The sequence below is a fragment of the Heloderma suspectum genome, chromosome 12, assembly GCF_057233095.1.
Source record: "Heloderma suspectum isolate Gila_16-S chromosome 12, 16-S_ref, whole genome shotgun sequence".
Taxonomy (NCBI): Eukaryota; Metazoa; Chordata; class Lepidosauria; order Squamata; family Helodermatidae; genus Heloderma; species Heloderma suspectum.
The window spans coordinates 22,237,821-23,334,621 of record NC_139469.1 but is presented as its reverse complement, the minus strand read 5'-3'; the positions used below and the strand labels follow the sequence as shown (position 1 = coordinate 23,334,621).

The 1,096,801-nt window shown below is 44.6% G+C and overlaps 9 protein-coding genes, 1 long non-coding RNA gene and 1 other non-coding gene across 23 annotated transcripts; 3 read left to right on the top strand and 8 right to left on the bottom strand.

The window, feature by feature from the left end:
• The first annotated feature begins 8,988 nt into the window (after positions 1-8,988).
• On the top strand, positions 8,989-23,229 carry WFIKKN1 (WAP, follistatin/kazal, immunoglobulin, kunitz and netrin domain containing 1). 2 transcript variants are annotated; one of them, XR_014785577.1, is made up of 3 exons: positions 9,622-9,918; positions 21,315-22,876; positions 23,180-23,227. XR_014785577.1 is itself a non-coding variant. In XM_084818750.1 (2 exons), the coding sequence occupies exons 1-2, from the start codon at positions 9,664-9,666 to the stop codon at positions 22,806-22,808; spliced, it is 1,749 nt and encodes a 582-aa protein (XP_084674876.1). In that variant the 5' UTR covers positions 8,989-9,663; the 3' UTR covers positions 22,809-23,229. The 2 variants fall into 2 exon arrangements, 1 of the variants encoding a protein (XP_084674876.1); XM_084818750.1 differs by having other exon boundaries at positions 8,989-9,918; positions 21,315-23,229.
• A 784-nt stretch (positions 23,230-24,013) lies between these two features.
• On the bottom strand, positions 24,014-47,520 carry METTL26 (methyltransferase like 26). The gene is made up of 6 exons (XM_084818748.1): positions 47,015-47,520; positions 36,680-36,842; positions 33,263-33,322; positions 31,995-32,062; positions 27,564-27,642; positions 24,014-26,311 (listed from the first exon to the last, which is right to left on the bottom strand). The coding sequence occupies exons 1-6, from the start codon at positions 47,209-47,211 to the stop codon at positions 26,264-26,266; spliced, it is 615 nt and encodes a 204-aa protein (XP_084674874.1). The 5' UTR covers positions 47,212-47,520; the 3' UTR covers positions 24,014-26,263.
• A 1,404-nt stretch (positions 47,521-48,924) lies between these two features.
• On the bottom strand, positions 48,925-48,995 carry TRNAG-CCC (transfer RNA glycine (anticodon CCC)). Its single transcript has one exon. It is a non-coding gene; the product is annotated as a tRNA-Gly (tRNA).
• A 9,593-nt stretch (positions 48,996-58,588) lies between these two features.
• On the top strand, positions 58,589-72,546 carry MCRIP2 (MAPK regulated corepressor interacting protein 2). The gene is made up of 5 exons (XM_084818747.1): positions 58,589-59,065; positions 59,415-59,529; positions 66,426-66,553; positions 68,995-69,096; positions 70,801-72,546. The coding sequence occupies exons 1-5, from the start codon at positions 59,011-59,013 to the stop codon at positions 70,869-70,871; spliced, it is 471 nt and encodes a 156-aa protein (XP_084674873.1). The 5' UTR covers positions 58,589-59,010; the 3' UTR covers positions 70,872-72,546.
• Positions 72,547-82,376: 9,830 nt separating this feature from the next.
• ABCA3 (ATP binding cassette subfamily A member 3) lies at positions 82,377-195,866 on the bottom strand. The gene is made up of 31 exons (XM_084818746.1): positions 195,723-195,866; positions 153,540-153,632; positions 147,014-147,278; positions 144,257-144,384; positions 141,620-141,785; positions 136,747-137,006; positions 135,521-135,637; positions 132,805-132,925; positions 130,415-130,588; positions 128,036-128,217; positions 127,352-127,498; positions 126,047-126,176; positions 123,607-123,761; positions 122,628-122,783; positions 119,529-119,739; positions 116,810-116,960; positions 114,664-114,762; positions 113,088-113,280; positions 108,280-108,583; positions 106,001-106,274; positions 102,917-103,121; positions 100,590-100,809; positions 98,019-98,177; positions 96,501-96,673; positions 94,437-94,571; positions 91,117-91,311; positions 88,952-89,139; positions 87,343-87,513; positions 86,047-86,234; positions 84,004-84,077; positions 82,377-82,755 (listed from the first exon to the last, which is right to left on the bottom strand). Exons 2-31 carry the CDS (start codon positions 153,591-153,593, stop codon positions 82,624-82,626), a joined length of 5,127 nt encoding a protein of 1,708 aa, XP_084674872.1. The 5' UTR covers positions 153,594-153,632; positions 195,723-195,866; the 3' UTR covers positions 82,377-82,623.
• A 19,223-nt stretch (positions 195,867-215,089) lies between these two features.
• On the bottom strand, positions 215,090-236,220 carry VRK3 (VRK serine/threonine kinase 3). 9 transcript variants are annotated; one of them, XM_084818738.1, is made up of 15 exons: positions 236,027-236,220; positions 231,356-231,486; positions 230,076-230,225; positions 229,338-229,403; positions 228,702-228,848; positions 226,996-227,048; positions 225,276-225,342; positions 223,642-223,726; positions 222,861-222,963; positions 222,121-222,213; positions 221,434-221,566; positions 220,200-220,320; positions 219,285-219,343; positions 217,540-217,688; positions 215,090-216,452 (listed from the first exon to the last, which is right to left on the bottom strand). In XM_084818738.1, exons 1-14 carry the CDS (start codon positions 236,119-236,121, stop codon positions 217,540-217,542), a joined length of 1,452 nt encoding a protein of 483 aa, XP_084674864.1. In that variant the 5' UTR covers positions 236,122-236,220; the 3' UTR covers positions 215,090-216,452. The 9 variants fall into 9 exon arrangements, 7 of the variants coding, with proteins under 7 accessions (XP_084674864.1, XP_084674866.1, XP_084674868.1 ...); XM_084818740.1 differs by having other exon boundaries at positions 221,434-221,528; positions 222,865-222,963; XR_014785576.1 differs by having other exon boundaries at positions 215,914-216,452; positions 220,200-221,112.
• A 3,391-nt stretch (positions 236,221-239,611) lies between these two features.
• On the bottom strand, positions 239,612-269,975 carry CCNF (cyclin F). Its single transcript, XM_084818737.1, has 17 exons — positions 269,781-269,975; positions 263,950-264,104; positions 262,857-262,963; positions 259,970-260,037; positions 257,756-257,949; positions 256,713-256,766; positions 255,036-255,140; positions 253,956-254,033; positions 253,057-253,208; positions 252,205-252,369; positions 250,933-251,056; positions 249,338-249,518; positions 248,841-248,928; positions 247,714-247,813; positions 246,610-246,734; positions 245,049-245,218; positions 239,612-242,030 (listed from the first exon to the last, which is right to left on the bottom strand). Exons 1-17 carry the CDS (start codon positions 269,908-269,910, stop codon positions 241,576-241,578), a joined length of 2,451 nt encoding a protein of 816 aa, XP_084674863.1. The 5' UTR covers positions 269,911-269,975; the 3' UTR covers positions 239,612-241,575.
• Positions 269,976-391,271: 121,296 nt separating this feature from the next.
• On the bottom strand, positions 391,272-393,289 carry LOC146336686 (transmembrane protein 100-like). The gene has a single exon (XM_084819209.1). The coding sequence runs from the start codon at positions 393,170-393,172 to the stop codon at positions 392,807-392,809; it is 366 nt and encodes a 121-aa protein (XP_084675335.1). The 5' UTR covers positions 393,173-393,289; the 3' UTR covers positions 391,272-392,806.
• Positions 393,290-421,180: 27,891 nt separating this feature from the next.
• On the bottom strand, positions 421,181-438,620 carry TEDC2 (tubulin epsilon and delta complex 2). 3 transcript variants are annotated; one of them, XR_014785574.1, is made up of 10 exons: positions 438,487-438,620; positions 437,147-437,245; positions 436,773-436,828; positions 433,938-434,601; positions 431,856-431,909; positions 429,085-429,169; positions 427,134-427,242; positions 424,504-424,598; positions 422,186-422,403; positions 421,181-421,550 (listed from the first exon to the last, which is right to left on the bottom strand). XR_014785574.1 is itself a non-coding variant. In XM_084818735.1 (10 exons), the coding sequence occupies exons 1-10, from the start codon at positions 438,510-438,512 to the stop codon at positions 421,401-421,403; spliced, it is 1,575 nt and encodes a 524-aa protein (XP_084674861.1). In that variant the 5' UTR covers positions 438,513-438,620; the 3' UTR covers positions 421,181-421,400. The 3 variants fall into 3 exon arrangements, 2 of the variants coding, with proteins under 2 accessions (XP_084674861.1, XP_084674862.1); XM_084818735.1 differs by having other exon boundaries at positions 424,485-424,598; XM_084818736.1 differs by lacking the exon at positions 424,504-424,598.
• Positions 438,621-515,287: 76,667 nt separating this feature from the next.
• Positions 515,288-1,039,759, top strand: LOC146336684 (ankyrin repeat and fibronectin type-III domain-containing protein 1-like). Of its 2 annotated transcripts, XM_084818734.1 has the most exons (26): positions 517,318-517,360; positions 517,462-517,584; positions 531,220-531,365; positions 625,935-626,190; positions 662,867-663,060; positions 668,400-668,629; positions 870,886-870,926; positions 947,322-947,450; positions 994,257-994,458; positions 996,122-996,329; positions 999,342-999,536; positions 1,000,826-1,000,939; positions 1,005,742-1,005,839; positions 1,009,421-1,009,511; positions 1,013,727-1,013,834; positions 1,015,320-1,015,419; positions 1,015,628-1,015,760; positions 1,022,707-1,022,826; positions 1,024,162-1,024,377; positions 1,025,543-1,025,709; positions 1,026,561-1,026,711; positions 1,028,178-1,028,346; positions 1,031,413-1,031,579; positions 1,032,433-1,032,643; positions 1,036,180-1,036,835; positions 1,038,674-1,039,759. In XM_084818734.1, exons 4-26 carry the CDS (start codon positions 626,033-626,035, stop codon positions 1,038,959-1,038,961), a joined length of 4,146 nt encoding a protein of 1,381 aa, XP_084674860.1. In that variant the 5' UTR covers positions 517,318-517,360; positions 517,462-517,584; positions 531,220-531,365; positions 625,935-626,032; the 3' UTR covers positions 1,038,962-1,039,759. The 2 variants fall into 2 exon arrangements, 1 of the variants encoding a protein (XP_084674860.1); XR_014785572.1 differs by lacking the exons at positions 517,318-517,360; positions 517,462-517,584; positions 625,935-626,190; ... (20 more) ...; positions 1,036,180-1,036,835; positions 1,038,674-1,039,759 and adding exons at positions 515,288-515,444; positions 566,492-567,315.
• LOC146336683 (uncharacterized) lies at positions 1,037,193-1,082,821 on the bottom strand. The gene is made up of 3 exons (XR_014785573.1): positions 1,082,636-1,082,821; positions 1,066,370-1,066,661; positions 1,037,193-1,038,953 (listed from the first exon to the last, which is right to left on the bottom strand). It is a non-coding gene; the product is annotated as an uncharacterized LOC146336683 (long non-coding RNA).
• Between the last annotated feature and the right edge of the window lie 13,980 nt (positions 1,082,822-1,096,801).

The following is a 1,096,801-nucleotide window of genomic DNA, read 5'->3' as shown; positions in this document are numbered from 1 at the left end:
GTTGTCTCCTCTGACTGGCAAGAGCTCTCTGGGGGCTCAGGCAGAGAAAGTCTGATCCATCACTTGAGATCCTTTTAACTAGAGATGCCAAAGAACCGGAGATCTTCCACCTGCAAGGCACTGCGCTATGGTCCCTAAACCAAGAGCAGCAGGGGCTCAAGGCTGCCTAGTACAGATGTAAATCTGGGGAGGGTGACAGTGTTTATGCGGGGGATACAGGGAAGCGATCTTGCATACGCTTCTGTATGTACCTGCTCAGACCCTTAGGTCATCTTCAGATGCCTTCCTTTAGGTGGCCTTGCCGAAGGATGTTAGCTAGGTAGCTACAAATTACAGGGCCTCTTCAGTTGTGATGCCCTGGTTATAGAATACCCTCCCCAAGGAGGCTCATCTGGTGCCTACATTCAGTGCCAGCTCGAGGTTCTGGAGGGCCCTTGGGCAAGACACCCTCCATGGGCCCCCTCCCTCAGTGAGTCTACCTTCTCACCCCCATTGTCCCCAGCGGCTCTTTCTCCTCAATATTTTTCTCATCACTTGCTGGCTTGACAGGCAGAGACCCAGGGAGCAAGGAGGCCGTGGCATCCCGTGCTCCTCCTTCTTACCACCACCATTGCCTGGGCCAGAACAAGAGGCACGTGAAGAAGCAGGTTGCAATGTAGAAGAGGAGGAGCAAGTCCAGGGGGCTCTTGTCAGTGGGCCCCTGCTGGGGTGCGGGCCCTGGGCAGATGCCCAACCATGCTTACCCATGATGCTGGGCCTGCCTACTTGTTATCTTTTTAGTATCAGGCAAAGTCCTTTCTTTTCTCCCAGTTATAGAGTTTTTGTTTTAGATTTGATGGCTGTTTTTTATATATATTATATTTATCCTTGTATTGTATTGTATTCTTTTAGCTGCTCATAATCCACCCAGAGAACGTCTGCTACTGGCCAGATTAGAAATATAATAAATAAATGCTTAGTTTTTCATTATTGCTCCAAAGTAGTGGGCAACTAATCTTTGGCTTATTTGTCCTAGCCTAGTCACTGGCTTGGATTTATTTAAAACCCTGGCGCTCTGCATTTGATTGATCATATCTCAGGAACTTAGCATTCGTGCACTTGCAATTCACTCTCTTCATTAGATATAAATTTATGGAGGATGTGTCTGTCTGTGGCTGTTGGCCATGACAGCTGAATAGAACTTCCTCATTCAGATGCAGTATACCTTTGAATACCAGATGCAAGGGAACTAACAGCAGGAGAAGGCTATTTTCTTCATGCCCTGTTTGTGGGCTTCCCAGAGGCATCTGGTTGGCCACTGTTGGGAATGAGATGCTGGAATAGTCATCATTGCTGCCACTTGCATGCTTGACAGGCAGAGAGCCAGGGAGCAGATCGGCAGTGGCATCTACCGCTCCTTCTTCTCACCCCCACGGTTGTCTGGGCAAGAGGTAGGTGAATGAGCAGGTTGCAAAGGTGAAAAGGGAGAGCAACTCCAAGGGGCTTTTGTCGGTGGGCCCCTTCTTGCATGTGGGCCCTTGGCAAGTGCCCAACCATGCCTACCCTTGACGCTGGCCCTGGCAGTTGAGGTGGGTCAGGTGGAGACTGTGCTGATGGCTCTTTTGTTGCTCGTGCCAGAGAGAAGAGGGTTAAGAGACTCCCTCTGCCCTTTGTCTTGGATCATGGGTGGAACCAGTGTTGGTGGCCCTCCAGCCTTTGCTTAATTTAAAATATAGCTGCAGCAGGAGGAGGAGGAGGAGAACAACAACAAGAACAACAGCTATGAGACCTTGATTAGTAATATTTTTAACTAGCTACAGTTTTTAAGCTCTATTATTATACGTATATTAATTGAAGGGCAATATCTGCTTATATATAAGCTGGAGGAAAATTCCGAGAGTGCCTTGGACTGCAAGAAGATCAAACCAGTCCATACTCCAGGAAATCAAGCCAGACTGCTCACTTGAGGGAAGGATATTAAAGGCAAAACTGAAGTACTTTGGCCACATCATGAGAAGACAGGATGCCCTGGAGAAGATGCTGATGCTAGGGAAAGTGGAAGGCAACAGGAAGAGGGGCCGACCAAGGGCAAGGTGGATGGATGATATTCTGGAGGTGACGGGCTCGACCTTGGGGGAGCTGGGGGTGGCAATGGCCAACAGGAAGCTCTGGCGTGGGCTGGTCCGTGAAGCCACGAAGAGTCGGAAGCGACTGACCGAATAAACAACAATATATGCTTAGTGGAAATGAATTGTATGCTTCCTTCCGTGTTATAAGACTGATGATATGATATTGAAATTTAAGGTTGATCATCTATGCTGTATTGAAGTGTAATAATGGCAATAATATAGGTATAATTTTTAAATAGAATAATACTTGAAGTCTGGGTGTAATGAAGTTTAAATTTAATCATGTTACCTTGAAATAACTTGAGTTTAATTCAAGTTACCTTGAAGTAACTTTTATATATTTTTTTTTCTTTTCACCTTTGGCTTTCTTCCCCCTTGGTCTTTTTTTTTTTCTTTTTTCTTTCTTTTCCCCCCACTTCTTTCTCTTGTTATTGCTGTGTCCTCTTAAGAATACTGTATTGTTGGAAACTGTAGATAATGTTTGGGTTGTTGCTATTGTTTATTTCATTTATAAAGATTAAAAATAGAATAAAAAGTATTTTAAACAACAACAACAAGAGAATTGCTCATCAAAGCCCTACTGAAACAAAAGTCAATCAAATTTCTTTCTTTTTTCTCACTTTTTCTCCCCCATCCTATTTCTGAAGACTCAGTGCAACATACATGGAGGTCATCCCATTTATCTTCATGCCAGTCCTGTGAGGCAGAGCACAACTGGCTGAGGTCAACCAAGTGAGCTACATGCAGGTGGGTATTTGAAGCAAGGTCTCTCTCCCAGGCATTGGGCAGGGAGGAGCCCTTCATGAAATCCACACGCCCCCTGACTGATTGATTATTCATTAAAAATATTTCTTGGCCACCTTTCAGGGCAGAAGCTCTCCCAAGGCAGCTTAAGAATAACATACATAAAAACAGTTAAAATATTAAAAGCGATAAAAACATAAACACATCTTTAGCCAAATCATGGTCCCATAGAGGTCTAAAGACAGTAGCTGGGGGGGGGGGGCGGCTTCCTCTGTCCCCACCTCTGAAATGCAAGCACTGCTCCCTGGTTCAAGTCCTGTACCCTACCCGTTGCACCACAGTAACTCTGACATACATGCAAAAGAAAAAAAAAAGCATGTAAGATTCAGGAGCAGCAGGCACTCAAAGGCTAATACACTGTAGGAGTGAGGCAGCCTACTGTGCAGTGTAGCTGCCCCCTTGGCCGTCGGAGGACCATCCCTGGTTTGTAAGGGGACAGGCTGTAGCTCAGGGGTAGAGCAGATGCTTTGCATGCAGACAGTCCCAGGTTCGATTGCTGGCATCTCCAGATAGGGCTGGGAAAGACTCCTGTCTGCAGCCCTGAAAAGCGGCTACCAATGAGTAAAGGCAATACTGAGCTAGACGGACAAATGGGCTGACTTGATACAAGGCAGCTCCCTAGCCTCCCTAGGTCCAGTATTTCCAATCTCAGATGTATGGTTTCTGTGTGTGTGTGTGTGTGTGTGTGTGTGAGCAATTTGAGCACTGGAACTCTGGACAGCGGTGGTGGATGTCTTGGGGTTTTAAGTGGATTTTAAACACTGGGTTACATCCACTCAGTTGGCTAGGAACATAGGAACCTGCCATGTCTTGCGTCAGACCCTTGGTCCATCTAGCTCAGTGTTGTCGACACTGGCTGGCAATGGCTGTTCCAGAGTCTTTCCTGGCCCTACTTGAAGTTACCAGGGATTGAACCTGGGACCTTTGGCACGCCAAGCCTGTGCCCTACCACTGGCCCTTGAACTTAAGTTCCATTGGAATCCATGGAACAAGTCAGTAATGACTCAAGTCCCATTGATTTAAGTGGGAACTAACTGTGCAATCCTATACACGTCTAGTCATAAGTAAGTCCCATTGAGTTCAATGGGGCTTACCCCACAACTAGGTAGGTATGGGTATAGGGCTGCAGCCTTATTCTTTAGAATTGACTGTACTGTTTCATTATGACGATGACTATAATTTGGCTTGTGGATTTGCTCAGCTGAAAGGTTGCAGAAAACAGGACCCAATTAAATAAATTGTAGTTGTTTAATTATATGCATTTTAGTTGATTAATCAAATCCGCATTTATTTGCACAGGAGTGCAACAATACTAAGAAAGAAGGCTTGTTAATTCCATCATTAATTTTGGGATGATGCACACACAACCTTGCAAGAGGCAATGTTTTAGAAGAAGTATCTCATCCTGTATGTGTGTGAGAGAAAGGGGAATACTTTTCTAAGCTGGTGCCTGCCAGCCACAATTTTTGTCATTTCTTGTATAAAAATGATCAAATGTATTTAATGATTTGAACATTATTTAATGATGAAATTATTTTTAAAAAATCTGCAGCCCAGTTAGTCAAGGGGGAGATTTTTTGTTGGTCAAAAGGTCTTTCATCAATTAATATAACCAATCCATTGACTAACAGTGCAATCCTATGCATGTCTACTCAGAAGTAAAACACATTGAGTTCAACAGGGCTTACTCTCAAGTCAGTATATATAGTACTGCAGCCTAAATGTTTCAGTCCTAATCATAAAGAATTCAGTACTGTCGTTGTTAAGCCTTTCTGTGGGTTTGAACACCCCTATTGTAGCTGAGATGAGCCACCTAGATGCTGAGGTGGCTGAAGCTGGCTGTCAGAGGCTATGCTGGAGAGTTGACTTGTGAGGTGGCAACAGAAAGCCCCCCCTATCAAAAGACAGCCAAGGTTGCCAAGTTATGGTGCAAGTCTTTGCTGGTAAAGGCCTTAGCTGTGGGCCGCAGGTGGCCTGCAGAGGCTGCACCTCTGCTTCAGGGGCTCAAGCCCCGAATTTCTCTCTCTCTCTCACACACACACACACACACACACACACACACCAGCTGCTAAGCCATTCGGCAGGCTACAGGGAGCAAGAATGCGGAGGAGGTGATTGGGAATGTACCTCAAATTTGAGGCTGCTGTCCAAAGTCTCAGGCTCAGAAAAAGCATTTGTAAGCTCTTGCCATCTAGGTCTCCTTGGTGTGTCTAGGACTCATAGCATCACCCCCAACAATTTACGTCAAGACATGGTACCTGTTCCCTGTTGGCTTGAACTGGCATAACCTACCCACCTCACCCTGCTTTGCAGATGGACTGTATTGCACTTGCAGGCACTTTTGACGCTAAACATACACACAAAAAGTGCCTTCCAGGATCAAAGACCCACCTAATCCAGCATTCTGTTGACAACCAATGGTCAAACAGGTGCCTCTGTACATTCTAGGGTGGCCACTTATGCATTGCCAAAAGGACGGGGGAGGACACTGATTTGCGTGCAAATGCTAATTTACATGTACGAATGCAAATTTGGAAATAATGTATTTATTTATTAATTACATTTATATCCCGCCTTTCTTCCATCATGGAACTCAAGGTGGCTACATGTGGCGCCCAGGTGGTCTCTCCTCCAAGCACGGACCAGACCCAGACCCACTTAGCTTCAGCAAGGTGGCTGCCTCATGTGCCTTCAGACCATGCCCTGGGGTTATAATTATAATCATTATAATTTCAATAGAAATACAATTTCATAGTGGGGAGGGCTATGACCAGGTGACCTGTATGCCTCCCTTCAGTCTGGTATCCAGGTGCTAGCTATAGGTGGACAACATCACGTTGCTCTCCCGTCTTGTGGCTCTTCACACGGAGCTTTTATCCTGCGACTGAGATTGCTCCTTCATGGAAGTTTGCGGGCTCTTTACATGACACCATGATCATTCAAGGCGTCTCCTGCACTAAATGCCCTTTCTTCCATTTTTAAATAGATCGCAGTTAATGAGCTATCAAATTACCCCGTTGTGTTCCGCTTCAGTTTCCTCCGTGAAAAGAATTAAAGCGGCAAGAAGAGGAGCGAGATCAATGAAAGATAATGGAAGACTCGGATACTGGGAGAAGGAGAGGGGAAATGAAGTGTGTGTAAAGGGAGTTGTGATCCTGCATTTAAAACGGAAACAGAAAGCCCCATTTTAAATGCGGGATTTTAGGCTGGTGTAGAGTTTGTCTTTAAACTGGAGTTGCATAGGACGGCCCTCCAAATAGAGGACAGTCTTCCAGCAGCCCTTCAAATAGAAAACTCAGTAAAAGAGGACACGCGGCCACCCTAGCAGTGCCTGAAGGCAACAAAAGTGTACAAAATGCTTCATGGTGTGGGAGAAGTGGGTAGGGAGGCATTTTTCTCCCTTTCTCATCATACTAGAACCTGGGGTGGGAGATTCAGGACCGACCAAAGGAAGGATTTCTTTGTAGAGTGCATAGTTAAAACCTATGGAATTTGCTATTATTACAAGATGTGCTGATGGCCACCACTTTGGATGGCTTTAAAAGGGGATTGGACAAATTCATGAAGGATAAGGCTACTAGTGCTGATGGCCATCTACTACCTCCAGTACCAGAGGCAGTGCACCTATGTACACCAGTTGCTGGGGAACATGGGTGGGAGGGTGCTGTTACAGTCATGTCCTACCTGTGGGTTTCCCACAGGCACCTGGTTGGCCACTGTGTGAACAGAATGCTGACGAGATGGACCCTTGGTCTGATCCAGTGTGACATCCTTATAGTTGTCCCCTTTTGTTTGTCCTCAGTATATATATACAATATTCGGAAGTATATTGCTCATATTCATGAGAGCTCCTCTCCAGTGGTATAGTGTAGGAATGAGCAGAAGGTAATTCTGGATCTACTAGTAGATGTTTGGAGAAACTGCAGTAGATTGTGAAGGATTTCTGACTTCCAATTGTTTAACAATAGCAGTAGGAAAATGAGTCCCACCTCTCCCCACACCCTAAATTACACTTCTGAAATTGCTTGGGGTAAACAGCAGTAGATTCCTGTGTAGAAGGATTATGGGCTCCATTCAGTACTCAAAGCAAATTCCTGGGTTCAAATTCTCAGTGTGTGTCTTTTGTATCAGGGTCCAACAGGTGGATCTTGGGGTTCTGGTAAAAACAAAAACAAAAACTAGATCCTGCAAGCTTCAAGTCTGCTCACCACTGGCATGAGTGGGACAAAAAACCATGCAAAGGAAGGAAAGATTAGTGGTGTAGTGGGGGGGGGGGAATGCAGAGGGACACAGCTCCAGGGCTTTTTTTCAGAGCAGGAGCAATGACATAATCTGCCAGAGCGCCAGGGCTCCTCACTCTGGTGAGTGAATGAGGTGAAAATGAGGCTTTCAAGTTTTACTACTGTTTATGACAGATTTAGGATAGGGGAAGTCAGCAAATGAAGAAAATAATTAAGCAGAGGCTGGATACTCCTTCCCTTTTCTTTGATGGTCTTTCTTTTTCATGCTAGCAGTTTAGATGGTAACACTTTCTTTTTTCTTTACAAGATTCTTTGCATTTCTAAATAAAAGCTAAAGGTTGCATTTCCACTGGCAGAAGGTCTTTTGTTAAAGCTCAAAGGTAGAAGCTGAACCTACGTATGTGGTCAGGACCAAGCACCACTGAGTTCAACGGGACTTTCTCCCAGGTGGCATAGTTACGCATAAAATTGCAGTCATGCCCGTAAACTTAATTGTGAGGTTTTATGAGTGGTTTGTTTGTTTTTGGATGTCTATGTTTTATGAGGGAGTGTAGCCAGGGTGTTAGCTCCTCTCTCTCTCTCTCTCTCTCTCTCTCTCTCAATCTCCTGGGAGGTGTGACTATGGCAGCCAGCAGGATGAGCTCCTGTACTTGAAAATGTTCCTCTACATCACCACTCCTACCATCACCAACTCTGTTTATTACATTTATATCCGACCTTTCTTCCTAGGAGCTCAAGTCGTCATCTGACTTGGATTCCTGCATTGAGCAGGGGGTTGGACTCGATGGTCTTGTAGGCCCCTTCCAACCCTACTAGTCTATGATTCTATGATATATGGTTCCCTTCCCCATTTTATCTTCAGAATGAACCTGTAAGTAGGTTAGGCTGAGAGAAAGTGACTGGCTTTGCAGCTGAGTGGGGATTTGAACCTGGGTCTCTCTCCAGATCTAAACTAGGTCTACACTATTGCTCTTGATTAAAGTACACAGATACCTGTTGGGGCACATTATGCATCCTATATACCTCTTTTCTAGTGTTATTTCTCACGTTTTATTCCATATTATCCAAAATATCGCAACAGATGTCATTGTGCGTGCTACCAGGTATAAATGCGCAAGAGGGATATAGCGTCACCATGATGAGATCATATCGCTATGACACAAGGTGTAGATCTGGCCATAGTCCAACATTCTAACCGTTAAACCACACTGTCTGTAGATACAGACCTATCCATGCTTCCCAGATTTCCATGCTAGAGCCTTTTCTACATTCTGTTTTCCAGGGAGTTCTCCCACGCCTGGTTCCGTGACTGTATCACCTGCTGCCACCTCAGTCAATCGTCTCCTGCTGCAGCTGTAGATTACCATCGCCTGCATTACTCACATAGCATTTTAAAGCAATTGCAGGAGGAACCTACATCCGCCCGCCCAAGGAAAACATGTCCAGGTACTGTATGAGAGGTCTGGACTTGTCCGAACCATGCACAGCCTGGTATGGTCAGCCTCAGTTCAAGTGGACAAGAGGCCTTTGGGCGTTCTCTCATCCTGAAAGAATTCACCCCACTCAATGGGTCTGTGTGTCTATCTGACTTTTTTGGAAGGCAGAGAGAGGGCTCTACAGTGTTCTCCCCCCCCCCCGCCCCCTTTGATCTCTTCCTAGTGTTTGCCCAGTCGATCAACCCAGACAGGGTTAGCGTCTGAGGTCAGCCTCTTTTCCATTCCAAACTCCCAGACGCATGGGTGAGAGGGGAGGAGATTCAGGTTACAACCCCCTCCTCCTCCTCCTTTTTCTCTCCCCCCACCCCAGACACACACACACTCACCCAGAGCAGCTTTATAACTCTCTTAGCACTGGCCAGGGATTTGATCTGCCTGTGGATGCTCCCAAATTGTCTTCACAAAGTCCAGAAGATACATATATATATTTTAGAAAATAGAAGTTTACATTTGCCTCTGGCCTGGATCACACCCCCCCCCCGCCCCCGTTAGGTTTTTTTCCCTTCCTTTTTAAAAGAGTCTTGGGAATTGGAATAACTCTTTGACTGCGGAGGGGGCAAAACAAACCCCCCAAAACCTTTCAGCAACACCCACAACTGGATGAGGTTTGAGGGAGGAGATCAGACTGGGAGCCCACATCTCCCGAAGAGGGCGAACGGATGTGCCAGCTCTTCTTGACCGCCCTGCTTGAATGATGCTCTTTTGTGGAAGGCCCTTGTGGAATTTTGGAGCTGGAAAGAAGCAGCAGCGTGGTGTGGAATGGACACTAGTCATCAAGGACGGAGATAAGATGAAGAGATTGTACTGGGGGAATTAAGAGCAGAGGGGGAGAGAAAGAACAGGAGAGCTTTCTTTTCTTTTATCTCTCTCTCTACCTCCTCTCCCCCTCCACTCTTTGCGGATGTGATTGTTTTGTCTATCACACAGGGCAAAGTGGAACACTGTTCTTGGCTGGGGTGGGGGGAAGAGAGAGAGACAACGCAGTGGGTTACAGCAGGAGCCAGCTGCAGCTGAATGCCTTTCTGGACTTTCACAGGGAAAGGACTCAAGCAAGAAGGCTGCCAGAGAAGGCTCGGAGGGGCAGGCTCGGAGAACCACCCAGACCCCATGCTGCCCTCACTGATCCTCTCTCTGCTGTCTGTCCTGGCAGAAGGGGCCAGCCTGCAGCCAATCAGAATGAGCCACCTGGGCGTGTGCCCCAACCAGCTGAACCCCAACCTCTGGGTGGATGCTCAGAGCACCTGTGAACGGGAGTGCCACACGGATCAGGTGAGTGCTGCGGCCGCTGCTTTCGCTTCCACCACCACCCCAGCTGCATTGGAGGCCAGGAGGGGGTGCTGCTGCACTCTTTGGATGAAATGCCCTTCTATGGCAAAAGAAGGGTGGATTAAGCATGTTGGGGAGGAGGGGGGGAGTGGATTAGCTCAGCACTAGGGCACATGCTTCCCATCCAGAAGTTCCCTGGCATTCTAGTTAAAAGATGACCAGATTGGCACCAGTCACTCCCATCTCCTAAGATGAGTCAAAGCAGACCATACTGGCCTCCATGCACCCATGATCTGACACAGTATTATAGAGCATCTTCATATGGGCATGGGCTTTATGGCATGCATAAAGTCCACAGAGGAGTCTCTGCTTCTCTAGTTCAAAAGGATCTCAGGCAACAGGTCCAGTAAGGTCCTTGCCTGAGATCCTGGTGGTCCTCCACGGATAAAACAGAATTCAGCACCTTTATACACCCAGTTCTCCAGTTCTCAGTGCAGGATGGGGGGGGGGGGTTGCATTTGTTCAGCAGTGCATGCTCAGAGGAACTTTCTTATCTACTCCTTTGGAGGCTTCAGAGTCAAGTGCTGCTTCTTTGTGTACTATATCTACATCCTTGTTTTCAGGCAGGGGTATGCAGACCTCTGAGAGGGCTATGCAGCGCAATCCTATGTGTCCTACTTAGAAGCATGTCCTATCAAATTAAATAGAACTTAATTTCAAGTCAGTGTGTGTATAGGATTTGCATCTTAATCAGCTCCCCATCTGCCTGCATCATCCACACGATAGAAAAACGTCTTCCATACAAGCACACGTGGAACATTGTGCCAGTATGACAGCTTTTCTTGCGCACATACAAATGTGCCTTTGGAAGACTTTGTTGGTCTTTAGATATGTTTCAGACGGGCATCCCAGGGCCCTAGTTTTGCTGCTGCCGCTTTCTCTCACACCGTTCCCTAAAGCAGGGTGCTGTGGCTGGGAATCTTCATGGGTCGCAGAAATAAGGGAGTTTAATCACCTACCTAGGGGAAGTAACGGCCCTCTTTGCTTGGCAGTATTATGTCATGCCAGAGACAACTCTGCTATGAAGCAACCTGAAGGGACTTTCTCCTCAGGAGGTGCCAGAGTTTGGGTGCCAGTCAGGGCCGGCTGTACCGTTACTCAGAGGGCAGCAGTTGCTTCAGGGAGCTGGTTTTGGATGTCATGAAAGGATAGCGAATTCTAGTGATTGTGTTTATTATTTTGTTTTTTACTTTCAGGCAGAGGCACTTATGGGGTTTTCTGCCTCACGTGCCAAATTGTTTTGGCCAGCCTTGGGAACTATGCACCTTGATGGGGGCGCCATTCGCTGTTTTGCCTCAGGCAGCAAGGTATCTTAGGCTACCCTGGTTCCAATAAGGATGTCAGAGTGCGAGAGAGACCGTTTTGATCCATGGGGCACAACTTACCAGGTTGCCCTTCTGTGCAAGCCTCATTGTAATGAACAGGAGCTGCATAAGAGCACTCAAGAGAGCTCCCAAGTGGATGCTAATTACTCATCGGAGGGACCATAGTTCTGTGGCAGAGCACATGCTTTGCATGAAGAAGGTTCAGTCCCCAGCATCTCCAGGTAGGGCTGGGAAAGAAACCTGTCTGAAACCCTGCACAGCTGCTGCCAGTCAGTGTAGACAATATGGAGTTAGATGGCTCAAGGGCCTGACTTGGTATAAGGCAGCTTCCTGTGTTCCTATGAGAAGGAGATGTGCCTGGGATTTTCCACCTCAGGCACCAAAATATTCAGGGCTAATCCTGAGGGGTTGCTACATTTCCAAGGGGATGGCATTGGAAGAGCTGACACTCACAAGGTGTACATTCATGTGCAACGTTCATTACCAGCCCTGACGCAAGGTCTCTCTCCACCCGAGGCAGAAGAGTAGACATGCCGCTGCGGCACTGGGCCCACATGACCACCTCCCTCACCTTTGCCCCCGCCATGTCAACTCTATGGAGAGCTGCATGGCCAAAAGAAGTGGCTGCGGGTCTCATGAGAGCTCCATGGCTACATCATTTGGTCGCACGTGATGAGGGAAAGAGGAGGCAGGCAGCTGCTCCAGAGAGCCCTGCCAGCCGCTCTCTTGCTGCGGCAAATGCCATGGTGGGAGAACAGCTGGTAAGGCTCTCCAGAGCACCCGCTGGAAGCGGCTGCTCTTCCTGCTCCACCGCCTGATACGGGCACCTCACCCTGCTTCATGGATGGGTCAGCCCTGTTCATTATAGTTCTGAAAAATGTAATGTTTGCTTTAGCTTTAAGGCAAAACCAAAGTCTGAGTCACACAGTTGCTTTCTGCTCCATGAGAGCAGCTGTGGCCGTGAGAATCAAAGGCACTGTTGGGGACGTCAGAGAGGGCCTTCTAGATGGCTACTCCAAAGCTGTGGAACTCCCTGCCAAGGGAGGCTAGGTTGGCTCACTCTCTAATGGCCTTCCACTGGCAGGCAAATACATTTTTATTACAACAGGCCTTTGGCATGTAAGCTGGTCTGTTGGGTTGGGTGCTGTTTTTATTCTTTCACTGTTGTGTTTTTACTTGTGCTTTTCATGTGTTTGTTTTATGATTGTTTTAATGCAGTTTTTATTTTAAATTTAAGTTTTTATTCTCGACAGACCCCTTGAGCACCATTTCCTTGGTAGAAAGGTTGTGTATAAACCAAATAAATACATTGCTGCAGTTTATCTGTATACAGCCTGGCACATATGTGGCCGTTTCTCCATATGATTGCACAGAGCCAACAACAGGCGAAGCGGCTCGAGAAGAGAGGTATTTTGCGAACCTCAGCTAAAGGTCACCTTCTGCATTTACTCCATCAAACATGGACGTTACTACAGCGCAGCACACGGGAAAGGCTAGCTCATGTGGGAGAAGTCCATGTCATGGCTTCTTCCCACACCTGCATCGTCCCAGGAGGGGTGACACTTGTGAGGCAAGTAGCTGTGTCACCAATTCTGCCCACATCACCCCAGTTTTGCTTATTGGTTAAATGTACGCCCCACCTTTCCACCAAAAATGGCACTCAAGGTGGCTAACAGATTAAAACAGAATTTTGGTTAAAACGTAATATAAAAAAGAATCAATTAAAAACGCAGCAATAAAAGACACTGGGTTGGATCCACTGCTGGTCACCCACCAGCAGAATGGACACTACTAGCAGAATGGACCTCCCTTCCTTACTGCAGCCCTCTCAGTCCCACCCCCCGAAAACTGCTCTGGACAGTTATGGGACCCTCCAGAGCAGTTTTGAGGCACAGACGAGGGCTGCATGGGGAAGGAGAGGACAGGGAAGTCTCTCTGGGCTAGTGGAAGTTGCATTGAGCGAATGGACGTCCACTCACATGACGGCTGGATCCAACCCATAAACAGAATCCAACCAGTTAAAACCCAGTTATTAGTATAGCACAAGCAGGAGACATGCTGAGGTAATTTGCTCCTGAGGTAATGTCATAAGGGGCACTACATCATTTCCACGTTGAAAACATTTATTATTATTATTATTATTATTATTATTATTATTATTGCATTGTTTATTTACATTCCTATCCTGTCTTTCCTCCAAGGTGTTCAACATGTGATATACATGGTCCCCCCAATCCCGTAACACACGTTATTCTTACAATAACGCTTGAGAGGTAGTAACAGATCCAAGGTGTTCCAGTCAGGTTCATGGCTGAGTGGGGATTTGAACTGGGGTCTTCCCACTCCCAGTCTGACATGGTAACCACTACACAGGAAGCTAATTCTGTACCTTTCCGTGTCGGAAATCTTTCTTGTGTAGCATGGCCCTCAGAGTGCGAGGGGAACTTTTCCCTGGGAGGTGTGAAAGGTTGCTAGACTTGCACAGCCCCCTCCCTCTCCTGCCTTTCTTTCACCACTCAGAGGCATTAAATACGCCACATCTTCTGCCTTTGCTATGGGTCTTCCTGTTCCCCGATGACTGAAACTTTAATGAGATTTGTTTTTTCAGTTTGTATGTTTATATCTGAGGTGGCCACATCCTCAGATGGTGACCGTGCCATGTTGTTTTCATCGGGGAGTTGGAGAACTCTTTAAAACTGGAGTTTTCACATGGCAAACTGGAGATGTTTTTTCAGTGGGGTCTTTGACAAACAGGGCGCAATCCTATGCGTGTTTAGACAGAAAAAAAAAGTCCTACAACTCCCAGCATTCCCCAGCCAGCCATGCTGGCTGGGGAATGCTGGGAATTGTAGACTTTTTCTGTCTAAACATGCATAGGATTTCTCCCACAGCTTCTTTCTTATCAAAAAAGGCAGTAGCACTGTCCTCACCTGAGAATGTTGCTGCCTCGGCGGTAAAGTTGTGCCCCAGGGTTTAAGTTAGGCCACCAGCTGAAGGGGGTGAACACGTGCCACAAAACCTCCTGAAGCATTCTGGGAGGCACCCCTAGTTTGGAGCGGGCAGCTAGTCATGCTGGAAGCAGAGAGCAAGCCTGGATTGGCACACTGCTGGCATAGCTAGCCTCCTCGACTTGTGCAATGCCAGGTGATTGTCTAACAACCTGAATGACTGTCTCCTATCGCTTTGCTTTAGGGCTGCTTCACCCATTACAAAAAACAGGAGGGAGAGGGGTTCTTTGAATGTTTTCAGCCATGTAGTACTGCTTGCACACGAGTCGAGGGAACTTATGGGGTGGAGGAGAGATATGCTGGCCCCACACACAGCTGGGGTGATGCATAAGTTTGCTTTTCACACATGGCAAGAGGAGGGACAGAATTGCATTTACAGCAGGGAGACAGAAAGGGGGAAACAAAAGGGCCAAGAGGAGGGAAACAAAAAGTGTCTTCTCCTCTTCTTTTTCCCTTCTGCTATAACACCTAGACAAAAAAAAATGTCCTTGTTTTCTGCATCACATAAGCTGCAACTGCCCTCTGGCTTCTGCCTCCATTAGGCATTCTTGCAGATTGGAATTCTTCACTTTAGCTGTAAGCAGGCACAGAAAGAGCGAGGGACCCCCTTTCACCCCACCAACTATGAAGGCTGCAAGGCAGTCAAAGAACCTTAAAAGAAGGGCTGCAACCCGATTCAAGAAATGTAATTTTAGTTGATTAATCCCTTTAGTTGGTTTATCTATCACCTTAAATTTGCATATGCATAACATAATGCTTCTGACGCAAGAAGCCTACTTTGTTTTCAGGTAATGCACACCTGTGTCATAGGAGGCATCATCTGAGGGGAAGCATTCTCTCCTATGTGAGTGAAAAGGGAGAATGCCTCTGAAACAACAAAGAGTCTTGTAGCACCTTAAAGTAACATTTATTCTGGCATAAGCTTTTGTGGACACTGTCCATTTCATCAGAGGCATGAAGTGTTAACCTCAAATTGGTAGATTTATATACACATGCTGGGAGGAATCCAAATACAAAAAAGATAGATAATGATTATTACCTGAACAGTTGCTGTTCACAAACCTTTGTTAGGTGATAACACAAACATCATTGCAACGGTGAGATGATTAGCATATGTAGTATGATTTAAAACAACAACAACACACCTTTGTCCTTATTCAAACCACAGGAAATACAGCTGAATCTCTTGATGAACTGAACTTCAGCAATTTCAAGTTCGAATCTGTCTTTGAAGCTCATTTGTTCTAGAGTGGCCGCCTTAAGATCATCCACAGAGTGTCCTAAGAGGCTGAAACCTTTCTCCACTTCAGGATGGTGAAACTATTGCAGCTGATTTGGGGTGGGAAGATGTATGTTCATGTGAATGCCCTAAAATACCTCAGTATTGCAGCTTTTCCCCATTATGGCTGCTTATCGGGCTTCACTTTGAAATCTAATCTTGGAAAAGACTTATCTCTGCCAACCATAGGGTATCCTTCACAACAAATCAAACCTGAGAGGGAATCTCCATTATTGGTAATAATCAGCTGGTATTAACCCTATAGCAAGAGGCCCTCAACCTTGAAGAAAGAGAAAGGAAAAGAGACATCGACCTGGTTTGCACCTAACAAGAAGCCACCATGGGTGAATTACCGAGGGGCTTCTCATCGAGGCAGCCACCATTTTTAATATTCGAACCTCAGCAGGGCATTCTGTATCTTGTTGTTACGTGCAAACTCAACGAGGGTGGGTTGTTGGTGTGGTTGGCAAACCCCCGAAACCTAGGGGCTGTTATAGGGTTGCAGGTGGCTTGTCAACCACCCCAACCCACCCTCACCGGTTTCGCACATAATGACAAGCTATGGTGCACCTCTGCCACACCCCAAATATTCAAAATGGCAGCTGCCTCATTGAAAAACCCTGCAGGGAAATTCACGCACGGTGGCTTCTCATTACATGCAGACCGGGCTACTGTCTGTTAATAGGCAACTTGCTGCGTAGCAGCAGTTAAGAAGCAAGCCTGAAGGCTTTTGAATGCTGCTTATGCTAGGCCACAATCCAGCGAAGGCCCTTAGTCCCTCATTCTCGTTCCTGTGTGTAATGTGACATGGGAAAAGAGTATGACAGGGTTTGGTGAGGAAGGATTATAACTTTTTTTTGCGCGTGCACACACACACACACACCCCATCACTGTACAACACAGCACCCACCTCAGGCAGCAAATTTGGGGGGTTATGAAAAGACAGCGCATTATTAGTAATTTACTTTGTTATTATTGTATTTTTATTGCCAATCCCGCTTGTGGGATTGTTTGTTTGTTTGTTTGTTTATCTATCTCATGTGCTAAAATAATGTGGCTTTGGATGCTATGCACCTTGACTTGGGTGGCTGAGTGGGGTGTCATCTGCTGCTCTGCCTTGGGCAGCAAAGCGTCACAGGCCGGCCCTTGCTACAATGTGCTGCATAGCATAAGTTGAAAAGGGCAGGTCTCTGTTCAGAGGTGCTTGCAATCCTAAACCTTAACAGTGGGGATCAAAAGACGAGGCAAAAAGTAGAAAGGACGGACATAAGCAAATATGGTCAGATGTGCATGAGCTTTGTTTCATCTGGAGATGAAGATAAAAGATAAGCACTGGAGACCGTCAGTCCGGAGGTGTCTGAGGTGGGGAGGAGGAAAAGACAAATTAGCACCACATAGATATTCTGGGAGGGAGTTCCAGGCAGAGTAAGAACGTGTGTGGTGTTGTTTATAGGAGAAGGGCTTTTGGGTGGCTGAGGTGGCTTAATGTAGGCCGTAGGGGCAAACTAGAATTTCAGACTAGTTATTGTGTCAAGGGGTGAAGATGCCCACCTCAGGAAGAACTGTTTCAAAAGTGGTTTGAGGTGAGACATTAGCCCCCTTCAAATGGGGTTCCCGATCACATGCTTCCCCAGTGCAGATGCCCATATGCAACTTGTATTATTTATTATGTATAATACTTCTATACTGCTTAGTGTAATACAATCTTTAAGTGGTTCACGCTAAAATGCATATATCATACAATACAAAAACAATATAAAATAATAATTAATTAAAAACACTAATTACAGCAAAGACAACAATAAAACAGAGCAGTGTCATAGCCCATTACAGGTCAAGGAAAGCCTGTGTAAACAAATACGTTTTCAAGAGGCATTTGAAGCTTGCCGCAGTTTTAGCCTCTCAAACCACATGTAGGAATGTTCAACACGTGAACCACACAACGTCCAATGGGCCCATGGCATGGCCTTGTTGCCCCTTCTCTGCATAGAGCCTCCTTCTCATGAAAAAAAAATATGCATGAAGGGGGCTGATATATGAAGCAGCCATTTTGTTCTTCCCCTGTTTTATGAGGTAAAACATTCTCCTTTCAAAGGCTGAGGGAGTTCCAAGGCTAGGCAAGCCATACAGTAAATGGGCTCACCCAATACCTGATGTGCAGTTTGGTCGCATTCTCTGGACCATAAACTTCCACAGCTAACTAAATAGTTCATCTCTGAACCTTCAGAGAGCATAGCCTAGTTGCTGGTAAACTTGTGCCTCTGGCCTATGCTTCAGACTGTAGGCTCGGGCTCATATGACTGGATAAATCTTCATAATTATTTTTTTAATCCTTTACACAGATGTCACATGGAGATGGGTTTTATATATGCGACATTTCTATATATAGGGAAATTTTTGTGTGGGGAGGAATATTCCATCATGCGCATCCTCACCTGCTGAGGTAGAGTCCAGACACAGGTTTTCCCTCTTAGTAAATGCTAGGCCTGTAACGCATCATATTATCTAACATTTGACAAGGAAAATAAGCACATTTGAATGCACCTTAAGTTAGAAGTGAATAATATTGTAGTGAATGTACCATATGAACATAGTACTACTGCAGAGTTTGGGAGACATCCTTTCCCAAAGAGATTTTGAAATATTCAAAACTCTCTCTCGCTCTGTGTATACACCCACACCCACACGTACGTATATATGTATAGACACACACTCATATAATCTTGAGTGCAACGTTGCACATTCAATACCATAACAGTAGTTTTTATTATCTTAAAAAACTAACCAAATGCCTAAAACTTTCAGAACTGAACAGTCTACACTAGCAAAATAGTGTGGTCTATTCAACTCAGACCCAATTCAAATGTTAAAAAAAGAGTAAATATCCAGTAAACCCCAGAAAAAAATTAGGTTGCAATTCTCTGCGTGCCTGGCTGGGAGTAAGTCCCATGCAACTATGTGGGGCTTACTTCTGAGTAAACATACATAAGATTGGGCTGCATCATTGCTGGACAGTAACACTTTACAAGATGGAGGAGTTTCCTGTTTGAATGCTCCTCCAGGTCAAAAACTCATTTCAAATAGAAAGCTAACATAACAGGACAGACTAGCACTGTTCCTTGTGAAGTGCTAGCTTTCGTGATGCAGCGAGTTGTTTTTGTTTTCAACAGTGTGGAGCATTCAAACATGCCATCCCTGTCCCATTTTGCAGGTTGAAGTACTACAGTCCTAGGAGAAATGTACTATGTGCTTTTTCTTCACATTTTAATCTATGCTCAGCAATAGTACTTTGGTATATCTTACTTAAATTGTTAGATACAAATCCAGGAACACTCCGGGCATACCTGCAGCACAGATTTAAACTGTTTTTAATTGTCATTTCCTCACCTTGGGGAAGCCTGGTAACTGTATTTCTGTAAGGGGGGTGTGTTTCTTCAAGCCCTGTTTAGACAATTGCTCAGATTCTCTGGGAGAAGCCATGACAGTTGAACTGAGATTAAAAACTGATATCATTGTAGATATACTCATATCAACCTGCACAGATTATGAGAAATTAGGTACAGGAGGAGGTTAAGTCCCTATGCAAGCACAGTTTTTCCACCCATTGGAAAAATTTGCTCTTGAGAGGCTATTCTGAAAGCTTTAGGCAAAACAGAACACGGCCTGTTGAATACTGTATTTTCACACACAGTATGATTTTGTATCTTTGAACCTCTCTTTGCTGTTGAGTACACATGTGAATTTTACAGATGCAGGATTTGAAGCAGAAGGGTGTTAATTTCACATCAAATATGCATTATAAACCATTTTGGTTTTACATTTGAATTACTGGCACGGGAAAGAAAAAAAGGCATTTTTAGAGTCATGTGAAAATGCCCTAAGGCTATATGAACAAATTGGTCTGTAAAAGTGACAGTTGAGCAAGGGAGCCATCCTCACTAAAGGACACGCCTGGTTCACACCGCATGTAAGGTTAAATTGGAGGTTAACTCTGGGTTATTTAACCCCGAAACAACTTAGAGGGGCTGTTCGCATGACATGACAGCCCACCATGTGTTATCTAATCCAGTGAGGATGTGGGGTGTGCAGGGTGCGTGCAGCTGCCATCTTGAATATGTAACCCCCACTTGGGGGTTGTCGTATCGTGTGAACCTGACGAGCTCGGTTATGTGACAGTTAAACAACCTTTGCATAACCCGTGGTCTGTTTCAGGGTTATATGAGGGCTGTTTAACCCTCCCATAACCCACACTCACCGGGTTCACACGACATGACAATCCCCAAGTGGGGGTTGCATTGTCAATATGGGGCCTGTGCCCACAGATCATTGTGGGCTAAATAACCCCCACAGCATGTTGGGCTTGGACGTCACACTCACAACCTACTAGCGGGGCGGTCTGAGGTTATTTACACAAAGTGGAAGTGAGGAGCACACCAGAGGCATGCACCTGGCTCGCTCCCAGCAAATCATGGGTTAATTAACCCACGATATCGCCTTACATGCATGCAAACCAGGTCAGTGAATGACCTTAATGTGACCATTCTAGAACAACGGACTATCAAAGACAGATACCAACCTGAAATTGCTGAAGTACAATTCATCAAGGGGTTCAACTCTATTTCCTGTGGTTTGAATAAGGACAAAGGTTTTTGTTTTGTTTTTTAAATCACACTACATGTTATTTGGCTAACCATTACAACGATTACAACTGCTTAGCAACCTTACTTCTGCACACACTCCAGTTCAAACCTAAAGATACGGCCTCTATTGTACCTGGTTCTCCCCCGCCCCCCATGCCCAAATACACAGCTTGGTGTAGTGGTTAGAGAACTAGATTAAAAGAGGGAAGGCTTGGGTTCAAATCCCCACTCAGTCAAGCTCACTGGGTGACCTTGGGCCATTCATTTAACATATCTCACAGGCTTGTCGTGAGGATAAAAGTGTGTGTGTGTGTGTGTGTGTGTGTGAGAGAGAGAGAGAGAGAGAGACAGAGACAGAGACAGAGAGACAGAGAGAGAGAGACAGATAACTATGTATCCTACCCTATACTACTTGGAGGAAGGGCAAAATAAAATTGTAATAAAAACGTAGTATTTCAAATTAGGCGCTAATAAAATATGTGACCTTGCAAACTAGTTGATCTATTTTGCACGGTCTGAGGCATTTTTTGTATTTGTTTTGGTTGTTTTACATGCTTTACTGTAACTGTTGGTAGTGATGGTTTAGTAATTTTTTGCTGATACTTTATGTAGTTATTATCTTGTAATATTATATGAAACAGATCACTGAATTTTATGTTAACTGATTTAAATAGTTTTTTTTAAATTATACTCTTCATTAGGAAATATTTTGATTTGCCTCAATTGTTATAGGATATTTTTGTTGCGGCTTATTTTGTCATTTCTGTGGTTTGCAAACTGCCTGGAGTATAACAGTGTAGAAAGGCAGTTTACAAACTGGAAATGAAATCCCATTCCATTGAATCAGGAAGAGGCTGTAGCCCCTGCATTGCTTGCAAAAGGTCCCAGGTCTGATGCCTGGCACCTCTGGGTAGGGCTGGAAAAGACTCCTGTCTGAAAGCTGCTTCCAAGCAACGGAGAGCTGAATGGGGCAATGATCCGACTTTGCATAAGGCAGCTAGCGACCGATATTCTGATGACACGATTCATGCCAAGAAAGGCGCATGTTCACCTGAATTTAAACATTCTGCTCCTGCTTCCTCAACAGGATTGTGAAGGCTTCGAGAAATGTTGCACCAACGTTTGTGGCCTGCGGAGCTGCGTGGCCGCCCGCTACGCCGATGGAAGCCTCTCCTCTCTGGAGCAAGTGCAGGAGGCCACGTGCGAGAGCTTTCTGTGCACCCAGCAGGGCTCAGACTGTGACATCTGGGACGGGCAGCCTGTTTGCAAGTGCAAGGACAGGTGTGAGAAGGAGCCCAACTTCACCTGTGCCTCCGATGGACTCACCTACTACAACAAGTGCTACATGGACGCTGAAGCCTGCATCCGGGGCATCAGCCTAGCCGTGGTGCCCTGCAAGTACATTTTCACCTGGCCCAACACCAGCCCGGTGCCAATGGAAACCACCGCTCACCCAACCCCCGGTGCGGCGGCTGAGTTGCCCATCCCACCAGCCCTCTACAACAACCCCTTCCATCAGTCGGTCTATGTGGGTGGCACCATCAGTTTCCACTGTGACGTGAGCGGGCGGCCCCGTCCCGACATCACGTGGGAGAAGCAGAGCGACCACCAGGAAAACTTCATCATGCGGCCCGACCAGATGTACGGCAACGTGGTTGTGACCAACATTGGCCAGTTGGTCATCTACAACGCGCAGCCGGAGGACGCCGGGATCTACACTTGCACAGCCAGGAACTCTGCTGGTCTCCTGCGGGCTGACTTCCCTCTCTCGGTCATCAAGAGGGAGCACTCCAGAGGGGAGCCGAGGGCGTCCAGCACCCCGCAGCTCCCACCCAGCGAGTGCCTGAAGGAACCTGACAAACAGGACTGCGAGGCCTACCAAGTCCGCTGGCATTTTGACTCAAAGAAGGGCTCTTGCACTACGTTCCGGTACGGTGGGTGCGGGGGCAACCAGAACCACTTTGACACTTACGAGGAGTGTCAGCGGGCCTGCGTCAATAACGCAGTCAACCTGTGCACTCTCCCTATGGTACAGGGGCCCTGTAAGAACTGGGAGCCCCGCTGGGCCTACAACGCCCTGATGAAGCAGTGCTACTCCTTCATCTATGGCGGCTGCGAGGGCAACGAGAACAACTTCGACAGCAAGGAAGGCTGCGAGGACGTCTGCCCCTTCCCCAAGACGCTGCAGTGCAAAGCGTGCCGCCTGAAGAACAAGATGGTGCTCAGCCTCTGCCGCAGTGACTTCGCCATCGTGGGGCGGCTCATGGAGATCATCGAGGACCAGGACTCTGGGATCGCCCGCTTTGCACTGGACGACGTCCTCAAGGACGAGAAGATGGGCCTCAAGTTCTTCAGCATCAAGTACCTGGAGGTGACACTGACGGACATGGACTGGAACTGCCCCTGCCCCAACATGACCACTGAAGACGGGCCCCTTATCATCATGGGGGAGGTGCAGGATGGCATGGCGGTTCTCGACCCCAACAGCTACGTCCGGGCCGCCAATGACAAGCGGGTAAAGAAGATCTATGAGCTGCTTGAGAAGAAGGCTTGCGAGCTTCTCAGCCGCTTCCAGGACTAGTGCAGGTGGATCCCCTTTGTGGAGAAGGGAAGACAGACAAAGAGAGGGCCCTCCCCGAAGATTCAGCCGTTCTCTTCTCATGCTGTTGCAGCTACACAGGATTGGGCTGGAGGCTGGCAGGCCAAACTCTGCAGCCCCTAGAGACCCTGCATGTCTCCAAGCGGGTGTGAGTGGAGGGGGTGAAATGCCGACTCTCATCCTCACTTCGGGCCAGCTCTATGGACCTCCCTCTCCTTTTTAAACATTTTCAGTTATTATCACGATTCTATTACAGTGAGCTCCATTATGCTTGTAACTACCTATTGTCTGTTTTTGTGTGAGCTGTAATTTATCTGTGCCTGTGACCCCGCCCCGCCTCCACTCCCCTCCAGCCTATCTGAAATTAATAATAAAATAATCCTGCGTTTCTTCTCCAGTTCACAGTGGGGGCTGCCATCTCTCCTACCTTCCCTTCCTCTTGTAATAGCACATTTAACCATGTATCATGGATCTTGAGGACTAGCCTCCCATTCAGTAATGGCAAACGGGGGAAGGACCAGGCTTAGAGAAACAGACAGGGGCATGGTTTGCAAAATGTGAGAGGAGCTTAACTAAGGATTGAAAGGGCAGTTGCTAGTGAAGAAAGAAAGGCTGTGTTTGGCCAATCATATCTTGGCTTAATAAGTCTTTTGCCTGTACCCACAGCCTTTTCACGTCACAAGCAAACAAGCCAGGAAACCTCTAATTAACCCATTTCCAAGTTCATTCAAACCAGGAAGATATGGTTTCCAGATTCGGAACAAGTTAGGATATTAAACCAACTTCTAATATCCAGGCTTGTTCCAAAGCTGGTAACCATAGTTCCTGGTTCTGTCAAAACTGGAACACTATAGTAAAGTAGCAGCTTCCCGGCTTTCTTGCTCATGCCGTTAAGAGAAAAGCAAAGAGGCTTCATGAACAGACACGGCTTGTTCATACCTTGGCCTATTTAGTGAATATATGATTGTCCAAACTGGCCCAGCGTGACTTCCAACCTCCAGAAGTGGCTGCATGAGGTCATTACATCCTCCACTTTAGCATTAATTGAAAGTGTTAATGTGGCTACTTCCCCCATCCTCATCTTAGGAATCCACTGTATGTTCCTGTTCTTAAAGCAATCTATGAGCCCACAGTGGAGCTAGCCAAAGCAGAATCATCTGCGTGAAACAAAAAGTTATACGCAAAGTATAGCCTCACTTAATTTATTCAGATAATCAAAACTGAGGTTATTTTGCTGGGTGCAATATTAGATGTAAACCCCCCCCCCCCAACAACTTCCAGCCTATATAGCCCTTTCAGGTTCCAGCAATGGACTCCAGAAGAAATTAATTGCATCTTCTCTCTGGTTACATCAGGTTTGCTTCCCTGGCCTTGCAAATCATCAGTCAAGACCATACAGGAAAGTAGTGGGCTGGCATTTCCATTGAGCACAATGCAAATGAAGACATCCTCACACAGTACTGCCCAAACATTACATTTATTTGCACCCAAATGCAGCATAGTCTATGTAAGGCTACCTCCACGTAGATTCCATGGCCAAGATTCTTCCTTGCGAACCTCGTATCTCCCAACCCAATCTACAAATCAGTGCTAGTCTACAGATCACCACTAGAGGGAACTGTTACTACATATACAGAATGAAGAGACAGCAGACAGGATAAACATATTCAAGTTTTTTCACCCCACAGTTGGGAACCTTTAGTATTTCCTCCCCCTCTTGGAACCTGTTTTGCTACATCTTTTGAAGAATGTTTGAAGCAGGGCACAGGAGAAACAGGGCTATTTTTTTTCTAATGGTCATCAATCTTCCCCAATCTGGTGCCCTCTGGATGTGTTGGACTATACCTTCCATCATCCTCAGCCAGCCTGGCCTCTGCAATTTGGAGGGCGCCAGGTAGGGGAAAGCTGCTTTAGGGGCAATAGAGTCTAAGGGGGCTTCCTTAAAGCCTTGTCTCACAGGACTAGAGACAGTTTTGATCTACCTTATGAAGATGAATGTCATGGTACCATTTTCAGCAGTATGGTCTGCAGATGGGGAGATCTCATGATCTCGCCCATGAGAGCCTGGAGAAGATGGGAACTGTAGTCCAATGCAAATGGAGGGCTGGGGAGATTGGGTTAGTTCAATACCATTTTCTCAACACACCAGTTTTCTACAGGCAAGGAGATTTTGATGTGGAAGGAATTGGAACACTCAGTCCATCCCACTTGCAGACAATCCTATAGTCCCAGCAACTCAGTATCACACTGTTTATCTGAATGTCACCAGCACCTATGGTGTTAAAACTAATCACGATAGGGGGATGCCCTGCTTTCCGTATCTCCAAAATATTGACCAGGGCTCCCCCCCCCTTTCCTTGGTAAGTAGCCCAAAGATGTGAATGTAACACAAGGCACAAGACGCTGGGAGCTTTCGGCTCTATAGCAGACTGGCTGTTGGTACATAGCAAAGTTTGCTCTTAGGAGCGCAGGAGGAGAAGAGAGACAGCAGAATTTGGCACTGAGAAGAGAGAACCACTCCCAGTCTCTCCCAAGAGGAGCGCTGTAAAGGACGGTACAAAGAGTGCCAACTATCAAATCCACCTTTCCACCTAGTTTTGCACCAAATCTTCTGTTATTTAGAGAAGAAGAGTAAATTGTGAGCTAAGCTTCTCCTTCTCCCTAATGCATCCCCACAACCCCCCCCCCCAAGTCACAGTTCAGGGTCAATACTGGTGCCCCTTTTCAAGAGGCCAGCAAAGAAGGCCTTCAATTTGTACAGATGAAGGAAGCTGCAGATATAATGATGCCTGAGAGACAAAGCCCCAGTCAGGCATTAAGACTGAACAGGAAATCTAAACCCATGTAGGGGATACAGGGCTATGCATGCTAGTCCAATTGTTCCTGTTCCTGCTTTATCAGGGTTCCCAATCAGGCAGAGAGTTCTACACCCTCCCCCCTGCAAGTGAAGATGCGAAGAGGCCACCTTCAGCTGCTCAGTGTGGCATGAGCAGGAACAGAGCAGGTGGGCCTGGCATGGGGTGGGGCAAAGTATATGGCCCCTATGCAGGTTTTGCTTCTCTAAACAGGCATCACGTCTGGACAGGTGGTCCAAGATGGATCTGACAACTTCATCTAACCCACAACATTAAAAAAAAACAGCAGTGGCACAGTGCATCCCAAACTTAAGCATGGAAGGGCTCACTCCACCTCTGCCAGAATCTTTTATGCAGTTCCGTTCTCCGTGAAAGTTCCCCTCTCCAAATCTGAATCTTCTACGGGGGCGTCATCCGGTTGCACCAAGAATTTCTTTCTCCCAAGAACCGAGAAAGCGATGAGAAGCCAAGCGGAGCATGATGGACGCTGAACAAATTCTGCTGCGGCAGGTGATGCTTTGGCTGGAAAAGGCTGTCCTTTGGCTTCCCCCTCTCCCTTGCAAAGAAAGGGGGTGGGCTGGCTTACTGCTTGCGGAAAATAAGGCACTTGTTGTTGGCCGGCATGTTGACCTGGAAGCAGAATGCTCAGTTATTCAGAAAGCTCTGCTGCTACGTTATAAAGCAGGGATGCAGAAACTCGGGTCGAGGAGTGGGGGAGGAAATCTGGCCTGCCTGGGGCTCCCCAGAAAGCCATGCCCCCTTCCCCAATTATTTGGTGGCTTTCCAGATGTTGTGCAGTCTTTTCCCCAATTCTAAAAGGTTGAAATGCCTCTCTGACAGCTGAGTTACTGGCCGTAAGAGCTTTAAGCTACAATACACTGGTCCTGCCCCTTTTGCTCTGCCCGCCACTGGAATGTGGCCCCCGGAGAGCTTCTCTGACATGGAATTTCATAGAATCATAGAATAGTAGGGTTGGAAAGGGCCTATAAGACCATCGGGTCCTACCCCCTGCTCAGTGCAGGAATCCAAGTCAGAGCATCCCTGACAGATGGCTGTCTGGCCTCATCTTGAATGCCTCCAGTGTGGGAGAGCCCACCACCTCCCTAAGTAACTGGTTCCATTGTTGTATTGCTCTAACAGTCAGGAAGTTTTCCCTGATGTTCAGCCTGAATCTGGCTTCCTGGAACTTGAGCCCATGATTCCGTGTCCTGCACTCTGGGATGATCGAGAAGAGATCCCGGCCTTCCTCTCTGTGACAGCCTTTCAAGTCCTTGAAGAGTGCTATCATACCTCCCCTCAGTCTTCTCTTCTCAAGGCTAAACATGTCCAGTTCTTTCAGTCTCTCTTCATAGGGCTTTGTTTCCAGTCCCCTGATTTGGCCTTTGGGCTGAAGGAGGTTCAACTCCCCTGCTACACAGACCCACATACAGTTCGTGCTGCAACAGCCCTGTCGTGTAAGGAACGGTGGCAGTCGGGGCTGAAGAGCCAGCAAGCACTGGGAGCAATAGATCAGAGACTGGGGCTAGCTTTCCCAATAACCTAGCTGAGTAAGAGCGGGTGGGCTGGTGGTGGTGGCAGTGGTGGAAATCCTAGCATAATTGAGTCGACAGGCAGTTCAGCTACAACGTGAGTAAAAAGGCTTTGGAGGGAGCGTTTAGCATCAATCCGTACAAAATCCTTCCCAAAGGTGTGGTTGCATTGGGGAGCATGTGTCTCTGGGGGTGTGAGATTGCTTTTCCCAGTAGGGAATATTGTAGGTGAAGGTGCTGACTAAAAGGATATTTTGCTTCTATCAAATCTTATGTTTTTCATCTATCCCCCCTCCCTCCCTAGTTCTCTACTGACACCCCACCGCCTGCCCTTTGTGGGCTTTCCCACATACCATCCTCTCCAACTGCATCCCATTGGCTTCAGCTAGTTGCTGCAGCAGAATCGTGTCCCGGAGGCCCCAAGCTGGATTTCTGGGATAGAGGGGGAAGAAGAGAGAATAATAAGCACTGTGCTCAAGAGATGCTTCTGTAACCCCAACAAGGGGAGAGAAGCTCTTCTTACGTGATTCTTACATCAGAAGAACCTCAGAAGAGCCCTGCTGGATAAGACCAAGGGTCCATCTAGTCCAGCTTTCTGTTCACACAGTAGCCAACCAGCTGTTGACCAGAAACCACAAGCAGGACATGAGTGCAAGAGCACCCTCCCACCCATGTTCCCCAGCAACTGTTGTACATAGGCATACCGCCTCTGGTACAGGAGGTAGCACATAGCCCTCAGGACTAGTAGCCATTGATAGCCTTCTCCTCCAGGAATTTGTCTAACCCCCTTTTAAAGCCATCTAAATTGGCGGCCATCACTACACCCTGAGGTAGCAAATTCCATAGTTGAACTCTGCGCTGTGTGAAGACATCCTTCCTTTTATCTGTCCTGAATCTCCCACCAATCAGCTTCATAGGATGACCCCATTGGGCTCTAGTATTTTGAGAGAGGGAGAAAAATGTCTCCCTATCCACATTCTCCACACCATGCATGAATCGAACAGGGGGTTGGACTAGATAACACCAAGGTCCCTTCTAACTCTAAAATTCTAGGATACTTCCCTAAGATAGAAAAATATCTCTTCCTTTGCATGGATGTTCCACTCACAAGGTCAGCTGTCCTCAAACTGGTGGACTCAGATGTTTTGGACTACAACACCCATCAGCTCCAGCCCACACCGCCAATGGGCAAGAATGCTAAGTTGTTGTCCATCTGGAGGGCACCAGGTTGGGGGAAGGCTGCTCTAGGTTATTACCCCCATGCAGCAGAGTCCTGTCCAGTTTATGCCATAATTGGCCACACCATTCATTCCCACAAAGGAGTGGCCACAAAGGAGGCCACACAAAATAATGGCCCACAGAGGAGAGGCCATGTGCATTGTGGGTAATGCTGAACAATAAACCAAGCCTACACAACACAATGGCTACCCCAGGCCAAATGCAGCCATGTTTAGAGTGTCTCCCTGCCCCCCTCAAAGGGGGCGCACAAATCTACATAAATCGCACAAATCCCCCACAAATCTACTTCTCAGCTCACCCTTAGCGAGTGCATCTTTTAACCTGGTGAGCACAATATCAGGAAGAATTCTCATACTGCACCTGAACCCGGAGGACGGCTACTCCAATGTGCTGAGTAGTGTGCTGAGCCTTGGAGATACTAGGAAAGCACACATTTTGGCTGGCTACCAAGACCAGCCCAAATTTGCAGACCCCTAATTATTTGCTTGCATTCCTTACAGCAGGGGTGGGCAGAAAGCACATCTCCAGATGTTTTGTACTTCAACACCCAGCATTCCTAACCATTGGCCATGCTGGCAGGGAGCTCTGGAAGCTGAAGTCCCAAATAGCTGGAGATTTATGTATTTTATTTATTATTAAATTTATTAATCGCCCATCTGGCTGGTCACCCAGCCACCCTGGGCGATGCACAACATACCATAAAACAATTTAAAACAATAAAATTCTACCATAATTTTTTTTTTAAATACCCTAACCCACCCCAAATGCCTGCTTGAGCAACCACGTTTTTAATGCACGACGGAAGCTCATTAAAGAGGGGGCATGACGGAGTTCCCTAGGGAGGGAGTTCCACAGAGTGGGGGCCACCACAGAAAAGGCCCTCTCCCTCGTCCCCACCAGTCTAGCTGTCCTGGCTGATGGGACAGAGAGAAGGCCATCCGAGGCTGATCTTGTTAAGCGGCCTGTCTGGTGCTGCTGGAGGCGCTCCTTAAGATAGGCTGGGCCGGAACCATATAGGGTTTTAAAGGTCAAAACCAACACCTTGAATTTGGCCCAGAAAACAACTGGTAACCAGTGCAACTCCTTCAGCACTGGAGTGATGTGATCTCGCCGGCGGCTGCCTTTAATCAGGCGAGCCGCCGCGTTCTGTACCAGCTGCAGCTTCCAAACCATCTTCAAGGGTAACCCCACGTAGAGCGCATTACAGTAGTCTAAACGAGAGGAGACCAGGGCATGTACTACCGATGGGAGCAGATGGTCAGGAAGGAAGGGGCGCAGCCGCCATATCAGATGGAGTTGATACAGCGCTATCCGGCTCACAGCTGACACCTGAGCCTCCATGGACAGCTGGGAGTCCAAAATGACCCCCAGGCTGCGGACCTGGTCTTTCAAGGGTAGCCGTACCCCATTCAACACCAGGTCAACATCCCCCAGCCTCCTCTTGTCTCCCACCAAAAGTACCTCGGTCTTGTCAGGGTTCAGCTTCAGCTTATTCCTCCCCATCCAGCCACTCACCGTCTCCAGACATTTGGACAGGGATTCTATGGCCAACCTTGGTGAAGATTTAAACGAGAGGTAGAACTGCGTGTCATCCGCATATTGATGACACTGCACCCCAAACCTCCTGATGATAGCCCCCAGCGGCTTCACATAGATGTTAAATAGCATCGGGGAGAGGATGGAACCCTGTGGCACCCCACAAGTAAGTGGCCACGGGTCCGAAACCTCCTCTCCCAGTGCTACCCTCTGGTACCTGCCGGAGAGGAAGGACCGGAACCACCGCAATACAGTGTCTCCAATGCCCAACCCCTCCAGGCGGTCCAGGAGGATACCGTGGTCAACGGTATCAAAAGCCGCTGAGAGGTCGAGGAGAACAAGGAAGGAGCATTCACCCCTATCCAGAGCCCTCCTCACATCATCCACCAAGGCGACCAAGGCTGTTTCTGTCCCATGCCCAGGCCTGAAGCCCGACTGAAATGGGTCTAGATAATCAGTTTCTTCCAAGTGTGCCTTCAACTGCACCGCCACCACCCGCTCAATCACCTTGCCCAAAAATGGCAGATTTGAGACTGGGCGAAAGTTGTTCAGAACTTGAGGATCCAAGGAGGGCTTCTTTAAGAGCGGTCTTATCACTGCCTCCTTGAGGGCTGATGGCATCACTCCCTCCTCAAGGGAGGCGTTCACCACCGCCTTGATCCCCTCACCCAGTCTCTCTCTGCAGCTCATAATGAGCCAAGATGGGCAAGGATCAAGTAAGCAGGTGGTCGGCCGTACCGATGAAAGCACCTTGTCCACTTCATCAGGAGGAAGAAGCTGGAACCGATCCCACAAAACCGGTTTGCCACAGGCTGCCTCTTGCTCACTAACTGTATCCACAGCGTGCAGAGTAACACACCTAATTTGATCAATTTTATCTGCAAAGTGCCTTGCCAAAGCCTCACAGGAGGCCTTAGAATGCTCCAGTGGTTCCGGAGCCACAGGACCGACCAGGCTCCGGACCACTTGGAACAGCCTCCTGGGACAGCACTCTGCAGACGCGATGGAGGCAGCATAATATTCCTTTTTTGCTGCCTTCACCGCCACGTGATAGGCTGAAGATACAGCTCTAGCCCATGTCTGATCGTCTTTGGAGCGAGACTTCCGCCACTGGCACTCTAGCCGTCTCACCTTCTGTTTCAGAGCTCGTAACCGCAGATTGAACCATGGTGCAGTCCGAGCCCTGTTCAGGGGGAGAGGGCGTTTCGGAGCCACCCGATCTAATGCCCCAGTGATTGCGGCATTCCATCCACCCACCAGGGTCTCGACCGAGTGGCCGTTGGCATGCCCCAGAGAATCCCCAAGCGCGTTCAGGAATCCATTTGGATCCATAAGACGCCTGGGGCAGACCATTTTAATGGGTCCTCCACCCCTGCGGAGGGGTTGTGGAACCGAGAAGTCCAACGTCACCAGATAGTGATCTGACCATGACAAGGGGGTGGTGGATATACCCCCGACTTCCAGATCACTCCCCGCTTCTCCAGAAACAAACACAAGGTCTAGTGCATGACCGGCTACATGGGTGGGCCCAGTTAGAATATGGTGCAGCTCCCAGGAGGCCATGGTCTCCATGAAGTCCCGAGGTGCTCCTGTGAGGATGGCCTCCGAATGTACGTTGAAGTCCCCCAACACCAGTAAGTTAGGGGACTGTACACGCACATCAGAGACCACCTCAAGCACCTCGGCCAGGGACCTGGCTGCCCACACCTGATCTACCTTCTGCCCACACCTGCCTTACAATAACAACAATCCTGTAGGGTGGGCCAGTATTATTATCTCCTTATTGGAGATGGGGAGGGGAAAGTGGAGGCTGGGAGAGACACAGGCTTGCCTTAAGGCCATATGGGCAAGTTCATGGCAGAGGTGAGACGGTGGGTTGTAGCACCATCTTCTAACCCTCCAGAACTGGCAAGAGATTAAAAAAACACACCAACCTTCCCCCGCTTCCAGGAGCTGGATTTTCATGGTCCTCGTACAAACATATACCAACTGTACCGCACCACTCTTACCTCTGCCTCAATTTGCGATCAAAGTCCACATTGCTCTGGGGGGTGATGCACCCATTCACGGCGTAGGGCTGTGGGGGTATTAGGCAGGGGGGGAAAAACAGTTAGACAAGGCGGTACCCTATCCAGGCCCTCAATGGCTATGCTGGCTGGGAATTATGGGAGTTGCAGTCCAACACATCTGGGGAAGCCTGCTCTAAAGATTAAAGCAAACTAAGCAAACAATTTTTAAATTACATTTTTATCCCACCTCTTCCTCCAAGAAGCATATAGGGTGGCATATATAGTTCGCCCCACCCCCTTTATTCTCACGACAACCCTGTAAGATAAGCAAAGCTGTGTGAGAATGACTGGTCCAAGGTCACTTTCATGGCTGAGAAAAGACCTGAACTCAGATCTAGTCTGGCACTGTAACCACTACACTACACTGCCTCTAGCCCTCCCACTCCCCCACAACCCTTTTCAGCAGGCTTAATTTGAGCTTAATTTGAGCTAGGCCCTCCTGAGAGTACAGCCCTAGAACCTGTTTCCAATGCCGAGGCTCAGCTCTGGGTGTATGTGCAGTCATAATAGTGCTTCTGAGCATAGGCAAAATGCATTTCCACCACCACTAAGCAACCACAATCTGTCCCCATTTATGATTAGGGTGGAAGGTTTTGCAGGTTGGAGCGTGTGCCCTGCAGGTAAGACTAAGGCCCTAGCACCTCTTTGTTTCAGAATTTCAGCACCAGGGAACTTTGGGTCGCAGAAAAATCCCAGCTTGGTTACCTCAAAGCCACCAGTCATGGGGGGGGGGGGCCTGCAGAGCCCAGAGCCACCACTGGGGGGGGGGCACATCACTGCTTACGCAACCCACACGAACTACTTCCAAAACAAAATGGATGCCAAGCAGCACACGTCTCTGCAGCACAAAGGAATCACTAGCCCAGCATTCCCCAACCTGAAGCCCCTCCAGATGTTTCGGACCACAACTCCCATAATCCCAGGCAGTGTGGGTGGCGATGCCCGGGGTGATGGGTAATGTAGACTGACACATCTGGAACACTGGGGAGTAGGCTGCAGTAGGCTACAGAGGAGCCAGTAGTATGAATGCTGTGTTTCCATCACGTTTGGAGCATCATCTAAAACAGGGCTGGGCAGAAAGTAGATTGCCAGATGTTTTGGACTTCAACTCCCAGCAGCCATGCCTGCAGGGGCTTCTGGCCAAAGTATGAAATGTGTGGAGATCTGCCTTCTGCCCACCCTTGATGTTAATGACAGCGACAGCTTACCCCGTATGTGATCATGACCGCTTTGGGTTTTAGCAGCTTTCCAGCTCCTTTGAATAAGCCCTGGAGGACAGGAGAACAAAATACAAAGAGGGAAGAGAGTCAGCTCTGGAAAGAGCTTACAGGTCATGTCACCACGTGGTGCGTGTTAAATGGGCAAGCAGATGACAGTTGCTGTTCCCAACATCCACAGGAACAGCTGGCACGTCCACTTCTGAAGTCATATCTTGTGGATTCTGCCATCCTACCTATACAAAGCAGAGAAAGAGTGCAATATATTTCAAAAACTAGTTCATTTCCAGAGTGAGAGGCACCCTGGAAAGGTGAGAGTAATGCATTCTGCACAGGCTCAGAGGCGCTACCTTTGAACATGTGCAGAGCTGTGTTTTCTTCACTATTACACGAGCTGCCCAAACCATATACCATTGGCTGCTGTATAAGCAAAATAGAAACACCAGATCCGATTTCTGCTATTGCCGATACCAGCTTTCACAAAAAACTAACATCACGAAAGGCTAAAACAGATATGGGAAGCCAAGCTTCCCAGAAAAAGCTGTTGGCTGCAAGAACATCCGCCCACAAGCCACCAGGTGGCACTCCCGCTTGCATTAGCTACGAAGACCGCTCAAAATCCAAAGGCAAGGGCAGTGCAATGCCTTTATTGGGACTTACTAGTAGGAGCTTTCCCCACATTGGGAGCAGCAGGGGGGCGCATTCCAATCAGGAGCAAGGAAGAAGCAAAGGGTTGACATCTCCCCACCCTCCAATACTCTAGTCCCAGTCCGGTTTGCCTTCCCCCTGATATGCATTTTTTTAAAAAATCTTGTGCGTCAGGTCTAACCACATGCCAAATACCACTTCTAGTTTGGCCCTTAAAAGTCACAAATAAAAGAACAAGCTTTCAAGTTCATAAGAACTCTCGATCAGGCTGAACGTTAAGCAAATGGAGCAGGGAGGACTAATATAGCCTTAAGTCTATAGCCTGCATAATACCTTCCTCCATTCCGTTTCAAGACTATTACAGCCAGCAGACAAGGGGTTGTCACTCCCCCCCGGCCCCACACTTCCCCCCACTTAACATCCAGCCTGATGAAGATCACTAATGAACTTGAAAGCTTGCTCTCTTCTGTCACCTTCTAATGAGTTCTAATAGAGGTGTTCATATACACCGACTTACAACATGGTCTCTCCATTTACAATATTTCTAGCTCCCCATGCTGGCTCAGGGATGCTGGGAGTTGTAGGACTTTTTCCTGTCTAAACGTGCATAGGATTGCACCCTTGGGGTTTAGATTTTTTGTTTATCTTAAACATTTGATACCCTGCTCTCCAGCACAAAGCTTCTGATACAAAAATATAAAACAATACATTTTTTTTTAAAAAGTGCAACATTTACAACAAATAGCAACAGCTCAACCTGATAACATTCCTACAGATCTAAAGAGGCATGGGGGCGGGGGGGATTTTCTCCTGGCACTGAAAAAAAAAAGACTCGGCACTAGGTGAACCTCTCTGGGGAGAGAGTTCAAAAACCAGGGTGCTAGTGCAAAAGAGGCCCTGTCCCTGGTTATTAATGGCAGTCGGAGGGGAAGGGTGTTCCATGGGGCACTGGGAAATGGATCTCTCATCCCACCATGAATAGGGCTTTTGATTCAGGGTGATCCAGAGAAACCTCATCGTTATTTATTTATTTAAAGTATTTTTATACCATCCTTCCATCATATTCCCAAGGTTGGGCATGGAAAGGATAAAACAATTAAAATGTAAACACAAAAAAATAAACCAAGCTAGAAGTCACAAAATGATACAAAGCAGCATAAAACAGACGTCAAGATTAAAACTGCATCTAAAAAAACCTGGGAACATAAAATGGTCTTTGCTTGCCACCAAAAAGGCAACAAGTTAGGCGCCAGGCAAACTGCTCTAGGGAGAGGGGTTGCAACTAGGGTGCTATCATGGAGAAGGCCCTTTCTCTGGTGTCCACCAGCCTCATCTCAAATGCTGGAGCCATCTGCCGGAGACCTTCCACAGAAGATCTTAATATAAGGGTAAGCAGTATATGGAGATAGGTGGGCCTTCAAGTACCCTGCTCCTATGCCATGAATGGCTTTAAAAGTCAACTCAGCTCCTTTAAATTGGACCCAGAAATGGACTGGGAGCCAGCACAGTTGGCATCGCACAGATATAATATGATCATGATGCCAAGTTAATAATGTAGCAGCTACATTATGCTCTAACTCAGGGGTCCCCAACCCTCGGGCTGTGAACCGGTACTGGTCCGTGGCCTGTTAGGGACTGGGCCGCAGTAGGGGTGTGGGACCCCCCCCTTACCTTGGGTCTACAGGGGGAGCGATCCGTCCCTCCCCCCCGCCCCGGAATCCTCACCGGCCCTGGCCGGCTCCGCTCCACAGCAAGTCTGCAGAGCTGCCAGCCGGCTCCAGCCCTGTTCTTTGTAGTAATAGCCTATTACTGCAAAGAACGGGGACATAAATGGCGTCCGCTATGTGGACGCCATTTGCGTCCCAGTGGCCGGAAGTCCGCCCCCAGCCGGAGCCTGTTCTTTGCAGTAATAGCCTATTACTGCAAAGAACAGGGATGCAAATGGCGTCCGCTATGCGGACGCCATTTGTGTTCCAGCAGCTAGAAGTCCTCCCCCGGCCGGCAGCTCCGCAGACTCGCTGCGGGACGGAGCCGGCCAGGGCCAGCGAGGATTCGGGGGGGGGGGATGGATCGCCGCCCCCACGGACCCAAGGTAAGGAGGGTTCCCATACCCCTACTGCGGCCAGGTCCCATCCTCCCCCCCCGCCGGCCCGTGGAAAAATTGTCTTCCACGGACCGTTCCCTGGTCCCAAAAGGGTTGGGGACCGCTGCTCTAACTGTAGTTTCCAAACAGTCTTCAAAGGAAGCCACACGTAGAGTGCACTACAGCAGTATAACCTGGAGGTTACCGGAGCATGGATAACTGGGACTGCAATCCTACTTTCCCTGGAGGCAGTCCCACTGAACTCAATGGGTAAAAGGTAAAGGTAAAGGTGTCCCCAACCAGTCGTGTCCGACTCTAGGGTGCGGTGCTCATCCCCGTTTCTAAGCCGAAGAGCCAGCGCTGTCCGAAGACGCTTCCGTGGTCATGTGGCCGGCATGACTGAACACCGAAATGCACGGAACGCTGTTACCTTTCCCACCGAGGCGGTACCTATTTATCTACTTGCAATTTCTTGCTTTCGAACTGCTAGGTTGGCAGAAGCTGGGACTGAAGACGGGAGCTCACTCCGTCACGCAGCACTCGGGTCTCGAACTGCTGACCTGCCGACCTTCCAGTCTGCAGTTCAGCATCTTAACCACTAAGCCACCGCGGTTCAATGGGGCTTACTGCCAAATAGACACATACAGGATTTTGCTGTAAAGGGAGAGCAGTCTTACCTCAGTGCAGCTCATTTCCGAGATATGGATCATGTTGATGTTGACTATGAGATCCAGAGAGTCCGGGCACAAGCCACCCCACGTCTCCCAGCTCTGGGAGGAATCCAAGTAAATCGGCGGTTTGACATTCGGGAGGCGGAGTGCCCTGGTAAAGGCAGAGATGCTGCAAAGAGAGGTAAGAGAAGCTCCTGAAAGGCCACACCAAATTGCAGATGGCACAGGCATAAACGGCAGAGTTGACCAACAGCCATCTGTCAGGGATGCTCTGACTTGTATTCCTGCACTGAGCAGAGGGCTGGACTCGATGGCCTTGTAGGCCCCTTCCAACCCTACTATTCTATGATTCTATGACCAGGACAGCTTTGTTGCAGAAATCTGCTGTTACCTCACCTCTTGGTAAGGAACCTCTCCAAGAAGCTCAAACCCAACCAGTAGAAAGCACAAAATGTACCTAATAATGAAGTGCAATGATGGATGCGTGTATCACAAGCAGGGCTGTCATCAAATTAAAAGAAGTTGGTCAGTTAGTTGAAGAGATCTGCATATGAGTAAAACAGTTGTTCAGCTTTCCCCAAGCCTGGTACTCTCCAGATGTGTTGGACTGTAACTCCCATCATTCCCAGCCAGTATGGCCAATAGGAGTTGCAGTCCAGTACATCTGGAGGGCACCAGGTTGGGAACGGCTGTGGGGGGAAGCAAAAATGGCCCTGAGACCCACCCCCCAAAGTTGCTCACTCCTGGCAACTCCTCTTTCTTTCTTTAGATCACCTGCATGACATGAGGAATGTACTACCCTCCAGGGACATAGGAGTTAGCATTTAGAAGTGCAAAAATGTATTATTTTATAAGAATAATAAAACATTTTTATAATATTTATAATATATTTATTATAGTATTTCTGTTTTTACTGGTAATTTGTTTTATGGGATTTTATTGAATATGGTGTTATTGATTTTTATTGCATCCACTTTTGTGTGGTTTTTATCTTGTATGTCATCTTAAGAAGCTTCCACACTTAAAGGAGACCTAAAAATAATCTGAAGAAAGAAAGAACGAAAGAACGAAAGGAGCCAGCAAAAAGGGGGTTATTCTATACAGGAGTAGGTGAAGGCTGCAATCCTACACAACCTGATGTGAAAGTAGGCCTGACTAGGCCTTATAAGTAGTTTGGTTCAGGCAAGGTGCCTGATGGGACTGATTTGAGAGAGAGAGAGAGAGAGAGAGAGGCCATGAGAAGGTAATTGTAACTTTCTCATAAGCAAGAAATTCCCATCCACCAAAGTAACTCATCCTTAAAGATAAGAAGGGCGCTGTGCTGATAAGACTGTGCTGAATACTAATTGGTTTCTGAGCATGCATAGTGTGTTTTGATTTGTTCTCCAGCTTTCAGTCTGTATAAATGCATCCTGTTTTCTTTTGTGGGGAGAGAGACAGTATCGTCTGTCTCTCCCATGGCCGTGATGTGCTTTTATACATTTCTGACTGTTCAACCTAACCTGCCTTGGATATTTCCTTAACACTGATTTGGGAGTAGGCCCAAGTGAACTCAGCAAGAATTGCTTCTGGGGAAAGAAACACAAGAACAAGTATACATGATCACCAAATCGAAGCGATGAGCCATGCATGGTGGCCCAGCAGGGCTTCAGTAAATCTCTGGCGGGCCTGGCAGCTTGCCTCGGACTATAAAAACAGGGAGTCTCAAGCATCTGGCAGGCTGCAAAAATTAGTTGGTGGATGAGTAGAGGGCTCCCAAATTCTACCAGTCTGTCAGAGAATCGTAGCACCAGGGCTGGCGTCAAGGGTAGGCACAGTTGGGCGCCTGCCAAGGGCCCGCACCCCAGCAGGGGCCCACCAACAAGAGCCCCCTGGACTTGCTCCTCCTCTACTTGCTCACCTGCCACTCGCTCTGGCCCAGACAACAGAGGGGGTGAGAAGGAGGAGCAGGAGATGCCACGGCCGGCTTGCTCACTGGCTCTCCCTGCCTGTCAAGCGAGGAAGCGTTAGCCACGATGAGAACGAGGAAGAGGGAAAACAGCAGCTGGTGACCACGGTGGTGAGAAGGCAGGGTCACTGAGAGAGGGGGCCCATGGAGGGGGCCTTGCCCAAGGGCCCTCCGAAACCTGGAGCCCGCACTGCTTAGGGCCACATTGGATGTGACACCATTCATGCAATTGGCAAACTGGAGGTGCAGGGCACCAATTCAGGGTCCCTGATTCAGCTCACACACCCCGCCCCCAGGGCCCGCTATCTGCAATGGTTCTGTCAGGGCAAGAAGCCCAGGGCCTCACTGAGCAGAAGGGTCCCTCAAAGGCAGCACGGCTGACTTATCACACCTGGAAGTGAAGTAATACACATTGCCGTCTAAACAGGGGGGCTTCCATCTTCAGTCCAGAGCCTGAAATTACCTAATTGTGCCTCTGGCTCTTTGCAAAGGAAAGCTGCCATTTGCTTCAATGGAAGCCATCCTCCCAATGCAAATTACAAGTGTGTATGGGTGGGGTGGGGAGCGATCCAGATCAGGACTGCAAGGGGGGGGGGGAGTGGCAAAGGGCTAAAGGCCCCTATCCTCTCTGCTGCCAGGGTCCCAATCCAGATCGGAGACTCGGGCCTCCCATTTACTATTCTAAACAAATTCATGCAATTGCAAATTGCGTAAACAGGATCACGTTTAGTTTGGCCCTAACTCAGAGTTGAGCAACTTGGATGTTTGGGCCAGCAACTCCCATGATGCCTCACAACTGGCTGTACTGGCTAGAGCTGATGGGAGTTGCAGGCCAAAACATTGGGAGGATCACCAGTTGCCCAGCCCTACACTTACTGGGAAGAATCAGAAACTGCAACCTTAATGATGTTCTGCCCATCCCCTAAACCAGGCCTACACTCTTGTGTGGTCTCCTATGAAACTAGGGCCCCTTCAGCATGTTTTACATCTACAAAGCCAGAGTGAATACGGAGGTTTGCTGAACAGTTAAAGCATAACTGATCTGTGTTCAGTGATCCTGCGTGTACCCTTTTGCTTCGGACCACGGGACGTGACTTGCTGGACCCGTTCAAGGTCCAGCCAGCCCAGAAGTCATGGCAGGAATCGCAACACCCAGCCGGTGCTAGGACCCGGGAATGGGCAACTTCGGGGGGTCTCAGGGCCATTTTTGCCTCCCCAAACACCGTCCCCCGCAGTCTGCAGTCTGTGGGGCACCCTTAAAAGTTGATGGTTTTGCTGGATTTAGGAGCATCGGAAGCTGCCTTATCCTGAGTCAGACCCTGGGTCCATCTAGCCCAGTACTGTCGACACAGACTGGCAGCAGCTCTCCAGGGCTTCAGGCAGGATTCTTTCCTCGCCCTACCTGGAGAAGCCGGGGATTGAACCTGGAACCTTCTGCATGCCAGGCATGTGCTCTATCACACTGAGCTATGGCCCCTCCCCTGAGCAGACCACTATGATGTGCAAAGCAGGTCAAATTTAGCTCGTTCTAAAGCTAAATTTGATCCCTTTAGTGCTCCGTAGCATTAAGGGCATAGATTTAGCTTCAGAACCAGCTCAATTTGACCTGTTTAGCGCTGTATGGTGCTAAAACCACCATTAAAGCCCCCCACTGGTTTATTTATTTTTGCCACCGAATTCGGCAGCATGGCAGGGGCCACATTGGGGGTAGTGGGGGCCGCATGCAGCCCACGCTTGCGCTAGGTCAACCTTCCCCAACCTGGTGCCCGCCAGATGTGTTGGAATGCAACTCCCATCATTCCCAACCAGTATGGCCAATGGGAGTTATGGTCCACCACATCTGGAGGGCACCAGGTTGGGGAAGCTGCTTTAGACAGTCTCCCAGAAACTGGCCAATGATTATGACCTACTGGCCCATTTCTGCATACAATTCAAGGTGTGGGTTTTAGCTACCTGTACAGACACGCATAGGACTTTGCTGTAAAGGGGTCAGAGGGAAAGCGGTCACACCTTGGTGCTGCTCATTCCGAGATATGAATCATGCTGATGCTGACTATGAGATTCACAGAGTCCAGGCGCAAGCCACCCCACGTCTTCCAGCTCTGGGTTGAATCCAAGTAAACTGGCGGTTTGACATTTGGGAGGCGGAGTGCCCTGGTAAAGGCAGAGATGCTGCAAAGAGAGGCAAGAGTAGCCCTCCTTTCAGCTCCCAATGTGGGACTGTCTTTAAAGGCAGTTCAGGAACTCCAGTGGGACAGAATGCAGCTGCCAGGAGCAGAGTAGGGGCTAGAGATGGGCCCCATATATGAGACCAATCCTATATCTCTTGCATTGATTACCAATTATTTATTTTATTTATTTTTTTAAAAAAAATTCTTGACTGCCTTTCAGGGCAGAAGCCCTCCCAAGGCGGCTCACAGCAATAAAATACATAAAAAGAGTGAAAAAGAGTGAAACGTATTAAAAGTGATAAAAACATAAACACAATAAAATAGCGATAAAAAGCAACAATAAAAGCCAATAAAACCAACAACCACAGCAACAACAGCAATCAAATTAAGAGAAGGCCATGGAATATGTTTTCAAGGCCTTCTTAAAAGCCTGCAATGACAGAGCATGGCAGACCTACAATGGCAACTTGTTCCAAAGGTGTGGGGCCACTGCAGAAAAGGCCCTCTCATGTGTGGTCACCCATCTGACTGCTCTCACAGGTGGGTGGATGAGAAAGGCCTCTCTTTCTGATCTTAAAGTGCAGGCAGGCTGATATGGGTGAAGGAGGTCCTTCAAGTAACTTGGTCCCAAACTGTTTAAGGCTTTAAATGTCAAAACCAGCACTTTAGGACTTCTGGTTGGAGCCAATGTCGCCCTTGCAGCATTCTGCGGAGCCTCCGCAGGACGCTATCTCAAACAGCTTTTTAAAAGGTTGAAAACCCTTTTCATTTCTCCCATGGAATGGAAAGGGGAGGCAGGAGCAGCGTCTGGATGAAGTTTTCGAAGAACAGCTCTCTCTCCGTAGTAGCAGGGGGGCTGGACTCCAGGGCTAGTCTGCCAGAGCTTAATCATCGCTCAAAGTTGTTTTGAACCTCCTATCTAAGTACAAGAAATTAGGGCTGACATGCTCCATTGTAGTTTATGGATTAAGAAATACCAACAATATTTGAGGAGTGGATTAAGAAATATCAACAATATTTGAGGACCTGTAAAATCTGTTTGAAGAGAAGGATGGCTACATCAAGATGAAAAAAAGGATCTCTGCCTACTCCCTCCATACCTCCCTTGGCAAAGGTTTTGAAAACCGAAGATATAGGGGAGTTACTTGCTCTGATAAAAACTTTATCTTCACAACAGGCTAAGAGGCTGGATACAATTCAAAATTCCATCACCACCCTGCAAGGGGCTGTGGATTTAATTAATACTTCTTGGCAAAAAATGGAGGTGAAGGTTAACGAGCTGCAAGATCGGGTGGCAGGGAATGAGATTATGTCACAAGCTTTTTTCAACAATTTTTCTGTCAGAATTTCTTAACTGGAGGCTCTTGCATGCAGGGCAAATGTACGTATCATTGGTATTACAGATTTACCTACTGATGCAAATTTGTCTACTTTTGTAGATAAGCTCCTGCATGAGATACTCTCTGTGCCATCTGATTATTCATTTGATATTGAGCAGGCATTCCGTGTGTCAAATGCCAAAGGGACTGGTTATACAATTATAGTACAACTTGCAAGAATCTCCACAAAAAATTATATCCTGCGTTTGGCAAGAGAGGGCGGAAATCTTTTTTGGAAACAAGATAAAGTTATGCTATTTCCAGATTACACTAAAGAATTTGCTGATAAAAGAAGGCAATGTAGCAAGGCGAAAAATCTGGCAAAACAAATGAACTTACAATATCACTTAAAATATCCTGCTACATTTTGCATTTTTTCTGAAGGCCAGATGAAGAAGTTTCTTAATCATGAAATGGCAGAGGCGTGGCTAAATGGAAAATCGGGTGAGATTTCTGTTCCAGCCCCATGAACTGGAATCTACAAACATGTTTTGTTAACTGGTTATGTTTAGTCTGTAAGATTCAGGCTAGGCCAGAGATAGTTGCTCATATATATATCCATCCTTTTTTTTTCTTCTCTCATTTTTTTTCTTTCTCTCTTTTCTTTAAATCCTTTCTTTTTAAAAAGGATATGATATACTGTACTTAAATTTACTGTTTGAAGGTGTATAGAAATGTGCACACTCGTTTATATATTTAGTACAAAATACATTAGTGATTGCTGTAAGGTTGCTTTTACGCTTTATTATTATATAACATTAAAAAAATTCTTAGTGATTTGTTATTATTATTTATCCTTTTTAATCTCCTTCCCTTTTTTATTACTATTATTATGAGATTGGTTAGTAAGATTCTTGGCTGGTTAAATTGTTAAGTCTTACTATTATATATTAACTGAAGGGCAATATATGGTTACTGGAAATGAATTGTAGGCCTGCTTCCTTGCTATAAGACTGATGATATGATATTGAAATGTAAGGTTGATTATTTATGCTGTATTGAATTGTAATATTGCCAATGTTATAGGTATAATTTTTAAGTAGAATGGGATTTGAAGTTTCTGTGTAATGGAGTTTAAATTTAATCCTTTTAAATAACTTTTAATATATATTTTTTCATGCTTTCTTCTCTCTTCTCCTTTTCCTGTTTTCTTTGTTTCTTTTCTTTTTTCTCTTTTTCTCTTTCGTTATTGCTGTGTCCTCCTAAGAACACTGTATTGTTGGGAAATTCTAGCTACTGATTAGGTTGCTGGTACTGTTTATTTCATTTATAAAGATAAAAAAACAGAATAAAAAGTATTTTAAAAAACAAACAAACCAGCACTTTAAATTGGGCTAGGACCGGTAACCAGTGCAGCTGGTGCAGTATAGGCATTTGTTTCTGGGCCCAATTTAAGATGCTGGTTTTGACCTTTAAGATCCTAAAACAGGGGTGCAGAACTTCAGGCCCAGGGGCCAAATCCGGCACTCCTAGGGTCCAAATCTGGCCCTCCAGATGGCCGTACCGCTTCCCCCGATTACTGATCATTGTGTGGTTTCCCGTCTTTTGTGCTGTTTTTCCCCGTTCTAAATGGCTGAAATGCTTCTCCTAAAGCTTAATTACTGGTAGTAAAAGCTTTCAGCTAAGAAGTGCTGGCATTTTTTGGCCCTACCCCTTTTGCCTTTGGCCACGCCCACCAATAGACTGCGGTCACTGAGAGCTTCTCTAAAATGGAATTCAGCCCTAAATTATTTGCAACCAGGTTATTGGAATGACAGCCTATGGTAGCCTTCCCCCACCTGGTGCCATGTGGATATTTTGAACTTCAACTCTCATCAGCCCCAGCCAGTATGGTCAATGGTCAGGAATCCTCAAAATGATAGTCCAGAACAACCAGAGGACACCAGGTTGGGTAAGGCTGGTCTACACCCCTATGGACCTACAAGGGCCCTACAAACAGCTTCAGAAGTTCTCCACTCTGATCCTGCAGGAGAGACAAGATTGCGGGCCACCAGATGGAAGCTGCTCTCAGGTGAAAACCATTTTATTTGGCCAGGCCTTTCCAATATTGGAAAAGGGTAAAGATTAGCACACCTTGTCCCAGTGGAAATTTCCAGCAGCCTCCCAAGTGCAAAATTTGTTGTTGTTCAGTCGTTAAGTCATGTCTGACTCTTTGTGACCCCATGGACCATAGAGTTAATCCAGCTCGGATACTACGAATCGCTCTATACGCACAGCAGTGCAGTTGGGTGATTTTAGACTCTCAACGTAATGGTCGTACAGGGGGTGCTGTTTAGATGATGATGTGTATTACTGCACTCCAAAATGTGGTCAGCCAGCCCTTCCGGGTTTGGGGACCCTTCTGCTCAGTGGGCTCTAGACTTCTGCCCCAAAGTCCTGCCCCCATGGCGCCACTGTGTATTCATCCTCCGCGTTTCAGAGGTGAGGTGCCTCTCCGTACCAGTTGCTGGGAGAGCAGCAGTGGGAGACGGCTGTTGCTTCACAGCCTCTTGGTGGGCATTCCAATGGCACCAGGCCGGCATTTGCCTTTTCAAAGAATTTTTAACTGCTGCTGGTTTTATTTGCAATGACACATTTAATGCTGCCTTTCAAAAACCGTCTTTTCTCATGTTTTAGCAGTTGGATCGTTTATGTCTTCTCTTAAAACCATTCCACATTATTGTTGCTGCTTTTAAAACTTATAAAACCCATAAATGTATAGCATGTAACTGGAAGTCTCCAAAGCAACCAACTAAAGAGCAGTGGATCAATAAAATTTGGGAGACTATGAGTATGCATAAACTGACATAAAGTGCAGCAAGCAAGGGATCCTAACTTTAAGAAAGCTATTATGGCACCAGGGTTTCCACTGAGTTCCTGTGTTGAAGCTCTTCTAGCTGTTGATCAAATTCCACCGAGTACAGTTGCCTATAACTTTTCTGATTAATACACACAAAATTACATACACTTGTACATGCTCCTTTTATATGTTGTATTTTTACTTTCATTAGGTATTGAGCTCCTATTTAGGCCATTTTACTGTAGATGTTCCATAAGCATATCGGTTATAGACTAAGATTTATAATGAGTGAATTCCTTTGTTTCTTTAGTGATTTCGATTAATTATTACGTTTATTTATTTATTTTATTTAAAACATTTATATCTCGCCCTATATCATTAAGACCTCAGGGCAGTGTACAAATAAAATCGATTTAAACAGTATAAAACAATAATGGAGGGAGCAATCCTGTGGCTGCTAGTCAGCGGCTAGATGGCCGTAGGATATCAGGTTTTCTGGGAACCGACCTCCTTCCACTTCTGCGCTGCCTCGGAGGCAGCGTGGAAAAGCCCTGTGCCCCGTGCTCACAGGAGGAATGGCGGAAATGGGGCGTTCCCGGAGGGCGTTCTGGGGCGGGGAGGGTGGAAATGCCTGTACGACACATCCAATGTGTCATACAGCAGCCTCTTCCCCCACTCTGCCCTCCTGTGGCTAGACAGCTGCAATCAGCTGTCTAGCCAAAAATGCGGGGCAGGAGAAGCACAGAGGGAACGATCCCTTCTGTGCTTCTCCTGCCCTGCATTGGATAGGCGGTTGCCTCCAAGTTCAGAGGCAGCCGCCTATCTGAATAGGATTGCGCCCTGAAACAGCTAAAAACTTATTAAACATTAAACAAGCTAATACCAATTTAAGTCTAAAACAGTTAAAACAGTGTGCTACTTTAGGGAATGCATTTAGCCCTCAGAGGCTTTGGTAAAAAGCCATGTTTTTACTTTGCACTGAAATGAAACCAATGTCTGCGCCAGTCAGGCCTCCAAGGGGAGGGCATTCCACAACTGGGGTGCCACAGCAGAGAAGACCCTCTCCCACATCCCACCATAGTGTATGTCTCGTACTGGTAGGATGCAGAGGAGGGCCTCTCCAACAGATCTCAGTCCTCGGGCAGGCATATATAGGGAGAGGTGCTCCCTCAAATATCGAGGTCCCAAGTCGCTTAGGGCTTTAAATGTCATCACCAAAACCTTGAATTCCGACCAGAAGCATATTGGCAGCTAGTGCAATTCCTTTAAAACTGCTGATATATGCTTTTTATGAGATGTTCTGGTCAGCAGTCTAGCTGCTGCATTTTGCACGAGCTGCAACTTCTGAATCATCTTCAAGGGCAGCCCCATGTAAAGTGCATTGTTGTGTATTCGCTCAGTCGCTTCCGACTCTTCGTGGCTTTATGGACCAGCGCACGCCAGAGCTTCCTGTCAGCCGTCGCCACCCCCAGCTCCCCCAGGGTCGAGCCCATCCCCTCCAGAAGTGCATTGCAGTAGTCTAATTGGGAAGTTAGCCGCGCACGTACTGCTGTGGCTGGGTTACGTTCTTCTCCTTTTTGTTGCCTTTGTTTTGTTAACTTTATTTTTTTTAATAAACTTTCACGATTATACAAACCTGGTGTCCTCCAGACATGTTGGACTACACTTCCCAGACTCCCTCAGCCTGCCAACATAGCTGGCTGGGGGATTCTGGGAGTTGTAGTCCAACACGTCTGGATGACTCTAGTCGGAGAAGGCTGCTTTAAATGCGTTTTATCACTGGTGTCGCTGTATTTGTTTTTATTCTGCATGTCACCCTGAGAGGTTCGGTTACAGGGCGATGCATAAACCAAATGAATACACCGAATGGACGAATGGGAAGAAAACAGGCTGCCGGATTAAGATCAGGAGTCTCTTGTCTGACCCAGCAGCGCCCTTCTGCTGAATGGGAATCCAAGCAAGCCACGCACGCACACCCTCTAGAGCAGCTTTCCCCAAGCTGGTTGCCTTCCAGAGACTCCCGCCCCCATCATCCCCAGCCCAGCCGGGCGACCAGAGCGTTACCTCTCCATGGATTTCGGCTCCACGTCCGAGGGCTGCCAGACCACGTTGGGCAGCGCTTGGGCGAAATGGGCCGCATGCTGCCCGGAGCCAGAAGCCACTTCCAGCACCTGGAACCGCGGCTGGCTGGAGCTCACGTAGGTCCTCAGCACGCGCAGGATGGGCTCCTTGTTCCGGTCTGCCGCCGCGGCCACGATCATAATGCACACGATGCGCTTTTCGTCGGGCGCTCTGCCCGGGCAGCGGGAGGCTGCTGCGGTTGCCTGCCCGTGCGCTGCGCTGCGCTGCGCTGCGCTGCGCTGCGCACCCCGACCGGATCAGCTCGCGAGGGTCGCCTGGGTTGCAAAGCAAGAAAGAGGACACCCCCCCCGCCCCGCGCAGCCTTTGCAACAGTTGCACTGCGGGAGCCGCTTCGGATGCAAGCTGCGTCCCTTTCTCCTCCGCGCGTCCCCTTCTCCCCGAAGGCAGAAAATTACATTACATTACATTACATTACACAAAGGCAGGCTGGGAGCTGCGTGCTCCGAGATGGGCGGCGTGCGCCCGAGGTCATTAAAACGAGCCACCCAAAGAGAGCCGGAAAGACTACGCTTCCCACAATGCGGCGCGAAAGGGAGGCTCGTTCCGCACGTGCCCCCATTCGGTGCAGGCTCTTAACGAGGGGTTGCTGGGGGCTTGTGAAAGTCAGCGTGTTTCCGGAGTCATCCCCGATTCCAGATTTCTGGGAAGGGATTCTTGCTTTCTTAAAAAATAAATAATAATAATAATAATAATAATAATAATAATAATAATAATAATAATGGACAGCACGATCCTCGTGAACTGAGAAATGAGTCCTCAGTGGGATTTACTCCCTAGTAAGTGGGATTGAGGATTGAAAGGGAAAGAGACCAGCGTGGCATTGTGAAGCCTTAATTAATACGCCGCAGCATCAAACGAAGCAGCCTCTCTCCCGCCCTCCCACGCGCAAATTAATGTAGCGAACAAAACAAATTAAGTGCGAGCTCAAGGTGCTAGTCCGCAGGACTCTGCGTTCTTCGTTCGTAAAGCAGATGGTGTTGCTTTGCTCTTAGGTGTTCAGGAGGTCCTTCCTCCCATACAAGTTGTTGTTGTCGTTCGGTCGTGTCCGGCTCTTCGTGACCCCATGGACCACAGCACGCCAGGCCTTCCTGTCCTCCGCTCTCTCTCCTGGAGTGTCCCATACAAGTTGTTGTTCAGTCGTTCAGTCGTGTCCGGCTCTTCGTGACCCCATGGACCACAGCACGCCAGGCCTTCCTGTCCTCCGCTCTCTCTCCCGGAGTGTCCCATACAAGTTGTTCAGTCGTTCAGTCGTGTCCGACTCTTCGTGACCCCATGGACCATAGCACGCCAGGCCTTCCTGTCCTGCGCTCTCTCTCCCAGAGTGTCCCATACAAGTTGTTGTTCAGTTGTTAAGTCGTGTCCGACTCTTCGTGACCCCATGGACCACAGCACGCCAGGCCTTCCTGTCCTCCGCTCTCTCCCGGACTGTGCTCAAGTCCATATTCATTGCATCGGTGATGCTATCTAGCCATCTCATCCTCTGCTGTCCCCTTCTCCTTTTGCCTTCAGTCTTTCCCAGCATCAGGGTCTTTTCCAGGGAGTTTTCTCTTCGCATTAGGTGGCCAAAATATTTGAGCTTCAGCTTCAGGATCTGTCCTTCAGTATCTTGTCCCATACAAGACCACCCGCCAAAAGAGGAATCTAGCGGCCAAAAAAGTGGGGAGGGGGGGTTGACACTGCTTTCTGGCTTCGGAGGGTAGGGCTTGAGAAAGCTAGCAAAGGGGAAGGGCAGGCACATGAGATAAAGGAGGAGAAGCAGAGAAGCGTTATCTATTATGCATTTGCCCGTCCAAATATCACGCATTAAAAAAATGAGGAGGGGAAAAACATCCTGCGCCGCCCGGGAATCGAACCCGGGTCGCAAGAATGGGAATCTTGCATGATACCACTACACCAGCGGCGCGGTTAGGAAATTGATGCTCCGGGGGTTCCTATAATACTGCTCCAGAGAGCCACCTATCGGTAACCCATAGTAAGGAAATAGTATTTCCCTTTTAAGCACGTGCGTTGTTCTTACTATAGGGCGCTTGGGAATCCTTGCAACCGTCCAACAAAAAGTCCAGTTCCTCCCAGTTACGGCAGACGTCGTTGTAATATAATTTTCCCAACAAAAGTTGGTGAGAATGGTTAAAAACCAAAACTCGTTTAACCAACTCGCTGTTGCTGATTTTGATTATGGGAACGAAAGGGCATGCCTTGTAATGATCATTCAGAACATGCAATGCCATTACACGAAGGGAGATGTGATATCAGGATGCTGAAACAGGGTGGCCATGTGTCGTACTTTGCAGAGGACAGTCCTCTGTTTGAAGGTGGCCTCTGTTTGAAGGGCTGATTATGCCTGGTGTGGAGGGTGTGGAGAATGTGGAGAGGGAGACATTTTTCTCCTTCTCTCGTAATATTAGAACCCAATGGGGTCATCCGATGAAGCTGACCGTGGGGAGATTCAGGACAGATAAAAGGAAGGACGTCTTCACACGGCGCATAGTCGAACTATGGAATTCAGTTCCACAAGATGCGGTGATGGCCACCAACTTGGATGGCTTTAAAAGGGGGTTAGGCAAATTCCTGGAGGAGAAGGCTATCAATGGCTAGTAGTCCTGATGGCTATATGCTTCCTCCAGTATCAGAGGCAGTATGCCTATGGACACCAGTTGCTGGGGAACATGGGTGGGAGGGTGCTGTTGCCCTCATGTCCTGCTTGTGGGTTCCTGGTCAACAGCTGGTTGGCCGCTGTGTGAACAGAATGCTGGACTAGATGGACCCTTGGTCTGATCCAGCAGGGCTCTTCCGAGGTCCTTATGGAGTAAAAGTCTGGTTTAAAGAAAAAGGGGCCTTGAAGTTGCCCATTCATAGGTAGCACCTGGTCAGCAGTCTGGGCAAGCACACAGGTTACATGGTCGCAATTTTCCCCACCACAGCAAGAGGTACAGGACTTCTCTTTAAATTATAGTAATTATTTCTAAATTTTCATCTGTACCTCCAAATTAGCATGTGCAATTTTTTTTGTGCAAACCTGTGCCCTCTTTTCTCCTCTTCTTTTCACAATGTGTCACTGGCCACCCTAGGCTAAAATGGCCACAGGATTTCTCTTTCTCCCCCTCCTACGGTTGCTCCGCGGCGTGTGCCTGGGGAGCAGGATTTCAGAGATTCACACAGGCAATGATACCCTCAGAGTAGGACTTTGCGACAGAGGTCTAGGCCCCAATCAACAGAAGGAGCAGGAAGGCCCGCAAACACAGCAGGGGCCAGGCTGGCTTGCATTTTGAAGTGTCCATCTCTACCGTCATGGTGGGGGGGGTGGGATAACACCATTAAGTCCAGAGTCTACGGGTGCTTTCAGACAGGGCCGGCCCAAGATATGTTGCTGCCTGAGGCGAAGAACAAGATGGTGCCCCCTCATTCCATGTACAAAATGACTGGACTGGCAGATGAATCTGTCTTCCAGACTAATGATGGGACAATGTTCTCCACTGAAATTGAAGGCAGCAGGCGAACTTTGGGGTGCAAAGTAGGCTGCACGGCACATAGTTCTTTCCTCGAACACCTTCCTGTTGCCTCCCAGCATCTGTTTCCTGAGTCCCCTGCCTCACCCTGCCTAATGGTAGGGCCAGCCCTGGCTCCTAACACCACTGATCAGAATGGATTGTGTAACTATTCACTCTTTTCTTCCTTAATGGATTTTCTCCAATAAGAAAAAAAGACAGAAGAAGTGGGAAAACATGAGAAGGTTCCAAGTGGAAGACATCTGGAGCCTCCATAAAATACCTAATTGTGGAGTAGCGGTTAGGGTGTTAGACTGGGATAGTTCCAATCCCCACTCAGCCAAGAAATTCACTGGGTGACTTTAGTTAGGCCAGTGGCTGACTGTTGTCATTGTTGTAAGGGTGAAATGGAGAGGAGGAGGACGATATAAGCTGCCTTGGGTTCCTTGCAAGAAGAAAGAAGGCAGGCTATAAATATAATTTATATATATATATATATATATATATATATGTCTAGTCAGAAGTACACATACATCATTTCTCAAGTCAACTCAGATTTTTTGGAAGGACTTGATTACTCTATGAATTTCGTATGATTGTTAATCCTCTGAAGAGATCTGTCTTAATTAATGACAATGTTCATTTTTAGTTATGTGTCCTCTGTATTTTCTGCACTTCTTTAGACTGATTTTTAAAAATGTTGTTTGGTTTAACTATGTTATTTATTTGAAAAAAAAAATACAATGACTAACTTACATCCCATTGACTTCAATTATGTATTTGAAAAAATACAGTGATTAACAAGTCCCATTGATTTCAGTTATTTATTTTAAAAAAATTCGACCACATTATGTCCTGTTGATTCCAATGGGTCTACTCTATGTATGACTCAATCTGGATCAAAACCAATAAAAATATTTTTAAAAGATAGTGACCTATATAAATATATGTTTTAGAATAAAGTCTGAAAGTCTTTCACTTTAAGAAGGAGGCTTTCACATAGGAAGAAGCAAAAGGAATAAAGAACCCCAAGCTATAATGCCTAATCCTATGCTTGTTTACTTAAAAGTAAGCCCCAATTAATTCAATGGGATCTACTCCTAGGTAAACATGCATAGGAATGCATGCATAGATGAGCGTCTGAAGTAATGAACAGGGCATTCTAACGTGTTTACTCTGAAGCAACTCTGAGTTTAAAGGGATTTATGCTCTAGTAAGTGTTTTTTGAACTGCAGCCTAGTCTCATTGGACGGACACGGTGGGACCAGGAAAACATGTACTCTGTAGATTTTATGTATTAGTTTAAAAACATTTACACCTTGCCTTTCTCCCAGAGATCTTTCTCTCAGAAGGTCTCCCTAGCTTCTCCAGGTAGAGCTGAAAAACCTCTGCTTGAAACTCTGGAAAGCTGCTGCCAGTCAGTGTTGACAATACTGGGCTAGATGGACGGATGGTCTGACTCAATAGAATGCAGTCTCCTATGTTTAATTATTTATTTATTGCATTTCTAAATGGCCCAATAGCCAAAGCTGTCTGGGCGGTTCACAAAAATTAAAACCACAAGCACAGCATAAAAACAACATAAAATATGAAGGCATTAAAACGACAGTATAAAAGTACAACCAGCACGAAACCTAGCAGCAATGCAGAGATTTAAAATACAGTAACAAATTTAAAACAGGAAAGCTAGAAGACTAGAATGCTAAAATTCCTGGGAAAATGAAAAGGTCCTGTGTTCTTTTCTTTAAAAAATAAAATACTCCCCAAGGCAATGAACAATCTGTTTACAATTATTTTGATTCTTATTTATTATCATAATATTTATCCTACCTTGAAAGTTTTTTCCCCCAATAGTAAAAACATTTTTAAAAAAACCCATCGAGCTATGATGAAAACAATATTAAATAAGTGGAAGCCCACTTTTATGCCATCAGCATAAAAACTATATACACACGATAGAAAATTGCTCATATTAAAAATCAAGGACAATTTTTTAAAACACCTCTGCTTAAAACATCCTCCTTGAACCCACTGTTTTGGGTCATTTCTGCCTGGTCTCCAGTCTATCTGGAAGTCCCCATGGTAACAGGGGCAAGACATACAAAGCATATTCTTCCAGCATTGCACCATTGTCATTGGTTATTCATTTGTTTCTGGGCCCAATTCAAGGTGCTGGCTTTGGATACGAGAGATGATCCTTGAGATACCCTGGTCAAATAGGTCAAACACAGAGGGTGCTTCCAGATGAGGTTTTTATTGTGCAATTGCTCTGCTTCATTCACATAATTTTATGGGCAGGGGTCCAGATGTCTCTTGGGGATCCTTAAAAAGCCTTCCCCAACCTGGTGCCCTCCAGACCACATTTCCCATCATCCCCACTCAGTGTGGCCATGCAGGCTGGGGATGATGGAAATTCTGCTTCAGCACACCTGGAAGGCTGCCCAGCAACACCTTCCTCAGTCTTTAGGATAATCTTTAAGTAAATGTTTTTCACCTATGGCCCAGACATTGGTAAATCCAACCCGGAGGCTATTCATCCATGTAAACAAGTTCCACTTGTAGGAGAACATGGACCTTGGAATACTTCCGAGTAAATTATATACTTTAAAAAAAAAAAGCCTGCCCAGATTTCATGGCACAGATTTGTCCTAGAACACATTTTAATGGTCAAATAGTTTTGATTCTTTAATTATTAAGAAAGCAAGCATTTGTACCTTGGATAGCTCCTTCAGAGTTCTGAGTGGTTCTGACTGCAACCCAGAGTGGATTCACCACCCCACTGACATCGGAGGCGCCAGCCTCCAGTGCTCAAGCGTTTCTAAAACTTCTCAGGGCCTTCCCAGGGGCCACTCCCAGGCTCTGGAACTCTCTGCCAAGGGAGGCTAGCTGGGGCCCCCTCTCTGCTGTGCTTCCACAGGCAGGCAAAGACTTTTTTATTCAGCCACACCTCTAGCAGCCCCCCCCCAACCTTTTTGGGTCAGTGGGCACATTTGGGCTTTTGTGGCAATGTTGTGGGTCCTCTCACAAAATGACTGCCATGGGGAGGGGCTTTCCCATTCACTGGCAGGCATGGCCAGTCACAAAAAGCTCATTTCCCGGAAGACAAAAAGTAACGCCACTTGCCCAAGAACCCAAGGACAAGGCAGAAGCGAGGTCCGAGCTGCAAAACGCAAAACCATGCTTTTGAACCCAAATAAAGATGGTGCGAAAGGGCTTCAACTTCGCCTTGCAGCACGCGGGTTAAAAAAGAGAGGGGTCTGTGGGCACACCGGAAGCTAGTCTGGAAGCACAGGGAAGCTGGTCTGTGGCTGATGGGATTTTGACTGGTTGGATGCTGCTTGTCTCTTTCACTGCTGTGTTTTGAATTCTGCTTTTCATTTATGGGCTTTCACGTCATGCTTGAATTAAGATTTGGTTTGGAATGTGTATTTTATTGCTAGCTGCCTTGAGTGCCATCGTTGAGAGGAAAGGTGGGACAGAAATAAAGAAGGTAAAATGCGATAAAGCAACCGAGGGCACAATCCCATGCGTCTTGAGTCAGAGAAGAGTCCTGCACCTCCTGGCATGCTGGCCGGGGTGTGCTGGGACGGGAGGGGCCTTTTCCGGTCTAAACATGCATAGGGCTGCACCTAAAGCAAGTAATAAACACACAAACTGCACCCTCGCTCCTCCGGGGCCTTCCCTCCTCCCCACAAGCCAGCTCATATCCTTACCACTACCCACGGAGACAGACACAGTGCTTCCCTGAGCATCAGCAGCAAAGGAGAGCTGAGGGTGGCTTGGCGGCCGGCCACTCCTCCAGCCCGCTCCGCTGGCAGGTCCTCCCCGGCTCTTACCTGTGCCCAGCTGAGGTTCTTATTGGTGAGGTGATAATGGACCATGCTCTGGTGTTCATGCTTCAGGATGCTCCCTGGAAGAGGAGAGGAAAAGAATTTGCCACCCTGGTTGACCGTGAGGGGAAGAACCACAGGCCGCAGCGAAGAACCGGCAGGGATGGATGAATCTGTCTTGTTGACTTTCTATACACACCCATATTGTTTCAAGCAGAAGTTTGTTCCATTCCGTTTCTGCATCAGCTTGCAATTTGTTTAGTTCAAAGTCTGTATGGAAATTCATGTGCATTTTCGTGGGCACAGAAATTCATATGCCTCTGTATACCAGTTGATGACGAAGATGGGCCGGGGGGGGGTGCCACTGCACTTACGTCCGACTTGCGGAGGACTGCACCCCATTGCGAGAGTTGAAGGAAGATGCAATGGCCAGCTGGCTTTTCTACATATGTGGGACGGCGGCAGCATTCTCTTGTCCTCAGGTGGCAAACTGTCTTGGGCCTTCCCTACCAAACTATATACGATGTGACATTAAATGCATCTTTGCATCTAACGGGCTATTTTGTTGATTTTTCAAAATGCAAATTGCATCAGGTGAATCAAGGCAGAGATGATCTTCATCAGGACTGCAGCAGGACTGGATCTATTTGCTTTTAAGGGTGGGAAGCTCCTCCCCCCAAACTGGTGACAATGGGGGATTTCCTCCAGATGCAAAGAACTGGTTTCAGAAGAGGGATTTTCCTCAAGACAGTAGCAGCGGAGGAAAGGGCCAAAATCCCTCACCATGCCTGCTCCAATGTAGTTAATTATCACACACACACCCCACACCTCAGCTGATGCAACTTGCATTTAAAAAAAGACTCCAGCAAGTTAGAGGCAATGGTGCATTTAAACATCATGTGTACTTTGGTCCTGCTTGTAAAGTGGGATGGCTTTCGTTAGGGGTGGTCACTAGGGGGCATGCAACAGCAGAAGGAGACGCACCTTTCCCCTACAAAAGACAGTGTTACTCTTGCTTGCTAGGCGGAGCTGGCACTCCCAAGGTCACCTCTGAACTCACCCCTGGAACGCAGCAAGGCAGGAACAAGAAAAGCAGAGGCTACACTTCCCCGCGATGTACTTCTTTTTAGAGGGGCACCTTTGCAGATATATCTTAAAGGAAGCTCAGACTTCGGGGAGGGGGGGCCGCAAGCGGGCAGAACAACAACAAAGACCAGCAGATTTGTTTTGGCACAATAAGCTTTCACGGAGTAGAATTCCACCTTTGGTAGAAAAGCAGAATTAATCAGAAGAATAAGAATAATTGTAGGGAATTGTAAGCAAGCAGGTGCCCCCAAAGGCCAGGATATCCCAGTCAATTTGTGACCTGTTAAACCAGGAGTGGGCAACTTGTGCCCCCCCCCAATGTTGTTATACTGCAGTTCCCATCAGCCCTAGCCAACATGGCCAATGGTGAGGACAACTGGGAGTTGCAATCGAGCAATATCTCATCCCTGTGTTAAACGGTCACATTCCCTCTCTCTTATATATCTTTATATCTTTGGTCTGTCTTCTGTTTAAAGAAATATTACTCCATTAATTGTATTAGGGTGCAATCCTTAACAGATAGGCAGCTGCCTCTGAACTCGGAGGCGACCGCCTAGCCAATGCAGGGCAGGAGACGCACAGAGAGGATTGTTCCTTCCACTCTTCTCCTGTCCTGCATTTTTGGCTAGCCGCAGGAGCACAGAGCGGGAAGGATGCTGCTGTACGACACATTGGATGTGTCGTATAGGCATTTCCACCCTCCCTGCCCAGGAACACCCCCAGCCATGCCCCTTTTCAGCCACTCTACGCTCCTCTTGCAAGCACAGAAAACAGGGCTGTTCCGCACTGCCTCTGAGGCAGCACAGAAGGGGGGGGGGGTTCTCCAGGAACCGACCTCGATGTGCGGGCTCTGAGGTTGGTTCCCGGAAAACCAGATATCCTATGGCCATCTAGCCGCTGTCTAGTGGCCATATGACTGCTCCCGCCATTGATTAGGGTGCAATCCTACGCATGTTTAGACAGAAGAAGGTCCTACAGCTCCTAGCATTCCCCAGCCAGCATGGTTGGCGGGGAATGCTGGGAGTTGTAGGACTTTTTTCTGTCTAAACACGCATAGGATTGCACCCTAAATCTGCATAGTGGTGTATATGAGGAATAAAAAGTTTCTCTTTTTCTAAAGAGAAAAAACTACTTTCTTAAAAAAAAAAACCCTTCTGAAGGAGAAAAATATTTTCTTTTAAAGGCTGAACTAGAGGTGAGGTTAAATGCATGATTGCATTTTACGTGTCTGGTTGAACGTGTCGTTGCTGTAGCTTTTAAATCTGATTTTCAGCTCTGTTGTTTGCTCTTTGCCTTTTGTTCTTGTTTAGATTTTAACTTGACGCTGCTTTCCATGCTGCGGTATATTTACTGTTGACCTTACTTTGTTGTTTCTTTCTAACCTCTTGTTTTTATTGTGTGAAATCTTTTTGTTATCTGACAGCATATAAATAATGCAAATAAATAAATAATTCCTTCTAAACAACAGCTGCTAGAGAACGTGTGCATGCTAATTGTTTAAAAAAAATGTGTTTAAAATAAAACTTGGGCTTTCACCTTTTTAGTGTGGTTTATTAATCTGAGATGCTAATTGCTTTATTCTTCCTCCATCCACTAGAAAGAAAGGTATATGCTATATTTTTGCTTACTGTTATTAACTATTGTATTATGTATTTTCAATAATGTGTTCTTTTGTTTTGCTTTGTGCTTTGTAAGCTGCCTAGAGAATATTTGTTGATGGGTGGTCATATAAAATTATTATTATTAGCTTTGAGGGAGATTTTCACTATGACCACAGTGGTGGGAATGGTTAAACCCCGCTCCCTGCATGTTGTGGTCCTGATCCCCTCCCCATAGCTATTTTTTAGAAGACAAAGGAAGACATGTTAAATGCAATGGTGCATCACTAGTTTGAGCCTTAGAAGATGACTGATACAACTGGATGAAGCATCCTGTTGGAAGAGGCATTCTCCTCGTCTTCTTTATCATGCAAGAAAGATTACCCCTTCTAAGATGGTGCTTACAACCTGCAGTTTTTATATGCACTTGTGTTAAAAATAATTTGACTTTAAAAAATAATAACCTGGCCATGAATTGACTTTTTTTGGGGGGGGGGTGATCAAAGATTTATTGAAGAAACTGACAGCCAGCAGGGCCAGTGGTCAGGAATTCTGGGAGTCCAAAACATCTGGAGGGCTCCAGGTTGGGGCAAGGCTGTTCAAGTTGATGTGGCCTCCTGGTTTATACAGTTGGTTCACCCATTCTGCCCCGACTCATCAAGTCTAATAACTGCTGCAGGTCTACACATGGAGCAGAATGAGGTGGCAGAATGGGACGGTACTACTCCATGCTGGACAAGAAGGGTATCATTTTTGAAGGTCTGTTACATTTTTTTAAAAAAGGAACCCCTCCCTGCAAGTAGAAATCTAGTAAGCGGGGTGATGGTCTAGAGGTGCCAATGTCCCTGATGCGCTCGTTTTCCCCGTGCAGTATGTGTGTGTTTTACATAAAGGAACATTCAAGATATTACCCCCGACCTGTTCGGCTACTCGGTAGGGCCATATAGCTCTCGATTCCCGGCACTTTCAGGCAGGCCAGCTAAAACTCCTGCCTGAAGCGCCGAAAAGCCGCTACCAGGCTGTATCGACAACACTGGACCGGAATCCTGCCGGACCAATGGTCTGAGTCGAGCTGAGGCAGCTTGCTCTGTTCCTGGAAAGCGGCGCTGCAGCCCGGGCGGCTCTTAGGACCCGAGGATCGCCGCCGGCGTGCAGAGAGAACCCCGCGATCTGCCACCGCGCACACGCGCGTCGGCGTGGATCGGGCCTTCCGCGCCGTGGTGGCCGCGCGACGCGAGACGGAAACCCGCGCGCCTTTTGGTGGCTCCGGTGTCAGCGGGGCCGGGGATCCGCTCCGGCTCTCAGCCAGCACTCTAGAGGGGCTCTCCAAGGTGCTGCGCCCGTTTGGGGGGCAGGGCTCGGCGCCTCGGGGAGCGCCCTTTGAGCTCTGGCGGCGAACCCGGCGCGGACCCACGGCCCGCCGACATCGGAGCCACCGGCCCTCCCCGGCCCTGCCCGCCCCGGTCCTGGCCCAGCCCTTGACCCGCCCCGCCCCGCCCCGCCCCGCGGCCGAGCCGAGCCGAGCCAGCGCGCCGCTGCGCCTTTAAGAGGCGCGGGGGGCGCGTGGGAGGCCTGGCGCCGCCGCCGGCACTCGGGCTCCCCTCGCCGAGGAGTCGAAGCCCGGCGCGCAGCGGCGGCGCGCGAGCGAGAGGGGACTCGGCCTTTGCAACAGGCGGCGGCGGCGGCTCCTCCTGGGAAGAGCGGGAGGGACCTGGGCCGGCCAGGCGGCGGCGGCGGCGGCCCAGTCCCAGCGGGGCGGCGGGGAAGGCTGCGGAGCTCGGCTAGCGCTCCCAGCGCGCGCCGCGTCGCGCCCCGGGGCCCTCCTCGGCGCAGGGCTCCCTCCTCGGCGCGCGCGCGAGCCGGGCCCCGTTCCTGCGTCCGGCTCTTGGGGCTGCCCGGCCGCGGCGGCGCCGGGGCACATGATGTACACCATCGCCAGGGGCCCGAGCAAGCTCGCCACGCAGAGGAGGACAGGTAAAGGCCGGGCCGAGGGAGGGCGCGCGGTGGAATCGGTCATGTGCGCGGCGCTTCCTCGCCTTCGCGCCCCCCCCCGAGAATGGGGGAGGCGCGGCGGCAGCAGCGCGGGGCCCCTCGCCTCACCCTCCGTGGCCTTCCCGAATCCTCCCTCTCCCTCCGGACCGTGCCCGCGCGGGATCCCGTGGCCACCGCATGCCTTCTTGTGACTCAACGTGAAGCCCCGGTTGACTCCCGCTGCGCGCTCCGATCGTGGGGGGGGGGGGAGGGAGGTTGCGAAGCTGAGGCCGGTGGCTCGGCTTGCCCGATCTGAGGTGGCCGCCTCGCTTCCCCCGCCCCGCCCGCGCAGGTCCCACGCAGCAGGTGGAGAGCAAACTGGCGGACCTGAAAGGCCGGCGGCAGCAGCAGCGGCAGCACCCCCCGCAGCAGCAGCGGCAGCAGCCCAGCGCGTGGCCCCTCTCCAGGTGAGCGAAGGCGGCCCGCCGCTCCCCCGCCCCCCGCCAGCCGGGGTAGGGCGCGGGGCACGTCTCGGGGCTCAGGGGGCGCAGCCCGGGGCCGGGCGAGGCGGCGGGAGAGGGCGGTCGCGTCCGCGGCGGGGTGACCTTGCGCGCCGCGTGTCTGCGCGGCGCTCCGCTGCAGCGCGCCTTTCTGGGCCCTCCCAGTGACAGCTCCGCCGCGGGGGGGGGGGGCGGCGGCCGCGGGGCGGCGGGACGCTCCGACCCCGGCCGGGCTGGCTCGCTTGAGGAGGGGCATCGTTGCAGGCAGCGCCCCACCCGCCCCGCGCCATGGAGCCGAGAGCGAGGAGCGGTGGGGGAAAGGGCAGCGGAGATGACCTTGTGGAAAGGTTGCCGGGGCTGTCCTTGTTGCCACATGGCTCCGAGGGGGAGGAGGAGGGGAGGGGAGGGGTGGGGCGGGCTGCCCTTCTGGGGGGGAGGGGGAGGAGGCGCGTGCCGCGGGGGGCCCTGCTGGCTGCAGGGAGGCCGGCCGAGACGCGCCGCGGTACGCGCGGTTGGGGTCTCCCTCTCCACTGGGGCGGCGGCGGGGACTCGGCTGGGGAGGGGCGCCGCGCTCCCAGCTTGCCCCCCGCCCGCCCGCCCGCGTCCCCGGCGTCCCCTTTGCCCTGGAGAGCCCGGCCGGGGACACACCCCCTGGCGAGGGGGCGGAGCCCGCCTACCCGCCCCCAGGCTGCCGGCCGGCGGCTGGGGCGGCCGGAGGGACGGGGCGGCCCCTGCCCCTCTCCGGGCGGGGAGAAGGCGCGCCGCTCGTCGGGCAAGCCCGGCCTGCCGAAACGCCCCCTTCCACGCGGCTGTGGAAAGAGGAGGAGCCCCGCCCGCTCTGGCATCGGGCCGCACGACGGCGCGTATTGTTGCAGAGCCTTCGCCCACCCGGTGCCCTCCGGACGTGCTGGCCTACAACTCCCTGCATGCCCAGCCATGCTGGGAGTTCTGCAGGCCCCCATTCCAAGGATCGCTCGCGTATTCCTTCCCTATTGGCGCCGTCCCCTCCCCCGCCACACTGTTGAAATGTACAGTGTAAGCACCTGACCTCTACTTTTCTCAGTCCAAGGGTCCGTCTTACCCGGCACTGTGTTTCACAGGGTGCCCAACCAGGTACTTCCGGGAAGCCCCCAAGCGGGATATAAAGGTGGTAATACTCAGCCGCCATTGCCTCCTACCCCTGTCACCAGCCTCTGAGCCTAGGTCTGCCTTCCCCAACCTGGGATCCCAAGAAGTGAGGGACTGCAACCCCCATCTTCCCCAGCCAATAGGGATGCTGGGAGTTGTAGTCCCATCCTGAGGTCACCAGAGAAGGTAGACCCAGAGGTTATAGAATCGTAGAATTGGAAGGGGCCTATAAGACCATTGAGTCCAACCCCCTGCTCAGTGCAGGAATCCAAGTCAGAGCATCCCTGGCAGGTTCTATTTAGTGATTGCAGCTCAAGGCTGTTGAGACAAAAATCCCCTGGTGCCCCCTTACAAAGCTGTCCGAGCTATTGGCTGTCCGAGCATCCAGTGGCAGTGAGTTCCGTGACCGAATTGTGTGAAGAAGCGCTTTCGAGAGCAGTCACGAATCTCTTGCCAATCCGTTTCATTAAATGACTCCAAGTTCCAGAATGTATGAGAGAGGGAGGAAAACGTGCTTATCCACTTTCTCCGGACCGTGCATCACTTTAGAAAACCTCTCCCTTGCCTTCTCCTCCTGCCCAGGCCCACCTTTTATTATCTTTCCTGCCCCCCTCTTAACTTCAACGCAAAATGCTACATTCCTGTTGCAGAATTCCAGCAGTTCCCCTGGTCCATGATGCTCATGTTTACTATACCATTCTCTAATCGACCTCTGACAGTGGTGTGGCAAGGCAGGGCAGGGCCGGCCCAAGACGTGGTGAAAGAGAAAATGGCACCTACCTCCCCATTCCATCTACAGAAGCTGACCAGACTGGCAGTTGAATTGTATTTCGACACTGGTGATAGGGCAGCATCCAAACATGAGGGGAGCAGGCCAGGCTGCGTGGAATACACACCTCTGACCTCCAGCAGAAGGGAACTGCTGCTGCTGTCCTGTCTGCCTCCCCCATCACCTGCCGCCCAAGGTGCCCTCCTCACTCTGACTAATGGTAGGGCCGGCCCTGAGACGGGGTGTATTGTATGATTCTGTCAGTGTTGGCTGTAGTCTGCACAGGTGCACATTCCAGACCTGCCCCCCCCCACATTATGGTTGTGTGAATTTGTCTAAATAGGAGAATAATAATTCCTTCTCACCGCCATTGTCCCCAGCTGCTGTTGCTCCTCATCCTCTTCCTCATCATGGTCACCACTTGCCTGCTTGTCTGAGCCTGAGCTAGAGGCGTGCGAACAAGCAGGTTGCAAGGGTGAAGAGGAGGACCGACTCCAGGGGCCTCTTGCCAGTGGGCCCCTGCTGGGGTCTGGGCTCTTGGCCCAGAGGAAGGCCAGGATCTCTTCTCGATCATCCCAGGGTGCAGGACATGGAATCATGGGCTCAAGTTGTCGGAAACACCTGAACATCAGGAAAAACTTCCTGACTGATAGAGCGATATGGCAATGGACCCAATTCCCTACGGAGGCGGCGGGCTCTCCCACACTGGAGGCCTTCAGGATGAGGCCGGACAGCCATCTGCCAGGGATGCTCTGACCTGGATTCCTGCATTGCCTTGTAGGCCCCTTCCAACCCTGCTATGCTATGATTCAAGACCCCCTCCATGCCCCCCTCCCTCGGGGGGTCTGCCTTCTCACTGCCCTTGCTGCCAGCTGCTCCTCATTCCCTTTCTCATCATTGTGACCGCTTGCATGCTTGATGGGCAGAGAGCCAGGGAGCGAGTTGGCCGTGACATCCGCTGCTCCTCCTCCTCAGGTGGCAATGGGGGGGGGAGCAACTCCAGGGGGCTCTTGCCAGTGGGCCCCTGCTGGGGTGTGGGCCCTCGGCAGATGCCCAGCCGTGCCCACCCTCGACGCTGGGCCTGCCTCCGTGCTCGTATTTCATAGTAAGTATAGCAGCATCATGAGCACAGGACAACCGCCCTTCCCTCCCCTTTTCTTTTGGTAAACCGACGGAATGGTGCCTTTGGGCCTGCACACCTAGCACGCTAGGTCCGGTTAACGGAGAGCAGCAGCCAGTGCTGGCTCCAGGTTCTTGAGGGGCCTTGGACAAGACGACTGGAATGGCCCCCTCCCTCCCCCCGCCCTGGTCCCCAGCTGCTCTGTCTCCTCCGCCTCTGTCTCATCATGGCTGCCGCTTGCTTGCTTGACAGGCAAGGAGCAAGCCGGCAGCGGCGTCTCCTGCTCCTCCTCCTCGCCACTGCCATTGTCTGGGCCGGAGCGAGAGGCAGATGAACGAGCAGGTTGCAGCGGTGAAGACGAGGAGCAACTCCGGGGGGCTCTTGTCAGTGGGCCCCTGCTGGGGTGTGGGCCCTTGCCAGGTGCCCGACCATGCCTCCCCTTGACCCCAGCCCTGGCTGCCACAACAGGGCAGGAGATTATGTGTTCTTTAATTATATAACGACAGCCCCTCTCCAAATGTTGCGGGGGGAGCCTTGCTTGCCCCATCGTTTGCCATCTGAGATGAGGGGCCCTCGCCGGCTTCAACAACTGCAGCTCAGTAGTCACGGCCAAGTTTGCCCTCATAGTAACTATTCAGAGTCTGCAGCCTGTGAACCAATGCGAGAGATGGGTAGCTTAGAGATGGGAGCAATCATGTATGGTAGGAAACGGGGTGCAAGGGTGTGGGTTACGCAGCCCAATCCCCTCTCTTGCCCATCTAATACAGACCCCCTGGATTAAGAACATAAGAGTCATGCTGGATCAGACCAAGGGTCCATCTAGTCTAGCATTCTGTTCACACAGGGGCCAGGTCAAGCAGGAACCCACAAGCGGGACACGAGTGCAACAGCACCCTCCTACCCATGTTCCCCAGCAACTGGTGTACATAGGCTCGCTGCCTCTGGTTCTGGAGGTAGCACATAGCCATCAAGACTAGTAGCCTTTTCCTCCAGGAATTTGTCCAACCCCCTTTTAAATCCATCCAAATTGGTGGCCATCGCTACATCCTGTGGTAGCGAGTTCCATAGTTTAACTATGTGCTGCGTGAAGAAGTCCTTCCTTTTAGCTGTCCTGAATCTCCCACCAATCACCTCCATGGGATGACCCCAGGTTCTACACAAGAGCATGCCTCTTTATTCTGGATTAATTGTTCTGATGATGCAATTACATTAACATGGTTTAGAATCTTCACTCTGCACCTAAACATTGGAACCACAGGCCTGGGGTGGGAAATTGGCACTTTGGGGAAAGCACTATCACTAATTGGGAATGCACAAAGGGCCGTTAAAGAGTGAGTGGGAGATCAAATCTGTATTAAGGCTGTGATCCATTCACACTTCCCTGGGGATATGTCCCACTGAGCGCAAGAGGACTTACTTCTGAGAAGACATGCCTAGGATTGCACTGGAAGTGTTCTTGGGCACACAGCGTTTGAATAACAACAATCAGGTCAAGTTAACAGTGGCCATTTGCAGTGCGGTGGTGTGTTTGTGTTACGAGTGTGATTGTCACGTTTTTTGCATTTAATTTCATTCTGACCTGGCTGTTTACAATTCTCCCCACCAACCCCCTCAAACCATAAGTACTGTATATAGATCTGAAAGTCGCCATAATATTTCATGCAACTAATGAAGTGGACTATTACCCACGAAGGTTTTGCCTAGAATAAATTCGTTAGGGCACAATCCTATGCATGCTTAGACAGGAAAATGTCCTGGCTGGGGTATGCTAGGAGCGGTAGGACTTTTTTCTGTCTAAACATGCATAGGATTGCGCCCTTAGTCTTTAAGGTGCCACAGGACTGTTTATTGCTTTCGAGATGAAATTCTCACGCATCCCTAAGTTGGCCTTGAGAAACTCCGAGCGAGGTCTGTTCCCCTCCCCGTCGTCAGGCCTTGTATTCTCATTCTTCCCGGTGCTGTGTCTCTCCCGCCTCTGGCGCTGGCAACTCCTCTGACGTACGCACGTTTGCTCTGCTGACCTCGGAGGAGCACGAGGCCAAATCGGTGTTTGCCCTTGCAACTAAAATATGAGCGAGAGTGTGGCTTGGGCCTGGGGACACGTGAATTGCCGGTGACGGGGGAGTGCAGCCAGACTAGGGGTGGGGGTCACGCCTGTGGGCTCCTGATGTGGAGAACTAGCAGCTTCGGAGGGGGCCCACTGTTCCATTCTGGATCCAGTGACACACATCCCTGCACACAAAGACCGCTATCATCGTCATCTTTTACAATCAACAAGTTGCCTTGCATGAAACTGGCATTTTCATTGGCCTAACTCGATGAAGTAGGAAAAAGAAATTGGTTTTTAAAAAGGAAATGGCAAAGGTGCCTTCCCTGCCAGTCCAAATTGGGACCCTGGGTTCTGGGAGGGGATGGGCGGCGGCGGGGGGGGGCTTTAACCCTTTGCTATCTGCCACAAGCCTGATCTGGATTGGGGCTCCCGCAGCTGATATTTGCATGAAATAAAAGCTTGGTGCTGAGACTGGCCGCTCTGATTTACCGAGGTTTATCTGGCCACTGTGTGGGAAGGCACAGCCCGGGGGTTTTATACTGCACCACGTTTCGGTTGCCCAACTGAATGGCTTTATTGCTCAATAAAACACTGTGCTGTAAGGTCTGTAACATAGTGCAGTTCTTGCCTTGGGGCAATAATAGCGCCTTTGCTGTGGGCACGGATGAGAAGGTGAGTCGCACGTTCTTCAAATAAACAACAACACAGAGAGAGCATTCTGTGGGAGTCCATGCTGTGCACATGCTGGCTGGATTTAAGGAGAGGCAACCAATGGGAATGCCCAGGGTGGGGCCGGCCTCCAGGGCAGGGCACCTGTTGAGGGCCCACACCCCAGCAAGGCGTGCTCCTTTTCGCCACTGCAACCTGCTTGTTTACCTGCCTCTCGCTCTGACCCAGATAATGGTGGTAGAGAGAAGGATTAGATGCCGCGGCCTATTTATTCACTGGCTCTCTGCCTATCAAGCAAGCAAGTGGTAGCCATGATGAGAAAGAAGATGAGGCGCAAGAGCAGCTGGGGACAGTGGCTCACTGAGGGAGGGGGGCATTGGGGTTGACTTGCCGGAGGGCCCTCAAAAAAGTGGCTCAGGCCGTGGGGCATGTGTGCTGGGCTTAGAGGGGTGGGCCATCTGCTCAACTCTGTGCTCAGCAGCCAAAACAAATTGTGCAAACGATTAATAGGGCACGAATAAATACAGATTTGCGGATCCTAGTGTGGAAATTTATCCTGGCAAGGATAAATTGTGCGCGCAACTTGTATGTCCCAAGTTGTGAAATGGGCTACCAGCGTGATTAAATTTGTTTTTGTTAAACTACCGAGGTATTCAAAAAGCTGAATAAATGGTGCAGCCTTTCTCCAGTCTGGCTCCCTGTGGATGTGTTGGACGACACCTCCCATCGTCCACATGGGGATGATGGGAACTGGAGTACAACACATCTGGAGGGACCCAGGTTGGGGGAGGCTGAAGTAGTGGGGAGGGGGTGCTCTGAAGATGCTCCTGGTATGAGGTACCATTTGGTATAGGCCAGCCTTGCCTCCTGTGACATCTCTATTAGTCGAAACGACAATGTGTTCCTGAAATGGCAGGCAGAGATTCTTCAGGGAGACATCTGAGCCTTCCTTGGGTGATGTTGAGACAGTTGTTGTGGGAGGCACAAACTTGTCTCAGGATCTGCTTAGGGGTGTTGTTGTTTTTTGCAGGCCCTGCTTTGACTCAAGGGTGGAATTAATAATAATAATAATAATAATAATAAATAAAGGAATAAATAACTAAGGTTCTCTGCCTCTTTCTCGGCAGCTCAGCTCCAAAGCTCGTGTTCAACAGGGTAAATGGCAAAAGACCCGCACCCATGATCCAGCCCACCTCAGCCACAGAAGAAAGCTACACTGTGGCTCATGAAGAAAATGTGCGGTTTGTGTATGAAGGTAAGGGAGTGACCAGGGGAGCCCAGGAACAAGGTCTTCAGTTTGATGTAGCCAAAGGCTCTTTCAGTGTTGTTTTTTAAGCAATTTATAAACCATTCTATATCAAAAAAAGATTCCCAAGCATTGTACAGCAAAAGAAAATACGGCAAAAGAATAAAAATACAGAGGAATCAAAACATTTAAAATCAAGTTATACTAATATACTATACCTTTAAAGGTATATACTATACTTTTAAAACCCTATACTGTTCTGGCCCGCTGTATCTTAAGGAGCACCTCCAGCAACACCAGGGATGCCGCTCAACGAGATCGGCCCTGGAAGACCTTCTGCCTGTCCCATCAGCCAGGTCAGCTAGTCCAGTGAGGACTATGGAGAGGGCCTTTTCTGTGGTGGCCCCCACTCCGTGGAAGTCCCTCCCTAAAGACCTCTACTGTGCCCCCTCTTTGATGAGCTTCCGCCGGGCTTTGAAAACCTGGCTGTTCAGGTGGGCATTTGGGGTGGGTTAGGATTTTTTTAGAGCAATGTTTGGTTCAGTTGATTATGTCAATTTGTTGTATTTTATGCCGCCTCAAGCGCCCAGGTTGCTGGCCAGATGGGCGGCTAATAAATCAAACAAACAAAACCGTGCTTATTCCTTTTCCAAAGGAGAAGTTTGTTTAAGTAAAGCAGATGCCGAGAACAAAGCGATGCTGATGCCTGCCTGTGTTTGGCTGCCATCCCTCTCTCGGTTGCATGACAGAGAGAAATTCTGCACACTCATTCCCCCCCCACTGCATCATGGAGTGGGGAAACTGCAAACCGCCGCAAGTTCCCTTGTTGACAGAGGTTCCTGCGCTTCTGACGGCTGCTCAAAATCACAAGAAATCCAGCAAATGCAGCTCCTGTGACGCAGAAGGTGTAGCTGATTTGGGGGATGATGGGCATTGTAGTACAACCCAGTGGGGGGCACCGAGTTAGGGAAGGCTCCCATAGAGCTGTAGGCAGGATTTCTCTGTGGGCTGTGTCCTCATCAAAGCCGTTGGCCAGCAAACTAGTGCCTCTTAAAGAGAGCATCTTCCTTCTCCCAGCACGTCATGCATGGGACACTGGATCACAAGTGCTCTGTCCCGTATCCAGCACAGATGTGGATGGGCCAACGAGACCATCTTTGGGAGCTCTGCCCCCTATTCCTCCAGCTTCTGACATGCGTTGTTGACTCCTTGATAATGCCACCTAGACAACGGAACGAACTGCCTCTTCAGGGGAACCCTGCCTGGCAATCCTATATACCAGTGGCTGGCAACTTGGTGACCTCCAGATGTTTGGGACTATGACTCTCATATTCTGTCCATTGTCCGCTCTGTTTAGGGCTTATGGGACTTGTAGTCCAAGACATCTGGAGGGCACCAGGGTTGCTTATACACTAATAACCCAATCTATCAACCTGGAGCCCTCCAGATGTTTTGGGCTTCAACTCCTATCAGCCCAAGCCAGCATGGCCAATGCTCGAGAATGCTGGGAATTGTAGTCCAGAACTTTGTGGAAGGCTGGAATATATGAATAGGGAACTCAGTTCTCCGAGTGTGGATCTTTATTGAGCCAAGAGCGGCACCATCCACATAAAAGAGGAAGGTAGTGGAGGGGTGGGCAGCATGCCCCTAAATTTGCAGAAGGAACCCCACCCCCGCCACCATGAGTGTGCAGAGAGAACCACCAAAAACAGCCCAGTGACGACTAAGCATGCTGCGTAGTCATAGAACAGCTGTGTATCTGTGGGGTGGGGGGATGGAAAACCAGAAGGGGTGGGGTATGAAATGGAATATACCGGAAGAGGGCATGTCTGTCTATGTATCTAGAAGCCTGACTTGGAGGACTGCACGCTGCGACGTTTTGTTGCAGGCGCTGCTGGTAGTTTATTTTTTATTAACCACAGGTATCTTTATATCACCCTTCAGTTAAATCCCCAGGGTGGGAATGAGGTTCAGACAGCAAGTTGAGAAAACCCTGTTATTTCAGAAAGCAGTTGGGAGAACACGTAATGATTTGCCCCTTGGCCCTTGCCTAGTTCCCACTGAGCTGTATGCTGCTGTTGGTTTGGTTTTGGTTTAAATGATAATAATATTGGCCTCTCTGTGGTGCCTTTAATGGCATCATTTTTAGGTTGCTGCTCAGTTGCCTGGTGGGTCTCGATGGAGGAAAATGTAGGGTGTAAATATTTTATGGAAATAAAGGAACAAACTGGTTTCTTCACAGAGGCTACACGCAGGCGGAAACTGAACTGCTGTTGCTCCCCCCCAATTCTTCATTGGGGGGGGGGGCTAAGGGCACCAAAACCTCATTCAGCAAAGGAGGCCGTAGCCCCGTGTGGTGTCAGTCACAAAATGAGTCCTCAGTGAGGGTTTTGCTGGCTTGGCGACCTTTCCTACCTTACACGGTCCTCTCGTATTCCCCCCCTCCCCAGCCTGGCAGCAGGTAGAACGGCAGCTGGATAACAGCCGACAAGGAGACAGTGCCTCTGGCCCAGTGGAATACACAGAGAAAACGCCCAGCCCTGCACTGAAAGGTTAGTAAGTTAACGTGGTGCACCTTCGGGGAGTGCGTGGAGCGAACATACAGATTACAGCAGGAGATACTGGCAAAGGTCTCCCCTCAAATGCAGCGATGGCCCAAGAGCTTCTGCTGCCTGTGGTGAAGGACAAAATAGCACCCCATTCCCCCTCAAGGGTGGACCTGCAGTTGGATCTTGCTTCGATGCTGCTCACAGGACAGCGTTTTCCAGTGCACCTGAGGGCACTAGTCTGTCTTAGGCGGTGCGTGGCAGGCTGCTTGGAACACACAACCAGAACCAGTCTGAACTTTAAAGGAGCTATCCAAGGTGCGGAGCAGAGTTCTGACTGGTTCGGACTGAACTCGGGAGCAGATTCACTGCCCCACTGACATCAGAGCCACCAGCGTCCCACTCAGTCAGTCATTCTGTGGGCACTGAGCAAACTCAGTTCTCTCTGAGCTGTTGGAAGGTATTTTTCCAGCTTTGGGGGCGGGGTGTGTGTGTTTCCATTTAAGATTTGTGTGTGCGTGCAAAGATCCGCAAAGCTTGGGGTTTTTCTGAGCCTGCGGCTACCTCCCTCTCGTGCACTGATGATGCCGTTTTGGCTACCTAAGTACCACCACTCTTGAGAATGAGTCTCGTATTAGAAAAGGGGGTTGTTGTCAGCCATGAGGATATTGCGTGAACTGTCCTTCACCTTGTGGCTTTCCAAAATTTGCAGCATAGGCATTTAAAACCACACCAATCATTTTTTTCTTTTAAAAAGAAAGAAAGATGCAAAGCAACAGCTCACTCTCGGTTGCAAATTAACTCTCCAAAAATACAATAATCCCACACACAGACACCTGCAGGAGCACCATTGTATATCAGCAGTGTTGAGGCATGGTCTGAAAGTACATGATGCAGCAGCCTGGCTAAAACTAAGCTGGTGTGGGGCCGCTCAGTGTCTGGACCAGGCATGGTGCTAGGCAGGGGGGGGGGTGTCAGTGCCCTGCCTCCCCCTCCAGTGACCCACTTGGCTCTGCCTCTGCTGACCTGCCCTCTACCCCACCAGTCAGATTGGCCACCAGCTGCCACTGGTCTGGATGGGAGACGGCCTAGGAGTTCCATGTAGATTTCCTTAGGCACCACTGAAAAAAAGCAGACTGTGAATGAAACCAATATTAAGATGTGGATGCAAACAATGTAAGTATAGGATGATAATCAGACAGCATGAAACTGAAATACACATTCAGCCTTGCTGAACCTGGTGCCCTCCAGATATTTGGGAGTACAGCTCCCACAAGCTCCTGCTACCATGGCCAGTGGTCAGTGATTATGGGAGTTGTAGTCCCAAACATCCAGAGGGCACCAGGTTGGAGGCAGCTACACACAGAAATGGCTCTGAGCCCTTTCAGCCGGCACTGTATGTCCTGCACTGCATGTCCTTTCCGCTGACACTGTATGTCCTGCACTGCATGTCCTTTCCGCTGGCACTGCATGTCCTGCACTGTACATCCTTTCAGCCGGCACTGTGTGTCCTGCACTGTACGTCCTTTCCTCTGGCACTGTATGTCCTGCACTGTACGTCCTCTCAATGTGCACTGTATCTCCCACACTATGTCCTTTTAGTTGGCACTGTATGTCCTGCACTGTACATCCTTTCAGCCAGCACTTAAGGTTTCACAGATAGGTGGTTGTTCTGCGTGTTCTGTCTTTGACACCTCTTTTGTCTTTCAGATTTTGTGCCCATAGACCTTGAAGATTGGTGGGCACAGCAGTTCCTGGCCAACATCGAGAACGGCTCTTAGCGAGGAGATTTTATAGAAAAGTTTAAAATAGAAAATGAAATGCTACTGTAAGAAAATGTTCACACATCTGGGCGGAGAGAGAAGAGGAGAGGGAGAAAATGGACCACAGCAGTCCCACCCTCGTACCCGCTCTGGGGCCGGGAAGGAAAGTGACTTGCTGCCCGGCACGGGCCCCTTTGAAGCGCCGGGATTTGCACGGGGAAGATTCCTATGGACTGTGCGTTCCGGAAGTGCTGTGGCAAAGTGGGGAGGGGCTGGCCTCCCTGCCCTTCTCCCACTTGGAGCTGGCGCTGACACAAAGCCGGCACTGACCTGTAAGGCCAGGACTGCGTTCGCAATAAAAGCACCAATGCTGCCAGCGGGGGGGGAAAACGTTTGTTGCCTTGGGAGGAATTATTGCGGGGCATAGAACAAGGACGCCACTCCTGCGAAAGAGATTGCCAAGCGTCTGCCTTTCTGTTGGCCAGTGGATCAAGGGCAAAGGGGAGCTGCTGGGGAAACTAGGACTTCGGGAGGGTACTAGGGTGGCAGATGGCTGCTTTAGGGCAAGAGACTCCAGAGCAGCCTTCCCCGGTGTGGCGCCCTCCAGCTGTGTTGGACTGCAACCCCCATAATCCCCAAGCATAGGCTGTTAGCCGAGGCAGATAGGAATTGTTGTCCAAATCATCTCAAGGGTGGGGGAAAGCTGGTCTAAAGCTACCTGAGCCCTGCTGGATCACACCCAGGGTGCATCTAGTCCAACAGTCTGTTCACACAATGGCCAACCAGTTGCCCACAGGAAACTGTGGCGAGGGCCAGTGTAGTGTAGTGGTGAGAGTGACGGACTGGGAGCCGGGAGATCCGGGTTCTAGGCCCCACTTGGCCATGGAAGCTCACTGGGTGACTTTGGGCCAGTCACAGCCTCTCAGCCCAGCCCACCTCACAGGGTTGTTGTTGTGAGGATAAAACGGAGAGGAGGAGGATCATGTAAGCTGCCTTGGGTTCCTGGCAAGAGGAAAAAAGGCGGGATATAAATGCAATAAATAAATAAATAACTCGAAGCGGGACATGAGTGCAACAGCACCCTCCTGCCCATGTTCCCCAGCAACTGGTGGACATAAGCGAACTGCCTCTGATACTTCAGGTAGCATAGAGCCATCAGGACTAGTAGCCCTTGAATTTGTCCAATACCGTTTTAAAGCCATCCGAATTGGTGGCCGTCACTATGTCTTGTGGTAGCGAAGTCCATAGTTTAGCTGTGTGCTGTGTGAAGACGTCCTTCCTTTTATCTGCCCTGAATCTCCCACCAACCAGCTTCGTGGGATGACCCTGCTGGGTTCTCGTATGGGGGGTGGGGTGTCTCCCTGTCCACCTCCTCCACACCAGGCATAATTTTGTACACCTCTATCATGGCTCCACTTAATCACCATTTTTCTGAGCTAAACAATCCCAGCTGTTGTAACCTTCCCTCATAGGGGAGATGCTCCTGCCCCTTGATCATTTTAGTTGCTCTTTTCTGCACTTCTTCCAACTCCACAATACCCTTTTCCAGGTGCAGTGACCAGAACTGTACACAGTAGTCCCAAGTGTGGTTTGCACCATAGATTTGTATAAGGTAGCATGATATTAGAAGTTTTCTTTTCAGTTCCTTCCCTAATTATGCCTAACATGGAATTTGACCTCCTCAGGCCTCATCCCACAGTCTTGATCTATGTCATGCAGCTGTATCTCATGGTAGTTTTTTAACTGTTTAGATTCCACATGGGGCAGCGGGGGCGGGGGAGGATATATCATGATGAAATTGCTCTCCCATGAATGGGTGCAGGGGAGGGGAGAAACACCCTTCATACACAGAGGAAACTAGTACGCAAGTGAAAAGACTACCCTCCCTTTTCTATGCTCTTTGGGGGAGTTTTTCTCAACTAGCGCAGCGTTCGCACGCAAGATTCTTCTCCCACTCTCCATGTGTGTGGATCAACTCTTAGCATGCAGGACATGCCCCATGGGAGAGATGCCGAGATCGCTCTGCTCAAACCCAGCCTTCCTCGACCTGGTGCCTTCCAGATGTTTTGAACTTCCACCCCCCATCAGCCCTAGCCAGCATGGTTAGGAATTCTGGGAGCTGTAATCCAAAACATCTGGAGGGCACCAGGTTGGGGAAGGCTGCTTTGAGGCACTACCTTACAACCACACAGAGGCAGGGGATTATATGGAGTGAGATCTCCGTCCCACCCCCATCCCCGCTAATTGCTGCTGCTTAGAGCACCATACAATCATCCCGGAGCTGAGCTAATTCCGTTCTGTTCTGTTCAATTTGATTGCATTGACAACCAGTTATTTGCAAAACAGTGAACCAGTCCATAAAGCTGAAACATGTTTGACTAAAATACAGCCACTGGTTACATCCAGAAATATAACAACCCTTAAAATTTAATATTAGGGTTAGGCCCTAAATTAGTTTTCTAATTTAATATAAATTTTATTTTAATAATTTATTTTTATAAATTATTAAGCCCTAAATTATTTAGTTATTAGGCCCTAAAACTTCTTCAAAACCATGGTTCAATTCAGACTGTAATTCCTTTGTCTGCATGTTGCTGAGCTTCCCTTAACTTGGCAGCCTTCAATGGCCAGGGCTCTAGGAAAGCGGAGTGTTGGCATGCGAGCCCTTCTCCCCCCACCCCACCGCACCCCACTGCCTGGGAAACAGCAGCGTTTGGGCCAGAAGAGGTGATGGCCTCGACTCTTCCATGCAGTGCTGAGTGACAGCTGCTCCAGAACCTTAAGGTTTGCAAAGATTTGTGTTCACTTGGCAAAGCCAGGCCTATTGCTAGAAGAGGCAGACGCTGCCTGAAACATTCCACGTGTCCCTCCACCCTTCAATTCAGGTCAAGAGTGCAAGCTATCTCAGTCTTTGAGTAGCCAGGCAGCTGTTTCACTGTTCCATCAGCATTCAAATCTAAGAGGCAGAAAGCAGGACCTGGACTTCCACGTTGGAAGCCTTTGCATTTCAAAACCAACATCAGGATTTGGTAAAGTTGTCTATGGTTTGAGGCTGCTTGACCATCTTGGATGGAGTGGGATGTTCTGGCAAAAAAATCTGAGGATGAGCACCTAGGCACATTCCCCGCAGCCCCCCCAAAAGACACAAACTTGTTCAAATATTCCTTATTTGAAATTCAGTATTTTCAGATAAGACAGTGTTATCAACTTCTGAATTCTGACAAAAGATCATTTTAGCTGCAAAAAAGAAGCTTAACCACCAGTGCAGATGTCCATCTAGTGCAGGGATTGGGAACCTCTTTCAGCCCAAGGACTAAATTCAGTTTTGGAGAAGCTCTTGAGGGCCACATTTCAGTGGTGGGTGGGGCTGAAGCAAAGGGAGTGGGGCAAAAGAAGAAAAAAAAACCAGCATATTGTAGCTTAAAGCTCTTATTGTCAGTAACAAAGCTTTAGGAGAGGCATTTCAACCTTTTAGAATGGGGAAAAACTGCAGAAGAGTTGGAAACCACCAAACAACTGGTGGTTGGGGGAAGGGGATCGTGCTATCTGGGGAGCTGGGACTCCAGGAGGACCATATTTGTCTTCTGGGACTCGGGATTCCCACTCTTCTGCTAATGTTTTTCAAGAAACTTAAGGCTGAAACAAAATACAATGCTGACACTACCCCCACCCACAATGCTTATATGCACAGTGCCCTCCAGCCTGCTTAATACATAAAAGATCCCTGAAGTCCCCATTTTGAAAATCCAGTTTATTTTTTGAGATGGGGGAAATGTCACCACTACAGCTTACTGCAGTACATAGGAGTCATCGATTGCGGACGGACACACGCGCGCTTATCTGAGACATGGCCTAGCCCTGCACCTCTCCCCTTTGAGAAGTACCTGTATCCTCATAATCTTTAAAAAGAACCACTTTCATGTGCAGACACGTGTGCACACAGAGAACCAACAAAAAAAATAAAAGTGAAACATGGAAAGTATCATAAAGGGGGCACATACACTGGAGGACACAGTAGCGAACAGGGTTCTCTTAGCTTAATTAGTGGTCCATTTAGCAGTACATGATCAAGAGCAGCAAAAGTTGGTCCTCCAGTTCTATTTGCCTTCTTGGCAAAAACATGGTAGTATAGTCATGCTTGCGGGTGGGTGCAACAACAGACCTGAGAAATTTCAGAGCACAGACTGGATTCTCTCTCTCTCTCACACACACACACACACACACACACTGTGCAAAAATGCAGTGACTTGTGCAAGAGGAAATTGTGGGGTAAGCCGAAGTACAAACTCAACAATGACAAATTACAACCCTGGGGACATCTAGTGCAGTGGTTTTCACACTTCCTACCCTTGGGGAATCTTTTGGCTGCCTATTGTGGAGTTCTGGAACAGTGCAGAAGATCCTGTGGCCATTCTAAGAGGAACTAAGCAAAAAAAGTCAAATTCAGCCAATCACAGCCCTGTATAGTAATTGAGTATGCACCCTGGAACACTTCCAAATGGAGTCATGTTCCCCCCACCCCCTGCCACATTTTTATTTTTTTCTGCCCTGGTTCTTCTGTCTGTCACACAGCAACGCAGACCTGCAGAAGTTAAGCTGGTGTAGAGCTTTCTATCATCTGCCCTCCACTCTAGGGAAAAAACTTGTTGCATCTCGGGCTGTTGTAAATGGTGCAAGAGGAGAGCCAGTTCAAGAAAAGAGGGGGAACTCTCCACCTCAAAGTTCCCTGTGAATGCACAGGGATATTGGCGATGGCAGGCAAGGCGCCCTTCAAGGAAGCTTGCCTACCATTAGCAACATTCTCACTGAAGAAGCCTTACTAGGTTTCCAAGGGATCTCAGTAAGTTTAAAAACCACTGATCTAGAGCTTGTGTGAGTGGGTAGCAGGGTCCTGGAGGTGGAGGTACAGTGGGAAATTCTGACGGGCAGGCGTTCATCGTGACAGTCCCCATGGCCTAATCCACAAGGTGAGTCCAAAAATGCAACCAGCTGCATTGATGTGTATCAACCAACCAGTTTTCACTTCCAGCAGGAGCAGGTCTTTTGTAAAGAACGGCTCTCAATTGCCAGTCCAAGACCAAGCTTCCCCAAAATACTTTGCAGTACAACAGGGAACAATACACTGTCGCTGGGGAAATCCTCAGAGGGAACAGGTATTCTGAAGGGGGGTAGTAGATGACGTCAGTGTCAGTGCTAATAAAAGGTGCCAGTGCTGCGTCCCTGTGAGCGCGCCACTCCACCTCTGCCTGGAGGAGAGGAAGAGCCGCAGAATTTAACACATAGCAAAGCAAAGGCTGGTGCAAGTGTACTCTTCTACGCTACGCTCCCACTCTCCAAACCTTTAAAAGCAGCACCCGAAGTCATGCCCCAGTGAGATGTGATCGGCCACGCTGCTGTGGCGCGTATCCACTGTGTGTTTAAAGAATGTGTGTCTGCCTGCGGAGTGGGGGCTGGGGAGAACCAGTGTTAACTGCTGCATAAAGAAGGGGCTCTCAAAGTGGATCAGACGCAGAAGAAGGCCATTCCCAAAAGAAGGCCATTCCCACCCAACCTGCTCAGAGCAGCCTGGATTGGCTTCGGCTTTGCGACTCTTGTTTTGTTTGCAGGCAAGCACCTGGGGGAATGAGCTATTAGTGAAATCAATACCACACAAGAGCTAAAAAAAACCCAAGGCTCCTTCCTGAAACAGGAGGAGGGAAGGCAACAGAAGAAAAGAACCACAGCACCTTATCTTCCTTCCCTCTGCCTGCAAAAGGTGAGCACCTTTTCTGGAAAACTTTAGCACGGTAGTTGAGGCCTGCGCTGATCAATGAGCAACCAAACCCTGAGTCGATCGTACCCTGGGCAAGGCGAGGTGCCAGTTTCAAGGAGATTCTGAACCCCTTCAAGGATGGCAGAGTGGGAAAGAGAGGGGTTGGGCTGTTCTATTTCAACAGAGCTTGTGCATAACTTTCTGCTGCCCCGGTCATGGAATGGAAGCGCCACATCAGGGCTGGTCCTCCTGGCTAAATAGGGCGGAATGTGGTCACCAAACACAGAACATAAAAAGACAAAGCAAGAGACTGACCCCCCAAATAAAAAGGACAGTGGTAATGTGCTTAAAAACCAAAAACAGAGAAGGAACATGCACCTCAAAGAATTTCTACTGCCACTTCGAGAGGGTGGCTTCGTAGGCCGAAGGCAGGGATGGTGGTTAAGAGGGAGCAGTTGATTCCGCCCGCCCTCTACCCCAGCCTGGCGCCCTCCAGTTGTGTTGGACTACAAATCCCATCATCCCAGCCCAGCTGCTGGCTCGGGGATTCTGAGAGTTGTATCCAACACATCTGGAGGGCGCCCCTTGAAAATGCATGGTTGACTTATTTCTAAGAGCATAAGAACAGCCTTGATGGATCAGGTCAAAGGTCCAACTAGTTCAGTGTCCTGTTGCCCACAGCGGCCAGTCAGATGCCTCTGGGAAGCTCACAAGTAGGGCACAAAAACAACTGATATGGAGTCTATTACTGTGCCTAGACATGGAGGTTCTATGCATGACTAATAGCTTCCATGACTAAAAGCCATGGGTAAGACCACAAATTTGCCTAATCCCCTTGCAAAGGCACCACCACGTGCATTGACAGCGAGTTTTGTAAATAAATTATGAATTTTAATTAATGATTAATTAATAATTAATTAATTGCTATCTCTGGACTGGCTTGAATTTCCAGCCCATTGATTCCATCGCTCTAAGCCCCTGATAATTTCCTAGCCCATTTTGTTCCCTTTCCCAGTTCTAGGATATCATTTTTTGAGTTGGGGTGACTGGAACTCTACATATCGGCCACGCCATAGATAAGGGTGTTCTAGGGCAACTGCAGGAGGTTTAAAACAAAGCGAAATAAAATGCCACACAGCTCTTGGGTGGAAAAGCTAACTCTTGGCCCTCCTGAACTCCACAGACAGAATCAGATGAGTACGAGCTGCATACATACCAGAGCATGAATCATATCCATGTGGGTGCTACGATGTCCCCATGCGACGCATTTAAAAATCAAAGTTCACATTGAACTGGAAGCACAAAGTGACCACAGAGTAAGTACTAGGTCCTCTCTTCTGCACTTTCCCTCCAGAACTCATATAGTTGAGCCTCTTTCAGCCGGAGGGCCGAATTCTGTTTCAGGGAAGCTCTCGGGGGCCGTATTCGGGTGCTGGACAGGGCCAAAGGGGCGTGGTCAAAATACCAGCGTATTTTTAGCTGAAAGTCTCAGGAGAGACATTTCAACCTTCTAGAATGGAGAAAAAACTGCACAAAGGCCATGAAACCAACCAAACACTTAGGGGAAAGGCAGCATGGTCATCTGGGGAACTTCTTGAAGGAGTTGTAATCCACATGTCAGTAATAACCAGGAGCCTAATTCTCTTTGGTCTCCAGAACTCTGATGATTCAGGCAGGTATTAGAATTAAGCCAACTGAAGAACCCAAAATGGCTTAAGCAGAGCAGGTCTTGGAAGGTGTCCTCTCCAGGTACCAAAGTGATAAGATAATGACTGGTGCGCCCACTGAGCCCTTTGTACAAGAAGCAGGGGGGAGAGGGACGACATGCCCTATGCCCAAAGCACCAAGGAAAGCCATGATTAACAATCTAGGTAAGTTATGCAAATTTGCATATGATGGCTCATTTAAATAGACTGTTCCCATCTGGCTAAACCAAGTGGAGGGATGAATTATGCCAGAAACTCCATTCCCTGAGTAGTGGGAGGCCAGCTCGGCCCACCACATGCCTTCTGAGATGTTACTGTTTTCAAGCTTTTCCACAGCCCTATGGACTAGAAACTTAGACAAACAAAAACAAAGGAAAGCTAAGATACTGCAGATGCCAGGATGCGTTCCATACACCAAATTCTACTCGTTGACAAAGCAGATGCAGACGTAAGGAATCGCATAACCCAACATGGAGATAACCAGGCCATCCGTCAGAGGGCAAGGAGACTGAGGGTTTGGGGCTAGGGATTAACTCCTTGCTGGACGGCAGACCTTGCTCAAGCCGTCCCTAGAAAAGAGGAGGGCTCTGAGGAAGCTCATTCCAATTGGATGGCCAGCAAAGCTGCCATGTTTTCCATACACACGCAGAAGGAGATGCTGCTACCACCCAATGTGGGGCGGGCGGGCACAGCACTGTTTCCTGCCTCAGCTGCCGGCAATGTCCTGGTCTGCCCCTAACAAAGGGAGCCACGCCCAGTGCTGGTTCCAGGTCTCTTGAGTGCCATTGGGCAAGACAGCCTCAATACGACTGCCCTCCCTCACTGAGTCTGCCTTCTCACTGCCCTGGTCCCCAGCGGTTCTTGCTCCTCTCATCATGGCTGCCGCTTCCTTGCTGGGCAGGCAGAGAGCCAGGGAGCACGTGGGCAGCGGCATCTCCTGCTCCTCCTTCTCACCACTAGTGTTGTCTGGGCCGGGGCGGGGGCAGGTGAACATGCAGGCTGCAATGGGAAAGTGGAGGGGCAAGTCCAGTCCAAGTCTCTGGCAGTGGGCCCCTGCTGGGGTGTAAACCCTTGGGAGGTGCCCAACCATGCCTCCCTTTGACACCTGCCCTGGTCACGCCATCTCACTGAAACCTTGAGTACCAAGGCCACGGCCAATGCCTTTGTACAAATGGGGTGCATTAAGAAGGGACAACATGGAAGGCCTTTTTTGTTGGCTAGGTTCATCCTGCCCCCACTACCGCCCCCAACTTGGGCCTGTGGGCTCTGTTTTGTTTTTGGTGATCTAGCAAGCAGCATACACAGGGCTCAGTGCAGAGCAGATGCTGAGTTCGCAGGTGCGATTCAAGTTTGACAGAGGCACGCGGTTGGGCCCACATGTACCTGGAAGGGGGGCAAGTGGCCCACAGCACAGCTGGCCCTACAAAAGCTAGTCATCAGGTCTCTCCTTTGCAGACCCAGAATTAAGCCTTACTAGAAGCCTACCCTCCATTCCTCAACCTTTTTCTGCAACGTAATACTGAAACAGGGGCGGGGAACTGCTTTCCGTTTCAGAGAAGCTCTCGGCAGCCGCATTCCAGCAGTGGGCGAGGTCAAAGGCAAAGGGGACAGAGCGAAAGGTGAAAGGGGTGAGGCCGAACTACAAGAAATACCAGCATATTATACCTCCAAGTTCTTACTGCAAGTAACGAAGCCTTACGAGAGGCATTTCAACCTTTTGGAACGGGGAAGAACGCCAAGAACTCAACGGGGAAGAACGCCAAGAACTCATCGATGATTGGTGGCTGGGGGAAAGGGTGTGTGACCATCTGGCAGGGCAGAACCCTGGTGTGGCAGACTTGGCCCTGGGCTGAGGTTCCCCACACCTGTACTAAAGGGGGAGTTTTTCAGAGAAGTGCCACCTTAAAAGCCCTAGGATTCTTGCATGGTGACTTATCCTTCTTAAAGGCACCCCGATGTGCGAAACCAGGGAACAAGCATGGAAATAACAACTCCCCCACAGGTTACAACGCTACTCTACCAGGTGGGGGTTTGTCTATACAAATAAAAAGTCATGTAGCATGAACAGAAGGATCTCATTTTACGGTAGGTACGCCTTATTTTTTTTTTTAAAGGCATACGTTAAGCCACCCTAAGGAAGCCAAACATCCTTCATTCACAGGATGACGGCCTAGCCCTAAGGGGAGGAGTTTCCTGCTCTGTTGCCAAGGCAACAGAACTTATCCTACAGCAGGTTCCTCCAATTTGGATTGCCAGAAGTGCTGGACTACAACTCCCATTATCCCCACCCAGCGGGGTGCTGGTTGGCAGATGCTGGCAAGCACCTTGAAGTCAGCGGTGGGCATATCTGTACTCAAAGGTGGGCTTTCCTGGTGGGATTTAAGCCCAGCTTAATACACAGGGTAGTTAACATGCAGTCACTCCCGTTCAGTTCCCAAGAGGTTTCACAAGAGAAAAGGGCAGGGGAACCCATTCATCCAACAATGGCTCCCTTATGTAAGGGTGATTTGGCTGCCGCCTCCGACCCCAAAGTGTGCAGGACGATGCAACCACATAATGATGTGCCTTTGGGGCCGAATGATGCACCCACATAGGTCTGGAATGCTTTGCAACATCAAAGTGTAACAGAGGATAGGACTGGGCATGGAGTTTCCAAAGATGGATCGTTTAGCTACTATGCGCCATGCAGAAGCGGCAGACGGAAAGGCAGGCCTGTCCAACTGGCATTTCCACCTCTTTTGCAGCCAGCTAGGGTTGTGTCAGGGTTAGACCTGAGCCCATAGAGAGTCCCAAAGCAGCTCTGATTCTGAGGAAGAGATACAATCCATGGGAGAGGAACGCGCTCATTTTTCAGAGGCGCAGCTGGAGGGAGAGCCCCCCCCCCGCTCACATTCCTGAGAGCGATAGTGACCCTGGCATGGAGAGGGAGGGACAACTTGAGCTTCTGGACGCGAGGCGCAGGCACAGAGATAAGCGAGAGGTTGCGGGCACCGAGAGGAGGCGCTCTGCCCACTTGGCGAGATGACAACAGCTGCAACCCAATGCCCCACGGGGAAGTGGGGGGGACTCTCCCCTCCTACTCCTTAAGTTCAGAGAGTTGCCGCGCTTTTCTCAAAAAGCGGGGACCAACTGACTTCCTAATGCTTAGAATCCCTGGTAGGCTGCTCCTTTGAGTTTTCCACTTAGTAGCAGGCAATTAGCATCTGTAAGAGTCATTAGGTTGAAAGGAAATAAAGTCTTGGAAAAGAGCCCTGTTGTCTGCGTGTTGATTCTGGTTACTTGAGGATTTCAGAAGGCAGCAAGGGCACTCTTGACAGGTTGCTTGCAAAGACTATTATTCTCTAGTGGTTCCTAGCCGACAGATGCTTTTGGCTCTACATTACCAAGCAATGACTCCCTAAAGTACACCAAAACCTGCTTTGGAACTACACCACCTATGAACACTGTGGCCTCCCGATGCTAAGGACGTTCGCCACTACGAGGAGAAACGGGACACAGGTGCAGGAATGTGATGATAAGGACACAGGGGACCCCTTCCCACACCCCAGAATGGTGCTCATGGAGTTCCTACTGGAAGGGCGACAACACTGCACTCCATCCTTTTCTGAAAAGCAAAATGCATCACCTCCCCATCTGTAAAGTTAATTCTCCGGGTCTGAGGCAGCCCTAGAGTGGGGATCATGGCCAGTGGTGTATTTCTTTTGCCCCCCTCTTGCTCTTTACCACCCAAAAGACATGGACGGTGAAAGACGAGCCCTGTTGGACGGATATGTCATCAGGAAGGTATTCTGCACAGACAGACGTGGGTTGCAGCCATACCTACGTGTGCGTTGCCAATGCCCCCAGACAGAAGCATGCAGGGGTCGACGACACAGACCCCCATCCCGTGGAAGCTCTGGGGAACAGGATGCAGAAGGACGGTGTCCTAGCATACAACATGCTGAGGACGGAGTCAAGCTGGTCATCGCAGGGCCAGGAGTTGATGACCAGCACGGTGGTCCAGCTCAGCCTTCTCTTGTTGGCTTGAAGGGGGAGCAAGAGCTAGTAAGACGGACAGGCCACCTTGAAAGGTAGTCCTTCATTCCCCTTTCCCAAGCCTCGCCCATACGACCATACACACCAACACACACACCCTCGCCCCCATGCACACTTTCCCTCTGGATCCTGGGAACCTCCCCCACTCCCTGCCAGCCGATCGCAAACGTCCATCCTCAGATGCATTGTCGAAAGACAGGGTTGATCATATAAATTACTGTCTCTATGTATACTATGTATAGGCAGCAAGTCAGTCTGTGGAGGGGCAACTCCCAGCTCATTTCCCTCGGTCCTCTGTGTAGTGCTGGAAACGGGTGAAGCTCATGAAGACTTGCTCCAACGAGATTTGGCTGACGGAATAATCCTCCACGCAGTACTTCTCTTTGGCTTTTTCTAGCGCCCCAAACACCTGCAGGACAGAAAAGCCCGGGGCAGGAAAAGCCAGTGAAGGAGAAGCTCCGTCCTTCAAACAGCGTGTCTCAAGTGCTGTGGAGGCTGGCGGCTGTGATGTCAGAGGGGCGGGGAATCTGCTCCATGTTTCAGTCAGAACTCTAAAGGAGCTTCTGCACTTTGGCTAGCTCCTTTAGAGTTCTGACTGCAACCCGGAGCAGATTCCCCGCCCCACTGACATTGGAGCTGCCAGCCTCCGCTGCTCAAGCGTTTCTAAAACTTCTCGGGGACCACTCCCAGGCCCCTGAGAAGCTTGGACCCCCCATCTCTGCTGTGCTTCCACAGGCAGGCAAAGACTTTTTATTCAGTCACACCTCTGGCATGGCCCTCCCAACCTTTCTGGGTCAGTGGGCACATTTGGGCTTTTGTGGCAATGTGGGTCCTCTTTTGTGGGTCCTCTCACAAAATGACTGCCATGGGGAGGGGCTTTCCCATTCACTGGCGGGCATGGCCAGTCACAAAAAGCTCATTTCCCGGAAGACAAAAAGAAACGCCACTTGCCCAAGAACCCAAGGACAAGGCAGAAGCGAGGTCCGAGCTGCAAAACGCAAAACCATGCTTTTGAACCCAAATAAAGATGGTGCGAAAGGGCTTCAACTTCGCCTTGCAGCACGCGGGTTAAAAAAGAGAGGGGTCTGTGGGCACACCGGAAGCTAGCCTGGAAGCACAGGGAAGCTGGTCTGTGGCTGATGGGATTTTGACTGGTTGGATGCTGCTTGTCTCTTTCACTGCTGTGTTTTGAATTCTGCTTTTCATTTATGGGCTTTCACGTCATGCTTGAATTAAGATTTGGTTTCGAATATGTATTTTATTGCTAGCTGCCTTGAGTGCCATCGTTGGGAGGAAAGGTGGGACAGAAATAAAGAAGGTAAAATGCGATAAAGCAACCAAGGGCACAATCCCATGCGTCAGAGAAGAGTCCTGCACCTCCTGGCATGCTGGCCGGGGTGTGCTGGGACGGGAGGGGCCTTTCCAGGTCTAAACATGCATAGGGCTGCACCTAAAGCAAGTAATAAACACACAAACTGCTCCCTCGCTCCTCCGGGGCCTTCCCTCCTCCCCACAAGCCAGCTCATATCCTTACCACTACCCACGGAGACAGACACAGTGCTTCCCTGAGCATCAGCAGCAAACGAGAGCTGAGGGTGGCTTGGCGGCCGGCCACTCCTCCAGCCCGCTCCGCTGGCAGGTCCTCCCCGGCTCTTACCTGTGCCCAGCTGAGGTTCTTATTGGTGAGGTGATAATGGACCATGCTCTGGTGTTCATGCTTCAGGATGCTCCCTGGAAGAGGAGAGGAAAAGAATTTGCCACCCTGGTTGACCGTGAGGGGAAGAACCACAGGCCGCAGCGAAGAACCGGCAGGGATGGATGAATCTGTCTTGTTGACTTTCTATACACGCTCACATTTTTTCAAGCAGAAGTTTGTTCCATTCCGTTTCTGCATCAGCTTGCAATTTGTTTAGTTCAAAGTCTGTACGGAAATTCATGTGCATTTTCGTGGGCACAGAAATTCATATGCCTCTGTATACCAGTTGATGACGAAGATGGGCCAGGGGAGGGGGAAGGTGCTGTTGCACTCATGTCCTACTTGTGGGCTTCCCACAGGCAGCTGGTTGGCCACTGTGGGAACAGAATGCTGGACAAGATACACCCAGGGTCTGATCCAGTATCAGGGCTCTTCTGCGGTTCTTACATATACATTTTTGTACACAACTTACCTAGTACACAATTTTTTTTGCAAGCATTTTCCCATAATGCATGCATTTTTGTTTGCAATTTCCCCTAATGTATGAGTTATTGATCAGAGAACTGCATCGCAAAATTCGGAGAATTATGAAAACTGAAGGACAGTCTTGCTTCAGTGTGTGTATTAGCTTAGGAAGTGCAAATTAAGCCAGCTCATACTGAAGCACGAATTTAACAAATTTTGCCCCCAATGCCCACTTTGAAAATTTGCTGCCTCTTTTAAGACAATACCTGCTATGACATTACGTGCTTCTTGCTTCGGAACCATATTTTTTTAACTCCTATGCAAATGTATACACATTCAATCCATTAATTAACCCATTATTTGACTAAAACTCATTTGATTAAATCAAGCTAGGATGTCTTTAGTTGGTGACAGCCCTATAATGATTTGGATCATCAATAGTTTGTCTGTGCACATGGGGCTCCAAGAACAGACATGAATCAAAAAGAACCCCCCACCCAGATGCAAAAAAGTCTCTTTCCTTGTGGGTTTGCTTGGAGGTAGAATGGTTCTGGGTGTGAGGTTCCCGGGTTGAGGATGCCTAGACCATGGCCAGGAGAAAACTGGCACCTCTGGGCACTTGGAAAGGGACTGCAGGCAGGAGGTCCCAGGTTCAATACGCGTCTCCAGCATTTTAAAACAACAACAATCAAATAGCAGTTGTTGGGAAGGATGTGTGCCTCAGACCTTGGACAGCCAGGGTGGACAATCCTGGGTTAAATGGGCAAGTCGTTTGATATGGTGTAATGCAGAGATGCTTAACATCTTTTAGCTCAATGAATTCCATTTTGGGGAAGCTCTCGGTGCATTCCAGTGGTGGGCGGGACTGAAGGCAAAAGGGGCGGAGCAAAAGGGAAACTGATAGGGCCAAAAGACCACAAATATCAGCACCGAGAGCCAGTGTGGCACGGTGGTTACAGTGTTGGACTGGGACTCAGGAGATCTGGGTTCTAGTCCCCACTCAGCCACGTAGCTCACTGGGTGACTTTGGGCCAGTCACTGGCTCTCAGCCTAACCTACCTCACAGGGTTGTTGTTGTGAGAATAAAATGGAGAGGAGGAGGATAATGTAAGCCGCCTTGGGTTCCTTGCAAGAAGAAAAAAGGTGGGATATAAATGTAACAGTAGTAATAATAATAATAATAATAGTAATGATGATTATGATGATGATAATAACGTGTTAGCTTAAAGCGCTTTCTGCCAGTCACTAAGCTTCAGGAGAGGCATTTCAACCTTTTAGAACGGGAAAAAGCTACACAAAAGCTGGGAAACCACCAAATGATTGGTGGTTGGGGAAAGGGGGCGTGGCCACAAGAAGGGTGTGTGGCCATCTGCGGAACCCCGGAGGGCCGCATTTGGACCCTAGGCAGGCCAGATTTGCCTTCTGGGCCTGAGGTTCAGCACCCCTGGTATAAAGGCAGCTTCCTATGTTAAAGAGGAAGAAAAGGTTCCTGGGCCGGACACCTGGGCTCTGTGAGCCCCCCACCCCAGCACAACGTACCTGGGAAAGTTTTCTCCACAAACGTCTTGAAGGCCTGCAGGTTGTCCTCCTCGTCACTGTGGGTTTTTGCCAGCAGGGTGTACCCGCTCCCAAATTTGCTCTTCAGGTGCTGAGGGCTGCCCAAGCATTTGAACTGCCCGTTCACCATGATGGCGAGCCTGGTGCATAAGGCCTCACACTCCTCCATGCTGTCGAAAAATGATAAGAAAGTAAAACAAAAACAACCCATCCACTCCAAAACCCCATGGAAGCAGCAAAGCATCCTAGTGACAGCAGGAACACAAACAGCTGGATTTGGCGCAACCCACTAATAATAACCAACGATGAAGTACTTCAGGAAGACTCAGTGTGGACTAGAATGTTGACCCTCTCATGCAGCCCAGAAAGAACGAGCTGCATCCTAATTCCCAACCCTAGTGTATGAACCAGCAATAGCTGTCCAGCTTCTACAGAAGTGAGGATGGACTATAAAGTCATGTCTATGCTACAAATTTAAACCAGTTTCTGCTCCAAGTAATTGCCACAGCTGTCAAAGAACCCATGCTATTAGATTTGAATGAACTGCTTCAAAACAGGCAGGACTGGAACTCAAGGTTCTTCGCTTTGAAAGGCATGATGTCATTTGCACAGCACAGCTTCCAAAGCAAGTGTATGGAATAGCCCATTCCTGGATGACCTCCACCACTGAAGGGGAATTCTGTATTGTATACACAGAAAAGTGTATGATTTTGCCAGGGAGCCTGAGTTTTAACATTGGAATACATTTTACCAGTTATGCATATAAGCATGTTTGTGCACTGATTTCCATGCATGTTTGTAAATTCTGGTGCGCGTGTGTACTTTTAACATTTTTGCAAGGGAACTAAGTAGCAAAGTGGAAAGAATGGAGAGAATTTGTGAGCCATCAGAAAGTACGAGAAGTGTAAAGATTTGACTTCTGGAGAGAATTATGGAAGGTAAATGGACTCCACCCACTGGCCCCTTCAGCCAGGCGACCCCTGACCTCTGAGTCTCTAGGTATCCTGCTCTTGGGGGAATTACTAGCTTTTTAGAAGATGTTCTGCCAAACTCGAATAAGGCAGGAGGGCTCCACTTCCCCATTTATACTACACTTTTCATTTACAGTCCTTCACCATCTTTTATTTGCGTTTGGCCTCACAACAACCCTGTAAGGTAGATCACTACCATTCCCAATTTCCATATGGGGGAACAGAGGTCTGGGAGAAGCCACACCACGAGGGAAAAACCCCTCCTCCCTCTTCCCACCCTAGCAGGGGGCAGGAAAACAGTCCCGACCTGTGAGAAGTAATAATGATGGACTTCCCGCATTCCCGCGTCCTAGCGACTGCATCCCACAACAGGCGCCTGGCCACGGGATCCATGCCGGTGGAGGGCTCGTCCAGGAAGATGACAGGGGGCCCACCGATCAGGGCTATTCCAGCACTCAGTTTCCGCTTGTTGCCGCCGCTGTGGAGGGAGAAGTAGGCATGACAAAGGCAATTATAGTGCAAAATACGATGGATGTTGCAATTCCTGTGTGAAGATTTGATGCCTACAGAGGCAAAGGGGAAAAAGGCCAAGATTAGAGGCCTGGAGGTTTTAATGGGAAGGGGTACCCCTCAGAGTAGTTTAATTCCCCTGGTTAAGTTTTATTTTCATTTCCCCAGTTAAGTTTCATTTCTTCAGGTTTGAAGCAGTACTTTTGGTTTTGGGGAAGGAGGGTATAAAAAGAGAGAGTCAGAAAGACCAGAGCAGTAAGAGCAGAGTCAGGGACACCAGAGCCTAAAGAGGGAACAGGAAGAAGCAGCCTGGAGATCTAAGTAATCTAAGTACGGCTACGTACTTAGCTAAGTACGGCTAAGTACTAATCTAAGTACGGCTACGATAAAAGAACTTGCATTTTGCAACTTTTATTTTCTCTTAATGACTTTTGTATCACTCAGTTCTATTGTGTAAATACCTTTAGTTGTGATTTGCTTGCTTTAATTTACCAGTAAACCATTGTGGTTAAACCTGATGTCTAGAGTGTCAGTCACCCCACACCTACAGCCTAAACCCCATGTTACTGGAAAGGAGAAGGTAAAAGAAGGAAGGTGGAACTCTTAAGGAGGCAAGAGATCCTTAAAGAGTTGCTCAGGAGGTCCAGGTCATAAGGGGAACCTTGACATCCTGTATGACAGGGGTGGGCAGACTTCAGACTTATACTACCTGCTTTGTTTTTTGGCAAAACCCCAAGGTCCACCAATTGGACCCAAATGAAAAAAACTGTTGCTTAGGGGGCAGGGATACACTTCAAAGTAAAGAACAGGGTACCCTGTGAGTACATGCTCAACCCAGGAATTTGTTTTCAGTACCAGAACTAAGCTCACGGTTCCTTCAGACACAAACCCAGTCCTGGTTTCCTCCCACGCATCCTTCATTTCAGTGGCCTAAACAAGGGGTGTAGGAACCTTTTTCATTTGTTGCTACCGTTAAACAACCAGGAGTCAGAAATCCTAGTGGATCTATGGCAAATAAGCCAGATATCAACCTTTTAGAATGGGGAAAAAACCAGCCCAAGAGCTGGGAAACCACTGAACAATCGGTGGTCAGAGAAAGGGGAAGCAGGGCTGGGGGAAGGGGGTGGGGTCAGGGAAAGGGGCATGACCAGGAGAAAGGGGCCGGGCCGGGGAGGACAGAGAAGAGCCTTCTGGGAACCCCAGAGGTCCGGATTTGAACCCTGGGATGAGGTTCCCCACCCTGCTGTACAGGTTGCAGTTTGGAGAAAAAGAAAATTTCCAAAAAAGCTGCACTACACCCATGCAATCATGGAGTGATGAACCTCTGGATTGGGGCCCACGGCTCGGGCTTGCCTGAGAATCCACCCACCCGAGCGGCTGAAGAGGCCTGCCGCGTTTCCCCTCACCTGTACGTCCTGATAAGCTTGTCCGCGTGCGGCTCCAAGAGCAACCCTCGGAGCATGTTCTCCACGCAGCTGCCGATGTAACGCTCAGGGATGCCCCGCAGCCGGGCGTACATACTCAAGGTCTCCCTCCCAGTCATGTGATCCAAAAGGGCATCAAACTGAGGGCAGTAGCCAATCCGCTGCTGGACCTGAACGCAAAGGACGGATTGAGGAGACAAAGTTAACAAAGCTATTGGCCAGCCTACCTACTAGAGCCTTAAGCATCCCACCAGACTCCAAGGGCAGTATCCAACAGTGTCATTCTGCAAACTCAAATAGCGCTTGTAGGGCTCTGCTGAATCATTCCATTGCACAAGAAGTTGCCCGTTAATTGACACAGCCGTTTGCCCAAGCAGCTGCACAACAGGCTGCTCAAGGGTTATGCACAACGGGTTGCACAAAATTGCACAACGGGTTGCACAAGACTGCACAACCGGTTGCACAAGATTGCACAACCGGTTGCACAAGCATAATGCACAACCGCCTGGGCAACGACGCTTGTGCAAACGACTGTTCTCTTGTGCATGGTTCAGAACCTAGTTTCTGGTAGCACAACATAATTTGTGCTAACAGAATGACACAGTTGGATACTGCCCTAAAGGAGCTACTGGATTCCTCCTGAGGAAGCCCATCAGTGTTGCCCTGGTTGGTTTTTGCTGGGGTGAGCTTCTGGGAGAGAAGCCCTGATCACCAGGCAGGGAGGCCACTGGGCCCAGCAGCTAGCAGCTAAAGCAAGGCTGGTGTCAGCTACAGACAGCCACCAGCAGCTACAGCAAGGCTGGTAGGCATGGTCAGGCACCTGCCAAGGGCCCACACCCCAGCAGGGGCCCACTGGCAAGAGCTCCCTGGAGTTGCTGCTCCTCTTCACCATTGCAACCTGCTCGTTCGCCTGCCTCTCGCTCTGGCCCAGACAATGGTGGAGGTGAGAAGGAGGAGCAGGAGATGTCACTGCCGACTTCCTCCCTGGCTCTCTGCCTGTCAAGCCAGCAAGGGGTAGCATCGATGAAAAAGAGGATGAGGAGCAAGAGCGGCTGGTGCCAATAGCAGCAGGGTTCTCCACTGAGCTACAGGGCCAGTTCCAGGTTTAGGTGGCCCTGGGCAAACCATTGGTAGCCCCTGCTGGGCTTACTTGGCGGTGGTGGGTAGCAATAGTGTTCTAAGCAGTGTCAGGTAGCTGGGTCTAACTGCCATTTTAATTTCCCACAAGGTATTTGTTGAGCATCTTCTGGATCCCTACTGCTGATTCAAGAACCCTTCAGGCTGCCAAGACAGGTTCTGAAAGTATATTTGCAATGCCTGTGAAACCTCGAAAGCCAGATGGGGGTGGGAGGAGAGAGCAGGATTTGCAGGGTGGGGCTTTGGTGTTCTCTGCCCTCCTACGACGGACTGAGCTGTGCAAAGGAAATATGCCTCATCTGTACGACACAGACTGGTTGCCGAACTGAAAATAAGTATCAGTCCGCTTTTAACTGAGTATAACGGTCTATCTTTTATAATCTGGAGTTTTTACCATTGCCAATACTTTAATTGTTTGTATTGAAATGAAAGTGTTATGCGGTTTTAGTTAATTGTACTAGCTTTCTGTAATTTTATGCCAGGGTGGGCACCTACTGGAGGTCTAGGAGCAATTTGCACCTTCCAGACACCGCCCTCACAGGCTACCCCCCACAGTAGTAGTAGTAATAGGAGGTGTCTGTAGCGGCTACAGAGCCCCAAAGGGGTCAAAATTAGCCTGTTTGCAAGCTGATTGTCATTCTTTTGGCATTTCATAGCTGCTACAGATGCCATTTTTTCTCCCCAATCCCCCCCCATTTTTTTAAACCAAATTCAGGAGGCAGTGGGGGCCGCTCAGGCCCGCATATTACCCACTGGTCTTAGCTGTCCACCTTGCAAACTGCCATGAGGAAGCTTTGCCTTGAAAGGCAGTATAAAAATACTTCAAGGGCGCAAACCTCCGCATTGTTGAGACAGAAAAAAGTCCGACAACTCCAAGCGTGCCCCAGGCAGCATGGCTGGCTGGGGCATGCTGGGAATTGTCGGATTTTTTTCTGTCTAAACAATGCAGAGGACTGAGCCCTAAATAAGTAAAACGTCGTTCCTAATGCACAGCTCCAGCCCCTAGTTACCTTTTTGATGTCGGCCAGAATGCTGTGCCCGTCCACATAGGCATCCCCCGCCGTGATGCTCTCGTCCCCTGTCAACATCTTGAAGGTGGTGGTCTTGCCTGCCCCATTGAAGCCGAGGAGGCCGAAGCACTCGCCCTTGTTGACCGCCAGGGAGATTCTGTCCACTGCCAAGCACGAGTCCCTGCTGTCGTACACCTTGAAGAGCAAACCACCCGGGCGTGAGGTGGCTCACCAGGGCACCTCTGAAAGGAGCGGCCTCGTAACAACTTCCTGGGAATTGGATTTCCTCCAGGATTTGGGGGCAGGGGCTCAGGTAAGGGACCCTCAATCTGCAAGAGGTGGGGTTCTCTCACCCTGGGCAGCATCCAATGGTGTCATTCCGCAAACTCAAATGACCTGAGTGGAGCTCCGCTGACTCTTGCCCTTTGTGCACGCGGTTGTGCATTATTCTTGTGTATTACAAGAATAATGTAATACTTATTTTGCCATTTGTGCAAGCAGTCCAATTTTAGTTGGATTCTCCTCTTGTGCGTAGTTCAGAATCTAGTCTCCGCGACCACGATGTCATTTGTTTAGACTTCTGGCAGCCTTTCCCCTCTGCAAGGGTGGGGGACCTATTAAAATGGTCTGCCCCCGGAGATTAATGGATTCCGATGGATTCCAGAGGGCTCTGGGGGACTTTCCTGCTGGTATGGCTGGTGCTCCTGTCGAAGCCCAGGTCGCTCTGTGGAATGCAGAGATGACTCGGGCGGTTGACACGATCGCACCCAAGTGCCCTCTCCCTCTGAGCAGAGCCCGGCCAGCACCTTGGTATACACCTGAGCTGAGGGCAATGAAGCTAGAGGGGAGACGGCTAGAACGCAGGTGGAGGAAAACTTGTGCTGAGTCTGACCGAACACAGGTAAGAGCCCACTATCGAGCCTACTCTGTGGCGGCGAGGGTGGCAAAGAGGCAGTTCTTTTCCACCAGCATTGCATCTTCTCAGTGTCGTCCGGCGGAGCTTTTCCGAGTGGTTCGCGGCCTGTTACATTCTGGGCCAGGGAGAGAGACGGTGGAACCCTCGGTAGCACGCTGTGACGAGTTTGCGCGGCACTTTGAGGATAAAGTCGCTCAGATTCGTCATGAATTGGACACCACCATTAATGCAGTTCCATTGGTAGAGGCGTTCAGAGCACCGTCTGGTCCAGTTTTATTGGATGAGTTTCAGTTACTGAGGCCTGAGGATGAGGACAAGGTGCTTGGCCAAGTCCGATCGACCACTTGTGTGCTTGACCCTTGCCCTTCATGGCTTATTAAATCAAACAAGGAGGGGTTGTCCGGCTGGGTCCAGGAGGTTGTAAATTCCTCCTTGAGAGAGGGAGTGGTGCCTGCTGCTTTAAAAGAGGCAGTAATTAGACCACTCCTGAAAAAGCCTAACCTGGACCCAGAGGATGTTAACAATTATAGGCCAGTGGCCAACATCCCCTTCCTGGGCAAGGTGCTTGAGCGGGTGATTGTAGGACAGCTCCAGGCACTCTTGAATGAAACGGATTATCTAGATCCATTTCAATCGGGCTTCAGGCCTGGTTTTGGAGCGGAAACTGCCTTGGTCGCCCTGTGGGATGACCTCTGCCGGGAGAGGGACAGGGGGAGTGCGACCCTGTTGATTCTCCTGGACCTCTCAGCGGCTTTCGATACCATCGACCATGGTATCCTTCTGGATAGGTTGTCTGGGTTGGGAGTTGGAGGCACTGCACTACAGTGGTTCCGCTCCTACTTGGATGGCCGATTCCAGAAGGTGGTGCTGGGCGATTATTGCTCTGTGCCATGGCAATTGTGCCATGGGGTTCCACAGGGCTCTATTTTATCCCCCATGCTGTTTAACATCTACATGAAACCGCTGGGGGAGGTTATCCGGAGGTGTGGGCTGAGGTGCCATCAATATGCGGATGACACCCAGCTCTACCTCTCTTTCTCATCAAAACCAGGTGAGGCAGTGGCTGTTCTGAACCAGTGCCTGGGCACGGTAATGGACTGGATGAGGGCTAATAAACTGAAACTCAATCCAGACAAGACGGAGGTACTGTTAGTGGGTGGTTCGTCTGCCCGGCTAGGTGATATTCAACCTGTTCTGGAGGGGGTTGCACTCCCCCTAAAGGATCAGGTTCGTAGTTTGGGGGTGCTCTTGGATCCAGAACTGTCACTTGAGGCACAGGTGAACTCAGTGGCACGGAGCACTTTTTATCAGCTTAGGCTGGTATACCAACTACGCCCTTATCTGGACAGAGATAGCCTAGCTACAGTTATCCATGCTCTGATAACTTCTCGTCTGGATTACTGCAATGCGTTATAAGTGGGGCTGCCTTTGAAAACGGTCCGGAAACTTCAGCTGGTCCAAAACAGGGCAGCAAGATTGTTAACAGGGACTGGCCTGCGAGGTCATATTACGCCAGTACTTTTCCAGCTGCACTGGCTGCCAGTCCATTTCCGGGCCCGATTCAAAGTGCTGGTGTTAACATTCAAAGCCCTTAACGGCTTGGGGCCAGGTTACCTGAAGGATCGCCTCCTCCCATATGTGCCTGCCCGGACCTTAAGATCATCATCAGCGGCCCTTCTCCGTGAGCCCCTGCCAAAGGAAGTGAGGCGGGTGGCTACTAGGAGGAGGGCTTTTTCTGTTGTGGCACCCCGGCTCTGGAATGAGCTCCCTAGTGAGGTTCGCCTGGCGCCTACATTGTACTCCTTTCGGCGCCAGGTGAAGACCTTTTTATTTTCCCAGGCATTTTAGCTTTCTAAATTTTTATCTTTGCTGTTTTAAATCTGTATTTTAAACTCCTGTACTGCTGCTAGGTTTTATTGTGGTTGTATTGTTATATTGTGGTTTTAATGTTCTATATATTTTAAATTGTTTTATTGTGTGTTGTTTGGTTTTAGTTTTTGTGAACCGCCCAGAGAGCTTCGGCTATTGGGCGGTATAGAAATGAAATAAATAAATAAATAAATTTGCGCTAGCAGAATGACACCGTTGGATACTGCTTGTTGCCTCCAACCTGGAGTACAAATAACTGAAAACAGTGGCTGTATTGGCAGGATCTTGGTCGGTTTCAGGACCAGCATGGTCTACTCTGACTGGCAGTGGCACTCCAGAGGCTCCAGCAGAGGGCTTTCCCATCAACTGCAATCCGACCATTAGGAACTGAATCTGGGCCCTGCTGCATACAAAGCATGTGCTCTGCCATTGAGCTACGGGCCCTCCCCAAGGAAACACTGTTTGACAAGTCTCCAAAGAGAGGTCACCCTGAAACCCAGCTTTTTCAGCCCCACGGAAGGGTCGGATGCTTCACCTTGGTAAGTTCCTTGATGACTAGGGGACTGTTCAGTGACGAGAGGGATGACGTCGGCGACTCCAAAACCTTCTTTCTCTCGTCTGCAACGTCCCGGTCTTCTGGCAGCACAGGGACTCTGTTCAGCAGCAGCATCTGTTATGGGAAAAGCCAACGGAAAGTGAACAATAACCCTACAGCGGCAACACAAAAATTCCGGCAGAGCTGAGCGACTCCTTGCAATAGGAACGTATTGAGTAGTCGTTTCAGCGATGCAACATGTTGTCAATTTATCAGTTCAAGGAATTGATAAAAAACCTTTCCGGTATATAAAAAGAAGATGTCTCTGATTAACTGGGCAACATAATTTAAAAAAAACATATTAATTATTGTAGAAGTAGAAATGCATATAAAAAAACAAAGGCTCCAGGTATCACCTCAGATGAGGCATTCCTCCTTCTGTGTCATACAGGAGGGGGTGCCTTCCGTGGCGTGCGTGTCTGTGCATTGTTTAAAAACAACACAAGAATCCTGTTTTGGGTGGGTTTTTTGTACAGAATGATCGCTTCATTTGTATGCAAGTTATAAAAGTTTGATCAATTAATGAAACCAGACTTTCCCAACATGGCGCCTTCTGAATGTCTTGGGATTACAATCCCCATCACCCCCAGCCAGCACGCCCATTGGTACATTAGCTGTGGATGATGGGGGTTATAGTATAACACATCCAGGAGGGGCCCATATTGTGGAAGACTGAATTAAATCGATAGAAAGTCATACAATGAGCCAGCTAAGATTTATTTAATCAGCTGACAGCCCTAATAAGCTGTACTGATTCAAAGAATTCATTCAGATTTTGAATTTTCTTGGTGCTATTTTAAAAAAAACTCTTTTTAGATTTAAAAAAAAGAACACAAAAACAGGCTTATTTATACCTCCAGATTCAGTCTGGTCCTGTATGGAGTTTGGTGTACTTAAGCCCACAGATTTCAATGAGTTTAAGCACACCTAACTCCGCACACTGGATTGGGCTGTCCTGCGTTACCCATTATATTTTGGGGCTGTATATACTGTACATCAACAAACAGAAACAAAACCAAGAACAAGCCACCCTGCCAAGTTAACCCAATTCCTACAAGATAAATCCTGACTTGTGAAAACAGGTAACTCAAATGTGAATGTTCTATCATTTTGCCTAATTTAGGGTGCAATCCTATGCAAATTTATACAGAAAAAAGTCCTACAACTCTCAGTTTTCCCCAGGCAATGCTGCGAGTTATAGGACTTTTTTCTGTCTAAACATGCATAGGATCGCACCCTTTGGGACTAAAAATACACGTTACGTTAAATAAGTAGCATGCAGCTCTCTTTGTGTTTTAATCTTACTCAAAATTAAGCACAGGGCCACCTGATTCAGATCGGGACTGCAGTACATGGGGAGGGAAGTTTTAATCTTCTCCTTATCAGCCATGACCCCCACCCTGTAAAATCACTCCCCCACACACACACCTTTATGCAGCAGCTACAGATAGTTAAAAAAAGAAGCTCCATTGGTGTCATCTGGGGGGTGAGGTCACGTCTGGAGTGGGCAGGATTAAACTTCTCCCCACATGCTGTGGTACCAATCTAAATCTCTCCCCCCACCCTTACTTTTGAGGGAAATAAAAGCAGAGAGGTTGGGCATACAGATGTATTAATTGATATCGGAATAAGGAAGTAGTAATAGTTCTCCTGTTAATATTTGTATGTAATACTATATTTGTATATGCAACATATATTTGATGTTAGTTGGTGATATGCATAATAAACATATAACCCACCCACCCCTGAAAGGTTTGCTTCATAAAGGCTATTTACTAAGAGATCGGCTTTTTTGTTTGGCTGCAAACATGCTAGGCGGTTTGGCACCTGACAAACCATAAGGGCCAGAAACTTGCTTTATTTTAATTAAATGAAAGTGGAGATTCAGAGGAAGTTGAATACAGCATCCACTTTCATATTGCAGAATTGTAGGGTACATCTGCCACAGAGACATTTTAGCTCACAGGCCTTTCAGCCAGGAAATACCTTCTGTACAGCCCTTACCCATTTCCGCCTTCGTCGCATGCCGCAGACTATGGTCCTCACTCTCCAAAGGAGGTTGGTCTCGATGAGGAAGAGGAGGAGGAGGAAGAACAGCCCTTGCACAGCCATGGCGGTCAAGTATTTGCCAATCCCAGGACTCTCCCAGGCAAAGTAATTGGTTTGGAAGCTAATATCTTGAAGGTGGGAGAGAAAAGGTGGGAAGAGGAAGTGAGAGAGAAAAGAGACAGGTTACTTCACCCATATCAGACTCCTTAAAGACTAAGGGCACAATCCTATATATGTTTAGACAGAGGAAAGTCCTACAACTCCCAGCATTCCCCAGCCAGCATTGGGAATGCTGGGAGTTGTAGGATTTTCTCTGTCTAAACATGCATAGAATTATGCCCCTAAGAGTAGTATCTAATAGTGGCACAGCACTCATGATGTTGCACTAGTGTAAACCAACACAAGGGCAACATCATTAGCATTTGCTAGGGCCAAGGTGAAAAGCGGTGATTTGCCGATAAGATTTGGTGCTGCTGCTGCAATTTGGCGGCAAATCGCCACCTTTCCCCTTGGCCCTAGCAAGCTCTAATGACACTGTGCTGATGTTGGTTTATGCCAGCGCAATGTCATTAGCGCTAGCCCCGTACCACCACTGGATCCTACTCTAAAGACACAACCCGCCCCAAACAAGCATTTTTAAGTCCCAATGACATCAGTGAGAAAAAGTTAAGCATATCCTTCACTCCCTTATGGAAATAATAGGACTTAGGGTGCAATCCTATGGGGATAGGCGGTCGCCTCTGAACTCAGAGGCGACCGCCTATCCAATGCAGGGCAGGAGACGCAAGGAGGGGATCGTTCCCTCTGTGCTTCTACTGCCCTGCATTTGCGGCTAGACAGCCGATTTCGGCTGTCTAGCCATGAGAAGCCAGAGCGGGGGAGGAGGCTGCTGGATGACACATCGGATGTGTCGCACCGGCATTTCCGCCTTCCCCATCCCGGAGCGTCTCATTTTGGCTGCTCCATGCTCCTATTCAGAGTGTGGGGCTGTTCCGTGCTGCCTCACAGGCAGCGCGGAAAAGGGAGAAGGTCAGTTCCTGGAAAACCACATATCCTATGGCCAACTAGCCACTGACTAGCGACCACAGAATTGCTCCCTTAAAGTGCTTAAATTTGACTAGATTGTGCCCTAACATATTAATGTTAGGAGCATAACTCTAAAGATTGTTTCATAAAGTTAGGGGGGCTGAGAAACATGGGGAGAAATTAGTGTCAGTCACAATCAATTGCATTATTGGACACTACACAGGTGTACAGTACGCAAACAGCACAATGGTGCATGCAAAAGAAGACGAAGAAACACCCCACCCCCCTAAATGTAGTGGATAAAGGTGATCTGGGTAAAGCAAGGGCTTAAGGACATAATTAACGACCAATATAATGGATTTCTAGCTAGCCATTTTTGTAAATTCAAGGGAAAGGTTCTGACCTGCCACACAAAGGTCAAAACCAGAGAGGATACTGGATACTCACTAAATACTTTGCAGACAACAGAAGCCTCAAAGGAAGAGGTGCAGAACTGAATGAACTCGTAATTCTGGTAGAAGTCGCTGATGCTTTGTCCCAGGCAATAGTTGGGGAGGATGAGAAAGACTTTATCCAATGTCGTTGAGAGATCGACCATCCCAAGCTCTAGAAGACAAATGTGGGGAAGTCAATGAGTGAGCCTTCGTATGTCAAACTAGATGTATATTTACTCACACATCTGCCCTGTTCATATCTAGAGCATGTGCAGTAATCATAATTTTATTGTTTAGCTATATGCCGCAACAAAAACAGAAGGGATGTTCAGAGTGGAGCAACAAATTTAGCTCTCAACTTCCTGGCCACCAGTGCAAATAAGGAAACACCCAAGGCAACGTTAAGTTTCATTGTCAAACAACAGAAAACATACAAATGCACTAGGTGTAACAAAATTCTTGCTGAGCCTAAATATTTTGCACATGGATCCTTATAAAGCGGACGCTGGGTAACATAATAGACAATATCTTCAGTAATGGTTTTACAAAATGCACAAGAACGCTGTTCCAATGGTAATTTCCTACAATGGCCTTGTAAGAAAGCAGAGGCATAATATTAAATCATTCTGTGAAAGCAGAGGCATAACGTTAAATCTTCATTAATATGTTAGGGCACAATATAGCCTTCCTATGTGGAGCAAGAGTAGTAAGATCTAAATAACTGGCTTTTTGATGACCTGGCCAGATGCATGGATACAGTCTAGAAAATCTGGAATGTGTATGTCAGTATGTGTATGTCAGATTATTTATTTGTTTTATTACAGAAGGAGTGGGGTGGTAGGAGTTGAACCCCCGGCTTCCCGCTCATCTGCCTTACCTCTCTGTGGTCCATTGCTTCAGATACTTTTCTCCTCAGACCAATATTTGGAGCTGGGCTGAGGAGAAAAGTGCTTTACGCAACAGAGCGCCATGAGGAGCAGAGGAGGAGTGGAAGGTTTTGCTCCCCTCGTCCATGTGTTGGTTTTGATGTACATAAAGACGCTCTCAAGGCTTTCAACGTGAACAGGGCAGACACATGAATATATACATGGCTGCCTTGTTATGATTAGCTTGGCCCTGACATTCCTACGAGATGCTTTTGCTGGAGAAGCAGCAAAATGTTTTATGATCCATTACAAAGCAGAACTGTTAAATGGAAACCCTGGTGCCATAGTATCTTTCTTAAAGTCAGGATTCCTTGCTGGCTGCACTTGCTGAGTAAGTTTATACATAGTCATAGTCTCCCAAATTTTACCAACACATTGCTCTTTAGTTGGTTGCTTTGGGGACTTCCAATTACATGCCCTACATGACTTTGCAGCTGTATAGAACTGCTTAAGGTAGTTCTTATGCAGGAATCCAGAATCATTAGGTTCAAAGAGATGAAGCAGCATAGCTATAGGAGTTACCAGTGGCCTAACGTGAACAAATTCACGTTATTTATTTACTTACAGAAGTATGAGTCATCTTTCTGGCCTAAATAGTAAATAGCCTTGAAGGCAACTTATAATTAAAACATAGTTAATTTGTATAATTAAAACTATTTAAAAACATCACAACAGCAGAATTAAGAACAGGAGGAAATTGTAAAAACAGAATGCGGGGCAAATACATTTAAAATACTAAAAAGTCATGCAGAGCAAACAAGGGTTTAACAGCCCACCTAGAACCAAACAAAGAAGGGGCCAGTATAACTTTCAGAGGCAGAGAGCTCCACAGGCAGGTGAGGTACTGCCACAGAAGAGACCCTATCCCATGTTCCCTCCAACCTAGCCCCTCTTGGTGGTTGGACATACAGAAGGGGGCCTCTGAAGAAGACTACAGGCAGCTTCATACGGGATGAGATGGCTTTCCAATATCCCAGGCCCAAACTGTTTAGGAGTTTTTACGTGATCACCAGCATGTTGAATTGTGCCCAGAAACAAAATGGCAGCCAGCCCAGTTGATACTGGTGTAATATGATCAACAAAGTGTGTGCTGCATTTCGCTCCAGCTGCAGTTCCCAAACACTCTTCAAGGGCAGCCCCACATAGAGTGTGTTGCAGTAATCTAACCAGAGGTGATTAAGGTGTGTATCATTAGATCTTATGCCAGTGTGGATGGGCTCTGCAACTGATGCTCTGACATAAGGTGGATGGCAACTAGGAACAGGAGCTTTTTTGTGGTGGTACCCAAACTTTGGAATTCCCTTCTAGGGCTTTCATTTGCTTCCCTCCCATTTTTTTCCTTTCAGCTTCCAGTGAAAAATTATTCTAATTGCCTGAGCTTTTTAAGAGGGAGGCACTGGGGGGTGTCTGCTTTTTGTCTGCTGCTATTTTAGGTGCAATATTGATCTAATTTTACCATTAGTAGACGTTAAGATTTTTTGTTTTGCTTTGTAAAGTTGTGTGGCCACTTTGTGGCTACGTTCACACACCACGGGAAGGAGGGAATATCAAAACATTGCAAATAAATAAATGAACAACTAACGTTAACCTGAAGTAACACGGATGGTATTGGCCAGGAAACCTGCTCAACAAATACGAAGCAAGTCTGAGCCCCTTACCTGGAAAGCTCATGATAGTAACTGCCAGGAAGGTGGCTGTGCCTGAGAAGATGTTGAAGATGGTGAGGCGTGTGTAGGCTGTGGCTGCCACAGAAAAGAAGAAGCTGAGCAGGTACATGAGGGGAATGGTGGCCCAACCATAAAGGAAAAAGATCTGCATCACATCAACAAGGTGGTTGTCCTGGGTGAAAGCTTTCACGTCAAAGGCTTGGAATATCACCTGGAGGGGCAAGCAATGAAAGCGGCATTACAATTAAGAACAAAGAAAGCTGCCTTGTACTAGGGCAGGCCATTCATTCATTCATTCATTGCATTTATATCCTATCCTTTAGCCAAAAAGCCTGCCTGAACAGCTTATAAAGTAAGTCCTTCTTCACACAGCACATAGTTAAACTATGGAACTCGCTACCACAGGATGTAGTAATGGCCATCAACTGGGATGGCTTTAAAAGGGGGTTGGACAAATTCCTGGAGGAAAAGGCTATCAATGGCTACTAGTCTTGCTAGCTATGTGCTACCTCCATTACCAGAGGCAGTGAGCCTATGTGCATTAGTTGCTGGGGAACATGGGCAGGAGGGTGCTGTTGCACTCATGTCCTGCTTGTTGGTTCCTAGTTGACAGCTGGTTGGCCAGTGTGTGAACAGAATGCTGGACTGGATGGACCCTTTGTCTGATCCAGCACGCGTCTTCTTGTGTTCTTAAGTAACATGATAGTCCCTGCCCTCAGGCTTACAATCTAAATTAAGACATGAGAAGCAAGGAAGAAGGGATAGGGAGGATATATAATTAAAAATTGTATTAAAAGCCTATTTGAAGATACTTCTTTGACCAATTAACCCAGGAACGTCAACACTGACTGATAGTGGTTCTCCAGCAGGGCTGGCTCTACCATTAGACTGAGTGAAGTGGCCGCCTCATGCAGCAGATGCAGTGGGGCAGCCATGAGAGGTCTTCAAGGCCAGAGCTATAGGAGCTACACCGCCTGCCCTACGCCCCCTAACCTATCTTGCTGTCCTTAGTTGTGGTGGAAGAAGCTGCACCACTGTTGAAGTAAGATTCGACTATCACTCTGGTGGACTTCTGCGTGTGGGACGGCACCATTTCATCCTCTGCCTCAGGCAGCAAAATGTTTTGAGTCAGCGCTGCTTTCCAGGGTCTCAGGAAGAGAAGGGTCTTTTCCCCATCCCCTGCTACCTGACCCTTTTAGCTGGTGTTGCTGGGGTCTAAATCTGGGACCGCCTGTTAACAAAGCAGGCGCTTGATCACTGAGCTGGGGCGGGGCTTTTATCAGCACAGCAGCAGGAGGTATATGGGGTGGGGGAACATATACCCCTCTAGAAAATTCCAGTCTCCTTCCCTGAATTTTCAACTTTCATTTCAACAAAATGGAATCTCTAAAATTCCTCTATTTATGGAGATATCAGGAAAAACTTTCGGTCAGTATCTTACCCAACTGCTCAGTATGGTAAGTCAACAAAGTTCCCCGCTTCCATTTTTCCGCCTGGCCAAAGAGGTATTGGGATGACTGATGGTCACGTGACACATTTTAAAAACAACTTGCTAAAAATAAATTAATTTAGGGTGCAATCCTATGCACGCTTACACAGAAAAAAGTCCTACAACTCCCAGAATTCCGCAATGTCCATAAGCCTGCGTGCTTCAGTATTTAATCTAATGAATGAATCATTTAATAATTTAATCTAATGAACATTAGAGTATTTGTATTTGCATTGTGCTGTTCTGCACTGACTTACAATGCCCCTCCCACCCCAATGTAACCCCCCTACACACACACACACACAAAATTTTATATGCCTGATTACCACCTGATCTCAGCTGGATCCTCTCAACAGCCCACGTAAGTAGTCCTTTTGGCTAAATATGTAGCAATTATGCCACAACAGTGTATTATGTGGTTTCTGTGGTGACTGCATGCACAAAGAATGCGATGCTGAGTGGTGGGAGATTCAGGACAAATAAAAGGACTTCTTCACACAGCACATAGTTAACCTACAGAATTCACTTCCCCAAGAGGTAGTGATGACCGCTCATTTGGATGGCTTTAAAATGGGACTGGGCAAATTCATAGAGGATAAGGCTATCTATCAACGGTTACCAGTCCTGATGGCTCTATGCTACCTCCAGTATCAGAGACAGTACACCAGTTGCTGGGGAACTCAGGTGGGAGGGTGCTGTTGCACTATATCCTGCTTGTGGGTTTCCCGTGGGCAGCTGGTTGGCCGCTATGTGAGCAGAATGCTGGACTGGATGGACCCTTGGTCTGATCCAGCAGGGCTCTTCCGATGTCCTTATGTCGCTGACTCACCAGCATGAGGACGCAGGGAATGAGGAAGTTGATGAGGTCCCACAGGAGGGCCGAGAGCCAGAAATTGACGATGTAGACCCCGCTGACGAACTGCACGTGCTTGGCCTTGATGGCCCTCTCGCTGACTAAGAGGAGCGCAAAAGTGCTGGACAAGGAAGCCATTCCATAGAGCAAGTTGATCGCAACGGCAAAGCCCGTCTGGCCTCTAGCGGGACGTTAAAAAAAGACAGCAGGGTCAGACGGACATTTCCTGTTTATTTTGACCAACAGCCCGCCTATCCAAAGAGCTCAATGTGGGTGACAATAATAATCAGGGAAGAGCCAATCAGAGCGATACCGAGTCTAGGGGTTTATAATGCAGAATGTGAATATGCACTGGCCAACCTCGTATTTAACAACTCACGGAGTTGCCAGAGGTGACCAAGCATTCCGTGCAGACAAGTGAGCGGGATGGATTGTTGCATCTCCCCTCTGTCAGTCTGCTTGGCAGAAGGCTTTTTTAAAAAAACTGGCCTGCTAAATAGGCTAGTAAGTCTGCGTTTTCCTGCTGGCCATGGAAGAGAGGACTTCCCTTCATAGGCAAATTCTATGTTAGATATAATTAGGAAAGGAATTGAGAATAAAACTGCCAATATCATGCTGCCCTTATACAAATCTATGGTGGGACAACACTTGGAATACTATGAACAGTTCTGGTCACAACACCTAAAGAAAAGATATCGTACAGTTGGGAAAAAGTGTCGAAATGAGCAACTAAAAGGATCAAGGGGCTGGAGCAACTCCCCTATGAGGGAAGGTCACAGCAGCTGGGATTGTTTAGCTTGGAGCAAAGGGGAGACATGATAGAGGTGTACAAAATCATGTGTGGTGTGGAGAAAGGAGATAGCAAGACATAGTTCTCCCTCTGTTATTATAAAGTAGAACTCGGGGTGATCCCATGAAGCTAACTGGTGGGAGATTCAGGACAGATAAAAGGACATTCTTCTTCACACAGCATATAGTAAAACTATGGATTTCGCTACCACAAGACGTAGTGATGGTCACCACTTTGGATGGCTTCTAAAGAGGGTTAGACAAGTTCATGGAGGATACGGCTATGAATGGCTACTAGCCCTGACAGCTCTGTACTACCTCCAGTATCAGAGGCAGTCTGCCTATGTACACCAGTTGCTGAGGAACATGGGTGGGAGGGTGCTGTTGCACTTGTCTCCTGCTTATGGGTTTCCTGTGGGAGCTGGTTGGCCACTGTGTGAACAGACTGCTGGACTAGATGGACCCTTGGTCTGCTCCAGCATGGCTCTTCTTATGTTCACAGGAACATGGAAGCCGCCTTATACTGAGTCAAACCACTGGTCCATGTAGACCAGCATTGCCAACACTGACTAGAAGTGGCTCTCCAAGGTTTCAGGCAGGATTCTTTCCTAGCCCAACCTGGAAAAGCTGGGGATTGAACCTGGGACCTCCTGCATGCAAAACATGTGCTCTACCACTGAACTACCAACTCCATCTGATATGGCAGCTGCGCCCCTACCTCCCTAACCATCTGCTCCCGTCAGTAGTTCATGCCCTGGTCTCCTCTCGCCTAGGCTACTGTAATGCGCTCTATGTGGGGTTACCCTTGAAGATGGTTCAGAAATTGCAGCTGGTGCTGAATGCGGCGGCCCACCTGATTAAAGGCAGCCATCGGCGAGACCACATCACTCCAGTGCTGAAGGAGTTGCACTGGTTACCAGTTGTTTTTTGGGCCCAATTCAAGGTGTTGGTATTGACCTTTAAAACCCTATATGCTTCCTGCCCAGTCTATCTTAAGGAGCGCCTCCAACAACACCAGGGACGTCGCTCAACAAGATCGGCCTTGACAGGCCTTCTGTCTGTCCCATCAGCCAGGACAGCTAGGCCGGTGAGGACTACGGAGAGGGCCTTTTCTGTGGTGGCCCCTACTCTGTGGAATTCCCTCCCTAGTGACCTCCACCATGCCCCCTCTTTGATGAACTTCCGCCGGGCTTTAAAAACCTGGCTGTTCAGGAGGGCATTTCAGGTGGGTTAGGGTTTTTTAGAGCAGTGTTGTTTTGTTCAGTTGATTATGTGAATTTGTTATTAGCATTGTACACCATCTAGAGTGGCTGGCCAGCTGGCCAGCCGGGCGGCTAATAAATCAAATCAATCAAATCAATCAATCAATCAAACAAACAAGCAAACAAACTATGGTCATCACGTCTGCTGCAGCCAGCATGGAAACGCAGGCTCCTGGCCTCTTTACAAGTTAGTACAATTTCTTCAAGCTAGTAATGTTAGTGGGCTTATTTATAAGACTGTGGACAGAATATCACATGGAAGCTTCCCTTCAAATACCCTGGACCCAAACCATTTAGTGCTTGAACAGGTTTAAAGCACTTTGGATTGGACTTGGCATGCCACATCCCACCCATCAGCCGCTCCAGGCCTGCACTCCAATTCTTTTAAAACACAACCTGGGGCCTTAAGAAAAGCAGGATGTGTTTGGTACTGGGGATCTAGAAAGCAACCAAGAGGAAGCAAACCAAAGTCTGTAGGCCAAGCAAAGATAGGAGGCCCAGACGCGATTTCTACTTGGGCAGGGAGATTTGGAAGCCTCTCTCTGCCTCTCAGGAGCTTATGTTAGGCATCAAGGTTGGGTTTAGGGATGTTTGAGGAAACTGACTTTTGTGAATTCCAGAACAAACTGACCCAATCCATACCACCTGGACGAACGTGCCAATTGGAACTTAGTTATCCACTGGCTTTCACATTTCTCAAATGCCCTGTTGCCACTTTCGCCTGAAAAATGTATCAAAATTGGTTAAAAATTTGAATTTTGAGAGATTTCATGAATTTGCAGTATCTGCTAAATGAGCTCGCTATATGTTTGGATTCATGAAGAAAGGAAATGCTGCAATGCCCTTTTAGCAAATGGGCATTCCTTTCTTTATTGGAAAAACGAGACTTGCGAAATTGCAAATTTGCATCATGTAATTAAAACGCTGCTGTGCGTTATCTGTGTTACGTCTCTCTTTCGGAAAGAGTATATAAATTTGTATTTTGGAAAAAGAGGAAACTTGGACTCACTCCATGAGCTGGTCCTTTGCTGTCTCAGTCACATTGCGGGGCTGCGGGTAGTTCGCAACTGCGATGGAAGCATTTGGACCAGCCAGCAGCTTCATTAAGGCGTTGTCTGCCAGGAGCAGTGCTGCCGCGGAGGAATGATATGCCTGGTTGTTGAAGAGAGCCGTGACCTGCATTCGGTCCTCGGTTTCCTCAAAGGATGCTGCTGCAATGTAGTGCTCGTTAAAGGCTCCGCCCTCTTCAGATGCTCGAGAAATCAGGTATTCCTGAAGGTTACCTGCAATGACACCAGTTTCATCTATATGGCGTATTTCCTTTCACCAAAAGACGTGAAGTGGGTGGCTACTAGGAAGAGGGATTTTTCGGTTGTGACCCCCCGGTTGTGGAATGAGCTTCCCAGAGCCTATGTTGTGCTCTTTTCGGCTCCAGGTGAAGACCTTCTTATTTTCTTAGGCATTTTAGCCTTTCAGTTTCTGTTGCTTTAAATCTGTTAATATATTTTAAATTGTTGCACCGCTGCTAGGTTTTATTTTGGTTTTTATTTTATGCTGTAGTTTTAAATTTTAAAACTTTTATACTGTATTTTATGGTTTTAATTGTTGTGAACTCCCCAGAGAGCTTCGGATATGGGGAAGAATAGAAATGTAATAAATACATAAATATTTGGTTTTCCACTAGCCAATAGGATTCCCTCTAGTCTCAAAGCCTTTATGCAGATACTGCTACAGACAGTTAGTGAAGGAAGATTCATGACCATGAGGTCTAGAAACTTTCAGTTTGAACAAAAATAGTAGATTTCCAGAAAACCAAAGGATGCAAGGAGCTGGAAGTGATGCCAAATTATGGCATGATCTGAGCCATCCAGTAAAACTGCATCCCTGCTAAGAACATAACATCTGCATAGCCCACTGAGGCTTGATGTTTCTTGGTAGCATCACATCCTCTTATTCAGATAGTTCACTCTTAAGAAACCAGCAGCCAGAAAGTTTTTTAGGGAAGCGGTGAGGAACCTCTTTCATTCAGAGAGCTAATTTCCATTTCGGAGAAGCTCTCTGCAGCTTCTAGTGGTGGGCGGGGCTGAAGGGAAAGGGGGCGGGTCCAAAGACAAAAGCGGTGGTGCCCAAAATACAAAAGATACTGGCATATTTTAGCTTCAAGCTCTCACTGCCAGTAACTCAGCCTTAGGAGAGGCATTTCGACCTTTTAGAATGGGGTAAAAACAGTAGAAAAGCTGAGAAACCACCAACTAATCAGTGGTTGGGGGGGTACGGGGCCGGATTCAGACTCCAAGAGGGCTGGATTGGGACCCTCGGCCTGAGGTCCCCCATGACCATTTTGGGGTGTTTGATCACAGTATATGGAAACCCAATCTTCCTTGCCTGTGGTCCACAGGAAGAAACCCTTTGTTTCCCTGGGCTCTAGGGGTAAAACCCAACCTAACTCCTACTTAGAGTAGACCCACTAAGATGAATGGGATTTCAGCCAGCCACAGCTAACTTAATTCCCATTCATTTCAATGGGTCTGCTCTAAGTAAGAGTTGGGTTCGATTTTACCCTATGTGACATTTTCTCCTAACCACCCCAACTTCGTTGGCCCTGTCATCCTACATCCCTGCCTTGCTCCCCAATCACCCTATCTGCTGGATTCCCCAACTATGTCCCTACAGCCTCCCCCACCCCACCCAGCCAAATTCAACCTTCTGTTTCCCCCACGGCAGCCGCTGTGATTTTGCACATGTGGCGAATGAGGCTTCCCCCTTCACACATGAGCCTTTTGCGATGCTACGGACAGCGCCTAACAGCTGGGTTCATATCCGGATGGCCGCTCCATCTAGGTTGTTGCGGCCATCCCCAATCTGGTGCCCTCCAGACGTGCCGGATGACAACTCCCAGAATCCCCCGGCCAGGCATTCTGGGAGTTGTCATCCGATACATCTGGTGGGCACCCAGCTGAGAAAGGCTGGCCCACTATAAACATATAAAAGATTTGGAGGGCGTCTCTTCCTTAAAGGGCTGATTAACACAATAAATAAGAACAGAAGAGCCCTGCTGGATCACCCCAAGGGTCCTTCTAGTCCAGCATTCTGTTTACACAGTGGCCAGCCAGCTGCCCACAGGAAACCCCCAAGCAGGACAGGAGTGCAGCAGCACCCTCCCGCCCATGTTCCCCAGCAACTGGTGCACATAGGCATACTGCCTCTGATACTAGAGGAAACATACAGCCATCAGGACTAGTAGCCCTCGGGTATGTCCTCCACGATATTTCTGCTCCTGCTACTCACCTACCACCTTGAACGACTCCTGGTGCTGAGCATCAACTATATCCTTATACTGCACTGCCAGCTTTTGAGCCAGGCTGGGTGCTTGGGACACCGAGAAAGGCACCGTCGTCCGGCCGTACGGATTTAAGGTCAGCTTCAGCGAGGAAGAGTCTCGAGGGCCTGGAAAGGTCTTGGCCATGATCAGGGCAAAAGTGGTGAAAATCAGAGGCACCAGGAACTGCCCTGCCACCATTTTCCAGTTACGCCAGCTGTACATGGCCCTCTTCATAAACATGGCATAGAATTGCTGGCAGCAGAGGTAGAACTATGGAGCAAGAGAGCAGGCAAAGGGTACAGGGTAAGGCGTGTGTGCCATGGACAGGATGCGTAAGTTCTGAAGTATCTGCGAGTTCTTGATTTCATTCATTCATTTATTAATTTCACGTGCAATCTATGCATGTTCCGAGAGAAAAAAGTCCTACAAGTCCCAGCGTACCCATGCTGGCTGGGGCATGCTGGGACTTGTAGGACTTTTTTTCTGTCTAAACATGCATAGGATTGTGGCCTAGATTAGTACATAAAATTTTGTTTCTAAAGCACAGCTCCAGCCGATGGTTATCTTTTAAAAGCATTATATAAAATATAAAAGAGCTAAAAACAATTTTCATTAAAATACTCAAACAAGGTAAGACCACCAAGGGTGTAGTCCTGTGCATGTTTAGACAGAAAAAGGTCCTACAACTCCCACCATGCCCCATGCTGGTTGGAGCATGTTAGGAGTTGTAGGACTTTTTCTGTCCAAACATGCATAGGACTGTAGCCTAAAGTATAAACTGCCCTTCACCCACAAGATCCCAGGGCGGTGTACACATCAAAACAAACAAAAGCAAATCCAATATAAAACCATACAATTACACATTAAAAAAATGAATTAAACAACAATAACTCTTCAAGCAGCAAACCAAACAATCCATTCAGATTAAAAGTAACTTAAATTTAAAACAATATATATAATATGAATCCTAAAATACTAACATGTTAAAACGTTGAAATGCTTGAGCAAAAACAAAAAACATTTTAACTTGGTGCCGAAAAGAAAGTCGGTAGCAATCATATCTCCTTTGGAAGGGCATTCCAGAGATGGGGTGCCACTGCACAGAAGGCCCTGTCCTTTGTCGATACGTAGTGTTTATCTCCCATCAGTGGGAGACGGTATTTGTGAGGTCTTTAACATGACCTCTCCCTGGGAGTTTTTTCTAAGAAGGTTACAATCACCAAGTAAAAAGATATTGGGGAACACAGTAGAAAGCTCGCTGAAAACATCAACTCAGAGTGCTGTGGCAGTGCTGGTGGTGAGGCAGGGGAAAGGAAATTCAATATTAGGAAAGGGACTGAAAACAGAACTCAAATCTATGGCGCATCCCCATTCAGAATACTGTGTTAGCCAGACTATACGTTATGGGAGTTCCATTTCCCCCAACATCTTCTTTTTTTTTTTTTAATAAAAAGCACCCACTACAGGCTGCAATCAGGAACTGAGCAAGGGAGGGGATGCTGAAGAGAGGATGCTGTAACCTGTCCCTGCCAGCTGCTTTCCCCTTGCAAAGCTGTCCCCCAACTGCTTTTCTCACTGCACAGGAAAAGACACATGTCTGCATATCTTTTCCCTGGCAGGGAGAAAAGTGTGTGCATGTGCAGTTCTGAGAGGAAAAAAGGGCTGGCAGGCACAGGGTTAGGAACCTCAGAAGCTTCCTTATCCTGAGTCCGACCCCTGGACCATCTAGCCCAGTACCGTCAACACTGACTGGCAGCGGCTCTCCAGGGTTTCAGGCAGGATTCCTTCCTAGCCCTACCTGGAGATGCCGGGGATTGAACCTGGGACCTTCTGTGTGCAAAGTAGGGTCACCACCAGTGAGCCACAGCCACCCCCTCTACATCACCCTTCCTCTCCTCTGGACTGCAGCCTCTTCCAGCTGTTTTTCATTTTGTAAAAAAAAAACATTCGAGGAAACTATACATGTTTTGTGTCATTTGGACTGCTCCATCTCCAAAAAAGGATATGGTAGACCTGAAGGATCAGCAGAAGGCGGGGGGGAGGGGAAGAGTGACTAAGGGCACAATCCCATCGGATCCGCAGCCTTTGAACTTGGAGGCTTACAAGTATCCCATGCAGAGCGGGAGGTGCAGCGTGTCTCTTTCCCTGCATTTTAGCTAGACAGGTGTTTTCGCCCCTCGAACTGAGGTGTCGGGGAGCGGGAAGAACAGAGGATGGGGAAGGCTCATATCCTCACTTCCCCAGTCCTCTCCCCGCACAGTGGCACACTCCCTTTCCCTCCTCTCCAAGCTCGCATTTGGGACCTTGTAGAGGCAGCTGGCGTGTTCTCTTTGTGTCAGCTGCGAGGGGGACGGGAGCTCAGACTCCTGGATCTGAGGTCGGAGCACTGTCTCCAGCCTCGGAGCCAGGAATCTGAAAAATCCTACAGCCCCCCAGATGCTGTCTAGGGGCCGCAGGGTTGCTCTCTAAAATTATTTCCCAGTTGGAGCAACAGATGAGGGCTTTTCAGGTTCAAGAAAAAATATGACGAAGAGATGACATGACAGAGTAGGACATGACTAGGAGTAGCGTGATCAGAATTTCTTTCCCTAAAAAACAATCATTTTGCTTAGCCACGACTAGCAGAAATGGAAACATCCTATTTCAGAGGCAGAGTACCTCCAATTTTGAGATATTTTAGTGAATGACACAGATGGCTATTTCCATTATGTCCCAATTATTGTGAGCTTCCTGGGGCATTGAGCTGGCCTGGGTTGGAAGCTCCCTGGGGCATTGAGCTGGCCTGGGTTGGAAGCTTCCTGGGGCATTGAGCTGGCCTGGGTTGGAAGCTTCCTGGGGCATTGAGCTGGCCAATGCTGGAAGCAGCACACTGGACTTTATGAGTGCTGCAAAGCAGTTCTTACAACTAACCTACACCAGGGATGTTGTACCTTAGGCCCAGGGAACAAATCCTTGGCCCAGGGATGTTGTACCTAGGGTCCCATTCCAGCCCTCCAGGGTTCCCCAGATGGCCACTCCCCTTTCCTCTGGCTCTACCCCCTTTTCTCGCCCACCAATCGTTTGGCTGTTTCTCAGCTTTTGTGCAGTTTCTCCCCCAACTCTAAAAAGTTGAAATGCCTCTTCGAAGGCTTAATTCCAACAAAAAGAGCTTTAAGCTAAAATATGCTGGCATTTGGGGTATTTTTGGCTCCACCCCCTTCTGCCTTTGCTCCACTGGAATGCGGCCCCCGAGAGCTTCTCCAAAACTGAATTTGGCCCTTGGGTTGAAAGAGGTTCAACACCCCTGCTAAGCTACACCATCAGCAGCCTCACATGTTGGCACAGCTCAGCTACAGAGAACATTCAGATAGTAGATGGGGAACAAAATATTTAAATGCTCCCCCAATTTTGGTTTTTAAAAGCTTCCTGCATGTATGGATAGTAGCATTATATAGTTAAGTCCAGTGCCACCTAGTGTCTAACAGTGCAGTCCTATACATGTCAGAAGTAAGTCCCCTGGGGTTCAATTGGACCCTCTCAGGTAAGTGCGTATAGGATTAATCCACTAAAATTCCTATGATTAATTAATTAAAATGACTTTAATCATAAACCTTACCCATACACTATGTTCAGCGTCCAAGGCCCTCCTCCAGGTGCCTCCTCCAAGGGAGGCTCGGAGGGTGGCAACAAGGAAGAGGGCCTTCTCAGTGGCAGCCCCGATTGTGGAATGAACTCCCAGCGAGGTCCAACTGGCACCAACATTGTTATCTTTCCAGCGCCAAGTTAAGACCTTCCTCTACTTCCAGGCATTGGGCAGCATATGACAGGTTTGAAATCAGGTCATGGGATATTGTGTGGATAGGTGTGTCTACTCTGTTTATGTATTTATAGCTAAACTGTTTTTATATTAGACATAATACTGTATGTTAATCTGTGTAAATCGCTCAGGTAGCTTTGGCTATTGGGCAGTACTGAAATGTAATAAATGAAATGAAATGACTTGAATCAGGGTGCATTCCTGTTTCAGACCTGTGATAGGAAGCTGCCTTGAACCAGGCTAAACTATTCATCCACTGAGCCCAGGATTGCCTACTCTGACTGGCGACGGCAATCCAGGTTCTCAAGCCGAGAAGCATCTTTCCCATCATCTGCTAACTGCATCCCTTTAACAGACTGAACCTGGGACCAGCCAAGGCTGGTGGCTCCGATGTCAGTGGGGCGGTGAATCTGCTCCAGGTTTCAGTCAGAACCAGTCAGAATTCTAAAGGAGCTATCCAAGGTGCTTCACGTACAATCTAAGGTGCCTTTTGCATGCAAAGGACGGGCTCCAACACTGAGCTATGGCCACCCCGTGCGACCCTGTACCTGCGGCAATGCAGCCCTGCAAATACCGCCACACCACGAGGCTGCTCTAGGTCATGCGTTTTGCCTTTCTGGGGGATGGGCTGCAATGGGCAGCATCTGATGGTGACATCTGCAAGCTCAAATAGAGCTTGTGGAGCACCGCTGAATCTTTCCGTTGCACAAGCGGTTCAACCAGTTGTGCAAGCAGTTGCATCACGTGTTGCACAACTGGTGCAAGCAGTTGCACAATGGGTTGTACTAGAGTTATGCACAACCATTTCCACAACCATGCTTCCGCAAATGTAACCTCAGCTGGATTCTTCTCTTGAGCATAGTTCTGAACCTAATTTCCGCCAGTGTAACATCATTTGCACTAAGAGAACAACAGAGCTGGATACTGCCCTATGTTCACCCTGCTAGCTACCACACCAGAACATCTCTCAGAGCTCACCCCCGTGTTCAGCTTAACGTTGGAGCAATCTTCCATGATCAGAGCCCCGCTGTCATCCGTCAGGTCTGTTATGCCACTCAGGCTGCTGGAGTCATCCATGGCCCAGTCGTTGGATCGCCGTTCGTGCTGGTACTGGAGAGCTGGCAACTGGATGGCTTGGATGTCCATGCTGGAATCGACCAGCTTGCCAACTCTTAAGGAAAGAGACCAAAGCCATTGAGGCGAAGGACATTCACACTGGTTTTAAAAAATAATAATAAAGCCACCCCAGAGGTTGAAGCCTCAGCATTTTGAGAACCCTACCTTTCACCTAAAACACCTCTCTTTGAAGGTGTGTCTGTAGGCAGCCTTATTTATTACATTTCTATACAGCCCAACAGCCAAAGCTCTCTGGCTGGTTCACAAAAATTAAATCCATAAACTACAACATGATAAAACATAATAAAAAACCATTCCCATTACCAACACCATCATCATCAAACACACACACCCCTTTTCTTTAAAAAGACCCAAGGCATCCTACAACAAATTAAAAACATATGAAATATAAAACAGCAAAAAACAATTTTCATTAAATTATCCAAACATGGTAAGACCACCAAGGGTGCAGTCTTGTGCATGTTTAGACAGAAAAAGGTCCTACATCTCCCAATATGCCCCAGCCAGCCATGCTAGGAGTTGCAGGACTCTTCTCCTGTCTAAACATGCATAGTACTGCTCCCTAAAGCATGAGAACCATAAAGGTTAAAAGGTTAAAACAAACTAACGCCAGAGTAGAAGCCAGTAGCAGTGTAAAGATCTAAAAACACAGTAACACATTTAACAACAAAACTAATCCTTAAGAATAGGATTACTTTTTCCCTTCGGTATTCATAGCTCCCAAACTCCAGCCATGGCTCTCTTCTACCCATTCATAATACACTAACATCCCTTGAGTTCTGTCCTTCCTTATTCATTTAGGGAGCAATCCTATGTGGATAGTCGGCCGCCTCCGAACTCAGAGGCAACTGACTATACAACGCAGGGTGGGCGGAGCGCAGAGGGGAACCTCTCCGCCACACTCTGCCAGCCCTGCATTCGTGGCTAGACAGCCAATTTCGGCTGTCTAGCCACAGGACTTCAGAGCAGGGGCAGGGAGGCCAGATAACGCATTGGAAGCATCGAACTGGCACTTCCGCACTCCCCGCCCCTGGGAACGCCCCCTTTTGCCCCTCTCTGCACTGTTCTGAGCGTGGAGCCCAGGGATGATCCATGCTGCCTATGAGACAGCGGGGAAGGGGGCGGGGAGGCGGTTTTCTGGGAACTGAGCTCGGAGCGCAGGCTCCGAGCTCGGTTCCTGAAAACTGAACAAACCTATGGCCATCTAGCTGCTGTCTAGCAGCCTTAGGATTGCGTCCTTAGGATTGCGTCCTTACTTAATGTACTTTTCATCCCAGCCTTCCTCCAAGGAGTACATAATTTCACCTTTGCCCCCCGCACCCCTTTCATTCACCCAAGAGCGCTGTGACCTATGATGACGTAAGAGCGGTCGGCTCAAGGTCGCCCAGCAAACTTCCCGGTTTTTCCAAAAGCTTACCTGAGGAACACTTCCTCCATGGTGGTGACTGATGCTCCGTAACTGGCAATGCCCAATTCTTCCTGCCGTAATTCCAGCTCTGTGAACAGAGCCTCAAACCTGGAAGAGCAGGACATTGAGAGGACTTGGGCAACAAGGAAGAACAGCGCCATTCAAAGCATTGCCCTGGCTTTCTCTGTAGTACACAGCAGCGGTGCTACCAACCCTCTGGACGAAGGCAGGGGTGCAGAACCGAGGACCTAAGGGGCCAATCAGGCCTGCCTGGGGTCGCAATTTGATGCTACAGGGTTCCCCAGGTGGCCACGCCTCCTTCCCCTGCCTCCCCTCCCTTTTCCTCTGAGCACCGATCATTGGGTGGTTTCCCTGTATTCATGCCGTTTTTCCCCATTCTAAAAGGTTGCAATGCCTCTCCTTTTGCCTCTCATTGCAAAAGGTTGCAATGAGTTACTGGCATTAAGCTAAAATATGCTGGCATTTTGGCCCTGCCCCATTTGCCTTTGGCCCCATCCACTACTAGAATGTGGCCCCCGAGAGCTTCTCCAAATTGGAATTTGGCCCTTGGGCAGGAAGCAATTCTGCACCTCCGGACTAAGGCATTTAACCTCTGTATACAGACATCACATTTTAAGAGTGGTAGAAATAACCTGAAACAGCCTTCACTGTTTTAAAAAACGCGCGTCTATCTTTTAGTCCTGGGGTGAGTTCTGAAAGAAAAAAAAAACTGGTTCTGCCGGTTTTCAGCAGTTTAGGGTGATCAAACTGGGGGAAAGCTGGCTGTGGTAAGCACCTACTGGCCAGTGCCTGTGAAATCCCCAACACCTCCCCATCCTCAAAGCAGGGTTTGGAGGAGGGGTAGGGGAAAGGATGAATGCGCATTTGCATGTTTGCCTCTATGAAAGAAAAAAAAAGCAGACAGGCCATATGATGCAGAAGGAGAGGGGCATGACTGAGGGCTGATCCAACATCCAGCTTGAAGTTATGAAGCAAGATCCACACTACAGGTGAAAAACATGTGACTTCTCTAGAATTCTAGGGGTGCAATCCTATGCATGTTTAGACAGAAAAATGTCCTACAACTCCCAGCATTCTCCAATCAACCATGCTGGCTGGGGAATGCTGGGAGCTGTAGGACTTTTTTTCTGTCTAAACATGCATAGTATGGCACCCTTAGTGTCTTAACCCTTTCTGAATGTCTGCTAGCAATACAGCTTTTGAGACAACAAAGGCCCTGTCAGGGGGAAAAAAATGCGATAGCAATCCCACTTTGAAACAAGCTGAAACCCAGCAAAGACTGAGGTGCTCTTGAGTCACCTGGCTTTCATTTGAAGATAAATACCAGGATAATAACCTGAGGATAATAAGAATTTATTTATTTACAATATTTATATACTGCTCCACATCAAAAGATTTTGGAGCAGTGAACAACAAAGATAAAAGAATAAAACATTATGTTAAAACAATTAAAACATTTTAAAAGAAACTAATTCTGAATTTAATAAACCGCGGGTGGTCATTCAAGGAAGGCCTCTCGAAATAACAATGTCTTCAGGAGGCGGTGAAAGCAACACAACATTGGCACCTGCCTCTGAAGGCAGGAGTTCCACAAGAAGGGGGCCACCACACGAAAGGCTCTTTTCCTGGTGGACTCCAGCCAGGACATGGGTCCATGTAGAACCACCAGGGACATGCCCTCAGATGACCTCAGTGACCAGGCAGGTTGGTAAAGAAGGTGCTCTCTCGGGTATCCTGGGAAAACTGCAGCCCTCCTGATGTTGTTGGACTACAGCCCCCATCATCCCTGGCCACTGGCCAGGCAGGCTGGAGCTGATGAAAGTTGGCATCCAACAACATCTGGAGGGTGACAGGCACCCCTCCCCTGATGCTCCTGCTTCAGTGTGGTCTGAAATTTGCCGATGGCAAAGAGCCCAAGCACTGCAGTTTCTCAATGGGCAAAGCTCACACTGTGATTTTATTTATTATTTATAGATTTCTGAGTCGCCTTTTGGCCCAAGTAGAGTGTCCAAGGTGACTTACAACTAAAACTTTAAATAATCTGAAATGTTAAAAAAAAACACTTGTAAAACAAAATGCTAGCAAGTGCAGGTCAGCCTTGTACATCTGCAGCGATTACAGGTGGCAATCCTACCTGTGTGTACTCTCTTTGGGTAGGATGAAGGAGAGCTCTGCTCCAGCATTGCTTTCCAGGATGGCTTTGGGTACGTAATGGTTAATGAGACGGGAGATTTCCCCAAGGTTACAGCACGGCTCCTTCACCATCACCATGTGGTATCCTGCACCTGGAGCATTGGGGGTGATGGGAAGAAGATAAAGAAGAGTGTCTCTTATCAAGAAAGGAAGCTGCCTTATAAGATGTCAGATCAATGGTCCACCTGGCCCACTGCTGTCTATACTGCCTGACAGCACACCTGCAGGGTCTGAGGCAGGAATCTTTTCCAGCCCTACCTGGAGATGCTGGGGATCGAACCTGAGACCTTCTGGGTGCAAAGTATGTGGCTTGCCACTGAGTTATGGCCCTTCCTTGAGAAGCGCCCAATCTGCTGTGTGCAAGCAGTTCACCATGTAAAAACTATTGCTACATTAAAGTTGCCAAATATCTGGCACCAGCTCTCTAGGGTCTCAGACAGGGATCTTTTCCAGCCCTACCTGGAGATGCCAGGGATTGAACCTCAGACCTTCTGCCTGCAAAGTAGGTGCACCTACGGCCCTTCCCCAGGCATGAGCCCACCTATACACAACACTCAACATCTAAGGTCCTCCTCCAGCTGCCTGCTCCAAGGGAAGCTCAGAAGACAGCAACAAATGAGGGGGCCTTCTTGGTGGTGTCCCCCAATTATGGAATGATCTTCCTAATGAGGCCTGCATGGCACCAACATTGTTATCTTTTTGAGAGCGCAGGACAGGAAGGCCTGGCGTGCTATGGTCCATGGGGTCACGAAGAGTCGGACACGACTGAACGACTGAACAACAAGACCTTCCTCTTCTCCCAGGCATTTGGCAGCATATGATGAATTTTAATTGATCCTGGATTTGTCTTATGGTTATGGTTGATTGCTTGAAGTTATTTTTAGCTATGTTGTCTCTGGGTATATTGTCTGTTTGTGTGTTTATTTATGTAAATGGCTTTTAACCTTTGTATACTGTATTTTTAATGTTTTTAACGTTTCTAAACAGCCTCGGCTATGGGGTGGTATAGAAATGGAATGAAGAATAATTAGTAGCACAGGAAGCTGCCTTATCCTGAGTCAGACCATCAGACCATTGAGCTACGGCCCCATCTTACCCCTTCCCTCACACTCAGGGGCAGGAACGGGCTTTTCTGTATTACCATCAAGGGCAGTGCAAAGAAAGAGTGGATAGAGATGATGGCCACATTGCATGAAACAAGTTGTTTCAGTTCATCTGCTGAAGTTCCGTCTTCTTCACAACCATTAAAGGTGCAGGGGCTTTAATCTGTGATGTATCACATTGTCACCTGTGATTATTACTTCATCACTACTCCTCATAAATATTTTTACGCCAAGTACAAATTCTAGCTCCAGAATTTAGAATCTAGTTTCAGGTTTTCAGTACCTCCATTTCAGCCCTTTCAGCACTTCTACCTCTTCCACTTCTTAGAGCGCGTATGTGGAAGGAATACATCAACTATAACTTCAGCAACCAGTACTGTTGTGTTTTTCTCCTTTTTTTTTAGAAAAGCTTTTTATAAACCTTCATTAGCATGCTGCTGCCACCCTCTTCATCGTGAGGAGAGAACCTTCCATTTTTCTGTGTGTGAGGGAGTGTATGTTTCTAGGCTATGCCTTATTTCTTTCATAGTTTCATCTAACCCTTTTTCTGGTAACAAACGAGCCCGGAATGGCGCGGTTTGGAAGAACAAATCAAAAACAAAACTTTATTTACAAAGTATAAGATGTTTCAATGCAGTTTTGAGTTTTATGTGGTAAAATTCTTGTTTCACGTTTTTATTAATTCCTTACCTATTCTACCCCTTTGTCAGGGACAAGTCTAAGTGCCTTGAGATGTCGGACAGCTCCACTTCTGAATCAGAGTTGGAGTGGCAGCTAGATCAGAGGCCGGGGGAGGTGCCCCCCCCCCAAGTGAGCCAAAACGCTGGAGGTGAGGCTCCCAAGACCTTGACCAACAGATGGCCCAGACTGTGTCCCTGCCCCCTCCCTCCACCAAGAGAACGCAAGTTTCCGAGGAGAAAGACAGGCATGACTTGAGAGACGCTAGGTCACGATGCAAAGCAAAGTGGGAAAAGATAGGGGCAGGGCTCAGACGCTCTGCCTGGATAGCTACTGTTGGAAGCCAATGTAGGAGGGACCCACCCTAAGGAAGGGGCATCACTGCAAAGCTAGCTTGGCCGGGGTGGGGTTCATACCCCAAACTGCCAGCAACTTTCTCTCCCTCTGGTTTGCCTCCTCTGCTTAGAGATTGTTGATTCGTTGTTTAGGTCCTGGGGCAGTCTGAGAGTTTCCTTGAATCTGCATTTGTAGAGAGACTAGGCTCTAGCAAAATAAAGTTGTATTAGCCTGAAGCTTTGTCTATTGTGGTGTTGACTGCGAAGGGAAAGGATGATCCAGTTCTGACACCCTTCTGATAAAAAGGCTTTAAAATAATAAATATACCTCCCTCCACCTCCCAGGGGTATCTCACCACCCCCAAATCAGAGCCCAGTGCCCTCCTCCTACCCCTCAGAAAGCCAATCCCTGGCCCCTTCTGTATTTCGCCACGCTTCCCGGGAGTCAGTCAGCCACCAAGGTAACCATCTCCGCATGCCCATCTGTCTACCTAGGCCGCTTCAGCCAAGAGCCACAGCTGGCTCTGGGAAGGCTGCTCCTTACCGTATTTGTGCTTGAGAAAAAGCGACGACCCACAGCACTGGAGCTCCCCCTTAGCCATAATAGCAATGCGGTCCCCCAGCAGATCCGCCTCGTCCATGAAGTGCGTGGTGAGCAGGATGGTGCGGGTGCTCCGCTGCTGCTGCAAGAGCTCCCAGGTGGCCCGGCGAGAAACGGGGTCCATGCCGGATGTTGGCTCGTCCAGCATCACCACCTGCATGGTGTAGAGATGGCAGGCCTCAGCGCAAAAGGACACATGTGGCTCAACAGAGGGGGCTGGCACGAGGGCCGGTGTCAAGGGTAGGCCGGGTCGGGCACCTGCCAAGGGCCCACACCCCAGCAGGGGCCCACTGGCAAGAGCTCCCTGGAGTTGCTGCTCCTCTTCACCATCACAACTCGCTTGCTTGCCTGCCTGCCTCTCGCTCTGGCCCAGACAACAGCGATGGTGAGGAGGAGGAACAGGAGATGCCGCTGCCCACCTGCTCACTGGCGCTCTGCCTGGCAAGCAAGCAAGGGGTGGCAATGATGAGAAAGAGGAGGAGGACCGAGCTCTGCAGTGACAATGTGGCGAGAAGGAAGACTCACGGAGGGAGGGGTCCACCAACAGTGTCTTGCCCAAGGGTCCTCAAAAGCCTGGATCTGGCACTGAATGGCTCAGCCAGGATACACAAAGGCACCAGTGTTGTATCATGTTTAGAGCATTCGACTAGGACTGAGGAGGCCCAGGGCCAAATCCCCACTCAGCCATGAAGCCCACTAGGTGACTTTGGCCCAGCCATGCACACTTCTCTCTCTCTGCCCCAATCTACCTCACAGGGTTGTTATGAAGGTAAGATGCACGCCGCTTGAAGCAACTTGGAGGAAAGGCAGGATATAAATGTAATCAATCAATCAGCATCAGCAGGCGAGTGCAGTCAGGATCCTATCCTACCATGTTCGTGTGTAAGCTGTTTATATGTGTGTCCCTGTTATTCACAACTGATAGGAGGCACTCGAATTTAGAGCAGCTATTCATACCCGTGAACAAAGCATTCAGCGAGCTAAGTAGAATCCTTCACTACAACACCCTGGAAGGTTGCTCTTTGGTGTTATAAGTCCAGAGGGTACATTCCTAGCAAACTATTCTCTGGTGGGCATCCTCTTACATCAGGGGGTTCCCTTGGGCTTATCTAGCAGCAATGGCACTCTGGGAGTGGCTATTTCCCATAATGCCCTGCCTGACAAAGCCTCACTCCTGGGAATTGTGGGAAATTAAAATTGCTGCTCAAAGTCCTGGCTGGCAGGTATCGGGAGAGCAGCCTTGGCAGCTGCCCAAGGAAGCCGGGTTCAGACGCCAGACGCCCGAGGAAGCCGGGTTCTGACGCCAGCCGCCCGAGGAAGCCGGGTTCTGACGCCAGCCGCCCGAGGAAGCCGGGTTCTGACGCCAGCCGCCCGAGGAAGCCGGGTTCTGACGCCAGCCGCCCGAGGAAGCCGGGTTCTGACGCCAGCCGCCCGAGGAAGCCGGGTTCTGACGCCAGCCGCCCGAGGAAGCCGAGTTCTGACGCCAGCTGCCCGAGGAAGCCGGGTTCTGACGCCAGCTGCCCGAGGAAGCCGGGTTCTGACGCCAGCTGCCCGAGGAAGCCGGGTTCTGACGCCAGCTGCCCGAGGAAGCCGGGTTCTGATGCCAGCTGCCCGAGGAAGCCAGGTTCTGAACGGAGGCCTCTGGGGCTTCACTATCACACATGAACTGAGAGATCCCTCCACAGAGCACACCCAGCAGTTCCTGGCAGCTTCTAATTGCAGGAGAAAATTGGTAGTGATGGGCAAGCAATGTCTGTTCATCATTACTTATCATCTCATTGATGAATCATCTCCCTTGCTGATCGGAACAGAGGAAGCTGCTTTATCCCAGTTCAGCCTATTTGTCCATCATTCCCGGTATTGTCTATTCTAGCAGGAGCTTTCCAAGGTTTTTATCAGGGGTCTTTCCTATCACCCACTAGCAAATCAGGGGTGCAGAACTTATTTCAGCCCGAGGGCCCAATTCCATTTCAGAGAAACTCTTGGGGGCTGCATTCCAGTGGTGGGCGGGGCCAAAGGCAAAGGGGGTGTGGCCAAAGACAAATGGGGCGTAGCAAAATACCAGCAAATTGAAGCTTAACGCTCTTACTGGCAGTAACTAAGCCTTATGAGACGTATTTCACCTGTTAGAACAGGAAAGGCTGGGAAACTACCAAATGATTGGTCATTGGGGGGGAAGGGGGGGCAGGGGAAAGGGGTCATGGCCTTCTGGGGAACTCCGGAGGGCCAAATTTGGCCCCCAGGCCTGAGGTTCTGCATGCCTGTTTAACTGAGATGCCAGAGACTGAACTTGGGGCCTGCTGCATGCAAAGTGTCATGCCTCCCTCGGACTCCTCCAAGGACCAAGGGGAATGGCAGGCTCCAGACCTGGGGGAGGGACTAGCACCGAAGTAGCCCGAACCCCTGAGCCCCCTGTGGAGGAGCCATGCCCGGCTGCAGCCTCTCCGGAGGATTCTGAGGGCGAAATTCCACTGACCCCAGCAGAGCAAAGGCAGCTCCACGTCAAAGAGCAACCAAGGCGAGCCTCTGTCCGTTGACAACAGAGAGGCTCCCAGAGGCCAGAGGACTGATTGCCAGCAGCTGCTCCAGGATGCTGCCATTAAAAGCAGGAAGCAGGCAGGGACAAAGCTGCTGGAGAACAACGGCATTTCCGCACGCCAGATCTCGTCACCCCCACCTCGACCCCGAACCTGAACTTCAGCCTTGCTCATGAATCCCTGTGTTTAGAACTTCGACTGGAAAAGGACTTCTCTCTGCCATGCCGCCTTGAATTTGCTGAACTGGTAAAGTCCCCTGCTCTAGCCCCCTCCTTTCCTAGCCTTGGACAGAGTTACGACCCTGCTTATCACTCCGTGAGTTATTGCCGCTGTTTGCTGGCCAGCTGCAGTCAGCTGGCAAGGACTGACACAAAGCAGGGACCGACACTACCACTGACCTATGGTTCTCTGTTCCCCCCACCCCTGGCTCTCGTACAGCATATATAATACATATACATTATATAGAGGTATAATGAAGAAACCCAGAGGCACTACTCAGACTTGCCTTGGAGTCCCCAATGAGTGCAATGCCAATGGAGAGCTTCCGTTTCATCCCTCCGGAGAGCGCCTTTGACAGACACAAGCGTTTCTCCTGTAAATTTAGGATGTATAGGATCCGGTTGATCTCCTCTGGGCATTTTTCTACAGGGAAACCTTTCAGCTGAGACAGAACAGCAAGGAAAAAAAAAAGAGTTAGCACAAGATCTGGCTTTTGGACTGCTTTAATTTAAACAAAAGGTTTTAAAAAACAAGTTTCTGGCCCTCATCATTGGAATTAAAAATAACACAGTAAAGAACCCACAGTAAAAAGAAAAAAAACACCTATCTCAGAGGGGTCAAATCCCTTTCAGACTGAGGACCAAATTCCATTTTGGAGAAGCCCGTGGGGGCAAAAGGGGTGGGCTTAATTCTGGCTTAAAGCTCTTAGGAGCAGCAACTAAGCCTTCAGGGAGGCGTTTCAACCTTTCAGAATGGACGAAAAACTGGACAAAAGCTGAGAAAATACCAAGCAATTGGTGATAGGGGGAAAGAGGATGGAGCCATCTGGAGAATCCCAGAGGGCAGGATTGCGACCTCAGTAGCGCTGGATCCTGTAGTCCTCCAAGGTGAGAGGTTAAGTCTAAATTTGAAACTACACAGCATTCATGTTTTAAGCAACTTAGTATGCAATCCTATGCATGTTTAAAAAGAATAAAGTCCTACAACTCCCAGCATGCCCCAGCCGGCATGGCTGGCTGGGGCATGCTGGGAGTTTTAGGACTTTTTTTCTGTCTAAACAAGCACAGGATTGCGCCCTTAATTGTCATTGCTCACAGAAGGTATACTCACCACTCCTCCTATGCAAGAATGTTTGCTGAAAAGTTATACTATACCACGGCTACTTTGTAGCCCATGTCTTGTAGGCAAGCTGCAACCACAGTCATGAATGGACACAGACAGACCAAGATATAGAAATGCTGCAACAATGATAAAAAATGACTTACCCCAGAGTAGAAGTACAGGTGCTCGTCCACCGTCATGTGGTCGAAGAGGACGTCATGCTGAGGGCAAAGGCCAAGACTTTTCCGGATCAGAATCATGTCCTGGGAGATCTCATAGCCATTGATGTATGCCTGGCCGTTTGTTGGAGGATACAGTCCTGGGGAACAACAGCCAAAACATTTTTTTTTTTAAGACACCACAGTCAGCCCAAGACATTTTTCTGACTGAAACAGAATGGCAAATGGGGCTTCCTCACCCACCCAAGCCAAGGTGCATTTTACCCTAAACCAGCCAAGTTATTTTAGCACATGAGGCAGAAACCCCCCCAAGCATCTCTCCCTATTCCCGGCAGTAAAAATACAATAACAACGAATTAAATAATTAACTATTTGCTGCCCTTTCATGTTCCTCCAAATCTGGTGCCTGAGGTGGCTGCCACACTCCGCCTCATGGTAGAGCTGGCCCTGAAAGACAAAGGCTTCAGATTTGTGACAAATATAACTCCAGATGGATGCAATAAAGAACAAGGTCCTACTACTCCCAGCTTTCCCAAGCATGGCTGGCTGGGGAATGCTGGGAGTTGTAGGCCTTTTTTCTCTCTAAACATGCATAGGATTGTGCCCTAAGAGACACACAACATCCCTTTTGTCAGTGAGCCAGGATAGGCTTCAAACCCAGATTTGCTGCTGTATAATGTATGAATGAAGGCTTGAGAATTTTGGACTCTGTTAGAATGGTTAAATTGTCTCAAACACATTGGGTTGGATTCAAACTTGAGTAGGGATGTACAGATTGTGTAAAAACTTGTTCCGTCTGTGTTTCGCAGGTTGTCAGGCACCTTTCGTTCCATCGTTTGCCCATCGACGGAATTTGATTTTTTTTATTATTTCAGAAGTTGCACAGATTCGCATGTACAAAAATGCACAAATCCCCACCAAATGCACGTTTTCACACTTCAGCCTATTTTTTATTTTTGCGTGTTTTTCTACGTCGAAATTTGCACAAATTCCCAAAGGTTAGAAAAATGGTTCACAAGTCCGTGGAATCTGCCCAACAAGAGATAAGCCAGTCCGCTGTGGAATCCATGTTCAGATTCATAAAGATCCAAACTTGTTTGGTTCCGTTGCAGATTTCTCCGACGTCCCTAATTTAGAGTAGACCACTGAAATTGTGGGACAATTTAATCATGATTAACTCCTTGTAAGCCTGTCCCTTAAAGCCAAAGGTGAGTGGGCTGCCTATGGGAAGGGATCGCCACACGTGGTCAGAAGCACACTCTTCATTGCTTCTGCTTCACATGTTCCAGGAAATGTCCACTGAAAAGGATGGTTTTGATCATTTCTGGAAGATTAATGGAATTAATGCACAAACCACCACAAAGAACTCAGGATGTGGCAACTGCTTCTACCTGCAGGGGCATCACAGAAGCAGAGGCCACATGTGCACAATTTCAACACAAAGCACTGCAGAGCTAGAATCCAGAGAGACCCATAGCATTCTACGACCTCTGCCAGATTTGCAGATAATGAATGATCAACTGGCAAACTTAAAATGAGGACATTGCTAGACCAGTGGCTGGCTTCGCCTGAGCTAAATCTTGGCAAATGTTTCTTAAGACTTATACAACTGACTAAATAAAAGCATCTGTACTTATACTTTTAAAATATTTTATTGTAATCTACAGCTCTGGAACCTTTGCAGTGCATATAGTTTTCTGTGGTTATGACCTAGGGTAAATGTGAAAAAAAATTGCCACTATGACTTCTGGTTTCCCCATAAGCTGAGCCGTGGGTTTCATGGTTCAAATTCTACATCCAGCTTGTAGAAATTATTTTCATGGTTCAAATTAAAAGTTTAAGACCGGGTTCGCATGACACAACAGCCCACCATGGCTTAATTTACCCCCAGGGGCTGTTGTGTCATGCCAGGCGCCCATGGGTGTCTGCTTTGTCATGGGAGGGGTTGTTTGAAGGTTAGACTACCCTCAAATAACCCATGGCTTGTTTTAGCTTTATTTAAGGGTTCTCTAACTCTCAAATAACCCCTGCTGCCTGGGTTCGCGTGACATGACAAGCCATGGCAAGCCAGGTGCCCGTGGCTGCCATGCAAAAATGGTGTCCATGGGCGCCCAGCACAACCCAACCACCCCCATGGGTCAATTAAGCCACAATGGGCTGTCATGACTTACGAACAAGTCCTAGGACTATGGAGGTTTAGGGTTGGATGTCTGCTGCTACTTAAGCCCTGGCTCATATTAAGGCCAAGTCTAGTCTCAATAGCCTAGAGAACCCAAGAATGGGGCATGTGTGGCCCTGCATATGCTGTTGAACTACAACTCCCATAATCCTTCACTATTGGCTATGCTGGCTAGGGCCAATGGGAGCTGTAGCCCAACATTTGGAGGGCCACAAGTTTCCCATCACTGCAACAGCCCAACCTCACCTGTGAGCATGGACAAAGTGGTTGTTTTCCCGGCACCGTTGTGTCCCAGAAGTACCGTGATCTGCCCCTCGTACATGTTAAGAGTCAGGTCCCGTACTGCTTCCCTGGTCTTGTTCCCCACTTTGAACATCTGCGGACAGGAAACAGACATTTAGGTGCTCTTTCTGTAGGTGCTTTTAGCAAGAGTGATTCAGAAGCTTCATGCCAAAATAGAGGCCAGATTAAAACAGAAATTAAAATGAAGGACTGCCTCCTGCATTCACGTCATCTGAACCCTAAATAGTGTTTCATCTTAACTTGGTTAGTGAAAACAAGCCAGCTTTGTAAACTGAGCTTTGAAGTTGGCTTGTTTCCAGCAATCATAGTTACGACTAGAAACAGTTTGTCTAACTCTAGTTGTTGAAGTGGCTGTTCAGCCACGGTGCCAGAGACTTTCAAGGAAGAGGTCTGCTTAGCCAGTCAGGGCTCTGATCGGTTTGATGGGGGCGGACCAGAGTGAGAAACCACAGTGATCACCAGAGTAATCTTTTTCCTTTGTTCTTACTCTGGTCTGCCTGAAGCCCATACAAGCCGGCCTCCGAGACGCGGCTTCAGCATTACCATCGCCAATATTTTCCGCTAACGTCAAGCGTCAAAGAACAATTAAACAAATAATGAGGAAGGTCCTCATCTGAACCAAAATGACAAAAGTGCAAGTGATGAGGTGTCTTGGCTAGTCTACTGTCAAGCACTGTAGAGCACTCACTATAATAATAAATATCATAAATATAATAATGTGCATCTGTCTGTCTGCACCCTAGCTCCAAGACCGTGAAACCTAAACATCTGAAATTTGACATGCATGCTAAGGGGACCGTGGAAATGTGCACCTTGGGGTTATTTGCTCTTCTCCTTTATTTTATTTAGGACATTTATATACTGCTCCACATCTAAACAGATTCTGGAGCAATGAACAATAAAAGAGAAAAAGAATAAAACACCTTATTAAACGTTTTTTAAAAAACACAATACCAATAAAAACTATGGCCAGTCCATCGAGGAACGCTTCTTGAAATAAAAATGTCTTCAGCACATGCTGAAAACAGTGCAGTGTTGGTGCCTGCCTGACCTACAGAGGCAGGCAGTTCCACAGAAAGGGAGCCACCACACTGAAGGCTCACACTGGACTCCAACTGGGCCGCCCACTAGTCCATGCGGAACCCCCAGTAGCATGACCTCAGTGACCAGGCAAGTTGATAAGAGAGAAGGTGCTCTCTCAAGTAAGAAGGCGCTCCTTCAGGAGGGTAGTAGCTTGGAGGAACCCACCTTGGAGAGGTGCTTGATTTTGATCCCCGACACCAGATCTGATGGCTCCTCTTCTATGTACTGACTTTTTAGGGCCTTCTCTGGGTCTTCCTCCTCTTCTTTCTCTTTTCCCAAAACCGTCTGGGGACTCCCACACCAATATGATGGCTCAAGAGAAAAACAGAAAGGTACATCATAATCGCCTTCTTCATTATCATCGTTGTCATCGTTGTACCTTTCTACAGAATGTTGACTTTGCAACCAATTTAATTCATGTTCACAAACATTAAGTGGGGAAAGGCATTTAGGATGTATTCCTATGCATGTTTAAACAGAAGAAAGTCCTACAACTGGCATAGAATTGTGCCGTTACAGATTCTATCCCCCCACCCACTCCAAACCCAGATGACAAGAGAATGATCTCTGAATGGGAGGTTGACTGGAAGTGCGAACCCTGCACTATAGTTTAGCTATGGATTGTTAACCACAAACAACCCAGGAAGAGAACGTATGGTTTACTGTTGGGTTGTGAACTTTGGGTTGTTTGTGGTTAACAACCCATAGTTAAACCATACTGCAGGGTTTGCATATAACGACAACCCACGATTCAACGACAACCCATACTCAACCTGTACTCTCAGTTGTTATTACGTGTGAACCAGGTTATAGGCCGGCCAGTGACCTTCTGGAGAAAGCAAGACTCACCAATAAGAAGAAGTACCAAGGCTGTGGGATGCCATATTCTCCTGGGAACACGGCCTCCACGTACCAAGCCACCAAGCTGTAAAGCACAGAGTCCAGCAGTAGCATCCCCAGGACATGAGCCACAGTGAAGTTATCGTCCACACTGACCGGCGTCATCAAGTCCCTCCACTGCACCCCAGTGCCTGAAAAACACAAACGTCTGTTTTACATCTTACAACAGGCGGAAAAGCACACTGCAGCCCTTGCGAAGCTGTTAATGCACGTCTGGGATCTGAAGATAAAGCACCAGCAAATTTGCCAGGGGTGGGCTAGAATGGGGAAGATGTCCTTTTCTTCTCACGCCCATCCCCCCACCCCCAAAATTAGGAAGCCAAACATTTTGCCTGTTGTTGTTTTAATCTTGAAAGCTACATTATTGTGGCAGATATTAACTAGCCAATTACAAGTACACTGGAAATGTTTAACAATGCTATGCAGCATTGCTCAGGAGAGCTTTCCTAGTGCCACAACAGTGCCCTCCAGATGTTTTGGAATATGACTTCCAGAACCCCTGACTTCCAGAACCCCTGACCTCCAGCTTAGCTGGAGCCTATGGGAGATGGCCTGAAATATCTGGAGGGCACCAGGTCTAGGGAAGGCTGCCCTGTTGCCATCAAGGGCACAATCCTATGCATGCTTAGACAGAAAAAAAAGTCCTACAGCTGGGGAATGCTGGGAGTTGTAGGACTTTTTTCTGTCTAAACATGCATAGGATTGTGCCCTTGATGGCAAAAGGGCAGCCTTCCCTAGACCTGGTGCCCTCCAGATATTTCAACAACTAACTGAGTTACTGAAATAACCAGAGGTGGCTCTATATTTGGGGCAAATGGGGCTGTGATCTCCCACCTGCCCCCCACCCACTTGTGGCAGACAGATCCCTCCACAACCATGTACATTTGCTCCAAGTGCCACACATGGCCTTCTCCTGAACTCTCCCAACCATCTGCCTTGCCTCTCGCCCCACCAGCCCCAATGGTCTCCAGCCCCCACTGGAAATAATCCTATATTCTTCCCCTGCTTCTCCCTGCCTCCATCCCTCCTGCCAGTATTGCTTCCCTGTGTCAATTTTAGATTGCAAGCCCCTTCAGGCAGGGATTTATCACACCTGTCCTTTGTAAATCACCATGTTCACGGATCACTAACGGATCACTAATTTTCGTTAGTTTATAAAAACAAGTGTTACTTTTTCTTTTTTTAGGAAAAAATAAAAATAAAAAAACGTTTTAAAAACTGTTTTAGCCAGCTTTCCCCCCTAGCCAGAACTGGAACAACAGGAGTATTATAGCTAGTCAAATATCTCCACCCTGTAGCCATGGGACTGACTTCTTGTTTTAAGATCGATACAGAAACTGGCTCAGTACAGATCTAACGTTGCCTGATCTCATAATACACCTGTGGTCCTTCACTGTTGGATTCCAGCTCCTATCAGCCCCAGCCAGCACCACCAGCATACAGGAATGATGGGAGTTGTAGTACAACATCTGTCACAGATTCTCTGTCCCTGTTCTAATGATACTTAGGAGATCAGGAGAGCACCATGGGTGAATATCCTCCTCGAGTACAAATTCCTCCCTCACTTTTCAGAGCTAACCAAGGTTCAAGGTTGTGTTGCTGACATTCAAAGCCCTAAATAACTCAGGCCCGGTTGTTGACTGCCTTCCCCTATACCTAGTTGACTGCCTTCCCCTACAGACAACAAATCGACCCCTGAGATCTTATGAGGAGGCCTTAATGGTCATCCCACAACCAACAGTGTGTCACCAGGTAACAGCACATAAGCGGGCCTTCTTGGTAGTGGCACCCACCCTCTGGAACACTCTCCCCATGTGGTTCGACAGGAGGAAACTGTGGCGAACTTCCAATGCCTCCTGAAGACACATTTGTCTACTCAGGCTTTCCTTGACTTGTAGTCGACCATGACACTATTCTGTTTTACTGTTCTTGTAATGTTTTTAATATACTTATTTTTTACATTGATTTTTATATTGTGCTATATAAAGCACATGGACTTGAGCACACTCTGGGACAGAGCGTAGGACAGGAAGGCCTGGCATGTTATGGTCCATGGGGTCACGAAGAGTCGGACACGACTGAACGACTGAACAACAACAACAAATATAAAGCACAATATGTATTTCTATGTAAACCGTTTAGAAATCCTAGGATATCAAATGGTATAGAAGGAGGTTAAATAAAGAAATACATACATAACCATGCTTAGAGCTGCACACATCCCAAACCCCACGGCAGCTCCACAGTAATACCGGCAACCAGCCAAGAGGATCAAACCTGGCCAGGCAAACTAATAATCTAGCAACACAAGAACACCGGCCGACACACCTTTGCCTTCGAACATGCCGATCAACTGCGCCCCCATGGCCATGGCAACATTAGAGAGGAGGCAGGATGAAAGCTTCTGGTCGTGCGTCATGAGGTCATAGCGTGGAGAGATGAAGAAGTAGGGAATGTAGGAGAAAAAATAGAGGAATCCCCCAGCAGCAGCTGCCACATTTGCTGTGAAGGCAAAGATAGTTGTGGGTGGGGGTGGAGAAACAACATTCAGAGAAAAACAGTAACCAAGAGTGGCACTTTAAAAGTCTAAGGCTGCAATCCTGTGCACGCTGAGACAGAAAAAACGACCTACAGTTCCCAGCATGCCCCAGCCTGGAGTTGTAGGCCTTTTTTTCTGTCTAAGCATACAGAGGATTGCGCCTTAAAAAATGTACTGTGAACTCTGGTTTACTGAAACCCGGTGGAGGCCGATAGCGCTGGTTTCGATGGGGCTGTAAATCTATTCTGGGTTTCAGTCAGAACCAGCCAGAACTGTAAAGGAGCTATCCAAAGTGCTGAACCCTATCCCCTCAAATGGGTTCAGCACCTTGGATAGCTTCTTTAGAGTTTGGGCTGGTTCTTACTGAAACCCAGAATGGATTCACAGCTCCACCGAAATCAGAGCCACCAGCCTCCACTGCTGAAACCACAACCACAGCCCCAAAACCAGCGTGTGAGGGGAGAAAAGGAGGGGTGGGGCAAGGGAGGGCCACGCCCCATCTCTGAAACAGGCCATTGTGTGCCAAGGGTTTTGCACACTCTTGCAAGTCTCCTGGAGCGGACTGGGCTGCGAGGTGCAAAACTGTGGCTTGTGGCAAATGACCCAGTCAATTCCCACCTCCCACCCCTTTACCAGAAGCATGGTTGAATCCAGGCAGGGAACAAAAGCCACAAGCTTTCATCGCCTCTGCATACTGAAGAATCCTACAGTACAGATGGAACCTGCAACAAAATGTTGCAGTGTGGAATACTCCTGTTCAGGGTTCCAGCCAGCCCATGTTCTTTTCTAGGATTCCCTACTTTGTTTCCCCTCCCCACAGTTTGCCGTTTCCCTCCCCTCCAACAGGCAGTCAGCATACCATGCCCACTGAGCGTGCTCAGGCCCCATTGGGTTGTTTTTCTCTCCCCAGAGGGTGCAATCCCATGCATGTTTAGACAGAAAAAAAAGCCCTACAACGCCCAAGATCCCTCCAGCCAGTCATGCTGGCTGGAGCATGCTGAAAGTGTAGGAGTTTTTTTTCTGTCTAAACATGCACAGCATTACACCCTTAGATGTTGTTGTGGGGGGGGGGGGGGCTAAAGAAAGCAAGATTAAAAAATGCAGCAAATAAATCTGCTGTCCTTCTTCTGCTGTTCACCTCTGCAACTCTGGGCTTTGAAAGCAACAACAGCAACTATGAGCATGGGGTGCCCTTCATGCCCAAAACGTCTGGAACGGCGGGGAACCATGATGTTTGTCTTCAGCCTTGAGATACTTCAGTGCTTTGTCTTCAGCCATGAGATGCTGTGTGGAGCAGGCTTCCCCAAGCTGCTGGCTGCCAGACACTTTGAACTCCAACTCCCATCATCCCCGATCATTGGCTATGCTGGCTGAGGCTGATGGAAGCTGGTGTGCAAAGCACCAGGCAGGCACCAGGCTGGGGAACGGTGTTGTGGGGTGTTCCTTCCTACCCCGCTCACCGGGAGAACAGAGGGACATGCCTCAGAGACTACGTTCCCGTGCCAAGTTGAACATGCCCCATGAAGATCCAGAAAATGGAGGGGAGGAGGGCTGAACATTGAGAATGCCAGACATTTTTTGTTTTTGTTTTTACATAAAACATCTACACCAAAGAAAATGGTTTCCTTTATAACAACCTTTCCCAAACTTGGCTCCCCAGATCACAGTTGCACTACAACTCCCATCATCCCTGGCCATACTGTCTGGGGAGGATGGCTATTATAGTCCAGCAACATCTGGAGAACCAAGGTTGGGAAAAGCTGCTCTATAAATTATGTTCCTATGTCCGCCGTTGGCACTGCAAGCCTTTCTTTTTGTACATCGGTGCTGGCTGTTAAGGAAAGAGACCCCTCTGCACAAGGCCCCGTGGCACACACACGTCTGACCGTGTGATAAAGCAAAGCTGGCTGGGGAACGCTGGAAGTTGCAGGACATTTTTCTGTCTAAGCCTGCCTAGGCTTTCACCCCAAGAGTATGGTCTGAAAAGGTATGGCAAACATTTCAAACGTGAGGATAAGCAGCAGCAAACGACCTCCGCAGCCTGAGCTCACGCAGAATTGTTCAGGCAGTCCAGTCCCCTTGAGAAGGGAATGCAAGCAAGTGAATATGAAGCTCAGGGGTTATGTGAATCGACAGCTCTTTTGCCCCGGTGGGAAAATGCCAAAGAAACACAGCTCACCTCTGGAGAAGAAGGTGCTGACCATGAAGCTGAAGGTGATGGACGAGATGGAGAAGACTGCCAGGAAGGTGAACACTAGAGTTGGGTCACTGCTTGTGAGCACCGCTCCTTGCTCACTCACCTGCAAAATCAATGCCCTCCAATGAGCCCCGTTATTCACTCAGTTCTCAGCACCAACATACAGAATGAAGAAACCCTAAAGATAGAGGAAGCACGGCAAGCAAGGAGTTACACGCATTAAGTCCCTTCTCCAAGCTGGTTGAAGGCAAACACTGGTGGCCTGGCTCAGACCATGTTCTGTAGGTATATGCACAGGATAAGGCTGCAAGCTTTAATCAGTAGATTAATCAACCAAACTTTTAGACTGACTCATTGGTGGGAGTCCACTTTAATTGGGGAGGGCATTTTTTTATCAGTGGGGCTGCATGTTATGGACACACTGTGTGTGGGTTGTTTTGGAAGCTGTTTTGATACTGGTGCATTACCAAAATAGGAAATGAAAGAGAAAATATTAAAAGTTACCCTTTCTTTCTTTTTAAATATTTTAATTTCAATTAAGTAATATTTACAATACAATTATTGAACCATACCATATATAAACCATACCATATATAAAAGTATAAATATAAATTTCCGTAAGATAATAAACATCAACAACCTGTTAAAAAGATGTCCGCTCTCTAACAAAGGGTGGTAGCTTTTGTTTATTAAGGGTGCAATGCTATGACAGAAGAAAATCCTATAATTCCCAGCAGGCAACAGCCAGCCATGCTGGCTAGGGGGTGCTGGGAGTTGTAGGACTTTTTTTCTGTCTAAACATGCATAGGATTGTGCCTTAACTTTTGGATATCTCATTTAGGCACCTACACTAAGGTTCTGGTGATGTGAAACAGTATTTCAATTCAATCTGTAAGTTAAAGGCAAATGATTAAATTAACTAAGAACTCCTGAATTCATTGACAGACCACCAGAAAGCTGCCCTCTATTTTTCACAGGAGCCATCAATAAAATGGGATGCTCATTTAAGTCTCCTGGAAAGTAACAGAACTAAGGCCAGAAAGAGTTGAGACATTTCAGTATCATGACTGGATCTCCCAACATTTATTTTTTCCTCTTAAAAGCAGCTGCAGGGAGCTCAGGCTTTGACTGGAGCAGTGGGGGGGGGGGGTCACACTCTTTTCGCCTTGCGCTTTCCTCAGATCTAAATCCCTCCTCATGCCCCAAAGCTGCTCTCAGCTCCTCAGCAGAAAAAGTTACAGTCACAACAAAGACACCTGTATTTCGCCCCCTACGGCTGGGTTGCTAACATGGTGCCCACGCACACCTCTCTTGGCGCCTACCAGCTTCTGTGCCCTCCTGATTTTTATTTTATCACTTAAGCATGTTTTTTAATTTTGTTTGTTCAAATTGAGAGGCTGGCATGCTGTAAAGTGAAAGGCTTCCCTCCAGCACCATCTTTATTTGGGTTCAAAAGAACGGTTTTGTGCTTTGAAGTTCAGACCCCACTTCTGCTATATGCTTAGGTGCTTGGCCAAGTTACTTTTCTTTTAGTCTCACTGGCTCACCTTCTGGGAAATGAGTGTTTTGTGACTGGCCATGCCCACTATGGCAGCCATTCTATGAATGGGCAAGCCCTCCTCCATGGACGCCATTTTTGAGACCTATGACATTCTCTCAAAATTCCAAATGTGCCCACTGACCCAAATAAGTTGGGAACCCCTGCGAAGAACTTGGCTGAAGAAAAACATATTTGCCCGCTGGTGGAAGGACAACAGAGAGGGGGTCCAGCCTAGCCTCCCTCAGCAAGGAGTTCCAAAGGTTGGGGATCCATGGCTAGGAAAAATTGTGGAAGAAGGGGGAGAGTCAGCAACTTTCCCAATGTCCTGCACAGCTGCTCTTACCATTCATTAGGGTATTATTATTACATTTATATCCTGCCTTTTTTTCCTCTTGCAAGGAACCCAAAGCAGCTTACATAGTCCTGCTCCTCTCCATTTTATCCTCACAACAACCCTGTGAGGTAGGATAGGCTGAGAGTCAGTGACTGAGACAAAGTCACTCATGAGCTTCAAGACCAAATGGGGACTAGAACCCAGATCTCCTGAGTCCCAGTCCAACACTCTGACCATTAAACCACACTGGCCTCAGAGTGGTTTTCACCATCCTTACCAAACCACAGCCTGAGGATCTCTCACTGTGGAATGAAATATGCTGTACCACCAACTCTAGGTGGCAACCCTGATGTAGATGCTAGTTTTAACTAGGTTTGGGGGAGAAATTTGTCCAATTCGCATTTTTATGCAAATGTACTACATTTGCACTGCCCGAACTCATAGACAAACTGGAACGCAGTTAAACATCAATATCCACACTTCTCCAAAGTTTGCAGTCAAAGTTCGTACATCCAAAAAATGCACCCCAAAATGCATTTATTATAAATACAGAAAGGTGAAAATATTACAGAGAAGTGCACACAAGAACACTTTACCTTAGGGAAAACCACCTTCAAAAATGCATAGAATTTGAACGTGCACGAAATGCATACATTTTGGAAAACATGCATGAAAATATGAATTCTTATGGGAACTTAAAAAAAAACTGGTTTGCAAACTGACGCAGAAACAGGAGGGAACAAACTTGAGGTAGGAAAAATGAGAAACTGGGTGAACTGAACTTGGTGGATTAGTCACTTTGACACCCACTGGAAGATGCTCACCTTAACACAGAAGAGCACAGTGACAAAGAAGATGGACGCCAAGAGGAAGAGGAAGAACATGAGGAACCAGGCGCTCCAGTGCAACCAGTTACTGAGGCCCATCATACGCATGTATTCCTGCAGACACAAAATCCAACATGACACCATGCAAAAGCAGATAAAAGCCATTGTTCTCCTTATAATTACTCCTTCTCACCATTACTCATCTCTTGAATCCCATACCTTTATCCCCTCCAAGAGTGTCATCCCAAGCATCAATGCAGCAGTCCTTTTGAGCAGAAGAGGTCACACAGCAAAGAAGCAGAACCTACGCACTGGGCACGTTCATCCACCCAAGCTAGTCTTCTAATCTGCTAGAACCAGCTGCCTCTCTAGTTCTGGTTTGCCATGAAAAGAGCAGCGAACGGAAGCTGCCCTTCAGTTCTGCCATCAACTCTGGAATTGCCTGCCCATTCCTGCATATACATAAGCAACGAGTGTGCCGTTATCTGTCTTTCGATGTACAATAGGTTGACACCTTGTGTATCATCAAAACTATAAGGACTAGAAACTTGGAGATGCTGGGGGGGGCATTAAATAAAAGCTAAGATGATCAGATGATCCTTAGTCCTTTAAAAGAGATGCCACTATAAATAGCAAAGTCCGCCTCTTTCGGATGCTCATTCTGCCTTTGGTATTGGAGATGAACCATTCCCCTTGTCTTTTGTTCTTGTTTCTCCTGCCATTAAAACAGGCGTACATGGCAGGCCTATCCAATTTGTGTGACCCTCCAAGCCAAATTCTGGTTTTGGTCTTGGAGATGAACCATTCCCCGTTTTTTTGTGTTTGTTTCTCCTGCCATTAAAGCAGGCATACCCGGCGGGCCTATCCAGCCAAATACAGCCCACTGGCTATGCATATATTCACCTATAATGTATATGTTCTCCAACACAAACCTGTTGGCGGATTTAGATCAGAGGTGTTAAACTTCAGTGTTCGGTATTTAAGCCCAAGCCAGAGTTCAACAAGCCACACCATGCCTTTGCTTTATTTGAAAACCAGGCCATACAGTTCTGCTTTCTCTCCCTCTCGTCTTTAAAAAAAAAAAAAACACGACAAAAGCCGAGACTCTTGGGAGAACACATTCTGGAATTCCAGATCCCCCAGCCAGCATTTGTTTGGTGAAACGGCAGAATGCACACAGCCTTGGCCGGCTGGCTTGCCAGGACCACTTCCCGTTGCATTACCTTCAGCTTCTTCTCCTTCTCGTGCACCACAGCGCGGACAATGTTGAGCGAGGTGTAGGTGAAGCTCAGCATGAGCAGCAGCGGAAGCTGGTTCTGAATGGCCAGGATGAAGAGGTCGTTAACGTAAGGTGGGTAAGGAAAGCGCCGAACCACCACCGTGAGTCTGCCAAGGAGATCTGCAGCAGAAGGGTTGGTGTGGTGCTGCATGATCGCCTTGTCCACAGTATGCTGTATTGTCAGGAAGCCTTCCCGGAAGTACCCTACAAAACCAAGAGCAGGGAGTCAGAAAGGTCTGTTTTAAGAGGCCCTGTTATACTGAGTATGGCCAGTAGTTTCTGCTCTGACAAGCTCCATCAGTGTCTCATCAGCCACAGTTAGGGATAATGGGAGTTGTTGCTGAAAACATCTGGAGGGCAACAGGTTTGGTAAAACTGGTGTTAACAGGACAGGTCCCTGCCCCAAAGAGCTCACAGCCTAAAATGTGACACAGAGGGAGAGGAGGGAAGTAGAAGCAGAGAGAAGCAATACGCCATTGTTTCAGTTAGATGTGCTCAGGCTTTGCACAGCTTGTTCCAGCCACAGAATTTTCCCATGGAATTACAAGCGTCCACTCCCTGGCTGTGCCTAGAGTTCAGGCTAATCTGTTCTAGCACACTTAATGTTCTAGTTGCCATTATAATTAAATGGACAATTAACAGCCTAATATTTGATTACAGATAAAAAATAATGGATGATCATAAATGTAACAAAGAGTGTTACAGCACCTTAGAGACTAACACATTTATTACGGCATAAACTTTCAGGGACCAGAACCTACTTTGCCAAATGTATGTCAGCCTGCAAGAAATACAGACAGCAATAATTACTCTAAAGCAGAGGTGGGCAATTTGTGGTCCTCCAGATGTTTTGGCCTACAACTCCCATGATCCCTCACTATTGGCTGTACAATTCTATCCCTCTGATGAAGGGCTCTGGCTCATGAAAACTTAAGCCATCATCATCTTCATCCTTTTCCTCACTGGGCCTAATATTTCCTAAGCACTGTACAGATATCAGAAGTTAAGACAGTTCCTGCCCACAGGCTCACAATCTAAATAAATGGGGAGGGAAGAGAAAAGTAAGCATTGGTTGGTCTCTGAATAGGTGTTCTTTCTGGAAGGGAGAGGTGAAGCAAGCTCCCTGCAGATGCCCCTTCTCTGACCACATATGAGGCCAGGTTGGTCTCTCCCCTTGCTGTGACATTCTTCCTAGGAGGCATGGGGTGACCCTTGGGCGCCTTGCTGATGGATGATGCTAATTAATGAAGGTGCCACAAGGCTTTTTGTTGTTTTTGCTGCTACAGACTAACCCATTTGGACTTCATGAGCATAAAACATGTTCTGCTCTTATCTTGTTTACCTCTTTGCCTTTTGGAGCATTTTGTTTTGTTCAGACAACTTATTTAGCCACAAGGGAAGGAGGATAGTCAAGTTTTAAGCAAAAAGACCTGACAAGAAGTTGAATATGGGCCTGGTATCCCTTAGCTTTGTCTCCCTTAACTTGTATTAACAAGACGCTTTCAAGACGCTGAACTAGAATAGTCCAGTACATCAAGTATTTGGTATTTTATTACACTTATATACCACAGTTCTGCCAATGCACTCAAAGTTTCACAGTTTAAAACAATGGCTTACAATTTAACAGATGCCATATAAAGGGAGGGGGGAAGTTACAGGGAAGATAGAGGAAAACCAAGAAAATTCAGGTACTATGTCCCCTGCATGAGATGGTTCTTCAAGGCGCTGAGCCAAATGGCAGCTGGTCTCAACTGAGTAGAGGATGGAGGTGGTTGCTGTCTCATCTCTTTAATTTTTGTGAACCGCCCAGAGAGCTTTGGCTATGGAGTGGTATAGAAACAAAATAAATAAATATTTTGGGCTGCATTAATAGAAGTATAGCTTCCAAATCCCGGGAAGTACTAGTTCCCCTCTACTCAGCACTGGTTAGGCCTCATCTGGAGTACTGTGTCCAGTTCTGGGCACCACATTTTAAGAAGGTTGCAGACAAACTGGAGAGGGTTCAGAGAAGGGCAACAAGGATGATCAGGGGACTGGAAACAAAGCCCTATGAGGAGAGACTGAAAGAACTGGGCATGTTTAGCCTTGAGAAGAGAAGACTGAGGGGAGATAGGATAGTGCTCTTCAAGGACTTGAAAGGCTGTCACAGAGGAAGGCCAGCATCTCATCTCGATCATCCCAGAGTGCAGGACACAGAATAATGGGCTCAAGTTACAGGAAGCCAGATTCCAGCTGAACATCAAGAAAAACGTCCTGATTGCCAGAGCAATACGACAATGGAACCAATTCCCTAGGGAGGTGGTGGGCTCTCCCACACTGGAGGCATTCAAGATGAGGCTGGAAAGCCATCTGTCGGGGATGCTCTGACTTTGATTCCTGCATTGAGCAGGGGGTTGGAATGAACCCTACTATTCTATGATTCTGTGAAATAAATAATAAACCAGGAGTGTTCTCTGGAATCATCAAATCTCTCAGGAATCTAAATCCCTACAAGTTACCAACACACCATTCTTTGTCTCTTTTTCCTCCCCACCCTCCACCCCGCTTTTTTCCTACCTACCTCATCCTCTTGCTGTATTGACATGTTTGAAAGACATCTCCGGGTGCTTTTGCCACCAGACAGAAGATATGTCATGCATATTGGCTGGCAAACTGCACGGGGCCTGCCTGGCAGAAAAATTTCAGCAGCCCGTGTCCGTGTTTCAATTAGGAGATGACTAACGCAAAATCGTGCCAACGCTGCAAAGCCATTTGTTAAGCTGCTAATGAAATGCATTCTGCTGCGGGTTCCTCCATCGCAACTGAGCCAAAGAGATCATGAAAGCGGGTCCAAAAGAGACAGGCATCATATCCAGCTTGTCCTTTGAATAGTAAATCAGCAGGCAGGTGGAAATAGGGTCTCCTGCTTCTAGCAGCCTGTGCTGGCTAATGACATCCTGGTTTTGCTCTGGTGCCTGGCGCAAGAGGCTTCTGGATGCAGCCTGGCTCCACTTGTAAGATGCAGAGCAGGATGGGTCTACTTTGCTTGCAGGGGGCAGACCTATTCTGAAGCAGAGTGAAGCCATTTCTATGGGTGCCACCAGTACCCGCGCCAGATTTTGGAGGGCTCATGGTCAAGTATTTGAAACGTTGTCACAGAGTGGAAGGCCAGGATCTCTTCTCGATCATCCCAGAGTGGTCTTGTAGGCCCCTTCCAACCCTGCTATGCTATGATTCAAGACCCCCTCCATGCCCCCCTCCCTTGGGGGGTCTGCCTTCTCACTGCCCTTGCTGCCAGCTGCTCCTCATTCCCTTTCTCATCATTGTGACCGCTTGCATGCTTGATGGGCAGAGAGCCAGGGAGCGAGTTGGCCGTGACATCCGCTGCTCCTCCTCCTCAGGTGGCAATGGGGGGGGGAGCAACTCCAGGGGGCTCTTGCCAGTGGGCCCCTGCTGGGGTGTGGGCCCTCGGCAGATGCCCAGCCGTGCCCACCCTCGACGCTGGGCCTGCCTCCGTGCTCGTATTTCATAGTAAGTATAGCAGCATCATGAGCACAGGACAACCGCCCTTCCTTCCCCTTTTCTTTTGGTAAACCGACGGAATGGTGCCTTTGGGCCTGCATACCTAGCATGCTAGGTCCGGTTAATGGAGAGCAGCAGCCAGTGCTGACTTCAGGTTCTTGAGGGACCTTGGACAAGACGACCGGAATGGCCCCCTCCCTCCCCCCGCCCTGGTCCCCAGCTGCTCTGTCTCCTCCGCCTCTGTCTCATCATGGCTGCCGCTTGCTTGCTTGACAGGCAAGGAGCAAGCCGGCAGTGGCGTCTCCTGCTCCTCCTCCTCGCCACTGCCATTGTCTGGGCCGGAGCGAGAGGCAGATGAACGAGCAGGTTGCAGCGGTGAAGACGAGGAGCAACTCCGGGGGGCTCTTGTCAGTGGGCCCCTGCTGGGGTGTGGGCCCTTGCCAGGTGCCCGACCATGCCTCCCCTTGACCCCAGCCCTGGCTGCCACAACAGGGCAGGAGATTATGTGTTCTTTAATTATATAACGACAGCCCCTCTCCAAATGTTGGGGGGGAGCCTTGCTTGCCCCATCGTTTGCCATCTGAGACGAGGGGCCCTTGCCAGCGTCAACAACTGCAGCTCAATGGTAGAATCCAACTCTAAGTCCTACTTAAAGTAGACCCATTGAAATAAATGGAACTTAAGTTAGTCATGACTAACCTAAGTCCCATTCATTTCAATGGGTCTGCTGTAAGTAAGACTTTAGTTGGATTCTACCCAATTAGTTCTTGTATAGGAGGGTTATGCACTGGCCATGAAAGCCATCCGCCATGACAGATGAATGCAAATTTCTATTACAAAAAAAAAGATACTTTTTTATCTTGTCTTTCCTCGAAGGCTCTCAGGGTGGCTACAAAATCATCCCCCCCTCCATTCTTTCTTCACGAAGGTAGGTTAGACTGAGAAAGTGCCGCTGGTCAAGGTCACCCAGGCAGCTTCATGGGTGCATGGGTGTCTGAACCACCCACACCATGGTCCAGCATTCTAGCGCAGCTTTCCCCAACCTGGTACACCTCCAGATGTTGGATTGCAACTCCCATCATTCCCAGCCAGCTCGGCCATTAGCTGCTCTAACCTCTATACCAAACTGGGATTGTTGTGAGGATAAAATGGAGGGCCACATAAGCCGCCTAGGGTTCCTTGCAAGAGGAAAAAAAACGGGACAGAAATGTAATCACAAATAAATAATATTAAATAAGGCAGCTTCCCACATTTCTATGTCCCAATGAGAAAGTGGTCAACTTTCATCATGAAGTCACAGCCCAGATACTACTTACCTGGCGTTCCTCCATCATCATACTTGGCTTCTCGGGGGCCCGGCAACTGGAACAGTGGGAAGAGGTAGCCGGTATGCCAGTCCCGGTCCCGGTTGGGGTTTAGTCCAGTCCGCTCACCTGGAGGGGCATTCCTAGGGCTGTATTTGAAACGTAGCTGGTAACTGACCTGCAAGAGAGAAGAAGTAAATAAGGAAAGGGAAAAAAATTGTAAAACCATGACTCCACCAAAAACTCTGAAAAAGGTAGAAGCTCATCTAGGAACAAGAGAGTGAGAGAAGGTCCCAGGGGGAAAGAAGGTAGAAACTGTTAGCATTTCACACCAGAGCACTATAGACAAGGGCTACTGTGGGAATCAGTGGCAGGTAGCCAACTGTTGATTGCTGTGGTCCATTTTTGTAGTCTTGAAGCCCAATTCATATTATTGCTTGCAGCATGTAGAGATCCCATGCGACCAAGCAAGTGTCTGAATCCAATATCCACAGGAGCAAAGCTCCTCATGTAAAGTTCTTTTCCACCTGATAATTATCCAGCCCGGTGCTTCAATTACAGGGAGAAGGGGCAGAGAGGGCCCACCCCCCTTACCTTTTGTGACAACATCCTTGGCTACTATTTTTAGAAGGATACAGGGGAGTCACAGCTTGGCTGAAAATGTGGGTGGGTGGAGAGAAGCAGGGCCTTTGGGGTTTTGTTAAGGGACTCTCTACTATTCCCTCAATAATTTGGTCCCTTGTCCAGCCTGGACAACCATCATGTGGGATGATGTACATCTCAATGCCTTCAGACACCCTTCAGGTGCTGGGTAAATGGGCTTTCAGATAGCCTCAGGATGGCATTCACCCCTAAGCCTTCACCATTCGATGACAGTACCATGAAGAAAGCACTGTGGAACTGCTAACACAGACTGAATGCCAGAAACAATTTCCCCATCACCTCAAGGGAATGGGAAAGTTCAGATGGTCATGTCTCAGCTTAATAAACCGAAATATGAACGAGCCTTATGGCTGCACATCAGCTTCTTCCCACGACCCAGCAAACAAATCAGGAAGTCTTTGTTTACAATTGTTTCCCATTTCATCCAATACAGGAAGCCGTGGTTAACAGTTTCAGAACAAGCCAGGATATAAAGCCAACTTCCAACTGTGGTTTAATGTGGCTTCTTTCAGAAGTGTTAACCGTAGTTTCCCAGTTCAGACAAAACAAGGAAGTCTATTTAATGGAAGGCTTTCTGGTTAGTTTGCCAGCTCACTCAAAGGGAGAAGGTGTGCTGGCAGAAGTCTCATTCACATCCCATCTTATTAAGCTGAGATATGAATGTCTGGAAGCAGTCAATGTGTTTCAATGGAAGCAGTCCACACATTTAGCTGTGAGTCGAGTGATCAGTCACAGAGTGACAAACATACACTGTGTAAATCACCCAATTATTATTCCAGAATGGTACCAGGAAGCCAGTGGGCTTTTCTATATTCAGCCAGTCACAATTCCGACTGTAGCTGGGGAGGGTGTGTGTGACACGATTGTAAATAACCCTGATATTCTAAGAAAAATTCAAGGAGGTGTGGAGCATCTTACTGTGGCATCTTGCTTTTGTTAAGCAAGGGCCTAGTTTAATCACATGCATGAAGCAGACAGAGAAAACGCTGAGCATATATTATATTCCACACACAGACACCCACGTATTAAGGATGTCTCATGGAAGGAAACCCAGTTTCCCAGTGCTGCAGGGTTCTTTGCTGCAAACAAACTAAGGATGATGTCATGTTTTCCATGTGTCAGGAAGGGTTTGTACACATGTTCACTGCATTCCAAGATGTTTGTTATCAGGGCAACAAATCTGTGCCCAACGAACCACTGCGCTGAAAACATCATAGCAGTTTTCATCTTAACACAGCTACTCTTTCTGCATTCTGGAATGGAAACCATCACAAATCAGCTGTGACTTCAGAGCAGGGAACCTGCAGGTTGTGCGGCCCAGATTAAGCTGCATCCCACTTTCCACCTGTGGGATGTAACTCTCAAATAATTTGGCCCAACTTTGTAACTCCCAAATAATTTTGTAACTCCCAAATAATTTGGCCCAACCCAGCTCAGGAGAGTGACAAAGGGGGAGAAGGAGCACCTCCTTTCCAACAGCTGCTTCCTCCCTGGAGCTGTTCTTGCAAGTTCCAGTCAAAACTGTTGCTTGAGAGAAAGTATACATAGAGATAGAGGGAGGCTCCTTAATGCAACAGCTGAATGTCACCGATGTTTTAGTTGTTTTATGGGGCTGTGGTGTTTTACTGATAATTGTCTTTAATTGTTTTAAATTTTTGTATGTCTGAATTTTGGTGTAAGACGCCTTGAGTCTTTTTTGGAGAAAGGCATCTAAGAAATGTAAGAAATAAATAAATACACTCATGCATATGCACGAGAATGAATTTGCATATCACGGTGCACAGAGGTACATTCTGATTAACACGTGCATTCATGGCTGCAGCCCACTAGCCAAGTTAAATTGTTCTCGTAGACACATGCGCATCTGTGCATGCGTGCGCATGCGCATGCACACACGTTCTCCAGCCCTGGTTTACAGACTGCCATTCATCGCCTTGACACATAGGCGGGGAACACTGGAGGAAGCCCGCCCAGAGAACCCCTCACCTGCAGTGGCAAGGGCTCCTGACTATGAGCGAAGCAGTGTTCAAATACAAGTCCAGCCAGCACATTGCCAGAGTGGTTATCAAACCGGATGTAGTCTTCAAAGTCTTTCTCAGATAGGAAGCCATGAGCTGCAAGGAAAATGAAATCCATACAATGAAAAAGAGGAACATCCAAGGTGTTTCATTCAGGACTAGACATTTTCCCATCCAAACACAGAATGTAAGAATACCAGCCCTGCTGGATCAAGGCCAAGGATCTATCTAGTCCAGGGTTTGGTTTCCAGTACCAAATGCCCTCTAGCAACTGTTATAAAGAGATAGAGTGCCTCTGGACCTATCCAAGATATCTGAAGGATTATCTCCTGCCATGTGAACCTGCCCCATAACTTATGATCATCATCATAGGCCCTGTTCTACATCCCACCACCTAAGGAGGCTGGGTTGGTGGGTGCTCAGCCTTTTCAACAGCTGCACCCCAACAGTGAAACTCTTGAGGGAGTTGAAATTGGCTCCCTCATTACTGCACTTTAGATAGGCAGCAAAGACCGTTTGGCTCCATTTGCTTGTTGTCGTTTCATAGCACCAACTTTAATTTTAATTGAATCTCTTTGATTTGATTTACGGTTGTGTCCCGTGTTTATTTTACGATGTGGAGGTATTTGTAATTGTATATCTCCCCAGACGCCTGGTAGGCAGAGAGTACGAGTCATAAATGTATTAAAAAAAAGAAAATACATATATTAACTAAGGGAAGAAATTATTTAATTGGGTAACCTTGAGTTCTAGTATTACGAGAGGGGGAGAATTTTTCCCTCTCTCCACTTTCCGCACCCCATTCATAATGTCTTGTTTGCATAATGAATTCCAGCAACAACATTTCTGCTGCTTTTCTGGGGCATTCTGGACCTTCATGGCTTGTGTGCTGCTAAAGCAGAGGTGTACAACCTTAGGCCAGGGGGCCAAATGTGGCCTTCCATGGCTTCCCCAGATGGCCACGTCCCATTCCCCCCCCAACTGTTTGGTGGTTTCCCAGCTTTTGAGCAGTTTTTCCCCACTCTAAAAGGTTAAGGTGCCCCTCCTGAGGCTTCGTTACTTGTAGTAAGAGCTTCAAGCTCAAATGGGCTGTTATTTTGGCCCCACTCATTTTGCCTTTGGTCCTGCCCACCACTGGAATGCAGCCCCTGAGAGCTTCTCTGAAATGGAACAGCCAATATTGTTGGAAGGGATGTGATCACATTGGTTCATACTTCCACCTTTGGTGAGAATGTTCTACAGTGCAGGAATTTTGGAACACGATTTTGCTGATTACTGTCAGGTATTTCTTCGTGTTCGACCGCTAGTAACTCCTAAAGCAATGCTGCTTCATCATTTTGACCCTATTGATCCTGGATTCCTGCACAAAGAACTTCTTAAGCCATTGTGTACAGCTGCAAAGTTATGTATAGCATGTAACTGGAAGCCCCCAAAGCAACCAGCTAAAGAGCAGTGGATTAATAAAATTTGGGAGTCTATTGAGTAGGTATAAACTTACTCCGCAAGTACAGCAAGCAAGGAATCCTCAGTAGAATGATATTATGGCAGCATGGTTTCCATTCATTTCCTATGTTAAGACACTTCAAACTTTTGATAAAGTTCCAAGAAAGTACAGTTGCCTATTTTTTTTTCCTGATTAATATGCACAAACTCACAAAATGACATACACTTAATGCACGCTCCTTTTATATGTTGTAGAACTTGCATTTTTACTTTCATTAGATACTGAGGTCTTACTTCGGTCGTTTCACTGTAGATGTTCCATAAGCCTATCATAGAATCATAGAATAGTAGGGGGCCTACAAGATCATCGAGTCCAACCCCGTGCTCAATGCAGGAATCCAAGTCAAAGCATCCCTGACAAGTGGCTGTCCAGATTCATCTTGAATGCCTCCAGTGTGGGAGAGTCCACCTCCTCCCTAGGTAATTGGTTCCATTGTCGTATCGCTCTGACAGTCAGGAAGTTTTTCCTGATGTTCAGCCGGAATCTGGCTTCCTGTCACTTGAGCCCATTATTCCATGTCCTGAACTCTGGGATGATCGAGAAGAGATCCTGGCCTTCCTCTCTGTGACAACCTTTCAAGTACGTGAAGAGCGCTATCCTATCTCCCCTCAGTCTTCTCTTCTCAAGGCTAAACATGCCCAGTTCTTTCAACCTCTCTTCATAGGGCTTTGTTTCCAGTCCCCTGATCATCTTTGTTGCCCTCCTCTGAACCCTCTCCAGTTTGTCTGCATCCTTCTTCAAGTGTGGTGCCCAGAACTGGACACAGTACTCCAGATGAGGCCTAACCAGTGCTGAGTAGAGGGGAACTAGTACTTCCTGGGATTTGGAAGCTATGCTTCTATGAATGCAGCCCAAAATAGTATTTGCCTTTTTTGCAGCCACATCACATTGTTGGCTCATATTCAGCTTGTGATCTACAACAATTCCAAGACCCTTCTCACTTGTAGTGTTGTTGAGCCACATATCCCCCATCTTAGTCTGTAACGTATCAGTGACAGACTAAGATTTCTAATGAGTTCCTTTGTTTCTTTAGTGAGTTTGATTTATTATTACGTACGTTCTTCTTTTTGTTGCCTTTATGTTGTTAAACTTATTTCAAAATAAAATAAAATTTCATGAGCAAAAAAAAAAAAAAAAGGCACCAGGGATTATGCTACAGGAGGTGGCCTCTATACACAGAAGGAAACATTTGCACACAAGTGGCCCTGCTTAGTTTCTCACCTTTGATACTGATATCGAGAGCCTCCACCACGGTCTCAACAACGCTCCTCACAGCTGTGTTGTTGGAGGGGATGTACGCCAGCTCCCAGGGGCCTCCTGGGTGCCAGTGATGGAAGAAACTGGGCAGCTTGTCTACTGGCATGTCATGGTAGATGGTGGCATTGGGGTGGTTGACTGAGTGCACTCGGTGGCGAAGGGCAATGAGGATCGCAGCAAACAACAGCGGCAGGCAGATCTCGATGACCGTGACCAAAATCTGGCGTTTCTGTGGAACAAACCAGGGGAGCGCACATTCAGCTCAATGCAAGAGGATGTAACTGAACTACCCATAAGCATGTTGAAGCTTATGGGTAGATCAGAAAACCATCAGTGCTTCCCCAACATGTGGACAGGTCGAAGTGAAGCCTCACATGCCCTGATCCGGCAATCAGCTTGTGCATGTGCCCCAGGAGCTGAGAGCATGCAGAGCATGTGCTCTGCCACAGAGGGTGCATTTATTTACTACTACATTTATATAGCTGCCCTATGACACAAAGTCCTCACAAAGGTTTATCCCAGCCGCCCTCCACCTGGTACCCTCCGGATGAGTTGGAGCACAACTCCCATAATGGCTGGGGATTATGGGAGCTGCAGCTGAACACATTTGGAGGGCAGCTGGCAGGGGAAGACTGGTTTATCCAGAGACCCTGTACACTTGTAAATTGGTACAAGATGCAGCGGCGGCAGGCTGCTGATGTGGATCAGGAACTGCTATCCACTCTGGTCTGAACGCACATCTCCATCAACTTACTGCTCATTGCTGCTAGAAAATAAGAACCGCCTTGATATGTCACAGCAAGGTCCATCCAATCCAGCATTCTGTTCCTGCGACAAATTATCCACCAATTTATTGTATTCTTTTAAAAAGCCATCTTGGGGGCAGTGACAGCCATGCTAGCCATGCACACCCCTCTTTTGTAGTAGGGTACCTTTGCACCTCAGCAGCAGACCACATGTTTTGCATGCAGGTAGTCCTAGGTTTTAATCCCTAGCATCTCCAGTAGGGCTAGGAGATCTTGCCAGAAACCCTGGAGAGCTGCTCTCAGCCAGTGTCAACAAATGGAACAATGGTTTGTCTTGGTATAAGGCAGCTTCCAATGTTCCTGTGATGTAGCCTAAAATGTGCTGTGGCAGCTTTGAGACCAAAGGTTCTTCCAGATGAGGCTTTGATTGTGCCATCACCTTGCCTCAAGCAAGAAATTTTATGGGGAGGTCCAGACAACATCACCTTCCATTTGTAAGCCTCCCACGTACTCTGGCCTTGATCCCTCCCTCTGGGTCAGAGGTGGAGGCAGCATTCAGTGAGCCACTGTTTTTCACCCCAGGACTTTCTAGGCCAGAGGATGTGGCTTTACCGGACTCTTTGGACTGAGAGTACACCCTCCTGCCCAATGCAGTCTTCACCACCACCATTCAGGAGGACTCAGCAGCTGCAGAATCAGACAAAGGCCCGTTAAGAGACAGGCAGCCCCTCAGAGGGGGTGGGGTTAACAACAGACCCAGATCAGCCAGATTTCCTAAGGCCTCAGAAGACCTCTGCATGTTGCTGAGACAACAGCACTTCCTGAGTGAGCTCCAGCCAGCATAGTTCTGTCCAGGGTCCTGACAGGCCCTGCCTTGCCATCCTGCTTTGTTGCTCTTGACTCTGCCTTGCCCATGTAGTAAGCGCAACTGATTCAGATCAGCTCCTCTGGGAACTTTGAGCTGAGCTAGACAGGACACTGTTATTTCATGGCCTTTTCACACACAAAAATTAGGAAGGAAAAGATGGAATAGCTTCACAATGTCTTTTGATTGATAGCACTAGGAGCCCTCTGTCTGGAAGAACCCAGCGTGCCTTTCCAACCATTCTGTTTGTAATGCAATAAATGGGGAGCCATTTTCAGGGCATCTCTCTCTTACAGGTACATCACAGTCTCTAGGCACTCAAATCCCAATTTCCTGTTGTGTGGAAGCAGGTAGAAAATCAGATCCAATCTCTACTTGTGCTCTTTTATAGCACTTGCTGTCAAAAGCGTGTAGGTGTCTGGATCACCCGTTAACCCATGAATAAGAGCTGTCAATCTTTGTAAATGCTGCCTGTCTTGTGGACATATGATCAGGACTGACCAGAGCTATTGCAACTGTCTTACAAACATCATACTTAACTCTGCACAGTTCAGATTTATCATGCCAGCAAGTAAAAGTTATGTGGCAGATGTTAAGCAGGTCCTGAGAAGTAGGTTTGGGTAAAGACTGTGACTTTCCCATGGCCATCAATTGCTTTGTAACCAAGTAGAGAATTTAACTCAAAGGGCTCCCCAGTCCAAAACACTATCTACTACCACTTCACTGGTTTCACACATAGGGATGTCAGAGAAATCTGCAATGGATTCAAATAAATTTCGATTTGTATGAATCCATCCTGCAGATTCTGCACCAGACTGGCTTTTTCTGAGTCTTGCAGATTCTGTGGACTTGGGGACCAGTTGGGGGGGGGGGGAGCTAATTTGCTAATGTGCACTTGCACAAATGTGCTGATGCGTATTAGTGCATTTGCGCAAGTGCGCATTTGCGCTAATGTGAGTTAGCGCAAGTAGAACGAAGTTCTGGTTTTAAAAATCTGATTCCGTCAGTGAGTGGACGATGGAGTGAAAGATGCCTGACAATCCACAAAACCCGGACAGAATGGATTTAACAAAATCCATATACCCCTATTCACACATAAATGTGCAACCTCCATTAGGGGAAGGACCAAAGTTCAGTGGTAGGCCTCATGCTTTGTATGAAGAAGACTCCAGCTTTAATCCTGGGCAGTTAAAAAGATCTTAGGCAGCAGAGCTAGGCAAAAACTCAGCCTAAGACTTTGGAGAACAGTTGCCAGTCACAGCAGACAATCCTGGTCTAAAGATGGATCAATGGTCTGGCTTGGAATAAAGAGGATACGTAGGCAAAACCAGCCTGCAATATAGTACAGATGGTGCAGGCAGGCTATGCAACTAGCATACTGATATGGAATAATAAGTCCCTGCCCCATGACCAGGTAGGTGTCCCTTCATGGCCCTTTGATTTGTAACAGAAGATCCATTTACATCTGACAGGTGCAGTAGGCGAGAGACTAGAGGAGATTAATCTTGGCACTGGGTCGCTGGATTAAATCAGTGATTAAATCAATAAACTCCTTTAATCAGCCAGCAAAGACATGATCAATGTTTAAAATGGAACACAAACAAACAACAACTCCCAGTTGGGAGTCTTGCACAAGTTATTCAGGAGAAAGAGCTTTACTTCAGAATGGTCTGTAGGTGTTTACTTTCTTCACTTTGTTTCCATAAGAAGGATCACATTCAAAGAAATCATGGGAGGCTGAAGATGTTACTGCAGGCTCCAACCGCATGGATACATTTAAATCAACTGATGTGTTTTTAAAACAAAACAACCCCATGGAGCACAGTCCTAGGGACCCCTTAGTATGCATGCCATGTTTCACGTGTCTACGTTTCATGGTCTTAGCACTATGGCACTGACATTCTTAAGAGAGATTCAGAACGTTTTAAGTTCATGAGTGATTTTATATAATTTTATATATGTTTGTGTAGATGGTATTTATTTGAGCTACAGATTCAGAATATTCTATATGAACTAGGTTTGTATTAACTTTATGTCAATATGTTGTCTTTGTATTGTTATCTAGTATCTTTTGTCAAATGTTTGCTTTCTGATTGTCTGACGACTATATACCAATAAGCAAATCCAATATAAATCTAATGTGCGGTTAGGCAGGAGTTGCCTTGGTGAGTACTGCCATTCTCTCGCTGCCTGGGGCTTCGAGTATTTCTGAAAACCATGGGGATTCCATATAATCTTCTCCATTCCCATCCCCCCTGCTTTAAACAGTTGCCTTATGGCCTATGTAGAAAACCACATTTTAACACAAAGCCAAAGATGTCAACAGTATATAAGCCAGGCAGATTGTCCTAGTTTTGGTAGCTACATGCATAACTAACCTACATTTCAATCCTCGGCTGATCGCCAACACCATTTCCTTAGGGATTATGGAACACCCAACTTTACAGTGGGTGTGTGTGTCTGCAGATGCATGGGTCTGAAGTTTCTGACACAGCCCTGAAAGCCTTATTACAGCCTTCTCCAACCTGGTGTCTTACAGATGTGTTGGACTACAACTCCCATAATTCCCAGCTATTAAAGACTAAATTCCCTGGCTGGGAATTATGGGGGTTGTAGTCCAACACATCAGGAGGGCAACAGGTTAGGGACTTGCCCTATTGTATCAATGATATGTCCAGCCATTAAAGACTAAAAAAGGGAAAAGATCATGAACCCCCAAAGGAAGGGGCTTACCTTCCCATTTCAGCCTAGACTATGTTTTTCAGAGCCCTGTTACAAGAAACCCCCACTCCAAATGACATGTTGGAGAGGGTGAGAATTCAAGACAGGGGTGCCAATTTTGGCAGCATCCTGTATCATCCACATTTAGTTCCGCCCTCAGACGGCAAACATGGCGGAATTCTCTCCCTAAATACATTAGACTGGCAATTGTTGAATGCAGCAGATCTTTGTAAGGGGGTGTGTGTGTGTGTGTGTGTGTGTGTGTGGTGTGACTTTCCATATATAAGCAGTGGTATAACTTTCTATCTAGTTTTCTTTTTTCTGGAATCAAATGTTACATTTCCCCTTTATTACATGACTTCCATTCCGTGACAGAGCATTATTTAATGAGCCATTCCTATACTTCTGGAAGAATGTTGTTCTTGTTCTTCCTGTTCTCAAACTTGTTCTTTCAAGTTTGTCTGTATTTAGAGCATTTTTATCTTGCTCCTCAGTCAAAAAGGCTCCCGGAGTGGAGTACAAATAAGCAGTAAAAGAAGGCAGTCACTGCCCACAGGCTTAACAATCCAAAAAGACACAACACACGAGGAAAAAGAAAGGGGGGGGGGAATTAAGGGTGCAATCCTATGCATGTTTAGACAGAAAAGAGTCCTACAATTCCCAGCATGCCCCAGCCAGCTGGCTGGGGCATGCTGGGAGTTGTAGGACTCTTTTCTGTCTAAACATTTTCATTTATTTTTAACTATTATTACATTCCTATCCTGCTTTTTTTCCTCTTTCAAGGAACCCAAGGTGGCTTACATAATCCTCCTCCTCTCCATTTTATCCTCACAACAACCTTGTGAGGTAGGTTACACTGAGAGCCAGTGACTGGCCCAAAGTCACCAAGTGAGCTTCATAGCTGAGTGGGGACTAGAACCCGGATCTCCAGAGTCCCAATCCAACACTGTAAGCACTACACCACACTGGTTCTCAACATGCATAGGACTGTGCCCTAAGTCTTTCAGCAGGGCTGGTGGAATGGCCTCATTTCCCCCTAATCTCCCTCAACACAGCCTGCTGGAATGGCTGTGAGTGTTCAGGTGTAGTCCCATTGTTTATATGGCCAAAACAGCACCATTCAAGCATAAGAGGGAGGTATCAGCAGATGCAGGAGAACAAACAAATCTTTAGGAAAACGCTTACCTGGGGGGAACGCCCCATGCAACCCATAAAGGCTGTGTGCACTCAGTGACTACAGAATGTTGGCTGACTGACTGGGGGGCAGGATGTAATGAAGTATTATGGAGGAGGGCATGGCTGGCTGACCGACTGGAATTGTGAACAGAAACACTGTACACTGCAACATTTTGTTGCAGGCCCCACATGTCTCTACTGTCTTTTCGATGCCAAGCTAAGGCCATCCTGTTTCTCCACGTTTTTAATGGCAACTAATATCGATGAACTGCAACCTGCTTCTTATTTATTCTTTTTTAACTGCTATTTTTCTTTTCTTTGCTGCTCTTAGGGTCTGTTTTTAATTATCTCTTGTTGAGATTTCATATTGTTTTTAATGGATTTGCAGGCCCCCTAGAGAATTACCTAGAGGTGGGAATAAACATTTACGAAATGAATAAATATGGTCAAACATGTGGCAGGCCACATAATACAAGGCTGGTAGCCTGTGCTCACATCGGTGGTCACCGATTCTGCAGGCAGATTAAAGTGACTAGATCCTTTCTTCCTGCTGTCTGCATTCCAAGTTTAAATCAGAAGCAAAGGAACTAGTCCTTGGTGTTGCACTGTCAACTAGCCCTCAGCTGAAAAGTAATTAAGCTACAAGCGGTAGGGCAGTGATAATTCCAGAAGTAAACACAGAACTTAAAGGGAGGTACAACAGAAGCAGAGATGCACCCATAAGAAGACAAGCGGTCTGAAGTCTCCATTGTTTTGCATTGCCACATGTGGAAGTAAGAGCTTTGAGCTAAAATATGCTGGTATTTTTGGCCCCTCCCCTGTTTGCCCTTGGCCCCTCCCACCACTGGAATGTGGCCCCCAAGTGCTTCTGAGATGGAATTTCATCCCTCGGGCTGAAATAGGTTCTGCACCCCAATTTATGATGTTTGTTTGCTGCCCCATCACATAAAGTTCTCTGGGCAGCTTAGAATAAATGTCTTACCTGCAAGATGTAGTTCTTCCAGAGAAGAAGCCTGAACTGCCGTAGCACCACCATCCTTTACTTAGGAAGGGAGAGACACAACCACCCAGGGCTCTGCAGAAGATGACAATATGAGCTGTTAATTAAACATACAAAGCACATCCACGATCAGGCAAGTTGTTATTTGATGGAGGGACTGCTCCAATAACTGTTCTATTAAATCTGCCTCTATGTCAGAAGAAATGTGTAAATTATACAACAGAAATTTATCAACTCCCTCTCTCTACCTGCCACAGCCTCAGTCCTGATCAGTCCCCTAAGGACTGGCTATTTCCAGTTCTTAAAAGTATACATGTGACCCTAAGCTACATGTTTAATGTCACATGTAGTTTGTCCCGCTGTGATTTATTTATTAGTAATACTTGTATACCACTTAATGTAGTAGAATCTCTAAGCAGTTTACATATAAAAATATTAAAACCCACAGTTAAAAATACATATATAATACAATTTCACACCAACAAAATTCAACTTCCAACAACAAAGGTAATATAGTAAAAAAGGACAGGAAAACAGCACCGCATCATGATGATCATTTATAAGCCAGGGAAAGCTTGCGTGAACAAGGACATTTTCAGGAGGCATTTAAAATACACCACTTTTTCTGCATAATACACGTATTTGCTGCACTGAATTGTCTTAGCCTTGAATGGAAAACAGCCTTAAGGGATAGAAAGTACGGGGTAAAAATATTTTTATGAATAAAAAAAAAAAATCATTTTAAAGCTCAACTCCATCACAACAGGGGAGCAGAATGATGCTGACTAATATTGAGGCAGAGAGAGATTAGAGATTCTCTACATGGACACAAAGATGCTGTGGCACCAATGGAGGGGTTTAAAAAACAACAACAACCTCCCACGTGCAGGCGGGGTTGATATGGGGATGGGAGTGAGTTGGGGGGAAGGTTTAACACCCCCCTCCTCTTTCAATTCTCCCGATCCGCTTACTCAGTGGAGGGTGGTGGCTCTGGTGTCAGTGGGGCAGTGAATTCGCTCCGGATTTCAGTCAGAACTAGTCAGAACTCTAAAGCAGCCATCCAAAGTGCAAAGCAGGTGAGCAACTCAGTCTGCTGCCCATGTGCTTGACTGTAGATGGGCAACTTCGAGGCCCCCAGACTATCCCTTCTTTATCTTTAAACTGACCTTAGACTAGACTTAAGACTAGTAGAATGTGCCACAAACACAAGGCAAGAGCTACAACTATGCGCAGAGCCAACAAATCAAGCACACGATCTCAGCCACAGACGACATGTCAAGCCACAAGACAAAGAACAGGCCGATACGTAGCATGTCATCAAGGAATTAAGCATTTGTAAAATCGGTGCCTTTAGAAGATGGGGCTGGAAACTGTTTGCCCGTTTTACAGACGAAGTACACTACCGAAATTTAATTTTCTAAATATTTCTATTGGTTAAATACCGAGACCCCAAGACGATGATAAAGTAATTCCCACACATACCCCAAATTCCACCCCTGTTTGCTCATGTAAACTTTATCAGAGGAGGAGCTGCTCCCTGTTATCCAGGCCGGTCCTGCCATGGACTAGGAGTGAGTGCCAGAGTCATCAGCCATGGGTAGAGTTGGGTTGCTGTAGGCCTTAAATCCCTGAATTCTTCCACTATGTATTTGAGCTAGTGCTTCTGTGTGGGAAACCACAGGCCTCCAGAGGTACAAGTAGATCACTGGTTCTTTGCCTCACTTCACCCCTCACTGCTGGGATGGGTCTCTACCCTTGCCTGTCCTTGTGTTCATTTATTTTATTACAGATACATAAACCACCTTTCTTTTTGCAACACAAAAACTCAAAGCTGCTATGCTGGATAATGGCAGGGGCCTCCCTCTCCTGATATAATTTGGCCCACCTATTTATACTCTTAGTTCTCCCTGGAGGTGCTGCACCAACATCTGGGCTTCGTCAATGTCTGACTGCAGGTGTGGAGCTCATAAGACTGAACACTCCACTGTAGTAGTAGCAGTAGTGGTAATATCCCTTGATATAGAAAGCTAGCATGTCAGGAAGGAGAGGTTCTAGATTAGCCTTCATGTCATGCTAATTTTCTATGTGGAGGGACTTTCATTCCCACTTTTTGTATGAGCATTCAATCCTGTGTGCTCCCCATCCCTGTAGTTTGAAGCGGTACAGCCCGGACACAGGCTTACCACTCCAGTGAGAACTAGGCCTCTGGCGTAAGAGAGCCCCTAGTGTATATAATTCAAAGATGCCTTGCCTTTCCCATTTTCACTGTCTGGCCCTATAAACATTTCCAGGGTTCCTCGGTCCTGCCGTGTCTTGCTACATTGCCCCTATACCTTCCTGGGCTACCATTCTGGAATGGTTCTCTGCTTGCCTTTCTGTCCCGTGGTTTGCCTCTTGGTCAGATGCGGCAGCCTCACTATTTCACTGGGAAATAGTGAAGATCCAGGTTCTTCTGCTCTCCCCCCGCTATTTACTTTCCTAGCCACCTAATCCACTTAAAGCAGGGCTGTTGAATCTCAGGCCCGAAGGCTTCACCCCTTCCCCACATCACCACGTGGTTCCCATCCAGTTCCCCCTTACCCGCTATTGTTTGGTGGTTTCCCAGCCTTTGCGCAATTTCTTTCCCATTCTAAAAGATTGAAATGCCTGTCCTAAGACTTGGTTATTAGCAATAAGAGCTTTAAGCTAAAAACTGCTGGCATTTTTTTCTATTTTGGCCCCTCCCCCCTTTGCCTTTGGAGCCACCCACCACTGGAACACGGCCCCCGAAAGCTTCTCTGAAATGTAATTCGGCCCTCAGGCTGAAAGAGGTTGAACACCCTAGTTAGCGTGTACACTCTCTTGGTAACTAAGCCAAAGGCATTCACACTGGGTGAGAAAAGATTAGTTAGAACACAACAGAACAATGTTCACTTAACAAAAAAGGGTTTATTAATAAACTGAAAAAACCACAGAATTGTAGTCATGAGTAAAATGTTTCTAGATTCATATAATTAACCTACCTGCCTATTTTATCAGCTAGGGAATATCTTACACAAGGCAGTCATTTCGCCTCAGGAATCAAAATCTCTTTTTATCTCTGTCTTCGGCAACAAAAATGTAACATGGAATACAGACAGCAGAACCCCTGCTAACTCCAGACCGAAGACACTTAGCAAAAACCACTGGCTTTACATTTATAGGAATCGTGGCTGAAAAATTAATGCAAATGAATAACTTGCTTCAGGATATAGGGCAGGGCAAGTGTGGACTTGTCCCATCCATTGTATATTCAGGGTTAGGCATGAAACAAGGATCAATAAATAGTATTTCATGCAGTCTTGGCCCTTCGAGATGGAGATAGAGGGACCCATTCAGACACAGGCTGATGGACCATTACAAGTGGAATTTGTAACAAACGTTACATTGTGGGACGCTCTTGTTCAAGATTCCAGCCAGCCATGCCCTCTTCCAGGATCCCGGGGTTTCTGTCCCTGCCCCCAACACTCAGTTAGCATTGTGCCGCTACTGAGCATGTTCAGTCTTCACTGTGTTGTTTTTCTGAGCGGGGCGAGGGGGCCACCTTAAGTTTCCTTCCCTTCCCCCCACCCAATTTTTTGTACTTCTGAAAACTTTAGGTTTCCCCAGAGCATGCTGATAACCTTCTTGTACATGGGTGGTGCTGTTTTGGCTACGTAAGAATTGGCACTTGGAGAATGAGTTTGCTATTTGTATTTTGGATACTGAATGTCTATAATTTAAAAGGTTACATCAGCTCTCCATGGAAGGCTGCTTCTTTTCTAGAAAGTGAAACAGAGGAGAACTTTGGAGAACTCTCAAGGCTATATAGAGCATTGTCTTCCTTGTGACAAAAATAGGGAACAAAATATTCCTGCACATAAAGGGAGCATGTGAAGAATGCTTAGAGAGAGACTTAGCTCTGCTTTTCTTCCTTCATGAGAAGTCAGCCCCCTGGGGAATCCCAAACTGTTACTTGCTCAATTTAGGGAGAGTCACAAATTTGAAAACTTTTAATCTGAAGGGCTGTCAAAAAGTTGCATACAGTTTTATTGCATTATATTTATTCTTACAGCTCAAGAAGCAGAGAACTTTCTCTCTCAGTCCAATCCAGTCATTCCAGATGCTACATTTATCTGGGTCAAAGCACATCCTGTGTTCAATCCACCACAGAATACATTTATAGCATTTTTATTTTTTGATGCTATTATCATGAGCTTTTATTTAAGCTCAGTTGTTGTCAGCGTGGACACTGAGCCCATAGAATCCCGGAGTACTTCTGATGCTGAGGAAGAGCAGTCGCTCCTGGGAGAGGAGCGCGCTCCTCTTTCCCAGGACCAACAGCTGACGGAGCTTCCTCCCACCCACATTCCTAGTTTAGAAAGCAGTCCAGGGAGTGACCCAGCACAGATAGCAGACTGGGTGAATGCGCGGCGCAGACGCAGAGAGTGGCGCCAAATGGAGGGCGCGGAAAGGAGGCGTCGCGCCCGGTTCGCGCTCAAAGAACGGTTGCGCCCAGAAGATCCAAGGGAAAAGGGGAGGGATTCTCCCTAGTCCTTATATTCAGGGGTCTGCCAGTAATTGCCTTTCAAACGGGGACCAACTGTTCCAACTTAGGGCATAGGTTCGGTGCTGCTCAGATCTAGTTGCTACCTGTAGAGTTGTTAAGTTGTAAAAGAAGAATAAAGCTTTGAAAAGAATCCCTTTGTCTGTGTCTGGACTTGGCTACTGGATTAGACTGAGAGAGCCCTCCAAGGAGCCCTTGACAGTTGTAACCAGGGATCTTTTTTCTGTGTGTCCTATGCAGGCAAAATAGTAACACAAAAAATATGTTTGGTCTCTGGAAAGCTAATAATACAAGGCTTATTATCTCTAGCTCCCTGACAGGCAGTCCGTGCGAAGGTCCATGAAAATCACCTTTTTGCAACCAGATTTCAGGTGTGGAGGCAACAACAAACAGCCATAAAGGTAAAGGTCAGCACCCGTTTCAAGAACACATAGCAACAGTCAGTCAAGTAGACACAACAGATGAAAAGATTTTTGCTCGCTCTCTAAAATAGCACCTTAAGCCAGGAAACTTCTTGTTGGCCTTTGAGCCTCCTCACTGGTTGTGAGCCCAATGCATTCACATACACACTGCAGTGGAATCCCTCCATTGCCCCTCTCTCATATACTTACACACACACATGCACGCGCACGCGCACACACACACTTACACTTCAACATATTCTGACGCAGGATAAACTATGAGATATAATTTATGCGTTTGAAGTCACAACCTTAGCCTCCCCCTCGGGCTTGCCCACTCCCCTCTCTTCCTTTGGCCCAGACGTGAGGAGTTCAGAAACTGGCACTTCCATTTTTTGTTAACCAAGGCTTGTCGTGACATCCAACCCCAACAAATGGTGGATAATCTTAACTATGGTTTGCTTGAAACAAGCCAACTTCAAACTATGGTTTATGAATGCAACAGACACCGGTAGAACTTTCCCTGTAATTGGAAGGCGGGGCACTGAACTGTGGGGAACAGGGCTTCCAAGTTCATTTCTATTTTCACCTGGGAAATATTATGCAAACTGGGAAAAGGCCCGAGGCCCCTCATCACCTCTTGAGTTGTTTGAAACATTATAAATGCTTCTAAGTAGAGAGGTTCTTAGGTGCTAGATGCATTCAGGGCTTGCGTCAAGTGTAGGCATGGTTGGGCACCTGCCATGGACCCACAGCCCAACAGGGGACCTCAATGACAAGAGCCCCCTGGATGTGCTCCTCCTCTTCATCACTGCAGCCTGCTTGTTCACCTGCCCCTTCCTTTGTCTCAGACAACAGTGGTTGTGAGAAGAAGGAGCAGTAAATGCCACTGCCGAGTTGCTCACTGGCTCAATGAGAAAGAGGATGGGGACCAACAGAAGCTGGTGGCAATGGTGGTGAGAAGCAAGACTCACTGTGGGAGAGACCCATTGCTCAAGGGCCCTCAAAAACCCTGAGCTAACACTGGATGGATTGATTCAGTGCACCAATACTTGCAAACTAGATATGGTCTGTGATGTGCCTATTGATGAAAGGAACATAAGAAGCTGCCTTTGAAAATGGTCTGCGGTGGCTTAGTGGTTAAGACGCTGAACAGCAGACCAGAAGGTCAGCAGGACAGCAGTTCGAGACCCGAGTGCTGTGTGACGGCGTGAGCTCCCGTCTTCAGTCCCAGCTTCTGCCAAACTAGCAGTTCGAAAGCAAGAAATTGCAAGTAGATAAATAGGCACCGCTTCAGTAGGAAAGGTAACAGCGTTCCGTGCACCTCGGTGTTCAGTCATGCTGGCCACATGACCACGGAAGCGTCTTCGGACAGCGCTGGCTCTTCGGCTTAGAAATGGAGATGAGCACCACACCCTAGAGTCGGACACGACTGGCTGGGGACACCTTTACCTTTTTAACTTAAGCTGGACCAATTTGCGCAGCGAGATTGTTAATGGGGAGCGGGGACTGGCCAATGTGATCATATTATGCCAGTACTTTTCCACCTGCACTGACTGCCAGTCCATTTCCGGGCCTGATTCAAAGTGCTGGCATTAACATTCAAAGCCCTAAATGGCTTGGGGCCAAGTTACCTGAAGGATCATCTCCTCCAATATATACCTGCCTGGACCCTAAAATCATCTTCAGCTGTCCTTCTCCAGGGGGCCCTGCCAAAGGAAGTGAGGTGGGTGGCTACTAAGAAGAGGGCCTTTGCTGGTATAGCACTCTGGCTGTGGAATGTGCTTCCCGGAGACACTCACCTGGCGCCCATGTTGGGCTCTTTTCAGTGCCAGGTGAAGACCTTATTTTCCCAGACATTTTAATCTTTCAGTATCTGTTTTAAATCTGTTACTGTATTTTACATCCTTGCACTGCTGCTAGGTTTTATTTTGGTTTTTATTTGTATTTAATACTATAGTTTTAAACTTTTATATTGTATTTTACAATGTTGTATTTTATGGTTTTAATTGTTGTGAACTGCCCAGAGAGCTTCGGCTATTGGGAGGTATAGAAATGTAATAAATAAATCTCTCCGGTCTTACCCAAAAAGCACCTGCCCTCCCAGTTCAGTACTAAATAATGCAGTCAGCAAGAAGGGAGGCTGTTTGGGCACAGTCCATCACATGTAACTCTACTCAGCTCAGGGACAGCCATGGGAAATCTAGTATGGTAGCACTGGAAAGGCACAGTCAAAATCCTAACTGAGGTGGTAGGGTGGATCACACACCTATGGGAGGAGAGGAAATACAGACTTTGGCTTGGAAAGTGACCATGCAAAAGCCACCTTCACCTGGGCAATGAGGTGATCCAAATTGGACAGCATACCTATAAATGAAAGTGTTTTCAAGCTTAGTTGTGGGGCTTCTAACAACGTGCTGTGATCAACCAAGGCTAAATTATATAGAATCATAGAATAGTAGGGATGGAAGGGGCCTACAAGACCATCGAGTCCAACCCCCTGCTCAATGCAGGAATCCAAGTCAAAGCATCCCTGACAGATGGTTGTCCAGCCTCGTCTTGAATGCCTCCAGTGTGGGAGAGCCCACCTCCTCCCTAGGTAATGGGTTCCATTGTTGTATCGCTCTGACAGTCAGGAAGTTTTTCCTGATGTTCAGCCGGAATCTGGCTTCCTGTAACTTGAGCCCATTATTCCGTGTCCTGAACTCAGGGATGATCGAGAAGAGATCCCGGCCTTCCTCTCTGTGACAACCTTTCAAGTACTTGAAGAGTGCTATCCTATCTCCCCTCACTCTTCTCTTCTCAAGGCTAAACATCCCCATTTCTTTCAGTCTCTCCTCATAGGACTCTGTTTCCAGTCCCCTGATCATCTTCGTTGCCCTCCTCTGAACCCTCTCCAGTTTGTCTGCATCCTTCTTAAAGTGCGGTGTCCTGGACTGGACACAGTACTTCAGATATATATTGTATTAACAATAATCTCTGTATCGCAATTACCAGACTGCAAATCCAGAGCATGTATATCACACCCATTCAGGTGACACATATTAATAATACAAGCCCTGTTACAAGAGGTGGAAGGAAAACAGTCATTGTGGTGTGCAATGATGACTGAAGTAACTCCAGCTGAAAAGATCTTTAAATATCATTTAAAACTTCATGACTCCTCAGTGGGATATTATCCATTATTTCAAGGATTTTTCTCAAACAAGCCACCTTGAGAACCCTTGTTGGATTGTTCAGGGTGGTTAACAAGCCACCATGTGGAAAATATCCTGCGTTCGGACAACACACTAACCCACGGTTCAAAAACAACCCGCACTCAACCACTGAGTTTGGGTTAGAGTGCTGCGCAAACCCAGCCACAGGATGCTTGGGAAGTGTCCATAGAGAAGGAAGGCACTTTTTATTTATTTATTATTATTATTGCATTTATATCCCGCCTTTTTTCCTCTTGTAAGGAACCCAAGGTGGCTTGCATTCTCCTCCTCCTCCACTCCATTTTATCCTCACAACAACAACCTTGTGAGGTAGGTTGGGCTGAGGGTCTGTGACTGGCCCAAAGTAACCCAGTGAGCTTCCATGGCCAAGTGGGGACTAGAACCCGGATCTCCCGGCTCCCAGTCCGTCACTCTATTTATCTATTTCATTTATGCCCTGCCTTTCCACCCCCGCAAAATGCGCTCAAGGTGGCCAACAGTGATAAAACTAATCAAGATTAAAATTATCAGTTAAAATTATCATAAAAACAAATAAGATTAAAATCACAATTGAAAAACACAACAATAAAAGAAATAAAAACAGCACCCAACCCAACAGAACCCGCTTTTGCAACAGATTAGCTTATATGCCAAAGGCCTGCTTAAATAAAAGAAGTCTTTGCCTGCCGGTAGAAGGCCATTAGAGAGGGAGCCAACCTAGCCTCCCTTGATAGGGAGTCCCAACGCCTGGGAGCAGCAACCTAGAAGGCCCTCTCTCGTGTTCCCATCAAGTGTGCCTCTGATGGTGGCAGGACGGAGAGAATGGCCTCCCCTAAATATCTTAAAGCCCAGGCAGGCTGAAATGGGAGAATTCGGTCTTTCCAGTAGTCTGGTTCCAAGTTGTATAGGGCTTTATAGATCATAACCAGATACACAGTAGCCCCCCTCTTCCATCAGCTGTGCTGAGTGTCAGGGGCAAGAACAGGTTAAAGCCCCTGTGTATCTGGACTGAAGAGAAGAGATCTGGTTACAACAACAGCATCTTTAAGTGCCATGAGGCCACATCATCAGTGAAAGTAACAAGCCGCAAAACCAGTTTCCCTTTATAATAAGAGGGCCACAGAAAGACACAGGGCAAATACATTAAGCAACGAATCCATGCCTCTGCAGAAGGAGAGCAATCAGCAGATACAAATTAGAACACATAGTTCCTTGCCTGTTGGTAGGGAACATTAGGTCACAGCTGGCTTTACTTTCAGCGAGAAAAGAACAACAGAAGTCACAGGGACTATTCATCAGTGCTTATTGACCAAGAAGTGGGAAGCCTACACATTTCAAGGAGAGGCTATTAACTGGGGCGGAATCTATAATATCATTCCCAGCGAAGGGCTTGCAACACATAGGGCGTTCCGTTTTTTAAAATGTTAACCTATTTTGTTATATCTGCAGTATTTGTTCTTTCATCTGTATGTCAGGGGTCCCCAACGTGGTGCCCACAGGAGCCCACAAAACGTTTTTCTTTTTCCTGTTTTAAAAAATATATACGAACATGGATTTGTATATATCCATAGCAATGAAGGCATATGAAATGCAAATATCCAAATAAGTGCCCATTTGAAGGTGGCATCTATATGCCATCCATTCAAATATTGGAAGTGTTGTAAGGTCATCAATCCACTGCATTATAGGAGATGAGTGTTTATTCTTCCAGTGTTATAACAGCAGTCTTTTAGCTGTCAAAAGGCCGCAGAGAATCCATTTATGCTGACCATTTGTTAATTTCCATGAAGCAGGTAAATGATTTAAAAGAACATGTACATCAGTGAATATTAAAGACTGTTCCAGTACAAAATTTAGCTGTGTAATAACCTCCACACAAAAAGAAGCAACTGCTGGATATTGCCAAAACATACATTTAAAAGAAGCATTAGCTGTATTCCACCGCCAGCAATTAGCTGAATTAGACAATCCCTTATTAAAGAGACATTGTGGTGTCCGATACAGAAGAAACAAAAGTTTCTACAGAATAAGACGCAGCCTAAGATTCACTGACGCGACAGGTAGACTCCAAAGCGGTGATCCACTGAATAGGTATTTTGTGGAGGTGCCCACAGCAGTTTCTCAAATTCCCAAATGTACCCTCGGGTCCAAAACGTTTGGGGGCCCCTTCTATAGGCTTATGGGCTGAACAGACGGGCCCTTCTGTTTTCTAGAGTTTACATCACTGTCGGACAAGCTGTGGCCCTCCGAAGGTGACTGGATTACAACTTTCATCATCCCTGACCATTGATCATGATGGCCAGGGCTGATGGGAGTTGTAGTTCATCAACATCTGCAGGGTCACAGGTTCCCCACCCCTGCTTTACATCCATGAGCCAGCATACTCCTTTTGATGAACACTGCATTCTTTGCAAAGCTACATGCGAACGGCCCACATCACCAGCTCAGGAATTTGAGGGAAATGTATCCTTCCTTCAAAATCAAAATTGACTGTAAAGTCACTAACAGTGCAATCCTATCCTTGAGTTATGCCCTCTTGATGGGGATAATAAATCCCTCATAATGGCAGAACAAAACGTTACAGTGGCATAGTGGGCTTATGATGATGTAGAACAGGGGTGCACAACCTCTTTCAGCCAGAAGGTTGAATTATATTTCTGAGAGGCCCTTGGGGGCCACACTGCAGTGGTAGGCAGGGCAGAAAGCAAAAGGGGGTGAGCCAAAATGCCAAACATACCAAAAATATTAGCATATTTTAGCTTGCAACTCTTACTGCCAGTCACTGAGCCTTAGGAGAGGCATTTCAACCTTTTAGAAGTGGTGGGGACACACTGCACAAAAGCCAGGAAGCGACCAAACGATTGGTGGCTGGGAGAAAGCGGCATAACCTTCTTGGTACCCCTAGAGGGCTGTATCGGGACACCTAGGTCTGACGTTCTGCACCCCTGGCATAGAGCATTACCGCCGCACTACCGATATGTCAGGTTGGCAGCATACCTCTTGTGCAAAAATGGACAGAGCTGGAAGTGTGGCTGGGAGGAACGGAGCTTGGTCAGAATCCTACAGTCAAGCAGAGGCTGGTCTCAACCTTCATGATGGCATAACGTTATGCTAACCGAAGAAGTGGAAGTTAACACACTCCTACTGGAGTAACGGGACAACCCAAGTCAACTGTCCCTGCCAGCCACATCAATGGACAGGATTCTGACTAACTCAGCATCCAAATCACAGGAAACCACCAGGAGCAGACACACCTAGAAAGGGAAGAAAGCTCTTACATCAAGATGTGTGGCATGGGGCCACATCACTTTCCTTCCAAATAAGTTGGAACTTATTAAACTCGCCTTTTTAATCAAATATACCCAAGTCAGGGAAGCTGCTGATATGAATTAGGTGGGTGAGGCACTCTGATTGTGGCCACCTGTAGAGTGGGATTATAGCAGCAGTCCCCAAATCTTTTGGCTCAGTGGGCATGTTTGGCATTTTGAGAGGGTGTTGTGGGTGCTCTCACAAAATGGCAGTGACGGAAGAGTTGCCCATTTGCAAAATGGTTGCCACGGTGGGTGTGGCCAGTCACAACACACCCATTTCCCAGAAGACAAACTGGTGAAGCTAAAAGGAAAGTTACTTGCCCAAGAACTTAAGTACAAGGCAGAGGTGGAGTCTGCACACACACACACACACACACACACACACACACACAGGCAAAACACCAACCCACATCACCACCACCAGCAATAAAGGTAGTACTGGAAGCTAAAAAAGGTAAAGGTGTCCCCAACCAGTCGTGTCCGACTCTAGGGTGTGGTGCTCATCTCCATTTCTAAGCCGAAGAGCCAGCGCTGTCCGAAGACGCTTCCGTGGTCATGTGGCCAGCATGACTGAACACCAAGGTGCACGGAACACTGTTACCTTTCCCGCCGAAGCGGTGCCTATTTATCTACTTGCAATTTCTTGCTTTCGAACTGCTAGGTTGGCAGAAACTGGAAGCTAGTACTATGCAATATGCATATATATAAATAAAAAAATCAGGAGGGGCAGAGAGCCAAGGGATGCCCACAGATACCACACCAGGGCCTCAGGACTATAGGATCAGACTTGTATGTCAGTGTGAATTCCCAATGCCTACATTTTGAAAGTCTACTCCAAAAACCAAAGACAAAACAAATGTCAGGCTTTCCATTTCTAATTTACTGCATTGCCTCTATGTGGCATTACAGTCCTAGGCTTCAACACAGAAGCAGTAACACGGAGGTCCTCCTCTGAAGGAAAGGACTCGGCCTAAAGCAACTTGCGCTAATGCCAACTTCCTTTTTAAAGTGAAATGCTTCTTCACTAAGCAAACACCTCCCCTTCCTCTTTGCTCCACCCCAGGCTGAAGGAAGGGAAACAGACCAATCAGACCAGACCGGTCTGAATCCTGGAGGGTGGAGTGAAGAGGAAGCGGGGCAGAAACTTTATGGTTGCCCAGTTGGCATGAAAGCCACCCACTGGAGGCCTATCCCTAGAAGCTGCACTGACAGAACCTCTCAATTGTCACACCTCAGGCTAGAGCTTTATAGGGCCTGGTGGACAGGGATTGGCTCTTGGGGGTCAGGTGACTGAATGGTCAGGCAGGATGCTGCCTAGATGCCTGGTGCCTCCTAAACACAGTGCTCAATCTGCTGGCATGTTAGCTGGCCAGAAATTGACAGGGAACCAGAGAAAATGGTGAAGCGCTGGCTACCATCATGTGCTTGCAATGCTCAGCCCTAGTTAGCAGTCCCTTTTACCTTTGGGGGGAAAAAAACCCACAGGAGATCCGATCACATGGATATTGGTTCAGCCCCAAGTTTTCAACATTCTGTAAGGATTTCTTTTTACCAGACTATGGGAAAACATTCCAGAGTGTAATGCCCCACCTGAATATTGAAACGGTCCAGTCCTTGGAGGACTATGTATGTGTTTTCCCTGCAAACGTAGTGTGGCTGTAGGTCCAACAATCTAGATCTAGGTGCAGTTATTTCTAGAGTTCTCATAAGAAACAGTAGGGGATGGTGCTGTGAACAATAGTAAGAGAAGTTGCTTTATTCATAGTATTTCTCTATCCCTGTCTTCTCCCTCAAACTGTTCTTCTCATAGCCCATCCAAGTTTTAAGAACAGCTTTTGAGGCCCTGCTTGTTGGTCTATCTATAAGAAATGTTATGCTGGCAGATATGAGGACAGGACCTTTTCAGTCATGGCCCCACACTTGTGGAATTCCCTCCACCAGGACATATGGATGGCCCCTTGAGTGCTGGTTTTAAGAGAATTCTTACATACATTTTTATGTCAATCCACATTTTATTCATCATTGCATCTTGTTGCGGTTTTGCTGCTCATTTTAAAAAGCGACATAATGCATTTTAATTTAATCATTTTTATACTGTTATGTTTATTGTACAATTATTCTGTACATGGCCATGTGTGTACAATGTGCAGTTTATACATCTCTTAATAAATGTACATGGCCATGTGTGTACAGGCAGTTTATACATCTCTTAATAAATGAAATAGGGAAGATGGGGGAAGCTGAAAAACCCTTCCCAAAGCAAAGAAACAGTACTTCCCCTGTGCCCTCTTGATATCTTAACATGCTGCAAAAGACTACTTCCCTTTATCGATTCAAATGGGTACCACAAACCAACAAAAAGCTTAAAATGACTTTTCCTCATCAGAAAACCAAAATGCGCTCATCAAAGAAATGGACTTCCAGAGACAAAACCGCCATAATCCCACCCTGAGCCTCAAACCTCCCATGGTGTGCACTTACAACATAAAAGGAAACCAGGCGATCAAAGAAAAGGTAACAAAAGCACCATCTCTGATCCCTCCTGCAAGGCGAGGATGTTATGGAGGCATCCATGGGTCTTTGCCCTGCAAAGATATTTGATTGGCATGCACTTTGTATGGCAGAGAAGAGAAGCAAAGCAAATAAGAGCAGCCGTCCATTCACAAAAGCTGCCCCAAACAGAAAGGGACCAGTTTATAATCTCCAACAGAGACAAGAGAAATGCACGGTTCTAGCAAGCAATAGAATCTATGAGTATGTCCACACTAAAACCTATATCAGTTCTGTATCATTTAAATGTTATTCTCTAGCAGTGGACTTCCTACATCGGCAGGGAGTTGGACTAGATAACCTTTGAGGTCCCCTCCAACTCTGTAACTCTTATGATTTTGACAGGAGACTTTCTCTCTTTTTTTTAAGTCAACTACCCCCAATGGGGTGGAATTGGGGGGGGGGAGCCGATGGGGGGGAACGTTTACGCCCCACTCCTGGATCGCAGCAGCCCCGATCTGAATTGGGACCCTGCACACTTACACCAGGGTAAGGAAACCTGTCACACATAGCTAAACTATGCATGCCAAACAGAACATTTCATTTGGTCCTAAGATGGCACCTTTCTCAAAACACATCACTGCTAGACATTCATATAGTGGGAACACAGTGCTAATGGCACAGGAAGTAAGATGTCGGAGCCAGACTGCTGGGAACTCTGTTTTCACACTTGCACGATGAAGCACTACATATTTCAGCTGTCACTGCTGCCCCAAAACAACATTGGGAATTGTGATTGGGTGAGGATGCTAAGAAATTTCTCTTAGAAATCCAAAGCCTTCTCCCAAAACTACAGTTACCAGGTTTCCTTCGGGGCCGCGAATCACTCTTAGACTAGTTTAAGGCTCTAGTGTAGATATACCCCAGTTCTCACCCTTATTGCTGCCCATTCAACTTTGCCTACTGGCGGGGGGGGGGGCGCAAGCCCAGTGACATTATGTGGGACTGTTGGGCAGCCCTGTGCTCCTATTTAAAACAGTGGAGGTTTTTCTGGCACTGTTCAATGAGCACAGGCCATTAGGTCTAAGAGTCCCGGCCATTTTAACCTCCCACAATGCCCTGGAAAGATACTATATTGGAGGCATTGTGGGAAATTAGAATGGCAGTGGCTCCCAGACCCAGGTACTCAATGGAGTACAGGTGCTGCTTGCTCCCGCAACCAGGTAAGTCTATCCAGCAGAAACCACAAGGAGCTACAATAGGTCACTTTGCTGAATGCCCCCTCAAACCCAAAGCCAGCCCTGTTTTTGGCTATTACATTGAGACCATCAACATATAGCAGCGTCTCATGGTTAATCACCATGGTTAATCACCTCTGCAGCCCCACCTGCAGTCAATATTTTCGTAATTCTCATTGTTCCAATCTTTCCAACCTATGCGAGCCTAGGATTAATCATGAGTCATCTTGGCATAAATCTATATGTATTTAAAAGTAATCAAAGGCTGCACTCAAAAGCAAGACTCCATTGCGTATGCTTCCTGCCCCCTCCCCCATGGGCTCAATTAAGCTTTTAAACACACATTTGATAATTACATTTCTACACATGGTTTGCCTACATTTCTAACAGGATTTAATCATTGCAAAAGGAAAGTTATATTTTAAATAGGCTGACTTTTTTTTATTACCGCACAATGTGGAAGTACCTTATAAGAGAAATTAACATTCAGTTGGGTTTTAACAACAGATTGTTAACAATCTTACTTACCTCACCCCCCAAAATATTCAGCATCTTCATTTACCTCACAGAAAAACTCAGCACTGGAAACCCCATTCAGGCCAGCTTTCTTACCTTCTGAGATTTTAATGGGCCCTGTCCATCATACCACTATTTGCAGGCTTAAGGTCTAGAAACTTGTTTTCTAAATGAACAATGCAATTTTCTGGATGGTGAAATTCTGTGCCCAATTAGGTGCTGCTGGCATGGATACGTACAGAGTTCTGTATGTAATTTTATTTTAGGAACAAGGGAAAGCCCCTATTCCAGCATTTAAGCAAGGCCCACCAACAAATCCTATATGGTTTATTTGTTTAACATCCTGCATATAATAGCCCAGTTCACAGGCTCTTGCAGTGGAGCTTACAAAGATCATAAAAACGTAAGAAGAGCCATGATGGATCAGACCAAGGGTCCATCTAGTCCAGCATTCTGTTCACACAGTGGCCAACCAGCTGTCAACCAGGAACCAACAAGCAGGGCATGAGTGCAACAGCACCCTCCCACCCACGTTCCCCAGCAACTGGTGTACATAGGCTCACTGCCTCTGGTACTGGAGGTAGCACATAGCTATCAGGACTAGTAACCATTGATAGCCTTTTCCTCCAGGAATTTGTCCAACCCCCTTTTAAAGCCATCCAAACTGGTGGCCGTCACTACTTCCTGTGGTAGCAAATTCCATAGTTTGACTCCGCGCTGTGCAAAGAAGTCCTTCCTTTTCTCTGTCCTGAATCTCCCATCAATCAGCTTCATGGGATGAGCCCACTGGGTTCTAGTATTTTGAGAGAGGGAGAAAAATGTCTCCCTCTCCACACCATGCATAATTTTGTACACCTCTATCATGTCTCCCGTACCCTCCTTTTTCCCAAGCTAAACATACTGCCAACACACTGTTGTAAGGTAACACAACAGTCACATAACATCCTAAGGATGCATCCAGACATTGGCTTCCACATTCTCAATGCATCCCTTGCGAACTAACCCCCAAACGTAGAAAGCCAGTACTACTGAAACACAAAATGTGTTGCTTCAAAATGATGACATTCCTAAAACGTGACTCAAATAAACCTTGCTATTCTCACAATTACAGAAAAGATATAAGGAGGTTTCTTATTCTGAGCTAACTAGTCATTTCTACACCTTGTTAGAACACAAGAAACTGTTGTCCCAGCTCAGTCCACTTATCCATCTAGCCCAATATTATTTCTTCCGACTGGGAGCCACTTCTACCATCTCCAGCACAGATCACATCATCTTCTACCTGATCCTTTTACCTGCAGATGTCAGGGATCAACCCTGGGAATTTGTACATGCAGAGTTGGTGCTCTACCACAGAGCAATGGCCCCTCTCCTGCTAATCCCAACTCCCCTTGGGGCTCCACACATCTGGGAGATCACATGTAATAGGTAAAGAAGTTAAATGTACAAAACAGGAGTTACCCCTGGACTGACCCCCGGAGGGAGTGATTGGTAATATATGGGGTGAGTTAACAGTGACTATAGACCAGGGACAGGGAACCTGTGGCCCTCCAGATTGTGTTGGACTACAACTCCCATCATCTCTAGCCATGCAGGCTGGGGCTGATGGGAGTTGGAGACAACAACATTTGGAGAGCCACAAATTCCCCACCCTTGCTGTAAACCTTTAAGGGTACTGCCATACAAACTGCATGCAATCAATCTGTTCTACTGCACAGATTGATTGTTCTTGCTCCTTCCTGCTTTGCAGTGAGTCAGCTTAGAAGCTGCAGAAGACAAAAAATAAACCCTGCTGGTAGCTGAGGTCCATGTCTGTTATTTCCCCCCCCCGCCCCCCCCACTAGTAGGATTTAGTGCCTTCAAGTGCTTTGCTGTGATAGACAACAAGAGTACAAGGCCAAAAAGAACCCGTATCGGTACTATTCTCCTCCTGGTCTTCTGCCCCCACTAAGCCTCTGAGCAAGCAGATATTTGGCTTTTCGTCTACTGTCTTAAAAACACGCCTCATTATCCCAAACTGGAAGCATTATATCACCAGTGAGACCTGCAACAAAATGTTGCAGCATGGAGGACTCCTGTTCAGAATTCCAGCCACTCAATTCCATTCTCCCTGCTCCCATTTTCTGTGTCTCCCCCACCCCGCCAACAGCCAATCAGCATTCCTTGCCGACTATGCAGCCCTCACTGGGCTGTTTGGGGGGGGGGACTCTTTCCCTTCTAAGGTTTCCCCCCCTAAAGAAGCTGCCCCAGTCCTGCTGATACTTCCCTCTTTTTGCATGACTGATTCCATTTTGGCTACCAAAGGACCAGAATTCAAAGAACTGAGATCGCTAGTAGTATATAACTAGTGTTGTTATCAACATTTGTTGATACTTCACATGGCCCTTGATGCCCATTTTGTATATCAGTCCACAGTGCGGCGGAAGCAGGTACCCCCTATCTTGCCAATTAGTACACTGCTGATTCCATATTGCGGCCCTGGCTCATCAAGCATAATACTGTCTACGTTAGTTGGCAGCTACTCTCTGGAGTCTCAGGCATACACAGGACTCTCAAGCAAAGTTCCTTCTCCTGATCTGAAGATCCTTTAACACAGGGGTGAGGAACTTTTTTTTCTGTCAAAGCCCGCATTACCGCAGGGGTAATCTGTGGGGGGGCAGGGGTTGCATGCCGGTGGTGGGAGGAGCTGAAGCTGGTGATGGGTGGGGACAAGACCACCTCCTTCTTTCTCTCGGCCACGCCTTCTCTTTCTTTCTCTTGGTCAACCTCTTTCTCTGCCTCTGTCTCTTGGATGCCCCTTTTCTCTCTGGCTCTCTCTCTGCCACCTCTTCTCTCTCAGCCACCCCTCTCTCTCTCGGCCACCCCCCTTTCCCCCTCTTTCTTGGCCACTCCCTTTCTCTCTCTTTCTGCCACCCCCTCTTCCCTCTCTCCCCCTCCCTCTTCCTCCCTACCCAGCAGGCTGCCTGGGGGATACAGATAACTCTTGCCAGAGGTCTGAGCTTATTGTTTGCAGGAAGTTGCCCCAGCATTAACTGAGGAAACCACTGAATTTGTGGCCCCTCCAAACAGCATGGCCAGGAGAGGTCAGGATGGAGAATGAGACTTGTATGAATTGCACAGGTTGGCTGGGCATATGGGACACCCTTCTTTGGCCCTTCATCACCATGTTGTAGGCACACCCTCACTTCATCACACACGCTCTCACCAGTCCAGCTTTCTCAACAGCAGTGATGCGCTGATGCAACGGCCAGAAACCCAAAGGCTGCTATAAGAGCAAACACCGCCGCGTCGTTCCACTCTAGAAATAACTCACAAAGCAGATCCATTCCCTGCCACACCGCCGGCTCTTGATGGAACAGATCTGCCGTCAGCCACCTCCTCGCCAGAAGGATGAGCAAGTTCAAAGGATGCTTCCAGGAAGGCAGAGATCCCTTTTTAAAGCCCTCGCCACGTTCCTTGCTCTTTTCAGGTCCCGTTTCCATAGGAACCAGGGCGAGAAAAGACAGCCGTTGTCTCCACACTTTGATGCAGGCATAAGGTCTGGATCACTGGGGATTTCATTCCGACCTGCACAACCGCACCAGACAGCTGGACCAGATGGAACTCCGCCCCTGCCCATTTTTGCGGGATCCGGACCAGCTCTTGTCAAGGTTGGGGTGGGGTTGACTAGACAAAGCTACACACTTGTTTTTAACGGTTTTCACAACTCATTGCTACATAACTTTAGCCCAGGGGTGCAGGACCTCAGGTCCTTGGGCCAAATCCAGGCAGCCTCAGTCACCCACATTGTTAAGTGGATGGCTGCGGGGGGGGGGGGGGGGCAGGAGGAACCACATGTCCTCAGTGCTATGCTAGATGCACTAGCCTGGCAGGGGGGTGAGGGCGTCCACTGTAACAGCGCGCCTCCAGCATTTCGAGTATGTCTGGGGGGGGGGGGAGCGGGAGCTGTTTTTTGTATGGCCTTTGAAGTATCCAGTATGCGTGTCAGCTTTTACAAGGACCAGGAAGGATCACGTGGCCCACTCCGGCCTATCACTGTTAAAGAGATTTCCCAGTCTGGATGCTTCCCTTGTACTTCGTTCCTTTGCTGAAAGACAACTTAAGAGAGCAATCCTATGGCCCCTAGACAGCGTCGGGGGGCGGGGGGATAGGATAATTTGGACTCCTGGATCCAAGGTCAGAGACAGCGCTCCGACCTCGGACCCAGGAGTCCGAACTCCCCTCCCCCTCGCAGCTAGTGTGGAGAGAACCGTGCCGGCCACCTTGGAGAGGAGGGAGAGGTGGCAGTTCTGTGGGCTGGGAGGGGAGGGCGCTGGGGAAGCAGGGATACGAGCTCTCCCCAGCCTCCATCCCTCCCCAGAGCCCAAGCTAGATGGGCAAAAAAGCCCATCCAGCAAAATGGAGAGGGGGAGAAGTGCAGAGGCGACGATCACCTCCTCCCGCTCTGCATAGGATGCCCCTCAGCCTCCGAGGTCAGAGGGTGACGGGCATCCGGATAGGATCACTCTATCCGGATAGGACCTTAATTTTTTCCTCTTCCCTTCCCATCCCTCTTCCTTTGCGTGTCGTGTCTGTTAGGATTGTAAGCCTGCAGGCAGGGGCTGTCTTGTTTTACTGATTGCATGCAAAATGCTCCAGGGGCCTTTTTGGCAGAGGAGCAGGATAAAAAAAAGTAGACTCTAAATAAAATAAAATTGGCCAGCGCAGGTTTGGGGAGCACACCTTCTACATCTCCAGCAACATCCTTCTGGTCCCAAGATAAAGATCCACTGTGGACTCTAGATCAGGCTGGACCAGAGGAGGGCAGTAGGCAGGCTGTGGTTTGCTGTCCAACTTCTGCTCTCTCGCTGCCTCTCAACTGTAAAACAGACTGGCAGATGGTCCAGGTTAGTATGTCTAGAATCAAAGAATCATAGAATAGAATAGTAGGGTTGGAAGGGACCTACAAGGCCATCAAGTCCAACCCCCTGCTCAATGCAGGAATCCAGGTCAGAGCATCCCTGACAGGTGGCTGTCCAGCCTCGTCTAGCTTGGCCCAAGCAAATGCATCTATCACAGCCTCGGGCTGACGCAACACAATGGGGTTAGAGTTGCGTCCAGTGTTAGAGTTGTAAGGACAAGTGGGCTGGCTGGAGATGGTAGAGGTGGTTCTTCCCCCCCCCCTTTTTTTAAAAAGAGATCCTTGAAATGCCAGCCATTACGAAGGAAGAGAACCTCCACTTGTGTCTGGGAAATTCCAAGAATTTGGAACAAGTTGCACCTAAGATCTCAAGAACATAAAGAACGCAGGATGCTTTATTCTGAAGGACGCACCTTTTTGGTAGATTCAAGAGCCTTGGGGGTGATGACAGAATGACTACAGAGAAATCACTCGCCTTGATTCTGCTACAGACTTCCTGTCCGGCCCTGAGCAAGGGGCCAAGACAATCCCGTATGTGAAATGAGAATGAGATTTCACTTCCCCTCCAGCTAAGCAGCTGACTCCTTAGCAAAGCCACAACCTCTTGCTCTCTTGGGGTGTGATTTTTATTTTACTGCTGCCCTCACAATAACATTGTTCACACAGGATTTGTCTGCCCTATATTACCAATTAAGGGTGCAATCCTATGCAGGTTTAGAGAGAGAAAAGTCCTACAACTGGGAATGCTGGGAGTTGTAGGACTTTTTTCTGTCTCAACCTGCATAAGATTGCACCCTAAGGTGTTTTGTTTGACCATTAACATCCAAAGTGTAAGCAGTTGTAAAAATCAGCTGGCAGAGAGATTATAGTTCTGGAATCTATTTCTATCCATTTGTTTAGACTGCTAGATAAACACGCCGCAGTATGTGACAGTTGGGTGAATAAAAAGAAGCATGTTGGGACACAGACTTTTGGTTTACTGGTAGTTGTTCAGCCATTTTTGTATGAACTTTCCTGATCAGACTTGCCTTGGTTTTGCTGCCAGATCTTCATTGTCAAGGACCATTTGGCTGGCAATAGACAAAGAGTTATTAAAAGAACTGAAGGTGTTAAGGTAGAGGCAGGGTTTTCCATAAGGGATGTGATTGCCTTCTGTCCTGCTGATTGAACAGGTTTTGCAGGTTTCTGAATAATTACAAAAACCTGCACAAAACCTGTGAAGAGAAATAATAGGAAGATGTGAGTGAACATCACAGAGGCATCACTGCCTCTATCATATGCCACCTCCAACTCTCTACAAATATATGTTTCCAGCCACACAGCTATTTAACACTGCAGAGTCAACCGTGCACTGCACAAGTACACACAAAGCTGTGATGCAGGGACTGAAGGTGGGCTGGGGGAGCATCCACCTTTTCCCCCCCAAGAATGCCCCCGGGAACGAAGCTACATCAGAGCAGGGTGCGGCTGGGAGCAGCCAAGCTCTAGCTTGAAGTGGCAGCAAGCCTTTGTTTGCTGATGATTTATTCATTATTACATTTGTACCGCACCTTTTTTTTCTTCTTGCAAGGAACCCAAGGCGGCGTACATAGTCCTCTTCCTCCTCTCCTTTTTATCCCCACAAGAACCCCATGAGGTAAATTAGGTCAAGAGTCAGTGACTGGCCTGAAGTCACACTGAATGGGGACTAAAGCCCAGTCTCCCCAGTTCCAGCCCAACACTCTAACCACTATACCACACTGGCTCTCAGCGTTTAAGGAAGGAAAAGGGGGAAAAACTGAATGGGGACTAAAGCCCAGGTCTCCCCAGTTCCAGCCCAACACTCTAACCACTATACCACACTGGCTCTCAGTGTTTAAGGAAGGAAAAGGGGGAAAAACTGAATGGGGACTAAAGCCCAGTCTCCCCAGTTCCAGCCCAACACTCTAACCACTATACCACACTGGCTCTCAGTGTTTAAGGAAGGAAAAGGGGGAAAAACTGAATGGGGACTAAAGCCCAGTCTCCCCAGTTCCAGCCCAACACTCTAACCACTATACCACACTGGCTCTCAGCGTTTAAGGAAGGAAAAGGGGGAAAAACTGAATGGGGACTAAAGCCCAGTCTCCCCAGTTCCAGCCCAACACTCTAACCACTATACCACACTGGCTCTCAGTGTTTAAGGAAGGAAAAGGGGGAAAAACTGAATGGGGACTAAAGCCCAGTCTCCCCAGTTCCAGCCCAACACTCTAACCACTATACCACACTGGCTCTCAGCGTTTAAGGAAGGAAAAGGGGGAAAAACTGAATGGGGACTAAAGCCCAGGTCTCCCCAGTTCCAGCCCAACACTCTAACCACTATACCACACTGGCTCTCAGCGTTTAAGGAAGGAAAAGGGGGAAAAACTGAATGGGGACTAAAGCCCAGGTCTCCCCAGTTCCAGCCCAACACTCTAACCACTATACCACACTGGCTCTCAGTGTTTAAGGAAGGAAAAGGGGGAAAAACTGAATGGGGACTAAAGCCCAGGTCTCCCCAGTTCCAGCCCAACACTCTAACCACTATACCACACTGGCTCTCAGCGTTTAAGGAAGGAAAAGGGGGAAAAACTGAATGGGGACTAAAGCCCAGGTCTCCCCAGTTCCAGCCCAACACTCTAACCACTATACCACACTGGCTCTCAGCGTTTAAGGAAGGAAAAGGGGGAAAAACTGAATGGGGACTAAAGCCCAGGTCTCCCCAGTTCCAGCCCAACACTCTAACCACTATACCACACTGGCTCTCAGTGTTTAAGGAAGGAAAAGGGGGAAAAACTGAATGGGGACTAAAGCCCAGGTCTCCCCAGTTCCAGCCCAACACTCTAACCACTATACCACACTGGCTCTCAGCGTTTAAGGAAGGAAAAGGGGGAAAAACTGAATGGGGACTAAAGCCCAGGTCTCCCCAGTTCCAGCCCAACACTCTAACCACTATACCACACTGGCTCTCAGTGTTTAAGGAAGGAAAAGGGGGAAAAACTGAATGGGGACTAAAGCCCAGGTCTCCCCAGTTCCAGCCCAACACTCTAACCACTATACCACACTGGCTCTCAGTGTTTAAGGAAGGAAAAGGGGGAAAAACTAGTCACCTCACATTCTTTCCATTTGCCTCCCAAAAAGTGGCCTAATAACACTCCCCTTTTTCATAGAACAAATGATCCTATAAAACGGACAGAATATTTGGCACACCTTTACTGAGGGTGGACAGGAAGCCAGTGTTCCAGGAGAAGAGGCATCATGTGGCTAGAGCACAGAATATGTACCAAGGGGAAGGAAGATGTTTCTCCTATGGCACTCTGCAGGGTGGATAAAAAAAGATTTTAAAAAAGTTTAACACTTGGATTTCTTAAAACTATAAAGAAAATACTGAATGTCTCTTTCTCATTTATGAAGCTCCAAAAAAGGAAATGCCAAAAAAGAGGGCAAAAAGGGAACACAATTTGCATAACATTTGCATATTCCAATTTATATGTATACATGCAAATTTAGAAATTATTAGAATTTAAATGGGTTTACAGTACATTTCACCAGAGTGTGGAAGACTGTGACCAGGTGACCTGTGTGCCTTGTCCGTTCGGTCTGCTGCCCAGGTGCTTAGTGTGCATGGGCAGAAGTTCTCTTATGGTTCTTTATCTTTAAACCAGCATCGGACCAGACAGCCCTTCAAATAAAGGACCCTTTAAATAGAGGTCAGTCATCTGGCAGCCCTTCAAACAGAGGACTGGCCTCTGTAAAAGAGGAGACCTGGGCATCCTAAATTTGTGCATATTCCTGTATTATAGGGATGGGAAACTTATGGTCTTCCAGATGTTTTGGCCTACAACTCTCTCCAGATGTTTTGACCTACAGCTCCCATCATCCCAAACCATTGTCTATGCTGGCTAGGGCTAATGGGTGTTGTAAGCCAGAACATCTGGACGGCCACAAGTTGTTCACCCCTGCTGTATTTTCCATACGAAGGCTGCAATCCTATACCCACTTACTTGGGAGTAAGCCTTACTGAAAGAGAGAGAGAGAGAGAGAGATCATTCCAGACACAGGCATCTGCTTCGCATGAGCAACACAGCCCACGTTCTTTAAGCCTAACTGTGGATTGTCATGTCATGCGAACCTGGGAACAGTGGGTTATATGAGGGTTAAACAACCCTCACATAAGCCAGCAACAGAACACAGGTTATACGAGGGTTGTTTAATCCTCATATAACCCAAAGTCCCCAAGTATGCATGACATGACAAACTGTGGCTGGGGGTTGAATATTTAAAATGGCTGCCCCACACACACCACAGCTCACTGAGGCTTAAATAAGCCATGGTGGGCTGTTTGATCATGCAAACCAGCCCAGGGAGTGGCAGCTGGGCCAAAGAAAAGGGCCCTAAGTACACTGAGAGAGGTATGCTTCATGCTCTTGCATTATGTGGCAAAAGAACATGGTGAATATATTCAAGAAGAAAAATAGTATTATCCTGGGCACCCTATTACCCAATGACTTAATAAAACACTCTCACTCTCTCTCTCACTCTCTCTTACACACACACACGCACACACAAATGCGGAGCTTTCAAAGGGACAAAAAAGTGATCATCATCACTGCAAAAGTAGTATCTGGTGCACTGCAGACAAATCTCCTAACAGCGGAGGAAGAGATTAAAGCTGTCAATCAGGGAAAAGTAGGTGAGTTGGTTTGAGGCCAAAACACACACGTGCTGCAAATGGCTGGAATAGATATCACCACTCTTGGAGAAGTGCAGGGTAGGATTTCACATTGAAGCGTCTGCCTCGCAGGGCCAAAGTACACATTACTGCTGCATTTAACGTGACTGGTTTTTCAAACAAAAATGAGCTACTAAGGCGGTGGGTGTGACATAATCAGGACTGGAACCACAACAAGCAGGGAAGGGGAGACCAACCCTTTTCCCCTGCCAGCTTGGGGAGCAATTTCCATTGGGACCGTGATGCGGGGGGGGGGGGGATTGACTTTAGTTGCAGTTTTTAAACAACTAAAATCGCAACTGCAGAGGAGAGGAGCAATTGCATTAAATGCAATGCACCATGCTGATTATCAGTGTCGGATATTTAGGCCTTTCTCCATAGAGCTGCAGGCTCTGTCACCATCTACAAAGTATAACGGCCAGTGGCAGATTAAAATAAATAAATTCAGGGCACAACCCCTGTGCATGTTTAGACAAAAAGAGTCCTACAATTCCCAGCATTCCCCAGCCAGCATGTAGGACTTTTTTTTGTCTAAACATGCATAGGGTTGTGCCCTTATACTTCTGTCTCACTCTCACAAGTGTTCTCTATTCAAGGGACTGACCAGGTCACATTAATTTCTGCAATGTGAATTGTTAATGGTCTCTGTGTTTATTTTGCATATATGTAAGTTTTAAGTGAATTTTCAGTAACTCTACTTTTTTACATTTCCTTGCTATTTCATTGCACCGTTTGCACTTTTCCTCTACAGCCATGTATATTTTTACACCCTCCAACTTCAAACCACAGTTTAATGTCCCGGCTTGTTCCTAAGCTGGTAATCACAGTTGCCCAGTTTGGACGAAACAGGAAACCATGGTTAAGGCTTCCTGGTGGGCTCATGTCATGAGTACAGATTAGCACAAGGTGGTTGCCTGTGCAGGCAAAAGGCCCATTCATATCTCGACTTATTAAGCCAAGACATGATTATCCAAAATGTGGCCTGTGTTACAAATAGAGGGTCAAAACTTCTACCTCAGGTGTGGGGAACCTCTTTCAGCTCAAGGGCCAAATTCAATTTCAGAAAAGTTCTTGAGAGCCACATTCCTTTGGGGAAGCAGGGCCACAAATCCCCCGCCCGCCCGCCCGCCCGCATATTGTACCTTAAAGCTTTTACTGCAGTAGTCCTAGGAGAGGCATTTCAACCTTTAAGAATAAGGAGAAAACTGTGCAAAAGCTGGGAAACCACTGAACAATCAGGAGTAAGGGGGGTGTAGCCATCCGGTGAACTCTGGAAAACTGCACTGGGGCCCATTTGAAAGAGCAAGTTTCTAGCCATTGTTGTTGCAGAGGGAGTTCTGAAGACATAAAACTTTAAAAAAAAAAAAGAACTTTTGTTCTTTCTGTTGAAGCAGCTTCTTACAAAGTTTTTTTCTACCTCAGTATTTTATTGCCTCTGTTGAAAGCCCTTTGTGTGCTCCAATGCACACATCGAGCTCGCAGGCAAATGGAGCTTCCCATCATTTCGATGTACGGGACAGCTTTGCATATACACTCTTTTGCACATGAGGGGCTCTTTTTTTCCACCAAAGGAAATTCAGACCTTTATGGGTGTGGAAGCTCCACTGAACTGGAGCACACGATTCTGAACTTTCCATTCTCCAAGATGTCTGAATACATCAGTCCGAATTCTCTCCCATGCCACAGTTCTTCAACCCAAACAAAAGCATGCATGCAATTAGATGCACATTTTCTCTTTTGCAAAATGTATTGCAATAGCAGGTTGAGGCTTTTCTGGTCAAGGAAGGCAACACATTTATTTTTTTTAAAAGAAACAGCGCAGAATGCATATAATTCACATACTTCCTCAGAAGTAAACATCAGTGTGTTCAATGAGTCTTCCCCCCTACTAAGTCTATTTAAGACTGCAGCCTTAACATAGTAATTATCTGTCCACATGACACATTTGATATTGGTCTTATATTGTACACCACCTTTATTTATTATAAAAATATTATATATTTATTATATAATAAATAAGCCCCTTCGCCTTGTTGTGGCGAAGGGGCTTGCGTAACTCAGTGAAGCCATAAGCTATGCCGTGCAGGGCCACCCAAGACGGACAAGTCATGGCAGAGAGTTCTGACAAAATGTGGTCCACTGGAGAAGGAAATGGCAACCCACTCCAGGATTCTTGCCAAGAAAACCCCAGGGAACGTATCACAAGGCTAAAGGAGATGACGCCGGAAGATGAGCCCCTCAGGTCGGAAGGTGTCCAATATACTACTGGGGAAGAGCAGAGGGTATTTCCAAGTAGCGCCAGAAAGAGTGAAGCGGCTGGGCCAAAGCCAAAAGGACACTCAGCTGTGGATGTGTCTGGTGGTGAAAAGAAAATCCGATGCTGTAAAGAACAATATTGTTTAGGAACCTGGAATGTCAGATCAATGAATCAAAGTAAGCTGGAGGTGGTCAAACGTGAGATGGCAAGATTGAACATCGACATCTTGGGAATCAGCGAACTAAAATGGCCAGGCATGGGCAAATTTAATTCAGGTGACCATCATATCTACTATTGTGGGCAAGAATCCCTTAGAAGAAATGGAGTAGCACTCATAGTCAACAAAAGGGTGGGAAAAGCAGTACTGGGGTACAATCTTAAAAATGATAGAATGATCTCAGTACGAATCCAAGGCAAACCATTCAACATCACAGTAATTCAAGTCTATGCCCCAACCACTGATGCCGAAGACGCTGAGGTTGATCGGTTCTATGAAGACCTACAACACCTTCTAGCACTCACACCAAAAAACTATGTCCTTTTCATCATAGGGGATTGGAATGCTAAAGTAGGAAGTCAAGAAATCACCAGGATAACAGGCAAGCACGGCCTTGGTGTACAAAATGAAGCAGGACAAAGGCTAATAGAGTTTTGCCAAGAGAACACGCTGATCATAGCAAACGCTCTTTTCCAACAGCACAAGAAGCGACTCTACACATGGACATCACCAGATGGTCAATATCGAAATCAGATTGATTATGTCCTTTGCAGCCAAAGATGGAGAAGCTCTATACAGTCAGTAAAAACAAGTCCTGGAGCTGACTGTGGCTCAGATCATGAGCTGCTTCTTGCAAAATTTCAGCTTCAATTGAAGAACGTAGGGAAAACCACTAAACCATTCAGGTATGACCTAAATCATATCCCTGATGAATATACAGTGGAGGTGAGGAATAGATTTAAGGGATTAGACCTAATAGACAGAGTGCCTGAGGAACTATGGACGGAGGCCGTAACACTGTTCAGGAGGCAGCAACTCAATCCATCCCAAAGAAAAAGAAATGCAAGAAAGCAAAGTGGCTGTCTGATGAGGCTTTACAAGTAGCTGAGGAAAGAAGGGAAGCGAAAAGCAAGGGAGAAAGGGGAAGATATATCCGACTGAATGCAGAGTTCCAGAGAATAGCAAGGAGAGATAAGAAGGCCTTCTTAAATGAACAGTGCAAAGAAATCGAGGACAACAACAGAATGGGAAAGACTAGAGACCTTTTCAAGAAAATCGGAGATCTGAAGGGAACGTTTTGTGCAAAGACGGGCATGATAAAGGACAAAGAAGGCAGGGACCTAACAGAAGCAGATGAGATTAAGAAGAGGTGGCAAGAATACACAGAAGAACTATACAGGAAAGATCTGAATGTCCCTGATAGCCATGATAGTGTGGTCACTGAACTTGAGCCGGACATCCTCGAGAGTGAAGTCAAGTGGGCCTTAGGAAGCATTACTAATAACAAAGCTAGCGGAGATGACGGTATTCCAGCTGAGCTATTTAAAATCCTAAAAGATAATGCTGTTAAAGTGCTGCACTCAATATGCCAACACATTTGGAACACTCAACAGTGGTCACAAGACTGGAATAGGTCAGTTTACATTCCAATTCCAAAGAAGGGCAATGCCAAAGAGTGTTCAAACTACCGTACAATTGCACTCATTTCACATGCCAGCAAGGTTATGCTAAAAATCCTACAAGCTAGGCTTCAGCAGTATGTGAACCGAGAACTACCGGAAGTACAAGCTAGGTTTTGTACCGGAAGTACAAGCTAAGTACAAGCTAGATACCACCCTAATGGCAGAAAGCGAAGAGGATCTAAAGAGCCTCTTGTTGAGGGTGAAAGTGGAGAGTACAAAAGCTGTTTTGAAATTCAACATTAAAAAAACTAAGATCATGGCATCTGGCCCCATCACTTCCTTGCATAAAGAAGGGGAAGAAATGGAAGCAGTGACAGATTTTATTTGCTTGGGCTCCAAGATCACCGCAGACAGTGACTGTAGCCATGAAATTAAAAGACGCTTGCTCCTTGGGAGGAAAGCTATGGCAAACCTAGACAGCATAGTAAGAAGCAGAGACATCACCTTGCCGACAAAGGTTCGTATAATCAAAGCTATGGTTTTCCCAGTATCAACGTATGGCTGTGAGAGCTGGACTATAAGAAAGGCTGAGCACCGAAGAATTGATGCCTTCGAACTGTGGTGCTAGAGAAGACTCTTACGAGTCCCCTGGACTGCAAGGAGGTCAAATCAGTCAATCCTAAAGGAAATCAACCCTGACTGCTCATTGGAGGGACAGATACTGAAGCTGAAGCTCAAATATTTTGGCCACCTAATGTGAAGAGAAAACTCTCTGGAAAAGACCCTGATGCTGGGAAAGACTGAAGGCAAAAGGAGAAGGGGACGGCAGAGGATGAGATGGCTAGATAGCATCACCGATGCAATGAATATGAATTTGAGCACACTCCGGGAGAGAGGAGAGGACAGGAAGGCCTGGAGTGCTATGGATCTTGGAATTGTTGTCGATCACAAGCTGAATATGAGCCAACAATGAGAAGTGGCTGCAAAAAAGGCAAATGCTATTTTGGGCTGCATTAATAGAAGCATAGCTTCCAAATCCCGGGAAGTACTAGTTCCCCTCTACTCAGCACTGGTTAGGCCTCATCTGGAGTACTGTCTCCAGTTCTGGGCACCACACTTTCAGAAGGATACAGACAAGCTGGAGAGGGTTCAGAGGAGGGCAACAAAGATGTTCAGGGGACTGGAAACAAATCCCCATGAACAGAGACTGAAAGAACTGGGCATGTTTAGCCTTGAGAAGAGAAGACTGAGGGGAGATAGAATAGCGCTCTTCAAGTACTTGAAAGGTTGTCACAGAGAGGAAGGCCAGGATCTCTTCTTGATCATCCCAGAGTGCAGGACATGGAATAATGGGCTCAAGTTACAGGAAGCCAGATTTCGGCTGAACATCAGGAAAAACATCCTGACTGTCAGAGTGATATGACAATGGAACCCATTACCTAGGGAGGTGGTGGGCTCTCCCACACTGGAGGCATTCAAGATGAATCTGGACAGCCACTTGTCAGGGATGCTTTGACTTGGATTCCTGCATTGAGCAGGGGGTTGGACTCGATGGCCTTGTAGGCCCCTTCCAACCCTACTATTCTATGGTTCTATGGTCCATGAGGTCACGAAGAGTCGGACACAACTTAACGACTGAACAACAACAACAACATTTATATCCTGCCTTTTTTCCTCCTTAAGGAACCCAAGGCGGCATACATAGTTCTCCTCCTCCATTTTATCCTCACAACAACAACCCTGTGAGGTGGGCTGGGCTGAGAGTCTGTGACTCGCCCAAAGTCACCCAGTGAGCTTCCACGGCTGAGTGGGGATAAGAACCCGGATCTCCCGACTCCCAGTCCAGCACTCCAGCCACTCCACCACACTGGCACTACACCTTGGCCACATTTTGAGGAAAAGCAGGATTTATTTCAAGCAATGTTTTAAATAAGTATTTCCCCCTCTATTATTTTGATTTCCCAACTCTAGAACCAGCTGGAAAATTCTGACTGCAGCTCTGAGTGCTTTTCTTTTCAGCAGCTTTGGACTCTCCTATCCTCTGCGCCTTTGTTTACTGCAAACATTCACAGCTCACTCGCTGTATAAAGGCGGCACGAGCTATCACTCAAAGCACGAAAGCGGGCTTTTGCAGCAGACAGAACTCCAGAGCAAACTGCAGAAATCTACATTTTCCCCAACCCACCCTCTCACCCCCAACCCACTGTATGATGCAATATCAAGGCCACTCAACCGGCAATAACCTGCAAAAGGGAAACCTGCCAGAGAAGGAAGAGGTGGCAGTGGTGAGGCACACCAAGGTTCTGGGGCCAAGTGGCATATTTGAGAGCCATTTGATCAGAAATTACAAACTCTCATGCCCAGGCTGGTTGCATCTGGTTCCCAAAAGAAGGCCCAGCCAAGCCCAGCCTTTAGTTAAACAATCTGTCCCACCTTTCGCTCCCGACAAAGGCTCATTATATTCCCTCGGGGGATCATCTTTGCTTAAAAGCCCACTTCTCCTGCTGTTAAAATATTGATTGCTTCGTCAACACCCTCTTTGCAAGTCTCAAAATGTTTGTTCTGTTTCGCAAGCCAAGGAACCTCTTGCTCCTTCCATCTCTGGAGATGGGCCTTCTCTGCCTGGGGCCTCCAGCCTGCGTGCTTCCGAACCTGCCCTGTTCTAAGTGCATGGAGGCACCTGGACTGGAGCCCAGGTCCACAGCACTGGATGACAAGCAATCCCATTAAGGCCAATAATCCCTCACTCCTAACACGCATCCGGGTTTTATCTACGCAATCCAGGCGCAGTATGGCCTGCCATATGCAAAGCAAGCACAAAATGGACCGCATGACGCTGCCATCGGAACAAAAATCGGCAGGTGACTTGAGCAATTGAGTCAAGCCTCTAAGTTGCAAGGGAAGCTGAGACCCCCCCCCCTCTCTCTAAGGGTGCTTTCATAGAATCACAGAATAGTAGGGTTGGAAGGGGCCTATAAGATCATCAAGTCCAACCCCCTGCTCAGTGCAGGAATCCAAGTCAAAGCATCCCTGGCAGATTGCTATCCAGCCTCATCTTGAATGCCTCCAGTGTAGGAGAGCCCACCACCTCCCTAGGTAATGGGTTCCACGGTCGTATTGCTCTGACAGTCAGGACGTTTTTCCTGATGTTCAGCCGGAATCTGGCGTCCTGTATCTTGAGCCCATGATTCCGTGTCCTGCACTCTGGCATGATCGAGAAGAGATCCTGGCCTTCCTCTCTGTGACAGCTTTTCAAGTACTTGAAGAGTACTATCATATCTCCCCTCAGTCTTCTCTTCTCAAGGCTAAACATGCCCAGTTCTTTCAGTCTCTCTTCATAGGGCTTTGTTTCCAGTCCCCTGAACATCTTTGTTGCCCTCCTCTGAACCCTCTCCAGCTTGTCTGCATCCTTCTGAAAGTGTGGTGCCCAGAACTGGACACAGTACTCCAGATGAGGCCTAACCAGTGCTGAGTAGAGGGGAACTAGTACTTCCCGGGATTTGGAAGCGATGCTTCTATTAATGCAGCCCAAAACAGCATTTGCCTTTTTTGCAGCCACATCACACCGTTGGCTCATATTCAGCTTTCCAGGCGGAGAGCTTGTAGCGCTAACACTCAAAAAGTACTACGCAGCCATTCTGTCTTTTCTTTCTTAACAGATATTTTGCTGTTAAGAATGATGGAAGAAGCGCAGAGAAAATATGGGAGGGCTACAAACTGAAGACGACGGCATCTGGACCCGGAGTCATAATACTAGAACCCAAAGGGATCATCCCATGAAGCTGATTGCTGGGAGATTCAGGGAAGACAAAAGGAAGGACTTCTTCATGCAGCACATAAGTAAAGTATGGAACTCACTTCCACAAGATGTAGTGTTGGCCACCAATTTGGACAGCTTTAAAGGGGGGTTAGACAAATTCATGAAGAAGGCTATCTATGGCTACTAGTCCTGATTGCTATATGCTATCTCAAGTATCAATAGCAGTATGCCCATGTACACCAGTCGCTGGGGAACATGGGTGGGAGGGTGCTATTGCACTCATGTCCTGCTTGAGGGTTTCCCATGGGCTGCTGATTGGCCACTATGTGAACAGAATGCTGGACTAGATGGACCCTTGGTCTGATCCAGCATGGCTCTTCCTATATTCTTATGTTCTTATGAACAGCCAATCAGAGTAGACAATTTTGGGTTAGATGAACAAATCATCTAACCTGGTATAAGGCTGCTTCATGTGTATAGAGTAGCGCAGATATATACGTCTCATCCATCCTGCCTGATAAAGCGTAACGTCTACTGAAGTACAGAGGACCTGCCCAAATGGGGCCTCAGAGAACCTGCTTGAGGTTTAACAGACCCTGAGGTGGATTAACAATAAGGGCCCCCTTCCGTTAATTTCTGGGCTGCTGGTTTTATTTATTAGTACTGTTTTTATTGTTTAGAATTGCTGTTGTTTTTGTAGAGTTTGTTTTATCTTGGGAGGGTTCCAACTTAAAGGTAGCCTAAACTTAATGTTAAATAAAGACAATTTTAAAATATTAAGCCAGGTCTCCTCTCATCAATAAAGCAGCACAACTGAAGGACATCCTTCTCCTGTTCAAACTGTCCTTCAGGAGAAGCTTTGCTACCAGAGGTTAACCAGGCTGCCATAAGAAATAGGAACTTCTTGGCTGTAGCCCCTGCCTTGCGAAATTCTCTCCCAAGAGAAGTTACACTCACGTGTTCTCTTGCAGGTTTTCGAGAGCAGAGTCAAGACTTTTGTATTTTGGTAGGGTTTTTTATTGCTGCTATTTTCCCCCTATGTTAGAAGGTTGTACTGTGCTGGTTTTGTATGAATTATGATCACCATCATGATTTCAAACATTTATTTCATGAGATGCCTTGAGTTTCTCCACAGTGCACAAAAGGTGGGAAAGTTTATACATTTTTTTAAATGAATTTCTGAGTTGGATCCAGACTGAGCCACATTGACAGGGGACCCACTGAAATAATACTTGACTCAGTCCGGATCCAACCTTCTGTTCTGCTGACAAGTAGTTGCTCAGAGTTCGACCACCTAGATGTAAGACAAATTTTAAAATGCAGTCTTATTACAAGTGGAGGATTTTCCCCACCCCAAAAATATAGTATAGTGGAAGGGGAAGGGTATAAAAACAAATTCATTTCTATAAAAAAAGCCCTCAGTGGATGTATGGATGTAGCTGCCCTTCCAGTGGCATCACCAGAACAAAATATTGGAGGGAGCATAAAAGGGGAAAAGCGAATTTCTGGAGAGGGAACAAACTTTGTCCCATGTTAGATTTCTGAAAGACAAGAACAATATATCACATCTACACTCCTAACTTAAGCAGTTTATCTAAAGGAAATCCTACTGATTTTGATGTTGTCAACTTTTGAATAAGCATGCTTAGGACTGTTTCCTTGTTTTAATGATTGGGTAATACTTTTAATATGAAACGTACCTTGCCTTCAAATAACCTCAGGGAACCGACTGTGTGTGTGGGGTGCAGTTACTTGTTTGAGGGGGGCACTTGCCCCCTCACACCCCCTTCCGGTGCCACCTGTGTTAGCCTCTAGCAAAGACACCAACATTGTTAGGCCTTTTCGGACTGAAAACGAAGAGCAGGGAGCCTCATTTTGGATGGAACACAGTGACAATTTAAAACCGGCCTACTGAAGAATTCAGCACCACACAGATCTAGGGACCAGGTGGACAAGTAAAAATATGCAATAAAATAGCTGGCATTAGCCCATCGGCTTTCAGGAAATTTTATCAGGCCTGGTGGAAGGAAAGATGCAAGGCACAAATACCAAGAAGACAGAACGTAAAGATCAGGAGCTAATAAACAGCCTCCTTACTGCTAAACAGCCATGCTAACAGCTGAAGAACAATTAAACTTCCAACTATTACAGAATGGAAAAGTAAATGGTTTGAATAGGTTTCAATCCTAAACACACCTTACTATGAAGTAAATCCCACTAAACTCAGAGGCGTTTACATCTGGGTAAACAAACTTTAGGACTGAAGTGCAGACTGACAAACTATATGTAAGAATTCAAGGAGGCGGGCAGAAACCTGATCCCTATATGATACACTGGTTTCCTTTCCCCTATGAGGAAAGGTCACAACAGCTGGGGGGTTTTAGGTTAGAAAAAAGGCAAGTAAGGGGAAATATGATAGAGGTGTACAAAATTATGCCTGGTGTGGAGAAAGTGGAGAGGGAGACATTTTTCTCCCTCTCTCATAACACTAGAACCCAGAGTCGTCCCATGAAGCTGATTGGTGGGAAATTCAGGAGAGATGAAGGGAAGTACTTCTTCACACAGGAGGGCTGCGGTGGCTTAGTGGTTAAGACGCTGAATTGCAGACTGGAAGGTCAGCAGGACAGCAGTTCAAGACCCGAGCTCTGCGTGACAGAGTGAGCTCCCATCTTCAGTCCCAGCTCCTGCCAAACTAGCAGTTCGAAAGCAAGAAATTGCAAGTAGATAAATAGGTACCACTTCGGCAGGAAAGGTAATAGCGTTCCATGCACCTCGGTGTTCAGTCATGCCGGCCACATGACCACGGAAGTGTCTTCGGACAACGCTGGCTCTTCGGCTTAGAAATGGAGATGAGCACCACACCCTAGAGTCGGACACGACTGGTTGGGGACACCTTTACCTTTTACTTCTTCACACAGCACATTGTTAAACTATGGAATTCACTTCCACAAGATGCAGTGATGGCTACCACTTTGGATGGCTTTAAAAGTGGTTTGGACAAATTCCTGGAGGAAAAGGCTATCAATGGCTACTACTCTTGATGGCTACGTGCTACCTCCAGTACCAGAGGCAGTGAGCCTGTGTACACCAATTGCTGGGGAACATGGGCGGAAGGGTGCTGTTGCTCTCATGCCCTGCTTGTGGGTTCCTGGTCAACAGCTGGTCAGCCACTGTGTGAAAAGAATACTGGACTAGATGCAGCCTTGGTCTGATCCAGCATGGTTCTTCTGATGTACCTTTCATTAATGACTGGGGGTGGGAAATAAGATTACCTTTGATTAACTCCATCTTCTCATGCTGTGTTTAAAAAATACCGGTGATTTATGTATGTATGTATGTATGTATGTATGTATGTATGGTATTTATACACCACAAAGAATGCTATGGCCACATTTGCAGACCATGGTAATTCCAGAGAATCCTCACTTATTGTTCACCAGCTGCGTGCTAGAACACGATGCCCATTTGCTTCCATTTGGCTTCTCCCATCAGCAGAAGCAGCTAGACTGATCAGGAATTGAAGCTTTCCTGCAGTCCAACAGTCTGACCCAGTCATCTCCAACCTGGTACCCTCCAGATGCTTTTGGACTTCAACTCCCATCACCCCCAGTCAGCATAGCCAATGGTCGGGAATGCTGGGAGTTATAGTCTAAAACATCTGGCGGGCACCAGGTTAGGGAAGGCCGCCTTAGCGTGACATCTGAACCGAGGCTCCAGGTTTGTTGCTCACCTAACAAGCCATAATCACAAACCAGGGTTTGTTCTTGGTTTATGACAGGAGAGAGCAATAGATCTCAGTAATAGCGTTTGCAAGTTTCCAGAGGAAAGAATATTGTGGTATTTCAGAACAAGAGACTGAACAGCCGTTAACACTGCCGCACTGCTGCTAGGTTTTATTGTGGTTGTATTGTTATATTGTGGTTTTAATGTTCTATATATTTGAAATTGTTTTATTGTGTGTTGTTTGGTTTTAATTTTTGTGAACTGCCCAGAGAGCTTCAGCTATTGGGCGGTATAGAAATGAAATAAATAAACAAACAAACAAACAGCTCCTGAGGAAGGACGGCATCCGAAACGTGTGGAGCACAATTAATAATTTAAAAAATTCTTGGGCACCAGAGCCTGTCTCCGCCTTCTTCACTGCCACCCTACGGGGCTCTTTCCCTTTTCATGTCCGTTTGATGTGACAAGCCAGGAGCCCCGGTTCAAACAACATGGTGATATTTCTATTCCTGATTAGTTTAGCCACTTCTGGTGGTGGAAGGAGCCACGTAGGAGCAAACGGGCTGCAGGCACCTGCACACAGCCCATGCAGAGATGCTCTGGAATGCTGGCCTATTGTGGCATGCAAACTCTGTATATGCCTATGTACACCAGGTGCTAGGGAACACGACCCGGGGGGTAGTACTGCACTCATGTCCCAATTAGGGGGTCTCAGGCAGCTGGCCAACCACCATGTGAACAGAACACTGGATGAGGTGGGCCCTTGGGCTGCTCCAGCATGGTTCTGCGTATGTTCTTAAACATGGCTTATGTAAGATATAAGAATGAAACTCAATGGAGTGTAGTGCGGGGGTGTCGAGCCTCTTTCACCCTGAGGGCTGAACTGAACTTCAGAGACGCCCTTGGAGGCCACATTCCGGTGGTGTGTGGAGTCAAAGGCAAAGGTTTTAAAAACCCCAGCAGATTTTAGCTTAAAGCTTATGCTGCCAATAACTAAACCTTAAGAGAGGCATTTCAACCTTTCAGAATGCAAGGTGTGGGGGAACGGGCAAATGTCGGGAAACCACCAAATGATCGGCAGTCAGCGGGAAAGGGTGTAGCCCTTTGGAGAATGCCAGAGGGCTGGACTGGGATCTCAAGCCTGAGGTTCTGCGCCTCTGGTGAAGAGGATAGGACGTTGGGCTAGGGACAGGGTAGTGGATAGGGCATTGGATAGGATGCTGGACTAGGGATAAGGTGTTGGATAAGGTGGATAGGGCGTTGGACAGGGTGGATAGGGCGTTGGACTAAGAACAGGGTGTTGGACAGGGTGGATAGGGTGTTGGACTAGGGATAGGGTGTCATAAAGTTCACTCTCTGCTCATGGGCCAGTCTCTCTCTCTCTCTCCCTCCCTCCCTCCCTCTCTCTCTCTCTCTCTCTCTCTCAGCCTAGCCTATCTCATGGGGTTGTTGTGAGAATGGAATTGCACAGGGGGAACGTGTACTGCTCTGAGCTCTTTAAGAGGAAGGATGGGATGAAGAAGGATAATTGATAATAAAACAATTAAATCATCAAATTAAAAAAAGTAAATGTCAACAACAGTACAAGAACAAGCAGGAAACAGCAGTCAGCAATGTTTTTAGAGCATGACCCTCAGAAGCTTGCACAATGTTTACAAAGTGTTTATCTGTTTCCAAAAGGAGACATGCATGATAGATAAGCGGGGTGGGGGGCACAGCAGTGGCAGGAGAGGCAAAAACCTCTGCTATTCTATTGTACTACCTTAAACTCAAATAAAGAGAGACAAATACAAGGTGAGAACAAATCGCACTGTAATGGAGCAAAGTTCATTTGGGAATAAATCCTCATAGCCCTTATATCCTTTAACTCTTATAAATGCTGACGGCTGACAACAACACCCCCATCATCATCAAACCCATATTCAGGTAAGGCCCATGAACACCTTAAAAAGAAAACATGGGTCTTTCTAGGCCAGCAGGAAACTTCAACCATCCCAGATGAGCAGCTCTAGTTATTCAGTTGTGAAATGATTTTGAACACGATCTGTGACATTCACATAGAGCAGGGCCAAGTCCAAGCATTCAAAACCAAATTTTTGAGCTGGCCAGCACAAGACGTTTCTGCGCCCAAGGAAAAGCAAGTCCGAATGGCATCTCCCACAAATATGGGACCAAATCCACTTGGACACTATGGTACGCAAACTCCCATGGGAAGGAACAGGAGCTGCCCAAGAATACAGTCGAGTCACCAAAATGTTCTGCTGCTCAGGATCCCCCTGGAATGAACAGGAGCTGTCACGCTCTTGCGCAGCTGCCGTTCATTTCTACAGGTCATGCTGAGAGATCTGACCCAGGATCAGGTTGGAGGAAGATCAAAGCTCAGTGGGAGAGCACTGGAGAAGGACCCAGGTTCAATCCCTAACATCCCCACTCAGCAAAAAATATATATCAGGTAGCAGGTGATGGATAACTCTTGCCAGTCAGAGTCAATGCTGTAGCTAGGGCTGAACCTTGGGGTCAAGTCCACGCCTCCAGGTCCCCAAATTCAAGGTGCTGGTTTTAAACTATAAAGCCTTACACAGCCTGGGACTGCAGTACCTGACGGAGCATCTCTCCCAACATGAATCTACCCAGACATGACAGCATCTGAGGCCTTCCCCCAAGGGAGGCTCGGAAGGGGGAAACAAGGGAGAGGTCCTTCTCAGTGGTGGTCCCCCAATTATGGAACCATCTCCCCATGAAGGTCCGCCTGGCACCAACACTGTCATCCTTTTGGCATCAGGTTAAGACTGTCCTCTACTCCCAGGCATTTGACGGTATATGATGGGGCACTTATGTCAGTTGTTTTTATCAGAGCCAGTATCTTATTGTAACTGTTTTAGGGTGCAATCCTATGCATATTTAGACAGAAAAAAGTCCTACAACTCCCAGCATGCCACAGCCAGCATGGGTAGCTGGGGGATGCTGGGAATGGTAGGACTTTTTCTGTCTAAATATGCAAAGGATTACACCCAAAGCTGTTTAAATTGTTTTTAAATTTTGTATGTTTAAAATTTTATATTATGTTTTTATTATCTTGTATTTGTGGTTTGAAATTTTTGTGAAGCACCAGGGAACTTCAACTATTAGGCGGTATAGAAATGAATTAAATAATAACAATAATATGACCACCTAGAAAGTGGCAGGTGATGAGGGCAGCAGAAACATAATCCATTTTATTCCTGTAGTCATGATGGCGTTATGACTTAAACAAGTTTAAAAAGCAAAAATGCACATGCTCAGGAGTATTTTTTAAAAATCAGGGTAGGTAAACTGCTTTGTTGTTGTTCTAACATATCAGAATGTAGAAGCAATTGTAAAGAATGGAGGAGAGGGGAAAGAGAAATATTAATTGTGTGCTTTACAAGCGGAGTAATACACATGGCCATCTAAAGAGCACCCCGCCCCTCCACCCAAGACCATGAAGTCCAGGGTCTAAAATTACCTGGCTGCACCACTGTTCACAGTAGATATTAGGCAAGACAGACAGATAGCCAGGCCTGGCATAAGGAAGCTTCCTATCTCCAGTCATTTACGGCACCCAACTTCCACTGCCTGAAGCAGCCGCCTCACAGCAAGGCCAGCCACCAGATTAAGAACAGATTCCAAGGCCAGGCCCAGGTGAGATCTGGCTCCAGCAGAGTCTTCCAGTCAGGCTTCCAGACAGACAGCTCTTAGAGCTGCCAATCAAAAGGCATTGTGCAGCTCTCCCATTTTTTTCTCCTTAAAGGACTGGAAGAAAACAAGGGAGGGCTACAAACCGAAGACAGTGTTGACTGGACCCCTGTAAAATTCTCTATCTGAGACAGGTCCGTTGCACAATAAAAGCCTTCTCTGGAAGCACCTGAAGGAACAGAGAGCTTCAGCTACTGGGCAGCATCGAAATGTAATAAATGCCTTAAACCACACTGGAGTATTTGTCCACCCAACCCTGGGGTAAGCAGCCTGGTGCCCTCCAGATGTTTTGAACAACAACCCCCACAATCCCCAGGCATTGGCCATGATGGCTGGGGCCGATGGGAGTTGTAGTCCAACGTATCTGGAGGGCACCCGGTTGCCTAACGCTGACCTAGCCCGATCTTGTCTCCTCTAACTGGCAGTGGCTCCTGGGCAGAGAAGAGCCTTTTCCTTCACCTGCTACCTTCTCCTGGGAGATGCCAAGGGGTGAACCTGCATGCCATGGTCCCTCCCCACGAGCCTTAGGGTGTGACATAAAACCTCTCCAGCACATACCTCACAGACCAGCCACTCCGCCTTTTGGGGGCTCCCTTCTTACACAAGAGGCATCCCCCCCCCATAAAAAGATAATAACATCAAGGTCAGACACAGTAACGACACAAACAGGTCTCTGCGCCGGTTCAAAAGGCAAAGGCCTCGGATCTTCTGGGCCAGCGCGGTCGCTAACCGGGGAGCCGCTTTGTACAATCCCGGCCCAGTATGCCATGGGCGCAGACCAAAGCAGGCTCACCTGCAGGTGGAGCTCCCTCTGCACGGCGCCTTTGTGTCAGACCGGGGCACGCGAGGCCCTGCATCCGAACACCCCGACCCGGAGTTCCCAGACAGAGGCTGAGCAAACGTCCTGCCAGGGGCCGTCATTCCCGAAGGGTACCTCGGATGGCTTGGAGTCGCGACGGGCCGGGCCGGGCCGGGCCGGGCCGGGGGCTGAGGCAAGGAGATGAGGCTCTCCACAGCAAGAGGACGGAGCCGTGTCGAGGGGGATGATGCACGCGCTCCTGAGAAAGCGCCTCCGCCTCGTGAAGCCCCGGAGAGGGGAGCTCCCTCCCGGTGTCTGGTGCCGCCGCCACTTCGGCAACCTCGCCGTGCGCCAGGGAGGTCTGCGCGGCTTCTTTCGAGGGAGGAGGAAAGGCCAACGAGCCAGGCCCCGGGAGGCGGGGGCGCGGAAGCGACGGGGCCGGGAAGGGGAGAACGGAGGAGGGCAACTGCCGCCGGGAAAGGCGCCGGGGCAGCGGAAGGAGCCGGGGGGAGGACGGAGCCACGTTTTGGGGAGGCTCTTTGTGCGCACGATGCCAGTCGCGAAGGGCGGGTCTTCCAGCCTGGGGAGGGGGGCGCAGGGGATGGGGGCCTTTTGTGCCCCCGCCGGAGCGGAGGAAGGAGGAAAGGCATCGACCCCGGCGGGGCGGCGGAAGCCGCCCCAGCCTACAGGAGCGTCGAGGCTGTGCGCTAAAAGAGGGCGAGGGAGAGCGCGGAAGGAAGCGGCCGAGGGGCCAGTCCCAGCCGAGGCGAGGGGAAGGAGGCCGGCTGACAGGGAGACGCGGGCTTCTGGGGAGGGATCGGGGCCGGAGCAAGGTTATCGGGGGGGGGGGGCGCGCCTGGAGCTCCGGGGAGGCCGCCTGGCGCCGGGGAGGCGCAGCCAGGCGGGGAAGGAGAGCGCGCGGGGCGACCGGGGCGGTGTCCCTTACCGGCTCAGCGCAGCACTCCGGCCCCCGCAGCCGACGACTTCCCTGTGGCTGCTCCCGGCGCTGCGGCCGCCCCTGCCATCCCGGCGCTCTGGCTCGGGCCGGGGAGGCGGTCGCTCGCCGCCAGCTGGTGCGCCCGGGCGCCGCCTCCCATGACGCGCGCGCCAGAGGATTGGAGAGCCGGCCGGCCGGCCCGGGCGAGGGCGGGCAGCCAGGCGGTGCCGGGGCTCAGCCCCTCCAGCGGAGCCGTCGGGCCCTCCCGCTTCGCTGGCAGCGGGCGCCGTGGCCGGAGAAGAGGAGCCCGAGGCCCGCGCCGGGGGGAGCGCGAGAGGCCACGCGGGAGGGCTCCTGCTCCGGCGCAAGGCTGCCGGCACGAGCGGGAGGGGCCGCGCAAGGGCTCCCGGGGCGGAGCTGCCGCGCCTGCCTGTCACCCTGCCCGCAGAGTGACAGGCACTCTGTCCCCCCCCCCCCGCTGCCCGAACCGCGGTCCGATGCTGTGATTTGGTCGGTGCAGAAGCGCCCCCGTTTCATCGCGGTGCAGTCAAGGGGACTTACTACGAGGGCGGCTGGGAGGACAGCGGACTGCGCCCGGTCTGGAAATCCGGAGTGAGGGGGAGCCCGATGGGGAGCACGGAGCAGGGTGGGGCTGGGAGGGGGTGGAGGGCAGGAGCTTGAGGACAATGCCGAGCGGGCGAAGCCAACTGCGAAAGCTGGCTGGCCGGCCCAGGCACAGGTGGACAACAGCAGGGAGGTATGGATCCACTGGTGGCTCTCTGGGCGATGTTACAGTGGATCGGGCAAAGATTTGGGATTCCTAGGGTGCAATCCTATGCATGTTTAGACAGGAAAAAAGTCCTGCCGCTCCCAGCAGGCCCGCCAGCTATGCTGGCAGTGGTAGGACTGTTTTCTTTCTAAACATGGATTGTGTCCCTAATTGTTGAACAACAGAAGGAACAAAATTACTCCCCCCCCCCCCGCAAATTGTACTACTGAAATGAAGAAAGCTTGTAAGAACCAGGGATGGGGTTTTGTATAGAGGGATTGTGAGCGCCATTCAATACGCTAATACTCAAAACAAATTCCTGGGCTGAGATGTCTCTGATTCAAAGGGTGTGTCTTTTGCACCAGGCTCTGGTTCATGATGGGTCTTTGGATCCTAGGAAAAAAAGCAAAGTACATCTTGCAAGCCTGAAGTCTGCCCACCTTGACGTAAGGCAGGGGTGCGGAATCTCAGGCCTGGGAGACAAACCTGGCCCTCTGAAGTTCCCCACAAGGCCTCACCCTCTTTCCCTGGCCCCGCCACCTTTCCACCAACCACCAGTCAATCATTTGGTAGTTTCCCAGCTTTTGTGCAGTTTTTCTTCCCCATTCTAAAAGGTCAAAATGCCTCTCCTAAGGCTGAGTTACCAGCAGTGAGAGCTTTAAACTAAAATATGCTGGTGTTTTTTGCTATTTGGCCCCCTCCTGTGTGACTTTGTCCCTGCCCACAACTGGAATGCGGCCCCCGAGAGTTCCTCCAAAAGTGAATTCAGGTCTTGGACAGAAATAGATTCTGCTCACCTGATCTAAGCGGTACAGTTAACAAAACAAAACCCTGGTTTTAGTAGCACACACCCTGATGAAGGATGATGAACAGCCTGGTTGCACGGTAGACTCCAGCAATTCATGGAACGAGAATTGCCAGATGTAGAAGCTGGGTTTCGAAAAGGCAGAGGAACTAGAGACCAAATTGCCAATATCCGCTGGATAATGGAGAAAGCCAGGGAGTTTTGAAAAACATCTATTTCTGTTTTATTGACTCTTCTAAAGCCTTTGACTGTGTGGATCATAACAAATCGTGGCAAGTTCTCGGTGGTATGGGGATACCAAGTCATCTTGTCTGCCTCCTGAGGAATCTGTATAACGATCAAGTAGCAACAGTAAGAACAGACCACGGAACAATGGACTGGTTTAAGATTGGGAAAGGAGTATGGCAGGGTTGTATACTCTCACCCTACCTATTCAACCTGTATGCAGAACACATCATGAGACGTGCTGGGCTTGATGAAGCCAAGGCTGGAGTTAAAATCACTGGAAGAAACATTAACAATCTCCGATATGCAGATGATACCACGTTGATGGCTGAAAGTGAGGAGAGCTGAGGAACCTCATGATGAAGGTGAAAGAAGAAAGTGCAAAAGCTGGGTTGCAGTTAAACCTCAAAAAAACCAAGATTATGGCAACCAGCTTGATTGAGAACTGGCAAATAGAGGGAGAAAACGTGGAGGCAGTGACAGACTTTGTCTTTCTAGGCGCAAAGATTACTGCAGACACTGACTGCAGCCAGGAAATCAGAAGACGTTTACTTCTTGGGAGGACAGCAATGACAAATCTTGATAAAATAGTTAACAGCAGAGACATCATACTGACAACAAAGGTCCACATATTTAAAGCAATGGTATTCCCCGTAGTAAGCTATGGCTGCGAGAGCTGGACCATAAGGAAAGCTGAGCGAAGGAAGATAGATGCTTTTGAACTGTGGTGCTGGAGGAAAATTCTGAGAGTGCCTTGGACTGCAAGAAGATCAAACCAGTCCATATTCCAGGAAATAAAGCCAGACTGCTCACTTGAGGGAATGATCTTAAAGGCAAAACTGAAGTACTTTGGCCACATCATGAGAAGACAGGATACCCTGGAGAAGATGCTGATGCTAGGGAGAGTGGAAGGCCAAAGGAAGAGGGGCCGACCAAGGGCAAGATGGATGGATGATATTCTGGAGGTGACGGACTCGATCTTGGGGGAGCTGGGGGTGGCGACGGCCGACAGGAAGTTCTGGCATGGGCTGGTCCACGAAGTCACGAAGAGTTGGAAGCGACTGACTGTGAATAAACAACAACAACCCTGATGAAGTGTTCTGGAAAACCCAAAAGCTTGCACAGTCTTTGCACAGTCTTACTGAAGGTATTGCCAAACTGAGAATTTGGGGCGGGCGGCGGGAGGTCTCATAGACCAACTCAACTACCAGTGTTTTTTATTCGCTTTTCATGACAGGGTATCAGTGGCTGAAAGCATGTAGCCTACTGATGGCTGCAAGCCAACAGACTATGAAAGGCACAGTAAAGGGGCTAGTGAAAAAACAGCTAGTAGCCTTTTGTTTTTCTGACCATTGGCAAAAGCACAAACAACAACATGACCATATAGACACACACTACATGACTAAGCTGTTTCACCCCTGTGGTTGGATGACTGTTCTAATTTGCACCCTTACTGCCCAATAATAGGCATATTAACTTACAAGTGCTACTGAGTTCAATGGGATTTTACCCTCCAGTAAGTGTGCACAAGTTCATAGACTTTAGGACACCCCCAAATCCCTCTTGAAGGGGTCGCCTCAACTTCCCTAATGGTAGTTGTGAGGACCTGAGGCCTTTTTGACCACCTCACAATCCTACCTCTAGTCACCAAGTCAGGTGCTTTGGTCAGTGTCTCCTCACATTGCCACTTTTAGGCTCTCGCCCACAACCTGTGTATTGTGATGCTTCACCACTCTCTGAACTGCTAACACCAATAACCCTTTTTGAGCGGCTTTCTTTCTTTCTTTTTCGTAGCATGGACCAAGCAGCCAGCACATGGGGGGTATTCCACAAAACCCTTCCTAATAACCAAAAAGGAAACTGTCTTTTAAAACTGAAAACAAAGAAGGTTTATTTGGTACAACAGGATTGGAAATAGGAACTGGGTTGGGACGAGGAAAGGATATCAGGAATGATGATTAAATAAGGCAACACTATAAACTGCACAATATCACTCTTGCTTTTAGTTCTGTGCTCAAAACTAGGGATGTACGAAAGTCACTTACCTGAACCTGAAAGTTGATTCGCGGTGGGGGGGAGGCGCTCCGTCCCTCCCCCCAAAATTCTGGCCGGGGGGGAGGCGCCCCGTCCCTCTCCCCCGAAATTCTGGCCGGGGGGGAGGCGCTCCGTCCCTCCGGCCGCGAATCCTGTCCTGCCAGGATGCAAATGGCGGTGGCCGTAGCCGCCGCCGTTTGCGTCCCTGCAGTCAGCCGTGATAGGCTACGTAAATGTTTACGTAGCCTATCACTTTTTTTTTTTAACTTGGAAATGGCAGCGGCCGGTCAGAAGACCGGCCACCGCCGAACCGCCGCCGGAGCCGCCAGGGACATTTGCACAAGGTAAGTCCCGTCCCGCGGGGGGCGGGGGGGCAGACCGTTTCTCCACCAATTTCGGGGGGCCGAATGCGCTGGCATTCGGCCTCCCCGAGATTTGTGGAGAAATTCTCTGGTATCCCTACTCAAAACCTCACGGACTAACTCACTAGATGTACTCACTCTTACCTCCCAAGCTAATCTCAGACTTATCTAGCTGTTGCCAATCTATTTTACTCCCAGACTGAGGGCTTCATCACACGGAGCATTTCTCCTGCGATTGAGATTGCTCCTTCATGGAAGTTTGCGGGCTCTTTACGTGATGCTTTGACCCTCTTGCACTAAATGCCCTTTGTTCCATTTTTAAATAGATCGCAGATAATGGGCATTTCTACACCAGCCTAAAATCCTGCATTTAAAACAGGGCTTTCTGCTTCCATTTTAAATGCAGGATCACAATGGACTCCCTTTACAAGCTCTTCCTTTCCCCCCTCCCCTTCCCCCCCGTATCCGAGTCTTCCATTATCTTCCATTGATCTCGCTCCTCTTCTTGCCGCTTTTCCTCTTTTCACGGAGGAAACTGAAGCGGAACACACTGAGGTAATTCGATAGCTCATTATCAAATTTAGTTTCAGACAGGAATCTTTTCCAGCCCTACCTGGAGATGCCGCGATTGCACCTGGGTGCTCTATCGCTGAGCTATGTCTCTTTCCCTTGCTGGTTGAAGGATGCTGAAAATTTCAGTCAACACATCTGGAGGGCACCAAGCTGAAGAAGGCTGCTCTAGCTCTATATTTCCTGCATTGCTGAGACTAGATGGCCTACAAAACTCCCGTTCTATGACAATTTTGCCATACATCATGCTGTTGAGACAAAAAAATGTGTGGCATCCAGGGGCTCATTAAAATCCGCTATAATCATGGATATCAGTATGGTGCTAGTATGGTGTGGTGGTTAGAGTGTTGGACTGGGACTTGGGAGACCTGGGTTCTAGTCCCCACTCAGCCATGAAGCTCACTGGGTGACTTTGGGCCAGTCCCTGACTCTCAGCCTAACCTACCTCACAAGGTTGTTGTGAGGATAATATGGAGAGGAGGAAGGCCATGTAGACTGCGTTGATTTCTTTGCAAGGGGAAAAAAGGTGGGATATGAATATAATACTAAATAAAAATATTTACTAAAAACGTTTTATTTCTATTTGAATTATTAAATACAGCACTAAAAACAACTCGTTACTTACTGCCCCTACTGGTAATCAAACAACCCCTTATTCTAAAAGGCAGCACAAACATTTTTGCATAGCAGCTCATCTTACTATTTCTTATTCCTGTTTAAAGATCTTTGCTATTACTATTTGCTTCCTGCAGAAGCCCTGCTATCACAGGTACATATTTTTGGAACCAAGGACAAGATTGATCTTGATTCAGACACACAATCCGGCCTTCTTCACAGAACAGATGCACAAACTTCATCTGTAATATCAGTTGTCACCTGATGAAATAAATCAATCCATGTCTGAGCTTCAGGCTGCAATCTTATGCCCACTTACCTGGGAGTAAGTTCCATTGAACTCAGTGGGGCCTACTTCTGAGTGGGCATGCATTAGCTTGCAATCCTATGGATGTCTACTCATAAGTAAGCCCCATTGAGTTCATTGGGTCTTACTCCCAGGTAAATGGCTAGACAATTGCAGCCTTTGTCAATTAATCAATTACATTTGAAAATGTAAAATTTGAAAATTTTAGATGTCCAAATTCAGTTTCAGAGGTGGTCTTGGGCTCTGCATTCCAGTGGTGGCCCGGGGGGGGGGGAAAGGGGGCAGTGTCCGAATACCAGCAATTATTATTATTTTAGTTTAGTTTAAAGCTCTTAGGACACAATCCTATGCATGTTGAGACAGAAAAAATGTCCTGCAGCTCCCAGCATTCCCCAGCTAGCATGGCTGGCTGGAGAATGCTGGGAGTTGTAGGACATTTTTCTGTCTCAACATGCATAGGATTGTACTCTTACTGTCAGTAACTTAAGTTTTAGGAGAGGCATTTATACCTTTTTGAAATGGGGGGGAGAGAGATGCACAAAAGCTGAGGACCCCCCCCCCATGATTAGTGGGTGGGGGAAAGGGGAGTGGCTATTCAGGTCAACCCAGAGGCCAAATCGGGATTCGAGGCTGGCCAAATTTGGTCCACAGGCCTGAGGTGCCATAACCCTGGTTACAGGCAGCGTACCTTGGAATACCAGTTGATGGGGAGAAGCACAAGTGGCAGCATACTGGTCTAGAGCAACCTTTGGACTGGTCCAGTTGGGCTTTTCATACCTTCTGATGCCATCGGCAGATTTTGTAAGTATTGGCATTAAAAATAACCCTTTTGAAATTTATCTGCTGCCTGGTTAATTGGGCACCGTTATATGCAATCAAAAGTTATTTGAACCTTTAGCCCAATAATAGCTTCTCTCTACTGGTTTGGGGGCAGAGCAGCGCTTGAAATGCAAGCAGGCTGTGGCAGGCGGCAGCCCGCCGTTTCTGTCCTGTGCATTGAGCTCCTCAGGTATGCAGAACCTGTACAATTCTGTGTCTGTGGATGCTGTCCAATGTTACACGAGCAAAAGGCAAGATCAGGAAACCAATTCCGGAGGTCTTTCCCCTGCAGCCCCACAACTCCCTCCAAACACTTCTCCAGCAGTGGAGGCTGGTGGCTCCGATGTCAGTGGTGTGGATTTACCCCGTGGATCGCTCCTTTAGAGTTCTGAGTAAAACTTGGAGCAGATTCAATGCCCCACTGACATCGGAGCCACCAGCCACCACTGCTCTCCAGAGGGGTTGCAGGGCGGGGGGCACTTACCAAACATTGTGGGCTGTTGTCTTACATTGGGAGGGGGGAAATAGACAAAACTGAGACCTTGGATGAGCAGTTCAAGATGCCAGCCCCTCCTGTTGCAGCCCTCTAAGAGACAGGTGACCGTGTGTGTGTGTTTTGTGTGTGTGTGTGTGTGTGTGTTGTGTGTGTGCACGTGCGTGCGTGTGTGTATAAAGCTGGGGGGTGCTTTGAATGCCAAAGGTCCCAGGTTTGGTCTCCGGGTAAAGGATCTTGCAAGTCTACGGTCCCAGGTTTTGCATGTTGTAAGTTTGCATGTCTACGATCCCAGGTTTGGTCTCCGGGTAAAGGATCTTGCAAGTCTACGGTCCCAGGTTTTGCATGTTGTAAGTTTGCCTGTCTACGGTCCCAGGTTTGGTCTCCGGGTAAAGGATCTTGCAAGTCTACGGTCCCAGGTTTTGCATGTTGTAAGTTTGCCTGTCTACGGTCCCAGGTTTGGTCTCCAGGTAAAGGATCTTGCAAGTCTACGGTCCCAGGTTTTGCATGTTGTAAGTTTGCCTGTCTACGGTCCCAGGTTTGGTCTCCGGGTAAAGGACCTTGCAAGTCTACGGTCCCAGGTTTTGCATCTTGTAAGTTTGCATGTCTACGGTCCCAGGTTTGGTCTCCGGGTAAAGGATCTTGCAAGTCTACGGTCCCAGGTTTTGCATGTTGTAAGTTTGCATGTCTACAGTCCCAGGTTTGGTCTCCAGGTAAAGGATCTTGGCAGCAAATGCTGGGAAAGGCCTCCTAGAGCTGGGGAAGGTGACCAGTTGCCCTTCAGATGTTTTGACTACAACTCCCTTAAGCCTCAGCCACCACAGCCAGTGGGCAGAAATTGTGGGCTTTGTAGTCCAAAACATCTAGGGGGGGCCCCATTGGGGAAGGGTGACTGCTGTCTGCTGCCAGCTAGACGGCCAAACGCTCTGACACAGTATAAGACAGATTCTTTTGTTCCCATGAAGTCTGCCTCTTGTTTGATTGGCTCCGTTAAATGGCCATCAGCTAAATCCAGTGGCGGGTGGTGCTCATTGTGGCTGGTGGGGTGCAGGAGAGGGCAGATACCCAATATTCAATGCTCAATATTCTACTGAGATTTTCAGAGGAGAGCAGAAGGCGGCAATAGGCAACTCCATGCTGTGCATTGGAGCAAATGTACCCGGTTGTGGGGGATTTCTCTGCCACAAATGGGTGCGGGAGAGGCAGGGTGTTGCCCCCCCCAGATACAGAGTTGCCCCCGGCTAAATCCATCATTTACAGCAGCCTGTGGTCACAGTCAAATGAGAGAAGCAAAGCATCTTCTTGCAGGGCCCCTTTGCGACGCCTTTATTGACTAACAGGCCGCACACGTTTTGGGTGGCCTCCACCAAAAGGGTCCTTTTTCCTAGGAAACACCTCCACTCCTGCAGTTCCGTGAAGGAAAAGCGGATTATGTCAGCACAGCTCATGCAGACAGGCCTGAGATATCTGAATGTGCTTGAAGGCAAGTGGGTGGGGTGGAGGAGGCAGGAAGAGACATCGTCCCGCCACCCCCCACCTCAAAACAGTTCTTTACCCCTGGTGTTGAGCGCCTTTCAGCTCGAGGGCCAAATTCCATTTCGGAGAAGTTCTTGTGACCTTCATTCCAGTGGTGGGCGGGGCTAAAGACAAAGGGGAGGGGCCAAAAAAGAAAAGTTCCAGCATATTTTAGCTTAAGGCTCTTCCTGCCAGCAACTCAGCCTCTGGCGAGTCATTTCAACCTTTTAGAAGGGGGTGGGGGGTAAACAGCGCAAAAGCCGGGACACCAACAAACGAGTGGCAGTCAGGGGAAAGGGCCAGACTGGAACCCCAGGCAGGGCAGATCTGGCCCACGGGCCTCAGGTTCCACAACTCAGATCTACGCCAAATGGCAGCTGCTCACCAGGGTTTCAAATGGGGTATTTTCTAGCCCTACCTGGAGATGCTGGGGACTGAACCTGGGAGTGTCTGCATGCGAAGCAAGTAGTCTACTGTTGAACTGTGGCCCTTCCTGTTGAACTGTGTACCGTTACTGTACTGTGTACTGTGTACTGTGGAAGTACTGTTGAACTGTGGGACCTTCTCCAACTGGGGAGAGGTAACGAGTGGGGTACCGCAGGGCTCAGTCCTGGGCCCAGTGCTCTTCAACGTTTTGATGAATGACTTGGAGGAGGAGGTGCAGGGAATGCTGATCATATTTGCAGATGACACCAAATTGGGCGGGATAGCTAATACTTTGGAAGACAGAAACAAAATTCAAAGTGATCTGGATAGACTGGAGCGCTGGGCAGAAAACAGAATGACATTTAATAGGGATCAATGCCAAGTTCTGCACCTAGGAAAAAGAAACCAAATGCACAGTTACAAGATGGGGGATACGTGGCTCAACAACACTACAGGCGAGAAGGATCTTGGAATTGTTGTTGATCACAAGCTGAATATGAGCCAACAATGTGATGTGGCTGCAAAAAAGGCAAATGCTATTTTGGGCTGCATTCATAGAAGCATCGCTTCCAAATCCCAGGAAGTCCTAGTTCCCCTCTATTCAGCACTGGTTAGGCCTCATCTGGAGTACTGTGTCCAGTTCTGGGCACCACACTTTAAGAAGGATGCAGACAAACTGGAGAGGGTTCAGAGGAGGGCAACGAAGATGATCAGAGGACTGGAAACAAAGCCCTATGAAGAGAGACTGAAAGAACTGGGCATGTTTAGCCTTGAGAAGAGAAGACTGAGGGGAGATATGATAGCGCTCTTCGAGTACTTTAAAGGTTGTCCCAGAGAGGAAGGCCAGGATCTCTTCTCCATCATCCCAGAGTGCAGGACACGGAAGAATGGGCTCAAGTGACAGGAAGCCAGATTCTGGCTGAACATCAGGAAAAACATCCTGACTGTTAGAGCAATACGACAATGGAACCCATTACCTAGGGGGGGGGGGCTCTCCCACACTGGAGGCGTTCAAGACGAGGCTGGACAGCCATCTGTCAGGGATGCTCTGACTTGGATTCCTGCATTGAGCAGGGGGTTGGACTCGATGGCCTTGTCGGCCCCTTCCAACCCTACTATTCTATGATTCTATTCTATGATTCCCCTAAAAATAAAGTAAGATTGTAGTCCTCATGATTCTGAATAAAGGGCTGGTTTAAATAGGAACAGGAGAAGCAGTAAGGCTGAATCATGCCATTGGTCCATCTTGTTCAGTAACATCTATGCTGATTTGCAACTGCTCTCAGACAGTAGTATTTCCCAGCCCTACCTGGAAATGTCAGGGTAATCCTCATGCAAAGCATGTGGTCCACCAATGAGCCGCAGCCCTTCTTGCACATGAACAAGAAGCGGCTGCAATAGCTAGTTTACACATTTACGTGGATGTTTGAATGAGCCAGTTCTAAGTCCTTATGGGGGAAACCTGAAATGGTATTATTTAAATTCTCATGTGGATTGTTACAGACAGGGGGTAAATGCACTCTGGCTTCTTTAAAGAAAAAAAGTATGATTTGAAGATAACCTTGAACTTAATTTCTGAGTGATAATTTTTCATCACCTTTCTTTTGGGAATGTTCTCCCTGTTTTTTTCATTTGTTTTTCTACACCGCCCCTTAGCTGAGGTTCTCTGGGCGTACTCCCTGGTGCCGAAAAGAGTACAACATAGGCACCAGGTGAGCCTCTCTGCAAAGCTTATTCCACAACCAGGGTGCCGCAACAGAAAAGGCCCTGTTCTTAGTTGCTACCCGCTTCATTTCCTTTGGTGGGGTCTCCCAAAGAAAGACCGCTTGAAGATGATCTTAGGGCCTGGGCAGGTATATATGGGAAGAGACGATCCTTCAGGTAACCTGGCCCTTCAGGTAACCTGTTGCTTTGGTATGCAAAGAGAAAGAGAAGCCGCGTGGCATTTAACCAAAAGCTAATCTGAAACACAAATTGGTATCATTTGCTAGACAGTCACCCATCTCTAAATAAATTGGTGCCAATTTAAAAATGGAAGGTCTCAAGCAATCAGTCACACATAAAGGGGTGGGGGGCTTAAAGCAGGGACAGGCAGAAGATAGATTAGGAACTCCTGGAAGATTTCTGGGTGATTTGCAGTAGATAAGCAAGAGTTCCCAGTTCCCAGTGGTTTAAGAATAGTGACAACCAAAAGATTTCCCCCCTCCTAATTTAGCCTGCTGAAATCAAGAAACCTTGGAGGAGGAGATTTTTGTGCATGAAAGAATGTGTGTGCAAGCTCCAGTTCTGGTACTGAAAACAAGTTCCCAGAACGAGCAAATGTTCAGAAGCACTTTGTTCTGCAGTTCTAGGTCTGTCTTCCTGAGCCAGTATTTCGCACCTTGCTCCAGCTGGTGGAACTCAAGGACTGAGTGAAAAAAAATTAGATTCCAAAAGCCTAAAGTCTCCCAGCCCTGATTTAAAGCACCAACGAGATGTTCAGGAAGGGGGAACTAGAGCCCCTCTTGCCAGCCCGTCATGTGCCAAAGTCCTTTTCCCCACCAGAGCTGAACTCCGAAATCAGAAGAGAAAGACTACAGTTTCAACACCCCCAGCCATGTCCCCCTTTGCAATTTTAAATGGCTCCCTGCTAGGGCTGTACAGGTGTTGTTAAATCCATTCCACCTGTGTTTCATGGGGCTGATCTACATTGCGCCCACCATCGCAATGAATTCGGTGTCCCATCGGGTTCAACGCTCTCGCATTAAAACGTGATTATTCACACTCACCCATTTTCCCCGTTGCAGTGCTTCAGTGAATGCGCGATCTCAGTTCACACTCAAGCACTTTGCTGTTTTCCTGCGCGCTTGTCTCATCTTGGATGCTAAGCAGGGTCAGCCCCGGTCAGTAGTTGGATGGGCGACCGCCTGGGAATCACGCTTCCTGCACTGAGCAGGGGGTTGTTCTATCCCTTCAAATGAGACTAAGTTTTACCCCCTCCTATCCCCTGCTCAGGATGTTTTTATTTTAAATTAAGCTTCACAACTGCAAATCTTCAAAGATCATGCCTGAATTAGAAAAAAAAAAAACATAGCGGAGAAGCCCCGATTCTGCAAGGATAACGCCTTAATTTAAAAAAAAAAAACACATCCTGAGTGGGGGATAGGAGGGGGTAAAACTTAATCTCATTTGAAGGGATAGAATAACCCCCTGCTCAGTGGAGGAAGCCTGATTCCCAGGTGATCACCGAGATCAGACAAGTGCGTGCACATCCAGCCCTTTGCTTTTTGCTGAGGAAATGGGGGCTGCTGAGGAAGCTATGCGATCAGTAGCTGGAAGAAGACATGGGGCTGTTGAGAGCTGTGATTGGACAGGAGGGAAATACAAACACTGCCATATATGGACAGGCGGGGGACGGGACTACGACTGGATATGGTAGTGAAGGCGGAAAATCAGAGGACGTTAAGGGGAAATACCGGGATATTAGGGTATTGAAAGCGGGAGCACGGAAGTGGGAAATTCCGGTTCCAATTCGAGGTGGGTACTGCGTAGTGTGAAAGGCGGGCGGTGAAACCTCATTGGAAGCGAAAAAAGGTGGTAAGTGTAGATCCAGCCATGGACTGTCAGGCATCTTTTGTTCTGTTGTTCGCTCCTTGATGTAATTGATTTTTTAACCAGAATTTTGTTTTACTTGCACGAACTCACATTAGAGCTAATTCACATCAGTACAAGAGCATATCAGTGCTAATACAAACTTGCAGAAATGCGCTAATTCGCATTAGTTCATGTGCATTAACACCAATGTGAATTAGTGCTAATGCACATTAGCGCAAATCCCCCCCCCGCCCCAATTGAGAAAAACTGGTTCGGACACCCATGGAATCCACTTGGCTCAGAAACAGGCAGTCCACTGGAGAATCCAGTGGTTGGGTTCATAGAAATCCGAACTCATTTGCTCATCACGCAGCTAGTGTACATGGCCATTTTCTAATACGTGCTGCTCTCTCTGCTAGGAGCCAGAGATGTAGCTCCGTGAGTAAAGCATGCTTTATTGGCAGCTCTGCATACCCAGTATAAGTGTTTTCCATTTCGAAAAGCTCACCAGCCTTTCCACCCAAAAAGAGCAGCAAGCAACACTCTCCTGCAGAGCTGCCATGAAATGTATTAGCAAGACTGAGACCCCCATCAGCTGAGACATGGGAGGGGTGGATTTGCCTGTGGTTGAAATATGGCTTGGCTTACTCATGTGAGTCATCTAGAAAAGTCGGCTCAGCTTTGGAAACGCATATAATGTATACAAGTGACATTATGTTTTATATTGTATTTTAAAGGCTTTAATCTATTACAAACCACCCAGAGAGCTTTAGCTATTGGGCAGTATAGAAACAACAACAACAACTCATTAATTTATTATTGGGCCTTGCAACATGATGTTGCTATGTATACTCACCTCCTGCTCAGGGTGCCCGCCAGACATGCCCTCCTGCAAGTTACTCCATTCCCTATCCTCTCCCACTTTTCCAGGGTTTTTTCCAAGTGACAGTTGACAATCTGTGACTGCTGAGCATGCTCAATACTCATTGGGCTGTTGGAGGGAGGGTTACCTGCTTAGTTTAAAAAAACAACATGTTTTTTGTATTTCTGCAAACCTCAGAGTTCCCCCAAGCATGCAGATATCACCTCTTGCTTCTCAGTGGCCCTGTTTTGATTACCATCCTGTCAGCTCTCACCACTTAAGTTCCCTGTTAGACGGAGCAATATACTCTATTGGAACTTTACAGATGCAACACCAGCAATAGGCAGAAGGTGGCAATATGTTGCCACACATCTGTATATACTGCGCATGAAGGATTTCCCACACATACACGAAATAATTGTAACCAATGTTTAGCCTGTCTTTAAAAAAAACAACCCAAAACTTAGAAGTTGTTTTCTGCAGTTTTTCATTCATTCTGAAAGCCTCTTGAATCAACCATAGCTCTGTGTGTGTGTGTCCTACCCCCCTACCCAAAGCAGAAGGTATACAATGAGTGCAGCAGTGGCGGGGTTGTATAGATTACTGGGACTTTTTAAAAAAGTATGGCATGTCCGGACAATAATTTCCTGCATTTTGCATTCTTGTGTACTAAATTGGAAACCCAGAAGCTGGTGAAATGGACACCTTCACAAGGCAGGAACACCTGCTATAAGGTGGACTGGAGATACCAAGTGATGTATACTGTTGTGCTGCCTTCCCCAACCTGAAACGATGGGACTTGTAGTACTTCACATCTCAAGGGCGTCAGGTTGGGGATGGCCACTCTTGTGTGCAAATTATCCCTCAGCTGGAGTCAGAAAAGAAAATGTTTGTGTACAAGAACACAGAAAGTGGCAGCAGAGGTGAGGGACACACCATCATGCAAGATGAGAGGTTTCTTCTTTGCCACTGTGTATTGCTTTCTGGTGATCCTGTGCGGCCTTCTGGTTCCCAAATTCAGCCATCTCCAGCTTTCTGCTGCTGCTCTTTGGGCCTGTGCAATGTGGAAGGCATTCCTGCCAGCTGAAGTGAAGTGATGCATTTTAAGATATAAAGGAAGGCTTGTTGTTTATTCGTTCAGTCGCTTCTGACTCTTCATGACATAACGGACCAGCCCACACCAGAGCTTCCTGTCGGCCGTCGCCACCCCCAGCTCCCCCAAGGTCGAGTCCGTCACCTCCAGAATATCATCCATCCATCTTGCCCTTGGTCGGCCCCTCTTCCTTTTGCCTTCCACTTTCCCTAGCATCCAGCATCCAAAATTGCTTAACAACACCATTGTAAGGTGGTGCCTGACCAGGCAGAGAGAGGTGCCCAGCCAATTAGTACACTTTGTCACGGTAGGCAGTGAGGCTCCTGGCAAGTGGGAGGGCAGGTGCGCTTGCTGACAACATGTCCAATGGCAATGGAGTGCCAGAGGCCTTGCTCACCTGTTGCTTCTTCCAGACTGGCCCAGGCCCCTTATCTGGGACAGGGCAACAGGCGTGGCTTTGCTGGCAGAAACAGATGTGAGCAGCAATGTTTGGGCAAGGTAATCGGTGAGTGTGGAGCGTGTCTCAGCTTGACTTGCTTGCGTGTGTCTGGGGCCATCTCTATACCAGCCTAAAATCCTGCATTTAAAACAGGGCTTTCTGCTTCTGTTTTAAATGCAGGATCACCACTGACTCCGTTTACATATGCTTCCTTCCCCCCACCTTCTCCCCGTATCTGAGTCTTCCATATCTTTCATTGATCTGGCTTCTCTTCTCGCCGCTTTTACTCTTTTCAAGGAGGAAACTGAAGCGGAACACAGCGGGGGGGGGGATTTGATAGCTTATTATCTGTGATCTATTTAAAAACGGAACAAAGAGCACTGAACAAAGGACCCTGGAGGGCACTGAACAAAGGACCCTCTTCACATGACGGCAGAGTCACGGCGTCATGTACAGAGCCCCCAAGCTTCCATGAAGGAGCAATCTCAACCGCAGGATAAAAGTTCCATGTGATGAAGCCCAACATCTTTCTGGCTCTGAAAGTGTCTCTCTGGAGTACACCTGCTGGTGGCATGATCCACAAGGCCAGGATCTGGTGGGTGTGCAGAGTCCTCCTTGGCAGCTGGAGTTTGCGCTTGCTGGAGAAAGGTGCACAGATGTGAAGAAGCACGAGGACCTCTTGTTCTTTTGAGTTCCAAAGCCACAAAGTGTCTTGTGGCATCTTGAAGACTCACACATGTATTATGGTATAATAAGCTTTTGTGGACTAGAGTCGGCTGGCCTCAAATGTAAAAAACCCCCAAACTTGACGGGCTTTTGGTATTATGCACTTGGGGAGGCAGGGTAAGGGGGAACGTGTCATTCACTCTTCCACCCCAGGCAGCAAAATGTCTTGGGCCGGCTCTGCTGCTCCCTCATGTAAAGAAAAGGCCTGCTTTGTAACAGCCAGTGCTAAATCGTTGCTAGGCAATGGCGCCAAATCCTGCCTGCTCATTAATCAGTCATAAGGCTCTGCTGGATGGAGTAGGTAATGCTACTCAGCAAAAAAACATCTAAAATGTCAGCGGCTGCCTAGTTAGCTGAACCCCTCAATAATGGTTACATGGAGAACTCTTAGGGTGGCCGCTTATGCATTGCCAAACAAGAGAAATGCATCACACACACAAAGAGGACATTGATGTGCATAGAACGTGCAGATGCCAATCTGTGTATAGATGCACCTTTAGAAATAATTACTGGAATTTAAATAGGAATAAAATACATTTCCCCGTAGGGGGAGGCGGTGACCAGGTGAGCTGTGTGCCAGCTCAGTCTGCTGTCCAGGTGCGAAGTGTGGATGGGCAACTTCAAGGTCCCTGGGCTCTCCTTCTTCATGGTTGACTTTAAACCAGACTTGGACATCTTTTCAAACAGAGGATGCCTTCAAACAGAGGGCTGTTCTCTGCCAGGTCTCCAGAAAAGAGGATTGTCTTCTGTCAAGTAGGACACATGGCCACCCTAAGTTACAAAATAAAACACGAGGTCCGAGGTCCAAGAACTGGCTGGCTTGGTCCATTCAGAATGTGTGAACTGCAGCTCTCAATGCCCCTTTAAGGTAAGCATGAGGTGACTGAGATCATGTAATGGCAGAAGCCACCCCTAGTAGGGTTGTCCATTCTGTGCAACTCTGCAAGACATAGGCCTGGTCTACACACGCAGCAGGATGAGTTGACAGAAATCTGAGGGGCTGGAATGGGCAGTAGCATTTCAGACAGCAGGGGTGTGTGGGAAGTCACTTTTTTGGAATGCTCCCCCACGTTACAAGAAAGCTCCCTGGAAGGAGAAAACTCACCCACTATGGATGACGTTTCCAGCCCAGCCTGCTCCTTGCTGTGCTGTTTTAGGGAAGCTTTTTTGTTTCTTCATAGGACAGCAGTCAGAAATGTGGTCCTTCGCCTACAGTCTGAAATGGTCATAGTCCAATCTACCGTTTCAGGACTCCTCCACATCATTCTGCTGCAAGTATAGAAGAGACCTTATGGAAGCTCCGAGACCAGAGCCGGCAAATGCGTGCTTCCTTGATTCGCTGGCCTACAGTTCCCCAAGCCCCAAAAGCTCTCTTGATTAGGCTTTTGTTTCTTGAGCACCCAATCTCCTCTGCTCTTAATTTCCACACACCATTTTATTCTTTATTTATTATTACATTTATATCCCACCTCTTGCAAGGAACGCAAGGTGGCTTAACACGGTCTTCGTACGTTGTGGCGGCTTATAGCTCCAAGCAATAAAGTTACTGCTGCTGCTGCTAACATGGTCGCCCTCCTCTCCATTTCATCCTCGCAACAACCCTGTTCACTGCTATTCACTGCTCTAAAATCCTTTATCGCTTTACAACCCAGTGAACTTCATGGCCAAGTGGGGACTAGAACCTGGGTCTCTCAAGTCCCATTCCAACACTCTTTAACTGCTCCACCCTCTTCCTTCCCCAGGGTTTCCTTATGTTACTGTTTCTCAGCCCACTGTCTACTCCAGTTTCCCCCAATGTGGTGGCTTCCAGATGTTTTGGACTCCTGTGTCTTTCATCCCTAACCATTGGCCATGCTGGCTGGGGCTGATGGGAGCTATAGTCCAAAACATACGGAGGGCACCATGTTGAGGAAGGCTGGCCTACTCCCTTCCAGAAGCCACTCTGCTTCTGAGCGTCCTTTCTTCTTTCACATGTAGCTTTCAAGTCTGTGTCCTCACAGCTTCCCCCATGGACCTCAACCGTCCATGGGGGAAGCTAAAAGTTATTTCTTCTTTGCCCCAGTAGAATAACCATTCGCTTTCTACATACCAATGGTGAGGTTTGCAAACTTGCTATTGGCAGCTTTTGTTCATACAGTGGATTAATTTGCAAACATTCTATGACATCACATCAGCTCAACCTGTCATTGCCAGAACCTTCACTGCTCTAAAACCCTTTATTGCTTTACAACACAGATTCTGGAACATTCTTACTATAATACAATAAGCAAAAGAAAGAAGTGTTTCAGTGCTGAGGTCAATATTAATTTGAACTGGAGAACCATGGGCATCTCTGTGATAGAACACTTAAGCAATCCACAAGCACAAGAAGCCATGAGTGCTACCATGGCTCTTACCATGACTTACAATATGATAGCTATAGTTTTGGCGCTTGTTTTAGGTTGGGGTGGAGACATTAGTCGATTGACCTGCCACCTCAGTTCCGAGACAAGATGAGCTTGTAGATACTATGCCTCACTCACCATTCCTCCACTGATTTCTAACTCACCCTCTTTCCCTGCTTCCTGTGAACAGTGGGGCTCTAAGTATTTCACCCTCATCATTATGTGCTACTCATCTACCAGATGTAGAGAGGGCTTCCTTTCTCACATCCACCCAATTCTTCCCTACAATCTGAAAACCTGCCAAGATGGGTCTGCTCCTCGTGCTGGCCAAGCAACCGACATTCTGTATTTTCCTCTAGATGGAAACATGGACATTTCTCTTAATGTATCTAGTAGCTTTGAATGAATGGCATCAGAACAACAAAGAAGTCTCCGGTAGGAAAACAAGCCAGACAACTAAATTACATTGTTCTTCCTCAGTAAAGTCACTGCAGGAGGCAGTGTTGTTGCCTAGAGACAAAACTCTAGGGATTGTCTTGGAGCCAGTGACAAAAAAACACTTTGGAGGTAGTCATGTAAAAGAGAAAGTGAAAAAAAGAAATCTCCCCATTCTACTCCCAGTGCTATTCCTGTTACATGCAGAGACACCATGTTGATTAACCGGGATCTGACAACAGGATGGTTTAACCATCCTCATCACAATGCATGACAATATATTAACAAACAAAGAAACAGAATGTTGCAGTTTGGGGAAGGGAAAGTGCCAATCTAGGCCAAGGGGGTGTGGATTATAGTTTAAGGCACGAGCGGAAAGGCTGTGCCTTGCTGCATCCCTTTGCATGCAGAAGGGCCCAGGTTCGATCCCCGGCATCTCCAGGTAGGGCTGGAAAAATTCCTGCCTGAAACCCTGGAGAGCTGCTGCCGGTCTGTGTCGACAATACTGGGCTAGATGGACCCAGGGTCTGACTCAGTATACGGCAGCTTCCGATGCTCCTGGGCGCTCGAGCATACCGCTCTTTCCATTTCCGATGTTCAGGCGTGAGTGTAATAGCATACGTGGCCAAAACAGCACCACCCACACACAAGAGGGAGGTAGCAGGCTTGGGGGAGCACCACCAGGTTTTGCAGTACAATTTGTTTTCTGGGAAAGTAACCTCCTAAGGGGAACAAAATCCCCAAGAACAGCCCTATATGTTCTGATCATGCTCAGTGGCTACAGACTGCTGGCTAACTATTGGGCAGGGATGGGTGGAAACCTGGATGGGAGGGGAATGGAATGGAGTATTGTGGAGGAGGGCATGGCTGGCAGGCTGACTGAAGCCATAAACAACAGAAGCAATTCACACTGCAGCGTTTTGTTACAGGTCCAACTTGTAATTTTGAAATGCCTGAAGGTAATATACTTGCAATTAAGTGTAGATGACACTTTCAGGTGCTCTTATATAAGGAATATAATGGCACTACACACACTTTATGAAGTACATTCATGCACGTTCGCCCATTTAACAAACAACTGGAGTATTCTACACCATTTCTTCATGTTGCATTTTCCTTTCCCCTTTGTCACCCTTTGTGCTTTTGCAGCATGCAAATGGATGGATCAGCCCAAGAATATTTATTTATACTTTTTTAAATCTTGCTCATCAGCCAAAAAGGATAATTGTTAAGAGAAATATTTCCTGATAACATTGGAGTGATTTTCTGTTTTTCCCAGAACAAAAGCCAGAAGTGAAGCCCTAATCAGGGATGCTGTCCCACATGAAGCCTGGACTAAATTAGCTGCTCCTGGAATGTCTTGGATATTTGCCTCTGCCCCAAAATGGGGGTGGAGTGGGAGGAGAGAATGCTTCTGATCTTCAAAGCAGATTGGACTGGAGGACAATTAAAAAACTTCCTCATATAACTTCACTTCTCCTCCCTGTGGGCTAAAGCAGGTAAGGGCACAATCCTATGCCTGTTGAGACAGAAAAAAGTTCTCGGCTCCCAGCATGCCCCAGCCAGGATACCTGGCTGGGGCACGCTGGGAGTTGTAGGACTTTTTTCTGACTCAATAGGTATAGGATTGTGCCCTAAATGTGGTAAATAGTACAGAAATACCGTGCTTGTTCTAGAATACAATCTCCAAAAGAACTCAACACTGTTTGCCTATGTTACCATGAACAGAGCAAGCAGAATACAGCTTTAGAGTTCACCAGAAAATAGTTTATTACAAAATGAACAAAATACGTATTTAGTTAAAACATTTATATCCTGCCTTTCCGCCTGACAACAGGCCTCCAAAATAAATCTAACACATCATTAAGACACTATATAGTTTAAAAATAAATAAGAAGGCAAGACTGCAAAGTGGTGGTCAGCATTTACATGGTAAAACACCTTAAAACCAACTTGGGGGTTTCCCCACCTCATTAGGTTTAGTGCTCCACATCTATGGTAACACTTGGGGCTGCTAAGTGATTTTAAAACAGGAGTTTCAAACAGGAATCTGCCAAATAGGGATTCAAGCTTCACATTTGCTACTATTCCTTGAGTTATATAGCTGGATAGAATTTTAGTCTATAAAAGGTCACAACCAGGTCCTAACAAACAGTTCCACGAAATTCCCTCTCCAATCTGAATGTCAGGCATATAAAACAAAATGGAAAGTGTGTTCCCATCTGCTCCAGTGTGAGGACATTCCAGTGGGCTTAACTGTGCAGCAACTTCTCTCAGCTTTTCAGCCCTGTAAAGCAGAATATGACGCATTACTCTTGGTACGCATTACTCTAGATATCCTACTCCTGTGTTGCTAGAAGCCAAAAGGAAAGAGGAGGCGAGTCTCACAGCATAAGGCAAGTAATTTACCTGATGACACAGGTGTAAAATTACAATGTAATTTTAATGCAGTGTTTTAATCTTTTTATGCTCTTACTGTTTCATCTTTTGTGTTCACCGCTCCAAAATCTGTTCTAGATATGGAGTGATATATAAACAGTGTAAGTAAGTAAGTAAGTAAACTGAGCATCAGCACCTGGATTTTTCCACCCGTGCTTACTCTCTCTCTAGCCTGCACAAGATCAAGACTATTCTCCCCACTCATGAGGGTCTACAGCAAACTTGACAACAGTGTGGCAGTCACTGGCCATAACTAGGTGTGACAGCAGCATGACTCGTGTCTTACAAAGCTTAGAATGCATGTGTACAGATGTAAAGTGGGGGGTGAGGTGGGGAGAGAAGAGATGCAATGCAGTGGAGTGGTTGGTGGGAGAGGGCTGCTGAACCCCCTGCCTTTTTCTGGTGTTGAACTCAGCTGGGTGAAATGTGGTTGCAGGCAGGAACTGAGAAGGGGAACTATTCAGTGTCCTTCTCCTGTCTGCCACATTAAAATGGCACCTCCCACTTTTTAGCTGTGCAGCAGACCCACATTTTAAGGATCAAACTACATGTGACATTACTTATACTTAAAAAAAAAAAAAAAGCTTGCTTAAAGCTGACCACTTGTATTTTAAAGGAAAGCCACTGAACAAGGCCCTGATCTGGATTGGGACCTTGGGCCAGTTTCCTGCCAACCCCCCCCCCCCTTGCTATTTGTTCCTGAAGGTGCTGTTTATGTAGACAAATAACAGGGAGGCAGGTTACTGGGAAATATGCAGCTGTTTTGCCTTCAAAATAAAAGTAGCCAGCTTAAGCATTTTTAAGAAAAGTGAGTAACACAACATGTGGTTTGTCCCAAACACACAGTTCTGCTGTCACCATGCATAGCTAGGGCCTGTGTTTCCTGAGCTGAGAGAAGTGGTGGCTGGAGAACGTAACCAGTCCTAGCGCCTTACCTAGGGTGCCACCTTGAGGTCCACTGAGTCATAGGCAGATGTTCTCATCAGTTCAAGAGGCCTCCTCAGGAGCATTCGCAGCTCTTCGTAGTTTGGCCTCTCTTCATATTCCAGGGGCATCACTTGTAGCAGGTAGCTCTGCAGGGCTTCTAGAAAAGGTTATTATGGATGCCAGTGACACACGGCTGCCTCCTACAAGGCAGCCCCTCTGGCATTCTCACTGTCACATATTGCTGACCCAGATGGAAAGTGCCACACTTCTCTAGTTCAGCTGGGCTGTGTGCTCATGACACTTCATAGAGACCAAGTATCAACCCCACTGAGCTCATAGGAAAACCAAGGAGGGGAACCTGAATGCATTTCTTATGTATTTACTTATAACATTTTTAACTTGTCTTCCTATATAAAACTCACTCAAGGCAGCTAACATTTATACCAAAGTTTAAAAACAATAAATGATCAAATTACAATAAAACTAAAATTACTGCACAATGAATGAACACATCGGCAGTAAAAACAACAACACTATATTTCAAAAGGCAGTACTTAAAAATGCCTCCTGGAAAAAAGAGGTGTAACCCGCCCAAAAAATAAAAGTACCATGGGGCCACACAGACTTTCTCAGGCAGAATGTTCCACTGTCTCAGTGCCACCACAGATGAGGCCCTGTTCCTTGTACTTGCCCACCATACTTCTAATGGCATGGGAATACAGAGCAGGGCCTCAGTAGATGATCTTAAGGGTTGGGCCCCACATTGTTCAACAACAGCAGAGCTGGAAAGACAGCCCAAGTCCTCCCGTCCTAGCCTCCGGATTTGCCCACCAGAGCACGATGCCACACAAACTATTACACTACATTGCAGGGTCACTGACACAGGGAAGAGTCAAGGGAAGGAATGGAGCAGCAGTACAAACCTTGGTGCTCGTGCCTATCACACTGCCTACTTCTGTGTGCAAGGAGATGCAATCCCCCATCGGTCCTAACAAGCAGGTGGTCTCCCCATGAAGTTAAAGCTTCCAGAGTCTTAACTAGTCAGAGCAGAACACCTTGCCCGATTCATTACTCTCTTCACCAGTTCACACATGGGAGCTTTTGTCAGTGCACCTGCTGATCTGTCTCAACAAGAAGTCTGAGAGATTGCCTATTTGCTATGTGTGAGGAGACAAAATTATGACAGTGACTAGAGCAAGCCATGTTTAGGAGAGCTTTGATGGCCAAGTGGTTGTAGTAGAAGGAGATAGTGAAGATGGAGACCAACTTATAAAGAACACTGATTATTCATGTAGTAATTCAGATTCAGTCATTCTAGACAATGGGAAATTAGAAGAATTCATCTGGGCAACTCCCGGATCTGTTGACGCACAAGAAGCAAGTCTGAAATCCCAAGACCCTGGATTCCAGGTACAGAACACCTAGCATTGCATAGTGGCTAGAGCAGCCTTCCTCAGCCTGGTGCCCTCCAAATGTGCAACCTTAGCCAGGCTGAATGGGAATGATGGGAGTTGCAGTCCAACACATCTAGAGGGCACCAGGTTGAGGAAGACTGGGCTAGAGTGTTGGACAGGGATGCAGGAATCCTAGGTTCAAATTCCCATTCAGCCACAAAGCTCACTAAATAGTCATGGGCAAGTTGCTATTTCTCAGTCAAACCTACTTCTCAGCGAGGATTAACCCCATGTATGCCATACAGGGACCCCAAATGAAAGCTGGGATAGAAATGTGACAAAAACAAACAAATCTGTACCTGGAATTGCTCTCCAGCCATAGGACAGCCTTGGATGCTTGATAACATCTGCTTTGTACCTACAATGAAGAGGTGGGCCCCTCAAACAAAAGGTGGGGAGAAATAAGACTGAGCTGAGAATTTTGCACTGACACTCTTACTCCATCTGCCCTGCTACCCTTGCCAAAAGAAGTAACAGAATCATAGATTTGGAAGGGACCTTGCAGGACATCTAGTTCAAACCTCTGCTCAATTAGGATCTGCAATGCAGGATGCTTTTACAGCACCCTTCACAGATAGCCATCGAGCCCCTGCTTAAATGCCTCCAGTGATGGAAAGGCCACCACCACCCAAGGCAGTTTTCCCCACTGTTGAACAGCTCCTCCCGTTAGGAAGTTTCTCTAACATTTAGCAGAAATCCGCTTTCTTGCCATTTCCACCCACTGGTTCCAGCCCTGCCCTCTGGAGGCAGGGTAGATGCCCCAAGGGCACATGTACTAACCAGGCCTCTCTTGTCTACTGGGGAAGTGTGATATTTGCTCCAGATAACAGTGCTGCAATAGTTTCCAGGCAGCCTGTTACTAGACGTCTCCCTGGTGGTGTCTTCACCCAAGACTAGCAGCTATTTTGCCAGTCTAGGAAATAAGGAAGGTTCATGGTAGCTGCAGGGAGCAAGATGTGCGCGTCCAGCCACTTCCGGACTGAAAAGAAGGGGGAGCATTTAACCAGTAAGGAGGTCAAAGCAGAACCCACTATCCTGAGTGCCCACATGACAGTGGGCAGTATCGATCGCCGTTGCAACCTGTTGAAGGAAACCTTTAGTGATTAATGGTTTGGATACCACACCATCATTTCCAGAACTAAGAGCGGCTTCCTTTTCTAATTTATGAGAATTAGGATTAAAAAACAAGGGCTTTTCCCATGCACAGCACACACCTCTCCTTTCTCTCCATGACCACACAGGGATTTGTCAGCTCCTCAGACCAGGGAAGGAAGCCACACAGCCACTTCACGAGACAGTAACCCAAGGACTCAAGATCACTCCGACGGGATGGTGCTGATAGCATAGGAAAAGAAAACACATCCATGTAAGAAACATCAAGGACAGAGTTCCAGAACTACACCCACAGGGGAAGTGGAGACAGGTTATAGCTTTATGGGTCACAGCAACTCACATACAGCATAGCCACTCACTAGGTAAGTCGCTGCCTTAACACATGCCTCAATTTCCCACTATTTATTTCAGTTTTTATCTGCCCTAAAGTCTCCAGGCAATTAATAAGGTAGCACTTCCAAAAGATACTCAGCTTCACTGTCCCATAAGCATGAAGCAGCCAAAAATGACTCTCTGTATAACCTTCGCTATGTGGATTTAGGGCTGTCAATCAATTAATTAGCTGTACCGGAAAGCAAAACACTTGATTTATCTGCATATTAACAACAACTCAATTTAGATACTGAAGGAAATGTAAGACAAGTCACAGTTTAACAAACAAAACTTGCCTCTTGCTGTTACAGGACTAAAATAGCCTTTAAAAAGTAATGTGCCTTTCACTTGCAGCATTTCTAACTAGAATCGGTCCCTAGTGATTAGTGAAAGCTTTAATTGATTACGCTACAAATTAGAGACTGCAACCCTCTAATGTAAGAAGAAGAGTGTAAGAAGTGTGGTCTTGGCTGCTTAGATGAAGCACAAAAAAGCATGGAGAAGGGATGACTTCTTCAACTGCATGGAACATGCTTCCAGACAAGGCTTTTATGGAGCCATCACCCTGCCTCGTTCAGGGGTTCCAGATATCTTCCATATTTTACTACCATTTCTTCCATCTTTTTCCTTAATGCAGAAAATCTGTTAAGGAGAAAAAGGCAGAACAGCTACACAATGCCTTCTAATTGCTAGTGCTAGGAGCCCTCCATTTGGAAGCACCCTAAGAGGAAAAACTGTACTGCAGGCGAGGCAACCTGGAGAATGACCTAGCCTGGTTTCTGTTCACATCAGATGGTGGCAAGCCCTTTATCCACAGGAGTAGGGGAGACAACTCCTGGACAGATAGCATCATCTAGGGCACAGTGGAAAGCACAGACCAGGACAGGGGTCAAATTAATGGCTTGCACCACACACACACACACACACACACACACACCCTATTCTCAGGGCATGAAATCTCACCGGCTCCTTTGTGGCTATCCAGGCTGATGAACTCTAAGGTGCCCTCATGAGGAGTCCTGCTGCCCTCACGTTGAGACACATGGTTTCCTCCAGGGCTGTACCGAAAGGAAAAGCAGTAATTTGCCAGGGTGACCTGGGGCAGGGAGGAAGACACCAATGAACAGGTTGCTATAATGACCCAACAAGAAAAAGATAAAGAGCGATCAGCCTGGCCTGGTCTGCAAGACACCTTTTAGTGGAGTTGCCCAGTATCCTTAGTAACTACCCTGTGCCCTGAAGCCTCAGTCTGTATCTCTGCAACAGACTGGAAGGCACCAAGGTCAGAACAGGTTTAACCAGCAGGTGCAGTCACAGCAGCCACTCCACACAGTAACCCCTTCCCTGCTAAGCAGTAAGAGTGTGAAGACAGCTCCTTACATCTCTATGAGAAAGGGAGAGTACATCCTTCTCCCTGACAAGCATCTGTCCTAGAATCAGCAACGGTCAGTGTTTGCTGACAGAAGAGGGAAAGGAAGAAATGTTTGTGGCAGAAACAACTGGTTATCCTTAGTGAGAGAGAGATGGACTTTCAATCTCTTATGTCCACACTTGGGGAAGCTCACTAGAACAAACATTATGTTCTTCTACCCTGCAGGAACACTCTTCAGCAAGGACGTATTCATCGTCTGCCCCTACTACACTCCTTACCGCAGCACGATCAGCTGGATCCACATATATGTTTTGGGCAGTGATGTCCCCATGTGCATACTCATTCTCATGGAGGTACTCCAGAACATCCAGCTAAAGGCAAAGATTAAGGCAGAGGAGAAATATTACCAATGGAATGCCTGCATTTCTCAGGGGCACTGACCCATGCCCACTTGCCCCAGAGTATTCTCAGCAGATGGCGGGGGCGGGGGGTTTGCCATACAGCCTCTACAATCCAGGATTTGCATCTGAAACATTCATTCACTAAACCAATCTGATAAACCACTCTTTTCCTGTTTGAACAAGGCTGTACACCTCAAATCCATCAGCACTGAGTTACCAGCACCTAGGGCAAAGTGTAGCTCTGCCGGGATCAGAGACGGCCACCCAGGTCTTAATGTGCAAAGACACTGAGGCACCGCACAGCGCCGCGCTCCAGTCCTGCTTCCTGGGGAAGTTTGGTCAGAGGATCAAACTTAACATGACAACACAACCATGGGCAATGTTAACTTGACAACTGCTTCTTCCCTATAAACTGCCCTGACAAGCACAGCTCTTTATCAAGGACAGAAGGGATGGAACTGGTGTCTAAGTCATCCTTGTTGCAGCAGTAGGGAAGTCGCTGATAATCCTCTGGGCCAGTGGCAAAAGCCTCCATTTTACAGCTGTACAGAAGTCAGCAACAGATCTTTCGGAGAAGCCCTCTTCCTCCACTCCCCTTCCATTTTGGCATCTCATACCAGCCTGACTGCAAGCTGCAAGGCAGCTTTCTCCGTCATCTTGTTTGCACAGTCATCCAGGATCGACTGAAGGGAGCGACCAAAATCAGAGAAGACCAGAAACCTGCCAGTCAAAGGAGATAATGCTGCACATAAATTGTGGCTTCTGTTGGAGATTCCCACCCACTTCCACATGAACATTAGTCCCCAGCCCTCCATCACTGCATCAGTTAACTCCTCTTCAGCTTCAGTAATCGCTGACAGCAAGAACTACCAGTAATTTGGAGGCAGGTCGTTTATTTCAGTTGACTTTACTGCAGCACTATGGCCATGGCCTTCCAAAGCTAGATGACCTCCCTCTCCGAGTTAGTATGTACAAAATTAAGTATTACCCAAAAGCTAGAAGTGAAAGCATACAAAAAGAGAAGGTACAGCAACAAGGATAAGTACAGAAAGAGGGCCCCAGGATGCAATCCAGATCCATTAAAATCAATAGGTATTTTGCCCTTCTGGAAACAAAACAGTAGGTGGATGAAGAAAAATTACGGAATAGGTAATAAAGAAGGTCAGAACACAGGAAGAGAAGGGTTGAGGCTCTAGCCAGTTAGAAAGAAAGCAGGTTAGGGTAGGAGAAGAAAAGTATGTAAGGGCAAAGGAAAAATGGATTCATAAACTGTTCAAAAGGGACAATGAAGTAAGTACAGGATTGGTGGTTGAGTGATGATGGCACTGGACAAAGGAGGGTTGTGGGCAGTAATAGGAGAGATGGTACACAGGAACGCCCTAGTCAAAGCTGTCTCACCTGTAGCTACCATTATGGAGACCAAAACCAATGCAATCAGGGATTCCCAGCAGTGGTACTGAATGCTGTTTCTTCCATTTGTCCACTGCAAAGTGAGACAAAATGTGAGAAGTTGAAGTTGCCAGAAGTTTGAGAAAACAGAATTATAGCCATCCAACTCCAATGTGAAGCCTCTATTCTCTCCACATCAACAACTTTGAGGACTGCAAGTTCATGCATTTTTTTTTTCCTTTACAACTTCCTGGACTTTTACCCTCATACATTCCGTTAATGTTCAAAAATCATAAAAGAGATCGTAATCATTTGTTACTGTTAAAAATGGGTGTTTCATATTTTTCTGTTTGCCCTTGTGAGATTTGGTGGTGCCTCCATTTCTCCTAAAAATGAAAAGGGCACTTTACCAGTAGCGTATTCCACATAACTGTTTTAGGTGCAGAAGATTCAAATCTAAAAGACATTTAGACTACTACTGATACTTGGACTTAAAACCCTGTAACTAAAGCCCTTTGAACCTGAATAGCACAAACATATGAGAAGGAGCACTCCAGCCCTGCCTCTCTCCCTCATCATGTTTGTCACCCCCAGCTTGTGGAGGGTGACAGTCTGGAGAGGAAAAACTTCTTTATCCGTGGAGGCTCTCCATGCAAGCCAGAACACAGATTTTCCAGCATTCTGGCTTCTGTGCAGAGCCTCCATGTATACAGGAGCCTCTCCTCTTCAGACTGTCACCCTCCACGAGTTGAGGGCAACAAACATGATGAGGGAGAGCAGCGGGTCTGGAGCACTCCTTCTCCTCATGCATTTGTACTATTCAGATTCAGAGTACCTGAATGTGGCTGAAGACATTTTCAAAACCAGATCTGAGGGCCTAGGAGACAGAAAGCCTCCACTGTCTCTGAGCACATGTCGAAAGAAACAGGGACAAAGGAATCTACCCCACAACAGAAGAGTCTCTGCATAGCCAAAAGAACCAGTAACTGGACTCCTGCCTCTTTAACAGAGAAAGATTGTCAAGATTGGGCAGAGGCACCTAGCGCCTTTTCCGCTACGTTTTAGGTGAGAATAGGGATGCTCAAGGATTTCTTTTGGTCCACATTTCGAAGTGAACCAACCTGAGCTGCACCTCTTGGACTAATGTGTGGATCAGAACACACTCATCCTTCCAGATTTTGCACTTCTCCAAATTTTGTAATGCAGTTCTCAGCTCAAAAAACTAAGAGGTATATAAAAAGGCGTATTTTTGGAGAAAATACATTTTCTTGTGAGAAGGTATGTTCAAAAATGTATATTTAAATACAGTTTTGTGTGGATTAAAAACAAAACACAGATTAGTACAGAAACAGGATGGGTATGAATGAACAAATGTGAAACTGACATGAACCAGAAAGACTGATCTGTCAGTCCCTGCATGGGAAACCAGTTTTGCAATCCCAGGTGAAGCTTAATACAATCTAAGACGAGGTCTCATGACAGCACATGAGGGGTAAGTACAACAGAATATCTCTTGGGAAGGCTCAGCTACTGGGCTCTTCCCATTCAGCGCAACAGTACAAGTTGTTGACTGGCTGAAAATGTCACTGGCCCAAAGGCAGAGACACAAGTCTGTCACCCTAATTACTCCAGGAAAGTCTTGCCTGTAGCTTTCTTTGCAGCGCGCTGCAAGAAATTCTGTTCATTGAAGAGTCTTCCATCTTTGGCATCCTGAGAAAAACGAAGACAGAAGCTGGCACCGATACAGTTTTCACTGCCTCACCACTACCCTCTCTTTGATTACCATAAGAAAAGAAAATGATAATCTTCATATATAACTTCTCTAACGCTCAACAGACTTCTCAGAGGCAAGTGAAGACTTCCATCCTTGTTTTACAGATGGAAAATACCACAATATCGGAGAGAAATTTCAGAGACACAAAGCAAATGTAGGATGTAAGACTAGAATGACCCTAGGGATGCTTTCCCAGCAATCTATAACTAACAGCCTATAACTAACAACTAACAGTTGGTATCCTACAAACCCACGAGAAGGCTACCTAACATGCAATTCATCTTTCTTCCCTCTTTTGTACTTTAAAGTTTATACTCCCCACAAGTAGCAACAAAACAATAACATGTGACTGATGGGAATTTTGAAATAACAGAGGGCCTTGGGTAGGCTCACCTGGTGGTCAAAGAGTAGAGCCACTGTGCACCAGGGGTGGGCAGAAAGTACAACTCCAGAAGTTTTGGACTTTAACTCCCGGCATTCCTGACCATTGGCCATGCTGGCAGCAGCTTCTGGGAGTTGAAGTCCAAAACATCCGGAGATCTACCTTCTGCCCACCCCTACCTTACATAGCTCCTGCCTCCACTCCAACTATAGCCCCTACCCACCACGCTCCTCTCACCATCCTGGTCTTGTGTGTCTCCCTCCATACTTTGTCCTTTACTACTCCTGTTCTTAAGAAATATTATGTGTCCTTAAAATACACAAAAGAGACTGTGTGCTATACAGAGGTAGGTTGCCTACATGTTTAATTAGATGGTTGTTGCCTTTTAGGTCCCGGAGAATGGGAAATGAAATAGAAAAGGGAGCATCAATTAATGCTTAATTGATGCATTAATTGATGCTTAATTGATTACACCAGGGCCTACTTCTCCTGGTGTAAAATATATATGCAAGGGTCTGGATGACAAAGAACTCTTCAAAGGGGAAAATTAGGTGGCAATTTAGATTTTTGTTTAGGGTGTATGTTTCAAAAAGGGAACTGGGAGGTATGTCAGCCTGATGATAACCTCCATAGTTGTAATGTATTCCAAGAAAGCTGCTGAGTGGAGTGCAGCAACATTTCTTGTAAATTTGGAGTTCAGTGTTTTATTTGATCCAAAGCGCAGACAAGTCTTTGTTGTTTAAACACAGCACAGAATCAATGGAGCCCATCACTGTCAGGGTTGGGCCCCAACCTGAGCCCTTTTACTGAGAGTGTTCCATACTTTAGTCATAGGCTCTGTTCTCACTTGCTTCAAGCCCAATGCCTGGCAAACTGCAATGCTGGTCTAAGTCATAGCATCATTGCCTACCAGGAGGTCAAAAGACCTTTCTAGTAGACACAAAACAGGCCACTTGTGGTTTGCACTGGCCCTTGCAGAATGCTGGAATTACATGTACCCTTTGCCTTGCCTCAGTCTGTCCTGCTTCCTTTGTGTGTGATCTTACCTTTTGTTACTGATTAATGGAACCCACTGGGAGAGGTAAACTCTAAGTCCTCCTGCTATGTTTGCCTTGTTGTACTCTGACCTATGACTTGCCAAGCCCAGATTCCAGTTCCAGTACATGAAATGTTCCATGTTACACCTAACACAGAGATCTGAACTCACAAGTCTGAGGGAGCAGCTCTGCTTTGAAGGGCAGGTTCCAGGTGCGGACTTTGCTGTGAAAGGATGAAATAAATGAAGGTTATTGTTAGCCAACACAGGAGAGATGCATCTCATTGCTTTTATATGCAGGACCTCACAAGGCTGAACAGTGCTCTAGTATTCCCAGTCTCTCACTTTAACATACTGGAAATACTGTCCCTGAAGCTTTCTGCATGTCAACTCCCAGACTATTTTAGAGCTTCAAGGATTCTGTTGTTTGTTAACAAACAGACTCCACCTCTAGAGCATATAGGCATTGTGGTCCAGTGTCACAATGCACTCCAAATATAATGGCCCAGTTCAGATGATCATTCAGGCATCATAAACCATGGTGATAGAGCTGAGCACTCCCCCTGCCCCATTGTGCACCAGCTTTGGTGCAAAGATCCTGGGAATTCTGGCTTAATGTCAGTTAACAAACCAAGAAACTAAGCCAGGATTACATCCCTCGTGAAACACTAGGGAACAGAAAACTTATCAGTATGAGCAACTTTGAATGATAAAGTCCCTGCCGCTTAGCACCCTTTCGATATGACCTTTCGGTTGGTCTATTGCAGCCTTCTACAACCTGGTGCCCTCCAGATGTATTGGTCTATAACTGGCTGGGGGATGCTGGGAATTGTAAAGCAATACATCTGGAGCGCACCAAGTTGCAGTAGGCTGGTCCACTGCAACCACAGCAAGAGACTCCAAGAAATGGTTGGCACAGACTAGACAAACAAGATGTCAGCAGCACAGCTCAGAGCATTTGGGGAAAAACAGAACTCGCTGAGCTAAAACACAACACAGTGAGACAAGAGAGGGATAAGGACTGCCATATGAACCTACACAGGCCTTAAGGTCCTCATCAGAGGCCCTTCCCCAGGTGTCTCTGCCATCAGAGGTTAGGTGGGTGGCAATGGGAGAGGGCCCTTTTTGTATTAATGCCCTGTTTATGGAATCCCATTTATAAAAACACCCCCCACCCCAACCTGGCTTTTACACTAAGTTTTAGGTGCCAGGTTAAGACCTTCTAATACATGTTGATTTTTTTTATCTGCTGAGACTAGACATTTTATCTGATGTTTTGCTATTTTTTACTGGCTGCGTACATACATTACAGAAAGCCCCAAATCCTGGTTTCAAACCATTATGTGAGATTGGTGTATGAATCCTGGCTTGTTTGGGAACAATTAACCATACTTTCTGGTTCACCTGCAACAGGAAGTTATGGTTAAGTCTAGCTCTTTGGCTTGTTTCCCGCTTGTGCAAAAGGCAGAGTAAGGGGGCTGCATGTAGGTGCCACTCATTCATATGCTGGCGTAATAAGTCAGAATGTTCAGCTTCCCGTGATGGATGAGCATGGCCAGCGTCTGATGCCGCTCTTATTTTTCTGCTCCTGGCTGCACTTGATTCCATTTTATATCCAAGTGTGTATTTTACATTAATGTTTGGTTTTAGTAATATTTTATTGGGAACTTATTGGGATATTTATTTTAAATGTAAAAGCTGGATGTAAATGTTTGAAGAAGAAGAACTTGCTTGAAATAAGAAGTCCACAGAAATTGTATGAGTCATCTGTAGGTGTACCCATTTTTCACTTGATAGATTCTCCTTCAGAAAGTGGGGAACAGGACAGGAGGCTATATTCTCCCCCCAATATGTTACCACGTGAGCACATCTTATACCTTCATATAGCAACCCATGTTCACTCTGGCTCAGAAGTTTTCTAAGTATCCACTGCTTGTTGTTCAGGTCTGTCAGGATCTCACCCTCTGGGAGAGGTCTCACGGAGGCACTCCTGTCCTTCCTGGGAGATCGGGGACCAGGCTTTGCTTTACAAGAGAGAGACAAACATTGCTCATTTAGATTTCTAGCCTTGCACATTATGAGATTCAGGGCAGGTAGTCATGCTTCTCTTCCCCTGCCCCCAACAATGGACTAAAATGGAAATCGTGCTAACGTTCCTACTCCACTCAACAAAAGCCACCAGCCCAAATTAAGTCCTGAAAAGAACTGACGCTCTGGTGTTGCCGAGTCCCCCCACCCATCACTCAATCACCAGCTACAACATCGCTGTATTGCTGCTACTGTCTCAGTGCACACTGAAGCCTGTTCCTCTGGTACTTAGGATGCTCCAAGCAAGAGGGAAGTCCCTGAAACAGAACATTCCTCATTAAAAGATACTTCCTGTAGCAGAAATGTTCAGTTACTGTTGCTATTTAGATGCAATGATAGCCTTCCCTCCATGTCCAACCCATTAGACCACATGAAAGTAGCTGGAGTAGTATAGTGACAATGACTGAGCACAAAGCAGGACGTACCTGGTTTGAATCTCATCTCTGTCAGGAACTCACCAGGTGGCCTTAGGCAAACCTCTCTTAGCCTATCTAAAATATGGGGATAACATAGTCATCTACCTTATAGGGTTGTTGCAATGATTATAAAAAGGCAATGCATAGGAAGTGCTTTGTACACTTTTCTAAAGAACTATATAAATGCTAGTGCTAATAATACACCTGCTCTAGCATAAATACACTGCTAGCACAAAAGGCAAGGCCAATATCTCTCTTTTTGAGGCATTCCTTTTCAAGCTTAAACAGAGCCACTGGGGTAAGGTAGATAGTGCTGGACTGGAACCACAGAGATCTGGCTTCAAATCCCTGCTCGGCTATGAAGCTCAATGAGTGCTGTTCAGCCAGTCTCAAGTCTAATCCCCCTTGCAAGGCTGTCATTAGGATATTAAGAGCCTCACACACAATGTCCTGAGTTCTTTGGAGGAAGGGTAGGGTAAAGATGTGATACATTAAAAAAAAAATGAAAAGAGCTCAAGCAGAGCAGAAATGGGGACAAGACACTGTTAAGTGTTGGCTATGAAAACTAGTGTTTAGGACAAGTCTCGCAAAAATTGTTAATGTTAGTCTTTGGTCTTCAAACATGGGAGTACAGAAAAAGATGACACATTTTAGGAGTTCTGGAATTCCGTAAGTGGTGAACCAACTGCTAGCAGGCATGAGCAGGCAGTGCTGCCTGCAGTGCTAATCTTGCCCACAAATCCTCACCTTTTGACTTTGGGGATACAGTAGCTGCTGAATTCTGTGCAGGGTCTTGCTTAACTGAAGCAAAAGCTTTTTCTTTGGATGGTGAAACTATTTCCACCCTTTTCTTTGCAGGAGATCTTTGCAGCTGATCCTGGCTTTCCTGGTTTAATGCTGGGCAAGACAGAATGATAAAGGTGTTTACGGGCAGGCCTGGTGCTAGCATGTGGAACGCTCGGGTAAGTCCTGAGGCCCAGTGACCACAGCAAGGCCCACCTCTACGACTGGGCTACCACTGCTACAGACCCACAGCTGGTCAACCACCTGCTCACCCACAGCAGCAGCCATCAGGGACTGGACTAGGGAGCAGCTTGGCAAGCAGTGGTGAATGAAGTTCCAAATAGTAAGCTGGAATGTGTCAGCCCTGCCATCTTCATTATGTTGCCCCCTGATGTGCATATTGGGGCTGGGGCTGGCTTAAATAAGATGGTGGGGCTGGTGAGTTCAGGTGTACAGCCTTGAACTCCACTCAGTACTGGTGCTGAGCCACGACTGCCACCAATGGGTGGGTAGACTATCTGCTTGCAATGAAGATGGGGGGCGACAGTCTGACAGCTGCGCTGAACGAACCTTTGGGCAGCACACCCAAACATGCCAGCAAACTGTCTTAATTATGTCAGCTCCACCCCATCATGCATGCTTTGGGGATGGGGCCAGCAAAGTTAAGATGGCAGAACCAGTGAATCTGGGCATGAAGCATGGAGCTCTGCTCAGTGCAGCCACCTTAACTGCCCGCAAACAAGGAAGCCAGGTGGCCCATGGATGGTCTGGAGCCGGTCCTGTTTACACAGCCCAAGTTCCCATCCAAGATTCATGAATGGTTCTGACTCTCATTCCCTGTTTAACCAAAACTACTCTCTTTGAGGCTGCAATCCTAAATAGTAGTCCTATAGGAGTAAGACCCATAGAACTCAGTGAGACTTACTTTTTGTGTAAACATACTTAGGATTGAACTCATGTCACTGTTACTGAATTCCGAAACAGTAAAGCAGTCCTGTTCAGTGGTTATAAGCTGCAGCACTTTTAACCAGGGGCACATTACTGCATAGGACTAACAAGTGAAGAGGATATGATTTCTGAGCTTAGAGTTGGAGACAATGCCTGCTGCAGAACTTCAAATCCTCACTGCTAAATTGGGTTGACTCTCTGGAAGCTTCCCCTCTGTCCTTCCCCCATCTGTTTGGCCTTCAGATAAGGAAATGTTTCCCGGTTTACAGAGATCCACATTTGACAAAAATTCATACCTTTCAGTGAAGGAGTCGGAGTGATCTGCATAGGCTCCTCTTCTTGCATAGGCAGCCTGCCCCCACAGGAGGGGCAAAATATAAACGTTGCCTCTACCTTATGTCCGCACTGTGGACAAAAATTGACCATTCTAGAAAAGTAATGGAGAAGGGGAGGGGGAGCACACAGAGAAAACTGTAAGTGCCAAAATAGAAAAAGTATTTTGATGTGAATTTGGTAGCTGCATCGGTGAACATCTTGATGGGACTCCGTTCAGCTAACATCAGGCCAAATGCTTAAACACAACAGCATTTGTATTTAAATGCAGAAGTAGCTATGACAATACAGAAAAGAGAAAGAAAATAGAAGGAGGTGAGCATCCAAAATAAATCACAAAGAAGATAAACAGGTTCACAGGATGCAAAAAAAATTATTGTAGGAACCTACAATAATTTTTTTTTGCATCCTGAGAACCTGTTTCTCTTCTTTGTGATTTAATACAGAAAAAAGGAAAGATATGCTTTGAGCTATAATGCTATCCACACTTTTTAAAAAGAATTCAAAGTTCTTTACACATTTAAAATGGCCACAAATTGTCTCTCCTAGACTGATTTTGTTAGAACTCGTGTACATAGTGGTTAAGAGCATGAGCAATAGAGAAGTAAAATATTGCTTAGGCACTCCCTAAGAAAGGGTGGGCTACTTGTGGACCTCCACATGTTTTGCCCTACAGCTCCCATAAGCCCTAGCCAACACAACCAATGGTGAAGAATGGTGGGAGTTGTAGGCCAAAACATTTGGAGGGCCACAAGTTGCTTACGCCTGCCCTAAGATATACTGGGGCCAGCCCAAATGGAGATTCATAGGCACAACACTATGAATTGTGTATGGAAGCTAACAGGTCATCAGTGCAGCTGATTTTGAACAGGTATATGTGTTCACACTATCCTATTCCCATTAGGACACAAGCAACTGTACCAGCTGCTGCTTCTTAAGTTCAGGAGCAGCCCCACTCAGAGCAAATTGTAGTAACATACTGGTTTTCAAATTATGTTCCAGGAAATGTTCTCTGAACTATCCCAAACCTTCTGCAAATCAACTTCACTGGGTAATCCCGAGTTCTACTATGAGACTAGGAGAAAAATCCTTGTCTATACTCTCTGCCCCACTCATAATGTTTTAAGCCTCCATCATGCCCACTATAAGTCTTTTTTCTATACTAAAATGTCCTCCTTCTTCAAAGACCGCACTCTCCAAGAGCCTCTTTTGCATCTGGCCATCTCAGACTGGATGTTTTGAACATGCTATTTCAGTGCTTTCTCAGCTTCATTGTTTTCCAGACTGTTCCTGGACCAAATTTAAACTGCTCGTTTTAAAATGTAAAGCCTTAAATGCCTTGGGGCCAGGTGACCTGAAGGATTGCCTCCTCCCATATATTCCTCCTGGATCTTGAGGTCATTATGGGAAGCCATTGTCCAAGTGCCACTGCCGAGTGAGATCCCATGGGTAGTTACAAGAGAGAGGGCCTTCTCTGCAAGAGTATCCATAAAGTAGCTCGACTAGCACCAACTTCCTATTCTTTTCAGTGCCAAGAGAAGACTTTTTATTTTCCCAGGCTTTTTAGGGGCTTTTAATGGATTCTGAGGTTTTGGCTTTTTAAAGATTAAATACCTATTTGTGTTTAATTTTATTGCTTTATAGTGGTTGTGATGTGCTTTATACAGTAATTGTATCTTTATTGTTCATATGGTATAACAACTGTTATGTACGCCACCCGGATAACTTTGGTTATGGGGTGGCACAGAAATACCATTAAGGATGCAATTCTATGCATGTTTAGACAGAAGTAAGTCCTACAACTCCCAGCATTCCCCAGTAAGCATGCTGGAAGTTACAGGACTTATTTCTGACTAAACAAGGATTGCACCCTAAATAAATAAATAAGCTGATAGGACCCAGAGCAAGGCCTGAATAGGTAGAGCAGGACCATATAAGAGCAGGCAGCCCTTTAAATATCCCATCTCAAACCATTTAACCCGGCAAAATTCATACAGTCCAACTATCTGTGGAGTAAAACATGTCATAATTCAAGGTCCTTCTTGTAACCAGTTCCGTCATGGCTATCTAGTCGCATCATTTTAATCATTTCAACACTTAATACAGAGGTGGAAAGCAGGTCTGAGTGGGGATGCCAAACAAAATATTTATCTGTGCTCTCTTCTGCTTTTGATATGATCTGATGCTGCTGTTATTTATTATTATATTTATTAACATTTAAATACCACCTTATTTGCTAAAAATCCATCAAGGTGGTGCACAATAATTTAGAATAAAACTTTAAGGGCGCAATCCTATCCAGATAAGTGGCTGCCTCCAAACTCGGAGGCGACCGCCTATCCAAAGCAAGACAGGAGAAGCATGGAGGGGATCGTTCCCTCCATGCTTTTCCTGCCCTGTGTTTTTGGCTAGACAGCCGATTGCGGCTGTCTAGCCACAGGAGGACAGAGCGGGGAAAGAGGCTGCTGTAGGCCCTCCCCGGAACGCCCCCAGCCACGCGCCTTTTCAGCCGCTCCACGCTCCTCTTGCGAATTCAGAGGACGGGGTTGTTCGGCACTGCCTCCAAGGCAGCTCGGAAGTGTGGGGAGGTCAGTTCTCCAAGAACTGACCTCGGAGAGCGGGCTCCGAGGTTGGTTCCCGGATAACACGATATCCTATGGCCGTCTAGCCGCTGTCTAGCGGCCATAGGAATGCTCCCTCCGAATTTCAGAACTGATCAGCTGTTCCTTTCAAGGTTTTATTGTGATTTTCTATCTGACATCCTGTTTTTATAACTGTCTTTTACCTTGAACAAATTAAGACAATCCATAATAACATTTCAAATCGAAAAACCAATAGGTAAAAAGCCATTTGGTAAAACATGTTTCAACAAATAGCAGTAACTGCAGGACGCTATATGAGTTGCTGCTGCTACTTTTTAAAATTACATGCACTGTTTTTCTTAGCTGTCATCCGAAAGCATCTATTTTAAAAAAGAAAGTGGGATTTATTGAAATGTTTTTAATTTTGTAAAAAAAATAAAAAAATAAACTGTATACACCACGCCCAATACTTTTTTTTTTAAAACTTACAGTGCAATCCTATACAGGTCAACTCAGAATTAAGTCCCATTGTTTTCTAATAGGGCTTACTCCCAGGTAAGAGTGAAGCCTTAATACAGACCGAGTTTCTGAAATATGGTCAGTACTAGTTCTTTGACTGTTCATATTTTTGGTTTTAATTGATACATTGTTAGCCGCCTTATTTTGTTTATTACATGATTTAAAGCCCGCCTTTCCTCCAAAGAGCTCAAGGCGGTATACATGATTCTCCCTTACCCCTGTTTTCTTCACAGCAACCCTATGAAGTACGTTCGACTAAGAGAAAGCGGGACTGGTCTATGGTCAGCTTCATGGCTGAGTGGGGATCTGAACCTGGGTCTCCCCCCAGTCACAGTCCAACCCTCTAACCCAGGGAGGGGCAACCTGGTGCCCTCCAGATGTTTTGGACTCCAACTCTCATAAGCCCCAGGCAGCATGGCCAATGGCCAAGGATTAGGGGAACCGGAGCACGCTCCGGGAGAGAGAGCGGACGACAGGAAGGCCTGGCGTGCTGTGGTCCATGGGGTCACGAAGAGTCGGACACGACTGAACGACAGAACAACAACAAGTCGGGGAGTTGTCTACCCCCCTGCTCTACCCACTTTATTTATTTATTTATTTAATTTATTAATCGCCCATCTGACTGGTCACCCAGCCACTCTGGGCGATGTACAACCCACCATAAAACAATTTAAAACAATAAAATTTTACCATATTTTTTTTGTTTTTTTTAAATACCCTAACCCACCCCAAATGCCTGCCTGAACAGCCACGTTTTTAATGCACGACGGAAGCTCATTAAAGAGGGGGCATGGCGGAGTTCCCTAGGGAGGGAGTTCCACAGAGTGGGGGCCACCACAGAGAAGGCCCTCTCCCTCCTCCCCACCAGTCTAGCTGTCCTGGCTGATGGGACAGAGAGAAGGCCATCCGAGGCTTCTGAGGCACTACTCCACACTGCCTCTCTTATAGAAGCAAGGCGACCCAATAATAAAACCAAATACATTAAGGCGACAAGGCAGCCGTGCTAGCCCGTCCGACCACCCCCACCCCGCTTTCAGATCCAGCTGAACCCCTTCCCCGCTGGGCAGGGCCCCAAATCCTCCTCGCCTGAGGCCTTTGGAGCCCGACCCCATGCCTCAGGGGTCCGCCCCGCAAACAAAAGCGACGACGAGGAGGAGCCCCCAGCCCGCCGGCAGCGCAATGCTACCCGCGCCTGCTCAAGAGGCGCGCCCCACCGCCCTCAGTGGGGCTCACTCCCCAGGTGCGCGCGCACAGGTTTCGCAGCCGTCGGGCCACATCGAGCGCGCCGGTGGCCACAAGGCCGCTTTCCCCGCAACGGACACGGCGGGCGCGGCCCTCGGCAGGGAAAAGCCCCACAGGCCCCAGCGTCGCTCAGCCAGCGCGGCGGGGTCGGGAGCGCCGGGAGCTGCAGGGCTTTCCCCCTGCCTGAACCCGCAGAGGGCCGCGCCCTACATCGGCTACCCCAACCCCCGTCGCGGCCGCGCCGGGCCCGGCCGGGCCTCGCGGCGGAGGCCGGCTCGTGCTCGTACCCACCCAGCGCCGGGACCCGCCAGCCTGCTGGCGACAGCGGCGTCTCCCACCTCGGCCCCCAGCCGGGGCCTCTTCTGTCCTCCGCCGAACCGCTTCATGCCGCCCACGGCGGGGGAGCCCAGCCTGCCCGGAGCGAGAAAAGCCCGCCGCGGCCCACGCTCCAGCGGCCCGCTCCCCCTCGCGGGCCCGGCGGCGGCGCCAGGAGGCGTTTCCTGCTCTCCTCAGCTCGAACGCCCGCCCAGGAACCGCTCTCGGCCCTGCCTGGCGGCCTGAACCGCCCGCTCTTGCCCCCGCCAGAATACAAGCGCCGTGAGATGGTTGCCCCGTTAGTGGCTTCGCCCACGGGGTAATCCTAGGCTATGTAGGTTTACTCCGAAGGAAGCCCCGTTCTGGTCAACGAGGCTTACGCTCGGGAAAGCGCGCCCCGGATTGCAGCCCTCTCCGGGCTGTAAAGCGGGGGGATGATTCAAGAATCGTTGGCGCCCCAGTGGTTGAACAGCAGCGACAAGGTCGCCCCCTCCCTGATTTCTTCGATAATAGACAATAATTATCATCATCACCTAAAAGGGCCATTAAGGCAATGAGCAATTTTAAGACAAGAAGACTGCGATGAAAAGAACATCTGGACCCCCCAAACATGGAAATTATGTTGCTGAAGCGAAAAAATGCTTTGGGGAACCAAGGGTGGTTTTTTTGTATGGAAAGCGTGAGCGCACCGTTCAGTTCTCTGGTAGTCAAAACGCATTCTTGGGCCCAGTATTCTTTAATTCTGGAGAAGGGGACGGCAGAAGATGAGGTGGCTAGATAGCATCACCGATGCAATGAATATGGACTTGAGCACGCTCCGGGAGAGAGCGCAGGACAGGAAGGCCTGGCGCGCTATGGTCCATGGGGTCACGAAGAGTCGGACACGACTGAACAACATTCTTTAATTCTAAGTATGTGTCTTTTGCATCATGCCCTGGTTGGTGGCTCTTGGGATTCTACTAAATATCAAAGTAGATCCTGCAAGCCCAAAGTCTTCGGTCTTAAAAAGTTTCAGGACCTTCAGGGATATTCCAGGGCCCTTCTTTGAATCTGCAGCCTCCCCCCGCCCCCTGCCCCCAACTTCCTTTCAGAAGGTAAGCATGAGTAACAGCATGGAGGTACGTTTTGCCCAGTAAATGCACTTCCTTGCAGTGCGCTGAATAATAATTGTATTATTTATAATTTCTCTAGCTCAAAATTAATCCTAGGACAGTTTACAAGGTGCTTTCCTCGAAATAACAAACCTCAAAGCAAATACATAAAATCAGAAAGGCAGGTTGTTTTCTGCCTGACGAAAGAACAGGCAGAAAACTTCATGGATTGCAGTCACTATTTAATTTTTCATCTTTCTACACTTTTCAACCAATGTGTTGCCCTTTAACTAGGAATAGCCTTATTTCCTAGTGGAGGAAGGCCCATTTTTTTTAATGAGCAAAAGGCAAGCAGTAAGTACCCTTGCAAAACTAAATGAGAATATTTGTCAGCCATGTTTGTGTGTATTTACACACACACACTCTTTACAAATTCAAGCAGTAAATAGCCTGAAAGATTACAAGCAGGTAAGGCCTGTGCGCTGCAGCTTAAATGGCTCAAGAATTACTTGAAACACTAGTAGCCTAGCAAGAGGTGTTCTTTTCTTTGATAACAAGCCAATTAGTCCAAAATGCCCTTCTTAGTGGTCCAGAATGGCTAATAGCTAGAAAGTAGTCAATCTCTGGAATGTTAAACCCCAAAGCAGTAGTTCTGGGGATGCAGACCCAGAAGCAGCTATAAACTGAAGGGTCAAAGCATCTTGGAGTGCAGGGTGCCTCTCTCAGGAGTTTGCTACCCTCATATCACAAGAGGGGACTGTATATCAGTTACAGTGACAACCCAAAAGCAATGCCCTCATTATTCAACGAAGTCCAGGTCATTATTCAATGAAGTACCCTCTTGGCTCAAGTGAAAACCCTGAGTAATAAACTTGTCATAAGTTCACTAGCATATAAAGCCAACTGTATGTCTCTACACCTGCATTGTCTGAGGGCCAATCTAAACATGATATGGGAGCTATCTGCCATGGCCTGTTTCAGTTCAGGCCCCTTGCAGCTACTTTAGGGGAAAGGAGAGGTCCTGCCTTTCAACTTCCCCCCTGCCCCTGAAAGGTAACAGCAACTGTTGGCCCTTATCCCCCTCCCAAATGTTCTTGCTAAAAATCCCCTGAGCTTCTATAAATGTATCGTCCATTCAGAGCCAAAGACAGCAGATCAGAAATTTGACCTGTCGTGTCTACTGTGGCCTTCAGTGGGAGGAAAAATATTATATTCAAAACAGCCCTTAGTGCAGCAGTCTCCATACTTTTTGGCTCGGTGGGCACATTTGAGATATTAAGAGAATCTCATGGGTGCTTTCACAAAATGGCTGCATCTGGGGTTCAGGGCTTGCCTATTCATAAATAGTGGGCATGGCTGGACACAAACATTCATTTCCCAGAAGGCAAACTGGTGAGGTTAACAAAAAGGTACCTTATCCAAGAACTTCAGTACAAGGCAGAGGTGGGGTCTGAGCTCCAAAACACAAAAACACTCTTTTGAACCCACATAAAGGTGCTGCTGGAGGACAGCACTCCTCTTTGCAGTATGGGCTCTCCCACACTGGAGGCATTCAAGATGAGGCTGGACAGCCATCTGTCAGGGATGCTCTGACTTGGATTCCTGCATTGAGCAGGGGGTTGGACTCGATGGCCTTGTAGGCCCCTTCCAACCCTACTATTCTATGATTCTATGTCAACCTCCCGGTTTAAAAAAAAATGTTAAAAAATCTTAACAGATAACATAAAAACCAGGAGGGGCAGGCACCAACAGAGGGGCCCATGGGCACCACATTGGAGACCCCAGCCTTAGTGCTAGGTATTAGATGATACTGATGCTTTCCACCTTGCCCATACTTCTCCCCTAGTTATTCACCCTCTATGCTTCCAGTACCTGCAGATCAATGTCACCCCAACATATAGCTTCTTCCCCAATGGGGCTGTGATGAGACAGCCATGTCTACCGAGCTACTCATGTAGCTGTTAAGGGTACAATCCTATCGGGATGCCCATGCTGACCGGCATCCTATGTAGAGCAGGAGGAAGCAATCTTCACCTCCTCCCACTCTGCATTTTTACTACACAGGCTTTTTCACTCCCCTAGCAGGGGCTCTGCAGAGCAGGAAGGAAGGAGGCTAGGGAGGCCAAAGGATTCTTCATAAACCATCCTCCCCAGGCCCCTCCCCTCTCTGCCCAAACAACTGCCCCCTTTCCCTCCTCTCTGAGGTTGCCTTTGTGACCTCGGAGAGGCAGCCAGAGCAGTTCTCTCCATGCCAGCTGCACAGGGGAGAGGAGCTCCAACTCCTGGGTCCCAGGTCGGGGCTCTGTCTCTGACCTCGGATCCAGGAATCTGAACTACCTATGGCCCCCCCAGACACTGTCTAGGGGCCATAGGATTGCTCTCTAACATACAAAAACCTTCCCATATAAGCATGCTTCAAGACAACATCTCAAATAATCTTTACCCACAAATAAAGTAAGGAGTCAGCTTATATATAAAAAGTATTTTTATAAAAAAAACATAATCATTAGCCCATATGAACTGTCATTGACATTACCTTCTTTTAAAATAGTTTAGCCTGTCCAGTGTTTCTTCAAATTCATGTAGTCGTTAGCAAACACAAGTTTTGTACCTCGGTATACATTCTAAGGAGGCATAATTCATATAAGGAACAAAACCTTACTCTGGGCCACTGTAAACAGAACAGAGGCTATGGCCCAGAACTGTTACTGCCTGCACAATGGTCATAGGTAACTGCAGGCACCATTTCAGCAAAATTTTGCTCCTGTACAGATGGAAAGGAGGTTGTTAGTTTAATAGAAGAACTTCCAAGCCCATGACTAAAACAGCCTTCCCAAACTTGGTGCCCTCCATATGTGTTGGATTGCAATTCCTATCACTCCCAGAATTAATCCAACACATCTGGAATTATGAGAGTTGCAGTCCAAAATATCTGGAGGGCACTAAATTGGGCAAGGGAGGTGTAAGATACTGAGTTCAGATTACTAATGTAGTCAGCTTGTTAAAAGGACAATTCATTCTATAGATTCTGTGAACAATGAGCTATACCAGACAATGGGACATCAGAAGTGGTAGCAGTTTAAACACATTATCTTTTACTGTTTTGGAACTTCTCACCTCCCATTAATTTGACTAAGATCTATGAGCTTAATTTCCATCATCAAACTTTTGTGTAGTGAGAATATTTTCCATACACACTGCTATTACAGCAGAGGTGGAGCCTTTTAAAAATCGAGTAATTAAACACTAAGGGCCTGTATTTTTATGCATAAAGGAGCAGGTAAAACCAGAGAAAGAGGAAGGGGAGGAAGAACAAAAGAGGATTCCAAAAGAAAAAGAAAAATGAAAAAACAAAACAAATCCAGAACATCCAACCAAATTATTGGCACAGAACACATTTCTCACAGATAGCCATTTGCCACTGGTTCACAAGGGTAACGATGTGGCTTAATATGCAAACGAAGGCAAAAATAGCACCTAGCCTTTAAAAAACAACAACAGTGGTAAACGGGCATTATGTTCCTTAGTAAACTGCAATAATGCTGTTTAGGACTAACAAAAGGAATAAAAAGAGGCAGTGCAGATCTCAACTGGCATACCCAATATTAACATGCAACCAAGAACTCAGGCAGGGGAGCTAGCTACACCAATACTAACACGGCAGTGTCGGTGTCCACCCTATTGAGACACTTAAGATTAAGGCTGGACTGAAATATTCAGCCTAATTCCATTCACCATGGGATGGGGGGAGATACTCCCCAAAGACCAGGGACAAATATTCAGGGGTTGGGGGTTACTTGTTTGGCAAGGTGGCCAAGGGTTGGTAGTCCCCCCACCCGGTGATTAGTTTTTGATACACCTTTTGCACCCCGCCCCCAAGTCCTTGATATTCTCCCCACCTTCACAGGATGTAAAGATCCCATAAAGCTGGGGTAGGGGAGATATTACTCAGTCCTATTTAAGATGACTATCAAGTCTTGCTGAGGTGAAAGGGATGAAGGCACAGCTAAATATGAGGCCCTGGTCATGATTGCTTGATCATGTTATTTAGCACAATGGGCATATGTTTAATGCAGAATAGGAGGAAGATGGGGCAATGTTTTTGTTCTTTGCCACTCTCCCCCCACAGTAAGTTTACACAGCCACGTTCTGGAGGACAAGTAAAACCACAGTTATTCTGGCTAGTGCCTTAAGCCTCCATTTGACCACAAAGCACACCACCACAAGATGAAATGTAGAGAGGAAGACAGAAACCTTCGGAAAGCTCTCAAGTAAACATTAAGGGAGACCAGAGCTGCACAAGTCATGAGCCACCATGTGGAACGTAGCCTACAACCATGTACAGCACCCCCACCACAGAGAGGTTCAATAAGCCTCCCCCGTGTGTGCACCTGTTTCGCAGATGCTGGGCATTAAAGTAAACAGCACTGGGCATCAGAGGCTTAAGAAGCCCAAGTTCATCCTCTCCTGTTCATTGTACTCTGCCACATTTTTCCTTTTTGCTTGCCTTCTTTCAGATCTAGTCGAGGAAGAGCGTAAACACAATTCTGAGTCAAGAGGCAGCGATAGGCCTTTGTTCTTGGCAAGGCCTGGAAGCTGCACTGAGGTAGCTTTGGAAGATGCACCAAAGTTGTAATTGATAGTGGAAGTAGGGCTGGCACTGTTGACAGAGGAATACCCAGAGCTGGCATCAACGGTAGATTCTTGTAGGGCATGGCACACGAGCCACCTCCGCTCACCACCTGGCTGGTCATAATTCTTGAAGTCGTACACAGACCCCTCTTTGGCAAGGCTCTCTTCATCACTCGATTCTTCGCAGCAGCAACTGCTGTGCTCTTCAGGGTCCATACATACCACAGTTACATCCAGAACTCCACTGGGAGCTGTAACTATACAGAAAAACCAGATGAATAGGTGGCTGAATGCAGTTCACTGAAATCAAGACTAATCTTTGTAGTGTACTTTACCTAGGGATGGGTGCGGTTTCATTTCAGTTTCTCAGAAGAATTTTTGCCACTTTCACAAATTTCTCCATATAAGAGATGGAAAGAGCTTAAGATTTCAAAAACGGGAATGCAGAAGAAACCGAAACTGACAAGATTTGGCTATCTGGGCACAGAGATTTAAGTACTTAGCTCTTAAAAGTCTGGGTTTAAATCCCTGTGTTTCAACCATGTTTGTGGCGAATTTGGGTTGCCACCTCTTTATGCTAACAGGCTCCTCATCTTTAACGGCTATATGGCAGGCAGGTACAACACCATCATCATCTCCATGCTGGGGAGAGTTGTATCAACTGAATTTGACTGGTGCAGATGGGTGAGAATTTTGTTTCAGTTCATTTTTAATCAGAATTTAGCAAAATTTGCAAATTCCTTCACATTTGGGATGGCATCTTTGGACTTTAAAAGTTTGAATGTGGGAGAAAGAGAAACTGACAGATTTGTCCTTCGGCGGGAAAGGTAACAGCGTTCCATGCACCTCGGTGTTCAGTCATGCCGGTCACATGACCACGGAAGCGTCTTCGGACAGCGCTGGCTCTTCGGCTTAGAAATGGAGATGAGCACCACACCCTGGAGTCGCACACGACTGGTTGGGGACACCTTTACCTTTAAGTGACATAGCATTTGGGGTCTAATTCTGGCCAGGTTTTCCCTCTTATAATGCTCCATTAACACACAGTTCCCCCACTCAAAACTCTGCCTTCTATGGCTCAGTTTATATAATCTAGACCTATTTTATTTACTGCATTTCTATACCACCCAGTGGTTGGAAGTTTCAAAAAAATGAAGGTTAAGACCACATGACACACGAAGACAATAAAACAATGTAAAACCTAAAAGAAATTAGAACAGCCACAGAATCAAGGTAAAAGGAGGGAACAGCAATGCAAGAATCTAAACACATTTTTAAAACTGAAAGACTAAAAAGCCTGAGAGAATTAAAAAAAAGTATTCACCTGGCCAAAAGCCAGGTGAGCCTCTCTGAGGAAAGATAAACAGGCTTCCACCACTGAAAAGGTCCTCTTTCTAGTAGCTACCTGCCTTACTTGGAGGGCAAGCTACCTGGAGAAAAGCCTTAGAAGAGGACTTTAGGATCCAAGTACTTATATACTTAGATTACTGCAATGCATTACATGTGGGGCTCCCTTCAAAAAGAGTCCAGAAACTTCGGCTGGTCCAAAACAGGGCTGCAAGACTGTTAACAGGGAGGCCAACATAATCATAAGATGCCAATACTTTTCCATCTGCACTGGCTGCCAGTCTATTTTTGGGCCCAATTTAAAGTGCTGGTATTAAGATTCAAAGCCCTCAACAGCTTGGGGCCAGGTTATCTGAAGGATTGTCTCCTCTCATATGGATCTGCCCAGACCCTAAGATCATTTTCAGAGGTCCTTCTCTGGGAGCCCCTGCCAAAGTAAGTGAGGTGGGTGGCTACCAGGAAGACAGCCTTTTCTGCTGTGGCACCCCAGTTGTGGAATGAGCTTTCCAGAGAGGCTTGTGCTCCTTCCAGCACCAGGTGAAGACCTTTCTATTTTCCTAGGCATTTTAGTCTTTTAGCTGTGTTGTTTCAAATCTGTTATTGCATTTTAAATCTCTGCATTGCTGCTAGGTTTTATTGTGGTTTGTACTTTTATGTTGTAGTTTTAAGCGTTTACATTTTATATTGTATTTTATTATGCATTTTGTGGTTTTAATTGTTGTGAACTGCCCAGAGAGCTTTGGCTATTGGGCACTGTAGAAATGTAATAAAAATTAAATAAAATATAACTGGAGCGAGCAACTTGCAGTCCTCCAGATGTTGGACCATCTCCCATCATCCTTCACCATTAGCTACGATGGCTAGGGTTGTTGGAAGTTGCAGTCCAACATCTGGAAGGCCACAATTGCCCACTTCTTCTATGTATAATTAAATACTGGGGTTTTGTCCTAGACAAGTGGTGGACAACTTGTGGCCCTCCAGATGTTGCTCGACTGCAACTCTGATCAGCCCTAACTAGCATAGCCAATTGGTGAGGGATAATGGAAGCTGCAATCAGGGATGCTGGAGAAATTCAAGACGGACTAAAATGAGCTTGGATTTTTAAGAATCCAACCTGCAGAATCTGCTGCGGAGTGGCCCCTTCAGGCTGTGCGGAGTCCATGGACTTTCAGATGATTTTTTTTTTTTTACTCTCCTGAAATTTATGCATGCATATTCATAGGAAAATATGTATGTTTCTGCCGAGGAGACATTGAACGGAACTGGGGACAACATGCTAAATGTTATGTGAAATACTTACATAATTATTTGCGTATTTTTCTGCATGATGAAAAAAATATTCGCATCCGTCTGTGAGCAGACGACGGAACAAAAGGCGCCTGACAATCCACGAAACGCAGAACGGATTTTACACAGCCCGTACATCCCTAGCTGCAATCCAGCATCATCTGAAGGGCCATATGTTCCCTGCCTCAGATTGTACCAGTGCAAGCTACAGGTGGAGTCGCATGTCTGAATGTTCACCCATCCTAAATACCATCCACCAAACCCTCCTTGCACATAGAAAACTAGCATGTTAGGTAGAAAGCAAAGCTAAACCCTTTTCACCTGTCACACCAGCACTAGGAGAGTTTGTTTTATTTTTGAGAGGAAACATTCAATTAACCTATCTATTTACCTTCCTATCTACCTACCTACCATTTTTATATATCACTCCACATCTAGAACAGATTTCGGAGCAATGAACACAAAAGATAAAACAGTAAAAGAATAAAAAGATTAAAGTACCACATTAAAATTGTGATTTTTAAAAAAACAAAAAAAATTTAACACTTGATTATGTGGCACAAGTTCAACCCGCAGACGCCCCTGCATCACTGATGGCAATACCAGCAAAGAAAAAAAAAGTGTGTGGGGGGGAAGCTTACCATCCCCTTCCTTCTCGCCTTCACTTTCTTGATCTCCTTCATAACCAGAGCAGGAATCCAAGCTCCAGTCCAGGAAGTTATCCAGAAGACTCTCCTCCTGGTTGGACAGTTCGGCTGTGGGTGTAGTGACGAAGCTGCCCCTGTCTTCCTGGATGCTGTCTTCTCTTCTCCTGCGGCCAGAATGCCACCATTAATAACAGATTCTCAAAAACAGTCGGGGCGGGAGCAGGAAGAGAAGCCAGATCAGCTTTTCCATAGTCAGGGCCTGAACTGCAATCCTAAAACCATTCCACTTCCTTCCAATTAACATAGCTGAGTCTGGCTTAATTTGAAACAACATGACAAATACAAAGAAGAGCATCCCCCAAATGGCAAGAAAACCATAAACCAAGTCAATGGAACCCATAGGAAGTCAGAGGACTGAGTATTATTACTATGAGTATATTAACAGTGCAATATATCACAATAATACATAAAAACACATGCTGGGGTTTATTAATCCCCATAAGTTTCAGTATCAAAGTCAATTCACAAAGATGTGGGAATCTCCCTAAAATAGAACATGGCTCAGGACTGCTGCTGCTGCTTTAATTTGAAATGATAGCAGGGTTGCTATCGCTTCTCTAATTTGAAATTTATGTCCTGCTCCCACTTTGAGTACTGTCTATTATGCAACTATTGGAGAGGCATGCCACAATCAATGGCCAACTGGTTATCTCCATCAGGGGCCTTTTCTTAGGGACGCTTGAATTACAATCTGTGAAGATTTCCAAGTGTTTTACTACGTTGCCCAGTACAGATGGGTAGCAAGAAGGTACGGGCTATATAGCTCAGTGGTAGAGCTTTGCATGTAGAAGTCCCCTGGTTCAACAGTAGGCACCTCCCAGTGGGGCTGGAAAAGAGTCCAGCCTGAGACTCCAGAGAGCTGGGAGTGAGCAACTTGTGACCCTCCAGATGTTTGGGCCTAAACTCCCATCAGCCCTAGCCAACATAGCCAGTGGCAATGAATGATGGGAGTTGTAGGTCAAAACCTCTGGAGGGCCACAAGCTACCCACCCCTGGAGTAGGCAGTACTGATCTAGACAGACCAACTGTCTGGCTTCTTATAAGACAGCTTTCAACAAGGGAGACGACCAATACAAAGATGCATCTCGGTCTCCTGAAAGAACGACAGAAGCAGATCTTATAACTCAGTTACTACAAAGAGGCATATGCCAGAGGATAATGGTCTTCAATTTTTGACTGGCCTTGTTGGCCAAGCGGGGCAAGACAGCATGCTAAAGCCTTTAGGCAGCCAAGTCCAACACTCCTTCTTCCCCGCCCAGCCTTTCCCTTGCCTGGGTAGCCAAGGCTCTTCACCTTGGCCACAGAGGTGCCAAACAATCCCCAGTCTTCTTTCCAACTCTGGAGATGGAAGGAAGGTTGGCCACTTGTCATGCTCGCCAGTGGGTGGTGTCGCACTTACCATGGCGAGCAGGCTTATCGAAACCTTCCAGAAGACATGTGAAGTATGCAATGGAGATTTCACCGTACTTGATTAGAACAGAAGAACTGAACTTGCCTTTTAGTTCTCTTTCCTGATGGAGAAGTGAGGAAGGTTTCCACTGTGTTCATGTACAAAGAGTCAGGCTCTGGATCCTCCTGTTTCACTCCTAGCAGCGAGCAGAGCTGGCTATAACTCATCACCTAAGACAGACACCCCGGTGAGATAGGAGGCATGGAGGCTGTAGCAATGCTAACACTGTTCCCTGCCGCAAAAGCATTCTGCCATTCTTTGTCCCATAACCTTCCCCTCTAATTCTTTAAGGCTCTTTTCTAAGGTACTAGTAACTATAGCAATCTTATACCTGTTTACCACCACCCTTGTAGGAACTATTCTGATGATTTATGTTGATGTTATTTATTGTATTTTTAAAAAGTGTATTTTGATATTACTTGTAAGCCACCTTGGAAGGATTTGGATCCTGAAATGTAGGATATAATAAATACGTGTGCATATGATTGCAGCCTTAAGTCAGATCAACAAAAGCTTCAGTTCAGGAGTAGGCAACTTTTGGCTCTCCAGATATTTGGCCTACAACTCCTATCACTCCTACCCAACATAGCCATTGGTGAGGAATGATGGAAATTGTGGCCCTCCAGATGCATTGGCCTACAAGTTGCCCACCCTTGCTTTAGTCAACTAAAATCAACATAGGCCAGCTCTTATCAGTGGGGTTGTAAACTGCTTCTCGGGTGGTACTGTAAAACAGAAACATTAAAAAGTTTTTGTCTTCCATCAGTTAACAGTAGCTTTTTAAAAATTAAATTAACTTCTTGCATTTCCTTCAGTATTTACTTAATAGAAGTTCTCATAATATGCACATCAATTCCATTGACTAAATTTTAAATAATCAGTTGACAGAATATCAGCCATCTATTAAAACTTTTCGTTGACAGGTCTACCAGTGTTACATATTCCTTTTGCCTGAAGGTATGTGTGACTGCCTTTCCTACACAGGCTTCTCATTATGCTCCTTTGCCTTACAGAGATTTAGGCTGCAATCCTACACACACTAACCTGGGACTGTAAGTCCCACTGAACTCAATGAAGCTTACTTTTGAGTGGACACACATAGGATTGCACTGCCCATTTCTCAGTCCCCAGAAAGACAGCCTGACGTACCTCTTCCTTGCCAATTTCTTCATAGCGCTCATCTTCAAATCGTTGTTTCACGGCAGTAAGGGACACCTGCCTATAATCTTTTGGGACATCTTCATGGAAGCTGGAAGAGAGAGAGAGAGAGAGAGAGAGAGAGAGGTGCAACCCTTTCAGAGGTTAACCGGGTAGGTTTAACAGAACCACCGAGAAATATAAAGGACCAGTTGTGAACTTAAAATTCCCCATTAAGTTCCCAAACTGGATTTCAAATTCCAATTTTACTATCGACAGAGAGGGATTCAATTTCTCTGTGTGAAATGGATTCAGGAGCCCTGCTAAGCACTTTGCTGACAGCTTGGAGAGGCTAAGATGCACAATACAAACATAAGAGGCAGAACACAGAAAACTACCCTGTATCAGGTTAGACTCTTTCTTCCTCTAGCTCAGTCTGGGGATGACGGGAGTTGTAGTCCAACACACTGGAGGGGCCCAGTATTATCTACTACAACTAGCAGCCGCTCTCCAGGCTTTGAGGAAGAAAAGTCAGTCTCATAACCTCCCACCTGAGCCGTCTAACGAGTTTGGTGGGGACTGAACGTGGGGATCTGTTGCATGCAAAGCATGTGCTCTGCCACTGAACTCCTGTGTCCCTGCCCACCCCACTTATAAGTGGGGGACTCAAGTGTACATTCGTTGGCGTAGCTGAGGATGTGGTGTCAGAGGCTTCTGACTACGTGAGAGCCTGCGAGGGAGAAAGCAGCTGAGGGGCCTAGAAAGAGATGGAGAGCAATGCTAGGTGGCAAATGGGAGAGCTCAACAGCCAGACTGAGGCACCAGTTGCCTAACCTTACTATACCCCTGAGTGGGAGCCAAGCAGACAGCTGCTTCTCGGGGCACCAAGGGCCCACATGAATGGAGACATGGCTCTGTGCAATCTGGCTCTAAGGTTCCACCATCCTGGGAGGAAGGAGCTGAACAGTGTTGGCCTGGGGCCAAAACAGGGAGAGACAGACCAACCCGCTACCCTCAGAGGCTGCAGAAAGGCTGCCAAGTCTGTTCCAACTGGTGCCAATGGCTATTTTGTGATAGCCGGACAGACCAATTCATTGCCGCACCTCACTGCTTGCCTACGCCCCGCCCAGTGTTTTTACCATTTCTTGTGGAGACTCAGCGCACAGGACGTCAGCTCTTCGAGGGAAAATCCTGTGCATTCAGATAACTGGCCAGTCCAAGGACAAGCTGGAGAAAACCAAAAGAAATCACAATATTGCTCACCAGTCTCTGGACCATAGAGTTAACCAAAGTCAATTTCCATGGCTATCAATACCTTCAAATGGGCCGGATCCAGATTTAGGCATACTTAGAGTAGACCCATTGAAATGAATGGGACTTAATGGCCCATCTATTTCAATGGGCCTGCTCTAATTATGACTAAATCTGGATCCAACCCAATATACCGACAACTCATTATGATCCTCAGAGCTGCAAGGCCATTGCAGCTCAGCCCTTTGGCTGAAGTATGCTCCCAACTAAAGCTCTCTCTGTCCTCCTTACAGTCAGCTCACTTCACAGTTCAGCTCAAACCTAAAATGAGAGCCATCTGAGAAGAACAGGGCCCAAATGATTCAACGGAAAAACTGCTCCTCACCTTGCTTGTGCAATACTTTCGCTAGCAGCAAGGCTGCTGCAGCCAAACGGGCCGGAGAGTACATGCAAAGGCCTGTGTTTAAGAGGGAGAGTTCACAGATGAAGCTGTACAGGTACACAGTTTTTCTCTCTAATGGGATTATGTTCAGAAGCACCTCTTTGTAATCCACAATAGTCGGAATCTTGAAAAGCAAGAAAATACCAAGGGTGTCAAGTCAAACATGCTCATACCCCACACAACATTTAAGCATGGAGGCTGGTGACTCTGATGTCGGTGGGTCTTTGGATCTGCTCCAGGTTCCAGTCAGAACTCTAAAGCTGTTATCACACCTTGGATAGCTCCTTTAGAGTTCTGACTGAAACTCAGAGCGGATTCACCAGCCCACCGACATCAGAGCCACCAGCCTCCACTGCATTTAAGTATCGAATGGCAGGGCTTGCCCCAACATAGTTTCATCAGATTTACTCTTTTTTCTTCACTAGAATCCCAAGATCAACCATAGCCAGGTACAAAAAGAACTGCACTTTTTATAATAAAGAGCATGGTGCCTCTGAGCCTCGGTGTATTCATTTTTGGCGCCAGAACTGAGCTCACAGTCCTTTCTCATAAAAGTCCACTCCTGCTTATTCCAAGCTTTCTTCATGTCAGCGCCTAATTTAGGTGGGGTAAGTCATTTTATTGTTGCTATTGTTCAACATTTGGGAGTCAGAAACCCTCGCCAATCTACTGCAACTCACCCAGCTGATCCTCAAACTACCTTCTGCCCATCCCTGATGTACCAGGGGGTCCCAGAATGCCATCATTTCTAAAGGTTGGCCATTCTATGCAAGAGCCTCTTAAAGTCACATCCAATGTATTATTTGTTTTTCTGTCCTGCTTTTCTGCACCAAGCACCTAAGGCTACTAACATAAAATTACAGTACCAAAACCCATATAAAACAACTATGATCACACCAAATCAGACTACTGGTACATCTTGCTCAGAAATGTCTCCATTATACTGACTCGGCGGCAATTCGCTGGCATTTCAGGCAGGGCTCTTTCCAGTTCTACCTGGAGATGCTGGGGAAAAACCTGGGACGGTCAGCATTTAATGCACCGAGCTGTGGCCCTTCCCAGTAAAACAGAAGTGCAGAACCTTTTTCAGCCCAAGGGCCAAATTCTGTTTCAAAGCTCTTGGGGCCCGCATCCCTATGGTGGGCAGGGCCAGAGGAAAAAGGGGTGGGACCAAAAATACCAACTTATTAGAGTTTAATTACTGCCAGTAATGAAGCCTTAGGAGAGACATTTTAACGTTTTAAAGTGGGGGGAAAACTGCACAAAAAGCATTAACCCACCAAATGACAACAGACTCCTTTCAATTGGCACAGATAGTCTAGCTGCTTATGTTTACCATGGGCAAGAGGAAGCAAACTGCAAAACTGAATTCTAAGAGGAATGACCCTCCTTCCCAGAACACAGCAACTCTCTAATCCACAAGGAGAGCTCAAGTTAATGTACAAATTGCTTTGCTGGATCAGGGCAAGACCTATCCAGGTGGCATCCCAATCCTGACAGCAGGAGCTGAGAGACTCTCAGCATCTTGCGAAGCTTACCCTTATCTTGCCCTCAAGGGCAGAGATTATCTCCCCCATCATCCTGACGAGATCTTCATATTTGTACGTGTTGTCTGTTAACCAAACGGCTTCCCGTATCGTCAGAATCTCTTTGCTGATAAAACTGTGACAAAAAAAGGCTTGATTAGCATCAAGGCCCAAAGACAGAACAAGAATGGTAGGTAGGTTCTGCTTACTTGATCCACACCAGATAGGATGGAGCATGCATGCATGCATGCATTTTGTTGTTGTTGTTAACAACAGAACAATCGGCTAAAATTACAGAAGCACTGATCTGTCAGTCTGATTTCTAGAGTTAAAGAGAACATCTGGGAAATGTGATAGTCAAACAAAAGACCATCGGAGGGAGAGGAAGCTTCAGTCAGGTACCCTCCATCATGCTTTGATTCACCTCCAGTTGGGAGCTCTCCTCCCTCCTGCTATTTTAGTTATTTATTTACATTTATATGCTGCCTTTCCTCCAAGGAACCAAAAGCAGGCTCCTCCACTCCATGTTATCCTTACAACAAGCCAGTGAGGTACAGCAGGCTGAGACTGGCTGAAAGTCATGCTGTGAGCTTCTTGGCCAAGTGAGAACTAGAATCTGGGTCTCCTCAGTCCAATAGTTCAATCACTATCCCACACCGAGTCCTGCTACCAAGTGCCGCTGCATCAGAGGGAGCAGCTGCCCTTTCATTGTTTAGACCCAACTCCATAAAATGCTAAACTTTGCAACTAAGAATCTAGTGCTTGAATTTGCTTTTTTCCTCCTTCTTCCCAGTTGCCTCTCGTTTTGTGTTGTGTCTTTTAGATTGTAAGCCTACGGGCAGGAACTGTATTATTTCTTATCTCTGTAAGCTGCTCTGGGAGCCTTTTTAGCTCAAGGGTAGGATAAAAATGCTTTGAATTAATCAATAATAAAGAAGACCTTTAACCCCAAAGGGGGTGTGCCAACACAATGCTGTTCCTTTGGGCGCCAGTAATAATCAATTGCTCCTAGAATCACAGCAGACTGGGTAGAAGCAGACTGGGTAGAATGGATTCCACAATTCCATTTCAGATACATTCCCCTATATCCAACACAAGACACTGTTTGTAATTTGGGTCACGACTCCAGAGCTTCCACAAAAGGTAGCAGGAGACATTGTTAGTTGATACTGCCACAACATTCAGAAAACTTTGCAGACAATGATTTCTCCCCAGAGGTGCAGTCCTCATGAAAACAGCACCAACCAACCATCCATTACCACTCCCAATAGTTACGGTACTTACCGTGTACAAATAACCATGCATGCAATTCCCAAAAGCTGAAGACGAGCCCGGGGCACAGGTCTTATTTTCAAGTACCGGTCCACACACCCTACTGTCATATGGAGACAGAGGCTCGAGAAATCCTTCATAGTGGCCACTTCTACCAGCCAGTCAATCAGAATGTATCTAAAACAAGAGAAACAACAATCTTTTAAAATAAGCCCCCCCGACACTCATCCTCTACTGGGCAATACCACTGTCTTCCTTCAATTTCACCTTTTCTTTTTTACCAACTTCAGCTAATTCAGCGGCTGTGGACCTATCTAGAGAAACCTGACCTAGCCGCAATGACACATGCCAGGTTAGATTGCTGTAACGTGCTCTACATGAGGCTGCCCTTGAAGACGATTGAGAAACTACAACTGGTACAGAATGCAGCAGCCAGAACACTACATGTTTGGATCATATCATTCCTATTCTGTATCGTTTACATTAGCTGCCTGTTAGTTTCCGGGCCCAACTCAAGGTGCTGGTTTTGGTCTTTAAAGCCCTGAATGGTTTGGGACCATGTTATCTGAAGGACCGCCTACACCTCTATGAGCCTGCCCAAGCATTAAGATCACATTTATTCTAGTATGCATTTGGTGCTTAAAAATCATTAGCTGTGCCTGCTGGTGTGTATGTTTCACTACAGGAATTCTGATGCTTCCCCCAAAGAACCCTTCCTCTAGTAACCTAGCAGGCTGCATGCCATCCTATGGAGCTCAACAATAGGCCAGTGTCTGACAAGAGCTACTTAACACAGGTAATGGCTTTGTCTGCTTGGGCAGATAATTCCTTAGGACCAATTAAGCTGCTAAACGACATCTCTACCTCATCGTTTCATTCATTCCCTTCTGAACAGTGAAGATATTCTGCTTGCTGAGAGGAACGGAGGTCTGAAAGAGCTGAGAGACCGACTCATTGGAGGCTTTTGTCTCCAGTCCTAGTTGGTTTCCATTTCCACAAGCTTTGGCTAGAGCTATCTGTGTAACAGAGAAGGCAACAACACAAATCAGAGGAAATTGCTCAACTTTGGAAAGCAAGGAACAAACAGACTCATCATCCTGAAAAAGATAGGGACATCTTTTCAGAGACGCCAAGAATACAAGTAATAGCATTTGGCGTATTAAGTGACACAGTCCTCAATACCTGGGGGAAAGCAGGGCTGACATCAGCACCTGGCACCATTCTACAGCTATTAGGGGGGCGGGGGGGAATGGGACTCCAGTGTCCCAACAGCGCCGACATTGGCTAGGAGGGAGAGCCAAAGCCATTCTCCCAGCTGCAGGCTTATAGGGAGTCAACAGCCGGAAAGCCACCTGCCATTTTAAGTTTCCCCACAGTGCCCAATGTAGTATCACCCTGGGGCACTGTGGGAAATTAAAGTAGCAGAGGCTTTCCAGATTCAGCCCCTTCTGGCAGGTAAGCTCCTTGACCAGTGGAGCCCAGCTTGGCAGGGCCCCCTTCAAATCTGGAGACGGCCCTGGAGGAAAGGCTTAAATAAGAGATTTTCACATTAGGGACAGATCAATATTAACTGTTTATCGTTCCATTAATAGACACAGGCGACTGGATCCAGCAGTTCCACAGAGGTGAGGACTCGGCTGAGTAACTAAGAAGCGAATGGGACAGAACCTGCTTGGATGGCGCTCCATGTGTGCGCGCTGCAGCAAAGTAAAAAAAAAGTCTGCTCAATGCAACAACCTCAGATCCAAGACTGGCAATTTTACCTGGGCTTCCCAGGAGCCCTTGGCTGCATAATCCCTGAGTTTCCTGAGGCTCTGGAGATATCGACCAGGGTCCAACATCTACAAAGAGAAACAATCGTAATACAACACAGCCCAGGTGAAATACAACTGTATTTTATGTTAACATAATACATTTCCTTCTGTCACTCCTGTACTTGCAGATTCGAGGACAACTGGAATCTCAGAATTAGACTAGAATACCAAAGAAACTTCTCACACCCAGCACTTTTACAGCATTTATTTGAAAGCTGGGCAAGTAATATACAACTGTATTCTAACAAGGTTCCTAGTTCATTTCTAAGCCCAATTCAAAGTGATGGGTTTGACCTATAAAGCTTTGGTCCTTGAAAATGATGGAATGCCTCGCCCCATATGTGCCTACCCATGCCCTAAGGTCACCGGTGGCAGTCTTCCTCCAAGTGCCCCCTCATTCTGATGCTTGGAGGGTAGCTACTAGAGACAGGGCCTTCTCTGTGGTGGCACCCCCATTTAAAGTTAGCTCTCCCCAGGGAAATCTGCCTGGCACCAGCACTGTTTTCTTTCTGTCGTCAAGTTAAGACTGTTTTTGTATTCACAGGCCTTTTAAATCTTTGCAGTTTCAATCCCTATTACATGTCGGTGGTATAACTCCTATTTTATTTCTTTGCTGGATTAGCTCCTCATATTAAACCATATTGTATTGTTGGATTTGCATTGTATTTTTAATCACAATTTTAATTGAGTTAGATTTGTACTGTTGTGTTTTTACATCTTTGTATTTCATTGAACTATGATCTTATTTTAAAATAATTGTACGATGTTATATATACAAATAACAGACAGACAAGGGGATAGTTATGCAGGCATCCAAAAATCCACTTGCAGGGGCCAAGCGTCCTCAGACACCTGGCAAGCAGGACAGCAAACATTCCTGTGCTTTCCTTCCAAGCGAATGTCCATCTGTATCAACTGCCCAAGTAGAGTCTTGTCTCTTACTGGGAGCCATAAGTCACTGGGCTTTGTATGGGCCTTCCAGCCTTTTACACCCCCTAGTGCAATACAAGAGTCACAACACACACTTACAGCAGCTTTTCTGTTATTTTCCCAGAGGAGGTAGGAACTGTGCAAACAACCCTGCCTCGAGGAGTTCTCAAACATTTCAAGAGCTTCTTTTCTCTTCTCTTCATCCTAAGAATGACAAGGGCAAAAGCGCGATTTATTCCAACCGTTTGGCTACAGTAGCGTATATACAAGCCACCAAGAACCGATGTTCATTTTAACAGTCTCAAGTGCAAGCCTCTCCCAAGGCTTAGTAGCTCCAACAATTTAGAAGCCGACAATTCAGGGGAAGTTCTGGCAAAACTCATTTGGGTGAGCGGGTACCTAACATACAACAAATTCCTGAAGGAAGATGTTATTGCTTCCCACCTTCCAAATCACTGGAAGGTTTACTCAGAGCTAAAAAAGATACTTCTAATGCAGAGTGGGCAGATGTCAGACTTGCAAGATCTACTCAGTTTGTTACCAAAACCTCAAGACTCATCAACCAGAGCCGGTTGCGAAAGACCTACATTTAGAATTAAAAGAATTCTAAGCCAGGAATTTATTTGGAGTAACACAACTGAACAGAGCTCACAGTCCTTCCACACAAGAATCCACTCCTGGTTATCCTACACTATCTTAATTTCAGAAGTATAATTTAGGACAGGCGAAGGGAGTCATTTTGTTTCTGCTGTTAAACAACTGGAAGTCATAAATCCTTGCCAATCTACTGAAAATCATCCAGAGATCTACCTTCTGCCTATCCCTGTTCTAGTATGCCTGGAGACTGGGCAAGATAACGTTTCTCATATTAGTGGAAGAGGAATCGAGGAATTTAAAACCTTCAGCCTGGGACCAGACTAAGATTAATTTGTTTCATATTTGGTTTTATAAGTATAATCAGAAGGCGCTTTGTATCACGATTCTGCACATTCATTTCCGGCTCATAGCCTTTTTATACTCTCCCACCTCCAATTTGTCTCCCCACCCTGCTTTTCAACCCGAACAGCTAATAAAAATATCAGTGTACCATAAAAACAAACTTAAAAAGTCAAAAAAGTAAAGAGTAAGGATATAGTTTGGACTGGCTCTAGCAATCACCACCAGAGACCCCTCTACCATAGTGAAGTATTAGCACATTCAGTGTCTTGTGAAGGAGAACTATTTATTATATTTAAAGGTTACTAGGTCACTAACTGCATTTGAATGCTTGTTTCAAGAGGCTAACTCCATGAATAAGAGACTGGTTTTGAAGATATGCCCAAGGACAACAAAATAATGCAACAGAGCTGATACAAGCCTTTGGCTCAGCCATTCTGGCCACAATTGCCATTCAACAGGCATTAATTACACTGCTTGAAGAGTTAACTCCCCAGTCCATATTAAGATATTGGTCACTGTACACTTTCAAAAACATTCTGCCCCTTTTTCCTTTCCAATCCAGGAATTTGCTGTTCCATTTGCTCAGACTGCAGACCGTAGTGTAGTTCTCTGATAATTGACCCAACCATTAGAAATGGAGTTGCAGGCCAAAACCAGATCTGTCTAGCTTTTGAGATCCTGCAATAACAGTCCTTGAGGTAGTATAACTCTTGATAAACTGAGCAGATAACCACCGCCACAGCAACATGACATTTGGTATACAAGACCTTGCACAGAAAAAAAAATTGTATCACAAAAGGAACGGCATTTTAAAACAATAACATTAGGAAACCTTACCTCAAAGAGATTTAGAATCTTAGCCAGGCAATAGAGAATTGACCCTCTCTGAGACTAAAAACAAAAAAAAGGAGGGGTGGGGGGAGAAAAGGTATTTGTTATAAAGAGAAACAAGAAGTGGGCATTATCCAAGCTGTTGTACATAAAAAATAGTTTCCCCTTGAACTTCCAGAGATGGATCTTTCAACCCACCGCGTTTGCAAATTACCCTAGACATACAGCTAAGTCAAGGTGTTTAATGAGCAGAGCCTAGGCACTCAAGCTATGGATAAAATTGCGACTCTCAAGGAGCCTGAACAGCCTGAGCAACTTAAAGTTAATTGGAAGGAGAGGGAAATGAGACCACTATTTATGGCAGCCTCGTGTCTGGCATCCTTGAGGCTCAGGGAAGAGAAAGCAGCAGCCAGCTGGTCCAGGACAGAGAAACAGAAAACACAGGATCAGGAGTGACTTGAAGAAGTGGCAAATAATGGGGCCAGTTCAGGATGCCAAAAGCCATTTTGTTTCAGGTTTTAATGGGGGAGGGGCAAATGAACTCTGTATTCCCACCCCTGAAATTCCAACTGCACCCCCCCAATCAAGAGACTTCACTAAGTATATTATGCACAATAAATTATATTGTGATACATCTTTGCAGCCATAAGGACTAGAAACTTGTTTTTAAAGAAGTGAAAGCAGCCATTCTCAGGATGCTCTACCACAGGGGCAGGCAACCTGGTGCCCTCCAGATGTTTTAGATGACAACTTCCATAATTCCTAGCTACTGATAATGCTTGCTGGGGCCACTGGGAGCTGTAATCCCAAACATCTGGAGGGCAACAAATTGCCTACTCCTGCTGTGTGTGTCCGATACGAAACACTTGCAACTTCCCCCCACCAAGTATAGGATAACTTTCCCGAGTACAAGACACCTAGTCTTTGGCTATAACGCATTGACTTCCTGTGCCTTTCCATGTACAACAGAAGCTTAAGTCTGCGTTAGTAATAATGAGGACAGAAAGAGCAAGGTCAAAGTCTGAAAACCACAAAATAAGCCAGTTTACTTTTTGCTGCTGACACTCCACTTTGAGGCTCTCATAGACAACAGCTTTACAACAGCTTCCGCTCAGAGACCAGGGCGGGCGAATGAAAAGCCAGACAAATGGCGTTGCGTAGCTGTTCAGGCGCTCTGTCAGGCTGAAGAAGCGAGATGCTTTTAACCCGTTCACTTCTGCACGGCCCTCATCAGCGACCGATACTGAACAAGGAGGAAAAAAACCAAACAGGAGGGCTGTAGGGTTGTTTGGTTGGGTTGTTGTTTTCTTCAAGAACATAGAATGAAACTTGGGACATAAGAAACCTGAAAGCTCACCTGTGATCAAAAGCTATCATTGTTGTTTTGTAACTGCAATAGAAGTTAGAAGAGGTACACCGAACAGACTGCCCTTAACAGAAGGCCATGGTATAGCTCACTCCGCATTCTTAAGGAGACTTGCATGCCGAAGACAGAAAATATGCACCCATATACCTCCTTCTCCCCAACAGTGTATTGTGGCTCAGTGAAGCAGGAACAAGAGAAGAGGTGGCCATAACAATGATGTCTGACTGCACTGAGGGTTCCAAGGAACAAGAACAGCAATGCAGGAGACTATGGTTACACATGAGAGGTACTCTCCTCTGTCCAGCGTACTTGAAACCCACAGCAAATGGTCCAAGCCTTATCCACCAAATATTTTTTGTTTGTTTCATATACACATCCCACCTTTTCCTCCCAGGAGCCCAAGGCTGTGCATACAATCCTCCTCTCCATTTGATCCTCACAACAATCCTGTGAGGTAGGCTAGAGTCAGCAACTGGCCCAAAGTCACCCAGTGAGCTTCACGGCCAAGTGGGGACTAGAACCTGGGTCTCCCAAGTCCCAGTCCAACACTCTAACCACTACACCACACTAGCTCTGACATAGTATACATCAGAAAGCAAGAAATGTCCACCCAGTATCTCTCAGAGTTCAGGGTGGGCGACAAGAGAACATCTCTGCACAAAACTTGGCAGAAGAAGATGCCTATTTATCAAGTCAAACCACTGGTCTGTCTCATTCAGGGATAGGCAAACTTTTGCCTGTCAAGGACCGCATTCCCTGGCGGGTAATCTGTTGGGGACCACATATCAACAGTGGTCAGGGCCAAAGCCAGCAATGAACAGGGCCAGAGCCCAAAGGGGGTGGTTCACCCCTTTTCCAACAACCTCCTTCTCTCTCTTTCCAGCACTGTCTTTTCTCTCTTCCCCAGTGAGCTGCTATGGAAGGCACAGACTGCTCTTGCCAGAAGTCTGAACTGATTGCATGCAGAAGGCTTCTGAAGTTAGGCCAGGAGCTGCATATGGCCCTTGGACCACCACTTGCCCACCCCGATCTAACTCCAGCCCACTGGTCTTCAACTAGCAAGTCAGGACCCACTACTGGGGTGCAGCCCGACTTCAGGTGGGTCATACCAGAAGCACCACCACACCAATACATGATCAAACAAATAATGTGGGACCCACATTGTACATTTGGGCTAAAGGCAGGTTCCGGATCCGAAAAAGTTGAACTACCAGTAGTGGGTCTACAAGGTTTCTGCAGGGGTCTTTCCCAGCCTAACCTGGAGATACCAGAGATTGAATCTGGGACCCTCCACATGCAAAGCACACGCTCTACCACTGAACTACGGCAATGATTCCCTGCTGCCCCAGTTCTGCACCCTAGAAATCTTGGGGTTCCTGCATCAGGAACCCATGTTTCTTTCCCAATTCAAATGACTGCGCATCAAGCAATCCATAGCAGAGTCCATAAAACCACGAAAACAGGAAGTGTAACAGTGGAAAGAGAACCACCATTTCAAGTCTTGTTCTATAAGTCCAAACATCTCTAAGTGAAGTAGTTATGATGGGGGCTGTCTTTGATATGAAATGCATAACAGCAAATAGGAATGAATATATATATATATATATATATATATATATATATATATATATACATACATACATACATACACACACATACACACACACACACGATCTATCCAATATATAATTATATATATCTAATATATAAAGATAGAGAGGGAGAGAGAGTGTGTGTGTGTGTGTATATATATATATATATATATATATATATAAATAAAATAAAGTGAACATATATGAAGTATACATGTCTCTACTGCAAACTTGTATTCCTTTGGTGACACCACCCTCCTAAACATATTACATGCATACATTTCAATATACACCCTGGTACTTACAGCCTTCATTGTAGAGGTAGGCTATGCCAAGTTTCACAGCAGCTCCAAAGTTACCCTTTTCTGCAGCCCTGGGGAAATATACAGGGTTTTCATTGAAAAAACAAACAAAAAACACAGGATGCTGAAAATTCTGGATTTTTACCACAGATAGCTTAGAAGCAATTCAGGAACTTGCGTTCCAATATTTTTTGCTTATTCCATTGGCTCCTAAACAGCCTTCTCTCAAATGCATTGTGTGTGTGAACTGACATCCAACCCCGAGCACATCACCAATGCTCTATGGCAGGGGCACAGAACTGAATGCCTCCCTCCTGGGATCCTAATCTGGTACTCTGGGGTCCCCTACTGGGCCATGCCCCCTTTCCCCCAACCTTTTGGTTGTTTCCCCAAGTGTGGAAAATGTGGATACAGAGATCTTTTTCTCCCTCTCTCATAATGCTAGAACCCAGTGGGCTCATACCATGAAGCTGATCAGCCGGAGATTCAGGACAGATAAAAGGAAGTGCTTCTTCACACCGCACATAGTCAAACTATGGAATTCGCTACCACAAGACATTGTGATGGCCACCAATTTAGATGGCTTTAAAAGGGGATGGACAAATTCCTGGAGAAGGCTATCAGTGGCTACTAGTCCTGATGGCTGTACACTAGTTCCAATATCAGAGGCAGTATGCCTATGTGCACCAGTTGCTAGGGAACATGGGTGGGAGGGTGCTGTTGCACTCATGTCCTGCTTGTGGGTTCCCAGTCAACAGCTGGTTGGCCGTTGTGTGAACAGAATGCTGGACTAGATGCACCCTTGATCTGATCCAGCAGGGCTCTTCTTCTGTTCTTATCTACAGAGGTAGAGTGGTAGAGGCAGTATCTTTTCTCCAAGATGTTCAGAGAATAAATATGACAATTGTGCCATTAGGCTGATGGATAACACAGATTCTAAAACAACTCGTGATATGTGTTTTCTGCTGCCCGAAAAACTGATGGGGATCTCATTTAGCATGTTCATTTGACTTGCACTGAACAATCAGAAGAAGAAAGTCTCATAAATTTTACATGCTTATAAATATCTGAAATGTTTTTTGCAGTAATCAAAAGTAGTTGAAAAAAGCCAATGAAGTACACTTCCATGTGGGTTGTTACGTTCAAACAAATCCAAAGCTTTACTTAGAAATTATTGTTTACTGGAATACTTATAAATATTTAAGTCATGACAACTAAGTAGCGCCTACTTTCCTTATGTTATTTAGATTTTAAAGGGGGGGTGAAGGCATTGAAAACTGTTAATATCCTAAAATTAGTATGCCTGAAGCACTGTGTGCATAAATATATGTACTTCCAAGGGATAGCCATCTGAAAAAAAAATAATTACAACTTCTAGATTTAGCCAGTATTGTATCCATTCCAGTTGTCCAATTTGACTCACATTGTGTTCATTCATTAAGTTACTAATTCATTCTATGAAACAACTCGATTTCTAGAAGTGGGAACCTTTCTGCAGAAAAATATACGGTTGCATCCGATGGTGCCCTTCTATTCGCTAAAGTGCGTTCATCAATCCACTAACAGAAGGGAGGTAGAGGCGATTTTCATCCATTCCTCCTTCCCTCTGCACCACCTCCCATGCTGAACCATATGGTCTCTCAACCTTCCGGAGCACATTTTTAGGGGCATGGGCAGGGAATGAGATGGAATAGCCTTCAGTTCGTGGGGACCTCTGTGGGATCAAAAGTCCTTCTGTAAATAAGGGTACCATTGCAGCGGAAAACATCCCATCCCACATCACTCACAATCATACGCATTTTATCTGAGTATCCTGGAGAAGGGACTGGTTCGTTCTGTATTATGGAAAATACCCAGCACTCTGTCATAAAATGTTAAGCAGCAATTATTCATTTAAACAGGAAGAACTTAACCAGCCTCCAAGCTGTAGCTAAGCATGGAGTTCCACATAGAGTGCGCCGCCGCCGCCACCACTGGGGCCTCTCTTCTTACAATATAGCGCTGTACCAACTCCATCTGATACGGCGGCTGCGCCCCTACCTTCCGACCATCTGCTCCCATCAGTAGTGCATGCCCTGGTCTCCTCTCGTTTAGACTACTGTAACGTGCTCTACGCGGGGTTACCCTTGAAGACAGTTTGGAAGCTGCAGCTGGTACAGAACGTGGCAGCTCACCTGATTACAGGCAGCCGCTGGCGAGATCACATCAGTGCTGAAGGAGTTGCACTGGTTACCAGTTGTTTTCCGGGCCAAATTCAAGATGTTGGTTTTGACCTTTAAAATCCTATATGGTTGCGGCCCAGCCTATCTTAAGGAGCGCCTCCAGCAACACCAGACAGGCCGCTTAACAAGATCAGTCTCAGATGGCCTTCTCTCTGTCCCATCAGCCAGGACAGCTAGACTGGTGGGGACGAGGGAGAGGGCCTTTTCTGTGGTGGCCCCCACTCTGTGGAACTCCCTCCCTAGGGAACTCTGCCATGCCCCCTCTTTAATGAGCATCCGCTGCGCATTAAAAACATGGTTGTTCAGGCAGGCATTCGGGGTGGGTTAGGCTATTTTTTATGATGTTTTTAATGTAGAATTTTGTTTTAACTGTTTTGTTGTACATCTCCAAGACTGGCTGGGTGACCAGCCAGATGGGCGATTAATCAATTTAATAAATAAATAAACAAAATATTCCAGCAGAACACCAAAAGCATTAGTAACAGCTGCAATAGTCACACTTTCCATAGAAAAGAGACCTCCTCTCATCCACTTCCACAAAGTTCTGATTTACAGAGTGGACAAGAAGCCCAAAGCGCTTAAAATATTCGATCTCCTGAATATAATCCAAGTGTGTGAACTTCCAGATTCTCCTTAACCTTGGGTTTTCTCGAGTTCTTAAGAGTTACCTTTCAAACATTTTCAAGTTGCTCGGAGAAGGCCACACTTCTTGAAAACTTGCACAGGCCCAGACACTAGCATGGTTATCTACAAGGTACTTAAGATGAGAGTGCACCTGGAAGAGAGATAAGCAGATTATTACAGCAGAGAAGGTGTCAAAACATAGCCTACTCAAGGTCAATTAACAAAGACTGTACCTCCCATTAAAACTTAAAAAGAGCCATGCTGGATCAGACCAAGAGTTTGTCTAGTCCAGCTTTCTGCTCACACAGTGGCCAAGCAGCTGCCCACAGGAAACCCACAAGCAGGACATGAGTGCAACAGCACCCTCCTGCCATCAACAAGCATGGAAGGCCAAACTAGAGATATATTTAATACATGTATTTAGGTGTTTTTCTTTCTTTAATTTAAAAATAGCCATGGGGAAGAGGTACTTTCAGGATCAGGATTGCAATGAAAGGGAAAGGGAGGTTAAACCTCCCGTACCCCTCCACTCCATGAAGCTCCCCAGGCAAAAGTTGCTCCCTTCTGAAGGTATTTCACCTGGGGCAGGCAGAGAGCAGAACTGTTAACTCCCCACCCAACAGTCTTTACCTGTCATGACATGGCTACCAGTCTTGATGGCTATATATTACTTCCAATACTGGAGGCAGTATATCTCTGGATACCAGTTGCTGGGAAACACAAACAGGAGAGCGCTGCTGCATTCATGTCCTACTTGTGGGTTTCCCACAGGCAGCTGCTTGGCCACTGTGTCATCAGAATGTGGGACTAGATAGGCCTTTGGTCTGATTTAGCATGACTGCTTCTTACATTCTTACGACTTATTTTCAAAAGTAAAAAAACACAAAACGACATTAAATGGATTCACACATTTAATTCATCATCGAGCGTGGCCCTGAAAGACAGAGGAGCTTGAGACATCTGGGAACTATTACATTTATAGTGAGGCCTACATCATTCCAGAGCCACAGACAGAAGTTAAAATCCCCACCCCATCCCGCCCCCCAGATGAGGATCTGGTACCCAGCCATGACTAAGAAAGGGCAGGATAACGCAGAGCTAATTTAATATTCCATCAGAGGTAGAAAAGAGACTTACAGCGCGGAGGGAAAGGAGATCTTCAGCAGGCAGCCCTTTAAGAACATGGAACAGAACATCTTCAGGAAGACACAGCAATGTGAGAACTCTGGGCCTCTTCCTCATCCTTCGCTTTGAAGGGATAGTGAAGCACCTGGAGCATCTACAGTGGATCACTAGAATAAGCACAGACATTTCATCAAAGGGGGGCAGTCAATATAGAAACACTGGAACACAAAACTACATCTCAAAACACAGTACATAAGCAGTTGACAATAGCAGAATCGCATGGTCTCTCCAACAACACAATGCATTACCATTTGTCCCAGTTGCTATAAAACAAGATTCCGTTCCGGGATGAAATATCAGGGCACATTTCACTCATTCTTATTTTGCAACATAAATGGCAGGGCCAAAAGGTATTACCAAAACAATTCAGGTGGAGCATTGTGGAGTAGATCATTTCCATCCATACCACTCTAGCAGGAATATATATACAACAAATATACAAAAAAGTTTTGATATATTCCTAACTCTGCCATACCCTCACCCAAGTGAGCCTGCATCTCTTCCAAGCCTTCTGCATGTGCCAAAGAATGCAAGGGCAGGGACCGGTGGCAACCACAAGGAATGGTTGGCTCGCGAATCAGGCCAGTACTTGTGGACCCCTGCATCTACCATCTGCTGAATGGTGCTTCTTCCACCCCAATGGGCCCCTCTTCTCCACCACCCCCTGCATGGCTGCCCAGCATAACACCTCTGCTCCTGTGTCCCATCCACCAGCTTCCTGAGATCCTTAGCTGAACTCCACTCCTCAAGGAAATTGGAAGCACTAGCATAAGTCAGGGAAAGGGTGATATCTTGAAGGTTCTGGAATGTGCTTCTTCAGCTAGATCCACCAGTGTTCTCTGCTGACTGTTTGGAATCTTTTATCTATGCACTGAAGTCGAAACCAGTTTAAATGCCATAACTTGCTTGCTCTCTCTCCTCTCACACACAAAATCCACACAGGAAAAGTTTTGCAACAGCGCCAGCAATTAAGTGAGCCATAACCTTTAAACAGGCTTGAAACTATTTTAATTGTGTAGCATAGACGTGCTCTAGCCAGATGTTCTAGGGTGTTTGGATGTATGTTTTTATGACTGCTGGATGTTTATTTTTTATTTATTTATACTTATTTAGTATAAATAAATAAAATTATTTTATTTTTTTTTCACACTTATTTTTTAAAAGAAAGAAAAAAGGTGAACTGTACAATACTTTGTAAATTACCTTGAATCCATTCGATACAAAGAAATAAATATTTTTAAATGGACAAATAAGTAAAACTCCAAGACCTAGCCAGAGTTCAGACATCAGCTCTGCCTTAGACTTTCTGGATTACCGTAGGCATCTCTCTTTCTCTCCCGCCACTCCTCCTCTGTCAACTGGGAATATTAATCCAAGGATGGAAAAACTCCCAGGCAACTTGTTCTTCAAGTTACTGGAAATTTGATACTGACCAGGTACATGTCTAAAGTAATTTTTCAGCCATGTTTTGGGTTGGCACCTAAGAATCTAGTACTGGTGTCAAGGAATGGAGACTTCACACATCTTTGCTTGATAAGACTCAATGAGTACAGCACTTTCTCCACAATCCTATGCATATTTACTTAGAAGTAAGTCCCACTGACTTAAATGGAATTTATTCCCAAGTAAGTGTAGGTAGGATTGCAGCATTTGTATGCTGGCAGTGCTGGAACAGAAGTCATTGACCTGGTTCGCATACAGTGACAACCCAGAGTACAGGTTGACATTGAATTGTGGGTTGCCATTACATGCAAACCCTGCGCTATGATTTAACTATGGGTTGTTAATCACAAGCAACTGAGGAAGAGAACCCATGGTTTGTTGTTGGGTTGTGAACTTTGGGTTGTTCATGGTTAACAACCCATAGTTAAACCACAGTTCAGGATTTGCATATAATGATAACTCACAATTCAGCAACAAACCACAATTCAACCCCTACTCTGGGTTGTTGTTACGTACGAGCCAGGTCAATGACATTAACTATTTGGGGTAACATACTTTGTTCAGACAGGAAAAAAGGTAGTAGTCTGCCAACCTTCCCTTATGTGGTGCCCTCCAGATGTTTTAGACTTCAACGCTCAACAACTCCAGCCAGCATGGCCAATGGTCTGGAATACTGGGAGTTGTAGTCCAAAAATCTGGAGGGCACTACATTGAGGAAGGCTGGCCCAAGTACTTCACCTAGCATGAGTTTATGGCCCATTAACTTAACATTCTTGGAATTTCCAGAAATAAAAGGGCATAGGCAGGTTAGCGCCCAGTTGTTGCAATAGCAGCCGTAGAACTGATCCTATACATATGCATATGGGAGTAAGCCCTATTGAACTCAGTGGTATTGACTTCCAAATGGACATGCATAGGACTGCACTGTAAAGGTTCCCCAATCATATGATTGGGAGAAACAGAAACAGACTCGGAAATATCCCAGTATTTAAAAATAGAAAAATCAACTCCACCTCCACAAAGGTGTTCATCTTTGCACCCCAGTAATCAAATACCTACAATTCAACAGCATCTCCACACTGTTGACTAAGCTCATTTTAAAAAAATGAAATGATGACACACATCAGATCCACCATCTTTGCTAGTAGCGTATTTACCAGTTAATTTTTAAAGATACTGTAAGTGGTAAGCAACAGACACCTGGCAATTAAAAGTAGTTTTAGACCCATAGTTTAGTCCTCTGCATGAAGCAAAATACATGACATTCTGATCACAAACTCATTCCATGTTATTGCTGCAGAATACACAGCTATGCTGATGTAATAACTTTTATTTTTTAGTTGGTGTTTTAGGTTATGTTTTGTGTATCTTTGTATACTACTTTGAAGTGTATAAACAAATGGAATACCAATATTTTAAAACTATTAATATTAATGTTAAAAGCCTTCACAAGATATTCTTAAGAATAATTTAAAATTTTATAACACTAGCTAGATATTTGGAGGGAAAGACAATGCCAACTGTTTTGTTCAAACTAGAATGGATTTTTTTAAAAAGAATTTTCAGAGTTCCAAAATATCAGTTAGCTTCCAGCAGCTTATCCATTAAGAGCACTTCACACATTATTTCTTTCCTGCATTGGAAGCTCTGAAAACAGGCCGATCTACGCTTACACATGGTGGGAAGCTGCAATTGGCCGTTACTTCCTGGCAAACAGTCATCCAACAGAATATATGAATGCACATTTGCCACATGCAACCATCTTTCATTCATTGAATTATTATCAAAACCACATCTATACCACCTTTCTGCCAAGGCGGTTTACAATTTCTAAGTACAGAAACAGACAAATGTTACCAAGAAACCAAACAACATCAGAATATAGTTCTCTCAGGCCAACTAAAGGTCTCTTCAGGAGCTGATGGCATGAGCTCCCCAGCCTGGCCTTCTCCCAGGAGGGCACTTTGCAATCCTATACGCATCTACCCAGAATTAAGTCCCAGAGTTCAATGGGGCTTACTCCCAAGCAAGTGCATACTGGATCACAACCTTAAGGCTGCAATCCTTTATGCACTTTGGGAACTCAGTGGGACTTACTCCTGAGTAAACATGCTTAGGAATGTGCCGCACATCTCAGGGACACCAACTTGAGAGATCTACAGTGCAACCCTATGCACATGCTTACTCAGAAGAAAGCCCCATTGAGTCAATGGAGCTTGCCCCCAAGGATAAGTGCATACAGCATTGCAGCATTAAGCACCTCTTGAACTTTCCCACGGAAATCAGTGGGACATGAAAACCGCTCAGCTTTGGCTAGATTGTGTCTGTAGTGCATAAAGCCACCTTTTAGTTACTTTCAAATACTCAAAAAGAAAGAAAATCGAGCTATGGTGAAAAGTACATGACCAACATAAAGAATATTGCATAATTAAGCCGTTAGATTCAAACACGGGCACCTATTTAGGGAAGCAAAGTTGTAACATTGCCAAAATACCTTAATTTTATATTACATTTATTTCCTTTCACACAGAAATCAAAACCCCAATTATTTAAGGGCTGTTAAGCCGGATGCTTTAAGTTAGTTCAGCCTGCAACCCGCATAAAATATTAGTTAAAAAAGATTTTTTTTTAGTCTATAGTGAAAATGCTGCTGCTAACAGAAATTCTATGACCCAAAAAACTGCAATACATTTCCTTAAAACTGCTAAAGAAACAAGGATATTGTTCTACTACTCATTTCAGATGCTAAATCTACCTACACTTTCCCATGCCAAGCCTACACCTTTGACTTTTTGTAATAAGAGGACATTGGTACGACATCTGAGGTTTGGGGGTCCGACGGGGAAAAAAAACTCACGGGAGTCCGAAATGCAAAGAATAAATACTCTACAAATGTCTTCGATGTCCCTGATAAAGCTTCAAGCCAATCCCCTCCCCCTGCGGGCAGTTCCTGCCCCACTATAGGCTCTGCTTACTTTTTAAATCCACCCGCCCAAATTACAGGGGCGCCTTCTCCTTGAGGTTTAAATTTAAACCCACACACACACCTTAAAGCCCGCTGCCGTACTGCAAAGCAAAAGGGCGGAAAGGAACCTGAAGACAACGGGAAGCAGGTTCCGTTTAAATTCCTAGCACCAATCCGGTTTCGCTAAAACGCTTCGCAAGTCGCTACCTCCACCGATACTTAAAGCAGTTTCAAACTTCAAGGTATTTGCTGATGAAAAATGCGGGGGGGGGGTTTACATTCTTGGAGCTGATGGGTAAAATCCAACACGAATCCTACTGAAGAATAGACCCACTGAAATAAGTCAGACTTAAGTTAGCCATGGCTATGGGTCTGCTTGTGCTGGATTTCGCCCCTCTAGCCGCCTCCGCTTCTAGCGACCTGGATACTTTTTTCAGCCTCATCCCCGCGTTATCCGCTGTCTCATAATCAGGCTTCTAGGGCTTCGGGCAACTTGACAGAGAGGGAGGATATTGATGGATTGATTGATTGGATTTGCACCCCGCCTTTCTCCCAAGAAAAACGGCACTCAAAGCGGACCCGTTTGCGTAACCATCACGCACAAATGCCACACGCTCATGTAGCCCGCTCGGTATTTACTCGGAAGCAAGCCCCACCGAGTTCAAGAGGAGCTTACTCCGACGCAAACATGCCCAAAGCTGCTGCAGCCTTGCGCCCACGCGACCCCAGCTGAAACGCGCGGCTGCCCCACCGGCTGAAACGGGATTTACCCGTTGCGCTCCTAAAAGCCCACGGGGGGGGCGGGGGCGGGGGCGGGGGCAACCCCCTAGGGCAAGGGCCGATTAGGATGGAGCTTTCCTTGGCCGAGGGTCGCCAAGATTTAGGAGATTAGCCCTGGACAAGGGGATGGGGGCCGCCTGAGGCTGCAACCCGGCCCCCAGCAGGGCCTGCCCTCCGAGCGGACGTGCGCAGGCGGCCGGTTCTTCGGTCTTCATAGCCCAAGGCTCAGCGCAGCCCCGAATGGCGACCCAGGCGCACACGGACACACCCTTCCCCATCCCTGGCGTGCCCCCGTTGCGCCGGGACGACAACTCCCATCGCGCCTCCCCAGCAAGCCTGGCCGGCTGGGGATGACGGGAGCTGCAGTCCCCGCGCATCCGGAGGGCGCCCGGGTTGGAGAAGGCTGTACTTGGGTTTCCTCAGGGGCAAAAAGCGGGGCCGGTTCCTTCCCCACTTTGCTCATGTATGCGGGGTATCCCCCCCACCCCCCCACACACGCACCCCCACCCCCACCCCCCCACACACGCACCCCCACCCCCCCACACACGCACTACGAAGGCGGCCCAGGCCTGACCTCCTAGAGACGGGCACTCACCCCCCGCTTTCATCCCTGCCGGCCCGTTCTCGAGCTCTCGCCTCCGGGGAGCGCACAGGGAGTGTGACGGCGCCAGCGCCAAGTCTCTAGCTCGTAGCGCGCGCCGAGCCAGCCGGTGGGCGGCGCCCATCCCAGCCCCGCCCCGCTTCTCCCCCGACTTCTATGCTCCGCAGGCAGAGCGACGCCCCGCCTCCCTTTCGGTCACGCCCCCCAACGAGGACGGACTAATTAATCGCCTCTGGCCGCGCGCGCCGCGCCTCCTTTTTCTTTCCCTTTTTGGGAAGAAGAAGAAAAAAAAAGAAAGAAAGAAAGAATCGCCTCAGAAAGGATCTCGCCGAGCAACCGCGCGCCCACTTTTTCAAACCCAGCCCGGCTCGTGATTGGAGAGTGGGCGGGGCGAAGAGCGCGGTTGGCCGGGAGCGCTGGATGCTCATTGGGCTGGGCGCGACGCGGATTCGAATTGCGGGGCGGTTGGCGGCTCGAACTCCTCGCGGGGAGCTGCGCTGAGGCGCAGGCGCAAAGGGAGGGGTCCCCGCTCCGAAGAGGCGCGGCCGCGGCGGGTGGAAGCGGTCAGTCTCGCCCTCGGTACAGCGCACGTCCGAATAAGCGTTTGCGGCTCGGAGCGGCGAGGTCAGGGCCTCACGAGCGGGGCTTTGTTAACTGTGGAGTAATTAAACTTCTCTGCTGACAATCACTGATCCATGAAAGCAAAGGAGAGGGGGGGGGGCTGTTAAAGCACCCTGTCTCTGTGAGGAGGACAGCCTGGTTAAAGGATGATAGTGGAGGGGTAACCCGTTACCTTACATTACCGCAATGTATGGCTGTGAGAGCTGGACGATAAGGAAGGCTGAGCGCCGAAGAATCGGTGCTTTCGAACTGTGGTGCTGGAGAAGACTCTTACGAGTCCCCTGGACTGCAAGGAGGTCAAATCAGTCAGTCCTAAAGGAAATCAACCCTGAGTGCTCATTGGAAGGACAGATACTGAAGCTGAAGCTCCAATATTTTGGCCACCTAACGCGAAGAGAAAACTCCCTGGAAAAGACCCTGATGCTGGGAAAGACTGAAGGCAAAAGGAGAAGGGGACGGCAGAGGATGAGATGGCTAGATAGCATCACCGATGCAATGAATATGAACTTGAGCACGCTCCGGGAGAGAGCGCAGGACAGGAAAGCCTGGCATGCTATGGTCCATGGTGTCATGAAGAGTCGGACACGACTGAACAACAAACCCGTTACCTCCTTAATGTCCACACTGTCTTCCTCACATTTTAAAGACAAAACATTTATAGTGGCACAAGCCAGTACATGAAAGCTTATGCCATATTATTTCATTTCTATACTGCCCAATAGCCAAAGCTCTCTGAGTAGTTCACAAAAACTAAAACCACACAGTGCAGCATAAAGCAATATAAAGACCATATTACATCGGTTTTAAAATCTTTGCACTGGCTGCCAATTTGTTTCGGAGGAAAATACAGCCTTACGTGGTCTAGGTCCAAGGTACCTTAGGGAGCGCCTTCTCTCCTACATCCCAGTCCATCACCTAAGGTCCTCTGAGGGCTCCCTGCTGCTGCTGCCTAATGTGAGACTGGCAGCCACAAGCAACAGGACCTTTTCCTTTGCTGCCCCTCAGTTGTGGAATGACCTGCCAGTTGAAATGCACCTGCTGACCTCAAAAGGTTTTTAAGCAGGCATTAAAGATGCTATTATTCCGCCAGGCCTTCCCCTTTTAGAACTCAAGTCCCTTTTGCTGACTTTTGTATACTGTTTTTATGCAGTGTTGTTTTAAACTCTGTTTTATTGCTGGATTTTAAAAAAAATATTTTTAGTCCAAAGTTTTTAGCTACATGTTGTTTGTATATATTGTCCATATGTTTTTATGTAAATGGTTTTTAAACTTTGTATATTGTATTTTAATGTTTTAACTTTTGTAAACTGCCCAGACAGCTTCGGCTATGGGGTGGTATAGAAATAATAAGGAAACTTAAAACCACAATATAACAATACAACCAGAATTAAACCTAGCAGCAATGCAGAGATTTAATATGCAGATTTAAAACACCAGAGATAAAAGATTAGGATGCTAAAATACTGGGAGAATAAAAAGGTCTTCACCTGGTGCCGGAAGGAGTACAACGTAGGTGCCAGGCGAACCTCTCTACAGAGCTCATCTTTATTCATCCTTAAAGAGAACAAAGGAAGCTGCCTTATAATGAGTTAGAGCATTTCCATAAGAGCTTCAGCTATTGGGCATTATAGAAATGTTATAAATATGTGAATAAAAGTAAGATGTAGTGATGCTGCCAATTTGAATAGGTTTGAAGGTGGACTGGGCAAATTCATCAAGGAGAAGGCTATCATTGGATACCAGTGGTCACTAGTCCTGATGGCTATAGGCTACCTCCACTATCAGAGGCAGATGCTTATGTACATCAATTGCTGGGATACATGGGCAGAAGGATGCTATTGGACTCATGTCCTGCTTGTGGGTTTCCCATGGGCAGCTGGTTGGCCACTGTGTGAACAGAATACTAGACTGGACAAACTAGCACAGCTCCTCTTATGTTCTTAGGTTTGTTCATCTAGCCCAGTTAGTATTGTGGACGCTGACTGGCAATGGCTCTCTAGGGTTTCAGGCAGGAGTTTTTCCAGCCCCACCTAGAGATGCCAAGTGCTACAAGATTCTTCGTCCATTTTTCTGCAACTTAACACAGCCTACCCCTCTAGAAATGTGTCGGAGCTGGCAGCACTTAAACATGGGTTGTCACAAATCATATACACACTTTTATTTATTTATTTATTTATTTATTGCATTTATACCCCGCCTTTCTCCCTCTCGCAAGGAACTCAAGGCGGCTTACATTATCCTCCTCCTCACCGTTGTATCCTCACAACAACAACCCTGTGAGGTAGGTTGGGCTGAGAGTCTGTGACTGGCCCAAAGTCACCCAGTGAGCTTCCATGGCCAAGTGGGGACTAGAACCCGGATCTCCCTGCTCCCAGTCCATCACTCTCACCACTACACTACACTGGCTCTGTTTATTTACATGTTTTTAACACTAAAAGGAATTCCAGAATGGTTAACAAAAATCACTCAAAACAATAAAACAGCAACAGAAGTTAAAACCACTTTAAAACCTCATGCCAGTAACATAAATATATCAGCACATCTAAAAAGCCCTGAGCAAATAAAAATGCCTTCACATGGTGCATTTTAACCCTTCGCTTTAGCCAAAAAGGGTCCTAGAGCCGCTTACAAGTATGCACAATAACACAGTCCCTGACTTCATGCCTACAATTTAAAAGACATGATACACAAGGGGCAAAGGATGGGGAGCGGGGAGGAAAAATGCAAGTTCAGGCACTGGTTCTTAAAGTTACACTTCTTATAAGAAGTAGCTGGGATGGAAACAGCTCAAGAAGACTGATGAACGGCTGCCAATACATGACAATTGAGACTGCTGGTCTCTCAAGGAGAGGCAAAAGAATTAATACACACACATGCAAAAACAAACAACCACTTTCTTGATTAGAGAGCTTTCACTACAGTTTATCTTCTGCTCTAGGGTGGCCATATGTTCTGTTTTCCAGAGGACAGTCCTTTATTTGAAGAACTGTCCAGTCCAGTTTCAAAACAAAGAATCCAGGGAGAGCCCAATGGCTTTGAAGTTGCCCATCAATAGTTAGTACTTGGACAGCAAACTGATTGAGCAAGACACAGGCTACCTGATCACACAGTCACTCCCTTCTATGGTGAGATGTATTGAATATCTCCCCTTCATGGATCACTGCCTTGTTGTACCTCAGTGAAGCCATAAGCTATACCGTGCAGGGCCACCCAAGACGGACAGGTCATGGCAGAGAGTTCTGACAAAATGTGGTCCACTGGAGAAGGAAATGGCAACCCACTCCAGGATTCTTGCCAAGAAAACCCCATGGAACGTATCACAAGGCTAAAAGAGATGACGCCGGAAGATGAGCCCCTCAGGTCGGAAGGTGTCCAATATACTACTGGGGAAGAGCAGAAGGTATTTCCAAGTAGCGCCAGAAAGAGTGAAGCAGCTGGGCCAAAGCTGAAAGGACACTCAGCTGTGGATGTGTCTGGTGGTGAAAAGAAAGTCCGATGCTATAAAGAACAATATTGTTTAGGAACCTGGAATGTCAGATCAATGAATCAAGGTAAACTGGAGGTGGTCAAACATGAGATGACAAGATTGAACATCGACATCTTGGGAATCAGCGAACTAAAATGGACAAGCATGGGCGAATTTAATTCAGGTGACCATCATATCTACTACTGTGGGCAAGAATCCCTTAGAAGAAATGGAGTAGCACTCATAGTCAACAAAAGGGTGGGAAAAGCAGTACTGGGGTACAATCTTAAAAACGATAGAATGATCTCAGTACGAATCCAAGGCAAACCATTCAACATCACAGTAATTCAGGTCTATGCCCCAACCACTGATGCCGAAGAAGCTGAGGTTGATCGGTTCTATGAAGACCTACAACACCTTCTAGAACTAACACCAAAAAAAGATGTCCTCTTCATCATAGGGGATTGCAATGCTAAAGTAGGAAGTCAAGAAATCACCGGGATAACAGGCAGGCATGGCCTTGGTGTACAAAATGAAGCAGGACAAAAGCTAATAGAGTTTTGCCAAGAGAACACACTGATCATAGCAAACACTCTTTTCCAACAGCACAAGAAGCGACTCTACACATGGACATCACCAGATGGTCAATATCGAAATCAGATTGATTATGTCCTTTGCAGCCAAAGATGGAGAAGCTCTATACAGTCAGTAAAAACAAGACCTGGAGCTGACTGTGGCTCCCATCATGAGCTTCTTGTTGCAAAATTTCGGCTTAAATTGAAGAACGTAGGGAAAACCACTAAACCATTCAGGTATGACCTAAATCATATCCCTGATGAATATACAGTGGAGGTGAGGAATAGATTTCAGGGATTAGACCTGATAGATGGAGTGCCTGAGGAAATATGGACGGAGGTCCGTAACACTGTTCAGGAGGCAGCAACTCAATCCATCCCAAAGAAAAAGAAATGCAAGAAAGCCAAGCGGCTGTCTGATGAGGCTTTACAAGTAGCTGACGAAAGAAGGGAAGCGAAAAGCAAGGTAGAAAGGGGAAGATATATCCAACTGAATGCAGAGTTCCAGAGAATAGCAAGGAGAGACAAGAAGGCCTTCTTAAATTAACAATGCAAAGAAATCGAGGAAAACAACAGAATGGGAAAGACTAGAGATCTCTTCAAGAAAATCGGGGATCTCAAGGGAACGTTTTGTGCAAAGACGGGCATGATAAAGGACAAAGAAGGCAGGGACCTAACAGAAGCAGATGAGATTAAGAAGAGGTGGCAAGAATACACAGAAGAACTATACAGGAAAGATCTGAATGTCCCTGATAGCCATGATAGTGCGGTCACTGAACTTGAGCCGGACATCCTCGAGAGTGAAGTCAAGTGGGCCTTAGGAAGCATTACTAACAACAAAGCTAGCAGAGATGACAGTATTCCAGCTGAGCTATTTAAAATCCTAAAAGATGATGCTGTTAAAGTGCTGCACTCAATATGCCAACGAATTTGGAACACTCAATAATGGCCGCAAGACTGGAAAAGGTCAGTTTACATTCCAGTTCCAAAGAAGGGCAACGCCAAAGAGTGTTCAAACTACCGTACAATTGCGCTCATTTCACATGCCAGCAAGGTGATGCTCAAAATCCTACAAGCTAGGCTTCAGCAGTATGCGAACCGAGAACTACCGGAAGTACAAGCTGGGTTTCGAAGAGGCAGAGGAACTAGAAATCAAATCATCAACGTTCGCTGGATCATGGAGAAAGCAAGAGAATTCCAGAAAAACGTCTATTTCTGCTTCATTGACTACGCTAAAGCCTTTGATTGTGTGGATCACAACAAACTGTGGCAAATTCTTAAAGTGATGGGAGTACCAGACCACCTTACCTGTCTCCTGAGAAATCTGTACGAGGGTCAAGAAGCAACAGTAAGAACCAGACATGGAACAACCGAGTGGTTCAAAATTGGGAAAGGAGTACGACAAGGCTGCATATTGTCACCCTGCTTATTTAACTTATATGCAGAGTACATCATGAGAAACGCCGGTTTGGATGAATCACAGGTCGGAATTAAGATTGCTGGGAGAATGATCAACAACCTCCGATATGCAGACGATACCACCCTAATGGCAGAAAGCGAAGAGGATCTAAAGAGCCTCTTGTTGAGGGTGAAAGAGGAGAGTGCAAAATCTGGTTTGAAACTCAACATCAAAAAAACTAAGATCATGGCATCTGGCCCCATCACTTCCTGGCATATAGAAGGGGAAGAAATGGAAGCAGTGACAGATTTTAGTTTCTTGGGCTCCAAGATCACCGCAGACGGTGACTGTAGCCATTAAATTAAAAGACACTTGCTCCTTGGGAGGAAAGCTATGGCAAACCTAGACAGCATAGTAAGAAGCAGAGACATCACCTTGCCGACAAAGGTCCGTCTAATCAAAGCTATGGTTTTCCCAGTAGTAATGTATGGCTGTGAGAGCTGGACTATAAGGAAGGCTGAGCACCGAAGAATTGATGCTTTCGAACTGTGGTGCTGGAGAAGACTCTTACGAGTCCCCTGGACTGCAAGGAGGTCAAATCAGTCAATCCTAAAGGAAATCAACCCTGAGTGCTCATTGGAAGGACAGATACTGAAGCTGAAGCTCCAATATTTTGGCCACCTAATGTGAAGAGAAAACTCTCTGGAAAAGACCCTGATGCTGGGAAAGACTGAAGGCAAAAGGAGAAGGGGACGGCAGAGGATGAGATGGCTAGATAGCATCACCGATGCAATGAATATGAACTTGAGCACACTCCGGGAGAGAGCGGAGGACAGGAAGGCCTGGCGTGCTATTGTCCATGGGGTCATGAAGAGTCGGACACGACTGAACAACAATTGAATATCTATTTAAATTATAGTAATTATTTCTACACTTGCATCTATACATATCATATGCAAATTTTGTGAAAAACCTCACCCTCTTTTATGGTGAATAAAGGCTCTCTTATTTCTTCTATTGACAGTGCAAAAAAAAAAATCTCTTCCTTGAACAGAATGTTCCTTAAATCGTGTAGGCCTCACTGGACAGATGGTGTCTTTTCAGCAGCTCCTGGCTCTCTGAACCCTTAGTAGAGGAAGCTGTTGGAGATTGTGGGGGGAAGGTGACATTAAAAAGTCTCCAATGTTCTTCTTGCTGTTGTTCCTTCGCCAGACCCATAATGGCCACAGAGGAACAGACCTTCTGGCCTGGAAGTCTGTAACCAAGTACCAGGACTGGCTAACACAAGACGTTAGTGTTGAAAGATGGCAGGGCTTTCTCTCCTGAGCAAATGGTATCTACTACATATTCCCCTGTATAAAAAAAAAAAAACCATGTAAACAGCACAGTAAAGGAGTCAGAAAGTGCTGGATGAGTCAATAAAGCGATGCCCATTCCAAACAGGATAGAGGTGCTGTTGACCCAGGGGGAAGTGGTATTCAGCCTGAACTGGAGGACAGCACACAACATGTATGCTGGGAGTTGTAGGCCTTTTCTCTGTCTAAACATGCATAGGATTGCGCCCTTAAACTGTAAAGCCTTAAGTGGCTTGGAAACCAGATCACCTTCTCCCACATGAACCTGTTCACAAACTAAGATCTGCTTCAGATAATCTCCTCCTTCTGAAGTTAGGTGAACAATTACCAGAGAAAGGGCCTTTTCACTGGTGGCACTCAAATTCTGGAATTCCCTCCCCTGATGTGTGCCTGGCACCTTCTTTATGATTTTTTCAGCACCACGCAAAGCCTACACTGTTCTCTTATGCTTTTAATCGTTTCTAAAATACATTTTGAGTCCTTTTCATGGCCTTTTATTGGCTGTTTTAACTGGTTTTTAGAAATTTATTTGAAGCATTTTTATCCTCTTCAGCCAAAAAATAAAAACAAATAATTTAAAAAGGAACCTACAGTGGCTTACATAGATTAATAATAAGAAAGCCCTGGTTTTAATTCATGTACAGCTGGTTGTAATTCAACCATGTGAGCCCCTTCTGGCAGGGTGAAGGAGTGCAATCCAGACACAGGTCTGCTACCTCACTGAGAACTAGACTGATGTCCACTCATGCATTCAAGCTGTGAGTCAAGTGCTGAGTAATCAAGTGTCATACATGCATGTGTGAACTAGCCCTGAGTGAGGAGGAGAAATCCCACCATAGATTTCATTGGTGATCCTCACTCTTCCTTGGCCATCTGGCCTATGAAAAAGAAATGAGCGCTCCGAAGTGCAGGCTATCAATGCCAACAAGTTCTGTCATTTCAGAGTACACTTTCCAAGGTCCTGCATCTGTTACTCTTGTACTGTGGTGATTCACTGATCTGACGAGTGGAAAGTGATGGCCTGATGTGAGGGTGGACATTTTAACTTTGACAGGAGGAAAATGCTCTTCAGATCTACTAGCCTAGTTGAAAATTGTATTTCCAGAGTTTGAATGATGCTCAAGTCTTGTCTTACAGATAACTGGGGCTAAACCTTACATAGCTACAGTAATTTAATGCAGGGCCAAAAGAGTTGTGAAGGAGGATATCAGTGATCAGCTGTCCAAACTTTTTTTCCATTTTAAAACAGCAGAGGGAGCAATCCTATGGCTGCTAGTCAGTGGCTAAAATTATGGCCATAGGATATCTGGTTTTCCGGGAACCGACCTTGGAGTCCATGCTCCGAGGTCGGTTCCCGGAGAATTGACCTCCCCCGGAGGCAGCTTGGAAAAGCCCCATCCTCCACTCTCGCAAGAGGAGCGTGGAGCAGCCAAAACGAGGCAATGTCTGGGGGGGCATTCTGGGGTGGGGAGGGAGGAAATGCCTGTACAACGCATCCAATGTGTCTACGGCAGCTTCCTTCTGCGCTCTGTCCTCCTGCAGCTAGACAGGGCAGGTGGCACGTGGAGGGAATGATCCCCTCTGTGCTTTTCCTGCCCTGCATTGGATAGGCGGTTGCCTCCGAGTTCAGAGGCAGCCGGCTATCTGCATAGAACTGCAGCCTAAGGGAGCTCTATTTTTTATTGGAGCAGGAGCTCTGGAGGACGAGGCAAGTTTCCCTCATCTAAATTTTCTCCTTCTAGTTAAAATTATTATTTGAGGATAGTGCAAGGGGATAAAATAATAACAGACAACCATTTCTGAGGTCAGTGGTCTGACCAGCAAATCAGATAATTACTTAGTGCCTGGATCCACCTTTGTAAAGACCCTATGCTTGAATTATAAAAGAGCTGTCCAGTTCTAACTGGACAAACAAATGTGCAAAAGAGCTTAGGTTTTGGACACACATTGGGGAACAAAAAGATAGGTCCTATTCAAGTTTCCCGGCATGGTGCCAACTTACCAGATAAAATAATTTTTAAAAATAGAACATTTCTATACTTCTCTGGCCAAAGCTCTCTGGGTGGTTCACAAAACAAAACTAAAAACCATAAAATACAAGAACATAGTAAAACATAATATACAAAACCTTAAGTTTAAAGTAGAATAAAACCAGAGTAAAAGCCAGCAGCAGTGCAAAGATCTAAAAAAGCAATTTTTAAAACTGAAGGACTAAAAAGCCTGGCACTTTTCAGCTACATCAGAATAGAGGTAGTTGTTATAGGCCAGCTATATGTTTTTCCTCCAGCGGATCCCCCACCTTGTTTCTTGGGTGAACCACACTTAGCTAAGAATTACTGCATCGTGTAAACCGTTATCTGTGCTACAATTCTCCCCTATTCGATTTTTATTGATGTTGTATGGTTTTGTTGTATTTAATTGGTTCTACTGAATAATGAAAACCAGGTAATAAATCTCACAAATAAATAAGGAACCAAGCCATTGGCCTCACCAGCATGGTTTCTGGTTCAAGAGCTTAGAGAAGCAGCTCAGGGAAAAGACACAAGGAGCAGAGCTCTCACCATAAGCAGACAATACCATAAATATGAATGTAGCTGGAGAAGTCTGACTCTAGGTTTGAGGACCACCATCTTGGCAAAGTGCACTTTGAGGACCTTCTCCTGTGTCTGTGTCCCCTGAGTTCTGGCTTTACCTGGTGGCAGGAAGCTATAAACCATCATTTTAGGGTTCCCACAATGCCCTGGAATGCCCAATTTTGCTTAGGGGGATTGTGGAAAATTTAAAATGGAGGCTTGTAGCCTCCTGGTACAGGGGACACAGGGCAGACATTAGTGCCAGTGGGCCTTGCTGGTCTTTGGCAGCTGGGGGCGCCAGATATTGCCACCGGATCTAATGCCAGACCATTAGCAAGTAATTACAGGTACATTGTGGAAAGCTAGCATTGGTAAATGTATTTTATTTATGCAAAGCAGTTTTAAACAACCCTTCGTTCTAGGATTTTGGGAGGGAGGGGTGATACATGAGGCATAAAAACTGAAATATATCACAATATAATACAATAGAACAACATCACAATACCTGATGGAGCCCCTCTTCTGGCATGGAACAACCCATACACTATGCTCAGCATCTAAGGCCTTCCTCCAGGTGCCTCCTTCGATGGACACTCGGAGGGTGGCAAGAAGGGAGAGAGACTTCTCCGTGGTGGCCCCCCAATTTGGAATGATCTCCCTGATGAAGCCCGCCTGGTGCCAATGTTATCTTTTCAGTGCCAGGTTACAACTTCCCTCTTCTCTCAGCATATAATGAATTTTTAATCAGGTTTTGGATTGTCTTTGTTTTTAAAAAATGTTTTTTAGATATGTCATCTGGATGTGTGCTGTCTGTTTATATATATTTTATGTAAATAGTTTTGCACTTTGTATAATGTATTTTTAATTGTTTTTAAATTTTGTGAACCACCCAGAGAGCTTCAGCTATAGGGCAGTGTAGAAATATAATGAAATGAAATCATAACAAAAATCAAAAGCATAAAATAGCAGAACAAATTAACATAGCACTTTAAAATGCCAGGGCAAATAAGTATTGACCTGACACTAAAATGATGGCAGCGCTGATGCTAGTGAGCTTCAGTAGGAAGGGAACTCCACAGACTGGGCACCACCACTGAAAAGGCCCTCTGCTTAGGTCCTACAACATGAGCTTCCCTGGCAAAGGACACTGGAGAAGTTCTTAAGAAATGGGCAAGTTGATAGAGGGCAAGATACTCCTTCAGGTCCACCCCACATCACGCCATCACTTTCCACTTGTCAGATAAGTGAACCACCACAGTACAACAACAGATGCAAGACCTTAGAAAGCATGGTCTGAAATGACAGAACTTCTCAGCATTGATAGCCTGCAGTTTATATCCACTGATTGGCCCAATTCTCACATCACTAAAACTCTGAGTTATTGTGGGTGGGAGTGGCTAAACAAGCCAGAGATGCTCTGTCCCTGGGTTTGTTATGACATGCAGATCAGGAACTCTGGCTTGTCTCTTCCCTGACAAGCAAGAGAAATAACCTAACAACAAACTGTGGGTTATTTCTCTGGCTTGTGAGGGGAAAAACAAGCCAGAGTTCCTTATTCACGTGTCCTGACAAAAAACCAGGGATTCAGTATCCCTGGGTTGTGTAGCCACTCCTGCTCTTGGTGGGAGTGATTGGGTGGCATGTACCAGCACGCTTCGACATTCACAACAATTCAGGGTTTAAAAGAACCCTGGGTTAGTGTGAGGTGTGAACAGGGTCTCTGTTTTCTCTCTCAAATAAATTGTCATATATAACCACAAGTTAAAACCAACAAAACCAGCCATCACAATCAAGCTACCACCAGGTGGCATCAGATTCATATTATGTTGCATAACTTTCTTCCTCCTCCACAACTAGGGATGTCAGAGAATTTTGCCACGAATCTTGGGGAGGCCGAAGGCCAGCGCATTCGGCCCCCTGAAATGGGTGGCGAAACGGTCTGCCACCCCCCTGCCACCCCCCCTGGGACGGGACTTACCTTGTGCGAATATCCCTGGCGGCGGCTCCAGCAGCGGCGCGGCGGCGGCTAGTCTTCCGACCGGCTGCTGCTGCCGCCATTTCCAGTAAAAAACAAAACAAAACATGATAGGCTACGTAAACGTTTACGTAGCCTATCACGGCTAGATTTTTAAAAAATACCGTGATAGGCTACGTAAATGTTTACGTAGCCTATCATGGCTGAATAAAAATAAAAAACCCGTGCATACACAAATGGCGGCGCCCATGGGCGCCGCCATTTGCATTCCTTATTTTGGCACGTCTAGTCTACATAAACATTTATGTAGACTACGGCGAAAATAAGGGGAACGCAAATAGCAGGGACGCAAACGGCGGCGGCTACAGCCGCCGCCATTTGCATTCCCGGCCAGCCAGGATTCGCGGCGGGAGGGACGGGGCGCCTCCCCCCGGCCAGAATTTCGGGGGGGAGGGACGGGGTGCCTCCCCCCGGCCAGAATTTCGGGGGAGAGGGACGGGGCGCCTCCCCGCCCGGCCAGAATTTCGGGGGGGAGGGACGGGGTGCCTCCCCCCGGCCAGAATTTCGGGGGAAAGGGACGGGGCGCCTCCCCGCCCGGCCAGAATTTCGGGGGGTAGGGACGGGGCGCCTCCCCCCCGGCCAGAATTTCAGGGGGAGGGACGGAGCGCCTCCCCCCCACCGCAAATCAAATTTCAGGCAAGGTAAGTAACTTTCGTACATCCCTATGACCACAACCTGAAAAGCAGAAGGGGTGGGGGATTAATGCAAAATAACTACAAAGATGCTGGCATTTTAAGCAGGGGGAGTCCTTATTGTGCAACTCTTTGCTCATATTGGTGATGCTAAAAAAGGTAGAATTTGTCTTAAGAGAAACTTCAAGCAGAACTATTATTTGTCAGTGTGAGTAATGAGTAAAAGATATGAAAGAGGAAACTTTATGAGCATTGCCCAGAAATGTGGATTATGCACTCTAAAGGAGCAGCCTGTCAGGGAGGTGGTCGGAACTGTAGATTTACAGGCAAAGAAGGGGCTTAAAGGGGGAATGGGAAGGAGTCCCAATGGTTCACATGTAACACTAAACCATAGCTTGGCATTGCATGAATGAACCTTGGGCTTGCACATTCCCTCTTCCCAACTACCCATGTGCTCTGTTTTAATCAGTTGCTTTCATGTTTGTGGAAACTACAGGTTGCCATTACTGGCAAAAAATGTGGTTTGTGTGATCCCTCCAAACCAGGTTTGCAAACCAGGATCAAACCATGGTTTAAAGGGATCATACAAATCACAGCTGATGTAATGGCAACCTGCAGTTTCCATTGAAGTGGAAGTAACTGATTAAAACAGAGCATGCAAGCAGAGTGAGAGGAGGGAGTGCATGAGCACAAGACTTCTTCGTGTAACACTAAACTATGGTTTGCCATTACATGTGAACCAATCAACCCAATATTATTTTATTTTCATAGAGGTGGTAGAAAATTTGGATAGTTTTTTTTATTTACAAGTAATTATAAATGGCTTACATTTACAGACTTCAAAGCAATGTACACAAATCATAAAAAAACATTAAAAAATATAAAAACCAATACATGGAATATATTGTATCTACATATCCATAAGATGGTATGCTAAACTAGCCAGGGAAGGCTTGCATAAACAGAGGTGTCTTCAACAGGAGCCTAAAAGTGTTGGTGCATGTCTAATTCCACAGGGAAGATAATTCCACATAGTGAGTGCCCACCACACTAAATGCTGTGCTCCAGATGCTCCAGATGCTGTGCTCCAGATGCACATCAGGAGCATGTGGAGAGCCTCAGCAGATGACCTCAAGGATTAAATGGATCTATAGGGGAGAAGGCGGTCTCTCAGATAATCAGATCCCAAGTTGTTCAGGGCTTATATACTAGCAACAAAACCTTAAATTAGTCCTAGTAGCAAATAGGCAGCCAGTGCAGTTCCTTCAGCACAGGTGTATATGCTGCTGATAGGTCTCCCGTCCCTGCACCAAAATCTAGCCAATGCATTGTGCACCAGCTGCAGCTTCCAGACTGCCTTAAGGACAGCCCCCCATAAAGTGGATTGCAATAATCCAGTTTCAAAGTGACTAACGCACCACTCTTTCTTTTGCCTGCTTTATATCTATATGTACATCTACACATTAGATGTTATTTTACTTATTGTTAGCTGTCTTGGGTATAGAAATAGGGTTGGGGAGAGAAGAGAGAGAGAATAGAAATCTTTAAGTTATATGTTGTTCGTGTATATTCTCTGTGTGCTTTTATGTAAATGGCTTTTAAACTTTTTATATATTTTAGGACATAATCCTACAGCCACTAGACAATGTCTAAACGGCCATACGATTTTTTGGTTTCTGGGAACCCGACTCCCCTCCCCGACCACCTTGGAAGTAGCGTGGTTCGTCTACAGCTCCATGCTCATAAGCGGAGCGCAGAGTGGGCAAAAAGGGGGCGTTCCTGGGAGCAGGGAGGGGAGGAGACCACGGAAGTGCTATTACAACACTTCCTATCCACCATCCGGCCTTCTCCCGCCCCCCAGTCTGACACGTCCTGGCTAGACAGCTGAAGTCAGCCATCTAGCTGTAAATGCAGGGTGGCTGGAGCCCAGAGGAGAGGATCCCCTGCGAGTTTGGAGGTGGCCAATTTTCCCCATAGGACTGCGCCCTTAATGTTTTAACTTCTGTAAACTGCCCAGAGAGCTTCAGCTATGGGGTGGTATAGAAATGTTATAAATAATAAAATAATAATAATTAAGAAACGCAAATGAGATCATACAGTGACATATTTCATTTAACTCTCCAAATACTTTCAGAAACAGATCACAGGAAGTTGCCTTAGACCATTAGTGCATTTAGTTCATTGTTATCTACGCTGACTGGCAGTGGTTCTCCATAGACTCAGATAAGGGGCAATGGAAATGGCAAAGACTGAGCATGGAACCCTCTGCATGTAAAACATGCGCTCTACCATTGAGCTGCAGCTCTTTCCTAGTTGCTGGTCTACTGCTGCGGAAAGTTATTTCAGTTCTCCAAGAGCCCTTTATATATTGGAAAAACTGACATCCAGGAACAAAGGAACGAAAAGCTCCATCAAGAACTGCCTGACAGTTTCATATGAAGAATAAGCCATTGATTAAAAATATTCACTTGGTAACTGAGCACAGCATGTAGGTTTGTATCTCTTTTGGAGTAATTTAAGAATATAATGTTTGGGAAGGAAACGGAATTAAAATGACAACTATGTGCAAACATTTCAAAGCCTTCAGTATGTTCTTACAGTTGTTATTGCCTCCTGTGTTTAAGACTGGAACGAGTTTTATTAATAAGCACCTTGGCAAGATTTGGAACGCCTGTTCTCATACGAAGCAGCTCCATGATTAAGATCTGTAAGCCTGGAAGGAAATGCATGTAGCACAATATATGCTAGTATGGTTTCCCTGGAGAAAGCAGCAGAACACCATTAGGAGATTTGCCCACTGCTGGAAGCATGAGGACATCACTGGTGCAACTAGGTAATTTTGGATCAGGGCTTGGCAACACATAGTCCACACCCCGCTGCCCCCTGCCACTCCCCAAATTTATTTAATTCGAGGCGAGATGCTGTCTATAGTAGCTATGGACTGCCCAAAGGGTCAAAATTAGCTTGTTGTCAGACTTTTAAAATGTATTAAATGTATTTTATTTTTTGGCACCCACATGGGGGGGAAGGTCAGCCTGTGGAGGGCAGGGTCTATGGAGCAAAAATGGCCCCCCAGACTTTCCACAGTTGCCCATCCCTGTTTTAGACCCTGGACATTGGGGGGGGGGGCTTTAGATGGCCATGTGTAGCACACAGCTAACTTTTCTCTCATCATCCACAACTGCCTGCTTCTACATTCCTGATATGTTAAAACAAAAACAAAAAAAATCTGCCAACCTTGGTTTAAAAAAAAATACTCTGAGCATGTGCAGTTTTGTATTTTAAACTCAATCAAAACTTGTATTTTAAACTTTTAATCATAGCACCATCATGACGACAAAAGTGGAGTTTGCTTCTGCTGCCATCATCTCTTGCCATTCTCTGGGTGTACCATTTCAGGCTGTAAGTTCTGATGATACTCTGCAATGTAGCTTGGGGTCTTAGGCGACCAGATCTTGAGCAGGGGTCAGGTTGGGTCAGGTTTCTCAGGAATCAAGGCAGAAAGAGATCAGCACCACGGAAACCTCCAAGCAGTGCTGGGGCTGGAAGCCAGACAGGGTTTTCCGTATGTTGCTCCAACAAGGAGCAGAACAAAGCTGGGGTTTAAATAGAAGTGGTGCTGGATTTAGGTTGGTTGGCCTTGCCTCCACACTGGCTGAGGCTTTGTCTCTTAAAGGGGCCTAGCCTGTTTTAGCAACCTCAAGCTGCAAGGATGTGGGAGTAGCTGTGGCATGTGAGTGTCCTCATGGCCAGAGTCATCCAAAGATGGCAAGGCAACCTCTTCTGGATGCAAGGGAGCTGACCCCTGGAACCCTACTGGGGGACTAGATCCTGGGTAGGTAGAAGCCTTTCTGTGGCTTGAGGGAGAAGCCAGTAGTCAGAACCAAAGGATGAAAAACTTTGATGCTCAAGCAAAGCTCAGGTGGAACAGGAAGTCCTCTTATACTCCTTCCTGTCCAAGAAGATTCAATGGCTAGCCTTGGGTGGGCAGTCAGTCCAGGGCCCGAAGGTACGTTTTCTGAGAAGCTATCACTTGCAGTTCAGCAGTTCACCACAAGGGGCAGCTGCACAGAGATCCAGCAGCTCCTGTCACTGGCTAATCCTGGGCCAGTCAGTATTTTTCTGCCTAGCCTACCTCACAGGGTTGTTGTGATAAAACAAACAAGAGAGGGGAATCACATCTCTACTTACCAGGACACAGACTGTGGATTGCCCACCCCTGATAGCTGTTATTTCTAAATTTGCATCTATAATATAAGTTAACATATGCCAGTTTTATGCAAATTTCTTATCTCCATAGCAGCCTGGCACAGGAGCAGCCAAACATATATTCATGGTGTCACCCCACTAAGCCCTATCACCACACGTGTGATCATTCTATGCAACTGAACATCTGCAAAGGAGTATCGAAGTACAACATACTGACATACCTATTAGATTAAACACAAAGGAGAATGCTAAAAAAAAACCCTCATTTTATGTATTTATTACATTTCTATACTGCCCAATAGCCACAGCTGTAGTATGATTTTAGTCATGCTTAATATTATAAAGGACTGAATTTAATACAATTTCTAACAATAATTAAGTGTGTATATATATATATATATATATATATATATATATATATTTAAAGACAGAAAGACTTAGCCCATAGAGTATCCAGTGCTCTTCATATGTTATAGCTCAGAAAGTATATCCGATATCAAAGTCTTTTCGGGCATTTTAAGGCTGAGTTTGCAAAGAAAGCTTGGAGAGAGTCAGTCCATTTCCCCCTCTTTCAGTTAATTTCATTACCATTTTTGTGTCTGATGTTCCCTTGCAGACAGACGAATTGTGATACATCTTCATTTCCTTTTTCTCAATCTAGTTCCCAGCAAGGTAGACTCTCTAATTAAAAACAATTGGCTACAGCCACTGGACTAGACTTCATAACCTCCAGCATTTATCAGATGAAAGTAGGCCTGCTTGCGAGTAGGCTACAGCAGGCTTCCCCAGCCTGGTGCCCTCCAGATATTTTGGAGTACAGCTCCCATCATCCCCAGGCAGCATGGCCAATGGTGAGTCATAATGGGAGCATAGGGTAGAACCAACTAAAGTCCAACTTCGAGTAGAACTAACTTCATGACTACCTTAAGCCCCATTCATTTCAATGGGCCTACTCCAAGTAGGACTTTAGCTGGATTCTACTCATAGACTGGGCAATGTGTTGAGGATCAAGGAACATTGAGGTAGGATGTATGGGTGGGTTGGCCACTTGTGAATGGCCAAAAAAACAGGACATGCATCACCAAAAAAGACGACAACAGAGGTCACCTATTTTGTATAAAATGTGCATATGCTCATTTATATGTATAGATGCCAATTTATAAATAATTGTTATAATTTAAACAGAAATACAATACATCTCACCATAGCATGGAAGACTTTGACCTGTGTGCCTTGCTCAGTCTGCCATCCAGGTGCCGCTGATGGGCAACTTCACGGCCCAGCTCTTCCTTCTGATAGTTCTCTATCTTTACCGGACCTGGTAAAGGACCGGACCTCTATCTTTACCGGACTTTACTGGACAGCCCTTCTGTAAAAGAGGACATATGGCCACTCTACATGAGGAGAAGGCAAGGTGGCTGGGAAAGCCTGGGTGCTGAGGGGCTGAGGAGGAAGGGGGAGTCTTACACAGAGTGCTGGGCGCAGGAGGTATTTCCTGCTGCGAGTGGGAAATAGAGTAGAAAACTGAGGACGACTGATGTCAGGGAAGGCTATATTAACTTGAAATGGCCCACTTATCACAGATAGAATCATAGAATAGTAGGGTTGGAAGGGGCCTACAAGGCCATCGAGTCCAATTCCTGTTCAGTGCAGGAATCCAAGTCAGAGCATCCCTGACAGATGGCTGTCCAGCCTCGTCTTGAAGGCCTCCAGTATGGGAGAGCCCCCCACCTCCCTAGGTAATTGGTTCCATTGTCGTATCGCTCTAACAGTCAGGAAGTTTTTCCTGATGTTCAGCCGGAATCTGGCTTCCTGTATCTTGAACCCATTATTCCGTGTCCTGCACTCTGGGATGATCGAGAAGAGATCCTGGCCTTCCTCTCTGTGACAACCTTTCAAGTTGCTAGCTGCTAGAGCGGTGGAGACTGGTGCCTCTGACGTCAGTGGATCCGCTTTTCAGTCAGAAGCACCACACCTTGGATTGCTCCTTTAGAATTCTGACTGAAACCTGGAGCCGATTCAGTGCCCCAGTGACATTGAAGCCACCAGCCTCCACTTCCTAGAGCAGTTGATTTCCTGCACTGGCAGAGGGTTAGACTAAACAACTTTTGAGGTCCCTTCCAACTATATGATTCTACCAGCCAACTCTTAGGCTACCACTCTGTATTATTCATTAATTACATTTTTATCCCAGCCTTCCTCCAAGGAGCTCAGTATGGTGTCTATAGAGGGTTCTTCCCCCCCCCCAACCCACCTACAGATTGGGCGTGTGGGGAGAGGCACTCATGACAGAGGTGATGTTCAAACCTGGGCTCCCCAATTCCTCACACAGCGCATAGTTAAACTATGGAATACTCTACCCCAAGATGTAGTGATGGTCACAAACGTGGGGCATCTCTACACCAGCCTAAATTCCTCCACTTAAAATCCTGCATCGAGGCTGCAGGACTAGCCTGCCTGGCCATTCTCTCAGCCGCCCTTTCCACCAGGCCCTATAAAGCCGTTGCCTCCTTCATCAGTCTAAGAGCATCTCTACAGCAGCCTAAAATCCTGCATTGAAAATGGGGCTTTCTGCTTCTGCTTTAAATGCAGGATCACAACTCCCCTTGTCACGTGCTTCCTTCCCCCCCCACACCCTCTTCCCCCTCCTTCTCCCCATATCTGAGTCTTCCATTATCTTTCATTGATCTCACTCCTCTTCTTACCACTTTTACTCTTTTCATGCAGGAAACTAAAGCGGAACACAACGGGGTAATTTGATAGCTCATTATCTGCGATCTATTTAAAAACAGAACAAAGGGCATTCAGTGCAGGAGACACCTTGAATGATCATGGCATCATCTAAATTGCCCACAAACCTCTGTGAAGGAGCAATCTCAATCACAGGATAAAAGCTCAGTGTGAAGGAGCCCATGGACAGCTTTAAAAGTGGATTAGACAAATTCATGGAAGTTAAGGCTATCAATGGCTACTTCTCATGACAACTATATGCTACCTCCAGTATCAAGAACAGTAAGCCTGGGAATACCAGTTGCTGGGAAACAAGGATGGGAGGATGCTATTGCACTTACGTTCTGCTTGAGGGTTTCCCATAGGCAGCTGGTTGGCCACTGTGTGAATAGAATGCTGGACTAGAAAAGCCTTTGGTCTGATTCATTATAGCTCTTCCTGTTTTTAATATCTCAGCCACTTAAGTCACCACAGCAGATCTCAGTTGCAAGGAAAGATACTGATGTAAAAATAAATAAGTGTTGTGATAATAGGACTGAAAGGACTTCTGGGCTTCCTAGGCACGTCTCTCAGTGTCTGGTTCTCCTATGTGCCACATGCTGGCTGCTGTTTGTAATTGCCTCCATCAATTCTCCACAGTGAGTCATAGCAGGCAGTAGCACAACAAACCAAAAGAGATTGCTTCCTCTCTGTTTGCAAGGGCACTTTATGGAGGGAAGGAGTCCAGGAACAATATCCTACATTAAAACCTGTATTAAATTGCATCAACCTAAACACAATAGGAGTTAAAAGTGAGCCACATTTATCATAGAATCATAGAATAGTAGGGTTGGAAGGGGCCTACAAGGCCATCGAGTCCAACCCCCTGCTCAGTGCAGGAATCCAAGTCAGAGCATCCCCGACAGGTGGCTGTCCAGCCTCGTCTTGAATGCCTCCAGTGTGGGAGAGCCCACCACCTCCCTAAGGCCATAAGAAATCCAGGAAGCAGGGACTAATGAGTGTAGCAACAGGGCTGGCCCTATCATGAGGCAGAATGTGGCAACTCCTTCAGGCGGCAGATGTTGGGGGCAGCGGTGGCCACCTCCCTGCTTTCCCTCCTGTGCTCCTCAGCTATTCCCCTCTTTTGGAGAATGGAGCATTGCATGCTGCACATCCTGTCCTGGGCCCCCTAATCTAGCCTGATGCCTCAGGGGTGGTGGAGGATGTTATCCCATCATCAGTGGTAAGGTAAGATTCAACGGCCATTCCGGTCATCTTCCGAACATGGAACGGATAGGGGACATCTTCCTGTCCTTTGCCCAGTGCTGGCTCCAGGTTCTAGAGGGCCCTTGGGCAAGACACCCTCAATGGGCCCTGTTCCTCAGTGAGTTTACCTTCTTGCTGCTGTTGCCACCAGCTGCTGTTACTCCTCATCCTCTCTCTCATCCATGCTACCACTTGCTTGCTTGACAGGCAAAGAGCTGGTGAGCAAGAAAGCAGTGACATCTAATGCTCCTCCTTCCTCCTCAATGTCACTACCACCACCATTGTCTGGGCCAGAGGGGGGGGGGCAGGTGAACAAGCAGGTTGCATTGGTGAAAGGAAGGTCCGAACATAGATAACCGATTCTGGCACACTTGCACAGGCTGCCTATATGCTTCTGAGCCCAATTCAAAGTGCTGGTTTTAGCCTTTAAAGCCTTACAGGGCTTGGGACCATAGTACCTGACGGAATGCCTCTCCCAGCATGCACTGACGTGTACACCATGCTCTGCATTTAAGGCCCTCCTCTGGAAGCTTCCTCGGAGGGCGGCAACAAAGGGGAGGGCCTTCTCAGTGGTGGCCCCCCATTTATGGAATAATCTCCCTGGTGAGGCCTGCCTGGTGCCAACATTGTCATCTTTTCAGCGCCATGTTAAAACTGCTCTCTTTTCTCAGGCATTTGGCAGCATACAATGAGTCGCTTTAATTGTCTCTGGCTGATGGTTTTAAATTGTTGTAGATATATGTTGTTGCTGTATGTGCTATTTATTCTGAGTCATTACATGAATGGCTTTATACCTTATATAATGTATTTTAATGTGGTTTTTTTTAATTTTTGTGAACTGCCCAGCAAGCTTTGGCTATAGGGTGGTATAGAAATATATTAAGTGAAAGGAGAAGCAAGTCTAGGGGGCTATTGTCAGTGAACCCCTGCTGGGGTGTGGGATCTTAGCAGGTGCCCAACCATGCCGCTCACTGATGCTGGCCCTGCCTTTGCCTCTGGAAGCAAAACATCTTGGGCCAGCTCTGCATAGTAATACCACTAATAAATGAAGCTTGCATTCTGCGAGCAAGGATTCACACTCCTGGCTGCCTCTGTACTCTTTCCCACTCCCCTCACACTATGGCCTAATCTGCACATGCAGCAGATTTCAGATGGGGATGAGGTGGTCAAGTTCCCAAAGCAGCTGTCTTGTCCTGACCACAAGCGAGAAGAAACGATGGAGAACTGAAGAGGCTTAGTCATGCTGGAGCTGCAGGTAGGGTGGCCATACTTTACAGAGGACAGTCCTTTACTTGAAAGACTGTCAGAGGACAGTCTTCTATTTGAAGGCATCCTTTATTTGAAGGCCTGTCCAGGCTAAGTCCAGTTTAAAGATAAAGAACCCTTAAGAAGGGAGAGCCCAGGGGCCTCAAAGCTGCCCATCAATAGTCAGCACTTGGACAGCAAACTAAACAGGCACACAGGTCACCTAGTCACAGGTTTCCCCACTGTGGTGAGAGGTATTGTATTCCTGTTTAACTGATAGTAACTATTTCCAAAATTTGCATCAATACAAATAAATTAACACATGCACATTTCACGCAAATCCGTGCCCACTTTTTTTGGTGATGCGTATGTGGCCACCCTCGCCTAGATGCAGCATAAGGCCGCCACTTATGAATGGCAACAACAACAAAAAAACCCAGAGAGAAAATGCATCACCAAAACAGAGGACAAGATGGGATGCGTAAAGGTTTTGTATGCATAAACTTTGCTTATGCTAACTAATTTGTACAGATGCAAATTTAGAAATAATTATTCTAATTTCAATAGAGATACAGACCCTAGTGTAGAAGACTGTGACCAGGTGCCTGACTGTTCAGTCTGCTGTCCAGGTGCTAACTGGTGATGGACCTTCCCCCCTTTACCTCACCATGCTCAGCTGCTTTAAGCCATTCCTCCTTGCCCACCCCGCTCCGTCCATTCACTTGTAGTATTGGAGCTAAGCTGCGGGAAACCTTTTTTTTAATAGGGAGAACCCACCCTGCTTTATAGGCAAATGTGTTGGGAATATTGCAACTTCATCTGCAAGTTACAGGAAGGGGGAAGTGTTGCAGTTAGTTCAAGGGAATTGGGGCCTACCTTGTGGTTTCTCCCTCCTTCCCCGTCCCTTTCTCCATTCCTGGAAGCACACGTGTTTGCTTTCTCTTGCACTGGTGTTATAGAACAAAGAAATGGACTGAACAAACTGTCTGAAACTATATGCTGTACCTGCATTTTAATGCAAGAAACAGCAAGTAAAACATTTTACTTTTCTTCACTAAAGAAGAGTGTGATCTCTTTTCTTTTTGGCCTTTGTGTGCTTGCGAGACTGGTAAACACTTGTTCTGTTCTGCCTTTTGTTTTTCTCTGCTAACTGTCTTTTTAGCAAGAGGTAGCAATATCCCCTTCATGGATCATAGCCCCTTCATGTATCATTGCCTTGTTGTGACGAAGGGGCTTGCGTAACTCAGTGAAGCCATAAGCTATGCCATGTAGGGCCACCCAAGACGGACAGGTCATGGCAGAGAGTTCTGACAAAATGTGGTCCACTGGAGAAGAAAATGGCAACCCACTCCAGGATTCTTGCCAAGGAAACCCCATGGAATGTATCACAAGGCTAAAAGATATGATGCCGGAAGATGAGCCCCTCAGGTCGGAAGGTGTCCAATATACTACCGGGGAAGAGCAGAGGGTATTTCCAAGTAGCTCTAGAAAGAGTGAAGCGGCTGGGCCAAAGCCGAAAGGACACTCAGCTGTGGATGTGTCTGGTGGTGAAAAGAAAATCCGATGCTGTAAAGAACAATAGAACCTGGAATGTCAGATCAATGAATCAAGGTAAGCTGGAGGTGGTCAAACGTGAGATGGCAAGATTGAGCATCGACATCTTGGGAATCAGCGAACTAAAATGGACAGGCATGGGCGAATTTAATTCAGGTGACCATCATATCTACTACTGTGGGCAAGAATCCCATAGAAGAAATGGAGTAGCACTCATAGTCAACAAAAGGGTGGGAAAAGCAGTACTGGGGTACAATCTCAAAAACGATAGAATGATCTCAGTACAAATCCAAGGCAAACCATTCAACATCACAGTAATTCAAGTCTATGCCCCAACCACTGAGGCCGAAGACGCTGAGGTTGATCGGTTCTATGAAGACCTACAACACGAAAAAAAGATGTCCTCTTCATCATAGGGGATTGCAATGCCAAAGCAGGAAGTCAAGAAATCACCGGGATAACAGGCAAACATGGCCTTGGTGTACAAAATGAAGCAGGACAAAGGCTGATAGAGTTTTGCCAAGAGAACACGCTGATCATAGCAAACACTCTTTTCCAACAGCACAAGAGGCGACTCTACACATGGACATCACCAGATGGTCAATATCGAAATCAGATTGATTATGTCCTTTGCAGCCAAAGATGGAGAAGCTCTATACAGTCAGTAAAAACAAGACCTGGAGCTGACTGTGGCTCAGATCATGAGCTGCGTCTTGCAAAATTTCAGCTTAAATTGAAGAACGTAGGGAAAACCACTAAACCATTCAGGTATGACCTAAATCATATCCCTTATGAATATACAGTGGAGGTGAGGAATAGATTTCAGGGATTAGACCTGATAGATGGAGTGCCTGAGGAAATATGGACGGAGGTCCGTAACACTGTTCAGGAGGCAGCAACTCAATCCATCCCAAAGAAAAAGAAATGCAAGAAAGCCAAGTGGCTGTCTGATGAGGCTTTACAAGTAGCTGAGGAAAGAAGGGAAGCGAAAAGCAAGGGAGAAAGGGGAAGATATATCCAACTGAATGCAGGGTTCCAGAGAATAGCAAGGAGAGACAAGAAGGCCTTCTTAAATTAACAATGCAAAGAAATCGAGGACAACAGTAGAATGGGAAAGACTAAAGATCTTTTCAAGAAAATCGGAGATCTGAAGGGAACGTTTTGTGCAAAGACGGGCATGATAAAGGACAAAGAAGGCAGGGACCTAACAGAAGCAGATGAGATTAAGAAGAGGTGGCAAGAATACACAGAAGAACTATACAGGAAAGATCTGAATGTCCCTGATAGCCATGATAGTGTGGTCACTGAACTTGAGCTGGACATCCTCGAGAGTGAAGTCAAGTGGGCCTTAGGAAGCATTAGTAACAACAAAGCTAGCGGAGATGACAGTATTCCAGCTGAGCTATTTAAAATCCTAAAAGATGATGCTGATAAAGTGCTGCACTCAATATGCCAACAAATTTGGAACACTCAACGGTGGCCACAAGACTGGAAAAGGTCAGTTTACATTCCAATTCCAAGGAAGGGCAACGCCAAAGAGTGTTCAAACTACCGTACAATTGCGCTCATTTCACATGCCAGCAAGGTGATGCTCAAAATCCTACAAGCTAGGCTTCAGCAGTATGTGAACCAAGAACTACCGGAAGTACAAGCTGGGTTTCGAAGAGGCAGAGGAACTAGAGATCAAATCGCCAACATTGACTGGATCATGGAGAAAGCAAGAGAATTCCAGAAAAACGTCTATTTCTGCTTCATTGACTACGCTAAAGCCTTTGATTGTGTGGATCACAACAAATTCTTAAGGAGATGGGAGTACCAGACCACCCTACCTGTCTCCTGAGAAACCTGTACAAGGGCCAAGAAGCAACAGTAAGAACCAGACATGGAACAACCGAGTGGTTCAAAATTGGGAAAGGAGTACGACAAGGCTGCATATTGTCGCCCTGTTTATTTAACTTATATGCAGAGTACATCATGAGAAACGCCGGTTTGGATGAATCACAGGTCGGAATTAAGATTGCTGGGAGAATTATCAACAACCTCCGATATGCAGATGATACCACCCTAATGGCAGAAAGCGAAGAGGATCTAAAGAGCCTCTTGTTGAGGGTGAAAGTGGAGAGTGCAAAAGCTGGTTTGAAACTCAACATAAAAAAAACTAAGACCATGGCATCTGGCCCCATCACTTCCTGGCATATAGAAGGGGAAGAAATGGAAGCAGTGACAGATTTTAGTTTCTTGGGCTCCAAGATCACCACAGACGGTGACTGTAGCCATGAAATTAAAAGACGCTTGCTCCTTGGGAGGAAAGCTATGGCAAACCTAGACAGCATAGTAAGAAGCAGAGACATCACCTTGCCGACAAAGGTCCGTCTAATCAAAGCTATGATTTTCCCAGTAGTAATGTATGGCTGTGAGAGCTGGACTATAAGGAAGGCTGAGTGCTGAAGAATTGATGCCTTCGAACTGTGGTGCTGGAGAAGACTCTTACGAGTCCCCTGGACTGCAAGGAGGTCAAATCAGTCCATCCTAAAGGAAATCAACCCTGACTGCTCATTGGAGGGACAGATACTGACGCTGAAGCTCAAATATTTTGGCCACCTAATGCGAAGAGAAAACTCTCTGGAAAAGACCCTGATGCTGGGAAAGACTGAAGGCAAAAGGAGAAGGGGACGGCAGAGGATGAGGCGGCTAGATAGCATCACCGATGCAATGAATATGGACTTGAGCACACTCCAGGAGAGAGTGGAGGACAGGAAGGCCTGGCGTGCTCTGGTCCATGGGGTCACAAAGAGTCGGACATGACTGAACAACAAAGCAATATCAAATAATTCCCATCAAAACAGACAAGTGTGTGTTTAATAAACATGCACACATCAGATTTGGCCCTTAGTAGAACTTCTTTTGAGTAAGCATACATAGGATCAGGCTGTTAAAGGTACAACTGGAGACTCTGGAGCTATTTGATAGATGACTATCCTTTTTCATCTGGGCACTTAACCACATTGAAATTAGCCTCTATCGTGTGGTGTAAAACATTTACAGTCGCTCCCAAGTGCCACAAGAGTGAATATAAGGCCTTAACCATTCCAGTTATGAAAAATGCCCCAAGAGTCCTGCAGATCTGCCTGAGCAGTGTGTGCAAGAGATCACATTCAAACATACATGTTTAGTTTTGGCATGGACCACCACTGTGCCATTTACGTCACAACTAGACTCTGACCCTGAGACCTTACATTCCTAACCCCCATTTAAAATGAGCAAAGTTAACCTTCCCGCCCCAAACCTTTTCATCTTTGCTTGCTCAGGACATTGGATTTGCAAAAAATGCAAACTGCAGTTTCATTACCAAATTTGGGGTGCTTTTATCATGCCAACACCCTGCCTCATTCACAGAGACTTAAAGGCAGGATCCTCCCTCCCCCAAGTTCTCCCACCATTTCTTCCATCTTTTTTCTTATTGCAGAAAACCCATTAAGGAGAAACATATGGAGAGCTGCACAATGCCTTCTGACCAGTAGAACTAGGAGCCCTCCGTCTGGAAGCACCCTTGATTTCAGCAGCAGCAGCAACAGCAGCAAGAGTTTTTCTAAAATGTTCAAAAGAGATTCTTTAAAGTGATCATCTAAAGGGAATTACCTATTCTCCAGCCATTAAACAGCCATTTCCCATCCATCACAGCCTCGCTGTATGCTCCATTAGCCCCTAAGAGACGCGCAAGTTAACATACCCTCCAAGTTAATATACCCTCGCAAGAACACAGTAATTGTTTTAATTACATAGCCTCGGATTAGCAACTCCCATTTATCATCTCACTGAAAAATGCCAGACAAAGCAACAAGAACTCGCTGCCCTCTGCTCAGGAGTGAACAGGTAACGCTGTGGTGCAGGCCACAATCCTAGAAAGACACCCCTCTGTCCTCCTACCTGGAAAAGCAATCTGCTGCCTTCTGTATCAACATTGCCCAGTCCTGGGGAAATTGGTTTCAGCTTTTTGATTCACCCCTTACTTGTGACTTCTTGGCAAGATTCTGCAGAACCCAGTTTTGTCGGGCAGCCTCACGTCCCCCTCGCAGCACCACTTTCAGACAGGCTTATTAAACATTTCTGCAGCTTCTCAACTGAGTGCTCTTTCATTGGTTTGCAAAAGGCACTGAAAGAGCATCTCAACATCAGCCTAAAATCCTGCATTTAAAATGGGGCTTCCTGCTTCCGTTTTAAATGCAGGATCACAACAACTCCCTTTTTCACATGCTTCCTTTCCCCCCACCCCTTTCCCCAGTATCTGAGTCTTCCATTATCTTCCATGGATCTCGCTCCTCTTCTTGCCACTTTTCCTCTTTTCACGGAGGGAACTCAAGCATAACACAACGGAGTAATTTGACAGCTCTGAGATCTATTTAAAAATGGAACAAAGGGCATTTAGTGCAGGGGATGCCCTGGAGGGTCACAGCGTCATGTAAAGAGCCCGCAAACTTCCATGAAGGAGCAATTTCAATTGTGGGATAAAAGCTCCGTATAAAGAAAGCCAGAGACACTCGTTTAAACAGCCAGAAGAGGTCTTTCATATTCATTGTGGCCCTGTCCAGTCACTGCAGCTTCAGGTACAGCCAAACAAAAGCTGCAAGCAAATGGCCTCTTGAAATTCTCTACCCTCTTTGTGAACACAGAAACTGGGGGGATCCCTTCATTGAAGTTCCAGCTTTGAAGTGCTGGAAGTAATTTGGGGGATTACCCAAATTAGCAGCAGCAGAAGCACAGCTTCTTTCTTCCCCCCTCCAAAAAACCCGTCTGTTTTCTTGCTGCAGTAAGGGGCGGTAGCAGCAGCAACTGCATTGGCAGCCTGACCCCATGCTGCATCTGCCACATTACCCCAGAGCATTGCCAGGAGGGGGGAGTTTGGTGATCACCACAAAAGTGTCAGTGGAGAATATGTTGGTGGTCCCAGGCATGGTGTGAAGACACATGAGACAGCTATGAAGCTAAGCAGGTCTGGGTCTGGTCAATGCTTGGAGGGGAAACCACCTGGGAACCACATGTAGCCTCCTTGAGTTCCACGATGGAAGAAAGGTGGGATATAAATGAAATAATAATTAAAAATAACATATTTGGATAAAATTCTGCAAAGTGGCCTTCTTTTTCTAGTGAGGTAAGGAATGGAAGAAGATCTCGGAAATTTTCTCAGAGAAATTGAGACCTTTTGGCTCAGCTGTACTCCAGGTAATCATAATGTGGAAGTATGCCTCTAAGAGACTGCATATGCTCTGACCCTATTCACCTGGAACAAACTTGGTCCCAGTTTTCTGGTTCCTCTGCCCCTGGTTTGGGTGACTGTGCGTCCTACTTTACCACTGCCAGCACCCGTTTTTAGAGGACCCTTGGGCAAGACACCCTCAGTGGGTCCCCCTCGCTCAGTCACCCTACTCCTTCATTGCCACAGTTGCCAGCTTCTGCTGCTCCTCTTCCCCATCCTTTCCACTTGTTTGGCAAGCAGAGAGCCAGTGAGCAAGCAGGCAGCGGCAGCAAACACAACACCTTCTCACCACTTGTTTGCTTGCTCCCTCTGGGTCAGAGCAAGAGGTGGATAAGCAAGCAGGTTGCAATGGAGAAGAGGAGGAGATCGAAGAAGCTCTTGTCCGTAGGTGTCCTGCACTGGCTTCAGCAGATTCAGTGAAAGGGCTAACCACCACGCAAAGTGATGATGCAAGCAAAGGCCAAAGCAGAGGCAATCGCTCAGATACGTGGGGCGAGGCTACAGCAGGAGTGATCAAGACAGCAAGCAGAGGTCAAGTCAGTCAGATACATTACACAGTCCAGAAGCAGAGTCAAGCAGGAGTCTAAGTTCAGTAGCACAGCAGCTCACTCGTAAGGCAAGGAAAACAGGATACACAGCAACAGGAGCCGGTAAGACATTGTTTCCAGCACTGGCTAGGTGGACATTGAAGGCTTGCATTACCAGAGCATGCTAAGCCCCACCCAGGCTCAGCTGCAGTACATGAGGGCTCTCTGGCCAGAGCCCTACTTATAAGGAGTCACTTTCTCCTGAGGAGTCCTTTTTTTAAAAGCATGCACTCCTTCCCCTGGCCATGGTCTGCGCCTGCACCTTCAGGCACTGGCATTTTCAGGGGCTGGTGGTGGCCCAGCATCCCCCTCTGCCTCAGAAGCAGAAATTTCTACCTTTTGAGGGGAACGGTCTGAAGTCCTCTTCAGAAGAAGGGCCCAGGACCTTCTTGATCAGCCCCAGCATCCCCTGATGTGACTTTTTCTCCAGGGACATTTGGCTCAGAAGCCTCCAGATTGTCACCTGAGGAGGATTCCTCCCGAGGAGGCATGACAATGGCTCCCCTGATGGTGTGTGTGCCCTTGGCAGGTGCTGGCCCTCTACTTTACAAAGGACAGTCCTCTATTTGAAGGGCTGCCCAGTCCAAGTCCATTGTGGATGAAGGGCAGTTTATAAATGCAAATAAATAAATAAATGAAGCTGCCTGACAGGCAGAAATTCGACAGATGCAGCTTTCCCTCACTACCGCATTTCCATACTGGGTAAACTGTTGCCATTTCAATTCCTGCCCCGCTGCAGATGCTAAAAGCACAGAACTGCTGTCAAAGAAAAGAAGGCAGACAACCCATTTCCATCACCTGCACAAGTATCTGAAATCATTCTGGCTAGTGGTGCCAATGTGCTTCTAGCTCTTCTCTTGAAAGATTCCTTTGCTTTCTCTCTCTTGCGCCTCCTCCACTCGCTTGCTTTTTTTTGTGGTATCCCCAAGACAGCGAGCAAACTTAGTGTGGCATCAGTAGAATATGTTTTCCCCATCATCCTTGTGATTCATCCTAGCCTCCCCTCCTCTTTGGAAGGAGAGGATGGTTCAATCATTACCATCCATCTGCTAAAAGGGAAAAATGTGGAGGAGGATGGGCTCATTTATTAGGAATAAGGTGGTGACTGTGATGCAGCTAATTATTTCCCACTGGCTGCTAAACCGCCACTACTGCTTCATACATCACTGATGCCAGTCAGGGGATGAACACAGGGTCTCCGAACAAAAGTAAGACTTCAGGCCAGTTTGCACAATCACCACAGCCCACCGCATGTTTCAGAGTTGGTGTACTGCACCCCACAGACTCACACAGACTCTTCCTTCCAAACAAACCTAAGTTTTATTTAAAGAAAGCCTCTCCACTGAACTCTCTCAGGCAGTGACCTCTCTCTCCTCAGGCCAGAAGCAGTGGGAGTTGCCCTCAGTCACTTCATGGTTCCTCCCACTCCCTGGTTCCTCCTACAACCCACTCAGGCCGAATCCAGTACTTCTTTCATATTGTTACACCTGGCTTATTTAAGCCACGGCAGGTTGTGGCAGGTTGTGGCGTTGCGAAGAGAAAACTCACTGGAAAAGACCCTGATGCTGGGAAAGACTGAAGGCAAAAGGAGAAGGGGACGGCAGAGGATGAGGTGGCTAGATAGCATCACCGATGCAATGAATATGGACTTGAGCACGCTCCGGGAGAGAGCGCAGGACAGGAAGGCCTGGCGTCCTATGGTCCATGGGGTCATGAAGAGTCGGACACGACTTAACGACTGAACAACAACAACAAGGTTGTGGTGTATGTGGGTTGCCATTTTGAATATTATCATTTTGTTCAATCAAATAAGCCATTTTGGAATTGTTTTTAAGCTCTGAAAAGCAGCCTATAATTTTGGGTGATAAACAAATTTTTAAAAGAGCTGTCAAGAGGGGAGCCAGGAATCAGGAGCCAGGAGTTGTGCCAAGGAGTCAAGAACAAAGCCAGGAGGCAGAGCCAAGGAAGATATTAGAATTAGGGAAATTTCCAGCCATACAGGATGCCTTTACAGCTCTTCCTGTCTAAGAGGACCTAATGAACAGGCTGGGTAGGCAGGGCCAGAGCAGAGCCAGAGAATATTTCAGTACTAGGAAGATGCTTCCGACTGCAGTTCTGGTGGGTCACCACTGAACCACCAGTTCTAGCCCCAGTGGCTCCTGATACCATCGCAGAGAACAAGAATGCAACATATAGCAAACGGAGTAGAACCTTTGGCAATGTAACAGTGCAGGGAGCAGGTTCCTGCAATGTGTCTCAATCAATAAGTCAACAGGGGCATTACAAACACATTACTCTTTTCACTTGTGAACTGCTGAGGTATGGGTCTGCCAGGATCTGAGCAACTCCCCCCCCCCACATACACACACTCCCCATCTTTGCAATCTGAGCTGAGGTAGGCAGCAAAATCAAGAGGTTTATCATTCATGCATGGTTAGCCCATTGCCTTTGGTTTAATGGCTCAGAAGGTAAAGCCATGCACAGACGGCGGATCAAAGGTAGTTAAACAGATAAAGGTAAAGGTGTCCCCAACCAGTTGTGTCCAACTCTAGGGTGCGGTGCTCATCCCCGTTTCTAAGCCGAAGAGCCAGCGCTGTCCGAAGACGCTTCCGTGGTCATGTGGCCAGCATGACTGAACACCAAGGTGCACGGAACGCTGTTACCTTTCCCGCCGAGGCGGTACCTATTTATCTACTTGCAATTTCTTGCTTTCGAACTGCTAGGTTGGCAGAAGCTGGGACTGAAGACGGGAGCTCACTCCGTCACGCGGCACTCGGGTCTCGAACTGCTGACCTGCCGACCTTCCAGTCTGCAGTTCAACGTCTTAACCACTAAGCCACCGCGGCCCCAGTTAAACAGATACAATGAATGAAAAGCAACAGCCTCATTCCCATATGACCTTGTAAAACCCCATCCACTAATAGCCAATGGCGGCATGCTTCTAAATGATGCCAAGACCAGAATTTGGATACCTCTCTGGTAAATGAGTTTGATGCAGTGCTCCATTTCTAAGAAGAGAGGTAGTAAAGCTCCATGCCTGGCTGGAAATGACATATCCCCAGTATGGACGCTCTTCTCCCAAATCTAAGGATAGCGGAGAATTCCGCCACGGATCTCAGTGAGGCCAAATGCACTTTTTGCCCCTGAAGTCCGTGGCGGAACGAAGCCCCTCCCCACCCCACCATCCCGCAAAAGGCGCATGAAACAGAGCACCTACCTGGTGCCATTCGCACTGCTTTGCGAATGGTGGCCGCATCTGTGGCCGCCATTCGCTTCACGATTTTTCCCGTGATAGACTATGTAAATACTTAGGTAGCTTATCACGGCTAACGCAGGGATGCCATTTGCGTCCCTGCGGAGGCTGTGATAGGCTACGTAAATATTTACGTAGCCTACCACGGCAAAAAAAAGGAAACGCAAATGGTGGCTGCCATAGCCATTTGCGTCCCTGCGCAGCCCAGCAGTGGCTGGATGTTGCTGCGGTTGGCCCCGGCCGGCAGCTCTGTGGAGTCATTGTGGAGCAGAGCCGGCCAGTGAGGATTTCAGGGGGAGGGACAGAGCACCTCCCCCCCACCACGGATGTCACGAAACGAAACAGGTAAGTCATTTCGTACATCCCTACCCAAATTGCAGATGCGGGTGACTGTCAGGAGCTGCACAGAACTGCAGCTGGCAGTTCCTCAGTTCACACCCTGGACTGACTCCGCCCAACCGGGCTGGCCATTGGATCCTCCTGGACAGGAAGGAGTATAAATGGGCTTTCTGTTCCAGATGAGCCTTGCTCAAGCAACATCATCTTCCTGAACTCTGGTTAGGGTGGCCACTTGCACATCGCCAAAAGAGAGGAAATGTATCGCCAAAACAGAGGATGCTCCTTTGCATAACATTTGCAACTGTGGATTTCTGCTTTGCTTTCAGCAAGTGAGTTTTTTTTAAAAAAAAAAACTCTCAGTTTGTGTTTTGAGCAAAACTTCATCACATCAGTGATTCAGAAGGCAGGGACGCAAAGATGTCTCAGACATACTGTGAAGGAGACACTTTACAAAAACACAAACTTAACAGCTTCATCTGGACACTCTGTACTTTCAAGTGCCACTGAAATATATAAACTGCAACTTGTGTCCTGCAGCAGGTAGAATAATAAACGTTAGCATAATAAATGAAGACGAAAATAGTTGCCCTTCCTAAAACAAAAACAAAGAAAAGAAAAAGGCACTTCCTTTGGTGGGTACTGTAGGCTGAGGAATGCCTGATTTAAATCCTTACATTGTAAGTCGAATGAATCTGAACAGATACAGTTGTATCATAGAGTGTCACTGTAAACAATTGAAGTTGTGGTGTGTTCTGGAAACCAGAAGCATGTAAGTGCATGTAGTGGTCCAATATAAGGTGGTGCTTATATGTCTATGATGTAGTTGCACAGTCATGTCCAAAAAGTGAACTTGTTTGGTGAACTGATCAAGTCTTATGTTGATAGTGGGGCAAAAGTTACTGAACTTTTAGCTGGAGCTTTGTCAGGGCCTCCTGTCCATGAGTTCGTCAATGAATGTCAGGTAGAGAAGTGCTTTTCAGGGATAGAAGCTGAGAAAGCGTTCTTCTAAATCGGCCATGAAGATATTGACATACCATGGGGCCATGCGAGTGCCCATGGCAGTACCATTGATGTGAACATATATGTTCCCCCTAACACTGAAAAAGAATCATGGAATCATAGAATAGTAGGGTTGGAAGGGGCCTATAAGACCATCGAGTCCAACCCCCTGCTCAATGCAGGAATCTAAGTCAAAGTATCCCTGACAGATGGCTGTCCAGTTTCATCTTGAATGCCTCCATTGTGGGAGAGCCCACTATTTCCCTAGGTAAGTGGTTCCATAATTGCGGGTAAGTACTAAGTGGTAGTGTTTAGTGGCTAGATAGGCTGTTGTGCCAGCAATGATGATATTTCTGATGCCTCACAGTTTATATTTGTGGGGGATGTTGGTCTACAAGTCCTGACACCCAATCTCTGGGAGATTGTCAATGGAATGTTGTTTCCTCAGGAAATCAGTGGTATCCCATATGGAACTGGGGGTATTGGTGATATATGGCCTTAAAAATGGAGTCTATATAACCAGACATCCCCACTGTGAGAGTACCAATGCCTAAAATGATGGGGTGTCCAGAGAGGCCTGGTCTGTGTATTTTGGGTGGCAGATAGAAGATGCCTGGGTGAAGTGTGCCCATGTAGATTTAGGACATCTCTACACCAGCCTAAAATCCTGTATTTAAAATGTGGCTTTCAGCTTCCATTTTAAATGCAGGATCACAACAACTCCCTTTTTCACGTGCTTCCTTTCCGCCCACCCCTTTCCCCCTCCTTCTCCCCATATCTGAGTCTTCCATCATCTTTCATTGATCTTGCTCCTCTGCTTGCTGCTTTCCCTCTTTTCACGGAGGAAACTCAAGCGGAACTCAACAGGCTAATTTGATAGCTCATTATCTGCAATCTATTTAAAAACAGAACGAAGTGCAGGAGACACTTTGGACGATCATGGCGTCATGTAAAGAAGGAACAATCTCAATCACAGGATAAAAGCTCTGTGTGAAGAAAGCCTTAGTTTTTCAGTCTGTGGCTAATTCCTTCATCGGGCTGTGTAGTTCCTTCTAGCATTCCTGAGTAGGATCTCCATTTAGGGGCCTGTAAAATACGGTGTTGTGGAGTTGCTTCTCAGCCACCTGTCTGTAGTCCAAATTGTTCATAATGACAACAGCACCTCCTTGGGCGGCCTCTTTAATTATGCTGTCAACATTGTCCCATGGCTTGAAAAACAGCCTCACCCACAAGGTGTTCTTTATTGGCAAAGCTACTGTGGTCATCATTTGCAGATAACACATTATTTTGCCAGATTTGAAGTGTAAGGGATATCTTTTTAAAAAACAGTGGAAGTGTAAAGCCCCCTTCCAAAGCAGAGGTATTTGTCATTAAAGTGAGATAACTATTATGCTGACAAAGGTTCCTATGGGAGTCAACAGCATTAGATCTTCTGACGATGTCCGTTTCAGCATCCTTTGATAAGAGCTGACCCAAGCTCAACAACATGGGAACATTGCCATTATGGCCATTTATACGCCAGAAGCTTTGTCTCCTGCCCTATCCTGTTGTGAGATGGGGTTTCTAATTAAGTGCCATTGATATAGCACTTATTAGCCTCCATCGAACAAGCTCAGATAAGTACAGGTTTGTATGCATGCCTGCTGTTCTTATTTAAACAGTATGCAAGTCCTGTTCTATTAACCTAAAGCATGATGAATTAGGGATGTCAGGGAATTTTGCCACGAATCTCGGGGAGGCCGAATGCCAGCGCATTCGGCCCCCCGAAATCGGTGGTGAAACGGTCTGCCACCCCCCGCCCCCCCGGGACAGGACTTACCTTGGGCGAATCTCCCTGGTGGCGGCGGCTGCGGCGGCAGTTCGGCGGCGGCGGCTGCGGCGGCCGGTCTTCCGACTGGCTGCCACCACCGCCATTTCCAAGTTAAAAACAAAAACAAAACGAGATAGGCTACGTAAAGATTTACGTAGCCTATCACGGCTAGATTTTTAAAAAATACCGTGATAGGCTATGTAAATGTTTAAGTAGCCTATAACGGCTGAGTTAAAAAAAAAAAAAACCGCGCGTATGCAAATGGCGGCACCCATGGGCGCCGCCATTTGCGTTCCTTATTTTGGCACATCTAGTCTACGTAAACATTTACGTAGACTACGGCGAAAATAAGGGGAATGCAAATAGTGTAGCATCTATTTGGTTTTGTTTTTTTTAACTCAGCCATGATAGGCTACGTAAACATTTACGTAGCCTATCACGGCTGACTGCACGGACGCAAACGGCAGGGGCTACGGCCGCCGCCATTTGCAGACCCAGCCAGCCAGGATTCGCGGCGGGAGGGATGGGGCGCCTCCCCCCCGGCCAGAATTTCGGGGGGAGGGGCGGGACGCCTCCCCCCCAGCCAGAATTTCAGGGGGAGGGACAGAGCGCCTCCCCCCCACCGCGAATCAAATTTCGTAAAAGGTAAGTGACTTTCCTACATCCCTATGATGAATTAACCTGTAGAACAGGGGTGGGGAAGCTTTTTTGGCCCAAGGGGCAAATTCCATTTTGGATAAGCTCTCGGGGGCCACATTTCAGTGGTGGGCAGGGCCAAAGGCAAAAGCAGTGGGGTTAAAGGAGGTGGGCCCAAAAACCAAAACAAAACCCCAGCATATTTTAGCTTAAAGGGCTTACTGCCAGTAATTAAGCCTTAGGAGAGGCATTTCAACTTTTTAGAACAAGGAGAAAGCACTGCACTAAACCAGCGACCATCAAACAATTGGTGGATGCGGGGAAGGGAATAGGACTCGTTGGGAATATTGCAACGTTGTCTGCAAGTTACTGGATGGGGCAATGTTGCAGTTAGTTAATTGATGGGAATTTTGACCACAGCTAGCCTCAGGATCTCTATAGCAATGTGGTTTCCTGTGATTTCTTCCTTTTGCTCCTCCCCTTCCTTATACACACACACACACACACACACACAGCTTCCACCATTGTTGGGAGCACATATGTTTGTTCTCTCGCTCCTGCCTGTGTAATAGAAAACCAAATGGACTGAACAAACTCTTTTTGAAACTCTATGCTGTATGTTCATTGTATATGCAAGAATATTTGTAAGTAAAACTGTTTTTTTTTCCTTAGCTGACGAAGAGTGTGGTCTCCTTTTATTATTAAGATAGCATGTGCGACTGGTAAAGGCTCATTTTGTTTTGCCTTTTTGTTTTTCTCTCTGCTAATTGCCTTTTTAACAGGAGGGATCATTACTCAATAATCCCATCAGGGCAAGGGATGAGGTATGTGGCTTTCTAGGGACCACTGGAGGGCTAGATTAGTCCTCCAAGAGAGCCAGTTTCTCTACCTCTGAGCTTAAGACTGCAAAGAGATACCAGGACATGGGGAAACTAAGGGGAAAGAGGCCCAGAAGCAAGGGGGCTGAAGAAAACATGCAGAATAGACTGTGGACAGAGAAATAGGAGAATGGGGCTTGAGGAAGATAGCAGATGAGACAGGAAATTCTGGCAAGAAGGATGTATGGAAAGTGCTGGAAAAAACCTGCACAATCCTTAAGGTTAGGAACAACTGAATAAATTGTGACTCGGCTACCTCAAGCGGGCAGTGAGGATTGCTGGTGGTTCCAGTGTCAGTGGGTCTAATTCTAATGCATATAATATACTATGCATTATAATATATTAGCATTACATAAACAAGTAGGCCTTTGGCATGGAAGCTGGTTTGTTCCTGAAGGGGTTTTTATCTGGTTGGGTGCTTATTATTCCTTTTATTGCTGTGCTTTTAATTGACTTGTTTTAATCAAGGTTCTGTTTTTTATCTGTATTTTATTATTAGCCGCCTTGAGTGCCATTTTTGGCAGAAACACAGAATATAAATTTAAGATATAAATAAGCAAGCCTTAGGGTCTTGTGCTCCCCATTCCTCCTCTGGCGTTGACACAAGGTATATATTGTGACATTTGAAAAGGACAAACTGCAGTTAAGTGTGAATTATGTTTTATGAACAAGACAGGATAATAAACAATGCTTTGCTTCTGGCTTGTTTCAGTAAACCATAGTTCAAACTAACCACAGTCTGTCCTTTGTAGATGTAACAGTAACCAAATGGTTAGTGTTAAACAGGATCACAACTCTCACATAGCTGGGAGAATATCTTCTAAAGCAGGAGTGTGGAACCTTTTGCCTGCTGAGATCCACGTTACCTCAGTTGAAACCTGCCGGGGTCTGCATTTCAGCGGTGGGTGTGGCCAGAACCAGTGTGGGTGGGGTTTCCAAAGTGGGTGTGGTTTCCAAAGGAGGCCAAAGTCTGTACAAAACAAGGCCTCTCATGCCACAGGTTCCCCACCCCTGTTCTAAAGGGTACCTGAGTGGTGGCAGTGATGGTGTAGTGGGACCAACTCCAGAAGACTATTGTGATCAGACAGTGGTGTGGGACAATGGTTTCTCCATGCTCAAATCTCCATGCCTGAGTCTTCCCTTTTGTTCATCCTCCATGCTTGAACATTCTCCTGAGGCCTAAGGGGAGAGTTTAGGAAGGATGTTCAAAGTGAGATAGCCACATGTAACAGATGAACTAATCAGGGATACCAGTTGTATGTAACAGCAGATCACTCATGATTAATGTACATAACCTTGAAACTATGTATTCACTAGATAGTCTGCCAGATCTGTTAGAACGTTGCCTAATCACAGGTGTAATTGATAGCTAATTCATAGAATCATAGAATAGTAAGGTTGGAAGGGGCCTACAAAGCCATCGAGTCCAACCCCCTGCTCAATGCAGGATGTAAGCATGAATTGGCAGGATGTATTGGAAGAAATACAATATAAAAAGCCCCAAGGCGCTTATAATAAGTTATAATATAATAATTGGGCAAGGATCACCATGTGCCATGGCTGACCAGCTATGGAGCACCTCTGTTACTGCAGTGGGGTTCCCAGTAACTGAAGGGATGTAAGTGTCAGGGTGGAAACTGAGGTGATAGAACCCCAGAGCAGTTCTGATTCTGAGGAGGAACAGCAATCCGTGGGAGAGGAGTGCGCTCATCTCTCACAGGCACAGCAGCTGGCGGAGATTCCTCCTGCCAGCATTCCTGGGATAGATAGTGACCCTGGCAGCGAGAGAGTGCAGGAGGGGGGCTTGCTGGACGCTCAACGCTGACGCCGGGAGCGACGACAGCTGGAGGGCGCGGAAAGGAGGCGTAGTGCTCGTTTGGTGCGCAAGCAACGGTCGTGTCCCGAGGACCCAAGGGAAAGAGAGAGGAACTCTCCCTAGCCCATAAGTTCAGGGTCTTCCCGTGATTCTCCTTCAAACGGGGACCAACTGCCTAACCTGGAGCTTAGGCCACTCTGCTGTTCCTTGCTTAGTCGCTGGTGATTAGCATCTGAAAGAGTCGTTAAGTTGTAAAAGGATTAAAGCCTTGAAAAGAATCCTTTTGTCTGTGTCTTGAGTTAGCTATTGGAGTAGACTGAAAGAGGCCGCCAGGGCGCTCCTGACAGTAAGTTTGCTGTACTTGCCTGCTCCTTTCCATGTTGTTCTCTGCTGTTAATGTCTTGCCTCTCCCTCTAAATAAAATTTGGGAAAGGAACCCGCCTGGTGTGTTCATTGCCTCATCTGAATCCTAAAGAATCACTGCTCTTGACAGAACAGATGGAGAGAAAGAAGTGGGACTGTAACGTACATGTTCCATGATAACATGACCTTCATTTTTCCTCAAAAACCCATTTTTTAAAAAATGAAATATTTTGCTGAAGCCTCTAGGATGTAATGAGCGATGCACAAATACAGAGTTAACAAAATACCAAAGGAGTTTGGTATTTTGTATTTCAAAAAGGTCATCGTAGAACCCTTATCACACTGCAGAAGCCCCGATAAGCTTCCGAGACGTAACGCAACCTTCCCTGGAACACACTGTGAACTATTGGTATAGAGGAGCCAATGCTGTTTCCTACTGGTGTTTCTGTTGCACCGTCCTTTGTCGTTCTGCTGTAAAGTGCCTGGGGTGCCAATTCACATTAAAAAAAAAAAAAGTGTATTCGTTTTCAGACTTTAGTTGCTTGGGCGAAATAAGTATTTTTCTGGTTAATTGAAACAACTTTGCAAACTGACAGAGCAGGTCACATATATACAAACAAGGATACTCTGGGCAAGCCATGTTTCATTTGCAAAAGGGATATGCATTAACGTGCCCACTCTAAACTAATTCTCTGCATTAGATCAAGGCTGTACAGTGAAGTCCACTTACGTCTGAGTGACTCCCACTGACATTAGTCAGACTTATTTACAAGGAAAGATGCAGAGGCTGGGGCTGCAGTGTTCTTAGCACCCTTCTCACCCCACTCCAAAATAAAGAGATTATTGTGACAATGTTCTCCAGCATATCTAAAACAATCAAATTGTGCAATGTAATAGCTGGATATGCGTTCTCTCTTGTTAGTTTATCTGGCATGTCAAGGATGCCATATAAACCAAGAAGTAAAATGGATAAAATTAATTTCTACAATGTCGGCAGAGTTTATTGATGGGATTATTTAGTAATGATGCCTCCTGTTAGAAAGGCGATTAGCAGAGAAAAACAAAGGCAAAACAGAATGAGCATTTACCAGTCCCACATGTACGCAGGCTATGTTAGGACAATAAAGGGAGACCACACCCTTCTTCAGTGAAAGAAACATTGTTACTCACAAATATTCTTGCATTCACAATAGTTTCAAGAGAGTGTATTCAGTCAATTTTGTGTTTCATTACACCAGCAGGAGCAAGAGAGCAAACACATGCACTCCCAGAAATAATGGAAGTCATACAGAGACAGAAGAAGGGGAAGGAAGGGGAGGAGCGAAAGGAAGAAATCACAGGAAACCACATTGTAGGCTCTGGAGATCCTAAGGCTAGCTGTGGTCAACATTCCCATGAATTAAGTAACTGCAACACTGCCCCTTCCAGTAAGTTGAAGGCAAGGTTGCAATATTCTGACCAATTATAAGTATGGGTTTCTTAGCTTCTTCTGCGGGATCTGTGAAACAGCCAGAAGGAGCCTCGAACCAGGGCTCTCCACAGTCAGTCTCTGGCATCCTGTTTCCAGTGCAAGCCTGGCAGACTGGATGTTGTGCTTCAAGGGCACTATCTAGGCTGCAGGACTAGCCTGCCTGACCACTCTCAGCTGCCCTTTCCACCCGGCTGTTGCCTATAAAGTCATTGCCTCAGAGCTCCTTCATCAGTCTAAGGGCATCTCTACAGCAGCCTAAAATCCTGCATTTAAAATGGGGCTTTCTGCTTCCGCTTTAAATGCAGGATCACAACGACTCTCTTTTTCACGTGCTTCCTTTCCCCCCACCCCTTCCTCCCTCTCCCCATATCTGAGTCTTCCATTATCAATCTCGCTCTTCTTCTTGCTGCTTTTCCTCTTTTCACGGAGGAAACTGAAATGGGGTAATTTGATAGCTCATTATCTGCGGTCTATTTAAAAACAGAACAAAAGAGCATTTAGTGCAGGAGACACCTTGAATGATCACGGCATCATGTAAAGAGCCCGCAAACTTCCATGAAGGAGCAATCTGAGTCGCAGGATAAAAGCTCAGTGTGAAGGAGCCCTAAGCTACTTGTTGCTGGTGTGAGGCACTGCCTAAGTGCCTTGGCCTTGTTTTGATGACACACCTGCCTCTGTCACCATCTTTGTTACCTGCTCTTGAATTTCAGTCCCTGCCTGTTTTGGACCACAAACCTGTTTCGGACCACAAACAGGCTGCTGCTCTGGGTTGCAAATTTTGATGCCCTAGAGCAGGGTGTTCCCCCTGTCCCCAGGCCATGTTTCCCAGAGGGCCCTACCTCCTTTCTCCCAACCACCAATAGTTTTGTAGCTTCCCAGTTTTAGTGCAGTTTTCCCCCCATTCTAAAGACTGAAACGCTTGTCCTATGGCTTAGTTACTGTCAGTAAGAGCTTTAAGCTAAAATATATTGGTATTTTTGGCCTGCCCTTTTTGCCTTTGGTCACACCCACCACTAGAATGCTTCTCCAAAATGAAATTCATCCCTTGGGCTGAAAGAGGTTCCATGCTTCTGCCCTACAGTCAGGCTCCCACTGAGGTTTGAGAGGATTCGCTAATCACCCTTACTCTTGAGGAGGAAGATAGACAATGGCTTTTCAGATAGCTGAATGCGCGTTGAGAGAGCTGTCACTTGCTATGATGTATACACCTTTCTGGTATTCCACACCGTCACCTCAGGTCAAACAGGTTATGCAGGGGTGGTTTTTTTATGCTTTTTATTTATTTTTGGCTTTATAAATGAAATAAACAATACCAACAACCTGATCAATAACTACAATTTCCCAACAGTACAATATTCTTAGGAGGACACAACAATACCGAAAAGAAGAAGAAAGGAAAAGAAAAGAAAAAGGAATTCGTTCCCCCCCCTTCTTTTTTAAAGGGTTAAATTTAAACTCTAATACACACGGGCTTCAGATCCCATTCTAATTTAAAAACTATACCTATAAAAAATACCTATAACATTAGCAATATTACAATTTAATAATCAACCTTACATTTCAATATCATATCATCAGTCTTATAGCAAGGATGCAGGCCTACAATTCATTCCCAGTAACCATATATTGCCCTTAAGTTAGAATATAATAGTAATAATAAAGCTTAACAGTTTAACCAACCAAAAATCTTACAAAGTAGTCTTATAGTGATGATGATAATAATAATAATAATAATAATAATAATAACAACAGCGGGTGAGAAAGATGAAATTATAATGTTATATAATAATAAAGCTTGAAAGCAACCTTACAACAGTCAGTAATATATTTTATACTAGATATATAAATGAGTGTGCAGAATACACCCTCAAACAATATATTTAAATACAGCATATCATATCCATTTTAGAGAACGAGAATTTAAAGAAAAATAAAAAAGAGAAGAAAAATGAAAGAAAGCAAACGAATGTATGTATAATCAGTTATCTCTGACCTAGCCTGAATCATGCAGACTAAACATAGACAGTTAACAAAACTTGTTTAAAGATTCCAGTTCATGGGGCTGGAACAGAAATCTCACACAGTTTTATGTTCATCCATGCCTCCACCATTTCATGATTTAGGAACTTCTTCATCTGACCTTCAGAAACAATGCAAGATGTAGCAGGATATTTTAAGTGATATTGTAAGTTCATTTGTTTTACCATACTTTTCGCCTTGATGAATTGCCTTCTTTTATCAGCCACCTCTTTGATTTAATCCGGAAATAACATAACTTCATCTTGTCTCCAAAAAAGATTTCCACCCTCCCTTGCCAAATGCAAGATATAATTCTTTGTGGAGATTCTTGCAAATTGGACGATAATCATATAGCCAATCCCTTTAGCATTTGGCCAACGAAATGCCTGCTCAATATCAAGTAAATAATCAGATGGCACAGGGAGTATCTCATGCAAAAGCCTGTCTACAAAGGTAGGCAAATTTACATCTCTAGGCAAATTTTTATTACCCATAATACGTACATTGGATCTGCGCGTGAAGGCCTCCAGTTGGGAAATTCTGACAGAGACGTTTTTGAAAAAAGCTTGTGTCATACTTTCGTTCATTGTCAGCCTATCTTGCAGCTCGTTAACCTTCGCCTCCATTTTTTGCCAAGAAGTGTTAATTAAATCCACAGCTCCTTGCAGGGTGGTGATGGAATTTTGGATTGAATCCAACCTCTTAACTCGCTCAGCAAATTGCAAAGATAAAGTTTTTATCAGAGTAAATAATTCCCCTGTATCTTCAGTTCTCGGAGGAGCCTTTGCCAGTGGAGGTAAGAGGGGAGTGGGCGGTGATGCAGTTTCTTTCTTTCTCCTGGCTGTAGCCATGTTTCTCTTCAAACAAATCTTGCAGGTCCTCAGATATTCTCAAATATTGTTGATGTTTCTTAAACCATCCCTCAGATGTTGTTGATATTTCTTAATCCATATATTACAATGGAACACGTCAGCCCTGTTTCCCCCTATTAGATAGGAGTTTCAAAACAGCTTTTTGTGATGTTTACGCTCTGGGAGGGTAGTCTCGGAATCCAGCCCCCCCCCCCCCGCTTCTTCGCAGAGAGTACTTTCCTCCAAGATCTCATCCAGCTGCTGCCTTGCCCCCCTCTTTTAATTCCAGGGGGGAGATGAAAAGGTTTTTCAACCTTTTAAAAAGCTGTTTGAGATAGCGTCCCGCGGAGGCTCCGCAGAATGCTGCAAGGGCGACATTGGTTCCAACCGGAAGTCTCAGGTTATGCAGGTTAGGTTTTAAAGCTACACAAAAACCTGTAATGCCCATTTTCTGGTCAAAAGTGAGATGTACTTACTGCACACCAGGAGGAACAATTCCTCTTTCGAGCTGCCATCAACTCTCGGGGTGGAGGAGGGGACATTTATCTGCCTCTAGCTTAAGTTCTTTTACCCTCCTGTTTCTTCTTTCTTTCTTACAAAAAAACCCCTACATTCAGGGAAGGTTCTACCTCCTGTTCTAGTCAAGATATTAATATGTCTTCATGCCAGGAAACGCTAGGAGGTAAATGAAAAAGTTCCAAGACACGGGGCTGAATTCACCTAAATGGGAATCGTCATCTTGAGTCCTGTTTATAGTATTAATCTGTTTACAGTATTGTGTGGGTGATGGTCTCTCATTTTAAAGAAAAGAACTGAAAAGAAGCCACAAGACAGATAAGCGGCCTTCAACCCTGGGATGAGTTTTTGCCTGCACCCAAATCAGCCCAGTTTGTCCCTCCCCCCATTTTGTCCTTTGTCCTCTCCCCTGAAGTTTGAGCCAGCTGCCATCATTATCATCATAATTCATCCAAGAAATGGACAATAGCTTTGTCATTAGCCTGCTGCCTCATTTTATAATAGTGGTGTATTTCACAAATACCATGTTTTCCTGCATCAAGGGGGTCCCCAGTTTGCTCTGTATGTTTGGATTTTGAGCACCTTTCTAGTCATATAAGAGCTGTGCACTTAGTTGATTTATTTATTTAAAATATTTCTTGGCGGCTTTTCAGGGCAGGAGCCCTCCCAAGGCAGTGCACAACAAAACACGGAAAACCAATACATTATCAAAGCGATAAAAACACAATAAAACAGTAAGAACATAATAAAAACAGCAACAAAACCAGCCACAACAACAATCATATCAGAAGACACAAGTAAAATATGTTTGCAAGGCCTTCTTAAAAGCCCACAATGATGGAGCACAGCGGAACCTCCCCCCCCCCACAATTCCAAAGGTGTGGGGCCACTGCAGAGAAGGCCTTCTCACATATGGTCACCCACCTGACTGCTCTCACAGGTGAGCAACTGAGAAGGGCCTCTCTTGCTGATCTTAAAGTTGTTAAGTGGAGGAAGCAGGTACCTTGGGAAGAAACACAGGAATGTAGGAAGCTGCATACTGTCAGCACTGACTGGCAGTGGCTCTCCAGGGTTTCAGGCAGGAGTTTTTCTTGCCCTACCTGGAGATACCAGGGATTGAACCTGGGCAGTTCCACTATAACCACAGTGCCATCTAGTGGCTGTAAAATGAAACATATAGAACTTGCCAAGAAAGGAATTCCTTGATTCAAAGCATGTGTCAGACTGTGTAAAGGAGCCAATCTTAATTCTGCAAAGAACCCAGAAGCAGAAGCCCCGGTAAGGAAGCAGGATTTTAGCCTCGTGTGGTGAAGCTCCAAAGTATCACTAGTCTTCACTATTTCCTTAGTTTTTAAACCACTGTATTATAATACATGTGATCCCTATTTCTTATTTTTAAGTTGCCTTGAGTGGACTTAGCTCCAAAGGGTAGTATGAAAAAAAAGTGAAATAAAATTATTCCTATACTGTCTTTCTACTTTTCCAGTTCTTACTCCAGCTAATAAATTACTCATCAATGTTCTGTGCTACCTCTTCACATAATTTCTCAAATAATTTAAGTGCCAAAGTGTGGTGTACATTGTCAAACATCTCCTGTTATTTCTTTAATGACTCCTAAGACATCTTTCCAATATTGTTTTATTGCATTACATTGCCCAAAGTTAGGAACACCATTAGCTCCACAGCTTCAACATTCACCAGGGATGACTATATAAGAATGTACAGCATATAAAACCATTCCATTATGTTATAGTTTCCCCCTTAATTGGTATATTGATTTAAATTCCTGGACACCTTTCCCTCCCCCACTGCAATTAAAAGCACTTCCCACATGAGCTGGCCTGCTTGCATATAACATTAGCATGTCAGCGATCAGTGATCAAGGAAAAAGGGCCAGCAGGGGTAGCTTTATAGCTCTAAAGTTTATACCCTGCATGTTCCGTGCCAAACAGCATCCCTAGGACAAGTCAAGTAAGATATACAGAGTTATACAATGTTTGTCAAGACTGAGTCAGGAGCCAGGGAGTGAGTCAGGACTGAAGAGCAATCAGGATCACAGGACAAGATCAGATACATCAGGAAAACCTTCTTGCTCCAGCAAAGTTCAGCTGTGGCAGAAAGCCCTTCTACAAGGCTGTTAATTGGCTGTATCTGCTTTCGGGTTCATCGCAACGTTGAGATCCAAGCACTACACAAAGAGCATTCCTTTCCTGCTGTTCCACTGCATAACCTTTAGGCAGCACTGTGGTATAGCGGAATAGTGCAAATACACAAGTAAAAACAGCGGTTTTTCGCTTTCACAATGAAATGCTGCATTTTCCCTGCTCTAAAAAAAAAAAAAAAATTCGCCAAAGCTCTCATTACCACAAGCAAAACTGGAGGGTCATGACATCATCTAAAGAACCCATAAAACAACTGCGGGTGGGGAATGATGAGATAGAAATACTATACATCTCACCATCATGGGGAAGGCTGGAGCCAGGTGACTCGTGTGCCTGCTGCTCAGTCTGCTGTCCAGGTGCTGCTGATTAAGACTGGCGTCAAGAGCCAGCATGGTTGGGCACCTGCTGAGGGTCCACACTCCAGCGGGGGCCCACTGACAAGAGCCCCTGGACCTGCCCCTCCTCTTCACTATTGTTAATTTGTTCACCTGCCTCACTCTGGCCCAGACGATGGTGGTGGTGAGAAGGAGGAGCAGGAGATGCCACGGCATACTTACTCATTGGCTTTCTGCCTGGCAAGCCAGCAAGCGGTGGCAATGATGAGAAAGAGGAAGAGGAGGGGGTGATAATGGTAGAGGGTAGAGTCACTTGCTAAAGGACTTCATAAACCTAGAGATGGCACTGCTGTTGGTGGGTATCTTCAGTGTCCCTGCTCTCCCTTCTAATGGCTATTTCTCTTTAAACCAGGCTTAGACTGGACAGCCTTCAAATAAATGGTGCCTTCAAAACAGAGGACTGGCCTCTGTAAAATAGGACACATGGCCACCCTAGCTGTCAGGCCAAATTCCTAGGAACAGTTTTTGCCATGCTGAAGTTAACATCTGATGTTGTGTTGGAAGGGGATTTGCATGTGATTTAAGGTGTCCTCTGAGTTGCTTGAGACATTAATGGTTCAGATCTGAAGAGTTTGTGGGCATCTCTACACCAGACTAAAATCCTGCATCTAAAACAGGGCTTTCTGCTTCCGTTTTAAATGCAGGATCGCCACTGACTCCCTTTACACGCGCCTCTCTCCCTTCCCCCTGTTCTTCCCCATAGCTGAGTCTTCCATTATCGTTCATTAAGCTCGCTCCTCTTCTTGCCACTTTAACTCCTTTGACGGAGGGAACTGAAGTGGAACACAACGGGGTAATTTGATAGCTCATTATCTGCGATTTATTTAAAAATGGAACAAGGGGCATTTAGTGCAGGAGATGCCTGGGATGAACACTGCGTCATGTAAAGAGCCGCAAACCTCCGTGAAGGAGCATTCTCTGTTGCAGGATAAAAGCCCAGTGTGAAGGAGCCCTGTGTTTCCAATAAGGGTACAATCCAATGCATGTTTAGACAAAAAAATCCTACAACTCCCAGCATTCCCCAGCCAGGAATTCAGGACCTTGCAGAGTTGCAGAGAATGTTGGGAGTTATAGGACCATTTTCTGTCTAAACATGCATAGGATTGTGCCCTTAATCTACTTTTCAGAGATTACTTTTTCAGACATTGGGTATGTTTATTTCTCGATAAATACTGACCCATTCACAAGGCTACTCAGCAAGTGTTGACTGTAAAGAACTTGCATGTTTTGGGACTTCAGCACAGTTAAAAGCACATTTGAGGATCTTGTAATAAAAACAACTTCCCTGTTTGGAGACTTGTTTCTTCCTGCTAGTATGGTTGGTAATCACAAGAGTGACTTTAACGGGAAGGAATGACAAGATGAAAAAGCATTTTCAATTTACTCTGGGTGCTTGGCAATAATGTTTGAGGAATGCGTGTTCCTTTCCTTGTTATTCAACTGAGTCTTCAGTACAGAAATTGATAAGAGCATTTCTGAAAGAGGAAAAATGTGGCTGAAGAATCACAGGGTCTGTACTAGAAGATTTTTTTTTTTTAAATTAGCATGGTTTCAAGCAGGTGAGGACTATTTTTAAAAAATAAAGTTAGATTTTTACTAGCAAGGCTCAGTACAGCTCATGGGCTGCAAGTGTGATCCAGGGGTGAGTAGCTAATCTGCTCTGAAGCCACAAGGCAGGAACATCCTTGCCCTTTCAACGTCATTGGCTTAGCTGTTCCGATGTCACAGAAGCCAGGCGGCTGCCCAAAGAACCTCAATGAAAGTTTTCCTTCTGGGGCTAATATCAGCTTGGAGGGTGCGGTTTGTCACCAGAAGCACAGTGTGGAAGAAAAGGGCTAAACCTATGGATGCAGTCTGCTGTGGTCCTGATCCAGAACACAGATTCCCCACGGCTGTTATTTGAAAGTATAACAACAACAACAACAACAACAAAATAATCACATTAAATTCAAAGTGCTGGTTTTAACCTATAAAGTCTTGCCCAGCATGGACAGTGCAAATTTATTCTCCATGCCCTTCTGACAGCTGAACAACTGATATTACAACATCGGAAGAATAAACACTCACCTCCTATAATGGAATGGATTGAAGACCATACAACACTTTCAACATTTGAACAGGTGGAGCAAGGATGCCACTTGCAAATGGATACTTATATGGATATTTGGTCTGCTTTTGTTGACGTTTATGTATAGTTCTTAGAAATCTCTATTTTCTCATATACACACACACGTACATGCGCGCGTGCGCACACACACACACACGCACACACACACACATGCACACTTCATATGTGTGCATTGAAATTAATATATTCAAATCTATGTAGCCTTTCTTTTCTTTTGTTGAAATTTTATAATAAAAAATAAGATAAAGTCCTATATGGTTTGGGACCCCAACACCTCAAGGATCGCTGTATGATCCTTCCCAATCACGGAGATAAAATTCAGAGGCCCTTTTCTGTGTGCCCCTTCTAAGAGGAGTTCTGGAGGTGGCAGCTCAGGAAAGAGCCTTAATTTATTTATTTATTACATTTATATCCCACCTTTCTTCCATTGTGGGATATAATGTAATAAATGTACACCTACAATGTAGGTGGCTACATGAGGTTCCCGGGTGGTCTCCCCTCCAAGCACGGACCAGGCCCTGACCTGCTTAGCTTCAGCACGGTGGCTGCCTCATGTGCCTTCAGACCATGCCCTGGAACCTTTTCTGTGATAGCCCTGTGTTTACGGAACGCTCTCCCCAAGGAAGGTCACCTGGTGCCGGCTGTCATCTTTTGGCCTGTCTGAAGGAGGTTGCTTCACTTGGCTGCATGGCCACTGTTAGGGCTGAGCTGGGGGCAACTGTCAGAGATGAGGCAGGAGCTGTTGGGCAAAGCCACAGAGCAAGTCAGGACCCAGCAACAGATAAGGAGGCGGGATCAAGAATTGGGTGACCAATTATCATCACCAAAGGAGAAGAAATGCTCCACCTAAGAAAAGAGGACACAGATTTGCATAAGATGTGCACATGTTCATGTATACATGCAAACTTAGAAATAATTACAACAATTTAAATAGAAATACAAAATAAATCTCACCGTAGTGGTGAGCTGTGTGCCTATTCAGTCTGCTGTCCATGTTGTTGACTGTTGACTGTTGTTGACTGTTGATGGGCAACTTCAAGACCGCCAGGCTCTCCCTTCTTAGGTTTCTTTAGCTTTAAATCAGACTTAGGTTGGGAAGCCCTTCAAATAGACAATGCCTTGGAATGGAGGACTGTCCTCTGTAACACCCATGGCCATCCTATTCTAAAAGCAAGCCAGAAATCAGGATCAAAGACCAAGACAGGGCCAAAAAACAAACCAGAAGACAGGATCAATGGTTCTGAGCTTCTCCACACAAGGCTTTCTATCTTGCAACTTTACCGGGGCTTCTGTTTCCGGATTCTTTGTGGGATTAAGTTCGGCTCCTTCACACACACTTCCTCTTTGTTCCCTGAGATTGTCTTTATCTGCAAGTTCTATATGTTCCATTATACAGCCACTAGATGGCACTGCTGTTATAGCACAACTCATGGACAAATTCAAATTGTGTTTTTTAATGAGCTCATTGTTTCTGTTTCAAATAAAGCCGTGGAAATAGTCAGAAAGCACAGGAGAGGACTTGGCGGGTGATGACATCATATAAAGGATCCGTAAACTTCCATCAGTAAACAATCTCGATTGCAGGATAAAAGCTCTGTGTGGAGAAGCCTATTGTCAAGACTGGGGGACAAACTAGGAGGTAGGACTGAGGAGCAAGCCCTAGAAGGACCAAAACTGCCAAATCACACTCCCTTTATACAAATCTATGGTGAGACCACACTTAGAATGCTGTGTACAGTTCTGGTCACTGCACCTAGAAAGGATATTTTAGAGTTCGGAAAAAATGCAGAAAAGGGCAACTGAAATGATCAAGGAGCTACAGCAACTTCCCTGTGAGGAAAGGTTACAACATCTAGGATTCTTTAGCTTAGAAAACAGGCGAGTAATGGGAGACATGATAGAAGTGTACAAAATTATGCACCGTGTGGAGAAAGTGGATAGGGAGACATTTTTCTCCTCGCACAATATTAGAACCTGGGGTCATCCCATGAAGCTGATTGATGGGAGATTCAGATAGATAAAAGGAAGTACTCCTTCACACAGCACATAGTTAAACTATGGAATTCACTTCCACAATGATGGCCACCAATTTGGATGGCTTTAAAGTGGGGTTAGACAAATTCGTGGAGGAGAAGGCTATCAATGGCTACCAGTCCTGATGGCTGTATGCTACCTCCAGTGTCAGAGGCAGCATGCCTATGTACACCAGTTGCTGGGGAACATGGGCAGAAGGGTGCTCTTGCACTCATGCCCTGCTTGTGGGTTTCCCACGGCCAACTGGTTGGCCACCGTGTGAACAGAATGCTGGCCTAGATGGACCCTTGGTCTGATCCAGGTGGGCTCTTCTGATGTTCTGGGCAACTTGTAGGCCTCCAGATGTTTTGACATACAGCTCCCATCATCCTTCACCATTAGTTTTTCTGCCTAGGGCTGATGGGAGTTGTAGGCCAAAACCCCTGGAGGACCACAGGTTGCCCACTTCTGGGATAGAGGAACGAACCAGAGCTCAGGAAGCTCTTGTTGCTCAAGCAAGGCTGGACTGGAACAGGAACCTTTCTTATACTCCTTTCTGCCCATCCAGGAGGATCCAGTGGCCAGCCTGGTTGGCAGAATCAAGCCAGGGTGTTAGGATACTGAACTGCTGTAAAGTAGGTGCTGCAATACACAGTTCAGAGGCTCAACACATTGATCGTCTATACATAAACCCAAAGTCACCTGGTTTGTGCCACAGCAGCTCCTGACAAAGAGGGGCGGTAGCTCAATGGCAGAGCACCTGCTTTGCATGCAAAAGGTCCCAGGTTCCATCCCTGGTATCTCCAGGTAGGACTGGGAAAAAACCTCCTGCCTGAAAACCTAGAGAGCCACTGACAGTCAGTGTCAACAATACTGGACTAGATGGACCAAGGGTTTAACTCAGTATAAGGCCGCTTCCTATGTCCTCTCTGTAGCCCCACACCAGCTACACCCCAGCCCCACTTTCTAGGATAAGTAGGAGGTGGCATCTAGCCCACGGAGCTACATAAATGTGGATCTGGCCTTTAACTTTTATTTATTTGTTTTATTTACTCTGTTTCTAATCCGCCCAATAACTCATGTTCTCTGGGTAGATTACAACCAAGTTCTGAGCAAGTTGTGAGGAACAAAGAGGCAGGCAATACCAGAGGGAATGGAAAACTACCGACGGACCGAGGGAGGCTTTTGACAGTCCAAAGGAGGTCAAAGAATCTCTAAAAGACATGTTACTATAGCAGCCTGGATAGTAATTTACTGCAAGAACAGCTTCCCATTATTTTTCTGCCTATCTTTTCTGCAGCTGCACCAAAGACAGCCTCATCTTTACCAATTATTTCCCAGTGTTCCTGTGGCAGCCTATGTTTATTAGCCTCATAAAGGTGGGCGGGGGGGGGGGAGAAAAAGGGGGGAGACAGACCTGTAACTACTACATGAAAATACATCTTCGGTGCCAAAAAGAGAGACATTGAAAAGCCTCATTGGGCAGGAGGGGAACAAAAAGCTAGAGTGGGGGAAAGAAGGGGACAAATAGGTTAAGAAGGCTGACTCCCTTGTGAAGGCTCCATTCACTGTGTACTTCGGAAAGAGATTTCTGTTCAAAATGTGGGCTTTGGATATTAGCTGAGGGTGGGAGAAACATTGCTTTGAATGGCTGCTCTAAATTCTCCTTCAACAAGGTGCTAAGGCAGAATTCCAAGCCTCCAACACAGGAGGCCCCTTCTGGGTTTCAAGCCTTTCCAGCACCCTGATACATTTTTCACATAATCTTAGCATTGTGATTCCTAGAATAAGCCATGGATTTAAGAGCCTAGGCAGTGGCCACAGGGACAGCCCTACCTTCAACAGCGTGAAGCAATGTGCTTCAGGCAGCACTACTAGGGGAGGGTGGTAAAAGTCAGGGGTTGGTATCTGACTTTTAGAAGCACTGGCTCTATTGGAAGACGGGGACACCACCATTTGGGCTCTGCTTCAGGCTAGAAAATGCTGTAGGGCGGCAGTGCCAGGCCAGACAATTGATCCATCTGGCCCAGTTTTGTCTACTCTGACTGGCAGAACTCAGCTTTTCGGGGTCTCAGGCAGAAAAGGCTCCATCACATAACTGGCTATCTGATCCTCCTTCTTTTTTTCAAAATTGGAGAGGTCAGGGATGGAAACTGAAACTTTCTGCACAGAGAGCATGTCCCTGACCACTGAGCTATGGTCCCTCACCCAAAAAGTAATGCCGCACCCAACATGGGGCTCACAATCCTGAGATTAAGCATCTCATGCTGTTACCAATTGAGCTAGCTGAACAGTTCTGCCTTGGGGCCAAACTACAAGTTATGTTGTAGCATGTAGCTCTCCATTTGTTTTACTCTAAGGTAGGGGTGGACAACTGCAGGGGTGTGTCCAGGGGCCATTCCCCCCCAGTGGGCCACACACTCACCAGCACCCTGGAGAATTGCCCCTCTACAGAGTGGTAAAAAGGTCAAATTTAGCTTGAGAACAAGCTACAACTGACCTATTTACTGCTCTGTAGCAGTAAATAGACCCCTTCATGGATCACTGCCTTGTTGTGGCGAAGGGGCTTGCGTAACTCAGTGAAGCCATAAGCTATGCCGTGCAGGGCCACCCAAGACGGACAGGTCATGGCAGAGAGTTCTGACAAAATGTGGTCCACTGGAGAAGGAAATGGCAACCCACTCCAGTATTCTTGCCAAGAAAACCCCATGGAACGTATCACAAGGCTAAAAGATATGATGCCGGAAGATGAGCCCCTCAGGTCGGAAGGTGTCCAATAAAGACTGAAGGCAAAAGGAGAAGGGGACGGCAGAGGATGAGATGGCTAGATAGCATCACCGATGCAATGAATATGAACTTGAGCACGCTCCGGGAGAGAGCGCAGGACAGGAAGGCCTGGCGTGCTATGGTCCATGGGGTCACGAAGAGTCGGACACGACTGAACGACTGAACAACAACAAGCAGTAAATAGATGGGTTTCTTTGCTGCCACGAATTTCAGCACTGGCAGGGGCCAACAGAGGTTGGTGGGACCACATGTGGCCCATGGATGAGTGTTGCCCACCCCTGCTCTAAGGTAACCATGGTGTCAGGGTGGACACTGAGCCCATAGAATCCCAGAGTAGTTCTGATTCTGAGGAAGAGCAGCCGCTCCTGGGAGTGGAGCGCGCTCATCCTTCCCAGGGCCAACAACTGACGGAGATTCCTCCCACCGGCATTCCTGGCATAGATAGCAGTCCCAGGAGTGAGAGAGCACAGGAAGCAGACTTGCTGGACGTGCGACGCCGACGCAGGGAGTGGCGCCAAATGGAGAGCGTGGAAAGGAGGCGTAGTGCCTGGTTGGCGTGCAAACAACAGTTGCGCCCAGAGGATCCAAGGGAAAAGGGGAGGGACTCTCCCTAGCCCATAAGTTCAGGGTCTGCCAGTGATTCTTCTTCAAATGGGGACCAACTGTTCCAACTTAGGGCATAGGTACTCTGCTGCTCATATCTAGTTGCTAACAGTAGAGTTGTCAAGTTGTAAAAGAGGAATAAAGCTTTGAAAAGAATCCCTTTGTCTGTGTCTGGACTTGGCTACTGGATTAGACTGAGAGAGGCCTCCAAGGAGCCCTTGACACATGGGCACAGCTGTTAAAGATGGTACAAAAAAACACCTCCCATTGGTACCATTGAGAGGTGTGTGTGTTTTTTACAATCTTAAGCTGCTGCATAGCCCCATGCCCCCAGTTTGTATGTGTGGGATCACAGCTGGGGAGAGAAAGAATAAACCTTCTATCCCCATGCACTTCAGTCCCAATCTGGATTGCATCCCACCCACCAGCTTACTTCTATACCATTTAAGGTACAGCGGGTAGAGAGGCATGATAGATCACGCAGAACATAAGTCTCTGGCACATTTAGAGTTGTAATCCTGTACACGCTTACCTGTGAGCAAGTCCCCTTGAACTCAGTGTGGCTCACTTCTAAGTAGACAATGTATTTGCTTGCCAAATTTATTGTCTCATAAGGCGAGCTATAACATTATAGATCGATGAGAAAGTGATCACTTACCTATATTGTGGTCTTTATATCTTTATACAAGCTGCCCAGTTGTGTCTCTTACTTACGGACACAACAGAGGGAACAGTTATAAATGGGAAATATTTAAGATGGTCTTCTTCTGTTAGCCAGTCAATCCACGATCATTTGAATAGTCCTAACCTTTGGGGAGTATGCCAGAACATTGCTGAAAGACTCTTAGATCCTATAGATGTCAGCTTGATTATAGCCAGTGCCTTAAGGCCACTCCTAACAAGAACAGTCCATCAGCCAGGAATGGTCTCCTATAAAGTCGGACGGTATGACACAGAATGCAGACAAGCTAAAAAGAACCAGTCTCAATTAACTGGGAGGGTAAGGCATGTGAAGCTGGAAGTCGATTTGGAAGCACTGGCTTGTTGTCACTTAGCTTACAAGAACCTTCTCAGAAAGAAAAAAAATGATGTTTATGATGGTTCAGTAGAAGGAGCTGGGTCTTGCAGCCATGGAAAAGAATGAGAGAAAGTTTTGGGACTTGATTACTGGAATAGATAAGGGATCACATCATACATTAGAGCAAGAATGTCAGAAGAATCTGTTTGGAGGGTGGAGCTTGGTAAGTTTTTGCTGGCTCAGCCCCCTGGATTCTGGCTCGATCATCTGCGAGTTGGCCCGACTCAACACGGAATGAGTTGGGCCAACTCGCAGATTTTTCACGTTAGAGGTTTTTGCACAAATTACAATTTTTTACGCAAATCACGATTTGTGCAAAGTCATGGCCATAAATAGAACAGTTTGCACATAACTGCAGCTGTGAATGGTCTAATTTGCACAAATCACACCATTTACGGCCACGATTTTATGTAAACTGTGCTATTTGGGGCTACAATTTTGCGCCAATCGGTCCACGATTTTTGCGCCAATCGGCCCACGATTCTGCGCAAAATACTCGGTAAAGTTCCTGGGTTTCAGGAACTAGTGTGAGGCTCAGCTTGTAAATGCAAGCCAAGCTGTGTCCATCACAGAGATCTGCTGGGCCCCAAAAGGGCCAGATTTCCTCATGACAGACAGCCCTGCATTAGAGGCTTGAATTTCAGCTAATACTTGGCATACTTATTTTAGTAACATCTTTGGAAATGACACAAGTACTGGCAGCAATAGTTCAATTTCCATCCAGGTCTTGGCAGCATACCCAGAATGGCCCCCCCATCACAGAAGAATAAGTGAGCAAATGTATTCATGCCTTAGCAGTGCACAAAGCTCTTGGGGAGGATATAATCCCGCTGGAGTTTTTTGGAGTTTTTAAGAGTAATCCTGAATGCTGGACACCTCTGTTAGCAAAACATTTTTCTCATATTACCACGGGAATCTTCCCTGAAGATGGAAGTTGAGTATAATATTTCCCATTTATAAGAAAGGAGATAAATCTAAACCTCGGAACTATCAGCCAATCTGGATTTTTACTGGATATCAGCTCCAAGATCTATAGCTGTTTCCTCCTCCAGAAGTTTTTGAACTGGGAAGATGAAAATAGAATTTTACATCAGGAACAAATTGGGTTTAGGAAAGGCCACAGCACAGCGGACCAAATTTTTGTCCAAATTTTTGTTTTGCACTATTTAATTTACAAATGTACCATTGGTCCTTTCAAAAGGCTATTTGCTGCTTTCATTGACTTCTACTCAGCCTTTGATGCAATTAATAATCCTGTTTGTGGGATAAACTTGCAGGGGCAATATTGATAAGAGAGTGCTGTTCCTGATTCAGGAATTCTGTACGAATACAACTATGAAGGTAAGAGTTAGAACAGATGGCAGATTGTCAGAGGAAATCTGTATGACCAAAGGAGTCAAACAAGGTTGCTTGTTAGCACTCCTTCCGTTCAGTCTTTACATTCATGATATTGTAAATGAGTTAAATTGCTCAGAGCACTTTCCGCACATGCAAACACCCCACCAGAATAGGCAACCGTAAACTTACAATATTAATCTACACAGATGACTTGGTACTGCTATCCATGAACAAAATTGGGCTGAAGAGAAGTCTGAACAAACTTTATAATTTCTGCCAAATGGAACAGCTCACAATTAACTATGCTAAATCTAAGGCGTTGGTCTTTGGCAAACGTCCCGTGTCCCCCACCCCCAGATATAATTGGAGGCCAGGTTTCCGTCTTCAAATATCTAGCTGTATACTTTGATGAGATAAGTTCTTGGAATATTCAGCTCCAGAACATTAAAATAACAGCACAGAAGGCAGCTTGAGCTATCTTGAAATTTTTCTGTTCCTGGAGAGGGAGGTTGGTAGCTCCAGCATTGAAAGTGTTTCTTGGAAAAGTGGTTGCACAACTACAATATGGTATTGAGATTGGTGTGTGTGTGTATGTGTCAGGCATAACAATTGGAAGGAGTTGGAGGTCTGTCAAAACAAGTCCCTGTGACATTTACTGGTGTACCTCCAGGGACCCCAGCTCCCTTCCTCAGGACAGAGACAGGCATGGATGGTATCAGTAAAATCTCAGGCTCTGAAGACAGCCCTTCTGTATTACAAGAGGTCTTGGATATGCCAGAAGACCACCTCTCCAAGCTTTGCATGAGAGAACAAATGAAGAAACGTAGCTGGGCTAAGCCATGCCAAGAGTTGCTAATCTCCAAAAACCTACCAGATATTTTTACCATACTGGGAGCCAAAAACAAACTGAGAGATTGGATCTATGGGACAGATAATAACCCGGACTTAGATCTAAATAATCTTCAAATTTTTCTCAGTGGTACTGCCAGTTTAAAAGAGATCATGAAAGAGCCCAATACTTACAAACTCTGACTGTTGCTTCTTTGAGAACCTCATCCAGCATTCCTGGATGGAAGACATAGGCACGTTCCAAGAAACCTACGGTTTTGTATCTGTGGTATGGGAGAGGTAGAGGATATCTCACATTATTTACTGTACTGCCACCTATATCAAAACTCCAAGCAGAGATTCCTGGGACAAATCTTGGCATCCTTACAGGGTAGAAGTATCTATGTGAAGATTTGCTGGTGACTGTTAGATTGCGACCCTTATGTTACATGCAAAACAGCTTGGTTTGCTAAGGCTGCAAAACGTCTTCGTGCAATCACATTGAATGCTATTGCAGTTGACTGTGCAGGTGATTAGTTAACTTGATTTCTGTCTATGTTCTGTTATTGTATGATATGTATTGAGTTATGTTGTTTGTAATGGCTGTTAGTCAAACACAATAAAACATTCCCACTTCTGAGTAGACATGTATAACATTGTGCCTCAGGTCTGTCTCATGTTCCCTCCAATGTGGGTCCTAGAAAATCTAATAGGCTCTTAGGTTTTGAAGGCGAAATTAGCACCTTGCAATCCAGTTCTGTTTAGGTGAATTAGCTAATGACTTTGTTAAACAAGCTATCACATCCCAAATCTTTACATGGACATATCAGTGCCCATTGGGTTTTTCAAAGCTGCTGGCGGATTTCCTTTTAGACGGTTTGTATTATTTACATATTACATTTATTTTTTATAGTGTTATCTTCATGCCGGTCTGATTGATGCTTGCTCATCGCTGGATTTTATTGGTGTTTGGGGTATGTTGTTTTATTGGTTTGTGTTAATATGAAAAGCTGCCTCAAGCACTGCAGGGGAGGGGGTATAGATATCTGAAGTTAATGAAACAAGAGCACAAAATGTCCCATGAGAAAAAGGGTGGCCAACTTTTTCTGCAGGGGCAGGAGGGAAGCGTGCCCCAACTCCAAAAGTTGGAGAGAGTGCCACTGTAGTGTTTTGAAGTTCATCAATGGAGTAAATTTAAATACATTTACATAGAACACAGAACAAGTTAGACTGCAAGCCGGAATTTAACCTTTTGCTTGTGCTATTCTGTACAGCAGGGGTAAACAGAAAGTAGATCTCCAGATGTTTTGGACTTCAAGCCCCAGCATTCCTGAACACTGGTCATGATGGCAGGGGTTTCTGGGAGTTGAAGTCCAAAATATCTGGAGATTTACTTTCTGCCCACCCCTACTGTAGAATATCATCTACTGGAGGGTTGGGGAACTTTGTTTGGGCCAAGGGCCACATTTACATCAGGGAGGGATCTCAAGGGCCTCATGCTTGCAGTGGCAGGGCTACAGCCATGCCCGCTCTTCCTTCTGTACACATACATTCCATTTACGCACCCACCACATACTCCATTTATACACACACACACACATACATACTGTCCTGCTTATGGGAGATGGTCAAGGCTGGAGGAGGTCTTTATGCAGAATCAGAGGCACTCCAAAGTCATGCGAACAGTTTCACAGCAAGAGCACAGCACCAAAGAAGGATGCATACAAATGCAAGGTCACAGAGCAATCTGGGCTCTAGCAAATTTCAAGCAAAGAGTACAGCACCAGGAAAGGGAGTGTGCAAACAGAAAGTTACTAGGCAATCCAGGGTTTACCAACGGGATGCCTAATAGTCAGAGACAAGAAGACCAGGGCTGGTGTAAACATGTTGTTCCAGCAGCTCTCCTTGCTGAGAACTGAGGCTTATAAGCTGAAGCCTTCAGAGCCCTATTCAGCCCTATTGCAGAATATCAGAGGCTTCTGAAGGAAGTCCTCCTCACAAGGAGGGCCCTGCTCAGAAGGAGCCCTTTACTCACGAGGACCCTTCCTCTACTATCGGGCATTTCTTAATACAGTGGTTGTTCTGGACTGCCTCTTGAGATGGAAATGCTCTCAGGTCTAGGTGGTCACTCGGAGGCAGAGATGGGGGCTGAGCCTATATATCCTCTTCTTGTGAATATAGACCGGCAGCCATCTCCCCCAAGGGCTCAGGCTCATGCTGCTCACCTCCCAGCCTCCTGGCATGGATGGTTCCTTGATGTGGGATGGCTGTGCTTGCATTTTTGTAATTTTTTAAAAAAATCATGTTAAATGATCCGCTGTTTTTCATCCAAAGGAAACAAAACCTGATTGCACAATCCCTGGAACATCTCACCACTCAGGAAAGTGGAAAGGCGCACGCAGTACCATTAGAGGGCAACTTTTGTTATATTAATAGAACCATAGAATAGTAGGGTTCGAAGGGGCCTACAAGGCCATCAAGTCCAACCCCCTGCTCAATGCAGGAATCCAAGTCAGAGCATGCCTGACAGATGGCTGTCCAGCCTCGTCTTGAAGGCCTCCAGTGTGGGAGAGCCCACCACCTCCCTACGTAATTGGTTCCATTGTCGTATTGCTCTTACAGTCAGGAAGTTTTTCCTGATGTTCAGCCAGAATCTGGCTTCCTGTAACTTGAGCCCATTATTCCGTGTCCTGCACTCTGGGATGATCAAGAACAGATCCTGGCCTTCTTGTCTGTGACAACCTTTCAAGTACTTGAAGAGTGCTATCATATCTCCCCTCAGTCTTCTCTTCTCAAGGCTAAACATGCCCAGTTCTTTCCGTCTCTCTTCATAGGGCTTTGTTTCCAGTCCCCTGATCATCTTTGTTTCCCACCTCTGAACCCTCTCCAGTTTGTCTGCATCCTTCTTAAAGTGTGGTGCCCAGAACTGGACACAGTACTCCAGATGAGGCCTAACCAGTGCTGAGTAGAGGGGAACTAGTACTTCCTGGGATTTGGAAGCTATGCTTCTATTAATGCAGCCCAAAATAGCATTTGCCTTTTTTGCAGCCACATCTCATTGTTGGCTCATATTCAGCTTGTGATTGACAACAATTCCAAGACCCTTCTCACTTGTAGTGTTGTTGAGCCATGTATCCCCCATCTTGTAACTGTGCATTGGGTTTCTTTTTCCTAGGTGCAGAACTTGGCATTGATCCCTATTAAATGTCATTCTGTTGTTTTCTGCCCAGCACTCCAGTCTATCCAGATCACTTTGAATTTTGTTTCTGTCTCTTTCTCAGTATGGAGAAATATTCTCTTTCTCCATACTTGGGAATACAGCATATTTGCTATTATGCTAACATATTACAGCTAAAAGAGCTTCAGAAAAATACAAAAGTTCAAGACCTATCAGTATCATGGAAAATCCAGGTTTAACTGGATCTGACAATGACTTCAGCTGAGTACTACAGACTTCAGCAGCATGTGACTGTTACTGTTAGAAGGCAAACCTAATAGTTTCGCCCTGAAAAGCAGACCATGGGATAGCACAGCTTTTCCCAACCTGGCATCCTCCAAATGTGTCACACTACAACACCCATTATCCTCAAGCCACATGGTCTTTGGGCATGCTGGCTAGAGTGATAGGAGTTGTAGTCCAACACATTGGGGGAGGGGACCAGGATGGGGAAGGCTGGTGCAGACAATACTGAGCTAGATGGACCAATTGGTGCAAGCTCCCAGCTTCTGAGGGTCCTTGGGTGAGACCCTCTTAACAGGCCCCTTCTATGCATCTGCCTTCTCACCGCCATTGTCACCAGCTGCCCTTGCTCCTTCTGCTCTTTCTCATTGCTACCGCTTGCTTGCTTGACAGCCATCTGTCAGGGATGCTCTGACTAGGGATGTCAGAGAATTTCGCCACGAATCTCGGGGAGGCTGAATGCCAGCGCATTCGGTCCCCCAAAATCGGTGGTGAAACGGTCTGCCCCCCCGCCCACACCTGGGACGGGACTTACCTTGGGCGAATCTTCCTGGCGGCGGTGGCTCTGGCGGTTTGGCGGCAGTTCGGCGGCAGCGGCTGCGGCGGCCGGTCTTCCAACCGGCTGCCGCCGCCACCGCCATTTCCAGTAAAAAAAAACAAAAAAACAAATGTGATAGGCTACGTAAAGATTTACGTAGCCTATCACGGCTAGATTTTAAAAAATACCATGATAGGCTACATAAATGTTTATGTAGCCTATCACGACTGAGTAAAACAAAAAACGCGCATACGTTTTTTGTAACACAGTTACAAGAACGCAAGTCCATTTGCGTTCCTTATTTTGGCATGTCTAGTCTATGTAAACATTTACGTAGACTACGGCGAAAATAAGGGGAACGCAAATAGCATAGCGTCTACGCTATTTGCGTTCCCCTTATTTTCGCCGTAGTCTACATAAATGTTTACGCAGACTAGACGTGCCAAAATAAGGAATGCAAATTGCAGTGCCCATGGGCGCCGCCATTTGCGTACGCGTGTTTTGTTTTGTTTTGTTTTACTCAGCTGCGATAGGCTACATAAACATTTACGTAGCCTATCACGGCTGACTGCACGGACGCAAACAGTGGCAGCTACGGCCGCCGCCATTTGCGGACCTGGCTGGCCAGGATTCGGGGGGGGAGGGACAGAGCGCCTCCCCCCCCAGCCAGAATTTCGGGGGGAGGGACGGAGCGCCTCCCCCCCACCTCGAATCAAATTTCGTTAAAAGGTAAGTGACTTTTGTACATCCCTAGCTCTGACCTGGATTCCTGCATTGAGCAGGGGGTTGGACTCAATGGCCTTGTAGGCCCCTTCCAACCCCACTATTCTAGGATTCTGTAAGAGAGCCACTGAGCAAGTAGGCAGTGGCATCTATTGCTCCTCCTTCACACCATCACCGCTGTGGTCTGGGCCAGAGCGAGAGGCAGTTGAACAAGTCGATTGCAATGATGAAGAAAGAGCAAGTCCAGGGAGTTCTTCTTGACAGTGGCCCCCTGCTGGAGTGTGGGTCCATGGCAGCTGCCCAACCATGCCTACCCTTCATGCCAGACCTGGGACCAATGGTCTGTGCCGGTGCAAGGCAGCTTCCTATGTTTCTAAGCATCTGGCCACTCTGTGGGCAGCAGCTGCAGAGAAGGTCCTCGGGGATGAGATGGGCAGCTCTGGTGCCTTCAGACACCTTTTTATTCCAACCTGAAGCAGGAAGAACAGGGGTTTTTATTCTCCTCGCCTGTTTCTCTTCCACATATGAAGTCTTGACACCACCACCACCCGCATATCTCCTCCTCCCTGCTATACAAACAGAGCTGACTGTCACTTCCAGCTGAAGCTAATGAGCAGAGAGAGTCATGCATCTCCAGAGAACAACAGCAGACTTAGCCTCTTATAAGGGAGTGGAACCTTCAGCTACAAAAGCAGAAGCCATGTCTGGCTCCCTTCTCCCTGCTCTGCCTTTACATGGATTCCAAGCGCAGGGCCTCTGCGTGTGGTTTGAATAGGACAAGGAGACAAATGCTCAGTTTAACAACCTTGTACTGCAGAGCTCAAGGCACGATGCCTAATTATATTACCGCTTAACCTGTCCTCAAAGCTCACATCCTTTTGTTGCCTGAGACTTTGAAAATGAGAAGGGATGTCACCTATGGCAACTCAGAGTCTGTCTTTCTTTCTTTCTTTCTTTCTTTCTTTCTTTCTCTCTCTCTCTCTCTCTCTCTCTCTATTTATTTATTTCATTTCATTTCTATACCGCCCAATAGCCAAAGCTCTCTGGGCAGTTCACAAAAATTAAAACAAAACAACACACAATAAAACAATTTAAAATATATAGAACATTAAAACCACAATATAGCAATACAACCACAATAAAACCTAGCAGCAGTACAGGAGTTTAAAATACAGATTTAAAACAGCAAAGATAAAAATTTAGAAAGCTAAAATGCTAAAATGCCTGGGAAAATAAAAAGGTCTTCACCTGGCGCCGAAAGGAGTACAATGTAAGCGCCAGGCGAACCTCACTAGGGAGCTCATTCCAGAGCCGGGGTGCCACAACAGAAAAAGCCCTCCTCCATTGTTTCTAACTCATCATTCCATAATTATCTTGAAGGAGAGAGCACTAATAATCGGTAGTAATTACATGGTGGAAAACAGGAGCCATTTGTCTCAGTGACAGACCCAGGTTGATGAAATTACCTCCATGCTGATGAATGAAGGGAAGCACTCGTCTTTGAATGATTGCACAGCAGGAGAATATGGCAACACCCCCTCGCCACCAATATTTGCACTGCATTGCACTAGGCAGTGTTGGATCCAGGTTCTGGGGGGCCCTTGGGTGAGATGTCCTGGGGGGCTCTCTCTGAGTACTCCACCTTCTGCTGCTGTACTCTACTGTTTAGGTGTAATCAGACTGTTTTTGCTGTAGTGTTTTTTAAATTCTAATTTATTTTGCTATATGGAATTTGACAGATTGTTGTTTCCTTTTGGAATTGTATGACGGCTGATTGCTAATTCTTTCTTTCTTTCTCTGCTGATGCTGATGCTTAGTTAGGATGCATAGATTTGCATTAAAAATTAACATGCTAGTTTATATGTATTAGGGTAGCCACTTAGAAATCACCCCCCCCAAAAGAGGATGCATAGTTGCATAGAATGCCAATTTACATTTAGAAATAATTAATTACTATAATTAAATAGAAATGCAATACATCTCACCATAGCGGGGAAGACAGTGACCTGGTGACCTGTATTCCTGCTCAGTCTGTTCTCCACATGCTCACTGTGGATGGGCAAATTGAAAGCCCCTGGGCTCTTCCTTCTTATGGCTCTTTATCTCCATACCAGACTTGGACAGGACAGCCCTTCAAACAGAGGATGACTTTAAATAGAGGAGTGCCCTCAGACATCTTTTCAAATAGAAGGCTATCCTCTGTAAAGAGCCTTCAGCATGGTGGCCCCCTTCCTGTGGAACTCCCTGCCTCTGCAGGACAGGCAGGTGCCAACATTGTGTTGTTTCTGGTGCCTTCTGAAGACGTTGTTATTTTGGGACACCTTCCTTGAGTGACTGGCTGCGGTTTATTATCGGAACTTGTTTCTTTTAAAATGTTTTAATTCTTTTAACATGGTGTTTTATTGTTTTATCTTTGCTGTTCACCACTTCGAAATCTTTTGATGTGGAGCAGTATATAAATATTGTAAATAAAGTAATAAATAAATACATAAATAAATAAAGTTGGTCACATAGCCACTCTATGCACAGATGCAAAAGAGGGCAGAGATTTGCATAAATTTGTATATGCTAATTTACATGTATAGATGCAAAAGAGGACAGAGATTGGCATATAATTTATATATGCTAATCTATATGTACTATATGTACTTCAGCAAAGGAGATCGTTACCTTGTCATGGTGCTGGAGCTTGAGCACCTCAATGACGTCATGAGCTAAACCGTGAAGGGACACCCAAGACGGGAAGGTCATGGCAGAGAGGTCAGACTAAATACAATCCTGGGGAAGGAAACGGCAACCCACCCCAGTATTCTTGCCATGAAAACTAAATGGATCAGTACAACCAGAGATATGTCGGTATACCATCGGAAGATGGGACTCCCAGGTCAGAAGATGGTCAAAATGCTACTGGAGAGAAACAGAGGATAAGTTTAACTAGCCCCAGATGTGATGACGCAGCTAGCTCAAAGCCGAAAGGACGGCTAGCAGCCGACGGTGCTGGTGGTGAACGACGAATCCGATGTTCTAAAGATCAACACACCATAGGAACCTGGAATGTAAGATCTATGAGCCAGGGATGTGGTTACTGGGGAGATGTCAAGATTAAATATAGACATTTTGGGTGTCAGTGAACTGAAATGGACTGGAATGGGCCACTTTGCATCAAATGACCACCAGATCTACTACTGTGGACAAGAGGACCACAGAAGAAATGGAGTAGCCTTCATAATTAATAATAAAGTGGCTAAAGCAGTGACTGGAATGCTAAGGTGGGTAGACAAATGACACCTGGAATTACAGGCAAGCATGGTCAGGGAGAACAAAATGAAGCGGGACATAGGTTGATAGAATTTTGCCAAGAGAACTCACTGTGCATAACAAACACTCTCTTCCAACAACCTAAGAGACGACTTTATACATAGACTTCACCAGACGGTCAACACCGAAATCAGATTGACTACATCCTTTGTAGCTAAAAGTGGCGGACATCTATGCAGTTGGTAAAAACAAGACCTGGAGCTGATTGTAGTTCAGATAGGGATGTCAGAGAATTTCTCCACAAATCTTGGGGAGGCCGAATGCCAGTGCATTTGGCCCCCCGAAATTGGTGGAGAAATGGTCTGCCACCCCCCCCCGCCCACCTTGCTCGAATGTCCCTGGCGGCGGCGGCGGCGGTAGCGGCTGGTCTTCCGACTGGCCGGCACCCGTGCACGTGTAGTCTACATAAACATTTACGTAGACTACGGTGAAAATAAGGGGAATGCAAATAGCGTTGCCCTTATTTTCGCTGTAGTCTACGTAAATGTTTATGCAGACTACACGTGCCAAACAAAGGAATGCAAATGGCGGCGCCCATGGGTGCCGCCATTTGCGTACGTGCTTTTTTTTTTTTAATTCAGCCGTGATAGGCTACGTAAACATTTACGTAGCCTATCACGGCTGACTGCAGGGATGCAAATGGCGGCAGCTATGGCTGCCGCCATTTCAGTCCCGGCAGGAGACGAGGTTTCGTGGCCGGAGGGACGGGGCGCCTCCCCCCCGGCCAGAATTTTGGCGGGGAGGGACGGGGTGCCTCCCCCCTGGCCAGAATTTCAGGGGGAGGGACGGAGCGCCTCTACCCCACCACAAAGCAAGCTTCGGGATCAGGTAAGGGACTTTTGTCCATCCCTAACTTCAGATCATGAACTTCTTATTGCACAATTTAGAATCAGACTAAAGAGAATAGGGAAGACCCACAGATCAGTTAGATATGAGCTCACTAATATTCCTCATGAATATGCAGTGGAGATGAAGAATAGATTTAAGGGACTAGATTTAGTAGATAGGGTCCCGGAAGAACTATGGACAGAAGTTCGCAACACTGTTCAGGAGGTGGCAACAAGAAACGTCCCAAAGAAAAAGAAAACCAAGAAGGCAAGATGGCTGTTTGCTGAGACAGCCCAAGAAAGAAGGAAAGCAAAAGACAACAGTGATAGGGGGAGATATGCCCAATTAAATGCAAAATTCCAGAGGTTAGCCAGAAGAGATAAGGAATTGTTTTTAAACAAGCAATGCGCGGAAGAGGAAGAAGATAATAGAATAGGAAGGACAAGAGACCTCTTCCAGAAAATTAGAAACATTGGAGGTAAATTCCAGGCAAAAATGGGTATGATCAAAACCAAAGATGGCAAGGACCTAACAGAAGCAGAAGAGGTCAAGAAAAGGTGGCAAGAATATATGGAAGATCTGTATAGAAAGGATAATAATATCGGGGATAGATTTGACGGTGTGGTCAGTGACCTAGAGCCAGACATCCTGAAGAGTGAGGTTGAATGGGCCTTAAGAAGCATTGCTAATAACAAGGCAGTAGGAGATGACGGTATCCCAGCTGAACTGTTTAAAATCTTGCAAGATGATGCTGTCAAGGTGATGCATGTCATATGCCAGCAAATTTGGAAAACACAAGAATGGCCAACAGATTGGAAAAAATCAACTTATATCCCCATACCAAAAACGGGAAGCACCAAAGAATGTTCCAACTATCCAACAATGGCACTTATTTCACATGCCAGTAAGGTAATGCTCAAGATCTTGCAAGGTAGACTCCAGTAATGGAATGAGAATTGCCAGATGTACAAGCTGGGTTTAGAAAAGGCAGAGGAACTAGAGACCAAATTGCCAATATCCGCTGGATAATGGAGAAAGCCAGGGAGTTTCAGAAAAACATCTATTTCTGTTTTATTGACTATTCTAAAGCCTTTGACTGTGTGGATCATCACAAACTGTGGCAAGTTCTTGGTGGGATGGGGATACCAAGTCATCTTGTCTGCCTCCTGAGGAATCTGTATAACGACCAAGTAGCAACGGTAAGAACAGACCACGTAACAACGGACTGGTTTAAGATTGGGAAAGAAGTATGGCAGGGTTGTATACTCTCACCCTACCTATTCAACCTGTACGCAGAACACATCATGTGATGTGCTGGGCTTGATGAAGCCAAGGCTGGAGTTAAAATTGCTGGAAGAAACGTTAACAATCTCAGATATGCAGATGATACCACTTTGGTGGCTGAAAGCGAGGAGGAGCTGAGGAACCTCATGACGAAGGTGAAAGAAGAAAGTGCAAAAGCTGGGTTGGAGTTAAACCTCAAAAAAACCAAGATTATGGCAACCAGCTTGATTGAGAACTGGCAAATAGAGGGAGAAAACGTGGAGGCAGTGACAGACTTTGTCTTTCTAGGCGCAAAGATGACTGCAGATGCTGACTGCAGCCAGGAAATCCGAAGACGTTTACTTCGTGGGAGGACAGCAATGACAAATCTTGATAAAATAGTGAAGAGCAGAGACATCACACTGACAACGGTCCGCATAGTCAAAGCAATGGTATTCCCCGTAGCAACCTATGGCTGCGAGAGCTGGACCATAAGGAAGGCTGAGCGAAGGAAGATAGATGCTTTTGAACTGCAAGAAGATCAAAGCAGTCCATACTCCAGGAAATAAAGCCAGACTGCTCACTTGAGGGAATGATCTTAAAGGCAAAACTGAAGTACTTTGGCCACATAATGAGAAGACAGGATACCCTGGAGAAGATGCTGATGCTAGGGAAAGTGGAAGGCAAAAGAAACAGGGGCCGACCAAGGGCAAGATGGATGGATGATATTCTGGAGGTATATAGACTTGACCTTGGGGGAGCTGGGGGTGGCGACGGCCGACAGGAAGCTCTGGTGTGGGCTGGTCCATGAAGCCACGAAGAGTTGGAAGCGACTGACCGAATAAACAACAAATCTATATGTATCGATGCAAATTAAAAAATAATTACTATCCTTTAAACAGAAATGCAATGCATCTCACCATAGTGGGGAAGACTGTGAATAGGTGACCTGTGTGCTTTCTCAGTCTGAGTCCAGGTGCTGTTGATGGACAACTCCAGAAATAAGTCCCACCGTGTTCAATGGTGCTGAATTCCAAGCAAGTGTGCATAGGACTCCAATGTTATACTCACTTACCTAGATGAGTGTGTCACTGAAATCAATGGGACTTACTTCTGAGTCGACATATAAAGGATTGCACTGTTAGTCATACTAATACTGTCTGTATGGGCATTAATGGGTTTAAGCTTGCTCACTGATGTGCTGGATCATGATCATTGCATTGTATCAATTGTGGGCATCATGTATTGCATCAAAGGATGAGATTTCCATCCTTGATTGCTCACACTCAACAGCACTGATGATCCATTGGTATTTCTAGAGTTACTGGAAGGTGCTTGATTTATGGCCTTGATGGTTGGGGGTTACTAGGTGCAGGACGCCCCTACCAGTCAGGTGAGGGATGAGACCAATGCATGTGTAGGGCTGAGCCAAAATAATTTGGGGTGGGGAGTCTCAGGTTTAAACCCTGGCAAGCAAATTAAAAGGATCAGCTAGCAGCTGATAGAAAAGACCTCCCCAGGAGCCCTGTAGAGCCACTGCCAGTCAGAAGAAAACAGCCTTCCCCACCCTAGTGGCCTCCACATGTTTTGGACTTGATCTCCCCCCATCCCTAGCTAGCATGGCCAATTGTCAGGAATGCTGGGAGTTGTCGTCCAAAACAACTGGAGGTGCCAGATTGAGGAAGGCTAGAGAAGTCAATACGGAGCAAGATGGGCTAAACACCTGTTCTGGTAAGGGTCATGTGTGTGAATTAGCCGTCTTCAGAGGCAGCTTCTTTTAATGTCCAGTCCTTCTTGTTCCCCTTAAGTTGTGCGACCAACTGTGTAAGAAGAATTAGCAGGGTGAACAAGGAATAGCTGGCAAATACAGAATGCAACACTGTATTTGGGAGTGGGACGTTACACAGGGGTGGCTTCCGTGCTTTGCCAGGTTTAATCCGCAGCACTGCCATTGAAAGGACTGTAGCTTGGGAAAAGACCCTTGCCCAAGATCCTGGGGCGCTTTCTATGGGACAGCAACTTCAGGGAAGGATTTAATTTGGGGAAATGAGGATTATGCAGAGCAGGAGGATTATGCAAAGCAGCTGAAATCCAAATGGGGGGGCAATCCTAACTCAAGTTTTGGGGGGTTCTTTGGTCGAGGTGCTCTCGGCAAGCCCACCCCTCTCCAAGGCACTGCCGCCTACTGGCTTGCCCTGTGAACTCAATCCACGCAAATTCCTGGAGAAGGAAGTGACAGTTCCTGATCCATCTCCTCATTCTTGCCGTTGCTTCTATGCTTGGGAGCAGGCATTTGAAAACCCTGAAAATAAAATAAAATAGTGAAAATAATAATAACAGCAGCCTTGGGAGATCTGTTTGTGGATCTCCTGCCTCATGTATAGCTTGTACTCTGACATGTTGTGTGAGAGGGGAAATTCTATCCATGCAAAGTCCTAGCCAAAACTGCTGACCCACCCTGTGCTTTCCCCATCCTCGTTTCTTTCCATATACTGCAACAGATCACTTTCTTCTGACAGCCAAAATACTTGTAAGGGCATCTCCCTGATTCATGCCGACATTGGGTCCTTCTTTGCCTCGCATCTGGGCCACCTCTGCGGCTTGCTGAGGGGTGACTGCGTGGTGTACACTGGCAATAAAACTGTAGAAACATCTCTAACATTGTTTTCTTCCAAGAAGATTTGTTTCCCAGCTTATAAAAGATTGTCTCGGGTAAGCTGGGCCTTTTTCCAAGGTTTATGTCAGGGCTGGGATGATTTAAAGCAACTGCACTTCCTTGGTATTCCTGGTCTGAGCAACGGTCCAGAAGTTAAAGTAAAGCCAATGTGCAACATCGAACTGGGGGCTCTGTGACGTTGGTGGGTCATGTGCGGGGCTGGTAGAGTAGCTCTGTGTGCTACTTTATAGGATATAGTCTTCTGTTTGAAAGTCTGTCCAGTCCAAAGCTAGATAAAGAACCCCAAGATGGGAGAATAGAAAGGAGCCTTGAATTTGCCCATCCACAGCAGACTGAACAGTCACACAGGTCCCCCAGTCACAGTCTCTGCACTTATAAACAATATACCCTAACATTCAGCACAGGGGAGGCAGCATAGGAAGAGGAGGAAGATGGAGGAGTGAAGGTCAAGGAATATACTGGTAGAGATAAGATGGGTTTATTGTGGGTTACTTGATGAACTGATTTGTAAAGCAAAGTGGAAAATCAATAGAAGTTTATGCATTACTTTTTCAAAGTGTCATAAGCCACATAAGAACATCAGAAGAGGCCTCCTGGATCAGACCAAGGGTCCATCTAGGCCAGCATTCTGTTCACACAGTGGCCAACCAACTGCCCATGGGAAACCCATAGGTAGGACATGAGTGCAACAGCACCCTCCCTCCCATGCTTCCCAGCAACTGGTGCACATAGGCATACTGCCTCTGATAATGGAGGTAGCATGTAGCCATCAGGCTTAGTAGCCATCGATAGCCTTCTCCTCCATGAATTTGTCCAATCCCCTTTTAAAGCCATTCAAATTGGTGGCCATCACTACATCTTGTGGTGGCAAATTCCATAGTTTAACTCTGCGCTGTGTGAAGTACTTCCTGTTATCTGTCCTGAATCTCCCGCAAATCAGCTTCATGGGCTGATTCCAGGTTCTAGTATTATGAGAGAGGGAGAAAAATGTCTCCCTATCCACTTTCTCCACAACATGCATAATGTTGTACACCTCTGTCATATCTCCCCTTACATGCCTTTTCTTCAAGCTAAACAATTCCAGCTGTTGTAACCCTCCCTCATAGGGGAGTTGCAGGGAGTTGCTCCAGCTCCTTGATCATTTTTCCCAACTATGCAATATCTTTTTTTAGGTGTGGTGACCAGACCTGTACACAGTATTCCAAGTGTGGTCACACCATAGATTTGTATAAGGGCAGTACAATATTGATTATAAAAGCATATTCCCAAGTATGAACTGTGTAAGCCCCAACACACGCGCACGCACACACGTTTGCATTTTTCTCACTGGAGACATGGGTTGCTTTCTCTATGGAGATTCTATAGGAAGTGCAAGTGGATGCATTAATATTTCTTCTTCCCACATCAGCCACTTCACGGAGCATTCTGATCTAAGCCAAGCTGCATATATTCCACTGACTCATAATGAACCATAAAAGGAAAGAACATTTTAAATGCATTGTGTAAAATTGCATTTGGAAGATTATTTCAAGACTTAACCAACTATGTTTTGTGCATCTACATAGAACGTGTACGGCCACAGGTTTTGTTTATTCACTCATTTACTTGAACTTTTACATTTTATCTTTCTATTGTCACGTTCCCTTGGCCCCCACCTTCCTCATGCACACGCACAAGAAGAGAGGCTTCAGTCTCATGCCTTTAATTCACTATCAACAGGTTCATAACAGATGCAAATCCCAGAAGACTCTCAGGCTACAAAGGAATAACAGCAGGGAATCCAAATGGGAACTAGGATGTTGCTAGCAGTTTGAACAGGGACTTGCTGGCTAGAATAACTTAGGGAGGGAAACCCCTCCCATCCAGTGATGCTCCCCTATGTCGACCCTCATGCATCGCCAACTGAGTCGACCGTCTGAGTTCCACCTCTAACTTTTCCCACTTCGCTCTGCGCCGCAGTCTAGCAGCCCTCAGGTCATGCCCTGAGCTCTCCTCCTCCTCCTGGATTCTCATGGGGGGGGGGCTTCAGGTCCAGCTATCTGGGTGCTAGCATCCTGAGAAGCACGCCTAACCATATCTGAACTGGCGGGGGAGACGTCTCTCCCAGTTCTTGCTGTTCCCCTTCTGAATCTGAACTGCTAACTATCTCCATACACTCAGAATCAATCCTGACATCTATGGGGTAAAAAATCACACTCAAGGCAGCTTGAAAATAAGAATATCAATTGCAGCAAACATGTAAAACCATCTTAATAAATAAACAAAAATGTGGTTTATGATGTAGTTAAAACCCCATCAGAAAACAACATCATAAATACTATATCAGCAACGGCAGAATAAAAACATAATCAGAGGATCTAAATTAGGGATGGACAAAAGTCCCTTACCTGGTCCAGCAGCTTGCTTCGCGGTGGGGGGGAGGCGCTCCGTCCCTCCCCCCGAAATTCTGGGTGGGGGGGAGGCGCCCCATCCCTCCCCGCCGAAATTCTGGCCGGGGGGGAGGCGCCCCGTCCCTCCGGCTGAAATTCTGGCCAGGGGGGAGGCGCCCCATCTCTCCGGCTGCAAATCCTGCTGTCCTGCCAGGACGCAAATGGCGGCGGCTGTAGCCGCTGCCGTTTGCGTCCCTGCAGTCAGCCGTGATAGGCTACGTAAATGTTTACGTAGCCTATCACGGCTGACTTTGGGGGGGGGGAAGCACGTACGCAAATGGCAGCGCCCATGGGCGCTGCCATTTGCGTTCCTTATTTGGGCACGTGTAGTCTACGTAAACATTTACGTAGACTATGGGGAAAATAAGGGCAACGCTATTTGCGTTGCCCTTATTTTCGCAGTAGTCTACGTAAATGTTTACGTAGACTACACGTGCCCAAATAAGGAACGCAAATGGCGGCGCCCATGGGCGCCGCCATTTGCATACGCACTTTCCCCCCCCCCCCCCCAAAGTCAGCCGTGATAGGCTACGTAAACATTTATGTAGCCTATCATGGTGTTTTTTGAAAATCTAACCGTGATAGGCTATGTAAATCTTTACGTAGCCTATCACGTTTGTTTGTTTTTACTTGGAAATGGTGGCGGTGGCAGCCGGTCGGAAGACCGGCCGCTGCCGCACCGCCGCCGGGAGCCGCCGCCACCAGGGACATTCGACAAAGGTAAGTCCCATTCCGGGGGGGTGGCGGACCGTTTCTCCACTAATTTCGGGGGGCCGAATGCGTTGGCATTCGGCCTCCTGGAGATTCGTGGAGCAATTCGCCGACATCCCTAGATCTAATTCTAAAAAACATCCATTGGAATAAAACAGTCTTAAGAGCCTCTTTAAAAGCAGGCAAAGACACCTGACTACAATTGTAGGTTGGTTGTGGGAGAAAAGAGCACACCTGTGGGGAGGAAACATTTCTTTTCTTTTTAAAAATATGAATGGCTTTATTTATACATTTAACATTATACATCTAATATTGAACATAATATGAATTGTGTACAACCCGTAGGAAAAAAATAAAACTATATAACACACATACTAGAAAATTAAATAAATTGACACAACTATGATATAAAATATTACAATATATACTATGGAAAAACTCTTATCAATATCAAAATTATATCTTAGGGAGCGATGCTATGCCCCCCAGAAAGCAATCTCGGTAGGTAAAGGATAGTTTGGTTTCCTGTCTCTGAGGTCGGAGACAGGGCTTCAACCTCAGAGCCAGGAAACTGCCCTCCCTACCCCCTACCCCTCGTAGCCGGCACAGAGAGAACCACACCAGCTAACTCTCCACACTCAGAAAACAGAGTGTAGACACAGGGAAAAGGTGGCGTTCCCAGGGGAGAAGGGGAGCAGACCAGACCACAATAGGATGTATCCTGTGGCCGCCCCAGCCTCCTTCCCTCCCCCGCCAAGGTGCCACCACTAGACAGGTGAAATCGCCCATCTAGCAGAAATGCAGGGCAGCTGGAGTGGGAGGCAAAAATCACCTCCGCTGTCTTCCCACCCTGCACTGGATACTCCGCAGCCGCCAAGTTCAGAGGCTTCCTCAATCCACATAGGATTGAGCCCTTAATTTCATAAAAGAAAAGAAAGGGGAGCAGCTAATATTACATTTTCTGATTTTTTTGTTTGCCATCCCTCAGTCTTATTATCTCTGTTAGTTGTGTCAGTTCTGCTGTTCTCCAGTTTCCATTAACTATTCTGTGACTATAAGGAAGGCTGAGCGCCGAAGAATTGATGCTTTTGAACTGTGGTGCTAGAGAAGACTCTTACGAGTCCCCTGGACTGCAAGGAGGTCAAATCAGTCAGTCCTAAAGGAAATCAACCCTGAGTGCTCATTGGAAGGACAGATACTGAAGCTGAAGCTCAAATATTTTGGCCATCTAATGCGAAGAGAAAACTCTCTGGAAAAGACCCTGATCCTGGGAAAGACTGAAGGCAAAAGGAGAAGGGGACGGCAGAGGATGAAATGGCTAGATAGCATCACCGATGCAATGAATATGGACTTGAGCACGCTGTAGGAGAGAGCGCAGGACAGGAAGGCCTGGCGTGCTATGGTCCATGGGGTCACGAAGAGTCAGACACGACTGAACAACTGAACAACAACAACAACTGAAAGGATGGAGGTGCTTCTCCACTTCTGAACTACCAAAATTCTTGTAGCGCTTAATAAGTTCCAAATTAACTGTCCTTGATCTAAAGCAAACTGCTCTAAATAACCTAACAGAATGATCAGGGGATCCAAAGGTATAGACACATGTACCATCAGTGAAATGGTACACACACACACACACACACACACACACCAAGCTGCAGTCTTTAGGCAACTCCATCAAATATGCTCAAAATCAGCTTTCTGAGATCCACACCTTCAGCACATGTCATCGGTATCAAAATAAATCTTACTCAACCTGGAGGAAGTCAAGCACCATTTATACATGATCATGTAATGGTTCTATCTTACATTAATTAATAAAATAGACGTATGTACCACAGAACATATTTAATGCAGGATGATGAAGCAGCGTTCTAAGAACCTCACTGGTTGATTTGTCCATTGGATTCTGCACTCTGAAATTGATGGCAGTGTTTGACCACGGTGAAACTGTGGGTGGTCCAATGTGCCACCTTGCCTCCGTCTTTGGAAGTGGGAAGGGTGGCCAAATGTCCTACATTACAGGGACAGTCCTCTATCTGAAGGGCTGTCCTGTTCAAGTCTGGTTTAAAGATAAAGACACATAAGAAGGGAAAGCCCAGGAGCCCACCAACAGACTGATGCAGCAGGCACAAAGGTCACTTAGACACAGGGCATATTCACACATCATGACAGCCCACCATGGGTTAATTTACCCATGGGGGCTGTTGTGTTGTGCCAGGTGCTCGTGCGCACCCAGCTTGTTGTGGTTTGTCATGTCGACTGGGTTTGCACAACCCACTAGCCCACACTCAGTGGTTGAGTGTAGGTTGCTGTTGAACCGTGGGTTAGCATGTTGTCTGAACCCAGGACATTTTCCTCAGGGTGGCTTGTTAACCATGCAGTCTGGCTTATTTTTCTTGAACAACCCACCTTGAGAACCAATGGTTTGTTCTTGGGTTGTTCAGAGAGGTTAACAAGCCACACTGCATGGTTAACAAGCCGCCCTGCCGAAAATGTCCTGGGTTCAGACAACACGCTAACTCATGATTCAACAAACAACCCACGGTTCAACAACAACCCACACTCAACCACTGAGTGTGGGTTAGTGTGTTGTGTGAATACAGTCAACATGACAAACCACGACAAGCTGGGTGCGCACCAGCTCCTGGCACAACACAACAGCCCCCATGGGTAAATTAACTCCTGGTGGGCTGTCATGACATGAGAATATGCCTTGTGTCCAAGTGACCTCTGTCACTCAACCAGGTGGCAGGGGTTATTCGAAGATCAGACAACCCTCAAATAACCTTAAAACGAGCCACAGCACAACAGTGCCCAGGGGTAAATGAACCCATGGTGAGCGGTCATGTTGTGGAAACCAGGTCATGGTCTTCCTCACTACGGTGAGATGCATTGCATTTCTATTTAAATGGCAGCAATTATTAAGTGACAGTAAGTAAGTTTGCATCTATACATACAAATGGGGATGCACAACTGTTATGTGAATCCCTGCCCTCCTTTGCCCTCTTTTGGGGGGATGTGTAAGTGGCTACCCTCGAGAAGGGACAGCAGCACAAGGATCAAGGTAAAGAAATGGAGGTGGCAGGGGACGGGGCGGGGAGGAATGAAAGTGAAGGAAATAAAAATGTGGTGGATTTTCTACTCCACAGATCTATTTGGTTTGAAGAACGTTGCAAAATGAGAAGAGAACTGAGGGAACACAGACACTGGTGGAGAAAACTAACTCAGCAATGTCAAGTGCTGGTCCTCTTCACGTTCTTGATATGCTTGATTAGACCCCAACAGTGATGACTCACCGTTTCTGGCTGTGCCATACCAGTGACTCAGCTCCCGGCACCGTCCTGTGTGACTGGAGTTATGTGACAGCCAATGTGGCTGTTTGCCGAAAGGCTGTTGTACTTCCTCCCCCTGCCCCCCCCGGCCCCAAACATGTTTTTAACTCTGCTTTCAACCTTCACTGCAGGGTCAAGGACACAACTGAGGAGCACAGCTACAGCCATTACAACGAGTGTGCGTGCATAATTAAATGCTTAGTGGGAAGGTGCCTTTCAGTGGCTGAATTTGCGAGAGGCAAAAGGGTTCGTCATGGCCCTAAGCAGCAAGGACGAGGGAAGCACAATCAAAAAGAAACATCGACCCCATCACCCACGCAGGTTCATTGATGGGATTGCCCCTTGCCTGAAACACGGCAGCAGGACAGGCGCATAATGCAACTCCCTGCAGACTCAACCACTTCAGCCAGTGAGCAACGAGTATTGTTTATTTCTCCAGCAACATAATGCCTTTAAGGAGCGTGGGCTCCCGTGTACATATTCAGCACTTTATTATTAATTATTCATATTAGTTTTCTGGGCCCAAAAGGACAGCCTGTCCTCTGCCTGTCAGGATGTGGACCCAGGGGGTGTTAAACAAGAGCAAAATGAAAGGGATGCAAAACAAATAAAAATAAAAAATACAGCTGTAAAAGCAAAAACCAAATTAAATATTGGTGCAGCTATCATTTTGTTTGGGTTTGATTGTTCAACAAGACCTGGAAGGTACTGAATTGTGGTGCTTCCAGATGAGGTTTTATTATTTATTTATTAGTTAGCTGATGATATTTATGAATCACTTACATTAACAGAAATTTCTAAGTGATCTATAAAACAATACAGTATCATGATTAAATACTGTATAATATGACTCTATTATAATATGACCTAACTAGAGAAGTTAGGGTGCAATCCTATGGCTGCTAGACAGCGGCTAGATGGCCATAGAATTATTCAGTTTTCAGGAACCAACCTCAGAGCCAGTGCTCGGGGGTCGGTTCCCAGAAAACTGCTTCCCCGTCCCCTCCCCTGCCCCCTCGTAAGAAGCGCTGTTTGTCCCCAGCTCCGCACTCATAAGAGCTGTGTGGAGCGGGAGAAAAGGGGGCATTCCTGGGGGTGGGGAGGGGATGACAGAAGCATCATTATGATGCTTCCTATATGCTGTCTGGGCTCCCCCCACCCCGCTCCGACTTGCTCCAGCTAGACAGCCAAAATCAGCCATTTGGCTGCTAATGCAGGACAGCTGGAGTGCAGAGGAGAAGATCCCCTCCGTGCTCTGCCCACCCTGCATTGGATAGTCGCCTCCAAGTTCGGAGGCAGCCGACGAACCCCATTGGATTGCGCCCTTACCTTCCTGGGAAAGCTTGTTGGGAAAAGTATGCTTTCAGTAGGGGCCAAAAACCCAGAAGGGCTGGCGCCTGTCTAATTTGCCGTGGTAGGGAGTTCCCAAAAGTGGGCACTATGACATTAAAGGCCCTATTCGAGTCATCATGGACCAGGGATGTACAGACCATATAAAATCCACTCAGTTTGTGTTTTGCAGATTGTCAGGAGCCTTTTGTTCCATCATCCGCTCACGGACAGAACTTGTTTTTTTCGTCATGTGGAAAAATATGCAAATAATTCCATAACAGGTTTCATAAGAATTTACATCATTTACCTCAGTACGTTTAGCGTATTGGCCCCCATTCCATTCAACTTTTCCTCAGCAGAAACTTGCATATTTTCCTACGGATAAATAGGCGTACATTTCAGGAAAGTAAAAAAAAACCCGAAAGTCCACGGACTCCACGCGGCTTGAGGGGGTCACTCCACAGCGGATTCTACAGGTCGGATTCTTAGAAATTTGAAGTCATTTTAGGCCATCTCAAATTTCTCCAACATCCCTAATCATGGACAAAACCTCTGAAATTTTGGATGCCACCAGAAGCGTATCTCATAATGAGCATTCAAACAGGCAGGTAGGGTGTCAGGCAATCTCTTACGTATCTTGGTCCTGAGTTGTTTAGGGTCTTGTAAACAAGTAACAAAACCTTAAACCTGGCCTGGCAACTTATAGGCAACAAATGCAGTTCCCTCAGCATAGGTCAGTGGCGGCTGGGGGCTCCAATATCAGTGGGGCAGTGAATCTACTCCAGGGTTCAGTCAGAACTTTGGATAGCTTGCCTCAGCACCTTGGATAGCTCCTTAAGAGTTCTGGCTGGTTCTGACTGAAACCCGGAGTGGATTTGCCACCCCACTGACATCAGGGCCACCAGCCTCCACTGGCATATGTGCAATATGCTGGTGATTAATCGCTCCTGTTACCAGCCTGGCTGTGGCATTCTACACCACCTGCAGCGTCCAGACCATCCTCAAGGAGAGCCCCATGTAAAGCACGTTGCAATAACCCAGTTTTGAAGTTATCAGTTTTGAGGCCACAGTGGTCAAGCTATGAGAACATGAAAAGAGCCTTGTTGGATCAGATCCAGGGTCCATCTCATACAGCATTCTGTTCATACAGTGGCCAACTCACTGCCCACAGGAAGCCCACAAGCAGGACGCAAGCACAACAGCACCCTCCCGCCCATGTTCCCCAGCAACTGGAGTACATAGGAATACAGCCTCTGCTGCGATCCCTCTCCAGGAACGGCCATAGCTGTTTTATGGCACCAGTGCACCATTCATGGAGGGTGATACCACCATCTTCAGCTCATAACCCTTCCATGTTTTTCCACCGCTTCTTCCATCGTTTTCAATCTCTGAAAATCCACGAAGGAGGGAAAGACGGAATAGATGCACAATGCTTTCTCATTGGTAGTGCTGGGGGCCCTCTACCTGGAAGCACCCTCAGTGCTCTAAGTAAAGGCATCACTTCTCAGTCAGTCAATTGCAGGCACAATACTGTGCTGAAGATGCACTGGCCAAGGGGCTGCAAGGTCTGGCAGAAGCCCCTCTGCTTACAGGAAGCCACAGAGGCTGCCACTGAATTGTTTTGATCTTCTGAATAGACTTCCAGAAGATATAGTTAAGCTGTGGAACTCGCTACCACAAGATGTAGTGATGGCCACCAGTTTGGAGGCTTTAAAAGGGAGTTGGACAAATTCATGGAGGAGAAGGCCATCAATGGCTACTAGTCCTGATGGCTTTGTGCTACCCCCAGAACCAGAGGCAGCATGCATCCCAGTTGCTGGGGAACACAGGCGGGAAGGTGCTGTTGTGCCCATGTCCTGCTTGTGGTTTCCTGTGAGCAGCTGTGTGCACAGAATGCTGGACTAGATGGACCTTTGGTCTGATCCTGCAGGGCTCGTCTTATGTTCTTATGCTTACGGAACGTCAGATGTGCTGCCACGGAATTGTTTTGATTTTCTGAACAGACTTCCAGTAGATGAGGTTGTTGAATATAACAAACTCTGTTTCTTACAGATGAGTCCTGTTAGCTTGTGGCACACTCCTTGGTATTCTAGCCAACTACACCTAGGGATGTCAGAGAAATCTGTTTGAGGGGTGGAGTTCGATGGGTTTTCCTAGGTTCAGCCCCCTGGACTTCATTCCTGTTCCCACTGCGGTGCCCGACTTGGTCTGCAGTGAGTCAGGCCAGTTCGCAGATTTTCTGGGCATTTTGTGCATCTTTTGCCCAGCAGGTTCTGCAATTTGTGCAAATTTCTGAGCAACTGGTGCAAATGACATCCATAATTTGTGCAAATTGCTCAGACGTTTGGGCAAATTGCGGAGCCTGTGGGGGGGGAACCCCCCCCCCCAAGTTCCCAGAGTGCAGGGAAAACTCAGCTCACAAACGAAGCTCAGCTCACAAACGAAGCTCAGAAATGTAAAGTGAGTTGTACACGTTGCGGAACTCTGTTGAGTCAAAAAAAAACTGGATTTCCCAGGAATGGGCATCCCTAGGTACACCCAAGAGTCCTAAAGGGCACAATAGATATTCATCTGGGTAAATTCATTACAGCCACCATGACAGATACACTGGTGGAAGATCTTGGATATGCTGGGGGAACACTCAGAAGATATGGTGTTGGAATGACTGGAACAGGGGCGGAGCTGTGGGTGGCACAAGGGAGATGCACACTTATGCCACAGCCTGCATCCTACACCCCTTCAGTACACAGCCACGCACCCATCAACAGCACAACTTTACAACAGGCCTGGACCTTGTGAAACTTGTAGGAATAAAAAGGTTACCACAATAAAATGTTAATACAATGACCAATATAACAAAGTTTTAAAATAATTTTCAAAATAACTGATGTATCATATAATTTTTTAAAAGAGTAATGAATTAACAGTCCAGCATTTTCCATACAAACATAGTAGCAATACTGGTTTCGAAAAAAGCTGTACTGATACAAAATATCCAAGCCCAAATGCATTTTGACATGACAGGCTTTCATCAGTGGGAAAAATCAGAAACCATAATTGTAGCCCTTAGCAGAACAATCAATTTATATGATTAAATTCTCAAAATGGAACCAGTGAATCTTAACTATGCAGATTCGCAGTTTCTCATCCTGAGGTCAGGATCTAGATGCACACGGGGGAAGGGAAGAGCACCGTTCCCTGCTGTTCCTAAGGCATGTAAAGAGATAAGGAACCACCCGGTGTTAATTATCAACAAATAACCACCATTAAACAACCCAGAGGCAATAAAGAGCAGGGCCAGAGAAGATAGATTGCTTCTGTCTGGAGCATCCATATGCCAAACCTCAGAGTAAACAAGAACGTTTTTATAAGCCAGTTTTTGCTAGGGATGGCGGAGAAATCCACCACAGACTCCAATGAGGCCAGATTCTTTAGGATCTGCCCCCCCAGGAGTCTGTGGCGGAACGAACTACCCACTGCCACCCCCCGAAATCCCCCTGGGATGGACCCTACCTGGAGGCAGCTGATCGTCGTCTTCGTTCCGCAGCCATCCACTGTTGGGCTGTGGAATAAAATGGTGTCTGGCGTAGGGGGTGCCATTTGCGTCCCTGCCCTTGGCCATGATTGGCTACGTAAATATTTACGTAGCCTATCACAGCAAAGAGCAGGGACTCAAATGGCACCCGCTACGCCATTTGTGTTCTGCTCTTTGCCGTGATAGGCTACGTAAATATTTACGTAGCCAGTCACAGCCAAGGGCAGGGATGCAAATTGCATCCCCTATGCCGGACGCCATTTGCGGCCACAGCCCAGCAGCAGATGGAAGTCCAGCTGCAGGTAGCCCTGGCCAGCGGCTCCACAGACTCACCACAGAGCGGAGCCGGCCAGGGAGGATTCCGGGGGGAAGGACAGATCACCTCCCCCCCCCCGTGGACTTCCCCAGCGGACTGGTGAGTATGTTCTGTACACCCCTAGTTTTTGCGATAACAGTACTGCAGTTAAAATGTTTCTTTTTGCCCAGGGACTTATATCTTACTTGTAAGGGAGCAATCATATGAGGATCGATGGTCGCCCCCGACCCCGGGGGTGACTACCTATCCAGTGCAGGGCGGGAGGTTTGGTGAGGAGTGGATCTCTTCCATGCTCCCACCAGCCTGCTTTCACAGCTAGACAGCCGATTTCGGCTGTCTAGCTGTGGGACCTTGGAGTGCAGGAAGCAGCGGCCGGACAACAAATAGGATGTGTCACACTGGCATTTCCGACCTCCTCGGCCTGCCCTGCGCCTGAGAACACCCCATTTTCACTGCTCCACGCTGCTCTTACGAGCACAGAGCGCGGGGCTGATCCACGCTGCCTACAAGGCGGTGCGGGAGGGGGTGGAGGTTGGTTCTCCGAGAACCAACCTCTGAGTGCGGGCTCTGAGGTCGGTTCTTGGGAACTGTCCTATCCTATGGCTGTCTAGCCACTGACTAGTGGCCATAGGATTGCACCCTAAGTTATTTTAAATAGAATGGATTGCTTGGTTTTCTGGCTGAAGAGTTGTTGTTTAATTTGCTTTTTAGTGTGTAATTTTTTTGTCTATATTTTGGATATGTTGTCTGTTTTTGATGTTGTATATACTGCCTTGGTATGCTGTGGATGAAGGGCAGTTTATAATTGTTTAAAAACTGGAGGGTGTGTGGTTGGGTGGAGAATAGTCATCCAGTCACATTGCTACAACCGGGCCCCGGCATTTGCCCAGCCATGCTGGGTGCTGATACTCAGTCTGGTAGGAATATTATTGATTTTTTATTATAAATTTCAACAGAACAAAGCAAAACAAACCATATAAGGAAAGGAAAGGGAGAAAAAGTATATTGACGTGATTGAATGTATAAATTTCAATTAATACTTGTGAAATGTGTGTGTGTATATATATATATATACATGAAAATACAGCTTTCTAAAAAATAAAAGAAATTATACATAAACTTCAACAAAAGCAGACCAAATATCCCACCCATTTAAATGTTGAAAGTGTTATTAAGTACAGCTGTGCATGGCTTTGGCTCAAAGCCCGAATAACGAGTCGAAGCGGGCTGTTTGGGAGGTGCGTCCTTGTGGTACGAGGTGGAGCAGAATAGCAACGAAGCACCCCAGAGCAAAGCAGCTTGTATACGAAGCTCCTCATCCAACTCGGTGATTCGTTCTGAGCAACCCAGACAGCCAAGCGCGAAAAGTATCAACTTTGGAAAGTTCGGCAAAGGGTGGAGGAGGAGGAGGAGGGAGGGAGGGAGCTTTGGCAAATGGGAACTCTAGTTTCCAAATCAGGGCTGAACATAACCCAGCAATCTCCAATCAGAGACAGTGGTGGAGGAGGGGGAAGACTGAATAACTGGAGAAAAACGGCTGCATTTCAGAGACAGAGATCATTCTGGTGGTGTTACTTAGGGATATGAGAAGTGAGAAAGCCCCCCCCCCCAGCCCCTGCTCCGCTTGTCGGTTCCTCCCCCTCTGTTGTGATTACCATGTTCTTAAAAAACATGGTGATTGGAAGTCTATGTGCACATAGACTTATACACAAAAAGTGCTGTAAATTGCCCAGGCAGGAGGAAGAAGTGAGGCACACATCCCCGCCGCTCGCTAGCTGTCTCCTCCTTGTGAGCAGGAGACAGCTAGCAGTCCTTGGGGGTGTTTCCACCAGCGATTTACCCCCTCAATTGACCAGGCACAGAGCCCCTTCATTATAGAAGATCCTGGGGGTTAAAATGGGGGCTGGTTTCCATCTTTGTGTTGGAAGAAAGTAAAACAAGGATCCATGAAATCAGAAAGGGATCCTCATGATTTCATATGATTTTTAAAGGGGAGACTCCCAAAACTACCACCCAATCACAGAGCACATCTGCCTCCATGGACTGAAGCAGAAAAATCACGGATCCGTCACTCGTGGGCGCAGCCATGGTGCAAAAACAGGGATCTGAGGCAGGGATCCTCTTGATTTCATATGATTTTTCACACCATTTGAAGTGAAGCAGAAGATCTGGGATCTGCTGGGAAGCAGCAGATCTGGGATTCTTAGTGTGCATATTTGGACAAAGATGAGTTCTGTGCTTTGATGGGGACGGGCTGGGCAGAGGGGACCCAATGTAAAAATTCAGAGGATCCATATTGAATTGAGCGTCTTATCCATGGCTTTATAACATGATGGTGCTATGAAGCCCAAAAATCTATGTTTTTTGTCACTCAATCCATGGGCATATATGTACTCTGTGATATGACAGTGTTTGGGGGTATCTTTCTTGTAAAAATCATGAGGATCCCTAAGGATCCCTGCCTCGAATCCAATTATTTCCACTGTGGCTGCACTGATGAGTGGCAGATCCATGATTTTTCTGCTTCAGTCCGTGGAGGCAGATGTGCTTTGTGACTGGATGGTGGTTTTGTGGGTCTTCCCTTTAAAAATCATATGAAAACAGGAGGATCCCTTTTTGATTTTTTGCATCCTCATTTTACCCAGTCCCCTTTGCATTTACTGCAGTCTTTCCCAGCACAAGCATATGTCTGTCTACTCAGATGTAACTCCCATTGTGCTGAATGAGGCTTGCTCCTGAAATGCAGGTGCATCTGGACTTTCAGGGGAAAGGAAAAAGGAGGGGAGAGGGGGGAGAAAGCCTCTCTTACTGGTTGAGCAGCCCCTGCCAGTCAGCTGATGTTCATTCCAACCCCCACGAGGAAGTATGTTCTGTGAAGCGATTTTTACTGGTGCGGGGAACCTGCTCATGGAACCCTGCATGGGCCACATTGCAACAAAGCTGATTCCTTTTAAATCAAAATCCAGTACTCCTCCATTATCTTCTCCTTCTGTTGTTGTGGAAACACGGCCATAGATAGCCAAGCAGACAGCGGGCAGGGGCCGGGCAGTGCTGAGAGGTATAGCTTTTTGCTTTGAGAGTTTTTGTGGAAAAACTTAAAGTTCAGCTGCACCTAGGACAAAGAGTACCAGGCCACACTGTTTGAAATTTGGGAGGCGGGATCCCCCCCATGTCAGCAGAGCAGCCCCCAAGTTTCATGTATTTATCATGAAAACTGAAAACGTTAAGGCCATTTGTGTTTTCCCATGCAAGTCAATGGGAAAATGCTCAAACCGAGTGGTCTGGATATCTGAATCTCACTTCGGATCTGGAACCGAGTTGAAGCAGAGGGGGTTTGAATCAGTCCGAGTCAAAGCAGGGCTGATTAGGAGGGTTTGAAGCGGCATCTGAAGTGAAGTGAGGGGTCTGTGCACAGCCCTATCATTAAGTCCTCAATCCTTTGCATTATAGAAGCTGGGGGTTTCTCCTTCCAGTGTTGTAATCACAGAATCATAGAATAGTAGGGTTGGAAGGGGCCTACAAGGCCATCGAGTCCAACCCCCTGCTCAATGCAGGAATCCAAGTCAGTGCATCCCTGAGAGATGGCTGCCCAGTGCCCAGCCTCGTCTTGAACGCCTCCAGTGTGGGAGAGCCCACCACCTCCCTAGGTAATTGGTTCCATTGTCGTATCGCTCTAACAGTCAGGAAGTTTTTCCTGATGTTCAGCCAGAATCTGGCTTCTTGGAACTTGAGCCCATTATTCCGTGTCCTGCACTCTGGGATGATCAAGAAGAGATCCCGGCCTTCCTCTCTGTGACAACCTTTCAAGTACTTGAAGAGCGCTATCACATCTCCCCTCAGTCTTCTCTTCTCTGTTATATCAGTCTAAGTTGTCAATATCAGTCTAAGTTGTCAAAAGGGCACAGAGAATCCATTTACGCTGACCGTGTATTAACTTCCAGGAAGCAGGCAGATAATTTAAAAGAATATGTACATCAGTAAATATTAAAGAGTGTTCCCTAACGTTTTTCCGTATTATAACCTCCTCCCAAAAAGAAACAACTATTGGGCATTAAAAGAAGCATTAGCTGTGTTACACCTCCAGCAATTAGCCCACTTAGACAAGCCCTTGCTGAAGAGATGTTGTGGCATCCAATAGACGCAGAACAAGAGTTTTTGCTGACTAAGATGTAGGGCTTCTCAACACAGGGCTTTTATCCTGCTATTGAGATTGGTTACTCATGGAAGTTTGTAGGTCCTTTTCATGATATCATCAACCTCCAGTGCCTCTCTCGTCTCCCGTGCTTTCTGACTATTTCCGCAGCTTTATTTGAAATGGAGATACTGAGGTAATAAAAATGTGAACTGAATTTGTCCATGTAAAGACAGAGTTGCGCTATAACAGCAATTGCCATGTAGTGGCTGTATAATGAAACATATAGAACTTGCAGATAAAGGCAACCCCCAGAAAAAAAGAGGAAGTATGTGTGAAGGAGCCAATCTTAATCTCACAAAGAATATAGAAGCAGAAGCTCTGATAAAGTTGTGGGTTAAAAAGCCTGATGTGGAGAAGCTTGTAACCTGAGATCCATAAATGCTTCAGATACAGGTCTGGTGAGAATATAGGAGGCTACTTTTACCAGATCAGGATCTAGTCCACTACTGTCAATTATGACTGGCAGCAGCTTTCCAGGGTCACAGGCTGAGCTCTTTCCTACGGATCACCTGCTACCTTTTAATTGGAGATGCCAAACATATGCAAATTTTATGCAAATTTCTGTTCTCTTTTGCCCTCATTTTGGTGATTCATAAGCGGCCACCCTATCAGAGTGCTGGGCCAGAAAAAAAACAAATCTATGGAGGGCTCAGGGCAGCATCAGCAGTTGGGTCCTAGTAGGGCCCTGGCAGCTGCCCAAAGATGCCAGGTGTTGACGCCATCTCTGGTTGCTTGGCCACAAGCCAGTCCAACTCTAAAATCTCAGATACAGACCTGGTGTCTGAGGTTATAGCCTGAGTGTGGAAGGAAATCCTGTTGCATCATCAGCTTGGTGATAGGCAGCATCAGATAGAAAACAGGTTCCCAGACTCATATGCTGCCACTCAGACAACTACCTTGAGTCCAGCAAATGGTGTTTCTGTACCTTTTTTCTGGTTCTTCTTGCTTCCCAGAAGGGAGTCTTCCCCTATCTTGGGAAATCCATCTTCCTGGTGGAGAACTGGGCTTGGTTCTTGGCCTCCAGGCCTTGCTCCAGGTCTATCCACCCATGACATTTTGTGAACAGCACTCAGATTTAAAACCACACTCTGTTCTATTTTTATCTTCCGCTTTGGATGTATGGCGTTGTTTGTAGCTCCCTCCTCCGCTTCCCACACTTCCTTGCCTTTTGAGCCAGACATGTCCAACTTTCTGCTCATGATCTAACCCTAAACGTGTATTATTTTATTATTTTATTCTGAGCAGGGGGGCAGGGAGGTAGATGGAAGAGGTGGAAGAGGCAGCAGCATCCCCTGGCATCACCAAAATAGTTGGAAACGTTAGATTTTTAATAGCACAGAATAATGTGCCCTGTGCTTTGCAGCCATTTTCTCATTCCAACCTTGCCACAAGCTAGCAGGATAACTCATTGTCACGGGGCTTCCCCACATGGAGCTTATATCCTGTGATCAAGATTGGTTACTGACAGAGGTTTGCAGGTCCTTTACACGACGTCATTAACCTCCAGGGCATCTCCTGCAGTTTAGGACCTTTATCCTGCCTTTGTAAAGTGAGGGGAAAGTCAGATTTTTCTCTAGGAAGTACTTTACTTGCTGGGTATACTTCTGCAATGGTGCTGTAACAGCAGTGCCATCTAGTAGCTGTAAAATGAACCATATAGAACTTGCCAAGAAATAAAAACAGCCTGTGTCAGCCTGTGTAAAGGAGCCAACCTTAATCCCGCAAAGAATCCAGAAGCAGAAGCCCCAGTAAGGATGTGGGATTTTAGCCTCGTGTGGTGAATCCCGTAGTCTCCAAAATGGCCCCATACCAGTGAGTCGAATGTATCCTGAAAGGTGATTTAAAAATCCATTAAAATACAAGTAAATTGAATGCTGGTTCTGCCATTAATCTTCTCCCTTCCTCTATGCTTCAAATGGGCTGACTGGTGTGTGTGTTTTAACCACTGCATGTATGTTTATTTGTTCATTCATCACCTTATTCGTGAGAAAGGCAGGGAGGGTGTTGTTGCTTTTTAAAGTGCAAAACTGCTTCAGGGATTGGAAGGGCAGAATTCTTGGTGACAGTACAGGAACTAGCCAATCAGCATTGTCCTCAGCTGGCTTCTAGTGCAAACTTTGCCGAACTATGTTGTTATTTTTGTTGTTTGTTTCCAGACCTGGATCCTTGGGAAGGAAGTTGCACGTGGAACAAACACAGTGTGGACCTTCCAGATTGATTGGGGAACAGCTGCTTGACAGACAGCTAGTCTATCTAGCTCAGCTTTGTATGCTCCTAGTGGAAGCACCTCTCCAGAAAGAAGTGTTTCATGACATCACTTCCGCTCTGATCCTTTTGACTGGAGATGCCTCCTGCACGCAAGGATTGAACCTGGGGGGCCCTGCATGCAAGGCCAGGGTGGCCATGTGTCCTACCTTTATAGAAGATGGTCCTCTATTTTGGAGAGCTGGCTGAGGACAGTCCTCTATTTGAAGGTGTCCTCTATTTGAAGAGATGTCCAGTCCAAGCCTGGTTTAAAGTCAAAGAACCATAAGGAGGGAGAGCAGCGTTGCCCATCCACAGTTAGCACCTGGATAGCACACAGAGCAACAGGCACATGTCACTTAAGGGGCATTCCTATGCATGTTTAGAAAGAAGAGAGTCTTACAACTCCCAGCATTCCCCAGCAGCTGTCCCAAACATGCACAGAATTGCACCCTTAGTCAGTCTTCTCCACCAGGGTGAGAGATATTGTATTTCTATTTAAATTATAGTTTGCACCTAAATGTATAAATTTGTATATGCATATTCTAAAAATGTTACATCCGTCTGTCTTCAGCCACAGTCTTCCACGTATGCTTGCTTGTAATGCCACGGCAGTGGCAAAAAGTGGGCAAGGGTCCCATGGACCTCCAAGAGGTGAGGATTTGACCCATTCAACGCTACCCCAAGACTTCAAGTGCAACCTTTTCACCCACCCAAGCTGGGCGCTCACTCAGGCGCTTGGGAGAACTCACAACTGCAGTCATGAAGCTAAACAACCCATAAACCTGTGCAGCAGATGGGTTTATGGGGCCGACGCTGGGTGTTAGCTGAGGTGAATGAACTCCACAGAGTCCCTGCGTGGCTAACAACCCCCGTCTTCAAAAGCACCTGCCAGCCGTTTTCTCAACGGTCAAGTTAACAGCCCTGCGTAACCCAAAACCGGAACAGAAGATTTGTTTCGTGGGGCCCTGGTGCTTGAAACCCAATCGCCTGACCTGCGCTTGTGAAATACCTACTGCGCAAACAGCTCAGAGTGCCTAGAGGTCACTTCCCAAATATAAATCTCTGAAATATTGCACTGCCAGCCCAGCGAAAGCAAACTCGGGCCAACAGCAAAGGGGAAATTTGAAAGCTGCCAAGCCAAATCATTAACAGTGCCGGCCCCAGTTTTTTGGGGGGCCCTGTGCAAAACACCCTCCATGGGCCCCCCTCGCTCAGTCTCCCGACTCTCCCATTGCTACTGTGGCCAGCTCCTCCCCCTCCCCCTCTTCCTCCGCCTTTCTGCTCGCTTACCAAGCAAAGAACCTTCTCTCCACTTCTGCATGCTTGCTTGTTGGCTCGCTCCCTCCGAGCCAGAGCATGTGGTGGGGGAACAAACAGGTCGCCATGGCAAAGAGGAGCAGCACGTCCAGGGGCTCTGGTCAGCACGTCAGCGGGCCCCCCGAGAAGGCGTGGGCCTTTGGCAGGTACCCAGCCATACCCACCCTTGGCAGCAGCCCTGATCATGAAGCGCCATGTCAGGAAGGCTACTTCAAGGGTGCACAGTCCCTGAAGGCCACATCAGGAGGCAGCAGTGGGCAGAGGCGCTACACATGCACACACACACACAAACACATGGATGCTCTTATCTCAGAGCGGAGACACGGAAGGAGTTGACTTGCTGGTGCTCTGCTGAGAGTGAAGAAGGGCTTTCACCAGCCGGCGCTAACTGGGTGACCCCTTTCTTATCTCCAGTCTCTCAGCAGAGATGGGCGCGATTCCCTTGCTAGTACTAGCTTGGAGGTGTGTGTGTGGGGGGGGTCTGGTGGGCTGCCAGAAGTGTCTGGTTGGGCTGCAGGCCACACATGCTGCAACCCTGGGCTACTTAGTACATAGGAAGGATCCAGATTTTCAGGATTACTAGGAATCCATTCCCTGAGTAACAGAGTACTGGGAGTAGGGCCCTGCACTTTAGAAAACAAGTAATGGAGAATGCACAAGGCAAATGAACGGAGAGGAGAGACATGGCTTCTCTCCCCACTACTCGGCACTGATTAGGCGAGTACTGTGTTCAGTTCTGGGCACCACACCTTAAGAAGGATGGAGACAAACTGGAGAGGGTTCAGAGGAGGGCAATGAAGATGATCAGGGGACTGGAAACAAAGCCCTATGAGGAGAGACCGAAAGAACTGGGCATGTTTAGCCTTGAGAAGAGAAGACTGAGGGGAGATAGGATAGTGCTCTTCAAGGACTTGAAAGGTTGTCACAGAGAGGAAGGCCGGGATCTCTTCTCGATCATCCCAGAGTGCAGGACACTGAATAATGGGCTCAAGTTACAGGAAGCCAGATTCTGGTTGAACATCAGGAAAAACTTCCTGACTGTTAGAGCAATACAATAGAACCAATTACCTAGGGAGGTGGCGGGCTCTCCCACACTGGAGGCATTCAAGATGAAGCTGGGCAGCATCTGTCAGGGATGCTTTGACATAGATTCCTGCACTGAGCAGGGGGCTGGACTGAATGGTCTTGTAGACCCCTTCCAACCCTACTATTCTATGATTCTATACACGCCATGTTTTACCCCTCAGTGGCTTTAACACAAGACTCAATTGTTGCATTTCCTTTAGGCAGCTGCACAACAGTTCCTTAGTCAAGGTGTAGCCACAGAGACAATTTGGACTCTCCCACACTATGTTCAGCTCCTCCCATGTTCATGTTTTAGCTGTCACTACAAACACACCCCAGGAAGGCTGCATCCATAATGCAGGCAGCTGTGTTGATCCATATTCCCTTTTTTTTTAAACCCACAGTTCTAGCAATTCGCCTTGCTATCAGGAGCACATCTTTTGTGAAGCTAATGGGTCTTAATTGCACATTCAAGCCCAAGCCACCCAAAAATACTTTGCATTACACCAGGGATAGCTCACAACAACATATTGTTGCTGGGAAAATCCATTTCCCCCCAGCTACTGTAGGGACTGCAGCCAAGCTCAGAGGGGACAGGGAAGTCTAAGGGGACATCATTGTCCATGCTAATCAGAAAGTCCCAATGCTTAGATCCTGAAAGCCCTTACTCCACTACACCTCTGCTGAGATGCCTAACTGTGGTTCTGGGGACAAATAACTGTTCTTTGGTTGCATCTGTTGGGAGCTACACTCCCAAGGTTGCATTCAAGTTGGAGCGGAGAATCTGATATTTACAGGCCTAGTACTTTCTTGAAGATGCGCGTAGAGTTTGTACATAGCTCCTCAGACTTTATTCCATCATAACATCATCACAGCTCCTATCACCCGCAGTCAGCGTGGCCATGCTGGCTGGGGACATTGGAGGCTGGTGGCTCCGATTTCGGACAGGCTGTGAATCCATTCTGGTTTTCGATCAGAACCAGCCAGAACTCCAAAGTAGCTATCCAAGGTGCTGAACCCAACCCTCATAATAGGTTCAGCACCTGGATAGCTCCCTTACAGTTCTGGCTGGCTCTGACTGAAACCCAGAGTGGATTCACAGCCCCACCAAAATCAGAGCCATCAGTATCCACAGGCTGGGGATGATAAGGGTTTTAGTCTGACCCATCTGGAGGTCACCAAGGTGGGGAAAATTACAGTGGCAAAATTACATTATAGTTAAAGTGTTTATTCATGTTTCCATTTCAGTTCAAATTTCCAGCCAATAAATAAATTGATTTTTTTTTCAACTAGAAAATAGGAGCATTGCCTGTGACCAGTGATCATTAGGAGGGTGAAAACACACACAAACACACACACACACACACACACACAGCCTGAACAGAATTCCTAGGATTTAGGAATTATAGAGTGCTCCTTTATGCTTCTGCTGGGATCGTGACACTCAGCATCGGTGTCAAGGATAGGCATGGTGGTGCACCTGCGAAGGACCCAGCAGGGGCCCACTGACAACACCCTCCACCCCATAGTATTTCCTCCTCTTCACCCTCGCAGCCTGCTTGATCATCTGCCTCTGGCTGTGGCCCAGATGACAGTGGTAGTGAGAAGGAGGACAGGAGATGCCACTATCTGCCTGTCAAGCAAGCAAGTGGTAGCAATTATGAGGATGGAGGAGGGGGCCCATTGGGGGTGTCTTGCCCAAGGGCCCTCAGAAACCTGGAGCCAGCACTGTGGAACTGCCTCAGAACACCAAAGCAGACAGAAAAAGTGTCAGATGGGTGCCAAAAGGATATTCCATCTTCCAGATAAGCCACTTTAATTTTAGGTTTAAATGGATATAGCAGCATGTGGGATGCATAATCGAGATATCAAGGGCTTTCTGACGTATCTATCAGCCTTCCTCTCTTTCATTCAAGGAATAGTAAAATTCACCCAGCAGCCACCCATAATCCCATATAATGCTAGCTTATTTTTAAATCCTGCAGACTTTCATCTCCCTCTGTAATTATATCTCCACACTTCTCAAGATGCAAGCTGAGCATTTTTAATACAGGAATACAAGTGCTGGGGGGAAATAAAAAGATGAAGTGGGAAGAGACTGAGAAGTAGATGCAAGGAGAGAGAGTTTTTTTTAAGGCTGAGGAAAAGACCAAAGAGTGTGAAGGTTTTAGGCCTACAGAGGCAAAGAGAAAAATGGTCAGGCTTAGAGGCCTGGGGGTTTTTTGTTGGGAGGAGGTGTCCTTGAGAGGAGTAGTTTCATTTCCCCAGTTAAGTTTAAGTTTCATTTCTTCAGATTTGAAGCAGTACTTTCAGTTTTGGGGGAGGAGGGTATAAAAAGAGAGAGTCAGCAAGACCAGAGCAGTAAGAGCAGAGTCAGTGGACCAGAGGCTAAAGAGAGAGCAGGAAGAAGCAGCCTGGAGAAGTCTAAGTATAGCTAAAGTAAAGGAACTTGCATTTTGCAACTTTTATTTTCTCTTAATAACTTTTGTATCACTCAGCTCTATTGTGTAAATGCCTCTAGTTGTGATTACTTGTTTTAAATTACCAGTAAACTGTTGTGGTTAAACCCCAAGTGTCTAGAGTGTCAATAACCTCACATCCACAGCCTAAACCCCATGTTATTGGAAAAGGGAAGGTTAAAAGAAGAAAGGTGGGACACTAAAGGAGGCAAGAGATCCTTAAGGAGTTGCTCAGGGGGTCCAGGTCATAAGGGGAACCCAGACAAAGGGGTAAGAAAGGTTGTTGTTGTTTGGGGGAAAAAAAGATTATCTGCCTTTCTTCAAGAGACAGGAATATTTCCTGGGTTCTGGGATGTCATACCTATAGCACCAAACCCTATCTAAAGTAATTTGTGAAACACAGGGTTTGTTTTCATACAAAGCACAATCCAGATAAAACAGGGTGAGTGTTAATCTCACTGAAAGCAATTGGACTTGATGTCTTGAGAAAACCCCGGCTGCATCAGAATAAGGATCCATCTAGTTCATCGTCCCCTTTCAAACAGTGGCCAACCAGAAGAACATTAGCAGGGCTTGTGATATGTCCCCAGCATCTGATATTCAGGGGTATACAAAGGGAAATGAGAAGGGAAACAGGGCCATTCCATCAGCCCTGCTGAAAGATGACTTAATGTTTTCCTCTTCCCTCCTCATCCCTTTTTCCTTTTGTGTTGTGTTTTTGTTTTTAGATTGTAAACCTGCAGGCAGGAGCCATCTTGTTTAACTGATTGCATGTTAGCCACTCGGGGAAACTTTTTGGCTCAGGAGCAGAATAGAAATACTTTAAATAAATACTACCCCTGAACATGGATGATCCATTTAGCTATTAGGGCTAATAGCCATTGATATCCTTATCCTCAACCAGGAGTGGGGAACTGTTTTCCTTTCAAGGGTCATATTACCTAAGACAAAACCTGCCTGGGCCAGTATTCTAGCAGTGGTCAAGGCCAGGGTAAAGAATGGGTGGAGATCCCGATGTGAGTTTTGTTGGTAATATTGCAGCCTCTCCTGTTGCAGTTAGTTAGTTAGTTAGTTAGTTCATGGGAATCCTGACCACAGCTAGCCTTAGGATCTTGATAACCTACAGTGTGGGTTCCTGCAATTTCTTCCTCTTTTTCCTCCCCTCTCCCGGTTTGACCTCCTCCTTTGCTGGAGCACATGTAATGGAACACAAAATGGACTGAACAAAACTTTCTTTTGAAACTCTACGCTGTACCTGCATTGTATATGCAATAATATATGCGAGTAAAGCTATTTTCTTTCTTCCACTGAAGAAGGGTATGATCTCTCCTTTATTGTGCTAAGATAGCCTGTGTGCATGTGGGACTGGTAAACGCTCATTCTGATTTGCCTTTTGTTTTCACTCTGCTAATTGCCTTTCTAACAGGAGGCATCATCACTAAATAATCCCATCATCTTTTACCTTTGTTCCCTACACAACAGGGAACCAGCACCACAAGGGGACATTTGCATCCAAGTGCCCTCCCCAGCAACTTGTCCAAGATTTCCCTTCTCAGCTTTGTAGACAGAGACAAGGGCATGGACCCACTCAGGATATCTTGCTCAGGCCCCTCAAAATGTGACTTACCTCTGACTTCTTTTTTAAGGTCTCCATAACTCAGGCGTTATATTGCTGCAGGAAACATGCAGGCCTCCTTGGGAAGAGGAAAAAAAAACACCTCAGAAATCTAACAAATCTGGTTTCACTCTCCCACTCTTTCTAAGTCTCTCCAACAGGAAAATCATAAAGACGTAGAAGCTTCTGGCAGCGTATCTACATTCGAAATGTCAATGTTATTTTTACGGTCATTTCCCAAAATTCTCACCCCCACCTATTGCTGTAGATAACTGGGGCTCTGCAGCTTCTCAGGGCTAGCCACGTTGCTTTAAAAACACACAAAACTTTTCCTGTTCCAGCCAGAAAAAAGGCAAAGAAACTGCAGTTTATGACAGATTCCAGACCCCATGTGAAAGCAATCACCCCAAGGACACTGGGAAAGGTCTAGAAGAAACATAGACAGAGGTCAGCTGGTTCATTTCAAAATTTTGGGGTGAAGGTTCTTATTTGCTCGGGAGTCCTCACCTGTTCTCAGAAGCTCTGTCTGCCACCCATGCAAAAAGGGTTAAATGTTCACCTGCTTCACAGCAAAGATGTTTGCTCCATATTTCAGCCATGAAGCTCACTGGGCAGCCTTGAACACAAGGCCGGCCCTAACATGAGGCAGAATGAGGTGGTAACCTCAGATGGCAGATTCTGGGTGATGTGGAGGGAGTAGCTGTTGGAGGACAGAGCTGTGTGTTCCAGGAGGAGGCCTACTCTGCACCCTATAGCTTGCCAGCTGCCCTCAGGTGCAGTGGAGGATGCTGACCCATCACCAGTGTTGAAGTAAGACTGAACTGTCAGTCCAGATGAGTGGGGCCATAGCTCAGTGTAACAGAGCACATGCTTGGCATGCAGAAGGTCCCAGGTTCGATCCCCAGCCCCTCCAGATAGGGCAACGAAAGAATCCTACCTGAAACCCTGGAGACTGTCTGCCAGTCAGTGTTGACAATACTGGACTAAATGGACCAACTCAGTATAAGGCAGCTTCCTATGTTCCTGTGGCTTCAGTAGGCGGACTGGAGGGAAGGGTGCCATCTTGCTCTTTATCTCAGGCACCAAAATATCTTAGACTATCCCTGCTCGAATAAGTCACAATTTCTCAGCCTAGCTGGCCATATCAAAATATCACTGTAACACAAGTGGGATGCTCATTCTCAGTTTTGATCCAAAATTTGAAAAAGGAGAAGGGAAATGGTCTTTGTTCTGTTAAAGCCCATATGCCAAACCCCTTTGCTTTTTAGCAAAGCCAGAATATTAGTTTCTATCGGATCTAATATGTTTGAATGCAGAGTCCTTGTTACTGTGTATTTTCATCAGGAATTTGTGTTATTGCTTGATGCTTGGCTTGTAATCAGAAATTCTTTCTCTGATGCTACACTCCCTACACTACTCTCTCTATTCTTTAATTTAGCTCTCAAGAACTAATGTTTGCTACATAGCTACATAACCGTCTTGTACTTAAAGTACCCAAACCTTGTTTCCAGCTTGCATATGATCAACTTGATATAGTTTTTATGCTGCATTACTGTTATTGTTGTTATGGTTTACAGTTGTAATGTTTTTACTGTTACTCTTGTTGTAAGCCACCCACCCAGAGATATGGGTGGCATATAAATACAGTTTAGAAAGAAAGAAAGAAAGAAAGAAAGAAAGAAAGAAAGAAAGAAAGTCAGGTCCCTATTGATTTAGTGCAGTCTTCCCCAACACAGTGGCCTGCAGATGTGTTGGACTACAACTCCCATCATTCCCAGTTAGTATGGCCACACTTGCAGGGGATAGTGGAAGTTGTGGTCCAAGACATCTGGAAGACATCGGGGGGGGGGGCGTGATTTAGTGCATCAAAAGAATTTCTGGATTTGTTTCCCCAGACTCAACATTTTACTGAAAACCCACATCACTGACTATGGCATCAGTGAACTCCCAGGGGTTTGGGGTGGAACCTATGATCATCTCATGGAAAAATCTGTCAAAATCTTCCATTTTGTTTATCACATTTGGATCCCACACTTCTTCAATAGAAGCTACCTCATTATATCCGCAAAACATCCCTGTGAGATAAACTAGGGTGTGAAGATATGTACATAAAAGCAAGATCCATTACACTTTGGAAAGCAGCACGCTAACCATGTTGTCATCACTAGTACAACCTTCTCTTGAGGATCAAGCTCAGGGAAGGGGAACAAATTCTGCCAGTCTGAAGCAAAAGTGGCTGTGCAAAGAACTGGTTCGCTGGGTGCCTGTGACAACAAGAAGCACCCTCCCCTCTCTCCCTGGAGCAGAGTTTCAGCTTAAAAATAACAACTTGTTTTTAACAAATCAAGGTGCTGTATGACTCTTCAGATGTATAAACAAACAAATGGCACTTTAAATAGGCAAACACTAGACAGCATACAAAAAACATTAGAGGGAAGTAAAACTGAGGAGGAAATCAGTGTTCACTGAGGAAGCAAGTTGGTACTGGAGACATTCCATAGGGGCGCACATGCTCTTATTAGCTCCTATAAAATCATTACCCAAGAATGCCTCCTTTGGCAAGCATATATGCAATAGAGGGGAGGAAAGTGTAGCCAAAGGGCAGTGAAAAGCAACCCCCCCCCCCTCTTTGTGACAATTCTGGGTAAAACGTATGATAAGCAAAGTGACCATTTACAGCGTAATTGGTGATTACACAATCTACCAAGTTTGACACATTTCCCAGGTTCTACGTAGGGGTTATGATTTTCTCCTATAATTAAAATAGAAATACAAAACGCATCTCACCACAGTGAGCAAGACCAGGTTTGCTGTGGGCCTGCTCAGTCTGCCATCCAGGTGCGAAGTGTTAATGGGCGATTTCAAGGCCCCTGTGCGCTCCCTGCATACAGTTCTTTGTCTTTAAACCAGAGTTGGACTGGACAGCCTTTCAAACAGAGGACTGTCCTCTGTAAGTAGGCACATGGACACCCTTGTGTGGCCTCCTATCAGAAGCTGCTGAGCCAGTGTCGTAACTCGGAACCCTTCCCCGGAGTAATGTAGCTAAGGAAGGGAATGGAAGCAGCTCTTGTACTTTTGCGATGCTAAATGGAAATAGACTTCAGAGACCAAACCAGAGGTTCAGAAGCCATTTTGCCTGTCAAGGCTTTTTGTATTGTCTACCGAAAGTCTGACAGTGCAACGGTAAGTATGTTCACTCAGAAAATAGGTCCCTCTAAATAACTCCCAGGTAAGTGTGCATAGGATTGCAGGTCCTAAGTAGGGATGTCAGAGAAATCCACAACAGAATCGGATGAGTTTGGATTTCTATTAACCTGTCCTGTGGATTCTGCAACAGACCGGCTTTTCCCAAATTGCATGGATTCTGAAGACCTGCTGAGCTTTTTTTTTTACTTTCCAGAATTGTATGCAAATATAGTCATAGAAAATTATGTAAAATAAAAAAAAACACTGGCTTAAAATGTGCATTTCCCCCATAGGATAAAGCATGATGATGTGTGTTTGGGGGGGATTTGCATGGGGGGATTTGAGCATTTGCACAGATGCAAATTTGTGCAAATTTGGGAAATTGGAAAAAATCTGATTCCATTGATGGGTGGACAATGAAACGAAAGGCACCAGGCAATCCGCAAAATGCATACAGAACAGATTTTACAAAATCTGTACATCCCTACTCCTAAGCATGTTTTGCATTGCACCGTGAGGTTGCATTTCTGCACCGATTTGAGATCTCATGGAAAGCCTGGGGGGAAATGTTTGGACCCCACCCCGGGGGGGGGGGCTAGCAGACACAGGGGGGGGATAGTCTCTGGACCTACCACAACAACTACATAAATGCTGCACATCCCTTTGTGTAATGAGGAGGGGAAAAGACACCACATCATCAGTGCTGTTTGCTGGAACATCGGTCACTGCCAAGCATCTGTAAGATGGAGTCGTGGGCTGGGGGATGCTCATTCTTTTCTCTAGGGTCCAGTTAGAAGAAAAGAGGCTGATGGTTCAGCACCCCTCCCAACTGTGATTTCTCTGCTTGACATCACACACATAGCTGTTTAGTCGGTGGGAATTAGGGATGTCGGAGGAATCCATTTGTGGGGTGGAGTTCGATGAGCTTACATTCCTTCAGTCCCTGGGACTTTGCCCTTTTTTCCACTGTGGAGCCCAACTCCATCTGCAGTGAGTCAGGCCAGTTTGCAGATTTTCTGTGTTTTTTAATGTGCGCAAATTACAGCTGAATTTTGCACAAATTGTGCAAATCTTGGCAGCAAATTACACAAGTGTTGGCCTCAAATTGCACGAATTATTTGTGCACATTTCTTCTGCAATTTGGGCAAATTATGGCTCAAGACAAAAAAAAAATATGCAGAACGTTCCCAGAGTGGGGAAAACCTGCAGCCTGCAAATGCAAACTGAGTCAGACACGCTGTGGAAATCCATCGAGCCAAAAAAGAACTGGATTTCTCAGTGATGGACATCTCTAGGGAGTACCAAAGTGCAGCTGGACTCTAGGTTTGCTAAGCATGTGGCCAAAAAGAAATAACAAAAACACCATTCATCTGGTGGTGCATCTAGGACTGGAGCATGGAGGTAATGTCTGGGGCCCCAGAAGCTCTCCGCCAGCCCCATTAGCACCCAGAGAGCAGCGAGTGAGGAAGGCAGCAGGGCAGCAAAAACAAACTCCATGTTATTCCTGTAGTCATGATGGTGCTATGATTTCAGCAAGTTTAAAATGCAAAACTGCACATGCTCAGAGTATTCCTTTCCTTTAAAAAAAAAAATCAGGGCTGGCAAACAGGTTTTGCTTTGCTTTGCTTTTGCCTTTAATATATCAGGAATGTCAAATCCGTTGTAAAACGTGGAATGGTGGTGGCGGGGAGAAGAGAAATAGTAGTTGTGTGCTTCAAAACTGGAGTAATACACATGGCCCTCTAGAGGGATCCCCCGTTAGACCATTAAGCCCAAGGTCTAAAGTGACCTAGCTGCACCATTGCATTCATCCTCACAACAACCCTGGGAGGTGGGCCACGACCCCCATTTTACAGACTGGGAACTGAGGCCAAGGGCTGGCAATTCTGAGGCCATCCAGCAAGTCTACAGCTGAGCAGAGATTCAAATGCTGGCCTCTGTGGTCCGAAGGATTGCCTGCTGGATCATGCTGGCTCTTGCAGCTTTCTGAAGGAAATGCAGAGTCCTGGGTGGAAATGATATGCATAGCAACGCCAGTCCCAAGTGAGAGAAGATGCTTTCCAAGGTCTGGGGAGCTCTTCCTACCCACACTGCCTTTCCTGCCCTCCCCAAGGTTTGCGGGGGAACGAAGGAGGTGGTGTTAGGTGACTCACAATGATCTTTTCCAAGGGCTCACAAAAGAACACTCGCAAAGGCTTGACCCTTTTGGAGAGCTTGCAAAAGTTTGGGCCAAGCGACAGGATACTTGTACTTCTGTCCAAAAATCCATCCATCCTGCTCGCCCCAAGGGTAATGTAATGGAGTACACAACATTTTGCCCTGATTTTCATCAATGTGCACGGTATACAGGTCTGGTCACCACACCCACCCACACATACATTGTAGAATTGGAAAAAGCACAAAAAGGGAAAACTGAAATGATCAAGGGGCTGGAGAAATTCCCCTATAAAGAAAGATTACATTGTCTGAGGCTGTTTAGCTTTGAAAAAAATGCAAGTAAGGGGAGGACATGATAGAGGTGTATAAAATTATGCATGCTGTGGAGAAACTGGATAGGGAGAACTTCTCTAATGATACCAATACTAGAACCCAGGGCCATCCCATGAAGCTGAATGGTGGGAGATTTCGGACAGATAAAAGGAAGGACTTCCTCGTACAGTGCATAGTTAAACTATGGAATTTGCCGCCACACGATTTCATGATGGTCACCAATTTGGATGGCTCTAAAAGGGGACTGGAAAAAATCATGGAGGAGAAGGCTATCAATGACTACTAGTCCTGATGGCTATATGTTAAATCCAGTATCAGAGGTGATATGCCTATGTGCACCAGTTGCTGGGGAACATGGGTGGGAGGGTGCTGTTGTCCTGCTTGTGGGTTTCCCATGGGCAGCTGGTTGGTCACTGTGTGAACAGAATGCTGGACTAGATGGACCCTTAGTGTGATCCATCATGGCTGTCATGTTCTGACGTCATCCCAGAAATTACAGGAGGATGAGGAGAGAGGGGGAAAGACAAACCCAAGATCAGGGGTTAGATGATTCATCTGCTATAAATTCTTTAATCACTTGATAGGCCTGCCTGAAACAGCTCCAGCTCTTATGTTGAATTCTCACATGCACCATTAGAATACCTGGCAGCTGAAAAGCAGCAGCATGGACATTCTCTAGCCAGACATTTTCCGGAATGGGGAAGGAAATCGCCTGATGCCTCTCTCACAATGCACGCGGTCCTTCTCTGTCTTGCTTGCTCTCTGCTATTAAACTCCCTTCCGTTTCAGGGCCCTCCAATGTGTAGAGATGATATCATCCAAGATGATGAGCCAGGCTAGGCAGTCAGAGAAAGAGAGCTTCACACCCAGTGAACTTGCCTCTCAAAAGGGGTAGGAGGACAAATGTCACATCAGAAGCGCTGGGTGGTTGAGCTAGTTGACGTTCATGCTTGAAGTCTCTGTTTTGCTGCTTTTTAAAATTGCATGTTGCTTAATTACTGTCTTTCTGCTCACTAGCAAGTTGAGGGCAACACTGGAGAAGATAGAAAAGCTAATGAAAGTTTATAAAAAGAGAAGCGTGGGCTATGCAGGAAGAGTATATAGGAAAAGTAGTAGAAGAACCTGCAACAAAATGTTGCAGTATGGAGTACTCCTGTTCAGGGTGTGTGCCTGCCAGCCAGCCAGCCCAGTCCAGACCTTTTCAGGATATTTCACTGCATTTCCCCCTCCTCCCCTGGTTTTTCTTTTTTCTTCTGCTTCAACAATAAATGGGCTGTTCACACAACAGCTAACCTACACCTAGTGGTTGAGTGTGGGTTGTTGTTGAACCATGGGTTGGTGTATTGTCCGAACCCAGGACATTTTCTGTAGGGTGGCTTGTTAACCATGCAGTGTGGCTTGTTAACCTCCCTGAACAACCCAACAACAAACCATCGGTTCTCAAGGTGGGTTGTTCAAGAAAAATAAGCCAGACTGCATGGTTAACAAGCCACCCTGAGGAAAATGTCCTGGGTTCAGACAACATGCTAACCCACGGTTCAACAGCAACCTACACTCAACCACTGAGTGTGGGTTAGTGTGTTGTGCGAATCCAGTCAACATGACAATATGCCCTGTGTCTAAGTGACCTTTGTGCCTGCTGCATCAGTCTGTTGGCGGGCTCCTGGGCTTTCCCTTCTTACGCAACGTTATCTTTAAACCAGACTTGAACAGGACAGCCCTTCAGATAGAGGACTGTCCCTGTAATGTAGGACATTGGCACATTGGACCACCTACAGTTTCACCATGGTCAAATACTGCCATCGATTTCAGAGTGCAGAATCCAATGGACAAATCAAGCAGTGAGGTACTTAGGGGGTTGCATGTCTGCAAATTTACATGACCTTTTTGATTTGAACTATATGATTTTGATTAAATCTATTCATCCAGATCTTTCAAATTAGGTATTTTTTGACTAATGTGTATATCCATAAAAATGAATATTATTCCTAGAATTTTTGAGAATGTCTTAATTTGAGAATGCTTATTTTTTAGAATGCCTTAGGGCTCAATCCTATGAATGTTTAGACAGAGAAAAGGCCTACAGCTCCCAGCATGCCCCCAACCAGCTATGCTGGCTGGGGCATGCTGGGCATTGTAGGCCTTTTCTCTGTCTAAACTTGCATAGGATTGTGCCTTTAATTAACATTTCTAGGCCAGTCCTGCAAAAACAGTAAAATATGCTAATAGGTTTTATCTGGGAAAGTAAAATGCCACAGTTCAACAGACAACCCATGGTTCAACAACAACCCACACTCAATCACTGAGCGTGGGTTAGTGTGTTGTGTGAACCCAGCCAATGAATATTCCGTGCCCACCAAACATCTTCATTCCTCACTGAGCTGTTTTTGTGTCTCCCCTCCTGTGAAGGGTTGAGGCCTACAGAAGCAAAGGGGAAAAAAGGTCAGGCTTAGAGGCCGAGGGTGGGTGGATGGGTGGGGGGTTGTTGGGAGGGGGTATCCCTGAGAGGGGTAGTTTCATTTCCCCAGCTAAGTTTCATTTCTTCAGGGTTGAAACAGTACTTTCAGTTTTATGGGAGGAGGGAATCTACAGAGACGGAAAGAGCCAGTAAGAGTCAAAGTCACCAAGACCAGAGCCTGAAGAAGGAGCAGGAAGAAGCAGTCTGGAGAAGTCTAAGTGCAGCTAGGGTAAGGGAACTTGTGTTTTGCAACTTTTATTTTCTCTTAATGCCTTTTGCATCATTCACCTCTATTGTGTAAATAATTTTAGTTGTGATTTGCTTACTTTAATTTGCCAGTAAACTGTGGTGGTTAACTCCTGTGTCTAGAGTGTCAATCACCGCACGCCTACAGCCTATGCCCCACATTATTGGAAAGAGGAAGGTAAAAGAAGGAAGGTGGGATTCTTAAGGAGGCAAGAAACTTTGAGTTGCTCAGGAGGTCCAGGTCATAAGGGGAACCCTGATACCTCCCTATTAGGATTGTTTTTTGTTTTTGTTTTTGTACTTCTGCAAGCCATGGCCTGCTCAAGAAGGTGACAAAGTGAGTGAGTGAGTGAGACAACATGTATTGCTACCACCAGCTCAGGAGGATAGGAATGGCTGGGGGAGAGCTGCAGTCTCCCCTCATCCTCCCAGCATCTGCTGCCTGAGGTGGCTGCCTCATTCTGCCTAATGCTGGGCCGGCCCTATGATTCTGATACTTCCCTCTTCTGTGTGGATGGTGCCATTTTGGCTACATAAGGATCCATACTTGGAAAATGGGTTCACTTTTAATATATATCTTGGCTTCTTCCATCCCATGTTGAAATATTCAGAAAAGCGAGCCAAGCCATAATTCATGTGATTGGAAAGTCTGTGATTTTTTTTCTCCCACCAGGGTTGTTGTTGTTTTAAATGAAAAGCAGTGGGGTGAAGCAGAAATGAGAAGGGTAACTTTTTCCTTTCCTTCTGTATGTCCACTGAAATTAGCTCCCCCCAAGTTGATTTTCCACTGTTGAGAAAAGATACAAAGAACTCACCTCCCCAACCTGCTGGAGCTGGGAAAGGACCTGGGAGGGGTGGATTTTGATTGGACGAATGGCAGAAGGAATAAACAGAAAAGCAGCATTTCTCTCAGTAGGGTGGCCAGTTGCAAAAGAGGGCGGGGCTCCTGCACCTTTAATAGCTGTGTGTCATGCAAACTACACCTGTTACAATTCCATCCATCTGTTAAAAGTACATGAGCCTCATCCGCTTTTGCAGCTGAACCTTGTACCCATCAGTCCTCTGGTCTTGATTTCAAACCCCCACCCACCCCTATGACTGGTTTTCTTCTTTAAGCCATCAACATTTAAGCCCCTCATGTACGGGTGGTGCCAAATCATACAAGCTTTCAGCATCAGCTAAAGACCTAGTAGTTTACCCAGGCTTTTGACTGAATTTTTCTCACTTTTGTTTTGCTGCATCATAGGTTGTTACATAGCTGTTATTGCTCTCCCCTGTTGGATTATGTTTTCTGTCAATGCTGTATTATTTTACTGTGTTCTATTGTTTCTACCCCACTTTGGGATTATTTTGTAATGAAAAGCAGATAATGAAATTTCTTAAAATACATAAATGGGGAATCATAGGATTGACCATTCCACATCATTTGGCCTGGATCCGATCAGTATTTTAAACAGAAGCAGGAAAAAGAAGCCGTGCATATGAATTGCAACTGTTTTTGCAATTCTGCTGTTAACTTGTGAGGTGGGATTTATGCATCTCCTCTGTAGGCTGTAGGGATGTACGAAAGTCACTTACCTTTTAACGAAATTTGATTCGAGGTGGGGGGGAGGCGCTCCATCCCTCCCCCCGAAATTCTGGCCAGGGGGGGAGGCGCTCCGTCCTTCCCCCCCCGAAATTCTGGCCGGGGGGGGGAGGCGCTCCGTCCCTTCCCCCCCGAATCCTGGCCAGCCGGGTATGCAAATGGCGGCGGCCATAGCCGCCACCGTTTGTGTCCCTGCAGTCAGCCGTGATAGGCTATGTAAATGTTTACGTAGCCTATCATGGCTGAGTAAAACAAAACAAAACAAAACACGTGTATGCAAATGGCGGCGCCCATGGGCGCTGCCATTTGCGTTCCTTATTTTGGCACGTCTAGTCTACGTACACATTTACGTAGACTGCGGCGAAAATAAGGGGAACGCAAATAGCGTAGACGCTACGCTATTTGCGTTCCCCTTATTTTTGCCGTAGTCTACGTAAATGTTTACGTAGACTAGACGTGCCAAAATAACGCCGCCATTTGCATACGCGCGTTTTTTTTTACTCAGCCGTGATAGGCTACGTAAACATTTACATAGCCTATCACGGTATTTTTTTAAAAATCTAGTCATGATAGGCTACGTAAATCTTTATGTAGTCTATCACGTTTTTTTGTTTTTTGTTTTTTTTTACTGGAAATGGCAGCGGCAGCAGCCAGTTGGAAGACCGGCCGCCGCAGCTGCTGCCGCCGAACCGCCGCCAAACTGCCCCTGGAGCCACCGCCGCCAGGAAGATTCGCCCAAGGTAAGTCCCATCCCAGGGGGGCGGGGGGGCAGACCGTTTCGCCACCGATTTTGGGTGGCCAAATGCGCTGGCATTCGGCCTCCCCGAGGTTCGTGGTGAAATTCTCTGACATCCCTAGTAGGATGAGCTCTAAGTCCCAGATCCACAGAACTCTCTGTGGTTGAAATGCTCAAGTCTCACTTCATCTGTGATAGCAGAAATAGTGAAAACAATGCCATTCACATAATCCATGTTAGGCATAATTACAAAAGGAACCGAAAATAAAACTGCCAAATCACACTCCCCTTATACAAACCTATGGTGGAACTACACTTAGAATGCTGTGTACAGTTCTGGTCACCACCCCTAAAAAAGGATATTGTAGGGTTGGAAAAAGTACAGAAAAGGACAACTAAAATAATCATGAGGTGGACCAACTCCCCTATGAGGGAAGGTTACAAAATCTGGGACTGTTTAGCTTAGACAAAAGGTGAGCAAGGTGAGTAAAGGGGGACATGATAGAGGTGTACAATGTCATTCATGGTGTGGAGAAGGTGGATAGAGAGGCATTTTTCTTCCTCTCTCATAGAACCCAATGGGGTCATCCCATGAAGCTGATTGGTGGGATTCAGGACAGATACAAGGAAGGACTCCTTCACACTTTAAAAGTGGGCAGAGGTTTGCATAAAATGTACATAGGCTAATTCATATGTATAGATAAACATTTTGAATTAACTTACTAAGATGGCCCAGCTAGAGTCTACCAGCAAAAGAGCCTTCAGTGTGGTGGCCCCCTTCCTATGGAACTCCCTGCCTTTGGAGGTCAAGCAGGTGCCAACGTTGTGTTGCTTTTGGTGCCTCCTGAAGGCATTGCTATTTTAAGAAGCCTTCCTTGTGTGACCAGCCGCGGTTTATTAAATTCAGAATTTGGTTCTTTTAAAATGTTGTAATTGTTTTAATATGGTGTTTTATTCTTTTATCTTTGTTGTTTACAGCTCCAAAATATTTTGATGTGGAGTGGTATATAAATATTGTAAATAAATAAATGAATAAATAAGATTTAAATAGAAAGACCATGAATCTCACCATAGTGGGGAAGACTGGGGTCAGCGCTTGCTCAGTCTGTTGTCCAAGTGCTAACTATGGATGGGCTACTTCAAGGCCCCAGGGCTCCTTTCTTATGATTCTTTATCTTTAGATGGGGGTTGGACTGGATGGCCCTTCAAACAGAGGACTATCCTGTGACAGCTCTACAAAGAGAGGACTGCCTCCTGTAAGGTACAACAGACGGTTAGCTTAGTGGAAGGAGGCTGTGGGTGGAGAGACACAGGTCAAGAGTGGCAGGTACTGAGATGACTCATGGGGGTGCTCTGTGCATCTATCAGAGAGGGAAGAAAATTACCCATCAGGGAGACAGGATCAGCCCTGTGTCTGAAAATCTATTAAGGCACATTACTGGCTGGGTAAACAGGAAGTACTTTTGCCAGCTAAAGCCTCTTAATCCACATCCATTTGCCAGCTGTATTTGTATTTAGGCCAATTAGAGGGGGAAATTACACAGAAGTAACCCTTCCCATGCTAGTAAATATATCTGTTCACATAAATATACCCTCTACAGTCACCAACAAGGGATTACTGCTGCCTAGAAAACTACGCACTCTATGCGCCTCTCATGGCTCTAGCTCTGGGGTAGAACATAGGCTTTGCATGCAGAAGGTCTCAGGTTCGATCCCGGGCATCTCCAGGTAGGACGGATAAAACTCCTGCCTGTTCATGGGATTATTTAGCAATGATGCCTCCTGTCAGAAAGGCAATTAGCTGAGAAAAAAACAAAAAGGCAAAACAGAATGAGTGTTTACCAGTCTCCCACATGCACACAAGGTTATCTTACAATGAAAGGAGACCGCACCCTTCTTTGGTGAAGAAAAGTTAAAATAGTTTACTCACAATATTCTTGCATATAATGCAGGTACACTGTAGAGTTTCAAAAGAAAGTTTGTTTAGTCTATTTTGTGTTCCATTACACAGGTAGGAGAAAGAGAGCAAACATACTTGCTCCTAGTCATGCAGGAGGTCGGGGCACGGGGGGCGGGAGAGGAGGAGCAAAAGGAAGAAATTACAGGAAACCACGCTGTAGGCTATAGAGATCCTGAGGCTAGCTGTGGAGAAAATTCCCATTAACGAACTACTGCAACACTGCCCCCTTCCAGTAACTTGCAGACAAGTATGCAATATTCCCAACAGCAGTCAGCGCCAATAATATTGAGTTAGATGGACCAGTTGCTTGAGTTGGCACAAGTTCTGCGGCTGTTCTGAAAACAGCAATAACATTGGGAATAACTATTCCTAAAGCTAAGCTTTTGAAACCATGTGGGGGGGGGAGGGTGTCCCCAAATGTTTTGGACTCTCCCCCTTGTAATGATCTTTTCTATCCTAGAAGTAGGAAGCAAACATATTTATGCCCATGAGAATGCATGCTCTGCCCCATTCCTGGTTTCAGAAAAGGCGTAATCAAATCACAGGAGGAAAAGTCTATCAACGGCTACTAATCATGACAGCCCAAAACGTTCAGAGGTAATTTACCTCTGGTTACCAGATACAGGGTAATCACATCCTGAGGGTGGCCTTCCTAGAGGCATGTGGCTGTTCACGGTGAAAGGCAGGCTGCGAGACCAGGGGTGGGTGGAAAACAGATCTCAAGATGGTTTGGACTTTGGCTTCCAGCATTCCTGACCATTTAACTGGATGTGCTGGCAGGGATTTCTGGAAGTTGAAGTCCAAAACATCTGGAGATCTACCTTCTGCCCACCTTGTGCTAGATTACATGAATCTTGGGGCTTCTTCACATGGAGCTTTTATCCTGCTATTGAGATTGCTCACTCATGGAAATTTGCAGGCCCTTTAGATGGTGTCATGAATCTCCAGGGCGTCTCCTGCACTAAATGACCTTTATTCCATTTTTCAATAGATCGGAGATAATGCTTGTGTTCTGCTTGAGTTCCCTCCATGAAAAAGTAAAAGCCGCAGGAAGAGGAACTAGACCAATGAAACATATGGAAGACTCAGATAAGGGGGAGGAAGAGGGGGAAAGCGGGGGGGAAGGAAGCACGTGCAAAGGGAGTCTGTTGTGATCCTGCATTTAAAATGGAAGCAGAAAGCTCCCTTTTAAATGCAGGACTTTAGGCTGGTGTAGAGATGCTCTTGGTTTGATCCAGCAAGGCAGTTCTTAGATCCCTTAAGCACACTGAGGATCACATAACACAAATCAGTGATGCCTTAACTTTTAAGGGAACCTGAATATGGCCTCTCACTTTGTCAACTGAAGACATCTCTCTGTGGCAGAGCACCCGCTTTGCATGCAGCAGGTCCCAGGTTCGATCCCTGGCATCTCCAGGTAGGGCTGGAAAAACTCATAGAAACATAGAATAGTAAGGTCAGAAGGGGCCTACAAGGCCATCGAGTCCAACCCCCTGCTCAGTGCAGGAATCCAAGTCAGAGCATCCCCAACAGATGGCTGTCCAGCCTCGTCTTGAATGCCCCCAGCGTGGGAGAGCCCACCACCTCCCTAGGTCATTGGTCCCATTGTCGTATTGCTCTGACACTCAGGAAGTTTTTCCTGATGTTCAGCCGGAATCTGGCTTCCTGTCACTTGAATATGTTGTCTTGCTTGTAAAAAGGCTTTGATGTTGCTTCTAAAGAACTACGCAGGGACTAATTTGCATGCCCCCTCCCCAGCCCTAAACCTTCTACAGATGCTCTGCCATGGCTTCTATGTCCAACAATAGACATATTCTTAAGAAGAATTCTTACTTCTTAAGAACGTAAGGAGAACCATGCAGATTCAGACCAAGTGTAGGCAGTTTCAAGCGGGAGTTGTAGGCAACTCCTGCTTGAAACCCTGGAGAGCCGCTGCCAGTCAGGGTTAGCATCTCGATGGACCAAGGGTCTGACTTGGTATAAGGCAGCTTCCTAATCTATTGTAAGCCACCTTGAGAATCATTTGATCGACAGGGAGAATATCAACCTGCTAAATATATTCTGAATGGTCCATTATCCTACTGCTCCCGGACAGATGCTTTTGCAGCCTGTGCTATGCTACTTTCCCACAAATGGCTGGAGCTGGTACACAGTGCCTCTGCAGACAGGCCGACAATGGCTGACTTTTGAGTTTCTATTAAAAACCCAGCTTTGGGGGAACTCAGATGCCTCACCTACTCCTACCCTGACTTCAACTGCAGAAAGTTCCACAATGCCCCTTTTGGGATACCCTAGCTGCCGCCTGTAGAATAGAACTGGCTCCAAGACTCCCATGACAGCAGGCAGGATTAGTCCCTTTCCAGTAAAGAGCAAGCGTGCCCTGGAGCAGATGTCTCTTCAGATGCAGCTCCCATTATGCCTTCTTGTTGCAACCACAGATACAGACTATGAATGTCCATTTAAGAGCTGACCTCTGTCTTCCTGATACATATATACATAATCGTTTCCAGCCTCATTTGTCTTGAAGAGTTAACAAAACATCTGGCAGAATCACTTCCCCACACCAGCTGGGGTCTCGCATTTACAAGTGATGCTAAGCCCCAGGCCCTGTTGGCCCTGATCCCAAAGCAGAATTCTACCTCCCAAAGTGTTTGTTTCCAAAAGAAAGAGGGTTTTTGGTTTTTTTTTCACAAGGGCGGGGTAGAAATTGCCCATCAGGGGGAATTGCTGTCCACCTTCATTCTGATCCAGACATGTGTATGTGGATCTTGACTTCTAGCCTAGTCAGTGCCAGCTCCAGGTTTTTGGGGGCCCTTGGGCAAGACACCCTCCCTGGGCCACCTCCCTCCATGAGTCTGCCTTCTCACTGCCATTGTCACCGGCTGCTGCTGCTCCTTCTCTTCTTTTTCATCATGGCTCCCACTTGCTGGCTAGATAGGCAGAGAGCCAGTGAGCAAGTGGGCAGCGGCATCTGCTGCTCCTCTTCTGCACCCCCACCAATATCTGGGCTAGAGTGAGAGGCAGGTGAAGAAGCAGGTTGCAATGATGATGAGCAGGAGCAAGTCTAGGGGGAACTTAATGGGCCCCTGCTGAGATGTGGGCCCTTGGCAGGTGCCTGAGCATGCCTGCCCTTGACACTGACTCTGAGCCTGTTGACTCTTAGAGCTGCGTCAGCAAACTACCATCAATAGTCAGCCTAGAGAAGTGAGAATTGGTCTTTCTCGGATGACTTCTTTCCTGAATTGCTTGTACGTTTCCCCCCACTTTATCTTTCAGTGTTTACCAATAAAAACACTCTTTTCTTCGTTTCAGTGATCCACGCTGGCGCAATTCCAGAGCTCGAGAAAAGTCCCAGTCATCTAAATGCCTGAGTAACATTATTGATCTGAAGATAAGTAGATACCGTAGAGAGCTTCAGCTATTGGGCGGTATAGAAATGAAATAAATGAAATAAATAAATAAATAAATAAATACCATCATCTATGGTTGGAATGACTCTACACAAGCCTTCCCCAACCTGGTGCACTCCCGATGTGTTGGGCTTCAACTCCCATCATCCCCAGCCAGCAGGGCCCTTGCTGGCTGGGAATGATGGGAGTTGAAGTCCAACACATCAGGAGCACACCAGGTTGGGGATGGCTGCTCAACACATGGTCACAGTCTTGCATATAGGGGTATGTTCTCCAAAAGGATCTCTCCCAAGGTCATCCCTACTTTGGAGGAGAAACATCCATTAGGGGTGGGGTCTGGTAGGTAGCAGTGGGGCCAGCTCTAGTTTTGAGAGAATCAGGTCTGGAGCTGCTATTCTGATTTCCCATAATGCCCCACAGCAATGCTGCATTGGGGTGCATTGTGGGAAATTTAAAAGGCTGCTCCTGCCTGCCACTGATCAAAATGCCACCAGGTAAACCCACACAGCACCACCAAGGTAGGTCTTGTCCCACCAGCAGCCACTTTGCCAAGGCGGCCCTTCGCCAAAGGTTACCCGGTGGCAGTGCTGGCACTTTGATCAGTGCCAAGTGGGTGCCACCATTTACATTTCCCCCAGTGCTGCCTTCCCCCCAGTACAGCATTGCTCTGGGGCACTGTGGAAAGTTAAAATAGCGGCTCCACAGACCTGGGGCACAGGGCAGGCATCGGCACCAGTGGGCACTCTCGGGCACTGGGGCATTGGCAGTTGCCCACAGGTATGTCAGTGGGCCTGAGCAGCACCGAACTGAGTCAGCAGTAAATCCCATAGGAGACATTTTAATCAGTACTTGGAAATCCCTATGTAACAGGGCACAGTCAGGTGAGTAGATTTCTGACAAACGCCTCCTGGGGATCTTTCTCTCACCCACTCATACACCCACCCGCTCCTGCTTTTTTTCCTAGCGCAGTACTGTTTGGCAAATTAAATCAGCACCATCCATGCCACACACAAAACAGAACAGCTCAGTAGAGAAGAAATTTTTTCTTTTTATTTTTTTCACTGACATGTGATTCCAGTGCAACAACAGTGTCAGGGAATATGAAAAACAAAACGTATACAAAGAATATCTTTATGGCACTTTGATAGCAAAGATGTCAGCTTCGTACAGCTCCCCAAATAAGGGTTCCATCCTTTATTTACAGAGCTTCATCACAAGAAGACCAGTTCCTTTTAAGAGAAGAGATGCAGCAGCAGGATGGAGTGTGCTGGGAGACATTATCGAGTTACAAAGCGTCTGGTGTAAAGAAGCTTCCAAAAAATGTTCACCGATAAATACATTTCTGTGTGTAGAACTGCCACTAACAGCCAGTGTTTCTGCAGCTGGCTAATCTCCATAATTGCTAGTTTCAGGCATAACATCTGAAGTGGGGATTCAAGGGAAATTTCCCAAGACATTTTGCTGCCTGAAGTAAAGAACAAGATGGCGTCTCCTCCCATTCCATGAATGTAAAGCCAACTGAACTGGCAGAAGAATCTGTCCTCAACCGTGACAATGGGGCAGCATCCTTCAGTGTGCTTGAAGGGGGCACAAAGGGCCTTCAGGGCCCCTAAGGGGGTGCAGAGCAGGCTGCATGACACACAGATCTTTCCTGTCGTCTCCAGCATCTGCCCCACTGTGCCTCATGGTAGGGCCAGCCCTGAAGATTATAGCGGGTGCTTCTGTGACGAGACAAATTGCAAGGTGCATTTTTCTTCCTAGTCAAGGAAGCAGCTGCTGTGATCTTCCGCATGTCCACACCTTCAGACTTTAATTTACACTTTCAAAAGCAAATGTTTTAAAAACAAAACATCAGAACCAGCTCTGAGAGTTACCAAACCCAGCTTAACCATGCAAAGCCTGCAAATTTTCCTGTGTGCAGAAGGAATTGACCTCGGGTGAGTTTGCTCACATTACGCTGCTCATGTGGATAGACTGGCACTGACATCAGCCGTGGTTTGCGGGGATTTAGCCATCTTCAGAAATGCCTGCTCATAGCTCTGATTGTGTTCTCTTTGCTCCATAACCCCCCATCCCACCCCCAGCCTCCAAGCCAAAGAGGGCTTTGCTACTTGTTAGCATCCCGTCACCAGGTGTCTTCTCTCTGAAAGTGGGACTGGTAAACAGAAGAGGTGGAAAGCTGACCACTGTCTTTCTGGCTATCCTGAAAAGGAACTGGTGGGCTCCTGATTGGAACAGACATAACTACAGGTGATTTCAATCTGGGGCTTTTCTACATGAGGTTTTTAACCGCCACCTTTGCTGAGGCGTCTGCTTCTGAATTTTCTGTGGGCTTAAGATAGGGTCCTTTACACATTTTTTTTCCAGGAGGGGTTCTCCCCTTTCTTTGCCTTTCTACATGTTCCATTACACAACCACTAGGTGGCACTGTGGCAGAATGGAATTGCACAAATACACTAGGGATTTCATGCCACCATTCAGAAATATACCAGACTTTCGTTGTCAGAAAAAACATAATGCTGAAATGGTTGCAAAATATGGGAGAGGCCTGGAGGATGATGATATCGTGTAAAGGACGCTCAAACTACCATGAGTGAGGATCTTGAGCTCATAATAACAGCCTTGTGTAGAAACGGTCATGGACAGTTGTGGTCACCCCATCTCAAAAAAGAATATTGCAGGACTAGATTTATTGAGCTTGAAATGTGCAAAAGGAGCAAGCGAACATGATCCAGAGGCAGGGGTATTGCTAGGCTTGGCCCCATGGAACCCTGGTCTAGAATCTATTTCCAAGTCCCAATGAAGGTGTGTTTTTTCTCACCTTAATTTCCATGCAGAGGCCAACTTTCAAGGGAGATCACAGCTGGGGAGGGAAGGGTTAACTCTCTTCTTCCCACCTGCTGCAACACAGCCACACACCAAAAAATGTTTCATTGAATGGCAATTAAGCTTGGGGGGGGAGTTCTCCTTTGGTTTCAGATGCTCTGGGGCAGGGTGAAAATTAACTGCGTTTTTTTATATATATATATTTGAGATGATCAGGATGAGAAATGAATTAGTTGGCTTTTCTTCCTGTGAAATTATTTAAATAAATCTTAGTGATTATTTCTAAATTTGCATCGATAGACAAAAATACAGATATTGATATAAATTACCATACACAGATCCTTTGCATATTTGTGTCCTTTGGACCTGGGCTCTGAAACTTTTATGAGCCTAGCAACACCCGTGGGGACTGGGAGAGACCACAGCTCAGCCGTAGAGCCCTTGCTTTTCATGCAGAGGGTCCCAGATTCAATCCCATCATTTCCAGGTAGGGCAAGAAAAACTCCTGCCTGAAACACTGGAGAGTTGCTGCCAGTCAGTGTCAACAATATGTGGCTAGATGGCCCAAGGATTTGACTTATACTAAGGCAGGTTCCTAGGTTCCTGGACCACCTTTTCTATGAGGAAAAACTATAGCATTAGGGCTTTTTTAGTGTTTTAAAAACATGACTTTGAAAGGGTGGGGGACATGAAAGAGGTTTATAAAATTATGCATGGTGTGGAGAATGTGGATAGAAATACTTTTTTTCTCCCCATCTCATAACACTGGAAGTCAGGGTGATGGCCGCTAAGTCAGGTGGCTTTCAAAAGGGAATAGACACATTTGTGGATAAGCAAATCAATAGCTATTAGCCATATTGGCGATTTGGAATCTCAAGATTCAAAGGCAGCTGCTAGGGAGAAACAGCAGGAAAGAGCTGTAGCCTTCAAGCCCCGCTGGGGCCCTCCATAGAGGCATCTGGTTGCCCTCTGTGGGAAGGGGAATACTGGACTAGATAGGCCTTCGGTCTGAGCCAGCAGGGCTCGTCTTATGTTCTGATCAGACTACAGTAAACACCCAGTAAAATAAAGGAGGGATGGTTGCATGTCCCAGATGTGTTGTCTATCTGCATTGCATCCATTTGGGCCACACCACATCTGGATGATTTCTATTGCAGCCAACACTAGAGGGATATAATGTGATTAAGAAGACAGAACTGGGCAGCAAACCCATTGTGATGCTCTCCTGTGACAGTGATGCGATGGCTGGAATGACCCAAGCCGGCCACCCCCAACCTGGTGCCAATGGGCCATGCGGGCCGTGGATGATTGGAGTTGTAGTCCAGCACATCTGGAGGGCAACAGGTTGTGGACTGCTGTTCCAAACAGATGCCTTTTCCCCCTCGGCTGGAAGAAGGAAGCCTCAAAAGCAGAAGACATTTGCAGGTGAGGCTGACTTTGCTTTTGCTAAAGCCGTTCTGAGGACTTCTCAGAACTGCGCTAGGCAAACGCCGCCGCTAGTGCATCGGGTGCTTCCGCCTTCTGAGAACTCCACTGAATTCAGCTTCTCGGAAGCGGAGAGAAAAGGTGTGATTGGGAAATCAGCCAGATTAGAAGGTCAGGCTCAGCACTGCACCCTCCGGGGAGGCATTAAGCCACCAGTCAGGGAGCTTTGCCAGTGACGTCGGCTGCAGCAGCAACACTTAACACCCTGCCAGCCACACAGAGGTAAGTCAACGTGGCCAGCTGCTTCCCAAACCGGAACTTACCCAATGCTGCCTCTACCATCTGCACTGCACTAGCTGAACGTGCTGGAAGCTCTCCGACACTTTCCTCTGGAACAGCCTCTTTTAAAGGGCCGATTTGGAGACAATCAGCAACGCTGCCATGAAGCTGCCTTATATTGGATCCAGCACAGCCCTCGCCAAACCAGCGCCCTCCAGACGTGTTGGACTACAAATCCCATCACCCCCACCCAAGGCTGGTCATGGATTATGGGAGTTGTTGTCCAATGCATCCAGAAGGCTGTCAGGTTGGGGAAGGCTGATTAGTCTGACTGGCAGCCACTCTCCAGGGGCTTGGGCGGAGGGAGGGATCTGCTCAGGACCTGCTCCCTGATTCCTTTTCAGCGGGAGACACCAGGGACTGAACCTGCTAGGACCCTTTTGCATGCAAAATGTGCACTCAGCCACTGAGATATGGCCCCTCAATCAAGGGGTAATGTTATCCTGGGCCATACAAGTTCAAGCTGCAGGCAGTTGTGGAGGTGGGGGCCATTATGAATGTGCACGTGTAAATGTTCCTCCACAAAAGAATGCGGAGGGAGAAGCACATCACTGTCCGTAGGGAGAAAAAAAGTCCGGGGGAAGACTGGGGCCGTATCTTTCTCCAAGCTTGCTTTTCACCGACGTGTGGCAGCCGTGACTTCTCTCGACAGTCTGTCGAATACATTGCAAGCATGCTTCACTTTCATTTCCTACCTCTCTAGCTTCATGGGAAGAGGAGAAAATAAGAACATAAGAAGAGCCCTGCTGGATCAAGCCAAGCGTCCATCTAGTCCAGCATTCCATTCACACAGTGGCCAACCAGCTGCCCCAGGGAACCCACAAGCAGGACCCTGCTGCCCATGTTCCCCAGCAACTGGGAAAAAAGAGGTGTACATGTCTCTGCAGCAAAAGAATCTAGAAAAACAATTGGGGTTTGTTGCCAGGAAGGGATATTTTGTCGGGTCCAACTGCTGGCAAGGTCTGTGGCTGGAGGAAACTTTGGCCTGAAGTCTGGATACATAATCACGGAGGCCTCCTTCCCCATCTTGGTGCCCTCCAGATATTTTGGACTGCAACTCCCATCAGCCCCAGACAGCATGGCCAACAGTCAGGAAAACTGGGAGTTGTAGTGCAAAATGTTTGGAGGGCATCAGGGTGGGGAAGGCCTAACGGGGACAGTGGCCAGATAGAAGAGGTGCAGCAGATTTGGGTGATCTATAGCAGGCAGAGGTATGGCACTGGCTTGCCAAGATCACCTGATTGCCAGGAGGGCGAGTTAACAAATACTTATAATGAATTAGTTGAGCTCCACAGATCCTGACCTATTTTCGGTGCCCCTAAACTGAAATTCTAAAGCAGGGGTCCTCAATCTCTTTAAACCACATTTAGAATATTGAGGGGAAAAAATATTTTTAACATTTTAAGAAATAAAATGAAAATCAGGAGGGACACAGAGCCTGGAGGTGTCTCTGGACCCATTGGTATGTGTCATTAGAGCAGGGATGCTGAACATCTTTCAGGCCGAGGGCAGAATTTTGGAGAAGCTCTGGGGGCCACATTCCAATGGTGGGTGGGGCCAGAGGCAAAAGGGGGTGAGGCCAGAATAAAAGAACTACCAGCCTATTTTAGCTTGAAGCTATTACTGCTGGTAACTAAGTGCTAGGAGAAGCATTTCAACCCTGTTGTGTGGCGGGGAAACAGTGCAAAAAGCTGGAAACCACTGAATGATCAGCAGTCGGGGGAAAGGGGGTGGGTCCAGGAGGAGGGGGACATGGCCTTCTGGGGAACATCAGAGGGCCAGATTTGGCCCGCGAGTCTGAGGTTCAACACCTGCATTAGAGGCATGAAGGAGATGGAAAGCAGAGTGCCCCCCACGGCAAAAAAAATGCACCAGCTCCCAAAGGTAAGTATGTCTGTAGGCATCCTAAGAGTTTGAAGTTCATTTCAGGGATGTCAACAAAACGGTCTAGAGATCTCTCCAGCTCAGGAAATGCCATGCATTTCACTCAGTTGCTCAGGGTCAAGGGGGTGGGGCAGTGGGGGTGGGGGGCATTTGATTACCCAGTACACAGAAACAAACAGACATGCTGTCAGCAGCCTAAGTATAGAAAGCCAGCCACCCTCTTGCTACAGTGAAACAGCAAGGGGCTAACCCCGGCAGGTTCCTTGCTCTATTCTTCAAGAAGACAAAGGGTTTCCCCAGGTGAACAAGGTTTTCTCTCTCTCTTTCTCCTTCTCTCGCTGCACACCCACCATACCCCACCATTCTGTCAAAACTGAGACTATAATGAAAAGAGAGCTGCTCTGTGTTCTGTTCATATTCTTGAGTGAGAGAACAAAGCATTAAAAATGGCCAAAAGACTTCCTACAGAAGCGAGGGAGGGAGAAGGCATAGGAGCGGTAAACCCTGGGTTTGCGTGGTTTGCGTTTAAAGCTATGGTCATGCTTGATGGATCTGCCTCCCTCTCTCTTTGAAATACACGGACCATGGTTAAATAAAGTGAGAGCTAAGCTACAACAGGGGTGATCTTCTACTCACACATGTCATCTAGCCTAGTTCTCCAGCTTGCAATATCGCTACACTGTCTGCTAGTAGTATCTCTGCCTGCTATATAGCTCCCCTACCTGCTATCGTACCTCTGCCTAGTAGTAGTATCTCTGCCTGCTATAGAGCTCCTCTGCCTGTTATCGTACCTCTGCCTAGTAGTAGTTCCTCTGCCTGCTATAGAGCTCCTCTGCCTGTTATCGCACCTCTGCCTAGTAGTAGTACCTCTGCCCGCTATAGAGCTCCTCTGCCTGATATCGTACCTCTGCCTAGTAGTGGTACCTCTGCCCGCTATAGAGCTCCTCTGCCTGTTATCGTACCTCTGCCTAGTAGTAGTACCTCTGCCCGCTATAGAGCTCCTCTGCCTGTTATCGTACCTCTGCCTAGTAGTAGTACCTCTGCCCGCTATAGAGCTCCTCTGCCTGTTATCGTACCTCTGCCTAGTAGTAGTACCTCTGCCCGCTATAGAGCTCCTCTGCCTGTTATCGTACCTCTGCCTAGTAGTAGTACCTCTGCCCGCTATAGAGCTCCTCTGCCTGTTATCGTACCTCTGCCTAGTAGTAGTACCTCTGCCTGCTATAGAGCTCCTCTGCCTGTTATCGTACCTCTGCCTAGTAGTAGTACCTCTGCCTGCTATAGAGCTCCTCTGCCTGTTATCGTACCTCTGCCTAGTAGTAGTACCTCTGCCTGCTATAGAGCTCCTCTGCCTGTTATCGTACCTCTGCCTAGTAGTAGTACCTCTGCTTGCTATAGAGCTCCTCTGCCTGTTATCGTACCTCTGCCTAGTAGTAGTACCTCTGCCTGTTATCGTACCTCTGCCTAGTAGTAGTACCTCTGCTTGCTATAGAGTTCCTCTTCCTGTTATAGAGCAGTTCTGCCTGCCGTAGAGCTCCTCTGCCTGCTTACGTTCCTCTGCCTACTAGTGGTACCGCTGCCTGCTATCGTACCTCTGCCTAGTAGTAGTACCTCTGCTTGCTATAGAGTTCCTCTTCCTGTTATAGAGCAGTTCTGCCTGCCGTAGAGCTCCTCTGCCTGTTATCATACCTCTGCCTCCTAGTACTATTTCTACCTGCTATTGAGCTCCTCTGCCTACCACTAGTACCTCTGCCTGCTATAGAGTTCCTCTTCCTGTTATAGAGCAGTTCTGCCTGCCGTAGAGCTCCTCTGCCTGCTTACGTTCCTCTGCCTACTAGTGGTACCGCTGCCTGCTATATAGCAGAGAGGAGTCTTTCCTATCACTGGCTACCAGTTCCCTGTTTTAACTGCAGATGCCAGGGACTGAATCTGGGACCTTCTGCATGAAAAGCATCTACCCTTTTCCTGAGCTACAATCCCATCCCCAAATTCCAAGAAACCTGCCGTTCTCATGTAGTTCCTTCACTGAGGGTGCAGCAAGAGCACAGCTGTGACTTTGGGCGATCTGGCATGTTATTTCAGCCCATCCAGTGCCCACACGGTGCATGCAAGCAAAATGTTTCCGCCCACACCGGTCAGCTGGCTGTTTAATGTGGCTAGTGCCTCTGTGGCCTCCGTGCATCCGGTTTCTTGGCAAAAAGGTAGGTGCCTCTTCTCAGAGGGAAGACCTCATCCTGGAGCTGGAGCAGCCAAAACGAGGAGCCTTTGGGCAGATCCAGCCCCTCAGGCAATTGTGTGTTGTCTCTGGCAGCCCTTCCAAACGTGAATCAAGCTACAGTAAAAGATTGCTCAGTTTCACTCGGGCAGGAAGGAAAACATGGGTTCAAGTTGTAAGAAACAGAGAGCTATGCCAGCTACATAGAAATTACATACACAGACAAAAAGAGCAGTGTAAAATACAACATGGAAAATCTGAGTGTGGTGTAGTGGTGGCTAGAGCGTTGGACGTAGTCCTGGGGGAGAGGGGGAAGACACAGGTTGAAATATACACGGTTTCAGCCACAAATCTTCTGGGAGCGTGCTACTGCACACATGTCCGACTTGTGGGTTTTCCACAGGTGGCAGGTTGGCCAGTGTGTGAACAGAATGCTGGACGAGATGGGACACTTGGTCTGATCCAGCAGAGCTCATCTTCTGTTCACTCTGTGACTTTGGGCCAGCCACCATCTTTCCACCTAACCTACCTTGCAGGATTGTTGTGAGAACTGCCCTTGGAGGAAGGGCAGGAGGAAAATATTGTAATAATATTATATTTGTTTATTATTACATTTATATGTAATAATAAATTACATATAAATTACCCTTTTTCCTCTTGCAAGGAACCCATGGTCCTTATATGCTCCCCCTCCTCTCCATTTCATCCTCACAACAACCCTATGAGTTAGGTTGGGCTGAGAGTCAGTGACTGGCCCAAAGTCACCCAGGGAGCTACATGGCCGAGTGGGGACTAGAAGCCAGGCCTCCTAAGTCCCAGTCCAACACTCTAACTACTACACCACACTGTCTCACACTGGTTATGTTGCAAATGTGTTCCACCTGAGCACGTTTGCTACATAACGGGCCAGTGCCTTCCTTTCTGGTGGTATCACCTCTGTTATGAAGCCTGCCAACCTGTGAGCAGTTCAGATTTTTGCAGCAAATATATGATTCTGCCCCCACCACCACCACCCCGTCGGGAAGATTGAGTGGTCCCCCAGGAACAGAAATGGGGAATGTAGGATTTTGCCATCTGGGTGAGCCCCAGAAGGGTTGCAGCCTTTTTCTCTGCTTTTCCCCCTGTGCAGTAAAAGTTTGCACTCTCACATCCGGGCCAGGCATAGCTGAGCCCTCACAGTGGGTGGGCGCTGCTGGCTTACCGTGAAGTACGCAGCCAAGAAACGTGATGGATGTGCACACCCTGCGTTCTCGGCTCGATTTCCACACACACACACACACACACACACACACGCCTGTCCTGGCTGCTGCCTCTCCCCAGCTTCGAGGCTTATTACAGAGTCCGGTTTCATGTCTTTCCATCTGCATGTGCGTATGTGATGGAGTCCAGGTGCTTGAGAAGCCAAAAGAACAGCTGCTTTTTTCCCCCTACAGCTAGCAGCAGCTTGCCTGGGTATTGCAAGAGTCCAGCTGAGAACAGAGTGCCACAGGGGAAGGGAGTCCTGCCTTGAACCACTAGGTGCAACAGCTGTGAATTGTGGCCACACTGTTAAAAAAAATGTGCCAGGGAGGTCAAGATAAGGGGAATGCTGTAGAGTCATAGAATCATAGAATAGTAGTGTTGGAAGGGGCCTATAAGACATGCTTTGTTCTGACCCTATCACTTTCCAAAGAGTAACACTGAAAGATGAAGCCAGACACCCATTTTGTTTTGTTTCCCTTTATGTACCCATTCGTAATGCATATTATTTCCTCTCTCTCTCTCTCTCTCTCCCTCTCTTTCTCTCTCTCATGCCTGTCCCATTCTCAGCTGTTACCTTGTCCTGATCGAGACAATCTCACACTGACAAGCTGTGCCTTGCACCCTCTGAAGCCACAACAGCAAACTACGATTTATGTCTACTGAATGAGGAATGCCACGACGTGGGATGACCCATGCCAGCACTGCTTCCGGCACTGTTCAGACACCAGTTGTCAATGGCCAGTCCCACAGCTCACTTATGCAACAGTATACGTTCAATGTGCAGCCAACCTGAGGCACAGTGCAGATGACAAGGGTGATGGCACACGCTCATGAATGTGCACCACAGGCGGATAAAGCTTGACCTTGATCCTTGCCACCACTAGGAACTTCCTTACTATGCAGCACCTTGCACCGAAGGGCAACATCAACGATCTTTCATGATCACTGCCAGTCTGTACTTCTCAGTGGTATGTCTGTGGCCCGCCATTTCCACAGTAAGATGCTGTACCACTCTGCAAGCTTCAGCAGCAGTTCCAGCTCCTCTATGTTTCATGAGGTCTTGTAACTTTGCTTGACTCTTCACAGCCGTTGCGCGCTTTCCCATACAAGAACGAGAGTACTCTTTCACTTTCACTTGCTCAATGTGATGGTGGCAGTGATGGAGGGGGACTTTTGTTCATTCCTAAAATCCTAGCAGCAACCATTGACCTCCCCACAGAGAAAAGGGGATGAAGTTCCACCTGCCCCCAACTGAGACCCCAACTCTCTCTTATCATCCTTCTCAGCCAGCAGCTTAAAAGTCAGAATGGCATCATTCCCCCACCAGCATGTTGGGAATTTTTCACTATAGCCAGTGACGCTCCCTGGGGAACGCTGCTACAAAACTCTCATCTTTTTAACTATCTATCTTTCCGTGCTCAGTCAATGGCATGCGTAGCTGGGATGGAGACTAGCAGAGAGCATCAGAGAGAGTACATACCTCTCTGCTCCAATTCTGCTGCTACTGCTGCCTTAAAGGAAGTTGTTCCGGAGGCTCTCTGTCAACAAGCAGTTCTGTGTGGCCCAGAAGCTTGTCAACCCAAGGGTGGGGCATCTTTATGGGGAAACAACCCCACGCACAGCCAGCCACCCGTGCCTGCCACTCGGCTCCCGCCTTGCCTCACTCACCCTTCTTGGAGCAGCCGAGTCTCTGAATGGTTCATAACATGGCTCATCACACTGAATAAAAACAGGGCAAAGTTGCCCACTCCGCTCTCCGCCGGCTCCAGAACACTGCAGGGCCCCCTCAAAGCCCCCTTCCGGGCTCCCCCTCGTGCAGCCACGGGTTACAAGGAAAAGGTGGGGTTCTCTCCTGCCTCGGGTCGACCTGTTGGGGCTCTGGTCCAGCGCCTGCCTCATAGAGCCCCTTGTTCCGCGCGGACCGGCTCCTCTTTCTGCTTCTTGCGCTGCCGCTTGGCCCGCCAGCAGACCACGGCGCCCGCCAGCAGGCCCGCCCCGAAGACCAGGGTGGCCACCGAGACCACCTTGGCGATGCCCATGTGGGGCCCGTTGATGGTGAAGGTGATGCAGGTGGCGGCGACGCCGATGACCAGGGAGACGATGCCGAAGGGGAAGACGCAGCGGTACCACGACTTCTCCGTCCCGCCCGTGGCCAGGGCCAGTTTGTGGAGCGTGGCGGTGGAGTCCGTGGTGGCGGCCACCGGCAGCGCCGGCTTCCCTCCTTGCAGGCACGTGAGCGAGTTGGACTTGCAGCCCATCATCCCGGCGGGCGCGCGGAGGAAGGCGGCGGCGGCGGCGGCGGCGCGCAAGCGAGGACGGAGAAGCGCCGCGAAGCCCTGCGCGCCGCCCCGCTCGCTGCTGCGCCCGGCAGCCCCTCGCGCTCTGCTCGCCGCGGGCACCCGCCGGCTCTTTTGCCGGAGCGCCGGCTGGCCATTGGCGGGCGCGGGCAGTGATCTCACGCCCGGGGGCGGGGGCTCGGGCAGCCGCTGGGCGGGGGCCCGGCTGCGAGCGCCGCCGCCCCGCCCCGCCCCGAGCCGCGCCGGGCTGCGCTGTCGGCCGCGCGCTGCGCACCCGCCGATGCCGCCTTTCGCGGCGGCTCGCCTCGCCTCGCTCCTGCGTGGCGTCCCGCGCGTGTTTGTCGCCGGGAATAGCTCGGCTGTTCTTCGCTGCCGCCGTGAGCCGCCTCGGGGGGGCTTCTGCCCTGAAAGGCGGCCCAGAATTCCTTTAGATAAATAAATGGGAACTGGGCGTTGGGAACTTTTTACGCGCGCGGTGCGCGTGTCTCCTCTCCATGTGGGAGCTGCTTTGGATGGGCGACGAGGAGGCAGACGGGGGCAACTAGTCCAGGCGGCTACACATTCGTTCCCAAAGTATCGCAGGCAGCACGCCTCTCCGTCCCGGGTGGCTGGAGAGGTTTGAATGCGACGGGGTGGTTTGTTTGTGGTTGTAAATAATTTTTCAAAGACCGTTTCCGGGGAAACGGAAGTGGGAGGGTGCTATTGCCCGCACGTGGTGCGTATGGATTTCCCAGACGCAGCTGGTTGGCCACTGTGGCAACAGAACGCTGGGCGAGGGAGCCCTTCGGTCTGATCCAGCACGGCTCTTCTTCGGTTCTTATGGATCATTTATTTATTTACTAGCCAAAGGACCCGGCTTCACGCAGGTGGTGGTATTATTATTATTATTACTACATTTATATCCCACCTTTTTTCCTCTTGCGAAAAGGAAGCTGCCCAAGGCAGCTTGCATAGGCCTCCTCCTCCTCTCCATTTTATCCTCACAGCAACCCTGTGAGGTAAGCTAGGCTGAAAGTCAGTGACTGGCCCAAAGCCACCCAGTGAGCTTCATGGCCAGTTAGGGACCAGAACGCAGGTCTCCTGAGCCCCAGTCCAACACTCTTGCCACTCCACCACACTGGCTCTCACCCTTAGTTTGAGACGGCAAAGCCTTCAGGCAAACCAAAAGGTAAAGGTGTCCCCATCCAGTCGTGTCCGACTCTAGGGTGCGGTGCTCATCCCCGTTTCTAAGCCGAAGAGCCAGCGCTGTCCGAAGACGCTTCCGTGGTCATGTGGCCGGCGTGACTGAACACCGAGGTGCACAGAACGCTGTTACCTTTCCCGCCGAGGCGGCGCCTGTTTATCTCCTTGCAATGTCTTGCTTTCGAACTGCTAGGTTGGCAAACCTACACAGCGGTAAAAGTTGGGCTCATTGTACCCGCCCCATGTGAGTGAAGCCCTTCCCTCTGGCACCCCTAAGCACAGCCTGTGCCATGGTGGTGACCTCTATAGCCCTGTCTGTCCACTCTATTCCCCTGAGAGGAGGCTGCCACAGCAGAGGGGAGGGGGGTGGCACATAACTGTTCCTCAGCATACTAATCTCACATGGCTTTTCAAACCGTATGGACTGCAAAGCTACCTGCTGAATAGGAATGTCTGCCCCTAATGGCTGAAGATGTTACTGTACATTTAAATTACTTGAAATTAACAAATGCATTTAAAAACAAAAACAGAATAATCCCAAGGCACACACCCATCGTGTCCCCTTAGTGTACATAACAAGTCTATGTTCCACAGTCTTGGAGCTATGGCAATGGTGGATGGATGGAGAGACAGACACCCCTCCTCTTTTATTATAGATTTGGACATTTATATCCTGCCTTTCTATGATACAACCAAGTTCAAGATAGCTTACAAATATATGCATCACAGCAAAAAAAACACAAGCCTCACAATAAAATAACCAGCAATAAAACAGCGCCATAGAACATCACCATAAAAAACATACCAACAGCGGCAGAATTAAAAAACAAGAAAACAGAAGGTTAGCATCCAAAGTAGATCACAAAGAAGAGAAACAGGTTCTCGGGATGCAAGATACAATGTATTAACACCTGACAGAGAAAAAAAAATGGACTAAAAGAGTATAAGATAGGATTTGCTAAGAATTTTTTCCCAGTCACCAGTAGGTTGACACAGGAGACAATCTTTTGCTGAAAAAATTCTGCAGAATTTTTTCTTTGGTAAGTATGTATTTATATGTTATTTTAAGGAATAAAGTAGGTTTTATACGGTTTTTAAAATAATGTAATGCATGTATTGGCCTCTGTGGCAATTTGTATTGCAGTAATGTTTTAACTATGTGTTGTCCTGTTTGTAAACTTTACTATAATTCATGTTACAACCCCCTGAAGAAGGCCTAAAATAAGAAAAAAGGCTGAAACATGTTTGGCTTCTTATAATAAAGTCTATCTTGCATCCTGAGAATTAACACACACACACACACACACACACACACGATGCAGCAAAAAATGGCAGCTGGAATAAAATAGCCTTACTGGCCCATTTAAAAGCAGGCAAAGAGGAAGTCTGATGAATCTCTTGGGGGCTATTCCATAGTTTAGACTGCACCACTGAAAAGGACCTCACTTCTTTAAGTAGAAAAGCTGGATACAAATATTTTATTCATTCATTCATTTCATTTCTATACCGCCTAATAGCTGAAACCCTCTGGGCAGTTCACAAAAATTAAAACCACAAAGTACAACATAAAACAATATAAAATATGAAAGCTTAAAACTACAATATAAAAGTACAACCAGAATAAAACCTAGCAGCAATGCAGAGATTTAAAATTAAAACACCAGAGCTAAAAGACTAGAGTGCTAAAATGCTGGGAAAATAATTTGGTCTTCATGTAGCACCAAAAGGAGTACAATGTCGGTGCCAAGTGAAACTGTCTAGGGAGCTCATTCCACAGCTGGGGTTCCACAGCAGAAAAGGTCCTCTTAATAAAATAATAAATAATAAAACCAACAGTGTAATCCTGGTTGCATATGCTCAGTGTCCCACTGAGCTCAGTGTGTCTTGCTCCTAGGTAAGTGTGCATAGGATTGCAGCCTTCCTTACCCAGGAGTAAGCCCCACTGAACACAGCAGGACTTACCTCTTGAGTAAGCATGCATAGGATTGCACTGTAACTGAAACCCAAACTAAAATTTGCATTGAGAGGCACCCAGGTTCCGTCTCCAGCATCTCTTAAAAGGATCAGAAACATGAGGGAAGGACAAAGACCTGGAAAATGTCAGTAGCTAGTACAGTCAGTACTGGACTCAATGGGCTACTGGCTGGTCTCACTCCACCGCAGGGCAGTTCTGCACTATAAGTGTATGTTTGTTTTCACACCGGTTTAACTTTCACGGCTTCGCCTAAACAGTCTAGGAAACTGGCATTTGCCTGCTCAAGATCGCCCACCAGAGCTTCTTTTTCGCCCCACAGGAGAAAAGGAGGGTGGGAGATGACTCTGTATGTTTTCCCCGCACAGGTGACTGGAAACAGCTGGAGGGAAAGCTGTGAACCAGCCAGCAGCAGTGCAGTGGTAAATTCAAGTGCAGGGGCTTGTTATAGCAGTGTCTACACCTTCGCCCCCCGCCAAAGCTCAGCAGTACATAACATAATGGCCAATTTGTTAGGATAAGCATGACTGCAATTGTATGCATAGTTACCTGGGAATCATTTCCATTGAACTCAGTGGTGCTTACTTGTCTTCTGACCACACAGGTTCAACTTGGAAAACACACTGAGGTTTTACAACAGATCTTCTGCCAGCTGAAATGCAACATTCAGCTTCATCAGAAATGTAAACGCTCTTGCAAAGAACTACAGTTGGTCAATCCCCTTATTAGGACCAACCAAACTTTCACAAGATGTGCAAGCTTTTGAGTTCCCCAGATTTTTTTCATCAGGTTAGGTGGTATGAAAAAGCAGGCTTTTTGTATCACCTAGCCTGATGAAGAGTTCTGGAGAACCCAGATGCTTGTGCATTTTTGTGAAATTTTGGTTGGTCCTAATAATGGGATTGCCCAACTGTGGATCTCTCTCATGGGCCAGCACAGCTGTCTTTGCTTTTCATATTTGCAAATGAGTGTTACCTTTTAAATGGCGTGACGTAGGAACTCCTTCGAAGAAACGGGAAGAAGGACCCAGACCCAGCTTGCTTATTTTCCTCCTTCTCTGCCTCACTGTACATGAATCTGTCACAAACAATAGTCAAAGTTGAAAGTCTCATTATCACCTTACTCCTGGGGTTTCCAATGTGGTGCCCATAGGACCTCTCTTATGGCACCTGCCAGGCTCCCTGCCCTTCCTGATTTTTTATTTTATTTCTTAAGATTTATGAAGATTTTATTTAATTGGGATGCTGGCATGCACAAAGCAAAGCCCTCCAGTGCTATCTTTATTTGGGTTGAAAAGGGTGTTTTACAGCTCAGACCCCACTTCTGCCTTGTACTTAAGTTCTTAGGCAACTTTTCTTTTTGTTGTTGTTGTTCAGTCGTTCAGTCGTGTCCGACTCTTCGTGACCCCATGGACCATAGCACGCCAGGCCTTCCTGTCCTGCGCTCTCTCCCGGAGCGTGCTCAAGTTCATATTCATTGCATCCGTGATGCTATCTAGCCATCTCATCCTCTGCCGTCCCCTTCTCCTTTTGCCTTCAGTCTTTCCCAGCAGCAGGGTCTTTTCCAGAGAGTTTTCTCTTCACATTAGGTGGCCAAAATATTTGAGCTTCAGTTTCAGTATCTGTCCTTCCAATGAGCACTCAGGGTTGATTTCCTTTAGGATTGACTGACTGGAAGGTTGGAAGCCCTGCATTCACTTGCAGTCCAGGGGACTTGTCTTCTCCAGCACCACAGTTTGAAAGCATCGATTCTTTGGCGCTCAGCCTTCCTTATAGTCCAGCTCTCACAGCCATACATTAGTACTGGGAAAACCATAGCTTTGATTAGATGGACCTTTGTCGGCAAGGTGATGTCTCTGCTTCTTACTATGCTGTCTAGGTTTGCCATAGCTTTCCTCCCAAGGAGCAAGTGTCTTTTAATTTCATGGCTACAGTCACCGTCTGCGGTGATCTTGGAGCCCAAGAAAGTAACCAATTTGCCTTCCAGGAAATGAGTATTTTGTGACTGGCCATGGCCACCATTATTATTATTATTATTATTATTATTAAACATTTCTATACCACCCCATGGCCAAGGCTCTCTGGTTGGTTTACAAAGTCTACAAACATTAAAAATAGAGTATACAGAGGTTAAAAGCCATTTACATTTTTTAAAAAACCATGAAGAGACAATATGCACAGAGACAACATATATCTAAAAACAACTTCAAACAATACACCATAACCATAAGACAATTCCATGACATGACACACTCAACATTCCAGATGTGCCCACTGACTAAGAAGGTTGGAAGCCCTGCATTCACTTACCAAAGCAAGGAAAGTGTGTAAATCCTGGTGCTTTGACCGATGATGGAAAGGGCCAGGAGCTTCATTCCTCTGTGTCCCTCCTCCACTACATCACTACCAGCTGCTTTTGCACTCATGTTATTTCCATTTTTTAAAAAGCCAGGATAATTTCTCCCCCATAATGGGCAGACCAGGTATGATCTGAAGGCACATGAAACACCTACCTTGCTGAAGCTAAGCAGGTATGGGCCTGGACAGTGCTTGGAGGGGAGACCACCTGGGAATCATAGAATAGTAGGGTTGGAAGGGGTCTATAAGACCATTGAGTCCAACCCCCTGCTCAATGCAGGAATCCAAGTCAGAGCATCCCTGACAGGTGGCTGTCCAGCCTCGTCTTGAATGTCTCCAGTTTGGGAGAGCCTGCCACCTCCCTAGGGAATTGGTTCCACTGTCATATTGCTCTAACACTCAGGACGTTTTTCCTGATGTTCAGCCGGAACCTGGCTTCCTGTAAGTTGAGCCCATTATTCCGTGTCCTGCACTCTGGGATGATGGAGAAGACATCCTGCCCTTCCTCTCTGGGACAGCCTTTCAAGTACTTGAAGAGTGCTATCATATCTCCCCTCAGTCTTCTCTTCTCAAGGCTAAACATGCCCAGTTCTTTCAGTCTCTCTTCATAGGGCTTTGTTTCCAGTCCCCTGATCATCTTTGTTGCCCTCCTCTGAACCCTCTCCAGCTTGTCTGTATCCTTCTGAAAGTGTGGTGCCCAGAACTGGACACAGTACTCCAGATGAGGCCTAACCAGTACTGAGTAGAGAGGAACTAGGCCTTCCTGGGATTTGGAAGCTATGCTTCTATGAATACAGCCGAAAATAGCATTGGCCTTTTTTGCAGCCACATCACATTGTTGGCTCATCTCCACCTTGTGATCTACAACAATTCCAAGATCTTTAGAACTGTTGTAGATCAACATGTGGCCACCTTGTTTTCCACGATGGAAGAAAGGTGGGATATAAATGAAATAAACCATGTCACCTAGGTCCCAAAAACTCTGCAAGGCTACTGCCAGCTAAAACAGAGAGCACTGGACTGAATGGTCTGTCGGCCTGACTCTGTTGTCAGGCAAATCCTTCTATGCAAGGCTGAATGTTTCTCAGACATCTAACAGCAGCTCTGCTGGTTTGGAATTGCGACTTAGACTGAAGTCAGCTTTTCTCCCTGCCAGGAGGTCAGAAGGGTGCTGTTTTTCCATGACCAACAGATAGTCGTTCAACTCTATAGTTAGAACACCCTGATGGAGATGGTGGGGGTGCTTCCCTCACATACATCCCCTGCTGCTGCTGCTGCCACCGCCGCCACCACACACACACACATACACACCACACACACACCCCACTGGAAGCAGACTGCAGTCTCTGAGCAAGAGGACAGCGCATCAGAAAAATCTCAAGTAGTGAGACGGTTGGGGACAGAACAGTCTCACTGCAATCTTTTATCATGGAATCGTAGAGCTGTAAGGAAACCAAAGGGCATCTAATCCACCCAAGGCAGACAGGCAGGGAAGGGAGAGGGGAAAGGGGCCGATCTCAGATTCCCCCTAATGATCCTGGAAGGGGGAATCCCCCATGACCTAGGGGTCCTGGGATGCTATCCCAGGGACCACAGCATTGTTCTGCTTGTTTATTAGAGCCAAACACATTTTTGAAATATGATTTCTTTCTTCAGGGCCAATCTGCATAATTATGCTTATTTATTTAATTTAATTAATTAGAATGCAAACCTATGCATGTTTAGACAGAAAAACGTCCTACAATGGATGGATGGCACGAGAATGCTGGGAGTTGTGGGGCTTTTTTCTGTCTAAACAAGCATAGGATTATGCATTTAGGGCGCAGTCCTTTCAGGATGCCTGTCAGCCTCTGAACTCGGAAACTGACGGGCATCCTATGTAGAGCAGGAGGAGTGCAGAGGCAATCTACCCCTCCATGCTCCTCCCACTCTGCATTTTTGCTAGACAGGCATTTTTGCCCATCTAGCTGGGTGTCAGGAGCGCCCTAGCTGCCTCTTGCAGTCCCCACCAATGGCCAACTCAGGACACAGACAAGGAATTCTTTCCGAGACTTTATTCCTTTATTACTTTATGACTCTTTCAGAATACTAGTCGCTAGCGCCAAAGCAAGGAACAGCACTGGGGAAAGATAACTGAGTAGCCTAGGCTCCAGGTAAGGTAGTTGGTCCCCGTTTGAAGGAGAACCATGGGAAGACCCTGAACTTATGGGCTAGGGAGAGATCCTCCCTCTTTCCCTTGGGTCCTCGGGACGCGACCGTTGTTTGGGCGCCAAGCGAGCGCTACGCCTCCTTTCCGCACCCTCCTTCTGTCGTCGCTCCCTGCATCTGCGCCGAGCATCCAGCAAGCCCCCCTCCAGCGCCCTCTCACTGCCAGGGTCACTATCTATCCCCAGAATGCTGGCAGGAGGAATCTCTGCCAGCTGCTGTGCTTGTGAGAGATGAGCGAGCTCCTCTCCCACGGATTGCTGTTCCTCCTCAGAATCAGAACTGCTCTGGGGCTCTATGGGCTCAGTTTTCCACCCTGACATCGGGACTCTGCAAAGCAGCAGGGAAGGAGGCTGGGGAGGCCGAAGTGTCCTTCATAAGCCAGTCTCCCCAGTCCCCTCCCTGGCCACAGAACCACCCCCTTTCCCCCGTCTCCAAGGTTACTTTTGCAACTTCGGAGAGGCAGCTGGCGCGGTTCTCTCCATGCTGGCTGTGAGGGGGAGGGGGCACGGGCAGGGAGCTCAGATTCCTGGGTCCAAGCGCTGTCTCTGACCTCGAATCCAGGAATCTGAACTATCCTATGGTCCCCCAGATGCTGCCTAGGGGCCATCGGATTGCTCTCTTAATGTACTTCTATCCCACCTTTTTGGGTATTATTCACCCTTCCAAGGTGGCTTACAAACCAACTGATAGAACATTAGGAGCTCCTAAAACACATTAAAAAGAAAAACTAGACAACATTAAGTCATTTTTTAAATAACAGCAGCAGATAAAACCATTATTAAAACAGTGCAATACCATCACCCTGAAGCAGGCTGAAACAAACATCTTTTTAGGGCTCTTCCAAAAGCCAGCAAAGAGGTTATCATGAGTATCTGCTTGGGGAGGGTATTCCACAGATAGGGGGCTACCACAGAGAAGGCTCCATCCCTCTTGCTCACTAGCCTGATAAATCTCACCGGTGGATCGGATCGCAAAACCACCTGTGCTGATCTTAAAGCTTGGTCCAGTATAGATGGGTGCAGGCAGTCCTTCAGATAGCTTGGTCCCAAACCATTCAGGGCTTTCAAGCAGGGGAGGGGTCAAATCTGGCTTTCCTGGGTTCCCCTGGCACCTTCCCATTCCCCCAACCACTAATCATTTGATGGTTTCCTGGCTTTTCTGCAATTTTTCCCCATTCTGGAAGGTTGAAATGCCGCTCCGAAGGCTTAGCTACTGGCAATAAGAGGTTTACGCTACAATATGCTTGTATTTTTTTTAAAAAAAATGTGTTTGGGGCCCGCCCTTGCCCCGCCCCTTTGCCTTTGGCTCCACCCACTGCTGGACTGGAACCCCTGAGAGTTTCTCCAAAATGGAATTCAGCCCTCAGGCTGAAAGAGGTTCAACATCCCTTCTTTAAAGGCTAATACCAGTGCCTTAAACTGCACCTGGACACAAATACACAGCCAGTGGACCTGGACCACAATGGCTGTAATATGTTCAGAATATTCTACAAATATTCTGCTTCTAGCTTCTACAAACATTCTTGGCTTCAGCATCCCCTCTGGGCTCTGAAACTGATTTTGTTTTATTTGGATCAGGGTTTGTTGCATTCCTTGCTTGCGGTTTATGACTGGTTTGGATTTTAAGGTGGCAAAGAATTTTATTTGGAAAAACTCACTAGTTATATCAGGGTTTCTTGTGCTACTCCTGCAATGATTTTGCTTGTATTGTGTTTTTGATCTTTGCTTGTTTTAGGGCGCAATCGTATGCAAGTTTAGACAGAGAAATGCTGGCTGAGGAATGCTGGGAGTTATAGGACTTCTTCTGTCTAAACTTGCATACGATTGCATCCTTAATGCTTCATTTGTTATCTGCTATCACTTTGAGCCACCTTTGATAAGATGAAGATAAGATAAAGTAGATACAAATTGTTAAAATAAATTTAAGTAACCTACTTCACAGGATTGTTTGTAAGGATAAAATGAAGTAACTTGATATATGCTGCCCTGAGCTACCTCAAGGAAGTGAGGACACAAATATTAGAAAAAGAAAGAGGAAGATGAGAAGGGAAGGGAAGGGAAGGGAAGGGAAGGGAAGGGAAGGGAAGGGAAGCAGGGCATTCCAACAGCCCCGCTGAAGACTTCTTAATTTTTCCTCTTCCCTCTCCATCCCTTTATCCTTGTGTGTTGTATCTTTTTAGATACAGCTTAAATGCAATCAGTAAAGCAAGACAGTTCCTGCGGTAGGAACTGTCTTGCTTTACTGATTGCATTTAAGCTGCTCTGGGGGATGTTTTGGCTGAGGAGAAGGATAAAAATACTTTAAATAAATAAACAAATAGCACTCAAAGTGACTTCTGTCATCGTCACCTCCGTGGGCATATGGTTAGTTACAGGGCACATTAACTCTGAGGATAGCTCTGCCAATTTCTGCCCAACAATTGTACTGTTTCATGCATTAAGTTTTTGAAACTGCAGTTTACAGGAGGCCTGATACGTTCCCTAGAACAAAAGAGCTGGCACATCCAATTACTGTCACTGCTTGTGACACTAAAGGTTCCACTTCTTAATGTGAAAATTGGCACAAGCCTCTGGGGTGCTCAAAAGCAGAATGGCAGTGAAATGGTGCACAAAGTGTTCGTCGATTCGCTTCTTGCTACTATAGAGCCCTGAAAGTATCATAATGGGTTGATACCAAGCCATTTGGGATGGAAAAAAGAAGGTACTGAAAAAACAATGACATGAGAAGGAAAAACTGGGAAGCGGAGAGAGGAAGAAATAACTCTTAAGGGGCAATGGAAAAAAGCAATGGATAAGAAACAACTCTTAAGGGGCAATGGAAAAAAGCAATGGATAAGAAACAACTCTTAAGGGGCAATGGAAAAAAGCAATGGATAAGAATCCAGCCAGGGTTGATCACATTTAAGTTCCTGTTCATCTCCATGCAAGAGTTAAGTGCGTGCATCCCTGCTGGCCAAAAGAGGGAACTTGAACTTGATAGGTCAAGGTGGATCATGTGATTAGACCTGACCATCATAAAAACATCCAGGCCAGGATTACAGTTTGGCTTGAGCAATGAAGGGGATTCTGTTCATTCATTCATTCATTAAATGTATATACTGCCCAACTGAGCAATGCCCTTGGGGCAGTTTACAGTTATGAAAACCCAAAGCAACAGTAAAATAGCAACCAAAATAATAATACAGCCAATATAGACACTGAACCATTAAGGTATTAAAAACATTAACGTTATTCAAGTTAGGCTTAGCTTAAATCTGACTGCCAGTAACTAAGCCTTAGGGGAGGCGTTTCCACCTTTTAGAATGAGGAAAAGACTGCAGAAAAGCTGGGAAACTGTCAAATGATTAGTGGTTGGGGAAAGAGAGCAGTGCCAGGGGAAGCTGGTGAGCCAGTCTGGGGAACCCCGGAGAGCCAAATCGGGATCTCCAGCAAGCCAGATTTGGCCACTGGGCCCGAATTCTGCCCTCCTGTATTGAAGAGCCAGCAGTAAAACTGATAATCAAGACAATAAGTTAAAGGTTAAATGCCAGAAGTAGAAGGACTTAGCCTGGTGTTTAAATGGGTACAATGAAAAGGCTCGGTGGATATCTCTGGGGAAAGCATTCCACAAAAGCTGGGGTGGGGGGCAGCACTACAGAGAAGGTGGCAGCACCCAGGGATGAGCCTCCAAGGGTGATCTTAAAAGCCAGGCAGGAACATACTGGAGAAGGCACTCCTTAAGGTAGGCTGGTCCTAAGCCATTTAGGTTTTTAAAGGTCAGCACAAACACTTCCAACAGTGCGAAGCAAACACCTTTCCTTGGCCACTGGCCCTTGGCCTAGCCTTACTGATCTGCTTGACTCACTTCCTGGAATGTGCTGCTCCAATTTGACAAGAGGTGAGTCTGACAAGAATGAGATGTGCAGTGTAGCCTTCCTGGCATGCCTCGTTCATACTCTGCCTTCTGCCTACCCCAACCCCATGACCTCCAGATGTGTTGGACTACAACTCCCAACCAAGCTAGATGGGTTTCTGGCAACATGGCTCCCATGCGTTTCTTTCATCAACAGAAATGGCTTGCATGCTGGAAAGCCAGTGTGGTGTAGTGGCTAGAGTGCTGGCCTGGAACTGCAGAGACCCAGATTCTAGGCCCCACTCAGCCATGAAGCTCACTGGGTGACTTTCGGCCAGTCACTGACTCTCAGCCCAGCCTACCTCACAGGGTTGTTGCGAGGATAAAATGGAGAGGAGGAGGTGTATGTAAGCCAACTTGGATTCCTCACAAGAGGAAAAAAGGGGGGGATATAAATGTAAAAAGTAAGAATAAGAATAAAGAATAACAATCCAACTCATGTGAAGCTGGGTCCATTCGCTAATAAATAAAGGATCCATAAGAACATAAGAAGAGCCATGCTGGATCAGACCAAAGGGCTCCTTGGGAAAGGCAGGTTATAAATATAACAAATATATAAATAAATCTTAGACCACCCATCATTCAAAGGTTGTTCCAGAAAGACGCACTAATATGATTAAGGAATAGCTGATTTCTTGTCACATCTGAGTTTGTCATTCTCTTGGCATCGTGATGGTATAACAGCTCATCTCTTATCTTTCTGAAATGTACATTCAACATGCAGTTCTACATTTCCAGTTTCTTCCCCTGTGTGTGTGTGTAATTAAATTAATTTAAAATATTAATTACAAAAGAAAAAGAAAGAAAAACCCTGCCAGTTTTTCGAGACCACCCACTGGGTCTCTATAAACCATTGCTGTACATTTATTGCATGCAATTTTCACTTCACACACAATCCAGACACTCAGGAGCTGTGCAGAGTACCAAAACCACAGCCTCAGAGTTACCTTTTTTCATCTCTTGGTTTCTGGTTGGCTGAGATGCTTCCAAAACGAAAAATGCAACAGTGTAGGTCAGGGATGGGCAGAACGTAGATCTCCAGATATTGGTGGCTTCAGCTTCCAGAAGCGCATGCTAGCATGGACAGTGGTCAAGCATGCTAGAGGTTGAAGTCCAAAACATCTGGAGATCTTCTTTCTGCACACTCCTGGTGCAGCTGCCCAACTGATCATGTCTTCTGTGTTCCCCAGTCTCTCTAATCTGGAGTTGCTGCCTACCTATTTGTACTACTCTGACTGACCAGGAGCAAGTCCATAATGCCCTTCTATATCTGTTTAGGTTCCTTGGCTTGTGGTGAGCTATACACCCATGTCCTCAGAGGAACTACTGTTCCCGTTCCGACTCATAATTGTATGGGCCATACGTCTGGAGGGAGCCATGTTAGACAAGGCTGTAAGGTCAAACAGTGCATTCCACTCCCCTCAAAAGAGGGACAGGGCCTTCTTGCTTAGCCAAGTCAGGACTTGAGCCCACACACAGGACCCAGGGGTGGTCAAGGCAAGGATTCAGTCTTTGGCTATACAATGGCCAGAGAGCAAACAACAAGGAAGGAAGCCTGTTCACAGCAATACACCAGAGAGCATGAGTGCTACATGATAGCTCATTCTTATACAACTGTGGTCTCCAACATGGTGCCTGTGAACATCAGTGTGCCTGCAGGCACCTCCCTTAGTACCTGCCAGGGACCTTCCTGGTTTTTATTTTATTAATATTTTTTAAACTATACTTAAAAAAAAAAAACTGGGAGGCTGGCATGCTGCAAAGCAGAATGCTGCCCTCCACGCCATCTTTATTTGGATTCAAAAGAGTGGTTTTGCCTTCTGGGAAATGAGTGTTTTGTGGCTGATCATGCCCTCCATAGCAACCATTTTATAAATGACCAAGCCATCCCCCATGTCAGCCATTTTGTGAGAGCACCCACAACACTGTCAATATTCCAGATGTGCCCACTAACCCAAAAGGGTTGGGACCTCTAGCTTCCATTCCAGGCAAGCAAGAGTCGGGTGTGCAGAAAGCTTCCCAACATCTGAAACATATTGGATCAAGAGCTCCAGCCTCAAACATGTAAAAAACTACAAAGCCCTGGCAAAATCTTCTTGTAAAACTCTGACCAAGACTTGAAAAGCACTCCAAAGGCCAGGCTGCCCCTCCTAAAAATGCATTCTGTTATTAATGTTGATCCCAGCGCATACTGGAACAGAATTCTCCACCCTGTGTCTTCTTGGGCAGTCGTTCGGATCTGGCGCATGCTGGCTACAGCCCTCCAATGTCTCTCATTGGTCAGGTGTAAATTACTCGGAAGAGTAGGATCTCTATGCTTCATCACCAAGATGGCAAGATTCAGCAGCATAAGACAGAAAGTTGCCAGGAACAAGAAGCAGAACAGGGCTCATCGTCAAGGACAACTCATATCTCCAGAGCTACATTAAATGATTCAGCATGACAGCATCTCGATATGCCAATGTTATCTTCCCTTAATCATCTGCCAATTGCCAAACTTTGTCACTGAACCTTCCAGAGCAAACCAAGCATATCATTTAGATCCCTGAGCAGAGAGGTGGATTAGTGTTTCCTTTGATAAAATGTGGTACAAGTAAGAGCGTGGTTTTTCATTTGCTTGCTAACGGAAAGGTCCTTTCCCAAGGAACTGGAGGAGATAATCATACCACTGAAATAAAACCCAAGTCCCAATTAGGGCTACCAGATGCAAATGTGGACAGGGCCCCAGCATCCTCAATTAGGTGTGATGAAGGGGGAATTTCAGGAGGTGTGGCTTGTAGTGCAAACTCCCCCGTCTTCATTCTCTTTTACACCCAGCTGCCCCAGCCCTATTGCTTGCTAAATTAACCAAAGTTCTCTAAAACTTCAAAGATTCCCATTAAAAACAACTATGCAAAATTGAAGTATTTAGATGGCTACAGAAGAACAAGATAAACGTTCAACTTGGAATGGGAGACCAATATTCAAACCTACTCAACTATGGATTTGGGTAAGGTGGTCTTGGACAAAAAACTCAGATTTTTATCACGGAGTACTTCACATATGAATCCCACTTGATCCCATACAGGCAGCTTAGGGTGACCAGGGTGAGAGAGCCAGTGTGGTGTAGTGGCTACAGTTCTGGACTGGAACTCAGGAGATCCGGGTTCTAGTCCCCCAATCAGCCATAAAACTCAATGGGTGACTTTGGGCCAGTCACTGACTCTCAGCCTAACCTACCTCACAGGGTTGTTGTGAGGATAAAATGGAGAGGAGGACCACCATGTAAGTCACCTTGGATTTCTTGCAAGAAGGGGGAAAATAAAGGCAGGATATAAATGTAATAAAATAAGAAAATCAAATAAACTTTCCTCAACATGGGTCGCCTCAGATATTTTGGCCTACAACTTCAAATAGACTTAGATCTACCTTTTGTCCACCCTTGATGGGCAAATCTAGATCTACATTTTTTCCACTATCAGGGGTGTTGCTAGGCACTTACAAGATTCTGGACCGAGGCTCAGAGGACACCAGTCAGCATAAAATCTGCATATACAAATGTATATCTATCTATGCAATTTAGAAATAACTACTAGGATTTATTAAATGTCACAGGAGGCAAAGCCACCAAATGTATTTCTCATCCAAATAATCTCAACTAAAATAAATTCTTCAATCAATTTGCACCCTGACAGAGATCATCCCAAACCAATGGAGAAAGTTCCCCTCACTCAACCTTAATTGCTCTTAATTGCTGGGCAGGGAAAGATTTGGGGGGTTGGGGGTGGCAGCATAAGGGAAGGGGAGAGTTAACCCTTCTCCCCCCACTGCAATCCCCCTTGAAAACTGCCTCCTGCATAGTAACTAAGGTGAGAAACAAAGCCCTTTCATATGGGACCAATGGTCACTCAGGGTTCTGTGGAATAGATCCAGGGCCTTGGGAAATAGATTCAGGGCCAGGTGCCATTCACCCAGCTCTAACAACACTTGAAGTCCCTGAAGTCTGCCAAGTTCAGAACGTCCCACAAGAAACAGTCAGTTCCTGGGCAAAAGCCCTGGTCCTAACTCGAAGACTGCTGCATCCCTTTTGGCAAGCAAGAGCTTGCTGGGCACGCACAAAGGCCGCCGTGTTGGCCTGGTCTCCTCAGCATGCGCCTGCTTGTCTGCCCATGCCCCTTGGAAGCCTCCACAAGGTTCTGCTTCAGTCTCAGACTTCCCTAGCAATGGAAAGAACAGGGCGGCTATTGATTGCGCTCCCTGCTCCACCACCACCGTCATCACCTCTTTGAGCCTGCTCGTTTCCATTTCTCTTACTAGGGACAAAACCCATTTTCCTCAATGACGGAGGAAAGAGTTGTAGACCAGAAGGAAGTCTGCAAAAGCAATCAATGTGGTTGACGCCACAAGGCTACAGGAGAAAAAGAAAGAAAGAAAAGAAAAATTTCTAGCTCAATTGAATCCATTCAAGAAGGAAAGTGTGAGCCTCCTATTCCATTCCTGTATAGAATCCAAATGGGAGAAAGCAACCGACTCAGTACAAAGGTAAATGCATTCAGTGCCCCAGGGAGGGCAGGAGGGAGGGGAAAGTTTCCCAGGATCTCCTTTTGCAAAGGAGTCCAGCTTGGAGACTTCCCTTTCTTTGGCCAAATGTTTCAGAAAGGGAAGGGGAAAAGACAGCTGTGCTTGGAAAATCCAAATTAAGTGCCAAGGAACATAACTTTTTATGACTTGGATGAACCATACACATTGGAATATATTTGCTCATCCTTTGCATAGTTTATTCTGTTAGCTACTGGGAGAGGCAGGAAGCTAAGTAAAGAACTGAAGCCTCATTCCTGGATCACCAGAAGATTTGCACAAATGTTCTCTGAGCATTTAGTAAAAGGGCTATCTTATAAACAGTACTAAAAGTGAACTTATTCTCCAAGTGTCAATTTTTTCTGCAGCCAAAACAGTACCATCCATACACAAAAGGGAGGTAATAGCAGGTTTAGCAGAACCAAGCAGAAGTATTCCATATCTCTAAGGGGGAAACCTTAAAGGAATCTCTAAACAGCCCAATGCTCAGTGAACATGGAAACTGATTTGCTGGAACACTGAACAGGAACATTCCATACTACAACATTTTGTTGCAGATTCCTGTTGTGTTATATGAGGCAGCCATGAAGGCACACTTAAGAACAATAGGAAATCACAGAATTCAATGAGTTTCCAAATTATCAGGATTCATATGAGGATTCCCGGTGTCATACGAGTGTTATACTGCAGCTTTCAAAAGGTCAAACCTCCTTCTTTCCTTCCCAGCTCAGTCTGGTTAAAGTGTCCAAATGCAAACGAAAACAGGGCCCTGTATTTTTAATATAGACATGCAGAAATGATTTTAGCAGCTGGTCATCTTGGGCTGATAAAAGCTTCATTTCTTGACATTCACTCTAATGCACAGTTATTAAGGGCAGAGAAATCTTGTACTTCTTTTTGCATCTGGGTCTCCTCATTTGGTGCTGTGAGTGATGTGAACATGTACTTTTTAAATTATTATTAGAATAATAAAGCTAGTGATATTCTTGGTGCATCCTGCTCCCATTTTCCCCGTGCAGAGCAAAAGACAGATCAGCACAGCTGGGCTTGTGTGACTCATTCTGTACAGAGAAAGAAGTGAACACCTGACGCATCTGCAACCGCCATAGAGGGAGGGATGGCTGGACCAGCAGGGTGGCTCTATTTACGCCAACAAGGTAGAGATGACACAGAAGGAAGAGAGACAAGATAATGAGACTCTGGCGCCCTCTAGGGGAAGCAGAGAATTATTAGGAGTCCTTGAATTTTGGGGTACTTTAATTTTATTATGGCATAAGCTTTTGTGGACTGTTTATTTAGACATTTCTATACTGCTTTTCATAAAAATCACAAATGTGGCAAGAGAAGTTTTTCCTGTCACTGCACCATGGAAAACCCCAGGGGGAAGGGGAAATACAATGGAGCATCCTGTAAAAGGGTATGGCTGGCTGGAACCCTGAAGAGGGGCACTCTACGCTGCAACTTTGTTGCAGCTCCTGCCTGTAGACCTTTAGGTGTGCCATTCAGGGCCTAGCTAGATGTGATACAGGAGACCTCGATCTGGAGTATTATTACCAGCATCAGCATCATTTTTATTCCGGCCAGGCACGTAGCCAGGAGGGGCTAGGGGGGCCTGCCCCCCTAAATTTTCTCTGCCCCCTAAATATTTTTACAAACAAATAAATAAAAAACAGTTTACAATTTTGTCTTTAAAAGGCCTGCAAACCAGATGAACTCCCCCTATTTTTTTGGCACCCCGCCCCCAAGAACTTGATGGCTACGGGCCTGAATCTGCTCCCCCCTGCTTTCTCCAAGATACTCAGCACAGCATACATTATTCTCCCACAACCCACTGAATCCTCAAAACAACCCTGAAAGCAGGGCCGGCCCTACTATTAGGTTAAGTGAGGCGACTGCCTCAGGCACCCAGATTTGGGGTGTTATGAAAGGGCAGAAAATAATTAATTATGGGATGTGGTTGTTATTGTATTTTTTTTTACTGCTGGGTATGGAGAGAGGTGCTTGTGGGGGTTTCTGCCTCCTGTACCAAAATAACTTGGCTGGCTTTGGGTAAAATGCACCTTAACGGGGTTGGGAACACCATTTGCCATTCTGCCTCAGGCAGCAAAATGTCTTGGGCTGGCCCTGCCTGCATGCTAGGTTAGGATAAGTGTGTGTGGCTCAGCCAAGCTAGCCCCCATGAGCTTCATGACTGAGTGGGATTTGAACCCAGGTCTCACGCCCCCCAGATCAAAACTCTGCTAACCACTTTGTCACACTGGCTTTCGTAATAACCTGCTTTTTTTTTTTTTTTAAAGGTTGAGAGCAGCCACCGAGGGGTGCAAATAGGATTAAGGCCATGGTGCTGCAGGAAGTGGGGTTTAACCCCTCCCTGCCACACCCCCAACATTTTCTCAATTAAAGTGGCCTCCATCCCAGTGGAGGCTGGTGGCTATGATGTCAGTGTGGCTTCACACCTTGGAGAGCTCCTTTAGAGTTCCAACTGAAACCCAGAGTGGATTCACCATCCCACTGACATCAGAGCCTTCAGCCTCCGCTGCTCCACCCCATGACCTGCTGTTTGTTCTGCTGTGGGGGGGGGGGAAATGAAACAGGTACTAATTGGCTACTTAATATTTTCTCTCATGGCAGCTTTGTCCAACCTGGTGCCCTGCATGGTCATGCTGGCTGGGGATAATAGGAGCTGTAGTCCAGCACATATGGAAGGTGCCAGGTTGCGCAAGGCTGCCATGAGGCATCCTCATGGGGTTAGCAGCAGCTGCAGGGAGGGCTCCGGTTGGGGAAATGATGCAGTGGGAAAGAGTTAAGCCCCCTCTTCCAGTGCCACAGTCCAGATTTGATTTGGGCTGTTGCCCAAGGCTGCTTAGAACAACAGCAGCTGTGACAGACATTAACACAGATATCTGCCTAACATCTGGTTTGGCCCTGAGTCCCTCTCAATAATATGGGGCTGGCTTACCTTGTAGGACTGTTGTAAGAATTCCTGACAGAATATATAAGGAACACTTTGTGTTCTTAGGGAAAACCAATATATAAAGCAAAGTATTAATTATTATGGGGGGGGGGCGTCCTGTCCCACCCAGTGTAGCAGGTTTTTATGTACTCACTACAGCAAGATATGTTTGTGGGAATCTGTTTCTTCCTTCAATCACTTGTTTGGTCTTTCTAGTGTCCATAGTAAATCAAAGGTAACCATTACAGTTGGGCAGCAGGGATTAACTACACCGGTGGCATAACATCTGGTTTCACAAGTAGCATCTGGTTTTATGATCCTCTCAGACCAAGGGTTAAAGTTTAGGAAATCCATAGGGCCTTAAGAAATTAGATCAAGGGCTCTATGTAGCCCTCAGACTAAAAGTTACAGACCCCTGCAGTAAACAACGGGCATCAACGGAAGAGGTGGTGTTCTGCCAGGGGCAGAGGTTCTTTAGGATTTGGACAAGGCAATAAACACACCAGGTTGGTTCCTTTCCCAAAGGGCTGTTCACATAACAGGCTAACCCACAGTCAGTGGTCGAGTGTGGGTTGTTGCTGAACCATGGATTGTTTGTTGAACCATGGGTTAGTGTGTTGTCTGAACTCAGGACATTTTTGGCAGGGTGGCTTGTTAATCACCCTGAACAACCCAACAACAAACCACAGGTTTTCAGGGTGGCTTGTTCAAGAAAAATAAGCCACACTACATAGTTAACAAGCCACCCTGCAGAATATGTCCTGGGTTCAGACAACACACTAACCCACAGTTCAGCAACAACTCACAATCAATCATTGAGTGTGGATTAGCATGTTGTGTGAACCCAGTCTTTCTTTAGAGGGAGAGGCAAGATATCAACAGCAGAGAAGAACTTGGAAAGGAACTTACAGATACAGAGAACTTACACCCCTTCAGTTTTCAGGGAGCCCCACTTCAGTAAAAGACATGCTCCAGAGCCGGTCAGCTATGCCACATCCCTTGCCCACAGAGAGGTTTAGCATTATGAGCTTTGTTGGGGCTTTACATACCGTATTTCTCCCACAGGTTTCAATACGTTTTGCCAACTCATGCCTACATCGCTGATTAGCTATCAGCTACACCTGTGATTGGGCTCCATTCTAACAGGTATCTAGTGAATGCATCATTTACATTATTATTCCTTATTAGTTCATCTGTTAACACCTGGCAATCTTGCTTTGATCATCCTTCCTAAGCTCTCCCCTTAGGGATCAGGAGAAAGTTCAAGCACAGAGGATGAATGAAAAGGAAGACTCAAGCACGGAGATTTGAGCATGGGGGAACCATTATCACACACCACTGTCACTCTCCTCGTGATCACAGTATTCTTCCAGAATGGGTCCCACGACAGGTGGGTGGTGTCAGGGTGGACACTGAGCCCATAGAATCCCAGAGTAGTTCTGATTCTGAGGAAGACCAGCCGCTCCTGGGAGAGGAGCACGCTCATCCTTCCCAGGGCCAACAGCTGGCAGAGATTCCTCCCACTGGCATTCCTGGCATAGATAGCAGTCCCGGGAGTGAGAGAGCGCAGGAAGAAGACATGCTGGACGCGCGACGCTGACGCAGGGAGTGGCACCAAATGGAGGGCGCGGAAAGGAGCCGTAGTGCCCAGTTGGCGTGCAAACAACGGTTGTGCCCAGAGGATCCAAGGGAAAAGGGGAGGGACTCTCCCTAGCCCATAAGTTCAGGGTCTGCCAGTGATTCTTCTTCAAACGGGGACCAACTGTTCCCACTTAGGGCACAGGTACTCTGCTGCTCATATCTAGTTGCTAACAGTAGAGTTGTCAAGTTGTAAAAGAAGAATAAAGCTTTGAAAATAATCCCTTTGTCTGTGTCTGGACTTGGCTACTGGATTAGACTGAAAGCGGCCGCCAAAGAGCCCTTGACAGGTGGAGTGGAAGGCAAAATCTTGGGGTCGGAGGCACCAGAACATTTTCCTAAAGCAACTGAGGGGAGTTTCACTGCCGCCTTATTCACACTCCTGCTGCCTCCATCCCGCTGTTCTGCACTGTAACAGCACAGCAGGGTGGCCATGGGTGTCCTACTTTATAGAGGCCAGCCCTCTATTTGGAGGTGTCCTCTGCTTGATGGGCTGTCCAGTCCAAGTCTGATTTAAAGCTAAAGAACTTCAAGAAGGTGCCTTGACGCCGCACGTCCACGGTTAGTTCCCGGACAGCACGCCAAGCTGGCTGGGGCATCGTGGGCATTGTAGGGCTTTTTTCTGTCTAAACATGCATAGGATTGCGCCCCTAGTCCTAGAATCCCCCAGTTGTGCTGAGCTGTATTGCATTCCTATTTAAATGACAGCACGCATTTCTGCATCGGCATCTGTGCAAACCCATATTTGCAAATGCACGTGTTGCGCAGCTCTGTCTCCTCGCTTGCCCTCTTTCTTAGCCGTCTGCGAGCGGCTACCCTACAGCCCAGGTTGAAACGGATGGAGGCCCAAACAGAGGCGAGAAGCCGAAAGACCCCCCCGCCTCCGGCGCTCGCGCCCCAGAAGGCCCCTCCGCCTCTCACGCGTCCGCGGGTGGGGGGCGATCTCGTCTTTGCCTTCCTAACACGGAACCCCCGGAAGCGCGGCGCTGAAAACAGCATCGAAACGCCGCCTCCCCCCCCACACACAGGCTCCGCGGAGGGCGGCAGGCGAGCCGGTGACACCCCCGCGCTGTTTCCAGCCCTCCTCCATGAGCGCCGCTCCGCGCCCGGCGGGGCAGGAGGCAGGGCGAGCGCCGACCCCCGCGCTGCCAGCCACGGCACGGAGCCCGGGTGAGGCGCCGGCGACTGGGCTGATGGAAGCGGATTTCCTGCCCGCCTGCGCTCCACAGCAGCCCCTCCGGCCCCCGGAGAGTGCTACACACAGGGTCAGGGATGCTGTGAGAGCGGGGAGGGCGCACCACCCGGCGGAGCTGCAGCCAGGGTGCTGCCTCCATTTCCCGCGGCGCCTACAGTACCCCAGTATGATGGGAAGCCTCTCTCTCTCTCTCTTTTTTTCAATCACCGCACATGGAAAACTAGCATATCAAGATGGGTTCATAGAATTGTGGAATAGTAGGGTTGGAAGGGGCCTACAAGACCGTGGAGTCCAGCCCCCTGCTCAATGCAGGAATCCAGGGCAGAGCATCCCTGACAGGTGGCTGTCCAGCCTCCTCTTGAAGGCCTCCAGCATGGGAGAGCCCACCACCTCCCTAGGCAATTGGTTCTGTTGTCGCACTGCTCTAACAGTCAGGACGTTTTTCCTGATGTTCAGCCGGAATCTGGCTACCTGGAACTTGAGCCCATTATTCTGTGTCCTGCACTCTGGGATGATGGAGAAGATATCCTGCCCTTCCTCTCTGTGACGACCTTTCAAGTACTTGAAGAGCACTGTCCTATCTCCCCTCAGTCTTCTCTTCTCAAGGCTAAACATGCCCAGTTCTTTCAGTCTCTCCTCATAGGGCTTTGTTTCCAGTCCCCTGATCATCTTTGTTGCCCTCCTCTGAACCCTGTCCAGCTTGTCTGCATCCTTCTTAAAGTGTGGTGCCCAGAACTGGACACAGTACTCCAGATGAGGCCTAACCAGTGCTGAGTTGTAGGGGAACTAGTACTTCCCGGGATTTGGAAGCTATGCTTCTTTGAATGCAGCCCAAAATAGCATTGGCCTTTTTTGCAGCCACATCACATTGTTGGCTCATATTCAGCTTGCGATCGACAACAATTCCAAGACCCTTCTCGCTTGTAGTGTTGTTGACCCATGTATCCTCCATCTTGTAACTGTGCATTTGGTTTCTTTTTCCTAGGTGCAGAACTTGGCATTTGTCCCTATTAAATGCCATTCTGTTGTTTTCTGCCCAGCGCTCCTGCCTATCCAGATCACTTTGAATTTTGTTTCTGTCTTCCAAGTTATTAGCTATCCCGCCCAATTTTGTGTCATCTGCAAATTTGATCAGCATTCCCTGCACCTCCTCATCCAAGTCATTAATAAAAATGTTGAAGAGCACTGGGCCCAGGACTGAGCTCTGTGGTACCCCGCTTGTTACCTCTCCCCAGTTGTAGCCTAGTTTTCTGTGTGCAAGGGTTTATTGGATATCTAATATGAAGAAGCAGTCTGCCATATGAGCTGCAACCTGCAGTCTGAAGTGTGGAGTCCTCCTGTCCAGGGTTCCAGCCTGCCAGCCATGCCCTTTTTCAGGATGCTCCATTCCAGTTCTATTCCCTGCCATGGTTTTCAAATTCCCTCCCTGCCCCCAACAGTCAGCATTTTTTCCTACTAAGCAAGCTCAGTCAACACTGACTGTTGGGGGGGTTTCCCCCCGGTCCCCCCCCCCCCGGTTCCCTCCTCTCTCTGCCACATTTCCCCCCCCCTAAAAAGAGTTTCTACTTCTCCAATGGTTGCTAAAAGCTTCTTCTTGTGTGTGGATGGTGCCATTTCGGCTGCTTAATGATGGGCACTCAGTGAATTGAGTTTGCTGTTGGCATATATGATTCTGAAAGGCATGTCTTTCAGAAGGAGGCATTCCATCTTCTGCATGTGCCTTAGCTCCTATTTAATAATTTATGCAGAGTTTAACTGCCTCCATTGAAAGAGCTTAACAGCTGCAGCTTCCACTGACCGCCTTAAGACAAAATGATACACTAAGCATTTTGAAATTAAGTCTTTGAGGGCAAGCAATTTAAAAATCTAAACTATTTTTAAGATAGCAAATGTAATGAATCTAAGTATACTTACTTATTTGGAAATAAGCTCTCTCAAAACCACTTTGAACTTACTTGCAAGTAAATTTCCCCAGCTGAAGGAATGGGGAACACAGCAACAAATGAAGAAAGCAGCAATAATGTAATTTAAAAAAAACAAACAGGTGGGACCTGCAGCAAAATGTTGCCGTATGCAGTGCTCCTGTTCAGGGTTCCAGCCAGCCAGAGATGGCCTTTTCCAGGATATTCCATTGCATTCCACCTCTCTCTCATACCTCAGTTTTCTGTGTCTCTTCCTACAACTACAACTACGCACACGCACACAATGTTACAGCATGGAATGCTCATCTTCAGGGTTCTAGTCACCCCCTTCCTCTATTGTTTCCCGTGTTGAATTTTAGATTGTAAACTCCTCAGGACAGAGACCTGTCCTCTGGCACTCTGTGCACACCATGCACACTGATGGCATTATATAATACAAACCAAGTTAAAACTTGATAACTATGAGAATAACACTTATCATTTAGAATAGCTGGTTCCGGTCCTTCATGAAATCAGGGACAGCAGACAAACTTCCATGAAAGACAAGTTGTCCATGGCTATTGATCTTTTCCTCAAGTGTACATTTGCAGGGGCACGCTGGGTGTATTCAAGGGGAGACTTCAGCTCAAGCAGAGCAATAATCCCTTAGCAGCAGCCATTCCATCCAGCTGTAGAGCAGAAGGAGAGAAACTGGGCTATTCCATTGCCTCTGCTGAGACACCCCTGTCTTTGTCTCTCCCCTACTGTCATCTAGCCAGCAGTCATCCCATCAGCTACCTGAACTGTTTCCATCTCAGCTGGATGTGATAAGAACTATAACTCTGAGAACTGATGTTTGAGCTTGCTTTTTCCTTTCGCTCTCCCCATCCTTTTTCCTTGTACAACATGTGTTTTAGATTATAAGCCACTTTGGGAGCCTTTTGGGGGCTAAAGCTCAGGGTACAAATTCTGTAAGCAATCACAACCACAATGTAAGGCTCAAATAGGATTGATTGGGCAGTTCCCTATGTGAATCAGAGTACCCCAGAATCCTCCACAAAGCACTGGGGGTTTGTGGCAGATCTACAGTGGGATCCTCAACAGATAAATCAAAGTAGAAAAGATGTATCTAAATGGAGAAAGTTTGAAAACCACAAAGCACATTGCTTAATTACCACAGCAACCTCTTACAGCATCTCTCTAAGTTTGGTCAATATTATTATTCCCATATAGCAGATGGAGAGACTTGAGGCAGAGAGATAAGAGGACTTATCCACACAGGGCTTTTATCCTGCAATTGAGATTGGTTACTCATGAAAGTTTGTGGGTCCTTTACATGACGTCATCAGCCTCCAGTGCCTCTCCAATGGTTTCTGACCATTTCCGTGGCTTTATTTGAAATGCAGATAATGAAGTAATTTAAAAAATGAATTGAATTTGTCCATGTAAAGAGGGAGTTGCACTACAACAGCAATGCCATTTAGTGGCTGTATAATGAAACATATAGAACTTCTGGCCCCTGAAAAAAAAGAGGAAGTGTGAGTAAAGATGATCTTAATCCCACAGAGAATTCAGAAGCAGAAACCCTGATAAAATTGTGGGATAAAAAGTCTGGGTTGGAGAAGCTGTGAGACGTGCCTAGAGATATCTAGTGTGTTCATGGGAGGGATAAAATTTGAACTGGGGACTGATCATCCTCATCCTTCTCCGTGAGCCCCTGCCAAAGGAAGTGAGGTAGGTGGCTACCAGGAAGAGGGCCTTTTCTGCTGTGGCACCCCGACTCTGGAATGAGCTCCCTAGAGAGGTTTGCCTGGTGCCTACGTTGTACTCCTTCGGGTGCCAGGTGCAGACCTTTTTATTCTCCTAGCATTTTAGAGTTTTAGCTTCCTAGTCTTTTAGCTTTGGTGTTCTATTTCTGCATTTTAAATATCTGAATTGCTGCTAGGTTTTATTCTGGTTGTATTGTTATAATGTGGTTTTAAGCTTTCATATTTTATATTGTTTTACACTGCACTTTGTGGTTTTAATTTTTGTGAACCGCCTAGAGAGCTTTGACTATTGGGCGGTATAGAAATGAAATTAAATAAATGAATAAAAATTAAAAACTCTCTTAGGGCACAATCCTAGGATTGCACCCTTAGGCACTATGTTTTCCTGTACTTTATTGTACAGATAAGCAGGTGTGGGCCTTAACTCGCCCACTTTACAGGATGAAAAGTTTGAAAACATGGCAGTGAATGTGTCTTGAGGGCACGGGAACCAGAATAAAGAGCAAATTGCCTTTCAAAGGAAAAAACTACAGAACTAATTTGATGTTCTTTCTGGGTGTAAAAAAATATATTTGAACATTTTGAAGCTGGCAACCCTAGATGTTGAACAATAGAATTTTGCTGGTAGCACTGCACTTCAACTTCCCCCCTAAAATTCCCATGATTGATGAGAAAGCTGCTCTTGCTAGACTAACACTCACAGTTCCTAGGACTTAACAGAAATAACAAAGAGAACAGGTGAACTGATTAAAATGTCACAGCTCTATCAATGCCAAACCTTGCAAAGCTCTTGCTATTTTCCACACTCTAATCAGGCTTTAATGTAGCACCATGTCAGAGGTGGCTATTCACCCAAAGCATGGTTGTTGGTCTAGAACACCTTTACAGCCGCAGAAACTGATCAAATATTGTGAGTCAAGTCCGACCTTTCTTTAAACTTTTTTTTTTTAAGTAATAGTTTGTGTTTTATGAGGCTTTCCATTTTCTAAGCCTGCATTGTTGGGTCTTGTGAATAACTCAACATGTGCTCAGAACATAGGCTGATATGGCTGAAAATTCTTGATTTTGGAACAATGGCTCGGCATTTGACAATCCAGTCCCTGGTAAAACACAAAATCGAGAATCACAGGAGTATCCCCTGTGGGAAGATTAAGTCACCCAGCTTGTATATAGGATTGTCTCCTGCCCAGATGGTGGCCTTATTAGACTTCACTGCTCACTAGCAACAAAGCAGAAACCTAGCTGTTCAGAGGCAGACAAGTGAGACCTTCAACAAAATGTTGCAGCATAGAGCACTCCTGTTCAGGGTTCTAGCCAGCCAATCTCATTTTCAGGATACTCCATTCCAGAGACAGACAACTTGTGCCCTCCAGATGTTTTGGCCTATATTAGCCCTAGGCAGCATGGCTAACGATAAGGGAGTTGTAGGCCCAAACATCTGGAGGGCCACAGGGTGCCCATCCCTGCTCCATTCCACCTCCCGTCTTCCATTTCCCCCCAATGGCCAGCATTCCATACTCACTTGAGCATGTCCAGCCCCCATTGAGCTGTTCCAGTTAGGGGTTTCCCCCTAAAGTTTTGAATACTTCTGCTGACCTTAAGAGTTCCTCCAAACCTGGCGATACTTCAACACAGATGCTGTTTTGGCTACATGATACATATTCAGACACTAAGTATGAGTATATAGGATGCCTCCTGCCCAAATGGGAGTTTAGTTGGGGGCCGGGGAAGCCAAGGTGAGAAAACTGTGCCAAAGTTTTTCTGATGTGGAAACTAGGCTTGCAGCCCTTCTGTACCACGGACAAGGAAGCCAAGAGACAAGGAAACCAAGATGGTGCACCCACCATAGCGCTCTGTGGAGCTGGCTCAGTGCTGCTTGCACTAGACCCTAGCCTTTCTCCCCACGCACCCACTCTCTCAATTGTGAACCCACGGCTTGTTTTATAGCCCCACAGGGCTCAGCTCTGCCCCCTTGACTTTGTAGCCAGCATCTTCCTCTTATCGCTTCTGGATTAGTCCTGCACTTGGCCCAGAACTTCCTGTCCCTTTCCCACCTTGGCTCTTAAGTCCAAGCAGGAGTATGTGGGTGTCTGCTTAAAGTGATTTGGGACGCAAGTTGTCTCAGTCGATACAGTTGCACCCGAGGTCAAATTGGCCAGCTCATGAAAGCCGGAATGTGGTGCCTCAATGAGAAAGGTGGGGATTGGGGCAGAGGGAGGTACTTCAAACCCATTCATTGTTTTTGTTACATTTTACATTATCCTTTCTCTAAACCACTTTGATAACCCACTAGAAAGCAGTATATAAATCTATGATATGAACAAACAAATAAATTTGAGAGATGCGAGATGAGGCAGAAGGATTCCGTACATTTGTGCAAGGGAAAGAGATTCCAGTGGTATGAAATAATTTTGTTTTACAAATGCATGGGATGGAAAACCTTGCCGCTCAACATGCCATTAAGCTTGATCATTCATGGGGCAGTCGAAGGAAGTGCTTTGATTTACGGACTGCAGCCAGAGTTCCTTGCTTGCTGTGTACATTGCCGTACGTCTGGTATAAGCCTCAATCACCTGGATGACTCCTCATCATATACAAGCACAGGAAAGCGCTCTCCACCTTCACACAGAAGTGTGTAAACAGCACGGTACAACAATGCTCTGGAGCCTTCTTGAACGGCTCCGGGTTCTAGAAGTGGGAGGAGTTCAGCTTCCATGGCCTGCACACAGACAAGACAGCATTTAATGTTCAAATGTGTGCGTATGTTTATGTACATTTATGTATAGTTATTAATACTTGAATATTGCTTGATATCTCTAAGGGGTTTACATGCTAAAATACTGAAAAATAACTATTAAAATACTAAATTAGTTAACAATTAAAGCTACAACAAAATAAGTAAACAATTTAAAAAATTTAAAACAGCAATAGAAAACAAGAAAGTGAAGCAGCAGCAAGGTAATCAGTTATAAGCCAGAGAAAGCTGGCATGAACAGGTACATTTTCAGGAGGCGTTTAAAACTCAATACATTTCCTGCCTCCCAAACCACACAGGTGACAGAATCCCAGTGTGTGTGTGTGGGGGGGTCTGGCTCTCTGTCTCTCTGGAACAAGCCATTTCATTAGAGGCCGAGGGTTGCAAGCAATTCATTGAATCAGGGTTGCAAGAGAGACCTGGGACACTCTTTTTGGTCTCTTGTTTGCCTTTTCCCCCTACTTCCAGTAGCTGGCTACCGAACACCCCAAAACCAGCTGGACCTACCCAGGCTGTATGAAAGCAAGTCAAAGGGATGAAAGAGCCAACAGATCTCCTCCTCCTCCTCTGCCGCCACCACCACCCTTCTGCAGAGTTACCTTCTGTATTTCGAGTCGCTGATGCAGCATCGCCACCGTCAGTTTTAAGGCCTCCATGTCCTTCAGCTCCTTCAAGTTGGAGTAAAAAAGCAGGGGTGGCGGCCCAACCGTTTCTGCATCCCAACACCGCTGCCTCCCCAGGGGAGCACACCACATGGAGGAACACTCCTTGCCGCAAACAGAATGAGTAGGAAACAGCTTGGAATGGGACTCCATGGCTGTCAGGGCAAGAAAGCACAAAGATGCGGTATGTTTAGCTTGAGGAGGGACATGACAGCACTCTTCAGATCCTTGAAGGGCTATCACATAGAGGAGGACAAAGACATGCTCCCTCCTTTCTCGGAGGGCAGGACTAGATCTAATGGGCTTAAGTTACAGGAAAGCAGACTTTGGCTGAACATTAGGAGCAACGTCTTGACGATAAGAGCAGTTCGACAATGCTGCTAATTAGCTGGGGGTGGGGTGGGGCTCTCCCTCGCTGAAGGTCTTCAAAAGCAGAGACTGGACAGCCATGTACTGGGAATGCTCTAGTTCCGGATTTCCAAGCCACACATTGCTAATTACTGATCAGCAAAAACAGATTGGCTACCACCATCTTGCTGTGCTTGGACGTCTCCCTGACACTTGGCTAGTTGTGCAGTAGGGGAAATGGCAAACTTGAGTTATAGGAGTGGGAGGCCAGTAAAGCTTTTAAATGGGGCCAAATTGTCACCTATGCTTCTTACAAGAATTTTTTTTTTAAAAAAACTGCACCCCTGATCTAGTCCAACACCCCACTTCCCAGAGTACCCAGCCAGAAGCCTCTGGGAAACCCACAGACAAGGCATGGAGGCAACAGCCCTCTCCTGTTTGTTCTTCCCCAGTATCTGGGATTCAGAGGCACACTGCCTCTGACTGGGGGGGTTGGACTTGATGGTCTTGTAGGCCCCTTCCAACCCTATTATTGTATGATTCTAGGATTCCCCTGGCATGCATGTGCGCGCATGTGTGTGTATATGCACCTAGGGAGGTGGTGAGCTCTCCCACACTGGAGGCCTTCAAGACAAGGCTGGACAGCCATCTGTCAGGGATGCTCTGAGTTGGATTCCTGCACTGAGCAGGGGGTTGGACTCAATGGTCTTGTAGGCCCCTTCCACCCCCACTATTCTATGATCCTGGAGAATCCACAGAGCTGCCCTAACTAATGGGCATTGGCAGACCTTTGCTCCATGACACTGTCTAAGCTCCTTTTAAAGCCACTGAAATCAGCAGTCATTACCACCACCACCACATCCTATGGTAGTGAATTCCACAAGTTAACCGTACAGTTGTGCAAAAAAGCACTTTTGAGGGTCAATCTCTTCCCGTCTCGTGCCCCAAATGCTGCATGGGTGAGGAATTGGTTCGGTTCCCATTGAAACGCAAACTTACCAAGTTTGCACCCCTTGAACCCACACATAAACTGGAATGTAGTTATACAGCAATGTCCACACTTTTCCAAATTTTGCAGCACATTTCGCAAATTAAAAAAATGAACATTAAAATGTGTGCAGTATGGTAAAGTCCATGTCAAAAATGCATGTTAGGGGGAAATGCACATGAAAATAAGTACAAGCTTTCACGTGGACATTTAAGGGGGAAATTCACACACTAATGCAAAAAAGGGCTAGAATGAATTCAGTGTTGAACAAATGAGAAACTGAGCAGACAGAGTCATCCATCGCTAGCTTAATCCAGATTGAGAATGTAAATTTTAGGGCACTTTCGGCCCTCCATCAGAGACTGCCCAGAACACATTCTCTTTTTATCTACCAATATAACAGTAGTCCCCCTGCTGCTGGCCCGTGGAGGGAAGAGCTGATGTTAAAATAGAAAAGGTGCCATGAACGTGAACATATAATTGAAGCAAGGTCAAAATAACCCAATCCCACCAGGAACGTCTTTTCCCTGATCGGTTTGTCTCTGTTGAAGTAACAAGCAAGCCATGAAAGAATGCCAAGCAAAAGTACAGCAGCATATTCTAACCAGCCCTCTCCCAACCTGGTGCTCTCTAGATGTTTTGGACTACACCTCCCAGCATTCCTGACCACTGGCCCTGCTGGCTGGGGCTGATGGGAATTGAAGTCCAAAACATCTGGAGGGCGGCCCAGGTTGGGGAAGGCTTTAATGCACCCTACATGGCTTTCCTAGGTAAAGTACTGGAATTACTCGGGCATTTCCAACAGCCTGGGGCAAGCAAGCAGAATGAGGATGCACTGAGGTTTGTCATATAGCATACACATCATATGCTTTAACATCATCATTAAGTCATATTCTTCACCTTCTCTCAACTTGTCTACCTTGTCCAGGCACTGTTTTACTATCGTTTGCAGGCCCTCCAGAGTCAGGAGACTTTCATATTGTCTCTCCCAAGTTGGGTTTTCTCCAAGGGAAGCTAAGAGGAAAGCAAGATTAGAGACTTGAGGCCAGATGGAATCACTTGGAGAAGAGAGCTTCAAGCCTATGACCTCACTGAAGTTTTGTGGTCGGGTCTCGCAGACAAACAAATGGGTTTAAACCAGATCAAAACATGAAAATACAGGTGGTGGAGCATATATAATTTACAACACACACAGAGAGCCTGTGTTTTCCCCCATTGGAAGAAAATGTTTTAGGATAAGAAGATGCCTTGTACTAAACTAGACCAATGGTTCTTCTATCCCAGTACTGCAAAACTCTGACTGGCAGCACATCTCAAGTTCACCTCTCCAGGAACTCATGCAAATTTCCTTCCCAACCCTACTTTATTGATTTTGAAGATTTATATCTGATCAAATGTTGTAAGCCAGGGATGAGCAGAAGGTATATCTCTTAGCAATTTGCAGTAGATCAGCAAAGGCCTACAACTCCAAGTTGTTCTAATGATAGCAGTGTTTAGGCCTGAGTTAGACTGTTAAAGTCCCTGATCTACACCTACTCAGGTGTAGATTTGTATTTGTGCAAGAAGGTCATCCCAGCGTATGGCTGACAGGGGTTCAGCAGGTAACTGGCCCCACTTCCTGAGCTGCCTTTTTGCACCTTGCTCATCTGTGGAGCTCAGAATTCTAGCGCAAAACAAGGTAGATCCTACATGCCTAAAGTCTCCCCTCCTCTGTTGTAAACCACCTTGAAGGTCAGGTTGCAATAAAAGAACCACGATGCAGACGCACAAACACCAGTGGTCTTTAGTCTGGCCAATGGATGGGGCAAAAAGAGCATTTCTCCTTCTGCTCTGCTATCCCAGGGCACCTGGCAGTTGGATCAGGGTGTTTTCCTGGCCAGGAGAAAGAAAGCAAAGCTCCCTACAGCTGCTCCTCTGGCTGATGGATGAGGCCTGGCTGGTCTCTCCCTTGCTGTGATGTCCTTCATGGAAGGCAGGGGATGCAATCTCCCAGTGGTCCCAAGTCCTCTGGCCAGTCTGCTTTCCTTCAGGTCTGTAGTCCCGGAGGTTTAGGAGCATTCTTAAGGAGAGATCCGAACTGGAGATCATTCCTCCCATACACACAAACTATGGTCCAATAGCCACCATGCATTATGCTTCTTTAAGTGTACACCAAAAATGTGCCATATGCATGAATTGTGTGTGCATGTGTGTGTGCGCGTGTGGGGGGGGGTGTTTGGAGGCACTGTCTCATACAGGCTAGAAACATACAGGCTAGAGCCAATATTGAGTATACACTTGGGAGCAAGCCTTGGTGTGTTGCCAAGCAATGTACGGAAGAGCTCCAAGCTATGACTCTTCACAAAACTATACATTCATTATGGTGGGTATGGATATATCTATTCGCCGGGGGCCAAGAGCTACTAGGAAGCTGTACCCCATGCTTCCCTGGAAAAATGTCAATGAAAGTAAGAAAACAAACTGACCCCATTGATTGGCCAAGGAGCTTGCTTCTCCTTTCCCGAAAGAGTCCAGAAACAGATTGCTGTTTGCGTCTGGGTTTTCCTCCTCCTCCTCAATTCCTTTTCCTTTTGTACTGTGACTTTTAAATTTATTTTTAAATATTTCTATACCACTTGTCACATATTGCATATCCGGGTGGCATGCATGCATGCATGCATTCATTTATTTGATTTATTAATCGCCCATCTGGATGGTCACCCAGCCACTCTGGGCGATGTACAAAGTATGTAATAGAACAGTTTAAAACAGTACAATTGTACAATAAAAGCATCATTTTCTAAAAATACCATAACCCACCCCAAATGCCTGCCTGAACAACCACGTTTTTAATGCACGGTGGAAGCTCATTAAAGAGGGGGTTCCCTAGGGAGGGAGTTCCACAGAGTGGATGCCACCACAGAGAAGGCCCTCTCCCTCGTCCCCACCAGCCTAGCTGTCCTGGCCGATGGGACAGAGAGAAGGCCATCCAAGGCTGATCTTGTTAAGCAGCCTGTCTGGTCTTGTTAAGGGGCCTGTCTGGTGTTGCTGGAGGCGCTCCTTAAGATAGGCTGGACCAGAACCATATAAGGTTTTAAAGGTCAAAACCAACACCTTGAATTTGGCCCAGAAAACAACTGGTAACCAGTGCAACCAGTGCAACATCTCTCTCTCTCTCTCACTCACACACACACACACATGTACGTACGTAATAACAAACAATCAGCGGCCATAAATTAAAAATCAAAAACCATATTTCATAAATCAGTAAATGCCAAGTGAATAAAAATGTTTTCAACGTGCACCTAAACTGCGGCAGAGTCAGTGCACTTTATATTTCTGCAAAGAGGCTATTCCAGAGAGTGGGGGCCGCCAAAAAAAAATTGTAAGACCAAGGCGAGGGACTGTATTGTTCTTAATCTTTGTAAGCTGTTCTGGGAGACTTTTTTGGTTGAAGAACAGCGTAAAAATGCTTTTAACTAAATTAAAATTCTGAGGCTCCCATGCAAATCCAGCAGATGAACTGGCGCAAAAAAAGTCGCTTTTAGCCACCTTCCATGCATGTCTTACCTGGGGTCTCTGCTTCCATGTGCTGGCTCACAAGGGAGTGGACATCACGCAGATGCATCAGCTCCTTTCTCACCTCGGCTGGGCTAAAGGCTGGTGAAGGTGAACAGAACTGGTCATAAGCTTAAGAAAAAGAGGGCACAGTTGTGCGTTTTCCCCAGGGGAGATAGTGGCAAAAAGAGATGCTTCCAGTTTGCAGTCCTGTTCAGCCTGCTTTCCCAAATTATATAGCAAGGTTAAACGGCTCAGGGTTAAGACAGACATGACTTGGATTTCCTGACATTTCTGGTTTTCTCCAAAGCAACTGCAGGGAGCTGCGAATTTGAGTAGAGAAGTGGCACTTAACCCTCCCTCCGGGTTCCCCTGCTCTAAATTGCCCCCCACCCCACCAACTATTAGTCCCATGGGAGTGGTGTGAGAAGAGAAGTACCTGTATGGTGCCTTATACCCAACCCCCAAGAAGGAATAACAGCAGCTGGGGGGGTGCATTTAGATAGGGAAAACTGCATAGTTAAAAAAAAGGTTAGATACCCTCTTTCCCAGCATCACGGTTTTGATCAAATTAGCAGTTCTCTACTGTTGCTATGAAGAAAAAAAAATGTGGCAGATGATCCAGTCGCAGATCTACGTTGCAACTGTTTTCACACACACACTTTCCATATGCATGACCCCTCTGTAGATGACTGAATAAGAAGGATGCACTTACTAGAAAGCTCAAATTGAGAGCGAATTAGTCAGATTTCATTAAGTGTTTCCACTTAAAAACCAATTTTGTTCCCATTTTACACCACTTTACAATGACTTTACAGCCAATATGCCTGAAGAAAGGTTCCAAGGTTAATGGTTTTGCTCTTTTAGAAATATCACCTCCACTTTCTGGAATGGGGATAGATTGTGTCTTAGAAGAGAGTACTGACACTGTCTCTTGCTACGGCAAAATAAAATAATGAACTAACAGCAATCAGGTACTCTACAATAATATCTGCTAGATTAATTTTTAAACCTGCCTTTTGGCTCAGGTCCTCAAAGTGGCTTACAAGCATCATTCAAAATACAGCCCAAAGTATCATCAGCAGGGGCAAACTTGCTTAATTCCTTGCTGAATTGTTACCAGTTTGTTAACAGGGACAGGAAGAGAACGGATCATCTGAGTTAAATTGCTACATATCTGGCTGGTGCATGACTGGGAGATGTGAAAACATGCCCCAATTACAGGTGAAAACTAGAGGAAATGAAATGGGTGAGAGGGGATGGGAGCACATGAATCAGTGGAGGGGAGTGGAAGAGAAGAGACACATGGGGGATTAAAAAAAAGATATGTTCTTAAAGCATATATGCGCTAGTTATGAATAAACATAATATGTCTTATAATTTGAATTTAAAAGGCATTTCCGCATGTTACATGCTATATTAACCATAGTATCTTGGAAAACACAGCCACCCTGCACTGGCATATTTTAAGATTTAAAATTATAATAATTTAAAATTATTGGTATGCCTTCGAGGGTAGAACCCTTAAGACAGAAACAATGCAAAGCTATGCAAAACAAATACAATAGAACAAACGCTCGAAAATCCTACACAAACAATAAAACTAATAAAATCTGCAGCCCACAGACTATGGAAAGACCAGTGAAAACAAATGGGTCTTCAGAGCCTTCCTGAAGACTTGCAAAGAAGGGACCTGATGTATCTGATAGAAGCTGATTCCAGAGGTGTGGGGCCAACACTGACAAGGCCTTCTACACCTTGTAATCACCAGGCTAACCGCCCTTGGTGGTAGGCAGGTGAGAAGATTAGAATGCACAAAAGGAAACCAACAAAATGGAGTCCTTCTAGCCACAAGCCAAGGTAAGAAAAGGCACTTTGCACATAGGTTGTCTTGCACACTCATGGAGTCACATCCACAGTTGCAGGTTTCCTCCTTCTAAAGGCAAAACTAGCAAAAGGATACCGTTGCTTGCAGCTTCTCCATGAAGCGATTCTTGGCAAGTGCAGCATCTGGGCTTGTTTGGCAAATATGACACTTCTCCAATAGCCTGGGCATTTGCAGCAAGAAGAAGAATGGAGTGGGGGGAGAACAAAAAACCAAGAGTTGGGATAAGTCTGAAAGTTTACACCCAGCTCATTACTTCCTGAAGCAGGGACTCTGCCAGCTACTCTCATTTCATCGCATTTCAGGATCCCAAATCACCGAGTTCTTCAATAGAATTGTGCCTCAGAAAGTCTGAAGCAACCCCAAAAAGAAACAAGGACTGCATATTATCCTATTGCAAAAGTCTATCCAGCATAGGATCCTCAGAATAAGTATAAGCGAGGGTGAGCATGCCTGTTCATTGCTGGCAATTAACTGTGCTTGTAGTACAGATTGATTCCAGGTGGGGGGATTCAGTCTCCATCTATCCACAACAGCTTTCCCCTAGATGCTTTGGATTTCAACCCCCATTGGCCCTAGCCAGCACAGCTAATGGCTAGAAATGTCGGGAGTCGTAGTCCAAAACATCTGCAGGGGTCCAGGTTGGGGAAGGCTGATCTACAAACTGGAGAGATCAGGGTTAACTCCTGGCTCTTTTGGGGAGAGATAGACATGGATGAGGCAGCTAATTACTCCAGAGACATGAGTCATGCTTCCAGTTGTGCACAGCAGGTTTCCATTGGATTCTTCAAGACCATGAGTTGGCTCTAGAGGAGAGATGGGCAACACATGGCCCTCCAGATGTTGTTGGACGGCAATGCCCATCATGCCTCACCGTTGGCTATGCTGATGGCAGTTGCAGACCAACAACATCTGGAGGGCCATACGTTCCCCATCCCTGATCCAGACTACATTAAGAGCACTGAGTTTCCATGGAAATCAAATGGACATGACTAAACTGATTTCAATGGGGCTGAATGAACTTATTCTGGATCCAATCCCAGTAATACTAGAAAGCAACAGATTCTCTTGTCCACCAGTCAGACAATCTAGAAACCTGCAAGCAAAGATTGCACAACATGGCCTTCAATGCAGAATCAAGTAGCACTTGCAGAATCCACAGAATCATGGTTTAATTTTGTTAAAAGCATGTTTCTAGTCCCCACCATTTGAGAACTACCTTCAAAACACATGGGCAAGTTTGAGGACCCCAAAAGATCATCACTGCATACGGAATTAGAACCTTTAGAACTAGTCAATAAAACAATGGCTTATATTTTACTTCACAATAGGCACATATTCTTTTGCTCGTTCCAAATTCAAGTTGCTGCAGACATCTAAATCCCAGGCTTTTGTTAGGTCACTCATAATTTATGCTTTCCCAATGGGCAAGGATGAGGAATCATTTGGCTCTTAATGCATAACTACAAGAACGCATTTCGATTTGCGTATCGATTTTACTTTGAAACTTGAAAGCCACATGCAGCTTCAGTTTAACAGCAGGGCATAGTTGTGTCATCTGAATCCATAACTGGATGCAGCCCCTTTCCAATAAAGATTGGTGCCATTTCTTTAAAATACACAGGATGTGCCAGATGCAAATGTGTAGACTGAATTATAATTTTTCTTCTGATGCTCCTGCTCCATTAAGTCCAATCCTACATGCATTCAGATAACCAAAAGCCGTCCAGTAACTGCATAAAAGCACAACGTGTAGAACCCACTATTATACGGGGAGGCAGTCACCTATAGACTCTGATCACACATTGTCACTTTTCTGCAGCTGTTCACACATCAGGTGAAATGAAGGTAAGACTGGGCTTAACTGCATAGGCAGATGCAGCAGAGAACTGCAGCAGAGAACTGCAGCAGAGAACTGCAGCAGAGAACTGCAGCAGAGAACTGCAGCAGAGAACTGCATAGTTGCCATTGGTGTCGCGTACGTTTTAGGCCAGGCTTGTAAACAGAAGTTCCCCTGGTCAACTAGACAGGGCTGGGCAAAAGGTAGATCTCCAGATATTTGGAACTTCAACTCCCACAAGTCCCTGCCAGCATGGCCAATGGTCAGGAATGCTAGAAGTTGAAGTCCACAACATCCAGAGATCTACTGTCTGCCCACCCCTGATCTATAGCCCCCAGAAATCACCTCCAGACATTACGCTGGAAGAGACCAATGATCTCTGAGAGGGAAATGGTATATGCCATGGCTAAAAACAACAGGATAATGGAACACAGCACATCATTTAGAACATGCAAAGTGGGGGCTTTTCCTTGTCTTTTGTCATCAACTTAACAAATCCATTTGTTCCCAAACCTGTATTATGTAGAGCACATGCTTTACATGCAGTAAGGTCCCAGATGTGACCCCTGGTATCACCAGCTGTACAAATCAGGTAGCAGTCCTTTCTCAGTCTCAGACCTTGGAGAACTGCTGCTAGACAGAATAGACAATACTGGGCAAGATGGACACACAGTCCGACCTCATATAAGGCAGCTCCCTATATTGTTTTTGCAGAAGGCAAAAGGCTGACAGAATGAGAGGCCTCCACGCCAGCCATGGTCAAGTAAAGATTTACCTCAAGTCTCTAAAGCCAAGTCCAGCTCTACATGCTGGATACCACACAAGTCATCAGCTCTGCGCTGCACCTGTGGGTGTGGCAGAAGGCTGTATTACCCCGTCGATCTTCCAACCCAGTTTGGAAAAGAACTTAAGCTTGGTCATCCTACCATAGACACTCCTCTTGTCACCCTCTCCCATCCACTTGCAGGGAAGTTCCAATTTTGGACTTAGGCTGCTTGGATAAGGTTACCTGGTATACTTGGAAAAGGCTTTCCTGTAAGGAAGTGGCAGCTTCAGCATAGACCTGCAAAGAATTGATTTGTATTAGCATATGTCACATGCACAAAGCCACACGTATTCAGAATCTAGAGAAGTGTGTACATCCTTATCTCTAGTTTTAATTTTAAAAAGCATGAGAAGAGCCATGCTGACACAGGGGGGCAATCAGCTGCCTGTAGGAAGCTCACAAGGAGGGCAATAGTGCAATAGCAAGTTACCGACCCCACAGAAATCAGCTGCACTTCCATAACCCAGGCATGACTATCATACCATGCCAGTTCCAATCAACCCCCCCTGATATTTCCCTTCACTGCCACCCACTGGATTAGTTCAGTTAACATTTATTTGTTCAGGCCCACTGCCTTTAAAAACAGCTCAGAAACTTCCAAAATGTAACAGGCGGACTTTTGTCTGGCACCTAGAATTCAGACCATATCATTCTGATTTTGTCCATCTATTAGTTTGTTTCCAGGCTCAATTTATACTGTAGTCTTGGCCTTTAAAGCCCTCCAGATGTTTTGGATGACAAGTCCCATAATCCTTGACCACTGGCAATGCTGGCTGGGCCTTATGGGAATTGTACTCCAAAATAACTGGAGGGCAGCTGGTTGCCAATCAGTACATTTGCCTTACCCAACATGGTGCCCTCCAGATGCTTTGAACTATAAAACCCAGCGTTCCTGACCTTTGGCCATACTGGCTTGGGCTGATGGAAGCTGAAGTCCAGAACATCTGAAGGGCACCAGGTTGGGAGGTAGGTTGCTGCCCTACATGCTCTGGAGCCTGCTTACCTGCCCATGCTTTAGGTTCTGACTCAGAGGCTCTCTGAGAGGAGAGGCTGGATTTCAGAAAAAGTTTAAAAGCTGAATTTAAATCCACATAAGTTTATTCTAAACCTAAACTCCATTCTCCTACAGCAAAACCTAGAATATTTTGGAGTGTGACTGCACAGTAGATCTGTGATCATAAACATCCAAAGTTTCCCAACATGTTAGATGGGACAAAGTAATGAATAAAAATGTGGACCCAGTCCATGCTGAGAAAATATCTGCTCTTAAAACACACTAAATTCTATGGCAAGGTCAAAAGAAGCAGCAGTAAGAACATAAGAAGAGCCATGCTGGATCAGACCAAGGGTCCATCTAGTCCTGCATTCTGTTCACAGTGGCCAACCAGCTGTCGACCAGGAACCGACAAGCAGGGCATGAGCGCCAGAGCACCCTCCTACCCATGTTCCCCAGCAACTGGTGTACATAGGCTCATTGCCTCTGGTACTGGAGGTAGCACACAGCCATCAAGACTAGTAGCCATTGATAGCCTTTTCCTCCAGGAATTTGTCCAACCCCCTTTTAAAGCCATCCAACTTGGTGGCCATCACTACTTCCCTGTGGTAGCAATTTCTATAGTTTAACTATGTGCTGTGTGAAGAAGTCCTTCCTTTTATCTGTCCTGAATCTCCCACCAGTCAGCTTCATAGGATGACCCCAGGTTCTAGTATTTTGAGACAAGGAGAAAAATGTCTCCCCATCCACATTCTCCACACCAGGCATAATTCTGTAGACCTCTATTATGTCTCCCTTTACCCTCCTTTTTTCCAAGCTAAACTATCCCAGCTGTTGTAACCTTCCCTCATAGGGGAGATGCTCCAGCCCCTTCATCATTTTAGTCACCCTTTTCTGCACCTTTTCCAGCTCTACAATACCTTTTTTTTTTAGGTGTGGCAACCAGAACTGGACACAGTATTCCAAGTGTGGTCGCACCATAGATTTCTATAGGAGCAGTATGATGTTGGCAGTTTTATTCTCAATTCCTTTTCTAATTATGCCTAACATGGGGCTTGCCTTTTTTTACAGTGGCTGCACACTGGGTTAACATATTCATTGAGTTGTCCGCCACAACCACCACAGTGGTTGTGGTCCATTGTGGTCCACCACAGTAGCAGCAGCAAGTGAAGCCAGCTAGGGCAAGTGAAGCCAGCTAGGGCAGCCTTCCCCAACCTGATGCCCCCCAGATATGTTCAACTACAGAGCCTGAGCTCCTACTGGGAATTTACCCCTTTTCCTGGAGAGTGGATGTTGGGCCCATCCCTGAGGTGCCTTCTCCCATATGGCTCTGGGAGGCTAGAGATTCCACAGCACGATCCTTATGCTCTGCCTCAGGTAACAGTGGATCAGCACCTGCAAACTCTGCCTCACCTGCAGAGTTCCCAAATGAAGGGCTTTGCTTTGCAAGATGTGGAGATTTGGGATAGCCCAGCTGCCTTCCAGGTTCTCCGGAAGCACAGACCTTTCCATTTCCCGCTCCAGTTATTTTTACAGGCAACTTCGCTTTGGGGGAGGCAGCTCCTTTGGGTGACCTCTTCTTCCCAGGCACCTTTGAAGCTCTGGAGCTCAGCCCAGCTGACATTTTCGCCCCTGGCCTTCTCACATCTGGGTCAGTCCTGTAGGGAGCTTTCAGCATGTACACTGTAGGCTTTTTGGAAGACATGAACTTTCTACTCACAGAGGACACTCTGACAGTCTTGGAGATGCTCTGCTTAGAGTTACCCACTTGCTGTTTTAAAGCAGCGCTGGTAACAGGCTTCTTGGCTGTGGCTTTAGTGCCTTCTGTAGCCTCACATGGAGCCTGCTGGAACTTTGATCGGATTCTTAATGCTTTTGCCAGGGCTTTGTTAAGCAGCTCCAGTTCCTCAAGCTCCTTGGCTGAGGGTTCACTTTCTACAAATGCAGGAGATAAGTCAAAATGTCATTAATACATTTGTCGTTAATGTCATTTGTCATACAAATGTCATTAATGGTGCTGGCTGAAATTTTTCCAATGCTTAACTTTTCAGTGGAAAACTTTCTATTTCTTAAGTTCGTTAGCAACAATGAAAGGATGCCAATGGCAAATACAATATTAGGCAAGCTTGGCAGTTTCAGAGCTGTAAATAATGTTTTTCAGGTGATTATCCCAAGCAAGCATGTGAAAGAATACATCTTTGCCATTGAAATGTCAGTGTGAAATGGAACTAATAAGTAGTGACAGTGAAACTGAAGTTGTCCCAACACCTTAGTAGAAGGGAGTTGTCAGCATATCACGAACAGTTCTTTCAGTTGCTAAAATTAATTAGTGTATCAGCAGTTTTCAGTATCTTTGCTTTGTTCTGAAATTTAAACAAGTGTTATTATTTATTTATACAGTGTAAGGGAAGTACATACGAAAATAACATTGGGTACTTTTTTAGCTTTATTATTTACTAAATACAAATAAACATGCTCAATTAGATCACTCTAGGACATCAGAAAATTTTCCAATGCAAACTGAATTTTCCTGATGCAAATGGCCCTATAAAAATTAACCAAGTTTGCATAGGAAATTTTTCCAAAAAACCCACATCACTGCATTTATAGCAATCAAGATATTTCAAGGTTGACTCACTCTCCTCTAAATGGCACAGAGATCAAAACACAAGGCCATTTATAGACAATGTATTGTGATAGACAGACAGATTTTACATGCATGCACATATACATGTACCACATTTTTTCATGGCAAATATCCTCATTGGTCAGTTGTGTTAAACTTCATCTGAATACTCCTACCATAAAGATAGCATCTGGGTTCAGATGATCATGGGGAGAAAAGAAGCCATTGTGGCTTCTCCCCTGTACGTGCCGTGACCCATTGTTTGCATAATTGCCATGCAGTAGAGGATGTAAAGTGGGTACGAAGCACCCCCACCACACGCCGGGTTCACCAACCCATGCTGCAGCTCAGGTAATTATGTAAACAATGGGCACATGCAGACCAAGGGCAGGGGGAAAAGCCGCAATGGCTTCTTTTCCCCCTGCAATCGTCCAAACACCCCCAGTCAGTCAAAATGCAGTGTCTCCACTATCACATCCTTCAGGATAATGCTACAGAAAGACCAGTCCATATTCAGTTCACAAAAATGCAAGGCTATGCATATTCCACACATCTGAGATTTGATGTTAAATGCTGTGCTCATGTATGGGTTATGGCTCTGCATAAAACTTGAAAATATATGGGAACCATCTAGAGAAATCTCAAAAGCTGAAAGGGGATGAGAAGGACTTCAGGCAGGCAGGTGTGGCAGAGCTGATCTAATGTTATGCAGAATTCCTCCCCGCACCCCTATTAGTTTCTTTAAAACTTACAGCCCACCAGCAATTATCATGCCCTTCCCACTTTTTACTCTCCTATTCTTCATTAAATAATAGTTTGTAAGTTATTTGATAACCCAGACCTTGTAGACTATATAAATGTGCTTCAGTTGCATTACTCCAATTGCACAGCTGAGGTGCACAATGCATGTGTGTGTTGTTGCATGTTCCTAGCACTCCTGCTCACAGGAGATAGAAAGTCTTAAAAATCAGAATCAAGAGCAACCACATATGGAGAGAGATTCAGATCCCTCTCCAAAGATATAAGAAAGCAAAAGAAACTCCTTTCACATTCCTGGGAGCAATTCCAAGCCCTTCCACTGGATCCTCCTCTGAGGTTAGCATTCAATGTGTCCTAGGTTTGAATCCAGAACTGCTTCACACTTTATACAACAGTCAGATTACACTCCTGTTCCATGTGTGTTTAATGCAGTAGAAGGGATATGCACATCCCAAACATTCCTTGGACAAGGGACAAGAAGCCACGATCAGTGGTGGCACACATCTCCCCCTTAGTGAGTTTGCTGAAGCAGAACACATGTGAACATTACTAGAACCCAGCTGTAAAGTGACTTTAACTCTGTAAATCCCCCCAGAAGTACCTAGCACTCCCTCTAGGCAAGAGAAAGAGAGAACATGCTGAAGGAAGGAAGGAAGGAAGGAAGGAAGGAAGGCAGGCAGGCAGGCAGGCAGGCAATGATAAAGAAAGCTGTTTCCCTTACCTTGATTATCATTTTTGCCATCTTCAAGGATTGGGATTTCAGGAACTTGCGGGTTCCTAGCAGAGAAAGGAAACACAGCACATGCATTCAGCAAGTAGCAGGTATGGCCAGCAATCCCTCCACCTGTATCACCAGGAGGATTTCATGATGCAGTTTCGAACTACAACCATTTTCTTTGTCCTGTAGAAAACTGCACAGGTCTTAGCTTTTAGATTTTTACTATCTGGATTTATCCCTTCCATGTGATGAAAAAAGAAGAGAAGGAAACAGAATTCATCCACACACTTTGCTTCCTCCTCCACACAAAGGAGAAAGGCAATCCTCTGGAACTTTGGACACAGGGCTGTCACTCATTCCCCTCTCTCTTAACTTACCAATCTCCAAGAAGAGCCTGGCACCGCATTAGGTTCTGCTGCAGCCGTTGCTTCTCCTCATCGCAGTCTTCCAAGGCCTGGGTGAGCAGGGAAACCAGCCTAAAATGGCACACACACCAACATGATTTCTCACACTTTAGGTAAAGGGGGGATGCCTTTAACCTACCTCGCTCACTTCAGAGTCAACAACTAGAGAAAGATTGGCCTGGAACTCTACCAAGTCCACTAACATTCAACTACCAAAAAGCATGCAAAATCATTTCCTTAAGTAACAGTTACTTAGATGCCTGATTATGATGCTGTTCAACCGAGTATTTCCTCCAAGGAATATTGTCAGTTCCTCCAGTCCGTTTTCTTTCCCCTGTCTTTCAGCACGGGCAGGATGGGGGTGGGGCGAACTAAACATCAATTTCCAGTTCGAAACAACCACCGAAATTCTTTTCATCGGTCTGTTCCCCAACACTCTGCACATGATCAGACACTCCCTTTCCTTTCAAAATATCCCTCGGCTTTCCCTCCAAATGCTCTTTACAGGTGCCCCTCCCTGTAGATTGTATTCCTTTCGGCGCCGGGTGAAGACCTTTTTATTTCCCCAGGCATTTTAGCTTTCCAAATGTTTATCTTTGCTGTTTTAAATCTGTATTTTAAACTCTTGCGCCGCTGCTAGGTTTTATTGTGGTTGTATTGTTATATTGTGCTTTTAATGTTCTATATATTTTAAATTGCTTTATTGTGTGTTGTTTGGTTTTAATTTCTGTGAACCGCCCAGGGAGCTTCGGCTATTGGGCGGTATAGAAATGAAATGAAATAAATAAATAAGAAATAGATGGCGCTTCAAACAGCGCTACGGGGGTCTCTTTTCTTCAGAAGGCAATGCGCAGCGCTTCCTCCAAAATGTGCCCTCCCACTCGTTCTACTCCTGAACTTCTGCCCCGATGGCACTACTGAGTCTTCGCACTGCAAACAGGTCCCGGGGCTAAGCCCTCTCCCGTGGCCCGCAGGGAAAGGAAGAAAAAAGGGAAACTCTCTCCTGCCTCCGCTTCCCTGTGTTGCTTTCCCTGCACCGAGTTTCGGATTGTACGCTCCTCGGGGGGAGAGACCTGTTCTCTTCCATTCCGTACTGCACACTGATGGAAGAAGAGCAGCCGCCGCCGCCGCCGCCCCCCCACCCCCCACCCCACCCCACCCCCACCCCACCCCACCCCCACCCCACCCCCACCCCCACCCCCACCACCCCACCCCACCTCACCACCACCACCACCACCACCACCACCACCACCACCACCCCACCTCACCACCACCACCACCACCACCACCACCCCACCTCACCACCACCCCACCTGTGGGCACAGTCGGCGGGCAGCATGAGGGCGGTCCGCAAAACAGCAGCTCAAGCACACAGCCGGAAAGCCCCTCCGCCGCGCCCAACGGCAGAGAGGCCCGCCGCAGCCCCTCTTCCGGGCACTTCCGGTCTAACTGATTTCCCCGCCTTAACGTGCGAGGCAAAGGATAGAGGGCTTTCACCATAGAGGCGCATAAGAATAGAGCGACCCCCCCGGCTCCGCGCGCACATAGAGATAAAATTTCTGGCGCGCTGTTGTGGTTGACCTTAAACCCCAACTTTGAGGTGCCTCAAGATTCTTGGTTGCTTTTGCTGCCAGAAGCCTAACACGGCTACCCCCGGTGGAAACGGACACACAGCGATAGAAAAGGACACTTGTGTCTCCTTGTAGGGACTTTCCTCATATGCTCCTTTTACTCAGGGGCGGATTTCCATTTTTTTCCCCCGGCCGCCTCTAACTTTTGCTTATCTCTATGGTTCCGGTGGCGGGTCAGCCCGCGCTCTCAGGTCCTGGCAGGGCTATAGTGAAATAAGCACCGCGGCTCGCTGGAGCTGCTCCGATTTCCGGGCAGGTCCCGCGACCTGCTTCGAAAATAGCGGGTTACTTTCCCTGATGTTCCGTGGGCAATCTCCTCCCCTACTCCTCATGATTCGTTATCACTGCTGGAATTTGAGCCCTTCCAGGAACCGTCTTAGCAACGGGCCGCTGAGCCTTAGCAACGGTTGCCATGCCGACGATGCTGAGGCCTCGGGCATAGATTTGGGCCCTGTTGTTGTTGTTGTTGTTGTTGTTCAGTCGTGTCCGACCCTTCGTGACCCCATGGACCGTAGCACGCCAGGCCTTCCTGTCCTCCGCTCTCTCCCGGACTGTGCTCAAGTCCATATTCATTGCATCAGTGATGCTATCCAGCCATCTCATCCTCTGCCGTCCCCTTCTCCTGTTGCCTTCAGTCTGGTTATCCCAGTTCAGCAGCGTGGCTCTCCCGTCTCCTTCTCTTCCATTCCTACCGTTCTGGGCTCGCAAGAAAGGCAGGCCCTGCGCTTGCCAGTCACTAGACATGCTGGGAGCTTGATTCGTCTCACTTTGCGCGTTGCCCTGCCCTGCCCTGCCCTGCCCTGCCCTACACTCCAGGGGTGGCGTGTAGCCCGTGGGCCAAAGAACGTTAGACTACTAGACCTTGGTCTCATCCTGCAAGGCACTACCACAGTCAAAAAGAAAAAGGGATCCTCTTCAGGATCATCTGATGAGTTGTGCTGATTCTGAGTGTGTCAGGTAGTCGAAAGGATACTATGGCTTTTTTTTTTATTTTCATTTTTTAATTAACCCGCCTTCCAGGACACACTGCCGTCACAAGGTAGCTTACAATATTATAACAGCATGAACATACAAATTACAACCAGAGGGCTATTAATCTAAAATTGAACCGTTCCGTCTGAGGAAGGAACTAATTTTTGCCAGGTTTCTGCTAATGCCTTCTATGATCTGTGATGGTGGACTAGCTAAGGGTGCAATCCTATGCATGTCTAGGCAGAAGAAAAGCCCTACAACTCCCAGCGTACCCCAACCAGCCTTGGACTTTTTTTGTCTAAACTTGCATAGCCCTACGCTACGCCCTAAGACACCTTATCACTTGCGCTACTGTTAACTGTAGTTCAGATGAGGTTGAGGGCGTTCCTCATTATTAGTTTAATTGTTCTCTAATGCAATACATAAAGGAAAAAATACCTTGTTGGCTTGCTAGAAAACAGAACAAACAGTTTGCCAGAAGGCAGATTTCTTGTTCTACAACAAGGGTATAAAGATCTTCAGAAGAGTCGCCGCTTTCTTAATGGCATTAGCTAAAGTCCACACCAGACCTAATAAGGCAGAAGAAATAGGGTGTATTGGGGGGGGGGGAATATTGTTTAATGCTTAATTTTAAGCCTTGTATGCTTTACATTGGTTTCCACAACAGACACTTTTATAAAACTTGGAAATCGGTACTTGGGAAAGTTCAACCTTAATGTTATTCTGTCAGCCTGGAATTATCAGTCATTTTCTTTCATCTATGTTCAATTTGCTTGTTTTTACCTTTGTAATATTCTGGACATTTTCTTTCTGTTATATTGTGATGACCTAGGGTTATAAACAACAACACTGAACAGAACAGAACAGAACAGAACAATTAAACACACACACACACACATACACAGAGCGGTAGCAGCAGCTGCTAATGATTTTTAAGCACCAACTGCAGACTGGAATAAATGTGTCTTCAATGTTGGTTTGTTTTTTAAACCAGCAGCGATGAGGTCCTGCATGCCTCCCTAAACTGTGTGATTTTACAGATGTGCCCTATGGGACTTAGGGCACAATCCTAAGAATACAGTCGGCAGCCTCCAAAGGCTGCCAAGTATCCAGTGCAGGGCGATCTTTGCCTCCACTGTACAGCTGCCTTGCATTTCTGCTAGACAGGCGATTTTGCCTGTCTAGCAGCGGTGCTTCGGAGGGGGAGGGAAGGAGGCTGGGGTGCCCATAGGAAATGTCATGAACACCCCGTTTTCCCATCTCTGTGCTTCGGTTCTGAGCACAGAGATGTAGCCAGAACTGTGCTGGCTACAAGGGGGACGGGGTAGGGAGTGCAGTTTCTGGGCTCTGAGGTCAGAGCACTGTTTCTGACCTCAGAGCCCAGAAACCAAACAATGTTCCCTCAGACAACGTCTGGGGGAACATAACATCTGGGGGAACATAAGATTACTCCTTCAGCCTCAGAACATGTTTTGAGTTTAAGAATTCAGTCCTGGCAGATGTGAAGCAATAATATAGAAGAGTGCATCTGAGCATGTATAGAATGTATTCCAACTGCATTCTACTCTCCGTGTGCAATAATTAATGTTTCTTCTAGCAAAATATGGTTGTAATCCTGTGCACTCTTAGGTGGGAGTAAATGCTGCTGAAAATAGTGGGACCAATATCCAAGTAAAATGGATAGTATTAGGCTGTCCCCCCTTGTTATTTTTTTACCTGACGGAGGTGTATGTCAACCTTTGCTGCTGGTCTATGTTGTTCCATCCATGTACATTACACTTTACATAAAGAAGGAAAGTGCACAACTTTCCGGTACCTTTTTTGTTAATTTTTTTTTAAATCAGTGAATTTGTGCCTTTGCACTTTCCCCTAGCTACTCAGTAGATTAATCTGCTAATTTCTTTTAACAGAAGCTAAACTTGTGAACCAAAACATTTGGAGGGCCACAGGTTGCCCACCCCTAAAACAGAGGGTGCCTTCAAATAGAAGACTGCCCTCTGTAAAGTAGAACACGTGGCAACCCTACATCAGCCACCCAAGTGAGCTAACGACTGATATACATAAAAGCCATATAAGAAAAACAGTTAAAACATTCTTTAAAAATATACACAGCGCTGCAGCTTCAAAAGCGAAACCCATGTAAAAACCATTGCATTTGTAGCCTAGGGCGCAATCTTATGCATGTTTGGTCAGAAAAAAGTCCTACAACTCCCAGCATTCCTGAGCCAGCATTGTAGGACTTTTTTCTGTTTAAACATGCATATGACTGTGACCTCAGATGACTTTAAAAGAAGATTAGACAAATTCATGGAAGATGAGTCTATTGGTGGTTACTGGTCATATATGAATCTCCAGGTTCAGAGGCCCTATGTCACTGAATACCAGCTGCTGGGAGAGAGCTATTGCCTTTGTGCTTGGCTTGTCAGCTACCCAGAGGCATGTGGTTAGCCACCCTGGGAAGCAGGATGCTGGACCAGATGAACCTTTGGTCTGATTGGGGGGGGGGGGTGTTAATAGCATAGCATCAATTTGTCCTTACTCCAAAGACACCTTACACACACGCGCGCGCGCGCACACACACGCACACACAGCCACGCATGCAGTCAGATGGACCTCCCACAGGAATTATATCTCCCACTAATAACCCTCAGCCAGTATGGCCAATGGTCAGGAATGCTGGGAGTTGTAGTCCAAAACATCTGGAAGGCACCAGGTTGGGAAAGGCTATTTTAGACTGAGGACTCCTAACACTATCACTCAAAAGGCATTGTGCATTATTCAGTCTTTCCCTCCCTAATAGATTTTTTGTGGTGAGAAAAAAAGATGGAAGAAGCACTCGTAAAATACGGGAGGGTTGTGAGTGGAAGATATTGTTGTATGGACCTCTCCTAAAATGCTTTGGGCAGTATCCAATGGTACTCCTACACAGAGTACACCCATGAAGTGAATGGGCCTAGTTTACATAGGACTACCATTGGATACTGCCCTTGAGGCAGGGCAATTGCAAGATAGAAGCCTCTTTGAGGAGCACATACTCTTCGAGGAGCACAGTGGACCTGATCTAAAAGCACCCAGAGACTCCACTTTGACAGCTCCTCGTTGTTTAAAAAAACGATGCATACCTGAATAAATGCATAGAGATAGTTAATGAACACAACTCGTTAGGTGCTTTTGTATAATACACTGTTACATTAATTAGTAGAAATATTTGCGAAATCTATTTGCTTAGATGAGGATATGTTTGCACATATTAAAGGCCTAGGTTTCAATCATGTCCTTATTTTATATATTATTTATTTATTAACTATATTTATATGCCATCCAATAAGTTCTCTGGGCAACGTCCCACAAAAGTTAAAACAAATATAAATGTAAGGCTACAGAACCATAAAATCTAATACAGCATAAAACCAGCCGCAGAAGATGACATCAGTATAACACAGCTCACAGCATCACCAAAACATCACAAATCTTAAAGCGACAGGAATACCCAAAAGATTGTTTTTAATCATTAAAAGATTTGAAGATGTAAAAGACTGGGAAAATAAAAAGCTCTTCATTTAGTGCCAAATAATCACAATGTGAGCACCAGGCAAGCCTCTCTGAGGAGGGTGTTCCACACCTGGGATGCCACCACTGAAAAGGCCCTCTCGTAGCCACCTACCACATTTCATTTGGCAAAGGCACCTGGAGAAGGGCCTTAGAAGATTACCTAATGTCTGGACTGGTATGTATGGGGGAGGGGGTTTATATGGTGAGCAGGGAGCTTTCTATTTGAAAAGGATTATGACTAGGAGAAGACCCCCTAAAACGGTGCCAAAATTTGTACATTAGGATATATTTCTACATAAATGGAAAGTTAACAGTGAACTAGGACCCTTCAATATGCAGGAGGTGCCCTGCTTACTGTTCTCCTCATAAATGAGGTGAGGAGGGTGGGGGACGAGATAGGGCATTCTCAATGCTGGCCCCCCATTTGTGAATTCCCTCCCAGGAGAGGTGCGGTTAGCCCTCACTGTGATTTTTTTTTTTACTGTAAGTTAAAGACCTTTTTATTTAGGAGTTGCTGCTTCTGGTATTTTTACATTCGATTATTATTGTTATATTGTGATAGTAGAGCATCACAATACCTTATGATGTAAAGTGAAAGTTTGGGGGGATGAACACTTTGAGAGCACCTGATACAAATAAGCCTAACTTGGATTGTGACAGATTTCTACACGAACTTACTTAGGTTTCAGCCATGTACGTGATGAGATACACTGAATGTGTTTTAAGGGTTCTTTGCGGTTCCCTATGGCCTAAGTGGCTTAGTGGTTAAGACACTGAACTGCAGACCGGAAGGTCGGCAGAACAGCAGTTCGAGGCCTGAGTGCTGCGTGACGGAGTGAGCTCCTGTCTTCAGTCCCAGCTCCTGCCAACCTAGCAGTTCGAAAGCAAGAAATTGCAAGTAGATAAATAGGTACCGCTTCGGTGGGAAAGGTAACAGCGTTCCGTGCACGTCGGTGTTCAGTCATGCCGGCCACATGACCACGGAAGCGTCTTCGGACAGCGCTGGCTCTTCGGCTTAGAAATGGAGATGAGCACCACACCTTAGAGTCGGACATGACTGGTTGGGGACACCTTTACCTTTACCTTATGGCCTAAACACTCAAATATTACTTTACTAGATTCATGATTCATGTATACATGTTCAAAAGTCCATCTGTTGTAATGCTAGGAAAATAGGATACTTTATCAGATAGACAAAACTGTTGTAAGCTCTTTATGTAATATGTAGAGAGAAGTTCCCCAAATTGGCACCAGGAACATGCAAGACAAATGTGAAATGAAATACGCAACTAGTGTTGCTGAAATTGTTTATTGGGAAACAGTTATAAAACCACCCAGGAGAGGGCCAACTATCTATCCAAATGCAGAATTGTGTTGTGAGCAGTAATTATGGTCACGAAAGGTACATCGGAAATGAGATAACACTATTGCTATTACATACACCTGGATACAATTGACATTCAAACATTTTACTTGAAACACCTTGCTCTCAGCTAGGAAACTTGCTTTGGAACAGACTCATAATGTACAGGGGCCGAACCAGAGCTCTTCATATAAATATTGGGTGCTTTGTTTGCTGTTATAGTAATACCAAAAAAAAAGAAGGAAAAACACACACTTGAGAATGAAAAAAGATACCCCAGCCTAGGCTTACAAATAAAGCATATTTAGAAGTGCAAGATAATTCATGTTGTCCCCTTCTTACTAGCAGCAATAAGAGTTGTTCCACATACCCTGAAGCAAAACCTGGGGAAAACATATGTGCCATCATTCCTACTAAAGATAATGCAACAAGCTGTTATCCTCCATGCTTGTCATATCATCAGGGCATTCTCAAACAGTTACTGATACACCTTATAGAAAGAGGTGTGGGATATCAGATACCACCTCCCCCCAACTAAGCTCTAGAACTACTGAGAAATAACCATTCTTTCCCATCATAACTAACAAAGTTGTTTAGATCTAGCTGTTGAAACCTCCTGAACTATATAGGTTCAGAAATCTTCACTGTTTAAAGCAGAACTCTGGGAACCTTTTTTTGGTCAAGGGTCAGATTAACCCCCTGTACCAATCTGGCAGGCCGGATTATGTTAGGAGGCAGGGCTCTGCCCTCAAAGCCCCTCCCCTGATATCCCATTTTACCTTTCTCCATGTATCCCTCTGCACAGAGATAGAGACTTGGCCAGTGCTTGAACGAGCTCTTCCTCCAAGCACATTGCCACTTGTCATCCTGACTGGGACGGTGAGTGGTATGTGAAAGCCCAGGCGGCTTGGCTGGCACTTGGAGAGACTCTTCCAAGATGAGCAGCACACAAAAGGTCACTTTGCCTGGCTGAGAGTGGGGCATCAGAGAGGGCCAGGGCCTGTGGAGAATGTCAGTGGGCCAGATGGACCCAGAGGTTCCACACCCCCAGTTTATTCATTCATTCATTCACAGTATTTTTACCCCGTTCTCCGAGAGGCTTACAAAGCCTCTCCGAGCAGCTTACAAAGATTAATAATGAGACAGTCCCTGCCATCTGGCTTACACTCTAAAAGACATGACACAAAAGGAAAAAGGATTGGGAAGGAGGAGGAAAAAAGCAAAACCCAGTCGCTAGATTCTTAGTTTCACAGTTCTTGTAGACATTCTTTCTGGCAGGGAAGGATGAAACAAGCTCCCTGCAGCTGTTCCTTCTCTGGCTGATGTTTGGGGGCTAGTATGGTCTCCCCTTTGCAGTAATGTTTATCTTGGGAGGCAGGGGAGGCCGCCTCCTAGTGGCCCTTGGTTCTCTGGCCACTAGATGAGCCCAGAGTCTGCAGTCCCAAGGAACTGTCAGTTGGAGGCTGGAGGCTGCACTTTTGGCCCACAAATAATTGCCACTCTAAGAAATGCTTTGATGAAGATGCTTTATTTACTAGTTTCGGGTTGCTGAAGAACAACTGAATAGACCAGTACCCCTAGGGAATGAATCCCCAACGCAACCCCTTAAATTCTCTGTACATCTGGCCTGCCCCCTTGGTTGACAACTGCCAGTCCAATCCACTTTTGTACATGAAATGGGGAGGAGGGCATCTTGTCCTTCACTTCAGGCAGCAAAATGTCATGCCCTACCCCCGTTTATCCCCTTCATGGATCACTGCCTTGTTGTGGCGAAGGGGCTTGCGTAACTCAGTGAAGCCATAAGCTATGCTGTGCAGGGCCACCCAAGACGGACAGGTCATGGCACAGAGTTCTGACAAAATGTGGTCCACTGGAGAAGGAAATGGCAACCCACTCCAGTATTCTTGCCAAGAAAACCCCATGGAACGTATCACAAGGCTAAAAGATATGACACCGGAAGATGAGCCCCTCAGGTCGGAAGGTGTCCAATATGCTACTGGGGAAGAGCAGAGGGTATTTCCAAGTAGCGCCAGAAAGAGTGAAGCGGCTGGGCCAAACCCGAAAGGACACTCAGCTGTGGATGTATCTGGTGGTGAAAAGAAAATCCGATGCTGTAAAGAACAATATTGTTTAGGAACCTGGAATGTCAGATCAATGAATCAAGGTAAGCTGGAGGTGGTCAACCATGAGATGGCAAGATTGAACATCGACATCTTGGGAATCAGCGAACTAAAATGGACAGGCATGGGCGAATTTAATTCAGGTGACCATCATATCTACTATTGTGGGCAAGAATCCCTTAGAAGAAATGGAGTAGCACTCATAGTCAACAAAAGGGTGGGAAAAGCAGTACTGAGGTACAATCTTAAAAACGATAGAATGATCTCAGTACGAATCCAAGGCAAACCATTCAACATCTCAGTAATTCAAGTCTATGCCCCAACCACTGAGGCCGAAGAAGCTGAGGTTGATCGGTTCTATGAAGACCTACAACACCTTCTAGAACTAACACCAAAAAAAGATGTCCTCTTCATCATAGCGGATTGGAATGCTAAAGTAGGAAGTCAAGAAATCACCGGGATAACAGGCAGGCATGGCCTTGGTGTACAAAATGAAGCAGGACAAAAGCTAATAGAGTTTTGCCAAGAGAACATGCTGATCATAGCAAACACTCTTTTCCAACAGCACAAGAGGCGACTCTACACATGGACGTCACCAGATGGTCAATTTCGAAATCAGATTGATTATGTCCTTTGCAGCCAAAGATGGAGAAGCTCCATACAGTCAGTAAAAACAAGACCTGGAGCTGACTGTGGCTCAGATCATGAGCTGCTTCTTGCAAAATTTCGGCTTAAATTGAAGAACGTCGGGAAAACCACTAAACCGTTCAGGTATGACCTAAATCATATCCCTGATGAATATACAGTGGAGGTGAGGAATAGATTTCAGGGATTAGACCTGATAGACAGAGTGCCTGAGGAACTATGGACGGAGGTCCGTAACATTGTTCAGGAGGCAGCAACGAAATCCATCCCAAAGAAAAAGAAATGCAAGAAAGCAAAGTGGCTGTCTGATGAGGCTTTACAAGTAGCTCACGAAAGAAGGGAAGCGAAAAGCAAGGGAGAAAGGGGAAGATATACCCAACTGAATGCAGAGTTCCAGAGAATAGCAAGGAGAGACAAGAAGGCCTTCTTAAATGAACAAAGCAAAGAAATCGAGGAAAACAACAGAATGGGAAAGACGAGAGATCTCTTCAAGAAAATTGGAGATCTCAAGGGAACGTTTTGTGCAAAGACGGGCATGATAAAGGACAAAGAAGGCAGGGACCTAACAGAAGCAGATGAGATTAAGAAGAGGTGGCAAGAATACACAGAAGAACTATACAGGAAAGATCTGAATGTCCCTGATAGCCATGATAGTGCGGTCACTGAACTTGAGCCGGACATCCTAGAGAGTGAAGTCAAGTGGGGCTTAGGAGGCATTAGTAACAACAAAGCTAGCGGAGATGACAGTATTCCAGCCGAGTTATTTAAAATCCTAAAAGATGATGCTGTTAAAGTGCTGCATTCAATATGCCAACAAATCTGGAACACTCAACAGTGGCCACAAGACTGGAAAAGGTCAGTTTACATTCCAATTCCAAAGAAGGGCAACGCCAAAGAGTGTTCAAACTACCGCACAATTGCGCTCATTTCACATGCCAGCAAGGTGATGCTCAAAATCCTACAAGCTAGGCTTCAGCAGTATGCGAACCGAGAACTACCGGAAGTACAAGCTGGGTTTCGAAGAGGCAGAGGAACTAGAGATCAAATCGCCAACATTCGCTGCATCATGGAGAAAGCAAGAGAATTCCAGAAAAACGTCTATTTCTGCTTCATTGACTACGCTAAAGCCTTTGATTGTGTGGATCACAACAAACTGTGGCAAATTCTTAAAGTGATGGGAGTACCAGACCACCTTACCTGTCTCCTGAGAAACCTGTACGAGGGTCAAGAAGCAACAGTAAGAACCAGACATGGAACAACCGATTGGTTCAAAATTGGGAAAGGAGTACGACAAGGCTGCATATTGTCACCCTGCTTATTTAACTTATATGCAGAGTACATCATGAGAAATGCCGGGTTGGATGAATCAGAGGTCGGAATTAAGATTGCTGGGAGAATTATCAACAACCTCCGATATGCAGACGATACCACCCTAATGGCAGAAAGCGAAGAGGATCTAAACAGCCTCTTGTTGAGGGTGAAAGAGGAGAGTTTAAAAGCTGGTTTGAAACTCAACATTAAAAAAACTAAGATCATGGCATCTGGCCCCATCACTTCCTGGCATATAGAAGGGGAAGAAATGGAAGCAGTGACAGATTTTACTTTCTTGGGCTCCAAGATCACCACAGACGGTGACTGTAGCCATGAAATTCAAAGACGCTTGCTCCTTGGGAGGAAAGCTATGGCCAACCTAGACAGCATAGTAAGAAGCAGAGACATCACCTTGCCGACAAAGGTCCGTCTAATCAAAGCTATGGTTTTCCCAGTAGTAATGTATGGCTGTGAGAGCTGGAGTATAAGGAAGGCTGAGCGCCGAAGAATTGATGCTTTTGAACTGTGGTGCTGGAGAAGACTCTTACGAGTCCCCTGGACTGCAAGGAGGTCAAATCAGTCCATCCTAAAGGAAATCAACCCTGAGTGCTCATTGGAAGGACAGATAATGAAGCTGAAGCTCCAATATTTTGGCCACCTAATGCGAAGAGAAAACTCCCTGGAAAAGACCCTGATGCTGGGAAAGACTGAAGGCAAAAGGAGAAGGGGACGGCAGAGGATGAGATGGCTAGATAGCATCACGGATGCAATGAATATGAACTTGAGCACGCTCCGGGAGAGAGCGCAGGACAGGAAGGCCTGGCGTGCTATGGTCCATGGGGTCACGAAGAGTCGGACACGACTGAACAACTGAACAACAACAACAACCCCCGTTTATATCCCACTTTTTTTTCCGGGGACACGGCGGCACAGTGGCTTAATGACGCTGGAGTCTGCCAGCCAGAAATGGTCGACACTCCAGCGGTTCGAGCCCAGCTCCGCGTGACGGAAGTGAGCTCCCATCATTTCATCCCTAGCTCCTGCCCACCTAGTAGTTCGAAAGCATACCATCTGCAAGTAGACAAATAGGTACTCCCATTTTGGTGGGGGAAAACGCTAGCAGCACTCTATGTGGGGAGCAGGAACCAGTGCTGGATCTGCCTGGACGCAATCGGCCGAGGAGCAGTGGAGAAAAAGACTTCCCTAAGAACGCTGCTGGCCAGCTAATGCAAAGCTAGCTCGCCCTCTTATGGTGCATCAGTGTAACAAAGACTGGCAACTACCCGCGCCAGAACATCTACCATGTAAAAACATTGTAGACTCCCTGGCAATGTGTGCCATACGCTAAATAAATAAATAAATCCCACTTTTATGTGAAGCACCAAGAGCATTTCTACACCAGGCTAAAATCCCACAACTTTGCCAGGGCTTTCTGCTTCCGTTTTCTTTGCAGGATTATGATGGGCTCCTTTAGACAGCGAGAATGTGATCTGGAATTGAAAACTCCCTTTCTCGGCAGCCCTCTATATGTTCAATGAAACAGCTAGTGGCTGAATTATGCCGGCATTACACACTGGTGAAATCCCACAGGTTTTTTTTAGTCCAGCATATCTCCTATCCTTTCAAAAGCAGGATAAATGGGGAAAGCGTGGGAGATGTCCTGGAGGCTGATGACGTCGTGTAAAGGACCCGCAAATGTCTGTGAGTGGCCAATCACAAGCATGCAATAAATTGCTCATGTAGAGAAATCCCAAATAGTCTCCCATCAATGTTTTTGATTAGCTTCAGCAATGTTGTGGTATCAGTTGTTCAAGGCCTATGGTTCCCAAACTTTTCTTTTTGTGGACCACTTTAAAATTGCTTGAAGTCCAGGCAGACCACTTAATAAACTTCTTTTTTGGGTTCTACAAATCAAAGACATACATAACTCATATTTTAATACCCATAACTCTTGCCTTTAAACAATGGGCCCTCAACCAGGACCTTCTTAGCTTGTCCGATAATCCAGCCCTGGTCAAAATGACCTTGATCTCTGTTGTCAGAAAAGATCAATCAAGTACAGGGACAAGTACACATATTCTCAACTGTTCTGCAACCTTTATGTAAAGCATCTCAGTGAAGCACAGGGACCACACTTTGAGAACCTCTGGTCTAATGCAGTGGCCTTCAAAGTGGGGTGTGTAAGATAATCCATTGGGGTGCATGAGCTGCCGGATAATTGAGCAGCCTCCTGCTGCCTTGATGAGCTGCCATTGTCAATGATGGAGGTGGCAGAGGCAGCAGGATGGGATGGGAGCCGAGAGGGAAGCTCCATGGCATTTCTCTCTCGGCTTCATTCCTGTCCTGCCTTTGCTGCGGCCACTGAGAGCAACTGTGCCAGTCTGTGCCAGGCACGGCAGAGGAAAGCACAGTTGCTTGCTCAGCCATGACACCAGAGCAGCTGCCATCCTGTCGAAGGAGAGCAAATTTCTTCCAAATTTGCCAACCTTTTCTATGATGACAAGTGATGGTCAGTAGTATCCTACCTAGTAGATATTTTTGAAACACACACACACACTTAATCTGTCCTTTCAAGGTAAAAGTAACATTAACAATGAGTGAGAAAGTAACTGCTTTTCGAAATAAACTCGTGCTATGCAGAGAGCATTTTGGAAATGGGTGATTGGAAATGTTTCCATCGGTACATGATTTTGTTGCCGAAAATGATGTAAGCGTGTCACTGATAAAAACTCTAATATCTGCACATTTAAAGAACTTGGAAACGGAATTTTCTAACCTGTTTAAAAATCTTCCAAATGAAGAGTTTCAGTGGGTTTTGAACCCATTTGTTAAAAATATAAAAAATGCAACACCTTCCAGTTAGTTTGCAAGAACAACTGATTGACATCAGGGAAGATGGAGGTTTGCTAGCTGAATTTCAACAAAAACCTTTGCATAATTGGTGGATGGGATTGAAAAATGAGTATCATGATTTAATAAGCGCAGCCAATGATGAACTTCTTCCATTTGGATCTACGTATCTTTGCGGGGTGTCTTTTTCAGCTATGACAGCCATTCAAACCAAGTTTCAAAATAAACTGAACTTGGAACCAGACCTTTGAATTGCTGTATCACAAAGTGTTAAACAAGATTTTCAAAAATAATGAAGCATATTCAATCATATTGTTCTCACTAAAATATTATTAATAATTGTTTTTAGTGAGAGCAAAAGGGGTTCTATACTGTTAATAAATAAAAGTAATTTTATTTCCCGGCTCTGGAATGAGCTCCCTAGTGAGGTTCGCCTGGCGCCTACATTGTATTCCTTTCGGCGCCAGGTGAAGACCTCTTTATTTTCCCAGGCATTTTAGCATTTTAGCTTTCTAAATTTTTATCTTTGCTGTTTAAATCTGTATTTTAAACTCTTGCACTGCTGCTAGGTTTTATTGTGGTTGTATTGTTATATTGTGGTTTTAATGTTCTATATATTTTAAATTGTTTTATTGTGTGTTGTTTGGTTTTAATTTTTGTGAACCACCCAGAGAGCTTCGGCTATTGGGCGGTAGAGAAATGAAATAAATAAATAAATAAATAAATAAATATTTTAAAAATATTGGTTATTTCATCTTTATCTCATGTTTTTTTAATTTTGATTTTTTTGTTTATATTTGATAATGTACAGTACAGTAATACATATATATAATTTAAAAATAAATATACATATATTAGGGGTGCATGCTCAAAATTTTTTTACTGATAGTGGTGAGCGATCAAAAAAGTTTGGAGACCACTGCTCTAAAGCATTCACTGGGCCCCTTACAGGGTTGCTGTGAAAATTAAATAGGTTGCACAGTGCCACATATGCTGCTAAGAGCTTCTTGGAGCACAGTGAGAAGAACAGTACAATGCTATGCATTTCTGTTCAGAAGTAAGTCCAACTGAGTTCAATGGGACTTACTCCCAGGTAAGTGTGTATAGGATTGCAAGTCTTAACCGTCAGAAATAACAAAGGGCTGCTTTACTTTTCCCACAGAAGTGAATGGCGGCTATTCACTTGATGTAGTCTTGGGAACGTTTGTGCTTTTAATGTATCCCTTGTGTGAAACTGAATCTTATTTGAATTTGACCTGCATTTGCATTGCAAATGCCTACAAGCTAATGCAAAAAAAAAAAAGGATAACAAAAGATATTCTCCGAATAAACAATAAATAATTCCTTATTACAAGCCTGATCTCACAGCCTTTGCTCAGATTATGTCTGCGGACAACATGTGCAGCTGAAGCCAAAATCTTCAGAAAATGTCCTCAAGAGCCATTCCATCAAAGCGGTTTTCTTCAGAATTTTGCTTGTAAAGATTGAAAGCCCAGAGCTGTGAAACTGGATGCTAAGCAACACAGAGACCATGGCAACAGTTCCTATTTCTTTATGCCACTCACTGATAAGATTCAGGTTACAAATCCTAAATGGCACACTTAAAATGACAGCCAGGCAATATTATGAGACAACATTGATTCATGATGCATCTGCATAAGACTATACCATTTGTAATGTAATCAGAGAGGCAAGTACCAGGGACTGGGACCATGAAACAATATCTGTAACTAGTTATTTTCTTAAACAACTGGTGATATATTTTTGCAATTGCAAAATTAGCTGCAATTTGAGACAAATAATTGCTCTATTTCGTGGGATTTTCCCCCACCTTCCTTTAAAAAAAAAACTGTTCTTCAGGATACTGTGGCACTTTAACAAGTAATTATTTCATCACATCATGAGCTTTCATAGGAAAGAATTTTATTTGACAGGTGCATGGCAATATCCTTTTGAGAGTTTTGAGTCTAGTTACTTTAGGTTTCTACTAAGGCGATATTTCCTGGAGGAGGAGGTGATCAGTGGCTACTAGTCCTGATGGCTATATGCTACCTCCAGTATCAGAGGCAGTATTCCTATGTACACCAACTGATGGGGAACATGGGTGGGAGGGTGCTGTTGCACTCATGTCCTGCTTCTGGGTTCCCAGTTGACAGCTGGTTGGCCACTGTGTGAACAGAATGCTGGACTAGATGGACCCTTGGTCTGATCCAGCAGGGTGCTTCTTACGTTCTTATGGCAGTGGTTGGGTGGGAATCTTGGGTTGGGTGGCCACTTATGCATCACTGAAAAAAGAAAGAAAGAAAGGACAAAGGATACAGATTTTCATAAAATTGGCATATGATAATTGATATGCATAGATGCACATTTTGAAATAATGACTACCATTTAAATAGAAATAGAGTACCTCTTACCATAGTGGGGAAGACAGTGACCAGTAAGCCTGCTTAATCTGCTGTCCAGGTGCTCAAAACTATCGATGGGCATATTAAAGGCCTCTGTTGGTCTCCCTTCTTAAGGTTGTTTATCTTGAAACTGGACAGCCCTTCAAAGAGAGAACATCTTCCCACAGAGGACTGTCTCCTGACAGCCCTTCAAATGGAGAACATTTCTCTGTAAAGTAGGACACCCATGGCCACTCTATGCGCCTGTGAACTTACCCTCCAACATTTCACAGATGGAAACAGGGATAAGTTTCTAATACCCTGCAATGCTCCTGCCCTGGGTTCTACTTTCTCCAGCTTCTGCCTGATGAAACTGAGAAGAAATCCCCCTTAGGACGTCTGCCTCCACTGGGTCAGTTGTCCTCACTGACACACACAGCTTCAGCCCCTTTCACTCTCTGGGTTAAAGAGACACCCAATATGCCTAATTGGTTCCCTCTACCCAATACAGGAGAAGTAACAAGGAAGCGTGTTTTTCTCATGGTAGTGCAATAAGACAAATCAACATGTGGGATTTTGTAGTTAAAATAGAACAAATAAAAGTGTATTTAATACAAGAAGAGTTATATAGTAATATTAATCTATCTTTCCTTGATCCTATCCTCCCTGCCTACTCTGCCCCTTCTAAATCCTATTCCCCAAGCCCCACTCACTAGATGGAGCTTCCTCGAGCCCTCAGGCCCTCTCTAACTTCTGTAGGTTCATTCCTTTTATCACCTCAGAACCTCACATGCACGCAAGCCCCTCCTACATTTTACTCACTCCTAATGCTCTATTATCCCTATCTTACCTGGGTCACATTGAACAACACAAACACATATAAGAACCATATGTGACATACCCCAATTCTCATATCAAGGCGCTCTCTCTTTTTCTCTCTCGCTCTCTCACTCATTCACACACACACACACATCTCTTTACTATTATGCATCCCCGAAGGCTCTGTGTTGCAGAGTAAATTAATACAGCACAAAGTAGGCAATCACCTGTATTCCACCAGTTTACAAGCCAGGATAGAGATTGTTCTTGCTGTTAATGATCCAGTAAAACACCAGTATCCTTCAATAGGTTATAAAAATATGCCTTAGTACCTTCAGGGTGCGAAATGGTGGGCTGCATACTGCATAGTGCCATTAGTGTCTATTGTCCTGGATCGACATGGAAGATAATGCTTCTGCTCCACACTCTGTGCTTTAACTTCTAGACTTCCTAGCAAGGGTACTTGAAACCTAACGAAGGATAGCTCTAGCTCCCCAAAGGCAATAAATAAAATTGGCACAATGATTTACTAGGAGCAGGTACTGGAAAAATGGGTTATCCTTGGCCATTTGGGACAGTTGGAGAGAGAGTGTGTGTGTGTGAAACTGCAGACAATTAAAATGACTTTAGTTGTTGCACCAGAGCAACAACTTAAGTGGACACAGCATGACCGTAACAGTGAGGCAGTGCAAAGTTTCTTGCAGTTGCTGCTGCTGCTGCTTCTTCTGCACAGCTAGACAGCTAAGGGTGCAATCCTATCCATGTTTAGACAGAAATAAGTCATACAATTCCCAGCATTCCCCAGGCAGTCTGGATGGCTGTAGGACTGTTGGGAGTTGTGGGACTTAGGGCTTCACCACACCAAACTTTTTACTCCGCACCTTTACTGCGCCTTCTTTTTCCAGATTCCTTGCGGTCCTTTACACAGCCAGTTTTTCTTTTACTGCATAATGCGACCTGCCATTTACACGGGCGGGTGGAGCCTGGTGGGATGTTATCAGATGTCAGCAGCATTGTACGCCTACTGCCCACCCCATCTGGGATAGCCCTTCTCCCCTCTCAGCATGAACTTTTCCATTTCAAATTCCTTGCCTCCCCTTTTCACTTCCACTGCCTCTGGTCCCTACCTCCACGACTTCTATATACAATTCACAGTATTTTCACAACTTCAGAAGTCTGCTCCCCCACCCCATGTGCACAAGTCAATGTTGTCCCTATAAAAGTCAGCAGTAACACTTTTCTCATTTGAGTAGACGCTGGGAGAGGGGATTGAGTGGAAAGCCGCTGCATGTGCTCACGTTTGCCTGTATCGTGTAGGGGCCACTGCAACCATCCGCCCTCCCAGCTGCTGCCCAGCTGCTCAAGCAAGCATGAGATGGGGAGCTGAGAATGGCTTGGCTCCATTTTGCTCCTGTCCCTCACACACTGCCAGTTTGCCCCCTTTTTTCTGCCTGGCAGCCTTCCACCTCCACAGCTGATTCGCCTGGGAGCAGCAACTGCAGAGGGGAGCAAAGCACCAGCTCTGATCCCACTGTAAAGCACTGCTAGGCCCCCCAGGGAAATTTGGGTGCGGGGGAGGTGGTGGGCATAGGTGGGGGAATCCGTGGTGGAAGTGGGAGCAGGCAAGAAGGAGAAATGGAGGAGGAGGCAGCTGCAGCCGAAGTGCAGATGGGTGAGGAGGAGGTGGGGGGGACACTCCCACCACTTCATCATTGCTGGTATCGTACCACACGTAGCGGAGCTAAGTGCAATGGCAGAAGTACATGGGCAGGCAATCGCGGTGCAATCGCACAACTGCAAACACTGCATTTTCCCTGTTCAGAAATCACATGGGGAAAGCGGGGGAGAAGATGTGGGACAGCAGCTGCAGGACAATGATGTTTTGTAAAGCACATGGAAAATACCATGACTGAAGAATGACTGCATCCCCCAAAATACCCAGTGTGAAGAAGCCTTAAACATGCATATGACTGCACCCTAAGGGTGCAATCCTATGCAAGTTTAGACAGAAAAAAAGTCCTACAACTCCCAGCATTCCTGGAACGCTGGGAGTTTTAGGTCATTTTCCCTGTCTAAACTTGCATAGGACTGCACCCTAAGTCTATTTTCCTGTAAAGTAGGCACACTTCTTTGGAAGCAAAACCTGTGGGTTTCAATGGAACCTACTTCCAAATCAGTGTATCTAGCAGGTAAACAAGCTGACATTTTGGAAAGACTATCTACAAGAGGGCAATTTCACTGGGAGATTACTTGCATCCTCTTGCAATTAGTTTGATTTTTTTAACCTACAAGTCCCACTAACTTTGTCTTAATTCACTCCAAGTACCAGAATGAAGGTGAACATTAATTTAGCCTTAGTCCTGGGGGCCCGGTGAGGAAGAAAATTGCGATATAATCAAATCTCAAAACAAAATAATCCACAGGCGCACAATTATTTTTACTGCTGGGTATAGAACAAAATCACCTCCACAACGGCTCCTCACAATTTGGCTGCTTACCATGAGCAGCGTGTCTCTGTGCCTTACTTTACAGAGGCATCCCCTACTTGAAAGGCTTTCCTGGCCAAGTCTGAATTAAAGAGAAAGATCCCTAAGAAAGGACAGCCCAGAGGCCTTGATGGGAAGTTCCCTATCAATAATCAGCACCTGGAAAGCAGACAGAGTAGGCACACAGGTCACCTGGTCACAGTCTTCCCCACTTGGGTGAGAAGTACTGTATTTCTGTTTAAATGATAGTAATTATTTATAAGTCTGCATTTATACATATAAAGGATCATATACCAATTTTATGCAGTAGCATAAAAGAGCAGCACACAAGAGAGAAAAATGTTCTATTCTTGCTGTGCTACTTTTCTACTTGCAGGGTGATTCTTAAATAGGGAAACATTAAAATATATATATATATATATGATTTTCCACCTGTGCCTATAAGCAGTACACAGTGCAATTCTATACATGATTTAAAACAATGAGAACTCCAAGCAGACAGCTTGCTCCCAAGTATGTGGGTAGAGGACTGCAACCACATTCTGCCAGCTCAGGCCTAGGCACCTCATGAACTACTCATTCTGCTTCATGTGTAGGGCAGGTCTTATTTTTTTCACCAGGCTGATGTGCTTTTTAATGACTTCCTAATCTGGTCCTCCCCTTCATGGATCACTGCCTTGTTGTGGCGAAGGGGCTTGCGTAACTCAGTGAAGCCATAAGCTATCCCGTGCAGGGCCACCCAAGACGGACAGGTCATGGCAGAGAGTTCTGACAAAATGTGGTCCACTGGAGAAGGAAATGGCAACCCACTCCAGTATTCTTGCCAAGAAAACCCCATGGAACGTATCACAAGGCTAAAAGAGATGACGCCGGAAGATGAGCCCCTCAGGTCGGAAGGTGTCCAATATGCTACTGGGGAAGAGCAGAGGGTATTTCCAAGTAGCGCCAGAAAGAGTGAAGCGGCTGGGCCAAACCCGAAAGGACACTCAGCTGTGGATGTGTCTGGTGGTGAAAAGAAAATCCGATGCTGTAAAGAACAATATTGTTTAGGAACCTGGAATGTCAGATCAATGAATCAAGGTAAGCTGGAGGTGGTCAACCATGAGATGGCAAGATTGAACATCGACATCTTGGGAATCAGCGAACTAAAATGGACAGGCATGGGCAAATTTAATTCAGGTGACCATCATATCTACTATTGTGGGCAAGAATCCCTTAGAAGAAATGGAGTAGCACTCATAGTCAACAAAAGGGTGGGAAAAGCAGTACTGGGGTTCAATCTTAAAAATGATAGAATGATCTCAGTACGAATCCAAGGCAAACCATTCAACATCACAGTAATTCAAGTCTATGCCCCAACCACTGAGGCCGAAGAAGCTGAGGTTGATCGGTTCTATGAAGACCTACAACACCTTCTAGAACTAATACCAAAAAAAGATGTCCTCTTCATCATAGGGGATTGGAATGCTAAAGTAGGAAGTCAAGAAATCACTGGGATAACAGGCAGGCATGGCCTTGGTGTACAAAATGAAGCAGGACAAAAGCTAATAGAGTTTTGCCAAGAGAACATGCTGATCATAGCAAACACTCTTTTCCAACAGCACAAGAGGCGACTCTACACATGGACGTCACCAGATGGTCAATATCGAAATCGGATTGATTATGTCCTTTGCAGCCAAAGATGGAGAAGCTCCATACAGTCAGTAAAAACAAGACCTGGAGCTGACTGTGGCTCAGATCATGAGCTGCTTCTTGCAAAATTTCGGCTTAAATTGAAGAACGTCGGGAAAACCACTAAACTGTTCAGGTATGACCTAAATCATATCCCTGATGAATATACAGTGGAGGTGAGGAATAGATTTCAGGGATTAGACCTGATAGACAGAGTGCCTGAGGAACTATGGACGGAGGTCCGTAACATTGTTCAGGAGGCAGCAACTCAATCCATCCCAAAGAAAAAGAAATGCAAGAAAGCAAAGTGGCTGTCTGATGAGGCTTTACAAGTAGCTGAGGAAAGAAGGGAAGCGAAAAGCAAGGGAGAAAGGGGAAGATATACCCAACTGAATGCAGAGTACCAGAGAATAGCAAGGAGAGACAAGAAGACCTTCTTAAATGAACAATGCAAAGAAATCGAGGAAAACAACAGAATGGGAAAGACTAGAGATCTCTTCAAGAAAATTGGAGATCTCAAGGGAACGTTTTGTGCAAAGACGGGCATGATAAAGGACAAAGAAGGCAGGGACCTAACAGAAGCAGATGAGATTAAGAAGAGGTGGCAAGAATACACAGAAGAACTATACAGGAAAGATCTGAATGTCCCTGATAGCCATGATAGTGCGGTCACTGAACTTGAGCCGGACATCCTAGAGAGTGAAGTCAAGTGGGGCTTAGGAAGCATTGGTAACAACAAAGCTAGCGGAGATGACAGTATTCCAGCCGAGTTATTTAAAATCCTAAAAGATGATGCTGTTAAAGTGCTGCATTCAATATGCCAACAAATCTGGAACACTCAACAATGGCCACAAGACTGGAAAAGGTCAGTTTACATTCCAATTCCAAAGAAGGGCAACGCCAAAGAGTGTTCAAACTACCGCACCATTGCGCTCATTTCACATGCCAGCAAGGTGATGCTCAAAATCCTACAAGCTAGGCTTCAGCAGTATGCGAACCGAGAACTACCGGAAGTACAAGCTGGGTTTCGAAGAGGCAGAGGAACTAGAGATCAAATCGCCAACATTCGCTGCATCATGGAGAAAGCAAGAGAATTCCAGAAAAACGTCTATTTCTGCTTCATTGACTACGCTAAAGCCTTTGATTGTGTGGATCACAACAAACTGTGGCAAATTCTTAAAGTGATGGGAGTACCAGACCACCTTACCTGTCTCCTGAGAAACCTGTACGAGGGTCAAGAAGCAACAGTAAGAACCAGACATGGAACAACCGATTGGTTCAAAATTGGGAAAGGAGTACGACAAGGCTGCATATTGTCACCCTGCTTATTTAACTTATATGCAGAGTACATCATGAGAAATGCCGGGTTGGATGAATCAGAGGTTGGAATTAAGATTGCTGGGAGAATTATCAATAACCTCCGATATGCAGACGATACCACCCTAATGGCAGAAAGCGAAGAGGATCTAAAGAGCCTCTAGTTGAGGGTGAAAGAGGAGAGTTTAAAAGCTGGTTTGAAACTCAACATTAAAAAAACTAAGATCATGGCATCTGGCCCCATCACTTCCTGGCATATAGAAGGGGAAGAAATGGAAGCAGTGACAGATTTTACTTTCTTGGGCTCCAAGATCACCGCAGACGGTGACTGTAGCCATGAAATTCAAAGATGCTTGCTCCTTGGGAGGAAAGCTATGGCCAACCTAGACAGCATAGTAAGAAGCAGAGACATCACCTTGCCGACAAAGGTCCGTCTAATCAAAGCTATGGTTTTCCCAGTAGTAATGTATGGCTGTGAGAGCTGGAGTATAAGGAAGGCTGAGCGCCGAAGAATTGATGCTTTTGAACTGTGGTGCTGGAGAAGACTCTTACGAGTCCCCTGGACTGCAAGGAGGTCAAATCAGTCCATCCTAAAGGAAATCAACCCTGAGTGCTCATTGGAAGGACAGATAATGAAGCTGAAGCTCCAGTATTTTGGCCACCTAATGCGAAGAGAAAACTCCCTGGAAAAGACCCTGATGCTGGGAAAGACTGAAGGCAAAAGGAGAAGGGGACGGCAGAGGATGAGATGGCTAGATAGCATCACGGATGCAATGAATATGAACTTGAGCACGCTCCGGGAGAGAGCGCAGGACAGGAAGGCCTGGCGTGCTATGGTCCATGGGGTCACGAAGAGTCGGACACGACTGAACGACTGAACAACAACAACAATCTGGTCCTGCCCCAGATTCTATATAGTCACGCTGCAATTTTGTCACAGATTCCAGAGCTGGCGCCCTCCCAATGTCCTTGAAGTTCTCGAGTAATAATCTTTGTTTATTAAACCTGCATCCAAAAAAATAATAATAAAATCCATCCCTTGGGCTTGTCTCCTGCTGCTGCCTCATACTGTTCAAGAAAATGTGTACGAATCAGAATGCCTTAGATCATCATTACATTTCCTTGTGAAAGACTCCAGGAAAAATGGCTTCCGATAAACGAAGGTGTCATAAATAGGCACCTGTATTCTTCTGTACATATGTCCATTCCAAACTTGTTGGCATCTATCAGTATGGTAGAAGAGACACTCATGGAAGTGAGAGCTCTTGGTGTGGAGACTTTCGGAAGAAGATGGGCCATTCTTTTAACCTGAGAAAGACCTGTTCATATTGTTGAAGCTGCAACGGTATACAGACATAACGAGTCCTACTGAATATTATACTGAAATACTCGTTGTTGTGTCGTGTCCAGACTAAACTCCGCTCCGCCAAAATGTAGCCACCGCCACACCGCCGAGCTGCGGTTCGATCAGGTGGTAGAAGGATCAGCCGGCGCAATGCACGGTAACCAGGGTACACCCAATTGTACAGCAATCTTCAAGGAGGCTCCTTCTGTGTACCCCTACTGAAATACTGAAAAGTATACAGACATAAGGAGTCCTCAGGAGGTAGCACCTGGAAAGAAGAATGAGCAGCAGATACACAGGTCACAGCCTCCCCTGCTGTCAGGAGCTCCTTGGCGGCCTCTTTCAGTCTAATCCAGAAGCCAAGTCCAGACACAGACAAAGGAATTCTTTTCAAAGCTTTATTCCTTTTACAACTTAACAATTCTACTATCAGCGACTAGCTATGAGCAGTAGAGTACCTATGCCCTGAGTTGGAACAGTTGGTCCCCGTTTGAAGGAGAATCACTTGCAGAACCTGAACTTATGGGCTAGGGAGAGTCCCTCCCCTTTTCCCTTGGATCCTCTGGGTGCAACCGTTGTTTGCGCACCAATCAGGCACTACGCCTCCTTTCCGCGCCCTCCATTTGGCGCCGCTCCCTGTGTCGGCATCACACGTCCAGCAAGCCCTCTTCCCGCGCTCTCTCACTCCCAGGACCGCTATCTATGTCAGGAATGCTGGCAGGAGGAATCTCTGCCAGCTGTTGGCCCTGGGAGGGATGAGTGCGCTCCTCTCCCATGAGCGGCTGCTCCACCTCAGAATCAGAACTACTCTGGGATTCTATGGGCTCAGTGTCCACCCTGACACCTGCTAGGATGAAATGTATTTTATTTCTTTAAATTATAGTCATAAATGTGCATCTATACATATAGATTAGCATATGCAAGTTTTATGCAAATCTGTGTCCTCTTGTCCTCTTTGGGGGCGATGCATTTCCTCTTTTTTGAAGATGAGTGAGTGGCTACCCCATTATGCTGCTTCTGCGAAGCCAGGATGTTTACACCAGCTGCAGAGGCACAGCTGTAGGGGCATCCATTTGATATTTCTCTCCTCCCCCCCCTCCAACACACACACACACACACACACACTTCCTTTGTTCCTCTAATTTTCTCCCAACTATCAACAGCATAGGAGGAAAAAATCTTAAATGATGGTAGATTCCAGGTACAACACACCTGTGGAATAAAAAAACAACACAAATTCTGGATATCCATATGAAATTATATAACAGCTTTAATTAAATCCAAATGTTATATTAACCTTTTTTGAGTGAATTACCTTTAACTTGGCCAGGAAAGTTATAAATACCAACTGTGTTTACTCTTAATCATCCACAAAGTATTCATATAGTAATATAATAATCTTTGTGTCTGAATCATCCTCTAATGCAGTAAGATAAATTAATACATTACAAATGTTTGCTGACAGTTCTTTGTTAAGCTAATTGCCTGCTAATGGTCAAAAGGACTGGCCAAATTTCATCTATGGCACTAATGACATGAGCTGTTTATATATTCGTTTAAAACATATATCCTGCCTTGTAGCAAAAACTTCCAAGGAGGCTAGCAAATGCTAGAAATTTAACAAGTAAAACAATAGGTATACATTTTCAACAAGTAATCTCATCCCTGACAAAGCAACAATAAAATGGCAATCAGAGAACACTACAAAATAGCAGACAAGATTTTTTAAAAGACATATATTACAAACTCAGGAGAATATCTTAATCTGGTGCCCAAAAGTTAGGAAAGCAGTCTTCTGTCACCATCCACCTAAGCTCTGAAGGTGGGGAGATCTCAGAGTGGAGCCTCAAATCAAGGTATCTGTGAACAGGCAAACTCCTATTGAAGCAGGTAGAATCATAGAATCACGGAACAGCAGGGTTGGACGGGGCCTACAAGGCCATCGAGTCCAACCCCCTGCTCAGTGCAGGAATCCAAGTCAGAGCATCCCTGACAGGTGGCTGTCCAGCTTCATCTTGAAGGCCTCCAGTGTGGGAGAGCCTGCCACCTCCCTAGGGAATTGTATACACATGCGTGCGTGTGCACGCGCACCAGGGGAATCTTCGAATCGTAGAATAGCAGGGTTGGAAGGGGCCTACAAGACCATCGAGTCCAACCCCCTGCTCAGTGCAGGAATCCAAGTCAGAGCATCCCTGGCAGGTGGCTGTACAGCTTCAGGTAGTCCTTCAGGTATTTCCTACTCTCTTGATAGCTGTGAGCCTCTCTCCAGCTTTTGAAATGTTATGCTCAACAGAGCTTTGGGAAGATCACTCCCATCCAGTTAAGAGGAGGAGAAACAGGTTGGAGCCAGGATGCGGTTTGAATGAACAGAGAAAAGGAGGGTCAGACTGGGACAGCTAAGCCTCGGGGCCATGAGGACAGGATGGGGAAGTTCAACTCTCTCCCTCTCTGACACAGTCTCAACAAAAATGGCCTCTTCGAAGCTGCTATTTGTATTTGAAGGGAAGTCTCCTTTACCTCGGAAAAACTTCCCTTCAGTCTTTCCCCACCTGGTGTCCTCCAGATGTGTTCAACTACAACTCCCGTCATACACAAATAGCAGCTTGGGAGAGACGTTTTTTGTCAGGACTGTGGCAGGGAGAAAAAGGGGCAGCTCGCGCTAACAAGCTGCCACAGCTTAAATAGGCCGTGATGGCTTGTTGTAATCTCTGGTGAGTGCCCGGCATCATTCCCCTAATTGCCACCAGGTTTGGCTTGTAGTGTTGTCCAAACCTGGGCGGCATGGCTTGTTCGAAGGGAAACAACCCTCAAATAATCCTACAACAGGCCATGGGTTATTTGAGGGTTGTTTCTTGCTGGGGGAAAGGTAGTCACGACTGGGGAAGGCAATGGCAAACCACCCCACTATAGTATGCCATGAAAATGCCAGCACAAGCAGGCATCCCTCTAGGGGTCTGTAATGACCTGGTGCTTGCACAGGAGGAACCTTTCCTTTTCCTTCTTCTGCAAACAAGCCATGCCGCTCAGGTTGGGACAACATGACAAGCTGCGCCTGGGCGGATAATTAGGGAAACAGTGCTCAGCATGCACCGTGAATTAAGCAAGCCATGGTGGCTTCTGTAAACTACCGTGGCTTGTTTCAATTGTGCAAACCAGGTCATACTTTCCCTCCCCACCCGCACAGCTCCAAAGCTGCTCAGGTTTCCCTGCAGCTACTATTTGCATAACAAAAAGTGTGCAAGTTAATTGCATTCATGTAATTAATGTCATGTTTAGCTTGGCCCTCATTTTGGAGCAGGGAGTTGGTTGCAGCTGCCAGCTCTCTCTGGAAATTTGATGCACACAGTTAACAAGTGGTAGATGACAAATCAGCAAATCACTATGCTGTACTTGTATGTTTATAAATAAAACAAATATTGCAGGTATAATCTCTCATCTGAAGGAAACTAAACCCCATAGCACAGCATCTCTAGAATTTCCTACTGCTCAAGTAAGTAGGGAGCATGTGACTAATTATATGTGAGCAGCAAAAAAAATGCTGGGTCTTGTTGTTCAGAGGACTAAGCATGCCAGCTCTGTAAGCACTGATAAAGAGTCAGGCAGTACCATATGACCAGCAGAGACCTAATCCTGCTCAGAGCCTTCCTTATAGCTGTGGCTGGTTTCCTGCAACCTCCTGTCTTCAGCAACAGGTTGACAGTGCAGCAGTCAGCACGGATGGATCAGTCCAATTCATGTTCATGTCACTTTGTCCGCACTGTGAGATTTCTACCCCCATCCCAATCTGCACAGAATTCTGAATTAAAAAATACTTTTGAGGGGATTGAAGGGCTGCCCATATGTATGTTTCTTTAAAAATTATGGACTAGAGAATGTATCTGCACATGCTCAGTAGAGACCTCCCACCATTATGGGCAGAGAGTGAGGAGTAAAAAGAGCCACCACCCTGAGTGTAGTTAGGAGTTGGTGGCTAAAGGAGATGGTGTGCCTAGCTAATTCCTTTCTATAAGGCCCTGAACCCCTTGGAGCAGGCTTGGCGTGAAACTTCCTTTTCTGTGTGAAAATCACTGGCAGCCATTTTCTCAAGAATATGGTTCTGGAAAGGCAGCAAGTGAAGTAAAAATCCAGCCTATCTTCATAATGCAGTAGAAAAGTTGGAAAAGAAAGAAAGAGCTGCAAAGGAAAGAATGATTTATGTATTTATTTGTTACACTGATATATGACCTTTCTTCAAAGGAGGCAAACATGAGCTGTTTCCTCTCCATGTTATCCTCACAACAGCCTTGTGAGGCTGCTTAGGCTGAGAGTCAGTGACTGGCCCAAGGTTACCCAATGAGCCTCATGGCCAAGTGGGGACCAGAACCTGGGTCTCCTAATCCCAGTCCTAAACTCTAACCGCTACACCACAGTGGCTCCCAATTTTGAGGTGGGCAGCCCTTTTTTTAACTTACACCAACTTATCAAGTACTATAAGTGACGGAACTTACACTGAAAGCGATATAGATAACTATGATTAAACAAGACAGTGTATTATGTAAGACTTGTAGAAATTTTGCATAGACACCTTCGCTGCAAGCCCCTCTGGAGATCCTGTTTTAGAATCCTCACTTTAGAATACATAAAAAACAGATTGAGAAGAGAGATTTGGTTATGCGTGTTGGTTATTCTCTCCCTTAGCTAGGAGAGAAGAAGGTCTTCTTGCCATCTTTCAGTGCTCTTGGTCTAAAAATTAGTTGCTATGGAAACAGATAGCTAGGCTACTGATATTCTTTTGTCAAGTCCAGAACTAGTAATTGGTAGCCCTACTCACAGAAATCCTATAGGAAGCCCATACCTGAGAGTAACACCATTGAACATCATGGGGCTTACTTTGGAGCAGACACACAGGATTGCTCTGCACAAGTGTCAGCAGCAAGTTGACAAGCAACAAGTACTTTTCCAGCAGATGATTACATCCTCCTCCCTGCTGTTTAAAAAAAAGTGCTAACACAGCATCCTACTATACTACTAGTCTAACCAGAATGCCTGAATTGCTATCCAGTGTTCCAAGTGAGGAGCTAGCTTGGATGGGAAGGCTTTATAAGGCTTGGTGTGTCTCCATTGGCTGGTGAGGTCAGCTGACAGTCTTCAGGTCACTACTACAGTCCAGAGGGCAGCTTTGAGCCACAGAGCTTTGCCTGACTGATTGAGGCATGTGATAAAACATCGAAGGCCCGTCTTCTGCAGGCTGTATTTCAAGACACCCCTTTGATGTCTTACGCCACACCAGAGCTGGGCCATCCTCTGAAGGCGCACGATGGCACAGACATGAGGGCGCTCAGAAGGTCTGGGGCGGGTCAGGGGTGAGGTGGGAAGAGTTCTTGGGAACTATACATTTGCCACCTTGAGTTCTATTTGTAGGATATATATATGTAGTAATAGATCCCCAGCTTGGTGCTCTCCAGATGTGTTGGATTACAACTCCCATCATTCCCATGTTGATGGGGGCTCATGGAAGTTCTAGTCCAACAGAACTGGAGGGCACCATGCTCCACAGGGCTGTCCCAGGAAATCCAGAGGCTGCTGTTTATGCTGCTGTTAATTGCGGCAGAATTAGCTATGCTTAAGCTGCATGCAGTTATACAATGGGTCATTACCATCAATCCACAGACTCCCTCTCACATGCTGTTAGCAGGGGTGACACCCATCTTCTGGCTGCACTGAAAGAGCGGAAGAGGAGGAGGCAAGGGATATGGTGAAATAAAACCTTCCTCCAGGAGTCAATTGCGTGGGTTTTGACCTAGCCAGGTGGTCTTCCTTGGCTCCCTTAATTCAGATCCTTCCGGATTCCCAGGGGTTGCGTGTGTGGGGTGGGGTGGGGGGTTGCTGCTGTTGCTGCTTGTGTGGGTGGGAGGAAGTGAGGAGTTATCTGTGCTTTTCGAAGAGAGAGGGAGAGTAGATTAGCACAGAGATCAAGGAGTCTGCAGAAAAATGAATATGAGGCCCAGAGGCAATGAAATGCTCTAGAGAGCTGCTGCTTCTTTTTTTAAAGCAAAAAAACTAGAACAAAAAACATCTGCTGCAGTTCACTAGCGAAGATGACAGGCTGCGGGTCCCACCAGGGTCTCCTAAGACTTGCTGACTTTTCAGCTGATATTAACATTCCCACAGGATCAGACAGAAGAGTACAGCCAGCTCTGCTGCAGCTGAAACAGAAAGGCTACAGCTTTGCCTTGCTCGGGAATGCAGTCACAAACCAAGAAGTCATGTTCTTGGGTTCCTTCTCCATCACAGGAAGAAGCAATTCATGGAGGGATCTCCTGTCTCTCTCTCTCTCTCTCTCTCTCAACATATTAGCCTGACATCTGATACAAAACTAAGATCCAGTTGAACATCTGGAATAACCTACCTCTCTCCCCAACACATCCTAACAGATGAGAGTTTAATGGCTGTCAGCTGTCGTAGCATATCTGGATCCCATTTGAATTGTGAATTCATGTATTTGTTGTGTTAGCAAAGTCTCTCATTGGGGATTTATAAATCACATGCTGTGTAACAGACAGGGATCTGAGCCCCCAGCCCCACCCACTTTGAAAAGAGCTGGCCTTCTCCCGCTGTGTATTAAAGAAGTTTGCTGGACCAGCATCTGGTTCTTTGATTTGTTGGTCATCCCTCCAATGTCCTGTTTGGTTGTCTACACTTTTTTGAATGATATATTTTATAAATTCTGTAATGGTGTTTGGAATATCATAAATCATATACAAGTGCTACATAAACAGATAGGCGTGGTTGTTTTTTTCACATTTCCAATAATGGGTCACTGGTTTTCATTATATCACTTGCAGTGTGGTCTTACTGAGTTCAGGGCCTCATGTGGCGCAGAGTGGTAGGTAGGCGGCAGTATCGCAACCGAAACTCTCCCCACGACGTGAGTTCGATCCCAGCGGAAGCCGGGTCTCGGGTATCCGGCTCAGGTCTACTCAGCCTTCCATCCTGCCGAGGTCAGTAAAATGAGTACCCAGCTTGCTGGGGGAAAGGTAGTAACAACTGGGGAAGGCAATGGCAAACCACCCCGCTATAGTCTGCCATGAAAACGCCAGCGCAAGCGGTCTCCCTCTACGGGTCAGTAATGACCCGGTGCTTGCACAGGAGGAACCTTTCCTTTCCTTTCCTTTCCTTATTGAGTTCACACAGCCCTTACCGATGGGGAGCGCAATCATGTGGCCCCTAGACAGTGTCTGGGGGGGCCATAGGATAGTTTGGATTTCTGGATCCAAGGTCGGAGACAGTGTTCTGACCTCAGACCCAGGAGTCCGAGTGCCCTGCCCCCTCCCTCTCACAGCCGGTGCAGAGAGACCTGCACTGGCTGCTTCATGGAGCTCGCAAAAGCAACCTTGGAGAAGAGGGAAAAGGGGCAGTTCCGTGGGCGGGGAGGGGAGAGGCCAGCTTACGAAGAATCCTCCAGCTTCCCCAGCCTCCTTCCCTTACGCTCCACAGAGCCCCAGCTAGATGTGCGAAAATGCCCGTCTAGCAAAAATGCAGAGTGAGGTGAGTACGGAGGTGAAGATCACCTCTGCATTCCTCCCTCTCTGCATAGGATGCCCATCAGCTCCTGAGTTCGGAGGCTGACAGGCATCCCAATATGATTGTGCCCTTAACTAGTTCATGAACAAGGGGAGTGTCCATGGCTTAGTGGTACAGCACCTGCTTTGCATGCAGAAGGTACCGGGTTCAATCCCCAGCATCTCCAGGTAGGGTTGCAAAAAATTCCTGCCCAAAACCCTGGAGAGCTGTTGCCAGTCAGTGTTGATAGTACTGGGCTAGATGGACCAGGACCTTTTTTACATGAGACTGTTAATCGCTGTATCTACTTTCGGTTTCATCGCACAATTGAGATCTGAGCTGTACACAAAGAGCTTTTCTTTTCCTGCTTTTCTGCTATATAACCTCCTGGTAGAGCTGTGCTGCCAACCTAGCAGTTTGAAAGCAAGAAATTGCAAGTAGATAAATAGGTACCGCCTCGGCGGGAAAGGTAATAGCGTTCCGTGCGCCTCGGTGTTCAGTCATGTTGGCCACATGACCACGGAAGCGTCTTCGGACAGCGCTGGCTCTTCGGCTTAGAAACGGGGATGAGCACCGCACCATAGAGTCGGACACGACTGGTTGGGGACACCTTTACCGTTAGAGCTGTGCTATAGCAGAAATACACTAGGTGAAACAGCGCTTTCAGAAATAATACCTCATTTTCCTCATTCTAAAAAAACCCAGGAAAGTCCTCTGAAAAAAACAAGTGAAACTGGAGGATCACGAGATTGTCTACAGAGCCCGTAAACAACCATGAATAAGGAATCATGAGCACACAATAAATGCCTTGTGTAGAAAACTCCAAGGGTCTGACTCAGTATAAGGCAGCCTTATGTTTAAGGTTATATACAGGCAAAAGTTGCTGGCACTTTTTTTTTAATACAGACCTGCAGCAGGATGATTTTTTTTTTCTAGTCTAAAGGGAAGGGAAGGAGGGAAGAGTTGGGAATCTGTGTTGTTCTTAAGGGGACAGTGCACAGTTAATTAACTGGAATGCATCACAATCTAGCTTCTTTCATTCTTATATGAGGAGTTAAATTTGGCTCAGATAGTATATTTGTGTACGTTGTTTCCCCATTTTTCCATTGTAATTTGTCTAATCTCCAGTATTTGGCATCTAATACCTTTGCTGCAGTAACCATGTACAATAATAGTTCTTGATAATTTCTAGTTAAGCTCGTTGTTTTCAGGGTCTAGTCACCGTGACCGTGGGAGTGAGGACCTAGGCTGAGGAAAAACCTTGGGACCTCCTCACGTAAGTGCCCTTATGACCCTGTACACTGGGTCCAGACCCCCTCCTGGACTCCAGACTCTCCCTTTTCACTCTCCCCACCCCCAAGAGACAAGGCGAGATTGGGCTTTGCACGAAGTCCAGGGATAGTGGAGTGCTCGTCTGGCAGCTATCAGTATCAGGGTTCTACTTTGGAGGCGGGAGAGGTCTAGGAAGGACCAGATGTGCATTAGGACCCAGCAGATGCCCAGGCAGGAAGGGGGAGGAGCCGACTGAGAGGATATAAACCTCCCCATCTCTCCTTAGCTGTTGGTGGGATATTGGCTCTCTGCTCTAGATCAGAGTGCAGCCTTGCTCCAGCTCCAAATTACCCTTGCTTCAGCTCTGTTTTGCCTCACACCAAGGTATGGGGAACTTGATAATAGATATGTGTACATGTCAGTAAAAAGTATCATAAGAGCTAAGTGTTCAAAATATCTTTGATTCTATCCATTGCTTTAATATTATTTATTACATTTTTATACCGTCCTGTAGGTGATGCTTTATGGGCGGGTTAGAAAGATTAAAAACATTAAAAATACAATATGCAAGATTTAAAAACATAAAAAACAGACAACAGACAATATACACAGAGACAACATATATCTAAAGTGACTTTGAGCAATCAGCCATCAGCCAAACCATAAAATGAATCCAGGAACAATTAAAACCCATCAAATGTTGCCAAATGCCTGGAAAAGAGAACAATCTTGACCCGGTGCTAAAGAGGTAGCAATGTTGGCACAAGGTGGGCCTCATTATCCCATTTTTAATGGTCTAAAAAATTAAACTATTATTTCTTCACCAATGGACAGGCCCACGATAGAAGGGGAAATGGTCTTGTTTTGTTCCTACACTTAGAACAAGCTGAATTGCAAGTACTTGTAACTTTGAACAACTCCTAGGCTGTTATATACCAGCTTTTCATGATTTTGTATGACAATTTCCCCTTAGATGTTTTTCAGAGCGAAAGATTAATGCCATATTTCCATATGTATTTCGAAATCTCAAGTGTATAGCCTGTACTGCGTCTTTTTTTATCTGCCTGTTCTAATATCTGAGCAAGACTAGTTTAATACATACCGTTTTCTTGTTTATACCTTTGCAATCTGTTTTGAGTGCTATTTTTCACTGGAGAAGTGGAACAGAAAGAACAGAACTAGGTATTACAAGGAAAATGCTGACACTCTGTCTTTCTTTGTTCTCATAATATCTTCCTCCTTACTCATTTTGTTTATTTGTAACATTTACATCCTACCTTTTCTTCCAAGAAGCTTAAGATGGCTCACATATCCCCCTTCTCTCCATATTATCCTCACAACAATCCTGTGGGGTAGGTTAGGCTGTCAGTGACTGCCTCAAAGTCACCCGGTGAGCTTCACGGCAGAGTGGGGACTAGAACCTGGGTCTGCTAATCCTAGTCCAACACTCTAACCACTACACCACACTAGCTCTAGTATAGCACAACACTGGACATAGATTGCACTTGATATATCTTCCTTTCCCCCACCCCACCCCACACACTGTCACTCAGTTGTGTGAGGTAGGGGCCGAAAAGCACATAACATTATGAAGTTATGGCATGCACTATGTTATAACAGATGTTATGAATCATAGAATAGTAGGGTTGGAAGGGGCCTATAAGACCATTGAGTCCAACCCCCTGCTCAGTGCAGGAGTCCAAGTCAGAGCATCCCTGACAGGTGGCTGTCCAGCCTTGTCTTGAATGCCTCAAGTGTGGGAGAGCCCACCACCTCCCTAGGTCACTGGTTCCATTGTCATATTGCTCTAACAGTCAGGGAGTTTTTCCTGATGTTCAGCTGGAATCTGGCTTCCTGTAACTTGAGCCCATTATTCTGTGTCCTGCACTCTGGGATGATGAGGAAGAGGGGAGAAAGAAACAAAGATTCTACATCAGGCTTTTATTGGGCACTCCTGAGGGGTTACTTACCTTTTTTGCATGCCCTTTGCACATTGTCAACCGCCAGGGCCCCTCCTGTCCCTTCTGGCCATTATAGCGGCTTTATTCTCTACAGGGGAAATGCAATAAGAGACTTCAAAGTGCAAGAACTTTCCAGTGAAATCCTAGAGTCGTACTGTATTGCAGCTTTATCTAGGAGCTGTATAATGAAACATATAGAACTTCCCAAGAAACCCCCACCCCCACCCCTGGATGAAACCATGTGAAAAAAGGCCATTCTTAACCCCACAAGGAATCCAAAAGTAGGACCCTGGTAAGGGAGTGGGATTTTAGCCTGGTGTAGAAATACTCAAAGTGGTAGCTCTTGTAACATCTTCTGCCCTGAAAAGGTAGTTACTTGCTCAGGGATAGCTATTTTCCCTATCTAAAGGCAGCTGAACCAGAGTGGCTTTTAAGAGCATTGCTCTTTGCATGGGATTTGCAATAAGTTCTTGGTCAGGCCAACATCATTCTGTTACATGTAGAATAGATTGGTTACTTCTGTCCAGTTGTCATTGACAAGTCGGCTGGAATAGCATAGGCTCATTTCTCCGAATTGCTTGGCCAGAACTCTTTTCTTTCTTTTTGGAGGGGTGGGGGAAAGAACAGGGATGCTATTTACACAGTGCTATGATGGTACGGGCTATAAAGGGAGCATATAACTATGATCCAGGAGAACAGCCTCATGTATATAAAGACTGGTTCCCCCTACCCTGTTGCTAGGTATGGAAGAGGAAAGCATCCCATTCCCATGTGCATTCAGAACTCCATCTGCAATAGCAGTCCTATATGTGTGCTTGGTTCTCTGGATTACAGACAGCTAAGTCAGAGGGGCTGTTCACACAACATGCTAACCCGCACTCAGTGGTTGAATGTGGGTTGCTGTTGAACCATGGGTTAGCGTGTTGTCTGAGTGTCCGCAGGATAGCTTGTTAACCATGCAGTGTGGCTTATTTTCTCGAACAAGACACCTTGGGAACCCATGGTTTGTTGTTGGTTTATTCGGGGTGGGTAACAAGCCACACTGCATAGTAACAAGCCACCCAACAGAAAATGTCCTGGGTTCAGAGAACATGCTGACCCACAGTTCAGCCACTGACTCTGGGGTAGCGTGTTGCCTGAACGGCTCCAGAGAATCAGGGGTGTGGTTTGGACCACCAACATTCTAGCACAACAGAGGTGGATTAGAATATAACATTTGGCTTTCTTGCTGGTAACTTCAGTAGGTTAACTAGGAATAAACTGACTTCCGGTTGGGACCGATGTCACTCTGGTAGCTTCCCACGGGTCTCCATGGGAGCTTTCTCGAACAGCTTTTTAAAAGGTTGAAAACCCTTTTCATCTTCCCCCTGGAATGGAAAGGGGGGGCAAGGCAACAGCTCTGGACAACATCTTGGAGAAAGGTAACTCCCACGCAATAGTGGGGGGGCTGGATTCCAGGATTATCTCCCCAGAGCTTTACCAACGCAAAAAGCTGTACCGAGACTCCTATTTTATAGGAGAAAACAGGGCTGATGTGTTCCATAATAATATATGCTTTAAGAAATATCAACAACCTCTGAGGGATGATTTAAGAAATGTTAACAATATTTGAGAACATCTGAGGACCTGTAAGATCTGTTTGAGAGAAACATGCCTGCACCGAGGAGAAGAAAGGAGGTGGCATCTACTCCCCCCGCATCCTCTGTGTCAAAAGTGTCAAAGACAGAAGATATAGAGGAATTATTTATGCTGATAAAGACTTTATCTTCGCAATTTACAGAGCAAGTCAAAAGGCTGGATCTAATCCAAAATTCCATCACTACCCTGCAAGGAGCTGTAGATTTAATTAATGAGTCATGGCAAAAAATGGAGATGAAAATTAATGAGTTTGAAAACCGAGTGGCAGGAAATGAAACTACGTCACAAATTTGTTTTAAAAATATCTCTGATAGAATCCCTCAACTGGAGGCCTTCACAAAAAGATCCAATGTATGGATTATTGGGATTAAAAATCTGCCTAATGATATAAAATTGCCTATTTTTGTGGATAAACTTTTGCATGAGATACTCCCTATTTCATATGATTATTTACTTGATTGAGCAGGCATTTCATGTGCCAAATGCTAAAGGAACTGATTACACCATCATAGTTCAATTTGCAAAAGTCTCCACAAAGAATTATATCCCACGCTTGGCAAGGGAGGCTGGAAGCCTTTCCTGGAAACAAGATAAAGTTATGTTATTCCCAGATTACATCAAAGAGGTAGTGAATAAAAGAAGGCAATTTATCAATGCAAAGAATATGGCAAAACAAATGAACTTACAATATTACTTAAAATATCCTGCTATACTTTGTATTGTGTCCGAAGGTCAGATGAAGAAGCTTCTAAATAATGAAATGGCGGAGGCTTGGCTTAACGTAAAAATGCGTGAGAATTCTGTTACAACCCCATGAACTGGCATCTTTAAACAAGCTTTGTTAACTGTTTGTGCTTAGTCTATATGACTCAGGCTAATTCAGAAGATAAATTCTTATATTTCTTTTCTCTTTTATTTCTCTTCTCTTTTCTCTTTTATTTTTTCTTGCTTTTCTTTATATTTTTTATTTTAAAATAGATAATATATCTAGTATAAAATTTATTACTGATGGTTGAAGGTTTATATTAAGTGTTATTATTATATAATATTATAGATATATCTTTATTATAATTACTATATAATAATAATATAGGCTTTTAGGAATGAATTGTAGACCTGTTTTCTTGATATAAGCTTGATGATATGGTATAGAAATGTAAGGTTGTTTATTAAACTGTAAGATTGATAAGGTTATAGATATAGTTTTTAAAATAGAATGGCATCAGAGGCCGGGGGTGTTGGAGTTTAAACTTAATTTTTTTAAGGGGGAGGGAGAGGGGGAGGGAAGGGGCGGGATTTTTCTTCTTTTTCTAATCTCTCTATTTTCTTTTACGAACATATTCACTAAAGCTAATTCTGGTGTTTTACAAATCTCCTGATGAGTAATTCTTTCTTTTCTTGAAATATCTTGTCCCAGAATTTTCTAACCCTCCTACATTCCCACCACATATGTATTTGAATACCGTTGATTCCACATCCTCTCCAACACAAAGGTAAGAGATTCTTATTCATTTTTGCTAACTTCACTGGTGTCAAAGACCACTTATGAACCAACTTTAATCCACCTTTTATTTTGGTGGATATTGCTTGAAAGTGAAATCTTTCTAAAAATTGTTTCCAGTCTTCTTCCTCTACCTCCTCATCAATGTCTCTTTCCCATTTTTGCTTTATTGTTACATTCCCCCTTGTTGTTGTTGTTCAGTCGTTCAGTCGTGTCCGACTCTTCGTGACCCCATGGACCATAGCACGCCAGGCCTTCCTGTCCTGCGCTCTCTCCCGGAGCGTGCTCAAGTTCATATTCATTGCATCCGTGATGCTATCTAGCCATCTCATCCTCTGCCGTCCCCTTCTCCTTTTGCCTTCTTTATCAGAATTTTATATATTTGGGTTATTGTACCTTTATCTCCTAACTGATAGTTATCTACAGATGTTTCCCATTCTGTTAAGTCTCTTGTACTTTGCCTTCTAATTCTTATAAATTTACTGATTTGCATCCATACTAACCATGACATTCCCATACTTTGTACACGATTATTCCATATTTCTTGTGTTATAGGATTCTGCTGTTCATAAAAATTTCTCATTTGGGTCAATCTTATTTCAGTTCAAAGTCAGCCAGGAACTGTTGGGAATATTGCAACCTCACCTGCAAGTTACTGGAAGGGGGCAATGTTGCAGTTAGTTAGTTCATGTGAATTTCAACCACAGCTAGCCTTAGGATCTCCTTAGCTTACAATGCAGTTTCCTCTGATTTCTTTCTTTTGCTCCCCCCTCCCCCGATTTCTACCATTGCTGGGAACATATGTGTTTGCTGTCTCGTTCCTGCTGGTGTAATGAAACACAAAATGGACGGAACAAACCGTTTTGAAAGTCTACACTGTACCTGCATTGTATGTGCAAGTATGTTTGTGAGTAAAACTGTTTTTTCTTTCCTTCACTGAAGAAAGGTGACATCTCCTTTTCATTATGCTAAGTGTGCATGCAGGACTGGTAAATGCTCATTCTGTTTCGCCTTTTTTTCCTCTGCTAACTGCATTTCTAACAGAAGGCATCATTACTAAATAATCTCATCAGGAACCATGGGTGCTTCCGTACTAGGCTCTCACTGTGCAATTGCACTGCCTTGTTCAATTTTACAGGAGGGTCCAAACATCATCTTCAGTTCATAATCTTCCCACATTTTCCCATCGCTTCTTCCGTCTTCTTTCTAACCAGAAAAAAAAAATGTTAAGGAAAAAAGAAGGAATAGCTACCTTTTTATTGCTAGTGCCAAGAGGCTTCCATCTGGAAGCACCCTAGAAACCAGGACCAAAGAGGAAGTCAGGACAGTCAGAACTCCCTCCCTAGGGAACTCCACCATGCCCCCTCTTTAATGAGCTTCCGTCGTGCATTAAAATTTGTGTTTGTTTAGGCAGGCATTTGGGGTGGGTTAGGGTATTTTAGAAAATGTTTTTATTGTAGAATTTTATTGTTTTAAACTGTTTTATTATACGCTGTACATCGCCCAGAGAGGCTGGGTGACCAGCCAGATGGGCGATTAATACATTTAATAATAAAGAAATAATAAAGGCCAGCAAGAAGATAGCTTAGTAAGACTTTGTTGCTCAAGTGAGGCTCAGCTAGAGCAGGAAGCCATTTATACATCTTCCTGCCAAGAAGGATCCAATGACCAGCCTGGGTGGTGGGTCAGCTCAAAGTCTTGTTGCTTCATGAGAAGGCAGCCACCTGCAGTTCAGTGGTTCACCACATGGGGCAGACACACATAGATCTGCCCCCTACTGGTAGGAGTCTGCATAGCAGAGTTCCTCCCTATTATCAGGTTGCCAACTGACCTAAAAAGAAATGTGGTTTGGCCTGCTCCCGTGCCTTTAATAGCACCTTCACCTCCAGAAATGGTCAGCGTGCTCTTAAAGACTTTACTGGCTAATGTGGAGAGATCAAGCTGCTGTTAAAGGCACTGGATCAGAGGCTGTTAAAAAGCTGGCCATATTGTTCTGTCAACGCATGGGTGTGTTTGCTTCTGGTTGTGAATAAAAGTGTCATACCAGGAGCATTAGCTGAAGCTATGTTGCCACCTACTTAGGCCAGGGTGTTGAATCAAGGGGCTGGAGCATCTCCCCTATGAGAGAAGGTTACAACAGCTGGGATTGTTTAGCTTGGGAAAAAGGAGGGTAAGGGGAGACATGATAGAGGTCTACAGAATTATGCATGGTGTCGAGAATGTGGGTGGGGATAGGGATTTTTCTCCCTCTCTCAAAATACTAGAACACACAGCACATAGTTGAACTATGGAATTTGCTACCACAGGATGTAGTGATGGCCACCAGTTTGGATGGTGTTAAAGGGGGTTAGAAAGATTCCTAGAGGAAAAGGCTACTAGTCTTGATGGCCATGCGCTACCTCCAGTACCAGAGGCAGGGAGCTTATGTACACCAGTTGCTGGAGAACATGGGTGGGAGGGTACTCTTGCACTCATGCCCTGCTTGTGGGTTCCTGGTCGACTACTGGTTGGCCACTGTGTGAACAGAATGCTGGACTAGATGGACCCATTGTCTGATCCAGCAGGGCTTTTCTTATGTTCTTAAGTTCTTAATCTCTTTCAGCCCAAGGGCTGAATTACATTTTGGAGACACACTCGGGGGCCACATCCCAGTGGTGGGCGGGGTGGAAGGCATAAGGGGCAGAACCAAAGTCAAAGGGGGTGGGCCCCCAAAAACCAAAAACACCAGCGTATTTTAGCATAAAGTTCTTAATGCCAGTAATTAAGCTTGAGGAGAGACATTTCAACTTCTTAGAATGGGTAAAGAACTGCACAAAAGCCAAGAAACCAGGTTGGTGCCTGGAGAAGGGGAAAGGTGTGTGGCCTTATGGGGAACCCCGGAGGGCCTGATTAACACCCTGAGAGGTCAGATTTGGCCCCCAGGTCTGAGGTTCTGCACCCGTAACCTTGGCTGTATCCGAGGAACCCAATTCTCAAAGGCTGTCAGAAGAGTAGACTACTGCATCTAGTCTTATAACTAGGCTGACAGTTTTTGTTTTATGTTTATTAATTTAACAAAATCCCAGAGTCAAACCGAAAAGCACAGCCGCAGGGCCTGATATGCCAGCTCCTTCCTAGTAGCTCTTTGATCTGTGCTATTTTTAACATGTGATATCAGATGTGTTGGTGCTTTGGATGGTTTCTTAATTAAATACCGACTCTAAATTCAGACAGCTTGCCCTGCAGGGTTAGAACTAGCATCTTGATGAACGGGAGATGTATAGAAATCGGAATCTTGCAGCAATCCCATGCATGCTTACTTAGGAATAGAATCATAGAATAGTAGGGTTGGAAGGGGCCTACAAGGCCATCGAGTCCAACCCCCTGCTCAATGCAGGAATCCAAGTCAGAGCATCCCTGACAAATGGCTGTCTAGCCTCGTCTTGAAGGCCTCCAGTGTGGGAGAGCCCCCCCCCCCAGGTAATTGGTTCCATTGTCTTATTGCTCTTACAGTCAGGAAGTTTTTCCTGATGTTCAGCCGGAATCTGGCTTCCTGTAACTTGAGCCCATTATTCCGTGTCCTGCACTCTGGGATGATCAAGAAGAGATCCTGGCCTTCTTCTCTGTGACAACCTTTCAAGTACTTGAAGAGTGCTATCATATCTCCCCTCAGTCTTCTCTTCTCAAGGCTAAACATGCCCAGTTCTTTCAGTCTCTCTTCATAGGGCTTTGTTTCCAGCCCCCTGATCATCTTTGTTGCCCTCCTTTGAACCCTCTCCAGTTTGTCTGCATCCTTCTTCAAGTGTGGTGCCCAGAACTGGACACAGTACTCCAGATGAGGCCTAACCAGTGCTGAGTAGAGGGGAACTAGTACTTCCCGGGATTTGGAAGCGATGCTTCTATGAATGCAGCCCAAAATAGCATTTGCCTTTTTTGCAGCGACATCACATTGTTGGCTCATATTCAGCTTGTGATCGACAACAATTCCAAGATCCTTCTCGCTTTTAGTGTGGTTGAGCCACGTATCCCCCATCTTGTAACTGTGCATTTGGTTTCTTTTTCCTAGGTGCAGAACTTGGCATTGATCCCTATTAAATGTCATTCTGTTGTTTTCTGCCCAGCGCTCCAGTCTATCCAGATCACTTTGAATTTTGTTTCTGTCTTCCAAAGTATTAGCTATCCTGCCCAATTTTGTGTCATCTGCAAATTTGATCAGCATTCCCTGCACCTCCTCCTCCAAGTCATTAATAAAAATGTTGAAGAGCACTGGGCCCAGGACTGAGCCCTGCAGTACCCCACTCGTTACCTCTCCCCAGTTGGAGAAGGTCCCATTGATAAGCACTCTTTGAGTCCGATTCTGTAGCCAACTGTGGATCCACCGGATCGTTGTTTTATCTAGCCCACTTTGAGCTAGTTTGCTCATCAGGATATCATGGGGCACTTTGTCGAAAGCTTTGCTGAAGTCGAGGTATATGATGTCTACAGCATTCCCACGGTCTACAAGAGAGGTGATTTGATCAAAAAATGAGATCAGATTTGTCTGGCAGGACTTGTTTTTGACAAATCCATGTTGGCTTCGAGTAATCACAGCATTGTTGTCAAGGTGCTTACAGATGGATTGCTTTATCATCTGCTCCAGAATTTTCCCAGGGATTGATGTCAGACTGACTGGTCTGTAGTTCCCAGGTTCCTCCTTTTTACCCTTTTTGAAGATAGGGACAACGTTAGCCCTCCTCCAGTCATCTGGCACTTTCCCCGTCCTCCATGATTTCTCAAAGAGAATAGACAGTGGTTCTGAGAGTTCTTCTGCCAGTTCCTTTATGACTCTAGGATGCAGTTCATCTGGCCCTGGAGATTTGAACTCATTCAAAGTAATGAGGTGTTCCTTGACCATATGCCCATTGATTTCAAGCTGCAATCCTGCCCCTTCAGCCTGTACTTCGCCTTTGCCAGGGGGGTCATAGACCCTCTTTTGGGAGAAGACTGAGCCAAAGTAGGAATTGAGCACTTCTGCCTTTTCTTTGTCATCTGTTATCATTTTGCCATTCTTATTTAGTAGCTGAACCACCATTTCTTTCCTCTGCCTTTTACTATGCACGTAGCTGAAGAAAGCCTTTTTGTTGTTTTTAACATCCCTTGCTAACCTCAGCTCATTCTCAGCTTTAGCCTTCCTGACGCCATCCCTGCAATTCTGTGCTATCTGCCTCTGCTCTTTCTTTGTTACTTGGCCTTCTTTCCACTTCCTATATGTGTCCTTTTTTGTTTTCAGGTCATCCCTAAGCTTTTTGTGAAGCCACATTGGCTTCTTCTGTTGTCTTCCACCTTCTCTTCTTGTTGGAATTGCTTGTGATTGTGCCTTGAGAATTTCCTTTTTTAAAAGCTCCCACCCATCTTGGACTCCTTTTCTCGCTAGCATCGCTTGCCATGGGACCTTACTGATCATTGTTCTGAGTTTATGAAAATCAGCTTTCCTAAAATCCAGGGTACGCGTTTGACTACACTCGGCTTTTGCTTCCCTTAGAACCAAGAACTCAAGTACAACATGGTCGCTTTCCCCCAGAGTTCCTGTAACTGCTACTTTATCCACTAATGTTGGTTAGGATGAAGTCAAGGATAGCCGATCCTCTAGTTCCTTCCTCTACTTTCTGTAGGAGGAAGTTATCCGCCACACAAGTCAGGAATTTCCTGGAGGGGCCATGTTTTGCAGAATTTGTCCCCCAACAAATATCGGGGAAATTGAAGTCCCCCATTACTACTACATCAAGCTTCCTTAAAACATTGGCTATTTGCTTTTCAAAAGTTTCATTCTTGTCTTCTCCTTGATTGGGTGGCCGGTAGTAGACTCCGACCACCAGGTTCCTTTTATTCTTTGCTCCATTTATTTCAACCCAGATGCTCTCGATGGGGCTACCAAGCTCCTCCTCCTGTATTTCTGTGCAGAGATATGTATTTTTCACATACAGTGCAACCCCACCTCCCTTTCTGTTCCTCCTGTTCTTTTTGAACAAGTTATATCCTTCAATTACTGTATTCCACTCATGAGAGTCATCCCACCAAGTCTCAGTTATACCTATCAGGTCATAATTTCCCTCTTGTATTAAGAGTTCAAGTTCGTTCTGTTTGTTTCCCATACTCTGGGCATTAGTATATAGACATCGAAGACCATGTGCTTCATAGTCTGGCTTTCTTCCTACATGTGTCTGAAGACTGAATAACCCTCACTGAACTCAGTGGGTTCACCTGAGGTAACGATGATCAACACTATTAGGCCTGATAGCAAAATGGAAGCTCTAGGTTCAGAAGCAATATGCCCCTGAATACCAAGGATGCTTCCAGAGAAGACTTATTATTTATATGTTATTAAGATTTATATACCTCCTTATCTACTAAAAAGTCATCAAGGTGGTGTACAACAATGTAAAACAATAACACCTCAACACAATTTAAAAAACCAAGAATGTTACAAATTGTAAAAAACATTAATACTACATATTTTTAAAAGTTACATTGAAAAGATGCATCTTCACACCCTTTCTAAAGGCCAAGAGAGTAGGGGCCAATTATAGTTTTTGAGCTTTTCTAGAGGCAATTATTGTGCACTCATCATTCCCTACTCATGGTTGCTTACAGGTTCTTTGTTGTTGTTGTTCAGTCGTTCAGTCGTGTCCGACTCTTCGTGACCCCATGGACCATAGCACGCCAGGCCTTCCTGTCCTGCGCTCTCTCCCGGAGCGTGCTCAAGTTCATATTCATTGCATCCGTGATGCTATCTAGCCATCTCATCCTCTGCCGTCCCCTTCTCCTTTTGCCTTCAGTCTTTCCCAGCATCAGGGTCTTTTCCAGGGAGTTTTCTCTTCGCATTAGGTGGCCAAAATATTGGAGCTTCAGCTTCATTATCTGTCCTTCCAATGAGCACTCAGGGTTGATTTCCTTTAGGATGGACTGATTTGACCTCCTTGCAGTCCAGGGCGCTCGTAAGAGTCTTCTCCAGCACCACAGTTCGAAAGCATCAATTCTTCGGCGCTCAGCCTTCCTTATAGTCCAGCTCTCACAGCCATACATTACTACTGGGAAAACCATAGCTTTGATTAGATGGACCTTTGTCGGCAAGGTGATGTCTCTGCTTCTTACTATGCTGTCTAGGTTGGCCATAGCTTTCCTCCCCAGGAGCAAGCGTCTTTTAATTTCATGGCTACAGTCACCGTCTGCGGTGATCTTGGAACCCAAGAAAGTAAAATCTGTCACTGCTTCCATTTCTTCCCCTTCTATATGCCAGGAAGTGATGGGGCCAGATGCCATGATCTTAGTTTTTTTAATGTTGAGTTTCAAACCAGCTTTTGCACTCTCCTCTTTCACCCTCAACAAGAGGCTCTTTAGATCCTCTTCGCTTTCTGCCATTAGGGTGGTATCGTCTGCATATCGGAGGTCGTTGATAATTCTCCCAGCAATCTTAATTCCGACCTCTGATTCATCCAACCCGGCATTTCTCATGATGTACTCTGCATATAAGTTAAATAAGCAGGGTGACAATATGCAGCCTTGTCGTACTCCTTTCCCAATTTTGAACCAATCGGTTGTTCCATGTCTGGTTCTTACTGTTGCTTCTTGACCCTCGTACAGGTTTCTCAGGAGACAGGTAAGGTGGTCTGGTACTCCCATCACTTTAAGAATTTGCCACAGTTTGTTGTGATCCACACAATCAAAGGCTTTAGCGTAGTCAATGAAGCAGAAATAGACGTTTTTCTGGAATTCTCTTGCTTTCTCCATGATGCAGCGAATGTTGGCGATTTGATCTCTAGTTCCTCTGCCTCTTCGAAACCCAGCTTGTACTTCCGGTAGTTCTCGGTTCGCATACTGCTGAAGCCTAGCTTGTAGGATTTTGAGCATCACCTTGCTGGCATGTGAAATGAGCGCAATTGTGCGGTAGTTTGAACACTCTTTGGCGTTGCCCTTCTTTGGAATTGGAATGTAAACTGACCTTTTCCAGTCTTGTGGCCAATGTTGAGTGTTCCAGATTTGTTGGCATATTGAATGCAGCACTTTAACAGCATCATCTTTTAGGATTTTAAATAGCTCAGCTGGAATACTGTCATCTCTGCTAGCTTTGTTGTTACTAATGCTTCCTAAGGCCCACTTGACTTCACTCTCTAGGATGTCCGGCTCAAGTTCAGTGACCGCACTATTATGGCTATCAGGGACATTCAGATCTTTCCTGTATAGTTCTTCTGTGTATTCTTTCCACCTCTTCTTAATCTCATCTGCTTCTGTTAGGTCCCTGCCTTCTTTGTCCTTGATCATGCCCATCTTTGCACAAAACGTTCCCTTGAGATCTCCAATTTTCTTGAAGAGATCTCTAGTCTTTCCCATTCTGTTGTTTTCCTCGATTTCTTTGCATTGTTCATTTAAGAAGGCCTTCTTGTCTCTCCTTGCTATTCTCTGGAACTCTGCATTCAGTTGGGTATATCTTCCCCTTTCTCCCTTGCTTTTCGCTTCCCTTCTTTCGTGAGCTACTTGTAAAGCCTCATCAGACAGCCACTTGGCTTTCTTGCATTTCTTTTTCTTTGGGATGGATTTCGTTGCTGCCTCCTGAACAATGTTACGGACCTCCGTCCATAGTTCCTCAGGCACTCTGTCTATCAGGTCTAATCCCTGAAATCTATTCCTCACCTCCACTGTATATTCATCAGGGATATGATTTAGGTCATACCTGAACGGTTTAGTGGTTTTCCCGACGTTCTTCAATTTAAGCCGAAATTTTGCAAGAAGCAGCTCATGATCTGAGCCACAGTCAGCTGCGGGTCTTGTTTTGACTGACTGTATGGAGCTTCTCCATCTTTGGCTGCAAAGCACATAATCAATCTGATTTCGATATTGACCATCTGGTGACGTCCATGTGTAGAGTCGCCTCTTGTGCTGTTGGAAAAGAGTGTTTGCTATGATCAGCATGTTCTCTTGGCAAAACTCTATTAGCTTTTGTCCTGCTTCATTTTGTACACCAAGGCCATGCCTGCCTGTTATCCCGGTGATTTCTTGACTTCCTACTTTAGCATTCCAATCCCCTATAATGAAGAGGACATCTTTTTTTGGTGTTAGTTCTAGAAGGTGTTGTAGGTCTTCATAGAACCGATCAACCTCAGCTTCTTCCTTCAGATTTGCTTCTGTTTGTAAACAGCACTTTTGGTGAGTATTTTTAGAGCATGGAAAATGGGATATCATTTCTGAAAGCAAAAGAAAACACTGTTGCCATTTGTGTGTTTGAGCTATTCCACTATATCACAGTGCCTAACCTAGAGGTTATGTAGCAGAAAAGCAGGAAAGGAAATGCTCCTCGTGTAGTGCTTGGATCTCAATTATGCAACGAAACCAAAAGTAGATGCAGCAGATTAACAGCATCATGTAGAAAAGTCCCTTGAGCGAGTGCCTTCCATACTTTAGGGGCAGCACAGGAGAAAGCCCTTTTATCACACTTTCATCCTTTCTCATTCACAGATGAGGTCATTTTCCATTCGTAGCCCTTCTGTTTTTCTGCGCCACATCTTCCATCTTTTTGCCTACTGCAGAAAGTCCACTAAGGAAAGAAAGATGGAATAGCTGCACATTGCTTTCTAAATGTCATGCCTTCTCATCATCACTATAGTTGCACAATGCTTTCTAATCCTCACAATAACTGCATGGTGCTTTCTGATAATCAATACTAAGAGCCTTCCATCTGGAAGCACCCAAGTTGCTGGGGGCAAGGGTGGCAGAGTGTTGATGTACCCATGCCTTGCTTGCTTCTTGTCAACATGGTGCTTTGGTCTGATCCAGCAGGGATTGTCTTATGTTCTTATGACTGGACTTTATACTAATACATCAGTGGCAAGGTGGGGAGGGATGCATTTCTAATGAAAATGAAGAAAGTGTAAGGAAGACAGAGAGAGCGCTGAGCTTACCGGTGGAAAATGGGGTGGGCATATGCCATGAGGCAGGCCTTTGTTATCCTCTGGGATGAAAAGAACGCTGCAATTTTATACCGAGAAACGTGAAAGCTGTATTTAAAGGTATGTTGTGCTCAAATTGTAATATATGCATGCACTGGTTTTTCTTAAAATAGTTCCCCTTTTCTCTAAAATTGCAGACACAAATATGCCAGTATCTGACCAGCTTTCCTTTCTCATCAAGCAAATTTCACCAGATTCCCCTGGCCTTGAGCTCAAAGCCCTCCTTCTTAAGCTCCGTTTTGTGTCAGATAAATCCAACTATCCTTTAAAATCAAGGACGGCATGTGCCCAAAAGAAAGAGCTATAAATACTGTCAAGATTCAGAGATATAAATAGCTCTGGCAAAAGAGTTTCTTGGATGGCATTGACAACTTCGACCTTGCTGGGGAATCCATTCCAGATTCGCTATTGATAAAGGGATGGATTTCTCCACATGGAAATGAGGAAGGAGCTTTCAGAAAGCAAGCTGTGGTTGAGGTGGTGGTGGTGACAGCTGCTGGTACAGCAAGTAAGCCAGTGCACCTTATGCCAAGGGCAAGTGTAAGGCTAAGGTAGCCACTTCACCTGGCTGCAGCTTAGGGAGTGGTGAGACAGCAATGCCCCTTCCATCCGCTCAGCTGGGAACAGCCACCATTTTAGCTTGTCTCCTCCCAGACCTGTCTCCATCAACACCCATTCCACGTAGCTACATCCATGGATGGGGTTTGCCAGTAAAGCCTCCTGCGCCCACCCCCCACTACTGGCTGGGAAGGGGCTCCCTGCCATTTGGCTCCTCCCCTCCCAGAACTGTCTCCTGCAGTAGTCACTCCACTTGGTTATGATGTGACTTCATTATGTAACAGCATGAAAGACCCGGGGAGCATGCTTATTTCCCTCTTCCCTCTGCATTCCTTTTCATTTTGTATTACCTCTCTTAGATTGTGAGCCAATGTAAAGCAACTTGAGTGCTCTGGAAGAAAGGAGGGATGAAAATGTAGCAGTAACTAACTAAATAAAAATGTTCACCAGGTGTCCCTTTTTCAGTAGGTTGCAGCTGTCTGGCGTTTGTCTTGTGTACCAGTTTCCGACCCAAAATCATTCTCTTAGCTGCTATTTGCCTCTAAATGGAGGCTCAGGTCACTGCAAGCAGCACGTTAAGGGCAAATAGCAGCTGAGGTGGTGATTTTTGGCAGAAACCTGTGCAGGGATAAATGAGTTAAACTCCTCCTTCCCATACATCATGGTCCCAAACTGGATTGGGGCCTTGCACAGCTTCTAGGTAGTAAGTAGGACACAGTAAGATTCCATCCCAAAGTATTCTGCAATGGTACTGACAACTCTGAGGTGTAGGCAACATTTGTACCCTAACTATGTCAAGTTCTTTTCTCTTTTTCCCTGTTCTTGAATAGCTATCCTCTGCATTCTGAAAGTTCCACCAATTGCCAAGAGATCTGGGCTATATCCTGGCTTGGCTGGACTAGGCAGGTTTTGGTTCTGAGCCCAGGCTCCTTCCCAGTCTGGGATATAAAATAATGGCTGAATTGCCACCAGATTGACGTAAGACATGAACTACAGTCACAAATACATGAATGATGTCACTGGAACATAATGAGCTTCTACATTTCGAGGCAGTCGTGCTGTTACAGTTATGCATGAGTTAATCCTACTGATAGCAATAGGTCTTATGCAAGAGTAACCAAGCACAGGACTACAGGTTTATTAAGTAGGATTCTATGCAACAGAAGTCTTACAAGATGCACACAACTGTATACAACGTCACAACCGACAAATGAACATTATGCACGATAAATGTGTTACATAAGTCCACGCTTCTTCCAGCTTATCAGAAAGTTTTATGTATTACTTTTATAGCTTGTTTTGTAGCCAAATTGGCTGCTAAAGGAGCTAAAAAAATGAAAATCAATATAAATCTACCATCAAATCATAACTAAAAATTCTAAAACTAGTTTGGATACCTAATGTTCAGTGCAACATTTTCGGAATAAAATTTATATATGTGTCCTGCTACTGCCATTCATGTAACAGAGGGAGCGATCTTATGGCCCCCTAGACAGAGTTGGCGGGGGGGGGGGGGCATAGGCTAGATCAGGTTGCTGGATCTGAGGTCAGAGGCACCATTCTTGCCTCAGAGTCAGGAATCCAAGCTCCCCTCCCCCTCGCAGCCGGCATGGAGAGAATCATGCTGGCTGCCTCTCTGAGGTCGCAAAGGTGACCTCAGAGAGGAGGGAAAGTGGGCATGCCAGTGGGCAGGGAGGAGACTGAGGAGGCCGGCTTACACCATATCTCCAGGCCTCCCCAGCCACCTTGCCTCCCACTCCACACAGCCTCAGCTAGATGGGCGAGAAAGCCTTTCTAGCCAAAATGCAGAGCGGGAGGAGCACAGAGGTGAAGGTCACCTCTGCTGCTCCTCCCGCTCTGCACCGGATGGCCATAAGCCTCTGAATTCGGAGGCTTACCTCCATCCCAATAGGATTGTGCCTTAATAATCTTTTGGAGTATGGCCGTGTCATGGACATTTTGCAATATCCTTACAAGATGAATGTGACATTTACAGCACAGTACTATTCCTGTCAATCAGAAGTAAGTCCCATTGATTTCAGTGAGACTGAACTGCCAGGCGAGTGAGTATAGGATTGCAGGCTTGGAAATACAAGAAACCATCTGTGAGATATGAAGCTATCAATCACTGTATGGCAAGTTGTACAACAGAATGCAGGAATGAGCAACCCAAAAGACTAAAACTCATTGAACTTCAACAATCTGATTTTGAATTCATAAGGCAGGGGTGCACAACACACAGCCTAGGGGCCACATGTGGACCACAAGGCCTTAAATGTGGCCCCCCACAGAGCAAGCCTTTTCTCCCCACCCTACTCCACTGATGTGAATACAAATTGCTCTTTTCCCATTGCTGCTACCAGCAAGGAAAACATGATATGCACCAGGAATACTCTCCACTTCCTTCCCCAGAGATCCCCATACAGTTCCGTCTTTCCCTGGTACTGCTAGCAGTGAGGAAAGAATGGCCTGTTTCAGTATTGCTTGATGTATATGTGCATATATGTGTATGCGTGCATGCATACATGTTGACGTGCACGTACATTTGGCTCCAGCCCCAAGGCCAACATCACATGCAGCCCCCAGGGTCCAAACAGTTGTGCACCACTGACTTCAAGAGGGGGAGTTCAGCATATAGCTTTGTAGTTTATGAACATTGTGTTTAAAGCAAACCATCTGCAACATGGAAATTATTGTCATCATTTAAGTCTAAGACTGGTGGGGGATGGGGGGATGACTTTCCTGTCTAAACAAAAAATGATGCCAAGTTCGTTTGATGGACGGATCAACCTCCATATGGTATTCTTAAGATAAATAGCTTGTGTGACATTTGGGATTGTGGTTGGCTTTCCAAACTGACTTACACATATGGTGCCCATCCGCTAGCCTCTGTTTGGCACACAGTAAGACAAATAGATTTGTTGACTATGCTTATGTCAAGAACCAAAGTGTAGCCAGAGGACAGAACACCGCTGCCAAAAACAAACAAACAAACAGAAATCTTACTCTCTTGTGTAGTGCTCCAGATTAATGTGCGGGGTAAAGGAAGATAGAATGTGAACATATTTTTAAGCATACATGGAGTGCAAGTGTGATGGATTTTAGCATGGCTGTATTATTCTCTCTGCCCTTGAGATAATGCTGCGGAGCTGTTTTGCATTTTCCTTTCCTTAATATTGTCGTCTGCCTTGCGATCTTGATGAGTTGAGAAGTGAAGGTTATGCTCAAAATCCTACAAGCTAGGCTTCAGCAGTATGTGAACCGAGAGCTACCAGAAGTACAAGCTGGGTTTCGAAGAGGCAGAGGAACTAGAGATCAAATTGCCAACATTCACTGGATCATGGAGAAAGTAAGAGAACTCCAGAAAACCGTCTATTTCTGCTTCATTGACTACGCTAAAGCCTTTGATTGTGTGGATCACAACAAACAGTGGCAAATTCTTAAAGAGATGGGAGTACCAGACCACCTTACCTGTCTCCTGAGAAACCTGTACAAGGGTCAAGAAGCAACAGTAAGAACCAGACATGGAACAACCGATTGGTTCAAAATTGGGAAAGGAGTACGACAAGGCTGCATATTGTCGCCCTGCTTATTTAACTTATATGCAGAGTACATCATGAGAAACGCCGGGTTGGATGAATCACAGGTCGGAATTAAGATTGCCGGGAGAATTATCAACAATCTCCGATACGCAGACGATAACACCCTAATGGCAGAAAGCAAAGAGGATCTAAACAGCCTCTTGTTGAGGGTGAAAGTGGAGAGTGCAAAAGCTGGTTTGAAACTCAACATCAAAAAAACGAAGATCATGGCATCTGGCCCCATCACTTCCTGGCATATAGAAGGGGAAGAAATGGAAGCAGTGACAGATTTTATTTTCTTGGGCTGCAAGATCACCGCAGATGGTGACTGTAGCTATGAAATTAAAAGACGCTTGCTCCTTGGGAGGAAAGCTATGGCAAACCTAGACAGCATAGTAAGAAGCAGAGACATCACCTTGCCGACAAAGGTCCATATAATCAAAGCTATGGTTTTCCCAGTACTAATGTATGGCTGTGAGAGCTGGACTATAAGGAAGGCTAGCGCCGAAGAATTGATGCTTTCGAACTGTGGTGCTGGAGAAGACTCTTAACGAGTCCCCTGGACTGCAAGGAGGTCCAATCAGTCCATCCTAAAGGAAATCAACCCTGAGTGCTCATTGGAAGGACAGATACTGAAGCTGAAGCTCCAATATTTTGGCCACCTAATGCGAAGAGAAAACTCTCTGGAAAAGACCCTGATGCTGGGAAAGACTGAAGGCAAAGGGAGAAGGGGACGACAGAGGATGAGATGGCTAGATAGCATCACCGATGCAATGAATATGAACTTGAGCATGCTCCGGGAGAGAGCACAGGACAGGAAGGCCTGGCGTGCTATGGTCCATGGGGTCACGAAGAGTTGGACATGACTTAATGACTGAACAACAACAAAATAAAATTGCTTTTCAAAATAATGAAATAATTTGGATCTGGAACAGTGAAAGTGTAGCAGCTCTTAATAAAGAGCTATGCAAGTGTGATGTTGTGCCAAAAAAATCCTGAACAGATGAGGTCTGAGTTGGTGAGGACTGACCAAGAAAGAGATCTTGGCTTGTGGTGGGTAGCTCAATGAAAATGTCCACCCAGTTTGCAGCTGCTGTGAAAAACACAATTCCATGTTGGGGATCTTTAGGAAAGGAATCGAAAATAAAACTGCCAATATAGTATTGCCTTTATACAAACCTATGGTGCAAACACAGTTGGAATACTGTGCACACTTTTGGTCACTGCACCTCAAAAAGGATATTGTACAGTTGGAAATGTTGCAGAAAAGGGCAACTTATATCCATATACATTTCTGCTCCTATTGATTGCATTAGCTGCTCTCTGTACAATTCAGCTTAATTATGGGGATAATTGTGCTCTCCAAGGTCCTGCTGTGACTTGGTGTGCTTAGCATGACCCAGAACAGACAGTGGTCCTGTTTGCATGTCACAACAACCTACCGTGGCTTAATTTACCTATGGGGGCTGTTGCGTTGTGCCAGGTGCCCACAGGCACCCTGTTTGCCGTGGCTTGTCATGTTGCGTGAACCGAGGTGTCAGGGGCTGTTTGAGGGTTAGACAAACCTCAGATAACCCTTGGCTTGTTTTAGTGTGATTTGAGGTTTGTGTAACTCTCAAACTGTTGGAAAATCTGGTGTGACTTACAGCAGAGTTGCTTTACACAAAGGAAGCATGGTAACAGAGCATTTAGTATTAGATAAAATAAATGCAAATTAGAGCCAGTTTAGAAGGAGTTCCAATCAACTTACTTTATTAGTGTTTTTATACACATCACAAGGGAAAGGGAGCCTCTTCTGTTCAGGAGGTCACAAGTCCAAAGTCCATTGGCCAGGTGGAACTATTTGCATGGTTCTTTGTAGCCTGACCATTGCCTATAATGCTGTGGGCAGGTAAGAACAAGGGTGTGCAGAAGATAGATTAGGATCTACTGGTAGATCACTGAGTGACTTGCACTAGATGGGCACGGGTTTCTGACTTCTAATTGCCTAACAGTAGCAACAACAAAAAGGCTTTTCCCTCCTAAATTGGGTTGCTGAAAAACAATGAAAAATCCAGGAGTGGATTTGTGAGTGAAAAGGCTATTGGGCTTAGTTCTGATATGATCACAAATTCCTGGAGTGAGCATGTGCTCATACATACCTTTGTCCATCATCCCTAGCATATGTCTGCCCAACTGAGCAATTACTTTGCACCTGGCTCTGGTTGGAATATCTCAGAGTTCTAGTGAAAAACAAACCAGATCCCACAGCCTGTAGTTTGCTTATCCTGTATTACAATCATTTGCTGAAAAGTGACATATCCATTCTGCATCCTTGAGAGAGAAGACTGAAATGTGACTAATGCATGATAGGAAGAGGTGCTTTTTACTTCTGTACTAAGTCACTACAGCCTTCCAAGCAGCTACTCCTTGCCATAAATCAAGCCAGGATAGTAAGAAATTAAGTGCTGAAGTGTTTGTTTTTTTTTTATGATCAAGAGGAAGAAGAAAATATGTATGTGTGAGAATGAGTAATATGCAGCAATAAAATATTTTTAACAAAGTAATTCCTGTAATTCTCTCTATATTAGAACCAAGCACTGGGTTCAAAAATGTGGGAGATACTTTCTGTCTGCTGGCTCAATCCCCACCCAGGAAACCTGGGATCCCAACTTCTATGGGCTTTTCTACATGAGGCATTTATCACGCCCTCATCATTTCCCATTCATGGTTGTTTGTCAGTTCTTCAGATGATGTTGTGACCCTCTAGTTTCACTTCTGTGTTTAACCAGCACTTTTGGTTATTTTTTTTAGCGCAGGGAAAATGCAGGATTTAATTGTGAAAGCAAAAGAAAGTGCAATTTCCTCTTATGTATTTGTGCTATTTAGTTATACCACAATGCCACCTAGAGGTTATGTAGTGGGAAAGCAGGAAAGGAAACATTCCTCATGCAGTGCTCTGATCTCAATTCTGCAACGAAACCAAAAGTAGATGAAGTGGATTAACAGTTAACAGCCTCATGTATGCACGCTTGAGATGGAAGAAAAACAAATACCTTTATTCAAATGGAAATAAAAGTAAACACAAAGTAAACACAAAACAAGAAACTTGCTTCTTTGTCCCATATAAGCAATGATATCTTGCAAGTGCATATGTGAACATCATGAGGATCCATAAGGATCTCTGTCTCAGAGCTAGATTTTGAATTATGAGCGTGGCACCATTAAGCATTGGATCTATTCTTTTCATGATGCAGTCTATGTGCAAAAAGTGAGCTGCAACTTGATGGCAGATGGTTCTTGTAGCTCGGCTATAAAAAACATGAGGTTCTGTACCTTTGTTCTGTTTTTCTTGCATGACAAAGTTCAGGATTGGTGCTTTTCACAGTGCAGGCTATAGGCACAGATGTGAGCTATGAGTTGATGATGTATTTGTTATCTGCATGTAAACATATTAAGGATCCCTGCCTCTTATTTACGTTTGTGCCACAGCAATGCCATGAAGCACTGGATCTGGGACATTAAAATGAAGTCTGTGCTCAAGGATTTGAGGAGAGATTCGAGGGTAGATTTGTGTGGCTTGTTTGTACCATTGGGGACTCCGATTTTGCAGGGTTCCCATTCACACATACAGAGTCCACCGTGTGAATACAGTTTGGATGCACAGTTTGTTCATTTATAGAAACATACACCCTGCCACTTAATCACAAGCATGTGGAAGCAAGTGTTGTAGTAGCTAGGGTGCTGGACTGGGGCTGAGGAGACTCGGGTTCTAGTCCCCACTTGGCCAATGAAGCTCATTGGGTAACTTTGGTCCAGTCATTGACTCTCAGCCTAACCTACCTCACAGGGTTGTTGTGAGGAAGTAGAATTGTGTATGCCTCTTAGGCTTTGTGGAGGAAAATGTGTGATACAGATGTTACAAATAAATAAAATGAGTAAGGAGGAGGATAGAAGGAAGAGAAAGAAACACTGAAGACTGTCAGCTGATCCCCCAACTTAAAGACAGTCAGCTGACCTCACCAGCCAATGGAGACAAAATAAGCCTTATAAAACGTTCCCATCCAAGCTATCTCCTTACTCGGAACAATTTGGTACACTGAATAGCAATGCAGACATTCTGGCCAGGCTAGTAGTACAGTGGGATGCTGTGTTAGCACTTTTTTTTAATAGCAGGAATGAGGATGATGTAATTACCTGCTGGAACACTACTTGCTGCTTCTCAGCTTGCTGACACTTGTGCAGAGCAATCCTGTGTGTCTGCTCAAAAGTAAGCCCCACAATGTTCAATGGTATTACTCTCAGGTAAGCATGGATAATATTTTATATTTTATGGGCTTCCTATTGGATTTCTGTGAGTAGGGCTACCAGTTCTGGACTTGACAAAAGAATGTCGATAGCCTGGCTATCTGTTTCCATAGCAACTAATTGTTAGACCAAGAGCACTGAAAGATGGCAAAAAGACCTTCCTCTCTCCTAGATAAGGGAGGGACACACACACACACACACGCGCGCGCGCACACACTCTGTGTGTGTGTGTGTGTGTGTGTATGTGTAACCAAATCTCTCTTCTCAATCTGCTTTTTATGTATTCTAAATTTTAGGATTCTAAAGCAGAATCTCTAGAGGGGCTGGCAGCAAAGGAATCTATGCAAAGACAAATTTCTACCAGTCTCTTACATAATACAATGTCTTGTTTAATCATCTGTATCTTTATAGCTTTCGATTTAGCTTTATAGCTTTCAGTTTCAACCATCAGTTATAGTAAGTCAAAATAAGTCCAAAAAGTTCTGTCCACTTCAAAATTGGAAGACAGTGTGGTGTAGTGGCTAGAGTGTTGGACTGGGATTAGGAGACCCGGGTTCTAGTCCCCACTTGGCCATGAATCTCATTGGGTAACTTTGGGCCAGTCACTGACTCTCAGTCTCACCTACCTCACAGGGTTGTTGTGAGGATAAAATGGAGAGGAGGAGGATCATGTATGCTACCTTGGATTCCTCGCAAGAGGAAATAAGATGGGATATAAATGTAACACATATATAAATATTTATAAATATAAAATTTATTATAGAATGTCAAATAGCAAATAAAATTTCAGGAATGTACTGTTCAACATGCAAATCCATAACAGCATCATACCATGCCAAAAGATGAGGAGAGTAGCGGAGTGCTTCCACATTAGGTGTTTATTCTGGAATTGTTGTTGTTCAGTCGTTCAGTCGTGTCCGACTCTTTGTGACCCCATGGACCAGAGCACGCCAGGCCTTCCTGTCCTGCGCTCGCTCCCGGAGTGTGCTCAAGTTCATATTCATTGCATCGGTGATGCTATCTAGCCATCTCACCCTCTGCCGTCCCCTTCTCCCTTTGCCTTCAGTCTTTCCCAGCATCAGGGTCTTTTCCAGGGAGTTTTCTCTTTGCATTAGGTGGCCAAAATATTGGAGCTTCAGCTTCAGTATCTGTCCTTCCAATGAGCACTCAGGGTTGATTTCCTTTAGGATGGACTGATTAGACCTCCTTGCAGTCCAGGGGACTCGTTAAGAGTCTTCTCCAGCACCACAGTTCGAAAGCATCAATTCTTCGGCGCTCAGCCTTCCTTATAGTCCAGCTCTCACAGCCATACATTAGTACTGGGAAAACCATAGCTTTGATTATATGGACCTTTGTCAGCAAGGTGATGTCTCTGCTTCTTACTATGCTGTCTAGGTTTGCCATAGCTTTCCTCCCAAGGAGCAAGCGTCTTTTAATTTCATGGCTACAGTCACCGTCTGCGGTGGTCTTGGAGCCCAAGAAAATAAAATCTGTCACTGCTTCCATTTCTTCCCCTTCTATATGCCAGGAAGTGATAGGGCCAGATGCCATGATCTTAGTTTTTTTAATGTTGAGTTTCAAACCAGCTTTTGCACTCTCCTCTTTCACCCTCAACAAGAGGCTCTTTAGATCCTCTTCGCTTTCTGCCATTAGGATGGTATCGTCCGCATATCGGAGGTTGTTGATAATTCTCCCAGCAATCTTAATTCCGACCTGTGATTCATCCAACCCGGCATTTCTCATGATGTACTCTGCATATAAGTTAAATAAGCAGGGCGACAATATGCAGCCTTGTCATACTCCTTTCCCAATTTTGAACCAATCGGTTGTTCCATGTCTGGTTCTTACTGTTGCCTCTTGACCCTTGTACAGGTTTCTCAGGAGACAGGTAAGGTGGTCTGGTACTCCCATCACTTTAAGAATTTGCCACAGTTTGTTGTGATCCACACAATCAAAGGCTTTAGCGTAGTCAATGAAGCAGAAATAGACGTTTTTCTGGAATTCTCTTGCTTTCTCCATGATGCAGCGAATGTTGGCGATTTGATCTCTAGTTCCTCTGCCTCTTCTAAACCCAGCTTGTACTTCCAGTAGTTCTCGGTTCACATACTGCTGAAGCCTAGCTTGTAGGATTTTGAGCATCACCTTGCTGGCATGTGAAATGAGCGCAATTGTGCGGTAGTTTGAACACTCTTTGGCGTTGCCCTTCTTTGGAATTGGAATGTAAACTGACCTTTTCCAGTCTTGCGGCCATTGTTGAGTGTTCCAAATTTGTTGGCATATTGAATGCAGCACTTTAACAGCATCATCTTTTAGGATTTTAAATAGCTCAGCTGGAATACTGTCATCTCCGCTAGCTTTGTTGTTAGTAATGCTTCCTAAGGCCCACTTGACTTCACTCTCTAGGATGTCCGGCTCAAGTTCAGTGACCGCACTATCATGGCTATCAGGGACATTCAGATCTTTCCTGTACAGTTCTTCTGTGTATTCTTTCCACCTCTTCTTAATCTCATCTGCATCTGTTAGGTCACTGCCTTCTTTGTCCTTTATCATGCCCGTCTTTGCACAAAACGTTCCCTTGAGATCTCCGATTTTCTTGAAGAGATCTCTAGTCTTTCCCATTCTGTTGTTTTCCTCGATTTCTTTGCATTGTTCATTTAAGAAGGCCTTCTTGTCTCTCCTTGCTATTCTCTGGAACTCTGCATTCAGTTGGATATATCTTCCCCTTTCTCCCTTGCTTTTCGCTTCCCTTCTTTCCTCAGCTACTTGTAAAGCCTCATCAGACAGCCACTTGGCTTTCTTGCATTTCTTTTTCTTTCGGATGGATTTCGTTGCTGCCTCCTGAACAATGTTACGGACCTCCGTCCATAGTTCCTCAGGCACTCTGTCTATCAGGTCTAATCCCTGAAATCTATTCCTCACCTCCACTGTATATTCATAAGGGATATGATTTAGGTCATACCTGAATGGTTTAGTGGTTTTCCCTACGTTCTTCAATTTAAGCTGAAATTTTGCAACAAGAAGCTCATGATCTGAGCCACAGTCAGCTGCGGGTCTTGTTTTGACTGACTGTATAGAGATTCTCCATCTTTGGTTGCAAAGTACATAATCAATCTGATTTCGATACTGACCATCTGGTGATGTCCATGTGTAGAGTCGTCTCTTGTGCTGTTAGAAAAGAGTGTTTGCTATGATCAACATGTTCTCTTGGCAAAACTCTATTAGCTTTTGTCCTGCTTCATTTTGGACACCAAGGCCATGCCTGCCTGTTATCCCGGTGTTGTAGGTGTTAGAAGGTGTTGTAGGTCTTCATAGAACTGATCAACCTCAGCTTCTTCGGCATCAGTGGTTGGGGCATAGACTTGAATTACTGTGATGTTGAATGGTTTGCCTTGGATTCGTACTGAGATCATTCTATCGTTTTTAAGATTGTACCTCAGTACTGCTTTTCCCACCCTTTTGTTGACTATGAGTGCTACTCCATTTCTTCTAAGGGATTCTTGCCCACAATAGTAGATATGATGGTCACCTGAATTAAATTTGCCCATGCCTGTCCATTTGAGTTCACTGATTCCCAAGATGTCGATGTTCAATCTTGCCATCTCATGTCTGACCACCTCCAGCTTACCTTGATTCATTGATCTGACATTCCAGGTTCCTAAACAATATTGTTCTTTACAGCATCGGATTTTCTTTTCACCACCAGACACATCCACAGCTGAGTGTCCTTTCGGGTTTGGCCCAGCCGCTTCACTCTTTCTGGCGCTACTTGGAAATACCCTCTGCTCTTCCCCAGTAGCATATTGGACACCTTCCGACCTGAGGGGCTCATCTTCCGGCGTCATATCTTTTAGCCTTGTGATACGTTCCATGGGGTTTTCTTGGCAAGAATACTGGAGTGGGTTGCCATTTCCTTCTCCAGTGGACCACATTTTGTCAGAACTCTCTGCCACGACCTGTCCGTCTTGGGTGGTCCTGCACGGCGTAGCTTATGGCTTCACTGAGTTACGCAAGCCCCTTCGCCACAACAAGGCAGAGATCCATGAAGAAGGGGATTCTGGAATTGCCACTCTGCAATTGCCACAGCACACCTGACAAACTCATCAAACAGCCCGACTGACCTGCCTAATCAGACATGTTGCCTGGGTGCCCAGATGAGCCTCTATACCACAGCACAAATCCAGACTCCACCACCCCGGCCCCCAGAAACAGACAAAAAGATGGCTCGGGGTGGGGGGGAGAGCACAGAATCGGCAGAGGAGTGCTGACCTGGCTGCAAAGAGACTGCAGCTGCAGAGGCCTACTCAGGAGGAGGAGGCATCAGATGCATTTTGTAGCCCAGCTGATGATCAGGAAGGGTGTGTGTGTCTGGCTGAACTACATTTAACCTCTCAGGGCACCATCACACGAGGCTTCTATCCTGCACTTGTCAGTCATGGAAGTTTCCGGGCCCTTCTCATGATGTCATGCTCCAGTACCTCTCCTGCATTTTTTAGGTTTATCCTGCAATGATGTAGCTTGCTGATAATGTAGTAATAAATTACACTGCCATTAAAGAGGACATGTACTTCCGAGAACGCGTGATATCGCCATAATGTTGTAGTGCCATCTAGTGACTGTATAAATATAGGGAACATAGGGAACTTTCGCACAAGAGAAATGGGCAAAAACAACTAAAAGGGGGAGGCACATGTATTGTGCCAAGCACAATACCAGAAAGACTCCGGAAGAAGAAAGCCCAGCAGGGGTGCAGGATTTCTGCCTAGTGTGATGACACCCTCAGTCTCTGCTTGAGATTTGCTAGTACAACAGCTCCCAATAGCTTTCTGTACTGGGCAGGCTTGCTGTTAAGGCCGGTTTGTTTTTAGTTTCTGTTCTCGTGCTTGATTGTGACTGGACCTACCTTGCTTGCCTTCATGCTGGTGTATGGTGCTGCAGTTCCAGCATCTGCACTACTGTTTCCTTGCTTTAGTCTCCTTCTGCTTGGACCCCAGTATGAGGAACTAACCATGGACAGCACTATGGCATACCTTCACTATTTTTCAGGTCAGCACCTTTTGAGAAGCATGGTTTGGTTTTTTTTTTTTTTTAAGGCAATTGTTGAATTTGTTCTAAAATACGTTTCACCTATATTAAAAAAACAACCCCTTTATTGACATGTTCACACAATCCTGCCTAAACTAAATAAAAAGAAATGTTTGAGTGCAAATTAAAAAGTAAACATAATACTAAAGTGGCATGTTTAGGTCCACTGTTGCTCTCCCGTGCACATAGTTAGGTTATGCTCAATAGTGTGCCTGGGGTATCTCAGGAGGTACAGATGAAAAACAGATATATCACTAAAATGTAAAAAGTTAACTGCAATTCTGCATGTAGCTCTCAGAGGAAAAGCAATGACTGTGTAGTACTAAAAGCCTACTGTCTGGAAATACCCATAGTGTCTTCTGTTTCTTTAGCAGAGAGAGGGACTGATTGGTAGAGATGATACAACAACCTACTCCAGCTTGGCGCCCCCCCCCATATGTGGTAGACTAGACAGTGGAACCCATTACCTAAAGAGGTGGCGGGCTCTCCCACACCGGAGGCATTCAAGACGAGGCTGGACAGTCATCTGTCGGGGATGCCCTGACTTGGATTCCTGCATTGAGCAGGGGGTTGGACTCGATGGTCTTGTAGCCCCCCCAACCCAACTATTCTATGACTACAATTCCCATCATCCCCTGTCAGCTATATGTGGGTAATGGGAGATGTAGTCCAACACATGGAGGGCGCCAGGCCAGGGTAGGCTGCTGTACACAGTGTAGACTGAACACATGGTTAAGTCAGAGGCAGGACTTTCCACTGTTATCCTGTTCTCCCCACTCTAGTGCGCATCAAATCACCTTCTAGATGTCACCTGAAAAGTGGCTAATGTGAGAATGAAACTAATGGAAGCCATTTCACCTGCAAGCAGTAAGGAGATGACACAGAAATAAATAACAAGGTGCCAGAGGTGCTTTCCAAAATGGGAAATATGCCTAGAGGTGTTTTAATAAAGAAGGAAGTTGCCAGCAGTTATTCCCAGCAGAAACCCTTGATGCTATTTGTAATTTTCAACAGTTATGTTTTTCTTTTTTAAATTGCAAATTAGCGGTGCTGCTTCTGACATGTTTTTGTCTGGGTATGAGAGTGGGGGAGCTCAATTTCTAAAATAAGAGTTACTGGGGTTCAAGTCTGAACTTTCCAAATATGCTTTGAACCTAAAGCCCTTCTTGATAAGCTTCAGTTGAAATGAGACATTTGTTTTTATTAATTTGAGTTGTGCCCTGCCTTTTTGCCAAGAAAAGTAGCACTCAAGGTGGCTTATAGACATAAATAAAACTTGATTAAAACAATAATAAAGCAATGCATTAAAATATAATAAAAACTCAGCAACGACAGAGGAAGCTGCACCCAACCCCACCGAACACACTTATATCTCAAAGGCCTGCTTGAATAGAACAGTCTTTGCTTGCCAGTAGAAAGACAACAGAGAGTGTGAACCTAGGCTCCCTTGGCAGGGAGTTCCACAGCCTGGCAGCAACGCTGAGAAGACCCTCTCTCATGTCACCACCAAGGAGTCTCTGAAGGTGCTGGTGTCAAAAGCAGAGCCTCTCCCAAAGGACTTAAGACCTGGGCAGGCTCATATCGGAGAAGGAGGTCCTTCAGGTAGCCTGGTCCCAAGTCGTATAGGGCTTTATAGGTCATAAACAGCACTTGTGCCTGGAAACAGACCTGTAGCCAGTGAAACTGTAGTAACATGGGAGTCACATGCTCCCTGTAACCAGCCCTGGTCAGCAGTTTGGCTGCAGCATTCTGGACCAGATGAAGTTTCTGAACAGTATTCAAAGGCAGCCACACATGGAGCACATTACAATCGTCCAAATAGAATATAACTAAGGCATGTATGACCGTGGCCAGATCAGGCATCTCTAGGAATGGGCAGAGTTGGCGCACCAGCCTGAGCTGCACAAATGCACTCCTGGCCACCGCCGAAAACTGGGCATCCAGGGCTGAATCCAGAAGTACAGCCAAACTATGAACCTGAGTCTTCAGGGGAAGTGTGACCCCATCCAGTACAGTTTGAATCCCTGTTCCCTGATCTAACTTTTGACTGACCAGGAGCACCTCTGTCTTGACACAGCATGATCCTACAGTGCAGCGGGTGGAAGACTAAGGGAAGAAATCCTCTACCCACTTACTTATTTGGGAGTAAGGTCTGTTGAACTCAGTGGTACTGAACTTCTGAGCAGATGTCTATAGGATTGTGCTGTTAAAGCATTACAAGAGGCAAGTGGGGAGGAGAAGCTGAACTCTTACACAGGGATCACAGAGCCCTGGTAGGAGAAAAATGGACTAAACAACAAAACAAAAACACTTTCCAGGTGAAAGTGCGGCAGGGGAAGTGTTTGGCTAGACCCAGCCTAGGGTTTAATCTCAATCTCATACCTTGGATTCTGTATGCACATAGATTTAAAAATATAGTGGCAGGATTTAAGAGCATAAGAGCCCTGCTGGATCAGACCAAAGCCCTATTTAGCCCAACAGTCTCCTTCCCACAGTGGGCAACCAGATGCCCACGGGAAGCCCACAAGCAGGACATGAATGCAACAGCACCCTCTCGCCCATGTTCCCCAGCAACTGGTATTGAGAGCCATACAGCCTCTGTTCCTGGAGGCAATATATAGCCATCATGACAAGTAACCATTGATAGTCTTACCTTCCAGAAAAGGATTTAAAAGGTTGTAGTTATCTTTTCAAACATATTTTGAGAGATATGCTTTATGGTTTGTGTAACACGTGTGTAATAATTACTGCTGCTGTTGTTCAGTCGTGTCCGACTCTTCGTGACCCCATGGACGATAGCATGCCAGGCCATCCTGTCCTCCGCTCTCTCCTGGAGTGTGCTCAAGTCCATATTCATTGCATCGGTGATGCTATCTAGCCATCTCATCCTCTGCCATCCCCTTCTCCTTTTGCCTTCAGTCTTTCCCAGCATCAGGGTCTTTTCCAGTGAGTTTTTTCTTCGCATTAGGTGGCCAAAATAATAATGAAACTGCTGGTGACAGACTCTTAAGAGGCCAGAGAACTAAGGAACACTGGTGGGGTGTGTGTGTGTGTGTGTATATGTGTGCGCCTGCCCTGTCTCCCAAGAAAAAATCTCAGGAAAGGAAGACCAGTCTGGCCAGAAAAGAAACAGCTGCAAAGGAGCGTGCCTCCCCTGTTCCTGCCAGAAAGAACACTCTGCTCCAACTGCCAATTACTCTGCAACTGCAGAACTGAAGAAAACCACACTTTGGCATGTGCCATCAAGACTAAGAGCTACTCGGTTGTGTATGTATATGTGGGGTTTTCATAAAATCATGAAGGGAGCTTTGTCGGCTATCTGGTTCAACTCCCTGCTTGATGCAGGAAATCCAGAGCTCAAGCATCACATCCTAAACAGATAGCTTGAAGATCTCCAGTGAGGGAAAGCCCCCTGGCTAGGGTGGCCATGTGGCCTGCTCTACAAAGGATAGCCCTCTGTTCGAATAGTTATTTGAATGTCTCCTCTACTTGAAAGGCTGTCCAGTCCAGGGCTGGTTTCAAGATAAAGGCTAAGAAGGGACAGTCCAAGGGACAGTCTAACCCTCAAACAACCCCTGCCAACTAGGGTTCACTTGACATGACAAGCTACAGCAAGCTGGGCACATGCAAAAATGGTACCCCTGGGCACTCAGCATTACGCAAAGCCCCTGCAGGTAAATTAAGCCATGTGGGCTGTTGGGTCGTGCAAACCAGGTTAATATATGAATTTGGCATATATGGTATATTATGTATATAACACAGATTACTTGTCCAAGTATTATATTAGAGTATGTGGTATTCCTTATCAAAAACCAAATTTCCCAGCTGTTAGTTTTAAAGTGCGTATGTGGTCCAGATTTTGCTAATAAGAAACATCTGGGAGGTGTTCAGTAAGGGTATTTCAGAAAAGGAGAGAGTAGGAGATGGGAGTGACATAGACCAGTTGTTTTCCAAAGTGGCTTATCAATTGATCTGGTCTGATCTTTCACATTTGACTTCAAGCCAGAAGTCATTATCTTCTTAAGCATTTTGAAATCCAGTTGCCCTTTACCAACAGCTCCACTCCACTCCATTCTATCCCACCCTGTATAGTAAGCTAGCCACAAATGGCGGGTAACCCATGTTTACATTCACCTTTGGGAATTACTCAATGAACCTAGCTCATATTTTGATCCTGCAAACATTTCTGAATTCAGATTATCATCAGCATTGGAAACACCCTTCTCCCATCTGTGGTGGTGAGCTCCAAAGTCATGACTAATGACTAATTTGCCTAGGAAATTGCTAACTTGACTTTGACAGCAGTGGGATTGAAACATTTCTCATTTGCTTTCCAGAATCCATGTCCTATGTCAAGTTTATAAGAGTGTTCATGGCATCCAACTAGGCCAATGTCCTAATGGGGAGAGAATTTTGTGTTCTTCCTGTTTGATCCTGTTGCTCTTGGCCATGAAGAGCAATTTTTTTTTTTCGGATTCAAAGCATGACCTGGAGTTATTTTGGCTTTCATAATCATCATTACATGCTATTTGTTTGCCCCATCAAAACTGAAACTGTTGGATTTCCCCCTCTCCCCCTTTTTATATTTCTCAACACCCACTTTTTCTGCAGTATAATTACACAGAGTATTTTCATATTGCTGTGTTGTGAATTCTTTTAGCACAGCCTTCAGTGCCCTCCATGCTGGCTGGGGATGATGAGAGTTGTAGTTCAATGCATCTGGAAGGTGCCAGTTTGTGGAAGGCTGTTTTGGCAGATTTTATTTTTGTCTATATGTTTTGTTTGCCATATTGAGCTGTTCATATTGTCAGCTGCTGTCCTTGCTGGAGAAAGCTGATAGCACTTATAACCTGTGCCACTCCTATGAAGCCCTTCTTTAAAAGCCTTTCCCATTTCATTAGAGAACCACTTACTCAAGGATTGCTCTAATAAATCTTGCTGCAATTCCCTAAGTTTCATGTGCAGTACAGTGCTTCTTTCAGCTCATCTCCATAAAGATATGTCTGACCAAGCACACAAACGCACTGCAATTAACCTATTCTGAGTTGCTAAATAAAACCCTCTGTACTGTCCAGCACTATTCATGTTTACTTGGAAGTAAGTCCTATTGTGTCCACTGTTGCTTGTGTCTGGGGAGAAGTGTTAAGGACTGCAGCCTTGGCGTAGCTGAAGCAGAGGATAATTGCCGATCTTTTTGAAATGAAGCATGCAATTGCAGTCCAGCAGTTTCTTGAAATGAGACAAAAGAAGGCAGATACTGCAGTTTTGATTCAGTTTTCACTTACACTAAATTGCAGAGGAATAAGTCTATAAACAATATATTGGGCTTATAACAGGCCTAACCAAGAAAAAGCTTAATGATAGTATGAGAGAGAAGTGATGTAGCTTCAAAGTAGCTTCATCAAAAAGTGGTGAGGCTACGTTGGCGCTCCGAATATGTTAGGTTTCACAGATCTTAAGTTTTCTATAAACTTGGGTTTAGCAGAAACTCTTAGGCCATAGAATAACAAAGCTAGTATCCTCTCTGGCCATCTATGTACCAACATAAATATTGCATCCAAAGTAGCCAGATTCATAACTTTCCTCTCCTGGGATTAATGAGACCTGATTTCTCTCAACTTTTCCATTAGCTATTCTTAAACTGAGAAATCTACTAGCTTCTAACCCCCTTTGACCTTTCTCCATTGAAAACACAGCAGCATAAGACTGCAGGAGTTTTAGAAAGGATACTTGTGGCTAGATGACATATTTTAAAGGCCTCTTCACACATTGTTTTTTTTTAAGCAATGTAAAGCGATTGCAACAACCACACATTTGCAAACCGGCGTATTATACACAAAGACTTGTCATATAGCTTGGACTGACCATAACTCCACAATAAGTATAATTTTAGTGACACATTTTGGTTTGCTGCTGTATAATGTATGAAATGCCAACAACAGCTACAGCTTACTGCAGAAGCCAATTTGGAATAGGTGGCTACATCTTCGTCCATCTAGCTTGCAAGTACTGCTCCCGAATGCCAGGTCGGTGAACCACTGCCAATCAGGATTTAATCCTGGGGATGGTGCCAATCTGGCCTACATTTCAGAGCAGAGGGTGGGGTTAGTCTCTCCCAGCTTTCCTTGTCAGGTTTCCAGGTTCAGCATCAACTTGTCACTTGATGGACAGGACAGGAAGGTGATGTTGCCATAGTTCATCAAGATTCCATCTCACTAACCAGGTGCCCTGTTCAACAGTACACTAAATATGCCTGTTTGCATGTAGTGTTAGATTCTCGAGACAGGATAGGGATTCTGCTCACACTGCTGCTTGGCAGCCTCCCTTCCTGAGCTGATGGAGGTGGTCTTGAAGACCACATGACTTATAGTCTTGAGGGGACTTAAAAACCCATGCAATCCTGTACTTTCCTGGATCCCCCCCATGATCCCTTCTTAAAAATAGGTGTTGCACTGGCCACTTTTCAGTCCACTGACACAGAGGCAGATCTTAGGGACATGTTACAGTTTTTTCTTAGAAGATTAGCAATTGCACATTTCAGTTCTTTAAGAACTCTCAGATGGATAACATCTGGACCTGGTGATTTCTTTGTTTTCATTTTGTTGACAAGGTCTAAAACTTCCTCTCCTGTCACCACTATTTGCCTCAATTCCTCAGATTCCATTCTTGAAATACCTGTTCAGACATGAGTATCTACTCAACATCTTCTGCAGTGAAGACAGACTCAAAGAATTCATCCAGCTTCTCTGCAATCTTCTTATCCTCATTTAGTATGCATTTAACTCCCTTATCCAACAGTCCAACTGCCTTGCTAGCTGGTTTCTTGCTTCTGATGCATTTAAATAATTTATTGTTAGTCTTAGGGTGCAATCCTTTCAGTTCTGCACCTGATGCTTATAAGCCTCTGAACTCGGAGGCTTACAAGCATCCAGTGCAGAGTGGCAAGAGTGGCGGAGGCAATCTGCGTTTTAGCTAGATGGACGTTTTTGCCTGTCTAGTTGGGGCGCATTGGAGGGGGAGTGGAGGCTTTAGAGGCCTCAGGATACCTTGTATCTCAGCCTCTCCAGTCCCCTTCCCTCCCTGTCCACTGGAACATCCTCTCTACCCCCTCTCTGAGGTTGCTTTTCCAACCTCAGAGAGGCAGCCAGCATAGTTCTCTCTGCGCTGGCTGCAAGGGGGAGAGGAGTGTGGATTCCTGGCTCCAAGGTCAGAGCACTATCTCTGACCTCAGATCTGGAAATCCAAATTATCCTATGGCTCCCTAGATGTTGTCTAGGGGCCATAGGATTCCCTCTGTTAGTGTTATTAGCGATATGTTCCTTAAAATCATTTTTTGCCTCCCTTATTGTCTGTCTGCATTTCTTTATGCAAGTTCATGTTTTTTTGTTCTCATTTGGGCAACACTTTCAGTTTTTGAAGGAAGCCTTTTTTTCTCTAATAGCTTCCTTGACGCTGCTGGTCCTCTAATTGTAAAGACGTTTCTTCTTTTGAAGTCAAATGTGACTATGTTGAACTTTCTTGGTAATTCTCCACTTACATATAAATTAAATAAGTGATACACGGGGCAATAAACTGGATAGGCCTGACACCCCTGCTGTCTTTCTATCTTAATAGCTGCATTTTTTGTTATTGCTGGGATTGTTTACAATATAAACTAAGTTATTTACTAGCACAAGATGGGGAAGGGTTGACTGCCCTGGGCTCCTCGTCCTCTTGCTAAACTCACATGGGTGCTTCCAAAAAGATTTAGGCTTACCTGCAGGACATATATAGTCTGTGTTTTTATGAAGAAACTAAAATAGATATATCTCAAAGAACATGCCATTTTTGCTCTGCATCTTCCATGCTTTTTAATATGTACATGAAACCACTGGGTTAGGTTATCCAGAGGTTTGGGCTGAGATGTCACCAGTATGCAGATGACACACTGTGCTACCTCCTGTTCACATAGCCCAGTGTCAGGAAAGCAGAGGAAATTATAAACCTGTGTGTAGCATCACTGGATGGGAGTTAACAAGCTGAAACTTAATCCAGACAAGATTAGTCAGGAATATTGGCATTCAAAGTAAGGTGGTTCATTTCTTGTGGATAGGGTTGCACTCTCCTTGAAGAAGCAGGTGTGTAGATTAGGGGTTCTCGTTGATGCATCACTTTCCCTGGATGCTCAGGAGTGCTTTTTATCAGCAGCTGCTACAGTAGCTGTGGCCTTACCTGGAGAAGGTGGACTTGGCTTCAGTCATCTGTGCTTCAGTTCAGACTGGATTGTAGCACACTATATGTGGGGCTGCCTTTGAAGACAGCCTGGATGCTTCAGTGGGTACAAAGTGTAGTAGAGCTTTTGTCTGGTGCTCACAGGTCAGACCGTATAACTCCAATGTTATGTCAACTGCACTGGCTTCCTATTCGCTTAAGGGCTCAATTCAAATGGCTGGATATAGCATATAAAGCCCTAAACAACTTAATAGTGAGTTATCTTAGAGGTCATTTACTCCCATATAGGCCTGCCAGGGAATGACAGTCAATGTTAGAGTCCTTTGCCCTTGATGCCATTCTAGGAGATTCAGCAAGTGAGCAAGAGAACGGGAAGGTTTTCTCTGTGGTGGCGCCGTGGCTCTGGAATGCCCTCTCAGTTTAAATTATCTGAATCAGGAACTGCCCTACCATTAGGCAGAGTGAGGCAATTGCTTCAGGTGTCAGATGCTGGGGGACAGCAGTGGCAGCCTCCTGAACTCCCTGGCTTTGAGGACAGAGCTGTCTTTGCCACACATCCTGTCTTGCCTCCCCCTAACTAGCTTCCTGCCTCAGGTGTGGTGGATGACACTATCATATTGCCAGTGTTGAAGTGAGATCCAGTTCCCAGTCCAGCCACCTTCTATACATGGAAAGGGGAGGGGTGCCACCTTGCCCTTTGTCTCAGGCAGCAAAATGTCTTGGGTCAGTTCTTTTTGTGTGTCTTTCCTCTTTTGCCAGAAATGGAAGACACTCTTATCCCAATGGGCTTGTAATCTGTAACACCCAGGTTTATTGTTGCTAGTTTTAATGTATATCAACGTTTACTCTTGCTACCCCTCGGTTTGTGTTTTGCTTTGATATAAGTGTTGGTTTTTTGTTATTGTGTTTAGAAATTGTTTGTTGTAACTGCATTTTTCTTGAAGTTAGTATATGGTTTTATGATTATGTCGTATGCTACGCTGGATAATTTTAGTAGAGGAGTGGGACATAAAATGTTGTTGCTGTGATCTATAGAAAATGAATATAATACTCCAGCAGTTGTATTCCATGGTGGCGTTCTGCTAGTGTAAATGATGTTGCACTAGTGGAAACCAAGTTCCAAACTATGCACAAAGGGTGAATCCAACTAAAGTTCCATGTGTGCAACCAGATGCACAATGGGAAAAGGCAGCGGAGCTCAGCTAGTGCAGCATTTTTCTTCTACTAATGGTACATTTGGATTTAGGCTTAGGAGTGCATCTTTCATCCCACTGCTATTAATGGGCTATGAAGAACATTTCCAGCTAAGTACACTAAAGTTTGTTCTATTAGATGTGTGACAATCTGCTATTTACAATGCATTGTGAGTATCTGGTTTTGTGTATACAATCAGGTGTATGTAATATAGTGCAATATTCTTGCATTTTTGTAAGCAAAATACTGTAACTTTTTGCATTTGTTTGCATGTATTTTCTGCTGTTGAAACATAAAAGGAATACTGGAATTATATAGTTGTGTACTACCTGGAAGTCAGGAAATATGAAACTGAAGTTTCTAATTTGGTAACATTAATTCATGTACTTATGTGAATATTCTTCATTATTATGTTGTAATTAAATGTCCCAGTTAATAGGGAAAATTCTGTTTGCAGCTTCAGTTCACCACCCCATTGCATAGTAAGGTTACATTTAATGGCATAACTAGCAACTGAGGTAACTCTGTGGGCTGCTTATAGTTACATTAAGAACCATATTCAAGTTTATTTTGTACCTTATTATTATGATGATTACATTTGCTTAAGGGCTCTCCACATGCAAAGTTACACCCATTTAAGGAAAGCTATGTTTTTAAATCAGTTAAGTCAAACTGGGACAACAGGCCATGCAGAACGATTTGGGCTTGATCTTGCAAAGACTTAGGATTTGTTAATGCATTATGTAAAGAACATGCAGTATGATGAAGTGGAGTGGATAAAAGGATCAGGCTTGGAGAATGTAACAAGCAGTCTCTATTGGGGTTCCTACTGGGTCTACTGATGTCGTTCCCGCTCATTAGATACAAAGTTAGGAGGAGCTGCAAACACAGGGAATAGGACTGAAATTTAAGTTGACCCATTTAGTTACAAAATATTACGTATTGGGAAGAAGGGCCAAATATGCACTGATAAAATGTCTAGAACAGTGGCTAGGCTGAAGTGTTGCAACAGTGATCACAACCAAAATATGAATCTGCAATGCTATTGCAAAAAAGAAAAAAAAAAAAAGCAAGCAAGCCTGCTTGGGCTAATATCTCAAAATATATTTCAAGCTTAGTTCAGTGCATGGCTTGGAAGAGGCTTACAAATTCAGGTATATGAGGGGCTCTGGTGCTGGACAAGACAACATGATCTAAGTTGAAATTCCTTAATGGTGCAATCCTATGCATGTTTACCCAAAAGTAATTCCCATTAAGCTTAATGAGAATGGGTTCGGACAACACGATTACCCACGATGGGTTAAATAAGCCACCATGGTTTATTTAACCCACTGTGGGTTATCATGTCATCTGTCTGGAATTTTAAAATCAATGATGGCTTATTTGGCCAAAATAACCCACTCCTAAAGCCCACGGTCCACAGTATGGGTTATTTAACCCACCGTGAGTTATTGTGTCATCTGTTGGGCACTGTGAGTTATTTTTTTCACCTCCAGTATGCCAACTATCTGAGGTGAGGTGGATGGTGACCAGAAAGAGAGTCTTCTCAGTAGGTGGTGCCATTTGTGGAATTTTCTCCCAAAGGAGGCATGCCTGGTGCTAGCATTGTTAAGATATGTTTATTCTTCCAGACTTTGTAATGTGGTACTTCATTATGTAACCCAGTGGTCTTCAAGTTTTTATTTATTTCTTTAAAATATGTTTATACTGCCTTTTGGAGCAAAGCTTCTTCAATATGGTTTATAAGGTAAAATCTTAACACAATAAAACAAATACAATGAACTAAAATAGCTCAGAACATTTAAAATAACAGCCAGAAAAAACCATGTGTGTGTGTGTGTGTGTGTGTGTGTATATATATAAATATATATATAAAAAAATAAATAAAAGGTATTTTAAAACAGTCAGGGAGAGAGCTATGCAACATCCCATGGTGGGGCATTCCAGAAGGAAGAGGCTACTGCAGAAAAGGCCCAATCTCTTATGTCTAGGCAGTCCTTGAAATAAACCGGTCCCAAGTCATTTAGGGCTTTAAAGGTGATCACCATCACTTCAGATTGGATCTGGAAATGCACTGGCAACCAGTACAGCTGGTACAGGATCAGTGTTGTATGCTCTGATCACCTAACCCCCACAAGCAATCATGCAGCTGCATTCTGCATCAGCTGAAGCTCCTGAACAGTCTTTAAAGGCAGCCTCATGTAGAGAGCACTACAGAGGTCTAGTCTGGATGTAACCAGGGCATGGAAGACAGTGGCAAGGTCTGCTTTCACCAGATAGCTGGGGAATCAGCCAAAGCTGACAAAAGGCTATCTTGGCAACTGATGCCGCCTGCATTTACATTGGTAGTGCCAAGTCCAAGAGAACCACTAAGCTGCACATTTAGTCCTTCATGGGGACCAAGACTTGGAGACCCATCTTTAATCCAAACATGCAATGTTTGGGGACTCCACTTCTTATTTTTTTACCATATATTTGTATAGTTGTAGTGTTGCTCCTGTGACCCACCTTAGATCAGTCTGTGACCTAGTAGTGGTTCCTGACCCACCAGCTGAAGACTAGTGATATAACTAAGGGTGTCATCCTATGATCCCTGAACAGCATCCCAGGGACCGTAGGATTTTTTCAGAGTTCCCCCTCTGAGGCTATAGGCACAACTATGCCTGTGGAAGGGGAAATCCAAACAGAAATGGTTTCCACTTGTTCTTTGCAGTGCCGTGGAAAGAACTGCAGCAACATCCTCATCCGAGGTCTGACCTCGGGTGAGGATGCAAATGAGGGGGAAGGGGGTGAGAAGGTGCTGAAGATATGCAGAATCCTGCAGCCTCCCAGCTCCCGTCCCCACAACCCCAGTAGATGAGCTCAAAAGCATGCCTAGTGAAAACAAGAACAGAAAGGTGTATGGAGAGGTGATGATCGCTTCTGTTGCTCCTTCTGCTCTTTGGGGCATCTGTCTGCAGAGTATTGGATTTTTGGAGTGTTCCGACATCAGAGCGCTTTCTTAGTAAGCATAGGGCTGCATCCTTACTATATTTTATTAAATGCACTCAATGTCTGTACACATATACATGTCGTTATTGTTCAGAAAGGCACCTAATAAAATCCTGCTGGAAAGTGGAGCTTTGGCAATGTGGTCCTACTCTAATGCTTGCTTTCTAAAACAGTGCAATACTATATGTCTACTCAGAAGGAAGTCCCATTGAATTTAATGGGATTTCCAGCTAAGTGTGTATAGGGCTGCAGTTTATCTGAGGCTCAAAATTTCCTGGTACTTAAAACACTTTTACCTGAAGGACTCCTACTCCAGAAGTGTAGAGCAATAGTGAGGGAGAAAACAAAGAAGAGCCCTGCAGGATCAGACTAAAGGTCCATCTATGGATCATCCTGCTCTGTGGATCATCCCGCTTCACATAGGGGCCAACCAGATATCTCTGTAAAGCCCATAAGCAAGATACGAAGTAACAGCCCTCTCTGATTGTTGTACCACACCTCGTTGCATTGTTGCACCACACAGCATACTCCCTCTGACCATTGCATAAATAAATAACATGGACATTCTATAATACTCTTGTGGCTAATCGATGTTGATGGATGTATTCTCCATTAATTTGGCTAATCAGTGGTGATTATCACATCCTGTGACAATTAATTCCATAAATTAATTATGCATTGTGTGGAGAAATACTTTCTTTTGTATGGGTTTGGGACAGTTTTGGAGGTGCTCTGTGATAAATGTGTAAAACATGGACCTGGCTGGCTGGTCCCACAGGGACCCACATTAAGCACCACTAGGAGTAGGAAAAAACTGGAAAATGGGATAAGAGAGTGAAAGCAAGGCAGGATAAGTTTAAATGTGATGTGCTAGACCAGGGGTGGGCAAAATGTGGCCCTCCAGATGTTTTCGTCTACAACTCCCAGCAGTCCTAGCCAGCATAGCCAGTGGTGAGGGAAGTTTGGAGTTGTAGGCCAAAAAATCTGGAGGAAGAGGCAGCAGGAGAGATGAGCTTGGTTGACACCAATCCTGATTAAAATTAAGTTGCTGTTGTAACGTGAATATAGTAATTGTGCTCCTTAGTACTTCTGCCTCATCTTCCTTTGCATCTGGTCTCCCTGGGGAGAAAACCAGGAAGTTGGCTGTATATATATATATATATATATATATATATATGGCTGTAGTTAAATGTGGACACTGGGTCTAAAAAGGACAAAGGCTGCTGTCATAGACGATGTGAGATAAAAATAATTAGAGTGCTGTGGGAGTGTGGACAGCAGAAATAAGCTTGGCTTCCCCTGAGAGCATATTTTGGAGGTGGGGAAAAAGGAAGTCCACATTGGAGGGTGTAACTTCAACGAGGCTACCGTGAGCATCAAATGGACTGAGCCCAAGGTACCTAAAAGACTACCTAAACGTGATTACTAATTAAAGCTGCAATCCTATACTCACTTATCTGGAGGGTGGTCCTTCCGGATGAGGCTTTTATCATGCAATTGCCCTGCCTCATTCACATAATTTTATGGAAGTTCAGACCACATCACCTTCTGTTTCTAACCTCTTTCATGGGCTCTTCAGTCTTTTCTCTCACCACAGAAAATCCATTGAGGAAAAGACAGAATATCTGTACAATGTCCTTTGGTAGTGCTGATTGGAAGCACCCTGGGAGTAAATTTAATTGAAATAAATGGGACTTCTGAGTAGACATGGATAGGAATGTGCTCTTCAGAGGTCCTTCTCTGGGTGGCCCTATGTTCTGAAGTTAGATGGATGCCTTATTAGACAGAAGGCCTTTTCTGTAGTGGTCCCGAGATCATGGAACTCTTTCTTTAAATATGTTTGTCTGGCATCATCTTTGTTTCCTTCTAGGTGCCCAAGCAAACTCCACCCTGTACTTCAGTGCTTTTAACGGTATTTCAGACCCTTTCATAATTGTTCACTCCTGGTTTCTCTACTGCCTCTGCTGCTTTCTTTTCAGCACTGCTTGACGCTGTATTTTTAAATAGTATGTTACTGTTTTTACTACTGCTGTAAGCTGTGTCGAAGCTGCTTGAGGAGAAAGCTGGAATATCAATTGTGTAAAAACAAAGACATGAATGTAGGCAGTCTCAGTACCGCACCATTTCAGGCTACCCGGTGATTATTATTCCCCACCTATATCCTTGATTGTTATGTATATAGCCACAGCAAAAGCTTTTAAAGGTATATATTGGTTCTGTGTGTATGTGCGTGTTGTAACGTGATCTTGAATATATACCCAACAGCAGCCTTTAAAATCCTGGTTTGTATCCAGTATTGGTTCTATGTAGAGTACACCTATTGAGATGAATGGGACTGAACTTAGCCACGCATGACTAACTTCAGCCCCATGCATCGCAGTGGGTCTCCTCTACGCAGGCCTAACACAGGGAGGATTTCAAGGAGTGATATGCAACGTTATTATCAACAACCTCCGATATGCAGACGATACCACCCTAATGGCAGAAAGCGAAGAGGATCTCAAGAGCCTCTTGTTGAGGGTGAAAGAGTAGAGTGCAAAAGCTGGTTTGAAACTCAACATTAAAAAAACTAAGATCATGGCATCTGGCCCCATCACTTCCTGGCATATAGAAGGGGAAGAAATGGAAGCAGTGACAGATTTTATTTTCTTGGGCTCCAAGATCACCGCAGACGGTGACTGTAGCCATGAAATGAAAAGACGCTTGCTCCTTGGGAGGAAAGCTATGGCCAACCTAGACAGCATAGTAAGAAGCAGAGACATCACCTTGCTGACAAAGGTCCGTCTAATCAAAGCTATGGTTTTCCCAGTAGTAATGTATGGCTGTGAGAGCTGGACTATAAGGAAGGCTGAGCGCCGAAGAATTGATGCTTTCGAACTGTGGTGCTGGAGAAGACTCTTACGAGCGCCCTGGACTGCAAGGAGGTCAAATCAGTCCATCCTAAAGGAAATCAACCCTGAGTGCTCATTGGAAGGACAGATACTGAAGCTGAAGCTCCAATATTTTGGCCACCTAATGCGAAGAGAAAACTCCCTGGAAAAGACCCTGATGCTGGGAAAGACTGAAGGCAAAAGGAGAAGGGGACGGCAGAGGATGAGATGGCTAGATAGCATCACGGATGCAATGAATATGAACTTGAGCACGCTCCGGGAGAGAGCGCAGGACAGGAAGGCCTGGCGTGCTGTGGTCCATGGGGTCACGAAGAGTCGGACACGACTGAGCGACTGAACAACAACAATGCAACGTTAGTCCTGCCTAGAGCAGACCCACTGAAGCGGATGAAGTTAGTCATGACTAACTTCAGCCCCGTTCATCCCAGTGGGCCTACTCTAGGCAGGAGCTAACACCGGACACTTCCTCGTGTCCTCCCTGTCAAGGCTCTTAGCTCGCGATCCTATGCCCGTTCAGACACAACCCCCAGCATTCCCCAGCCAGCCTGGGGAATGCTGGGAGTCGCGAGGCTTCCTCCTGTCTACACAGGCGCCCCGAGTCGCCTTCTCCGACCCACCATTAAAAAAAATCAACCTTAAGCGCAGCTTCGCGCAGCTACGGCCGGCTCCCAACGGATGTGCGGCCAGAGCCTGGGGGCGCTTTCTTAGGAGTAAGCCCTATTCGGTCCCGTGGGGCTGCCTCCCGAGTATTTTATTTTATTTATTTATTTAATTTCACTTCACTTCACTTCATTTCGTTATTTCTATACCGCCCAACAGCCGAAGCTCTCTGGGCGGTTCACATGCCGCCTCGGCCGCCCGGCTCCCTCGCGCTCACGGGGGCTCCCGCGCTCCAAAGCGGGATCGCGCCCGCAGTCGTAATTCTCCTCAGTTTCCCGCCCAAACCGCCCTCTCTGCGCCTCGCGCTGGGCCGGCCGGCCGGGGGGCGGGGCGGGCCGCGGCCGGGGCCGGGCCGGGCGGCAACCTCTCTCCCTCACCTCTCTTCGCCTCATGCCCGCCGCCGCCGCCGCCGCCGCCGGAGCACACGGGATGGAGAAGGGGGCGACGGGGAATGCCGCCCTCGCGAGTCCTTCCTCGGTGGGTAGGGGCAGCAGGAGGAAGGGGCCGTGCCCGTGTCGCCTCCTTCCCGGGCAAGTGTCTGTTGCGCCTTGACCGTGCTCCCCAGACCGGCTTTTTTGAGCAGGGAGGGGGGCGAGGCAAGCTTGGCTGCCTCCCTCGGCCCCATCCGCGGGTGGTGGTGGTGGTGGTGGTGGTGGTGGGGGGGCAAGTGCTGCTGCTGCTGCTTCCTTTCATTCCTGTATTGCAGAAGCCCTTTCCTGGGCGACCCTACTTTCCTCAAGGTCTGGGGTCCGCCTCGGCGGCGGCACGGGAAAAAGCGCTCCGCGTAGGCTCAGAGGCACAGTCGCCGTGGGTTCTCATGCGCCTGTCTGGCCAAGCCTGTGCGACAGAAAAGAGAATCCAAGGGACTGAGCGCTCTGGGTTTAAGTGAAGCCCAGAGGGGTGGGCAGCCTGGCTGGGTAAGGGGATGTATGTGTTGTCTGTAGATGTCAGGGCTGGATTTTGCGGGGCTTTTGTTGCGATTCAAGAGGCCCATGGGCTGGCTGTGGTTACTTAGTGGTCGAGTGAATTCTTGGCATGCTCAGAGGCACTGTCTTCTTTTATTATTTTTCGTTCTCCGGTGCTAAGCCCTGCTGTTGAACGCAAGTGGGGAGAGGGGGGCTGAGCCTTTGGCTCAGATTTAGCCTGGGTGGAGCATTTACGTTGTGTCTGGAGATGGTTTGAAAGCAGAGTTCCTGATGGTGTACCAGCCAAGTGCTTTGCGCCGAGCACTAGGGTGGCAGAGTTATATGGCTGTAAGTTGCAACAGATGGGCACCATCCTGTTTTTTAGAGCCTATTAAAACTGGTGGCTGGTAGCTGATGGAGAGAGGGGGTGGATGTTGTGTAGTGATTAGTCCCAGGGCCACAGTTTGAATATTGGCATCCTTGGCAAGGCACCATATCTCATGGAGTTTTCCCTAAATGCGTGTTTGAAGCTGGCATGCCAGTCCCTGGGTCCCTGCCTTTAGCCAATTTTATAGTAGGACTCTCAGGGTTTAAAAGCAGTCAGGCTGGTAGAATGTCCATTGTCTCAGTCCCATTTTCTCTAAACGTTTTCATCTTTTTCTAAAGCTATTCCATGTCCCACTTTGCTACCATTCATTGCCAGCTGTTGAAATCTATCTTTTTATTTTCCACTTTCCTCTCCCAAAGAAGATATTTGTGCCCTTTCTGTAGTGTGTGTGTGTGTGTCCTTTTTAAGTGAAGAGATTCTGACAAGTGTAAGCCATAGCCACCTAAGGCTAAAACCAAGGGCTTTGAAAGAGCAAGTCTAGCTGAGTATGGATGCGAGATATTCCTTATTTTAAAGGTGTGTTCCTTATTCGAAAACATCACAGTCAATTCAGTTTTCATGGCTGAAGAGGAAAACATGTTCCTTATGTATCTATTTATTATTTTCTGATCAATGAGCATTTTTAGTTAGGGAAAATATGGAGTCAGCTTCTTCCCCTGCCCTGTTGTATCCTGTTTGCTTGCTGTGTGCCGCTTTCTTATGCCCCGGCTCTTGCTCTTTGGCACTATGTACGTTCGTTTCCTCTTTGTAAATTCCTCTGTTTTCATGGCGTGTGTGATCTGGTTTACTTTGCAGAAGCTTTTCCTTTGGAGGGAGGCGGAGAACTGTTTCTCTTGATCACACTTTTTGCAACCACAGCATTGAGTACAATTTTAGGAAATAAGCATTTTTGGTTTAGGGCTGTTGCTGTCCTCCTGTTCTATCTCATTTGCCCCCTGCCCCAACATCCAGCTTCAAGTCCTGAGTGTGCTGTCCCCACCCCACCACCCCGCCAACTATGTGACTGGAATCCTTCTTTAGGCTCTTGGACAAGAAAGCAGGAAGCCTGCCTTCTCACAAGTATTCAGTGGGGAACATCCTGTCCGGAGCCCACGGAACAAGTGAGCAAGGCTTGCTGGTTTAATAAGGAACAGGGAGAGAAAGAGAGAGAGAGATGGGCAGACTTCTGTGAACTTCCTTTTTCTTTTCTTTTTTAAATCAGAGTGTGCACATGCTTGGGAAGGGAGAGCTGGAAAGGACTAGAAGAACAGGCATTTCCAAACTCCCCTCCTGTACCTAAAATGGAATGTAGATTCCCTGGTTCTTCATACAGAAGCAGAATTCAGTAGGTAGTGTTCTTTAATTTCTTTGGCATTTTTGAGCCTTCAACAGTTCTGCATTGTGGTGTGTGTGTGTGTGTGTTTACTGTTGCAGTCCATCCATTACAAAATATCTGCTGGCTTGGAAAGAGATGTTTTCCAGTTATGTTTGGAGTATCTAAGTGGGTAGCAAAACATTGATGAAGCATGATGACTTAATGCTTTTGTAATGCTCTTTTGCTTTTCAGCTTCTTCTGTACTGACAGTCTGCTTATTTGTACAGGCAAGTGTGTGTGTGTTCTGTATATAAATTGCCATATACTGTGCTGGAGGTTTTAGCTCTTGGATGGTTTCATTCTTTTAAGGTCCCTGTGCAACACAGCCTTCCCCAAGTTAGTGCCCTTCAGGTGTGCTGGACTGCAACTACCATAAACCCCAGCCAGCATGGCTGTTGGTTGGGGATGATGGGAATTGAAGTCCAACACACGTGTAAGATGCCAGGATGGGGTAGGGTGGCCTAACACAATTGGCTATGCAGTGAAATTATTTGGCTGGCATAGGAACAGCTCCATCAGTAATAATTATTGTACATATTTCACACTATTGGGACATTTTTGAATGCAGCAGGTTAATCCTGTCGTTTTAAAAAAAAATTATCTGGAAAATATTTTGTCTGCTGAAGAGAGGATTGTATAATGAACTTCCGATTGAATAGGTTGCTCCCCCCCCCCCCTGGTTTCCTGGGTGTGAGAAGCTCATGCAAAAGTAGAATGCCCCATTTTGGACATCTTTTCTCTAGCTTGAAGTGTCTTCTTCCTTGAATGTGTTCATTTTCCTCATACTTTGTTCTGGGCAGTATGCAGTCTTTCCATTGTCTATGCTGGCTGGGGATGATGGGAGTTGTGGTCAAAAGCCATCCGGGGGCCTTGATTGGGAAAGGCTGTTCTAGAGGCTTCTGGTTTTAGTGAAATTCTGCACTTTTAAAAAGGCAGAAATATAATTTGAGTTGGTGTCCATAGTCAATAACAGTTAACCATGAACGTGACATATTGTCCTAATTTTTTTTAAAGGGAAACTTCTTTAATGGTTCTCCCCCTGCCCCCAATTTTTGATAAATCTCTTCAGTTTTCCCTTTTTAGACTCACATTTTCTATGTTTAGGACACAATTTTAGGTCTTTCTCTTGAAGTATGCTTCAAGATGCTGTTCCAGAGACAGAGTGTTATGTTTGAATTAAGGAATCTCAGGTACAAAATCACTGATAATTGAGTGGCTTTCAGTAAGTCACTGTCTCTGAGGACAGTTTCACACATTACATGGTGTGTGTCTGACATGAGTGACAGTCCTGGGAGCAGGGGTTAGCCATACTTCTCTGCTGTGTGTCCACAAGTGGAAAAGGTGTTTGCTGTGGTTTCATGTGTGAAGCAGTCCGCTGTCTAATTTGATGGCCTCTTATAACGTTAACATGGTATAAGAAGGGTAGGGCACAACAATCTGAAATAATAGTTTTGAAGAAATATTATTCAGTCAAGACTTACTGTGTAGCCTCATCCTGTCAATTAGATTCAGTTTTCAGCAGTGCAATTAACGATTTGTGCCACCGAAGCAAAACCCCAATTTGATGCCTGGCAATCAGGGGAGAGTTGCCTTGGCCTGTCTGGCTTACCAAAACCAATTCTTTACTATCAAAAATGGCTGACACAGAGAATGGCCTGTAGCAGGGGTGGCCAGACTTCAGGCTAGCAGTATCTATGCTGTTTTTACTAGAACCCTGTGATCCACCAATTAGAGCTCAAGGGAAACCAGGGGGGCTTGGGAGACGGAACAGTTTGGAGGAATGAAGAAGAGGCTAGAGAGAGGAGTCAGAAGAGGAGGAAAACGGGAAACAAGAATGGTTAGGAAGGAGAACTGTACATGGCCAGGAGTTGCAGAAATAAGCAACTGGCTGGTTATTTCAAATCAATGTGTGGTTGCTTGTCTCTGCAGCTCCTGGCCATGTGCAGTTCTCCTTTCTAACCATTCTTGTTTCCAGTTTTCGTTCTGTTTTCTGTCCTCTCTCTAACGTCTTCTACATTCCTTTGAATGATTCCATCTCCTAAGCCTGCCTGGTTTCGCTTGGGCCGCTGTCTACTCAGGCTCTTGGCTGCTGTTTTCCTAAACCTATGTCTTGCCTTCTTTTACTAGGACCTTCTGCCCCTCTCTAGAATCAGAGTAGCTCAGTGGAAGGAACTGAAACACAGTAGTGGAGCACATGCTTTGCATGCTGAAGGTCCCGGGTTCAGTCACCAGCATCTCCAGGTAGGCTCTGGAGAGCTACTGCCAATCAGTGTAGACAGTATTAAGCGAAATGGACCAATTGTCTGACTCAGTACAAGATAGCTTCCTATGTTCCTAGTGGCAACCAGACCCTTCTGCCGTCTTTCTCTCTCTGTGACATTAGGGCAGCCCAGTCAATCACAGGGGCTTCACCACTGAAACCTTTAATGCTTTACAGTGTAGATTATATAGTATTTCATTGGTTGAAAATGTTGGAACTTATCAAGTAGTTTTCATGTCAGCCTTACATCTGTTTTCTTATCCTACTGCCATGATGCCTGTTACGGCTGGAACTGAGCTTGGTATGCTTTGGAGAATACCTTATGATGTCAAATTGACTTTATAAACTAACAAATTAAACCATGGTAGTTCTTTGTGGAAATACTGAGGGAGGGAAAATGTTTGTGCTTCCTGATTACTTTGCAGCACTTATGTGGTTTCTGGGTAAAGAGTTGAGAACACAATGTATGGATGCTGATAAAAATTATACAGATGAATAAATCCACACCTATACACTAAAAGGGAACACATGTAAAATATCCTAGTTCTAAAACCTGGGGTTATTGACCCCAGACCATAACATCTAAATAAGGTTTCAGGTTTATTTTACTAGCTGCTGTAAAGTTTGTGTGACAAATGTTGGAAAGGGTTTTTTTTAAAAATTGTGACTAGCTAGAGTTACTATGACATGACACTTCTTATTTCTTCTGCAAAGAGCAAAGAAAACATGGCCCTTCTCTTAGTCATCAAATGTCAGCTACACATTTGCCAGAATCAGAAAATTTGAATTTGAGATGCCTCTGGCCACTACAAAAGTATTTCTTGTGCATTATGAAGAATCTTCCAAGGTAAATGCTAAAGAAATGAGAAGGTTAGATAAGGATAATTAGTTTGGGGCAGTAAATGAAACTTGTACAAAGCTAAAAATGATGTAGTGCATAGTTAAACGATCAAATTTCCTTGCAGAGGATGTGGTGATGGCCACCAATTTGGATGGCTTTAAACAAATTCATGGAGGATAAGGCTATCAATGGCTACTAATCATGATGGCTATGTTACTGTGAGGATCAGAGGCAGAATATCTCTAAATACCAGTCACTCCTGTGGAAAAACAGTGGGAGAAGGCTATTGCCTTCATGCCCTCCTTGTGGGCTTTTCACCGGTATCTAGTTGGCCACTGTAGGAAACAGGATGCTGGACTAGATAGGCCTTTGGTCTAATTCAGCAGGGCTCTTTTGTTCTGATGTCCTTTTAAGTGATATACCTAGTATTTGAGGGCTGTAAAGATAACTAGAACATGGGGTTTCAAACTTCCAACCTTTAGGGAACCTTTCCACACTGATATTTGTCAAGCTCTGCACATAGGTTTTTAAAAAAATAAAATAAAATAAAATATATATATTTATTGGCTACCTTTTAAGACCATAGTCTTTACTGGTCCATGCTCCAGAATCTTCCACAGCAGCTTAATTTCCATGTTGTAACACGCTTTGCCTACTGAATTCTGTACATCTAGGTGCTGTTAAAGGGCACAGGAGCAAACCAAACTTTTTCTGGTCAGTTTGGAAACCTGCCTTCATGTTGTAGAGCAGCCTTCCCTAACTTGGTGCCATCTAGATGTTTTGGACTACAACTCCCAGCACTCCTGACCATTGGTTATGTTGGCTGGGGCTGATGAGAGTTGAAGTCCAAAACATCTGGAGGGTACCAGGTTGGGGGAAGGGTGTTGTAGAGGATTAGTTTACACAAGGTACTTACTGGTCAAGCCTGTTGGACCTCACCATCACCTGGTATGAATTGACACTATGGTGCAGAACCACACAGTTCCTCCCTTGCAGCTGTGCAATGCAGGGAAACATTAGTTGTTATGGGCAAGCTGTCATACAGAGATATTAGTCTGCCATTGGTTCTTGGACCATTATGGCATCAGTCAGATTTCCTTCAAATTCAACAGTACTATGTAATTAACCATGTTTGTCACATTTCTATGATGTTATTTAAACTTGTGATTTGAGATTGTGAGTCCCAGAGAGTAGAAAGTGTTCTGAAAAATGCATTGCTGCTCATGGTATGTTTGCTCACCCCACTTTTGTTTTTAGTAAACAGGTTTGGCAAGTTGTTTTATTGTTTCTATATCCCAGAGTTAACTCTGGTCAAATATCCTACATATCCTATCTTATATTTGACCAGAGTTGACAATGGAATGGAAGAGGAAGCAATGCCTCTTAAAAAGTATAGGTTAGCCCATTTTGACTAGAAGCCTGGCATACTGATTGAGGCATTTTAATTAAAAACTTCAGTTTATTTTCTTTCTCTCTCTCTTGCTCTCTGTGTGACAGTAAACATTCTGGACAGCTTTACAAATACAGTAGATGTTGCCCATTGTAAATGCATAGTGATTTCCAAAACGCAGGTTATAAAAGCTTATCAGTGATTCACCAGCCTGGCAGTAGTGAGGGTGGAGGACACTGGAGCACAAGGGGTTAATGGACAACTGACATTCACGTTAGGGATGGAGCCAAAATATGAGCCTTTAATAAGGACAGATGGGGGTGGGGGGCACAATTAGAAGTTGGTGTGATGTGATTTTAACCTGAATTATGAAAATAGATTAAAGTACTTTTAGAAAAACATCCATAATGGGTTTGTAAGCTTCATTAGAGATGGTTATTTTTACTTGATTGGCCCCTAACCAAATTGCCTGTAATTGGAAGCTAAGGCACGAATAAAAATAGACATACACCTCAACATCTTGATAGTTCTTGGCTTGCAAAAGTGGGATTTCTAAGACTTTAGGCACCATGAGGTATTCATTAGCTACTAGTGAAATGTCCAGCAAAAAAACAGGATGTCTTCATAGTGTTCTGAAAATTATGTTGGAAGGGTGAATTAGTTTATTTTTAGATTGCTTGTTTAAAATGGACTTGTAAAGAGCTGATCACCTGAACACCAGTGGCAGGTAAGAATTGGCTTCCTTCAGATGACAAACTAGGGTAGATTTTCTAATTGGTATAATTGCTTTTTTATCATTCAGGTGATCAGTGTGTGTCATATATATATTTAGCAAAGGTATATACAAGCAGATGGGCTAGTAAACTGTGTGTGTATGTGTGTGTGTGGTGAAAACACTTTAAGGACTTCTTTGCAAGCCTCACTTAAAATAGATTTGCAGGCTGCAGTTCTAATTTCATCTATCTGGGAGTGAGTACCATTGAACTCAGTGGGACCTGAAGCCTAATCACATGCAGAATTAGCCATGTCTAAAACCATTTATTTCAATTACTATTCATAAAACATGTAGATCAAGAAGTAGGATATAAAACACACCTTATAGATCAATTAAGGTTGCAATCCTATAGGTATTTATCTAGCAGTAAGATAAATACCTATAAGTTCATTCTGCTGAATAGACAACAGAATGAAATTTAATAGGGATAAATGCCAAATTCGGCACCTTGGAAAGAGAAACCGAAAGCACAGTTACAAAATGGGGGATACTTGGCTCAACAATACTACAAGCGAGAAGGATCTTGGAATTGTTGTAGATCACAAGCTGAATATGAGCCAACAATGTGATGTGGCTACAAAAAGAGCAAATGCTGTTTTTGGCTGCATTAATAGGAGTATAGCTTCCACATCCCATGAAATAGTAGTCCCCCTCTACTCAGCACTGGTTAGGCCTCATCTGGAGTACTGTGTCCAGTTCTGGGCACCGCACTTCAAGAAGGATGCAGACAAACTAGAAAAGGTTCCGAGGAGGGCAACAAAGATGATCAGGGGACTGGAAACAAAGCTCTGTGAGGAGAGACTGAAAGAACTGGGCATGTTTAGCTTTGAGAAAAGACTGAGGGGAGATATGATAGCACTGTTCAAGTATTTGAAAGGCTGTCACAGAGGAAGGCCAGGATCTCGTCTTGATCATCCCAGAGTGCAGGACATGGAATAATGGGCTCAAGTTACAGGAAGCCAGATTCCGGCTGAACATCAGGAAAAACTTCCTAACTGTTAGAGCAATACAACAATTGAACAAATTACTGAGGGAGGTAGTGAGCTCTCCCACACTGGAGGCATTCAAGATGAAGCTGGACAGCCACCTGTCAGGGATGCTTTGACTTAGATTCCTGCATTGAGCAGGGAGTTGGACTGAATGGTCTTATAGGCTCCTTCCAGCCCTACTATTCTATGATTCTATGAGTGCAATTCTGTAAGAGTTCAATTTTGGGCATCTCTACTCAGAAGTAAGTCCTGATGTGTTCAGTGGGGTTTACTTCTTAGTGTGATTAGGATTGCAGCCTAAGTCTTAAATCATATGCATCCATTAAATATAGCGGGACTTGATTCTAAGTAATCATGTTAGGGTTACTTTATAAAATTCAGAATTCAGTTCAGTTTTATTTCTGTATTAGCCAAAGGCCATAATAGAAATGCAGGATACAGGACATAAAATGATTACGTACAGAATCCATAGTGTGATTATGACAGATTATGACAATGGGCAGAAAGTACGCCAACCAGAATTAATTGTCATAGTGATCACATTAGCAAAAACCCATAAAAATTAAAACAATCAAAACAAAGATCTTACTGCTCTTGCTATGTTTGAGCATATCTCCTACAACTGTCAGTCATATGGATGTTTATTTAGATATGTGGGCTGCCTATATTAATGTATATATTTGAAATGGAAATGTTAATCCTTCCCTCCCTTGTTTTTTCTTTTCTTTTTCCCTATATCAAGGAAGATTTTAATAATTACTGTATATGGATATATTTCATGATATGATTCCCCCCTTTTTGCCTTTTTTATTTGTTTGTTGCTGCTGTTGTGTTGCAAATACAACAAATAAAAAACAAAATAAATCATGACCATTGACAAGCAAACAAATGCAGGGGAATAATAACTAATTAATTCAGCAACAGAAAAGTTGGAAGAAACCAATCTGCAAAGGCTCCCTAAGAAGAACCACTTAAAAAACCAACAGTGAAGGACAGAATGAGCTTGTCAAGGGAGGGAGTTTCAGAAATTAGATGCCACCGCCAAAAAGGTCATTTCCCAGGTAATAATCTACCATACCGCAGACAGAGGAGGAACTTGGAGCCTGGCCTCTTAAGGAAGAGAGGTTCATAAGAGAGGAAGCACTCAGTGGGCTTAGATGGATCAGGCTATTTTGCAATTAAGCATTCAAAAGATTTGGCTGCCAATTAGTATTTTAATACATGTAGCAACTTGGGTAATTTGCTACATGTACTAAAATATACAGGAGTCTGCCTGTATAATTTTGAAGTCAAGAGTTTGGTGATACTTGCTCCTCTTTGTTACATATTGAACCTACATATTCCTGTCATGGATCATGTTTTCACCAACTATGCACGTTTTTCCTTCAGTTGGCATTTATTTTTATTTCATTTTTATCCCTGAAGTTGTATGTTTGAGAGGACTAAATATTGCCTGTTAAACATGAGGGTGCAGAAAGATGTACTGAAACATTATCTTCATAAAAGCTGCCTCCTTATGTACAAAGTTCACATCTTCAGAAATATTTCCCAGACATTCAACAGGCCTGAATTAGTGCTCTTTTTAGAGATGCAGTAATTATCTTTATGAGCCACCTGCAAGAGTAATTTTGGAGCCATGCACGTCTGACAATTCTGCCATGACTGTCAGCATATGGTTGTCTTGGACAAGGGATCAAGGCGGCAGCTCTGTGGAGAGGTTAAAGGGATGTGGTAAGGAATTAATTCCTCTAGTACCAGGCCTTAGTCTGAGCCAGAACTCAGTCCTGGAACACAAGGAGATGACCTTTTTTTAAAAACAATTTTATTCTGACAGTTTGGGAAGTGTAGAAACAGAACAGTCATCAAGAAAATAGGGAAAAATAGAATGTCTAAATCTGGTGTCATCTGGAAGCACACTTCTTAGGATGGCTATTTCTCTTGGGTTTACTGCATGCCCAGTTAGGACAGTGTCAGTGTCAGGAATGCCAGAGAGTTGGGGAGAGGCTGTAACATCACCTTTCCCCAGCATCTGTCTTAGCTGCCTGCCACCAATAGATGAGCCAGGAACCCCATTCCTTCGGAGAAGTCTCACTCCAGATGATAGTGGTGCCTGGAAGCACATTTCTAGAATGTGGCTATTTTCTCTGGGTTTGCTGCTGGGAACACCAAAGCTGAGGAGAGGCTTTTTTTAATGCAAAAAACCAGAAGCATGAAATGTGGTGAAAAAATGATTACTACACTAATATACCATGATCCAATCTTACCCTCACCATACATTCCAATAATCAATAAAATGTTATCATTTATCTGCTACAATACTAGATATTTGTATGCCATCTTTCTATGAACATCTTCAGGTTATCCATTTCTGCAAAGTCTAAAATTTTCATAACCATTTCCAATGTGTAGGAGGATGGATTTAATAGATTCATAATGAATGATTTCAATTATTTGGAAGACTTGCTTTGTTGACATTAATTAGAAACAATAAAGGTGTTTATTAACACCATGGTAATGGTGAGTTATATGTTAATAGTTGCAAGGATCCTCTCAGCAAAAGCTTGATGATGGACAAGCATACCTTCTCTGGTACAATAGAAAAAGAAGTTTGGACTGCCAAGGTGGTGAATAAAATAACGACTATAAGTGGCTAAGGGAGGAAAGAATTAACTCCATCCAGACTTTCCAAAAAAGTTGGATACCATTTATCACTTATTGGAATAGGTTCTGGCCAGGTGATTTAGCAACTATAGATATACTATATATGTGTTAAGTTGAAGTATTGTAGCTGTCTTGATTGAACTGGGAAGCAGAGTTTAAAAATCCATATAATGAAAAAAGAATCTTCATAGTATGACCTATTATCTGTGATATAGTAAGTACTGAGTGGTGGGCCTGTTTGCATGTAATGGCAAATCGTGGGTTAATTAGCACATGATTTGCTATGGTGTGTGCTGCTGCCGTTTTGCATGTGCAACTTCTGACCAGCTCAATTGCAGGTTGCTGCATGATGACTGAACCCAGACACTGTGGGTTAATAATTGGTTAAACAACCCACAGTTAACCTAACAACTAATTGTAGGTTAACTGTGGGTTGTTTAACACACAATTAACCCATAGTATTTGGGTGTGGACATCACATAGCACATGACAATTGGGATGATCAAAGGCTGCATATGCAAAATGGCGGTGGCACATGCCTGGCATGAACTGGGCAAATAGTGGGTTAATTACATATGAATTGGGTCTTTTGTCTGTGCAAATTGATGTCCCCTCCAAATTGTCTACTCTTCTTGTTTTACATTTCCAGCAATGAAAATGGGCCACTAAAAATATTTGATTCAGTCTAGCTGGTGCTAATTGCCATCTGAATAGTATTTTATATTGAATTTCATGTACCGACAAACTTACAGACGATTACTTAATAGAGTGGCACATGCTCTGCCATTTTAGCTGTGTTATTGTTGTCTCCATAACCTTTAACCTTAAGCGTGGTGTTGTTCAAACTGCATATTAACCTGTACATTTTTGTCAACTGCCCCTTTGATTGGTCACTAGTTATATTTTCCCCATGTGTTCATTTCCTCAGAGAATAATTATGCTCTAATTTAGTCTTCTTCAACCTGGTACTCTCCAGGTGTTCTATACTACAACTCCCAGCATTCCTGACCACTGTCTGAGCTGATGGGAGTTGAAGTCAAAACAACTGGAGGGAATGAGGCTGGGGAAGGTAGCCTAATTCATTCATTACAGAACCTTTTGTTGTTGGTACTGAAACCAAGGCGGACACCATTCACCTTAATTTTGATCAATGTCTTATCTAGACAACAACTGCTCATTTGTAATAAGTGACCCCAAATTATCTACTTTGTCTAATTCCCAGCACTGAAACTGTTGGGTTCTTCCATTGATACTGAATTTGTTATGCCTCAGTATAGAAGCCAATGATGATATTTGCTGGGTAGAGGCTTTAACATGTCTTTATAGCATCTCTCTTGGCTGCCTCACCTTTAAGAGATTAGTTAATTGCTTTGTATTGTTATAATCAGTTGTAAGCTGGTTTGGGGATCATAAGATAAAAAAGAGGAGTATAAATAATATACAGAAATAAACTTTGTTTATATTAACTTGTAATAGATAGTGTGGCTTTACTATAACTGGGGTTAGAATTGCTTTAGAACACTTATTAGGTTAGTCATTTAAAGTAGTGATGTGTGTTTTTTGGAAGATTTTCCTGTGCAAATTAGACTAATTTGTGTAGGGTCATTTGCAACAGGAAAAATCAGCATGCATCAGAGAATTGCTAGAGTGATGCATTTCGTATGCTTATTTTACTTGTATTTGCGAAACAACAAAGCCAGAAAAGTACCCCATGTTAATTTTTCATCCCAATAGACCACAAATTTATTTGACCTGAAATATTTGAGGGGAAATTAAAGCACAGTTAATGTGATTTAAATGTTATATTATGTAGAATTTTTAACTGGAATGCTTTTTTAAAAAAATCTATTTTATTTTTATAAATGAAATAAACAATACCAACAACATAATCAAAATCTTCAGTTTCCAACATTACAGTATTCTGAGGAAGAAAAAGAGAGGATAGAAAAAGAAGGAAGAGAGAGAAAAAAATTATATCTAAACTTCAATAAAAGCAAACCAAATATTCAAATATAAATCCAATTGCAGATAGGGATGTACGAAAGTCACTTACCTTTTCACGGATTCTGTTCATGGGGGGGGGAGGCGTTCCGTCCCTCCCCCCGGAATCCTCGACGGGGGAGAGGCGATCCGGTCCTCCCCCCCCCCCCGGAATCCTCAACGGCTGGCTGTGCTCTGCAGCGGCTCCACGGAGCTACAGCCGCCGCCATTTGCGTTCCTTATTTTTCGCCGTCTTAGTCTACGTCAATATTTACGTAGACTAAGACGAAGAAAAGAAAGGGGAACGCAAATAGCGTAGTGGGCGCTATTTGCGTTCCCTTTTCTTTTCTTCGTCTTAGTCTACGTAAATATTGACGTAGACTAAGACGGCGAAAAATAAGGAATGCAAGTGGCGGCGGCCGTAGCTGCCATTTGCGCACGCGGTTTTTTTTTTTTTTTACCCAGACATGATAGGCTACGTAAGTCTTTACGTAGCCTATGACGTCTATGGGGGGGGGGGGGAAACAGACTGCAAATGGCGGTGGCGGCAGCCAGTCGGAAGACCAGCCGCCGCCACTGCCGAAGCTGCTGCTGGAGCCGCTGCCGTCCGGAACATCTGCCCCAGGTAAGTTTCGTCCCGGGGGGGATCCGCAGGGGTGGGGGGGTGGCAGCCCGTTCTGCGATGGATTTCGGGGGGCCGAATGCACTGGCATTCGGCCTCACCGAGTTCCGTCGTGGAATTCTCTGACATCCCTAATTGCAGATTATACCAATACAGCCCTCTTCCAAACATTGCAGGTATTATTAAATCTTCCATCGGCTGCACCATAAACGGTGAACCTTATCTTTCAGTGTCATAACCTCAGTCTTATAGCAAAGGAACTGGAGCAAACAATCAATTTCCATTGGCCATATATTACCATTCAATTAATGCATATTAATAAACATTAAAAGTTTAACTAGCAAAGAATAGTAATAATCATAATCCCATAATGATGATGATAATAATAATAAAAAAGAAATTTAAGAAAAAGTTAAAAAATAAAAATAAAAGCAAACCATTTATATATTTTAAGTAATATATCTAAAATATATGTGTACACACACACAAACAGGAATTTTATTACAATATAACATAAAGGAGAAAGAAAACAGAAATATGCAATAGAATTTTTAACTGGAATTCTTGTAAAAATTTAAAGACAATATTATGTACTTCCCTTACATTGGCAGTGTTTGGATGATCACAGGGGTAAAAGAAGCCATCATGGCTCTCTCTCCCACATGCTGAATGTGCGACTGTGATTTGCATAATTACCTGCGATGCAGTGCGGGTTGCTATGTTGTCTAAACCCGGCACAGTGGGGGTGGCTTCTTACCCATGCTACAACCCATGGTTTGTAGTAGGGTTTGTTGTATGGGTAAGCATCCACCCCATTGTGCACTGCACTGGCTTCGGACAGCACGGCAACCCATGCTGCATCACAGGTAATTATGGAAACTGCAGTCATGCACGCAGCACATGTGGGGGTGGGGGGGAAGCCATAATGGCATCTTTTACCCCTGTGATCATCCAAGACCTATTGTTTAAATGTTAGAAAGAAACAAAGATGCTGAAATCTGTTGATACACTAATAGAGCAATCCTATGCATATTTACTCAGAAGTTCCATTGTGTTCATTGGGGCTTACTCCCAGGTAAGTGTGTATAGGATTGCAGCCTAATTCAGCCCTTTCCATTCTGGTGCTCTCCAGATGTACTATACATGTAGCATCCTTCAATCAGCATGGCTGGTTGGGGATGCTGGGAGTTGGAGTCCAACACATCTGGAGTCCAACACAACCAAATTGGGGAAAGCTGCCCTAATTAATTTTAGCACTCCAAAGAACTGTGCATGAAATGCTGACAACCACTCATCTGTTTCAACAGAGTCCAGTTCTCTTCCACTGAGGTTGTTGGGGCACCTTTAGTTTCACTGTCGCTGCTTATTAGTTCCATTTCACACTGAGACATATCTGTGTTTCAGTGACATATATGGATTCTCTCACATACCTGGAAAACATCAATTACATCTTTGAAACTGCCAAGGTTGCCTAATACTGTATTTGCAATTGGTATCCATGCATTGTTACTAATGAACTTGGGAAACAGAAGAATTTACTAAGAAAAATAGAGCAGTGGAAAATTTTCCACCCCACATCACTGATTGGAGGATTGTAGGAAGAAATGTTATTTTCTGATATTTTGTGCTATATTTTGGTAATGCTCATGAGGTTGGGCTCTACCAGTGTTCTCTATACCTCCAGTTAAATGTAGCTCCCTATCCTCTGCTGATTAAGTTTGATCACTTTTCCTGCTGAATTCACTGGGAGCTAGTACAGTGTAATAGATGAGAGTTGAGAACTCCCCATTCAAATCTTGTCTTAGGCTTGAACTCTTTGGGTGGCCTTAGACATATTACTATTTCTTGGCTTCACCTCCACCACCCCCTAATCTCAGTTTAGGGATAATAATACAATAAACTCCTTTATGGGTTTATTGTAAGGATTACTGAGATTATGTTTGTGAAGTGCTTTGAACACCCTTTAAGTGCAATATAAATGCTAAGTACTATTATGACTAATCTTTATTGAAGTTAAATAACAGAGTAATTTAGGGGTGTGTAATGACAGTTGCTGTATCAAACCAGTTCTTGTTCTTTATCTGTAGGTTACATCTGGCTGCATGTCTTGGTGTCATCTAATGCTTGCTTCATAAAATGATATTCTTGATGCTACAGAAGAACGACTTTGCTTGGGAATCATCACAAGTGGCCCTGGAAAGGACTGCCCAACTTCCATGTTTTCCTGCTAGTGGTAAGATTCTCCCAAAGTGATTTCCTGCATTGCTTTATTCACGTAACTGAATGTGAAGTGCTCAACATACACCCCAGATAGGGTTTTTTCCCTAATAGGTTTCCCCTTCCTATCAGATCCTGCTGCCTTGGTAAAGTTCAAGGTAAAGTTCAAGGCCGTACAGTCAGCTCCTGGGCTGGTATTAACTTGTCTTGCTACAGCTTCTACTTGTCTCCACTGTAACGTATGACAGAGGAGAAAATTCTACCCTTCCCACTTCCCAAACATGCATGTTCCTCTCTTTCCTGCCACAGAAATTTGGGGAGGGGGAGAGAAGAGATGCTTGCTACCATTTTTTTGTAGCAGAAGGGAGAGAGAGGCAAGAGTGAGCGAAGAGGGGGAGTGAAACAAGATCCTCTCCTCTCCTCTCCTCTCCTCTCCTCTCCTCTCCTCTCCTCTCCTCTCCTTTCTGGTTTAACTGGGGCCCAGACATGGCATAGAGGCAAGTAGCTAACTTCTGTTTTGAACTAACTTACCTATCATGTTAAAAGATCTTGTGTTTCAGATAATGGGCAATATCTTTGTGGTATGCTACAGCAGCCATCCCCAACCTGGTGCCCTCCAGATGTGTTGGACTGCAACTCCCATCATTCCAACTGACCATGCTGACAGAATGATGGGAGTTGCAATCCAACACATCTGGAGGACACCAGGCGGGGAAGGCTGTACTACAGGTAATAAAATTACAATTTTAAAAGGGTAATCCTTTTAAATGGTGAGTTGAATGCAGGAATAGGTGTGTTTTTTTTTTGTACTGAAAGGGCAAGTTATTCATGCAGCCACTTACTTGCTGGATGCTAAGAATGAAAGCTGCTTCCCATGATACAATTTGCATTTGCAGTAATGTTGGATAGGATTTATGCCCATGCCTAATTCAAGTCAGGTATGTATATGCCAACGACCTGGAGGCATCCCGTGGGAGTACTTCTTACTACCCATAATTACTCGGGCTTTGCTGATGGACCCTTATAAAGGAAAATAATACCATGAGCTATTGCCTTGATTTAAGATATTTCATAGGTTTATATTCTAGCTAACAGTGTGAATGAAGGGAGAGCATGTGAACACCCATGCATTGTTCTTTGAGCCTGCTTTAGTATGTGCGGTGTTTTCATATTTACTCAAAAACAAGTTGGTATCTAGACAGCAGTGTATACAGATGTGATACACTTTTGTCTCTATTGCAAGGAAACTGGATTAGTAACTGCTTGCCATAACAAATGTGCTATTAAGGGGCACTGTAAATGCCTACCCACATAATAAATGTATGTTCTCTACTATCCCTGAGCTCACATGTACTTCCATTGTTTGATTAATGTTGTCTCTGTATGCTCACAAATGAATGCCTTACCGTGTACCATGCTGTCTGCTATGCCAGAGGTAGAAATGAATGTAGTGAATGTGATTTCAAGCCTATGGGCTCTGTGATTTAGGTTCCTGGTGCATAACCTGCCTGAAGCAAATGGTACACAGTGTTAGAACATTTTAAAAGTAGCCTAATCTTAAGCTCCTGCATTAAGTATTCGAAGTATGGTACTAAAACTTTTGGCTAGCTCCTTGTGCTTTGCTGCTGTAATAGTCCTGTGGAGGATTGCTTTTATCTTTGTCAGTTCAACAATGTGTCCTTATTGAGCAACACAGGATTGAGCTAATTAAAACAAAGAGAATATTTTAACGTTTACTTGGCAAACTTATGGTCATCCAATTCTAGTATACAGAATACAGTTCTTTTCCTGTTTTGTGTGACATTGCATCTAACATTGTGATAAATGAGAGGACCCTGAGATTGGGATCTTCTAATTATATATAGGATCTCCTGTTTACTGTTGTAGTCAAAGGGCCAAGCTGAATGTTACATGCAATGTATGTGTTAAAACCCCAACAGCTGCTTCTTAAGGGAAGGTAGATTTGAAGTAGAAAAGTGGGGGCAGGGATGAAGTGCTTAAACTTTTTCCACCCACTGATTTTCCACTTCAGCTCTCCGCCCCCACCCCCACAATGGGTTTTGAGATGTATGTTTACTTTTGCGAATGCATCAGAAACTGTGCATAGGGCTATTGAAAATCTGATACCTGAATTTGTTTCCTTATTCCTTTAGAAATATTTCTATTCATCCAATTTGGGCCAATTTTTTAAACTGAAGAAATGCACCTGGAAACACTCCTCTTTTACCAAAACGTTAACGAGTTATAGTTTAAATTACCATTTCTGTACAGCTTTAGTTTGCTAAATTTTTTGAGGAACAGTCAAATATCTGCAAAGAAGAAATTTGGATAAAATAGAATTCTTTATACATTTAAGATCACAGTAATGCCTGACTATGTCAGAGTTCACATGTAATGGCAACAAATTGTGGGTTAATTAATTAACCCACGATTTGCCTGGTTGCATGCCGTGTGCAGGCCACTTCTCATCTAAATATGTTTTGTGATGTATGAACCCCGACGCTATGGGTTAAACAACCCGAAGTTAACCTACAATTAATTCTTAGGTTAACTTTGGGTTGTTTAACCCACAAATAACACATAGAATATGCAATTGGAGGTTGCATATTCAAATCGGAAGGAGCTTGCGCACAGCACACAACCCAGAAAATTGTGGGTTAATTAACCCAGTATATGCTGTCATCATGTGTGAATGGGCCCTATATGGATGGTTGAACAGCAAAATTGCATAATTAGGTTATGGAATTGTAGTAGTTCTCCAATATTAATTTCACATCACAATCCCTTTGCATAAGTGGTTGCCAAGATATTTATTTCCATCTTCGACAGCAGCACAGTGATTTGTACCTATTTGTACATATTAGGAAACTTTATCTAGGTTAGAAACCAAAGTAAATGAAGCAATATTACTCTGCTGAATTATTTATTTATTTGTTAGTTAGTTAGTTATTGACAATAATTATATGCCACTTCTCATTTGAAACAGATTCTTTTTTGTCCTGCGATTTGTGTATTTTGTGCCCTGTCTTGGGATCGATTTGTTATCTTCCCTCCCTCCAGATTGTCCCCAGGGAGAGATTAAGAACATGCCTTGGGTTTATGTGCTCTCTTCCGTCACTGTGAGGTAAAGTGAATGATTGAATGTAGGAGATTCTACAGTTATTTGAACATGGAATCTTCTCTAACTTGCTCTAAAGAGGGTTTAATCTCTCGGGGTCAGAGGAGATCCCATAGTGGATATTCCAGTTCAGTCGTTCTTTTCTCCTTGGGGCAAACAGAGCACGGACATTCCTGGGATGATAATAGGGCCAAATGGACCCTTAGTTGTGCTGAGTGTGTGTGGTTAGAGAGTACACGTTTCATATGTCAAAATGTTGATCATAGTATATGTTGGAAGTTTTAGCATCACTTCACAAAGAAGTATGCAGTAGACATGTATCTTCACAAAGGTTTTGAAACTGCTTTAAGACCTTGTAAGCAAAAATATGAGTTCGAGGGCATATACTATAAGAAAGACAATGAGTGGGTAAAATGCTGACTGAAATTTGTTGTCTTAGGATGTAGTGTATGCTTGTACTAGCTTAAGCTGTGTTGCCTAGGGCATTTGAATCCATGGTCACAAGACTGGAAGAGCAAGAGATGTCTTCAAGGGAAATAAGTGTGTGTGTATTTGTCCGTCCGTCCTTATCTTCCCAGTATCCCTCCCTATATTACCTAGGTGGGTGGCTGCTTGCTTGCTTATACCTTTCATATTACTGCAAGGGTTGTATTGTCTCTGAATGTGAGTGTGTTCCATTTGATGCTTATTTAATGAAGGGCAGGTTTCAGTGCTCTTTGTTTAGCTCTAGAAGATACCACAGTGATCTCTGTCCTTGAAACCAGTGCCTTTGGGATGTAAGGGGAGCAAATATATGCCTCTCTGTATCTGGTATGTAATTTTTCACTTTCTAAGCTTACACTTGGCCACATAGTTGTGGGGCATCTACAGGAAGTGGTGGCTGTTTCCTTTCAAAACAGACATGACAAATAGTAAGCCATCAGGGGGTAGCTATAAAACAAACATTTGCACTATGGCCAGTGTTGTGACTGTTCCAAGACATACACATACAAACATAGGGATTTTATGCCATGTGAACGTGATCTATTAAAGCTGCTTTTGTGTCAGCAACTTGCTATAGATGGGGATGGAGAAAGAGAGAAGGCTGAGTAATAGCAAACTTAATAGGCCAGGATTATAGTGTCTCACTCAGAATGATCTTTGAATAGTACCAAAAATGGTTCTAAGATTTGTTTGCTGGATTTGTGGATCTGCCCTCTTTTACTGACTGCCTATATCAGAAAGAACTGTTCTAAAGAACTGTGCCAGTAAGTATCAACAGTTGCACTGATAGCAAACTAATTGTCATTAGTAATGTCACTGATGTTTGTACTTAGCTGGTTTTAAACACAATTTCGTACAGCTCAAAATGCTTGGATGTATTGAGGAGCATAATTTCTCTGAAAAGTTACTTTCCAGATTGGAATGTAAAACAAGATTCTGCACATGAATGTTCTGCATTCAGGCTGACCAGTCTTCTTCTGCGTAGGTGCATCTGGAATTATTGTGAGTTTCATTTTTTTGTATCATGTATGCATGTTCAGTGAGGAAGAACCTTTCATTAAAAGATAAGCAAATTACACAAACATTGGCAGTGTGCACATGCTCTTCATCCATGTCCAGGATGATAATCATAGCTCAGATGGTTGTGCAAAATGTTTGAAAGGTAGATTTAGGTTTCCAGGGAACAGTGTAGTCCCTGAGGGCAAGCTTCGGGAAACAACTGAGCTGTGTGTGACTAAGGTCAGGGATGTTCCCCAACCTAAATGAGCTGAAGGCTTGGTAAAAATCCTTTATATACTTCTTTGTAAGCCCTCCTGGCCCAGAGGCAGGCAACTTGTGGCCTTCCAGATGCTTTGGCCTACAACTCCCATCAGCACTTACCAGCATAACCAATTGTGAGGAATGATGGGAAATGTAGGCCAAAGGATCTGGAGGACCATAAGTTGCTCACCCCTGTACCTAGGCCATGTGACTATAGTTAGAGTAGGTTAGGGTGTTTTTCATCACATGGGTGGAAAGGGGAACTAAAAGAGGTCATACAAAGGGCTTTTGTGGAACTTCCTTTAGCTTGGACAAACAAGCTAAAGGATTAAATAGCTCCCTTGCTTCCAAGGCTTGGGAGTTTCCCTGAGCTGTGCCTTAGCTCAGGGACTACAGAATTCCTGGGAGCCCTAAAGATCAGCTGTGATGTTAAACAGACAAAATGTCTGAAAATTAAATGAAAAACCAAATGCAAATAGTCTGAAAGTAACAAAAAACTAAACGAACATAATGTTTTCAGCTTAGTATTATTGTTTGGGTGAGTTTTCTCTACTGTTTCTTGCAAATGTTTGGTTGCTGTCCCCCACCTAGATCTAAATACTCTCTTGTTCTTGAGTACTTTGGGGAAGGTGGTGGTGATGGTTGAATTTCCAAACTACTTACCATGGCTAGTACTGAGAACTACAATTCCAAGGGTGCAATATGATAATGTTCATCAATCTGTATGTACTAGTATTATTAGCTGAGAAAGAACTCTTGGACACCAGATGAAGGTTTCCAAACATCTTGTAAATACTGAGCCAGTGTTGAATTGAGCTGAGAGGAATTCACTCATCACTAGCTGCTGTGCATTGACAGGGTCCTGAGCCCTCCCCTCAGGGTTGGGTTGAAGCATTTAAGCAGAGGTTGAGGAGAAATGGTCAGAGGGGCAGGACAATGTTAGTTGCCAGAATATAGTCTGGCTAGGGATGGACAGATCTGTCAAGTCTGTTTCTGTGGGCGTTCTTTTTTTTCCACTTCCAACTCAGTTCTGTGCCAGCTCCGTGCGGATTTTTTTTTAAAAATGGGAAAAAATCCATATGTATTTTGTGGGCATTTTTCAAATGGACACATGCCCCTATTGACTAAAGCATGTTTGTGCCCATTTTAGAAAAATATGTAGGTTTTTTTTAGTGCATTTTTCAAATGTTGTGCATGTTGTCAGATGCATTTTTTTCTTTTGCAGAACAAATCACAAGCCTGGAATGTACAGACATTTGGCTGCAAATTGTGTCCATTTGCACATTTGGTTTGGGGAGGTATGGATTGGATAAATCAGTAGAAAAAGCTTGACAGAGCGAATTTCTCACCTATCCCTAAGTTTGTCAGGTGTGAAAAGGAGAGAAAGGAAACAGGACTGGCATGGTTAGGCAACCAGGAAAAAACCTTGAAGGGAGTTCAGGAAACTGATTGGGAACAGGCAGGGATAGAGTGAAAAACAGTAGGTGAAATGTACATGGGTGTGCTTTGTGGTACAGACCAAACCTGCTAATGGGAATGGGGAATTATATAGGGGCAGGTGGGCAGGGACCAATTGTAGTGGGGAGGGGTGGAACAGCTGTGCTGGTTGGGGCATGCTGGGAGTTGTAGGGCTTTTTTCTGTCTAAACATAAATAGGATTGCACCCTTAGTAAATAAAATAAGATACAGACAAAATGCTTGATTTTATCAAATAACACAATATCCATAAGTAGGTGAATCTAAAATATGGAGGGAATAATTAATGTAACAATTTATCCTTTACCTACTAGCATTGCAGCACATTCATAATGCCAAAGAAGTATATTCTTATTTAAAAATAAATAAAGCCATATTAAATCTTCCTGGGTCTAACCTGGTATGATACCAGGTTTGCCTTGATATATTCCCTTGGTACCAAATGAACCAAAAGTTGATTGAGGTTGCTTCCAATGCTAAACTAGTGGACTTATGCTAGTATCAAATTTTATTTATTTATTTATTATTAAATTTATTAATCGCCCATCTGGCTGGTCACCCAGCCACTCTGGGCGATGTACAACATACAATAAAAACAGTTTAAAACAATAAAATTCTACAATAAAAACATTTTCTAAAATACCCTAACCCACCCCAAATGCCTGCCTGAACAACAACGTTTTTAATGCACGACGGAAGCTCATTAAAGAGGGGGCATGACGGAGTTCCTTAGGGAGGGAGTTCCACAGAGTGGGGGCAACCACAGAAAAGGCCCTCTCCCTCGTCCCCACCAGTCTAGCTGTCCTGGCTGATGGGACAGAGAGAAGGCCATCCGAGGCTGATCTTGTTAAGCAGCCTGTCTGGTGCTGCTGGAGGCGCTCCTTAAGATGTTAATCTTAATTAACATTAATAAGCTGTTATGCTCTTGATTCTGAGATGTTTATTTGTCAGACTTTGGATCCTACAAATGCATAACTGGCAATAATTGTCAGTGAGCCCAGTAACACTTGCAAGAACTTTTGAATTCATTTATACTTGTTGTTGTTGTTCAGTCGTGTCCGACTCTTCGTGACCCCATGGACCATAGCACGCCAGGCCTTCCTGTCCTGCACTCTCTCCTGGAGTGTGCTCAAGTTCATATTCATTGCATCGGTGATGCTATCTAGCCGTCTCATCCTCTGCCCCTTCTCCTTTTGGTCCCCTTCTCCTTTTGCCTTCAGTCTTTCCCAGCATCAGGGTCTTTTCCAGAGAGTTTTCTCTTCGCATTAGGTGGCCAAAATATTGGAGCTTCAGCTTCATTATCTGTCCTTCCAATGAGCACTCAGGGTTGATTTCCTTTAGGATGGACTGATTTGACCTCCTTGCAGTCCAGGGGACTCGTAAGAGTCTTCTCCAGCACCACAGTTCGAAAGCATCAATTCTTCGGCGCTCAGCCTTCCTTGTAGCAGCCATATCGGGGGTATGAGCTACTAAGTAGCCTCTTGCAGTCTCATGCTTCATGTTCTTGCTGAGCTCTTTCTCCCTTGAATATATTGTTGTAAGCTGACGAGACACAGGAATTCCTTCTTTTCTACTCATAGTCCAGCTCTCACAGCCGTATGTTACTACTGGGGAAACCATAGCTTTGATTAGATGGACCTTTGTCGGCAAGGTGATGTCTCTGCTTCTTACTATGCTGTCTAGGTTGGCCATAGCTTTCCTCCCAAGGAGCAAGCGTCTTTTAATTTCATGGCTACAGTCACCGTCTGCGGTGATCTTGGAGCCCAAGAAAGTAAAATCTGTCACTGCTTCCATTTCTTCCCCTTCTATATGCCAGGAAGTGATGGGGCCAGATGCCATGATCTTAGTTTTTTTAATGTTGAGTTTCAAACCAGCTTTTGCACTCTCCTCTTTCACCCTCAACAAGAGGCTCTTGAGATCCTCTTCGCTTTCTGCCATTAGGGTGGTATCGTCTGCATATCGGAGGTTGTTGATAATTCTCCCAGCAATCTTAATTCCGACCTGTGATTCATCCAACCCGGCATTTCTCATGATGTACTCTGCATATAAGTTAAATAAGTAGGGTGACAATATGCAGCCTTGTCGTACTCCTTTCCCAATTTTGAACCACTCGGTTGTTCCATGTCTGGTTCTTACTGTTGCTTCTTGACCCTCGTACAGGTTTCTCAGGAGACAGGTAAGGTGGCCTGGTACCCTCATCTCTTTCAGAATTTGCCACAGTTTGTTGTGATCCACACAATCAAAGGCTTTAGCGTAGTCAATGAAGCAGAAATAGACGTTTTTCTGGAATTCTCTTGCTTTCTCCATGATGCAGCGAATGTTGGCGATTTGATCTCTAGTTCCTCTGCCTCTTCTAAACCCAGCTTGTACTTCCGGTAGTTCTCAATTCGCATACTGCTGAAGCCTAGCTTGTAGGATTTTGAGCATCACCTTGCTGGCATATGAAATGAGCGTAATTGTGCGGTAGTTTGAACACTCTTTGGCGTTGCCCTTCTTTGGAATTGGAATGTAAACTGACCTTTTCCAGTCTTGCGGCCATTGTTGAGTGTTCCAAATTTGTTGGCATATTGAATGCAGCACTTTAACAGCATCATCTTTTAGGATTTTAAATAGCTCTGCTTGAATACTGTCATCTCCTCTAGCTTTGTTGTTAGTAATGCTTCCTAAGGCCCAATTGACTTCACTCTCGAGGATGTCCGGCTCAAGTTCAGTGGCCGCACTATCATGGCTATCAGGGACATTAAGATCTTTCCTGTATAGTTCTTCTGTGTATTCTTGCCACCTCTTCTTAATCTCATCTGCTTCTGCTAGGTCCCTGCCTTCTTTGTCCTTTATCATGCCCGTCTTTGCACAAAACATTCCCTTGAGGTCTCCGATTTTCTTGAAGAGATCTCTAGTCTTTCCCATTCTGTTGTTTTCCTCGATTTCTTTGCATTGTTCATTTAAGAAGGCCTTCTTGTCTCTCCTTGCTATTCTCTGGAACTCTGCATTCAGTTGGGTATATCTTCCCCTTTCTCCCTTGCTTTTCGCTTCCCTTCTTTCGTGAGCTACTTGTAAAGCCTCATCAGACAGCCACTTGGCTTTCTTGCATTTCTTTTTCTTTGGGATGGATTTCGTTGCTGCCCCCTGAACAATGTTACGGACCTCCGTCCATAGTTCCTCAGGCACTCTGTCTATCAGGTCTAATCCCTGAAATCTATTCCTCACTTCCACTGTATATTCAGAAGGGATTTGATTTAAGTCATACCTGAATGGTTTAGTGGTTTTCCCTACGTTCTTCAATTTAAGCTGAAATTTTGCAACAAGAAGCTCATGATCTGAGCCACAGTCAGCTGCGGGTCTTGTTTTGACTGACTGTATAGAGCTTCTCCATCTTTGGCTGCAAAGGACATAATCAATCTGATTTCGATATTGACCATCTGGTGATGTCCATGTGTAGAGTCGTCTCTTGTGCTGTTGGAAAAGAGTGTTTGCTATGATCAGCGTGTTCTCTTGGCAAAACTCTATTAGCTTTTGTCCTGCTTCATTTTGTACACCAAGGCCATGCCTGCCTGTTATCCCAGTGATTTCTTGACTTCCTACTTTAGCATTCCAATCCCCTATGATGAAGAGGACATCTTTTTTTGGTGTGAGTTCTAGAAGGTGTTGTAGGTCTTCATAGAACCGATCAACCTCAGCTTCTTCGGCATCAGTGGTTGGGGCATAGACTTGAATTACTGTGATGTTGAATGGTTTGCCTTGGATTCGTACTGAGATCATTCTATCATTTTTAAGATTGTAACCCTGTACTGCTTTTCCCACCCTTTTGTTGACTATGAGTGCTACTCCATTTCTTCGAAGGGATTCTTGCCCACAATAGTAGATACGATGGTCACCTGAATTAAATTCGCCCATGCCTGTCCATTTGAGTTCACTGATTCCCAAGATGTCGATGTTCAATCTTGCCATCTCATGTTTGACCACCTCCAGCTTACCTTGATTCATTGATCTGACATTCCAGGTTCCTAAACAATATTGTTCTTTACTGCATCGGATTTTCTTTTCACCACCAGACACATCGACAGCTGAGTGTCCTTTCGGCTTTGGCCCAGCCGCTTCACTCTTTCTGGCGCTACTTGGAAATACCCTCTGCTCTTCCCCAGTAGTATATTGGACACCTTCCGACCTGAGGGGCTCATCTTCCGGCGTCATCTCTTTTAGCCTTGTGATACGTTCCATGGGGTTTTCTTGGCAAGAATACTGGAGTGGGTTGCCATTTCCTTCTCCAGTGGACCACATTTTGTCAGAACTCTCTGCCATGACCTGTCCATCTTGGGTGGCCCTGCACGGCATAGCTTATGGCTTCACTGAGTTACGCAAGCCCCTTCGCCACAACAAGGCAGTGATCCATTTATACTTATTCCCAAGTAAATATGCATAGGATTGCAGCTTCTATTTTATTATCTGAGGCTGCAAAGGAATCTGAGTGCCTATAATTAAAGCTAATATAATTTCCTAAGGGAACATTAATATTCTTTAAATGGGGCTACAATATATATAGAAGGAACAGTTTGTTCATAAAGTGGACTGGATTAATTAGTGTTGAGAAGAACATGTATTAGACTTTCAGGAAGTATATCCCATCTAAGAGAAAGCCTTTTTGAAAAGTTATTTATTTATTTATTTCATTTCTATACCGCCCAATAGCCGAAGCTCTCTGGGCGGTTCACAAAAACTAAACCCAAACAACACACAATAAAACAATTTAAAATATATAGAACATTAAAACCACAATATAACAATACAACCACAATAAAACCTAGCAGCAGTACAGGAGTTTAAAATACAGATTTAAAACAGATTTAAAACAGCAAAGATAAAAGTTATGTGTGGTAATGACAAAGAAGAAGGATCTATTTGACTGACTTTCTGCCCATTCTGTCTGAAAGCTTAGCATTAAAATAATTTTCCCTTGCAAGAATATTTATTTATTGTATTTCTATACTGTGGCTAAAGTAGAGTATGAAATTGACAAGTTCTTTGACTAGTACAGAATATGGCTCTGCCAGGCCTAAACTAGTCGCCTGTGGCAAGGATGAAACTGACAAACATATTTACAATGAGAATACATAGCCGACAGGTGGACATATGAAAGACCACAGAAGAATTTAAAAAAAAAATACAACCCCATTTGTGCAGATTTAAAGACCCGAAAAACACACATGATTGTATTTGCGCACACTTAAAGACCCGAAAAAGAATAATAAAAAACACCATGATCCCATTTTTTCAAATCATGGGACCCGAACACCCCCCCCATCCCATTTGTGCCACCATTAAAGAAGAATCTGAAATCCGCATATTGGATTGACTTGCTACAGATCAAGTTGACGCCAGTGGGGGGAAATGGAACGACATCTGCCAGGATCGAACTGGTAAAATCAGTTGTGATTTCACCCCCAGATTGGAATTCTCATACATCCCTGGTCTTGACCCCCTTCCTGAATGCAGAGAGAGTATGGACCTTTCACATCTCCAAAGGGTGTGTGTTCCAGAGTTTGGGAGCAACACTGGAGGAAGCCTTTTCCTGTGCGCCCAACAAGCAGGCCTCTGCAATCGAGGGTGTCTTCAAAAGGGCCTCTACTTCTGATCTTAGTCACCAAATCAGTTCATACCGAAATAGGCAGCTCCCCAGATAGCCAGACACTAAGCCGTTCAGAGTTTTAAAGGTTAAAACCAATACTTTGAACTGAGCTCAGAAAATAATTGGCAACCAGTGCATATCTTGGGTGACATGATCTGTTATGATACTGTGCACCGATTATCAGCCTAGCTGCTGCATTTTACACCAATTGAAGGTTGTGGACCTTATTCAAGGGTGGTTCCACATAGAACACATTGCAGTAGTCTAACCAAAGCAGCTGGCACACTAGACATGGTTGTCCAAACCACTCCTTGCCACCAGTGCCACCTAAAAATCCAAGGACAGTGCAGGATCCAGGAAAACTCCCAAGTCATGAACTTTCACTGGGAGCCTGACCCCACCCAGAGGAGGATGAATCCCAGTACCTGAGCCAGGCTTGCTACTGGCCAACACCACCTCTGTCTTTCTGGATTCAATCTCAGCGTGTTCACCCTCATCCAGCCCGTTATTGAACTTAGGCAATGTTCAAGGATGTCGATTGCTTCCTTGGAGTCAAATAACAAAGAGCAATAGAGCTGAGTGTCATGAGCATATTGATAGCATCTCACTTCAGAGTTCTTGACCTCTCCCAGTGGTTTCATGTAGATGTTAAATAACATAGGAGATAGGGACAGAACTCTGTGGGACACCATAGACCAGTGTCCACAGTGCTGAACAGTAGTTCCCAAACACTGCCTTCTGGACATGACCTGACAGGAAGGACTGGAGCTATTGTAGTACAGTGCACCCAAGACCCTGTCCTGCTAGGTGATCCAGAAGGACACCATGGTTGATGGTACTGAAAGCCCCCAGGAGGTCCAGAAGAACTAGTACGGCTGCACTCAACTCATCCAGTTCCAGGCAAAGGTCATCCACCAAGGCGACCAAGAATATATCTCCAAGATACCGCAGAAGGATAGATGTGTTAGTTTTTTTTATAAGAAAAAAAGAGTCCTGTGGCGCCTTAAAAATATTGGCATAACCTTTCATGAGCTAGAGCTCACTTTGTCAGATGGAGCCTTATGTGGGTTTTTACTTGAAATACAGGGTAAAATTGAAGATTTGAACTTACTAAGAAAACAGGTGGACCTGCAACAAAATGTTGCAGTTCACTCCCTGTGAAAGGGTTCCAGCTAGCCTGCCCTCCCCTAGGATATGATAAGCTACAAGGGGCTTAAGCAGAACAATTCCTCCCCCTCCCTCCAGTTTACTGGTTTTCTTTTTCAACTGATGCTAAATATGATGTAGTTGCTAGAAGCTACAAAGCATGCTTATTTTCTGTTGGGGGGGGATGATCCCCTTTTTGTTTGTTTTTCTATTTTGTACTTCTGCATACATCAGGGTTCACTGGGGTATGCTGATACCTCATTTTTGTTTCTCAGTGGCCCATTTTGTTGGCACTCAACCTTTTGAATATGCTGTTAGAGGATATGATAGCAATGAGGAGCCTGAACATTCTAATCCTGAGTAGGAATGTTTACTGCCTTCCAAACACTGCGGTGGAGAAAGCAAAGGAAAGCATGAAGTTAAAAGTTGATCTGATCAGGTCAACTAAGTGTTAAGAGGCGTAGATGTTCAAAGAGAATGAAAGTGGCAAAGAGGCAAACACGTTTATCCTGTTTGGTCACAGAGAAAAAGCTGATGCTAAGTTAGAGACACAGCTGGCAAGTTGTCAGCTATGCAAATGGTTGGGTAAATATGTAATATAAAAACACTGGTTGTGTATGTGTTGGTTTATGAAGAACCAGCTTCTTTTTTTCCTGTTGGCCATGGACCCAAGGGCTTAGCTATATTCATAACTGAATCTTGTTCAAGCTATTATCATAAGCACAATTACTCAGAATTAAGTTCGATTGAGAACAATGGGACTTGTGCTTTGATCCTAGAGATATTTACCTTGGTGATACGGTTGCATTTCCCAGTCTTCTGAAAGCTGAGGAACACTTCTTTTCTCAATTAAAATTGGAGACACACTTCACTCACACACCTGATAATATTACTTTTAGGATATGTAAAAGTAAGAAATTCCTACCTTCTGAGGAGACTATTCTTCAGTTTCTATAGGAGTCACTGTACTGGGTATGCCTCTTCTGAAAAAGTCTGTTGTATTTCTGCATCTAGAGTGACTGAATTATCTAGTCATGTGAGATGCAGCAGTATTACCTGCCCACTGTGGATGCCGATAATGAGGCAAGGCTAGAGCAGTAAATTATGTGGCAATACAGTAAGCAGTGTATTCTGTGGGTAGATAGGTGGGGCTCATGGGAGACGTGTGTTCTTAACATGTGTTCTTATGGCCTGCATGGCACACAGTTTTGATAACTGGTGCAAGACTTGGAAAACTCCTGGGACCTAGGCAAAAAGGGTGACTGCAGTTGAGATAGTATAGCCTTCCAGGTATGGCCCCTTAGACCGAAATGCGCTGCTTCAGGCTCAATGACTTCAGAGAAGAGCCCTGAAATGGAGGCCAGAAGGCTACATGCTTTTGACCAGCTTTCCCCAACCTGGTGCCCTTCAGATGTTTTGGACTCGAACTCCCATTAGCCTCAGCCAGTATAGCCACTGGTCATTGTGATGTTGCACTCAGAAGTTGCTGTTGTAAATTCCTGGGATTGGTGTGTTTTTACAAAAGCACTTAAAGGTCAGTGGACCTACTACATAAGAGTGGCCTGAACATCCTATATATAGTCAGGGCCAGAAATATTGGAACAAGGATAACTGTTTTGGCAGTTGGCCTCTGTATACCACCACATTGAAGTTGAAAGGAAACACACCCAGATGGGAGCGAACTCAGGACTTTCAGCTGTAATTCAAGGGGTTTGACAAAAGTGGGGCACTAACCATTCAGGAAGGACAGCCAGTGGCAAACACCCCCCCAATCGTTGGTGGCTCATAAGTAATGGAACAAACCAACATCATTTCAAACTTAAGGATCGCCTTTAATACCTGGATGAAAATCCTTTGCAGTCAATGACTGCCTGAAGTCTGGAACCCATGGACATGACCAAATGCTGAGTTTCCTCCCTTGAGATGCTTTGTCAGGCCTTTACTGCAGCTGCCTTCAGCTGCTGCTTGTTTGTGGGTCTTTCTGCCTTCAGTCTTGTCTTCAGGAAGTGAAAAGCATGCTCTATTGGGTTGAGATCAGGTGACTGACTTGGCCATTGAAGAACATCCCACTTCTTTGCCTCGAGAAACTCTTGGGTAGCTTTTGCTGTATGTTTTGGGTCATTATCCATCTGCAATATGAAGCGGCGTCCTATCAGTTTGGCAGCATTCGGCTGAATATGAGCAGAAAGTGTAGCCCTATGCACTTCAGAATTCATCCTGCTGCTTTTATCAGCAGTCAGGTCATCAATAACCACCAATGACCCGGTTCCATTGGCAGCCATACGTGCCCATGCCATAACACTGCCTCCACCATGTTTGACAGATGATGTGGTATGCTTTGGATCATGAGCTGTTCCTTTCCTTCTCCATACTTTTCTCTTCCCATCATTCTGGTACAAGTTAATCTTGGTTTCATCGGTCCAAAGAATCTTATTCCAGAACTGGGCAGGCTTTTTTAGGTGTTTGCTGGCAAAAGCTAATCTGGCCTGTCAGTTCTCAAGTGTTGCCAGTGGTTTGCACCTTGTTGTGAAGCCTCTGTATTTACATTCATAAACTGTCTCTTGACTGTAGATGTTGACAATGACATGCCTACCTCTGCAAGAGCATTCTTGACCTGGCTAGCTGTTGTGAAAGGGTTCTTCTTCACCATGAGCAGGATTCTGCGGTCATCCACATTAGTTGTCTTCCGTGGTCTTCCAGGCCTTTTGCTGTTGCTGAGCTTGCCAGTTAATTCCTTCTTTTCCAGGATGTTCCAAACTGTTGTGTTGGCCACTCCCACTGTTTTTGCGATCTCTCTGATGGGTTTATGTTGTTTCCTCGGCCTAATGATGACCTCCTTCACTCGCATGGACACCTCTTTGGACCTCATGTTGGGAGTTCCAGTGAACAGCTACCAAATGCAAATGTAACACTCAGAACCACCTCCAGGCCTTTCATTTGCTTGATTGGTCATGGGGTACCCAGGAAACAGGCCACACCTGGCCATGCAGCAGCTTGTCAGCCATTTGTCCCATTACTTATGAGCCACCAACGATGGGTGTGTGAGTATGCCACTGGCTGTCTTTTCTGAATGGTTAGTGCCCCACTTTTGTCACACCCCTTGAATTACAGCTGAAAGTCCTGACTTCGCTCTCATCTGGGTGTGTTTCCTTTCAACTTCAATGTGGTGGTGTGCAGAGGCCAACTGCCAAAACAGTTATCTTTGTTCCAATATTTCTGGCCCTGATGGTACTAATAATAAACTTAGTGTGGATCTTTATGTCACCAAATGGGCACCATCCACACACATGAAGGAGGTATCAGGAGGCTCAGGGAAGCCCTTAAGTTTGAAGAAGTATAACAGATATTTAGAGGGAAAAATCCTAAGGGAGGAACACACCAAAAAAAGAACGGTGCCCATGGAATGTTGACTGATGGGGGTGATGACAGAAAAACGGGTGGTATGGGGAATGAGATAAAATATTCTGGAGGACGACATGACTGACTGGAACAGTGAAAGGAGCACTCCACACTGCAACATTTAGTTGCAGCTCTCATTTGTTGGAACTCTTTTTACCAGCCTGGCTTCACAAACCAAATTATTGTGTCTCAGCTGTTTTAGTGAGAGCTGTATTATTGCATGACTGTTATCAGCATATTTTCATCTTACGTATAAATAATAGCATTGTACCCAGAAACTGAATCTAATTGTTGAACCCCATCAACAGTCTTGCTTAGTTTTACTTTGACTGTCATAACAATATACAGATTCAGACTCTATGCTAAGAACTTCAGAGATAGCCACCAGAAAGTAGTGAATATTGGGAGCAATAAGACTGGCTATGGGAACATATCTTGTCTGCATTTGTGTAGTACTTACATCTCCCAGGCTAGGTTTGCTCAGTCTTGTCATAGTCTGGCAATCTTGGGAGCTAGCTCTAGATATGAATAATTTACTTTAAAGGATGGAATGTGAGCCAGCAAATCATGTGGCTAGGACAGTTTCCTGTGAGATTCTGGGGAAGAAAAACTCACCAGCTATGATAGGTTTAGGATTATGGAGAGGAAGGCAGCTTTGTCCATTATTCAAGGTAATCACGGAAGAGGGACAGTTGAAGCACAGAAGTGTTGCACACATAATCCAGAACGTTGTTCATCCCCCACCTTGCCCATTTTTGTGATAGGATCAGGGACAGCAAGGAGTTCCTTAAAATCTTATGAATGTTGGGGCTGTTTTGTTTGCTGGTATTCTTGCAATGTTGCCTTTAGGATGACCGCAGTTGGCTGCCAAGCCTTTTACACCCTTTTCAAAAGGAAAGCTAGGCTTGAACACTAGAGCTGGCAACCCAGTTATTCCTGACAAAGAAGCTCATTCTTATTTCAGGCTTGGCTTGATGAAAGATGTCCCCTCTTTCTTGTCCATGGGATTTCTTTCACATCTCATGTCTCTTCCTCCTCTCCCATTTTCTCTCAGTTCCCTTTATCTGAGTGGCAGCAGAATGCCTAATATGCTTCCCTGTTTTTATTTTTGCATCCTCCGTCTCCCAGCGATATGTCACCTCATCTTTCCCAGAATACATTTCTTCTTGCAGATGCTTCCTGCTTGAGAGTTTGGGGGAAGGAGATGTGAGATGGGTGGCAGGAGGAGTAGAAGCTGCATAAAGAACTACTGTTCATAGATATGTCAAGAGGGATGCTATATAATGTGCCTTCCTTATTCTTGTGAAATTAAAATTAATTCTAATTAAGTGCAAGTTAACCTCTGTACCTATTGCAAATGAATGGAAAATGCTATTAACTTACCTTGCGGTGTTAGAGTTTCCTTAAAATCACTTTGAAGTAAAATGTCACTGTGTATGTGGCTTGAATTTTTAATCTGTTAACTGTTCAGTTCTCAGTGAATTACTCTGAAGCAAGTTCTTAATGGATTGCTGCTTTTGCTTGCAAAACTAAAACATCCTCTCCCCACCCGTTAAAAAATGGTAGTTAAAATAATATTACAAATGCATTACAAATACATAAAAATAAAAGCAGAAGAGGAACCTATTTTGCTATGCTCTGCTTTATTTTAATTCACCTGTAGTGTAAAACTGGGAATTTGATCAGCATGCTAAAGGCAGCGGGATGTGGTCTGCTGGATAATCCATGGCATGAACATTGAGGCTGTTTGTGTATGTTTGTTTAGTCTTATGTTTCCGTGCTGTTTGCAGTAGGATGGCAATTTCTTAGAAAGATATATAGAAAAAATACTCAAATGAGGTTTGAAGGATCCAGTTTTCTGCTCTATAAGCATAGTGATATACCTCTCTGCAAGGCTAAGGCTATAGATAGAGAGATGATAGTTTTAAAGAGAATTCAAAGTAATTTGAGAGAGGCTTCGTTTCCTGTATGCTACATCGCTGCCTCTGGTCAAATAGGATGTGAATGTTTTTTTGAAACAATACAGAAACCTCTGTACCTGAGGTGATAAGAAAATAAGTGTACATACTACCAGTCTTTAATACTGCTGTCATCTCTCTGGAAAAACCTACTGTCTCTAGCCTGGAATCTGCACAGGGCAATGATTCTCAAAGCATTAATAGGGTCTTCCTTCGGAAGCTTTGATTGCTACTAGGGGAGGCATATGAATATGTTAGCAATTTCTCTTAGTGTATGTCTTGATAGTGGCCCAGCAAGCCACATGCCAGGACCCCTGTTCCAATTAGTATTGTAAGATGCTTTGCATTTGTGTTGGCTGCTTATCCTGTGGTCATAAGGCAATAAAAACCCTGCTGGATCAGACCAAAGGTCCATGCTGTTTCCTATAATGGCCAGCGAGATGCCTTTGGGAAGCCCACAGTGACAACATGAAGCAATAGCCTGTTCAGCAACTGGTACTGAGAGGCATGCTTTCTTTGAAACCTGGAGGCGGACTAGTAGTCACTGATTTATCCTCCATGAATTGGTGTAACCCCCTTTTAAACTTCTAAGATAGTGACCATCACCACATCTGTTAAACTGATTTTTCACATTCAACAGGGCTTAAAATGTTGCTGTCTGTAAAATCTCAGAAATGACAGGAATGGGATACATTTTGGAGTACAGATAGGTTGAGGCTCAGCATTAATGTCGTTATGACTATGCTTTGGATTGTTCCATTCCATTACTGAATCTTTGATTAGCTGTTTTTTACAACATTTAGGCCTTAAAACAAGAGATCTGCCACTTTCTTGTGAAGACAGTTTTTGTCAGCTAGCATTGAGGGTTTCTGTGAAATCTTACTCAAGTTATCTCTTGAGAGAAACTAAATGACGCTGTTCTGTGCTCAAAGTGTGGCTCTTGGACAAGCCTTGTAATAAACCGATGCTATGATATGACCGCATTTGAAGACAGACTAGAAGAGTCTGAAGGCTATTTTCTCTGCAGAACTATTCTTATACCTGAGATACAGAGTTCAAGGGAATAGTAATTGCCACACTCCTGTGTGGTAGTACTGTAGTTGCCTGAAGGAAGATAGACCTTCAAATGGTAGAGGGCAGTTCTCCTGAACGAAAGCATTTTTGTATGGAATTGCAACTCTTTTGAAGTCTCTAACAATGCAGTTCTGTCTTGTTTTTCTAACAATAAATCCAGTTGTTTTTGGCTGGGATGTGAGTAATCCCTTGTATCTCACAGGATATTAAAGGAGAATGCTGTTCCTTCAGTCCTCACTCTGTTTCGGCCACCCATGACCAAAGCTGATAACTGTGTCCGCTTCTTTCAGGATAATGAGGAGGTGGGGAATATTTTTGGGAAATGTAAGATAGTTTGAAAATGACTATGGTTAGATCTCTGCTGGAGAAAGATACTGCCAAATCACCAAGGTCAGTGAAAACAGATGTTTACTATCCTTTTCCAAATGTAAATAAAAAACAAAAACAGAAAAGCATTTTCCCTAGTTCAGTGAGGCAGCCTGTTCCTCATTACAATGGCTGACAAATAGGTCCCTGATGAAAGGACAGGGATAATCAAGTCAGGCATTATTTATGCTTTGGCACAGGTTATGTTTTCATTAATGTACCATTATTTTCTATGTGCACAGTAGAGTGGTCAGAAATTACTTGCCCAAATCTGCACTGTCAGAAAACAAAGGAGTGGATTCTTTAAAAATTTGTTGTTGTTCAGTTGTTCAGTCGTGTCCGACTCTTCATGACCCCATGGACCATAGCACGCCAGGCCTTCCTGTCCTGCGCTCTCTCCCGGAGCATGCTCAAGTCTATATTCATTGCATCAGTGATGCTATCTAGCCATCTCATCCTATGCCGTCCCCTTCTCCTTTTGCCGTCAGTCTTTCCCAGCATCAGGGTCTTTTCCAGGGAGTGTTCTCTTCGCATTAGGTGGCCAAAATATTGGAGCTTCAGCTTCAGTATCTGTCCTTCCAATGAGCGCTCAGGGTTGATTTCCTTTAGGATGGACTGATTTGACCTCCTTGCAGTCCAGGGGACTCGTAAGAGTCTTCGCCAGCACCACAGTTCGAAAGCATCAATTCTTCGGCACTCAGCCTTCCTTATAGTCCAGCTCTCACAGCCGTATGTTACTACTGGGGAAACCATAGCTTTGATTAGACGGACCTTTGTCGGCAAGGTGATGTCTCTGCTTCTTACTATGCTGTCTAGGTGTGCCATAGCTTTCCTCCCAAGGAGCAAGCGTCTTTTAATTTCATGGCTATAGTCACCATCTGCAATGATCTTGGAGCCCAAGAAAATAAAATCTGTCACTGCTTCCATTTCTTCCCCTTCCATCTGCTAGGAAGTGATGGGGCCAGATGCCATGATCTTAGTTTTGTTAAGGTTGAGTTTCAAACCAGCTTTTGCACTCTCCTCTTTCACCCTCAACAAGAGGCTCTTGAGATCCTCTTCGCTTTCTGCCATTAGGGTGGTATCGTCTGCGTATCGGAGGTTGTTGATAATTCTCCCGGCAATCTTAATTCCGACCTGTGATTCATTCAACCCCGCGTTTTTCTTTAAATATACACCATATTTATCCTGGCTTGAGGGTCAGGTCTATTTTTCTGTCTCTGTTGGAAAAACCCACTGTGGTCCTACTGTAGTCTTCAGTATTAGAAGAGAGGGGAGTATTTTCAATACCCTCTTCAAGTTCCCCTCTAGTTATCTTAAATACCTCACCAGTTACATTTTCCCATTTATCTTATTCTCCCTACATCTTCATAACAGTGTCACTACATCTGTGTACCTGTAAAGTGCTTTACAACTCAATTCATGGGAGATGAGTACTTGTTTTATGCAGATGCCTCTGAATTTCCATTCCACCATAACTTCTCCAAGGTGCTCAGCATGTCTGAGGCTTTTGGTTATCTCTGCTTTCTTGTACTGATTGGCTTGAGAGCAAGGAGAAGGAACTGTTCTTTCGTAAGTATGTGCTGTTAAATGCAATTCTGTGTGTATTTCAGAGCAGATTTTTTTCAATATGTTGAGTGGTGTGTTGGTATGTTCTGTGAGAAAGGCCAGGATCATCATCATCATTTAGTTCTCACTTGGTTGTAAACCTATGGCTGGCTGTGCCATTTCAGGTTGGAAACTCATGTGAGTGAATGCTTCCCTATACAGCTCCCCACCCTCCTCCCTGCCCCCAGCATTGAAGGCGGGAATGTAAAGTAAGAAGACTGTCATTCTCCTTAACATGTTAGTTTTATATCTGAAAAGTGTGTGTGTGTGTGTATTCATTCTTGTGAGTTCCCACTTGTAGTCAGAAGTGGTACAGCCGACTTGCAGGTTTATTACCTTAGGGGGAACCAAGGATCTGTGGTTAAGTTTTGTGTTCTGTCTTCAAATGTATTGGATAATAGGAACAAATCTTCATGCTTTCAGACACTAGAGGGTGATAGAGAATGTTCTGTAGCTTGATCAGTTCCTTTTTCCTGATCCCTTCCCTTCCTCTTCCTTCTTCCCTCTGCTACAGAACAAGCACCTTGCGGTCTCTCCAGAGAGGAAGCAAGTAACCATATTCATGTCTTCACTTACTTACACTCACACAGCCAGCTTTAGACGTGTGAGTGTAAATAACACTGAACCACCCAGCTTTAGTTAAACAGTGTTACATAGCCTTCTCTGATGATGTGTATAAAAGCACTAATAAAGTAAGTTGATTTGAACTTCTTTTAAACTGGCTCTAGCCTGTGTTTTTTGTCGCCAATTCCAAAATGCTGTGTTGCCACACTTTCTCTATATAAAGCAACTCTGCTGTAAGTCACACCAGATTTTCTATCAACATGTACTCATCTTTTATATATAGAGATGGACTTGGGAAGCCAATAGCAACATTTCTTGCTTACATAATAGCTTCTCTCAGTTTTACACATCTAGATATGCCAGTCAGAATACTGTGTAGTATATTTCCTCAGTGTATGCTGAGGGGGAAAATGCTACAGTGATACAATGGCTAGTGCTATATGTTATGGCCATTGTTATATGGACTTCCATGTGTTGTTTCTGATAAGTGCTTTGGCTCTTATAATTACTCAAGAAGAGCCTGAGTCACGGATTTTAATTTGTTTTTGTTTTTATCCTGGTTTTCAGAATATTGTCTTCCAAAGTGGCTCACGTCAATCACAAAATGAGGCATAAGCCTTTCTTTCAGGCTTGCAAACTAAAAAGATAAGGGCAGGGGAGTGCAGAGAAAAGGTAGAGTGGGGCGACCAGTTTAGCAGTGCCAGAAGGAAGATTGTGAATTTGTAAGTGGATGATATTTCTCTCATGTCTGGCTACAGGATGTCTTCAGCTATTTCTATGTAAGGAAAAGAGCATCTTCTCTTTGTTTCATCGACAACTGAAACTACAGAGCAAGTCTGATGCAGCTGGAGGCAAGGGAAATGTATTAACACTACATTGGACATTTTATCAAGGGCTGTAGGGTAGTAAGCAGGTGCTCAGTAAGGGAATAGCAGATTATAAAGGGAGAGGGCAGGGCCACAGTAGAAATCAAAATGCAGGGTTTTATTTTTGCTCAGCTGTTTGAGTTACTGAGAGTACTCTAAAAAAATTTCAAGAGCAGAGCAGACATTTAAACTATTGTTTTTAGTGCTTGATAATATTCACAGTAAATGTTGCAGTAGCCATAAAATTTCATGGAACAATGACATGCAAATGTCAGGTAAATAATAGTTTCCCAAATGCACCTCAGTGGTTACCTCCTCATCATCAAAGAATCACTACGTTGCCTTTCAACTGTCTGGTCCTTGCATGAGTGCAAATTCTCTATTTAGATAATAATATGTTCTGGGCAGTATCTAACAGTATCATTCCACAAACTCAAATAGTACTAGTGGAGCTCCACTGAATCTTTCCATTGTGCATTATGCTTGCAGGTTATGCTTGCAGATCTGCACTTACACAAATGGAACTCTAGTTGGATTGCATAGCGGAATGATGCAACTGGATAGCCAAAACTATTTACATTCAGATCTGCATAATTCTTCAGCTTGCTTAGAAGTATTGCTTTCAAAGTGCTTAGTTTAACTTTTTATATTTATGCTCAAATAGAGGAATCAGTGTGCAGAATTTGATTTCTGTGCCCTACATTTTTATGAGAAACTCAACATTATTTGGTATTGATGTTCTCCAACTAAGGTTTTTGACAGAGGAGTGTTGTCTTTGCCTGCTGCAGTACCAGCTTTCAATATCAATTTACAGAGAAGAATGTGAACACGTGCCGCTGCTAGCTCCATTCTGTGCTGTCACAGGCTTTCCCTTGCAGTCTCTTTATTCAAGCGCTAAGCCTTTGTTTATGAGCTTTTGAAAGGATTATAGCTAGAAGTGGCATAATGTTCTTTGCCTAAACAAGAACATGTCTGGAAACTGCGTAATTAATCTAAAAAGGAGAGGGCATCTTGCCAGTGATAAAGTAGGAAGTGCAATGGTCCTCTCCTTTCCTTAGGAAGATCAGAAAAGAAGGAAGGTTATTTCTGTTAGTTCTTCACTATAGATTCATTGCTGTCCTCCTGGGGAAGTCTTTCACCTCTTAAAATTACTTTTGTGTATTAAGAGGGGATTTATTGGTACTTCATTACAGTTGGATGAAATACTGATGTTACTAAACTGTCTGAAGGTGGCTAGTATCTTTTGGGGGGTTGGGTGGGGAGGGAGAAATCAGAAGATTGTAGTTCTGCCAGTAAATTTGTCTTCAGAAATAGTATGGGAAAGAGGAGGAAGATGTTCGAATCAGTGAGTTTTCCTGTTGCATTTCCAGTCTCCTGGGGAGATATAGCCAAGTCTTTGTGGTGCAGGCTGCCAGACTGGGCATGAAAGATCATGATTTATTGTGTGCCTCCAACTGAATGCAAAGAAAGTGAGAGTGCTAAATGCTAGGACATCTTTGTTACTTTGAATAAGCTTGCAGCCTTATCCACAGGCAGGTTTTTGAGCCAAAAGCACAATCACTAACATTTTAAAAGGAAAATTTGGCTAACATTTCTCTTCTCAAATATCTTTAGTGTGAGTAGTCTTCTGCTGAGTTGTTTGAGAAAGATTCCACAGTCTTATCTCAGGTGGGCTGTAATGATTCTGACAGGGATGATGGGAAGCTCTGAGAGAGAGGGCATCTCTACACCAGCCTAAAATCCTGCATTTAAAATGGGGCTTTCTGCTTCCGTTTTAAATGCAGGATCACAGCAACTCCCTTTTTCATGTGCTTCCTTTCCCCCCACTCCGTTCCCCTTCCTTCTCCCCATATCTGAGTTTTCCATTATCTTCCATTGATCTTGCTCCTCTTCTTGCCGCTTTAACTTTTCTGACGGAGGAAACTGAAGCGAAACACAACAGGGTAATTTGATAGCTCATTATCTGCGATCTATTTAAAAATGGAACAAAGGGCACTTAGTGCAGGAGACGCCTTGAATGATCATGGCATCATGTAAAGAGCCTGCAAACTTCCGTGAAGGAGCAATCTCAGTCGCAGGATAAAAGCTCAGTGTGAAGGAGCCCAGAGAGAGAGAGAGAAGGAAAAGCCGACTTAGGACAGTCCATTATAGCTTTCCTAAACTACTTATTGCTACTTTTAGTAAACACTGTGGAGATACTTTACCTTCCTTATTCAGATGGTGATCAACCCACTACTGTGCACAAGTCAACTAAACCTTCAGGAATTTCCTTGGCCTTCCCTTTGGAGCCTCCTTCAGCCCCTGCAGCACCAATTCTTGCCAGCTGCGATGATATCATTCACAAGGAATCGGCCAAGTCTTCCAAACATGTCGCACCACCACTTCTGTAGCAGATCTGCCACTCTTAAGGTGGATATGTCTCTAAAATCACAACATCCATCCCCCCCCCCAAGAACCATAGCTTTCCTTCACAGTTAGTAGCATTTCAATGCAATCTTCTTTTTTAAGGCAAAGTTGTGCTTAGCTTAGAAAAATCTCTCAGTGCTACTGTGATATGCCTTCTCTTGCCAACATTTTGACTGAATTACCATGATCAGTTGTTGGCTCTTTTTAATAGTTCTGGGTTTATTCAACATTAGTCTACCATAAGCCCCATTAGTTTCAATGACTCTACTCTAAATAGGACTAACATTTGGTGCACCCCTGTCAGGTTGCCTTTTTTGTCTCTGCTGTAAACTTCAGAACCCAAATCAAAACACAGACAAGATCCACAGCTCTTTAATCCTTTTACTTCAATGGGTAATACAGATGCAAATTGTCAGTAACTCACAGTCTACAAAGGAAATGCCTTCAGGGAGTTCAAAGGGAAGCTATGAAGGTTGAAAGTTGCCCACCATTTGAGAAAAGGCAGGCATGCTTTCCTAACTTAAGGGGGGGGATCTCCCTCTATCTCCTGAGGCCTCTATGCGTAGCTGTTCCCACCAGGCCAATCGGGCAGATAGCCTAAGCTCCGCCCCTGCCATCTCTCTCTTGTCTGCATCTGGCGTCCAAGAATTCAGGCTCTCCAAGCCTGACCTCTCCCTGTTCGCTATCTCTCACAGGGGTGTGTGAAGAGAGGCCCTCTCCAGCCAGCTGGACTATTGAAACCCGAGGAGTCTGTCTCTCCCTGTCTAGAAGAGTCTGGGAAAGTTCCTCCCCCACGTTTTGCAGTTCCTCTTCAGAATCTGAGCTACTCTGCCACTGCCTATGCTCAGAGGTACCCCTCTGTTTCATAGAGCTGAAGAATTCCATAATTTTTCCAGTAAGTTAAACACCTGAGCTAGTGTTCAGCAGAGCAGTATGGCCAGCTAAAGTTTTGGCATGGCATTCTTGAGATAACGGCTTTTGTACCTGCTGTACAGTAGCATATTAATATTGTGAAGTACCAGTACTTCAGTTCTTTGTGCAAGGGAAATGGGAGCTTTGTTTAAAGAAAAAAATGACTTAGCTGAGCCCCGCTTGTATCTGTAATCTCTAGTTTCCATTACAGGAGCATCAATATTAGGAAGCTGCCTTATACCAGCTGAGGCCATTTGTCTATCCAGCCTAGTATGTTTGTTCTGACAGCAGATCTCCAGGGTCTTGGGTAGGAAAAGGTTTTCTCATTGCCTGCTACTCAGTCCTTTTAACTGGAGTGTTGCCAGGGACTGAACCTGCGACCTTCTACGTGCAAAATGTGCTGTACCGGTCGGCTACAGTTCACAGAGGAAAAATATACACATCCAAGATGGTTGCATGGAACTATCATATCTTATTGTTACAGCTGCTGGCTGGCTATGTTAGGCCAATAGCCCTGGATTGTTAGTTGAAGTTTCACCAATGGGAGCTAATATAAACTCTGTCATGCCTAGATACAGCTCCAGCTGAGAGCCTCTCTTCTTTTACCAACTGCCACTGCTGAGGCCATTGGAGAGAGAGGAAGCAGCAGCTCTTCCATTGTGCTTATATCCAGTGTTATGACCTGCTGAGCTTTGTAACGAAGAATTTACTGCCTGAGTTTTCTTTTTCCCTCTCCTCCCCATCCCTCTTCTCTTTGTGTCATGTCTAGTGATGTAGGTTTTCAGGAATTTTTTCCTATCCAAATTAGGCTAATTGCATATGGAAAAATGTTTGGATGTACCAGAGAGTGATCTAATTCAGTGGTCTCCAAAATGTGGTGCGCAAGGCGATCCGTTGGGGTGCACAAGCCACTTAGTAATAGAGTAGTCTCCTGCTGCCTCGATGAGCTGCCATTGTGTGAAATGATGGCGGTGGCAGAGGCAGCAGGATGGGACAGGAGCTGAGAGGGAAGCTCCATGACATTTCTCTCTCGGCTCCAGACCTGTCCTGCCTCTGCGGCGGCCACCGAGAGCAACTGTGCCAGTCTGTGCCAGGCACGGCAGAGGAAGGCACAGTTGCTTGCTCGGCCATGACACTAGAGCAGCTGCCATCCTGCTGAAGGAGAGCAAATTTGTTCCAAATTTACTGACCTTTTCTGTGATGACAAGTGGCTGTCAGTATTATGTTACCTAGCCGATAGTTTTGAAAAATAAATACACTTAATCTCTCCCTTCAAGGTAAAGGTGACGTTTTAACAATCAGTGAGAAAGTAACTGCTTTTCAAAAGAAACTTGGCCTATGGAAAGAGCATTTTGAAAATGGATGTTTGTGTGTGATATGTTGCTGAAAATGATGTAAGTGTGTCACATATAAAAACTCTCATATCTGCACCCTTAAACAACTTGGAAATGGAATTTTCTAACCTGTTTAAAAATCTTCCAAATGAAGAGTTTCAGTAGGTTTTGAACCCATTTGTTAAAAATATAAAAATGCAACACCTTCCAGTTAGTTTGCAAGAACAACTGATTGACATCAGGAAAGATGGAAGTTTACTAGCTGAATTTCAACAAAAACCTTTGCATAATTGGTGGATGGGATTGAAAAATGAGTATCATGATTTGGTAAGCGCAGCCAACGATGAACTTCTTCCATTTGGATTTACGTATATTTGCGAAGTGTCTTTTTCAGCTATGGCAGCCATTAAAACCAAGTATCAAAATAAACTGAACTTGGAACCAGACCTTTGAATTGCTGTATCACAATCTATTTATTTATTTATTAAATTTATTAATTGCCCATCTGGCTGGTCACCCAGCCAATCTGGGCGATGTACAAAGCATATATTAAAACAGTTTAAAACAATAAAGTTCTACAATAAAATATTTTCTATAATACCCTAACCCACCCCAAATGCCTGCCTGAACAACCACGTTTTTAATGCATGGCGGAAGCTCATTAAAAAGGGGGCATGGCGGAGTTCCCTAGGGAGGGAATTCCACAGAGTGGGGGCCACCACAGAAAAGGCCCTCTCCCTCGTCCCCACCAGTCTAGCTGTCCTGGCTGATGGGACAGAGAGAAGGCCATCCGGGGCTGATCTTGTTAAGCGGCCTGTCTGGTGTTGCTGGAGGCGCTCCTTAAGATAGGCTGGGCCGGAACCATATAGGGTTTTAAAGGTCAAAACCAACACCTTGAATTTGGCCCGGAAAACAACTGGTAACCAGTGCAACTCCTTCAGCACTGGAGTGATGTGATCTCGCTGGCGGCTGCCTGTAATCAGGTGAGCCTCCGCGTTCTGTATCAGCTGCAGCTTCCGAACCGTCTTCAAGGGTAACCCCACATAGAGCACATTATAGTAGTCTATATCCAGGAAATAAAGCCAGACTGCTCACTTGAGGGAATGATCTTAAAGGCAAAACTGAAGTACTTTGACCACATAATGAGAAGACAGGATACCCTGGAGAAGATGCTGATGCTAGGGAAAGTGGAAGGCAAAAGGAAGAGGGGCCGACCAAGGGCAAGATGGATGGATGATATTCTGGAGGTAACGGACTCAACCCTGGGGGAGCTGGGGGTGGCAACGGCTGACAGGAAGCTCTGGCGTGGGCTGGTCCATGAAGTCACGAAGAGTTGGAAGCAACTGACTGAATAAACAACAACAGCAACAAAACGAGAGGAGACCAGGGCATGTACTACCAATGGGAGCAGATGGTTGGGAAGGAAGGGGCGCAGCCGCTGTATCAGATGGAGTTGATGCAGTGCTGTCTGGCTCACAGGTGACAACTGAGCCTCCGTGGACAGCTGGGAATCCAAAATGACCCCAAGGCTGCGGACCTGGTCTTTCAAGGGTAGCTGTACCCCATTCAACACTAGGTCAACATCCCCCAGCCTCCTCTTGTCTCCCACCAAACGTACCTCGGTCTTGTCAGGGTTCAGCTTCAGCTTATTCCTCCCCATCCAGCCACTCACCGTCTCCAGACATTTGGACAGGGATTCTACAGCCAACCTTGGTGAAGATTTGAACGAGAGGTAGAGCTGCATGTCATCCTCATATTGATGACACCGCACCCCAAACCTCCTGATGATAGCCCCCAGCGGCTTCACGTAGATGTTAAATAGCATCGGGGAGAGGATGGAACCCTGTGGCACCCCACAAGTGAGTGGCCACAGGTCCGAAACCTCCTCTCCCAGTGCTACCCTCTGGTACCTGCCAGAGAGGAAGGACCGGAACCACCGCAATATGGTGTCTCCAATGCCCAACCCCTCCAGGCGGTCCAGGAGGATACAGTGGTCAATGGTATCAAAAGCTGCTGAGAGGTCGAGGAGAACAAAGAAAGCGCATTCACCCCTATCCAGAGCCCTCCTCACATCATCCACCAAGGCCGTTTCTGTCCCATGCCCAGGCCTGAAGCCCGACTGAAATGGGTCTAGATAATCGGTTTCTTCCAAGTGTGCCTTCAACTGCACCGCCACCACCTGCTCAATCACCTTGCCCAAAAATGGCAGCTTCGAGACTGGGTGAAAGTTGTTCAGAACCTGGGGATCCAAGGAGGGCTTCTTTAAGAGCGGTCTTTTCACTGCCTCCTTGAGGGCTGATGGCATCACTCCCTCCTCAAAGGAGGCATTCACCACCACCCTGATCCCCTCACCCAGTCTCTCTTTGCAGCCCATAATGAGCCAAGATGGGCAAGGATCAAATAAGCAGGCGGTCGACCTTACCGATGAAAGCACCTTGTCCACTTCATCAGAAGGAAGAAGCTGGAACCGATCCCACAAAACCAGTTTGCTGCAGGCCGCCTCTTGCTCACTAACTGAATCCACAGTGCACAGAGTAACACTCCTTATCCGATCAATTTTATCTGCAAAGTGCCTTGCCAAGTCCTCACAGGAGGCCTTAGAATGCTCCAGTGGTTCTAGAGCCACTGGACCGACCAGGCTCCGGACCACTTGGAACAGCCTCCGGGACAGCACTCTGCAGACGCGATAGAGGCAGCATAATATTCCTTTTTTGCTGCCTTCACCGTCACGTGAAGGGACAACACAAAGTGTTAAACCAAAAATTTCCAAAATAATGAAGCATATTTCTCACTAAAAAATATTATTAATATTTTTAGTGAGAGCAAAAAGGTTTTTTGTACCATTAAGCAATGTTTTTAAAAATAATGTATTATTTCACCTTTATCTCATGCTTTTTTAATTTTTAATTTTTTGTGTATGTTTTATAATGTACACAGTATATTAGTACAGTAGTACATGTAGATCATTTTATATACATATATTGGGTGTGCGTGCTCAACATTTTTTTACTGATAGGGGTGAGCAATCAAAAAAGTTTGGAGACTGCTGACCTAATTCAGCATGATGGACCTGCCTGCTGGTGGGACCGACCGCACAGATCAGCGGAGCTTGCAGAAGGGAGTTGACCAGCCTGGTTCTGGAAAAGAGCATTTCCACTTGTTACCAAGCTTACTTCAAGAAGCATTACTTCCCTGTTGCACAAGTGGTGGGTCCTGCTTGTGCAATTAAACCAGCGGCCCCACTGGATACTACTCAGGGTTTTATTTGTTTTTAGTAAGCAACAAAGCCAAAAAAGTACCCCGTGTTAATTTTTTGTTCCAATACGCTACAAGTATTTGATCTGAAATATTGGAGGGGAAATTAAAGCACATTTAATATGATTTAAATGTAATATTATGTAGAAAGTTTAATTGGAATACTTGTAAAAAATGTAAAAACAATAGCATATACTTCCCTTACATTTGATTAAATTTAGCGTGTGTGTGCATGGGTGGGTGGGGAGATGGAAAAACTGACACTGATACATGTTAGCAACCCAAAGAACACTATGATATGCTGACGACCACTCATCTACAACTTTGAAACTGCCAAGCTTGCCTAATAGTGTAGTTGCAATTGGCATCCATTCATTGTTAATGAAGTTATGAAATGGAAAATTTTCCACCCCACATCACTTTTGGTTTGTAAGCCTGTCTTTTAATCTAGCTGTCTTATTTCTGTAGCTGTCCTACTTCGGATCTTTGTAAGTGAGTTGGCTGAAGTTGAAGCACTTTAAGGTGCACTGTCTCCCTCCGTGGATCTCATAAGGACCATGCTGAGTCAGACCAAGGGTCCACCTAGTCTATTATTCTGTTCACACAGTGGCCACCAGCTGTTGACCAGGGACCCACAAGCAAGGCATGAGCGCAACAGCACCCTCCCACCCATGTTCCCCAGCAACTGGTGTACGTAGGTTCGCTGCCTCTGGTACTGGAGGTAGCACATAGCCATCAAGACTAGCCATTAATAGCCTTTTCCTCCAGGAATTTGTCTAATTCCCTTTTAAAGCCATCTGAACTGGTGGCCATCACTACTTCCTGTGGTAGTGAATTCCATAGTTTAAATATGTGCTATGTGAATAAGTACGTCCTTTTATCTCTCCTGAATCCCCCCACCCCCAGTCAGTTTCATAGGATGACCCTGGGTTCTACTCTTTTGAGAGAGGGAGAAAAATGTCTCCCTATCTACATTCTCCACACCAGGCATAATTTTGTAGACCTCTGTCATGTCTCCCTTTACCCTCCTTTTTTCCAAGCTAAACAATCCCAGCTGTTGTAACCTCCTCTCATAAGGGAGATGCTCCAGCTCCTTGATCATTTTAGTTGCTTGTGTTGGACTTCCTGGGCAATTTTCCACTTACATATATATTAAATCTGATAGCACTGTGATCAGTGTTTCCGATTGGTTCAGCAACATTTACATCTCATACTAGGCCCTAGGCAATACCATTTAGGATTAAATCCAAGGTCGCCTCCCCTCTGGTCGGTTCCATGACCAACTGTTCTAGGGCACAATCATTTAGGGCATCTAGAAATGTAACCACCTTCTCGTGATTGGAACATGCATTTATCCAATCAATGTGGGGGTAATTGAAGTCGCCTATTACAACACCTTGTTTGGAGGCCTCCTTGATTTCATTTTCCATCTCAAGGTCACTCTGAGCTTTCTGGTCTGGGGGACAATAGCATGTTCCTACCACTAAATTAGTTTTGGAGCCTGGTATTGTCACCCACAGAGCTTCTGTGGAAGAGCCTATCCCTTTTAGGCATTCTAGTCTGCTCGACACTATTCCCTCTTTGACGTACAGGGCGACCCCTCCCCCAGTATGCCCTTCCCTGTCCTTCTTATAGAGTTTATATCCAGAGATGACCATAACCCCCTGGTTCTCTCCATTCTACCAGGTTTCTGTAATGTCTACTATATCCAGGTTTTCCTTTAAAATCAAGCACTCCAACTCTCCCATTTTGGGGCAGAAGCTTCTAGCATTTGCATAGAAACACCTCTACATAGTATCCTTCCCCAGATGCCTCTGGCGTGTGCATCTTTTGCTATGGGACAGTGGCCTCTTTGATTGGTTATTATGTTCTGCCATGTGCTCCTGGCCTATTTCCTTCCCTTCTACATTTGGGCAATCAAAAACATTTTAATCTTCATCCCTTTGGGATGATTGAACCTGAACCAGATGCTTCCCAGCTCCTGTCGGCTTTCCCCCAGGGTTTAGTTTAGAAGCTGCTCTGCCACCCTTTTTATGTTTAGCACCAGCAGTCTGGTTCTATTTTGGTTCAAGTGGAGCCTGTCCATCTTGTACAGGCCCGACTTGTCCCAAAACGTTCCTCAGTGCCTAACAAATCTGAACCCCACCTCGCTGCACCACTGTCTCATCCATGAAGCTCCTCAGCTTCACCTGTCTAGCTGGCCCTGCACCTGGAACAGGTAGCATTTCAGAGAAAGCCACCTTAGTGGTCCTGGATTTCAAACTCCTACCTAGCAACATAAATTTGGCTTTCAGGATCTCATGACTACATTTCCCCACATCGTTGGTACCAACATGGACCACGACCACTGACTCCACCACAGCACTATCTACTAGGCTATCTAGATGGTGTGTGATATCTGCAACCTTCACACCAGGCAGGCAATTCACTATGCGGTCTACACGCCCATCACAAACCCATCACACACCCATCACAAACCTACACGCCCATCATATCATTATGTGTCTAGTGATTGAATCTCCTACTACCACAAGCCCCTCTCTCCCTGGAGGCACATCCTTGGCATGAGAGGATATTTGTTCATTTTCTGAGGAATGGGCCCCTTCTAAGGGATCATTTCCCTCTTCCTCAGAATGATGCCCTCCTTCCCTGAGACCTGCATTCTCCATGACAGCAGAGGAGCTGTCACCCTGGGAGTGGGACACAGACCTGAAGGTCTCATCCACCAACCCCTCTGCCTCTCTTAGCTTCTCCAGGTCAGCAACCTTGGCCTCAAGGGAACACACTTGCTCCCTGAGAGCCAGGACCTCATTACACCGAGCACACACCCACGACTTCTGTCCAGCAGGTAGATAGTTGTACAGTCGTACATGTGGCACTCAGTGCAATACACTGGATAGCCCCCTTCCCCCTGCTGGCTTTCTACCTTCATAACTATTTTTGTTTGGGGGGGGGCGTTTCCCTGGAAAACCTAGTCGTTTACTACGAGAATATGGATAAATTATTTGTAGTTATTTATTTACAGTTACTTACTGTGAGTACTGAGTAAGGAGGGGAGAGTTCACCACCCTGGCTTCCTCGTCCTGTTGCTAAACTCACACAGCTGCTTAACTTGTGTGTTTCCTGATGCTTCATCACTGGGACTCCTCACGCTTGGATCTCATGTGGGTAGGCGTTCTGCTGTCAGGGTGGACACTGAACCCATAGAATCCCAGAGTAGTTCTGATGCTGAGGAAGAGCAGTCGCTCCTGGGAGAGGAGCGCGCTCCTCTTTCCCAGGACCAACAGCTGACGGAGATTCCTCCCACCCACATTCCTAGTTTAGAAAGCAGTCCAGGGAGTGACCCAGCACAGATAGCAGACTTGGTGGATGCGCGGCGCAGACGCAGAGAGCGGCGCCAAATGGAGGGCGCGGAAAAGAGGCGTAGTGCCCGGTTCGCGCTCAAAGAACGGTTGCGCCCAGAGGATCCAAGGGAAAAGGGGAGGGATTCTCCCTAGTCCTTATATTCAGGGGTCTGCCAGTAATTGCCTTTCAAACGGGGACCAACTGTACCAACTTAGGGCATAAGGATGCTGCTGCTCAGATCTAGTTGCTACCTGTAGATTTATTAAGTTGTAAAAGAAGAATAAAGCTTTGAAAAGAATACTTTTGTCTGTGTTTGGATTTAGCTACTGGATTAGACTGAGAGAGCCCTCCAAGGAGCCCTTGACATCTGCTGCCTTGCATGAATGTCAGTTTGCCTCCACTCAGGCTCTACTTGTGTATTTGTAAATGCAGTAAATATTATAAAGATGCCATAAATTTCCAATGTTCGCATCCAAAGGAAGCTGTAAACATGACACCATAACCCTCAATCTTCCCATCAATTGAGCAAGAGGGGAGCCCTAAGAATATAATCTGTGTAATGCTGCTAAATAAAATTATTGGGAATTTCTGAATGGACAAATGTTGATAAGTGGTCTGATCTACAGCTGGGTTTGCTATAAGGCAGCCTTTCATTGCCTATGGATTAAATTGTACAATCTGTGCAACATGTTGAGGGTACAGTGTAAAAACAACTTTATTTTGTTTGAGGAGCAGACCCCAGCTCTAAGCCAGGCTTGCATTCTGGTTTCATCAATAAAAGTAACACATGCCTGATGTCCCACCACCTTGCACTCTATATTTGTACTCCATATTTGGAAACTTGTTCAACTGACCATCATAAACTAAGTGGGAATGGTAAGATTGTGATCTCAGAACAGCAGGTGAAGTTCTTAAACAAGGGTAACACTTGTTTCCATTGTTTGTATTTCAGACCTATGATTTCCTCTCAGAGTTACCGTTAAGCCAGAATATATTTGCACAGCATGTTTGGATGGACAGTAATTGCTGCATAAGAAACAATCGGATGGAAGTCAATTAGGAGCTTGTATTCTGCTGGGTTAGTTTGTGTACTTGGCATCTCAGTTGCTGAGAACAAATTGAGGACATATTGCTGTCTTTTGTAAGTCAACTTTTTGGAACTCTTTCTTATTTCTTAAAATAATTTTGGAGCAGATTCTTCGTGCATGCCATTATTCAAAGTTAGAACTCGGAAGAACCACCTTTGCATGTCCAAACTTGTCCATTCAGAGCGATCATCATCTGAGGCCTGTTCCAGTTCTCCCTGCCTTCTGAGGTTAGGCTGGTGGTTGCTCGGGATAGAGACTTTTCTGTGCTGTTTTTTCGATGATGGAACACCTTCTCCAGAAATATTCCCTTGGAGCCTACTCTTTTATTCTTTAGTAGGTGCCAAGTGAAAACACTTCTGATTTCCTAAGCCTTTACTGAGTGATGTTATGACCTACTGTGTACAGCAGCTTTCCCCAGCCTGGTGCCCTCCTAAGGTTTTGGACTTCGGCTCCCATCAGTACCAGCCAGCAAGTCTAATGGGCAGGAACATTAGGAGCTGTAGTCTAAAATTTCTGGTGGGCAGCAGATTGGGCAAGGCTGATGTACAGCTATAGCTGTTGGAGTTTACTTAATGCTTATTATGTATGGGTTTCTTTAGGTGGATGTTTTCATGTCACTAATATATTTGTAATTGTACACTGTTTTTATTCAAATGGTTTCAATAAACAAATGTCTATTGAAAATTTGCCTCTGTATCAGTGAGATAGTTATGCTTGGCTTGTAGATGGGTGCCAATAGAAAAAGTGGATTTAAGGTTGTTGTTTTAAAATGGTGTCATTCATGTACATGGCACTTTACAGTGTAACGTAAATGAAAGACAGGTTGCTGCCCCAAAGAGCTTACACTCTAAATATGGACATTGGTGGGGATGGCATGACCAAAGCAGGATAGGATGAGGCAAGGATAATTGTGATGAATTTGCTCTGATGTAGTTATGCATTTTAAGGATTTATTTCAGTTGGAGATAAATGTTTTGGCAGTAATAGTGACAACAACATAATTGAATTTTAGGTGGGTTTTTCATAGGGTTTGTATTGCCTTGCCGCCTCTGTTTTGGAATAGTTATTTATTAATTAATTTTATATCCATCCTTTTCATTAAAAATAGTTGTCAAGGTAGCTAACAATAATATACATATAAAATACATAACAATTAAAACATAAAAACAAATCAGATCACATCAGTTAAAAACACATCAGTAAAAAAATAAGTAATTGATGAGTGCTGTTTAAAACATACTTCAGCATAAAAATCAGTTTACAAGCAAAAAGCCTGTCTGAATAAAAATGTCTTTGTCTGCCAGGGGAAGGGCAACAATGGTGGCGCTAGCCTGGCTTCTGTTGGCAGGGAGTTCCAGATAGCCAGTGAAGTTGTTGTAACAAGGGAGTTGCATGCTCCCTATAACTGTCCTCAGTCTGGCTGCAGCATCCTGGACCAGCTTAAGCTTCTGAACACTTCTCAAAGGTAGCCCCATGTAGAGTATGTTCCAGTAGTCGAAACAGGATGTAAGTAAGACATATGTTACTGTAACAAACCTGACATCTCCAGGAGTGGGCACAGTTGCTGCATTAGCCTTAGCTATGCATGCATATTTCTGGTTACCCCCTGGTTCAGTGCTGAATCCGAAGAATACACCCAAGCTGTTAACCTGAGTCTTCATGAGGAGGGTAACCTCATCTGAGACAGGTTGAATCTCTATTCCCTAGTCTACATTTTCAATGACCCAGACCACTTGTTTTGTCTCAATTAAGCGTCAGTTTGTTTGCCCTCATCCAGTTCATTAGCACCAACAGACACAGATTTAGAACTTGAATAGCTTCCTTGTATTTAGATGGAAAGGAGAGATAGAATTGGCTGTCATCAGTATATGTGTGGTTGTTGTTGTTCAGTCGTTCAGTCGTGTCCGACTCTTCGTGACCCCATGGACCATAGCACGCCAGGCCTTCCTGTCCTGCGCTCTCTCCCGGAGCGTGCTCAAGTTCATATTCATTGCATCCGTGATGCTATCTAGCCGTCTCATCCTCTGCCGTCCCCTTCTCCTTTTGCCTTCAGTCTTTCCCAGCATCAGGGTCTTTTCCAGGGAGTTTTCTCTTCGCATTAGGTGGCCAAAATATTTGAGCTTCAGCTTCAGTATCTGTCCTTCCAATGAGCACTCAGGGTTGATTTCCTTTAGGATGGACTGATTTGACCTCCTTGCAGTCCAGGGGACTCGTAAGAGTCTTCTCCAGCACCACAGTTCGAAAGCATCAATTCTTCGGCGCTCAGCCTTCCTTATAATCCAGCTCTCACAGCCATACATTACTACTGGGAAAACCATAGCTTTGATTAGACGGACCTTTGTCGGCAAGGTGATGTCTCTTCTTCTTACTATGCTGTCTAGGTGTGCCATAGCTTTCCTCCCAAGGAGCAAGCGTCTTTTAATTTCATGGCTACAGTCACCGTCTGTGGTGATCTTGGAGCCCAAGAAAGTAAAATCTGTCACTGCTTCCATTTCTTCCCCTTCTATATGCCAGGAAGTGATAGGGCCAGATGACATGATCTTAGTTTTTTTAATGTTGAGTTTCAAACCAGCTTTTGCACTCTCCTCTTTCACCCTCAACAAGAGGCTCTTGAGATCCTCTTCGCTTTCTGCCATTAGGGTGGTATCGTCTGAATATCGGAGGTTGTTGATAATTCTCCCGGCAATCTTAATTCCGACCTCTGATTCATCCAACCCGGCATTTCTCATGATGTACTCTGCATATAAGTTAAATAAGCAGGGTGACAATATGCAGCCTTGTCGTACTCCTTTCCCAATTTTGAACCAATCGGTTGTTCCATCTCTGGTTCTTACTGTTGCTTCTTGACCCTCGTACAGGTTTCTCAGGAGACAGGTAAGGTGGTCTGGTACTCCCATCACTTTAAGAATTTGCCACAGTTTGTTGTGATCCACACAATCAAAGGCTTTAGCGTAGTCAATGAAGCAGAAATAGACGTTTTTCTGGAATTCTCTTGCTTTCTCCATGATGAAGCGAATGTTGGCGATTTGATCTCTAGTTCCTCTGCCTCTTCGAAACCCAGCTTGTACTTCCGGTAGTTCTCGGTTCGCATACTGCTGAAGCCTAGCTTGTAGGATTTTGAGCATCACCTTGCTGGCATGTGAAATGAGCGCAATTGTGCGGTAGTTTGAACACTCTTTGGCGTTGCCCTTCTTTGGAATTGGAATGTAAACTGACCTTTTCCCGTCTTGTGGCCACTGTTGAGTGTTCCAGATTTGTTGGCATATTGAATGCAGCACTTTAACAGCATCATCTTTTAGGATTTTAAATAGCTCGGCTGGAATACTGTCATCTCCGCTAGCTTTGTTGTTACTAATGCTTCCTAAGGCCCACTTGACTTCACTCTCTAGGATGTCCGGCTCAAGTTCAGTGACCGCACTATCATGGCTATCAGGGACATTCAGATCTTTCCTGTATAGTTCTTCTGTGTATTCTTGCCACCTCTTCTTAATCTCATCTGCTTCTGTTAGGTCCCTGCCTTCTTTGTCCTTTATCATGCCCGTCTTTGCACAAAACATTCCCTTGAGATCTCCAATTTTCTTGAAGAGATCTCTAGTCTTTCCCATTCTGTTGTTTTCCTCGATTTCTTTGCATTGTTCATTTAAGAAGGCCTTCTTGTCTCTCCTTGCTATTCTCTGGAACTCTGCATTCAGTTGGGTATATCTTCCCCTTTCTCCTTTGCTTTTCGCTTCCCTTCTTTCGTGAGCTACTTGTAAAGCCTCATGTCTCTCCCAGCAGTTTTTATGTGTACATTAAAAAGCATGAGGGACAAGATGGAATCCTGAATAACACCATAGGCCAGTGGCCACAACATTAAACAGGAAGCCCCAAACACCACTTGCTGAAATTGCCTTCCAACAAGGAGGCACCATGAAATGGTGCTTCCAAGTCCCATCCCAACCAGGTAGTCAAGAAGGATACAATAATCAGTGGTATTGAAAAGCTGCTGAGAAGCCCAGCAGAATCACCAGTTTCCCCCACTCCAGTTCCTGATGTAGATAATTCACCAATGTGATTAAAACACTCTGTGTCCCATAAACAGGCCTAAAGCCAGATTGAAAAGGATCTAAATTAGAGGTAACATTTGTGGGCACATTTGGAGTTCTAAGGAAGTGCCATGGGCCCCACCATGGAATTGGTTCTTTTGGGTGCATTATTATGCACAAAATGGTTGCCATGGAGATATGGCCATTTGCAAAGTGGCTGCCACTTAAAGAAGCAGAAAATGGACAAGATCCCCAAATGGTGCAAATTTGGAAGACTTCAATACAAATTGGGAATAAATGGCCCAGTATATTTTAGGAATGAACTTGAGCACACTCCGGGAGAGAGCGGAGGACAGGAAGGCCTGGCGTGCTATGGTCCATGGGGTCACGAAGAGTCGGACATGACTTAACGACTGAACAACCACAATGTTTTAGGAAACTTCTTTTAAGGAAAAATTAGAAATCTTGGCACTATTAAGTAAATGATCTGTAGAAGAATGTCCAGGCAGACTGAAATCTTCTTCCACTGGGTTGTGGATGGTGCCACTTCGAGTTGCCTACCTCTACTCTAAAGAGCAATAGAAACAAAAGTATAAAATGCACAACACACAACTCACCAGACTAGTGTGATATTTGACACTGCATGTTATCTGTACATTTGTCATAATTGGGTGTGTGTGAATAGCTTGCAGCTCACAAACAGGCATCCAGATGTTAGTCAGCTGTGTTCTGTATTTTGATTTGATGAATTTTATTGATGACAAGAGCGAATCATATAGGTATGTTGATCCAAAAAAAGAGAGAAGTTATCTTTGCAGCAGTTTTTCTCAGCAAAGGAAACTTTTGTGAAACAACCAGATTCTTCTTCTTCTTCTTCTTCTTCTTCTTCTTCTTCTTCTTCTTCTTCTTCTTCTTCTTCTTCTTCATCTTCATCTTCATCTTCATCATCATATTTATGCCATGCATTTGCTTTTAAAACAAAGTCATTCTGAAGATCCAGAATGAAAATTCTGAAAATCTCTAGCTCTATTTCTTCTACTCCAGCCTGATATTCTCCAGTGGATGCTGCAGTTCACTCAGCCACCTAACTTCAGAATGCAAAATGAGGTCATCACACTCTATATATACTTCCTCCAGAAATGCCTTAAGCCTGGCTTGCATGAAGGCAGCCTGGATAGAGTTAATGATTTTTGTAACTAAATCCATTACAAATTTAAATCAAAGCACTTTGGGACAGAGTGCGTCTTGGTAAATAATGCGGTGATACACAACAAACTTTGGGAAAAAATTGCCTTTCCTGCAGTGGGCAATAAATCCACTGAGGCTGCCAGTCATTGCAGGAGCTCCATCCAGTGTGATGGATGACAATTCAAGAAGAGGCAAATTATTTTGTGTTGCATAATTTCTGAACATCTGGAATATATCCTCACCTCTTGTTCTTCTTTTCAGAGGTAGCACTTTCAGTAACTCTTCTTTCACAGAAAAGTCACCAAGTACCATGTGTGAAATAACTGCTGGCTGTGAAGTGGCTGTAATGTCTGATTTGTCAAGCAGAAGTGAAAACCAAACACATTTCTGCATATCACTTTTCAGTTGATTTTTCAAGTTTGGTTGCTCTGGTCTCAACTCCTCTGGTCACTGCCCTTACAGACAGCTGCATCTTTTGAAAAGATACAATAATTTCCTTTTTATTGGAGCAACCTTCAAAAAGTCTGTGACAGTCAGAAGTGTCTCATTCAACAGCTCCCTATCCTTGAAAGGTTTTTTCTTTTGGCAAATAAGCTTACAATTTTCTAAGATGCAGTCTTTAAAGCCTTTAGTTGAAACATAGGTTTGGTGAACAGTGATGGATGGGTTACTACTTTACATTTGAGTTTGTTGACCACCTTTTTCCAAAGCTTAGAATGAAGTGGATTGTTACTGCCTTGGTAAAAGTGCTGTGATTTGTCTGAAAATGTGGGTCAACGTTGTGTTTCTTTGGGCTTGCAACAGTTGCAGAGCAGATTAAGCACACACATTTGCCTTTCAAATCCAGAAATAATCATCCTCCTACGCTTTGTTGAAAAGATATGTTCATGATCTTTCGCAGGCTGTTTCACTCACTGTGACCACGGAAAATAGCAATAAAAAGCAGAACAGTTCAACTTCAACTTAAAAGTATTGCCATACTTATCAAGAAGTGCTTCTTAAGAACCACACTCTACTTATGTAGGCACATGCACGTGCACGCACGCGCGCGCACACACACACACACGTCCAGAAAACAGCAGAGTCAGGTAGTACTACAACTAAAAAGCATTGTGTGGAAAACCAAAGATCAATATATGTAAGTATAAAACAAAAATACCCCAGAACACAGTAAGTTGGTTACCAAATTAATAGCAAATCAGGGGAAAGCAGGTTTAAAGCCCTACTTAGCAAGGGAATCCCCTCCCCACCCCCCGTGCCATATCTTCCACACAAATGCTATGGACATAACACTCACTAAGCAAGATTCTTGGATGCAAAATCAAGAAATCAGATGTCAGTCAGGCACAAAATTTAAAAAGGGGCGGGAAGCACACCAAATTAACAGCAGACCAGAGAAACACAAATGGATCCAAGAGCACCCTTGAAAAACATATTCCAATCACAGACAAACATAAAAGTGGATTTGGCACTTTCCAACTCTGCCATGGCTGATAAATGTTGAGGGAAAGCACAGAGCCTTGGATCCTCATGACTTTTGAATGGGATCTCTCCTATACTATCATCAAATCACAGAACATATTTGTGGGCACAGAGGTGACATAATTTGAGGCTGGATTGTAGAGTATCCTTGGTAAAAGGGATGAGGATCCATGCCTTGAATTAATATTGCACATGAAAAGGCAATTTGCATACAAAAGGTATATTAAGCCAGGGCCATGCACAGTCAAACCTGCCATGGTGGGGTGGTGGAAAGAAGAGAAGGTACACAATTCTGGGGTCAGAAACTGAGGACATGCAGGGAAGGGAAAATAAGAGGAGGTTCCTACATTTAGCAGACCTTTTGATCAGCCCGTTTTGCTCTTGAAGAGTGAGTTGGGGCAGCCACAGAGATTTGTTGTGCCCCAGCATGGAGCTAGCTTACATCTTTCCCAAATAAGGAATTACAGTGGGTTGTGGGAGAAGGAGATCAGAAGGGAAAGAAGATGGGGAAGCCACAGACTGGGGGTGGGATTCCTCAGCATCACTGATTTATTTGGGGAGGTGGAGTGCTGCAGAATCATTCTTCCAGCCACTCAGTGCCTCTTTTGGAGGGTGTTCCAGAGAAGATTACCTCTCTTTTCAGATATACAATGTGGGATGGAGATTTGTTTTGAAAGTCATGCAAAAATCAAAGGTGCGGCTGCTTCCTAATCCATCTCTAGCAACAGTAAGAAGGAAGGAATCCCCAGCTGAGCTCCATATGAAGCAATTCTTGCTTCCTGGGCAGGTTAGCAAGGGAAATAAGTTGCTTGGCTGAAAGGACAGACAATCCACAATTTGAATTGGGTCACCTCAGTACCAGCACACCCATGCAAGCCCCTCAGGATACAGGTGAAACTTCTGGTGTGCCATGGCTGGTCTCCCTTCCCCTAGTTGCCCAGATGTTTTGAACTTGGGGAATGGGGTGTGTGTAGGGACAGAAATACAGTTAACTGACCCACCACTCCTTGCTGAAAGTCTAACCCAGAGATGCTTGAGAGGAGCCCTCCTTGTGCCACATTACCCACCACCATGAGGCATGTGAGCAGGGATTCTGCTTTGCTGCTCCAGTTGCCTCCTTCCCTCTGCTCATTTCAGTGGTGGTGAAGAGAAGCCCTCCTTGTCAGTGCTACAACAAGCAAAACCACAAGGCATGAGAATGGGGATTCCTCCAACCCCGCTCTGCCTGCCTGCCTGCCTGCCTGCCTCTGCTCATTTCAACAGTGCTGGAGGGAAGGTCTCTTTGTTACCACCACACCAGCCACCAACACCATGAGGCATGTGAATGAGGATCCCCCTCCCCCATTTCTGCTGCCTGCCTCTACACTTATGTACTGCCCCAGTCATGGGCTTCGAACTCTTAATTTACAGGTGCCAGGATAGTGATAAATCAGATCCAGGTTTACCTACAAGGAGTACTTTATTGAGTAACTTACAGCACACAGGCGTAACCAATGGTTGGATGAGACAGCTTCTCTGAACCCAGAGCCATGGGGTAAAATGGGTCTTATACCATACATGTTAGCAGTGAGGCAGCATGACAACAGCAAGCGCCACTAGCATTCATTCTCAGCATAGGCATAACAGTGCTTGGTCAGAAGGGACACAGTCAGAGCTTTCCCTCTACAGACACTTGCAGCTTTAAGACAAACAAGCCTCACTTCCCAGGCACATCTTGATAAAATACCCTCTAGCTTGTTAGTATGGAACGTGCTGAGGCTGCTCTCTCGGCCTTATCACTCTTTGACTCATCCTGGTAAATCAAGAGGCCTGTTAGGGAAAGCAGCAGCCTTCTGAACCAAAGTCAGAGAGCATTATGGATCATCCAAGCCCCTCTGCAACTACTGATAGCTTGGTTCAGGCCTGGGGCCTTACAGCTTACCCCAGCAGCACTTAAGAAAGGGACTGTCTTGTTGCTGCCACTGAGCCAGCATCAAGCATGTGAGTGAAGAAATACTCCATGACACTCAGATCATCATTAGCCCATTCAGTACAGAAAACCAGATTCAGAGTGTCCCCTGCTGAATGAGTGGGACTGGACATCAGTTGGGGTTGTCCAGTGGTTGCCATGGGAGGCCATGGAGTCCTAAGCCATTCTTGACAGGGTAGCCTTGGCATGTATGTTAAAGCCCTCCTGCACATCAAGTTGGGAAATTTCAGCACCATCCTGGCAAGCTCAGGAAGGAAGACTTTTGGGTAAGTGGTATACCAGCAGCATCCCTATTCTGTCCTGAACGCCCAGCTTCAGATGCACACACACAAAACTGGAAGACTGTGGCATAGGGCACCTGGTCAGGGGGATAGAATAATAATAGACCACTGCAACTCCCCCTCCCCTCCCCCTCCCCTCCCCTGTCTCATCCAACCAGGTCTCCCTGATAAAAACCAAGTCTGCTTGCTCATCCAGAATCAAGCCTGGATGGCTGTTTTCCCCATTCACTGACCTGGCATTCAGCTCATGTTGGTGAGTGGTCACCAAGGCCATCCAGGTTCTCTGACCTGAGAGACAGTCCAGAAGCAATCAACATCCTTTTGCTCTTCCTCTGCACTCTGCTGCTGCTCCTTGCTTCCCTCCATCTCTCCGACCCTTTTCAAAACCCATCTCTCCTGCCAGCAGGTAATGACCTGACAGCTGATAAAGATGTAAAATACAGACAGGCAATCTTTTTTTTGTAAGTATACTTAGCTAGGGAACATCAATTCCCCCCTCCCCTCTCTCTGACAAGCAGGGTGGCGTTCACCCTCATTCAACCCTGAAGTTCACCTTTTGGTGTTGTCCCTTTGGTGGTTATCCTGCTGCTGAAAACAGCATTTCTTTTATGCCCTAGCTCTAGGAAGCTGGTGTAATCCGGCAGCAGTTCTAAGTCAAGCCTAGGCCTCACATTCTGTAGGCCCCAGGTGCCTCTCTGGAGCAGCCACAGGTAAGCAGGCAGGCAGCATGGTAAAGCACGTTCACAATATTTCTGAGCAAGGTGGTTTGTTCTTCTCCCTCTCTATGAGGGAAGGTGCCAGTACTCCTAAGGCAGCATTTTTGCACTGCACCATCCCAGCAACGTAAAGAGTTGTAGAAACATTTATTTGTGGGGGAATGGAGACATATAATTTAGTAGATTTGGTTGCAGCTATGACTAGCATGCTATAATACTGGTCAAATTATTTATACTCCTTATGCAGCTTTTTAGGTGTGTGAAACGTAGGGAGGCTGACATCTGATATGCTTGGAGTTCCTTTAGGAATGAGGGGAGTTGCATATTTTACTTGTGAAATACACCTTTAAAAGTCAGTATATGGATTCCGGTGATGGTATGGGAAAGAATATTGATTGAAAAAGAGTGATTAAGAAGAAAAAAATGAAAATGGATTTGTGGTCTTTAAAAACACCCACCGTAAAATAATGTATTGAAGAGACAGCAAGTCTTTGGAGTCATGTTCTAGTTTTTAAACAGCTGAGTCATACAAGTGAATGACTCAGTAAGACAGTATTTTATTTACCCCTCAAGACAAAAAAGGATCTACCAACTGTAGTGTTATGTTAGTTAAAAACACTATAAAGCAGATAAGATTTACACCCTGACCAATAGGCTGTCAAACCTCAAGTGCTGGCAGGCTGATGGAGGGAGCAAATTCTGCAGAGAAGAAGAGCGTACTATAGAATCCTACAAAGAACCAAACCTACCAACTGTGATCAAACATGTTTGAAGGCACATTCCTGCATTCTTTTAATGTTTGCTTTTGAGAGATCCATAGAATCATATGGTTGGAATGGATTATGTTATGAAATAATGGAATAACAACTATTACTGTAATTCCATGATGCACACTTGTTGACTACTCTCAACCTGTGGTGGACACAGGCACTCCTCATCCCATGGTTTGAATTTTCTAACACGTGAGATGGTTTGTTCATGGGGAACTCCATGGGGAGATGCTGGTGGGTGATGGGGGTATCACTCAAGATTGTCACTAGATGTGATTAGGGATGGGTGAGTCAGCCTATTTCCAGTCCATGTCACTTTTGCATGTGTTCATCCAAAAATGTGTTCCATCCCAAATTAATCTGCAAATTTTGTTTAAAAAAAACTCTGAAAATTCATATTCAAATATATTAAAATTTGCCATTTCTAAAGATATTTTATCTCAAAATACACATATAAAATGTATCTTGATTCATCTTTTGAGCCAAGAACTGTGTTGGAACATTCAGGAAGTGTGAAAGCCAATGAATAACTAAGTTCCAATTTGCACATTTATCTGGGAGGTGTGTATCAGTCCTTACTCAAATTTACAAAGATCAGATTCCTCAAGCACCCCTTGGTGTGACCAACGCAGACATCCCTTTTCTAGGAGGATATTAGGACAGTGCAGATACATTGTGTTGTGGTTGGTGGGTTTTTAAGACCATGTTTTCTTGTAGCCAAATATTTTTTGGTTGTATTTATGTCTCCCAGAATGGGAGGATCCTCATTTAACTTTCCTGTTTTTGTTGGCTCACTCATTTGATAGTTTGAAGTGGGGGACTGTCCCCCTTCCTTTTGTCTTATAGGGGTTTGGGTTGGCAACTTGTTATTGATGTCATCTGTAGGGAAGAGTTTGTCAATTGCAGAGAGAGAGAGAGAGAGAGAGAGAGAGAGGTCTTAGCCTTGCTTCCTTTTGTTTCCTTGTACCCATTGGTAGTGAAGAGAATCCTCCAGTGTTATCTGTGTTGAACACAGTCACAACAAAAAAGATAATGATAGATGCTGTGTAAAATATCACATTGCTTTCTGGTTTTGGAGTGATGCTTTCTATGAGGATTATGCCCACTACAAGTGGGTTCTTTCAGGTATCAGGAATGTTTGGTGTGTAAAATTCAGGTATACACAGGAAATATAAACTAGCAGTAGCAGGTATGACGTTTTGAAAGGCAATATTTCTGATCTCACCATTACCTGTCCAACATTCAATTAACTTTAGATGGTGAGGCCCAGCTGTGTGCAATACTTTGGTACTGAGAACATTATTGTGCTGGTTTAAAATCTGATTGCACCCTTTCACCTCTCATCTAATGAATGTTTTTCTTATTCCCTCTCTTCTTCTGTCTGTATTCCAACTGCTCCGGCCTTTCTGTAAAAGTTAAGATTTTGTTTGGAATAAATTTAGGATGAATTGTAATTGGTACCCTTTACTTATTTATTTTACTGTATTTTTAATTTGCCTAATAACTAATGTTCTGTGAGTTGATTACAAATGGTTAAAGGAATACACATTTTTTTTAAAAAAATACTATACAAATGGTTAAAAGAAAATAATGCAAAATAACAAAAGCACAGGATATATAAGAACAGTTAAAATCTAAAATCCAAGTATCTAAAATGCTAAAAACCAACTATTCTGTCATTCGTACATTGCAGTAAGCAATGCAGGCAGATGCTCTTTTCTTCATATTTGAGATTGCTTTGTATAAGAGCTATTTGATCAAGACCTCTCTGATCTAGGCTTCCAAGTTGCAGGTGAACCTGCTAGAGCGATTGCATTAAAACTTCTTTGCACAGCAGCAGGAATAGATAACTTGTATTTTTAGAAAACAAGGGCAGAGAGCAAGCTCATGCTATGAGAGGAAATTGCATCTCTGAAGTCCAGGCTCCCTCCCTTGCACTCCTCAGGAAACCCATGCTTTGCTTGCTGACACATTTGTAGACAAAGACTTTCTTGATGCTTTTCCTTTTTAATCCTTTGCCTGTGGGCAAGTGAACTAATACTCGCTGACATGCTGGAAGCTAATGCGGAGGCTTTTTCTCCATGTTGGCAAAATACAGGAGTTCCTGACTGTTTGTGAAGGCAAAGGAATGTCTTCGCATGTCTCTTTCCCTCACCCCACTTTTTTGTGCTGTTTCTATGTCAGGAATTTGAATAAATTCCTGTGCCATTCGTATTTTTGTATATTTTTACGGAATTTTTTTTACAAATCATCATGGAGAGTGGAACATAAAATCAGATATTTATTGGAGGGCAATAAATTATTGTGACCAGTGCTATTGCTGCAGAAAATAAAATCTGGATGCAGATAGTTGTGGAGATGGCATTGGAGCTGGAGCTGGTTAGGAAACCTAGGACACAACACTTTCTTCTGTGGCTTGTGAGACCTTCACAAACCAGAGAACCTACTCCAGTAGGTTGATCTGGAAGAAGATATTAGCATGCCTTAGTCAGCCTTTGGATTTCTATCATTCCAAACAGGTAAAAATAGTAGGTCAGAATGTTATCCCTTTTGATCTTAGCCTCTTTTTGATTTGGGAGGCAGACATTGCCTTTTATAGAAGGGTACAACTAACCAGATAGTAGAAAATTGTCATGGCTGATATCATTTCTACTGTCAGGAGTGCCCTAGCTACCTCTTGCAGTCCCCACCAATAGCCAACTCAGGACACTGATGACGAGGATTCTTTCCGAGACTTTATTCCTTTATTAGTTTATGACTCTTTCAGATACTAATCACTAGTGACAAAGCAAGGAACAGCACTGGGGAAAGATAGCAGAGTAGCCTAAGCTCCAGGTAAGGCAGTTGGTCCCCATTTGAAGGAGAACCACAGGAAGACCCTGAACTTATGGGCTAGGGAGAGATCCTCCCTCTTTCCCTTGGATCCTCGGGACGCAACCGTTGTTTGTGCGCCAAGCCAACGCTACGCCTCCATTCTGTGCCCTCCATCTGTTGTCGCTCCCTGCGTCTGCGCCGAGCGTCCAGCAAGCCCCCCTCCAGCGCCCTCTCACTGCCAGGGTCACTATCTATCCCAGGAATGCTGGCAGGAGGAATCTCTGCCAGCTGCTGTGCTTGTGAGAGATGAGCGAGCTCCTCTCCCACGGATTGCTGTTCCTCCTCAGAATCAGAACTGCTCTGGGGCTCTATGGGCTCAGTTTCCACCCTGACAGATATTAGCATTCCTTAGTCAGCCTTTGGATTTGTATCATTCCAGACTAGTAAAAATACTAGGTCAGAGTGTTATCCCTTTTGATCTTAGCCTATTTTTGATTTGGGAGGCAGACATTACCTTTTATAGAAGGGTACAACTAACCAGATAGTAGAAAATTGTCATGGCTGATACCAGTTCTACAGGTAATACCAATCCTCTTACAAGTGAGTCCTTTCAGGTGACTGGAATGTTGGCTATATAAACTATTTTTGCATTTGAAGGTTTATGTGAATCCTCTTGATGATACAGATTAGAAATTGCAGTCTTTTCTACAAATTCTGGCCTCATCCATCAGCCAGAAAACTCAAGGGCCACTGGAAGCCTGCATCCTCTGCTTCACAGGAAGAACTTCACAACAAGGGGAGGCAAACCTGGTCTAATCCTTTGGCCAGAGAAAGGCTTTCCCCTTCCCTCTGGGAAATGATACCTAAGAATTTTATAACTAAGAACTAGTGCCTGTGTTTGCTTTCTTCTCATCCCCCCTAACCTGTTTTCCTTTTTTGTTGTGTCTTTTAAGATCGTAAGCCTGAAGGCAGGGAATGTCTTATTAATATTAACTGCTCTGAGAGCCTTTTTTGGCTGAAGAGTGGGGTACACATTTATTTATTTCATTTCATTTCTATACCACGCAATAGCCGAAGCTCTCTGGGTGGTTCACAAAAATTTAAACCGAAAAGTACACAGTAAAACAATACAAAAATATAAAAGCATTGAAACTATAGTATAGCAATACAACCAGAATAAAACCTAGCAGCAATGCAGACATTTAAAGTACAGATTTAAAACAGCAAAGCTAAAAGACTAGAAAGCTAAAATACTAAAATGCCTGGGAGAATAAAAAAGTCTTCACCTGGTGCCAGAAGGAATACAACGTAGGTGCCAGGCAAACATCACTAAGAAGCTCATTCCACAGCTGGGGTGGCACAGCAGAAAAGGCCCTCTTCCTAGTAGCCACCTGCCTCACTTTCTTTGGCAGGGGCTCATGGAGAAGGGCTGCTGAGGATGTTCTTAAGGTCCAGGCAGGCACATATGGGAGGAGGCGATCCTTCAGATAACCTGGCCACAAGCTGTTAAGGGCTTTGAATGTTAATACCAGCACTTTGAATCGGGCCTGGAAATGGACTGGCAGCCAGTGCAGCTGGAAAAGTACCAGCATAATATGAGCTCGTTGGTCGTCCCTGTTAACAATCTTGCTACCCTATTTTGGATGAGCTGATGTTTCCGGACCATTTTCAAAGGCAGCCCCATGTATAACGCATTGCAGTAATCCAGACGAGAAGTTATCAGAGCATGGATAACTGTAGCTAGGCTATCTCTGTCCAGATAAGGGCGTAGTTGGTATACCAGCCTGAGCTGATAAAAAGTGCTCCGTGCCACAGTTCACCTGTGCCTCGAGCGACAGTTCTGGGTCCAAGAGCACCCCCAAACTACCAACCGGAACTTTTAGGGGGAGTGCAACCCCCTCCAGAACAGGTTGAATATCACTTAGCTGGGCAGACGAACCAGCCACTAGTAGCACCTCCATCTTGTCTGGATTGAGTTTCAGTTTATTGGCCCTCATCCAGTCCATTACCATGCCCAAGCACTGATTCAGAACAGCCAGTGCCTCACCTGGGTTTGATGAGGTAGAGCTGGGTGTCATTCGCATATTGATGGCACCTCAGCCCACACCTCCGGATAACCTCCCCCAGCAGTTTCATGTAGATGTTAAACAGCATGGGGGATAAAATAGAGCCCTGTGGAACCCCATGGCATAATTGCCATGGTACAGAGCAATAAATCCCCAGCACCATCTTCTGGAATCGGCCATCCAAGTAGGAGTGGAATCACTACAGTGCAGTGCTTCCAACTCCCAACCCAGACAACCTATCCAGAAGGATACCATGGAGGATGGTGTTGAAAGCTGCTGAGAGGTCCAGGAGAATCAACAGGGTTGCACTCCCCCTGTCCCTCTCCCGGCAGAGGTCATCCCACAGGGCGAACAAGGCAGTTTCCGTTCCGAAAACAGGTCTGAAGCCCAATTGAAATGGATCTAGATAATCCGTTTCATTCAAGAGTGCCTGAAGCTGTCCTGCAACCACCCTCTCAAGTACCTTGCCCAGGAAGGGGATGTTGGCCATTGGCCTATAATTGTTAACGTTCTCTGGGTCCAGGTTAGGCTTTTTCAGGAGTGGCCTGATTACCGCCTCTTTTAAAGAGGCTGCACCACTCCCTCTCTCAAGGAGGAATTTACAACCTCCTGGACCCAGCCAGACATCCCCTCCTTGTTTGATGTAATAAACCATGAAGGGCAACGGTAAGGGTCGAGCACACAAGTGGTCGATCGGACTTGGCCAAGCACCTTGTCCACATCCTCAGGCCTCAATAACTGAAACTAATCCATTAAAACTGGACTGTGCCCTGAATGCCTCTACCAATGGAACTGCATTAATCGTGGTGTCCAATTCATGATGAATCGGAGCAATTTTATCTTCAAAGTGCCATGCAAACTTGTCATAGCGTGCAACCGAGGGTTCCAAAGTCTCTCTCCCTGGCCCAGAATGTAACAGGCCATAAACCACTCATAAAAGCTCTGCTGGACAACACTGAGAAGATGCAATGCTGGTGAAAAGAACTGTCTCTTTGCCACCCTCCCGGCCACAGAGTAGGCTAGATAAGGAGCTCTAACCTGTGTTTGGTCAGACTCAGCACGAGTTTTCCTCCATCTGCATTCTAGCTGTCTCCCCTCTTGCTTCGTTGCCCTCAGCTCAGGTGTATACCAAGGAGCTGGCCGGGCTCTGCTGAGAGGGAGAGGGCGCTTGGGCGTAATCGTGTCAACTGCCTGAGTCATCTCTGCATTCCACAGAGCGACCTGGGCTTCGACAGGAGCACCAGCCATACCAGCAGGAAAATCTCCCAGAGCCCTCTGGAATCCATCAGAATCTATTCGCCTCGGGGCGGACCATTTTAATAGGTCCCCCACCCTTGCAGAGGGGAAAGGCTGCCAAGAGTCTAAACCTCAGCAGGAAGCGATCTCACCATGACAAAGGGACAGATGTTAATTCCTCCATTTTCAGATCACCATCCTCCTGCCCAGTCGAGAAAACCAGATCAAGCCTGTGTCCTTTTACATATGTTGGGCCGATGACATGTTAGGACAGCCCCACGGTTGTCATGGCAGCCATGAAGTCCTGAGCCGCCCTGGATACAGTGGCCTTGGCATGGAAGTTGAGATCCCCCAGGACCATCATCCTAGGGGTCCTGAACACCAAGTCCGAGGCCACCTCCAAATGATTTAACTGAATCAGTGAATGAACTGTAATAGTTATCACACAGTTTGTAATAAAATGAACTAACAAGTTTACATGTGGTGCTTTAAAAATTACAACAAGGTGGGTAGCCTACTTGAATGGGGGAAGAGCTGAGACTGATAAACCTGCCTTTTATTTGCTGGTATGCACATCTGTCATTTCAATTGCAAAGTCAGGAGTAAGCAGGGCTCTTATTGCAGGTGAGGGAGTTGTTGTGAGTCCTCTTTTTATATTACATTATATCTTATATATGTTTTCATCCTCTATGTACCATTGTGGTGTATGACAAAGAGAATATGGGAACTGTCTACTCTCTCTCTCTTCCCCCATATATAAACTAAGAAGCAACAGCAGCTATTTTTTAGACTCCAGATTTCTTTGCAGTATTTGTCTATGGAAATTACTGCCTGGGCTAATGATCTGAAAGAGGTGTCCAGTGCGTAAGGACGAACCCCATTAGCAGTATTATAAATAACATCTCCCAGGCAACTTTATCAGTCTTAGACGCACTGACTGGAACATGCAGAACTTGGCAGGTGATATGGCCTGTAGCAAAAGACTCCTGTGGCTATGGTTGTGATTGCAGATTGGAGAAATAAACCATTTTCTTTTCTCCAAATGCTTTCCAGTTGAAGATGTTGGGGATATGTGATAATGAAGTGTGTGGCTGGAATGATAGGAAAGATTCTTTAACACAGAGACTGACACAAGGATGAAATACTTTTTGTATTAAATTTGCAATAGAATAGAAATTATTTCTCACTTAATTAAGCCTCACCAAAGATAATTTCTTATAGAAGCACAAGATTATCAGAAACGAATTGTTTGATTTCACCCAGATGTCAGTATGGAAGTGGGTTTAGAACTACTGTATCCTTGAAAAAGAAACAAAGGAACAGGAAACAATATAATGATGTGACTGAGATCTTATCTATACTGAATTTAGAATTTGTATAGTTCACATGGTGCATATTGCTTTTGTTTCTAATTCTTTTTTTTAATTACTATGAAATTAGAAAGGCACATAACTGTGGGTTCTTCGGGGCAATAAAGAAGGTGCCCTCAGGCTGTTTAGATGAGGTTGGTCTTTTGTTTCTCATAGATACTCTTTCAGACCAGTGCTTTTAAATCGCACAAGTGACGACTACTGTAGTTTAAAACATTATTAGGGCAGCGTTCTGCTAATGCAGGGCCACTGTTGTTGCCACCGCATGGGTCTTCAACTGGACTCTGTGGTGTACTTGGTCACATTTAGTGAGAATATTCCATTTATTGCATTTAAGTTGTACACCTTGCCACCTTCAGGCATTTTTGTTCCTCTGTAAACCAAGGGCTGCCGACAAAGGTCCGTATAATCAAAGCTATGGTTTTCCCAGTAGTAATGCATGGCTGTGAGAGCTGGACTATAAGGAAGGCTGAGCACCGAAGAATTGGTGCTTTCGAACTGTGGTGCTGGAGAAGACTCTTACAAGTCCCCTGGACTACAAGGAGGTCAAATCAGTCAATCCTAAAGGAAATCAACCCTGACTGCTCATTGGAAGGACAGATACTGAAGCTGAAGCTCAAATATTTTACCACCTAATGCGAAGAGAAAACCCAGTGGAAAAGACCCTGATGCTGGAAAAGATTAAAGGCAAAAGGAGAAGGGGACGGCAGAGGATGAGATGGCTAGAGAGCATCACCGATGCAATGAATATGGACTTGAGCACACTCTGGGAGAGAGAGGAGGACAGGAAGGCCTGGCATGCTGTGGTCCATGGGGTCACGAAGAGTCGGACATGACTGAACGACTGAACAACAACAAAACCAAGGGCTATTTGCTGAACAGACAGTGAGAAGGCTACTATATCAACCGTCAGGTCAGCCTTCTGTCTTAGAGGTAATCAACCATCAATATGGTAAGTATTGCTATCAATTGACAAATCCCTCAGAGCATTCAGGAAATACGTCAGACCCATAGGCCACAAGGGGGATTATCATAATAGCCACCCATGCATGTATAGCAGAGGTGGGCAACTGTGGGAGGTCCAGGGGCCATTTTCACCCCCATGGGCTGCACTTAGTGAGGCGTTGCACAGTATGTTGGGCAGCTCCTCCAAAATGGCAGTTAGCCGCTGAAAGTTGACAGCAAAACCACTCCATAGTGTACAGCTAAATTTGATCCTTGGAGCGTTTCATAGCACTAAAACCAGCAAAAGGGGGGATTTATATATTTTTCAGCTCTGCAGTGGGATGGTGGGTGCACTGGGGTTGGAGGCAGCAGGAGCTGCATGCGGTCCACTCCTGTTGTATAGCAACAGTTTGAACCCTAATCACAGTGGTTTGACCATGATAAAGTAAAGTAACCAGACCTGTATTGAAGCCAGTGCAGTAAAGCTAATCTCATGTGCGTGTGATCGGACAGTCATGGGGAAAGTGCTCTCTGGTCAAGCAGCAAGTGTTTTTCTTGTTGGTAAAGGTAGAAGACTGAGATTCACAGAAAGTTCTGTGGAATAGAAACATTCCACTTCCCTTATGTGTTCCCCCCACCCTCCCCAGCCCATAAGATTTTATCCTGTGTGGTTTCCCAAGAGAAAAGAACAATCCAGAAAATTGGTTGATACATACAAATTACTAAGAATTATCAAATAAATTTATATAGCAACAAAAATATAAGCATTGTAAATAATAAACCAGAATAAAAATGTTACAATTTTAAAGTCCTGATAAATACTTGCCCAGATTTCAGTAAAGTAATTGAATTTTAACATCTTACTGTATTTTTAATTTTAGTGGCTTTAACCCATGTATAAGACTCAATATGAGAGAGTGTTTTGAAAGGATTCAGATTAATGGCTCTTTCAACATTGATTTGGTTTAGCCAAGTTGCCAGTTCATATATGCTCTGAACTGGCAATCTTGGGAAAAGACCAAAAGACTTCCCCAATCTGGTGCCCTCCAGATATGTTGGACTACAACTCCCAACACCACCAGCCAGTCTGGTAAATGTGATCTGTAGTCCTGTGGGGTGATGGGATTTGAAATCCAACACATATGGAGGGCACCAGGTTGGGATAGACTGCATTATCCCATACTGTTGGATGAGGGTACTGAAAATCACTTGCCTCTGCATAGGATACCAAATTCCTTTAGACTGCTGCAATCCTATATACACTTACCTGGGAGAAAGTCCCACTGAACTCAATGGGAGTTACTTTTGCGTAGATATGCATGACATTGCACTGTTAAAAGATCCCATCTACAGAATGATCTCATGAGTTCTGACCTTTGGAAAGTCCCTTTGTCAGCCTGAGGATTGTACAAATTCTTAATAATAGCCACTGTGCTGGAGGACTGCAAGAAGAGGAAGAAGAGGAGCTGCTCTTGCTGCCAGGTTAAAAAAAGGAGGGAAGAAGGGAGAGAAGAAAGGTAGGAGGGTTGACTGGCAGTGGGGGTGGGGCAGTTCGGGTGGTGTGTAAGTGAGAGGCTTTTGGTAGCACTATGCCTCTGGCCCACTGGAGGCTGGTGCTGGCCCTGGCGTTGACTGTCTGTTTTCACAACCGCCTTGGTATGTGATCCCCCTAGAAAAAAACTCAGCCTGTGGTGAAGTGGTCTTGTGAATGCATTTGCTATACGTTATTATCAGTCCATATGGACTTTTGGCACTGCAAAAATAGCAGTTGGACTATTTGTAATGGCATATTAAACCAAGCCTATGGTGACAGCGTGAACACAATTGCCATGTCATTAGCTGGTGCAGCTGTAACTTGACACAGGCTGGGTTTTTTCACCATATCCAACAGACACCGGACCATGGTTAAGAAATCAAGATTGGGTCACAGTATCATGAGCTCCCTCCCATTTTTAGTGCTAACTCTCCCATCCTTCTTCCATATGGGTAATATGTCTGCATCAGCATTAGCCAGGGTTCCCATCCAGTTTGAAACTGGTTAGTTTTAATTTTGTCTAATATCATTGCTAATATAAACTGTAACTGTGATTAAGACTGGTGGGATTTTGCCCATGAGAGGGGAAGAGCTGGGGAAACAGAGCATGTCATCCCATGATATTTGATCTCTTACAGGTCAGAGATCAGAGTTTTGTTTGTACTGGCCTATTAAGGTAGTTGTGTGAATAGGCTCTGAGTTGTTATTCTATGCAGAAGAAATGCGTAGTTCTATGGTTGGCAGAAGGAAGCAAAGCAATTGAACTACTCACAGTCTCTGAACTGTAACGATACCACACAATTTCCTGCATCGTTGGTCCCTTTGGGTTGCAGAATTGGAAATGAAAGAGAATTAAAAAAAACCCCTTCAGTTAAGAAATTAAAGAAGCCAAACAGGGCCATGACTATGAATATAAATATTATCCAACTTCCTTCCTTCTCTGCTTTGGAAAAATAAAATGCGTGTTTTGCATATTCATGTCAAATAGCAGTTAGGTGTGTTTTCTATCACCAGATGGGAATGGCATTGACCAATGAGTTTTAAAAGAATAGCTTCATTTCTTCAGGAGTTTGATAGCGTGTGGGCTGTGTTCACACTACAGGCTATTCCTGTTCTGTTTTGTGCAGCTTAGTTTGTGCCATGAAAAGGACAAGTTTTTCTTTCTTTTTTTTTGGAATATATTTTTATGTATTTTATTTTTATAAATGAAATAAACAATACCAAAATTACCAACAGCCTAATCAATACTTCAATTTCCCAACAGTACAATATTCTGATGAAGACACCACAATAACAAAGAGAGAAGAAAAACGAGAGAAAGAAAAAAGAGAAAAAGGGGAAAAGGGAGGAGGAAAGGAAGTGAAGAAAAAAAGAAAAAAAAATTCCCTCCCCCTTAAAAAATTCCCTCCCACCGCCGTTGCTGAACTCCCCCATTGCAAGAGCACGATCAACATTGATGTCTGTACCAAGACCCCCGTTGGTATTATTACAGGAGCGCTTGCCGATGGCATCGACCTCCAAAGGAGAAATAAGAGAGCTGTCACCCCTGCCAGTACCTCTGGATTCTCCTCAGCTTACGCAGCCACCTTCATCATTGATACCAAGAGAATGCCTTGCAAGGAAATTCTCTCTGGAGTTATTTAGGTCTGAGAGGTCTGATTTTCCCTATACCGATCATTATGAAAGGGACAGATGCTATAGGTTGCGCTCACTTGTAAGGGAATATAGTAGACCTTGGCTACATCCACCTTGAGTGCATCATGCCTATAACGATTGGCGAGACTCTAGGGATTTCTGTCTGGAAAGAATTTGCTATCTTGGTGCTACCTCTCCACATTATGCTTGGGTACCAGAGGTGTCATTGTCACAGCCACTGCAGGAGGATTCATTCCCCCCCCCCCCCCCGCCACCTCGGTATTCTTCTTTGAGAGATCACTCTCCCACAGGACACAGAGAATCAACAGCCCCTGCAAGGCGTATGTGTCCGGATCTCCTCCAAAGTGCGAAACTTAGTACAGCCCCATAGGAGGGTGTTACATCTCCACAACCTGTAGAAGATTATCAATCTGATTCTTCTTCGATTTCAACAGTCCCTCCCTCAATATCCTCGCCAGATGATATGGTGATCGAACAGGAAGGTGCGTCCCCCTTGGAAGATCTTTTTCATTTTTCTGATCAAATTCTCTGGATGGCACAATCATTGGGGACTGAGACCCAACAATCTGCAGAGAAATTAGAAGATCCGGTTTTTGACGTCGTTTGTACTGAGGCATCAACCCTGGTTTCTATCTCATTTTTGCCTACTCTCTTACAAACAGTCAAGGATTCCTGGAAGGCCCCTTCTTCAATGTCCCCCACTTCAAAGAGTTTGGAAACTCTGTATAAAATACAGGAGAACGATGCAGGTTTTTTGTTTACTCATCCTTGGCCTCATTCAGTTATTGTTGAGTCTTCGCAAAGCAAGTCTCAGAAAATCTATGCCTCTCCAGCTGGTAAAGAGGGAAGGCATTTAGACCTGTTGGGGAGGCAACTCTATTCCTCCGCAGCTCTAGGGCTTAAAGTCGCCAACTACAAGCCGTGATGTCCTGGCATCAACTTCTCCTATGGGAAAAGATTGGGTCCTTCTGTGATTATCTCCCAGACAAACAGAGAGAACTGGCAAGAATTCTTCACGCAGAGACACTAAAGTTGTCCTGTCAACAAATCAACACCACACGACATCGAGTGGACTGTGTTGCTAAAGCTACGGTTGGGGCCGTAACCCCTAGAAGGCATGCCTGGCTCCGATCAGCAGAATTAACTCCAGAGGCACAATCCCGAATGGAGGACTTCCTTTTGATGGGGAAGTCCTCTAACGCTAAAACTAATGAGGCTATGGATGCCATATAGAAAGCAAAGAATATGGCAAAGAAAATGGGAATTTCACAAGCAACCCAATACACCCTGTATCGACAGAGCAAATGGTAGCGACAGCAACCTTTTTACCAACACAGGCAATATCAGGATTGACCTAGTAGTTTCTAGTCTCAGACACAGTGGCGACAGCAGCAAACAAACTGCTTTCATCCTTCTCGCCCAAAGGGGGACACCTCTTCTAAACGGAGGCTTTGACTTGGACCTACATGTAATTTCTCTTAATTCCATATGCCCAATGTTTGGTTCTGTCCTCTCATATCACCTACCTGTTTGGACGATTATAACCACCGATACATGGGTTGTCGACATCGTTCGAGTTCAGATACTGTATAGAGTTCGACGTTCTCCCTCCTCTCGGTATTGTGAAGGTTACCACCTCACTGAAGGTCCTACAGGAGGAGATGGAAACCCTTGTTCGAAAGGGTGCTATTCAAAGGGTTGTTCCTTTCAGGACAACAGACAGATTTTTTTCCTGCTACTTCACAGGACCTATTTTGGATCTTTGACACCTCAATCTGTTGATCCACATCAAAAAATTTCAAATGACAACTCTAGCTACAATAATGTCTCTTCTGACTCAAGGCGTCTGGTTCGCGGCAGTGGATCTCAGAGACGCAGATCTCCATATTGCTATTTGAGAAGATTATCAAAAATACCTCCGTTTCTTTATAGGCACAGAGATGTTCCAATTCACTGTGCTCCCATTCAGTTTGTTGATGGCTCCGAGAGTTTTTACCAAATGTGTTGCTTTAGTTTGTGCCTATCTCCGCACCCTTGGAATAGAAATTTATCCTTACCTAGGCAATTGGCTATTAGTGGCATCATCCAAGAACCTTCTTTCTCGGGCTGTCGTCATGATCAGAAAACTTCTAGATGCCCTGGGTTTTTCACTGAATGAAGACAAATCAACTTCACTCAGAGAATTCCATTCACTGGGGCAATTTTGGACTCTGTGATGGCTTGTGCTTATCTTCATCTTTATGGGCTGCATACACTTGTAAGCCTCACCAAAAGCCTTTTTCGGAATCGTATTATGACCGCCTTCCATATTCAGAGGCTACTTGGTCTGATGGCATCAACAGTGTATGTAGTCGCTTATGTGAGGCTCAGGATGAGATGCCTACAGAGTTGGTTCCTCCATGCATTCAGTCCAACAGACAGTGCCAGTCGGGTCAAATTGATGATCCCCAAGAAGGTGTTGGAAAGGTTGCTGTAGTGGATGGATCCAATCAATCTGAATCAGGGGATGCCCTTTTCGCTGCTGGTACTGACACAAATGTTGGTGACTGATGCCTCTTGTTTGGGATGGGGCACTCACTATGAGTCCCTACAGACTCATGGGTTTTGGCTTGAGGCTGAAAGACATTTACACATCAATGTCATAGAGCTGCTTGTTGTAAAAAAGGCACTTCAATCCTTTGAGACCCAACTTGTGCACAAACATGTCCAAGTACTGACAGACAATATGAGAGTCCTCTGGCATTTGAACAAGCAGGGTGGTACCTGATAGAGCACATTTGTAAGAATGACAGTAGATTTGTTGGACTGGTTCCTTGTAAGGAACATCACCCTCATGGCCCTCCATATACCAGGCTGAGACAATCTTTTAGCAGACTCTTTAAGCCGAACTCCTCAAGTATCTCAGGAGTGGCAGTTGGCAATGTCGTGCCTCAGGAACATTTTCCACAAATGGCGCACACCAGTTATAGACCTGTTCGCGATGGCTCAGAATGCTATATATCTCAAAGAATGCTCAAGAGGAAGACTGGGAAAGGAGTCTCTCAGGGATGCATTTCAACTTAAGTGGTTGGGGAACCTGCTTTACTTGTTTCCACCATTTCCACTGATACTGAGAGCACTACAGAAGATCAGGTGGGACTGGACAAACTGTATTCTGATAGCTCTACAATGGCCCAGGCAGCTGTGATTTGCCACACTAATCAAACAATCAGGAGGCCATTATTACAGACTCCCGTCGATACTATCATTACTGACAATGGACAGCAGCTGGGTCCAGCACCCCAACCTGCACACACTCAAACTTACAGCTTGGAGACTTCGTCTGCTGTAGCATCTCTTTCTGGGAAGGTGCAGCAAGTGTTAGAAGCAGCTCAAAAACCGAGCAGAAGACTTTCTTATAGAAACAAATGGGAGGCATTTTCTAAATTTCTAAATTTCTCTATCACGCCAACAGAGCAATCCTATAGAGAATTATTGTTATTAAACAGTTTTATTAAGAGAAACCAACAAAGCTCTCACTCTTTCCTCGCAGTTCTGCTCCTTGCAAAAAAAAGAAAGAAATGGTAATGACAGCCTGTTTCCATCCATGTGTTTTTTGTTCAGCAGTCGGAAGGAAGATTAATAGTTTTCCACAAAGTAATTGTTCTGATACAATATGTTCATGTGCCTTCTGTTGTAGATCTGATGTTTATTTTACAGTTGCTCCCAATCAGCAGTGAGGAAAGGTACATTACCAGTATAGATACAGTCTTCCCTAAAGTGTTATGCCCCATTCCATAGTTAGTTTAAATGCATAGGGCATTAAACTTGTATTTTAGTGGCTGTCTTGATATTGCAATAGATGGCCACTTCTCAGGCCATCCAGATGTAAACAGGTATTTGATCCATAGCACTGGTGAAATCTGAGATATATTTGCTGGACACTCTTGTTTACAATTGATCATGGAAACTGATGTACCTTAAGCACAGGTTCAGAATAGCCTTTGGCTTGATTGTCCTATTGCTCTTACACATTTTCCCCTTTAATTATGCAAAAGGACACTATTCATAGCTTATGCCACCAATACTCTGTTGACAGATTGCTAAACCTCATGAGTTCAAGTCAAATGCTGGTATAATTTCATAGGTTTAATCCTATTTTTTCTACTTGCTAGATTGTTATCATTTCTATTGGTGTCCTTGTTTTTTGTTACATTATTTTTCCCCATGTAAGTTTACAGGGGTTTAAATGTATTTTTCCCTCTTATTTTGTTCTTACAATATCAGTACAAAGATAATCCCATGGAATGTCACAATTCAAGATATATGTTGTTTTGTACAATCTATTTCAAGGGTACTTCCAGACAAGACTTTTCTTGTGCAAATGTCCTGTCTCATTCATGGAATTTTATTTGGGGTAGTAGTGACCAGACAATGTCATCTTCTGTTTGTAACTGTCCCATGTTTTTTCTACTGCTTCTCCTGTCTCTTTTCTTACTACAAAAATTCTACTACTACAAAGAAGGGAAAGATGGAATTGCTGCACAATGCCTTTTGATTGGTATCACTAAGAGCTGTCCATCTGGAAACTCCCCAAGTCTGAATTGTTCCTACCTGTATTGCTTTGATGGTTTGCGAACTCATCCACCCCACTATGGATTTAATTTCCAAGCACATTATCTGTTTTTCTCAAATTCTGTGAGATCACAGGATTGGGAAGGAGAAGAAGTGGTCTTTGTCTTCTGAAATGTTCTGAAATCATATGTTGTCCATTTGAGTTGGGAATTAACTTATCCTATACTAATAGTGTAGACATTCTCTACTTATGGATCTCTATGTAGCCAAAACGGCACCATCTATACACAAGACAGAGGCACCAGCAGGTTTGGGGAAAGCCAAAAATTAGCACATATTTATACCTTTTTTTGTGTAGAAATTACCTCATAGCCAATATCTACTGTCCCATAAATTAGGGCTCACAGTCTTAATTATCTTATTAAACATTCCTGAAAAATTAGAACATTAAAAAAGGCTTACACATACACCTTTTAGGCTAGATACGATCAATTTTGAATTTGAGAAGATAACTCCTTGCTCTAAATTTGCTAATTAAGTATATTACATTTTTCTGTGTATCAAGCTTTTTTATGTGTATACCTTACACAATATTTCTTGCTCATTAACTGATAAGCAAAAACTTTAAGTACACTTTTGACCTGGAATAATACAGTCTTATGCCTGCTCATTAATAAAATAACTCTGTGGCTCAAGTGATAAGGCTTTAACTCAGCATTTTCTATTTGGATACCATGCAAGGTCATTTTGACAACTATTTTTTTATGCCAGTTACCCAGAATTCATTGTGAACCTTCTTGTGTCTTTGTATATTTTCTCTTTAATACTAGTTTTTACATTTTCTAATTCTTAATTATTTATCATCAAACATTTGGCATTTGTATTTCATAATAAGACATCTTGTATTGTTTTAAGAGAGGTGGGTTAGCATTTTCTCAATAGTCTTTGCAGAAAGTCCAATAAAGCAAAATCAGCTACTTCCTAAAAATCCAGGACACCATGACAGCTCCTGACAGCAAGTATTGTGTATATGAAACTAGTTTAATGTTTTCTTATATTCCGCTTTGTGTTACCTAATGGCATATGCAACCGTTGCATGGTTGCTTGTTTAGTTTGTTGTTGTTTATTCGTTCAGTCGCTTCCGACTCTTCGTGACTTCATGGACCAGCCCATGCCAGAGCTTCCTGTCGGCCGTCGCCACCCCCAGCTCCCCCAAGGTCAAGTCCGTCACCTCCAGAATATCATCCATCCATCTTGCCTTTGGTCGGCCCCTCTTCCTTTTGCCTTCCACTTTCCCTAGCATCAGCATCTTCTCCAGGGTATCCTGTCTTCTCATGATGTGGCCAAAGTACTTCAGTTTTGCCTTTAATATCCTTCCCTCAAGTGAGCAGTCTGGCTTTATTTCCTGGAGTATGGACTGGTTTGATCTTCTTGCAGTCCAAGGCACTCTCAGAATTTTCCTCCAGCACCACAGTTCAAAAGCATCTATCTTCCTTCGCTCAGCCTTCCTTATGGCCCAGCTCTCGCAGCCATAGGTTACTACGGGGAATACCATTGCTTTAACTATGCGGACCTTTGTTGTCAGTGTGATGTCTCTGCTCTTCATTATTTTATCAAGATTTGTCATTGCTGTCCTCCCAAGAAGTAAACATCTTCTGATTTCCTGGCTGCAGTCAGCGTCTGCAGTCATCTTTGCGCCTAGAAAGACAAAGTCTGTCACTGCCTCCACGTTTTCTCCCTCTATCTGCCAGTTCTCAATCAAGCTGGTTGCCATAATCTTGGTTTTTTTGAGGTTTAACTGCAACCCAGCTTTTGCACTTTCTTCTTTCACCTTCGTCATGAGGTTCCTCAGCTCCTCCTCACTTTCAGCCATCAAAGTGGTATCATCTGCATATCTGAGATTGTTAATGTTTCTTCCAGCGATTTTAACTCCAGCCTTGGCTTCATCAAGCCCAGCACGTCGCATGATGTGTTCTGCGTACAGGTTGAATAGGTAGGGCGAGAGTATACAACCCTGCCGTACTCCTTTCCCAATCTTAAACCAGTCCGTTGATCCGTGGTCTGTTCTTACCGTTGCTACTTGGTCGTTATACAGATTCCTCAGGAGGCAGACCAGATGACTTGGTATCCCCATCCCACCAAGAACTTGCCACTGTTTGTTATGATCCACACAGTCAAAGGCTTTAGAATAGTCAATAAAACAGAAATAGATGTTTTTCTGAAACTCCCTGGCTTTCTCCATTATCCAGCGGATATTGGCAATTTGGTCTCTAGTTCCTCTGCCTTTTCTAAACCCAGCTTGTACATCTGGCAGTTCTTGTTCCATGAATTGCTGGAGTCTACCTTGCAAGATCTTGAGCATTACCGTACTGGCATGTGAAATAAGTGCCACTGTTTGATAGTTGGAACATTCTTTGGTGCTTCCCTTTTTTGGTATGGGGATATAAGTTTATTTTTCCCAATCTGTTGGCCATTCTTGTGTTTTCCAAATTTGCTGGCATATGGCATGCATCACCTTGACAGCATCATCTTGCAAGATTTTAAACAGTTCAGCTGCGATACTGTCATCTCCTGCTGCCTTGTTATTAGCAATGCTTCTTAAGGCCCATTCAACCTCACTCTTCAAGATGTCTGGCTCTAGGTCACTGACCACACCGTCAAATCTATCCCCAATATTATTATCCTTCCTATACAGATCTTCCGTATATTCTTGCCACCTTTTCTTGACCTCTTCTGCTTCTGTTAGGTCCTTGCCATCTTTGTTTTTGATCATACCCATTTTTGCCTGGATTGTTTAGTTTACTGTGAGTAAAATCCTTGGTTAAATCTCAGTTATTTTTATCCACACAGAGCTCACAAGTGACTCAAACATCTCTTTCCTTTATGCAGATTCTGCATAGTTTGCATTTATTGCTGAAATAAGTGCTGGTCTTCATCATATGAGGAACACCCATCTTTCCTAACAGTTCCTTTCTTCATTTTTTTGCGGATGAAGTACATTAAATTTTAATCCAGTCATCTGCTTCTGTATGGGCACACTGACTCTATCTATCCCTTAGACAGCTCAATTCTGGCACAATGGAAGCCCTGTGGGTGAATGGTTCCCAAGTCTGGGAGATAGGCTTATTTCCTTTTTGTTGCACTCCCCCTGAAAGATCAGGTTCGTAGTCTGGGGGTACTCCTAGATCCATCGTTGTCACTGGAGGCCCAAGTGGTCACGGTGGCTTGGAGTGCCTTTTACCAGCTTTGGCTGGTTCACCAGCTGCAGCGTCTCCTGGACAGGGATGGCTTGACCACGGTGGTACTACCATTAGTAACCTCAAGAATGGATTACTGCATTGTGCTCTCTGTGGCGCTGCCCTTAAGACTGGTCCGGAAGCTGGAGCCAGTGCAGAATGCAGCAGCTCAACTGTTGTCAGGAGCTGCCCCTTTTCAGCATGCAACCCCTTCGCTAAAGGAACTGCACTGGCTGCCTATTCGCTACTGAGCCAGGTTTAAGGTATTAGTACTAGTGTACAAAACCCTAAACAACTTGGGACCAGGATACCTGAGAGAGCGCCTCCTTCCTTACCAACCTGCCTGGTCACTGAGGTCATCAGAGGGCATGTTCCTGGTGGCTCCACATGGACCTATGGCCCGGTTGGAGTCTACCAGGAAAAGAGCCTTCAGTGTGATGGCCTCCTTCCTGTGGAATTCCCTGCCTTTGGAGGTCAGGAAGGAGCCAACATTGTGTTCCTTTTGGTGCCTCCTGAAGACACTGTTATTTCGAGAGGCCTTCCTTGAGTGACCAGCCATGGTTTATTAAATTCACATTAGAATTTGTGTTTTTAAAATGTTTTAACTGTTTTAACCTGATGTTTTATTCTTTTAGCTTGAAGTTCACCGCTCCAAAATCTTTTGATGTGGAGTGGTATATAAATATTGTAAATAAATATATTTTTTTAAAATGCTGCATTTATAGACCATTCAGAATAGCAAGTGTTAGTTAAAGATAGCTCCTTCTGGTGCCAAATCCTGGTAAAATTTACTAGATACTAGTGAGAACTGGTTTCATTGATATTAAATCACAGAAATGTTTCTTCTTGTGTTTTACAGGGTTATGACTATCATACTTCATTCATGACTTTAGGCACTGTTGATCTTTTTGGAATAATTTGTAAGGCTTTAAATACTTATTTGAGAAATGTGTCCAAATAAGTGGATCTGTGACATAATATGTGAGATTTGCCCATTGTGGTTGGCTTATACAAGAAGTTAGGTGGTCATCAGCTTGAAGGTCATTGTTGAATTCATAATATCTTACAAAGAGTAATGCGTCTTTGGTAAACAGAGTAATGCTTGATTTTGTATGCAAACAAGGAGAGCATTGAGCAAGATCTCCATTCATAAACCTAAGTCTCTATTACCATAATCCACTTTTTTTTTTTACCTTGATCTTGTCAGCTCCTGGCAGCAATGACAGTACAGAGGTGTCCAAGGTATAGATTTATGACTTTGTTTTTTCTCTTCTCTCTCTCTCCCCACCACCCCATCTCTCTCTGCAACAGAGTGAGTGATTTGATAGAAAAGCCTCATTCATTTTTCATGCTCAACCAGCAGTGCAGCTGTTGACTGTGTTGGCAGTTTTCTTGATATAAATTTAGAAAGACAACAACCGGTAAAAGGGCGAATTGGGAGACTTGAAACTATCCTGTTTTTTCTGCTCCTGCCCTTTCTGCTAGCACATTGGGACTTTCACTAGTTTTCTCAAGCTCTGTAGTTTTCTCCCTCCCCCGCCATTTTTTAAAAACTTGTCCTTCCTATACAGACACAGCAATTTGTCCCAGTAAGGGGTTCATTGTGATGTTTTTCCACATAGTGTAGATGATAAAGCTTCATTCATTCCAGTATGTAACTCACTCATGCCTGACTAACACAAAGACAATACCTAGACATGATGTTAATTGTGAATGGACTGTAGGAGCAGGGAAGGGGGAGTTTTAACTTTTTTGCTCCATACCATGGTCTCAACTAAGTCCCTGGGAAACTGCTATTTGCATTTCAAGGAAAGCTCCCATTGGTGCCAATGCAAATATAATCCTTGGAGAGGTGTTTTTTTATGGAACTGTGGCAGAGAGAGAGTTAAACTTCCCCTACTTACCCCCAGTAGTCCTGAGGCTGCTCAGGCTTTCCTCTAGCTCCTATTTACAAACCAAAAAGGGCACCCAGCTTCTTTGGCCCCAGCTTGCCTTTCAGAACAGCTTTGCAGATAAGTTCAGAAGTTATTGGCTCACAACAGTTTTTACAAACTCACCTGTCCATGTGGACTTGGATTTAAAAATACTTCTCAAAATCCAGACAAATGTTCTTAGACCCTTAAAAATTATAGGTAATGATGAGCTATTTTGGGATTTCAGCATTAGAAAGCAAAGGAAAGACACATTCGGCAGTTTTCCTACCTTGAGGTAACTTCAAAGAGGAAAAAACAACAAAGACTTTTGACACTTTAATGACAAACAAATGTATTGTGGCAAAAGCTTTCCTGGACTAGAGTTCACTTCATCAGATACATGAAGTGTTGTTCTCCATTGGCATATATACACATGGGTTTTTATAACTATTTTTTCTCTCACTAGTGTGTGTGTGTTTGTGCGTGTGTGCGCGCACACACTCATTTAAAGCACCTTTGCCCTGCTCTTCAGCCAAAAAAGGCTCTCAGAGTTGCTTACAAAGACTAACAAGAAGCAGTCCCTAGCCTCAGGTTTATAATCTAAAATGCACAACATAAAAAGGAAAGGCTTTGGGACTTCTTAGGAAGTCCTTAGATGGGTTCTTTCTGGCAGGGAACAGCAAAGCAACAGCTTGCTTGGATGATACGGAGAGAGATGGGGAAGAGAAGCACGAAATTTTCTCCAGGCAAGTCTGGTACACAGTGTCACTGTTTTACTGGGAGGAGGGAAAAGAGGAGAGCCACCCCCCATGACATGGGAGAGGCCCCTAAGTGACCTTGGTGGCAGTTCCTAGATCCAAAGTGGCTCTTGTTTGAAAAAAACTGAAGATTGCTGTAGTTAGACCAGGCAGCAAGGTGATAATCCTAATCAAACTATTGCATGCTTTTGGTATGGCTGATGGGAGTCCTCTGTGGGACAAGAGATCAGCATTGCTGCCTGCCTGCAAATGGTAAAAGTCTTTTAGCACGATGCAATTAAAAGCTACTGACAGTTATATTCATGCCTAAAGCAGTTGCATCTCTCTGTAGAGTGGAATATTTTCTAGAGCGTATTGAACATTCTGGAATAATGTGTGTGTGCCTATATTTTTGTTAATAAACTATTTGCATCCTGAGAACCTATTTCTCTTCTTTGTGACCTATATAAGGCAAACTGGCAAATACTGTCTTGTACTGTATTAATCTTTTAAATTCATAATGACTAGTGACAAAAACTCCTTGAATCTGTATAAAGTTTCATAGTGATATTAATAAATTGGTTGGTGAAACTGTACATGGGCACTAGTTTTGGGAATACCAGTGTACAGGCATCATCAAAGTTCCAGTCTTTGAAGAGCTAATATTTGTCTCTTAAGCACTTCTGTAATTAAAGTTCTTGCACCAATAATTACACTGTGAGGATCTGACTAGGGAGTCTAATGAATCAAAGGTGTCTGACAATTGAGATTGTCCTGGATAATTAGTCCAAAGACTTGCTTTGTTCTGATTCTACAAAAAGCCTCAATCTTCACACCTCACTCCCTCTAGAGGATGTGCTTGGTAGTAGTATAATAATTTTGTAAGATGCAGAGATGCAGTATATAGTATGCTTTTAGTTTAAACAAACAAACAAACAAGAAACATTAAAGCATTTTCTAAAAATATAAAAGTAAGACCTAAATTCCCAAATTATAATGTATATATTTTCAGCGGAGGTCAGTAGAACTTTTGAAAGCATGGACCATGTCTCATTCATACAATTTGGGTTGTATCCTATGTTAGTTCTACTTAGGGTAGATCCATTAAAATGAATGAGACTGAGGTTGGTCATGACCAACCTCAGTTCCATTCATTTTAATGGGTTTACTCTAAATAGGACTAACATTGGATACAACCCTTTGTTTCCTTTGTTATCTATTAAACTTATGCTCCTTTCCCCCTTTATTTCCAGGCACAAAATAGAGAAAATGGTGTTTTTTAAAAAATACTAGATCAATGTCTGATGAGCAGTGATGTACTACAGTCAGGGCCAGAAATACTGGAACAAGGATAACTGTTTTGGCAGTTGGCCTCTGTATACAACCACATTGAAGTTGAAAGGAAACACACCCAGATGGGAGCGAAGTCAGGACTTTCAGCTGTAATTCAAGGGGTTTGACAAAAGTGGGGCACTAACCATTCAGGAGGTACAGCCAGTGGCATACCCCCCCCCCCATCGTTGGTGGCTCATAAGTAATGGAACAAACCAACATCATTTCAAACTTAAGGGCCGCCTTTAATACCTGGATGAAAATCCATTGCAGTCAATGACTGCCTGAAGTCTGGAACCCATGGACATGACCAAATGCTGAGTTTCCTCCCTTGAGATGCTTTGCCAGGCCTTTACTGCAGCTGCCTTCAGCTGCTGCTTGTTTGTGGGTCTTTCTGCCTTCAGTCTTGTCTTCAGGAAGTGAAAAGCATGCTCTATTGGGTTGAGATCAGGTGACTGACTTGGCCATTGAAGAACATCCCACTTCTTTGCCTCGAGAAACTCTTGGGTAGCTTTTGCTGTATGTTTTGGGTCATTATCCATCTGCAGTCTGAAGCGGCGCCCTATCAGTTTGGCAGCATTCGGCTGAATCTGAGCAGAAAGTATAGCCCTATACACTTCAGAATTCATCCTGCTGCTTTTATCAGCAGTCAGGTCATCAATAAACACCAGTGACCCGGTTCCATCAGCAGCCATACATGCCCATGCCATAACACTGCCTCCACCATGTTTGACAGATGATGTGGTATGCTTTGGATCATGAGCTGTTCCTTTCCTTCTCCATACTTTTCTCTTCCCATCATTCTGGTACAAGTTAATCTTGGTTTCATCAGTCCAAAGAATCTTATTCCAGAACTGGGCAGGCTTTTTTAGGTGTTTGCTGGCAAAGGCTAATCTGGCCTGTCTGTTCTTGAGCGTTACCAGTGGTTTGCACCTTGTTGTGAAGCCTCTGTATTTATATTCATAAAGCTGTCTCTTGACTGTAGATGTTGACAATGACATGCCTACCTCCTCAAGAGCATTCTTGACCTGGCTAGATGTTGTGAAAGGGTTCCTCTTCACCATGAGCAGAATTCTGCGGTCATCTACTTTAGTTGTCTTCCGTGGTCTTCCAGGCCTTTTGCTGTTGCTGAGCTTGCCAGTTAATTCCTTCCTTTTCAGGATGTTCCAAACTGTTGTATTGGCCACTCCCACTGTTTTTGCTATCTCCCTGATGGGTTTATTTTGTTTCCTCGGCCTAATGATGGCCTCCTTCACTCGCATGGACACCTCTTTGGACCTCATGTTGGGAGTTCCAGTGAACAGCTACCAAATGCAAATGTAACACTCAGAACTACCTCCAGGCCTTTTATCTGCTTGGTCATGGGGTACCCAGGAAACAGGCCACACCTGGCCATGCAGCTACTTCTCAGCCGTTCATTCCATTACTTATGAGCCACCAATGATGGGTGTGTGAGTATGCCACTGGCTGTCCTTCCTGAATGGTTAGTGCCCCACTTTTGTCACACCCCTTGAATTACAGCTGAAAGTCCTGACTTTGCTCCCATCTGGGTGTGCTTCCTTTCAACTTCAATGTGGTGATGTACAGAGGCCAACTGCCAAAACAGTTATCTTTGTTCCAATGTTTCTGGCCCTGACTGTATATGGTCTCTTGTTTTAATAAACATTTGGGTTTTTTGTTTTGTTTGATTATACTGTTTGTTTTTAACAGAGGACTACTAGGGCAGCAAAACTATAATGGCTGTTTTCCCATTTTTAAAAAACAATCTAGAACAGCCATTATTGTTAATTTGTCCCAGCAGCTATCAATCTGCTGGGAAACCTGTTACGTACCTAGCATAGTCTAATCTGGACTTCCCCAGCACAGTGTCGATGAGGCTTTTCTGCCCCTTCCAACTTGCAATTGCTTTTTTCAGTCTTAAGGGTGGCTGGGTTTGCTGCAAAGATAATCACCAGCTGAGGTTCCAGCAGCCCCCCATATTCCTTTCTCCAGAATGCCTCTGGGCCCACAGGGGAACCCAACTGGGTGGATGGGGAGGGAAGGGTGACCCAAATGTGGTGTAGAAAGCAGGATGCAGGGGAGATGTGATTTGATTTGTGTGTTTGCAGTGTGGGGTGTGCAATTCTTCACAGTTCCTGTGCATCACACGTATGAGTTCCATGTCTGCTCAGAGTCTTCTTTGGAATATTCTAGAGTTTTTGGTAGGAGCCTGCTCCCATCCTTACTCCTCATGGTCAAAGGACATGGCTCCTGCCTTTCCCGCTTAGTTCCATTCTAACTGCTGTAGCAGAAGCATCATTAGGAACGTTCTCCATTTCTTTGCTAAATGGGTTTGCCTCTTCATTTGCTGCATTGAGCTTCATTCTCATCTTCCACCTTTTTTTAGTTTTGTTTTTATTCTTCCTTTTTTCCTTGCCTTCCTGTCTCATTGTAGTGCTTGAATTGTTCTCATTGTATCTGCCTTTGGGTACCTCATTTTCACTGTAGTGCTTATGGCCTTGAAGGTCCATTTCCAAAAGTGTCCCACTTGCAGGAGCAAGTTGCCTTCTGTGGATGCTCATTCCTTGTGTCCAACCATTCTGGGAGAAGGTTATTATAGTTTTTATAGTTGCCTGCATTTGTCAGAGTTTCACCAAGCAGGCAAGCAGAAATCATTTATTGCGTTTGAGGGTGCTTCTCTGGGAGCAGGCACTCCAGACAGCTGATAGTGAGTCGAAACCCAGAACTGGCAAACATCAGCTATGTAGCATCTGTTTATCACTGGCACCAGCTATGTCCTTGCTGGCCCCAATCTTTGGAAAGTTGACCTCTAGAACAAGCTCAAACCTGCCTGCTGTGGAGCTGACCGTTTCCTTGGTACTGGTTGTATCCATGTCTTCAGACTTGATACCAAATCTGATCCCAAAAATGTTGTTACCAGTTTCGACACTGACTCTGATACTGAGTTCAAACTGAGCATTAAAGTTCAGGTTAATGTGGCTGACCTCCAACCTCTCCTACACCAATGAGATCTATGGGTTTGGAAAAAATGAAGAGAGCTAAGGCTAAGCATTCCTTACTTCAGTATCACATGAGAAGGAAGAGAATCAGTAGCCACAGGAAAGTATGGTATAAGTATTGATGGTGCAGTTGGCAATGGGACTGATGATCCCCCCACCCCGGTCCCATCATTGCTTTCATCTCCAATACTGGTACTGGATAAGATATGCCAAGTACTAGATCCTATCCTTTGCATGAAGCCCAGATTATTGGTAATGCATTGGAGAGAGAAATTGATCAGAACTCATGCTCCAGCATGAATGGTGACTGTCTCAGTCATCTGGGGAGTGATTGTTTTGATGGAGAACTCCAAGATTACATTGTAACTCCCTGGAATCTTGCTACTCCAGGGATCCTGACTACTCATACTCTGATAGACATTGCTGGGACATGGTTTGGAGAAAGCTGGTTCATCATGTTTACTCTCATTCTCCCATCTTATGGTGGAACCACCGATTGCCCTGTTTCTGGGGCTGGGAATCTTCCTACCACTCTGAACAATCCCTGGTATTATGAGCCATATCTGAGCCAGGAATGGGACTGTATTGATCCTATTGCCCATGCTTACCTTAGCTATACTATGACCATAGGGCCCATCACCATAAAGTCACCTCCACTGTATCCAGACCGCCTGATGTGGACTTTTCAATTTCATGGGCTGCTCTAAAGGTGACTACATCCCTTACCTCAGCGTTATTCACCATACCTGCCCCATATGGTAGCACCTACCTCATCCATCTTTACACAAGCTGCACTGTCCATCTCATCATTGGACTCTACAGAAGTTGCACCTTTCATATCCTTGGTACTGACACTGGTAGTACTGAAAGTAGCACAATTGTCACGATTCCCTTGGCCCCCTCTTTCCTTAAGCATTCACAAACACACAAAAGGAGAGGCTTCAGTCTCAATGCCTTTAATTCATTATTCACAGGTTCGTTACAGATGCAAATCCTTGAAGACTCTCTGGCTACAATGGAATGCCTCCAGGGGATTCAAATGGGATCACCGAAAGTTGCCTGCAGTTTGAAAGGGCAGCGATCTGGCTAGGCTAATTTAGGGAGGGAGGTCCCACCCCTTGCATGCTGCTTCCCTGCGTAGCCTCTCATGCATCGCTAACCGTTTCGACCGTCTGAGCTCCGCCCCTGACATTTCCCTCTTAGCTCTGCGTCTCTGCCTCACATCTCTTAGGTCACAGCTCTCAAGCTCCTCCTCCTCCTGCACACTGCTTCTCACAGAAGGGGGTAAGGAGGAAGCTTCATGCCCAGCCATCTGGGAGTTGGTAACCTGAGAAGCACGCCTACTCATATCTGAACTGGCTTGTGAAAAAGCCGCCCCCAGTTCTGGCTGCTCCTCTTCTGAATCTGAGCTGCTAATTATCTCCCTGCATTCAGAATCAATCCTGACATCATCCCCACTTCCATGAGTCCCTCCCCCTCGTCTTTCCCCGTGGGGCCCCGGGCTTGTGGGGGTAGTGCCGGTGGAAACGGCGAACCAGCAAGGGGGCATGCAAATGTTTTGCTGGTTCCCAGGAGCATTCGTCTGGCCCATACCCCTCCCAGTCAACCAAATATTGCAGCTGCCTCTGGAAAAGGCATGAGTCCAGGATGTCAGCGACTTCAAACTCCTCCTCCTCCTGCTTGCTGCTTCTCACGGGGGTGGGGGGGGTAAGAAGGAAGCTTCATGCCTGGCCATCTGGGAGTTGGTAACCTGAGAAGCATGCCTACCCATGTCTGAACTGGCTTGTGAAAAAGCCGCCCCCGTTCTGGCTGCTCCCCTTCTGAATCTGAGCTGCTAACTATCTCCCTGCACGCAGAATCAATCCTGATAACAACTGTAGATAGCCTTGGTACTGACAGTGAGCTTTGTACCATCTATGATCTTGGTACCTGTTAGTGTGGTGGGTCACTTTATATTGAGCAGTGTATTCTTGGTACCACATTCAGTTCCAGCATCATCTCCTTCATCTGTTATCACTGTGCAGCCAGTCCAGCAGCTGCAGATGTCTGCTTGTTTGTTGGTACTGAAAGAATTGGATGTTTCCACTGCAGTGGCAGTGGCTAAGACTGCAGCAGGGGAGCTATTATCCAATCAGAAAGGATACCAAGCGGACTCTGCATCAGCATTGTTGAAAGTTGCACCTACTTTTTCTCTGAACCCCCTTATTCTCAACCATACCTCCTTATCCCTAGCTGAAAAAATGAGGTCGTATCTGGAACAATTACTGTGGATGGCCCAGTTAGCTGGGCTTTGAGATTTGGCATCCACTGGAGCTGATTAAGGATCCAGTCTTTCAACTGGTGCATTTGGAATCGTCTCTGTGTGTACTGTTCTAATTTTACCAGCACTCTTACAAGTGATGAAGCTAATTAAATCTACCCAACAGCTCCTGCACTCTATTTTAAGAGTGTTACAAACTGCAGAGTTAGGGGCTTCAACATCATCCCCAGCTTTTTCTCCAACCCCCTGCCCCCTTGTGTTACTTAACATGCAGCCTGAAGAAGAGTTCAGGAGAATTTAAAAGTTTGCTCACTACTTTGTGACATTAGTTGGCATACTGTATTACCCTACAGTAGTTTTTGGATTTGTTCTAAGGAACTAATGAGCATGGCTACTTACAATTTTTGAAAGATCAGCTGGAAGATATTGGGGGTGTAAGAGCAAAAGGAGCTGGTGAATGGGGAAAGTTGGAAAGAACATAGTGCATTTAGCTTAGATAAATGTAAATATGGAGGAAGATCAACTAGAATTATTTGAAGATTAGAAAATTAGAGAGGATTAGTGGCTTAGGTGTCATGCACTGTGATTATCATGATTAATGGGACAATATTAAACAAAGGCAAAGTTATAAAATAAGTCATTGAAAAATGTTTTCTGGAACATCATACTGTAGTAACTTACACCTGAATAGACACAAACCTACATTTATATGTATGAATGTATGTATGTATGTTATACCACAGCCACAGGATAGTTGGATGCTTTTTGATGCTTAATAAGGTTTAAATAAACCTTAAGGAAGTTATTATGCTTAATAAGGTTTAAGTAAACCAAAGGAAGTGAGACGGGTGGCTACTAGGAGGAGGGCTTTTTCTGCTGTGGCACCCCGGCTCTGGAATGAGCTTCCTAGCAAGGTTCGCCTGGAACCTACATTGTATTCCTTTCGGCACCAGGTGAAGACCTTTTTATTCTCCCAGGCATTTTAGCATTTTAGCTTCCTGAACTTTTAGCTTTGCTGTTTTAAATCTGTATTTTAAACTCCTGCACTGCTGCTAGGTTTTATTGTGGTTGCATTGTTATATTGTGGCTTTAATTTTCTATATATTTTAAATTGTTTTATTGTGTGCTGTTTGTTTTTAATTTTTGTGAACCACCCGGAGAGCTTTGGCTATTGGCGGCATAGAAATGAAATAAATAAATAAATAAATAAATATCCTAGTTATGTGTTTTTAGATTTGTGAGCAACCTAAATCCGGCAGAAAAGCCCTAACCATACATAGAGTATTGATTATTTATTTGCTGAGAAGTTTACTTGCAGAGGTAAGAATTATATAGGTGTAGATTCACAAAGCGCACTTAAAGAATTCAGTGACAAATAGCAGTGTCTATCTAATGTTCTCTTATTAACTTGTAGTCCATCTTCTTGTGGCCTGACTGAAATGGAATTGTCATTGTCTCCTACAACAGGTTTAGCCCACCACCTACACATTAATAAAGAAGTCATGTAACTCACTTGGTAGCCATGAGTGACCAGGAACTTCATGTACACGAGTGTGTAAAATTCTGTGTAGATCAGGGAGGGAGGATGGCTTGCTTGAGCCTTCCCCTGTCAGCCTACTTAGTTTGCACACTAGCCATTGAGGAAGAAAAGCCATTTCCTACAAGACCAGCAGGGAAACACAGGTACCTAGCTCTTAGCAGGCTAGTAAAATATTTTGCAGGCTAGTAGCATCTGTGGGGTTATTTTTCAGTTTACCAATTGTGCAGAATCTCACTTTATAAAGAAATCTGAACATCTGGTAGTATCATTCCCTAAATGCTTATTTCAGTGGTACCCATTCAAGTAAATCATTATCAATTTTCAATGGCATTTGAGAATACAGGTCATCTTGGAGGACTAATGAATAAATGCTGCTTTTGCTATTTGGGCAGTCTCCTCCTCAAGAGATCTCTCTTGGGACTATAATTCCGTTAACAAAGATTAATTGACTGGCTGTTAATTGTTAGGAATAGAGTCCCTTCTTTTTCTGAAAGTTTGTACCACTTGTCTGTTATGTTTTTGTGCTGAACTCCCTTTCTACTATGATGATGTTGAAAACAATGATTCAGAATGATCTGAACTGCTCTGATAGCAAGGATGTTGTAGGTCTGCATCATTGCAATATGGCACCAGTCTCACATGTCGAAGCCAGAGGGAATGTTTTGATAAAGCAAGTAGGACATGCTTAGTTAGTGGTGTGTTTAATGCCTTTTTCTTATGTCTAGTTTTGGAAAGATTATTTCCATTTATGATTTAAATAAATTATTTGTGCATTGGGGATCTTAATTATTCAGTTCATTAATTTTCTTAAATACATTTTGCTGCTCCATTCAAAAACATTTCTTGAATCCTTTTAACTCATTTTAGTGTCATTAACTCATTCTGCTTCTTTGCTGTGCTTATCTTACACTTGCAAGCCTGAACTAATTTGTATTCTATCTAGAGGACAAAATGGTCAAGAGAAGCTACTTGCCTTACAAAATGCATGTAGAACAATTTCAGTTGAATTGCAGCATGTAATAACATTTTAAAATGGAGGGGAAAAAACTGGGTTTTTTTGGTGTGATAGAACAATATAGTGATATGGTTCACATGTAACACTAAAGCATAGTTTAGCATTATGAGGACCTACTTAGGCTCCCAGACTGCCCCTCCAACTCCACTGCAGCTGCGAGAGGAATTTGGAAGCTTCTGTTTCCTATTTGATTAACTACAGCTTATTGTGTTGTTTGAACACAACAAACCCTGGTTAATCTCAACTTTGGTTAGAAGAGGCAAGCCAACATAAAATGGTGGTTTATGAAGCTGACTTGTTTCCATTGACCATAGTTAAGATTATCCACAGTTTAGGCTCTGGACAACAGGCTAAGCCAGCCCACCCCAGCCTGGCACCTTCCAGATGTATTGGACTACAACTCCCATCATTCCCAGGCAGCATGGATGTAAAAGCTTCCAATCTCCTTGTGGCTGTGTTGGAGGAGGGGAGGGAAATGGGGAAGACTGAGGTTCCCCTGAAGTTCACCTCACCTTGTTCTTTTAGGACATGGTTTAGCATTATGTGTGAACTCTACCACTGAGTGTTCTTAGTAATCTTTGGGGTAAAAAAAGACGCAAACAAATATGTTTAGGGTTTCTTTCTGGCTTTGGAAAAGACAGTACCAAGGACGTGCCATTGGTATCCAAATTCACTGGATCAATTTTTCTGTAGATCTTGTATATAATTTTGTACACTGCTAACTCCTTTCACCTTGTTTTAATAAAAATCTTGGTAATGACTTTGCTTGCTTCATGCAATTATATATGGAAAGAGCTCAGAAATATCAGTGTCTACCAAAGCATTTTATAGAATTTCAGAGATGTTACAGGAACGCAAAGACTAGAGTCTTCCCACGGGATAGGCTCCGCTCTTTTTCTTTATGGCTTTTTACTATTAATATGTGTGTGAGGCTGTAGGAGTGCCTCCTGGCAGGAGCATGCAACCACAGTTAGGAACACAGAAGTTGCCTTATATTATTTGTTGATTTAGCCCAGTATTGTCTTCTCTGGCTGGCAGGAGCTCTCCAGGGTCTCAGGTCTTTCACAGCACCTGCTAACTGAGCCTTTTAATTAGAGATGCCAAGGATTGAACCTGGGACCATCTGCATGCAAAGCAAATGCTTTGTCACCAATCTATGGTCCCTCCTCCAAAGATGGCTAAATAATTCTGGATTCAAAACAATGACAGTTTCAGGATTCAAAAATCCATGGTGTCTGTTCAGATAAAACTTTTAGTAAACAGGACTATCCAAATAATCAGGCATTTGCATGTCTGTCCAAAAGCAAGTTGTGATTCAAGAGACATTATCTTGAAAACCATCTTAAAATATACCTCCAATAGAACCAAATGGAGGAAGATGTAAGTAGTCTTCAACGTGTAAATCGGGTAGCAGAATCTCTTTCAGCCCAAGGGCCAATTCTTGTATCGGAGACGCTTTCAGGGGCCACATTCCAGTGATGGTTGGGGCTGAAGGCAAAGGGGACAGTGCCGAAGGCAAAAGGGTTGCATCCCAATCTACCAAGAATACCAACATATTTAAGTTTAAAGGTTCTCCCAGTAATTAAGCCTCAGGAGAAGCATTTCAGCCTTTTAGGATGGGGAAAACAGTACAAAAACTGGTAAAACCACCAAGCGATCGTAGTTGAGGGAAAGGGAGTGGGGCCAAGGGAAAGGAACAGGGCCTTCTGGGGAATCCCAGAGGGCTGGATTTGGCTTCCGGGCTTGATGTTCTGCACTCCTGGTGTAAAGCTTTGTTAGGATTTGTGACTCCTCTGTAAAGAGGTGAGATACTTCAAGACACTAACATGTCCTTTGCTTTCAGATAACAGCAGCAGGAATTTTTAGCACGTTGCCTCATCATATGTATTTGAGATACATATTTTTGGTGTGGAGCAATCTAGATGCACTGCTTAGAAGTCAAAGAAGGAGCTTTGTCTTAAGCCAATTTTGGCAATAAGCCTGTTGTCCTGTTACTGTCTGCTTCAACTGCCCAGGCTGTCGGAAAGCATTTGTCAAAGCTGCCTGTGCACAGCAGAGGTGATCTGGGTTTGGAAAGCTACATGTATGCCCGCGGTGCATCTATTTCTGTTGAGGATGGGGAGAAGGGCTTACATCGCAACCTGTTGGCTGTTAGCCTTCCAAAAACCTAGGTGGGGGAGAGATCATACTTGTGAGATCAGCTGCTTGCGGTTAGGATTTTTCTTTACTTATCTTTTTTTGATCTTGAGGTAGAGATAACTAATACAACCAAGTCTAAACCAGATGAAAACATAGTTTGAATTATTTGAAATGTATTTTCTCGACTTCCGGTTGGAACCAATGTTGCTCTGGCAGCTTCCTATGGGCTCTCCGTGGGAGCTTTCTCAAACAGCTTTTTAAAAGGTTGAAAAACTTTTAAATCTCCCCCCTGGAATTAAAAGGGGGGGCAAGGCAGCATTCTGGATAACATCTTGGCGAAAAGTACCCCCCACAAGATGGGGGGGGCTGGATTCCAGGATTATCTCCCCAGAGCTTTACCAATGCAAAAAGCTGTTCTGAGACTCCTATTTCATAGGAGAAAACAGGGCTGACATGTTCCATAATAATATATGCTTTCAGAAATATCAACAAATCCTGAGGGATGATTTAAGAAATATTAACAATATTTGAGAACATCTGAGGACCTGCAAGATCTGTTTGAGAGAAACATGACTACACTGAGGAGAGGAAAGGGGCTGGCATCACTGCCAACTCCCCCCGTACCTCCTGTGTCAAAAGTTTTGAAAGCAGACGATATAGGGGAATTGTTTACTCTGATAAAGACTTTATCTTCACAATTTACGGAGCAAGCCAAAAGGTTGGATTTAATCCAAAATTCCATCATTGCCTTGCAAGGAGCTGTGGATCTAATTAATGCGTCATGGCAAAAAATGGAGAAGAAAATTAATGAGCTAGAAGACCGAGTGGCAGGGAATGAAACTACGACACAAGTTTGTTTTAAAAATGCCTCTGACAGAATTTCTCAACTGGAGGCTTTCACATGTAGATGCAGTGTACTTAGTATTGGGATTAAAAATCTGTCTAATGATGTAAAATTGCCTATTTTTGTGGATAAACTTTTGCATGAGATACTCCCTATCCCATCTGATTATTTACTTGATGTTGAGCAGGCATTTCATGTGCCAAATGCTAAAGGGACTGACTATATGATCATAGTCCAATTTGCAAAAGTCTCCACGAAGAATTATATCCTGCATTTGGCAAGAGAGGGTGAAAGCCTTTCCTGGAAACAAGATAAAGTTATGTTATTTCCAGACTACATCAAAGAGGTGGCAAATAAAAGAAGGCAATTTATCAAAGCGAAAAATATGGCAAAACAAATGAACTTACAATATTACTTAAAATATCCTGCTACACTTTGTATTGTGTCTGAAGGTCAGATGAAGAAGTTTCTAAATCATGTAATGGCAGAGGCATGGCTGAACGTAAAAATGCGTGAGATTTCTGTTACAACCCAATGAACTGGAATCTTTAAACAAGCTTTGTTAACTGTTTGTGTTTAGTCTACATGATCCAGGCTAGGTCAGAAGATAAATGATTATACATATATTAGTTTATTCTCTTTCATCTTTCGTTTTTTCTTGCTTTTCTTTATATTTTTTGATTTCAAAATAGATATGGTATGCTGTATTTAAATTTATTGTTTGAGGGTATATTGTGCACATGCTGTTATATATCTAGTATAAAATATATTACTGACTGTTGAAGGTTTATTTTAAGTTTTATTATTATATAGCGCTATATTTCTTTATTATTATTATTATTAATATAGGCTACTGTGAATGAACTGTAGACCTGTTTCTTTGATATAAATTGATGATATGATATTGAAATGTAAGGTTGTTTATTAAACTGTAAGATTGTTAAGGTTATAGAGTTTTTAAAATAGAATGGCATCAGAGGCTGGGGGGTATTGGAGTTTAAATGTAATTATTTAAAGGAGAGGGAGAGGGGGAAGGAAGGGGAAAGAATCTTCTTTTCTTTTTCTTTACTTCCTTTCCTCCTCTCTTTTCCTTTCCCCCCTCTTTTTCCTTCTCTTTTTGTTATTGTGGTGTCCTCATCAGAATATTGTATTGCTGGGAAATTGTAGTATTGATCAGGTTGTTGGTATTTTTGGTATTGTTATTTCATTTATAAAGAGAAAATAAATAAAAACATATTCAAAAAAAGAAAGAAATGTATTTTCTCATTTTTCAGCTCCATGCAGACTACTGTTCTGTTCTCTTAGCTTCAGATGAAACAGTATAGAACCTCTAGAATTTCAGTTTTATTTCTTACCTGTATCTTGTGCCTTTCATTTCAAACTCATGTGTATAGCCACGTAGGAGCTTAATCTCTTTTATATATTTACTTAGTACATTTAGATGCCACTTTCCTGAGATATACCCTCTGCTGCAAGGTTGGAACTGCAAGGCACTTATTGCTAGGCTGGAATTGCACCATTCCAGCATTTCTCATATCCTGTTTAATATAACTTTGTTTCTCCATTAAACGTATTTGTTCTGGTTTGCTAGAATAGTACAGGTGCCCTAGTATGTATGTAAAGCTTATGAATAGAACAACATAGTTGGCTGAAGGCCATATCTGGTTGAGTGGATGGAAGAGTGATGATATTCCATCACTGCAAGGTGAAGCATGGGAATGTTATAAAGATTTATTTATAAATGTAATTAAAAAACAAGCACTCATTAATATCAGGACTGTTATATCATGCGTAATTAGGTAGTTACCACAACTGAAAAAAAATTACAGTTTTTATCAATTAACAGAGGTAGATAGATGTGGATATAATCATGGCAAGATTTAAAATCAAGTATGCCCGTTTTTTTTTTTTTGCATTGTGAGGATAATGTATTGCATGTCCATGTGCTGTTTTAGCATCTCTAATGTGGTACTTCAGTGAACTGCAATTAGTCTATACATCATACTAGAATAGGTGCACTGAACATCACTTTGAGGTCTTCTGAGAATCAGACCTGTCATATGAAGGCCAAATGATAGTTAGAAATATGTTGCATGGGAAGCCTGTTATAATTAGTGTTGGCTAATTCAGATGTTTGTAAATCATATGTCCTGATTTCACAGAGAACAGCTTGAGAAGCCCCAGGGGCAAACCTAAGGAAAATAATAATTGACCGAGCACATATATGGATAGAGTCAATGTTTCTGGACTCCGATTTTGATTGGACCAGCATCAGTAAGAGAAAGGGTGTTTCGCTCCTTACCTCTGACTATTTTTTCAGTTTAAATGCCACCACTCCCAAGCTGCTTAGCTCCACTGGGAAAGAATGCAAGACATTACAGGTACCTGAATATTTCTCTAGCAAAGTTAATAGAAGCAGGGGGTGGGAGGATTTTTTTGAATGGGAAAGCAGCATAGGGAGAGGGTTAATCCTCTTGCACTCATAGCACTGCTACTTTGATCAAAATCGAGGTCTTCCTGAATGAATTAGCTGCAACGCACTGGCAATTAGGGGAGGTAAATAAATGCAGCATCTCAACAGGTCTTGGCTAATTTTGGCTAACTGGAAGCAGCGCACTAAAGTGGAATCTCACTTTTTACAAATATCCATTGCCTGCTGCTTTGAAGGTGGCCTAATCTTTGCTGAAAGTTTCGTGCAAGAAGGTTATGAGGGTGACAGCTATGTGAAAAACATACTGTGAGGTGCCCTCTGATGCCAGTAGAATAGAGCTTAATGTAATTGCTAAGCCTGGATGTACGCAATAAGAAACTGTTGTGTTTACAGTGTCTGCTGCTGGTGTGCGTTTGTGTTACTTTTAGTGGCACAAGCACATTGACCGTGCATTCAAATCTAGAACAATGTTGAAGGGGAAAATGTAGAAGCAGCTGAGGCAGAAATCTGAGGCGGTCTACTTATCCACATTTGTGATTTCTGCACCCTGCATGAGAAAGTGTTTTGTGAGATATGCAGGACTGGCCCAAGCCATGCCCCCGGCTGAGACAGGCAAGCAAAGACTATTGCCCCATTGGGCCATCAACAGTAACTCATACTCTTTGCCCGTCTGAGGGGAATAGGAGCCAAGAGGGGAATCCTCAGCCCCCCCACCCCTCCGAGTGCTGCTACAGTTGCCAACCCCGGTCACTTGCATCCTCCATTTGCCTGACAAGCACAGCTTACTTAGTTCCAGGAGTGAAACCATCTTAAATGAGGAGCCGAACTACTGCTTGACTCTGGAATGCCTGCCCTAGCAGCAGGTAGTCACCATTTTAAATCTCTCAAATGCATTGTCCCATTGGACATTGCATTTAGGGGGATTTGCAGAAGTGGCTGCCTCCTGCTGCTGCTGTATGCCTGCTTGATTTGAACAGAAGTGTCAGCAGTGGGAGTTCAGACAGGTGGGGGTGGAGCGTGCTCATTTTGCTGCCCCTTCCAGTCTGCCACCTGAGACAAGCAGTTCACTGAGCCTCATGATAGGGAGATATGGTGAATGAATGGTTAGTACCAACACTGTTGCTGACTCAGTGCCAGCCTGCCAGTACAGTGGTTGAGTAAAGTGGTGACTCAGTTGTGTTGGAATAACGAACAGGCATTAGTTCAAACCCATTGTATGGAGAGGAAAATAACTGGCTGAAAAGGCACTAAATGATTAATGCATGTAGGGAGCTGGGATGCTAGTTTTGGTTTCACTTTTGCCTGTCTATTTTGCCTGCTTTAGTTGTAAGAGAAAGATACCTGTTACTATTAAGTAAAGGTCCTGTTTAAAGCTTACGGTTGTCTTCTGTCTCAAGTGTGATCAGACAAAACTTAGTCTGCAACAGGTTGTGCATTCTTGTCCTTCTCACCCCCACACACAGGAAACCCCCACACAGATACTCATATTTGGATATAAAGAACTCCCTTGAGGGAGAGGAGGTTTAACCCTTTCTTCCCCAGCCATACCCCCCCCCCCCACAGACATGCTATGGCTCCAATATATGGTCCCACAATTGCACCCCTGCCCCCTGTGCAAGCACCGGGTCATTACTGACCCCTAGAGGGACGCCGCCTGCGCTGGCATTTTCATGGCAGACTATAGCGGGGTGGTTTGCCATTGTCTTCCCCAGTCGTGACTATCTTTCCTCCAGCAAGCTGAGTACTCATTTTACTGACCTCGGCAGGATGGAAGGCTGAGTAGACCTGAGCCGGATACCCGAGACCCAGCTTCCGCTGGGATCGAACTCAGGTCGTGGGGAGAGTTTCGGTTGCAATACTGCCACCTACCACTCTGCACCACACAAGGTTCTGTACTTGGCAAACCACACAGTTAACATAACATGCAATGAGGTCCTTAGTTGTTCCCAAGGGCTTGTACAGCAGCAGCTTCCTGTGCTGCAGTGCAAAACTGCTGAATTTCAAAAACAGCTCGCTGTTGAGTACCATAGTCGAAGCTTTTTAAAAAGCCTAATAATTGTTTCATGGAAGGGTGATTTTCGGGGGCTAACCCTCCCCTCCCTGTGTGATGTTATCCCGTCATCATCCCCTGTGCAACATTAAGATGTTAAAAAAATTCATATTTCTATTACATTTTCACTGCTTTTTCTTACTATTAAAATAAGGGAGTAAGGGGTAACAATGGAGTTGGTACACATTTGGAAACAACAGCCCTCATTAATATCAGGACTGTTATATAATGCATAATTAAGTCGTTTTCTTAATTGAAAAAATAGCAGTTTCAATGTTATTCTAACTTGGCAAAGGAAAAAATGTCCAAATACGTGTCTGGAGACTGCTGATTGTAGTAACTGGCACACTCAAATATAGAAAGGGCAGTAAGGTCCTCGGTCCTTTGAAGAAGTGGTGTGGACTTGGTTTTCCAGTTTTGAACTATCAGTGTTTTTTGACATTGTAAATGCTCACAAAATCCATTTTTGTTGGTTGTCTGGTAAGTCTCAGAGCACAGGAATATAGTTCAAAAGCATATGAATATTGTTATGTTTCAGTGATTTCTCTAGTACAAAATTAATATCTAAAAATACCTCCAGTACAACAATAAGGCTCTGAAAAATGCTCCCATTGGCACCAGTGGGAACTTTTTTCAATGCCTTCCTGCTGTCTGTGTGTGTGGGGTGTGTGTGTGTGAAGAGGGTAGGCAGCTGAGAAGGGAAGGGGAGAGAGAGGAAGAGAGCAAGACGGGGGAAGGGGAGAGAGAGAGGGTGTGTGTGTGTGTAACAAAAAGAGTGAGTGTGTGGTGGCCACTTTTAGTTCTGGCCCTGCCCATCAGTGGCCTGAGGCTTTGAACAGATTTTACTCTAGGGAATGCAGCTTTTAGGGGGAGAGGAAGCTTTCCCACCCACATTATGCATCAATTCATTGATTCTTTCACATTACGCTTACACATGTTTTGTGTTTGTTTGTTTGTTTATTTATTTATTTATTAAATTTCTTAATCACCCATCTGGCTGGTTACCCGGCCACTCTGTAAATTGTACAAAAGTACAATTTAAAACAGTAAAATTACACATTAAACATTATTTAAAAATACCCTAACCCACCCCAAATGCCTGCCTGAATAACCAAGTTTTCAGTTCGTGGCGGAAGCTCATTGAAGAGGGGGCATGGTGGAGTTCCCTAGGGAGAGAATTCCACAGAGTGTGGGCCACCACAGAGAAGGCTGTTATCCTCGTCCTCACCAGCCTAGCTGTCCTGGCTGATGGGACAGAGAGAAGGCCATCCAAGGCTGATCTTGTTGAGTGGTCTAGTGTTGCTGGAGGCGCTCCTTGAGATAGGCTGGGCTGGAACCATATAGGGTTTTAAAGGTCAAAACCAACACCTTGAATTTGGCCCGGAAAACAACTGGTAGCCTGTGCAACTCCTTCAGCACTGGAGTGATGTGATCACGCCAGTGGCTGCCTTTAATCAGGCGAGCTGCCACGTTCTGCACCAGCTGCAGCTTCCAAACTGTCTTCAATGGTAACCCCATGTAGAGCGCATTATAGTAGTCTAGGAGAAAGGAGACCAGGGCATGTACTACCGATGGGAGCAGATGGTCGGGAAGGTAGGGGCGCAGCTGCCGTATCAGATGGAGTTGATACAATGCTGTCCGGCTCACGGCTGACACCTGAGCCTCCATGGACAGCTGGGAGTCTAAAATGACCCCCAGGCCGCAGACCTGGTGTTTCAAGGGTAGCCGTACCCCATTCAACACCAGGTCAACATCCCCCAGCTTCCTCTTGTCTCCCACCAAAAGTACCTCGGTCTTGTCAGGGTTCAGCTTCAGCTTATTCCTCCCCATCCAGTCATTCACCATCTCCAGACATTTGGACAGGGATTCTACAGCCAACCCTGGTGAAGATTTGAACAAGAGGTAGAGCTGTGTGTCATCCACATATTGAAGACACGGACCCCAAGCCTCCTGATGAAAGCCCCCAGTGGCTTCACATAGATGTTAAATAGCATCAGGGAGAGGATGGAACCCTGTGGCACCCCACACGTGAGCAGCCACGGGTCCGTCACCTCCTTTCCCAGTGCTACCCCCTGGTACCTGCCAGAGATGAAGGACCAGAACCACCGTAATATGATGTCTCCAATGCCCATCCTCTCCAGGCAGTCCAGGAAGATACCGCGGTCAATGGTATCTAAAGCTGCTGAGAGGTCAATGTGAACAAAGAAGGAGCATTCACCCCTATCCAGAGCCCTCCCCATATCATCCACCAAGCGACCAAGGCTGTTTCTGTCCCATGCCTAGGCCTGAAGCCCGATTGAAATGGATCTAGATAATTGTCTTCTTCCAAGTGTGCCTTCACCTCTTAATGGATCACTGCCTTGTTGTGGCAAAGGGGCTTGCGTAACTCAGTGGAGCCATAACCTATGCCGTGCAGGGCCACCCAAGATGGACAGGTCATGGCAGAGAGTTCTGACAAAATGTGGTCCACTGGAGAAGGAAATGGCAACCCACTCCAGTATTCTTGCCAAGAAAACCCCATGGAACGTATCACAAGGCTAAAAGAGATGACGCCGGAAGATGAGCCCCTCAGGTCGGAAGGTGTCCAATATGCTACTGGGGAAGAGCAGAGGGTATTTCCAAGTAGCGCCAGAAAGAGTGAAGCGGCTGGGCCAAAGCCGAAAGGACACGCAGCTGTGGATGTGTCTGGTGGTGAAAAGAAAATCCAATGCTGTAAAGAACAATATTGTTTAGGAACCTGGAATGTCAGATCAATGAATCAAGGTAAGCTGGAGGTGGTCAAACATGAGATGGCAAGATTGAACATAGATATCTTGGGAATCAGCGAACTAAAATGGACAAGCATGAGCGAATTTAATTCAGGTGACCATCATATACTGTGGGCAAGAATCCCTTAGAAGAAATGGAGTAGCACTCATAGTCAACAAAAGGGTGGGAAAAGCAGTACTGGGGTACAATCTTAAAAACGATAGAATGATCTCAGTATGAATCCAAGGCAAACCATTCAACATCACAGTAATTCAAGTCTATGCACCAACCACTGATGCCGAAGAAGCTGAGGTTGATTGGTTCTATGAAGACCTACAACACCTTCTAGAACTAACACCAGGAAAAGATGTCCTCTTCATCATAGGGGATTGGAATGCTAAAGTAGGAAGTCAAGAAATCACTGGGATAACAGGCAAGCATGGCCTTGGTGTACAAAATGAAGCAGGACAAAAGCTAATAGAGTTTTGCCAAGAGAACACGCTGATCATAGCAAACACTCTTTTCCAACAGCACAAGAGGCGACTCTACACATGGACATCACCAGTTGGTCAATATCGAAATCAGATTGATTATGTCCTTTGCAGCCAAAGATGGAGAAGTTCTATACAGTCAGTAAAAACAAGACCTGGAGCTGACTGTGGCTCAGATCATGAGCTGCTTCTTGCAAAATTTCGGCTTAAATTGAAGAACGTAGGGAAAACCACTAAACCATTCAGGTATCACCTCAATCATATCCCTTATGAATATACAGTGGAGGTGAGGAATAGATTTAAGGGATTAGCCCTGATAGACAGAGTGCCTGAGGAATTATGGACGGAGGTCCATAACATTGTTCAGGAGGCAGCAACAAAATCCATCCGAAAGAAAAAGAAATGCAAGAAAGCCAAGTGGCTGTCTGATGAGGCTTTACAAGTAGCTGAGGAAAGAAGGGAAGCGAAAAGCAAGGGAGAAAGGGGAAGATATATCCAACTGAATACCGAGTTCCAGAGAATAGCAAAGAGAGACAAGAAGGCCTTTTGAAATGAACAATGCAAAGAAATCGAAGAAAACAACAGAATGGGAAAGACTAGAGATCTCTTCAAGAAAATTGGAGATCTCAAGGGAACGTTTTGTGCAAAGACGGGCATGATAAAGGACAAAGAAGGCAGGGACCTAACAGATGCAGATGAGATTAAGAAGAGGTGGAAAGAATACACAGAAGAACTATACAGGAAAGACCTGAATGTCCCTGATAGCCATGATAGTGCGGTCACTGAACTTGAGCTGGACATCCTCGAGAGTGAAGTCAAGTGGGCCTTAGGAAGCATTACTAACAACAAAGGTAGCGGAGATGACAGTATTCCAGCTGAGCTATTTAAAATCCTAAAAGATGATGCTGTTAAAGTGCTGCACTCAATATGCCAACAAATTTGGAGCACTCAACAGTGGCCACAAGTCTGGAAAAGGTCAGTTTACATTCCAATTCCAAAGAAGGGCAACGCCAAAGAGTGTTCAAACTACCGCACAATTGTGCTCATTTCACATGCCAGCAAGGTGATGCTCAAAATCCTACAAGCTAGGCTTCAGCAGTATGCGAACCGAGAACTACCGGAAGTACAAGCTGGGTTTCGAAGAGGCAGAGGAACTAGAGATCAAATCGCCAACTTTCGCTGGATCATGGAGAAAGCAAGAGAATTCCAGAAAAACGTCTATTTCTGCTGACGACGCTCAAGCCTTTGATTGTGTGGATCACAACAAACTGTGGCAAATTCTGAAAGAGATGGGGGTACCAGACCACCTTACCTGTCTCCTGAGAAACCTGTACGAGGGTCAAGATGCAACAGTAAGAACCAGACATGGAACAACCGATTGGTTCAAAATTGGGAAAGGAGTATGACAAGGCTGCATATTGTCGCCCTGCTTATTTAACTTATATGCAGAGTACATCATGAGAAACGCCGGGTTGGATGAATCACAGGTCGGAATTAAGATTGCCGGGAGAATTATCAACAACCTCCGATACGCAGACGATACCATCCTAATGACAGAAAGTGAAGAGGATCTAAAGAGCCTCTTGTTGAGGGTGAAAGAGGAGAGTGCAAAAGCTGGTTTGAAACTCAACATTAAAAAAACGAAGATCATGGCATCTGGCCCCATCATTTCCTGGCATATAGAAAGGGAAGAAATGGAAGCAGTGACAGATTTTAATTTCTTGCTCTCCAAGATCACCGCATACGGTGACTGTAGCCATGAAATTAAAAGACGCTTGCTCCTTGGGAGGAAAGCTATGGCCAACCTAGACAGCATAGTAAGAAGCAGAGACATCACCTTGCTGACAAAGGTCCGTCTAATCAAAGCTATGGTTTTCCCAGTAGTAACGTATGGCTGTGAGAGCTGGACTATAAGGAAGGCTGAGCGCCGAAGAATTGATGCTTTCGAACTGTGGTGCTGGAGAAGACTCTTACGAGTCCCCTGGACTGCAAGGAGGTTAAATCAGTCAATCCTAAAGGAAATCAACCCTGAGTGCTCATTGGAAGGACACATCCTGAAGCTGAAGCTCAACTATTTTGGCCACCTAATGCAAAGGGAAAACTCTCTGGAGAAGACCCCGATGGTGGGAAAGACTGACGGCAAAAGGAGAAGGGGACGGCAGAGGATGAGATGGCTAGATAGCATCTCTGATGCAATGAATATGGACTTGAGCACGCTCCAGGAGAGAGCGCAGGACAGGAAGGCCTGGCGTGCTATGGTCCATGGGGTCACGAAGAGTCGGACACGACTGAACGAGTGAACAACAACAAGTGTGCCTTCAACTGCATTGCCATCACCCGTTCAATGATCTTGCCCCAAAATGGCAGCTTTGAGACTGGGCAAAAGTTGTTCAAAACTTGGGGATCGAAGGAGGGCTTCTTTAAGAGTGGCCTTATCACTGCCTCCTTGAGGGCTGATGGCATCACTCCCTCCTCAAGGGAGGCGTTCACCACCACCCTGATCCCCTCACTCAGTATCTCTCCGCAGCCCTTAATGAGCCAAGATGGGCAAGGATCAAGTAAGCAGGTGGTTGGCTTTACAGATGAAATCACCTTGTCCACTTCATCAGAAGGAAGAAGCTGGAACCGATCCCACAAAACTGGTTTGCCACAGGCTGCCTCTCGCTCACTAACTGTACCATCGGCACACAGAATAACACTCCTGATCCAATCAATTTAATCCACAAAGTGCCTTGTCAAGGCCTCACAAGAGGCCTTAGAATGCTCCAGCGGTTCCGGAGCAACTGGACCAACCAGGCTCCGGACCACTTGGAACAGCCTCCTGGGACAGCACTCTTGTGTGTGGTATGAATCTTGATCTCTGTACAAATAAGGTATTAATTTTATTTATTGGTATTCAAAGAAGGCCCCCAACTAATGATTTTGGCACACAGAAGGAGACCCAAGTGGGAGGAAGCATTCTGCGAGGTGCACTGAACCCAAACTACTTAGGGCTTTAAGGCTGAAATCCTCCACACACTTTCCTGAGAGTATCCCTAATTGAAGACAATTCGGCTTACTTCCAAATAAACATGCACAGGTTTGTATCAAAGCCAGCACCTTAAATTGTGCTTGTAAACTGATTGGGATCTTCTAACACAGGTGTGATACGCTCCCTGTAACTTACTTCTATTGATAAACAAGACTGCCACATTCTGAACCAATTGCAGATTGCAAACAGTCTTTAAATGTATCCCTTTGTAAAGTATATTACAGTCGACGGGCCTGGAGATCACCAAGGCATGTGTAATAGTGGCCAGGTTATCTTTTCCTAAAATTGACTTAATCTCCAGGAGAAATAATTTTGACCTATGAAAAGCAGCGCTGAGCTTGGGACCTTGATGATACAGCTTGAAACTTTTCACACTCTCTGTAGATCAAGACTTTATCTTCATTTTACAGAAGAGGCAGCTTGCCCTTGTCCTACCATACTGTGACATCACCTGTTCAAGTACTTGGCAAAATAGGAGAAAGTAATTTCCTAGAGGGAGCAATTCCTTGCAGATATTTGCACAGTGGCATTAGTTTCCATACATATTCAAGAATAGGTCTATTTCCCATCTGTGTCACTTTCACATGTGTGCACCCATAAGTCCGTTCCATTTTCACATTAATTTTCAATTTTTAAAGAAAATCAATAGAAAAAATAGTTTTTAAATGTATTTTTAAAATGTATTTTCTCTCAAAATATGCATTTTAAATTTTTAAATGTATTTTGATACTCTTTTGAGCTGACAACTGTATTGGAATATTTGAGAAGCACAAATACTGGTAGATAGCTAAGTACTAATTCACACCTTAGTTTAAGAGATATGGATCCAGGGATTCATGGAATTTTACCGGAGATCCAGACATCATGGTTTTCTGCATGTAACCCTCCTGTGTTTTCTTGCAGCTTCTTCCATCTTTTTTTCTTACAATGGAAAATCCATTAAGGAGAAAAAGACAGAATAGCTGCAAAATGCTTTCTAATAATTAGCAATAGTCCTCCCTCTGGAAGCACCCCAGGTCAGCTTGCATTGGAATTTGCAAAGATCAAATTCCTGAGCATGTCTCTTCCAGAACTGTTCTCCCTTTCCTTGTTCCTACCCCCCCCCCCGCTCTTTCTATGTTTTTCTGTTCTTACATTCAGGCATCCACTCCAGTTTGATCTATGCCGGATTATGGAAAGGGGTACTGTATACTAATGGTTACTGCTTCTACTTGAAATGACTGGTAGCTATTTTAATACCGGAGGGGTTAGTGCCAGTGCTAGATCATATATATATATATATATATATATATATATATACACTTTCAGTTGTGTAGAAAGATCTCTGTTTTCATATGCCTATCATAGTCCTGCAGAATATATTACAGCTTCCCACCTGTAAGCCCCAATAGTTGTTCACTCAAGTAGATAGGAAAGTGCAGCCAGTCAGACAAGCAAAGGCTAACAAGTGTTTGCGCTCCCCCCCATCTCTCTATCCCTCCCCGACAGACATACACACCCTCTTATTTGATAGTGTGGAATATTGAGAGCAGATGTATTTTGCTGTCCCCCCCCCCACCTTGTGAGTATGTGGTATGTTAACGCTTCTTCCCTTTGCGTTGCTTAGTAGCCACCAATTCCTTCTGCATCAGGTAATCGTTATAGCCCTCCCAAGGTGTCTGTGATTCCTGAAAATGCTATCTGCATCTAGAAGAGCTTCATTACAGGGTTTGGTGCTTAAAAGTGTGTGTGTTGCCTTTCTCTGTGGGTCCTCCCCTATTCTCCCTTTAACTGCTTGGTGCACACTTCCATTCAGTTTTCCCTGACCTCATTTGGAATATTACATTTCTTTGCATGGCAATCCTGTGCCTGATAAGAAATGAGGGACAGAGAGGGTGGGTGGTACAGAGCATGAGATTGAATGTACACGTGAGAAGGCTGAGAGCGCGAGCAAGTGCTGTGTTGATCCATCTCTCTGCAATTGAATTGATTAAAAAAAAGGAAAGAAATTAATACACCATCAAGACAGAGGTGGAGTGATTTGGATTTGGGCATGGGATGGAGGGAAGACTGTCCAGACATGATTCAAAGAGGTGAATGGGGTCTCAAGGCTGCACTCTCTTCTCATAAGATATTAATGGGAACAAGAAGGTGTTGTGAGAGGTTTCCTACCTGCAGCTGAAGGGGAAAGAGAGAGAGAGAGAGATTCATTCAAAGACTGCAGGGAGCTGCTGCTGCCACCGCCACAACAGAACCTCCTAAAGCCGTTCAGCTGAAACAAGCCAGCAGGTGCTTTATGCACATACATTGGTCTAATTTTGGTTTGTTTTTCTTGTCCTCTTGTCATCCTCCCCGCTCCTCACAGCCCTTGTCTTCTGCCCTCCTTGCCTGTCCTGTGTTTTTATGTTCTGCTGTACTTACGTTCAGGCATCTGCACTGGTTTAGACTATGTTGGAACATGAAAAAGGGGGATTGTGTGATACTGGTTACTGCTTTGTGCAGATTTGGCTGGTAGGAATGCAGGTTTTGTAATGTGTGGCATCTTGGAAGAATCTTGTTCACAGAGATGAAGGTGCAGGAACAGTAATAGCAGTAGTTACCTCTAAATTTTTCTGAAATACTGTTACGAGCAGAGCAGAGCACAGTATAGCACCGAGATTCTCAGGCAAACCTTAGGCAGTCTTTCCCTTTCTCCTTTTATTCCTTCTTTAGAAGCAGCTGTTGTTGTTTTTTTACAGTTGATGTTGGATGCTATGTTTCAGACATGGAAATCCAACTAATGGGTTTAATGAAAGGAGAGAGAAAATAGCTACAGAAAATGAATTTGTTTGCAGAGAAATTATGTGACAGGCTTGTAGTATTGACTGTTCCTTTATTGTGGGAGGTTGCTTTAGGCAGAAAAATAGCAGTTAACATTTCATTTTTAATATGGCATCCACAACAGAAGGTTAGAAAAAATGCCAGAGCAGTTGGTTAATTTGCTATTTCAATTTGTTTGACTAGAAACACTTTAAATGTGTCACATCCTTGTGTTTTCTTGCTGCTTGTGTTCAAATGTGCTTGTTCTCAACTGAATGTTAATACCTAGATGCTCCTTAGGGTTCAAATGAGTTTATGAAGACCCATCAATCTTTCATTAATGCTTTTTTATTTCATACGCTCTATGGTAGCAGTTTGATCTAGGGAGTCAGGAAGATGATGAGCATGAGTATGAGTGACTGAGAATTTTGAGAGAGAGAATTGCATTACACTATGCAGAATTCCTCATTGGTGGATGGTATTGTATTTCCTAGTGTTGGAGCAGAGGGCTGGAGTGCAGATGATTGTAAGTGATTTCTAAATTTATCGAGACCTAATTAATTCTAAAGATTAAACATGATAGGACAGAAGAGAGGTGCTATGTGAGGGGGAGATTGGCGCTTCTGGTTAGAATTGAATTTGGGAAAGGGCAGGTTTAAAAACACTGAATGTCTAGAAGAGGAAACCAGAGATCCAGTTATTGGTATGTGTTTGTGCAGTACATAGGTCACTAGGGTCGGAGGCATTTGCCTACACACAGTCCAGTTGTATATATGCTTTCTAATTTTATTATTGATTTTCCACTTTGAGATTTTGGATACCTCCCATTGAATGAAAGGCATCTTTGGAGGCCAGCTTCCCTCCATTTCTTAAGTAGAGGCATGTCTTTGTGAAAATCTCTTATTTACAGCAGGAACTGTGACATGCATGCTGTCAGTACCAAAGGATTTCCCCCAGATGGGATTATTTGTTCTTCCTCTTAATTCAGTTCTGCAGCAGCTGCAGTAAAAAGTAGCAGAAGCACTCTTGCCACCACTGTGTTCTTAATTTTTTATTTCTGTATGCTGTGTGTTGCTGTTGAGTGAAAAATATCAGTGTGAAAGATCGTGGTCTGTTCTTTCTAAACTCCTTACTTTCTCTTTCTCCAACTCTCCTAGCACTCCTGCCCAGCCCAGCAAGCACTGGTGGCATATCCTGAATAGTGCAAATGTACTGACTCTAGCATGTGAATGCGTGTGTAGATTTTTGCACACGTATGTACACACAGAGAAGGTCGGACTGTGCTGGTGCGATGTCGTCTTTTGGAAAGCTTACAGAGTACTTCAGCCTAAGGAAGTCAAGGAATGAATTCCGATCAGATCGACGGAGTAACAGGAGGAGTGGCAGCTACTGCTGTAGTATCACCGAATGCAGGTAGTGGGAAAAATTCCTCCTTCATGTTTGTTAGCATGTGTAGCCTGCGTGATTGCGATGGGGGAGAAGTGTGTTACTCTCATTGTTTGTGTTAAGGATTTGTAAACATGGGAACTGTGATAAACAGGAATTTGGGGTCTCTTACTGCAGCGTAGATTTAAGCACTCTGCTTAAATTTGGGGTCTCTTTTACTGCAGAGTAGATTTAAGCACTGAGGATTTTGTCATCATCTGAAAGGGGTTTCTGGCGAAACCTGGACACATGCTCCTCCTTTTTCATTTATATGGTGTCTTTTTCTCATTTTGTACAAAATTATGGTACTCATTTTTCCATAGCAAATTTTAAACTTCCATCACATTTTGGAGATGGGGAGGGGAGAAGGAAGATTTGTGTTAACCTTGGTGAAATTGCTGTTACTTTACTTTTTTGTGCAACTTCATGAATTGGAATCCACAATGTGTAAAACTAGTATCAAGCCAAATCTTAAACTGTACTGACATGACTTTAAACAGTGTTAATATGTCTGCAGTTATTCCTGCGTGTTTGCTTTAATTTCTGTATTACTCACACAAACACTTTAGCAGGAGCGCTTGACATTTTTTTCACAAGGAGGATTGGGATCAATGAAGTCATTATGGGGATGTCTTGGAGTTCCTCTATAGCTTATAGTACAAGTTGCCATTCTTTGACGAACAAGGCATTCTGGGAAAGATTTGGCTGTATTCCTGTAATGGGAGTATAAATATGAATTCTTTAAGGATTACTCTGTATTCCTGAACTTGACAAATAACTGGCCTGAATGCCTGATTTGGCACATTGGGTCACGGTGCAGTGGTTATCCCCTCCCTTTTTTATTGGTCCCATTTTGGAGCCCAGATGGAACACCCAGACTTTGAAATGCAGCCAAAAATGTCTGAAAGGGCCCAGGTGTTGACTGAGGTCTATAGGCCCTGATGTTGCATATCTCTAGTCCTGGGTCTGAGGAGAGCTTAGGGGCTTGAGTACTCACAGTCTTACTGTACTCACTATGCTAAATCCACTAAACTAGCCTCAGCCCATGGGGTTCCTAGCCCTTGATACAGTGCAAAAGATAACAGGCTTCACCAAAATAGAAGTAATTGCAGCTTTCCCTTTGAAAACGTAAAAACAGTTCATTTGAATATGCCCCTAGCATTAGTTGGAACTCACAAGTAATCTCTTGAGTTTTTCCATAAGATAGAAAAAAATGTAAAGAGAAATATGGTAGTCCCTTTTATTGGCAAAGCTGGATATTTAATTTTAATTAAATTTTAGATGATGTACTAGCTACAGAATCAGTAGAAAGTAAACTGGTCAGAGAGCATGTTTTTCTTCCTTAGATAAAGCATTAGCTGGTAGAAGATCATTTTCTTGCAGCTGAAAAAATCTCCTCTTGGATGGCTACATTCAGTATTCTACAAGCTAGACAAATTTTAATAACGGCTGGCTTTTATATTTGCAGAGAAAAAGTGGCCATTGATTCTTCCATTGCAGTATATCTTGGTGCAAGATGTGATCTTTTGCACTAGGCACAATTTAACTTAGGGCTTCTTTATACGGAGCTTTTATCCTACTATTGAGATGGTTCTGTCATGGAAGTTTGCAGGCTCTTTAGATGATGCCGTTACCCTCCAGGGTGTCTCCCGCCATTTTCCCCAGCCTATCCCGTGTTTTCACAAACGCAAAAAATGTGGTATTTTTTCTTTCCCACGGAACAGGAGTGCCATGACCTTCCCGTGAAATTCTCCAATAGTGGAAGAAACCGGCTGCGGGCATTTGTTTTCACTTGTTGGGGGCATGGTCAGGATGATGAAGGCATTGAGAATGGGCTGTGGGCCTCAGGGTGTGTCGCACGCGGGAGATCCTGAGCGGGGCTGCACAGAAGGAGACTGAGCAGATTTGACAGGCGCAAGGGCTTGTGCTCTCTCCCTTCCTTGCATGGGGGGGGGGAGAGGGTGCACAGTCTGAGGGCGAATCCTGCCTCCGTTCTTGCTGAGGAAGGAAAGATCTGTGCCTAACCCTCCCTCCCCCGCCAGTGATTTTCCCCTTTGCTTCAAGACGACCCTCTTCCCAAACTGCCCAAATTCTGGCCGCAGCGCACCATCCACTCGCCAACAGCAGAACCAGACGGCGCCAAAGAAGTGCATTGTTCTCAAACCTCATGTCTGCCATGTACATGCTTGAGCACATTTCTTGATTGGAGGGAGACCAGGGTAAAATGCCTCCCTGCAACGAAGGGAGACAGACCTGATCCCCCACGCCACCAAGCTCAGAATCAGTGTCCTCTGTTGATTCAGAGCACCCCATTATGTTCAGTGGGGCTTATTCCTAAATAAGTGTGCTGAAGGTTGCAGACTTACAGCGTGTCAGTCCCCATCCACCAGTAACGTGCAAGGGGAGGGAAAGGGGCAGGAACCAGGGAGGAATTATTGCTATACCCCAAGAGGCATCATCACCCCTATGAGAAGAAAAGAAACGAAAAATAATGTGATGGGAGGACATCCATCTAAAGAGAACAACCCAGTCCTGCAGTGATACCAGATGGGGAAAGAACGGCATTGATGTGGAATTCTCCGACAGTGTGATGGGGCCCCTGATCTGTCTGCAAAGAGTTTACTGAAAAATCACCATTTTAACACTGTAATGTAGTGTAGACTAAGCATCCAGTATGCCCACTACCAGTAATGGCTTAATCTCTCCCCTTGCTTTTCCTTTTTTGTTTTGTTTAACATTTATGTTCATGGAAGAGCTTTAAGACACTCAAAACATAACTCCACTGCTTGTGATTTTTAGTTGGTCCTAATCAAGGTGTTATGTTACTGTTACTGCTACTGCCTGTGTTAAGATTTTTTCAGCTGAACTAACCCACTTCCCGCAGTTTTTGTTCTCTAAATAGAGTTTCTCTTTTTTAATAAATTTAATTTTGGCATGAAATATCACAGATGATTTAAAAGTCAAAGTAGCACTTCTCAGCAAGATAAATTGGTCATAAGCGCTTTCTTTTCTTCATTGTAATTCAGTTCTGAGGACAATGAAATTCAAAGCTGATAGTGGGAATTTTCTAAGATCATAGAAAGGCAAGAAATGTTGGGCAGTTTGTACCTTCTGTTGCACATATTGCTGTGTTTTTTCCTCTTGTGGAGTTTTTTGTAATCTTAATTTGTTGTGCTTTTCTCTCCTTGTATGTATAGGAATGCTGAGAACCCACAATAGCCATTACAGAACATGGCAGCTCTTGCTGTATCTCACCTCTAAAAATAGAAATTGCATTGTTATTCTTACTACAGTTACAAGTCTGACTGTAGACATTTTTATCACAATGTTTAACTATACTGTTTGTTTTCAGATTTAATTGTAACCCAAGAGAGATAAATCCATGCCATGTATTGCTCACACAGGAAGCTGTAGTATTAGAACGTTGCATACTTTGCAAACTGCTGGATTATTTCTATTTGGGTTTATAATATAAAGGGAATAGTTATAGGTGTGAGTAAGTTTCTTTAATGTGTTTTTTCTTTCCTCTTCATCTTCAGAAAAGCCTTTTAATACTGGTTGTGAATCATACCAGGAGATGAAGTTTTTGTTAACCACAAGATGGTTGCAGAAAGATTGTAGCCTTTTAACACAGTGCTTTTTTAAATAGCCAACTTACTTATTCCAAGATAATAATCAATACATACGCCTAGTGCAGCCAGTTTTGAATTCAGAAAGCTGGTTGCCGTCCATATGTCTTCATAGGAACAAAGGAAGCTACCTTATACTGAATCAGTCCATTGGTCCATTTAGCCCAGAATTGTTGATACTGACTGGTAGCGGCTGTCCAGGGTTTCAGGCAAGAGTTTTTCCAGCCCTAACTGGGCTGGGGGTTGAAACTGGGACATACTGCATGCAAAGCTGGTGCTCTACCACTGAGCTGTGGCCCTTTCCCAAGGGCTGTCACTCAGGGGAATGAAAGGCCATTCCTTTTTAATGGGCTTTCTCAGGTTTCTACTATTTTTTTTCTACCATAACATAATTTAGCTCTACAGAAGCAGTCAGTGTCATTGTACTCTCCAGACAGTTTCCCTCTGTCTTCTGGAGCACAGAACAATTCTTTACAGTCATCCTTTCATCGTCACTGGTCCAGAGCAGTTTCTCTTCTTCTCTTGGGCCGTTTTTTTTGTTGTTATTACAATTCCAGACACACAATTAACAAGACTTGCCCAAGAAATATGAAGCTCTGTAGTACTTACAAGGACAAAAATTCCCAAACATTTTTATATGCTGTTACATTGCTTTCCCATCTTAATACCTGTGTTCGAGCATTATTTTTGCTTTGGGTTACGTGGTTCAAATAAGCATTCATTCATATAGTCCTTGGTCACTCATTTTTCACAGTGTGTGTACTGAGTTTGATATCCTTCCTGGAACCCATAAGATATAGATCTCCCTCTGACAGGCCACCAAACAAAACACGTTCTATTTTAGAATCGGAATGATGGTGTCAAGGGAGGAAATGACATTTTGCTTTGGTAGCTTGATTGAGCTGCTTAGGCTTTGCATATTAAACCACAAGAAGCTTTGCTCTTTGAGGCTTTTCCTTCATTTCACTTTAGAAGGAAGAAACTGTGAGATAGGACTGGATGGAGATGATGGGCTCCTTCACACTGGGCTTTTATCCTATGATTGAGATTGGTCCTTCAACAGAAGTTTGCAGGCTCTTTTCATGACGCAGTGACCCTGCCGTGACCCTCCTGCTGTAAATGCCCTTTGCTCCGTTTTTAAATAGATCGTAGATAAGGAGCTATCAAATTACTCCCTTGTGTTCCGCTTCAGTTTCCTCAGTCAAAAGAGTTAAAGGGGGAAGAAGAGGAGCGAGATCAATGAAAGATAATGGAACACTCAGATACGGAGAGAAGGAGGGGGGAAGAGGAGGGGGGAAAGGGAGCACATGTAAAGGGAGTCAGTTGTGATCCTGCATTTAAAACGGAAGCAGAAAGCCCCATTTTAAATGCAGGATTTTAGACTGGTGTAGAAATGCGCAATGTCATTGAAATGCATGTACTCTTTCAAATGTATTTAACCTGATGCTTTTAGATAATGGTAATTTTCTGGGGTGGATAAAGCACAGATAGGGTAAAGAGAGTTGTGGTGTTATCAGAGTGCTTCTGGAAGCATTAAGGCCAGAGTCTGCAGCTGTTGTTGCTTTTGCCACCTCTCACCCTTATTCTGGTTGGTGGAGCGAGCTCGAAATACTCCACCCGATGTAAGTAAAGAAGAGGTACTTTGGAGGATCTGTTTCCAACTGGGGTGCCAGCAAGGCTGCTTTTATGGGGACAAACGATAATTATATCCAGGGATGCATGGGTTTTGTTTAAGGGCAGGAAGTGTAATGAAGGGAAAGGGCTGGAGCTCTTTCTCTCCCCAAAACACATGCCAACCAACCTATGAAACTGTATGGTCCTTTCACTACTATCCTTCTGATTGACAGAGCATACTTTTAGGGTTCCCCTGAGAGTATGGGTGCAATTAGAAACCGCATAGTACTACTGTGTATCAAACATTGTGACGCTCTATGTGGTACTAAGGTTGGATCATACACTATTCTGCTAGTATGCACATGTCCTACATTGCTGGTAAAATTCAGCATTGGAGGCCAAAATAAATGTGATGTTAAGCATATGACTGGCCCTTGGATATTTGGTTTGTGTTTACTAAATGAAAGCTGTGGAGGTGGATCCTGGATAGGGTCACCTGGGGCAAATAGCAGCTGTGACGGGGATCTGGATCAGGACCACAGCAGGAGCAATGGATTAATGTCCTCTCCCCCTGCCCCAGATATGGTCCCAATCCAAATTTCTCTTCTCCCCCACCCGCTGCTCTTTAGTAAACCAAACCAAACCAAACCCAAACATGTGCTTATTCATGTCTAGTTTGACCTTAAGAAAGAAGGTATCAGTGATCTTTCTGACAATTAATGACAACTTTTGTTTAATGTTAATTGCATACAAGTCCTAGAGAACAGTGTTAAACTTCATCTGCTTTTAAAATATGTCTTCTTTAAACCCGCTGGGTGGGATATATAACCAAGATAATTTTTAAAAATGTTAATTTTATTTATCAAATACATATTTGGTTTTGGAGAAAGTACGACATAGTCAGATCTTGCTTGGCGTAATATCTAAATGAATGACATGTTCTGTAACTATCTTGAAATATTTTCTACATTTATGTCTTCCGATATATGACTTTAGAAGAGATGATGTGCAAAAGGGATAGCAGTCTTTTCTATGTAACGTTAACAAACCTAGTAATTTTTTGTTCTGTAAAAGCAGTCATGATGGGTGCTTTCAGGGGAAGCGGTGTCTAAAACCCAATCCAAATCGATAAGTCTCCCCAACTGCTGTTGACTTGGTATTGGTTATTGTAAGCTTCCCTTTAAGCATAGACATCGAAAAGATACTAAATCTATTAAATACATAGGTTTAAATAAGAAATAGAAGGGAGAATGTATGGACTTAAACTCAGGGCTGTAGTGTGGGGGCAAAGGCATAGACTCCTTTCCCCTATTCCAGATCACTTCTCCCTGATCTTTTTGTAAAATAAAAAGTCATAGGGAATTCCCAATCCTGGAACTCGCGTGTCATGTATAGTTTGACTCTACAGCTTGTATTGTGGGAGTTTGTCTCTGGGTAATGGTCTGACCTGCTCCAATTATAATTACTTGCACTTACTAACAACCAAAGCAATTAAATATATAAACCATGGTTTCGGGAATCGTACCACTCAAGGAAGAAACTACCACATAAGAATGGTACAGTTTGAGTATAGTCCAAATACTTTAAGAGTGTGGTAATACTTTGAAGATCTGTGGTTCAAAAATATGACTTGCAGAACTCAACGGTTTGTTTGTCATAAGAAATGTTTGCACAATCCATTCATAATAAAGTATATTTTAAAGATTGGGTGGGTGGGTGGAATGACCCATAGACAAGTTAGTTTTTGAAAGAATTGAATTTGGGAGTATCAGTCACTGGTAAAACTGGTTTTTTTTCCTGCTGTGATGTGCCTACTGGATATGTTTGTGCAACTTGGTTTTGTGAATGGTCATACACACCAACTCATTTTCAAAAAGCTTCAAAGGTTATAACATCTAAACAAATGACCCAATACTACAACCTGGCATTTCAGCAGTTGTTTGGTAGCCATAGGCAACAAGCAACTGCATACAGGTGTGAGTGGACTGGTGGATGAGGGACGGAGCGGTCAGTTTCTCCTCTCTGCCCAGCATACAAACCAAGTGGACTGCTGGAGAAAGGATGGCACTTCCCAGCCTCTAGCAGGCTTGTAAAAAATTTGCTGGCTAGTAATTTTTCTGGCTGTCTTTACAAAGCTGCAGTATCAGCATAGGTTTGAACCATTTGCAATACAGATACGGGTGGTGATGCTAGCCATCTGTGGTACAAAACCTCCCATGATTTTGTGAATGCATCTTATTTATTTAACTGTATTCATGGATTGCCTATATTACAGAATTTTCTACGTGATGTACAAAAAACAAGTCTTCATACAGATGACAAGATTACCTTCCTGGGAATGCCTGTTAGAAAAGGTATTTTTCAGTAGGTGCTGAAAACAGATAAGGGGTGGTTCTTGCCTAATTTGTAGTGGCATGGAGTTTCAGAGTCTGGCCACTGCAGTAGTAAAGGCCCTATTCCAAACTGTGATGGAGTAGACCTTTGAAATACTGTGTACCACCAGGAGCATATTTCCTGGTGAACACAAAAACTAAGCAAGGTTGATCTTGTGTTTGCATTTCATACTGCAGCCACTAAGAACTGGAAAAAAGACCAATATGTTGTAATGCAGGACAGATTTTTTTTTCTTCTACTATATTTTTCTGCAGAAAATAATCCACTTCTAAATTCCAGTGAAGGTTAATTTCTATTGGAGTAAATTAGTGGACAGCACTGGCATATCGTGTGTAGGTCTTTTACTGTGCTAACTTTAGTATATTAACCGTTTTCAGTTTGTCATTTTTTCCCTTAAGGTTTTTAAACAGTGTAAGGGAACTGAAGGCTTTTAAGTTGTTATGTCCTGACAAGTATTCCAATAAAAATAATTTCTAAGTAAAGCTTTATTTAAATATAACATTTAAACCACATTTAGTGCACTTTTATTGATTTTGTGTTCTTAATCAAATATTTCAGTTCAACTACTTTCAGCTACTGGAAAATTGAAATGTTTATACAGCATGCAAAGTTAACTTGGCATACTTTTAAATTTTTGTTTAATAAATATAAGTCAAATGTGTAAAACCAGATCCAAATTTAATTTTGGCATTGGAAAATTTTCTGATTCCAGACTTTTAAGAAAACCAGAATTACTAGTTTGTGCCTCAAGAGGACATCACTCCAAATCTTATAAAATTGTGCCAGTCAGCAGGTGGGATTGCTTGGCTCTAATGGCCACTTGTTTTGCAAATTTGCAGAGATGCAGACGCTACTTATTTAAAAGCTGTCCACTGGTGATGAAACAACAACTGATTTTAAATTAAAAGTTTGCTTCCGTTGGCAGATATTGTGTCTAAGTGCTAGGAAAGTACTATAGGTAATAGATAGACCTGTGATTGGTCTTATTTACAAATGAGCTGTCATGGTTCTCTCCTCTTGTTATTCTCACAACAACTCTGTGAGGTTAGATTGTGATGGAGTGACCTCCCCAAGGGCACCCAGTGAGTTTCATGGCTGAGCAAATTTGGTGATCTTTAAGGTGCTTCAAGACTCTTTGACTGGGTTCAGACAACAGGATAACCCACGATGGGTTAAATAAGCCACCATGGCTTATTTAATTCATTGTTGGTTATTGTGTTGTCTTTGGGGAATTTTTTAATCCACAATGGCTTATTTGGCTAAAATAAACCATTCTGATAACCCACGGTCTGCAATAAGGATTATTTAACCCACCGTGGGTTATTGTGTCATCTGGCACTCACTGTGGCTTATTCTGATTGTCTACAGAGTTGGCTGGCCAGAGCATTCAAAACTGCTACTGTCGTTCTGCTCCAGTTTGCAGAGCCCTTTTTCCAAGATCTGACAAGCAGCCCAGGGACAACTGCAGCCAGACAAGCACAGCCTTCCCTGATACCTTGCTATAGTTATAAAATTACAGCTTTCCCTGAGTACAGTGACAGCCTCATGCTAACCTGCTACAGTGAAGTTACACGATGAGAGGCTTCCCTGATCGCTACTTTGAAACTGTGCAACCTGGGAAATAGGGGAAAATAGGGGAATAGGGAAATAACTGCTCACATTTCCATGAAGAAGTGCAGTTTTGCAATAATCCACTACAGCATCTAGAGGCTCCCAATGAAGGCACCCCGCTTGTACAATTTCACCCAATTCCAGCAAACTGTCTGGAAGTTATAGGTCACACCCCTTTTTTCCTGTTATGTACACTTTGCCATGAAGAAGCAAAATTGCACAATTATCCACTACAGCGTCTGAAGGCTCCCCATGAGGGCACCCCACCTGTGCAACTTTGCCTATTCCAGCAAACTTTCTGTGAGTTACAGCTCCAACCCTCTTTTTCCTTCTCTGATCACCCTTCCACGATGAAGCAAAATGGTTACCGGGGGGGATGCACAATTGTGCTTTTGTGCAAATTTGCTTTTGCACAAGGTCACCTTAGTGCTAATGTGCTATAGCAAACAGAAATGGCTCTGCCAGCAATGTTTGGGAGTGGGGTGAAATGCACAACTCCACTGTATCATTATAGTGCTTTAGCAATTTTGACAAAATAAAGGCTTCTTTCCAGTAATGGGGGGAGGGGGGCTTTTGCGCAATTTGGCTTTAGAGCTAAAGCGAACAGAAGCAGCTCTACCAGCAATGTCTGGGAGGGGGGTGAAATGTGCAAGTCCACATAACCATCATCGATTTTGTACAATAAAGGTATCTGTGCCAGCAATGGATATGGGGGGGTGGGGCGGGAATGCGCAGTTGAGTGTTTGTCCTGATCTTGCAAAACCCCAAGGGTTTATTTGTGCCAGCCCTGTTTTGGTGCATCTGGGATTTTCCCTTGCCTAGGGTAATTGCACAGGGTTTGGATGGTGCATCTGGTGCCTCCCAACTAGGAGAGGCTGTGTGTGATGTTTGGTCCCGATCCTGCAAACCTCCAAGGGTTTTATAGCCACCACCCCTTTTTTGGTGCACACAGGATTTCCTCTCCTTCGTAAGTAATTGAGCAAGTTTTTGATGGCGTGTTGGGTGCCTCCCGACTAGGGGAGGCTGTGTATGAAGTTTGGTCCGAAGCATGCAAACTTTCAGCACTTAAGAGCAACCACCCTCTTGCCGGGGGGAGGCTGGAAGTGCTGAATTAAGCCCCTGTATTTAACCCCACACCTCTCCACTCATTGTGATATTGTGGAAGGTTAAAACAAGCTACTGCAGTGTTGTCAATGGGTGAAACAGTGCCACTGCTTGGGCGGAAGGACTGCAGTGGGACAGAGGTCAGGGGGATGACTCAGATTACACACAGTAGTTTAAGAAGCTACTCACAGTAGGTTATTAGCCTGGTCGTGTGGCGGGGCATCATGGGCTATTTCAAAAATAAGCTACTGTGAGTAGATTATTAAACCACCATGGCTTAATGCGGCCTTTGATGTAGTTTGCTACAACAGACTCTATGCTTTTGGAAATGGTGGAGTGGGGATTTGAACTTGGGTTTTCCCAGTCCTGGTTTTACACTGGTTAAGCATGGCACTACTCTAGGTCTGTAGTTGTGTGTGAATTGGTTCTTGATACCGAGTTCTAGCTGTTATAGAAAGATCTTCAAGAGTGCAGGATACTAATAAAATATGTTCTCCTTTTGCTTAGTCTTCAACATTGTTGCACTTTTCCTTGACTTTTCCTGAAAGTATGGATCTGAAATGGAAATTTTGTTCAGTTTGGATGAGCCTCAGAGACAAATTGCAAGTGTACCTTGTTTCTTGGCATCAAGGAAGTTAATAGTAATGTGAGTTACTTTTACCGTGCAGCTAGGCTGTTGGAACAGAGAACTATATTGGTATTAAAGGAAATTAAATTCATAGCGTGACTGGAGAAAAATGTAGGCCTTGCTTCGGCAAAAAACCCACATAGTTTTGTCATGTGAGTCCTAGTTGCTCAAAATAATATGTGATGCTCAATCCACCCACCCCTTCATTGCTGAGTCACTGCTGGGTGGGTGGGAAGTTGCCATCATTTTGGTTATGTATGCAGGTAGATGGAAGGAAGCAATTTTAGAGTTGGAATGTAAATATTAAGAGCTCTATTAGAGGTTGTGGCTGGAAGATATTTTTCTAATGTCACAGCTTTGTGAAGAAAAGGAAAAGAAGTATGAATGAAGCAGATGAGTAGAGATTTCTTTCCTTTAGAGAAGTCTCATCCTCAGGAATGAAAGGTTTATTTGTGCTGCATCTCAGTGGTAGAGTACAGGCTTTGTATTCAGAAGGTCCCAGGTTCAATCCCTGGCATCTCCAGGTAAGACTGGAAAAGACTCCTGTCTGATACCCTGGAGAGCCACTGAGCTAACTAGACCAACAGACTGCACCAAGATCATAGGAAGCAGGTTCCTATGATCTTGGTGCAACTCCCAATTCATATACTTTTCAGAGTCTATTAGTGGCTAACACAGCAACCAAAACGTACTACAGTTTTCTTTGCAACTTAAAAACCCCTACCAACCTACAAAGTGTGACACTTAGTATGCTGCTGAAGTCTTCGGTTTTACATGAGATTATGAGATTTGTATGATTGAGTGCACTTATCCAATCATGCAAATTTCTACACTCCCCATTTCTGTAATAGTTGAAGATGTCTTTCACACCCATGTTTGGAGTTTGAGTGTGAAAATGCGTTTATTTCTTAGTGAGCATTAGGACAATGAATTTGATCTTTCAAATCAGGAGTGACACCTTCAGGTATCTTTTGAATCTGGTAAGCAATCATTATTATTTTGATACCCCACTTTTTATGATAATTCCTTATAAGGCAGCTTTCAAAAACTGAAAATAATAAAAGCTATTGAATCACAATATGAACAAAATAATAAAAGGGATAAGCTTTTCACTTGTATGGTATTTTCCAAGAATAGACACTTGGTTCAGATGAGTGAAATCATGGACACTTGGTTCAGATGAGTGAAATCATTATAGTATTTAGTACACTCTTTAGTAGCTTTTGGGTAGGGGTGATGTACAGTGAAAGAAATATGTCAGCAGATTCACAGCAAACTCATAGTTTCTGGATGAGTGCTGTCTATTTGCATTCTGGATGCAGAGTTATATTTTTGATCCATAGCTTCAGGAAACACCCAGATTCTCAGTGTGATGATCTCTGTGACTCTTGCACTCAGCTCATCATGTACTCTCAAGGGATGTGGGCACATGGTAAAGTGGTCAAGCAGTCACTTTGCTGCAAATTGACCACTTGCCCTTTGTCCAAAAATTGATTCTAACCCCTACACCCAGGGGTTATTCGAATTGGCTCTTAATTAATAGGCAAAATATTTGCTATTCATCAGTCTCATGTGGTGCTTATTTGGGGAGAGTTGGCTTGTACATTGCAGTTTTACAGAAATATGTCATTTTAAAAATTAAACCAGAGCAGTGACTAGTATGGATATTCTTATTCTAGACAAAACAGTTTCAGTGGAGTGCTAAGGTGGTTTGGAGTAATAGATAGAAAGGAGATGGGTCAGCAGATGGAGAGGGAGGATGGGACAAGGGATAATTTTTTTCATGTAGAGCAGTAATTACTTTTCTGAAGACATGCTAGTGAGAGGGAGACTTTCAAATAAGCATCCACGCAATACTGGCTTTTATTCATTATCATACTTTCTCCCTAGCCAGGACAAGATGTAGGCCTCTTTATACCAGTTGCTGGGGGACGTGAGTGGGAGGTTGTTATTGCACTCATGGCCTGCTTGTGGACTTCCCATAGGTGTCTGCTTTGCCACTGTGGGAACAGAATGTTGGTCTATATAGGCCGTTGGTCTGACCCAGAATAGTTGCTCTTAAGTTATTTTGTCCGTTTTTTAATTTGATTATGGTAAGTAAAAATTTTTGACCTGTCTTCCTTTAAAGAAGCAATTCATAAGTAGTAGAACTTACACAGCTGGAACTTTCAGTAAAATGTTACGGTGTGGTGTGCTCCTATTTAGTGTTCCAGCCAGCCATACGTGTTGCCAGGATATTCCATTCTGTTTCTCTTACCTGTACTTTTTCCTATTCTTTCCCCAACATGCACTCAGCATTCTGTAGCCACTGAGTATGCTCAGTCCTCATTGGGCTGTTCTGGGGTTGGTTTTTTGCCACCTTAGTTTCCCTACCTCCTCCTAAAGGTGTCTTCTACCTCTGTAAACCTTGGAGTTCCCTGAGCACACTGAAACCTCTGTCTTGTTTCTCAGTAGCCCTGTTTTGGCTACATAACTGTCATAACCTAGCACTTGATTTTCCCCCCTAGATAAATTAAGGTGGGAAGGAACAATGGAAGATTATGTTTCATTGCCATTATTTTACAAAGTTGCTAGGACCTTGCCTAGACTTTTGCGTTCTATGGTTCCGAGACTCCAAGAGACATCTGTGTGGCCTACTAGTTCTTTCTAGAACCTTGAGGATTTCAATTTTAATTGCTCTGAGTTTTCATGTTTGTGGAGGTAAAAAGTCCAAATAAAAAGGCCCATGTATATTCATTGGTGTGTGTGTTTTAGAGCAATGTTGTTTTGTTCAGTTGATTATGTAAATTTGTTGTATTTCATGTTGTTATTTGTATTGTATGCCGCCTAGAGTGGCTGGGTAGCCAGCCAGATGGGCGGCTAATACATCTAATAAAAATAAGTAAATTGTTTATAAATCCCTTTCATAGGAGGAAGTCCATGGCATGTTTCTGATTCTCCAGACTATGGATTACTAATGTGACATCTGAATTGAGCCTCATATTTAAATTCCTTTACTGGCTACAGATTGTGGTTGTATCTGACCATTCACATATTCTGAATACTAGCTATGTGGGAAAAAAAACTCTGTGTGCTTTTGCTTTGCATTATTGGCATCAATGAACATGAATTTGATTTATTGAGGCATGTCATATTTATTTAGTGAGATTTCAATGGATACCAGCCAGTTTGGATGTGACTCGCAGTGGACAGTTGTGGCTTTAAGCAGCTAACGAAAATGAAAGCTTTGGTGTGAACTGAGGGGTGTGTGTGTGAGACACACACACACACACACACACAGGCTGAGGGAATGATCGATAGACCCAGTATTTTACAGAAGCATGAAGACTACAAAGTGCTGAAGATGGTAACTGATGACAAACAGAACAAGGTAGGATTAAGAAATAGCATGCTGTTCCTAGTTTTTGACAGTCCAGAGATTAAAGGCAGGGGCTTTGGATTTTTTTTGGCAAATGGATAAAGAAGAAACATACCATGTTCACAGACTCTGACTCAAAGTAAATTAACAGAGAGGAGAGGGCAGACTTTATTTTGACAAGATTTGGGGCACTATGTTTGGATTTCTCATGTCTCTCTAAATTTTGAGCAGTGGGCAATTAGTTGTATGAATACCTGCTGGAGAAACTAAAAAAACTGGGGATGAGCAAACTGAAAGGCAACAGCTGTAGATAGATTATAGGTTACTTTCAGAGAGCTGAAGATGGTTTGAAAAAGGGACCACAGCTTGTGGTGTGTCTGTACTCATCTCACTTTCAGCATTGGTAAACAAATTCTGCAGATTTTTGTCTATTTTCAAAATGAAGAATGGAACCAAAGAAATGAGTATGTAGGACACCATGGAAAGCGAAGTCTTTTTTAAACCCCGTTTAAATCTCTTGCAGCCAAACTCCTCTGCCAGATTTTGGGCAATTTCCCCCTGCCCATTGCAGAGTTCTCAAGATCTACCTTGGCCCCAAGGAAATCTGTTTCCTGATTAGTTCAGATCCCATCAATGTATTGTGAAGTCAAGATACCCCCTCCCCCAATATGCATCACTTTATAGTTACTTACATTGAGTCTTATTTGCCATTTTGTTTCCTGTTTACCCTTTGGAGAGATTGTTTTGCAGCTCTTCATTTTCCATTTGGGTTTTCACTGTCTGGAATAATTTGGTATCATCTGGCAACTTGGCCATTTACTGCTCTCCCCCACCACACCCCAATCATATATGAACAAATAAAATGGCACAAGTCCCAAGACAGATTCTTGGGGGAATCCCACTTCTTACTTTCCTGTGAGAACTGCCTATTTATGCCTACTCTCTGTTTCCTGTTTACTCAGTTACTCCTATCCCATGACTAAATTTACTCAGGAGGCTTTTGGTGAGGGACTTCATCAAACGCTTTTCAGAAGTTCAAGTATATAATGTATACCACATCATCCCTAGTCACAACGTTGGTGAGGCAGAATCTCTCTTTGCATCAGGCATGTTGATCCTTCCTTAGCAATACTTGTTGTTTTATATAATATTTTCCATCACTTTACCTGGAACAGACATTAAGCAAACTGGCCTGCAATTTCCTGGGTTCCCTCCCCTGCCCCATTCGTTTTTTTAAAATGGTGTTATTGGTAGATCTCATCTAGACTGGTGACTTGTTGATTTTTATTTATCAATTAGCCCTTAGAACGTTTTCTCACATCACCTATATTGGGGTCCCCAACGTGGCGCTTGAGAAGGGGTCCCCAACTTAAAAAAAACCTCCCTTTTTAATACATGTAAATGAATTTGTATGAAATGCATACAATTTTCTAGAAATTATAGGCTTCAACAAGAGCAGACCAAATATCCAAATAAGTATCCATTTGAAGGTGGTGTTTATATGCCACCTATTCAAATATTGAAAGCTTTGTAAGGTCCTCAATCCATTGCATTATAGGAGGTGAGCATTGTGTAGTCTGTCTTCCACGATTTTCACCACAGGAAGATGTGAATAACTGAACTTGGAATTCCCACAATTATTTGAATGTTGACCCTAGGGCAGAAGAATCAGTGGCAGAGATGTGACAAGGTAATAGGTGGTGGTAGTGGGTGTGCATAAACCTGAGACCCACTCCCAGTTTCTTCCTGAGGAGAATCTGGTGAATGGGAGGGGAGCACCATATAGCTGAAGGCATAAGAACCAGCACAATGTACAAGTGCGTTATTGATATTCATAGGATACACCTCAATTTAAAGTAGTAGCAGTTACCTCCTTCTCCTAGGCTGTTTAATTGAGACAAGCATCAATTTGAGATTTTCATAATATTTTACTTTTTGGTCCTTTGGTGGTTGTTTATAAAAACTTACATCTGAGATATCACAGCTTATCTCTCCTGTGTAAACAAACTTGCTTTAATATATTCTGCTACGGACCACTTAACAGCTGCATTTACAAAGATAAGCTGTTATCTGTAGCCTCTATTCCATCCATTCATTCATGTATTTGAATAAATCAGGGAAGCATCTTATAGGTTATGAGAAAATGTTAGTGTGATTTGTTATACATTTACAGCTTATTTGTTTTCTCAAATTGTGATGTTTCCCACACCACATTTAAAAGGAAGGGTTTTACTTCCAGCCTTCTTCAGAGTAAAAAGCTGTTTGTGACTGACCACAGAAATTGCAATGGGTTGTAGGGGAATCATTGACCTTTTTAGATGTGCAAGCAAGGTACAAGCTCCTTAAGAGGTCTCAGAGGTCAAAAAACAAAACAGGTGAGGACGGCTACAAAAGGCCTTTATAGACCATGGAAAACTAGTGCAGTGCGATTCTATTTGCCTGTTCTCAAGTGGAGACTTGCAAATCCATTTTATACTACAGCAATCTGGGCAATCTTCAGGGTTAGTTCCACTTAAGAAATTGTAATAATCAAGAATGCAAGGGTATGAATTACTGTTAACAGCTGTTGTTGCAAATGTCATGTATTGCATTCTACGCTTACTCTGTGAGGTTCAGAATGGCATATGTAGAGTTCCTAGATACTCTCACATCCAGGCGCAGACAAAACCTTGACCTAGACTGGGTTAACTTAATGTAGCTACATCAGTACTTTTAGATCATTCTTTGGTGTTAACTCCCTTTCTGCTGTTTAACAAGGTCTCTGCTGATTGATGGTGCTTTGTTCAGTTTCTGTTCCACCTCTTCCAAAGGACTGTGGCAGATAACCTTTGAAGTGAAAAACAGGGTACAATAGAAGACCCAATAAAATATAAAAGCTCTGGGCAGGGTGAGGCATAATGATGTAAGCTTAATAAACTATGGTTCTATAAAGCTGGGAATGAGTGTCACGTCTGCACACTCCTGCCTCTTCCCCTCTTGTGCCAGATTTGGAACGTCTATTGTGGTTTGTAAACCACAGTTTTCTGTTGCATCAGAACTGGGAAACTGGTTTCAAATCCTTTTTAGTAAGCAGGATACAGTTTCCTGGTTGGGATGAAGTGTGAAACTGGTTTAAACAAATCACAATAAAAACAGCAAAACTGGTGCGTGAGTAGAAGAGGAGAGGGGAAAGATACGAGCATGCAGGGTTGACACTTATTATACTGTGGTTTATTAAGCAGAGATCGTTATTTATTTTGTTTAAAAGGTTTATACCCTGTCTTGCTTCAAAATAATTGATGGTGCTAACGATATCACTATTTAAATCATTAAAAATCCAATTAACAATATATAAGTAGTATAAAACAGTGAAATAAATCTATAAAAACATAACCTATAAAAGTAGCAGCAGAAAACAAAACAATAACTACATAACTAGCAGTGTATAATCAACTTAGCCAGTTATAGTCCAAAGGCCTGTCTTAAAAGGAAGGTGTTTGCCATCCACAGGAATGTCATAAGGGTACTACTCCATCCCCCTTTCTGGTAAATTCACCTTGCAGAATGTAAACATAGATACGTTTCTGGATGTCACTGAAAATCCCTCATTTCCCAATTTGGGGATTATTGAAGTGTATGAGACATCTATTTTTTTTACATTTGTGACACTCAAAATTAATCAGAATCAGAAAGCAAGGCTGGATATAGATGTCCAGAAAATATGCTTTTACTCTGTGTTTATGTAGATGTGACTGTATACAAACAGCTGTCAGTTTATAAACATGCCACTTTGTTACAGTTCTCCATTAGTTCTTATCATACACTTTAAATCCAAGGATATTGTAGGTCATTTTGAGAATTAAAAAGATTAGTCTTTTCACTTAGGTGTCCAAACTGCCTTTGGCATGTGGATATCCAGGTCCTGTTACAGTTTATGGAGGGGGTGGGTGATGAATAAATCTTGCTGTGCTCTTCCCTGGTTGTGACGCTAATCTTTTCAGACTCCGCAGAGCAGAGCCTGTTGTGCATTATATGGCACCAGGATGTTGATGCCTGATAAACAGCAATGTCAGTTGCACCTGTCAGTGCATTAAATTAAGCAATTAGTTTAACTCCATGGCACTAAAACATCCTATCAGCATTCTGCTGCCTAAAGTCTTCCAGAAGATGGACCTGGTATATTATAAATATACAGTTGTTGTTATGACAGCCTTCCACAGCCTGGTGCCCTCCAGATGCATTGGACTACACCATCCATTATCCCTAGCCAGCCATCCTGGTTGGAGATTATGGAGATTGTAGTCCAACACATCTGGAGGGCATCAGATTGGGGGAAGCTGTGTTACAATGATAAATGCCAGGACGAGGAACCCAGGAAGGTGAAAACTTTCTTGGGTTGTGCCATGCATTCTGTGCTGTGATTGCATGCAGTTGGGAGAAGACAGGACACGTATCTGAGAATGCCTTCTATCACTCTAGTTTCCCGTTCCATTCATTGTTGTATCATTTGTAAAGAATGGCCTGAAGAAGATGTCTAAACAGTGAAATGCATATAAGATATGTTTGGGAACATTTTTACACCTAAAATTACTTTACACCTAAAATTAATTTACACCAAATTTCTTGGAGGACTGCCTTCACCCGTATCAGCCTGCCCACACATGTTTGGCCACCCCTATCAGATCTCTGTCATGGTGGGTTAGTCTGTCTGAAAGTGCAGTTTTCCAGACATTGGTGAACCAGCCCTGCATCATGCAGCTGGCACCTGTTTTCCAATGTTGTACTATTTCTAAGTGCTATTTCTGGGACTACCTCACAGTCTAAAGTTGCCTCTTACATTATCCATTAGAGATAGCAGTGCTAAGAGAGGCTCTGGGACAATGATACAAGCAGCAATATCTGAAATCACTCCAAATACTCCAGATCATAAGTGTTGAACCTGGGGACACTCCCATCACATATTGACCAGCGTCCCAACACTCCCACATCCTCTCCAGCAAAGTGGGGTCAGGGAAGAGTTCATCCGATGAAGTGAGGTGCCATCTGTCTATTGTTTTGATTGTCCACTCCTTCAAACTGGAAGACATAGTCTTAAAAGATAGTTTAGTCTAAAGTTTGTTCCAGCTGTCAATGTCTATTTGGCACTGTAGATCAGTTTCCCAGACAGTCTTTAAGCTTTGCATATCACCCGTTGCTGCTTCCAAAATTATGTTATAAATGTTGGATAAGAGTCCTTTTATGTTATCTATGGTTTGAAGGTACAAAGATTCAAAGTTTGTTAATGGCCAAGTTAATGCCATGTTTTTGGTCACCTTGAGAGCAAATACTTTGATCTGGAGTTTCTGCATCCACTCAACCTGTGTTCCAACTAATAGATCATGCAGTTTTGCAGTTGAAATGGGCTGCCCTTTGTCTACAAGATCCCTCAGTCTATAAAGCCGTCTAGCTTCTCATTCTCTATATTGTCCATATTTGTCCTGCTGACAAAATGCTGGGTCATCCAGGAAAAGGAGGAGAGGAGAGGGAAATGGAACAAGCGGTATCACCCATCGCTTCCAAACTGAAAAGGTGGCCTGGATGAAGGGGTTGGTTATGCATGCCAAATTTGATGGCCAAGTTTGATAGGAAGGAAAACACCTTCCCATAACGATGGAGCTGCTTGTACATTTTCCATCTGTACCTAGTGGATATCCAGCATGTTATTTATAAAGTGGTCTAACTGAGAGAGTTGGGCAGCATGATAATAAAGTCTCAAGTTGGAAAATCCCACGCCTCCATTTTTGGTGTGTTTGTAAAGAGTTAGCTTATGAAACCTCTGTGGGCAAAAGCTTCAAGTAGTCTTTGCCATTTCTTAAGTGATTCTTCTGAAACCTGGACAGAGAGAGTCTGAAAGATGATCAGGAACTTGGATAAAATAATAATTTCCAGGATGGCAATTCTGCCCAGCCAGGACAGGTTTAATTTGCTCCAAGCATGGAGGTCTTGTTTGATTTCCCATATCAAACAAGCATTGGTTTGTTTTCTCAGTTGTTTTAAATCTTTAGGAACTATGACCCCCAAGATATCTGAAGAAACTTGGCTGCAATTGCAGCCCTGATTTTTTTGTAGCTCTTCCTGTTCCTCTAAAGGCATATTCATAGAATCATAGAATAGTAGGGTTGGAAGGGGCCTATAAGACCATCGAGTCCAACCCCCTGCTCAATGCAGGAATCCAAGTCAGAGCATCCCTGATAAATGGCTGTCCAGCCTCATCTTGAATGCCTCCAGTGTGGGAGAGCCCACTACATCCCTAGGTAATTGGTTCCATTGTCGTATTGCTCTAACAGTCAGGAAGTTTTTCCTGATGTTCAGCCGGAATCTGGCGTCCTGTAACTTGAGCCCATTATTCCGTGTCCTATGTTCTGGGATGATCGAGAAGAGATCCTGGCCTTCCTCTCGGTGACAACCTTTCAGGTACTTGAAGAGTGCTATCCTATCTCCCCTCAGTCTTCTCAAGGCTAAACGTGCCCAGTTCTTTCAGTCTCTTCTCATAGGGCTTTGTTTCCAATCCTCTGATCATCTTTGTTGCCCTCCTCTGAACCCTCTCCAGCTTCTCTGAATCCTTCTTAAAGTGCGGTGCCCAGAACTGGACACAGTACTCGCGATGAGGCCTAACCAGTGCTGAGTAGAGGGGAACTAGTACTTCCCAGGATTTGGAAGCTATGCTTCTATGAATGCAGCCCAAAATAGCATTGGCCTTTTTTTGCAGCCACATCACATTGTTGGCTCATATTCAGCTTGTGATCTACAACATTTCCAAGATCCTTCTTGCTTGTAGTGTTGTTGAGCCAAGTATCCCCCATCTTGTATTGAGGCAGATCAGTTCTGATTTGGAGTAGTTTAGTCCAACCATGTGAAGCTATCTTTGGACACTACTTGGAAACTTCAGTTGGTGCAGCATACAACAGCCAGGCTGCTGACTGGGGCTCACTGATTGGAACATATTGGTGTTAAAAGATCTTCACTAGCTTCATGTTTGTTTTCAGGCACAATTCAAAGTGCTAGGTTTGGCCTATAAAGCTCTCTATAGCTTGGGACCATGGTATCTGAAGGGCTGCCTGCTCCCATATGAAACAGTCTGTCTGTGAGACAATTTTCAGGGCCAAACTGCATGTTATGCTTAATTTAAAATGTGTAGCTAAGTCTCTGTTTTTACTTTAAAAATGGGGGTGGGGTGGGTGGGAGAGGAGCCTTATTGGGAATGTAGCATACAAAGAGGGGAGGTTTATCTCTTCTGTCAAGGAAACAGCGAGAGGGGAATGCACTTATATGTCCCAAAACAGAAGGGAAACTATTCTCAGGTGCCTGAAAAAACCTTTATTATGCCCAATGCATTTCAGAAAGGACGTTCGTTCCTCAGGAGCCACTTATCTTTCTCCAAATGTGTTGCAAAAAATCTTTCCAATTCTTCTACTGTCTTAAAATGCTCAAAAAACATTCTTGCTGGCTGTTTGTATTTTCATTCTGATTGTACTGGGGAGGAGGGAAGAGATGAGCCTCCTTGCATGCTGCATTCCCAGTAAGGATCCTCTGCTTTTCCTGTAATTAAGATAAAAACTGAGATGTAGCTACATGTTACCGATTAAGCATAATGTGTAGTTGGCTCTTGGAGCCTATCTTCTCAGAGGTTAGGCAGGTGGTTTATTAGGAGTATAGCCTTTTCTGTAGTGGTACCTCAGATGTAGAATATCCTTCCCAGAGGCACTCATATGGCATCAACGTTACTGACTTTTTGGCCTTAGGTTGAGACAGTTTTCTCCCGAGCTTGTTAATGAATGATGATTTTCCTTTTGTGTTACATTTAGGAATTTTGTAGTGTGGTTTTATTGTTTAGCTTCATGTTCTTTTTGTTAGTTGCCTTGAGAGCTTTTGAGCCAAAAGTTGGGATAAAAATATTTAAAATAAAATACTAGAGGTTGAACAACAGGGTCAACAAAGAAGGAAGTTTTTGCTCCCATGCAGTACATAGTTGACATTTGTAATGTTGTATGTGATCAGTAGCACACATGAACTGGAAAAAATGCTAGGCAGAATAATAGAATTTTAATGGCTGATGTTCCTTCAGGTGTCCTTGCAAAAGATGCAGACTTTGGACTGCCGAAAGCACATAACAAATGACTCTAATTAGGTCTTATACATATGCTCTGTACATAACATAAGAAGAGCTGTGCTGGATCAGACCAAAGGCCTATCTAGTTCAGCATTCTGTTCGCATAGTGGCCAACCACATGCCCCAACAAGAAGCCCACAGATAGGACATAGCACCTTCCCGCTTGTGTTCCCCAGCATCTGGTATTCAGAGGCATACCGCTTCTGATACTGGAGGTAACATCTTAACTAGTAGCCGTTTATAGCCTTATCCTCCATGAACTTGTCTAATGCCCCTTTAAAACCATCCACATTGGTGGCCATCACTATGTAGCTACCAGGTTTACCTTCTCCATCACACTTGGTTCATGTCCTTATGCCCCTTCCTTCTTAAGTCCCCTCACTTTCATGTCTTGCCTTCTTCTTTGCACTCTTCTAATCTAGCTCTTACTTCAGTGAAAAATTGAAATATTTCACCTAAATGAATGATACAAATTATATGTTTGTCCCAAATTCCTCTTCCAAAATAAACAGAGTGAAAGTCATTGTTCAAAATTTGGGGTTCTTAATATGATATCTGCATTTTTTGAGAGGGGAATGTTCTTTATCTACTCAGAAGTGGGCAACTTGTTGCCCCTCCATATGTTTTGGCCTGCAACTCCCATCAGCCCTGGCCAGCATAGCCAATGTGAAGGATGATGGGAGTTGTAGGCCAAAATATCTGGATGGTCACAAATTGCCTACCCATGGTTTATCATGCACAGCTTCTGGTACATGCCACTGTTACAAACAGGATACTAAGCTTGAAGGTGCCTTTTGGTATGTTCCAGTAAAGCTTTTCAGCCTGACTTACACTTACCAACTTAAAACTGGCATCTTACAGATCGTTCAATTTGCACAGGGGCTTTTAAGAGAGATTTGACTGGTACTGCAGCTTAAAAATAAATAATCTGTCCAAGCAGAAAATGAATTGCCAAAGTCAAGCAAGATTAGATGTGGCCAAGTACAGAAGAATGCAAGGTAAAACTGCACTCTGACGCGTTGTCGCTTCATCCCAGCATCAGTGCCATCAGAGAGGATTGCTAGGTTATCTCTTAAAGACAGGTAGCTGAAATGAGACATGATGAAAAAAAGGAAAATGTGATGTTGCTGGAGGATCTGGATTCTGTGCATGACATATTGTGGCTAATTTCTCCAGCTGCCATGTGCTTTCTGGCTGTGTCATGTCAGAATTACCAGTGTCTTATATTGGGAAAATTCCAAAAAGAAGCCAACCAAAAAGGTTCTTTTTGGCCAACCAAAGAGATCCTGAGTATGAATCACTATTTCATTATCCTTTTGTATTGCCTGACTGTGTTTATTATCTTGTCTAATACTGAACGATAGGAATATCAACTGCTAGGTTTGCTTCCATTGATGTATAACTGTATTTGTGCTCTATCTCTGATGGGTTAGTTTTTACTACCTCTTGTGGTAATTACAGTTCTTCTTTGAGGTCTTTGTGCATCACACATATGAGCTGTGCAGAGCCCCCTTCAGGAAACTTCTATACCTGAGGATTTTTTTTTTGGCAGGAACCATCCCTGCCATCCCTAGCAGCCTTGGAACTGAGCGGAGCTTCAGTACCAACTTCGATATGATTTGAGATGACCACTCAAAGAATTATAGTTATAAGCAAGGAGCCTGTCTTTCTTCTTCATGGTCTTTGTGCATCACACATATGGGCGAGCAGCAACCTGACTTACCACTAGTGGGTAGGTGTCCTACTGCAAGACAGCAGACAGAACCGTGCAGCTGAAAGAGCAGCCTGCTCTGGCTCACATGTCAAGTTGGTAATAGCTGATGAAGGTTGACACTTTTGACCAGAACTGCTCTGCAGACCTCAGGAAGGGAGACTCCTTTCCCAAATGCAACCAACATAGCCATGAAATGAGTCGAATGAGCTCCGATTGGACCAGAAAGGTCAAAGCCAGCCACTTCATATGCCACCTTATTGGCTTGGACCACCCAGGACAACAGCCTCTGCAATGACACTGGTAGTCTTTGCTGCTTGCCACTATGGCTCACAAATAAGCGAGGAACTGATGAAAGGGCTCAGTCCTTGATTTGTAGAAAGCCAATGCCCTTCAAACTGCCACAATGTGAAGAGTAGATTCAAGCTGAGTAGAAGGAGACTACTCAAGAGAAAGCTTGGAGTATGATGTCCTGATTCAAGTGGAACTCAGACACCACCTTGGGCAGGAACGCAACGTTGGGATGGGGCACCACCTTATCACAGTGGAAAGTCATATAAGGTGGATCTATGCACAATGCACACCGTTTGCTGGACCAGTAGAACAACGTACTAGCCACTAGAAAGGCAGTTTTCCAGGACAGGAGATGGAAATCTGTTGTTGCAAGCAATTCGAATGGCTTGGCAGAACAACCAACAAACTTCAAGTTGGTGGGAGCGGAATTGGAGGAGCAAGATTCCATACATCCCAAAGAAACTACTTAGTGAGCAGGTGTTAAAAAAACAGAGAAACTGTTCACTGGAGCATGAGAGGCAGAGATAGCTGACAGATATACTCTCGGGGAAGAAAGTTTTAAACTCTTGTAAAGAGACAAAAACTGGATGCAATTGGCACTGAACAGGGTTAAAGTCATGAGTGGTAGCAAAGGAGCAAAAGGATGCCCACTTATGAGCACAAGAACATCTTGTAGATGGCTTGCAAGCAGAGTCCAAAATTCATTTTACCACATCTCCAACCAAAGGATTGAAAAGGGTCAACAGACCCTCCATGCCGTCAGTCTGGATGCCATATCTTGCTTCAGTCTCGTGTGATCAAGGCCAGTATCGATGGAAGCCAGCAACCCTTCTTCTGGGAGAGTTGAAACAGAGGGATGAATCAAGGTTGCCCTGGCCACCATGGCGTGAGCAGGATACAGTCGGTCCCCTCCACCCTTATCTTTGCCAGCACTTTTGTAATGATTGGGAAGGGTGGGAAAAGCTAAAACAGCATTCCCATCCACTGGAAGACAAAGGTGTCCCCCATGGACTTCTTGTCCACCCCTGCTCTGCTGCAGAATGTCAGGCAAACAGTGTTGACCACCTGTGTGAACAAGTCCAGCTCCGGAGTGCCCCAAAGGTGAAATAGATAGACATGGACTGCCCTGTCCAGTTCCCACTAGTAGGAAATGAAGTAGGTTTGACTTAATTGGTTGGCTATGAACTTAAGACCTGCCTTATATTGAAATATTTGGCTTTCTCCTTTGTATGGAGGCCACTCAGATGTGTCATGTAGGTTGTAGCCACCACCCTTTCTCTGAACAAAGGTGTTCCAGATATCAGCTTGTGATAGGGTAGTCACTGCAGGTTTTCTGTGTAAGTGGGGCTCAGCCAGTCGTCTTATTGAGGATAGGGGCTTTGCTGCTGGTGGAATCTATTCCTTTCATTTTATGTCATTTGGATCTAAGAAGAGTGGAATCTCTGGACTGCCTGACAAGTGGAAGGGACTCTGTGACATATTGTCTAATCCAATAAATTGGATTAGTATCAGCTAAGGATATGAATCTGCTTTGAAGTCTTGTGACATTTCGAGATGAATTCTTGCAATGGTATGTTTTTTCTGGGGCCACCATTATGCCATGCTTTTAATCTGCAGAAAGTTCCATATTCTTCCCCTCCCAGTTCTTAAGTTTTCCCCAAAGGAGTAGAAATTTCAGGGTTTTTTTTTCTTACAGCTGAACTAGTACTGCTGCTAAAAATGGCAGCTGTGTATTTTGCCTCTTTACCCCCTGTCCTGTCTACTGCATGTTACCCTGATAGAGCAGTATTTTAGGTTTGTCTGCCAGTGGCACATAATTGGGGTTTCTCTGACTGGAGCAAAGACAGGGAAATAGAGATAAAGTAATTGTGATGTCACTAGTAATTTGCATTAGAGTTTAAAAGGGGGAGAGGGGAACTAGACAGATGGGTACTGGTTTTGGAATCAGCTATATCTGTATCGTCACATCTAACTTGGCCCAGGATCTACATATTTTGAGCCATTAAACTGGCCAATATTATTAAAGCATCTTACTGGCAAGAAACTCTTTTTAAAGTCTTTTATCTGAAACTGTGTAATAAAATATGTAAACATTTGAATGCAAGCACCGTTTCTCCTGCTTGCCATGCCACCTGCCTCTAATGATGTCATAGTTAAAAGGACATAATGACTTTGAATTTCATGTTCTCTAGTTTCTAGATTTTTCTGTACTTATGTTTCTAAGGCATATGATGAAAAAAGGTTTATAAAAGTAAGTAAACCTATGGAAGGTCAGCAGGTTTGTCATGAGAATGATATCCTTTGTGTCATCTCTTGTTCGGGGTACTCAGTATTTTTGTGCTGTAAATGATCTGTTCACTTGAATCTAGAAACTAAAGGACACTTCACAGAACCCTTTTACTTTTCCGGTGAGCTGTCTCTATCATCCCCATGCATGTGCCAATCTGGGAAAACATAATGTGTGAATTGGATGATATCGTATATGGGACACAATCACCATCATTATGGCAACTGAAAAAATCTTACCCATGGCTGTCTGGTTCAGTCATTCCAGTTGTCCACATGGTATTCTGTCCTTCATGGTATTCTGTATTCTGTGAACTGCTTTAAGAGTCTGGCAGGATTCTCTTACCCCTTTGTGTTCTACATACTATAAATTAAAGCAGTGTGCTTCAAATTTCTAATAATTAATGTATTTTTTTTCCTGAACTAAAATTTGAGATATATTTCACTTAACATCCAAGAGGGGTTACTTCTAGTTTAAGAACTTGTTGTTGTTGTTGTTGTTCAGTCGTTCAGTCGTGTCCGACTCTTCGTGACCCCATGGACCATAGCACGCCAGGCCTTCCTGTCCTGCACTCTCTCCCGGAGCGTGCTCAAGTTCATATTCATTGCATCCGTGATGCTATCTAGCCATCTCATCCTCTGCCGTCCCCTTCTCCTTTTGCCTTCAGTCTTTCCCAGCATCAGGGTCTTTTCCAGGGAGTTTTCTCTTCGCATTAGGTGGCCAAAATATTGGAGCTTCAGCTTCATTATCTGTCCTTCCAATGAGCACTCAGGGTTGATTTCCTTTAGGATGGACTGATTTGACCTCCTTGCAGTCCAGGGGACTCGTAAGAGTCTTCTCCAGCACCACAGTTCGAAAGCATCAATTCTTCGGCGCTCAGCCTTCCTTATAGTCCAGCTCTCACAGCCATACATTACTACTGGGAAAACCATAGCTTTGATTAGACGGACCTTTGTCGGCAAGGTGATGTCTCTGCTTCTTACTATGCTGTCTAGGTTGGCCATAGCTTTCCTCCCAAGGAGCAAGCGTCTTTTAATTTCAGGGCTACAGTCACCGTCTGCGGTGATCTTGGAGCCCAAGAAAGTAAAATCTGTCACTGCTTCCATTTCTTCCCCTTCTATATGCCAGGAAGTGATGGGGCCAGATGCCATGATCTTAGTTTTTTTAATGTTGAGTTTCAAACCAGCTTTTGCACTCTCCTCTTTCACCCTCAACAAGAGGCTCTTTAGATCCTCTTCGCTTTCTGCCATTAGGGTGGTATCGTCTGCATATCGGAGGTTGTTGATAATTCTCCCAGCAATCTTAATTCCGACCTGTGATTCATCCAACCCGGCATTTCTCATGATGTACTCTGCATATAAGTTAAATAAGCAGGGTGACAATATGCAGCCTTGTCGTACTCCTTTCCCAATTTTGAACCAATCAGTTGTTCCATGTCTGGTTCTTACTGTTGCTTCTTGACCCTCGTACAGGTTTCTCAGGAGACAGGTAAGGTGGTCTGGTACTCCCATCACTTTCAGAATTTGCCACAGTTTGTTGTGATCCACACAATCAAAGGCTTTAGCGTAGTCAATGAAGCAGAAATAGACGTTTTTCTGGAATTCTCTTGCTTTCTCCATGATGCAGCGAATGTTGGCGATTTGATCTCTAGTTCCTCTGCCTCTTCGAAACCCAGCTTGTACTTCCGGTAGTTCTCGGTTCGCATACTGCTGAAGCCTAGCTTGTAGGATTTTGAGCATCACCTTGCTGGCATGTGAAATGAGCGCAATTGTGCGGTAGTTTGAACACTCTTTGGCGTTGCCCTTCTTTGGAATTGGAATGTAAACTGACCTTTTCTAGTCTTGCGGCCATTGTTGAGTGTTCCAGATTTGTTGGCATATTGAATGCAGCACTTTAACAGCATCATCTTTTAGGATTTTAAATAGCTCGGCTGGAATACTGTCATCTCCGCTAGCTTTGTTGTTACTAATGCGTCCTAAGGCCCACTTGACTTCACTCTCTAGGATGTCCGGCTCGAGTTCAGTGACCGCGCTATCATGGCTATCAGGGACATTAAGATCTTTCCTGTATAGTTCTTCTGTGTATTCTTGCCACCTCTTCTTAATCTCATCTGCTTCTGTTAGGTCCCTGCCTTCTTTGTCCTTTATCATGCCCGTCTTTGCACAAAACGTTCCCTTGAGATCTCCGATTTTCTTGAAGAGATCTCTAGTCTTTCCCATTCTGTTGTTTTCCTCGATTTCTTTGCATTGTTCATTTAAGAAGGCCTTCTTGTCTCTCCTTGCTATTCTCTGGAACTCTGCATTCAGTTGGGTATATCTTCCCCTTTCTCCCTTGCTTTTCGCTTCCCTTCTTTCGTGAGCTACTTGTAAAGCCTCATCAGACAGCCACTTGGCTTTCTTGCATTTCTTTTTCTTTGGGACGGATTTCGTTGCTGCCTCCTGAACAATGTTACGGACCTCCGTCCATAGTTCTTCAGGCACTCTGTCTATCAGGTCTAATCCCTGAAATCTATTCCTCACCTCCACTGTATATTCATCAGGGATATGATTTAGGTCATACCTGAACGGTTTAGTGGTTTTCCCGACGTTCTTCAATTTAAGCCGAAATTTTGCAAGAAGCAGCTCATGATCTGAGCCACAGTCAGCTCCAGGTCTTGTTTTTACTGACTGTATGGAGCTTCTCCATCTTTGGCTACAAAGTACATATCAATCTGATTTCGATGTTGACCATCTGGTGATGTCCATGTGTAGAGTCGCCTCTTGTGCTGTTGGAAAAGAGTGTTTGCTATGATCAGCATGTTCTCTTGGCAAAACTCTATTAGCTTTTGTCCTACTTCATTTTGTACACCAAGGCCATGCCTGCCTGTTATCCCGGTGATTTCTTGACTTCCTACTTTAGCATTCCAATCCCCTATGATGAAGAGGACATCTTTTTTTGGTGTTAGTTCTAGAAGGTGTTGTAGGTCTTCATAGAACCGATCAACCTCAGCTTCTTCGGCCTCAGTGGTTGGGGCATAGACTTGAATTACTGTGATGTTGAATGGTTTGCCTTGGATTCGTACTGAGATCATTCTATCATTTTTAAGATTGTACCCCAGTACTGCTTTTCCCACCCTTTTGTTGACTATGAGTGCTACTCCATTTCTTCTAAGGGATTCTTGCCCACAATAGTAGATATGATGGTCACCTGAATTAAATTCACCCATGCCTGTCCATTTTAGTTCGCTGATTCCCAAGATGTCGATGTTCAATCTTGCCATCTCATGTTTGACCACCTCCAGCTTACCTTGATTCATTGATCTGACATTCCAGGTTCCTAAACAATATTGTTCTTTACAGCATCGGATTTTCTTTTCACCACCAGACACATCCACAGCTGAGTGTCCTTTCGGCTTTGGCCCAGCCGCTTCACTCTTTCTGGCGCTACTTGGAAATACCCTCTGCTCTTCCCCTGTAGCATATTGGACACCTTCCGACCTGAGGGGCTCATCTTCCGGCGTCATCTCTTTTAGCCTTGTGATATGTTCCATGGGGTTTTCTTGGCAAGAATACTGGAGTGGGTTGCCATTTCCTTCTCCAGTGGACCACATTTTGTCAGAACTCTCTGCCATGACCTGTCCGTCTTGGGTGGCCCTGCACGGCATAGCTTATGGCTTCACTGAGTTACGCAAGCCCCTTTGCCATAACAAGGCAGTGATCCATGAAGGGGAGTTTAAGAACTACCTGCCCACAAAAGACACCACCCCTTGTGCTTCTGTATGAATCACTGTTTTGGGCATGCCTTCCCTGAATGCCTTCCCTTCATCTCTGAAACGGGAATTATTAAATGGTCTGATCAAACTCTATCTAGAGATTATCTGCCCTGTCCCTCCAGGAGGCTGATTGGAAGGAGCCAATGAATCAAGCGATGATACATGCAGAGATGCAGTAGGCGGCATTGGGGTGGGCAAGTACTTTGGGCTTCACCAAAAATGTTTTAAAAAATTGATTAGTTTTCTTGCAGAATGCTGGTGTGCCCCAATAGCTTAGGAATTACTGACTTACATAAATGAAGACTACATCCAAACTAGAAGGACTATATGCAAAATTTGTTCCTTTTCTTTAAAGAGATGCATGATATGTTCTGCAGTCAGTAGTAAAAATGCATGGATTAAATGTCCCCAGACTGATAATTTCCCTTTCAGTTATTGGGTGAAGGATGTGTTGCTCTCAAATGTGATCTGCTGTCTGAGCAGTTGCAGCACAACTGCCATCGACCTGAAGTACAACAGGAGAGGGATGAAACATCAGTGTTTTTGTTGAAATTAATCTCACAGTCCTTTTCACCCCTCATTCTGCTCCTAGTACTTAATGAACAAATAAGGCTTGTGCACTGATGTACTTGTGCCTAGTAAAGAGATTGATTCATATGAAGTATCTGTTGGGACAGCCTCTAGCAGCCTCTCCTTGAACCGTCAATGGAAGCTGGGAACAATGGATGCACAGGACATTATTATTTATTTATTTAAAAGACTGATATACCATCCTCTAATCTGAAAAAAACCAGGGTGGTTCACAAAATAGCATTACAACACAACAAATACGCAGCAAACAATAAAACAACAAACAAGGCAATAATTAATTGGAACACTGAACATTACAACAGCCAGCAAAGATAAAACGATGTCTTCTCTCTCTCAGTTTTGTTCCTTCTTTGTGGTTGGCCTGTGTTAGCTGACACCCTGGCTACCCCCCCCCCCCAAATGAACCCGCTACATTTTCAGACCAGAGTGGCTAGTGGGCAGGTATTCCACATAAATATGTTTTTAGAGCAGATACCTCCAGATCGCTCATATGAATGAGGCAAGTTGCACACTTCAGATGAAAGTCCATTTAAAAAACAAAACAATAACAACAAAAACCCAAGGTCACTAGGCAGCTTGAGCTGAAGTAAAGAAGAAACTTGCCTCCAGACTTCATGGCTGAAGCATGAAATCATGAAGCATGCATTTTGTGGATCTGTTTTCCAGGGTATTACTTCCATAAAGGAGGAGATCTTGATATAAGTATGATGCTCTCCAGGAAATGTTGAGGTGGTGGGCATGTGATTTGAATAATGTAAGTTATTTGTCAGGATCCTAGCAAGATCTCCTACTCCGCTTTTGCTCTCAATGCAACCTCTGCCTTTTAGTTTAAAAAATGCACAAAAACATTGGGGGGTGTAGCTATTTTGACCCAGATTTGAGCAGAAGAGTGTGTAAGATTAACATATATCAGGTATGAATGATTTTCTTAAACTGGAAAACAGAACAGACCTAGCAGTATGACTGCATCCCTGCCCCCCAACATTAAAAAAAAGGAATCTCCCATTTGGAAGCGTTGGCTTTCTTCCAGTCACGGCATGCTTTTGCTGCATGATCAATATATTCAGGTCGTAGAATTATCCAGCACAGTGCCTTATAGTACCTTGTGGCCATTCTTCTAGCCTCAGCATGCTTCTCATGTCATAGCTTTGACTCCAGACAGCAATGACATCTGGGTGCAATTTAGTAGCAATGCACTGGATCAAACCCTCATTTGATTGCTCAGCAGGTAGTGTTGATAAGGACTGGTTAATTGCCTCAGGTGGAAAAATTTTTAATCCTTGTCAGACCTTGATTATGAGCTCTTCCACAGCCGAAAAGCAAATCAGCAGTTATTTATAGGCCCTAATGCAGTTGATTATTGCTGACCTTTGTGCTGTGTGTATGCACTGTCTTTGAGGGTCTTTGCTCCTGGGATGTGACAACTATCAAAAGGGGCTGTGTGCTGTGCTTCGGGAAGAATTTACAGATGTTGTCTGATTCCCTTTGCCTTCGACAAAGAATAAGATGGGTTTGCAGAAGGCTACATTATATAATATGCAGGACATATGTGAACAGTGGGTTTTGTTTTTAAATGAAAAGCAGCGGCAAGAGGCTGCCAGTTTTAGCAAAGGAATTGGAGTGGGGAGACTGTTTTATGATTTCCCATCCTGGTATTTTTCCACTTAGGCCTTTTCCCCAGGGCTGTTTTCCCATCCACAGGGGAAAAGAAATGGGGACCCCGTGTCTTCCTTGCTGAGGATGGGAAAGTAGCAGTGGTAGATTTTGAGGGGGAGCAGTTAAGCAGTCATAGGAGGAATAGAAACATAGGAAGCTGCCTTATACCATGTCTCACTATTTGTCCTTATAGCCCAGTTTCTTCCCCTGTTGTGTTTCTCATGATTGCCACCACTCATGTGGCTTTTTAGTTAAAATACAAAACAAGAGAATACCCACATAACATCTAGTTTGGACAGAGCAAGAGAATGAGGGAGCGTAACATTCACAGGGGTATATCCCCTGCGAATATATTCCATTGTCAGAACCGGAAAACAAAACAGACTAAAATCCTTTGTGAAATAATAATAAAGGCTGGATTCCCTGCTCGTTCATGTAGCCTTTGTTCTTCGCTTCACTCTTAATAAATCATTGCCCACAGCTGAGCAGATCAAAATATCACTTTTACAGAAGTGCGAGTTCTCCCCTCTGACCCCCATGGCATTTATCTCTGTGTTGTCATAAGCACAGCATAGCAGTTTGCAAAGCAAGCATGCACGCTAATTAAAGATGCTGCATACCCCTTCCTGTGTCTTCCAATAGCATCTTTAGTCCAGAGAGGAGCCAGGTCACTTCCTGTGCCCTACCCCTAACATAGTTTTGCACCCAGCTATGCACACAGACTTCAAATTTTTTCTTGTAGCCCCCTCTTCAGGACTATTGAAGGCTGCAAATAGATTCTACAGTTGCTTATCTCTCCCCCCACACCCCACTTTTCTGTTGATTGTTTCCCTGGATATTTGCACCCTGTGCTGGAGCACCTTTCTCACTTTCGTAGTTAAAATCATAGCAACAACATCCAGGTATATGAATATTTACATTCTGCAAGGGGTTCATGATGTTCCTCCTTCACAATGCAGAAATCTGTATAAGATTGTGTCTTTAAAACAAAACCTTAAAAAAAGACAGTAATCAGATTGTGGGTGCTTCTAAATAGAGGACACTCGGAGTTACTAATCAGAAAGCATCGTGCAGCAATTCCATTTATTTTCCTTAATGGATTTTCTGTGGTAAGGAAAAAAAAGGAAGAAGTGGTGAGAAAATCTGGGAGGGTTACGAGTAGAAGATGACGATGTCTGGACCCCGCATACAATTTCGTGATTGCAGCAGGGTGATGGTGCTATAAGAGCCTTGTCTGGAAGCACCCTGTGTATTAGTATTATTTTGTATCTCACCTGCTGTTCTATAGGCATTTCTCACCACTTGGACAGCCATCTCCTGCTGTTGAAAGTACAGATGTTGGCGATAATAGAAACAATTCAGCTGGTTCAGTCAGCAGGCCTATAGTGGCAGATCCAGAAGGAAATTTTAGCATCTTAGGATACTTTGGAGATGTACAAAGGAAATATTAAGAGAGGATTGTGAGCCTCCTTTTATATTTACGTATATCTGAAGAATACTAGCAGATTTAAACACAAGCATATCATCTCCCTAGTTACTGCCACTGCTGGCTGCCCTTGTCCTGCTGTGGAATAATTCACACCATAGGCAATTGCCTGCAATGGGAGGAGGTTGCACCTCTTATTTTTTAGGCTCTCAGCTGAAGCATGCTTTTCCCCCAGCAGCACTAAGAGATGTGGTTGCAATGACAGTGAGGAGCAGGTGAGTGAACTAGGAAAGAAAATGCCCCCAGCCAAGTGCCAGAGATGGAAGTGGCAGCCTTCTGTCCCACAGGAGATGGCAGCAAGGCCAGCTAGTGAGGAAGAGCCAGATGATACATCAGTACTTGATAGGCATACCTGTACTTAATAGGCATACCTGTAGCCTACCAGTGAACCTATGAAAAGAAGCTCATAGTACTGTGAATGTGTGTTTTGAGTTCTCCTTTTGTGTTTCAACTGCATGCAGTCTGTGTTAACCCCATTCCTGTTTCTGGTATTAGAGGTGCCATACATGTAAGGATGGGTATGCTGCCTTCTCTAATAGCTATTGATTGATATTATCATGGAGCTGTCTTTATTGCCATTAATAGTCTAACAGTAAGTCTATTCACATTCTAGAATAATCTTAGAAATTAACATTCTACACCACTGAATGCAGCAGCGCTATTCTCTCCTGGCTCTGGTGTTAGTGCTTGCTTTTAAATCACAACAATACAAAATGAGGACATTTGCAAAGAGGAAAACAGAATTATGGTAGAACTGGGTTAGTTTGGACATTTTTGTTTGAATGACAATCTAAGAACAAGGCTACTGAACAGCAGTAGACTCAAACTCTTATACCAGGGTAGGATTATGTGAATGATGAAGCAGAGGTTCTCAGATTTTGTTTTGGGAGATTTTATTATGGTGAACTTCATTTAAGTAAAAAAAGCAATTCAAGCCTTCCCAAATATATATATATATATATATATATATATATATATATACATGGGACATAGGAAGCTGCCTTATATCATCAAACCATTGGTCCAGCAAACTCATACTGTCTACCGTGACTGGCAATGGCTCTTCAGGATTTCAGACAAGGGTCTTTCCCAGCCCTACCTAGAGATGCTAGGGATTGAACCTGAGACATTCTACATACAAAGCATGTGCTCTATCACTGTGGTACAGTCCTTCCCTGTCCTCAGTGCAGATGCATCTCCCCTCAGTGCAGATGCAAGCCAACCCAAGCTGGGGAAAGATAGGGGCAGCACAAATGCCTTTCAGATGCAAAGGAAGTTAGAGGTTTTCAAAAACTAGTGTTGCCCCACTGCCTTCCTTGGGGATGTGGCAGAAAGAAAGAGGATACAGCTTTCTATATTGTGTTTAATGTGAGGAAGCGGCCATGGGTTGGCATTTTCTTGCCTAATGAAGAGAGCTACTAGGAAGGGGCGGTGAGGAATCTGCAGATCATGTAACAACTGTCTGCTCCTCCCTTGGGAAGTTCGTCATACCTTTTGAGGAAAAAAACATGTTTGAAGCACTTCATGTCTTAATAAAGATAATTTGCCTGGCAGGCTTTCTAGCAGCTGTTTAGGAAAATGATGCATTTAATTGATGCTTACGATATCCAAGCCTCATTTTCTCCACACTTCAGAATATTTACTCTATATTTGTATAAATTAGTCTCCCTGTCCCGCCCCACCGGATAGTAGAGCAAGAGAAATGGGACAGAATACATACAGAAAATACGATATCTTCACACATTAAGGGTTGGAAATGGAGATGTGCAAAGTCCATTCCCTCAAATTTCAATGCGGAATAAACTTGTTCTTTCCAAGCTGTTGCGTTCCAGACTTTTCCAGAAAGTTTTCTGAAATCTCAAAGACATGGCCTATTACAATGCTTCCCTCCCAGCCTCCACTGTCCCCATCCTTCCTTGCGGCCAGTTTCTCTTCTTCCTTTGCCATTCCCCCAACTTGCCTTCCAGCAGCCATGACTGGCAGTGAGTGGTGTGTGTAGGCATGTGTGTGTGAAAGGGCTGGCTGTTCTTTGGGCCTTCATTAGCAAAAGATCTCTGGGAACTGTACTTTGCATGGTCTACTGAATCTTTACTAGGCCCAGAAACCTTGACTAACTACAATTTCCAGGCAGTTGTGCGCTAGGAACTTGTTGTTGATAAGACTTTGGTATGTAATGAAAGCCCAAGAAAAAGCTCTGCCTTTTGGGGAAAGAGTTTGGGGGTTGAACTTATTTTCAAGCCTGAATTTGCAGCAGTTTTGTAATGGAGTGTTGAAAGCTTGTTATTCCCAAATTATGTGTGTTCTTTTCTAAACTCTCCCAGTTTGAAAACTGTAACATTACTAGCAGGAATACAAAGCTGAGATCAAAGGTATCTCTGCTTGCAATTATATTTTGTTTTTCTTTCCTTCCATTCTTTTAAAGGTCACTAGACAGAAAGCCACAGAGACCTGTATTAGGAAAGTCACGGACTCTTCCAAGCATTCCTCAATCCCCTGTCATAAGCCGGATTCCTCTTCTAGATTCAAAACTGTACAGGAAAGATATGCCAGAACAGAAACAATACAGGAATCACTCTGCCCCTGATTGTCAGAAAGGGTGCACAGTGCCCTCTACTGGTAAGTTTCAATAAATGTAAGTAGTCCTGCATTTCTTGCTTTTCTTGCTTATTCCTTCCATTTATGTCCTGCCACAGGCCTCAGGACAGCTTTTGTGTAACGCTTTTCAGAGGAGCCCTAAAATAATTAAGAAATATGGTTCTAAACATTCTCCGTTAAAAAGTCACTTCACTTCATATGGTTTTCTGCCTTTACTTAATTTTTTTTCTCAATATGTCAAGTTAAGCATAAGCTTATCCTATATCTTGTTGGGATGTATGAAACCTTGCTTTATAGTGTGTGTATTCCTAGAATTTGATTGGCCAGTGCCTGAATTTGGATGAAGTTATAGCCACACTTACTAACTTGAGGATGTTGATATCACAGCTGCTATTCATGGGACTATACATCCCCAAGAGACTTGAAGGAAGTGTGAGAACTTGCAATGTAATAAAGAATAGCTACTACCCATTGTTGGAGTAAAACATCATCTATCTATCTATCTATCTATCTATCAATCATCTATCCATCTATCTAATCAGTATCGCACTAACACACAAGAACCAAAATAGTCTTGAAAACAAAGTATTCCCCTAATTCTCATTGTTAATGGCTCGCATTCTATGCTCATTGATTAATCAACCAAAACACTGATTGATTTGCCAGTTAAACCAATTAATGATTCCAGTTCTAATTCTAATGTTGGAAGTTTCTCTCCCAAAAAATTAAATTCAAAGAAGCCAGTAAAGGCAAGGCTTGCCTTGGTCATTGGCTTTCCTCTCTTCTTCCTGCCAGTTTTAGTCTTGTAGACAAAAATGTATAGCAGGTTCAGTTTAAGACTTAAACTTTGAAATCTTTTGTAGATATCATTACTCAGAAGCATTCTCAATTGTCCATCTGGAATAAAAGAGAGATATGACTATTCATGTCCAGGAATATTCTTCAGGGATCAAATTGATGGCTTCAAGGGGATATTTCAGCCTATGGTTGGCAGGCTGCTGGGCATAAGAGCCTGGGAGACACTTCATACCAGTCTTATTTGATATTGGCTGATGCTGCTTTAAGATGTTGAGCCCCATGCTGAGGAATAAGCATGAAGGGCTGAAAGCACTAGTTATTTGCCTTGTAGGTTGTGAACCTACAAGGTCCTGTACACAGGGCAAGATTCAGCGATATAACCCAATTGGGCACACTAAAGAGAGTGCCCCCACAATGGAAATTGAGGTTAATGACCTTAATCAGTCATTAGGTGTGAATATACTGAGTCAAAGAGTTGCATACCCCCACGGTGTTGCATATTGTTAAGTATGATGGTCAAGTCGAGATCCCCGCCCTTGGGTGCAGCACCGCCAGAAAAATCCATCCTGTTAAGGCTGATATTTGTCTTGGCCGAGGAACTTACCTTTTGTGCAGCTTTGTTTAGAAATAGAGTCTTTTTAGCTAAAGGGTGGGATATAAATGCTGTAAACAAAGAAACAAATAAATGAAATATAAACCCTGGGCTCTGGTGCCTGTGTTCCACTTGGTCTTTTGTTCTATTGGTTCCATCATTCTGGGGATTCTGGTGGTTCCTGCTGTTTCTATTGACTCTTGGACCCTTGCTTCCTTTCTGAAATGATTTTGCTGAAATCACTTTCCAAGTCATGTAACACAAGGCTTTGCCAAAGAGCCTCACCCAACCTCCTTTCTCCCAGAACACTCTATTCTGGCCACCTGAGCTCTGCGTCTGCTGAAGTAGAGGCTAGATAGGCAGCATCTAGGAGCCTTGCCCAAGGTTCCTCCCCTGTGGTGGCTGCAAGAAACTCCTCTGCACCCCAGCTTCATCTGCAGGGCGGTTAATACAAAGGTACTGTTTGAACTCTGTCCTATCCTCTGGAGTTCCTTTCCCTACAAATTGTAGCCTCCACCTCGTTTACCCGCTTTCCTATTGTGTGATTGTGCACGAGGAGACCTGTGCTATGCAGATCTCTCTCCTTCCCTCCATCTCGTAATTCTCTTCTTCCCTCCATTCTCTCTCCCCTCCCCTTCTCTTTCTTCAAGAAGCTTGGAACCCCAGTTTGCTTAGTTCCAACCTTGACAGCACTTCAGTTGCCATAATTCAGGCCATCCAGATTAGAGCCAGGGGTGAACAGTTGCTGCCTTTTAGTTTCTAAAAGCAGCAGATCTTGCTTTAGACAAAGAGCTCCCTTTAAGATAACTTCCTCACCCTTGAATCCTGTGTGTGGAGTTGAGTGCTTTTTGGGGCAGAGTGTTTTCTGCCTCATATGTTTAGTGTGTATAGATTTGTCAGTTTATATATGACTTAATTAAATCCCTATTGGAGTTCATAGTGTGCTTATTAAAAAGTTAAAGGTGTCCCCAACTAGTCGTGTCCGACTCTAGGGTGTGGTGTTCATCTCCATTTCTAAGCCGAAGAGCCAGCGCTGTCCGAAGACGCTTCCGTGGTCATGTGGCCGGCATGACTGAACACTGAGGTGCACGGAACGCTGTTACCTTTCCCGAAGCAGTACCTATTTATCTACTTGCAATTTCTTGCTTTCGAACTGCTAGGTTGGCAGGAGCTGGGACTGAAGACGGGAGCTCACTCCGTCATGCGGCACTCAGGTCTCGAACTGCTGTCCTGCCGACCTTCCGGTCTGCAGTTCAGCATCTTAACCACAAAGTGCTAATTTCCAGCGTAATTACTGTGCATAATTTTGATTCTTGTGTGACCAATAAACCAACTCTTTGAAGAACAGAACCTGAAAATATCCTTTTTACATGTAAATCTCAAATTGAACTAAGGATAAACATGCATTTGGAGAAGGTGTGGATTAGCATGATCTCATTCTGTTCGCTGGTATAGAGGTGCCTTTGAAATTGACAAAGAATATCTTCTTACTGCAAGATGTCAGGACCTTCAGACAAGACATATGCTGTGTTTTAATGAAGGTATTTTGCTTTGATTTGGTATCACAGACTGTTCAGAGTGTGTCACCTTCATTATCTCAGTAATCCTTACTTACAACAGTCTGGTAATGTAGACCAGAATATTGGGTAGTGGGCAGGGCAGGGAGAGGCTTGCCTAAAGTCATGTTCTGAATTTATGCTAATTGTGACATGGGGCTCCCTAGCTCATGTTGTAAGTCGCTACACTATGCTTATGCATAGAGAGCAAGATTGAAAGTCATTCTCAGTTTTGTTTTATTTATTTAAAACATTTATATCCCATGTTTTAATTCTAAAATGTTTCCAAAGCAGCTTCCATAAAAATATAATGAAAATACAATAATATAAATAAAATACAGTACTAATTACAAACTCAGTAAAACACAATGTGAAACAATAAACAGTATCACAGTGAAAACCCAAAAACAGCAGTAATATCAGCTTCACCCTTCACTAAAAGCCTGGGTAAATAAAATAGTTTTGACCAGGTGTCTAAAACTTTACAGAGTAGGAGCGAGGGGAACATCTCTGGGAGGGTGTTCCGCCAGTTGCCACCTGCTAACTGCTGAAGGCACTGCAAGAAAGAATATCTTAAGACTGTAACAATGAGCAGTTTTTCTTATGCACAGGTCCCAAGCCATAATGGGCTGTGAAGGGCAATACTTTGAATTGTACCTGAAAATGCGCAGGAAGCCAGGGGCAATGTTTTCCAGAGTGCCGCGTGACGGAGTGAGCTCCCATCTTCAGTCCCAGCTCCTGCCAACCTAGCAGTTCGAAAGCAGGAAATTGCAAGTAGATAAATAGGTGCCGCTTCAGCGGGAAAGGTAACAGCGCTCTGTGCACCTCGGTGTTCAGTCATGCTGGCCACATGACCACGGAAGCGTCTTCGGACAGTGCTGGCTCTTCGGCTTAGAAATGGAGATGAGCACCACACCCTAGAGTCGGACACGACTGGCTGGGGACACCTTTACCTTTTTACCTTATATTGGGTAATAGCTGTGGGAAGCTCCTCTGAATGAGACCCTACAGAGTTGTTGGTAGTTAAACTGTAGTGGTCTAGAACACTTGTCTGATTCTGTATAACCCTGTTCCTGGACATTTCTTGAATCTTTCCTTATTAACAATATTTATTAACTTTTGTTTGCACGTTCTTTTTATTCTCAAGGGAGTTTTCCTGCTTAAGTACTTCTTTTGTCAAGGGAACATTCTCTTAACCTTGCATCATCATTCTGACCTCTTCTCTTGATAGCAGAGACAGGTCACTTTTTTTTTTTTTGGCATCTTCTTACAGCTGTGACATTTGTGCTCCTAGCTTGCATTTATTTGTTTATAAAGCACCTTTCAGGAGTAATTATTCTCCCGAAGTGGTTGTGTTGCATTATTTGTGAGGCTAAAGCAATTCCTAATAGTAATTAAGCACCTAAATAACTAAGCTAGGGGATCCCCTGTGAGCACCTCCAATGGTATATGTGAAAGGATCCCCAACATGGCCCCTGCAGGCACCAGCAAAACTTTTAATGTTGTTATTTCCCCCCTATTTTTTAAATATACGTACATGAATTTGTATATGTCCATAGCAATGAATTCATATGAAATGCATACAACTTTCTAGGAATTATGCATAGGCTTCAACAAAAGCAGATCCAAGTAAGTATCCATTTGAAGGTGGCGTCTATATGCCACCCGTTCAAATATTGAAAGTGTTGTAAGGTCCGCAATCCATTTCATTATAGGAGGTGAGTGTTTATCCTTTTGGTGTTGTAATATCAGTCTTCTTGTGGAAAAAAGGGTGTAGAGAATCAATTTATGCTGACCATTTGTTAATTTACATGAAGCAGGTAAATAATTTCAAAGAGTGTGTATGTGAACATCAGTGAATATTAAAGACTGTTCCAATACAAAATTTATCTGTGTAATAACCTCCCCAAAAGAAACAACTACTGCCAAAACTTATGTTTAAAAGAAGCATTAGCTGTATTGCACTGCCAGCAATTAGCTGAATTAGACAATCCCTTATTAAAGAGCCATTGAAGTGTCTAATAGACATGAAATGAAAGTATTTGCTGAATAAGATGCAGCTTAAGATCCATGGATATGACAGGTAGTTGCCATGGTGGTGATCCACTGATTAGGCATTTTGTGGTGGTGCCCACAGCAATTTCTCAAATTCCCAAATGTGCCCACAGGCCCCAAAATGTTGGGGAGTCTTAAATAATATACAATTAATGAAGAACTATGATACAGTGCCCTTGTCCCACAGGGTTGCAGTCTTCACTCATGAAGACAATGGTGGAAAGTAATGCGAACTTTGCTTTATTCTTTTGAAATACGTTGGCAAGAATTGGGAGTTATTTTTACTGTTAAGTCAGACAGCATTGATTTTGGCACCTCATTTCATGGTTGTGGGTCCTTCTTCTCTCTCTCACTCACAGGAGAGGCATGGCAGCTGGAAGATGACTGTGCTGAACCTGTGAGGGATCCTGCCCTTCAACCAAGGCTGTGCACTGCAATGGATGAGGCACCTTTCCGGTCCTTCAGAACTCAGTCTTTCTACATGAGGAAAAGTCTTTCGGTGGACAATCACCTAAGCTCCCTCAGCTATTCTATCCACCCCACAGAAACAAAGGCGGAGCGGGTCAAAACCAAACTTCGGAGGCAGTTTGTGAGTACCAAATGGCTGTGTCTCAAACCAGTAATCTTTCTGTTGTATTTAAAGGCTTCAAACCCATGTGCATTTTCCACATTTGCATCATTGTATGCTTCTCACAAACAGCCTGCACACTTAATCTGCTGAAACTGATGATGTGCTCTTCTTGGTTGCGGTAAGATGGCATATCAAAAGTACTGAATCCTAGTTATCTGTCAGATATTTCAAATCCTCATAGGGCTCCTCTATGTGCATGGTTAAAGCCAAGGTTTATAGCTTTTGCATCCTAAATATGTCCTGCTTGGGTAGGATAAGGATGTGTGCAGTGTGCATATACACAACCCTCTACCTTACCTGTCACCTTTGGAATGTGCAGTTGAAACCCTGCATTTGTCAGAAGTAAAAAAAAAACACCTGTTTGTTGTCATAGATTTTTGTCCCTCCAAACATAAGAAGGTTGCGATTATTGAAAACTCTAGATGCAGAATTGATCCAGTGCTAGAATAACAGGTGGTGTTTGTATCAGTACACAAAAAGGTAAAGAGACACCAGAAGATAAGTGTCCCTATAAGATATAAATATCTAGGTTGATCTGAGTACAGCCATATATAGAGGGTGTGTGTGTGTGTGTGTGTGTGTGTGAGTAGAATAGAAATGGGTGCTATCAAGCAGTGCCAAGGAAAACTTCTGTTACTTGAGAAGCGAGGGGATCCCTTGGGTGTGAGAGGTGAATAAGAAGGCAGAGTTTGATTTAAACTCTAAATTGTTTTAATAATGTACCTGCTTTTAGGTAGGGTAATTTTGAAGCTGGCTTGCAATCCCACAGCCTGTTGATGAAGGTAATGAATGAACCAGGGTGCTCAGTCGGATAGAGGGATGTGCTGCTTCACTTTGAAAGAGAAATGAAAGTGGATAGAAGAAGATTAAGCTTTTGCTAGTGTTTTCCTTTTATACATACACAATTAGACTTTGATGAGGGTGAGAGAGGGTTCACTTGTCTCCTTGAAAATGTAACTTGGTGAAGTAGTTTTGATTCCTTAAGGCAGACAGGCTAAGAATCTAAGCAGGGTGTGTCCAGGAAGCAGGGGTTGTGAAGGCTAAACCAAACTTGCTCAAAGCAGCCGAACTCCTGACTGACATTGAGTGTGAGGTAGTCTACACCAAGGGTTACTGTGGAAGAAGACTGTAAACATGTTTTGTTAGAGTTTATTCTTATAAGATTAATGGGAAAGACAGCAGAGGAGCACAAATGGCAGATGGGATACACTGTAGTCGGTGAACTCTGTTTAACAATTAATGGGCTCATTTTCCACTTCAGAGAGACACCTGATCTGGAGAGGGTTTGTCTCCTTACCTCATTACCAGCCTCAGGATTGTAATGAAGGGATCAGGTGTCCCTCTACTGAAAGGCAATGCTGTTGTCTTAGAAAGGGTTGCCATTTTGTATACAAGTGCATGGAAATAATAGGGAAGAATGTGAGGAAACCAGGAGGGGTTGTTGCGAACCTGTGTGGCTAGAAGACAGGGAGAAAAACACCTGTGATAAAAATATCCCAACTGTTGTTCCACAGTGTTTTGCAGGTATCTTCATTTTTATTATTCTACTTGGTGTTAGATGGAGCTGTGTTGCCTGGCATATAATCCTACTATTGCTTCAATTTACAATATGCTTGGGTCTGTCTACTACTTCACTAAGTCCCTAGCAATCTTGGTTTCATTTTATGAGATAGTCATGGATTATACCAAGAGAAAACACAGAAACCTGATGTGACATTTAGGGTGCTTCCAGGTGGATGGCTCTTAGAGCGGCCAGTGAAAAGACATTGTGTAGTGGGAATAAAAAAGATGGAAGAAGCATTGTCAACTGGACTTACTGTAAAATTTCATGAATGAAGCAGGGTGATTTCACAATAAAAGCCTCATCTGCAAGCATCATTCTATGGATGCTGATTTAAGATCATGATTCTGCAAACTGCAAGCGAATAAAACAAGAGTGAAATGTAAGAGACAACAAGTGAATGAAAGCAGCCATCTTTGGTGCCATCATTTGTGTTGAGAAGCAGAAAATATCAGAAGGCTTTTGAATGTTTAGAGCCACTCAGTTTTGCTTTGGGGTAGAAACAACCTGTCTTCTGCCAATTCTTTTGTTACTTTATACTATACTACTGGTTGGGAAAGAATGTCCATTTTGGTCAGATTTTCTGGATACTGTTTCTCCTCCCTCCCTTTGCAATATGTGGTCTGGCTTGTTTGCATGAGTCATCTGGTGGCATTTGCTATGCAAGCATCTTCCTGCAATGTGCCTGTTTTTTGTGCCTGTGGCATGCTATGGCATAAGTTGATCTGTGGGAAATTAGGGTGGTGGTAGATAGACTGGCTTTATTAATTTTTATTTGTTACATATATATCCCACCTTTCCTCCAAGAAACCCAAGGTGCTGTACATGATCCTTCTCTCCATTTTATCCTTGCAACAACCCTGTGAGGTAGGTTAGGCTGAGAGTCAGGGATTTTTTAAATTGAATTTTAATGTGTTTTATTGTTTTAATCTATTTTAAATTGTTTTTGTAAGCCGCCTTGAGTGCCATTTTTTGGTAGGAAGGCAGAGAATTACTCAGTCAATTAATTAAATAAATAAACTGGCCCAAATGTACCCAGTGAGGTTCATGGCAGCGTGGGGACTAGCAACTGGGGCTCCCTAGTCCCAGTCCAACACTCTAACCACACTGGCTCTTAAATAATGCCCCTTGGAACATGTGGTCTGTTGGTCCTTTCCAGCTCTGTGATTCTAAGAAGTTCTCTGAGTTTGTAGGTATAGCAGAATGTTAGGAAAGGAGAAAATGACTATCGAAAGGCTAAGCTTAAAGTAATGTAGGCTTTTCCAGCATAAAAAACACCTTGCCAAAAATGAATTGAAAGCGTTGTTGGTAGTGATTGTAATAAAGACTTTGTGACACCACTGCAAGATCAGACAAGGGGAATGCAGCCAAAATGTGCAGATTACCAGCATCTTGGCTTTCAACAAATGGACAAAGCTCCAGTGTGTCAGTAGAGAAACTGGCGGAGAGATCCCAGTAGGAATTGTATTTTAGGCTCCCAGAAAGCAGAGCAGATACTGATCTCTTTGACCCATCTGCTGCTTATTGCCCTCTCAAGGAAGAGTAGCCCCCCCCTCTCATTTTATGGAGATGATATGACACTGCTGTGCACACCATATCTCTGGCTGTGGCACACTGTGATCGTGATTTGATATGTGGAGGATGGTACATGGCTGGCCCTTCCAAATCCATTATTCTTTGATGATGTGGTTATATTCCTGAAAAGGTTAGCCTTTATTTCCAGAGGTCTTTGGGTCTGTAATTCATAAAACTCCTAGCTTCCGTTGTGTCATGATACAGTAGCTTTAAGGCCAGCAACTAATTTTTGACAGTAAACATATTTTCAACTCAACAGCTGAATGGTTGGCAACATTAGCTCGCTCTCACATGAACCTAAACACAAAGTTCTTTCTTTACTCACCTCAGCTGCTCGCTTCCATTTACTTTGTCTTGGCTTGTGTATGGGAATGAGCAGCCTAGATACACAATAATGGAAAGCGTCTGTCAAAGCCATTCTTGTTCTTCACTTTGTGCCAGAGTGGTGTTCAAGACCCCTTAGCCTAATCCTTGGCTTGTAAGAAAGAGACTGAAGTGTATAATATTGTTATTATACACCTCACATGTGCAGTGGAAGAATTTCTTTGGGATCAGGGACTATATTGAGGGCCACTTGGGAAAACTTTGGGGGCTGGATTTGATCCCTGGGCTTCCAGTTGCCTATCCCATTTTTAGGATGATGATTATGTTTTTTTTATAGGAAGGAAATATGCTTACTATAACTTAAGAAAGTTAAGGTTACCATGTGCGATTTGAGCTACATAGCCATGGAGGATGGAAGTTTCTCTCCCTGCAGAGATAACAAAATCTTTTTGTTTCAGAATGTAACTTGTGGATTCATAGCTCAAATATGCTTTCTGACCCAAATCTTGGAACTTTAGAATATACAACTTCCATTAGCTCTGCCAAAATAATGAGTCGACTTGACATATGTAAGCTTTCCCCCCTCTTTCCCCCCATAATTAGATGTCTGTTGATCTGTGTTCACATACTTTATTAAAGTTAGAAATCATCTCTGTGAACAACTGGTTGCTTGCAGTACTTGGTTGGTTTACCCCATGTTTCTAAGTCTTAAAATACTGCTGGCCACACTGCCAAGATGGGTTTTATTTCAAGTTTGGCTTCTTTCCTGTTTCAATAAGACGTTGATGGCAACACTAATAAAGTTTAAGTAATAGATATGTTTTGCTGATTTTGACGTTTTAATTTGTAACCAATCACAGCCATGTGCTGAGTCAGCAGCCTTGTTTTGTGAATCTTGAGGGGTAACCTTGTTAGTCTGTTGTAGCAAAAACAAAAACAGTGTTGCAGCACTTTAATGACTAGCACACTTATGGCATAAGCTTTCAAGTCATCAGATGCATGAAGATCTAGTCAAATTAGTGCACTTATTACACTTCTCTCCATTTGGTTACAGAACACACTAGAGAACACAGTGGTATGCTTTTTACATTCCCCTGAAGAAGTCTACTTCAAAACACCTTGGGCCAATAAAATCTTCTCTGTGCACGCTTGATATTTTATCTCTTCCCTGCTCCCCACCACCTCTCTTAGTCGGACCCAGTCTTGGAGTAACTTCTAACACAAAAGAACAAGAGTAAGATAACCAACTTTTGTAGTGGCATCTTGTTGCAGGGAATTTAGCTTACATGATCAAATATTTAGCTTCCAGTAGCTAATTATATTTGCTTTAACACAAAACAGGAGTATTTAGAACTGATGTGACGTCTGTGCACCCCTTTCTTTCTTAAAATAGGGAAGGGACTTCAAGCTCTATTAACCTAAAGACTACTCTCCAGGTAGTTTAGATGGTTCATGTGGGTTTAGTTCAGAGTTACTGAGTAACCCAGGGCAAAATGGATGAATGTTCGTAAATCAGGGAAAGTGTAAGGCTATAGCTTAGTGGTAGAGCGTATGCTTTGCATGCAGAAGTCCTGAAGTTCAGTTTCTTACATCTCTAGTCAGTGCTGGGAAAGATTCCTGGCTGAAATTCTGGAGAGCTGCTACCAGTCAGTGTAGACAGTACTGAACTAGATGGAAAATGGTCTGACTTGGAGTAAGGTGTCGTTGAGGGAAAGTTCATTCAGGGAAAACAGAACATAAAAGGCTGAGAGTGCTTCCAGAGTTTGTGCCAGTTATGCTAATCTTTCTTTGATTTTCTTTTGATCCTGAGATGAACCTATGCAACTAATCGAAATTTTCCTTCTAGAAGGGCAGTGCTGTTGAGCTGGAGCTTCCATCTTTATCAACTGAAAATAAGCTGAAATCCTGACTATATCTGTTATTTATGGTAAAAGCGATAAAGCTTTTAAATAATTCTAGCCAGACTTCATTTTTGTTTTATCTCTATTCCTTGTGCAGTATAGACACCGTTGTTACAACGTTTTGCGCCAATCTATACAAGTGTTTTGTCTCATTGATGTAATGTCTGGTTCTCTCATGCTCACAACCCATTGCCCTGATGCTGTTTCCTCCTCAATATTCCATTTTTTTCCAGACCACTTTTATGATGTTTCTTTCTGTGGTTGCTACTGAATTACATGTGTTCCAGTCTAGTGGCATTATAACCCTTACTGATGGCAATGGCTTCAGAGCTGTAGAATCTGTTTTGCAGCGTTTTCTCCCACCTTCCCCTTTGACCTTTGGCAGGGGGAAGGAATTTGCAGACAGGAAATCCATGGCTGTCCTCCATTTCCTCTCCTTTGATGTCCAGGGTGGCTGGTCAGCCATTATCATTTTATTTTTAGGCTATTTTTCCATGAGCACCTATGCACCTATACTTATGCGTGGCTGTGAGTAATCATAGGATCTTTCTATTTTAAATCCTGCACTCTTGCACAGGTGGTGCTCATACATTTACTGATGTAATAAAAAGCAAAAGCAAATTGAAATGGCAGCTTCATCTCCCATTTCTCTTGCAAGTGCAGCACTACGTAGCATGTGCCTTGGAAACAAAAGTAGATTTGCCTTTATCTCAGCTTTGCTTACATGAGGTTTAAATTATGAGCTATATAATTTTTCTGTTCCATATGTTTAAAGAAGTAATACTTGTAGAAGTAGACACTGACTTTTCTGTTACTGGATCTCATCTCTACACTGGGTATCTTTCTCCTCATCTCTTCCCACCACATCAGATCTTGTCTGATTATTCTGTATATTTTCAGTTAACTGGTTGTGAAGGCCTGATTTGATGCTGAAAATAATCCCCAGATACTTCTGCTTTAATTTTTATGTGAATAAAGCCCTCTCTCGTCTCTGGGATTCATTTAGGATTGACTGTTGCTTCTGCAAAGGAAGTTTGAGGATATGTTACCCACTGAAAACAGGTTTAACTTTACAAGAGCCAAAGTACGCTGTCACAGTTGGTCACAGAGCATACATCTGATATTAGGCATGGGAACTAATTATTATAAGCCGATGCTTAGGCAAATTTTGACTGCAGATAGCAATCATAAACCCAAATGAGTAACACACTGTGGCCCTATAGGCTCAAAACACTATAGTGATCTACATATGATTACCATTTTTTCTACAATTAAAATAAAATGGACATATTTTATTAAAATAATACAAGGAATGGTATTCATAAGGGTGGACAACATTCATCCCTTGAGACAATTGAGCTACTCACAATTTCAAATTTCTAGGTTTGATTTTAATTTTCTAGCACCTTGCTGCTGAATTATATATTGTAAAATGTAATGATGACAATGTAAAGAGTTATAAACAAGTATATAAGAGGCCTTTTCCTGTCTATTATTTATCAAGAAAGGTTGATAGCCTCTGCTTTCTCAACAAATGTTCAAGGAAGGTGTATCTGATTTAGTTCACAAATTTTCATAGGCTGCTGCATGTTTTACATAGTGGAAGCTACCGATGTCTGATTAAGTATGAAGTAGAATAAATGTGACATATCATCCACCAGCATTAGTTGGACATTCACTTTGTTTATTACAATGTTATACAAATTCTGGGTAGCTTTGCCTCAGGCATCTCTGCCTCAGGCATCTCTACCGTTCAGTGTAGATATGACAGTTGTTGAACCTTAACGTTTTCATAATTTCTTTTCAGGTGGCATTTGACTCCAGAGGCAGAAAATGTGGTGAGCTTTAAATGCCTCCTGAAAACATACCTGTTTACACAAACTTTCCCTGGCTTACAAATGATTATTATGATGCAGGTCCATTTGATTGTTTTCTATTGCTATTTTTAATTGGTTTTATTTCTGTTTAGTTATTTATCTTTGTAGCTGTAATTGTTTATATTAACTGAGTATTTTATTAATTGGGCATAGTGATTTTTAAGACTTTGGCATGTAAACCAGTTTTGTTATATCAAGGAGTGTACAAGTATTATTAATTCATGAATAAGTAAATGATACTGCTTTTCTGGAAAGCTCTACACTCTCCCTCACTCATGCCCACTAAAGACCCAACCTACTGTACACACGCAAGTAAAAGTGTGGTTCTGATTTATAGCTTTTTATAATTTATAAACTGAAATTGGGAAATATCCCAAAAGAGTTTTAAGCAGAAGCAATGCCATTATAAAATATGTATGCTCACTATCTTAAGTGAAAACGTCTTTCATGTGTCAATGCAGTTCGAAAGAGTATCATTTGGCTCTGATAGTTAGCTTAACAAATAATTATCACACATTTACTGTATAAGCCAAAGGCCATGGCAAAGGGAATATCACATGAAAAGATACCAATAAATTGAAAATAAAAATATAAATATATATGCAATACAGTAATAAAAGAATCTCCTCCAATTTTCCCTGAAAATATAGAAAGAAACATTGACAGTAATAACTGTACTGTTAGACATTTGTCAAGAATAGCAGAAAGAGCAACAAAAGACATCCAGCTGCTGTCTCTCACCATGTGCAAAGTACATAACAGGTTACAGTGATTCTGTGTTTTGCTGTCATGGATAAGCCTGCATTATCTTCCTAAGCTTTCAGCAATCCAAGTGGGTTGTGTGATGGCCCTTTTTTTGCATGTGTGCTTTTGTGATGTCAGCTTCACAGCCCTTTAGGCTGATAAAGCCTTTGAAATATCCTGGCTTAACTGGCTTATGAGATAAACAAAACAGTCTGATACCAGCAATCAAACTGAGAATGTGCTATTTCTAGCAGCACCTTTGTTTGTCTCCCAGGTATAACATAGAATGTTCCTGTGGGGTGCAAAAGTGAATTGAAAAGGGCAGAATTGGGATTTGAGATCAAGTTTCACATGACTCCTCCGCATGAGTTCTAATTTGAGAAAGTTTCTTATTGACGCTGCAGCAATCAACTCCTCAAAGGCCATTTCTAGGAATAATTTATGTGGCTCTTGTATGGCATTGCCAACTTGATTAGGAGCTGTGTCATAAACGGGTGCACTTGACGCATATTCCTGATAAAACAAGCAAGAGTGATGGGAAAGCTCTGTACTATGCGACTGTGAGACAAGAAGATTTTGCCAAAGGGCCTTGAATCCTCTTACATATTGGCGGTGATGTACTGTGATTGGGTGCACATTTGGTTTGAATCCTATGATCTCTCACCACAGGGCGGGCAGAGAAGATAGAAGGTGGGGAAGAGTGTGTTCAGTGGAAGCATTCATCTTACACCATCTCATTTGTCTCCATAGAGTCACTCTGATGTAGAGGCTGTGATGGAGTTCAAGATACAGACTAAGCCCACTCCTCCCCCCCACTTCCCGAAGCCGTACGTTTTCACCCCCTCTGTTGGTGCAGTTGCACTAGTATTGGGGACATGCTGGCATACCCTGCCATCAGCATATCCCTGGTAATGTGACAGCCTATATAGAGTGAGTGTCCCTGTTGGTGACATATCTCCACGATGTGCTGCTGCAGGGGACTTATATCATAAAGCACTCCTGCTGCTGTAGTTGGAGCACAGAATTGTGTTGCTAGTCGTGCACATATTGGCTTCCCACTGCCCTGTCAATGGCCAGTATCCAAAGAACTGCACAAATAGTTCCGTATGCCCAAGGTGGGTTTGTGGTATGTGTCTCAAAGAACTGGTACATGCAAGCCTTTATGTGATTTTTTTTATCCTGGCCCCAAGTGCAGAAAAATACTCATACTATACTTGATTTATTACAAGAAGACTGATTTTTTTCCCCTATAGAAATTAATATTTTTGTAGGAAACTACTGCACAACTTGGCAATAAGAGTTCTTTTGCTTTGTTTTGGTTTATTTCCCTTGCTATTTTACTAAGAAACGCTCATCCTACTCCATTGTCCAATATGTAGAGCACTAAAAACTTGCAAGTGTCAAGGAATGTGTCACTTCCAACCCATCTTCTGTACATGATAAGATATATGCACTTTTATTGGCTCTGCTGACTTTGGCTGTGCTTCAGGGGCCGGGACCTCTGGAGTATAGTGTCAACTCTGTGTTTCTTGTGAAATTAAATCTACTACTTTGATATTACTCCTAATCAAATGACCTGTTAAACTGTTAAATTTTGAAGCATGATGTACTAATCATTTTCACAACGGAAATGCTTTGCAGATACCCATGATTTGTTCCAAATTTCCCTTCATGTGTTTGTTCAGTTTGTGCAAGGTAAGCAATGATAGTTCTATTGATTTATGGAACTTGCTGCCGTTGGATGTGGTGGTGGTCACTAGCTTTAAAAAATAGATAAATTCATGGAGAAGTCTAGTAATGGCTGCTTGTCATGACGGCTATATGCATCCTCCAGGTTCAGAAGCACTATGCCACTGAATCCTTGCTATTGAGGAACAACAGTGGGAGAGAACTATTGCCTTCATGTCCTGTTTGTGGGCTTTCCAGAGGTAGCTGTTGGCTATTGTGGGAAACAGAATGCTGGACATCCGGCTGGGCTGTTCTTATGTTCTTAAACGTATGTTGTAGTGAATATACAAGATTTGGTGAATGTTGGTCTAAGGTGCAATAAGCGTAGCTTGTAATTATGTATGACCTGAACTTTGCACAACCAAATAATTTTCCGTTGCATGCCTTCTGATATCAAATGGTTCCACGTCTTTTATTCTTTTCCCAGTTGCTTTGTTTCCAGTTGGTGATTTTATTATTTAAGTATTTACCCCATTTCCTTTTCCCACTGGGTTCATGATCAAAAAGGAGAACATATATCCTATCTAAATTTGGTACTTGATGCTGCTTATATGTTACATGCATTTAGGGACTATTACATAATGACCCGGTTTATGCCATGTGGTAAGCCACTGTGGGTAAATGAACCCGCAGGGCTCTGTGCCATGTATTGGCTGCCATTTTGCATATGCAAGCTGGGTGGGGGGGGGTAGGTTGCCATGTGAACCTGTTGTGAGTGGGTTGTTGGTATATTGAACAAACCACCCACAGCCAATGAGCTGTTTTAGGGTTGTTGGTGGTTTGTGAACCATGCCAACAACCCATCTTCGCCAGGTTCTCATAACATGACAAGCTGTGGCTTACCCTCGCTGCAGCTTGCATATGCAAAATGGCAGCTGGTGTGTGTCATGAAGCCTGTAGGTGAATTAACCCATGGTGGCTTGTCATGACATGCCAACAGGCCCATTATATATTTGGAAACTATTGCTTGCTGGTTCCCTATTATTCACACGGCACCCCCTTCTCTCTTTTTCTCTTTTTCCCTCTCCCCCTCCCTCTTTCCCATTCAGTTGGCTGTTGGGGAAGGGAAAGATTGTTCTTGCTAGCGGCCTGAACTGATTGCCTGCAGAAGGCTTTTGAAATTAGGCCGAGAGCCACAGATTGCCCACCTCTGATCTAGACCATGAAACTGGCTTTTCAGTATGGGAACTTAAAAGCAATTCTTCCAACTGTGTCTGTAACTCATACTTGATGACACTGAGGACTGTGTGAAAATGTCTCAGCTCTGCATTTTGCTCTTAATCTGGCTTATCGCCCCAGTGCCACTGCTGAATTAGTTCTTTCCTTTTAGTTGTTCTTGTTTTCTTCCTCTTGCCCTCTGTGCATCTTCTTTTATGATGGAGACTTAAGTGCAAACATTGACAGAACTGGGATTAGAAGAAGAGCACTTGAAGGGTTGGGCAGCAGTTGGCATACCAGTCTGTGGTAGCAGAAAGAAAACAAGAGTATTTAAATGTCAGGGAGACTATATGTGACAAGGATATGAAGATAAGAGGAGAGGAGACAGACTGGCTGAGACTGCAGTTGAGAGAGAATTACCAAGGAGGTTGTATTGGCCTCAGAAACGTCTGTCGATCTCCCAGATCAAAGCAGGATTGACAGTCCATGTAATGTTTGCTGGTGTGAATGACAAAGACAAATATCAAGAATAGTGGGCCAATTTATAGCTCCCTAGGGGAACAAGGGGGCACACTAGTTCGAGCAGTACTTTGAACCACTGTGATATTTCACAGCAAGCTGAGAGCAGACTAGAGTAGGAATTTGTTTTCCTTTCAGAAGATGTTACCTTGCCTATATATTTTCCTTCCATTAGAGAGTTGTATGTGAATAGGATGAAGAAAGGAAGCTGTGTATTTGAGCTCTGTATTAAAAAGCTGCGCATTAAAAAGACACTGATGCTTTCGCCTGTACTATGGCTGTCTCTGCTTATGTTCTGCACCAATTTAGAACAGATTTGTGTTTAGAGCAAGGTTACAACAAGCACCCCCGCCGCTTCTCCCAAATCTGCCCTCTCTGGAGCTGAGAAATACTCCAGAGGATGCTGCCCCTTTCCCACTGGCAGTTGGCATTGTGATCACAGGACAGATATGTTTCTTTATTGGTCATTATGCTCTGAAAATCCAGCATACTGGAATAAGTATGCAGTGAGCATGGGGAAAAGCTGAATGGAAGATTATGCTTCTGATCCCATGGGCAGTATCCAGTATTGCCACTCTGTTTACGCTTTTGCTGTACTGCCAGTATGAGTGACTTGTAGTGGTATACCTATTGTGTAAGTTGGGTTTCCCCAGAAAATCCACCACACTAGCTTGCACTATTGGTGTACTGCTAGAGGTCGCTTATGCTAGTGGTACATCAGTAACATAAATGGAGTGACAGTGTTGGATACTGCCCATATATTTAGGGATTATGTGTGATGCAGAATGTTCATGCACCTGTTGGTTTTTGACAGGTTAGTTGGCTACAAAAACAAGAATAATTAATCAATTCCTCTTCCCTCTCTATTTTTAAAATAATAACCAAACAACAATAACATTATTTATATACTATTTTTAGGAGTGTTCAAAGTGATTCACATCTATTATCTCATTAGGCTTACAACAACCCTGGGGGGTACATCAATATCATTTAACCCATCTTGCATATGGGAGATTAAAACCGAGTGTGTGTGTGTGTGTGTATGGGGTATGTGTGTTTACCTATGACTTGCTACTAATAAGTTAATGGCAGAGGTAAGATTTGAGCCAGGACTTCCAGATTTGCAGCCAAATACTTCTGCTTAGGCACTATGCTACACTAGCTGTGTGCCAGCTTTACTTTCACAGACTCTACTGACATTGTTTACTTCATCTGTGTCCATTCCTGGGGAGAGATGATGTATTCATTTTTATCCATGTTCTATTACAGCCTTCCCCAAACTGGTGCCCTCAGGTGTTTTGGATTATAACACCCATCACCCCTAAGCATCAGTGAGGCTGGTTGGGGCTGATGGGAATTGTAGTCCAAACCATCTGGAAGGCACCAGGTTGCGGAAAGCTGTTCCAGTAACTTCAAGGCTAGACTACTGTCATGTGTCTTATGTGGGGGCTAAGCTCCCTTTGAAACACTTCAGCTGTTGCAGAATCTTTACTGGCTTCCAGTATGTTTCCAACCACAATTCAGAGACATTGAAGTAATACATAAATTGCCTGCAGCTATCCAGGGGTAAGTCATTGCAATTTAAGAACAATTTGTGCTCAGTTGAGAATGATACATGAGACAGAGCAGCAATATATTTATAGAGAGGAAAAAGTACGTGTTAGACACAAGGTTCCTACCCTGGGGAAAAAGGAGGGGTTATTCATGTTGAAAGGGGCATTTTACTTTGGCTTTGATCCGGATTTATAATTTTGAAGTGTGGGTGTTAATGAACAGTTTGCAAATTCAAATGAGATTAAAAAGTTTATATGAGCCAATAATTAATTTCCTCTTGATCCAAAATAGAACAAGCAAAAGGGCACTGTGAATTTTATTTTTGGCAAACCCGCAATGTTTAGTGGTTCAGCTGCTCCTTTGTTTTACAGCAGCTCTTAATAACATTTGTGTAGTTCTATGCATTGCCAGTGTCAATGAATATTAACAATGGCAGGTGGCTTTTTTAGGTTCACTAGAAAGAAATTGAACAAACAACACCATGATGACAAATTAGAAACAAAATATTTCCTAAACCTACCTAAAAACAACTGGGTACTGAATGGATAAGGTTTCTAGCTTCTTAAAGTCTCTTAGTAATCCACATTTCTGATACAGAGAAGTTTGTTTTTTTTTAATATTGCTGGTCTTGGAAAAGATGTGTGCATTAGATAAATGTAACTTACTCTCCTTCAAATTTATTTATAAAAAACATTTATATGCTACCTTCCAGCCCTAAATTCCTCAGTATAACAATTAAAAGCTTATTGCAGTTAAGACCAGAGAGCATCAAAAGAAGCCAAGGTGTACAAACAAATAAACGAAGAAACAAAAACACAAAAATAATTCACAACAGGCAAGATTAAAATATGTGAAAAGCTTGGCGGAATAAAAATGTCTTGATTACTCACTTTAAAGACATTGGAGAAGGGGCTAACCAATTGCATAACATCCTCCATTAGGAGGATGTTATGCAGTTGGTGCACAGCAACTGAAAAGGCCCTGTCTTGCATCCTTGCCAGTCACATCTCTCTTGGCAGTGGAATGCAGAGAAAGCCCTCTAGAGATTGGTGTAATTGACAGGCAGGTTCATGCAGGAGAAGCCATTCCTTCAAGCATCCTGGTCCCAGGACACTGAAAGCCTGAATTGGGCTTGGAAACAAATTGGGAACCAGTGCAATTGAAATGACAGCACCGTGATATGGTCAGAAAAGCAGATGCCAGAAGTATGTTGCCCCAGCAGTGCGAGACTGGCCTCTTGCCATGGCACTGTCTTAAACTTTGGAAGCCCAGAGCCACTCATGGAGGTCATTCCCACCCTGATAATTGCCCTCCTTCCAGGCTGGGTGGTGGTTGGGTAGGAACCACATGCATGATTACTCCTGTTTAAGTGGTCCTGAGCTAATCTAAACATTACTGCAGTGGCATGGACAAGTTCTCTGATTAGAGCGGCCACTTAGTGACCACCAAAAAAGAGGAAATGCAACACCAAAAGAGGTCAAAAGAGGACACAGATTTGCATAAAAGTCTCATGTGCTAATTTATATGTACAGATGGAAAATTAGGAATGATTACTATAATTTAAATAGAAATACAATATATCTCCTCAGAGAGGCTCGACTGGTGCCTACATGGTGGTCTTTTTGGCACCAGGTGAAGACCTTTTTATTCTCTGAGGCATTTTAGTTCTTCAGTTTTTATTGTTTTAAATGTTATTTATGTGTAGATCTTTACTATGGTTTTACAAGGTAGTTTTAAACCTTCAAAAGTTTTATATTATGTATTTTATGGCTTTAACTGTTGTGAACAGACCAGAGAGCTTTGGCTATTGGATGGTATAGAAATTAAACTAATCTCCCCATTGTGTTGATAACTGTGACATCCTGTGTGCCTAGTCACTCTGCTGACCAGGTGCTAACTGTTGATGGGCAACTCAAGGCCTCTGGGCTCTCCCTTCTTCAGGTTCTTTATCTTGAAACTGGACTTGGACTGGGCAGCCCTTCAAACAGAGGATGCCTTAAATAAAGGCCTGTCCTCTGTAATGTAGGAAACACGGCCACTTACTCTCTGTGATGCATGAATCTTCTGTGAATGTGTGCCATGTATCTTATTAACTCCTTTTTGTAAGGAGGAGTGAAAGTGTTTTGAACAGCATACAGTAGTGAAGCCAGTCTATTGAACAGGTTAAGCCAAACGTTTTCGTTTTGATCGAATAATGCTGTTGATTTTGTTCTTTAGCTCTCAGCTTCTGGCTGCACTATCAGCTGCTCACTGCAAGAGGTCTCTCTAGCACCATGCTTACCGCTCCCAAGAGGCTGAGCAATAAATGATACTTTTGCCTGCCTTTCATTCTCTCTCCAACCCGTCCCCCATCTTCTGTTCCCTTTGAAATTGAGGCTTTGTTTTTATGCACCATTTCTGTCGCTAGAGTTGCGCCAAACTCCACACTGGTTGCAAATGCTCTTATTCGGGCGGTATTACTCTCCGGTGGGATAACAGTAGCTGCTATTGTAGCTTGAATGTAACAGCCGGATGTTTGATGAGAGAGCTATGGGCATGTTTGACTTTCAGCGTTAAATTGTCAAATTTTAAAATTATTATAGTAACTTTTCTTCCTTGTAGTTAACGTGACAATCTGGACTTAATGCTATAGTTTCCTGTCTTGTAATCATGAGACTTTGTATTGTCTATGGACTAGATAAAATTCCAGTTATTATATTAAAAAATTCTGTCCTTGTTGGTTGCAGCAAGAATTCTGAAACTGTAAAAAAATGCTAAACCAAGGAGAAATTAGTGCAGTTAAAGAGAAGTATCATCAAGGTCCAAGACATTTGTTTTTCACATTTCAGAGAATAATAGTAGTCTGTTCATGATCATGTAGTTTGCCATTAGTCAGATTAATAAAGGGTGCAATCCTATGCATGTTTAGACGGAGAACTGTCCTACAGCTCCCAGCATCCTCAACCAGTTTCTCTGTAAATATTCTCTCTAAATTCTGTGTGTGTGTGTGTGTGTTTTAATAATACCCCTTTACTGCCGTGTTAGATTCTGTTTGGCCTGTCAAGTTTTATATGGGTTTATACTGCTATCCACCTTGAATGCTGTGGTAAGATGGGCTGGATGGAAATATTTCAAATACATAAAACTATACATCCTATGATATCATTCTTATGTGAGGTAGCTCTCAGTGCTGAAGAAATTTCTCATCTCTGCCAGTCCCAAGAAACTATGGCTGATTAATATATGGTTAGTTATGAAATGACTTGGGAATCATAGCTGCTTTAAGCTTACTGCCATGCCAGTTGGCATGCATGTGGTCTCTCAGTATTCTGGTTTTGCTGTTGAATGACATTTTGCCCATCTATGTATGAAGAGCAAGAGGGACCTCACTTATATCATCAAATGCAACATTGGAGTAGATAAGGAAGCATATCATGCCTTGTCTGCCCCCTATGGCTGAAAGAGAGATAGTACTGGAGGTGGGTTAGAACTTAAACGAATCATTGGGTGTGTTCTTAACATGGGTTTTTAATGTTAGGAGGCTAATGACTTTTCATTTTGGACAACTCCCAGGGACAGCTCACTCTACCACAGAGAGACTATCTACATTTGTGTGTAACTCAAACGAGTTTCCAAATTGTAGAACATTATATTTTTCATGAGATTATGCTGTTGGGATCTGCCATTAGATCCTGAGTTGTGATGTGTCCTCTAGTGCTGAACCATTCCTGTGTTGAGAGGTAAAAGAGAATTGCTCCTTCTGCTCTCACTTCTGAGAGACAGCTGTAGAAAATGTGATCATAGCCGATCACAGTAAAAATTAGTAGAAATCTGAGTCAACTTTAAAGGTAAATATACCCATTTAGACAACTAGTTTAATACAAACAAGATGACTGCTTCTTGCCATTTTTACACTCTTGGTACATCTACACCATTAGGACCTTAAAGTTTCAGCTTTTTAAGATCCAACACATTACTTAACTGCTTAAAATTCTACCATTAATTTAAATTTCAGTTCCATATTCTCTGTCTGGGATAGGTATCTTTGGTAGGTTTGCATGGTCATGGAGAAACACAGAGGTGATTCCTGGCCAATTTGGTGGCATAGAAGTGGCCTTTGTGCCATATCACTCACATCTGTTGGATAAACTGAAGTTGAGAGGTTGATGATGGAGCATCCAGAGCGCCACCCTCCAGCTTTATAAAAAACATGTCATACTGAACAGAGTGATGATGGACTACAACTCTCATTATTCGTAGCCAGCATGGTTGGGGAAGGCTGCTTTAAAACATCATCTTCCTTTCCATGTTCTTGCTCCAAAAACATTCCTTTTGTCCATGGAGGTTTTTAATCTACTATTTTTGCCCTTACACTCTGCCTTTAACTAATATTTTTAATGTGTTAATGAGCACAGGGAGAGTTTCAGTAGTAGTTCTTTTTAAGAGCAAAGGGTCAGACAATCCTCAATCCTTCTGAAGGCAAGGTCTCAAAATCCACCATTCTGTCTTGTTATATTTTTGTTCCTTCTTTTCATCTGCTAATTCCATTCTTTACACTTCCTTCATCTTACATTTTGTTGATCCTTCTCTCGTTTTCAATTCTCCTTTCAGAATTAATGTTTCTTTCTAATCCTGACAACATTCTTTTTTACAGAATTCTCCCCTTGTTATTCTCTCCTTTCCCACTTTACTAATCTTCACTTTCTCCAAGTTTGTTTGTTCTCTCTTTTCCACAACCTTTTTTGCCCTCCTTTCCCCTTCCCTTCCTTTCTCCACTCAGAGTTTTCTTCCCCATTTCTTTCCTCCCTCTTTTTAGCCTTTTCTTTTTAGTAACACTGTTCCTCCTTTCCTCCAATTGTGTTCTGTGAAAGCAGGGCTTAATTTGAGTTTGGACTTCTCAAATCATAGCTCTAGAACCTTTTTCAGTGTTAGGGTTTAGCTCTGGAGGATGTGTTGTAGTATTTTCTGGTGAAGGTTGGACAATTTCTCTTAACCTTTGCATGGCAATAGATTCATTTGAGGGGTTGCTCCACCCCTCAAACAGCAAATGGATCCAGATGGTTTCCAGTATGCCTTAGGGGGTGGGGGTGTCTACTCACTTGGCCAGTGATTCTGCTGTAACTTTGGTGACTTCCTGGAATACTGACTTGATCCAGGCAATAGAAACAATAGATTCTAGGTGCCCTCGCCCGCTTGGTGCAGCTCAGGCTTCTCCTTGGTTTAATTGGAGAGCTGAGAACGATGAGGAAGGTGTGATAATGACCAGAGTGCATGTGGAAAGAGATTTGCAAATAATCTGACTGAATATTGTTCAGAGCTTATTTGAAGGCCTATTCTGTGGTAGTGATGATGGCAAAACATTCTCTTTTGGCACCATTAGATCTGCACACTGAAATCCTGGTCAGCTATTTAGAACTGTGTGGAGGTTGTTAATCTCAGTCCATGCTGTGATGGAAGGGCTGGATCCTTCAGCTTGCTGCAACATTTTTGTATTTTTGTATTTATTTTTTTTGCAGATAATACTATCTGCATTTATTATTGACAGAAATCCAAATCTGAGGTAGGAAAATCATATCCATAGCGCAGAATATATTGTCCGCATATTTATGCTGTTGAATAATGGTCTGTGTCAGAAGCATTCTATCTACCCTTCAGATTTACGGGTAAATAATTTTCGGTGGTTGATTCCAAAGGAATCGGAAAGGGTGGTTGGTGCTGTCTGTTAAACCTTGTGACTGCTTGAACCAGAACCATCTTGGCTAGCGGTTTCTTGGTGTGGAGGATTGGTGGCCTGGATCCATGAGCCCATTTTTTCCTATCCGCGTTGAAGAACTCTGTGGTAAAACTTCTGTTGAAAAAGCTTTCATTGGGTCTTTTTTATTCAAACAACCACAGACCATTTTCTAACCTCTTTGCAGTCTAATAATGAAGTTGGATAATTCGAGGCTCTTCTAGGGTAAATGGATTTTCTATAGACATTTTTATTTGGCTTCTGTCTGTGAGTTGATATAAACACTGTTTTAATTACTCCGGAGGGCTATTTTGGCCAGGGGAGAGACAGGGGAAGTGTAGCCCTTCTGACTCTTCTGCACCTTACTTCTTGCTGACTTTTTGATACCGTTGGCTGTAGTCTCCCCCTTCTAAGTTGAACACTATCCTTTTTTGCTTCATTGGCTTTCATAGGGAGGACCTATAGCACAGTGGCAGATAGGGATGTACAGATTTTGTTACATCTGTTCTGTTCATGTTTCACAGGTTGTCAGGCAGCTTTTCTTATGTCTTCTGCTCATAGATGGAATCAGATTGTTTTACAAGAATTTTGTTGTAGTGCAAATTCAAATTAGTGCTAATTCACACTCACGCAAATGTGCTAAACCACATTCATTAATGTGAATTAGCACTATTGCACATTAACTAATGCAGATCAGTGCATTTCTGTAAGAACCCATTAGCGCTAATGCGCACTTGCACCAATGCACATTAGTGCTAATGCAAAGTAATGCAAATCTCGCACAAGAACTGGTCTGTGGAATCAGTGTGAATTGGAAAAAGCTGGTCTGTTGTGAGATCCGCAGGTCAGATTCATAGAAATCCAAATTCATTTGAATCTGCTGCAGATTTCTCTGACTTCCCTAGTGGTAGACTACATGCTTTTCATGCGGCCTCAATCTCCAGCAACTCCAGGTAGGGTTCGGAAACCTTTTTTTGAAAACCTTCTTTTCAAAAACCTGTCTGAAAACCTTTTTTTTTTTTTTGCAAGAACCCAAGAAAAATTTGCTTTGATCTGTAGCATGGATATTTAACTCTCTTTTATATCTTGATATACAAGGTGATTCCCCCCCCCCCAATCAACTTCATCTTGTTAGTACACAACATAACAAATTCAAATGATAGATAATAGTCTCAGTGGGTTTGGGTTTTTTTTTTTTTTTGCATTCCAGATACCATTACAAACTGAAGTATGTTTAGGTAAATGGAGTAAATGTATTTTACTCAACAGAAATTATCTGTGCTCCAAGACATGTTTAAAGCTTTCTGTTTTGGCCTTTAATTGCTTTTTTGGGAGGTTATGGTTGTTAATTTCAGATAGCTTATATTATGTAGATAAAGTATTTCAGATTACTCTGAGACAATCCTCTCTAGCATATTAAGGAAAAGGCTGTCATTTTTGATGCTGTGAGAACATAATGTTATTTTAAAATGTGCTATAATATTCTTGTTGAAGTCCAAAATGATTGACAAGAACAAGAGGGTTTCATTCTGGAAAAGGAATTAATGAGTGATTTTCTGTCTTTGAGTGGCAGGCACTTCACCACAAAGGGCTCAAGAATTTCCTAGAAGTTTTCTGAATGAACCCAGCTATGTATGTATACATTTTTTCTCTTAACAAAGGCATGGCCCCCAGAGTGACAAACCAGAAAAATGACTTTCTCTTCACTAATTGTAATTATCTGAGAGATGACCATTTCAAGTAACCCCTTACCCTTTTGTAGATCATCCAACTAGTCATGTCCCCCCACCCCACCCTGCGCAGATTGAACTTAGCACCTGAAATTTTAGATGCATGCTAAAAACATGCTGTGTGGGTTATAACTCTGCTTGAGACATTTTAAAGAATTGCTCCTTTCAGCCAGCTGCAGATCTGCCCTAAATTTTCATTATGCTGCGGTGAAGGCTTTAAAAATACAAATCGTTGGGTGGGGGCAGGGAAAGAAAGGTAGTTTTCTTTATTTTTTGCTGTTTGTAAAATATTTAGATCAGCTGTGAAGTCAGACTTCTACGAAAATTGTGAGTATTTTATTTAGGTTGAAAATGCAGTCTGCAAACATATTCTTAGTTTTGTTTAATAGCTTCTGAAATACATGATCTCTGGCTCTGGGACGACGTGGATGTGACTCTTTTATGGCTCATCTCACTTCTTAATACCCCCCTGCCCCGCCCCCCCTACAGTTCCTTGGAAAAGATTATTGTTCCTAGAAAGTGGTGCAGTGCCAATGGAATGTTAATTGGAGGGAAGTGAATAACAAAGTCCGCCTCCTTATAACCTTCCTCCACCTCCCTTCTTAATTAGTAAACTGAATTCATTTCGCTATTGAACGATCCCCTCCCCCTTTCCCCAAGAGAGATTAATGTTGCCATTGTGGTCTTCATTGGGATTTGCTACTGCTTGTTTAAGAATATTTTAAAAGACAATTTTGAAAAAGTACATACTATTTTAACTCAGCTTATTGGAGGAACTCAGAATGGCATGGCAAAATGAGGTGGAGAACCAGCTTTATCACCACCTTCAATTTCTTGTGCTGTGTGTTTATCTTTTATCTGGACTCCATGGGGACACAATTCTGTATAGTCACAGGAATGTCCCTTTTATGATTTTCCTACTGTAAGAAAGTCTCCTCAAAGTAATCCTATTGGGATCATAGGGGAGGGACTCTAGCTCAGTACGACAGCACATGCATTGCAGGCACAAGGTGCAGAGTTCAATCCATGGGCTTTCCAGTTAAACAGATCAGGTAGCAGTGATGTGATCCCTGTTGAGAGACCCTGTATAGTCACTGCCAGTGAGTGTAGACAGTACTAGGCTAGGTGGATAAATAATCTGACGTGGATGTCAGGGTGGACACTGAGCCTATAGAACCTCAGAGCAGTTCTGATTCTGAGGAGGAACAGCCGTCCATGGGAGAGGAGCACGCTCTTCCCTCCCAGGCCCCGCAGGTGGCAGAGATTCCTCCTACCGGCATTCCAGACATTGATAGCAGTCCTGGGAGTGAAAGCGCGCGGGAGGAGAACTGGCTGGATGCTCAACGCAGACGCAGAGAGCAACGAGCTATGGAGGGCGCGGAAAGGAGGCGTAGCGCCCGTTTGGCGTGCAAGCAACAGTCGCGTCCAGAGGACCCGAAGGGAAAAGGGGAGGGACTCTCCCTAGCCCATAAGTTCAGGGTCTGCAAGTAATTCTCGTTCAAACGGGGACCAGCTGTTTCCAACCCGGGGCATAGGTTACTCTGCTGTTCATAGCTTAGTCGCTGGTGATAGAGTTATTAAGTTGTAAAAGGAATAAAGCCTTGAAAAGAATCCTTTGTCTGTTTCTGGAGTTGGCTACTGGAGTAGACTGAAATAGGCCGGCTAGGGCCTCCTGACAGTGGTGTAAGGCAGCTTCCTACGCATTAGTTGGAAGGGGCTGTAAAATAAATGTGTGATTATGAAATATTTGGTGGGTTCAGTGCCTTACCTAAATAATATGCGATCTGAGATGCTAACTTGCTTGTTGCCTCTTGGACCTGTTTGTACATGCATAGATCAAGTGACTCTTCTGGAAGAGGAATATTAAGTGAAAAATTGACCCATGAACAATTCTCAGTTTGATAGTCCAGATAGAAAAAGTTTCTCACACAGTAGAACTCCAGAATGCTTAAAAAAATGAATGTATAAGTTTAGCATCATGTTAAACTTAGTGATGAGAGAGGGCTCTGCTCTGAATGATATATACAGGTTTCTGCAGGTGTTAAAACGAATGTTCCTACTGTAGGTGAAGCCTCATGGCCCTCATGGCTTACATCAGGAAGGACCCATTACTGGATATCCTCTCCCTCTTTATTTATGCTGGCCAGTGTTGTTTTGCATAGCAATGCCCTGAAGCTAACATGCGTGCATGCTTGTTTAGGAGGCCATGAATCCGGTATTTTTCCGTTCTGAAGTGAGAATGGAGCACTTTTATTGCATTAGGATGCATAGGCCAGAAAATCAGTACAAGTAATTCCTTGTGGTGGAAACTTTAATTATGGTGGTTCTATTGTTTTGCAATTTATTTATTTCCTTTGGCAATATATCTTGGTTCCTTAAGCAATTATCATCCACAGACAGAACTTACTGCCATAAAATGTGGTGCTGGCCACTAGGTTATATGGCATTAAAGAGGGATTATACAAGTTCACGTGGGTGTCAGGGTGGAAACTGAGCCGATAGAACCCCAGAGCAGTTCTGATTCTGAGGGGGAACAGCTATCCATGGGAGAGGAGCCAGCTCATCCCTCACAGGCACAGCAGCTGGCAGAGATTCCTCCTGCCAGCATTCCTGAGATAGTGACCCTGGCAGTGAGAAAGTGCGGGAGCGGGGCTTGCTAGACGCTCGACACAGACGCAGGGAGCGACGAGCGATGGAGGGCGCGGAAAGGAGGCGTAGTGCCTGTTTGGCACGCAAGCAACAGCTGCATCCCGTGGACCCAAGGGAAAGAGGGAGGATCTCTCCCTAGCCCATAAGTTCAGGGTCTTCAAGTGATTCTCCTTCAAACGGGGACCAACTGCTTACCCAGAGCATAGGCAACTCTGCTGTTCATTGCTTAGTTGCTGGTGATTAGCAACTGCAAGAGTCATTAAATTGTAAAAGGATTAAAGCCTTGAAAAGAATCCTTTCGTCTATGTCTTGTGTTGGCTATTGGAGTCTACTGAAAGAGGCCACTAGGGCGCTCCTGACAGCGGGTCTGTCTGTAGCTATTAAGCATGATAGCTATATGGGCTCTCCATGTTCAGGGGCAGTATGCCACTGAATATTACATCCTGGAGGGCAACAGTAGGGGAGAGCACTCCCCTACTGTTGACTTCCAGGATTTAATATTCAATGGCCATGTGCCGTTCTTGTGAGCTTCCCAGAAGCTTCTGGTTGGCCACTGTGGGAAGCAGGCTCCTAGACTGGATGGACCTTTGGCCTATTCCAGCAGGGCTCCTCTTATATTCTTACAATTAATAGCAAATGGAAGAAGATTAAACCACAGGAAAATGACTGTTGAATTTCAGTATATTGACTTGCATTTACTATGTTCAAGATTGAAAACTGGATTAAAGCTACATGTCTGACTGTTTTGTATTATACAAACTAATGTTGCTGATCTGTATTAGAGGCACCAAAGTCAATATCTATGGTACGTGGCTTGCAATCTTCCTGTATCTGAGACCAAGGACACCAGATATTCTAGAAACTGTCAGAAGCACAAGTCCAAATATTTTAGCTTAATGCATTCTCCAGGTAGAGAAACTATATATTGGGCGGGGGGGGGGGGAGAGAGAGAGAGAGCATGCCGTAGTACCATAACATGCTCAGTATTGCCATACTGAGAGTTCTTGTTTCCCTCTTTTTCTCTTCCCCAACCACCTGCTTTGCAGGACTAAACCATTTTATCAGGTTTCCACTTCCTGAGAGAAAGTAGGGCCATACCCATCACTTGCCTTGTATATAGTGGGTGACTCCATAGCCAGCCATCTTTTTAACAGGCTCTCCATGGTAAGTACAAGGACAGCTCAGGTACACCACAGTCTCACGAAACAAGGAAGGAAGTTTTAATTTAGATCTCACTAGGGCAGGGGTGAGCAGTACTCCAGATGTTGTTGGACTGCAACTCTCATTATCCTTCAACATTGGCTATGTTGGCTAGGACTGATTATTTATTTATTTATTTATTTATTTATTTATTTATATGCCGCCCAATAGCCGAAGCTCTCTGATGGAAGTTTCAGTCCAATAACATCTGGAAGGTGACAAGGTGTTCACCCCTACCCTATGGATATAATTTTTCTACCTCAGATTTGGATTTCTGTCAAGATTTAAGCCTGCAGTGGGTTGTAGACCCAGACCCTGAGGGATGTCAAGCAGGGATTCATCCTGTGTTCCAGTCTGCAGTTCTGACCAAAGGAGGAATCTATAGGAAAATCAGCTGAACCTCTAAGGACGCCTCTTAACAATGATGGGCAAGAGCTGGTCATGTGGTATTCCCTGACCTCTATAGAAGCTTCCAGATGAAGCTTGCTCACTGGACTGAACATCAAGGGAACTCTCTTGTTCTAGTAGTCCCTTCACCTATCTCTACCCCCCCTCCATCTTGAGGGGAGTTGGGTCTGACAGTTATTCCCCTTCCCTCATAATGTGCTATGTAGTATTTTAGTGTTGGGCAGATATAATTTTGCATGTGAGTGAAGTCTGGGATTTAATGGGCTAACTTTACTAGAGTTAATGGAATTAATACCCTGCTTCTCAGTCAGCAGAGGGTGAAGCCGACAGCAATGGGTTAATTCCTCCATGAGAAGGCAGGGCTAAAACATTGGTACATATCCCACCATGAGAGGAGAAACCCCCTCAGCCTTTTGTTCTGCCTTCTAGGGAATGACAGGGTGCCTAGGATGCTCCTCAGCAAGTGGAGCTTCAAAAACAAACACCCCCCCTCCCCAGAACATGAACAAAACTTTCTCTCTACCCCCATTCTGTCATTGATCAGTCAGTAGGGGAAAGGACTAGCTCGTCGAAATTGTCCGACTGTTCCCTTGGGACCTTCCTGAGCTTCCCTAGGGAGAGGTGAGAGGCACAAGGCAGCTGTGCCCTTGGGGCTTCCCAGGTGCTAAGTACAGTGGTGGGGACCTGATAAACCCGAGCAGTCGGCGTTCCTTGCCCCTGTCACAGCTCCTTAGGAGGAGGTGCTTTGGACAGGACTCTATTCCTTGCTGCCACTGCCTGCTCAGACCAAGGAAGATGTTGTGACTCACTGGTGGAGTCAGGTATGTTGCTAAGTAAGGGGCAGGGGAGCCTGTGTCCAGGAAACCTCTTCACATTGCTCAGGCTAACTCCGGCAGCCATTTTGGAACTGGGCATACCAGACCACAGTGCTCTTTCTCCCCCAGTACTGTCCTGCCTGGTGAGCTCACATGTAGCCAGCACATGTCTGCCCCTGACCAGAGGCCCAGCGATGCCCTTCCAGGGGTAATACTGGGTTTGCTGGATCAAGGGTGGGCATACAATGGGGGCAGCATAAAAGGCACCATGGTGGGGGGAGGAGAAGGTTTCCCTCCTCCGCATCGAGTGGGTCATCGTCTTCATCCTCCTCTTCCTTGTCAGTTTCAGACCCCTGCTCAAAGCCTAGGAGCAGAACCAGGTGCTGCTGGGAGGCGGCGGCGGTGGCATGCGGGGTGGGGGGGCAAACTGAAGAAATCCAAGAATGGGGAGAAGTCATCCACCAGTCATCCCCAGACAAGGCTCCCCCTCCTTCCAAAAGGCCAAAGGCAGCTGGAGAACAGGGGGAAATGGAGTTTGTCCACTCTGCAACTCTTTCCCTGTGGTACGCCACAGGTTATAGTTAAAAGATTGGAAGGAGGAATCCCAGTCAAAAGCAAACCTGGCCCTCATTCTCTTTGGTGTGGGGGAATTGTTTGGGAAATCCCTAATTCTCATGCTTGTAGAAATCAAAGAAGAAGAAGGTCCTTCCAACGGCCCATAAGAAAGATGAGGCCAAAGGGAAGAAGAAACCTGTACATTTCTTTTGTCCCAGGGACTTTCTGATCCTAATGGCTAGGCCACCATCAACAGCCCAAAACAAGCCAGACGGAGGAGGGAAGTGACAGGGAAAGCATCTCTTGGCATGACACCACCCCACCTTGGGGTGCGGGGTGATTGAAGGCTTTTTGGCACAAATGGGGCTTAATTTGTTCAGACAGGTGGGTTCTGAAGACCATAAATCTTGGCTATGCTCTCGAGTACCTAGCTGTCCCCAATTACCATTTTAAAGTCCGATGCTGTAAAGAACAATATTGTTTAGGAACCTGGAATGTCAGATCAATGAATCAGGGTAAGCTGGAGGTGGTCAAACATGAGATGGCAAGATTGAACATCGACATCTTGGGAATCAGTGAACTAAAATGGACAGGCATGGGCGAATTTAATTCAGGTGACCATCATATCTACTACTGTGGGCAAGAATCCCTTAGAAGAAATGGAGTAGCACTCATAGTCAACAAAAGGGTGGGAAAAGCAGTACTGGGGTACAATCTTAAAAATGATAGAATGATCTCAGTACGAATCCAAGGCAAACCATTCAACATCACAGTAATTCAAGTCTATGCCCCAACCACTGATGCCGAAGAAGCTGAGGTTGATCGGTTGTATGAAGACCTACAACACCTTCTAGAACTAACACCAAAAAAAGATGTCGTCTTCATCATAGGGGATTGGAATGCTAATGTAGGAAGTCAAGAAATCACCGGGATAACAGGCAGGCATGGCCTTGGTGTACAAAATGAAGCAGGACAAAGGCTAACAGAGTTTTGCCAAGAGAACATGCTGATCATAGCAAACACTCTTTTCCAACAGCACAAGAGACGACTCTACACATGGACATCACCAGATGGTCAGTATCGAAATCAGATTGATTATGTCCTTTGCAGCCAAAGATGGAGAAGCTCTATACAGGCAGTAAAAACAAGACCTGGAGCTGACTGTGGCTCAGATCATGAGCTGCTTCTTGCAAAATTTCGGCTTAAATTGAAGAACGTCGGGAAAACCACTAAACCATTCAGGTATGACCTAAATCATATCCCTGATGAATATACAGTGGAGGTGAGGAATAGATTTCAGGGATTAGACCTGATAGACAGAGTGCCTGAGGAACTATGGACGGAGGTCCGTAACATTGTTCAGGAGGCAGCAACTCAATCCATCCCAAAGAAAAAGAAATGCAAGAAAGCCAAGTGGCTGTCTGATGAGGCTTTACAAGTCGCTGAGGAAAGAAGGGAAGCGAAAAGGAAGGGAGAAAGGGGAAGATATATCCAACTGAATGCAGAGTTCCAGAGAAAAGCAAGGAGAGACAAGAAGGCCTTCTTAAATGAACAATGCAAAGAAATCGAGGAAAACAACAGAATGGGAAAGACTAGAGATCTCTTCAAGAAAATTGGAGATCTCAAGGGAACGTTTTGTGCAAAGACGGGCATGATCAAGGACAAAGAAGGCAGGGACCTAACAGATGCAGATGAGATTAAGAAGAGGTGGCAAGAATACACAGAAGAACTATACAGGAAAGATCTGAATGTCCCTGATAGCCATGATAGTGTGGTCACTGAACTTGAGCCGGACATCCTAGAGAGTGAAGTCAAGTGGGCCTTAGGAAGCATTACTAACAACAAAGCTAGCGGAGATGACAGTATTCCAGCTGAGCTATTTAAAATCCTAAAAGATGATGCTGTTAAAGTGCTGCATTCAATATGCCAACAAATTTGGAACACTCAACAATGGCCGCAAGACTGGAAAAGGTCAGTTTACATTCCAATTCCAAAGAAGGGCAACGCCAAAGAGTATTCAAACTACTGCACAATTGCGCTCATTTCACATGCCAGCAAGGTGATGCTCAAAATCCTACAAGCTAGGCTTCAGCAGTATGCGAACCGAGAACTACCGGAAGTACCAGCTGGGTTTCGAAGAGGCAGAGGAACTAGAGATCAAATCGCCAACATTCGCTGGATCATGGAGAAAGCAAGAGAATTCCAGAAAAACATCTGTTTCTGCTTCATTGCCTACGCTAAAGCCTTTGATTGTGTGGATCACAACAAACTGTGGCAAATTCTTAAATTGATGGGAGTACCAGACCACCTTACCTGTCTCCTGAGAAACCTGTACGAGGGTCAAGAAGCAACAGTAAGAACCAGACATGGAACAACCGAGTGGTTCAAAATTGAGAAAGGAGTACGACAAGGCTGCATATTGTCACCCTGCTTATTTAACTTATATGCAGAGTACATCATGAGAAAAGCCGGGTTGGATGAATCAGAGGTCGGAATTAAGATTGCTGGGAGAATTATCAACAACCTCCGATATGCAGACGATACCACCCTAATGGCAGAAAGCGAAGAGGATCTCAAGAGCCCCTTGTTGAGGGTGAAAGAGGAGAGTGCAAAAGCTGGTTTGAAACTCAACATTAAAAAAGCTAAGATCATGGCATCTGGCCCCATCACTTCCTGGCATATAGAAGGGGAAGAAATGGAAGCAGTGACAGATTTTACTTTCTTGGGCTCCAAGATCACCACAGGCGGTGACTGTAGCCATGAAATGAAAAGACGCTTGCTCCTTGGGAGGAAAGCTATGGCAAACGTAGACAGCATAGTAAGAAGCAGAGACATCACCTTGCCGACAAAGGTCCGTCTAATCAAAGCTATGGTTTTCCCAGTAGTAATGTATGACTGTGAAAGCTGGACTATAAGGAAGGCTGAGCGCCGAAGAATTGATGCTTTCGAACTGTGGTGCTGGAGAAGACTCTTACGAGTCCCCTGGACTGCAAGGAGGTCAAATCAGTCCATCCTAAAGGAAATCAACCCTGAGTGCTCATTGGAAGGACAGATCCTGAAGCTGAAGCTCAAATATTTTGGCCACCTACTGCGAAGAGAAAACTCTCTGGAAAAGACCCTGATGCTGGGAAAGACTGAAGGCAACAGGAGAAGGGGATGGCAGAGGATGAGATGGCTAGATAGCATCACCGATGCAATGAATATGAACTTGAGCACGCTCGGGGAGAGAGCGCAGGACAGGAAGGCCTGGCGTGCTATGGTCCATGGGGTCACGAAGAGTCGGATACGACTGAACGACTGAACAACAACAACAACCCACCACCAAGAATGGGGAAAAACAGCTCAGGGTTTGTGCAGGTATAAAACATCTACTTGACGTAGGGGCTGCGGAACAGGTGCCTTTTGCAGAGTGATACTCAAGTTGCATCTCTGTTGGGTTGCAACTAGAGTGGTTTTATCAGTTCACGATTGTCTTCATGCAAGTTTTTTTTTTTTTTTTACAGATGTATGAGTTTGAGGTACAGCTGGAATAAAGTCCTGTGACTGAGGGGGTTTCTTCTCTCACAGTAAGATATGTATCAATATTTTAGCCCTGCCTTCTCATGGAGGAATTAACCCATTCCTGTCAGGTCCACCATTTGCTGACCAGAAGGACACTTCACGGTAAATCCAACTTTCTGATCTTGGTGCACATTACCCTGAAGAACACTATGGAATCTCTGGAAAGCAAGGCCATGTGAATTTCATGCAAGAAGGTGAAATGTTTAGAAATGTCTATCAGTGGCATAATTAGGGGAAAGTTTTATCTCGAGAAAGGTCCTGACTCTGAAAACACAATGTATTATATTATTCAGTATTTTTCAGTCTCTACCTCCCTTTTCTCTTTCTCTATTTAAACGTGCCTAATATAGAAACTGTCATCTGCAGCTTCCCTCTAAACTTGAGTGATTGCATTGAGAAGTGTTTAGTTTTCTCTGCTGTCTCTCCGTAGCTCTTTTTTTCCTGTACCTTTTTCCAAATGCATCCAAGAGCTTTAAAAATGACTTTGCAACTGATAAGAGCTTAAAAGAAGAGGCTTCATCCTGTTCCACGTCCATTTTGAGAGAGCTGGCATTTGGGAAGCGGATTACTCATATGGTACAGATGTCGCATAGATTATGCAGATACCAGCCTGGAGGCACGTCTTGTCAGTGTAGGAACGTGAGTGGTTTAGACATTGAGATGGCCCCTCCCAGGACAGGACAGAATGAGAATCTGATGAACTTTCCCCTTAACAAGGAGAATGTTTAGATTTTGAAACCTTATGTGGGGCTGTTTCTTCAGAGGCATTAGAGTGTCCTTGGATTGTCTGCAAGAAGGTTTGGCAGCGGTTGCAGACTTCCGTCTCCCAGGCTGCCGAGAGACTAGTTATCGAGGCTGTGTTCCTCAGAAGATGATATGTTCTCAGTTAAGCAAAAGCATTCTCAGCATGCGGCATGACACCAGAGAGGGGGAGAGTTAGGGAGTTGGTGTCAGATTCAAAACTTAGCCAAGCTAGTTTGTGAGGATGAAAGCCAATGTTCCCCCTCTCTGTTTCCGTTGGTTTGAAACGTTTTGAGCTTTCAAAAATTATATATATATTTAAATAATTTCTACAGTTAATTCAGAATGCAATAAAAGCAATTCAAACTGTTTAAAAAATCTGGTCTTGAAAAATTTGTGTGCGTGTACAATGTTTTGCAGCCTACCTTCTGGTCCAAAGATTCTCCAGGTCGGTGACTTATAGACAGACTCTACATGTCATTGGGTTATACTGTGGCCATATCAATAAATTTCTCTAAAATATTCCAGTTACTGGAGGATCTTGTTTTAATAGATCGATAGTTGTGGCAGGTTTGCTTTGATTTGTATCCCTCTGGGCTTTAGCTGTGTTTAGTTTTTTTTTAACTGATACCAGAGAAGCATCTATGATACACTTTCTTTTGCATATATAAAGAAAATAAAAACATAAAATAGCTATTTTCACACTGCAGCCAGTAATGGTGTTTACACAATGGTGTGCATATTTATTGGTAAGATACAGTGCTTAGTAGATTGAAAGGTACTTGTTTCAGGCTTTCACTTTGCTTAACTGATCATAACAGAGATGGAACAGAAATGTTTGGATCCAGAATGTTCTGATCTGGAAGTCTGATGCTGAAACCCCGGTGAGTATGTTAGAGTGCAGTTTTTCTCCTAGGTGCTGAACATCGATATTTAAGTAAGTGTGTGTGTGTATAATATGAAATTATCATAACGAGATACACACACACATGCACACACATTTGTGTGTATGCATATCTATATATCTATATCTGTAGGTATAATATTTAATTGAATGCTGGAGTTCTAACCTTTTCCTCAGAAATAAATTACGTGGCTGCACACTGGAGTGGCAGCAGAAATAGCTTTGTTAAATTTATAATGAAGGTTTGGTTTTTGCTACCTTTGTTGGGACTCAGAACTTTATAATTCTTCTGTGATTTGGGTACCTTTAATACTTGGCGGATGCATGCAGGTGCCATCAGGGCAAAAGACAAAAACATTTCTAGATTGAGAGATCATAGGAGGAAGAGTAAAAGATGTCAGGACCTGTGCTGTATTCTTTGGAGGTACCTATACATGTCTATTCAGATGTAAGCCCCATTGTGTTCAGTGGACCTTACTCCCAGGTAAGCGTGTATAGGATTGTGACCTTAGCTATCCCAAATGATCTGGGGATGCCTGGTGCTGTGAGATTGTGTCTCTTGGCTTTACATCAGGGATGTGTCTGAAAATCTTGGGCCCAGATGGGATTTTGAGCTTTTCAAAAGAATCCTGGTCTAATGGATTGTATTGCCTAGGTATTGCTTTCTTGATTTTGTATGTTGCTGCACCGGAGGGACTGAGAATCCAATACTGTACTGTTTGCTAAAGTGATTTCTTCACAGTTGTGGGATTTTTACCACACATAATAGGTTTAAAGAAAATGTTGCTATAACATGTTAGGTGAAATAGCTTATTTCTGAAGCAAGACCAGATTTTCCTTTCACCTCCACAACAACACTATTGCCCCCTCCCCCATAAACTCTAGCCCACCCTAGAAGGCTTTCTCATCAACTGTCCTCTTTTCTCAGATAACTTTTCGAATATGTCACAGGGCTTTGCACAACTCTGTACTGACTGCTACACTCCCTCTTCCTGCTATTCTTCACCACTTCATAAATCTTTGGGGATATCAATTTGCAAGTTTAGTTTCAGCGAAGAGAATACTTGAGAGCTGTAGCGAACCAAGTGCTAGATGCTTGGAAAGCGGCACTTAGCTTGCCTGGAAGCTTATCTTCTTGTGTTTGGGGAACGCCACGGTGAAACGGGTTAGGCTAAACATGGTAAATATAACTGTGGAAGCAAGAATGCTCCTCAAGGTGCCTTTCACTGCTTGAGGGTGTGCATGTGTGTGTTTCGGGTTTTGGGGCCTAAGTATCAAGGTAGAAATTTATGTCTTTGACTTGTCCCATGTCTTCTTGTTCCTGGCTTAGGGGAGAGGCTATATCTCAGTGGTAGAGCACATGATTTGTATGCAGAAGGTCCCAGGTTCAACCTCTGGCTTCTCCAGGTAGGGCAGAAAGAATTCGGCCTGAAACACTGGAGAACCGCTGTGAGTCAATGCTGCCAGTACTGGGCTAGATGGGCCAATGGTCTGACTAAGTGTAAGGCAGCTTCCTATGTTCCTATGGCTTACCTCAAGACTGCTGCCACTGGCCCAGCCCTGATGCCCCATTTTGCAATGGTCACCATTGCAAAATGGTGGTCTGTCTCTGCCAGTATTGGTCTGCCATATATGAAAACATTTCTTTTTTGTGTTCAAGGTCTATTGCCAAGCCTCTTTTTTATTTAAGCATATTGACACTCAGTTTTTGCTAAGGCTCTTGAAATGTATGCTGTGGATCTCTAGTGATCATATTTCTGTGGTAGTGTTGCTCCTAGACCATGCTTAGAAGAATCAGTTGACAACTTGGTTTGATGTTTGCTGTCATAAAATTGTAGAAAAGGTGGTATCGTTATATGTTTTTAAAGTTTTCAAACTCATTGCTATAATGGGCCTCCCAAGTCCACTGACCATTTTATATAACATGGCTCTAAGATGGATGATGAGTTAAATTGAGGACAAATTTTCCAATGAAGTTCATTATGTTCATACATTTATATAAGCCCGCTATCTGTTGTTGGCATAGTAGCGATTACTTGGGCTGTACTAAACGTGCTACAATCAGTTAACTTTCCATAACTAAAACTACACCGTTGTCTTTTCCGTTTTCGACCCGCTCCACAAACTGTTTTCAAAACTTCCTGTAATCTCTGATTATGTTCATCCCCATATCATAACATCATCAATATAAACTCTGGAATATTCAGTTCCTTCAAAACTTTGTTGTAACTTTTTGTGAAAGCCTTTGGAAGCTGAACACAGTCCAAATGGCAGTTAGTAAAACAGCACTTTTCAAAAGTTGTATTGAAACTGCACAATCAACGCAGCACAACTGCACCTTTTTTTATTCAAGGTACAGTTTGTCATGAACTGTATGGATGAGAACCACAATACATGCTGAAATTCCCTCTTCTATACAGCTGTTAAAAGTAAAGAAGCCCGGTCATCCTTTGCAGCATTTGATAAGGGAGAGTAGAAATCTTTATGGTGCCCTGGATGATTGAAATATCTAACCATCTATAGCTCTTAACAAGAACATAGGTTTTAAAGTAAGGAGTCAGATTTATTTATTATATATTTATTAAAACCAGTTAAACCTGCAGTTCATCCTTGCGGATACCACAGTGGTGTATAAAAGCATAATTATCATCACACAAAATACAATTCAAAAATACTACACATGAATATATGATGAATGCATTAAGAATACACTTAGTCTTTTTACAATTATAGAGCTTGCAAGCAGAATTAGGGCAACCTACTGGCTCAGATTAATTTTGATTGCAGCCAGAAAATGTCAGTGTATATTTCTGTGTAGTTTAAAAAGTTATAAAAACTAAACATAGCTTTGTGTAAATATTAGCTAAGCTGGAAACTGAGTTTCATAAGCAAAATGTATTATCATTAAATGCAAAGCGTGCATTTTGACAGGCAAAGTTAGAAGAGTCTGGCTAAGATGGCATTTTATATGTTATTTGGAGTTTCGTAAATTGTAGCAAATGATAGTTCTGCACCTGAGCCATTTGTCAACATAATAATTACTACATTTTAGAAGAATCACAGGGATGGTAATGATAACATATGATGATTGAAATTTCAAGAACCCAGAGGGGTCTATTTAGATGTATTTGGAAACAAGCAAGCTGCTGCTGAAGGTGATAAAACAACAACCAAAGCTGTTGTTCTAACAAGTTGTCAATATAAACTGAATAAAACTGCATAAATGAGAGCTAGTCTTGTATAGTGGTTAGAGCAGGGGTAGGCATGTGGTGCCTTCTAGATATTTTGGACTAGGACTCCCATCACATCAGCTAACATGGTGAATGGTCAGGGATTATGGGATTTGTGGTCCAAAACATGTGGAGGACAATGGGTTGCCTAACCCAGGGTTAGTGTGCCGGGGAGATATGGGTTCAAATCCCCACTCAGCCTGAAGCTTGCTGGATAACCTTGGGCCAGTCACTATTTCTTAGCACTAGTTGGTGGCATACCTCACAGGCTTGTTGAGAGGATAAAAAGTGTGTGTGGCGGGAATCATGAGGAAAGGCAGGATATAAGTGTAATGTATTTATAAAACAGAAGGAATATTAGAACTATGTAAAATAAAAGTTCACAGTTTTTTAGGATGACAAACTATATACCAATGGCTCTCGCTGAGGTGCCTGCCAAGCTGTTTTCCCCCATTGCAAATGGATGGAGTGATTTCTCCATTAACCTGTATAGCCGGGGGAGGTGCCCTGCCAAAAAACAGCTGGAGGGGGATAGAAGCCCATACCCATTGATCAACAGGGTCCTTGGCTGGGGGTGGCTTCTGCCCCCTCACAGAATTTTTGAAAGAGGGGCTTTCTTACTCTCTATTCAAGTTAGTGGAGTAATTCCCCCCATTTGATTTAATATGGAGGGGGAAACACTCTCCCTGCTGAAAACAAGGCAAGGACCCTTGGAGGCAACAGGGACTCTGTCTTCACAACCACAGAAGAAGAAGCAAAGGGAGGCTTACCCAGATTTTTTCAAGGAATAGGCTTTGGTGCGCTTTGGTCCGTGCAGGGCTCCACAAGCGAGTGTGCCACTCCAGTGTAAGCCGCTTCACAGAACATACTTCCAGGTGGGGTGGGGGGATTGGAGTAAACATCATCAGACTGGCAGGGGCTGCTCAGTCAATAAGCAAGCATGTCCCCCCCCCCATCTAGGCTCTCCTTTTTCCTGCCCTTGATACTCCTGTAAAGTGATGGATGGAAGCTTCGCCTCATTGACCACAATGGGAGTTACTTCTTAGGAGACGCCTTCCCCAAGCTATGCCCGAGTCTGCAGATTGTTTTTTATTTCTCCCCCTCTGAAACTACTATCTTACTTTGTCACTATCGCACGATAGTGCTAATGCGCAATAGTGACATAGTGAGACATAGGAGGCATAGCTGTTGCTAGACAAATGCATGATAGTGACCTAGTGACATTAAAACCACCTTTGTAGGTGTGACTTTTTTTAAACCTTCCTTTCTGGAGGGGTGATTTCTTTCATGTCTCTATGCCTCTGCCACGCATTTGTTCTGTCATGCAAGTGCTCTATTGCTCTACCACACAATTGCATGATGGAGCAAATGCATGATAGAGGCATAGAGACTTGAAAGAAATCACCCCTCCAGGAAGGAAGTTTTTTTAAAAAAAATCACACCTCCAAAGGGGTTTTAAATGTCACTAGGTCACTATCATGCATTTTGTCCAGCAATAGCTATGCCCCCGAATAGTGGCATAGTGAGGCAGTGAGAGAGGGGATATAGGTATTGCTGGACAAATGCAAGGTAGGGGCATACTGTAGCGAGATAGGGAGGAAGTGTAGGTACTGCTGACAAAAGCACTCTTTCGGTTTAACACTTACATTTTTAAAAAGAAGCTAGAGGCTGCCCGGAGCACACCTCTACTTCGTGGGGGTGGCCACCAGAGTTTAGTGGCAGGGAAAGTGAAGTAAATGTCATGAGGTAGTGCAGAACTCTGACGGCCAGCCATGACATGGCAGAAAACAGTGGGGGATCGTAGGTGGGGAAAATATTGGGGAAACACACCTTGACTGGGATTGGTGAGATGAAAGACACACCCCTGGGCATGGCTATAATGCCGGAGTAAATGCGGAGGGTGGTGCACACCGCAACAGAAGCGCAGACAAGCTGAACTAAGGAAAACAATAGGACTAAAAGTAGTCTCAGAAGAACCGGGTTTTTGGTGCAAAACTCCGGAGTGGCTGCAAGATGGGCATGAAGTCACATATCCCTAACAATGTCCAAACGCAGCCAGCTCAGAGTAAGTCGCTCGTGGAGGCACTCCTGGGGTCCTGGGTAGTGGGTGGGTTTCTACCACACTCCAGCTGATTTTCAGCGGTGGAGCTTCCCCTTGCCCCATGCAAATGAATGGAGAAATTGCTCCGTTCCCTTGCACAGAGATGCGGGGGGGGGGGGGGGAGAAAACACACACAAAATGCACATGCTTGCTGTCAATGCGCGTGCGCGTGCGCACACACACACACACACAGAAAGGGGGTGCTCCCAACATTTTTGTGATTGGTCCCTCTACAGTAGCAAATCTGTGGTGGTGCCCAGGACACTTTAATGAGCTTCCGCCATGCATTAAAAACGTGGTTGTTCAGGCAGGCATTTGGGGTGGGTTAGGGTATTTTAGAAAACATTTTTATTGTAGAATTTTATTGTTTTAAACTGTTTTATTATACACTGTACATCGCCAAGGGCCGTGGTGGCTTAGTGGTTAAGACGCTGAACTGCAGACTGGAAGGTCGGCAGGTCAGCAGTTCGAGACCCGAGTGCTGCGTGACGGAGTGAGCTCCCGTCTTCAGTCCCAGCTTCTGCCAACCTAGCAGTTCGAAAGCAAGAAATTGCAAGGAGATAAATAGGTACCGCCTCGGCGGGAAAGGTGACAGCGTTCCGTGCATCTCAGTGTTCAGTCATGCCGGCCACATGACCATGGAAGCGTCTTCGGACAGTGCTGGCTCTTCGGCTTAGAAACGGGGATGAGCACCGCACCCTAGAGTCGGACACGACTGGCTGGGGACACCTTTACGTTTTGTACATCGCCCAGAGTGGCTGGGTGATCAGCCAGATGGGTGATTAATAAATTTAATAATAAAATAAAAAATTTTCAAAATTCCAAATGGCCCCACAGACCCACACATGTTGGGGACTGCAGCTATATACCAATTAACTGTGAATGTTTCCAGGGTTAATTTCTGTTAAGGATATGTTAAGGATGTCCTGTCGGAAAGGCAGGTTCTCATCACTTGAAGACTTACTTGAAGCCTAACAATGCCAGCATGATTTAAGAAAATGCATTTTCAAAATAGCTAGTTAAAATTTTGGGTTTTCAAAGGAAGGTTGCATTTTTTATTCGGATTCATAAACAAGACAGAATTAAATGGCAAAGGAGGTTCTGGCAATTGCTGGATTGTTGCAAAAGAAGATCCATGTAGGTGAAAATTGATGCACAGTAGGTAACGAGTCACATGGTACTGCTAGCATTAAAAAACAACAACCACAACTTCTATATTAACTGCCTGTTCTGCAGAGAGTTTGCTTAAACATTTTCACAGCTCTAGAACAAATCTGTTGCTTTAGTTTGCCTTGTACTACTTGTTCCCTTATGTCTACACCAGTGGAATAGACAAGGATATGCTTGTACTACAGAAGATGTTCTCTAGTACTTACTCTATTCTTGGCTGGGCATTATTGAAATAACTTCTGGAACGTTTGAGTTAGTCAACTGCATGTTGGCAACACCATCTCCAGAATATCCTGTGAAACCACATAGACTTTTATCCCAGCCCATGTTCTTCTGGATCCATTTACCACTGACTTGTGTACTGGCTGAGTCGCATGTAGTAATACCCTGTTAATCATTTGGCATATCTAAAATACATAATTGTTCTGAATCCTGTCATAGAACTCCATCTAGCAACTGAATCAGAAACAGAACTGATGAAATTCATATGAGTGTTAAATATTCTAGGCTTAAACCTCACATCTATATCACAAAGCATCACTTGTCCCAGCCCTGTGTATCTGGACTTCCATTGCCTTTTTTTTTTTTTAATGAAACGAGACAGTGTTTTAGAGATGTATGGTGTAGTTTTATCACCAAGTGCAATTTCATTGGATAATAAGCTGCTCAAGTTACAGAAATCTTTTGTTTGAAGTGGAATGTTGCTCATTTAAACTAAACAGTTTACCATTGTCATGCACAGATTTTGGCACACAGCTTCTTTTTAGTAATGTAGATAGCTATTTGAAATGGTTAGTTGCTCAAGCAAGCCAATCTGATGAACTGGATTGAACCTTCAATATATGAACAGCAGCTAGCCTAAAGCAGCTAGCTAAATAAGTAGCTGTTCCCCTGTTTTGATGTGATCTAGAGGTTACGAGATTGTTATCCAAACATAGCTGATGTAAACATCCTTTTTTCCCCCCTACATGAAAAGGCATCTAAGTTAACATCATAGAAGACAAAAACAAAACTCAGGACAGCCTTTGGTGATCTATCATCAGTTTTAATCATTCTAGTATGAAACAGGTGAATCACTGCTGTGATTTTCTGGGGTCATCCAGATTTATGTTAACACTGTCATATTTTCACAGAACTGCCTGATCAACCGACCTCCCAGGCCCCTAAATAGTTAAAATCGCTGGAAGAGACATTAACAATCTCAGATATGCAGATGATACCACTTTGATGGCTGAAAGTGAGGAGGAGCTGAGGAACCTCATGACGAAGGTGAAAGAAGAAAGTGCAAAAGCTGGGTTGGAGTTAAACCTCAAAAAAACCAAGATTATGACAACCAGCTTGATTGATAACTGGCAAATAGAGGGAGAAAATGTGGAGGCAGTGACGGACTTTGTCTTTCTAGGCGCAAAGATTACTGCAGATGCTGACTGCAGCCAGGAAATCCGAAGACGTTTACTTCTTGGGAGGAGAGCAATGATAAATCTTGATAAAATAGTGAAGAGCAGAGACATCACACTGACAACAAAGGTCCACATAGTCAAAGCAATGGTATTCCCCGTAGTAACCTATGGCTGCGAGAGCTGGACCATAAGGAAGGCTGAGCGAAGGAAGATAGATGCTTTTGAACTGTGGTGTTGGAGGAAAATTCTGAGAGTGCCTTGGACTGCAAGAAGATCAAACCAGTCCATACTCCAGGAAATAAAGCCAGACTGCTCACTTGAGGGAATGATCTTAAAGGCAAAACTGAAGTACTTTGGCCACATCATGAGAAGACAGGATACCCTGGAGAAGATGCTGATGCTAGGGAAAGTGGAAGGCAAAAGGAAGAGGGGCCGACCAAGGGCAAGATGGATGGATGATATTCTGGAGGTGATGGACTCGATCTTGGGGGAGCTGGGGGTGGCAATGGCCAACAAGAAGCTCTGGTGTGGGCTGGTCCATGAAGTCACGAAGAGTTGGAAGCGACTGAATGAATAAACAACACAAACATCATATAAATGTCATAGAAGAGTTCACCTATGATAGTCAGGTTTGTTTAATCCATTTTAGAAATTTCATAGGAAACAGAATAAGCAAACTCCTTTGTGCATCACACGTTATTAGCTTTTGGCTACCTTGCTCTCTTTCCAGCCTTTGTTTGTTGTCCTGAGATCCTGTTTAGATGTGATCTCTGCCCATTTTTGTTAAGAACAGTTCCCTGGCTTTGAATTCTAGAAATATCATCTGACCGTTCTTCTAGTTGTACCTTAGCTTTCTATACCAGTCTAGTCACAGAACTTGACTTCATCCATGAAAGGCTTTAGCGGCAGGCTTTCTTATGCCTCCTCCTTCCTTGCACTCTAATTTCCTAATACTCATCAAAATGATCAGAATTAAATATGCACACACAAGGAACTTCTGCTTATTTGCATTACATGTGAAACTGGATATTTTGATGCAGAGTAATGTAATGTCTAGCTTGCTGTTCTCAGAGGAATGCTTCTAGTTGGAATGAAGAATAAAAGAATTTGCATTTGAAGTATTTTATGAAAACCCTGAAATCACCTTTTCCTGTAGTTTATATTTCCCTGTTAGGGAAATTCTGGATTTCGAGTGCTTTGCAGAATTCTGGAGGCAATTGTGCTACACTGCAAATATATGTACTGTCTTTCTGAGGTTACAATTTTTGTGCATCATTCAGATCCAGGTATTATTATTATTAAATGCAGAGTGTCTTTCAAGAGTATTATAAGAATTGTGTTTCATATCTAGTTTGGTATCACAGAATGGAGAACTATTGGATATGTGGCTTTGCTCCATGCATCTGTTGAACATTGCTAGAATAGAGAACAATATGAATGAATGATTTTTTATTGACTAGCCATTATAACCATTGCAATTTCAACATAAAAACAAAACAAAACAAAATGTAAAATGGAGGCATACAGAGGAATAAAATATTGTGTATACCACTTAAATCATATATTGTGGTTAACAAAACAGAATAGATTTTTTAAAAAATCAATACAATTTTGATTTACTGCTTTGCCGTATCCCTGAAGCCTGAAGAGCAAATTTAGCAACAGCATTTGTAATATACTTCTGCTCATTTTTAAATAAAAAATTAATAACCTGCCAATATATTTGCCCATAATCAGCCCAGGTTTCTTGCACAAAGCTTCTCTCTGAATTCCTTGCAATGTACAAAACAGTAAATAATGGGCCTCTCCTGAATTACAAATAAATATCTTGATTTTAATAGCTAATATTATTCAGTCTCCTGTAAAGCACCCTAGTAGTCATGGACTGCATTCTTAAAGATGTAAAAGCATATCTTGGCCTTTGGCCAGGAAGAAATACTAAAGTGATCAAAACTTATGGAACAGTTGGCTGCTTCGCACTGGTGTAAATGGCTGCAATATTTTTAGATAACTTGGCTATTGCTGGAAAGTCTGGATAGGTAATTTTAGTTTGTGCCTATTTTGTAATTCTGAAATTGTGGCAGCCAGATAAATTGTGGAATTTTGGGAAATAGGTCTGGAACGTAACATTGCTGCAGATTCACAGTTTTAAACTGGTAGTCACGATTGCTCTGGAGAGGAGTATCACTCTTGTTCACGCAGAAACTGAGGAGTACGCGTGGGATGTATGTGGATTATTGTGTACTCTGCTTTAGGTTTCCTTTGTTAAGGCTGGTAGAAATGTATAAAGAATTTGAATGTGGGTGTTTGCTCATTGTGTCTTTAGTTCAAAGGCAACTGAAAATTCTTGAAAGGATGATGTCATCAGCCAGGCTTGTTGCTAGTCTAAAAAACAAAATCCAAACCTAGAATTTTCAAATTTTGTTATCTGTAAAGGTGATGTGAAGCCCTTATGTGTCTAGTGGTCTTTTGCTGTCGCTCGGTAGCTTTTTTTGGTCACAATCTCGATTATAGAATAATTTTAAAAATCCGTATTAGTTAATACTTTTTTTAGGCCAACTAAAAGTTCACGAAAAATGTGCAAGCTTTTGAAATCTCCAGATCTCTTTGTCAGGCAATGTGTTAACAAAAATCAGCTTTGGCTGGGGGAGAATGGGGAGAAAAAGAACCTTGACTTGATAGTGAAGTCACAGTGTCTGCATCTGACTTCACCATCAAGTCAGTTTTTCCCCTCCCCATTCTGCCCCCCGCCCCCACTCCATCAAACCTGCTTTTTCTAACATTTTGCCTGATTAAAATATGTGGAGATCTTGAAAGCTTGCACATTTTTGTGATCTTTTGGTTGGCCTAATAAAGGTATTACACTAATATGGATTTTAGAATTTTTCATACAGTCAGCCTTTGAGATTATCCCATGACTATTCACTAAACACAGCTTGCCTGGCATGTTTTACCATCCCATCTTTCTGCTACTGAAGTTGCCTATCCCTGCATTAGAACATGAGGTTGACAAAACTATTTTCCAAGCCTCAGCAAGCAAGAATTTTCTTAGTCTTCTAGTGCATGCACATCCACTCCCAATTATTGCAATACCTGATGCTTTAGAAAGGAGGAGTTCCTTCTGCCAGCAATATATATTGTACAAGTGGGATCTGCAACAAAATGTTGTCGTGTGGAGTGCTCCTAGTCAGGGTTCTAGCCAGCCATGCCTTCTTCAGGATACTCCATTCCATCCCTGCTGACAATTTGCATTTTGTGCTCAATGCGCATGCTCTGTACTTCTTCAGCTGTTTTGGGGTTTCTCCTCCCCATGCGCTTTTTTCCAAAGTGTCTTTTCGTACTTCCGCATACCCTGGGGTTCTGCCCAAGCCTGCTAATACCTCCCTCTTGTGCATGGATAGTGCCGTTTTGGCTCCATAAAGATAGGCACTTGGGGAATTAGTTCACAACTCGTATGTAGGACAGTGCAACAACAATTTGTGTAGATGGCGGTATTCTTTGTCTTTCTTCACCGCAATTGACATTCAGCTTCACATGTAAGTGAGTGATTTAGTCATGCAAGGCGAGCTTGCTCTGCATTTCAGAACTAAACTCCCCCCCAGCGCCCCCCCCCATTGATTTTGCGCAACTCATGCATAAGGTAAGACAGGAGTCATCATGGGCCAAAGATCACATTCTGAGAGCAGCGAGAGTGGAAGCTAGTGACATTATTTAAAGACAGTGCCACTCCCAGTGCTTTGCTTGCATGACGGCTGAGCAGCTTTTACAATAGCATTTCTGTGATAGTGGCTGTTGATTTGTAATAAGGACTTCGAATTCCTTTGGTGTCATGTTTGTCTCTTCTCCATGTGGATCAAGGGAATGCTGGTCAGTACTGAGTTGCTTGTCTATGTTTGCCTGAACAATAATTCAGCAGGTTCTCAGCCTCGCTTCATTAAAATCGGGTAATGGTTCTCCCTGCCCTCTAATCACAAATACATTAAGCAGGCCAGTCACCCTTCTAATTGTGTTAGTTTCCAAATGGTTAAAGTTTTTTCTTCTTTTTGTCTAAAGAAGAGGGATTCTTTTCAGTCTTTTAGAGATCCCTCCCTCCTGCTCCATCTCCTCCTCCATCAGTCACATTCATTCATGGGCCTTTTTGTCTTTCTTTTAGAAGGGAAGAAAAAAAAATGATAGAGGCCTGAGCCGTCTGGCAGGCACCCAGCTCTTTTGGGTGAATAATATAACCGTTCATTCAGCATCTTACACCGGTGTTAAACACAGAACTTCCCAGAAGGTCACATTCTCTGTAGCACCCAGCTCCAAGCAAGCGGTAGAAAAAGCACCCATTCTTGACTGGCAAAATGTAGTCACCCATCTCTCATTCCCTTCCCCACTACTTGCTTTTTTCATACATTCTTTTACTACCAGTATCCCCATGCTTCTAAATGCAAATTCTGCCTACACTTTGCTTGCTGTGTCAGTATAAACCCATGTTTGAAAACTCAGTCTCAGCTGTCCCCTTTCCCCCCTCTTTTCATCTCCCTCTTCCTTTTTCTATTTATTTGGCTAATACACTCCAGCCTTCCTTCTGAAGGACTTTTGGTTCAAGATGCAAAAATAAATCCTTGTTTTGCAAAAACAGTGTTGTCCTTTGCAAGCAAATATTGGGTCGCAGATTGCAAGGCCAAAGAAAGATGTCTTTAATGAGGCAGGCTCAAGATGTAGGAGGCAGCCCAAGTGTATGCACTTGCCCTTGGAAGTCACAATGATTCAACTTTGCCAAGCTTGTTTTGAAGGAGATGAGGGTTTGATATGATAGTAAATCACTTCCGGCCAGACTTGTGTGGTTTTTGGCCTGGTAAATGTTTTTATGCTATATGTTCATGCACAACAAGAATTTGGAGAGAGCCATCAGCATGACACTCCTGGAAATGCCATGTTATTCATATTTATCAAGCATATCAGATTCCAGATGAGGCTTTTATCATGCAATTGTCCTGCCTCATTCATGAAATTCGGGTGGGGGGGTAAGGCCAGCAGCAGCTAGGAGCCATGTGTATGAGCATAGTTCTATGCTGCCTAGTCTTCCTTATCTCCTGGGTTCTGCAGAGATGATTCCAGAAAACACCGTTTGGAAGAGCAAGGGGGTGATAATGACCATCAGTGGGAGAATAAGGATGTCATCCATGCTATATAGCAGAAGTGGACAGACTTCAAGTTGGTGGCATTTTTTGGGTTTTTTTTACTAGAACCCCAAGGTCCATCAACCAGAGCCAGGTGCAAAATAGCTGTGGGGTAAAGCAGGAGCTAGATTAAAAATGCTGGTTAAGGCAATGGAGTCAGTTATCTACTGCAACTCATAAGCCATAGACTGGGATGACTTGCACGTACAAATCTACATCTGAATTACTATAGATCAGGGATTCTACACAGTTCTAAAATTGGCCAGCAGAGCAGTGCAGAGACCTGGGGGGTGTTTCCACCAGTGATTTACTCCGAGCTGGGTGCGTGTTGAAGTCATTAGGGAAACATGACGTCGTGGCCATCCAGCAGCCACTCTGGAACTTATCAGGGAAAAAACGGATTTCCTGAGACCGCTTAAAGTTTGATTCTTTTAAGTCAGGTTCTCCCCAGTATAGTTGTTGCATGCCCCAACTACCGCATTTAGCTCAGGTATGCTAGCCCTGCCCAGGGGTCTGCATTTCACCATGACCCCAGGCAAGGGGTGTTTCCTCCCATTGACTGAGGCTTGCCCTCTGAATGACCGCAGAAATTATAGAGAACCCCCACAATTGACATGGCACATTTTAAAGCCCAATTCCGTAAGTGCAATTAAGCATGATCTCGCGGCTCCAATTCATTGCCTTAGGAAGTAAGTACTTCACAGCTTTGTTATAGATATTCTGCGGGTTACAATGGGGGCTGATTTCTGTCTTTGTGTTTACTGCTCTTTTCCCCACAACAAACCCATTACTGTCTCCTTAGAAGTAACTCCCATTGTGGTCAATTAGGTCCTGCAGGTTAAGATGGGGGCTGGTTTCCATCTTTGTGTTCTCACCCCCCCTTCCCAGCACAAGCATATGTGTGTCTACTCAGAAGTAACTCCTATTGTGCTCAATGAGGCTTGCTCCTGAAATGCAGGTGCGCCTGGACTTTCAGAGGAAAGGAGAAAGGGTGGGGGGGAGGGGGGAAGCCTCTCCTATTGGGTGAGCAGCCCCTGCCAGTCAGATGACATACACTCCAACCCCCACCAGGAAGTATGTTCTGTGAAGAGATTTTTACTGGTCTGGAGAATCTGCTCATGGAACCCTGCTCATAGCTAAGCCAATTCTGTTTAAAAAGTCCAGTACTCCTCCATTAGCTTCTCCTTCCGTTGTCGTGGAAACACGGCCCTGGCCAAAAGCAACTTACTACTTTATAGGCAAGGAACACCGAGGCTGGGAGCTAACAAGGCCAGCCACAGCAGGGAATTCTTTGTAGTTGTTGCTTGCTATTGTTAAAACTATTGGAAGTCAGAAATCCTTACCTATCTATTGCAAATCACCTAGAGATGGATAGATCCTGATTTACCTTCTGCCTGCCACTGCTATGTAAGACCTTAATAAACTGTAATTGAAAGCTGGGGGAGCAAATGGGGTGGTGGGAAATAATTTTGGTATGTGACTAGTACCCCTTGGTATCTCTTGGAATCATCCAGGGATTCTGCCAAGATGTTGTCTTCAGCAGTAAAGAAAAATGCAAGGAAGATCTTCATTGTCCAGTTAAAGTCAGAATGTTCCACCCTTAAAGGTGGCCTAAAAATCATTTTAAATAAATAAAAATGTTTTGTCTGTTCACTAGAATTATGCATTCACTAAGAATGGAGAACTGTGGATTTACTACAACAGGATCTAGGGCTACAATCTCTCCAGAAGATTAATTTATATATGATAATTTATTTAGAAGTTTAGAAAACTTAAAACTGGCTATTGGCTAATGCTGAGTGGATGTTTTTAAAAAATGCAGCTGGGTTACAAAAGTCTTTATTTATAAATAAATAAATGTTAGGCCACCTGTAAAGGTAGAATACATTCAGATGAGTGTCCAAATGGATCCAACCCGAGAACTACCTTTTGCCATACAGATTAACATCTGGGGGTGCACAGAAAATGTTATTCAGTATGCCTGGTGGTACAAGTGTGTGACTTATGTGTACGTGGAGGAGATTATATCTGTCTATCAATCAATCAATCAATCAATCAATCCTATCACTATAGCTATAGATACAGATAAACATTTATTTTTAAAACAGTTGCACCTCACCTTCCCATAGAATGTCCAGGATGGCCTGTTGACAGATACAGAGGTTCTTTGGTCCAGAGATGAATTTCAGTGTTGAAAATTAATGTGAAGTGACATGGAGAGTCCTACATAAAACTTTTTGTATGTAGTTAGTCTGAGAGCTTTGTCTAGCAAGTGTATTTACAAGAGGGTCCTTGTTACAGCTAAAACATGACGTGGCATTAGTGGTTAATATTTTTTGTAGGAATCAGTTCGTTTTCGGGGATTGGTTTGGAATCTTTCTGAACTTCTCTTTTCATTCATCTGTGCAATATTGGTGAGATCATCTCACTTCATTGTTCTGGGAATTTGAATCAGATAAACAGTAGAAGTTGTGTATTGTTTTTTGGTAACAATTTCATTTTGTTCATGGAGTGTGTGTGTGTTGGGTTAAAAATGCTTAAACTCAAATCGTATAAATGGAAGTAATTTCCATTTATAGAAAAAAACAACAACAGAACATGCTGTTAAAAATCTCAGTGAGGCTAAGAGCTTAGCTCGATTTAGAATGGGATAGGCATCATTGTGTCTTGAAAGTTAGAAAACCTAGTCCTTTGACCCATCCCATTTAATGTACTCCTAGTAACTATTCTTGCTACAGGTTGTCCCTTAGCTTTCAATGGCAGGATCTCTTGTACCTTTCTATGCACTGCGTGTTCTGTCACAATTCAGAAGCTACTTGGGTCTCTAGATATCTGTATCCATGTAGTTCCTATACTCCTACACTTTGGATTTTACTGTGGGGTGGGGAAGGATTATTTTTCTATATTTTATGAGCATTGCATCTCAGTGCATCTTTTGGCAAAGTAGCCTTTTATTTGAGTTGCGCAGCCTGCCTCTCAGTGTCCCCAGTGCTTCCCCACCCTTGCTTTTCCATCACTGTATTGGCACCTCTTTAATGTGAAGCTGATTAGTTTGTACTCCAGGCCCTTTCTGCTGGGCTCCAATATCGGTATCCCTTCCCGACTAAAGCCCATGCATAAAAAGCGGGTGGGGAGCGAGAGAGAAAACGGAACAGATCTTTTTGTTGCCCCCTCTTTATTCTACTGGGCTATCTTATCCCCTTGCCTTTTACATTGTGCCAAACAGTCTAGTCTTTTAGCCAGGGAACTGGTTGCTTTAAACATAGATACCAGGGTTTGAATCTAGGGCTTGTAAAGTCAAGAATAAGGCAGATAGCAAGAATTAATTTAGCTGGGTGCCCCTTCAGTGGCCTTGAAGGGTCTGCTTAAGCAGGCTCCAGGCTGGCTGAGTGGGAAGGTAGTGCTAAAGGAAATGTGTAGGCAGCTTTCCGGAGGTCAGTCAGCTAGCCCTCTGCATCACTGAAATGTTTGAATTTGTTTCAGGGTTAGGGCCTGGGCACTGGGAGAGAGACAGCTGTTAATATATGGTAAAGCAGGTGGATAAGCCTGTCCCCTTGCCCTCAGCACAACAGGAGGGAGGGCTGGCCAGCACTGGGAAATCTACCACACAGCAGGGAGAAAGGAGGCGTACATGTTCCTTCTCTCATATCAATTCAGGATATTTGGAAATGCCTGTCATTAGCAATCAGTTGTCGGGGGGGGGAGCCACAGTGGCCTTACACTGATGGGTAGTATGCATTTTTGATGTGCTAGAAGGCTGAAAGTAGGTTTTTTGCATAATCACAGACAGTGTGATACTTAGGCAAATACGTTTTATTTGACTTGATCCTTTACTGTAAGTGATGAACAAGGAGGAGTTGAATGGAGGTATTATTTTGAGTCCGCAAGTGATGTGATCAGTAATTAAGTGTCAGAAGGTTTTTGTGCTGGTGGGATGACATGGATTCATTAATTTGATTTATCTTGGATTGCAGAAACAAGCAAGATGGATACGTTCTACTTTTACAAACTGGCACTACATATTTTACCTTTAGAGTTGCCACCTTGCAACTTCTAAACTAGTATCCATCTCTATTTATGTGGCTCTTGTCTCCTAATATTGTCCCCTCAAATTACTGTATTCTGTGATTCTTCCCTCCCTCCTCCCAGCTAGCATCTGAGTCAAATGTGTGTTGTGTAAGTGTTGCAGGCACCTTTGTGCCCATGACATCCTCTCTTCTTTCTGCCTGCACCATTTTGTGAGCATCCTATTGAAAACATCATAAACACCTGCAAGGGTATCTATCACCTTCCACTCTCCCAAGAATGCCCAGTGGTATTTCGTTAGTGTTTTGCTTCTTAAAGTTTATTTGGAGGCTGTGCAGTGTGGCTACTTTCCTCTCTCTCTTCCCCCTACTCCCATTAATTACATGAGGATGGGATATCCAGGATGGAATAACACTCTACTGGTGTTAGAGTACAGCACTTAGGAATTAAAATAATAATAATCCAGATGTTTCTTTCAGCAACCACTTCACAGAGAACTTTTAATGAGGGAGAAGACAAAATCATATCCAGAGGGAAAGAGAAAGGAAACTGAGAGCTAAGGAACCATTCACCTGTCTTACCAATAAATAACCAGAGAGGTTATACTATATTTTCTCTTGAATAGACATGTTGGGATTGCATTGTGTAAGGGGCCCAGACGTAGATTTTTTGATACCCTCCTGGTTAGTCTGTGCCCATACTGCTGACTCCTTACTTTTCAGGGTAGAGAGAGTAGCTGTGCCTTTAACTCTATGCACCCATTTTGTTTCCTGAAACAGGGAAAGAGTAGCATCCCTCAACCACTTATTAATTAGACCTGCTATGTATGATGTTATTGAATATGCTCTGCCCAAGACCTATTCAGTATGGTGATAATGTGGTGATAGAATTTGCAAGACAGCTTTACCTACCCTCCTACCATTTTAATGTATTTTTAATGAATATCCATATTACAGATTCAGTCCTGAAATGCATCCAGTAATTGGTTGTGCCAGACAGGAGATCTTAAAGCAGGTTTGTATGTGATGCTGTCAGATCCAGTGCCTGAAAAATAAGGCTAAAGAAAAACACCTATGCTATGTGTTTCAATCCCCTGCTTTTAAACAATTTCTGTTTCTGATTTTATGTAGCTCATGCTCAAACACTTCAGTAGATCTGAAGATTATACATCCCAGCTATTCTGCTCACATTTTTTAAAAAAGGGATAATTCAATAGGATAATTCAGTAAATCCCACTGAAATGAAATCTTGCATTCATTCCAGTAGGGTTGTACAGAACATCCCTGTGAACTGTGGCCATACATTTAACCAGTATCAGGTTTTCTAGCTTTTAGGTGCACACAATATGAGTAATGTTACCGTGTGAGGCTTTGTAATCCTCTGGTCTTGATTTTGGGGTATTGCTTTTTAATTTTGGCTATCTTGTACCATGGCTGTTGCACACTTTTCTACACAAACTTCTCCATGGGATATTGTAGTATTTGAAGGTGCTTGGATTATGAAAGGCTACTGTGGTGATTGCTAATGCTGTGCCAGGAGAGGGAGCCTGTGACACAGAGAGGGAGCCTGTGACTCAGGTATTAAGGAAAAGTCTTGTCTATTTAAAATTTTAAAGCCTAGCACATCTGAAATAGCTGAAGGCTGTTATTTCACTAATGTCTGTCACCTTGGAGGGGAGTCCATTTTACAGCTGACTGCTGATGCATTTTAACAGAGGGCTTAATAGGGGAGCTAGGTAGTAGCATCTATTTTTCTGGCTGCAGTTGGCAAAGGGCTGACAAACAGGAGGCAGTGAAATGTTTGTCCCTCTTGCAGCATATCATGATGCTTCTAAGAGGCATGAAGTATGTGCAAAGAAGGCTGCCAGAAATCACCTTTCTCCTGGGCTGCTGATGACTGTAAGCTTACAACGCAAAGTCCTAGGATAGTCACAACACCAGGATTTGTTTTAACCACACTGATACCATGATACATGCTCGTTGCCATAGTACAGGTCAGGTGTCAGTACCATAGTTGTGAGGTCAGAGTGAATTCTAAAAAGAGAATGGAAAGTGATCAAAGCCCTGGATTGGTTAAGGAGTAGATTGAGTAAAATATTTGTATGAGAGGGAGACAGATGGCATCAGATCATATCTTCACTCCAGAGTTGAAAACTCTAGAACTGGCCTTGAGTAAAACAAAACAAAACATACCTATTACTTAGGAAAGGGGCTGGCAACCTGGTGCCCTCCAGATTTCTTGGAGCACAACTCCTATCAGCCCCAGCCAGCATAGCCAGAGGTCAGGTTTTAGTTGTATCCTGCACTCTAAACAGCACCACAGGGCCAAGATCTCAGTGTTTGCCTGTTAGATGTAGGTGACTAGGGGCATGGCAGAAGCAATCAGAAAAGGCAGAGATTTTTAAGATAAGAAAAAGGTGTGTTTGCTGCATTCTTCCATCCTTAGAAGGGAAGGATTACCAAGGTTGATTCACCCTTCCCTTAAAATATCCTCTCTCCTGCAGCCTTTCTGTAACCCCTACTGAAAACCAAGGGGGTGCATTGAAAATTCTTGATAAGCTTGCTGGCTGAAGACCCCACACAGGAATCCTGATATGTCAGATTTTATGTCTGGGTGAATACTTTCCCACCCCCACACTTGAAACGTAACAAGGACAAATGCAATGAAAAGAACAATAACATGAAAAACCGACAGCTGTGTCCAACACAAGTGATGATACCTTGCAAACTCATATAGAAACTTCCCTACAAAGTCTAGGTGCACAGCTGAAAATCTCATAGTTCTCCTGGGGTGCCATTGCTGTCAAACGTCCAATGCACCCTGCTTCTGTGGTAAGCTTCAAGTTGAGAGTGTTGCTCTTGGCAGAATGCAGTTGGTTTGTCACATAATGGCTTGGTCTGTGGCGTTCTCCTTGAGTGCAATATAAATGTGTTCCATCTTAAGACATTTCTGAACTGAAGACTTCCAGCATTACGACCAGCTTTTTTTCTTCTCTCCTCCCACTATTCCATTTTACTTAGCATTCTGCCTGAAGAAGAGTTCTGGAGAACTCGAGGTTACTTAGTACATTTTTTAACTATGAAGGTTTGTGGCCTACAGAGGCAAGGAAAGGTAAAAAGATCAGGCCTAGAGGCCTGGATTTTTTTCTGTTGGGAGGGGTTATCTCTGAGAGGAGTAGTTTCATTTCCCCAGTTAAGTTTCATTTCTTCAGGTTTGAAACAGTACTTTCGGTTTTGAGGGAGAGAGTATATAAAGAGAGCGAGAGAGCCAGTAAGAGCAGAGTTGGGGAGACCAGCGCCTGAAGAGGGAGCAGGAAGAAGCAGCCTGGAGAAGTCTAAGTACAGCTAGGGTAAAGAAACTTGCATTTTGCAACTTTTATTTTCGCTTAATGCCTTTTGTGTCACTCATTGTCTAAATACCTTTAGTTGTGATTTGCTTGCTTTAATTTACCAGTAAACTGTTGTGGTTCAACCCTGTTTCTAGAGTGTCAGTCACCCCACTCCTATAGCCTAAGCTCCACATTATTGGAAAGGGGAAGGTAAAAGAAGGAAGGTGGGACTTTTAAGGAGGCAAGAGATCCTTAAGGAGTTGCTTCAGGGGTCCAGGTCATAAGGGGAACCCTGACAGTAACATTTAAGTCATTGTTAATAAAGTTATTATCCTATTGTGATTTTTGGATTTTTTTCCCCTAATGAACCTAAATGGCTACCTACTTATGAAAATGCTATATAAATGCTAGTTATTAATATTGTTCTCTCTAAACTGAGAAATGTGCTCTGCAGATGGAGATAGCAATTGCAAGGGATTTTTTTTTATTATTATCTTGCTCCTTTGTAGTTGTCCCATTCTCTGCTGTCCCTGCTGCTTTTAGGGTTCTGAGAAGTCTATCTGCAAGGTAGAAGTTGCAAGGTAGAAGTTGTGAGTAAAATAGGTACTTCTTAGGGGCACTTTCCCCAAGGCTGTGGAATGCACTCCGCATCGGGATACATAAATGCTCCTCACTGCTGATGTTTTTGCTAGCGATGTAAAGCCTATCATTTTCATCAGGCTTTTCAGGGGCTTTTGTAGGCCCCGTGGGGCTGTTTGGGCATTGGCTGTTGAAGCCGTGGAATTTCTGGCTGTTGTGATCTTATGGCTGTTCAGCTGTTGTTTGTATAATGTTGTGGTATAATTTGTATTCTTGCCATGTTTTTAAAATCATGCTTATTTTGGTGTTTTTAATGAAAGCTACCTGAAGCCCATGGTGAATAAGGAAGATTGATATTACCGTATAAATACATTCAGGGCACCTGTTAGCTGAGAAATGTGTGCTGGTGAGGAAGGTGCATTCTGTCTTCAAAATTAAACACTCCTCTTCCTCTCCCCCTTCCTCCTTCCCCCAGACCCCAAAAGGTACAGTATGAGCAGTGGCATGATTTTTTTTAATGCTGCTTCAAGCAATGGAAAATTCAGGATGTCGTTCTCATGATCATTATCACATCATCACTTATAACTTATAGAATACCTAAAATACATTAGGTGCAGAACATTAAGAAAATGCACTTGTGCCTGCTCACAAGCTAGATTTTAAAAGGTTGGAGATTTAGAAGAAGAAGAAACTTTAGCATTGCTCCTTGTGACTTGAAAGGAAGTAAAAACAAAGTTACAGAAATCCTATTACTGTTATTGCTATCATCATCCTCAACAACAACAAAATAGAGCATTTCAAGAGCAAGATTTAAGAGAAAAGATACATCTTTCTAAAGGTTGTAAAAAAGAGGGTAAAGAGGAGGCCTGCTGAATTTGGGAGAAAATTCTACGGACACGTGATTATGATAACCCATGCAGATGAAAAATAGTAAAAGGTAGCTGAGGTTTAGTGATGGTGGTGGGGAGACACTTGAGAGGGACGAGGGAGAGGGAGGAAAACAAAGATAGAGGCAAGACCATGAAGAGACTGAAAGTTTTAAGTTAATATGTAGAGGACGGAAGTACATAGAAATATGTAGAGGTGTAACATGATTAAAATGCAGAGAAAACAAACTTAAGCAAGCAGTAGGGTTGAGATTAGAGATACTATGAAAAACCATGGTATGAAGGTCTCATTCCCATTAGTCAAGGGTTTCACAGCTCAGCCAGTCTGCCTGATCATTCTGATAAACGTTTACATACTCCACAGACAGTGACAGAAGATTGTGCTATGCCTGGGTAAGAAGGGTAAAGAACATTTGATTGAGAGCCCTCTTGTGAATTTAGAAACCAGGTTCTCAGGGACTTAAGGTCTCCAAGATGAAGCTTTGACACAATTTGGACATATAGAGAATCCTTTGTATTTATATACGATAAACTCCAAGGAGTATAGGCAGCTTGTTTGCATCTTAAAAATGAGGACCTGATATGGACCTGGATGGTCACATTGCCCGTGTGGATTAAGATGTGTCGATGGTGGAAAATGGGAGCAAAATGTAACAGCACCAGTCTGGTTTTCCTCAGTTTGTGCCAAAGGAGGGGCCTCCACTAAGTCCTATAAGAGTCGTATTTTTTCATTGTCTCCTGCTCAAACGGCTCTCCTGTCCTCCAAGTGAGAATAAGAAGCTAGACTTACCATTAGGTTCCTTTCTGGTGGGAAGGGAGGTGTGTCAATAGACCTGCCCATCTCAGATTTTCATTATGGATTGGAAATAAGAAAATGTAGTCATGTTTGCACAGTTCCGTATTGCCTAATGACTTCTTAGGAAACCTTGCTCTTTTGCATCCTATTATTTGTGGGTTACCCCTTTCTGCATTTTAGCTCTCAACTGCATTGTTTTCTAGTTTAAATATTTATTTTAAAGATTTTTGAATCTATGTTAGTTTTGCTGATGTTATGTCCTGAATGTGGGAGGAGCTTTCTCCATAGAACTTCCCTTCTAAGCTAGCCATGCCTTTGGAGGATGGGTTAATTCTCTCCTGCTTGCTTTCTTGCTTTCTGGCTTGAATGAACCCTCATGATAAGTCCAGCTTCCTATTCAGCCTTCTTCATCCCAACCCAGGGCTGGCCCTGCCATTTGGCAGAGTGAAGTGGTCACCTCAGGTGGCAGATGCTGGGAGGCAACAACGAGGTGTTAGAGGAGAGAGCTTTGTGCCAAGTGTCCTGTCATGAGTCCCTGAAGCTAGTCTGCTGCCTTCAGTTGTGGTGGAGGATGCTCTCCCATTGTCAGGGTTATTGAAAGATTCAACTGCCAGTCCATTTGGCTTTTGCACATGGAATGGGAGAGGGTGCTATCTTGTTCTTTGCCTCAGGCAGCAAAATGTCATGGGCCAGCCCTGTCCCAACCAGTTGTCATTATTATTAATAATTAATTAATTAAGGAACTGTTTCTCCAAACCTGTCTTAGCAACACTGGGATTAGACCACACAAATATTGGACCTCTAAACTTTGTGGGTGGCTGTGTCTTTCAGGAAAGTTCTGTGCACTCTTCGTACAATCCAGGCTTCTGGGGACAAAGAGGCCTTGCTGTAGCTAATTTACCCATTGAATGCAGCTTGTCCCTTTCAACCAATATGTTCCATTGTGTCCACAGAGAAGGTAGTTCCTGGACATAGAATCACAGAATCATAGGGTTGGAAGGGGCCTACAAGACCGAGTCCAACCCCCTGCTCAATGCAGGAAGCCTGATTCCCAGGTGGTCTCCCATCCATCTCTCATCTAAGCTGACCCTGCTTAGCTTCCGAGATCAGACAAGATCAGGCGCATCCAGCCCTTTGCTCTTTGCATAAGCAAAATCATGGTCATTACAGAAGTCAGGAATACTGCTAGACTTGCAAGACAACGGCAAAACCAGCTAACCAGCCTATAAAATCTGAATTACTGCTTTGTTCAGGTTCTTATGTCTGTGAGATGGTGAACAGTATGGGCCATGTAGGAAAAAGAGGAAGAAATATAATCCCTAATTTGGACAATTTTGACGCTAGAATTGAGGTGTGTCTGTGACTGTATAGAGATAGATCTGTTTTACTTATCACTGAGACATTGTATATAGCTGCTTCTGTCAGCAGGGCCAGTGTGTGATCCAAAGAGTTGCTGCATGTCCGCTAGGTTTTTTAGTCTTGCATAAAATATCTGTCTATAAATAAAGAGATAAAAGGATTGTTGCTACAGGATGTCCCTGCAAATGAGTTCTCTGTATGTCTTTGGTCCCTCTTGTATAAATAACTTCATTCAACAAATAAAGGGATAAGTGGACTGTCTGGGGATTAGCGTGTTGTGCCTTTGAACGTGAAGGACTGTTGTGGTTTTTTTGGTGGAGGGGGAATGAGGGAGTTGCTGGCACTCATTACTGGTGTAGTACTAGAGATGAATCTCCCTATTTATCCACATACCAGTAACAGCAGCAGAGCAAACTTTTTAGACATTATGTGGCCTGATGGCCTGCGGTCTTGGCTTTAGCGAGGACTGACTGGATCTTTGCAGAGAGATTGCTTGGTCAGATTACAGTAGATTTGTGATAGTGTCATTGACGGTGAATGGAGTTCTCATGTTTTGCTTTCGTAGATAAGGAAATATTTTGCTAGGCTTGCTGCTAGAATTTCCACTGAGTGTTTCTTTCAAGGGATGCCAGAAGTGGCTTTTGTAACATAAAGACAGGGGCTGTACAGGTCCCCTGGTAGGAAGCAGCTCTCATCCAGAGAGATTCCAAAGGGATCTAGATGATTCTGTGGTAGGCTGTAGCTCTTATCCAGAAGACACATGCAGGGCTATCTCCCATTGCGCTCTCATGATGGGAGACTTGCTGGAGCCCAAACCAAATTATTTGAAAACAGGACCAAATTCTCTCTCTCTCTCTCTCTCTCTCTCTCTCTCTCTCTCATTGAGGGGGGAAGTGTTGTCTTTTAAGGGTACAGGAACATTCAATATCCTGGAAATAATTACAGAATAAGAAAACTATGTAGTATTTGAGGCAGGATCTTAGCAGAAAGAGATAGTTGCCTAACTGTGAGGTGTCAAAACCCAATTATTTTCCTAAAAATTAGATTGGTACTAAATATGATATTAAAATAATACATTTGGGTCTTTTAACATGCTGTGGTTTTCAGCCTTTTAGCTTTATTGCAATCAAGCATTCAAGCTATTATGTGAAGCCATGTCTGTTGGTTGGAAGCAGTTTTTTTTAAGAACAAGAACATGATAAATGTTGAGATTCCCATAGTTTCAGCAGATGGTCTTGATTTAGTCATATAAAATTGTAAGGCTCAAGACCAAATGTGAAAATTGGCAACTATGGGAAGATACGGATAAAAGAATGACCAACGCTCTGGCTTTTGGGAAGTGACTTGACAAAAGGGTATCGGCCTTCCAAACCGCCTTTCACACTTATCCAGATTTTGGAGGAAAGTCATTTTTTTCTTTTTTCTTAGACGTGTATTTGGAAGAAGATTAGGAAAATAGATTAGGGAAAAAGGAGAAACTCCCTAACAAAGCTGAAGACTCATACAGGGTTATTGTTGTATCCTTGATTCCTCCTGGTCCATCCTGAACTTGAAGTTTCCTACTTGCAGATGCAACTAGTTTCCTGCGTAGTACAAATGCAACTCATTCTGTCCCTTAATCATGGTTAAGGGATTGGGATAGGTTGTAGAATTGCTCCATCCTCCCATATTACGTGGAGATTATCTGCCAGCTATGGATAATTTGATCTGCCAGCTATGGCCTTTCCTGGACAGGGGTAACCTAGCCACAGTTGTGCACAAGCTGGTAACTTCCCGAGTAGACTACTGCAATGCACTTTACGTGGGGCTGTCCTTGAAGACAACTCAGAAGTTGCAGCTAGTGCAAAATGCAGCGGCTAGACTGTTGACTGGAACATCATGTAAAGATCACATATCACTAGTCTTAAAGGAATTGCACTGGCTGCCAATACGTTTCTGGTTAGAATTCAAGGTGGTAGTGATGACATTTAAAGCTCTAAGCGGCTTGGGTCCGTGATACTTTAGGGAGCACCTCCCCCTGTATATGCCTGCCCAAGGATTGAGCTTTGCTGGAGGAGCCCTCCTGTGTGTCCCACCAGTGCGAGACTTATACTATGGTGGGACTTGGGAGAGAGTTTTTTCTGCTATGGCACCCCAGTTGTGGAATGCCCTCCCCTTGGAGGCCCGATTGACACAGACACTGGTTTCATTTTGGTGCCAAGTTAAAACCTGGCTGTTTACCAAAACCTTTGAGGGCTAATTGGATTCCCTGAGTTTGTACACTGTTTTAAATGTTTTATTGTTTTGGATTCTAAATTGGTATTAGGTAGCTTAATGATTTAATATGTTTTTAGCTATTTAAATAATTTATTGTTTTACACTGTTTAAATTGATTGTATCTGTACACCGCCCTGAGATCCTAATGATATAGGGCAGGATACAAATGTTTTAAATAAAATTTAAAAATACATAAATAAGGTATACATACACGTCCCTCTATTTGCTCCCAAAGGAGTTGAGGTTCTGAGTGCATTTCAAGTGAACACACATAAAGCCCGCAAAGGCACTTGAGAACCTCCTACTGTAGTGCTGTCTTCCGCTTCCTGAAGGTGAAGAAACTTATATTTGGGCAGGGAAAGGGAAAGACAGAGGCAGTGGTGGCTGCAGGTGTTCCCAGCTCCCAGTGGAATGTCTTTTCTTGCTGAGAATGAGGAGTACAAGTCTCAGCATCTTTGGTAGGAAGTTAACAATGTATGCACCAATGTTTACAATGGCAGTTTTCTGCTGGGGGTGCTGGACTTGTCATCCTAGTCCTTTGTAGGAAAGGACTCCATTGAGGGCAGGGAGTGCTCGTTGGCACTACTCTCTGTGCCTTTCCCATCACATGCCCACAGGATCAGGACAAACACAGCCCTCCTCACAGCAGGCTGTGAGCAGGGCAGTGTTCTCCTCAATCCTGCTTGTGAGCACTCAAGGAGGGATCTTCACATGTGCAAGCGTGTCTTCTTAAGTGTTTGTGACACCCCTAGACCAACCTAGATTTACACCACTCTTAACTATGGTTTTTCATTATGACCGCACCAGTGTCAACCAGAGTTCACTATTAACCTAGGACATAATAGTCTGTGTGTATTTGGTGGGAGGTGGAATTTGTGTGCAAGAAGGACAAGGCTGTGGGGTGGGGGAGGGAATGTGATCTTGTGTTTCTATCCACATTTTAAGGACAGGGCACCATTATATCTGCATTGCCTCCATCTGTTTCTTTGTCTAAAGATCTATTTACCTATGTAGGGCCTGCACATATAAGGGCACTGGGATTGCTCTCAGGCTGGCCTGCTGTTAACACATTGAATATCATGTTACAATATGGGGCAATGCATTTATTCCCCTCTGCCCCAATGGCTCCGCTAGTTGTGGACCTTAGGGCTCAAGTCCAAGGCCCTGCAGCCCCTGCATTTGGGCGGTGGGGGGAACAACCCCTAGGGTCGCTGTTTGGGCTGCTGCCATTCTCTCAGCAAAACTGCCACTTAAATTTTAAAGGAAAAAGGAAACCCCCATTCTTTGGGATAACCGTTGTGTGGATTGGACTGGTCCCCATTTAAACATGATGTTAAGCACACGGATGGGGCTGGGTAAGTGCATGCAGTACAGGCTAGATATGATCCCAGCCCCCCATTGTGCATAGACTGTGGCTAGGTAGAAAATCATGCAAATAGGAGCCTGCTTTCCAACTTCCAGTATTTGTTCTGCTCCGACACCATTGTTTTTGTATAAAGGGGGGCTCTATCTGGGTTATCTCTGCTATGGAGCTCTATGCTGCATGTCGAAGAAGTTGGTTAATCAGAGAAGGAGATTTCAGCACAAGGAGCAGCTTCTGTGCACCTTGCTGCTAAATAATTTTTCTTTCAAATCGCTCTATATATTAAAAAAAGATGCTCTGTATGGAAATGTAGACCCCTGTAGCCCACCACAGGGAAATAAAAAAAAAAGCCAGTTGCCTCACCCCAGCCTTAGAGGCCTTAAAATGTAGGATAATGCTGCTGTTTGAACTGTGATAAATATAAGATAGTGTGCAGAGCTTTGTATTAAACTTAATGTTCCCTTTCTGCTAAAAGAAATATAAACAATAATGGATGAATCACATTTAAAAAGTGAATGGAAGTCAGGCTGCAATCCTATGTACACCTATCCAGGAGTAAGCCCAATTAAATGTTAGATCTGTGTAAATATTCATTGAGTAAATATACTCAATGCTCAATACATTGAATAAATATACCCCCTATCTGGGAGTAAGCCCAGTTAAACGTGACCTCTGTGTAAATATGCATAGGATTGTACTGCAAGTTTCGCTTCTGTGGTGGATCATATACTGAGTTTTATAAGGAGCAAGATTAGTTCAGAGTGATGCTAGTTGTAAACAGGGTCTCAAATGTTTCTGTTGTTTTGTTGATGTGATGCCGGGGGTGGGGAGTAGGGGCGAGGGGCAGCACAAATAGCACTGTTTTACTGGCTCCTTGTTTAAGTGCCAGTTGTGCAAGTTTATCTAGCTCCTTCTAGACCAAACTGAGACTTCTCTTGTCTTCTGTCATCAGGAAGCTACATCAATTTCTTTGTAACCTGCACAGGCCAACATTTTTTATGTAAAGATATTGAATAAGGGGTTACTACTTAATTGTTCATTGAATGCATTGAGCTGATTCCAAAAAAATATTCCTAAATCGTTACTTGCAGGGCTATGAACAGAAGTAAAAAAGAAGCAAATATAAAGCTGGCTGATAGGAGACAGATATATGCAGGGGGAAGCGGAACTGTTGAATAAATATATAAATCATGTTTCAAAGCATACCTGCCCTTTAAGTGCTAACAGTTTGGTCAGATAAAATTACAGAGTGCTTTCCTGAGGAGGATCTGCTCAGTGGTGGCAAATGTGGATCTTCAATTTCCTGCATCTCAACCATGGGGAAGTCCAGTTCTGTGGATTTGTAGCAAACAAAATACATTCTTTGGATTTGTAGCAAACAAAATACATTCTATGGCTTATGGAGATGTCTTGTTATTTAATCACATTTTATTAGATTCTTTTATTTATTAGGCACCACCACTGTGGCCACTTTTAATGTATATAAGGATCTGATGAAATGTATTCGCATTGCTTCTGACTCCAGAAGTAAATGGTGAGAGAGCTGCAGTTTGTTTCATGAAGGTGCTAGGAACACATATTGGCTTCATTGGGTTCTACCATACCAACCCCTTCATGGATCACTGCCTTGTTGTGGCGAAGGGACTTGCGTAACTCAGTGAAGCCATAAGCTATGCCGTGCAGGGCCACCCAAGATGGACAGGTCATGGCAGAGAGTTCTGACAAAATGTGGTCCACTGGAGAAGGAAATGGCAACCTACTCCAGTCTTCTTGCCAAGAAAACCCCATGGAACATATCACAAGGCTAAAAGATATGACACCGGAAGATGAGCCCCTCAGGTCGGAAGGTGTCCAATATACTACTGGGGAAGAGCAGTATTTCCAAGTAGCGCCAGAAAGAGTGAAGCGGCTGGGCCAAAGCCGAAAGGACACTCAGCTGTGGATGTGGCTGGTAGTGAAAAGAAAATCCGATGCTGTAAAGAACAATATTGTTTAGGAACCTGGAATGTAAGATCAGTGAATCAAGGTAAGCTGGAGGTGGTCAAACATGAGATGGCAGATTGAACATCAACATCTTGGGAATCAGCGAACTAAAATGGACAGGCATGGGCGAATTTAATTCAGGTGACCATCATATCTACTACTGTGGGCAAGAATCCCTTAGAAGAAATGGAGTAGAACTCATAGTCAACAAAAGGGTGGGAAAAGTAGTACTGGGGTACAATCTTAAAAACGATAGAATGATCTCAGTACGAATCCAAGGCAAACCATTCAACATCACAGTAATTCAAGTCTATGCCCCAACCACTGAGGCCGAAGAAGCTGAGGTTGATCGGTTCTATGAAGACCTACAACACCTTCTAACACCTACAACACCGGGATAACAGGCAAGCATGGCCTTGGTGTACAAAATGAAGCAGGACAAAGGCTAATAGAGTTTTCCAAGAGAACACGCTGATCATAGCAACAGCACAAGGGGCGACACTACACATGGACATCACCAGATGGTCAATATCGAAATCAGATTGATTATGTCCTTTGCAGCCAAAGATGGAGAAGCTCTATACAGGCAGTAAAAACAAGACCTGGAGCTGACTGTGGCTCAGATCATGAGCTGCTTCTTGCAAAATTTCGGCTTAAACTGAAGAACGTAGGGAAAACCACTACCCCATTCAGGTATGACCTAAATCGTATCCCTTATGAATATACAGTGGAGGTGAGGAATAGATTTCAGGGATTAGCCCTGATAGACAGAGTGCCTGAGGAACTATGGACGGAGGTCCGTAACATTGTTAAGGAGGCCGCAACTCAATCCATCCCAAAGAAAAAGAAACGCAAGAAAGCCAAGTGGCTGTCTGATGAGGCTTTACAAGTCGCTGAGGAAAGAAGGGAAGCGAAAAGCAAGGGAGAAAGGGGAAGATATATCCAACTGAATGCAGAGTTCCAGAGAATAGCAAGGAGAGATAAGAAGGCCTTCTTAAATGAACACTGCAAAGAAATCGAAGAAAACAACAGAATGGGAAAGACTAGAGATCTCTTCAAGAAAATCGGAGATCTCAAGGGAATGTTCTGTGCAAAGACAGGCATGATAAAGGACAAAGAAGGCAGGGACCTAACAGATGCAGATGAGATTAAGAAGAGGTGGAAAGAATACGCAGAAGAACTATACAGGAAAGATTTTAATGTCCCTGATAGCCATGATAGTGCGGTCACTGAACTTGAGCCAGACATCCTCGAGAGTGAAGTCAAGTGGGCCTTAGGAAGCATTACTAACAACAAAGCTAGCGGAGATGGCAGTCTTCCAGCTGAGCTATTTAAAATCCTAAAAGATGATGCTGTTAAAGTGCTGCATTCAATATGCCAACAAATTTGGAACACTCAACAGTGGCCACAAGACTGGAAAAGGTCAGTTTACATTCCAATTCCAAAGAAGGGCAACGTCAAAGAGTGTTCAAACTACGTTCAAAATGAGCGTACAATTGTGCTCATTTCACATGCCAGCAAGGTTATGCTCAAAATCCTACAAGCTAGGCTTCAGCAGTATGCGAACTGAGAACTACTGGAAGTACCAGCTGGGTTTCGAAGAGGCAGAGGAACTAGAGATCAAATCGCCAACTTTTGCTGGATCATGGAGAAAGCAAGAGAATTCCAGAAAAACGTCTATTTCTGCTTCATTGCCTACGCTAAAGCCTTTGATTGTGTGGATCACAACAAACTGTGGCAAATTCTGAAAGAGATGAGGGTACCAGGCCACCTTACCTGTCTCCTGAGAAACCTGTATGAGGGTCAAGAAGCAACAGTAAGAACCAGACATGGAACAACCGATTGGTTCAAAATTGGGAAAGGAGTACAACAAGGCTGCATATTGCCACCCTGCTTATTTAACTTATATGCAGAGTACATCATGAGAAACGCCGGGTTGGATGAATCACAGGTCGGAATTCAGATTGCCGGGAGAATGATCAACAACCCCAGATACGCAGATGATACCACCCTAATGGCAGAAAGTGAAGAGGATCTAAAGAGCCTCTTGTTGAGGGTGAAAGAGGAGAGTGCAAAAGCTGGTTTGAAACTCAACATTAAAAAAACGAAGATCATGTCATCTGGCCCCATCACTTCCTGGCATATAGAAGGGGAAGAAATGGCAGCAGTGACAGATTTTATTTTCTTGGGCTCCAAGTTCACTGCAGACGGTGACTGTAGCCATGAAATTAAAAGACGCTTGCTCCTTGGGAGGAAAGCTGTTGCAAAGCTAGACGGCATAGTAAGAAGCAGAGACATCACCTTGCCGACAAAGGTCCGTCTAATCCAAGCTATGGTTTTCCCAGTAGTAACGTATGGTTGTGAGAGCTGGACTATAAGGAAGGCTGAGCGCCGAAGAACTGATGCTTTCGAACTGTGGTGTTGGAGAAGACTCTTACGAGTCCCCTGGACTGCAAGAAGGTCAAATCAGTCAATCCTAAAGGAAATCAACCCTGAGTGCCCCTTGGAAGGACAGATCCTGAAGCTGAAGCTCCAATATTTTGGCCACCTAATGCGAAGAGAAAACTCTCTGGAAAAGACCCTGATGCTGGGAAAGACTGAAGGCAAAAGGAGAAGGGGACGGCAGAGGATGAGATGGCTTGATAGCATCACTGATGCAATGAATATGGACTTGAGCACACTCCTGGAGAGAGCGGAGGACAGGAAGGCCTGGCGTGCTATGGTCCATGGGGTCACGAAGAGTCGGACACAACTGAACGACTGAACAACAACCATACCAGCTCTCCAGTAAACCCATCATATCCATTTTATGCATACCATAAGTATTTGATAGAATGGTCACCCTCAAACATAAAACTGAGAGAGGCTTCAGAAATTATTGCTTGTGCTGTAGCCAATCCCCACAACTGCTAATCCCTACAAGTGGGCTGTAAGAAACTCTAATTCGGTGTTACTGTGTATATAGCATGAATTAAAACTGATATATTGAATACAATTTTAATCTTACGTGATTTTCAAAGAAATACATTGTATCTTTTCTTCACAACAGACAGATAAAGACTGAGCTTGTCTCAGTACCAGGAGAAACATACAGCAAAACTATTTCTGGGTGCTGAACTCTTCTCTGTGGAACATGTATTTGTTACACTTTATTGTGTGGAGGGCCTTTGCCAAGAGAAAGAGAGGTTGCTTAACGGAGGAGACTTAACCATCTGCTACCCACCACTAGATTGAACAGTGGAAAAAAGGTGGTGGGGGATGAGAACTTCTGATGTTGTCGTGGTGTGGGGTAAAGGAAAGTCAAACATTTTTTCACTTTTCAAATCCTCATCTCTGCTTTTTAAAGACTTGGTTTAAAAGGAGAATAAAAATAATGAGGACATGGATAAATGGCTTCTTTTTATCTCCACTGCTAAAGAGATAAATGTGACATTAATTACATGACACAGCTTTGAAAACTGTTATAGATCTTTGTTTTCTAAAGGGAGTTTTCCATCTGGGACCAATAAAGAAAGGCAGTAAAAAAAATCCTTTAAAGATATATGCGGGTTAAAAAAAAAGTTGTCATCTTAATTTTTCCTTCCATAGATGAAGCTCACAGAATCCTTCGTGTGTGTGTGTGTGTGTGTGTGTGTTTGATTGAGAGAGGAGGAGTTAGAGTTCTTTAAAGGTTGAGCTTTGGAAACAGGATTTCTCAAGGTATTTATGTGGCTACAGGAGAAGAAAACATTAAATTGAACACCTCTGTAACCTGAGGAACTGTAGAGAGCAAAAGCAATTAGTACCTTTAGTTAATAATCTATTTTTTCTTGAAACTGTCAGGGTTCTGTCTCCTTGAAAACATTTCATAATACAGTGGGGAGCATATCTAGAGCAATGTAACAAATAAAAATATTTTAAATAAATCAAGAACATAACAGCATTACATACATCAGCCATATATTTCTCCAAATCAGAAAGGTTTTTTGGGCAGTGGGGAGAAGAAATTGGGAGTGCTAGAACTGCTTGTGGCCAATGGTGGTAGGCATAAATTGAAAGTAGATTCAGACAACTGATTTTTCCATTCAGTGGTGGTTTGGGGGGAAACCTTATAGCGGAGATGTTCATAAGAACATAAGAAGAGCTATGCTGGATCAGACCAAGGATCCATCTAGTCCAGCATTTTGTTCACACAGTGGCCATCCAGCTGCCCACAGGAAATCCACAAGCAGGACGTGAGTGCAACAGTGCCCACTTGCTCAAGTTAGCAATTGATATACGTAGGCATACTGCCTCTGATACAGCAGGTAGCACATAGCCATCAGGACTAGTAGCCATTGATAGCCTTATCTTCCATGTATTTGTCCAGTCCCCTTTTAAAACCATCCAAATTGGTGGCCACCACTACATCATGTAGAAGTAAATTCCATAGTTTAACTATGTGTTGTGTGAAGCAAATAGTTCCTGGACTGTGGCTTTGGGAAGCATTCAGCAATGGTCTCAAGTTTGTAGCAGGCTAGATTTTTTTAACAGTTCTCCAATACGTGTTGTCCCGCAACCGGGCCATCTCATGTTGATCCATTCTTTATACTGGGATCCATGTGCATTTCTGCAAAAGCCTGCCTTGGGGAAACAATTGTTGTCCAACTCCACCCTGTATAACTTGGAATAGTCTCTGAGAAGGCAGGGGAGACTTTTCAAGGGAAGTCTATCTCTCCAGGTGATAGCCTGTATTCTCTTGGCAGGACCAAGAGAGAGATCTATCATGTTATATGTTTCAGCTGATTTGATGTAAGGAATGGAGTACCAAAGATGGGTGGTAGGGAACAGAAGTAAACATTCACTTCTCCATGATTCAGAATTATGCTTAGAGGAGACACTACAGATGCCTCTTTCTCTCAGGCAGTGAATAGCAGCTCTTCTCAACAACAAAATGAGGGCCTTCTTCCAATAATGGGACTCTGTTCTTCTTGAAGATAGGGGGAAGGAGTTGCTGTTTCTCAACAGCAAAGTTGCTCTTTAAAAATGAATTATTGATGCTTTTGATAGGCTTTTATTGGGATAAGGCAATGATTGCTGAACAAGACAGACAGACATTTTAAAGACTCAGCTTTCAGTACTGACTATTAATTACTTTTATTTTTATTTATACACACCACAGCAGCCTACAGTCATTAGCATTGTTGCATAGCATGAATATTCTTGTCACCTGTGGTGAAAGAATTTTGTTTCATGAAGATATGGTTCAGTGGTTGAAAACTCCTTATGTAGCATGTTGGAACTCAGTTTGTATATTGAAGAGACAGCTATCAGAAATTCTCATGCCTCAAAATTGAAGGGGTTGAACACTTTGTAGCTCTACTTGTGCCAACATTACCTTCTAAAGTAACCATGCTACTAGAAAAAGTTGTATGATCGTATCTTCCACTCCATCCTATGCTATGAAGGCCACATTATGCAGAGAGCCCTCTCATTGTGAAGACCTAGCAGGATTTAGACTTACGGCATTTTCACAAGTCATGTTAACAGAGCCTTTCAGTCCGGGATGTGTCACTTCTGAATATTGCTGGTAACTCTTTCATGGATTCTAACTTCCTTCTTGCAATACACAGTGCTGCCACTCCCATGGACCGCTTCCAGGCTGCACTTATGAGGCACATCCGGTTTGCCAAGATGCTTGTGGAGGAAGGCAAAGAACATATGTAAAGCTAATTTTTCCCATCACAATTTATTTTGTGTGAGTTTTATGTCCCCAAATTTCACACTGCAGGCCTTGTAACATCAAGAGTTGTAGCATTTTTATTTTATACAGTTCTTAATTCTAACTACAACTGTTTTGCTGAAGTTGTAGTTACATGCAGTGTTCCTTTTCAATGCAGAGACTTTGGTTGCTGTATTTATTGGAACGTGAATCAACTGTGTCATTTGGGGATGGGGAGTTAGAACTCTTGGGAGGTTTGCAGATTTTATGTGGTTTCTTGCTTTTTTGATAACAAGCAAAGGGAAAGGATGGCTCACCATAGCAGCTTATAGACAAACTTCAGTGCTGTAAAATGTGTTGATTTAAAGTGGAAAACTGAAAGATATGCCAACCTCTCTGAGTCATTGCAGCAGCGATAACTCATTCTGTGGCACAGCAGGGCAGCAGCAGTGCGGAGTGATATTTCATTACTCAGAGCAAAAAGCCCCTTGGCTGAATAAATGGCATGTTGACAGAGTTCACATTGTCTCACATGCACACAATATCTATCATCTATCTAGTTAGCTATCTAGCTATCTGTCTCTAGTATGATACAACCCATCTGATACAACTCTCTAGTGATTTTTTTCATTTAATTAAAACATTTAAAAACTATTATTCAGTTAAAAAGGCCCTGAGAGAGGCTTACAATAACAAAGTCCCTGTCCTTAGGCTTACGATCTAAAAGACTACATCCGTGCTGCTTACCATAAGGCTTTATGCATACTGCACATATCTATAGGAGGTACTGCAGATACTGTACTAGCTGATTTTAAGCTCTGGCATAAAAGTTGGTGTAAATATTTTCATCTGCTACTTCTTTGTATATCTGCCATCGTTGCTTGTTCTTTGTATATTCTGTAATTGTTGTATCTTTTGTAGGAAGGGGCATCTTGTAGGACCTGCCCAGCAGAACCTAATGCATCAAAGCTTGTATTTGCAAACTTTGGCTCATGTTGCCACATATAAGATGCAACCAGTTAAGGTGCTTTACAAAGTAGTTTTCTGTCAGTGCCAACCAGTTAGATTTTTATTTTGTAATCTTTTTGATAGCAGGGCATGCACATGCAGCAACCACAGAAGTAGGAGGTACCAAAGCGCAATGCAGAGTTACTGATGCTTTCTGCTCTGGTACCTGGGGTGGACAGGTAGGTTAGGTACTACTATGACAACGTTGACGATGACGATGACTACTAATAGCATAATGTCTATTTTAAGGTATAATGGCCTCAAAATAAGCCCTGAGCCAACGTTCTGTTGCTTAAAGTCCTCTGTACATTTGAACAGTCATTACAGCAAAAATAAAGTAGCTTCCAACTTTAAGTTTAAGAAGCAAAAACAAAACCAGAGGAAATTTTATATTGTTTTAGACTAATTTTACACCTCTTGTTGAAGGACACTAAATTAGGACTCCTAGTGTACCAATGACAGCAAGAATGTCCAATTATGAGCATTAGGAAACTAATTTAGGGAGCAATCCTATGGCTGCTAGACACTGTCTAGAGGGCCATAGGATTTTTTTTTTTGGTTTCTGGGAACTGAGGCTGGAGCCAGGGCTCTGAACGCTGTTCCCAGAAACTGCGCTCCCCACTCCCCTCCCCCACCCCCTTGTAGTCAGCATGTTTTTCCCCTCACCAGCTTCTTCTCTGCATTTGGAAATGGAGCATGGAGAGGGCAAAAAAGGGGGTGGTCCCAGGGGCAGGGAGGGGAGGAGACTACAGAAGCCATTTTACGAGGCTTCCTGTGTGCCATGTGGCCTTCCCCGCTCCTGCTCTGAACTCCCATGTCTAGTGGACGTAGGACTCCCACGAATTCCATGAAATTGCACATCTAGCTGAAAATGCAGGGCAGATGGAACATGGAGGCGAGGATCGCATTGGATAAGCATTGGATAAGCATCAGCCTCCGAGTTGAGAAGCTAACGTCTATCTCCATAGGATTGCGTCCTTAGTTTCCTAAATATAAGTTTTTGAAACTTTCCCAAATGCAGCACTCTAGGTTCAGATCACATCCAGGCATGAACCATTTGCCAATGTGATGTGAGGTGGGCTCCCCGCAACATCTGTGGCCTAAGTTCACTGGCTGGTGAACTTAGTTATTTGTTATACATTTAGAACATTGGTTACACAGTCTGCTGGAAGTTCTTGATCCATCTTTGGGAACTCACTTTTATAGACTAGTCAGCTGTTATCTGCAGTACATAGCTGCCTTCTACTTTGAGGTAGAATGCCCACTTGGTTCACACGCGCGCATGCACGCACACACACACACACATCTGCATATGCTGTACCTCAGTGACAGGCAACAAGCCATTCAAAATTCACATGCATGTGAAAAGCAAATGGGCAGGGTAAGGGGGGCTTTTTTGCTCCTCCCTGGGGGGAACAATAAGCTTCTGCAGTAGTGGCTTGGATATAAAGGTTTCTCAAAGACATTGGTGGGGGGGATTAATGTAAGCGTAGCATTGTGCTCTGCTTGTCTGCTCCTGCAACAGAAAATCCTGCTAGGATCAGAACAGAGGGGTAACCCTTGCCTGCAAGGAGTGGACCAGAAATATTGGAACAAGGATAACTGTTTTGGCAGTTGGCCTCTGTACATCACCACATTGAAGTTGAAAGGAAACACACCCAGATGGGAGCGAAGTCAGGACTTTCAGCTGTAATTCAAGGGGTTTGACAAAAGTGGGGCACTAACCATTCAGAAAGGACAGCCAGTGGCATACCCCCCCCCCATCGTTGGCGGCTCATAAGTAATGAAACGAATGGCTGACAAACAGCTGCATGGCCAGGTGTGGCCTGTTTCCTGGGTTGCTGTTGTTCAGTACCCCATGACCAATCAAGCAGATAAAAGGCCTGGAGGTGGTTCTGAGTGTTACATTTGCATCTGGTAGCTGTTCACTGGAACTCCCAACATGAGGTCCAAAGAGGTGTCCATGCGAGTGAAGGAAGCCATCATTAGGCTGAGGAAACAACATAAACCCATCAGAGAGATAACAAAAACATTGGGAGTGGCCAACACAACAGTTTGGAGCATCCTGAAAAAGAAGGACTTAACTGGCAAGCTCAGCACCAGCAAAAGGCCTGGAAGACCACGGAAGACAACTAATGTGGATGACTGCAGAATTCTGCTCATGGTGAAGAGGAACCCTTTCACAACAGCTAGACAGGTCAAGAATGCTCTTGAGGAGTTAGGCATATCATTGTCAACATATACAGTCAAGAGATGGCTTTATGAATATAAATACAGAGGCTTCACAACAAGGTGCAAACCACTGGTAACGCTCGAGAACAGACTGGCCAGATTAGCTTTTGCCAGCAAACACCTAAAAAACCCTGCCCAGTTCTGGAATAAGATTCTTTGGACTGATGAAACCAAGATTAACTTGTACCAGAATGATGGGAAGAGAAAGGTATGGAGAAGGAAAGGAACAGCTCATGATCCAAAGCATACCACATCATCTGTCAAACATGGTGGAGGCAGTGTTATGGCATGAGCATGTATGGCTGCCAATGGAACCGGGTCATTGGTGTTTATTGATGACCTGACTGCTGATAGAAGCAGCAGTATGAATTCTGAAGTATATAGGGCTATACTTTCTGCTCAGATTCAGCCGAATGCTGCCAAACTGATAGGACGCCGCTTCATATTGCAGATTGATAATGACCCAAAACATACAGCAAAAGCTACCCAAGAGTTTCTCGAGGCAAAGAAGTGGGATGTTCTTCAATGGCCAAGTCAGTCACCTGATCTCAACCCAATAGAGCATGCTTTTCACTTCCTAAGACAAGACTGAAGGCAGAAAGACCCACAAACAAGCAGCAGCTGAAGGCAGCTGCAGTAAAGGCCTGGCAAAGCATCTCAAGGGAGGAAACTCAGCATTTGGTCATGTCCATGGGTTCCAGACTTCAGGCAGTCATTGACTGCAAAGGATTTTCATCCAGGTATTAAAGGTGACCCTTAAGTTTGAAATGATGTTGGTTTGTTCCATTACTTACGAGCCACCAACGATGGGTGTGTGTGTATGCCACTGGCTGTCCTTCCTGAATGGTTAGTGCCCCACTTTTGTCAAACCCCTTGAATTACAGCTGAAAGTCCTGACTTGGCTCCCATCTGGGTGTGTTTCCTTTCAACTTCAATGTGGTGGTGTACAGAAGCCAACTGCTAAAACAGTTATCCTTGTTCTAATATTTCTGGCCCTGACTGTAGATTTAGACTTTGACTGCCTCTTCCTTTGAGGAGGATCTCTGCCTTTGATTGATGATGGTAGGTCTGCTAGATAAAGAGGAGCTGCGTGCTGAATAATCCAATGAAGTCAATTGACAGGTTGGCTACTGCTTGTTGGGCTGCTGTGCTTGGCAATTGGCTCCCTCAACATTAACCTCTGCCTCTGGTCCTTTTAATGTTTATTTTATGACATATCTTAGATATGATTGTGGGTGACCCTCGAAGTCCAATAACTCAGTGGTGACATTTCAGCTGACTATAATTTTAGACCAACAATAACATAAATAAATCACTTCACACTTTCCTTAAAGCATATATTTAGGTATACTGTATGTGAGCCATCAGAAGAAAAGGACAAATTTATTCTAGTTCAATGTGGCCTTTACAAACACCACATCCATGATGGTGATCTCTCCCCCCCCCCCAATCTTCCTCTTCTCCCCTCAACTTTTTGGTCTTGGTAATATACTCAGAATTTGGCTGCCAACCCTTGTCTTCCAAATGCCTGCTGCAGTTTCAGTAAATTATGGAGATCCCCTTGCCCTCACTCAGCATGGGACTGAACTTTTTCTTAAACACAGGGGCTCAGTTTAAACCAGCAGCCCACCCAGAAGTTTTCAGGGATGGGGAAGGGAGGCAAGAGAAAGGGAGAGATGTCAACAAAGGCACTACTCCCCCCCCTCCAACCTCACTGTAATGTCCCCCACACTGCCTGCATGACTAGGAGCAATACAGACTCTCATTTACACGTAAGAGCAGTGTCCTATTCCTTGACACACCCCTCCCTCTACACAGCTCCTCCAAGCTGTTATTTTAAACATGCCAACTGCTGAGACCACCTTTCAACTCCAAAGTTTTCTGACAAAATAAAAACGTGTGAGCTATGGGGTCATTTTTCTGCACTGCTTTCAAGGTGCTCCTTTCTGCACGCTCTACTTCAAACCTGTTATTACAGGCAGCTTGCTGCAATATCTTGTTATTGGCTTAAAAATGAAAAGCAACGCACACTGCCTTCTTTGATGGGCCAGCTTCTTTTTCTGAAGAGGATTTGCTAGAGAGAGACGGTGGGGGGAAAGAGACCCTTTATTTGTAAAGGAAGGTATTATTTTGCAAAGATCTTCACAAGCTTTTTCTTCTACTTTCCTGCCCCACTTCTGTATTTGCTTTGAAATACTTCTTTTTATTGAGTACAGTACTGCATTATATTGAAGTTGTCTTGCTGGCTAGTCAAGCTGTCCTTAACCATTTGTTCTTCAATAAGAAAAAGGCTTCCTTAAAGACCTCATATGGGACATAGTTTTAAACCTGAACATCTAGCGTTCATTACAAATTTCTGTTGACTGCCAACATGGTTGTGCTGATTCACATCATCTACTTATCTTGGGATGTGGGGAATAGTTCACCCAGACATTGCTGTAGCATCCTTTCATTTCTGTCTTATTTATTCTGTGTTTCTGAAATTACTTAATTTCTTGTGTTTGGTGGGAGTGAGCAGTGCACATGCAGATTTTTTTTTTTAAAGAAAACATACTATAGAGAGATTAGGCTTGACATGGATATATATGTATTTGAAATCTGCAGTGGCAGGTATAGGAAATTTTGTTGCTCTGGAGGGTAGCCCCAAAGGCTTCAGGATATTCACACCAGCAAATAATGCTTCCATCATATATGGAAAGGAATATTCTTTTTTCTTCTGCATCTGTGCAAGTTGACAGTGTTCAGTTACGTTGTGATCTTGCCTGTCCTTTGGCAGTTAATCAGTCAATGTAGGTATCTAAATTCCTGAGCAACCCACAGTCTAATCTTTGGATGGAAGATTCAGCTGTGGATACACGCAGCCCTGTGTCGTCTTTGCTAAGCTCTTCTATATTATTGTAGAATGTGGAGCTAGAGATGGGGAGGGACAGGTGGTAGTGTGTGGCTTTCTTGGTAAAATGTTGTTTTACTTCACCGCAGTCTTCTGGAAAGCTGGGCTGACTGTTTTGCTCTGAGCTGACATATGTCATTGCTCTGAGAAGCTTTTTAAAAAAGCCTGGGGGTTGGTGAAAATTGAAACCTTCAGGGAGGAATGAGTTTGTGGTTTGTTCAGAAGACCACAGGCTAAAAATCTGAACCAACAAGACAAGCCTCAAACTACAACCCAAACAAGCATGTTGATGTGCTTTCCCACCCCTTTTCGATCTCCCCCCCCCACACACACACACTGCCATCAATCCTGTCCCTTCCACCCTCTTATAGAATTTTTTGTAGTCCGGCATCTAGTAATTAAAGGCCAGATAGAATGAATATTCCTGGCTAGAATTCAGCATATGTTGACTTTGCATGTATTCTTGTTCCTAGAAAGATGCTTGATCATGCCCTCCTGCACCTGTGCTTCCTTTCATGAAATCCTATCTATATGTAACCACACCCATACACTCTAGCTGTTACATGCATGTGTTCCCAGCTAACAGGGGTGCACTGATTCAATAGGAGGCCACTCCTAATTTGCATGTGATACCTCCTTCTAGTGGAGAGATGTTTGTACCATTGAAAAAGCACCTATATGTTGTCTTTACCCATCTTCATGAACCCTGCTATGCAATCCCATTTCTAAGAATTCCTAGAAACTTGAATTTCTTTATGCACTTATGATAGTCACCTCAAAATTAAGATGAGTGCTGGGTACTAAAAGAGAAATCCTGCAGAATTAATGATAATCAGTGGGATATTGTTCATCCCTCAATATAAGATCTATCGAAAGAAGAAAGTTGAATTGGGAGGTGCAATTCCCTACTACTCCATGTTTCAAAGAAGACACAGAGTGTAACAAATTAAAAACCTTAAAGGAGTTGTCATCTTTAGAATCATTATCTTATTTTTAGAATCATTATGGAGAGATGAATCAGGCCAAAAAAGTAGTATAGTCCGAGACATGCTGGTCTAAACCCTAAACCATGGTTTGAAGTTGGCGTGTTTCAACAAACCAAAGGTTAAGATTACCCACAGTTTATACAGTTTCAAAGATCACACCTGTTAGCAGAAGTAAGTGAATCAAGCAAACAATCTAAACAGTGAAAGCCTTGGCAAATGTTACTAAGTCATAAACAGACGGTCTGTTTGCAGCACAGCAAATAAGGCCAGGCTTCTAAGAGAATGAAACCACCACCACCACCACCACCACCACCACTGCTGAAAATGATAGTAGGGATGTATGAGAATTTCAGTTTTGTTTGCAAAACATTTGAGCATGGTCTGTTCAAAGCCCTGAACGCAATCGTGATTGCAAGCACGTGTCTGCCAAAAATATTTGCATATTGCCAGACACGTGCTTGCATTCAATTTGTTCAACTTTCCCAGTTTGATTTTGTGCAAATGTCCCAATTTGCGCAAATGTCCTGCAGACTGAATCAGCCGTGCTTTCGTCTATGGAGGAAAGTTGTGCAAATTTGAGGAAATCTGAGGAAATTTTGCTGCTTGGTTTTGGCAATTTTCCTTTCCTCACAGAGCGAGCAGCAATTGCAAATATGAACAGGTATGGGGCACAAGACAAGCTGCGAGATGATGTTTGAAGGATCCTAGGAATCTCGAATATCGCTTGTTCACCCAATGCTCCATGATAGTATATACAAAAAACCCATGGTAAAAGAAAGCTTACTTTGCTCCACTGGGCTGCTAGGCAACATTTCCCAACTTTGTGACCCAAGGCTCTTTAATGCATCTACAGCTGTTAATTAGCTTTGAACCTGAGTGACCCTTCATATTACACCTATAACTGCTTTAAAAACTCCAAGAAGAAATGAACTCTTAGTTTGGGTGTGATCCCTTACCTTCACTATTCCAAGAACATCAAGCTGTATTTAATCTAAACCAGAGGCAACAGCTAGGAATGTATGAGAATTTCATTCCTGTTTGCAAATCATGCAAACATGCCCTGTTTGCAACTCCAAATGAGAACGTAAGCAAAAATACAATTCTCAGGAAATTTTTGCAATTTCCCAAACTTGTGATCATACTCAAATTCCAATAGTGTGCATGTGCCCACTACAGATGTGCAAATTTGAGCAAATCCCCCCAAACCCAAATTTTCATGCTTTAGTGTGTGGGGGGAAATGCACATTTTTGGTCAGGAAAAAATGTATTTTTAAAAATGTGTATTTTTTCAATTCGGAAAAATTCCACATTTCTATAAAATGTGCATTTTCTTGATTTAAAAAAATGTGCATTTTTCCTAGTCGGAAAGGGAAGTCGCTCACATTCGGGAGCACAAAGGAGATGAAGTGAGCTTTGAGGAAGAATGCTGAGAACCTCAGTGAACTCAAACATTGCATGTTCACTTATCCCTAACAAAAGCCTTCAAACTCCTACTTCTGGCTGTACCGTGGCGGGGGCGGGGAGAGCACATGAGCCCAAAGCTCACAGCAGCTTGTCCTTGTAATGCCAAACCATAGGTTATTGTTACATGTGAATGAGTCCAGTATCTCCTGCCCATCAAGCAAAATAATGATGATTATCTTGAGAAGCAGAAAATAATCAGGGAGGCAGCCAAAGTGACATAAAATTTTTAAAATGTGTGACTTTTTCAGATATCATCAAACTGACAATGTAAATGTGAGTTCAGGTCATAGTCACAACACAGAGATACACTTTCTAGATGCAATAAATATTCTTGCCTTAGGACAATTAGGGCACAATCCTAAAACTGCTTACTTCAGAAGTTAGTCTCAGTGCATTAAAGGGGTCTTACTCCCCAGTAAGTGACTTTAGGATTGCAGCCTCTCATGGAACTAATAAAATAAGAGTCAATCCTCATTTAATCATTAGCAGTATCCAGGATTTGGTGCTAAATGCAGGGGTTTTTTTTTAGCTATTGAGAAATAGAGAATATAACACTAATGAACTCTCAACATATATATGACCTGAAAATAGCCCATGTTGGGAATCTTACATAGAGGATTAAAGAACATTCCTCCCCCATGATTTCCTGTAGTCTTGCTATAAATGTCTTCATTTTACATAGTTTTAAAAGTCATTTTGGGGGAGTAAAGACCAGGTAGCAATATATGAACACCTTGGGCAGTATCCAGTACTGCTACTGTGCCTCCACTGGCTTGGTTGTACTCGCGGAACCCACTGCTAGCACAGCAGCTTCATAAAGGAACCCTGGAAAGGGGGAGAAAGGCTCATTTCCAGAACGGGACAAGTCAGTGGAGCTCCCTTCTGCGAGCTCTGCTAACCTGAGCCATTCTGGAAACGAGTGCTTCCACTCTTTTCTGGAAGCACTCCCCACCGGCACGTCCCACTAGGTATTGGACACTGCCCCTTGTTTTAAACATTCTATTCATCAATCTAAAAGAAAAAAAATCATAATCCAAAGTTGTTCAATTTTTCAGAAAAACTACAACTAAAAAGGTCCTTGGGACAGGGGGCAAACACACTGCTTTTTCTCTGCCTGCGCATCTCTACCCTCACTTGCAACTTGAAGTGGTACAGTCCATGCTACCAGCTCAGCAGACCAGACCTTTGTCAATCCAGCAAGGCAATTGTTTTGTTCTTGGGTTTGTGTGTAGTGCTGAAGGGGATGCTTCTAAGTGCCAAGTTAATTTTTACAGTATAATTCTGTGGTTTGTGGGTTTTGCGCCCTGTTTCTCCCATTTTGTTTAACATACCTCTATTCATCTTGTGCCTGTTGCTGTCCTTTATTGACTGTAGGAGTTTTTTTTTTAAGTCCTCTGTGTTCTGACATAGCTAAACACAGCACAGTTGCCAACTGTGGTACAGTTTTGCTGATAAAGATGGCCTGTGGCTCCCTCTGGTTTGTCTGCTTGCGCTGTCTGCAATTGTACTAGCTGTGTGCTAATTCTGTGGGCAGTCCTCTTAAACCAGGAGGTTTTAGATTTGTGTTTATGACTTTAGCAGCTGCTCAGCTCTGTTTTTGTTCTGACATTTTCACATTGGACTGCTTGGCCTTTCGGTGCTCTGATGCAGGAAACTCACATTATCTCCTTTAAGCATAGTGCAGGCGTGTTTTGTGTCTCCCACTCTGAACTATTCTTCCTTTTACCATATCCGCTACGACCAAAATACCCTTTGGAATCAGTTGGCTGTTGTAAAAAGATAGTATATGTCCTGTTGGACTTCGTACTTCTAATCCCACCACCACCCATGCACTTTTAAAATGTAATAGTAGGTACTGTGACAAGAAATCGTTAGGTAGTGTCAGGGTTGGATCGGAGCCCAGAGAGCCCCAAATCAGTTCTGATTCTGAGGAAGAGATAGAAACGATGGGAGAGGAACCCGCGCACTGTTCAGAGGTGCAGCCGGGGGGAGAGCTCCTCCTGGTACACATTCCTGAGAGTGATAGTGACCCTGGCAGGGAGAGGGAGGCGCAACAGCAGTTTCTGGATGCTAGGCACCAGCGCAGCGTCAAGTGGGAGATGGCGGGCACTGAGAAGAGGCGCTCAGCCCGCTTGGCGCGACAGCAACAGCGGCGCCTCGATGCCCCACGGGAAAAGGGTGGACTCTCTCCTCCTAGCCCATAAGTTCAGAGGTTTCCTGCCTTACCCTCCGAACAGAGATCAACTGATTCCAAAGGCTAGAACCCCCGAGTAGGCAGCTCTCTTAAGTCTCACTCATAGGAGCAAGCAATTAGCATCTGTAAGCGTCATTAGGTTGAATGGAAATAAAGCCTTGGAAAAGAGCCCTATTGTCTGCATGTTGATTCTGGCTACCTGAGGATTTCAGAAGGCAGCAGGGGCGACCTCCTGACAGGTAGCTTCTGCTGCTTTGGGTGGTTTCAGATCCTACCCTGAAGGGTATACAAAAGTGGTCATTAGGGGATTGCCTGTGGTGGTTGTGCTTGTTGCCCTTTATTACTGTCTCATGATCTCAGTGCTGTTGGAGTGGTTGGGTTTGTTTAAGGGACAGTAATGAAATGTGATTGTGAGAGGTTAAGGCTATGGGTGCCCTATGTATGCTCCTTCTCCTATCAGTTGAAATCTCCTGGAATGGGCACTTAAGGTGGGAGACATGTTTTGGATGTACAGTTCATCAACCCACCTACTGGAACTTTTCAGATAGTTTTCTATGTACAGGAGTTTCAGGACTTTGTGAAATAAGCATCTTTTTCAACTTGCCCAGCTGGACCCCCCCCCCCCCCCGCCCGCCCACTGGATGGGCATGGCTTCCTTTGTCATTTTATTAAGGCCCTGAACATATACTGCGAGGAAAATTGTGAAAGGGGGGAAGACTTGCTGGAATTCCCATTAGAGACTTCAAACCTATTGGCATCTAACCTGGAGTCACCTTGTACAGGACACAAATCTGATCCAGGATGTGAACCAGTCTCAGCAACACAAATTGAAAGAACTAGCCAAGACTCGCTCTTCGCAGTGATGATGCAGACCATCCAGAAGCTGGGCTGCCAGTGGCCACAAGGTTGTGGGTGGTTTGTTAATCATAAACCCACCATTGCTGGGTTTGCATGTCATGATTAGGTCACTGTGGCTAGAATATTCACATCGGCCGGCCACTGGCACACATTGCAACGCACTGTGGTTTAAATGAGCCACGATGGGCAGTGGTGAATGTGCGATGGATGGTCTAGTGAATGTGGTGTCAAGAGTGGTCAGTGGTGCTGCCCCCGGCTACAAGTGGTTGTGAGGGGTAAGTAGTTAGGCCAGAAGCCTGCCAGGAGGCCAGGATTTTGTATTAATTGTGCTAGGAAGTGATCCTGCCATGAAGCAGAATCATTTTTCACTTTAGTCTTCAATCTGACTTCAAACAAAGCTGCATAGCTTTGTACAGAGTGGGCAACTTGTGGCCCTCTAGATGTTGTTGGACTGCAACTCCTATCAGTCCTAGCCAGCTTAGCCAGTAGTGAAGGATGATGGGAACTGCAGTCTGACATCTGAAGGGCCACAAGTTGCCCACCCTCACCGTAATAGATGAGCTGTGCTCTGTGACAACCCAGCCTCTCATCTCTTTCTAGGACATCTCTTTCTCAGCACAAAATGTGGAGGCCAAGCAAACTAGTGATGCAAGAAGAGAAGGAGGCTAGAAAGAGAGAAAGCACAGAGAGAGAGAGAGAGAGAGAGAGAGAGAGGGAGAAGCAAGGAGAGAGTTAAGTAGAGAAAGAAGTGGGGAGAGAAGGGTATGGGGCGGGGGAGAAAAAAGGGAAATAGAGAATGTTGCTTTGGCCACACCTTGTTATGTCTTTCGTCATGGCTGTCACTGGTGTGTGGTCCCCAGAAGGTTATGCACTAGTAAATGCAGCCCTTAGGCTGAAAACGGTTCTCCGCCCTAATCTAGGGCAAAGTGAACATTGTGCATCAGGAAAGTGTTATGCCCCAAGAGAATGGTAACTTGGTTTACAAGCAGGATAAATATCAGAAAACACAACCCTATGTTATGGTGTGCGAGTGATGGCCAGGGTGTTTGCCCAGTGCAAGTGGCTGCTATTGTAGTAGCGAGTAAGTTGTCAAATTGCTGTGCCCCTTTTGGAATATGTTCCCTGGGGGGTGGGGGTGGTAGTGGTGGGGGTGGTCTGTCATCAAACACAGGAAACTTCTCATTCTCATCTTTAATGGTCCATATGTGTGACACCACCCAAAGAAAATAAGGTTGTTTACCTGTAATTGTTGGTCTTGGAGAATAGCTTACATGCAGTCACTCTGCCACCTACCTGAGAGGAGAGAGCCCACCCTCCAGCTCTGTATACCTGTAGCTATTTAATGCTATTTCCAGACAGGATGATGGGGTGCTGCATAGCAATTAATGCTGTTGTTGAAATCATGTGTGTCATTTTGTGTTGACTGCTACCCTACATATAAACAACTTGTTTTGTGTGTGTCCATTTTACTGCATTACCTCCAGTACCAAGTAATATCAACATGGTGAACCAGTCACAAGACTTCCCATAGCACACTGGAGGCTTCAGGTTCCTAATTTGGCCATTATCTATGTTGCATTGTTCTTGTGGCTCTGATACCAATTGGCTGAGCTGGTGTGATGGCTCAGAATCTCTAGTTGCTCAGGGAACAAAGCAGTTTACAGTCCCATATTTTGTGGGGAAAGGGAAAGTTGTCCATTTGGCTGGGATTAACACCTAACACAGGGGATTGCTGAGAAATGGGAAAGGGCCTTGGGAGATAGGGAACTAAGGGACAGGAAAACCAGAGACAAGGTTCTGAAGCAAGGCTGCAGAGAAGATAGTGGAAAGAACCTTGAAGGAAGGGTGGGTGGAGAATGAGGCTTAAGAACAGTGCAGAGACAGGAAACTGAGGCAAATAGGGATTTAAACGGAGGAGGCTCTGAAGAAACTCCACAGTGCTAATTATCAAGAAGGGATCTATGCTGTGGGGAAGAGGGAGACGCACATTGGCTAAAGGAAGTGGAGAAACATAGGCAGTGGCCTTAAAATCAGGGACCTGAGGAAACAATGGGTGGTAGAGACATGGAGTTGCAGAAAGAAGGAGCCAAGGAATTAGTAGGACCTGGACAGAACTTTATATAGTGACTTGAGACTATTGGCAGGAAGAAAGTGGGCAGTCAAGGGAAGCAATGATCGACTCTGATTGGCATAGGATGGTGCATCACAGCCTGCACCTTCTCGGTATGTAGCACATAATTAGTCACACCACCATATTGGCTGACAAAGAATTCTGTAGAATTCTGAACACTTGCATACTCTTCCTACAAAGATAATATTTCTGAATCCATCCCTTGGAAAAATACTTTTTCAATAGACTTGTAATTGCCTTTTGACTTTGCTAATTTATCTTTATCTATTTTTGTCTTCACCGTAGCGTGTAGCTTGATTTACTTGCTTGAGCCCTTGGGAGCTATTTGCTCTGTGGGCATTTTGAAACATTGGTATGCCCATGTCTGACCTCTGCTTATGAAATATGTGAACTAATCACTCAGCTGTGGGAACCCAGTGTGTATTGGTCAGGAATGGATGAAGTGCTGGCCTCTCTCTGCTCTTCATTTTTTAATGTTGTTTTAAAAGCCAGCCTGGGTGTTTCTGGGGAAAAACAATTAGAACGGTAGGTGTTGCAGAGTAACAACATGGGTTGTAGGGCAAGGTTGAATTGTGGACTCCCGCCATGCCTTCAGCTGGGGTGCAGTGTTTCTAGCTGCTGGTCTTTTGGAAAGTCAGGATGAATAGTCACATGTTGGTGCCTCCAGAGTGTTGAAAGTACTCTTGCTCCTTGCAGCACTTCACTGTGTAACCCTGTTGCATGCACATTTCTAAGCTGTCGTCACCTGCTGGTGATCACCACATGGCTGAACAGTGTTTGAAGTTTGTAGAACAAGGGGGCTTGCCATTCCCTCCCTCTCCTCTGTAAAATATGCAATCCCAAATAGTTTGATTAATTTATTACATTTTATCACTGTTTTGGGGGGGGGGGAGATGTTTCTTTGCAGATTTGAAATCCTCTCCTGCCCTCTTCCTTGAGCTTCTGCTCATATTGGCTATTTAATCTTGCTGTTCTTGAGAGTTTATACCCATTCTATCATACCTCCATACCAGATCTCTCTGCTTTTCCTGTAGATTACAAGTATCATCCAGAGTCAGAATAGCTTTGAAAGGATCTGCAGGAGTGCTACAGTCCCAAGAGGTCAATTTCTTGTGTTCGTTCTTTAAAGTTATGCTGATAAGAGGGTAAAGAGACTTGGGCTAATGTTGTCAGAGGCAACTACGAATCGGTTGTAGGCCGGTTTGGAGAGTTATTTTTGTAAATTGAACTTGGTGATTAGGAGAGCATGCCCCCATTGGTTAGGAACTCAGGAATAAGAGATGTACATTCGACTGTTATCAGTCTAGCATCTTGGGTATGTCACTTTTGGTGTACAGTACTGGTATTTTTTGTATGACCTGTAAGGCCTGCTTTAAAACTGATGCTAGATGAATAAAAGAAGCTTCTCTGGTGATGGTGGTGGGGTGTTCCATGTGGAAAGTGCAATGTTTAAATCAGGTTGTTGGTTTCTATACATGTAATGTAAGTGTGCCAACTTGGTATGCACCCAGACCATGGATTCCTGGCATGCTAATGCTGCAGATGTTGCAGTGGCTGTGTATAATTTCACATAGATAATTTATGTGCCTGGTGTCAAGTTTTTGAACCAGGCCTCTGCCAAATAAAAATGCCCCAGATGTGCCTCACAGGCTACATAGTGAATATGGTTGAGATCACAGTGTTATGATCTGGCTACCAGAGTTTCATGATATTAGTTGACTTCTCGGTTATTGCACCAAAAACAATGCTAGTATAAGAATTAATGTCCATGACTGTCACAGTACTTTTCCTCTGTGATGGGGTGGGCAGTGTGTGGCTGTCCAGATGTTTTGGTCTACAACTCCCATCATCCCTCATCATTGGCTATGCTGGATAGGGCTGATGGGAGTTGTAGGCCAGAACATTTGGAAGGCCTCAAAATTGCCTACCCCCGAGAACTGCTTATGTCTGAATGTGAAGTCTATGTGACAGGACATGATAATGATCTTTTGTAATTCTAACAGCTTAGGAACCAATGTTACTGTTGTACACCAGCCTGTAAAGAGTGGTCTGAACAGACCATATCCTACTGCATAAGTCCAGCCGCTATCAAAGCCACATGAATGTAGTTCAATAGCAACCTAATCTAGAAAAAAAATTATACGAGAAAGAAATTTATATATAGTATTATCACACATGATTATGTAGCCTTCCTCTCCCCCAAACGGACTCTTGACAGTTTGTGTCTTGTATCTAGCAAATCATGTCCTGTGTGGATGTGGGCTGGAAGTACAGATTTCCTATCACTGACATTCAAGACTTGTCATCTAATTTCAGGTGAAGGACCTTTACTGTCATCATATTCTGATCTTAGGTGAGAATTTGGGCAGGTGCTCAGGAAAAGATAAGAGCAATTTTAACCCCACATTTTCTGCCCGAAATATTCTGTGAAGTTACTTGAATGAATGCCAATGAGACCTCAGAAGAGGAAGTATTTTTGCTGTACAAAGTGCCTTAGTGAAATCTATCAGTATCTCCTTCCATCCTTGCAAAATTAACTGATTCTCTCCTGGCTTCTCTCTTTCTCAGTTCATTAGAGAATATTATCATGTGTATTGAATATTAACATGTTAATATTCAATTATTAACTGGGACCTGGGACAGGATTTTTGTATGTCATGCTTTGTTATTCTCCAGATATATTTGACAATGGAAAGAAGAAGACATGCAGATCACATGTAAAATGAACAACTGTGCATCTATTGTTTTGTAAACTGTTTTCTGGAAGGACTTCTTTATTTGGAAAAAAACCCCAACGCAAATAATTCTTGCTGCCATTATGAACTCCATCTCTAAAATAGTCAAAAGAGATTATTTTGCTACTCCCCCCCCCCAAACCAAACCAAAACATGGTAGCAGGAGTGAAACTAGAGATCGCTCCCACAATTTCTTACTTAGAGACATGTGGCTAGCTCTCAGAAAAAGCAGATAAGGTGACAAACCTCTGTATGAGAGTGCAGGTATGTGTGTGTGTGTGTGTGTGTGTTGTGTGTGTGAGAGTGAGAGCAAGAGCAAGAGCAAGAGAACTAACATGATGGAATGCTTTTTCATGGGGAAAAATACCTGCAAATAGAAACTAGCATGCTAGGAGAAATGACTAGGCCAGAGCCCTTCTCCCTTGCATGCTAGTTTTCTACATGCAGGGTTTTCTTTTATGATGGGGAAAAATACCATCATCTGAGACCCTGCCTGCACTCTGAAGAGGGACAGCCCAGACACAGGTTTACTACCTCATCTACTTTTGTGAGAACTAGACCATGGCTTAAGTTGCAGAAAATTACAGTGCCCATTTATGTTTACTCAAAAGTCCCACTGTATTAAATGTGAATTTTCATGCATTTTTTAAAAAAATCACAGAGTAATGTGGAAATGGGCTGGAAGACTTGAGTGAGTACATGCAAAAGTGAGATCGACTGGAAACCATCGGATCTGGCTACCCCTACTTATGTCTCAGCCAGCCAAATAACATAATGATGTGCATTATTGACTCTAGTGTTTATACCACCAGTTATTTGAAAGTGACATTGTTGGCAGTAAAAGTGTTTCTGATTACCCAGAGGCTCAGACCTTTGTTTTTACTTTAAGTTGCCTCAGATTTATTATTTTTTCCATGTAACTAAATCTGAGGCTGAATTACTTTAAAGGATTGTTGTCTCTTAGGATTCACTGATCATGTAAATAAGTGAAGATGCAATAAGTGAAGATACAGGGCAGAGATGCAATTAATGGGAATGTCATTTTATGAAACCGGTTTGTTGCATGATAGAGACCAAAAGACGTAATCTTAATTGTTAGCTTTCTTTTCTGAGTTTACGTAAGTAAAGTGTACTGCCAAGGAAGTATGCATCTTTGGAACCTATCAATATATTTGATACTGGGGGTGGCTGGCTGGCTGGCTGGCTGAGGATAGGCCTGAGACTGGAGGGTCGTTAGGTGGATATGTACCCCAGGAAAGGATCCAATGTCCTGTTTCTGAACTGTCTGTGGTGTCAGAGTTTATGAATTGTTATTTTGACAGGTTGCTTTGTAGATTTAATGGGTGTGTGATTGATGCTATTGCCTGGAAGGTTCTCCCTTTTCATCAGGTCATTTTATTATTTATAACACAGAGCGAATGGTGTTTTTTTTCCCCCTGGCGAACCAGATCAGAGCTCCCCAGCAGGGAGTAGTTATGGCACACCAGCAAGCAAAGGGGCCCTGCTTGGAGCTTCTTCGTGCATAGAGACCATTGTGGGCTCCTGCTACTTCAGCACTGGCTGTATGAGATGAGCCACGAGTCAACTACTCATGGAATGGAGTCACTTGAATGTGAGACAACCCCCACTTGTCTAGGACCTTGCCATATCCCAGGACCTTGCCTGTGGCCCGATTGGAGTCCACCAGGAGAAGAGCCTTCAGTGTGGTGGCCCCCCTTCTTTGGAACCCCCTTTGGAACTCAGGCAGACGCCAACACTAAATTGCTTCTGGCTTCTCCTGAAAGCAATTATGTTCCAGGAAGCATAAATGACAGCCACATTTTTTATTGGCATTTTGTTTTTAATAATTTTAATATGATGTTTTAATCTTTTTATCTTTTTTACTATTGTACCTCTTACATTCACCGCTCTGGAATCTGTTTTAGATGGGGAGTGGTATACAAATGTTGTAAATAAAATAAATATCCTACATTAAAAAACAAACACACAACCGTATGAGAACTATATCACAGAACAAATCCAGTCTGTACAGAAATTACATGTTTGTGCCACAGAGGGACAGGGCTTATGACAGCTCCTATGAAAGAACCCCACATCTCCTTCCTGCCTTATACGTTTATGATATACAATCATTTGAATATACATACATTTACGATATATACAAATACACCAATTCTATCGTCATCGTCATCATCTCTAGACATTTTGGTTCTTGGTGAGATCAGTCCAAGGAGAGGAACGGGAGTTTTTTTTAACATACAGATGATTTGTTTAATAGCACAGGTTAACTCCTCTCCTTCCGCCCATCCAGACTTCTATCAGCTATCTCTTTAATGAGGGCCTGCCTCATGCCTTGGTCAGCTAATTAAAGAGACCATGCCAGTAAGCTGTGGCACCAGGTTGACGGTAGGGAGGCTTTTCTGAGCAGGATGTGGAGGGAAGAGGGATCATGCTGGCAGCAGCTGCTTGGCTGGGGGCCCTGCAGATTCAATTCACCCCCACAGAGCAACTGGAAATGGAATATCAGGTTTTAAAAACAGTTATAAATACTACTTCAGGAGCTGATGCAACCTTAGCAGCCGAAAGCGAGGTGTTTAAGAACAGGAGACTTGGAGCTGAGAAGCTAAGATTCACTCTTGTCTTCTGCAGCAGCCTGTTTTCTCCTCTCCCATTTCCAAAATCTGTAGTCCAAAGTTATATAGTACATAAAAGTAAATTGTCCTTCTCTGTTTACAGAGGTACACACATAATATGCAGGGGGATAGGAAACAAATCACATTTTGTTAGTCAGATCAAGGTCCTTTTATCTGTAGTGTAGAACCATATAAAGATAGCAGACAATCTTTATATAGGCTTTATATATACGGCCCAAACCACAAATGTATTGCTTGGATTGCTTGGACTTCTGTTAACTGGCTATGGTAGTTTAAGTAAATGTGATCTGTCTTTCATAGTTTGTGGGAGTTTATATCCATCATCATCTTGCTGTGTGTGAGTGGAATATAGATGCTGCTCTTCAGGAATTTGTCCCTAAGAACTGCGTGAATGTAAAAGTCAAACACTTGAGAGGCACTAAAATACTTCTTGTGCATTTACTTAATAATGTATGTATTACATTCTTACGAAGAAAACACAAATAAATGTATTGAAGATTGAAGATTAATCTTCAGCAAAACAGAACTTAGCAGTTCTTCCTAGATTTGTCGCATTTTACAGCGAGGGACCCTGTCAGCGTGGCCTGTACTACACACAGAGGTTTTGAACCCCTTCAACCTCAAGAAACCAAAGATCACAATAAGTATACAAAGGAACATGAGCTATCCGACATTAGACCTGCTAACAGAGTTGGGAAAGAACCCTTTGTAACAGACAGAAAGTGCTTCTGTCTTACCGGGGCGGGGAGGAGAGAGAAATAAGCGCTGTCTTTATTGCTTATCTTGCTTGCTGGCTCCTGGCATTCCTTCCCAGCTGCTTGAATGTATACTCAAACCACCTTATATCAGAAGCTTTTTTTCAGGTGTGTGCTGGCAGTCAGCAATGAGAGAGCATGCATGCGTTGGAGAGCAGTTTGCCTAAGGGTGGAAGGAATGGAGGGTTTTATTACTTGCTGGAGGCATTTTGTTTTGGGCAGAGGGGCAAGTGATAAGGCAATATGCATGAATTAACTTTGGCCTTCTTTTCTCCTGTCCTTTAGGAAGTCCTTTGACCCCGTCTGAACTGGTCATAGGCAACTTGGACTAGGCATGGTGGTATAAGAAGAGAGCATGATCTCTGTGTTGTCTTACCTTGCATTTCCCATCACCCTTCAGAAAGGCCAATCATCTAAAGCCCAGATACAGAAGGAGACAATTATTCGCTTTTATGTATATATATGAATCTATGCAGCATACATGCTACCCTGCCTTTTATTCCATGGCAGATTTGTCAGCAACAGAATTAAGTACCTTTGCTATATTTGCTACTACTTCACATGGATTGGGATAGCCCATAGATTGATGCAGCAAAACCTTCAAGCAGCATTACACAGCTATCAGAGTGGGACACATTATGCCCACCCCATCTGAGTAAAGCCACAGCCACTAGCACCCCTAGGCATGACCCCTGCTATGGTACGCTTCCGATAGCCCCCTGAGGGTAGGGTCTCTCCACTCCGTTTCCCTGAAGGGGAGCTGCTCCACAGCAGGGGGAGGGGCAGCTGTGTAACCCTGTCCCTTGGACTACTCCCCCATGGCTTCAAATGGTATTGACTGCAAAGCTATCAGTTTGTTAGGGAAGTCTGCCACCTAGTGAATGAAGACAGTACTATAGACACATTACATTAAATTAAAATTAAAGAATGCCTTTAAAAACCCAAATAATCCCGAGGTCTATACTCCAAGTCCTGTTAGCATCACCTCCTGCCAAGTTTCAGCTGTCTACGTTTTATGGTCTTACAGCTATTGTACTGACAGACAGATAGATGCCCTTTATTATTATTATTATAGATTTTTAGGGAGACTTCCCTGTATTGTTACAGAGGATTTTGTTTTGATGGCAGAGAAGCTGGAATCTCATTATATTTGATTGCTTTGCCAAGTTGCTAAACTCCCTGTATTGTGGCAAGATTCACTTATTCTAAACTATCCCTGGCTGGGTGCCTATCTTTCAAATTTCATATGAGAGAGCATTTTGTGTCCTTTCTTTATGATTATTCAGTACTGCTTTCCTGGCTTCTGTTACCATAGGTGGAGGTAGACTGAGTTCTTTCAAGATTATGTTGTGAAAATCTACATGTGTTAGGCCTTGGGGAGTTGCAAAGGGAACATTAGGTCTTCCTGATAAATGCCATGGGACTATGGTGTATTTCGTTTGCACACTGTTTCGATAAATCAGATCTGTCATAAGCCTGTTTAAATCTGCACATGTATCTGATTTACATAAACAATATTCCACCTGATGGCTTTGTTACTGAAACCTCTGTGGTATCAAAGCTAGCTAACTACTATTCAATTACCTTTTAAATCTTCATTGTGCATATATTGTGGCTTGTTTCCAGATACCTGTGATATGCTTTTGTGTCTGCAGATTTACCCAGAGCAGAAATGTGGACTTTTAAGAACTTCCACCATCCAAGGGAACTTTTTAGTTGATCTTGCATTGCATAATGAAGACTTGAAAGGCCTACAACGTTTTCATGTTCATTGTGTGACAATGCATTCCACAATCACTTAGTGTTGACAGCTGCTAATTCCCTGAGAAACTGGTAATCACTTTGCAATAAACTCAGTTAATAAGTTTACTGCTTATAATATATGCACATGATCTTGGACAAAACTTTCTGTACAAGAGGAGCACATGGTATGGTTGCATGCAAGCTGTTTCAAAATTTCAAACAGGCTCAGTCCAAAGCATACTTACCAGGAACTAAGTCCCACTGATTTCAGTGGGACCTATGTCTGAGTAAATGTGGCTAGGATTGGATTATACAGCTGACAAAAATTTGCTGTTGCTTAATTAAAAAAAAAAAACTACTGAGCAAAGTTCTCATACACCATTCACCAGATTTTTGCTACCTTTTTAAAGTCAGGACAATATCAAATTGTTAGCCCAAGATTATGTCACCGGTCAGCAACAGAGGTGATTTGCATTTCATTAGGTAGAGTTAACCAAAGCAGAGTACTTACCCAAATTGTTTATGGTTTTCCCATATCCAGTATCAGTGGAGTAGGGACACGGATCTGCTGAAATTGTTCTTGTGCTAGTTAATGCGTTGAATGACACATACCTTTTCTTTACCTTCTTCCTTGTTTTGCTTTAGAGAGGATACTCCCTGACTCCTCTGTGTGATAAATATAAATACCTAGCACTGTAATTCAGAGAATGCAAGAATAGGATCCCTGGGTAACTTGTTAATTTGATAATACAATTCATTTATGCCCTCAGGTAGTTAAGCCCCCCACCCTTATGTTCACCTCTTACAATGAATAGAGTCATTTCCAGAAACAAGGTCATTGGCACAATCAGCTATAGATGGTCCATCTCACCCCCTAGCAGAAGACAGAAACTCCAGCAACTGGGGGAGGGGGGGAACACACACACAAACACCTGTTAAGAGGGGAGGACTTTTTTGGTTTCTGACTTGCATTGAACAGAGTGTTTCAGCAATATTCTCCTGATGCAGCCACACAGAAAGCCCTTTAGGTGTCGCACTACAACAGAAAGTCCAGTAGCAGAGATCTGAGTGTGTCATCCCTTTTCTGTGTCCTCTCCCCCCCCCCCCCCGGTCTGGCCCTCTGGAGACTTTGGTAACTCTGTCTCGTTGCGTCTGGCTTTTGAAAAGTCATGAAAAGCCGTGACTGCAGCATCTTCTGGCATGTGGATGGAATTTTAGTAATGGCATGTTAAGAAGAAACTGGCACAGGTTTTAGTTAAGGGGAGTGTGTTGGACTGAAAACAGCTTGGAGGATCTGGAGAACTTACCTATTGCTCTTTCCAAAGGTGGTGTCTTGTTTGCTTCTGTATTCCTCCTCACCCCTGGAAATGTGTGTTGCTTCTCCTACCCATCTCAGTCATAATTGCTTTCCCTTCACTAGGCAGTCTGATTTCTGCTTCGGCTGATGTTGATGTTTGTTTCTGTCCCTTTCCATTTTGATAGGTAACCCCAAAAGCTAGGGATCTTGTACGTAATGCAGACACATGGTTTGGCATATACACATGGAAACCTCAACGTTGCTGCTATTCTAAGCCCTTCAGAGTTTTGCCACAGATCCACAACAACATGGTACTAGCACGTCATCCATACTTTCTTGCAAGGTTCTAATCTTGGAGCAGTTTATCAGTATAAGTTCTTGCAGTATCCACCATATGTTCTGATGCATTAGGATCTTTTCATACAGTCTACTTGAGATGGGTCAGTTTGTTATAAAACCCTGAATATTTAGAAATTCGTTGAAGACTTTGTACCCTGCATTTCCCAGAACGTATAAGTTACTGGTCAACATGAATTTGCAGCAAAGTATCTATAATGAGATGGCGTGGGCTGGTCCATGAAGTCACGAAGAGTCAGAAGCGACTGAACGAATAAACAGCAACATCTATAATGAGAATCACAGTTAACTTTGCATGCAGCATGGCATGAATATGCCCAACTTCTTTCCAAAATTATGCCATTGATCAGCAGCAGAATAGAATTGCCCCCCCCCCCCAATTTACAATGTTAGGCATTGTCACAGGAGAGCACATGCATCATATTCTGTTTTCCTTATCCCAGAGGACAGGTCTAGAACCAATGGTGGAAATTGCAGGGGGGAAGATATTAGCTAAACATTAGAAAAGAGCAGCAATGGTAAATGGTAAACAACAGTAAGAGCTGTTCAATGGTGGAACAGTCTGCTTTGGGAGGTGGCAGGCTCTGCTTCACTGGAGTCATTTAAGCAGGGGCTGGATGGCCATCTTTCAGGAATACTGTAGCTGTGTCCCACATTGCAGATCCTGAATTGAGCAGAGGCTTGGTCCTTGAAGGTCACTAGGTGACCTTCAAGGTACCTTCCAACTATATGATTCTGTGTACTCCCTTTCCTTAGGAAAGTAGGGAGTGGCATGTCAGAAAGAAGATACTTCCCAAACACAACTATAGGTATTTCATATTTGAAAACCCTTTGTTAAACATTTAGTTCCTAGTAAGAGTCAAGCTAAATTCTTGTTTACCATCAAAGACTGTGTTTTTCCTCTTGCTCCCCCCCCCCCGCCCCCGTTTTCCTGGCTTTACATTATCTCCTTGTACCTTGGCAATGGGTACTGACCTACAAAATAGCTTATATATGAGTTGGAGCTTATGCATGAGTTGGAACAGGCTGACTGGCTGGTTCATTTTGTTCTTGCCCTGGCATTTCTAAGCAAACTCAGTGAGTGTCTTTGCCACAAGTTCTAGAGCTTAACCACTGGAGAAGAAGGATTTGTTTGAAGAGTGAGCAGATAATTTGGTTCAAAGGGATGTCTCAGGCTTTTGGATAGCTAAGAAATGACGTAAATATCAAAGATATGACCTTTGTAATAAATGGTCTGCCCACTGTAAGGTGACCTGCAATAGAAATCTCTTTTTCCACCAGCATTTGTACATTGAAGCTCATGCATGCCACAAGGTATGGAGATGCAAGGAGCATCTTTGATTGGAAGTGCAAGTCTACAGTCCTACTCCTCATTCCATATCAAATCTCCTGTTGTATAAATTGTATGTGTGAGTCTGGTAATATTTTTGTCCTTTTGATGGAGGTAAGGATGCAAGCATTGCTTAGTTTGGTGTCCATTACTCTGAGGCGATGGAGAGATGCAGGAGATCGTGGCAAGGTCCAAGAATTGCACCTCACTCTTCCTTCCTTCTTTTATTGAAGTGTGTGCGCGTGTGTGAAATCAGGTTGAAACTACCCTGTCGCCTTTTTATTAATCTCGCTGTGTCTGCTGCCTGCCCTTCCTCATACTCCTGAACGAGGATGTTAATCCCAGCCAATTCTGCACAGGTTTATAGAAGAGGAGGCCTGTGTGGAAATGCTTGTAATATAGATAGTTCAAAAGACTGTCCCATGTACCTTTCACTTGTTTGTTTTTCACATGTGTAAGAAGGCAGCAGCCATATTAGCCCTAGCTACAGACAGCATTAATGTGGTAGTTTGTAGAGAATCTCAGGAATTAAAGCGACATCACATTTGTGATTAATATTGGCTTACAAATGAAGGTTACAAAATGTCTTTAGTCACTCAGTTTCTGCTCCATCCTGCATACATTCAGGGTGCTTGCTTCTCTGGGCTTACTTTTGCATGTTAGAAAGTTATGCTAGGAGTAAGAAGTTGAAGAACACAAAATATGTGATATAATCATGATGACTGACAAATGGCAGGGTATCACTTTGCCCTGTCTTTTAACATGTCCTTTAGTCTCTTTTTACAATTTTGTAGCTACTAGTTACCCTATCTCCACTAGGGGGAGCTCATAGTGTGGGCCACCAAGGTAGGTTCCGATAGTAATTTAACCCCATGGGTTGCTAAAATTGCTGTATCTCTAAAATTTACTTTTTTCTCTATCTCTTGAGGCATCTTCCCACTTTGCACTTTAACGTGTTTTCCTGAAACAACTCACGTTTTTTGGAATAACTACTGTAGACCTGAGCAACTTTGATTACTGCCACTTCTATGGTTGACTTCTACTGGATTTCTAAATTGTGAAATGCAGCCACTTCTCCCTTAACTAGTTTAACTAACTGCTCTCTGTAGGTCTTGTTCCCTCTGGTATGCATCTTGCAGCAGCATTTTCTGGTTGCTGGTGTGTGTGTGTGTGTGTGTGTGAGAGAGAGAGAGAGAGAGAGAGAGTGATTGAGAGTGAATGAGTGAGAGAGAGAGAAAACCCTTTTCTCTTGGTTTTCTGCATCTTGCAGCAGCATTTTCTGGTTGCTGGTGTGTGTGTGTGTGTGTGTGAGAGAGAGAGAGAGAGAGAGAGAGTGATTGAGAGTGAATGAGTGAGAGAGAGAGAGAGAGAGAGAGAGAGAGAAGCACATTCTGGTCGATGGACCAGCTCTGTGTTACATACTTTTGACATTTGCGGGGAAGGGTGTGCTTCCTTTTCCTTTTAGAAAAAAAGTAATCTTTCCAAGATAATGTTGGGTACTAGGGCGGTTGTTTGGGCACTAACCTTTTAGATGGGCAGGGCACTAGGTCATTGTTGCTGGTATACAAACTTGCAGTGCCTTCTCCCTAGCTTTCTAGAGCATAGTTTGAAAACCCTTGGGTCAGTGTTTGCTCTCATTCCTTTTAGAAGATAGAATGTTTTATTTCAGTGGGGTGAAGGATTTATCCACATAGGGGCTAATACAAATCTTCCCCTTTATGTTAGTATTTGAGCCCCTCTCTGCCTGCACTGTGCTGTTTGTTTTAGCATATTAATATTGGGAAGTGGTAGTATTCCCATTTTAGAGTTGGGCACACAGAAACTGATTTGTCCTAGGGTTTTCTGGAAGAAAGTGTTTTCCATAAGTTTGTAAAGGAGAAAATACAAGAAACAAGATAAAAAACAAATGACAGAATCCCTCTGGAACTTTTGAAAGAGTTAATGCACTTTGGTGGTGTTACTTTCATGCAAACTCTGTTCAAAATAAAATTTCAAAAATTAAATTTATGTTACAAAGCTTTTCCTGAAAATTCATGCGTTAGATAACTACTAACAGGGATTGTTGTTGTCATTCAGTCGTGTCCGACTCTTTGTGACCCCATGGACCACAGTACGCCAGGCCTTCCTGTCCTCCGCTGTCTCCCGGAGTGTGCTCAAGTTCATATTCATTGCATCAGTGATGCTATTTAGCCATCTCATCCTCTGCCATCCCCTTCTCCTTTTGCCTTCAATCTTTCCCAGCATCAGGGTCTTTTCCAGTGAGTTTTCTCTTCGCATTAGGTGGCCACAATATTTGAGCTTCAGCTTCAGTATCTGTTCTTCCAATGAGCAGTCAGGGTTGATTTCTTTTAGGACTGAACTAACAGGGATAAATTTGGTTAGAACACAGCAGCATAAATAATTTGTTTAGGGCTATGGTAGCAATGTACTGTGAGATAATCACAGCAATTTTTGCGTTTTATTTTGTTTTGTTTTGAGCAAAATACTCCATTTGGATACAGTTTTCATGGTGCTGGTGGACACCAGGTCATGACTGTTGGAGGTGCAGAATACCTTTGGTTCATGTCATTTATACAGCTCCCAGTCTGAAATCAGAGAAGGGGTAGCCAGAATATTATAGAATTAAATATCACTTAATTAGGTTCATGTGTTAAACTTTTCAGAAGTTCTTCAATTAAAATGGTGGTTCAGATATGCAAAGAATGTCAAAGATAGTTGGATCAGAGCATGTGTCAGGAGCCACTGGGGCTAGAACAAGGAACCTTTGGCTCTGTGTGAGGCTGCCTCATATTGTGAGCTACTAACACTGCGATTTGGAGAACCTTCCTAGGCAGTGAAGTGTTCTCAAGAACCTTCTCAAGAACCTTTGGAGAGCCTTCTCAAGAACCTTTGAAGAACCTTCCTAGGCAGTGAAGTGTTCTCAAGCTCTGGTGTGGCTCACCCACCCAGGATGGCTGTTGGATCTTCCTGGTCAGAACTATAAAAGGCTTCCTGTTTGGATGGAGACTTTGCCTGGGCAACAGTAGTATTCCTGACTCTGATATGTTTTGGTTTCCTCTTTGGTGCTGACTTCTGGCTTGACCCCCTCCCTTTCTTTGGGCCGACCGTCTGGCAGAACTCCTGGTTCTCAGCTCCTGGCTTCCCTGCAACAGATGCCTGCAGCTCTATCCTGACTCTGCGTAGTAGTTTGTTTAAGAGCGGTGTTCGTTGGGTGTTGGGAAGAAATACAACTATTTTCTTGTCTTCTGGTGTGACGAAGAGCTCTGTTGATAGGGTGACCAGATACAGTAGGAGACATGACTTTTGAACTTGTAATTGAAGTGTATAGAGACAGATGGACCAGTCTGTTTCACATATATTCATTCATAAATCTGTCTCATCCCATGTTTTAAAAATCCACATGAAATTTTGAATTTAAATATATATTTCAAACATATTTTCTCACCAAATATGCATTTATAAAAATATTTTATCTCAAGCTATGTATTTCTGAATGTGTTTTATTTTAAAATACATGGTTTTGAACATAGATTGGTCCATTTTATGAGCCGAGAACTCTATCACAAAATTCAGAGAAATGCCAAATCTGAAGAATAATTACATTCTGATCTGCACATTAGTTGAGGTGGGGATCAGTTCAGTTTGGATCAGAGTTAGCAAGGATCAGTTTCCTCAAGCATCTCTAGTTATGCTGAAGAAGCGATGTAATTACCAAAATTCCGTCTTTTGTACAACTCTGAACAGTACAGGAGCCCTTTCCTCTATTGTCTCTTCTCACTTTCACTCTGCCTGTCAATGATAATTCCCGATGTCCTAAATTAGCTGAAAAAAATTATGAAGTTGACTTACGGGATACCAGCATTGCAACCCAACTCATCTAATGCAGATCAAACCCAACCTCATTCCCTCATTTTGGTTTGTCTTCCATTTGTTCCCATGTTCCGCTTTTGTATGTTTGCGATACATATGTATAAGGAGAAGCATGGGAGTAAGAGACATTGAACTGGTTTACATCTAATGACAACCCAAAGTACAGGTTGAGTATGGGTTATTGTTGAAGCGCTGAGTTGCAAACGCTGCACTGTGGTTTCACTATGAATTGTTAACCATGAACAACCCAGAGTTCACAACCCAACAACAAACCATGGGTTCTTTTCTTGGGTTGTTTGGGGTTAACAACCCATAGTTAAACCATAGAGCAGTGTTTGCACGTAACGACAACTCACAATTCAACAACAACCCATGATTCAATTACAACCATACTCAACCCATACTCTGGCTTGTTGTTATGTGTGAACCAGGCCAATGAGAGACAAACTGAATGGTGCATTACAGTGACACGTATATATTTACCTGGGAATCTGCATGGCAGCATGCCATCGCTGAAGTATGTTTTGGGATATACCATGTGAAAATAAGCTGTTGTAGACATTCTCACAACAGTGCGCCCTGTGGCATTTCTTACTTTCTTAATTTCAAGAACAACTGTTGGCATGTGATATTTCTTGTACATATGGGTAAATAACTGGACTAAGAGCTGGGGGTGGGTGGGTTTTTAAAAAACTAATACTGTGTATATGCAGAGTTTGCAGTCTCAAGCTTAAAAATAAAGAAAGAGGGGTGGGGTGAAGAAGTTTGCTTTTGAAGGAGCATGCCGCTGTGTCTGCTGTCAAGTACATATACTTGCAAGTAGGTATGGCAGTGGTGGCTTAATGGTTAAGATGCTGAACTGCAGACTGGGGGGTCGGCAGGACAGCAGATCAAGACCCGAGTGCTGCGTGACGGAGTGAGCTCATGTCTTCAGTCCCAGCTCCTGCCAACCTAGCAGTTCGAAAGCAAGAAATTGCAAGTAGATAAATAGGTGCCGCTTCGGCGGGAAAGGTAACAGCGTTCCGTTCACCTTGGTGTTCAGTCATGCCAGCCACATGACCACGGAAGCATCTTTGGACAGCGCTGGCTCTTCAGCTTAGAAATGGAGATGAGCACCACCCCTGGAGTGCTCACCACCACGACTGGCTGGGGACACCTTTACTTTTACCTTTTATGGCAGCACAGTGCTTGAAATAACACACTGCTGCCTCTATTAACAACTGTATTTATTGTGAGTAAGTGAAGCGGCACTATGCTCGTATCTGCACATTAATGTACGCACCTTCCTGTGGCAGTGGCAAATTGTGCCGTTTGAAAAGATGACAGTGGCCCTCATGATGTCTGCCCAGATAATGGCAGAGGCATTACGGCAAAGTTAGGATCTTTTTTCCCGACAAGAAACCCAGAAATAAAGTGATTCACAGGGAGAGCCTGTGATAAGTTAACGGAGTGAAGTGTGGACTGTATCAGTATTTGCATTATTTTCTAGAGCAGGCGTGGTCAACTTCTGGCCACCCACATTTTTTGGCCTACAACTCCCATAATTCCCAGCCAACATAAACAAGAGTGAGGCATGATGGGAGTTGTAGGGCCAAGCATCCAGAGGATCAAAAGTTGCCCAGAGTGTACTGCATGGAAAACAGTTTGTACAGATAAATCCAAAAGGCGCACCAGGAACAAATAACTGCTCTGGACCAAGGTGGTTCTTTTCTCTTCTTTTTTTGGACACAGTTTACCTCCCCACCCCCACCCCCATCTCAGTGGTTTCATCCTCTTTGAAAACATGGCATCCTTTTGTGTCAAGTGACTCCTTGCCTTTTTGGTCTCCGAGTTGGCTGTAGTGGGAAGTTGTTGGGATTCCTGTAGGATTTGTGCCTCTACTTGCTATGTTTCTGGAGCCCCGTTCATGAATGCTTCCAGCTCATCATACACACTCTATAGCTAACGTGAAGCTGCTTTGCGTTTGCAAAGAAGCAGAGGAGAAAGAAGTTCTCTGGTGAGTGGGGGTGGGGAGGTTTCTTCTTGCGTTTATTAAGCATGCAATGAATTCCTATAGGGTGGGATCACGCAAGGGTATTATACTGTGAATGAGCTCATGCACGAAACATTCCGATTATTTGTGCGATTCTAGCTGATTGCTGAACACCAGTTGTAGATTCTCTAGTAGTTATGCACAGTTGTCATTTCCATGCATTCCACTGTTAAAGGCTGATCAGGTTTCTACTTTCACAACCCCACTGAGCCAGCCAGGGCAATAGTTCTGGCAAGATGACTTAACTGTTCTCTCAAATCTTTTTGCTCACCTCATTTTACTTTTTGTTTGTTTGTTCATTTGTGTGTTTTTTATAGCTATGGCTTCTTTCCTCGCCACAATGGCAATTACTGTTGTGATAGTGGTATTGTTTTAAAGGGCTCAAGGGTATTCTTGGAGCTATAAGCACATTCAGAAATAATGCCCAACAATGGTTCAGCATTATGAGTGCAAGTAGCATTAAACTTTGAAGCTTTCTCCTCCTCTTTATCCACATGTAAGGGAAGAAGATTAGAAGCTTCCATTTCTGATTTGCAGTAAACCATATTTTTTCCATATTACCCAAAGCTGGCAAAATGTGGTTTGTTGCACATTTGGAAGCTTCTAATCTCCTTCCCCTGAATATGGGGAGAGAGGAGAAGGAAACTTGCATGTTCAAGGCTGCTTGTGCTCATAACGCCAAACTATGGTCAGCTGCAGTCACTCATTCCTATATTTTTGTCTTCTTAGGGCAAATGTTGAGTTAATAGTTATGTCAAAATGGCATCAAACTTAGTCACCTTGGTTCTGTAACTGCCCAATAAGTTCTAAGCAAACCTTCTCACTTGTGAGTACGAAACCGAATTAGAAGCACAAACCTTAGTTTCTTAGCACAAATATTCCATATACCTGTTATGGGGAGCACCATTGTGCAGTCTACATGAGCATATCCAAGATAAGGGTTGTGAAGGTTATGCACAACTTTAAAAAAATACTATGGACAGTACAAAATAATGGAGATTGACAAAGATCCATCTCGTTATCACTCATCCTTGCATGTTGTATTGGGATATCCGAACCAGATGGACTTGAACTGGGAACATTTTGGTCAATACACTGGCACCTCTGATGATGACCCTCTCCAAGTTGCAGAATGAAATGGAAAAGACAATAACCTTTACCCCAGGCAATCAATTGTTCTGCTTGCCCTAAATATTAGTTCAGATCTAGGTCTTTGCTTGGGCAACAGCTGGCTTTAACCTCTCAGCTGCATTACCTTTAGCTTTTATGACTGCCTTGTGGCTTCCCTGCATCCCATATTGAGCCCCCTTCTAATTGACATAGAAGAGTCGGACACAACTGAACGACTGAACAACAACAACAACAAGGCCATCGAGTCCAACCCCCTGCTCAATGCAGGAATCCAGGTCAGAGCATCCCTGACAGATGGCTGTCCAGCCTCGTCTTGAACGCCTCCAATGTGGGAGAGCCCACCACCTCCCTAGGTAATTGGTTCCATTGTCGTATTGCTCTAACAGTCAGGAAGTTTTTCCTGATGTTCAGCCAGAATCCGGCTTCCTGTAACTTGAGCCCATTATTCCGTGTCCTGCACTCTGGGATGATCAAGAAGAGATCCTGGCCTTCTTCTCTGTGACAACCTTTCAAGTACTTGAAGAGTGCTATCATATCTCCCCTCAGTCTTCTCTTCTCAAGGCTAAACATGCCCAGTTCTTTCAGTCTCTCTTCATAGGGCTTTGTTTCCAGTCCTCTGATCATCTTTGTTGCCCTCCTCTGAACCCTCTCCAGTTTGTCTGCATCCTTCTTAAAGTGCAGTGCCCAGAACTGGACACAGTACTCCAGATGAGGCCTAACCAGTGCTGAGTAGAGGGGAACTAGTACTTCCCAGGATTTGGAAGCTATGCTTCTATTAATGCAGCCCAAAAGAGCATTTGCCTTTTTTGCAGCCACATCACATTGTTGGCTCATATTCAGCTTGTGATTGACAACAATTCCAAGACCCTTCTCGCTTGTAGTGTTGTTGAGCCACATATCCCCCATCTTGTAACTGTGCATTTGGTTTCTTCTTCCTAGGTGCAGAACTTGGCATTGATCCCTATTAAATGTCATTCTGTTGTTTTCTGCCCAGCGCTCCAGTCTATCCAGATCACTTTGAATTTTGTTTCTGTCTTCCAAAGTATTAGCTATCCCACCCAATTTTGTGTCATCTGCAAATTTGATCAACATTCCCTGCACCTCCTCCTCCAAGTCATTAATAAAAAGGTTGAGGAGCACTGGGCCCAGGACTGAGCCCTGTGGTACCCCACTTGTTACCTCTCCCCAGTTGGAGAAGGTCCCATTGATAAGCACTCTTTGAGTCCGATTCTATAGCCAACTGTGGATCCACTGGATCGTTGTTTCATCTAGCCCACTTTGAGCTAGTTTGTTCATCAGGATATCATGGGGCACTTTGTTGAAAGCTTTGCTGAAGTCGACGTATATGATGTCTACAGCATTCCCACGGTCCACAGGGGAGGTTACTTGATCAAAAAATGAGATCAGATTTGTCTGGCAGGACTTGTTGTTGACAAATCCATGTGGGCTTCGAGTAATCACGGCATTGTTTTCAAGGTGCTTCCAGATGGATTGCTTTATCATCTGCTCCAGGATTTTCCCAGGGATTGATGTCAGACTGACTGGTCTGTAGTTCCCAGGTTCCTATTTTTACCCTTTTTGAAGATAGGGACAACGTTAGCCCTCCTCCAGTCATCTGGCACTTCCCCCATCCTCCATGATTTCTCAAAGAGAATAGACAGCGGTTCTGAGAGTTCTTCTGCCAGTTCCTTTATTACTCTGGGATGCAGTTCATCTGGCCCTGGAGATTTGAACTCATTCAAAGTAATGAGGTGTTCCTTGACCATATGCCTATTGATCTCAAGCTGCAATCCTGCCCCTTCAGCCTGCACTTTGCCTTTGCCAGGGGGGTCATAGACCCTCTTTTGGGAGAAGACTGAGCCAAAGTAGGAATTGAGCACCTCTGCCTTTTCTTTGTCATCTGTTATCATTTTGCCATCCTTATTTAATAGGTGAACCACCATTTCTTTCCTCTGCCTTTTACTATGCACATAGCTGAAGAAAGCCTTTTTGTTGTTTTTAGCATCCCTCGCTAACCTGAGCTCGTTCTCAGCTTTAGCCTTCCTGACGCCATCCCTGCAATTCTGTGCTACCTGCCTGTACTCTTCCTTTGTTGCTTGGCCTTCTTTCCACTTCCTATATGTGTCCTTTTTTGTTTTCAGGTCATCCCTAAGCTTTTTGTGAAGCCACATTGGCTTCTTCTGTTGTCTTCCACCTTTTCTTCTTGTTGGAATTGTTTGTCATTGTGCCTTGAGAATTTCCTTTTTTAAAAGCTCCCACCCATCTTGGACTCCTTTTCTCGTTAGCGTCGCTTGCCATGGGACCTTACTGATCATTGTTCTGAGTTTATGAAAATCAGCTTTCCTAAAATTCAGGGTACGCGTTTGACTACACTCGGCTTTTGCTTCCCTTAGAACCAGGAACTCAAGTGCAACATGGTCGCTTTCCCCCAGAGATCCTGTAACTGCTATTTTATCCACTAAGTCATCTCTGTTGGTTAGGATCAAGTCAAGGATAGCCGATCCTCTAGTTCCTTCCTCTACTTTCTGTTAGGGGTGGACGAAAGTCCCTTACCTGTCCTCGAAGGACGTTCGCGGTGGGGGGGAGGCGCTTCGCTGCTCCCCCCGCGAAGTTCAGGCTGGGGGGGAGGCTTCCCGCCTCGCCCCGGCCGAAATTCAGGCCGGGGGGGAGGCTTCCCGCCTCGCCCCAGCCGAAATTCAGGCCGTGGAGGAGGCTTCCCGCCTCGCCCGGCCGCGAACGCGAAAGTTTTTTTAAAAAAACAAAAACGCCCCCTGATAGGCTACGTGACGATTAACGTAGCCTATCACGGCTAGATCTGCAAAGTCAGCCATGATAGGCTACGTCAATCGTCACGTAGCCTATCACGGGTGACTTAAAAAAAAAAAGCGCGTACGCTAATGGCGGCCCCCATAGGGAGCAGCCATTCGCGTTCCTTATTTAGTCGCTGTAGTCTACGTAAATGTTTACGTAGACTACAGCGACCAAATAAGGAACGGGAATGGCGGCTCCCTATGGGGGCCGCCATTAGCGTACGCGCTTTTTTTTTTTAAGTCACCCGTGATAGGCTACATGACGATTGACGTAGCCTATCACGGCTGACTTTGCAAATCTAGCCGTGATAGGCTACGTTAATCGTCACGTAGCCTATCAGGGGGCGTTTTTTTTTTCTTTTCTTGGAATGGCGGCGGCAGCTGGTCGAAAGACCGGCTGCCGCTCCCGCCCCGCTCGAACACCCGCCGAACCGCCAGCCGGACCCGCCGCCGGGAGGGACATTCGGCGAAGGTAAGTCCCATCCCGGGGGGGTGCAGAGGATTTCTCCCCGAAACTTGTTCGGGGGGCTGAACACGTTGGCGCTCAGCCCCCCGAAGTTTCAGGGAGAAATTCTCCGCCAACCCTACTTTCTGTAGGAGGAAGTTATCCGCCACACAAGTCAGGAATTTCCTGGAGCCAGTGAATGTCCTTGCTATGTATTATCCTTACTGGTGCTTATGTGGATCTGCTGCACAACTTCGACTTGGATTTCATGGAAGTTTGGGTCTGTAGCTTTCTGGCAATGTTGGTCCAGTTCGCCCAAGAATACTGATCTGCTTAGGCTTACCCTCAGCCCAGAGCTGACATGGAAATGCAAAGCTGTTCTGTGGACTTGTGATCTCCCAGGGATCAAAAAGATACCAGCTGGCAAAAGGCATGGAGTCTACACTTACTTTCAATGCGTGTGTACTTCAGAGTAGCAAGAAATATATGCTGGAGGCATACAATCCAATCTATAGGTTGCATAAAATAATAGGAGCCACTCTGGCCTCCTTTTCATCTGCTAATGTACCTGCTGGAACAGTGGGTGCCATGATTAGATTTCACTATTTTAAAAATTGTCCAGTTGGTGAACATCCTAGCAGTTTGTCTCTTCTTTTGTGTAGAGAAAATTTTTAATAACAAGTATACTCTCCTTTAGCTTGTTCAAGTAAATATAATTAGTACAACTATTAGTGATGTCCCCAAAAGACTATTACCTGTATTGCATCTGGTCATACTGAGCATATATATAATTTAGTCCTTCAAAACAGAGGACTTCTTTGGCTCAAGCATCTTTATTTTTAGGCAATTGGGTACTTCCACTGACATTTTGGACTATTTCAGGGCTGTGTGTAGTCTCTCTCTCTCTCTCTCTCCCCCCCCGCCCCACCCCCATATACAATGATTAAGAATAGTTGGTGGAAAGGAATTTTCTTTGCTTAATACAGTCCACTTAAAATGTGGGCAAGGCACCTATGGCAGCATACCACTGATGTCAGGCTTGATTAGATAGCTGTAGTGGCATCTACCCCTCCCTGTGCTCTTTGGGTTATTTGCAGGAATCTTCAGCTACATGCACTGGAAAAACTAGATGGGCTAAAATATCACTCTGCTTTTTCTTCTGTTGCTAGAACATACAATACTCTATTATTATGTTGTTAATGTAGTGCTCTCAATAAGAAGACAGGTCTCTGCCCTGAGAAGCTTGTACTCTAAAATTTGACATGGAGAGGAAGATGGTGGTGAGGACGAACAAGGAAGAAAACTGAGATTTAAAAATGGAGAGTCAAGTTCATGAAGGTTAATAATTTTGGCAACAGAGCTCGGGATAGAGGTGAGGTGAGAGCAAGGGTGTGGCACCTACAGAGAAGGTTGCAGTAGGCAAGGTGAGAATTAATGTATGTATAATATTACATGGCAGTTCTGCGGTGGAAAAAAATGACTGGATTCCTTGGGTCTGAAAGCTCCTTTACAAATACCATGCAAACGGAACCTAAACTTAGGTTCTCAGAGAATGCAATAGGCAGTTTGCTGACATCCTGGCAAATTACCTTATTATTGCCTCATTAATGCCCATTGCAGTGTCCCTATGACCCTGTAGCTCAGCATTGGGAAGCGTTAATGAAGTCCATCAGGCATTTGCTGTTTTTGTTATAAAATGCCATTTGCTTTTCTTTGATAAAGATTGTGGGGACCACAGATTGCTTCTGTCCTTAAATGTTGCTCTGTCAGGGAGGCTACGCTGCCAACTGGCTGTGCTGAAGCCTGGAGTATGTGAGGTGGCCTCCTAAAGTAGTCCTACTTCCCTGATCTCCAAGTATCTTACGCCTTATGTTTAAACATTGACATTCACTTTTCCAAATGTTTTCTAGCGGTAGTACATTATGATCCTTTCCTCATTTTAAAATATAATTCTCATATTACTTTTCTGATAAGGAGATGGGTACTATTTTTGAAGATTAAAAGCATGTGAATAGCTGGGTGGCTGTATTTTTTCCTCCAACAGTTACGTTGGCAATGTTATGTCATGTACATAACGTTGGATACGTTATGTACATGACATAAATAGGGTTGTAATAAGCCAGAAAAAAGTGCCCTGCCCTGCCCTGCCTGTATGTCTTTAATTTCAACTTGATCTGCAGAAATCAGCAGGTGAAGCCTTTTTCTGTCATGGAGGTAAGCATTATCATCTTTTGATGTCTGAAGAGCAAAGTATTGTTAAAAGCACATAAGTACAGGCTGGTAAAAAAATTGACATCCATAGTCAGAAAGTGAAAAGTAGCATGAGAGTTGTCCCTGAGAAACCAAGGCATCTTTGAAAACAACCTCAGGCCATAGCTATTTAAGGACTGTTGAACTTCTCATTTGCTTTATCAGGACAAAGATTTGTTCAGTTGCCAGTGTGGTCAGAGAGCCAGTGTAGTGAACAGAATCTCTGATTTGGACCAAGAGGCATGAGTTCAAATCCCTGCTTGGCCATGAAGCTCACTGGATGCATGTTGTTGGCTCACACAGTTCATTCTTTGTTCTCCTTGTTCCAGTTCTGACATCCAGGGTCCGCATGCCTTTTTTATGGAGTGATTAGGTTTTTCCTAGTGATGCGAGTATAAAGATAGTTTGGTTTCATTCATCCTCCTCAGTTCTCCCCACCCCAACTCCTTTGGAAAAGTGTCTGACAAAAACTGTGCATTACAGATGGTTATCTCAAGTGCATGTAAATAGATGTATTTTCTGTCTATTTTTGAAGCTTTTCTCACTGTGGGAATATGTTGGAATTAACTTAATGATTTTGCACAGTATTACAAAATATGAGCGGAAAATAAGGGGGCACAGAAAACAAGAGGCCGAGGGAAGTTATCGCTCAACAAGCTCTGTCCAAAGGTGACAGTCACAGTATCTGATTTCTAAGATTTTCCACCCACATGCAGATTTGTAGCATGGGAAAACTGAAGCAGGGGAATTTCCCCCTTTTCAGCTGGCACAATTTTCAGTGTGGTGGTACCATGCTTATACTAATTGTTGATGATGATAGAGCAGATGAAACTGATCCAGTACGTATTGCAGATGTCCCAAATTGGCACTGGCTTATGGTAAACAATTAGTGCAGACACACCCACTGTCTGAATTAGCTGAATGTTTATAAGATAGCGTAGATGAATGGGGAACAAGGAACACAGAGCTGTGCTCAGCGGCTGTGCCTGTGGGGGTCAGGCTGTCAGAACTTCTTGCTTTCTTCTCTGTGATAAACAAACATGAACACTTGGATAATTTCCCCCAGTGCCCTGATGGGGTTGTGTGCAATAACACTTAGGAAGGGCAAAGTGGGAGAAAGATGTCAGTCCAGCAGCTGTAAGATGTTGCTGTCTCTCTGTCAGCTGGAACAGGTGGGCTGGCCACTTAAGTAAGCACATTAGAGCAGGAGACGGAGGCTTGGATGGAAGTAGACATGGAAGGGAACATTTATGCCAGTTCATGTTGTCATGTTTGGCGTATGGGTTAAATTTTGTATCCTTCAAGTATACATCACTGCCCTGAGCAAAAGAGAGCAGTGAATAATTTGTATTTCAGTATAACAGGAAATTGGAGAACAAGCCATGCAAGCTTCACATGGAAAGAAAGCCAGAAATCTTCGATGCAAGTACACAAGAGTGACTAAAACCTGGGAGCTGATGAAAATAGTAGATTGATTTTCGTCTGAATCCCAAAGAGAATCTGTAGCAAAGGTAAAAAGGTGTAACTAGGTGTCTGGGTTCCAAGTCTACTGCATTAACCGAAAGGCTATCTTTCCTCTTGTATGTTCCCATTGTTCCCATTGGTCTTCACTTTCCCCCCTCTGCATTGCACATTCTTACTGCTCTTATTCCAGTTTTGGCATTAAATTTAGAAATAAACATTGCTGATTGCACCAGATTGTCAGCTCATGACTCTTTCTTTACTGTACAACACTTAACTATCTATAAGGGCGCAATCCTATGGCTGCTAGACAGCGGCTAGATGGCCATAGGATTGTTTGGTTTTGGGGAACTAACCTTGGAGCCTGTGCTCCGAGGTGAGTTCCTGGAAAAGTGCCTTCCTGCCCCCTCGCCTGCCACCTCATAGGCAGCATGGATTATGTGGGCTCCACACTCGGAAGAGCAGCATGGAACAGGGCAAAAGGGGCCGTTCCCGGGGGCTGGGAGTGCGGAAGTGCTGGTATGACGCTTCCTATGCATTGTCCAGCCTCCCCCGCCCCGCTCTGAAGTCCCGTGGCTAGACAGCTGAAATCAGCCATCTCCTCTGCGCCCCGCCCACCCTGCATTGGCTAGGCGGTCACCTCCGAGTTTGGAGGTGGCCGCCTGTCCCAATAGGATTGCTCCTTCAGCACTTAACTAATAATAAATATTATATAATAATGGAATACATACTGACTCCGCAATTCCAACTTTCCTCTTTGGAGAATATTTCATTTTGCCAAACAGTGTGATGTTGGTGAAATGTTATATCGGCTTCGAAGCGTTTAGAACAGGGACAAAGTTTTCTTCCTCTTTGAGGAAGTCTTTAATGAAAAGTTAAGTCTGTTCCGACATCCTTCTCAAATCCCCTTGTCTGACAATATGCTTGATACTTGCCAGTATCAATGCTTATTCTGCAGTGACCTCACAGCCATATCCATGATGGCAGGATGAGATGATATCACAGCTTTGGAAATTATTCAGTGCCTGCTTGCCAGTAGTGAATGCCAGGGAGTGGAATGAAAGTGCCAGCTTCAGAGGGAAACTATTTAACTGAATCATAATGGAGTAAAGTCAAAACCTTAGGCAGCATTAAAGATAAACTGTTGTAAATGTAATGGTTTTAAATGTTTACTTTTATGTGACAGCTGCTTATAAAAGCTGGCTGGTTTCCAGGTGATAAAAGTAGTTGGTAAGAAGAACAACTGGTCCTTTGCACCCTTTTGACAGGGAAGAGGAGAGGGAGTGAGGGAGCGCATGTGGGACCACAGCGGAGAAGATGTAGATTAAAGGTCCAGGGGGGTGGAATGAGAATATAAACCTGCTTTCAGTTGAGGGGTGGATGGATGTGATTGGCAGTAATCTAGTTTCCAGGTTTGCATGTGAACCAGCTCATACGGCCCTTCTAGATGGCTCAAACAGGGCTTCCAGTCCCTGTACTCCATACCTGTGGAGTGTTTCACTCTGCACTAGTCCCTGCCAATCAGCATTTGCTGCTGCTTGGGGACCAGCACAGCTTATATAGTCTGCTGGTTGGCTTCCTTCAGGTGAACATATTTCCCCAAGGGGAAATATATATGAGTTGAACACTGCAGCCTGGGTAGCAGCCCCTTAGTTGTACACTACAAACTAAGGAGATGCCTCTTACATGCATCTTAAGTCTCCTGAGTCTACCTTATTTACTCAGATGCATAATTTATGTGTCTCCAAGGAGCTCAGGGTAGACACACATTGTCTAGGATCACCCAGTTAGTTTTCATAGATGAGCAAGGATTTCTGCCTGGGATTCCTACATCCAAACCCAGTGCTCTACTCTGGCAGTCTTAAAATGTCCCTTTATTGATTAGTTAGTGTCCTTTGCCTGAATTGCAGACAAAACGGTAGTGATGGGCGGCAGTGGGGGGACGGGACGATGGCAACGACGACACCATTTTGATATATGCTTATTGGTGATTGAAATTCTCTCATAGATGGCTTGAAATTCTCTCATAGATTGTCTGAAATTGCAGTATACAGTATGCATTCCTCTTTAGGCTGCTGTGCAAGCATGTGGTGCACACATCCCTGTTAGACAGAAGTGTGACAACCCCCACTACACTTTGTGCTGCAGCCTGACTTTAAATGGTGCTAAATGAGTGTCTGCTAGCAGCCACATGAAGGCATCTTTTACTCTGACTGCAAAGTGATTGTGACAGTTACCACAAGAGGTAAGATTAAAAACAGATGAACCTGGCTTTCCTTAAATGCCTGATTGGGCCGGAACAGGCCCCTCAAGAGACTGATGGTCTGGAAATGACTCTGCTATGACTCCTGTGCTCACATGCTTAGCCTTGGCACTGTGGGTATATACAAATGAATAATAATACTGTTGATTTAAGGTGCTATGCAAATGCAGCAGCATACAAGGTATCCTAGAAAGAACTGTGTGTGGGATCCCTTTAGGTGGAGTGGATGCACTTGTGAGTTCTTACGACGTCCCCTGACCCGTTCTTCCTCCCTCACTTCTCACCAGCTCCAGTTAACTAGAAAAGACGTTTCTAATTTGAAAAAGGCCACTTGTAGCGTGTGTGGCGCCTTCTTTTAAGGGGCTTTTGAGAGTTGTCTTCATTGCTGATGTGAGAATACTGCTTTCTCTTATTCAGATAAATTAAGGATACATTTTATACATCAGCAGGTGAAGCACAATGCTTAAGATCTTTGTTCTTCTTCTAGATAAGAAGATAGATAAGATGAAGCACAATGCTTAAGATCTTATCTTCTTCTAGATAAGAAATTTGCAGGTGGGGTTTATTGTATTGCATGACAGCCTTCAGTTTAGTCTAGGAAGGCTGAATTAAACCTGAACAGGCTTGTGCATAGCAGAAGTGCAGATCTGTCCCAGCACTGCACCTCATATCTCAGCAGTCCCTCTCTGTCAACAAACACCTGCCACCTTGTCATTCTGGAATCCCCCCCCCCCGCTTTTTTTTTTTTTTTAAATCTGGTCCCAAAAGGTTGTGGTCAGCCTTTCATATCTCCAGTTCAAATCTGAGACAGCTGGACAGGTTCCATTGGACGTCAGTTCATTGATGTTTGGATTTCCCCTTGGGCTAAGGTAGCAACTTCAGGCCTGTGCTTTACAAGCCAGTGGCCATTTTACTTGGGTAAGCAGCTGTAAATGAGAAGGCTATTGGGCTTTGGTCCAAGTGACTTTGGCCTGTAAAGCGGCAACAGTAAAGCTGTCGAGAATAGGCTGGTGGCAATCTGGAAATTCCACTACAGCTGACAACTGCAGCTGAGGATGACTTGTAAAGCCTTCGATTTTCTGAGGAGGCTTTGAAGAGAGACAAATGCTTTGTGGCAGACCAGAGTGCTGTAATGTCGTGGGATTTCCATCCTCAGGCAATGGCTTTGTGGGGATTAGACCACTGCTTGGGAACAGCCTGCCTTTCCACTCCCTTTAGCTTGTATATTTTCCATCTCTGGATTCAAGTTCCCTAGAGAGGCGCCATTTTGGTGCCTATGCTGCTAATCAGGGATCGAGGTATTTGCTGGGAAGGGAGGGAGGGAAGGTGAAGAAAGCCACTGTTATACTGAAAGTGTATTTGCAGCTAGTGCTGGGTGCTCAGGGAGCCATGGAAACAGCTGCTGTACAAACTTTAGCTGGAGCCATGGAAATCAGTGTTGGAAAAGACCCATTGGGTTCATCTCTTTGCTGGTGTGTATTTGCATTAATTAGAGACTGCTTTCCTCTAATCGTCTTGGAAAGATATTGGAGAAATAACAGGCACTTTCCCTAACCACACTTGTTCCCTCAGGGACACAGAGTTGCAATGACTGATCTACTCCCATATTATTTCTTGCGCTTTTGAGACTCCTGTTTCAGGTTATTCCTCTTAGCCACAGCAGTTCAAAAATTTGGAAGATGGGAAGGGAGACTGGAATCCTATGGGGAAAAACTGGGAAGAAACACCCCCCCCCCCAATGTCATGCAGTTAATTTCCTTGGTGTTCCATGGGCCTGGTTTGATAGGCTTCCTTGTACACTCACACCTGGGTTTTGTGATTTGTGGGAATCCAGATGGTGAAAATTGTGCTCCTCACCAGGCTTTTTAGGGTGCCAGACACTACTGAGATATAATGATAAAGCAAATGAATGAATAGGTAAGTGCACCAAATGGCAAAGAAGGGATTGTAAAATTAACTTGGGATTCATAGTAGCACAAATTTACTTGTGAGGGTCCCCTTAATTCTGTGTGAAAGTCTCTCGCTTTTTAATGTTTCTATAGTCCTAGTAATTTAATAGAATACAGGGCTGTAACATGGGATGAGTGGGCGGGCTTGCTGCTTGCTGTGGGACAGTAGAGTATGGAACTCCTAATCTACCTGCAGACAATTCTCATTTTTAAAATGTTCATAAATGTGCTGGATTACTGTGTAATCACCTGGGAAATGGTGACTCTTCACCCTTGTGAATTATGCTAATATCAGCAATTCTGGCAATAGTTTCTCACTCCTATCCCAATCTTATTTAGCATCATGGTCTCTACTTAGGGGCGGCCACAGTATTTATAGCAAAATAAATATGATACATTTATTGTGAGACTGTTGAACAATTAGATTTTTAATTCACTGTGTACAGTTCTGGTCACCACACCTAAAAAAGGATATTGTGCAGAAAAGGTCAATCAAACAGTGCAGAAAAGGTCAACCAAAATGACCAAACTCCAAGATAAGGAAAGGTTACAACATCTGGGACTGTTTAGCTTAGAAAAAAGGCGAGTATGGGGAGACACAGAGGTGTACAAAATTATGCATGATGTAGAGAAAGTAGATAGGGAGAGGTTTTTCCTCTCTCTCTTTCGTAATATTAGAACCTGGGGTCATCCTATGAAGCTGAATGGTGGAAGATCCAGAACAGATAAAACGAAGTACCTCTTTAGCTAGTGCATAGTTAAACTATGGGATTTACTATCGCAAGATAATGATAGCCGCCAACTTCAATGGCTTTAAAAGGGAATTAGACAAATATAAAGACAAATATAAGAATAAGTAGATCAATGGCTACTAGTAACGATGGCTATATATTATCTCATAGGAACTTAGGAAGGTGCATTATACTGTGTCAGACTTGGTCCATCTAGCTCAGTACTGTTGACATTGACTGGCAGCAGCTCTCCAGGGATTCAGGCAGGAATTTTTCTGGCTCTACCTGGAGATGCCGGGGATTGAACTTGGGACCTTCTGCATGCAAGGCAGGCGCTCTGTCACTGAGGCCTCTGTATATTTTATGTATTTATTTATTACATTTATATCCTGCCTATTTTCCTCCTTAAGGAACCCAAGGCGCTGTACATAGTCCTCCTCCTCCATCTCCATTTTATCCTCCCGACAACAACCCTGTGAGGTAGGTTGGGCTGAGAGTCTGTGACTGGCTGAAAATCACCCAGTGAGCTTCATGGCCGAGTGGGGACTAGAACCTGGATCCCATGGCTCCCAGTCCAATACTCTAGCCACTAGTGGCTGGGGAACACAAGTGGGAAGGTGCTGTTGCACTCACATACTACTTGGGGGCTTCCCACAGATAGCTGGTTGGCCACTGTGTGGATAGAATACTGGATTAGATAGGCCTTTGGTGTGATGCAGCATGGCTCTTGGTATGTGCTCATGTCAATTGGGTAGGCTATACCTTTAGATTAAAAAAAAATCTGTTGCCATTGTTCATTATTCAGTGTGCATTGTTCTGTTCTGCTTACCTGGACTAGCACAAGTAGGCAACCTGGTGCCCTCCAGATGTGTTGGAGTACAACTCCCATCAGCCCAGCTAGCATGGCCAATGATCAGGGATTATGAGAGTTGTAGCTCAAAACATCTGAAGGTACTGGGTTGCCTACTCGTTGTCTAGAGTCCCAAGCAGGGATCTTTGCATCATAATAAAGTATCAGACATATTATTTTCCTACTTTCTTTCTGCCAAATTTGGAAAAAAAAATCCACTACATATGGAAATTGGTTGTCTGGATTGCTAATGGTGGTGGTTGCCTCCTAGAGTTGCTGTAAAAAAAATTGCATGTAAAAAACCAAAACCCAACTCATCAAGGAGAGAGGGTCTACCCCATCCTTTCTCTCAGATGTATTTGCAAGGAGTTGTTTTTTGTTTTTTTGTTTTTAACATGGGGAGCATATTCTGATATGGTATGGTACCACATCATCCACTTCTCTTTGAATACGCATTTCTGAAGAACACAAGTTGGAGGCTGGTATTGCATTTATGTCCTGCTTATGGGCTTCCCATAGGCATCTGGTTAGCCACTGTGGGAACAGAATCTTGGACTCTATAAGCTTTTGGTCCTATCCAACATGGCTCTTCTTATGTTCTGCTGCAGCCCATGAAAATTTAAGTCACAATACATGTGTTAGATATATATTATAAGATATTGCAGGATGCTTTGATTTTTCCTGTGCTACAAAAAATTCTGAAAGCTTCCCTTTTACAATTAGTTTCAAGAGACTGAACTACATAATTTTGCTGAATGGGTAAATTACCCCATAGTCTTTGATTTATACTGCACGCAATATAAATGAAATACCTTTAATACCATGTTTCTGTTACTCTTTGTTTTATACCAGCTGAAGAGCTGCAGCACTGACATCTCAAATATTTTCAGAAGTGTTATAAATAGGACAAATGTCTGGTGCTTGTTTGGAAATGAATGTCTGAACATTCATTGGGAATAAATGTCTGAGCCTTCATTGAGCTCCTGTGGTTGCTTCTTAAAAGCCAGTCGGTGTTGTTCCACGTAAAAGTGCATCATGTCTCCAACAAGAACTTGCACAGGGAAGATGTTTTGCTTCCACCATACTGATGATTCCATTTTAGAAATGTCAGCTGTTGGTGTTAACTCTTGGTGGCATCTAAATGGTCATCATGGAACTTCCATAGCCCTTCCCCTTTACCACAAAGTACCCCCATTTTGGAACTGCCTCCAACTCAAACACTGGCAATAGTAGCTCCAACAGCACCATTCCTCTTTTCGCCTTTCATGCTTGTAAAGCCAGGCCTCACAAAGATGCAAGGCAGTAGCCTTTCCATAAATCCTTCTTAAAACCTCTCTAAACTATCTCAGTGTATCATCCGCTGGTATTGCCAGGAGTTACCTTCTGATTCCTCCTCAGAGAGAATGATGATTATGTTTCTGATGACTCGATGTCCAACTCTTGAAAAAATGAGTACAATGACCCAAGAGGCCATTTATTTGTATGTATTTATTCATGTATGGGTTGTTTTACCAAGTAAGCATAATATGCAGTAAGGGCCAGAAATATTGGAACAAGGATAACTGTTTTGGCAGTTGGCCTCTGTATACCACCACATTGAAGTTGAAAGGAAACACACCCAGATGGGAGCGAAGTCAGGACTTTCAGCTGTAATTCAAGGGGTTTGACAAAAGTGGGGCACTAACCATTCAGGAAGTACAGCCAGTGGCATACACACACACCCATCGTTGGTGGCGCATAAATAATGAAACGAATGGCTGACAAGCAGCTGCATGGCCAGGTGTGGCCTGTTTCCTGGGTACGCTATGACCAATCAAGCAGATAAAAGGCCTGGAGGTGGTTCTGAGTGTTACATTTGCATTTGGTAGCTGTTCACTGGAACTCCCAACATGAGGTCCAAAAAGGTATGCGTGCGAGTGAAGGAGACCATCATTAGGCTGAGGAAACAACATAAACCCATCAGAGAGATAGCAAAAACATTGGGAGTGGCCAACACAACAGTTTGGAGCATCCTGAAAAAGAAGGACTTAACTGGCAAGCTCAGCACCAGCAAAAGGCCTGGAAGACCACGGAAGACAACTAACGTGGATGACTGCAGAATTCTGCTCATGGTGAAGAGGAACCCTTTCACAACATCTAGCCAGGTCAAGAACGCTCTTGAGGAGGTAGGCATGTCATTGTCAACATCTACAGTCAGGAGACGGCTTTATGAATATAAATACAGAGGCTTCACAACAAGGTTCAAACCACTGGTAACTCTCAAGAACAGGAAGATCAGATTAGCCTTTGCCAGCAAACACCTAAAAAAGCCTGCCCAGTTCTGGAATAAGATTCTTTGGACTGATGAAACCAAGATTAACTTGTACCAGAATGATGGGAAGAGAAAAGTATGGAGAAGGAAAGGAACAGCTCATGATCGAAAGCATACCACATCATCTGTCAAACATGGTGGAGGCAATGTTATGGCATGGGCATGTATGGCTGCCAATGGAACCGGGTCACTGGTGTGTATTGATGACCTGACTGCTGATAAAAGCAGCAGGATGAATTCTGAAGTATATAGGGCTACACTTTCTGCTCAGATTCAGCCGAATGCTGCCAAACTGATAGGACGCCGCTTCATATTGCAGATGGATAATGACCCAAAACATACAGCAAAAGCTACCCAAGAGTTTCTCAAGGCAAAGAAGTGGGATGTTCTTCAATGGCCAAGTCAGTCACCTGATCTCAACCCAATAGAGCATGCTTTTCACTTCCTGAAGACAAGACTGAAGGCAGAAAGACCCACAAACAAGCAGCAGCTGAAGGCAGCTGCAGTAAAGGCCTGGCAAAGCATCTCGAGGGAGGAAACTCAGCATTTGGTCATGTCCATGGGTTCCAGACTTCAGGCAGTCATTGATTGCAAAGGATTTTCATCCAGGTATTAAAGGCGGCCCTTAAGTTTGAAATGATGTTGGTTTGTTCCATTACTTATGAGCCACCAACGATGGGTGTGTGTGTATGCCACTGGCTGTCCTTCCTGAATGGTTAGTGCCCCACTTTTGTCAAACCCCTTGAATTACAGCTGAAAGTCCTGACTTGGCTCCCATCTGGGTGTGTTTCCTTTCAACTTCAATGTGGTGGTGTACAGAGGCCAACTGCCAAAACAGTTATCCTTGTTCCAATATTTCTGGCCCTGACTGTACTAAAAGCTACTTATATGTATAACATAATAAAAAAATGACCAATAATTAATAAGAGTAGTTAAGAATAGTTAATTCAGCACCAGCTGAAGACAGTTATCTTTAAACAGGCCTTCCCAGATTAACCAGCCATGGTTTCATTGGCATAATCTGATTTTAAATATTTTAATTTTATATTTTGATTATCTTTCTTTTATTTTTCACTGCTTGGGAATCTCTTTAGATATAGAGGGGTATATAAGTCCTATATGGGGGACTTATAGCTCCTATATGGGGGAGCTGGGAGTGGCGACGGCCGACAGGAAGCTCTGGCGTGGGCTGGTTCATGAAGTCACGAAGAGTCGGAAGCGACTGACCGAATAAACAACAACTAAGTCCTATAAATAAATAAATATTTGTATTATTACTGGACTTATTCTTAACTATCAGTAAAAACATAAGCATTTACTAGAAGAACAAAATTTGAAGACATTATTTGTTAAATAAAGCCCCCCTCCTTTCCTGTCACAGAAACTCCCTCTTTGAAACACAGAAGGCAGTTGTATTATGCAGTATTTTGAGATGTTCAGTTTCTAGGCCCATGTGGCTGGATTCTTGGCCTTCTCCCCCACCCAACACAGTTGCTTTGTTGTTTTCCTTATTGCTACTGCCTTAGAGCTACTCCCTTCCATTTGATCTGTGCTGCTATTTACCTTTATTACATTCTAATTAAAATGTTTCTGGGTCATTGTATATGTTAAAATGTTCTTGAGTTTTTCTGTACATATTAAAATGTTCCTGGGTCAACTGTCTTGATGCATTACATGATTTATTTCAATTTCTTTCCCACACCATTGATGTAGCTTAGAGGCAAATAATGTAATGCAGTTATAAAATATGCCAACTATAAAGGCTATATTACATAAAAGTGGATTGCAATATCCCGACACCTTCTTAAGTCTGGGTATTAACTGCCAGCTGAAACAAGAATGCCTTTTGGCACTTCCAGGAAATGCTCAGGGTTGGAAAACTATCAAGGCAAAAGGCAAAGCCACTGAGTTTTCCTCTCTGCATGTACATTGTTTGAACTCAGTGCGTGGCTGTTTCAATCAAGGGGGCATGCTTGGTAGATCTTAAATTCTGATTCTACATATGGGGGAGGGCCCCCCTAAAGTACACATATAGGAAGTGGAAAGAAGGCCAAGCAACAAAGGAAGAGTACAGGCAGGTAGCACAGAATTGCAGGGATGGTGTCAGGAAGACTAAAGCTGAGAATGAGCTGAGGTTAGCGAGGGATGCTAAAAGCAACAAAAAGGCTTTCTTCAGCTACATGCATAGTAAAAGGCAGAGGAAAGAAATGGTGGTTCAGCTATTAAATAAGGATGGCAAATTGATAAGAGATGACAAAGAAAAGGCAGAAATGCTCAATTCCTACTTTGGCTCAGCCTTCTCCCAAAAGAGGGTCTATGACCCCCCTGGCAAAGGTGAAGTACAGGCTGAAGGGGCAGGATTGCAGCTTGAGATCAATAGGCATATGGTCAAGGAACACCTCATTACTTTGAATGAGTTCAAATCTCCAGGGCCAGATGAACTGCATCCCAGAGTAATAAAGGAACTGGCAGAAGAACTCTCAGAACCACTGTCTATTCTCTTTGAGCAGTTGTGGAGGATGGGGGAAGTGCCAGATGACTGGAGGAGGGCTAATGTTGTCCCTATCTTCAAAAAGGGTAAAAAGGAGGAACCTGGGAACTACAGACCAGTCAGTCTGAAATCAATCCCTGGGAAATCCTGGAGCAGATGATAAAGCAACCCATCTGTAAGCACCTTGAAAACAATGCAGTGATTACTCGAAGCCAACATGGATTTGTCAAGAACAAATTCTGCCAGACAAATCTGATCTCATTTTTTGATCAAGTAACCTCCCTTGTGGACTGTGGGAATGCTGTAGACATAATATACCTCGACTTCAGCAAAGCTTTCAACAAAGTGCCCCATGATATCCTGATGAGCAAACTAGCTCAAAGTGGGCTAGATGAAACAACGATCCGATGGATCTACAGTTGGCTACAGAATCAAAGAGTGCTTATCAATGGGACCTTCTCCAACTGGGGAGAGGTAACGAGTGGGATACCGCAGGGCTCAGTGCTCCTCAACCTTTTTATTACAGACTTGGAGGAGGAGGTGCAGGGAATGCTGATCAAATTTGCAGATGACACAAAATTGGGTGGGATAGCTTGAAAGACAGAAACAAAATTCAAAGTGATCTGGATAGACTGGAGCGCTGGGCAGAAAACAAGAGAGTGACATTTAATAGGGATCAATGCCAAGTTCTGCACCTAGGAAAAAGAAACCCAATGCACAGTTACAAGATACGTAGGGATACAACAACACTACAAGCGAGAAAGATCTTGGAATTGTTATCGATCACAAGCTGAATATGAGCCAACAATGCGATGTGGCTGCAAAAAAGGCCAATGCTATTTTGGGCTGCATTAATAGAAACATAGCTTCCAAATCCCGGGAAGTACTAGTCCCCCTCTACTCAGCACTGGTTAGGCCTCATCTAGAGTACTGCGTCCATTTCTGGGCACTGCACTTTAAGAAGGATGCAGACAAACTGGAGAGGGTTCAGAGGAGGGCAATGAAGATGATCAGGGGACTGGAAACAAAGCCTTATGAGGAAAGACTGGAAGAACTGGGCATGTTTAGCCATGAGAAGAGAAGACTGAGGGGAGATATGATAGCGCTCTTCAAGTCCTTGAAAGGTTGCCACACAGAGGAAGGCCAGGATCTCTTCTTGATCCTCCCAGAGTGCAGGACACAGAATAATGGGCTCAAGTTCCAGGAAGCCAGATTCCGGCTGGACATCAGGAAAAACTTCCTGACTGTTAGAGCAATACGACAATGGAACCAATTACCTGGGGAGGTGGTGGGCTCTCCCACACTGGAGGCCTTCAAGACGAGGCTGGACAGCCATCTGTCAGGGATGCTCTGACTTGGATTTCTGCATTGAGCAGGGGGTTGGACTCAATGGTCTGGTAGGCCCCCTCCAAACCTACTATTCTATGATTCGATGTATGGAGAGCCCAAAACCAGTACGCCTGGTGCAGTGCAGTGCAGTGCAGAGACTGCAGCTGCAGTTACTGCTCTGTTGGGATTTTCAAAGACCAGGTTGAATCATGAGGAAATTTAGAGCACTGACATCTACTTTTTTTGTCCAAAGACTAGAGATGTAACATTATGGAAATTTTGAAGCCATAGAAAAAAATGGAATTGGGGGGGGGGGGTTGAAAAAGAAGGAATACTTTTTTTTTTAGTGCTCTTTACAGATCTAATTCACTTTAGGTACAATCCTGTGCGCGTTTAGACAGAAAAAAGCCCTACAACTCCCCAGCATTCCCCATCCAGCCATGCTGGCTGGGGAATGCTGGGAATTGTAGGACCTTTTTCTGTCTAAACATGCATAGGCCTCATCTTGAATGCCTTCGTTCCTTAGAACAGTCTTCCCCAACCTGGTGCCCTCCAGATATTTTGGACTTCAGCTGTCATCAGTCCCAGTCAGCATGGTCAATGGTCAGGGATGCTGGGTGTTATAGTCCAAAACATCTGGAGGGACCAGGTTGGGGAAGGCTGCTTTAGGAACATAAATTGTGTATAACTCGGTTTGCTCATAACATTATTACAATTGAACACTTTAAAAAAGTAAACTCAGTAAATTTGTAATTATTGTCAGAATAAATTATACTTGTACATTTAATATTCCAAACATGATGATCTTATGAGCAAACCAAGTTAATACATTTTAGGTTCCTATTTTATGTCTGACCAGCTTCGGACCAGACTACTTTAGCAAATATTCCTTGAAACATATGAATCATCCTAAAAGCCAGAAGAAGCAGGGAGAACTGGAGGCAGAGGAAGACCAGTGTACAGGAAGATTAGGGAAATTCCTAAACCTGTTCCTGTTTCTGTGGTGGAGTTTAGGGAAATCTGGTCTAAAGGGATAGCTATTGAGATTTTATTTAGCTGGAAAAGACTCAGCTTAGGAATGGTGAGAAACCATATTTAATTTAAGAACCTTTAAGCAACCTATTATTTGAAGAGTGACATTTAATTCACTTTTGTAAATAATTCCCGTTAATGAATATCTTATTTTTTGTTTAAGCTTGTCTCTAGTGGTGGTGTCAGTCCCATGCCTATGCCATAGGAAACAGGCTGCTGAATTTCTTTTAGGAAGAGAGGGTTTATTCTAGTAACAGCAGTTAAAAGGCTTTATAGCTGAGGCAGCATTTCCTAGTGGTGTGGTCTAATTGAGAACTTTATTAAAAACTGTGGCAATGAGTTCTGTGGACCCCAGCATCAAAGTTGTTTTTTTTAAGAAACATAGGTGGGATATGCTGCTCAGTCGCATCTGGTGGCAGTGGCAGGATAACCTACAGCATTTATTTCACATGTGGGCTTTAGATTAGAACTACATTAATTGACTGCTACAGCATCCAACCAGAACAAGCCTGGAAACACAGGACTCTATAGAACAAAACTCAAACTGTCAGTAATGCACATTTTCTTCCAGATAATGTTATGATTACTCTGCTCACATGTTGGAAAACTGAGCATGTCATGGAGCATCCCTGAATGACTATCAGTAGAAGGTACATTAGATAAATAATTTTAATAAGCAATGGAAGAAATAACTGTGCTGGGAATCTTGCAGAGAGGATTAACACCCCCCATGGTGTTTACGTCTCTATCTATAAAAGTTTTCTAATTACATAGTTTTAAGAAATCATTCATGGGGTAGTAAAGGCTGGGTAAAAATATAAACACTATATCTTAAATATTTTATTCATAATTCTAAAAGAAAACATTTTACAACCCAAAGCTATTCAGTTTTTCAGGAAAAAATAAAAAAAATGGTCCTGGGGAGGGGACCCCCCATTTTTTTTTTCAGGCCTTCACATCTCTACCAAGGGCCCCACATTCATCTCGTCTTTGGCTATTGTTCTTATACTGACAACTACATCATCATAGGGCGGGTTTTTCTTAGTGTTTTGAGAGCAAAATAGGCAAATATGCGTTCAGCCATTCAAATCTTTATGGGTATATTAGTAGTCATCCTTGACAAGGCTAAAATGGTCTTGGGCCAGTTTACTGAAGGTAACGTAGGTTAGCCAAATACTCAAAAGAACTCACTATACAATCAATCAGGTCCATTTGTTAAATGTTTATACTAGCCTTCAAAAGGTACTGCAGTGGCATTCAAATCATACAGGAAATGCATGGCCTATGTGTGACAAGACTGTCTATTGACACCTTTCTTATTTTTTTTTTTTATGTGAATCATATCATTTCTGAATTAAAGGATCCTATTTTGTCTTTTCAGTGGGAAGCATCGGTACATCTTTGGGGCTAAGACAATGTCTGAAAACATTTAGTCTGTAGTATAAGAGATAACTTCTTAAAATCACTTATGAGAAGACTAAGGTGATGGTCTTTGATAGGAAGCAATCTATTTATAATTGGCAGATTTACTGTCAAGAGAAATTATTTTTAAATACCTAGACATTTGGTTTGAAAGTACAAGCAAATCAGGGATCCATTTGATGTAGACAGAGGTCTTGGTGAGCCATATTGAAATTTGCAAGAATCAGAGGTGGAAACATAATAATTGTAGTGTTAAAAGACTTGGATGCTAAGAGAGTGCAACAGATGTTAGCATTTGAGGCTTTGGCCAGCTTGAGACACTGGAAGCAATCTAAAATACATTTCTTAGGGACTTCTACAATTAATATAAAGTATTAATGCTATTGGATATTGGTTATGAATAAGACAAATAGAAGATTCCAGTTTCCTGAAAATGTGTCTTCCAAAGCATGCCTGTCATACCCACTTATAACAGAGAATTTTGTGGGATTTTTACTACCACCAATACTTTTAATAACTGTGGGTTTTCCAAGATTTATTTAGCTTGTTGTTATTCAGTCGTTCAGTCGTGTCCGACTCTTCGTGACCCCATGGACCATAGCACGCCAGGCCTTCCTGTCCTGCGCTCTCTCCCGGAGCGTGCTCAAGTTCATATTCATTGCATCCGTGATGCTATCTAGCCATCTCATCCTCTGCCGTCCCCTTCTCCTTTTGCCTTCAGTCTTTCCCAGCATCAGGGTCTTTTCCAGGGAGTTTTCTCTTCGCATTAGGTGGCCAAAATATTGGAGCTTCAGCTTCATTATCTGTCCTTCCAATGAGCACTCAGGGTTGATTTCCTTTAGGATGGACTGATTGGACCTCCTTGCAGTCCAGGGGACTCGTAAGAATCTTCTCCAGCACCACAGTTTGAAAGCATCAATTCTTCGGCGCTCAGCCTTCCTTATAGTCCAGCTCTCACAGCCATACATTACTACTGGGAAAACCATAGCTTTGATTAGACGGACCTTTGTCGGCAAGGTGATGTCTCTGCTTCTTACTATGCTGTCTAGGTGTGCCATAGCTTTCCTCCCAAGGAGCAAGCGTCTTTTAATTTCATGGCTACAGTCACCGTCTGCGGTGATCTTGGAGCCCAAGAAAGTAAAATTTGTCACTGCTTCCATTTCTTCCCCTTCTATATGCCAGGAAGTGATGGGGCCAGATGCCATGATCTTCGTTTTTTTAATGTTGAGTTTCAAACCAGCTTTTGCACTCTCCTCTTTCACCCTCAACAAGAGGCTCTTGAGATCCTCTTCGCTTTCTGCCATTAGGGTGGTATCGTCTGCATATCGGAGGTTGTTGATAATTCTCCCAGCAATCTTAATTCCGACCTCTGATTCATCCAACCCGGCATTTCTCATGATGTACTCTGCATATAAGTTAAATAAGCAGGGTGACAATATGCAGCCTTGTCGTACTCCTTTCCCAATTTTGAACCAATCAGTTGTTCCATCTCTGGTTCTTACTGTTGCTTCTTGACCCTCGTACAGGTTTCTCAGGAGACAGGTAAGGTGGTCTGGTACTCCCATCACTTTCAGAATTTGCCACAGTTTGTTGTGATCCACACAATCAAAGGCTTTAGCGTAGTCAATGAAGCAGAAATAGACGTTTTTCTGGAATTCTCTTGCTTTCTCCATGATGCAGCGAATGTTGGCGATTTGATCTCTAGTTCCTCTGCCTCTTCTAAACCCAGCTTGTACTTCCGGTAGTTCTCGGTTCACATACTGCTGAAGCCTAGCTTGTAGGATTTTGAGCGTCACCTTGCTGGCATGTGAAATGAGCGCAATTGTGCGGTAGTTTGAACACTCTTTGGCGTTGCCCTTCTTTGGAATTGGAATGTAAACTGACCTTTTCCAGTCTTGTGGCCACTGTTGAGTGTTCCAGATTTGTTGGCATATTGAATGCAGCACTTTAACAGCATCATCTTTTAGGATTTTAAATAGCTCGGCTGGAATACTGTCATCTCCGCTAGCTTTGTTGTTACTAATGCTTCCTAAGGCCCACTTGACTTCACTCTCTAGGATGTCCGGCTCAAGTTCAGTGACCGCACTATCATGGCTATCAGGGACATTCAGATCTTTCCTGTATAGTTCTTCTGTGTATTCTTGCCACCTCTTCTTAATCTCATCTGCTTCTGTTAGGTCCCTGCCTTCTTTGTCCTTTATCATGCCCGTCTTTGCACAAAACGTTCCCTTGAGATCTCCAATTTTCTTGAAGAGATCTCTAGTCTTTCCCATTCTGTTGTTTTCCTCGATTTCTTTGCATTCATTTAAGAAGGCCTTCTTGTCTCTCCTTGCTATTCTCTGGAACTCTGCATTCAGTTGGGTATATCTTCCCTTTTCTCCCTTGCTTTTCGCTTCCCTTCTTTCGTGAGCTACTTGTAAAGCCTCATCAGACAGCCACTTGGCTTTCTTGCATTTCTTTTTCTTTGGGATGGATTGAGTTGCTGCCTCCTGAACAATGTTACGGACCTCCGTCCATAGTTCCTCAGGCACTCTGTCTATCAGGTCTAATCCCTGAAATCTATTCCTCACCTCCACTGTATATTCATCAGGGATATGATTTAGGTCATACCTGAATGGTTTAGTGGTTTTCCCGACGTTCTTCAATTTAAGCCGAAATTTTGCAAGAAGCAGCTCATGATCTGAGCCACAGTCAGCTCCAGGTCTTGTTTTTACTGACTGTATGGAGCTTCTCCATCTTTGGCTGCAAAGGACATAATCAATCTGATTTCGATATTGACCATCTGGTGACGTCCATGTGTAGAGTCGCCTCTTGTGCTGTTGGAAAAGAGTGTTTGCTATGATCAGCATGTTCTCTTGGCAAAACTCTATTAGCTTTTGTCCTACTTCATTTTGTACACCAAGGCCATGCCTGCCTGTTATCCCGGTGATTTCTTGACTTCCTACTTTAGCATTCCAATCCCCTATGATGAAGAGGACATCTTTTTTTGGTGTTAGTTCTAGAAGGTGTTGTAGGTCTTCATAGAACCGATCAACCTCAGCTTCTTCGGCCTCAGTGGTTGGGGCATAGACTTGAATTACTGTGATGTTGAATGGTTTGCCTTGGATTCGTACTGAGATCATTCTATCATTTTTAAGATTGTACCCCAGTACTGCTTTTCCCACCCTTTTGTTGACTATGAGTGCTACTCCATTTCTTCTAAGGGATTCTTGCCCACAATAGTAGATATGATGGTCACCTGAATTAAATTCGCCCATGCCTGTCCATTTTAGTTCGCTGATTCCCAAGATGTCGATGTTCAATCTTGCCATCTCATGTTTGACCACCTCCAGCTTACCTTGATTCATTGATCTGACATTCCAGGTTCCTAAACAATATTGTTCTTTACAGCATCGGATTTTCTTTTCACCACCAGACACATCCACAGCTGAGTGTCCTTTCGGCTTTGGCCCAGCCGCTTCACTCTTTCTGGCGCTACTTGGAAATACCCTCTGCTCTTCCCCAGTAGCATATTGGACACCTTCTGACCTGAGGGGCTCATCTTCCGGCGTCATCTCTTTTAGCCTTGTGATACGTTCCATGGGGTTTTCTTGGCAAGAATACTGGAGTGGGTTGCCATTTCCTTCTCCAGTGGACCACATTTTGTCAGAACTCTCTGCCATGACCTGTCCGTCTTGGGTGGCCCTGCACGGCATAGCTTATGGCTTCACTGAGTTACGCAAGCCCCTTCGCCACAACAAGGCAGTGATCCATGAAGGGGTTATTTAGCTTAGCTAAATAAACTAAATCTCAAAAATAGGGTGACTAACATACATACAACATGGCAGAAGTGTGTAATTCCAGCTTTTCTTAAATAGTGTACATTTGATTATCTTCTGGGAAAAATTTTTAAAGATAAGATGCACAGTAAATTAAGAAGGGCTTTCAGTCTTTGACTTCCAAACTATGGAAAATGAAGTTCTGGAAGATAGCTATGTTCAAATCCTGTATGGAAAGAAAGTATTTGTCTCTAGTAAAAAGGCATTGGAGACATTAGATCACTAAGCTGCTCACTTTATCAGAACATTAGGAACAATTCGCTTTCCTCACCACATAGTAAAATTCAATGCTGTCCTATAAGGCGGAAGACCAAGTTCTTTGTCAGTGCCAGAAACTACACTATTATCTATAATACTACTGTATTTGTGTGTTTCCTTGTGAAGATCAGAGAAAATTTTCTGAAAACCAGTACTATGTGCTGCAAAAATGATATTCCAAAATCAAGGGAAATCAGGAATTTCATTTTTACGGTGGTCTTGTACTGTTTTAAGTGATTATGTTTATGGCTGACTGCCAAAGGAACAATGAACTTGTCTAAAAGAAATACAGTCATTCTTTGGTTTGTTGAGCTAATTTGCTGACTGTAACCTCAGACCAGAATTGTCTTGTTTTATATCTTGTTTCCTTGCCCATTCGTTGAAATTAAAAATACTATACAAAGCTTCTCTTAAACAGAGTGAGCATCCCATTTACATTCCATATTCCCCTGAAAACAGCATGGCTATTGACATGTCTGCCGAGTGACATTGGCTTGACTGATAGTATTGGAATAGCAGTGTACCTCTTTGGTTTCCTGCTCTCTGAGAGTTCACAGCTATTTTCTGTGTGACAGGGAGATGCCTCAGCTGGTGTAAGCCACAATACCAATATCGATTTCTATATTGAACTCACTGTTTTACTTCAGCTGACCATCTGGCCTTGTGCTGGTTATTCACAGGCATGTGCAGTACACATAGCCTCTGTGCATTCTGTCATCTCTCATTTCCTGTGGGATGACCAGTGCCAGGAGAGAGACAGTGGGAGTACAACCCTGATGATTTTCCTAGACCTCTCAGTGGCTTTCAATATCATCTCCCATTGTATCTTTCTGCAGAGGCTGCCTGAGTTGGGTGTGGGCAGTATGGCTTTGTGGTAGTTCCACTCATACTTGGATGGCCATTTTTAGAAGATGATACTGGGGACTTCTGTTTGACCCTATGACATTTATGCTTTGGGGTTCCACAAGATTTAATCTTGTTCCCCCTGCTATTTAACATCTACATGAAATCTCTGAGTGAGGTTGTGCAGAGATTTAGAGTACAGTATCATCAGTATGCTGATGGCAACATAGCTCTGTCTCTCTTTTTCATCAGATCCAGGTGAAGCAATGGAAGTGCTAAATAAGTGCCTGGGCGTGTTAATAGACTGGATGAGGGCTAATAAACTGAAGCTTAATCTAGAAAAGATGGAGGTACTGCTGGTGGGTGGTTCATATGTCTGGGTGGGTGATGTTCAACCTGTACTGGAAGGGGCTGCACTACCCCTAAAGGAATAAGTTTGTAGCTTAAGGATGCTTGTAGAGACAGCTCTGTTGCTAGAGGCACAAGTGTCTTCTGTGATACAGAATGCCTTTTATCAGCTTAGGCTGGTAGGCCAACTATGGCCCTACCTGGATAGAAACAGCCTGGCTTCAGTGATCCATGCCCTAGTAATTTCCCAGTTACATTACTGTCAGTCCCCAAACCACAGTTAGTACAAAATATGGGAGCTAGGGTGCTGACTGGAACTGGTTGTTATGACTATATTATGCCAGTATTGTACCACCTTTACTGGGCCTTTGTTGGTATTAACCTATAAAGATGACTTGGGGCCACAGTATCTGAAGTACCACCTCTTCCCATATGTTCTGGCCTGTTCCTGGAGATCATCGTCTGAGGCTTTGCTCCAAGTTCCCCAACATACTGAGATTCAATGGGTGGCTTCTCATGAACAAGCTTTTTCTGTGCTGGCCCCCAAATTGTGGAATGTCCAACCTAGGGAGGTTTGCCTGGTACCTCCTTTGTTGACATTTCAGTGCCAGGTGAACACCTTTTTATTCTCTCAGGTATTAAGATGTTTTTTTAACTGCTGCTTGTTTTATGTTTAGTGATACATTTAAAGCTGTGCTTTAAAATCAACTTTTCCCATGTTTTAGCCACTTTGCTATTTGTCTCTCTTTAAAAAACTATTTTAAATTATAGTTCCTGTTCTTAAATTGTTTTAATGCATTTTATCATCGATTTTATTGTATTTGTTTTTATTACGTATCTTGCCCTGAGAGCTTTGCCTATAAGGCGACTCATAAATTCAATAAATCATAAATCATAATAATAATTCTTAGACATCAGCAATAGATGTATATAGATAATGTCACAATTAGTTCTAAGTGAGCTAAGACCTGGATCTATCTGTCTGCCCTTGCTTCCTCTTTGCATGGATGGTATCTTGGAGCAATAACCTATCACAAGTGAACCAGCAGAAGATATGCCAAGAGCCAGGCTAATTTAGCTGATTTACAAATGTCCGTTGTCCATTTGGCCTCAAGTTTTTAAAAAATGTGGCTTGATTTGGCTGGGGTCCGAGGAGCATAAGTTGCTAGGAATGAAGAGTAGACCACAGATTGAGTTAACCCTTCTATTACAAGAGGTGACGCTTGGCTCAGTTCAGTCAAAGAGGTTTTTTTACTCATTCTCCCCAACAGTAAGCAACCCCAACCCCCATGAACTCTGCTAACTGAAGAATTTTGGTCAATAAGTGCTAGTCCATAGAACACCACTGTCTTGTCTTTGGAGATTTAAGCCTGTAAACATTCTCTTTTATTATACAACTTCTCTTATGTAATGAAATATATAAGGAATGTGGCTGGGCAACAGCTTTAGCTGCTTATCTGGTACTTGTACAACACGATTTTCTCAAGTGTCTAAAATGAGGACACGCATTTTCAAAGGTCACAAAGTACATACTAAAAGAAATCAGTCTTGAATCTCTACCTGATTTTTAACAAGACTTATTTGCTGATTTGTGGTTCTAAGGCATTTAGAGTATATTTATAGTTCAGGTTCTCAAGATTATTGCTGCAATTGGTAGGGCTGGAAGCTTTGCCCTTTTAAAAACTGCCATCTGAGATTCTCAAGTTTGGCTGAGACACATTGCTCTATCTGCTTACGTGGAGCTTTGGTACTGTTCCAATATACATAGCAGAGGCTTACAGCCACTTCTGCTTTGTAATGTGTGAGGCAGTTAAATGACTTGTTTATTCATCACACAGACAATGTAGAATGGGTATCAGGGAGCTGAAGCCAATAACAGCTTCCTTCGATTGCTTGTGGGGTGGGGGGTGGGAGGTGGGATGGGGAGAAAGACTTGTAGCCACATCACATCTTATGGCATAGAAGCAGGTATATGAAGTCCTTAACAGAATGCTTGCATCTAATGTGACATGTGAGACAGCCCTCAACTGCACAAGGAAAAATCCTTTAAGTGTCTCGGTTTTCTTTTTTAAGTGAAAGGGCACTGCAAAACCCAATGATCTTTTACCCTGGTAGTATGGGCCGAAGTGAGTGTGTACTGTAGCAGCAATTTCGTGTCTGGCTGATTGCCTGCTGCATCTAATTGGATGCCTGGGAAGCAGGAAACATAAGCTTCTGTTCAATGTGATAGCTACCTGACATGGCGTTTGGCATCTCAGTGTGTGCTTTTTACCCAGTTTTGATACAGGAATGGAAATAATCTTGCTCCTTGTTCTGTAGCCCATTTTCTTCTGGGCAATGATGGGTAAAATATATAAAGGTTGGCAGCAATATTAAGACGAGTTATCTTCTTCCTTGGCTGCAGGAAATATTGACTCTACATAAGGACAGTGAGGAAGAATGGAAAGAAGGCATGACTTGAAACCAGAGCAGTAAGATCCTGAAACCTGACCAGACCTAGCCTTGTCATTGCTGATTTCTTCACATCCCTTTGGGTTAGCTAAAAGAGTGGCAACAAACAGCTTGATGAAACAAATATCCTCATAGACATGTATTTTTAAACCTTCATATTATTGTCAGTTTGCTCCTTCTTATAAACGACCTCAGAAGCTTCTGTGCCCAAGTCGGTATGATTATTAAGGAATACATCACACAACACTTTTGTAGAGTTCTCATGCATTAAAGAAATATTAATCTACTAATCTATTAATTGATGGATTAACATAGTGAACCTGTGGCGGTGGTGAGATTCCATGGAAAAGCAACCACCTCATCCAAAGCTCTGCTGATTCTCTGCACTGTGGGAAGGAAGGAGGGTTTTTTTCTGTATACTTTTTTCATTCTTCTCTGTCCCCCCGCACCCCATTGACCATAAGATAAGTGGAATTAACTGTCACAGCTGTAAGGCTGGTGTAGTCAGGGGCATGTTTGGAGGTGGGTTGTGGGGAACAAGGGGCTTCAGAACCTGTGGGTCCATAGCCTCCAGTTATGCACTTCTAGAACACCTCATGTTGGCCTCCCAAATGGCAAAAAAACACAATGGGACAGTGGAACTTAGTGCTGCCACACCAGGGTGGTGGTGGTGGGGATACCTCTGATGGCAGACTGTACTCTTTCAGGTTGTGGGTCCTGTTGAGTACAGGGGTTAGCCCAGTTGAGAGTACTGGTGCACCCAGCTTTCCCAGGGAGATGATCAACAGCCAAGGTTTCAAGTCCAATAGGCAAGGTCAGGCATAGCAAGGGTTGAGTTTCCATGATCATCAGCATTGGGGGAGAGTCCAGAAGCGAGATCAAACAAAGCCAAGGTCATATACCAGTTAAAGAACGTAAGGGGTGGATAGCACCACAGAGAGCTCCAAGTGAGGCTGAGCTGGAAGTAGGACAACCTCAATTTGTATGTTGCTCCAGCAACCCAGCAAACTCTGAGCCATAAATAGGACTTGGGCTTCCTAGAGGCTACTAGCTCCTTCCACACACTACATGAAGCTTTCTCCCTTAAAGGGGCTGTGCTTGGTTTTGGAGCCTTTGGCTGCATCAGCATGGAGGCAAGTGGAGTGGTGGCTTCAGAACTGGAGTCTCCATCCTTCAGAGGATAGCAATGCAATCTCCCCCAGAAATGGGGGTTGTTCCCAGCTCTTCCTGGGCTGAGGGCCCTGAGAAGAGAGGGCGATTGATTGTTGCTTCCCTGGACACACCTCCTTCTGGGGCTGAGAGGTCTATTGTCAGGAGCTCCCTGGCGGCCTCTTTCAGTAGACTCCAATAGCCAACTCAAGACACAGACGGAAGGATTCTTTTCAAAGCTTTAATCCTTTTAAAAAAGGAAATGCTGTTCCTAAAGCAAGAAACAGCAGAGTGGCCTAAGCTTCGAATAGGCAGTTGATCCCCGTGTGAAAGAGAGTCACTTGAAGACCCAGAACTTATGGGCTAGGGAGAGATCCTCCCTCTTTCCCCTGGGTCCATGGGAGGCGGCTGTTGCTTGCGCGCCAACCGGCGCTACGCCTCCTTTCTGCACCCTCCATCGCTCGTCGCTCTCTGCGTCTGCGTCGGGCATCTAGCAAGCCTCATTCCCGCACTTTCTCACTGCTAGGATCACTATCTCAGGAATGCTGGCAGGAGGAATCTCTGCCAGCTGCTGTGCCTGTGAGGGATGAGCTGGCTCCTCTCCCATGGATAGCTGTTCCCCCTCAGAATCAGAACTGCTCTGGGGCTCTATGGGCTCAGTTTCCACCCTGACATCTATATTAGAGATTTCTCCTCCTGAGGAGAAGAAATTGGAACCTTGGATCATAACACAGACATGTCATTCTGCTGGTAGGCCTCCCTCTCCACCAGCAGAGCAGCACTTCCACCATTTGCTATGGCCCCTCAGCTGCCTTCTTATGGGACAGATCATTGTACTCTTAACCCACATTTTGTTTTGTAACATGGATAATCTTCAAGGTGTTCCCCCTCTTTGATACAGGAGGGAATGCCATCTACTGTTTTTATAAGTACATGTGTTTAAAATATTTTTTAATTAAAAATGTAATGCCTGATGAATCAGACGCACCTGCTAATTGATCAAAATGTTTTTAATCTAACAGATTAACTAAACATTGCAGCCATTTTAGAATATATAAATCATGTGTGAACATTTCTTAAGTGCATATTGTGCTGCAGTTATGACCATTTGAAATCTGCAAGCAATTGCTTACAGCAGTGTAAGAAAAGTGCCAAACGTGAGGCAGCTTTAACTGCTGTGAGGATCCGACATCTGTGTCACCTGAAGTCTCCATTGCAGCTGTCATTGGGTACCTTACAGTGTGAATGCAAAGTTACTTTTCATCATTCTTAATATTAATTATTTATAAAATGCCTCAAAACATGACAGGCTTTGCCCACAGGTTTACAATCTAATTGGGTAAGGCGAAATGGCAGCTGGGTGAGTTGGATAAAATGATGTCAAGGAGGGAACTGGGTGACAAAGGTTAAAATAGACAAATAAGTCTTCAGGCATAGCTTAAAATGACTGAGTGAAGGGGCAGTCCTGATATCTGTTGGCAAAGCATTCTAAAGTTATAGTCCTGCAAGCAAAAAAGGATGGAGACACAAGACTGGAGATGAGTTGTTGTTTATTCAGTCAGTCGCTTCTGACTCTTCATGACTTCATGGACCAGCCCACGCCAGAGCTTCCTGTCAGCCGTCGCCACCCCCAGCTCCCCCAAGGTCGAGTCCGTCACCTCCAGAATATCATCCATCCATCTTGCCCTTGGTTGGCCCCTCTTCCTTTTGCTTTCCACTTTCCCTAGCATCAGCATCTTCTCCAGGGTATCCTGTCTTCTCATGATGTGGCCAAAGGACTTCAGTTTTGCCTTTAATATCATTCCCTCAAGTGAGCAGTCTGGCTTGATTTCCTGGAGTATGGACTGGTTTAATTTTCTTGCAGTCCAAGGCGCTCTCAGTATTTTCCTCCAGCACCACAGTTCAAACACATCTATCTTCCTTTGCTCAGCCTTCCTTATGGTCCAGCTCTCGCAGCCATAGGTTACTACGGGGAATACCATTGCTTTAACTATGCAGACCTTTGTTGTCAGTGTGATGTCTCTGCTCTTCACTGTTTTATCAAGATTTGTCGTTGCTGTCCTCCCAAGAAGTAAACGTCTTCTGATTTCCTGGCTTCAGTCAGTGTCTGCAGTCATCTTTGCGCCTAGAAAGACAAAGTCTGTCACTGCCTCCATGTTTTCTCCCTCTATTTGCCAGTTCTCAATCAAGCTGGTTGCCATAATCTTGGGTTTTTTGAGGTTTAACTGCAACCCAGCTTTTGCACTTTCTTCTTTCACCTTCGTCATGAGGTTCCTCAGCTCCTCCTCACTTTCAGCCATCAAAGTGGTATCATCTGCATATCGGAGATTGTTAATGTTTCTTCCAGCGATTTTAACTCCAGCCTTGGCTTCATCAAGCCCAGCACGTCGCATGATGTGTTCTGCGTACAGGTTGAATAGGTAGGGTGAGAGTATACAACCCTGCCGTACTCCTTTCCAATCTTAAACCAGTCCGTTGTTCCGTGGTCTGTTCTTACCGTTGCTACTTGGTCATTATACAGATTCCTCAGGAGACAGACAAGATGACTTGGTATCCCCATGCCACCAAGAACTTGCCACAATTTGTTATGATCCACACAGTCAAAGGCTTTAGAATAGTCAAGAAAACAGAAATAGATGTTTTTTCTGAAACTCCCTGGCTTTCTCCATTATCCAGCGGATATTGGCAATTTGGTCTCTAGTTCCTCTGCCTTTTCTAAACCCAGCTTGTACATCTGGCAATTCTCGTTCCATGAATTGCTGGAGTCTACCTTGCAAGATCTTGAGCATTACCGTACTGGCATGTGAAATAAGTGCCACTGTTCGATAGTTGGAACATTCTTTGGTGCTTCCCTTTTTTGGTATGGGGATATAAGTTGATTTTTTCCAATCTGTTGGCCATTCTTGTGTTTTCCAAATTTGCTGGCATATAGCATGCATCACCTTGACAGCATCATCTTGCAAGATTTTAAACAGTCCAGCTGGGATACCGTCATCTCCTGCTGCCTTGTTATTAGCAATGCTTCTTAAGGCCCATTCAACCTCACTCTTCAGGATGTCTGGCTCTAGGTCACTGACCACACCGTCAAATCTCTCCCCGATATTATTATCCTTCCTATACAGATCTTCCGTATATTCTTGCCACCTTTTCTTGATCTCTTCTGCTTCTGTGAGGTCCTTGCCATCTTTGGTTTTGATCATACCCATTTTTGCCTGGAATTTACCTCCGATGTTTCTAATTTTCTGGAAGAGGTCCTTCCTATTCTATTATCTTCTTCTGCTTCCACGCATTGCTTGTTTAAAAATAATTCCTTATCTCTTCTGGCTAACCTCTGGAATTTTGCATTTAATTGGGCATATCTCCCCCTATCACTGTTGCCTTTTGCTTTCCTTCTTTCTTGGGCTGCTTCCAGTGTCTCAGCAGACAGCCATCTTGCCTTCTTGGTTTTCTTTTTCTTTGGGACGTTTTTTGTTGCCGCCTCCTGAACAATGTTGCGAACTTCTGTCCATAGTTCTTCTGGGACCCTATCTACTAAATCTAGTCCCTTAAATCTATTCTTCACCTCCACTGCATATTCATGAGGAATATTAGTGAGCTCATATCTGACTGATCTGTGGGTCTTCCCTATTCTCTTTAGTCTGATTCTAAATTGTGCAATAAGAAGTTCGTGATCTGAACTACAATCAGCTCCAGGTCTTGTTTTTACCGACTGCATAGATGTCCGCCACCTTTGGCTACAAAGGATGTAGTCAATCTGATTTCAGTGTCGACCGTCTGGTGAAGTCCATTTATAAAGTTGTCTCTTAGGTTGTTGGAAGAAAGTGTGCACAGTGAGTTGTCTTGGCAAAATTCTATCAGCCTATGTCCTGCTTCATTTTGTTCTCCCCGACCATGCTTGCCTGTAATTCCAGGTGTCGTTTGACTACCCACCTTAGCATTCCAGTCTCCTGTAATGAAAATAACATCTTTGTTTGGCGTACTATCCAGTAGGTGCTGCAGATCCTCATAGCACTGATCTACTTCTGCTTCTTCAGCATCAGTGGTTGGGGCGTATATTCGGATCACTGTGATGTTAAATGGCTTACCCTGAATTCGAATTGAGATCATTCTGTCATTTTTTGGATTGTATCCAAACACTGCTTTAGTCACTTCATTATTAATTATGAAGGCTACTCCATTTCTTCTGTGGTCCTCTTGTCCACAGCACTAGATCTGGTGGTCATTCGATGTGAAGTGGCCCATTCCAGTCCATTTCAGTTCACTGACACCCAAAATGTCTATATTTAATCTTGACATCTCCCCAATAACCACATCCAATTTGCCCTGGCTCACAGATCTTACATTCCAGGTCGCTATGGTGTGTTGATCTTTAGAACATCGGATTCGTCATTCACCACCAGCACCGTCGGCTGCTAGCCGTCCTTTCGGCTTTGAGCTAGCTGCGTCATCACATCTGGGGCTAGTTGAACTTACCCTCTGTTCCTCCCCAGTAGCATTTTGACCATCTTCCGACCTGGGAGTCCCATCTTCTGATGGTATACCGACATATCTCTGGTTGTACTGATCCATTTAGTTTTGATATCTGTTGGCAAAGCATTCTAAAGATATAGTCCTGCAAGCAAAAAAGGATGGAGACACAAGACTGGAGATGAGACTTCTGGTTAAAAAAAGAGGTCCAATAGGATAAAAAGATAATGGGATGCATAAAGAAAGAGAAAATAAGGAAGTTTATGGGAAGAAAGAGGATGTAAGTATTCATAAGCAATGCTTATGAAATGAGTACAAGGAAAAGCACGTCATTCAAGAAATGGCTAATAATGTCTGGAGAGAATAAGAGAAAATAGTGTAGAGGGATTAGAAAAATGAGTGGAAAATACAAGGCAAGAAATGACATACAAAACAGAAGAATCTGTAAATGAGAAATGGATAAAGCAGAAAGAACCTTGCAGTCAAGTCTAGAAGGAATAAGGGAGTGCACCAATATTTCAGCTGTATCAAGAGAAAGCAATAAATTATTATTATTTAAATATAAATAAGATTAATTTAGCTAAACATAGCTGTGGTCTGAATGAAAGATGCAAAGAACTTGCAAAAAGGAGGAAAAAATAAGCATATTGTCCAAAGATAGAAAAAAGATTACGGACACATCCCCAAATTCTGTTTTAGAACCTTCTATCTTGGATGCCTTTATTTAATATTATAACTTTATACAGACTATTTGCAACTGAATTTTTCATTCCCTGTTTTGTCTACCATTTCTACTACCAACCTTTCTTCCTCTGCACTAGAAATGGCAGATAGAACAGGGAATGAAAAACTCAATTGCAAATAATCAATATAAAGTTATAATATTAAAAGGAGGAATAATAGACTGAAGTGGGAAATAAAAGGCTGGATTCCTAAGGTAGAAAGGAGGAAGATTTATGAGGGAATAATTTAAGAAAGTGTCAGTATAAGCTGTACAAAGAAGAGGGACGAATAGATTGATCAATAATATCACATCTGCTGAAGGCAGATTGTGAAGTAGAACAGCAAAAGAAAAGTGACTCTGACATTTGACTACTGAAAGATGTATGTATGTATTTATTTGATTTATTAGTCTCTCATCTGGCCAGCCACCCAGCCACTATAGGTGGCGTACAATACAAATAGCAACACAAAATACAACAAATTTACATAATCAACTGAACAAAACAACATTGCTCTAAAAAACCCTAACCCATCCCAAATGTCTGCCTGAACAGCCAGGTTTTCAAAGCCTAGTGGAAGCTCATCAAAGAGGGGGCATGGCGGAGGTCACTAGGGAGGGAATTCCACAGAGTGGGGGCCACCACAGAAAAGGTCCCCTCCCTAGTCCTCACCAGCCTAGTTGTCCTGGCTGATGGGACAGACAGAAGGCCTTCCAAGGCCAATCTCGTTGAGCGGCATCCCTAGTGTTGTTGGAGGCACTCCTTAAGATAGACTGGGCCGGAACCATATAGGGTTTTAAAGGTCCTTGCCAACACCTTGAATTGGGCCTGGAAAGCAACTGGTAACCAGTGCAACTCCTTCAGCACTGGAGTGATGTCATCTTGGCAACGGCTGCCTTTAATCAGGCGGGCCACTGTTCTGTACTAGCTGCAACTTCTGAACCGTCTTCAAGGGTAACCCCACATAGAGCGCAGTATGGACTTACAGTAGTCTAGGTGAGAGGAGACCAGGGCATGAACTACTGATGGGAGCAGATGGTTAGGGAGGTAGGGGTGCAGTCGCTGTATCGATGGAATTGGTACAGTGCCGCCCGGCTCACAGCTGATACCTGCGCTGATATATGTAAGGGCTGTTTCTGTAGAATGAAATGAACAGAGACCAGGCTGATGGGGATCAAGCACAGCTGTTGAGAGACTCTCTTGAGAGACACCGAGTAAGCACAAGATGTTCACAAAGCTTGGAAACAAAAATACAGTGCGGGGTAGAAAGAAGATGATGACTAGGAAGAGAAGGTGCATCCAGAATGGGCCTTTTCAGAATAGGAAAGGGGATTTAACATAAGTGGGGAAAACACCAAAACCAAGAGAGATTAAGAATGAGAGGTAACAGTGGAGGAAAAGAAGTAACAATACCTTTAAAAGGAAAAAAGGAGCGGGATCAAAAGAACAATTTGTAATTTGAGGAAGTGAGAGGAAAGAAGAAAGATCAGACAGAATAACAGTAACGAAATAATTAAAATGGAGGCACACAGTGGAGAAGCAGATCAAAAAAGGAAGGAAGAAACTGAGCAGGGCAGGACAAATCAAGAGGGGGAAAAGGCACAGATAGAGAATATTTTATTAGTGAAAAACTGGATGAAGGGCTCAAGAGTAAGGGGAGAGAGTAAGAAGGGTGAAGAAGAGAGTTTAGAAAATATATAACATGAAGAAAAGGAGTGGTGTTGAATGAGGGTGGAAATATCTGATTTATTTAAAGTATTTTTACTCTGCTCTTCAGCTGAAAAGGCTACCAGAGTGGCTTACAAAGGTCAATATTCCCTGTCCTCAGGCTTACAATCTAAAAGACATGGCACAAAAGGAATTGGGAAGGGAAGAGGAAAAAAGCAAACTCAGCCACTAGTTCTTAGTTACTAAGTTATTATAATGAGGAATCTGCTGAATGCAAAAAGGTTGAGGGAAAAAGGGAGAATCAAACTAAAAGTGAGCATAGGCAGCAGGAGAACAAGACTTACACTTCAGGCACTGAGAAGCAAGTGGGCTAGAATGACAAAAACAAAGAAACGAGGTAACCAATGTTGGACTGAAGAGGATTGACAAGTATGGGAGATGACAGAAGGGCAAAATGGCTAAGAGAAGAAAAAGGAGCAGAACAAATTAGTCAATAGAACAAAGAATCTGAATAGGAGAAAGAACAGGAGCAAGATGAAGGAGAGGGAGATAAGAACAGAGAAAAGTAATATATGATAGTGATAAGAAAGAGAGAAAGACAGATCAAGAACTGAAGAGGACATAATTAAGTATAACAGTAGTGTAGTGGCAAATTCCGAAGTGCAGGGTCCCTTCATGACAGTCACAGCCATGCCTCCTCACAGCCATGCCTCCTTCTAAGTTTGTACAACCTTGTAAGATATACAGCCTTCAACTGGGATCCAAAAACAGTGCAGCTGAGAGTAAGGCAGTGGTATTTCAACTGGACATCTGAGAAAAAATGCAGGGGTGTTAAAATCTTTTTCACTGACTCACAAACATTTTAGGTTTTCAAAATATGATACTCTATGGAAGCTTCATCCTCTCAACTCAGCCCTCATGGACAGATCCCTTCTCATTTAAACAGCCCCCTTCCACACTCCCTTAGCACCCCAACGTTACCTATTAGCCTTCCCTAAGCTCCTTCATTCTACCTCCCTCCTCCCCCTCCAATAGAAACGTCCACCCACCCAGCTGGATTGAACTACACACACACACACACACACACACACACACACAGTGGTGTAGTGGTAAATTTGGAAATGCAGCAGCTCATTGTGACAGTCTCCAAGGGCAGTCCAAAAGTTTCAGGCAGCCGTGTCGATCCATATCAACAAACCAGTTCTAGGAGTTTTCATCTCCACCAGGAGCACGTCTTTGGTAAAGCGAATAGTAGGGATGTACGAAGGTTCTGCCACGGATCTCGGGGACTTATCTGGGGCGGATCTTCCTGGCGGCGGCGGCTCCAGTGGCAGTTTGGTGGCGGTTTGGTGGCGGCGGCGGCTGCAGCGGCCGGTCTTCCGGGTTAAAAAACAAAACAAAACAAAAAAAGTGATAGGCTACGTAAAGATTTACGTAGCCTATCATGGCTAGATTTTTTAAAAAACACCGTGATAGGCTACGTAAATCTTTACGTAGCCTATCACAGCTGACTTAAAAATAAAAAATGTGTGTACGCAAATGGCGGCAGCCATGGCTGCCGCCATTTGTGTTCCTTATTTTGGCACGTCTTAGTCTACGTAAACATTTATGTAGACTAAGACGGCGAAAATAAGGGGAACGCAAATAGCGTAGACGCTACGCTATTTGTGTTCCCCTTATTTTCGCCGTCTTAGTCTACGTACATGTTTACGTAGACTAACACGTGCCAAAATGTAATGAACGCAAATGGCAGTGGCCAGGCGCCGCCATTTGCGTACGCGTGTTTTGTTTGTTTTTTTAATCAGCCGTGATAGGCTACGTAAAGATTTATGTAGCCTATCACGGCTGACTGCTGGGACGCAAACGGTGGTGGCTATGGTCGCCGCCATTTGTGTCCCTGCTAGCCAGCGGCCGGATGTCCGGCTGCTGGCGGAGCCGGCCGGCGGCTCCGCAGAATTGCTGCGGAGCACAGCCGACCGGCCAGGATTCCAGGGGGGGAGGAACGGAGCGCCTCCCCCCACACCATCAGCATAATCCCCGAAAGGTAAGTGATTTTCGTACATCCCTAGTGAATAGGTCTTAATTGCCCATTCCAGACCAAGGCATCCCCAATACTTTACATTCCAACATGGAACAATATATTGTTGCTTGGAAAATTCATTCTCCCCACAGCTACAGTGAGGACCGCAGCTAAGCTCAGAGGGAACAGGGAATTCTGAGGGGGGTGGCAGATGCCATCAGAGTCCCTACTAATGAAAACGTGTTGAGGCTGTGTCCCTGTGAGCCCTGCCTCCACGACACCACTGAAGTCTAAGGTACGAGCAGCAAGCTGGGTGTATGCATGGAATCAAAGTGATTAAAAGAATCGAGAGGAGTGGTGTACTTTGAGAAGAAGAGTTGGTAGCAAAATCAAAATAAATATTAAAATCACCTGCAAGGAAGAGAGAATGAAAACCAAGATTGGATACAGAAAGAAAACTAGAAATAGAGCCAAGAGTACAATAGATGATAGCTGTACAAATATTTAAACTGGAGTGAATAAACAAAAACAAACTTTATAGAAATGTGTTGCCAGTTATAGATGTACTGGAAAACATGAAAAAAATGGAAATAGCAGAGCACCAAGGTAGCTTCAAAGATTGGACAGATGTTTGGAGACTTGCGGTCTCTCTTGGATGTCAAAGGGTGGAGGTGGGACTAAATAAGTGGAAATGGAGTTTCACTGTGCAGGAACAAGGAAAGACAACCAAACAGAAGCTTCTGATGTAGGTCTCTAATGGAAGGTAAATGATGCTGAGCAGGTAGAATCACTCCAGCCTATGATAGACTTTCTTCTTACCGTTCCAGGGAAGGACAATCAAAAAGGAAGCCTGATATAGGCCCCTGTGGCTGTGAAAGTGGAATTAGTCCAGCCAGTGATGGAGTGAAAGTGGAATTAGTCCAACCAGTGATGGAAGATGAATCACCCCTTGCACTGCTTTGTTTCCCCTAATTGGCAGCGATTAGAATCTTGCCTCTCTTTCACATCGTAAACTGCAGCCACAAAAAATGGATTGTTTCATTACCAAGTTTATTTGTTTGTGATTCTAAGAAAATTGTTAGAACTAAAAATTGGCCAATAATGAGCAATGTTCTTCCCTTGTGGGCCTAAAGGAGCGGTAGGAATATTTGTTTTCATATAGAGGCAATCTGTTGCAAGCCCCTCCTTCTGCAAAGTACCATAAAAATGTGGCTCCATGTTATTAAGAGAAAAGAAGTTTTAGTGACATTTGTAGTGTAGAGATGAATGTGAGTTTTCTTTGAATTTCAGTGGCTCTTTGGGTTGGGATATTCTCATTTGAAAGAAAGCTTTTCTTCCTTTGCCACCGTGTAAGAGCCTGTTACCAAAGAATTAAAATAATGGTGTGCTGCAATAGGAGCAAGATGTTAGAAGTCTATCCCTTATCCCTCATTCATATGAAATGGAGGCACTGTACTCTTTGGCTTCTCTAGGGGGGATATTGGCTCTTACTGTTGGACTGTAACCATTCCCTTGCTTTTAATTCTGCTCAGTTTATAGACAGTCATGGTCATTTGTATAATTTCCAAGACAGACAGGAGTGTAATTATGCTCTTCTGCAATTTCCGTAACAGGGTTCCAGATTCAAGGCTCAGTATAATGTTGGAAATACACTGTGTGTGAGTACGCATACATATTCCAGTGTTCCCATGCATGCCATCACTATGAGGGGATTAAATTATTATTTGCAGCTAATTTCCTACATTCCCCAGAGTATCAGGTTTGGGGTTAGGGCTGAGTCCATGTGTGTATGTGCACGCGATGGGACATGGGCAGAAAGTTTTCATATTTCTGTGGGTGGGAGAGGCTAACTAGAAAGATCACAGCTGGAACTTGTGCCCCACTGCTCAATGAAGATTGCATTATGCATGTCTGTTGCTAGCTGCATATTCCTCTTATATTTGGCACCAGTTGTACAATGGAGCAAGAATGTTAACAATACTTACCAAAAGTCTGTGCTCAGAATAAATGAACTAGATTATGTGTTATACATTAATCAATTTGCATCACTGTCTGCAGTGATGATAATTTTACAAAACTGAGACAATTCGGGAGAATTTTCCTACCAGCTGAGGTTGGTAAAAGATGATGAAAGGGGGGAGATGCAGGCCTGGGGGGTGGGGGTAGTTCAAGCAGGGCCCAGAGACAGAGCCATGAGGACGGAGCCAGGAGCCAGGAGCTGTGTAGAGTAACAAACACCATCGCTGACCCTTGCAACCTTCCTTTGAGACCCAAAGCCCTCCTATCGGGCACTCAGCTGAGAGTGGCTGCAAGAACCTGGGTAAGCAGGCAATAAGGCAGTGTGGTTGCCTGCTTCCTAATTAACAACTTTGCCAGACAGAGGGAGTACAGCAGATTCAGGAAGCTTTATAAGAGCCACTGGTGTGGGATTGGTTCTCTGGGATCACCTGATACTCAGAATCAGTAGATTCTGGCTGTGGTGTTGGGGCCCAGTTTGAATGGCCCTTTATCCTTTAGTCCTGATTGCTGCAATGTTTATTGGAAGCCACCCTCAGAACACTATAATGAAGGGTGGTGTATAAATGTTCAAAATTATAAAAGTCACTTTATGAGTAGGGACCACAGATTTTAAAATTTCCCTGCTCCATATCACTAGTGTAGATCATGAGCAGAGAAACTTGTGATGTGATGGTCCTGACATGCAATGAATTGCATTAAACTATATGGCAGGAGAAAGTTGTCATGGGCTTGGTGACCAGCCCTTGCTATGAGGAAAGAATTTCATGGAAGGGGGAAGTTTCTTTCTCTTAGAGCCTTAAACAGATTTGATTTACTTCGCCTCATTTGTGAGCTGCTGTTGAAGTGATGAGGAGAGGTAGAGATATATAAATTGGAGTTTCAGTATAAACGCATGAAGGATTTTAACCTTTTGATTGGCCAGTCTCCGAGCCAGTCATCATCACATTGGCTGGAATATTTATTTTCATATTGCAAAATTCCATCTTAGTGAAATGTCTTGATCTCCTAAAGAATTTTGAATGGTTGAAGTGAAGGAGTGGAATCAAAATAAACAACATCGCCAGTGGTTTTACTCATGTCATACTCAACCGACCTCAAGTAGGAGGTTGTCTCCAGAAGGGCTGGCCACAAAGTGCAATAGGCATTCCAGCCTGAAACCCCTATTAACTCAGGCAAAAAAGAAGCAAGAAAGTGTGTGCATGTCAGAGGAGAAAGCAGGAAGTTGTTTCTTTCTTAGCAGCTTATCCATCTGCTACCCTTTATAGGGCCAAGTCAGCAGTGGTTTTGAGTGCCTCTTCTCATCTGCTCAGCAGGGTTACAATAATAGAACACTATAATATGGTTTATAGTCACTAATGAATCAAACATAATTCAGCTACTCCCTATGAGGTGTTATCCCCATTCTACAGATTGGAAAGCTAAATCAGGTAGTAAACAAGAGGCTTGCCCCCAAACCTGTGAGAAAGTAGTGACACGGTGAATTCTTAATTTGTATAGTGTATAAAATTAATCTGTTGCATTCTATGCCAAGATATCCCGAAATACTTAAAATATAAAAGTACAACTTCTTTCTCCCTTGAAATTTAACTAAAAACCATTAACGCAGCTAAACTCTTTGTGGCACCTCATTATAGGTTAAATGTCCACCAACCACTTTAGTCTGATTATAAGTATCCAGCATCACAACATCACAGCAGCAGCTGTCAGGTTTTGTTATGGTTGGCTGTTTTACTCCCCTAAGGAAAAGAGGTATAGAGCAGCCAGCTGTATAACCTATAAAATAACCATTCTTCCTCCCCCTGCCCCCATAACTAAATTTTGTTAGCACAATCCTAGATACCCTTGAATATTCCAAAATCTTTCAGGTCATTGGGACCCTCTGGGGTTTTCCCTTGTAGCAGCCTCAGGTCCCTTTGCAGCAGCTGGCACTACAAAATGGAGTACAGTAGTATCATCAAATGGACCGTTACATTGGCCTGGTTTGCACGATGGCTGGAGCCCACTAGTGGGTTGTGGTGGGTGCCAACGGCCATTGTGAATATTCAAGCCACAGTGGGTGGTTGCCACTGCTTATTGTAACATGCAAACCTGGCGAGGGTGGGTTGTTGCCATGGTTAACAAACCACCTACAAACCATGGGTTGTCTTGGGCTATCTGTGGTATACATCTGCAATGGTAGAATAGTCTGTGCCAATTCAGACTTCGGGAGAAGAGGATTCCACCTCTACATTTAAAAACACACATGCAACTCCCTGCAAATAGAAAAGTAGCACAACAGTGTTCTTGCCCAGTGCCTTGCTACTGGTTTTCTACTTTCAGAGAGATTTTAATGTAGGTGAACATCCAGATTTGTGGCTATCAACCTGCAGTCTGAAGTGGCACAGCCCACTCTATCGCCTCATTCTCCTGCATGAGTAGACCAGGCCTTAATTTATGCAGATGAGAAGGTTAGGCTATGCAGATGAAGAAGTTAGGAATCCATAACAGGGAGTCAAGAAATCATGGTGCTTCCAAAAATGCAAGAGCTTCTGTTTCCTTGCCGCTAGGTGGTGAAGTCCACCAGTGCAAATGGTGTGTGTGTGTGTGTGTGTTTCCAGAAGGGGTTCCTCTCAGAAACATTGAGGTTTAAAAACTTACACAATATTGACATCGTTTTCCTGATTTGCCTGCCTGTCTAATACTGAAAGGGGGAATGTTTCTTGAATGGTTTTTAACTGGGATGGGAGATGCAGTAGAGATTTCCCAATATTTGGCTTAATCTGTACCAGTTCAAGCCCTTTGTTTAAGCATTCTTGTGTTACACCACCACTTTTAAGTTATTTACACAAGTTTGCTGTTGTATATGTACAGTGTCCTCTTTCTCATGACAGCAACACACTTCCAACGGTTATCATTATTGTTTGTTCTGCAGATAATCGGGAAAGGGTGTTAAGAACACTACGCTGTTGGTCTTTATTGGCATGCTGAAGGGAGAAACAAGCATAGTTAAAAAACAAAACAAAAAAAGATGGAGGAAAAAGTAGCCTCTCGGTGTGCCGCATATGTGTATCAGTCTCCAGAACTGTTTACTTGTGCTCAGGGTGCCTGTAATGGGTGACGATGGGTGTCTTGAGTTAACATGCAGCCCAGGCATATCTTCTTATGAATGTTTGAAAGTGTCAAGGGCTCCTTGGAGGGTTCTCAGTCTAATCTAGTAGCCAAGTCCAGACACAGACAAAGCGATTCTTTTCAAAGCTTTATTCTTCTTTTACAACTTAACAGCTCTACAGGTAGCAACTAGATCATCTGAGCAGCAGCATCCCTATGCCCTAAGTTAGAACAGTTGGTCCCCGTTTGAAAAGCAGTTACTGGCAGACCCCTGAATATAAGGACTAGGGAGAATCCCTCCCCTTTTCCCTTGGATCCTCTGGGCGCAACCGTTCTTTGAGCGCCAACCGGGCGCTACGCCTCCTTTCCGCGCTCTCCATTTGGCGCCGCTCTCTGCGTCTGCGCCGCGCATCCAACCAGTCTGCTATCGGTGCTGGGTCACTCCCTGGACTGCTTTCTAATCTAGGAATGTGGGTGGGAGAAAACTCTGTCAGCTGCGGGCCCTGGGAAAAAGGAAGTCCCTCCCAGGAGCGACTGCTCTTCCTCTGAATCAGAACTACTCTGGGATTCTATGGGCTCAGTGTCCACCCTGACAGAAAGATCCTCATTTCCTTTTGAATGGGCATTACGGCAGTTGCTTACCCATGGTGCCCTAGCACACAGGGCCAGCTCAAGACATTTTACTGCCTGAAGTGCAGGACAAGATGGCGTCCCTTCCTCAGCCCACGTACAGAAACTGATTGGACTGGCAGTTCAGTCTTACTTCAACACTGGCAATGGGCTAGCATCTTCTACCCCACCTGAGGCAGTAGGCTAGTTGTAGGGGGGCAGGACAGGTTGAGTGGTATACACTACTCTGTGCTCCCAACAAAAGGAAACAAACAGGCAGTTCATGAAACAGCCAGGAGACTGCCACTACTGCCCCTCAGCAGCTGCTGCCTGGGGTAGTCACCTCATTCTGCCTAATGGTAGGGCCATTTCTGCTAGCAGAGGCTCTTGGGTGGGTGGTGTCAGGGTGGAAACTGAGTCCATAGAGCCCCAGAGCAGTTCTGATTCTGAGGAAGAACAGCAATCCGTGGGAGAGGAGCTTGCTCATCTCTCACAAACACGGCATCTGGCAGAGATTCCTCCTGCCAGCATTCCTGGGATAGATAGTGACCCTGGCAGTGAGAGGGCGCTGGAGGGGGGCTTGCTGGATGCTTGGTGCAGACACAGGGAGCGACAACAGATGGAGGGCACCGAAAGGAGGTGTTCTGCTCATCTGGCGCTCAAACAACAGTCGCGTCCCGAGGACCCAAGGGAAAGAGGGAGGATCTCTCCATAGCCCATAAGTTCAGGATCTTCCCATGGTTCCCCTTCAAATGGGGACCAACTGCCTTACCTGGAGCTTAGGCTACTCTGCTATCTTTCCCCAGTGCTGTTCCTTGCTTAGTCGCTGGTGATTAGTATCTGTAAGAGTCATTAAGGAATAAAGCCTTGGAAAGAATCCTCGTCGTCTGTGTCCTGAGTTGGCTATTGGAAGGGACTGCAAGAGGCAGCTAGGGCGTTCCTGACAGGAACGCCCTAGCTGAGTTTTGAGGAGTTTTGAGGAGTTATGAGGAGTTTTGGAATTACTAAGACCCTTACTTGATTGATCTCCACCTTGTTTGGCAGCATTACTCTGACTTTCGTTCAGAACTCTTCAGTTTGATTTTGTGACTGAAGGTGCTAGGCTGAAATACACATGCTCACATACCCTAGTCCTGTTGCTGTAGTCAAACAGTGTAGAATTTGAATTGGGAGACAATGTTTATATCCCAATTCCGCAGTGTTCCCGTTGGGTTTGCAGAGTATGCACCTCAAGTTATTCCATCGGTGAACTCTGTAAAGTGGGAGTAAGTATGACTTCCATCACTAATCAGGTCACAATAACACTGCAGACAGAAGGTCTATGAAGTACTTTTAAGAGAGTGTGTGCATGTGTGTGTGTTTTCCTCATTCATTCATTACTTATAGCAAATGATGGTCCTGTTGAGGAAGGAGCACAGGCTTTCAATGGGTGGAGGTGCTTCATTGCTCCATCTGCTTAACATCCAGAGCTGGTGTAGTGTTACTGGGTAAAAAGTGAGCCAAGAAGTCCCTAGACAAAATCCCACCTTAGCCCCAAACCAACTAGGTGGCCTTAAGCACGTTTCTATATTCTCAACCTCAGCCTTTCATCTGCAATAAGGGAATACCTCCCCGGCCTACCTTATGGGATATTGTAATGATCACTGAGATAATGTATGTAAAGCATATTGATTCTAGTCTGCATTTCAGATGTTCAAATAGACAACAGTTTGAACTTGGAGGTAATGGATCTCTGCAGAGAGGGAATCTATGGTCCATTATATCTTAGTAACTGCAGGATCTATCAAAATTGATTTTTTCCCCCAAAACTAACTCACATAAGACTTGGTACAGAGTATTGCCTGCTTTTGTAGGGGGAGCTGGAAAAGGATACTTGCATCCACTTTTGCCGTACTCATAGGGGAAATCCCCCACGATGAGTATCCCATCCTACAAACACATACCAATTAATGCCAGTTACCACTGTTCTACCTTCTAGCTGCCTTTGAATCAATTCCCTTTGATGTGAAAGCCATGTCTCTGAGGATCTCATCATTTTTGTTAATGCTGAGTAATGCTGAGGCTCTTAAAGTTGGATATTTAGAAACCCAAGCCCCATGTATATAGCAAAACATTGTCAGAAGCTTGGAATGCCTTTCTGATAGGCTGTTCATGGAAAGAAAGTGATTCAATGTTCTGTTATGTGCTTGGGGATGAGCTGTGTTAAACCTCTGATTTTGTCAAGCATTATAACATTATAATAAGCAAAATCTTTCAGTTTGAATCGGCTTTCCCTGTGTACCACATCACAGACACTGGTTCTCTGAAATGTGATTGTAAGGTGGCTAAGCTAATAATAAAATTGCCACCAGATTGGCTAGATGTTATAAACAAGTTCCAGGCCCTTTACTCACGTTTCCAGGATCTGACTGTACATTTTGTTGTCTCTGAAGCCAGTTTCTCCAAGGGTGGCCTCATAATGGTGTTTTCCTACATGGAGATTCTCTGTGTATAGGAAAACATGCTTGAGGCAATACAAATGGCGCTAAGCACGACAGAGGAGTTGGGGTGGGATTGGGGGGAGGGGGAAGATGTTTCTCCATATACTTGTTGTTTCTGTGTGTGAAGTTACTTTCACTGTTGCTCAGTTGCATAATTATATGGCTTTTTTGTGCTTGGCAGGTGCAAATCCCATACAGGAGCACTTAACGGTTTACAGCACACTATGGGCCAAATTAGCTGCTATACAGAAGATGTGTAAATGGTCTCATGAAGCTGTCAGTATGAGTAGAGAAATGGTGGAGGGGAGGGACTGCTTAACCCTTCTCCTCCCTGCCATTTGTTCACTCAAAATGTCTTGCTCCAGCTGCTTACCATCCAAGGGGAAGGGAAAAAAGAAGCACATGCAAAGGGAGTCAGTTGCGATCCTGCATTTAAAATGGAAGGAGAAAGCCCCATTTTAAATGCAGGATTTAAGCTGGTGTAGAAATGCCCTTACTTTCCTACTATTTCCTGTGCTTCCGCACAGTACTAAGTTGCTATTGTGTGTCAAATTCATTGGTGCATATAGTAGCTATAGATTGCTAGATACTCTGGTAGCACTATTGCTGTTTTGCACCTTTAGTTTATCTGTGCTTTCAGTGCAGCTTACAATAAAAAAGAACATAATCAGCCATATTTTACTATTTTACTCTGCATTATTTTATGTCTGAAACACTTGCTTCCAAGGGATTGAGGTCTAGATGGGTCAAATGTGAAGACTCTAACAATGTAACCACCCTTTTGTGTTGATAAAGCAGTCAAGTTAAAACAATGTTAATTGTTCAGTTTTTTTCTTATTATTCATACTTCTAGGAGGTTTTTGTTAAAGGAAAAAGTGAATGAAGGAGCAATCCTACATCCCCTAGACAGTGTCTGGAGCACATAGGATTTTTTGGTTTCCTGGCTCCGAGCTGAAAGACAGGGCTCCATGTCTTTCCCCTCCCCCTTGTAGTTGACGCAGAGAGAACCACACCCACGCACGGTAAACAGAGCACTGAGATGGGGGAAAGGGGGCATTCCTGGGGGCGGGGAGGGAGGGAGAAGACAGGGGTGGCAGTCCTATGATCTTTCCTATTGTTGCTCCAGCATCCTTCCTTCCCCCTCCCCAAAGCCTCCGCTAGACAGGCGAAGTCACCCATCTATCTAAATTGCAGAGAGGCAGGCACAAGGCGCCTCCCTCTCTGCATAGGATACACATAAGCCTCTGAGTTCGGAGACTTATGAGTACCCGGGCACAACCCATAGGATTGCACCCTGAGTAGGATATCAGGATTCACAGAATTAACAATACAGACCTGACATACCAGTCCTGTATAATTGTATTTCTGTGATGATTATTTAGGTCTGTTTGACCTCAAGTGAGAGATTAATAAATTGCTTTTTACAAGCCCGGGAGAATTAAAGAAGTTAGACAAGAATAAAGAAGATACATCCACTGTTACAAGGCAAAATAAAATATCTGCAAGGTAACAACATGAAATGTGAAAAACCACAAATAAATTACTGCTTGTTTGGGCTTGGGGAAATAACCTTCCAATTAGTGCTGCCTGGGTTAACAGTGGAGTTCAAACAGCTATTGCAATTTTTTTAATCTTGCTTCAATCCTGAAATAAGGATTATAAACCAACAAAGAAGATCCCGAGGTACCAAAAGGCTAGATTTAAAGGAGAAAATCTAAGGTTCTGAAATAACAAACTAGCTCCTAGACCTAATCTTAGACTATGCAAACTATGATACAAAGACTGCAATCAAGTGCTGTTAATTGTTCAGAACATGTGGCTCTTAATTTATCACAGAAAGTGCCATGTGAATGACGGTATCCTTCCCGGGAAGGCGATCAGTTTTTCAGTGTTCTTTCATTTTATTTTTTGATACGTTGACAACTAGTCTGTAAAATAAGTGCAAAATATTGTATTATTATACAATAAGCTTTTCCTAACTGAACTCATGTGCACTGTACTGACCAGTCACATTCAACATATCATAGTGATGTCATCACAAAACAGTATGGCATAGGGATGTCGTCATATAATGATGTCATAGTGCTCAGGAAAGAAGACGAACCAGCAGCAAGTTGGATGTTCCATCCCATTTTGATGAAATCTAGGCGTTTTAGAGAATTAGGAGTGTTTTAATGGGAATTGATTCTGAAAGTAGAGTTGATTTTTGTGCATTCTCTAGTTTTAAACACATCCCAAAACAAGTATTTGTTACTACGGTCAGGGTACAAAAACTTGCTCACTCTAATGGTGACTTACTGAGTTCCTTGTCTAGACTATTAATTTTCTCCCACCTCATCCTATAAATTGTTCTGGGCAACTGCTTTCTCTTTGCTGTCTGCAAGCTGTCTACATAGCTAGCAAAGCAGATACTTGGTCCTAAGTGAAAGTCAACGTAAATAGGGATTGCGTAATGCAGCCTATCCTAGTCTGTTTGGCAAGCTCAGTGTTTGTACTGATCACAATTACGGTTTCCCTTATGTCTGCAAAGTTAATAGATGATGGAGATCTTGACTATGTTCAAGCTACTTTCTTAGTACCTTAGTGCTGGATTATTTAGGAGACCAAGAATTATACTGTGGGCTTGGGTATTAAAGTATTGTTGAACTGAACATTTAGCGATATAATCAATTCAGGGTCCCCTGGCTTTACGTTTACTGATATTAAGTGCAATTTATTGTTCCTGATTTTCAGTATGCTGTGGTTATTTGTATTGGCAATGATTGCTCCATTGGGGGAGCGATGCTGGAATTAGGAGAATGGAGGTTTTTGCTGCTGGGAATTGAAGGGATTTTGACTCCCAAGAAGGTGTGGATTTTTTTTGGATTTTTGGCAGCATGAATGTGGGTGGAAATATCAGGCACTGAGCAGGGGATGTTTCTTCTTTCATTCTGGCATTCCTTTGAAGTTATGGCTGGACATTCTGGGGGCAAGAACAGGGGAGAAACTAGTACCAAAGAGTTGTGGAGAGGTTTGGGGGCGAGGGTGTCTGAATGGCTTTTGACTTGCCCTTAGAAGGTTCTCCACATTGTAAACTGTGTCCTAGGCTACTTGTGCATCACTCACTCCCTCTTTGAAAATGAGCAAGTAACCCTGTCACCCCACCCTTCCCCCCTTCCCCCACATATATGTATGCACCTCCATACCCCTTTAAAAAATATTCATTTTCAAAAGAATTGTAATGGTGATTGACTTATTTGTGCATGGCTCCCTGCTGAATAGAAAAAAAATCAAAGTATTTTGCGTCGTTCCCCTTTCTATGAAATAGGCTTAATTGTACAACTTCTTGCTGACAGCCAGTGCTGCCACCTCCTTTTTGCTTGTCCTCATACATCTACAATAATTATATGCTTAGCAATGCGTGGCTTTGTTCAGGACACGTATCTGAAGGAACCAGGAAAATACTGGCAGTTCGACCTTACATGGAAACTGGATGGAGACGGCTGTAGGGGGTGAAGCTCGATGGCTGCTGCCGAGGCCCTGTGCACGGTGCTGCATGTGTGTGCGCTCTCACCTGGATCTGCTCTCTGCCCCAGGTCTGGTATGTCTGACATTTGCTGCTGCCTCTCAGTGCTGAGCTCTGCTACTCAGGCTTAAATTCCCTTCTACCCACTTTATGGCCAGCCTTGCTCAATGCCGCATTGACAAAGACATTCTGTTCAGATTTTACTGATGTTGCGGTGCAAGACATTTGTTGCCTTCGAGCTGAGATAAAACTCTCTTGACAGGGTGTTGTGACGTCTTTCGCCCAGCCAGTAGCTTAAATCTGAGATATAAAGGACAATCCATCACAAGATGGATGATCAAACATTTACAGAGTTTAGCATTTTCATAGGTCATTTGACTGTCGCTTTTTGCTTGTTGAGGCAAATGGACAGAGCAGGATTTGGGGAGGCTTTGCTTTCATGCCAAAGGAATTACTTGTTACTCTATACATGTGGAAGCTGGGCAGAACATTTTCTTTCTTTCTTTCTTTCTTTCTTTCTTTCTTTCTTTCTTTCTTTCTTTCTTTCTTTCTTGCATTTATACCCCGCCTTTTTTTACTCTTGCAAGGAACCCAAGGCGGCTTACATTATCCTCCTTCTCTCCATTTTATTCTCACAACAACAACCCTGTGAGGTGAGTTGGGCTGAGAGTGTGTGACTGGCCCAAAGTCACCCAGTGAGCTTCCATGGCCGAGTGGGAACTAGAACCCGGATCTCCCAGCTCCTAGTCCAACACTCTTGCCAATGGTTAGTAGTACTTCATTTATTTTGTCTTCTCTTTTACTGTGTGCTATTGCTTGACTAGATTTGTTTCACTAATTCTGTCCTGCAATAAGTTTTTTGTTCCTACTCTGTTTCAGGTACAGGAGGGGGGAGGAGGAATCTCTACCACTGATGGATACTATTCCAGTGATGGATATACATAATTGGACACAACCCCATATTTCAAGGATAGATGTATTGATCCTTTAAATATATCAGGAGTAGAAAGGCGGTCAGGGAAGCAGTTGAGCAATTACATGATAAAGGTGTGAAAGGATTTCTGAAGGAGGACAGCCAAAGCACTAAGTCAAAGGCTAGAACTATTACAAAAAATAATATGTCAGCAGGTCTGGGTGGCATGGCACACGTTAAAAGTGTCAACAACTTCAGTGTGAAGTTGTTGATTGTCTGACAATTTTATTTATTTATTTTTGCTAACTACATTTATAGCCTGTATGTCAGTGGTGGGCAGGGCTAAAAACAAATGGGTGGGTCCCAAAATATAACAAATGCCAGCATATTGTAGCTTAAAGCTCTTCTTAACAGTTACTAAGTCTTAGAAGAGGCATTTCAATCTTTTAGAATGGGGGAAAAACTGCACAAAGGCTGAGAAACCACCTAATGATTGATGGTTGGGGGGAAAGAGGTGAGGTCAGGGGAAGGGGGCATGACCACCAGGGGAACCCCAGAGGGCTGGACTGGGGAATCTCAGAGTGCCAGATTTCATTTCGTTCATTTTCATTTATTCCATTTCTATACCACCCCATAGCTGAAGCTCTCTGGGTGGTTCACAAAAATTTAAAAAAACATTAAAATAATTATATAAATTATATTTTATAAACTTATTTTAATCTGGAACACTCAACAGTGGCCACAAGACTGGAAAAGGTCAGTTTACATTCCAATTCCAAAGAAGGGCAACGCCAAAGAGTGTTCAAACTACCGCACAATTGCGCTCATTTCACATGCCAGCAAGGTGGTGCTCAAAATCCTACAAGCTAGGCTTCAGCAGTATGCGAACCGAGAACTACCGGAAGTACAAGCTGGGTTTCGAAGAGGCAGAGGAACTAGAGATCAAATCGCCAACATTCGCTGCATCATGGAGAAAGCAAGAGAATTCCAGAAAAACGTCTATTTCTGCTTCATTGACTACGCTAAAGCCTTTGATTGTGTGGATCACAACAAACTGTGGCAAATTCTGAAAGTGATGGGAGTACCAGACCACCTTACCTGTCTCCTGAGAAACCTGTATGAGGGTCAAGAAGCAACAGTAAGAACCAGAGATGGAACAACTGATTGGTTCAAAATTGGGAAAGGAGTACGACAAGGCTGCATATTGTCACCCTGCTTATTTAACTTATATGCAGAGTACATCATGAGAAATGCCGGATTGGATGAATCAGAGGTCGGAATTAAGATTGCTGGGAGAATTATCAACAACCTCCGATATGCAGACGATACCACCCTAATGGCAGAAAGCGAAGAGGATCTCAAGAGCCTCTTGTTGAGGGTGAAAGAGGAGAGTGCAAAAGCTGGTTTGAAACTCAACATTAAAAAAAACTAAGATCATGTCATCTGGCCCTATCACTTCCTGGCATATAGAAGGGGAAGAAATGGAAGCAGTGACAGATTTTACTTTCTTGGGCTCCAAGATCACCGCAGACGGTGACTGTAGCCCTGAAATTAAAAGACGCTTGCTCCTTGGGAGGAAAGCTATGGCCAACCTAGACAGCATAGTAAGAAGCAGAGACATCAGCTTGCCGACAAAGGTCCGTCTAATCAAAGCTATGGTTTTCCCAGTAGTAATGTATGGCTGTGAGAGCTGGACTATAAGGAAGGCTGAGCGCCGAAGAATTGATGCTTTCGAACTGTGGTGCTGGAGAAGACTCTTACGAGTCCCCTGGACTGCAAGGAGGTCCAATCAGTCCATCCTAAAGGAAATCAACCCTGAGTGCTCATTGGAAGGACAGATAATGAAGCTGAAGCTCCAATATTTTGGCCACCTAATGCGAAGAGAAAACTCCCTGGAAAAGATCCTGATGCTGGGAAAGACTGAAGGCAAAAGGAGAAGGGGACGGCAGAGGATGAGATGGCTAGATAGCATCACGGATGCAATGAATATGAACTTGAGCACGCTCCGGGAGAGAGCGCAGGACAGGAAGGCCTGGCGTGCTATGGTCCATGGGGTCACGAAGAGTCGGACACGACTGAACGACTGAACAACAATAAAACCGTTCACGTAATGACATAGGACAAATAGCACACACCACAACAACATATATCTAAAACAATTTAAAACAATCAGCCTGTCAAGGGCTCCTTGGAGGTCTGTCCAAGTCTAATCCAGTAGCTAAGTCCAGACACAGACAAAGGGATTCCTTTCAAAGCTTTATTCTTCTGTTACAACTTAACAACTATACCGTTTGCAACTAGATCTGAGCAGCACAGTACCTATGCCCTAAGTTGGAACAGTTGGTCCCCGTTTGAAAGGGAATTACTGGCAGACCCCTGAAGTTAAGGACTAGGGAGAGTCCCTCCCCTTTTCCCTTGGATTCTCTGGGCGCAGCCGTTGTTTGTGCGCCAACAGGGCACTACGCCTCCTTTCTGCGCCCTCCATCTGGCGCCGCACTCTGCGTCTGCGTCGCGCGTCCATCAAGTCTGCCCCCCGCGCTCTGTCACTCCCAGGACTGCTATCTAAGCTAGGAATGCCGGTGGGAGGAATCTCCATCAGCTGTTGGTCCTGGGAAAGAGGAGCGCGCTCCTCTCCCAGGAACGACTGCTGTTCCTCAGAATCAGAGCTACTCTGGGATTCTATGGGCTCAGTGTCCACCCTGACACAGCCAGAGTCAATCAAAGAGCCTCAGGCCCAGAAGTTCCCCACCCTCGCTGTACTTCTTCTGAGCACCTCAGAGCAGTGTAAATGTTTTCAGCCTTTTTATACTCACAACAACCTGTGAGGTAATTTATGCTGAAAAATAATGATTGCCCAAGGTCATGAAGAGAGCATTATGGCTATTAAAGAGCGGGAAGCTTAGGGTAGGAGTACATGGATAGCTCTCTCAGTGGACCTAAGTAAGAGGTTCTTCCAAGGATCAGTACTGCGACTGGTACTATTTATTCATAAGGGCACAATCCTATGGAGATAGGCAGCATCCTCTGAAGTTGGAGCCTGCTGAGTATCCAGTGCAGGACAGCCGGAGCGCAGAGGTGATCCTTGCCTCTGTGCTCAGGCTGCCCTGCATTATCACTAGGTGGGCAATTTTGCCCATCTAGCGAAGATAGGCAATTTTGTAGTAAAACAGAAATAAATATCAACTAAAAATAAAAGTGAAAGAGGGAGGGACTGGAAGGAGGGAATGGCTAACCACAGGAATCATTTGCATCAAAAGGGGTGGTAACTGTGTGTGGTGTAATCAAAATATGAGGTATGAGACAGATAAAAGGCAGAGCAGGTTGAGCAGTCAGCCACAGCTAGGATGAGCTCTGAAGTGGGTTACACTTGCACCATCCACATCTCGAGCTTTGACCTGCTGAAAGGTGAATTCATCCGAGACAACGACGGTCAGGAACTGGACCTCTGGTGGGGCCGCAACTCCCAGTCCTGGCCAACCAGCCATTTCCCCCGAAGAGACTTCCTTGGAGTGGCTGTTTCCGCTGAACTGTGGTGCTTTGTGCTTGATTGCTTTCCTGGTGGCGTTGAGATGGTAGTTCAGACTGAGAAGAAGCAGGGTGCTTTCCATTGCCACCTGGTCGTCCAGGGAACCGTGATCAGCAACTAGAACTTTACGCGGTTCGTCCGGCAGGCTGTTGGGGCATGGGTCATTCACATCTTCTTGTACCCCAAGAGCGATATAGACCATCTGGTGGCGCCCTACTTCACCCGGGGCTCCCAAGAGCGAGAGAAGCTGCACCCGGTGCTGCGGCACGACTTCACGGCCCAGTACTTGTTTGGGAAGCTGGGCCCGGACCGGAGCCAGGATTGTGAGCAATTTTGCCCATCTAGCCATGGCACTTTCAAGTGGGAGAGAAGGAGGCTGGGGCGAGCATAAGAAGCTGCATAACACAGCTTTCCCTCCCTGCCCCCAGGACTGCACCATTTTCCCCGTCTCCACACTCCATTTCCGAGCATGGAGACATAACCAGAACTGCGCTGGCTATGGGGGGGAGGGGGGAGTGTGGTTTCTGGGCTCTGAGGTTGGAGCCCTGTCTCTGACCTCAGATCCCAGAAACCGAGCAATCCTATGTCCTCCCCAGATGTTGTCTAGGAGGCATAGGATTGCTCTCTAAATGATGTGGAGTTAGGGGTAAGCAGTGAGCTAGCCAAGTTTGTGGTTGCAACCAAATTATTCGGGATGGTGGCAGCCCAGGAAAATTGGATAAAACACCAAAAGGATCACTCCAAACTCAGTGTTTAGGTGACAAATGGCAAATGAGATTCAAGTTACTAAGTGCAAAGTGATGTACATTGGAGCAACCCCCCCTAAATTTATTTATTTATTTGATTTGTACCCTGCCTTTCTACCAAGAAAAATGGCACTCAAGGTGGCTTATAATCACATTTAAATCTTGATTAAAACAATAACAAAATAAATGCATTAAAACACAATTAAAAACACAAATAAAACCAGGATGCAGCTAACAGGCCTGCTTATACGCCAAAAGCCTGCTTGAATAAAAAGGCCTTTGTTTGCCAGCGGAAGGACAGCAGAGAGGGAGCAAACCTAGCGTCCCTCAGTAGGGAGCTCCATAGCCTGGGAGTGGCCACCAAGAAAGCCCACTCTTGTGTTGTCACCAAATGAACCTCTGAAGGCAGCAGTCCTTTCCCAAGATCTTAAGACCCAGGCAGGCTTGTATGTGAGAAGGCGGTTTTTCAGGTATAGGGCTTTATAGGTCATAACCAGCACTTTGAATACTCCCCAGAAACAGACTGATAGTCAGTGAAGCTGTTGTAACAAGGGAATGATGTCCTCCCTGTAACTGGCCCCAGTCAACAATCTGGCCGCAGCATTCTGGAACAACTGAAGTTTCTGAACAGTTTTTGAAGGCAACCCCATGTAGAGCACATTACAGTAGTCCAGCTGGGATGTAAATAAGGCGTGTGTGATCATGGCCAGATCAAACATATCTAGGAACAGGGGCAGTTGGCATACTAGCCTCAGCTATGCAAACGCACTCCTGGCCACCACCAAGAGGTTCAAGGCCGAGTCCAGGAGTACACCCAAACTGTGAGCCTGAGTCTTCAGGGGGACTATAACCCCATCTCAGCACAGGTTGAATCCCTAATCCCTGATTTTAACTCCCAGGAGCACCTCTGACTTGTCTGGATTAAGCTTCAATTTGTTTTACCTCACCCAGTCCATTACTGACATCAGACATTGGTTTAGAACTAGAACAGCTTCTTTGGATTTGAATGGAAAGGAAAGACAGAGTTGGGTGTCAACAGCATACTGGTGGCACCAAACCCCCAAACTCTGGACAATCTCTCCCAGCGGTTTCATGTATATGTTAAATAACATGGGGAATAAGATAGAACCCTGAGGGACACCACAGGCCAACGGTCATGGTATTGAACAAGAATCCTCCAGCACCACCTTCTGAAATAGCCCCACTAAGACAGACTGGAGCCAATGTATAACAGTGCCTCCCAGTCCCATCTCAGATGTCCCAGAAGGATACTATGGCTAATGGTATTGAAAGCTATGAGGAGGTCCAGCAGAACCAACAGGGACACACTCCTCCTGTCCAGTTCCTGATGTAGATCATCCACCAAGGCTACCAAAGCAGTCTCTGTCCCATAACCAGGCCTGAAGCCAGATTGAAATGGCTGTAGATAATCCTCATCATCCAGAAATCCCTGGAGCTGAGAAGCCACCACACAGTCCAGCAACTTGCCCAAGAATAGAATATTGGAGATTGACAGGAAATTATCCAATACAGTGGGGTACAGGAAGGTTTTTCTTTTTAAACAAACCACTGTCTCTTACCACTGTCTCTTTTAGGCAAGATGGAACCACACCTTTGCTATAAAGAGGCATTCACCACTGCGCTTACCCACTCAGCCCTCCCCCCCCTCCCCCGGGCTGCTTTTATAATTCATGCTTTACTCAATGAGGTCTAAACTAGTTGTGACTAACCAGTAAACAGATCATGGGACTGTGGTAGAAAGCTCCATGAAAACATGAACTGAGTGTTCAGCAGTGAAAAAGACACCATGTTAGGAATGATTAGGAATGGGATTGAAAATAAAATTGTATTATGATGCCTTTATATAGAACATGGCTACAATGACGATAATGCATTTAGAATACTGTCGACAGTTCTGGTTACCTCATCTCAAAAATGATATCGTAGAACTGGAAAAGGTGCAAGAGAGGACAACCAAAACTATCAAGGATTGGAGCACCTTCTCTTCAATCACAGACAGTTTTTGCAGCTTTATCGTTTGTTTGTTTGTTTGTTTATTTCATTTCTATACCGCCCAATAGCCGAAGCTGTCTGGGCGGTTCACAGAAATTAAAACCAAACAGCACACAATAAAACAATTTAAAATATATAGAACTTTAAAACCACAATATAACAATACAACCACAATAAAACCTAGCAGCAGTGCAGGAGTTTAAAATACAGATTTAAAACAGCAAAGCTAAAAATATAGAAAGCTAAAATGCTAAAATGCCTGGGAAAATAAAAAAGGTCTTCACCTGGCACCGAAAGGAATACAATGTAGGTGCCAGGCGAACCTCACTAGGGAGCTCATTCCAGAGCTGGGGTGCCACAGCAGAAAAAGCCCTCCTCCTAGTAGCCACCCGCCTCACTTCCTTTGGCAGAGGCTCACGGAGAAGGGCCGCTGACGATGATCTTAAGGTCTGGGCAGGCACATATGGGAGGAAGCGATTCTTCAGGTAACCTGGCCCCAAGCCGTTAAGGGCTTTGAATGATAACACCAGCACTTTAAATCGGACCCGGAAATGGACTGGCAGCCAGTGCAGCTGGAAAAGTACTGGCATAATATGAGCTCGCAGGCCAGTCCCTGTTAACAATTTTGCTGCCCTATTTTGGACCAGCTGAAGTTTCCGGACCGTTTTCAAAGGCAGCCCTACATATAACGCATTGCAGTAATCCAGACGAGAAGTTATCAGAGCATGGATAACTGTAGCTAGGCTATCTCTGTCCAGATAAGGGCGTAGTTGGTATACCAGCCTAAGCTGATAAAAAGTGCTCCGTGCCACTGAGTTCACCTGTGCCTCAAGTGACAGTTCTGGATCCAAGAGCACCCCCAAACTACGAACCTGATCCTTTAGGGGGTTGCAACCCCCTCCAGAACAGGTTGAATATCACCTAGCTGGGCAGACGAACCGCCCACTAACAGTATCTCCATTTGTCTGGATTGAGTTTCAGTTTATTGGCCGTCATCCAGTCTATTACCGTGCCCAGGCACTGATTCAGAACAGCCACTGCCTCACCTGGTTTTGATGAGAAAGAGAGGTAGAGCTGGGTGTCATCCGCATATTGATGGCACCTCAGCCCACACCTCCGGATAACCTCCCCCAGCAGTTTCATGTAGATGTTAAACAGCATGGGGGATAAAATAGAGCCCTGTGGAACCCCATGGCACAATTGCCATGGCACAGAGCAATAATCCCCCAGCACCACCTTCTGGAATTGGCCATCCAAGTACGAGTGGAACCACTGTAGTGCAGTGCCTCCAACTCCCAACCCAGACAACCTATCCAGAAGGATACCATGTACGATGGTGTTGAAAGCCGCTGAGAGGTCCAGGAGAATCAACAGGGTCACACTCCCCCTGTCCCTCTCCCGGCAGAGGTCATCCCACAGGGCGACCAAGGCAGTTTCCATTCCAAAACCAGGCCTGAAGCCCGATTGAAATGCATCTAGATAATCCATTTCATTCAAGAGTGCCTGGAGCTGTCCTACAACCACCCATTCAAGCACCTTGCCCAGGAAGGGAATGTTGGCCACTGGCCTATAATTGTTAACATCCTCTGGGTCCAGGTTAGGTTTTTTCAAGAGTGGTCTTATTACCGCCTCTTTTAAAGCGGCAGGCACCACTCCCTCTCTCAAGGAGGAATTTACAACCTCCTGGACCCAGCCAGACATCCCCTCCTTGTTTGATTTAATAAGCCATGAAGGGCAAGGGTCGAGCACACAAGTGGTCGATCGGACTTGGCCAAGCACCTTCTCCACATCCTCAGGCCTCAGTAACTGAAACTCATCCAATAAAACTGGACCAGACGGTGCTCTGAACGCCTCTACCAATGGAACTGCTTTAATGGTGGTGTCCAATTCATGACGAATCTGAGCGACTTTATCTTCAAAGTGCTGTGCAAACTCGTCACAGCGTGCTACCGAGGGTTCCACCATCTCTCTCCCTGGCCCAGAATGTAACAGACCGCGAACCACTCGGAACATCTCCGCTGGACGACACTGAGAAGATGCAATGAACTGTCTCTTTTCCACCCTCACCGCCACAAAGTAGGCTTGATAGTGGGCTCTTACCTGTGTTCGGTCAGACTCAGCATGAGTTTTCCTCCACCTGCATTCTAGCTGTCTCCCCTCTTGCTTCATTTCCCTCAGCTCAGGTGTATACCAAGGAGCTGGCCAGGCTCTGCTGAGAGGGAGAGGGCGCTTGAGCGCGATCGTGTCAACCGCCCAAGTCATCTCTGCATTCCACAGAGCGACCTGGGCTTCGACAGGAGCACCAGCCATACCAGCAGGAAAATCCCCCAGAGCCCTCTGGAATCCATCAGAATCCATTAATCTCCGGGGGTGGACCATTTTAATAGGTCCCCCACCCTTGCAGAGGGGGAAGGCTGCCAGGAGTCTAAACCTCAGCAGGAAGTGATCTGTCCATGACAAAGGGACAGATGTTAATTCCTCCACTTTCAGATCACCATCCTCCTGCCCAGTCGAGAAAACCAGATCAAGCGTGTGTCCTTTTATATGCATTGGGCCGATAACATGTTGGGACAGCCCCATGGTTGTCATGGTGGCCATGAAGTCCTGAGCCGCCCTGGATACAGCGGCCTTGGCATGGAAGTTGAGATCCCCCAGGACCATCATCCTAGGGGTCCTCAACACCAAGTCCGAGACCACCTCCATCAGCTCAGACAGGGAGTCTGATGGGCAGCGGGGTGGGCGGTACACCAACACAATCCCTAATCTGTCCTGGGTACCCAACACAAGGTATAAACACTCAAGATCTGCACTCGAATGAGAAGGAAGCCTGGAGATGGAGATTGAATTCCTATAGACCACGGCAACCCCTCCTCCCCGACTCTCAAGTCGGTGTTGGTGCTGCACCGAGTACGTAGGAGGGCACAGCTGGGAGAGAGTGACCCCTCCCAGTTCCCCCACCCAGGTCTCAGTAATACATACCAGGTCAGCCCCCTCATCCACAATCAAATCATGGATGAGGGAGATTTTATTTTGGGCCGACCCGGCATTCAGCAGCAGCACCACCAGACCTGAGGGCAGACTGGTAAGGCTGCCAGGAACCATCAGGTTGGGGGAAGAACCAGAAGAGGGGACAGCTGTAAGGTGTCTAGCCCCTCTTCTCCTCAGCTGGCCTGTTAATCCCCCAACGCCATACCTCCTCCTGCCCGTGACCACAGTTATGGTGGCACCTCCCCGACTCCCTGAGTTGCCCAATAGTCCTCCCAGGCACATATTAAAATGTTGGGGTATAAAATGTTCAACAGTATAAAAGAATATAAAAGATAAAAGAGATAAAAGAGAACAGCAGCTAAGAAGGAGCAGATAAAGCCCACGTTTGCCCCTTTCTCCCTCGTCTTTAAAGCTGCTACCCTCTGCTGCTGCTATTTGCTGCTGGTATCTGTGGCTGCTGGTGTCTCTGGAGATGCAGGTGGGTGGGTCTTCAGGTCCTCTTCTACGCGACTCCAAGTGCGACGCGAAGTGCGCACTTAGCGTCGCACTTGGTGCGACACCGAGGCACACGCTGAGGCGCTGCCTCTGGCAGCCCCGCCTTAAGTACCCATTTGGAGGGGGCAGGAGCAGGCTCAGGATCCACCTGGTGCAGCTGCTGGCTGGTCCTCCTTCCCCAGGCTCCAGGTTTAGGGGGGAAAGAGAGAACATTAAATTATGTATAGTGTGAAGACAATAAACTTGGAGTCACTCTGTGAAATAGATTGGCATTAGATTCCATATGAGACAAAAGAAAGTACTTCTCCACACAGTTAATATATGGAATTTGCTTCCACAACCCGTGGTTAGAGTGATTGGCTTAGGTGGTTTTAAAATAGGGATGGCCATCACGGGAAAATCCAGCCCATTTTAAGCTCGCTGGAGTTCCCCGGAGCCCCTGGCTTGGCTTGCATTTGCGAGCTGAGCTGTGGGCTTTTTCCCGAAATGCGGGAACTCTTCTCAGATTTTTTTTCTTAAATTGACATTTATGCAAATTGCAGCTGCAATTTGCCCAAATTTCAGCTGTAATTTGCTTAAATTGCGGCCTGGGCAGATTCCTCCAACATCCCTACTTTAAAATGGGGTTAGATAGATTCACCTATTAGTAGCCATTAACTGAGTTAGCTAGATGGAAATCCAGTGCTTAGAAGCAGTACACTGTGAAATAATGGGTTGGGAGGTGGAGGCAAACAGTGGGGCAGGTCTATTGCCATAATTCCCACCTTTTAGGCTTCCCTGAATCAACTGGAGACAGATGTAAACAGGAAGCTGAACTAGATATACCTTTGGTCTAATCCAGCAGGGCTCTTTGTAGGCGCTTATGACTCATATGTGCATAATGGGGGCCACCAAGGCAGCAGTGAAAGGCTGTTTTTCCCACGTGGTTTGCTTTGTGTGTGTCATTTATGTGAGTGTGTCGTAACTCGTGGAAGGGACAAGAGGAGCACTTCTATTAAAGTTTAGCACCCTTCAGCTAGATATGGAAATGGCATCAAATGGGGTGAATTTGGTTCTAGTCATGTGAGTAACCAGTGTATGATCAAGGCAAGCATTAAGTGCAATCTTTGTCTGAGTCAATATAGCCCAATTATTGATATAAACTCACTGGATCTGTTTTCTTGTTCTGTATGTCTGAGTAACCTAGTAGAAGAAATTAATAACTGCACAGAAGCTGAGTTCATCTTGCCCACCCACCAGTACAGTGAGTCACTGTTGCTACTGGCTGTGTAATGAATTCATTATCCTAGCACTGAATCCAGAATGATTGTATACAGTCTATCTCATCACTGAGACCAGGAGGCATAACCATTGTGGGTGGGGATATGGGCCGAATTTCCAGCCATATTAGGCTGTGGGATGTGTTTGACAACCCCAAGTTAACCCATGGTTTGTTCTTGGGTTAACTTGGGGTTGTTTAACCCACAAAAAAACCCTGTTCAGACATCATGGAAACAACCTACGAAGGCCGCATTCATAGGTTCTTCCAGGAAACTGGAAGCAGCTTGTGTGTGGCTCGCGTGCAGCATGCATCCCGACAGTTTGTGGGTTAATTAACCCATGAATTTCCACTGGATGCTGCCGTTACACCCAAACAGGGCCAATGAGTGTAGTATATGGTTAGGTTCATAGCATATCATAAATTCCATTTTGTTGTGGTTATACCACTTCAAGAGCACTGGAGTAGATTTTTTCTGATTTTTCAAAACAAAATTCTGTACCTGTGTGTACCAAAACAAAAACCAATTAACAAAACCATTACGAAACACTGCAGGGGTCTGTTGGACCCAGGAGTAAATTTTAGCCTAGGGGTTTAATTATTCTCCAAGTCGGCTTTATTTTAACCCAAAAGTTAACACACTCCTAAACGCTTGGGATGTTCTTTTGAAAAAATCGTCTGTTAGGCTGTTTGGGTAATCACTATAAGCCCAGTATTTCACCTGGGATTTGTTTGTTTGTTTTTTCTTCTTATTTCTCCCCCAGGGCATCCTGAAAACCCAATGAGGATAGCCTAATGAATGTTTAAAAAATGTTGTGGGATCCAATGCACTCAGTAGGTTTTTTGTTTTATTGGAATGTAATTCCAATAAAATCATTTTAATGTTAAACTGGAGTCGCTATTTAAATCAATCATATCTTTATTTTCAGCTAGGACTGTAAAAGGGGTTATTGGACCCCAGCAGCAGATTGATAGTTAAAACAAGTGGTGTTAAGAGGTCAGGGCATGTTTAGCCTTGAGAAGAGAAGACTGAGGGGAGATGTGAGAGCGCTCTTCAAGTACTTGAAAGGTTGTCACAGAGAGGAAGGCCAGGATCTCTTCTCGATCATCCCAGAGTGCAGGACATGGAATAATGGGCTCAAGTGACAGGAAGCCAGATTCCAGCTGAACATCAGGAAAAAATTCCTGACTGTTATTAGAGCAATACGACAATGGAACCAATTACCTAGGGAGGTGATGGGCTCTCCCACACTGGAGGCATTCAGGATGAAGCTGGATAGCCACCTGTCAGGGATGCTTTGACTTAGATTCCTGCATTGAGCAGGGGGTTGGACTTGATGGTCTTATAGGCCCCTTCCAACCCTACTATTCTAAGATTCTAGGTAAGCATGCAAAAAATATCCATGATTTTCACTTTCAGGCAGAAAAATGCACATTTGCAGTTATAGATCAGTATTCTGAATATAGCAACATTTTGCAAAATGTTGAGCCTAATTCATAGAGAGGGGTATGATAGTCTGGTTGCTTGAGCCATAACCTGGCACCTTTTGCCATAGCAGATGAGTACCTTTTTAACAGTGAACTAGATTCATAATAATCCAGCACCCAGTGTAAAAGAAAGCTGATTAAGAAAAACAACAACCAAGATCTGACAAGGTCAATTCCAAAACAGAAACCATATCTTTGCCTTTCAAGAGGGACCATGCATAATTAAGCCAGGTCTTTGTATCTTTCAGTGTGAAATCTCCATGTTAGAGATGCCCAAGTTGGCACTGCCCACTTAGAAATGGTTCAGAATTCAATCTTAGTATTTCCTCTCCTGGCCTTCAATAGTTATATCAGTACCAATGTTGACCATGGTTAATGCTAACCATAGGTTTGCTCTTAACAAGGATTTTAGCTGTGGTTAAAAGATTGGGAGTATTATATTTACATTGACCCAATGGGGGTCATAGATAGTTTATTGTATGCGCTACACATAAGAAATAATAATATAAGTAATGAGTAGTTGCAACTCACAATGGCCATGTTCAGACATAATGCTAAACCATGCTTTATTCTTATTAGAATGAGCCTAGTATTTCCCCAGGCTTGCACACTCCTCCCTTCCCTCTTCTCCTCCAGTGCATCCTGGAAGAGGATTTTGGAAGCTTTTGCTCCCATTTCAGACTTACCACAGCTTGTTGTCGTATCTGAACCCAGAGAAACAATGGTTAGTCTTAACTATGTGTAGTTGAAACAAGCCAACTTCAAAGCACGGGTTATGAAGCTGGCTTGGTCCAACTAACCACAGATGAGATTAACTATAGTTTAGTGTTTTGATGTAATCCTAAAATGTGGTTAACTGAAACTGGAAGCAAAAGCTTATGATCTCCTCATGGTCATATCAGAGGGGGAGGGGGAGGGGGAGTGTATGAACCCAAGGCTTGCGCACATAACAATAAACTAGGCCAATGAGCATCTATTTCTCATTATTCCAGTAAAGCTGGGACTGCTTTAGGCTCTGCAGGGTTGCTTTCCACCCCCATCCTGTCCCCAAATTTAAATTTAAAAATTTCCCATATCCTTCATGTCTCACATTTTTGTTAATAAAATGCTCCATCTTCGATCTAGTCATTCTGTTTTGAAACTGAACAGTAAACCTGCTAATGGGAACAGCCTGAGAAACAAGCATGACAAGCATCAGAACTATTCAGCCTGTATGGTTTTTATCTATTTTTTATTTGCTTCCCCTGTGTGCTCTCAGGTTTCATTTATGCATTTAGCCCTGGCTGTATTTGGAGGTGGGGGTGAGGGAGGTGATACATTATATCCTGTCGAGCAATTGAAGTTTTCTTCTGTACATTGATAAAGAAAATAACATGCACATTCTGGCAATTAAAACCAAGCAGAAGGAAAAACTGGAGCAGAGTTAGTCAGCTCTTCAAATCTGACAGGCTCTAGTTCCAAGAATAAAGACTCATCTCATTATTATTTCTAAGTTTTTTCCCCATCTCCCACAGTTTGGAACTGTTTTGGAAACCACTCTAAGTCCAGCATGACATCACCAGAGTTTGGTAGTATCTCTGTCTCCATTCTAGTTAGGCTCTTCCTGTCTTCTGTCTCTCTGCCTCTTGACGCCCTTGTCTGGGCTCTTCCTCTTTCTCCGCAACTCTTGTGGGATTTCTATTCAACTCCTTTGACTCCTTCTTCCCCAGTTCTTATTCATCTCATTTTCGCGATCTCCCTTCCCCTCCTTTCCTGGTCTGTTTTCATTCTTGAGTCCCACCTCTTCCTTGGCATCAAAAATGAAAATGAACCCTCCTTATATGAATAGAGTTTATAATTCAGATTTGCAGTAGCGTCTGGGCCTGATTTTCATTCTGTGGCTGTTAGGAGGATTAGCAAACATCCAGTTATAATCTTCAGGATGCATGCAGATTTTTTTTTGTAAGAAAATAGGCCAGAAAGGAAAGGACTAGAAGCAGAAGATAGACTAATTTGTAAGAAGTACTACTTATTTTGACTGCATATTTTATTGTGTGACTTATAGAAGCAGTGGAGGACTGAACAAGGTGGGTTAAATTGTATATCCTCTTAGCAACCCTGGAAGCAATATATCAAGGCGTTACAACGTTTGAAAGTTTGTGGCATAGGAAATCTGATTTTGGTTTCCCACTAAGCTGCTGACTCATCAAGGGCTTGGGCAAGTCTTGTCCTCAGTTACCTAACTGTCAGAGATAGGGACTGGGAAACTTTATCTGCTCATATTGAGTTAGAAACATTTTGGGTGCATAGGGATCTATTCTTTACCCGATATCATTAACCGCATTGGCTATGTATGGGAAAGAGCAGGTTGATTGTTTAAACTGAAATTGGTGGGACAGAGATAATGGTACACTCGAAAAAATTATAGGGGCCTGGATAACTAAGTAGAACATTGTCCATTCTGTATTTTGCCCCATGGGCATGTGTCCAGTGCCTGCAGCTGTCTCCCCCTGCCCCGAATTGCCAATGCTGGGGACCAAAACAGCAGGGGAAGGGCATCTCTTTTATGCCCTTCTTGCAAGCACCTAGAGAGACATCTGTTTCTAGTCCAGTATTCTCATAGAAACAGAATACTGGACTAGATGGACCTTGGTTTGATTCATGCAATTATTAAACTCCTATCCATTGCATTAAAGTGCTGGTCTCAAATGAGGTCTTGGGATACAAATCATCTAGTGACTGATCTATAGAAATAGAACCCTAGGTACCTAGCTTCCAACATCTCTTATTTACCCTGAACTATTTTCCTTTGCTCTGATGTTTCCTGTAACAGAATAATGAATGGCAGCAGGACAGCGAGATGGAATAGTAGAGTCAGAGTGAGTGGCCAGGTGGGGATTGGCAGTCAAGAAGCAGTCATTGAGAAAGTTGGGGAGGCCAGTGAGAGGAGAGAGTTGGAAAAGGACCAGGTAGAAAGGGTAGTGAACAAGACAGCTGATTGATAATGGAGTCAGATAAGTTGGTTCAGTTTATTATATAGAAACAACATTTCTTATTTGTTTTCAAATGACTGCATGTTCTAGTTTCTGTGTTCTCGATGTAAATACAATAGCTGGTTCAAATGCTCTAGTCTCACCCCATATAATTCTGGCCTTTATCTACATAGTCAAGCATATTTCAAGATAGTCCTACCGCTCTATAGATCTATAGATGGTGGCTGCAGTTTACCTTGGATATGCTTATGATGAACCTGGAGCCGGACAGGTTGGGCTACTAGATAAGTAATTACTTGGGTGTATCCAGTGACTCTGGGGTTCCAGGGGTCACTAGTGCAGAACCTCAGGGACATGACATTTCCTTACTCCATAAAGAGTGTAGTGGTTTTAGATGAAGGAGATCTACATTGGATCTACATTGCTGCTCAGCACCTGTAAAGCGAACTGGCTATCTTTGAGCCACTCCCTATCTTTCAGCCAATCCTGTGCCGCAGGTTTTTTGCAGAGGGCAAAAGTCAGATTTTGACCTGACCCGACCATTGAAATATGATGACTATTAACTCTTCATAAATAAACTATGCTAAGACCGTGCGGGATCCTACTTGTTCCTTGGAATCTTATTGCAGAATTGGGCAGGCTTTTTTAGGTGTTTGCTGGCAAAAGCTAATCTGGCCTGTCTGTTCTTGAGCGTTACCAGTGGTTTGCACCTTGTTGTGAAGCCTCTGTATTTACACTCATAAAGCCGTCTCTTGACTGTAGATGTTGACAATGACATGCCTACCTCCTCAAGAGCGTTCTTGACCTGGCTAGCTGTTGTGAAAGGGTTCCTCTTCACATTCTGCAGTCATCTACTTTTGTTGTCTTCCGTGGTCTTCCAGGCCTTTTGCTGTTGCTGAGCTTGCCAGTTAAGTCCTTCTTTTTCAGGATGCTCCAAACTGTTGTGTTGGCCACTCCCAATGTTTTTGCTATCTCTCTGATGGGTTCATGTTGTTTCCTCAGCCTAATGATGGCCTCCTTCACTCGCATGGACACCTCTTTGGACCTCATGTTGGGAGTTCCAGTGAACAGCTACCAAATGCAAATGTAACACTCAGAACCAGCTCCAGGCCTTTTATCTGCTTGATTGGTCATAGGTAGGGATGGCGGAGAATTTCTCCCCGAAACTTCGGGGGGCCGAGTGCCAACGTGTTCGGCCCCCCGAAGAAGTTTCGGGGAGAAATTCTCTGCACCCCCCCACACCCCGCACCCCCCCCGGGATGGGACTTACCTTTCCCGAATGTCCCTCCCGGCGGCGGGTCCCGGCGGCGGTTCATCGGGTCTTCGTCAGGGGCAGGAGCGGCAGCCGGTCTTTCGACTGGCTGCCGCCGCCGCCATTCCAATAAAAGTAAAAAAAACAAAAACAAAAACAACGCCCCCGTGATAGGCTACGTGACGATTAACGTAGCCTATCACGGCTAGATCTGCAAAGTCAGCCATGATAGGCTACGTAAATCGTCACGTAGCCTATCACAGGTGACTTTAAAAAAAAAAAAAAGCGCGTACGGCTAATGGCGGCCCCCATAGGGAGCCGCCATTCACGTTCCTTATTTGGTCGCTGTAGTCTACGTAAATCTTTACGTAGACTACGGCGAAAATAAGGGCAACGCTATTTGCGTTGCCCTTATTTTCGCCGTAGTCTATGTAAAGATTTACGTAGACTACAGCGACCAAATAAGGAATGCGAATGGCGGCTCCCTATGGGGGCCGCCATTTGCGTACGCGCTTTTTTTTTTCTAAAGTCACCCGTGATAGGCTACGTGACAATTTACGTAGCCTATCACGGCTGACTTTGCAGATCTAGCCGTGATAGGCTACGTTAATCGTCACGTAGCCTATCACGGGGGCATTTTTTTTTTAAAAAAAACTTTTTATTTCGCGGCTGGGCGAGGCGAGGCGCCTCCTCCCAGGCCTGAATTTCGGCCAGGCGAGGCGGGAAGCCTCCCCCCCGGCCTGAATTTTGGCCGGGCGAGGCGGGAAGCCTCCCTCCCCCCCGGCCTGAACTTCGCGGGGAGAGCAGCGAAGCGCCTCCCCCCCACTGCAAAAAGCTGCTAGACCAGGTAAGTGGCTTTCATGCACTCCTAGTCATAGGGTACCCAGGAAACAGGCCACAGCTGGCCATGCAGCTGCTTGTCAGTCATTCGTTCCATTACTTATGAGCCAGCAATGATGGGGGTGTGTGCATGCCACTGGCAGTCCTTCCTGAATGGTTAGTGCCCCATTTTTGTCAAACCCCTTGAATTACAGCTGAAAGTCCTGACTTCGCTCCCATTTGGGTGTGTTTCCTTTCAACTTCAATGTGATGGTGTACAGAGGCCAACTGCCAAAACAGTTATCTTTGTTCCAATATTTCTGGCCCTGACTGTAGCTGTAATGATAGCTAACCTCCGACAGGAGATGGCACATTAAGAAGAAGAATGAACTTTAACACTTCAAGAAATAACCATAATGTTATATGGAAAATTAGAACAAATATAGTTTAAGCCACTGAAGCAAAATGAGTGTCAGACCCCCGCTAGAGGAGTCCACCTCAGAGAAGGAGCTAGAGCTCCCAGAAATGGACAACATCAAGGAACAGCTCATGCCAGGAGACCCAGGGGAACTTGGGCCATCAGGAGGGTTGGCTATGGGTCCATCCTCACAAGAGGAGGGGAACTCCACCTCTGAGATAGAGGCTGAGTGACCACCTAGCCCCTGAGAAGGTTTTCGTCTCAAGAAGCAGGTCAGTAGGACTCCTATGAGAAGGAGTGCTCTATTGCAAAGGAGGGCTCCTTGAGAGTAAAGGCCTTCTCATGAATAAGACCATCCTCATGAATAGGATGTTTGCCAGGGGGCCTGTGATGAAGTAGAGCTGAGCCCCAAGGGCGGTCTGGAATCTCTGTCTATATAAGCTTTCAATTAGAGCTTACTAGCTGCTGGACCAACATCTTATTACCAATTTCAGTGCTTTGTACCATTGTTTCTCTAACCTTGCTGTGTGATTGAACCTCTGTGCTGCTGACTTTTGGACTTCTGCTTGACTCTGCTTCTTAGACTTGTGTTTGACAACTCATGTGTGTTTGGACCTTCGCTGTGTCTCAGACCTTTTTTTTGGAACTCACCCTCTTGCCTGGTAATACTGTGCCTTTGACCGTTGCCTGTTTCCTGACTACTCCTGCTTTGAATTGCACTTTTGCTGAAGTGATCCCTCTGTGCTTGGCTATTTACCTGTTTATTGGCTTGCCTTTGGATTTGCCCCTTAATTTGCCCTCATGCTGAATCTGACCCAGCCAAAACAGGACAACTAGCAAGATATCATAACACCAACAAGAAAAAAGAAACTTTTGTTCTGAGGATAAACTTTTGTGATGTAAACTGAAATAAAAACATATTCAGATACATAGGCAACTTAAGACACCCATAGAGTGTCTATAAGTATTCCAGTTATAAAAATAGCATGTATAAAATTAGGAGAACACTTGGGGGGTTGTGATTGTGTGTGTGTGGTCCCCTCTAAGCTTGTTGTCTCCCTCTCCCCCTATCCTAATGAACTTAGTACTATTACACTACTAAGCCATTTTACCAAGCCTCCATCCATACTATGTGGTAGTGTCAGAAGGTCTGGGATTTACATCAAGGGGTTTATATAAAGGAAGGTTCTCATAGCTTGCAATTGTTTGGGTTGAGGATCTCCCTAGAGCAGTGATACAGAACTTTTTCCAGCCCAAGGACCCAATCCCATTTTAGAGGAGCCAAAATTCCAGGGACCACATTCCAGTGGTGGACAGGGGTGAAGGAAAAGGGGCAGGGCCAACCGCACCCCCTGCAAAATACCAGTGTATTGTAGCTTAAAACTCTTATCCCTAGTAATTGAGCCGTAGTGGCATTTCAATCTTTTAGAATGGGGGAAATGCACAAAGGCCAGGAAAGCCCCAAATGATTGGTGATTGTGGGAAAGGAGGTGGGACACGGAGAAGTGGGTGTGACCTTCCGGGGAATCCTAGAGATCCAAATTAGTACCCCTGGGGGCCTGGATTTGTCCCCTGCATCCCTGCCCCACAGTATGGTTTGAGACATATCCTAATGAAACTTGAGGACCGCTTCTCTGCTGATTCTCAACGTCTGTGAAATTAATCTTTCTATCTAAGGCAGGGGTGGGCAACACACGAGGCACATAGGCTCTGTGCAGCCCCCACTGCCCTTGGAGTCCACCGAATTTGTGACAGCAGTGGCAAAAGAAAGACTGGTAGTTTGTCGCCAGGATTTGGTGGAACAGCGGTGGCAAAAAGGGGCCTATTTAGCGATAAGACCCTTTTATGCTGCAGTGCTGTCGAAGTTCGGCGGCAAACTGCTGAGTTTTCCCTCTGGCCCTGCTGCGGTGCTGCTGACTTTCAGTGGTGAATTCAGTGATGGGGTGCGCCCCCTGTTGGGTTGGGGGAGGCAAAACTGGTCCTGGAAATTGTCCTGATCTACGGCGTATATTGAGCGCTGCCGCTGTTGGTGCCATGGGTGGGGCTTCAGTGACAGCGGCGTAGGCTTCCTCTTCCCATTGCTCACACAGGCACTGCCCATATTACCTTTGATCCCACATGTGTATCAGTCACACCGGCGAAGGGCCAAACCAGACAATCTGGCAGCAACTTCCCTCCAGCTTTGCGCTCTCTCCTCTCTCTCTCTCTCTCTCTCACACACACACACACACACACTTTGTGTCATTTAGTCTGGCCCTGAGAGGCAATGTATGTGGAAATTGCATTGGCAGTATTCAGATGCTGCCTGCCCCTCTCCCCACCATATAATTCAGTCAACATAGTTGTTGCCAAATTTCTCTATAGCTTCCTGAGGACTACGTTTTTATGTTGTGTTGAAACTGGAATTTTCAACTGCTGACCATATTTGATAACTGTAACAGTGAAGATCAAACAGAAAAATCAGTAAAGAATATATTTAAATGCAGCCTTGGCTTTTTTTCCACCTAAAATTTCCTGTCAAGGTGTTTATTGCAAATTGGTAATTGCATGCTGTACTCTTTGCCAGTTCCCATTGCTTCCGTCATACATGCCATCCCCTTGACTTATATTTACATGTATCTATAAATGTCTGCCCATTTTGTTTTCCCATTATTTGTAATAATTAAAACTTCTACTTTATTTTCTAGTCAGATTCCAGAGACCTTTTAATCACACATTATTATTCAGATAGATTTCCATTGCATAAGGCCCTTCTTTGGGTTTATGTTGAGGAGGGACTAGGGAAGATAGTCCCTAGCCTTTGGGGAAGAGAAGTTGGGATCTTATGTGTTGTTTTTGTTTTGTTTGTATTCTCTTTTGTTTGGTCGCTGTTGCATGTGCTTCCCCCAACTCCTTTAACTGTATGTCCCATCTTCTTAACTAAGTATACAGGAAAAGGACAGAAATGGTGGAAGGTTCTTTCCCATCCCCCCATACAATACCACAACCCTTCTGGTGGTTTTATGACAGGAACGTAATATCTGTCTATAAAACCAGTGACATCAAAGACCCCAATCACTTGTAGGTAATATCTGTAACAGAAAGCAAGATTAATACACACTTTTAAATAATACCAGTTAAAAAGCTGGGGACAGATTTGATTTAAAGGAAATGTACAGTGACCAAGAACATGTAATAATAGATGCATTAATTATAAAACAAGCAGAAATTAATGTCTGATTACTTACCATCAGAAGTATCAATTATTATTAAGGCGCTAGACTGTGTTTCCCATAGCTAGTTAATTTAACTTTGCATTAATGTAGTGTATACTCAATTATAATCAGAAAGTTTTAGAAGTTGAAGAGAAAAGGTGCAGTATTAAAATTATAATACTTTAGGGCGCAGTCCTGTGGGATGTGCCCTGGGTATCATAGAATAGTAGGGTTGGAAGGGGCCTACAAGGCCATCGAACTTGGAGGCTTACAAGTATCCTGTGGAAAGTGGGAGGCGCCTTGTGCTTCGGGGAAGGGGAAGGAAGGAGGCTGGGGTGGCTATAGGATTTCTTGTATGGTCGCTGCCCTAGTCTCCTCCCCTCCCCACCCCCAGGAATGCCTCCCTTTTCCCTTCTCCACACTCCATTTTGTGAGCATGGAGAGGTAGCTGGCGTGATTCTGTCCATGCTGGCTATAGGGGGGTGGGGCGGGGGAACATCATTTCCTGACTCCCAGCTTTGAGCCCTGTCTATGAGCTCAGAGCCAGGAAACTGAGCAATCCTCTCTCCCCCCCCCCCCCCGCAATCTAGGTGACATAGGTTTGCTCCCTCCATCTTCCCAGGAAAAAAATGTAAAGGAACATAATTTTATGATGTTTTAAACTAACTATTGACAGTGTAGTATGCAGAGAGTCCAAGATGAGTGCATAGTCAAGATGAACAAAACCAGTCAGATTTTATATTTGCATTGCTATGAAAGATTTATGGCCTGTTGTAGAGTAGATTTTATAGCTTTAATTGAAATCAGCCACATTTTCCTTTTTTGTATTGGTGAGGTATAAATTATTTGTAGATGTGCCTATAGTGAGCTGCAACATAGGAAAAATATTGGAGATTTTAATTTCCACATCTTGAGAGAATTTTTGTCTAAATGAGTTTTACCATGACAATGAGATTAACCATATAAAACTTTTAAGAAACACTTAAAATATTAAACTAGTACCAAAAAAAAAGGCATAAAAGCATCATCCTTTCTTAATGAAGAACCCTTTCTGGTAAAACCTAATTCTAGGTTATAAATGTCTGGGTGTTATCAGCTGTATACATATTTAGGATTTTAAAGTGATCCCATATAGGTGCATTTTAAGGGCTGAAAATTACCACCGGAAGGCTTGTGAATAGGTTTAGAATCCATGGTAACTTCAGATGATCAGTATCCCAACATCCAAAAACACAGACAGCTATAGACAATGTATCCAATGACATTTTGATAAAATATTCCAAAAACAAGATAATGTTGCAATTCATATAACAATTACATAATTATAGTATAAAAAAAATTAGGCTTAATGCGAAAGAAAAGAGCTCAACCTTAATGTAATCCTCATGTCACCCGTCGCTAGATTCAAAATATGGAGAACATGGCTGGTAAATATATCCCACAGTTAATGGATAATGCTTATATCTTCATACGAACTGCATGACAGTTTAAGAACATAAAAACATAAGAAGAGCCATGCTGTATCAGACCAAACGTCCATCTAGTCCAGCATTCTGTTCATACAGTGCCAACCAGCTGTCGACTAGGAACTCACAAGCAGGACATGAGCCCAACAGCACCTTCCTACCCATGTTCCCCAGCAACTATACATAGGTTCACTGCCTCTGGTACTGGAGGTAGAATATAGCCATCAAGACTATTAGCCATTGACAGCCTTTTCATCCAGGAATTTGTATTTTTTTTAAAGGTCTTTAAAAAGACCTTTTAAAGCCATCCAAATTGGCTCTACATCCTGTGGTAGTGAATTCCATAGTTTGTCTATGCGCTGTGTGAAGAAGTCCTTCCTCTGTCCTGAATCTCCCACCAATCATCTTCATGGGATGACCCTGGGTTCTAGAATTTTGAGAGAGGGAGAAAAATCTCTCCCTATCCACATTCTCCACACCATGCATAATTTTGTATACCTCCATCATGTCTCCCCTTACCCTCCTTTTTTCCAAGCTAAACAATCCCAGCTGTTGTAACCGTCTCTCATGGAAAGACGCTCCAGCCCCTTGATTGTTTTAATTGCCCTTTTCTGCACCTTTTCCTGCTCTACAATATCTTTTTTTTAGTTGTGGTGACCAGAACTGTACACAGTATTCCAAGTGTGGTCACACCACAGATTTGTATAAGGGCAGTATGATATTGGCAGTTTTATTTTCAATTCCTTTTCTAATTATGCCTAACATGGAGTTTGCCTCTTTTACAGCAGCTGCACACTGGGTTGACATTTTCATTGAGCTGTCCACCACAACCCCAAGATCTCTTTCTTGGTCAGTCACCGCTAGCTCAGATCCCATCAGGTTATACTTGAAGTTGAGATATTCATTTATTTATTTCTATACTGCCCAATAGCCAAAGCTCTCAGGGCGGTTCACAAAAATTAAAACTGCAAAGCGCAGCATAACACAATATATAATATGAAAGCTTAAAACCACAAAATAACAGTACAACCAGAATAAAACCTAGCAGCAATGCGGAGATTTAAAAAACAGATTTAAAACACCAGAGCTAAAAGACTAGGAAGCTAATATGCTAAAATACTGGGAGAACAAAAAGGTCATCACCTGGAGCTGGAAGGAGTATAACGTAGGCACCAGGTGAACCTCTCTAGGGAGCTCATTCCACAGCCAGGGTGCCACAGCAGAAAAGGCCCTCTTTTTGGTAGCTACCTGCCTCAGTTACTTTGGCAGGGGCTCATGGATTTTTTTGCCCCAATGTGCATCACGTTACACTTGCTTACATTGAACCGCATTTGCCATTTCAGTGCCCATTCTCCCAGTCTGGAGAAATCGTTCTGGAACTCTTCACAATCCCTTTTTGTTTTAACCACCCTAAATAATTTGGTGTCATCCGCAAACATGGCCACTTCACTACTCACTCCTAATTCCAGATCATTTATGAACAGTTTGAAAAGCGTTGGTCCTAATACAGATCCCTGTGGGACCCTACTATTTACTTCCCTCCATTGGGAGAATTTACCATTTATCCCTACTCTCTTCTTTTTGTTCTTTAACCAGTTACTGATTCATTAGAGGACCTCTCCTCTTATTCCATGACTGCTAAGTTTGCTCAGGAGTCTTTGGTGAAGGACTTTGTCAAAAGCCTTTTGGAAGTCCAAGTAAACAGTGTATACCAGATCACCCCTGTCTACATGTTTATTGACACTTTCAAAGAACTCTATGAGGTTAGTGAGACAGGACTTACTTTTGCGTGTTGATTCTTTTTCAGCAGGGCTTGTCCTTCTATATGCATACTAATTTTATCTTTAATAATGCCTTCAACCAATTTATCCAGAACAGATGTTAAGCTAACTGGCCTGTAATTTAAAAGGAAAGTTTTGTGTTAAAGTGGTGGATAGGAGTTATGCATCTCTCTAAGATCAGATATGAGTCATAAGTAAATACAGCAATAATATGAGATCTTCAAACTGCTCAAGGAATCTGCCTGTGAACCAGATGAATATGGTGCTACAATGTACAATTGGTTATGTATGGTACCGGAAATTCTTGCTTTGGAAAGGTAAGTCTATGTACATATACCTGTTTTGTCTGCCTCAGTTTTTGTTTAAGTTTGGCCCATTAAAAATGTGTCACAATTACCAATGTTGCATGGTCCCATTCCCTTCAAAAATAAGAAATCAGAACTGTTGAATCAGGGAAGCAAAGATAAAGCAAAGGGCAGTACTACATATGATTGATGATGGGTCAATCACATCTGAAGCCACATGACAAGGTATCTGGTATTTCAGTACTTAAAAAACACACACCTGTATTAAATTTTCATGTGAGTAATACAAATTCATACATATAGCAAGGAAATACATGTGGCATGTTACAGTTTGATGAATGTGGCACAGATCATTAATGACTGAATTAAATTCCAAGTTCATTTATCTAAAGGAGCCCTTCCATGTATGTAGTTCCATGTGATGTTTTTGGTATTTTTTCGATGACCTCATTTCTGATGCAATCCATAAAGCAATAACAGGTACTGGTAAAAAGGTCTGAGTCCTGCTGCCCTCTAAGTATTCTAACCTTGCTGGTAAGATTTTCAGTCAGAGCAATTGACCATAAATGACTGTACCCCTGATCTAGGCTTAGAAATTTGTATTTCAGTACTTTCAAGTAAAGCATTTTTGCAGAAACTTCTATAATCTTCTATAAGTGACTGTAGAAAAGCAAAAGGCATGGGGGCTGCTTTAGTGCTTCACCGTGCTACCTATTGACACAAGCAGAACAGAGCACAATGACATCTTTTGCATATACACTGTTCTGGGAAAGACTTGTTGGAGCTTTTACTTCCCTTACTAGTTGTTTATACTTCTTCATAAGGAAGCCCTCCTGTTACATTGAAACCAATATTAAAAGCTTAGGTACAGTAAATTTCAGACATTGTTAAAACATCTGAAAGAAACTAGAGCTGTAAGAGCTTACGTCTCTAGAAATTCAGAAAATAGTTCTGTCAGTACCAACAGAATGGCTAGTGTGAATGTCCACACATAAATATCAGAACGTTGATAATGATACCTATTAAAATACTTTTAAACTGGCTTATAAAGGGGGGACCTTAATTTTATGAAGAAGGGAGTCCAGTAATGCTCAGGATACATAACATTCTTGTACATTGTTGGACATTGTACTTTGTGCACCTTAATTACATCAGTCTGGCTGTAGACAGATCGTAACTTTGCCTATATGAAGCTCAGGCTGAGGTTTAGTCCCTGGCATCTCCAGTTCAAAAGGACCAGATAGCAGGTGATGCAAAAGACCTCTGCCAGAAACCAGAATAGGCACTACTGGGCTAGATGGATGAACAGTCTGACCTGGTATAAAGAGCTTCCTATGAGCAGTAGAACAAGTGGCTGCTCATGCTGTTCCTTTTGTTTTTAAAGGATGGTGTCCAAATTCATGAACATTGGTCAGGAAATTATTACAAGACAAAAGAAAGCCAGAGAGCTGGAAGAAAGAAACCAAGGAAGAAGCTTAGGATGCAGGCTGTGGACCAACCACATACATGACATGAGGCAATGCATGTATGTGGGTGGTGGAGTTGTGCAATATCATGGATGCTTGGATAGCCTATACGCCAGCCTTCCCCACCCTGGAATGCTCCAATGACTTGGACTACAGCTCCCAACATCCCCAACCAACATGGCAAATAGGCATAATTGTTGGGGAGATGTAGTCCAACACATCTGGAGGGTACCAGGTTGGGGAAGGCTGGCCTACAGAAAGTAGTCTATATTTTGATGCAGAACAGTAGAGGGCTGTCTCTATGGGTATATATACATACACACATGCACGCACAGTTCATATGTATGCATTGAAACTGATATATTCAAATCTGTGTAGCTACATTTTTTTTCTTGGTTTTGTTGCCCTCTTTTGTTGAAATTTAATAATAAAAAATAACAGAAGAAGAAGAAGAAGAAGAAAGCATGTGTATCCGAGTAGTGGTTGTTAGCAATAATAATGTGTGTGGTTTTCGAAGATTAGATTACATTTGTTTCCTATAGGAATGAAAACTAACAGTCTACTTGAAAGTTAGCTTCTAATTTGAAGATGACTGTCTCTCTTCAGACATTGCAGAGAAGTTTTAAACTTGAGCAAGATGTCCCCTTTGGTTGAAAAAAAATCAGTACAGTAATGTCTTGGTAATTTTTATTTGTTGAAATTACAACAATCTAGCTTTCAGAGGTGCCATTTGCTCCAGAGTATGTCAATGAGCCTTCCCTTGGACATTTATTTATTTATAAAGTTTATACGCTGCTTAGGATAAAAAGCAGTTTACACTAAATTACATATGTAATACAATATAACATAATATAACAATAATAAATAATTAAAAAAATTACAGCAAAACAACAACAATCAGAGCAGAGTCACAGTCACAGTAAAACAGAGCAGTGTCACAGTCCATTACAGGCCAGGGATAGCCCATTAAACAGATTGGTTTACATGGTTAAGTTTGATGTCTGTCCCAGCAAAAAGGGATTCTGCGGGAAGTTTGTGTCCTGGATCTCTGCTGGGATCAAATCCACCTATCGAATTACAATTTCAAACTGAACATAGATGTAACTGAAAAGGACTTTTTTTAATTGGTCCAGCACATAATTTGGAATGTAATTACTTACACCTGAAATAGTTTTTCTCCTGTACAACAGGTGTACTTTTCCTTTAAGACTTGGGGGGTGAGGGGTGGGAATGGAACCAGGAAACAAGTGCTTCTGCCTACCTGCAAATGGATTGGTATCTTTTTTCTGAATTTATTTTAGATATTTCTATCCCACTCTTCACTTTTCCTAGAATGACTTACAGTAAAATATAAGCAAGCAATACAGAATAAACAATGATGAAAAAATCAAGTAGCAGTTAAGAGTACAGCATTAAAAAGATAAGACACTAGAGATGAAAACAAGCAATTAAAGTGCCTGGAGAAATAAAAGGTCTCTGCCTCTGCTCTGGAATGACATCAAAGTAAGCACCAGGTGACCCTCTCTAGGGAGAGAATGTTCTGTATCGAGGTGTACCCAAGCAAGGATCTCTGAATATCACCTTAAGGTATGTGTAGGGTAATGTGGAGAAAGGACTCCCATCAGGTATGCTGGTCCTAAGCTGTGAAGGGCTTTAAAGGTAAGCATCAACACTTTGAATTGAGTCCAGAAACGAACCAGTGCAGATGTTTCTGCATTGATGAGATGTATTCCCAGTGCCCAGTTTCAGTTGTTCACACAGTAGTATTATATACTAAGTCCAATCTTCAAAGGTAATCCCGTATATAACACATTACAGTTGTCAAACCTGAAAGTTACCAGGGCACTGATAACTGAAGCTAGACTAACTGTGTTCAGGAAGAATCAAAGTTGGCCCACCAGCCACATCTGATGAAAAGTGTTTTATGCCATGGAAGTCCCTTGCACCTTCAGTGATAAAGCTGGATCTAGGAGCCTCCTCAAACTGCAAACTTTTTCATTTAGGGAGAGTGCAACCCCAATTTAGAAAAGATGGAACACCACTAATATGGACAGATGAAGCACCTACCAACTCTGTCTTTCCTGGATTGAGGTTCCATTTATTGGCCCTCTCCATTTCATAACTGAGCCCAAACAATGATTTAGTACCTGCCCTACTATGCCTGATTCAGATGAAATTAACTCATGTCACTTTAAAAAGTTCACCAGCTTTTGATCTTTGGCTGTCAAAATTTGGCTATACTTGTATGTTATCTTCTATCTATGCCCTATTTTCCATTTTAAAACTTCCAGCTTTTGTTGTTTTTATGCATGTTGCTCTTGCCTATCTTATTACTATAATAGTTCTAAAGAGGCTGTTATAGTGAGAATATCATAATCCCTTTGTTGAATAAGATAGAGATGCAAATAAGTTGTATCAGTTGTACTTTGTAACCAGGTATTTATATCCATTTGGGGCCTAAACTGTCCAAGTTGGTAAGAATTACATCTGATCCTGCCCACTTTGCTTTCTCTGTCTTTGGCCCCACCCTGTGCCCTTAGTGGCTGCTGGAATGCAGCACCTGAGACTCTTACCAAATTGGAATTAAACCTTTGGGCTGAAAAAGTTTCAGCACCCCTTGTTTAGGCAGAGAGAAGCAGATTGAGCATACCAGTAGGAACCTTGACTAACTTAGGGTCAAATTACACATGTTAATAAGCTGTGTGTATCATTAGTCTGACAGCTTCTTCTCCACTGCAAATGCATCCTTTGATGGGTGGGGTTGCAGTTGGAAGTTGGAGGAAAAGATCCTTAAACTTTCATCTGTCCAGCACTTTTGCCTTATCCCTCTGTGCCATCAGTTTTCTTACTGCTGGGGTTCTAGAACATTTTTCCATTATATGGTGAAGGGGAAAGTGGTTTGGGTAGGGGAAGTTTTAGGGAGAAAGCACCCAGAACTATGGGGGTGGGGGTTTTCCTTCTCAAATATGCTTTTCTGTGGAAGAAGTAGCTGTCAGGCTAGTGTTGCATGTATTTGCATTGTAGTTTGTTCTGTAGAGTGCAATCCTATGCAATTTCCCCGATATTTGTTGGGAGACAAATTCTGCAAAACATGGCCCCTCCAGGAAATTCCCGACTTGTGTGGCGGATAACTTCCTCCTACAGAAAGTAGAGGAAGGAACTAGAGGATCGGCTATCCTTGACTTGATCCTAACCAACAGAGATGACTTAGTGGATAAAGTAGCAGTTACAGGAAGTCTGGGGGAAAGCAACCATGTTGTACTTGAATTCTTGGTTCTAAGGGAAGCAAAAGCTGAGTGTAGTCACGCGTACCCTGGATTTTAGGAAAGCTGATTTTAATAAACTCAGAACAATGATCAGTAAGGTCCCATGGCAAGCGACTCTAACGAGAAAAGGAGTCCAAGATGGGTGGGAGCTTTTAAAAAAGGGAATTCTCAAGGCACAATGACAAACAATCCCAACAAGAAGAAAAGGTGGAAGACAACAGAAGAAGCCAATGTGGCTTCACAAAAAGCTTAGAGATGACCTGAAAACAAAAAAGCACACATATAGGAAGTGGAAAGAAGGCCAAGTAACAAAGGAAGAGTGCAGGCAGGTGGCACAGAATTTCAGGGATGGCGTCAGGAAGGCTAAAGCTGAGAATGAGCTGAGGTTAGCGAGGGATGCTAAAAGCAACAAAAAAGCTTTCTTCAGCTATGTGCATAGTAAAAGGCAGAGGAAAGAAATGGTTGTTCAGCTATTAAATAAGGATGGCAAAATGATAACAGATGACAGAGAAAAGGCAGAGGTGCTCAATTCCTACTTTGGCTCAGTCTTCTCCCAAAAGAGGGTCTATGACCTCCCTGGCAAAAGCAAAGTACAGGCTGAAGAGGCAGGATTGCAGCTTGAGATCGATGGGCATATGGTCAAGGAACACCTAATGACTTGGAATGAGTTCAAATCTCCAGGGCCAGATGAACTGCATCCTAGAGTAATAAAGGAACTGGCAAAAGAACTCTCAGAACCACTGTCTATTCTCTTTGAGAAATCATGGAGGACGGGGGAAGTGCCAGATGACTGGAGGAGGGCTAATGTTGTCCCTATCTTCGAAAAGGGTAAAAAGGAGGAACCTGGGAACTACAGACCAGTCAGTCTGACATCAATCCCTGGGAAAATTCTGGAGCAGATGATCAAGCAATCCATCTGGAAGCACCTTGACAACAATGCTGTGATTACTCGAAGCCAACATGGATTTGTCAAGAACAAATCCTGCCAGACAAATCTGATCTCATTTTTTGATCAAGTAACCTCCTTTGTGGACCGTGGGAATGCTGTAGACATCATATACCTTGACTTCAGCAAAGCTTTCAACAAAGTGCCCCATGATATCCTGATGAGCAAACTAGCTCAAAATGGGCTAGATGAAACAATGATCCGGTGGATCCACAGTTGGCTACAGAATCGGACTCAAAGAGTGCTTATCAATGGGACCTTCTCAAACTGGGGAGAGGTACGGAGTGGGGTACCGCAGGGCTCAGTGCTGGGCCCAGTGCTCTTCAACATTTGTATTACAGACTTGGAGGAGGAGGTGCAGGGAATGCTGATCAAATCTGCAGATGACACAAAATTGGGTGGGATAGCTAATACTTTGGAAGACAGAAACAAAATTCAAAGTGATCTGGATAGACTGGAGTGCTGGGCAGAAAACAACAGAATGACATTTAATAGGAAGCATAGCTTCCAAATCCCAGGAAGTACTAGTCCCCCTCTACTCAGCACTGGTTAGGTCTCATCTGGAGTACTGTGTCCAGTTCTGGGCACCACACTTTAAGAAGGATGCAGACAAACTGGAGAGGGTTCAGAGGAGGGCAACAAAGATGATCAGGGGACTGGAAACAAAGCCCTATGAAGAGAGACTGAAAGAACTGGGCATCTTTAGCCTTGAGAAGAGAAGACTGAGGGGAGATATGATAGCGCTCTTCAAGTACTTGAAAGGTTGTCACAGAGAGGAAGGCCAGGATCTCTTCTCCATCATCCCAGGGTGCAGGAGACGGAATAATGGGCTCAAGTTCCAGGAAGCCAGGTTCTGGCTGGACATCAGGAAAAACTTCCTGACTGTTAGAGCAATACGACAATGGAACCAATTACCTAGGGAGGTGGCAGGCTCTCCCACACTGGAGACGTTCAAGACGAGGCTGGACAGCCATTTGTCAGGGATGCTGTGACTTGGATTCCTGCATTGAGCAGGGGGTTGGGCTCGATGACGTTGTAGGCCCCTTCCAACCCCACTATTCTATGATTCTATGATTCTCTGTTTAGACGGGTGCCAGACTTCTGTTTAGAAAGCCATGTTTAGACAGAAGTGCTGGCTGGGGAATGCTGAGAGTTGTTGGACTTTTTTCTGTCTAAACATACATAGGATTGCACTTTTAGTCTCTCATAACTGGTACTTCCTCCCAGAACTGGCTCTGACCTTAACTGACTAGCCATAGTTTTTACTGGCATTCAGTTTTTAAAAAAGCATAATTTTAAGATGGTGTTTTAATCTTTTTATTCTTTTACTACTTTTCCTTATGTTCACTGCTCCAAAATCTGTTTTAGATGTGGTGCGGTATACAATTATTGTAAATACATAAATAAATAAAAGCATGTTGGTTCAACTACTGAATCAGCAAGTGGAGGTCAATGTGAGGTTCGAAAAGGTAGAGTGAATCTCTACAGGCAGTCTTTTTTGTTACGTTCTCCCCAGTTAGGAAACCAAATTCTAACTGACATTAATCACATGGTTTGGCCTTGAATGCACATTTTTAAGGCTAGGGGATCTTTTACCCATTGCCCCCATTCACTGTGGTCCCAATCCAGATTTGCCCCCTTGTGCTGGCTATTTCTGTAAGAAAGATTGTGCACTCAAGGACAAACCATATGATTGTCAGATGTAGCTTGACCCTAAGATAATAACTGCAAACTTTAAACAGGGATTAGCTGAAGGCCTTGTACAAGGAAGCGTGCCACAGCCACATACATGCACACCAAAAAAAGTAGAGCTGATGGAGTTTTGCTGGTTGTGCGAAGGGCTTGCTCCCAAACAGGGCAGTTTACACCTGTAAAAAGTTCCAGTTTGACCGGGGCAGGGGAAATGGTTCTGTATCTGATTAAGATGACTCAGTGCTGGACTTGAAGCCTGTGACACAGGGATCCAGCTATTCTCTGATTCCCACTAAATCTGCAAAGAAATCTTCGAAAGCCAAGACCAGGACTAAAATAGCTAAAGATACAGTGCTTGTCTTAGTGTTGAAAAGACTTTGCATTAGAACTTGCTGTGGTGAAGGAACAGAGTGGAAGAAAAGAACACTCTTCCAGCATGCTAAAATGGGAAGCTCAGTACCCATGCAGCACCCTACCTTCACGTTTAGCAACTTATGCAACCCCATTTCTTGCAAGTTATTATCTGTATACGATAAAACCAGTGACGTTGAATTGCTTTTCATTTTCCTTGGAATAACCTGTGAAGACTATGAAATTCCAAGGGGGTATATGTCATGCATATATGGGCCAACTAGAGCTGTTAGGGAGTATGAGAGAGACACAACTGTTTTGTTTTGTTTAATTAAAGAACATGGGTTTATAAGAGGTCAACCCCCCAAAGACAGTGTCGCCATCCAAACATAATGATAAACCATAGTTTATCATTACAGGAATAAGCATAAGTGAGTCTCTGGCTCACACACTCCCCCTCCCCTCATCTGGTGTGGCCCTGAGGAGGAATTTGGAAGCTCATGCTTCTGCTTATGTCTGAAACCGTACAAACTGTGGTTGCTCTTAACTATGGTTTACTAAAATAAACCAAGTTCAAACCTTGGTTTCAAACTTTGGTTTATGAAGATGGCTTGTTTCAATGAACCATAGTTAAGATTAACCTCAGTTTAGGGTTCAAATGTAATGCTAAACTGTGGTTAATTGAAAATAGAACTGAAAGCTTCTGATCTTACACCTATCTTGGGAGGCAGGACGGGTGCATGAGCCCAAGGTTCACCTAAGCTCATTCCTGTAATGATAAACCATAGTTTGCTATTCTGTCTGAACATAGCCACTTGGAGAGAGTGTCCAAAAAAGCAACATTAAACCATTTAATCAGCTGGGATGCCACATGGGATAACTGCTGAAAAAAGATTGGAGAGAAACAAACAGGCACATACACATACTTCTAATAATTTTTTTTATATGATTGGATTTGAAATAAAATATAGTGCCAACTGGGAGTACTATTCTGCAGGGAGACCTTGCTGTGCTTTGGGGGGGGGGGGCAAAAAGGTGAGTTCTCTCATACTCAAGTTGTATAGCACAGTGGAACTTAGCCTCTACATATTTTTTAAATTAAATTACCGAAAGGCAAGGGCATGAGCAAGAGGAGTTGATCGCTAGTGATGTCAAAGACGCTATCCATTAGATGCTCATGACTGTTGCACAAACACATTCCAGAGAGCAGTCACAATGGCAGACAATGCAATTGCTGGGAAAATGGCATTATCCCAGTAGCAAAATATTTTAACAATATGATGGTAAAATATGCCAACACCAGAAAAACCATTGCTTAAATATTTTACTAAAAATATTGTATGGAAAAACACTTGGAATATGCTTACTCAAACTGTTCAGATTAGACTTGCAAATAGTGAGATTTTTGAATGTTGGGTAACAGTAGTTATTCATAAAGAATTGTGAGTGTATGAAGTACTTTCGGAATTGCTCTCATTTCTTCTTATAGCAAACTTAAGGGGCAGACCACTGTTTTATAATGGGGATCATAGTTCCACAAAGATACTTTATGCACTGTTCTTTGTTTGGGGGCACAGTGCACAATGTAAATTTGGTACTGCACAGGTAGAGCCACAGCGAGGTTCTGTTGCTGCAGGAGAGTCCACTCAGAGATCCGTTACAGGTAAACAGCTCAGTTAATTTGAACTCGGTTCTCCTATGCTGAAATCCAGACCTCTATCCACTGGTCCATAGTGGCTCTCCCTGTGTCTCAGTCAGATCTTAATACAACAGAAGCTCTCTGTACAATATGAAGTAAATATTCCTATTTGCGGCTGTTCTTCCCTCAGCTTGCTGAAGCACTGCAGAGAGCAAATATCTCTTTGAATATACTGTGGCAGTGGAAACTTGGCATTTGCTTGATGTTAGGGTCTCAGGTACTTGATCAATGTGTCAACCTTAAAAGAATTCAGAAAAACTTGCCAAGCCCTAAAGAATGCATTCATATTTATTATTTTCTGTAGAATTTATTTGGTTAAAGCACAACCACTTGCAGTTTAATCCAGAGCAGTTTGGGAGGTGGAAACTTCCTTATTCAAATTCTTTTATCTTTTACTTAACCAGCAGTGAATGCCAGTAAAATCAAGGTGTGTGTGTGTGTGTGTGTGTTTGTATGTGTGTTTGAACTGTAGCAATAACAATTCTAAAGGCTTGCACAACACTTGAGACCTTCAACGTGCTATGCAGCCAACCACTGCTTGAGATTATAATAAGCAAATACAGTGAATGATTTATATATAAGAATTGATTGAATTTATGAACTGTTAGGCTTTCCTAACACTACAGAAACATGTCCTGCTGTAGTCTAGTGCCTAGTATTTTTTGAGTTTTCTGAATTTAAAGGAATAATTCACACAAATAGCAAAATATGTATTTTTTTAAAAAAGACCCAGTTGTTGATCTGTTGAGTTAGTGGCCTGGTTTGCACATAATGGCAGCAAATTGTGCATTGATTAATCCAAGATTTGCCATGGTGCATGCCACTGTATCTTTAAATATGCAACCTCCGATTAGCCCAGTCAGGAGTTGCTTCATGATGTCTGAACCCAAACACTGTGGGTTAGTCATGGGTTAAACAATCCACAGTTTACCTAGAATTAGTAGTTAGTTTAACTGTGGGTTGTTTAACCCATGATTAATCCATAGTGTCTGGGTTCAGATGTCACAGAGCAACCTCCAATTGGAGGCTGCATATTCAAAATGGCAGCAGCACGTGGAGATCTCTCAATAGACAGATAGATAGATAGATAGATAGATAGATAGAATAACCAATGCCCCTCCCACCCTTATTTGAATGTCCTTATTATGTTTATTAATAATAATGCCACATAATGTTAATATAGCTCTTATTTTATCTATTGATCTCACATTTTTCAGGCATGACCTGGAAAAATACACACACACTCAGACTTGTATGTACTGTCCCCATGACATTTCCTTGACATAGACTTCTGCTCACTCCCTTCTTCAATGGGTTACTGCTTATATTCCTTCAGCTGTTTCCCTGGCATTGTTAATAGCATTGTGTATGCTATTTGAGAGTCAACAGTCTGAACTTCCAAAAGCATCTGCTGGCTCAGAGCTACTTTATATTGCCTGATAATGAGTCTCAGAACACCGTGCACCACTTTAGGCAGTTTTTGCTCTCAATAGTTGTAGGTCATGATAGTCATTTGAAAGCAGGCTTCTCGGTTCTGCTTATCACACAGGATGCCTATAACAGCTTTTAGTGCAATTTTCCTTGAAATATGGTAAGGAGCTGAGGCAGTATGCAACTCATCCTGAGACCTCTCTCTGATGCAGTGGTGTAGCTAGGTAATTTTAGATTCTGGACTGAGTGGTCTTATAGGGGGCCCCTTTAGATGGTCATGTGTATTATTTCAGTTGTGAGGCACCCAACTGACATTTCTCTTCTGCCCTCGACCGGAATTCCATGCTTTACAACTCCTTCTACGTTCCCATTACGTTAGAACAAAAAACAACAGTAACTAAAAACCTGTTTGCCAATCCTGATTTAAAAGAAAGAAAGAACTACTCTGAGCATGTGCAGCATCACATTGTAGACTCACTTAATTCATATCCCCATAATGACTACAGCAATAATATTGTGCTTGCTTCTGCTCTCCTGATGCCTTCATCATCACTTGCCACTCCCCACGTGTCTCCCCCCGCCTTCAAAATCTATTAGTGTGAACAGGGTACATAGTCAGAGAATAAAAATTAGGTACAAGCTAAACATAATAGTGCATGACCCAGCCCCAGTTATGTCCAGTTCCTCTAAGGTGGGATTTGAATGGAAGAATCTAAAGAGCAGCATGGGCAAGAAAAAGGGCACTGCTGAGCCATGTGCTTTCTTCCCTGCTTGCCCACAATTTCTGATCTTTGATTTCTGATCTCAAAGCCCCACTGGGAGAAGATCAGCTGAGGCAAGGCTGTTTCGGACAGAAAAGCCCCAAGCAGCGGAATATTTTAGCACAGTCCTTCCATCCATACATAATGTGTTTTAAATCTCACCACATGTCATGGGGATTTGGTGGTGAACTGATTCCCGTGCAAGGATCTATGCTGTTGTGTGTAGTTTTGCTCTTCCTTTAATATCTCTCAAGCTTGGAAGGAGGACACATGTATAAAGTCAAGCACAGAAAGAGTAGCTCTGGGACACTGAGGGACAAACCAGATTGATTGCAAAGCAACATACATAGGGCCACTAGTAAAAACACACCTCGACAGTAGACATCTCTTAGGAAACTGCACTGTTGTTGGGATCCCAATATGCTAGGTTCATAAGAGGGGAAAATCTATTTCTTAAAAGAACTCCTAAGGAAGACACATGAAAGTGTAGTGCCAGAAGTAGATTTGGTTACTCCATTTGCATATGTGGCAGGGTTGATGCTTATATTACATTTTTAAGTCACAGGAGTGTTTTTAAATGGGAGTACTCCTAAGCGTAACGTAGGAAAAAGCTTGTTCACATGTCTAATTCCAAGAAAGACAAGTTGTCTGCCAAGCCACTCTGGACACTCTGCATACCTGTGACTGCCTTGGAAGTATATACATGTAAAAACTCTTCCTTCACTACTTTTTTTTGGGGGGGACAGGAATGACTTGTGAGAACCCTCACAGTATTTATACAAATTTAATGGGGAGTAACCTTCGTAGGCCTCTCGTTAGTACAGTCTTGGCATATGTTTTTCTTCTGAATGCATCTCCTTAACATATTGTCTCAAGAGCCCTGATTCAGAATAGAGAGAGGGCCAAATTTTCCATAGGTTTTAATGCATCAGCAGATAGCTGTAATCTCTCCCTCCCTGCCCCTCCCCCCCAGACTAGCATGCCACTCCTTAAAGAAGTTAAAATTAAGGTAGGCTTTAAAATGTATGAAATTTGACTTCATATTGAAAGGTATTAATTATATAATTCACAATAGGTACTTATTTCAACCTAACGTTGGTATTCACAGGTCTAGAAGGTTAACCAGATACTTTCCTTCCAGCCTTTTCATGAAGGTTCAGTTTCCTGGATCAATTTTGCATATATACAAGCCATTAAACATCAATTATTCTGTACATTTCCTAAGATCAATCAGACTCTTGAGAGCTTGAAAGTGAAATCGACTCATACAGCTGCTGTATAATGGACTAAAAGTTACAGTTTCAACTGAGAAGGTCAAAAGCTAACTATATGAATAGGAAAGGTGCATAGCAGAATTTTGGAAATATTTTGTTTCTTCGTAAATCAGAATTTCTGTGTAGGGAGGGGAAATCTCCTTTTTAAAAGATATGATTGTATGACTTTAAATGGAGATTCCATTGACAATTGCCATTTTATTTTATTTTTGCCATGTATTTAATGAGTCACTAGAACTTTTCCTGCATTTATGAGTCATTTAGTTGCCCTATACATTAAGCTGATAGTTTGGGGGATTATTAATTGTTCCAAGAACGCCTGGGTGGAGTCCTTTTTATATGGCCATATTGGTATGTAGTGCATTTGATTTGGCGCAATAGTAAACTTTTAAAATTTGGAACAGATAGCTGTCTCCTATCTTTATATGGGAACATCACAGTTTTTAGTTTTATTCTGGGGTTCTTGCCATTACAAATATAATTTATTCTTTTATATAACTGTTTTCATATGATACACTCTAAAGAGTGGATAATGATTCAGGGAGAAAGAGAATCTTTTTTTTTCAAGGCTGTCTTCCCAATTAATGAGTTTGGGAACATGTCCCAAAAAATCTTTTTTCCCCTCCAGGCTTTTTATAATGCACTCAAATTATTCACTAGTATGTCTTGTGCTTCCTTTATACAGTTTGATGCCTAAATATTTAATGGAGGTTGGAGCCTGTATAAATAGCAAATCTAATAATTTGCTCTTGGCGCCATTGGTCAATGCTAAATGTCTACTTTTGCCTCTCTTTTTTAAAATGAAGACAGTGAAAAGGATTTGGGATAATTGAAAAATTAACAGGGCAATCCTATGTATATTTACTCAGAAGTAACTCCGACTGTGTTTCATGGAGGTTACTTACAGATAAGTGTGCATAGGAATGCAGCCTAAAAGTATTGGATGGACTCCTGTGGGCCTGCAAGAACCATTTGATATCTGTGTGGTTGGAATTATACCCACTTGGATAGTCTGAGACTGGATTTTCATATTCTCTTCAGTTCATGTTTTTGCAATCTAGTTTTAGGAAGTCTGGGTTCAGTATCCTGCTGTACCATAGAGCTCTTATGTGACTTTGAATTGATTGTACAGGAGACCAAATATAAAATGGTGCCGTTGCCTGAGAATTCAATGGAACTTACTTTTGAGTAGAAATGCATAGAATTTCATTGTTAATACCTTTACATAGATATGTGGTGTAGTCAAATTTGGAATATGGCACATCGTGCTGTGCTCCATTTTAAAAAGGATATCCTAGAGCTGCAAGAAAGGGAAACCCAAAATGATAAAGGGATTGGAGCACTTTCCTTATGTGGAAAGGCTAAGTGGGGACACTATGGACATAACTTATACAATTATGCATGAAGAAAGTAGACGAAGAAAGTAGACAAAGAGATTAGATAGAGATATATTTTTCCCTAACTTTTTTACAATGAAATCACTCAGCAGCAGATTCTGCCGCCGTTTGCGTCCCTGCAGTCAGCCGTGATAGGCTACGTAAATGTTTACGTAGCCTATCACAGCTGATTTAAAAGAGGAAAAAAAATGCACGTACGCAAATGGCGGCGCCCATGGGTGCCACCATTTGCGTTCCTTATTTTGGGACGCCTTAGTCTACGTAAACATTTACGTAGACTAAGACGGTGAAAATAAGGGGAACGCAAATAGCGTAGATGCTACGCCATTTGCGTTCCCCCTATTTTCGCCGTCTTAGTCTACGTAAATGTTTACGTAGACTAAGACGTGCCAAAATAAGGAACGCAAATGGCGGCGCCCATGGGTGCCGCCATTTGCGTACGTGCGGGGGGGGGTTCTTTTAAATCAGCCGTGATAGGCTACGTAAACATTTATGTAGCCTATCACGGTGTTTTTTAAAAATCTAGCCATGATAGGCTACGTAAATCTTTACGTAGCCTATCACTTTTTTTGTTTTTTGTTTTACTGGAAATGGCGGCGGTGGCAGCCGGTCGGAAGACCGGCCGCCGCAGCCGCTGAACCGCCGCCGAACCGCAGCCGCCGCCGCCAGGAAGATTCACCCAAGGTAAGTCCTGTCCCGGGGCGGGGGGTGGCAGACCGTTCTGCCACCGATTTTGGGGGGCCGAATGCGCTGGCATTCGGCCTCCCCAAGATTCGTGGCGAAATTCTCTGACATCCCTACCTGAAAGCAGGAGGATCTTAGAGCTTTCACAGAACCAAAAGCACTTGTATCCCATTGCATAGGAAGTGCCTGATGTGCATTTGTGAGAGGTGGTGGGAGTGGGTGCTGAAAACTATATGTGCTATGTAAGTACTGATTCTGGTCATGTGAACCCCTGGATTATTCAACTACTCCAGTTGTCAGTGGAGAAATGAATCATATTTCCTTCAGTCGCTGATATTCCCCTTACTGAACAGAAGGATCCTGTAATACTTTGTCAAGTTTCTGTATCTGGCTATTTGGGCGATTTGCTCACAAGCGTTTCTCTAACCTCACCTGTATTGCTATGACACAGAAATAACCTTCTTGGTTAGCACCATTTGGGGTCATTGCGCTAGTACAGCTATGTCCCATCCTATACAGCACGTTCTCAGAGCTAAACTAAATGTATAAGAAACCCCCAACAACCTTCCTATTCCCCACCAGAATCGCGCATGTGTGTGTAGTGCTTAATCCTTTCCCCACTATTGCTTCGCCTCTACAAATTGCACCCCAAACTGGCATCTTCCATGGGTTCCAAATCCATGTTGGTGCTTAAAGTCTTCCCTGCCTATTGCTTCTCTTCTTCAGGAACTGCCCCTGCCCCCTGCCTAGGCTGCTTGCTCCCATCGCGTTTCAGATAGGTGCACCTGCCCTTGCAATCATGCATTTAAAACTTTAAAAGTTTTAATGTTGTAAAGCTGCCTTGAGTCTCAGTATTGGGGAAGAGGCGGGAAATAATACCAATATTATTAATAATAATAATAATAATAATAATAGTAGAACTTTGCAAGGCAGGAAGCAGCTGTGGAAGAGATTTGGGATGGAGAAGTGGTAGGCAGGGAAAGGGTTGAGCACCCCTTCCCTGCTGCTTCACCTCTCTCCCTCCCAAAGCTGCTTTTTTTCTGGGAAGAACAACAACAAAAGGTTTGTAAAGGATCCGTGTAGTGTTCAGTTTGTCCCTTAGGCGCTGGCTATAGGTTTGTAAAAGCTAGCCAAGGCTGCCTGCCTGGTTCATATGTGTCTTTTTAAATAATTGGAGCAGCTTTAAAAGCCATCGACCCACTCCTAAAAAGCCTTCTGATTCCAAAATGTTGGGCAGTATTTCAGGCCCTGTTTTTAAAAGCACAGTAATCTTTCGTCCTAACAGGAGTTACTTTATTAGGCGTATGTATGTGTGTGAGGCATGTGTGAGAAAAATAGTCCTTAAGTTTCAGCCTTTCCTGTGGAGTCATGACCAGATTTCTTTGTATAATTTGGTGGTTAAGATCCATAAAGGGGCTTTGGTATAAATAGTGCCTTCTTACTCAGTGTTTCTGCTCCCTCTGAGGCTGAGTCACATCTACTCACTTTACTGACCAAAACAAACTCGTTTTTCTCCCCCTCCAATTTCTACAAGGCCAATACAGTGCTTTTCCTCACGCGCCTTTGACAGCAGAGTCAGCTGAATTCATATTACATAATCTTTATTTCTGGCTGTACTAAAAGTGACAAAAAAACCCTCCTCCCAAAGTTTAATTTTTCAGGCTGCCAACCTGAGTTTCAAGCAGCAAGAAAAATTGTAAGAAGACTTGTTAATGCAGTGAATTTAATGTGGAAATTGGGAGAATTATGAAACCCAAACCAGGTCTCCCCCCACCATTTTTTTTTTTTTTTGCAGCCTCCCTTCTGAGTCATGGGCCACTCCAAGTTAGTACTAGGACTCTCTGTGTAATGTTGTTTCATAGAAGACCACCTTGGAGAAAGCCTCCCATTCTAAGGATATCAGCAGAATTAACTTAATTTTGTTTAAATGGAACTTTTGTGTGCAGGCTACGTTAACAACCTTACTGGTATCCCAGATATGTCATACTATTTATTTGCATAGTGTCTTCCAATGGAGACTGGAACCTTTCTCACTATTACCTCTACCCATTCACATCAAGTATACCTTCTTTATGTCCTCCTTCAGAGTTGCAAACAAAACATATTTCTGTTTCTTTCTCAAAGTTGTTCCTATGAACATGCCTCCTGTGTCCAAAACCTTTCAGTTTTTCATTTCTGTCTCTGACTGCGTCTTAATTCATATGTTTGTTGTTGTTCAGTCGTTAAGTCGTGTCTGACTCTTCATGACCCCATGGACCATAGCACACCAAATTCATATGTAGCATGTCAGATTTCTTAAAAAGCAGCATCTGCCTGAGCATTCATTTGTGCTCTTAGCTGGTCTGCAGCGCTTCAACTAAGAAAGGGATTTGGCAACTCCTAAACTATCCATGAATATGAACTTGAGCACGCTTCAGGAGACAGTGGAGGACAGGAAGGCCTGGCATGCTATGGTCCATGGGGTCATGAAGAGTCGGACACGACTTAACGACTGAACAACAACAACAAACCATCCATTCTGACAAAATAAGAAACACCCACAAATAAGCCAAAGCCCTTGTGATGAATTCAGTGTTTGAAGATGATGAAGAAAATCATCTGATGAAGTGAGTGTTATCCTGGGCTGCTAAACAAGTTCAGTTTAATAAATGACTTCAATTCTAAATGGGGCTCAGTTCTTATTCCTTGCCCGCTGGCCTACAGCGTCTTCATCTTGTAATTTCAGTTGCCATACATGTATTACACAAAACCCAGATATGATGCTGTTCATGTCATTCCTAACAACCACATCCACATTCCTGTTATGACGACAGTATATACAGGTAGAACCACTGAGTTCTGCTCTGGGAAATCTTGTAGCTCCAATCAGCAGCCCACTGGCTGCTTCTGTCTATAGAATGCCTAAGTTATTTTAAGGATTACTGAGTTCATGTCATGCAGGAGTTGTAGTAGATCTGGCAACAGAACAGTAACTGTTAGATCTATGTTCCTGTTGTGGTTATAACTGGGGATGGCTGAATCTGTCAGTTTTGCTTTCTCCTGCATTTGAATGTTTTAAATCTCAGGTTCTTTCTCTGCCGAATATGAGCTTGGCCAGTTTTGGTAAATTCTTATCAAATACAAACTGAAATGAAATTTTCACCCATCTGCACCAGCCAAATTTCCCAGCATGGAAAGGGCCACGTTTTATCTGCCTGCCATGTAACTATTAAAGATGAGGAGTCTGTCAGAAAAAAGAGGAGGGTAGCAACCCCAATTCAGTGTTAATATGGCTGAACACACAGGGATTCAAACCCAGACTTTTAAGAACAAAGCATTCAAAGCCCTGGGCCTATATGAATGAATCTGTCAGCTTTTATTTCTCCTACATTCAATTTTTTAAAATCTCAAATTCTTTTTGTCCCAAATATTGAGAACTTTGTGAATTTTGGTAATTTTTTCCTCAAAACCAAACTGAAATGAAATTCTCACACATCCCTAATTATAACTGACTTCACACAAAGATTGTGGACTGCATGTGGAAAATGCAATGGCCCTTTGCTTGGCCCTATTTGATTCCGTTTTGTCTTCTGTTGAAATTGGCACAGAATGTTGGCTGGCCGGAAAATAGCTCATCTTTCTTTCTGTCTTTTCTTCTGTTTGTGCAGGCAGAGACTATGCTATGAATTACTTCTTGGTTAGATCCTTTTGAAATGAGTTGGAAAAGTTGCCAGTTGTCGTTGACTGTCTTTTCAGGGACATATTTAATGGAATTTCTACATAATTGCACTAGGGTTTAGGGGGCTCATTAAAAGAGTGTGTGACTGTTCCCCAACTGAATGTCATTCCTCCCCTCCCCCCTTTGCATCTTTTGAATCATCTAAAATGCACATGGGTTTTAAAGAAAGGATTTAAGAAAACAAAGCAAACATTCCCCGAAATGCACATCTTTAAAGTATACTGGTCGAACCTTTTTTCCAGCTGTGCTTAATTTTTAAGATGCAGTGCTATCATTAGACAGTTCTCTTTCATCTGCTCCACATATTGCACCACTCTGCAGCTATAACTGGTGAGGCAAATCTGCTGCTCATATCCTTCAGCTAGTATGTGCCAATTGAGGCAAAGATAGTCTTCTCAATGTAAGAGATGTTCTGCTTTTACAAAGCCCAGTACGCTATCCAAACTTTGAAGGCCACCTCAGTGATGGAAAAGCAGTATATACATCTGAATACTGAATTTAAGTATATAAATATGAATACATATTTGCTGTTTTGTTCTTGAAATGTTGCTTATGGAATTTTTTTATAAAAGAAGTTGAAGGAGAGCACCATTACTTGGACCTGATACTTTGGGATATAGTTCAAGTGAACTTACTAATAAGATGTTTTGGCTTTTTTTTTTTTTTTAAAGAAGGATGTCTGAAAAGACATTAAGAGCATAAGCTGTGTTGTGATATAAGATTTTATGGTCCAGAGACCAGCTCATCTGATGCACTGAAGTGTCATCCTCAGTTGGTGTGTGTGTGTGTGTTTTTGCGCGCGCGTGTGCGCGCGCACGCACACACACACACACACACTATCTCTATCATATATACATACACAAATGTACATGGGTACTAACAGAAGAATGGCAAGGAGCAGGGTGGGAATGTTGTTACAAAGTGAGGACAAAAGGCCCAACAGTCCATGAGATGAGTGTGTCACATTACTATGCACAAATGAAAATAGGATCTGTTGGGTTCAAGACAGACTGGGACTGTCCCAGTCATTACAGAGAGCAATTGACCTTCTTTATATGTTTATTTATACATATTTACCTTGTTTTCAGATTCATAACCAGGTGGAACTGGGATACCCCTATTCTGACTGGATCTTAAAATCATAGAATTAGAAAGGGCCATTTAGGCCATCAATTACAACCCCCTGCTCAGTACAGGAATCCAGTTTAAAGCATCCCTGACAGATGGCTGTCCAGTCTTTGCCTGAATACCTCCAGTGATGGAAAGCCCACTACCTCCCTAGGTAGTTGGTTCCATTGTCTGTCTACTCTGAGCATTAGGAAGATTTTCCTGATGTTCAGCCAGGAAGTTATGACTTCCCATAATTTAAGACCATCATTTTGTGTCCTACAGTCTTGGATGATGGAGAACAGGTTGCAGCCCTCTTTTGTGTGACAACCCTGTAGGTATTTGAAAAGTGCTATTAAGTCCCCCTCAGTCTTCTTGTCTCAAGGCTAAACATACCCAGTTCCTTCAGTGTTTCCTTATAGGACTTTGTTCCTATTTTCCTGATCATCTTTGTTGCCTTTTTCTGAACTTGTTCCAATTTATCTGAATTCTTCTTAAATGTGGTGTCCAGAACTGGTCACAGTATTCAAGGTGCAGTTTGACCATCGCAGAGTGGAGTGGAACTATTCATTTCCATCTTCCGGCATCATATCTTTTAGCCTTGTGATACGTTCCATGGGGTTTTCTTGGCAAGAATACTGGAGTGGGTTGCCATTTCCTTCTGCAGTGGACCACATTTTGTCAGAACTCTCTGCCATGACCTGTCCGTCTTGGGTGGCCCTGCACGGCATAGCTTATGGCTTCACTGAGTTACGCAAGCCCCTTTGCCACAACAAGGCAGTGATCCATGAAGGGGGATTTAGAAATTATACTTCCATTAATGCAACCTAAAATTGCATTTTCCTGTTTTGCAGCACTGACTCATATTCAGCATGTGATCAACTCCAACTCCAAGATCCTTTTCACACGTACTATTGTCAAGCCAGATGTCCTCCATCATATACCTGTGCATTTAATTTCTCTTTCCTAAATTAAGAACTTTGCACTTGTCTTTGTTAAATTTCATTCTGTTAATTTCTCCTGCAGGCCCTGGTGTCAAATATTTGGCATGCAAATACCTGTTTTCTGTTCTTGTTTTGGATTTGCTGCGGAGGAGAGGGAACAAATTCAGATGACCTTTGACTTTTAATGTAAATGTCCTGTTACTAATATATGTAGGAAGAAGGATAAATGGCTATCTTGTAATGGACAGTTCCAAATTATGAGGGACAAATCCTCCACCAAAATAATTTCCCCAGCATAATGTGTAGAAATGTTAGATGTTGTATGTCCAAGTTATATAATAAACATGGGTTCAGTCCACCTCCCACTGAAAGTCAGTGTCACATTTCTTAGTAATTGCAATGAGGCTGGATTGCACTCACTTTCTCTAGCAGCACTTGACACCTTATTTCCTCCTGTACCACACTTCATGCCAAGGGTGTTCTTCCAAATAGGTTGTGTCTCTGCTGAAAATATTTGCTATAGGGGGAAAATTCTCTCCTCTTCCCAAGTAGGTATAATTCATTTTATGGAGACAGACAAGTGCATCATCCAAAAATAAACTTTAGTAAAAATACCCAGAGTACAAGAAAAATGACTCCCTCTCCCATTATTTTGTTAAGGGATTTAATATGTGGTTCCTCAACTCTCTGAGTCATCTGTGAAGTGAGTAATCAAAAAGTAGTGTGCAAGGCCTAGCATGGTGGTGAGTCATATAGAGCCACAAGGAATTCAGAGGTGGAGCTTGGATGTTTAAAAGGGGTTTTTGCAAGATAAATCCAAATATTGAATCCCCAGGTTTTTCTGTCTAGGCTGTCAGTGGAAGGTGCAGAGTCTTTCAGCACCTCACATACTTTCTGACTTCTGAGGAATTGCAAAACTATACCAGAATCTAGGAGCCGATTTATGCACTGAGAGCAAGTATGTGGTAAAGTTCTCCTGGGACTCTACCACTTCAAAATTGGGTTATTTCATGGGGCATGTTTGAGTGCTCCCCCATTTTCATACCACATAAAGAAAACTGGTGTGTCAAGGAAAAAGATTAGATTAGAACCCTTCTCCCTCACATTGTTATGTTTTACATGTTGGTGGAGAGGTTGATATGGGAGAGCATTCAAACATGCAATGCATGACCTAGGGGGGCTATACCAAGTTAGTCTTCTGAATGTATGTAGATTGATCCTAAGTTGCTTCCTGAGTTTCTTGGGAAACTAGGCCGATGGATAGAATATATTCCCAAAGGGGTAACCTCCTCATGTAGAAGCTTCCTCCTACTTCCATGTGTTGTCCAAATGCATGCAAAGGAATATGGCAATACTGAGGATTCTGTTTTCCTGATGGGATGGGATTTGTTTCTTCCCCTCCACAAAATATCTGCTTTGAAAGACTGTCCAGATATATGTAGATATTCTGACTGAGAAGACATATGACATGTATATACTTTTTTTTTTTTTTTGTATTTCCACTATATGGCCACTACAGCGCTGTCTGGAAGTTACTTAACTTTCAGTCTTCCTGTTACAAATTGTATTTTGATAGTAGATATTTCTATGGTATTCATTTGTCACTGTGCTGTAGTAGATGAGAAAGCAGGTGCTTTGTTAAACACCCTAGAAATAATAGTTGGGAAAGCAGAGATATATCTAAGCATTTACGTACACCTGCCCACGTGTCTTTGGGTTTCAACTTCAGCTATGAGAAAAAAACGTGCTCACCTTTACTACAGCTAAGGAATCAGATGGCAAGTTCTGTTTTAAAATGAGGACAAGAGGGATTTTATAAAGGGAAAAAACATGCCTCTATGAATGAGAAGTAGTTGAGGACATTCATCATTGTTTATGGAACTATTGTGTGTAGGGGTGCTATACATGGGGCTGCCTTTGAAGACAGTCCAGAAACTTCTGCTGGTGCAGAATGCAGCCACCCAAGTAGTGGTGGGGGTGAGGCAGGCAGGTCATATAATGCAGGGGTGAGGAACCTCCAACCCATAGACTTAATCTGGCCTACGGGGCACCCCAGTCTGGCCTGCACAGCCTCTTGGAGTTCCTCCAGGGGATGGGACTTAGGCTGCAAGCCCCACCCCCTGCATAAATTCCTTTGGAGGGCATCCTCTTGCTGTTTTCTCCGATCTGAGATTGCAGTTAACAGTGGGGATTCCTCTTCTGGCCAGCAGTGGAGGGATGAGGGGTGGGAGATGCTGGGACTCACCTGTACCAGGGAAAGTGGTCGCTGTATCCATGTGTGGGTGAGTTCCCTTCTCCTTAGTGCACCCCACCTCCTTCCTGGAATGAGGGAAGGTGGTGGGGCATGTGAAGTGCCTGAGTCCCCTTTGGTCCTCTCTCAGAGAAGCAAAGGAGACTCAGCCACTTCTCCTTTGTGTGCCCTGCCTCATTCCCCCATTCCAGGAAAGAGGTGGGGCATGAGAAGATGGGGTAGAGCTAGTCTCTGTCACTGCCCATTAGAGGAGTGATGGGGGCTAGTCCAGCTTAGCTTTGCAGCATGCAGGGCTTCCATAACCGGGAAATCCCACACTCAGCAAAGCCTGGACCCTGGCTCAGGTGCTGGGTGGAAGATCTACCTGGTGCTTGGGACAGGGAGCAAGTCACCTACCTGACATCATACATCCCACTGAGGGATCATCATCTGGGTCATCTGGACCCCCACCCAGGAGTAATTCTGCATGCCTGTTAGAACACCTATCCTGTGCCAGCTGCATAGGTTACCAGTGTGTTTCCAAGCCCAATTTAAAGTGCTGGTTTTATTTATTTATTGGTTTTGAGGGCAGTTAGGTGAGCAAATACATGAGAAAGGGCCTTTTCCACAGTGGTCCCACACCTCTAGAATCCCCACCATTGCAGGATTTTAGGAAGGCCCTGGAAATCTACTGGTTTATTCTGGTCTTTTATTGGAATTATCTGTGCCGTAGGTGCAATTGTGTTGGAGGTTTTTAGTAGTGATTTATTGCTGGTGTTTGTTGATTTATGATGTTTGCTGCCTTATTATTGAATCTGTTTTTATTATATGAATTTTAATGTTGTAAGCCACCTTGGAAGGGCTTCTGCTCTGAAAAGCAGCCTAGAATTTTTTTAAATAAATAAAATAAATAAATGTGTGTCTGAAGAGTAGTGGTCAATCCCATGCTCATAAAGGATTTTTTTGACAAAATCTAACCCAGAGATTATTTCTTCAAAAAACATGTTTGCTATATCAGCACAAAAGTTAAGATAAGATAAATCTGTTTAATAAATTGGACTATCTTGGTTTTCTGCAGTATGTTTTTATGTAGTCTTCATACTTAATAATTGATAATTTATTAACAGGTGTTTTAATGGCATTCTTTAAAAAATTGTTTCTGTGTATGTTTGTATTTGTGGTTTTTCGGTAAGAAAACCATAAAGAAGGTAAGATTGATACGTTATACTGCTAACATAATCAAGGGTAGGCAACTTCTTGCCCTCCAGATATTTCGGACTGCAACTCCCGTAATCTGTCATCATTGGCCATGCTGGCTGGAGCTGATGGGAGTCATAGTCCAAAACATCTGGAGGGCACCAGGTTGCCTACCTCTGCATCATTGTGCTTGGTCATTCACATGTCTATAACATCTATGACTATATATCCTGATGTTACAGTATTACGCATTTCCCCACTGGTGATGTAGGTGTTGGGAACAGAAACAAAATATCTGGGCAAGACTAGGCTGTCCTAGACATTATTGTGTATGTGTGTGGTGTGTGATGAGGATGGGGTGGGGGTGGGGGTTACCACACGATTGTCCTTTTTTACAGCCTCAGCAAGTTAATCATAAGGTGTATCTCCAGTCTATGTACAGTAACAAAAACACTCGTACAGTAGCACAAATAGGTGTAACTCTTTACAAAATCAAACAGATGCCTCCTTCAAGAGTTTTTAAAGCCACATAAATAAAAGACCATGAGGAAAATAGTCCAAAGAGAGGAGATGGTATAGACATTGGGTAAAATATGATTGTAATGTATGTGAGCATAACATGAATTCACAAAAGGCTTGTACAATTACAGCACTGTTTGGGATCCCAAAGCTTATCCAGTTCACTTTTCTGTAGTGACCATATTTTAAATGCCCTGAACAGAATTGTCCATATAATAGATAATCCAGTGTATAATGAAACCCAAATATTATTACAGTAAGGCCAAAGAGTCCAACGGTAGGAGATTCAGTAAGGAGTTCACAAAATAACCCAGTACTTATGGGTTGGGACAATTACCTTTGTTTTAAGTAGAACAAATCTGGGGAGCATAAAAGCTGTCTTTTTTAGCTCATAAGAGAGAGAGAACAGGAGGCCTTGGCCCAAATTCAGATCCTGAAGTATTCCATCTGGCCCCCACTAGCCAGTCCAGAGGCTAGACGGGTCATGGAAGAAGTACTGACTGCAGTACTTCTGCAGAATTTGCTTGGAGTTCACCTTGTGGGATGGTGGTCTACCAGCCTCCATTCCCTTCTCAGAGTGACCCCCTCCCTAGTAAAATAATTGCTAACCTGTCATTAGGTTTTTGAGGGAACTATAGTTGCTTGCTATTAAAGTGTATAGCACCTGTTGCCTGTGCCCACAAGTGCTTCTGGAAGAATGGTTTAATGAACAATTTGGCTTATTTTGTCATCAAGTCTTAGCCCTCCATTGCTCAGTCCATAAATAAGGAGGTGAGTGGATCATAGTGTGAACTTGCAATGGTTGAAATTATATCTGTTCACCTACAAGAAAAATGCAGTGCTGTAAAAATGATGATTAAAAATCCCACAGTACTGCCCACAGGCTTAAAATCTAATAATACCTCAAGCACGGGAGCCTGAGGTTTACTTCTCAATTTACTTTGTACACAAATAATCTAAGATCTGGTTGCTGCTGTTTTTAGGGAGCCAGTCTCATTTGGTGAACACTGGGGATGGCAGTTTATTGCTCCATTGATTAGTATTCTGCCTGGTTGCTTCCCACTGCTTTGGAGTCAGCTTGTAGCCATTGCCTGGCAACCACAATGTAAAAGTACAACACTAGCTCTGGAGTGCAAGTATGTTGCTAGCAAGCAGCTATCAACCTCATCTTTCTCCTGCAAGGAAAAGAAGGGTTAGAAGAAGGAGCATGGCGACATAAACCAGGAGAAAGAAAAAAAAAGAGAACTGCAGGTTGAATGCACAAGAAGGTCCTTTAGACTTGGGCTTCCTGAGCTAAGGTTTGGTCTGTCTGTTTTATATTCTCCCCACACACCCCACCCCTGCCGCCCTTTGCTCCTCCCATCCAGTGAAGCGTGCGGCAGAGGGAATAGGCAATAAGCTTCTGGAATTGAGATTGCCAGGCATAGATTTGCTTTCCTTCTCCTGGATTTTTCCATTATTCTGTGTATGTTCAGTCAAATAACAGTACATCGCCCTGCCCAGGGGCCTTTGTGCAGCTGTGAGCTGCATGTAGGTATGTCTGTTTCTCAGGAAATATTTCTTCTCAGGTTTGGTTCTCAGCATGAGAACAGAAAATAAGCCTCACAGAAATAAACTTTCACGGGCAGCAGCTGTATCCTCCCTTCATTTCTGGTGGTAGTATAAGGTGTATGAGTACGACTTCCTCCTCCTGCAGTCAGCTACCTCTTGTGGATGACACAGGTTGCTATAGATACAGAATATACAATTTTGTATATCTACATACCTCACTAGCGCCTGTGCACAAACTTTTATACTCATATTGCTATTATTCCACACTGTGATGTATGTGTCATCTCACTTTGATTCTCCTAGAAGAGTGCACAGATATGCACACATCCTCATACTCAAAGCTGAGATTGACAGTCCACAGTGAAGTATTACTTTTTTTTGGAAATGGATGGTTAATGTACATGGAAATTGATGAATTCAGGTTGTAGTATTCTCTTTCTGAACTCTGACTGGGCTTTGCATTTGAAAATGCTACATTCCTTGACTGGCAGTTAAGGATTATGTCAAAGACTTAAGTTACTTGGGAATTATGACGTCTGTCAGCAAAAAGATGATGGATGAGTTGCAGTTTAGGTAGATTAACTCATGGGAATCTCTCTCAACCCCACAGGCAGACTGGGCTGCTCATATCTGAGGTCTCTGACAGTTTTTGCGGCTTGAAAAATGTGCATTAATTTAGCTAGTGATTCAACATGGTTTGGTCCTGGCAGCCCTGTTTGCTTTTATGGTTGTAGTTTACAAGCTTCCCTGCTGTCTCTCTGCTCAGCCTGTTTTTTCAGTGCTTTGAGAAATGTTTGGGGAGGAATTTATGAAAGATGGTGGCTTGCTTGGCATGGATATTGGTGTCCCATTTTCCATGGGATAGCTGAGGCACTGACAATGATGCAAGCTGAATTTCTAATCCCAAACAGGAGGCTTTGCTCTGCTGGTGCCACCAAAATATGATATGGCTTATAGTAGGTGTAACATACAATACTGACTAGTAGGAAAACCGGAGACGAAGGGCTTATCCAGAAGGTAGCTTTCCCCCATGGTTGGGTTTACACTGTCACCCAAGATAAGGGATAGGGAACATGTCGCCCTCCAGATGTTGTTGGACTGCAACCCCCATCAGCCCTAGCCAGCATATCCAGTGGTGTCTATGCCTCCAATGTCCTGTTCCACTCCCACTGCTGGGAATGAAGTGGCTCTCATTTATTTCTGATACATGAAGGGTTTGAACCAAGAACCAAAGGTGGATGCTTAAATGCTACCGCTACTCATGCATACTATGTAATGCTTTGTGGTTTTGCCTTATGTGTTGCATGTTGCTAGAGAGAAACTGGGATTTAATGGCATTGTTTTCTGTCTTCCAGAGCCTTGGATCAGCAGACAAGAAGGACTTGTACCCATCAAAGTAAGTCTTTCATTCTTCTGTGTCTGATTTCAGTGAGATTTACAGATAAATAAATGTATTAATGATTGCATTCTAAGAGTATCAGCAGTCTGTATTACCTTATCACCGGCCATTTTTCCATCTCTGATGCATTAGGGAAAAAGAAGCAAAGCAGAATCTGTTGTGGTGAAATATAATGTGGCTTCTGCAAATAATTGAAGCATCACTTTTAGAAGTTGCTATATGATAGCATTACCACAGATAGCACAGGGATGTCATCCTCAGGTATCTGCTCTCCCAACAGGATTGTTTATGGACGGCCCAATTGAGCTGCTGTATTTCTGTACCTAGCACTAAAAAAAAAGTAGTCACAGTTTTGACAACTCCTGTGAGCCTCTTTAGTGTGTCTTCATACAGAGGGATTCTGCCAAACAATCTTCTGATATTTGTATACCAAGTTCCAGTGCTGCAGTTCTGGCTGACTAAGCATGCACAACTCTTAAATGACAACTCCCAGTTCCTTCTCCACAGGCTAGGCTCCGCATTCTTATCTGCCTAATATCCATGGTCTATACTACAGCTCATTCTGTGGGTTTGGATCCAGACTTACTCAGACTAGACCCATTGAAATCAATGGAAGTTAAGTTAATCATGACTTGTCCCATTGATTTCAATGGGTCTCCTCTAAGCATGACTAAATCCAGCCCACTATGTCTGAACAGAAAGGGGATGTAGACAAAGATTCTCGGTGATTGACCCACAGCTTCCTGTGACCAGCCATTGTAATATTGTATGGTCGAAAATCTGGATTGTTCTGTATTTACATTTGAACACATTTTGCTGGGTGTACCTGTACCTATTTGCTGCCCACAATCACATGGTGAATTATTTTGGAGAACATGACAGATTTTTGTAATCTTGAAACAACAGCAACATATTTTCTATACACACATAAGTAACTTTTATATTGCTGTATATTCAAATGGTTATGTATAGATTGGAGAAGGAGTGTGTGTGACAAGTTTCCATCCATCCACATTTTTATCTGCCTGTTTGTTCAATGCTCTTTGGTCTGTCTTTTCCTTTGCCACATGGGAAATGTAAACATGTGGCAGAAGGATTTGAGAGGGTGGCATGTGTGACATGGGGCATACTGTCCTCTGGCAACACCACGCAGACTCCACTGGCATGAAAACTGTGACAGACCATTATTTCTGCTGCAGTATGGGGTTAGGTTGGGGCAAACAGTGCAGGTAAACCCAGTATGTGTGTTTTTCCAAATGATTTTGCTAACTAGCTGCTATCACAATGTTCTGAAATGCTGCATGCTTAAGATTAAGCGTCTAAATCAGCATTTAGATTTTTTAAATTTAGAACTATTAGTCTGCTTGCTTCAGGGCACTTTGTAATTGCTAGTTTGCAGAAAAGGAGTGAGAGCTGCCAGTAAAACTGCTCCTTCTCTATGCCCCTTGGCAGCATGATTTCATAGGAGGCTGTCTTGAATGATATATACTACTTTAGTCAGCCCTGGCATTTTTGCTCTGTCAGGTATCGTCTCTACGGCAGTGGGATTGCAAAGGTGTGCAATAATGCCTGTCCCTAATGAGATCACTATAAGTTAATGATGTTTAGAGTGGCTCATCTCCTAGCAGAACTGGGTCTTTTCAACTAGTACTTGAAATGTACATCCCAGTAACTCCAGTTATGTATGTATATACTTCTCAAGACATTCCTATTAGCAATTGTCATATATCGTTGTATTTCTGTACCACCTTTCTGAAGCCAAACAAGGTGGTTGACAAAAAGTCTAGAAAATAAAAAGCATACTTCAAAGAAAAGCATAATAAAACATTTAAAAAGCAACCTTAAAGACCACATGATCTTCAACTTTTTTTATAGAAAGATCTTCATTTGACTTATGTAAAGATGTTATGAATGGCAACAGTCTTCAACCTTTTAAGTCCTGAGATTCACCTTTAAGCTACATTGGACCCACCTCTTTTTCACTTCTTTTTAAACTATGTATGTCAGTTTCTGCTTTTTTTCATCCCCTTTCTCCTTATCTGTATCCATGCCTTTCTCCTATTTTTCTGCTGTACAGTTTTCCCTTTCCTTTGTTTCAAGCCCCCCTCTTTGGAAACATTTACGAGAATGGCATAATTTTCCCAATGGGAATCCTGGGTCTTAGAAGTCCCAGTCCTACCCCTGGTGAGAATGGACACTCTACAGGGTTCTGGAGTGCCTGTCACCACCACTACCTCCCTCTCCCCCGCCCCCATCCACAGGTAAGTTGCTGAACTCTTGTGGGGGTGGGCAGGGGAAAGTGGTGGAGGTGAGCACTCCAGGAGCATCCTTGGGCATTATGTAAATGCTCAACTGGGTAGTTGCAAAAGGTTTGAGCTTTTGCAAGTGCTTCCCTTAGGCATTTGCAAATGCACAGCCCTTTTTAGGATGTTCATGCATCTCTAATTAGAAATGTCATCATAGGAGAGGGTTTGATGGAGTTGCCCTCCTTCCTCACAGATGTCGATCTCAGTTCTGGCTGCCTTAGCCTCAGTGGTGAGCCAAAGACCAATTCTACCACTAAGCCAGAGCCTCTCTCACATGTGCTTCTCTGTACATAAACTAGACTCGTGTGTTTACATTTAAGGCTATATGAAATCAGCTTGTCCCTGGAAGCGAACATCCTAAGGAGAGGCAAACTTTGGTATAAATTGTACTGTTCTTTGAGGTATAAAATCATTACAGGCAGGACAGCATTGTTGCCTGTCTGGTTTAAAGCCAGTCTAACCAGTCTCTCCCCCCTCCCCCCTTGCTGAGTGTTCTCCAAATCAAACAGTGGGCAGCTGAGAGTGGATGTCCATTTCAATACATTGGTTGTCAACATGTTGCTTAAGAAAAGAGGGATGCATGGGGAGGTTCAAGGAATTTGGCACTCTTAGCTAGGATGTGGACAGTGGGGAAAGCAGGTGAGCCAGTTTCTTAGAGGAGCACAACACACACAGTTAGCTTTGGATGCCAGTAGCAAATTAAGTAAGCTGTAGTACTTCATATCTTCCCTGTTGAATATTTGTTTAGAAAAGCAGTAAGTCCCTCTTGATGACAGCTGGCAATTTCTGCTGCCTTTTCTCGATACCCATCTCCTAATGGGCTGCATGACAAGGTGTCACTCACTCAACAGGCAGTTCAAATAATAAAATCTTCCTGCACCATCCACTGCTTCTGATCTGAGAAGCAGCTCTGACACTTGGGTGCTCAACACTAGATTTTTATTACTGACAGCTGAGTTAAACTGCTTGGGTTTTTGCATATCTACCATATGCAGTACTGGCCCCCAACCCTTAAGCATCCGCGAAATCACTGTGTTTGAGTACTAAAAAGGAAGATAAGCTCACTGCATTAAACTCTGCACAAGGTCTGATGTGGAGATTTCCAGCTTAGTTATTTGTTCCCAGCACTGTCTACGTGTGTGATGTGCAAACAGAATTTGGTACATCAGCTTATACCCTCATCAACCCCTGAGCCCTAGAGATATAGAAGACTGTTAGTCTAAATAATTTCATTATTATTGTACCATCTTACTGTATCTTCAAGGAACAATCATGTCTCAGTCTAGAGTTTGGTTTTCGCTATGCAGACATCCTGATAAAACATCTAGTCAGACTTTTTTTCCTTTCCCCCCTCCTATTCGCTCCCCTCCTCCTCCTCCTCCTCCTGCAAATCTGCTTTTTGTGACATCTTGCCTGATGAAGAGTTCTGGAGATCTTGAAAGCTTGCACATTTTTTGTGATCTTTGAGTTGGCCTAATAAAGATATTACACTATATGGATTTTGGAATTTTTTTCATGGCCAACACAGCTGCCTTTGGTTTTTGTGTTCCTACTAGGAAATGTTTAGTTTCATGAAGGCTGATTATTTTTCCTTTTATTTTCTGCAGCTTTTAACACACTGAGATTACACTGGGAGACTTTTTACTGTGTTGGTTGCTATAGAAACACGAGTCTATCCCCCACTTCGTATCAAATGTGGCTCTTCTGTAATTTTAGTTTCAGTCCAATTTAAAACCTGCTTGGCCGAAACTGTCATTGTCACAAGTGGATGTGATGATTTAAAAATTTTCCCCAGTTTAAAAAGAAAGAAAGTACACTTGCATAAAGAGGGAGAATTGAATGCTGGAGGGAGTGTTCATCAGACCATAAGGCTAACTGTCCTGCCATGCTGCCCTCTACCAGTCCTAAAGGGACCACCCTGAAAACGAACTGCAACAGAGAAGTCATTCTCCATGGCCATTCAGGTATTGGCCTCCCTTTGAGCCAGGGGTCACTGGTGGTGATGGGGAATGATTGGTCACTGCCAGTTTAATGAGTGGTTGAAGATGAACAAAACAAAACAAAATAAAAGAACGCATAACTAGCAAAAAGGCGTTGGCTATCCTCTGGCAGATTTTGTTCCATGTAACCTCAAGCCGAATTAATTGAAATCCATAGCTGAAAACAATACGAGAGACAACCTGAAGAACTAAAATCTAAAGGGAGTCAAGGGTTGTGTGATCATAAAATGTATTGATGCATACAAAAGAAGCGGGAGAGAAGAGTGCATTTGTACGTCAAGTATAACCACCATCACTACAATAGTCATATTTTTCATTCACGAAATGATTAAGCCAATAGATGCAATGGCCATGATGTTCACGTGTTATAGGGAGTGATGGACTAAATAATGGACATTTAATTTTATTTATGGTTTTCAGTCCATATTAGGCCAAGGACAGCAAATATGAAGTTAAATGTTCAGAACCAGCCAGACCTGTTCTAGATTCTACATTATGTTTAGCACTAGGAATTCTGTAATGGCATTATACTTTGGAGTTTCTGAAATGTAGTATCCCCAATAGCTTAGCCTCCTGGTTCTGACAGTGATGGCAAATATTTCTTTATGAATAGGGAATGGACAGCAGAACCCAAAAGGCTAGGGACTGTTAGCCTTTGGGTGCCAAAAAGGAGTTCTGTTTTTCGTGTAGGCTAGAGGTAGGATGAATGTACAAAAACTGTAAAATTCTATGGCTACAGAAGGGTCTAAGAGGAATTAAGTAGGCTATAATCTAGAGGGAGTGGACAATGAGCAGCAAAAACTGAAACGGCCTTTATGAGGTAGATAGGAGAGGGTAAAATATGTAATTAGAATGGAGCTGCAGCCAGAATGGATGGTTGGGCATGTCAATAATGGGAATAGTGGGTGTCGCTGAACCATTTTATTTATTTATTTGTTTGTTTGTTTGTTTGTTTGTTTATTTTACAATATTTATATACTGCTCGTCATCAGAAGATTTCAGAGCGGTGAACAACATGATAAAAGAATAAAACAATGGTTAAAAGAGTTAAAGAGTTAAAACATTTTTTTTAAAAAAAAGACAAATCCCAATGAAGTAGAATTCAACAAACCATGGCTGGTCATGCAAGGAAGGCCTCTTGAAAGAACAACGTCTTCAGGAGGCGCTGGAAGGAACACAATGTTGGCGCCTGCCTGACCTCTAAAGGCAGGGAATTCCACAGGAAGGGGGCCACCACACTGAAGGCTCTTCTCCTGGTGGACTCCAACCGGGCCATAGGTCTATGTGGAACCACCAGGAACATGCCCTCTATTGACCTCAGTGACCGGGCAGGTTGGTAGGGAAGGAGGTGTTCTCTCAGGTATCCTGGTCCCAAGTTGTTTAGGGCTTTGTACACTAGTACTAATACCTTAAACCTGGCCCGGTAGCAAATAGGCAGCCAGTGCAGTTCCCTCAGCAAAGGGGTTACATGCTGAAAAGGGGCAGCTCCCAACAACAGCCGAACTGCTGCATTCTGCACTGGCTCCAGCTTCTGGAGCAGCCTTAAGGGCAGCCCCACATAGAGCGCATTCCAGTAATCCAGTCTTGAGGTTACTAATGCCTGTACCACCGTGGTCAAGCTATCCCTGTCCAGGAGAGGCTGTAGTTGGCGAACCAGCCGAAGCTGGTAAAAGGCACTCCAAGCCGCCATGACCACTTGGGCCTCCAGCAACAATGATGGGTCTAGGAGTACCCCCAGACTATGGACCTGCTCTTTCAGAGGGAGTGCAACCCCATCCAGAACAGGCAGTGAGCCTATCTCCCGGACCCGGGAATCACTGACCCACAGGGCTTCTGTCTTGCCAGGATTCAGCTTCAGTTTATTGGCCCTCATCCAGCCCATTACTGAGTCTAGGCACTGATTCAGGACTTGCATAGCCTCTCCTGTTTCAGATGTCACAGGGAGATAGAGCTGCGTATCATCAGCATACTGATGGCATTTAGCTCCAAATCCCCTAATGACCGTTCCCAGCAGCTTCATATAGATGTTAAACAACATTGGGGGCACAATGGTACCCTGCGGCACCCCATAGCTCAATTGCCAAGGGGCCGAGGAATAGTCACCCAATGTTACTGTCTGAAATTGGCCCCATAGGTAGGACCGGAACCACTGTAGCACAGTGCCTCCAATACCCATCCCACGGAGTCGATCCAGGAGGATACCATGGTCAATGGTATCAAAAGCCGATGAGAGATCAAGCAGAATTAACAGGGTTGCACTCCCCCTGTCCCTCTCTCGATGAAGGTCATCCATCAGGGCGACCAAGGCTGATTCAGTCCCGTAACCAGAACGAAACCCAGACTGAAATGGGTCTAGATAATCAGTATCTTCCAAGAGTGTCTGCAATTGGTTCGCCACAACCCTCTCAAGTACCATCCCTAGAAAAGGGGTATTTGTGACTTGGCGGTAGTTGTCTAATACCGTTGGGGCCAGGGTGGGCTTCTTCAGGAGTGGCCGCACTACTGCCTCCTTAAGGACAGCAGGAACCCCCCCCTTCCCATAGGGAAGCATTTATCACTCCCTGGACCCACCCAGTCATACCCTTCGGCTAGCTTTTATTAGCCAGGAGGAACAGGGATCAAGAGGGCACGTGGTCGGTTGCATTATTGCAAGCATCTTGTCCACATCATCAGGCCATAACAACTGGAACTGATCCCACAAAGTCAGGCATCAGACACCTCGACTGGTACTGCACTAACAACAGCATCAAGGTCGCTGCGGAGACAAATGATTTTGTCCTCAAAGTGCGATGCAAAAAGGTCACAGCGGGTCCTCGACAGGGCCAGGGCCCCCACCTGGAAGAGCTCCGCTGGACGGCTACTTGAGGAAGCAATGGAGGCAGCAAAATAAACCTTCGCTGCCCGCACTGCCACACAATAGTCACGATTATGCACTCTAGAGCATGCTCGGTCATCTTCACTTTGAGTCTTGCTCCATTTGTGCTCCAGCTGACGTCCAGCCTGTTTCATTGACCACAGCTCCCCAGTATACCAGGGAGCAGAACAAGCTCCACAGTGCCGGAGAGGGCACTCAGGTGCGATCATGTTGATGGCCCTCCGCATATCACTGTTCCACAGTGAGGCTAGGACCTCGGCTGGATCACCAGCTCTCTAAACAGGAAAATCCCCCAAAGCATTCAGAAATCCATTGGATTCCATCAGTCTCCTGGAGCGGACCATCCAAATAGGTCCACCACCCCCACGAGAGGAGAGTAATGCTGTAAGTTCAAATCTCACCATGAAATGGTCTGACCATGACAATGGGGTTACTTGGAGCCCCCCAATCTTCAGACTACCCATCTTACAAGCTGGAGCAAAAACCAAATCAAGGGTATACTTCACGTGTTGGGCTGATGACATACTGAGACAGCCCCATGGTTGTCATGGAGGCCATGAAGTCCTGAGCTGGAACTCCAGAGACAGCCTCAGCATGGAAGTTGAAGTCACCCAGAACCACCGTCCTGGGTTCCTCCAACGCCACACTTGCGACTGCCTCCACCAGCTCAGTCAGGGAGGATGCTGGGCAGCAGGGTGGGCGATACACCAGCAGCATCCCCAATCTGTCTCTATGGCCCAACACCAGATGCAACCCCTTAAGGCCCGTTCCTTGAGAGGTTGCATCTGGGAAGTGTGAAGTATGAGATTTTTTTAATGAGCTAGTAAATTTTGGTATCCTTATTGCAAGACAGGTTTAAATAGTAATAGTTATATAATCCCCTTCATATCCTTGTATGGTGTTTAAAATTCGTTATATAATATCAGGTGGGTGATCACATGGGAGAGGCCCTTCTCTCCACACCGTTGGAACAAGCTGCCATCAGAGGTCTGCCATGCTCCGTCATTGCAGGCTTTTAAGAAGGCCTTGAAAACATATTATTTTACCGTGGCGTTCTCTTGATATGACTGCTGTTGTTGCTGTTACTGCTGTTAACATTCATTGTTGCTGGTTTTATTGTTGGCTTTTATTGTTTTTATTGTTTTTATGTTTTTATCACTTTTAATATTTTAACTGTTTTTATGTATTTTATTGCTGTAAGCCACCTTGGGAGGACTTCTGCCGTGAAAGGCAGCCAAGAAATGTTATATATATATATATATATATATACACACACACACACACATAATATTTGGATTCTTAACATGAAAACAGAGTTCATAGTGGTATGTGTGTGTATCTGAGCATGTGAATGTGTAAAGTGTTTGAATGTGGATCCCAAGAATTACTAATCCATGTTGCATTATATCAGATCAACTTGGAGTAATTATTTCCATAATGCTGCAAAATAGAAGATTGGGTTCCTCCCTCTCCCAGATCAGGCCTTCATTCTCTAAAAACAGAACAATACAGCGCGGAAAGATCAACATGGCATCTGCCCTCCTTGGGGAAGTTTTTGAGAGGGCAGCACATACATTTCAGCGGGAAGACTAAATTTCCCTGTTCTGTAGATGGATTGTCTCTGAAGCTCAGCAACAGTGATGTCAATTAAGCCACCTTGTAATCACCTTCAGTAGTTCTACATTGCAAAACTTTGAATTACGTACTTTAACAAAGATGACCATAGGAAGATAGAGATTTTTGGAACAGAATAGCCAGGGCTGCATTCTCTTTAAAGCTCGTGAGCAGAGTTTGAAATGAGTCAACACAAAGATGTTTTTTGGCATGGGGGGAGGTTTTCACATGCACACACCCGCTGAGAATAACACCCACACTTCATACAACCAAGTAACGTAAGGGGGAAATGTTTTAGATAGTTTTTGAGTGGGTTATCAGCATTAAAAAACCAAACAAATAGAGTACAACACTATGAAGCTGAAATGTTTCTTCCAGTTTTGCAGTCCTCACTTACCAATTGGGATCTTTCCTGAGACAAAGTGCCTTAGGGTGCAATCCTGTGGCCCCTCAACAGCGGCTAGACGGCCTTAGGATTGGTTGGTTCCCGGAGAACTGCCCTCCCCCCCTCTCCCAGTGCCTCATAGGCAGCGTAGATTGGCCCCGCTGTCTGCGCTTGGAAGAGCAGCGGGAGCAGGGGAAACGGGGCGTTCAGCGAGGTGGTCAGAAGTGCCGGTACGACACTTCTTATGTGTCGTCCAGCCTCGCCACCCTGCACTCTGAGGTCCAGCAGCTAGACAGCTGGAATCGGCTGCCTAGCCGCAACAGCAAGGTGGCTGGAGTACGGCAGAGATGCACTCCTTGCCACTCCTCCCACTCTGCAGTGGATAGGCGGTCGCCTCTGACTTCAGAGGCAGCCGTCTCCCCCCATAGGCTTTCTCTCTTAGTTATGTGCATTTTGCATTCACCTATACTGCAATATAGACTGTATAGCAATATAGCACTCTGAGAGTGCCTTGGACTGCAAGAAGATCAAACCAGTCCATACTCCAGGAAATAAAGCCAGACTGCTCACTTGAGGGAATGATCTTAAAGGCAAAACTGAAGTACTTTGGCCACATAATGAGAAGAAAGGGCACCCTGGAGAAGATGCTGATGCTAGGGAAAGAGGAAGGCAAAAGGAAGAGGGGCCGACCAAGGGTAAGGTGGATGGATGATATTTTGGAGGTGACGGACTCGACCTTGGAGGAGCTGGGGGTGGCGACGGCCGACGGGAAGCTCTGGCGTGGGCTGGTCCATGAAGTCACGAAGAGTCAGAAGCGACTGACCGAATAAACAACAATACTGCAATATAGGTGAATATGTAATCTATAGGAAGCAATAACGTCTCTGGCTGCAATTTGAAAATGGCAGAATCGGGGCTGAATACTACAAAAATCAGCAAAGATTCTGACAAATCCAGTGTGAATGCTCATTATGAAAACTTTAGGCAAAAATGAATTACCTTCAAAAACTTGTGTATGAAATCTCATTCTATATTCTCACCATTTCCGTTTCTTGAAATATTTTCTTTAAAACTCTTTTTCATTGAATCATCTCATCTAATCCTGTAATGTCCTTCACACCAAGGCCTATTTAAATGTTGAATATTTGCCAGTTGTCATGCTTATTAAAGTCTCCAGACCCCATTCTACAGTGCGATTTATGGCAAATTTACATGCACAGCTATTTCTGAAGCCTATGCACAATGAAGTGTATTACAATGAAGTATAGGCACACGGTAGAATCCCTTAGAAGAAATGGAGTAGCACTCATAGTCAACAAAAGGGTGGGAAAAGCAGTATTGGGGTACAATCTTAAAAACGATAGAATGATCTCAGTACGAATCCAAGGCAAACCATTCAACATCACAGTAATTCAAGTCTATGCCCCAACCACTGAGGCCGAAGAAGCTGAGGTTGATCGGTTCTATGAAGACCTACAACACCTTCTAGAACTAACACCCAAAAAAGATGTCCTCTTCATCATAGGGGATTGGAATGCTAAAGTAGGAAGTCAAGAAATCACCGGGATAACAGGCAGGCATGGCCTTGGTGTACAAAATGAAGCAGGACAAAAGCTAATAGAGTTTTGCCAAGAGAACATGCTGATCATAGCAAACACTCTTTTCCAACAGCACAAGAGGCGACTCTACACATGGAAGTCACCAGATGGTCAATATCGAAATCAGATTGATTATGTCCTTTGCAGCCAAAGATGGAGAAGCTCCATACAGTCAGTAAAAACAAGACCTGGAGCTGACTGTGGCTCAGATCATGAGCTGCTTCTTGCAAAATTTCGGCTTAAATTGAAGAACGTCGGGAAAACCACTAAACCGTTCAGGTATGACCTAAATCATAACCCTGATGAATATACAGTGGAGGTGAGGAATAGATTTCAGGGATTAGATCTGATAGACAGAGTGCCTGAGGAACTATGGACGGAGGTCCGTAAAATTGTTCAGGAGGCAGCAACTCAATCCATCCCAAAGAAAAAGAAATGCAAGAAAGCCAAGTGGCTGTCTGATGAGCTTTACAAGTAGCTCACGAAAGAAGGGAAGCGAAAAGCAAGGGAGAAAGGGGAAGATATAGCCAACTGAATGCAGAGTTCCAGAGAATAGCAAGGAGAGACAAGAAGGCCTTCTTAAATGAACAATGCAAAGAAATCGAGGAAAACAACAGAATGGGAAAGACTAGAGATCTCTTCAAGAAAATTGGAGATCTCAAGGGAACGTTTTGTGCAAAGACGGGCATGATCAAGGACAAAGAAGGCAGGGACCTAACAGAAGCAGATGAGATTAAGAAGAGGTGGCAAGAATACACAGAAGAACTATACAGGAAAGACCTGAATGTCCCTGATAGCCATGATAGTGCGGTCACTGAACTTGAGCCGGACATCCTCGAGAGTGAAGTCAAGTGGGCCTTAGGAAGCATTAGTAACAACAAAGCTAGCGGAGATGACAGTATTCCAGCCGAGCTATTTAAAATCCTAAAAGATGATGCTGTTAAAGTGCTGCATTCAACATGCCAACAAATCTGGAACACTCAACAGTGGCCACAAGACTGGAAAAGGTCAGTTTACATTCCAATTCCAAAGAAGGGCAACGCCAAAGAGTGTTCAAACTACCGCACCATTGCGCTCATGTCACATGCCAGCAACGTGATGCTCAAAATCCTACAAGCTAGGCTTCAGCAGTATGTGAACCGAGAACTACCGGAAGTGCAAGCTGGGTTTAGAAGAGGCAGAGGAACTAGAGATCAAATCGCCAACATTCGCTGCATCATGGAGAAAGCAAGAGAATTCCACAAAAACGTCTATTTCTGCATCATTGACTACGCTAAAGCCTTTGATTGTGTGGATCACAACAAACTGTGGCAAATTCTGAAAGTGATGGGAGTACCAGACCACCTTACCTGTCTCCTGAGAAACCTGTACGAGGGTCAAGAAGCAACAGTAAGAACCAGACATGGAACAACCGATTGGTTCAAAATTGGGAAAGGAGTACGACAAGGCTGCATATTGTCACCCTGCTTATTTAACTTATATGCAGAGTACATCATGAGAAATGCCGGGTTGGATGAATCAGAGGTTGGAATTAAGATTGCTGGGAGAATTATCAACAACCTCCGATATGCAGACGATACCACCCTAATGGCAGAAAGCGAAGAGGATCTAAAGAGCCTCTTGTTGAGGGTGAAAGAGGAGAGTGCAAAAGCTGGTTTGAAACTCAACATTAAAAAAACGAAGATCATGGCATCTGGCCCCATCACTTCCTGGCATATAGAAGGGGAAGAAATGGAAGCAGTGACAGATTTTACTTTCTTGGGCTCCAAGATCACCGCAGACGGTGACTGTAGCCCTGAAATTAAAAGACGCTTGCTCCTTGGGAGGAAAGCTATGGCCAACCTAGACAGCATAGTAAGAAGCAGAGACATCACCTTGCCGACAAAGGTCCGTCTAATCAAAGCTATGGTTTTCCCAGTAGTAATGTATGGCTGTGAGAGCTGGACTATAAGGAAGGCTGAGCGCCGAAGAATTGATGCTTTCGAACTGTGGTGCTGGAGAAGACTCTTACGAGTCCCCTGGACTGCAAGGAGGTCAAATCAGTCCATCCTAAAGGAAATCAACCCTGACCGCTCATTGGAAGGACAGATAATGAAGCTGAAGCTCCAATATTTTGGCCACCTAATGCGAAGAGAAAACTCTCTGGAAAAGACCCTGATGCTGGGAAAGACTGAAGGCAAAAGGAGAAGGGGACGGCAGAGGACGAGATGGCTAGATAGCATCACGGATGCAATGAATATGAACTTGAGCACACTCCGGGAGAGAGCGCAGGACAGGAAGGCCTGGCGTGCTATGGTCCATGGGGTCACGAAGAGTCGGACACGACTGAACGACTGAACAACAACAATAGGCACACGGTATTTTGTAAATTTATAATTTCTTCTGATGGAAATCAGCTTTGCAGTCCTGATGAAAATAAATAAAACAAAAAATAGGGATGGAACTTCGCTGAGTTTTCATTGAATCATAGAGTTCGAAGGGACATATAAAGTTCATCTAGTCCAGTCCCCAGTCAGTGAAGGAAATCCACTGTAAAAGCATCCGTGGTAGGTGCCCATCTAGCCTCTGCTTAAACATTTCTTATGAAGGAGAGTCCACTACCTTTTGAGACCGTCTGTTCTACTGTTGAACAGCTTGTACTGTCAGGAAGTTCCTCCTAAAATTAAACTCAAATCTCCTTTCTTGTTGTTCTGCTGGTTTAGGCCCTACCCTCTGAGGCAAAAGAGAAATCTAAACCAACTCTATCAAATCAACTCTAGTATAAACTCCCTCTCCAGCGCCAAACCATTTATTTATTTATTTGCTTGCTAGCTAGCTAGCTAGCTACATTTCTATTGCCCAATAGCCAAAGCTGTCTGGGTGGTTCTCTGTTCAGTTAGCCGTCACTTTAGGCCTCAGTAAATCTACTGAATTAATTTCCACCTCTTCCTTCTACTCAACCTGTTTCCAGCTCTAGGTTCAGCAGCCTTATTGTGTCTGGTGAAAATATCACACTTCCAAATGATGAAGCCATGGATGCCCTAGGAGCGTTGATTCACCAAGTGCTCTCTCTCTCTGTCAGGATGGGGTTACATAGAAAGCTGGTTACGTTTTTCTGCTCTGCTGCTCCTTGAGCAGCAGATTGATCATTATATGGTTAATCTAATCTTGAACAAAGCACTGTCTGGCATAAAAATAGTTTTCACTTCCTTCAAAAACTGGTACACAGTTGTGATGCCTGCGTATCCTGGAATGCCCCCTCAGATAAACTTGGTCCAGTTAATGGAAATCGACAGGAGTGTTTCAGAATTAGTTTTCCTCCATCTGATACTTTTTCAGAAGAGAATGATGTCTCTGTCTTTGGCCATTCTCAAGTGTTCCTATGTAATGAAAGGGAAAATGCTTTGAGTTGATGAAGTCTTGGGAAGCTCTTGCTTGAGGCACTACCTTGTACATCCTTTACTTACTTGCTACAGAGAGATAATAGAGAACTGATTGTGGTAAATTGTTTAATCAAAACAGCATTTCCAGACAGCAAAATACCAAGGACTTATGTGTTCATACAGTATAGGCCATTAAGAGAGGATCAAGTACACAACAGAAGGGAGATGTCACCTTTGCTGTATTGACCAGCAAAGTTTTTGCACCACAGTGTTTACAGACATAAGATCTTGGACAAATTCGGCCCTTCTGGAGAATGTTCCATTTTCAGATATGGAGGCTGTGTGTAGGGCCCTTTAAAGAACAGGGCGATTGCAACAGATAGTTATATTAGATCAGGGGTAGGCAACCTAGTGCCCTCCAGACATTTTGGCCTACACCTCCCATAATCCAAGACCACTGGCCATGCTGACTTGAGCTGATGGGAGTTGTAGTCCAAAACATCTGGAGGGCACCAGTTTGCCTACCCTGCATTAGATTAAGAGACAGTTACATTAGATGAAGCAATAACCTGTCAGTCAAAGTAATCTGTCAAGGTTTTCAGACTTCTGTCATTGCTTCTCCCCTTCTGAAAAGTTGTAGATGAACAACCTCATTTCAAACAAATGAATAACTGAACATCCAGTCTTGGGGTGGGGGGATATAGCTAATCTATGGCAGTCTTGTTATAAGTGTTAGTAATGAAGAAATCCATTTTTCCACTTCAATAGAAATGCAACTAGTACAAAGGCCACAACTGTCATATGAAATAGTCCTCCTTGTGGAGGTTTTTCTTTAAAAAATGGCCGGAAAATGTATTTTTGTTAGCTTTTTTTCTTAACTCCAGTCTATATGGCTGGGTCTACACGTGTGGCAAAATGTAGTAATAGAATGGACTGCACCACTTCATCTTATTTTGAATATTCCCCAATGTCAAAAATTCCCAATAAACAGAAAACTATTACAGGTTTGATCTGACCCTTTGCCTGCTGTGCTGGTTTACTATTTGCAGGGACTGTTCAACACTATCACCTCAGGATTCTACTATCTCATTCTGCTGCATGTGTATACCAGGCCTATGCCTTTCTCAATGGAGCATATTCTTTCCTTTTCAAACTGTTGTTTGTAAAGATATGGTCTTTCAGGCCCTGTGTTTGTGCATGTGTGTGTTGCTTTTGTGTGCAGATTTCTAAATTCTTGTGACTGGGCATTTAACGGTATTGCCAACTAGGTCAAGCACTTCAGTATCAGCAATCGGCATTCGTAGTGCCTCCATTTCCCACTCTATTGCTCCCGACTCTTTTTATTTTCAGAATGATTTTTCAGCATTGTGTGGTGATGTAGCTTGCTAATACATTCGTTCTATACAGAGATCCAAAGCAGCACCGTTTATTGCTCAGTTGGCTTTGTTTCACCTTCCTGCTAACCCATTTATTACTAAATGTGTTTGGTTTCTTAGTAACGTTGGTTACTGTTGTTGCTGCCTCTTGTTCATTTACGATCAGGGGCTTTTCACAAGCGACGCTTAAATAGCCTTTTGCATTTCTGCCTCTGTAGTTCAGATGTTAAACAGACATTTACTAGAATTTATATTTGATTCGAAAATCTTTTCTTTCTGTTTTTATACTGCCAGTTTGGTGGCTCAAAGTGGTGGAAAAGAAGTATATCATTATGGAAAACCAAGTATATACTTAATTAAGAGATAGCAGAATCTAACTTCCCCTTATCTTTGGTCTCGAAAACTAGTTCGAAAGAAGTCTGTATTGGTGTCCAAAACATAGCTATCACAGTCACCAAAGCTTAAACTGGGAACTTCACCCTAGGCAGTCTGCTAGAGGTTCTGTAGGTGTGATCCAGCAGGATATTTTAAAACAGCAGGGATGGGCGGACTAGACTTCCAGAAATTACTTTGGGTTTTTTTACTGGAACCTGAGGTCCACCAAGGAGAGTTGGGTACAAAATACTTGCTTTATGGGGTTGTGGATGGGGGCAGAGCCCAATGCAAAACAGTGGCTCTGAGTTAGAGCCAATTACCTACTGCACCCCTGAACTATACGTTGGGATAACCTACATGTATAAGTAAAAATCTATATGCGAGTTATTACAGATCAGGGAATTTTACACAGAACTCTAAAACTGGCCAGCGAAGACCTGGGTCAAAGGAAACCAATTAGCTTAAGTGTGTCACACTGAGTCTGCGAGTTAAGTGATTAGGATTTGCAGTTTTAAGGAACGGCAAGTTTTGTTGGCACTTTTAAGCACAAAGTTGATTTTATAGTTGGTAATGACTAGGGAAAGGGCTTTCTTGTTTGTGGCACCCCAACTGTGTGATGCTCTCCCCAAGGAAGCTTGCCTGGCGCCACTTTACTTGGCCTTTTGGTACCTGGTGAAGATACTGCTATTCACCCAGGTCTTTTAGTGTTAGTTTTAGTCTCATTTTAATCTGGAGGTTTCTTTCTTGATTTATTCTACAACTGCTGGTGCTAATAGTTTTTAAAAGTGTTTGTTTTATGTTTTAATTGTAAACTGCTCTGAAAATATTTAGACTGAAGAGCAGGATACTAAGTAAATGAATTAGATAAATAAATAACCCCTTGTTTACAACATATCCCTACTACTCTTTGCCTTCCTGCACCCCACCCCCCTCAGCTCATCCTGTGCCTGGGTCTTGCTCCTGACTCTTTTTGCACCAACCCTCTGACAGATTCTTTTATTAACAGCTAAGTTTTTCCTATGAGATGCTTTGCTTTCAGATTCCTAATTAATCCTAGGTACTGACCTTATATTTCCCGGACTTTGTCTTTATCCCTAACTTTTCTGTTCATAATTGCTGACCGTGCAGACCATACCTAGCTCCGGTTCTTGATCTTGGGCCTAATCCTGAAACACTGTACCAGTTCTAGAGCATGAAATATATGTATGTCACATCTGTTGTGAAACATCTATACATGGTTTTTCATCATTTGCCCTTTTAAAATGCATGCAGGCAGTGGATGCCCAGTCCTTTGCTGATTATTGCTGTTGCGTATTTTAAAGGGTCAAGTGATATATCTTGAATGCATGTGCCCTTTGCAACTGATACAGTGTGCATATATTTTATGCTTGTTTTTCTGTACGAGAGTGCAAATAATTACACAAGAAGCTTCCTTGAAAGCCCTTCGCATGGCCTGAAATTCAGTTGTACCACTTCCATGGAGTCAACCTACCTTTCTTTCTTTCTTTCTTTCTTTCTTTCTTGAACTAGGTGCTAAATAAGATCTTTGTTCTCCACCCCTTCACTTTTACTTAGGGATAAGAGAATATCAGCTGTCATCTCTTTAAGTCACATAAAACACCAATATGATAGAAACATATGTCAAATTGGTAAGTGAATGATGCCCAGAAACTCACCCCACTCCCAGAGTTTTTGAGGCATCTGCAGATCAGAGCACAAGCTAGTCAGAACAGCTTTCCTTTTTGCAAAAGTTAGGATAGCGTTTGGAGAAGGGTTAGAAGAGGGCATATTTGCACACCCTCTTTCTCCACTTATGAGGTGGCTGAGGAGTGTGCATGAGTGTCCTGTCTGTCATTGTACAATAATCTCTGTGGCAGCCTGTAGGCTCCTCGGCTTCCCGCACTTCAGTTAAAGCCATCATGAGGAAGACGTCATGACGTAGGGATGTCGGAGAATTTCTCCACAAACCTCCAGGAGGCCGAATGCCAACGCATTCGGCCCCCCGAAATTGGTGGAGAAACGGTCCACCCCCCCCACCCCCGGAATGGGACTTACCTTTGTCGAATGTCCCTGGCGCTGGCGGCTCCTGCCGGCTCCTGCCGGTGCCGGCTGGTCTTCTGACCGGCTGCCGCTGCCACCATTTCCAAGGTAAAAAAAAACAACAACAACAAACGTGATAGGCTACGTAAAGATTTACGTAGCCTATCACGGCTAGATTTTCAAAAAACACCGTGATAGGCTACGTAAATCCTTATGTAGCCTATCACGGCTGACTTCGGGGGGGGGGGAAGCGCATACGCAAATGGCGGCACCCATGGGCGCCGCCATTTGCGTTCCTTATTTGGGCACGTGTAGTCTACGTAAACATTTACGTAGATTACGGCGAAAATAAGGGCAACGCAAATAGCATTGCCCTTATTTTCGCCATAGTCTATGTAAATGTTTATGTAGACTACACGTGCCCAAAGAAGGAATGCAGATGGCGGCGCCCATGGGCGCCGCCATTTGTGTACGCGCTTTCCCCCCCCCAAAGTTAGCCGTGATAGGCTACGTAAGGATTTATGTAGCCTATCACAGCTGACTGCAGGGATGAAAACAGCGGCGGCTATGGCCGCCGCCATTTGCGTCCCGGCAGGAGACGAGATTCGCGGCCGGAGGGACGGGGCGCCTCCCCCCCGGCCAGAATTTCGGCTGGAGGGACGGGGCGCCTCCCCCCCCGGCCAGAATTTCGGCAGGGAGGGATGGGGCGCCTCCCCCCCACCAAGAATTTCAGGGGGAGGAACGGAGCGCCTCCCCCCCGCCGCGAAGCAAGCTGCGGGATAAGGTAAGGGACTTTCGTCCATCCCTAGATGAGGCAATTCCTTCCATGGGGCTTTTTCAGTTCAGAAAGTGCAGGTGGCCTGAGAGGCTGCATAGCAATGGAAAAATGTATAATAGAGTGAGAGAACACACGCAGCCCCCTCGGCCACCTCGCAGTGATTAGGTAAGCTCAAAAATACCACCAAAACAAATTCAAAATTCTGCCTCAGAAAAGTGGAAGCCTCAAAACAGTTGATGCTGTTACCACCTACAGAAGCAGTGCAATAAACCAAAACCCCTTAGGAAAAAAGAAAGAAGCTGTGCTACAACCCCAGCCAATAGTGAGCCCTGTCTGTGAGAAACTGTTGGAGAATTTCTCCTCTCTTAGGAGAAATTCGGTGAAATTGAAGTTTCTCTGCCCACAAATAGGCTGGAGAATTTTGAGAGGCCGTTTGTGCACATCTCTAGTACAGACCCAACCCTCATCCTAATTTAAGCCCTTACGCGTTCAGGTGAATGCCTGAACAGAACTAATATTGCAGCCCCTGGCCTGTGGAACTCCCTCTGTGTCAATATTAGGCAAGCACCAACAGCTTTGCTGTTACATTGGTCATGACTAACTTAAATCTCTCTCATTGATTTCAATAGAGCTTCTCTAAGTATGACTACATCTGGATCCAACCCATTGGGTGGTCCTTGATCGGCTAGGAAAGGAGGAGAGTCTTGAAGATGACACCAAGGCAGGAGGGAGAACATCCTGACTGTGAACAACCGTGATCACTTTTGGTGAACATTCTGCACAGTCATAGTTATAACATATATGGTATTTATTTAATATAAGTCCTAAGCTTAAAATAATGGGAATCAAAAATAAAATGTCTTGGTATCTACACATACTACCCAATGTTCACATCTTAGCCATAAAGGGGTAGACTCATTTCATTTTTTTTTTTGTATAGATAATATTAGTAAAATGTTGCTAGCATTTGTTATAATGATACCTCTTGCTTTAAATAACCACTGTGAAAATGTCAGGAGAATTCTGTTTAGCACTGTAAAGTAATTGAAATTCCCAGCAGCACACCTCCTGGAGGTCTAAATCAGCTGGGAAAACGCTGTCCTTTCTGGCAGCATGTTGCTCCTTAGTGTCTAGCAAAGTCTAAGAAACCTCAAGTGGAACATTGGTGTCTCAGTCCTTAAGGAGTTCAAGCTTTTGTACACTTAGCAGCTGGTTACCCCTCCTATAGCACCTAATTCCCACCCACCGCCCTTTGTACTCCTCCACAGATTACAATTTTCTTCTTTCTTTTCTGCTGCTACTATTTTCATTTTTTGCAATAGAATTGCAAATTCTTTGAAAACCCAAGTGTTGGAATCAGGATACATTTTGTACATTTTAACCATTTCTGTGGTTAAAATATACTAGTCCTGGGCTCCAGATATATTTTGCATGATATGTAAAATAACATGCAAAAAATATCCAGAACCCAGAACTGGAATATTTTAACCACAGAAATATGACAATTTAAACTATAGAAATGTGACATATTAGGTTCAGAATAGATCTGGCCCTGCCCATCCTTCTTCCTGGAGAAGCTATATCAAGCCGTATGAAGGCTGTCTTGTCTGAGGCCTTTCTTCCATCTATAAGCAAATATCTGCTCTGCACGATATAATGCTCCAGCAAAGAAGGCTGCAGGAAGTCAAAGGGACCACATGGCAGTACCAGCATTGAATTGTACTAAATAAATCCAACAGGCCTTGAGGGTAGGCAATAAGCGGTGGGAGGGAGAAAAAAAATAAAATGCTAAATATTTGTACATAACAGTGAAGCTGAAGTCCACGTCCCCAGCCAGACATCTGATGTGTCATTTTGGATTTCACAAACACAGAGGGAGCTTTTTCAGGGCTAGCCTGCTCAGACACTGCAGCTTTAATGTCCAAGCACTCGGCGTGTTTCCACTCCCCTCAAATTCATCAATCAGCTCTCGGTAAGGCTCTGAAAGGGCCAGTTTATTAAACAAACACACTTAGTGTAAAAAGTTTATTCCAGTTAATTAGGACTTCATTGCAATGGAAACAAATTATCCAGCTGTCCTATGCCAAGTTAAACAGTATGGGTGTGAGTGCAGGAGGAGGGGGAGGAAGGGGTCCCATATTGAGAGGAGGCAAACAACCATCTTTAGCAACTTTATTTATGTCCTTTTAATATATTTATTTGGTCTTCCCCAAGCAGTAAGCATGGGCTATTAAGAGGGCTCTGCATCTGAGTTCTTGCAGGACAGTCTCTCACCAGCATCAAATTATTGGCTCTCTAAAAGGGGTTTGAGGCTAATTGCTGTGGTCTAGTTCACACGTGCATGTTCATAATTCAATTAGAGCATGGCTTGCATATGTGAATGGCCCATGACAGATACCAGCATTGCAGATAGCACTTTCATATTGCCTTGTATAACTTCAAATGTGAGTTGAGAACGTGATGTGAGAGCTGGTGTCGTGTAGGGGTTAGAATGTCAGGTTAGGATAGGAGAGACCCAGATTTAAATCCCTACTCAGCCATTAAGCTCACTGGGTGACCGTATCTCAGATAACCTGCCTAAGTGGGTTATTATGAGGATAAAATGGAGGGGTGAGGGAGAGCCATGCACACTGCTTTGTGCACCTTGGACTAAGGGTGGGATAAAAATGTAATAAACATATAATGAAATGCTTTTCAGTGGAGTCAGTTTATGCATTCAACCGTCAGCCTGAAAGCCTTATACTGAATGAAGCCATCCAGCTCAGTGTTGTCAACAGTGACTGGCAGCAGCTCTCCAGAGTTTCAGGCAGGAGTTTTCCCAACCCTACCTGAAGATACAGGGGATTGAACTTGGGACCTTCTGAACACAAAGCATGTGCTCTACCACTGAGCTACAGCCCCTGAGCCAAGTGTGCAGTAATCAGCTTTGCAGAAATCTAGAAACATACAGGCCCGCATGGATCTGCCCTGCACTGATCACATGTAGGTGCTGCCGCGTGATGTAGAGGCGAGAGTTTGATAGGTATGGAGACTGAAGACCCAAGTCTCTACTCAGCCATGCAGTCTCCTGGGAAATCTGGACAAGTTGTTTGCTCTCAACCTAACCTACTTCACTGGGTTGCTGTGGGGATACATTTAGGCAAGAATTGTACATACGTTCAATGCTGAAAGCTCTATAGAAGGTATTGGCGATAAGGATAACGTTTACTACCTCACTCGTCCTCTTTGTGTTTTCTGCAATCCTTGCTTGCAAATGGAGCCTGGAGCACTAGTTCAGTGGATCTCCCATCTAATCCACTGAGGTGCATCATTTTAGGGAGCAATGAACAAATGAGAAATGTGAAGCTACACTGATGGTGGCAGCATTTGAAGCATGCATTTAGCACAGTGTGAGGAGGATGGCTTTGCACTGCAGGTGATTAATTAACATCCATTTTGCCTATTTTGCCTTTTCTCTATAGTACATTCTCATTCTACATTCATCATTGTCATTTCTCAAGTCGCAGACAGAGAAACTTAACTTCGGTTGCAGAACATGGAAACGTGAGCAAACTTAGCACTGTGATAATGCTCCAGCTAATTTTGGCTATGTTTTGGCCTTTCAAAACTAGTTCTCTAGAGGTCATTTCAGAACACAGTTGCATATTTGTGTGTGTGTGTGTAAGAGAGAAAGAGAGAGAGAGCAGCGGTGGTGGTGAAAATGTGTAATCTGTGTCTGAAATAAATAGTTTGGCACTGTGTGCAGAGTTAGAGGGAAGATCTTAGAACTCTTGATCATCTGGTGGATAAGGTTGACTTCCAGGAAATAAATTTGGTGAAACTGACTCTGGGAGTCAACATAATGGGAAATGCTAGATAGCTAAAGGGTTAACTAAGCATATTATTTCATGTGTCCCCAGTCATCTTCCTAGAAGCTTCATCACCCTCTTGTGATCAGTGGGTTGGATGCTATGAGAGGTGTGCATCTGCAGTAACAATATGACCATCTCCCACCTGGCTTCTTTATTTACCATGTACTTTGTATTTATCTTGTATTTTAACAAAGAACTCCCTAACATAATCCCCACCACCACCTTTCCCCATCTCCAACAGTCCCAAGCAGCCAGGTAAAAGATGAAGGGGAATGGGAAGAGACGCGTGCCCCACTCTCCTCGGTTGAAACAAGCATTACATTACAGCATGCAACAGAGAGAGAGACAGAGACAGAGAACGTGCACATGAACATGAACATGCACTTAATCTGGCAGAGCCAGATTAAGGTTGGTAAAACCTGTGACAACAGTAGTTTGGAACAGACTGGGGTTTGGCATCTCCTTGTAGTAAACTCAGCACTGGACACAGGGATCTGAGTTTAACTGCTTATATCTCTTTAAGCCCCTGGCAATGTCCTAGGAAGAACAGTAAATGGTCCTGCGGAGAAGAATTGTGCCTGGTGGCTTTGTCCATATATTTTCATTTTAGGTATTAGGAGTATTGTTTCAGCACTCCCAATACTCACAGTCCAGATGCACAAGTTACTTCAGTCTGCATTGAGTCCCTTCAGCTCACATGATTGACAGGGTCACATTTGGGACTAGTGTAAACTCTGCAATCTACAGAACTGACTTCTTGCATTCATCATGGGGGCCGTCTTGGCATATGTGTCTTTTCTCTGGGGCATTTCCTGCATCTACAGTGCCCAGCCCAGGACTTCAGGAAGCTGCTGTCTGGTGAGCTCTGGAGGGAGGGAAATTAATGAATATGCAGTAGAGGCAGAGAGAATAAAAAATACAGTAGCTATGAGAAAGGAGCAAATAGGAATGGGTCCCACCCTCAGAATGCTGGAGGCCTTTCGAGCAGGTTTTAAGTATTTGTCTGCATTCATGAGGCCCAAAGACTGAGGGCTGATATGTATGATCGTTGTGCTAGTGGCTGCTATAATTTTGCCTTGCCTGTGGGAGCTCCCTGTTATAGCAAATGGATTTGTCTGCCCTTTTCAGCATACAAAAGGAGGAGAGAGGAAGGGGTATCAGAAATCCTACCCTAGAAGGCACACTGAGAGCCAGTGTAGTGTAGTGGCGAGAGTGACGGACTGGGAGCCGGGAGATCCGGGTTCTAGTCCCCACTTGGCCATGGAAGCTCACTGGGTGACTTTGGGCCCTCTCAGCCCAACCTACCTCACAGGGTTGTTGTTGTGAGGATAAAATGGAGGAGGATTGTGTAAGCCGCCTTGGGTTCCTTGCAAGAGGAATAAAGGCGGGATATAAATGCAATAATAAATAAAATAGAAGGCATCCAAAACCATTTAATGAATGGAACAACTACTTCTGCTGCCTTTTGAGAAATGAAGGACCATGCTAGGGGATGAGATACCTTTGGTGGCATTCTAGATGTTCAGCATAAATTTACCAGGTATTACAACAGAGAATCATTCTTGGCAGAAGCTGCCTTTGGGGAAAGGGTTCTGTTAAGAATAATTCAGGATTGAATCGAGCAAATACTATCCTGGGTTGCACTGCTTTTTTTCAACCCCATGCAGAAAGTCCTTCCACTTCCAGAGGGAGAAAAATAATTGTTAATCCAGCATTGTATCTAGGCACACAGGCTGTCATCTGGTGGATCAGGATCCTGGTTGCCAAGCAGATCTGTCAGTGGAGTTTTATCTCGATATCTGCATATCAGTTCAGTTCCATTTTGCTATTTGGAAGTGACACCATCTGAAGCCATCTGTACTAAATTGTTCTAATACCCCTTGGGGGCAGGCTGCTGACATACACCATTTGGAAATTCCAAGTGATACACTTTGTAAGTTAGTGATTACAGGACATACATCTGCACTCCCTCTCTACTTCCTATGAGGAGGTTTCCAGAGAGGAAATTAACTATTGCTGTTTTCTCTCAACCCTAATTATATATTCATGTTGAGGTGAATGAGCTATCAGCCTTGAATGAGCTATCAGAATAAAGTTGAGAAGATGAAGCTGAAGCTCAAATATTTTGGCCACCTAATGCGACGAGAAAACTCACTGGAAAAAGACCCTGATGCTGGGAAAGATTGAAGGCAAAAGGAGAAGGGAACGGCAGAGGATGAGATGGCTAGATAGCATCACCGATGCAATGAATATGGACTTGAGCACACTCTGGGAGAGAGCACAGGACAGGAAGGCCTGGCATACTATGGTCCATGGGGTCACGAAGAGTCAGACACAATTTTACGACTGAACAACAACAATCTTAAACTCATTAAGGCAGGAGTGGGCAACCTGTGGTCCTCAGCCTAATTTGAAAAGCCCTCTTCAAGTGGTCAGTTCAGACCACTGGCTTTGGCAAGAGCAACATTCCCTCCCCTAGCAACCTGTGAGGAGGGGAGGGGGGAGAAGGGGTGTCCCCCACCCACTTGAGCTCTGTCCCTACCCACTGCTGACTTTAACCCCATCCTCTGATGGTACATAGCTCATAACAGATTACCTCTGAAGAATGTGACCCTCAACAGAGAAGTTTTCCTTCCCAGCTTTAGGGTGTGTGTCTGTGTGTGTGTGTGTGTGTGTGTGTGTGTGAGAGAGAGAGAGAGAGAGAGAGAGAGAGAAATGGATCACCCTTCCCCTTTGCAATTAACACCACAAGGAGACAAAGCTTCAGGTGAATACTACTTTATTTTGTAGAGACTAGCCGTTTTACAAATGCAGATTCTAGGAAGCTCTCAGACTGCCTCAGGCCCCTAAACAAATAATCTGTGATCTCTAATTAGAGGAGACAACCTGAGGGTAGTGATGTTGCTGAGAGTTTGGGCATGAACTTCATGGCCAGACTTGCTTTGCAGTGATGCCCCTCCCTTAGGGTGGCTCCCTCCTACGTTGGCTTCTAAGAGTGGCTATCTTGGAAGAGGGTCTGAGCCCTGCTCCTAACTTTTCCTGCTTGGCTTTGCGACATGCCCTAGCATCTCTCAAGTTACCCCCTCCTCCTCCTCCTCCTCCTCCTCCAAAACTTGAGTTTTCACGGTGGAGGGAGGGGACAGGGACTCAGCCTGGGCCATCTGTTTGTCAAGGCCTTTGGAAGAATCTCTCCCAGCATCTTGGCTCATTAGGGAGGGTCCCTCCTCCCACAGGCTCTGAGCTATCTGTTCTAAGTCTGATTCAGAATCGGAGCTGTCAGACACCTCAAGGCGCTTGGACTCATCCCTGACAGGAGGCTTCTCTGCTTCTTCTCAAACTTGATGCATTTTGATCCTGTTCATGTAGCAGTAGGTTTAATTTACTTGATTACACTAGCAATAACTGTCAGCTCACCACCTTCTAGTGGTGTCAGTGTTGTCCCAAGACATATTGCTGCTTGAAGCTGAGCCCATATGGCACCCTCCTCACCCAAGACCAACAGTGTAAAAAGTCTGGCTGCACCATTATGCCTTCATCGATCTTATCCCCCACCCCACCCTGTAGCGCTGCCTGAAGTAGATCACTTCATGCTGCTTCTGAGCAATGTTAGCCCTGTCCAGTGTCAATCTATATTATTTTGTTATTAATTGGCTAAATGAAGCTGTTAAAAGAAGTTACCTGGTCTGTTTCATAGCAGATGCTGGATATTTGACTAAAATCCAAGCAAAGGGAGGAAAATCCTGTGTTTGCTATCCTGGCTGAAGCTTTGGTAAAACTCAGCAAAGTCTTTGTATCTTTCCTTATGGCTGATGGAGAATTCCAATGGGATGTGGATATCCAGAATCCATAATTATAATGCTCTAGGCAGGAAGCAACTCCCAGGTAAATGTAAGAAATGTAAGGGGAAAAAATTCAAATGTGAAAGAAACTTCTCTTCACCTGTGTTTTCTGATGGTTATTACTAATGAGAGCTTATGCTGGGTTGAAGGTTTTATATGGAGCTGGGCATCTCAGCCATCCCTGGGCAACCCAATTAAACTTTGCCCTCATGCTCATTTTTGCTGACTTGCCACATCAGATGGTGTGATATGCTTCTTTAGGGTGTACAGAGATAACAAAAGGTAAGATGTAAACTGATTTCGGAAGCTTTCTTGCTCTTCCTAGCACCATGAAAAGGAACTTCCAGCAATTGTGGGTTTATTTCTTTATAAAGAATTTATATCTCAATCTTTCACCAAAAAGGCTCCTGGAATGATTTACAGATCAGTAAAAAAAAAAAGTAAGTCCCTGCTCTTAAGCTTACAATCTAAAAGACACAACAGAAAAAGAAAAAGGGATGAGAAGAGAAGACAAAAACAAGCAAACTCAGGCACTAGTTCTTAAAGTTCCACATTTCTTATAACAGCCAGCTAAAATCGAAACAGTTCAAGGAGAGGAGAAGCCAAAAACAGCTAGTCTCTCAGCAGGGCCAATGGAGTGGCCCAGCTTCCTTCTCTCCCTCTGCCGAAGCCCAGTGGAATGGCTGCTGCCAAGTAACAATTGGGGGAGGGATAAGCCTGATGGTTTGGGGTGTGGGGATGATCAGTTTTTATCATACAAATTTCCCCTTGCTCTACAGAATTAAAATGCCATCAGACACACTGATGGAACTGTACAAATAAGTAATAATGATACATACATAGAAAAGGTTTGATCATCAGAGTGCATAACAGAAATACAGCATGAAGCCCTTTCAAAGGTAAATGGACATTTCTCTTCAACCTCTCCAAGCAGTCCAGTATTTCTATCTGAAGTTATTGTCTTTTTAATGTCTGCCAGTCACTCTATCACTACTCTTTTGGTCTCACAATAAAACACCAGAGTCCTCAAGCTGCTTTGCAGAGTGGTCAAATGGAAATTTTAAAGCAGTATGTAAAGTAACTGAAAACAAATTTCAAGTATATTTTGGACTCTTGAGTTGTCGTTGTCGTCTTGCTTAGACTACTGGCTGTCTCAGACAAGGACTCACTTTGAATTTATAGTTCTGCTGAGCAGGATGGAATGTTTTGATTCCTAATTTAGAGTAGCCGTCCTGACAGGTTCCAACCTTCCACTCTCCTGCAGAGACAGGCTAAGAGAGACTGGAAGGTTCTCAGAGGTCCTCTGCAGCAGATTCACCTATCACCAAGAGATTCTGTGATTTAATGTTTTTTGTTTGAAATTTATTTTCTTTAATCTTACATTTGAACAACAACAACAAAAATAAACTAATGTTTTTGACCCCCCCACACACACACTTTCAGATATTTGTGGGGAAAGGTAGACTCTAAACTAACATCTCATGAAACATAGGTTTCTTAGGGCTAAATTAAGTGTGACATGGAGTTCACTGTCACTTTCCACTGAAGGGTTTATTTGTTCAAGTGGAAGTTTTCTGGAATGGAAGAGCAGTGGAGGGGCAATGCTTAATGCTTTGCCTTCCTGCTGTTCCTCTGCTAAAAATCTCTCCCAGACCTGCTTACTGTCCACAGTGGGGAAGATACAGGAATCCACATCTTTCTCTCCTGGGAAGAAATGCAGCTTAAGAAGGGCAAATCAGAAAGGGTTAAGCATCCTTCTCTGCCTCCCTCTTTCCTTCTGAATGCAGCCTTTCAAGGCTGCTTTTTATTAGACTTAGAACTTCATGTTGCATCTCAGTTGTCCTTGTATTCCCATTTGTATAGTTTCAAACACTTTAACTTGCTGTTTGGTAATACGTTGGGAGCCTTTAGTAAAGCTAAAAGCCTTTCAGAAATTAGACAGGTTTGATCAAAAGTAGAACAGCTTCTTTTTTTATTTCACACAATATAATATAGCTTAACCTGAAGTCTGATTTACATTATATATCAACAAACATACAGTTATTTGCATGGCAAGGAGTTGCCAATCTTGGCTTTAGGGCATGTGTACCCAGGTAATATGCATGTTGTTAAACACACATTTATCATGAACACACATCTCATTTTATATGGCATATTAAAAATACAATGTGTTAAGAGGACTTAAGTTTAGGTAGAGAGGATTCTGCTTTAGTACATGGGATTGCATTGTGTGTTCCTGCTTTGCAGTATTGTAATGTCTCTCCACAGAATTCCATGGACAGCACTGGAGCTCTGCACCTCTTACTTTTTAAAGTTTTAATATAGGAAATCAAAAAGGAAATGCTTGACAAAATAATATAAAATAGACCAAATTCCCTTGCTGTAAACTTTAAAATACCATCAGGCACAATTAAAAGTTAGCTGAGTCGGGTGAATACAGAGCAAGGCGGGTAACAAGATAAAGATGGTAAAGTATTAATATGCTAGATATTTAAAACTTTAATACAGCTCTTTGAATTACTTGATACAGTGCCTTTTTCCACAAAGCTTCTATCATTCAGATAAAGTGCATTAAAATGTAGGCATTAAAAGAGCTCATGATCTCGGGTCCAACAGCACTGCTGAAACACCCTTCCTCAAGGTGGCACTCCTCAGCTGCCATCATACTTAAAAGGTTCTGAAGCTATACACTGGCCCATACATGTGCAATAATGCTAACATACTTGGGCTGGAGTACACTCTGTTGCCATACAGATGTTAGATGTACAGGATAATTATGTTGCCAGATAGACCCTGCACTAATGTGCAGGCACTTTCATGGGAGTAATGGCCTGGCTGGTGCACAGAATAAGAACATTTCATACATTATAGCAGCCTTATAGGCACCCTCATGTGCAAGAGCTTTTGGTGGTGATGCATGCCAGTGGCATAATCTATACATAAGTGGAAAATTGACAAGGAAGTCCAATGCATTTGACTTCAGAGGGGGAAACTTGTCTAAAATGATCAGTTTTAAAGGGGATTGGTAAAAAGGAAGTTGAAAGGGAGAGTCAAGAGGGTGAAATCTCCCCAGAACAGCTGGGAGTTACTAAAAACCACAGTAATAGAACCTCAGCTAGAATGTATACTGCAGATCAGGAAAGTCACCACCAAGTCCAAGGGGTTACCAGCATGGTTAACCAGCAGTGCCAAGAAAGCTATTAGAGAAAAGGTTTCCTTCAGAAAATGGAAGCGTTGCCCAAATGAAAAAAAAACAAAAGGAACACAAATTTGCACAAAAGAAATGCACGCAGGCAATAAGGGAAGCAAAAAGGGAATTTGAGGAGCATATCTCTAATAACATTATGACTAACAATATTATTTAAATACATCAGAAGCAAGAAATGGGCTAGGGAGGTAATTGGACCGTTTGATGACAAAGGAGTTAAAAGACTACTAAAGGAGGATAAGGAGGTTGCAGTAAAGGTGAATGAGTACTTTTTGTCTGTCTCCACTGCATAAGATGTAGGGCAAATACCTGTGCCTGAACTGATATTTTCAGGAAGGGAATCTGAGGAATTGAGGCAAATAGTGGTGACAAGAGATGATGTTCTAGACCTTATTGACAAACGGAAAGATTATTCTCCCATGGATTAAAGCGTGTTTGTGCACATTTTTCAAAAGTATGCATTTTTTCATGTGCGTTTTTCAAATGCATGCATGCTATCCAACATGGGGGGGGGGGGTTGGTCCGCGAATCACATTACAACCTCGGAAACGTACGGACTCTTCAACCACAGATTGTGTCCGAGTCCATGTTGGGTCTGGAAGGTGTGAACTGATTAAATCTTGATCAAAAATGGACTGAAATGAATTTCTCATACATCCCTAGTTGTACTATTAGAACTCAGGGTCATCCAATGAAGATGGGTAGTGGGAAATTCAGCACAGATAAAAGGAAGTACTTCTTCACACCGCACATAGTTAACCTATGGGACTTTTTTTTATTTTTTTACCACAAACTGTTTTGTTGGCCAGCAATTTGGAGGGCTTTAAAAAGGGATGGCTTTATATTACTTCCAGAATTAGAGGTGGTATTCTTCTAAATACCAATTGCTGGGGAACCTGAGCGGGAGGGTGCTATTACATTCATGTCCTCCATATGGACATTAGGGCATCTCATTGACAACTTGTGGAACAGAATGCCGGACTAGATGGACCCTTCATCTGATCCAGGATTGCTCTTCTAATGTTCTTATGCAACTTGGGGTGGGGATAGCGATGCTTCTTTTTGCCATAAGACATTTACTCCAGTGATGGAGAGGGGGAGCAAACAACCTTCAAAGAAATACATTTGTCTACTTAATTTATCTTTTTAAAAGATGAAACTGTCCACAAAGTGGTGAAACATTGATGGGTGGGGTTGCCATTTTTTCTTTCATGTTGCTGATTGAAGGGCTAGCTGAGTGTTTCCATACTAGAATGGTACATCAGGGAAGGACAAATCCAACAACAACAACATTCTTTTAAAGGGTTGTTGTTACATTCATAAAATATTTGGACATGGAGGAGAGTTGTGTCACGGATCAGCCTGCAGGATATAAATATTTGAAATAAAGTAGGAAGCCAAGTAGCAACTGTGCATACGGTGTGCAAAAAATATCAGCCAGAAAGGCTCTGTGAGAACTTGTTCCAAAAGCTGGCTAGATCAATGATAGATTGGTCTTTGTATACTGCAGGCAAAGGGCATAGTTGATAGGCAAGCCTAGATAGGCAAGCCTCCCTGTTTTCAGTCAATTAAAAAATGGAATGGCTTTGCACTCAGCCCTCAATAATCAAGGATTTCTTTCACCATAGATGTCCTATTTGGTTTTTTTTATTTCATCTGTCCTTTAGCTTTGGGCTATGATTGCAAGTTTTTTAGGTTTTGAGGTATGTGTTGAACTTTTTTTCTAATACATTCGTTAGTACAGCTTGTACGAAAGGGTAGTGCATAACCCAGCACCAGCTCCATTTTCTCATCAATCGTCCTTTGATAGTCTCCTTCATTTCTCAGGTCCTTGGTTGTTCCAGGAGTACCATTTTTGTGTAATAGATGGGCATCAGATTTCCCCTGCTCCCCATATCTCTATATTCTTTCCCTTATCTAAGTCCTTCTGCCATTCTAGAGCAGGATATAGGCTAGGGAATGCACAGACTAGACATACCCATACATAATGTTCCCTGAGAAAGCAGAAGTGATAGAGAAGCACATGGACAATTGCCCAGAATCCCAGTTGAAGTTTTCTCTCCTAGAACAGCTTTTACCTGAGTTAGCTATGACTTAGCAGTGGTGATGGGTGATCCAGGTTATGTCTACAAGGTACTGGTAGTTGGCCATTGTAGCAGAACATGGGAAGGCTAAGGAGATCAAAGCAGGATAACACAAACAATAAGAATAGTCTTCTGTTGAGATCAAGAAAAGTACAACTCCTGACATTCTATAAGGTGCAAGAGCCAGCAACTATGGAATAACATTAGTCTCAGCCCAGTGCAAAATTGTCTGTGGGGAGATAATGCCATTCTTTCAGTATTATTTTTCTTTTGTTTTAGTGAGGTCTTTTTCAGAGAAAGATATAATTGTCTTCAGTGGTATGGAATTGTACTGTTAATGTGAGCTCTGGAGACAGCAAGAACAGAATGTTGCCAATTTGAGTAGTCATGTCTTACTGGTTTTTCTGCATAGCTTAAATTCTTTCCAGAAACTCCTTCATTCATCCATCAATAGTAAATCTTGGGTTTTTGAGTCTCATTCCAGCTCAAAGGCCTTAGATTCACAGCAGCAAAAATACTATACCATGTAATCTTGAATCACCCATGTGGTGCCATACGTCATATATTTGTCATCACGTTTTTTCATCATGCTTTCTTAGGTGTACAAATATTGCCCAGTGGTTGGTTGGTTGTATGTGTGGTTCCATCAGAACCACAGTGCATATTCAGAATGTGAATTGAACCATAGGCTCTTGATGAAAAGAGGCTGGTTAGGAGGTCATCCTGTGTGGTTTGAGTCACATACAGTTGCAACACCAAGAGTCTGTGATTCATACAATAAGATTATTGGACTAGCTATTTATCCCAGTCACTGCAGTGCATTGATATATGCTTTTCCTACTGATTTTTCTTCTGACTTCTCTGATTTTTTCATTCTACTTTTTTTACTTCTGCTAAATTCTGGTTGGCTACATTCTCTCCCTTTGCTTCCATTCCTGCCAGGGCAGAAATTGTTGTGAATGCTTTGGGATGTGGTATAACCATTCCTCCCCCTCAATCCCCTACTGTCTACTGCTACCAGCGTATAGTTTCTAAGGCTGCAATCCCATACTCACTTACTTGGGAGTAAGTCTCATTGAACTCAGTGGGGCTTACTTCTGACTAGACATGCACAGAATTGTACTGCACTTTTGTAAAGTTCTTTTTGGACAGAAGGATCTGTAGAGAACAATCCATGGTTAATAGGACTTAAATTTATTAGGTTAAGGGTGCAATCCTGGATGGCTTACAGCCATCCAGTGTAGAGTGGGAGGAGCGGCAGAGATGATCTTTGCCTCCACACTCCTGCCACTCTGTGTTTTGGCTAGACAGGCTTTTTCACCAGTCTAGCTGGGGCTCTGCAGAGTGGGAGGGAAGGAAGATGGGGAGGCCTGGGGATATGGCATAAGCCAACCTCCCCAGTCCCCTCCTTTCCCCGCCCACCAGCACAGACCCTTTCCCTCCTCTCTGAGGTTGCCTTTGAGATCTCGGAGAAGGAGCTGGCATGGTTCTCTCCATACCAGCTGCGAGGGGGAGGGGGTGAGGAGCTTGGATTCCTGGCTCTGAGGTTGGTGTGCTGGCTCTGACCTTGGATCCAGGAGTCCAAAGTATGCTATGCCCCCCCCCCCCGATTCTGTCTAGGGGCCATAGGAGTGCTCCCTAAGCTAATTAAATAAAGTAGCTGAAGCTAAGTTCTTGGTGCTTAGGCTGTGTCTGTATTAGCTCTCCCCTCAAAATTGTTTACTGGGCAAGAAAAAGGCAAAATTTTGTTTGTCCCAATAGATTCCTGTCTTGGTCACAATTGTGTGGATATTCCAGCAAATTTTGAATTGGAAATATTTTCACTGCCTTAAATTGATCAAGATCTAATTTAGCATGTTTGATTTATATTTAGGAAACAAAACTAAATGGCATGCCATATTAATTCTGTGTTCTGCAGGGAAAAAAATCCAAATTTTTCCCCAGTAGTCTGAAAAGAACTAAAATATTTAATTAGGAAAAAAAATTAAAGCACACTTAAATGTGGTTTAAATGTTATGTTCAAACATATTCAAAACCTTACTTGGAAGTTATTTTTATGGAAATACTTGTAAATATTTTAAGACATGACAGCTCAGTAGCAAGCACTTCCCGTACATTATTGAGATTTTAAGGGGGAAAATGAAGGCACTGAAAGTTATTAACATACTAAGGTAGGATGGTGAAGAACTGTGTGCTTAAGTTTGCGTGGTTCCTATGGATAGTCACCTGAATAAAAGTAATTACAACTTTGATTTTAGACTGGTATTGTGTCTGTTCAGTTGCCCAGTTTGGTTTATATTGTATTCATGCATTATGTTGCTAATTAATTTTATGAAGCAATGCATTTCTAAAAATGAAAATGTTTCCATGGGAAAACGTAGCAGTGGAAAATGTTTTCCAGTCCGCTTCACTGCTTTCTTCTTGTGCATTTGCAGCCCACATATGTAAAATTGCAGCAGTTGAGTTGAGGCACCACTTGGTGTTGTGAACATTGGGCATTACTTGGGGGGGGGGAGAACAGCTGGTGTGAATACACCTTTAGATCTTTGGCAGCCAGTGAGACGTGTCAGACAGCAGTAAGCAGCTCCTGCCACTGAGTGGCGATCAAGGGGGAAGGAGTCCCACATCCATACTGGTGTCTGTTGCTTGGTGCCAGCAACAGCTTAGGAGGCACCAAGCAAATGCACAGCTAGTGAATGTTCAACAGTGCCCGGCATGGCCAATGATGATATCTATCTGTATGGGCAATTCATCAGCCAAGTTACTACACTGTGCCTCCCAAGCCACATCCTGCCATCTCTACCATCAAGTGATAACTGCCAGTAAGGGTTTGAGGGACGGGCAGTCACCACTCAATGGTGGGAGCCTCTTATAGTTCCCCCCACACACACCTGCTGCTGATGTTGTCAATGTCCATTGAAATTTCAACATTCTTTTTTTATTGATGTGTGACATTATACTAAATTATGTACAGTGTTGGTTTTCCATTTATGAAATTACTCTTGTCTATGAAGAGATCTGACAAACTTGTTGTTCAAATTATGTGGAGTTCACAGGATAATATTTACATTGGTAATGATTTAATAGCAATGAGCACAGAGGAGCATAATAAAGGGTCCAAACAAATTGGGGTGAGGTAGTAAGCACTATAGAAGCAATCAGATATCTGTCAGTTTAATATTCGTTCCGCCTGCCCATATTGAGCTCTTTCTTTGGATAGAGAAGTGGAAGGTGATGCTAACAGTGTGTATATGCATGGTCTCCTTTCTCCTTGCTTTTGAGAGAGAGGTTTCTGTGATTTATCCATTACTACTTTCCTGTTTGGGCCATTAGACCATATGGAACATCCAGCTTTCATCAGTTAGAAATGTATATTAAATCAGTAATGTTGCAGTATTTATGTATGTTTTATGTACTTTAGTATAGGTCCTACACACATGACTTCAGACTTAAGAAGACTTTCCAGAAAATGGAGAAAAGAGGGTGGGGCTTGCAATGTGCCCTTCCCCGCTCGTCCTTGAAGGCTGAAGGCTCTTCTCTCTGTGTCTCTTATGACCTAGACGCCAAGGAGCTTTCCTCTCAATTGGCTGCAGAAACATGCTCAGCATCCCAGTTTCTGAGCTTTCATGTGGGAGCCAATAGTCACACAGCATTCATCCAGAAACTATCATTATCGGCCCCTTGCTTTTCTCAGTTTCTTTCAACTACAGCTCCCAGGATGCCTGAAGATATGCAGACATCCGAAGACAGTGGTTTCCTATAAACTTTTGGGGTTTCATGCTTTGCAGGCAGGAATGTTTTTATTGCATCACAAATCCCCTTCTAGACTCTCTCTACCTCTCTGGCATTTCTTAGCCATGGAAAGAAAACGGAGGTTCAAACTATGGACATAATGAAAAGGATGGGATGCTGTATGAATACCACACACAGGCAGTTGTGCTCTGTGGCAGAGGACATCCACCCCTCCTCCTACCCTGAGGATGCCTACTGCCTTTCAAAATAGGGCTTTCACATTTGGCAGGATATTGGAATAGTGAATAGTTCACAAACCCAACGTTTCTCTTGCTGCTGGGACGCACTGGAGAGTTGGCCATATATTAACAAACTGCTTTTTCCCCTTTTGGCTACCTTTTCTGTGGATTTTAGAGATTTTCTAATATGACAAACATTAAACTTAGCAGTAAAAAAGGCACAATGACTAAAGAAACAGCAAGAGGGCAGATGGAGAGGGCTTGAATTGAAGGGAGCCCTTCATGCATTCAGAATCCTGAGAAGGAATCCTACCTGAAATTCCTGGCAGACTTTTAGTATCCATTTGAAGTTGTGAATGGTAGGGAGTGTGCAATTTTAAAAAAAAACTAATTATTTAATGCATTTCTGTACCTCCCAATATCCTCTCAGGACAGTTCACAACAATTAAAACTAAGAAATGCAACATAATAAAATGCAATACAAAAGTTTAAACATATATATATATATATATATACACACACACACACACACACACACCCCAAAATAAAACCTAGCAACAATGCAAAGATTTCAAATACAGTAATATCTTTTAAACAACTAAAACTGAAGGATTAAAATGCCTGGGAAAATAAGGTCTTCCAAAGAGCATAATGCAGGCACCAAGTGAGCTTCTCTGGGAAGCTCATTCCACAAACAGGGTGCCACAACAGAGAAGGCCCTCTTCTTAGTAGCCATCGACCTCACTTCCTTTGGCAGGGGCTCCTGTAAAAGGACCACTGAGGACAATTTTAAGGTCCAGGCACATATATATGGGAGGAGATGATCCTTCAGGTAACCTGGCACCAAGTTGTTTAGGGCTTTGAATACTAGCACTTTGAATTGGGCTTGGAAATGGACTGGCAGCCAGTACAGATGGAAAAGTACTGGCATAATATGAGCTTGTGAGCCAGTCCCTGTTAACAATCTCGCTGCCCTATTTTGGACCAGCTAAAGTTTCCAGACTGTTTTCAAAGGCAACCGCACGTGTAACACATTGTAGTAATCCAGATGGAAGGTTACCAGGGCATGGATAATTGTAGCTAGGCTATCTCTGTCCAGATAGGGAAATGGCTGGTATTTCAGCTTAAGTTGATAAAAAGTGCTCCATGCCACTGAGTCCACCTGTGCCTCTAGTGACAATGCTGGATACAAGAGCATTCCCAAACTATGAACCTGATCCTTTAATGGGAGCGCAAACCCCTCCAGAACAGGTTGAACATCACTTAGCCAAGCAGACAAACCACCCACTGATAGTACCTCCAACTTGTCTGGATTAAGTCTCCATTTATTGGCCTTCATCCAGTCCATTACCATGCCCAGGCACTGATTCAGAACGTCACTGCCTCACCTGCATTGAATGAAAAGGAGAAATAGAGCTGGGTGTCATCCACATATCAATGGTACCTGGGGATGTATGAGAATTCTGTTTGGGGGTGAAAACTTGATGGATTTTTCCTGTTTGGCCCTGTGGATTTTGTTCTGTTTCCCTCTGCTGGTGTTGACTTGATCTGTAGTGAGTCAAACCAATACGCAGATTCCTTTTTAAAAAATTGAGGTAATTTGCGCAGTTGGCAGGTGGTGGTAGTCTTGAAATGTGAAGAAATGGTGTTGTAATTTTTTTTTTTAACAAATTGTTTAAGTCCACTGCCACTTACTGGAACAGAAATGCTGCAGAATCCCACTGGGCTTAAACGGAATGAAATTCCCAGCATCACACATCCCTAATGACACCCCAACCCACAATTCCCAATCTGGATAACCTCCTCCAGTGGTTTCATGTTGAAGTTGAATAGCATGAGGGATAGACCAGACCCCTGTGGAACCCCACAGAATAGCTGCCAAGTCACAGAGCAATAATCCTCCAGCACCATTTTCTAGAATCGGCCATCCAAGTAGGATCAGAACCACTGCAGCACAGTGTCTCCAACTCCAAACCCAGACAACCTATCCAGAAGGATACCATGGTTGATAGTATTAAAAGCCGCTGAGAGGTCCAAGAGAAGCAACAGGGTCACAATCCCCCTGTCCCTCTCTTGGCAAAGGTCATTCCACCGGGCAACCAAGACATTTTCCATTCAAAAAGTAGGCCTGAAGCCCAATTCAAATGGGTCTAGATAATCAGTTTCATTCAAGAGTGCCCAGGAAGAGGATGTTAGCTACTGGCCTACAGTTGTTAACATCATCCAGGTCCAAGTTAGGCTTTTTCAGGAGTGGCCTAATTACCACTTCCTTTAAAGAAGCCAGCACCACTTCCTCTCTCAAGGAGGAATTTACAGTCTCCTAGATCCTCTAAGTGGCCTCCAAGTTTCTCTGATCCCCATATGATTTAGAGAAGCCTTTATAATAGTGCCATATGTGCATTTGTGCCTACCATTTAAAAGAGTGCTAGTTTGCTTCTACGCCAGCTTCATCAATAAACCATTTTGTTTTTGTAATCACATGGCTGCTGTAATGGGCTTAAGCTTCTGGTATCCCATATTCTTGGATGGGAAGTGAGAGTCTATGGTGAATACTACCTATGAAAAGAGCACCCAACTGATTCTGCCCAAAAGGACGGAAGTAATTACACTCCACTTCCAAACTGTCCACATGGTCTGTCCAAGCATTCCAGGGTAAACTGCAATAAAGTGCTGCTGGATCTCCCAGTAATAATTTAATACTAAAATATTGCCCATCAAGTGAAAACCTTACATTGGTAGAGCACATCCACCACATGTTTCAGCAGTAAGCCAGTGGTAAACTGCCAGAATGAATGAATTTACTCCAGCTGCCAGTGTTTCCTGAGAGCCAAGAGAAAGATCAGGCATACCTCAGGTACTGTGAGTGGTTTGGCCTACTCTTTAGTTCTTACACTGGCCACCTATGTTTCAATGCATTTGCTCCTTACAGTCACACATTCTTCCTAGCAATCACTCACACTGGTTGTAAGAGTGAATTCCATTGAGATGGCAGTATGATAATTGTGTCCTGTCCCAAGACTGTGGCTACTGAATCTTACTCACTGAAGTTTATAACAACCATAAATGGCCTTACAGTATTGAAGAGAGCTAGGTGAGGGGTTCTTGCTTATTGTTGCTATATGATTAAATCCTAAAAAAAATTCTAGCTAACTGTACTATATTGTGGTGAATGACCCAAGGTCAAAGCACTGAGGCTTAACCATCAAATTTGTCAAATACATGAAGCAGAATGAAATCAGGCATGCTATCTTGTAGGGTAATATTTGTGACTTGCTTATTTTTGCCATACTGTGTGACTCACTGGTCCCCCAGGGAGAAAATATGTTTGACAACAAGGTGCCATTTTTATATGGTTACTTTTCTGACCATAATCTCACTTTAATGAGCTTTCTTCTTATGTTCCTGGTGTGTGCCAATTTGTTACTTTGAAAATGGACTGTTTTCTATTTTCTGTTATTTGTTTTTGGTGGAAAAATCTTTGAAGCCATAAATCTAAAAGTGTACTAATGATTGCAATATTTTTCAAATAGTAGGGATTTTTGTGTGTTTTGTGCGATTAGGTGGGGGTGTTATAGAGTCACCAATATAGTTTTAGAAAAACAAGGTCTATAAGAGGAAGAGTGAGGCTATGAGCTGGATAAGTTAAGAGAATATACTTCCAGGTGTGGCATTTTAGTCTCACCTACTTGTCAAAAAGATTTGTAACCCAGAATTACCCAACCTTTTGAGGCCGAGGGGGAACACTTGAAGTTTTCTGAGAAAGTGTCTTGGGTGCAGTCACAAAGAGCCATCGTTGGGGGGGGGGGGCAATAAAATGGCTACCATGGGGTACATGGCCAGTCATAAAACACCCATTTCAGAGAAGGCAAAGTGGTGGTGCTAAAAGACAAGTAACTTGGCGTGAATGTGAATAGAAGGGGCAGTAGTGGGTTCTGAACCCCAACACAGAAAGCCATTCCTTTGAACCCACAGTTTCCTTCTCCAACAGATACCCATTTCACAAAAGGCAAACTCCTCCCCATCTTTTCTTTCTGCCAGCCAACTTCCCCTACATCTCTCTTTCTCTTTCCCTCCCTTTCTGCCACCCCCCCCCCCACACACCCCTGTCTCTCATGTTTCTCCCTCTTTCCCTCCCAGCCCTGGGCCCTTGCTGCTCCCAAAATTGCTCCACTGCCCCTCCAATCTTCCATGCACCTTCAGCACTTCCAGGGTCCCCATATGTGCACCCCTGTTGCTCCTAAGGTCCCTCCACACACCCCTTATCAAATGTCGTTGTCATCTGTTTTTTTCCTTTAACACCCCCCCCCCCCCAACTCAGGTGGCTAGCCGTACTGCAGGGAGAAGCGTGGTGAGGAGCTGGAGGCCTGCACTTCTCTCTGCAGGGCCCCTATCTACCTGGGATTTAAACACCCCCCCTTTAAAATGTGTTTTAAATCAATTGGGGCAGGAAGGCTTGTGGGCACTAAGGGACGGGTCCATGCGGAGCCATGTTGGGACCCCAGTTTTACCCAATAGAATACATTCCTATTGTGTGTTCTGATTCCCTTTCTCACTTCCTGATTCGTGATAACTATAATTTGTTGTGATGTCTGAATTGGGAAACAAAGGTTACCTCAACCATACTTTGCCGCCAAACTACACTTGGAAACCATAGCTTGAACTGGGTTTCCAAGTCTGGTTTGGAGGCAAACTATAGTTTACGATAACTATAGTTTGCCTTAATAAAATAGCACAGCAAGCTATAGTTACGGGAAGTGTTGTGGGAACTGTAGCATACAAAGGAAGGAGGGAGCTCAACACCAGTGTAAACAGGGGCAATTTGAACTGGGCCAGTGTTTGAGAATGCCAGGTTCAATGATGATATAAGACCATAGGCTTTATTCTCTTTGGTATCTATTGATGATTAGGAAAAACAAAGTGAGAATGGGGTATGTCTATTTATGACTCAGGCACAGGCATGCAGTTCCAGGCCCATTCTTCTTTCATCATAGATTTGTGGATTCTCTTCCATGAGCAAAACCAATAAAATCCAATATGGTCCTTACCTTTCCATGGCACCATAACACAAAGAGCTTGCCCATACATCTGTAGGAAATTGGGGACTGGGGAAATCCTTGAGCAAGAGTGACAACATTTTAACATGTGCTGTTTATTCTCAGTTTGTTTCTGTAATTTATCATTTTTATTTGCTAGACCCTTCTCTGTTTTACCATAACTCTTTGTATATCTCACCTGTGCCCGTGTAAGAGGTCCTCCAAATTATTCCTGCTACTTCATTTTTCTTGTCCCACTCCGAGTTTTATTCTGCATTTTTTCCCAAGATACCAAGTGCCAACTTTCTCATTATGCTTTTCCCTTCCCTCATTCCTTGTTATATACATACGCACAAGCAAACACATGTTTCCTGGCACCTGCCTGGAATTCCAGATAGTGACTGATTATATCAGGCAGTGTGGTCCACTAAGGATTTTGAGATCTGTCCAAAAAGGAAAACCATTGAGACTCTGTGGCTAAGTCAGTGTAACCACATCACTGCTTTCCTGAACTTGGAAAACTCTGGCTGAGTGGCAGCCCAGAATAACAAAGTTTCCATTCCTGACAGGATCTTTGGATGCTTGGCCTCCGAAAAACAAGAATAGGCTCCAGAGCTAGTACTGGGTTCTTTAGACTAAACAATAGCTTAACTCCTCTAAAAGGCTGGAAGCGTTTTAAGGCATGCATTTTGCCGCTGGTTAGAATTCAATATCATCCGGCATGACAACTCCACAATCTATCCCAATTGAAGTGATGAAGCCAGAGTACTGGGAAGGTAGCGACACCGCAGGTCAGGGACCAAGATGAATCAGTGGAACTGTGTGTGGGCTTTGGACTGTAACAGGAAACTTGCTGGAGATGAGCTCTGAGTACACTAGCTAATTTTTAATGACTAACTGTTTTTACAATAGTCTTAAGTCTCCAGCACTGTTCTGTTGGCTTACCAAAATTTTCCCACTCCTTCATGTATCGCATGGATAGGATGGAAGAAACCAAGTTAAGTCCTATGTAATGCTAATTTTAGTGGTCAGATCCTTGTCCTAAAATACTTCTACACCTTTAGATGGCAGTTTTAGTTCCTTTCATGGTGCTAGTATCTTCTAATTGGAACAGAATTTTTTTTACGTTGTGGGCCAAATCAGCAAAATTAACATTCTTAATGCCACATGAAGACTAAAGATTTTGTGTTTGCAGGTGGGGACGACTTGGGAAACCTGTGTGTTGTGAGGAGTATGACTGGATGAAGGCAAACTCTGAAAAAGCGTATAGATCTGTGTGCTTTGAGGGGGAGGCAGAAAGAGGAGAACCTGGGAGCCCATACCAAAGAGATCTGCAGTAGCCTGAGAGGACTTTGGTTTATTGTTTTGTCTTTCGTAACTTTTTTATTTTTTGTTTTAGAATTTTAAATTGTAAACCTCTTGAATGCCTTGGCAGAAAGGTGGCATATAAATAAATCAGAAACAGCAGCATTTTAATTTAAATGTGGTACTTAAAAACCCAAATAAATAGTCAATAAAATGTGGGAAAGGGTTAACCAATTGCTCAGACGGAGTTTACTACATAAACATGTGATCTCTACCACATATACATGTTTGTCAGATGATAAGAAACTCTTAACTCTTTTCTGATTTCATCGCTATGTATCTATAATGATAATATTACGAATCCTTGTTCTCATCAGTTTACCTACCTACAACAATAAAGCGGCTTTGTGGCAATTTTGCAGTAGAATGTTATGTGCCGTGGAATGCCCATTATACACACTTAAAAATGAAGTATTCCTTGTTTTGAGTGTCCCCTGTGCGATGTTGTGTACATTTGAGTCGACTAACATAGGGTAAATTAAAATTATATTTATGTGTCTGATTAAGTGAGTGTTTTGGATATAGCTTTGGCAGGTTACCAAGTACAGGGTGATTTTACTGATCATAAGGAGAGCTCTGCTGGATCAGACCAAAGCTCTATCAGTTCTAGCATTCTGTTTTCTCAGTGCCCAACCAGATACCATAGGAAGTCTGCAAGCAGGACATGAGCGCACTAGCATCCTCCTTCTCATGTTCCCCAGCTACTGGTATTCAGAGGCATACTGCCTTGGAGACTAAAAAAAAAGAAAACTGTCTTTTTACTTTGGGGAATAATACTGACATTTTAAAGCCTTTAAATTTCTGATTATATGAGTGTTTTGGATATAGCCTTGGCAGGTTAGCAAGTACAGGGTGGTATTACTGATCGTAAGAATCCCCATGCTGGCTAGGGATGATGGGAGTTGTAGTCCCACACACCTGGAGCACACCAGGTTGGGGAAGGCTGCCTTAAAAGGAAGCAACACTTGTGGTAGAACTCCAATACATGATCATCATTCTGGAATTTTGATGCCACCTTCATGAACTTGTGAGTGAGAGATGGTGCCTTCCAGAATAGGGAACAGTTCATCATCAGTTTATGCACAATTAGTAAAATATATAATCCAGTTCTTCTTACAATCTGTATGGGTTTTGCTGCCGATTTCAGAAGGAACTGGAGCCACATTATCTGACAGAATATTTAATATTTGTGGTATTTTGTTCATTCTCTCTCTGGCAGTTGTTTGGAGGGAGAAATTGTGCTACACATGGTGCCGGGTGTAGGGGAGAGAGAGAGGGAGATCTCCAGGAACATGTCTAACAAGGCCAGAAGTCTGAACTACAATTACTCCTTTTCTAAAGTTCTGTGTATTATGTCCAGCCCAGTCGTTCCTGGCTCACATTTGCATGAACTCTAGTATACACAATGGAAGCAGCATACGTTGCGCATTCCGGGGAGATGGGGAATGGAGCTAAATCATTAGGACTCCTTGGAGCTGCCAGTTATTCAGTTGATTCCAGGTTTCCTGCTATAGCAGCTAACAGGCTGTCCATTCCTCTCATGACTCCCTATGTTTCTTGAGAAATGGGTCTCGACAACAGAATATATATGCCTCTCCACAAAATAGACATGTTAACTGTGAACATTTACCAAGTGGGAAATTTGCACACCAGACACTCTTTCCTGCTTCTCTTCTCTATTTCTTTGGCTGCTCTGTACTTGCCATGAATGAGAAACAAAGAGTTCTGCCTAACTTTTATTGTGATCCCCCCTTTTCTTGGTGCAGGGATTCTTTCCCAGTACTTACCACATGTCTTTCACTCAGTTTGTTGCATTCCTATAAACCACACCATCCCGTGTGCCGTGCTTTAAAGCAAGTGTCATCCATTGGCTGGACTATTTAGCCATTTTATGTTTCCAGACTGTGTGCCTTAGGCTAGATCTACACATGTAGCAGAATGTGGTAGATATGTGGTGGTAGAATCTTGAGCTGCAAGAATGGACTGTACTGCTCCAGACTATGTGTGGAGGAATAGCATTTTTAATGCTTCCCCATGTAAGAAATTCCCTGTGAGAAGAAACTATTTACATCAGGAGGAGAAGTGACCTCAACAAGAAGATATCACTTCTCCTCTTGATGTGAATAGTTCTAGTTTTCTACTTGTGGGAGGGGGGCGTGGGCATGTTTGTTTCTTTTACACAAGAGAGCATTGAAAATGTGATTTTTCCACCTGCAATCTGAAGTGGTCCATTCCAGTCTACAACCTCAGACTCTGCCACTTAATTTCTGCTTCGTTTTGCTGTGTGTATAGATCCAGCCTTATTCTTGCAAATACCAGCAAATTTGAATGAGCCAATCTGAACATTTTGAGTACTTCAGAATTTTCCAGATCTACTGCCAAATGCATCAATCATGATATTCATTACATTTAAGCCTTACTAGAATATCATTAGCCCAGCGTACAATGAATAGTCTCAGTCACACTGTTGTGTTCAAAAATGCAAAGGAAATTAAAAGAATTTTGATAAGATTAGTATAGGGTTTGGAGAGGGGGGTGGGGGTTTGACATATATCTCTAATTGTGTCTGACATGGATGTATTTTAAACATAACATTACTTAGTGCCAATCTGCAAATTCAGCATTGTGGTAGATGTATTGCATCAGATGCTGGCTGTATGTAAATACACACATAGTTCTTACCATAATTAGTATTTTATGCATCAATTAAAATACATTTATGTGCTTTTTATATAATCCCTAAGGAGTATTTTCTAAGTGGTATAGCAGAATGTACATAGTTCCTAGACATCTGTGGATGAAGCAGAAATGTAACTTCCGTCTGCTGGAAAGGAAATAGATTTTTCTCAGTATGCAATTATTGTGTAGAGTCTTTTGCTATCATTTGCTGTGGAGCCTAGAAGCTTCCTAGAACTCAGGACTGGATTGGGCATATATATGCCTGATTAATATATCTTGGGCAGTTGTAGTGAATGATTAAATTTAGCTGGCAAGCAAAAGGAGAGCTTGCTTGGATGGAAAAATAAGCTATTGCCATAACACAAGTTGAGTTCTCAATATTACAGTTTACAAGGAAATTTCTCTGGAGAAAAGATCAGATTTATGTGTTGCTTTTCTTTGAAGCAGCCAGGGAACCACTGCATAAAATACACTGTCTTTCAAAAGACAGATAGCAAACGGAATTGTGTACCAGTCAAAATGTGGTATCATGCTCCTGTATTTACATCTACATTAAGCCATATACCTTGTGGCTTGTAGTGCCAATATCTACATTGTTTTGTTTTCCTCTTTCTCCCCTTCTTTGCATATATGCTCCCATTTGCCTTAATCTACTCCACCTTCCTGTTGCTCTGACCCCATGTCCTAGTTACTTTACCTTCCACATTACTTCCTCTACCCAGTTGGTGGACTTAATTCCTATACTCAAACACTGCACAACATCATGGCAAGGCCAAGGTATGTGACTATCCTGGATATGGGCCAGTTCTAGGATGCTAAGATGACTTTTAGTTTGCTTTTTGTTATATTTTGTTGTCAAATTGGCTTTATTTGTTTAGTGCTATAAACCACTTTGATGCCAACTGATGCTCTTTGCATAGTGCAGAGAGTTTCAAGGAGAAGGACAGGGTCTACACCCCAAAGGTACCACTGGAAGAATTGGAATGGTAGTTGTGTATATCCATGGCAAGGGAAAAAATGAGGAGGAGCTGACAAGCTTGCCAGTGTTGGATCTACTTTGGTGTAGCATTTTATATTTATATTACATTTTTAACTGGATTGTGCAGTTTCAGCTAAAGAAATGGATTATATTTTGTAAATAAATGGATAAAGTGTAAGTATTCATGTGCTGGCAGTGAAATCTTCATTACTAAATCTCTTCAGCAAAATAAGGACAAATACAGCAGGGAACAAAGTGGCAGAAATGTTGATGCTCAGGTATCTTCTGATAGACAGTGGTCCAGCAATAATTCAAGAAATGCCAGCATTCTCTCATTTGATTTTTATAACATGCTGTGTTGTTGAAGCTGTTATATTCTTGCCATCTGGCACTATGGGTTGCATCTTGATGTTTACTAGCATTTTCCTATTATCAGTGAGTGAAACCTTTGAAACATGTAAGAAGAGGGGGATATCTTGCCTTGCCCTCCTAGCACCGTTAGGATATTTCTATTAAATGGGTAGATACAAGCATATTTCATCAACAAAGAGAAAATTAGGCCAGCAAGCAAACACATATGATTGGCTGAGCACAATGGTAGCTTACACTCAGACCCACGGCATTCCTCTGTTTCTCTGAAATGTGCAAATCTTTGAACATTCCAGAGTGCTCTAAACAGCAGTGGGTGCAACCCAACTGATCTTAGAGAAAATTGGGAAATCATGAAATGTTCACTGCACAAATGCCTGTCGTATTTGCTTGCCGTACCAGACCCCTAAAAAGCCAATTCAACTGTAGAGTAATGATTGGTTTGCTTTCTGTCAGAATGATTCTAAACTTTAGAGCTACCTGAATTGTTATAAATTGTGTAGGACTCTATAGCAGGCAGTGCTTAAAAATGAGTATTTGATCATAATATCAAGAATCTAAAATATGAAAGGCTTAGTTAGCATTCTCAGAGACAAAAGCAGAAGAGTATCACAGACAGATAGACAATGTGGTTATGAAATTTTAATTGCAACTGAAAAGTTTGTGAAAATATTCATATTGAAAGTCAATAATATTTTTGTTTGGAAAGATCAGTGAGTGGCCATGTTCATACATAATGATAAGCCAGGAATCCTGGCTTACTAAGCTACAATGTAAACAACCAGCATGCTGGTGTATGTAGCCTGATCATCATGGAAGAGGGTAAGCAAACCAGAACAGGTGTTGACTTACTGGAATTGCCCTCATGGCTAAAACTCATTTGGTAATAAGGTCCAAGCACAGTTGCAATACCCTTTTATGTCCTCCTTGAAAGATAAACTACAGTAACCCTCTGCCTTGGTGCATATTAGGACTGTGTGTCTGTAATCAAAAATAGAGCATATCCACAGATTTGCTAATTGTAATGCATCCTGATAATGGCATCTATAATGAGCTCTGTGTATCACAGCAGTTTGTTGGCGGAAGTTTTCATGACCTGGTTATCATACTTTAAGTAGAAGCAGTCACATAGGACTGGAGTGTTTCAGCAAGTGTTCCTGAGCCAGCTCTTTCTAATACCTTGATCCTCACTGTTTGCACCAGTAAGTCTGCCTGCACTGTTGGACTAATGTTATATTTTTCTGGTGTTGCACTGGGACAGTATATGCTGGAGCAGGGGCTTCTGGAACACTGAGGGGATGTCTGCAATGCAGGGTGTCCCAGTTCTACATTATGCAGGTCTGATTCAAATTGTCCACAGTGTATTCACTTTATGTCTTCAGATCTGTCTCCCATATCTAATTACGGATGGTGCTAAAATTGCTAAATTGAAATAGAACCATGGAGTCAGAACAGACCAAAATGTGGTCTCTCAAGCCCACTCCCCCTTACACAGAAGAATACCCCCAGCCTCCCATAGATCTACCACCACAGCATTTGGATCAAAACCTGATTGATCCAGTACTGTTGATTTATCCTCAGCATTTTGTGTACCTCACCAACTTCTGGAGCACTTTTGATGAAAATGAGATTGATAGTTCTGGTGGAGAGGGGCAGAAGAAGCTTGTGCTGCCACTACTTCATGCTTTCTGGCTGCTTCCTGCCCCAAGGAGTATCCAGGATGGACCCATCTAGGCTGACTCTGCATTTCATTTCTGTGTTGGCTTAGAAGTCTGGTATGTTTAGCATGTAGTAATGATTATGTTCACGCATAGTGACGTGTCTGTTGCTTCCTGTCATAGTTTTGCCAGAGTTTCTTCCGGATGCCATGCCAAATATTTATAATGAAACTAGCACAGTGCTTAAGAGAGTGATCTGGACTGGGAGTAATCAAATCTCACCTCAGTCATGAATTCTCTAAGTGTACGTAGGAAGGCCACTGTCTATCAAGCTCTGTTCTCATACCATAATTGTATTGAGTGAGCATGGGGTGAGGGAGGGAGGAAGCATGTTATATATGCCTAAAATCAGTGATGTATAGGTAAGTAACTAGCATAGTGAACCTCAGAACGAATACAGTTTCATCTCAATTCATTATGCTAAATACCAAGGATTACAGTGGAGTGAACAGAAACACATGCAGGCAGATCTAGGGGTGGGGCAGTGCATTCTGAGCTCAGCATAATTTGTAGGGATCATATTTACTGGATGCAAGTGTATACAGGTGCTGTGCTGCGGATACACAATAGAAATAAAAGCACATGGCTTCCCAAACAATTTACTATGTTGAACATATAATTCTTTGCAACTTTCAGTGTCAGTTCACTGATAGCCTTTAACAGCTGCCCTTGTGCTGCTTGGTGCTTGCCTTGCAATGCCTTTTTCACTTCACACCTTCTCTGCCTCCTTGTCTGCCTGCCTTCCTTCCTGTATCTCTGATCTCATTTAATGCATCTCACTCCTGTCATCCAATAGCTCTATCATGGCAATGTGTTCCTGAACTGCAGTGTAAGTTATCCCAGTTTTGGCCTCCACTTACATTGAAGCTATTTGTTGCATCCAAATTGCAGCATAATGGTTGAACACAATTTGGGCACTAATTTAAAGCCTGAAATTCACGTAACTTAACAGATACAAAGTTATGTGAATTTCAGGCTCTCAATTAGTTTTAAAATATACTCTTAAGAGAGCATAAAACCTGGCGATTAAAAAAAAATTGCTTATCCTATGCACAGTTTGAGTGCTGTGCTTCACCTAACACATTTGGGAGTGCTTACGGATGGTTTAAAATACTTTATACAGGAATAATTTGCCATTAGTAAAAGCAGGGGTGTAACAGGTGTGCGATGCAAACATTTCATTTTCTGCCTTTCTCTGTTTTCATTTCCACTGCAGAAGCACCATTTATGTTGTAATTGAACAAGTTAAAATAGCACTCAGTGACTAGATCACTGACTAGGTCAGATTTCAATAGCACTGCAGTTACCCTGGGGTTTTGTCACAAAATGATGATCTATAATTTATGGCAGATGTATTACCATGTTAAAGGCTCTTTATTTTGGGAAAGGCTTGAAAATGAGCTTGTGGCCATTGAATAGTAACATACAAATTTGGGGGGAATAATATAGAGATCATGGCTGTCCAGATTTCATTTCCAGGGTAGTGATTGCATTTTACCTTCTCTTATAGTTACAATCCAAGTTAACATTTGTCTTAACTTCTTCTCTTGGCTAGTGTGTAGTGTTGCTGCTGTTTCGGTATGCAAATGAAGTAAAACCTATCTCCCAATTGCTGCATTCCCTTCACAAGATGTTGTGCAAGTAAGCCAATTGCACAGAATGGGCAATGATGCTGGCAACATGTCCAATATCTAGCTGGCCAGTGCTTTGCCAGGGAATAAGTAGTAGCTAGCCACTCAATATTTTGAACAAAGCACCACGTGAAGTCGTGCTATGCTAAATGTTATGTTTGAACTAACCACTGAGACAGTCCAAAACTCTCAGTTGAGCAATACCTTTATTAGGACCCATGAAAATGCCACAAAAGAATGAGCAAACTTTTCAGTTCTCGAGAAGTCTTTAACAGGCTAGACCAGCCTTCCCCAACCTGGTGCTCTGCAGATGCATTGGACCATGATTCCCATCATGCCCAGGCACATGACCATTGTTTGGCTGGGAATGGGGCGGGGAAGCTAGTCCAACACATCTGCACCAGGTTGGGAAAGTCTGGGCTAGATGGTACCAAAAAAAAGGGGGGGGGGACACAACAAAAAAGTACAAAGATTAGGCCATTTATTTCATTGTACATTTATTCCATCTTTTTTCTTCCTTAATGTTCTTTCCTGGTAAGAAAAAAGATAGAAGACGTGGGAAAACACAAGAGGGCTGCAAATGGAAGATGACAATGTCTGGATACCCCATAAAATTCAATGAACGAGGCATGGCGATGGCATTATAAAAGTTTCATCTGGGGAGTATCCTTAGGCAATAATAATTTTGACAAAAGTGTATGTGCACTTTTGCAGATAAATTTTCCTAACGTGATGATCATTCTCACAAATCAGAAATAACTGTGGAAATAACAGGGAAGATTTCCCACAACCCTGATATGCATAGACATCCAGAAGATGTGAGAAATTTGGTATCTCTCGAGAGCTTGGAATCCATTTGGTTGCAAGGAACTTTCAAGTGGTGATATTCATAAGAACTCTGTACAGTTTGTCCTGTGGATGGAATTTTCCCAGTAAGTAATCCCTAAACAAGAACACCCATTTGCTATAACTTTCCCCCCACAGAACTGAGCTAGATTTGCAAAATTTGCTCATATATGAATAGGTGTTCTTTTAAATGTATACAAAATTTTAACTGATAAATTTTGTCAAAATCTCAATTTGATCTAATTGTAAACTAATTGGGTAGCAATCTGCATTGCCTGGTGGCTGTTCTCTCTTCATAATATGTGTGTTTTTACAGACAGGTACATTTCAAGCTGAAGAAAGAACTGCTGTATCCGTATTTCTGTGGCCTCATGGGACTGAGTCCCTCATGGGTCTTGTCAGATGCAGTGATTTTATTTTCTACCGTCTTTTCCCATTATCAAAATGTAGGGCTAGGCTTTAGTTCTAGTGATATCTATCTGGGCTAGCTATGGAAACCCTAATAAACTGACTAGATCCAAGGTCTGTTCCGCAATGAATGAGTCCAAAGCAGGCCAGTGTGGGTTAGAGCCATGTTGTACAATAAGCTGGCCCATAGGGCCACATATGGGCCATCAAACCTCCTTTGGCCAGCCCACATCTTGCACTCTTCCCCTTCAAACACCCCTATTGTTTTCTGCTGCTCCCAGTGTCATGAGGAAATAAGGAAGTTGGGTGTGGGGCACTGGTGGCTGAGACCAGTAAGTGAAGTGAGACAGATTACACCCCCAGAACATCAGATCAGGGTGTGGGCTTGGCTGGTTGTTTGTGCAACCCTAGATTATAGCTTCACTTGGATTGCATAGAAGTAGTTTTGAGAAGTGAAAAGGTCACAGCCTGTACCCCATAGGTTTGCAGTGGAAATGGGAAGTATGGTTTGCTATTGACTCTACAACCCCCTGCTGTGTTTTTTCTCCCCACAATTTTCCTTTTCCTTTTTTCCCTTGCTCTCTCTTTTTTGAGCCCCATACAATGACTTGTTATGTAAAACACCAGTGAGAGAGTGAGAGACAGAGAGAGGAGGGAGAGAGATTCTTTAGTGCCGGAATCTGAGTCACATGGGCCTGTTTTATTTCCCCCCTCTGCTAATCTCGTTTCTATAGAAACAAGATTGGGGGGGGGGAGAGACAAGCACAGAGAGAGAGAGAGAGAGAGAGATTGAGAAAGAGAGAGAGAAAGAATTAAGGTGATGGGTGAGGAAAATATGGGTGGCAAATGAAGGGGAAGGTCTAGTTTGGGGGTGGAGTTGAAATGTAGCCAGAATACGATGTTGGGGGAAACTGACAACCTCTGAGTGGGGATTTTGGCTAGCAGAACCTACCCCCAGTTTGGGTGATTGTCTTTGATGGAGTGTATGTATGCATGCATGCATTTTGGTATGAAGGTGTTTTGAACCGTTTTATGAAGTGAATCCATCCTTCTGAGAAGGGGAAACAGGAGGCATCAAAGAAGAACAAACCCAAGTATTAGCTGGTGAGTGAGAAAGCAGCGGTACTGGTGGGGGACCTAGGGAGGAGGGCTACAGTGCCATCTACTCTAGCCATATTTTTTTTTTTGGCATTCTTTCCTAACTGGTGGCGCAGCCAGCTGGCAGGGGGTCTCACTCCCCAGGATGTTGATTGGTGGATTCTCCCCCTCCCCCCAACCCAGGAAAGGTCTGAGCATGTTGGCACAGGGATGAAGACTGGATGTTACTGCAGCTTGTCTTGTTACTTAGACAAGTGTGTGTATGATGCCAGTCTTGGCCATACAGGTGTGAGAGAGAGGGGTTTAGCGTAGATAAATTTCTTTCCCTCGCTTTTTGTTGTTGTTGCTTGATATATTGACTTGAAAGGGTTAGTATCTTTGCATTTAGTTAACTTATATTCTGTGCAAACCTTGAAGAACTTCAGCGCTCTACCCCCACCCACCCCACTGCCTTTCTGCCCATTACGGTTTTGTTCAGCTCTGCTTGGTATTTTTGCCTGCATTCATCTACATCCCTGGTGAGCAGGATTCCACTGGGCTGGTGATGAACACCACTGACACCATCCTCAGCAATTTGCCTCTGAGTGTTACTGTTGTCCTGGTTGCTAAGTGCTTTGGCTAGAGGTTTATGTGCTTGAAGTGGGACCTCTTGTGCCTGAAGGGGATGATACTTTGTAGGGAGGGGCTTCAAAATAACTCATCTGATTTGCTTGTTACATAGGCGCTTCTCAGAACGCCTTTAGAAGTGCATATGCCAACACTTGGGGCTCATCGTCTGCTCTAAGGATTACCATCATGCATCCTGATGCTTTCAGTAATCGTTGTGTCAGCATGTGTTGACTCCCACGCCACTGCCTTTTCTGTAGACAGTGTCCAAGACCAAGCATCTCATGGTGCTTTTGGCTGTGCATCTTTCACATACCACTGTTGAGTTCAGTTTGCATGTAGTAATGGCACACATGAACACAGAACTTCATAGGCTGTTTGCTGTGTGTTATCTTCCTGGTAAATGACCTTTCTTTAGTAGTGGCTAGAGTACTGGACTGGGAGTCGGGAGATCCGGGTTCTAGTCCCCACTCAGCCATGGAAGCCCATTGGGTGACTTTGGGCCAGTCACAGCCCAACCTACCTCACAGGGTTATTGTTGTGAGGATAAAATGGAAGAAGGAGGAGGATTACGTATGCTGCCTTGAGTTCCTTGGAGGAAAAAAGGCAGGATATAAATGAAATAAATAAATAAATAAATAAATGATAGATCCTGCTGTGTTGTCTGCAGGACTTGCTAGCATAGACGAGGTATGATCTGTTTAGGGCTAGATTAGAGAGAGTTACCAATTACATTTTTTTTCTTTAATGTGGCTTGTTGTGTGACTTTGCATCATATGAGCAGCGACAGTTCTGAAAATTGCATGCCTGCGCCATGTAGCAAGCCATTCATATATTGCACCTTGTCCTTTGGATCAGCCCCTGCCCCACAATCTTTTCCTCACCACTGTATATCACTAACAGGAATGTCTTATGGCAGTATAGAGGAAATCGAGGGGTGGGAGGCAGTCCACACTGTGGCTTTCCTTCTGTGGAAATGTCACATGGATGCAATTTCATCATGCAGCTCCCATTATGTTTGGGAAGTAGGTCTCAGAAATGAACTATATATTACATTAAAAGCATTTTACATTAAAAGCATTTTAGAACGGAGCACATCTTTTTCTTTAGAAGAAGCCACAGGGGTCGCAAATCCAGGAAATTGTGCTAGACCAGGGGTGTGGGGGAAATAATGCATTTGGGGATGATTTTCAGCAGGAAAATGGTGTGGGCAAGAAAGTCTTAAGCTCCTTCATCATGGATCTCATGTGGATTGGGGAGGCCTGTGGCTGCTTTTATTGAGAAAGAGTCATTGCCCATTCTAAGCACATTAAAAGCACTTTTAACGTAACATGCCATTTGGCCTTTAGTATTTCTGGTTTTTGGTATAAATATGGCATACACAGCACAAAGGAAAGTTCTGGCAGTCCAGATGGTGATTTTATTTTGTACAGATGGATAGATATCATTAGGGTCTACTGCCTATGTAGTAATATCAGCAGTGGAGACCCTGCTTTAGATGTCTCCACCTTCAGAAGTTTAGTGGGTGGCAACTGTTGACAGGGCCTTCTTGGTTGTGGTGCCTCAACTTTGGAACATCCTCTCCAGATATATACGCCTGGCACTCTCACTATTAATTTTTAGCTTCCAGGTAAAGATTGTTTAATTTTCCTCTGCTCTTAGTGAAACATGGGTTTTAGGTCTATTCAGGGTATTTTTGTCATTTTGTTTATGCTGCTAATTTAAGTCCATTTGTAGCCTAGCAATTGTTTTATTGACAGTTTGCTTATTTTATTTTGCATAACTTTTCATAAGGCACCTTTTGGAGGCCTTTTGTGGAAAGGCATGGTAGAATTTCTGGAAATAAAATTTCTAAGCTTCCTGTGAATTTCATCTAGAGCAAAACTTGAGATGAATTAGGAGAATCCTCCTCAAGTGAAACACAACGGAAGTTAAGAGCATTTCAATAAAGATGTACATTTAAAACTAGGTACCTTTCTACCTAGGACTGGGCATGCTCAAAGTAGGTATGAAGCTCGACAAGGAGACTGCACAGACTGCATTGGTACCACAGTAATCCCTTTCAACTGAGTTATAGGGCACTATGTTAAAGCATTTTGTGTTGTTGCTCATCTGTCTCAAGAGCTAAAGTGCTACTTTTTCCTTTTTAAAAATGTATCTCAGAGATTAATCCGTGTTGGTTCCAGAGCAACTTGCTAACATTTTAGTCAACCGCTTCCCTGAATGCAGGGGTTATGTCCCATCCCTTCCCACTCCCCCAAAATTGTGCTGGATGATTGGGGGACCCTCCGGAACAGGTGTGTGTGTGGGTGTGGGTGCAGGGGGAGGGGGAGGGAAAAGATGTTTCTGTTATGTTAGTGGACTTCCAAACATTTTGGATCCCACCTAGGATTTGTGTTGATTCTGTGGGAGTGCAGAAACACTACATAATGTGGAAATGGGTCTAGAATTTGGCCTCCTGAGAATTTGGAAGTGAGAAGAGGACTTTCCAAGCCTTATAGTTGTGATTCAGATTGAATGAGATATGCCTGGTGAAATTTCAGCAGCCAGAGGAGCTACTGAATTAAATTTCCAGTGGCTCAGGGTGGGGTAGGGTGGGGGGAAGATTCAGTGCTCTGTATAGCTCCTTGTTGCTGTCCATGACTAGCAGAAGTAGAACAAATTGTCCAAAGCAAGTGAAATCAGGACTTCTGTGCCATATTTATATACAGGGCACAAAATATAGATGCATGTGGTGCAGAATTTACATTACGGCGCAGGTTTGGGTCACCGAGAGTACTCACAGCCCTGTGTAAATAAATGGGCACAGTTTAATGACAATTCCTTATGTCCTGCAACCTTTAAAATTAGACAGGTGCTCCGAAAACACATGATGCAGCAACCTTGCTGAAGCTAATCAGGTTTGAGTCTGCTCAGTGCCTGGATGGGAGACTGCCTGGGAAACCAATGTATTCTGCCTTGAATTCCACAGAAGAAAGATGGCATATTTATTATTTATTACATTTATATCCCACCTTTTTTCTTCTTGCAAGGAACCCACAGGGCTTACATTATCCTCCTCCTCTCCATTTTATCCTCACAACAACAACCCTGTGAGGTAGTGTTGCACAAATGTGCCTAAATTCGTTCCCTCTAGGAGGGCTATGCCAATATCCCTTTAGAGACACACAGAACTCTGAGATTCAGTCCAACGCAGTTTTATTCGACAGGAGATAAACAGCGCTGCTTGGGTGGATTCTCGCGGCTAGCGCCACAAAGGAGAACCACACCCTGGGTGGTTTTGGTACAGCTTATATACACTCTGATCACATAGCCTGTTGACGTGTCTTATCAAGCGAGGCAGGAAGCGATCTGGCTGGAACCGGTTTTTAGCTGCAGACGTGGCGGCTTCGCAAGGGTGAAGGAGGGGGAACTCCTCTGGCTGTACGTGATATGAGACAGACTGTTGGTGTCATCAAGGCAGTTGATAAGACTATCCCCCTCTGGGACTTTCCACTGTAGGAGGCTGCCTGAGATGGCTGCCACTACTTTAAGATGGTGTCTCTTTGGTTCTATCAATCCCCCCTTAAAAGCCTTTCGTAGAGCATTAAACACGTTAACCAGCTATCTTGACCTTTTCATAAAGCAAAAGCATTTGTTTTGACAAAGCAGCTTCAATTAATCTTTGGGACAGACCCCTAGCGCAGGGGATGATGCAACAGCCAAACAGTACCAAAACGGCAACTACCACTATGAGCGATATAAGAACAGAGGCTGCCAAATGTTTCCATTTGCCGAACCATTTTTCGAGCCAGACGGTTAAGGGGTTGTTAACTCCTGAATTCTCAGCTAATTCTTCAGATAGGGTGGTGAGGCCTTGTAACGCCTTCAATACCATGCCGTCAGGGGCAGTGTTGTTGGGGATGAAGGTGCAGCATCTCCCACCTAACATAACGCATACTCCCCCCTTTTCTGCTAGCATCATGTCAAGAACACCGATTTTCCCAGGCCATTTGGCTGGTGGCATCTAATTGTTCGGCCAATCCCTTTATAGCATCTCGGGTATAGTTTATAAACCTTTGCTGATTATAATAGATGTAATTAATCCAATCTACATTTTTGTTAATGGTCGTCCACCAAAACAGAGTAGATTCGAATCCCGCAGCTATTTGGTCTCACCCTTTAAACTCATTAGGGACTCCTCTTGGCACTTCTATTGAATCTATATATATTTGATTGTCGAAAGGGGTCACACTCCACTTTCAGCGGGAATGGGCAGGCTGCTGGGGTGGGTGGAAAGCAATGGAAAAGGAGACCGCAAGCTGAACCAGTCCACAGGTCCCAGACCAATTTGAAGGAAGGTTTTCAAAGAGCTCCAGGCCTCCTCAATACCACCAGAGGTTGGCTCGGGGAACGGGCAGAGAGTTATTATGGAATGTTGTGGTGTTGAGGCATGTTGAGAGATTGCCCAGAGGGGTACTATCTTGCTCTAGGGACTGGTAGATGCATCCGGTGTGGTTCCATCCCTCCATGGAAGACACAGGGGGTAGGACGCAACCCTCTATTTTGAGCGGAGGGTAGAGTTTATTGAGGTCTTGGCAATTCTCGTCGCCCCATGCATTGGGATGTTGAAACAGATTGATCATGCAAGTAAGGAGGGAAGGCTGGTCCCACCCTAAGGGAAAAGGTAATACCTTGGTGACGGATCTTCCAGCCGTGCATACAAAACAATCGGATTTGGTTAAGGACTTGGCTGTGTATTTTACCCACTCTAGCCATACATTGGGAGTGTCTTTTGTCATTGGGATCCCTAACTGGGTTCTCCAGGGGCAGGCTTTTATTTCTGGGATCTGCACTAAGGGTGGCTTGGGAGGGGCTTTTGTAGTTAATCTGGCCTGTTATATGACTTGCTTGATGGTTTTATGGACTCGCGGCAGGCTCCACTGATCTAATCCCCACTGTCCTCCCTTGGTGAGGCAGGCTTTGGTCCCTAGTGGTAACTGGCTTTTCCGGCTGCCAGTGTAGTAGGTGTAAGGTTTAGTTAGTTGCACCTCAAAAACCTTCCTACTCTAGCAAGTGATGGACTTCATGGATTTATAGTATTCTGCCCCTAAAGAAGTTCTGAAAACTGTTCGGACATCTTCTTGACAACAAGATTGCCCCGCTCCTACTATATCATTGGTACGTAGCGCTAGGACCCACAGCCACTTCATTTTTGGTGAAAAACTCCCTTTAGCCCCTCAAGAGCCTGATAGTCCCATGCCATCTCTAAGTCTTGCCCTGTGCCTCCCTGAGCATCCGGGGTCGGGGAGGGCAGAGGGTTGTTGCCTGTGGACCCCGGGTCTTCATGGGCACAGGATGCAAAGGTCTGGTCTGGATACCTTTTTATTCTAGTATGATGAGTCCACCTATCCCACCCTAAAAGTTTTACCGCTGTATGGCTAGTCAGGGCCACAGTATAGGGTCCGTCCCACCTGGCAGTCAGGGGCTCCTTTTTCCACTTTTGACTAGTACTTGGTCTCCGGAGCAAAAAGGGTGGATGGCCTGGTCAAGCGGCAAAGACTGGAACTCCGTGGCATGGCGGTGTAACTGAAACAAAACAGACTGCAAGGCACTAACATGGTCCCACAACATTTGCTTTCCCACCTCCCAAGTGGCTCCCTCGCATTGTCCCGGGGGCAGAACTCGAGGTGGTCGCCCAAACACGAGCTCCAAAGGGGACAACTTAATCCCTTTACAGGGTATTTTCTGGATTTTAGTTAAGGCGAGGGGGAGGGCCTCGACCCATTTGAGGTGAGTTCCTGCACAGATCTTAACTAAGGTTTCCTTTAGGGTCCTATTCATCCTTTCGACTTGGTCAGAGCTTTGGGGCCGCCAGGGCGTGTGAAGGTGCCACTGGATCCCCAGAGCCCGGGTGGTTTTCTGAGTAACTTGGGAGATGAAGTGGCTCCCCATATCAGATTCAATGGACTCAGGAGAGAAAACCGAGGTATTATTTCAGTGAGTAGGGCCTTAGCCACGGCTTGGGCTTGGCAGGTACGGGTTGGGAAACACTCAACCCATCCAGTGAGCTGATCAACAAACACTAGCATGTACTTAAAACTTTTACATGGGGGCATCTCAGCAAAGTCAACTCCCATCGGGGCGGGAGGCTGTTTCCCTTTGCTGTGTGTTTTAAGGCAAGCAGGGCAGTGTTTGACTATTCTTTGTGCCTCTTTGTGCATGGCAGGCCCTAGGATGGTGCATCTAGCCAAATCTACCACGGGTCCAGCTCCCATATGGCCCTGGGTATTGTGCAGGTCTTCTAAGATCTGCCTTAAAATTACCAAGGGGGTGTACATGATTCCATGGGGCAGGATCCACCACCCATCTGGCCCCTTTTGCCCTCTGCAGATCTTGGCCTGTGTATCTTCTTCCTCAGTATATTGGGGCTTTGTTACTGGTGCGGGCTTGGCCAGGCACATCCAGGTCATCCCATCCTCGGCGGCTTCTTTGGCTGCGATGTCAGCTTGGTGATTCCCTGCTTTTGAGCGGGATCCTTGGCCCGTCCATGTGCATATACATGCACAACTGCTAATTCCTTGGGCAGCATCAGGGCTTCAAGGAGGGCCTCGATCAGACGTCTGTGGGCCACCTTGTGTCCGGAGGCGGTTATGAAACCTCGCTCTTTCCACAGCTTGCTGTGTGTATGTGCTGTCATGAATACATACTTGGAGTTGGTGTAAATGTTCGCCCGATTACCGGAGGCCATTTTTAAAGCTTCTGTCATCGCGACCATTTCGGCAGCCTGGGCCGAAAGGTGGGCTGGGAGTTTATATAGCCAGCGGTTTGAGCCGGATACTACAGCTGCTCCCGCATGTCGATGTCCATTTTTCATGAAACTGGACCCATCAACGTAGAATTCTTCATCGGGGTCGGGCCAGGGAACATCTCGCAGGTCTGGTCAAGCCAGGGTTTCTTCATTGAGGACCTCTAGGCAGTCGTGGGCAGCTCCTTGGCCTGGCTCTGGCAAGAGGTTTGCTGGATTCAGAGTTGTGGAGGTCTTGAAGGTGAGATTTGGGGCAAGCAGAAGGGCGATCTCATAGCGCGAATGCCGGGTGGGGTTGAGGTATTCCCCCCCCCCATGAGCCTAATATTTGGGGAACTCCATGGGGAACAACCACTTCCATGTCTCCTCCTAAGGTTAGTTTTTCTGCCTCTTGAGCGAGGAGGGCGCAGGCTGCGACAGCTCGCAAACAGGCGGGCCATGATCAAGCAATGGGGTCCAGCACCCTTGAGTAAAATCCTACTGGGTGAAGGGAGGGCCCATACTCCTGGCAAAGCACACCTGCTGCCACCCCGCTCATGCATGAAGAGGCAAAAGGCCTTGGCAGGATTTGGGATTATCAGGGCCGGGGGAGACACTAGGGACCGTTTAAGCTCTTGAAAGGCTTTTTCCATATCCCTGGTCCAGGTCCACTTGAGCACTCCTTCCATTGTTAAGGATTCATACAGTGGCTTAGCTTTGCCACCATAGTCTGCAATCCATAAGCGGCAGAATCCGGTGAGGCCCAAAAATGCCCGAAGTTCACGCGGGCAGCTCAGGGAGGGATAATCTTGAATGGCCTGTATTCGGCTATGATCAAGGTGGCACTGGCTTTTCGAGATCTTATAGCCAGAAAGGTGACTTCTGCTTTTACGAGCTGCGCCTTTTTGCCAGAGACTTTGTACCCACAGTTGGCCAGCAAATTAAGCAATTTGCGGGTATAACGTTCACAGTCTTGAGGGGTCTCGGCGGCGATCAGCAGATCGTCACAATACTGTAAGACTTGGCCTTTTTCGAGGCCCCCCATCCAGGCGGCCAGGTCTCTTTGCAGCTGGGACCCAAAAATCTCAAGAGCGCATGTGAGCCCCTGAGGCACTACTGTCCACATTAGCTGGGTCTTGTCGTGGGTGTCAGGGTCTTCCCATTCGAAGGCGAACAGGGGCTGGGCCGTTTCATGGAGGGGTAATGAGAAGAACGCATCTTTCAAATCTAGGACAGAAAAGCAGGTGCTCTTTGGAGGGATCTGAGTCAGGATCGTGTGGGGATCTGGCACGACAGGATAGGGAGCTATAATTAATTGTTGATGAGGCGTAAGTCTTGCACAAGCCTGTAGTCTGGACCCCCCAGTTTGGGGACCAAAATGGGGGTGTTGTATGGGGAAGTTCCGTCACGGAGCCAGCCACAAGTCTTGAACTTTTCGATGAGGGGTTTTAGGCCCTTCTGGGTAGCCAGTTTTATTGGGTACTGGTGGACTTTGACAGGGCCGTGGCCGGGCTTTAGAGTAAAAACAACGGGGGCTGCAGTCTTTGCCCGGGCCCATTCTTCGTTCTCAGCCCAGGCGGAGGGGTCTACACCTGGGAATCGTGACCACTCAGGACTCCCCTCAGGAGCCCTGACCATGTAAGTCAACAAGGCCATCTGGTAGTTGGACCTCTGTCGTTTAGGAATTCTAACTTCTATTTGGCCATTGCAAAAGCCTATCTTGGCCTGTAATTTTGTTAAGATGTCTCTTCCCAGGAGGGCTACGGGGCACGTGGGGCTGAAAACGAACTGATGAGTAAGGTGGGTATCACCAATTTTAGTGAGGAGGGGTCGGGTCTTTTTGAGGCGGCTCATACGACCCTCAATGCCCTGGATCTGTGCATTCCCCCCGGAGCTCCCTGGAGCCCTTGCAAAGGGGACGAGGCTAAGGGTAGCCCCAGTGTCAATTAAGGCAGGCATGGTCTGGCCCCCTACTTCAATTTTTACTACAGGGTCCAGGTGTGCTCTTTGTTGAGCCAAGAGGGGTACCCGGCACCCTGACGCCCCTATTCCGAATGATTTTCGGCATAGAACAGAGGAGCCGGGGGGGGCAGTGTCTGCGTGGGACCAGTGGGCGCACCGTTGGCCTGGTTCTGGGGACATTCGTTTTTCCAGTGGCCATACTATTTACAGTGGGCGCACTGGTTCCTGTCCAAACGACAGTCCGTGTTTTTATTGTTCTCGCCACGCCCTGGTCCGCTGTGCGAGGACACCCCCCTGTCTCCTGCAGCCTCTTCCTTGGCATCCAGGATCCTCACCCCGGATGGCCATTGCAAGGAGCTTGGCCCCCTCAACTTTCTCTTTTTCTTCCCGCCTATCATAGACTTTCATAGCAATCTCAATAAGTTCTTCAATGCCCTTTCCCATTACCCCTTCCACCTTTTGTAACTTTCTTCTAATGTCATCATAAGACTGGCCGACAAAAAGGGACACCAGAACCCACCAATTGTCAGGGTTCTTGGGATCCAGGTCAGTATACTTCCGGCACACCTCACACACCCTTTCATAGAATCCCGCTGGGGATTCCTCTTTTGTCTGCTTTATTTCATATAGTTTAGATAAGTTTATTGTCTTTCTAATACACTTTCTCATGCCCTTCACGATCAAGTTGGTATAACTGGCGTGCTGTTTGCGCGCTGTATCAGGCCCATGTGACCACCCTGGTTTGGTGTTGGGGGTGGTGTCAGCTCCACTAATTTTATCTTCATCTTCGCCTTGTGCTCGAGCCGTCTCAAAAACACATTCCCTTGCTTTCATTTTTACTAGTCTACGCTCCTCAGCTGTCGATAGGGTGCGCATGACAATCTGCATGTCTTGCCAAGTGGGCTTGTGAGTGTCAATGATTGTCTCGAAGACCCCAGCCATTCGGCCCGGGTCTTCGGAGAATGTAGGGTTTTGATGTTTCCAATTATAGAGGTCACTGGTGGTAAAGGGGACATACACATAGGCCGTGTGTCCTGAATCAAGGACCTCTCTTAAGGGAGCTTGGAGAGATGTTTCTGGCACTGCCTCACGGTCATTTTTGGGAGGGTCCGAATCGTGGCTTCGGAGAGACTCTAGTCGAGCCTTGGCGGCAGCCGCCTCCTTCTCTTTACATTCTCTTTTCCAAAAATCCTCCCAAAATTTTTCTCGGCCTCAATCTTGGCTGGAGGTTTCTGGGGCACAGGTTGTGGGAGGCTGGGATATAAAGGGGGGGCCTAAAAGGTCCTCGGGCGCCGGGGGAATAAGAGGGGCCGACTGGGGGCAGAGGATGACCGAAGCGGCAGCCTTCGAGGGACCTCTGCAGACTATCATCATTTTACACTGAGACATTTTACATTTTAATAACCATTACAGCAAAGGTTTTCTTGTAACCATGGATTCCCAGGAAGTTGGTCTAAATGGCCGTCTCTGGTGACTACTTGGTAAACAGAGGAGACCAGTGAAGGGTCATAAAAGCCTCCCTCGGGCCATCCAATGCCAAACGTTGGCCATTCGCGATTACAAAACTTCTCCAAAGTTTCTTTAGACATTTTGACACCATAATCACCCTTAAACTGCTTCCAGTTTTGAAGCATACACCCCAGAGGTGTGTCCTCTGAACATTTACTAGAGGCAGAACCCATGGTCCTCCTGGCCCCTGTTCCAATGTTAATCCCAAAAGAGAGACACACTTTTACCTCATCTGAGGTGGCCGCGTCCGGCTGCTTCAAACGGTCACTTCTGAACGGAGGACTGTTTGTTCTGTGTCCAGAAAGGGACTTCCCCCCTAGGGTCCCCGGTGCCAGTCGACACACGTCCAAGAAGCAGGGGAATGGCGGATCCTAATTCAGGCTTCTGGTGCACACTTCATTCCTCGCTGTCGGAGGTCGCTTGGCCACGGGGGTCAACTAGAGGAAAAGTCCCGGCGGAGTTGCCATTTGTTGCCCAAATGTGCCTAAGTTCGTTCCCTCTAGCAGGGCTATGCCAATATCCCCTTAGAGACACACAGAACTCTGAGATTCAGTCCAACGCAGTTTTATTCGACAGGAGATAAACAGCGCTGCTTGGGTGGATTCTCGCGGCTAGCGCCACAAAGGAGAACCACACCCTGGGTGGTTTTGGTACAGCTTATATACACTCTGATCACATAGCCTGTTGACGTGTCTTATCAAGCGAGGCAGGAAGCGATCTGGCTGGAACCGGTTTTTAGTTGCAGACGTGGCGGCTTCACAAGGGTGGGGGAACTCCTCTGGCTGTACGTGATATGACACAGACCGTTGCTGTTGGTGTCATCAAGGCAGTTGATAAGACTATCCCCCTCTGGGATTTTCCACTGTAGGTGGCTGCCTGAGATGGCTGCCACTACTTTAAGATGGTGTCTCTTTGGTTCTATCAGTAGGCTGGGCTGAGAGTCTGTGATGGGCCCAAAGTCACCCAGTGAGCTTCATGGCCGAGCGGGGCCTAGAACCCGTATCTCCCAGCTCTCAGGCCAACACTCTCGCCGCTACACCATACTGGCTCTTCTACACCACACTGGCTCATATAAAGGAAACAAATGAAGGGAGGGTAACGATGTGCTTATGGTGTTCTGATGACAAGATTATATTCCAATGCTACAGGAAACAAATTGCCAAGGGCTGAAACAAATGACCTTTTGCAAAAATGCCCAGCTATTAAACAAATTACTTGATGGTACTAAATACTAAGGTTGGGCTGAACTGCCCGCCCCAACTTCTGCAGGACCAGTTGTTCCCCCACAAAGGTGAGGTGGGGTGGAATATTGGGGACATTCAGGGTAGGGTGGTGAATTCTCAGAACGTTTTGGTGTAGGGTGACATTAGCTTTAAAAATGAGGTGGCCTGGGGTTTTATCATTTTTAAAGGAAAAAAGCTTCACCACTGCTGAGCTGCCCTCTGCAGAACAGATGTGTCCCCTCTAATTTGGGACAGAATGCCCTATGGGATCAGCACTATGTCATAATATCGTGCTGTTCTCAGGGGCATTCTTGGGGTGGGGTGGAAGGAAGATGGCTGCCTCCTTCGCAGCAACTAAGATTTTTTGTGAAAATAGAGAAAATAGAGAGGGAAGAAAAAGGAGAAAAACCCACCCTTGGCCATCTTAGAGTTATGCCCATCTCTTCCCCAAAACTCTGAACTTTGCTTCCCCCACCCCACTGCCCCAAGATTCTTCCAGTCTTCAGAGGGGAGATTTCACCCTATCCTTTAAATGCAAAAAAAATATCTCTGGAAGTAAGCTCAATTTAAATTACTAGAATTTATTTCCAAATAAAACTGTTTTAGGATCAGGGTATGTTTTGGGAAACGTTGACTTGATGAATAACCAGAGATTTGGAGCAGGCATCACACTGGTAGGATGATTTCTTTTCCCCTCTGCTCTTTTTCCTCTCTTTTCGATTCATGAGTACAGCTTTGAAGAATAGCAGGGAACGACAGAAAGAGAAGAGCAAAAGAAATGGATGTATTTTATGTGAAGGGCAACTAGTTTTCTGCTCTAACCTGACTTGAGTTTAGTTCATACTTTCAACTGCTTTACTTACACATTTCTGGCATGAGACAGATGTAATTGGGCAAGGAAAATGGAGCACTTTAATATCCCTTGACCTTAGGAGAATCCAGGAGGAGATGAAATCAGTCTGCCTAAGTTTGATTTCATCTTAGAGAGGAGTGGACATTTGGGAGTGTGTTGGCCACATTTATCATGAAGAATCTTGCTGTGCAAATAATAGCAATGAAAGGAATGCATAGCCCTGTGCGATTTTTGAATGTCTCTCCCTGCCCTTAGAACTGGGCCTAGGAAATAGTCTAGAGACAGTGATAGGGTTCCATCACTAAATCTAAGCAGGTCTGGACATCAGTGGGAGGTCACCTCTGAACCCTACGTAAGCTATTCTTAAGTTCTTTACATAGGGAAATAGGTCAGATTACTTGTCCTTCTAGCCTAGTTTTGTTGACTCTGGCTGGCAACAGCTCTCCATGTTCTCAAGCAGAGAGGCTTTTGTGATCAACTGCTAATTGATCATTTTAACTGCAGATGTCAGGGATTGAACCTGGGACCTTCTGAGTGCAAAGTGTGTGCTCTACTGCTGAGCTAGGGCCTCTCCTCTTTGAGGAAGGATGGCATTAAATATATAGCAGACTGATAATAAACGCTTTCCGCCTTATTTTCAGAGATAATTCTCATCCCCTGCCTGCTTCTTCAGAATGCTGTCTCTAGGACGATGTTTAGAAGAACACAGCTGCAAGCTGTGCTATGGGCAGCAAATATTATATAGAAAGGAACAAAAATAGTGATCAAAAGACTGGGTGGATTTTTAAAATGCACATTTTTTTCATACTATGTTTTGGCATGTACAGATGCTATACTCCAGGGCTGGGGAATCTGTGGCCCTTCAGATGTTGTCAGGCTGCACTCCCATCATCGCTGGCTATTGCCCATGCTGGATGGGGCTGATGGGAGTTGGAGTTCAACAAAATCCAGAGGGCCACATGTTCCCCAACCCTGATATACATTATGAAAGAAGTAGAACCCGCTTTCTGAAGATGTTCCATAGACAATGGACTTCAAACCCAGCACTAAATGGACAAACTAGATGTTTATAGTTTTTCAATTAACATTGGCTCCAGAGTCAAGCCCATCCTGTATTGGACCCCTTCAGAAAAACTAGGCCCAAAATTCCAAATGAATGATGATGACTACAGAAATCAGCACACATTTATTTATGTATTTATTTATTACATTCATATACTACACAACAGCTAAATCTGCACTATGAATATATCTGAGTGGTGGATGACAAGTACAGGAAGTTTGACTTATTGTGATACAGGGTGATAATTTAAGAGTCTAATGTCAAAATAAGCAAATAAAAATGCTGGACAAATAAACTCCATAGCAGATGAGAAAAAGATGTGGCTATCCCATACCTATATTTCCACTTTAGCCAAATATTTCACAATTTATAAACTAAGACTAGGATCTGTTTGCAGTTTGAATGCTCTAAATTATGAGATATTTAAGTCCTTTTAACTCCATTTTAAGGCCTTGAAAAACAAAACAGATTTAAAGACACTTTCTAAGAACCATTCTGTCACTTGGATGTGAAAGTTACTGCTTAGTATTAGTACTAAGGGTTATCCTTGCAGAAAGAAATTCCAGAAATCGAAGTATGCTTTCTACTATAGAGTTTAGGCCTGACTCTGGGTTTGTCCCAAAAGTAAACTCCTGTATGTCTTAGGAATCCCATTTCTATCTACCCCAGGAAATGATAAGAGTTCCCAATAAACGTCTCCAAATAGAATACAAGAGTTTTTGAAAGAGTAAACATTTTTCATGAGCTAGCATTTCATTGTATCTATTTTAGCTGGGGGGGGGGGGGGCAATTGTATGTTAAAGTTTTTACATTCTATTTTGCAATTTTTGTAAACTGTCCAGAGAGCTCTGGCTATTGGGCAATATAAACAAATAATAACAGAGGCAAAATGGCTTCCTCCATCATGCCAGAGAAACAGATCAAGGCCAGTTAAGCAAATGGTAGATTTCCTACCTTGAGAATCGATTGTAAGCAACTTTACAGCATGGGGAGAAGGTGGCAGTTTCTTCCTAGTTCTGTGATTTAGTGCCTCCTGGGAGGATATTTGTAGGATAGCCATGAGTTTATCCCCTTGGTCATGAAGTGTAGTGTTATAGAATGTGCTCACTAATCTTTGTGGTGTCTGTGTTTTGCCCTTGGTCATGAAGTGTTATAGAATGTGCTCACTAATCTTTGTGGAGTCTGTGTTTTGCCATAGGTCACTTGAGTTTTGGATTAGGCTGATCTCATTGCTACTAGTTTATATTCTACTAGTTTTCAGTGAGTACTGCTTTAGTATTCCGAGGCACAGATAAACATTTTGCATCAAAGTGGAAATGAAAAGCTGTGCTTAATTGTGTGACCCCACTTTTGCAACTGTATGTGTCATGTATGTGCCCCAAAATGTAAAAGACCAAATGATGTAATTTTAAGGTTGGTAGTTACACACATGGCACATTCAAGCTTATACTTCATGTAGAAAATCATCATTCCATGCGTAGGGGAGGTGGAGCAAAATTTTTGCTTGTGGATATCATTTCCTTCTGGATGCAGCAGAACATCCATCACTGCAGCAGAACAAAGAAGTCCATAAGAAGTGGACAGAAATAGTAACAACCTCCTGTAGAAGGGTTTACATGCACATTTTCCTTGATTTAACACGGCATTCAACCAGCATGATTATTTTATGGCATTGATGAAATCATTATTTAGCTATTTTCAAGTATGAACATTCCTTTATCAAAGGCATTTGCAATATTAAATGCAATATAAAATGGTAGTGCAAATGCAGCCCTAACATTGAAGTAATATCTTTTAACAGTACATATACCCACCATGGACTTTTGGAGTGCCTTTTTCGGTAAGCATGCAGGAGAAAGTGGTACAGGTGGAGGCAGAGCAAGAAAACAGCAGAGAGGCATAGTTGAGGGAGGAGAACTATTCTCACATGCCAGATGGGACCAGATGTGATGCTCCATCCACAATGCTTATAAATTCTATGTACAGCAATATTGTTGGAAAAAGCTAGGAAAAGCATACTATAGCAAGAGCAATGAAGCCTGTGGGAAAAGAGAAATCTGAGAGCAAAATGTTAATGAATAAGGTGCGGAGCTGACATGGGGTTCTTCTCATAGCCCTAGCCTTTTGAGTCATCACATGCAATTTCGTTTTCTTATCCAGTCCGCAAATGCCACATGGGTAGAACAGAGATTATGATATTATAATGAGCTAAAGGCCAATTATGAGGGTGTTAATTAAGATTAGCCATGTTCTTTCAGGCCCTCCTGTAGGAGTGAAAATATTGTGGTAGTTATTTTCTCTCTCTCCTGGTGGTGTGTTTTTAAGGGCCATGGAAGAATAAACAGTCTCTCCCTTGAATTGCCATTGTAGGCTACATAGGTCGCGAGTCACTGAACACAGAAACAACTAAATGAATATGCTTATGTCCGCTGCTGCAGAGCAAATAATCTCACAGCCATTGTACCAAGGTGCCGGGGAGAGCAATCTTATGGTCCTCAGCAAGCCTATACTAAGCTTTAGCTAAAGGAAAAGGCGGGGGGGGGGGGTTGGGGTTCAGTTTGCAGATAAGATATTGACCTGGTTTGCACGACACAACAGCCCATGGGCTGTGTGGGGTGAGCAGGAGAGAGCAGTGTGCCCGTCACTTCCACCTTTATTTAGCAATCCACAATCGGCTCCTTTGTCGGTTGCTTAGCGTGTCGTCTGAACCTGGACTGCTGGGTTGTTCAGGAGCTAAATAACCCAGTGGTTAATCCATGGTTTGTTGTTGCATGTGGATTGAGGTGCATTAGATGAGGATTCTCCCTCTCAAAAACCATCAGTGCAAGCCCTTCTTTAGGAATTTGACTGGATTTAAAATATATGTGTAAATGAATAAAAAATGGATTAAAGTTCCAGTTGCTAAACAACTTGCTGGCCCCAGTACTTTTTTCAAAGAAGAACAGTACCTTGGGAGATCACAGGTGGACGTGAATAATAATGGGGCAGCATGTGATGCTGTATAACCTACCCCCTTCCCTGCTGCACTGACTGGCTGTTAGACAGACGAAAGGAAAAATATATGTGTGGTTAATGAATATAACTTCCAGTGAAATTTCACCCACCTCTGCATTGTGTGAAATGTCTGGTTTATAGACAGCAATTCTGCTTCTAACCCTTTAATCTATATCACTTGGATATCTCCCATTCCTCTACTCAGCATCTGAATGTAGAAACTGCCTAACAGATAAGTGTTTGGTTTTACTGAGCTCCAATTAATTGAAATATGACTCATTACCACCTGAGCTTTGACATGGAATTGCAGGGGAGAATATAATGACAGAGATAGCATTTGAGCTGTAGGTTCTATTTTACAGGTTTTAATGAGATGTGTAATTGCTCCTAATCAAATGCTCCCCCCCCACCCAGCATTTCTTCAGAGCTGATTTTCCCCAGTTTTTTTAAAGCAAACAACCATTCCTTCCAGCAAAGTAAAAATGATTATTTAAAAATTTAAAGAATGATCTTGACATGCCTGAACCTACTCTTTTCCAGTGGTAATATTTAGACAGACAGCTTCCTCTTCCAAAAAACTGTCTCCACCCTGTCATAAGCAACAGCAAATTTATAAGCTGAAAATAAATCAATAACCAGACTTAATGAATTAAAGATGCTGATGTTTTAAAACGTATCTGAAAAATGGCTAGCTGTTTGTGGTTTATTTCATTGTTGTAAAGAGAGACAGTGGGACTGCGTTTCTGGGAAATGTTTCTGAAGTATTTTGCTTGGTTTAAATAAGCCATAAAAGCATACCGATCTAGGTATATGTAACAGTCATGCAAATACAAATATGGACACACCCGTAGAGGACCATGAAGGTGCAGGTTTTGTTTCCCTAACTTTTCACTTTTCCCTTGCTTTGTTTGGAACTGGTCCTTGCTAGGATGGCTTACATTGGCATGGCATTCCTCTACAGTGAGTCTCTACTTTTTATCTGCCGTCAACACCTGCAATAACCATTAAATGTTACCTATACACCTATGTGTGCACCCACTATGTATTAAAGGTAGGGATGTATGAGAAATTTGTTTCAGTTTGTTTTTGATCAGGAATTACCCAGTTCGCACCTTCCAGACTGAACATGGAGCCAGATGCAATCTGGGGTCAAAGTCCATAAATTTCAGAGCTTGCAATGTGATTCACAGACCTAAAAAATGAGCTTGGCAGCATGCGTACATTTGAAAAATGCACATGAAAAAATGCATACTTTTGGGAAATGTGCACAAATACACTTTAATCAATGGGAGAAGAATGTGTTCATTTCAAAGATGTGCACAATTTATGCATACGTTTGGGAAAATATGCACAAAAATATGCACACATTTTAATGCGAAAAGAATAAAACAATCTCTCAATCTGATACAGAGTCACGTCAGAACGAGCTTCAAGACTGAATTCAGAGAACTTCAGTGAGCTCAGGTTTTGCTGATTTGTACATCCCTAACCATGGGGACAAAAAAAAAGAAAAGAAAGCTACAAAGCTTTAAGTTGTTGTGAGGTCTTTTGTTTGCTACTTCTGGAGTTGATATCAGGATCTGAGCATTCTGTTAGGATTTCTCGGGCTAGGTGGCCAGATGCAAAAGAGGACAAGGCTCCCCCACTTTTAATAACTGTATAGAAGAGGGAATTTCAGCAAGTTTAACTTGCATGACAAACTGTGCCTGCTGAAATTCCCTCTTCTACAGAACCCATAAAGGTGCAAGAGCCCTGCTGTCTTTTGTGCTGGCCACCTTTTCCAGAGCATAATTATTAGTGTGAATGAATTACTAGGGTTTCTGGGACTCAGATGTTGAATAATATTCTTTTGTTGACTCTGAGAGAGGTATGTAGCGTAAGACTGAGAGCCAAAATATATTGAATTTTCATTAAATGCATTTAACCTAGCTGACTTTTGTTACTTCAATAGCAATCGTGGTGGTGGGGAATAGGGTTGGGGCTGCGGCACCCCCATGCAGTGGTTCAGTGGAAATCTCTCCCTCTCCCTCTCTCTCTCTCTCTCTCTCACACACACACACACACACACACAGAGAAAGCTGCTCTTCACCCCAGAATGGAAGGCACCATTGGCAGTTTCTGTCTCAGCTGTTTGAAAGGGAGGGGTGATTTCCATTGGGATCGTCGCGTGGAAGGAAAGGGTTAAACTCCCCTCCTCCATGGCTGCTATTAAGTAACAAAAAACAAATACATTAATTGCATACACTTATTTAAGGTATCATCTAGTTTGGCTATGAGCTGCGAATCAAGTAGTCCTTGGATTTGAATCTTGCTTCTGCCCTTAGACAAGACACTCTCTCTTAGCTTCAGTCCTTGGATTTGAATCTTGCTTCTGCCCTTAGACAAGACACTCTCTCTTAGCTTCAGTCCTTGGATTTGAATCTTGCTTCTGCCCTTAGACAAGACACTCTCTCTTAGCTTCAGTCCTTGGATTTGAATCTTGCTTCTGCCCTTAGACAAGACACTCTCTCTTAGCTTCAGTCCTTGGATTTGAATCTTGCTTCTGCCCTTAGACAAGACACTCTCTCTTAGCTTCAGTCCTTGGATTTGAATCTTGCTTCTGCCCTTAGACAAGACACTCTCTCTTAGCTTCAGTCCTTGGATTTGAATCTTGCTTCTGCCCTTAGACAAGACACTCTCTCTTAGCTTCAGTCCTTGGATTTGAATCTTGCTTCTGCCCTTAGACAAGACACTCTCTCTTAGCTTCAGTCCTTGGATTTGAATCTTGCTTCTGCCCTTAGACAAGACACTCTCTCTTAGCTTCAGTCCTTGGATTTGAATCTTGCTTCTGCCCTTAGACAAGACACTCTCTCTTAGCTTCAGTCCTTGGATTTGAATCTTGCTTCTGCCCTTAGACAAGACACTCTCTCTTAGCTTCAGTCCTTGGATTTGAATCTTGCTTCTGCCCTTATACAAGACACTCTCTCTTAGCTTCAGTCCTTGGATTTGAATCTTGCTTCTGCCCTTAGACAAGACACTCTCTCTTAGCTTCAGTCCTTGGATTTGAATCTTGCTTCTGCCCTTAGACAAGACACTCTCTCTTAGCTTCAGTCCCCTATCTGCAATATGGGGATAATTGTACTGGCCTACCTTGCAGGGTTGTTGTAAGGATTACTAGGAATGTAGTCAAGTGCTTTGAAAACTCAGCAAGTACTATGTAAATGCTAAGTTTTGTTTTTGTTGTGTTGATGAATGGTGGTGGGTTTGAGACAGTCATTTCTACTCCTTTTTCCTTTCAGTCCAGCTATTTCTCACTCCAAGGTCATAAGTGGTTTGGTGGCAAAAGTGTGAGCTATGAAGTTTCCAAATCTAATCTGAGTCATGAACTCACTAGATGGTTTAGGGCTTGGCAGCGTCAGCCTCCCCATCCCACCCTGCCACTACCCTGTGTGTAATAAATGGAGAATAATACTGCCCTACTTTACAGGCTGCTTGTAATAATTAAAGATCTGATGCTCATGAAGTACTTTGAGCACTTGAAATATTCTATATAAATGCTAAATATTTTTTGCAGCTGAGGTGGAACAAGTTGTTCTGCTGAAAATGAGAGCTGCGACAAAGAGCCCCATTTGTCCTTGCCAATACTGCCTTTGGGCACTCAGGCCGGGTGCCCACATTCACCAGGTATCACTACCTGCTGCATGACACTCACCTGCTGGGCTTGCACATACCTAATCTCAGTCCACGTATGTTAGGGTGGGTTGGTTCAGAATCAGAACATCTATCCGTGGAGGTGGAATGCCTAGAAAAGAAGGGCAGAAGCAGAACCAAGAAGTTAGGTCCAGGGATGGGATGGGAGCAACAAATTAGAAGTTGAGGTTAAGGCAGATGTGCACGTGGGAAGCTATGCAGCAGCCACAACTAAGCAAGAGGTCTAGCTGTAATTTGGAGATCTTGGAGTAGATTGAAGAGCTCTAGCCAGTTAGGGTATAGATCACACAGAACCCGTTCTGTGGGTGGGCGGGCTACTGTATTTCCATTACATAGCCTAGCAGAAGTCCATTTCATAGCTTCATCATGCTCTGAATATGGCCATGTGAGTTCTCGGCATTTCCTATTGAGTGATGCCAGATGCTTTGAATTGTAGTGCCACCCAAGTTCCAGAATCCCCAATTTCATCTGAATGGAATAATGATCCCTTAAATCAGTGGTTTTCAAACTTTCACCCTTCAGGAAATCCTTTCCACATTAGTGTATCACCCAATGAACCCCTGTGTGTTGTAGAGGCTGCTGGGGAAGGTTCTAGATTATACATTCAGTTCACACAGGATACTGTCTGGGGCTGTTATCACCCCACATAAATGGATCCTGGAAACCATTCAAACTGACCTTGGGACCATGCGTTGTAGAGGTGGGCTACCTGTTTTTCAGGGAACCCTATCTGCCATTATTGACCTTTTCATTGAGAGACCCTAATATGCTGCTGAGGAACTCTAGGATTCTTGAGAACACAGCTCGAAAACCACTGCCTTCAATCTCTGTCCCCTGCTCACACACTAGCCTGTCCTCTCTCGGATAGTCCTGAATCCTAGCTGCTCTTTGCATATATTTTTCTTCTTTCCATGTCTTCTGGAAGTTTTCATGTTTAAGCTTGGACAATATCGATAGTTCTAACTATAGTATTTCAAAACTTTTCCATACATTATACTCTGAACTCTGAGCCGGGCATATCTGTATCAACATAACAGACTTCCTTTATCTTTAGTGGCGGCATTAAGAATATGCTATGTATGCCAAATGTTTAAGCCACACACAGTGTTTTCTGTGCAACCCTGAGAGCTAGAAACTTGGTTTTAAAAAGTAAAGCTGAGATGGTCAGGATTCCAATGAATGTCTTGTTACAGAGGGCTGACCGTGTCAGTCTGCTGAAGCATAAACAACAGTTTTTTCCCCATTAAATTTTATTTTATTTCAAAATAAAGTAAACAAAACAAAGGCAGCAAAAAGAAGAAAAAGAACATAATAAGTCAAAATCAGTAAAGAAACAAAGGAATTCAGTAATTATAAATCTTAGTCTATAACTGATATGCTTAAGGAACATCTACAGTAAAATGTCCTAAGTAGGAGCACAATACCTAGCTAAAGTAAAAATTCAAGTTATAAAATACACAGTTGCCACAACAGTTTTTAAAGGGCCACAGCACTATCAAATGTATAGTGGCATAAGCTTTCTTGGTCCAGAGCCCATTTTGTCAAATGCAGGATCCAACCTATAAAAGCTTATGCCACAATTAGGGATGGGGAGAAATTAATCTGGTTTGAATTTAATACAAAGTTATCTAATTTCGTACTTCCAAAGAAATACACAAACCAAAACTATTATCCTTCAAAATTTGCACTTCTCCAAGTTTTGCAATAGAGTTCTCCAATCAAAAAGGTGTATGTTAGGGGAAAGTGCACACAAATGTATATATTACTGAAAATTAGGTTTAAAATGCATTATAATCTGAAAGTGCTTGCAAAAATATGTGAATATTAGGCAGAACCATGTGTGAATGGGGAGAAATGCCACAAATGCCTATGAATTTCATGCAAACTTCAGATTGGACACATGAGAACCTGAGATCAACTGAAATTGACAGATTCATCTGTCCCTATCTGTAATTAATTTATTATCCTTTAAGGTACCTCCAGACTTCTTAATGAATACTTTAGAGAGCAATCCCATGGCCCCTAGGTAGGGACTGAAGGGCCATAGGATAGTTTGGATTCCTGGATCCAAGATCGGAGACAGCGCTCTGACCTCGGACCCAAGAGACTGAGCTCCCCTCCCCCTTGCAGCCAGCACACAGAGAACCATGCCAGCTGCCTCCAGGAGCTCGCAAACACAATCTCGGAGAGGAGGGAAAGGGGGCAATTCTGTGGGTGGAGAGGGGAGGAGACCGGGGCAGCTGGCTTATGAGGAATCCTCTGGCTGCCCCCACTTCTTTCCCTCTTGCTCCACAGAGCTTCAGCTAGGCAGGCAAAATTGCCTGTCTAGCAAAAATGAAGGACAAAAGGCGCACAGAGGTGGCAATCGCCTCCACCCTCCTCCTGCCCCTGCATAGGATGCTCAATCAGCCTCCGGGTTCAGAGGGTGACGGGCATCTGGATAGGATTGTGCCCTAAGTCACCTAGATAAAACATTGGTACTTCAGTTATTTGAGAATTTCTATATCTGTTAGCCTGTCTGCAGAAACATCTTGAAGTCACAAACATGTGACCTTAGAAATTTAATTGTGGTATTTGTTATTCCAAATAAGAGAATGTATTGAGAATACATGCTTAATCATTCTAGGACAAAGCCTCCATTTCCCACCCATACAATGCAAGTGGCAATAGATGGCATTGATAGAATTTTGGACAACTGATACATAAATAGTTCGGTGGTTGTTCAGCCTATGTTCAGATGCTCCAACATCTCCAGTTAAAGGATTTTAAATAGTAATGGTGGGAATGAGCTCTCCTGGAGACCCCCAGGAGCTTCTGCCAGTTGGAGAAGAAAGTGCTGAGCTAAATGGACCCAGCCGTCTGACTTTTATATACACTTCTTAAAATGTTGTTTCATGGCTTCTTAATGTTTTCTTTACTTCAGCAAAAAAAGTCTTCTTTTTTCCTGCTTCTACTAAAACCTTCCTTGGCATTGTGTCCCTGCTGCTTTCACACACACACACACACACACACACACCCCGCTTTTTCATGGCACTTGCCAGAATAATTAATCTAAAGTAAATACCACTATCTCTTTAAAACAAACCCTTATCAATCACTAATATAGATTAAAAACACAATATTTACCATTTAGGATTTATTCTCCTGATCACATAACTGGGGATTATTTAACTTTGACTTTGTTTTGTCACCCTGTTGCTTATACAAGGAAGACAGTGAAAATGTGGTGAAAGGTTCACTATGTCATGACTGTTCTCAGTCCTGTTGATGTGAATGGTTGTAACAATCCTCTGTTAATCTGTTTTGCTGCCGATTTGTTAATCTGGAAGAAATCCACACTTTACATACTTACTTAGGTGAGGCCTGACTTCATGGGCCAATTCGCATGATTGTGGCAGCCCACCGTGGCTTATTTAAACCATAGCGGTATGTGGTGCGTGCTGGAAGCCATTTCGAATATTCAAGCCACAGTGGGAAGGCACGGTTGCTTATCATGATCTCTGAACCCAGTGCAGGGTGGGTTGTTGGCATGGTTAACAAACCACCCACAACCCTAAAACAGCCCATGGGTTGTGGGTGATGTGTTAACCATGCCAACAACCCACCTTCGCCAGGTTTGGATGTCACAATTAGACACTACGACCACCTGCCGTCGCTTGAATATTCACAATGGCCACCAGCATACACCACAACCCACCATGGCTTAAATAATGACCACGTGAACCAAGTCACAGAGTAAATGTGTCTAGTTTACACTGGGGGATAACTCAGGGTGTCCACCTATAATAAGTGGTCTTGTGAACACGCTGCTTCACTCCTTCATTTCCTGAGCTTCAGCTACCAGCCCTTCTCCTCCTTGGCCTCTTTCTTCTGCCATTCCCTCTGGTTACTGTGATGTGGTGATGAAGTTAACACTTCTCCTTTCCCCCCCTCCCCAGGTCTGAGAGCAGCCTCTCTAAGTTCACACACCGGTTATCAGTTAAGCAGAAGCAGGAGAAGAGGAGGAAAGCTGAGTATGGCTTGGCTGAGCTGCCCGCCTTCCGTCCCAGGTCTCTGAGCACTGAATGGTAAGAGATGCAGGGTGGGCCCAGGACAGAACAAAGCAAAATTGTGCTCCAGCCATCACCACATTTTGACATTTCTGCTATCGTGCTTTTCCTTGCAACATTTTTCTGCACCAGATTAAGTGTTTTTGGGAGAAAGAAGCCAGTACATTGGAAGCAAACTAGGCTAGAGCCTCTGCTATGAAGGCTATGCTAAGGTTTATTTATTTATTTAAAGTATTCCTGCTTCTCAGGCAAAAAGTCTCCTAGAGTGAATCATGATTCACATGATCAGATATACATGTGATCAGTAAAACAAGACAGTTCCTGCCCATAGGTTTACAATATAAAAAGACACAAGGAAAAAGGGATGGAAAGACGGGGAACATGAAGTCGACTTTTAGCAGGGCTGGCGGAATGGCCTTGCTTTCCTCTCTCATCTCCCTCTGTACAGCCTACTGGAATGCCTGCCAGTGGTGACAGTTGAGGCTGGAGGAGCCTTCGTGGGGGAGGTCTTGCAGCAGGGCTCACCAGTGCATCACCCACGGGTGTAACCCCATAAAAGCACTTCAGATTGCAGAAAAAAAGAGTTCAGTGGGTTGCATTATCAGAATCTTAGCTAAGGGTATGACTTGATGCTGGATACAAACGTACCTGCAGTTCTTGAGCCTGTGCCTGGGGTGTGATTCCATCACATTTTACAACTACAGGCGTACTTACTGTGTTTACACCTATGGTCCTTGTGGGGATCATGTAATGTATGAAGTGGAGATGCACATCTAAATGGGCACATGCCAAAGCCGTTAGTGAGTCCCTGAATGTCTGTGGAATACGTGTCTTCCCTTCGCATGTTCTCCATGGGGAAAAGTAGTATAAACTCTGCAGACTCGCTCTCTGAGGCGAACCACAGAACCAGGAGTAGCAGGCCATACAGTTGAAATCCTAGTCAGAAGCATGCTAAATAAGAGTTGATTCTCAGAACAAGTGAAGCCAAACGCTCAATTTTTCAGTCAATCGCTCCACGTATATAGCATGTGGATCAGCAAAATCATTCACCACAAGCACAAACTGCAGTTTGGCACACCTCTGTTTAGCCCAAACTAAAAAGGATCACGATGGCATGCCAAATTGCAATTTGTGCTTGTGACAGATTGTTCAGATGATACATTTGCCTTCTTAAGATTCAGTCCAGGCTGTAAAATAAAGCAGCTGGCCATGCACAAAAAGCGTCTTCATACAATTAAGATTCAGAGGTTATTATTGCACAGTTCTTATCATGACAGAGCTCTGTCTATACAAACAAGGAATTCTATGGTGTTTCAGCCACACCTCTTGCTAGCTTGGACATTCATATTTGTATTTCGTTTCTCTATGAAATTGCACCAATCAGAAGTAACAGCTCTACTGCTTTTTACATGATCACGTTTTTATAGTCAGTCACTTGTCCAGAAATAAAAGTGTGGCAAATAAACCTTGTTTAAAGGATACACAGATAAACGTGGAAGTGAATTTGTGGATAGTTTTCTCTGGGTAACTGATTCTGTAAATTTCCCCAAGACTGCAGCCAAGATTGGGTTTGATCAGGTCTAGGATGAGGGAAAAGTCCAAAGCAACAGGGCTGGACCCAAGAGGTTACAGTGTGAAACCAGTACAAAACTGGGAATGGAGTAGGAACAGAGCAAGACATCAAGGAGGGGATCAGCACTGGAATAATATGAGTTCAGCAAGGCAGCCATTCATGTATGTTCCCTCACCCTCTTCATTAATGTCTAAAAAACTTACCCACGCTCTTCATTTCCTCAACCTACTGTATATCATTGGCTGCAGCTGCCAGGAGGCAGAGAAGCATAGAATGTTATGACAACAGAACATGGGTAAGTTCTACAAGATGTTAAAGAGGGAAAGTTAAATACACGTCATTGTTTTTTGGCAGCAGCCATGCATTTAATCTAACACCTAGGTTTGTTCTTAGTAGTGCAGATTATATGGACTAATCTGCCAAGGATATTTAAGTATGAAAAATAATCTTCAATACATGGGTAGCATAGATTGCCTTCAGGATCATGCATTTTTACAAGTCTATGGGCCATTAAGAAGGCTGGAGATGTCCTTTACCAATAAAACCCCTACATCTCTGAGAGTGAGAACACCCCTCCTGACTTTTACACATGTGGATGCATTAATTTGCTCAAATGTATGCATAATTAAGAATTTCACCTTGTTTAACATTGCAGTAGGCAAATGGGGAAGAAAAAAAGGCAAACTGGTTTTAAAACTGGCTGGATGGCATCCGTGCTTGTGAATGTGTGAGACATACTCTGGGAATTAGACACACAAGAAAACTTTGGAGGTCTTGCTGCAGTCAGTACAGTTATTCCTGTTTGCCCTGTTAATCTGTGAATTTATCTCTGGCCTGGGCAGAGAGTACGCTCTGGGGCTCACATGGGAGGCAAGTGATGAGCGCTAACTATATAGGATAGATGCAGTGTCAGGCAAAACTTTTAATGAAGATACTTATTACAAGCCAAACTTTCCATGGCAGAGTCTAACTATAAAGCAGGGGACTTCCAGGTATTGCCAGTCATTTATACACCACTGTACCTTGGTGGGGGGATGAAGACCTGTTGGAGGCGCCATTGCTGTTAAACGTCTCCTTTCAAAACCTTGCATTCCTTGAGTGCCAGTGGCAGAATAAGATGCCGAATGTACATAAGGCACTTCATTGGCAGCTTCTTCAGCCAAACCCCATATTTAGGCTCCTCCCAGCCCATTCCCCTCCACCTCTGTTGCCAAATGTGGAGGACATCATTATAACTGACAGCTCATACGAAACCTGCCATACACACCTCATATAAAATTGAGCAGGGTGTGGTATCAAGAAGCAGTGAAGCATTGTGGTTAGAGCACTGAACTACGAGCCACTGGTTTGGGAAATAAAAACTAAAAATCCTGTCACCCCAACTAGCCACAACGGAGTCCAGTTGTTCCAACCACCTTGCCACAGGGATTTGACAAGAAGAAGGAAGGTGTTTGCTAGAACGAGATGTTGCCATTTGCAGTAGTATGTTTCAGTACACAATATTGGTATTTGTAAATGTTACATGGAAAGAGAGCTGATATCAGTAGGACAAGTTTTGAGTGTTAACATAATATTTAACTCAATGATAGGGTTCACAAAAACCCTTATGCAATTTAGCATGTTTACAAGCATGTGCCATGGCCTGCTGTTCATTGTCCATTCTGTCAGGCCAGGTAGTTCCTTGATTTTTTTTTTTTAGCTTAATGACTGTTGAAAATTACAATCATTTTTGGAAATGAGCTTTGGAAGTGTATCTAAGGTGCCATGCTCTGGAGAAAGAGGTGGTGTGAGGCTAAGTATTAGAAATCGGAGCAGGTGCATTTTGGGGGGTGTGGGTTGTGCTCTGCTTGCTTCAGACTTTGCTCCCTAGCTGACACACATACAGCCTTCAGAGTGAATGCTGATGTATTCCTCTTTGCCTGTCACCCCTGTGGTTCAGGCCGGCTGTCGGCTTGATGTATTTACCTCTGAGTACCTTGCATATATATTTGATCAAACTTTTTTTGTTTCTTTTAAACACACACACATACACACACCAATCCTTTTTTTAACACTTGCTCCCAGAAGGGGGGTGGTGGCAGTGGTGGCGGCAGCTTTGGGATTGACAGAAGGAGCAGCCAAAAAGTGTTGTGCAGAGCCCCTTTAGCTGCAGACCTGAAGAACATGTTTCCCCTGAGCTTGATCTGCAGGAGAATATGGCACATGTTTCCAAAATGCAGTCGGTGTTCTTCCACAGCCATCTCATTGCTAAAATGTGCACATGTATAGCAGCAAATCAATAAAACTAATAAGGTGGTGATTGGTATTATAATATCACTTATCCTTTCTTAAAACTCAGCCTTGGTACTTGGCAATCACAATAGTGAAATATGTGTGTGTGTATTTTATTTTGTGATAGATAGATAGATAGATAGATAGATAGATAGATAGATAGATAGATATTATATATATATAGGCTCCCACCCCACCAGCTCTTTGGGAAAGGTGGGAGGCCTATAAAGGATCTATTCACTAACCACTTATATTAGGATAGTCCCCACTGGAGTCAAAGGGACTGTACCAGCGTAAGTGGTCCATGACTCACTTCCTAAGCCATTCATGCTGCTTTCAAAAATGTTACTCAGTTAATTTCTTCTATAGACCCCTTCACGGAAACAATTCATGCATTAAATGTTGCCCTGCTCTCTTAGGTGGATTAAGTGTTTCTCTGCTTATTTCCCAGGTGGGGAAATGTAGACGTACAGAGCTGGAGGCTGTTAATTTTGACAGCTAAAAATGATACACCCAGGGCCTAGTATTCAGAGGTACTGAACACTTATGGCACCAAATGAAATCCACGGAAGTAGAGAATTTCAGTAATTGTGAAGACCCCAAAGCTCAAGATTTCCCAGATAAGACTAGATTTTGTAGACTCAAGTGAACATCCAACAAATGTATCTGAATCTCTTCTGTATGGACTGTTCCCCATGTTATGATGCTAAGTTCGACCTACACATATAGCAGGATGAGGAGACAGAATCCTGATGTGGATGCTACCACTTCATAGATGCTACCACTTCATATTGCAGTTGGGAGGGGCTCACCATTTTTCCAGTGCTCTCTCATGTTAACCCAATTCCCTCAAGTAGAAAGCTAGCATAATTGGAACAGTGATTCTAGTTCAAACCCCACTCTTTTCCCCCTTGTTTTCTACTTGCAGAGAATATGTATATGCATATGTATACGTATGTGTCTGTTTAGGGGAGCATTAAAATGTCATCTACCACCTGTAGTCTATTTCTACCATTCCATTCTGCTACATATATAGACCAGGTCAAAGACACACAAATGACAAATAATGGTGTGTGAGAGTAAGCATGTTTTGGAATATGGGAGTGTCTCAGTTTACCTGTGTCTGTTTTGTGAGATGCTGTTCTAAACCCACCCTGCATTACTGTTGAAGTCACATGGGAATACATTGTGCACACCTCTGACATGAGTACGACATCCAGAGAAATTCTCATACTGAAAAATATATGAATGCAGATTTCCTAACTAGCTGTCCAGCTACTTCCAGCCTAACCTTTCTGAAGATAGCTACTGAGTGATATTTGCCCAGCTTCAGGCACATTTGAATGCTGTGCATTGTCTGGATCCATTTTCTGGAGGTGAGAAATGACAGATCATCAGTGATCTTCCCCTTGAGAACAATATGGGCAATTACACCTTGTTGATGTTTTTAACCTTTTTGTGACCTTTCATACCATTGATCATGATGTATTAGGAAACTGACTGTGGGATTGAGCAAGCATTTGTGGGATTGCTCTAGAGGTGATTTGCTTGTTTTTAGCAGGAGGGCTGTGATGAGCATATTCTGTTCTGCCTCTGTCACGGCAAAGGCTTAGCATTCTTGGGCACTGGTGAAGCCTGGATTACAGGGCATCATCTATGGATCCAGTTTTCAGCAAGATCTTGAGGAAGTCAGGTTTCCCAGGGAGGCAGGAATGGGAATAGGACAGCACCATGGAGAGCCCAAAGTGGTGCTGGTGCTGGAAGCCAGATAGGCTTGTCTGTATGCTGCTCCAACAAGCAGCAGATCGTGACTGAACCTTAAGTAGGGGATTGGCGTTCTTTAGGCTGGATAGCCCCACCTCCACACTAAGTCTTCTCCTCTTAGAGGGGCCTGGTCTGTTTTAGCAACCTTGGGCTGCAACAGTATGTGGGTGGCTGTGGTGTGTCTTCATGGTTTGAGTCCCCAGAGTCCGAGGACAGCAGTGCAGCCTACCCTGGATGCAGGGGGACAGGACTTCTTGGGGAATTGGGTTCTGAGGAGGTAGAAGCCTTGTGATGCATTTCTGTAACCAAGTCCATTCCCTGAACCAGTAACTTCTGAGTACAAGAGTTAAGGGCCTTGGACCATGATAGCAATTGCATATCTTCCTTCTGGGATCTTTTCTGTAGCGACCCATAGAGTTCTGTTAATCTTTCCACACCCTCCTTTCAATCCATGTATGAAGCAGCTTGGTTTGGAGTTTGTTGTCAGTGTTCAGTGTGCTGACACTACACTGGCTTTGCATTTGCAGGCACAACTTAAGACGGTGATTTTGATTTATTTGTTGTAACGTTTTTATTACTGTGAATACATAATGGATTTTTCTTCTTGTATTTAAAAGATTTCTTCAATTGGAAAATGTTCAGTGTGACTTTCAAAATAGCATTAAAAAGTAATATAAAACAAAAGCAATAAAATTGGTTTAGAAATGAACAACTAACATACTAAACACAGCAGCATCATATTAATGAGGTTCTGGGGATCAGGCAGCATAAAAAGCAAACATATATGCAAAACACTGTAACAGTCTTTGTGAAGACTGGGAAAGAAGGAGTTAAGTGAGCCTCCTGAGGGAGGGAGTTCCTGAGCCTAGGCACCATAACTAGGGATGTCGGAGAAATCCATTTGTGGGGTGGAGTCCAACAAGTTTTCCTAGGTTCAGCCCGGACTTTGGTCCAGTTCCCACTACAGCACCCAACTCAGTCTGCAGTGAGTCAGACCAGTTCACAGATTTTCTGGGCATTTTGCACCCCGCCCCACGCCCCCCAGGCAGGTGCTGCAGTTTGCTCAAATTACAGATGAATTCGTGCAAATTTGACCTTAATTTGTGCAAATTGCTCAGAAATTTGCACAAATTGCAGAACCTGTGGGAGAAAAATGCACAAAAACGTTCCCAAAGTTCAGGGAAAAGCCTGCAGCTCAGTTCACAAATGTAAATCAAGTTGTACACACCATGGATTTTTCCATTTGTTCATTGGGTTAAGAAGAGATGTGAACCTGGGCATCCCACCCCAAATCCCACACTCCGGCATTTCACTGCACTAGCCTTCCTCAACCTGGTGCCCTCCAGATGTTTTGGACTTCAAAACATCCCACCAGTTCCAACCACCATGGCCAATGGTCAGAAATGCTGGGTGCTGTAGTCCAAAGTATCAAGAGGACACTAAGGTGGGGAAGGCTGCACTACGGTAATAATTGTAATGTGGGAGGTGGCCCCCAGAAAAGCTCTGGCTTGCGCATCTTGGGTAGAAGGTAGCATCTTATATAGAATCCAGAAATAGAGCCCCAAAGGAGAACAGACACTTCACTCTAATCAGCTCTCTCAAGCTCTCAAAGCTAGCCAATAGCGAAGGCATCAACCCACCACCTTTTCTAGCCTGTGCCCAGTTGAAGTGGAACATTAAAAGGTGCTTGTCCCTTCTGGGGTACAGTGACTTATTTAGCTAGTGCAGCACACATTTATGTACTCTGAAAAGTGAGGGAAACAACTTTTTCTTTCCCTCCAAAGTTTAGCACTAACTATACACTATGTCTGCTGAATTCCTCTTGTAAAAAAATAAAAATAAAATAAAATTGGGGAAAGTGGCAGGGAGAGACTTGAAGTATTGAGAAAACACTTATTTCATTCATATGATATTTACTAAAATAAGTACTTCATTATTAGACTTTTCTTAGGTGTATTTTTTTCTAAAAGCTGGTGCCACAAAGTCCTCACTGTTAGGGACCTATGAATGCGCTGTACCATCTCAGACCATTGGTCCTTCCAGTGTTCTTGGATCTTACCTTTGGCAAAGGCTGAAACATAAATTTCCAGACGCCAAGTATTCAAGCTGGTTGCTAGACAGATGTGTAGGAAGATAGACAAGGGGGGAGGTGCCCATTTTGTGTGTGTGTTCTACAAAAGTTGTGAAGGTAATGTGTCCCCACCACAACATTCTCTCTCTCACTCTTATCTCCCAGGTTCAGGGCTTGCTGAATCTCTGCTTTTCAAGAAGATCCAGTGTGTGACTGGGAAGGTTATTTGGATTTTGCAATCACAATTAAGTGATCAGGGAGGCAAGTGCGGGAAGTCCTGTGAAAAATGTTTAGTCATTGTCTCCACAAAAAAAGTTTCACCTTAGGAGAAGTTTGAACCAGTGGTAGAATAAGTTCTTGTTTTGTTATATTAATGGCTTGTTTGGGTGTTTCTTACATTGATTAGTGATAGTGGTACAGCTAGCCTTGTGATATAGCTGCAAATGATGTGTGCATTAAGCATTAGGTCATGCTTGTAAATAGATTTTGTGGTGGTACTTATTTTTTATTCCATACATCTTTCTCCCGCTGTTCCTCCAAGGAACTTGCCCACATGGTTCTTCCCCACCCATTTAATCATCACAACAACTCTATGAAATAGATTAGGCCAAGAGGTAGTGACTGGCCTAGGGCCACCCAGTGAACTTTGTGGCTGAACTTTGTGACTTGGAATCCAGGTGTTTCTAGTCCAACTCTCGAATTGCTGCATCACACTCATATGCTTTGGGTTTTGTGAATGTGAACACTCAGGGATTGTTATTTTATGCCCCCAACTTTCCAACATTTGCATTTTTTTTGCATGGTGAATGAAGTTGCCTGCAACCAGAGGGAACCAGCAAGGTAGGGATGGGTGAGAAATTCATTTGGTTTGCATTTTAATGTGAACTTACCAAATTCGCACCTCCCAAACCTATATACAACCCAGAACACAATAATACAATGATATTCCTAATGTTGCGATGCAGTTCACAAACCAAAAAATGCACACAAAAGTGCATATAACAGAGAAATGTGAGCACAAAGTGCATATATTAGGGGAAAGTGCACACACAAATGCATTATATTAGGGGGGAAATGCTTGCATACATGCAAAAACAAGTACATTAGGAGAAATGTGCATGAAAATACACAAAACATTTCTGTGCTGATTATTTCTAAGTCACAAATTGATGCAGAAGTGGAATAAAATATGCTTAATGTTGGAAAAATGAAAAACTGAATGCAATCGAATGTGACAGATTCATCCATCTCATGTGGCCCTTAGCACATGAATGCCTCTTCCTCAATGCCAACTATGGAAGCAGAGAAGGTCCTCCTTTCTCTGTCAGGATGATAGACTGCTTCTTGTATCAGGTAGGCAGTTTCTGCAAGGCAGAAGGAAAACTACACATTGCTTCTCATCCCCCAGGACCTCAGCATTAATTTACTTATTTAACTAGTTTGTATATGGCACTTCAATGTAAAGTTACTAGGGTGGTTCACATAATAAAACAAGTTAATAATAATGCAATAGAATATCATCCATCCATAAAAGAGGATGCAGCAGTAGAAGAATCAAATGTTTAAACTCTCTTAAGTGGGAAAATGAAAAGGGCCTTTGCCTGGCAACAAAAAGTCATTCGGGCTCCACCACAAAGGGGGCTCTTCCCCTGGTCACTATCCACCATACCTTTTATGGAGGAACACCTGAAGAGGGGCCTCCAAAGGTGATCTCGGTGCAGGGTCAAATAGTTGTGAAAACAGACATTCCTTCTGCTGCAGAAACAAAGAAGGAAATGGTATGCCAGAGTTGTTTCCTCCTCTGTAATGGCCCTTAGCTGCCACTGGTTGGGAGGGCAGGAATGTTGCTTGTATTTTACCCTCTATCTCAAGAGACTCAGTGCAGAAGGTTTGACAGAATGTGTAACAGAACTTATTAAAGAACAGTTGCCATGTCTCTTGCAGCTGAGCTATTCTTAGCATTTATATCAGTTGTAACAATGTGAGTTGAAAAACTAGGGTAGATGTTTTCTACCCTATTCATGCAGTGATTGTAGCAGAAAGCCATGCCTACTAGTATATCTTCTGCCAGCACCATTGACCAGGTTTGCATGATCACCGCAGCCCACTATGGCTTATTTAAGCCATGGTGGGTTGCACTGCATGCCAGGCAACTTTTGAATATTTAAGCCACAATCACAGCTTGTCGTATCATCCAAACCTGGCAAGGGTGGGTTGTTGGTGTGGTTAACAAACCACCCAGAACCCATGGGCTGTTTTAGGGTTGTGGGTGGTTTGTTAACCACACTAACAGTGCACCCTTGCCAGGTTCGGATGACACGACAAGCTGCAGTCACAGCTTGAATATTCAAATTAGCCACCTGTGCCACAGCCCACCATGGCTTATATAAGCCACGTTGAGCTGCTTGATCGTGCAAACCAGCCCACTTTCTACATCAGGTTTCTGACACCCCTGTGTCAGAACAAACTAGCCCCAAAAGGAAAGCGTAGACCAGAACAAGCTGATCCATCTTCTTCCAGTCAGTTAAGGGTCAGCAAGCACATGTCTGAGCTCTCCAATGAATCCATCAAGAAAACCAAATAATATCCGTAATTCCTGATGCATTTCAGATAAAACAAGAAATTGGTATATACCTGTTGTTTAATTCCCCTCTTGCAAGGAAGCCAGTTTACTCCCTAGAACTATTTCACGCATCTCCCCAATATTCATACACAGCAATGGAAGCTATGAGTTTGGTTGATAGCCAGTGTGGTATACCGGTTAGAGTGTTGAACTCGGGGTCTAGCCACCAGTCAGTCATGAAGCTCACTGGGTAACTCTGGTCCAGTCACTGACTTTGGGCCAGCCTACCCTACCTCACAGGGTTGTTGTAAGGATAACATGTAGAGGGTCATGTATGCCACCTTGGGCTCCTTGGAGGAAAGGCAGGATATAAATGGATATAGCCCACCCCAGTGATGTAGAGGAATTTGAATAAAAGGAGAAAAATTAAAGGGGCGGGGCGGGGCTCAGAACAACCCAGAAAGAATTAAGTGCAAGCTTTATCAAGGTATGTGTGTGTGTGATATTTTCCAGGTGATTAAAATATGTTTTGTTGTTTTGTGCTATATTGCTGCAAGCCCTGATCCAACAGGATAATATCCTATGCCCTTGTTGCAGGAGTGTGTGAGTTACCTTGTTGCAAGATAGCTATGTCACTATTTGCAGCTTTAAAAGGGGGGTTGGGGGGGAGAAGCAGAGTTGGATGAGTGCTCCAATGCTTCCTTTTCATATCATTAGAATGCATGACTAGGAAGGGAAACATTTTAAAAGAAGTGTTGTGTAGAAATGTGCAGAGAGGGAGGGGGTAGCTTGGCTGACTTTAGTGCTTCTGGTGTTCAGGCTGCCCACTTCTGTGATGCATAGAGGAGATGAATGGGACAGGCATGGGGTGGGGTGGGGGGGAACTGGTCATTCTTTAAACTTCTTTAAACCCTCTCCCAGAAGTTTAAACATTAAACTTCTGGGAGAAGGTTTGGGTGTTGTCAGTACACTGATGACACACAGCTCTAGTTCTCCTTTTCATCAAATCTAGGTGAAGCAGTGATGCCTCTGAATGCATTCCTAGGCTTTGCAATGGAGTGGATGAGGGAGGAACAAACTGAAGCTCAACCCAGATAAGAGATAATTGCTTGTATCAGGTGGTTTATTGACCCAGAGAGTTGTAAATTCTAGATGGGGTCCAGTTAGCCCTGAAAAATTAGCTTTGCAACTTGAGTACTCTTGGATCCAACATTGCTCCTTCATTCCTAGGTGGCTGGGCCAGCTAGCTCCTGTGACCAGCTGCACCCCTTTTTGGAGATCAAGGACCTCACAATTGCATTGCTATGTCCTGGTAATTTTTCCACTTTACTACTGTAACATGCTTTATGTAGAGCTGCCCTTGGAGACATTTCAGAAACTTCAGCTGGTCCAGAATACAGCATCATGACTACTGCCGGGAGGCTTCTTGCATGGAGCATATTGCACCAGTACTATCAGGGCTGGCCCTACCATTAGGCAGGGTGAGGCAGTCACCTCAGGCAGCAGATGCTAGGATGAAGCAGCAAGGTGTTCAAGGAGAGAACTAAGAACTATGTGCCATGCAGCCTACTCTGCACCCCCCATGTTAGCCTGCTGCCTTCAAGTTCAGTGGAGAACCTTGTCCCATCATTAGTGTTGAAGACAGATTCATCTGCCAGTCCAGTCAGCTTTTGTACATGGAATGGGAGGGGGCTCCATCTTGCCCTTTGCCTCAGGCAGCAAAATGTGTGAGCCAGCCCTGAGTACTCTTATAGCTTCAAGGGTTAGCAACAAGGCTAAGTTCAGTGTGCTGGTTTTAACCGTTAAAGTAAAGTCATTCACGGCCTGAATCTGGGATATGTGGGAATACCGTCTCCCACTAATTTCCAATGATTTCAGATCCCTTTGGCAGATGACACCACAAACAGAGGTAAGATTGGCACTTTCCAGGAATAGCACCCTCTGTAGAATTCCCTCAGGAGGGAGACCCTCCAGATCTCTTCCACTGGCTTTTTTTTAAGTAGTAAACATTTATTTGATCAGGCATTTGGGGCATATGCTGTTGAGTTAAAGTGTTTAAAGTGTTGATTTGTTGGTTTTACTGTAATTTTCAATGTTTGTTTGTTTGTTTATTTAGGGGTGTTTTTACCCCACTCTTCAGCCGAAAAAGGCTCCCAGAGTGGCTTACGAAGATGAATATTAAGACAGTCCCTGCCCTCGAGCTTATAATCTAAAAGACATGACACAAAAGGAAAAGGGATTGGGAGGGAGGAGGGGAAGGAAAGCAAATACACCAATGACTGATGTATAGGACCAGGTTGGTCTCCCCCCTGTGATGATGTTCATCCTGGGAGGCAGGAGGTGCAGCCCCCCAGTGGCCCTTGGTTCTCTAGCCGATGGATGAGGCCAGAGTCTGCAGTCCCAAGGAACTGTCAGTTGAAGCTGCATGTCCTTTCTAGCAGGGAGGGGTGGAGTGAACTCCCTGCAGCTCCTCCCTCTCTGGCTGATGTATAGGACCAGGTTGGTCTCCCCCTGCGATGATGTTCATCCTGTAATTTTATTGTTTCAAAATGTGTTGTTAATAGGGCCAAGCTGAAGTATTTTGGACCAAGATTTCAAGGCGATGTTGTGGGGCTATAGGACACAAAATGCCTTCGAGTTCCTCACCAAATGTACCCTTAATTTGTTCTTTCTTTAGCTGCTTGCAGCTGCAGAAGCAGGCAGTGCTACATAGCAGCTCCAGAAGATAGAGAGAGTTACCTGCTTGACTAGCAGCCAGGTAACTATCACTGTCTTCCCAGGGCTGAGCTGCAGCTGCTTACAGCACAGTGCCAGAATATAGGGAGAGTTACTTGCTTGCCTAGGCAATGAAGCAACACTCTTTATCATCCCAGAAGCTGACAGCATAGTGCAGGAAGAAAGGGAAGCATTCCTGTGTTGCCTAGGCAACTAAGGGTCTCATTCTCTTCCCCATGTCAGGCCACAGTGGACAAACGTGGCCCATGCTCATAGCCCTCCCTTGAAGAATCCATATATCCAAGGTGGCAGCTTCACATCCTACAGATGAGGCTGCGAAGGTACAACTTATGTGTTGGCTCAGCCTTAGTTGTTAGTCTTTGTAGGGCTTGTAGGTCAAAACATGGGATACAGATTGAAACTATTGCAACAGTAATGACATTCAGCCAATAACAAATTCGAGCATGAAGCATTTGTGTATACCGTATACAACACTGAAATCAAAATGTCTATAAATAGACCATGCAGAAAAGAATTAAATTCCCCACATTTGAAATATAGCACATCCGTTTCTGAGAAAATGCATTGCGTCCTTAGCAAAAGCACAGCCTTGAGGGAAGATATCTGAACTGTAGGTGAAAACTGTGTTTTAGTTGTACTAAAAATTTATTGCGCATAATAGTACAAAGGAAGCCTTGGCCCAAACGAAAGGTTGCAAAGGAGAACAAATAGGAGATTCCTTGAACGTACTATGCCTCTGGAGTATGGGATGATGTTTGGATTGAACCTCTGACAACAGTAAAAGGCTTAACATCAGCTACACTTTCCAAAGTCACCTCACCTAGGATCCTGTTTTACCTTAATAGGAACTGAATATTGTAATTGCTTGGGCAGCTTTACAAATCCCAGCCACTCTTGGTGCAAACTGTATCTCCTCTGGAATTCTTTGCACAATTCTCCAACTAGGTCAAATTCGGCAGTGCCTCCCCCAGCACAGAGGAATGGACTGAAATGAAAGTGCTTTATGTTGGCTGGGGAGGGGGTGAATTAAGCCATTGCTCAGGAACAATAGCCAAGATATGGGGTCATTTGTTCTGGTGTTTCAGCAGCTTTGCATGATTTATGGGATGTTTTTGTTCTTTTGCTTGTCGCTGTTCTAATGTACCCCCCGCCCCTCCACCCTCTCTGTTTTCCTTCTCCACCACCCCCTTCCCCCCCTCACAATTCCCCTAATAACTCTGGAGTCTCTCTGCCTTATGAAGTAATGGTATCTGTGACTTATTGAATTAACTGTATGGAATTGAGCTTTGACACTGTCCTTGTGGTCTGCTGAAGCTTGTGATGCTATCCTGTATAAGCAGAGCTTGCCAAAATGCTAAACAAACAGCAGGGCCTGATCCTGAAAATTTGGTAACATGGTTCAGGATTGGGTTGGTTGAAACTTGGTTTCCATTACACAGAAATACGTGGATGGGCTGGACTCTAGAAAGCAAAGTGGCCAATAAATCAATATATATGGATGTCTCATCTTCCCTGACTCGAGCTTCTCTCCAAAAGGCTGATCTCTTGTTCAAAGCAGGGATATTGTTTACCAGCCCTTCCTCGTATCACCTTTAAGTTTTTAGCCAACTGGAAAGCCTGTGATCTGTTGACAATACATCAAAATATTGGATGGGAAGTCCAGACAGAATCACCCTGTTCTGTTCTTTCTTGATCCCCCCTGAGATATCCTTTTCTTAAATACATATTATTGTATGCCACGCTTAGTTCTGTGAGACTGATGAGGAATTATAGGATCACCATCTCCTTTAATTCTCTCTACACTAGGGCAAAGTCATACTATAGCCCTGCAGACTTTAAAGATACCTTCTCTGTGTTATTGACAGTGCTGTAGCCCCTGGAGCGAGAGAGCATAGAGATTACAAACAGGATCAGTTCTCACTAGTAAAAGATTTGTCGTTAGTAAAAGATTTGGAATTAGGTTAAGAATGCCCCCCTTTTTCCTGCACTGACAGGTATTTGCACAAGAAAATATTGCATTGGGACCACAGCTTCTGCACTGCTCTTTGACCTCAGGAACATGCACATTGGGGGCTATCAGTTTGCAAATGGCAAATGGCAAGCGGGGAAAGTATTACTGGGGTGGGCAACTGGTGGCCCTCCAGATGTTTTGGCCTGCAACTCGCATCAGCCCTGGCCAGCATAGCCAACGGTGTGGGGTTATGAGAGTTGTAGGCCAAAAGTTCCTCACTTCTGGGTTAGGTGCTCCCACATCCCCCACCACTTCTTTCCCAGTTGCCCTCTCTAAAAGCAGCCTTTCAAAAAAACTAGGCTTTAGTATTCATGGACATGTTAACTCCTAAGTGTCCTGGAATACCATGGAAAGTCAGCTATACTTATCCCACAGATGACTTGTCAATTGCATGAAATAATAGGTATCCATATAAGAGGAAGCATCCTGCAAGCCTCAGATGTGTGGGAAGAATAATCTGACTCCTACATACCAACAGCCTGGGCATACTTGAAGAGTAGATGCAGAAGCTTGCCTCCAGCCCTGTCCCTGTACAAAGTGACACCCCCTCCTCCAGTTATCTTATGCTGATAACTGTGTGGAGCTAGGTAATTTGAAGGCTCCATTCAGCTTGGTGATTATTATGCACAAGAAATGTTTTCCAAAGGTTTGGTCACCGTAGAGGCAAATGCTCTGAGCCAGTCCCACATGGCTCTTGCCAAGGAATTAATGAGAAAACTACCTTGTAGTGGGACATGCTATATGAATCTGACCTTTCTCAAGTCTACATTAAGATTTGTGGGGCCTCTGGAGTGTGCAGATGGAGCTAAATTATGATGAGTTTTTGTATCTGCAGAGTGGAATGTTACCCTTGTGGAAAGAAACTTAAACCCAATCCACCAATAGAAGCCAACTTGTGTCATTGTCAGCTTGAAACAAAATGGGTGTGGGGCGCTGCCGCTCCTGCTCCATATGTAAGCTGTTCGTGTGAGTGTCTTCCTTCAGTGTTGTTTTGAGAAAATTAAAGCCCAAAATTGCAATTCACACAAAGATGTTTCAGTGGCATAGATAGAAATGTTAGTGGTAGTTAATCTGGATTAATTAAAACAGAGTTCAGGAGAATTATTCTGTATATGATGTACACAAACACTGTTTCTTGAACCGAAGCATAGAGCTCTGTATTTCCTGGTGTTTCACATTTCTTTAAACACCAAGCTCAGTGTATTTTGTAATATCCATACAAGGGATATGGTATATCCCTTCATTGTAGGAAACTGCAAATTCTAACATTTCAAAACTACTCAAGATGCCCAACTGCTGTTAGACCTTTGAAAACAGCTCACTCGCTCATCACTCTTCATTGTGGTCCGTGCACTCACTTTCTGCAACCTGAGTACCAATTTCTATCTGTCAAATGATAGCGGATATGCAGAGAGGCCAGCACTTAACAATTTCTTTCTCATTTCCCCAGAAGAAAATAAGAATCACTTTTGTTTGTCATTTGAGTCCAGCAGGAGAAAATGGGCCATCTGGGAAAATAACAGATCAAAATAATGACTATTTTCAAGGCGAATATTTTCCAGGTTCTCAGTGTTTAGAAGTTGGAGTCCGTTCCGGGATTCACTTGTCATTAAGAAAACAGAAACATATAATCATCATTTGTGAAAGTAAGCAGTAAGGTTATAAGTTACACAATGTCATCTTGCTGTTCCTGGCAATTCAAGTTCCACCCTGATGGCTGTTGACGTCACTAGGAGCCCCCACTGGGATTATCTCTCAGTGCAACCCATTTATTACTCTCTCTGCAGTTTGACTGCTGTCATCTTGCCTATTGGCTGATACTTACCTCCTTAAGAGTTACACAGTGGGTAAGTTAGTATCTCGTTACTATATCATCTTCTGTTGGTATAGGGACTATGCAAGCTTTTGAGTGACACAGAACTCTTAATCAGGCATAATGGAAAGATTAAGCGTCCTTTGACATATCCCCTTAATCTTCATTCCCAATTGTAACCAAGATTTGAGTATGTGGAATGGTATTTGCCCCAATTCTCCCCTCTCTTCCTCATATTGTATTTTCCACTGTCTGATTTAGATTGCAAGCTGCATAACAACGTTAAAACAACAACAAAATACAATAAACAAGCATATAATAAAAACAATCAGCAGCGAGATTGATTGCAGTGGCAACTAAACACTCATAAATGCCTGGGTAAACAGGTAGGTCTTAGTCTGGCAACAAAATGTCAATAAAGTAGGCACCAGGCATACCTCACCAGGCAGGGTGAGGTCATTCCAAAGTTGGGGTGCCACCACAGAGAAGGCCCAATCTCATGTCACCACCCAAAGTTATTTCCCCTAATGAGACAGGCCTCCCATGCAAATCATAAGAGCATGGACAGGCTGCTACAGGGAGAGGTGTTCCTTTAGATGCCTGAGTCCCAAGTTGTTTAGGGCTTTGTAGGTCAATACCAGCACTTTGAATTCAGCCCAGAAACAGATAGGCAACCAGTGCAGTTCTTTCAGGATTGGTACTATATGTTCCCTGACAGCTGTCCCTGGCAGCATCCTGGCAGCCATATTTTGCACCAGTTGTAATTTCCGGATCTCTTTCAAGGACAGTCCCATGTAAAGAACATTACAATAATGTTTTTCCATTGAGCGAGATTAAACGTTTTGTTTAACTTGTATGCTCCTGCACCAATAGAGGTGTGTCTGTGTACAAAATACAAAAGGAGAGGGGGTATTTTTTTACTACTTTATGAGGAGAATTATTAGTATTAATATTAGTATTAATTCTTCCCCGCCTTTCCATTTCAGTAAGGAGCACTTGAGGTGGATTGTGATTTCAAAACAGTACAAGAAAAATACACTAAAATCATAACAGTCAGTAAAATGAAACAACAGTAGAGCACATCAAAACACAAAAGAGAGACTAATAAAATCAAACAGAAAGCCAGCCAAGTGCTTCCCTAAATAGAAACATTTTAAACTGGAGAAAGGGGCAAGGCAAATCTCTTGGGCAGGACGTTCCACCCCCTTGGTGCTACCACCGAGAAGGCGCTTTCACTTATCCCACTAACCAGATCTCAGCCTGTGGACGGAACACCCAGACGGGCCTCACCAGCTGAACCTGGGGAACAGCCAGGCCACAAAGGAGGAGTCAGTTCTTTAAGGTATCCTGGCCCTATACCATTAATAATGTAAAACTACTGCCCTAGCCAAACTTTTTGCCCATGTCTACTGCCTTCTACAGACCTCCACCCTCAGTCTGCAAAGGCAAGCCAGTCCTACCATTAGGGGGAATGCAACCACTGTCTTGGACAGTGGATTGGAATGCAATTTACAGGTTCGAACATTCCAGAGAGTTTTCTAAAATTTGACACCCCTTAAATCAATTTAAAAGAGTGGTGTGGTGTGTGCGTGTGGAACAACCATGTGTAGCACACGCTTCTCTGTTGAGATAAGGAAGGCTTCGTTTTATCCTTCATAACTGGGGTAAGGAGGTGTATTTGTCTTTTCTCTCAGCCATCACAGATGAATGTCCACTGAAGGCAATGGGTCTAGAGAAGTGAGATTATAATATATCAAAGGCGTACACACGTGCGTGTGCATGGGGTGGGGTGGGGGGATTAGTGCATTTGTTTCATTTCATGTTCACAATGCAGCTGGTCAGTGCATATAATGTCTGAGAGGCATTTTTCTCTTGAGTCTGATTGGCTCGTCGTTCCCTCTGTTGCACAGCTCATTTATGTGAACCCTCTAGTTTTATTGTTAACAATGCCTCCTCCTTGATCAGCAAGTAACTCTGAGTGCAACTTGCTAACATCTGATTTTGCTTGGGGCACAGTGTCTGTAAGCGACACAGTGCAGACTAATCTATACTGAGGATGCCATCTCCATGGAAGGGCACATCCATAGGTTTCTTCCAGTGCTACAGCCCTGCATATTATCCTCTCATGCACATGCTGTAAGCACACTTTCACATTTGAAGCTTAAAGGAGTTTATAATACAACTGTAAAACCAGTATCTGTCAAAATGCATGCTTGAATGATGTATGCCTTTGTTCAACTTTCCACATCAAGAGTAATCGTATTCATATAAACTGAGGTCTGGCAGCCAAAGATTTTGCTAGTTATTTCAAATCAATATGTAAACTTCAGTCTTCTTCATGTCTGTAGTCTGTGGCCATGGGCACGTGCTTGGATTTTCTCTCCCTATTTTCCTTCCTCTGTGATATCTCCCCATAATCATCACAACCACTTCCTCTTTCAACCTGCCAATCCTAGCTCTCCTTCCTCTCCTTTTCACTTGCCAAGCTGCCTTCCTAAGACCCTGCCTCCTGTTTTGCTAGGTCCCTGTCTCCTCTCTACGCCCTACTTTCTGCCCTGCCCCTCTCCCAAGATCAAAGCAGCTAAGCCAATGCAACCTGGGGCCCTAATCGAGCCCTCTGGGGTTCCCAGGTGGCCATACCCCCTTTCCCCCAACCATCAATTGGTTGGTGGTTTCATGGCTTTTACACAGTTTCTCCCATTCTAAAAGACCAAAATGCCCTTTCTAAGGCTTAGTTACTGCCATTAAGAGCTTTAAGCTACAATATGCTGGTACTTTGTGTAGTTTGGCTCCACCCCCCTTGGTTTTGGCCCCACCCACCATGAATGTGGCCCCCAAGAGCTTCTCTGAAATAGAATTCAGCCCTTCGGCTGAAGGAGGTTCCCCATCCCTGACGTAACACTATCTGCACACCGTACCTCTCTGTGTGACATTAGGGCAACTCAGCCAATTAGTGGCAGAGGCTTCATCATCTCCATAGACACAAAATCCTTAAGTGTGTTACAGTATAGGTAGCACAAAAGGAGGCTAAAAGAAATCGGTGGAAATGCCATAAAAGCTAGGCAAGACCGGCTGTTTTTTCAAGATGGTTTTAGCCAAGGTCGAGTTAGTTTCTGAACAGAATTCTCAAAGGAATGAGAAGGAAAGAATCAGGACACTGGAAAATGTGGCCAAGCATTTCTGGGTGCAAAACAATGAAGAGAATCTCTGCCAGCATGTGGCTGGAAACAGAGAATGCTGAGTTTGGACAACAGTAAGTCAAGAAAAGAATTATTCCACTTCCATTCACAAAGACCCTCCTTTTTCTGTCCACTTCCAGTCTGTACTGTTAAAACAGACATTTGTACAGAAAAGAATGCATACCTGAGCTGTTGCTAATCAAGGACAGAATTAAGTAATTATTCTACAGTGTTCTCTGCTTCTATCATTGTGCCCTCCCAATGTTTTGAGCCTCTGCTTTCTTCAGGACACTTATTAAAAGAGGTGCATCATAGGCCGAGATTATATTTTTCTCTTGGAAATGTGAAATTTCTCACTGGTCTTACCAGAATCAGCTTGTCTCTGAAAAATGAGACTCTCTTATGCAGACTGCCCCTCCTTGCATTGTCTCTCACCTTGTGGGTGGGACTCGGTGGTTTGACTGCAGATTTCACACTCTGCTGTGATTTAAACTGATAGGATCCTTCTTTCATTTGAAGAAAAATATATAACATACACTGTAGATGTATTTGTGTCTACAGTTTCAATACATTAGCTTGCAGGCACCATGGAAGACATCTGAGATATGGAGCAAAAACCTGCAAAAGCCCTATGGCACCTCAGAAAGATGAACAAATGTGAGTATAAGCTTTTCCGGACTGAAGTGTCCTGTGAAGTGGACCCTAGTCCATGGAAGTTTATACTACAATAAATCTTAGAAGTTCCACAAGACATTATGATTATGATTTTGCTGGAGCAGATGACAGTGTCTGTAAGATGTGGAGGTTATGACACAGGCAACACTTCTGAGTCTCCAGAAGCCAGGGATGTAATAAAAAGCAAGCAGACAGGATATATTTGCCCCTTCCAGGTTGTTCTTTCCTGGGTGTGTATATGTAAGTAAACTGTATTACATGGGTGGGCAGACGTTGTGGTTGCAGGATCTCCATTGTTTTTCACTAGAAACCCGAGGTCCGCCATCCAGAGCCAGGTGCAAAACAGTAGCAGGTGGGGTGGGGTGGACATACTCTTAGAAATAAGGAATAGGGTATCCCTAAGTACATGTTCAGCCCAGGAATTTCTTATTGGTACCAGAACCAAGCTCATAAATCCTTCCACACATAAAACCACTCCTGGTTTTTCCACAGCATAGCAACAAAAAATCTCCCCCCGCCCCCATTTTATTTTGCTGAAAAAGAATGCTCTGGAAAAGCCAAGGGTGTTTTTTTTGTGTGTGCTAGGATTTTTTGTTGTTGGTATTGCTAGACTTTTGCTGAGCCACTGCAAATCACCCAGAGATCTACTAGTAGATCCCAAACTCCCTTCTGCCCACCCCTGCTGTAATATGGATGGCCATTGCCAAAGTTGCGTGAGTAACCAGGGAAGGAAACAGAATGGCTCTAGTTAGGCTGACAGCAAGGACAGAGGCACCAGAATAGCTGCATTTCCATGATTAATGGGCATTGGCATTGGTACAGCAACGAAACCCTTTACCGTCTCCTCTCCTAGCAGGGCGATTGTTGTCCAAAATGGATGGCAGTGTCTCGGGTCTGGAACAGTGAGGGGACTTCCCTGTCAGGATAAAGATTTGGCAGAGCTGCCTGAGGAAGAAGCGTCTGTGGCACAACCTGCCTGTCTTCCCAATTCAAGGCGGCGCCCTCGTTTGTCCCAAACAAGGCATTTGTTCCAAATTGCTCATCCACATGGAATCAGCTGGAGATGGCTTGGAGTGGAAGGAATGAGAGAGACAGACCAATGGCTTTTGATATCTCAGGGATGTCTCCTGTATTTAGCTCAAGGCTCGGGCAGGCTGCCTGCTGTCAGAGCACAATCTGTTGTCCCGTCCCCCCCCCCAGCCCCGTTCTCAAGCTGTGACGACTCTCAGATTAAGCTGTTGGCTCCAAGCAGGCTTGTGTTGCCACAGCAACTTGTACAACAACCTGCTTTAATAGCCTCCCCCTTCTCCTCTCTGTCAGAGCGGTGCAGAAATCATCTGAGTTCCAGAAACTGCAAGAATGTGTTTAAAATCTTAAAAGTCATCCTTGAAATATTGTGCCATCTTAGTATACTTTCTGGCTTCAGAAACATTGGGGTATGTGTTAAAAATGATGGACTGGATCCAGACGTAGTCATGCTACATGTAGATGCGTTGAAATCAGTGGGACAAGTTAGTCTTGACTAACTTAAGTCCAATTGATTTCACTGGGTCTACCAGGCCAGACTACCTCTGGATCCAACTTCAAGATGTTCTCCACAGCCAGAAGAGTTTGGAACTTCCTTTAAAATAAATCATCACAGGAAGCTAAAATTCTCATGACTGTGAACTTGTACAAAGTTAGACTACAGGAACCCGCTGGAAATTGTGAATGATGTGAAAAAAATCCACATTTAATACATTTCCCTCATGCCACTTTCCCATGGATTGCCAGATTTCTCTTATTTTAAACACTGTTATTTCTATACAAAACTTATCCTTATTTCACAGAATCACAGGTCCTTAGAACATAATAGATACACCTAACTGAATACTACATGATACCAAAGCCCCACATTTGGAGGGGGGGGATTAAAAAATGCTTAATCTAGCCACCTTGTCCACATGTTTGCCCCAAGGGTTCCATAATTGCAAAGTCATGACAGTTTTAAAGAAATTTGTTCATGTATTTTGAAGTTTATTTATTATTAAATTCATTAATCGCCCATCTGGCTGGTCACCCAGCCACTCTGGGCGATGTACAACATACAATAAAAACAGTTTAAAACAATAAAATTCTACAATAAAAACATTTTCTAAAATACCCTAACCCACCCCAAATGCCTGCCTGAACAGCCACGTTTTTAATGCATGACGGAAGCTCATTAAAGAGGGGGCATGACGGAGTTCCCTAGGGATGGAGTTCCACAGAGTGGGGGCCACCACAGAAAAGGCCCTCTCCCTCTTCCCCACCAGTCTAGCTGTCCTGGCTGATGGGACAGAGAGAAGGCCATCCGAGGCTGATCTTGTTAAGCAGCCTATCTGGTGCTGCTGGAGGCGCTCCTTAAGATAGGCTGGGCCGGAACCATATAGGGTTTTAAAGGTCAAAACCAACACCTTGAATTTGGCCCGGAAAACAACTGGTAACCAGTGCAACTCCTTCAACACTGGAGTGATGTGATCTCGCCGGCGGCTGCCTTTAATCAGGCGAGCCGCCGCGTTCTGTACCAGCTGCAGTTTCCGAACCGTCTTCAAGGGTAACCCCACGTAGAGCGCATTACAGTAGTCTAAACGAGAGGAGACTAGGGCATGTACTACCGATGGGAGCAGATGGTCGGGAAGGAAGGGCCCAGCCGCCGTATCAGATGGAGTTGATACAGCGCTGTCCGGCTCACAGCTGACACCTGAGCCTCCATGGACAGCTGGGAGTCCAAAATGACCCCCAGGCTGCAGACCTGGTCTTTCAAGGGTAGCCGTACCCCATTCAACACCAGGTCAACATCCCCCAGCCTCCTCTTGTCTCCCACCAAAAGTACCTCGGTCTTGTCATGGTTCAGCTTCAGCCTATTCCTCCCCATCCAGCCACTCACCGTCTCCAGACATTTGGACAGGGATTCTACGGCCAACCTTGGTGAAGATTTAAACGAGAGGTAGAGCTGCGTGTCATCCGCATATTGATGACACTGCACCCCAAACCTCCTGATGATAGCCTCCAGTAGCCTCACATAGATGTTACATAGCATCGGGGAGAGGAAGTTCCTATATATTTTCCGGTTTAAGAGCTCTCAAGGCCTACTTTTTATTGCTTTTTGAAGTTTTACTCTCCAACTAAAATGGCCAAAAGATTTTGTGACTCACAGGAAAAAAAATTGAAAAAGGAAAGCTCACATGCACAACTTTCATAACCTGGAATTTTTAGAACACATTTGCACAAGATGTTAACTTTTGAGAGTGCAGTGTAATTCTTAGACTAGTGTCAGAGATCACGGAGACCTGGGTTCAAATCCCCACTCAGCTATGAAGCTCACTAGGTAACCTTGGACCAGTCATTACCTCTCTCATGCTAAGCTTCCTCACAGGGCAGTTGTGAAGATATAATGGTTGTGGCGAGAGTAAGGATGGCGGAGAATTTCTCCCCGAAACTTCGGGGGGCCGAGCACCAACGTGTTCGGCCCCCCGAACAAGTTTCGGGGAGAAATCCTCCGCACCCCCCCCGCACCCCCCCCCCGGGACAGGACTTACCTTCGCCGAATGTCCCTCCCGGCGGTGGGTCCAGCCGGCGGTTCGGCAGCTGTTCGTGCGGGGCGGGAGCAGCAGCCGGTCTTTCGACCGGCTGCCGCCGCCGCCATTCCAAGAAAAGAAAGGAAAAAAAACGCCCCCGTGATAGGCTACGTGACAATTAACGTAGCCTATCACGGCTAGATTTGCAAAGTCAGCCGTGATAGGCTACGTCAATCGTCACGTAGCCTATCACGGGTGACTTAAAAAAAAAAAAAAAGCGTGTATGGATAATGGCGGCCCCTATAGGGAGCCGCCATTCCCGTGCCTTATTTGGTCGCTGTAGTCTATGTAAAGATTTACGTAGACTCCGGCAACCAAATAAGGAACGCGAATGGCGGCTCCCTATGGGGGCCGCCATTAGCGTACGCGCTTTTTTTTTTAAGTCACCCGTGATAGGCTACGTGATGATTAACGTAGCCTATCACGGCTGACTTTGCAGATCTAGCCGTGATAGGCTATGTTAATCGTCACGTAGCCTATCACGGGGGCGTTTGTGTTTTTTTAAAAAAAACTTTCGAGTTCGCGGCCGGGCGAGGCAGGAAGCCTCCTCCCCGGCCTGAATTTCGGCCGGGGCGAGGTGGGAAGCCTCTCCCCCGGCCTGAATTACGGCCGGGGCGAGGCGGGAAGCCTCCCCCCCCAGCCTGAACTTCGCGGGGGGAACAGCGAAGCGCCTCCCCCGCACCGCGAACAAGCTTCGGCGAAAGGTAAGGGACTTTCGTCCACCCCTAGGCGAGAGCCATGTATGGCACCTTGAAGGAAAAGTGGGATATAAATGTAGTACATAGATAAGGTTTAAGGTATAAGAGTTTTCCTGCAGCATGCCAGCAGTGACCTTCATCTGCCCTCTCATTCCAACCTATGTCTTTATAACTGGTTACTTTGACTTAGATGTGCTGACAATACCTTTCCAAGTGCACAGCTGTTGTTCATTCCTTGCACAGGATCTTGACATCTTCCCTCAGTGGTGGCCAGTGTGGTATGGTGGTTAGAGCATTGGACTGGGACTCGGGAAACCTGGGTTCCTGTTCTCACTCAGCCATGAAGCTCACTGGGTGACTTTGGGCCAGTCACTGACTCTCTGCCTAACCTACCTCACAGGGTTGTTGTGAGGATAAAAACGGAGAGGAGGATTATGTAAAGCTGCTTTGGGTTCCTTGCAGGAAAAAAGGCAGGATATAAATATACTAAATAAATGAATGGTGCTCTTCTGTTTTGAGGATATTGCATTTTCCCAACGGAGTATCATAATGGGCAACTAGCAGCTATTTCCTCATTGGTGGGCCCATTGGGATCTGGAATGCTGCCTGGAATGCTGATGCTTGCACAAGTATTATTGGCACCCATTAGTGCCCATGACGACAGGTGCCACAACTTCCCTCTCCAAAACATTTTTTGTCCGTGGTAAAAGCTGATTTATTTTTCAGTTATTATTTTTACCTCTCTAAGGGAGCAATCCTATTGCCGCTAGTCAGCAGCTAGACGGCCATAGGATATCTTGTTTTACGGGAACCGACCTCGGAGCCCTTGCTCCAAGGTCAGTTCCTGGAGAACCAACCTTACCCCCGTGCTCCGCACTCGCAAGAGGAGCGCAGAGTAGCTGAAACAAAGTGTTCCGGGGCGGGGAGGACAGAAATGCTGGTACAACACGTCCAAGGTGTCGTCCAGCAGCCTCCTCCCCCACTCCGCTGTCCGATGGCTAGATAGCCAAAATCAGCTGTCCAGCGGAAAATGCAGGGCAGGAGAAGCACCGAGGGAATGATCCCCTCCGTGCTTCTCCTGCCCTGCATTGGATAGGCGGTCGCCTCCGGGTTTGAAGGTGGCCGCCTATATTTAGGCAGAGAAAAGTCCTATGACTCCCAGCATGCTCCGGCCAGCCATGCTGGCTGGAGCATGCTGGGAGTTGTAGGACTTGTTTTCTGTCTAAACATGCATAGGATTGCACCATAAATTGTTAACATTTCTCTGAGGTACTAAACTGTGGGAGCATTTATAGAGGAAAGAAAGAAAGAGAGAGAGAGAGAGAGAGAGAGAGAGAGAGAGAAAGAAAGAAAAGAAAGAAAGAAAGAAAGAAAATGTCAAACATCAGCAAAAATGTGTGTGCTCTAGAGCAACTTTTGCCATTTTCTCAACCATTTTCTCAACATTTCATTGTTGCAATTTGTTTCATTTCATTTGTTGCCTTCTTTCCAGCGCTGGTGGATATCATGTGGATGTTTGCTTTTTGAAGCAGTGACCATGCTATTGTATTGGATCAGGGGCCTGTGAGTAAAATGCTTGGGAAGGAGGGGATTTAATCATCTAGGCAAGCCCTAAATCTAGTTTTCCTTCCATTAGGCAAGCATTTAAAATACCGAGTTAAAAAAGATGGAGTAGGAGGAGAACAAAGGGCCATCTGATCCAACCCCCTTGCCCAGGCTGGACCTTTCACTCACCCCCATAAACACAGGCTGTTATGGGGTTTATGACACAACCCATTTGTCATAAGTTGAGAGAACAGGTGGACTGGAAGACTGACTTACAGAGCAATAGTTCCAGGCGACAGCAGCATCCAGATCCCCTTTGAGACCCGGAGCTAAGAATGAAGTGAAATTGCAACTCTAAGCAGCTACCTAGTTCTTCGACTATCTGCTTCTCATCTGTCTCGGACATCTCGGTCAAGCTCATCAAGCTGTTACCCAAAGTTCTGTATCCTTACCTGTAGCAGTTTCAAGAGATGATGTTCCTTTGAATTCTGCTGAACAGGCTCCTCCCCAAGTTCCTGCATAAGTTCCCAAAGCTAAACATGATTTAATTAAGTAATGTGCTGGGTTTGGGTCACTTTGACTTGTTGCTCAGTTGTTTTCATCGTATTCCTTTTAGATTTTTTTTTTAAAAAAAAGCTAACATGCCGCAAGCTAATTATAGAGTAGTTAAAGCTTCTCCAACAAAACAAAACACATACCCACGTACTGTAATTCTGACTGCAGCCTCAATTAGGACAGATTCCCAATGCAATCATAAAACGTCCCCTACAAAAACAAACAACCAAAGCAAGCCACATCCAAAGCCTTACAGCATCCTTCGGCATGCTTTTAAAATTAAAACGAGTGTGTGCGAGCACACACACACACACGCAGATGAAAGCTTATCTATCCAGCAGAGAGAATTTGAGTTGAGACATGGAAGAAAATGCACAATGGAAGTGGGATAGAAACAGGTTGAGGGACCTTGCTTTGAAGAATTATGAGACAGGAATAACTACAAGTTATGGTGAGGGTGGGGAATGGTTTGGGGGCGGATCTGTAGGAGCTTATGTTCTTTGGTTGTATAGACTGCTAAGCTTATTGAGTAGGCTCAGCAACAGCAGCATGTCTCTTTAGCTAGCCTAGAAGCAGTTTCCAGCCGACCCAGGAAGGGAGGGGCATGCTGTTATTTCGCTATGGATCTGAGTGAGAACAGTAGAGAGGTTGGAATGTGTGTCCCTCGTAACCCTGGGTTGCACCGATTCCAGTCAGTCTGGTGCCGAGATTCGAGTTTCACTGTGGACTTTAAAACCAGCCATATTTAGCATGTGCCTCTCTGGCCCTGTTCGGGGGGGAGGGGGGAGAACCCACAGCACAACTAATAAAAAAAGCCAAACAAAAACAATGTAATTAAAGGGAACTGTGTGTTCCCATAGCAAGAACATTTGCCCAACATTTCCTCACTTCGATATTTAATGGTAAGCAGCAATTAGGGGTTGGCGGTGAGGAATGCATTGGGGAAAACCCACCAGGCCTCTCCAATATCTAATTTGGGGGAAAGGGAAGGAGACAGTCCCTCAAGCAAACCAGCCGGATTCTCCTAGCAAGGATGGCATGCAGTCCAACCGTACCTATTAAATAGGTTCAGTACTTTCTTCTCTGTGCATACCAGTTGTTGATTTGTACCAACCTCATACCCCTAATATTGGAGTTTAACCTCTAAATGTACCTATTTAGCTGGCAGGATACCAGCATCCTTGTTTCGGTCCTGGATCTGACCATTTTACTAATGCATACTGAGTGTGGCTGTTCTGAACGTTATACTGAAAACTAGATTTGTGTGACACACTGAAAAATACAGCTTGTAATCTCTAAATATGGATAGTACATGGTTAAGGTGGCCAACATTCAATAATGGGGTGTGTCAGCTGCCAGACTCCATGGGGAAACATGTCCGGCTCACTAGTGTCAAATGAAATTAGGCACACTTACTTTAACCTACTTTAACCTCTTGTTATTCTCATCTTTGCGAGATCAGTTTGATTTGCCTGCTACAGCAGAATGGCAGTACTTGCAATTGAAACATTTGTTGGTATCTAGATTCGGTCCTGCTGCTTTTACTGCTTCAGAGTCTCCTTCACTGCTGGAAATACGCATTGAAGCTGATCAGATATATCGACCTACGATTCATGTTTATAAATGTTTATTATCAATGAATAAATATGATACAAGGGGTTTACAGCAGGAATGGAGCAGGGAATTGGAACGTCCTATTTTGTTTAATCAGTGGACTGCCGTTTTGGTGTCTGAATCGGGTATCTCAATAGATCTTTGGTTACGCCTTATTCAGCAAAAACTTTTGTTTCGGGTCTATTGGACGCCACAACGTCTTTTTAATAAAAGTTTGTCAAATTTGGCTAATGGTTTTGGAAATGCCCAATGGTTGCTTCCTTTGGGAAGGAAGTTATTATACGGATAAATTTTGTATTGGAAAGCTCTTTAATATTTACTGATGTAAATGTTCATTTAAATAACTTATCTGCTTCTTGGAATGTAACACATAGTCAGTGTAAATGGATTTTTTGCACCCTTTTGGTTGCTAAAATACTGATATTACGATACTGGAAAGATAAAAGCTCACTGCCTATAATGCAATGGATTGAAAACTTAACAGCGCTAGCAACATTTAAAAGAGTGGTATATAGGCGTAACTTGCAAATGGACTTATATGTGGATATTTGGTCTGCTTTTACTGAAGCTTTTGTGTAACCTATATTTTTTTTCCTTTTTTAAAAAACTCTTTCTACAATATTGTAATAATTTAAAACTGAGGGTTTTAGAATGTTGTTATATATATTTTTCTTTTTGGTTTTGTCATGTTGTTTTCTTCTTTGTTTTGTTTGTTGAAATTCACAGTTAAAAAACTGGGAAAAAAACCTATCAGTGTATATTGCTCACAGTGGAGAAAAACTGCTATTGTACCTTTCAGTCCTAACAGGAGATAATATTGAATGAAATGGTTGTTTTATTATCAAATAAAACAACTGGATCATTAAGGTGTTTTGTAAAATTACAGAGTAACGGATGGTAATAGAGGGATTCCCAGCTTTTTCATCATGAAACATTGTTAAGAATGGTGCAACCTTATATCAAGCCAAAATCATTTCTTTTGCAAGCAGGCCAAATAATCTTCAGTAAAGCTGAAATAAAATTCAGAAAGAGAGAGAGAGAGAGAGAGAGAGAGAGAAGCAAGCAGAGTTAATAATATAAGCAGCCTGTAAAACTGTTAGTCTAGTTTAAAACCACGTATTGGCTGCCCAACCATCCCATAGGGCGCAATCCTATGGGGATAGGCAGCCGCCTCTGAACTCGGAGGCAACCGCCTATCCAACGCAGGTCAGGAGAAGCATGGAAGGGATTGCTTCCCTCTGTGCTTCTCCTGCCCTGTATTTGCAGCTAGACCGCTGATTTTGGTTGTCTAGCCGCAGGAAGGTGGGGCGGGGGAGGAGGCTGCTGGACGACACATAGGATGTGTCATACCGGCATTTCCACCTTCCCCGCCCCAGAACACCCCGTTTTGGCCGCTCCGCGCTCCTCTTTGGAGCGCAGAGCACAGGGCTGTTCCGCACTGTCTGTGAGTCAGCGCAGAAGGGGGGATCAGTTCTCCGGGAACTGACCTCAGCGGTCGGTACCCAGAAAACCAGATATCCTATGGCCATCTAGCCACTGACTAGCAGCCATAGGATTGCTCCCTTACTGTCTTTGTCTGTTCCAGAAAGCTATAGGCACCTTAAATTAGTTATTGACTGGGAAATGTGTGTGTGTGTGTTTTGGGTGGCGGTGGGTGGATGGAATCCCAGAAATTACCTCTGGCACCATCCAAAGACCTGGTTGAGACTGAAGATGCAGGAAGAGATAGCAAGTCTTTTCAGCTTATATAAATAATAAAATAAAATCAATTTTATTATCTCTACTGCCAAGCAATATTTGCTAAATGAAAGAAGTGTTACAGGTAAGGCAGACCGATAATCACAGAGAAAAATGCTTGATATCCTATGTTTGTACATTCAGAATAGAAACCACAGATGATAGATTGCCAGGTTTTCCAGATGCCTCCAAGAGAAACCTTTTCAGGACTGCCACTTCTCTTGATGGAAGGAATCCTTAAAATCCCAGTTCAGGAGGCTTCATTTTAAAATAATGGGAACCTTGGTTCCCCCCCCCCCATTATTATGACTGGTAAAAATGGTACCTCTTAAAAACGATGTGTGGCATTTTGTTGAAGTTTACAGGCAAAACAAAAAACCCAAGAAGAACTTATTCATTTACTACACTTTAGCTCATAAACAGATCACATGATTTAGTGGAAAGGAGAGAGATTGCTAGTGACAGAGCAGGCCACTCCCCCACCCCCACCAGTGGCTTGCTCATTTCCACCCCCGTCCCATCACTCATAGAAGGGGAGTGAATCCCATTATACTGGCATATTTCTGAGTGGTGAGAGTTAGGCCCCATTATATTTGTGTAGGACACTAATGATTTATCTCCTTAACCTCTGACTTCTTTCTGAAGACCACCCACAAGAACTCCAATTAAGACTAACAATGGTAGTTAGTGATGCTGTTAATGATGTCCGATGTGTACCATTCTGCCTGCACAGCAGAATCCAGTTTGGTGAAACTGGTGCAGACGTTTGGTAGAGAAAAATATTCAGTTTAAGAACTGATTCTGTTTTTTAACTGGAATGGGTTTCAGCTTCATGTAACATCTCACCATGGAGGTGGCACCACTGTCTGAAACAGATGAGGACAAATGTCCCCTTAGACTTTTAATCTCGAATTGCAAATAACTAGTGTATATATAATAGCTGTAAGGAAATACATTGAAAGTTTCTTGGGAGCAATAAAATTCAAGTGGCTTGTATCATCCTGGAGATGTTTCCTTCCCTCTGTATGTGCCTCTCCATTTCCTCCCATTCATTATCTGATATAAGGGGATGTAAGCTTGTTCATCATGTAATTTCCCCACAATGAGTGATGCTAAGATTGCTATTCATTCTATAGTAGACCCTACCAAAAAAACAAACCCCCAAACAAACCCACAGTCTGTTGCTTGACTTCTTCTGGCTTTGTGGTTAACTACAGGGCCTCTTCTCCTGGAGCTCTGCTGGCATCATTAGGGATTCAGGAGAACAAACAAAAATGTTTTTGGCGTGAGTAGATCCTCTATAAGTTTAAGTTGTTGTTGCAAGACCAAACAGGCCTGTTAACTTCAGCTCCATTCAAAATGAGAAAACAAGGAAGTTTGCCAAATGGAAGAAGGACAGGAAGAATAGGCCAGATTTTCCGCAAAATGCCAAGCCCAGTTTCTCATGGGTACATACAGCTTTCCTATACCTACAAAATAGATTCTCATGTCAGATATCACCATTGCTTTTCCTTTGGTTCAGAGGAATCTGTCAAAGTCATATTCAGGTAATGCTGTAAGGACTGCATGTACATATGTACAGAATTCAGTGTGAGTTGTAGCAAAAGAGCCAATACAGACTTTAAAGAAAAAATCCTGCCTGTCTTTTAAAAAACCATCAATACCGCTAATAACTGGTAATTGAGGACAATAAATTACAGAAACAATTACACAGCAGTAAAAGAAACAAAAACCCAACTGCAGCAGCAAAGGTGGTCATCATCAAAAGCCTTCCAAAAAAAGCTAGCTCTTCACTATGCAACCAAAAGTGAGCAGTGATGGGTCCAAGTGGATTTCCTTGGGCAGATCATTCTACAACAATGATGCTGTGCCTAAAAAGGCCCTGTCATTCATACCTTCCAGCTGAACCTTAGTTGAATAGGGGACACTGAGCAGGACTTCTAGTGTTCTAAGTGCATGGGAGAATGATGACCACATTATCTTAAAGACAGGCCTTTGGTTGTCTGTATCATCTGCCAAGTGGTAAGGAGGATGTAACCACACATCACATGCGTTTAAATGGTGTGTAGAATGTATGGTAAAATGGTTGTCTGTAAGAATTTAGGTTAATCTTCATGTCAGAAAAAAAAAATACACAAAACAGACCTGGCAAGCAGGCAGTTTTGGAGTTTTGGATACCTCTTCTTAAAAATGTAGTATGGCAGGTCTGGAACGCATTGGAAGCTCTGTAACATACAATGGGAGCCATTCCTATCCCTAACTAGTTTTTCCTCGTTACAGTTTAGCACACCACTGCGCTTTCTATGAGAGTGTAGCAGGCAAAAACAACGGTCAGCATGCAGCTTCTTTGTCCACAATGAATTTTTCTATATGAACTATGAATGTGTTTTATATATGTACCATGAGCTGTGTTGGAGTATTTTTACTAAGAGCAAAATTGAGCCTTTTTTGTACATTCAGAGCAGAAAGCTCCATGGTTGGACTTGTGCAAAATATTGTTTCCAGCTCATTTTCTTTATCAATACCTGCTATGGATTTCCACACCTTTATTGTGTAAAGAAAAACAACACAATGCTAATTGTGTTTGCTCTGTCTTTTTAGTCTGACATGTTACAGATTGCCTGTTTTTGTTTACTAGTTGAGTAAGCCTACTTTTTCTCTATTTATTCTGCTAGTTGCCTTGGATGCTCTATCTATTTTTCTCTTTACTTTATGAAGTAATAAACTGGCTTTGGCTTTTGGGGGTGGGGGGTGCCTAATTTTGTATGCATTGAACTAGGCAGTATGCAAAATCACGTTAATCCGACTATGTTTTTCCTATTGTTTATGAAAAGTCTCTTGTCATCAGTGGTTCTGCTCATGAACAGGCAATGGCCAACATGAACAGGAATACAGTGATACTTTGCTTTGGCTGAGGTCCTCCTCTTCCTGCTTAAAGTCCACAATGGCTTGGTTCACATGATTGTGGTATGGTTAACACTCTCGCAAGACTGGAGTGCCTTCTCTTGCCCTTGGATGCGGCATGGTTGTAGAGATGTGCCCTCTTGATCTGGAGGTGGCTCTGGGGAAGGGTCGTTGGACTCAGAGGATGGGGTTTGGCAACCTACAAGGGCAAGAGAAGGCACCCTACCCTTATCAGAGTGCGTACCTCCAGGATAAAGGGCAGTCCTTTTAATCTTGAGCAGAAGATGAGGCCATCACTGTCCCCTGTGGTGCCTCCTCCACAGGAGTCTGTATTGGAATGGTTACTTTGGTGGCTGCCCCCTGAGAAGGTTCATAAAAACCAGGCATTCTTATCCTCTGTGGCTTTGGTTTCCTTCTCTGATCAGGCTTCAAGGGCCATGACAGGTTACCACCTCCACTCGGTGCCTTGGTTTCTGTTTTGTTTTCTCTTGCTGGAATAATGTTGTGCAGTATAATTTTTAAAACCTGCATCAAGATCCTTCTGGAAACCTCTGCAGCATGTACCATTCCTCACAACTTGTTCAGGTAGTGGCATAAGTGATTCACGTATATTTGAGTAACACACTTGTGGTTTCACTCTGAGCCAGCAAGCCTACCACCCAATCTCACCTGTAGTATGAGAACACAAAACACTTGGGGGTAATTGATGCCAAATCCCTAGCAATTCACACCTCGTTAGAGTGGTGTGGATTAACTCCTAACTGAATTTCACAGAGATCCAATGGCCTGTTCTTCATTTTCTCTATTTCCTGATGTAACTAAATCAGCAGGCTGCAGCCTGAAACCTGGGCTCAGCTCATGGCTCTGATTCAGCAAGGCCAGGTTGCTTCCGGAATGGGCAGGAAGGCCTTTTGTTCATATGCTTCCTGCCGAGGCTTATTCGTTTACTGGTTTGTTCATTGCTATTGCTTCTTGTTCTTCTGAGATGCTGCAGTGCTTTGTACCTCTGTATGTGAACCATCTTTTTTTTTCCTGATGGTTTGCATACAACAGGGATGTACAACCTTTTCAGCTCTGTGGGACGCATATGATATCATACAACCTTAAGGAGGTTTGCCCTTCATTAACTTGATGGTTCTTGAATTTTAAGGTTCTTGATTTTTTTGGGCATGGATTGTACTTTCCACATGGTATGTTACTGTTACAGGCAGAACTACCTGGGTCATCTTTGGTAAGGCTCATGTTTTCATGCAAACAATTAAAAAATGGAGGATAGGCATAATGCAAACTGGTACATGTTTAGCATCGAGATGAAACTCTAAGGCACTTCACATTATCCCATCATTGGAGCTGGAACTGTATGAACAGGCAATTGCAGCTCCCTGACAGGAGGGGTCAATTTCTGAAAGACAGTGTAAATCACGTGTTGGTGTTTTTGCACCACACCAGCTAATAGCTCTTACAACCATCTGCAGATCCTGTATTGACATAGATTATGCTTAACATCTGCATAGTACTTTTCAGAGTTCAAAGCATATGTATTATCTAGTTGTAATACTTACAACAACCCTGTAAGTGAGTCAATATTATCTCTCATATTGCAGATGCAGGGGGGTGGGGACTGAGGCTGAGAGAAAGTGCCTTGTCGAAGGCCACCTTTCTCATTGCAGAAATTAGATTTAGACTCGAGACTTCCTGATTCATTATTCCATCTCTTTATAGACTATGCTATACCTTTAGGCTTCAAAATGGATTCCAAGCTACAAACACTTGAAGATTACTTTAGCCCTGCTATTGTGTCCTGGCCATGTTGCTAGGCAAGCATGAAGCACTTCCTCACATTGAAGCAGGTTCGGGAGAAGAAATCATTGTGGTAGAACAAACCCTTTTCAAGCAGAAAGTCCCAGGTTCGATCCCTGGAATCTCCAGTTAAAGTAGCCGGTAACACGAAAGATCTCTGCCTAAATGGAGAGTCACCGCCAGTCAGGGCGGACAATATGGGGCTAGATGGACAGAGAGTGTGACCTGATATAAGGCTAGCTACCTACGTACCAGATTCAAATTTGAATCTGGATATAAGAAGTGATGCAAAAAAGACATCATATCCTTTCTAGAGTGGGTTCAAGTGCTAAATCTAGGGGTGTGTGTGTGTGTGTGTGTGTGTGTGTAGAGGCAGATCATCCACAGGCAAAGGATGCAGTGCCACACAATATTATCCTCATCCTTTGATGTCTTACCACCATCATCTGAGGCTCTACCTTCAGAGGCTAGATGGATAGTAACTGTGGATAGGGCCTTTTCTGTGGTGGTGTCCTGATTGTGAAAAAACAATCCTAAAAAATATTCACTTGGCACCTTCCCGTTCTTTTAGGGACCTAAAAGGGACCTAAAATAACTGTTTCCCTACCCCTACCCTGAGCATTTAGCAAATGACAGCATGGTTTTGTTTTTCGTCACTGTTGCTGCCGCTACTTTTTAACTGTGTGTTTTGGACTGTGATCGTGTCAGACAGTTTTTATCTCAAGTTTATTGTAAAGTGCTGTATTATTCTTAATTTAATTTCTATACTGCCCAATTGCCAAAGCTATTTTATATGCTTCTTGGAAGGCTTTGTAGCACACTCCCTTTTGAGGTAAAGAACTTGTCAGGGGGTGATTCTTACCCTTCCAATTTCACACGGTAAGAATCTCCTGCCTGTGGTGAGAGCTAGTTTTTACCACATTAGGGAGTATGTTTGTTCTTATGTCTTTCCCTTGACGTGGCAAATACCAACTGTCACCACGCTGGTTGAGGGGGGGGCGGAGGTCATTCATAAGAAATGCTCACCATGTAATTTCAGTGAGGTGAAATCAACCCATGTTGACTTTACTACACCAAAAGCAACATGGTGAGGTCAGACCTGAAAGCATTTTCTCCTATCAAAGCCATACCTCTCCGCTCCAGGAGCTGGTGTCTGCTTCCCAGTCTACACTGGACTTTTGTTTACATTTGTGGAACCCTGGTCAAGCCACATACTTGTGCTTTGGGTCTCTGATATAATTCTTTGCAGAGGTCAGTGATACCTTCTTATCACACCAGTTGTTGTTCAGTCGTTCAGTCGTGTCCGACTCTTTGTGACCCCATGGACCATAGCACGCCAGGCCTTCCTGTCCTGCGCTCTCTTCTGGAGCGTGCTCAAGTCCATATTCATTGCATCGGTGATGCTATCTAGCCATCTCATCCTCTGCCGTCCCCGTCTCCTTTTGCCTTCAGTCTTTCCCAGCATCAGAGTCTTTTCCAGTGACTTTTCTCTTTGCATTAGGTGGCCAAAATATTTCAGCTTCAGCTTCAGTATCTGCCCTTCCAATGAGCACTGAGGGTTGATTTCCTTTAGGATGGACTGATTTGACCTCCTTGCAGTCCAGGGGACTCGTAAGAGTCTTCTCCAGCACCACAGTTCGAAAGCATCAGTTCTTCGGCGCTCAGCCTTCCTTATAGTCCAGCTCTCACAGCCATACCTTGCTACTGGGAAAACCATAGCTTTGATTATATGAACCTTTGTCAGCAAGGTGATGTCTCTGCTTCTTACTATGCTGTCTAGGTTGGCCATAGCTTTCCTCCCAAGGAGCAAGCATCTTTTAATTTCATGGCTACAGTCACCGTCTGTGATGATCTTGGAGCCCAAGAAAATAAAATCTGTCACTGCTTCCATTTCTTCCCCTTCTATATGCCAGGAAGTGATGAGGCCAGATGCCATGATCTTAGTTTTTTTAATGTTGAGTTTCAAACCAGCTTTTGCACTCTCCACTTTCACCCTCAACAAGAGGCTCTTTAGATCCTCTTCACTTTCTACCATTAGGGTGGTATCGTCTGCTTATCTGAGGTTGTTGATAATTCTCCCAGCAATTTTAATTCCGACCTGTGATTCATCCAACCCGGCGTTTCTCATGATGTACTCTGCATATAAGTTAAATAAGCAGGGTGACAATATGCAGCCTTGTCGTACTCCTTTCCAAATTTGGAACTAATCGGTTGTTCCATTCTGTTGTTTTCCTCGATTTCCTTGCATTGTTCATTTAAGAAGGCCTTCTTGTCTCTCCTTGCTATTCTCTGGAACTCTGCATTCAGTTGGGTATATCTTCCCCTTTCTCCCTTGCTTTTCGCTTCCCTTCTTTCCTCAGCTACTTGTAAAGCCTCATCAGACAGCCATTTGGCTTTCTTGCATTTCTTTTTCTTTGGGATGGATTTCGTTGCTGCCTCCTGAACAATGTTACGGACCTCCGTCCATAGTTCCTCAGGCACTCTGTCTATCAGGTCTAATCCCTGAAATCTATTCCTCACCTCCACTGTATATTCATAAGGGATATGATTGAGGTCATACCTGAATGGTTTAGTGGTTTTCCCTACGTTCTTCAATTTAAGCCGAAATTTTGCAAGAAGCAGCTCATGATCTGAGCCACAGTCAGCTCCAGGTCTTGTTTTTACTGACTGTATAGAGCTTCTCCATCTTTGGCTGCAAAGGACATAATCAATCTGATTTCGATATTGACCATCTGGTGATGTCCATGTGTAGGGTCGCCTCTTGTGCTGTTGGAAAAGCGTGTTTGCTATGATCAGCGTGTTCTCTTGGCAAAACTCTATTAGCCTTTGTCCTGCTTCATTTTGTACACCAAGGCCATGCTTGCCTGTTATCCCGGTGATTTCTTGACTTCCTACTTTAGCATTTCAATCCCCTATGATGAAGAGGACATCTTTTTTTCGTGTTAGTTCCAGAAGGTGTTGTAGGTCTTCATAGAACTGATCAAGCTCAGCTTCTTCGGCATCAGTGGTTGGGGCATAGACTGGAATTACTGTGATATTGAATGGTTTGCCTTGGATTCGTACTGAGATCATTCTATTGTTTTTGAGATTGTACCCCAGTACTGCTTTTCCCACCCTTTTATTGACTATGAGTGCTACTCCATTTCTTCTAAGGGATTCTTGCCCACAGTAGTAGATATAATGGTCACCTGAATTAAATTCGCCCATGCTTGTCCATTTTAGTTCGCTGATTCCCAAGATGTCGATGTTCAATCTTGCCATCTCACGTCTGACCAGCTCCAGCATACCTTGATTCACTGATCTTACATTCCAGGTTCCTAAACAATATTGTTCTTTACAGCATCGGATTTTCTTTTCACCACCAGACACATCCACAGCTGAGTGTCCTTTCGGCTTTGGCCCAGCCGCTTCACTCTTTCTGGAGCTACCTGGAAATTCCCTCTGCTCTTCCCCAGTAGTATATCGGACACCTTCCGACCTGAGGGGCTCATCTTCCGGTGTCATATCTTTTAGCCTTGTGATACGTTCCATGGGGTTTTCTTGGCAAGAATACTGGAGTGGGTTGCCATTTCCTTCTCCAGTGGACCACATTTTGTCAGAACTCTCCACCATGACCTGTCCATCTTGGGTGGCCCTGCACAGCATAGCTTAAGGCTTCACTGAGTTACGCAAGCCCCTTCGCCACAACAAGGCAGTGATCCATGGAGGGGATCACACCAGTAGCATGTGTCTTTAAGAAGAGAAAATGTGTGTAGGAAAGAGTCAGGCTTAAGGAAAATGGTTTGAGCTCATTATAAAAGACAGGAAGGGAGGGACAGTATCAGGGCAGGAAATGAGTAGAGAGGAAACTTCAAAGTACACAGGAATTTGTGTACTATGGCCTAGCGGATTTCAGGTCAAGAAGCACTTACTTAGGGCCTACTTTACCAGAGAGTAAGTGAAACTGTATTTCTTCTGAAGAACCTGGTTGAGTTGTTCTTGAAGAACCATCCCTTGATTCTAAATGCATTGAACTAAAGTGTATTCATGGCGCTCTTGAATTCTCCAGCAAGAACTTTTGTTAAATTGGCAGCTAGTATGGTATGGTCCACAGCGTTAGACTTGTACCAAGGAGGAATTGAATTCCACCCCCCCTGTCCAGCTATGGACCCAGATGGCAGTTTTAGACAATCTTTTGTCTGTCTTTTAGCTACACAAGGTAAATGACTAATGGGTAGTTGCAGAAAGCATCCAAAGCTATTAACATAAAAGATTGGCTGCAATTTGAGCTATTTTTGTTGTTTGTAAGAACATTGATTTTGTATATATTTGGCTGTTTGAGTTTCCAGTTTCGTTTTGGCCTCTTCTAATACTAACTAGTGATGGGCAGAGTGACCCTGTCTTGATTTATAACTTGCTTGCTAACTTAGGAATCCAACATTATAAACTCAGATGAAAGTTCTGTTATTACAAGATTTGTGTTTCCCCAGTTCAGGAACGCTTTGCATTGGAGCTTGGATCTCTAAGGATACTGTTGCTTCAGCACTGATGCAGTTCAAACAGAAGGCCTATACAGGAGCTGGAGATACCACCCCTTCCTGGTTCTCAGCTAGGCCTGGGTCTGGGCAAGTGCTTCCATGCCCATCCTTATCTTCCAAAGTAGACTGATGTGGGGCCGGCTGGGCATTTCACTAGTGTCCTGACAGGCCTGCCTGGCATCTCTTCTATTCCTGTGTACCTGGAACTGATGAGGGGTAGTCTGAGACCCGGGAAGGAACCCAGGTGTCTAGTGTGGAGGCTAGTGGTCCTGTGGCTGTCATGTCTGGGTCCAAAGGCTGCTCAGAGTCATTGTGTGTGTGTGGGTCTGTTTGGGGGAAGGAAGCTACTCCCTCCACCAATCCACCGTGGTAATGTAATACCAGGTTCCAGGTCTGGGCATGGCAGAACCCTGACAGTTTTGTAGTATCTTTGCATTTTTTTCACATGCACATCACCTAAATTCATCTTGGGAATGTGTCATGTGTAAAATGACATTGTTTTCCAACCCTGTGTATCACATCATACATCATGAAGTATCATTCTTGGACTGGCTATTATCACATGTGCTTTGTTTACAATACAAGATCAAGAAAGACCCATGGGTGGAGGTACCCCCACACACACACAGCACCACTCAATTCTGTAACTCACTCGTGATTGCAAGTTAAATATGTGAGTTCAGCAAATAACCACACAGAAAAAACATTGCATTTCCAAGATCCCTCCCAGTGCCACCAACCACCCACATCTAAACTTTTACTTACCAAAGAAAGAAACAACCAAATATAAGAGAATAATGTGGAACATGGGGTGGATACAAATCTATGAGACTCTTTCTTCTAACACAATTGATGTATGATTTCAGATCCAAGTGTATGTGTGATGTATGATGGTTATTATTTAACACTGCCAAAGCACCTACAATTTTCTAAGTGCTGTTCATATATTGAAAGATAAGACAGTCCCTGCCTGTAGGCTTCCAGTCTAATAGAGATGATAAAGAAAAAGGAATGGAGAAGGAAAAGGAAAGCAAGCACCAAAGAGGCAGCTCCTTCTCTGGCAGATGGATGGATCCAGGCTGGCCTCTCCCTTGCAGCAATGTTCCTCTGGGAGGTGGGAGGTGCAGGCTCCTAGTGGCCCTTGGTCTCCTAGCTGATGGATGTGACCAGAGTGGGGTGCCCGTCAGTTCTCTGGTCCCAAGCCACCTTTTAAACTGATTGGTTCCTTTGGCAAAGGGTAACTCAAGGGTTAAAGTAAAGGGTTACAGCAACAAACCTCTGAGCATTCATGAGGATGTCGGAATTAGGTTGCTTAGCCGTGTAGATGGCACAGAAAATAGACATTTAGTCATAATCTCAGTTTCGATTTTGGAAATAGTGAAGGTCTGTAGACTGAAGTCTGGGCTTATTGTACATTTGGGAATTACGAACCCATTAGATTCGACTTATGAACTGGCTAATTTCGAGTTTTGGAAGCATCACTAATGTTGACACTCATTTTCAAACATCACTGGTGTCAGTGTAATTTTAGAAAAACTATATAGTGTCATAATAAGTATTTACACTAATGAGCCTATACTGTTTCACTGAATTCAGACCTTTCTGAAACCAGGCCTTTAGATTATGTGGATAAATTAAAAAGCACAAATTCCAGTGGGATTCCAGTGTTTACCTACACCATTGTGAAAGTTGCCCATTCATTCCTATGCTTTGTTTCTTTAGCTAGTTCCCAAGCCATAAGATGACCTGGCCTCTTATCTGATGCCTGCTTAAGTTCCCTTAGGTGTTCTTGATGTGGGACATTGTCGAATCCCGGAACACTGTATCTGAGGAGTCCCCACCATGAATATTGGCACATTCCAAAGGTGTCATTTCCAGCCATTTCCACTGATGTTCTTCATGATAATCATGCAACTGATCAGCATCCATGGTGTGCATTTCAATGGAATATTCTCAGAAATGAGGCCTCTAGACGTGTGCTGATATGCATGGTGAAGACCACATGTACCAAAGCTTACAAAATTCTGTGTGGTCAAGGTATGTGAGAACCCACCTAGGTATGCATGCACAATCGATTTTCATTTAAATAGGAAACAATTGTTCCAAATGTCCAGACTGCCCCATCTGTATATGTTCAGGTAAGTAACAATACCAGAGAGACACCAAATCAAATCCACAACTGCTATGACTAAGCTTTAGTGCTGGATCAAATTATTTCAAACTGGCCTCTACTCTCAGAGACATCTAGTTTCTATAATAGGCCAAGACATTGCTGAAATGCCTGAGTTCTCTCACATACTCTCACTCTCCTGCCTAGGCACAAAGGAATTACATCTTTTTCCTGCAGCATGGGCTCATCCTCCTTTGGAGGGAGACATGTTACTGTTCACAACCTATCCCAGGAGAATGCCTGGCAGGAGCCAATCTCTCTATGTTTCAAAGCTCTAAAAACAGCATCATAAAAGATAAAATGGTTAATGTAATTCTGCATCCCACAATGTCTCAGATTAAATCAGAGTGATTGAGTGAGTTAGGCGACGGTTCTATTAATGCCTTCTGCAGGGCTGTCTTTGCAAACATAATCACAAGAGTTGCCGCTGCTCCAGCATGTGCTGCTCCAGCATTGCGCAGACCTGAGGTTGTTTCATGTTAACTATAATTTACTGATGCACAAGCCTGCCCAGGAAACCAATTCAGTGCCTACATTTCTTGGCTCATTCCAGCTAGCTCAACGGACTGTTGGGATATATGAATCACTATTCACCTCCTGGCTGTATAATGGACCAGTCTTACATTTATCATGGATCACAAATTAATTCAGGAAAACAAAAGATGATGTAGTACCATAAAGACCAATCCAGTTAACTGTTGTGGTTTTTGTAAGCAAGAACCGTAAGCATTTGTCAAAACACTATTGTAAAGCGCCAGAGGTCTTGGACAGGTGACTCTGGCAGCAGGGCACAAGCTCCTTCCTCCCTTTGCTTGCAAGCAAAGGTTATAGCTGTCCTGATCTCTACTGTATTGCAAGTGTCTAGAAGCCAAGCTGTGCTATTAACCAACATGGTTGATGACCAGAAAAACCAATAGGGTCCCATCTCACCTTATACAACCCCTGACACTCTGGTCTGGCTCCTCAGTTTGATCAATAGTTTGCTCAGTGCAGGCCAAGCTGCTCACAGACTACTTGAATAACTGGAAGTTAAATGGGAGCTGCTATTTCTAAATGACCCCCCCACACACACACACACACATTAGAAGCTCTCCAAATTGCTGGCTTGAGTACATCTGGGCCACCACCCCTGACAGTGCCCTGATTTGTAAGAAGGAGTATTTATAATCTGGGGGGGCAGGGTACAGGCTGGACTTAAGCATAATGCATGCATGTTTAAGATGTTTGTGGTTTACAACGAGAGTTGATTCAATAAAAGATCACTTTTCCCTATGTGTCCCAAATTTTCTATTCAGTTATTTTCTTTGATGCGAGTCATGTCAGCTTGCAACCTAGACATGTCCTTACTCAATTATTCCATGTTACCATTTCAGACAAATCTAATTAAGGCAGAATAATTATTCAAAGCTTAAATTAATTAGTATTTATTTGTGGTGGCCTCCTTTTAGTCAGCTTGACATGTGTCGTCTCTGTGTTGGTAGCCCTCCTCTGCTTTCTGAAAATCTGCAATTATTCCAGGGTATGCAGTGAGAGTGTTGTGATGTGTCTTTGCTAAAACTGGGGGAGGAGAGGTGCAGGGGATGTTGTATGCTAACCCTGCTCCACCACTACCACCATTATGGAATCAGGATTAGATCTTCTTTCATCTATAAACAAATAATACGATTTTCACTCTTTTGGTTCAGGCAAAGCTTGGACAGTTGGTGGACATGTCTGAAAGACAACAACTACAGTCTAATCTCCAGTAGCAAGTGCTACAGTCCCACTGAAATGAATGAGATTTAAATGTGTGAGACAATGAACTGGTTGCAGCTTAAATTCTCAAGGCTGGTGCAGCTTGAAAATAGTCATGGAGTTAACTTGGCCTCCCTTTAGAACATTGTAGCTGTAATTTTGCTTCCTATTGTGTCCCAATTTGACAGCAGACATTATAACTCAATTAAGGGCGCAATCCTATGGGTTGCGCTCTCAATGATCGTAAGCCCCAAACTCAGAGGCTTATGATCATCCTATGCAAGGCAGGAGGAGTGGTGGAGACAATCTTCACCTCCCCATCCACCCACCCCGCATTTTTCGCTAGACAGGGGGGTTTACCCATCTAGCTGGGGTGCTTCGGAGGGGGAGGGAAGGAGTCTGGAGATGCCTCAGAGTTGCTCGTATCCTGGCCTCTCCAGTCACCTCCCCTCCCTACCCACCAAAATGCCCCCTTTTCTGAGTTCCTGACTTCGAAGAGCAGCAGGGTTGGTTCTTTCTGCGCCAGCTGCAAGGGGGAGGGGGGTTGGAGCTCCGATTCCCCCTCTGAGGTCAGAGCGCTGTCTCCGACCTCAGATTGGGGAATCTGAAATATCCTTTGGCCCCCCAGATGCTGTCTAGGGGCCATAGGATTGCTCCCTAAGCTACTGTTAATACCAGGGACTAGGAAAGTGTAGTATAATGTTAGCTTGAAAGTGGGAGATTGATTATAATTTCTGTTGTTGTTGTTGTTCAGTCGTTCAGTCGTGTCCGACTCTTCGTGACCCCATGGACCATAGCACGCCAGGCCTTCCTGTCCTGCACTCTCTCCCGAAGCGTGCTCAAGTTCATATTCATTGCATCCATGATGCTATCTAGCCATCTCATCCTCTGCCGTCCCCTTCTCCTTTTGCCTTCAGTCTTTCCCAGCATCAGGGTCTTTTCCAGGGAGTTTTCTCTTCGCATTAGGTGGCCAAAATATTGGAGCTTCAGCTTCATTATCTGTCCTTCCAATGAGCACTCAGGGTTGATTTCCTTTAGGATGGACTGATTTGACCTCCTTGCAGTCCAGAGGACTCGTAAGAGTCTTCTCCAGCACCACAGTTCGAAAGCATCAATTCTTCGGCGCTCAGCCTTCCTTATAGTCCAGCTCTCACAACTACAAAAGTCACTGGGTGCCCTTGGACAAATCACTGCCTTTCACCCATTGTAGTTAAGATACGTGGGATAAGAACTGTGAAGTACTACATCAGAAAGTCCTACAAAAATGATAAAGAACACCTACATAGATTCTTAGTATGAGGACCATGTTTCAGAAGCCCTTAGCATTGATCTGAAGCTGTTCTCTGCTAAAAACAGCACAACTCAGCAAATCACATCTGCCAGATGAGAGGCAGGATATGCACAGCATTTATCTGAGGAATGAAAGTATTAAGTTGCTTTATAATGAGCCTGATCACTGGTCCATCTATCATAGTATTGTCTATTCTAACTTGCAGTGGCTCTCCAGTTAAGTGGAGATGCTATTTCTAAATGCCCCCCTCCCATTAAAACAAATCAAGCACATCAGGAAGAATAGTTCTAGCCCAGCCCATTTCCTGCTGTGCTAGTTTTCTACTTGAAGGAAGGTGGGGGGTTTCATGTAAAAAAAAAATGTGATTCCTCCACCTGCGGTCCGAAGTTGTACAGTCCATTCTGCTACCTCAGTATAGCACCTTATCCCCACCTCATTTTGCTGCATGCGTTGGTCAAGGAGCCCCCCCCCCCGCCCTACACACACACACACACACACACACACACACACGGGGCAGGGAGACAAGGAGTTAACTGATGTAGGTTGGCGGTATCAAATGGAATAATTATTCTATTTATTGGTCTGCCAGTGATGCCCCTTTGGGGATTTAGTTAGGATTTTTCTTTTTATTGCAGTTTTTTGAACCAATACAAATAACACAACCTTCAAACAAAAATTAAAAGGGGAGAATTAAAATAGGGAAGGGAAACAAGGAAGAGATGATTTAAGGTGCTTGGACCATACAGATTATGAAAAAACAAAAAGCTCAAATTTTGTTATGATAAATCCTGCTGTTGGAATAATGTCATGTACACTGGATGCTTTTGAAGAAGTTTTCATAATTTTCACATTCCATTTTATGATTGCTGATGAGGCACTGTTTTCTTCCTGGCACTGGGAACAGTAACATTCATTGCACAGGCTCTCTCCTTTCTTAGACCAAGTTGACCTTGCCAAGTTGATTCATAACATCATTATCTTTTGGGCTGGATTACTGTAATGCAGTCTATGTAAGACTGCCCTTCAAAGACAACCCAGGAGCTTTAAATTGTGCAAAACACTGCTACATGTCTCCAACGAAAATTGGAAGGTATACGCTTCACAATGTGGGACCCACGTTCCTGAGAGACCACCTTTTCCTACACCATCTCCCACACTAGTTGTGTTCTGCAAGCCAACTGCTGCTTTGTATTCCTCCATTATGTAAGGTACAGTCATCTGTAGCAAGAAGCAGGGATTTAACAACACTGGCCCAGAGGTAGGGGAAAGGCCTTCTTCTTAAGATTATAGGTTCCAGTTCTTTTAGTACTTTTAGGAAAGGCACTTACTGATTTCATTGGACGTACGGCTTTTTTCATTAATGTATATTCCAAGCTTGTAATGGCTGGTGGCTGTTTTGTCTTGATTTTAACCTGTTGTTTATGTATTGGATTTTTATCTTTTATAAGCTTTTTTGAGCATGTTGAAAAGCACCTTATATGTATTTGAAATAAATAAAGGGCTTATGGGACATTCTGTTGACTGTAAGTGTGCAGGACAAGAAATAGGGGCCTGGTGGAAAGACAGAGCTATAGGAAGAGAACACCTAACCCCAGTGCTGGAGACACCAGCCAACTCAAATTCAAACACACTTTTAAAAGAGTGAAATATGAATTCTCATGATTTTGTAGGAGTTTTAAGATTCCATGCTAGACATATTCTAAAATCCATGGCACAGTCACTGCAATACAGGTCTCTAGACCCACTGGATATAAGGGAGTACCCATAAAGAACTACAGAGAAGATTCATAAATGATTAAAAAATACCCTACACTGGGCTAATGATTTTGGTAGAGCAGTATAGCAAACATTTTTAGTTGCACAAAACTCTTCTTCAGGCAGGGGCACTACTGCACTAACATGTTTAGTGCAGTAGTGGACTTCCAACTCTCTGCTTAACCAAACCTGTGTTGCAGCTTATTAGATATCTAATAACATCATTCATCTTTTCTTTCTGTTCGTCAGGTCTTCCTCACCTAAAATGACACAGCAAATAAGAGACCTGCAGTTGGCCCAGTCTAGAAAGCAGCCGGGACCCTCTTCTCCAAATGCTGCCAAGAGGCTCTACCGGAACCTCTCTGGAAAATTCCGAGTTAACTACATGTCATTTGACGAAGGGAGCTTAGCAGGGAAAAGTGAGAAGGAGAAGCTGCGCAAGTCCTACCTTGTGAGTATGTTTCTCCACCCACCGAATTGAGCAGCTATGTGTTTTTTTGGAATTTTACATATCCTATTACAAGAAATGGATATGTGCAAGGGAATGTGTCCTGATTTTGGTGCTTCAGTTTAATGTTGCTCTTTAATGTTGCTTTACCATGTCTATCCAATTCCTTGCTCACACAGTGGTAACTGGTGATGACTTGGAGAAGTTGAAAAGTAATCAAGCTCCTATCAAATGCCATGGCAAATCTGTCTAGCCTAGCTCTTTATTGGAGAACAAGAGAGGCAAGGGTAGATAGGGTCAACTTGAAAACAACTCCTATATATACCATGGTGGCAGGGAGATGTCTGGTAGATCAGGTGCTTCTTGCCACAAAGTGGCAATAGCTTTCAGTTTTGGCTGCCCACCTATCCACTCCTGTGTCGTGGAACTGGAGTTTTAAGTGCCACAATGCAGCTGGTGCCACAATACAAACACAATGTGGCACAATACACTGCCACAATACAAATAATCATACCAATGTCATAACAACCATATCAGTCTATGGAACACTAGTATATTCCCGTTTCAACTATGCATAGTCTACATCAAGAACTCCTATAGACAATTCTTAAGGTACATAATACACTCTAATAACAAATTCTGATAACTGGTATCATTGAAAGATTGTTTCACTTCCTGAATAGATAACATTTTTCAATTGTGTACTGGTCAATAAGGCAAAATAGCCAATTCTGTTTATAGGTTGAGAGTGATATAGTCCTTCTAGGAGAAAACTCCAACACTGTATTGAAAGTAGAAATTCTGAAAGAGAAAAACAATTACATTTAGAATATTTAATATACCCCTAAGTTTAACCGGCACAAACTTACCATAAATTGCAGTTAATTTTCACCTGGTTTTCTCCAACTCACTCTTCCCGAAATGTGTTAGTACTCCAGAAGCCAGTCACCAAAGATAAATGCCACCACAGCGGTCATAAATCAGGAAATGAATATGGACAGTATATATACAGAAATGCTGTTCAGAATGTAAAGGCATGGCACTCATCAGGAAAAGGTTTACATCTGTACCTAGCAACAGGAGAAGCAGGCAGAAATTGAGTTTGTCATTTAGTGGTCCTTTCATGCAAAATACCTCAGTAATTCCCACTTCCATCCCCTCTCTCAAATGTGACAGAGATGTGTTATTGTATGTATGATATTGTCTTATACATTTTTGGGGGTGGAGGATGATTGCCTTTGTGAAAGATCATTAAGTGTGAAGGTCTGTATCATGCTACAGAAGACGTAGGGACAACTATTTGATGAGTAACCCACTTTACATTCTTAGTATCATTAGACTTCCAGGTTTCTCTAGCAAATTCATCCAGGTGGGCTTAGTTGATAAGCTGAAAATATGGCTTGAGTGGAATTGTTCATTATTTGATGAAGTGTCCATGCTTTGCCACATGCCCAGCTTACAACTTGATCCATATTTACTATGTCTCATGAGAAGTGTTATGAATATGGTAGATATGGCTTCGGTTGTGAGAGCAGTCACTCAACCTGCAAGTGTCAGCCAGTTTGACCTTGTTAATGTGGTGAAAGCAACTGAGCAAAGTCGAGCCTGTGAAATGAGTGGCATGTTCAGATTTAGCAGGATGGTGTGACTCTGCTCCTCTCTGCAGTTTCAAGGCAATGCTGCTCTCTTTGAAGCTGTTGAGCTGCAGGATCTTGATAAGGTGCAGGAGCTGCTCAAGCAGTATAGCCTGGAGGAGCTGGATCTTAACACCCCAAACAGCGAGGGTCTTCTGCCACTGGATATTGCCATTATGACGAACAATTCACCCATCGCCAAGACATTGCTGCTGGCTGGAGGCAAGGAAAGCCCTCACTGTAAGTCACCATTCAATAGTCCTATCTTATCACCCACCAAACTCTTTCTCATAGGTGCTTAACCAACTCTGGTCATCCTGGTTTCCTGGTACCATGAGCAATGCAAATCCTGCTCTCTTCTGGTGAACGGTGGAAAATCGCTATGTTGACTATCATCAAATCCAAGGTGTCTGGCTCCTCCAGACCCAGAAACTGCTCCTGTACCTTTATGACACAAAAATGTCTGGCAGCATGATTTCTCCTATACTAAGTGAATATGCCATGCAACTATGAAAGACACAGGAGCAAGCCAGGTATTGCCCTATAGGTAGGCTGACCATATTTCCTTGAGACAAAAACAGGATATTGGGATGACAAAAATGGGACGGGGTTATGTAATGTCCCACCGGAGAGTTCGCTGTAATAAAAAAATAGCTAACAGCCTGTTGAACCAAAATATGAGTCTGAAAAGTCCGAATCAAACTGAATGTAGGGCAGAAAGAATCTCTATGGGCAGAATGATGGTAGAAATAACAGTAAGACTCACCCTCCTGGCTCCCACACGCTGAATGGGATTTAGCGACTGCCTCTTGAATTCCCCGCCACTGCAGACAAGCCAGGGGGTGTCGTCTGATCATCGCTAGCTCAAGAAGCCTGGCCCTGACTGGATAAAGTAAATGGGACTTCCTCTTTCATCACGCTAGTAGTTTTACTGCATGCATTGATTAGCATAGAGCCTTATGATAAACACATTCAGTTTTTTACAAAAAATTAAAAACGGGAGAAAATTGACATTTATATTAAAATGACAGGATGGTTGGGAAATATGAAAAAAACGGTACTGTCCTGTTTAAAACAGTACGTGTGGTCAGCCTACCTATAGGGCATCTCTCCTGCAGCTAACCTTGTTCAGATGCTCTTCATTTTGGTTCAGGTAGTACAAATGAAAGCTAGAGCAAAAAGGAGCCAGAGGAGTGTGTGACTTGAGAAGCTGTCCTTATCGACATGACTGGAAGTTTGGAATGCTGCCAACAGCAAAGGGGGATAGCACTGGCAGAAACAGCAGGAGAGTGACTTCACTCTCTGTGGCCATTTTCAGCTCTCAGTGGCATGTTCCGGGGGAGCAGATTCTTTGAGCTGATTTGCACATTACAAGAAGTGGGGCAGCAGAAGTACAAGTGATTCAAGCCTAGTTTCTTGTACTGCTGGAATCCACACACTTGACGAATGTCCAAACCGGCTCTCAGGGATGACTTCCTGGAATAAAACTTGCTTTGCTGCAAGAAACTCTAAAAATGCCTGATCGGGTGAAGTGAACATAACAACAAGGAAGGGAATTCGTCCTCCCTTCAGTTTACTGGCTAAGAGCAGCAGGAAAATCTTCAGCTGCTAGTTATTTGCAGATAGTCTGTCTCATGAAGAAACTAATGTACTGGAATTAGGGTCAGGAACAGAATGCCCTTTCTTTAAATGAAGGCATTCCTGTGAATGGAGAGCAGAAGGGGAGTGACTTTGAATAAGTGTTTATTAGCACTCTGTCCCTGGAGATCAGGATATTCTCCCACAAGTTCTCACACACACACTCTAAATAGGTTGTGCTGGATGCAGCCACTGGGGTCTCTGCTTGCTGGGTGGCCCACACAGAGAGTATCCACAGGCCTAGCTGGCAATGGAGTTCAGTGAAAGGAGGTAGTGAACTCCAAAAGAGGTGTGTATTTCTTTGCTGTGTGGCCATAGGAATCAGGCAAACCAAGAGATTCCAGTGAATAAAGTGTATGCACGCTGAACCTCAGTGGGGGTCTTCTCCTCTTGTTCATAACACACGTTGGCTGCGGAAGGGCAAGTACCTCACACAGGCAGCTTGCAAAGATGTGTATGCCAGCTGTGGGTCGTCTACTACACTTTGCATATGTTACTTCTCAAAAAACAGCAACAAAACAAGACCTAGCCATCCCATCTGGTGATGGGACATTTGTCCCAGGTGCTAGCTGTATGGGGGGATATCTAGCAACTGATTGCTGAAGTCCCTTGCTGCATACTGAAGGCACTAGAACTGGGGCAGGTAAGCATGGGTGTGATATGATGGATATTTGCAAAGATTTTGGTGCAACCAGATCCATCAGGAAACCTGCAGAGCCATAGGCCCTGGGGGAAGCATAAAGTGCTATTTGAGTTTTCCTGCAGGATAAGGGTGTTTTCATAAATGATGTCTAGAAACATTTTCAGTCATGATGACTAATATGAATTAGACAAGCAAGTGTGAATGTTGTTGATGCAAGTCAGAAAGCAGAAAAGCTGTTTTAAAATCAAGACTGAATTTTAATCGATTTAGGTTTTGCATTCAGTGTCAGAAATGCAAACAAAATGTAGTTTTCATGCTGATTCTGCCAGTAGAGGTGCGCCCTTTTATTTTACTTTTCTCTGAATACAGGAAACAGGAGGAGAATTACAGCTGCCACCCTCCAACAGCAAGCTTCATGGTTGCTGGAGTCTTTTCGTTCCTACTAAATAGATCCTAGAGATCAACCCTTAGAATGCAATTCTGACTTGCTATCCAAAGGCTTGTTCTTGCTATCCGAAGGCAGTTCTGGCTTGCTGTCCGCAGACAGCAAAGGGTGGGTGCCTCCTGCTGTCTGTGGGGAGGCTGTGCTGACTACAAAGGGGATTCCTGCTCCGTGATGTACCCTGGGGGAGTAAGTAGCCAGCCCTCTACATCTGCAACTAAGAGGACCAGAATGTCAGTCAGCTTGGAGAAGCACTTGTAAAGGAGCAGCTCTGTGGTTTTCTCTAATAGCTAGGACCAGTGTTGAACAAATAATTGATCCCATATTGTTTGGGAAATGGAGAACAAGGTGTGCCACTTGGGCTTGCGGGATTGCTTAGCATGGGAGATTTTCTGAGTGTAAAGCCATAGGGGTTCTCTTCGCGGACTTTCAGGCAGATTTGTTCGCAGTCACAGATTTTCTCCTTTCTTCCTTCCTTCCGCATCATCTTAACTTTATCCCTTTCTTTCCCCCTATGCCTTTTGCAAAGTTGTGAGTATGGAGAGTCGGTCTTTGCACCTATCAACACTGGTCCAGGAGGCAGAGCAGCGCGTCAACGATCTCACTGCTCAAGTGGTGAATGAGGTACCCAATGCAGACTGCTCAGAAAAGGAGAAACAGCTGAAAGCCTGGGAGTGGCGCTATCGGCTTTACAAGCGCATGAATGCTGGATTTGAGCATGCTCGTGAGTGTCTGGCGGAGCAGAGCGCTTCACACCATCACCTAAGTAGATCAAGGATGGGAACATTGTCCATGTCACTGCAGGGTTACCAGATGGAAAATCAGATCCTGCATTCTGGAGTTGCTCCAAGAAAGAATCAGAGAAGTGCTCTCAAGGTCATCCAAGCCAACCACCATACTAAGGACCTCTAAGAGAGGAGTCCCATCTTGTTGTTTTAATCAACATACATTAATGTACTTCTCCTACCGAGGCCCAACATTCTCCACCCTGCTAGTTGATATAATAAATGAAGGTAGCTTGTAAGATCATAGTGGGCCACGTGCGTTAATAATTACACCATGGCAGAGGTTGCTTGTAATTAGTGTATTTAGTTCAGCATACCAACTTAACTGAAATAACAACAAGTGTTGCAGGTAAAATCCTCACTCCTTTGATTTTTGAGGAAAATTAATTTCAAATCCCAAATGTAACGGCCACAGTGAGTCCTTGACTACAAAAGTTAATATGGCTGCTAAGCTAAGAGAATTTTTTCTTCACTTTTCTTGCATCACAAATCAACTCTTTCTGGTACTGCATTCTCATTTGTAGCAATGCCTGATGCTTCAGGGAGGGAAGATAGAAAATCCAGAATCTATATTTTTTCATTTTCTTTCTTGCTTTCTTTTTCCTTTTCCTTCTTCTGCTTGCTTTCTTCCTTCCTTCCTTCCTTCCTTCCTTCCTTCTCGTTATTGCTGTGTCCTCCTAAGAATACTGTATTGTTGGGAAACTGTAGATAATGATAAGGTTGTTGGTACTGTTTATTTCATTTATAAAGATAAAAAATAGAATAACAAGTATTAAAAAAAAGAAAATCCAGAATCTAAGCAATTTTAAATTACAGGGAATTCAGCCCCCCCCCCCCTTTTGTGGTGACCTTCTTAGCTACTGTAATAGAAGGCTACCAGTGAGGGGCATGATTTGGCTAAAATTGTGGGAGTCAGATTGGAACTTGTGGATTTCATTAAGTGCCCCCTTTCCATTTCCTCCATAATTTGAGTACTGCGTCTGACGGAGGTTTCTTTGATTCTCCCCTTCTATTGATCAACCTCCCTGTCCCTCCACATACATACTTATAGAATGCAATCATATCTCTTCTCAGGATCTTTCTCTTTTTTTCTTCAAAAGAAACAGGTCTTCCCATCCTCTCATAAGAGTCTCTGTTCCTATGATCATTCTGATTGGCAGCTAGGTTTTAAGTTCGGCTTCATACACCTGGACGTGTCCCTTCTGATATCTATGCTATTTGTTCTCAGGGGTTCCAGATGCACCCACAAATGTTCAACTTTCAGTGGCTAGCAGCACTTCTGTGGAAGTTTCCTTCCAGGAGCCCCTAAGCGTCAATTCGGCTGTTGTCACCAAATACAAAGGTAAACCCATAGGTTGCTCAAAGCCATTATTTTCTGATAATATAACTTACGGGTACCTATGAATTGATTCCCCCCACCCCTTTGAACAAGTGACAGTCCTTCTTCACCTGGAAATCGCATCCTGATTAACTCCTGGGTGTTTACTGATCTAGTTTCAAGATCCATCCTTTGTGAAATATTGTCTGTAGTTTTGAGGTGAATAATGTGTGGATATATACTAAAGATGAGAGAGTCCAAAGTGAAAAAGAAATACATCAGCATACTTCAGTGGCTACTGAACTGTGGTTTAGAGGGTCTAAAATCTGCCTGGATATAATTACATCACGATCACATAACATATAGTACAGCTGCCTTATGGCCTTGGAGGCTGTTGTCCTCTCAGAGCCATCAGTCACCACTGCCTTTTAAAAAGTTTATTATATACTGTATAACTTTATGAAAAAATGGTGACTGAACTTGTTTGTTTTCCTGTTCCTTCTCCCATACACTTTTCAATCATGTCTATGAGACTATAAGCCTGCAGGCAAGGATTGTCTTGTTTTTTAATAATTGTACAGCGCCTAAAAACTTTAGGTGTATTATGAATAATGATAGTGATACTGTAACAAAATCTGGTGGCTTACCAGGCTATTTGGGGACATGACACCCAAGAAAATTTCCTGATTCTTTGTGTTGGAAAGAGTGGATATATTAAGTAGCTGTAATTTCTGAAATTAAGCATCCCAGCACTTTTTACAATCTACTGACAGTTCCGATTACATTCCACCTTCATTTTTGTTTTTTAAATAAAGCAGACACTTTATTTTGTATGTTGCAAAGAAGGCTGGTTTGGTGCTCTTTGTTCTTGGATTTGTGATGTGCCTGGACCAGACTAAAAGATAACTGTAAGAGGGCAGGGGGAGAAAGATAGGTCAGTTAAGAAAAAAGAGGATCAGAAATGGCTACCTCCCATTCCTCCAGCCTTTGAGACATAAGTTGCCTTATTAAAAAGCCATTGGGCCTGGTGGTGCTGTTGCTGACTGCTAGGTTGGTCCATAATAAAAAATAAATCCTCCAGGAAAAGGCTGGCCTTGGAATGCATTACTGAGACCTGAGCAGACAAGCTCAGGGACTGATTTTCAGTTGTGTCCACCCAAATTCTTGGTACAGCACCAACCTATGTTGAATGCCCAAGGTTGGGTGGATGGGATGTGGTGATGTATAAGGATTCCATCTTCCTCTCCAGAGTACCAGTTTTGAATGTTTGTACCTGGTATTGGGCAGCTGTGACAGAACAGGGATTTTGTTAGTATATTGGCTATCTGGCTGTCTTAACAGTCTCTTTGTCTGAGCCGACGGAGGATCTTGGTATTGAAGGTTCAGGATGGTAGTCCCTGGAGGACCTCAACATACATGCTCAACATACATGCTAACATTACCTCATCAGGGATGGCTCAGTACTTCATGGCCGCCATTGCATCCATAGAGCTATCTCTCATTATGGATTTGATGTTCTCATCTGTGTAAAAGGATGGCAGTGTGGATGTACATCGCCCAGAGTGGCTGGGTGACCAGCCAGATGGGCAATTAATAAATATAATAATAATAATAATAATAATGTGGAGGAGTATTCTCTGACTCTTTTGTGTCATGTTCAGATGAAGTTTAGGCTTACACAGACTCCTTTCCTCTGCAGAGTGAGTAACTAATTAAAATGGTTGATAGATCTTGATCCATTCTTGTACAACCCTCCGGGACCTTTCTGTTAGCATGGCTGTCACTCCTGTTGATGCCCTGGTTACTCTGTGGTATATGGAGATGATCCAGGCAAGTTGACATGATCGCACTTCAGCTCTATCATTGTGCAAAGTCCATGAAGCCCCTTGTTTTACTGGGGAACTAGGAGCAATTAAGCAGTTTAGATGATGGCTAGAATGCAGGCGGTGAAAACCTTAAGGCATGTACAACTGAACACAGATACAAGCTCACTTTAGAGCTTATTCTGTGATGCTGGTGGCAGTAAAGATACTTCTCCATCACCATTGTACCCTCACAGTGCTGTCCAGCAGAACTGTTCTGGGTGGCTCAAGGCCGTCCGTGACCTTGTTGATTCTCCTGGACCTCTGAGTGGCCTTCAGTACCATTAACCATGGTATCCTTCTGGACCAGCTGTCCAGGATGGGAACTGAAGACATTGTGCTTCAGTGGTTTTGCTCCTATTTGGTTGGTCATTTTCAGAAGGTGGTGCTGAGGCTCTGCTCCATGGCAGGTACGCTAGGATATTCTGCAGGCTCTGTCTAGTCCCTCATGTTGTTGAACATATACGTAAAACAGCTGAATGAGGGCATCCCAGGGTTTGGGGCAAAGTGTCAGCAGTACACAGATGACACCCAACTCTTGTTTATCCTTTTCATCAAACTCAGGTGAAGCTGTGGAAGTGCTGAACTGCTGTCTAGGATCAGTAATGGATTGGATGGGGGCTGATAAACTGAAGCTCAGTCAGGACAAGACAGAGGTGCTGTTGGTAGTAGTTTGTCTGACCTGAGATGTAGTAGTCAGCCTGTTTTGGATAGGTTTGCACTCACCCTGAAATACCGGATTCACATAGTGTTTTTAGACCTGGCCTTGTCTTTGGAGGCATTTCACCACCTGATGCTGGTGTGCCAGCTGCAACTCCTCTTGGACAGAGATAGCCTGACTGTGGGTATCGATGCCTTGGTAACATCTTGTTTGGATTATTGTATCGTGTCGTACACGGGGCTGTTTTCGAAGATTGTTCAGAAACTGCAGCTAGTGCATAATACAGCAGCTGAATTGCTAACTGGGACTGGGAGTGCAGAAAATATTTCACTAGTTCTGAAACTGCTACACTGGCTCCTGGTTTGTTTCCAAGCACAATGCTGGTTTTATCCTTTAAAGCTTCCCACCCCAGGGGTGGGGAGGTTGCATTGTGTTGCAGTTTTGCAGCCATTCTATCAAGTTGCAGCAGAGAGATGGAAAGTAGGGCCATTCCATCAGCCCAGTTCAGTTCCATCAGGTTTCTCTTCTTCCTGAGCGGTTTCCAGCTGGATATTATAACTACTGTTTAAGAATCAGTGTCTGAGTTTGCTTTTTTCCTCTTGTGACATATCTCTTAGATTGCTGTGTACAGGAACTGCCTTGTTTTTATTGATCATATCTAAGCAGCTCTGGGACTCTTTTTGGCTGAAGAATGGGTTAAAAATAATGTAAATAAATAAACAGCTTGGAACTTGGATACCTAAAAGATCACATCTCCCCCATAAACCTGCCCAGTTAAGATTATCCTCCAAGGCCCTTCTCCAGCTCCCTTGCCATCAGAGATAAGGCGAATGATGGCCAGAGATAGGATCTTCTCAGTTGTGGAGCCCTGCCTCTGGAATTCCCTCCCTAGGGAGGGTCACCTGGCACCATCCTTGTTTTCTTGTTAACACCTTTTTATTTGCTCTGGCCTTTTAAGATCTGTTTACATTTTTATGCTGGAACTTTTATTTGGCCACTGCTTGTTTTCTTCATTTTATTTTATTGTGGGTTTTGATATTTGTGTTTAAATTATTTTATGTAAGCATCTCTGGGACTTTTAGCTGAAGAGTGGCTAATAAATTACTTAGATATCCCCCACCCCCAGTCCTCAGTGACATGCACACGCTAGTTCCGACGTGCCTGTTCATCTCAGTCACTGCTAACCTCTTCCTCATTTTGCAAACCCTGATACTACATTGAAATATTTAAAAATGTTAGTTGATGCATTTTCTCCTAACTTCGATAATATATGGAGATTACCTGGATTAGGTTTTCTAGTTGTGAAATTTGAAATACTTCCATGTCTTCTTTCTAGTCCACCTCTGTTGGTGGCCCCCGTGATCTGAATCAGTTTCACCATTTTGCCACCATATCCTGCTCTAAAAATTTGGTGGAAAGTGACTCCCTGTGTAATGTGAGAAGGAGAAAGAAGTGGCTTTTATGGTAGTGCCCAAATGGAGATGCTTCCACACTAGGCAAGTCACTTTTTGCTGAAGGTTTCAGCCCTTTCTTCTCTCCCTGAGTGCTCACCCAGAGTTGAATGCCATAACTCTGTCCCATCTTCAGGCTGCTGTTTGGATCCCATAAAAGCATGTTCCCTTTTTGGCTTTAACACCTGCTCCCTCAACATAGACTTCCCATCAGTTTAAATCCTGTGTGTCCTGTCATCACAACTTTGGCTTTCAGAAGAATTTTCCTTTACCAGTCACCACCAAATCCTGCCACTTAATCTACTTTATCTATCCCCCCCCCCACAGCCCCCTCTCTCCGTCGCCTTTGTTTGGTCCATCTGTTGTGTTCTCTCTCTTTTATCTCTGGGTTCATGGGCCTGTCTGTTCATCTATCTGGCCTGCCTTTTGGCTTTAACTCTGTTTCTGTTAGGTCTTCTGTGCTGAGATATACAGTTGAAGTAACCCTAACTAGAGAGACTTCCCTTTTGCACGACGTGCAGCTCCTGCATTGCACATTTGGCAGGGAGTGAGGTCCTTTGCATATGAGAAAGGTGTGCCCTGTTACTGTTCTCTTGCAATTTATACCTCCCCTCCCCCCCAACCCCCCTGTTCCATGCCTTTTTCTCAGACATTTTTCCAGTATGCACAGCTGGTCTCGCTGTAGCTGGTTCTTCAGTTTCACAGTCAATCCCTTTACAGCAGCTGTACCATCCCTGGCAGCCCAGCTCTCTAATCTAGCCCTGTCTGCCTGCCAAGCGCTACATCTTTCGCCTTGCTGATGAAAGACTCTCAATTACTGACAGAGTGGCTGTGCTTTTCCTTTGTTTGCAGTCGAGTGGAGCTGCTCCCCCACCTTTTCCCCACCACTGGGCGAAGTGGTGATCGACAAGCTGAAAAACCTATGTATCACCATCCATGGCCTCGTCTCGGTGAGTGACTTACTGTGCTGTGTGCTGAGCCACAAGGCTACTTCAGGGCATGACCCCAACCGACCCTCCACCCCAGTCTTTTTGTTCTAAGTCACCAAAATGCAAGACCACTTTACATTGACCCTCTGCTCACCTCACAGCTGGCATCAGAGAATGTCCAAAGGCTGTCACCATCTGCTTTTCGTAAGGAATGCACCCATTTCAGGGATCAGTATATTCTCACACACCACAATGGTTAATGGTAAGGGGCCATGTTAGCATACTGAAACATTTGTGGCCTGTGTGACACCTAATGGATAGAATTTGCCAGGCAACAAGATGCACCACTCACTCTGTGCCCTTGACTACAAACTTGAACAGGGGATTCAGAACCCCAGATTCTATTTCAGGTAAGTGTGCTTAATTTGTAACTTGTTACAAAATAGTAATAAACATTTTGTCTCACTTCCTGGTATAGAGATAAGTGTAGTCAAAGCTAACTTTACTGGTGAATCTGGAAGCAGCTGAAGTGGACCAATGGTGTGGAGTAGTAGCAGCAATAGGTCAGGAGCCAGAGTTTGCCAAAGGTATGGAGGGGAGAAAGGAGGTAGCAACCTCATCCAGACCCTGCTTGTGCGTGTAGTGTGAGAAAGTGGTGTGTTTGAAAGAGAACATACGATCAGCAGAGACATGTCATTCATCTCTTTCTGCATTGTACCACCTGAAACTGAAGGGAGAGAACCAAAAGTTTGAATGCTCCTTCCATGTGAAAAACAACCTCCATGCAATACTAGTTTGTCAGGGAAAAGGGTTTTAGCTTAGGCTTCTCTTGGCCTACTTGCCTGGAAGTAGCTCTTACTTGCCACAGAAAAGTGTCTATGTGCATGTCCGGCCATGAGGAATGTTGTGGACAGGCTACTGGGACAAATTATACGGTATTGCAGATCATGGTGAATATTTCACCTATAGTTCTGAAAACGAAATGCCCTAGGCTGTCCTTGCGCATAAAGGAGAATTCATGTATTCTTAATTTTTGTGAACTGCCCAGAGAGCTTTGGCTATTGGGTGGTATAGAAATGTAATTAGGTAGGTAGGTAGGTGGATGGATGAGATAAAAATTAGGGCTGAGTAGAAATTGCTTCCCTCCTTCTGTGTTCGTTTTCATGAGTGTTGACATTCGGTTCTCATTTATGATAATTTTTGGCTCTTCTGAACACATTAATGGTTTCTGGGCTGTTCTACTGGTGCCATTTTCTTTCCTCTTTCTTGCCTTCACAGCCCTTGTCCTCATTTACCTATGTTTTCATTTAATCTTATCAGCTGTGGCTATCTTTATTTATTTATTTATTTGATTGTTACATTTATATCCCACTTCTTTCCTCTGGCAAGGTGGCTTGATGGCCCTCCTCCTCTCCATTTTATCCTCACAACAGCCCTATGAGGTAGGTGAGGCTGAGAGTCAGTGACTGGCCCCAAGTCACCCAGGGAGCTTCATGGCTGAGTGGGGACTAGAACCCGGATCTCCCGAGTCCCAGTCCAACATTCTAACCACTACGCCACACTGGCTGTCATGATGTTGTCAGTGACACGACAGTGTTATGCCTAAGATGATGACATCGCTGATACTCATAACAAAACCACATGAGCCACCACGCTGTTCGAGTTAAACTACACTGTGGATAAATGAGGCTGTGAAGGTGAAGAAGGAAAATTGCACCAAGAAGCAACAGCTGCCAGAAGAATAAAAGGGTGCAAACCAGCAATGAACCAGTACAGGGTGTTTTTCAGTAATCTGTTTTGCTGTGTCGAATGTGTTATTGGAGGTGAGTATCAAAATTAGAGATCATTCAGCGCAGCCCTAATAAAAACATTTTTATTGGGTGTGTGTGGAATTGGGCTGCAATTGCCATTTCTTCATGAAATATGAAGTACTAAGTGACAGGAGTCATTCATGGTTTTCAGTGTATGCTTTGCATGGGAAGGCATGGGTATCCCCAGGCAGAAATCTCAGTGCCCTGAAGACCGGAGGAAAACTTTATTCACTGAGCCATGTGTTTCCCTTCTCTGTGCCATTTCCACCCATTGGTGCTCCTTCCCACAGCCCCACCCCAAGCTAATCAATCAGAATCTGGTTCTCCCACCACCTGCAAAGATCCAACCCTCTCCACCAGCTCCATGGCTAATTGGAGCTGGGAATCAGTGACTCTGCTGTAGCCCTTGAGTGTATGGAGGTCATAGGCTGACTGGGGCCTGCCCCCCATGCCTACTGTTTTCTCTCTCTGGGAACTGCAGGACCCACGCTGCCTGTCAGCTGTCCTCTCCCCATGGTGTGGTGCCCAGTTTCCAAGAGCTCAAACCGGAGCTGGTCTTCAGAGCTCACAGCATGGTGGCAAGTTGTACATGAAGGGGATGGGGCTGTGATATACAGGAGGCCATGATTTTGAAACAAATGGCCTGTAGGTCTTGTCTGCTTCCATTCTCTCCTAAGGAGGCTTAGATTCAGTACATTATATGCAATGGAAATGGTTGCTTGTGAAGCCAACTGTGTGACACCAGTGAGTTGTCAAACAGCTGACATGGTTCAGTTGGCTGTGGCTATTGATTTTGACCGTACGTTTGAAAACAACACACACTGCAAACGTGAAACTGCTAAACATAATCAAATTGGTGTTTTGAATTTAAGATTTCTGGGTAAGGATTGGAGGCCACTGGCATTGCTTTGCTTTGCTGTGGAGAACTGGGTCCCATTCTTTTTGTTTCAGGGCAATGATGTGCATCCAGGAATTGAATGCAGAACGAAGCATTTGGAATATGCTTTGGCAAGGTTAAGAGGCAACATAGGATTCAGGGTGGATTTCATATTGATGTCCTAGGAATCTGCTGGCCATTCAGAAAGTTAATCTGGACTCAGATTAAGTCTGAATCGGTTTGCTAGGCAGTTTTGATGGAGTGACCTTATTGCTTTGCACTGCAGGCTGGAGGTCTCACTCTGCTGCAATCTTCAGATCAACCCGACCGCATCTCCGGTGTGTAATACAAAGTGGAGTTTCAGCCGGGAATATCCCATACGTGGCAGGAGGGCCACAGAATGGTTGGGTGCCTCTGGGTCTTACACACAGCACTGACATCACAGCAGGGCCCAGAGACGTCTGAGGAGTTGCAGGGCTACCTGGGGCCCTAATTTGGATTCATTTTGAATCAGATATGGTGCCAACTCCAGATTGCCTGGAATCCAATCAGAAATTAATCTGCAGGAGATGAACTCCAAAATCTGGCAAACTATCTGGATTGTTCCAGATTTCATCAGCAACTTTAGTCTGGACTCCTAACAGAAGAGAAATTGAAGAGTTGTTAGCCCATAAAAACCCTGCAAGATGGTGATGACCTGTGCTGCTTTTGCAAGATCCCTTTAGGTCAGAGAGGCCCACAGGTAGTGTTGCACCACACCTTCCCTGCCTTCCTTTCAGCAGTAGCATATTATTGAGAATAACTGATTATTCTATTACGGGAAAGGGAAACTGAAGCCACTCTTGTGTGGTTGCTGAGTTATAGGTTGCTTTCTAGCTTCAGCTTACTCTTTATTCTTTGCCCTTTCCCCACAGGGTACAGCTTACTATGTCCAAGTATCTGCCTACAACATGAAGGGCTGGGGACCTCCACAGACTTCAGTACCACCCTTTGCTATTCCGTCGAGTAAGTGTGAACATCAGGGAGCATCATGTACACATCTTGGTGTTGCTGCCTTAATGCTCCTTTACTGGCCTCAAGGGTCAGATACTCATCTTCTAGAGCTTGGTGGATGCTCAGCAGACTGTATGTGTATACATATAAAAAAAACCCCAAAAATGTATTGGAGCGCTTTGAAGACTAAGCAAGAGTTTGGATACATGATGTTCTGCTGTTTATGTGTGTTGCTATTCATAAAACAACTGGAGGGAGTGGCTATTGCAGCTTCCAGTGTTCAGGGCTTTTCAGCACAGCTTCTACATTATCAGTTGATATCACTACTAGCCCTATCAGTCCTTACAGATCAAAATTTGTGAGTTCTACTGTTGGGGCAGCCATTGTCTTTTTAGCCAACAATGCCCCTGGGAACAACACTGCATCATGACATCGTGCTACTCCCATTCATGCATTCTACAGTGCAGGGGCAGTCAATGGGCTGCTGGCTGGAGCTCCACCACTGCTTTAAGTGGTGGCAACACTTGTTTTGTTTGTTGAAAAGGAAGAAAATCTAAAGGAAATTATCTGCAGCTCGTATCATATAGAGAAGTCCCCCACCTCTGAAAATGCATCAAATTCACCTCTAACCCCGATAAAAGTGGCACAAATGTTACTGCAAAGGTGTGGGGAGAAGAGTGTCAGGTGAAGAAATCCAGCATCTTGAGAATCCCAATATTCATTAAAGGGGGGGGGGGTGTCCAGATTACATTTATGTTCAATACACACTATGCAACAAAGCAGAATTCAATGAAAGCTGAAAGAAAGAAAAAGTAATTATATTATTCCCTACTCAATGCAATTCATTTGTGGAACCCCTGTCTATTATTTATTTATTGCATTTATATCCCACCTTTTTTCCTCTTGCAAGGAACCCAACGCAGCTTACATTATCCTCCTCCTCTCCACTTTATCCTCACAACAACAACAACCCTGTGAGGTAGGTTGGGCTGAGAGCCTGTGATTGGCCCAAAGTCACCCAGTGAGCTTCCACTGCCAAGTGGGGATGAGAACCCGGATCTCCTGGCTCCCAGTCCAGCACTTTCACCACTACACCACACTGGCTCCCACTGCAGCCAAGACAGCTTTCCATTCATTTTGCAGCAGATAAGGCAAGCCAGGGCTGTTGCAGATAATGGCGGTGCTATGTACAATTCAGAAAAGGATGTAAATTGTGATCTTTACTGAAGGAGCAGTTAGGTGGGTGACCACATGTGAGAAGGCTTTCTCTGCACCTTTGGAACAAGTTGCCATCAGAGGTCCGTCATGCTCCGTCATTGCAGGCTTTTAGGAAGGCCTTGAAAATGTATTGTTTTACTGTGGCCTTCTCTTGATATGATTGCTGTTGTTGCTGTTGTTTTTGGTTTTATTGTTGGCTTTTATTGTTGCTTTTTATTGGTATTTTATTGGTATTTTATTGTGTTTATGTTTTTATTAATTTTACTATTTTAATTGTTTTGTGTATTTTATTGCTGTGAGCCACCAAGGGAGGGCTTCTGCCCTGAAAGGTGGCCAAGAAATGTTTTAAATTAATTAATTAATTAAAACCTTCATGGCCAGTACCGCTCTGTCATGAGATCTACCCCATCTGTGTTCCCTCATCCTTCCCTGCTGGTTGCCACATTCAGGACCCAGAAGGGCAATACCTTTAAAGAGAATCCATGTGGCCTATACACTGCAACCACATTAGACGTTGCTTGGGAGTTAAGCGCAATGGATTGTGCCCTTCAGCTTAGGGCTACGTAATATTGTACGAAGCTGTAATGCCCAGCCTGATTTAGAAAATAACTTATTGCTTGCTCTCACATTTTAAAGAAAACATTTCTCCCCTAAATAAAAATAACCAACGTTTCTCGCGTAAAAGTATGAGGCACCTCCCTGGGTGTTTTTAAAAGCACCTAAAAATAGCACCAGGCCTCCGCCAAAATTAACAGAGCTGATCTTTCCATGGAAAACAGCAGCATGGGGGAGTGTATAAACCAATTAATGTAAAGTTAATGTAAAAGAGCTGTTCCCCACACACTTGCCTGTGCTGTTCAGTAGCTCTGCCACCTCGTAACTAAGAAGCACAGGGAAGAGGTCCTGTTTATTTATTTGTCTAGGTGAGTTTGCCTCTCACCGTTGGTCTGAAGAAACCTCTGCCCAGTTGAAGGCCAAGCAGCAGGAGTGAGGCTGTGGAAACAGTGGAAAGAGCTACAACAGACATGACCTTGTTTTTACTGCGATTTGTCATCTCCTCCTACTGGCGGCAGCTGTTAAATTCCATCATCCTCACAAGCAGTTCCCACCAGTGGTTACTGCTCTTGGGCTATTGCCTCTGTGTCGCCTAAAATTATTTGCACCTCTTAAGCTCGAACTAGTGTCCTGTGATGTGAAACTAGGAGGAGTCATAGGGCTATCTGTATTTCCGTACTTCCACAGTTGTGGTGTGCAAGAAGAGTGTCAGGTGAAGAAATCCAGCATCTTGAGAATCCCAATATTCATTAAAAAGGGGGTGGGGGTCCAGATTTTCTTGCCTCCTCCACGGCTAGCAGATGCATAGTAATTCATAAAACATAAGCAAATATACTGAAAATTTCTTGTGGTGCTTCCAGATCTTGATCTTGGAATTGTTGTCGATCACAAGCTGAATATGAGCCAACAATGTGATGTGGCTGCAAAAAAGGCCAATGCTATTTTGGGCTGCATTCATAGAAGCATCGCTTCCAAATCCCGGGAAATACTAGTTCCCCTCTACTCAGCACTGGTTAGGCCTCATCTGGAGTACTGTGTCCAGTTCTGGGCACCACACTTTAAGAAGGATGCAGACAAACTGGAGAGGGTTCAAAGGAGGGCAACAAAGATGATCAGGGGACTGGAAACAAAGCCCTATGAAGAGAGACTGAAAGAACTGGGCATGTTTAGCCTTGAGAAGAGAAGAGTGAGGGGAGATATGATAGCACTCTTCAAGTACTTGAAAGGTTGTCACAGAGAAGAAGGCCAGGATCTCTTCTTGATCATCCCAGAGTGCAGGACACGGAATAATGGGCTCAAGTTACAGGAAGCCAGATTCCGGCTGAACATCAGGAAAAACTTCCTGAGTGTCAGAGCAATACGACAATGGAACCAATTACCTGGGGAGGTGGTGGGCTCTCCCACACTGGAGGCGTTCAAGACGAGGCTGGACAGCCATCTGTCAGGGATGCTCTGACTTGGATTCCTGCATTGAGCAGGGGGTTGGACTCGATGGCCTTGTAGGCCCCTTCCAACCCTACTATTCTATGATTCTATGATTCTAGATGAGGTTTTTATCATGCCATTGTGTTGCGCCGTTCATGGAATGTTATGAGGGGCAGTCCAACCATCATCTTCCACTCATAGCCCACCCATTACTGCATCCTCCTTACCACAGAAAATCCATTAAGGAAAAAGATGGAATTGCTGCAAAATGCCTTCTAACTGGCAGCACTAGGTGTCCTCTATCTGGAAACACCTTTAACTAGTATAACTTACTTGATTTTCCCTGCCATAGAAAGTGGGAATTTGTACAGTGCAGAATTCGGATTTTTAAAGCAAAGTTTACAGAAAATCCTGGTCATACTGCAGACATAACCTAAGGCAGTAGTCTTCCATATTTGCAAAACCAGGATCTTTTTAACACCAAACGGCAATATGGGACTGACTTTTACTGCAGCCTGGCCCCAGTGGTCATGCTAGCTGGGGAGGATGGGAGTTGTAGTCCAACATATCTGGAGGGCACAGTGTTGGGGAACTGTTTTACTGGGTAAACCCATCTTTCTCCTCTTTGTCCCCTGCTCAACCTGCTACTCTCTCGCTCTCCTCTTGAAAAATCTATTAGATGCTGCTGGTTTGAGCCAGTTTAAAGAAGAATTTGATCCAGTTGCAGGTCTGGTCTGCAAACTGAAAACCACTGGTCTAAGAGTAAGGCTTTCAAATCATGACCCATCTTCACCTACCCATCAACTCTGAGGATTGCTAGCTAGCTTTAGTGCCAGTAAGTTGTTTATGTTTGAATAAGGGTCTGGACAGAACAAAATAGTTCTATGGCATACTGTATTTTTGGCCTTGGGAATGAAACAGCTATGAGGGCAGAAAATGCATTGTGAAGGATTAGAAGGCACCTGGTCAGAAACTCTTAACTGCTTGTAGTGCTGTTGCTCTATTTCTTTGATCGTCTTCCCACTTCAGACTGGAGAGAATATGATGGGCGGGCACCACGGCGAAGAGGCCAAGCTGAAGCTTTGGACCACCTCCTGAACCAGGTGAAGACAGTGCACCAGCACTGTGTCTGTCATGGTGAGTCTCACTTCATGACTAGAGGCAGTTGGGATACCAGTCTCTTGAGTGGTCTCTTTGAGTTTTGCTAAGAAAGGAATTATAATTGGTGGAAAGGAGAAATGGGGGCTAGATGAGGCCACAGCTAACATTTTGAATGAAAACTCTTGTTGGAACCTACAATGAATTCCTCTGCACGTGATCATGATGCTAGCTGACCAACAAAATGGTAAATGGCTTTTAAATATATCTGTATTAGGCTCCCGGTGGCTGTAAGAAAAGCACTGCGGTGTTCTTAGTCATCAGAAAGTGCATTTTGAGGAGAGACTGTGTGCTCCAAGGAGAAGGGAACAGTTGATGTTAGGAGCATTGTGGGAAACTGATTATGATGTGATCTGTTGATGGAGTGTGGGATCTGAGTTCAAATCCTAACAACATACAGGCACAGCAAGGACAAGGTGGGTAAATTGTCCTCCTGGACCAGGTGGGCAATTAATTCCTGTAGGGAGAATTCATATTATCTAAGGGTGCACACCCATCTACTACTTTTTACTTCTATCTGAATCCCTTTTGGAACAAGTGGACAGGTTGTCATATTTTTTAAATTATTTTCTGCCTTTTAGAATATAATTATTATGACATCCCTCAAAGGGTTATTAAGATGAATGCAATTAGAGTTATAATGACAATTAAAGCAATATATAACACGTTTAATTGTGCTTTACAATCTTTATCTTGTGTACATATATAATAGGCTAAAACTGGTTGTCACTTGTCTGTTAACTCTCCCTAGAGATGGAATGTTCACAACCGTTCTCCTTTCAGGAGGGAAAGCTTAGTTATAGAATGAACAGTAGAAAGAGGAAAGAAGCCTCCCTGCCTGGGGTGGGGTGTGTGTGGGGGGGGTGAGATCTAACAGACAAGGTCCCAGTAGGCAGCATGGCTGGAAAATGGAACAAAATATCCAACAGGCTGAAAAATAGCAGGCTCCTGAAAGAATAGATGTAGAGGCTTGAGGGGAAAAGAGGCGCTGACAAGCAGAAAACTGAAGAAACAAGGGTCAAGGAGAAAAGGTGCTAGGAAACCATCCCATAGAAACTAGGGACAGGAGGAGCTGTGTGCATTTGGCAAGGAGACAGGGACAGTGTGGGCCAAGGGCTCAGTGTGGAATTAATTTCATACCTTGATTTTAACTACTCAGCCAAGTCTTTGGCTGCAAGTCTTTAGTATATATAAAGAAACATTTACAAAGCTAGAGGACTGCAGTCAGTTAGTTCAGACACACTTGAAGATCTTTGTTGGGTTAACTTGGGGATACTTAATATGTACATCCTGCATCTTTTACTAGCTTGTTTCAAACCTTTCCAAGATTACCCTGGTCATGATGCAGGGCCTGTGCATGTTGTGTAACCAGGGGTGGGAGGTGAGGGGAGAAAATAGGGATGAGGTAGCAGTGATATGTATAATGGTTTGTATAATGGTTTCTGCATGCTCTTTGCCTCTTAGAATCCTGTAAGAATCAGCCACAGAGCAGAAAGCACTCTGTCTCCAAGAGCCTAAAATATCTCTTTCATCCTGGCAGCAAATTTTTAAAGACACTGAAAAGGTAAGAGGGTGGGCAAGCCTGTGCACCCCTCCTCATTCTGGTTGTGTTTCATAAATAGCAGTGAGGGGGAGGGGCCATTCTCCACTCTTCCACATCAGTGTTTCACAGGCAGTCCACAACACAACAACAACCCTGCTCTACTTTTCTTTCTTTTCCCCATTGCAATGGACAAAACCCTTCCCAAACTAGGTATTTTATCTCTTTCCAGGGGCCTGTATCTGGCATCAATATTCTATAAGGATGACAACATATTGGTGACGCATGAGGATCAGATCCCTGTGGTGGAGATAGATGATACCTACTCCTGCCTGCTCATGCAGGACTTCCTCTGGTTCACCAAGGTGACTCCTTAGTAGTGACTTTAGAGCATGTGTCATTATAGGCATGTACTTTATGACATGGTGTCAAGGTTCCCCTTATGACCAGGACGCTCTGAGTAACTCCTTAAGGATCTTTTGCCTCCTTAAGAGTCCCACCTTCCTTCTTATCAACTTCCCCTTCCCAGTAAGGTGGGGTTTCAGCTGTAGACGTGGGGTTATTGACACTCTAGACACAGGGTTTAACCCCAACAGTTTACTGGTAAATTTAAAGCTAGCAAATCACAAATGGAGGTTGCTTACCTGTAACTGTAGTTCTTCCAGTGGTCATCTGTGCATTCACACATATGGGCTCTGTACCTGTGCTGAGTCTCATTCGGGAAGCTTCTATAGCTGAGGAACGTTTTTGGCGGGAACCCTGCCCCACTGTCCACTGCGCATCTCCTGGGGGTACCCGCCCATTCCCTCAGTTCCTTGAGACCGCCTAGTGTGGCCTCAGATCCAAGGGAAACCAATCACACCCCGGTGCCAACATCGAATCCAACATTGACACCAAAGCGGGGACGGTGGGAGGGTTGTGTGAATGCACCACTCAAAGAACTACAGTTCCAGGTAAGCAACGTGCTTTTCTTCTTTGCGGTCTCTGTGCATCACACATATAGGCAGTTAACAAGCTAATTTAGCAGCAGTGGGTAGGTGTTGTATGCCAAGACTAATGACAGAACGGCTCACCCAAACACACAGTCTGAACATGCCTTGACATCAAGTTTGTAGTACTTCACAAAAGTTGACAGTTTTGATCACGTTGCTGCCCTGCATAAGTCCAACAACCGTAAGCCTTTGGTAAAAGCTGTAGACATGGCTACTCCTTGAGTAGAATGTGCTCTTATGTGAGAAGGGTGCTCCAACCCAGACAAATCATAGGCCAGGCCAATGGTTTGCATGATCCATGAAGGCAGTCTTTGGGAGGAGACAGGAGAGCCCTTCTTGGGACCACCATAACAAACGAACAGGCGTTGCATGGTCTGGAACAGCACTGTCCTGGATTTGTAAAAGGCCAATGCCCTCCTGACATCAAGAGCATGCAATTTTCTCTCTAGGTCAGAAGAAGGGTCCGAGAAGAAAGCTGGTAACAATACGGTTTGGTTGACATAGAAATTAGAGACCACTTTTGGCAGAAAGTCAATGTCAGGTCTTATGTCAATCTTGTCCTTGTGGAAAATCAGTTAGGGATGATCCACTCGTAAAGCACAGATTTCACTAACACATTGAGAGGATGTGATAGTGACCAAGAAGGCAACTTTCCACGAAAGGAGGTGAAGGTCTGTCATGGCCAGAGGTTCAAAGGGCTTCCAGAGAAGGGCATGCAAGACAACAGAGAGACTCCATTGAGGAACCAGAGTTCAAACTAGAGGTGCCAAGTTCTTTAGAACTCGCAGGAACTGACATGCAGTAGGGTGAATAAAGAGGGAAAAACCTTGAACTGACCCTCTGTAACAAGAAAGAGCCGCCAAAGAAACCCTTATGGATGAAAGTTTTAAACCTTTCTGAAACAAACTATGCAGAAAGAAAAGAATATTCTCAACCGATGCCTGAAGAGGATGGAAATATGAAGATTAGCAAAAGTCAGAAAAGACTGCAGCATAGGACTGACGGGTGGCCGGCTTCCTAGCCACATCCAGGATTGCCTGAACTCCAAGTTGAACTCAAGGAAAAGCATTCATTGCCAAATCCTCCAAGTAGTTAGTTTCAGAGTGTTGAGATCCGGGTGACTAATCCTGCCTTGGTTCCAAAAGATCAGGTCTGGAACTTGTGGAAGGTGCAGGAACTGTCTTCTTGATAGACGCAGTAGGGTTGGAAAACATGGCAGCCTTGGCCACCAAGGAGCAATTAGAATACAGTCTGTCTTGTCATGTGCTATCTTCTGCAGCAGTTTGGAGAGGAGGGGAAATGGCGGGAACAGATAAAAAAGTTCCCTTCGCCACTGTATCTGGAATGCATCGCCCAAAGACAGTTGACCAACCCCCACTCTTGTGCAGAAGTGCAGAAGAAATACGGCATTTGCTGGGGTCGTGAACAAATCCATTGTGATCCAAAATGCAAACTGACATCTGCCACTCGTGAGGCGACTGGTGCACCCGACTTAGGGCATCTGCCAAAACATTGTCTTGTCCGGCAATGTGAAGAGCAGTCAAGAGGATGGCCTGTTGAAAAATGTCCAGAGTGAGGTTTACAAGTCTGGAAGAGTGCGTTCCGCCTTGCTTCTGGATGTGCCATAAGACCGTCATATTGTTGGTCAGGATTCGTACATGTCGACCTTGAAGGTAAGGTTCGAAAGCTCGCATCGCTTTCCAAGCCACAAGAAACTCTAGGAAGTTTACATGGCACTTCTTTTCTTTTGCAGACAAGATGCCCTGAGTCTGCAGCAGATCACGGTCAGCTCCCCATCCGGAGAGAGATGCATCTGTCGTCAGGATTCATGTAGGAGATGGTTGAACAAAATGCATCGACAACACCGAGCATCCGAGGTGGAATTGACGTTTCGGAGCAACCAGTTCTGCAGTGGCTGCATCCAAAGTCTCGTCCATCGAACAACTGCAACTGTAGCCACCATGTGACCCAGTAGAACTTTAATCGTGCGGGGGGTCACCCATTGATGAAGGAAGACAGTCTCCACGAGAGTAACTAGATGATCCTGCCAGTTTTGAGGAAGGTAAGCACATGGAACTGTCAAATCTAGTAGCGCTCCTATAAACTGGAGACATTGGGTAGGTTCCAGAGTTGATTTTTCTCTGTTGACATAAAGGCCCAGCGTACCCAGAAGGTACGCTGAACCCAGAAGGTTCAGAACAATCCTGATGGCATGGGAAAGATCCCCTTTGGAGTCTGATATGAGGAGCCAGTCATCCAGGTAAGGATAAACCTCGATTCCCTGTAGTCTCAGATATGTGCACATGACCGCCATACACTTCATAAAAACCCTTGGGGTGGTCACCAGACTGAAGGGCAGGACCTGAAACATGTCGGTACTGATGATGTACTGACAGGTACCGATGGTGGGCATCTGCAATCGCTATATGAAAATACACGTCCTTCAGGTCTATGGTGGCAAACCAAATATTCTTTCAAAGAAGAGGGAGAATCGTAGCCAACATGATCATTCTGAACCTTCTGGGGTTGATAAACTTGTTCAAGTCCCTTAAGTTCATGATGGGGCGGAGGCCTCCATCCCGTTTCGGTACGGTGAAATACCGAGAAAAGAAGCCATCTTCTGGCTGGAATGGAAGGACTCTCTGGATAGCTCTTTTTCAAAGCAGGGTGGACGTCTCCAGAAGGAGGGCTTGCAACGATGGAGTAACAGGAACAGTCCCGTGGGGTGGGGGGGGGTGAAATTCTACCATGTAACCCCGAGCAATTATATCTAACACCCAGGTGTCCGATGTTATCGCCTTCCAGGTCAGCAGGAAATGTGCCAGAATGGATCTGAAGACAGGCTGACTGCGGAGGTTGGGGGCGAAAAATGTCAGGAAGTCAAAGTCGGTGCTTTGAAGATGACACAGGCCAGCCACGACCTTGACTGAACTTTGAAGAGGAAGCGGGCTGCTTTTTCTGGTGTTGGGTAGGCTGGTAGTGTTGGTATCGGTCAAGCTGCTGTTTGGTCACATATAGTTGAGGCCGAAACCACTTGCGGCTTCTGTACTGGTGCTACATGGGTTGAGGGCCCAGGCCCATCTTACAGGCAGTTGTCTTCGCTTTCTGGATAGAGTCCATTTGCTCATCCATTTTGGAGCTAAAGAGCACTTCGCCGTCAAAGAGCAAATCCTCTACTCAGGACCTGGCTCCAAGAGTCAAGCCTGCAGACCTTAGCCAAGCATGCCTCCTGAGGGCGATGGCACCAACCGTCGACTTGGCGCTACAGTCCGCCCCATGCCATGAGCTATTAATATGCTGTCTCGACAACTTGACAGCCTCAGCATGGAAGACCCCGGCAAGGTCCTTTTGGTCCTCTGGGAGGTAGGCACAAAGGGAGTCCATCTTCTCCCACAGGAATAACTGGTATCTGGCCATCATGGCCTGATAACTGGCCACATGGAGTCCCACAGCAGCCAAGGAATACATTCTCCTACCCAAAAGATCCAACCTTTTGTCCTCCCTGTCAACAGGCAACACATGAGGTTTCTGCGACCGTCCCTGCGCCGATTCCACGATGATGGAGTTGGGCTGCGAGTGTAAATACAAGAATGCTGCATCCTTCTCCTGCACCCTATAAAGGGACTCAAGGCGCTTAGACATCGGAGCCATGGAAGATAGATGGAGCCTTCCAGGATTGTTGAACAGTCTGAAGAAGGGTTGGGAGGAAGGGTAGCACAACCGGTTTCAACAATTCGGTATGGATTGCGCCGATGACAGGGTCTTAGATATGCTTCTCCAGCTGCTGTACTTCAATGCCCAAAGAATGGGCCATCCTACTGATTTCCTCAGTAAAGTTGAATATGTCCTCTGAGGAGAGGCTCCCTCCTGGGATCCTGCTACATCATCGGAAGGTGGAATAGACAAGTATGATGATGAATCTGACTGGTAATCATCAGCTGAGTCATGATGTGAGGCTGTTCATGGCACAGGGCTCGCAGGTGGGATCAGCTATGGTTCCGACACCGGAATGGAGTGAGCCTGTTTAGGGGCCTCTAATTGGCTCTGCAGCAATGAAGAGGAACGAGGTGACATGGGTGGAGGTACAAGGAACTCATCTCTCGCAGGAGGATGAGAAACAGTTTCCAATGCCTGTGGCAGATGCCAAGGTGAGGCTGCTCCTATGTATCTGGAGCAGTCCCAGAAGTACTCTCAATTCTGAAGAGTACGCCAGTCCTCGAAATGGTAAGGCTGCTGTGGAGGGCAAGACCATTCTGAACTCCTCTCCCTAGAATGGAAGTCGAAGCAGCGATCCCCATAGGGAGAACGACACAACCCATGATGAAACCGATGCTCTCAATCCCGAGGAGGAGATGGGAGACGGCGATGTGGGGCTTCCTGCCTCGTTGGTGACTGATGATCTCCGGATGGAGAAATCTCTTGATCCGGAGAGACTGGTAGCGGAGGGGAAAAATCCAAGATTTCACCTTCAGACACCGTCAACACCAGCTTGATGGGTACTGGTGACAATATACGAACTGGTGAATCCAGCAAAGGAGGAGATTTGGAAGATTTTTCAGTAATCTTCTTTGCCTTCTGTTTTTTAAGGCCATTCGATCCCGACTTTGGAATCTTTGCCTTTTTAGTGATCTTTCTCACGACTGAGAGTCCTAAGGAGCACCCCGGAGTCAGAGGATCAGCACATTCGACGGAAGTTGTTGGGCAAGGGGGCATCAACTTGGATGAAGACATAGTCGCCTCTGCTTTGTCCTTTGCAGAAGACCCTGCAGCATTCTTTGGATCTGTAGCCAGTAACGCTCTTCTCCACAGCTCTGCCTTAAGGATGTCCAATCTGTTCTTTCGTGCCTGTTTAGTAAATGATTGGCACAGGGAGCAGGAATCGGGTAAGATGGCCTTCATCCAAACAAAAAAGGCAGAGGGAGTGAGGGTCAGTGGGGGCCAACTTACTCCCACGCTTGACACGCTTACAAAAAGGTGCCTTTGTGGCCATAAGTGACATTGCAGCCACAGTCGACAGACGGATAAACAACGAAGGAAGAAAAAGAAGTTTTTAATTTTGGGGGGGTTGGAACGACTATGAAGACAGTGGAGAACAAACAAGAATAACAAGAAAACAAGTCTTCAGCAGCAGCAGAAAGAAGGAACACTGCAATACCCTTTCAAAACAGAGAGGAGCTCCGATCAAGACTATCCACTATGGCAGTCGAAAGAGAACAGAGGAAATGGGTGGGAATCCCTAGGACATGCGCAGTGGACGGTAGGGGAGGGTTCCCGCCAAAAATGTTCCTCAGCTATAGAAGCTTCCCGAATGAGACTCAGCGCAGGCGCAGAGCCCATATGTGTGATGCACAGAGACCACGAAGAAGAACTAAAGGTATTTACACAATAGAGCTGAGTGATACAAAAGGCATTAAAAGAAAATAAAATGTGCAAAATGCAAGTTTCTTTACCCTAGTTGTTCTTAAGACTTTTCTAGGCTGCTTCTTCCTGCTCACTCTTCAGACCCTGCTCTCACTTCAGGCTCTGGCTGTCTCTGTTCTTACTGGCACTCTCCCTCTCTTTATATACCCTCCTCCCTCAAAACCAAAGTACTGTTTCAAACCTGAAGAAATGAAACTTAAGTGTAGAAATGAAACTACTCCTCTCAGGGGTTACCCCCTCCCAACAGAAAACTCCAGGCCTCTAAGCCTGACCATTTTCCCCTTTTCCTCTGTAGGCCTCAAAAGTTCACACATGGATTACTGAGGACTACATGGAAAGGACTCTGATTTTAGATCGGTCAACATTTGCAACCAGACTTTCCTTCTAAATTAACATCTGTAGACACAACATTTCACCACCCCCACTCCTGCTTAAACAATGTTAGGACTGTAAACCTGATGTAGCTCCATGCAATAATCTAGGCACAAAACTGTATCTCTTTTATGTTGTATGATGTTTTAATTTTCTGTTATTTAACACTCTCATAGGTGGAAAAGCACTCTATAAATGTAAATCTAAAGACATAAAATGTGTTGTAGTCCACTGAAATATCCCACTTTGAATCTTCCCATTTATACTAATATTTTATAAACCCAATTTTGCTACTTTATTGCAGAAAATTAAAATGGAGAGAGAACCTGCATAGGACATTCTGAAAAACACTTGCCAACTGTACCTGCCTTAGAGCAGTGGACAGTTGCCAGCAAGGGTACAAACTCATTTGCGCTGTTAATTTCAAAAGATGTTGACCTCAGGTAACTCCATTTCTGGAGTACCCAAGACTGGAAAGACCTGTGAATTCTGGACCTGTATAATCGTATTGCTGTGCTTGATGTAGGTGTCATGCATGTGGGATGAAATTCTGTGGCTGCGTCAGTGTGTCACTGTCTCCCAGTCATCCTGCTCCTGTGTTCTGCAAACACGCCTCAAGATGCTGCTGGCCATCTCACAGATGCAGGTAAAAAAGGCCTCTTCCAGATATCAGGGCGCCAAAAGATGAGTGTGATCTCAGGTCGCTGCCAGCCAGATACAGAAGTCACTCATGCATCGGGCTAGCAGCTCTTCCTGTAGCATGCTCAATCCGTGGATATTATGGCCAGAGATTATTAGCTCTGAGCTTCAGTTAGATGAATCAAATGTCCTCCATACACTGAGCATCCCCGGCAACTGAATGGGATTGAAAATGTACGAGGATTTTAAGAAAGAACATGGCAATTACATTTGAAGCAGAAGCAACTGATAAAGTAAGCATGAGGTTTTTATGTATTTATTTTATTTAAAATAATGCACGCATTGTGAAGCCATTCTGTTATTGTCTCTCTGTTGCATTATTGAAAGCAAAATTGTGACCTATTATTATGTTACATTTCACACAAATTTTAACATTTTAATAGTTCAAGCTTTAATTGAACCAATGCCATTAATATATTAAAAGTTTAGTTGCATATGTTGTATAATGCATACTGCTTACTTGGGAAAATCATAGCCTCCTCGAACAGACTCTTTTTATGCCTGAAAATTGTCCTTGATTGAGTAAAGGGATATAGATCTTCCCAGAGGAAGAAACTGTACTTATTTATAACCTGCCTTTCTGCCTGACAACAGACCTCCAAGGTGGCTTTTGATAAGCAGAAATTAATGTATAGTATAACATTTCTTTATATAAAACACAGGGGACACTGATGAAGGCTCGGGGTGGGGGGCAATGATGTAAAATGTCTATTCCCTCCCATACACAATTCCCTTGTGAAAGGCTGTTCAGCACTGGTGGCATTGTGAATGATGGTAGCCCCTGTGGCATTGCTGTGCTTGTTGCCTCCTTGACTGTCCTGTGTAGCCACTGTCAGATGTGGCTAAGCTTTATGCAAGCCACCACAAGTTATCCATAATGTATGTTTGCATTGGCATCCAGCAGGAAGCACAAAGGCCATTTTAGTCAGCCCTCATAATGAGGAGGAACTGTTGCTTTCATTCAGATTACGTGACAAGCAGCTTTGCTGAAGAGTTGCAGTATGTAATTATATGTCAGTTAGTTAATTGTTAAAATACCTTTTTATTGGTTGGCAGCCCTCCTTGTGTTATTATTACACAAGCTGTGCTCGTGTAATAACCCATGTTATTAAGTGGCCTTTCTTTACATAGAGCAAATAAGAGCTCATGTCTGGATGTCTGTATACCCAGTACCTTTTCCTTCCCCATCCCTGCATTATATAGAAGATGTGCCCTCTGAAGCCAGATACCAGTTTCCAGAAATTTGACTCCCCACCCCCACCCCTTCTTTATCTCTGTGAAGGGTCTGCTGGGAATCCAGGACCTGGGACAGGTCTTTTTTGAACCCATCAAAGACAAGCAGGGCAACATTTTGGTTGTGACCCTAAAGGAGGTGAAGACGAACCAGACCTTTGAAAGTGTCCGCTGGGTCCCTCTCTCAAAGCTGCAGACAAGCCGCAAGTCCATCTCATCCCCAGAAGAACCTACAGCTCTGGATGTGCTGCTGATGACCATGCAGGTGGCTGGTTATGGTTTCTTAATGAAGAAGAAAAGGCCCTCCCTTATTATTGAGGAAGAGCCATTCGTCAGTGGCAGAGCGAATACTGTGCATGGAGAACGTCCCAGGTTCAAACCTGGGCATCTCTAGTTAAAAGGATCTCAGGAAGGAGGACTGGAAAGGACTCCTGCCTCAAAGCCACTGCTAACTGGGGGTAGAGAATACTGGGCTCGGTAGACCAGTGGTCTGGCAGTATAAGGCAGCCTGGTGTTGATATTATTCATTTTCATATTCCAGGTTGGAGCCTTGGCATTGATAATGGATTCTGGGGCTAAGCCCTGGTGAGACTTGACTCATTTTAAGCTCTGTTCAGGAGTGCAGAAATTGAGCTTCTGCCAATTCACAGCAGACAGTGTTGTGTTCTTTATTGCTTCATTTTTACTCAAGGTACTTGGTACTTTGCAGAAGCAAAGTAAGAACTGGTTTCCCAGTTGTCATACGTTTTCCTGCTAGGGATTCAGATAACCCTTGTCAAGGCATTTGCCCTTCTTCCTTGCAGTAGCAGTTGTTTTCCCAGCCTGTTAGCAGGTCTTAGCAAAGGATCTCTTCCGTGAGTGCCCAGCCTTTCTGCCTCTTCTTGACCCCTCTAGTTGTTTCTCTCTCCTTTCACTTCCTTTCACTCAGCCAAGTGTCTCCAGCAACAAAAGGCACTCCAGCACCTGTACAAGGGGCTATTGAAACTGCTTATTCAAAGCCATTGCCAGGATTAGCAAAGGCCAAACCACTAAAGGGCCAGTTCAACGCTGTCTCTGTTCCTGGAGATTGCAGCACCAGTCTGGATATCTGACAACAACAGTCTCCTTTGTAAGATTTCCGGTGCCTCCCGCCCGTGCCAGTCTGTCTCCTGGGGCTTTTGGTCCTGGTTGGAACCTGGAAGCTGCAGACAAAATAGCTAAGCTGAACTTTTAATTCAAGCCACACAAAATGTTCAGTTTGACCTGCTTATTTTATCCCACCACTGTTTAACCCTTCCTGGCTTGGACTCTCTTACAGCAGCTTCTGGTCACCTTAGCCTTGCTGTAGGGGCGCTCCCTCTCCCTCTCTGTTGAATTTTGTGGTATCTTTACAGCTAGATTTACAGGGGGGAAAAGAGCTGCCATTTGTATGGACATTTTTTCTCCCTCAGGACAAGCTGGCTTACCACCAGCGAAGCAGCCAGGCTCTGCCCCCTGGTCTGTATTTGGGTTACCTGAAGCTCTGCAGTGCCGTTGACCAGATCCGAGTATTGGTGCCTGAACAATTACCCAACATCTTATGTCACATGAAGATACGGAGCAATCCAAACATCTCCAGGTAGGGCTTTCAAACCAGGCTTGTGCATAAATAGGTCTTTATAGACAACCATGGTTATCTTCATTAACTTCTTTAATCCACTATCTCCCTTCTTGGTCTATAACTGTCAGGAGGTTAAGGTGAGTGAGATCCCTTGCAAGTTTGGCTATGGCAACATAGACAAAGTCAGGAGAGGCAGATTAGAGAGTCTGCAGGCAACACAGACACACAGCTGAGCAGGCAGGTTTGCAAGCAACTTGAGCAGCAGGTGAGGTTAAGTGCAGATGTGTCCAGGGATCTGCTGAATTGCTCATGCAATGATGTTAAATTTGCTAGATAAAGGAAAAGGCTTATTTTCTACACAGAGACCAGTTGGCTGTATGTTAATCATCTTACAGCAGCTCCAGGTGGTATAATCAGACCTCAGACTGCAATAGTGTGATATTTATATGTCCCTCATTTGGTCCGCCGGCTCAGGGCCACAGAAATGGGACTTCATGGCTCCAATATGAGAGTCTTGTGCCCTGTGTGCCAAGAGTCTTGTTAGTAGTCCAAACAAGGGCTTCCTTTTCATCACTCAGGAGCGGTGTATGCAGTTTATTCTTTGTCCCAATCCCTTCCAAGTAAAAAAGAAAGTGAGGTTTCATATCAAAAATGCGTAATTGCACCATGCCAAGTGCCCTGCTGACATCCAAGCAGTGCGGGCTGCTTTAAACATTACACATTTCCTACGTGAAAGTACTTCCATCAGAGGTGTGAAAATACACACTGGCAGGCACAGCCGATCATGCGCACACACTCATCTTGATTTTCAGGCACTTATTACACAGAAGTCTTTTGTGCATTCATCATCGCTTTGTCTCCTTTTCAAGGGAGGAATGGGAGTGGCTCCAAAATCTGGCTAGAATGGAGGAGCCCATTCCCGCAGAGCAAGACCTAGAGACCACCTCGACTCTCTTGCTTCAGGAGCTCCAAGGGGCGGTCAAAGAACTGATGCAACTGGTCAACATCCCATTGCATGAGGTAGATTCTAGGTGGGGTTGTATTTTGGGTGCTGGGAGAAAGAGGCACTGAAGACTTTGTAACATATGCAGTGGGGCATATCTGCAGTGGCACCAGTTTACTTTCCCTCACAATTCTACTTCAAATCGTTAAGATTAAGCCAGGGCGCAGACTGATGTTCTTTATAAGCAGAAATTATGTAGCCAAGGGTGAGCAGCCCAGCATTGAAATCATTCCTATTCTGGGGCAGGTTCTGCTCACAGCCACAATGGAACCTGTCTGCAGTGCAGACATGGACAGGTCTTGCTGAAGCAGTAGTGCAGACTGTAAGATGTGGATGCACCTCAAGAGATATTAGCTAATATAGATCTGTATCTAGTTTGCTTGGTGTGATCAGTCAAGAGAAGCCCACGAGATATGCTGCTTGGGGTGAATGGTTTTTTTTTCTAAGCTAAAAGGTCATAAAAATTCTTAGTATTTGATGCTTATTCAATCCTATCAGATGAGGAAGAGTCTGACAAAGCAGTGGAAGTGAACATGTTGTTTACGCCGCCACACTTAGTGTATTTGCTTCTTAAGTGGGTAAAGCCCCTTTCTTACTTTGCCAAAGTCTAGTAACAGCGTCTTTACGTAGTAGTGGAAAAGGTCCAAAGGATGTCTACAAGCTACCTCTATAAAAGGCTGCAAAAAGGGTGGTTTAACACCAATCATTTCCACCTCAACAGGTGTTAACAGGTGGGAATTGAATGGAATTAAGTTGTCTAAAGCAGGGGTCCCCAACCCCTGGGCCGCGGACCGGTACTGATCCGTGGCCTGTTAGGAACCGGGCCATATAGCAGGAGGTGAGCATAGGGGTGTGCGAAACCCCCTTATCTTGGGTCCATGGGGGTCCACGGGGGGGAGAGTCGATCCGTCCCTCCCCCCCGGAATCCTTGCCGGCCCCAGCTGGCTCTGCTCTGTGGCAGGTCCGCAGAGCTGCCGGCCGGCTCCGGCCGCTGGCGGACTTCCGGCCGCTGGGACGCAAATGGGGTCCGCGTAGCAGATGCCGTTTGCGTCCCTGTCCTTCGCAGTAATAGGCTATGTAAGTTTTTACGTAGCCTATTACTGCAAAGAACACAGATGCAAATGGACCCCCCTGGTCCGTGGAAAAATTTGTCATCCACAAAACCGATCCCTGGTGCCAAAAATGTTGGGGACCACTGGTCTAAAGGATTCTAGTATATGATGGACTCAACAGCCAATACTCAATGGAAGACCTAGATTTTGTAGCGCATCCAAAGAATGTTAACTGTGCTGAATATCATGGATGTGGACTCCTTTACACAATCTAATTATCACTTATGGCAATTGCAAATATCAGTCTGTGTTGAGAAATCTTAATATCACCTATACATTTTCAACTGCTTGGTAGGACAAAGACAGGTACAGGTTAAGACTGGTATAACCATAATAATAAAACATTGACTTCTTATGTTTGAATTCTCCAGGCCAAAGATTTCCGTCTATACAGTCAGGAAGTTCTGGACTTCGGAGGACAGGTCTCCTTTCTCCTGCTTCTGCCTCCATCTGATGATGTTTGCACTGCCCCTGGCCAGAACAATCCTTACACACCTCGTTCTGGCTTTCTCACACTCCCTCTTCAGATCTTTGAGCTAGGTGAGAACTGCTGCACAAGAACATTTTGAGGCATTCAGACTTCATTCTGTCATCCTCTGCTTCTTGCTGCCTCTCTGCAAGGGACTGTTATCCTTGAACCCTTGAGGAGTTTCTTAAAAGAGAATGAAGTTGTGATATGAAGGGGATCACCCACTAGAACAGGGCTGGGCAACCTGTTAGGCTCAGCCTAATTTCAAGAGCCCTCTTCAAGCAATCTGTTCAAGCTAGAAAGAGCGATCTGTCCATTCGCTGACAGCTGAATGGGTGGGGAACAAAGGAGAGAGAGGGAGAGAAAGGAAGGGGGTGGCAGAAAGAGAGAGAAAAGGATTGGTTCTACCTACTTCTGGCTCCAGCCCCACCACCACCATGCGGCCCACAAGACAGATTACCCTCAAAGGAATGTGACATTTGATCAAAAATAGATTTCCCACTTCTGTTCTAGAGTTTATAAAGGGACATAATACATTTTACCTCCTGGTTTCATAACTCAGGAAAGGTTCCTCCTGTGCAAGCACCAAGTCATTGCTGACTCCTAGAGGGACGCCGCTTTCGCTGGCGTTTTCATGGCAGACTGTAGCGGGGTGGTTTGCCATTGCCTTCTCCAGTCGTGACTCCCTTTCCCCCAGCAAGCTGGGTACTCATTTTACCGACCTCGGAAGAATGGAAAGCTGAGTCGACCTGAGCCGGCTACCCAAGACCCAGCTTCCGCTGGGATCAAACTCAACCTGGGAGAAAAAAAGAGATGGAAAGCCAATCTTTCTAAGAGCAAAATCAGGAAGGGAAATCCCAAACCGGGACAAACGCTTGTGAAGATTTGAGATTTGGAGGGACACAGAGCGTGTCTCCAAAAAATTATGCATTTCTCTCCAGGATCTCCATATAAGGAAAGCACTGAAGGGGGGAATTTTTGTGACTGACAGGTCTAGCTTCTAATCACAGTAAATGGTTTTACCAGGGCTCTCCAATCCCACTGCTTTGAGGGAGGGATGTAATATATTGCAGCTGTTTTGCTAGTTCTCTCTTAGGAGCAGGAATGTTAAAAGAAATTTGGTGCAGTCTGTGGGGCCTGGGATAGTAGCACTGAGTAATTGCTTGGAAAATGCTGGATGTTCAAGTCCTTCTGTCTCTGCCACTTTATGCTTCACACCCATCATCCACCCCTGTCCTATTGCACTTTCTTTGACTTTGGTGCCAATTCAGCAGAAAACAAGGACATCTTAAACTGTTTTTCATTCATCGTAACTCCCTAGCCCCTGCATCTATCCTTCTGAAATGTTGCTGGTTTCTTGCTGATCCCCTCAGAAGGGACAATTATCCTTGCAAATTTCATCCAATTCTGCCAAGAAATAAAGTTACAGGTAGTTTCCTTTTTAAAAAAATCAAAATTTAAAGGCACATAGCATAAAACCCATACACCTATTCATCTGTCGCTTAGTGGTTAAGACGCTGAACTGCAGACCGGAAGGGCAGCAGGACAGCAGTTCAAGACCTGAGTGCCGCGTGACGGAGTGAGCTCCCGTCTTCAGCCCCAGCTCCTGCCAACCTAGCAGTTTGAAAGCAAGAAATTGCAAGTAGATAAATAGGTACCGCTTCGGTGGGAAAGGTAACAGCGTTCCGTGCACCTCGGTGTTCAGTCATGCCGGCCACATGACCACGGAAGCGTCTTCGGACAGCGCTGGCTCTTCGGCTTAGAAATGGAGATGAGCACCACACCCTAGAGTCGGACACGACTGGTTGGGGACACCTTTACCTTTTTAATCCCCCTTATTACTGTGTCTGCAAATTTCATCCAATTCTGACGAACAGAAAAAGGGTATAGCCAATTGTTGATTTCCAATGATAATCAATGGGAAGCATGAAGGTTTGGATTTCCAAAACAAAATTTGGATTTCTGAATCAAGATTCAGATCTGAGTCAAAGTGAGGGGGCACCAAATCAATCCAAGCTGAATTGGGCTGTTTTCCAAACCACCAAATATTTGGCTACGAACCCAATCTTGTGGTCAGTACACACCTCTAGTTAGCAGCCAAAAGACACACACTGGCTGTATAGCAGGGGTAGGCAACCTTTTGGGGCACATTTGACGTTTTGGAAAAGGGTCCTGGGCACCACCACAAATTGCTGTAGCCGTAAAATCTTGGAAACACACCCTTCTCTGGATTCTGACTTTTCTTGCCCCCTCTTCTGTGGATTCTCTTTTCTTGCACGCACGCACACCCTGGTTAAAGACAATGGAGTGATATCACTCCACTTACTTCAATAGAGGTGGGGGAAAGCAACCTCATGTGCACATTTGGGGGGGTGTCTTGGCATTGGTGACCCCTACTGTATAGGATAACATTTGTAGTTGGCCATTTTTCCTCACATACCATGAACTGAGAAAGTGGAGAGGTTTGTGTGTATAGAAGAAAGCATTCTAATTAACTGCAGTATGTGTTTAGAGCAATGCGTCCATAGTGCTGCATTAATCTTGGTCTTCTGTTATTGTTAATTCCCACCTTTTTCACTTGGTTTTCAACCTATGCACCTTCTTTCTCAGCAGAACATTACCAAATACATCAGCAGTCTTTAATGTCCTATTGTATTATTCTCTTTGCCATCTTTTTGCTGCTTTAGTCAAATATGCACTCTATAAACAAATAAGGCATCCCTTATTATGGGGTAGCTTTCAGTATAGTATGCTTGCAGCCAAATATTTAGAATTAACTCAGCTTGTCATTATTTCTTGGTTTTGTAGTATGTACTTAGAAGAGTCCCATTCTGTATATGTGTGTGTATTTCACTGAATCAACAAAAAATGTATCAGGGAGATGATAGCAGATTCATCAAGTTAATTAGTGTATTGAGCTTCAAAGCTGTGCCATTACCAGTAAACTCTTCTCTTGCCAGGGAATACTGTCTGGAATGGAGAATGGCCGACTGGTCATGAGATCACTGTCTATTGGTTGGCTAAATGCAGCAGTGAGCTTTTCACTTAATGTAGCAGCAGTTCTGTTGGCAATGATGAGATCTCCTTCTGTGATGCCCCCTGCTGACATTTGACCTCCTCCCCTCTTTGTTTTCCAGTTCATTTTTTCACTTATGACCATGAGTTCATTAGTCAGTATTGCCAAGTGTCTGCACTCTTGGAGCTAGAGTCACTTCTCTCTCAACAAAGCCTCAGGGAGGCCTTCTCAGACTCAGAACTAACTACTGCTAAGCAGAGGCATCAGCAAGTTCAGGACTATATGCAGGTATGTGGCAGAGGGTGAGCGGACAATGCTGTGCGTGCAGTGCTGAGCGTGATGCTAGGATAAGAGATCAGTTGCTTGTGTCCTGTATAACCAGCTATTTATATGGCTAATCTTACTTCCAATGGCTGTACATGGAAAGATGCCTGGCACGTGCCTCCTGCACAAACCAGATCTGCCCCCTGTCCTGGCAGTTTGGGTGCAGAGGGTAATGAGTACGTCACAAGGAGGCATGAGGGAATTAAAATGGTTGTTTTCTTAAAAAACGAGTCTTCCTCTGTTATGGGCTTGGGGCGTGTCTTTGCAGAATCCTGAATTCAGTTAAATCCTAGAAGTACGAAGTGATGATTACAGGAGGAGCTGTGAGAATTGATGCAATCCTAGGAGGAGCCTTGTATTTAAAACATAACCAGTAAATGAACCCTAGCCCGCTGGATTGATAGTACAGCACCCTAGGAATCTAATTTGTTTAGCAGCAGCCTGGGGTGAACGGGAACAACCAGTCACAATATAAAGGGTTTCAGATGACCCTCCATGTGTTCAAGGAATGCATGAGGTAGGCTGCAAAGGCTAGCCCAGCAGCCATGCCCCCGGCCATCTGCAAGTTTGGTGTATGTGAGAATGGGCTCTATGCACATACCAACTTACTCCATGAGAGTGGGGATCCTGTTTGGGCCCAGATATTCCATTGTGTGAAGGACCTCCATGAGCATATGTCAGTATGTGCGTAGAGCCCCTTCTCATGTGCAGTGGCTGGGGCACAGGGCTAGTCTGCACTGCACTGCAGCCCTCCTAATGATACTTTCTCTGTGCCAAGAAATAAGAGAAGCTGATTCTGTGTCTTTGTTTTCAACAGCAAATGGAGGAGATTTGGCGGGAAATGCGTTGGATGATGGATGCCCTGCAGCATGCACGGTATAAGCAGCCATCTTGCGGCATCCCACTTTTGTGGTTCATTGAGGAATCTAGCGCTACACTGAAGGAGAAAACTCAGTCAACCTCTTCCCACATGGACTTCCTTCCCTCGCCTACCCCATCTCCTGAAACAAGCCGCAAGCTCAACTCTGGTGGGTTTTCATTGTTTTTCTGTGAGAGTATCTGTGGTTGTGGGAAAGACTGAAGGCAAAAGGAGAAGGGGACGACAGAGGATGAGATGGCTAGATAGCATCACCGATGCAATGAATATGGACTTGAGCACGCTCCGGGAGAGAGCGTAGGACAGGAAGGCCTGGCGTGCTGTGGTCCATGGGGTCACGAAGAGTCGGACATGACTGAACGACTGAACAACAACAATCTGTGGTTGATATAGTCCCCTGCCCTAGTCCAATCTTTTGCCCTAAAACAGGATATCCAGTCTGAAGCATCCCTAATAGCTGTCTGTCCAACTTTTTCTGGAATCTCCCAGTAAGAACATTCTGCCATCATATCTCTCTTCTTGAGTTGCTCAGATTCTTTCAAATGTTTTTTCAGCGTTTAATCCAGTTTTCCCTAACCCAGTGTGCTTCAGATGTTTTGGACTGCAACTCCCAGCATTGTTGACCATTGGCCTTGCTGTCTGGGACTTATGGGGAGCTGGAAGTCCAAAACATTGGGAGAAAGGCTGGCTCTGTTTCACTGAACAAACATGTTCAGGAGAACTCTGTTTATCACATTTGGGATCAACAGGGGGCTCTCCAGAAACATCTAGGAGCATAACAGTCTCCAACCCAGTGGAAAACATAAGTCTTGGCAGCCACATGCTCCCCCAACCTTATTTTCCTGTTACCCCACCTCTGCAGGCAAGCAGAGCAATATGCTAGGCATCATTCGTTTTGGGCCCGGGGGCTGCTCAGAGGATGGGGCAGGATGCCTCCACAGGATGCCACTGGTAGTGGTTCTTGTCATATCCAATAAGCGAGGCGGAGCAAGATACAAAACCCTTAGCTAACAGTATAGCTAGCGAGGACTGAAGAACTAGCAGCTATGCCTAGGCCTACACAGTCTCTCTATTTCTACTTTCTCTTTCCTTTTACAGGCTTCCTTCCTTCAGCTGAGTATACTCCCAGCTCTCTTAAAGATACAATGCCTATATAATCAACACAGTTTGCCTAGAGCAGGGATACACAACTCAAATTACTCTGAGGACCACTTTTATGTGTGTATTAATTCCTCAGGGCTGCATTATTGCACAGAACAAAAGCATTTTCTTCACATTTTAACCCAGTTTTTTGCTTCTTTTTAGCTGACTCTGTTAATCCTTTTTCTGAACTCCATCTGTATTATACCTTTTTTATCGGTCTCTTTTTATACTGTTAATGCCTCATCTTCTGATCTTAGGGAAAAGCTGTAGCTCAGTGGTAGAACGCACGCGTTGCATGCCAAAGTTCCCAGGTTCCGTTCCTGGAATTTCCAGGTAAGGCTGGGAAAGACTCCAGCCCAAAAGCCTAGAGAGCTGCTGCTAGTCAGTATAGATGGCAGCGAGCTAGATGAACCAATGGTCTGATGTGGCAAAAAAGCAGCTTCCTGTGCTCCTGTCTCCTCTTCTCCTTGTTGAATCTGGCAACAGCATGTAAGCGTTCACTTTCCCTGCAGCCGACACACTAAGGGTCTTTCCATATGTTACACAGCAGCAAACCTGAGTTTGCAACTAACAGGGAGCTATAAGTCAACTTCAGCTGTCCGATTAATGTACCTCAATGATATGTTTTCAAAACAAGTGTTTGTCTCATTCACACATTGCTTTTTTAGATGTACGCTTTAAAATATTTTATGTACACCACAACTATACTGTGTAAATTGGGCTTGAAGGAGAATCAGGTGTATAGTGGCTGTGCAGCATGACTGATTACAAGCTAGAAAAAGCAGCACCAGCTCTACTGCATACCTCCACATTCAGGGAGAGACGTAACACATAAATGCAGGCATTATCCCACTCCCATTGCTGATAGGTCTATGAAGACTGCAGATATTCCTACAAAGAAATGGAGCCAGGCTCCAAATCCACATCTGGAATGCGCCCAAAGCTACAAATACTCAAAGAGGGGGCTACAATTGATCAATGGGTGTTAAGTTGTGCAGGCCTGCCCAATAGTGCTATTGGAAGGGTAGCAGAGGACTAATAAGCAGTATAAGGAGAAAGTTAAATAGGGCAACATCCCACAAAGCCCATGTTGGGTGTAGCACCCAGATGCTTCCTTGTATACTTTTTAATGACTGTAGAATAGAAAGTCCATACACATACCTGATGGAGAAATTATAGCTCTTGCAATAATTAAAAAATGTTGACCATTTTAAGATATGATCATTGCATTTTACTCTGCTTCCCTTGGATGTATCTGCTTCGTTGTTTTTCTATGAAAGCAATATCCTTTTTTTTTCCCTTAAGCATTGCATGTAAAGCTGCAGGCCCTGCTGACACTTAAGTTATCTGGACCAAGTTATCTTTGCCACCACGAACATTTTAATAAGAACATTTCTGTTGTTAGCCTTAATGAGGCCTTCCAGATATCCTGCCAACACAACTTTGTAAACTGTTGTAATTTCTTACTTTGTAATCTTAAAAACGATCTCACGTACCTTTTGGCAAATACTTGTTAATAATAATACATAGACTATAAGTCCCCGTTGTACACGTATCTTTTCCAGAAAAATTAGGAAGATATCTCCAGTCTGTTGCAGGATTATGTGATAGAAACATGTTCCAGGCAAATATAGTTGGGAATGGACAGACTGAAGAATTGCGCACGAACCGGAGTGGGTTTTTGCCAGGAGTAGGATAAGAGTGCTTTAATATACATGATGTCTAGGGATACCGATTACTGGGTTCCCTTGCATCCCTTTTGGTTCTTGGTTCCTTTAAAATGTGCTGATGAGGAATGTCAGACAAGAATCTGCAGTGGGGAACTAAGACCAAATGGAACCTTTCAGGTTCCTTAAGTGTGCTGTACAGGGCTTTCCTGGATGCAGGTTTGGAGTGGGGAGGATGCAGAAGTATGTGTTACCCTGGATCCCTGACTAAATCGAGTAAAAAATAAAAGATGGAGGTGGGAATGAGCAACAGGGAGGAAGGGTAGGGAGTGAGCAAAGCTAACTTAGGAGGGAGCTGTGTCACAAACACACAGCTGTTTAATGCCTTGGTCTGAGGGAAGAATTTTTCCTTTGGATCGAAAGAGGGGCACGGCGATTACAGGTACTGTTTGGTTTTCCTGCTATGGGTGTCTTATGCAAAAGTGCAGAGTAGGTCCCTAATCTTAAAGGACACTAATGTCCATTAACTAATGTGTGCTAATGTGGTGGCAGTTTCTTAGGTGTGGATCTCTCCTTGGTAGGTCTCTAGGCCAATTAAACAGGTGCATCTTGAATGGCTTACATTAGGAACCTGGTAAAAAGTGAGACATCTGCTTATTCTGGAGACTGTGCTCCCCTTATCTTACAAGCACAAGTCACTCCTTTGACAGATGCTAAAGCAGGATAGTTAGTACACACTGCAACTTCCTTACCTTGTATGCCCTTTTCCAAATTCGGAGTGTTTTAAAGACAAGGTGCTAGGGATATGCTTAAAATGGCATTGAGGCTGAGCCTCTTGGTAACAATAAGGAAGTAACCTTTTATCTTATTCTTGCAGATTCACATGGAATCTCAGATGAGGAGGGTTCATCAGAAGTATTCTTAGCTACAGACAGTGACTATGACTCCAGCAGGGCCCAAAGCCCCAGAGAACTTGACCTTGTTTACTCCTCTTCAGGACTTGAATGCTGTAGTAGAAGAAATCCCCGCCCTTTGCGGGACAGTGCCCCTGATGTCCTACAGAGTCATGAGCTAAAGACACCCCCAATTCCTCCAGAGGAGCCTCGGCCTCCCGCAGAGCTCTACGATAGTGACTTCGTGCCCCCTAGCCGGCAAATAGAGCTGCTGCGCATCACAGAGAAGAGGCAGGCCTACTGTGTCCGCACCAGCAGCCTGGATTTCCCTAAACCCTTCTGCCATGGAGCCAGAAAGTCTTGCCCTGGCTCAGTTGACAGCTCCCCAACAGAAAGCAGGACTGCAGGCCATTGCAGCCCTGTGAGATTTGGGACAGATTCGGCATTCAGCCCCAAGCATGGCTGGCTCACGGAGAGCTCTGAGCCTGTCTTTCGGACACGCTCAGTGGAGTGGACTCGCACCTTCCAAGAGACACCTGAGCCAGGACATGTAGCAAACCGGGGCAAGTCACCAGGCTCCTTCATCTTACATGTGTACCCTCAGTATGAAACAGGGCTCTCCAAAGAGACCAGTGTCAAGGTATCAGTAAAAACAGAATTCTGTTAATCACTTCAAATGATCTTAGGATGCATCCAGATAGCTCCTTTGCACTCTTCCTTCTGCCCTTGAAGAAGGAATTGAGGGGAGAAAACAAAGAAGCAATGTTGTAATGGTGGATATCTTTTTGTCAGATTCTTAGTTTGACACCTGCCAGGTGCACAATACAGCCTGTGTTGCTACATAATGGTCAATGATGGGGGACATACACAGGATGAAGTTGTGGGGGCAATGTGGCCTGTAGACATTGCATATTGGAGGCACCCTGAGACTCCTCGCAAACATAAAATTCCTGCCTCCAACACCTTATTGGCTAATAGATGCACCTAGTGACCTCTTCCAAAGCAGAAAATTTTGTGTTTATTTTCCATTGTAAAAAACAATGACCATTTCCACATCAGTTAAATTCAATCCTTGTGCTTCCCCAAACCATTTGAATGTAGTTTATGATACTGTAAATTTTGATCATGCCTTCCTTCATATTTATTATGATATTCTTAACTAAGGGTTTCATGATGTATAAATACAGTCAGATTTTCAACTGCAATAAACTGGGGACAGAGAGCTATGCTCTGGATTAGAACATGTTACGGTAAGTATAGTGTAGCCTTCAGGATGTAGGAATATGAGCACACCAGGAAACAGTTGACAGAATGATAGAATCAAATGTCTAATCTTCTCACACCACATCATTTTATTGGTTCAGATTGTGGACCAATAAACCTCACTGTCATAGCTATTACGAAGACTACGTCATGGTCACTGGAGCAAGGAGTTTTGTGAAGATTCCAATCTAGTTTGGGGACTAAATGTGGGGAGTTAATTTACATTGCTTTGGCCCCACAAACCAGACCCCCTTTCCTCTGACCATTCTCTCTAAACACAGGGCATCCTTTCTGTTGTATTCTATTCCAATCCTTATAGCCCAGGGACTACTCACCAGAATAGGATAAAAGGGGAGGATGGCAAATTACATCCACTCCCGGATTACATTTGTTAGCATAAGGGGGAATGTAGTATCAATGCTGGCCTTCAGTCTGGCTTCACAGGGGCTACTTTGGGGGCAGTTAGATCAAATGAGTGATCTAGGTAGAATAATCTAGAGGCAATCTTTATTGGGGGGGGGTATTATCCTCCAGATCCCAAATGGAAGGCAGTCATATCCCCTATATCATTCTTGACTGTCGTGGCCGTGATTTGCATGCATCCTAAGCTTGACCCAAACCTTAGAAAGCCAAACCTGACCTCCCACTATTGAGTGATGTGTCCTGCTGATTGCCAAGGCATTGTTCCTTGAAAGCAGGGAAGATCTCCATCTCTGCTGCTCCCTCAATCTGTTGCCACTGAGTTAGAAGCAGGAAAGGATGACCTAGTTTACTGATGTCTTGAAATTCTCCAAGGCTGCTTGCATGTCATCAAGTCCAGTCCTTATTTCCCACTAGTTATGTTACCAAAAAGAGTTATCAGACTCTTGTGCCACATCAGTGGAACATCTTCCATATTTTGTTCTTTTTGACATTGCAAAGTCCTTTTGCTATTTGTTGAGAAGGCCTGTGGATAGCAATACCACATGCTGATCTCAAACTGAATCTAGGACAGCCCTCCAGATTCCATCAGGCTTGTGTTCAATGCTTTTGGACTGTATTCTTGACAACAGCTTATCCTTTATAGGACATTCTTTGCAACTGGAGAAAGGTTAGGAAAGAAAAATTAGTTTCTCGGTAGTTGGGTTAATTCTCCAGAAAAAGCCAACTTATTTGGGTATACCTCATCTTTGTGAGTCTTTCCTCTTTCTTTAACGTACCTCTGTTTCTGTACAGCTGCACATCACCAACAACATGTCGGCAGAAGACGTGGTGAAGCTGGTGGTGCAGGAAATGAATGAAGTCTCACGTGATGTCCTGGGAAATTCAGATTCTTTCTGCTACAGTGAAGAACAATTGGGCCACTTTGGACTAGTGTTTGTGTCCGATGACGTTGAGCGGTGGCTTCCAAATGACTTCCTGCCCCTTTCGCTCCAAAAGGCTTGGCCTGATGGGAGGTTCTATGTTCGGATCAAAGAGACTTCCCCTCTCTTGTTTCAGTATGGACCAGCAACAACTGTATGAGAGAAGGGGAGTGGAGGGGGGAAAGTGAGAAACATCCAACTTCCAGTGAGCAGACAGCTCATCACCAATGCTTCCTTCTTGAAAAGACACTTTTGCGCCAGACACCATGGGCTGTAATAGGAGCATACTGGGCAGTGTGTTGCTTTTGTGTGTGCGTGCGTGCGTATGTGTGTGTTTTATTTTAACCAAAGAGATAACAAGACTTGGTTGTAATGACTACAAGAAGTGAGGGTGGAGTCCAGGAGCCTTTAAGATAATGGAATTAAATTTTTGAAAGACACTTTCAGCAAGGAGAAGAGCTGGTTAGGGGTAAAGAAGCAATACATAATTATATATTTTTTCATTTTGAATGTTGAAGAAGGGAAAGAGGGAAGGAGAAAAGGGGTGTATTAGTAAAGGAAAAGCCCACCAAAATTCTGACTGGAGTGTCTAGGAGGCGGGAAAGGGGCACAGGAAGCTCTTAAAAAAGTCATGTCCTGTTATCTGTTCTTGTTTCACTGTACCTGGAGAAATAGGAAATTGCACATAGTTATTTGAACAATCTCTTTTCCTTTTCTTAATTCCACCCTAGGTATTCACAACACAAAATTTTGCAACAGATGTCCAAACTGTGTAGAAAATAAAGTCCTTTCTCTCCCAGGTGTAGAGAGACAACTCTTTACCTCTTGGGTAAAACCTTCTCTCAGTAGGAAGACCAAACCAACCTTGGACCTCACCAGGAGGAGGAACTCCCTGCCATCCCAGACCAAGCCAATTTGGGGTCCAGAAACATATTTTTTGGAAGAGCTCCTGAGAATTGTGCATTCCTTTAAACCCACCTCATTATTTTTCTTTTCAGCTGTTCTGCCTTCCCCTTCCCTCTACCTAGGCATGAGAAATAGGTCTCGGGAACCTCTTCACCAAGCGCCCTTCTCCTACAGACCCAGTCAGTGTGGGGAAGCAATGACTGCCTTTTCCATCTCCCATGGGCAGTTGAAGATTGTGAGTGAAGCAGCTGTCAGATCATATGTTACCCCTTCAAGTAAGCAGGAGCAGCACTGAGCAGGAGCCATTACCATAACACCCACATGGCTACTCTTACCTTGGTGGCTGGTCGTCTCCTGCACACCCTGTGCCTGAGAAGCAGAAAAGCATCCCAGCAGAGATCACCCAAAGTTGGCCCAAGAAACTGAGGTCCAATGCAAGCTTCTCACCCTCACTTTGAGAAAGGTGGGATCCAAGCTTTGATACCAAAATCACGAAGACCCTCTCTTCTTTTCCCTTCTGCTCAATCCTACTGGCTGCAACTGAGAGGTCAGATTCGCCTCAAACAGCTGCAGAGGCTCTTGATTCTGTATGTATTGTTCAATCCCAAGCATAGAATCTCTGGGAAAGAGGAAATGATGGAAGGCTCAGTTTCCAACAAGGACCACTTAAGTTCCTTTGGGAGGCGACATGGGAAGACTATTCCTAATCTCTCAGGATAGTAGGCTAAGCTGGAGTTCTTTGGCGAGTAAAATACTCCCCCCACAAATGCAGAAAATGCTACTTCCTTTTCAGTAGCTCAAGTTCCAGCTTCATGTATCTGCATCTTGCTCCAGAAACAGGGGCAAACTCCATCCTAATAAAGTGAATCCTGTTGGACCACCCCCTGCCCTAGCAGAGAGTGGGATACACCCAACCGCTAAAAACATCCTAAGCATGAGCATAGGGGCCTACAACAGGGTTGTAATTCATAACCTTTGAAGAATTTAATCAGCTGTGCGCACTGAGAAAACCTTCAATTCACATCAAAGGAAAGAGGGTGAAGCCCAATCTAACACCAAACATCACAGATTGTCCCCAGCTGAGCTGTTCTACACTTTTAGTCAAAACTATGTGTACATTCAAGCTTTCTGAGGAAAAGAGGAGATCTATGGAGGAAGAACCCTCAACTCACAGGGGTATCCAATCTGTTATTTCTTCCGGCCAAAGCAGCTATTATTTCTTTCTCAGATTTTTTCCCCCCATATAGTTCAGCCAGGATGGTCTAATCCCTTCAAAAGAAGTACTGTTCCCAAGCTAGCTAATAAATACTAGACAAGGTATAAGGAGCTCAAGTAGGGCATCCCCGCTGACACACACCAATATTTCAGTTTTCTTTTCCAACTGACATTCAATACTCCATGACTACTGAGCATGGTCAGTTTTTTTTAGTGTTTTTGCCAACTTGGTTTTTTTTTTTAACTTCAGCAAACCTTGGGGATCCCCCAAACATGTTGATACCGCCCTCTTGCTTTTCAGTCGCCCCATTTTGGCTCCATTCCTGTTGGCACTGACCACCTAAGTTTGGTATTAGAGTGACATTATGAAACACTGAGGGTGGTATTTGCAGATGGTCTCCCATCCAGGCAGTGATCAGACCCAGACTTGCTTAGCTTCAGCAAAATGACTGCATCCTATGCCTTCAACCATATCTTAAAACTAATTCTCTATTTGCCAGAGCAGTTTATCTTTGGGAAGAAGAACTCACTGCTGCAGAACCAGAGAAATCCCAGAATATATAGGGTGAGCTTAGGAAGATCTCCCCCACAGCCACCATGCTGATGATTCTTCCATAGATGCTGTTCAACTTGGGGCATAAGCAATTATCTCCAATGTAGTCCCACAGACCCAGTCAGTGTGGGGAACCAATGATTGCCTTTTTCCATCTCTCATAGGGGCAGCTGAAAATTGTAAGTGAAGCAGCTGTCAGATCAGCCAATGTAGTGGACTGGGCTTCCCTTGAAGCTATCCTAACTGAGAAGAATTAAGAAAAAAAACAACCCTCCATATGGCTAAGAAGGAAGAACATTAGCCCACGCAACAGCAGTCATTTCAGAGCTCCAAACTCAGGGAATGTAAAAACTTCACCTCCAAACCAAGAAAAGGAAATGTATGCATATCTTGACACGCAATATACAACAACCAAAAAAGTCAAAGGTATGCCAGTGTCTCCACAACTTCAAAGTAATAAAATATCAAGCACAAAATTAATTTAAACCATGGGTGCATTCCCCAATTATTTAAAAACCACAACACAAAAATCAAAGTCGGTACAATACAGTGTAACAGGTTCTCATAGAGCCCAGCACAAGCTACACAGGGATGAAAAAAATCAATATATAGCCCATAAGATGAGAATGATGGCTTAGTAGTTCATATCACTCCTTGCTGAATGCTCATGGAATTAGTGAACAGAATACTCAATCTCAAAACAAAGCCAAACACATTTCAGCCTATGTGGCCTTCCTCAGTGTCTTAAATCAAAACAAATATTTTAAAAAACTAATCCATTAATATACAATATTTACAAATTAATATATTCCTCACTAAGACATAAAAATCTACCTCACCAGACTGAATCCAGATGCCACTTATACAATTCTTAATGTGCAGACTAGCTCTCCAATTTTGGGGTGTATCACTATCAACAGTGCTCTGTAAGAAATAGTATTTAGAACAAAAGTGCCCTAGTTTAAAAAAAATATTTTATCCAAGATGGTTTGTAATATATCAAGCCTTACTGTGTTGCACACCTGATAAAGAAGTTAATCAGAATCCAAACTGCTATTGCTGAAAGTGCTCTGTATTCTGAAGGAACTTACATTTAACTTTTAATCTTAACTGTATAACTTATAAATATAACCATGGCAAGAAATGTATTTTACTGAACAAGCATCCATTCAATATCCTCATTGAGTCCTTGGGTATAAATCCATCTAGCCTCCTGTTTTCTAAGTTGTATACTGCACCTTGTACCTTTTCAAGGCACCAAAATTGTAATGAGTCTGCATCATGTTGTTGTTCAATAAAATGTTTTACCACTGGTGCATATACTTTTCTAGTTCTGATGTAGCTTTTATGTTCCCCTGTCCTGATTTTGATTTTCCTAGCGGTCATGCCAATGTACAACAATAAGCATGGACATTGAACAGCATATATATAACTCTACACACATTAAAGTTGAAAAATTCTTTAAGGCGATAGTCTCTATTGTCTTTGGGATTACTAAAGGATCTTAAATTGACACAGTTATTGCAGATACTACAATTTCAGCATTTGAATTGTCCTACACTGGTGGTGATGGTATTAGTGATGAATCCCATTCCTGCATGAACTAAGATGTGTTTCAAATTGGATGCCCATTTGTATGTATTAGTGAGAAATATATTAATTTGTAAATACTGTATATTAATGGATTAGCTTTTAAAAATATTTTTTTTCCGCATCTGGCTTTGTTTTGAGATCGCGTATTTTCTTCTGTTCGCCAATCCCATGAGCATCCAACAAGGAGTGATATGAGCTACTAACCCATCATTCTCATCTTATGGACTATATATTGATTTTTTTCATTCCCATGTAGCCTGTGCTGGGCTCTATGAGAACCTGTAAAAGTTACACCCCTAAACATGCCAGCAAAAGAAAGAACCCACCTGCTTCCTCAAGCCAGCCTTCATCCCATGGAGGAGCAAAGAAATATAATTCTGCTTGCTACCAATTCCCCCTTCTAGCAAATGCCTGAGCACTGGAGACAGTCAGGGAAGAGTATGCACTGTCCATCGGAGCTTCATGGATTGTTTCATCGAATCTGTGAGGTGCAACTAGCCACAAACATCAAAGAGTTCTCTAAACCATTCAGCTTCTCATAGATATTCAGCCCATAGAACCAGTTCTCCTTTCCCAGCAGCAGCATTTTAATGTCTACTTAGTTCTTTTCACAGTTCCAAAAAAGAACAGAGATTTGAGTGCCATCCTTAATTTAAAAAGATTCCACAAGTTCCTAAAGAATTTATTCTGGTTTGGTTTGGTTTTGTAAATTGCCCTAGAAACATGGCTGAAGGGGCGGTGTGTATAATTCAAAATAAAACATAAATACAAGCAGCGTTTCCACATGTAAACTCTTTGGTCCATTATAGCATTGCTACAGCAGGGGTTTCTTGCCTTCTATAGAGCTTTCAGTGGCCTGCCTCCACATGCCCATCAAACTGAATCACTGGATGTTTTTGTGGTTCCTGTATGACTAGAGGCACTTTCAGTAATAAGCTTCCTCATTTGGGTTGACATTGGCTCCTGGAGAATTAACAAAAGTACTGTTAGTTCTTATTTGTCTTATTTGAGTGCCGTGCATCCTTACCTGGATGATATTCTGATCTGGCCCCTGTCCAGAGAAAGTGCCTAGGAGGATGTGTGAGCAACCATCAGACACCTGGCTTCATTATCAACATAGAAAAAAGTGCTCTTCAACTGGTACAAAGCTAGAACCAACTGGAAGTCATCTTGGGCACCCAGAGGGACTACATGTTCCTTTCCAAGGAGAGAACACTCAAGGCAGGCCATTCACTCAAAGTTCTCACCAGCAGACTTCAGGGATTTTTTCAGGTTTGGGGGAACTTGGTCTCCTGCCAGGATGTGGTAGCATGAGCAAGATTTCATGCTTGACTCCTGTAGAAGATGTTGCTCCTGTTCCAACGACAGTGGGAATTGAATCTCAGTTGCCTGGGCCTCACACTAGGTGATCTCTGCTGGGATCCTTTTCTGCTTCTCAGCCACAGAGGGAGGGAGGTGACCAGCCTCACAGGGGGGTGAGAGCAGCTGTGTGGGCATGATGGCAATGGCTCGTGTTTGGTACTGCTCCTGCTCACGTGAAGGAGTAAGAAATTACCCTGTTTGTTTCTGATGGAGGAAAGTATTTCCTATTCTGCTAGTTCTGGTCAGGGAACTCTTCCCACTAGTGACATCAAAAGTTGAACCTGTCTTCCTTCCAGGAAGAGCTACTACCTGAGATGCAGAGAATACTCTGCATTTGTAGAAGAATGAAAATGTATGGTGAGTAAAATGTTCCCTTTTTAATTTGTTTTAAAGCAAAAAAGAAATCTCGAGAAATGTGGAAGTTGACTTTGCTGTCAGAGGTGTACTACAAGGCATATGTTGTGACAACACTTTCGTTGTTAACTTTTCCTTTACTTTCCTCTCTCAGTTGCTGTTTTGTTTCTGTGATTGTGATTGGTTGCTCTTGTACTTCCAGTAGCATGATGTTTTGTTGGCCGCTAGGTCTCTTTGTTAGCTGCAACTATTATCAGAACTGTGGTCCATAGTAAAGACAGCTGTGCTGCTGAGAGTCATCCCATCTTTTCTTCTTGTGCCATGATGCCCTTTTGGTGAACATCTTCAGCCTGTGTCACTGAGAAGATAATTCTGAACTTTGAGTTCTGGAGGATATTGTTGTTTCCCTTGAAAAACAATGCTTAACTTCATACTAACAGGATTTCTACTCTGCTGTATTAGATATGATACAGATCAGAGAGAGGGAGCTGGATCTTCTTTTGCAGTATTGGAATTCAAAGCAGAAAAAACAACCCGTAGATCTTGGGCAGAAGAACCAGAAAACTAAACCAACCATAAGCATGGAAACTGAGAATCTCTTTTCCACTGAGCACGTTGGAAGTTTTTATAAAGAATGACCTCAGCCCCACAACTGGAGCATGTGTATAGAAATAACATTAATCATACCCTCTTAAATTCACACTCCGTTTATTCGTAGTTTAGTCTCCAATCCTGAAATACTCCTTTGGAAGTTTTCTCTGTGCAGAACTCCCTGCAGGATTGGTGCCATAGTGTCTGCACATGCTGCCATCTTGAGGGTTGCTTGAAGCCATCTGAATTTAAATGTTCTTTTAAACAGTGTTGCTGAGTGAACCCAATAACACAGTCATGCAGCACAAAGAGCAGAACACAACTACAGCATTTAGCCCCTACCATCACTAAATTGTACTAGCCGGATGGCTAGAGTCCTTGCACAAAAATGCTTTAAACATTACTAGGGTCACAGGTTTAGTTTTCAGAGTTAAAATTACTGTTTTCTGGCCCTCTGAACTATGGAAAGGACAGAATCCTCACTGGAGAGAACCCTGTGGGAACAAAGGTCAGAAGGTAGTTTTCAGAAGAAACTGTGTTTAGATGTTACATTTGCATCCTGCTCTTCATCTAAGCAGGTCAGAGTGCTGTTTTAGCTTCACAACAGTCCTGTGTGAAAGGTTTTGCTGAGAGATAGTGACATGTGTAAGGCCACTCAGTGAACTTCATAGGTGAGTGAATGAACTGAATCAAGGTTTTCTACATCTGAACACAAAGCTTTAGCCACTGCACCACATTAGATCTTACTATTTCATTCACTTTACACCAATTTCCTCCTAGCTCTTGAAGGAAAACAGGTTAAGGCACAGATCCACTAAATGAATTGCCTAAAGTGGCAAAGCAAATCAGTGTCAGAGCTGGGATTACAATCAGGGAGTTTCCAAATTCTGTGCTCCTTAACCCATTTAGACCCTCCCTATCATAATTTGAATGCCCTCTCATTACTAACCAGTGTGCTGACAGCCCAAAAGAGACATATGAAGCTCCCCCTGCTCCAACATGCACAGAGCCAGGCAAACTGCTTAGGGGAGAAGAAGGGGTGCTCGCTATCAGATAGTTAATAGCTATGCCTTGCTTACTCTTAGAGAAGCTTCTCTTCCCAAACAAAAGCAGCTGCTTCCTGAGTAAGCAAGGCATGACTGCTTTCAAAAAATTTAAGTGCTATGGGTGAACAGGATCTGTGGCAGCAGTAGTGCCTGCTCAGCATAAATCCTTTCCACAGGACTCCAACACAAGTACAGAGAGACTTGACTGAATGAGCTTTAAGCTACAACATACTGGTATTTTTTTGTATTTTTGGCCACACCCCTTTTTCCCCGCCCCCTTTGCCTTTGGCCCCGTCCACAACTTGAATGTGGTCCCCAAGAGCTTTTCCAAAATTGAATTTGGCCCTAGGGCTGAAAGAAGTTCCCCACCCCTGCTATGATATGTGAATAAGCTGACAGAATCTTGTGTTGACAGTGTTCAGATGTCATGTAAAACTATAACAAGATGTGAATGTGCCTAGCCTCTCCCTGGGTCCATGTGCTTCCTACTCCTCTTCCCACATGGGCAGTAGTAGTTCAGGAGCTTTCACATCCACTTTTGACTAACCACAGCTTGCCATATTGTATAACCCAGAACTGCGGTTAATCTTAAATTAGTCAACTTCATAACCCATCATTTGAAGTTGCCTTGTTTGATGCTAACATAAGATTAATCATGGTTTGCCAGGTTTGGATAATACAGTAAGCTGTGATTAATGAAAAGCAGAAGTTTCCAAACTCCTCACAGCCAGAGCAGCGCCAGAGGAAAACAGAGGGGAACCATACAAACCCAGGGGGAGGCTAGGCTCATTCACAGTTCACTAAACCATAGTTTACCACGACATCCAAATGCAGCCACTGTGTGAGCTGAAGCAGCTCAGAAAGCAAAGCAACATTAAAAAATTGCTATATAAAGAGAGATGGGAAAAAACATGTAATCCAATTCAAAAATTAATCACTGGCATTCATTGTATCAATTATTTAATCAATCAAGAAATGAAAGATCAATCACCCAGATATTTTGAATTTTCTTACCTTCTGTTAATTTTTGTATTACCATGGATAAACATCCTCAATTTCCCTGACTTCCTTGGTTCACTTCTACTTGTGGCAATGTCTAAAATCCATTTGTGGTGCACAACAGAACTTCCTTTTTTTACCATGACTTCTGGTCACCCTAATGCAGAGAGCCGCTGACTTTATCTCCCAATCATTGCAACAGCCATACTCCCTTCTCAAACTAGGCTGTGTTCAAATCTCTGTCCCCTGCAACTTATAGGTTCCAGCCAGGAACTGAGCCTTAGGGATATCTGGCTCACAGAAGTGATGGATTCTCAGTAAGAACAGAAAGAACCCGGCTGTCTTTTTGGTTTCAGTGAAGTTGCCATTGGGTGTGACCAACATCACCAGTCAATACAAATATATGCACTCCACTGTGCAGCAGCATGCTTGAGGAGGTACAATCTCATATGTGGTCTATGATCTCAGCATCTTGGTTGGGCTGTGGTATCCTGAATTGCAATAGAGCGTCGAGTCAGTGAAAGGAAGTGTCAGGTGATGTGTTCAAGCGGGGCTGCAGCAGAGGAAGGCCAGGCGCTGTCATCAGCAGAAGGATTAACAGCCCTCCCCACCCTGTTAGTTTTCGTCACCCTCCATGCTAATAATACTGGTGACAGCACTTTGGCAAATGGGAATGTCCCCAGGGGCACTAATTGGTAAGCGACTCTCTCCTTGCCTTTGCCACCTCTCAGTCTCCCACAAAAGTGTAGGTGGGGAAGAAGAAACTGCATGGAAAAAAAGTTTTAGATAATTTTCTATTTAGTAGCATGTTTCTCCAATGGAGAGTATATCAGGAAAAACAAAACAAATCAAACTGCCATTCCCCAAGATATCAAGGCTAATTGGCATATACTTCTCTTCCTCCTGAAGACCATTTTTATCTCAGATGTTATTGAGAGCGCACTCCTAAAATTGCTTCCTTGTAATATTTGTTCAGTTAATCTAAGAGTCATCCTGAATCTGTGGCAAGTGAGAAAATAAAATCCAGAACAATCAATTATACTTAACCATGGTTATTTTCTTGGGTAAGTGGAGTTCAGAGTTTCCCAGGGAAATGCATTTGGCTTGTGGATGAGAATGAAATTGTGTGGACCTACGCTATCATAATAATCCTGAGATAAGAGCTCCTAGCAATTGTATAATGTCACATATGTATCCTCCTGTTCCTTAAAAGAACTCAAAACAGCGTACATGTAGCTACTCTATTTTTCAAAGCTTACTTTGTTATTTTTAAATAAATGTGGATACACCTGATTCTATTCAGAAATAAGCAAACTAACAACCTATCCAGAAACACATGGTTTATTTTCTTGTCAGTGGGATAGGCCGTTGTGTGTAAATAGACCAGAGGATAGGCCCACTCCTACATAGCTTCCATGAACACAACAAAACTCTACAGTTCTGGAAAAATCCTGAACCCCCTAGACTTAAAAGTTCATGCTTATACTTCAGTTGCATCTCAGCAAGGAACAAAGAGCATTCTAAGACCATGAAAAGTTGATAGCTGCTGCTGCTGCGCTAACTGGCATGGACTGCACACTCTCCCATGGGATTTCAAACATATCCTCCACCACTACTCCTGTGCAAGAGTGGGTGGGGCTAGGGGTGGAGTAGGCAATGGTGGGACCAACACAATCCAGACTCAAATGCCCACAAGTTGAAAGCAGGCACTAAAAGGACATGCAAGCAAATGGCTCCACGTGATAAAAGTTTGGAGGCAAGCCATACACTACAGGGCAAGTCAAATATATGTAAATATATCCAGACTATGCTGCGTGTTTACTATGTAGGATACTGGTGCCACTTCATAGCCAGGAATACAGCTAGTAAATGACTAGTTAATAAGTGACTGACTAGCCCAACATCAGTCAGTGAATTTATGGACAGAATTCTTAAGCAGAAATAGCAGGTAAGTAATAAGAGCATGCCTCCGTGTGTATGAAGAGTACTTTCCCCTCTACCTACCTCACAGAATTAAGAAACAAGATTTGCAAAATGTTGGCATATGTCCTGCACAGATTAAGGCCCCAGCAACTCTCCCTCTAGTAGTTAAGCACTGACTCCACCTTCACTGCCAGCAAAATACAATCACAGAACATATAATTCTGTGCTCCTCTACAAACAATCCACTGCTTTCCATCCAGCAACTCTGCACAAAAATAGGGTTCCCCCCCCCACAACTCTTCAACACCCCCCCCCCGCGCTTCTTATAGGCTTGCCTACTTTCTCTTCGCCGCAACTCCCCTCAAAAAACCCCCAATGTGACCAGGATCTTACTGGAGCAGGCCAGGGTTTTGTTTTCAATACCAGAACAGAGTCCTGAAATCAGAGCAAAAGTACTTCTGAGTCTGTGAAGGGAGCCTTTCTCATACAACTGCAGTGTCTCATGCTTCCAAACACACACTGAATGTAAGGTATTCAGGAGCAGGTTGCCTCTGAATGCATACTTAGTGCCAAACTACATGTGATGTTAGTCACGATTTCAAAAATCATACTTAAACTGTCCTTTCGTATTTTGAAGAAAAAGCAACTGCAGGACCCCAATCCAGAATGTGCTCCTGATCTGGATCAGGGGCCTGCACAAGTATCCTGCAGAAAAGCACCCCCTCCCTGGCTACAATTTGCCCCCAGTTTGCAGTTAACAGCTCCTTCAAGGGCAAGTAGCAGTGTGGGAGGTGCGCCAGGAAACTAGCACATGGCCCCAAGGCTGATTGGGAGCACACTCCAGATCAGGGCTCTACAACAGCTCCCCGCATCCCCAAATATACATGGCCAGTTTAAGCATGTTTTTTAAAAATGTGTGACTAATGTCACATGTTGTTTGGCCCTTAGGATTTTCAGATTAAGCACTGAGGAAGGAACAATCCTTCCTCTCCACACACACACAAAATCATCTGCTAGTTTCCTCCCCACCCCTTCCCTCATTGTGCCATTTCTCAGAGCACAGCAGAAGACAACACTTCTTTGTTTTCTGGGAGGTACAAACCTAAACCTCATCCCCTTCATGGATCACTGCCTTGTTGTGGCGAAGGGGCTTGCGTAACTCAGTGAAGCCATAAGCTATGCCCTGCAGGGCCACCCAAGACGGACAGGTCATGGCAGAGAGTTCTGACAAAATGTGGTCCACTGGAGAAGGAAATGGCAACCCACTCCAGTATTCTTGCCAAGAAAACCCCATGGAACGTATCACAAGGCTAAAAGAGATGACGCCGGAAGATGAGCCCCTCAGGTCGGAAGGTGTCCAATACAGGAAGGCCTGGCGTGCTATGGTCCATGGGGTCACGAAGAGTCGGACACGACTGAACAACAACAACAAACCTAAACACATTTCTTTCACCCAAACTGGCCCTTTACACCCAATCCTCTTCTCCTCCTCAAACCTGTGCTGTAGCTCTAGGAGAAGTGCTAGCCAATACTGTCTGATCTGCATAATACTGAAGGCCTTTCAGAGGAAAGTTGGGGGCATGGGGTCAGCAAATACACTTAACCTAATACAGGCACTTTGCTTGCCTGGTACCACATAACCTGTGATCAACGATTTTAGTTTTGCTGTCACCATAAGTGCGGTGAACTCAGACATACAGGGCTATATATACCAATCTTACAAGTTGTCTCAAGTTTTAGCTTTAGCTGCCATCATCAGGAAGTTTGGGGTTTGGGGTTTTCACCAGGACACAGCTCTGAAAATATTGATAGTTATGGCTTAACAACTGGAAAGTAAGCATTTCCCTAGAATGCTTCCTGCTGAACTGAGAGTCACTTACAAACAGGAATAAATCTGTGGTTAACTGATGGAGATGGAGGCAACGTCGGCTTTACTCTCCCCACCCCCATTCTTTCAAAAGGAGCTGAAGAAAAGACATTTCTCTAAGACCCTCCAAATGCCACCAGCATCATTAAAACCTTAGGTAAAACTTTTCTGCGATACAAAAACTACAGGTATGCCTCTACCACAAGCAGAGCAACTTGAGTATCACTGTGCTACAAGCCTGCAATTTCCATGTTGTCTTCAAAGTTCTGGAGAAGAAGAGAGGAACATTTCATCCAATCTCCAACAACACTGCTTCCTAAAAGCAGTGGCAGTGAGTTCCAAAAATCAAATGTGTGTGTGGAAAACAATTTGCATCTTTGTTTTAATAAACTTTTCTAGTGTCCTCTAGTAGGCTTGAAAAGATTCTCAAGCAAAGTTGCAGTCGGGGAGGTGGGAAGACCTTGATGACTTTTATGGGGAGACGCACACGCACGCACACATATTAGACTTAGACTGAATAAATACAGAAGCTGAAAATACCCCCTGCACTGTTGCTTTGTGTCTCTAGCCTGCTATCCATCAGCATGAATATGCATTGCACTTGCATTTAATAAAAGAGGGAGATCTTATCAAGTACAACGCTCAAAGTGTATCACGATTGGTTCTCCATAGGACCTGGTTGTGCCTGAAATTGGGGCAGTCCTTGTAACATACCCTAGGTTGCCTCTCTGCCCATATTGTTTACCCTGTAGTGACAACCAGTAAGTTGAAACCAGTTGCTACTATTTACTAAATTTATCTGAAAGGGTCCGGGAAGAGACCAACTAATTATAGACCTCTAGATCTTAAAGAATACATTCCTGTGGGGGAGGGAGGAGAGAGTTGTTGTGAGAGAGCTCTGATTAGTTCTGCTTAAAGGCTGTATGTTTGCCAATCTCAGGTTTGTATCAATATTATGTAGCATATGTGATATTTTGTAAAGTGTAGTTTTCTACCATTCTTTAATCTGCCATCAAGACAGGAGCACATGATAGACCTATTTGTGGAGCTTTGGTGGTTGCTGCCTGCTCACAGTGCACAGACCATCTGATCCTGTTCCCTTCAGCAGAGCCTGCAATTTTGCATACTACTGCAAACTTTCTCATTTTCAAGTGCAATGCATATGCACTGAGCAATGGCTGCAAAGGTGCAGGCTCTACTTGGAACAAACAAGTCAAATGAGCCATGTGACCGGACTTTTTGTTAAGATTAGGGGACAAACAACACGTGAATAGTATTATACAAGTACTTGTATGTTTTCACTATTCTATGGTGGCAGACAATGCTTCTCCTAGCAGCAATGCACCTCCTATGGGCAGGGGCCCATGCTATACTTCCCCTCCAATTTCCCTTGGAACGATGCTACATCATCACATAATGGCATTCCAAAAGGAGTGGGGGGGGGGTGCGTGCGCACGAGAGAGAGACAGAGAGAAGTGGCAGTCCCCAGCCGCTGAGAGCAGTACTGCTGGAACCAATAAGGCCCCCACGTAGTCTCCAATTTTGCTACTTGTAAATGTGGTGTTGAAATTGGAGGGCCTTTCTGCTCAGCTCTAGGTGCAGCTCAGGAACGTAGGATGTCCTCTGCTGAGATTAACATTCAAATTGGGTATTCTGCTTGTACAGTTATTGGTAATCTACTTCTAGAAGACAAAAAGACCTATAGAGTGTCTTCACTTAACTAGGCCTGCATCCTCCTCCAGGTAGGGGAGCTTGCTAGTTTCCCATATGTGTGACTGCACAGACATAAAGAAGACAGGTTGCTTACCTGTAACTAACACTCTTCAAGTGGTCATCTGAGCAGACACACGTGTGGGATCTGTGTCTGTGTAGAGCAGCATTTGGGAAACTTCTACATAGCTTTACATAGTGCTGTAGCCTGTGCGGTCTAGCCCATGCACTATCGCTGACTCAACAGTGGGAACAGCACTTCTTTCCCTCAGTTCCTTGAAAGCGACACAAGCTCATACAGAGATGTATATGAAAAGACAACACCTGCTGTGGGAAAGGATAGCCTGTTTGTACACACAGATGATCACTCAGACAATGTCAGTTACAGTTAAGCAACCTGCCTGTCTTCTTCATTATCTCTAGGCAATTGTACATATGGGAAACTAGCAAACTCACTTACCTAGAGGAGGAATGCAGGTCCAGTCAAGTGAAGAAACCCTACCAGGTAGCCCAGCCAAATGATGTATCAGCCTTTTCCCTTGTGTCCAACGTGTAGTGCTTCACAAATGTCACTGATGTGGACCAGATAGTTGCCCTGTATAGGTCTGGAAGTGATATTCCATTTTGGTTGCCTACAGAGGAAGGGATCACACCGGTGGAATGACTTTTCAGGAAGTTGGAAGTAGCTGCCCAGCCAACTGGTAAGCCAAGGTAATTGCCTGTGTGAGCACTGTTGAGGCCTTACTTGGGTCCCTGATAGCCAATCAGGCTAGAGCCTGCCTGAAGGGAGACATTCTATGCAAATAGGCTGATAGAACTCTTTTGACATCTGAAGTGCAGAGTTCTTGGTCACCATCAGGTTGAAGTGATGGAAAACAAGAGGGAAGCACTAGGTCTTGACCGATATGAACATCAGGAACCACTTGGGAAAGAAAGGTAAAGTCTGGATGTAACAAAACCTTTATCATTGTTACATTGTATAAATCAGCCTCTCCCAACCTGGCACCCTCCAGCTGTCTTGGACCACTGGTTTTGTTGGCTGGGAATTATGGACTTTGTGGTCCAACACATCTGGAGGGTGCCAGATTAGGGGAGGCTGGTATAAATGGTCAGATCAGAAGGCAGACAACTTACTGGATCGATTTCCATGAGGAAAGGTGTCTTGAAAGAGGGGTGCAAAATTACAAAATCAAAGGTCCATAAATACAGTTAGGGCGCAATCCTACTACAATGATCATATGCCTCCAAACTCAAGAGGCTTATGGTCATCCTATGCAGGGTGGGAGGAATGGTGGTGGCAATCTTCGCCTCCCCGTTGTCTTGCCCTGCATTTCTGTTAGATGGGCTTTTTTGCTCATCTAGCGAAAGTACCTTGGAGAGGGAGGGAGGGAAGGAGGCTGGAGAGGCCTATAGCTTGTATCCTGGCCTCTACAGTCTCCTCCCCTCCCCACCCATTAAAACACCCCCTTTTCCCCCTCCCTGAGGTTGCATTCCTGACATCAGAGAGGCAGCCTGCTCAGCTCTTTCCAACCTTAGATTTGGGAATCCGAACTATCCTATGGCCCCTCAGATCCACAGGATCATCCCTTTATATTGTAGAAGCACAAAGAGTACATGAATCAATGTCAACTGATAATGGAGCACCTATCAGGTGTGAATATTCAAAATACGAACAATCATGCTCAATTATGTACTGATCATTACCAGTTGACATTGACTGTTGTACTCTTTGTGCTTATACAAAAGAAGTAATTCTATGGTCCTTTGATTTTCTAATTTTGTATCTCTATCTGAGGGACCTCTTCCCCCCATTTTATTGGCTCTTCTGAAAGAGGTGTGGTCATGGGCTCAGATCTGCATATGAGCTGATTCATATCCAACTGACGGCTCCATGTGAGAATTACCTGCTGTATCAGTGGATGCAGACTCACAAGGCCATTTAACTAAAGGGTGTGTGATGGTAATTTCTTCTAGGCTTAGAAAGGGTTGGGAATAGAATGTTGTATTGACCTGTGAATAGTGCTTCAAAGTACATTTTTGTTCATGTCTAGTTAAGGGTTTATCTTGTGAAAAGGTGGAATCAGGGATGAAGCCTCTCATAATTGTAAATGCTGCACCTATTGACAATACAGAGTAGAATTAGGTAACTACACAAAAATCGTCATGTAGTACAATCTAATATGGAGTTAACTAGGACAATGACAGTGGCATTGTAAATAAGGAAATCCAAATGCTCAAAATACGGCAATGTCTCATTTCATTATTCCTAAAGTGGGGAATATGTGGAAAAATCCTTCCTTGAACTTGACTAATTTTTCCAGTAGTTCCAAATTCACCCATAATTGCCAGCCCCAGTCCCTAGGCCTCCTTACATCAACCTACATGCAATATCAGCCAATACCAAGTGCACCCTAGTTTGCAACAGGGAAGGTCAGCATCCCCAGGCCTTGTGAGATGGTTGTTGTTCAGTCGTGTCCGACTCTTCATGACCCCATAGACCATAGCACGCCAGGCCTTCCTGTCCTCCGCTCCCTCCCGGAGTGTGCTCAAGTCCATATTCATTGCATCGGTGATGCTATCTAGCCATCTTATCCTCTGCCGTCCCCTTCTCCTTTTGCCGTCAATCTTTCCCAGCATCAGGGTCTTTTCCAGGGAGTATTCTCTTCGCATTAGGTGGCCAAAATAGTTGAGCTTCAGCTTCAGTATCTGTCCTTCCAATGAGCACTCAGGGTTGATTTCCTTTAGGATGGACTGATTTGACCTCCTTGCAGTCCAGGGGACTTGTAAGAGTCTTCTCCAGCACCACAATTTGAAAGCATCAATTCTTCGGCGCTTAGCCTTCCTTATAGTCCAGCTCTCACAGCCATACGTTGCTACTGGGAAAACCATAGCTTTGATTATATGAACCTTTGTCAGCAAGGTGATGTCTCTGCTTCTTACTATGCTGTCTAGGTTTGCCATAGCTTTCCTCCCAAGGAGCAAGCGTCTTTTAATTTCATGGCTACAGTCACCGTCTGCGGTGATCTTGGAGCCCAAGAAAGTAAAATCTGTCACTGCTTCCATTTCTTCCCCTTCTATATGCCAGGAAGTGATGGGGCCAGATGCCATGATCTTAGCTTTTTTAATGTTGAGTTTCAAACCAGCTTTTGCACTCTCCACTTTCACCCTCAACAAAAGGCTCTTTAGATCCTCTTCGCTTTCTGCCATTAGGGTGGCATCATCTGCGTATCTGAGGTTGTTGATAATTCTCCCGGCAATCTTAATTCCAACCTGGCTGATAATTCTCCCGGCAATCTTAATTCCGACCTGTGATTCATCCAACCTGTTTCTCATGATGTAATCTGCATATAAATTAAATAAGCAGGGCGACAATATACAGCCTTGTCATACTCCTTTCCCAATTTTGAACCAATCGGTTGTTCCATGTCTGGTTCTTACTGTTGCTTCTTGACCCTCGTACAGGTTTCTCAGGAGACAGGTAAGGTGGTCTGGTACTCCCATCTCTAAGAATTTGCCACAGTTTGTTGTGATCCACACAATCAAAGGCTTTAGCATAGTCAATGAAGCAGAAATAGACATTTTTCTGGAATTCTCTTGCTTTCTCCATGATCCAGCAAATGTTGGCGATTTGATCTCTAGTTCCTCTGCCTCTTCGAAACCCCGCTTGTACTTCCGGTAGTTCTCGGTTCGCATACTGCTGAAGCCTAGCTTGTAGGATTTTGAGCATAACCTTGCTGGCATGTGAAATGAGCGCAATTGTACGGTAGTTTGAACACTCTTTGGCATTGCCCTTCTTTGGAATTGGAATGTAAACTGACCTTTTCCAGTCTTGTGGCCATTGTTGAGTGTTCCAAATTTGTTGGCATATTGAGTGCAGCACTTTAACAGCATCATCTTTTAGGATCTAAATAGCTCAGCTGGAAGACTGTCATCTCCGCTAGCTTTGTTGTTAGTAATGCTTCCTCAGGCCCACTTGACTTCACTCTCGAGGATGTCCGGCTCAAGTTCAGTGACCGCACTATCATGGCTATCAGGGACATTCAGATCTTTCCTGTATAGTTCTTCTGTGTATTCTTTCCACCCTTTCTTAATCTCATCTGCTTCTGTTAGGTCCCTGCCTTCTTTGTCCTTTATCATGCCCATCTTTGCACAAAACGTTGCCTTGAGATCTCCAATTTTCTTGAAGAGATCTCTAGTCTTTCCCATTCTGTTGTTTTCTTCGATTTCTTTGCATTGTTCATTTAAGAAGGCCTTCTTGTCTCTTCTTGCTATTCTCTGGAACTCTGCATTCAGTTGGGTATATCTTCCCCTTTCTCCCTTGCTTTTCGCTTCCCTTCTTTCCTCAGCTACTTGTAAAGCCTCATCAGACAGCCACTTTGCTTTCTTGCATTCCTTTTTCTTTGGGATGGATTGAGTTGCTGCCTCCTGAACAATGTTACGGACCTCCGTCCATAGTTCCTCAGGCACTCTGTCTATCAGGTCTAATCCCTGAAATCTATTCCTCACCCCCACTGTATATTCATAAGCGATATGATTTAGGTCATACCTGAACGGGGTAGTGGTTTTCCCTACGTTCTTCAATTTAAGCCGAAGTTTTGTGATAAGCTCATGATCTGAGCCATAGTCAGCTCCAGGTCTTGTTTTTACTGACTGTATAGAGCTTCTCCATCTTTGGCTGCAAAGAACATAATCAATAAGATTTCGATATTGACCATCTGGTGATGTCCATGTGTAGGGTCGCCTCTTGTGCTGTTGGAAAAGAGTGTTTGCTATGATCAGCGTGTTCTCTTGGCAAAACTCTATTAGCCTTTGTCCTGCTTCATTTTGTACACCAAGGCCATGCTTGCCTGTTATCCCGGTGATTTCTTGACTTCCTACTTTAGCATTCCAATCCCCTATGATGAAGAGAACATCTTTTTTTGGTGTTAGTTCTACAAGGTGTTGTAGGTCTTCATAGAACTGATCAACCTCAGCTTCTTCAGCCTCAGTGGTTGGGGCATAGACTTGAATTACTGTGATGTTGAATGGTTTGCCTTGGATTCATACTGAGATCATTCTATTGTTTTTGAGATTGTACCCCAATACTGCTTTTCCCACCCTTTTATTGACTATGAGTGCTACTCCATTTCTTCTAAGGGATTCTTGCCCACAGTAGTAGACATAATGCTCACCTGAATTAAATTCGCCCATGCTTGTCCATTTTAGTTCGCTGATTCCCAAGATGTCGATGTTCAATCTTGCCATCTCATGTTTGACCACCTCCAGCTTACCTTGATTCATTGATCTGACATTCCAGGTTCCTAAACAATATTGTTCTTTACAGCATCGGACTTTCTTTTCACCACCAGACACATCCACAGCTGAGTGTCCTTTCGGCTTTGGCCCAGCTGCTTCACTCTTTCTGGTGCTACTTGGAAATTCCCTCTGCTCTTCCCCAGTATATTGGACACCTTCCGACCTGAGGGTCTCATCTTCCAGCATCATATCTTTTAGCCTTGTGATAAGTTCCATGGGGTTTTCTTGGCAAGAATACTGGAGTGGGTTGCCATTTCCTTATCCAGTGGACCACATTTTGTCAGAACTCTCCACCATGACCTGTCTGTCTTGGGTGGCCCTGCACGGCATAGCTTATGGCTTCACTGAGTTACGCAAGCCCCTTCGCCACAACAAGGCAGTGATCCATGAAGGGGAGTGTGAGATATATTCATGAAAATACCAAGAGGATACCTTTCATGGAAACTACAGGAAGTAGGAAAGGGTGGGCTTTTCTTGGTACATGGGGTGGGGGTGAAGAGTGTACACACAATGAAGGATTTGCTTGCATTAAAAACTTCTGAAAGGGAAGCAGGATTTAGATAAAGTATTTACAGAATGTATAATGAACCTATGGAATTCATTGCTACAAAATGAAATGACCACTAGCACAAATGGCTTTAAAGGAAGGATACATAAATACTTGGAGGACAGGTGTATTAGTAGCTTCTAGTTCTGAAGATAAAAAAAGCACAACCTCCATTTTTGAAGATGCTTTTTGAAGATGATAACCAGATGTTGATGTTTAACAATGGTAGATGGATATTTCCATTTTACACTACTTCTAAAGTTTATAAATGATCTGATTCACTGCTGTAGATGATAATGTGTTGCTTGATATACTGCTGGTCTGATCTCAGTATGGCACTTATTAAAAAATGAGTGAGAGTACCCAGCTACTTGCCATTATGACATTTACAAAATTAGCCAGCAAATATGCAGCTGAAGTCCTTCATTATTATACCCATACTGCAGAGGACAGGGCTACAGCTGAGAGAGTGGGGGTTATGTCAACCCTGCAAAGTAGCTTAGTGTTTTGCTGGGAGCATTGGGGAGTTATAGTGTATGACAATCCTGTCCAGTGTCATCCAGTCTCCTTGCATATTGGGGTTTTGTTTTGTTGGGAAATGTAGTGCAAGGTGAAGTTGATTGTAGCAGCAAAGCAATTAATTAAAGGTGGGAGGGGGTGAAGGGACACAGGGTAAGAATTCAGGGCTTCAGCCAGGGATGGAAAATAGTCAACCAGCCACTATTTGGTGACAGACACAGTACACCTATTGAGGAACAGCCGACCTAGCAAGTATACACAGTTCTCAGACACCACGTCTACCTAGCTCAATAGACATGATGTCCAAGCCTTTCCACTGCTATATCATAAGATCTACCAGAAATGATAAGACATATTTTCTGAGGTTAGTTATGCATGTATATACTTTGCCCTCTCAGAAATATTCCTAACACATATATATCAGAGTAAACCAGATGGCAATGACAGCTATCTAACACAATGCCTCCTCAAGAGGAATTCAGCAGGATTACTTGCACATTCAATTTCTTTTCCATGTCTACATTTACAATGTCATAACTGATTTGTTTGGGTCTAAATTGTATAGAGTTTCTGAATTGTTTCTGAATGACTTGGTCTTGCTGTCAGTGACTCAGATGAAATGAATACTAAAAAAATTGCCGGAGTGGATATCTGACTTTTCTTATCGGAGAACGAAGGCTCTTGTTTTTAGTAAAAGAACGTATCTAAATAACATTGCCTTCAATTATTCATTCAACAGGGAAGCATTGACCACGTTCACATTGAAAGACCAGCCACGATTCCGGACAATCCTGGCTTATCGTGAACAAACTGCGTGCTAGTAGATACAGTCTGTTTGTTCCCACTTCATTCTTTCCCACAAGCCTAACCACTAAACTAACCAGAAACTGAACATTTAGCATGTTGGCCAAACCAGGCTTCTTACTCCCTCTACAAGCCAAATGTTCAAGCCAGGGTTCACAGAAAACCAGGATTCTCCAGAATTCTGGCATATAGTTCTGTGCAAATGCAGTCGATGGCTACATGGGTTGTGTTTATATTGAACCTATCTCTGTTCACAAACCATGGTTTCCAAGGGCCTGCCAAACCACAGTTCATGCTAACTGTCATTGCAATTATGTCCAAATTCACAAACTCTTGACAAACCATTGACAAACGGATTTATTATGTACTGCTGCTAGTTTTATCTTGTTTTTTATCTGACTTGATTTATTGTTTTTATTGCCATTTTGTATTCTATGTTAACGTGTAAACTGCCCAGAGAACTGTGCTTATAAATAAATAATCAGTTATGGCTTTTGTTGAGCCTCCATTGGCTACTGTACTACAAAGATGGGTGTAAATTTAGGAAGCTAAGCGCTGAGCAGGCTGAAAATGAAAGCAGATAACCAGCTCTAATCCACTGTTTGCCTGTTGTACATTTGAAAGCTCAAACAACTGGTTTGGGTCCTTAACTATGGCTAGCACAAACCATGACTTGATGTGATATCTGAATTAAGCCACTGAATTCAAATACTTTGGAAACTTACTTTCATGCCATCACACTTGAGTCATGCACTAATATGCCACCAAAATAATAAAAGCTGAATGAACGATGCAAACTGTACAGAAGCCATGAAGGTAATATAATTTGTACCCTTCATGGTTTCACAGGTAGAGCCATAGCAACAATACTGAACTGTTCAGATCTGTGGGGAGATTACAAAAATAGAGGGAGTTCAAAGCATCTTTTTTAGAATTATCTCAAACCTTCACTGAGTATTCTAGCCCTTTTATTAAGAAGGCAAACAAATATAACACGGCAAACGCTCCATACCCTTACAGGTCTGTTGTAATGCTCTTTTTTCTTTTCTTTTGCTGAAAATCTATACTATGCATCAGACAAGGTTGCCATATCATGAAAAGGAATTTTAAAAGGTTTTATTGAAAGACACTGGGTTAGTGGAAATTATAATAGTATTTATTCAAGAGATCTTGCTTTCTCAGGAAAAAATAAAACCAGCAGGACCCATTTGCAACTAAGTCCCTGTTTAAAATTAGATTGCAAGATACAGAATCCAAACTGGATTGTGCTGCAGTGCATTTATCACATTTCTCCCTTTGATTCCTTTTTTTAAAGGCAACCTATAACATAGAGCTTACTTATCTGTTCTCTTCTGACCTTCTCTAAAAAGAGCATTTACTCTGCTTAAGTTTCAAATGGTGCCCACTAGAGTATTTGAAGGCTGATATTTTTGTATAAGACCTGAGCTTGGTTTATGTGTATGGTTGAAGTGCTCAGAGGTGCTATTCAGGGAGGCAAGAAGGGCAGTCACCCACCCCCACCCTGTAGTATAGATCATATTCTTCAAGATCACTAGAGTATTTGGTTATTATGAGGTCCAGATGGGAGCTGCAACATAATGCTGTGCTGTATAGCCCTCCCGAATCATCCCTGGATAATGCAGGAGTTTTTTAGCCACATGCATGCCCCCATCTCTAATTCCTCTACCAGGTGTCTTACAATAAGCAGTCAGGAGCTTGAACAAGCCAATTTCCCCTGTCTTCCAGTTTTCTTTCAACTGCTGTCATATATAGACCTAACTAACAGACTCACAGTCTGCCTGATGTCTGGTTTCTTTGGACCCTATGTCGCCTCTGTCTGTAGGCATCACTGCCATCAGTATTCTGTAAGCTCACAGGTTCTTGTCAGGCAGTTTGGGGGGCTTAAAAACATTCTTTTAAGTTACAGACTTCTATACTTTTGCATGCTTAGTTTCCTAAAATCATTGAAATCATGAAATTATTTCACTTTTGAACTGATAGGTACTGAACCACCTGAATTCACTATTAAAGAAAGTGATGAAAATGTAACCATAACAAGTGCCTTCAAAAGACACTTGAATATGTCCATGAGCAGCACTTTAAGGCTTGCTGTGAATCCTATCCCTTGTCACTGAAACCTGAAATCAAATCCCTGCAGCTGCTATTGGGGATCTTCCTAGACACCTCCAGTCTTGCTCTGTGGACAAGGAGGGGGAAAGGCTTATTACCTAGATTGGCAATTTCCTAGTCTGGCAAACAGGCAGTTTGCAACAATTCTGTAAATGTATTAAAGGTTAAAAACAGCAGTATTCTAAATCAGTGGCTGCTGCTTAGAGGCAGCAGCAAAACAATACACTTAATTTGCCCCATTTATTTTTTAGTAATACTTATATACCACTTAATATAATAAAATCTGTAAGCAATAATGGGTAATAGTGTACATCTTACAGTTTTTAATCAGCAATAATTTAGTTGTTTAGTCTTTAATATGCCTGGTTAGGTATTTTTCCATGGCTGTGAGTCAGTGTGATGTTACATTTACACTGTCAAGCTCGTACTGGTGACATGGGTCAATCACTATCATCCAGCCTAATCTGAGTCACAAGCATGTGCTGGGGGGCGGGGGGAGGCCTTGTGTACTACCCTGAGTTCACTGGAGTAAGGATGAATTTAAAAGTGTAATAAATAAAATAGCAATTGTAATAGCGACAGTTTCCATTAAATACTGCACACTTTTCAATAATTTCTTGTTGTTTCACTGACAATGCCAATATCAGCAGTACCACTACCCTTAGCAATATTTGTGCAATCAACTAGATTGGTTTTACTGGTGACCAATATTGATGCAACGTCTGGCATTGTAGGGCAAGGAATAGTGATACTTGAGAGAGAAAAGATCAAGTCACAAGAACATATGAAAAATATACTTTGGGATATACTCCTTGAATTGCGTAAGAGAGTAAAGGTACTTCCAGATGGAGAGCTCCTATCGCTAACAATCAAAAGGCATTGTACAGCTATTCTGTCTTTTCTTCCTTAACAGATTTTTTTCTGGTAAGAAAAAGAATGGAAGAAGCAGACAGAAAATATTGGAGGGCTACAACTTGTCTGGACCCCATCCCCTCCAGCTGTAAAATCCCATGAATGTGGAATTGCACAATAAAAGCCTCATCTGGAAGCACACTAAACCTGTCTCTTTGTGATAGGGAATGTGCTTACCATGAAGCCTGTATTTGTGCTGCCATATTGTCTGTGGCTTGTATGTGCATGTGTGAATGACTGCTTAGGGAAGAATCAAGGTGACTATCTCATAGGCCCTGCCAATTATCCTTTAAGGAATCAGATCAAATGAAACAGTACTTGATGTTGTTAAAAAAAAGAAGTAACCAGCAACAAAGCCAGCAAAACAGCAATAAAGTCAATGCCTCCTAAATATAAATAACTAGATCCAATTAATCACCCAATTCTGGTAGTCACTGTAACAAAAGGACTGCTTCAGGAGTAACTCCAACCTGTACAGAGTCTCAATTTCTTGGTCTGACTGCAGGTTATATTGCTGCAGCTAGAATGTTCTTATATTAGATAACTGTGGAGACATGAGGAAATGCACTGGATAGAATCTACCTAAACTTACAGATACACCCCATGTCTACAAAGGAGCCTTTGTAGCCCAGAACGCTTTAGATACCAAAACTGTAAATGAGCCTAAAGCTCCATTAACAGCATGAATGCAATCGTCTGAATTCCAAGTTCTTTAAAAAAACATCAAAGCTCTAAACATAGACAAAGAAATACTAATTTAGAAGGAAAGCTGCAAAACACAATTGTAGCTGCAATCCCATAGTCTTTCCTGTAAGTAATGATATTCTGGAGGTGACGGACTCGACCTTGGGGGAGCTGGGGGTGGTGACGGCCGACAGGAAGCTCTGGCGTGGGCTGGTCCATGAAGCCACAAAGAGTCGGAAGCGACTGAACGAATAAACAACAAAAGTCCCACTGAAACCAATGGAGCTTACTTCTAAATACACTTCTAAGTAGACATGTATAGGATTGCAGTGCATTGCAGAAAATAAAGCTTAAAACCCTCACACCTCTAATCCTCAAAAACATGCACCTGCAATTCCACAGGTGACAAAACAGTGCAGTGGTGACAGCAGCGGGGGCAGCAGAAATGTGGCAGCATGGGAAGGATTTGAGCATCACCCACCCCTTACTGCTTCTCCAGTACAAAACTGCTTTTTGCTAGAAGCAGCCATCAGGATTTAACAGCACGTGTTCGAATGTAACATGTACTTTGGTTCTTAATACTGGAGCAAGAAAAGTAGGTTCTCAATGGACTGGTCTTAAGGACTGAAACCCATCAACCTTTTAACTCCAGAGTGTCTACTAAAGACAAAAGATCCTATCCTAGTATATTGAGCATAGACTTTGTGCACTTTGGGATAAACATCTGTATATTGCAATGAAGAAACTTCTACTAACGATGGATCACTATTGATCACTAGAGATTGGGGAAATAAACAGTCAACATATGACCTTTGGAATCACCCAGTCTGTGGGTCTAACCATATGTATCCCACAGACCTGCTGAGATACCTGGTCAGCAGGATGAGTATGTTCAAGTATGCACAGCTGTTCAGATGTTATTGAGAAGTGTTGCAGAACAGCTCCAGGCATTCTTGAATGAAACAGATTATCTAGATCCATTTCAATCGGGCTTCAGGCCTGGTTTTGGAATGGAAACTGCCTTGGTCGCCCTGTGGGATGCCCTCTGCCGGGAGAGGGCCAGGGGGAGTGCAACCCTGTTGATTCTCCTGGACCTCTCAGCAGCTTTCGATACCATCAACCATGGTATCCTTCTGGATAGGTTGTCTGGGTTGGGAGTTGGAGGCACTGCACTGCAGTGGTTCCGCTCCTACTGGGATGGCTGATTCCAGAAGGTGGTGCTGGGGGATTATTGCTCTGTGCCATGGCAATTATGCCATGAGGTTCCACAGGGCTCTATTTTATCCCCCATGCCGTTTAATGTCTACATGAAACTGCTGGGGGAGGTTATCCGGAGGTGTGGGCTGAGGTGCCATCAATATGCGGATGACACCTAGCTCTACCTCTCTTTCTCATCAAACCCAAGTAAGGCACTGGCTGTTCTGAATCAGTACCTGAGCATGGTAATGGACTGGATGAGGGCCAATAAACTGAAACTCAATCCAAAAAAGACAGAGGTACTGTTAGTGGGTGGTTCGTCTGCCCAGCTAGGTGATATTCAACCTGTTCTGGAGGGGGTTGCACAACCTCTAAAGGATCAGGTTCGTAGTTTGGGGGTGCTCTTGGATCCAGAACTGTCACTTGAGGCACAGGTGAACTCAGTGGCACGGAGTACTTTTTATCAAATGCCAGAAACTCAACTGCATAATTTGCAGTAGGTATACCACAAAGATAATTTAGGCTGGTATACCAACTACGCCTTTATCTGGACAGAGATAGCCTAGCTACAGTTATCCATGCTCTGATAACGTCTCGTCTGGCTTACTGCAATGCATTATTTCAAAGGCTGCCTTTGAAAACAGTCCGGAAATTCAGCTGGTCCAAAATAGGGCAGCAAAATGGTTAACAGGGACTGGCCAATGAGCTCATATTATGCCAGTACTTTTCCAGCTGCAATGGCTTCCAGTCCATTTCCAGGCCCGATTCAAAGTGCTGGTATTAACATTCAAAGCCCTTAATGGCTTGGGACCAGGTTATCTGAAGGATTGCCTCCTCCCATATGTGCCTGCCCGGACCTTAAGATCATCCTCAGCGGCCCTTCTCTGTGAGCCCCTGCCAAAGAAAGTGAGGCGGGTGGCTACTAGGAGGAGCGCCTTTTCTGTTGTGGCACCCCGGCTGTGGAGTGAGCTCCCTAGTGAGGTTCACCTGACACCTACATTGTATTCCTTCCGACGCCAGGTGAAGACCTTTGTATTTTTCCAGGCATTTTAGCATTCTAGACGTTTAGCTCTGCTGTTTTAAATCTGTATTTTAAATCTCTGCATTGCCACTAGGTTTTATTCTGGTTTTATTCTGGTTGTATTGTTATACTGTGGTTTTAATGTTTTATATATCTTATATTGTTTTATTGTGTGCTCTTTGGTTTTAATTTTTGTGAACTGCCCAGAGAGCTTCGGCTACTGGGCAGTATAGAAATAAATAAAAAAAATAAAGTGTATGTCAGGCATATGTGTTTTTTTTACCTCCCTCCATTCCCTACTTACATCTTTGATGACATCATAAGGAAAAGGGAAACAGACCTGAAAAACAGTGAACACTGGAAATATTCTGTATCTCCATTTCCCAGCTTTCATACTATTCATAGATCGCTCTTCATCTTCCATGTCTAGCTGCTGTCCCTCCAGCCAATCTTTTTTAGAAAATGTGAGCATTAGTGAGTGACATTATGGAGCTCAACAGCCTTTCATTCCATCATGCTCCATCTGTGTGTGGCTTTGATCTTGGTGTTTAATGAAGGCATTAATTGATAGCACCTGTAGGAGGAATTCACACTGTCTCTCGAGCTGTCTGAAAAGCTGAAGCCTCCACTGCCTTAAGAAAAAGAGAAAAAATAGGATCAGAATTATGATGAAATAAATTGAATGTGTATTTTTTTACATTTTCTGTATTTGTTGTTAAAGTAGTATAATTGCTTGCACAATATGATTTCTATCAATTAAACAAGAAGTGAATTTTGAAACTCTCTTCTATGGAATATGGTTAGTAGCTAATTGTACAGGAGTGAGAAACATGTGGTCCCCTAGGTGTTTTGGCCTACAACTCCTATCATCCGTCACCATTGCCTTTGCTGGCTAGGGTTGATGGGAGTTATAGGCTAAAATATCTGGAGGGCCACAACTTGCCCACCCCTGCAACAGTAGAACCATGGTCAAAATAGGAATAGTCAAATGCATGGTAGTTAGGAATATTAAAGGGTGCTCATAATAAAAAACAATTGCATACTTGCATTAATGTATATTGCTTCAAGACATTATGTAGCTCAACACTGAAATAGCCCAAGTTACCCTACTTCCAAAGTATCTTGTGCTAGCTGGTCCTAACAAGAGAATTCAGATGGATCAAGTAATAATTGTATTATACTAAGTTCATCGGACAAGCAGGAGCTTAAGTCAGGGTGCTTGTCCTTTTTATGGGAGAAAAGGAAGCAAGAGAAGGATGGTGAAAACAGAAGCTTGAATTGAGTATGAGAACCCACTTCATTTAGATGTGGGAGCTCTTGAGCGTGCACACAGCTGCCCTCAGGTAATTGCTATGGAAGAAGTACTTGTTCATCCTTTGAATGCAATGATCTCCCCCCTTATTAGAATAAATAAAGTAGCAGTTAACAGGAACTCTGGGGGAAAGCAACCATGTTGTACTTGAGTTCTTGGTTCTAAGGGAAGCAAAAGCCGAGTGTAGTCAAACACATACCCTGGATTTTAGGAAAGCTGATTTTAATAAACTCAGAACAATGATCAGTATGGTCCCATGGCAAGCGACTCTAACGAGAAAAGGAGTCCAAGATGGGTGGGAGTTTTTAAAAAAGGAAATTCTCAAGGCACAATTACAAACAATCCCAACAAGAAGAAAAGGTGGAAGACAACAGAAGAAGCCAATGTGGCTTCACAAAAAGCTAAGAGATGACCTGAAAACGAAAAAGGACACATACACGAAGTGGAGAGAAGGCCAAGCAACAAAGGAAGAGTACAGGCAGGCGGCACAGAATTGCAGGGGTGGCGTCAGGAAGGCTAAAGCTGAGAACGAACTGAGGTTAGCGAGGGATGCTAAAAGGAACAAAAAGGCTTTCTTCAGCTACATGCATAGTAAAAGACAGAGGAAATAAATGATGGTTCAGCTATTAAATAAGGATGGCAAAATGATAACAGATGACAAAGAAAAGGCAGAAGTGCTCAATTCCTACTTTGGCTCAGCCTTCTCCCAAAAGAGGGACTATGAGTCCCCTGGCAAAGGCGAAGTACAGGCTGAAGGGGCAGGATTGCAGCTTGAGATCAATAGGCATATGGTCAAGGAACACCTAATGACTTTGAATGAGTTCAAATCTCCAGGGCCACATGAACTGCACCCTAGAGTAATAAAGGAACTGGCAGAAGAACTCTTGGAACTGCTGTCTATTCTCTTTGAGAAATCATGAAGGACGGGAGAAGTGCCAGATGACTGGAGGAGGGCTAATGTTGTCCCTATCTTCAAAAAGGGTAAAAAGGAGGAACCTGGGAACTACAGACCAGTCAGTCTGACATCAATCCCTGGGAAAATCCTGGAGCAGATGATAAAGCAATCCATCTGGAAGCACCTTGAAAACAATGCAGTGATTACTCGAAGCCAACATGGATTTGTCAAGAACAAATCCTGCCAGATGAATCTGATCTCATCTTTTGATCAAGTAAGCTCCCTTGTGGACTGTGGGAATGCTGTAGACATAATATACCTCGACTTCAGCACAGCTTTCGACAAAGTGCCCTATGATATAGTGATGAGCAAACTAGCTCAAAGTGGGCTAGATGAAACAATGATCAGGTGGAGCCACAGTTGGCTACAGAACCGGACTCAAAGAGTGCTGATCAACGGGATCTTCTCAAACTGGGGAGAGGTAACAAGTGGGGTACCACAGGGCTCAGTCCTGGGCCCAGTGCTCCTCAACATTTTTATGAATGACTTGGATAAGGAGGTGCAGGGAATGCTGATCAGATTTGCATATGACACAAAATTGGGCACGATAGCTAATACTTTGGAAGACAGAAACAAAATTCAAAGTGATCTGGATACACTGGAGTACTGGGCAGAAAACAACAGAATGACATTTAATAGGGATCAATGCCAAGTTCTGCACCTAGGAAAAAGAAACCCAATCCACAGTTACAAGATGGGGGATACGTGGCTTAACAACACTACAAGCGAGAAGGATCTTGGAATTGTTGTCGATCACAAGCTGAATATGAGCTAACAATGTGATGTGGCTGCAAAAAAGGCCAATGCTATTTTGGGCTGCATTAATAGAAGCATAGCTTCCAAATCTCGGGAAGTACTAGTTCCCCTCTACTCAGCACTGGTTAGACCTCATCTAGAGTACTGTGTCCAGTTCTGGGCTCCACACTTTAAGAAGGATGCAGACAAACTGGAGAGGGTTCAGAGGAGGGCAACAAAGATAATCAGGGGACTGGAAACAAAGCCCTATGAAGAGAGACTGAAAGAACTGGGCATGTTTAGCCTTGAGAAGAGAAGACCGAGGGGAGATAGGACAGCGTTCTTCAAGTACTTGAAATGTTGTCACAGACAGGAAGGCCAGCATCTCTTCTCGATCATCCCAGAGTGCAGGACACGGAATAATGGGCTCAAGTTACAGGAAGCCAGATTCTGGCTGAACATCAGGAAAAACTTCCTGACTGTTAGAGCAATACAACAATGGAACCAATTACCGAGGGAGGTAGTGGGCTCTCCCACACTGGAGGCCTTCAAGACGAGGCTGGACAGCCATCTGTCAGGGATGCTCTGACTTGGATTCCTGGACTGAGCAGGGGGTTGAACTTGATGGCCTTGTAGGCCCCTTCCAACCCTACTATTCTATGATTCTATGATAAATGGGAGTGGGAGGGTGTACATCCACATGTTCATCAACAAAGTCAAAACCATATGACTTTTGATTTCTTCTAGTCCTTTGGTTCTAGTCTATGAATGAGGGTTCCAGGCCTCTTGCTGCTCGGTTGCAATCTAGTCTATGGATGGCTACTGATTCCCTACAATGCAGTTCTCCAAATCTCTTTTGCTGCATGTTATGCTTTGAATAGTGTTTTCTTCCCTTTTATTGGGCCTACACCTGGACAATGATCCTGCCCAGGCTTACTAACAGGTGAACCTTTTCCTGAAAACAAGGGCCAGTCCAATTCAGCACTTCCCCACTGTAAAAGGTCAGACTTGATAAATAGTCTAGGATTTGTGTGTTAAATGGGACGAATTACTTGTGTAATCTCATGTTCCTAACTAGAGAATTAGGTCATACTGGGAACTTAGACTAATTTTGCTCCAGGAGCATAAACATCTCCATCATGAGCTAAAAGTATACTTCTATGGGCTGCTTTGAATGTTACATTTTTTAAGGAGTAGACCCACAACATGAGCACATGATACATTCATATTTTGAGGCCATCAAGGTTGGTTGTGATGGAAGCAGCAGCATTCACCCAACTCTATAAACCCTAGCACCACTACAAGGAGACAAATTACCACAGCCACTAGGTTTGCAACTCCATTGCTATGCTTTTCCCAATAATGCATATAATTAATATAATAATGTGAGTAGAGAAGGCCTATGCAAAGCTGTTGCCCTGCTCTCTCTAGTGCTTCTGACATCTTCAGGGCACTAAGATAGACTATTTGGTGATGACAGGGGGTGGGGGGAAATCAGCATGGTGGAAAGGGGGTGTAGTGAGTTGGTCAGTTACCAAAAAAGTGGACTTCACGGAGTTCCTACATGCTTGTAATAGAACTTTGTGATTTGGCTTAACCAGCAGATTAATAACTGAGAGGCTCTTTCACATAGGCCTTTACCTTGAAGCTGTTTTGACCTCACTCTGCTTGAGCAGAGATAGGTTTCATTTCCCATGAGAAGCAAGCCTATCCCCCCTGCTTCTGGGAAAAGAGTGTGTTTTCATCCTGTCAGCACCTGAGCTAGCACTCATAAAAGCAAGTCCACAGGCCTTGCACTTTGTTCTCTCTTCAGGGGACAATGTGCACTACCGGCCTGGAAAAACCTGTGTGGCCCTAGGAACAGCTTCTGTCTATCATGGGGGCCCTGGATAGAAACCCAGCTGTGACAGCTTGATTAGGTGGAAGAGGTGTGGGCTTTCTTTGAGTAGATAATCTCCATTTTCTATCAATAAACTGTCATCTTTTTGGACAAGTGGCTTCGTTTCATCTTGGTAATCAAAAGAATCTATTTTGGCTGGGACCTGACAGAATCAAGCCTCCAGATCAATACAGGGGGGTTACAATATGTGTGTACATACTTATAGTATTTAGAGCACTTAGCTGCTTTTTAGTGTTAACTATGCAGGATTTAAACTAGAGGACTCCTAGAATTCAGTCTGGAGATCTGCAAGTATAACATGTCTCTAAGAATGTGGGCTCATGGTCGTGAAGAAAATGTTTTCACATCGAGTTTTATTGCCTCTTTATCAGCTATAGTCTACCCACCATCCTCCATCATGGTGCTCAATGAGAAGGACCAAAAGAGACAAATAATCATTTTGCTTTAAATCAGGCATAGTTATTTGGCAGCGAACAAGCCAATTCTAGCACACAGCAAAATTCCCTGATACTTGCCCACAACCAAGCCAGCATTTTGATCAAGATATGTGGTAAACATGTCCATATTATCATTCAACAGGAAAAGAAAACCGTACTCAAAAGTAATGTGTATGTGTAAGTCAGATTCCACGCTTAAATATTACATCTCTCTCGGGCTTTACATGCCATGTCCCAGCCATGTCTCAGTATATATGCCCCTTGACAGTGAAGCCCTTACTACTAGGTGATGCTGGCTTTATCAAAGATCCCAAACACCCATGAAAGAGTCAGATCAGGTGGCAAAATGCACTTTGTGTCACCAGGAGGCCCCTGAGAATACAGGGGTTGGTCATTCCTGCCCTATAAGAAGGTTGCATTTTTATCTGTTATTTTCCATATTGGATAGGACATGCTCACAAGGGATTGCGCTGGAGTTTAGTTGTAGGTTAATTGGTTTTGATCTCTAAAACAACATATCCTGGCAGCTGCATAACCCACCAACTTTTCCTTTCTTTTGTTCTGATAGCTTGTTCATTTTGTAAGTCACACAGTAAGTTTAATGGATATAACTTTGACATTAATGGCTACTGCTTTCATATGATGGAAAGATTTTGTTCATGGTAAGTATTTTCTCCCCCTTCATGGATCACTGCCTTGTTGTGGCGAAGGGGCTTGCGTAACTCAGTGAAGCCATAAGCTATGCCGTGCAGGGCCACCCAAGACGGACAGGTCATGGCAGAGAGTTCTGACAAAATGTGGTCCACTGGAGAAGGAAATGGCAACCCACTCCAGTATTCTTGCCAAGAAAACCCCATGGAACGTATCACAAGGCTAAAAGAGATGACGCCGGAAGATGAGCCCCTCAGGTCGGAAGGTGTCCAATATGCTACTGGGGAAGAGCAGAGGGTATTTCCAAGTAGCGCCAGAAAGAGTGAAGCGGCTGGGCCAAAGCCGAAAGGACACTCAGCTGTGGATGTGTCTGGTGGTGAAAAGAAAATCCGATGCTGTAAAGAACAATATTGTTTAGGAACCTGGAATGTCAGATCAATGAATCAAGGTAAGCTGGAGGTGGTCAAACATGAGATGGCAAGATTGAACATCGACATCTTGGGAATCAGCGAACTAAAATGGACAGGCGTGGGCAAATTTAATTCAGGTGACCATCATATCTACTATTGTGGGCAAGAATCCCATAGAAGAAATGGAGTAGCACTCATAGTCAACAAAAGGGTGGGAAAAGCAGTACTGGGGTACAATCTTAAAAATGATAGAATGATCTCAGTACGAATCCAAGGCAAACCATTCAACATCACAGTAATTCAAGTCTATGCCCCAACCACTGAGGCTGAAGAAGCTGAGGTTGATCGGTTCTATGAAGACCTACAACACCTTCTAGAACTAACACCAAAAAAAGACGTCCTCTTCATCATAGGGGATTGGAATGCTAAAGTAGGAAGTCAAGAAATCACCGGGATAACAGGCAGGCATGGCCTTGGTGTACAAAATGAAGCAGGACAAAAGCTAATAGAGTTTTGCCAAGAGAACATGCTGATCATAGCAAACACTCTTTTCCAACAGCACAAGAGGCGACTCTACACATGGACGTCACCAGATGGTCAATATCGAAATCAGATTGATTATGTCCTTTGCAGCCAAAGATGGAGAAGCGCCATACAGTCAGTAAAAACAAGACCTGGAGCTGACTGTGGCTCAGATCATGAGCTGCTTCTTGCAAAATTTCGGCTTAAATTGAAGAACGTCGGGAAAACCACTAAACCGTTCAGGTATGACCTAAATCATATCCCTGATGAATATACAGTGGAGGTGAGGAATAGATTTCAGGGATTAGACCTGATAGACAGAGTGCCTGAGGAACTATGGACGGAGGTCCGTAACATTGTTCAGGAGGCAGCAACGAAATCCATCCCAAAGAAAAAGAAATGCAAGAAAGCAAAGTGGCTGTCTGATGAGGCTTTACAAGTAGCTCACGAAAGAAGGGAAGCGAAAAGCAAGGGAGAAAGGGGAAGATATACCCAACTGAATGCAGAGTTCCAGAGAATAGCAAGGAGAGACAAGAAGGCCTTCTTAAGTGAACAATGCAAAGAAATCGAAGAAAACAACAGAATGGGAAAGACTAGAGATCTCTTCAAGAAAATTGGAGATCTCAAGGCAACGTTTTGTGCAAAGATGGGCATGATAAAGGACAAAGAAGGCAGGGACCTAACAGAACCAGATGAGATTAAGAAGAGGTGGCAAGAATACACAGAAGAACTATACAGGAAAGATCTGAATGTCCCTGATAGCCATGATAGTGCGGTCACTGAACTTGAGCCGGACATCCTCGAGAGTGAAGTCAAGTGGGCCTTAGGAAGCATTAGTAACAATAAAGCTAGCGGAGATGACAGTATTCCAGCCGAGCTATTTAAAATCCTAAAAGATGATGCTGTTAAAGTGCTGCATTCAATATGCCAACAAATCTGGAACACTCAACAGTGGCCACAAGACTGGAAAAGGTCAGTTTACATTCCAATTCCAAAGAAGGGCAACGCCAAAGAGTGTTCAAACTACCGCACCATTGCGCTCATGTCACATGCCAGCAACGTGATGCTCAAAATCCTACAAGCTAGGCTTCAGCAGTATGTGAACCGAGAACTACCGGAAGTACAAGCTGGGTTTCGAAGAGGCAGAGGAACTAGAGATCAAATCGCCAACATTCGCTGCATCATGGAGAAAGCAAGAGAATTCCAGAAAAACGTCTATTTCTGCTTCATTGACTACGCTAAAGCCTTTGATTGTGTGGATCACAACAAACTGTGGCAAATTCTTAAAGTGATGGGAGTACCAGACCACCTTACCTGTCTCCTGAGAAACCTGTACGAGGGTCAAGAAGCAACAGTAAGAACCAGACATGGAACAACCGAGTGGTTCAAAATTGGGAAAGGAGTACGACAAGGCTGCATATTGTCACCCTGCTTATTTAACTTATATGCAGAGTACATCATGAGAAATGCCGGGTTGGATGAATCAGAGGTCGGAATTAAGATTGCTGGGAGAATTATCAACAACCTCCGATATGCAGACGATACCACCCTAATGGCAGAAAGCGAAGAGGATCTAAAGAGCCTCTTGTTGAGGGTGAAAGAGGAGAGTGCAAAAGCTGGTTTGAAACTCAACATTAAAAAAACGAAGATCATGGCATCTGGCCCCATCACTTCCTGGCATATAGAAGGGGAAGAAATGGAAGCAGTGACAGATTTTACTTTCTTGGGCTCCAAGATCACCGCAGACGGTGACTGTAGCCATGAAATTAAAAGACGCTTGCTCCTTGGGAGGAAAGCTATGGCCAACCTAGACAGCATAGTAAGAAGCAGAGACATCACCTTGCCGACAAAGGTCCGTCTAATCAAAGCTATGGTTTTCCCAGTAGTAATGTATGGCTGTGAGAGCTGGACTATAAGGAAGGCTGAGCGCCGAAGAATTGATGCTTTCGAACTGTGGTGCTGGAGAAGACTCTTACGAGTCCCCTGGACTGCAAGGAGGTCAAATCAGTCCATCCTAAAGGAAATCAACCCTGAGTGCTCATTGGAAGGACAGATACTGAAGCTGAAGCTCCAATATTTTGGCCACCTAATGCGAAGAGAAAACTCCCTGGAAAAGACCCTGATGCTGGGAAAGACTGAAGGCAAAAGGAGAAGGGGACGGCAGAGGATGAGATGGCTAGATAGCATCACGGATGCAATGAATATGAACTTGAGCACGCTCCGGGAGAGAGCGCAGGACAGGAAGGTCTGGCGTGCTATGGTCCATGGGGTCACGAAGAGTCGGACACGACTGAACAAACAAAAAAAACAAGTATTTTCTCAAGCTAATATATGATAGCAATCATCGTATGAGAAAGTTAGATAATAATGGGCACTGACTAGGTGGAAGTTTTCCTTTGTCTTCAGAAATTCCATGCTACTAAGCAGACCAGCCACATGTACATCATAGATTGTCTAGTTTAGCCACAAACAGAAGAGCTGAGATTTTGTGCACTTAATGGAAAAATCCAGTGGTCTGATAATGACCATGCTATTCAAAATAAATGTGAACTAGCTGCCCTTTTGCCTGATAATTTAAATAAACTGCTTTCTTGTCTCCAACAGTGATCTTCCAGCTTCTCCTAGGAAGTTGCCAATGTATGCTGATATCCATCCCCCTTGTTTGTCCCAGTCTCTGATAACTAAAGGTATACTACTCTAAACATGAAGATTCCATTCTTAGCTGACACACCTACTAGAAATGCTAGGCTATCCTTCATGAATTTGTCTAATCTTTTGTTTTTAATCTATCTAGGCTAGTAGCCAACACAATATTATGTGGAAATAATTCTATAAATAGTTTGTGTTGAATGAACTACTTTTTTTTCTTAAAAGTATTGTTCATTATCTGCCCCATGTAACATAGAATGTCCTTTACCATTTTTTCACAGCCATCATTAATACAACTGTGCAAGATTGTTTTTATTCCATTTTATGGCTGGGGCAGTTGTCCAAAGGCCAACCAACAAATATGCAGCAGAACCCAAATTTGAACAGGGCCAAACCCAAAACTGTACCCAGAGGAACAATTTGCTTCTTTAGATTCACCCTATCTATGTCTGCTTCTGCTGATGCCTCTTCTAGGGCTAGACTTTTATTTGGCATATATCTGTAGAATCTCCATGACTTCAAATGAGTCATGCTAGCACCCAGCAGTCAATGAGGGCTTTTGAGTCTTTCAAAAAGAGACTTCTAATTCCATGGGCGACAAACTCAAAATGACCTCAAACTTTTAAGACCAACAATAATCATTTAATCCAAGCACAGTATCTTGGTCTGGATAGCTGGGCAATTCCCAACGGGAAGCGAGGCGAAGCTTAATATTCCTTATAGCTGGATCCAATTTATAAGGCGTGCAGCAGAGACGATAGTCAGGGAAAGAGACAAATAGTCTTCAGACAATTAAATTTAATTGTTCCATCTGAAGATTATTTATCTCCTTCCCTGATTATTGTCTCCTCCAAGAAGTGAATAAATTGGAACCAGCTATCGGCAAGAGTCACTCTATTCCCCTGAAACGGAGCTAAGTTCTAAAGAAACATCAGGCTCTCAGATCAACATGAAGCTTTGTTCTAATAAGCTGGTGGCTGCTTTAGATCTGCCACCTTTGAACATCTTTTTAGCAGACACCAAAGCAGCAACAGTACATTCCAGCATCCTCCTTTAGACCAACACTTGGCAGCTCTGCGTTAAAACTAGAGTGGCTGGGTAGCCAGCCAGATGGGCAGCTAATAAATTAATAAATAAATGCTACCAAATCACCTGACCCAAAGCAAACTTTAAAACCTAGATCTGTATATAAGGCTATTCTACAAAAATAGGTCTCTCCCCTCCCATCACCACTTTAAAAACAACTTCCCCAAAGGAATATTTTAAATTAGGATGGTTTCCCCAAACGCCAGTAATTCCGAGATCAGTAAGTTTAGTCATCACCTGCCGTCAAGCTCCATGCCTTCTACCTCCCCCAAATGATAATGTATTGTGCAGATGAATGAAATTGCATATAGTTTTAATAGTACTCTAGTTGTACAAGCAGCATTAACTGAAATAACTGATTTGTTCCTGTTACTTGCGTAGGGTGGAGTTATAAGTGGGCAGAACTTGGGAATAATTTATTCACATATACAAACTCTGGAACAAGGCTTTTTCCAACACACTGTAGTAGAGTTTATAATTACAGTTGCAACCTCCAGCATCAGAGGCAATACACTTCTCAATACCACTTATTGGGGAACAGGAGTAGGAGGATACTATTACGCTCATGCCCTACTTGTGGGGTTCCCATAGGATCTGGCTGGATACTGTGAGAAACAGGATGCTAGACTACGTAGGCCTTCAGTCTGAGCCAGCAAAGCATTTCTTATGTTCTTATGACCCACTCAGCAGCACATAGTCCAACCTGAGATTTGATATGGAAATCTACATTTGCTTATTTATTGAATTTATATCCTACATTTCCTTCAACAAGCTCAGGGCGATGTCCATGGTCCCTTCACCTGTTTTATCTTTGCAACAACCCTGTGAGGTAACTTGCAAGGAGTGATGGGAAGACAAGCCTGTGTCTGCTCTGGTATCAATCCAGTGCAAATGAATTAATTTCTTGAATGTTTGCTGTCTTGAACAGATTTGACTCCTAGATTTTGTTATGCTCCAATGACAACACTGCTGTGCACCAGGTCTGTGAGCCCCAGTTTCTCCTTCAGTGTCCTGAGGAACCCTCCCTGTTGTCTTTCTTCCCTTGAGTAAGCTGCCCAAAGTGGCGGAGGGCTTCAGAAAATTCCACCTATCCATTGTGAGGTGTGATAGGAGAGGGAAAGGATGCCTAAAATCTGACATACATGTGCTTTTGGAATTTGCTACATTGCCACTTGGAAAACATTCCTGTGGTTCACTTTACAAGTGTTGATTGCACATAGCACAACATGGTCATTTCTGTCACTTTGTCTAAATGTGTGAAAGAGCAAACATGGCCCTGAGAGCATATTGTGCTGTGGGCACTCTGTTTATTATTAAGGAATTGTATTTGTGTACCACAGTAAAGCCCAACAACTCTGTAGGGTTTCCTACATCTGTGTCCAGCACCTTAGCCATTCTACCCTGCTGGCTTCCTCTAGTTAATGGCAATTTTTACAAAGAGCACAGAATCTATGGTACATTCAGTGTATTCTATTCCCAATAGATACCATATTGGAGGGAAAGATTTTCTGCCTTGAGGCACAAGGGCTTAAATCAAAGACTCCTAGGCTTCCCTCCAATTCTGTATTTGTATGGCATCTCTGAAATTCCCATTTTGGTTCATATAGCTTAATACAATAGTAAACTGTCTGAAGTACACTCACAGCAGAAAAGGGGATAATACAACTAGGAAACCAGTATGGGAAAGAGGTGGGATCTTGCTGAGCTGTCTGGAGAAGGAATGAAGTAAAGCCATCTAAAATATCCACATCAGACACCTTAAGGCCTTTCCAGACAACCAGAGAGGGTATATTCCACAACCACAGATCCAGTCCAACAGCATAAGCAACCCAAGTGGCTGCTTCAAGTAGCATTATTATTAGGTGAACCAATAAAGCAGCATGCAACTTAGCCTTCTTTGGCAGGGAGTTCAAGAGCCTGGGAGCAGCCATGAAGAAGGCTCTCTCTTTTATCCCCACCAAATGTGCCTCTGATGGGAATAAGAGAAGGTCCTTCCCAAGAGATCTGAAAACCTGTGCAGGGTCATATGGGAGAAGGCAGTCTTTCAGGTAGCCTAATCCCAAGTCACATGGGGCTTTGTAGATCATAATTAGCACTCTGAATTATGCCCAGAAACAGGCCAGTAGCTAGTGAAGCTGTTGTTAGAAGGGAGTGATATGCTCCCCATAACTAGCCCCAGTCAACAGTCTGGCCACAGCATTCTGGAGGAGCTACAGTTTCCTAACTTTTCAAAGGCATCCCTGCATAGAATTCATTACAGTAGTTCAAACAGGAAGAAACTAAAGCATGTGACACCGTGACCAGATCAGACATCTCCAGAACAGGACTTGGTGCAGTAGCTTCAGCTGTGCAAACTCACTCCTGGGCACCATCAAAAACTGTGCATCCAGGTTCAGGGCTGAATCTAGCAGTACACCCAAAGTGTGAATCTGTATCGCTTTCAGCACAGGTTGAATCCCTATTCCTTGATCTCCCTTTTGATTAATCAGGAGTTCCTCTATTTTGTGTGGATTTATCTTTGTTTTATTTGCCCTTATCAAGTTCATTACCAATATCAGACATTGGTTTAGAACCAGAGCAGCTTCCCTGGATTTAGACTGAAAGGAGAGATACAGTTGGGTGTCATCAGCATACTGGTAGCACCATACTCCCAAACTCTGGACAACCTCTCCCACCAGTTTCATGTATATGTTAAATAGCATGTGTGACACAATGGAAACCTAAAGGACACCATAGGCCAACAGCCAGGATGCTTGAACAGGAGTCCCCCAGTACCACCTTCTGAAATTGCCCTTCCAAGAAGGACCAGAGCCACCACCACAGAACAGTACCTCCAAGTCCCATCCCAGAGAGACACCCCAGAAGGATACCATGGTTGATGTTATTGAAAACTGCCGAGATCCAGCAGAACCAAGAGGGATACACTCCCTCTGTCCATTTCCTGGCATAGATCATCTACCAACACAACCAAAGCAGTCTGTCCCAGAGCCAGGTCTGAAGACAGACTGAAATGGGTCTAAATAAGCTACCTCATCCAGAAACCCTGGCTGAAACGCCACCACACACCCCTGCACCTTACCCAAGAATGGGATGTTGGAAACTGGCCAGAAATTATCCAATATGGTGGGGCTCAGAGAGATGTTTGTTTTTTTAACAAAGGCCTCACCACCACTTCTTGTAGATAAGATGGAATTGCACCTTGTCATACAGAGGTATCTGCCACTAGCTTTACTCACTTGGCCAGCCAGCCCCCGTGCGACTGGCTACATTTATCCAGGAAGGGCAAGGATCCCATCCACATCCTCAGGCTGTACAGATTGAAAAGTATCTATTATAACTGGACAAGCAGAAGCCAAAGTTATATCCACTGGACCTGTATGGCATCTAAGTCAGCACGGATATAAGCGATTTTATCTGCAAAGTGTTGCACATATTATTCACAATGGACTCAAGTGGTCTATATTTTCTTCTTGTGGGTCAGGATATAATAGGCCTTTGATCACCCAAGAAAGCTCTCTTGGGCAACTCTGTGTGCAGATGCAATGGTAAAAGAGAAGAACACTTTCTTCAATGCCATCACTGCCACAGAGTAGGCCTTCAGATGGGCCCTAGTCTGAGTTCAGTCAGACTCTCAGAAGATTCTTGGACACATCTCTTGGACTGCATGGGGTATCTGCTTGAAACAACCAAATGTCTTGGGCTCTCCTACCTAATCAGACTTGATTCTTTATATGTTACTCCTGCAAGCCTTGACTGAGCAATGATAAATCATTGAATGAATGAATGAATGAATGAAATGAGTTTAATAGCCTATCTGCACATGAAATATGAAAGGGTATCCATGCTGCTTTGGTCTTATTTTTATGGTGAGGAATTATGCTTGTTCTTCACTACCCGAAATACAAATATTGTCAGTTTGTACTGTGGGAAGAGTACACAGCCACCAAAGATTTTTTAAGCAACTTAACAAAGTTGTGTGGTCATGGTGGATGGGAGAGGAGTTGTCACTCATTCTGATATCATAAATACATTAGGATCTCGAGTCCTCGAAAAATGTAATATCCCCTCAACAAAAGTACAGTGCCAAGGGAAGACATGTGTAACAAGTAGAACAAATAAGTAGCAAGTGCACAGTTATTGTGCAAACACTGTGTGAAAAGGGCCTTATTGCCAGAACATTCCTGAAATTGGTATGTCACCACCTTAGGGCCAAATGGGATGTTACATTTTCCTACTCATGTCCCAGCACCTCTCACCTTAGAAATTAAGAATTTGCAGTAAACTGTCCAGCACCAGCAGATACATCTTTCAAAGCCTGCTGCACATGTTATTAATATAACAGAGCTCTGAAATCAATTTTAGATACCATGTGACTACGGAGGCGGGGAGGGGAGTTATATGCCTCCAAGCAGGGCTCAATTAACCGGTATACTATATAGCAAGGCACCAGCTGAACTAGTGTTTCCTCTTGTATTATTATTGGACCATATCACTTCATAAATTATTACACTTTTGCAAAGATGTCCACAAACATCTTCTAGCCCATTATTTATTTTTTGGTGACTAGCAGATAAGTATGACTTTTGCATTCCAGACTACCTTTTTAAACAAAAGGCAAGTGTAATTGCTGATTTTCTTCCTCTACCCTATCAGTCTAAAGAAGGAGGCCCTTTGCAGACCAGAAGGGTGGAGCTGTAATAATTATAAATCAGATTCTAAAGGTTAAGAGGAGGTAAAAGATAAATTAAAATGCTACTCATGTGGACAGTTTTTTGTTTTGTTTTTTGAGTGTGGAGGGAGGGGGGAATTGACTCCCATCCCAGAGTCTAACACTAAAGCAATATTCCCAGTGCACTTTTTTCCTTTCTTTCACTAAAGCCAGTGACAAGAATTCATTTTATAGGAAAAATTAAAAGAGGTGAATTTGTAGAGACCACTGAGGTGGGGACAACATTTACCTCCAGCCAGACACTGGGCAATTTGACCTATGCTGACAGAGATGGTGGGTGTGTATGTGCTTATATACATATTTTATAAAGTATGTGCACATAGTGTTGCTACGTCTCCTGAGACTTTGGAAAGGGGTGGGGGTAGAGGCTGCAGATCAAGGGTGAAGCCTGTTAGGGAGTAACATTTGGTCTCAGTTACTTTTAAAGAGAATTCAAGCTGCTTCTATTTGAGGCCAGCCTGAGACATTTTGTTGCCTGTGATGGAACAGCACATGGCATCCCCCAAGTCAAGCGGGGCAAACAACTTGTGGCCCTCCAGATGTTTTGGCCTACAACTCCTATCATCCCTCACCTTTGGTTAAGCTGGCTAAGGCTGGTAAGCCAAAACATCTGGCCTACCAGCCAGATTGCCTACCCTGGTATATAGTAAGGCTGGCGAGTTATTTCGGCACTACAGCAGAAAACATCACAAGCACCTCTCCTCCTCCCTGGCAGTAAAAATAGAACAACAAATTAGATAACTAATTATTCGCTGCCCTTTCATGACACCCAGAGTCAGCTGCTTGAGGCAACTGCCTCACTCTGCCTTATGATGGGGCCTAGCGTGCTGGATTTATCCTTTTCTTCCGTGTATTTTCTCGATATATTTATGACACCTGTGTGGTATCCACCCTATCGCCCACACACAGCCTGATAGAACATTCTGGAAAAAAGGTGGTGGTGGCACAGGCTAGAAGCATGGGAAGACCTGCGAAAAAATAGTTTACATCCCTGCTTCCACACCCCCATCTGACTCCTCCTTCTGGAGACCCTGAAAGTGCTAAAACCCCTGAACTTTGGGTCACACCTGCGAGTGCAGGCAGCACCTCTCCCCACCCCCCACCCCCAGCCCCAATCCTCAGGGGGATTTGCAGAACCCACAGACCCTCTCCTGCCTTCCTTATTGTCACTTTTGCTAGTAGCAAAATGGCGTTTGCACAGCTACTTTCACACTTCCCACCCGGATGAAGACACTGCAAAGTCCCGTTTCAGACATTCTCTTTCTCATAGTCCTTTCTCCGGTCTAGAGTGACAAATGCAGCTGCTCTCCTTCGCTCTGGATCGCCCAGCCACAGCTGGGCCCATGTCTCCTCCTGTCAGCCATTCGCAAGCTGAATTTCCCTCAGATCCGGAATCTCCACAGCACGCGGAGGCTGGGACTTTAAAAGGTCTGTTTCTGATTGGCTCTTGCTGTCTCTGCTCGCACTCTGATTGGCTCTGGAGGGTGTCTGTCTCAGAGAGTCTGCCTGATACCAGTTTTTTTTTTTTTTTTTAATCTGTGGGGTTGGTTGCATCTTAATTTTTTATTTTAATCCTTTATATTTTTGCCAAAGTGGCTAACGGATCAAGGGTGTCATCCTATGCACCTGGGAGTTAGTCCCATTGAACTCAATGGGGCTTGCTTCTGACTAGACATGTATTGGATTGCAGTGCAAGAGTAACTGTAATAAAACCATTACAATAAATCATATATTCAAACACAGAAAATATATCATAAAAACCCAAGAACCAACATAGAAATGTACAAGTCATTAAAAGCCCTGGTGGGGAACAGGAAGGCCTGGTCTACACATGCATTAGAATGAGCTGGTAGAGGTAGAGTGGATTGTACCATTTCAGACTGAAAGTAGACGCTCACTTTTTTAAAATGTCCTGTGCATTGAAAGGAAGGAAGGAAGGAAGGAAGGAAGGAAAGAAAGAAAGAAAGAAAGAAAGAAAGAAAGGTACTGCAAGTGGAAAATTTAACAGAGTAGAAGGCAGGCAATCTCTCCCTGCTCGGCTAGGGTTTTAAAAACTCTGCTCTGCTAAAGACAGTGGGCCAGTTCTCATGATCATAGCAGCCTAGAATGGCTTATTTAAGCCACAGAGAATTGTGGCGCATGCCGGCAGCCGTTCTGAATATTCCTCTCCCAGTGTGGGGGTTGCCATGGTTTGCTGTGTTGTCCAAATCAGCATGGCTCCATGCCATGTACCGGCTGCCATTTTGCATATGCAAGCTGTGGTGGGGGTATACTGCGGCCTGTCGTGTCGTGCGAACCCGGCAAGAGTCAACTTCTGGGAAAGCTTTTTTTATCTGGAGGATTAAAGAAAGGCCTACAGCATACCTTGGCCACCTGGAGTCTTATGTGGTACAGTCTACTCTGCCACCTCACGGTTCTGTAGCCTCATTCTGCTGCATGTGTAAATCGGGCCTAACATTCAGTATGAAGCCTACCTCATCATTCTCCACCCTCAACATTCCCAGATTATGAAAATAACTACACTTGTTTTTACATTAAGAAAACAAGGCAGAGGGTGTTTTTTATAACATCTGAGTGAGCAAGCTGACTCCTGACAATAGGTGTTGCTAAATAATACAACTCCAAAAGCATGTCTTTATTCTCTCTTGCACACAATGACACTTTAGTCTCCCAACCTTAATATTTTCAGAATGTCAGAATTCAGTTTATATTTGTTTAAGTTGTGAGATCAAGTTCTCAAGACAAACAAGGTCTGTGCCAGCCAAATCGTTACACTGACAATAGCATTACTGTCTGTTATGTGTCCTTCTTTACGCTGCAACGTTTTTTTTTTATATTATGTGTTTGTGAACCACCCAGAGAGCTTTGGCTGATGGGAGGTATAGAAATGAAATGAATGCATGAAATGAATAAATGGACACCATATTGTGTATTGTATTTTATATTGTGGATTTGATCATTAAGTTTTCAAAGACTGCAAGCCACCTTGGGGATCCAACTGGGCCAAAAGGAGGAGAAAAAATACCTCGATAAATGGATTAAATACAATCTAGCCTCACTCATGTTAGCAAAACCAAAGAAGAATCTCCATAGCACGTGGAGGCTGGGACTTTAAAAGGTCTGTTTCTGATTTGCTCTTGCAGGCAGCTCAGAACTGCCCTGTGCTCCACACTTGGAAGAGGAGCACGGAGTGGTGAAAACAGGGCATTCCTGGGGGCGTTCTGGGGTGGGGATGGGGAAGGCGGAAATGCCAGTACAACACATCCTATGTGTCGTCCGGAAGCTGCTTCCCCTGCTCCGCCTTCCCGTGGCTAGACAGCCAAAATCTGCTGTCTAGCCACAAATGCAGGGCAGCTAAAGCGTGGAGGGGATGATCCCCTCCGTGCTTCTCCTGCCCTGCATTGGTTAGGCGGTCGCCTCCGAGTTCACAGGCGGCTGCCTATCCCAATATGATTGCACCCAAACTGAGTAATTCATAATTTGTTGCCTTTTAATTGTGCCCCAAGTCCTCTACTTCATGCTGCCTATTGACATGGTCAACCCTCTCAAAGATCGCCTCTGAGGAATCTGAAATATTTATTTTTCCCAGCTTCACTATTGCAGTTTGGAAGAGAAGGAAATGAGAAGCAAAAAATAATAACTATGGCTGTGTATATCTGCTGGCGTTGAGGTTGTCATTCCCAAGGTTACTTTCAAAGTTTTACTAGTACTATGAAGAGTAGGCAGGGACAGCATCAAGGGTAGGCATTTTGGGGCACCTTCCATGGCCCACACCCTAGCAGGGCCCCACTGACAAAAGTCCCCTACACTTTCTCCTCCTCTTCATCATTGCAACCTGCTTGTTCACCTGCCTCACACTCTGGCCCAGACAATGGTGGTGGTGAGAAGGAGGAGCAGAAGATGCCACTGCCTATTTATTCACTAGCTCTCAGCCTATCAAGCAAGCAAGCGGTGGCAAGGATGAGAAAGAGGATGAAGAGCAAAAGCAGCTGGTGACAATGGCACTGAGAAGGTAGACACAGAGAGCAATCCTATGGCCCCTAGAGTCTGGGGGGCCATAGGATAGTTCGGATTCCTGGATCTAAGGTTGGAGACTGCGCTTCGACCTCGGACCCAGGAGTCCGATCTCCCCACCCCCTCCCCCTCGCAGCCAGTGTGGAGAGAACTGTGCTGGCTGCCTCTCCGAGGTCACAAAGGCAGGAAAGATAAAGGGGATGTGCTGGTAGGCAGAGAGGGGAGGGGCTGGCTTACACCATGTCCCCAGACCTCCCCAGTCTCCTCCCTTTGTGACGTCTCAGCTAGCCTGTCTAGCAACGAACTCCTCTGCCACTCCTCCCACTCTGCACTGGATACTTGAGTTTGGAGGTTTAGGGTTATCACAGGCAGATCCCATAGGACTGTGCCCTTACACACACATGTGCGTGCGCGCACACACAATTTTAAAAAACAACAATAAGAAATCCTAGGCCCCAGTTAAAAACCTTATCATATGCTGCCACATGCCTGAGAGTAGAGGAAGGTCTTACCCTAGCGCGAAACAGATGACAATTTTGGCACCAGGCCAACTGGGGAGTGATTGCTGGGGAGATCATTCCGTAACTGGGAGGTCACCACTGAGAAGGCCCTTCCAAACCTCCCTCAGAGGAGGCACATGAAGGAGGGCCATAGATTATGTGTGTAGTATATGGGTAGGTTCGTCCCAGGGGAGGCGCTCTCAAAATGTTCACATTGTTGGCACATGTACTGAAACTGATTAGGATCCCAGGATGGCTAGAGAGGTGGGTGTGGTTGTGGATGTTGCTGGCGTTCAAGCAACGCTCAAGCAAACATGAGTGCCCCTGCTCAAATTCTTGCAAGCAGGATCAAGACTTGTGCAGCCCTACTTGCAGCTGCTTAGGGGACGAGCAGTGGGATGTGCATGGATCCCTAGTTGTGGTACTCCATAGCCATACTACATCATAATTATACGAACAGTCTATTTGGGGAGAAGAGAGAAATATAGAACAATCGTGGCAGGGTATAGCAAATTTGTTGTAGAGAGAACTTGGGGGGTGGAATAGCCGGGTATGTTTGAGGGGTATCAGCTGGGCTTTGTCCTGCATGCGCCACACAACAGCTGCCTGCACTGTGGCTGCCTGTAAAGTCAGTGCTGACAACTCCTCACTTTTATGGGAACTAAATTTACCCAGGCACATGCAAAATAAAAATAACAAAAAGATCAACAAGCTATTCCATCGGCTTTCCTGATCTTCAGCCTGGATTAGTGGTGAGAGGCTCACAAATTCTTCTAGGGTTTTAGGGCAGCTTTCCCTGCCCCCCCATCTTTTCCCATCTTGAGTTGAACCTAGGGTATGTGTTCACTGAGCTGCCTCGAGAATGTAGGCCAGAAACAATATCCCCCTCTCCCCGATAGCCCACCATCTATGGAAAATCTCAAGGTCCAAATTTGTTTTCCAGCTTAATTGCACATAGAAGTGTAAACGACAGTCTGCAGCCTGGGCTATACTGGATTCCTAGTATACTGCAGAACTTAAGCTATTTCCATATTGCCAACTTCCTACACTGGCACTTAGGTGCTGTTACACTAAATTGCATCACCACCACATCCCCTGTATTTATACATCTATCCTTTGATCTCCCTCCACCGATCTAGCTTTATAAAAATAAAATTCTGGCTTGACTAGACTAAGGCTTCTTCCAGATGGGTGGCTCCTAGGACTAATAATAATTGATCTTCCACTGCAAGCTTCAAGCAGGATTATCACAATTGATTTTCCACTCTATTGGGGATATTTCACGTTTGCTGTACATTCATTCCACTGTGTTCCTTCCACACGCGTAGAAGGAACATGGGATGACACAGCTGCTGTCCGTAGAAAAGGGGAAAGTTCAGTTCACTTAGGGCGCAAGCCTATGTATGTTTGGACAGAAAAAAGTCCTACAGGGCTGGCTAGGGAATGCTGGGAGTTGTAGGACTGTTTTCTGTCTAAACATGCATAGGATTGCACCCTTAGTACCCATTTTAGCACACATTAACCTGGTTCTCATGGCATAACAGGCTCATTGGACGTTGCTCAACCCATGATGAGCGTGCCGGACATCAGTGGGCGACATTTTGAATATGCAGGCCCCACTCAGGGGTTGGTGTGTCATGTGAACCCAGCCACCGAGGGTTAAACAACCCTCGCACAACCCCTGGTTTGTTGTAGGGTTATGTGGACTGAACAAAACCCTTGGTGGCCAGGTTCGCACAACACGGCAACCCCCACTTGGAGTTGCATACTCAAAATGTTGCCTGGGATGCACTGTAGCTCATCATGGGTTAAATAAGCCTCATGAGCTAGCCATGTTGTGTGAACCAGCCTATTCACTATAACCTTTGCAGTGGGTGCCATATTATCACCCCATTTATTTAGTTTTTATTGATCTTTTAATTAGCATGAAAACTCTTTTCTAGCTACTTTAAAAATCAAAATGAAAGAGTGTTACAGTGCTATAATGATAATCTTTTTTAAAAAATCCCATTTGCCACCATTAACCATGTTGCTAAAGCTGTTTTAAAAAGATCTTTTTTGTTTATAATTAGCATTATAGTAGTATAAAAAAAAGGTAAAGGTGTCCCCAACCAGTCGTGTCCGACTCTAGGGTGTAGTGCTCATCTCCATTTCTAAGCCGAAGAGCCAACGCTGTCCCAAAGACGCTTCCGTGGTCATGTGGCCGGCATGACTGAACACCGAGGTGCACGGAACGCTGTTACCTTTCCTGCCGAAGCGGTACCTATTTATCTACTTGCAATTTCTTGCTTTCGAACTGCTAGGTAAGGTCTATTCATGCATCCTCTGTGGCAAGGGGGAATGTTCAGAGATGCTCTCTTCTTCATTACTGCTTAATGTGTTCTGGAGCACCCTTGACTCCAATATATAATACATTAATAACTGGGACCAGAAAGTCTGAACATATAACCCCAATTCTGGCCCGCTTGCATTGGCTGCCTGCATGTTTCCGAGCCTGATTAAAGGTGCTGGTTTTAACCTATAAAACCTTACATGGCTCAGGACCACAATACCTGATGGAGCGCCTTTCCTGACCTCAGCCTACCCAGACACTATGATCAGCATCCAAGGCCTACCTCTGAGTGCCACCTCCAAAGGAGGCTCAGAAGGTGGCAACAATGGAGACGGCCTTCTGTGCGGTGGCCCCCCAATTACAGAATGATCTCCCCACTGAGGTCTGCTTGGTGCCAACAATGTCAACTTTTTGACGCCAAACATTTAATGGCAAATGATGGGGCATTTATGCCAGCTGTTTGAACAGGTCTAGTATTTTACTGAAATTATTTTTAACTGTTCAAATTGTTTTTAAATTTTGTATATTTAAACTTTTATGCTGTATTTTATCTTGTGAACTATTGTGAACCGCCCAGAGAGCTTCAGCTATTGGGCAGTATAGAAATTAAATGAAATAAATAAATAGAATTGTCTTCCTCTATAGGGACTCATTAGACCACTACGACCGTCAGGGAAGGCCTTGTTGTCTGTGCCACATCCTGCAGAGTCCCATTTGGCAGCAAGAAGGCAATGGGCCTTATCTGTGGTGGCAGATTCCCTCTGGAATGATCTCCCCTCTGCAATACATCAGGCACCAACGATCATGTGATTTTGATTATTCTAAAAACTTACTTATGTACTCTGGCTTTTCCCAACCATTAACTTGTCTTAGTGTTGTCCTGCTTATATAATCATAGAATCATAGAACAGTAGGGTTGGAAGGCACCTACAAGACCATCGAGTCCAACCCCCTGCTCAATGCAGGAATACAAGTCAAAGCATCCCTGATAAGTGGCTGTTCAGCTTCATCTTGAATGATCTATTGTTTTATAATTTTTCTAAACTGCTTTGGGATGTTTCAAACAGGAAGTGCTATATAATTTTTAAATCAATAAATACAAATTATTATTATATTTATAATATTTATAAACTGTTTTTCCACAAATGTCACCAAGGTGCTGTACAACAATTCAAATAAAAGCAATGATACATAAAAACATAAAAGCAATAAAACCATAGTAAAACATAGTATCAAGGTTAAAACTACTGTTCACAATTTAAAAGGTCGAATTAAAGAGACATTCCTTAACTCCGTTCCCAAAAGCAGAGTGAGAAAGGACCCAATTATAACTCTGAAGGGAGAGCACTCCAACATTTGGGAGTGATACAGGAGAAAGCCCTTTCTCGCATGCCCAACAAACAGGCCCCTGCAAGCTGTCCCAAAGTGAAATTTCTGGGCAAATCATGGGGGAATATGGGATCCCCCCCTGAGGAAAAACATTTTGAGGGATTTGAAAGAATTCTGAGAAAACCATTGGAATTTCTCAGGGAGAAATTCCATGCATCCCTAACACCAGCCTCTAGGGCTTAGCTGTGTCTGAAATTATCCACAACAGTCTTATGTCAATTTACTCAGGAGTCAGTCCCCATTGCGTTAAATGGGGCTTGCTCCCAAGTAACTGTGCATACGATTGTGGCCTTAGCCCTGGTCTTTCCAAATGGAGCAGCCGGTGCTGCTGTACTGTTAGAACCTTGTTCACATGCCCCCCCTCCCCCCCTACTGTGATAGTGGGAGGTAGGTAGCGGACGGAGGAAGGCAGCAGGCACGCTCCTTTGGGGGATTTCAAAGCCACCATCACTGTGCGTGTGTGTTTGCTCCCCTCCCCTAAGTATGATGGCTGTGATAGATGTGACATCAGCTAGAGACAACTCCAAGGGACCAGGGCTGGCCATTGTTCCGTGCCAGTATGAGGTGATGTCCGTCGCCTAGGAACCTGGGGCAGAGCGACAAAGGCATGCTTTCATCTCCTTGACCTGCTCGGCTGGCAAAAAGGCCCTATCCAAGGCACCAGCCTGGGGAGACACACAGCAGAAGGAACACGAATGAGAGACAGACACGCACATGCAGACATGCACACACTGTTTAAAGGCCCCATTAAAAGCTTCTTCCACGCATCCTGCTCCGCAGGAGAGGACATGTCCGCTAAACCCCTTCTGTTGCATTTAATTAAAGCTAATCAACTCCCCCCACTCCCAGTTGTTTAAAGTGTATTTTCCCACTTTCCTCCTCACTAGGATGACCAGATGCAAAGGGGGTGTTTAATCGTTGTGTTGAGGAGGGACTGTGGGCAGGTGCAGTTTGTTATGCTAGGGTGTAAAAAGCTGCACCTAAAAAAAAAAAAATCCTCTTCTAAATTTTTAGAAGTACAGAAGGGCTGCCTTTCTTTGCATCTAGTCATCCTATGCTATGACAGGGGAAGAAATAAATGTGATCCTCGCAACAACTTGTGTCTGTGTGTTGCGGGGAGAGGGACACCTTGGTTGTAGATCCAGCCTCTGACCTACCTGAATTAAGTCACTTGCAAAAACAGATACTGCCTTAGTCAATGCAGTGCCTTTCCTGCCTGCATCAGGAGGGGAAAGCAGCATCAGTGTGGATGCAGCAGACACCAACCATTCATTTGGTCCCATATTTTTTGGTATCAATTCCACTTTTCCAGGGGTTTGTTTGGTTTTCCAAGTTTTTGCAAAAGCTGTTCTAGCTATTGTAAGATAATACAAAATTGGCACTAGCTTCTTTACTGAAACACACTTCTAAACAAAATTTAGTAAGCACACAACTGGATCATTGTTAATATTATTACAGGTATGATTGCATGAAGATTCCTTTTGTGTAGTGTTTTAGTGATACACACAGGTGACATTTGTGGGGAATGTGTGCGAAAGTGGGGGGGAAGACACGGAGGAATTGAAAGCTGCAGCAAATTATACATGGACAATTCTCTTTATAAAATGTGGGAATAAAACCCTGAACAATGGGGGATTACTAATACATTGCTTCCACTCCCAAGTAATTTGGAACTGCAAAAATCCTGGGAGAAATTGAGATGAGGAGGATTTCGGAAATCTCCCTACTTTGCAGGCAAAGCAACTGTATCCATGCTGTCTCTGTATGCCCAGTCAAGGATCCTATGTGTAGAGTTTCAAGGTTGTTCACTTGACCTACTGAATGTGTGTATGTTATGGGCAGGGCCTGCCACCAGAATCCTACACACATGCACATACATGTTCACTGTCCACTAGTTCCAGTGAAGCCAGTGATCATGGTCCCTGGTGCACACCGTTTTTGTAAATTCAGGAGGTGGGGAGAATTTTATTTTTATTTATTTGATAAAAATAATTATTACGCTTCTATACCACCCAATAGCCGAAGCTCTCTGGGAGGTTCGCAATCGAAAATACATGTTTATTTTACCTTTCCCAATTTTTACACGGGGTCTCCCATCCATGGGACTGATAAAGTCTACATCTGCTTAGCACTGACAGTGGTGAAGCATCAGCTGCTCCCAGACTGTTTCCTAGGTCCAAGAATTCTGAAAATGTTAATGTTTCAGAAAGGTGTAAGCCAGGGGTGGGCAACTTCTGGGGGTCAGGGGGGAGCATTGCCCTTCCTGTAACCCTCAAGGGGCTGCACCCGACCACCAAAATTACCACTGAAGAGGCAGCAAAAATTCAGCGATTTTTCAAGGAAACAAGGGGTAGTGTCCAGTGTTGGTCCGACCTAGAGTAGACCCATTCAGATGACTCAGTTAAGCCATATTCATTTCAATGGGTCTACTCTAAGTAGGACTAACATTGGATAGTGCGCAGGGAGAGCACACCTGCGCAAGCAGAATCACGCTCCCAGGATTCTGTTTGCAAACAAAACATATGCCCCCACACACCTCGTTTCCTTGCAACAGTGCTGCGTTTTTTGCTGCCACTGTAGCAAATTCAGCGATGGATGGGGGCAGCCTCCGCCAGCTCCCTGGAGACACCATTCGACTGGTGAGCTGATTTACTGATTAACACATGTAATAATGTGATTAATGGCTTTACCCTTAAAGGCAGGCTATAAATAATTTCAGATAGATTAGCACAGTACTTGCTGTGCTCACCAATAGGTTATGAAACCCCTTGTTTGGGTCAAAGTGAAACAAGTGTACCTATTTTCTAATGCCAAATATGGTCTGTAAGGAATTACTAACCTATCTGAAGCGCATTATGCAGATTTTTTTTTGTGATAATAGATCCCACAAACCCTGGAAGAGGGAAAAGGAGGGATGCAACCTCTTAGGCAGCTGGGGGCAGGTGGGCATTCTGCTGGTTAGCATCTGAGTTGCAGGGAGCTGTAAGTTCCCTGCTGAGATAAAAAGTTGCTCCTGCCAGAGCTGGATAGAGACAGCCAGCCAGGCTCCACCTGTCAATAGCAGAAGAGCTTGCAAGGAGCCTGCAATCCATTGTTCTTGCTTTTCCCATTTTGTCCTCTAAGCTGCCCTGTAATCTCTCAGTGTACCCCCTTCCTCAGCCAAGAATCAAACACTTGTGGTCTCTCTCTCTCTCTCTCTCTCTCTCTCATGCACACACACATCTGTATCTAAACTGCAGCACTGTTCCACGGTTTCCAAAACTGTGAATAGAATCACAGGACCAATTCACAATAGGGATGGGTGCCAATTCTGCTTGGTTCATTTTTTTTATAAGAACTTACCAAAATGTGCAAATATCTTCATAAACAGGCCAGGATTTATATATTTATGTATTAAATATTTATTTCTTTATTTATTACATTTCTATACCACCCAAAGCTCTCTGGGCGGGTCACAACAATTAAAAACCATAAAATACAAAACAATAAAAATAAAGATGATAAAATACAATTTAAGAGTTTAAAAGTTTCAAACTACAATATCATAGACATAATGGTCCCAAAGCATGGTCTGAAGGCACACGAGGCAGCCACCTTGCTGAAGCTAAGCAGGTCTGGGTATGGTCATTGGTTGGAGGGGAGACCCATGTGGGAACCACATGTAGGCCCCTTGAGTTCCACAATGGAAGAAAGGGGGATATAAATGAAATGAATGAATGAATGAATGAATAAATAAATATAATAAAAAGGTAAAGGTGTCCTCAACCAGTCGTGTCCGACTCTAGGGTGTGGTGCTCATCTCCATTTCTAAGCCGAAGAGCCAGCGCTGTCCGAAGACGCTTCCGTGGTCATGTGGCCGGCATGACTGAACACCGAGGCGCACGGAACGCTGTTACCTTTCCCGCCGAAGTAGTGCCTATTTATCTACTTGCAATTTCTTGCTTTCGAATACTGCAGTGCTATTTGGACTTGTGAAATGCATATGCACCACAAAAGCACATATACAGCAACAAATGAGAATATGTATGTGTGTGTGTGTATATATATGTGTGTGTGTATATATATATATATATATATATATATGCTGGAGGGTATCCATGTCCTGGTTCAGAGTGAGTAGTATCAGGGGTGAGCATGACCAGGAGGAATTCACACCAGCATTAAATCTAAACCATGGATATAATATCTACACAAACTAGTGAGGGAGTCAGTGGAGAGTCCTGGGCTTGTAAATATCTACTAGCCTGGTTGCCTATGGCAAATATTAACCACCTCCATACAACCAAGCATATACACTTTTGTAAACTGAAAAAGAGATGATTTTTTTGTTTCTCCGTTGGGCTATGCACCGCTAATGACTAAGATAGCTACGTATGGGCAAGTGGGCTAATATTCCTTTGAGCCCTTTTTATAAAGCTGCTGTAGTTGTCCAGGACGTGGCTGTCAGGTACAAAGAAAAGGCAGTTTTGCAATTCACCCAGCAATGTGTGGCCTCTTCCTACTTTTCTTACTTAGGCAAAGCCATCTTGCCATGTGGCCCACAAAAAAGAAAAATTACTCCTGACAAAATTCAAAGATTAAAAAGAGGTGTATTTGTGCACTGCCTTTGCAACCTGAACTTTGCTGCTCCCCATTATATTCACCGTCCCCTTTGCTAGAAAAACAAACAAAACAAAACCTCAGAGCGTGAAATGTGTTGAAAATACTACCCAAAACAAGAGTCCTGCGCGTGCTCTGCTTCGGAACAGACTCCAGCTCTACCCAACCCCCTGTATGCACTGGCGCTTTCTCTCTGCTCCCTGAGCTGCTGGTCATCTCTTAAGGAAGGAGCTGTGGCTCAGTGGTACAGCACCTGCTTTGCATGCAGAAGGTTTCAGGTTTGATCCCCAGCATCTCCAGGTAGATCAGGAAAAACACCTGCCTGAAACCCTGGTGAGCCACTGCCACTCAGTGGTGACAATACTGGGCTAGATGGACCAATGGTCTATAAGGCAGCTTCCTATATTCCCAAGTGAATAAGGCCAGGCTAAGTGAGGGATAGATGTACATAAATCATACTAGCATTTCAAATATGACATGCAGCTCAGTGGCCAAGCATATGTGAAGTCTGATATTCTATCCTTGATATCTCCAGTTAGAAAGGATTTAGGGTACTAAGGCTGAAAAGGGCTTCCTGGAGCTCTACTGACAATCTGAATGGGTAGTAATACCAAGTAGATGCAATGTTTTGGCATAAGCAGTGGTGGCTGGTGACTCCAGTTCTGGAGAGGCAGAATTCCATCCTGAGTTGTAGTTACCACCAGCCAAAACTCTAAAGGTGCTATCCAAGGTACTTAACCCTATCCCCAAATGGGTTCAGCACCTTGGATAGCACATTTAGAGTCTTGGCCCGCTGTAACTAAAAACCTGAATGGAATCACTGCCCCCCTGGAACTGGAGTCACCAGCCACCACTGGGTATAAGTCGATATTATACAATTCATCCATTTAAAAAGTTAGAGTGTGTGTGTGTGTGTGTGTGTGTGTGTGTGTGTATGTGTGTGTTTTAAGAGTAAATAGCAAGCATGGGGAACACAATCTAGATCCAGCCCAGTCTTCCTTAACCGGGTTAGGAGGGCTTTTGACCCTTTGCTCCCTGTCAAGGTTCCACTAATGATCTGGACCCCTGAGCAACTCCTTAAGGATCTCTTGCCTCCTTAAGAGTCCCACCTTCCTTCTTTTACCTTCCCCTTTCCTGTAACATGGGGTTTAGGGTGTAGACATGGGGTGACTGAACTCTAGTCAAAGGGTTTACTAGCAGATTTAAGGCAGACAAATTACAACTAAAGGTATTTACACAATAGAGCTGAGCGATACAAAAGGCATTAAAAGAAAATAAAAGTTGCAAAAACTGTCCTTAGACTTCTTTCTTGGCTGCTTCTTCCTGCTTACTCTTCAGACTCTGCTCTCACTCTTTCTCTCCTCTTACAGGATCTCTCGCTCTCTTTATATACCCCCTCTCCCTCAAAACCAAAGTACTGCCTCAAACCTGAAGAAATTAAACAATTGAGGAATCGAAACAGAAACTTAACCGAAGAAATGAAACTACTCCTCAGGGATACCCCTCCCAACTAAAAACTCCAGGCCTCTAAGCCTGGTCTTTTTTCCCTTTTGCCTCTGTAGGCCTCAACTTTCACGCTCCCATTGTGGTACATACCAGCCCAGCACCACCCATGCTAGCCATTTCCATCATAAGGAAAGCTCCTGTTGTCACTTGGCATCACACTATTTTATTATATCCTACCATTTTGCAGGTGTTAACACACATTCTCTTTCTGCTCTGGTTTTGCTTTAGGCACCAACACATTTTGAGGCAAACAAAACGAAGGGAAGAGCTATTTTACACAAGCCTGTTATGTTGCTTTATCACCATCTCCCACCCAGGTTCCTGGACCACCTTGATGAACCAAACAAATTGCTTCATAGGCTTAAGACACAAAGACAGCCAGCACTTTCCCAGAGCTCACCAGCGCAATAAGGGGACAACCCTGGCCCCAGCTGACTTAACACCTGGCAGAGGTATGTTGCACCTTCTCTCCAGAGAGGCAAGGTCTGTGCACAGGAACAGGATTTGAGGATGTCACATATCAGAGAATCAGGCCTTCACGGTCTACACAAGTCTCCCCCATTGGCCATGGCAGAAGTCAGTTTTACAATATTTACCTACAAGATTATCTGGTCAGAAAAGGACTTGCTTTGGCAAAAAAGTAAAAGAAAAGGTGGAACTTAATTATCAGCCTACTGTTAGCTGAGAAGGATTATCCCCAACAAGGGAAGATCTCAGCAGGTTTAATCAGCATTGAACAGAAAGTTGTTGGTGGTCTGGAATCACCGAGGAACACTATGTTGCCTTGGGTGCTGAGGACATAATGTGGTTCAAACTCCATCCCTCGGATAGGAGGACTTGTATGACAGCCCAAGGGACCATTTGATGCTCAAAGTTGTTGACTGGGACTGGATGGGCAGACAGGGTGGCCATGTGTCCTACTTTGTCCATTTGAAAAGCTGCCGAGTCCAAGCTTGGTTTAAAGATAAAGAACCATAGGAAGGGAGAGCAGCATCCTTGAAGTCACCCATCCACAGCTAGCACCTGCACAGCATACTGAGCAGGCA

Excerpts from the sequence above, each read along its gene's own strand:
- WFIKKN1 (XM_084818750.1), top strand. The coding sequence starts at position 9,664 with ATGCCTTTCTGGACTTTCACAGGGAAAGGACTCAAGCAAGAAGGCTGC. Across the intron at positions 9,919-21,314 it reads GGGAGTGCCACACGGATCAG|GATTGTGAAGGCTTCGAGAA; the intron begins GTGAGTGCTGCG and ends CTTCCTCAACAG.
- METTL26 (XM_084818748.1), bottom strand. The coding sequence starts at position 47,211 with ATGATCGTGGCCGCGGCGGCAGACCGGAACAAGGAGCCCATCCTGCGC. Across the intron at positions 36,843-47,014 it reads GAGCCGAAATCCATGGAGAG|CATCTCTGCCTTTACCAGGG; the intron begins GTAACGCTCTGG and ends CTCTCTTTGCAG. Across the intron at positions 27,643-31,994 it reads GATCGCAAATTGAGGCAGAG|AAATCCAGCTTGGGGCCTCC; the intron begins GTAAGAGTGGTG and ends CCTCTATCCCAG.
- MCRIP2 (XM_084818747.1), top strand. The coding sequence starts at position 59,011 with ATGATGTACACCATCGCCAGGGGCCCGAGCAAGCTCGCCACGCAGAGG. Across the intron at positions 59,530-66,425 it reads AGCGCGTGGCCCCTCTCCAG|CTCAGCTCCAAAGCTCGTGT; the intron begins GTGAGCGAAGGC and ends CTTTCTCGGCAG. Across the intron at positions 69,097-70,800 it reads GCCCAGCCCTGCACTGAAAG|ATTTTGTGCCCATAGACCTT; the intron begins GTTAGTAAGTTA and ends TTTGTCTTTCAG.
- ABCA3 (XM_084818746.1), bottom strand. The coding sequence starts at position 153,593 with ATGGTGGTGCTACGGCAGTTCAGGCTTCTTCTCTGGAAGAACTACATC. Across the intron at positions 122,784-123,606 it reads ACCTGTACTTCTACTCTGGG|CTGAAAGGTTTCCCTGTAGA; the intron begins GTAAGTCATTTT and ends GTTCTGTCTCAG. Across the intron at positions 114,763-116,809 it reads CCCAAAGAGAGTACACACAG|GTTTGAGGCTCTGTTCACAG; the intron begins GTAGGATTGCCA and ends CTGCTCTTCCAG.
- VRK3 (XM_084818738.1), bottom strand. The coding sequence starts at position 236,121 with ATGAAGCGGTTCGGCGGAGGACAGAAGAGGCCCCGGCTGGGGGCCGAG. Across the intron at positions 230,226-231,355 it reads TCCGACTCCTTCACTGAAAG|CATTAAACCAGGAAAGCCAG; the intron begins GTATGAATTTTT and ends TGTCTTGCCCAG. Across the intron at positions 229,404-230,075 it reads TGTATCCCCAAAGTCAAAAG|ATAGGCTAAGAGAGGTTTGC; the intron begins GTGAGGATTTGT and ends CCCATATTTTAG.
- CCNF (XM_084818737.1), bottom strand. The coding sequence starts at position 269,910 with ATGGGCGCCGCCCACCGGCTGGCTCGGCGCGCGCTACGAGCTAGAGAC. Across the intron at positions 264,105-269,780 it reads GGCAGGGATGAAAGCGGGGG|TGATCCACTGTAGATGCTCC; the intron begins GTGAGTGCCCGT and ends TGCTTATTCTAG. Across the intron at positions 256,767-257,755 it reads TGGAGTGTCAGCAGCAAAAA|TCTCAGAGAGGGTCAATTCT; the intron begins GTAAACTGGCTT and ends TTTTGTTTTTAG.
- LOC146336686 (XM_084819209.1), bottom strand. The coding sequence starts at position 393,172 with ATGATGGGCTGCAAGTCCAACTCGCTCACGTGCCTGCAAGGAGGGAAG.
- TEDC2 (XM_084818735.1), bottom strand. The coding sequence starts at position 438,512 with ATGCTGCCCGCCGACTGTGCCCACAG. Across the intron at positions 436,829-437,146 it reads CAGGCTCTTCTTGGAGATTG|GAACCCGCAAGTTCCTGAAA; the intron begins GTAAGTTAAGAG and ends TTTCTCTGCTAG. Across the intron at positions 421,551-422,185 it reads AGCGACTCGAAATACAGAAG|GCCATGGAAGCTGAACTCCT; the intron begins GTAACTCTGCAG and ends GTCTGTGTGCAG.
- LOC146336684 (XM_084818734.1), top strand. The coding sequence starts at position 626,033 with ATGTACACACAGAGAAGGTCGGACTGTGCTGGTGCGATGTCGTCTTTT. Across the intron at positions 947,451-994,256 it reads AGGTCTCTGAGCACTGAATG|GTCTTCCTCACCTAAAATGA; the intron begins GTAAGAGATGCA and ends TCTGTTCGTCAG. Across the intron at positions 1,022,827-1,024,161 it reads TGGCCATCTCACAGATGCAG|GGTCTGCTGGGAATCCAGGA; the intron begins GTAAAAAAGGCC and ends ATCTCTGTGAAG.